General features: G+C 41.4%; 3 protein-coding genes and 1 non-coding gene across 11 annotated transcripts; 2 read left to right on the forward strand and 2 right to left on the reverse strand.

Moving 5' to 3' along the window:
- Window positions 1–193,150: 193,150 nt before the first annotated feature.
- LOC126185115 (catenin delta-2) lies at window positions 193,151–684,567 on the reverse strand. Of its 8 annotated transcripts, XM_049927926.1 has the most exons (22): window positions 684,495–684,567; window positions 464,579–464,637; window positions 347,101–347,215; window positions 314,629–314,736; window positions 298,935–299,000; window positions 291,279–291,320; window positions 291,019–291,187; window positions 290,731–290,920; window positions 280,853–281,077; window positions 270,066–270,191; window positions 260,841–260,900; window positions 259,835–260,041; window positions 252,604–252,823; window positions 252,237–252,390; window positions 243,322–243,461; window positions 238,219–238,457; window positions 226,977–227,119; window positions 226,646–226,898; window positions 226,425–226,563; window positions 223,554–223,899; window positions 212,343–212,435; window positions 193,151–194,776 (listed from the first exon to the last, which is right to left on the reverse strand). In XM_049927926.1, the coding sequence occupies exons 4-22, from the start codon at window positions 314,673–314,675 to the stop codon at window positions 194,576–194,578; spliced, it is 3,060 nt and encodes a 1,019-aa protein (XP_049783883.1). In that variant the 5' UTR covers window positions 314,676–314,736; window positions 347,101–347,215; window positions 464,579–464,637; window positions 684,495–684,567; the 3' UTR covers window positions 193,151–194,575. The 8 variants fall into 8 exon arrangements, with proteins under 8 accessions (XP_049783883.1, XP_049783882.1, XP_049783888.1 ...); XM_049927925.1 differs by lacking the exons at window positions 464,579–464,637; window positions 684,495–684,567 and adding an exon at window positions 363,668–364,262; XM_049927931.1 differs by lacking the exons at window positions 298,935–299,000; window positions 464,579–464,637; window positions 684,495–684,567 and adding exons at window positions 305,675–305,759; window positions 363,668–364,262.
- LOC126184337 (piggyBac transposable element-derived protein 3-like) lies at window positions 390,445–390,943 on the forward strand. Its single transcript, XM_049926714.1, has 2 exons — window positions 390,445–390,448; window positions 390,495–390,943. The coding sequence occupies exons 1-2, from the start codon at window positions 390,445–390,447 to the stop codon at window positions 390,941–390,943; spliced, it is 453 nt and encodes a 150-aa protein (XP_049782671.1).
- A 75,340-nt stretch (window positions 684,568–759,907) lies between the features above and the next one.
- Window positions 759,908–1,112,423, forward strand: LOC126184338 (protein tyrosine phosphatase domain-containing protein 1-like). The gene is made up of 12 exons (XM_049926715.1): window positions 759,908–759,918; window positions 773,513–773,593; window positions 838,133–838,248; window positions 870,834–870,956; window positions 911,389–911,572; window positions 948,752–948,863; window positions 949,135–949,336; window positions 965,524–965,643; window positions 980,315–980,433; window positions 1,027,887–1,028,162; window positions 1,030,173–1,030,320; window positions 1,112,269–1,112,423. The coding sequence occupies exons 1-12, from the start codon at window positions 759,908–759,910 to the stop codon at window positions 1,112,355–1,112,357; spliced, it is 1,581 nt and encodes a 526-aa protein (XP_049782672.1). The 3' UTR covers window positions 1,112,358–1,112,423.
- Window positions 1,052,734–1,052,807, reverse strand: Trnat-ugu (transfer RNA threonine (anticodon UGU)). Its single transcript has one exon. It is a non-coding gene; the product is annotated as a tRNA-Thr (tRNA).
- Window positions 1,112,424–1,153,433: the final 41,010 nt, after the last annotated feature.

Raw genomic sequence — 1,153,433 nt, forward strand, 5'->3', positions numbered from 1 at the left:
ACTGCTACGATTTCAATAGAAGAATGAAGATGATACAGAGAAAGTAAACGATTTATCAGATAGGTGGAACAGCACTCTCAGTTTGTTCACTGACGCTGCAGTTATCCACAGAAAATGCAGATAACTTACACAGATGTGCTACTTAAGCACTGAATGCAGATCTCTCTAAATGTGACATAAGTACAGTAATGTTCATAACAAAGAGAAACAGCCCGATAGTATCCGATTAAGATGTTAGTCGATTATCACATAGCTTAAATATCTACGGGAACACTACGAAGCTATATGAAATTAAAGGAATGCGTGAAATCGATAGCAGGTGTACTAATTTTACACATACCGAAAGTGACGTCAATGCGAAAGATGATATATCTGACCCGTACAGTACTTTGACCATGTACTGGTACGTGTATGCTACGTCTTTAGATATTTAATAGTTTTATGGTGTCTCTCTTACGAGGTGGAATAAGACGAAAAAAGTTAATAACTCTGGTTAAAATTTCAGTCCGAAGCAGTAATTTAGTTGTTGGTTGTCCGCATTGATTAGACAACTAACGATAATACTTAATATGGCGCTCCACCAAGATCAATGAATCTCTGGTTTGTGCACTATCACTCAAACGTGAAACCAAATATTTTCCACATTAATGTAACTTGTTATTTTCAATCAACTGTAGTAAAATAACTTTGATTCACATTGTATTAATGGAGCATCCGTCTTTTAAAAGCGCCAGTTAGGGGAGAGCAGGGCAAATTGGTCAGACTATAGTATTCCTGTTTTTTCTTTCTTTTTCTTTTTTTTAAGCTGAGTAGCAATAGATGGAAATGCATGGAAGTCAGTGATTACAATCTCCAACTATTGAAGTATAATATAGAACAGTTTAATCTCCTTACGATCAAATTAAGTACTTTAAAGAATTTAACTTCCACAAAGTTGCGAAGCGGCCACTTGACCCGATATGAGCAGGCAAAGTGGCCACTTAGCTTTTAGCTCAAAAATATGGGATAAATAATATTATAACAAAGAAATCAGTATGTTTTATTGTGAAACATGATTCGAATTACACTTTTCACAAAGAAATGTCACATAGTGTTCCTCAACTCCTGCACCGAGTTAGTGAGCCCAGAGGGAGCACAATTGGTATTTAATCCACTACTCTTCTGGCCTTGGATTTCAAAATTTTTCTTCGCAGTACATGCACTCTGTGTCTTCATCGTTGTCGTTAAAAAGAGTTCTTCTGGAGTTAGGTTTCCTGCTCTTCGCAGTTTCGTTTTTACTGCATTTCTTGTCGTCGGCTGCTTTCCGTTTTTCCGTCTTCTTACTTTCTATTTTTTCCGTCTTCATTTGCCCTTGTGGGTCACTGTTATAACGACTTCCTGTAGATATTGCACGGAGTCCTCCTTTTGGCCGCTGCTTTCACATTTTCCCCCTACACAATGTGACCAAAAGTCACCTCAGAGATTCCCACTTTGAACGCGTTGACGCTTTTACAAACAAGATGCATACACTGTAATAGCATGACCGAGATGTTGTTAATTAAAGTAGGCTTATGGAGTCAAGATATGACACTTTCAACACAATTTCGTTAAAAAGGCATAAGTGACAGTCCCTCTCAGTAATAAATACACAAAGTGAACACTTATGTTACATCAGTGCCACTAAAATCCATAACAATTATAACAACTCTGAGGAGCAGCACAGCAGATATGTTAGGGTTTATGGCGTGACTGGGCCCTTCAGGAAGAACAAGTTGAGGCATTTCCTGCGTGATGCTGGCACCTCATAGCTGCCGGGACTCCAATAGCCACTTTGCCTGCCTTGACCACTTTACCCGTCCGGCTCTCCCCCACTCTTTGGAAATAGCGAGTGTCCCAGAAGTCTTTCCCTGATTACGAACATTCATAAGGCATAATATATGACACATACACAAATAATTTTTATCTTGAATTGCATTTGTCATATTAAAGTTTTTGTATACATATATACTTACTGTTACTTTGTTTGTTACAGGGCCCAGTGGTGTAATACCAGTAGAAACGCACACCCTTGGAGGCAGCGTGTACTCAAAATAGGTGAAAGCCCAACGTGTCCTCTGGCATCACGAGACACAGTCACTAAAAACAGTCCAGAGAAAATTTCGGACGGCGTACCATAGACAGCCACCAGATTTTAAAAGCATAAAGATGTGGTATGCGAAGTCTGAGTAAACAAGGAGCGTCTGTGATCTCTCTAGAACAGGCAGACATGAACCTAGTGAGCTGACAATTCAGACGGCGAGAGTTGCCTTCGTGAGAAGCCCGAAGAAATCAGTTCGCAGAGCCTCACGTGAGTTGTAGATTCCGAAGACATCAGTGCACTGCATCCAACATAAACAACTTCTTTTCCGTGCGTACAAAGTCCCGATCGTGCAGTCCCTCCAGCCGACAGATTACAGTGCTCGTTATGACTTCGCTGTTGCCATGATGGTTGAGACTGAGGAAGATGATGACTATCTGAAACGTGTCCTTTTCTCAGATGAGGCCACGTTTGATTTGAACATTGTCCTTGGACCGTTTTTGGTGACTGTGTCTGGTGATACCAGAGGACGCATTAGGCTTTCTTCTGGTGTGAGTACGTGTCGTTTGCAAATGGAGTCTGATTCCGCTGTTGTCACATCACTGGGCCCTGTAACAAACAAAATAACAGAAAGTGCTTACGTATACAAAAACTTGAATATGTCAGATAAAAAGTATTAGTTTATGTGTCATATTTTATGCCATATGAATGTTTGTAATCAGGGAAAGACTTACGGGTCACCTGATATATCTCTGTGGTATATTTCAAACCAAAGCTATCGCTTCTTACTTTCCTCCCGCCTCTCATTTCAAATACTTCTTTAGATGTGAGTAATCAGTTCACTGAACCTCCATCAAGACGCACCTGAAAATAAATCTCCCCATTCATACTTCAGGAATTATATAGAGGGTGAAAATTAATGAACTGCTGGGACGGATTCCTGACTGGACATGGAGGGAAAAAAGGTCCTATGAACATGTGTCCGAAAATGGATGACGTGCGTGCAATGACAACAAATCGGCCTGGAAGACAGTACAGAGCTGCATGCATCCACGTCAGAACAGATGTTCAAAGTGACCGCCATGGGATGCAATGTCATGCAGGATACACGTAACAGCACATGACTCACATCATTTGCTGGAACACTTGCCTGGAGCTTGTACGAGGGTTCGTCTCAATATCCTGGAGACCCCGGTCCTCCAGATATGGTCCACGCACAGTCCGCCGCCTCCCTGCACGTTCGTCTGTCTGAAAGGATCAATGATCACACAAACGCCCAAAAAGAGCTTGAAGTGTTGTGTGACGTGATTGGTGTCCGTGAGGGTACTTGTTTTGATATAGCCGTGCTGCCTCTCGACCGTTTGCGTCTGCTTGGCCATGCACAAGCACCATCTCGGCTTGTTCCCGACATGAATACTGGACCATTCTGCTGCTTACAGTACGCTGCGCCAACCACGCAGCCGGCACACACAAGGAACGCACAGCGTCAGAGGATTTGTTAGTCGTCAGCGCCATCTACCATGGAAACGATGCGTTTCCTGTAGTTTGTCGGTTCCATTAATGTTCACCCTGTATAACTTTTTATCTTCACAAACACTTCAAATGGGTTAATTCTGTGCCACGAAATACAATGCAATGCCACGTATAAAAGACTTCAAGCCACAACATACACCACTGGCCATTAAAATTGCTACACCACGAAGATGACGTGCTACAGACGCAAATTTAACCGATAGGAAGAAGATGCTGTGATATGCAAATGATTAGCTTTTCAGAGCATTCATACAAGGTTGGCGCCGGTGGCGACACCTACAACGTGCTGGCATGAGGAAAGTTTCCAACCGATTTCTCATACACAAACAGCAGCTGACCAGCGTTGCCTGGTGAAACGTTGTTGTGATGCCTCGTGTAAGGAGGAGAAATGCGTACCATCACGTTTCCGACTTTGATAAAGGTCGGATTGTAGCCTATCGCGATTGCGGTTCATCGTATCGCGACACTGCTGCTCGCGTTGGTCGAGATCCAATGACTGTTAGCAGAATATGGAATCGGTGGGTTCAGGAGGGTAATACGGAACGCCGTGCTGGATCCCAACGGCCTCGTATCACTAGCAGTCGAGATGACAGGCATCTTATCCGCATGGCTGTAACGGATCGTGCAGCCACGTCTCGATCCCTGAGTCAACAGTTGGGGCGTTTACAAGACAACAACCATCTGCACGAACAGTTCGACGACGTTTGCAGCAGAATGGTCTATCAGCTCGGAGACCATGGCTGCGGTTACCCTTGACGCTGCATCACAGACAGGAGCGCCTGCGATGGTGTACTCAACGACGAACCTGGGTGCACGAATGGCAAAACGTCATTTTTTCGGGTGAATTCAGGTTCTGTTTACAGCATCATGATGGTCGCATCCGTGTTTGGCGACATCGCGGTGAACGCTCATTGGATGCTTGTATTCGTCATCGCCATACTGGCGTATCACCCGGCGTGATGATATGGGGTGCCATTGGTTACACGTCTCGGTCATCTCTTGTTCGCATTGACGGCACTTTGAACAGTGGACGTTACATTTCAGATGTGGTACGACCAGTGGGTCTACCCTTCATTCGATCCCTGCGAAACCCTACGTTTCAGCAGGATAATGCACGACCACATGTTGCAGGTCCTGTACGGGTCTTTCTGGATACAGAAAATGTTCGACTGCTGCCCTGGCCAGCACATTCTCCAGTTCTCTCAACAACTGAAACCGTCTGGTCAATGGTGGCCGAGCAACTGGCTCGTCACAATACGCCAGTCACTACTCTTGATGAACTGTGGTATCGTGTTGAAGCTGCATGGGCAGCTGTACCTGTACACGCCATCCAAGCTCTGTGTGACTCAGTGCCCAGGCGTATCAAGGCCGTTATTACGGCCAGAGGTGGTTGTTCTGGGTACTGATTTCTCAAGATCTATGCACCCAAACTGCGTGAAAATGAAATTACATGTCAGTTCGAGTATAATATATTTGTCCAATGAATTCTCGCTTATAATCTGCATTTCTTCTTGGTGAAGCAATTTTAATGGCCAGTAGTGTAGATGTTGATAATGGCCAGTACGAGAACTGATTACAAGATTAACAACATTCAGCAAATTTTTCAGGAAAGTCGGCGCAGCGTTGGATTTCCTCATGACGTGGGTGGCCACCGACGAGGTGAAATTAGAGACTGGTGACGTGACGTTCCCGTGCTGCGCTAAAGAACAGGCGTCATTGCTCGCCCGATCTCCGCGACGTACATGGAACAAAAGAAAACACAAGAAGAACACTTTGCAGTGTTATTTAAAAATTACTATGAACCAAATCGTTAACATTAACGTACGAAATACCGTATATCGAATTGTACCACACATCGTGTAGGCGGCCATTTCTTCAGTGGTACAGCACAAAATCTGTATTGTGAGAGTAAGACTTAGAGTTGTATGGAGAATTCTGGGCAAGTGTGGTACATTTGTTAAGGAAACTGCAAATAATGCTTGTACGAGCACTCAAAATAGTATGGTTGCAATGTTTTTGGAGTCCCTGTCGAGTTGGTATGACTGCAGACATGCAAGGAATACAGACACACGTTTCTGAGATCTAACAGATCAGTACATTCTGTTCGTTTATTATCGTATCAGAAGTATAAAGTATATAATCAACAAAAGGAAAACGATCGTTAACATCTGCGCCATATTGGTTGACCAGCAATTGGTCTTGTCGAGTGCATTCGGTGTCGCCCTCGTCAGGTCTCTCATGGTGCATGTGGGTGCAGATGATGAACACTGTAGTATATGACTTTAGTCTGCACAGAACCACACTTGCAAAAAAACTGACTCCATAGGAAGGCCCCACCTCTGCAGATTGGTTTTGCATCTCATGGTGCTAGAGCGTGGTCTGTTGAGGGCCTTCCATGTCGTCCGCTTTTCTGAATGACCAGGAGGGAGAGCTCTTCCTTCGGCACCATCCATGTCTCCAAACGTTGACATTCCCCTGCTACTTTGAGATGCTTGCTTGCTGTGGTGTTCCTGTAAGAGCTTCAATAGTTGCCAAGAGGACATATTGGCTGATATGCTGCTGACGGCCACATAAAGGGTGGGCTTCCGTACTCATAACTTTGCTTTTCTCGCATCTAGCCTTTGTCTCGCGTGTAATTTTAGCAGGAGCTATGCCAGCAAGACAGCCGAGTTTACCTGCGGGTGTAGTTGTTAAACAGCCCGGGACAATGCGACAGGTCTCATTAAGCGCGGCATCTAAGTTTCTGGCGTGGCTGGACTTGTACTATGCTGCACATGCAAATTCAGCACTGGAGTAACACAGCCCTAGGGGTCTAGTTCTTACAATGCGTGGATAAGCTCCCCTCGTGGTATTTGTCAGTTTCCGCACTATCATGTTCCTGGCAGACACTTTCTGCTTCATGTTTAGGCACCATTTCTTACATGACAGGGTACAGTCCAGAGACACTCCTAGATATTTCGGAGCCGGACAGTCTTCAAGAGCAAATTTGAAGGGTTTTCGCCGCTTTTCTGTTCATGAGGTGGTATACACAAGTTGGCAGGATTCGGGTTCAGGCGATTTTCGCTATAGTAGGTGGTAAATGCTTCCAGGGCTTTAGATAAGATTTGTTCTATCTTTTCAAAAAAATCGGCAGCAGCAGTCACCAGCACAGACAAAGCTCTTTGCTCCTTTCGCCAGCACAGACAAAGCTCTGTGCTCCTTCAGACAATGGCTGATCGTTGGTGTAGATGTTGAATGACAGTGGTGCAAGCACACTGCCTTGCGGTAATCCATTCTTATGTGTTCTCCATCTACATTTATACTCCGCAAGCCACCCAACGGTGTGTAGCGGAGGGCACTTTACGTGCCACTGTCATTATCTCCCTTTCCTGTTCCAGTCGCGTATGGTTCGCGGGAAGAACGACTGTCTGAAAGCCTCTGTGCGCGCTCTAATCTCTCTAATTTTACATTCGTGATCTCCTCGGGAGGTATAAGTAGGGGGAAGCAATATATTCGGTACCTCATCCAGAAACGCACCCTCTCGAAACCTGGCGAGCAAGCTACACCGCGATGCAGAGCGCCTCTCTTGCAGAGTCTGCCACTTGAGTTTGTTAAACATCTCCGTAACGCTATCACGGTTACCAAATAACCCTGTGACGAAACGCGCCGCTCTTCTTTGGATCTTCTCTATCTCCTCCGTCAACCCGATCTGGTACGGATCCCACACTGATGAGCAATACTCAAGTATAGGTCGAACGAGTGTTTTGTAAGCCACCTCCTTTGTTGATGGACTACATTTTCTAAGGACTCTCCCAATGAATCTCAACCTGGTACCCGCCTTACCAACAATTAATTTTATATGATCATTCCACTTCAAATCGTTCCGCACGCATACTCCCAGATATTTTACAGAAGTAACTGCTACCAGTGTTTGTTCCGCTATCATATAATCATACAATAAAGGATCCTTCTTTCTATGTATTCGCAATACATTACATTTGTCTATATTAAGGGTCAGTTGCCACTCCCTGCACCAAGTGCCTATCCGCTGCAGATCTTCCTGCATTTCGCTACAATTTTCTAATGCTGCAACTTCTCTGTATACTACAGCATCATCCGCGAAAAGCCGCATGGAACTTCCGACACTATCTACTAGGTCATTTATATATATTGTGAAAAGCAATGGTCCCATAACACTCCCCTGTGGCACGCCAGAGGTTACTTTTATGTCTGTAGACGTCTCTCCGTTGATAACAACATGCTGTGTTCTGTTTGCTAAAAACTCTTCAATCCAGCCACACAGCTGGTCTGATATTCCGTAGGCTCTTACTTTGTTTATCAGGCGACAGTGCGGAACTGTATCGAACGCCTTCCGGAAGTCAAGAAAAATAGCATCTACCTGGGAGCCTGTATCTAATATTTTCTGGGTCTCATGAACAAATAAAGCGAGTTGGGTTTCACACGATCGCTGTTTCCGGAATCCATGTTGATTCCTACATAGTAGATTCTGAGTTTCCAAAAACGACATGATACTCGAGCAAAAGACATGTTCTAAAATTCTACAACAGATCGACGTCAGAGATATAGGTCTATAGTTTTGCGCATCTGCTCGACGACCCTTCTTGAAGACTGGGACTACCTGTGCTCTTTTCCAATCATTTGGAACCTCCTGTTCCTCTAGAGACTTGCGGTACACGGCTGTTAGAAGGGGGGCAAGTTCTTTCGCGTACTCTGTGTAGAATCGAATTGGTATCCCGTCAGGTCCAGTGGACTTTCCTCTGTTGAGTGATTCCAGTTGCTTTTCTATTCCTTGGACACTTATTTCAATGTCAGCCATTTTTTCGTTGGTGCGAGGATTTAGAGAAGGAACTGCAGTGCCGTCTTCCTCTGTGAAACAGCTTTGGAAAAAGGTGTTTAGTATTTCAGCTTTACGCTTGTCATCCTCTGTTTCAATGCCATCATCATCCCGGAGTGTCTGAACATGATGTTTCGAGCCACTTACTGATTTAACGTAAGACCAGAACTTCCTAGGATTTTCTGTCAAGTCGGTACATAGAATTTTACTTTCGAATTCACTGAACGCTTCACGCATAGCCCTCCTTACGCTAACTTTGACATCGTTTAGCTTCTGTTTGTCTGAGAGGTTTTGGCTGCGTTTAAACTTGGAGTGAAGCTCTCTTTGCTTTCGCAGTAGTTTCCTAACTTTGTTGTTGTACCACGGTGGGTTTTTCCCGTCCCTCACAGTTTTACTCGGCACGTACCTGTCTAAAACGCATTTTACGATTGCCTTGAACTTTTTCCATAAACACTCAACATTGTCAGTGTCGGAACAGAAATTTTCGTTTTGAACTGTTAGGTAGTCTGAAATCTGCCTTCTATTACTCTTGCTAAACAGATAAACCTTCCTCCCTTTTTTTATATTCCTATTAACTTCCATATTCAGGGATGCTGCAACGGCCTTATGATCACTGATTCCCTGTTCTGCACTTACAGAGTCGAAAAGTTCGGGTCTGTTTGTTATCAGTAGGTCCAAGATGTTATCTCCACGAGTCGGTTCTCTGTTTAATTGCTCGAGGTAATTTTCGGATAGTGCACTCAGTATAATGTCACTCGATGCTCTATCCCTACCACCCGTCCTAAACATCTGAGTGTCCCAGTCTATATCTGGTAAATTGAAATCTCCACCTAAGACCATAACGTGCTGAGAAAATTTATGTGAAATGTATTCCAAATTTTCTCTCAGTTGTTCTGCCACTAATGCTGCTGAATCGGGGGGTCGGTAAAAGGAGCCAATTATTAACCTAGCTCGGTTGTTGAGTGTAACCTCCACCCATAATAATTCACAGGAACTATCCACTTCTACTTCACTACAGGATAAACTACTACTAACAGCGACGAACACTCCACCACCGGTTGCATGCAATCTATCCTTTCTAAACACCGTCTGTGCCTTTGTAAAAATTTCGGCAGAATTTATCTCTGGCTTCAGCCAGCTTTCTGTACCTATAACGATTTCAGCTTCGGTGCTTTCTATCAGCGCTTGAAGTTCCGGTACTTTACCAACGCAGCTTCGACAGTTTACAATTACAATACCGATTGCTGCTTGGTCCCCGCATGTCCTGACTTTGCCCCGCACCCGTTGAGGCTGTTGCCCTTTCTGCACTTGCCCGAGGCCATCTAACCTAAAAAACCGCCCAGCCCACGCCACACAACCCCTGCTACCCGTGTAGCCGCTTGTTGCGTGTAGTGGACTCCTGACCTATCCAGCGGAACCCGAAACCCCACCACCCTATGGCGCAAGTCGAGGAATCTGCAGCCCACATGGTCGCAGAGCCGTCTCAGCCTCTGATTCAGACCCTCCACTCGGCTCTGTACCAAAGGTCCGCAGTCAGTCCTGTCGACGATGCTGCAGATGGTGAGCTCTGCTTTCATCCCGATAGCGAGACTGGCAGTCTTCACCAAATCAGATAGCCGCCGGAAGCCAGAGAGGATTTCCTCCGATCCATAGCGACACACATCATTGGTGCCGACATGAGCGACCACCTGCAAATGGGTGCACCCTGCTTCTTTGTCCCTGATATTCCACAAAGAGCCTCCGGATCTGGAGAAGGTTTTTGATGTTTCAAGCAAAGTTGAAGTCTTTGATGATGCCACACACGTTTGTTAGCAGAAGCTGATGACTGACTATGTCATAAGCTGCAGAGAGGGGTAATGGAAGTTTCCCGTAAATGACAGTGGTCCCTATGAGGAGTTTCCTTTTTTCTGTCTAACGGCAACCCACCAATATGACAGTCAACCGCTTTATAGTACAAATCTTCATTCTCCATCGATTTGGTCATGATAACACTGTCGCTGTAAAGCTTATCAACCTCCCATGAAAGTTCTTCGAGCTCAGTGAGCAGCCAAACCGCACGACTATCCCCGACATAAAATTCGTAGTGGTAAAGACTTGAATCGTAGGACGATACAATATGGTGCATGCTCGCATATGGTACATGTTTTTCTGTAAAGGTAGTATGTGAGACTGAAGGGTCACTTTCACAGTGGGTCATAGGAGCGAAGAGGCATTCAAAGTCGGCGTACACTACAAATGGGCAACGCTCCTGGTTATGAGAATTTTTCCAGCTTTATGAATTTGTCTTCCTCAGTAGGTATAACAACACATACCGGCTCCTTGGAAGCGTAGTCTACTAGATGAGCTGCTAATAACTTGTTTGAGATAAACTAATTCAGACACTTTAAGCAAGTAAGCTTTACATAATAATGGGTTGACAATTTGTGAAGAAAGGAGTCGGGACATATCTTTGATCCAAACATAATGATAATTGCCTTTCTCCTTATTTTTCTCATCAGATAATAAGAGCAGGTTTACATGCATCTTATGTTCGCCGGAATATTTTGAGAAATGGAGGTTCCGGTTGACTATATGCTTTTCCTTCTCGTCTGACTCGCTTTTCTTCTCCAGTCCTCAAACACTAACTGAAATTCGGATATTCTTTGGCTCAAATTTAGATACATCATGGTTCTTGTCGGGGAACTCGATACTACCAAAGATGTAACATTCATGAATGTCAAGGTATCTACTGTACTGAGATGTATGCTGTGGATTTTTCTCGTAATTTCTTTCTCAATCCAGGATTGACCGTGCAAAACAAGTCCGATCGGTTTTATTTTTGGCATTAATACGTGCTTTCTTATACGCTATATCCTTACGGAATTCGGTATAGCTGGACCCATTATTTACCAGATTACAGACATGTGTACGGATGTCCGGGTGTAGTACTTGGCTGAGGGCTTTAGCTGACCCCTAACTTCCATCTCGGAAAACCAGGCCAGTATAGGTATCAAGGTGGATTCACAAACCCACTTGCTGGTTGATGTGCTTCGCTTTATACCATTATTTCCCCAAAGGTAATGAAGACTTGTCTCTTTAGTAACCAGAGGCACCTTTGTGGGGGTGCGACAGTTCGATATACGGCACTGCACCCCATTTAATGGTGTGGTACTGCAGATCATTGACTACCTTCAGGAGCTCCGTTTCCTCGGCGGAAGGCAGGCTCTTAGAAACACAGCAGGGACACGGTACCCTCCTGTCGGATTCTTGATCCTTGTGACCGAGATTCGGTCCTCGACGGCCTCTGCAATCACCGAGTATTCTAACTTCGGTATGGTGTCACTGACCTGGTGTCCCTCACTAAAAGTACAGGAAAGGGAACTGCCGCTAACCACAACATCGTTGCTATTACTAATATTGCAACTACAGCTAAGTGACGAATCTGCTTGTGGTGATGTTTGGAGAGGTATGTATCGTACATTGCAAGTTCGGCGAGGACGAGATGGTGGTGAAGGAGGAGTAGACACTGCAGTATCGGGCCAGTGTGAGCAGTCTTGTGGGCCAGTGCGAGCAGCCTTGTTGCTGCTGTGGCTGCGGCCTTGACCCTCCTGCCAGAGGGATGGTTACCCATGTGGGGGCGGTTGCGGCGGCGGAGACGTCATCTCACACGGCGCCTAGCAGCGCCCTTGCCGGCGAGGCATGCCCCACTGGGCCGGCTTAGCCGATGCTGGTACCCATACCACAGAATGCCGTATGGACGTTGGTGCTGTAGAGAAAGCATAACGAGCACAGTTAAGCACAACGTTCCAGACATCGCCAGCTACTGCAGGGAAAGAAAGAATACTGGTTATTTGTAAGCAGAATGTATATTTATTACCTATTTCGGCCCGACTCCTTGGCGTCTACCTCGGGTCATCCGGCACGCTGATGAAGCCCTTTCTGTATGTCCTCCACCTACTGTGGCATTCCGTCCCTGCCTGAAATGGGGAAAAGACGCCTGTTCAGCTCCCCTGCATCACTGCAACATGATGATCTAAAAGAAAAAAAATCATATTCACACGCAAAAAAAAGAAAAACTACAGGGAAGAAATATGCACTTACATGAGAACTGCGATGGCTCCCGCTTATCACAGACACAAACCCATCCCTGTTCCCCTTCTTCTGCCACGAAATGATCTACAAAAAGGAATATGTACCATCTTATGTACACAATGAAATTTTTAGAAAGAAATTACATATACACAGTACTACGGAGATGACAACAATTAATGGGTATATACTGAATTAATATGAAATTCTTAATGAAAGGAAAAGAAGTGACGTTTATCGATTTTGTTCCTCGAAATCATTTACAACAAAATATTATATATAACTTGAAATTTATTAGATAGAAAGTACATATACATGACATATACTGAAACAATACGAACTTATTAGTGAAAAAACCCACATTTACAAATTTTGATCCCTCGACATCATCTAGAACAACCTCAGACTCGTTGGCCATGACATATTACATATATGATCAAATGTGTATATGCTACTTACCATGATATTGCTGCTACTGCAGTTGCTGCCATTGCTTTTGCTGTTACTGCTGCTGTTGCACCTCAGCATTCATTTCATCCACTGTTCGGTGGATATAAGCTGAAACAACAAGACGAGATGTATTTAATACGAAATTATTAGTGAAAAAGTAACTTTATCGATTTTTGATCCTCGAAAGCGACTAAAGCAGTACTATGAAGAAAAAAAAAATACGACGATATTGCTGCCGCTGTTGCCTCTCGGCCACTCCTATTACCTGCTGGATATATGCTGAAACAATAAGACACGTATTCAGTACGAAATTCTTAGTGAAAAAAAAGTTACAGTTATCGATTTTGATCCCTCGAAATCTACAGACTCGCTGGTCACACCAGTACTACAGAGATGGAATATTCACTTACAATGCTGCCGATGCTGCTGCTACAGCTGCTGCCACTGCCTTTGCCTCTGCTGTTGCTGCCGCTGCTGCACCTCAGCATTCATTTCATACGTGATTTCGTGGATATGCATCGAAACAATAAGAAGAAATTCATTTCATATCGCTACTGCAAAATTTTTAACGGAAGACTAAGTTGCAGTTACTGCTTTGAGTCTGTACTTCCAGGTGATTCTCCATCCTGCTCTAACGGTCTCTGCCATTTGCCGCCACTGACACTAACGCTGCTGCTTGATGCCGCTGATCGCTACATGTTAGATGAATCAAACTAACCTCACACAACGGTGGATGAAGACAGAATGAGGCTGGTAGTGGAGGGGATAGGCTTATTATACCTTCACTAATTCAGCGTCAGCCAATAGGTATAAAGTATTCTGGACCACATGCTCAGCATTATCCAATGGGAATGCTGTATTCAGGTCTTGTCTGGGGATTGCGCGACATGGCGTGTCGCGAGTGGTGGCTGGGACTGAGGTGCTTGAAAGACTTCACGATGCAGTGCTCGCTGAGAACGTCTCAACTATACCAGTATCTTCTCTGTATGCAATATCTTTAAATATGACTGTGTATGGTCATCATTATGGAAATCATGAAGTAAAGCAATAGGTCATTAAAAAAAGTAGTAGCATCGTACTTGGCTACGGAACAGATATTATGATTTATTGTTATTGATCTGTTCAGCTATGCATACAATACAATGCATCTTAATTGACGGTGGTCCATCAATCTGCCATTGCGCGTTCGAGTCATGGTGCTAAAAGCAGTGTTCATGCTTTGAAATGAGTCCATCCATTTTAAACACATTTGGTTGCAAATAGAACCAGTGCAATATATCACACAGTAATCGTACAAGTTCTGTATGGAATATTTAATAATCAAGAGCGTTCACGTGGCGACGACTCTTAATCATAAATTTTGACAATATAGCCCACGGGGAGCAGTGGCCTGATTCTATATTTAAAAATGAACAGTCTATCGCAATAATATTTCTTTATTAACCGGTTTCGGCTTATCTACAAGCCATCTTCAGAATTTTTTGGCCCTGCAAGGGTAAGAACATTAAAGTTACAAATTCTACTGTTACATATGGCCTTAAAATAGAATACAGAAAACCTGTAGTAAAAATTACGGACAGTACTATTGTATGTAGCTTTTACCCCTATGGCTGGTGCTCGCGACTCGGATTTCTCGTCATACCACGATCTTACATTGACTGATGGCTGTGGAGCCACAGGTTAAATAGTGTGCAATTCACGCACCGACTATGGCTTACGTCATCACCAGCCAATGACAAACGCTTCACATGAGCTGTATGCAATTTGCCCAGTAAGTTCGCGTAGCCCACGTATGAGTACATAAGATGTTAAAAACATCATCGAGCATAAGGCAAGTAGTAATTGATGTTGAAATAAAATAAACAGACTTACAAAACAACAGAAGAAGCAGTGTAATCTGTTGGTATGAAAGACAAACACATCGTTCTTACAATGTAGAGTCGATAAAACGAATAAACAAGGGAGTGGTAATTATGTGCACATAGATATTACATAAATAGGTAATGAGGGGTAAAAGCATATTAAAAGATACAACGCTTAAAATATATGCATGCCGCGTGTATTTAATAGGCAGTGCCCTCTGGTAGGAATTTAAAACGACGCCGTTGACTAGACGACGTGAATGTTGAGATGGTCGCTATGATATCATAGAAGTGTGTATTGAAAAAGGGCGCCGTTGTCATAGTAACGTAACGGCCGACGTGGCAGTCGAGAAACCAAAGTACTCCTGGGGACGCCGACTATGATCAAGATATCGATTCAGGTCGATAACCTCAAAGACGTTTTTGCCGACGACTCATAAATAAACGCTGTAGAAAAGTTACTTAGTATTTTCCAGCATCATTACTGACGCCTCAACCACGTGAGCAACTGCTGTTGTCAAAGTGCCATAGTGACAGAGTGGCAGCTCTGTGAGGACGTTTCGTAGCATGGGCGTCTAAAAACTTGAATACATATATGACATCGTGTCGTTAGTAATATGATGATAAAAGGCTATACAGGTCTTAATAGCATTAGGATACATTAAGGTTATTCTATTAATTTACAGCAATGCAAATACAAAACATTAAACTGATAGACATGTGACAGTACTTTTTAACTGTGATGGACTTAAAGTACACTATAAAATGAATACTATGTGAAATAAGAAGCTTGTTTATAACAAAGTGGCGTTGACATACATGTGAGACATGACTAAAAAGACGTATAATGATTAATTTTCATAAAACTTGTACGTTTGGTGGTCTATTTTCCCTTCATTTCAGTGGTGCACATCCTATCTGAGAAATGCTGTACTATTGCTGTTTAGCTCACGGGCCAAGCGTGAATCCTCTTCTTCATTTTGTGTAGCTGAGAGCAGCAGTAGTCTTCTGTTTTTATTCATGCGAACGTCAGTCTTAATCAAGTTTTGTACAGTGAAGGGTCTTTATGGGATGTAAATTCTAGTTTAATAGGTAAGGTAATGCCTTATGTAAATGTTAAATGCTCATATGATGGTAATGAACGTGTAAACAAGACTGGTCACTACACTGTACGCTACTGTAACACAGACATGGAAAATTTCGTCTGGAAAGAACTTCCAGGCACGCTTTGATTGCCTTTGCTGCAGGAACAACGAAAGGAGTACACTGTCCGTCCAAAATGTTGGACAATTATCTCTGGAAAAATTATTACGAGTGACCAGGCTCGGTGTTTAGGTGTTATCAATACGAAACTACCAAAAACGAAAAATTTCAGAAATTCAGATGGAGGGTCAACGCTTTAACGGCATAACCAATATTCAAAACCGGTTTCGACCACTACTGTAGTCATCTTCAGACCAATGAGTAAGGATCTTCTTCTGCTGGAGAATCACTACTGATTCTCCAGCAGGAGGAGGTCCTTACTCATTGTCTGAAGATGACCACGGTAGCCGTGCGGGATTAGCCGAGCGGTCTAAGGCGCTGCAGTCGTGGACTGTGCGGCTGGTCCCGGCGGTGGTTCGAGTCCTCCCTCGGGCATGGGTGTGTGTGTTTGTCCTTAGGATAATTTAGGTTAAGTAGTGTGTAAGCTTAGGGACTGATGACCGTAGCAGTTAAGTCACATAAGATTTAACACATATTTGAACATTTTTTGACCACAGTAGTGGTCGAAACCGGTCACCGTAATAAACAAATTGTGATCAAGACTGTTTTTGATAGTAAATATTTCAAATTATTTAACTCTAGTGGGGGTGAGACTATGTATAACACCTGAAGAATGAGAAACTACCACGTTAACTTTTCTCTCTCTCTCTCTCTCTCTCTCTCTCTCTCTCTCTCTCTTTCTCTCTCTCTCTCTTTTTAAATTAATTCAGTCGCGAAACTTTTTGGACTGTCAAGGAATGGCGCCTGTACGAACAACGCTGCACAAACAGATGTCTCCAGAATCAGAGACGTTTCCTGGTGTCGATCGCCTTTCCTTAAGAGAACTACATTATAGGCAGATTCTCATACCAATGGTCGACAACGGAGTGAACGAACATCTCCTTTCGAGAGACTTGTTCAAATGTTCAACAACAGAACTTCGGGCAACGGACACTAGGTCGCGCACATTCTTAAAGCTGCATCCGTGGATCTTGTAGAACTGTACATGGTGACAATCATGGTTCCTTCAAGTTCAGTAAGGTTCAGAAATATGGTCTACATAATTTGTGTGGTTTTTGCAGCAAATAGCGTTAACACCGCAGATCTCACAAACTTTGTTCTGTGGACTGATAACGCGAAATTCATTTGAGAGAGAATTTTCCATAATCGCTGCAAGTAAGTATGGACTTAGTAAATTCCTCGAGCTATGGTTGTGTACAATTTTCAAGATCGGTTTTCGGCTAATGTTTAAGCAGGAAAGATCATAAAATAGTACTGGAACCTTGTATTCTCCTTTCCTGTGTAAATAATCACGCTTACTCAGTATTTCTCCAAGAGTGTCTTATAAGTCATTTTAGAAATGTCCCGCTTCAGACCTCAAGATGATTTGGGTTTCAACATGATGGGGCAATTGCTCGTTTGAAACAGGAAGTGAAGAGTTCTTGAACACTATGTGCCCTGGACGTTGGACTGATCTTAATGGACATATTAACTGGCCTTCAAGACCTTACACCACTTGATTTTTATCACTGGGACACATGTAAGGAAACCATTAAGAGTAAAGAAAATCGTGTCTATAATTGCTGACACTGTCGGAGAAGAACAAAATCAGGCACGTGGAACATTTATCATCATTCACAGGACGATGGTTTGACTGCTTTAACTAGTAACAAGTCAGTGGCCCATACTTTGAACATTTATTAAAATATACACTACAACGGAATCAAAACTAGCAATTCAAATAATTAATGAGAATAAAAGCACAGTTAATGTGGGCATATATGAAATGGTTTATAATCAACATTACGAGGACCGACTGCATTTAGGTGTCGCTCAGCCCGTAACTGTGAGTTACACACCCAGTTTTCCTTTACTTAAAATGATAATTTAGTCCCAATGTATCATCTATCCCAAATTCTGTACTTATTTCAAAAATATCTGTATCTATGCAGCTTTAGAATGAGGGTTATGGAACGCGGCTTGTTGCCGGAAGGTACCATTGCTTGACAGACGGAGGGACAAATGACAGAATACAAAAGATTAGCTAGCGGATACCGCAGAATTTTAGGAAATCCATAGAAGAGGCGGGGGGGGGGGGGCAGACGATGAAAGTAGAAGTATACTCTCTCGAACTTTGATGACAGAGTGATCGCCGATAGTGAAGGTGAGTTGCGGAAAAACGTACGAGTTTGGCACATTCGAAAAACAGCTGACAATAATTATCAAAGGGGCAGATCCTACTGCCGTTTCTAATAGGTGCGACTGACGTATTCAACAGTGAAATCGACGAATACACTGATTTATTCTCCACGGTCACAGTACAACAAGTGAAATAGTTCGTAACCTGCCCGTGCTGAGTCATAGTCCATTACAGCCGAAAACTGAACAAGATATTTTAATCAGAATGTCCAAGAACCCAAAGCAAGCTCGCCGTACGTTATACTAGAGTCCTTCAGCGTAGTAATCCGGTGCTAATCTAAGTCCACTGACAACTGTAGGTTCCCTCGACCGGTTCAGGCGACGTCAAAAACGGCTTGATGATACAAAATGCTCTTGCATGGTTGTCGCTGGCTGCAGTAAACGCTGAATTTCCCGTCTAAGAAGTAGTTTTAACACTTTGTGTTTTACCTTGAATTATCTTTCGTTGTTTTAAGTCTGTTTCTTGTGTATGGTTGTCACTACTTGTAGCAAATTTGGTAGAAGCTATTGTTGCTACGTAAGTACTCTCGCACGGCCGATACGGGTCCCTATACATTTTCACCTAGCGAGGTGGCGCAGTGGTTAGCACACTGGACTCGCATTCTGGAGGTCGACGGCTGAAGCCCTTGTCCGGCCATCCAGATTTAAGTTATCCGTGATTTCCCTAAATCACTCCAGGTAAATTCCGGGATGGTTCCTTTGAAAGGACACGGTCGATTTCCTTCCCCATCCTCGACACAATCCGAGCTTGTGCTCCATCTCCAATGACCTCGATGTCGACGGAACATTAAACCGTAACCTTCCTTCCTATATAATTTCGAGGCGCCATAGTTGAGGGCACCACTTGACGTGGTGCGAGCGCCTCTAGCCATGGAGGTATAATAAGGGGAAGGCACAAACTTCAAGCCTACGTACGCCATGTTAGTTGCATCTGCTGGAAGTTTTTCGATCAAAATATCCGCCATTTACGGGTGTACTAATCATCCTGATTACAGTCTAAAGAGTAAGGGTATCACATTTCGTTCAAGCTATATTTTGAGTTATATACATGAATTTCGGTTGCGCTTTTTACTTTTACTATAGCGGTTTTATTTCCAACATTTGACTTCAGATTTCTTGTCAGTTCAACACGGAAAGCTCTCTGCATGAACGCTTTGAGGAGGACTACACGTGGCAAGATATGTTCTCAACATGTTCGAAAAGAAAACATAGAATGAACAACATTATCGTCAGTCTGTATTAATTAAAATGCGCGCTTACGAAAACAGCTTTTCCATATCACATACTTCTCTTCTTAGTTATTCAAAACGTATAACAAGAAAAAAGCTACATTAAGGGAGCGAAATGCCTTGATTACTGGATCAAATACGCATCTAAGAACAGAAAAACATCTGAAAATGCCTTCTTGACGCTGTTTTATTCGCGAATGCACTATAACATTTTCTATTTAAAACAGCAGTTGCGTGCACACGACAGAAATTAAGAAGAAGAGGCATCTGTACACAATAGTCTGCTACTGTTTTGGGGGATGTAACATGGCGGCGCCCGCTTCGAAGCAACTTACAGCATAATTATGTAGTGCCATCTCCCTCTATTTTACCCATATACTCCTAGCGCATGCAGTGGAGTGTGTCAGCTTTTATGCTATGTCGACAGCAATATCTGAGACGGAGACTTAGTCGCAGTTAGGTTGGGATATAACAGTGACCTAAAAGAAGCGTGGCTGTGAATCATCACATTAACCTACCCAAAACTGGAATCTTAAAAATTGCATGATGTTGTATAATTAATACAGTATCGTGGCTCTCTTATCCACGTACATTCTAGTGAACAATCACCAAGATACGGAGCAGAGTAGTAGAATCAATCGCAGCCAAGCTCCGTAGTATTAATACCATTTCCAAAGCTTGTTACACGAGACAACAATGATTGGAAGGCCAACATCAAGAACTGTGCCGACAGCTACGGACTGATGACAAAAGGAGAAGAAGGACGATAGCACCACATACGATACGCAGTAGCAACGGACATAATGCCTACGAAAACGTAGCGGTCGCAGGTATCAGACGATGTCAGCATCAGCGATAGCAAATGCAGATAGCAGCTAGCGCTGGTTACACGACAGTAGCGCCGGCCGCGGTGGCCGAGCGGTTCTAGGCGCTCCAGTCCGGAACCACGCGACTGCTACGGTCGCAGGTTCGAATCCTGCCTCGGTCATGGATGTGTGTGACGTCCTTAGGTTAGTTAGGTTTAAGTAGTTCTAAGTTCTAGGGGACTGATGACCTTAGATGTTAAGTCCGATAGTGCCCAGAACCATTTTTTTGAACACGACAGTAATAGCAAGTGCTGTTAATGTAAACTAGTACCACCGCACCATGGACTCCAACGACAGCAGCTACAGCGATATAACGGAAGTGGCAGACCGATTTGCTACAAAAAAAAGTACAGGGGGTGGGGGGGGGGGGGTGAGGACGAGGAAGTGGAGAAAAATATGAGAACTTCAAGAAAGCAACACATTACCATGGCTAATATGGTGAAGGAAAACAGTTGACATTCAAAACAACTTCCAGTCGTCTCAGAATGGATAAATGTTTGGTTTTCAAGGGAATTGTATACCGTTCTTCCTGCGAAATAGTGGCAAGTTCAGGTAAAGATGATGAAGGTGACCACACACCCTTCTCTCCAAAGTAGACCACAAAGGCTCAATAATTTTCGGATCTGGTCACTGTGGTCGCCAGGGCAGATGTGACAGTTCATCCTCATGCTCACAAAACCAGTACTGGACGATGCGAGCTATGTCGTCTTGGTACACAGTATCACCATTGGGGAACAAACACTGTACCACAGGGCGGACCTGATCAGCCTAAATGGTCACATAATCCTTGGCAGTAATGCGACGTTGCAGAGTAACCATGGGGCCCATGGAATGCCACAATATGGCTGCCCAAATCATCACCGAAACCCCGCCGTGTTTCACTCTTTGGACGTAAACTCGGCCAGGAGTTGGAAACAGTATGAATCAAGACTCATCCTGCCAAATTACTCTTTCCATTGCTCCGTAGTACTGGTTTTATGGTCCGCCTGCTTAGCTGGGTGGTAACGTTCTCGCCTCCCATGCAAGCGGGCCCGGGTTCGATTCCCGGCAGGGTTGGAGATTATCTCCGCTCGGGGACTGGGTGTTGTGTTGTCATCATCATCATTTCATTCTCATCACCGGCGCGTAAGTCGCCCAGTGTGGCATCGACTGAAATAAGACTAGCACTTGGCCGCCGAACTTCCCCGGATGGGGCCTCCCAGTCAACGATGCCATTTCATTTACTGGTATTATGGCTTCAGCACCACGTTTTCTTGTTATGGGAATTTGCATTACTAATGAATGGTTTTCGAATTCTATCTCACCCTTTAATTCCCAGCTTATGGAGCTCCCTTCGTGTTGTTTTGGTGCTGAGAGGGTTCGCGATTGTGACATTCAGTTCTGCAGTGACGTTTGCAGTTGTCGTCTTCTTATTTTTCGTCACAATGCTCTTCAATGACCGTACGTCACAATCACTCACCACACACTTTCGACGGCGTTGTGATTTAGCGGATGACATTTTTTCGCTTTCCCTGTATACGGCATAAATCTTAGAAACGGTGCGTCTTGAAGCACCAAAGACTGCAGCTACGTTTGTTACGGCAGCACCCAAGATACGAGCACCAACAATATGCCCACATAATGCACTAACAACTACACAGAAGACTGTTCTGACCACGACTGGCACTTGCAACGTATTAAGGACATAGAACAGATTCCGTTCGTGGTCAGTAACAATACCTGTAGGTTTGGCTAGCATCTACATTATTATTATTATTATTATTTGTTTGTTTCAGTTTATTGGCTTTTGGGGCATGCCTATTCAGCCATCTCAGTAGCAATGTCAGTTAAGACAATACGGAAGTAAGGACAACACAACACCCAGTCCCCGAGCAGAGAAAATCTCCGACCCGGACTGGAATCGAACATGGATCCCTTCCCTTAGCAATCCGCTATCTGCCGCAGTGACCGCGCAGCTGCCGAGGCGGACTGACATCTTCATTTTATGCTCAAGCACGCGTTTTCGCAGTTTTTCCGAAGTTTTGTCCAACTCTTGTAAGCTCTCTTCACAGGTAAAAAATTTGATTATTAAATTACCCGAAAATTCCTTGATTGGGCATTTAAAGTCAGTTATTCATATACACTCTATAACCAAGGAAGCATTTATCTTTTGTATCGTAATCATCGTAATTAAGTCTTCCACTCGGAACTGATAGGAGTGTGTGTGTGTGTGTGTGTGTGTGTGTGTGTGTGTGTGCGCGCGCGCGCGCTGCGCTACACTCTGTTTCTCCCTAGTTCAGAGAAGTGTTGAGTTTTGCTTTTTATTTCACCAAATATGATATTCTTTAAAACTGTGAACAGTGACATAAAACGACGCATAATTTTCGATGTAACTAATACAAAATGAACTTAGTTCTTATCTTACTCAGAAAGTTGTTTGTGGTATTGAATTTCATTGGCAGCTAAAATTAAAATAAAGAAGTCATTTACATAACATGGTGTTTTACTGTATGTCTCTACCACCCCAAAATACTTTCATTCAGCGTAAGCTAAATGAATCTGTAAACTTGAACAGCTGTATGATGATGAACCTATCGGTTCGAAACAGATAACGGCCGTTTTTGTTTTTCACACGCAGCATTAACATTCGCTGGTTGCTGTTTTCATTTTTTGTCTTGGTTACACCATGTGAATTTTTGATAAAACAGCATAGAGCATTAAGACGCTGTAAGTGCCTACGCTGCACGTTTAGAAAGCGCAGTTTCCTACAAAATGACGAAAACGAAAGAATAGTCGTGGGGAGTAAAATATCAGAATCGGAAACAAAGTGTGTTATAAACCTTAACAAAGAAATTGACCGTATTAAAAAGGATCAAGGGCGATAAATTGGATGGTAGTACTACTCAAGTGAAAGTTTTTAGGGAAGGTGACGACGTGATTAGGACCGCAACAACTTCGAAGTCCTCTACCGATGGAAGGGGAGTTTCCTTTGTATATGCAGATTCCACAAATTCTGAAATGCTGGCGAATTATACACAGTAGCCTTCATAAGGCAATTTGAATCACTTCTCCTAGTGGCTTAGGATAAACATGGAAATTAGATGTGTGATAAACCACTTATATTTAGAGGACTTTTCATTTTCCTTGACCTTGGAAACGTGTTCTATTTATGCAATCGACCTGTACCGAGTTCAGAAATGATATCCTTAAGCAACACTGGTCGAGTTCCACACAGACTATAACGGAAATAGTCTTTATTAGAGGGAGAAAATCGTAAAAAAAGGTAAAGTTATCTCAAATTTTTTTTTCAAAAATGCTGTCTGATGATCATGTATTTAATCAATACGTTCGAGCGGGAAACCCTATCTGTATGATTTCAAGTAAGTTGAGTCTATAACTACAGGAGGAGCACGTGCGTGACTCTAAGAAGTATTACGTGGAGTAATAGCCTTCTTAGAACAGTCAGATGACTTGGGACTTACTACAAAGTTCCAATGCTATGCCATTTGCGACACGAGCACACGCGCCAGTGCAATCCCACAGCGAAGTAATCGTAATGTTCTGCCTCATCAGTGTAACAAAACTGACGTACCAGAGCAAACGGCGCTTGGTGACATCAAATAGAAGCCGGCATGAGTCTTGTTTCTAGAAAAATAAAAGGGATCAGAACGGTCGGCCTGAAAACCGCAGAAAAACGTGTCTAAATAGACCGCACACAGTGAAACTACGCAAAATTCCAACAGAACCGCGAAAAAGCCTCATTTCAATAACAATAGCCGGGAGCAGAACGAACGATGGGAATATCTTAGCCAGGTCATTAAGATTGCTGTCTGTAGCGGCGGCGTGATAGCACCAGACTAATTAACGAAGAGAAGCAGCCAGCAGTTTATCAGCACTCTATCCGATAATTGTTGTTCTCTCAAAAATTAAAATATGTTTATGTAGTTATTGTCAGACTGTGTGCAATTCTTAATTGTGCTCGTTGCCACATAGCCTTAAATTTCAGCATGTGTTGCCAGAAATATACACTGTATTATTAATACTATGTCGCGTATCATTTATTCAATATCCTTGATCCTTCACGTACCGACAACCATTCTAGGTTAGTAGTTACCGAGTGACATCACAAGGCAACAGTAGCAGACTCAACGGCAACTGAGCTCCGCAGAAATTTCATACAAACATTGTCCAAGGCGAACTAAAACGTAGTAATATAACAAACGTTGACTACAGCCACATTCCAGAGATTTCTGTCGACGGAAATTGCGAAGTATGAGTCATAACATAAAATATAATGTAACTAAGATTTGCTGAAGCTCCAGAACATGATTTGAGTTAGTACTAATTGTCTGCCGGCCGGGGTGGCCTTGCTGTTCTAGGCGCTACAGTCTGGAACCGCACGACCGCTACGGTCGCAGGTTCGAATCCTGCCTCGGGCATGGGTGTGTGTGATGTCATTAGGTTAGTTAGGTTTAAGTAGTTCTAAGTTCTAGGGGACTGATGACCTCAGAAGTTAAGTCCCATAGTGCTCAGAGCCATTTGAACCATTTTTTGAACTAATTGTCTACCGTTCTTGTTTCTTATTAATGGCGACAACCCCAAAAAATCTGTTTACTTGGGATACATTAAAGAGTAAACAGGTGGAGTACTCTAAAGTTATTACTGATTGCGATCTGCCTCCACCTTACAGCTACTGAAGACTGTTGGTTCCATGAGGCTCCGTTCCTTTACGAATGGTTCAAATGTCTCTGAGCACTATGGGACTTAACATCTGACGTCATCAGTCCCCTAGAACTTAGAACTACTTAAACCTAACTAACCTATGGACATCACACACTTCCATGCCCGAGGCAGGATTCGAACCTGCGACCGTAGCAGTCACGCAGTTACGGACTGAAGCGCCTAGAACCGCTCGGCCACCGCTGTCGGCTAAGTTCCTTTACGATGGAATATTTCGAGCTTATATTATTTGCCTTAAGAAATGGAGTGTCTGCGTAGTACGTTAGTTGATACACTAATGAACCAAAACATCAACAGCTAAATAGCTTTTTTGACCTATTTGGAACGAAATACATCAATGATTCTGAGTATCAGGGATCCGACAGTTTGTTGGTAGGTTTGTGGAGGTATGTGGCATTAGATGTCTACCGAAAGGTAATGTAATTCGCGTAAATAACGGGCCGCTGATTTGTGTACTCGGTGATGGCGCCCATTAGTGACCCAGATGGGCTCCACAGAAATTACATCAGGCGAATTTGGTTCGAAAAAATGGTTCAAATGGCTCTGAGCACTATGGGACTTAACTTCTGTGGTCATCAGTCCCATAGAACTTGGAGCTACTTAATCCTAACTAACCTAAGGACATCACACACATCCATGCCCGAGACAGGATTCGAACCTGCGACCATAGCGGTCGCGCAGTTCCAGACAGTAGCTCCTAGAACCGCGGGGTCGCTCTGGCCGGTGCGAATTTGGTTGCCGAGATATCAACGTGAGTTCACTATAATGCTCCTCAAACCACCGCCGCACGGTTCTGGCTCCGAGACACGGACAATTATACTGCTGAAATATGACATCGCCGTTTGGCAGCTGTCAGCGTATCTCCGATTACTACCACGGGCCCCATGCAGACGCAGAAGAATGTCTCCCATCGCACAATACTGCTCCCATCAGCCTGCGTCAGTGCCTCACTTCAAGTATCGAGCCGCCATTCACCTCGATGACGATGTTTCCGGAGACGACCGTCGACCTAATGTAGCATAAATATGATTCACACGAAGAGCTGACACATTTCCATTGATCCACTGTCTAATCCCGATGGTCCCGTGCCCACTGTAATCGTAATTGAATGTGTCGTTGTGTCAGCATGTGAACACATATGGTCGGGCTGCTGCAGAGCTCCATGTTCAACAATGTATTTCTAGATTTCCGGAAAGCTTTTGACACTGTTCCTCACAAGCGACCTTTAATCAAGCTGCGGGTCTATGGGGTATCGTCTCAGTTGTGCGACTGGATTCGTGATTTCCTGTCAGGAAGGTCACAGTTCGTAGTAATAAACAGCAAATCATCGAGTAAAACTGAAGTGATATCAGGTGTTCCCTAGGGAAGCGTCCTGGGACCTCTGCTGTTCCTGATCTATATAAATGACCTGGGTGACAATCTGAGCAGTTCTCTTAGGTTGTTCGCAGATGATGCTGTAATTTACCGTCTAGTAAGGTCATCCGAAGACCAGTATCAATTGCAAAGCGATTTAGAATAGATTGCTGTATGGTGTGGCAGGTGGCACTTGACGCTAAACAACGAAAAGTGCGAGGTGATCCACATGAGTTCCAAAAGAAATCCGTTGGAATTCGATTACTCGATAAATAGTACAATTCTCAAGGCTGTCAATTCAACTAAGTACCTGGGTGTTAAAATTATGAACAACTTCAGTTGGAAAGACCACATAGATAATATTGTGGGGAAGGCGAGCCAAAGGTTGCGTTTCATTGGCAGGACAACTTAGAAGATGCAACAAGTCCACTAAAGAGACAGCTTACACTACACTCGTTCGTCCTCTGTTAGAATATTGCTGCGCGGTGTGGGATCCTTACCAGGTGGGATTGACGGAGGACATTGAAAGGGTGCAAAAAAGGGCAGCTCGTTTTGTATTATCACGTAATAGGGGAGAGAGTGTGGCAGATATGATACGCGAGTTGGGATGTAAGTCATTAAAGCAAAGACGTTTTTCGTCGCGGCGAGATCTATTTACGAAATTTCAGTTAGCAACTTTCTCTTCCGAATGCGAAGATATTGTGTTGAGCCCGACCTACATAGGTAGGAATGATCATCAAAATAAAATAAGAGAAATCAGAGCTCGAAGAGAAAGGTTTAGGTGTTCGTTTTCCCCGAGCGCTCTTCGGGAGTGGAATGGTAGAGAGATAGTATGACTGTGGTTCGATGAACCCTCTGCCAAGCACTTAAATGTGAATTGCAGAGTAATCATGTAGATGTAGATGAACGGTGTGTTCCGAAACACTTGTGCGTGAACCAGCGTTGTGCTCCTTTGGGCAGAGATGGCACGAATCACCATCTATCCTACTTTAGACAGCAGACAAGCCTACGAACCCCACATTCTGTGAAGAGTCGTGGACGTTCAATTATTCAGTGCCAAGTGGTTGTTTCTCTGGCCTGCTACCTCTTTCCGTAGATGCTCACAACAGTAGCACGTGAACATTCGGCCAGCTTTGCCGTTTTCGAGATATTCGTTCACAGACTCTGCTTAATAATAATCTGCCCTTTGTAAAAGTCGCTTATCTCAATGGATTTTCCCATTTGCAGCCCGTATCTTCGCTATGGTGATCCCCGTCCGTGTCTGCTCCGCTTACAGACTTTTGTTACCGCGTCACGTGCCCGCAACGCCACCAGGGGGCACCCAATGTCGAGGTGGACAATACTCATAATGACATCTTGGGTTGTCGGGTGTTCTGCCGGATATCAGCGTCGTACTTCACAGCGTCGTACTTCACAGAGGAAGCGCCTGCAGCCGTTGGTGGAGGGGGAAGGCCATAGGCATAAATACTGGACCAGGTCCACTCGAGGAGCAGTCTCAGGTCGCACCTGATGAAGGTCTCGAGCTACGTGACCGAAATATCGTGCAAGTACGACGCTGATATCCGGCAGAACACCCGACAACCCAAGATGTCATTAGATCGCCGGGAAAGCCTGAAGAGTTACATCAATACTCATAATGTTTTGGCTGATCAGTGTATGCGATTCCCTCTCAACCAGTAGGGCTGTCAAGGTATTCATACCTTCGCTACCAAGATGATATATTGACTTGTTTAAAATTCACTCACATCTGTTCAAAATGGTTAAAACGGCTTTAAGCACTAAGGGGCTTAACTTCTGAGGTCATCAGTCCCCTAGACTTAGAACTACTTAAACCTAACGAACCTAAAGACATCACACACATTCATGCCCGAGGCAGGATTCGAACCTGCGACCATAGCAGCAGCGCGATTCCAGACTGAAGCGCCTAGAACCGCTCGGCCACAGAAGCCGGCACTCGCATCTTCGATACCAGTGTCTCAGCAGTTTGTTGTCTGAGACAAGACAAACGACCAGCCAACACAAAAAATATGCCGGGAGTGTCAATCTTAACATCTGAGGTCATATAGTCCCCTAGACTTAGAACTAATTAAACCTAACTAACCTAAGGACATCACACAAATCCATGCCCGAGGCAGGATTCGAACCTGCGACCGCAGCAGCAGACATTGGACAGAGTGGGAGGTCAATTAGTACCAGACTTAAAGGAGATCATAGAAGCTGGAGATTGAAGAAGCCTGATTCCGACTTTGCAGAACATTGCGTTAACAAAAACCATAAATACATAAGAGATGTAGAAGTCTTACGCACAGGAGAAAAGGGGGAAAAACTCAGCCTGGTAGAAATTTTAGAAATTAAAAGACAGATTGTATATCCCCACACCTATTATAAAATGAGCAAACCAGATTCAATAATTTACCTCTTTTAGATGATATCACAACTCCCAGATAGAAGTAAAACTTTGAGCCTCAATTTACGAGTAGATAAAAAGTTCTAGGCTGATGAATTACTTTATTCCTAGGTATGTTTCGTCACGTATGTGTAATTGCTGAATTGTGTTATTCCATACGTAATTTGTCAAAGAAATTGTCATTGAAGTATTTTTACATTAAGAGAAGGATCGATGCATTAAGAATTTGAGATATTTAGCCGACTGGAGTTGCCGAGCGGTTCTAGGCGCTACAGTCTGGAGCCGCGCGACCGCTACGGTCGCAGGTTCGAATCCTGCCTCGGGCATGGATGTGTGTGATGTCCTTAGGTTAGTTAGGTTTAAGTAGTTCTAAGTTGTAAGGGACTGATGACCTCAGAAGTTAAGTCCCATAGTGTTCAGAGCCATTTGAGCAATTTTGAGATATTTATATTTGCCTTATCATCATGTTTATCTTCGCTTTATCATCCTTGGAATCAATAATGTAATTGAAAATGGGCTCATAACCCGAAACCTAGGTTGTGCAGTAACCATAATAAAATTTGTGAAACAAGGCAATTAGTTAATTTACAATATTTCACCAAGAACCCACAGTTGAAGGTTGATTTCTGCATTGGTCGTGAGGCACGTTATTCGGTAGGCGCAAGATACGATTTACGTGTGGACAGTTCCAACTGTCGGCCGTTGGCTGGCGCCGGACGAAGCGTATCTTGTGTGGCCACGCTGGGCGGTTGCGTTCACACGGGGCGTCGCTACTTGGCAAACGACACCTGTTGAGCCACGATGCTGGTGGCGCCACACCGCACGCCTTGCTATGTCGCCCGCGTCCACACACTGCACGCCGCCTTCAGCATTCTGTCGTACAGAACTACAACTGTGTAAGTACAACGGATTGCCCTCAAGCACCCGGACTGAGGGAGGTTCCTCACCGTATGCGAAGCAGCATCTTTTTTCCAGCTCTGTGAGCTCGCGAGATTCATTTGAGCTCAGACTTCTGCAAACTGACAAGATAAGCACTATGATACGTCCAGTTCACTGAGAAATGAATGTAAAAGTGTTTATATATTTACGTATACAAGTTTAACGATTGACACTATGAATTTTCACTCTACAGCAGAGCGTGCGCTGATCTGAAACTTCCTGGTAAATTAAAACTGTGTGCGAGATCGGGTCTCGAATTGCTTTTCGCTGGCTAATGCTCTACCGACTGAGCTATCCAGGCAGGACTAACGACCCCGACAGGTGCTTGCGAAAGTAAAGCTGTGGGGACAGGTTGTAAGTCGTAGTTGTATAACTTGTGTCTGGGCAGGTTCCGTCTTGGGCAAACAATTTTTTGTTCTTTTTAGCAAGACATGTTTCGCTGAAGCTACAGTACAAATGGTTCAAATGGCTATAAGCACTATGGGACTTAACATCTGAGGTCATCGGTCACCTAGACTTAGAACTACTTAGACCTAACTAACCTAAGGACAACACACACATCCATGCCGGAGGCAGGATTCGAACCTGCGACCATAGCAGCAGCGCGGTTCCGGACTGAAGCGCCTAGAACCACTCGGCCACAGCGGCCAGCAGCTACAGTACAGTCAGTGAGGTTTTGTTTCTTTCTATTAAAGAACAGGAACATTGCTATTTACTATCTGTACATGTAGAGTATCGGTTTTAAGAAAGGTACTCACAAATTTGAAAGCAAAGTTTTTTATCTGTCTTGTTAACACATGCTGTGGGTTTTTGTGGCTTTCTATATTTTCGTTATAACTGTTTTTCTTTCATAGTTTGTCATCTGCAACCATAGAGAACATTATGTAGAAAGTTATTTACATCGAAAATTCACAACTGAGAATGTTAGACTGTTATGGTTAACATTACTGTATTTTATTATGTGTGAAATATTGTGTGTCTGTGTGCGTGCATTTGTGTCTCTGTATGTAATACGCAATAAATGTTCACTTACTTGTTCAGGCTTCAAAATGGTTCAAATGGCTCTGAGCACTATGGGACTTAACTTCTGAGGTCACCAGTCCCCTAGAACTTAGACCTACTTAAACCTAACTAACCTAAGGACATCACACACGTCCATGCCCGAGGCAGGATTCGAACCTGCGACCATAGCGGTCGCACGGTTCCAGACTGTAGCGCCTATAACCGCTCGGCCACATCGGCCGGCTTGTTCAGGTTTCCTCATTATCTTCAGTACTGAACTTCACTTTTAAAGATGGTGAACAGTTGAATCTTGCGAGCGGTCATGGACTGTGCGGCTGGTCCTGGCGGAGGTTCGAGTCCTCCCTCGGGCATGGGTGTGTGTGTGTGTTTGTTCTTAGGATAATTTGGGTTAAGTAGTGTGTAAGCTTAGGGACTGATGACCTTAGCAGTTAAGTCCCATAAGATTTCACATACATTTTGAGTTGACTCTTGTTTTCGTCTTAAGTTCCTTGAGGTCAGAGAACAGAGTTCCGTTGCAGAGACCTGTTTATTCGTTTATTATTTCTTGTACTTCAACTATGGCTTCCTTTATTTGGTATTTTTCCTGAATTATTAGTTTCTATGGCGGGATGTTGCTGCAGTTGAGAATTTTTAGTGTTGATGTCTGTTGGTATGTGGTCCATATCCACAAGACGCTCTGAAAATTTGGAGTAGTGGCTGTTACTATTTAATGCTCTTCTGTGTTCTGTATAGCTGATACTGAAATTTCTGCTTGTTTGTCCAATGTTAACTGAATTACACTCTTGACATATCAGTTGATGAATGCCAGATGTGTTGTGTTTGTCTATATTGGTGTCCTTACTTTTCTCTGTATCTGTTCTGTACATTATTTTTAGCCCTTGTTTTTTACGCTGCCTATCCTGTGAGCTGCTTTGTTTTTTGAGAGTGTACCTTTTGCTTCATGTTGTAGGTTCTTTTCGTTGATATGTGTGTTTGTGTTCTGTGTATGTCTGTACAGTGTGTGGATTTGCCTGTTGGTGGTGATTTGTTTGTTTTTGTGTGCTCTTCATTTTTGTTTTAAATTTGATTCATTTGATCTATAATGTTTGTGTCATATTCATTCTCCACAGCTATTTGTCTGATTATCTATAGTAGTTGGTTTTTTCAGGACTTCTTTGTGTGTAACAGAATGATTTAAGTTTTTGTGTATGGCTGTGCTAGTGATGTTGAGTTTCCCGAATGGGGCAAACTGATGTTGGTCGTTGGGTCTGTGTATTGTGAGCTCAAGGAAATTCTGCTTTTCGCCGTTTTTTGTTTCTATGGTGAATTTTATTTTTGGATAGACTGTGTTTATGTCACTGTTGGGTGCATCGACATAGCGAATCCAGCATATTATCCTGCATCGTTTAGGTCTTACTATGGCTTCAAATATTTTGTCATTGTGATTAAGGAAGATGTTAGCTAAGCGTCCATGGGCTGATGACCGCATGAAAAGCTGGGAAACTGGTTGTCAAACTTGCACTATCACCGTTTATAAGCTAAGAAGAAAAAAGAAAGCCAAAAAAGTGAATATTTTCTGGGAAGAAGTTTTGAATCTTGTTTTGGTATTAGGTTTTGAGAGGTGTATCTGGCAGTGACAGCCTGTGTGTGTGTGTGTGTGTGTGCGCGCGCGCGCGCGCGTGCGTGCTTACGCATTATGTGCGTTTATGCGTTTGAATCGTCTAACTGTTCTTTGAGATCAGACAACAGAATTGCGTTGGAGAGAGCTGTATATTCACTATTACTTCTTTTTTGTCAACTATGGCTTTCCGTATTTGACAGCTTTCCTCAGTTATTAGTTTCTCTGGGAGGCTGTCGCTACATTTGAGGATTTTTACGTCAGTGTTGATGTCTGTTCGTCTGTGGTCTATATCCGTAGGCTGTCACTTTTCGTGCCGTTCTGTGTACGTAACATTGAAATTTGTGGTGGTCTGTCCAAAATAAATTGATGCGCGTCTTGAGATGTCAACCGATAAAGCTGTTGGTAAACCTGTATAGCTCAGAACACAGAACGGCTATCTGCGAAGGTCAAAGATTCCGGGTTCAAGTCCAGTTCGGTACACAGTTTAAATCTTCAATAAAGTTTCAGTATGCTAATTTCTCCGCATATTTTCGGAGAAAAAAGAGCCTCGAAAACGGCAAGCGATTACAGAAAATTACAAGCAGTATTTAAGACAGGAAACTTTTCAGTTGCCTGCCGCTGTATGGGCTTTGCAGTCTGGCCAGTTGCAAAGAGTATTCCAGCCATGCATAGGGGCACATTCACAGCCTGCTTCAACAATAAATCTGACAAGTTTCGTGGTTCCACATGTGGAATTGGCGACCACAGAAGCTGACGAAGACAAGTCAGAAGGAGAAATACCTCTGCAAAGCAAAAATTACAGGAAGCCTGATTTTTCTAAACGTATGCAGAAAGAAAACAATCACTCTCCCTGCCCCCCTCCCCCAAATTACACACTCATACTACCGTAGTCTGCAGACCTGTTTACACAGTCATAGTAGTAAGGGAAATACTGATAATCGTGAATGCACACTTCAATTTTTTATCGAGTAAATTACGACGTTGTCAGAGTTGAGATTGTTTCTATTACAGTTCGTAAATAATTTGCATAGCATACGTACTTCTTGAATTTTCTCATAAATGCTATGCAAATGACGTATTTCTCTGAGCTGTAAAAGTTATTCTAAAACGACATACAAAGGACTGTGATGTGTCATTGGCCACCCTACAGACCACTACCCATTTTTGCTTTGACTGATTGAATGCTGAATCAATTATGGTTTTACGGTTTTATATTTCTCCTCGCTACCTGTCGTAACCAAAAATACACTGCATAGTATCCACAAAAGTGATTGCCGCCGTCTCTATTCATTTCCTCTCACGTGCAATGATTATAAATGAAATTTCTTACCTTTTTGAGCGTGTTAGACATTCATTAATATACAGATGTCATGCGTGCATTCATGTATGCTGAATGCAATTTCAAAACATCTGTAAAACAGTAACGTTATCTATAAATAGCCTGTAATGTGATAAATGATCGCTATTAGTATCTTGTATATCACGCTTCATGCAAGTAGTCCGTGAAAATGCCACAATGAAGACCACACTTACTGATAAATTGGATCAAAGTGCCGTAAGGACGACGCAAACAACGCAGTAATCCATGGAGCTGACGAGGAGAGGAGTACTGTGACGATCTGTTTACAGGAGACGTGCTCGAGATTTAGCATCCAGCCACGGAATTCACCAAACGTACCAAACAATAAAAAAAATGCTATAGTTAAATTTCAATTACAGTTACGATAAGCTTAGACGAAAAGAAGGCGTCAGTTAAAGTGTGTAAGAGGCAGTCAAATGTAAGCGAGACAGATGAAAAAAGTAAGTAAACTGTTCATTATTTCAAAAGTACTCGCCATAGCTGTTAATGCATTTATCCCATTGTGATAAAAGACGGTCAATGCCTTCATGGAAAAATGTTTGCGGAAGCCTACGGAGCCATATTTGTTTCCACACGTGTACCTCTTAGTCTGAAGCAGATAGCCACGAATGTCTTTCTCTTGGGCTCCAAAAATATTCAAATTGCATGGGGAGAGATCGAGACTGTATGGAGGATGTGTAAGGGCTCCCCATCGAAACTTATGCAGCGTAGTCGAAACAACCTTGGCGACACGTGAGCGGGAATTATCCTGCCACAGAATGAAGCTGTCCGCCAACTAGCTGCTCATTGACTTTCTGGAACACGGCGCAACAATTAACGCAGTGCAGTACGTGGACAATTGGCAAAGAATGAAGCGCACCATCAAGTTCAAACGCCCAGGAATGTTGGCGGATGGCATAATCTTGTTTCGATAATGACCATCCACATGTTCCCAAGGTTGTTTCGACTACGCCTGACACTCCGCTGGGAAGGCCTCACAGATCCTCCCCACACAGTCATGATCTCTCCCCATGTGATTTCCATATTTTTGGAGCTCTGAAGAAAGACATTCATGCCCGCTGATTTGCTTTCGACAAGGAGGTGCACGCGTGGGTACAATCACGGTTCCGTAAGCAACCGTCAACATTTTTTCATGAAGGCATTAACCATCTTGTCTTATAGTGGGATATAAGTACTGGCAGTTGCGGCGATTACTTTTGAAATAATAAAAAGTTACCTTACATTTTCCCATTTATATCCTTTTCATTTGACTGCCCCTTATACAATGAGGTGACAAAAAACATTAGATATTTTGCCTGACGTAGTGCAGCAACTCGACGTGGCATGGATTCAACAGGTTGTTGGAAGTCCCCTGCAGAAATACTGAGCAATGCTGCCTCTATAACCATCCATAACTGCGAAAGTATTGTCGATGCAGGAGACTGTGCACGAACTGATGGTTCAAATAGTTCAAAAACGATTCAAATGGCTCTGAGCACTATGGGACTTAACTTCTAAGGTCATCAGTCCCCTAGAACTTAGAACTACTTAAATCTAACTAACCTAAGGACATCACACACACCTATGCCCGAGACAGGATTCGAACCTGCGACCGTAGCAGCAACGCGGTTCCGGGCTGAAGCGACTAGAACCGCTCGGCCACAGCGACCGGCTAACATGGAGCCGAAATAAGCTTAGAGCACAAGAATATAACGTTACTAAAACGTCTTTCGATATAGCATCGATTTGGCTTACTATATATGTAACTTCGGCAAACATTAACTTAGCTCATGTAACAGCTGACTTGTAGAACTAACGGTAAAAGGAAGAAGAAGAAGAAGAACTATAGGCAATGACTGTGCCTGAACGCAAGCTAAAAAATGGTTCAAATGGCTCTGAGCACTATGAGACTTAACTTCTGAGGTCATCAGTCCCCTAGAACTTAGAATTACTTAAACCTAACTAACCTAAGGACATCACACACATCCATGCCCGAGGCAGGATTCGAACCTGCGACCGTAGCGGTCGCGCGGTTCCAGACTGAAGCGCCTAGAAACCGCTCGGCCACACTGGCAGGCGAACGCAAGCTACTTGCTTGCTGAAATTTCACTTTTTCTGTGGTTAACAACACGTCTTCGTGTGTAATGAAGAGCCCGCTACAGCGGCCGGCGTGCACGGACTGACCTCTCGATTATGTCCATAAACGTTCGATGGGATTCATGTCAGGCGATCTGGGTGGCCAACCCATTGGCTCGAATTGTCCAGAATGTTCTTGAAACCAGTCGCGAACAATTGTGGTCCGAATCATTTCCAGTCAATGATCGGTTCTGTTGATCAGAGGACACAGTCCATTCCATGTAAACACAGCCCACATCATTATGGAGCTTCAGTCCTTGGCTTTTTGGGGTCTGCGCCACACTCGAACCCTTCCATCAGCTGTTACCAGCTGAAATCGGGACTCATCTGATCAGGTCGCGGTTTTCCAGTCGTCTACGGGCCAACCGATAGGGTCACGAGCCCAGGAGATGCGCTGCACGCGATGTCGTGATGTTGGAAAGGTACTCTCGACTGTCGCCTGCTGTAATAGTCCGTTAACGCCAAATTTCATCGCACATTCCTAACGGATATGTTATTCGTACGTCCCACATTGATTTCGGCAGTTATTTCACGCAGTGTTGCTTGTCTGTCAGCACTGACAACTCTACACAAACGGCACTGCTCTCGGTCCCTAAGTGACGGCCGTCGGCCACTGCTTTGTCTGTTGTGCGAGGTAATGCCTGAAATTTGGTATTCTCGGCACACTCTTGACACCGTGGGTCTCGGAATATTGAATTCCCTAATGATTTCCAAAATGGAATGTCTCACGCGTCTAGCTCCAACTACCATTCCGCGTTTAGAATCTGTTAATTCCCGTCATGCGACCATAATCACGTTGGAAAACTTTTCACGTGAATTACCTGAGTACAAATAACAGCTCCGTCAGTGCACTGCGCTTTTATACCTTGTGTACGTGATACGACTGCCATCTGTATATGTGCATATCGCTATCACCTCAGTGTATGCGTGTATCCTGAAAATCGAAATTTTGTTACACACGGAAAACTGGTTTATAAATGGTAGTGCTTTCAATGCGGTGAAGATATAACATGTGGCTGAAAGTTTCCGAACACCCAGTGCCCACTGTTGAATGCCCCAAAGACGCCAACCATCTAACTTAAAGCATTCAAGACTCCTTTTGTGCCGGCCGTTGTGTACGAGTGGTTCTAGGCGCTTCAGTCCGGAATCGCGCTGCTGCTACAGTCACTGGCTCGAATCCTGCCTCGGGCATGGATGTGTGTGATGTCCATAGGTTGGTTAGGTTTAAGTAGTTCTAAGTGTAGGGGACTGATAACTTCAGATGTTAAGTCCCATAGTGCTTAGAGCCACTTGATTTGAGCTCCTTTTGTTAACAACGTTCCATCATTAGAGAAAACTTTTCGTTAATTTACAAGAGAGTGAAGATGGAATTTATATTCATTGCTCAACAAGAACGGCGAATAGCTGTTGTGAACTTTTTATGTGGATTGTTCTGGCGCTTTAGGTCATCTCAGTAATTTCAGTGGGGTTCATGTCGGAGCTCTCAATAGGCTTGTGAAGAACAGCAGTGAAATATTCTTAAAAAGTTCCAATTTCAAATTTTTGCCTAATTGTGAGAAGCATGCTATTGTGTACAGAGTTTTCATAACTATATTAGTTCACTTTTGTTCGAGCCAAGTCGGAAAAACATTCCCAGATAATTACACTACGTTTGAGGAGATCCACTGTCATTGCCTCGTACCCCAGCAAGTGTAGTTTATCAAGTATCGCCCTGTGCAAAAATGGCTCTGAGCACTATGGGACTTAACTTCTGAGGTCATCAGTCGCCTAGAACTTAGAACAAATTAAACCTAACTAACCTAAGAACATCACACACATCCATGCCCGAGATAGGATTCGAACCTGCAACCGTAGCGGTCGCTCGGTTCCAGACTGTAGCGCCTAGAACCGCACGGCCACTCTGGCCGGCTATCACCCTGTGCACACGCGCCAGTATTGGTGATCGGGTGATATGATCTATAACTCAATAAAACTTTCTTTCATTGCTCCATAGAACAATGAAGGCGTTATTTACACCACCATAAGCGACTACGCGCTATCGTTCTTGTGTTTTGTTTAAAAAAAATCTCGCTCACGAGCACGTAGGAAGGAGCGATATAAGCGATGTGATTCTCGGAGGAGGGCTTGTGTGGGGAGGGTGGGGCTATGAGGCGTCATCAGCAGCTTCTGCGTACTAAAACGATTAACACAACCGAACCTTATCACTGCTCGACGATTCATTGTGTCTCTGACCATGTATCTCTACTGCAACCCAAGTCTTCTCTGACTCTTAACAAGGATGGCTATCCATTGGTTCGTACAGTACGCTCTACAGTTCGGTGGACCATAACACAGACCTACGAGAACTCTGTTTGAATTGAGTGGCTCCCAGAAATATCCACTTCGCAAAAACATCGATAACAATGGACACGAGCCCATGTATATCCTGTCCAGTTTTTCTGAACTAAACCCCTAACATGTGGAATCCAATATCTAACCCTCGTTCGGACTTATTACGTAGAATCTTTCAAGCATCCTGTTCCGACGGAAGACGCATCTGTGGTGTTGACACTCTCAAAGCGCACTAAGCGTGATGTCCTATGGCCACATAGTGTATAAAAAGCCATAAACGATATACATCAAAATAACTTGTGTTTCACATGACAGTTTCTTGTATAGTGAGGTAGACTCACAGGTCATTTCCTTTCCCGCTGAGGTGTTGGCGTTCAGCAGCCTACCAACTCTGTCCAGCATACATGATTTATTCGATGATGATGATGATGATGTTTTGGTTTGTGGGGCGCTCAACTGCGTGGTTATCAGCGCCCGTACAATTATCCAATCTTTGCTCAGTCCAATTTCGCCACTTCCCTGGATGATGATGAAATGATGAGGACAACACAAACACCCAGTCATCTCGAGGCAGGTGAAAATCCCTGACCCCGCCGGGAATCGAACCCGGGACCCCGTGCTCGGGAAGCGAGAACGCTACCGCGAGACCACGAGCGGCGGACGATTTATTCGAAAACTTCCATGATTATTTATAATAATAACAATGGTTGTAATAGGGGATTAAAAATGTAAAACGCGTTGGCGTAGATAGAGATGCAGTTCGAAATGGGGTGGGGCTGCACAGTGCTGATCAATGATTAACTGGTAATAGTAGATAGGATGATGGATAACTGCGTGCCGGCCGCTGTGGCCGAGCGGCTCTAGACGCTTCAGTCCGGAACCGCGCTCCTGCTACAATCGCAGGTTCGAATCCTGCCTCGGGCATAGATGTGTGTGGTGTCCTTAGGTTAGTTAGGTTTAAGTAGTTCTAAGTCTAGGGGACTGATGACCTCAGACGGTACGTTCCATAGTACTTAGAGCCATTTGAACCACTTTTTTTGCTGTCAGGAACTTGATACGACTCTTGTGGGAGAATTTAGAGGTGCGTGTGTGGGTAACAGAGCCATGATTTATCGAGGCAATAGCAAAGTGATAGAATATGGGATTTCGCTATAGTTATTTTCGGACAAGACGTGGAGGTGAAGAAGAAAGAGGGACATACGTGCTATTAAGGCGCGGCAGGGGTCCTGACTTGGTACGGAGTGTTGAATCCTGCCTAGTCGTCAAATGTGGGGGTCTGGGAAACCTGCTTTCTCGGATCGCTAGACAACATACAAACAAATCGTAGTAATGAGTTTTATTACGAAAAGGAAAAACTACAATACTAACTTTCTGTTAAGCAGATGTTTCGCAAGCAAAGGGCGACAGACAAAATACGAAATCTTTTCAGTATAACAATTCCAAGATTGAGCTACATAGAATGTACGAGGAAAGTAATGAGCTTTGAAACATTCAGGTAGCTGGTCCTGCAGCTTCTCGTAGAACTGGGCCGCGAACAGTCGGGATCGGCGCTTATGTTCTCTTCGCATAGAGGCCGCTGCTGTCGCGTTGTCGTCTTGTAGAGGGGTCAGTCAGCGTGCAATTAGCTGACGTCTTCTTCACAGTCCTCTCTGCTCTCTCGTTCCCGACTGGCATGCTGGCGCTTGACTTAACGCCGTAACACACAGTTTGGACATGTTTGAGAGTGTCCTGCTCAGTTTTGCGCGATATACACATTGTATGAGTTTTAAAGGGGTGGAGTGGTTGGAACACAACTGTAAACGATGCGTGGGACAGAAGATAAGAGGAGGACATGAATTTCAAAAACTTGCAAGTAGCGATAGAATTTGGGGGAAACAGAAATCCGAGAATAATTTATGAACCTAAGGAGATGTCGGATAAATCTCTTAGTAATTTTGTTCAACTGTGGATTTTCGATTGGAAGTTAGTAAATTGGTACTCTGTCATGGGATGAGCTTTGTTTAATAAGAGAAGGTATAATGGAAATAGGTACAAGCTGGAATTGCCTCGGACACGTTTGGCAAAACACCACACAGAGCAATAGAAATAAATGAGCACTGCCTATCAATCGCAGTTATAAATAAAGATAAGCCTCGAGTTCGCCGAAATGGCAAAAAGATTGAAGATAAGGGTTTCACGTGTCATCGATGACGAAGTCATTAGAGACGGAACACATATCCAGATTGGAGAGGGAAGGGGTAGCAAATCGGCTACGTCGTTTTCAAAGGAATCATATATACATTTGCTTTAAGCGATTTAGGAAAAGTACCAGAAAACTAAATTTTGACGGCTGGACAGGGATGTGAACAGCTGTCCTCCCGATTGCGAGTCCAGTGTGTTATTCACTGTGCCACCTCGCTCGGTCGCATGCACTGGGAGTGGGCATAAACCAATATACACACACACGCGCGAGTACACACACACACACATACACAAACACACACAAAGTAGCAAGCCATTGAAGAGTTCAATGGAGCGAAACCAAGACAGGTATCGCTGCTGCCACATTAGAGAGTGGAAAGCTGTTTCAACAGACTACTTTCACAGATCTCAAAGCCTTGAAAGAAGTTTCACTGAAAGACATGAGAATGTTAGCAGTCATATTTATTACAAGCTTATTGCAAAATGGATGGCTTCCCTCCTGCCTTCTTCCCCCGGCAGACTATGGAAGAAATACACAAATTTAATGGAAATTTAATCGAACATGGTTTCTGACAAACGTTATCACTGTCGTGGAGTTTAGAGGCCAAGCAGACATTATCGAAAAAAAAAAAAAACAGCCACATTCAGAGAAAGAAACGCGGAGCTCAATGTTGTGGTAGAGAAATAACATAAAGGACACTTGCTGTATTCCTTCTGAACCACTTTCAACATATGAGCCCATAAATTTAATCGAACATCAGTGAGAAGCCTCATAAATGAGCTTCATATACTCCAAGACTTCCTGGATCTGGGAAGAAGGTTGGATGCTGAGATTTTAGAGTACTGCATCACACAAAACGCCATGTTAAGGAGGCAAATATGTTTTCCGCTAGTCTCCGACGGCAGCAAAACGGTTAAAAGTATTCGTTATTGAGGAATAAATGGAACAAATGCCACCTCCTTGCTACTCGTATCTTCCATAGCTGAAGGCCTATATTGCATTCAAATACTTGGGTTGCGCCGTTTATAAGCCCTGTAGCCCACTGTTTTCAGCACATTACGAGAACAGCAGTTGCCTCTGAATCTTTACAGCTTCGATGTCGATAACTGCAATAAAGCGTAAACAGCTTTCTATAACTGAAAAGAAACCAAAGAAAAGTATTACCTGATAACTGCTTCGAATTTCTTAGACAGAAATTATAGAATATGAATCAAAAACTGCTTCTATGAAGAACAATACTGACGACTTCTTTTGGTGAGACGGAGAAACACTAGATAACATTTTCTTTTTCCTTGAATGTTGCAGACTCCCTCCCTCCCCTCCCACATCTGGAAACTGGCAGGAAAAGGACTCAATCTGTGCGGGGCTGCTGGATAGGACAGATGTAAGTCTTTATTTTGTATGTACTGTGGTATATTGTTTCTTTAAATAATTTGAGTTTTCAGAGACAGTAGCTCCATCCAGCGTGTTCACCTTGAGGTCTGTAGTCCAACTGGCCTACTTCACATATCACCACAAGAGGACACTGTTGGCCCTTCCCCCCTCTCCTCCCGTGACATAATCCGAGATGGCAATTCGGAGAAAAATGGCGGGGGAAATTCCCTCAGCATTCAAAGAGGATGGACATAATTGTTTACTGTGTACTATGTGTTCAATGGATGAATATCTTTGCTGGAGAAGGAGGAGTTTAATGGGTATATTAGCTGTAGTCATACAGCTGAGCGCTGTGTCCATAGCCACCCGCACGATGCTTAGAAAGCAGACATTTGGTGAATGTATGAAGAAGACGAATACGCTTCATCAAATAATGAAGTTGCAGCAGGATAGGGCTAAGTTACACTCCGCAACTCATGCTGATAAATGCATATGCTGTAACTGTAGATCATTCGATAAAAGTCCAGTCAGCCTTCCGAAGCACAAGAGGCAAGATGTTCACCCACTACAGCACAAGCATCCATGTGTACAATTGAGAAAATGCTGATGATGAGCACGGATGAATTTAATAAGTGTAGTACATGCAAGCACACAGCTTAGGACTGTATCCGTAGCCTCCTACACAATGAGTGAAAAGAAAACATAGTGGATGAGCGTGTGATGAATACTTTTCAACAAATAATGGCAATGCAGTGTGATGGCATGAAGAAGCGTTTCAGAACTCACGCAGGTAGATCCTTGTGCTGGAACTGCCTACCTTTTTTGAAATTGCCTAACATCCCACATCAACTTCGCCCTAATTCACAATGAACTATAGGTGTTCAACTCGAGGTTTGGATACCAAGTGGCCTAGTTCACAACAGCACCACCAGAGGGCTGTCGACCCTTCCCCACTCCCCACCCGTGACTTAATCCAAAATGGCGGTCCAGAAAAAAAGGGCGAGAACCAACAGGGATGTTGAATCCAGTCACGTGATAGGCTTCAGCCAATAGGATGGCAGTATCTGGTGATGTCGTCAGAGGAAGTATAGGGCGGGCTAAGCAGCTCCGTGGCCTCAGTCTCTGGCAGTCAGCCAGCAGCAGTAGCAGCAGCAGCAGCAGAAGAAGAAGAAGAAGAACCATGAAGTGTCAGCATCAGCAGCTGAGAGCCAGCACGGCCCTGTAGAACAGAAAGAAATGGAAAAGTAAGTGACTCATATCACATCTTTGTCTGTAGTTAGGATTAGTATTGTTACTGGTTGTTTCGTGTCTTGGTCTGTATGTAACACTTCCTCCTCGTCCTCCTTGTTCAGCAGTAGTCTTCGACATGTCGAGGCCTGCAGGGGCGAGCACCAACATGTTGACCTCCGCCATGTCTGGAACCACAGCAACCTCAGCCGCCATCTTGTAGAAACCTGCGCTGACTTCTGGGCCTGCAGCAGCAACAACCCTCAGCATTTCCGAACCTGTAGCGACCACGTGGGATCCTGTAGCGCAGCACCAGCAACAAAATCCAGCATGTCTGAACCTGTAGCGACCACGTGGGATCCTGTAGCGCACATAGGCCGCTTGCTGGAGCAGGAAAGAAGCTGTTATTGTTTATCCCACCCATCGATTTGGGTGATGAGGACACCCGGTCTGTTCCTGACATTTCGAATGCTGCTGGTGATTCTAAAAAACAGCTACATGGATATCATTACTGGTCACTGAGATATAACCCAACCCATCAGAACATCCCTGTGGTAGTACTTCGATAGAGTGAAGATGCTGTGGATAAGAAGAAGGTTCCACACATACCCCACTTGCTGGAGCAGGACACAGAGCTGTTATTGTCTGTCCCACTCATTGATTTGTGTGATGAGGATGTGCAGTCTGCTCCCAATGCCTTGCCTGCTGCTGCTGGTGATCCCAAACAACAGCAAGATGGAAGACAGTACTGGTCACTGACATTTGACCCATCCCAGCAGAATATCCCTGTGCTAGCGCAAGGACAGAGTGCAGATGCTATGGATAAGAAGGTATCAAGCGTGCCCATACTTTTCAGTCTTACATACAATTTAACTCCCAGTGAACGAAACGTGTAAATGTCGGTATAGAAACACATCATGACTGGGGCTTGCAAGTGAGGATACAAATTGAAAATGCGTCAAAGGGTTGTCAAAGTGCCTATTTCTGAGTTCGACTGGGACGAAATATGTCGTATAGAGCGCTACATCAATCAGCAGATGACCACAGAGTATTATCCAACTCGTACAGCCCTTCACCCCCCCCCCCCTCCCCCCGACATTCGCCTTACTGGTGTGACACTGCTTATTACAAACTATTTATTACAACAGTGTATGATGACTCGGCACTATGTGTGAAATCGGGTGACAAGTCTGTTTATCTATAGCACGCCCCAGTTATGAACTTACACGATGTAGATAGTGCACCCGCCTTGCACTGGGCAGACTGAGTCGTTGGCTGCCAAGCGTCGACTCCATATACCGTGTTGTTGTAAACTTTCTACGTGTGCATACTGAACATGTTGATGATTTGGAGCAGTACCTTCAAATGGCTCTGAGCACTATGGGACTTAACATCTATGGTCATCAGTCCCCTAGAACTTAGAACTACTTAAACCTAACTAACCTAAGGACAGCACACAACACCCAGCCATCACGAGGCAGAGAAAATCCCTGACCCCGCCGGGAATCGAACCCGGGAACCCGGGCGTGGGAAGCGAAAACGCTACCGGACGACCACGAGATGCGGGCGGAGCAGTACCTACGTTTGCATATGAAGACAGAGCCGAAAGAGAAACAAGTTAAATGTGCATGAGAAAAACCAGAGTATTGTGAGGCGATCATCGGTTTGAAGGAGATATGCGCAGAATTTGTTGCATATAAAAAAGCTTTATTTGGGAAATATTGTACAGGTGTGAAGAAGATAAAGAAAGAGTCTGTAATTTTTTTAAAATACTACATCCGCTGTATGATATTTAAATAAATAATGTGTATGATGTAATCTCAAACTGTGTTTGTGTTTTGTTCCATACCTCTCTCATTATACGCTTATTAATATCATTATTTTCAATGCTACACGTATAGTCATGCAACAGCAGACAATTACCTCAAACACCTCGTCATTGTCAAAATGAATGATTTCTGTGTAGCCAATACAGGTCAGTTAGTTAAATGACGGAGCTACAGTGGCTACACATACTAATACCATTCTTACAAGTGTGTGTTTCTGTATATGACCACTACTTGTCGGTATCTGACAAAGTCGGTATCATGGAAGAGTGGGGAAACATCCTCGTCACAAGGACTTTGTTGTTGGTGACTGATCCTGTGAAGATGCAAAAGAAGGCCTGAAGAAGAAGAAGAATGGAATACTAATAATATACGAGGAATTATTGTAGGTGCATCCAATTGTGGCAAGACTAATGTTCTCATGACGCTCCTAACCCACGTACATACAGTTCGATATGAACATGTTTGTGTATTTTCAGAAACTCTATTTCAGCCCAAGTATCAGCTATTACCGGAGATATTGCGCCGTGTAAAAGGCGTTACATACACAACATTCAGTTAAAGCGGTGATATCCCCACACCTGAAAATGTAAAGCCAAACACTGTGTTCATATTTGACGATGTTTCTGTGGAAAACCAAGACAAAATTCGAAAATATTTCTGTTTCAATCGTCATATGGGTGCTGATGAATTTTATCTAAGCCAAACAAATTCCAGAATCCGGAAACAGTTGGTCAGGGGAAATGCAAACTTCATTATAGCCTTTAAACAAGGTAATCTGAATTTAAAACACATTCACCAAGCACATGTAGGACCTGACATGTCGTTCAATGATTTTGTAAAGATATGCGACGATTGCTGGAATCATTCACAGCATGGGTTTCTCGTTACTGATAAAAGAAGAAAACTGAATGATGGTAGGTATATGCGAAACTTCCAAGAGTTTCTGTATATACAGCCAGGTAAGAGAGGCGAGTACATCAATATACGCTGCACAATGGACAAATTCGCGCGCATGTCTGGCTCTCAACCCGAGAGAATCGGTGTACATAGACAGAACATTTGCTTATACATGGATGAGAAAATTCAGACTATCGTACGTAAAGTTCGAGGTATGCGCAGGGAGCTAGAGACGTATTACACGACTCTTCTGAGAATGATCCACCGGTTCTGGCGCTGCAGTCTGGAGCCGCGGGACTGCTGCGGTCGCAGGTTCGAATCCTGCCTCGGGCATGGGTGTGTGTGATGTCCTTAGGTTAGTTAGGTTTAAGTAGTTCTAAGTTCTAGGGGACTTATGACCTAAGATGTTGAGTCCCATAGTGCTCAGAGCCATTTGAACCATTTTTTGAATGATCCACACATTAAATGAGTTAGTTAATTAAATCGGTAAGAAAATAGCCGACTTAACTGAAAAGGATGAGGCTGTTGAGGGGAAAATAGATGTTGAGGCCCTTGTTATTGAGAAGGGGTTCAAATGGCTCTGAGCACTATGGGACTTAACATCTATGGTCATCAGTCCCCTAGAACTTAGAACTACTTAAACCTAACTAACCTAAGGACAGCACACAACACCCAGCCATCACGAGGCAGAGAAAATCCCTGACCCCGCCGGGAATCGAACCCGGGATTGAGAAGGGGGAGCAGGCACATAATAAGAGGAAGAAGAGGGGATGTACAGGGTGAGTCAGGAGGAAAGGTACATGCTTTGAGGGGTGGTAGTATTAGTGATTCTGAACAAAAAAGTTCATATGGACGTACGCCCCAATCTGAACGTTTTCCGAGATTGAACACATTTAATATCAATTTTGTTCGTTTTTCTTGAATAACTCGAAAATCGCAGCCTCCAGCGAAAACGTGTCGCAGTACAAAATTAAACTACATTAAATTTCCTACAAAAAAAGTCCTATTCATTTTTTCTCTAGAACTAATGGTTTGTGCGAAGAGAGCGCGAGAATGTTGAAAAACACGCTCCACGAACATGCGCTGTAGCTTACGTAGTTTTGGTAGGCTAATTTGAGGTAGTTTCCCGGCTTGCTAGACCACAAGTGTCCCGTATCAAATTGTTCGTCCCCACTTGCTACCTCAATATGCTACCTCAAATTGGCCTACAAAAAACTACGTTAAGCTACAAAGCATGCGCGGCGAGCGTGTTTTTCAACATTCACGCGCTCTCTTCGCACAAACCATTATTTCTAGAGAAAAAATGAATAGGACCTTTTTTGTAAGAAATTTAATATAGTTTAATTTTGTACTGCGACACATTTTCGCTGGAGGCTGCGGTTTTCGAGTTATTCAAGAAAAACGAACAAAATTGATATGAAATGTGTTCCATCTCGGAAACCATTCGGAATAGGGCATAGGTCCATATGACGTTTTTTGTTCAGAATCACTAATACTATCACCCCTCAAAGCATGTAGATTTCCTCCTGACTCACCCTGCATAAAGCCGCATGCTGCAGACACATCTGACTAGTATACATCGAGATGTCAACGAAGCAGAGTCATTCAGGCGTGGAAAGCCGGTCGAGAGAAATTACGGTTGCTACGGTTAGACCATATCCGGTTACTGAATCTCTCAGGCAGCTTTCAGCAAAAACAAAACCACACGATAACGATCATGTTGCCATTGACGAATTCATTATACGTCACGCCCCTGGCCATTACAGCATTTGCAGTCAGCAGGGGACGATCGTACATGCTAGGAACACATTCTGTAAATGTAACTGATGACATAATACAGATTGCTGATAGGCAGTCTGTGAGAACACCCGCCTTAATGAATCTTATTTTCATAAGACACACGAAAGAATCTATAAATTATTCAGTTAGTGATAGGGAAATGTACCGTGAAATACTGTATTTGACTGATGTACATATGATCGCAAAAAGCCAGATCAAAAAGAAACGTAAAATCATTATAAAACTAATACTTGATGGTGGAAACAACAGCAACAGCAGCAGTAGTAGCAGCGATGATGGTATTGTCATTGAGCATAAAACAGTGAACAATCGAATCCCGCAGTATATATATTGTGACGATCCCAATGAGCTAATATGTCGACTACGTCAGCTCATGGCATCAGCTGCTGCAGGTAATACAGCTCATTGGAATGAGGCTGTTTCAGTAATCTCTGAACTTAGAGAGAGAGGTACCATCATATAAATATGGAGACAGTAGTTCGAGAACTGCGCAAACCAGCACGCCAGGCATACTCTCGTAGGCATGTTATCATTAAAGGTTTGGATGGCTTATGGCGGGCTGATCTTGTAGATATGAGAGAATATTTACATGAGAATAATTGATTCAAATATATTTTAATGGTTATTGATACATACTCCAAATTTTCCTTGACATTACATGTTAAAACAAAAACGGGTAAATGTGTTCGAGCTTTTGCTGTAGACACGGACGAATCGATGCCCGGGCAACCTCCTAATCGACCACGGTGAAGAGTTTTACAATAGGTATTTCAACACCGTGATGTAGCGGCATGGAATACGTCACTATTGAACATTCACCCACCTGAAGGCGAGTATCGTGGAGCGTCTGAACAGAGCAATAAAAGGTCAAATGTGGATGCGTTTTAATCTTCGTGGCCCATAAAAATGGACAGATTTCCTCCCAGAAATAATTGCTCAGTATAATAGAACCAAACATAGCACAATAAAAGTGAGACCAATCGATGTTCGTGATACTGGACTCATGGACACTATTAAAATGCTGGAACCACGCGAACAGAAATTTAATGTAGGTGATTTGGTACGTAACTCAAAACATAAGACAGCATTTAAGAAATAATACTTACCAAACTGGTCAACAGAGATAGTTACAGTTTCAAAGGAGCAAAGAACGAAACCTAGAACTTATATCTTGAAGAATAGTAAAGGTGAAGAAATTGCAGATTACTTCTACACTGCGGAGTTGCACAAAAGCTTAGAACCCGACGTGTTTATCGCGGAGAGAGTCATAAGACGTCGGGGAAATAGAGCGCTAGTCAAAGGGCTTGGTATTCCTGCAGCACAAAACAGATGGACTGATGCCAATGATTTACTATATAATGGGGTGCGCAGTCCACAACCACCGCAGCAGCGTAACAAGCGTGCTCGGAGATGCAATAGAGGAGGTAGTGGTACTCTAGACACTTCAAAAATGCTTGGCACGAGGTGATAAGGGGACTAATCTGCTTGACGAAGCGTGCATGGAACAGGGCATTGCGTATCATGCAAATAAAGATCTCCCAAGTCGTCAAATTGCAGACAGAATTTTAGCTGATAAGGCTAAGGTGATATGCAGATGAAATTATATTAGTATAAGTAGACACATTGGAGCATCTGCAGTTGATAAAAACATATGTGGAAAAATTAAGTTGCGTTTAGGAGTGATGAATTTCAAGCGAGTTATGAATGCTGCAATTTGTACTCTGAAGGAGGAGGAGGAGGAAAATGAGAAGAAGAGTGTGAAGCAAAGGTGTTTGGAGAACTGCATCCTGACAGCGATATATGCAACTAAAAACGCTCTAAAGCAGAAGGGTGCGAGAAGAAGAAGAGGATCGGTTAATGCACCTCGAGTTCTACCGGTGACCAAGATGTGTGGTTGGTTTCTTTCACTCCTCATCCCAGCCCTCTCCACTCTCTTGGTGGTAGGATCCCTCGCTGGTGGTGCCGCAATTATTGCTCAAACAGTCAAGAACGCGCAAAACTCCCAAGCGCCGTTAGAAGAAGCAAGAAGACGTAACCGCTTGATCGAAGCCACAGCCATCGGAAAAGGACTATACATGAAACGGTGCAGGAAAGGGCTTGGTCTATTCATAAACAAAAAAAGCCCATTAGCAGTCTTACCACATCGGCCACTCAAGAATACTGATCTTCTTAGGTTTGTTAGAGAAAAAATTCAACATTCCAAGGTTCCGTGGTGTTATTATGCGGGATACATTACCGTAAGGGGTGTAAGGTATGTGATGCGTCTCAAACAGCCTCTCCATACAAATGCCAACCTCACCTTCACGAGTTGCAGCCAAGGATTGCTGCACGGTACACCCTGTTACCACTAACGAGGATATAGCGACCGAGTATCTCCCGGAATAAGGAGACACCCTCTACCAAGCGAAACGGCCTCCTAGGAGGGCGGATGAGCAGGTAGAGGTAGGGCACTCTCTTGTCCTTGGGATGGGAAACTGTCCCTAAAGGCGGAAGAGCCACATGATGGCCAACGGCATAGAATGAAGAAGGCAAGGAGAAACCACTTCATTAAAGATCTAATTAGATTTCTCAAGTATCAGCAGCCATAATATAAACATGAAACAAGCTCTAGTAAAAATGCAATCCGGAGTAATAGCCCCTCATTCGGATCTCCGGGAGGGGACTACCAGAGATCTCGTTTCAACAGCTCATAGGAAGAAAGGAAATAAAAAGAGCTATAGTAGAATTGGAACGTGGAACGTCCGCACCTTACTGCAGATGGGGAAGCTCGAAAACCTTAAGCAAGAAATGAAGAAAATGAAGTTGGATATACTAGGAGTGTCTGAAATGAGATGGCCTAACTGCGGAGATTTCTGGAGTGATGAGTACAGGATAATTCACACAAGAACGATAGAAGATAGACCTGGAGCAGGTGGGGTTGGAGTAGTTATGAGTCGAAAACTGGGGCAGAGAGTGAAGGGATATATACAATATGGAGGAAGGATAATACTCGTCAGTCTGGATACCAAACCTACAGAGACGGTTGTGATACAGGTCTATATGCCTACCACAAACCAGGAGGATGAGGAAGTTGAAGCTGTATATGAAGAGTTAAATGGAGCCTTGAGAGGAATCAAAGGAGAAACAAATTTAATAATCATGGGAGACTGGAACGCAATAGTAGGAGATAAGGAGGTACAGCCAGCTGTTGGACGCTACGGCCTTGGTAAAAGGAATGATAGAGGAGACCGACTTATAGAATTTTGTAACAGGAATCAACTGATAATATCGAACACGTGGTTTCAACATCACCCCCATAGAAGATACACCTGGAAGTCACCAGGGGATAGAGAACGATACCAAATTGATTACATTCTAGTCAAAAATAGATTTAGAAATCAACTAAAAGACTCTAGAGCATACGCAAGCCCAGATATTGTGAGTGATCACAACATGGTTGTTGCGGAATGCCGACTCAAGTTCAAATGCATAAGGAAGAAAATAGGAAATGGAAAACTGGATATAGGGAAGCTTGGAAACCGTGAGACGCAGGAGTTCCAAGAAAGGGCTAAGGATCTAATTCAACAGCATCCTATAGAGAATGTAGAACAACATTGGGAAAATATGAGAGATGGCCTAATAAAAGCAGCTGAAGAGATAATTGGAAAACAAAAACCTGAAAAGAGGAAGGAGTGGATAACTGATGAAATAATATTTATGTTTGAGGAAAGAAGGAAGCTCAAAAATAATGAAACGGAAGAAGGGAAAACGGTATACCGAGTGCTTAGGAACAAAATCAACAGGAAGTTGAAGCAAGTAAAAGAAAGATTCCTTGAAGACAGATGCAAAGAAGTTGAAGACCTTCTGAAGAAAGGGAACCTTGAATTAGCATGCAAAACAGTGAAACGCTTCTTCTCAGGAGGACAAAGGATTAGATGTAATGCCCTAATAAGAGAGGATAATAAGATGGTGTATAATCATGAAGATATAGCACTTACGTGGAAGGAATACCTAGAGAAATTATATGGAGGCAACGTACAAGATGACATGATTGAAAGTGAGGACGAAGTAGATAAAGATGAACTAGGAGACAGCATACTAAGGTCTGAATTTGGTCAGGCACTACAGGCACTTAAGCACGGAAAAACACCAGGAATTGACTCATTGCCTGCAGAAATCATCAAAGCAGCTGGAACAGAAATAAAAGATAAACTGTATAAATTAATCTGCCAAATATATGATACTGGAGAGCTGCCTGAGGACTTCAAAAAGTGTATTATTGTTCCATTACCAAAGAAAATGCCAGCAAAATCGTGTGCACAATACAGAACCCTCAGCCTAACATCACATGCATCAAAAATTTTGACGACCATCCTCCTCAGAAGAATTGAAGGGAACGTGGAATGCATGCTCACAGAAGACCAGTTTGGCTTTAGAAGAGGGAGAGGTACGCGAGAAGCCATTATGGCCCTAAGGCTCATAATAGAAAAAAGAATGGAAAAAGGAAAGGACACCTACATAGCATTTATTGACCTCGAAAAAGCCTTTGATAAGGTTGAATGGAAAAAACTATTCCAGATATTGAGGGAAACTGGAGCTAAGTACAAGGACAGGAGAACGATATGGAACATATACAAAGGAGAGGTGGCAATAGTGAGATGTGGGGAACATCAACAACAAGCAAAAATTAAACAGGGTGTGAGACAGGGATGTGCACTCTCCCCTGTCCTCTTTAATATGTACATACAGAAAGCAATGGACGAGGTCAGAGAAAAGTTAGGACAAGCTAATGGAATCAGGATCCAGGGAAAAATAGTTGATATGCTGCGTTTTGCGGATGACATTGCTGTCCTAGCGGAAAATGAGGAAGAATTACAAGTAGTGTTGGAGGAAATGGAAAACACTCTTGCCACACGGTACAACATGAAAATTAATAAGTCAAAAACAAAAATCTTAGTTGCAAGCAAACAAAATAATCAAGCAATTACGAATATAAGGCTGAATGGAGAGAAGCTGAAAGAAATACAAGACTTTGTCTACTTGGGAAGCAGAATAACATCAGATGGTCGTAGTAGGAAAGATGTAATAAGTAGAATAAATCAGGCAAAGATTGCATTCAATAAAAGGAAAGGACTCCTCACATCAAATATGATAAGTCTGTCGTTAAGGAAGCGGTTAATAAAGACCTTTGTTGGGAGTGTGCTTCTCTACGGCAGCGAAACCTGGACACTTGGAGAGGACGAAAGAAGAAGGATTGAAGGATTCGAAATGTGGTGTCTGCGAAGGATGTTAAAAATTCCATGGACCGCCAGGATGACAAATGAAGAAGTCCTGCAGAGAGCGGAGGAAGTTCCAGTTCTTTGGAAGACGGTCAAGAAGAGGAGAGATATATGGATGGGACACATTCTGAGACATGAAAGTCTTCTCCACACTATAACGGAAGGCCTTGTGGAGGGCAAAAGGGCAAGAGGCAGACCTAGAAGAAAGTACATAAGCCAGATAATGCAGGACCTAGGATGCGGAAGTTTCACGGAATTGAAGAGGCTGGCCGACAATCGCACTGAATGGAGAGCTGCTGCAAATCAATCTTAGGATTGGCAACTTAAGAAGAAGACATTACCGAAGACTACGTGGAAACCTGGTGAATGCGTTACTGTGATTTACATGTTCCTGGAGGTCCCGGCACCCACTGAGGGTCATATGTTATGAAAACTGCAAATACCGTCTACTATTTCGATTCATCTAGTGAATTGCAACCGCCAGAAGAATTGCAACGATACTTAACTCGCAAAAGACGTGTGTTCTACAATTTTCGGCGCTATCAGGACTTTAATACACATCTCTGCGGACGTCTGTGCATCACGTTTCTTTTGACGTTTTCGAAGAAGAAGAATATGTAAGGATGAGCTTTAAACGTTCCGTCATCGGTTGAGGTTCAGATGCAATGTCGCACACTTTGACTTTAAAAGAACGATCATCTGTATTATGTACAAATTACTTTTCGCTAATTAATTTGAGCGTTGGTGAATGGAGTATTGCATTGACTGAACTGGAGACATACAACAGCATCCCAAATATCGCCGAGGCTAACAATGAACTGCATCTGGATGATAATGGTGAAAAAGAAATTATGGAAACAAAACCTAGTGCATACGATATCGACTATTTAAACGAAGTCTTAAAAGAGTCTCAAAAAAGTATTGAACTACGTGCAAACATCAGTACTCTTAAATGTGAAATAAGGACTGTGAATTCATAGACTGGCTTTAACCACAAAGGTTTTGAAGAAGGATCCTTGTAAATTTCACAAGTCAGATCAGACAGTGGACATACTGCCTGTCAGCACAATCTGAGTCGAATGTAACATTGCAACTAACTCCTATCTCAACGACAGTCTGAGTCATACTATTTACGGATTCATCCCCTCAGTTGCAACAGGGTGTAGGATTGTTGAGACTCCCACCACTCCAGTATACCTTCCTCTGACAGTTCAGACATTGGACTATTTGGAGTTGCGTATTGCGGACTAGAATAAGCAACTTGTTAACTTCTGCAGTGAAGAAATTATACTACGAGTACATCTAAGGCAGGATGGATGTGCTATATGAAACAGTGCATGCAATCTTCAGTATGCCTCTTCGTTGCTGAACGTCAGTGATAACACATACGAACTATGAGTTTCTTAAATCAGTTGGCCTGAAACCTCGCAATGGCGTCCTCACTACATATAAGCTGTCCAGTCGGGAATACTTCTCGAATAAATCTTATGATTCAACCACATTTAACAAGAATGATGAAATTAAGATTGCCATCCAGCACCAAAATGCGCTGACGGTTCCATGCAAGAGTTTCATATATTTGGAGGGAACATTCAAGTAAACCGGCAGCAGCGCTAAAGTGGGATCCAAGCTTAGACATAACGCTTTAGCATTCCTGTTTCGAGAAATACGCTATGAACTCAGTGGGTCTGAGATCGACCGTACACGCAATGTTGGCGTAACGTCAATCGTTAGAACATACGTCTCTGCATCGCCCACTGATGTGGATGGTTTAGAAGATGCGAGATGGTTCAAAAACGATCCAGTGAATAGAAAAGTTGCAGAGTACAAAAGATTTATTGCACGCATACTCTAAAAATGCTAATGGGGTACTTTGAGGAGATGAAGCAGATTATTATGAATGCTAAACAGGAATTCATCCTGGTACGGACTGCGACGGATAATAACTCACACATTCAAGGAGCTCAAGAGGAGAATATGATCACAATCAGCAAGATAATATGAGAAATGTCTCGTATCAGTGTATCAGACAAGGAGCATTTGAAGCTGTTAAACTTCTAGATGCTGGTACATACGTATCACTAACATTCCATTCTTGGGAGGTTATCGAGTACCCAGTATTACCGACTGCAAGCGGACGAACATGGGCTATTAAAACCTCTTCGCAGCCAGAGACGCCTAGATTCATCATACTTGCGTTTCAGACTGATAGAAGAGGGATTCCATTGTATTCGACAACTGCAAGTTAACTAATGCCAGAGTCTACTTGAATTTATAATTCTACCCATATGACAATTTACACCTGCATTGGGATGAAAATGTATACAGTCTAGAATATGACATTCTAACATTCTGCGTGGTGTCTGTTTGTTCTAAGTCGCGTCTCCCTACCACTTTCGCGCAACGACGCTCTGAGCGTGTTTTTTAGGGAATTGACTAGTTTGAACCTGGGACCTATTGCTGGTAAGGAGACGCCAGACCACACATGACATGTAGAATTCAGAAGAGTTCAGTGAGACTAGCGATGATATAACCAAATACTTATTTCAGCGTCAGCTCCACTGCACTCCCTGTAAAAGAATCTTAATACTAACTAAATTTAGTGGAAGGGGTTCAAGGCTTTCCTATTTTTAGTTAGCTGGTAAAATAACGTCGAAAAAGCAGTTAAGTTTAACATTGAAAATTTTATTCTACTCACAAAACATTGTTTATAAATTGCACTATTGATAAAAGGAAATGTTTTAATACAGGATGATAAAAACCAACTGCGTTCAACAACAATGTGAACGAATATTCCCTGAGTGGGTTTCCAAGTTCTACAATGGATCGAAGGATGACCTATGCCATATCATATCTATAATCTAGGTTTAAATTAAGTTTCACAAAAGAGAAAACTATCAAAATGGTCTACAGTGACCCTCGATTATCTTTAATTACTCATCTAACTTGTCGTAAATTACAGTGGCTGATGTGGCTTCTCAATAATTATATAAGAGAAAAATCATCGCGTTTCAGATTTTAACTTACGCAGCAAATGTGAATACCATGAGTTTTAATAGACGATCGACACTAGTATTACGCAAAAAGGGGATGTAACAGATGAGACTTCTGCAGTTCTGAGTGAAGCCTTATGCGCTCAAAAATGCGGCATCGCGTGCGTTCATTACCTTGTCGGTGTTCGTCAGGGGGTTGCGGGCGGCACAGCTCCACGCACCTCGCCATCTCGGAAGCAACTCCCTCCTAACTTCTCCTTACTACAATTTACCGAAGTTGGTTTAAAAAAAACTATCTGGCTGTGTTTTCATCTGACCAATCAGGGTCTCAATGTTAACCTTAAGCTCCGCCTACAAAAATTCTGTCTATCCAATGAGAAACGTTATACTTTTCGTGGTGGGGCAATGTTTTTAACGTTTGCAACGTAACAGAGACGCGAAAAAGTCTCACGCTAAAAGTTGCAGCTGGTGTGGCCCTTTTAGTGTTATCGTAAGATCTATACTGTTCTTCTGGAGGGCTCTATCTTTTAACATGGGCTGGGGGGTGGTCCTGGCGGTTACTTTTCGTGGTGGGGCAATGTTTTTAACGTTTGCAACGTAACAGAGACGCGAAAAAGTCTCACGCTAAAACTTGCAGCTGGTGTGGCCCTTTCAGTGTTATCTTAAAATCTATACTGTTCTTCTGGAGGGCTCTATCTTTTAACATGGGCTGGGGGGGGGGGTGGTCCTGGTGGCTGGCTGGAAACGTGGGTGTCCGTTCCTTATCGTAGGGGCTTCTAGCTTAACACGGTTCTGCTCTCGGCTTCTGTTCTCGTTTCTTCCCTCGGAACTGCGTCTGTTCCACGGTGGGAAGGTATGACATGCATTTAGGCGTTCTTGTGTTAGTCTGTGGTATTCCATTTGCTCACTCGTTACTCGTATTACTTTGGTTAATTTAATGTCACGATTTATTCGGAGCTATGTGACATACTGCCGGATTTCCTTATCATGTCAGGGTTTTCATGGAAGGTGTTGGATTTGCCTGACACCTTACAACATGTACGCGAGATTTCGTGCTTCTTACTATGAAAGTGCTGTAGAAGAAGAATGAGGAGGGCGTCTACTCAGTCCTCGGAAATTCCAGGAGTTATCATCGCAACAGACTGCTCAGAACAGAACGAGATAATTAAGTCTGGACCTATAGATGTACAAAATGAATTTGAAGCTTCAGCAAATTTCCCAGAACACACTGCAGCGTATGCTCTTCTACATGACTGTGTGATTAGTCATTGCCTGTTCACCGGTGTTGTGCAACGAGCTGTAAAATGAACATGTGCTGCGACATACCCAGAGCATTCCACAATGGTATCTCAAGGTGTGAACATCATTGCAGATGCTCAGGGTTTCTATGATGATGAGCGTAGACAGTTCATATTCATAGCAACATGTTGCATTCGCAGCATACACAGAAGATGCCAGGATAATAGAGACATTCTCAGCAAACTTTGAATCACTAAGGTCGTTCAAGGATGTGAAGTACGCTCAAACAAGGAAGAGTACAAAGTGGTTCACACATTTCTGCCATGGAATTCACTTGGACGATCCTGGCTTGCTCTGTAAAGATATGGTGACGTCGCTTTACTTGTTCGACCACACGTATACCATCATCCATTTGAAGGGGAAGGAGAAGATCTCATGGATGCGCCGAATCTTCAAGTTTGCAGCTACTCAAGACCTCGAATTCTAAAGGTGTCCTACTCTCCATTATCTCAAGAAGAAGATGTGTGAAAGTAGTGTTGTTGTGTCTGCATATTAAAATGTAAAATTACTATCAAATTAGATGAGAAATAAATGAATTTCTACCACATAATATGTGCATGATTTCTCTTCGCCCAGTTCCTACTTTGATAGTTTACAGTTTCGTCCAGATACTACGTTTGTGGTTTTCTTCAAGCACAGGAGATATAATTTTAGATATGTTTGTTGTATGTCTTTGGCAGTCACGTGCCTCTTGCTCCCATTATCCAATATATTCTGCACGACAGATGTAATTCCATGAAACCATTCTCTATATTTTGTTAGTCTGTGTCTTAAACTTCACCTCTTTAATAGCACTCATCTTCAGAAAAAGTAATGGCATTTGTGTCCTGAACAGCCTTTATACAGTATATACAAACATAATGCAATAGGGTATTGGTTTTTTGTAAATTACAACAGAGACGTATGGTAACGAATTTTTTCGTTTATTCACTTCACACAGATACAGTATAGTTCTTGAGATTACAATTCAGTCCTTGAGACTACAAGTACTTTCTTGAGATACAGTTCAGTTCTTAAGTTACGATATGGTTCCTAAGGTACAATTTGACTGCAATTGCAATGCAGAGATACCTTTAACTTACACGCTACAACAGTAACACTGATTGAGAATGTTTTTTTACAGTTTTTTTAACAGTAACACTGGATGAGAATATTTACAATTTTTCCAGATATATAAACCCATGCTAAAAACTAATGTGGAGATACTTTATTTTTACTACCACAACTAAATTCCACAGTCTCAGTAGCATACCTTTTATAATAATAGTGATGGACTGTGTACACTTAGAAACTAATTTCCACAGCACCAATAACAAAGGTTTTTACTATAATTCTGATGGACTGTGAGCTATACAGATATATACATTTAAAACCTAATCTGACTTGCATGGCCAGCGGCAGGTGAAAACTTAAAAACTATTCTATTTACAAGATACATGTGGTGCATATACATACAGAGTACATGTATGCGATGTATGAATCAATAAATATACAATCATTTTTTCCTATTTATGCTTTTTTAATAAATATATCTTTTTATCCTTTTTTAAAAATGGTTCAAATGGCTCTGAGCACTATGCGACTTAACTTCTGAGGTCATCAGTCGCCTAGAACTTAGAACTAATTAAACCTAACTAATCTAAGGACATCACACACATCCATGCCCGAGGCAGGATTCGCTCGGTTCCAGATTGTAGCGCCTAGAACCGCTCGGCCACTCCGGCCAGCTATCCTTTTTTTAACTTTTTAACTTTTTTCTATTTAGTTAACTTTTTTCACACACATCTCTCTCTCCTGAGATACACACATTTTTCTTTTTATCTTTTTTTGCACACATGATGTGTGAATATACATGTGTACATAGATCATAAATAAATAAATGCCTACATGATACGCACGCACACTTACTTACACTAAGATAAAAGGGTCATACTACCCTACACACACACACACTCACACACACACACACACACACACACACACACACACACTTTCTGTCTGTCTGTCTGTCAAAAATGGTTCAAATGGCTCTGAGCACTATGGGACTCAACTGCTGTGGTCATAAGTCCCCTAGAACTTAGAACTACTTAAACCTAACTAACCTAAGGACATCACACACATCCATGCCCGAGGCAGGATTCGAACCTGCGACCGTCGCGGTCGTGCGGTTCCAGACTGTAGCGCCTTTAACCGCTCGGCCACTCCGGCCGGCTGTCTCTCTCTCTCTCTCTCTCTCTCTCTCTCTCTCCCTCTCTCTCTCTCTCTCTCTCTCTCTCTCTCTCTCTCTCTCTCCCCCCACCCTCCCTCTGAGTCCCCCACCCCTTCTCTCACTGCAAGTGAGTACTGTCTGTACAGGAGAGTTCTAATCCCGTCATCATAAATGAACCTTTTATTGTCATGAGCAGACAGGCCAATCTTTGACTGCAGCACAGTATACACCTCGTGCCTTCTGGGTCAAATACTAGTTTTCCATACCATACATGTTGAGCTTTGATAGGTCTACTATGCACATCCCCTCATACATAGGTTTTGTAAACTCTACTGCAGTCTTCACCATCTCCACAGCAACAAAGTTCTTCTTGAATATGGTGACCCGCTTAAATTTTGCGCCATAACGCCCACCCCATTCGGTTCCAATCAAAATTTCAAGTTGTTCCCGTACAGTCTTCATTGTTTTGCCAAAAACTGAATTATTCATTAATTTACGAAAATCTTCCTCAAAGTCACATGTCACAGAAGCTCTCTGTCTTGTATTCATATCAATATACTCCTTCAACTCTGGGGACTGCTGGAAGGAAATAGCCCAGGTAATTCTAATCAGCTTCATCTCCAAGCTGAGACACTGCTGGAGATCACGATAATGAATCATGTATATACGCTTATTCCCCAACGTAGTCATCAGTTCTGGGGTGGATCCACCTCGCTTAAATAGTTGCTCTGAACACAACAGCAAATTGGCTTGTGCATCATGCAAACTAATAACGTATGAGAGTTCTACCTCCACCACACATCCTACGTCAGAATCTGCTGCTGTACTCCCCATGATTTTTCCACCCAATCCCCTGCATTCGTCTTCGGGGACCTATCAAAACTCACCAATCGACAGTGATTGTCGCATGGTGTGCTATTATAAGTTATTTACAGCCAAGTAAATTATGTAATTCAAGTCAAGGGATGCGCTGAACATGTCACCCATCCGTGGGTTATTTGCCTTTGCATGTCTATGGATACATTGGGAAAGTCCCCTACGGATCCCTCACTCAAAGAAAAAATCATGTCAGCATCGGTCAATAATTCGATGCTGCACTTCGTTCTCTTGAGCATTGCGTCCCAAGACAATCCTGGTGCCGTGTAATAAAAGGTGGGATCCACACAATATGTGGTCATGTATAGACTCTGGAGTTTCTCGAAAGCGTTCGCAAGGCGCACGTTGGTGCCCATGTAAAGCAGTGCTTACTCTCCTGAAGTCCCACCAGACATTCATAGCATTCGTTATGGCATTGCCTGTGAGGTTGCTGTAGAATGCAATGTCGGATAGCCTGCTTTCAGTGAGTTCTGACATACTACCCACATACTCGTATGGGAAAACCCCCTTCCTAGTAACATGTTGAAACTTTTCCTCGTCGGGAAATACAGCTTGAGTGATATGCATACCCCCTGTGGTGGAGTTCCAATGAGTTTCTGGAGTGGCATCTGCATAAAACGTAGCGTGTCAAGGAAGCAGAGCATAGTTCTTGGTGTCATTCGTTTGGAGAATGAAATGTATTTCTCGACACTCTCAGGTAGGACACTGAACCGATCTTTATCTATATCAAAATCAGCCAAATGCTCAACTAGAAAGTGAGCGTCATAAGCACTTAAATTGTGGAAGAAAATGGGTACTTCATAATATACGTATTGTGGGCTGCGCTACGGAACTTCCCCATAAGATGACAATGGTCCCTACAAGGAGTTTCCGCTTTTCTATCCAACGACAACTCACAAATATGACAGTCCACTAGTCAACTACGTCGATTTGGTCATGGGAACGTTGTCTTCTGTAAAGCTTATCAAACTACCCATGAAAGTTTTTAGAGCTCAATGAGCAGCCAAAATGCAGGATTATCCCCGATATAAGATTTGTAGCGGTTAAGACTTGAATCATAGGACGATACAATTTGGTATGCTGCCGCATATGGTACATGTTTTTCTGTAAATGTGGTATCTGAGGTGGTGGGATCACCTTCACAGCGGGTCACACAAGCGGGGAGGCATTCAAAGTCGACAAAAACTACAAACTGGCATCACTTATGGTGGTGATCATTTTTAAACTTTATGAATTTGCCTTCCTCAGTGGGCATAAAAACACATACCGGGTCCTTGGAAGTACACTCCTGGAAATGGAAAAAAGAACACATTGACGCCGGTGTGTCAGACCCACCATACTTGCTCCGGACACTGCGAGAGGGCTGTACAAGCAATGATCACACGCACGGCACAGCGGACACACCAGGAACCGCGGTGTTGGCCGTCGAATGGCGCTAGCTGCGCAGCATTTGTGCACCGCCGCCGTCAGTGTCAGCCAGTTTGCCGTGGCATACGGAGCTCCATCGCAGTCTTTAACACTGGTTGCATGCCGCGACAGCGTGGACGTGAACCGTATGTGCAGTTGACGGACTTTGAGCGAGGGCGTATAGTGGGCATGCGGGAGGCCGGGTGGACGTACCGCCGAATTGCTCAACACGTGGGGCGTGAGGTCTCCACAGTACATCGATGTTGTCGCCAGTGGTCGGCGGAAGGTGCACGTGCCCGTCGACATGGGACCGGACCGCAGCGACGCACGGATGCACGCCAAGACCGTAGGATCCTACGCAGTGCCGTAGGGGACCGCACCGCCACTTCCCAGCAAATTAGGGACACTGTTGCTCCTGGGGTTTCGGCGAGGACCATTCGCAACCGTCTCCATGAAGCTGGGCTACGGTCCCGCACACCGTTAGGCCGTCTTCCGCCCACGCCCCAACATCGTGCAGCCCGCCTCCAGTGGTGTCGCGACAGGCGTGAATGGAGGGACGAATGGAGACGTATCGTCTTCAGCGATGAGAGTCGCTTCTGCCTTGGTGCCAATGATGGTCGTATGCGTGTTTGGCGCCGTGCAGGTGAGCGCCACAATCAGGACTGCATACGACCGAGGCACACAGGGCCAACACCCGGCATCATGGTGTGGGGAGCGATCTCCTACACTGGCCGTACACCACTGGTGATCGTCGAGGGGACACTGAATAGTGCACGGTACATCCAAACCGTCATCGAACCCATCGTTCTACCATTCCTAGACCGGCAAGGGAACTTGCTGTTCCAACAGGACAATGCACGTCCGCATGTATCCCGTGCCACCCAACGTGCTCTAGAAGGTGTAAGTCAACTACCCTGGCCAGCAAGATCTCCGGATCTGTCCCCCATTGAGCATGTTTGGGACTGGATGAAGCGTCGTCTCACGCGGTCTGCACGTCCAGCACGAACGCTGGTCCAACTGAGGCGCCAGGTGGAAATGGCATGGCAAGCCGTTCCACAGGACTACATCCAGCATCTCTACGATCGTCTCCATGGGAGAACAGCAGCCTGCATTGCTGCGAAAGGTGGATATACACTGTACTAGTGCCGACATTGTGCATGCTCTGTTGCCTGTGTCTATGTGCCTGTGGTTCTGTCAGTGTGATCATGTGATGTATCTGACCCCAGGAATGTGTCAATAAAGTTTCCCCTTCCTGGGACAATGAATTCACGGTGTTCTTATTTCAATTTCCAGGAGTGTATAATCTACTACATGCTCAGCTAATAAGTTGTCTGAGGAAAAGGCGCTGAGGCACTTTAACCAAATATGCCATTTACTGTACTCAGTTGGGCGGAAAGGAGCCTTGACATTTCTTTGATCCAAACATAATGATAATTATCACCTTCAGAGAAGAGTAGCATGTTTACATACATCTCATGTTCACTGGCAAATTTTGAGAAATTTAGGGGGGCGATGACAGTGTGCTTGTCCTCCTCATCTGACTTGCTTTGCTTCTCCAGGCCATAAACATGTACCAATATTCCGATATTCTGCGCCTCATATTTAGGTATGTCCTGGATCTTGATGGGGAACTCGATACCTGATGCATTCTGTTTTCGACATTAATGCATGCCCTCTTATTAGCTATATCTTTAGGGAGCTTGACATAGACCCACCCTCCATTTACCGCATCATAGACACATGTATGAATGTCCAGGTGTAGTATACGGCTGAATGCTTTAGCTGACCCTCTCACTTCCATCTCGGAAAACCGGGCCAGTATAGCACTCAAGGTGGATCCACGAAACCACTCAGCAATTGATGTGCTCTGCTTTATCATTACATCCCCCCCCCTCCTCAAAGATAATGAAGACTTGTTTCTTCATTGGCAGTGGCAACTTTGGGGGGATGCAATAGTCCAACACAGAGCACCGCATTGCTCTTAATGGCGGGATACTGCTGGTCATTGGCTACTTTGAGGAGCTCCAGTTCCACGACAGGAAGGCATGCCCTTAGAAAAACAATAGGGTCACGGTACCCTCCTGCCGGGTTCTTGATCCTGGTGAAGGAGATTCGCTCCTCAAAAGCGTCTGCAATCACCAAGTACTGTAACTGGAGTATGGTATCACTGACCTGATGTCCTTCACTAAAAGGACGGGAGAGGGAACTGCCGCTAGCCACACGATCGTCTCTGTTACTAATACTACTACTAGTACAGGCTGATGACGTTCCATCCTGTTGATGGCTGAGTTGGTGGGGTGCACAGGGTACACACCGAGGCACACATACTTCTGGTTTCCAGAGAGGGCGAACAGTCAGACCCGGAGTAGAATGAGGTGGTGTCAGTGAGGACCAGTGGGAACTTTCTGGTTGCGATGACGGTGTTCGGCAATGACGGTGTTCGGCAATGCTGCTGCTGCTGCTGCTTCATGCTGGAGCATTCACCCCCAGCAGCCTAGGGGATGGGAGATCGTTGTTGTTGTTGTTGTTCTTCTTCTTCCGACTGAACCAGCCATGGACACCAGGGGGTATGCGAAGGTGCGCAGGGGCCAGCACTGCAGTGGCTGCAGCTGATACTGTCAACTCTCATACAGCTAGAAGTGGTGCTTCGCATGGCGGTGCATGCTGCTTGGGTGTGTGCTTTATTCTGCCCACCCCCCTCCGCAACCAGCACTTTAGGCACTCATGCCATAGCTAGCTGTTGTGATGCTGGTGGCGACCGTGGTACCACTGTAACATACGAATAAAGAAAAAAAATTAAGTACAATGCTCAAGATTAATATATACATATATATATATATATATATATATATATATATATATATATATATATAATTACATGCTGTAACGACAACGGTAACATTATAATAACCTTTTCCACTCTGTGTCCAAGCATTGAGCAGTTCAGTCAGGTTTCCCAGCAGCTCTCCCGCCCATCCCAGTACTCTCTCATCCTCCTCCAAAGGCGCAACACATAACCCCTGCATTTCAGCTCCTCTGCAGCAGCCCCCATCTCATGCACTCACTCTGGAATTTCACTCTCGCCCTGAGCCATTTATCTTGCTCACTGACGCTACCTACAATAATAAGATATTGGGCATAATTATTTCTTGAAAATGTTAGAGATGTACAGACAGAAAATAGCACTGAAAATTGTTTTCTTTAACTCTCTGATACGTAAACAGTAAATCATATTCTCTAGTTCACTGAAATTAGTTGTATGGGAAACACAATGAATTTAAAAATTGTTCTTCGCTGCTTACAAGACTGAAATCGATTGCTCCTGGCTCTCGGCATCAACACATACCCTTGCGTCTCCTTCCTCATCCATAGGAACACCTAGAAAAGCAAAGAATGTGTCTCAGATAACTGAATGCCCCATGTTACGAAAAATAAATGTATATACATTCCCCTGCCCTCATCATCAGAACCACAGTACATCACATGAACAAAAAATATTTTCTCTAACAGCCACATGTTAAAAAATTAAATAAAAACTAAATGCACTTACGTTCTTGCTGCGCCGACTTGGTTATTGTTGCTGGACCTGTTGCTGCAATAGTCTCTCAGCCTCCAGCTGCCGACCTAGATCAGCCAACATCTCGGGGATGAAGACTACAACGAAAAGAAAAAAGAAGGGCTGTAATACCAGCTACGGAATAAAAATTAATGACACAGTAAAATTACAGCAGCGAGCTGTTCAAAGGCATGGTAGTGTAGAGGAATGGCTCTACCGACTACGACATAAACAAGCACTGTTAAGGATACTAAAATTATGGGACACACAGGTACACTGAATGGTTAGAACAATTAACTTACGTGGTAGACTGTCCTGGCGAAGGCGTTTGCTGCTGCTGCTACCAGTGCTGATGCTGTCGTTGGAAATTGTACGTTTCATCCCCCCCCCCCCCCCCCCAAAAAAAAGGCACAAGCACACACAATCGACCAAGCAGGGAAACTGACGAAGGCAGAACAACAGCAACTGCTGACTAGCTGGCTGGCTGCTGGCTGACTAACATGCCGACCTAAGGCACGAGTGGTGGCAGGATAAGCACTTGCGTGCTGTGCCTGCAGAACCTAACTTTGTAGGAGAGGGGTAGTGTCCTATTGGTCATGGGGTTCCTCTCTCGTGATGGGGGTGTGACCTGGGGCTGTTAGGAAGTGGGTCACTCCCGCAACAGGTCCAACCAACGTGTCGCTGGTCGGTGGTGTGGTTGTTGGCCCAGTACCTGGATGAGCTGGTTTTGGGAGAGACCTACTTCTTCATAGAAGTGACGTGCCATAACCCGAAAACGATCACGCAGTGGCAGAACGCCGTTATCCTCATGAAGGATATGAGGGGGTAAAACTGGGGGAGGTGCAGCGCGAGTTTAAATGCCCTATTTTGGACCCATTGGACGGAAAGTATCCAGGAGCCAGGAGTCGGCTTCATTTCCCTACACCATTGCTGCATACTCCAACGCTGGACGCACCAGTGCTAGATATAGCGTGATGCCATGGCGGGGAGGCAAGGTCGACTCTGGGTTTAGCAGGGTGTATAGGGCGTGAAGTCTCCCTATGACGCTGCCCCTGGCTCGTCGGATATGTGGGACCCAGGTGAGCCAATTGTCCAGCACACACTGAGATAAGTGGCAGTTTTTGACCATGGGATGGGGCCTCCCACGATGCGTAGGGGTCCCAGATTAGGCGGTACCTTCTGCTTTGTGAAGGTAATTGCCTGACTCTTCCCTGAATTACCTGAATTATACTTAAGACGCCACTTGGTGGCCCAAGCACAAGTGCTTCACAGTCTTGCTGGAGGTGGCGACCCATGTGGTGCTCATTCATATTACGAGTGAACAGAGCAGTATCATCAGAATAGAGGGTCAACTCCATTTTGTCCACTTGGGGTGCATCAGCTGTGAAGAACGAGTAAAGCAGGGGCCAAGAACGGCCTCCTGCGGCACCACAGCACGGATGGGCCAGATGGTGGACGTTCTCTGGTTCGCCCGGTCGTGGAGAAAGCGACTGCCACACGGCAATGTTTTATATGACATATACCCCCTCCACCCGCAATTTTACACAGGGAACCAAAAGGGCTGCAGCATTCCACCCCTCCTTCCGATGAATGCTGGTCTGAGCATGCAGGACAAGTTTATACTGGTCTGCCGGCCACGAATTTCGCGCGCTCGTCGATCTAGCTGGAAAGCCCGCTTCCGGTCGCAGCTTCACTCTGTGGCAAGATGCAGCCGCTGACAGATGCGCCGCCACTTCGAGGGTCCTGAGTTACGACCGTGCCTCGTGTAACAAACTACTGTGATAGTGTATTTAACAATATTTCTTTTAAGTGATGTAGAATTGTCTTCAGAGTTTCGACGTGGTGTACTTGCACTCAATTATTTTACGAGGCGTGTTTTTTAAGTGAGTACTGTTTTAAAATTAAAAAAGACGTGCTAAGGTATCTCAATAATCTTATTTTTACATGACAGCCTGTACCTTAATCTACTTTTCTACATAATTACCGTCAATACTGAGGCACTTGTCATAACGCTGTACCATTTTTTGAATACCCTCCTCATAGAAGTCTGCCGCCTGACTTGTTAACCACTGCATCACCACTGTTTTGACTTCGTCATCGTCTTGAAGACGCTGACCGCCCAGGTGTTTCTTCAAGTGCAGGAACAGATGGTAGTCACTGGGCGCAAGATCGGGGCTATACGGAGGATGATCTAGAGTTTCCCATCGAAAAGATGTGATAAGATCTTTGGTCTGATTCGCCACATGCGGACGGGAATTGTCTTACAGCAAAACAATGCCCTTGCTCAACTTGCCACGTCTTTTGTTCTGAATTAAACGGCGCAGATTGTGCAATATCTTACAGTAAGCCGCTGCATTGATTGTCTCATTTCAAGGCAGAAATTCCACAAGCAATATTTCTTTTCTGTCCCAAAAAACTGTGCACATGATTTTCCGGGCAGAAATTGTTTGCTTAAACTTCACTTTTCTAGGGGAATCTGAATGCCGCCATTCCATGGACTGTTGCTTTGATTCTGGTGTGACGTAGGCCACCCATGTTTCATCGCCCGTAACAATTTGGCTTAAGAAATCATCACCGTCATTATGGTACCTCTCAAGGAAAGTCAATGCACCGTCTAAACGTTTGGTATTGTGTACATCCGTCAACATTTTTGGTACCCAACGTGCACACAGTTTTCGCTAATTCAAGTACTCGGTCACAATGCCATACAAAACACTACGAGTAACATTAGGAAAGTCATCCCGCAAGGAGGAAATCGTAAAGCGTCTATTTTCTCTCACCTTATTATTCACTTCCTGCACCAAACTTTCATTAACGACTGAAGGACGCCCACTCCGTTGTTTATAATGCACATTTGTGCGGCCAACTTTAAATGCTGTCACCCACTTTCTTACCATTCCGTCACTCATAATGTTTTCTCCGTAAACTGCACAGACCTCACGATGAATATCGATCGCTTTTAGGCCTTTAGCACTAAGAAATCTTATAACAGCCCGTACTTCTCTCGCATTTATCAGCATGAATTGTGAAGTGTGACTTAGCCCCATCCTGCTGCAACTTTATTATTTGATGGAGCGTATTTGTTTTCTTCCTACATTCATAAAATATCGTTGTTTCCCAGGCATTGCGTAGGTGGCTATGGACACAGTGCTCAGCTGCATGATTATAGCTAATATACCCGTTACACTTCTCCTTCTCCAGCACAGACATCTCATCCATTGAACACGTAGTACACAGTAAACAATTCATCCCCCGCCATTTTTTCCCGGGTCGCCATCTTGGATTACGTCATAAGAAGAGATGGGGGGAGGGCCGACACTGTCCTCTGATGGTGGTGTTGTGAACAAGGTCACTTGGACTCCGGATCTCAAAGTGAACACACTGGATGGAGCTACTGTCTGGAACAACTCAAATTGTTTAAATAAACAATATACCGCAATGCACACAAAATAAAAATTTATGTGTGTCCTATCCAGCAGTCCAGCACAGACTGAGTCCTTTTCCCACTGATTTCCTGATTGGGGAGGGGAGGGGAGGGGGAAATGGAGGGGGATGGGAGGGGAGGGGAAGAGGTGGAATTAGGCTGAACTTCTCACCGTGACATTAGTGCAACATTACCACATCTATGGCCACCTTCTTGGATCCGCCATCTTGAATAAATTTGGCAAAAAAGCAGAGTGGGGTGACGCTGTCTTTATCCCACTACTTATATATAGGAAAATTCGTTTCTCACATAAAGACAGCTTGGTATGGGGCGAATCATCTTCTCATTAAGACACTTGTTAATGGAAAAAAATTGCCTTGTGAGACTGTGCGGTGTACTAAGGCATGTAGAGTACTGTCTGTAGTAATAAATGATATCGGGCTGTGTGTTGACACACGATTCAGCTCTATTTCTATCCATACTATTCCATATACGGCAATCTCCATATCTCTCGTTGTTTCTCGCTCTTTTACTGTATACCAAAAGGACTGAAAGAAGGAGGGATTAAAATCCATGATTGCTAAGAAGTTCTTACTTGATTTAATGCTCTTACTAGTCTGTTCTGGATTTCCTAAATTACGAGTCTCCCTTCAAGCAGTTGTTTCAATCTCGTGAACAGCTCGACGTCGACTCCTTGGTGCGGCAATTCCTTCAGTTTCATAAATAATTCCAAGCGGTGCCACCTTCAATCAGTCGACGACAATAACACTTTTCATTTAAGGCTACTGAAGCCTCCTGCTGTTCCATACCTAGGCGACAACATTGACGGGGATTGGTGCACTCCTGCAATTCTTATTCTGACGGAAGTCGACGATCAGCTCTCAGTCCTCATTATTAAGCTATCTTTGACCTTGAACAATGGGTTACCACTAACTTCGGCGAGCACGAAAAAATTCGTCAAAATTTATCGTTGAATTGACAATTTGTTTCCTACCCAAGGGTTCCGACGTACAGTAATCAGCTGGAATGTTAACGCAGGGTAAACGAAAACAGTACAACATTAACCGGGGGGAAAAAATGGACAAGTGCAAGCAAGACTCGCGCACTTAGGGTTCCGTATAAACTTCATTATATAAGTAGAAAGTTCATCCTCACGGGAATCAGAACCTCGGCGATTTTTGCCAGTTACCGATATGACGAGATATCGGCCCCGGGAATTCCAATTCAAAATCTCTACAGTAGTTCCTGACACTACACCACATACAAAAAAAGAAAAACGATCACGCGACTTCATTTTATATATACAAAATATTTTTATTTACGTACTAAAACATGACCACAACTTACATTTAAGTTTTCATGCAGTAATGTTTTTCTATTATGCTTTTGACGTATGATGAACACAGTGTAAGTACTGATGGCAAAAAATATTTTTATGCGATATAATTACGATTCAACAATTTTTTAATTTCTTACTTTATTTGTACTGTGAAATCTAGCTTCTTGCCAAATTTCTTGATTCTATGTCAACAGGATGTACCCCATAGCTTTTCATTAGAGAGTTTGCGAGTGTCAAAGTATGTGACATAAAAGCCATACGTTTTGATTGCATTGACTTAGAAGCTTAAAGAACTTGATGGGCCTACGCGTGACGGAGGAAAAAGGGGTCTTAACAGACCGACAGACGGACAGGCAGGCACACAAACAGACGGACGGATAAAAAATATAAAACGAGGATTTTTCTTGTAATACAAGTATAACTTAAGTTTTCGGATTTTTTTCCTTTACTTGTACTGTGAAACTTGTTTCTTGCCAAATTTCATGATTCTAGGTCAATGGGAAGCACCCTACTACTTTTGATAAGTGTGTTTGCGAGTACCAACAACAAAGTTGGGAAACTACTGCGAAAGCAAAGGGAGCTTCAATGCAAATTTAAACGCAGCCAAAACCTCTGAGACAAACAGAAGCTAAACGATGTCAAAGTTAGCGTCAGGAGGGCTATGCGTGAAGCGTTCAGTGAATTCGAAAGTAAAATTATATGTACCGACTTGACAGAAAATCCTAGGAAGTTCTGGTCTTACGTTAAATCAGTAAGCGGATCGAAACAGCATATCCAGACACTCTGGGATGATAATGGCATTGGAACAGAGGATGACACGCGTAAAGCTGAAACACTAAACACCTTTTTCCAAAGCTGTTTCACAGAGGAAGACCGCACTGCAGTTCCTCCTCTAAATCCTCGCACGAACGAAAAAATGCTGACATCAAAATAAGTGTCCAAGGAATAGAAAAGCAACTGAAATCACTCAACAGAGGAAAGTCCACTGGACCTGACGGGATACCAATTCGATTCTACACAGAGTACGCGAAAGAACTTGCCCCCCTTCTAACAGCCGTGTACCGCAGGTCTCTAGAGGAACGGAAGGTTCCAAATGATTGGAAAAGAGCACAGGTAGTCCCAGTCTTCAAGAACGGTCGTCGAGCAGATGCGCAAAACTATAGACCTATATCTCTGACGTCGATCTGTTGTAGAATTTTAGAACATGTTTTTTGCTCGCGTATCATGTCGTTTCTGGAAACCCAGAATCTACTCTGTAGGAATCAACATGGATTCCGGAAACAGCGATCCTGTGAGACCCAACTCGCTTTATTTGTTCATGAGACCCAGAAAATATTAGATACAGGCTCCCAGGTAGATGCCATTTTCTTTGACTTCCGGAAGGCGTTCGATACAGTTCCGCACTGTCGCCTGATAAACAAAGTAAGAGCCTACGGAATATCAGACCAGATGTGTGGCTGGATTGAAGAGTTTTTAGCAAACTGAACACAGTATGTTGTTATCAACGGAGAGACGTCTACAGGCGTTAAAGAAACCTCTGGCGTGCCACAGGGGAGTGTTATGGGACCATTGCTTTTCACAATATATATAAATAACCTAGTAGATAGTGTCGGAAGTTCCATGCGGCTTTTCGCGGATGATGCTGTAGTATACAGAGAAGTTGCAGCATTAGAAAATTGCAGCGTAATGTAGGAAGATCTGCAGCGGATAGGCACTTGGTGCAGGGAGTGGCAACTGACCCTTAACATAGACAAATGTAATGTATTGCGAATACATAGAAAGAAGGATCCTTTATTGTATAATTATATGATAGCAGAACAAACACTGGTAGCAGTTACTTCTGTAAAATATCTGGGAGTATGCGTACGGAACTATTTGAAGTGGAATGATCATATAAAATTAATTGTTGGTAAGGCGGGTGCCAGGTTGAGGTTCATTGGGAGAGTCCTTAGAAAATGTAGTCCATCAACAAAGAAGGTGGCTTACAAAACACTCGTTCGACCTATACTTGAGTATTGCTCATCAGTGTGGGATCCGTACCAGGTCGGGTTGACAGAGGAGATAGAGAAGATCCAAAGAAGAACGGCGCGTCTCGTCACAGGGTTATTTGGTAAGCGTGATAGCGTTACGGAGATGTTTAGGAAACTCAAAGGCAGACTCTGCAGGAGAGGCGCTCTGCATCGCGGTGTTCGATACAGTTCCGCACTGTCGTCTCCCGAGGAGATCACGAATGTAAAATTAGAGAGATTCGATCGCGCACGGAGGCTTTGCGGCAGTCGTTCTTCCCGTGAACCGCACGCAACTGGAACAGGAAAGGGAGGTTATGACAGTGGCACGTAAAGTGCCCTCCACCACACACCGATTATAAATGTAGCTGTAGATGTACCACAATTTGTGACATAAATGGCCGTATCTTTCGATTGCATTGATTTAGAAGCTTAAACCTTTTACAGCGCCAAGTGACTGCAGATATTAGTATGTGACATAAATTCCAACTCGATATGTTTACCTGCTCCTTTAATGGATGAGGTACAGGACCCTAAAAATTAAGTACACCAGTCTGTTAGGAATTTGCTTAATAACTTCACACATCTGTCCTGCAGCCAGCAAGAACAGCACTAAGGTTCAATGACTCTCCTTCAATTTTTATATTTTCATAAATAGCATAACTCACCACCGTAAGCTCACTTGACAAAATATTATTCACCCCCTTAACAGAGCTCGCTAATCGCTATGGCGTACTACAGAGGACGAAAGCTTGGAACTAGGCGGTCATGTAACTCTCCGTCTCCGGCGTAAGTCATGGCAGTGAAGTGACGTGAATGAGCCAGTCGGTTGTATGGAATTAGCACAGTAAGATGGGGCAAAGTGGAGACGTGACCGAATGGACATGCCTATGACTACAATGTGAACGAAGTTGCTCTATTTGATTGTGAATCAATGTGGATTGCCCAACACAAAGGAATTCTGAACCACTGGCAACCCTGTAACAGGGCGTTGGGTCAGTGGTTGTAAAAAGATCCTAACCAACAAGGGCCAGAGACGAGTGCCTCGCCTTATCAATGACAATGACAATCAGAGCGTCTTCAAGGGCCAAAGAACACACAAAATAGACAGTAGCTGGCTGGAGGCATGTAGTGTGGTCGTGATTTCGCCTCTTTTCAAATGACGTAAGACGTCGATCCCACATACGTCCCAATGAGACGTTTAACCCTCGGCGTGTGGAGGGTGTAGTTTAGGCCGGATGTTTCGGGCGTGTGTTTCGTACCGTGACTGGGGCCCACTCATGTAGATTACTTTGAAAACGAACCGAGATGTTTGTTTCAACTACCTCGACGAGCAAGTACTGCTCCCTCTTCCACATCTTCATGATGAATACTCTGTGGACAGTCCTGTTTTCCAAGATGACTACACGCACATTCACTGGCCTGCACACATACATTCCTGGTTTAATCGAACATTCAGGCACCCTAACGCACCTCGCAGAGTCAGCCGATCTTAATACCACAAAAAATGGCTGACACTAATTGGAACAGCTACTGAAACATAGCAGTCAACGTCCTCGCGATTTCGTAGCTCTGTGATACTTAATCATCAGTCAGTGGCTTTTGCTGAATATGACACGTTTAAAGAAAGCTGTGGACACTCTTCTTCGCAGAACTGAGATCGTTCTCAGGAGTCATGTTAGACGGCATCAGCCGAATGTCGCTTCAGGTTAATAATTTTATTTGTCTGGTGCTCTAATACAATAACGTTGAAAGACGTGCGCTTATTTCGCACTCCTTTCACAGTGTATTTCATTTTTTATCTCGTAATGGCATAATCTTGTTGTTCTTAATTTACTACATCAAAATCACACCGATACTTGAGGGAGGCTGGGAGCAAGGTATTTTGCTTTATTTATCCTAAAATGCAGCAGCCTCTCTCATGTAGCCATAACCATTTCCTTTTCCCACTTTCACCGTTTAATTTGAAAGCACTGGTGAGCGGTGTGAAAGCTCTGTGTAAGCCAAAGAAGTCCCTTTATTGATTCTACCAAGTAGCGGTATCAACCTTTAGAATTTCGCTTTTCACGTACTTTTGGTGTCGCGAAGAGGCCTCCCTGGACCAACTTTAGCGAATCACAGGCCTTCCCACCGCGTCCTGGTCGTCTGCTAAAACAGCAAGTAGCTCTAGCAGCCTTTCTGCCCTACCTCATTGGCTAGTGAAGCGGGCGCCACCTCTTTCTCTCTCCTAAAAAGAAATTGGCTTCCACTCTGAACAAGGGACTGCCGTTGAGTTTGTGACGAAGAGTCGTGTTCGAGTCCTTGGTCCGGAAGCATGTGTGTTCCTATTGGATACGAAATTACATTAAGACGCGATGTGTTTGAATTAGGAAAACAGTAAACTTGAAAGCATCAGCGCATTATTGTTCCCTGTAAATTATTTGCGTATTTTTCTATAAGGCGTACAACTTTGCTTCCGACTTTTGCCGAGACATTGCGACAACTGTAAGCAGCGGTCGATAGAAACAGATCGCAAACGTCAGGCAGTTAGCTTGGACCTCAGTCAGCATAACCTTATTCAAACATTAGTCGATTTGTGTCTGCATCATAAAGTTGTTCTTGATTGAAAATGCCAGTTTACGAGTCTAATTCTCGTCATTTGCTGGAGGTGTTACTGTTTTGTTTCAATAAGAAGAAAACAGCGGCTGAGTCTCATCGAATGCTCTCAAGGACGTATGGTAAGGACGCTATTAGTGAAAGAACGCGTCGTGAGTGGTTTCAACGATTCAAGAACGGTGATTTTAACGTCGTAGACCGGCATAGCGGTGGAAGAGAGAATGTTTTCGAAGATGCAGAACTGGAGACATTGCTGAGTGAAGACTCTCGTCAGACTCAAGAAGAATTGGCACGATTGGTGGGAGTGACACAGCAAGCCATTTCAAAACGTTCAAGGCTATGGGCATGATTCAGAAAGAAGGAACTTGTGTCCCATGTGAGCTGAAACCAAGAGACGTTGAACGGCGTTTGTGTGTTTGCGAACAGCTGCTTCAGAGGCAAAAACGGAAGGGATTTCTGCATCGCATTGTGACCGGGGACGAAAAATGGGTTCATTACGATAACCATAAACGCAAAAAATCGTGGGGATATCCCGGCCATGCTTCCACGTCGACGGCCAAACCGAATATTCATGCCTCCAAGATCATGCTCTGCATTTGGTGGGACCATCTCGGAGTCGTGTACTATGAGGCGTCAAAACCAAGTGAAACAATCACAGGTGCTCGTTATCGGACGCAGTTAATGCGTTTGAGCAGAGCATAGAAAGACAAACGGCTGCAATACAGCGAGAGGCACGATAAAGTGATTTTGCAGCACGACAACGCTCAACCCCACGTTGCAAAAGAGGTCAAAACGTACTTGGAAACGTTAACATGGGAAGTCCTGCCCCACCCGCCGTATTCTCCAGACATTGCTCCCTCTGACTATCACTCGTTTAGATCAATGGCGCATGGCCTGGCTGGTCAACACTTCCGATCTCATGAAGAAGTCACAAATTGGATCGATTCGTGTATCGATTCAAAAGATGAACAATTTTTTCGACGCGGGATTCGTACATTGCACGAAAGATGGGAGAAAGTAGTTGCCAGCGATGGAAAATACTTTGAATGATACATGAGTAACTAATTTGTTTCATTAAAGCCTCAAATGTTGGGGAAAAAACGACGGAAGCAAAGTTGTACACCTTGTAGTTGCTGCGTCTGAAATTCACTTAGTTTTGATCTGCTTTGGTCTTTGTGCTCGTGCTTTGTCCGTTACTCAGTTTACATACATGTAGACATACTGCGTACACACGCTAAGTATCATCTTTCTCGCTTATTTTGATCGATGCTGACTCTAGTTATTCCCCCCCCCCCCCTCCCGTTCTTTAATTTGTGTGCTAAATTAATATTTCCGAGTGAGCAATTTTTCCGGAGACAGTATCTTGTTGCTTTGTGCACGGCCTTGAGACCAAGTGGCGAGAGGCTACTTCATTGTTACGGAGGAGTTAAGTGGTAAATATCTGTGTTCACAATGTAGTAGTAGTTGTTGTTGTTGTTGTGGTCTTAAGTCCTGAGACTGGTTTGATGCAGCTCTCCATGCTACTCTATCCTGTGTAAGCTTCTTCATCTCCCAGTATCTACTGCAACCTACATCCTTCTGAATCTGCTTAGTGTATTCATCTCTTGGTCTCCCTCTACGATTTTTATCCTCCACGCTGCCCTCCAATACTAAATTGGTCATCCCTTGATGCCTCAGAACATGTCCTACCAACTGATCCCTTCTTCTAGTCAAGTTGTGCCACAAACTCCTCTTCTCCCCAATTCTATTCAATACCTCCTCATTAGTTATGTGATCTACCCAACTAATCTTCAGCATTCTTCAGTAGCACCACATTTCGAAAGCTTCTATTCTCTTCCTGTCCAAACTATTTATCGTCCACGTTTCACTTCCATACATGTCTACACTCCATACAAATACTTTCAGAAACGACTTCCTGACACTTAAATCTATACTCGATGTTAACAAATTTCTCTTCTTCAGAAATGCTTTCCTTGCTATTGCCAGTCTACATTTTATATCCTCTCTGCTTCAACCATCATCAGTTATTTTGCTCCCCAAATAGCAAAACACCTTTACTACTTTAAGTGTCTCACTTCCTAATTACAATAGTAGTAATAATTTAGATTCTCAGTGATCCGAGAATCGTGTGAAGAATTTTCTCTAAAGTGAGTAAAAATTCAGGTAGGAGGCCACTTTGTTAAAACCTGCCCGTAGCGAGTTCTCCGATCGGTGTAGTCCACACGCTTATTAGGCTCAGTTCTTTGCAACCACTATCATAATTTTATTTCCGCAACGGACAAGCTCCCTCACGTACTCTATTCCCCGTCTTATCATTTTGTCTTATTACTTATCGAGAGTGATACTGCAGCTGAGATGGTATCCAGACAGATCAGATTATATCGTGAGATGATACAGTGGCCAGCCTTGTGGCCGAGCGCTTCTAGGCGCTTCAAAAAATGGTTCAAATGGCTCTGAGCACTATGGGACTCAACTGCTGTGGTCATCAGTCCCCTAGAACTTAGAACTACTTAAACCTAACTAACCTAAGGACATCACACACATCCATGTCCGAGGCAGGATTCGAACCTGCGACCGGAGCAGCAGTGCGGCTCCGGACTGGAGCGCCTAGAACCGCACGGCCACCGCGGTCGGCCTAGGCGCTTCAGTCTGGAACCGCACAACTGCTACGGTCGCAGGTTCGAATCCTGCCTCGGGCATGGATGTGTGTGATGTCCTTAGGTTAGTTAGGTTTAAGTAGTTCTAAGTTCTAGGGGACTGATGACCTCAGGTGTTAAGTCCCTTTAGTGCTCAGAACCATTTGAACCATATGACACAGTGATTTACAATAACTAGCTTTTCTTGTCATTTTCACCCCAAAGTAGGAAACTTTGTGTAGTAAATTTGAGATTTGCCTATGAAGTATCCTGTTTTAGGGATCATTCCACCCCCTCCCCTAAGAGATAATTAACGTATGAGAATATGCAGAGCACTTGTTAAGAATTTCATAATACTTGTAAAGAAAATAATGAACACTGAATCATGTTGTGGTACCGCCGGTCGTATCTTACGTTACCGTTGTGTATTATTTGATGAATTAGAATCATTATAGAGCTTAATTTTAAAACGTCGCCTTAGAAAAATTATACATGACTGTGTTTGAACTGACACACAATATTTTTAGCGCAACGCAATCTGACTTTCAAAAATCCCTACAAAAGAATTGCCCTGACTAACATTAACCTATACCTTTCACAAATCACTTACCTCACAAAAATCTTCGTTACTCAAGCTACTGCAATACAGCGAGCGCCACTACTGCCAGCTAAATAAAAGATTCAAACTACTGAAGGCACTAACTACTGATAGGCATAGTTAGCAAATGAAAGATTTTGATAGAGAACAAACAATGTATTTACCTCAATAGTGTTCAAAAGTCATAATGTATATAGCAGTTCATGACATCCAGTCTTACAAATTTCAAAACTCCGCCATCTCTCTCCCCACATCCACCGCTGCTGGCGGCTCACCTCCAACTGCGCAACGCTACGCGCTGTTAACAGCCAACTGCCCAACACGACAATAGCCAACAACAATGCAAACCAGCCACAAACTGCACACAGTACAGCCAGTGATTTTCATACAGCGCGATATGTGGCGTTACCAATAAAAAAACCTATGCAGTCTACTTACAATTTCTTCTCGGATCCGTCACGACCATTGCACATGCGAAAGACATTTGTACGTGAATCACTTGTAATTCTTACTCTAGGAAAATTGATGTGTGTCATTCGTTGGCACTAAATCAAAAGAGTGCGTTATTAGGAGAGTCATAGTGAGAGATTTTAATTATAGTCATCTTAGGCATGTATTCTATCCTTTAGGTAAAATTCCATATCACTATTTGATTGAGTCACACCACTCAATGAACATAACCTGTCCTAGAAATCCCATGATATTCCTTCTGACTGCCAGTCACCTCTTTTAACGTCTCTAAAAATGACCGCAGCCAAAATAATTACGTAAATCAATCCGTACTCAGAAGACATGTGGATCAATGAACGAAAAATAGTGATTGACATTACAGAGCGACGGTGTATACAGTTTCAGCAGCACCTTGGCACAGTGGTAGGTTCTTAAATTTACTTCTGGAAGAGGCTGAGTGGATACTATAACACATACAGAATATTAGATCACTTTATTGTAACTTGAACAAGACGAAATATTTAACTTTGAAACAATCCGTCGCCACAGGAATGTCCTGTATATTTATTATTGTCACTGAACATTAACATATCACTTGATACAACGCAGATACTAGTCTAATCTCTCAGTATACAAATGACTGCAAGTTTTCTGTAGTTATGTATAATACACTCCTGGAAATTGAAATAAGAACACCGTGAATTCATCGTCCCAGGAAGGGGAAACTTTATTGACACATTCCTGGGGTCAGATACAATGTCGGCACTAGTACAGTGTATATCCACCTTTCGCAGCAATGCAGGCTGCTATTCTCCCATGGAGACGATCGTAGAGATGCTGGATGTAGTCCTGTGGAACGGCTTGCCATGCCATTTCCACCTAGCGCCTCAGTTGGACCAGCGTTCGTGCTGGACGTGCAGACCACGTGAGACGACGCTTCATCCAGTCCCAAACATGCTCAATGGGGGACAGATCCGGAGATCTTGCTGGCCAGGGTAGTTGACTTACACCTTCTAGAGCACGTTGGGTGGCACGGGATACATGCGGACGTGCATTGTCCTGTTGGAACAGCAAGTTCCCTTGCCGGTCTAGGAATGGTAGAACGATGGGTTCGATGACGGTTTGGATGTACCGTGCACTATTCAGTGTCCCCTCGACGATCACCAGTGGTGTACAGCCAGTGTAGGAGATCGCTCCCCACACCATGATGCCGGGTGTTGGCCCTGTGTGCCTCGGTCGTATGCAGTCCTGATTGTGGCGCTCACCTGCACGGCGCCAAACACGCATACGACCATCATTGGCACCAAGGCAGAAGCGACTCTCATCGCTGAACACGACACGTCTCCATTCGTCCCTCCATTCACGCCTGTCGCGACACCACTGGAGGCGGGCTGCACGATGTTGGGGCGTGAGCGGAAGACGGCCTAACGGTGTGCGGGACCGTAGCCCAGCTTCATGGAGACGGTTGCGAATGGTCCTCGCCGATACCCCAGGAGCAACAGTGTCCCTAATTTGCTGGGAAGTGGCGGTGCGGTCCCCTACGGCACTGCGTAGGATCCTACGGTCTTGGCGTGCATCCGTGCGTCGCTGCGGTCCGGTCCCAGGTCGACGGGCACGTGCACCTTCCGCCGACCACTGGCGACAACATCGATGTACTGTGGAGACCTCACGCCCCACGTGTTGAGCAATTCGGCGGTACGTCCACCCGGCCTCTCGCATGCCCACTATACGCCCTCGCTCAAAGTCCGTCAACTGCACATACGGTTCACGTCCACGCTGTCGCGGCATGCTACCAGTGTTAAAGACTGCGATGGAGCTCCGTATGCCACGGCAAACTGGCTGACACTGACGGCGGCGGTGCACAAATGCTGCGCAGCTAGCGCCATTCGACGGCCAACACCGCGGTTCCTGGTGTGTCCGCTGTGCCGTGCGTGCGATCATTGCTTGTACAGCCCTGTCGCAGTGTCCGGAGCAAGTATGGTGGGTCTGACACACCGGTGTCAGTGTGTTCTTTTTTCCATTTCCAGGAGTGTACAACTCTCATACTGCTGACTGCAGAGAGACAATGCTGTCGTCTTCGGTGATAATTGCAGTCTGTGGTGAACGACACTCTGCTCTGATGTGAGCAAGAGTCCTGCAGCGATGGCGTATGAAGTCTTGAGGGCTTGTCTACGCCGACTTCGCACATTCGTCGTGAAGTCTGGCAGCGATTACGCTTACTTGCGGTTCCATCGCGAGGTACAACTTTGCCTTGGGACCTTGCTGTTCGGACGACACCGCAACTAGAAAGGGCTGTGTTAAGCCTCCCTTACGCAGTCAAGAGCCGTCAGACGGAATGGAAACATAAAAGCAAATACTAGCTTGCCTCGCCGTCGTCAAGTGGCACAATCTCGATAAATTATCTAGTCACTTAACAGAAGTCCTATTCAGTTCATATAGGACACCATCGAGGGAGATGTATGCGCCTTGGATCCATGTCCAAACAGCTCTATGAGTTGTGGGCAGCTTCACATAGTAGGTTGTTGTTGGTTGGTTTGGGGAAGGAGACCAGACAGCGTGGTCATCGGTCTCATCGGATTAGGGAAGGAGTGGGAAGGAAGTCGGCCGTGCCCTTTCAGAGGAACCATCCCGGAATTTGCCTGGAGCGATTTAGGGAAATCACGGAAAACCTAAATCAGGATGGCCGGACGCGGGATTGAACCGTCGTCCTCCCGAATGCGAGTCCAGTGTCTAACCACTGCGCCACCCCGCTCGGTCACATAGTAGGCAAGTGTGTCTAATTCATTTGCTCCTTAGTTTATGTTATTTATCTTAAAACTGAAAAATGGTCAATAAATTACGTAAAATCTGATAATAACTGAAAGAAATAAATCAATATTTATTTTGGTGTATATCTGAATGAGCAAACTGCATTCCAAGCCCACCCACAAGATAGTGCAAGCTATGTTAGTTCAGTTGTGAAAATGTTATTAATTCTTGGCTAAGAAGATTTCATTTGTTCTCAAATAGACTTCAAAATGAGTCTGTAACATGCGCGGACGCTTGGAGTATTCCAATCGCGACGCTGCGATACACCAAGCGCTAGTTGTCTCAAAAACTCTTTTTTAGTCACATCACAACAATGTTATGGCTATCGGACTTAATTTTTGTTACGGTGTTGAGTCAGACTCAATAACATAGCATCTGCATGGTCAAAGTCAAGTGGATATTGACGAGAGGAATGCGAGTGCAACGTAGACATCTGGCACTCCCTGTTCCCTCTACGTCAAGGATCGCAAATTATCGGTTCTTCCACTCTGTACAGTCTTCCTTTTCTTCCTAACTTTTGGATGCACCGAATGAAAGTGACTCGTAGCAAAGCAGAATTCGCTGCATTCATTCCACTACTCCACATAAACGTGAGCTCTGAACACAATCGGGTTCCCGGGTTCGATTCCCGGCGGGGTCAGGGATTTTCTCTGCCTCGTGATGACTGGGTGTTGTGTGATGTCCTTCGGTTGGTTAGGTTTAAATAGTTCTAAGTTCTAGGGGACTGATGACCATAGATGTTAAGTCCCATAGTGCTCAGAGCCATTTTTTTCTGAACACAATCCTTTGGTCAATAACGCTGAAAAGCCACTCTCAACTTCATGAAAGAAGCCAAGCCCATCATGTGTATAAATAAGACAAAAAATAAACGTTGCTTACTAATTTCACTACAGAGATATTAATGAGAAAAAAGCAAATAATTGAGTATCTGCATTCCAGCAGCAAGTTACATCAGTAACAGAGTTAATTAACCAAAGGTAACTGGGGCTGTTAAGGTTATTGTTTGAAATTATACTGATCACAGTTCCGTGTAGTCTGAAAGTTCACTTACTTGCGATGTCGTTATAGCACTGAGTTCGACGAGATTATGCTGAGGGAATTAGATTAGGAAATGAGACACTTAAAGTAGTAAAGGAGTTTTGCTATTTAGGGAGTAAAATAACCGATGATGGTCGAAGTAGAGAGGATATAAAATGTAGACTGGCAAAGGCAAGGAAAGCGTTTCTCAAGAAGAGGAATTTGTTAACATCGAGTATAGATTTAAGTGTCAGGAAGTCGTTTCTGAAAGTATTTGTATGGAGTGTAGCCATGTATGGAAGTGAAACATGGACGATAACTAGTTTGGACAAGAAGAGAATAGAAGCTTTCGAAATGTGGTGCTACAGAAGAATGCTGAAGATAAGGTGGGTAGATCACGTAACTAATGAGGAGGTATTGAATAGGATTGGGGAGAAGAGAAGTTTGTGGCACAACTTGACTAGAAGAAGGGATCGGTTGGTAGGACATGTTTTGAGGCATCAAGGGATCACAAATTTAGCATTGGAGGGCAGTGTGGAGGGTAAAAATCGTAGAGGGAGACCAAGAGATGAATACACTAAGCAGATTCAGAAGGATGTAGGTTGCAGTAGACATTGGGAGATGAAGAAGCTTGCACAGGATAGAGTAGCATGGAGAGCTGCATCAAACCAGTCTCAGGACTGAAGACCACAACAACAACATGCCAGGCAGCTTTCTATCTGCATAAATATCATCTTCCATTAAATTTTCTGGGAGACAATTTGCAAAGTGGACAGAGTGAGTAATTTAAAATGACTTAGAGAGACAGTAGCCCACTGATTCAAACATCTTGTACGAACGATATATTCTCAGCAAACATGATAGCTTATGTAAATGAAATTCTGAGCCATCAGTATAGAGTTAAGATCAGTTAATATCTTTCCAGAAAGTCTTTGATGTACTGGAGTCGTTTTACAAGATGGTGGTGGTCCTTCCTTTATGTGGTGCAGCAAACAGCAGCCATCTTTACTTTCGAGACTACTACATATTTAATCCTTGCAGCCTAGGAGTTACGAGCTAAATTAGCCCGTAATTCTGGCTGGAGTCCCAAAGACGACAACGGACGCTTTGAAACTTCCTGGCAGCTTAAAACTGTGTGCCCGACCGAGACTCGAACTCGGGACCTTTGCCTTTCGCGGGCAAGTGCTCTGCCATATGAGCTACTGAAGCACGACTCACGCCCGGTCCTCACAGCTTTACTTCTGCCAGTATCTCGTCTCCTACCTTACAAACTTTACAGAAGCTCTCCAGCGAACCTTGCAGAACTAGCACTCCTGAAAGAAAGGATACTGCGGAGACATGGCTTAGCCACAGCCTGGGGGATGTTTCCAGAATGAGATTTTCACTCTGCAGCGGAGTCTTCACTCTACTTTATGCTAATATTTTAAACCCTTTGCGTGTTTCGGAATAGGCACAAAAATGTGGTAGTTATTCTCTTAGCGTAAAATAAAATATTACGATTTTATCTAGTAACAAATGTAATATTATAGTAGTTTACATAACACGGGGTGACAGAATAATGGGAATGTTTGAAATGAGTAGTGGCAGCCATGGGCAGGTGGCAGCACTGCGGGTTCGTGACAGTTAGCAAGTAAACAGTCTGCCATGTCAGTAATCATGGATCAGCGGAACGAACAACAGCGTGCGTTAACCATACAAATGTTTTATAAAAACAATGATAGTTTGGTAGCGATACAGAGGGAGTTCCGACGTTTTTATAATTTAGGAAGGCATGATGCCGTTCCGTCGAAACACGCGATAAAATGTTGGATTAATAACTTTGAAGAGATTGGATCTGCCCTCAAGAAGAAACCAACAGGACGACCAAAAAGTGTGCATTCTCCAGTGAACATTGATGTTGTACGCGAGTCTTTCTTATGGAGCCTACGGCATACAATTCGTAAGCAAGCAGCAGTGGTTGGAATGTCCCGGGAGAGTGGTCGCAGAATTCTTCACCTTGATTTAAAATTTCATCCGTACAAACTACAGATGGTGCAACAATTGAAGGACAACTATTACCGGTTACGATTAGGATTCTGTCAACAAATGACAACAAAAATAAACAATGACGATGAATTTCTAAACAAGTTGTGGGTGTCCGATAAGGCACATTTTCATCTCACAGATTATGTGAATAAACAGAACTGCTGTTACTGGGCAAAAACAAATCCTAATTACGTTCATGAGCGTCCTTTACACGCTAGTAAAGTGGCAGTATGGTGTGGTGTTTCATCACATGGGATTATCAGACCGTATTTTTTCGCAAATGAACAGGGAAACACAATAACTGTCAATGCCGATCGTTATGTGGAGATGTTACGAACTTTCGTTACACCTGCATTGAACAATGTTCTAAACGTTCAAGAAGCCTGGTTTAAACAGGACGGAGCGACATCACACACTGCACGGCAATCAATGGCGTAAGTGCTAGAATTGTTTGGCAACCGTGTGATCCCACGATTTGGTAACATTCCCTGGCCCCCTAAGTGGCCACAGTCATCCATTTGTGATTTTTTCTTGTGGGTCTACCTCAAGAGATTCTTATCCCTCAACTAACACTTTCCAAGTTCCTATCCCGGACGAGCCCCCAATTGGGAGCTAACATCCCAAAGATGTTTGGGCTCACATGCGGTTCCTCTTCCTTGAAATGTCTTGGCTCAGACTCGTCTAGGGGTTGAACCGCCCATGTCACATTACACGCCCTAAATTAGACACTTGTGACCCTTTGGTTAAATTGTCTGGTTGATGCAAGTTTGCGAAATACAGAGTTAACATAACATATAATAACAGTAACAAAAATATCGGGAACTAAATTAACGACCCATAAATGATGTAGGCCACACAGTAGCGATTTGGTTAGAATAATATTTATTCAGACAGCAAACTAATAGCGAAAGTGGTCGTATTTAGAATTACTGTTACACTCGAGTGCATATCCATTTGATACAGTTCGATCATTCACAACCTCATCACGACACAAGTCCAATACTCCACATCGTTAACTAGGGGAAAGTAGGGGAAACGTTCGCAGCGGGTAAACATGCGCATTCCTGTTTCTCTGATTTAAAAGTTTTGTTGAACTTTGTAACCAGTGCTACACCTAGCGGCAGGTTAGCGAACTACTTTCGTCTGGTCGCTGGGCCGCCATTACAGTCTCGTGTTCAGTGAGTTTGCAAATGGTGAAATGTGACGTTGTGATCTAATTTGCAGTCCTCGGGATTTAAGACGGTGAGTCTCTATTTATTACGTTGAATAAATTTACTTGTGATACAGTTAAAGCCTGTATGTTATGGGTATGTTTTGACGTGAGTCCTGTTTGGTTGTAATTAGTTTTAAGAAAATTGTGGCCAAAATTTATTTCCAAGACACTATGGGGTAAAGGTGCGCACCGATGCGCACGTTTCCCCCTCATGTAGTTAAATACCAGCAGGCCACCAACAGTTTTTTTTCTTTGTTCTCAGAAGCCGAGAAAGTACGTCTGGAAAACAGAGCAGTACAGTTATACTGTAGACATGCTTAAACAAGCAATACATGCAATAAGAACAGATGGGAGGAAAATCAGAGAAGTCGGTAGAAGCGTCAAAATACCAGAATCAACAACACGAAAATACCTCGCAAAGCCCATTAACGAGGTAACACAGCCAAGTTATTCCAGAAAGTCTTGAGCAAGAAATGGTTGATTTTATCGTCCATCTTTGCAACTTGTTCTATGGCCTAACACCTAAAGGCTTGCAGAAATTGGCATACGACTACGTTGAGAAGAATGGTATTAACCACAATTTCAACAAAGAGAGTGGCTTGGCCGGCAAAGATTGGATGTACAGTTTTCTTAAGCGCCACCCGACCATCAGACTGCGGCAGCCGGAAAATACTAGTGTGAATAGAATCATTGCTTTCAGCAAGGAAGAAGTTACTCGATTTTTTGACAATCTGCTAACTTTAAAAGAAAAACTGAATATTGATCCCACAAGAATGTACAACCAAGATGAAACTGGCATAACTGTTGTACAAAAAAAGTGTTCTAAGGTGTTTGCTACCAAAGGTTCAAAGAGGGTAGGCGCTACAACTTCCGCTGAGAGGGGCAGGACCATCACTGGTGTGTTTTGTATGAGCGCTGGAGGTCATTTCATACCTCCTATGATGATTTATCCAAGAAAACGAATGAGTGCAAATCTTCAGAAAAATGGACCGGATGGGGCCATTTACTGTTGTTCCAATAATGGGTGGGCCAACACAGAACTATTCAATGAGTGGCTTCTTCATTTTAAAAAACATACTCGCCCAATAGCTGATGAACCAGTGCTCCTCATACTATACAACCATAACAGCCACATTTCCATGGAGTCTTACAAGTTCTGTAAAGAAAACCACATCCACATGGTCTCTCTGCCACCGCACATGTCCCACCACCTAATCTTTTTCGGCCCTCTGAATAATGCTCTTTCTAGAGAATATGACATTTTCATGACACGAACAGGGCATCAGAGAATTACTGAGTATGAAGTTGCTGAACTTGTGAAGAATGCTTTTCTTAAAGTTGCTACATTGTCAAATGCCTTATCTGGCTTCGATGCAGCTGGTATTCACCCATACAACCCAACAAGTTTTCTGAAATTGATTTTGCCCCAGCTCGAAAACTAGATGAGCTAAGAGTGGAAGCAGCCACAGATTGTGACAGTCCTTCAACATCCGCAGCACATAAGATCCCATCAATTGCTACAAGTCCATCTGTGGGGCTATATGATGACCCTACTTCCTCAACATCCACAGAAGGTTTTACTGAAAGCCATAAGAAATTTATGACTCATCTACCAGCTTTTGACCTAAAGAAGAAATCTGATAGGCCTAAGCCTACTGAGGTTAAACCAAGAAAGCCCAGAGAAAAGCAGCACTCTGAAATACTAACTAGCACACCCATGAAAATAAAGCTTGAGTTGGATATAGAAAAGAAAAAGGAAAAAGAAGAGGTGAAACAGCAAAGAATTGCCAATAAAAACATAAAACTTGCTAGAAAGCTTAATCTCGGCAATAGGCCTAAGCCTGATCCAAAAGAAAGTATGGATAAGAAGAGACTTCAAAACAAGAAAAAGGATAATCAGACTTTTGGCAAGAAACACAAAAGAAGGTAAACACAATGAAGATGATTGAAGAAGAATCAGACGATTCAGATGTTGACGAAGTTCCACTGTGTAATGACGATGAGTCCAATGATATCGACATGGAGCTGTTTGACACTGGCGCACTTCAAGGAGCCAACGACGAGATTTGCAGACTTTGTGGAGATCATGGTAAAGACAGGGAACTGTGGTACAGATGTACTTTGTGCGGAAGATGGTACCATGCAGCTTGTACTGCAAATGATTCTGCTAAAGATTTTATATGTGATATGTGCAGTGAGGGACTCATCTAACTTGTTAAATCTGTAGGCCCTCACCATCAAAGAAAACTTTGCATTTTACTTGAAAACCAATAGTCCTGAACTATGTTACATTTTGTAAAATTTGATTAAAACTTACGTTTAACCTAATCTAATATGGGCCTTATCAGTATAATCTTTGAAACAAACCTTGTATTGTTTTTTTCCTCTCCAGGTATTACTGCGTATTAATTCTTCTAACATGCACACAATTACCCCATCCGATACGCACGTTTCCCCGACGTTCGGGAAACCATGCGCTTAAGTAGCGTCTTGGAATTTTGTTTTTGGTGTGTCTATTTTTGAATATTTTGGGTTATCTTAATTTTTTATAGATACTAGAATAGTTGCTCTAAGTTTTGATATAAAATAAACTTTATTTCATGAAGTCAAACTTTTTTAAAAAGAAGTTCCGCTTAGGTGCGCACGTTTCCCCTACTTTCCCCTACGCGTTTCCCGCGCGCCGATTATCCTCGCTCAGCTGATTAGAGCAGTTCCCTTTCTTGAAACCGTCCATCTGACTGGTTACAGCTTATTCTATATTATTTTATATTTTAACATATTTAAATAATCAAAGCTTGACCACTTTCACGTTCTAAATAAAGTAACAATAATATCCATTACATAATGAACGTTAAATTCTTTTACATAAAACCAATACAATTTCCTTCTTAGCTTTGAATGCCACGGATAGCAGCCTTGCACCAATGTGCTTTCTTATAAATAAATAAAGAACAAAAGCAACCATTATGCAGTAAACTTTACAACAAATATTCTATTACCTAATGATTCAATAATGTGTAATGCTGTCATCGTTCAGTGTGTTTTGTGTGCAGGAAATGATGATCTGATGCCTAACTGTAAATACTGTTAATTTAAATTTACTATGTCTTTTAAACAAATAAAGTTACAGATTTGATATTTACAACGTTTGTCATTTTAATGATGCGCTTCTATCTGAAATGTCGATCGTTAAGATCGACCAAAGCGTTCGGATTTTATCATTCAGGTCTTCGTTACAAAACTTGTTAATTTCACTTTAACAGTAAATCCTAAACTGTTATAGATATGATCAATATTCAAGTTTTATTGGGATCACGCCCCCCCCCTCCCCCCTGTCGGAGGTTCGAGTCCTCCCTCAGGCCTGGGTGTCTGTCTTGTCCATCGCATTAGTTAGTTTAAGTTAGATTAAGTAGTGTGTAAGCCTAGGGACTGATGACCTCAGCAGTTTGGTCTGATAGTCCTTACCAAAAATTTCCAAAACTGGGATCACCATGAAAATTTATGGAGGATGGCAGATTAAAATTACTGTGGCTTTATTCTCTGCCTTACTACAGAATTAAATAGTTTTCATAAATGCTTCCCTTTGTGGCCGATCTTAGGTCCGCCATATTTGACACTGCTACGTCTCCTCGGCCACCAACGGCTTCTACTGGATTTCCCTATGATGTAGGTTCTCGTCTGTCTCACTTGCACACTACAGCGCTTAGGCCTCAATAGACAATAGACGCCTGTGAATTTCCCCAACTCGTGGTGAATCTGCACCCTTTGTGGCACTCGGTCCTGGACGACAAGGTTCGTTTCACAATTCCTGAAGGCTGACTCTTTCAGCCATATACTTAAATGAGACCGAAATGCTCCTTAAATCACACACCTCCACTTCATAACATATTGGCATGCCATATATGTTATGAAGTAGCACCCAAATTTATAATACACAAATTCATAATAAAGTGCCAGAACAGTAGTGTAATTATTTATAACGGTGTTGATGCTGCATCCTTTAAATTTAAAGAAACTTATATCTACCATAAATGATGAATTGCGGCATATTACGAGGTGCATTCAAGTTCTAAGGCCTCTGATTTTTTTTCACCGGACTGGAAAGAGATAGAAACATGCGCATTGTTTTAAAATGAGGCCGCGTTCATTGTCAATATGTCCCAGAGACGGCAGCACCGTACGGCAGATGGAATTTTACCACCAGCAGCGAGAATGAGAACTGTTTTAAATACTTAAAATTGCGACGTTTTCCTTACTTGAACAGTGTGCAATCATTCGTTTTCTGAATTTGCGTGGTGTGAAACCAACTGAAATTCATCGACAGTTGAAGGAGACATGTGGTGATGGAGTTATGGATGTGTCGAAAGTGCGTTCGTGGGTGCGACAGTTTAATGAAGGCAGAACATCGTGTGACAACAAACCGAAACAACCTCGGGCTCGCACAAGCCGGCCTGACGACATGATCGAGAAAGTGGAGAGAATTGTTTTGGGGGATCGCCGAATGACTGTTGAACAGATCGCCTCCAGAGTTGGCATTTCTGTAGGTTCTGTGCACACAATCATGCATGACGACCTGAAAATGCGAAAAGTGTCATCCAGGTGGGTACCACGAATGCTGACGGACGACCACATGGCTGCCCGTGTGGCATGTTGCCAAGCAATGTTGACGTGCAACGACAGCATGAATGGGACATTCTTTTCGTCGGTTGTGACAATGGATGAGACGTGGATGCCATTTTTCAATCCAGAAACAAAGCGCCAGTCGGCTCAATGCCAGTGCTGAAAAAGTGATGGTGTCCATGTTCTGGGACAGCGAGGGCGTAATCCTTACCCATTGCGTTCCAAAGGGCACTGCGGTAACAGGTGCATCCTACGAAAATGTTTTGAAGAACAAATTCCTACCTGCACTGCAACAAAAACGCCCAGGAAGGGCTGTGCGTGTGCTGTTTCACCAAGACAACGCACCCGCACATCGAGCTAACGTTACGCAACAGTTTCTTCGTGATAACAACTTTGAAGTGATTCCTCATGCTCCCTATTCACCTGACCTGGCTCCTAGTGACTTTTGGCTTTTTCCAACAATGAAAGACACTCTCCGTGGCCGCACATTCACCAGCCGTGCTGCTATTGCCTCAGCGATTTTCCAGTGGTCAAAACAGACTCCTAAAGAAGCCTTCGCCGCTGCCATGGAATCATGGCGTCAGCGTTGTGAAAAATGTGTACGTCTGCAGGGCGATTACGTCGAGAAGTAACGCCAGTTTCATCGATTTCGGGTGAGTAGTTAATTAGAAAAAAAAATCAGAGGCCTTAGAACTTGAATGCACCTCGTAACTAAATGCCAAATAAATCTACACATTTATCACAATCGACTGTCTATTGAAATGCCGCAGAAATATCAGCGTTACTGCGCTCACTTTCACAGAACCTTTTTGTCATAACGAAGTCTTCAGCGGCGCTCCACAGATTCGGAGCCGAGTACCCCGCCGAAATTCTATATAGCTCTGCATTCCATCGCCAGCGTTTATCGGGAACAAATCTGTTGAAATTTGAATCGGATGTAGATGCCAGAAAACAAAAACTTTCCTAAACCACCCAGGATCTGAACTGAACGCTTCTACAAGTGGAATCGATACAAACAGATCTAAAGTACACAGAAAACAGTTGATTTTGAGCGTTTGTAAGATGCTTGTAAATTCTTCAATGATTCTGACACGTTATTCACGTCCCACTAGAGACATGCATCATGTGACAGATTCCCAGTCGATTTCAGCGGCAAATTAATATTTTCTTTTAATTTAAATAACTTCATTACACTCAAAACTAACAACAAATATGAACAAATCTCACCCCTCGTTTAATTCCGCGCAGTGAAGCTACGTACGCAAACCGATATTCCATATAACAATGAATTATTCCCCCAAAATATTCTCAGATAAGCAGATAAACAGACATTTGTCTTCCTAGGTAAGCATTATTAATTTTCATTTTCTAAATTTCTCCGACCTCCATGCACTCAAATTGGCGTGACCATATCTTATAATTTGGAAATTACAACAAACATAAAACCATCCAAAACTTAAGTCTAACACATACACACACATAAATAGAACCCTTATATAACCCCAAAACCTATTATATGCATACCGTGCACTGATTTTCGACTTTGTACCGTTCACCAGATAATTGAATTCTCCGACATCCTCGCACCCAAATGTGCGTCTAAACTATCTATTTATAATTGCACAGACCTTGTGCCGAAAATATCCTTATGCAACGCGACAACAAACAACCTACAATAAATCCTGAAATAAAACGTTGCAAATTACCCCTCCAAATAATCTAAACACAGATACACTTATTTCTTAACCTACTTTCCCCTTCTCAATTTACAGTCTCAATTCTGTCACATTTCTTAATCCTATAAGTTTTCCTGAAACAGGGTATTTGAGTTGGTAGGCATTAGGGTGCGGACATTCTGCCACTACAAATGACCCATAGTACAGCTCAAACAACTTTTTTATTTCTCCATCCACTTCGCTGGACTTTTCTTTCGTACGTACTAGGACTTTGTCTCCTATTTTGTATTTAATTGTTTAGTACCGCCCATCATGCCGTTTCTTCCTTTCCGCTGCCAACTTCTCCATATGGGATTTTACCGAGTGCTCCATCTCAGCAGCCGACTCAGCCAGGCGCTGCGGGAACCCCACAATTGCCGTTAATAGAAATTTCGGTTTGACTCCCGTCATCACCTTCAAGGGCGAATATCCAGTTGCGTTACTTTTCACGCGGTCTAGAACGTCCTCAAATGAACGTACGTATTCCACCCACTTTGAGTGTCTATCACTCGTCTAAGTCCGACACAGTCGTCCAACTTCCCGCATATACCGCTCGCGAGGGTTACTCGCCGGGTGGTACACGGCTATTTTAATGTGTTTTATATACTGGTCGTTCATAAATTTGTTCCAAACGTTTGATGTAATCTGAGATCCGTTGTCAGATAACAGCCTTTCTGGTTTGGTTACATAAGGAATCCTTTTCTCACTTGGCTATCAGCGTCTTGCTGTTAGCTTTCCGTATCGGATAAAATTTAATAAATTTTGAGCTGTAGTGCAATATTTGATTCGCTGACATCGATCACATGCAGCCGGCTGTGCGCGTACTCGTCTGGCGAGGTTATTAATGTGCATGTATTGCTCTATAAGTTCCTTGCACTTCTGGGCTCCGTAATAATCGTGACTCACATGGACGTAATCTATCAGCTGTTCCACATATTTGTCTGGTAAGCACAGTCTCCAGTGATCCGTTTTCTCGTCTCTTCTGCGAACCGCACACCATTGTGGATCTTGACATAGCGAGGTATTTTTTCGTAGCCCTTGCGTTCAAAGTTGATTTTGATGTTCTTCAGTTCACGGTCATCATTTTGCGCTCTCCGCATATCCCTGCAGACCGCAAAAATTTCCTTTTCCCCCGGTACTCCTTTCATGTACAGCAACTCAAATTCGTTCTTTGTCTCCTCCCCTTCACATTCTTCCTCTCCAACGGGCAGCCGCGACAGAGCATCGGCAGTACAATTCTCGGTCCCTTTAACGTAGCGTATCTATTAACTGATTTGCTGCAGGGACATTGTCAAGCGCATCAAACGGTCGTTTAGTATTCTAAAGTATTGCAGAAAGCTAAGGGCCTAATGGTCGGATAGCACTGTTACCTCTCTACCTTACAAATACATAGGGAACTTTTTGAATCCATACACGACTGCAAGTAGCTCTTCTCTGATCTGTTGTATCCGCGTGCGTGTTTGTTGAGCATGCGGCTGGCGAAAGCCGGTTAGGTTAGGTTATGTTAGGTTAACTCCGATGTTCTATCTTCCCGTCGATTTGTTTTTCTTGGAAGATTTCGCAGCCTATCCCATAATCTGAACTTTCCGACGGCAAACAGAACGGAAGTGTCATGTCGGGATAATAGAGCATACAGTTTATCCTTTATGTTCTGAAATTCCTTTTCACATTCCTCGGTCCATTGCCATGATGCGTTTTTCTTTAATAATTTACAGATATGTGGGTTATTCATTCCTCCATCCCCCAAGAATTTTCGAGAAAACCCACATAATCCGAGGAATGGTTTTAATTGCTTTCTGTTGGTTGGCCTTTCACAATCCGCGATTGATTTTAGTTTCTCTGTACACTGTAAAATTCCCTCAGATGTAAGAGTGTGTCCTAGAAACTGAATTTCCTCTCGGACAAATTCGCATTTGGCAATCTTTAACGTCAATCCTCCTCGTCTTAACGCCACAAGCACTTCCTCCAGAAATTTACAGTGTTCGTACCAGGATTCCGTCGCTATTAAAATATCGTCCACATAGATCACCAACTTGCTCATTAAGCGTGGTAAGAAAAGTTTCTATTCTCTTCTTGTCTAAACTGTTTATCGTCCATGTTTGACATTCATACATGGCTACACTCCATACAAATACTTTCAGAAAAGACCTCCTGACACTTAAATCTATACCCGATGTTAATAAACTTCTCTTCTTCAGAAACGCTTTCCTTGCCACCGCCAGTCTACATTTCATATCCTCTCTACTTCGAACACCCTTGCTGCTGCAGTCATAGACTGTGCGGCTGGTCCCGGCGGAGGTTCGAGTCCTCCCTCGGGCATGGGTGTGTGTGTTTGTCCTTAGGATAATTTAAGTTAAGTAGTGTGTAAGCTCAGGGACTGATGACCTTAGCAGTTAAGTCCCATACGATTTCACACGCAACTGAACTGATTTTGCTGCTCAAATAGCAAAACTTATCTACTACTTTCAGTGTCTCATTTCCTAACCGAATTCCCTCAGTATCGCCTGATTTAATTAGACTAGATTCCATTATCCTCGGTTTGCTTTTGATGATGTTCATCTTACAGCCTCCTTTCAAGACACTGTCCATTCCGTTCAGCTGTTCTTCCAAGTCCTTTGCTGTCTCCGATAGAATTACAATGTCATCGGCAAACCTCAAGGTTTTTATTTCTTCTCCCTGGATTTTAATTCCTACTTCAAATTTTTCTTTGGTTTCCTTTACTGCATGTTCAATGTACAGATTGAATAACTCCGGGGATGGACTACAACCCTGTCTCACTCCCTTCTCAACCATTGCTTCCCTTTCTTCCCCTCGACTCTTATAACTGCCTGCTGGTTTCTGTACAAATTATAAGTAGCCTTTCGCTCCCTGTATTTTACTCCTGCCACCTTCGGAATTTGAAAGAGATTATTCTAGTCAACATTGTCAAAAGCTTTCTCTAACTCTACAAATGCTATAAATGTAGGTTTGCCTTTCCTTAACCTAGCTTCTAAGATAAGTCGTAGGGTCAGTATTGCCTCGAGTGTCCCAATATTTCTACGGAATCCAAACTGATCTTCTCTGAGGTCGGCTTCTACGAGTTTTTCCAGTCTTCTGTAAGGAATTCGTGTTAATGTTTTGCAGCTGTGACTTATTAAACTGATAGTTCGGTAATTTTCACACGTGTCAGAGCCTGCTTTCTCTGGAGTAGGAATTATTACATTCTTCTTGAAGTCTGAGGGTATTTCGCCTGTCTCATACATCTTGTCCACCAGATGACAGTTTGGTCATGGCTGGCTCTCCCAGGGCTATCAGTATTTCTAAAGGAATGTCGTCTACTCCTGGGGCCTTGTTCCTACTTATGTAGGTCTTTCTATCTCCTACCTCTTCTTCATCTACATCTTCTTCTATTTCCATAATATTGCCCTCAAGTACATCACCTTTGTATAGACCCTCTATATACTCCTTCCACCTTTCGGCTTTCCCTTTTTTGCTGAGGACTGGTTTATCGTCTGAGCTCTTGATATTCATACAGGTGATTCTCTTTTCTCCAAAGGTCTCTTTAATTTTTCTGTAGGTGCCGTCTATCTCACCCCCAGTGAAATATGCTTCTACATCCTTACATTTGTTGGTTGGTTTGTGGGGGTTGAAGGGACCAGACTTTACATTTGTTCTCTAGCCATTCCCGCTTAGCCGGTTTGCACTTCCTGGCGATCTCATTTTTGACACGTTTGTATTCCTTTTCGCCTGCTTCATTTACTGCAATTTTATATTTTCTCCTTTCATTAATTAAATTCAATATTTCTTGTGTTACCCATGTATTTCTACTAGCCCTCGTCTTTTTACCTACTTGACACTCTGCTGCCTTCAATATTTCATCTCTCAAAGCTACCCATTCTTCTTCTACTTTATTCCTTTGCGCTGTTCTTGTCAATCGTTCCATGATGCTCCTTCTGAATCTCTCTACAACCTCTAGTTCTTTCAATTTATCCAGGTTCCATATCCTTAAGTTCCTACCTTTCTCCAGTTTCTCTGGTTTTAATCTACAGTTCATAGCCAATAAATTTTGGCCAGAGTCCACATCTGCCCCTGGAAATGTTTTACAATTTGAAACCTGGTTCCTAAATCTCTGTTTTACCATTATATAATCAATCTGAAACCTTCCGATGTCTCCAGGTCTCTTCCACGTATACAATCTTCTTTCACGATTCTTAAATCAAGTGTTAGCGATGCATAAGTTAGGCTCTGTGCAAAATTCTACCAGGTGGCTTCCTCTTTCATTCCTTATCCCCAGTCCATATTCACCTACTACTTTTCCTTGTCTTCCTTTTCTCACTATCGAATTCCAGTCCTCCATGACTATTAAATTTTCGACTCCCTTAACTATTTGAATAATTTCTTTTATATAATCATATGTTTCTTCAATCTCTTCATCATCTACTGATCTACTTGACATATAAATTTGTTCCAGTCACCGGATGTAATTTTCCTCTTATGGGGTAAGCGGTCAACTAGTTGAGAGTAAAAATAATTGTACATATGACCTGACAGGTTTTCATTTCTGTTCGGTGTCTTGTTGAACCTGAATAGTTTGGAAATCACTTGGTGTGTCTTCGCAGAAGTACAACACAATACTCAGGCAGTATCTGTCCTTTGTGTTGGTGAAGAAGCGTACTGAAACAGAGTTTATCATTTCGACATCGTTTTGATGTCGTCTGTCACGGATACTGCATCACTAATAACTATCCATGCCTTTAACAACCATGTTGTATAACCAAGATTCCTAACATTCTACAAGAGATATTTATGATGTGATTTTGGTCGTTGATGGCTTTGTGTGGAAACCCTGTAATATTAAACATAGCCTTAACGAAAATTGTTATTGTTAGTAACCACGGTTCACGATGCAAAAAATGGACTTGGGAAAATTCTGCTATGTTATATTTAGTTCCCTGTGCTATTTCAGTAATACGTGGATCACGTGTTGCTCGGCTTGTGTAGCAAGCGGACCCAAAACAAGTGCTCCCCTGTACCCTGATTAATCAGTTGCAAGCGAAGTCAGTCATGGCACACAAATATCTGAGAGTAACGATGCACGTTGATATAACGTGGACTCTCACATAGGCTCAGTCGTAAGTAACACAAGTACTAGCTTTCTGTTCATCAGATGGACTCTGGATAATATCAGTTTGTTTACCAGAGAGGTCACAAGTGGAATTCACTATCTGATCTAATGCAGTCAGACACCCATTTACAGGATGGCCCACTTACACGTTTCAGCGCGAATATCTCTGGAACAACAACAAATATTGACAAACTACATTCACGGATATGGATATAAGGCAGGGTCTCATAAAAGTACATAATATGAGACATTCTAAAACGTAGGCAAATACTATTGTCAACACCAACTTACGTTTTTTTTAAACAGACACCCTTATTATTTCTCACGCAATCACTAACATGAAAAATCACGAAAAGAATGGATTTGGTTGCATCGCGATACGTAGATTACATCCAGAGAAATTGCAAAGCGAAGTTGACGCTTGAAATAAACGAAACGCCCCGCCGTGGTACCTCCCGAGAGGCAAGTGTGAACCCCACATTGTTCATAATCGCGATGTGACTGGCGTGCTACAATGTAACAAACGTTGCTATTTACACTGTTTTTAAGTGGCCCACAAACAATACAGATGTCCAATCACACACAATGAAAAATAAGAAAAGGGTTTAGTCGTTCGTGCTTTATTGATATTTACTAAAGTACTACAGTGGACGTAACTGTAACGAACAACCGAATATTACCAGCCAGGGTAAATATAATTAATAGCTGACTAAGGATGCAACAGAGGGGTAAATGGTAGTTATATGTAGTTATGTGACTGGACACCTGTAATCTGTATTGTTGCCAGTTCATTTAACAACAGTGTAAATAGCAATAAATACAGTGATTGTTGCATCGTAGTACGTCAGTCACATCGCGATTACAAGAATTGTGAGGTTCACGCTTGCATCTCAGGATGTGCAATAGCGGCGCGTTACGTTTATCCAAGCGTCATGTTCACTTTGCAATTTCTCTGGATGTAAATGACATATTGCGATGCTACCAACGCCATTATTTTGTAATTTTTCATGTTATTGACTGCGTTTAGAAAATTATTGTGGTCAGAGCTGCCTGAGATGGCAGTCATTTGTGCGGTAGGTGTGTTTGCTTGTGTGAATGGATGTGTGTTTCTTTATCTTTTTCTGACGAAGGCTGGTGTCTTTTAATTGTACCTGTCTGCAACTTAACGGGTCATCTTTAAGGGAAGTAGCAGTTTATCTTTTCTTTACGTAATTGTGATAATTAAACACACCATCACTAGTCTACATCTACATGGTTACTCTGCAATTCACATTTAAGTGCTTGGCAGAGAGTTCATCGAACCACAATCATACTATCTCCCTACCATTCCACTCCCGAACAGCGCGCGGGAAAAACGAACACCTAAACCTTTCTCTTCGAGCTCTGATTTCTCTTTTTTTTTATGATCATTCCTACCTATGTAGGTTGGGCTAAACAAAATATTTTCGCATTCGGAAGAGAAAGTTTCTAACTGAAATTTCGTAAATAGATCTCGCCGCGACGAAAAACGTCTTTGCTTCCATCCCAACTCTCTCCCCTATTACGTGATAATACAATCCGAGCTGCCCTTTTTTGCACCCTTTCGATGTCCTCTGTCAATCCCACCTGGTAAGGATCCCACACCGCGCAGCAATATTCTAACAGAGGACGAACGAGTGTAGTGTAAGCTGTCTCTTTAGTGGACTTGTTGCATCTTCTAAGTGTCCTGCCAATGAAACGCAACCTTTGGCTCGCCTTCCCCACAATATTATCTACGTGGTCTTTCCAACTGAAGTTGTTCGTAATTTTATCACCCAGGTACTTAGTTGAATTGACAGCCTTGAGAATTGTATTATTTATCGAGTAACCGAATTCCAACGGATTTCTTTTGGAACTCATGTGGATCACCTCACACTTTTCGTTATTTAGCGTCAACTGCCACCTGCCACACCATACAACAATCTTTTCTAAATCGCTTTGCAACTGATACTGGTCTTCGGATGACCTTACTAGACTGTAAATTACAGCATCATCTGCGAACAACCTAAGAGAACTGCTCAGATTGTCACCCAGGTCATTTATATAGATCAGGAACAGCAGAGGTCCCAGGACGCTTCCCTGGGAAACACCTGATATCACTTCAGTTTTACTCGATGATTTGCCATCTATTACTACGAACTGTGACCTTCCTGACAGGAAATCACGAATCCAGTCGCACAACTGAGACGATACCCCATAGGCCCGCAGCTTGATTAGAAGTCGCTTGTGAGGAACGGTGTCAAAAGCTTTCCGGAAATCTAGAAATACGGAATCTACCTGAGATCCCCTGTCGATAGAGGCCAATACTTCGTGCCAATAAAGAGTTAGCTGCGTTGCACAAGAACGATGTTTTCTGAAACCATGCTGATTGCGTATCAATAGATCGTTCCCTTCGAGGTGATTCATAATAATGGAATACAGTATATGCTCCAAAACCCTACTGCATACCGACGTCAATGATATAGGTCTGTAGTTCGATGGATTACTCCTACTACCCTTCTTAAACACTGCAGCGACCTGCGCAATTTTCCAATCTGTAGGTGCAGATCTATCGGTGAGCGAGCGGTTGTATATGATTGCTAAGTAGTAATCTGAAAGGAACCTAATCGGTATACAATCTGGACCTGAAGACTTGCCCGTATCAAGCGATTTGAGCTGCTTCGCAAGCCCCAAGGTATCTACTTCTAAGAAACTCATGCTAGCAGCTGTTCGTGTTTCAAATTCTGGAATATTCCATTCGTCTTCCCTGGTGAAGGAATTTCGGAAAACTGCGTTCAATAACTCCGCTTTAGCGGCACAGTCGTCGGTAACAGTACCATCGGCACTGCGCAGCGAAGGTATTGACTGCGTCTTGTGTACTTTACATACGACCAGATTTTCTTCGGATTTTCTACCAAATTTTGAGACAATATTTCGTTGTGGAACCTATTAAAGGCATCTCGCATTGAAGTGCGTGCCAGATTTCGCGCGTCTGTAAATTTTAGCCAATCTTCAGGATTTCGCGTTCTTCTGAACTTCGCATGCTTTTTCCGTCGCCTCTGCAACAGCGTTCGGACCTGTTTTGTGCACCATGGGGGATCAGTTCCATCTCTTACCAATTTATGAGGTATCAATCTCTCAATTTCTGTTGCTACTATATCTTTGAATTTCAACCACATCTCGTCTACATTTGCATAGTCAGTGCGGAAGGAATGGAGATTGTCTCTTAGGAAGGCTTCTAGTGACACTTTATCCGCTTTTTTAATTAAAATTATTTTGCGTTTGTTTCTGGTGGATTTGGAAGTAACGGTGTTGAGCCTAGCTACAACGACCTTGTGATCACTAACCCCTGTATCAGTCATGATGCTCTCTATTAGCTCTGGATTGTTTGTGGCTAAGAGGTCAAGTGTGTTTTCGCAACCATTTACAATTCGCGTGGGTTCGTGGACTAACTGCTCGAAATAATTTTCGGAGAAAGCATTTAGGACAATCTCGGAAGATGTTTTCTGCCTACCACCGGTTTTGAACAAGTATTTTTGCCAACAAATCGAGGGAAGGTTGAAGTCCCCACCAACTATAACCGTATGAGTGGGGTATTTATTTGTTACAAGACTCAAATTTTCTCTGAACTGTTCAGCAACTATATCATCGGAGTCTGGGGGTCGGTAGAAGGAGCCAATTATTAACTTAGTTCGGCTGTTAAGTATAGCCTCCACTCATACCAATTCGCACGGAGTATCTACTTCGACTTCACTACAAGATAAACCACTACTGACAGACACAAACACTCCACCACCAATTCTGTCTAATCTATCTTTCCTGAACACCGTCTGAGACTTCGTAAAAATTTCTGCAGAACTTATTCCAGGCTTTAGCCAGCTTTCTGTATCTATAACGATTTCAGCTTCTGTGCTTTCTATCAGCGCTTGAAGCTCAGGGACTTTCCCAGCACAACTACAACAATTTACAACTACAATTGGCTCTGAGCACTATGCGACTTAACTTCTGAGGTCATCAGTCGCCTAGAACTTAGAACTAATTAAACCTAACTAACCTAAGGACATCACACACATCCATGCCCGAGACAGGATTCGAACCTGCGACCGTAGCGGTCGCTCGGTTCCAGACTGTAGCGCCTAGAACCGCACGACCACTCCGGCCGGCAACTACAATTCCGAGTGCTCCTTGATCCAAGCACGTCCTGTATTTGCCATGCACCCTTTGAGATTGCAGCCCACCCCGTACTTTCCCGAGGCTTTCTAACCTAAAAAACCGCCCAGTCCACGCCACACAGCCTCCACTACCCGTTTAGCCGCCGGCTGAGTGTAGTGAACTCCTGACCTATTCGCGGAACCCGAAACCCCACCACCCTATGGCACAAGTCAAGGAATCTGTAGCCAACACGGTCGCAAAACCGTCTGAGCCTCTGATTCAGACCCTCCACCCGGCTCTGCACCAAAGGTCCGCAATCGGTTCTGTCAAGGATGCTGCAGATGGTGAGCTCTACCTTTATCTCGTAAGCAAGACCGGCAGCCTTTACCAAATCAGATAGCCAATGGAATCCAGAGAGAATTTCCTCAGATCCAAAGCGACACACGTCATTAGTACCGACATGTACCACCACCTGCAGCTGGCTGCACCCTGTGCTCTTCATGGCATCCGGAAGGACCCTTTCCACATCAGGGATGACTCCACCCGGAATGCACACGGAGTGCACACTGGATTTCTTCCTCTCCTTAGCCGCCATATCCCTAAGGGGCCCCATTACGCGCCTAACATGGGAGCTCCCAACTACCAATAAGCCCACCCTCTGTGATTGCCCGGACCTTGAAGGCTGAGAATCATCCTCTGAAACAGGGCAGGCAGCTGCATCTGGCTCAGCCAGAGACAGTACCTGAAACCTGTTTGTCAGACGCACCGGGGAGGCTTTCTGATCAGCCTCCAGGGACGTCTTTCGCTGCCTGCCACGCCTTGGAATGACCTCCCAATCAACGACAGGCGAGGGCTCAGCCCCACTGCGGGCAGCAACCGGGTCAACCACAGTGACAGACCGATCTGGGGACAGGCGGGACGAGGTTGACATCTCCGTGATACCCAAGTCCAGCTCCCCACAGCGGTGCCCATTGGCAACAGCCTCAAGCTGCGTGACAGAAGTCAGCGCCGCCTACAGCTGTGAGCAAAGGGATGCCAACTCAGCCCTCATCCGAACAACCCTGTTTATCTGCAAATAAAATGTTATTATCAAACATAGTGTTGCTTACAGCTTGTTGTTCTATCCACTGGCAGGACGTTAGTCTGGGACAAAAGTCACTAAACACATTGGAAGTGGTAAGGGTACATTGTATTACAACGCATTATTATCCGAACACTACAGGAGCTCGTTCCAGGAGTTTGTGTGGTAAGTTTCTTTGTCGAGGATCATGGAGGGTGTTCGATTGTTTTCAAAGCCACATCATCAAGCATGGATCTAATGTGTACAGGCCTACCCGCTCCCACAGCTTACGCAAGGCGCCCAGTTTCCCGGAGGCGTTGATGCACTCTTGCAAACGTTTGACTCTCATGCTGCCTTTGGTCACTGTAGGCTTCTTGGTACAAGCGTGCAGCCTCCCATGCATTGCCGTTAGACCGACCATGCATGAAATGCGTATCTTCATACTCCTCGTTACAGTAATGTTCCCTGTTAGCAACCGGATGGTGTGGCTGAGCAGTTCTAGGCGCTTCAGTCTGTAACCTCGCGACTGCTACGGTCGCAGGTTCGAATCCTGCCTCGGGCATGGGTGTGTGTGATGTCCTTAGGTTAGTTAGGTTTAAGTAGTTTTAAGTTCTAGGGGACTGATGACCTCAGAAGTTAAGTTCCATAGTGCATAGAGCCATTTGAACCAACCCTGTTGCCAGCAACACTGGTGCAACACAACTGACGCCCTGCAAAGACTGATATGAGTGACACACTGTGTACTGTATAACGCGACCAACTTGGCGCCGGCCGCTGTGGCAGAGCGGTTCTAGGCGCTTGAGTCCGGAACCGCGTTGCTGCTACGGTCGCAGGTTCGAATTCTGCCTCGGGCATGGATGTGTGTGCTGTCCTTAGGTTAGTTAGGTTTAAGTAGTTCTAAGTCTAGGGGACTGATGACCTCAGATGGAAGTCCCATAGTGCTTAGAGCCATTTGAACCATTTTTTTGAACCAACTTGGCGTGCCCTGGCCGTTGTCGGAAGCACGCGGTTACAAAAATGGTTCAAATGGCTCTGAGCACTATGGGACTTAACTTCTAAGGTCATCAGTCCCCTAAAACTACTTAAACCTAACTAACCTAAGGACATCACACACATCCATGCCCGAGGCAGGATTCGAACCTGCGTCCGTAGCGGTCGCGCGGTTCCAAACTGTAGCGCCAAGAACCGCTCGTCCAACCCGGCCGGCCACGCGGTTACATTACAGTAAACAAGTACAGTGGTGGCTAAGGAAAATGCACCGCACTGTAAATGATTTTAGGACACTTGTGCGAATATTGTTAAGTGTTACAGCATGTCCACGTGAAATACCACGATAAAGGCTCTGAGCACTATGGGACTTAACTTCTGAGGTCATCAGTCCACGATAAAGCTCACGATAAGCCGACCCAAGCGTTCTCGTAGGTGCAATAACATAGCGGTTGCTAATATTATCTAATTCTGTCGTATCCATTCTGTTTACAGCTCCGCGTCTCGAAACTGTAAACAGAAACCACACCACGAACCGACATGTGGAGATCACGCAAAATCATGTCAGTAGCGGTTAGTAACGACCAAGTCGCAAATATCTCGAAAACGGTTCGTTTGAGGAGCTATGTATACTGAGATTTTTTTTTTTTTTGCTACTAGTGCACTTTCAACAGTATGCTTTTACGCTATGAATTATGACACACAATATAACTAAACCAGTTGCAAATTACCACTCGTGATTCAGCTCTCAGTGAAACTGAGAGAAGCGTTAATACCGTATTTGCGAGACTATAAGCGGTAATTTTTCCTTAAAATTCGACAACGCAAAATTGATAGACCCTATAACCACCAGTTTATTTTCGCAGCGTAGAAACGCCAATTGTAGTTCTCCTTCTTTTATTCGAAATGCAGCAACAAATAGCTAATATTTGGAAATGAATCGTTGTATATAAGATGGAATTTCACTGTCTTCAGTTGTTAACATTTTATTATACACTATTACAGTGTCCATAGTTACACTGTTTTACACGCCAAGAAAGGCAGTGCTTTCCTCTAGTTACAGAATAACATCTAGTTTCCACCGACGAGTGGTAACTACGAAAGAAAATCATCGACAAACTTCAGAATTCGGTGCACTTATGATACAAACTTCAAACTCGCAGTTGTTCGTTATATGAAGAGTGTATATAACAAAGAAAATTTCGAAAAGTATGGTTCAAGAAGTGCTGCGTGTCCAGTATTCTGGATGGTAACGATGCTTACGTGCTTTGGGAGGAGATTGACGGAAACGCCGACAGTGGTGAAACAAATACCGGTAATGATGTTAACTATGATATCGGCGAAGACTGTGAACACAGGTTTAGTAATTCTCTGAGATTTGCCTACATTATAACGTAAAGGAATATAATGAACTCTGAAAATTTTGTGAACAATTTTTGTACATGGGTAACTGACATACATTTTTATCTGCCGAGTTTCTCTCTTACTTTTCCAGCTCAAAATACGAGGATCTGGTTTATATTTGGACCAATACTTGGATGCTACAATAACAAGTACCCTCTAGCGCGGACTTTAAATCTATACATGTTCTGTCTCTCCACTTATCTAAGAACGAAACCGAGCTGTTTAGTTGATCAGTTCCGATAAGATAAGGCTATAACAACTTTAAAACATAGTTACTAGCATCTACCTGCACAAGAAATTCATCTATAAATAACAGGAAGTCTAATCTCAATCTCTGTATACATCCATTGGACACATTTTCAGCGGCCTTGGAAAATCGGTAGGTGGAAGCGCTGGCGACCGCCGAATTTGTTACTCGACGAGATGGATATCCCGTGTCCCTTGAATTATGGCCCGCGTTTTGCAGTCACGCTTCGGTGTCATCTGTTGGCTCCACGCCAGGCGTTTGAAGTGATGCCACTGGGGTCAACGTCAATTAAGCATCTAGGGACACAGAATGGGACACACACAATGAGTTTTAAGGGATTTCATAACCGTCTGAGCCTCCCGTAACTCTGGTAGAAAGTCGCTAGTTAGCAAAGGTTAACGTTACGTCATATGCCTCGAGGGCAGTCTTTCTCCATGTATTGTTGACGCATAATGCCAGAAGACTGTGCCTTCTCCGATATTTGTATATTTCGTATAAACTTATTTCACTGGCGGTCGTTTTATTTCTTTACCTGAAGGAAGAGAATTCTATTTAAGAATGAAAATCTCATTATTCGTTTTATTGCAGTGATGATCCTAAAACTTGAGTAGTTGTAGAGTTTAGCACGCTGACTGTAGTCTTCGCGCAACATTAGTCCAACTCATTTATAAAGTCAATTTCGTACCTAAAATACCGTCGGTGGTTTAAAATTACAATGTCTCCAACCACTCACACTTCCAAGAATATGTTGTGTACGCGTGCAGTTGTAAGTAGTCTGTTGGGACGTCCATTTATTACCGTGTCTTCAGAATGGGGGAGGGGAGGCGTAAAAATCTCACCACATCTCATAAAAAGAGGGGGGGGGGGGAATGACCATCTCACTTCAACTTTTTAATTCAGAGAATATAACATTATTATAACGGATAGCATTTTGTTTTTTAAATTGATCCCGATCGTAGACTATATTAAAGTACCCATCAACTCTTTATGGCTTCATTGAACTGAACTGTATGCTCTACACGTGTGCATACTCGAGATTTCTCGATTTGAAAAAAGTGCCGCACAAACATCAGATTTCACACGGGGATTCCCTCCCACACTGGTCGAAATCATTGCGTTTCAGTCAGTAAGTCAGTCGTGATATTCTGCAACGTATATAAAGCCAGTGTTATTACGTTCAACATGAATTTGCATCAAACCTTTCCAACGTGTATGTTAAGCGGCATTCCAAGTTGAAAAACACGTGCGAGCAAGAAGTTAATCGTTTTTGGAAGGAAGCCAAGCTGACGTTCACCAACGAGAATTCTCCTAATAATCGTATAAATCAAGAGATTTAAAATCTACGTAATCATAAGGTTCAAGGGAAGGTAAAGACAAAATTTGTCTTTCATCTGTAAAGTAAGTAAAGGTTCAGTAGCATTTAATGTATATAATATACCAATAAAAGATCAATTTTTAGATATATTGGTTCGTACTATTTTCGTCTGTCCGTCCGTTTGTCTGTATATTACTCAAGGCCGGCATTTTTAAATAAAGGGGTTTTAAACACGTGTGAAAACACTATTTAATACACTTTCTAAATAAAACATTTTTTTATTAAATCTTAAAACAAATTTTAAACAATTTCAGTTTTATCAACTATGGGGTAAACCCCATTTGAGGGGGAGGGTGAGTCTAACTACGTCTCACCATATGTCACCAGGGGAGGGGGGGGGCGGGGAAGGCTCCAAATTTAAACAAAACACCACACGAAATTAATGGACGTCCCATTTACTGACCGAGAAAGCTGCTTAACAAATTCAGAAATTGAGGTTTTCTTAGGAAAAAGACAGACTTTCAAAATGGAGTAGAAAAGCAGCCTAAATAAAATTATAAAAGTTTCATTCGGTCTCACAAGCTATTCAGACAACATTTCTAATGAAAATGATGCATTTTCATGCTTTTTGAAACTGATGTGATAGGTATAATAGTATCTCGTACTAACAAATCTATTGGCAACCTTAGAACAAACTACAAAATATTGTAAAGTTATGAATAGGTGTGAAATTGCGGCACTATTCGGCGTTTTATTTTTGATAGGTATAAAGAACGGTCAATATGTAAATATAAAAGAACTTTCGAAGTCAGATAGTACAGGTATGGATATTCTGAAGGCTACAGTGAGCTATAAAATATTTATATTTGTAATGCTTTGTATAAATATAAATATTTAACTGATTCCTAAAGAAGTTATAATTTATCATAGAAGGTGGGTACTGGATACCCCACGCGCCTACTCATGCAAAAAAAAAATTGGGGCTCCTGCTCGAAGGTTAAAAGGGAAGTATAATCTGTTTAGAATAGTTCCACGTCTTTGAATTGCACTGTGCAAGGCTGTTCTCTTATTTAGCTGGCTTTCTGGTAGGCTGTATTTTTATGTTCACCACTTCGAGCACTACCGTATTTCCGTTGCCACAGGTAAGCTATATTAATTTGTTAGGTCTAGTTTAAAATTACACTCAGAACACAGCTAAATCACTCACACTCATGCATTGCATTTCAAAATTGATGTCAGGTTCAATTTAGATGAAGGTAAGTTTAAATTACATTTCTTGTCAGATAGTCTCATTCTTATAGAGCAGTGTTTACATTCGTGTGTGTATCTTTTAGTCTTTGGAATTTCGTTTAGTCAGTTCGCATTTGTAAAACTACAGGGCATTTTCACAGAAACATATTTAGTTATTAAGTGTTTCAAAATTCGTTTTGTAATTTTATGAAACACATGTATTCTGTTAGTTTTGTGTTGAAACTGCAAGTCACGTACTGTGATGTCACACATTGTACCACTGTTCATTGCATTGCGCAATACAGCATTTCACATGATAGTTTCTTCAGCGTACAGTTTTAGGTTTTCTGATTACCTTAGTAAAGATTTATTCGAATACAGCTATACAATCTCAACTAGCTTTTCCATAATGATACCACTTGCACTGTTCAGGACGACAACACAGACATACGAAACTTAAGATACGAAACCAGTCCAGGTTTAGTTCACAACAAATAAACACTGTATACAGAAAAAACAAATAAACACTGTACACAGGAAAGTTACAGCCTGCCTAGCTAATGTGTCCTGCATCCACTCTTCAACGTCAGCGGTGTCTTCACATTGTATATGGTCGTTGGAACGCCCCGACAATAACTCTACATGGATATTCGGCGGTCGTATTGACTTAGTCGCTTCCCCCTCACACCACCAAGGTCATCTGTGGAATCGTCATTGCGCATTTCGTTGCTTTGTGCGTATGTATTATTCCTTGGGCATGGTCTTCGTAGTATTGACACCTCAGATCTTCTCTCAGGCCGAGCCCAAGTAGAGACACTGCTTGGTTTAATGCGTCTTGCATAATATGTTGATTACCATATTCCAACTCTTCACAATGGACTTAATTTGGTCTCCCATTGCAGGAGTTTTGCCTGATGCAGTGACTACACATAAGATGCACCTGCCTACTGCCACCTTGCTGTGCCTGTACTTTCCCATTGCTTCCACCTTGTCTGTGCAGTCGTTCCACCTTTTCTAGTCATCATGCGGCGCTGTGGCTCCAAATATAGAATGCTCTACGCTGCCTCAATATATTTTATCCTCTACTACCAGTACTCACACAAACTGTTCATAGTTCTGCAGTCTGGATGGTAACTAATACCGGTCCAGAAATCTACCAGTAATTCTCTGTGAAGCTCAGAAAGCCAATATTCGTGCAGGAATCTCTTACGAAACTTACTCAAAACATTACAGGCATTTGTAATGTCCTTAGCCCAGCGAACTGCGTTCGTTTTCAAATGTCCTACTTCGAAAAGTGATTTGTTCTTGAGTCAGCCAAGATAACGGCAACACGTCCATGAATTCCAGTATGAGTAGCTTTGAATGTACATTATCCTGAGGATTGAAGAGATTTGCAACAACATATAACGACCACTTCTACTGAGGTAACGGGCGAATGCTGTACAACAGTTTTTACAACTTTACAATCTTTTTGTCGGTCTTGGTCAATTTCTCATCAACAAGACGATTATGCACAATTTGGGCCTTGTGAAAAGACTCGTGCAGTTTACACCCAGCATCCAATGTGCGACTCGTTTCTGTTACATGATTGCTAAAATTAGCACGCTGATCGAGTATAATAGAATTGCTTACATTAGTTAATTCTCCGCCTACCGCCTTCCTCATGTTCTGCGTGCTTCAATTCCAGGTTCTCCGTAATGCTGTGATATAGACAAGTTCATTTGTTCCAGTCTAGCCGGCCGCGGTGGTCTAGCGGTTCTGGCGCTGCAGTCCGGAACCGCGGGACTGCTACGGTCGCAGGTTCGAATCGTGCCTCGGGCATGGGTGTGTGTGATGTCCTTAGGTTAGTTAGGTTTACGTAGTTCTAAGTTCTAGGGGACTTATGACCTAAGATGTTGAGTCCCATAGTGCTCAGAGCCATTTAAACCATTTGTTCCAGTCTTTTCGTGACTTGTAAACAAGACTATTTCGCGTGTGTTTCATAGTTTTGGCTCATACCACTGATTTTTTATTCTACCTTTGAAACAACAGTACTTAACTGCACATTAACATGTTCTTCCGATTGTACTTTATGCTGGTAAAACGGGTTTTCAATGTCGTTCCTTACTTTCGATATCAGTTTTAAGATTTTTCTTTTGACACATGGGTCTATACCTGTTTACTTTCAGTTTCTACTTTGAAATTTACGTTTTCAATCACTGTTCGTACACTGGAATATACCCTATCAATATTTGAACTGATTTCTGTCTTTACAAAGACATTGCTCTTTCGCAATTCACATTTGAGATTACTTGATGTCTCGATTAATGACAACAGTAAAACATTTTTCCATTAGGCTTGACATCTGGAGACACACTGGCTCTTCTAATGAATCTGTCATTGTATGAGTAACATCAGGAGGAGTAGGTACTGAATCACTCAGATCGAGCACAGTTGGTTCAACTTTTACTTCCTCAACTGACACAGTACTAGGAGATTCTACAACTGTTTGACCTCGATACTGCATCTACATTGAGTACATATCAAGACTGAAAAACTTGAGTTCTACTCAATTCCTGCTTCTTTCTATCCATACCTATAATTCTTTTGAATTCACGCTGTGAACTGGAATTTCCTGGGTTTTTGTCACTATCGGTCATTTTTTCTAAAGTGTTACAAGCGTGCCAAATAGTTGGAAAATAATCTGAGATCTTAGGTTTTGACAACTGCTGCTCTAGACCACACGCTGCGCCATTCGCCGTCGTTGCGGTGGCGAGGGTATTGTCCCGCTGTGTGAAGCCCATCACCACCTGTCTCGTGCTGGCTACATCCGTACTTTCCTGCCGACATATTTTAAGACAGAAAAGCTGATTTTATATCTGCTCGGATAAAGCACTCAGGTCCATTTCCACCCTCCCATTTTTCTCATTAAAGAGGGACGTTCCAAAATTGCCGGGTGTGACTCCTCAGTGTTGTTACCTAAACCCAAAGTTACACGTGGAGAATTCACGTCAAACTTATTACTCTCTTACTCCTTTTACAGCAGTACTGCATACTGTTTCCCTGCAGCAAGCTGCACCAATTTGAAACATGGTTAACTTCCCCTTGATTATGAATGTAATATGATTTGGCAATTTGAAGCTAATTTGAATAAAGCCTGCCACATGGAAACCGGAACATATAAATTATTACATCGTTCCATATACATCGGTTTACACCAGGAGAAAGAACCAGCTAAAAAATCATTTCTGGAGTGTAATACAGAACGACCTGCCTGGCACGGTAAGCGGAGGAATAACAGGTGTGCGTGACTTAGTTACAACACAGACCTACCGTCTGATGCTACGTACTTGAATTCCAGCCATACATACTCGACCTGTTAACTTACCTGCGCTTAGCTGTGATGCTGTTGCTCTTACCTGATTGGACTTGCATGAATACAGCAACAAGCTCTGGAAGGGGTCGGTACACAAACTAGTCTGGTAAAATTTAATATATTATCGAGGCCCTTTGTCCTCCATTTAAGTTGGTATACATACGTTATAACATTTATGCAGAGCTGACCGTAGTATTGCTGAGAATTCAGGGAGCTTCTACAACTAATTCTGACTGACAAGAAAACATAAACTGGAATAGAAGGGAGAACCGATAGAGGTACTCAAAGTACCCTCCGCCACACACCGTCAGATGGCTTGCGGAGTATGGATGTAGATGTAGATGTAGATTGCCACACGAAACGCTAGGATAGTTATGGATCTGCCGGCAATAAGTCATATGATTTCTCCAAGAGCAAAAATACGCTAGCCCCAAAGTTCAAATGGTTCAAATGGCTCTGAGCACTATGGGACTCAACTTCTGAGGTCATTAGTCCCCTAGAACTTAGAACTAGTTAAACCTAAGGACATCACAAACATCCATGCCCGAGGCAGGATTCGAACCTGCGACCGTAGCGGTCCTGCGGTTCCAGACTGCAGCGCCTTTATCCGCACGGCCACTACGGCCGGCTAGCCCCAAAGTCACGACCAGTCATCAGCTACAGTCTATAGCAATGCTGAGCCAGTACACAACTAAATAACTTACATCGTCCAACTTACCGACGGAAAGCATCGGTTGTTACAAAAGAAATTATTTTTGAAAGCGGAATATTACGCGCAGTGACAACGCTGCCCTGAACGCGCTGACTGCTACGGCCATGCTGGAGTACTATTTATTCTTGTGTTTCGCTGTCCCTGTTAATACATATCAATAAAACTAATATCGCACTAGACGTATTCGGGACCGCTCTATCGAATGAGCTCGTAAAATTCCGCTTTAAAAATAATTTTGTTTGTAACGGAAAACAAACTTACGCTTTCTGTCGACAAAAAAAAATGGTTCAAATGGCTCTGAGCGATATGGCACTCAACTTCTCAGGTCATTAGTCCCCTAGAACTTAGAACTAGTTAAACCTAACTAACCGAAGGACATCACACACATCCATGCCCGAGGCAGGATTCGAACCTGCGACCGTAGCGGTCTCGCGGTTCCAGACTGCAGCACCTAGAACCGCACGGCCTTTCTGTCGACACTGGGCATCTCATGAAAGACGTGTTTGCGATGAGTCCAGCTACACAACGCAAAAACGAAATTGTAATTATCTGCCGAAAAATCAGAAAAGACAGCTGACGACTTTTAAGGAGGTCCATTCGGCATATAAAACAAGAATATATACCGCAAAAGATAGTCCAGAGTGGATTACAAATTCTAATGAACAGAGTCACAACAGATGGAGGAAGAATGAGGTACGAAGCGTACCACACCGACTGACAATCCTTGGAAAAGGACCTCAGTAACCGACTATCAAGTTATTAAGAAGTCTGCCTAAAAACCTTCATAAAACATCATGACACATACGTTCCAAAGAAAAGCAAAGATTCTATGGCGGGAAACGAATTTTACAGTGTTAAAGAGTATCTATCAAATTAAGTCAATTACCCGTACATTTATTGTACACGCTGATAACCTCGACGTTGAGCGCCCGCAAGCACCAACAGCGTAATCGCACAGGATGAAATAAAATTCAGTTCTTAATGTTACTATAGTCGCAAATTAACTTTCATATCTGTAAGTTTCGGCGAATGCAATCGGCATTCTTCAGGCATTTTTAGTAAAGGATACTCATCAAAAATATTTCGCCAAATGTAACCAGTACTGCTTCATTACACTACTGGCCATTAAAATTGCTACACCACGAAGATGACGTGCTAACAGACCCGAAATTTAACCGCCAGGAAGAATATGCTGTGATATGCAAATGATTAGCTTTTCAGAGCATTCACACAAGGTTGGCGCCGGTGGCTACACCTACAACGTGCTGACATGAGGAAAGTTTCCAACCGATTTCTCTTACACAAACAGCAGTTGACCGGCGTTGCCCGGTAAAACGTTGTTGTGATGCCTCGTGTGAGGAGGAGAAATGCGTACCATCACGTTTCCGACTTTGATGAACGTCGCGATTGCGGTTTATCGTATCGCGACATTGCTGCTCGCGTTGGTCGAGATCCAATGACTGTTAGCAGAATATGGAATCGGTGGGTTCAGGAGGGTAAAATACGGAACGCCGTGCTGGATCCCAACGGCCTCGTATCACTAGCAGTCGAGATGACAGGCATCTTATCCGCATGGCTGTAACGGATCGTGCAGCCACGTCTCGATCCCTGAGTCAACAGTTGGGGCGTTTACAAGACAACAACCATCTGCACGAACAGTTCGACGACGTTTGCAGCAGAATGGTCTATCAGCTCGGAGACCATGGCTGCGGTTACCCTTGACGCTGCATCACAGACAGGAGCGCCTGTGATGGTGTACTCAACGACGAACCTGGGTGCACGAATGGCAAAACGTAATTTTTTCGGGTGAATTCAGGTTCTGTTTACAGCATCATGATGGTCGCATCCGTGTTTGGCGAAATCGCGGTGAACGCTCATTGGAAGCTTGTATTCGTCATCGCCATACTGGCGTATCACCCGGCGTGATGATATGGGGTGCCATTGGTTACACGTCTCGGTCACCTCTTGTTCGCATTGACGGCACTTTGAACAGTGGACGTTTACATTTCAGATGTGGTACGACCAGTGGGTCTACCCTTCATTCGATCTCTGCGAAACCCTACGTTTCAGGAGGATAATGCACGACCACATGTTGCAGGTCCTGTACGGGCCTTTCTGGATACAGAAAATGTTCGACTGCTGCCCTGGCCAGCACATTCTCCAGATCTCTCACCAACTGAAATAGTCTGGACAATGGTGACCGAGCAACTTGCTCGTCACAATACGCCAGTCACCACTACTCTTGATGGACTGTGGTATCATGCTGAAGCTGCATGGGCAGCTGTACCTGTACACGCCATACAAGCTCTGTTTGACTCAATGCCCAGACGTATCAAGGCCTTTATTACGGCCAGAGGTGGTTGTTCTGGGTACTTATTTCTCAAATTGCGTGAAAATGTAATCACATGTCAGTTCTAGTATAATATATTTGTCCAATGAATACCCCTGGTTATAGGAGTCAAGGAAAACACTTTATTAATAATTCAAAAATGGTTCAAATGGCTCTGAGCACTATGGGACTTAACTACTGTGGTCATCAGTCCCCTAGAACTTAGAACTACTTAAACCTAACTAACCTAAGGACATCACACACATCCATGCCCGAGGCAGGATTCGAACCTGCGATCGTAGCAGTCGCGCGGTTCCGGACTGAGCGCCTTAACCGCGAGACCACCGCGGCCGGCAGTATTAATAATTGTAATACAAAGTAATATCACCAGTTACAGTTACATTCTCAGCAAGTACACCAAGTCCTTTCATCCATACATGTATTTTCTCATCATTAAAAACTTTTCTACATGAGCGGGTAAAGAAAGTAAAAGGCATATTACTATAAACAAAACTAGGTATGCTTTGAGTCTTCGGGTCAATTCCACAGTGCCAAGTCTTGTAGGCGATAACATCTCGGTCGGCAAAAGATTCTAGTCCAGGTAAAGATGGGTTCTCACAGCGGACAATTGCGAGTGTAAACCACCCACTGCCAGCTGCTCCAGTCGCAACATCGAGTGAAAAATTAACTCGACATCCACGAAAAAAAATAGGTCCATTAAGAACGATAGATTGTGCAGTGCCATTTCCTCCAAGTTTATTTTCCAAGCTAATTATGTGTTTATAAACTGGCATGCGGTGGCGACGATGACGATACACACGTCGACGAGACATAGTGCTTCAATGCTGTTGCAGATAGAGCTCACAGCGGAATGGCTCCGCTGGCATGCACTGCCGCTTATATGGACAGAGCATGACCTTGATTACGTAGCAATTTTAAATGGCCAGTAGTGTAAAATCTATTTTAGTGTATTGGCTTCACGTACTGCAGAAAACTGTAATTAATGTGGAATTTCCCCATTATTCCGTCATTCACTGAAAATAGCCTAAGTGTAAAGTCATTTACCTGTCAATATTTAATGATTTTATCACCTACGAGAACTGCTAAGCTGCTTCATCTGGAGGCGAGCATTTCTCATTGATCGGGTCGATCATCACAATCAGTTCTGGGAACATCGAAAAGTCCTCAGATTCAGTGCTCTGTTGGTGCAACCGCGAAGGAAACGCAGTCTTATGCTGTGCTGTTAAAATGTTCACCACATTTTCTTGCAAATCGTAGTGAAGAGTATTTATTTCTCTAAAGAAACATAAAAGGTATGATAATTTGGTAATGAACCCATCATCTGTTGTTTTGGATCGACCAGCGAAAGAACAACAAACCAGTGGTTGCGCCGTGCCAAGTAAGTAGCCCGTTGCCGTCATTACTGACTGCGCTAGAAATGCAAATAAATCATTCATACATTTGTTTCACATGTTGTGGTCTTCACCGCTAACGCTTTCATTCAACATTTTCGGTCTTTATTTGCTATTTATCTAACTGATACAGGATGAGGCTGCTAAGACAGGCTACTCAAATACATCCAAATATCCAAATACTGTTCGCTGAACTATAGCGGACAGTATGGGGAATCTTCCGACACACGTAAATATTTTTTAACCTTACAGCTGAGGAATCATAACATTGACTTTTCTAATGGAACTATGAAGGTATTTCAGAAAGTAATGTTAAAGATTAATGAAAACCACTTCAGCTGTATTATTACTCATTTCTCGTGTTACGACCGGTTTCGTTCGGAGAACATCTTTAGGTTACCTGTAGTTAAACAAAACAGTAAATTAAGTTGAAGCTACAGCATCTTGACGGATAAAGCAAGCAACTCACATTGATAACTGCCTTGTAATCCTCATCGAATTGTGCTAAAGCCATGACACAAATGGTCTGGTTGTCGTATGTAATGTTAAAGACCAAGTCCAAAAAACACTGATAATAAACAGGTGGAAGTATGGTGAGCAAACATGGCGTGCTGAGTACAGTAGACTGTCCAGAGGGCCGCTCCATGAGAGAGGTAAACATATACACTGATCATCCAGAACATTATGACCACCTACTCAATAGCCGGTATGTCCACCTTTGGCCGGATAACAACGGCGACTCGTCGTGGCATGGAAGCAATGAGGTCTTGGAAGGTTGGTGGAGGAAATTGGCACCACATCTGCACACACAAATCGCCTAATTCCAGTAAATTCCGTAGCTCTGACGCTACGTTCAATCACATCCCAGATGTGTTTGATCGGGTTCAGATCTGGAGAGTTGGGGCTCCAGTACATCAACTGGAACTCGCCACTGTGTCACTCAAACCATTCCATCACACTCCTGGCCTTTTGACATGGCGTATAATCTTGTTGAAAAATGCCACTGCCGTCGGGAAACATGACCGTCATGAAGGGGTGTACGTGGTCTGCAACCAGTGTACGATGTCCTTGGCCGTTATGGTGCCTTGTACAAGCTCCACTGGGCCCATGGATGCCGACGTGAATGTTCACCAGAGCATAACAGAGCCGCCGCCAGATTACTTCCGTCCCGCAGTATAGGTGCCAAGGAGCTGTTGCCGTGGAACACGACGGATTCGCGTCCTCCCATCGGCATGATGAAGAAGGTATCGGGATTCATCAGACCATGAAATGCCCTGCCATCGCGCCAACGTCCAGTGTCGATAGTCACGTTCCCATTTCAGCTGAAGTTCCTGGTGTGCTGTTAACACGTGCATGGGTCGTCGGCTGAGGAGGCCCATCGTTAGGAGTGTTTGGTGCAGTGTGTGTTCAGACGCATTTCTGCTCTGCCCACCATCAAAGCCTGATGTTAGGTCCGCCACAGTTTGGCATCTGTCCTGTTTTACCAGTATGCCCAGCCTACGACGTCCAACATCTGTAACCCGGGGTGGCCACCCATCCCCACGACGTGGTTTCACCACGTGTTGAAGACACTCACCACAGCATTCCTCGAACACCCGACAAGTCACGCAGTTTCCGAAATGCTCGTGCCGAGCCTCCGGGCCATTACAATCTGCCCTTGGTCAAACTCAGATACATCGCGCGCCTTCCCCATTCTACACACGGATAGCACGCTCACTGATGTTACGTGCACCGTGCATGTGTCTGACTATCAGTCATTCCTCGCCAGGTGACGCTGCTGTCGCCTGGACTGGTTTATATCGATAGTAGGTCGGTGTTTGTGATGTTATGGGTGACCAGTGTAAACGTAGTACTTGGCCTCTTTAGAGTCCGATTATCGACTGTGCAGTCATAATCGTTACAAGCAGTGACAAAACCTTAAGAATAGAACTTATATTAAGGAGTATACAAATAATCCAAATAAATGAAAAAAATAGAAACGAACGAAAGCTAGTAACACAATAGTGCAAAATAACAAGTGAACAGATGACAGTGCTTACACCAAACTATACTTTCAGTTTTGTAGCAATGGCAACAAATGAACAATTATAAAACATAGTTGCAAAATAATTGTGTAAAATATATCAAGAACTGTAATTATGATCTCAGAGAACGATCACAACTCATGAATAACAAAAGATGCATTGTCTCTGAAAATGCAAAATAGTTAAAATAACCAAATTTGTGTTTTTAGTCGTATGTCGTAAATATAACTGCAAGCGATCTGTGCTACATTTGCTATAAGCAACGGAAGGGGACGTGTACCAGTGGTTAGACAAATCTGTATCGTCACTATGTTGATAACGCCATACGACTTCTTACACAATCGATTGTCGAGTAATTACATACAATATAACAGAACCAGTAATTATGATCAGGTAAAGTGATCATTAATACAGAATAAAAGCAATTACAATGAACAACGTCTTGTCACTGAACGTATAAAAGAATGGAAGACAATTGAACTGGGTAGTCCTTGTGCGTTGCTAAGAAAATAAAAGCGAGCTGTGCTGAATTTCCTACATGTCTGTACAATAAAGGAACAGATGCCAAAGCTTACACAAGGTTGCACGGCTGTTAGACGGATAAAATAGTAACTGATTACGCGAATGATGAAGTAATTGCACACAACATAGCAAAAAACAGTAAATGTACTCACACAGTGACAGTGAGCAATGAATGAAAGCGGTTACAAGAACATTTGTCACTGTCCACTAGGAATAGTGTTGTAGAATTTTGGAACACGTATTGTGTTCGAGTATAACGACTTTTCTGGAGACTAGAAATTTACTCTGTAGGAATCAGCATGGGTTTCGAAAAAGACGGTCATGTGAAACCCAGCTCGCGCTATTCGTCCACGAGACTCAGAGGGCCATAGACACGGGTTCACAGGTAGATGCCGTGTTTCTTGACTTCCGCAAGGCGTTCGATACAGTTCCCCACAGTCGTTTAATGAACAAAGTAAGAGCGTATGGACTATCAGACCAATTGTGTGATTGGATTGAGGAGTTCCTAGATAACAGGACGCAGCATGTCATTCTCAATGGAGAGAAGTCTCCCGAAGTAAGAGTGATTTCAGGTGTGCCGCAGGGGAGTGTCATAGGACCGTTGCTATTCACAATATACATAAATGACCTGGTGGATGACATCGGAAGTTCACTGAGGCTTTTTGCAGATGATACTGTGGTGTATCGAGAGGTTGTAACAATGGAAAATTGTACTGAAATGCAGGAGGATCTGCAGCGAATTGACGCATGGTGCAGGGAATGGCAATTGAATCTCCATGTAGACAAGTGTAATGTGCTGCGAATACATAGAAAGATAGATCCTGTATCATTTAGCTACAAAATAGCAGGTCAGCAACTGGAAGCAGTTAATACCATAAATTATCTGGGAGTACGCATTAGGAGTGATTTAAAATGGAATGATCATATAATGTTGATCGTCGGTAAAGCAGATGCCAGACTGAGATTCATTGGAAGAATCCTAAGGAAATGCAATCCGAAAACAAAGGAAGTAGGTTACAGTACGCTTGTTCGCCCACTGCTTGAATACTGCTCAGCAGTGTGGGATCTGTGCCAGATAGGGTTGATAGAAGATATAGAGAAGATCCAACGGGGAGCAGCGCGCTTCGTTACAGGATCATTTAGTAATCGCGAAAGCGTTACGGAGATGATAGATAAACTCCTGTGGAAGGCTCTGCAGCAGAGACGCTCAGTAGCTCGGTACGGGCTTTTGTCAAAGTTTCGAGAACATACCTTCACCGAAGAGTCAAGCAGTATGTTGCTCCCTCCTACGTATATCTCGCGAAGAGACCATGAGGATAAAATCAGAGAGATCAGAGTCCACACAGAGGCATACCGACAATCCTTCTTTCCACGAACAATACGAGACTGGAGTAGAAGGGAGAACCGATAGAGGTACTCAAGGTACCCTCCGCCACACACCGTCAGGTGGCTTTTAGGAGTATGGATGTAGATGTAGATGTAGAATGATAAAATAACTAAAACGGATACTGTACTTACAATCGTGTACTGACAATTAAAATCCAGCCGTGTTTAACTTGGTACTACGACGTAGGAATACAGAACTTGTATTAAAGAGTAAAAAAACAACTACACAATTAATTTGAACAACTGAAAAACAGATACTGTACGAACAAAAGTGAACGACGTGGCTAATCACAATAAGAATGGATAAGTAACAGTGCTTACAGCAAACTACGTTGTCAAAAATTTGGAAATTTGTGGTAAGAGCCTATGGGACCAAACTGCATTATTATAATTACGCCGTGGAAAAACTGTCACCACATCGTAATTATAACAACAATGCTTCATCTTTATGTAAGTACAGATATATTTTCGACAAATGTAGCCTTGCCACTTACGATTGTTCCACTTGTATCCGTTTAGTCACCAGCAAATAATTTTCTTTGTATTTATACAGTGATCATCAGCAATATAAACATGTACATGAATGTATAAACACCTGAGGATGGGCACAAGCCCAAAACCGGTCGTGTGACGAGTAAATAATATTTTATTGTGACTGGTAGCGGGATGTTTTCTACACCCTATAAAGGAACAGTCACGGAGTCCAAACGCATCCGTTATGGATAAATTTCCCTTAACGGTAATTAAGATCTCACACAAAGCTCTTAAGTCATGAATAATCTAGTTACAGAAGACACGTTGTCAGTGAAAATGTAAACCGAGCTAAAGCAGCCAAACTGGTGGTTATCGTATGATGTTAGTAAAATTACAAGCGAACGATCGGGAAGCAGCGCGTCAGACCGCGCTGCTAGCCAAGCGGGCTAGAATTGATGATGACTACAGAATAAAATTAACTACAACAAGATTATTCAAAAAGCAAGTTACATTTGTCATCTTACGCTAAGACCAATGCCCAACAAGAGTGGCGCATTTTCAGAAGAGAGTACATGTTCTGGTTTCCTGCAGATATAGTTCTGGTGCGGTACGAATAGCACGTGCATCACAGAGAGGTAGTGAAATGGTACGACGTGTGGAAAGTTATTCCAAAGTTGAGGTACGCCAGACAGTACGATTCTTGTGGGCAAAACGTCTAAATTGCATACAGATTCACCGTGAAATTCCGGTGGTATAGCGACCAAATGGAGTGTCGCGTCCAGCCATAATAAAAGGGTGCCAAAAAATTGACCGAGTCCGCACAGAGATAGGTGTTGCTGGTCAGGAAGGAAAGCCCTCAACATCGACAATGTCCACGCAATCGAGAAACTGATTCGCAGGTTTTCCGCAGATGAGGACGTTCGTACATCAGTTCTCGAATGGTTCCGTGTCCAAGGAGCGGATTTTTATGGACGAGAGATTGAAAAAGATGGAAGAACGTTCCGACCGTTGTCTACATAGACTTTGTGACTGTTGAACAATAGTATCATGTGTCTGTGTCACTTGGAAATGAAATCCAGCATTCAATGAAAGTTGCTTGCCCTCCTACAAGAATGTGTTATTTGCTTTGTGAAGTTCCCTCTTATATACTTCTTCCCACGGCATTGGAAAGAGCCTTCGAAAAGGACTTCAGCAACATACCGCGTGCAGAACTTGATCTACTGGTGACAAGATAACAGCCCTGCTAACCATTGACCCAACGTCAGACGAAGTTCCACAAACGTCTGCCCTGCACGCAACACAGCTACGGTTTGTTTGCTCACCTGTGCACTTGAACCCCTTCGGTCTGTAGTCTGCTGTTGTAGCGATCAAACAAGTTGCTCGTCGACAGTCGAAAACTGGATACGATTTTCCTTTTTGGAGGATGTCATTAAACTGCTAGAGCAGGGGTGGAAATGATGGCTAAAGGTTATCCTGATCTTGCAAAACCCTCATGATCTGTTTTTGCAAACATTAAAAAAAATTCAAGACTAGAAGAATGTAGAATAAAATTGGCCAACGAAAAATACCAGCAGCTGATGAATGCAACTAAAATTTTGGCAGTGATAATCTACAATCAACATGTCCCTATGAGGCACCTTGAATGTGAGATTGGGATCAGCCAAAAGAGAGTCCTACGAATATTACATTCCAAAGCGTTTCATCCCTCCCACATTTCTTTCCAACAACAAATTTATGAAAATTTCTTTCAAAATCGATTACAGTTCCCAGAATGGTGTCTATGGAAACTGCGAAGTAAAGCGGCGTTTCTATGCAAGATTTTGTTTATCGATGAGGCATAGTTTACAAACCGTGGGAAAATCAGTCTTGACAATACCTACTACTTATCAGCTGAAAATCCACGCTGCCTGGGAGAAGTTTATAAACAATGACATTGTTCTGCCAACGTGTGGTGCGGGCTTTTCAATATCCCTGTTTTATTTTAGGACTCTAAATAGCCACAAGTACCAACAGTTCCTAGCACATATGCTGCCGCAGCTATTAACAGAAATCGATTGAACATAAGGCAATCCCTATGGTACCAATATGTCTTCCCACCCATTTCACACAGACAATGGACATTTAAAAAGTGTACGATCGGTCATTCGAAAAAAACGCAAAATGACTTGCTCGCTCACCAGACTTAACACGTCTAGGCTCTTATCTGAGTCGAAAATAGAAACAAGCGGCCTAAAAGGATTCACAGACGACCCTCGATACGATAGAATCTGGTACAGTAAAGAGGACGTTTGTGGACCTCTTCTCCTGACGGTGGAACAGGGGTTTGCAGAGCTTATTCCCTCAAGTTTCACACGTTATGTCGGCGAAGTTTCATCAACAGCTCTTTAAATGCAAAGAAAAATATATACTGGAAAACTGAAAAAAGTGAAGCATCCAGAAGACATGATTGCATGTCAGTGTAACTGTGTACGCCTACATACCATCGACGGGAATGTAAAAGACTCGACTCACAATTTTCTGTTACAGGAAGAATGGCATCCAGAGTGTATTAGGGTTCTTGGTGTTTGGTGTAGTTACCAGGCGTGGTAGGGTATACAAGGGGTGTGAATAGTGTTGGATGTTGTGTGATCACTGTGAAGGACACGGTGATGTACTCGGGTCAGACAGCGTTGTCAGCACCTGAGAGTTTGAAACGAGTCTCCTTGTAGGTATCTCGTTGACTCGTGCAGTACCCACATTTGTGGGGCATTCCGATGAAACAGTGGTCTGACGTGGAGGGCAGGCATACTCACCATCAAGGTCCTGGTCGACAACGTCTGACCATCACAAGGGAGGATCGTCATATTGCGCACCAAGCACATTGTAATTCCTTCACATCTGCGCGTGCCATCTGAGAACAACTAATGTACTCCTCGGAAAATTCTGTGTCATCCCGCACCGTTGGTCGGAGACTAGCACCATCCGTTCCGTTCCGTTCGTAGGCTGTCGTTAACACGACAACACAAATGGCTGCACTTGGGGTGGTGCCACCAGGAAGCATGGAGTGCTGGTGAATAGTGTCGCATTGTACTCAGCAATGAATCGTGGTTCTGTACTACCCCGTATGACCATCGTCAGCGATTGCAGCGGCGACTTGGGGAGAGATACCATACTTCTAATGGTTTGGCTAGACACAGCAGTGTTACTCCTGGTGTCACGGTGGTGGAAGCCATCGCTTGTGACTTCAGGTTACTGCTGGTAGTGCCCGAGGAAACTCTGATGGTACAGCAGTACGTCACTGACATCCTGTGTCTTCATGTGTTACCTCTCATGTGACAGCACCGTGGTGTCAGTTTTCAATAGGACAACGCGCGTCCGTATATGCACGTATCTCTGTGAATCGTCTGCGTGATGTTAAGGTATTCCCATGCCCAGAACATACCGAACTCTGTCCCCGATAGAAAGTGTGCAGGACCAGATCGAACGTCAACTTTGTCCCAGTGCCACTATCCAGGATATCAAGAACCAATTACGACGGTTGTGGGTCAGCTTGCCCACCGAATCAGTGTACGCATCCAAGTTAAAGTCTTGTAACCTCATGCTGTAAGTGCGCTCATGCTTCCAAGTTCTTTGTAATTTTGACTCGGTTTTTTAATCACTGAAATGTCAGCTCGTATCCTCGGAACCCGTGAAGTTTAAATAAAACAAAGTAGGTATCATAATTTGGAAGCTATAAACGTTACAAATTACTTGCTTTTGTCAGAAAATTCGCCACATTGTGAGCCCATCTTAACGAAAACTGCAACTCCGTACGTTTCTCGTTCTGAATATATTTGGGATGATCTCTCTCACCATACGTTGTTCATTCTAATTGTCATCTCCGCTGGTTTTAGTACTTCTGTTTCACGTTGCAACTAAACTATTAATGTGAATGTAAAAAAAAGGTAAATCAGCTGTGTTACCACTGACGGCAGTTTCCTCTCGTGTACCAAATGGCTCTGAGCACTATGGGACTTAACATCTGAGGTCATCAGTCCCCTAGACTTACAACTACTTAAACCTAACATGCTTCCAAGTTCTTTGTAATTTTGACTCGGTTTTTTAATCACTGAAATGTCAGCTCGTATCCTCGGAACCCGTGAAGTTTAAATAAAACAAAGTAGGTATCATAATTTGGAAGCTATAAACGTTACAAATTACTTGCTTTTGTCAGAAAATTCGCCACATTGTGAGCCCATCTTAACGAAAACTGCAACTCCGTACGTTTCTCGTTCTGAATATATTTGGGATGATCTCTCTCACCATACGTTGTTCATTCTAATTGTCATCTCCGCTGGTTTTAGTACTTCTGTTTCACGTTGCAACTAAACTATTAATGTGAATGTAAAAAAAGGTAAATCAGCTGTGTTACCACTGACGGCAGTTTCCTCTCGTGTACCAAATGGCTCTGAGCACTATGGGACTTAACATCTGAGGTCATCAGTCCCCTAGACTTACAACTACTTAAACCTAACTAACCTAAGGACATCACACACATCCATACCCGAGGCAGGATTCGAACCTGCGACCGAAGCAGCCGCGTGGTTCCGGACAGAAATGCCTAGAACCGCTAGGCCATCTCGTGGATCGATCTCGAAACAATAGTTATAATGGTACCCAAAGAAAAATGAGCCACTGAATTGCAGGGTACAGTAGTTACTAGTTTTATTAACAGCGCGTCTGAAATGCACGCGTAATAGAGAAACGAATTTTGTAATTTCTCGAGTAAGAGCGGTACACTCAAGGCTACTTCTTGTTTGTAATTTTCCTACACATTAGTGCGCAAAACTAAAAATGATGATAATCGGTCGTGAACCATCACAGCTGCAGCTAATTGAGCCAAAGTCGATGTCTTCTAAAAATAATTAATGATACGCATTCGATAGCGTATTGGGGCGTTATACTAACACATACGATATTTTATGTGAAAACTCAGAGCACCGAGCTTTGTTAAAAGAAACTTATTAAGTCTGACCAGCTGACATGCCAATAGTCAACAACCACAAACAACAACGGTTCTAGTCCAGTTGTTTTAAAAATTTTCAGTCATTTCTACACACTTCACTCTTTATTCCTCGTCACAAAAACAGACGAATATAAAATATTAATAATAATGATGATCGCAAACATTATGACGAAATTAGTGTTGGCACTCACAGTCCTGTTACTTAAAATCCGTCTTGATTGCAATTTTTTTATTATTATTATTATTCATATGACCGGTTTCGGTTCATTCAGAACCATCTTCAGATCTGATATTTCAGTTACTCCTGTAATCAAGACGGATTTTAAGTAACATAAAATCACTGATTGCTGTTATCCCGTAAGACATTATGTCTGTTTTTGCAAAACTCACAGTCCTGTTTCATAACCTTTAAAAAAATCTGAATAGTATGAAAAGAAACATGTGCAACAGAGAAATGTGTTCCCCAAACGAATTTCTCGAAGCCGTCATATGTAAACACATAATTACATTTTCATTTTTTATTTTTTTCAATGATAAAAGCTGCACTTTGTCTGAAGTAGCTGTAAGAATTTTAACTGGCCGTGTCATCCGTCTCTGTGACGGCAGAATGTCTAATCTACACTGACGGAAAAAACGCAAAAAAGTACAGTAATGAAATTTCGGTTCAAAAACGGCTCTGAGCACTATGGGACTTAACATCTGAAGTCATCAGTCCCCTAGAACTTAGAACTACTTAAACCTAACTAACCTAAGGACATCACACACATCCATGCCCAAGGCAGGATTCGAACCTGCGGCCGTAGCAGTAGCGCGGTTCCGGTCTGAAGCGCCTAGAACCGCTCGGCCACTGCGGCCGGCGAAATTTCGTGTACACATTTGTCTAGGTAACAAATTTAAGTGATTAACATTGCAAGATCACAGGTTAATGTAAGCGCGAGATAATCCATCGCAAATGTGAAATGCTGGTACATTAATAACCGGTGTAACCGCCAGAATGCTGCACGGATGTCGAGTTTGTAGGATGGAGTTCCATGCCCGTAGCACGTGGTCGGTCAATACAGGGACGGTTAATGCTGTTTATGGATGGTGCTGGAGTTGTCGTCCGATGATCCTCGTATGTTCAGTTGGAGACAGATCTGGTGACTGAGCAGGCCAAGGCAACATGTCGACACTCTATACAGTATGTTGGGTTACAATAGCGTTATGTGGGCGAGCGTTATCCTTTTGGAAAACACACCACGGATTGCTGTTCATGAATGACAGCTCAGCAGGTCGAATCACCAGATTGGCGTACAAATTTTGCTGTCAGGGTGCCTGCGATAAACCTGAGAATGCTCCTGCTATTGTATGAAATCGCACCCCAGACCATAACTCCAGGTGTTGTTCCGGTGTGCCTAGCACACATACAGGTTTTGGTTGCAGGCCGTCAACTGTCCTCTCTCTAACCAACACACGACCATCACTGGCACCGAGGCAGAACCAGCTGCCATCAGAAAACACGGCAGACTACCACCCTGCCCTCCAATGAACTCTTGCGTGACACCACTGAAGACGCAAATGGCGGTGGTTTGGGATCAGTGGAAAGCACGCTACAGGTCGTCTGACTTGGAGCTGTTCTTGAGTAATCCTGAAATAATCAGTTTGTAACAGTTCGTTGTGTCACTGTGGTGCCAACTGCTGCTCAAATTGCTGCTGCAGACGCAGTACAATGAGCCACAGCCATACGCCAAACTTCATGGTCTTTCCTTTCAGTAGAGCCTCGTGGCTATCCGGACCCGTACAACAGGACATTCTCGTGGCTAACATTGCCAGCAGTCATGTACAGTGGTTACATTCCTGCCAAGTCTTTCTGCAGTAGCGCAGAAGGAACATTCAGCTTCCCGTAGTCCTATTACACGATCTCGTTCAAACTCAGTGGGATGTTGATAATGGCGTCTTTGTCACCTTACAGGCATTCTTGACTAACATCAGCTCACCACGTCCACTCTGAGAGGTATCGAACGCTCACGACCGTTACAGCGTGCATTTAAAGCAAATCTGATTTACATAGTAATCCCTTAAGTGAATCTGACGCAGAATCAGCATTCAGAAGGTTCCAATGAGAGTAGCTTGAGAATTCTTCATAGCTCACCTAAGGGATTACGACTTAATACCCTTGAGGAGATGGCAATTTATGCACATTTTAAAAATAAACTACTATCATTGTTGAAAGAACAGCTTGATTTTGGGGAGACATACTTCTTTGAACATTTTTACGATTTACTTTAATCATATTAACAGAATCTTCCGTCGGTTCTTGGTAAAACAACATTATAATAATAAATGAAAAGCACCAGTTTGCTTTTGTTCTACAATATTATTTCTATTGCTAACCGGTTTTCGGCTTACAAGGCCATCTTCAGGCATTTACTGAGTATTATCACCAAAGAAGTTAAATGTTAGCAGACAACATTGGAAGAGAAGTAACACATCTAGAGTGAAGTAGAAACATACAGTGAGTAACATCTCTGCAATGAAACAGTAAAAACTGAACAGTACATAAATAACAATGGAGTTGACAGGAAAACCTTTAGCACAAAATAAGAATAGCATGCCTACATAACAGTTTCTATTGATAAACAAAACTATTGAAATAAGATAAAATTAGTGCTAGGCAAGGCTGCATCAAGAGGTATGAAACATGGAGAGTGATACACAACCAATTAAAAAAGAAGAGACAGTTGTCAATGTAAATACAGAATACACGAGGAACTTAAGCCATATCAATACGATAAACAGAAATTAATAAATGCAGGAAAATTGAGGTGTTTGAGGGAACCTACAGTTTATCGTATTGATATGGGTTAAGTTCCTCGTGTGGGGGAATTGAGGGAGTACCTGCATATCTTCTGCTTGCTGCAGAACAATTCTTGTACATGGGAACGAGTAAGCGACAACATGAGGAATGTGAGAAACATTGACATGGAAGTACTGGGAACCAGGTAAACAGCCTTTTTTTTGTCGAGGCAACATTGTATTGTACATATATTGAGGTACAAGTGATAAACGCGATTTGACTGCTGCCTTTGATGCTTTCCTGGAAAAAAGAGAACCATCTGCCTCTAAACTTATTTGCATCTGCATTAAAGGATGACCAGGAGTGGGTGGGGTGATCGGCTGAGATGGACTTGTGACGAGGCAGGATTTAATGGTAGACTGATGATGCATTCTATATATATACACTCCTGGAAATGGAAAAAAGAACACATTGACACCGGTGTGTCAGACCCACCATACTTGCTCCGGACACTGCGACAGGGCTGTACAAGCAATGATCACACGCACGGCACAGCGGACACACCAGGAACCGCGGTGTTGGCCGTCGAATGGCGCTAGCTGCGCAGCATTTGTGCACCGCCGCCGTCAGTGTCAGCCAGTTTGCCGTGGCATACGGAGCTCCATCGCAGTCTTTAACACTGGTAGCATGCCGCGACAGCGTGGACGTGAACCGTATGTGCAGTTGACGGACTTTGAGCGAGGGCGTATAGTGGGCATGCGGGAGGCCGGGTGGACGTACCGCCGAATTGCTCAACACGTGGGGCGTGAGGTCTCCACAGTACATCGATGTTGTCGCCAGTGGTCGGCGGAAGGTGCACGTGCCCGTCGACCTGGGACCGGACCGCAGCGACGCACGGATGCACGCCAAGACCGTAGGATCCTACGCAGTGCCGTAGGGGACCGCACCGCCACTTCCCAGCAAATTAGGGACACACTTGCTCCTGGGGTATCGGCGAGGACCATTCGCAACCGTCTCCATGAAGCTGGGCTACGGTCCCGCACACCGTTAGGCCGTCTTCCGCTCACGCCCCAACATCGTGCAGTCCGCCTCCAGTGGTGTCGCGACAGGCGTGAATGGAGGGACGAATGGAGACGTGTCGTCTTCAGCGATGAAAATCGCTTCTGCCTTGGTGCCGATGATGGTCGTATGCGTGTTTGGCGCCGTGCAGGTGAGCGCCACAATCAGGACTGCATACGACCGAGGCACACAGGGCCAACACCCGGCATCATGGTGTGGGGAGCGATCTCCTACACTGGCCGTACACCACTGGTGATCGTCGAGGGGACACTGAATAGTGCACGGTACATCCAAACCGTCATCGAACCCATCGTTCTACCATTCCTAGACCGGCAAGGGAACTTGCTGTTCCAACAGGACAATGCACGTCCGCATGTATCCCGTGCCACCCAACGTGCTCTAGAAGGTGTAAGTCAACTACCCTGGCCAGCAAGATCTCCGGATCTGTCCCCCATTGAGCATGTTTGGGACTGGATGAAGCGTCGTCTCACGCGGTCTGCACGTCCAACGCGAACGCTGGTCCAACTGAGGCGCCAGGTGGAAATGGCATGGCAAGCCGTTCCACAGGACTACATCCAGCATCTCTACGATCGTCTCCATGGGAGAATAGCATCCTGCATTGCTGCGAAAGGTGGATATACACTGTACTAGTGCCGACATTGTGCATGCTCTGTTGCCTGTGTCTATGTGCCTGTGGTTCTGTCAGTGTGATCATGTGATGTATCTGACCCCAGGAATGTGTCAATAAAGTTTCCCCTTCCTGGGACAATGAATTCACGGTGTTCTTATTTCAATTTCCAGGAGTGTATATATATATATGTTGCTGCAGTCCATTTAACCATTTTTTACCGTTGTTCTGTCAGGATGCATCAGTTTTGTGACATAACCTGTGGTCTACTAGTATACAATTGCCTGTCCTGTGTGTGACTTAGAGCACTGTCTACTGGTGATCGTTAACAGCAAACCTCTCAGTCATCAGAGGACTTCTTCGACACATTCCTCTAGACGAAGAGAGACTTCCGCGATGTACTTCATTCCCCCGCTGCACCTTGGGCATAAAATCGAGTCTTCAGTTTCATAACTATGATGATTCTTAGTTAGCGACATGTGTTTGTGAGGTACTGCAATCCCCGTGTATACATCTGCTTGACAGATGTCCTGTTTACTGAGTTAGTGGTGGAATGACGTGTAATTTCACATGTCAAACACCTCCTGCTGTACGTTTCTCTCTTTCTTTGTAAAAGGCATTATCCGTTACTAACGATCATTTTACATAGAACTGATGCGGGCATAGTAATGGCTGTAATCATTAAAATACATCTCCACAGGATCCAACACAGGTATGTGGTTGAATAGAAAGACTTGATTCCAAATCGCATACAGCATTTCTACCAGTAAGTGTAACACTATCAGTGACTCTTGTGCGTACCTGTAGAACCAAGACCGCTTTTTATGCTGTGGAATGGTAACATTATCCTTGTGATTGGGTTTTTAATAGCGCTGTGCTTACGCGTAATGTATGTTGCCAGCGGTAGAATCCTTCTGTGGTCAGCTTCAAATATTAGTTCCCAATAGCGTGCCTTGAAGAGAACATCGTCTTACCTCCAGGGATTTCCATATGAACTACCCCGTGAGTGTAATCCGTCTACTGAAAAAGAAAAATTGCTCGCCATGCAAAGTGACTCTCGTGATCAATTTAATTAATTAGCCTATCAGTTTGATATCACTGACATGCTGCCTAGTGGGTGGATGATGTGATGGCTAGGGTACCACGGATATGGTTCTTGACTTGGTGTTGTTTTGGTTGCAGCGATATCTTTTAACGATATTTTAATCTCTCACCTACATGACAATCGTAATGAAATCAAATACAGGGTGTTACAAAAAGGTTCGGCCAAACTTTCAGGAAACATTCCTCACACACAAAGAAAGAATATATGTTATGTGGACATGTGTCCGGAAACGCTTACTTTACATGTTAGAGCTCATTTTATTACTTCTCTTCAAATCACATTAATCATGGAATGGAAACACACAGCAACAGAATGTACCAGCGTGACTTCAAACACTTTGTTAAAGGAAATGTTCAAAATGTCCTCCGTTAGCGAGGATACTTGCATCCACCCTCCGTCGCATGGAATCTCTGATGCGCTGATGCAGCCCTGGAGGATGGCGTATTGTATCACAGCCATCCACAATACGAGCACGAAGAGTCTCTACATTTGGTACCGGGGTTGCGCAGACAAGAGCTTTCAAATGCCCCCATAAATGAAAGTCAAGAGGGTTGAGGTCAGGAGAGTGTGGAGGCCATGGAATTGGTCCGTCTCTACCAATCCATCGGTCACCGAATCTGTTGTTGAGAAGCGTACGAACACTTCGACTGAAATGTGCAGGAGCTCCTTCGTGCATGAACCACATGTTCTAGCAGCACAGGTAGAGTATCCCGTATGAAATCGTGATAACGTGCTCCATTGAGTGTAGGTGGAAGAACATGGGGACCAATCAAGACATCACCAACAATGCCTGCACAAACATTCACAGAAAATCTGTGTTGATGACGTGATTGCACATTTGCATGCGGATTCTCGTCAGCCCACACATGTTGATTGTGAATCGAGGAAGTACAGTACATACTCACGAAGCGAAAATGAGCTCTAACATGGAAATTAAGCGTTTCCGGACACATGTCCACTTAACATATTTTCTTTATTTGTGTGTGAGGAATGTTTCCTGAAAGTCTGGCCGTACCTTTTTGTAACACCCTGTATATTACCGAATTTATAAAGTGATACGTAATATAAACGTTATATTTACTACTTCTCTGTGCTGTTACCTTAAGAGAAAAAAAGGAGGTATTCTGTGACATTTGTAGATCTTAACACTCCAACATGAGTCAAAAATGAATTTAATATTCTAGTCCTGTGAGGCAGGACGTGACAGATAAGAAAAGATATTTTTCTACATGAGGATAGTAATACGTGCAGAAAGAGAGCCAGTGAGGCACTGAAAGGTGCCGTCATGGATGTGGATTCATGACGACTCCGACACCAGTGCTGTGGTCAGATGGGCTAGGTTTCTTGGCTGAGGATCCATGGCATGAACAGTGCGATCGAGGTGGTCCCACAGATTCTCGATTGGGTTTAAATCAGGGGAGTTTAGTGACAAGGGGAGTGTGGTAAACTCATCCTGGTGTTTTTCGAACCATGCACATATGCTGCGAGCTGTGTGATAGTTAGTGTTGTCCCAGTGGTAGATGTCATCGTGCTGAGGAAGAAACAAACTGCATGTAGGGGTGGACAGGGTCCTCAAGGATAGATGAATACTTGTGTTGATCCATTCTGCCTTCCAGAATGAGAAGATAACCAGCGAATGCCACGAAAACATTCCCCAGACCGTAAAGCTCCTTTTTCCAGCCTGGACCCTTCCGACGATCATTATAGGACCGTACACGTCAACGGCCACCTCTCCAATGCAGCATAACACATTATTAATCTGAAAAAGCCACCTGGCACCACTCATTAGACGTCCAGTTGCGTTACTGCTGTGCAAATTTCAGCCTTCATCGCCGATGAACAGTAGTCATTATGAGTGTGTGAACCATGCGCTTGCTGCCGGAGGCCCATACGCAGTAACGTTCGCTGAACGGTCGTTGAGGAGAAACTGTTGGTAGCCCTTTGGTTCATATAGGCTATCAGCTGTTCAACAGTTGCACGTCTATTCGCCTGGCCGCGCGGGATAGCCGTGGGGTCTCAGGCAGCTTGTCACGGGGTTCGCGAGGCTCCCCCCCCCCCCCCCCCCCCCCACACGGCGGAGGTTCGAGTTCTCCCTCGGGCATGGGTGTGCGTGTTGTCCTTAACGTAAATAATTAGTTTAAGTTAGATTAAGTAGAGTGTAAGCCTAGGGACCGATGACTTCGGCAGTCTCGTCCCACAGGAACTTACCACAAATTCTATTCGCCTATACATATTTCTGCAGTCGTCGTTCACCCCTATCACCTATGACCCGTGGTGCACGACAGTTGCATTGGCTCCGGTCTATTTTCACCACGGCGGCACGCGAACATTTTACAAACTGGCTCTTTCAGAAATATTTTCTGCCTTTGCCCGAAAGCTACGATCAAGCGCCTTTGGCCGTCATATAAAACGCTCCGTTTCCGCATCACGACAACGACTGCACTATTTTCTGCATCCCCCTCCCCCACCTCCGACATGCTTTACATATCTTCCTTTGTTAGTGGTGCCACCTGCCATCTGTGAGTGGTTATTGCAATTGACGCCGAACATCGGCGGTGGTCGCATTAATGTGACTGGACCATGTTGAATTCATTACCAATAGCCAATGCGCAATGTCATCCTGTTGGTACAAGATCTGTATGGCACATTAAAGTTCTGTGGGGATCTTAAACTTACAATCAACGTACAGGGTGCGGGAGCATTCATAGTAGGATATTAAAAACACACCATCAGGCAGTAACTGTAATTTTTTATTACCTCTTATGTCAATTAATAATTAAAGGTATGCCATTTACTAATGTGTGAGTCGTTGTCCATTGCGTGGATTACTTTTTGAATATGACTACCGTCAAATGATGCCCCCTCTGCTCAACACATTCATCTAGGCGGCGCTCGAAGCTTTCCATAACTCGACGTAACGTATTCCCTGGGACATTGCCGATGGCAGTTCTGATACGATCCTTCAACTCAGGAATGGTGACACAACGTGTTCGGAACACTTCTTGTTTCAGGTAGCCCCAAAGGAAAAAGTCTGCACATGAAAGGTGAGGTGAGCGGGGCGGCCAGGAATTGTCACCAAAACGGGAAATTACTCTGGAAATGCCTGTCGCAAGAAATCCATGCAAATTCTGGCTGTATGCGAGGTCGCTCCGTCTTGTTGAAACTATTGTTCCACATCCACATCGACCATAACTAATTGGGGAAGAACGAAGTCTTGCAGCATCTTTACGTATCGTTAACTGGTGACAGTTACAGCTTAATTTGGTGGAAGCCTACCTATAGATACTTTTGGATAAAGATATAAAGAGATTCTTGGTCATAAATACTCCGTTCGTAGTTTGCTGATACAAGAAATTACCATATGGGATATCTAGTGCATCGAGTTTGTCTCAGCGATACTTAAAATCATTAATTAAGAATCTACTAACCGTGTCAACTTTCTGGATGACGTGACTGTCTCAGAAAAAAACTATGGAAGACCTGTTGGTTAGTTTGGATTTTATCTTTAAGATTTTGCAAGTGACAAATTAAAAATATGACAAAAGGAAAGTGCATAATATTGCAGCGTGAAGTACAATACTCAGGACACATTCTGTCTGAAAATGGGATCTGGGTGACACTGCAACACAATGAAGCAATTAAATACCTCCCGACTCCCAATGACCTCATGCATTTACTTGCAGTACTACCCAAATTTGTTATTACAGGAATTTCATTCCACATGTTTCATCTATAAGTGAATCACTCCACAAACTGTCAAGCAAAAGGCATAAAATGGATTTGGAACCGTGTATTCCAAGGTGCATTCAACAAACTGAAACAAAGTTTGCTAGATGCTAAATGACTTGCGGCATGTGATCCAAATCAAATGTTAACAAGTACAACAGATGCGTCCGAATACAGGTTTCAGCATCGTTTTTTTTTTTTTCACATAGACAACGCGATTTGGATCAGCCCATACTGTTGAATTCCAAAACTCTGACAGTTGTTTGGGCGAACTAACAAGTACATCAGATTGAGAGGGCAGGCTATTGCAATCATCTTCGCTGTTAAAAGGTTTCGTGAATATTACGACTAAGAATTCATTCACCTCACAGACCCCAAGCCTTTAGTGGATATATTTGGAACCTTTCAGGACAGCTAAACGATTGCAGTGCCGGGCATTATTTTTGTCAAATTATGACTAGGAAATAATTTTCAGGATTACAGCTCAACATGCAAAAGCAGATTTCCAATCACAAATGTCAACAGGCCAGGTTAAAAATTTTGTTTCTCCTGGTGTTGTATCTTTTGGGTTAGATGTAATCAGTCAAGACACTAGTAAATTTTCCACCGAATTAATTGCACTGATTGTGCCAAGGGTCCAGTATTATCTAAGATTAAATGATGTACTTCTGCAAGTGCATCTACATACAAGTACATACTCCGCAAGCCACCGTACGGTGCGTGGCGAATCTTATCTTACAACTACTAGTCATAATATGGGTACATTCAATCACAGTGGTCTAGAGATAAAAAGTGGATTAATCAGAAGGGAGTTAAATCATACTGGCACATGAGACATGGTATCACTGTTTACAAAAGTGTTCAAAATGTTCAAATATGTGTGAAATCTTATGGGACTTAACTGTTAAGGTCATTAGTCCCTAAGCTTACAAACTACTTAACCTAAATTATTCTAAGGACAAACACACACACACATGCCCGAGGGAGGAGTCGAACCTCCGCCGGGACCAGCCGCACAGTCCATGACTGCAGCGCCTCAGACCGCTCGGCTAATGTCGCGCGGCTTACAAAAGTGTCATTCTGGTACAGTCAGAATAAGGGAAGACATTAGTGGTTGTTACTGAAGTGTCTGAACACAAAGTGGTTCAAACGCTACATCAATACCACTGGGGCATCGTCATACATACGAAACGCATTGATAGAGAGCAGTGCTACTGGAAGAATATAGACAGAGGCATAGAAATAATGCTGGTTAAATATCAATTATACCAAAAATACCGTTCAGCTCCACCATGACAATATTTTACGTGGCCGCAGGCATCAGAACCATGGTCACATTTGCATGTCGACTTTGCTGAACCACTTTCAGGAAGCTACTGGCTCATCGTCATCGAGGCATTTTCAAAATTTCCATATGAGATACAGATGTCATCGATTACTTTTATCAAAACAATTAAAGTTTTGTTAAGAATTTTCTCCATTGAAGAGTTTGCCAAAATTAGTAGTTACGGATAACGGACTCAGTTTCCATCTCACGAGTTCAACCTTTTTTGTGAAGGAAATGACATTTCACGCTTCAAAATCGTACCATTTCATCCTCAAGCCTACAGACTTGAAGAACGAATTATACAGACACCAAAGCTCGCTCAGCAGTACTATAAGGATAATACTTTAGTAATATTTGTTTCGCAGCACAGAGCCTCTCCATTTGATACAAAATCCCCAGCTGAAAAATTGCATGGGAGATCACACCATACTTTCATATCAATTTTAAAACCAGTCCTGCTTCCACAGACCAAACAACGACAACAGTTTGAGACAAAGCTTTTTTAAAGTAAATGGTCAGATACTAATTACGATGTATAAACGTGGAAAAAAATCTTGGGTGCCAGACAAAGCAAAACAGCAGCTCGACCATGTTATATATTGAGGAGAAACTCGTAATGACGTCACAACACGCCACAGAAAGCAACTGAGGCCACAATTCACTCACACAAATACAAGCAAAAGTCCTAGGCTGTTACCCTTTTCCAGGCTCACAAGACTTCCGGACAGACAGCCGTCTTGCGGACATACCGATGCAGCCGGCAGTCGCTCCCGACTTCGCCTCTGCAGTCCAGGTGCAGCATGCATGTATGTCTGAAGGACATTGCATTTTAATAAATGCAGTTACTGTTTCAACACAGTCAGTGTCGCCATTAATGATATATTCACGCCTGGCGGGGCTAAAATGACCATAAAAATAATAACAATGCTCTTCCTATCCTTAATTTCACGAATGTGCGGGCATTTGTATTGTGACGGCGTGACGTGTGGAGGTTTGCACAGGCAGTGGGGCGTGCTCGGATAGCCGAATGGTTAAGGCGACCGCGCATCACAAGCGGGAAATTCGGGTTCGAATCTCGGTCCGCCACAAATTCTCATTCGTCACAAGTAGCTGACGCTAATATGTGCTCACAGAACATGAATCCAATTCATTTCCTGAACTGTAAACTATCTAACAGCAGTCAAGACTGAACTATTAGATTAGTCAGGCAGCACTGACATCACAGTTCATGTCTTTTACTATAGTGCCACATTTGTTCATCATCAGACTAAAAATGAGTATTAATCTTGTACATTATGTAATAAATGATTGTTATTTGTTAGTTATGAGATTACTAACGTTATCTGTGTTTAAGTTATGATAATCTACATCTACATCTACATCTACATGATTACTCTGCAATTCACATTTAAGTGCTTGGCAGAGGGTTCATCGAACCACAATCATACTATCTCTCTACCAATGATTTGGCCACGCAGATCGCCGACATGAATCACATAAAACATTTATGGGACACAATTTAGAGATTAGTTCGTGCAGAAAATCCTGCATGTTGAACACTTCCGCAATTATGGACTTATGGACGGCTATAGAGGCAGCATGGCTCAATATTTCTACAGGGGACTTCCAACGACTTTTTGAGTCCATACCACGTGAGTTACTACACTACGTGTGGCAAAAGGGTGTCCGACACCATGTTAGGAGGTATCTCGTGACTTTTGTCACCTCAGTGAACATCAATTGGTTTTACATCCAGTCTCCCGTGGATCAATCTGGTATTGAAATTGAGGACACCAGGCATAAAGCCAAAATATTAAGTTTCTCATTTAATAATGTATTTACACGTATGGATAGTATCACACCAATGGTCGATGACTGAACACCTGCACAGATGACCGATATTGATATAAGCTCTTCACAGTACTGTAGAAAAATTTAGGATAATCAAAGAAAACTACACTGCAAGATCTGATGCAACTGCTCTTAGACTTTAAATTGAATATGACATGGAATATCCCTTTCCTAACTCACATTTAGTGTGTGTCTCTCAGGGAATGAATAGCACTGAGTGACTCAAACAAGCGCTGGTCATACATGTTAAAACAAAGGGCAAACTAATGGATGCAAAAAATTACACGCTAATACCACTGACGTCCGTCTGCAAAATCCTACATCGTATCTTGAGCTCAAACGTAACGACATTCTTAAGGAATCAGAATGGGTTCAGGTTACAGCTTCTGTCAGAAATACAGTTTGTTTTCGTCACACACAACATCTTGCAGATGTTAGATGAAGATGAACATGTAGATTCGATCTTCTTAGGTATTAGAAAGACATTGAACACTGTACGAGAATGTTGACTAATAACCAGAGTAAAATTGTACGAATTATATTCACAGATATGAGATTAGACCAATGAATTTTTTACTAGAGAACCCGCTAAATTACACTGGACGTAAAATGTTCAACAGAAATTGAAATTACATCAGGTATGGTCCCAGGAAGCGTAAAAAGGCCTACAGTGTTCTCAATATACACAAATGATTTGTCAGAGAAGTTAGTGAAACCATCAGATTTCTTTCTGACGATGCTGTTGTTTACATTAAAATATAGTCGCTGAATGAGCATAACGAATTACAGAAAACCTTGGACAAGATTTCCAGATGGTGAAATGAATGTCAGATATTTTTAAATGTGGATGAATGCAAGATAATGACTATAACAAAGAGAGAGGGCAACCAATAGTATCAGTTCACAAGGTCAGTGGTGCACTTCATTTAAATATCTAAAGGAAAATACTACAAAACAATATCCAATGTGACATACCGGGTGATCAAAAAGTCAGTATAAATTTGAAAACTTAATAAACCACGGAGATAGAGAGGTAAAAATTGACACACATGCTTGGAATGACATGGGGTTTTATTAGAACAAAAAAAAAAAATTGCTAGACGCGTGAAAGATCTCTTGCGCGCGTCGTTTGGTGACGATCGTGTGCTCAGCCGCCACTTTCGTCATGCTTGGCCTCCCAGGTCCCCAGACCTCAGTCCGTGCGATTATTGGCTTTGGGGTTACCTGAAGTCGCAAGTGTATAGTGATCGACCGACATCTCTAGGGATGCTGAAAGACAACATCCGACGCCAATGCGTCACCATAACTCCGGACATGCTTTACAGTGCTGTTCACAACGTTATTCCTCGACTACAGCTATTGTTGAGGAATGATGGTGGGCATATTGAGCATTTCCTGTAAAGAACATCATCTTTGCTTTGTCTTACTTTGTTATGCTAATTATTGCTATTCTGATCAGATGAAGCGCCATCTGTCGGACATTTTGTGAACTTTTGTAATTTTTTTTTGTTCTAATAAAACCCCATGTCATTCCAAGCATGTGTGTCAATTTGTACCTCTCTGTCTACATCATTCCGTGATTTATTCAGTTTTCAAATTTATACTGACTTTTTGATCACCCAATACATGTGGAATAATTAGTAAGGAAGCCAAATAGAAGACAGATTTGTTGAAAGCGACCTGAAATAGTGCAGTACAGTCGGTGACAGAACCTGACACCTACTGTCTGCTCCATAGCAGAACATGCAAAGAGACGAAGTGCTACCAACATGTTTTCTACAGGTGTGAAGTCAAAAAACTACTTTAGCATTATCAGACTGTTTTAGATAATGTGAGAGACTATACCTCTGCTGATTAATTTCTCTGTTACAGTTATCTGTTGGTTCAATAAACTAACGAAATAACGCTATTTAGTATGCGTTGTAATAATAAATGAATAAAAATTAATGACAATTTACTGTTATAGTAGTAGGGCAATGGTGGTGCAGGTGCACTTTTGATATCGAATCGATATCAAATTAATTACTCAAATTAATTAACTGATCAATTAATTATACCACCCCCTGATGACATTATGGGTTTTCCCAGCTGGCACATGGGTCCGTTCCCCCACTCCTCCCCCTCTCTACCACCCACATCACACCCCTGGAAATGGCAGGAAAGAGAAATTTGGTGAAAAGGTGAAATATGGCAGGAGATTAAAAAATGGCAGGAAATTCAAATTTATTGGTGGGAATATCCAGTTTTGTGTGTTTACCTTAGGGTTTGGAGACCAACTGACCTTGTTCACAAGACCACCACCAGAGGGCTGTAGGCCCTCCCTCACTGCCCACTTCCCATTCCTCATTCCTCACTCCTCTCTTCCCACGCTTCACTTCCCCCATCTGTAAACTGGGGAGAAAAGGACTCAATCTGTGAAGGGCTGCTGAATAGGCCAGACGTAAGCCTTTATTTTGAACGCAGTGTGGAATATTGTTATTTAAACAATCTGAGTTGGACAGCGGTACTTGCCATTAATCGAACTCTAGACAGTAGCTTCTCCCAGTTTCATCAATAGCTGCCGGATGTGAAGAGGATATTTTCGCTGTTAGTCTAACACTAGAGAGTTGCTCCAGCCAGTCTAGCCAGCAGCCATATAGGGAAGAATGGGTAATAAAGACAGGACAGCAAGATATCACTGAACTACAGGGAAGTAGCCTACTTCCCATCTACAAGTTAATAGCGGCTGGGAGGAACATAAGGATGGGTAATAATAATGTTACAACAGTGACCCACTGTCCCACTGAGTCTGTAACACCCTGTCCTTGTATACAGGACGCCTGCAGCAACATCATTTGGGAATGAAACACACTTATACCTAGTTACGAATAGCAAGTCGCATCTTGCTGAAAGAAACATGGGAAATCCTTTTTATGAATGTAGTGATCATTATTTTCCATGAACATAGTGTCTCAAGATGAAAAAGAAAACTGACCAGTCACCCCTTGTAGTTGAACGCCACCCGCATCTCGTGGTCGTGCGGTAGCGTTCTTGCTTCCCACGCCCGGGTTCCCGGGTTCGATTCCCGGCGGGGTCAGGGATTTTCTCTGCCTCGTGATGGCTGGGTGTTGTGTGCTGTCCTTAGGTTAGTTAGGTTTAAGTAGTTCTAAGTTCTAGGGGACTTATGACCACAGCAGTTGAGTCCCATAGTGCTCAGAGCCATTTGAACCATTTTGAAGTTGAACGCCATCAAATGAGTGTTTGTGTTCCTGAAGAGCCAACCCGCCTGGACAGCCATGAGATACGACTGCCATAATCTTCAGCTTCTGGTTGACTGACAGTCTTGTACCACTCTCGCCACTGATCACATCACTATGCGGCGCGACTTCGACTGACTGAAGATCTACCCCTGACATAGACTGCCCAGTTTAAAAAATCTGAAACAAGGATGTTGTTTGTCAATAAGCCCTGAATTTCTGACACGAAATGTAGATTCCTTCTTTTTATACAAGTTATTTTTGATGGTGGAAAAGTGACCATATGCACGTTTTCACATTGTTAAAGTATTGTTAATTGCTGTGAAAATCCTGTACAACACTATGGCATCAGGTAGAAAAATATCATTTCTTATCAACTTAATATATGCTACGACCTGCATCACAGGACGAGAACATTAAACACATTTTTGGCTCATAACGGAGTGCTAAGAGCATATCTACCTTTGTCAGAAAATGCCTCCTCACTTTCGAATTCTCTTAAAGTAAACAAATACCTCATCACATATGAAGTCTCTCAAGGTAACAATAAAAAGACGTTTTAAATATCAGGTTTATATTACATTCACTTTGTAAATTCGGTAATATAGCTGATTTTATTACAATGGCCGTCTCTGTCAGTGTAGGTCGGAGACTGAATTTTCGTTAGAAGATCTCACTGCAACGAAAAAACGCCTGATTACTGCTCCAACTCTCGAATCATATGCGTGGCACTCGACCATCCCTTTCATCCGCCCGATGACACATCATTGTTATCAAATTGATAGGCAAATTAATCAAATTAATTGAATTGATCATGAGAGTCCTTTGCATGATAAGTAATTTCTTCATGCAGTCGAATTACACTCGCCAGGTAAGCGTTAAAGACGCTTCTGTGACATCTCTCGAGGCTTTCCACAGGTTAGGTAGTCGTTTCCTCCAATATCAAAATGGATGGTAACCATCGGCGCCGGCCTGGGTGGCCGCGCGGTTCTAGGCGCTGCAGTCAGGAACCGCGCGACCGCTACGGTCGCAGGTTCGAATCCTGCCTCGGGCATGGATGTGTGCGATGTCCTTAGGTTAGTTAGGTTTAAGTAGTTCTAAGTTCTAGGGGACTGATGACCTCAGAAGTTAAGTCCCATAGTGCTCAGAGCCATTTGAACCATTTAACCATCGGCAAATAGCTGATCATCTCTCACGCTAATTGCGTTCTCTCTCTCGGTTGCCTTGTCATGCAGGGGGAGTAAATCACTTAGAATTCCTGTATACCATACTCGAACTAATCCTGCTCAGACCTGTGGTCTGTGGGGGTGGTAGGATGTTTAACCTCTTGTACACCCCCGTGACATCTCCACCACTGAATTGCATATGAACAGCTGCCACCACCGCCACCAGATCACGAACCTCTACCCACGCATCAGGGCTGTACCGCTCCCAGCCGACAGTACACCATCTGCCGTCTCGGACAGCTGTTAATGACCCCGCAATTTCAAAAGTTGTCCTGTCCTTCTCAGAAGAACTGGATGCTTAAATGTCGCTAGGATAAACACCAGGATGTTGAACAATATGCTCCCCCTCATCCTTCCTGCACACCTAGACGTTTTGAGATCTGTTTTCGAAATATCCCAGAAAGGCTGATGCAGTGAGCAGTATCAAAATACCTATCTGCTGACTGCCACATCCCAAAAGAGTATGAGGTTCCAGCTCTAGCTTTCCCTTTGAATACAGCCTTACAGAAGTGTTCATATTGCCTCCCGTCAAAGTAGAGGATGGATGCTTTGAGAACTTAAATGGGAATCCCAGTGGAGAAGATGATGTTCTTTTTGAGGAACGCTATTGAGAACTGAAATTTGAAGCTGACTGCAGAAGGATTCTACTGCTGCCAACAAACATTTCGCATAAGGACCATGAAGATAAGAGAAATTAACGCTTATAGGGAGGCATGTAGGCAATCTTTTTCCATCGCGAGTGGAATAGGAAAGGGAATGGTTAGTATTGGTTACAGGGTATCCTCATCAAAGGAAAAGGGTCCTATTAAGCCCCTAGATGACAGCCCACTGGTAGACCGACCGTTTTATCCACATAAACTTACGGATTTTCCGGCGCCCATTACACACTGTTATGCCGATTCAAGGTTCCATTAAGTTTAAATTGTGCCTGGTCACTCCACACTACCTTCGTCACAAATTGTTCGTCGTCAGTTACCATTTGCTGACGCCATTCGCAAAATCGCATTCAGCGATCAGGATAGTCATCATTAATCGCGTGCAGTAATCGTGGAACGTAAATTTTCCACTTGGTAGCTTTCAGAATTCTTCATATACTTGTACTGCTAACCCCCACTTCACGTGCACATTGTGTAGCAGACTTTTGTGGAGAATTAACAAACGTTTCCAACATGAGAGCCAACGAAGCAGGACTTGTAGCCATATACCGTCTTCCTGATCTTCCTTTGTGAATATCACAAATCGCTCCATGCAATTCCAACTTGTCAATGATGCGTTTAATTGTTAGGCGGGTTGGCGGTACTGTTTCAACCTCCTGCCTTCACTGACGTTGTACTTCAACGGCATTATTAAACTTGAAAAACCACTTCACAATACATTTTCGCTGCTCGAATGTCAAGCGTGCTCCAGCCATCTTGTTTTCTCAATACTGAGATGAAAGTACATCTGTTGAGCCAAATACCATGCTACAACACACTCGTAACTTAAATCGAATGACAATATCGATAACTCGATCGAGCCTGACAGAGAGTGTATACATTTTTATGGCGGACTCTGTACAAAAACTTTGCTAATGTAGCCTGGTAGACAACTCAGTAAGATTTTACAGTGTCTCTCTCTTCCGAAATATCGGTAAACAAATACCATCCACATGTTGATATCGACAATATGTGGTGATCCCATTAAAAATACAGCTATTGGGCCACTGGAGCAGGTGAACAGTGATCTAAGTCGCTTCTACGGACCTGTGTAAAGTTTTGTCGCCTTTACTGTAGAAAGACTGTATCCCAGTGATTGCCAATCACAAGGAAGGGGTTCTTGTTTTGTTGTTTCATTAGCAGTTTGATGCACTGTTTTTTTACTGTAACACAAAGAAGTAGTCTACCACTACAGCTTTGTACACAGCCATACATTCTGTTTTTCTACCATGACTTCGGGGACAGTGTCAAGTGGTAAACCGACATTAACACATTTCGGTCCTTTGGCTCTCACAGAAAGCTGGACATCGCATGGTGTAAACTATGCTACTCCCACAACACATAGCGTGGTTGAAACAAAAGACAGAGGCAGTGTTTCATATTGACAAAAATGTGGAAGACATCATTACATATGGAAACTGGAAGACTCTGCGGCACTGTGGAGCGTTTCCAAACAGCTGTATGTAGGTGATGACCTCTACATTTAATTTCATCTTCGACAGTGATGGAGTAGCAGATGTCTCGGTGTTCTGTTTCGAAGAGCCCAAGAGCATGGATTCCTCATATTGCAATCATGTACGCAATCACTGTTTCGGTGCTGGCCATCTCCAGGACGTGTTGCTCCCACGAAGACTCTCTCTAGCTCAAACAAGTGGTGTCAGTCACTCATTAAATGGCAATAACAGTGAGCGAAAGAGATGGAACAGACACTGTCGGTATGGGACAATATACTGTAGTAATCACCACAGTTCATAGTACAATCCGTCTTAGCAATTTTATGAGTTTGTCTGTAATTTCAGCACCAGCCAATGACATGGCAGCGTGCTGCCCAATTTCTGTATCATCGCTAAACCACCCCTCCACTACTTCGCGAATTCCATATACTAGATTGCCTTTGCACATAGATGAGTTTGCAGTACTTCCATCCATGATTAGTTCTGGGACATATACGCCAAAGTATACGAGACAACGTATATTTCTAGCACTTCTATCATAGTGTGAAACTTACGATTATGATTGTCCATCTTTCCCTATGTGGATGGGATTCAGAAGAGCCTCGCATTCATAGGATAAAGTTGGAGGTTGAAAGATCCCCCCACACTGTCTATGAGTGAGCCTCTGGGCAACACTGTCGCCAACTTAACTTGAAACGGACCAGGAGTAGGAGGTTACTACACCTGCTACATTCCACATCTCGTGAAGGAACAGAGGGAGTTGAGTCGGTAACTGCTTTTCAGCAAAGACTGTTGAGCACTAGTCTTTCTCTCGGCACCCATCCAAGAGCACAAGATCTCTCCAAATGCATGCATGTCGAGGAGGTTAAGCATCCCTTATCTATGTACTGTAGATATGAGAGTGTTGTGATATTACAGATGGCTAACGAAGGTGTGGTTTATGCACGATGGAGCTCCAGATGGGCAGAGTTTGAAGCATTTTAAGTAAATCATCTGTGCTATCAATTCTGAAGTAGTGTTCTGGTGTCTGGGGTCGGTCAGTACCAAGAAGGTATTGCCAAGACAGAAATGATCGTAGAACATAAACACACGCACTTCTAAGGGTACACGGTTCTGCACTTAAACACGCTATAATGTTAAAGCCGGCCGGTGTGGCCGAGCGGTTCTAGGCGCTTCAGTCTGGAACCGCGCGACCGCTACGGTCGCAGGTTCGAATCCTGCCTCGGGCATGGATGTGTGTGATGTCCTTAGGTTAGTTAGGTTTAAGTAGTTCTAAGTTCTAGGGGACTGATAACCTCGGATGTTAAGTCCCATAGTGTTCAGAGCCATTTGAAACATTTTTTTCTAATGTTAAAGCCATGTGCTTTCCGAAATATTGCTCATGCGAAGTGCAACAATGTTAATATTCCAATGTAAGACATATATTTACAGCACATGACACACATTCTCTCTGCAAGGTTCTCATCGATAAACTATATGGTGACAGACTGTAAGGTGATAAAACAAATACCTTGCACACCAAAGAAAAAAAGATTCTTCGTATCACAAACACTACATAGCTTTCCAGAGATGTATTATGCTTGGTGTTTAAGAAATTCAAACCTGATTACGGTTCAGATATTATGATTTGATCACAACAATCCTAGAAAATGATCATCGGCGGCTGAAAATGCATACGAAGGAACAGTAACATCTTACAAGGAAATAAACACCACGATCAGTAGTCAGAGGAGAGTAACAGTCGTATTGCTGTTTACCATCGCCCATCATAACTTTCCTCTTGTACACAGAAGTCATGGTCTCATGTTAGGTTGTATTTCTCATGTGTGGGATAATATGGCCGTTTTGCCTGGACACCACATTTCCAGAATGCCTCCTCTTTCCACTATTAAGGTATGTACATGTAGCAGCAGTCCACTCTCCTACAGAACACGAAATTTTATTGATTTTGGCAAGTACTCATTTCATGGTATTTTTCTCTAATTTTTTTTTGTAATCTCAGTCAGTTTCCATAATTTTGTTAGGTTTTCGCAATTTTACATATCTCATCGTATTTCTCTCAATTTTGCGTATTTCACATCAATTTTCGTGATCATATCAGGTTTTCCTCGAATTCTACCGATTTATTTTTTTCGGCAGTTTTCCGGATATATATTGGCATTGTGCTGACATACCCATGGGTTGTTTCATTTTCTACGAGAATATTTGTGTGTCTGATACACCAACCTACTAAAAAAACCCTAAGACTTCCCCTCTTCCTGATGAACGTCATTATGCATTTTGAGTAGGACAGTCATGAAAAGTATAGTAACAGTTGATTCGTACGTGCATGAGACTCAACTAGTAATGCAGGTGATGAATGCATTGGAGACTCGAAGTCTGGAAAATGATTCCGTGTACTGTGTCGACCCAGCAGAGAGCCTGTCTGCACACTCACGTAGTGCTGCACTTCATGGAGACTCAGAAATCTGGAAACAGTTCTACATGCTCATTTTACTTTCACTCCACTATGTAGGGATCAGCATCAGGGACTTGACATTTGTACAGAATTGATTTCTGTTGCTGCTCAGATTTTTTGCCATAAGTGTATGCTCTTATTGCTTACCAGATGTGCTTCATTATTTCTATTTATACCTTCTAACTCTGATACATACTCACAGCCCTCTCAGGTCATCTACAAACTATAGCTTTTGGGTATTTATTACCTCAGTAATAAGTTTTTCATTAGCTGAGAGTGTGTCGACTGCTGGTAGCATCTCGGGCCACAAGAGTTTCCCTTCTCTACCTACAGAGTGCGTCTCCCCAGCAGCTCCATTCACAGACGAAGAGTTAACAAGTTATGCGTCCAAGCTGCAACCATCAACTGTGTGTGTCGCAGATGGCTCCTATGACCCAAAGTAGACCTGAGTAAGTGTTTGAGTGTTGATCTGTCATGCGTTATATCCGGAGCAATATTCAGAGGTGGGTCCACAATATGCTATGCCCGGGATAGAGTTTGGAGATGGATCCACCTTTGGACATAAAACACGTCTCCGGACATAAGGTGAGTGGGGTATAAAACTTGCAGGGTGAATGTATGTCAGATGTTGGACATATATGTCCTACATTAGAGTATTAAGAGTGCTGTACTCAACATGACTAATATTTCAGAAACCACATGGCTTAAAATTATAGCGTGCTTAAGTGCAGAACCTGTACCCTTAAAGTGCGTGTGTTTATGTTCTATGATCATTTCTCTTTCTCTCTTGCCAATACTTTCTTGGCTCTGAACCCATACGCTAGAATAATACTTCTGAATCGATGGCGCAGTTGATTTATGTAAAATGCTTCAAACTACATTTGTCTGGAGGTCCATCATACATAAACCACACGTTTCTTCTTAACGATCTGTTATATCACCACAACACCTTCATATCTACAATACATCGATAGGGTGTGCTTAACCTCCTTGACATGCACACATCTGGTGAGATCTTGTACACTTGGATGAGTACCATGAGTAAGTCTGGTGTGGAACAGTCTTCAATGAACAGCATTTACAGACTCAGCTCAATCTGTTCCTTCACAAGACGTGGAATGCAGCGGCTATAGTACCCTCCTACTTCTGGTCAATCGCAAATGAAATCGGTGACAGTGTTGCAGGGAGGGTTGATTGAAGACAATGTGTGGAGATCTTTCAATCTCTAACTTTCCTATGAATGGGAGACTACTCTGACTCCCATCAACATAGGGAAAGATGGCCAATCATAATCGTAAATTGACAGAAATATGTAGATAACCTAACTTCGTTGAACCCTCTGCCAAGCACTTAAATGTGATTTGCACAGTATCCATGTAGATGTAGATCAATACAGTACGCTTTCTCGTATACTTTGGTATATATGACTGGACATACTGCACAGTCATGTATCTACATTCACAGTCTGGTAGACGGAACTCACAAAGTGTGCAGGGGTGGTTTAGCAATGGTACACAAATTGGAAGCATGCTGCCATATCATTGATTGGCGTTGGAACTACGGAAAGAATCGTAAAATTGCTAGAATTAATCGCACCATCAACTGTAGTGCTTCTTGCAGTACATCATCCCGTATCAACAGTGTCTTCTCCGTCCCATCTGTTCACTAATACGCTGTTGATTACCACAAAACGATTGATTGACTCCACTTGTTTGAGCTGGAGAGAGCTTTGGTGAGAGTAACACCTTCCGGAGATGGCCAGCACCGCAAAAGTGATTGCGTGCATGGCTGCAATATGAGGAACCCATGCTCTTGGTCTCTTCGAAACAGAACATCGAGACATCTGCTACCCTGTCACCGTGGAAGATGAAATGAAGTGTAGAGGTCATCACCTATGTACAGCTGTTTGGAAACGCTCCACAATGCCGCAGAGTCTTCCAGTTTCCATATGTTATGATGTCTTCCACATTTTTGTCAATAAGAAACACCACCTCTGCCTTTTATTTCAACCATGCTGTGTGTTGTGGGAGCAGCATAGTTTACACCATAAGATATCCAGCTTTCTGTGAGAGCCAATGGACCGAAATGTGTTAATATCGGTTTACCACTTGACACTGTCCCCGAAGTCATGGTAGAAAAACAGAATGTATGGCTGTGTACAAAGCTGTAGTGGTAGACTACTCCATTGTGTTACAGTAAAAAAACAATGCATCAAATTGCTTATGAAACAACAATACAAGAACCATCTCCTTGTGATTGACAATCAGTGGGATACAGTCTTCCTACAGTAAAGGCGACAAAACTTTACACAGGTCCGTAGAAGCGACTTAGATCACTGCTCGCCTGCTCCAGTGGACCAATAGCTGTATTTTTAATGGGATCACCATATATGGTCGATGTCAACACGCCGAAAGTGTTTCTTTCCTGATATATCGGAAGTGAGAAACACAGTAAAATCTTATAGAGTTATCTACCAGTTTACAGTAGCGACGTTTTTATAGTTCGTAGTTTTACTCCACTGAATGTTACAAAAATAAGGAGGAGAGAGAGAGAGAGAGAGAGAGAGAGAGAGAGAGAGACTGACTATGCTGTCTAGAAGACTTGGATACCAATACAAAAATTCAAATGGCTCTGAGCTCTATGGGACTTAACATCTATGTTCATCAGTTCCCTAGAACTTAGAACTACTTAAACCTAACTAACCTAAGGACATGACACAACACCCAGTCATCACGAGGCAGAGAAAATCCCTGACCCCCGCCGGGAATCGAACCCGGGCGTGGGAAGCGAGAACGCTACCGCACGACCACGAGCTGCGGACGATACCAATACACTGTCGTATTTGTAACATTATAATCAAAGGAGATGATAAAGGAGATTATGACATGACAGAGTGATATTTTATAGGCCGCCATTCAATACTGATGAACTGTAGGTATTATGTTTCTTAATTTCTTTGTTCTGTCTGCATACACTCTGCATAGTTGTGAATTTCCTACTGCCCGTTAGTGTGATATGTTTCTCATTGTGATAGCGCTCTGCATCTACATCTATATCTACATCCATACTCCGAAAGCCATATGACGGTGTGTGTCAGCCTTCTAATTAACGGAACAGTGCTGTCAGAAAAAGGATGGGATTTTGAGAGAATTAGCTGGGGTCTGTAACTTGGCTGGGGGGATATTATTTACTCTTCGAAATCAGGTGGATTCTAATGCTATATATCGAAACTGGAAGATCCATGAGAATATGATGGGTAAGCAATACTCTGACGGCTGGAGGAGTTGAGAGAAGCCGGCCGCGATGGCAGAGCGGTTCTAGGCGCTTCAGTCCGGAACCGTGCGACTGCTATGGTCGCAGGTTCGAATCCTGCCTCGGGCATGGATGTGTGTGATGTCCCTAGGTTAGATAGTTCTAAGTTCTAGGGGACTGATGACCTTCGATGTTAAGTCCCATTGCGCTTAGAGCCATTTGCGCTTTTTTTTTTTTTTTTTTATTTGAGAGGTGAGCTCTATAGCGTTTCTTCTAAGTATTGTGGGCAGACATATTATAACCTATCACATACGTCTCACGAAGTGACTGCAATGAGAAACAACTGGCAGCACAAGTTCTGTCTCTTCTTTTCTCGATAAATAAGTGACAGAATTCCTCCGTGAAGTTCCTGTCCCTATAAATGGATGGACTGCCTATATGGCTCCCTATGAGCGCTAATTTGTCGTATCTTATCTTCAGAGTCCTTATGTAAAATGTACATTGGTGACAGTAGAGTCATTCTGCAGTCAGCTTCAGGTTTTGGTTCTTAATATTGTTCCTCAAAAAGAACATCGTCTTCCCTCCTGGGACACCCATTTGAGTTCTCAAAGCATATGCCCACTGATTTGATGGGAGCCAATGGCAATGCTTCTATAGGGCTGTATTCCAAGGGGAACCTAGACTCATAAACGTTTGGGCTGTGGCAGTCAGTAGACAGGTTTTTTGTTATTGCTCACTCGTCAGCCTTTCTGATATACACTCCTGGAAATTGAAATAAGAACACCGTGAATTCATTGTCCCAGGAAGGGGAAACTTTATTGACACATTCCTGGGGTCAGATACATCACATGAGCACACTGACAGAACCACAGGCACATAGACACAGGCAACAGAGCATGCACAATGTCGGCACTAGTACAGTGTATATCCACCTTTCGCAGCAATGCAGGCTGCTATTCTCCCATGGAGACGATCGTATAGATGCTGGATGTAGTCCTGTGGAACGGCTTGCCATGCCATTTCCACCTGGCGCCTCAGTTGGACCAGCGTTCGTGCTGGACGTGCAGACCGCGTGAGACGACGCTTCATCCAGTCCCAAACATGCTCAATGGGGGACAGACCCGGAGATCTTGCTGGCCAGGGTAGTTGACTTACACCTTCTAGAGCACGTTGGGTGACACGGGATACATGCGGACGTGCATTGTCCTGTTGGAACAGCAAGTTCCCTTGCCGGTCTAGGAATGGTAGAACGATGGGTTCGATGACGGTTTGGATATACCGTGCACTATTCAGTGTCCCCTCGACGATCACCAGTGGTGTACGGCCAGTGTAGGAGATCGCTCCCCACACCATGATGCCGGGTGTTGGCCCTGTGTGCCTCGGTCGTATGCAGTCCTGATTGTGGCGCTCACCTGCACGGCGCCAAACACGCATACGACCATCATTGGCACCAAGGCAGAAGCGACTCTCATCGCTGAAGACGACACGTCTCCATTCGTCCCTCCATTCACGCCTGTCGCGACACCACTGGAGGCGGGCTGCACGATGTTGGGGCGTGAGCGGAAGACGGCCTAACGGTGTGCGGGACCGTAGCCCAGCTTCATGGAGACGGTTGCGAATGGTCCTCGCCGATACCCCAGGAGCAACAGTGTCCCTAATTTGCTGGGAAGTGGCGGTGCGGTCCCCTACGGCACTGCGTAGGATCCTACGGTCTTGGCGTGCATCCGTGCATCGCTGCGGTCCGGTCCCAGGTCGACGGGCACGTGCACCTTCCGCCGACCACTGGCGACAACATCGATGTACTGTGGAGACCTCACGCCCCACGTGTTGAGCAATTCGGCGGTACGTCCACCCGGCCTCCCGCATGCCCACTATACGCCCTCGCTCAAAGTCCGTCAACTGCACATACGGTTCACGTCCACGCTGTCGCGGCATGCTACCAGTGTTAAAGACTGCGATGGAGCTCCGTATGCCACGGCAAACTGGCTGACACTAACGGCGGCGGTGCACAAATGCTGCGCAGCTAGCGCCATTCGACGGCCAACACCGCGGTTCCTGGTGTGTCCGCTGTGCCGTGCGTGTGATCATTGCTTGTACAGCCCTCTCGCAGTGTCCGGAGCAAGTATGGTGGGTCTGACACACCGGTGTCAATGTGTTCTTTTTTCCATTTCCAGGAGTGTAATTTGAAAACATATCTCAAAATGTTTCAGTTTGCAGGAAGGATGAGGAGAAGCATATTGTTCAACATCCTGGTCTTTACCCTAGCGACATTTAATCGTCCAGTCTTTCTGAGAAGAGTAGTACAACTTTTACAATTCTGGAATCATTAACAGCTGTTCGGCGTGGCGTGCGGTGTATTGTCAGCCGGGAGCAGTACAGCTTTGATGCGTGGGTGGAGCTTTGTGACGGAGGCGTCACAGGGGTGGAGAAGAGAGTGAAACATCCTACTACCCCCGTGGATCGACAGGTCTCAGCAGGATTAGTTTGGAAGCAGTATACCAGAATTCTAAGTGACTTGCTTCCACCAGCATGATAAGGCAACCAAGAGACAGAAAACTATTAGTGTTGTATGTCTTCAGCTGTTTGGTGACGGTTATCACCCATTTTGTATTGGAGGAAGTGACTACCTAGCCTGTGGGAAGTTTTCAGAGACGTCATGAAAACGTCTGTAAAGGTTACCTGGCGAGTGTAATTCGACTGCAGGAATGAATTACTTACCACGCAAAGAGACAGTCATTCACGGGCAAGCAAGTCAAGTTTGTACCTTGTCACGTGACCTGTATAAATTAACAAGCTGCACGAGATCGGCACGAGTCTGGATTATACTATGCTTTATATTTTTATCTTAAAGCCGCGGAAAAATATTCGCTTTTTTGGTGTTTGCACTTGGTGCTTTCTCTGTAACAGTTGAATTATAACTGGCAATGACCGACTTCGAAGCAAGGTGTGACAAGAATTGTGAATCACCTCACGAAATTGGCAGTGTTCACTTCCGAATGGTAGTCACTGCTGTTTTTCTTACATGTAAATACAAGTTTGTTCTTAGAAACAAACATGAAGAAGAGTCAGCATGCAGAATAATTATCCGAGAACCTATTCCTATGAGAACTTTAAAACCACCATTACCATCACTCATTTTCCAGCAGATCTTCCTGGAATGATTCTAACTGACCAATATTTCATCTAGGTAATACTCTGTTGAACAATCTCCTCCTCATGCATTGTCAATCTTTATATGGGATATAGTTCGTGCTGCACCTAGGCCACCTCTTTGAACAAAAAACCCTCTTCTTAACATATCTGAAACCAACGTCCTTTAATACGCTTTACATTGACGAAGGGCTTACCGTTGAAGCCTGCATAGCTGTCACACGCTTTTGTGATGTTAGGCATTCATCATTCACCTGGAGCACTTTAAAACATCGTTGTTAAAACTATCCATTTACGTTACAGGTTCCTTGCGATTTCGATGCTTTCCAGGCGACAGGAAACAAACATTTTCTACTGTTCCTACAGCTCTGGAAGTTTCGTTTACAGTTCTCTTGCTGACGCCACATGGTTCTGGAGTCCGTTCTTGTGTTTTCAAATATCAACAGTAGGAGACCTGCTTTCAAATTCACGTTTGAAAAGTTATAAATGCGGTAAATAATCCCCGCCGCCTCCTTGTGAAGCACTTCAAATTTATTGCTGTCACCTGGCTTTCTTTATAATCGCACTTAAGCATTAACAGATACACATTCACAGCTATACTGCTGTAACAAAACAAAAGGAAACAAAAAAACTGACGGCTGAATGAATAATTCAGTTGTCGCAAAGTACAGCAACAGTGCAGCATGTAGGAGCGAGATTCTCGCTCTCTAGCTGTAACTCTCCGCTAGCCGCTCGGAAAGAGAATTAGTACACTACTGGCCATTAAAATTTGTACACCACGAAGATGGCGTGCTACAGACGCGAAATTTAACCACAGGAAGAAGATGCTGTGATATGCAGATGATTAGCTTATCAGAGCATTCACACAAGGTTGGCGCCGGTGACGACACCTACAACGTGCTGACATGACGAAAGTTTCCAACCGATTTCTCATACACAAACAGCAGTTGACCGGCATTGCCTGGTGAAACTTTGTTGTGATGCCTCGTGTAAGGAGGAGAAATGCGTACCATGACGTTTTCGACTTTGATAAAGGTCGGATTGTAGCCTATCGCGATTGCGGTTTATCGTATCGCGACATTGCTGCTTACGTTGGTCGAGATCCAATGACTGTAGCAGAATATGGAATCGGTTGGTTGAGGAGGGTTATGCGGAACGCCGTGCGGGATCCCAACGGCCTCGTATCACTAGCAGTCGAGATGACAGGCATCTTATCCGCACGGCTGTAACGGATCGTGCAGCCACGTCTCGATCCCTGAGTCAACAGATGGGGACGTTTGCAAGACGACAACCATCTGCACGAACAGTTCGACGACGTTTGCAGCAGCATGGACTATCAGCTCGGAGACCATGGCTGCGGTTACCCTTGACGCTGCAACACAGACAGGAGCGCCTGCGATGGTGTACTCAACGACGAACCTGGGTGCAAAACGTCAGTTTTTCGGGTAAACGCACATTGGAAGCGTGTATTCGTCATCGCCATACTGGCGTTTCACCTGGTGTGATGGTATGGGGTGCCATTGGTTACGCGTCTCGGTCACCTCTTGTTCGCATTGACGGCACTTTGAACATTGGACGTTACATTTCAGCAGGATAATGCACGACCGCATGTTGCAGGTCCTGTACGGGCCTTTCTGGATACAAAAAATGTTCGACTGCTGCCCTGGCCAGCGGGATCTCCAGATATCTCACCAATTGAAAACGCCCAGTCAATGGTGGCCGAGCAACTGGCTCGTCACAATTCGCCATTCACTACTCTTGATGAACTGTGGTATCGTGTTGAAGCTGCATGGGCAGCTGTACCTGTACACGCCATCCAAGCTCTGTTTGACTCAATGCCCAGGCATATCAAGGCCGTTATTACGGCCAGAGGTGGTTGTTCTGGGTATTGATTTCTCAGGATCTATGCACCCAAATTGCGTGAAAATGTAATCACATGTCAGTTCTAGTATAATATATTTGTCCAATGAATACCCGTTTATCATCTGCATTTCTTCTTGGTGTAGCAACTCTATGGCCAGTAGTGTATTACTGGCTTCCAGTGGCTAGTGGAGGGGGATGCGCAGAACTGCTGAAAATTGGGCCACCTTCTTACATGACGCGAATAATAGTATAGGCCAATGAGTTTTATTTGCATTTCAGTAACTATGAACTGGGTCGAAAGCGTAGTTAGCGTAGAGGCAACGACCGGAATTCGAATATCAAAAATAATGAACAGGGGAATTTATTTGCACGGATTTCCTCTTCAGTAGCTGTCGGACCTACTTTTTCGCCCATAAGCGAACTGCAACCTAAAAAAGTCATTCACCGGAAGCGATTCCCTTGTTAACATCCCCATACGATATTAATATAATGAATAGATTAAATTCATTTGGATATCATATAGCGTAAAACTTGGTAATTTCGTGAGGATTTCTGTATTAAGTTAATTTAAAGTACATAAAAATATTTTGAAAGCCTGCTGAATTACATATGTAAGCCTGTCCTTAAATGCATGACTCAATATGCACAATGTTATGATTAGTTGATTCTACATTCTCTCCTTTATGATTTCATCAACTAAGAATTTTGTAGGTTATTTCGTGATACCCCTTGGTAAGTTCGTGACATTGCTTGGGTAATTTCGTGATAATGCATTAATTAAATAATGAAAGCATTGTATTTCTATAAAAGATTTTATTTTGAAATTTTAAGACATTGAGGCTTATTTAGGATAATAATGATAAAAGTACTGACGAAGTAATGAGCAAAAACACTGAATTTAATGATTAAATGAAAGCCTCATTTTAGTCTTCATGGCCGGCCGTGGTGGCCGAGCGGTTCTAGGCGCTTCAGTCTGGAACCTCGCAACTGTTACGGTCGCAGGTTCGAATCCTGCCTCGGGCATGGATGTGTGTGATGTCCTTAGGCTAGTTAGGTTTAAGTAGTTCTAATTTCTAGGGGACTGCTGACCTCAGATGTTAAGTCCCATAGTGCTCAGAGTCATTTGAATATAGTCTTCATCTGAAAGGTTTTGACACTTGGTACACACAAAAACGTCCTCACTCTCTTCTAAAGTATGTTGACACTTCGAATGGTACCACATTAAACAAAAACTACACTGAATCCATAGCTCCCCTGATTTTTTCCTCACGTCTTATAAATAACTGGCCACAGGATCCACATTTATTGTCATCCTTCGTCCTCTTCTTTGTCACTCAAGAGGAGCTGGGTGGTGGATTTAATGTATCTTCCTTTCGTGGCCTACCTATAAATTACTAAATTTCATTGAAATAAATAACCAACAACTCAAAGGAACAACTGTCAACTCTGTTAATGAAGCACGTGAGATAATATTTTCGAAAATGCGTAGGCCTACCTCTGGTTCTTTTGGGAGCTGCTTCTTGAATTGGAGTCAGACATTTTGCCATGCTATCTGTCTTTCTCCTCCGCTTGCAATTGTTCCCATCATCTGTTAAGACAGGCAGAGCAAGAAGTTCATTCACCTCTGAATGACTTTCTGAATCATCTAATGCTGGTTCCAGATTGTCGTCTGCAGACTTGTCTGTCAGCTTTGATGTTGCTTTTGCCTCATCAGTCACAGCGACAGGATTAAATGGATATATCCCAGTCTTCCTAAAAGCTGATATGATGGTCTAAGGACTGAAAGCGCTGTAGTAAGCAGGTTTCAACAATTTGCGGAAATCAGATCTTTTGGGTCTGAGACCTGGATTCTTGACCATGTAGCTATTTAAAGATTTTCCCCATGATATTTTAAGTTGCCTATATACCCCTAAATACACTCCTGGAAATTGAAATAAGAACACCGTGAATTCATTGTCCCAGGAAGGGGAAACTTTATTGACACATTCCTGGGGTCAGATACATCACATGATCACACTGACAGAACCACAGGCACATAGACACAGGCAACAGAGCATGCACAATGTCGGCACTAGTACAGTGTATATCCACCTTTCGCAGCAATGCAGGCTGCTATTCTCCCATGGAGACGATCGTAGAGATGCTGGATGTAGTCCTGTGGAACGGCTTGCCATGCCATTTCCACCTGGCGCCTCAGTTGGACCAGCGTTCGTGCTGGACGTGCAGACCGCGTGAGACGACGCTTCATCCAGTCCCAAACATGCTCAATGGGGGACAGATCCGGAGATCTTGCTGGCCAGGGTAGTTGACTTACACCTTCTAGAGCACGTTGGGTGGCACGGGATACATGCGGACGTGCATTGTCCTGTTGGAACAGCAAGTTCCCTTGCCGGTCTAGGAATGGTAGAACGATGGGTTCGATGACGGTTTGGATGTACCGTGCACTATTCAGTGTCCCCTCGACGATCACCAGTGGTGTACGGCCAGTGTAGGAGATCGCTCCCCACACCATGATGCCGGGTGTTGGCCCTGTGTGCCTCGGTCGTATGCAGTCCTGATTGTGGCGCTCACCTGCACGGCGCCAAACACGCATACGACCATCATTGGCACCAAGGCAGAAGCGACTCTCATCGCTGAAGACGACACGTCTCCATTCGTCCCTCCATTCACGCCTGTCGCGACACCACTGGAGGCGGGCTGCACGATGTTGGGGCGTGAGCGGAAGACGGCCTAACAGTGTGCGGGACCATAGCCCAGCTTCATGGAGACGGTTGCGAATGGTCCTCGCCGATACTCCAGGAGCAACAGTGTCTCTAATTTGCTGGGAAGTGGCGGTGCGGTCCCCTACGGCACTGCGTAGGATCCTACGGTCTTGGCGTGCATCCGTGCATCGCTGCGGTCCGGTCCCAGGTCGACGGGCACGTGCACCTTCCGCCGACCACTGGCGACAACATCGATGTACTGTGGAGACCTCACGCCCCACGTGTTGAGCAATTCGGCGGTACGTCCACCCGGCCTCCCGCATGCCCACTATACGCCCTCGCTCAAAGTCCGTCAACTGCACATACGGTTCACGTCCACGCTGTCGCGGCATGCTACCAGTGTTAAAGACTGCGATGGAGCTCCGTATGCCACGGCAAACTGGCTGACACTGACGGCGGCAGTGCACAAATGCTGCGCAGCTAGCGCCATTCGACGGCCAACACCGCGGTTCCTGGTGTGTCCGCTGTGCCGTGCGTGTGATCATTGCTTGTACAGCCCTCTCGCAGTGTCCGGAGCAAGTATGGTGGGTCTGACACACCGGTGTCAATGTGTTCTTTTTTCCATTTCCAGGAGTGTACAATGGTTGCAGAATGTGAGTAGTGTGAGAAGGAAATGTCAGAAGAAAGATCTGGTTGTTCTTGTCCAGCTCAGTCACCTCCTCTGAAATATGGGAACCATGGAAATCCATTACTAAAATTATAGGTCTTGCAGGAAGTATACATTATATGAAATGATTGAACCATTCCAGAAAAAGTTCTACATTTATCCACCCTTTTGGTAATAGTTTCACAATGGTGCCAGGAATTACGTCTTTCAGAAGATCATCTGACATCGAACACCCTTAAATATCACCATAGGTGGTATCCAGTGACCACTAGCATTGACACAGGTAAGCAATGTGTGATTTTCACCTCGATCAGCAAACGTTCTGCTATATACATACTTTTTGCCGATTGCTGTAACGATCTTGGATGGTTTCACCACATATGAGAGTCCTGTCTCATCGCAATTCCATACTAAATCTGGACGATCTTGAACTCCTAAATCTGTGACTAATGCTTCTAATTTTTGAGAAAAGTCAGTAATTATTGAGCCATTTCCCATTGAAGACCTATAAGCAGCTATATTTTCAGGTACTCTTAAGATAAGCCCATAACGTGTTTTAAAATCTTTCTACCACTAGTCCCCTGCAGCTTGTTCTTCTTCATTGAAGGGATGTTTCCTATCAGTTGCTGTAGTTAGCTTATATGCCAGTTTTCGAATCTGAATTACAGTCAATCCGAATCCTGATTCCTGCATGGAAAGTATGTAATTGCATATTCTTTGTTCCATTTGTGCAGGTAAAGCAAACGGTTTCCCTAATTTAGGTAGGCCTACACATTCACCTTCAGTCCTGCTAAGAAAGTCTTTCGGGGTAGACCAAGGCACTTCAAATTGCTTTGAAGTATTGTAAATTGAGTAATTCTCCCCTTTTACCAACCTTGCTGCTGTAATAATATTTTGGTTGGCATATTTGCGATATTTTGGAGGCATGTAAAATGCAGAAGAAAAAAACTGGTTAAGTTCGTGATAGCTCGGTTAATTCGTGATATGTAAATTTAATATATTATCTGGTTTAAAATGAAGTGCTCTATCTATACCACGGACATGCTACTACAAATAATTAAATATCCGCTTTCAAATACGTTTATTAGCCAGTATTGGCGAAGACTGTCTAGGGTGGAGCAAGATGGCAGTTAAAATGTTAAGATTTTTACTAACGGAGCTAAGGCTATTACGTCTAAACTAACGAACGCAAAAACACAAACCATAATCAGAAAAATTTATTTATATCACATAAACAACTGTGCAAAATCAAAAAATGTTACCTTGTTAATATGAGGAATAATCAGCACTATGGAAACACGTGGGAATCTGCAGTCCGAAAGCGAAAGACAACTACCCCCAACGGAAGAAACAACTCACTGTGCTCCCAAGGACGCTGGTAGCGCGGCGTGAAATGCCGCTGCAGGTAGGGGACTATGCTGCTTACCTGTGGGTCAGCGACTGCACTTCTAGCGTGGTTGATAAATCCGTGAAGAGGAATTAACAAAGTATCACGAAATAAGCAATGCCACGAACTTACCAAGGTTTATCCAACTTAAAGCAGTTTTCCTTATGAACACTTTCATTGACACCACCTCACATACATAACAACACAAATGGAAAGAAAATGTAAACATCTACAAAGAAATTTCATATAACACATCGTTTCACATCACAAAACCAAACCTTGTACGAAGATCTTTCACAATGACTGAAAAATAGGACTCAAAAGCCGTAAGGACAGTCAAACAGGTGAATAATTTCAGTGCAAAATCCATCCCACCATCTCATAAAACGTGCAGCTGTAGTGAGAATGTGAAACAACGAACAAACAGTGCCAACAGTAGTCGTTCGACTCTGTTGTTCTTAAACAAAACTGTCATTCATTCCAAAATAAATAAATAAATAAATAAATAAAAATATCTGAGGGACGTAAATATCGTTACTTATAACAATGCTTCATCAATAAAAGCTAAAAGCGGCTGGTGATTGAACTGTTTTAATTTTCAGACAGCTTGAGATAGGGAGGAACCAAAGTAGCATGCAGTGGTTACCCTTGACGAACGTGAGACGAACGTTATATGCAGTACCTCGCATTTGGCGCATTTTGCTCCAAGTTTATTTCCCGGTTGTTCAGACTAACGACGCCTCTAGACGACCACAACATTACTATGAGAATTATCAAAGTGCGATTGTGAAAACAGACCACTGTGTTAAATAATATGGTACTTGCGGCAGAAGCAGACTTAGCGGACGACAGTAATAGTAGATTAATTTCGTACAGACTATTAGAAAGGCTTAGTAGCGCTTTCAGGACAGATCGTGCGCACTTCGACTTGTCTGTGTTGTAAGTTCCATGCACGCTGTGTAGTTCTTTAGTGGATACAGGCAGTAATCTCTATACAACCTGAATGAAGAAGTCTGGTCTCTGAGTATAGAACTGCAGCATGTCTGCAGATTCTTGTGCTTTTCACCGTCCTCCTTGTTATCGTTTGGCAAAAACAAATTTCCATCGGTCTTTACGTGACGACGACTTGCAGACTGATTTCTTGTTTTGATCGTTACGTCAACATGTGATCTAATAGGGTGATGTGGGAGCGGAATCGAAAAGTATTTTATTTCGTGCTCTAGTGACATTTGCCAGCAGCCATGTTGTCATTTGGCAAGAAACGAAATATTAGCATCTATGGCTGGCACAATCAGACAGCTGAAGTTCAACATCCAGGTAGTATGGGATCACTGATATAGGGGCGAGGAATAGGTGCTGAGCCGCCCGGTGTGACCGAGTGGTTTTAGGCGCTTCAGTCTGGAACTGCGGGACCGCTACGGTCGCAGGTTCGAATCCTGCCGCGGGCATGGATGTGTGTGATGTCCTTAGGTTAGTTAGGTTTAAGTGGTTCTAAGTTCTAAGGGACTGATGACCTGAGATGTTAAGTCCCATAGTGCTCAGAGCTATTTGAACCATTTTTGAACAGGTGCTGTTCATGAACAGAGAATTCAGATATTAATTTATTTTACATCTAATATCAAATAGTATTGACTAGAAGAAGGGATCGGTTGGTAGGACATGTTTTGAGGCATCAAGGGATCACAAATTTAGCATTGGAGGGCAGTGTGGAGGGTAAAAATCGTAGAGGGAGACCAAGAGATGAATACACTAAGCAGATTCAGAAGGATGTAGGTTGCAGTAGATACTGGGAGATGAAGAAGCTTGCACAGGATAGAGTAGCATGGAGAGCTGCATCAAACCAGTCTCAGGACTGAAGACCACAACAACAACAACATCAAATAGTAGAAATAATACATACCTTTGTCGCTGTAGTTGCAGCGTCAGTTGTCAACAGTACCTATGAATACTGAAACAAACAGATACCGCAGATTTACAAATCAGTCTGTCTTCAACACAAAAAAATGGCTCTGAGCACTATGGGACTTAACATCTGAGGTTATCAGTCCCCTAGAACTTAGAACTACTTAAACCCAACTATCCTATGGACATCACACACATCCATGCCAGAGGCGGGATTCGAACCTGCGACCGTAGTGGTCGCGCGGTTCCAGACTGAAGCGCCTAGAGCCGCTCGGCTACATCGGCCGGCTGTCTTCAATACAATAACTATTCAGTAGGTCACGAGCCCTGGCCATTATGTAAATGTTATTCAGCTGGAAAATAGACAAAATGGGCCCAGTCTATGAATGTTCGAACTTAAGTACAGGCACCGCTGGAGCTCCGGTGAGGGGGTGCTTGCATCTCATCGGCAGCGGCGTTATCGTTCGTGGTAGCGCCATCGTGCCAAGGTGGCGGCTGTAGGAAACGCGACGATGTAACAGGCGGCGTGCGTAATTGAAAGTGCGGCTGATCGGATAGCGGCTGATACCGCAGTCTCCTGATACAACTGCTCATCAGCCCTTGTGAACAAAGATGCGGAGAGTCACATAAACAGAGCAACACCAGAAGGACAAACAGACATGGAGATCGGAAACCAAACTCTTCAAAACACCTTGGAATAATCTGAAAAGCCGGTCGATGTGGCCGTGCGGTTCTAGGCGCTTCAGTCTGGAACCACGTGACCGCTACGGTCGCAGGTTCGAATCCTGTCTCGGGCATGGATGTGTGTGATGTCCTTACGTTAGTTAGGTTTATGTAGTTCTAAGTTCTAGTGGACTGATGGCTAGAGAATTTAAGTCCCATAGTGCTCAGAGCCATTTGAACCATTTAATCTGAAAAAGTCAAACTCTGGTAAGACAACTAATTCAGATGAAATGAGGTTGATGAAATAAAGTAAACATTTCGAGATGAAACTTACATCATTGCTACTGTAAGTAGTCCCGTTCTGAAATAGCCCTTACACAGCTAACAAATGCCAAACACGTATCTTCGAAGATATCTTCAAGTCGTTTTAAATATTACGGTAACTCGACGCCACAGTGAAGAGTGTCCGCCACCCAACACTATCGTCATACCAGTCCTGGTGCGATGCAACCACCATTGCATGGAAAAGCTGACCAATGACACAGTTTCAGGAAGAGATTCAAAATAATAGAATAAAAAAGTTCAAAAAATCACAGGAAATGAGATGTCAGTTTCCAATATTTTTTAATCTTACTTTAACAAGCCTAACATCCTCATACCAGTCCCAAGGGACACAATACGTGGTGATCAATTTCGATAATGTATTAGTTTCTCATGGCGGAAAGTTGGGATCCATAGGGAATGGTCGAGATATATTTCTGGTGCAGAAATACTTCAAGAACTACGAGTTACATGCGCCAGCGTGGAGTTGCATCAGCACGGTCCAGTCCCATAAATGTGACCACTGCCTACATTCGTCGTCAGCATGCAATAACCATTCATAGATGGCAGGTAGCACCAGTAGCAGTGCAGGGTATATAAAGTGCATTGAGGGGGGGGGGGATATGGAAAAAGTTCGGTCATTGTCATAATGCAGAAATGTAGCAATTTATCTGACGTCCAAAAAGGGAATGATCATTGGGTTTCAGGCCAAGGGTGGAAGCGTACCCGAAACGGCTAAGTTTGTAAACTATTTGCATGCCACCATTGTTAAAGTATACCATGCACGGCAAAATGGCGCTACCCAAACTGGCGCCGAGGCAGCTGTGATACACCACGGTCGATAGAAGACAGGGGTGAACGACGACTGCAGATTTTTGCGGGTGAATAGACGTACAACAATGGAGCAATTAACCACACAGTGAAAGTTGTTGCGTGTGAACCTCCGCAACAGGCACCTGGTTCACGCACCCATACTGACTGTCGTTCATTGGCGACGAAGTCTGGAATTTGCATGCCACCACCACAATTGAATGTCTATTGAATGGCGACAGGTGGCCTTTTCAGATAAAACAGCCATTAGCGTGTATGGCCCTGCTCAATCGTCGGCAAGGTCCAGGCCAGACAGTGAGTGTTATGGTCTGGACAATGTTTTCATGGTGTTCCCCGAATGGTTTCGTCATTCTGGGAGGTCAATGGATCGACAAAAGTGTGCATCTATCCTTTGGGACCATGTCCACCTCCACATACAGTTTGTTTTTCCTTCGGCCCCATGGCATCTGCCAGTAGGACAATCCAACGTGTCACGCAACTCACAGAGTACAACAGTGATTAGAAGAGCACCAGTCGAGAATCTCTGGGACTATCTCGATCGTGCTATGGATCCTTAGCCAAGAAACCTAGTGCAGCTGACCACGGCACTGGAGTCGTCATTGATCTATCTCGCTGTCGGTACCTTCCAGAAACTCATTGACACTCTTCCTGCACGTCACACAGCGGTACGCGCTGCAGAGGTTAGTGATTCAGGCTTTTGAGAGGTGGTCACATTAATGAGACTGGACAGTGTATGTCTTACACTGGGAATCCGCCAGAGGTTGCTCGCTGACAGTTGAAATTTCGGTTGGTGAAAGAAGGGTGAACATGAAAAAATAAAGGGACATCTATTTTGTCTTAGGTGCCAACTCAATGGCTACTTCATAAAATTTCGGGCGTGCAGCCGCATAAATTTCACTTCTTCTTCTATGAGGAACATTCAAATGAAACCTGGTCAGTGCCTCTACCTTTGCCTTACACGTAAGGTGGCATCACGTAACTGTGGGTATGGTGGCGCCATCTATTGGTAGAGAGACTAACACGTGCGCACCGTTTGATGTTGCAAAGCGCCAGGGTGGTTTCACGCCGAACATGTCGGCGACTAAGCAGGAACAACGAGGAGTGATTCGATTTTTGGCGGCGGAGGGAGTTGGAGGCCGTGAAATGTGTCGATGGATGAAGGCTGTGTACGGTGAGTACAGTCTAAGTCGTTCAAGTTTTGTGGAATGGCACAAACTATTCCTTGAAGGGCATTAGTCACTGGAAGATGATGCTCGTCCTGGACTGGCCCATCGTGTCGTCACACCGGAAATGATTGCAGAAGTGAATGCTTTAGTCTTGGACAATCGCAGAATCTCCGTGGACGAGATCCATCCGTTACTGGGTGTTAGCGTGGGCACCGCCCCCACCTTAATGCATCAAACTTGAACTTTCGAAAAATCTGTGCACAGTCGATTCCCTGCCAACTAACCGCTGAACAGCGCAACACTCGAATGGCGCTGTCTTTGAGTCATCTGCAACGTTATAATGAGGAGGAATACGACTTTCTGTCGGTATTGTCACAGGTGATGAAACATGGTGTCACTATTTTGAACTGGGTAGGGGAAACATGCGACTTCACCATCTCCAAAAAAATCTAAGGCCGTACACACCATTTCTGGTAAGGTCATAATGTCCTCCTTTTTTTACCACAAGGGCCCACAGCTTGTCGAGTTCCTGGAACGGGGAACCACGAATCAATGCCCAGCGCTATCAAGATCAAGCCATTTTACAGAAACTTAGACGAGCCATCAAGTTGAAACGCCAATGCGTTATCCTCCTACATGATAATGCCCCCCCCCCCCCCCCCCCCACACACACACACGGCCAATGCGGTGAAGACGACGACATTGCAGAAGTTTCGGTGGGAAACGCTGGAACATCCACCGTACAGTCCCGACATTTCACCGTGTGACTTTCATGTATTTGGACCTCTAAAACATGCTATTCGAGGACATCGATTCGCAACGGACGACGAAGTCTGTGACTGGGTCCAGGCCTGGATCCGACAGCAGCCTACTAGCTTCTTCAAGGATGGAATAGACCGGCTAGTGTCGCAATGGGATAAATGTGCCAACAGTTTTGGCTACTATTTTTGAGTATGTATACCGTGTATAACTACATTTTTTAGTTAATAAAATGGTTACCGTTACTGTGCACTAGTGATCGGGTTTCATTTGAATGCTCCTTATAGTATTTCGGCTATATACCGTCCAGCCGAAATATGAGAAGTGAAATTTATGGCCGGCCGTTGTAACCGAGCGGTTCTAGGCGCTTCAGTCTGGAACCGCGCGACCACTACGGTCGCATGTTGGAATCCTGCCTTGGGCATGGATTTGTGTGATGTCCTTAGGTCAGTTAGGTTTAAGTAGTTCTAAGTTCTAGGGGACTGATGTCCTCAGATGTTAAGTCCCATGGTACTCAGAGCCATTTGAACCATTTTTTGAAATTTATGCGGCAGTACGCACGAAATTTTATGGAACAATCATTGCGCCGCGAAAATATGAAGATGCACAACTCAATAGTTTTTGAGAAAATGACAGTCAAAGTTTTGGTTCTACATCAGTTCGCGTGCATGGTGTTATACCAAACAAGTCGGTAACGTAGCGACTAACAATCCAGTCTCTGTGTTCAGCTACAATTCTACTTCCTTCTTGTCGCGGAAGTATGTGACTTCAAAGAAATCAATATTTTTTGCTACATCAATAAATACAATGGAATCATTTACAGAAGAAATGAGCACTTTAAATATTATTAAAATTAGAATTATTACCACAAATCTTATATAACCTTACGTAAATAGCAGTAACTGAAAATGAAAAACATGTAAATTCCAGTATTTCAGTTTTTGCTTCGATTTTTCCTTTTGTAATTCAAGATAGCCAGTATATTCCCCAAGGTGATCATAAAAACGTGCAAAGCGTAAAAATTCGAAGCATCACCAGCAATCTGTGAATGAGCATATGCCACAGTCACGTTTTTAGTTTGAATATCAATATGAAAAGCAACCTCGTTAACGTTGCTAAATACATCGCGATCTGTCGCATTTTGCCGAAAGCTGAATCCTGTACTTGGGTATGGATCCAGGCGTGTATTTTATTAATTGCATCGCTTCTACTTGTAATTTCCGTTTGCTGAGCGACGAGAATAGTGCATTTCTGCAATGGGCGAATGTAATTCTTCATCTGTCGGTAAAAGTATACTTCGTAGGACTGACAGAGCGGCAACCACGTAGGAGGAATTTCTTTTAATGAACACGTCGATATTTCGATTTCATCAAAAACCAGGCCATTCTATAAGGAAGAATAACTTTTCCCATCCCACGAGTCAGTGTTGTGCAGAACACGGCTCCATTTTTACGTAAGGTCACAATACTTTGTTCAAAAACTGATGATAAATTTCTTGGTTTCAGTAAGCCCACAGCTATTTTAGTAACTTTTATCACCTCAAAACGATAACATCCTCTTACAAGAGACGTGATACATTCTGTTCGATCCATGCTTATACGGAATTGTTGTTGTGGTCTTCAGTCCTGAGACTGGTTTGATGCAGCTCTCCATGCTACTCTATCCTGTGCAAGCTTCTTCATCTCCCAGTACCTGCTACAGCCTACATCCTTCTGAATCTGCTTAGTGTATTCATCTCTTGGTCTCCCTCTACGATTTTTACCCTCCACGCTGCCCTCCAGTACTAAATTGGTGATCCCTTGATGCCTCAGAACATGTCCTACCAACCGATCCCTTCTTCTAGTCAAGTTGTGCCACAAACTCCTCTTCTCCCCAGTTCTATTCAATACCGCCCCATTAGTTATGTGATCTACCCATCTAATCTTCAGCATTCTTCTGTAGCACCACATTTCGAAAGCTTCTATTCTCTTCTTGTCTAAACTATTTATCGTCCACATTTCACTTCCATACATAGCTACACTCCACACAAATACTTTCAGAAACGACTTCCTAACACTTAAATCAATACTCGATGTTAACAAATTTCTCTTCTTCAGAAACGCTTTCCTTGCCATTGCAAGTCTACATTTTATATCCTCTCTACTTCGACCATCATCAGTTATTTTGCTCCCCAAATAGCAAAACTCCTTTACTACGTTAAGTGTCTCATTTCCTAATCTAATTCCCTCAGCATCACCCGACTTAATACGACTACATTCCATTATCCTCGTTTTGCTTTTGTTGATGTTCATCTTATACCCTCCTTTCAAGACACTGTCCATTCCGTTCAACTGCTCTTCCAAGTCCTTTGCTGTTTCTGACAAAATTACAATGTCATCGGCGAACCTCAAAGTTTTTATATCATCTCCATGGGTTTTAACACCTACTCCGAACTTTTCTTTTGTTTCCTTTACTGCTTGCTCAATATACAGATTGAATAGCATCGGGGAGAGGCTACAACCCTGTCTCACTCCCTTCCCAACCGCTGCTTCCCTTTCATGCCCCTCGACTCTTAAAACTGCCATCTGGTTATACCAAGGTTCAATTCAGGAACTATAGTGCTCTTTCGAGCAATTCATTAAACGTGCGGTTGTCTTTGATGCTGGTGTATTTGGTGACACGACGATGCCAAATTCTGAGTTTCCCACTGAAATAATAGTACCTGGTGTTTGAGGGTTTGAATTCAAAACTTTCCGACAGCAATGAGGTTGCTGCAACAATTGCACACACCGGAAATCTCATGTAGCAATCACATCTCCATTGTTTCTGGCCTCTGTAAAACGATCGAACATCCGCGAATCGATCATTTTATATTTATCTCGCGTTGATCCTCTGCTTGTCACTTGGTCATCCATCACGATGTCTGTTTAGTACTTGTGAGCTTACCCATTTGTGCACTGTCGTATTAGAGTTAACACTTTCCACAAAACGGTTACCAACAATTTTAATGTGTACGCAACAGCCACAAAACCTGGAAAGCTCACAAAAGATACCTATCATAACTTTCTGACAAAGTTTTGTGACCTTACATAAAAATGAAGTCGTTTCTGTATAGTATTGATTCGTGGGGTAGGCAAAGCTATTCGTCCTTTATACGATGGCCTGGTTGTCAATGAAATCGGGATGTCGATGCATTCAATCATTAAAAGTATACTCTAAGAAAAAAAAAAAAAATCGCATCGTGAATGAGTTATCTGAATGGAACAGAAATAAGTAGATCTGATGTACATGTACAAACAAATGATTACAATTTCAGAAAAATTCGATGATTCAGTCAAGAAAACAAGCTTCAAACTTGGACAAGTCAATAATGCATCGGTCCAGCTCTGGCCCTTATGCAAGCAGTTATTCGGCTTGGCATTGATTGACAGAGTTATTGGATGTCCTCCTGAGAGATATCATGCCAAATTCACACCAATTAGAGCGTTAGAATGTCAAAATCCCGACCTGGTTGGAGGCCCTGCCCATTGTACTCCAAAAGTTTTCAGTTGGGGAGGGATGCAGTGACCTTGCAGGCCAAAGTAGGATTTGGCAAGCATGCGGACAAGCAGTATAAACTCTCGTTGTGTGTGGGCAGGCATTATCTTACTGAAATGTAAGCCCAGGATGGTTTACCATGAAGGGCAACAAAATGGGGCATAGAATATCATTGACGTATTGTCGTGCTGTAAAAGGGTGCCGAGGATGACAATCAAAGAAATGGCACCTGAGATCATCATCATTCCTAGCTGTCGTGCAGTATGGCAGGTGACAGTCAGGTTGGTATCCACTGCTGTCTGGGGTGTCATCAGACATGTATTCGCTGGTGATCGGGGCTCAATGCAAAGCGGGACTCATCACTGAAGACAGTTCTACTCCAGTCACCGAGATTCCAGGCTAAAGACGTGTTTGTAGACACACTGTATAGTGATGGCATACCAACCTGATGGTCACCCATGATATGGCATGACAACCAGGAGTGATGGTCTGGAGAGCCATTTCTTTTCATAGCAGGATCCCTTTGGTTGTCACCTGCGTTACCCTTATAGCACAGCAGTATGTCGATGATATTCTACACAATGTCTTGTTGCTCTTCGTGGCAAGTCATACTGTGGAAACATTTCAGCAAGATAATGCCCATTCGCACACGATGAGAGTTTCTACTGCTTGTCTTTGTTCTTGTCAAATCCTACCTTGATGCTAACACTAAAAAGTGTGACTCTGACATATGTGGCTTCAAACATTGTTAGTGGTGCTCTGAATTTTTAAGCTTTGTTTCTTGATATATATCATCTTGGGGAATGCATCAGTTTTCTTTAACTATAAAAGTAAAAATCAAAACAAAAATTGATATACTAGAATTTATACATTTTTCATTTTCAATTACTGTTTATTACACAAGGTTATATGAGATTTGTGATAATCAAATCTTTTTATCAGTCATCTTCCACAAGTTCTACCCATATTGTACTGTGCAAACAATTATTTCTTGAGAATCTTAGTCAGCTCACTGTAGCTTGAATGACTTAGTTCCTGTAAGTTTCTGTTCATGGTGATAAATATGTACAAATTAGGATGACACCTATAGCAAAATTTTTCTCTGAAAATTTATTGGTTTTCTCATCACTACATGTATCAGCAAATTTCTGCAATCTATAATCAGCTTGTGTCAACAGCCTTGCCGCGGTGGTAACACTGGTTCCCATCAGATCACTGAAGTTAAGCACTGTCAGGCTGGGCAAGCACTTGGATGGGTCACCATCCAGTCTATTGAGCACTGTTGGCACGTGGGGTGCACTCAGCCCTTGTGAGGCAAACTGAGGAGCTACTTGATTGAGAAGTATCAGCTCCAATCTCGTAAACTGACATACAGCCAGGAGAGCGTTGTGCTGTCCACATGCCCCTCCATCTCTGCATCCAGTGACACCTGTGGATTGAGGATGACACGGTGGCCGGCCAGTACCATTGGGCCTTCATGGCCTGTTCATGCGGAGTTTAGCTTAGTTTTATAATCAGCCTGTGACATACAGTAATGAACTATAAACAATGGTAAATTCCACAGTGAATCGTCACGGACAACTGTGTATTGTTTTTCAAGGTAGGACCATAACATTCACATGGACAACAGTTGACTGTTATGAAGCTGAAGCCATTTACAAACATATGCTTCACATGCTTTGCACATTCAAGAATTTATGCTGCTTAAAATATTCAATGAGCCACGTAACAATACCCTCTTCAGTCAAGTTCTCCTGGTACTGAAATGGACAAATAACAACCATGTATCAAATGAACAAGAGTAATTCAACTAAAATGCAGAAAGAAATATCAACATAAGCATCGCTGAAATTTCAAATGCTATAGGCTTTGTGGTTGAAATGGTTATGCATGTATTCAGAAACCTTCCATACATCAAGTTTTGACTTAAAACTAAAGTGCTGTACTTGCCTTTCTTCCCACATGTGTCTACATTTTCACCCCCTACTATGACTACATCTTTGCCATTCTGAAAATTGAAAGAATGCCTATTGCAAAATTCATTCCAATCAACCAGAGAATTTTTTAGCATAAATGAGTGTCCACATGAGTAGTTTTATTTTATAGCTGAAATGATCCATTATTGCAAACATATGTATAAATTATTTTTGTCAAAAAATATATAATCTTGATTTTTAAGTACTGGTATTGTGATGTTAACAATATGAATGTCTCAAAGTGTGTGCACAAAGCTTAATTCTGATGTCTTGTGTTATTTACTTTATTCATTTTCATTATTATAATGTAACATTAGATGATATGACTACTATAAAGAACTTGTCTGCAGCTCATGGTCTAGTGGCTAGCGTTGCTGCCTCTGGATCATGGGGTACCGTGTTTGATTCCTGACCAGGTTGAGGATTTTCTCTGCCCGGGACTGGGTGTTTGTGTTGTTGTCGTCATCATCATCATTATTATCATCATCATTTGTGGCAGTGGCTCGATTGGACTGTATAAAGAATTGGACTGTCTAAAGAATTGGGACTTTGTACAGGCGCTGATGACTGTGCTGTTGAGCGCCTCACAAACCAAACATCGTCATCATCATCATCATCATCATCATCATCATCAAGAACTTACCATATTGTATCCTACTACATCCATTATTTTAAGTTTTATAAGAAATTCATGATTGTAAACGTTGAAAAAACTCTGACTCATTTCATATCCTAGCAACTCTAATGCTACTGGTATCAATGGAACTTGTAACAAAATAAAATAAGAAATAAATAACAATAAATTGTATCAACAATCTGTTTAACTGACTTTTTCATATATGTTCTAATTTATCAATAAGACAAGAATCTAATTGAGATGTGCCCTTTTGTTTTATTTTCCATCCTAATCACCAAAATAATTAAATACATTTTACATACATCCTGCTCATGAGAAGGTTATTAGTCACTGAAACTAGTAATTGTAATTACTACTGCTTTCAAACAACAGATATGTAGATTGTAACAAGTCGTTTTATATCCTTTCTGAACAGTAAGTTTGAAACTTTCTTCCTGACGTACCCTTAAGCATTTCCTTAAAGGAGCTGCTGGCTGATGGTAATCTTGACTTGGTAAAGTAACTTACATGTTAGTTCTTCAAACATAACTGTAGTCAAAAAAGAAAATTTCATATTGGGATTACATTATACAATAAACTACCAAGTAATATGAAATGTATCACACATCTGTGATGTAAATAAGTTTGAGAGACAAACTAGAACATCTCTGGTGTACTACTCCTTCCACTGAATAAGTGATTATATGAATGACATATTCTGGTACATATGACTGTTTTACTTCATAATCTATAAATTATAATTTGCAGGGTTAAACAAATACATTATAACTTTAAGTTTAGAGTACCTGATATCAAAAACCACACTGTAATGTACACAATCTAATAAGCAGATAAATATATATTTAAAAAAATAATAAAAATAAAACCACCAGTCATTTCAGAAATCAAATGAGTCCATTAGTTCTGTCAAGACTTAGGTTGTCATTGGTTAGTGAATGGTGATGTAATTTGGAGTGGCAATATACCTAGTACAGAAAATGAAGGAATGATAATATATTTTAAGAGTAAACATCTGAAGCCCCAACTTTGAAAAATGTTTTTGCAGATGACCCTATTTTTGGTCTTCCAATTCATGTTTTTGAACAGCACATGAACTAAGGTTCTCCACTTCTTGCCAATATTACTTGTTGTGAAACTACTTGTACATTTCACATCATTATATACAATAGATTTCAACTAATTTGTTATGTAAAGTCTAAATAGTATTGTTGTCTGAGAGATCCAGTTCAAATGTTTCATGTTTTTTTAATGGAATTTATTCAGGTAATCATTATATGTTCAACATATGAAACATAAAATATAGCAAAGACTGTTAAGAGCACAATTGAAAAATAAATTATCAAAAAAATCCTGAGCTGAATTTCATATTGCACACATTCCAGGTGCTAATAAAGAACTGCTTAGCAGAATGAGAACACATGGGATTTGACTGCAATCGTTCACATGTTCTTTGTCCTTAACGATGAGGTAATATGACAGTGCATCAAATGAAAACTGTAAATGTGGAACAAAAAAAGAAAAAAACAAATGGTGTAATTAGCCTGTAAGTGGGTAAGGGTGTTCTTACCAGGATGCCGCATGTTCATTACATAGCAGGGTTGTGCACACACAAATAATGGCACAGGTACAATCCAAAAATGACTACTCCAGTAGCAACTGGCACAAGAGGTAACACCATTCTGTTACTTGCTTTCTGCATAGTGAAGACCGGAAACCTACTGAGATTCATTGCAGAATGTGTGTTTATCATAGTAGCAAGAATGCAAAAGATGTCAGAAGTTTGCAAATGATGCAACATCTGTGCCTGGATCTAGGTTAGACATACCAAATTTCGCCTCCACAAAACAGTGCAACCATTGATGCCATCTTGATTCAGAACTTCCCAATGGCACTAGATGATGATGCAGCAACAGTAATGAACTATAAACAATGGTAAATTCCACAGTGAATCTTTGTTCTTGCTCGTTGTGCATGATGTGCTCCAATTTTACAAAGTGTCTGCAAGATGGGAGCCCCAGAAACTGACTCCTGAACTGTAACAGTAACATGGCAATAAGGCTGAATGACTTCTTTGTCACAATGAACTAGGTTATGCCTTGCAACAGCTGTAATTGAGAACTAATTCCAGTTGAATTCCTGTCAACAAGTATGCTGTTACAACACAGTTGTCTGCCACACACTGTACAACAGCTTACACAATATATATGTATGCATAGAAAGATACGATTATGTAGAACCAATACAACAGTTGTGACAATACAGAGCTTAAGTCTGAATGTCTTCAACTTTCATCATGCTCAGCAGACATTTCTTCCTCAAATGACTTCCATGTGTTTGGACTACTCAGAGATGTATTGGGTGGCAAGAGATTTCATTAACATTAAGAGGCACACTACACAGAGCAGAGGTGCAGAAGTGGTTGCACAGTGTTGCAAACAAATTCTTTTCTGTAGAAATTCTAGTGCTTGTATGGTGACCTTGCAGTGAGTGTGAAGATCATTATTTCTAACATTTTGCCACATTTTTACAACAGTTAGTAAACTTACGACCAAAGGATGCTGCTGCAATGTTACTGTAGCTAAATAAATGTTACAATGAAAGAGCCTTGAAAACTTGTCATAGAATCAGTAGCCACCAGCAAAAGTGGAGGGGCATATCTAGGGCCTTAGCACTCCAGTTGGTTCTGCATGAACTTGTGGCTTGACAGTCCTACATGACAAATAGCATATAATGCCTGCAAATAGTATCTGTATGCTGATAAAAAATTCTGCTAACACAGTCAAGCTGGGCTGAACAGTATGTCTGAAACAGTAAAAGAGCAAATTTGTCCAGTTCGTATGCCTATCTGCTGAGGCACTTTAAGCTTGTTCTATGCTTTGATCATGTTACTTCGAGAGCTTAGATGTGTGACATCTGAGTTCACTCCAAAAAATAGGCCCCATTCCCTGACAACATTTTAAAAATTAAGTATGGTGTTTCTTAATTTTAGTTGTGGTTAAGTCAAAACTCAATGTGAACTATTAAAATGAGTATAAAGTGAATTTCATAAGAAACTTTAACAGTCATATATTAGATCTATTTCTCCTGGATGTTGATTGTCAGCTGCAGCTGATGTATAACAGTAATAAGTTTACAGAAGTTAGTTAGTTCCATGTTCCATACATCATATTCATGATACGTGTTACGATGTGGAATGTGTTACTTCAACAAGAGATTGTAGAGGGTAGAGGCAATTAGTGTGTGTCGACATTTTATTTAAGTGGACAGATTATCAGAATTGTATAGCTGAGATCACACTTCTTTCTGTGCCAGAGTTAGATACACTACAGGAAAAGCAGATCATTTTTTCTTTGTAATACTATATTGGTGAAAATCTCTATCACTCTCAAACTGCAGTGAATTGTTGACAGCAAATTCATTGACTGAATAAATGTATTGTGAGACCTTTGTTAATATTCACAGTTTCTTAAACAGGTGACAACAAGATGTACATATGTGAACTTTACATTTATTTCTGACTACTTTCCCTTGCACAATGAATAACTTTTGCCTAAGCAAATCAGTAAAGAAAATATGCAGAACATGTTAACTTAATGATTTCTGTCCCTAAAGCTGCCAATTATTCTTACGCCAAAAGGAGCTGAACATACACATTTTAGCAGGTTTGCTCTATGGTTTTTCCAATTCAAGTCTTCATCAATGTGCACGCTAAACAATTAATAGCTTTCTTTTTGTGAAAACGTTATCCATAATAGGTGGGCTATTTCTGAAAGGACAAAACTGGATGAGATTTTTTGTGCACTAAAGTAGTTAAAAACTTTAACAAAAACATCATTTACTAATTTCTCTGTGGATGTTCCTTTGATTAGCCTGACAATAATGCTTGTATCATCTGCAAAAATAACTAATTTTGCCTCCTGATTCAAATAAAACAATAGATCATTAACATAGAGCAAGAATATTACAAGGCTCATAATTGAGCTCTGCAAAACGCCCATTGCAGTTTCTCCTACTGAAGATAATATAGTGTCACTACTTGTATTACTCAAACATCCTAGAGTAGTAAATGGAAAAATCATCCACCAATGAAGAATATTTGTTGGGCTCCTTACTTTGGTATACTGTATGTGGCAACTGCAACTGAAGTGAACCTTGTACTCCAATGCGGAAAATATTTATTTTGGGAGGAAATAGCCCAGAAGTCGATCTCCAAGTCTACACTGGGACAAGTGTTAAGCAAGAAAGGATCACAAAATGATCCTTTCTTGTCTACAAAAGCCCTATACATGGAGTTGGCACAATAGAATGTATCTCTGGAGGTACTGAACAGATTTTCCAGATAAAAATATACACCAAGCAGATGTTGGTTGCGCAGTGCTGCCTCTGTATTGGCAGTATTAAATAAGGTCAAGTCATCAATAGCAGAATGGTACTTTCTGAAGACACCATGAAAGCAAGTGGAAATATCTTGAAATTACAGAACCTATACATGCAAAGATTGATCACTGTTTCAACATTTTCTTCCACACAGCTTGTGATATGCTTGCTGGTTTATCCCAGCTACAGTATTTCTAATTTCAGGAGAAGGACCAACTTCGACCCATGAATCTGGATACAACCATAAAGCCATACTTTATGCTAAGTTTACATAAAGAAGTCTTTCTCTCAAGAATTTGTTTGTCACTTGTTACAGTCAAGATTATTACAGACTGGTTCTATGACTTGGGCTCTTGCAAGAACGAAGTCCGTCTACCATATTAAAGTGAGACTGTTCCACACTTTGGTATTGCCATAAGTTAGTTTTACTGTACCCCTCCTGACATACCTTCGGTAACATTAAAAAATAAGGTCATGGATTCAGTAGCAGGTTGTGGTATAAAAATGTTGGAACATAGTCTGTTCAAAGCCAACTGGTCTGGCTTGATGTATTCCGTCATCTCACACAGCAGTTGTCAAAATTCATTTACCTTCCCTATAATATGCTGCCTATGGGACATGGACACTGGAAAGCACCCATCAGCTCACTCAGGATAAGGTGCAGCCAGTATTGGCTACCCACCAGGTAGCCCTACTACATGGTTATGTTCTGCACATGCAGGTGTGACTCCAGGGCAGTATAGGTGTGTACATAACAGCCCAACTGCCTTGACTACCCAGAGATCACCTGTTTGTCCACTAGCACACAATTCTGCCTACGCACTGCTGGCTGTCCGCAGATGGCACTCAGACTGGAAAAGCCTACTATAGATGAGGAGTGATTAGTGGAGTGCTGGTTATCTTTCTGTAATTGCATTACCTCTTGCTGCAGTTAGTTACTCACCTCACTTTCATCCTCACAGTCTGGGAAAAAAACCAGGAATATGCTTAAAGTTTGATAGCAGTGCTGCAACTAATTGTGCAAATAAAATCTTGGTTTCACCATGGTAAAGATCATGAGTGGGCAACCAGCAGCCTGTGGGCTGGACCTGGACCATGACTAGTTTCTACCTGGCCCGCAGAAGGAATCTGTGAAAGAGAGCAAAGTGATACAGAATTTTGCCCTACAAGTTTATTATAAAACGTCATTAGGCACAGAACCAGTGTTCATGACACATAAATAAATGTCAATATCTGAAGATGGGGTCAACACAAAATGAATGTACTCTCAAAAATGACACATGGCATAGCATAATTTATTGGTGGGGTGTACTGGGAAGGTGGTGCCATTCATATCAGGGCATTACCCCATAAAAATTAATGCCATGGATGCTATAGCTTTGACTTCACAATAGTTCTGTTGTCGCATCACATGGTGAAATGGCCTGCGAGCTAAAGTAAGTATTGTGAATCAGGCCCGCAGATCAGCAGATGTTGTCCATTCCTGCTACTGGTCGTCTTAATGGATAGATGGAAGACTTAAATGTAGCTGCTTCAGGAATTTAATGGGTTGTAGAGGTAACAAGATCCACCTCATGCTGGTCACTTTCTGGAAATCTGAATGCATCTAGTTGGCTTTATAGTGCCCAGTTATCTTTGCTAAGTAACCATTTGGATGTCTTCTTTCAACACTGCTTTGGTTATTGGACTGTGAGTCTGCAGCCGTGACCTAGTGAACAGCTTCAGTGTGAACACAAAAGAAGATAAGAGGTGAATTGCAGAGAACAACCCAGTCACTGGGCTGAACTGTGCTCATTAAGCAAATACATATGCTCTGATACAACAAGGCTCTCTCTGACTCCAATATAAGGCACGTATCAGAGAAACCCAACACACATTGAAGTATCCTAGGGGGAGAAATGGGCAGGGGAGTTCAAGTGTGTGTCTTTGTCAAGTGCCAGATAAACTGAGCACACAGTAATTCTACATGGTGCATAGATAGCAACATTTGCTTTGATTCAGCTATTTTCTATCCCAAATAGCACACCTTTCTGAATAATTAATATTAAGAAATCACCAAAACATTGAGTCTCTCATTTGCTGCATCTGCACCACATTTTCTACTTGTTACAAGTCCTTTGCATTCCAGGATAGTGCGGGCAAATTTCTGAATTAGCATTATTATATTTCCATTCCAGTATAACAATATTGGCAAAAGATCTGTGGTTAACAGTTCACATACCAATCCTGGTGTGTGGACTTGGGTACAACTGTTAAATTGAAGTGATGCTACAATGTTCACACATTAAGATGTGTCAGTTACAATTATACAAGAGGAATAACTGTTTAACAAAATTTGACCAGCACAGGGAGAAGATTGGTACTCCACATTCCTTCTCACCAGAATGACAGTAAATATGAAGACTTAAATTTACATCCTTCACAAGGTGTTTTCCACTAGGGTGAATCATAAAGTAATGTTAAGCTCAATGGGTAAACTATTTACTTGAACCAGTTTTCACTGTCCTCATCCTTAGTTTCTTTTCCAGTTAAATTATAATGGCACACTCACAAAAGCACACTACACAGGCATAAATTACAACCATTCCTACATTAATTTCATGCTGATGCACCATAGAGCTCTGAGGACAGCTATGGTAAACAGCCTCCACGAAGAATTTATCAAAAATCAAACAGATACTGCATTATTTCCACGTTGGCCCAAAAACTTATTAAATGCTGTGAGACTTTCTATTTCAAAAGCGCTAAAAACTGCAGTTGGACAGAGTGAGATCAAAAAGATGACACAGTATATGAACCTCTCTGTAATTAAAAACCAATAATACTGGTGATACATACCCAAATTCCCAGAAAACGTGGAAGATACTTATAAAATTGTCATTGTTAATCAATCATTCCTGTGAATGAAAACACATCTCTGTCAAAGTACAGGTCATATATGAACTTATCAGACAAACAAATGCGTAAAATATTTCACAACTAGGATGGAAAATCTTGAATATAAAAGTGGAATATAGAAAGAAAAGCTATATACTAACTGCAAAAGTTAAGCTTTTAATAAGCAAGCTCTAAAAGTGTTTTCTGCTCAAGAACAGAAAAAATAAAACTCTGAGGCAAAAAACATTACATGTATCAGATGACAAATAACTGCTTTTAGATACAGATACAATATTTCCTTGCTCTTCTGTCAACAGAATAGGAAAGGATTTGACTAATAAAGTACATAAAAGGTTTTTTCACCATACATTTGTGGCTTTAGATTCAAGAAGAGCAGGGCAAGAAACAATAATGACAAAAGCAGCCTATTCGATAGTGCATATGTACGAACGCGAAATCTGCTGTGGGGTAACATTCAGTAGTGTGTTACTCCACCCTGCGCATTGCAAAATGCTACTAAAGCCTGTCCCATTCTTTGACAGAGGCTCTCCCTAGGTCATCCACTGCATGAGGAGGATTCCTGCCATGATAAACTCCAAGTTTCAACTGATTCCAAGCATGTTCATCAGTTCATTAGACTCCTTTTATTCCAGCCTCCTGGAGGAAGGTGTTCTCTAGGTAGGTGTGTACTCATGCACTATCATCATGAAAGAGGCACCCGTTGCAGTAACATAGACTGAAGGACTGAATAATAGGTTGGTGGATCCTGTCTCAGTAATGTATAACCCTTAAACCAACCTTGATACCGATGAGAGGATCTGACACCCGCACATTACTGGCCCAAAACAAAACAGTCCCACCTACCGCCGTATGCGTGGGACTCCATGTGCGAGATGTGTTCTATGACAATCATTGGGTGTCAGTCAAATCCTGCATGTTATGGCAGTGGAAAGAAAACAGACTCAGTTAATCCAGGTTCCGTTCAAAGTGTTCCCTTGCAAAGCTACTTTGTGCACCATTATGCTGGGCCATCTGTGCTGTTGTTTGTAATGGATGCCTACAGCCAAAACTAATCCTGTGGAGATGGATGTGTGCTGTGTGGACTAGCACAGCCCTCCCAGTTACCTCCAAAGAGACAGCACCAATTCTATTGCACTGTCCTTCAGGTACCTATGAGCTGTAATTTGTAGGTAGTGGTCATTTGCTAGAGTATGTTGCCTGTAGGTTATCATTATGATGCAGATCTTCATGTTTTGTGCCTCGCAATACTTGTTGAATGCTCTAATTATATGACTGTGGTGTATGCCAGTTTAAACACACACACACACACACACACACACACACACACACACACACACACACACAAAACTTAAGAGACAAAAGCGACTTTCGTATGATGTGCCACTGGCAACTAACATAGCCTGATGAAACAGGGACAGTAAATAGAACGAACTGCTACAGTATAGTACAGAGGGTAACTGAAGAAACATGCAGTCAGATGCGTAGAAATGATACTTTCGTTCAAAGACAATAATTACACTGAAGGCACAACAATTCATGATGTTCTCCTGGACATTACAAAGGGTACGACATGGTTCTTAATAGGGTGTGTGATTACCATGGATGGCAATCCAAGCTCTGCAGTATGATCTCATACTGGCCACAAGGATGGTAACAAGTTGTTGTCATTGGGCATTCCATTCCTCCCTCAGCACAGCTGACAACTGCTGGCTGGTCATCACTGCATATGAATGTGCTGGATTATGCGTCTCCAATGCATCTCACATGTGCTCAATGGGATTTAAGGTGGGATGCAGGGGGAGGGAGGGGGGAGAAACGGGCAAGCCAGTCCAAATATCCTCTCGTTCCAAGAGATCCTCCACCTGTTTGATGCAGCAGCGCACTGTCAAGCATGAAAATTAAGTCTGAGATAAGTACATCCCAAAAAGACAAAGACAGGGAATGAGTAGTGTACCAATAACACTGACCGGTGAGTGTACCATGTTAAAAGATTTAGAGGTCTCTACACCCATGCAACATTATGCCTTCCCACACCATAACACCTGGACCACCAAAACAATCATGTTTGTCAGTGCTCATATGGTGAGAACATGTAATGCACCCAGGAACATTGTCAAGTATGATCATTTCGGTGGTCAAGGTGTTATGGTGTGGTTAAGCATAATACTGTATGGGTGTACTGTCCTACAAATCTTTGAACTTGGGACAGTAACCAGTCATTGTTATTGTTACACAGCATTTCTTCTCCATCTTTGTCATTTCAAGGGTGCATCTGGCTATGACTTAATTTTTATGGGTGACAATGCACGACCATATCAAATGTTGCAGTGGACGAGCTCTTCTAATGAGAGGATATTTGGTGAATGGGCTACCTTGCCTGTTTCCTGACTTCAGTCCCACTCATCACCTGTGAAATGTGTTGGGCAGGTAAACTGCAGCACACACTCATGCACCAACAACTATCCAGCATTTGTCAGCCTCACTGGTAGAGGAATGGAACATCGTACCACAAGAGCTCCTTACCAACTTCATGACCAGCATAGCAAAATACTGCAGAGCATGTATTGCTATCCATGGTGATCACATACCCTATCAGGAACCATATCTTGTAATTTTTAATGTCAGGAGAACTGTAAAGAATTGTAGTTACTTCAGTGTACACATTGTCTTTCAATAAAACCGACGTTTCTGTTTGTGTCATTGCGTATTTTGTTCAGTATTATATTGCAGCAGTTCTTTATGTGCATGGTCCGAATTTCAACGAGTTTTATTACTTGGCAGTGACACATCATGCAAAACTTACTTTTGTCCTGAAGTTTTGCATATCAGTATATATTACACTACTGGTCATTAAAATTGATACACCAAGAAGAAATGCAGATGATAAACGGGTATTCATTGGACAAATATATTATACTAGAACTGACATGTAATTACGTTTTCACGCAATATAGGTGCATAGAGCCTAAGAAATCAGTACCCAGAACCACTACCTCTGGCTGTAATAAGGGCCTTGGTACGCCTGGGCATTGAATCAACACAGCTTGGATGGCGTGTACAGATACAGCTGCCCATGCACCTTCAACACTATACCAAAGTTCATCAAGAGTATTGACTGGCGTATTGTGATGAGCCAGTTGCTCGGCCACCACTGACCAGACGTTTTCAGTTGGTGAGAGATCTGGGGAATGTGCTGGCCAGGGCAGCAGTCGAACATTTTCTGTATCCAGAAGGGCTCGTACAGGACCACCAACATGCGGTCGTGCATTATCCTGCTGAAATGTAGGGTTTCACAGGGATCGAATGAAGGGTAGACCCACGGGACATAACAAATCTGAAATGTAGCGTCCACTGTTGAAAGTGCCGTCAACGCGAACAAGAGGTGACAGAGACGTGTAACCAATGGCACCCCATACCATCACGCCGGGTTATACGCCAGTATGGCAATGACGAATACACTCTTCCATTGTGAGTTCACCGCGATGTCGCCAAACACTGATGTGAACATCATGATGCTGTAAACAGAACCTGGATTCATCCGAAAAAATGATGCTTTGCGATGCGTGCACCCAGGTTCATCGTTGAGTACACCATCGCAGGCACTCCTGTCTGTGATGCAGTGTCGAGGGTAACCACAGCCATGGTCTCTGAGCTGATAGTCCATGCTGCTGCAAACGTCTTACAAACGTCCCCATCTGCTGTCTCAGGGACTGAGACGTGGCTGCACGATCCGTTACAGCCATGCGGATAAGATGCCTGTCATCTCGACTGCTAGTGATACGAAGCCATTGGGACCCAGCACGGTGTTCCGTATTAACTTCCTGAAACCACCGATTCCATATTCTGCTAACAGTCATTGGATCTCGATCAACGCGAGCAACAACGTCGCGATACGATAAACCGCAATCGTGATAGGCTACAATCCGACCTTTATCAAAGTCGGAGACGTGATGGTACGCATTTCTCCTCCTTACACGAGGCATCACAACAACGTTTCACCAGGCAACGCCGGTCAACTGCTGTTTGGGTATGAGAAATCGGTTGGAAACTTTCCTCATGTCAGCACGTTATAGTTGTCACCACCAGCGCCAACCTGGTGTGAATGCTCTGAAAACCTAATCATTTGCATATCACAGCATCTTCTTCCTGTTGGTTAAATTTCACGTCTGTAACACATCATCTTCGTGGTGCAGCAATTTTAATGGCCAGTAGTGTACTATGGACACTACTTACAGATACAGGGCCTTAAATGTTATTTATGAGCTACATTATATTGCTGTGTTATTTATGACATAATCTTGCAACTGTCATATTACTGATCTATTTTTATGTCTCAGTATATAACTGGATAAAGTGTTTTATGAGTGAGCTAAAAGCGGTGGCAGGGGATGAGGCATATGTAGAAAGAGACCCTAAAGTCCAATTTTTCTGTCAATATTTTAAATTTACTTTCCTAAAAAAAATCTGAAATTTACACTAAAAAAGAACAAGTAAGTCATAGTTAACTCTGGGAATTAAAATCTCATGAAAGGGGGAAAGGGAAATTTTTATAAACCCCAGGGTAAGTCAAGATCCAACATTACTTGTGTACAACAGAAAATATGATAATATTTTAAGGAAAGTCATTAAAATGTCCAGAGGTATGCATGTCCTGACAGAAATAAATAATTCAGATAATAAGATTAAAACTATATGGGACTTTTTCAAACAGGAGACAGGACAGCCAGTAAGTGTACAAGATTCTGTAACAATTAAAGTATATGACAATGTTGTGTCTGATAGTTCACAAATTTCAAGCACTTTTAACATTCACTTTCTAAACACAGCAGTAAACATAGGATTAAATGGTTCAGTTGAAGAAGTAAGGGAATATATAAAAATGTCATTCCACACAACTCTGAAAACCTACAAGTACCACCAACATACTTCACTAAAATTAATACAACTATGAAAATTATGCAAAACAAAAGCTCTTGTGGGTTTGAAGGAATTTAAAACATAATTCTTAGAAGTTGTTCCAACTTAATAAGTAATGTCCTCAGTGACATATGCAATGCATCACTGGCACAGGGAACTTTTCCAGACAAGTTAATATATGCAATTATTAAGTCACTTCATAAGAAAGGTAAGATGACAGACTTAAACAATTATCAGCCAATTTGCTTGCTAATAGCTCTTTTTAGAATATTTGGTAAAGTAATCTACTCAAGAGTAGTCACATACTTAAGTGGAAACAATATACTTAGCATATCACAGTTTGGATTCACTCATCAAACAGCACAAGTCTCACATAATAATTATCACCAGTTTGTATTTTTTGTGACCTCTCCAAGGCCTTTGACGGGGCAGATCATGATAGCTTCTTAAAAAGAACTCAATGTTTATGGAATTGATCGCTTTTTGCAGAGCTGGTTTTAATCAAATTTGACAGGCAGAATGCAAAAGATTGTGCTGAATGATTCTGACTGTCAGAAAAGTAGAAAATTTTAGTGTCTGGGGTAAAAATCACAAAAGGAGTTCCATAGCGTTCAATTTTGGGTCGACTAATATTTCTTATATACGTGAATGACCTGTCACTTAACATTCAACAAGAAAAATTGGCACTTTTGCACGTGATACTAGTGTTATCATAAATCCCATTAGAGAGAAAGCAACAGAACAGTTAGTAAATGATATTTTCCAAAGAATCATTAAGTGGTTCTCTGAAAATGGACTTCCCCTTAACTAAAAAAACTACATTCACTTCAGTACAACAAATATCCATACCAACAATTGATGTAGCACATGGGCATGAGTAAGTGAGTAGGGTCAAAAAGTCCAAATTTTTGGGTGTACAAATTGACAAAAACTTGAACTGGAAGAAGTACATTACTAGCTTCTCAAATACTAAAGTTAAGCTACTTCTGATCTTCATATAATTGCTAGTGTTTGAAACAAATTCATACTATTAATCATGTAAGCATATACTGTAAACTGACTTGGTTCACATCATTTTATCTTTTTTATTTCACAATTTGGTTTGCTTGCTGAAAATGTTACTTAGATTATTTGTCAAATGTATTTATATCTCTATTTCCTCTATGATGTTCATGTAACTCCCTTTTCTGTTTTATGGAGAAATGTAAGGATACTGTGTATGTCTACTACAGACTGTCATTATTCTCTAACTTGAGTACTAAAAATGGAGATGATGATTCCACCTTAATTTATATGTTGTTTACATCTTGTACAAAATTTTGGTTCTGTTTGTCTGATCTAGAATATGTCACACTCATGCATTTAATTTTATCTGTTGTAGTTTACTTTCTGTGGAAAAGCTAATGTTAAGATTAGTATGATGAAGTGTGTGGCATATATTTTGAGAAACATTGCTCAGGCGTGGTAAATAAATGAGTTTTTTCTTGCTACTTTTGCTAACATTATCTCTTCGGTTTCATTTGTATAATTCACCTTAATCTTCTTTACGGCTATTTCACCAACAATATTAGGACTCTAGCCATTACAGTCCAGCCAATGAAGTAGTAGTATGGCATTACGTGAAAAAATCATGTAGCCACAAATTTTTGCACGGAGTTAGGCAGGAGCATCATGAAGAACATTGTAGAATTCCTGACCAGAGGGGTGTGCGCACTGGGGTGGGGTTGGGTTTAAAGATCACTTTCTAATGTTTTTTCTCGAATGACTCAAAAAACACTGCTTCTTGGAAAAATATTTCCCATTACAAAATTTAACTACATTAAATTTCCTACAAAAAAGGTTCTATAAATTTTTTTCTCTGGGACTAATAGGTTCCGCATTGCACAGGATGGAAACAACACAGATTATTAAAAATATTATTCTAATAGTACAAAATTAATGAGTATCTTTAAATGAAGTGAGCTAAAAACAAATATTAAAAAGTTCAGTAGAGCCATATTAAGGGGTAAATTGTGTTGCAGGGATGTAACAGGGTGGAGGGGTGATGTGCGAAATAGAAATGTGAGGGAGGGTAGGTCGCTCGATAGTGTTCATGCAAACTGAAGGTCGTGCAGGTGATTCTCCACTCAATCTACTCCACCACACCGTAAGAAGCAACTACAGGGTGTTTCACAAAATTATATGAGCTCTCCACAGTGTGCCTTATGAATCAAAGGCAACACAGTGCACAGATGTGCCCGGAAGCTTCTGTTTTGTACAAAATGCGTTATTGCTACATGGAATGCATATATGAGTTACTAACAATACTACTGCAGATAATGCATGTGCATAGAATCCACGTAAATCTCCTCACACTGTTCTACACTGCTAGAGTGGAAATTGATTCTTAGTCATCATGAATGGCAGCTGTAGCCTTCATCCCGAAAGGCAATTTCCCCCACCATAAGTGGTGACCGCTTTTCCTTTTACAGACAAACGATACATCCCCTGCATTTCCTGTCCAGTTATTTTATGGGAGTACACAAAAAAACTTCATTGAGCTCATGTTCATGTAGTGGAATTATTTTCAGTTTATTTAGCACTCATTTGCCATTGTTAAGTAAGCAGTTAGGTAAAATAGCTCAACAGCTGGAACTTTCAACTGTCCACCAGAATGAAGAGACTTTTCCAAGTGTAATATGCTATCAATATGTAATCAACAATGTTGATTTCATTGTCTCGCCTGTCACTGTCTGGACCACTTTTCACAGAATGAGGGGTATCAAATGCATCCACGCAAGCATCAGCTTTCCCAGAATCTGAAGGGTCCCTTAGGCTTAAACTGTCTCCCTCTGCAACAGAAGTACATATTTCAACATAAGTCAAGCAAGGCATTAGAGCATATTACTGTTTGACACATGAACATGATCAGTCCCGATCCATGCCACATATTCACACCCATGTTATAATATAAGAAGCGCCAGCAATTTCTGAGTGGAAAACTTTTATGCAGTCTACCACTAAACACAACATAATTCATGGTGAGGGAAGTGCAGAAACTTTCTTGTCATTTGTTAATTCATCAGCAAGGGACTACAACACAATTATGTGGCTTTACAATATGCTGTCAACGATATACAACAGCAAGGTGCCACATTTACCAATCCAATCCCTTTCTCACCACCACCACTACATAGGTTACTGACCATATCACACTTACAAATCAAATACATAGAAACATTTTATGTATAAAACGCATATTTGACTATCAGCTGCTTTTATTTTAAACCCAAATATTGACTGGTTTCAGTCATGGACCATCTTCATGGATAAGGGTTAAAATGGTTTAAGCCACAACATTATATTTGTCATTACTTAAGTAATGTGTAGAGCATGTCATGAATATCAATATACAACACAAGAATTTTAGAAGCAAACATACTAAAACCACTTAATGAACTGAAAATAACTCCACTAAATCAACACGAGCCCCATGAAGTTATTTTGTCTGCTCACATAAGAGAACTGCACAGAAAATGCCAGGGAGGTATGTCTGTCTATAAACTGAAACATGAGCAGCACTCACTGTGGAGAAAGTTGCCTTTCTAGAAAAACATTACAACTGTTGTATAGCATGACTAAGAATCAGTTTTCCCTTTTAAGAAGTGTATAACAGTGTGCATAGCTTTACGTACATTCCGTCCACATGCATTACCTACATTAGTGATATTAGTAACTCATATTTGCGTTCCATGTAGCAATAAGGCACTTTATGCAAAACAAGACACTCCCTGGGTCCATCTATGCACTGTGTCGCCTGTGATTTGTAAGGCGCACTGTGGAGGGCCCATAAAAATTTATGAAGCACCCTTGTTTCTTGTGATGTGGTGGAGTAGATAGAGTGGGGAATAATCTGCTTGATCTTCAGCTTGCTGATCTATGAACAAGGGGAATGAGTGAACACAATCTGGTGATCTACCTCCTGCTGCGTTTCTACCCCATGCATTCACCCCTCCACCATGTTACAACCCCCCAACACAATTTATCCCTTAATATGGCTCTACTGCACTTAGAAGTGGTACAGACATTTAATCCTTGTTTTTAAACCAATTCACTTAAAGATAAACATTAATTTTATACTTTTAGAACAATATTTTTAATAATCTAAAATGCGGAAACTATTACTCCTAGAGAAAAAAATTAATAAGACCTTTTTTGTAAGAAATTTAACATAGTTCTATTTTGTATTGTGAAATATTTTTTCTAGAAACAGAAGTTTTTCAGTTATTTGAGAAAAAACATAAAAAGTTGCCTTTAAACCCAGGACACCCCCTCCTAGTATTGTGCAAAAAATTGCAACTATACACAGTTTTTCTTCCTGTAATTGACCTCCTTTTTGGTCTTTGTTGACTGGGCTATTACTGGCAGTTACGGTCTTCCTTGTATCCAATTCTGTCTTCATATTTTCTTTAGAAAAGGGGACCCATGGTGTATAAATAATTCACAATGAATTTTTATAAGGTATGACTTCCACCAAAGACGATAAATTTTAATCACAGACTATATCTCTGACATAAAAGTAGAACGATAATATGACAGTTGTGCAATTACATCATAAACGCAACAAAGCAAATTAATGTCATAGTTTAAAAACATTAGAGATGCATTAAATTTAAGTAAAGAGTGCCCATATACTTATATATACACATATATCCAAATGGCTTGATGTACACAGGCACCACTTGAAAATGAGCCATGCTCTGAAATAGTAGCAGAAAGTAAAAAAGAAATAACATAAAAAAAGAATAAACTGCAGCTCCCGCAATTTTGCTAAACGTAAAGGTAACAAACAGTTGTAACCAACAATCTTTCAGCTGCTATACACAACATACCACCTTGTTTCTTCTGTGGCAGATAGCCAGAAATTTATGAAATTACATGACAGATACCTGTAAAATATGAAGTATGCATAATGTAGATGGCCTCAACATATAGTTATGAACTTAGGAGCAGCCTGAGCCCAAAAAGTGTAAAATTAACTGCGTACCATGGATAATATAAAAAAAAATGCATAAATTCTGTTTATACATTATAGGCAATATTTCAAGCCATGCAGTAGTGGAAACCACACAGGTATGAAAGTTGCCATCCCAATATCCAAAACTAAGTGATGTAGTTAAAGCACAGGACTCATGTTTCAACTAACTATTACTTAAATACTTTTAGATTTCCAACCCTTCTATTTGAGCTTGTGCCTAACCTCTAATGATCTTGCTGATGACATTAAAACCTAGTAATCCTATCTTCAAAATCACAGAAAAAAATAAAAATGAAATTAACAGACAAAACTGATACGTGAAGGGCCAATGAATCACTCTGCGGAACAACATAGGAAATTCTGCATTTTATGAATGATTCTGTTACAACAAAAACTCAAATAAATAGTGAAACAGATGAAATATCTAAAAAATGGAGACTCTTGGCTTTTTCAGGGCCAAAAAAGACTACAGTTCCCCAACAGCAAGAATAGGGTGCCACACACATGTCCAAACCTCTCATACCGAATAACATGGAAATTGGCACTACCAGGCCAAAAACTACAATTGAAAAGATCCCCAATGCCCCAAGTCAAGGGATGTGGACATTGGTCTACAACTGGGATATATCTACATAAATTAATAAACAGCAACAGAAGTGCATGCACTGCCAGAATATAGAAAAAGACATATCTTCATGACTTTAAAAACAAGAAAACCACTTGACAGAACATACTAAAAATGATTTAGGTTACCATCTAACAAAAACTATCTATCCACTAAAAGTTTTTTTTAAACAGGTAACAGCACACATTATGGTCAGTAGAACAGACCATGTTTCCAAATGCAAAGGGGTACAACAATTATCTCTGATTAACCTGTTGTACATGTCACAATGAGCACCAACATGCTTTCAAATAAGACATGGTAAACAACAGGCGCACTGATTTTACTTATGCAATTGAAATTTAGCTCACAAACACCAGTATTTCTGTTGAATTCAACACTGGAGAGAGAATGGAGTGTACATCACATTAACATGAGCAACTCCCAGTCTCACATTTTTCAGTACAAACACTAGCTTTCACGAGAGGGAAATGTCTCTGTGGAGGGTGATAGCAGTTAACAAATGTGTTACAGAACATAACACATTAATAATGCTGGACCAAGTTCTTGTTTTTCTACAAGAAACTAAGGCCAAATAAAGTTTCACAAATATTGCAAATTTTAGGCAATGCTATTATTTTGCATCATAAAAAAAGATACACTACTCAAATACAAACAACTGCCTTTTGTGTTTCCATGACAGTTTCAGCATTGTATAGGGTTTCTTAATTTCAACTACCACTTTACAATGAAATAAAAAATCAACACATCTCAAGATATGAGATAGGAATATAACATTCACAGCAGTACCTGATAAAGGGAAGAAGACAGTAATTTGAAGTATCATGCTTCAGATGGACTAAGAACCACAAACTGAGTGGTGAAACACTGAGCCCTTATAGTGAGGATGACAGAATTGTCATTTGTTGTGAGTATTGTATTGGATTAATATCATCACAGACACACCAGGATGGCATCGAAGAGCAAAATATATACAATTACCTGAATTTCAGTTAGGTTATACTGAGGGCCTCCCAATGGCTTTGTCGCAGTGGTAACACCGGTTTCTGTCAGATCACCGAAGTTATCTGCTGTCGGGCTTGGCTAAAACTTGGATGGGTCACCATCTGGGCCTGCCGAGTGCTGCTGGCAAGCAGGGTGCACTCAGGGCTTGTGAAGAGCTACTTGATTGAGAAGCTGCACCAGTCCTGAAAACTGACAATGGCCAGCAGAGTGGTGTGCTGACCGCATCCCCCTTTTGGTGCCTCCTCAAGAGCTGAGGATGACACACCGGCAGTTGATACCATTGGGCCTTCAAGGCCAGTTCGGATGGTGTTCGTTTTGTTCTGAGGGCCTGGTGCCAGATGAATGATTCTTCCATAGTACTGCCCAAGGTCTTACTCATGAAACGTCACCTGCATATTATTACTGGTGTTGATGGTAAGAAGGTGCACTTGCCTGTTGCCAAAGCAGCCATACTTGGTCACAAGAGGACTACAGCACAAACTATGACCAATGTCGCACCCAGAGTGACAGCTATGATTATCAATAAATTTGCTGGAAACTGAAAATAGTATACAGCCCACAATTGAACAATGCAATGACTGGAGTAATTCAAAGCATACTGGGCAGAAAGGTTTGTTTAGTGATGAGAGCAGATTCTGGTTTGGGATCAATAACCTTTTTTTCCCCTGGTGTGGCTTTTAACAGTATGGCAACACCCAGAAATAACTAAGGGCATCATGATGTGAAGAGGCAGAGACCACATTAAACTTTTTTTTCTGGGAGGGATATTAACCATTGCTGGATACACCCTATTCTGTTGCATTCCTATGACACAAAAATCACTTAACCACGTGCAACAAGAAGTTGAATAGTGTGGAACATTATCTCCCTAGGTGATGCTCCACACTAGTTATGACTACCTCTGCACAACTGCATTCTAACTCGATGAAGCTGTACACGATAGATATTAAAATTGTTTAAGAGTATTTCCATGTATATGGAATTGGAACGTGAGCCTGTATAACATGTGAATAAAATTTCATTCACATGAAATTGTTTCTTCAAAGTGTTCATTTTAAATTTGTGTAATTTTCAACAGAAGGATCCAGTTTACATTGTAATCAGAAAATGTAATATGTAATTACAAAATATTTTTACTTTTATTTACACTGTAAATTCTTTCTTCTAATCAAATATCACACTAGCAGAAAATGAATACACTGACAAAGTGACTGAAATTTTAGTTACCTATTACGCAGACTGAAACTGCAGAGTATATAACACAAACATGAACGGACTGTCTAATCACAAATTACCACTATAAACTGAAGGAGGGGGGAAGGGGGAGGGAGAGGGGGAGGAGAGAGGAAGGAGGAAGGGGGAGGGAGGGAGGGGGGAGGGAGAGGGAGAACAGGGAGGGAGGGGGGGAGAGGGGGGAGGGAGAGGGAGAACAGGGAGGGAAGGGGGGATGACTGAAGGAGAATCAATGCTGTCTTCTGAGGAAACTTTAGTGCCTTTCTTTCCCTGACTCAAAGAATTTTCCTCACCACTTATACTAGACACTTTATAACTCAGAATCTATATGCTTTTCTTCTTCTGTTCCACAAGATATTTAAATGAATACTGACCACTGATCCATAAATGATACACAGTCTCAAAATAGAAAGTAACTGGGTTAATTCAGCAACTGCCAAGACATTATTTCGTGTCTTTTATCATATCATGAGTTTGTGTCAAGGTGCACTGATCTTCCTAAACAAAATTCACATTTTCAATTTATTACAAAATCGTATAATACTTTTTTTTAAGTTGAAGATATTTTACTAGTATTATCTGCCTCTCACAAACAAAACTGTAAGAAGGTTTTAATAAAACAGAACATTAACAAGTTACTACAAATATATTTAGCATGTATAAAAAATACATTGGGCATTCAGCGCATGCTTCACTGAACTGAGGTGTAACAGCATGTTACAGTTACGAAGTGCATAGAGGTTGTCTTCTGAAATGAGTACACAATATTTTAAACCCTCTCTGAACCAGTCAATTTTTTAAAAAAATAAATAAATAAATAAATAAACAAACAATTCAAAGTCTGACAGAAACTGTTTTATGTATAGTGCCATTGTAACTTTCATGTTGCAACATTTATATACTGAAGTCTGGAGTTTAAAAAGAAAAAGTTGTTGTGTATTCCTAGGTGGAAGTTCTCTACACTGTGCCTGACCATATGTTTAAGGCTTACATGGTCCACACAATACTTAGGGAATGAGGGTTTACAGAACTTTAAAGGGTATACATAGCAACAAGGGGTTCTGGATTCACCAGTTTTATCTCACTGTTACCTGATGCTGAAGGAAGGTTAATACAAAGGGATGAATGTCTACAGTTTCAGATTCAGTATACAGTTTTCTAGAGGAATCCTTATCAAAAGTTTAAACTTCTGTTTCGACTCAACAGTTGTCTGAACACACAAAGTGGATTAATCGACTTACTTGCTGTTCCTTGTGATAACTTATAATACAGACAGTCATTTTGCAAAAAAGTTAATATTTAATTGTGCCAATAAAATGCCATGTTGAATATACAAATGTGTATATAAAGTCCAGGAAAAATTAACCACCCAATGTCAAAAATCTACACACGTCTGATACAGTTAAATGAATAAAATGTGACGATACATGGCCATAGGAATCCTAAGTAAAGCTGTCTTCTAATTTATCTATGGATAACCGTATCAACTTTTCATAAAATTAAAAAGTTATCTTACATGAGTTAAAAAAGTTTTACATTCATACTTGGCACTAAAAGAATATAAAATTCTATTTACTGTATATTATTTCTATAGGTATACGATTTTATATAATAGCTGGAATGTTAGAATCTCATCTAATATATATATTTATATATATATATATATATATATATATTTATTTATTTATATATATATATATATATATATCTCACTCTAGGTTTATAATGGTATTTGTGGAAATATTCTGAAATCTGACAGGAGGTAAGTTTTGTAACTGTCCCGATTAAAAGTAGCAAGGCCAAAATGCTGTGAAAATTACTTACTGAAAACATGGTTTGAGCACTTCGAAGCTGCAAGAACTTTAACATTTTGTAATCTGGACAGATTTCGCCACAATAATAAAGTTTCTTTGTAACTCAACATCTGAAATTGAAATTTACTTCCTGATTTTGAGGCCTAAGAAGCAAAAGACACATATGGCTAGTTCACACAGAGGATCACCTCCCATCAGGGTGTCTCACACATTATGATATCAAATATAAGACACATGATTATAATTGCTATATCTGCACAGTACTGTTTGAGTTATGTAGCAGGTGCACTCAGTTGGACACACGCACACACTCTCACCCACACCCATTGTCATGCACGCACACTGCCCCTCCCCACAGTGACACCCCACACAAAATTATTGCAAGTGCTGATCTACTTAAACACTCATTAATCAGAGCCCCCGCCCCCCCCCTCCCCCCCCCCCCTCTCTCTCTCTCTCTCTCTCTCTCTCTCTCTCTCTCTCTCTCTCTCTCTGTGTGTGTGTGTGTGTGTGTGTGTGTGTGTGTGTGTGTGTGTGTGTGTGTGTCTCATGTACACAAATCTTTAATAAACACACAAATTCTTTTACCAATGTGTACATAATATGTGCCTGTATGTAAGCACATGCTTAGTTATTTTCTGTTACAGCTCAACATTGGCACAGAAAACAAAAAGCATGTGAAATAAACGGAATGATACTTTATCAGTACTATTATAAGTTTAATTTAAAAATAGATTAAAAATATAAATACTTGCTAACAAAGTTCAAATAAATAAGATTTTGTAACAATTATTTTTCTATAGATATCTGTGCTTGCCTATTATAAACTCCTTTATACCATTTCTCTGTTAAATTTATAACATAACGTATTACTAAACATCTCTTAATATGTATTACATGTAGTATATCAGTCTGTTGTGTGCATAAATGAACATGTATACCTTTGAGTCTATCATATCTACACACATCCTTTACTACAAACAGCATTGGCTGAAAGCAGAATAATTCTGTGATTTACGGCAGTTGCACCTGGCTAATGGCCGTATTAATTTTAAATTTGGAACAAAACCTGCAAGACTTGAAATTAAAGTCATATTACTGTGTAACACTATATTATTTAGGGGAACTTAATTCTGCATATATTTAGCTCTCATTGTCCATTCATGTACACAGTTAAACAAACCAAATTGCAAACTTAGAAAACATTACACAATTGTGCTTAATCACTAAGTCAACATCTTGTCTTGACCTTTAGTACATGAAGATCACTACTTGTTTTCATTTTCTACAAATAAACTCATTTTAATTTGCAACAACATGTCAACTTTTAGGCATTTTATAACACCTCATCTTACACTAAAAAGGAAACAACATTCACACATTTAAATCAGTTCTGTGTCATAGAAATGTAATCAAATTAAATTTAAACATAATAATGCAGAACAAAAAGTTCACATAAAATTCCACATAAGTGAAATTCCAGCATTATGTAATTAAACAAATAAAACAGTAACAAACAAAACATACAAAATTTTCAACTGAATAGCATTTGTCAAACATTAACACTTAACTAGTGCACTGGAAACAGCACGTGACATACATCATGTAACTTTTCCACTGGGGGTGGGGGGGGGGGGGGGGGACAAAAAAAAGAGCAGCTAACTACTCAAAGAGTTATCCAGATGTTTTAAACACTCCCTGTAAACTTTTTAGCACAAGGTGGGACTTCTTTCAATCAACACGAACAATTATCCAAGTGGAATGCCTGTTAAAATTTGAATCTCTCTGTCCTACAGTGTTATTTGTTTTGAATAGATCAGGACCTGAGAACAATAGTCAAGTTGCAATATTCACACAGTAGACAAAAAATTGTCACACGTCTTATTCTCACAACAATTTTTTTCATTTTTTTTGGAGATTTGGAGTAATTTAAATATTACTGTTCACTATTAAGACAGTTATTTACACATATTTCAGCAATAGTGTGTGGATACACATCCACTTTCACATAATATATGTAGCTGTGATGACATATGCACACTACTGTACATACAAAAGGAGACCAGTGAGTGGTCACATGTACCATAAATCTAATGCACAACACCAATCAAAACACAACAACTTCACACCCATGAGTCACCACCAGTTGGATTCTCAGTATGGCTGTCCATAACAACACCTTTTCCAGGTTCTTCATATCCCCACATATCTCCAGGCCCAGGAGGACCATCATACTGCGGTTGTGAACCTCCAGATTCATACTGACGATTTTTCTTTTTCTCACGGTTGACTTGGGCATATAAGGGTTCACCTGGTTTGGCTAACTGCAAAAGAGAGAGAAGACATATGACTTATTTTTATACAAACAATAAACACAACCTTATAGCCTCAGTGGTGATGAGAAAAGAAGGGAAGCAAAATTAGGATTTAACTGCCTGCCAGCAGTAAATTCACTAATACCTAGATTATGCAAGGATGCAGAAGGGAACTGGTCACGTTCTTTACAAAGAAAGTATCTAGGCAGGGAAAAAACAAAACATGTGAAAACTTCTGAAGCAATGATCACAAAATGTGTTGAGGAAGATCGAAACATACTGCTCATTACACTAACATGTAACACTGGTGCATTTAATACCGTAGCTTCTCAAGGCTTGTTGGATTTGTGTTAAGTGTCACTAAAGGGGTCTCTCTCTCTCTCTGCACCACAAGCTAAATCTAGATTTATTTTTTTTCCTATTACTAAGAAGTCATGAAGACCTGAGCCACACTGTAAGTTTAAATACAAATCATTATGGTTAATTATTATAATCTACCAAGACATTGGGAAATTCTTTAAGAAAAACCAATAACTAATTCATAGAAAATAACAACTTTAATAATAATAATAATAATAATAATAATAATGCAAAGATTTGAAATGACTTAGGGGGAGGAGAAGGAAGTGGGAGAGGGTAATTCACTTCTGTCTTCAAGTACACAGGGTCATACGTAAGTACCTCTGGGGGTTTCACAAGATGACTGCACAAAAACTATAAAACATACAGAAAATACACACATATCAGTGGCCAGTGTGTCTCTCCAAGTTTTTAACTCACATTGCAGGTGCTCACTATAGGCACCCTTTGAGAATGTGACAAAATGTGTGTGTGTGTGTGTGTGTGTGTGTGTGTGTGTGTGGGTGTGTGTGTGACAGAGAGGGTGCATAGCGTAGCCTATATACAAGTGTGACATATGGAACGAATGATTTGTCCACATGCTCCAAGATGCCTACCCTTAGTGGTGTGCTCTACATTTCCGTAACAGTAGACATTAAGAAATGAAATTTAGAGAGATAATCCAAAGTGTATCACATTTACTTGAAGTAACTCTTTCCTTACTTCTTCTATGACTTGTCAACCAGTATTTCAATACCTAGCAGCATAACTAAGTGATGACATCAGCTGTCTTAAAATATCAACTTTTCAAACTTATTTGAGAGTATGACACAATAAAAGAAAATTAAAGTTTAGTTTGAATCCTGCAGTGCTTTATTTGGCCTGGTCCTATTGGAGGTAGCATGCTCTCATATTTCTCAAACTTCTGAAGTGACATATCCAGCCAGTTACAAGGGACAAATAGTTTAATGTGGATTCCATACCATGGTGCAACTTACCATTTTTTCACATTAACAAATCCCCACCAGATGTGAAAGAAGCAGTAAGTGACAGACAAAAATATAACAAATGAACCCTAGACATTTGCACTTTTTATATCTGGTACTTAACCAGTGACATCAGAAAGCAGAGGTAAACTGGCACATTCTCAAAGAATCACCACATTTTTAAACAACCAAGAAATACAACATGAAGAGGTAGTTTGCAATGTGTATTGGTCTTCAAATTTCAACTGTACGTTTTTCATTGCTACAATATGTTCATAATCTTTTCATATATTTTACAAAAGCATATGATTCAGTATTGCAATCAAAATTGTACAGAATTCTTTTGGAATTTGGAATACCAAAGAAGTATGTTAGACTTATAGAAGCGAGTTTGAAAAACACAAAAGGTAGAGTATGCGTGGGGAATTTGGAGTCAGAAGAATTTGTAATAAAGAATGGACTTAACAGGGAGATGCCCTGTCTCCGCTACTTTTTTATTTAGTCCTATAATATATCGTACGAATGGCAGCAGATAATTCAGAGGGTGTGGAGTTAAATGGAAATATTGAGATATTAGGGTATGCACATGATATAAACATCATTAGCGATAGGAAAGAACCTGTAACAGCAAACGTGAACGCGTTAATCAAGGCTAGTGAAGATGTAGGTCTAAGGATAAGTGAAGACAAAACTAAATACCTGGTTACTACTAGAATGCCAACAGCAGTACATCAGGAAATGTTAAGAGTTGGAGACATGCAGTTTGAAAAAGTGAACACATTTAAGCATCTAGGCGTGGACATCACTTCGAGAAATGAGATTGAATCCGAACCGAAGAAGAGATTACAGGCGGGAAATGCGTGCTGCTTCTCACTGAATAGATTACTTTCATCATGGATATTGTCTAGGAATTTAAAGATTAGAATATACAAAACTATTATTCTACCAGTTATGCTGTATGGGTGAGAGACTTGGTCTCTCACCATGCAAAATGAAAAGCCATTTCGAGTATTGGAAAACAAAATTTTGAGGAAAATTTTCGGAGCAAAAAGGGATGACATTAGTGGACGGTGGCGAAAACTGCAGAATGAAGAGGTTCACGGACTCTATTCAAGCCCTGACATAATCAGTATTATTAAATTACGTAGGCTGCAATGGGCGGGTCACGTAGCTTGAATGGATGAGGGCAGGGCAGCGCGCAGAGTACTGGTAGGGCACCTAGAGGGAAACCGTCCTGTGGGGAGACCGAGGCGTAGATGGGAGGACAATGTGAAGGCTGATTTGAGGAGCCTAGGTATTGAATGTGAATGGAAGGAAATAGCCCAAGGCAGGGACAGATGAAGAAAATACGTTGCTGGGGTAATGGACTCTCGAGTCCGGTATGACCAGTGAGTAAAAAAAAGAAAGTAAGTACAATATGTTCAGTATGTGTTTTCATATACAAGCAGTATGATATCATTAGAATTATCAAATAAGCTATACTTTCATCAATACTAAAACACCATGAATCCTACACTGGACATAATAAACAATGATTCCTGATTTATTTATGGTAATCTCAACTTACATCTCAAATGGTTTACTTACATTGTGTACTTTTGCTCATTAGTTATACAGTATAGAACATTATTCTTACACAGCACTACGCTTAGACATAAATTATTCTCTACACAAGAACATATACTGAGGATTGTGAAGGGGGGGGGGTGCGCACACACGCCCCCTGCCCCACACACACACACACACACACACACACACACACACACACACACAAAATCTGTACCAAATGGTATAAGTGAATACGTATACTAACGGAAATCTCAACATCTAATTATTTCCTTGAGAATTTTGCTAATAACAAATGGTCATAATTAGAAAAGATTGGCATCCATGAATACTAGGTATACACATGAACACCACTCATCTTCAGGAAGTAGCAAACAATAACGCCAAAAAATATTAAATATGCAACAGCAGACAATGGAAAACAATCAGACTACCCAACTGAAATAACTGCAGACAGACAGTGATCAAGTAACCTCCCCGTAAATCGCACAATGTTTTCAGTAAATTAATTTCATGCTAATTCAAGTTTGTTGTGAAATGTTCTCAAAAATGGAAGAATTTCACGGATACAGGATGGGACATACATAATGTGGAAAATGGCACAAAAATGAACTACAGTAACTGCTACTCACTGCCATTCTACTATTTACTATGGAAAGAAAGAAGTTTAATACTTAAGTACTTTTATGTCCACTTCCTCTTCTTTTCTTTTTGTTAGTGTTTATTCCCTCTAACACAGGTTCTGTGGTAAATATTTTCTTTATGTCCCTCCTGCCACCTCAGTAGTAAGAAATCTTACAGGGGCAAGTCAGTGTGCCACGTGAATACACACTGTGTAAACTTTGTTCAGTGTGTGATTGTATTTTAACTGGCTGTGTATCACATTTTCTGAGATGGTAAGTGAAGAGCAGCCCAGCATTCGCCTAAACAAGTGTGCAAAAATGGCTGAAATCACACTCAAGCTCGTTGGTGCACCAGTCAAGGTCATTAACCTGCTGCACAGATTCAATCCAGATCCGGCTCATGTTCCTGCCTCACAAACTATATGACCAGGTACCTGTATAACCAAAAAAAAAAAAAAAAAAATTCTCCTGGTCAAGACCTGAAGATGATGCATTGTCAACTGGATACCGTGGCATGTGGTGTCATCCAGATGCGGTATGGAGCGGCATAGAATCAATACAGCACTCCCAGCCACTGTCGAATTTACAGACTTTGGAATAGTAGCTTCTCAATTGGCATCACGAGGCTGAGTGTACGCCATTCCAGTCCTCTCAGCAATAAAAAATCTCTGACAGTACTGGAAATTGAACCCAGGTACTTCGCATGACAGCCAGACAAGCTGACCATTTGGCCATGGGGAGGGGGGAACACACACACTTGTACATCCACTACAAGTGTCAAATGCATTAAAAATTAATACTTAGTTTGTTTGATCACAATTCTGTAATCAGAAGTGTAGAAAGACTTTAATTACTGCAAAAGGTAATTAAAAATAGGAAGCAAATAAAGGTCCTCCTCTGTTAGCTTGGAATTAGAAGAAAATCCCTTCTGCGCAGACGTGGTAATGTGTAGTCGTGTGTTAAAGGCCTGTACTACATTACCTCTTCTGTCCAAATGTGGGAAATATAGACAAAATAATTTGTGCCATGAGAAATATTGTTGAGTTTCAAACAAAAGATTCTGTATAAAACTAATAATGAGCAAATAAAGTAATGAGCATTCTGAATGTAAACAATAGTTTTGAATTGCTACTAGACTATTACTGTCGATAGCAATGCATTTAAAATATACACATTTATTCTAGGCACCAGTGAAACTGAAATGCTGTTAACCTACAATGGCAGATTTATATCCATTTGATAGGGAAATACTTTGAAATGGAACAAAGTGACTATTTTGAAAATGGTGAAGAAGCCAGCTGTGGATTTTGTAAAAGAATCTGCATGACCCTCACTTGAGATTGTCATTGTCTTTACAAAAAAACACTACCTAGATGAGAATAATATGCGAGATAGAACGACAAGCACCAGTGTGGAATCCTAATTCATGCTGTATCTGACAACGATTTTTATGTGTAGCAGAGTACCCTACGAGCATTTCAATTTATTAATTCTTTAATCCAGGAATAGTATTCCAATTATAGTTTTGTTTTTAAAGAAGATAGGAATTTCTCATTGAGCTGGGAGCTCTAGAAATACAGAGTTGCTGGCAATACTATTAACAAATGGTGCCATTTGCTCCATTATTTCAACAGCTGTACTGGCAAGTGTTGGAGGTAGTTTGTTTTCAGAAGCATGTGCACATCATATGTGACTAAATTATTTGCATGTGATATGTAAAATACCAGCTACATTGATTACTAGTGTGTGTACTTAAAAATAGGGAAGATATGAGTCACTGTGCATCTGCGCAATTTCTATGAAAATTTGATGACTGTAGAATTTCATGGCAGGGCCAATGTTTCTTTTTTTCTTCTTCCTCCCAGTCATCTACACAGCGCGTCCAGTAAGTCTGTTTTCTGTTTCCAAAATCTGTAAGAAAAGCAACTACTGATTGATCATTAGATTTGTACTACAGATTCAATTGTTATTAAAAATTTTAATCACACTGCAATTGTATGTTTAATGAAATCTGTTGATGAATAAGTTGCTGTGAAATGAACGCGATACAAAATGGCTGCTCCTAAAGCAAACACTCAGTGTCTATTATGGTCTACTGAAGCAAAATTGGACCTGCAGACACTCAACAAAACTTCATAACTAAGTATGGAAGATATCCTCCATCATTTCCATCAATTCACGCATTGCAGAAAAAAATTATCAAGACAGGGACAGTGTCTGATAAAGGGAGGAGTAGATGACCAAGAACACCAGACAAAAATGTAGATTGCATAACATAAATCTTCAATGTTTCACACAGGGAGTCTATCCATGTTGCTGCCTGTCAGTTACAGCTATTGCAATGTTAAGCTATTGCACTTAACAGTTCCCAAAGTCCTGCATCAAAATTCACAATTTTACAATTACAAAATGGAATGGTTCAAATGGCTCTGAGCACTACAAGACTTTACATCTGAGGTCATCAGTCCTCTAGAACTTAGAACTACTTAAATCTAACTAACCTAAGAACATCACACACATCCCTGCCCGAGGCAGGATTCAAACCTGTGACCATAGCAGTTGCGCAGTTCCAGACTGAAGTGCCTAGAACCACTCAGCCACAGCGGCCGGAACATGGAATTGTTACAGACACTGGAACCAAATGATGTAACAGGATGAAGAGAGTTTACAGTTAACATGTTTCAGTTGTGGGACATTCTTTCATTCTTCAGAGAAAATGAACACACATAATGTGCAAATCTGGGAATCAGAAAACTCATGTGGCCAGGCAACTTAAGCGAGATAGTCGAAATATGAGAGTGTGGTGTGGGACAGCGTATAATTGCCTCAACCAGCACAACAACTATACAACCTTCAACCAGTTATCATTTTCCTGCAAGATGGTGCAACGCCACACAGCGGACTGTATGTTCATGAGCTCTTAAACATGAGACTTTACGGACTGGTGGATTGGCCATGTTATTCACCAGCTATTCCTCCTCTCGATTTCTTTCTATGGGGATATGTTACCTTAACATAATATCGTATACTGAACACAAATGAGATGCCACCGATTTCAAACCACAGATGAGCAAACATGGCAAGAAATTGATTAACATCATATGAGTTTTGTGCAACTAATGGTGCCCATTAAAGATGTATTAAGGGGGAAAAAAAGCCTTTGCATATATTTTAATTTTCTGAGTAACACATTTTTCGATTGTGAAGGGATTTTAAGGACACCCTTTATGTAACTCATGGTGTATGTATGGAGCACAAATGGATACAATTCAGAAGCCTAGTTTGATATATATTAGAATAGTATGTGCTTAAAAAGGTTCTGAGGGGTGAGAAAGACCTGTTGTGACTCAACAGCAGTGTCAGAAAGTTGCTATGAAAGCAAAGACAGCTTCATCATAAATTAAAGTAAAGTCAAAGCCTAGCTGACAAACAAAAGCTGAATGAAGTAAAAATTAGCACAAGAGCAATTAACTTGAAAGAAAAATTTTGCCAACTGTTCTGACTAAACCCCTAAGAAGTTTTGATCTTTCATAGAGCAAATAATCAGATCAAAATCAACTATTCAGTCACCAAGTGACCACACTGGCACCAAAACAGAAGATAACTGAGACGAAAGCAAAATACTGTTTCACCACGGCAAAACGTTATTTTGATAACCCTTCCAACCATCCCACAAATGCCGAACTTGTAGATATTGACATAAGTGATCACAAAACAGAAAATCAACTAAAACTGCTCAATAGAAGAAAGGCATCTGGAGTGGCCGAGATATTTTATGGAAATTATGCAAATGAGCTTTCTCCCCTTCTGCAGTAATTAATTGAAGGTCACCGGAGCAACAAAAGGTGCCTAGTGACTGGATAAAAAGCACAGGTCATTAGGATTTCCAGTCTCTCTACCAAAATCAATATGGACTGAGCAAACACAACATATTGAGAAACTCAGCTCCCTCGGTTTGTCTGCGAGATCCATAGTGCCATAGGCACTGATGCCCAGATTCATAATCCAGTGTTCCTTTACCTCAGGAAGATATTTGATACAGTTTCTCAATGTCATTTAAAGAATCACATTTGTGGCTGGATTCAGAACTTCCTTTCAGACAGAACTCAACATTTTGCTCTTAATGGAACAAATTCAACAGATGTAAAGGTAATTTCATGAGTACCCCAAGGGGGTATGATATTGCCATTACAGATTACAATATACACAAGTGATCTACTGGATAACATGAAGTTCCATGTCGTCGTTTGCTGACAACATTAGTAGTGACAAATTGTAACAAACTGCTGGGAGATCCGGAGAGGATCAATGATTGGTGCAGTGACTGACAGCTGACACTGAATGTAAATAAATGTTACATATTGCACATAAATAGATGGGTTCAGATGGCTCTGAGCACTATGGGACTTAACATCTGAGGTCAACAGTCCCCTAGAACTTAGAACTACTTAAACCTAACTAACCTAAGCACATCACACACATCCATGCCTGAGGCAGGATTCGAACCTGCAACCATAGCAGTCACGCTGTTCTGGACTGAAGCGCCTAGAACTGCTCGGCCACTGTGGCCAGCCATAAATAGATGAAAATACCCACTATTGTTAGATTACACGATTGGCAACAAGTCATTAGAAATAGTAACTATGTAAAATACACAGGACTAACCATCTGGAATGACCCAAAGTGGAATGATGAAAAAATCGTTGTAGGAAAAGCAGATGCTAGAATGAGATTTACTGGAAGAATCTAAAGGAAATGTAATTCATCCATGAAAGAAGTGACCCACAAAACATTTGACCAGTTCTTGAGTACTGTTCATTAGTTGGATTAGTAGAAAAGATAGTCAAAATCCTATGAAGAGTGGTGTTTCTTCACAGGATTGTTTAGTCAGTGAAAGAGCATTACATAATTGTTTAACAAACTCAGATAGCACATGCTACAAGAAAGGCACCATGGATCACAGAGAGATTTACAATTGAAGTTCTGAGAGGGGGGAGAGAGACTATTGAAATTCTGAGATTTTACTTTCCTAAAAGCATTGACTGACACACTAATTCTCCAACGCGTCATGAAATGACCCCAATGAGAAAATTAGAGAAATTGCAATTATACAGAGGTTTACAGACAATCATTCTTCCCACTCACCATTTGTGAATGGAACAGGGAAGTGAAGAAAAGATAATGGTAACAGAAGCACCCGTCACCATGTAAGACGGCTTATGGAGTACAGATATAGATGTTGTGGTGTTGCATTGTAGGTAGGTACATTAACAAGACAGAGAACTTGTTGGCATTCAGTCCTACAAGGCATGCAGAAGAACTTCAGTGAAGTTTGGGAAATAAAATACCAATACCAGCAGAATCAAAGCTGTATGGGTAGTAACAGCATAGCCCATTAAATGCAAGGTTTAGTGTCTGAATCTTGGGCTTGCACGCAGTTTTAATATGCCAGGAAATTCGAGATAATGATTTGCCCACTGAGACATACGAACATATATCAGAGGGATTTAAGAATATCATAGACAGTATTAACAAAGATGGCTTGAAAATTATACGAAGCTGGCTATTTCTGAATGCATCTTGTGTCAGTTATCACTTCACAAACTTTCCTGTTAATAGCATATTTGAAGCCTTTTCCTACTACTTTCTGTGTCTGATGAGGTTACATTATGGTAGCAACACAGAACTCACATCAATTTAAGATCCTGTACTTCTCCCATTTTGGTATTACATACCATTCCAGAGGAATTATATGTATCCCTACATATTCTTACTGACAAATGATACTCTCAAAGGAAAATTATAAATTATCATAGAGGAGAACACAAATATTTTGCAGGTCTGTTACGTCATTTGAATGTGGCAAATCATGTCAAGGGACAATGCATGTCTTTAAGATGGGATGGCGATTGTTGTGAGAAGTACCATGTGGATGCGAATATAGAAGCTCCTAGAATTGATGGCCTAGTTTGGAGATATATATATATATATACTTAAAAACAAAGATGATGTGACTTACCAAATGAAAGTGCTGGCAGGTCGACAGACACACAAACGAACACAAACATACACACAAAATTCAAGCTTTCGCAACAAACTGTTGCCTCATCAGGAAAGAGGGAAGGAGAGGGAAAGACGAAAGGATGTGGGTTTTAAGGGAGAGGGTAAGGAGTCATTCCAGTCCCAGGAGCGGAAAGACTTACCTTAGGGGGAAAAAAGGACGGGTATACACTCACACACACACATATCCATCCACACATATACAGACACAAGCAGACATATTTAAATATGTCTGCTTGTGTCTGGATATGTGTGGATGGATATGTGTGTGTGTGTGAGTGTATACCCGTCCTTTTTTCCCCCTAAGGTAAGTCTTTCCGCTCCCGGGACTGGAATGACTCCTTACCCTCTCCCTTAAAACCCACATCCTTTCGTCTTTCCCTCTCCTTCCCTCTTTCCTGATGAGGCAACAGTTTGTTGCGAAAGCTTGAATTTTGTGTGTATGTTTGTGTTCGTTTGTGTGTCTGTCGACCTGCCAGCACTTTCATTTGGTAAGTCACATCATCTTTGTTTTTAAGTATATTTTTCCTTCGTGGAATGTTTCCTTCTATTATATATATATATATATATATATATATATATATATATATATATATATATATATATATAATTTGACAATACTTGTGATGTTTATTCAGACAAATAACATGTCTATCAAGATCATCCTTTCTTTGGCTACACTCCTATGTGAACTGTTGCTTCAGTCTGCTACATATAAGTTTTGTGTCGGACATTATGATTTGACAGAAATTTGATGTTATCCAGTAGATGATGTATATGTTGTCTGAAATTTAAGGATTATATGTATGAAAGATGTTTGTATATTATTCAAGACAAGTAGAGTAGCAGTCTTAAATTTCCTTACAGTGATAAGTATGTAAGAAGGAGACAAAGTATGTCATAACTGCATATAAGGCAATAGATGAGTAACTAGAAGGTGAAGAAGAAAAATATTTAATCTACATTAATTAAATCATGTGCAAGAAAAATAAGACACTACACCATTCAGTTTCCGATCAAAATCATTTTCAGAATAGGGCAGAACCTTTGTCACCAATTTTACTTTCAAACAGCTGACTATATTTTTTTTTAACACATAGCATAATGAACAGACAAAACATTGTCACAAACTGATGAAAGATTTCAGCAGTATGACCATATGTTTGAAGTTAAATATTCAGTTTTATACTAGTACAAGCGACGAAAGTTTCTGTTACATTGCACCACATAACCTGAAATCTATCATATGGCAGCTTAACTAGGCTGGTCCTACAGACATTGAAATATTCAACTGACAGGAATGAAAAGCTGTAACCAGCAAACTTTTTGAATAACAGGCAACTATGCCACATCAAGATAATTACATAACTTCTTTAAAACTGCATTTCTTGGTAGATTTTGGTTATCTCTATTAATAATGTGGTTTTAATTATTCAAACTTCCTTTATTATAAGTAAACCACATTTATTTTTGACATCTATTCTGACTTTTATAATGAGATTATTGCGAAATATTTTGCCAGAAACATGTTTAATATGCTACAAGAACAGCTGCTGTTTTGGTCTACATTATTCATGGTCACAAAATGTATTGCCTTGTCTACCATTAACTCCATGTGTATTCACTATTCTAGTTGCCTGGAGTCAGAACTGAGTAGAAATTTCATAAGTTTTTTTCTTATTTGTCTCTATGAAAGTGACAGGTCACAAATGCATCAAATAAATGAATGATCTGGACAATTATGTCTGGTGATGTGTGTCATAATATAAACCATATCACAAAATGCTTATGTGGTTTTCCCATAGTGCACATGCACCTTAATTTTTAAATTGTTATATTAAGCATTCACAGTTTCAGTTGTCATTTTGCATTTTCACAAGTTGCAAGAAAAAGAGCTGCGACAATAATGGAAGCAAACGGCCTTTTCAGATAGTTGATTACAGAAACTGTATACGTCAAACAAAATAATTTACAAAGATATGTAAGCATTGTGAAAAAAAGCTGGGAAATTACAGCATTTGGTATACTTTATGTTATGTAAGGAATATAACCTCTTACATATTCTGCACAAGTTTGAAAGTTACCAAAAAAGTCAAGTCTGTAGCAACAAAGTTACATATTTATTCTACTCTTCTATCTGTATTTTTCTTATTTCAACAGACACTTTGGCAAACTATATAAAATTATGGAACTAAACAGCTGAATGCTTAGATGCCCCCCTCCCACAAACTATTACAAATACAGCAACTACTTTCCACTTCTGTCAAAATAAAAAAAATGAACAGATGAAAAAGTATACCGATTAACTTCTTTTTGCCAAAATTATATGAATTACCATCAAGACTGCAGTGAGTGTAATACTTAAAGCATCTCCATTACATTTCTGGACAAATTTAATGGGAATGACTACAGTAAGCTCTCCGACATATGCAATCTGTTAATCTTTGAGATTGGTCAGTTAGGAAATAAGCTTGAACAAATAAGAACGGAATGGCATTCAACAAAGAACAAGCTGGTGCAACGATTTCTGTATCCCCCTCCCTCATATTAAAGATGGCTAGTGCTTGAGAAAGTTCACAACTCCATTTCAAGACATGGGTCAACCAATGATATCTGAATCCTGTTTTACAACCCAGATCAGGCAAAAAGGTTCACACAGAAAACTGACATACAAAATTTCATTTTCATCTCCTTGAAATATAAAGTACACAGCAACACTGGATGAATACTATTCTATTTACATACCTACGAGTCACTCATAGTTCAAACTCTTGATAGACCAAGTCCCTAAGACATCGGAAAAGCAAAACACAAAGTCTAGAGGTGGATTCTGGTACACATTTCCAGCCAAATCATTAAATATTATTAACTATAACCACTAGCAGTAACGGCTTTAAGGTTGTGGAAGAAAAAGCATACTTTCAAGATATCAGCCCCAGCAACTGATTTCATGCAAAGATTTTTTGCCATAATTCTGATAGTACATAGTTATGACCCTCTGAAACTCTGAAAGTATTGCTTTTAAACTTCTGTATGCACAATATGTGTGTCATTCACCCCATCCCACTGCAGCCGTCTAATGTCCTAGTGCCAAGTACTCTACAGTGGACTGCATAAGAGGTTTGTGAAATACTGTTTTGATATTAGTAACATGCTTTTTCATTGTGCCAGTGTGTGGTTTCTAACCTGTAGCTGGTGCTAGAGATCTCTCTGCTTTGAACGTACTTATGTTGCCTTTACAAATGCAGTGTAAAAGAACAAAATGAATGAGTGTGTCATTAACGAAGTAGCTCAATGTTATTTCACTATTAACATCACTGTTGTGCATTATTTCCTTTGGATTTTAAAGCTGAAAATGTTAAAGCGAAGTTCATATGTACATGTGCTATTACTCAACTCAGTTGGCATGATGAAGTTGTACATTGAAGTAATTAACTTTATTTAATAGTAATTCTACAGTTGCTCAGGTTTACTCATTTTGCTTTTGAGGTGCATATATTGCTGAATTACATCAGTATGAGAATATTGTTAAATAATATTCAATATGTTCGTGAGGTTGACATTATGTACTATACTCACATCACTTACCTATTTTTCACGTAGAATAACATATGGCTTCTCTAACAATATTTTGTAATATGTTTAATAGATGTGCCCCCCCCCCTCCCCATTATTCCCTCACCATCAAATTCTGCAAATAGGAGGGCTCTGGTTGTTATTCTGCTGTACAGTACTTCTTGCTCTGCCACTAGACAGCTGCAGTGGCGGAGAGTGAGAGACAAGTAACTGGCGCACATGAAGAGAAACTGTACTTTTTAGAAGGTCATAACTGTGTACTATCAGAATTACGTCCCAAATTTTTACATGGGATCTATTTCTAGGGCTGGTATCTTGCAGGTGTTGTTCTTTCTCCTTAAATTATGAGGTCAAGATGGTGATGTTTCCTTGTTAGTTAAGGTGTAAAGCTCAGTATTCTCTGTAGCAGATGAGTAAATGCAAAAAGCTGCAACATATGTGGACAATGAACAGCAAAAGTCACCACCTACGTTCCACAAAATATGGGGAATTAGCATCTCTGTTAAAAACTACATCTTTCATTCAGTTACACAAAAAATTATTATTGAAACTGAATTGTTATACTGCTTCTATTATGTAGGCCAATTAGGCACCTCTACAGATGGAAAACACCAAAAACAATTCAGTCAGCTGGTTGTATGAGCCCTTTGTCCTACAGAATCTGTGGTGGTCTATTCAAAGTTAAGAATATTTCAGTTATGTTTCACAACTTATTTCCATTTCTACATTAAGTGTGGTTTATTCTAAAGAATCTTATAATCCTATGTGGGCACACACTTTGTTGTCGTTTTCTTTTTCTTTCTTTCTTTGGCATTCGACTTGCTATCAGAAGAGTTCGTTTATAAGTATATTCATCTTACCAAACAAACTTGCAGCAAAAATGATGAAAACATCTTAGGACAATGATATAACAACAAGATTGGAAAGAAAACTCAAATGGTTTGAATGAATAAATTGCATATTTGCAAACAAATAAAAATACTTTTCTTTACTTTGAAACATTCTATGCCATGCATACAACTAAGCAACATAACTTATAACTTGACATGCAAAGGAAACCAAAGATTACATTTCACTCTTCAGACATTAATAATTATCACAGAGAAAGGATATAAAATTATTAAGGAACACCATTGCAGTTTAAAAACACAATAAAAAATAACATGGTCACACTATTAGCACATACATAAAATGATGTTAAATGAAAAGAGAAGACAAAAAGTATACTGCCAACACACAATTTTATACAAACAAGCTAACAATCTTTATTAAACAAAAAAAGAACACAAATTCTACAACTTGGAAAGTGGAAAACAGTCCATGTATCAAGAAATATAATTTCTACACTATTGTCATAAATCAATAACAGAAAGATATTAAATTATAGTATGGGTGAGTTATCAAAATATCTGCCTTTTCTTTTTATTATTGACAGAAGCAAACATAGCAGCTATCGATTATACAATGTGCAGATTAAATAAATTACAGAAAAATTTAAAACAGTCTACTCTGACTACAAAATGCAGTAAAATATAGGATACAAGAAACAAAAATGAAACCAAAAGAAATTTCCTATGGAAGTACATAATATTTAATACATTTGGCAAAGACAGTTCACACATGACTGTGTTAAGACTGACTGAAGTTTGTACTAAGTACACTTTACAAATACTGCTCACACTGACAAATATTATCAATAATTAAATATGCCTAGGTTAGCACTAGACAGATCATGCAATTAAGGGACATAATCCTACCATGAATGCAAAATGTCCAACTTAACTAAGTTATGGATACAATAAATTGTTTGCAGCAGTTCACAAAAACTATTTTTGGAATAAGTTACACATAAAAATTATACAGTTGAGGACTCCATCCTTAATTTTCAGAAACAAAGATAATAACTAAGTGAGAGAATATAATTCTTTAATTGTTAGTAAAATGTATTTTAATAAATTGTAGCACAAACAATGTCCAAGCAATAAAATGCAAACTATAATTACACACTGGAAAAATTAACAAGTAAACTTGACAAAACTTGGCTGGCAGCTTTGCAAGTTAACGTATCATAATTTCATGTCTGTTAACAGATATACATCTACTCCACACCATGTCCTCATCTACCACCAACCACTCAAACTCCACCTTTCACAGATTCATGTTCTGCAGCAGTTATTTAAAGTATACTGACATAGAATCCGCTACCAGTCCTAAAAAGCACCACATAGTCCAAAAGCAACCCATATTTCTGCTCTAAATGAACAGGAATTGTTGCATTAACTATGAGAATTATTGAGCAAAAAGACACTTTGGGCTTCCAATAACCTGCAAGTCAATCTTCCTGGGTGGCACATGCAGGTTCAGTGGAAGTTACTATAGTTGATCTTGCTCAATTCCCCTTCCCTGTCTTTTTTATATAATTGTAGATTTTTCACTGTAAGAATAATGTGATGTCAAATTTTCTTGCAAATGAGGAAAGTTGTGTTCAGTTGTTTTAAGATAACTGAAATACAGCAATGTTAACATCATCATTTACAGATACAACATGCCTAGAGCAAATATGCTCCCTTTGCAAGAGGAACACAAGGAAATAATTCATTTTGCATGACCTGCAAATGAATGTTATTGTAAAGAGTTTAGTCATAACCTAGAACTTATATAAAAGTGATCTTAAAATGGTGAAAATGAGTATTCACTAGATACCATAAAGACTTCATTTGAGTAAAAGGTTCTGAAGAAATGATTACAAAACATCACATGCACCCACTTTTGAAAAACAATGTTGTCACTGTGTATGATATTCAGTACAACCCTGAAACAAAATCTTAGTCGTAACAGTGGGAACATGACCACTCGTGAGCCCCAACAAGAATCTAATTTAATGCACCCACAGAAAGAAATCTTGGAACTTTGTTAAGAACAGAACTTCATTATGCTCTAACACTCAAAACGATGGGTGTACAGAACTGATAGGAAATTTCGTCTTTCACCAAAACAGAACTTTGACACACTCATGTTGAACTTTTAACAAATTCTTGGTGTAAAAGGGTGCAAATACGTTCTGTTTAACTGACCTCTCTCTGATTAATATATAGTTGACAGACACCTGCCATGGAGACAGTCTATAGAGTTTATATATATCTGAACACCTAAACACACTATTACATAAGCCGAATGATTCTGAAAAGCAACTGGAGGTCTGCTTAGATAGATAATTCTCATAGGGAAGCAGAAAATAATTCACGAAGCACATGAGAAGTTGTTTGTATCATACACAATATTTGGGTTATTGCCTGTAGCACAGTATTATTTGCCCGTACACAATTGTAACACCACAGAGACTTTGTTATTACAGGTTAACTTACAATTAATAATGTAAAACCAGTACTGTGATATTAAAAATTTATTTTACAAAAATATGATAAATAGTGACGAAAGTTATTTTCCAATGCTCACTCCAAAAGATATAATACTACCACTAAATAAATATTATAAATTACCGACATAGAAGATTTTGACCAAAGATATTTTGATATTACTTTTATTTTGATACAAAACATAACAGGATATATTCTACATAAAACTAAGGAGGGCAATATAAAACTAAGGAGGGCAATTTGCCTCTCTCTCAAATCAGCACTGGGGAACTGACTCAGCAGCTCTCAGAAAAAGCAACAGTGCAGACAACAAATAAGTCTACTTTGCACCTAAAGCAATTAGCTGTAAGAAGCACCACCATCTCCTCCCAACTTACAGGAGAAATTGCCATGTTATGTTCACTGTTTGAGGACTTTCACATCAATGTAAGCTTGAAAAGCCAATTACATTTGTCAGTTAGGAGCATATGCAAATTATTCCATGCACATGTGTGTTGAAGATGTAAAATACAAATATATAATTTTGTAGACATCATACGTAAAAACTGTATTTCATTTAACACATTTAATATTTCATTATTGTTTCCATTACACACACATAAATGCCTACATCGATAGACTCACAAATTCCTCTATGAAACAACAGCGACAAGTGGTACAGTAAGAGAAAACAACATCGTAAAAAAATGGAATATGAAATGGAATATAAGTAGACACGTTTCCCTATATTATGTGCGGTACGAGTCTACAAAAACACTAAACTCCAACTGCATTAAACACTTAGGGCGTCACATGGTAATGTCATATTCAACATACACCCCCCCCCCCCCCCTCCCGGACAAGCCAACTTCTTTAAACACAAAATAAAAGTTAAAATTAAGAAAAGTATATATATAAGCAAAATAAATAATAAAAACAAAGATATGTATTAAAAAGTTGTTTAAACATAATGTAAAAGGCACACACACACAATGGTATAGTGTGAAGTGAGGAAACAGTCTGAAATGAACTGAAAGTAAACAAAAGTAGTTCAGCGGGTAGAACTTACAGGAGCGGCAGGGTAAGTACGGACTCCTCCTGGGGGTGGGGCATGCGTCCCTCCTTCAGGGTATGACATATCTGCCATTGGAATCTCATCACCCTAAACATCAATACAATCAATTACTCATAGCGCAGGAAAATCTCAGAGCTCTAACCCGTCCTGCAACAGTTACACCCAGGATGATTAATGATGAGCAACTGACCATTTATGAGGCTTGATGGACTAAGAGGAATGAAAAAATTAGTGTTAAGTGTCCTGCATCAGAATAGAAAAAGGTCAAGTTCTTATTCTTGCAATATAGAGGTGCACAATGTAAATATACTTCATTAATCGGGTGAAATTTCTGAAAGCAGAGACCTAATGAAAATTCAAAGAAACATTTGAGAGATTTTTAAGTTTTAAAAAGAAACAAAAGCTACAAATATTTTAGCACTTTCCCTTGATTTGGAATGCTAATGTTAGTCAGCTTTAATAAAATGTTTTGAAGCTGTATCTGCATGTCACTTTTTTAATTATCTGCCTACAGTACCATACTGGAGATTCTTAAAATCAAATCTACAACACAAAGAGACTTATTTCTTAATACTGTGAGGTAAAAGAGATGAGAAGTTGCCACTGTGCACACTGACACTTAAATCATTTATATAAAAAAATACATACATCACCAAAATGAAACAAGACTGTTCACATTACTAATGCACTATTTTCAATAATACACTAATGAGCAACTTTTTCTCGACCTTAAACTGTGAGAAGCCTCAACAAATTGAGCAGCTCAGTGGCAACAGACAAGCTGTACACTACAACTGTGCTCTTGCACTCCAATGGAAGACACAAATGGCAGAGGTCAGGTGGAGCTGCATGCAAAATAACATGCAAAAACGTTCCAAGTAATGGTAGGAGCAAATGCAGATGTACGTGGACTCCATTAAATCTTTGTTTGAAGGTAACCTCCACTAGCACATATTTGATAAGTACACTTATCTGAAAAGTCAGTCTCATTTCTTTTGCAACAGACCTCGTAAATGACAACTTTCCAACAAAGTGTAAAACATGATTACAATGGGAAAGTGCTTGCCTTATGTTAATGAGGTTATATATTTTGATGAAACTTGTCACAACATAAGCACACACTTCAAGGTTGAAAACCAACTGAAAGCTAAAATCCCATCATCAATAGTCTTTTTTTTTTTTGTCATAATACATATGATGATGAGATCCCTAAAACTAAGAAGGTCAAAGATCTGATCTGCACAAAAATGCTGTGCATCACTTTATTTTGGAACAGTTACCACCTTCAGCTGTTTTAGATGCCAAAATTACCTATACACTGATACAAATGGAGTAAAATTACTTATATTTGGGCAGATGTAGAATTATTAAAACACATCAAAAAGGACACATAAGATGTGAAAGTAAAATTTTGTAAACCTACGGCTCTATCAGAGTGATTACTGCGTGCGGCAATATCAACAGCAGCAGACAAAACGTGAAGTGTAGAAATGAAACTTCTGAGCAGAATCAGGAGCTGCTTGTAATCACACAATGTTAGACATGAAAAAGTACAATAAATGCCACAAGTAGAAGATGGAGAACAGAACATCCTAACTGTCTTTTTCAAAAGAAAGTATTTCATATTCCTATGATAATCTCAATTTCTTATTATCTGTTAAACTGACTACCTTCAGAATATTATATCCAGGGACATAGGCAAAGAAGTGCAGAGAAAGGAAACAGGGAGAGAGGATGAAAGTAAATTTTAAAATAGGCTGAATGCAGGATACAATGGGCATTTATAGTACTACTGTCACTATAAATGTTACTAAAACACAGAAACACCACCCACAGAGTATGAACGGCATTCATACAGTACAGTCATGCACACGTATAAAATGTATTGTTTTTTGATATGTTCAACAAAACAAATTTTTGATATGTTCAACAAAACAAACTTCTGTTGAAAAACTATCAACTTTTTCCAACTAAAAAATTTGATGAAGATCCGAAAGAAAGTCTTTTCCCTATTTATATAACAAGTCTACTAAAGCATAACATCCCATAAAAACAGAGGGGGGGAGGGGGGAGGGGGGGGGGGGGGGGAGGACAGTACACATACAATAAATTTCAAACAAGTGAACTTTGTTCATGTTTAGAAGCAAGTACCAAAAATGAGAATGTGTGTGTTGCTGCAACCTGTTACTTGACTTTTTTTATAAGCATTTTCCAACATCCAGTAAAGTACACGATGTTAATAACACTAAATGGCCAGTGAGGTTCAGATTTTCCCCTCATGCTCCAAGCTGACTGCTAATACTCTTCAGTTTTACAGACTGTTGCTTCAGCCCTTCACTGCTCGTCAATTACACTCTACTGTCTTAAGATACAATGCCCCAAGAACAAAAAATGGTAGTTTGTATGGGGATGGCACATTATGTAACAGAGTGTTAACAGATTGTTACATTAACTAGCTAACAAGTTTGTTTCCTTCTTTTTCTCTACGTTGGGCTTCCCACATGAACAATATTCCCTTTTGTTTGTCTTTATGAAACATGGAAGGGTACCCTGGATATCCTGAATGTTCTCAACATTTTTACTGTTGTATGTGCTTAGAAGACATTAGTATATTGAGGGAATTGACAAGATGAACTTTTCATAATGTCAATGTGTCATCTGCTACAGTGCCTCTTCGAAGATTGCAATCACTGTCAAAAAAATATGAGCAATTTTGTTATAGATGTAAGGCATTAAGATACAACTAAAAAAACTGTGAGTAGTCAAGTGAGCCAATTTACACGAAAAGCTACTTAAAATGTGAAAAAATTAGTACCGACAAAACTTGAGTGTCACTTAAGAATACAAGTGTCCTTTATTTTTAGATCCTTAAGGTGAGACAGACATCTGTAGTTGTCATCAAATACTAGTTCTAAAACAACAAACTGTTGAAAATAGTTACTTCTCAGATTAATTTCACGTAGAAAAATTATTCTAACAACAGCAAAAACAGACGTAATTTTCTCAGAGCAGAACTTTAAGTGCAGTTAATTGCCCATTTTTGAATCCATGTAGACATTAACCTGTCAGTGTCAAACTTGGTTTAGGAATAAGATAGTGATTTAGAAAATTGATAAACTTTTCCAACAAACAGAATCAGTTTAGTCACTACTGGAACAACTGCCTATAGGCAAGCTAAAATTCCATCTAAAAAGTTCTCTTCAGAAACGCTACTCTGCCAACTAGAGAGCATAATTATTATAAAATTTCAAAACTATTGCTCAGGTAGGATAAGAATAACAGTTTCAAGTTACCATCAGGCAAAAATATAAAACTACCAGGTGGTTATAGTATGTTCTCTCCACTTTAAGCTTACATCAATATATAATTGTGTAGGAATGTCTCCTCTATGGCTACCTCCAACTGATTCAGATATTGACAACAGAATATTACCTCCTAAAGCTAGCTAGCTAGCTAGCTCTCTCTCTCTCTCTCTCTCTCTCTCTCTCTCTCTCTCTCTCTCTCTCTCTCTCTCTCTCTCTCTCTCTCTCCCCCCCCCCATATATTTATTAAACAATAAATATATGTCACCATTTGAAAGTGGGACTCGGGTCAGAAATCAGTAACGGAAAAAATAAGCTCTCTGTTAGGTGAAATTGTAACCACTCAGACATGTTTACCCCTACAGCCACAGACACACTACTCTGCCAACTGGAGAGCATAATTATTATAAAATTTCAAAACTATAACTTGTTACTATGAAAGAGCTCTTTGCTTCGGTACTCAATACCTCATTTTGGATGATAGTTATACCAAAAATTTTATGATTACATCATTAAAATTTACTGTGGTATGCAGTTTAGTACTGAATGCAGTGAATTTATTTTTTCTATGGAGGAGGGAAAAGAGAAATTATGCGTCAATAGCCCGGTATAACCCATTTGGCCTAGAATGCGCTTAAACACTGTTGTACTGATTCAGAAGTGTTTATAGACTGCTATGTAACACTAAAAATGAATTACACTTAAATCCACATATACATTTATCTTAACAGTGACTACCGTATTTACTCGAATCTAAGCCGCACTCGAATCTAAGCCGCACCTGAAAAATGAGACTCGAAATCAAGGAAAAAAGAAAATTCCCGAATCTAAGCTGCACCTGAAATTTGAGACTCGAAATTCAAGAGGAGAGAAAAGTTTTAGACCGCACCTCCAAATCGAAACAAAGTTGGTCCATTTTAATATGAGACACAATTTAGGTCGAATGAATGACGATACAGCTACAGTAGTTTGGTTCGAGTCGTAAGCTTAGCAGTTAAGCTTTACCAGGTAGCCATTGCTATGCGTCAGACGCTCCGTCCGTGTTTATACGGGTACCCTTCCTTTTTCACGTTCGTGTCTGGTTTGACTTGATTGCTTATTTTTCTTTGATCTGATAAGTGCCGCTTTCTTTTTTATACGTGTTTACGTCACTCTAAGCTGAAAATGAACTTATTGACGAAGCCCATTGTATAAGAAAATACTGAACGGCTAATAAAGATTATTATTATTATTACTGTACTGTGTCATGCATTGTTTGACGCATTCCGATAGTGCGCGTTTACGGCCTGTCGCCGCTCGCGGCATGGCTTGCTTTTCTGCGCGCTACCGCCGCTTTCAACTTTTTTTTAAAAAAAATAAGAGGATAATCGTCTCATTAGCGAAACCATGGCAAGAGACTGCTATTGTTGTTACTTACACTGCTGCTTTCTTTGATAATGATCAACAAGAACCAAATAACAGACTGCGTATGATAGAAGATGTTTTGCACGAGAGTTTACCGAAAATTTTTCTCCGTTTGAAAATCTTTGCAGACGCCTCTTTAGTGCATCACATTACCTTCTGCACAGAAATTGGAGTCATCTTAGATTTAAAAATCTAGTCAATTGCCGTGCTTCATTTCTGACTGTATCACTATTACGCATAATAATAATAATAATAATAATAATACGAATATAAACATGACATGATATGTATATTCTTCCGCGTTTGCTGTTGTCTCACTCTAGTTTCATAGTTTATTAGGCAGTCAGGATTTAAAGGAGATAGCAGTAAACATGAAAGAATACATCGCAAAATGATTATATTCGTATTATTCTTATGGTGAAGAGAATACTGCATGTTATTCACAATTCATAAAAGTTCCTATTAGCAGCCATCTCTTCTCACAGGTAGGAAAAAATTCAGAACACAGAGTTGGCCATATTGAGAAAAATCCCAAACAGTCTTGCCAGTCGGATTTTCGTAGTACATTGAAATGCTGCTACATTCGAAGATGAACAATACGGAATTTGTATTTACTTCATTGGATAATGTATGAAAATGCAGTGGTCGAAACTCGGGGGGGGGGGGGGGGGGGGGGGGGGGGGGGGGGGGGGGGGGGAGAAAAAAAGCTCTTCTTCCACCTTTTTTTTAATTTATTTACTGACGCAGAGGTTTTGGCACCAGTATTTATCTTTGTGCCTGCAAAGCAAGCCTGTTTAGCACTACATATATTCGACGGCAGAAGTTAGTTGTGGCAGCACCTACCAACATTTTTCAGAACTTCCGCTTACTTTGCACTCAATTCTAAGCCGCAGGCGGTTTTTTGGATTACAAAAACTGGAAAAAAAGTGCGGCTTAGATTTGAGTAAATGGTATATTAGCTAGGAATGGTGGATAATCATTCACTTCATCAGCTGATGACAATGCACAACCAATATTACACACAAATGATTAGCCACAGGACACTGTACAGTCATGCCAGAGGGTACTTTATTCCAATAATAATGAGTTGCTGTCTTATTCCATGCATGTACTGCACACAGGAAGAATGACTTTATATACCCCTGCATATACACAAATCTCTCTCTATCTTATTGTCATGGCCATTATGTGGCATATACAGTGGTGGCAGTAGATTTGTTGCAGTCTTTCTCGAATACTGGTTATCCAACTTTATGGACAGGGTTTTGCTTGTAAGTTGCCATTTTTCTTCCAAAGGTTCCCATTAAATTTCCCAATCATCTATGTTGCACCTCCACATTTGCTATACCAACCCATTACAATAGCAGCAGCCCATCCCTGAAATCATTCAATGTCTACCGTTCTGCCACCCTGACAAGGATGCCAATGATAGACCAGATCTCACACTGTGACTTGCATATGATTTCTTTTAAAGATGCACAGCAGTTTCCTAGAACCCTTTTAACAAATCTAAGCCTTTCTTTCAACTTTCCTACTACTGATTTTATATGTTTCTCCCAGTTCATATAACTTCTTAGTATCATCCCTAAATATTAATACTCTGTCTCATACTCCAGATCTTCACCTCTGATCTTGAGAACAGATAAGATCACAGTCTCTCTCTTTGTTATGGGCATTATCTTGCATTTAACCACATATTTCTGCATTTTCTTACAATAGTTCAACAATGATACTTTCCTCTAAACAACAAAACCAAGGGCAAAAATCAAGGTTATCTGATAAACTATTTATGCAAATTGAGAACATTACACACCCACTTTCATTCCTGTCGAATATTCGCTGTCCGACAGAATCTACCTTGTTCTACAAGTCAAATTTGATCAAGCTCATCATATACATCTGCTCTGTATGACTGTATCTTGGCTTTTAGTGCATGATTTAGTACATTATCAAATGCCTTCGCAGTATCTACAAAGACTGAATCTGTCTGTCTACCTGTGTCTACCACTTGCAAGGTATTACAGGTGAATAAAGCAAGCTGTGTTTCGGGTGGGTCATTTCTTCTGAAACCATGATGATTCTTTGATATAAGCTTCTTTTCTTACAGAAATGTCATGTTTGAGCTTTGATCCTACAACAGGCATGCATTATCAACATTTGTCTGTAATTACAGACACCCATTATTTCCTACTTTTGCCACCAGGAATTACGTGTGCTCTTTTCTAGTCTTGCGGGACTTTTCACTGTCCAAGACCTTCTTCATGATTCTGAAACAGGAATGGGGCTGATTTTACACCGGATTCAACTTACCACGTCATAACTATTCCATCAGATTTTGAGACCGAGTTCACTTTGAAGACAAAGTTTTGTCCACACCTAGTGCCTTGTTTGCTATGACCAGTCTTTTTATGTTTTTCAATAATGATGATGAACATTTTTATGGTTCTCCGTTACGAGTGATTATGGTGGTCAAAACTGATGTGACAGTATTTTCACTCATGAATGCATTTTTAAACAAGAAATTTAATATTTTTGCTTTATGCCTGCTGTCTTCAGTTTTAACACCTAACTTACATATGAAAGATCGGTTGGAAGGTTCTGATCTGTCCACTCGGTTTACATTTGGCCAAAATTTTCTGACAGATCTTTCACCAGGATTTGCCTACGGACATTATTGCAAACTTTACATACGGACTTTCTTATATGCCATTATTTTTTCTCTCTGTTTCCTTACTCTCTTTTGTAATGAGAGGGTAGCAAACTCAATTTTCACCATTTATTGACGACACCATAAATTTCACAGAAACTTATTTCTTTAAAATCAATCATGTGTGAAATATCACTGCCTCCGTGAAGCAATTGAGACACAATGATCAAAAAAACTTGCTGACGTGGGAATAAGAACAATATGAGTATATAGGACCCGGATACAACTTTTAGTCAAAAACCTAAAGGAACAAAAGACAATAACCACTACATAGATTGACCAACTACTCAACATCCAGACAGAATGCAATGTTACTGGGTATCAATACAATTAAAATCTCACCGAGAAGATAAGGTAGTTAAAAATCGGATTTACAATACTATCCATGGGTGTTAAAAACTACTGTGAACAATAGCCATTATTAGCCATTATGTGTAACAGAAAAACCAATGGGAAATTCTTTACATTTATCTCTCACCGCACTAAAATATAATGACAATTCTACTAACCAAATAGTGCGTCAAATGTAGACACATTACACCAAAACGCCACATATGAAATAACTGTAATCACTGTGATATTCAGTTAACATTTTCTCAGATTTAAAATTTGTTCACTGTCATGGCAAAGTTTACAGGAGTATCTTATAATTAATTAGCTGTTTTGGCATAGTAAAAAGGAAATACAACTGAAGCCTGTGTCCTACAGTTAACAGTAAGAAAATGTTTAATTTACAGTAATAATCCAAAATCCATGTGGTATACCAGAACAATGCTCCACACTGGCTGTTTGAAAGAAACAATTGTGACTGACAGTTTCAGCATTTATGCTATTTTCGAACACTTTGTGCTTGGTCTGTTGTATGCACTCAAACTGGATTATGTGCCATGTTGTCATTATCTCTCTTCATAAGCAGAGTGGCATACTGCCTTCTACATAGATGATCTCGCACAAAATCAATAAAACATAATATAATTTTATGTCTTATCATTTGTGCCATATCACATTCCATTTGTTATATGTTTTTGCTGTGTGCCACTTTGCATAAGAGGGAGTTAATGATGACATGCCACTTAATCTCATTTGAGTTTGATGCCAGATACATTTGAAAACAGTGTAAATGCCGTAACTGACAGCCACAGTTAAGAGTAAACAATGTGTTTCAGAATAGCCAGTTCAGAATAACAACCATAAAGAAAAATTAAATAAGCTGAGGACCTAGCAGCAACAAAGTTGTATGAAGTACTTTGCTGTTTTGTAACAAACATAGGGGGAGGTTATTTGAGAAACAAAATAGGTTTATATTATAAATGTACAGCTAGAGACCATTTCTGCGAATTATTCAGTCAGCACCTTTCACAAAGACCTCTCGGTGCCAGCACAAATGGAAGGGGCAACTACAAACCACAAATGGGAGCATTACGGCCTGTCCATTTTTCACTGGACATGCCATCACATACAGACAAAATTCAATGCAGAAAGTCAGAAAACCAATGTTGTACTTTACTAAAAAGAACTTTCAGCACTGGAGAATAATTAGAGAATTCTCCAACAATGTCATCTTCCAAACTAGATGTGTGTTCCGAGAACTGGCAACATGGGAAAAAAAACCTATGCTACAAATAAGAATAGATAATTAAACACCACCATTAGTATTCATTTTCAAATTAAAATCTGCAAAGAAAGGGCTCTGAAAATGTGCTGATTAACCACAAAAATACTGTTATTTGATGTGTACTAATAATATATCTTAAGATTAAGTGACTTTTGACTTTTCAATAATTCGTACACATGCAGTGAATAAAGGTACATTTGTCTCGTCCTCCAATGTACACCAATCAGTTACAGCAATATTACCCCCATAGTGGTGTGTTTGGGTCAGCTTGTGTCACGTGGGAGGTACAAGGCACAGAACAAAACTCATGTCACAAGTGCTAGCAATACAAGAGCATTTGGTTTATTTTGTGCAAAGTAACTGGATAGACAAAACACTGCTAAACATCCTGTTGATGGTGAGGTCATTTGTGATTAAGAACACAATCATTTCCATTATTTGACTTAACACAGTTTAAGGAACTCATAAAAAAACCTATATCTGAATGATCTGAAGGCGATTTGAATACCAATCTTCTCAAATGCTAATACAGTGCCTAAACAATTAGAGTGCTTTGCTTGATGCAAGAGAATCGTCGAAACTGTAGCCTTGTGTAAATCTGAAGGTTGTGATGACCTGTATATAGAAATGAGTATACAGAAAGAGCACAACTCACTTGAGGTTTACATGCTGCTGTTATTCATATTTATCAAATGTGGTAGAACGACAAACTGTCAGTATATGCTGAAGCACTGGATGTTTACATCTGGCTAAAAAATATGGATATCAGAGCCTTGTCCAATATGTAAAGTTGACTATGTGGCAGCCTGTCACCCAGCTCACAGTAAAGTACGACACTGCAGAAGGGAAACACCTTTTGAAACACATTATTAATCACCCAGTGTTGTAATTAGAGCCAGAAGAGAATTTCTCAAAAGTGTTTCATTCTTGTCCAACAGTGTCAGTTATGATTGTAGCAGACATGGAAATATTAGGGTTTGATCATGGATCAACAGAAATGAGTTGCTTGTTAGATAAATCACATTTTCTGTTACATTATGTCACGATACGCCATCTTGTCGTACAACACCTATTCAACATACGCACCACGTGACAACAGAGGGAATTGTGAAAGTCGTAAACTGCATCAATATTATGGCTCAACACTTGCAAACATACATGGTATTTTCATTCAGCACAATTTCCCATGCCACATAAGGCCTGGAATCTAGTACACTGATTTCACGAGTTTCCTCATAAATGCTAGATTATGTTCTGGCCCCCAAATTTAAGAATGTCAACCACATCAAATGTGAGTTGAGATGTCACTGAGCATTTGCTCAGAGTCTATGAACCACTATACTGTAATACATAAGCATTGCCCACTCATGTCGCCTTCTATTTCTGATCACACATCATGGACTTTTACGATATATTCCGTGATAATTTACGGCTTTATGTGCCAAAGGTTGATCAACACACTTTTAGCTAGGTTGACACAACACACTGGATAATCAGTGGGCAGTGTCCTACTGTTCTACACCTATCATACGATTGTACCCCACTAAGTATCTATTTGAATTAAAATGTTGTCCCACTGAAAAGCAGTTCTTTGATAGAGGAAGAGTAATATGTCTAGTCAAGCATATGGAATCTGACAAGCCTGAACAAAAATGTAACTACTGGACTTCATTTGACAGTCTAACTTAGGGTAAGTCACAAATTTTTGTAATGTCTCTTATAATTTTCATAGAAGACTAATTTGCAAATGCTCTCCGCTTATTAGTAACACAACCTTACTCTTTGAGCATATAGTTGTTCAAATAATGGACCAAGAAATTAACTAATTTGAAGAAATTCTCTTTGCCTCTAAACATGAAACAAGAATATGAAGTACTGACATTACAACCACATAAAATAATTATAACAACATACACTGATATGAAAGTGTCATTTTTAGATACACGAAATATGTCTTAGCATTAAGTGATCTGTGCGTTATATATACAAAGATGATGTGACGTTGCGAAAGCTTGAATTTTGTGTGTATGTTTGTGTGTCTATCGACCTGCCAGCACTTTTGTTTGGTAAGTCTCATCAACTGAGAGAGAGAGAGAGAGAGAGAGAGAGAGAGAGAGAGAGAGAGAGAACAGAAGCACCTTTCTTTCTTTAAGCATGCAGTTAAGCTAGAAACACACCTGCTGGTACATGGGCGGGCCAGGACTGCGAGATGTACTGTTTACATTTGTTGGGCGCTGCATCGTCCTGTCTTCATATCGTGTTCCTCCCTGGCTAGCCATTGGTCGATTCAGTGTGCTGTTAGCATTATTTGGAGAATTAGGTCCAGCATTTCGAGCAGCTATTGTTTTGGTAACAAAATCCTGCTCTTTCCAACCATGTTTCTTGTAAACCTCTCTAAGTTCTTGATGTTGCCACATAGTGAAAAGAACTTGACCAGCAAACTTCAGGACCCTCGGTGTATACTTCTGACGTTGTCTTGTTATATTCATCAAGCGTTCCACACCACCAGCTTCCAGCAATGACCTGTATAATCACACACCACACAATAAGCTTCATGAACGTAGCTTTAAAAGGATAAGAATGGATGCATCCTAACAGTTAACACAAAGGATTTTTGGGAAACTGTAAATTATTACAATAGAGCTAATGTGTAATCTGATGACATCAGTCCTTTTTAAGTATTTTAAGTATTCCTTCAGCTCCCTATCAGTTTCCAAAATCTACTGGCGTGAAATGAATTAGGTTCCCACTGAAACTACCCAATTATTTTTGTTGGTTTTGTCAGTCCAAAATTTGTTTCCTACCATGGGAGCTTTTGGTACCTACCTACATGATAATCATGAAGATTAAGTCTTGACAGTGAATGGCATTAGGCAGTTTCCCTTGAAATTTTGAACAGAATTGCTTCTATTGGTTTAGCAATATGGCAGTAGGTACTGGCAAGCATAAGCAAAAGAATCACACTTGCATGTCTTTGAAGAACTTCTAACTACTGGCAGATAATTATACTCTACCACCTTGTCAAAAAGAGGTTCTTTTCAGTTCTAATGCATTATTTGTCATAGGGTATTAGAGCATGGCTATCTTTTTATGTTCAGTTGTGCTGCTACACTGTGGCAAGTTCAATCAACTTTGTGACTGGTATCAAGCAGTATACTATAGATGTGCTCTTGCACAACACTGAAAGACAAAAATGGGAGTAACTAATGTACAGAAAATGATACACATATCTGTTCTCAGCAATGTAAGGAACAATTGTAGGCATGGAGTTCAATAGGTACTTTTTTGAAGGTGACAACAGATATCAAACAAATCTGACCAATATCCAAATTTGCAGTCACATTTCTTTTGTGGCAGACCTTACAGAAGGTATCTTTCAGTGGAGCTTAAGAAAATTACTACTCATACACTGGCAGTGAGTTGACAATTTTGATGGAAATTGCTACAGCATGAGGGGGGACAGAAAATTTTTGTGAAAAATTAGCAATTTTGAGTGAAATAATGCAAAATTGGTTATTTTTATGCAGTATCAAAAAATTTGTAATTTTGCTGTATACAAACGTTAAAAATCTGAGGCCAGTAATTCACTATTATTCATAACTGATAGTTATTGAACGTTAAATTTGCATTTTGACTTCAAGTCTCCTCAAAGCCGAGGTTTGAGTATAATCTTAACCTGTCAGTTCATTTCCTGTGCAACGAACTTTGATATAATGACAAAAATAACACCAAAATTAGCAAATATAACATGGAATTTGTGAAAAAAAATACACAAACACCAAATCTGCCAAGAAAATCTAGAATTTGATTTACAAATCAGCAAATTTTAAAACCTCATTGAATTTCACAAAAAACATTACATTTGGCAAAACAATAAAAATGAATTTGGTTAAAAAGCACTTAACATGGCAAAAATGAGACATAATTTGGAAAAAAACACTGAATTTAGCAATAAATCCAAGACAAAATTGTGCAAAACATGAGATCGAATCTGGGAAGAAAAATAACACCAGATTTGGCAAACAATAATTTGGAAAAAAATAAGTTATAAAATAACATCAAGTTAGGAAAAAATGACACCAAATTTGGCAAAATATAACACTGAATTTGGCCATGAAATAAGAAGGCTTTTTCCTGTCCCTAAGTATAAGGACATAGTTTAATATCAAAAAACAGTCACATACCAAGACAAATAGTTCTTTAGTAATGTGGGTAGCCTTACTTTTTTCTTTTTTTTTTGTGGAGGAAGTATTTGCAATTCTTATTACACCGACCCACAGCATTTATTCTGACATATAAAAAGAAAATAACGTATTTACATTTCAACCCCAACAGCTGACAACAAGATGTCATTAACTTTGGTTTTAAACTGATTATGAAGCACTACACAGACCACCTGAGAGTAAACTTTTAATCAAATATTAGCTGTTGGGCAATCTACTTTTCAAAATCACAGATGGATTAATGTTTCCAATATAACAAGTATTTTTGCTGTTTCAGAAATAAAAATGTGTCATCAGAAGGTAAAGAAATCTGCAAATGCATAATAATAATAATAATAATAATAATAATAATAATAATAATCATCATCATCATCATGTTTCCCAAGTCATACGACATGATGTTTACATTACACCCTCTACATATTTCCTAGTGGTGCTATTGTCCTTTTGTAAATAATGGTAAAAACAAATGCAAGTCTGCTGCAACTTTTCAGCATGTTGTGTGAACCAATCGATTCTGCTGAAACAGATTGAGCCTTTTTTTGTGTGTTGAGACACCCTAATTGATAGATCTTGATACAACAGATTTATATATCCCACATCACCGGGGAGGGGGAGGGGGGGGGGGGGGACAGGTGATATTCGAAATTTAGAAACACTGAAATCTTGATATAACTATTGTTCAAAAAGAAAGGAAAAAGTATAAATATTATATCTGGTAAATCTTAATAGAGTATGTTATTCCTAGAGTAAACCTAGTTTGAACACCACTTCTTCTAAAAATCATATTTTAGGAACAATTACAGTATAGGCAAGCTCACAAACCTAGAGAATTCTGCATTCTTCTTTATTACTTCATTCAATGTTGCAAGTACAGCGGCAATGGTATCGTCTGATGTTCCCTGATCATGTTGTGGATTTCCGGACGGTAATTTCTGTACAAGGTCTCGCATAGCATACTTCCCTGAAACAGATAAACATTAAAATTAAAAGCAGGTAGTTCTGTACAGAAACTTTTGAGACAATCCTGTGGTTCCTAATAATACCTATCAGTTCCTTGTTCCGCTGGTCAATGGCCAAATTTCTCAGAGCTGTTGCTACAGCACAGACAACCCGGTCAACTTCCATTCGCAGAAGCTCAACCAAAATTGGAAGACCCTTTTCTTTCCTCACTGCTGCTCTTATTTCAATACTTGGTTGCCAATAACATGCAGCAAGGTTTTGCAGTGCACCTGCAGCTGCCTCCAACGTTTCTGGATTCGAGCAGCTTTGCAAGAGAGAGAGGTAAGACTGAACAACCTAAGTAAAAGAAAATTATGATCAGGATCAAGAAACAACAACATAACAATGTAAAGAAGTACAAGTTTTCTTCCTTACTTCAGGCTGCCAGAGAAGTTCCATTCCTTTGACAGGTTCTAGTCGTTGATTTGTGCTTCGGCTGCTTGCAGCTGTTTCCTTCTGTTGGATGGGCTGTGCGTCTTTTTTCTTTTTGCTTGCACCAAAGCAGCCCAAATTGTCACCTATAAGAACAGGAAATAATAGACATGAGTTTCAAAACTACTGACAGCAATGAATCCAATTCTATTTGTGGCTACTACTAAAAATCATTAAGGAAGCCCCGTAGTTTCACTGCAAAACTGACACCTTCTTATGTGAAAAGTGTGCGTCCCCACAAAACACGATAAATGCGCGTTACAGGCACCTTTTTCACTAAGATTCACCTAATCATGCTTAAGCAAGTGTGGTTGTGGTAAATATGTGACAAGCTACCAATAACTGAGATGTTTCCTTTGGGTCTGAAAGGAACGAAACTTTCATTTCTCTTTGCTAAAAACTGATGGCTATAATACTGTCGACAGGTAGAGTAATAGTTCTGATTGGGACGGATGAGGTGTGACATGTCATGTTCTGGGATGAGTTCACCACAGACATTATGGGCTCCGGAAAACTATATGCAAGTCAAATCAGAATAGACATATCAGGATTTACGTCTATGGTTCTCTGACAGGAAATAGAGCATCAATTATTTGAAGATGAGAGATTATATTCTTTCAGAGGTAATATGGATACACTTTTAGCAAGTGACTAAATGCCATATATGTTGATTAGAAGATACAGACGTTTTCCTATTAGTTTAAAGTTTCACTACATTTTTCCCCGCTGTAATCAATTATTAACTTTTACTTCAAAAGAAATCTTGCAACAGGAAGAGGAAGTAACTTTTTAATGCACATCTAGAAGTGGTGCAATAAATTAATTTGAATCCTATCCTGTACTGTCCTTCCTTATGATCTACAATTACATACAATATGCACCCTTCATCAACTTTCTTGAGTAATCCTCTCAACTTAAAGAATTATCTCCAAGCTCACGAGGCATTGAAATGCATATGGACGGACACGGGCACGGACGCGCGTGCGTGTGCTCGCTCTCTCTCTCTCTCTCTCTCTCTCTCTCACACAAAAACACACACACACACACACACACACACACACACACACACACACACACACACACAGAGAGAGAGAGAGAGTATTCCATGGACCAATGAGCTACAGAACATTGAAAGGGTTAAAATACAAAAGCAAAATGAGGCACAGGGAACAACCAAATTAAATTTCACACATGCATTTACCTCTAATTACACAGCTGCAGTTACAAATAACAATAATTGTTCATGCAAACATAGTTACTACTTCATATGGTAACCGAATGGCTCCAACTACACGCACACATACACGCAAGCCTAATCTGTACAAGACAATGTGTTAACAGCACTTCAAAAATGACAAGACAGAAGTTAATACTATAAAGTGGTATAATGGAACAAAAATTCAAATGACACAGCTCTGACAAAAAAGTAACAGCATTACACATCTTGAAGCAAATGTCTGTAACTATGAAAATCACAGATAGCACAATAACATACTGCATATTGCAATCTTAAAGACAAAACTTCAGTTTCAATGAATCATTTCACTTATTAATTTTTTTTCACCCTGCGAACTTTCTGAAAATCAAAGATTTGTACCTCAATTTTCAGAAGCCATTCACACCCACACACGAGATGTTGCAAAGCTGCACTGAAATATAAAGCAAACACTAAAAACCAATGAAAAGCATGAGCATGTGCAATTAACAATTTAATGTATTAAACAATAATTTCTCTGATGCTACATGTATTCTAACATATGAGAAAAAAACTTAGAGATGTTCCTTGTGTTTCTGCATATCTTTGATCCATATTGTGAAAGGAGAGGGAGGGAGAGATATCACACCTGTTTGAGGGGAAAGGGGTGAGGGGAGGAGACAACTGGGAGAGATGAACTTTCAGTAATGAAGCATTCTATTTAATTGCAAATGAGAACATTTGTTCATCAAATTGAACCCCACAAATCCAAATAAATTTCACAGATCTTATGGGAATATCAATGAAAGGTAATTCAATGCTGTAGAAAAAACACAGTTAATTATAAAGCTGCTAAAAGAAAATGGAAAATTACATGACAGTTTCAACAGCAGGCATGCACATCAGAACACCTATTATTGGTGTAAAATACCACACCCCTTATTATGCACATAAAAGAAAGTAACTTTTCCTTACATGCAGAAGACAAAAAATTGAAGCAAAGATATAAAAGAAGTAATTGCGAAACGAAAAGAGCAACCAGTCTGTGTAGGTGAATGTGTACACACATAACCTCTCTCAGTGGGAAAGGGAGGGGGGGGGGGAGGGGGGGAGACCATGCGCGCACACGCACACAAAACAGTATTGAATACACCAAAATGTATTTCCTAAAGTGTACGTAATTTTCCATTATCTATTACATTAGCAGAACCATGTCTTCATAGTCTTCGGGCCCAACACTCATGTTCCTAAGCATTATGTAACTTGACTATAAATTTGTGGAAATTTGAGTTCAACAACCAACTTGTCTTTGAGCCCCCTTTAACATTTTGATGTTTTACACTGCAAGAAAAAGTGTAATTTTTTCAGCTTCTATCTGACATACAATAATAAATGAAGACAGTCTCATTTACATACACAGTGAATGAACATGGGTGTATGACAATATAAAATGTTTGTTTACATAAACTGCTCTTGGCAGAAAACTATTAAATAGGATGTCAAAGCCAATATCTTGCACTGCAGTCAGTTAAATATAGGCAGAATACTTTATGAACTAAGCAGATGCAACACACGACACTAAGATACATTTCTACATAATCATGTATGATTTATTAAGGAACACTAGTTACATATATTATCACAATAAATACTAAAAGAAATCACATTTACTGAAGTCAAAGGAGGAGAGAGAAAGAAGGAAGTGAGTGTTCAAATTTCTTAATTTCTACACAGTCCAGTAACATTAATGTGAGCATCTGTCAAAAGTCTGAAGAACCACCTATTGCAGTGTGGATCACAGTGAGACATGCTGTAAGAGAGTCAATAAGGTTCTGGAAGGTAGCAACAGAGATGTGGAGATATGCCAACTCCAGCCACACTAGGTTTCTCAGTTGAGGATCCACGGTGCGAACAGCCTGATCAGGGTGGTCCCACAGATTCTCACCTGGGTCTAAATCTGGGGAGTCTGGCAGAAAGGGGAGTACATTAAACTCATTCTGGTGCTCTTCAATCCATGCATTTACACTGAGAGCTGTGTGACATGTCGCATTGCCCTACTGGTAGAGGCCATTATGCCGAAGAAAAAACCAACTTCATATAGGGCTGGACATGGTCCCCAAGGATTGACACATACTTATGTTGATCCACTATGCCTTCCAGAATGATGAGCTCACCCAGGGAATACCGTAAAAACATTCCCCAGACCGCAACAATACCTCCTCCAGCATGGACCCCTATGTCAATTGTTGCAGAGTGTTTGCCATCTATCTGATGGAGCATAAAATGTGATCCATCTGAACAGGGCACCCATAACGACGCAGTGAATGTCCAGTTGTGATATTGCCATGTGAATTCCAGCCTTCATCATCGCTGACCAGCAGCCACCATGGATGCATGAACCAGATGACTGCTGTGAAGACACATACACAGCAATGTTCACTGAATGGCCATTGAGGAGATACTGTTGATAAACCCTTGGTTTCTCTGGGTGGTCAGCTGCTCAACAGTGCACATCTATTCACCTGTAAATATCTATGCAGCCATTGTTCACCCCTGTCTTCTATGGCCTGTGGTGCACCACAGATCCACAGATGTCTTGGCACCACTTTTGGATAGCACCATTTTGCTATGTATGATATACTTTAACCACAGTGGCACATGAACAGTTTACAAACTTGACCATTTCAGAAATGCTTCCACCCTTGCTGCCAAAGCTCTTGATCATGTTGTTTTCACTGTCAGATAAACTGCTCCATTTTCACATTACGACAACAACAGCACTGTTTCCTGGAGCCTGAAACACGCTTTATATACCCTCTGCTGCTAGTGCTACCAACTGCCAGCTGCACAATGACACTGAACATAGGCGGTAGTTACATTAAGGTGACTAGACCATGTATAATGCAAAAGGGATAGCATTACTGCATTGTGTAGTGAGCTTTCAAAAAACTTTGGTGCAGAATCATTTTCCAGAGTCAAAGAAGGTGAAAATGTGGTTATAACAGAACAATAAAGAATGTGTGAAAAGGTGAGAATCTCTGTGTCAGCAGGAAAGGTGATGACAACAGCCTTGTACAACTTCAACTGTGTCTTGTTGGTCAGTTACCTACAATCACAGCACACACATCATTAAAATATGTGTTATTATTGTCCTAGATATTTTTCAGTTACACACACATTTCAGACATTACATTCCCTCACCAATCTTTAGGAAACTGTTTGTGTTGAGATAATGCTCACACATCTGCGTTACAGTGAACAGACCTCTCATTAGTTGAGTGTCCCATGTTTGGCACCTCTACGGAGGTACTAGTGACACATTATTTAAGTGATACCTCAGAGTTAGAAGACAAGCACTTTTATGACTACAGTATATAAATAACATACAAAAAGAACACTCCAGTTTTCTGAGCAAAGTGAGTAGAAACTGGATGGAGAGGGCAGCTACATACAAACGTATGAAAAGATAATGTGAAGTGACAAAAAAATAAAGCTTTTTTAGATTTCATCAAAAATATAGAAAATGAAACCGAGAACAAATATGCAGCCAAATTAAAAATGAGATGCTTTTCCCAATAAGTAACATTTGGCTTTTACCATTTGTGCTATTATACACTGTACAACGTTGTCAGAAAGAGCAGAGACTCCCATTCTTTTTTTTTATATTGTTAACTGTGTTGCAGATTTTAAGTTCACACTGATGTTCTGACCTATTCCTACTCTCACTGGAAATATCAAATCATTCTACAAACAGATAGTGCTGCTATTGTGTATGAATTTGTTACTGTACTGAAATCAGAGGACGAAAACTGCTGGCTAATCAAATGAGGTATGCCTGATCACCCACTGCAATGACACACTGATGACATCATTTGTGCTGTTCACCATATTATAATCAAGTGTCTCACAAGCTTTCCATCATTAAAAGAAGTGTGTTTACCATTACTGAAAATCTTGGTTTCTGGAAAGTGTTTGAATGCTGGGTGCTGTGAATGTTGACCAATGTGATTAAGACAAGCAACACGGTATTCACCAACTTGACAGGCCACTTAAAAATGGCCTGTCTTAACAAACAGTGACAGGGGATGAGACTTCGCTTCATTCCTTTAAATTTGAACTGAAAGAACGGTTAATAATAGAGCATGAAAACAATGTTAAAGGTGAAATTCAAAACTTTGCTGCACAACTTTTTAAGAAGTGCTAAGTCCTCAATTCTGTGAAATATTTGTCTTAACAAACTCCAAACTCCACTCATCAAAAACTCGACCACTTGTGCACAGCAGAAATATCACACACACGTGCCCAAAGGACTGGGGTCTGTGGTTTTTCACTGCAGAAGAATAATACAGAGTAAGTCAAACAGAACTTTACAACTTTGGAATGATATAGACATTTATTGATATAACTTAAAGAATCAGTAGACACGTCATTTTGTAGCAAACAACCTCACGTATCACATAAAAGTATCAAGTGTCATTTTGGTTTGATGTGACTACCATCTGTAATGTGGCAGACATCCCACTGGCAATTAATTTCTTCCCACACTTGTACCTTGTGCAGCAGTAGTGTAGATTCGATTTTTGAGGTTGGCTAAATTGGTAGGGGAAGAACATACACGTGGTCTTTAATTAAAGCCCAGAGAAAAAAATCCAGTGATGTCAAGTCTGGGGAGTGAGGTGGACACACGTTTGGCCCTTTGCGGCCAATTCACTGACCTGGGAAGCGATTATCTAGGAAACCTTGAACTTCCATGAGAAAACACTGTCTTGCTGGTAGTAAACTATTTCAGTCATCTTCATTGATCTGTGGAATTAATAAGTTTTCACACATATCCAGGTACACAATACCAGTGACAGCTTTTTCCATGAGGAAGAAAGGGCCATACACTTTCAATTTCTTATGGGCACAAAACTCATTAACTTCGGGTCTGTCACAAATGTGTTCCAGGGTTACACATGGATTTTCACTGGCCTGTATTCTACAGTTGTGGGTGTTCACCAAGCCACTGGTGAAATTCTGACTCACTGCTGAAGATTATTGTGTTCAGGAATGTTTCGTTGTGCTCTGCACCAGTGAAACCAGGCGTTTTAAATATGCACTACGCTGGCACTCCTGGTGGCAGGAGGGAGTACAGGTGCACTTTTTGAATCAAACTTAGGGTTGCTTGCTATAAAATGACACATCTAACAATTCTGTAAGTTATTTCAATAAATTTCTAGGTCATTCCACAGCTATAAAGTCCTTTTTGACTCATACTGTACATACTGTTGTTCAAAGGCATATTGAAATTACTTTATAAAAAACCCACTGAGATTGTACTGGAAAAGTAACAATTACTTGCAAAGGTTGGAAGTTTATGCAGTGTAAATCTGAGTGGTTATTAAAAGGGAAGTGAATTAGGAGGCAATAATAATTCTCAGTTTCTCCCTTATGCATTACAAGTTCTTTGAGATTCAAAAGCACTTATTAAACTGAAAATATAAACAATTTCAAAACAGGCCATTAGCTAAAAGAAAGTGGTATGTGGTTCCAGTTTTCTCCACATAACACACCTGTGAATTTAACTTTCAGCCTTTAAGTACACTGATCCAGCCTACATGTGAACTGATCACACACACACACACACACACACACACACACACACACACACACACAGAGAAAGGGAAGTAGGAGATCAGCAAAAAGAAGATAAAATGATGATATAGGCTTTTAAAACCTAACAACACGTTATTGTCAGTGTAGCACACAAACCAGAACAAATGTTATTTGGCAAATTGATTGACCTGGCTAATTTCACATAGTAAAGCTGACTAACACTGTAGCCCCATGAATGCATCATCAGTCAATAAAATGTAGTAACAGAGAGTGCATAAACACTATTGTAAATTATCAGTGCATAAATTTCTGTGGGAGAAGAGTACCTAATAATTCTGAGCTTTGAGGAAACAGGCTAATGAGCATGCGCACTGACAAAATTATTGTTAGCTGCACATGTAAGAGGTTTACAGAACTCAAAAGCAGTTTGTGTAATTATTACTTGTACAGTTGCTTACCTTGACAGAGGCTGTATGCTACAAAAAAAGTGGAATAAGAAAATATATAACTGACAGGAGAAGATAATGTAATAATTTGTTTTACAAATAATATGGGATAGTTATCTCTACAAGACAGAATTTTAAAGTTATATATAAAGAAGAAACCAAAAACCTCAACAACAATATATAAAAGGAAAAAAGACAGGTCAATTGAAATCCTATACCATAAATACACACAACATCTGCATTAAATGAAATTAACTATATACTGGAGCTACTCTGAATTGCTTTACTGCATGTGGTTCAGACAAATGTGAAAGTTCTAATGCATTCATAATCTCATGTACTACATGGAAATATTAGGAGGTTAATGTTATGGCAAATTTGTTACTCGTGATTTATATTATACCTCCTTTCACTACTCCAATTTATTATTGCTACCCCACATACTTCTCATTCAGTATCACATTAAAATATTAGTTAAAAGTAAATGCCACACCCTAAAATAAAATTTGAAGGCTTTTTATATAACACCAAAGATTAAACTAAAAATAAATTTTACTCTCTATTTATCCACTTTCAGGCTTGAGTGCGAAATGTGAATGGCCCTATTCAGAACAAAATCACCAGTATTAAGAAATGTACAGCCAGTCCCATACATTCTACAATTAACTGCATCCAATTCTGACTATATGGAAAAATTATGTCTCCCTTTCATAACTAAATGGGAGAACAGTAAATTCACACACGTTTAGTATGTACAATGTAGTGTCTGCAAAAATGGAAACAGACCAAGTATTTTTATATGTAGATATGCTGAGCCATTAGATCACCTTAAAGCATGTGTGTTACAGGTGCAAAACAAAAGCCCACAAATAAAGTTAAAAAAAATAAATAAATAAAAATCTATTACCTTAAAAGGTATGAATTCCACACATTAGCGACAAAAGTAAATGCTGCATCATGCAAAAACAGAATACTGCTTAATATTAAATAGGCCACTGAGAACTGAACTACAACGTGCAAATTTAATGTGCAATGGCATATTTTAAAACACATGTGCAACGACATGCTCTAAAACAACAATTTAAAAAAATCAAAGTTTGTCAACAACAGAAGTAATAAACAATGAACAGGCACAACATTCAAATTGACTACAGGATATGGGCAAAATATAAACTCTCTAGGTTTTGGTCTACATGCTATGTCAATGAAACACATGATATACACACATAACAAACTGTATGGCCTGCATAACATCTCAAATTAGATAACATATTTCACCATATTCTACATAAAACGTCTGTTCTAACATGACAACTGGTGTAATTTTACTGAAACTTATATAAAACTGCATAGTTCATAAAAATATATAATTAAGTAAGGGTCCGACATGTAATAGCTACAATGACTCATTACATTATTTCTACACATAGCAGGCTACTTCATACATCACTAAAATGATAGTGGTGCTGCAGCAAATGTCACAGCAACACATGACTGGGGAAAATTACAACTTCACCTCATCCTCACATATACCAACATTTCTGTGAAACATTCTTGCAAAGATTCAAGAATAAATCCTTTTAGTGTCCTCAATTAAAGTTGTTGCAAGAGAGTGGAGATTTGAAGTTATGGGAAAGGCAGTTGACACAGAACAGGAGATTGTTTCTGTCACTAAAATGAAGCTGCCCTCAACCCAAAGATTTGCTTGAACAGCACAGAGATTTACTTAGCATGGTCCTACAAAGATGGTTGCTCTTGACCTCCCTCAATCTTTGTGTTAACCAGTAAGTTACAGGGGGACCTTCAATACAATATGGACTCCACACCATGGTGGTGCTAAATAGGGTTTTTTTCACGATACAAATCACTTTCAGAAGTGAAAGAAGCAGTAAATGACAGAAATGTTCTAGGGTCACCTGAGGATCAAACCTCAAACCTTCGGATTTCTAGTTCGAAACTTATTCATACAACCACTGAGCCGCACATTCTGCCATTACTGGACTCTAACCCCACTTCAAATTTAATGCAGATTGCCAAAATCACTTAACCTTATCCTTCTTGAACTGATATTTATGGATCAGGAATGTTAACACTTAAGCTTCTATTGCCTGGCACTTAAGAAAACTGTAATTTTTCCATTCAACTGGTACGTGATTACACTCTCAATCTGTTTTGGGAAGAGCGGGGAATACATTTACCAGGAAGTATATTTTCTGTCACTCTGAAGAGTCTGACAGCTGGCAGAATAATGTAGCTAAAATTTTTATCTTGCTGAAAACAAGTTTTGTTGAACATATCCTGTGTTTGAACTCAACTTATACTATAGTTGACATAGGTTTCTTATTTATTGCAATGTGTACTCCATCTTCTTTCCCAGTAATCTATCATTTTTAAAGCATCTAGATTGCAACAAAGACTCCAGTCTTGTTTAGCTAGTATTATGTAATCTCCATCATATTTCTTACGTATTTCTAAGTCAATGACATATACTTGCTGAACTCCCAGGTTCAGGCTATCAAGCCAGCTCTAACCCAAGGGGACTTGTCTGTGCTAAGGACAGAATTTCAAAAAAGGAAACTAGACAATCTTTATCACTTCTTCTGAGAACAGTTTTGCTCCCTCTTCCAAACAACTTACACCAAAGTTCCTCCTAGTTTTTAAAAGTAATTTTTAAAAGTCTCTTCCGCACATGAAGAGTCTTTTATAACAGTTTGATTCTCTTTACAAGAAACAGTTCATCTTCTATGGCTGATTCTCCTGTTCCCCCCCTCCCACACCCTCTTTCTAATATTCCGTATCAGTTTTATTTTACTGTCTAAGTACAACATATTTCAGGATTTCTTTTTTACAACTTTTCTTATTATGTTACAGTACTCATAATGTGAAACTGCTTCCAGTGCACTATTCATTCTGGTTATTTAGTAGATTTATCTTAACACTGCATTTGTTTTGTGTGTGGCAGGACAACTTTCCTAAAAAAAGTAGCATTTATTATTTGTGGTCCCCAGGGAATTGTCATTTTAGAAAGGGCTTGCTTAGGCAATGATTAAAAGGTCTCTCAGGAAGTTATGGAGTGAAGTGAAAGTAACTCATTATTTTACTTTCTGCTACTACACATATCAGTATATAGTTTCTACAAAAGTAGTTGCATTTATCCATAAAAACGGTGACTATTATTACAACTGTTCTTACTGACATTCCACTAGCAGTCAATAAATACTAATGTCATGTCAGATGTGAGGAGTGGGTATTTCAGGTATGCATTCAATGCTGTACAATAAACAAATGTGACAAAAAGACCACAAATTGCAGGAGAAATAGTTATGAAGTACATTTGTATGAAATGATATGAAGATAATTCAGAGAAAAAGGCAAGATTTAATTTAATGCAAATCTCATTTCTCCGAGGCAAATTCTTATCATTCTGCATCCCCATTTATCATCAAACATACAAAGAGAAAATTATCATCAATGTAACATGCTGGTGTGTCCTATGTGACTCCATCAACAAACAAAACACTCCAGTGCCAAAAGCTGGTTAGCTTACAATACCTGAATTTCCTGGTTATTATTATACTTCATAACTTGTTTTCTAGCAAAAGAGTTAATTATAAAAATGGGGGCTTACAAAGCTTACCTCTGACTTGCTCTATTAAATATTATACTTTTAAATGATGTAATGCCACACACAGAATTAAAATTCGAGAATACAAAAGCAGCATAGCAAATTATTAATCAAATTAAGAAGACTAGCTGGATGCTAATTGAGCTGATAAGAATACAACATAGCATATAGTAATTATACTCTGCAGAAATTACTGGCATCAACGTGCACGGTAACACCAATTGGCAGTCGTCAGAATTCAACACATATTAAAAAACAAAGTTAAAATTTAAAACTTTTTTCCATAGTTAGTGAAAGGAGAAAATACACCTAAGAGGACATTACCTTTCTGCTGTGCACCAACTCTGCTTTGCGTTGGAACAGGATGCTTATCATAATGAGGATCTTCCACTTCTTGGCATCTATAGGATAAGTTTCTCAACACACATACACAGTTTTCAACACTTTTGTTACCAATGTTTGATTTTTCAATCGCCGACCTCACAACATACAACAAGGAGTCAACTAAACCATCACATTCTCTCAGTTTTTTCCTCGCATACTCTCCTGCAGAACTAACATTCCTTTAAAAAGAGACAAAATAACATCCCATCAAAAATGTAAAGGAAACTTTTCAAATATATACAGTTCAATTCATGAAAGATCTCTGATAAATATGACTCATTATATTAATAATACTTTACAAGGATAAATGATAACCATGCTGTTAAAAGATGGTAGCCACCTATGATTATGGGTGATTTGCATTTGGAATTTTAAATTTACTTCCACCAATAAAAGAGCAGAAAAAGGCCACTACTACATGGGTTTCATCAGCAACATGTAAAAATAATGTACAGTAGGTGGCCATAAAATTTTAATTAATCACCTTGAAAACATAACATTACAAAATTAATTTTTTGTCTGTTTGCAGTATGTGACTGCAGTCCTGGAACACACTGCAAAACCTCATGCCACAATACCAAAGAACCCTGCTAGAGGGACAAAAAGAGGGGGGAAAGCTTTTGGAAAAGTGGAGTATTGCAGGGTAGATTGTTTTCTGCATTTGAAAGGGAGTTGGTGGTGCAACAAATGCACCATTATATGACACAATGATTAGGTGGTGCAAGCAGTGTGGTCAAACAATTCTGAATGATTAAGGACAAAGTGGCAGACTATCTCCATGTGAAGAACTTGTATTCACAAGAGAATTAGAGGCTTCGTTGCTCGAAAACTGGCATATCACCACAGAGGCGATAACGAAAATCAGTCATGATTCAGTTTCTAGCACCATATATGACATTTTGAACATGAAAAAGATTACTATCCGTTGGTTTCTTTGGTTACTCACACACATTCAAAAAGCTCTCCAAATCGAGGCAGCAGCAGAAACGTTGCAGCTGTCAGGTCAATCCAGACAATATCTTTAACCGCCTAATAGCCAAGGATGAGTGCTGCGTGTATTACTATGCTCCTGACAGGAAAGGAGCAAAGTAAGTAATGCAAACATGTAGATTCACATGAAGCAGACGAAGATCCAACCATCATCAGTGTTTCTCTCTCCCTTCTTCTGTCTTTTTGGGAGGGGGGAAGGGGAGGGGGGGGGGGGGGAGGAGAGGCTGTCTTGGTGTAGAAACAACAGATTATGCTCATAAGGGGCAAACGACACAGGAGCATAGAAATAAAATCTGCTGGGAAGGAGTATACAGAGGGTCTATACAAGGGCGATGTTCTTGAGGACAAAATTATAGAAATGGAAGAGAATATAGATGGAGATGAAATAGGAGATATGATACTGCATGAAGAGTTTGACAGAGCACTGAAAGACCTAAGTCGAAACAAGGCCCCGGGAGTAGACAACATCCCATTAGAACTAATGACAGCCTTGGGAGAGCCAGGCCTAACAAAACTCTACCATAAAGTGAGCAAGATGTATGAGACAGGCAAAATACCCTCAGACTTCAAGAAGAATATAATAATTCCAATCCCAAAGAAAGCAGGTGTTGACAGATGTGAAAATTACCGAACTATCAGTTTAATAAGTCACGGCTGCTAAATACTAACACAAATTCTTTACAGGTGAATGGAAAAACTGGTAGAAGCCGACCTCGGGGAAGATCAGTTTGGATCCCATAGAAATGTTGGAACACGTGAGGCAATACTGACCCTACGACTTATCATAGAAGAATGATTAAGGAAAGGCAAACCTACGTTTCTAGCATTTGTAGACTTAGAGAAAGCTTTTGACAATGTTGGCTGGAATGCTCTCTTTAAAATTCTGAAGGTGGCAAGGGTAAAATACAGGGAGCGAAAGGCTATTTACAATTTGTACAGAAACCAGATGGCAATTATAAGAGTCGAGGGGCACGAAAGGGAAGCAGTGGTTGGGAAGGGAGTGAGACAGGGTTGTACCCTATTCCCAATGTTATTCAATCTGTATATTAAGCAAGCAGTAAAGGAAATAAAAGAAAAATTCCGAGTAGGTATTAAAATCCATGGAGAAGAAATAAAAGCTTTCGAGGTTCGCCGATGACATTGTAATTCTGTCAGAGACAGCAAAGGACCTGGAAGAGCAGCTGAACGGAATGGACAGTGTCTTGAAAGGAGGATATAAGATGAACATCAACAAAAGCAAAACGAGGATAATGGAATGTAATCGAATTAAATCGGGTGATGCTGCCGGAATTAGATTAGGAAATGAGACACTTAAAGTAGTAAATGAGTTTTGCTATTTGGGGAAAAAAATAACTGATGATGGTCGAAGTAGAGAGGATATCAAATGTAGACTGGCAATGGCAAGGAAAGCGTTTCTAAAGAAGAGAAATTTTTTAACATCGAGTATAGATTTAAGTGTCAGGAAGTCGTTTCTGAAAGTATCTGTATGCAGTGTAGTCATGTATGGAAGTGAAACATGGACGATAAATAGTTTGGACAAGAAGAGAATAGAAGCTTTCGAAATGTGGTGCTACAGAAGAATGCTGAAGATTAGATGGGTAGATCACATAATTAATGAGGAGGTATTGAACAGAATTGGAGAGAAGAGAAATTTGTGGCACAACTTGACTAGAAGAAGGGATCGGTTGGTAGGGCATATTCTGAGGCATCAAGGGATCACCAATTTAATATTGGAGGGCAGCAGGGAGGGTAAAAATCGTAGAGGGAGACCAAGAGATGAATACACTAAACAGATTCAGAAGGATGTAGGTTGCAGTAGGTACTGGGAGATGAAGAAGCTTGCACAGGATAGAGTAGCATGGAGAGCTGTATCAAACCAGTCTCTGGACTGAAGACCACAACAACAACAACCACCAAGTTTTGTCATACATGACAATTTTTTCCAGGAAAGAATTGTCCATGTTTTGCATTTCAATCAAGTTGCAGCAGGCGTCCACATGCCATTTTTGTTCACGAGTCAAGGTTTGTGGGGCACACTGCGCACACACTTTTCTCTTCTGCAAAACGTTCTGGAGAATGTCTCAAACATTTGATTCTGAGACACTGCTCCACTGCGGTGTGTAACACAACAATGTTAACGAGCTATGTGCATGTCCACTATTTAACATTGCCTGCTCACAACTGACTGGTTGAATGCACATCTGTTGTTTACAATTGTCATTTCAAGGTGCCACCATGGTTACTGTGCTGATGTTGCTTATACACCACAAATAAAATCAGTTTTAGAACTTCTTAGATGGATGTTGTATTCTCCTGACGCGGTACCCACTGATTTCTTCCTCTTTCCTCAGATGAAAAAACCACTCTGTGGTAGACATTCCCAGAATGACGACGACACAATTATTAAGGTGTAACATTTCCTAAACACCCAAACGGCAGACTTCCTTACAACCCAGGTGCCCATCAAATCATCGATTATTGGAAAAATGCATCACATGGAAGAGGGAACATGCAGAGAAGTATTAACTCCATCACCAAGTTTCATGACGACAGTCTGATTTGTTTGAGATGATAATTAAAATTTTACAACTACCTATAATACGAGGGTAATCCCAAAAGTAAGGTCTCCTATTTGTTTGTAAGTACACGTACCCGTTTATTTCTACAACGGTTTACATCAGTTAACAGCTAGAACATTTAGCTATTTTTCGACATAACCACCATTTCTGTCGATGCATTTTTGTAGACACTGTGGCAGTTTTGGTGTACCCATGTCATATCAGCTCGCCTCTATGCTGTTCAGAAAGTTATGAACCTCTTCTTTCACCTCGTCTTCATAGCTGAATCACTTTTGGCCAAATGTTCTTTTAACTTAGGGAACAGGTGATACCCACTGGGTGAAAAGTCAGGACTATAGGGTGGGTGGGTGATCATGTTCCACTGAAACTGTTGTAGGAGAGCAACGGTTTGCCGAGCGATGTGTGGGCAAGTGTTGTCATGGAGAATGTGTACGCCCTTGCTCAACATTCCTCTTCTCTGTTTCTGAACTGCCCGTTTGAGTTTTTTTTTCATAGTCTCAGAGTACCTGTCAGTGTTAACTGTGGTCCCAGTGGACATAAAGTCGACCAAAAATACACCTTTCCGATCCCAAAAAACGGTTGTCATGACTTTACCGGCAGACTGCCTTTGTTTGAATTTCCACAGCTTTGGTGAAGAAGGATGCCGCCACTGGCTTGATTGTTGCTTGGTCTCAGCTGTAAAGTGGTATGCCCAAGTTTCCTCACCTGTGACAATTGTGTCCAGAAAGTTGTCCTGTTTGGCTGCAAGGTGGTGAAGAAACGTGCGGGAAGCATCAACTTGCTGCCGCATGTGGTTCTCAATCAGCATTCGTGGCACCCATGTTGCACACACCTTCTGGTAGTTCAATGTTTCTATTAAAATTCTGTGAGCAGTCCTTCAGGAAACCTCAGGAACCAACATGCAGAGATCAGCCATGTTGATCCGCCGATCTTCATGCATGCTTTGCTCACCTTTAACACTGTCTCCTCAGAAATTGACAGTCTTCCGCCCCTTTGTTCGTCGTGAATTTTAGTCTGACCAGCTACAAACTCTCTACACCACTTACAAACATTTTTGACATCCATGCACGACTCATCATACACTTCCATCAATTGGCGATGGATTTCAATTGGTGCGTGCCCTTTGCATTCAAAAACTGAATAACTGCGCGCAATTTGCACTTGGCGGTAACATCCAACAGGAGCTCCATTCTCAACGGCTGCCAAGCCCAGACTGAGCACCTCAGCGCGGTGTGCTCATGTTTACACACAGCGCGTGAAGAAATCTTCATAAAAGTGTGACCAACTGCCACAGAAATAGAGTTCTGTACTTATAAAAAATAGGAGACCTTACTTTTGGGATTACCCTCGTATTTGTGTCATATCAGACAGCACGTAACTGAGAAAAAGCAAAAGGCGTATGAATAAACCCTCACATTCAATTTGCTCAAATTTTTCATTAATTCTTTAATAAAACTGGAACTCCAATCCTTACCGCAAAACTCCTGATGCATTCCTGAATATTGTTGACCAACATGTTTCACCAGATGATGTGGAATCCCAGCCAGAATGAGGGATAATAACATGGTTCACAATCACTGCAAGGCCATCATCTATTATTGATCTTTTTAGGTCCTGGAAGATAATAAATATTATACAGAACAGAGCAGAAGAATAAATGTAGATACATAAACATGCCATCCCCCTTGCTCTCTCTCTCTCTCTCTCTCTCTCTCTCTCTCTCTCTCTCTCTCTCACACACACACACACACACACACACACACACACACACACACACACACACAACTTCTGTGTTACCATACTAAACTGCTTTACAATATTGTACATAATGACATTAGTAACTAAAATCCTTTCCTTGGCTCACATCACAGTATTACTTGATGTCAATGTCCCCTTCAGTTTTGGAAAGTTTACACTTGCTGCAGAACTAAGGTGATGATAACTGACAGCTGCAGATTTTTCTGTTTTCATAATGAGGAACATTTATAATAATGATTGGTTGAAGAAAGACAGACCAGGAATTAATATATTAGGAGTTCTGTTTCCAGAATGAGAAACATCCCCCAGGCTGTGGCTAAGCCATGTCTCCGCAATATCCTTTCTTTCAGGAGTGCTAGTTCTGCAAGGTTCGCAGGAGAGCTTCTGTAAAGTTTGGAAGGTAGGAGACGAGGTACTGGCAGAAGTAAAGCTGTGAGTACCGGGCGTGAGTCGTGCTTCGGTAGCTCAGTTGGTAGAGCACTTGCCCGCGAAAGGCAAAGGTCCCGAGTTCGAGTCTCGGTCGGGCACACAGTTTTAATCTGCCAGGAAGTTTCATACCAACACTGTGTTTGAACATTAGCAGATTTTTTTTCTACTCATATGCATTAAATTAAATTTTTTGCCATATATTGCAAGCTGCCATTCATCTCACCAAACAGAAACTCTGTCAAAGTCATCCTGTATCTTTCCACAATCACGACGACAGTACTTGCCCATATACCACAGCATAATCAACAAACAGGCACAGACTACTGCTCACCCTGTTCATCACATCATTTATGTACAATGAGAACAAAAGCAATCCTATGACACTTCCCTGGGGCACTTCCTAACGATACCCTTGTCTCCAATGTACTCTCACTGTTCACATCAACATACTGGATTTTATTACTTACGATGTCTTCAAACCAGTCACATAGCTGGAAACCTATACTGTATGCTCAGACTTCTGTTAACAGTCTGCAGTGGGGCACTGTGTCAAAAGCTTTCCAGAAATTTAGGAATATTGAATCTGCATGTTGCCCTCTATCCATAGTTCACAAGGTATTGTGCGAGAAAATGACAAGCTGAGTCTCACACAAGCAGTGCTTTCTAAATCTATGTTGATTTGGAAGAGAAGCTTTTCTGCCTGAAGGCAGTTTATTATATCTGAACTTAAAATTGTTCAAGAATTCTGCAGCACCCCAGCATTAAGGATATAGGTGTTACAGTGTAAAGTCAAGCACCGGCACAAGAGAGCAGAGAGGGCTGCGAAGATGTCAGCTAATTGCACACTGACTGACCCCTCTACAGGATGACAACATGATGGCGGAGGACATACGTGCCGTGCCAACTGATTGCGGCCTACTTCTACAGCAACATCAAGATTAGGCACTTCAAGGTCAGCGACTTAGGAATTGTATACACTAAAGAGATTTCTTATTTTCATGTTGCCCTTTGCTTGCAACACTTCTGTGTTACTGTCAAAGTTAAGTATTGTTATCGATTCTTTTCGTAATAAAACTCTTCAATACAATTTGCTTGAATTGTTGTCCAGCGATCTGAGAACCAGGTTTCCTAGACATGCCAGCTTTGACAACTAGGCAGGGTTCAACATTGGCAACAAGTTATAAGAAGAACCCAGTGCCTGGCGGCCACGGATTTTCTTTTGTGTTTTGCTGGCACCTAGATTCTACATTGACTTTTCTTTGGAGGGGTGTGTTTACTTGCTTTAACAGTGTGTCTTATAGTGATTTTGATAATCAGTGTTTTCAAGTGGGCATTGCAGAAATTTTCTTTGCTTTTGTACTTATTTTTATTGCTTGCCTTGTCTGTTTATTGCATTTGTCTTTTCCACTATGAGCAACCCACCCCCTGCTCAGGCACCTCAGCTGCAAGTGATAGATGCAACACAGCTAACACGGATGTTTCAGTTTCAGACCCAACAAATAATCACAATGCTAAACATGGTACAGCATCTCCTGGCGAATCAAACAAATACAGTGCAAAATACAACACCGGCTGAAGCTCTGAGTGCCATACCACCTTTTAACCAGTTTAGTAAAAAAGTGGCTTGAGTGGTTGCAACAGTGTGAAGTTCACGTAATTGCTCACAATGTACCAGATATTGTGAAACTGCATTATTTATTGTCAACAGTAGGAAGTGCAGTGTTTCCCCTTATTCAGAAATTATTCCCTAGCACTACTCCCAGGGAACTTTCCCATGATTAGGTTGCAGATTTGCTAACTAACTATTATGACCAACAAGTGAATGTGGTAGCAGCTAGGTACCAATTCTTTAATTGCAAGAAACGGTTAGAAAAAACTTATCATGAGTGGGTAACAGATTTGCAGGGTATGACCAGGAAATGCAAATTCAAATGTGCTTGTGGTGCTTTATACTTAGATGTGATGTTGGGTGATGTGATCGTGTACAATGTAACTCATGACAGACTTAAAGAACAGATTTTCCAACAGTCCAATCCATCATCTCAACATGTAGTGCAAATACTAGATCAGTACGACTCAGGTGCTGTGTTGGCCAATAAATTTCAGCAGCCACCAATTTGTCAGGTTGAGTCGTCTCTTGCTTGCGACCAGCCCATTAGGTAGCAACAGGATCTGCGCGCCACGTCACGTAAACAGTTCTCCATGACATGGCAACAGCTCTCTAAACAGACGAACAGAATAAAGTTATGCCCTCGGTGCTATTCACAGCACCAACGCCAAGACTGCCCATCCAGACAAGCACAGTGTTATGCTTGTGCCAAGAAAGGTCACATACAATCCACATCTTTGCAATGGAACAACCATAAGAATTCTGCCCACTCATAAAAATCTAGTCACAAGGCCCATGTCATAAATGCAGTGTAATCAACACCTGCTGCAGGCATTAGCAAAACTAGCAAGCAAACAGTTTCTCAAACTTTTCGTTAATTTTCATATTAGTGGAAAACATGTGAAATTTCTAATGGACACGGGTGCCTGTGTTACACTGCTGAATCATAACACACATGAACTGTTAGGCTCCTCACAACTGTCTCAAACTAGCATGCACCTGACTGCTTATAATGGACAACACATTCCCGTTCTCAGAAAATGTACACTGCCAGCCATGTATTGCTTGCATACACAATCTGTAACTTTCACTGTGCTAAAATCACACAATTGTGAGAAAACATTTGGCCTTGATTCGTTTGGCTTTAAAATTCAGGACAATGTGTTGTCAGTGTCTGCATTCAATGCAAAAGACAGTTTAGCTAGCTTGCTGAAAGAATTCCTTGAACTCTTTGCTGAAGGTTCAGGCACGGCTAATAATTTTGTTGCAGATATTGCTATGAAAGACAATGCTCAGCCGAAATTTTGCCGGGCCAGAACAGTTCCCATTGAGTTACGGGACAAAGTGGCAGCTAAACTGAAAAATTGGAAGATAGCGGAGCTATTACACCCCGACAAGCTAGTCAGTGGGCAAAGTCCACAGGTTTTGCTCCCCAAATTGTCAGGTCGCATTCGCCTGTGTGTTGACAAAGTCTACAGTCAACCCACAAACCGTGACTGATACTTATCCATTGCCACACCCTGAGGATCTCATGGTCAAATTAGGTGCTGGTCACTACTTTTCAAAAATTGATTTGTGTGACGCATATCTTCAAATACCACTAGATGAAGAATCTCAAAAATTATGTGTTGTGAACACTCATTTGGACTTGTTTAAATATTTGCGTTTGCCTTTTGGAGTGCTTCCGCACCTGCCGTTTTCCAAAGGTATTTGGAACAGCTTACTACACAAGTACCAAACTGTTCAAACTATTTTGACGATATTGTTGTAGCAGATTACACACCTGAAGAACACATTGCAAAATTGCATGGTTTGTTTCATGTGTTATCTGATGCAGGACTAAAGTGTAGACTGGACAAGTATGATTTTTTAACCCTGAGTTGCAGTATCTTGGCCATATCATAAACACTCACAGTGTCCATCTGCTTTGGCCACAATTGTTAGCCATACATAATCTGCCAGTTCCTTGTAATGTCGCAGAATTGCAGTCAGTCTTAGGGAAAATGAACTATTATATTTGATTCATACTGAATGCTGCACAAATCGCAGCTCCATTGCATCACTTGCGCCACAAAAATGTCCAATTTGGATGAATGAGTGCCAAGACCCTTTTCAAAAACTTATCGATGCATTTCTCAGTGATCAATGTTGGTTCATTTTTATCCTGAAAAACCAGTAGTGTTGCAAACTGACGCTTCCTCTTATGGAATCAGTGCAGTGCTTTTGCACATAATTGGTGACAAAGACAGGCTTATTGCTTTCGCATCAAAAGTGTTGGCCAAAGCTCAGTGTAACTATTCACAAATAGAGAAAGAGGCATTGGCAATTGCGTATGGTGTCACCAAATTCCACCACTATTTGTATGGCAGAAAATTCTACTTAGTAATGGATCACAAGCCACTGCAGTCCTTGTTTCATCTGATGAAGCCGATTCCTGTACAAACTGCCCGAAAATTGCAATGATGAGCTTTGGCTGTTGCCTCAATATCAGTACGAGATTGTGTATCGTCCGACAGCTCAACATGGTAACGCGGATGCACTTTCACATCTTCCGATTGGCCCTAATACAGACTTTGATGCTTCTGCTGCATCTTGTTGTCACATTGATGCTCATCATTCTGTATTACCCCAATACTTTGCATGTCAGCATAGCCTCGCTGCACAGAAAGGTGTGATTCTTGTTCAAAATTACAGTGGACAGTCACATGAGCTGATTCCCAAAGCTTTGGAACAAGAAGTGTTGCAGTTACTTCACCAAGGACACTGGGGGATTGTTCATATGAAACAGCACATCAACACTGTACTTGGCAGGTATGGACACCCAAATAGAACAGATGACATCACAGTGTCATGCATGTGTGGAAAATCACTCCACTCCACTACAAACATTCTCTGCTTGGCATAAGTTGCAATCACCACTGCAGCGTGTGCACATGGACTTTGTGGGACATTTTTGGAACACTCGTTGGTTGATTGTGGTATACTCTTATAGCAAGTTTTCTTTTGCTGTGCCAATGAACTCGACAATGTCACGTAGCACAGTTCAGGTGTTGTCCTCTATATTTTGCTTCAAAGGCTTGTCTCAGTGTCAGACAATGGCCCTCAGTTCACATCAAATGAATCTGAAACATCTGTGAACGCAATGGCATACAGCATGTAACTAGTGCACCGTTACATCCACAGTCAAATGGCAAAGTGGAACGTTTTGTCAGAACTTTGAAGCATCAGATGCCCAAACTTCACTCACACACACACACACACACACACACACACACACACACACACACACACCAGGGATCAAGTACTGCAACTGTTTTCACCTCGTATCATTCACATCCATGAGATGGACCATCGCCAGCGGAATTGCTTCACGGATGCTGCCATCTGACACTACCCCACCTGCTCCACCCCCCTCAGCACTGGAGCTGAAGGAAGGTTGCAAGTATCGCTTCACACCGCATGATATTGTTTTTTTTTTAAGGGTTTTTAGCAGCAGCAGATGGTGGGCATGAGGCGAGATCCTTTGTCGACTTGGCGCATGCATGTATCTCATTTCAGGACCAGATGGATTGCAGTGCCGACATCACAGTCAACTTTGCCACTGTCACGTGCATGAATATCCTTCTGTATCTCTTCCCCCAGATTCACAGATCCCGAGGACAGCATGGCCACAGCAGCCGCCAGAGGGTGTCATCACGACACCATGGAATGACCCCACCGAGACGGAGCCTTTGCCTCCTACACCTCCTCTCATCCTACTGATGGAATTGGACACTCCCCCCCTCATAGGCCGCAGCAGTCGACACCTTCTACGTCTTGCTATGGGCCTCAGGAGGTGGACGTGCACCCTTCTGGTCATTTTCTGGGGGACGTTTCCGTCGAGCGAAGGCCGGATGTCCCCTGCAGCCACAGCTTCCAGTCCCTCAGAGCATCCACACTCCTGCCTCCCCCCCTGTTGTCAATCTGCCTATGTGATGACAGTCTGTTGCTTTGGGGGGGGGGGGGGGAGGAGAGGAATGTTACGGTGTAAAGTCAAGTGCTGGCATGCCAGTCGGAAATGAGAGAGAAGAGAGGGTTGTAAAGAAGACATCAGCCAATTGCACACTGACCAACCAACCCCCCCCCCCCCCCCCCCCCCCCCCACCCCCAATAGGACAACAATGCATGGTAGCGGCCTCTATGTGAAGAGGACACAAGCGCTGCACTGACTGGTCATGGCCCACTTCTACAGCAGCATCAAGATTAGGCACTTCAGGACCAGTGACTTAGGAATTGTATACACTGAAGAGATTTCTTATTTGGATGTTGCCCTTTGCTTGCGACACGACTGCGTTATTGCACTTTTTTCCTGTCATTTGGGACTTTGTGCTGGGAAAGATATTCATGCTACATGAATGATATGTAAGGAGCCAATGCCATCCAGTACTACCTGTAAAACTGAACTGATATTTTGTCCTGGCTTGGTGACTTATTTGTTTCCAATGCCAAGTATATCCATTTCTATGTCCTCCATATGGGAGTATTTGCAACAGTCAAAGGATGGTATGTCCATATGATCCTACTGCATGAATGATTTTTTAAATGCTTCCTGAGCATTTTCAGAGTTTTGTTATTACATCATGGTGGGTCTTTTCCATCCTAAATCCACTTGTTTGGCACATACTTCTCCAGAGCACAATTTACAAACAGTTTAAACTTTGCTGATAATTCCTCTACATCAATCATATTAGAACTAAATGATGTCCATTCACTGACTAAGTAGGGTGTTAACAACTGCATAACTGCTTTTTCCAGTGTAAACACTCCCCTAGTGTTCTTGAGGGATTTACTGACCTTCATAAACATCATTGCTATGACGACACCATTATCACTGATCCCTGTCGCTATACTGACATTGTCAATAAGGTCAGGTCTTTTTGTAGTTACAAGGTCTAAAATATTTCAACTGCATTTGTGTTTTCGAACTAGCTACTCAAGACAACTGGAGGACAAAGGTGTATATACCTATAAAAGCTGTGGCACCAGCCAAAAGTCGATTAAAAAAAATGATGATGATGATGATGATGATGTGGGAGACCATATGCTCAATAAGACAGGTCTGTCTGTCTGTCAAAACTGCGTTCACTCTCTCCTGGCCCCCTCTCCCAGACAGACTCCTCCCCCCACCCCGTGTGCGCTCTCTCTCTCTCTCTCTCTCTCTCTCTCTCTCTCACACACACACACACACACACACACACACAAATAAGTAAATTATATATAGCTTGTAAATAGAGAAGGAAGTGAGACACTGCCTCCATTAAAGATGTGAATATTTAATATTCCCATATGTTTCAAAACCAATAAAACATTGCCTTGTACTTGTGAGTACAACAGCAATGCCTGGATGACATCAAATCTTCACATGATTTCTCTGAGGTTTATATGCCGAGATGGGTGCAGCAGAGAGGAAAGTAGTATTTATCATTGACTGGTGCTATGTACATTCCAAGAAAACATCATTTCTGACAAAAGTAAATAATGTTTTCATTTCTCCAAATAGCACCAGCCATCTAGAGGCATTGGATATTGACTTAATGCACTCTCTTAAAGCCAAATTTGGAGTAGCAATTGTGCAAAAGTCAATTTCAATGCAGACAAATCAGTTCTAACTAACGTCAACCAACTGGAGCAACAACTTCCATCACTACAATATGTTGGAAGGACAAAACAAAAAGAACTCTTCTTGAGTTAAAAAAAATAGTGTTCTGTTAAACCTGTGATGATATATACGTGTGTATTGCATTTAAATCTGTGACACAGGATACTGTTAAGTTTATAATTACATTGCACTTTTATCATCTGAACACATTTGAATTATGACTCTGGGTCACTTCTCGTGTGTTACAGAGCAAAATTCCCTTTTAAGGAAAACTCATGCTCTAGAAAAAAAGGTTTGGGTCCCCAGAGATTCATGAAAAAAGGGTTTTACTGAACTAAGCACGTTCAATTGCATATAGGTTGCAATAGTTATGCAGAGATGGAGAGAGAAAGAGAGATTCACAAAACCTAATCAGTGCATCCCGACCATCACATCAAGCCAACACAAAATTACTACTACACAGTTCCCTAAAGAGGCAATAATTTTTCTTCCAGAAGAAAACATGGATTCACATGCAGTGAATGATCCATTCTTAACTTTATGATCATCCATTCATTCATTCACTGTTATCATCATATAAATCACAATGACCCATATCCCATTTAGCAGTCAAAAGTGCAGCATTAAATGAAAATTTAAAAGAAACCTCCACCCATCATTAAAAGTTCTAAAATACTAGACATATTGATTACTTGTATATTATGTGTATTAGTACTGTGATCACTTGGTAGTAAAGAAAGCAAAAAAGAAATGGGGAAGGATGTATGGGACAAGTGGTGATGGTGGTGGTGGTGGTGGTGGTGGTGGCGGCGGAGGGAGATGCACAGATTACCACTACTCAGGTATTTCTAACTCTACACTTTGTATTATAAAACGTTGAAATTTAGAAACGTTATGATTATGTTAGAAATATAAGTAAATGAACACCAGATTAAGAGAGGAAAATGAGTCTTACCTCGCATGAGGACAAATTCCACAGAACTCCAGTCACCAGTTCTTTTACTTCAGAATCTGATGACTTCTGTAACAAATTAATTAGCGAAGGTATCCCTCCAGCATTTTTAATAGCTCTTTTGTTTTCATCATTCTGCCTTCCATATGAGAGATTCCTGGTCAAAAATATAGTTACACATGTAAATTGTAAGACTACCATTAAACTGCTTATGGTTACTGATCAAGTATGAATGAAAAATATTGTCTAAAATGGCTGACACCGTTTCTAAAATTATGTATGTCCTTTTATGTGCACTTGCTTTCAAAAACACAGAACATAAATACTGCAAAAGAAAGAAAGAAAATTTTCTCTGATTGGGTATACTTACCGTAAGGCTCCGCATGCATTTCTGTACACATCTGGACTCTCATGTGAAAGCAGTGAAACTAAGGGTGGGATGCCACCTAATGATCTTGTCTTTTGCTTGTTTGGGTCATCCATGTAGCATAAATGCTGGAGGTATGCAGCTGCATTAGCTTTTATTACATTATTTGGATTATTGAGGAATCCAATAACTTCAGTCAGATTAGGATCCCGCCATCGCATGCCTGAAACCAAAACAGTGCTATCACAAACACATGCACAGACTGACAAAACAATGACAAGGTAGTAGACATCAAACTGTGAGCTGCCCTTCATTCTGAAGTAGTCATTCATGTAAAACTGAAGCACTGTTATTCTGAAACACTAAATTGTGACATTTTATTATTTAATAATGACAAAGAATAGTTATGGCAAATATGTAAGTAATACTACAGTTAAAGAATTACAAAATCAAACATACTCCTGGACATACTGAACTAATACAGTCAGTCACACAGGAATAGGCAGTCTGCAGAGTTTTAGCACCTGTATGACAATTTTCACACTTCTTACAGGCAAGTACATATGACCACACTAATTGCTGTAATTATCACATACACTTCAATAAGTTTAAAGATATCCATTTATGAAAACTGGTCCATATGCACTATATTTCATTATTAAATAATAAAACACACCAGTCACTGAAGAACAAAAGTGCAATATCCTACTTTTTTTTTTTTAAAAAAAAAGAAGTAATTTTCTATTGTATGATTACTGGCTCTATAAGAAGCATGGTTGACAGAAAAATTTATTAACTTCAAAGAAAAGAATGACCTACTATGAAACAAGCAACATTTTTATTAAATAAATATCACAAAACTATGAAATTGTGTATGTTAGACACAAACATTCACTAAGGATGGCAAAAAGTCACCTATTGGAGCTGTATGCTCCTTTAACTAGTAAAACATTAAGAAAGGTTAGAGGAAATGGGGACTTTTGAAAGGAAAAGTTACAACAGGCTTAGAATAGTGTCAGTCCAGACAAGGGGCAGTGATGCTGAAAGAAAAAAGTAAACCACAACAATTCAATATTTTCAATTAATTTGGTGTTTTAAGTGAAACTGCTTGGGATTCTGATTCCAAAATGTTTCCCTCTGTTTGGCTGTCACTCAGCACAGACAAAAGAACACAACCTAACAAATAACTAAAACAGGATGTCAGTGAAAAAAGAAGTTTCTCTCTTCTGAAATGGGAAGTGGTTTACAATCATTCACATCATTTAAACAAAGTGGAAATGATAAGTAGTAGACATGCAGCAGTAGCAGCAGCAGCAGCAGCAGCAGCAGCTTGCCACTGCAAAATACAATGTTCTGCGGCATGCATGGATATAGTACGACAGAGTAGTGGTACTAGGTGCAGTTGGAAGGTATAAGGGGGGGGGGGGGAGGGGGGGGGGGCAGGGAGCTGAAAGGAGAGAAGTAGAAAAGCCAGAGAGAGAGAGAGAGAGAGAGAGAGAGAGAGAGAGAGAGAGAGAGAGAGATAGAGAGACTCGTGTGTGGTCAAGTGGAATAGAAGGCTGAGTAGTGCTAGAGTGGGAGCAGGAAAGGGGACTAACAATGTTTGAGGACAGTGGGATTATGGGAACATAGTATACACTACTGGCCATTAAAATTGCTACATCAAGAAGAAATGCAGATGATAAACGGATATTCATTGGACACATATATTATACTAGAACTGACATGTAATTACATTTTCATGCAATTTGGGTGCATAGATCCTGATAAATAAGTACCCAGAACAACCACCTCTAGCCGTAATAAGGGCCTTGATATGCCTGTGCATTGAGTCAAACAGAGCTTTGATGGCGTGAACAGGTACAGCTGCCCATGCAGCTTCAACACAATACCACAGTTCATCAAGAGAAGTGACTGGCGTATTGTGACGAGCCAGTTGCTAGGCCATCATTGATCAGACATTTTCAATTGGTGAGAGATCTGGAGAATGTGCTGGCCACGGCAGCAGTCGAACATTTTCTGTATCCAGAAAGGCCTGTACAGGACCTGCAACATGCGGTCGTGCATTGTCCTGCTGAAATGTAGGGTTTCGCAGGGATCGAATGAAGGATAGAGCCACGGGTTGTAACACATCTAAAATGTAACGTCCACTGTTCAAAGTGTTGTCAATTAGAACAAGAGGTGACCGAGATGTGTAACCAATGGCATCCCATACCATCACGCTGGGTGGTACGCCAGTATGGTGATGACGAATACCCGCTTCCAATGTGCGTTCACCACAATGTCGCCAAACACAGATGCGACCATCATGATGCTGTAAACAGAACCTAGATTCATTCGAAAAAATGACGTTTTGCCATTTGTGCACCCACGTTCGTCATTGAGTACATCATTGCAGGCGCTTCTGTCTGTGACGCAGCGTCAAGGGTAACCGCAGCCATGGTGTCTGAGCTGATAGGCCATGCTGCTGAAAATGCTGTCGAAATGTTCGTGCAGATGGTTGTTGTCTTGCAAATGTCCCCATCTGTTGACTCAGGGATCGAGACGTGGCTGCATGTTCCATTACAACCATGCGGATAAGATGCCTGTCATCTCGACTGCTAGTGATACGAGGCTGTTGGGATCCAGCACAGCGTTCCGTATTACCCTCCTGAATCCACCGATTCCATATTTTGCTAACAGTCATTGGATCTCGACCAATGCGAGCAGCAATGTTGCGATACGATAAACTGCAATCGCCATACGCTACAATCTGACCTTTATCAAAGTCGGAAACGTGATGGTACGCATTTCTTCTCCTTACACGAGGCATCACAACAATGTTTCACCAGGCAACGCCGGTGAACTGTTGTTTGCGTATGAGAAATTGATTGGAAACTTTCCTCATGTCAGCACGTTGTAGGTGTTGCCACCGGTGCCAACCTTGTGTGAATGCTCTGAAAAGCTAATCATTTGCATATCACAGCATCTTCTTCCTGTCGGTTAAATTTCACGTCTGTAGCACGTCATCTTCGTGGTGTAGCAACTTTAATGGCCAGTAGTGTATATTGCAGGGAGGGTTCCTCAAATCCTCAGGCCCATCCCAGGACCTACCTACCCCCCCCCTCTCTCTCCCTCCCTCTCCCCTCTCCCCCAATCCCTACCACTCCCTGCACTCCTACCTTCTACATGCTTCCTAAAGCCCATAACCTCAACCACCCATCACATGCCATTGTGGCCAGTTACTGTGCCCCCACTGAGAGGGGCTCTGCTCTCGTGGACCATCTATCAGAATACACCAAACATTTCCTCCACTGACTTCCTGCAGTCCCTGTCCCTTTACCACACAGCGCCCTACTCGTCACTATTGATTCCACCTTCCTCTACTTTAACATCCCTGATGCCCTTGGCCTTGGTGCTATTGTACACTGCCTTTCCTGATGCCCCATCTGATTCCCAACCTGCAACCTCCTTCCTGGTCACCATGCCAACTATATCCTCACCCACAATTACTTCACATTTCATCACCTATTAACAAGTCTGCGCCCCAGAATAGGCACCTGCATGGCACCATCTTATGCCAACTTATTCGTGGGCCATCTGCAGGAATCCTTCCTAATCACCCAGAATCCCAAACCCCTCACCTGGCTCTGATTTAAAGATGATACCTTCATGATCTGGAACAAAGGCGACGACATACTATCCACATTCTTCCAGGACCTCAGCACCCTCTCCCCAATTTGCTTCAGCTTGTCTTCTTCAACCCAACAAGCCACCTTTCTCGATATTGACCTCCACCTCCTCAAAGATGTCTGCGTCAGTATCTCTATCCATACCAACCCTACCAACCAACAGCAATACCTCCTCTTTGACAGCTGCCACTCACTCCCTACCAAGAAGTCCCTTCCATACACCCTAGCCACCTGTGGCCAACACATCTGTAGTTACCAGCAGTCCTTCTCCAAATATAGCAAGGGTCTCACTGAGGCCTCCACAGACAAATTACCCTCCCAACCTTGTACAGAAACATATCTCCTGTGCCTTGTCTCTCCAGTCAACTAACACCTCCCACATTCGCATTGTCTAGTCACAAAGGACCACCCCCCTCATGACTCAGTGCTACCCAGTATTGCAGCAACTAAATTACATTCTCTGCCAGGGTTTTGACTACCTCTTTTCGTGCCCTGAAATAGGAATATTCTGCCCACTATCCTTCCCACCCCTCCCATAGTGGAACTCTGCGACCCTCCGAACCTATGCAATTTCTTTGTACATCCCTATTCCATCCCTGCTTCCAACCCCTTGACTCATGGCTCATATCCCTGTAATAGACCTGGATGCAAGATCTGTCCCATAGATTCTTCCACCACCACCACCACCACCACCACCTACTCCAGTCTGAACACAAGCATCATCCATACCATCAAAGGCAGAACTAACTGTGAAAACATTCAAGTGATCCACAAACTAAGCTGCAACCACGTGGCCATGACAACCAACATGCTGTCTGTCCACATGAATAGTCACCAACAGTGGTCAAGAGAGAGCTGGACCACCCAGCTGCTGAACATGCTGCCCAACACAACGTGCTTCACTTCAATGACTGCTTTACAGCCTGTGCCATCTGTATCCTTCCTACCAACAGAAGCTTTTCTGAATTGTGCAGGTGGGAACTCTACTTGCAATATAGCCTGCATTCCCATAACCCCCCTAGCCTTCGGTAGACCCTGTCCTTCACCCACTTATCCCCTTCCCTCCTCCCACTTCAGCACTACACAGCCTTCTAGTCTACCAATGCACCCACTACACCTGACCCCCCACCCCTTCCTCTCTCTCTCTCTCTCTCTCTCTCTCTCTCTCTCTCTCTCTCTCTCTAACTCTTTTCTTTCAGCTCCTCTGCCTCTCCCCTTTAAACCTCATGACTGTCCCTAACAGCCCTAACCTTTCCCCACAATGTCCCCTGCATGCTCCCACCAACAGCACGACACCCTCCCCAAACCCTACTCTGCTATGTCTACCCCTGATCACCCCACCATCCCCCTTACCTCCACCACCCAGATTACTTCTCCCATCAGGTGCAGTTGCTCGCAGCCCAGCCTCAGTGGCCAGAGAGAGAGAGAGAGAGAGAGAGAGAGAGAGAGAGAGAGAGAGAGAGTGGTCATGCGTGTGTGAATTGTGCTTGCATGAATATATATATGTGTGTGTTTTCTATGTTAGAAGGGCTTTTGGCCACAAGCTCACATGTGCAGAAGTCTCTTTGTTGTACTTATCTGTGACTCACCATTTCTTCTATATGAAGAATAGCACTCTACCCTTTTTCATAATATTGTCATTATTCCATCTCGCATTTTACATTGTTTGTATTAACTAGTAAAACGTTACTATACTGTGTGTATGACATTATTGTGTTTTTGAATATGACAGGTATTACCTACATAATGTTTTGTCAATATGTACCATGCAAAACTTTTGTAATTGTCACTTCTGTGCATAAGCTTGGGTTAAACACTGAGGTGTCTAAAGTCATGGGATACATCCTAATGTCACCTCCTCAAAGATGGCCTCTTTTTGTATGGCATAGTGCAGCAGCTTGACATGGCATGGATTCAACGAGTCCCCTGCATAAATACTGAGCCATGCTGCCTCTACAGCCATCCATAATGGCGAAAGTGTTGCTGGTGTTGGATTTTGTGCACAAACTGACCAAATGTTTGATAGGATTGACGCTTGGGAAGTCTGGTGGCCAAATAATTCACTTGATTTATCTCAAATGTTCTTCAAACCGATCGTGAACAGTTGTGGTCTGGTGACACGACATCACTGTTTGGAATATGAAGTTCATAAATGGCTGCAAATGGTCTACAAGTAGCTGAAAATAACCATTTCCAGTCAATGATCAGTTCAGTTGGACCCAGTCCATCCCCTGTAAACACAGCCTACATCATTAAGAAGCCACTACCAACTTGCACAGTGTCCTGTTGACAACTGCGTGCATGGCTTCGGGGGACCTGTACCACACTTTAATCCTACCATCAGCTCTTACCAACTGAAAACAGGACTCATCTGACCAGGTCACGGTTTTACAGTTGTCTAGGGTCCCACTGATATTGTCACAAGCCCAGGAGAGGTGCTGCAGACAATGATGTGTTGTCAGCAAAGGCGTCAGTCATCTCCTTCCATAGCCCACTAATGCCAAATTTCACTGCACTATTCCAATGGATATGTTCGTCATATGTCCTACCTTAATTTCTGCGGTTACTTCACACAGTGTTGCTTGTCTGTTAGCACTGACAACATTACACAAACACTACTGCTCTTGGTCATTAAGTGAAGGCCAACAGCCACTGCATTGTCTGTGGTGAGAGGTACTGCTCAAAATTTGGTATTCTTGGCATATTGTTGACACTGTGGATCTCGGAATGCTGAATTCCCTAACGATTGCTGAGACAGTATGTTCCGTGCGTCTAGTTCCAACTATCATTCCACATTCAAAGTCTGTTAATTCCTGTTGTGCGGTCATAATCCTACAGGAAACCTTTTCACATGAATCACCTGAGTAAAAATGACTGCTCTGCCAACGCACTGCCCTTTTGTACCTTGTGTACATGACACTACCACCATCTGTGTATGTGGATATCTCTAGTCTATGACTTGTCACCTCAGTGTATTGATGACAACACATCTGCATCCAATCTTGTGACTACGCACTGAATGCATTTTATTAATTGATGTTAAGATGGCCAATTGCTCTGCTGAAACTAGTAATCAATGATTGTTAAAAAGGTTCTTATCTGTACTATTAAAGTACTTTATATAAAAATCTTTAATATTTAACATTTCCACTTGGGTTTAAACTATTCCTTTTTAAATCTGTAAATGTTGTAAGAGCACAAGTTGATTAACACCGGCATTGTAATTTTCTTGGACCTTTGTAACCATGCTCCATTACAGGTCTTTGGCAAACGTTATTTCGCTTACACACAGTATTTATATTCTTCAGCTTATACTGAAATTTGTAGACATCTTTGGCAGTTAAATTAGTCAGAACATTCCTCAGATTGTTGTGGCTAAATTGTGAATGATTGTAAACAGATTTTGCATGAAGTTTGAGATTGCATTACTTTTTGTAAAGGAACTGTGTCTGTTTCATGACAAGTTGTGGAAGAAGATGAGGGCTCTTGACTGATGTTTGAATACATATAATTTATAACCTATACTTAAGTCATAATATTATTAAATTCTATACTACAAATACCTCTCTGGTCATCATCAATTGAAGGTGAAGGAATTGCAGGATGCATTGACAAGTGTTTCCTCAATTCTTCTTCATCTTCAAAAATTGTTCTTGGAACAGCACCATTCTCTTCATACACTCTAGGGTCTGCACCGTTAGTGCCATAAGCTGCTGGTACAGTGCCATATGGAGATGGTGGGTATCCATAAACCAGTTTCGGATCTTCTCCTATAACAAGAAAAGAGAGATTTGTCTTTCTTTGATTGTGACTGAAAATAACCATATACCGCATGCCATGATCCTCTGCTGTATCCCTTCCTGATAAACTCCCAAACTAGATTTTCATTCACATCTCATGAAATTCCATACACAAAACAAATTAGGTCTTATACAAATACAAGTAGTAATTTAATTTGATCTGGCATTAATTTCTTAAATGTTTCTTTGAAGAATAAGATAAATTACAAATATGAATTATCGAAGCTAATTTTCTTGTTGTAAAAGGATGCTACAAATGTTTCACAATAAGCGGTCTGACAGTCACTAGCTCAGTACTTCAACAAAAGCGGTGATTAAGGTGTCATGCAAAACTGAATACCATTGCTAAAGTTCAGCTTTTAACTGCAAAACATACACAGTAAATACATCTTTTAAATAAATGAATAAATTAAAAACAGTCATATGAATTCTTAAAAGAAACCAAATCTACTCTTTAATTTGTGCATTGATATTAGTGTCTATGGTAATATACAAACATAAAATATGTAACTGTAATTAATCAGCACACTATATACATAACAATTAGTCAGGGGGAAAATGAACACTTCATATCTCACACCAATTAAAATTTTATACACCTGCAAAAAAGTCTCCCTGTCATAAAAATGGATGGATAATAGGCAATTAACGGTGATAGTGACTTCCACACAAAAAGGTTTCATAGCAATGGAATGACAATGTCCTACAGTGGCTATGTACAAATGGATGAAAACAGGAATGGGAAAAGGATTATGCAATATTCACTCACCATGTGTTAATTGTGATGGTTCACCTGATTCATCAATGTTCCAGGGATGAGAAATGTGATCTACCAAAATATCAAACACATTTAATTATCAGCCCACAGCAATAAACAACAATAAGAAAGTTCTAATTAATTATAAATTCCAATTAGTTTTACTGCTATGAATACTGTATTTGTGGTAGGTGTTTTTATTTCTCTACAAACATTTGACTATTTCCACAGATTGTTAGATTTGTAAAGTCTTGAAGCTACAATATCTGATTTCCACATCAATGTTCTCAAGTCCTTCTTTTCTTTTTTTTGTTCAATACAATTAGAGCTCAACTTTGCTGGACAGTCTTGCATTACATGATGCATTCAGGGCAAAGATTAATACGTTTGGAAAATTTAAAAGATTCAAAAAGTATGGGTCTGATGAAAAGATAAAAGTCCTGATGTTTTATCATTTCAGTTGGTAATGAAAACAACTTTTATGAGTGCTGGCAAATAAAATGAGAATTATTTAATGATGTTCTGTTTCTCTATTTCAGTCTGTCAGTCACAATTATTTGGGCATGTCACTGACAGATCTCTACTATTTAAGTTGTTAATTAACAACACTCAAATGCAGAGTAGAAGGTAAAGGTAACATAAAAAAAGCAGACAGAAAATTTCTGTTCCACACATTTCCTTCATGTTTTATAGAGGTTCCGTTGCTGCTTATAGTCGATCTCTCTCTCTCTCTCTCTCTCTCTCTCTCTCTCTCTCTCTCTCTCTCTCTGTGTGTGTGTGTGTGTGTGTGTGTGTGTGTGTGTGTGTGTGCGCTGAATACAGAGACAGGGAAAGTTAGAACTGGAGACTGCACTAAAGGCCAGATATTACACGAGAGAGAAGAGGGGTATTAAATGCCATACAAGATGACATTACTTGCTGGATAGTGTTCACACACACACACACACACACACACACACACACACACAGAGATATATATGCTGGTACACTCTTGAACAATACACTCAGTCTAACATTTGCAAATAGCTTGTATGAAGTCAGGTGCGTATAATTTTATTACCATCTAGTTAGGAGCAAAAGAAGCCTATTAGCAGCAGTCACCAACATCTCCTAATTCGAATTTAAAATGTTTAGAGATTTCATTGTTTAGTTCAACAAATCATTAAGGTCAGTGGTTTAAATGAATCTCAAAATTTAGCTCAGGGATTACAGACCTACCACTGTTTTCATATGCTACAATCTGATTTCAAATGCAAACTACACTTTTGGCAGAAGGCTTTTTAAGGAAGACTATTTTCCACAAGGAGCACTGAACAGATATGGTCACTTGTTTACAGTCAATCATCCAACCAAATCATTACTTCTGCAATTTGCATTATCACTCTTTGTACCTGGGCTGAAGACTTTAATTTCATCTATTAGTTTGGCTCCTGAAGATCAAAAGAGATGTTGGTAACAGCCATGCAAAACAAGATTAAGAAGAAACCTCAGCAACCAAGTTTGTCTTAAGGGATTGCTGCCTATGGAATACTGGATTTTAGGGTAATGTATGACAGATATTATCAAGTTACGCAAATCAAGTCTCCATGTACTGAAAAGTAAATGTGATCTTACTACATACTACTTATATACTGGATGTGATGTAGCGGTTTTATACTTTAACTATTATAATAGGTAGCATTCACACATATTAAGCATATTTCATACAATTCAGTGACATGTTTCAAGAGAGAATCTATCATTATTAGATTGTCAACATTGGGCACATATGCCTAAAACACTAAAAATATGTTATGAATATTGACAACCTGATGATGAAAAGTGTTGTTGAATTGTGGGAAACATGATTAAGGTGGTCAAATGCTATGAATTATAATTGGGTACTTATTTCTGTTAGTGAGAAACAAATAACCAGTGTGAATCACATCAGCAAACACAACACGAATTCATACCAAAACCTCAGAATTTTTCCATATGGACTCAAATTTAGGTACAGGAAAGTACAGAGAAAGCCTAGACAAACAGAACATCCATACCTGACATTGTAAATGAAGAAATATCAATTTTGATATGACAACTTAAGCCCGCAAAATAAATTAGTTTGCAGGCATTAAAATCCATGAAAACAATAAACTGTTAGCATTAAAATGGTGTATTCTGTTCACAAAACCATCAGGAGCACTGGAGTGACACTAGGTGGCAGTCAAAGCTTCCCAACAGTTAGGTTTAATAAAAAAAATTACAAGACCTTGCTAATGAATTCATAATGAATCATGAAAGATTGTCCCTCTGTGCATCCTCAGGAAATAAACAATAATTTCTGCATAAAATAATGGCACGTGACAAAAAAGACAATATATCGACTCTTACAACAGTTAAACATGCATAAACTGATCCTTCATCCACCTGTGAAACAAAACTCCTGACTTCTGGAGTGGTTTTCCTGTATGCAAATATAGTCTCACACATCTTTCGTTTGTTGACTACCTTCTACAGTTATTTCTTGTAACAATAAGGTTTAAGAAAATTAACTTAAGTAACCCTCCTCTTTACTCACTTTGGGCAACATTTTTGTTAGATGATGTCACCATGCTGCTCTGGTTCAACAAAGTGATGCATATGGTGTTTGTCAAGAAAACATACAGGAGCCACTAGTGGGTGGTTTTCCCACAAAATCTTTATGAATAATAGAGTAGTATAGAAATCACCTTACGTCATTTGGACGAGTGTATTGAAAAGACAAGAAACTACTGATACTAAACAAATGGAGCAATTACAAGTAATTCCTTTCTGCAAACTGAAAGAACTGTTAAAAAGAAAATGTTATTGCATTATGTGCCACAAGCACTGTAGTTAGAACTACTAAACACTGCTTGAGATAAAAAAGCAAAGCAATGGCAAAATTTTCTAAAGCTCTTCACACCTTCTCCTCTTCCCACATTAATTCCACTCCTAGGAATGTGAAAAATAATCAGAAAATGTAATTAATATAATTTGAGAAGTCTTGAATGGAATACAAATAATGGGAGGAGTAAAGATAATCACTCATCAAATAGCTAGGGTGTTGACTGATTGATTAATTGAGAGGGTATATGGAACCAAGCAGTGAGATCATCAGTCCTCCAAGTCAGTCACAGAAGAAAGAGGGTCCGTTAAAAGTGGATGGATCCAGTCAGGGGAGTCAAATTATAAAATAATGGAGTTAAAACACACACACAGTAAAAGGCATAAAAGGTGAGACCAAATCTAAATCTGCAAAAAAAGGGGCAGTCTTTCTAAGGGGGAGGGGGTCCCTGACAGAGAAGACATGCAGAGGGGTTCCAACCACAACCACCCTGCCCCTGCTGGAAATAAAAGCCACTTTCACAAAGGAAACTAAGGACCAGTTCAACCAACCATGAATCATTTGCTAATATTAAAATTAAGGAATCAGGATGACTATACTTAGCACAAAGGGCAAAAAGAAGGGGACATTCCACAAATATGTGAGGTACCACCAGTCTGGCTCCACAACCACACTGAGTAGGTGGTTCGTTATGTAGGAGGAAACAATGGGTGAGCTTGGTATGACCAATGCGTAGACAGCATAAAACAGTGGACTCACTCTGAGAGGAGTGGAAGAAAGAGTGCCAAACTGCAGTAGACTCCTTGATTGTGCAGAATTATTACTATGAGCAGTGGCACACCAGATGTCATTCCATTTTTGGGCAAAGAGAGATTTGACCTACTACAAATTTGCAACTGGGATCATGAAAGATAATGGAGGTAAGTATCTGCTTCTCTAACCAAACAGTCAGCCAGTTCATTCCCTGGATGCCCACATGAATTGGGACCCAGAGAAAGACAACTGAGCAGGCAGCACCACCAAGGGCAGAGAGGTGGTCATGAATAGCAGAGACCTAATGGTGACGAGAGTAGCATTGGTCGATAGCCTACAAGCTGCTCATTGGGTTTGAGCAAATTAAAACACTGTGGTCTGAGGCCTGAGAAACAAAATGGAGGGCTATGTGAATGGCTAGAAGCATTGCTGTGAACACAATACATGATCTCGGCAATAAATGGTGTTATAAGGCAGAAGGGGACATGAAAGCGTATCCCTTCTTATCAACTGTCTTAGAACCACCAGTGCAGAAGATAATGGCACCCTGGAATTCTGCAGGGATGGCATGTACAAGACGCTGTAAAACCATAGGGGTGACAGAGATCTTAGGACCCTGGAACAGGTCTGCCCTAATCTGTGGTCTAGGCATCATGGGAGCAAATACACAGGGTGCATTCCTGTGAGTGGAGATAGAGATCTCAACAAGAGTGAAGTAAGACGCATGACAACCAGCTATATCGCCTGTGGGCAGGTGTCAAGAGGGAGACATCCCTCGTTTGCAAAGGGGACAGGGTACACAGGATGGTCAGGGAATTGGCGAACAGCAATTGTGTAAAAAACCAGGAGTAGAGGGGGAATCCCCACTTCTGTGAGGAGACTGTCAACGGGATTAGTGCAAAAGGCACTATCAGCCGGATGCACCCCCATAATGGTGAACAGGTTCAAGTAGTTTCAAAGTGGAAGGAGCCGTTAAGCCATAAACGTGACTACCATAATCTAGTCTGGACAAGACCAGAGCATGGTAAAGGTGGAGAAGAGTGGTACAGTCTGCACCCCCAAGATGTGTAGGCCAGGAGGCAGAGAGCATTAAGCTTCCGCATGCATGTAGTCTTTAGGTGGCGAATATGGGGCAGCCATGTCAGCTTTTTATCAAAAATAAGGCCAAAGAAATGGGACTATGCTAGAACATCGAGGCGTTGGTCGCCTAAATAACTAGTGTGTTGAGTGCTCCAAAGGCACTTAAAAGAGACTAAATTAGTTGCAAAGCTTTTGGATTATATTTTTCCTCAGACTGAAGAATGTTGTCAGAAAGGTTAGTAACTATTTAAATCATGTTTACATGACTATCAACTGCTCAAATCACCAATTCTATTGTGAGAGGGTTACCTTTTCTACCAATCACATTTTGCTGTATGGATATTATGAGCATTTACCCCTTTATTTTCTTCTCTTAACTTTTTACTAAAAAATATTCTTTGTAAAGATGATACACAGAACTCAGTGCCAAATGAAACTAGTTTTTCCTTTATGTAAGTTGGTCTTTCTTTTATTTACAAGGAAAATATTGTAACTAAATATATGTTTGGGAATATCTTTCTATCACCTGATGCACAGGCAGTTTGGAACAGCTGAGAATCAACAATCTACATATGAAGCTACTGGATGAAATCTGTGAGTTTATTATAGAAATGTCAGAAACTGAAGGACGAAAAAAATGGCTCTGAGCACTATGGGACTCAACTGCTGAGGTCATTAGTCCCCTAGAACTTAGAACTAGTTAAACCTAACTAACCTAAGGACATCACAAACATCCATGCCCGAGGCAGGATTCGAACCTGCGACCGTAGCGGTCTTGCGGTTCTAGGCTGCAGCGCCTTTAACCGCACGGCCATGGAAACAATTATCCAGTTGCATCACTGAATGACGAGACAGTTTTTAAAAAAAAGGGAGGCAAAAAAAAACACGTTTTAAGCAGTTATGCCTCCAAGAATAATGTGTGCATCAAAAATTTCACCATGCTGTATATTGTTCAGGCAAACGAGCAAATTGAGGGTAAGAAGAAAATTGCTCAGCCTGGCAATGAAACATTTTTTTTTAAAGGCAAAATGCACTTAATTTTTGACACAGTTATTCAGTCAATGCACTTCCTCCAGTGTATTTTCTGTGGGAAAATTATGTGCCTGAACTGCAATTCTGATAAAGGTCTGTGCAGTACCTATCTACAACTGCTCTCATAAGTTCTTCCCTGTACCCAAAATGTTTGCAACCCACAAGTATCTTTAAATACAGGACTAGATGGAAGTCAAAAGGCATCAGATCTGGTGAATATCATGAATGTTCCAACAATTAATATTCCAAATCCCTCATTTTCATTCTTTTACTGTGGAAAAATTTTTCTTCTGCAAATCATGTTGTTTCTCATATACTTTTTGAATCTAGTTGGGCCACAAGAAATGCACAGCATTTGCTGGTTCTTGTTGTAATCTTTAGAGAGTACAAAAAAATGTTTTGCATTCTAGAAACCACTGACAAAAACTTTTCCAGGAATATGAAACTAACTGCCTTTTCTGGTGCACCACCAGTGGCTTACACCCACTGTTTTGATTGGGTTTTTGTTTATAGCATGAAGTGGTTGATCCACATCTTGTTCAAAGTGACAAATCAATGAACCCAACTGATTGGATTGTTTTTAAAATTGTCAAAATACAGCTCAGAAAATTTGATTTTGGTCAGTGTACAACATAGAACCCATACTGCATAAAGCTTTTTCATAAATAATTCTTCATGAAAAATGTTCTTTACTCTCTTCCAGTATGCATATGCATCAGCTCTTTTTACACACACTTCTAATGTCTACTGTCAAATACAACAATCTGGCCTTTCTCAACTACTTCATCTATGGTTGCTCTTTGGGATGTTCTTCAGCTGTATCTTAAAAAGAAATGTGAACACCTTTCAGGAAGACTCCTTATCAATCATCAACTTTAGACAATTTCCACTAGCAAAACTAAGATTTTAATGGCACCACAATATTTCAACTCATTTCAAAATGTACCAATACACCAAAAAACAAAATTTCATTAATGGTAATGCATGGTTTGCCTCAGACTTTACTGTGGTTTTTCATTTCTTGTATATTTTCATTGTTAAATCCAGAAAACTGATTGATACATATGAAAAGAGCATGAGAAGGTTGGCTACATCAAAAATAGTTTATGGCAATCTGAAACCACATATGCACAGAGTATAGACATATGGAGTTAACCATCTCTGATGATTTTCACACTGAATCATACAACTGGTTGGTGTAATTTACAGAATATTTGGTAAAAGAAGATAAGGGCAATTCCAATGCCTGCTCAGAAAATTAAAGCAGCATTCAGAGTCCTAAAATTTTAGTGTCTGTACAGCTGAGCTGTGCAAGGCAAATCGTGAAGACAACAAATGGTTTTGATGGTGAAAAATTGAGGAAACAGAGATGGAGTCAACTTACAGGATATGGGGGAATAGTACCTTGTGTACTACTATCAACTCCCTTAACCCCTCCAATACTCCATTCACAAATGGTGTATGGAAAGATCTACTGTCCATAAACAACTGGAAAAGGTTTAATTTCTGTTATTTCACCAGCACAATCATTTCTAAAAATATATGTGGAATGAAGTAATAAACTATTTGACTCTTCTTGGGGCATTCATTCTTTTAACAAGTCTCCCTGTGGTGTGAACTGTTCCTCTTTTAGTGTCTGACACTGGAGTACAAAGAGTGTGTGTCATGTTTTCATTCTGAATAAAGGAACCTGTGATTAACATTTCAATCCTCCTTTGGACCTTCTCTATACACTGTATGGATCCCATCTTGCATGGAGCACAAAATGGTGAGCAATACTCAATAACAGATGGAAAAGGGGCTTTGTAATGAATCTCACTGTAGATGAATTTATTTTTCCTTCCACTGAATGTTAGGCTGGCCATATCTCAGCCCACATCAGATTGTTCCAGATTCACCCCTATTTATTTTACAGTTTACATACACTCCTGGATATTTCACCATTGTGACTGTTTCCAATGACGTATCACCACTTCTGAAATTTAGAAATAATAGGTCTTTTAGCCTTTTTATGTTAAATATGTTACATTTGTATTTTTGTGTTGAGGGTCAATGGCCAGTTCATGCACTCCGTGCCAATTCTCTGCAGGTCATTCTGTATTTTGCTATATTTGTCTGACCTTCCATCTAGCCTACATATGATAAAATTGCTGCAAGTAGCCTCTTGCATCTCCCAAGACCATCCACAAAGTTATATAAGGGGTGTTCATAAAGAAATGAGCCGGAGCCATAATTACAGAAACCAGTACATGTATGTCAGAAGTATTGACACTGGCTGTTGAGACACTTGTCCCACTGTGACACAAAGCGGTGAATGGCTGTCTCTTAAGATTCCCGAGTGTGCAATGTTAACTAGTTCCGTATGCACAACTGGACGTTGTCATCTGAGGTGAATTGTTTGCCCCTCGGAGCCCTCCCTGTGAATAAATATCAATAATATTGCACAAGACTAATTTCGGATCCCTCTATCCAATGGACACATAAAATTCCATTTTAAAGCAGGGCATCGTTCAGGCAGGTGGTGAAGGCAATGTAGGATGTTTACATGAGATGACATTCACCAATGTCTGTCTCTGGAGTACAAGAATATAGTGTCTGATTATGTGCATCTGTCTGCCTACAGCATCCTCTTGGGGACCTACAATTTCAGCAAGACAATTCACCACTTCACTGCTTCCATATTTTGTTGAAGTTTTGTGAAATACACCACCAGTATAAAATAATTTTGTGTAACCATTTTAGAAGTTTCATTATGCACAGAAGATATGGAATAATCTGCCAAGAAAAGTTGTGAGAACGAATGACACAAAATGAAGTTCTGAAATTTCTAAACACTATATCTCTGACTTTGTCTACTGCATCGTTTCCATATTGAATAACTAATCTACTCACACACACTTTTAATATGGTTCTTCCTCATACTAATGCCTTTATGAAGGCTAAATCTTAACCCAAGATGTGGCGATTTTTTCCTCACCTTGTTTTGTTCCAGAATGTGCTAAGGAAAGTACACATTTTGTTAATGATAATCTAGTTTCTGAGAGGTGGAAAAGTATTCAACTTTCAATGAATATCTCATTATTCTATCTTTAGTGCCCACCTACTGGAGCATACTTCCCAATGCATCAGCACATAGAATGAGAATAGAATGAGAAATAGCCAAGAGAGAGAGAGAGAGAGAGAGAGAGAGAGAGAGAGAGAGAGAGAGAGAGAGCAGGAAGGGGGTGCAAGGATGGGGGGGGGGGGGGGGGGGAGAAGAGAAGGAAAGAATGAGAGTAATTCTCACGCCTCCAGGAAACCAATTCCACTCAGTGGTCTTTGTTATGGGAATAATATGTGCACAGGAGAGTATCTACAATGTGCTACATACTCACACACCAGTGATACAATTTTTCATAAACAGGAATCTTTTCCACTATCTACAAGACATTGATGTCTTCCACCCTCCTTCTTCCCCTCAAATTCAATTTATCATTTTAAGATATAAAATGTGAGTTACATCCATGACATTAAAGAATGAAACATACCATATCTATCTACAGGTGCACCAGGCGAAGGCGTTATTCGGTAATGTTCCTGACGACCAGGCATTAATGCAGAGTCCAGTTCATCGTACCCCGCTTGGGAATAAGGAGCTCCTTTCCGCAAATAATCTGAAATTTTTAATGAAATATGTGGAAGTGTGAAAATTTTACAGACTTTAATAACTACTTATGTAAGTCAAAGGTACCTAAAAGACAAAGTGTCAATGCATATTGTATCAAATGTTGTTCCAAGTGTGCCAGAAGAACTTCCATCACAAATCATTTGGTGTGAGTAATTTCAATTATTATTTTTTTTCCCTTCAGGGTGAAACTATTGCATTTTCAGTCAAAATCTTATTTTTTATACATTTTATACATTCAGTTCAGGTCTGATCAAATGCAGTCTCCATAAAGCTCTGAAGACTGACAGCTACAGTTTCAAGCTTAACAATAAAATTATGTTTTACACACTACAACACATTCTTCAAAAATTTTTTTTTTTTTGCAGCACAAGAAGGTATATCTCCCACTGTTGACGATTTAGTACCATTCAGAGCTCTGCTGTAGAGCAGCAACAACTGTCACAATAATACATATTTTTTTAATCTGGTCACTTGTTCATCAAAAAATTTCAAATAATGTAGGCAGAAAAGGATTTTCAAAATGAAACTACAACCATAAATACGGAAAAAACTTGCAAGTGCACACCAATGCCCAAGCCCAAGACAACACATCCTATGAAGGAAGATCAGTATTCTAGGAAATGAAAATTCTGTCAGTTCAAGCACAAAAGTCCATATAAACAAATGATCTTTTCCAAACAGTTTTCAAACTAGAACATATTTCACATACAGGCTTTTTTTCACAGGAATTTTTGAGTAACAAATGACAGTACACTGTTTCTTGCTTTTGCTTTGGGAAAGGTGTTATAAGAACAACAGCTAGTGCCTTGTTGGTCACATGGAACTTAAGGTGGTCCAGAACTGTAGAGATCATCCATACACTACTATAAGTATAAGGCAATATCTCATGCACACTTTCATTAATTGGTGGATTGGTTGGGGCCGAGGCCGATACCACTATCTGGCCAAAATGAACTCAGAACCCAAAACTGAATTCACACTGGACCTGAAGCACTGTGCCATGTTCTCTGGTGCTCTCTTACAGTAGCATAGAGATGCATTAAGAAATGCAGTGCAATAAACGAAGATATACTGAATCTGACAGTGACCTTTGGGAATACATATTGTGGATTGCTGCATATTGTAAGCTGACAAATAGTAAACAACTGAAACATTCAAATAAACAATAAAATAAAACTATTTCATAACAATGCTAAACAATTATAGACATTTGTCTTGGACTTCATACAATGTAGAGCACATGTCCATAACAACATTATTGTTTCAAATGGCCATCAGAATACTGATCTTGGCTTCACACTGTCAGGTATGCTGCATTATATACATTTCATCCAGTGTTTCTGAAGAGCAACAGAACAGTGACGTTTAAGCGGTGTATAGTTAATAATGAACAAATGAAGTGTTATAATAATACACAGGCACACTGATTGGTACTTGCATTTTTTGTTTCCAAAACATTAACAGAGTAGTTGTCAGGAGTTCAATAGAGCACAGTTAGTTTGCACTAGTATTGTGACACCAGAAACAAAAACTGATGCCCTACATATGTTCTGAATTGAAGTACAAATGATGAAATCTGCAGTGTACTTTATGACAACCTATACCAGTGTTATCCAAGAGAATTTCAGAATTCTGCCTCTTCCTTTTCTTTTTATAATTTTTTTACTTGTTTTGCATGGTCAAGAATTGCCCCCCGTTTCGTTCCACTGTCACTGGCATCACTACCAAATGTACCACTTTCTTCTTTTCACATGACCATATTTACGAAATGAGTTGTTTCTGCATTCCATGAAAAAATTAATAACCTCTGTCACTTCATAATTGACATTTTCCTACTGTGTCAATTAAGAAAAAGAATGCCTGTTCAAAAGTAATGCCTCCAAATTTTTTATGCGAAAACTATTCAAGTTTTTTTACATAAAACAAACTTTATTAACATTCTATGTCTTTATTCTTCATGTCTTCGTATTTATTTCTCAACACAGTCATCCTGCTGACAAACATATTTCTTCCAACGAGAGAATAGTTTGTTGATAACGTCAGTGTAGAAGGTTTGACTTTTTTGATGAAGCCACATCACCACCTTTGTGTGCACTGCTTCATCACTATCAAAGGGAAATCTTCAAAGGTGCTATTTCAGTTTTGGAAAAAGACGAAAATCGGATAGGGCCAAGTCGGGACTGTATGAGCATGATCAATGACAGTGAACCCAAGGCATTAGATTGTCGCAGCACTCGTGTGTGGTCTGGCATTGTCGTAGTGAAAGAGAGGGTGCTTCATGTGTGGACAAACTCTTCAAATTTGAAACTCAATTACAACGGTTTCTCATGTGCCAACATTGTTATCTTACACATCACCATGTTACCCACTACAATTTGGAAAAACAGAGGATTGCAAATTTGTACAAATGAAGAATTAAGATGCAGAATGTTAATAACATGTTTTATTTAAAAGCTCTAAGAGTTTTCAAATAAAAAATTCAGAGGCATTAATTTTCAGCATACACTCTTATGTTAATACGGAGGCTCAGCATACCATTATTAGTGCCATAATCAGTTTATATGAAAATTAAATTGAGGAAGATGATAGTTATTGGTCAATACACGTTAATTATGTAACGATTTTACACACACCTTCTCCTCTATCATATTTACTTTCTTCCCTACACAAAGGACAGGACCATCAACAAAATTAACTTATTGACTACACTTTATGATTACTACAAAGTACTTTTAATTTTGTAAACATGTAAATAAAATAACTTTTATTTGGCATTTGATCTTTTTTCTGTCTAACAGAAAATCGACGGGTCACCATTCACAATTAATGAATAATGTTTTTCCATTACAGACATTTTACATGTTTTATCAATATAAGCCTTTCCAGGTAGTTCTACAGAGTTCTGTTTAGCTAAACCTAGAATTAAATGTCACTGGGACTGGCAACAGCCAACCTAGAGTCTGACTTCTTTACCAAAAACCAAGTAAAAACATCTCAAATTCCGATACGATGTAGACCTCCTGGCGAGTCAAAAATCTGTACTTAATTTTAATTAGGGAAAGAGCTACATGAATTTTTTTGAAACAGATTAAATTTTCCCATTTGTAAACAGCTTCAAACTTCTCACGTCATATCTCAAAAACTAATGCTCTCACAGCCATACTTTTTCTTTGTTGATTACTAAAATATCTTGCTTGGCTACAAATCTTTTAAAATTTTCATATTGCACTGCGTTTCCTACATATCTGCTTCTGAAAGTAGCATTTTTATGCATTTGTGTCAGTATTTAGCTTGTAATAAGTATGAAGTTTAGTCTCTATATCCTATAAAAATGAAATAAAAATTCTGAAATTTACGTATAGTATCACTCTCAGTGGTATTTGTAAGGATGTCAAAAATATTTTCTTAATTTTATTTAGGATTGGTGTTATATTGGTCATTGAAACAGTAGAAATTTTCATGCCTGGAAAAGTTTCCTTCTTATCTCTGCATATCTTGGAAAATACTACATACTTGAAATGACGTCTTTGTGTCTACATAAGGAGATGAGGGGACCTGGTTGAGGGTTGGGTTGGATTGTTTGGGGAAGGAGACCAAACAGCGAGGTCATCGGTCTCATCGGATTATGGAAGGACAGGGAAGGAAGCCGGCTGTGTCCTTTCAAAGGAATCATCCTGGCATTTACCTGGAACGATTTAGGGAAATCACGGAAAATATAAATCAGGATGGCCGGACGCAGGATCGAACCGTCATCCTTCCGAATGCGAGTCCAGTGTGCTAGCCACTGCACCACCTCGCTCGGTGGAGCTGGTTGAATAGTATTCCTTAGTCTACCAGCAGGAAATAAAAATTCATCAAAATAAAGTCTCTCTCTCTCTCTCTCTCTCTCTCTCTCTCTCTCTCTCTCACACACACACACACACACACACACACACACACACACACACACACACAATTTAATGGAGATAAGACATTCATTAAAGTCCACTATACTCTACATACTAATCAGACGGCGGAAAGATGCCACTTCATTCAGAGTCATAGTCATAGTGGAGCTATCAGTGTCTCTGCTCAAAGTGACAGATATTATCAAGTCAAGGATGCATTGTTTAACACACCTTCATTGTTCCATGCTTCCTGTATCACTCCTTTCACATGATCCACTACCTTCTGTCAGTTTTCTGGTGTCACTTTTTCAACAACCTTCTTCAAAAGCTGTTTCACTTCAGTCAACAAAAGGTTTTTATTTTCTGCAGCAATTTGATGTCTAACCTGAGCCCAAATCAGTTCAACTGCATAGAAGTGGCAACCATAGGGAGGCAAACTGAGCACTTTGTGTCCACATTTGTTTTGCTGTTTCATCCACAATGTAATCAGGGTTCTTCGACTTGTGTTGCTACACAAGTTATAATAATTCTGCTGCTGTCAAGGTACTGTAAAATTGTATCTTATGCTTCTCTAACCAGCAAACAATCTCTTTTTTTCTTCGTTTGTGGATGTCTTGTCTTATATAACCGAACGATATGGAGTGTTATCCATGACAATTATGAAGTTTTTCATTAAGTTTTGAAGCACAGTCTCTTCAAACCATTTTGCAAAAGTATTGTGGCTCTTCTCTTTGTGGTAGCCTGAGGTCTTGTTTGAAGTGAAGACCAGTAAAAAACCAGAAATGAAACCTTTTGAATTTTTGGCATGTGCTAAAATTATTCTTTTTACTCTGCCGTTTGGAGCTACCATACTACTGCTGATGGTATTGTTTGTCCAGCTTTTTTTTCAAACCGAGTCCTGCATTCATCCATGTTTCATCAAACCAAAAAATATCATCAATTTTGTCCATACTAATTCTCTATGAACGTGCCATCACCGTGCTGCAATATCTTGGCATTCCATTGACAACTTGTAGCCAGAAATGGATTCACAGTGGAATCCTAACTTTTTTACTACTAGTTTACAAGTCTTATTTACTATCCTGAAATAGGTCCACAGCTACAAAGGTAGCACATGGCTTTTTGGGTGTTGACTACTCCTTTCTCAAATATTATGCATATATCTGATGACAAATTGCACCTTTGTGAAAAGAGTTGAGATTCATGACCCTATTTTCAAGGCACCTCCAATTTTGGTGTGTCCAAAATATATGTGAGGGAAACATTGTACGTGGGAAAAATATATCTAAAAACAAAGATGATGAGACTTGCCAAACAAAAGCGCTGGCAGGTCAATAGACACACGAACAAACACAAACACACACACAAAATTCAAGCTTTCGCAACAAACGGTTGCTTCGTCAGGAAAGAGGGAAGGAGAGGGAAAGACGAAAGGATGTGGGTTTTAAAGGAGAGGGTAAGGAGTCATTCCACTTTCCGCTCCCGGCGTGGTAAGATGTCAAAGGAACTCTGTACACGTACACACCGTCAGCAGGTATTTATACGATTAGAGTTGCAATTCTTTGTAACAAGTAGAGCGGCCCCAGCATGTATTAGTGTTATTCATGTTTAATGTTGTTAGCATGCATGGTTGGGTACGAGGGGCACAAACAGAGACAGATGTTGAATGATCACTATGAGACACATGGATATGCTGTGTACCTGTGTGAGAGCATTGTCATGTGCTGACAGGGTTTTGAAGGGGCCTCATTGTGGGCCTCAATTTAGCCGAATGTTCAAATCATAGAGTATCCAGATTTGTGGGGAATTTGGATGTGACAGTGGCCCAAATGTGAGGGCAGGCATCATCAAGTACCGGTTGATCACATCTGACCATCAAAACGAAGATAACCATATTGTGAACCAGGTACATCGTAGCCCCTTCAACATCTGTGCATCCCATCTGAGAATACGCAATGGACTTCATGCAACATTCTATGTCATCCCGCACCAAAGGCCAGAGACTAACAGCAGCTGGTCTGGGAAATTACTGTCCCAGGCACAGCATACCATTAAAACTGGCTACACCTGGAATAATGCCATGTCCAAGAATTGTGGACTGCTGACGAATGGTGTCACACTGTGTTCAGCAAAAAGATAGGGTTCTGCACTACTGTGGGTGAACATTGTTGGGGCGTATGGTGGTGACAGCAGGAGATGTTCTTTCCTTCCAAAGCTTTGGACAACATAGCTATGTTACTCCAGGCATTATAGTGTGGGGACCCATCAGGTATTACTTTAGGTCACATCTGTTAGTGATCTAGAGAACTCTGACAGCACAATGGTATGACATGAACAACTTGTGCCCTCATGTGTTACCTCTTATGTGACAGTATTGTGGCCCCATTTTCAGAGGACAATGCTTTTCCACACTGGGCACACACATCTAAAAACTGTATGCATGATGTTGAGGTACTCAGTGGCCAGCAAAGTCCCCAGATCTGCCCCGGATAGAATGTGTGGGATGAACTTTCATGTCAATTCTGTTCAAGTGCCAATATCCAGGATATCCAGGACCTGTTACAACAGTTGTCAGCCTATTTGCTTCGGGAGAAGCATTTTATGATACCCTCCTCAAACAAATCAGTGGATGCGTCCAGGCCAGATGGGTGTAACATCTCACTGATGAGTGGGCTCATTCTGCCATTTTTCTTTTTATAAAGTCTACTCAATCTTGCAATTTAACAGTAGTGGGAAACTAGTGTTGCAACATGTTAATGAAGTCACTACATTCTCTAGATGATTATCTAGTGTTGATTCCCCAAGTGCCCATGTTAATACAAATTACAAAATAATAAATGACTGTTCTTTAGCAATTCCCAAGCACTGCATATGGTGAAAGCAATGGCCCAATCACATGTTGTTTGACATACCCAGAGTCACTTCTCTGCTGGTAGATGGCCTTCACTTCAAGACAACCTGTTTCATTCTACTGTCAAACAATCCACGATTTAGTTACAAATCTGGTTAAGTATTCAATACAGATGTACTGAACAAGATCTGTTCAGAAAGTAACCGAACACTGCGAATTACACGCCAACGAAGATAGTTGTAAGTGGTTGGTAGCATTGCCATGCACATTGTCTCCTTTGTAACCACATGTTTTCTGAGCATTGATATCTCATTTAGTTTTTGTGATACTGTACAAAATGAGTTTAAGTGTTAGTGGTGATTTTTGGAATTTTCTATTTTCTGGAGAAATGATGGAGCACAAAATTTTGCATGAAACTGGGGAAAACTTTTACAGAAACATTTAAACTTTTGAAACAGTCTTTCGGAGATGGTGTTCTCGCTTGTATGCAATGTTACAAGTGGTTTTCATGATTTAAAAGAGGTCACCTGTCTTGACTCAATGTTGATGTGATACTCATTTATTTCTTTTGCCTCTACGTGAAACAGTGAAATGCGTGTGCTATCAAGGCATGTCTAAATGGTTACATGATACAAAATCTGCAAAAAGAGATGAGAGTTGGGGTGAGACAACTCAAGGTTGTTGCATGTGATGACGCGTCCATACACTCAGCTCTGTGCCAAAAATCAGACTGTCCCCCTGTAGCCTCCTTGCTCACCAGACCTGGTTTCTTGAGATTTCTTCTTATTTCCGAAATTAAAATCAGTGCCAAAATGATGCTGTTATCAGAGTACCAAAGACATAAAAGCAAATTCATCATTGACCTTAAAGGCCATCTCAAATGAAGGTATCCAGGGCTGCTTTGCAAAATGGAAACACCACTGGGAAAAAGTGTATGAATAGGGAGGGTAGTATTTTGAAGGGGAGAAAGACCAATAATCTGCACAATTAATAATGAAGTTTAAAAAATTAAGTTTGGTTGTCTTCTGAACAGACCTCGTATTTATTGATCTTCACTACGATAGTAAAATGAAAGTGGTTTCAAAAATAAGAAATGCAGCATCCATATGTTTTCATAAATTCATGAATTGCAGGATATCATATGATCCTTGATGGTGCCTATAACCTCTTGGGGGAGGATTCCTAGGTGGTGGATATGGATGCTAGGAGGGAAGTCAAGTATCTCCTATGCACAAACAAGAAAAACATAGAGACGATGAACATCTTCACTGTAGTGAAAGCAGCTCACCTAGTTGAAAGTGACTGCAAAATCTAAACCATGGTCCTCTGGATTAGGGGTTGTCATTCCATTGTATAAACCTTGGTAGTGGTAAACAAATGACAAGGAAGCATGGAATTTACGAGACACAAAATATGCTGAATGTGGGGAAAATGTGTACAATTGTTAGCATAAAATGGCTACAGTTTTATACAAAGCTGGGAATGCATCTGACTGCTCAAGCAAATTGATATCCTTCGGAAGGACAGTCACTGGGATTACACAGGCACCATGGAAATTGACTACCTGACTATCCTTTACGCAAGCATTCATTCAGGTTTATGTGTGAGCAAGACTGTGATCACTAACATATTAACTGTTTATAGCTGTGATCCCTAGAATTTTGTTATTAATGACAGATACGAAAGAATGCATAGCAACTTTTGTGGATTGTCATGTGCCTATGGAAGAAACTCTTCCATTAGTTAAGGAAGAGTTCTGTCCATAACTGGAACTGATAGTAGGTTCCATTCTGAATAACATCTGCAAACTCTACATTGGCAATATGAATACCAAGACTGGAAGACCACACTCAACAGCTGAAAGAAACCATTGACATTGAGTGGAATAATGACCATGCCATCAGATTTATCAGCTTTGCAATCAAAAGAGATATTTAACGGCAGCGATAACTTCAAACATAAGAAAATACACAAAGGGATCAAAGTGTCACCGGCTGGTACGACAGAATCAAACAACCGATCTGCAATTGACACTGAAGCAAAGAACTGCTTTTAAATACAAAGAAAATTCACAGAATTCATTCAAACAATGATATGAGACATCATCACTCAGCAAAATGTGTTCTAGTTACAACACATTAGCTGTGAAACTATATGCACTCTGTCAGCTTTAATGTCCTTATAATCCTTGGCCATAATTCAACACTGGGAACTATTATATCAACAGGACACCATGAAACTGTTGAAGAACACCATGGCAGAGCTATCTCCACATTTAATGGTAGGAAATAATCATTCCAACACACAAGCCCCTTTGGGTATCTCCCATACACTGGAAATATAGGTGAAGAGTGACACACATTATTAATTTCTAACTACTGCCAGCTCATTATGCACATTTCTGGTATAATTTGCACCATCCTTACATACACTTGGCAGTGACTAAGAGGTTTGGTAGTAGTCTTCTGAAAAGAAGTTCATTCTGCACATCTCACATCCAACTGTGACTGAATTAACACGTCATTCGCTAGGGTTTTTTGTGCAATCCTCTTCAACATTCTGAGACTTTTTTTTGCATTTGTTTGTTGTTTATCATTGTGTTTGGTCATTGCAGACATCACATGACATCCATTCAAGTTCGTTTGTTGATCCTTCCACTCAGTTTTTTTTTATTACAGAGGCCAACCGGTTCTCTGACCGAACACGCTGAGCTACCATGCCGGCGGACCTAAACTGCTGTGGTCTGGTTTTTGCTCTCTATTAGTATGAAAGTGACCAGGTTTTGTCACAGATCTTCCATGCTGCACTGATATTGCACAGTAAATCTCAACATGAATAATGCACCGGCGTAATTTTAAACACTTTCTTTAAGTGCACAATTTAAATTTGCCCTAGCTAAATGGAACAAGAGCCTTCCACACTGCTTCATGTGAGCCTGACCAGATGCACAAATGAATAAACAATTTCCACTGCATAGCGGACCAGCACCTGTATATGGGGTCGCTGACTGACATCTGCTTACAGCATATCGAATCAATGTATATTATTACACTGCAGGAACCTAATATGCACAGTGTTTCTTTATTGAGACTACAACTTCCTGAAACATCTAAACAGAATATTGCACCTTTGCCAGTACTACTTCAAATTAAAATATTTTCCAGTCAGGAATCCTTGATATACTCCAGATTCAGCTCCACTCTGTCTCACATTGGCAATTGTTCATCAGCCAGCAGAGTAACATCAAATTTATGTCCTCAAAATACACTAGGATCTCCAATGATCTGCTGATGCAAAGTGCTCCAGTATGAACACAGCTACTAATAGCAAGCGACTGCGGTGCCAAATCTGAAGTACTTATCAGGACGCAAAATCACAAGGACCATGTGCACTGCCAAACAAAACTGGATGCAACATGTTCCACATAGTGTATGGCACCTCTGGAGGCAGGCAACCTGCCAGAGACTAGTACACATTACTTTTAGTAACTGATTATTCAGGAAAATTGGAGTTCTCATTAATTAAGAAAAACTGTACATATTTGGTTACTGACAACAACAACCATAAAGTAAAGCACTCATTGTCTGTCATACAACACACTGATACTATTTATTATTTCAGATATATTAAGTACTAAATCCAGAGCCATTATATTGTCCAGGTGCTTCGGCACATCACAAAAACAAGGACCCACAAGGACAACAGGCAACAGAAAATCTAAGGCAGAGGTTACATACATATAAGAAGGGGTGGTGGAAAGTGAAATTTGTGGTTTCATTTAAAACAATGAACTTAAATTTAAAATTACAGATTTCACATTAAAACTTTTGTTTCAAAACTGAAAATACATTCCTACACTATTCATTGCATGACTAAGGATGAAATTATTAAACACATATTACAAATTACCATGCTGAAGAGACTGCTGCAAAGGTGGCGATTCACTTCTTTCACTTGGACTGGGTGGTGTTGTTGGCCGTTCAACGTAACCTGGCTGTTCCACATAGTTGGAAGCATCACCATACGGGGCAAAGCCACCTGGATATGCTGGGTTTTGGTATGGGTATTCAGGCTGCGGAGGATACTGCTCATAATCCTGGTAACTCGGATGATAAGCATCTGGATACCTCCGTGCTGTGAAAAAAAAGTTAGAACAAAAATGACTAGATTATATTACAATTGTTACATCATAAGAACTAATAAATGTCTTCACGTTGTTATCGTTATCATCATCATCATCATCTCATCATCATCATCTACATGGCACACTGAGTGGAAAGGAAGGGAGTGCAACAGAATGAAGTGTCCGTTAGACCATCAGTGAGGCATGACTTCCACTGCTGCTGCTGCAGACAAGGCAAGTACACCATTTGTTTGCAAATTATATTTACAAGCTCCAAACAGGAGAAACTTATTTTCAGTTTCTGTGAGGATACTCATTTAGCTTTTTTAATTTCTTGTGTGTTTGTGGGCTTACTAGGCACAGGTTAGCATTCTAATAACTATGTAGTGTACACTTTTGCCATCTTTGGTATGGATAGGGTTCGTGATTGCTGTGTTCCCATGCAAGCTCAGTTAGTGACCCTTTGTGGACAGCTCCAGGCAGTGTTGGCTTTGGTTACGAAGCTTGAGGCGATTGCCAGTGGGCATCACTGTGGGGGGCTGGGTGTGAGGATCTGTGGGATGTACAGCATGTCCCAAATGTCCCTAATCGGTCCAGTAATGTGACCGCAATGGGTACTGCCCACACTGAAGTTGATCCCTCACTTGTGGTCGAGTTGGAGGTTGCTCCAAGGTGTGGTAGGCAGTGAAAAATTTTTGCAGGAGGCCAATCAGAGGGCCTTCCCAGGTCGTCTGATGAGCAGGTTTTGGGTGCTATCTGTGGCTGATGAAGTCCCTGAGCCAGATGCAGTCACTTGCCCTGTTCCAGAGGAAGTAATGCAGCCTGCAAGATCTGGGCATTCACAGAGGGTAGGATAACTGGTAGTTGGGAGCTCCAAACTTAAGACATGTAATGGAGACCATTAAGGTTCAAATGGCTCGAGCGCTATGGGACTTAACATCTATGGTCATCAGTTCCCTAGAACTTAGAACTACTTAAACCTAAGGACATCACACACATCCATGCCCGAGGCAGGATTCGAACCTGCAACCGGAGCAGTCGCGCGGCTCCGGACTGAGCGCCTAGAACCGCTAGACCACCGCGGCCGGCAGACCATTAAGGGTATAGCTGCCATGGAGTAGAAGGAATCCAGTGGGCATGCTGTGTGGACACCTGGAGGAGTCATTCCAGATGTGGAAAGGCTGCTTCTGGATGCCATGAAGAACACAGGGTGCAGTCAATTGCAGGTGGTGGCTCATCTCAGAACTAATTATGTGTGTTGCTTTGGATGGGAAGAGATTCTCTCTGGTTTCGTGCAGCTAGCTGAGATGGTAAAGACTGTTAGTCTTGCTCGAGATATGAAGGTGTAGATCATCATCTGTAGCACTGTCGACAGAACAACATTTGTTGCCTCAATGACAGAACTGACTGTGGTCCTTTGGTACAGAGCCGAGTACAAGGTCCAAATCAGACGCTCATATGGTTCTGTGACAGTGTAGGATGCAGATTCCTCAACTTACGCCATAGGGTAGTGGGTCTCCAGGTTCTGCTTAATAGGTTAGGTGCACATTACACAAAGGAATTGGCTACAAGAGTAGCAGGGTCTGTGTGGAGGGAGCTAGGCGATTTTTTAGGTTAGAGTGTTTTGGGAAACTACAGAAAGGCTGTCAGTCTAAAAGGGGTGCAGGACAAACACAGGAAGGTAGACTTAGCAAAAATCAGTATTGCAGTTGCAAAGTGTCATAGCTGTGCTCGAAAACAACCAGAGCTTGAAGTGCTAACAGAAAGCACTGAAGCTCAAATCGTTATAGGTACAGAAAGCCAGCTAAAGCCAAAAATAAGTTCAGCTGTAATTTTCATGAAGGACCTGTGTTCATAAAGGACAGATTAAATACAGTTGGTGCTGGAGTGTTTACTGCTGTCAAAAGTAGTTATCTTGTTGTAAAACTGAAGTAGATAGTTCCTGTGAGTTAGTGTGGGTAGAGGTTATAGTTGACAACCAGAGTAAATTAATAATTAATTCCTTTTATCAACCTGCCACCCCCCCCCCCCCCCCAACTAAAATGACTTAATTGCTGAACCGTTCAAAGAAAACTTGAATCCCATTTTAAATAGGTACCACAATCATACAATTATATTTAGTGGCAACTTCAATCTACCCCTGATATGTCGGCAAAAATAGATGTTTAAAGCTGTTGAGGGTCATAAAACATCATCTGAAACTGTTCTGAATGCGTTCTCAGAAAACTGTTTTTAACAGTTAATTCAGGAGTCCACTTGAAGTGTAAAGGATTGTGAAAACATATTTGACCTGTTTGCAACCAATAATCCTGAGCAAATAGGGAGCATCATGATGGATTTGGGGATTAATGACCACAAGGTGCTTGTAGCAAGACTAAATACTGTAACATCAAAACCCATAAAAAATAAATACAAAATACATCTATTTAAAAAAAGCAGATAAAATATTCACTTGACACGTTCCTAAGAGTGTCTCTCCACTCTTTGCAATCTGACATAGTAATTGTAGACCAGACATAGTTTAACTTCAAAGAAATAGTATTGATGGCAATTGAGAGATATAAACCAAATAAACTAATCAGAGATGGTACTGATCTCCCATGTTACACAAAACATGGTCACAAAATTGTTGCAGAAGTAATGAAAAAAAGTATGCCGAATTTCAAAGAATGCAGAAATCCCAAGATTGGTACAGTTTTACAGAAGCTCAAAATTTAGGGTGAACTTCAACGCGAGGTGCCTTTAACAGTTTCTACAATGAAACACGGTCACGACTCTGGCAGAATATCGAAAGTTATTCTGGTTATATGTAAAGTACACCAGCAAAAAGACAATCAATACCTCCACTCTCCAATAACAATGGTGACATTATGAATGGCAGTACTACTAAAGCAGAGTCACTAAATACAGTTTTCCAAAATCCTTTCACCAAAGAAGATGAAGTAAATATTCCAGAATTTGAATCAAGAACAATTGCCAATATGAGAAACTTAGAAGTAGATATTCTTGGTGTAGTGAAGCAGCTTAAACAACTTAATGAAGGCAAGGCCTTTGGTCCTGATGTTCCAGCCACATTCCATATTTTTAGATTTCCAGAAAGCTTTTGACGCCATTCCTAACCAGCGACTTCTAATCAAATTGCATGCCTATGGAGTATAATCTCAGTTGTGCAACTGGATTCACAATTTCCTGTCAGAAAAGTCACAGTTAATAGTAATTGGCAGAAAGTCATAGAGTAAAACAGAGATAATATCTGGAGTTCCCCAAGGAATAAATGATTTAGGAGACAATCTGAAAAGCCCTCTATATTGTTTGCAGATAATACTGTCAATTACTACTTTATAAACTCCATCAGAGGGTCAAAACAAATTGCAAAATGATTTAGACATGATATCTGTATGGTGCGAAGAATGGCAATTGACTCTAAATAGTGAAAAGTGTGAAGCAATCCACATAATTACAAAAAGGAATCCGCTAAATTTCAGTCAGAGGATGAAAAACACAAATTTATGGCTGTAAATTCGACTAAATACTCAGATATTACAATTACCAATAACTTAAATTGGAATGATCACAGAGATAACGTTGTGGGGAAAGCAAACCAAAGACTGCATATTAGTGGCAAACACTTAGAAAATGCAACACGTCTACCAAAGAGACTGTTTATGCTACATTTGTCCGCCCTCTTCTGGAGTATTGTTTTGCAGTGTGGAATCAGCCTCAGACAGAATTGATGGAGGGCATAGAAAAAGTTCAAAGAAGGGCAGCTCATTTTGTATTATCGTTCGATAGGGGAGCGAGTGCAACAGGTGTGATATGCAAATTGGGGTGACAATCATTAAAACAAAGACGTCTTTCATTGCGGCAGAATATTCTCAATGAATTTCAATCACCAACTTTCTCCTCAGAGTGTGAAAATACTTCGTGATGCCCCCTACATAGTAAGGAAACATCTTACAGAAAGATTTTAGTGTTCATTTTTCCTATGCACTGTTCGAGAGTGGAGTGGTAGAGAAGTAGTTTGAAGGTGGTTTGATGAACCCTCTGCCAGAATTTAATTGTGAGCTGCAGAGTAATCATGTACATGAAGATGAAGGGACTATATGTAGCACTGCTGTCATCTCATGCACTTGGTCACATTATTGCATCCAACACTCACTAAACAAAAACAAATGAGTGTTATATTCCAAATGCTATACTGATACAATACATTGGCTGAGGCTGATGTAATTACAGAGACATTGATTCAACAGTACACTGTAACAGAACATAATCTCATTGCATTTAAACCATCTAACAAAATTATGTCACATATGACAGTGATGCATTTAAATGAAATAATGATTTATATTTATGGAACCACTTTACTAGGAAATATACAACTGACTTTCTCAGCATCACAGACTGAAGTAATAGTGTCACTACATTGTGATCACAAATCACAGAAGCAACAATTATGTCCATGCTACTGTCTGCGTGGCAGCTTCAGCACAAGTTCACCATTTATAGGTTTGACTGTTGCAGAAAACATATATAACAGATGCCAAAACATTCTAATGCTTATTCGGCGATGCGCCTCATAAACAAATACAATCTGAGAGAAACAGTATCATGTGTGCTCTAACACAGGCTTAGAGGTCTGTGTGATTTATCTCACACTCACACACACACACACACACACACACACACACACACTCTCTCTCTCTCTCTCTCTCTCTCTCTCTCTCTCTCTTGCCTAAGTGAGCAGTCAAACACACCTTCAAATCGCACTAACACTAACAACAGAGGTTGCCGACGAAAGCTTAAAGCACTTTAAATGACAACACCATTGCTGGATTCCACATAACACAGCAACAACACTCACTCCAAAAAAGCAGCTATCCCACAATATTAGTTAATGTGCATACAAGGGTGGCTTTTTATGTTTTTACAAACACAATGAAAGAAAAATTTTTTGTGGTACAAACCACTTTATTGTTACTCAAAGTCTTCACCTTTAAAATTTATGCACTTTAAGGATTTGAACAAATTCTAGTAAACAAATTTACCACTCTGATGTCTGTACCCTAAAAACATAGTTTTTAATGATTCTGATAAATGTCCATGCAGTTTTTGTTTTGATGTATGGGAAGAGAAATAAGATGTTGGGTGATGAATCGGTGAATGCAAGCAATGAGACATTCATTCCATGTTTTTTCCCATCAAATAATCAACTGTTTGACATGGAAAGGAATTATGTGAAATTTTCACTTGTTTCTCCCAATTTCATCAATCAATTGTGGCAAACAAAGTGTACAATATTCTGCATTAACTGTTCTTCAATCCTCTAAGGCAGCATCTCTAAAACTGTCCCACAGAACCCTGAGAAGCTGTGGATATCACACTTGAAGGTTCAGAGACACTTACGTGCCTTTTTTTCATAATATTCGAGAAAGTGACTTAAAATTTTTTGATGTTAACATCTACCTCTCACTTCCAATTACGGATTTGAACAGTCAGCACAAATGCGACGACGGCAGAAAGTAAGGCAGCGCTTATTGGAGACCAGATGGCAACCTCAGAGATGGAAAAAATCACAATGAGGGAAAGACTGATCAGGCCTCGCCTGTAATGGGCTGTGCAAAACGCAAGTGTCATCCACACTCACAGCAGTCTCTATCACTTTATCGTCAATAACCAGAAAGATGAACCATAATATGCTTTGTAACTTCAGTCTATATATTTGAAGAAGAATATCTGCGGGTTTGTTTGTTACAGAAAAATACAGTTTTACTTCTAACTTGATAAAATTTTGCACACTTTACCAGAAGAAAAGAGGAGGAGGAGGAGGAGATGATGATGATGATCACTGTCTACATAATACTTTGAACCCCCAGCCCCTCCCCTCCATCTTTCCACCTTTTTAAGAAAATTATATAAAAGGTACAGTCTGTTTGCATTAATATTTTTTGAGGTTTATATTCTGCTGTTAATAATACTTTCAATGTAAGTAACCATTTAAACTTTATTCAGGCTAAAAATAAAAACTTATTTTTTGTCTTAAAACCATTTTTGACATTTTGTTGCAGGATGGAAGGATGGAGACGTGGCTTTAAAAAACCAGTAACACATTCTACTATAGAACTTTACCCATCTGCTTCAGACTCAACAATCAGCTCTTTTCCTAAAGACTACTATGGTAGTAATGAGAATTATTTCAATAAAATTATCTGAAAGAAGTAAGGTCAATTGATTCCTCTACAAGTATACCCAGAGCAGTTACTGAAAAACTTAGGAAGTATGATGAAAGTTACATATTTTTAGGATTCATTAAAAATAATGATAGTTTCAGAGGGAGCATTAGGCAACAGTTGACTAGAACGGGGGAAGGAATACAGTACAAGACAAATGAGTAACTTTGAGAGATGAAACAGTGAAGACAGCAGAGGATCAAATAGGTAAAAAGACAAGACCTAGTAGAAACCCTGGGATAACACAGGAGATATTTAATTTAACTGATGAAAGGTAAACATATAAAAATGCAGCAAATGAAGTGAGTGAAAGGGAATACAAATGCCTAAAAAATGAGACTGACAAGAAGTGCAAACTGGCTAAGCAGGGATGGCTAGAGGGCAAATGTAAGGATTTAGAAGCACATTTCGCTAAGGGAAAGATAGATACTGCCTACAGGAAAATTAAAGAAGCCTTTGGAGAAAAAAGAAGCAGCTGTATGAATAGCAAGAGCTCGGATGGAAAATCAGTCCTAAGCAAAGAAGGGAAAGCAGAAAGGTGGAAGGAGTATACAGATGGTTTACACTGGGGAGATAAATTTGGAGGTAATGTTTATAGAAATGGAAGAACACGTGGACGAAGATGAGACAGGAGATGTGATACTGAGAGAACAATTTGACAGAGCACTGAAAGACCTAAGTGGAAACAAGGCCCCAGGGGTAGACGACATTCTGTCAGAACTACTGATAGCCTTGGGAGAGCCAGCCATGATAAAATTCTTCCATCTTAAGTGCAAGACGTATGAGACAGGTGAAATACCGTCAGACTTCAAGAAGACTGTGATAATTCCAATTCCAAAGAAAGCAGATGCCGACAGGTGCAAATATTACCGAACTATCAGTTTAATAAATTATGGTTGCAAAACCAACATAAATTCTTTACAGAATGGTCAAAAGTAGATAGGATATAGAAAATAATCCACTTATGGATGCTGCATTAAATACACAATACTGAAACAAACCTGGGTTCCACAACAAAAGGGGACATTAAAAAGGGTTCTGCTTATCAAAAAGATTAAAAAAAAACACTATTTTAAACCAATGACTGTGTGGTGTTTGGTATAACCAAAGTAACAAGCAACCATTTTCTCGGAAGTGGGTGACAAACGAACTGATTTTGTTGATTTTCGTTCATATCAGAACACCAAAATGACTAACTGCTGCTCAGTTTCCAGCTCATACAAATATATCCAAATTTAATCTCCTGTTACAATGTTATACACATATGGATTGTGTTTCTATCGTCAAATGTTTTAAACTTCAATCAAACTGTGTAGTATTCATTGGGGAACAGATCCTTTTCACATCTAAGCATTCACAAAAAACTGTATTGGTGTTTCTGATATGCTTAAGAAAGCCTGTATCTCATGGTACACCTATGCCAATTCCCTTCAATTGTGTAGCACACAGCATCAATGTTATTTGCAACAATAACAGATTTCTGTCAACTTTCACAAAATTTACTGCTGAGCTGAAGGAAACATAATTGAAATGAAATTCTGCCTAGAAATTGTGAACAGTCTTTTCTGAAAGTAATTGGTTACTAAAAGTTGAGTGAAGCAATTTGAAACATTTTTGTTGACTCAGGCCTTTATGAACGTGGTAAAATTATAAAAAAAAAGTTCACATCAAACTTCTATTTTTTTTTTACAATGTTTCTTTTAACACTCATTGTAAACAAACTACTTATCCACATTCCGTACTTCCATTGTTTTAACAATAACAAATTTTAAAACAATTGTAATGTCACATCTCAATAGCATCATCTAATCCAGACCTGTTCAGGAGGCGGTTAAATGAGCACGAATTCTCACTCTCGCTCACTGCCTGGGTAGTGAGTGTTCGTGGTAAAATGTGACGATTGGTCGCCATTATGGAGAAGTGCAAACTGTGTTCTGTCTTCAGAGGAATGAGCATGTGTTAAGCTCACTGCAGCCTTAAACGTATGCGTATATAATTAACAGTGCAGTGCTTGAAGTGGAGAGTAGCCCTTATTAAAACACACGATAAGCAGCATTATGACCAGTTCCGGAACTTCAAAGTGAAGGTCAGACACATCAAAATAAATTTACAACCAGTCAGTGCAGGATGCAACCCTATAGTTAGAACTTACAGACTTGCAGTGTGACAGGTAAAATGTGTGATAATTTTGCAATAAAATAAGGCTTGTAAGCTCACATAAAAATTTCCCTCTATTATTTTGATGTTTGGACCTATATACTTGTGCAAGAATCTTTTGCCTTCAATGATGAAAAAATTTACCTAGAGAAGCTCTTTCATATACTGCAGCTTAAAAGCTTATGTTCAGTTTAGGATTGCTGAAAAAGTGGTACCTGTACCATTTTGGTGTTTTAGTGAAAAGTAAAGGAAGTACCATTCACTGATATCCAGTGTTCTTATATTTAATGTGTAGATAAAATAATCATGAAATACAAGTTATATCCAGTGTTCTTATATTTAATGTGTAGATCAAATAATCATGAAATACAAGTTGATGTCACTTTAAACTTCATCCAAAAATGACTTATCATAAGGCTGCAGCTGTTGTAAGAAATATCATATTTCGTACTTAGCTGTCCCATGTTCTTCACCTCATCAAGTAAAAGAAATTAAACTTTCATTTTACTGTCATTTCTCATCAGTTCAACAGTCTTAGAACATAAATTTGCCACAAAAGGCATTAATTAGGCAGAAAGAAGTGATAAATAGAAGAACTAACTTTAGTGTCTGTTGAATAAACGGGCTGACAACAATTTCTTTCTTTCTTTCATTTTTTAATATGTGGACTATTTTTTGATATCATTAGATACAGCAAACTGTTCTTTCTTGTTTATCTTAATTTTTTATTTTACATGAATGGTCACTCATCAAGGAAGTTGGTATTCTACAGTTTTGTTTTTCCATGTATTTTGATGTTCTATTCCATAAAAATGAAACTTAACCACATGTTTTATGGAATGTTCAAACTTCATTAGAGCACACTAGTGGTTTCTTCTTTAGTTCTGACTACATCAGAAAATAGCAAGAAAATACCACTGATTTGTATCAAAGCAGACTGAAAAAACTCGGGAGCTCTGGAATATATTCTTCTCACTGGAATTCTGTTTCATAACTGTTACTGTGGTTCATTGGGGCTTGGAAAATATAAATGATTTTCTGCCATACATACAAATATTTTTATTACTGTTAATCTCACATAATAAATCTCTCACTTTTATGCTTTAGCTACATTGTCAAAATGTTTCTTTAATGGTGTAATGTTGTCAATCACAAATGGCTAATTTGATCTTCAGTGTTCTAAAGAGTTAAATGTTTACATACAAATAGATCACCTGCATTTTCATGCCTCTACTCACACTCTCAAACATGTGAACTGCTTTCTGAACACTACTAACCTGGGTCCATGGGAGGATAGCCTTCCTGCCCTGTCAATAGCTCATAATTGGTGAAAGGAGGATAATTCGAAGGTGTAGCTGTAGGTGGTACAACTCCAGCTCCTGAATATGGAAGACCAACATAATCAACTTGCTGACCATCAGGTCCAACATGATGAACTTCTCTAACAACTTTCGTTAAAGTAGTAACCTGTAAAAGCATATTGTTATTGTTATTATTATTTTGGAGAGTTCAATAAAATTAACGGTGTATAATTTTGTGAACAATCATATCTACTAAAACCTAACCTGCTGTGTAGTTTGTTGCTTCTGAGTACGAGACACAAGAGTTGCTCCATCTCCACTCTGAACAGACAGGTGAGAAGAATTAGGTGAGTGATTATCCTGGTGGCCATTTGTTGGATGGTATGTCATATCAAGTGAATAAGAGTTTCCCTGATGTAATTCTGGTTGACCACTAAAAGTTTTCAAACATAAAACAAATAAATTTTCGCAGAAACCAACTGTCTAAAAACACCTAACTTCAGTTACAATCACAATATACTCACGTATACTGTAGCATGTCTGGCGTTTTCTCCTGTAGAACTCTCCTGAAATGAAAATGGGAAGTATGAGAATTAAATTAGTTAAAACATGAATTTGTAACATAACAAATACAAACACTGTGACACAAAAATGTTGCATTCATCTACTAAATAAATGACTATGGTGCGACCAATAAACATATTCGAAACATTAAGCTTTTGGAACTGGCGCTTCCAATTACTTATTTACATAAATCTGGGGAGAAACAAAAAAATGAAAAAGCAACCACAGAAAGGAAACAAAAAAGGGTAGTGCCAACAAATGTGTTGACAACTACTGAGTAACTCAGTTGGTAGAGCACTTTCCCACTAAAAGGCAAAGGTCTCACACTAAAGTTCTGGTCAAGTACACACTTTCAATCTATCTAGAAGTTTCAAATCAGCCCACATGCTGCTGCAGAGTAAAACTTGCTGCTGCAGAGTGAAACTTCATTCTGGAAACAATCCCACAGGTTATGGCTTACCCAGTTCTCTGCTACATCCTTTCTTCCAGGAGTGTGTCTCGCAAGGCATGTAGGAGAAATTGCACGGTCTTTGGAACGAAGGAGAGAGATACTGGTGGTAGTGAAGGAGGGAGTGCAGGTCATAAGTCACGTGTGGATAAATTAAGTTGGTAGAGCACTTGTCCACAAAGGGCAAAGTTCCTAGGTTTGCGTCCCTGTCTAGCACAATGTTTCAATCTGCCAGGAAGTTTCAAAAAATTTATTCTGTAGCTTCATTTTTTGTGGCAATGATTAAAACTTTATTATTAGCCCTCATAAAGCTTATGACCCTCAGGACCATGCCTCAAATAGAAGAAGGAATTCTTGACTAAAGAGCAAAACATACAAACTTAAACAGAACTGTACCAACAGAAACAGTTAAGCAAGTCTGAAAAACACAAATTTTCAGTTTTTATTGGTAACTACTGAGATAACAACATTTGTTTTAAAATGTTTGCGTTGGTAGAATTAAAAGACCACTCATGAGATAAATATGAGGGAGAAGTGTGTAAGACATTGGGAGAAAATATGGTATCACTTCCATTATGAATTCTGTTGCAGATTTTAAGGCTTTTGGGATAGAATTCCAACACTACTTCTATGGATTTTTTAAATTATGAGTGCTCCTGATGGAGATATCCTGAGAAAATGGTGTGTCAGTTTCCAGCTCTGTGCTACTGCACATCATGTGGAAGACAGGCACCTCAGCCTTACAGCATATGGTAATTTGTGTAAGGAAACACAAATTAATTGTGCCACACTGAGAAAGTATGTTTCAGTTCTGGAGAGAATTACTGTACATGGCCAAAGTGCTCCTGAGGAGTTTAACTATTACAGACAATTTAATCAAACATCAATACTGTACATTTTTAAATGCAATTTAATTTCGCCCGCATTGTTATTGCATGTTTGGTACTTATGTTCTCATGTATGTGCATTCTTGCACCTTACTGCTAGTGTAACTAATTAGTTTCGGGTAAGAGGAAAGTTTAGAAAATTGGGTGAGCAGGGAGCAGTGAGGAGGGAGGGTGGGGATAACTAACATGTCAAGAGTACGTGCTTAATAGGCAGAGGAAATAATGGAAGTACAGAAGCAGTATCTTATTTATATGCTTATCAACTGCTGACGGTTGTTGTTTATTGTTGTGGTGTTCAGTCCAAAGACTGGTTTGATGTGGATTGCCACACTAATCTATCCTGTGCAAGCCTCTTCATCTTTGCATAGTGGGACTGATGACCTTGATGTCTGGTCCCCCCCCCCCCCCAATTAACCAACCTTCGTATAGTTACTGCACCCTACATAGTGTCTTCACAAAGTAAGTTACACATGTTGTCCCTCACTAAGATTGTCACACAGTGAGAATGGGTCACTGTAATAAGAGCGTACACATTCCAGGTTTCCTACGGAGACAGTTCTTGTTGCAATACAGGCAACAGGTGCATCACAGTGTGGAAGTGAAATGGCACACAAATGGAAATATAATCCAAAGTTGAAGTACAAGGGACAGTAAGATTCTTGTAAGTGAAACATCTAACTTGCACAAATATTCACCATGAACTTCTCGTGATATATGAACCAAATGCAATGTTGTGCCCTGTCGTAGTGAAATAGTGGCAACAATTTGACAGAAGTCACATAGATGTGGGTGATGCTGATTGGGAAGTGTAGATCTTGCATGATACGATTTCCATATTATTGGTAAGCTGGAAGAACATCTGGGGGGGGGGGGGGGGGTTCAGACAAAGTGGACATTCACACAGTGATTACTGAATGACTTTGTGACCATGGAGTGGATTTCTATTGTTGAGGAAATGAACAACTGGTAGAAAGTGCTGACCATGGTTTACGGAGACTTGCTGACTATGTTGAAGAATAGCATCATGTATGTGTGTCCTTTGAAGTGTAGTGCAGCATTCAATAAGTTACTTGACCTGCCATAATAATGTGTAAATTACTTTCTGAAGTCCCCCTGACCATATGTTTGAACCTGCTTATTATAGTCACACCTTTGTTTCTCCTCAACAATTTTTACCACTCACAATTCCCTCCATTACCAAACAGACAATTCCTCCATGACTCAGGACATGTCCTATCAATCAATTCTCTTTTTAGTACAATTAGGTTACAAATTTTTGTCCTGCACCCCTCCCCCCAAATTCAATTCAGTACTACCTCATTAGTTATTCAATCTACCCTTCTAATCTTCAGCATTCTTCTGCAGCACAACATTTAAAAAATCTCTATTCTCTTCTTGTCTAAACCATTTACTGCCCTCATTTCACTTCTGTACAAGGCTACACTCCAGACAAATGCCTCTAGAAAAAGACTTCCTAAAACTTAAATCTGCAATCACTACTAAGAAATTTCTCTTTCACAGAAACACTTTTTTGTTATTGCCAGATGCAATTCATACTCCTCAATTTTAGCCGTCATTACTTATTTTGCTGCCTAAGTAACAAAACTGCCTTATTTCCTCACGTAATTCCCTCAGCATAACCTGAGATAATGAGGCTACATAAGGAATGATATGTATAAAAGGTAATTTGTTGCTCACAGAAGGGTTTTTGGGCTCTTTCCCAACTTGTTTTACTTTTGTTTATAATCTATTTTCAAGACAGTATGCATTTTGCTCAAGTGCTCTTCCTAGTCCTTTGCCAACTATGACATCTTACACCACCACTGGCAAACCTCAAAGTTATTATTTCTTTACCCCAAACATTGACTCCCCTTCCAAATTTCTCTTTTGTTTTCCTTTACTGCTTGCTTATTATAGATTGAATAATATCGGGGACAGCCTACAGCCTTGTCTCACTACCTTCTCAACTACTTTTCTCTTTCACATTCTTTGTCTCATAACTGCAGTTCAGTTTCTGTAAAAGTTGTAGAAAACCTTCCATTCTCAACACTTTCTCTCTGCTATCTTCAGAATTCAATGAGTGTATTCCAGTCAATGTCATCAAAAGCTTTTTCCAAATCTACAAATTCTATAAACGTAGGTGTAAGCATCTTCTATGTATCTTTTTAGATAAGCAGTAGTGACAGTATTGGCTCCTATATTCTCGTATTTCTCCAGAACCAAAACTGATCTTTTCTGACATTAGGTTCTACCTGTCTTTCCATTCTTCTATAAATAATTTTATTTTGTACTTTACAGCTGTGATTTATTAGACTGATTATTCTGTACTATTCACACCTAAAACCACCTGCTTTCTTTGGAATTAGAATTATTACATTCTTCTCGAGGTCTGAGAGGATGATAGCAGTATGATGCCGAGCATAATAAGATTAGTTCACTAAAGTCCTAGGAGAGTGCCTGCAAATATGTACATGTTGCCATGTTCTGTAGTACTTTTACTGTGATAAGGAATGGACTATATAAAGGTCATCTGTCACTCACACAAGAGTTTTTGGGCACTTTCCCAACTTCCATTTATGTGAATGTCCAACACTGCAGTAGCATAAAAAGGCTTCTAAGGTCATCTACCTTCCCTTAAGTAAAGCTGTCTATAAACACTGCAGTGCTCTGCTAAGCAAGGTCCTACTGGGTGTTGTATCCCCTTGCTTGCCTCCAGCCTTTAAGTTGAGCCAACCTTCCAACTAGAGAGGGATCTACAGTTTAATGTGGACTCAGTGCAACTCAGCATTTTCCATGGTAACAAATCATGGCCAAAGGTAGAATGAACAACAAGTGATGTACTGTGTTGCATTCATATTGCTTGATAGAAGGGTCTCATGGTGGCAGAACTCAACGTATGTATTCCAGTATGTTAGGAGGAACTACTTCCACATCTACATCTACATCTACATCTACATTTATACTCCGCAAGCCACCCAACGGTGTGTGACAGAGGGCACTTTACGTGCCACTGTCATTACCTCCCTTTCCTGTTCCAGTGGCGTATGGTTCGCGGGAAGAACGACTGTCTGAAAGCCTCTGTGCGCGCTCTAATCTCTCTAATTTTACATTCGTGATCTCCTCAGGAGGTATAAGTAGGGGGAAGCAATATATTCGATACCTCATCCAGAAACGCACCCTCTCGAAACCTGGCGAGCAAGCTACACTGCGATGCAGAGCGCCTCTCTTGCAGAGTCTGCCACTTGAGTTTGCTAAACATCTCCGTAACGCTATCACGGTTACCAAATAACCCTGTGACGAAACGCGCCTCTCTTCTTTGGATCTTCTCTATCTCCTCCGTCGACCCGATCTGGTACGGATCCCACACTGATGGGCAATACTCAAGTATAGGTCGAACGAGTGTTTTGTAAGCCACCTCCTTTGTTGATGGACTACATTTTCTAAGGACTCTCCCAATGAATCTCAACCTGGTACCCGCCTTACCAACAATTAATTTTATATGATCATTCCACTTCAAATCGTTCCGCACGCATACTCCCCAGATATTTTACAGAAGTAACTGCTACCAGTGTTTGTTCCGCTATCATATAATCATACAATAAAGGATCCTTCTTTCTATGTATTCGCAGTAAATTACATTTGTCTATGTTAAGGGTCAGTTGCCACTCCCTGCACCAAGTGCCTATCCGCTGCAGATCTTCCTGCATTTCACTACAATTTTCTAATGCTGCAACTTCTCTGTATACTACAGCATCATCCGCGAAAAGCCGCATGGAACTTCCGACACTATCACCGACTAACTTGAATACAGTTGCCAACTATAAAGCTCTTTTATTGAAAGAGGCTATTTAAATCTATGAATGTGATAAGAACACTGACAGACAGGAAAAAAAGCACAGAATAAGTGAGATGTAGTTGCTGCCATTACAAAGAACCCCTACAGATTAATATAAATGTATTAGATACTACCAATACACTGTGTTAATGAGGTCTCTATCAGAGCAATACCAGTCTGCTAATGTGAGCTAGTGACCTATGAAGTTCACAGTCCTCTGGCAATGGCACCTAAATGTAAATAAATTTAGAACAACGTTGCATCAAAAAGTTTGAAGATTTTACTATTGTTAAGATATCAAGCAACAGCAGCAAAATCTCAAATTATTTAATCTGTGTAGTAATGTCTAACAGTTCCATTTTATGTTACAGAAGACCTTTACAAACTTAGACATTAAGCTTTGTATATATGGACAATTTGTCCATGATTGTCCAGTCTTCTGAAAATCTCAAATTTTAATGATAGATACATATGCGAGATATTATGTGATTTAGATGGTATCACCTGCAGATGCTCTTTAACACTGTTTATTTTGATTGTAATAGGTCTATAAAACTGGATACAGAATAAATATGAAGGAATTAGTGGTACAATATCAATTGCATTGTAAGGAATAACAGATTAGGAAGAGACAATGCAGCAGTGATAAGCTGATCAATATATTATGGATAGTGGGAAAGTAACTGCACAATATTATGGATGTTTTAAACAAATTATGCATAAGCTGAACCTCATTTTTAGATGTGTCAATTTGCAGACTTTACAGGGCCACAGCTCTATCTGTTTCAAGCCAGAAATAAAGAAGCAAATATTTCTCTACTGTCCCCTACTATCACAGACAATGAACACAATACACAGCTCTTATTATATAGTACGAAAACTTTTTACCTTCCTTTATACTACTCAACTGAAACATACAGCATAAATAAGTGAATCCATTCTAACATCATATTTTTCTTCAAAAATTTGTGAAACCACATAATATTATCAACAATTGCCTTCTGCACTCAATAAATACTAAAGTAACACTGGTTATCATCACAAAGAAAACAATCATACCTAAAAATTTCATATTGTGGTTGTAGCTGAACATTCAACTCCACCTTTGTCAATAGGTCTTACAGGAATATGACACTTTCCTGATTATATTGCAAACTGACTGGTGTGCGCACGCACACACCATGATCTTTTATAAAGTCTGCATTATGAAGTTACAGAAAAATTTGATTAGCTGACAAACACACTTTACCAAATATATACGGGTAGTTTATGCTGAATACTGTGCACTATTTTTTTCCAAGATCTATTAAAACACCACTGCATTTCTACAACAACAAACAGCTGAAAAGTAATGCAAATTTGAATATAAAATAACAAAAAATCTTACATAAAGGAACATGCTGTCATATTTCAATTGAACATTATTTAGGTCATAGTACTGTATCCAAATATTCTCATAGAAGCAATGAATTATAAATTAAAATCTAATGGTTTCATATGCCCCATTAATGGTATACGTGATTAAGATATCCAATTCTCCATTTGAAGCCTGTGGGTTCATCTGCATGAAGACTGTAAGATTACTCAGATATTAAAGCCTGTAGTAAATCGCAGCTATGTGGAGGAGAAAGTTTCTGAACAATGAGATATAGTACCTTTAAAAATGTGAACATAAATATGAATTTACTGGGAAAAATTTAACACTTTTAAGACAAAAATATGACATGATTGATATTCAGTAGTGGAATATAAAATGGATATCAAGTTACGTCTCTAAAGCAGATCAACCATGTAAATCAATTATTTTGCAGATCAGAAGTGTAGATAGAATACAGAGTAAATTTAATCAGTGTTTCTTGAAATCTAAATCTGTTTTTATAACTTTAAATTTTTAGGACTGAAAGAACCAAAATCTAGCAAAAAGTATCAGGAAAGCTTCCCTAGACCTGCAGATCTACACATAATGTTGTGTGCAAAACAATTCTTTTTTTTAAACACAGCAAAACGCAAAACTGTAAAAGCAAGTAATGCCATAAAGAACAAAATATGAAAACAAAAAGTGTAGCATAGATTGAGAGTAAATTAGTCATACAAGCATAAGCATAATTAGACTCTTTACTCACTCAAAAATTACCCCAACACTAAAGGCCACAACAATACATACTACAAAACAAACAATTACATGTCCCAAAACAGGAAGATAGTACAAAGCACCTAAATTATAATTACTAGAGAACAAATATTCCAGTATGTTCATTTACCATTATCTGACATTCTTCAGCTGTTATCATCACCCACTTTCCAAAGTGCCACATAAGCAATACTGTTTGAAAGATTAAGGCAAAGATTTCTTCAAAATAGATAGCATGCAAAGCTGCTGAAAACAAAACGCTGATTTCATGATACAACCAATGACATCTCAGTAACCATCATGCAATGCAAATACCTCTGGGTAATTTCCGTGTGAGTAATGCTGTGCTCTTGGCGCTGTTCTATCCGCCGATTCACCAGCCTGTGTAGCCAAATGCAAAGCAAGACCCATGAGATTTTGGGCTAGTAAAGCCATGCCTAAATAGTTACAGTTTAGTTTTAACAAAAAAAAAAAAAAATCAACAATAGCAGTTAAACTGCTTCCCTACATGCAGACTGCTGATGCATCAAACTTCATGGTAATTTAAATCTTCGATAAAGTATTATAAGTGGAAAGAAAAACATTATACAACAATGCAAGCTTCCATTTATTATTTTCTACCTCATTCCACAATCCACTTCCCGCAACAATAGACATACATCAATCTCCACCTTTCTTGAAACATTTAAAAATGTGGCTCAAGAAACCACAATACAATCAAATGCTGACTCCGATACCACATTACACAAAAAAATTATTAGGGTTCTCATAAACAGGAAAATGCTATGTCACACTAAGACGAATTTTGGAACCAAACTGTAAGTCAGGAAACAAATTTCAGTGACAGGGAATATTGTTACAATAGAAATATAATGCTATCTCGAAGCATGTTTTACAATCAACTTCAACTTCAGACAGAAGATTTACTCCAGTAGTTTTAGTCATCATATGAAAATAGAACATCATGAAGAAGGAAGAATAATGCTCATTAGTGTTACCTTTAGTCTGGAAATGAAATGTATTTAATATTATGTAGCCATAAGATACCTCTGAACACAACAGGCCCACATTTCTACTGTTTTGGATGACAATGGGACTTTTGCAGTACAATTTTTGTTATCATTTGTTGTATGTTAGAAGATCGTAAACACGCAAAAAACAATGCAGTGACTGTACTGAGACAAGACATTTAATACTACACAACTACTAAACGAAATAGTGGCGCTGTTCAAAGTAAAGATCTACAGCTACTGTTATAAAAAATTGCACCAGAAGAATAGAACTGTGGGCTCACAAACCCATATTAGCACATAAAATAGGCTCATAAAAATATGCAGGAAAACTGAAATACGATGAAGACCAAATTTATATACTCAAATTGAATCAAGTTATTCTCGCATAGAACGTAGGTCATATTGCATCACAATATGTATACAATATTTATTTTCCTTTATCATTCTCTATGTAGATAGACAATGTTCAACCAGTAGATGATTTTAGTCTTCTGACTGAGTTTATATGAATGACACCTAAACGAGTAATGACATTTTCCAAAATCTTTACACAAAACTTAGATATTTTGCATGGACACAACATGTGTAGGTTTCCCTACAAAATTCATATTTTTCTTTTGTGTTATATTTTTGCAACCCTCTGGTATCATAATGGTTAGAGAGTAAGCCCAAGCCTGTGTCTGATAACTGTACAGAACTGAATTGGGTATGGTCTGCCATGAGTATACACAGAAATATGTGATATTTATGTGTATCAAAGAAAAACTGGCCAAATGCGAGCAGGACTTGTGCTCTGAGGATTCTGTACAAACTTAACTGTGTGTATAGACAGTTACTCTATACAGTTTCCATGAGGGAATTTGCGATTATCATAGTATGTGGACATAAATAGCTGCTGCGCTGACTTGGGAGATTAAATTTTTTACACTGCCAAGGGACTGTAGATGTTAGTATTTGTAACTTTTAGCTTGATACCTCCACCCATTCCTGGGCAAAATTGGCCTGAACAGATAGATAGATAGATAGATAGATAGATAGATAGACAAAGTGACCTTACAAGAGCCCCATTTTACCTATTGAGGTACAGAACCCTAAAACAAAGTAAGATTACAGTGAAACAAAACCACAGTGAAATATAAACTGATGGGGATTATCCTTCCTACCATTTAATATCATAAAGGCAAATCATAAGAAAGTGTAAAATGCAAATATAGCCACAACAATTATAGCTTCTACATGTCATTTCATTTTATTTGCACAAAATGTGGTTTTGTCACATTACAATGGCTTAATGTAGAGTTGGTCGACTTCAGTTTCCTGGATAGTAAGTTTTGTTTTGTCATTGCCATATCATTTAAGAGAAGCCCCATGTTTTTTTACAGTAGTCATAAGAGTTTATAAAATGGAATACATCTAAAATGACTGACAGATTGGAGCAGAACAGCTGAGACAAACACAAGAATTACACCTCACCCAAGTATTAACAGCAAGAAACGTTCTGCAGAAACAGATAATGACAAGGTTGGGAGTCCAGTGTATTTCCTGACTCAGAGTAAGAATAATGTCCTTTGAGCAGAACAGGAACTAGAAGTCAAGAGACAAAAAATTACTATATTCAAGTAATTCTAAAGGGGATAAATGACAATCTCATGTATTAATCACAGCAATATAACATGCCTCTATGGCTCTTTATAAAATTTCACATCATCTAAGTTCCTATCACTGTTTAAAAGTTCTTGAAAGTTTTCCTTCCAGTGATCATTTATATAACAGCTCTCTCTCAAAAGCATGGTGCCATTCTTAGACCTTATGGGATTGAGACTTTGAGTTGATGGGCCATATGCTGTATTGGTAGCCCTGCAGTAGCAAAGCTCTTGGTTTCAGCCAGATGTTGCAATTTTGGGATATCCATGATTGATTCAGTAGTTCTTTTATTCGTGCCTCGGTTTGCTAATCACGCGATGTCTTGGACGCACGAATAAGGTGATTCTGCCATTCAATATGCGCTCTGCTCTTACTGTTCATGGGAACAAAAACGTTTTGGCCATTAAAAAAGAGGATGAGTTCTCTTGGTATTACCTATTAAATATTCAAAAGCTGAGAGAAACACAGATTTTAAAGTTGACCAGTGCCCTTCAATGTTTCCTGGTTACTCATTAGGAAGCTTTTTATTCAGAAGATGATGGAATTTTTCATTGACATCATCATCCAGGAGATGTTCAATGTATGCCTCGTGCATTTTCCCTGCTTCCTTCACTGCCAGTGGATATGAAGTGTTACCATAGATCTTATCAATTGATGGTTTATTCAGGACTCCTGCAATTCCTAGAGCACCTACGATATGTACATCATGTTGATCTTGGCCACACATATTTACATAAGCGATTGGGTGCCACTGTTTGGACTAACAATGTTGTTATGTGATTTTAATTTCATCCTTTTGTCGATATAAGGTATTTGTGATAACTAGGTTCCACTCTAAGCATCTGGTAAATAAGGTCCCATGTGAATTGGACCTACTATCACCAACATCATTATCAATCATGTTAGACCATGGTGTACTGTTCTAACTCAGGCAATGAGGTTTCTAATGAGAAAGTTTTTGGCTGATTCTGGTGTATCCGTTAGGAGCAGATGAACTTGGGAGGATACTTCTTTCTGTTCTTTACCACAATCAATGGTGAGCTTCTGTGGTGTGTAGAACTTGTGAAAACACTGATGCTGAAATTCAACATTGCCTCAGATGTACCACCATTGCAACCACCACCACTTTTGGTCTTCTACAGTATAGGGTTTCCGATAATTGTAACATCAGCGCTAGGACTCAGCTGTAAGTGTAACTGTCTACTGCAATACTAAGCGTAACTTGGACCACGTACAAAAAGCAATGCTTCCTGTTCTGGCCCAGACGGGCCAATCGAGACCAACCAATTGCTATGTCATATCATTCTCTGTTAATGGTGTCATTTGGATGTGGTAAGAAGTGGCATGGGATCTGCACACTACTCTCCCAGCCATTGTCAGCTTTCTTGACAACGGAGCTGCTACTTCTCATCCAAGTTTAAGGGAGCAATCAAATGAAAATGAGACATATGGGAAAAATTAAGTAAGCTTTTTAGTGTTTCAAAAGCAACTGCTATAGCTCTTTACACATTTCTCCCACTGTGAGACAAGAAGGGCAATGTTTTCATGGAGAAAGTACACCAGTGGCTATGAATGTCTTTCATAAGGGTTCCAAAAATATGGAAATTCCATGGCGAGAGATAAGGAAGGTATGGAGGATGTGCAAGGGCCTTCTGGTGAACCTTCTTCAGTGTACTTGCAACAAGCACAAACTCATGTGTTGCCAAGTTTGTTACATGTACGCTGCAGATGTTTCTCTGGGAAGTCCTTACATATCCTCCACACAGTTCTGATCTCTCCCAAGAAGATTTCCATATTTTTAGAGCCCTAACGAAAGACATTTGTGGCCATCAATTTCCCTCAGACGAAGAAGTGTAAGCCTGGGTACAATCATGGTTCCAATGGCAAGTGCAAATGCAAATATTTTTCTACAAAGGTATTGTGCACCTTGTCTCACCATGGGAATAATGCATTAACAGTTATGGTTATTAATTTTGAAGTAATAAACAGTTTACTTTTTCCCCTCTGTCTCATTTTTATTTGAAACCCCTTTCCAGTCCTCCCACCACAGAAAAATCCCAGGCAGTAACAGGAATCAAACCTGGGTTATCTGCATAGTGGTCAGATATGTGGATCACTCAGCTACAGAGGTGGATAGGCCACACATAGGAGGCATGCAATTTCCTTGGAGAAATATCATAAGCACTGTGAGAAAAATTCTTTCAAGGAAAGGAATGAGTGTGTGGCCACTCTAACAATCATCTGCAAATTGTTGTCGATGTTAACATCTGTCAACATTGTGGAAGGGTTTGCGGCACTGCAATAGGTCTATATTGCTACACAAACCCCACAACTAATGATCTGCTGAGGTTCCATCGAAAACATAATACACATTAATGAGTGATAACCTAGAATGACTACTGACAACAGCAAAATAAACTGGATACTATCCAAATTTTATAAAGCTCAAACAGACAAGAACATCAAACTACCCTTAACTATTGTTGCTACATGCCACCTCATCACGCAGAACTTCCGAGATATTGCAATGAACATGGTGTAAGTGTCATAGATGGGAAGCTTGACGACTGAACACCGAAGTCCAGCCAGAAACATCGTACTGGTAAATAAGACAATCTGTTGACAACACCGACAACAGTACTGCAGTAAGGAAAAATAATTTTGAAAATTATCTGAGATGTCACTGCATTCTGAGAATGATGTAAATAATAAGTGTTCCTCTACCACAATATCTAACAATTCTTTATAAGAGAGACTACATCATAATATATTTCCATTATACCATCAGGTCTTCAATCCTAAACAAATACAAATACAAAATGGGAGACTTAAGATGAAAAATAATAAGGGTTGGTACAGAAATACATACTCGCCAAGCTCTGGGTGAATACATAGAAAGCTGACAGAAACATTTAATACTACAAGAGAGAGTGAACAGGAGAAGAGAGGGGGGGGGGGAGGGGGATATAATACCATGAAAGAGAGGAAAGTCACTCGAACTCCAGGGTTAAAATGACATGCCTTCGTTTCTTTTATATTTCTGTATTGTCAGACTTGGCAGTCTAGTGGTAAGGCACATGCCTGGAAACCGAAAGGTCGCACGACGAAATACTTGTCAGAAGGTGGAGAATTTCAGTCTGCCTTTAACCCAGTCATCACCTCATAATGATGTGAAGATTATCTAAGAACAATACAGGGTTTGGCTTCCATGTTAAATTGCAGGCCCCCTTTCTCTGGTAGGATTACTGGGGTAGCCACATGGAATTACCTGGTATAATAATAATAATAATAATAATAATAATATTTATTATTATTTCAATGTTTACTCACAGACTGCCACTCCCACAGTTGTGAGTATCTAAGCTACTAGTGTGTGTGTGTGTGTGTGTGTGTGTGTGTGTGTGTGTGTGTGTGTGTGTGTGTGTGTGTGTGTGTATGACACATGGCAGCAGGTCTCTACGGAAAACGGAGTTTCATGCAGCGGTCATCTTTACTAATGTATTCACTGTTAGCTACTTACATACATACCTCTTAACTATCACTGACACTTCCCCCATTTCTCTCATTCTCATTTGCACCCAGTTAAGCTAGTACATACCTCAATAACTGTCCTATACCTAACAAGACCTTCTAACTCTGACATAAAAAAAAATCCCTAAAACATGAGCCAGAATATGCTGTTGTGACTTTACTGCATGTGCCAAATAAAGTTTACCATCCACAGAATCCAAATCAAGTTCACATAAAAATTTCTTAATTGTATTTGCAGTCCTTCCATGGATACTTTCTCATTAACAAAAGCCGAAAGTAAACAAAACTTCATAATGATAGGAGAAGCCAAACATTAAGGTATCCCAAGTTCTCTTGTAAAGCAAGAAAAATTTAAAGAAGAGGCAATTGAACCTGAAGAAAGCAAACCTTAAACATTTTCTAACCAGAGATATCTTTAGAAGAAACCAATCATTCTTAGATGTTCATGCAAAGGAAACAATTTGGGCTGATGCACCATATTATCTAAGTTTCTAAATTTCAAAATACAGGCACCAGAACAAGAATGAACAGAATGTGTATTTTTTCCACCTAAATTTTTCCAATCACTGCCGCATTATTTTATTTTATTTTATTTATTTTTTTGCCATATTTGTGTATTTGACAGTAACAGAATGTATGTAGCCACATAATTTTAAGAGCCACCACATTAGCAAACACTATACCACCACCTCAAAAGTGACCACTACAGCTACTTGGGAAAGTAATTTTTGCCCAATGTTTTCAGATTAGCCAAGACCAAAAGCAAAGGGTAGCAGCATCAACCAGTAAAGCTCTCCCAGGTGCTGTAAAAAAGCAATGCTCAACACATTTGCCATTTTTTGTTTTCTCTTTCATTCGTTAGCTTACCTTTCCCCCATCACGTGGCCACAGGCTGCTTCAGTGTTACACTTTTCCTTCACGTACAGTAGTAATGGAAGCTTGCATTTTCAACCTGCAGAAATTCCATCGTGATAACAAAAACACTATAATACCAGAGAATGCCATTTCATTAATGACACCTGAGTGACGTCTAAAAGATCTGGGAATTTACTATTAGTTTCAGTTGTCTTATGGTATCCATTCTGAGGGCTTTTTGTAAGACACATGTGCCATACATTTACAAGTCCGATTCATTACATCAAAATATCAATATGTAGGACATCAGACTATCCCCACTTGTCAACTTGTTTTTTGGATTTTTCTGAGTTCTCAGCTAAACTATCATTATTTAAGATTTACTCTTAACAAAACCCAAAAATAAATAAATGAATTCAGTGATAAAATTTTCAAACTGCATTAGCAGAGTAATACAAAAAAGGTGACTCAAACGAAAACCATATACATGTAATAAAAAAGTAACATTGCCAGTAAGTTGCTAAACATGTTTCAAGTAGTGCACTGTACGTTCACTAAGTAACTACATGGGGCAAATGGACAAACACCAGCACAGGAATAGTAATACAATGGCTATCCCACTAGAAACTTGAACCAGAGATGAAAAGCACTCACTCTTTTTTTCTGAATAGTAAACAACTAATTTAAATTCATTACAGATAATGCTCACTAGGGTGCCCCATACTAATATACACAAGTGTGCGAAACTTAATGATGAAAGTAACTTTCACACAATACGTCACCCTCATATGGAGCGCACAGGGAACAAATAATACAACTAGGTACATTGTTGAATATGGTCATTTTGGTGGTACAGGTTTTATGGTGAGGGAAGGCATAATGTTGCATGGGAATACTGGTCTCCACATCTCACAACATAGTATACTAACCAGTCAATGTTATTTTGACATTGTATTCCTTCCCCATGTGTATCTTTTCAGGGGTGTATTCGGCCCAGATTTCATTTATATTGATTATAGCACACAACCCAATTGAACCGTGCAGGTGGAGCAGCTCTTGGAATTAGAGGATATTTGGTGAATGGACTGGACTTCCCAATCCACAGATTTAAATCCCATCGAGTACATGCAGGATGCATTGGGAGACGTATGGCACTATGCCCACATGCACCAACGACCATCCAGCAGCTGTCAACCACATTGAATGAGGAATGGAATGTCCTACCAGTATGAACTCTTTACCAACCTTATGGTGAGCATGGGAGCATGTTGCAGAGCACGCACTGCCACCTGTGGTCATCATACACTCTATTAAGAACCACATCCCACCATTTTTTAAGGTTTGCGGACACTCATAAATTGTGTAACTTCAATGTAATTATTGTCTTCGAATAAAATTGTCATTCCTATTTGTCTCATCACATTTTTTTCAGTTACCTTCTGTACTATACTGTAACAGTCTTTCTATGTATTGACCAAAGCTTCATCAAGCTAAGTTACTTGGCAGTGACACATCATTTACTGCTGTCCTGAAGTTTTGCAAACCAGTATTGTTCAAAGATCACAAATGGCAAAATCTGTAGCCAATGTTCCTCGTAAACTCACACAAATTTAATTGTGACTCGGGGAAATAATGCAGGAACTGAAGCCACTGTGATGGAACCTATCACGTGACAATGGATGTCACTGCAGAAACTTCTTGTATCCACCTTATATTAGTGACCGAGTTATATTACTCGCACGTTATACTTCAAACACACTAAAATGTGTATGACGTGCATCAATTTCATAAAGAGCCTGCCTGCACGATGATTTACCAGGCAGTTTACCCCTGAATTGAAACAATGACCTCTTGATGCTTGTGAACAAAGTCTATGGTTTCCAGAATGAATTTTTCTACCTGCAGTGGAAAGTGCAGTGATTTGAAACTGCTTAGCAGATTAAAACTGTATGGTGGTACAGGACTAACTCTGAACCTATGTACTTTGCAGGCATGTTCTTTACCCCTTGGCTATCCAGGGTAAGTTGTTTCTTTACAATATCCTTTCTTCTAGGAGTGCTACTTCCACAAGGCAGGCAGGAGAACTTCTGTAAATTTTGGAAGGTAGGCGAGAGGTACTAGAGGAAGTAAAACTATTAGAGGGTTCATTACCTGTGCATGGATAGCCCCATGAGAGGCAAAGGTACTGGGTTAGAGTCCCAGAATGGTTGGTTAATTTGGGGAAGGGGACCAAACAGCCAGGTTATCAGTCCCATCGCATTAGTGAAGGATGGTGAAGGAAGTTGGCTGTGCCCTTTAAAAGAAAGCATCCCAGCATTTGCCTGAAGCAATTTGGGGAAATCATGGAAAACCTACATCAGGATGGCTGGTCACAAGTTTGAACCATTTTCCTCCCAAATGTGAGTCCAACATGCTAACCATTGCACCACCTCACTCAGTTCCCGGAATGGCACACAGTTAAAAATCTGCCAGCAAGTTTCAACTTTTATGTGGTAACTTAATGTGGTGGAGATGACTTTTTTATATTAATTTTCACGCCGAACAAAACCCAGCTCCACTACCACCATTAACAAAACAAAATAAATTATAAACACAGCCATCAGCAGTGAAGTTTTGGCATAATTTTGGAGGGCTGCACAGCATGAGGAACCACTATCACTAGTGCACTGGACAAAGATTTAAAAAGAAAATGTTCATCCTGCAATCAACTTTATAGGGCACACATTTTTGTCAGCCATTGTTATGACCAAACAGGGCCCCTGCAACAGCTGTAACACTCACAAACCCGAAGTTTGTACATAACCTGTATCCATCATACTCACTAGTCATTTACTGAAATGATTTCCACATATTTGGACAATCAAAAAAGCTTTGGGTGGAATATACTTTTTGTGGTGTACAAATGATTGTGCCAACAACTAAACAATTTTTTACATGAATTGTGGCACCTTTAAATCAGTGGCAAACTTTGCTTGACCAAGAGGGAGATTACATTACCTCGATAGGTGACATAGTTCTCAGCTGTATGTGCACAACAAATAATATTAATTTACTTTTACCTATTTCTGTCAGTGTTTTTTCTGTGACTGTATCACTTTAGTAAAATATAGAACAATTACCTTCTGTCACAATCATGATTTTATTTCAGTGCATTATGCAATTCGAGCAGTAGGGCTCAGCTTCAGGTGTTTTGACAGTTTACATCGATTATCTTTCAGATCTGGGTTAATTCTGGTACTGGTCAGATTACAATAGTATATTATTAGGCAGACACATTGTGATTATGTTTATAAAATGAAAACAAATTGAAAAATAATTGTTTCCAGTGGTGGATACATGGTTTTTGAAGCAAAGTATGCATACACACGTTTATATACATACATACATACACTTTTCATTCTACAGCATATCTTATAAACAGAGGTCAAAACAAGTCAAAGAATTTCACATTTAAAGATGCTGCAGGTCTACAAATACACAAGTGTTGTTATTTCAAAGGAGATATAAAGTCATTACATTATTAGTCATGCAAGATATCATTTCCAAAACAAATATTTATGTATATGTAAAACGTTGATTATGTTTTCAAATGGTTGCACTATTAACCAGTTTTTCCATTAGGAAAAATAAACTTTTAAAATTACTGAAAAAACTGTGGCTGCTAAACACTGTTTGTTCACTCAACGTGTTTTGATAAGATTTCACTTTGTGTAACATTATTTCTAATTATTCCAGTTGATCAAGTTTTTTACTATGATTTCTGAACTCCAAGAAGACACCAGTGTACAAATTTGCACAATTAGTAAACAATGTCCTCAGGGAATTTTGCACTCTTGGAACCATATACTCAAAAAATACACGTGAGTTGACAACATTCATCAAAGGTGTAAAAATCCCCAGAGAAGTTAAATTTGCCTCATCTGACAGTGTTAATTTTATTCACAAATGTGCCTGTCAAAGAGACAATTGAAATTTCACAGAAAACCTTGTCAAACACAAAAAACTAAGCTTTCCAAAGGTTTCAGAGGGGGTCAATCTGATTGGACTAGTACTATCCCATAACTACTTTTCTTTTAATGGTAAAATCTACCAACAGAAAGAAGCTTTAACTATGAGTAACAACATGTAAAGCTCCTGGCTGACATATTCACCAACCACTTAGGAAATCAATTTTTTGAAGGGAAAAATAAACTTGTTTGAAAAACTTTTATATTACACAAGATATGTGGAAGACACTCTACTCCTATCTGATGGCACGAAAGACTAACTTTGAGCTTCTTACAGTATTCATTTCACTCCTCAATAAAATAAAGTTAACAACTGAACACAAAACAAATCAATTCATAAATTTCTTAGACCTCACAATTGTTAATGAACAACAAAAACATAATTTTACAGGAAACCAATCTGCACTGATATCACAATACATAAATCATCACACTATCCACACACACACACACACACACACACACACACACACACACACACACACACACACACACACACACACACACACACACACACACACACGTGTGCTGCATTTAGATCCATATAGAACAGGGCGCACACACACATTACCTTTGGAACCCAAAGCATTAACACAAGAAATTGATATGACCAAAGCAACTACAGTAAACAATGGGTATTCAAAAAAAATCTGTGGACACACTATCCAACAAAATACAGGCCAACATCAGGAACAGAAGCACAACAAGAATAAAAACTGACACAGCACATTTCTTCAGAAGTATTCCCGATTTAGACACAGCATCACAAAAATTGCTAACTTATTTAGAAACACCAATATTAAAATAGCATTCTTCACAAACCACAAAATTGATCATGATTTACCTCACACAGTAAACACAAACACCTCAATAACAGAATATAGTGGAATATATAAATTACAACATAACAGCTGCTCTGCGTTGTAAATAGGAAAAACAGGAAGAACTTCCCATACATGATACAAAGAACACACTGATGCTTTTAGGCTTAACTACTTTGACAAATCCACAATAGCCAACCACATGTACGTTAACAGGCACAGAGTAAGTGACATCCACAACAGCTTAACTGTACTAGACACAGAAAACCATGGTAAAAAAGCTTTTCAAATTTTTAAACATGGCTGCAAATCTGCAACTGTGTAAATCTGAAGAGGTTGAAAGAAAATCAGCCAACCAGCTGCAAGAAAAGGTTTATTTATTAGCCCTTGACCTAAGTTTCGATATTTCTAAAAATATCTTCTTCAGGACGAGGCCCTCCCCTCCATGTGAGGTCTAAGAAATTTATGAATTTATTTGTTCTATGTTCAGTTGTGAACTTTATTTTATTGTGGAGTGAAATGGATACTGTAAGAAGCTCAAAGTTTGTCTTTCGTGCCATCAGATAAGAGTAGAGTGTCATCCACATATCTTGTGTAATATAAAATTTTTCAAACAAGTTTTTTTTCCCCTTCAAAAAATTTATTTCCTAAGTGGTTGGTGAATATGTCAGCCAGGAGCTTTACATGTTGTTACTCATAGTTAAAGCTTCTTTCTGTTGGTAGATTTTACCATTAAAAGAAAAGTAGTTATGGGATAGTACTAGTCCAATCAGATTGACCCCCCTCTGAAATCTCTGGAAAGCTTAGTTTTTTTGTGTTTGACAAGGTTTTCTGTGAAATTTCAATTGTCTCTTTGACAGGCACGTATGTGAATAAAATTAACAATGTCAGATGAGGCAAATTTAACTTCTCTGGGGATTTTTACACCTTTGATGAGTGTTGTCAACTCATGTTACTTTTTTGAGTATGTTGTTCCAAGAGTGCAAAATTCCCTGAGGATATTGTTTAATAACTGGGAAAGTTTGTATGCTAGTGTGTTCTTGGAGTTCATAAATCATGGTAGAAACTTGATCAACTAGAATAATTAGAAATAATGTTACACAAAGTAAAATCTTATGAAAACACGTTGAGTGAACAAACAGGGTTTAGCAGCTACCATTTTTTCAGTAATTTTAAAAGTTTATTTTTCCTAATGAAAAAAATTTAATAGTGCAATCATTTGAAAACATTATCCACATTTGACATGTTCATAAATATTTGTTTTGGAAATGATATCCTGCATAACTAATGATTTTATATCTCCTTGAAATAATAATGTCTGTGTATCTGTAGAAATGCAGCATCTGTGACTTGTTTTCACTTGTGTTTGCAAAATGAGCTGTACAACAAAAAGTGTATACATTTATATAAACTGCACATCAGAAACCATGTATCCACCACTGGAAACAGTAAGCTACTTTTCGATTTGTATTAATTTTGTAAACTTGTATTCACAATGTGCTTGCTTTGTAATATACCACTGTAATCTTACCACGACCATACTTCACCTAAATGTGGAAAAACAATCAATATAGACTGTCAAAGCACCTGAAGATGAGCCTCCAAAGTTCAAAATGCATTGTGCATGAAATAAAATCATTATAGTGACTGAAGGTGGTTGTTCTTTATTTAACAATACAAATGGTTTTCATTTGATGCAACATTTAATTTCCAATCATGTATCAAGTACACTCATAAAACTGGCTCATTTATTTCCAAGCATGTATTAACTACACTCATAACACTGGCTCCCTTTGCATGCTTAAATTAACAATTTCAGAATAAAACACTGTGTCACAGCTCCACATTGTGCAGAATAGTACTACAACTGTATGACCCATGACTCAAGAACACTGAACATAAAAATTAAACAAACATGTCTAATGGTTCATCTCCAAACACAGTACCGTAATAACAACGAACAATAATAATAACATATTTATACATTTTCTGAGAAGCCTCAAGTTTAAAATAATTTTACTCATGTCAGGAGCGAAAGACAGACCAGAGCATTACCTAATGAACAAGAGCAGTGCAGGGATTTAAAATTTATGCAAAAAGTAACTCAAGATAGATACATCTAGCATAGAAAATAAAATCAGAATGGCTGGATTTTGATTTAAGGCCTATGCCTCCCAAGTAAAATTACAGTGGTTTAATGCTGTGTTCTTGAATCTACAGCCAACCTGAGGGTTCCATTGCATCCACAGAATGGAAACAACAACTTGGCTCTACACCCAAAAGCACAAAATTTTGATCATGCTGAGAGATACAATGTCTTCATCACTACAAATTGGCTTAAAAGAGAATGGAAACAAATGATGAAACTAGCTGAAACAACATTTACATTTCTGCCTCCAAAGGTTCTGGAAAAAATGATCTTGTTCAGAATAAAGAAGAGAAGTATTAACAGAGTCGAAAAAAAGTGGAATCTCGTGCATCAAAATAGTTACAGAAATCTGAAGAAGCCATAATAGTAGAATTGGTCTTAGTAGAACATTTACTAGCCTAAGAAACTTTATCCAATAAAATTAATCTGAGGCTACTTACACTGACAATTTGGAGGGTGGGGGTTTCTAAAAGGCCATCTTTGAACAATATTAAAGGCCACCAGCAGCCATGGGTGACTTTGACTTTTGTCTAGAGTAGAGAATAATGATTTGGTGGCAGAAAACAGAAAGAAAGAAATTATGCCTGTGGCACAGTTGTACTGAGCAATGGTGGCACAAGAAGTAAGGTAATAAGAATGAAGAACCAGTGCTCTGAATTCTAATGAAAGGGGGAAATATAATAATGAGCACCCTAGTTGCACTTTTACAATCAGACTGTAGCAAATTACATAGTACAATTTTACACACAGTAAACAATTACTTGCAAACTGGAGACACAGTGAATGAATGACAGGGGGAGGGACGAGAAGAGTGGTGGAGTGAGGGGAGAGGAGAGTGGTGGGGAGAGAGGGAGGGGTGAGGGAGTCATGGAACGGGGGAGGCAGGGCAAGGGGGGGGGAGGCAGGGCAAGGGGGGGGGGAGGCAGGGCAAGGGGGGGAGGCAGGGCAAGGGGGGGGAGGCAGGGCAAGGGGGGGAGGCAGGGCAAGGGGGGGGAGGCAGGGCAAGGCGGGGGGAGGCAGGGCAAGGGGGGGGAGGCAGGGCAAGGGGGGGGAGGCAGGGCAAGGCGGGGGGAGGCAGGGCAAGGGGGGGAGGCAGGGCAAGGGGGGGGAGGCAGGGCAAGGGGGGGGAGGCAGGGCAAGGGGGGGAGGCAGGGCAAGGGTGGGGGAGGCAGGGCAAGGGGGGGGGAGGCAGGGCAAGGGGGGGGAGGCAGGGCAAGGGGGGGAGGCAGGGCAAGGGGGGGGGAGGCAGGGCAAGGGGGGGGGAGACAGGGCAAGGGGGGGAGGCAGGGCAAGGGGGGGGGAGGCAGGGCAAGGGGGGGAGGCAGGGCAAGGGGGGGAGGCAGGGCAAGGGGGGGGGAGGCAGGGCAAGGGGGGGGAGGCAGGGCAAGGGGGGGGAGGCAGGGCAAGGGGGGGGGAGGCAGGGCAAGGGGGGGGGAGGCAGGGCAAGGGGGGGGAGGCAGGGCAAGGGGGGGGAGGCAGGGCAAGGGGGGGGAGGCAGGGCAAGGGGGGGGAGGCAGGGCAAGGGGGGGGAGGCAGGGCAAGGGGGGGGAGGCAGGGCAAGGGGGGGAGGCAGGGCAGGGGGAGGCAGAGAAGGGGGGGGAGGCAGAGAAGGGGGGAGGCAGAGAAGGGGGGGAGGCAGAGAAGGGGGGAGGCAGGGAAGGGGGGGAGGCAGGGAAGGGGGGAGGCAGGGAAGGGGGGGAGGCAGGGAAGGGGGGGAGGCAGGGAAGGGGGGAGGCAGGGAAGGGGGGAGGCAGGGAAGGGGGGGAGGCAGGGAAGGGGGGGAGGCAGGGAGGGGGGGGAGGCAGGGAAGGGGGGGAGGCAGGGAAGGGGGGGAGGCAGGGAAGGGGGGAGGCAGGGAAGGGGGGGAGGCAGGGAAGGGGGGAGGCAGGGAAGGGGGGAGGCAGGGATGGGGGGGAGGCAGGGATGGGGGGGAGGCATAGGAGGGAGAGGGAGAGCATATATAATATGACCAAAGAAGAATATACTTACAAACAGGAGTCAATTAACTGATTACTGCTGGTCATGACGACCTTCATTTGCTACGTCCCACAAAAAGAAAAGAAAAAAAATCAGTTGGCCATTCAGGAGTCTTGTCAACTGCAATAAAATGACAGTTTGATTAGAAAATCCTGTTAGAAAATAGCTGTATTATGATTTTAAATATTTTATTTCTTACATTGTTTGCAACTCAGAAAAAAATTATATCAACTTTGTGGTCAACGACATCAATTTTACTGTTGAGTAAGGCACAGCACACATTGTAATTTATTACAAAATGAGAACAGTTGACTTATCACTGTAAGAGCTTCACATTATTTTGTTAAATCAATGAAACAAATTAAACAGAACTGGAACACACATCAACATTGCCTAATTCATACACCCCCACCACTTCAAGGTTTGTCCATTAAGGATGTGCTGTGCTCCTATAATACAAATAAAATAATTTTGCAAATGAAAGATTGTTGTGCATGGATCATCCATCTCCCATCTAAGTTTGGGTTCCATCTTCAATAGCCATGTTGTCGATGTGACATTAAAACTCACTCTTGCTTTCATCATTTCTCGCTTTTCTAAGCCCTGGGGAGTGTTTGTAAGTCTACCTAGTTTACAAGCAAGTCTTATAGATGCATTCAGTGAATACCAGTAAGCAGCCACAGGATAGCACCTTTTAGACTGATCAGTGTACAGTAACACACAACTGCCACACTTAAAATGTTTTTAAAATGTACATTTTTTTACATATCCTGAATTATATTTTCCTTCATAATCTAGTAGATTTAAAATGATCCTCAGCCTCCTCAATATGGTCTCACTCTTTGATAAGACTCCCCTCCTATTATCTACAAGCAGTTTATTGCTGATCCATACATGGAGTATTCATATTCAAACTGAGATCAATGAAAGAACCTGAAGATCTTAGACAGTTGTTTTGGCATGCTTTCAAAGACTACTGTTTAAGTCTCTTTACACTCTTTATAGTGTATTTATATTTTTGAGGCCTATGGAATTTGTAAACTGTATGCACTGTAGTTGTGTGAGTTTATCGTCAATGAGATAGGACACTTAAGCAGTCTGCACACATAAAAATATCTTGTATCCAAAACAAGCAGCTAGCTCTCTCTCTCTCTCTCTCTCTCTCTCTCTCTCTCTCTCTCTCTCTGTGTGTGTGTGTGTGTGTGTGTGTGTGTGTGTGTGTGTGTGTGTAGTTTTCTCTAGTGAATTTTCTTTTTGCCAAAGTTTGTATTTTCATTTTTAAATTTATTCACAAGTTCATCAAATCATTCATGAAATATTTTATTCGGGATCACGATGTGACATTCAGAAACATATACGGTCGTATTCACTACTGGAACTACTAGATTCAGTCTTCACCACACGCTATACTCACATATCTTCATACACTATAAAAAATATTATAATAAAGGAGAATTTACTGCAACACCACACAAATATATTAATGATTTTTTAAAAATTGTGTTACAAAGGAGGAAGTTTTATGGAATTACATGTTCCATAATAATGATCTTTTGTACAACAAACTGTTAACTTCACAAAACAACACTGATATACAGCTTTGTGAGTATTAAATATGATTTAAGATAACAATAACATAAAAGCTGTAATCCATGGCCTCCACAAAACAGAGTATTTCTTTATATCCAAAGGACTTGGGTTGGACCAATGCGCAGGTATGGGAATAAAGGGTGAATTCTACCTCTGACACAGTTTCAGAAGCGTATCTTCTGAAAATTGGATGTAAGGGACGCATGGTCTTCAGTAGCTTGTGACCGAGTAATAATGTAGTTATAATTTATTCAGTTTGTTACCCTAATTACCTTTGTTTCTGTGCAAATACTTTCACAACAATTAAAAATCTTTTAATACACAATTATTGTAATATGAAAGGATCTAGTTTCTCATATGCAACTACATACAGTTCAAAATATTGTGATGTGGTTTCTGTTACTAGAAGAACAGTTCAGCATAGCTCCATAGTGCCATTCTTCCATTGCATTAAGTGAAACTGTACTCAAGGTGCATACTGGCCAATTCTTCATCAGTAAGCTCTTCCATAGTGCTCATAAAACTGTTACTGTATAATTTACAGTGGCAGAAAAACAAACCAGACACAGACCTGAGCAGTATTGAATGCAAGCTTTACAGTGAAGAATAACGTAGTCACTACTGTTGCCAACAGTTGGTTGGTTGGTTGATTGATTGATTTGGGGGAGGGGACCAAACAGCGAGGTCATCAGTCAGCAAGGTCATCGGTCCCATTGGATTAGGGAGGGGTGGGGAAGGAAGTCAGCCATGCCGTTTCAAAGGAACCACCCCACCATTTGCCTGAAGTGATTTAGGAAAATCGCCAACAGCTAGTACTGCGAGTGAATGGAACAAGTTTGTTTCCAACCACTGACAATTTCACTGTTGTGCAATTATTTTCAGTGCAATACAGATACAAAGATAAATGGGGGAGGGGAGTGGGAAGGAAACAAACAAAAATGCCATAACTCTGTAACAAGCCACTAGAGGCCTTGGGAACATCATACCAATATACTCAAAAAAATATCTCTGAACAACCTCAGAAATTCTGTCGGAGTTCAGGATCACACTGTAGAAATTCTACTAGAAAGAGTCACTTCTCTCTGAATATGACTGGTAGAAAACAAACTAATCTGGTATCCAGAAATTGCACAATAAACAGAGTTACAACATAAAAGATGCACCTCCTTAGTACATTTCTGACATGTGGGTGTAGACTGGCTGTTTTATTTGTTGCTGTTATTATTATTTCTTTCTTTTCTCAGACGTTATGTCTGGTCAAAAATGGAAAGTGACGCGGACCTTGATCAAGCGTCACTTCCTTTTAACTGTACGGTATATTTTATATTGCATTTAGGAACTTTCGGGTGATTGAACATGTATCAATAATTACGGATTTCTGTAGTTGTATATATAAGTCTGGATGTAGCTGTATTGCATTGATGTACTGGTGGATATTGTGTGGTATGACTCCTGTAGTTGATAGTATAATTGGTATAATGTCAACTTTATCCTGATGCCACATGTCCTTGACTTCCTCAGCCAGTTGGATGTATTTTTCAATTTTTTCTCCCATTTTCTTTTGTATATTTGTTGTATTGGGTATGGATATTTCGATTAGTTGTGTTAATTTCTTCTTTTTATTGGTGAGTATGATGTCAGGTTTGTTATGTGGTGTTGTTTTACCTGTTATAATGGTTCTGTTCCAGTATAATTTGTATTCATCAATCTCCAGTACATTTTGTGGTGCATACTTGTATGTGGGAACGTGTTGTTTTATAAGTTTATGTTGTAAGGCAAGCTGTTGATGTATTATTTTTGCTACATTGTCATGTCTTCTGGGGTATTCTGTATTTGCTAGTATTGTACATCCGCTTGTGATGTGATCTACTGTTTCTATTTGTTGTTTGCAAAGTCTGCATTTATCTGTTGTGGTACTGGGATCTTTAATAATATGCTTGCTGTAATATCTGGTGTTTATTGTTCGATCCTGTATTGCAATCATGAATCCTTCAGTCACACTGTATATACTGCCTTTTCTTAGCCATGTGTTGGATGCGTCTTGGTCGATGTGGGGCTGTGTTAGATGATACGGGTGCTTGCCATGTAGTGTTTTCTTTTTCCAATTTACTTTCTTCGTATCTGTTGATGTTATGTGATCTAGAGGGTTGTAGAAGTGGTTATGAAATTGCAGTGGTGTAGCCGATGTATTTATATGAGTGATTGCTTTGTGTATTTTGCTAGTTTCTGCTCGTTCTAGAAAGAATTTTCTTAAATTGTCTACCTGTCCATAATGTAGGTTTTTTTATGTCGATAAATCCCCTTCCTCCTTCCTTTCTGCTTAATGTGAATCTTTCTGTTGCTGAATGTATGTGATGTATTCTATATTTGTGGCATTGTGATCATGTAAGTGTATCGAGTGCTTCTAGGTCTGTGTTACTCCATTTCACTACTCCAAATGAGTAGGTCAATATTGGTATAGTGTAAGTATTTATAGCTTTTGTCTTGTTTCTTGCTGTCAATTCTGTTTTCAGTATTTTTGTTAGTCTTTGTCTATATTTTTCTTTTAATTCTTCTTTAATATTTGTATTATCTATTCCTATTTTTTGTCTGTATCCTAGATATTTATAGGCATCTGTTTTTTCCATCGCTTCTATGCAGTCGCTGTGGTTATCCAATATATAATCTTCTTGTTTAGTGTGTTTTCCCTTGACTATGCTATTTTTCTTACATCTGTCTGTTCCAAAAGCCATATTTATATCATTGCTGAATACTTCTGTTATCTTTAGTAATTGGTTGAGTTGTTGATTTGTTGCTGCCAGTAGTTTTAGATCATCCATGTATAGCAAATGTGTGATTTTGTGTGGGTATGTTCCAGTAATATTGTATCCATAATTTGTATTATTTAGCATGTTGGATAGTGGGTTCAGAGCAAGACACAACCAGAAAGGACTTAATGAGTCTCCTTGGTATATTCCACACTTTGTATTGGCTGTGATGTGATATTATTTGCATTTGTTTGGATATTAAGTGTGGTTTTCCAATTTTTCATTACTATGTTTAGGAACTGTATCAATTTAGGATCTACTTTGTCTATTTCCAATATTTGTAGTAACCATGAGTTGGGTACACTATCAAAAGCTTTTTGGTAATCAATGTATGCGTAGTGTAGCGACCTTTGTTTAGTTTTAGATTGATATGTCACCTCTGCATCTATTATCAGTTGCTCTTCACACCCTCGTGCTCCTTTGCAACAGCCTTTTTGTTCTTCATTTATAATTTTGTTCTGTGTTGTATGTGTCATTAATTTCTGTGTAATGACTGAAGTTAATATTTTGTATATTGTTGGTAGGCATGTTATGGGGCGATATTTAGCTGGGTTTGCTATGTCTGCTCAATCTTTAGGTTTCAGATAAGTTATTCCATGTGTAAGTGTATCAGGGAATGTGTATGGGTCTGCAATGTAACTGTTAAACAATTTAGTTAGATGTGAATGTGTTGAGGTGAACTTCTTTAGCCAGAAATTTGCTATTTTATCTTTTCCAGGGGCTTTCCAACTGTGAGTAGAATTAATTGCTTGGGTGACTTCATGTTGCAAAATTATCACTTCAAGCATTTGTGGTATCATCTTGTATGTGTCTGTTTCTGCTTGTATCCACCGTGCATGCCTGTTATGTTGTACCGGGTTTGACCATATGTTGCTCCAGAAGTGTTCCATGTCTGTTATGTTTCGTGGGTTGTCTATTTTAATGTGTGTGTTATCTATTGTCTGGTAAAATCTCCTTTGGTTTGTGTTGAATGTTTGGTTTTGTTTCCTTCTATTTTCACTTTTTTTGTATCTTCTAAGTCGTTTGGCCAATGCTTGTAATTTCTGCTTCTTTTCATCTAATTGCTCTATCGCTTCTTCTTGTGAGATTTTACCTAACCTTTTTCTTTTTTTTTTTTTAAATTTCATTTCTTACAAATTGTGTTTGCTGTCCGATGTCTTTTCTCAGTTTTTCTATTCTGATCTGTAGCCTGTGTTGCCATGCTGGTTTTGTGGGTTTCTTCTCCGTGTGTTGGTTGGTTCTGATCTCTGCCTAGTGTGTATATTTAGTGTAGTGAGTGCTCCTATATAAACGAGTAGTTTTAACTCTTCCATAGTTGTGTTTTCATTTATTTTGTTGTGTATGATTGTGTTGATAGTTTTTATTGTTGTTTCGACTTGTGGGTTATTTGCCGGTCCATGCAAGAATGGTCTAATGTCTGTATTTGTGTCTTTGTATTCTATATATGTCAACTGAAATTTTTCTTCTATATCTAACATGTGTGTCACTTCATGTTCTATTTGTGCTTGTTCTGGTGGCTGTCTTAAGATTTCGTTTTCCTCTGATTGTTTAATTGATGCGTGTTGTTCTTTGTTTGTTTGCTCTGGGATGTTTGAGTCCATTACTGTATTTTCTTCTTCTTCTGATTGCACATTATTTTGTTCCAGTATCTGTTGTACTTGTTGTTTGATGTTTTCTAATTCTGACTTGGGTATCCTGTTATTTCTGATTATTACACGGATCTGATCAGCTAGTCGTTGTTCTGTTAAAAATTTTAATTCTGGGTATCTGATAATAAATGTTGTGTATACTTGTGATCAGTATCCAGTTGTGTTGGTTCCTAGGTTTGTTGCTTGGTAATAACAGAACATGAGGTGTCGATTAACTTCATCTGACCATTATTGTTATTATTATTATTATTATTATTATTATTATTACTATTATTATTGGTAGATTTCCTGTTTAGTGTCCAGATAATGAAATGAAGTTGAGGGCAGCAAAGCAAAAGCAGAAATACTGAACTATGTTTCCAAATGCCGGCCAGAGTGGCCGAGCAGTTAAAGGCGCAACAGTCTGGAACCGCACGACCACTACGGTCGCAGGTTCGAATCCTGCCTCGGGCATGGATGTGTGTGATGTCCTTAGGTTAGTTAGGTTTAAGTAGTTCTAAGTTCTAGGGGACTTATGACCACAGCAGTTGAGTCCCATAGTGCTCAGAGCCATTTGAACCATTTTTTTGTTTTCAAATGTTCCTTTTCAAAGGTGATTCCAGGTGTACTATTCCAGTTTAATTCTCACATACTCCATAGATGAGTGATGTAATAGTAGTAGTAGTAGTAGTAGTAGTAGTAGTAGGGGGTGGGTGTGGGGGTTTGGTTTTTGGTTTTATTCTGCTTTAGTATGCAAAAAAACAACTGGGGTCATACGTGCCAAAATCAAAACTATAGAACACAAAGACAGAAAGGAGTTAAAAAAACAACTATACGTCAGTCCCAATTGACATAATAGAAGACAGCTAAAACCAGGCACGTGGAAAAAGGGCTAAAAAAAGACACCATACAGAAACTGAGCTCCAAAACTAAAAATTAAATGGCTTTCATCATACTGCTTTGGCGGATAAAAAGTAAAACGCGGTCGACAGCCCGCACGTCATTTGCTAAAACAGCTGACGGCAAACCCAAGTGGGAACGTAAACATTTAAAAAATGGGCATTAAATCAGGAAGTGGCGGACAGTTAAAACTTGGGCGCAATGTGTACAAAGTGGTGGGGTAGCGCCACTTAGCAAATGCCAATGGCTAAGAAGGCAGTGCCCAATACGCAGCCAGTTAAAATGACTTCCTCCCAGCAGGAGGGCTGAGAGGAGATTGTCCCAAGCCACTGGGAAAGGCTTAGTAAGCTGGAGCTCATTCTAATGAAGGGAGGACCATTGGCGATGGCAAAGGGACACCAGCTTCTGACAGACGGCAATACAGTGATCATCAGAGGGAATATAGGTACTTGGGGGCTGAGGTACGAGGACTGCAGCCTTGGCACCAGCTTCAGCAGCCTCATTTCCTGGCAGGCAGACATGACCAGGAATCCACAGAAACATCACACTGACTCCACCAAGTGTTACAGTTTTCCTGGACCTGCTGCACTAAGGGATGGGCAGTGTACCGCGCACATAGACTTTGAAGTGCACCGAGTCTGAGCAGAGGACACAATTGAAAAGGCTATGTCACCAGATGTATTCCATGGCCTGATACAGGGCAAAGAGCTTGGCTGTAAATACAGAGCAGTGTACCAGAAGTAGATATTGAAATACACGGGTGCCAAGAGGGAGGAGGGGGGGGGGGGATGGTGAGTGCCGGCAGTTTCTTTCATCCATGCATTACTCTTACAAGGATACTGCACATGTCATGGTATGAGACCTTAAGGAACACATATGCAGGCATTTACATACTTACACATCTGCTTCCCCAAAGCTGGGATAGACAGTCAGCTGTAGCTTTACAGTAGGAACTATTCTGGCATTTGCTTGAAGAAATTTTGGCAAACTATAGAAATCCTGAATCAGGATGGCCAGATGGAGCCTCCACCCTCCCGAATACAAGGCCAGCATGTTTAAAAAAGCTCAACCACATTCAGTTTATCGATAGTGTAGAATACTGCTTTATTTATACACTCTTGCAAATAAGTTACTTCATAATATAGAAAACTAGTGTTATATTGTTCATTAATTTATCTATACGGATCACCATACACTCTACATACATGTTATTTTGTAATGTACCACTACATGCAATATCAGCTGATTACAGAATCATGAGAAAGATGTATGGTTTCCACTTTGTCTACTGCAGCTTCCCAGTTGCTTGTCTGAAAAACCATGTCCGCAAACCCTCTTCCACTCATCCCCCCAACACTGAGCTCAGGAACAGGAAAAGATATTAGTATATACACTGTAGAGTTTCATGTACTTTTAGTTTTTTTTATTTTTTTCCCCCAGGGAAAAAACCTGTGTAATAGTGAGAAAGTGTGCTGTGCAATGCCAGATGTTTTATTATTATTAACAACAACTTTTGTTACAGTTTTTACCAAACTCACTACTTTGTGTTATCTAAGTAATCCTACACTGTAGATACGCTATTGTGTAACAGGTACTTTTTAATTGCCTTTTAAATTAAGTTTCAGCAACCTCTTCAATCTGATTGGGCTAGATACTGTACAATTTTATTTCTTGAAAGAAAACACCATTTTGAGTTTAATGTTCACTTTTTCTCAGAACACAAAACTTATGTCTAAGTCTTGTTTCATAGTTGTGGATAGAGCTGTTTTTACAGTAATTATCAACATTATTTTTGATGAGCATACTGTATTTAGTATATAGATTTTAGTGCCAGTGGCGTTGAGGACAAACTATCATAACACTGACTAATGCTCTAGGGTCCAATGGAATCCTTATTGCACTATACACAAAACTTACAATTGAGTTAACCCCTCTTTTAACCATAATATACCACAGACCCCTCAAATAAAAAAAGTACACCCAGTGGTTGGAAGAAAGCATAGGTCACAACTGTCTATAAGAAGGAAGGCAGAAATGATCAGGAAAACTACCATCCAACTTTACTGGCATTATCTGTTGAAAAATTTTTGAACATATTCTGAGCTTAATGTAATGTTATATCATGAACATAATGCTCTCCATGCCAACCATCAAGGATTCTGAAAACATTGGTCATACACAACACAACTTGTGTTTTTCTAATATGATGTCCTGACAACCACGGTAACCGAGATACGACTGTTGTCCTTCAGGAAGGATTTCGGTAGAGGGGCTTAAAATTTATTATACTATTACTTTTTCTACTTTCCAACATACTAATATACACTTCATCTAACTGAGTCAGACCATAGTTTAAAACAACATTTAGCTTTCCTTTTTGAGTCAATATTATTGTGTGTGCATGAGAAAACTTGGTTTGCTGAAAATGGATTATCTGCCTGACCTTGTTGTTGATGGGTACATATAATTTCTGTATTAGAAGAATAACTGTTTACATATTTTCACAGAATGTCCTATTAATATAATAAAGGATAATATGAGAACTTTCACACCCAATGTAACCTCAGCAACTGTCTGTTTAAGCACATCCTTCAAGGAGGACATTAGCCCTTTGCATCCAAAATCAAATACAGTATTTTCTGCCCTTTCTCTTCTGCTGTAACATAAGGACACACGTGTCTGTATTATATTTTAGCTACTAAAGCATACTATACTGTTATAAGTTACTAAAATGTTTATAATATCCTACAAATTGTATTTATCATTATTCAGGGTGCATGGATTTTCATTGTCTGTTATATCAGAGCTGAGAATCCAAATTTATGTTACTGCCATTTCATAAATACCAAAATAAAAATCCTTTCTGCAAACATTTGCTTTATAAGTTATACTTCCTCAATTGGATTACTCGTATTTTGTTGTTAAGAAAATAAAATTCAGTAAAAAGAAGTAAATAACTGTGAAAAGTAATGCTGATATAAACAAAAATGTACACTTCCTGCACAGTTATCTGCAAAAAATGGGTGTCATTAGATGACTTTCTTGAAATGCCAGAACACTAATGATGGCATGGCTGAAAATGGTTTGGATGTTGCTTGATTACTATCTATCAATGCTACAAATTATCTGACAGATGAATACTCTGGTAATGAGAAAGCTCCAATGTTCCAGCAAGTCAGTTGAAACCTCCAGCCACAATTTGCAATAAAGATCGAACAACATAAAATTTCCAAATCCATTACTTTTGACAAATTATGCAAGTAATGACAGTTGAAGTAGAGCTTTGCTCGCCTTTCACATCCATTGCTACAGTATTCTTTGTAATACAAAGAAATTCTGCAGCACTAAAATGAAGAAAATTAACTAAACCATATCATAAGTATCACTATTCAAAGCAGCCACTTCCAACTACAACTGCAGTCTTCCCACAAATGAGTGCTGTAAAACACTCACTGAGGGTGCCATTAGAATATTTTGAACTATTTTTTGACAGTGATGTTATAAGCATCACAGTGAAATACACAAATCAGTATGCTGCCAATAGGAAGATGCTTGGCGATTATTCTAAAGATGAAAAGAAATGTTTCCTAGCTATTTTGTTTCTCATCATCCAGTAATGTGACATTCACTCCAGCAGAAAGGATGGATAGCAATTCAACAACCTAGAATCATTTACCATTACAACAAGTTTATGGGCAGAGCTGACCAAATTAGAGTATCTATCAGGATAAGAAATAGTACTTCCCCATTACTGCACATTCTGCCGATGTAGCCGAGCAAAACACATGGCATGGTGGTAAACTGGACCACATGGCATTTTGTTGGAGAATCATCACTGCAATTCTGGAACGAAACTACTATGTTGCTTTGCAAAGAGGAAGATGATCAAAAATTGATTCTAGAAATGACAAGCAAGAGCATTATGTCACAGATTTGGCACTAGATCCTGTTTTGAGAAAGGAGAAACAACTTCTTCACTGTCATCAATGTCACAAAAAACTACAACACAGTGCATTAAATATAATGTACCACTTTATGTTTCTTGTTTCATACTATTCCTTACAAAATAATAAGACAGTATTGATTTGATGCTTAAAGAGAAACATTGTGTTAAGTGCATGTATATAGAGATGAAGTCTTTTCAGAAAGCTGGTGTATTTTTCAAAAACCGTGCAAACAAAAAGTGTAAAACTGTTATGTGACATTTGTTATAATTAAATGATTAATTAATGTTATCATTAAAATGCAAACAAACAATAATTCAGCCTTATTTGGGTTAAGGCAGTGAAATAGACACAGTATTTCTCAATTTCCAGAAAGCATTTCATTCAGCATCACATAAATCTAATGAAAGTATGATAATATGGTGTATCAAATGAAATTTGTGAATGAAATGAAGATTTGTCCCTTAAGGAAGAGAACTGGGTCCCTTGATGTTCATGTTCTATGTCAATGACATATTAACATTAACTTCAGACATTTTTGCAGAAGATGCAGTTATCTTTAGCGAAGTACTATCTGAAAAAAACTACACAAATATCTTGGCAGAATTTGGTAAGACTCCAAAATGGTGCAAAATTTGGCAACTTGCGTCAAATGCTCAGAAATATGAAAATGTGGATTCAAAAAATAGTAGTATCCATGTCTACATCAGAGAATTAAATAGGAATCAGTCAACTCATACAAGTACTATATGTAATAATTTATGGGGATATGAAATGGAATGATAATATGGGCTCAGTTGTTGGCTGGTTGATAAGAGGTTAAGGGACTAAAAAGCTGGGTCATCAGACCCTCAAAAAGATGTCCACGAAGTAAATGTTCTGATTATGAAAGTATGTAAGAGTGGCAAGACTGAGGCATTGAAAGTAAAAGAAGGTTGAAAATGTAATAGATCATCAGTAATAAAAACAAGAGGAGAGAAACCGGTAATGCAACAGGTGGGCATTCCTGGGGCTCTGCATGTGCCAGAAGTCACCCCACCCACAGTCGGCTCACTCCTGCTCCAGTGTAGTCAAGGCGTTATAAAGCACCCATTATTCATGAGATGCTGGGGAAGCAGAGTCTGTTGTACTCTCAGTTCAAAAGAGAATATGCAAGTGATAACAAGCAAAGGTTAGAAGAGATTCATGCATCTGTGAAAAGATCTACATGTGAAGCATATAACTACTACCACTGTCACACCTTAGCAAAAGGTCTGGCAGTGAATCTGAGAAAATTCTGGTTCTACATAAAATTGCTAAGTGGGTCTAAGGCTTTTATCCAGTCACTTACTGACCAGTCTGGTGTGGCAATTGAAGATACCAAAAGCAAAGCTGATGTTTTAAATTTCACATTCGAGAAATTGTTCATGCAGGAGAATCATACAAACATACCATTGTCTGACCATCGAACTGACTCCCGTTTGGACGACAGTAAAAAGCATCCCCAGTGTAGAGAAACAAAAGAAGGAGTTGAAAACAGATATGTATCCAGCTCTGGATGGAATCCCAATTAAGGTTTCCAAAGAATATTCGACTGTGTTGGAACCTTACTTAGCTTGCATTTATCGTGAATCTCTCGGCCAGCACGGAGTCCCAAGTGACTGGGAAAAAGCGCAGATGACTCCTGTGTATAAGAAGGGACAATTTTGGACCCATAAAATTACAGACAAAAATCCAGAATCCTTGAACATATTCTCAGTTCGAATATAATAAATTTTTTTGAGAGCAAGAAGCTTATCTCCATTAATCAGCGTGGTTTTAGAAAGCATCACTAATGTGAAACACAGCTTGTCCTTTTCTCACATGATATACTGCAAACTATGGATAAAGGGCAACAGGCTGATTCTACATTTCTAGACCTGCTGAAAGCGTTTGACATGGTGCCCCATTGCAGTCTGTTAAACAAGGTACAAGCACGTGGAACAGGTTCACAGATATGAGAGTGCCTTTAAAACTTATTATGTTATAAAACACAGTATGTTGTTGTCGACAGCGAGTGTTCATCAGAGACAAGGGTATCATCAGGAGTGCCACAGGGATGTGTGATAGAACTGCAGTTGTTCTCTATATACATAAATGATTTCACAGGCATAGTGGGCAGCAATATGAGACTGTTTGCTGATGTTGCTTTGGTGTACAGTAAGGTGTCAAAGTTGACTGACTGTAGGAGGATCAAGATGACTTAGACAAAATTTTTAATTGGTGTGATGAATGGGCGCCTGCCTCTAAATGTAGAAAAATGTAAGTTAACGTGGACGAGTAGGGAAAATAAACCCATGATATTCTGATACCGCATTAGTAGTGTTCTGCTTGACACAGTCACATCGTTCAAATATCTGAACATAACGTTCCAAAGTTATATGAAATGGAATGAGCATGTGACAAATGTGTAAGTAAAGGCGAATGGTAGCCTTCAGATTATTGCAGGAATTCTAGCACAGTGTGGTTCATCTGTAAAGGAGACTGATACAGGATGGTAGTGCTACATATTCTTGAGTACTGCTTAAGTGGTTGGGATCCGTACAGGTTGGATTAAAGGAAGACATCAAAGCAATTTAGAGGCAGGTATGGAGATGCTTTGGGGACCAAAATGTGAATCCTTGGAGGGAAGGTGATGTTCTTTTTGAGGAATAATATCGAGAAAATTTCGAGAACTGGCATTTGAGGCTGACTGCAGAACAATTCTATTGCCTCCAACATACACTGCACATAAGGATCAACCACGAACATAAGATATGAGAAATCAAGGCTCACACAGAGGTATATACAGTCATTTTTACCTTGTTCTGTTAGCGCGTAGAACAGTAAAGGAAATGACGAGTAGTGGTATGGGGTACACACTGCCACACGTTGTAATGTGGACTGCAGAGTATCGATGTAGTTGTAGTTGTAGATGTAGAGTGTTACCTCTGAAATAGAAAACAGGGTGTGGCGGGAAAGGAGACAAACTGTATCTAAAAGCAATTAAAACAGAGTCAGAGGGTTGGGGGTCCTCAGACGCAGCACACAGTGGGAGACACCTCAATCCCTAGCTGCCTCCTTCCCAGATTGCTGCTTAAAACCTTATATCTGAAAATAAAAACTTTCACTGAGAAAAAGGAGAACCAGTTCAACTGTCCATGAATATGCCAATATTTGAGGCAAGGAATTTGAAGGCCATGCTTTGCATGGACAGCCAGAAAAGAGGGGTGGTTCGTTACGTAAAATGCAATGAGTTAGCCTGGTATGAGCAATGCAGAGGTGATATAGGACTGTGGATTCCTTCCAGGAGGAACAGAAGAAAGAGTATCATTCAGTAGTCTCCACGAAAGTGCGGAGTTTATTACAGGGGGCAGTATCCAACCACATATCATTCCATCTCCAAGTGAGCAGAAGTCATATTTGCACCCACAAATGGTCAGCCAGTTCATTCCGTGGGATACCCACATGACCTGTGACCCAGACACAGACATCTGAACGGTCAGTATGACTGAGTTCAGTGAGAAGGTTATGAACAGCAGAGTCCACATGATGACAAGAGTAATAATGGTCAATGGCCTGAAGATGCTTATGAGTCACTACATATTAAACACAATCAAGAGAGGCCTGTTTAATAAAGTGGAGGGATCTTAATGGCTACCAGCCCTGCTGTAAAAACACTACACATTCCTGGCAATGAATAGTGTTCCAGACAAGCAGATTTGACAGCCATCAATATAAAAGACGGTAACAACCTGAAACGTCTGAAGAACTTAATGGGAACAGATGCTGAAAGTCGTGGGGGCTCACAAGGACCTTGAAATACATCAGTCCTAATCCGTGCCTTGGGCACCAATCAAGGGGGAGGGGGTGTGCGAGGAAACACTGGGAGTATATTCCAGGGAGGAAAGGTGGATATCCTGGCAGAGGGCTGTGAGGCACTTTCCAACTAATAATCCTACCAGCGGGTGCATATCAGGAGGCTGACAGCCCTCATATGCAAAAAGAAAGGGACACAATAGGTGATCAGGAAATTGTTGAAGGGTGATTACCAACAGACCAAGAGAGCAAGGGCTGGTACTGTTGGAACAGAACAGATCAGATTCCAGTTTTGAAAGGAGACTATCTACAGGACTAGTCCGGAATGCAAGATGGACTCCATGACAACTGACTGGGTCTAACAATTTCAAAGCCAAATGCGCCATCACGCCATAAATCTGGCAACCATAATCCAGTCGGGATGAGACCAGGGCCCAGTAAATACAGAGAAGAGTAGCATGATCTGTACCCCAAGAGGTGCGGCCAAGAAAGCAGAGACAGTTAAGCTTCCCCAGGCAACTACATTTTAGTTTATGAATGTGGAGCAGCCAAGTCAGATTTTTATCAAAATGAAGGCCCAAAAAACGAGACTGCAACAAGTACCAAGTGCTTGGTAGTAAAGCAAGATTTCTGGGACGAGATGGACTGCAGTACGACAACAGAAAAGCATGACCTCTTTTTTGTAAATGTTTGGGAACCATGGGAAAGGGTCCACACAGAGGTTCATCGGATGGCACCCTGGAGCTGGCGTTCAACTGAGGCTGCAGAATGTGAGCTGTACTAAACACAAAAGTCTTCAACATACAGCAGCCTGACAAAGGCCATTAGCCCATGGAGAATGGTAAGGAAGAGTGACATTTAGTACAGAGCCCTGTGGGATGCCCTTGTCTTGCACCCATGGGTAGCTCAGTGAAATACCAACTCAAACCCAGAAAACTGACAGGATAACAACTGATGAATAAAAAATGGTAATGAACCTCAAAAGCCAGTCATAGAGGATAAGTAAAATGTGATGGTGCCACATTATTCAACATCTTACATAGGTCAAGAAAGACTGTAATGAGGTGTTGGCATTTCCAACAGGATGAGATGATCAGCTGTGGATTGCACCTTGTGGAAACCATACTGATGGGAGGAAAAAAGGCCCCAAGACTCTATAACACAGAATAATCTGCAGGCAACCATCCTTTTGAGTAGTTTGTAGGGCACGTTGGTTAGGGTGATCAGTTGGTAGCTTTCGAGAGCCATTGGGACTTTGCCTGGCTTAAGGATAGAGTGTATGATACTACTCATATATCACCACTGCAAAGGGAAGAAACCTCTGAGCCAAATACAGTTGAAGACCCTGACTAGATGTAATCTTTGGGTAACATTCAGCTGTTGGATCACTTGATTATGAATTTAATCAGGGCCTGGGACCATGTCTTGAGACAAAGCAAGAGCCTGGAGCAGTTCCCAACTGGTAAAAGTTTCATTACACCACTCGGCTTTATGGCGGTGGGAGGGGAAGGGGGAGAGAACATAAGGGGACATCTTCAACTTGTTTCTACAGTAGAAAGGTAGCTGGATAAGAGAGCCAAAACAGTTGTTGATTGCTGTCAGCCCACAGGACTACAGAGCTTTGCCCACACCTGGAATGAAGAGGCAGACGTTCCCAGAGAGGAGACCTAGCATCCTAGAATTTCTCCTTACTGTGTTTACTTATATAGTGAGACCTAGCATCAAGTCACTTGAAAGGGACGAGGTCGGTCTGTGAAGGATGTCTTTCAAAACAGTGCAGGTCACTACAGTGATCCTGAACACCTACTGCAATGTCGTCCACAATGTCACTTGCCGGCAATGGATGGGGTTACAGAAAGGGGAACAGCAGTTCTGGCTGTATGGATGATCATATCAGAGACATGTGGCACAACCTCGTGGATGCAATATCACACAGAGAGGGTGAAAGTAACAACAGAAGCATACAGCTTGGCTTTTTGAAGCACCCAGTGTGGTAGTTGCTCCATGTGACAACAGCAAGGATGCGACAGGATCACCAGAAAGCGGTCACTGTTTCAAATGTCATCGTGTTATCACAAATGCAGTGAAGCCACAAGAGTGGGGGGAAAAGACTGTTACATCGACAGCTGAAAACGGTCCACAGCCAGCACTGAAGTGGGTAGCAGTATTATATCTGAAGCGAGACAAATCACAGTGAGTAAGAGGCTGGTCAAGTAGAAGGCCCCTACAAGACGAAGTAGTGCTCCCCCACAGGGGATGGTGCACACTGAAATTCCCAAGTAGGAGAGAAAGCGGGGCCAGGATGGCGCGGTGGCGGGAGAGGGTCGCTGGAATAAGGTGGACAATTCAAGGCAAGGAAGTGACCAGCTCGAAGATATCTAAATGTTGCAAATGGCGATCGCTCAGCTTGTTTGCACTTGCACCACTATCACTCGCAATGTGATACAAAGGAAAATCAACTCACTGACCACATCTGTGTGAACTAATATACGGACCTCTCTAGATGCCCTCTTGGAGATAGTATGGTTCTGACAGAATGCATGATAACCATGAAGTGTTAGAGAATGGTCACTGAAATTGTGTATTTCTTGTAGAGCAATGCAAGTTGCAGAAGAGGAGGAACTAAGGTGCTGTAGTTTTGACAGGAGATGGTATGTTCACTACAGTTCCACTGAATGATCATAATGCGCGTGTCCAGGTTAGGTATGAATGGGCCAAGAGTCTTCATGTGCCAGGATCACTGCATGTCACCAAATGCTGTGGAATTAAATCAAAGAGCATTGGTTCAGAATCTCATGGGGCCTTCCCCTCAGACTTTGGTCAGGATTCTTGTGAGGGCCTATCTGTGATGACTGTGGAGGCTGATGAAGAGCAGGCGCACCTGGGACACCCAAGTTGCGGTTCCTTCAGCCACTGGCTGGCATCAGGCTGTGCGTCTATAGGGACAAGGGTTCCAAGAGGGAGTCTTGTCACTGGTAGATGGAGCAGGAAGCTGCTCCTGCAGCCACGTGTGGGGATTGGTCCTCAAAGAAGGTGCTGCAAGAACCACAAGAGAGGAGGGTGGTGGGAGAACATATTTTGCAAAACAGACGTAATGGACTTCTGCACAACTGGACATCATATCAATGGGGTGCAGGTGTTCATATTTTTTAAATGCCTCAGTATACGACTGGCTATCAATAGATTTACATTCATGAATTTTCTTTTCTTTCTTGAAGGCTAGGCAATCCAGTGAATGTGGAAGACAGTGTTCCATGTAACTGACACACAAAGGTGGTCATTCACAAGCACTACCATTGCAGATTGATCATCCCAAATTAACAAATTTTCAGTCTGCTGTGCAGAGGGACAACATACGACCAAACCGCAAGCATCGAAAGCACCTCATGGGCAGTGGGATGTAAGGTTTCACATCACGTGTCTACACCAAGATTCACTTTTTCTGGGACAACATTCGCTTCAAAGGCTAAGATAAAGGTGCCTGTATCTATTCTACATTCCTGGAAATTGAAATAAGAACACCGTGAATTCATTGTCCCAGGAAGGGGAAACTTTATTGGCACATTCCTGGGGTCCGATACATCACATGATCACACTGACAGAACCACAGGCACATAGACACAGGCAACAAAGCATGCACAATGTCGGCACTAGTACAGTGTATATCCACCTTTCGCAGCAATGCAGGCTGCTATTCTCCCATGGAGATGATCGTAGAGATGCTGGATGTAGTCCTGTGGAACGGCTTGCCATGCCATTTCCACCTGGCGCCTCAGTTGGACCAGCGTTCGTGCTGGACGTGCAGACCGCGTGAGACGACGCTTCATCCAGTCCCAAACATGCTCAATGGGGGACAGATCCGGAGATCTTGCTGGCCAGGGTAGTTGACTTACACCTTCTAGAGCACGTTGGGTGGCACGGGATACATGCGGACGTGCACTGTCCTGTTGGAACAGCAAGTTCCCTTGCCGGTCTAGGAATGGTAGAACGATGGGTTCGATGACGGTTTGGATGTACCGTGCACTATTCAGTGTCCCCTCGACGATCACCAGTGGTGTATGGCCAGTGTAGGAGATCGCTCCCCACACCATGATGCCGGGTGTTGGCCCTGTGTGCCTCGGTCGTATGCAGTCCTGATTGTGGCGCTCACCTGCACGGCGCCAAACACGCATACGACCATCATTGGCACCAAGGCAGAAGCGACTCTCATCGCTGAAGACGACACGTCTCCATTCGTCCCTCCATTCACGCCTGTCGCGACACCACTGGAGGCGGGCTGCACGATGTTGGGGCGTGAGTGGAAGACGGCCTAACGGTGTGCGGGACCGTAGCCCAGCTTCATGGAGACGGTTGCGAATGGTCCTCGCCGATACCCCAGGAGCAACAGTGTCCCTAATTTGCTGGGAAGTGGCGGTGCGGTCCCCTACGGCACTGCGTAGGATCCTACGGTCTTGGCGTGCATCCGTGCGTCGCTGCGGTCCGGTCCCAGGTCGACGGGCACGTGCACCTTCCGCCGACCACTGGCGACAACATCGATGTACTGTGGAGACCTCACGCCCCACGTGTTGAGCAATTCGGCGGTACGTCCACCCGGCCTCCCGCATGCCCACTATAGGCCCTCGCTCAAAGTCCGTCAACTGCACATACGGTTCACGTCCACGCTGTCGCGGCATGCTACCAGTGTTAAAGACTGCGATGGAGCTCCGTATGCCACGGCAAACTGGCTGACACTGACGGCGGCGGTGCACAAATGCTGCGCAGCTAGCGCCATTCGACGGCCAACACCGCGGTTCCTGGTGTGTCCGCTGTGCCGTGCGTGTGATCATTGCTTGTACAGCCCCCTCGCAGTGTCCGGAGCAAGTATGGTGGGTCTGACACACCGGTGTCAATGTGTTCTTTTTTCCATTCCCAGGAGTGTATTATCTCCGGGATCTTTATAGATACGTCAGACAAAATGTATGTCTCGCCATTCAAGATTAGCTCGTAACTCCTTGCCTGTCTGGAACATAAGGTTTCTGTGGATGGTTCCTTGGGCCATACTCAAAGTACTGTTTCGCTCCTAGACATCTGATTTGTCCCTCTTCCTACAGAGCAGCTAATGTAGGGAAAGCAGTAGGGCTGTAACTGTCTGCATTGAACTTGCAATTTCTACCTGAAGAGGAAACATAGTAAGAATGTCTATAGTTGTGATGTAATTTAATATGTTTCACATGTGAAACATCTGCCCTGATGCCACCTACTCGGATCAAGGGCTCTCCCCAAAGGCATCACTCAGCTGCAGTGAAATCAGTCTGGCACGATGGTCGTTGCAGGAAGTCCTGATGCCCCAGGAGGATTGTGCGCAAAGTATCTACAAGATTGCAGCAGGTGCTATTTAAGGTGTTCTTTCCCAGTCAGTCCACACTACAGAAGAATTTGGAAAATAAAGGTCAAACCCAGGAGGGAAAAACAAATTACTTCAGTCACAGAGCCATGCCAACATCAAAGACTGCCACCATGAGAAAGAGAACAACAGAAGGAAGGAGATGACAGATTGCATCACAGAAAAGGAGGTACATCCTGCAATAGCTTGGGGCCCCATACTCGCCACACACATTCTCACAACAGAGTTGTGAGCCACTTGAGGTGATGGGCTCAGCTGTAGTTGAAGCAAGCAGCAATCTTTGGTCATTGGAAGGATACTGGGAAAATTCAATCAGCCTACACACAGATTTGATGAAAATATTCCTGCAAACCACCCTGCAATACTGCTCAAGTGTGAGGACCCATATCAAATACACCCTACAGGTGACACTAAACGTATACGCAGAAGGGCAGCATGAAAGGTTATAGGTCTGTCCGACACATGGGAGAGCATCATGGAAACGCTGAAAAACCTTAAGTAGCAGCCTGTTGAAGACAAGTGCCAACTATTAAGTGAAAAATCCATAAATACACAACAGCCTCATACATATGACTCCTGCAGGGATCCAAAGATAAAATTATACTAAAGACAGTGTGCACAGAGGCATTTAAGCAGCCATAAGCTGGAACAGGATAACCAATGTGTTGTACTATGGAAAGTACTCCCTGGCATACACTTTCCAGCAGTTTGTAGAGAATGGCTGTATATTTAGAATGCCAAGATGAGATGTACATAAACTGATAAGCCAAAACATTATGATCACCTGCTTAAGAGGCTTTTGTCACTCTTCGTAACTAAATACATCACTGATCCTGCATATCATGTATCCGACAGTTTGTGTAGGTATGTGTCATTAGAAGTCTACACACAAGTCATGTAATTCGCATAAATAACACAGGCAAACTTTTTTTTTTTTTTTTTTTTTTACTTTGATAGCTGATTTTTATGAGCAGAATCCAAATCTAGCCTTAGTTTTTTTGTATCACCCAAAGTTTTTGAGCAATATGCTTTTTATTATATAGTATAAAAATCCTATGCTATACAGTAAACAGGGAAATTAACGAAACGCTTTGTTACAACATAAGCATGGTTTCTATTTACAGTATGCTGCTTAAAACAATGATATGTGTTAATAGAGGTTTCACTTGTCAGCTGGAATTGGTTTGTATTTTCTTTCTATTTTTTCTTTGAAGCTTCTTGTGTAGCTTTTTCTACAATGAGTCACTTGCTGAACTTCTCAATAAGTGACCAACAGTAGTCCCCCATCATGTTGGTGTTCCAGTGGCCTTGGTAGCATTTTTCCATCACTTTAATGTCCTGGTGAAAACGTTCTCCTTACTCCTCACTACCATCTCCCATACTGTCAGGGAAGTAATCAAGGTGACTGTTCAGAAAGTGAATTTTCAGGCTCATTAACCATCCAAAAGTTTTAAACTGCTTTAACATTGTGGCTATAATAGAAACATATACTGGGTGTTTTTCAGGTCCTAAGAATTTTGTAATGACTTGCTTGAATGATACCCATGCTTCTTTCTCATTTAAGGTCATTGTGGATTCAAAGTTAACATCAAAGATCAATTTTCTAATGTCAGGTCTGATAAAGACACCTTCTTTTACTTTAGCTTCTGAAAGGTGGGGAAACTTTTAGCAGAGATACTTAAAACATGGTCCATATTTAGGCAAAGCCTTTACACACTGTTTCATTAGGCCTAACTTTATATGTAGAGGTGGTAGGAGTACATTTTTTGAATCTTCAAGGTTTTTGCATAGAAGGTTCTTCCCACCAGGTTTTAAAGACTCCCTCACAGGCCAGTTCTTTCTGCACCAGTGATGATCCCTAGTCTTACTGTCCCATCCACACAAGAAACATGGAAATTTGGTAAAGCCACCTTGCTGACCAAGGAGCATGCATATTACTTTTAGCTCATCACATATCATCCAACCATGAGCAGAATAGCCTATTTTATTTAGCACTATTTCTAGAACTAGTTTTGGATGAATCAATAAACAGCCTGCAGTCTTCCTTTTTGTATTCAATACCAAACTCATTCATCAGACTGGGAATGTCTGAGAAGTACTCTAAATCACCTTCTAGTTGAAAAAACTTGGAAAATTGCTGCTCTCCCTTTCTATACATGTGTATGCTGGTTCCAACTGCCAATAAGTTCTTTTCTTTTAATCTAGAGTCAAGCAATTCAGCTTTTTCTTTCGTTAAGCCCAGATCCCTAACCAAGTCATTAAGCTTGGTCTGAGTAAACAATTTGGGCTCTAAGACTATCTGTATTACAATGGAATTCATCATCATCTGGTTCATCTAAATCACATTGTACATCAGAAAATACTTCTGTTGGAATAGAATTTAAATCATCTGGTGGTCCAGGAACTGCCAAATCTACACGATGCTCTACTGGTCGGATGGCAGATGGAAGGTTAGGGTAGCTTATCATCATCTTGTTTTTCGAATTATGGCCAGTAATATCAACACTGCAAAAGTAGCAATCATCGGAATAAGTTCTTAGCTCCCTCCATATCATGGGAACAGCAAATCTAAAGGCTTTTTTCTCATTTTTGGACCATTTTCTCAGATCCTCAACACACAAATAACATACCTTATGCAGCGCCCAAGATTTATCTTGATCACCAAGTTTGGATCCAAAGTATGATAGATAAACCATTTTCACAAAGTTTGTAATGTTTCTTTGGTATTTTTTAATCACAAATTCACCACCAATATAACAAAAACTGTCAGCAGAGTTTTTACAACCACGATTAAACATTGTACTGAGCACACGTACAGGACACAGGAAAGTGAGGTTAGGTTGACAGTAAACAAAACACCATCTGTTAACACAAAAATAGAATCGACCTTTTTGCCAGCAAACCCCATATTCTGTGAAGAGTCAGGGACGGCCAATCACTTAGCACCTCGTGATAGTTCCACTGTCCTTCTACCTCTTTCTGTACATGCTCACGACAGTTGCGCATAATAAGTTGACTGGCTTCACCATTTTCGAGATACTCGTTCACAGGCCCTGCATAATAATAATCTGCCGTTTGTCAAAGTTGCTTAATTCAATGGATTTCCCCATTTGCAGCCCACACCTTTGTTAGGGTGATCTCCCACCCACATCTGCTCTGCTTACACACTTTCACTGCATCACATGCCTGTAATGCCACTGTGCGGCATACAACGTCATGATGGGCAGTGGTCATAATGTTTTGTCTAACCAGTGTATCTCTGAACCGATGTCCAGCCAGGGCTTAATTATCTCCACAGGATGGCACTAACTACTGTCATCATAGAGCACACATAGCTTTAGAAACTCCGAAGACAGAGTGTTTATTACTATGTCACCCATTACATTTTAAAATCAAAATTTATGTAACAAAGCCCAAAAAGGTTTACAAATTTTTGTCACTTTTTTTATTTATTATGAATTTTGAGATTGAATAAATTTAAGAATATTAGAGTTTAACTTTTCACTCCCACCGAGGTAATTAGTGCAGCAGTGTGTCCACTGGATAATGGCGGAGGAAAAAAATTTGGCATTAGCCAGCCAAAGGAACCACTGCAGAGTTTGACAGCAGTGATTTAGGAAAACTACAGGAAACATAAAACAGGATCGCCATACATAAAACAGGATGGTCATACAGGGACTTGGATCCTCCTCTAATGCATGTGCGTCCAGAAGCTCAATTACTGTCACAGCTTCCTCACTTATTATGACTTCGTCAACCAACAAAGAAATACTGTTCTGTCAGGTTTATACCATGTAGCCAAATATCACTAATTCTTCTGTTATGTAAACTGGAAACCTTCCAACCACTTTCAAGCTGATACAGAAATAAAAAGTCATGGATTTCCATTCACAAGTAGAGGCACAATTCAAAGAGGACACAATGTAAAATTCTACTTGTGTCAGATGACATAGTTGACTCTGTTGCGCCATAGATACTGATAGCCTGGTGTGGCTCAGCAAGAAATACACTGAACATGAACCTGTGTGAGCACCTGGCTCAAACAGGCACAGTGGCACTCAGCAGAAGGTGCAATGTTTATGAGTCTGACTGATTACTGTTGAAGTTGATGGCAAGTGTTTTGAGTGTTAAGCAGCTATTACACAAGATCAAAATTTCAGAGAGATCCATCTTTGAATACACAATGTCACTTTTGATCTTCTACTTATTCTCCATATGTTTGTGACCATTGCGTTACATGTTTCACAAGCAATAACAATGCAGCTAATCAACAACTTCAATTTTCATTGCCTCACAATACGCTCGCAATATACACTACACTACCAAACATATGCCCAAACAGCAAGTTTTTAACACAAAACGAAAGTCACAAATTTGATTTGGGGAAAAAGAAAAAAAATTTACAATCTTCTTTCAGATCCCCATTCAAGATTTCTGAGCAGCTTCATTAAACTTTCATATAGGTTTTGACCTATTGCCAGGTTCATTCAGTAAGCAAGAAAGGATCATGGAGGTGATAAGTCAACTCCAGTGGCAGATTCTGCAAAAGAGCCATTTTGCATCACAGCGTGGTTTACAGTTCAAGTTACTGAGCCGACATTCCTTGAATAGTAAACCAATATAATACTTTCTCTCACACGTCTTGCGAAAGACATGATGATAAAATCAATCAGAAAGATTCAAGTTCACATGGATGCTTACCAACAATCGTTCATCCTGTGAATCATTTGGAACTGGAACAGGAAAAGGGGGGGGGGGGGGGGGGAGACAAACAGTGATATATAAATTACACTCTACCAAACACCTTAAGGTATGGATGCTGATGTAGATTACTATACTAGTGGTCTGCCTCTGAATCTGCTCTTTGTCTACTGCCATGCCTACTTGTTATGGACTCCAAACACTAGAACAGTGCTCTAGAATCAGTTGCACTAATGTCTCCTCATGACTTCCTTTACAGATACACTGCAGTCTCCCCACAACCATTTCAATAAATGAAAGTCTTCACTTCACTTTCCTTAGTACCGATTCACATATTTGTTCTATCTCATACATAAAATTTAAATGATATGACAGGCTCCAAATGTTTATCAGTAATGTAACTGAAGACTAACAGATTACTTCTCTTTGGTATGTGCATTATGTTGCTTTTGACCACATTCAAAGAGAGCTGTCATTTGGTATCTGTTGAAAGTATTGTCCAACTTGTTATGCAGTTCTGGTTGGCTGGTTGATTTGGGGAAGGGACCAAACAGTGAGGTCATCAGTCCCCTCGGATTAGGGAAGATGGGGAACAACATTGCCCATGCCCTTTCAAAGGAACCATTCCAGCATTTGCCTGAAGCGATTTAGGGAAATCATGGAAAACCTAAAACAGGATGGTCAGATGGGGGCTTGAGCCATCGTCCTTCCAAATGTGAGTCCAGTGTGATAACAACTGCACCACCTCGGTCGGTCTCTGCAGTTCTAGACTGTCATCCAGTGACATTAACCCTCAGTTGGTAACATGTAAAAAAGTTTGCTAATGGTAACATCCACATGGGAGACTAAGATTATCAAATTTTGCATTCTATACCCATCTCAGAGAAAAATCAGAAATAAATAACAAATTAAACGCATTATGAAATATTAATACCAATATTTTTTGTATTTAAATCATAATTGGTGTTACAATACGCAAAAATTACATACCTTTTCTTCATGAAATAGTTTATAAACTTCATTAATCTTTTGCAAAATTCAAAAAATTAAATATTAGTGTTTCCAATGAAACAGTTTGTAAAGGTGACACATTTTTTCAGCTACACTATACATGGAAGTACATAAAAAATTACAAACTTTCTGCACATACTTTCACGGAGCACTGTAAGAAACTGGGTTTATCACATTTCACGCACTTGTATGCCGCCATTCTGTTCAGTATATAGGGATGGTGATGACAGTTTTTTTTTCTCTTTCATAACTAGTCATTTCTTTCTCTTTTTGTTGGATTGCCACCTTGCTGCTCTTCACCCAAAATATTTGACATAGTTTTCTTAGGTTCATCCAGTAAGTTTGGAATCTGCAGGCTTCTCTGTATACGTCTTCTGATTAAGCTCATTCCTATTCTTTTCATGAACTCAAATCTTGGCATGTACCTTTATGTAACTACACAACATTGGCACTTCCACAGCTCACTGATATTAGTAAAATATTGCCAGCAGCTACTTCCTCGTTCACCGGTTAGCTGAGTAGTTACTGAACTTCAAGTCTAAAGCATCTACAAAAGATTTCATGACATTATAGAAATTAATCATTACTGGTTTGTTGCTTTTTCCATCACTAGAAAAAAAAGTGGTGCATAGAAGAAAGCATTATAACTACCTTAGATTTTTTTGGAACAAAAGACAATAGTGTAAGATCTAAAATATGATGAATGTGCATCTGTAAGACATTACCTTTATGCCATGTTTCGTGTGTGTGTGTGTGTGTGTGTGTGTGTGTGTGTGTGTGTGTGTGTGTGTGTGTAAAGCAGGAGCTCCAATGGAGTAAACCTCCTGCCACTTAGAAATAAAGATGTTGAAAATGTTCAACACAGCTGCTGCAGGATTCTCTCTTTCTTTGTTCATGAGTACATGAATCAGGAAATCTGAGAGACACCAGCAAAACTTCACACCGTTTTAGAGATGGTTGCACAACAAATGAGATTTCAGTACAGTCATTTGCAAAAGGTGCTGCTAATTTTTCACGCCCAGACTTGAAAATGGAACTTAGAACCATCAAACCAATCAACACCTCAATTTCAGTTTTGTCTATCTTTATAACTGGGGGAGGAAGGATTCTTTATAATTTATTCCTTATGATTTGCAGTTTTGAGTTGGTATGTGGTACAATCTCATCCAAAATCTCAGTGTTTAAAAATGAATACCATGTTTCTTCTGGGTCTGGATTGTTACCTAACTGATTTGGGGGGCCTAACCATGATGACAATCTAATTTGTATTATATTTCCGTGTGGTGTCTTAGTGCCACAAATGGGTGTTCTGGAACTCCAAGTGAAACAGTTGGTCTTGCCATGGTAAGCTATGTCAGTTTTGGTGTTGTTATTTCACCCAATTCCGAAGAGAGTTTATTCCCAGATGAGTTGAGAATGTCACTGACATATATCTCAGAATCACTGTTGAGGTCTGAATCTGATAGGTGATCTTCTTCAGGGACATAAGAACCATCTGAATGATAATAACCATCGCTCTCCTCAAACTGCTCTAAAGCCATCTGTACCTTTTTTTTGCTTCTTTGTGACACATCAGACATCGACCCCCCCCCCCACTAGTAGCCATCCAGAAATAGAGATATATTTGGAAAGTAACGAGTGTAACATAAAAAAAGGACACTCTTTAAAGTAAAATCCGTCCATCAGATGGAAGAAAATTCTTAGCTTTACAGTAATATCTGCCTGTCAGATGATGTGGCTGACATATGTGCACAAGTAAAACAATACTACTGTGGAAATGAATCAATGATGTCAGCGCAATAATAAGTTCAACTCACGACCGAAGCATAGTCGAAACATCAGATCAAATTAACAATGCACGTGTGCCAACAAATAGTTGAGAAATTTTATATCCTTCCATGAAATGGATGTTACCAACTACGGTTAAGTTCCTGCAAGCTATAGTCCTATCAGCAAACAATCTGATAACAATGCTGATCCTATCTGATGAACATTTTTCATCAAATTTAAGATATTGGGTTTTAATTGCCAAAAATTTTTCAAACCAATCTTTTGTGAAACAATTTGTTGCTTAGCAACAAATTCCTTGGAAAATATATGACTGAATATACCTGGTATTTTGTTTACAAGATACTGTTTATGAAGAAGTGAGCTTTGTTTTATATAACTGGTTTTACCTGAATTTATAATGATTGTTCAAAAGAAGCTTCTTTTCCTCAATGTACCTCACATTCTATAAAATTCTATAAAGTTGCAATACATGTATCTTAGGGATATTATTCTGTGTGTCAGATTCTTCACTGTTTTTGTAAACAGAAGTGCATCTGCAATCTTTCCCACTCAAAGACGATTACTCACTTTGGATAAGATCATCAATAAAAATGAGCAAAGAAAGAGGCTAAATCCATAGCTTCCTCAAACAAATATTAATACTGCCATGGACTAATAGTTATTTTTGTTTGAATAATTCCATTTTTGTCCTCCAGTCTTGGGAGTGGTAACTGCAACAGCACTTGTCTGGGAGTATGTGCACATGTAAAACAGCAATACAGTAATAAGACTTCTCATGCTTAAATTAAAATTCAATGTTTGCCTTTCTGCTGGTTACTTTTAGTGTCAACATCAGATTAATTCACAAGAGACTGGATGGAAGGTTTGGTTTTTTTAACAGACTTTACATGTGGCCAGATCATCCTAGGGTTTTCTGAGTTTTATAAGGGATTTTATGGCAGAAATTTTGACAGTCCTCCTTATGGATGCATACGTTTGCACTGTAAGTTTCTGTACAACCTTTGTTTCTGCAAGAGTACAACAATGTTTTCACAATAAACAAAGATGAAGTTTTGCCTTCTTCTTATTTTGTTGGTATATTTATCTACAGTACAGTTTATCATATTTCTCAGCTTTAATCACAACTGTTATTGTTTGTTAGACTTGAACTAAATTGTCTAAATCGCGAGTGAGCAACCAGCAGCCCATGGGCTGGATCTGTTCTGCAATTAGTTTTGGTCTGGTCCACAAAAGAAATTCCTGGGGGAGAGGGTAAGATGCTCACGTTGTATTTATTTAGTGCTACAGAAACAATAAATGCCCATGCAGTCAGTCATCACAAATAGTTTGGGACAAATATTTAAAAAATGCTTGCTAATAGTGTTTGTGGATATTAACACACAAAATTTAAAATTTCAAACACTCAAATGAGCTAACTGTAGCCAAAAATTATGAAGTTACTCATCATTGCATGTCGACTGGAACTCTCTACCTCATTGCTGTATTTTGTTTTTCTATTCTTTCTTGATTTAACATTAAAACATAATTCTTGTCAGTTGCAGACATATTAGAAACTGTTGAAAATGAAGGTAATTTATAATGAATTAGCTGTAACCAGGTGCTTTTATAGGTGTTTATTTTTCCATGATGTCATTCCAAGATGCTTGGCATCCCACCTTCAGATGTTTACATTTATTTACACTTTGTGAACATTATTTATTTACTAATGGCACTGCAGAATTTTGTGACTAAAGTTTTTAAGACAGCTATTGTACTCATAAAATGTCGTAAGTAAAGAAATGATCTTGGAAAGAATGAAAGAATCAGCTAAGCAGTTGCATAACACAGGTTTATTAGAACTCTTGACCTTGGTTTTGATAGTTACAAAATTATCTTCATCAGGAGATTCGAACACCTAGAAATTATACATTCTAAAGAAAATAATTTTATACTTATATCAACGGCTCTACTAAACCTGTGTTACGCAACTGGTTGGTTGATTCTTTTATCCTTTCTAAGACTACCACTTTACATTGCTGTTTACAGCCCTGTTCAAGAGTTTAAACAAATTATGTTTATGATGTGTAAGTAAATGTAAACATCTGAAGATGGGGTTGAACATAAACTGAACACCGCCTGACAGAGCGCACCATGAGCTTATGAAAGTATATGAATCAGGCCCACGGGTCACTAAAGATAGCCGGTGCCTGCTCTAAATTGTTCTTTTAAGTGGAATATTATTGACATTTTATCATCTGCACCACACAAAATCCTTGTTTCCTGGAGAGTTATTGCCTATGTGGCCTCTAATGCTATTACAGCACCATGATAACTAATCCTTGCCGCTTTGATAACCACTGAAAATCAAGTCCGTATGTAGCCAGAAGGTCTAAAACATTTCTCTTACCTGTACGCCATTGGAAAAGTTACTGGAGGTAGCTATCTGATAAAGTGTTCAGCAACACTTCACAAGGAAACTTGTCCATACTGTCACAAACTTATGAGTAATATTCCTAATCAATGTTGGGCAAATTAAAGTCATCCTCTAAAATGACCACGTGATCAAAGTATTTCTGTGCTACTGAGCTTAGGCAAACTTTGGATAACTATCACTACTGCATCTGAATCATTTGTCTTGTAGAAACATTTGATAATTAACTAGAGCCCATCTCCATAGATACGATGCAAGTCACCGTATGGTGCCTGGTGGAGTGTACCCTATACCATTCCTAGTCATTTCCTTTTCTGTTTCACTTGCAAATAGAGCAAGGGAAAAACGACTGTCTATATGCCTCTGTATGAGCCCTAATTTCTCATACTTTATCATCATAGTCCTTACGCGCAATGTATGTTGGCGGCATTAGACTCATATAGCAGTCAGCTTCAAATGCTGGTTCTTGAAATTTTCTCAATAGCATTTCACAAAACGAACATCACCTTCCCAACAGAGATCCCATTTGAGTTCCCAAAGCATCCCCGTAACACTTATGTGTTGTTTGAACCTACCAATAACAAATCTAGCAGCCCGTCTCTGAACTGCTTCGATGCCTTCCTTCGATCAGGCTTGGTACAAACACTGAAGCAGTACTTAAGAATAGGTTGCACCAATGTTCCATATGCGGTCTCCTTTACTGGTGAATCACTCTCTCCTAAAATTCTTCCAATAAACCAAAGTCGACCATTCGCCTTCCCTACCACAGTTCTCACATGCTTGTTCCCCCACATATCACTTTGCAATGTTATGCCCAGATATTTAAATGACAACTGTGTCAATCAGGACAATAGTAATACTGTGTCCGAACAGCACAGGTTTGTTCTTCCTACTCATCAGCATTAACTTACAGTTTCTACATTTAGAGCTAGCTGCCATTCGTCACACCAATTAGAAATTTAGTCTAAGTCATCTCGTATCCGCCTATGGTCTCTTCATATTCAACACCTTACTGTACAACACAGTATCAGCAAACAACCACAGATTGCTGCTCACCCTGTCTGCCAAACCATTTATGTATATAGAGAACAACAGGCTCCCATCTAACTTTCCTGTGTCACTCCTGACGATATCCTTGTCTCCGATTCCTCTTGGCCATATTAGTTCACAATCTTACTCACTTGGGACATCACTCAGTTATTATTATAAAAGTTCCACTTCCTGGCAAGACTAATGTATTTTAGAGACAAATGCCACATCTTGTTTAAATTTTGACTACTTTCTATTTTGTGTTTAAACCATTTCTCAATTCATTTACATCTACATTTATACTCCGCAAGCCACCCAACTGTGTGTGGCAGAGCGCACTTTACGTGCCACTGTCATTACCTCCCTTTCCTGTTCCAGTCGCGTATGGTTTGCGGGAAGAACAACTGCCGGAAAGCCTCCGTTCGTGCTCGAATCTCTCTAATTTTACATTCGTGATCTCCTCGGGAGGTATAAGTAGGGGCAAGCAATATATTCGATACCTCATCCAGAAACGCACCCTCTCAAAACCTGGACAGCAAGCTACACCGTGATGCAGAGCGCCTCTCTTGCAGAGACTGCCACTTGAGTTTGCTAAACATCTCCATAACGCTATCATGCTTACCAAATAATCCTGTGACGAAACGCGGCGCTCTGCTTTGGATCTTCTCTATCTCCTCTGTCAACCCGACCTGGTACGGATCCCACAATGATGAGCAATACTCAAGTATAGGTCAAACAAGTGTTTTGTAAGCCACCTCCTTTGCTGATGGACTACATTACTTAGTGTTATGAGAGGATGACTGCTTTCACAGAGAGGGGCAACTTCTGAGACTTCCCCGCCCATGCATTGAGAGATAATGTTGGTTTCTCATATACAGATTTCCAGGTTTCGTCTAACCTGCCACCCAAATTGTCATTTCTAGTTTATAGTGTAAGCCTGAGCTTAACCAGGCTACTACGCCAAACCTTTTGGTTCAGGTTAATAACTCAACAACCAAACTTGCCATATACCCAAGACAGTCTCTGGTTTAGACCATAAATTCTGTTACACATCAGAAGACTACTACAGTGCTGCAAATAAACAGTGATTCTGAAAGCCTCAACAACAATTATTTCCCATCCAATCAATATGCCTTGTTTGTGGCAATATAAATAACAATATTCAGTTGCCTGTGGTCCACGCTTTTCTAGTGCTCCTATGATGACTTGTTTTTCTTTTTGCAGTTGCTCACTTTGTTATCACACATTAGTAGAGAACTGCAATACCTACATTCAAATGTTATATGAGCCTGTCCACTTGAAATACCACACAATATTGCAAGTATTTGAAAAAATCATATACATGAGGCAATGAAACTGTAAGAACTTGTGATGGTATATGACTTACAAATTAATGTAGAATGATGACAGGTCATTAAGTTATCAAATTTAATTTTCATTCACGTATTTATGGTTGTCCTCTGAACATACTTACCGGTAACTGGTGCTACTCCACAAATATTCTCCACATACGTAAAATTACTGAAAGGTAACTTTCAATAAAGATTTTCAGGTGCCATATCTTTCTTTGAATGCTTTGGTTCTGCTTTCTGAAAAAAAAAAAAAAAAAAAAAGAATGAAGACAAAAAGTTTGATTTAGAGCAAAGAAGAAGAAATCAACAAGAACCTGGAATGATAAAGAGTAACTACAGTCAAATAAAAGGATGAGGTGTTAAAGATGTAAACAGATGACAGAGAATGCAATAGAACAATTATTTTTAATCTGAATCTGTTTTGGCCATGGTTCATCCAGGCACATGATGTCAGATGTTTATCATATTCCTGAGCAATATAAGGACACAAAAACTGAGAGTACTGCAAAGTCAGAAGTAGGTATAATGCTTTGATTGCATTTGACCAAACTGCAAGCAAAATCATAATTGTTGCAGTGACAACACATTGAAATAAAACAAGTTGTATCTTGTCAAATCAGAAAACCAAGACTACTGATTTCAATGGTTTTTATTTCCTTTAACATACAAATGCAGACATATAAACAGACACATTACATTCTGAGCACCTGTGTGAGGTTGTGCAGAGAGGACAATGTCAAATAACTACAATAGATTCTGATTTAAGTTCTGTCCCTCCCATCTTTCTTCCTCTTCTTGAATCAGTTCACACAAGTACCAGACACACTGCTTCAGTAAAGTCACTACTAATTCCTTCCCTCATCATTCCCCATTTAACCATAACATTAGGTTGGTGCATAAGCTCATAGCATTTTTCCATAAGCTTCATAAAAACAACAGATAAGCATAACAGACACTTCAGTCATCAATAATACATTCTCCTTCACTATTTACAACAGCCTGCAACACTGGGATAACTTTTTGATTCAGCGACTGTAGAAATCACCTGGTTTTGAGGCAAAGAACTCATCGAGCCATGTTCATAGCGAATCTTCATATCCTTGAAATTAATGTGTTAGAGAGAGAGGAAAAGTTGAAAATCTGAGGGTGTAAGATCAGGTGAATAAGATGGGTGCAGAATGACTTCCCAACCCAACTCCCGTATAGTTTTTTTTGTCAGTCTAGCAGAATGCAGGCCAGTATTATCATGGAGTAGCATCACTGTGCAGTATTCCTGGTTGCTGCTCTTGGACAGTGTCTGCAAGATGTCTTGGTTGTTGACAGTAAATGTCAGCAGTGATGGTTACATCTCAGGGAAGCAATGCGTAGTACAACACACCATCGCTGTTCCACCAGATGCTTAATATTATCTTTTGTGGATGCACACAGGTCTTTGTAGGGGAAGCTGCTGCTTTGTTTGGACTTAACCATTTCTCTCTTTTCCTTATGTCAGCACAAAGACACCATTTCTCGTCACCAGTAATGTTACAGGATAGGAATGGTTGGTGGTGGTCACGAGCCAATTGACAACGAGCTACATATGGCCACCTGCTGATTTTTGTGATTTTGGCTTACAATTTCTCCACATGGCACTCCACTGTTTAGTGTACACAGCTCCACACATTACCTCCAAATGATAAATCTGACAATATGTAAACTCAAACAGCAACAGTGAACTACAGATAAAAAATGACAATTGATAAGTAACCCCCGCAGCAACTGAAATACCAATATGCAAATCAAAAACACCACCAACTTACACACCAACCTAATAAATAGTGGCAATCAATAGCGTAAACGGATCTGTGTTCTTTCACAAAGCTAGCACATCAAAATTGGTTGAATAATGTAAGCAAAATCGCAGCTTCTCTCACAATTATTTCCCTATGTACTGAGCATAATGCCCACTGACAATCAGTTTAAGAATGGCAAGCATTGATAAAATACAATAAATCTTTCTTCATGTCAAATAGGCTTAACTTTTAGTTGTGCTACTTTTAAAGTTGTCACTTACAAAAACTTTGTGTGGTAACTGGTTCAATCTACCAGTGTAATCATTAGCCGAAATCAATTCCCTGATGATTGTACTTCAAAATGGGAGCCACAGAAAAAATTTTGTGTGTGTGTGTGTGTGTGTGTGTGTGTGTGTGTGTGTGTGTGTGTGTGTGTGCGCGCGCGCCCAATTTCTCCAACTGCATGCAATGAGAAGTGCTCACCATGCATTGTCACCATACTTTTTTTAATCCACGTCTCCTCCCTCTCACTCTTCACAGATCTCTCTACATATTCTGTCGCAACATTCAAGTTTTACATAATTTCTTCACAAATTAATTTTTTCTAAGACACTCCTGTGCATATTGTTTACAGCTACCCAACTCCCAATGTACTTATCTGGTGCCTTCTCAACACTTCTTACTTCTTGTTTCATTGTTTTTCCCTTCATCACTTGAAGAACAGGAATATGGTTTCCAATGGAAAAAAGCAGCAATACCTAATTTTGCAGATTTCTCACAGATTAAAACTGTATGGCAGACCAAGACTCAAGCCTGGAACCTTTGCCTTTCACAAGCAAGTACTCCACCAAATGAGCTATGCTTGCACAACTCACAACCTGCCTTCACAACTTTACTTCAGCCAACACCTAATCCTCTACCTTCCAAACTTCACAGAATTTCTGTATACACTGTGAGGCCAGCAGTCCTAGTAGAAAGGATACTGTGGAGACATGGCTTAGCCACAGACTAGGGGATTAGGTGTCGTAACTGTCAGATGGCTTGAAACTATAAACAGCAATACCTTTCACTAAAACATATATTTTGGTTTGGATGCAAATAGCATTGGCAGTGGTTGTAAGGCCTTCATTAACTGTAAATAGTAATTTTGAAGCTTATGATTTCTATTGTACATATCTGAGTAATTTTTTAAATTAAAAAATTATTTTATGTTGTTTAAATCTACAAAAGTCATTACCATTAGTTAGGGATCCTTTGAACTATGGGGATACTGTGAACAATTCATGAAAAAATTCAACACTTTATTTATCAATGACAGAAGCAACTACAAAAAGTATCTATCCACCTTTTTTGATTCCTGTTTGATTATAAACCAGTCTTATTGCTATGAAATTATTCAGGAATTCTCTCTCACTTGCCAAAAATCTCACTTTGTGTGCCTCCTACTTTTAAGTTGCAGGACCGAACAGTAAAAAGTTTGAATTCTGAATTTAGCTGATTTGTACTTCAATTTTTTTTCCCTACTAAATACTTTACTGTGTTAGAAGTCGATTTTAAAGGTACACATTTTTAATTTTTTTCTTTTTGTATTGCAGCGCTAATTTTTATAAGTTATTCATGGGCAGACCATGGACATAAGGGTTCAGCTAGTGTTCAAAACAAAATATTTTGGCTACGATTTGCAAACAAATTACGTTTTTTACTACAGTGTTCTGAAGATTATGGTACAAGCATTTAACATTTGCTGGTGTTATTAAAAGCTGGCCTCTTTTTTAATAAGTACAATTTTTTACGTCCTTTGAAGCAAAGACTTTTTTTTGTTACACACACATGCCCTTGGCTACTTACGTAGTGATTTTTTTACCTCTCCCTAGAAATTATTTCAGTGTGATTTCTTACAAAGCCGATGCAAAATTATAAAGGTGTAATCAGAGTAAGCTCCTCAGCACCTTCAAATTTTGTCACCTTGTTTTTTTTCCCCTTTGTGGGTTGTATTCTGCAAGTAATACTCATGATGGGGCTTAGAAGGCACAATTTTCATTCTTTTGTGGTAAAAATTATGAAGATACTGCCCATCCATAATAGATACAATATTAATAGAACTTAATTATATGCTGGCATTAATTGAATCCTAATTAAAACATTACAGATTATTATAAACTTTTTAGTGCCAATGGACAGATTCTACTCTCCCCCCCTCCCTCTCCCAAACCTACAGTCACATGTACATATAAGCATTTGTGAGAGTGCAGGTGTTGTACAAAAACTGTACATAACAATGTAACAGGAATATAGCGTCTGCAGTATTGGGATTGCAAGAGACTATTCATGGTTAAAAATGCATTTAGTCCTCAATTAGTATTGTTTGTAAATAAAACAACATGTGGCATAAAATATAGATAAGTTGTATTCCAACACACTATTTTGTTCTTAATTTATCTCCTACCTACATTTCATCATTGTTATTCTACATAAAGGTATTTGTTTACACATACTATCAAAACAATACTTCATGATGTTTTCATAGTCAAAGATACCTGTGCTTATTGACTGCTCATTTTTCCCTGAAATGTAGGATGTCTCCATCAAATAAATACACAAGAGAAACCATTCTTGGATAACACATTACAGTCTGATGGAGTCCTCGTGTAGTATAACATAACCCACACACATCCACCAATATTATGTGGTCCTCATAAAATATGAGTCCATCTAACACAGTACTGATTTATTACATCTAGCCACATTTCCCAGAAACTTGACTTTTTTCAAAATCTCCTGCGAGTTACCACAAACATGTTACAATGACAAAACAAGTGATAAGTGAACAAGTGCAAGACAAACCACATGGAGATTTCCAGTTAAGGAGCATGAAGTGAATGCAAATAAGTAGTATGAATATTAGGGACGACATATATAATAAAAACTTTTTGCTGATAGGCATATTACAGTAAGAAGTGCTATTCACCAAGATAAGCAAGAGAGTCCACTCATCCATGCAACAATGATTAAGAATCAATAGCAACAAAAATACATCTCCTAAATGCAATACAATAAATACTGAAATATGTAATGGGAAAATATGATTATTAGAAAAACCATACAGTATGTATCTCTAGTTAAGACTTCATTTATACAGAACAAAATACAGGAATAACTGGTACATAATATCAACTACAGTTTCGTGGGAAGAAATGGAAAGGAAAGTGTGATGTGTGTATGGTAACAGTACTTCACCTAACTATCCGTTTTAGTGGAACACTCTGCCATTTTTTCTGCAAAAGACCTCAAAGCCCAGGAAGCTAGTTATAAAATGAGTAAGTTTTGTTGGTGTATTCCCTGTCTGCCTAAAAACTCTTCTAGCTTTACACCAAACATTCCATTTTTTCACCTTACAATTTAAAACTACACGTATTGCGCAAATAATGAATCAGAAAAAAAAGACTTTCCTTGTATTAAACAGAATTACAGACTCAATACTTTATGACTGGATTTCACAGAAACCTGGTGAAAACTACCACCCTTAATGAACAGTTGTACAAAATTTTACAAACCTAACATAAAAAAGTAATGTAAGTCACTACCCTAAGATACAATCTACAGTAAAACACTGTACTATTTTGATGAATTACTTACAATAAATAGGCCTAATCAGCAAAGACTAGAAAAACAGCTTGGGAGACTATTTCAACCTATGCTATTCCAGTGTAAAAAACAGCCACATTATAATATGATACTGTGTGAATCAATGTGTTCACGAAGTGACTAGATTCTACGGCACCTTTAAATAAATAAATAAAAATTGCTTCCAAGCTTTCCACAAAATATAAACTCATATTTTACCTATCTAGTGCTTTCATGTCAAAAATAAAAAGGAAATTACTTTACTCTTCATATTTACATTCACTAATAACACACAGGTGTGAGAGTGGTGGTCTAGTAGTAAAATGCCAGACTTTGACTCTGGAAGATACCACATTCAATCCCAGTATGAGTCAGAAATTTTCGGCATTCTAGTCCCTCCAGGATTGTCCCAGGTCTACTTCAGCCTACAATCAAACTGAGTACTCAAGCTGGGACTAGTCCTGAGGATAAAAGTGGTCGGGGGAATGGGCTTGTCACCTTCTCCCTCCTCGGGCTGTGGCGAACAAAAGTGTGTACTGTACTTTCTGCCAGGCCAGAAGTCAGCCCACGTTTTGTGTGCCACTGACAGTATCTATTAATAAAACACACAATAATTTTTTTGGAAAATTTACTGTTACAACATTTTTAAAAGTAACTGTGTTATTAGAATTTTATCTGGTGTTAGTTTTAAAACAATCTACAGACACCTCTGCGAAATTATTTTGTCAAAGTCTGAAGGTGCCACCTCTCCTAACCCCTTGAACTTTTCGTTGTGGTGACTGACTGGTTGCAAATACAAAATAAAGAGTTTAGTTGTAACAAGTTGATCTGCAACATAACTCAAGGTCTATGCTACTTTTATATTAGTTTGATCCACAAGTTTGTAGCATTTTTGGTTTGCATGTTGGTCTTTCCATTTCTATGGGTTTATATATCAATTGTCAGTTTTTATTTGTAGTTCATGGTCACTATTTGAGTTTACATATTGTCAATTTTATCATCTGAGGATAATGTATGGAGCTATAGATGCTAGAATATGGAGTGCCAAGCAGATAAATCTGAACATTTCTGACATATTCTTCTGTTTGAGTTGGGGGGGGGGGGGGTGACAGCAGCAGAGGCAGCCAGAAACATTTGCGCCATGTGTGGGGCTAATGCCATTATGGCATACCAGGATGACATGAAAATGGTTTTGAGGAGAATCATTTTGAGATTAATGACTTTACACATTCAGGAAGACCTTTGAGGTTTGAAGATCGTTTATGCGCATTAATCCACAATTATCCATGTCAGTGTACTCAAGAACTCGCAAATTTGATGAACTGTGATCATTTCACCATTGTTTGACATTTGCTCCAATGAGGAATGTTCAAAAATCAAGTGTATTGATACTGCATGCTCTAAACCAAAATCACGAAGATCAATGGGTGGCCATATGTGCACCTCTGCTTGCTCGTCATCAATGAGCTCAGGACAACACCACCCATTTCTATCCTGTATCATTATTGGTGACAAGAAATGGTGTCTTTATGCTAGAATCAGGAAAAGAAAGGAATGGTTTAGTCCAAACAACGCAAAAATTCCCTTTACAAAGATCTGCATGCACTCACAAAAGATAACATTATGCATGTGGTAGAACAGCTACAGTGTGGTGTACTACGAATTGCTTCCCAGAGTTATTCCCGTCACTAATGACATTTATTATCAACAACTGAGACATCTTGCAGAAACAATCCAAGAACAATGACCAAGAAGACTGCATGAAGTGAGGCTACTCCACAATAATGCACGCCCGTGTTCTGCTAGGCAGACAAAAACACTATACACAAGCTGAGTTGGGCAGTCATTCTGCACCCATATTTTCATCTTTTCCACACTCTATCGAACAACCTTTAAGGAACATCCTTTCCGGATGAAAATATGCTCCAATGCGTTCTTTGCCTCAAAACCACACGATTTCTACAGATGTGGAATAAAAAAGTTCCCCAGCAATGGCAGACTGTCGTTAACAGTGAAGGAGAATATATTATTGATGACTGAAGTCTCTATTATGTGTATCTGTTGTGTTTATTGATCTTATGGAAAAAGGCTGCAAACGTATGCACCAACCAAATATTTAACAATCTTTTCATTATAATAATTTACAAACACTGTGTTACATTTAAAAGACCAATCCCTTGCAATTTTTTTTCTGTGTAATGTGTACATACATCATACATAAATTAATAAAAGTGCAAGAGGTTATCACTTGCCAAAAACGTTTGACACCCTTGTCACAATGCACTTGTCCATTAATGTCTTATCTTCGAAAACATTTATATTTTTCAAGAAATAATGCAATAAATGGTCATAATAATCATGCCAAAGCACCATCAACAAATCATACAAGACTAGAGGAGTACACATGTATCTCAAAAATGCACATGCATGTTAAATGTCTTATGAGTAATATAGTGAAGTTTAAGGTTAAACTGTTGGATAACTCATTTGACTCTAGTGAAGAGTAACTTTAAACAGAATCCTCATTTGGGGATCAGAAATGATTGGAAATAATTTTCAAAGCTTGTCACATCATGTGGTAACTACCTAAACAAATATATGTAACCATCAATCTGCAAGTGAAATTTTAACAACAGAGACCGCAGAAATTTTGCCTCGGCAGCAAAATATAGGAAAACAGTGAGAAAACTTGATTAAACAAAATAATTGCAGTACAGCTGCAACACTGTGGAATGTGAAACCACACAGTAAATAGTTACCACAGAGAAAGAATATGTATGTATGAATGTAAGAAGTTAAAAACATAAAATGACAGAAACAGTGCTTTACTATTCATGGTATGGTATGATGTACTATTCTACTGAGTCGTCCTGATACATGCGAGCAGCAGCCCAAGTTAACCATGACATTTGATTAATGGAATACCGCTTTCACAAAGTTTCACATTGAATGGTAGAAAAAAAAATTCATCTCAATGAATATTAAGGGCAACATTGTTTCTCAAGCAATCCTACAATGCAGATACTTATGAACATAGACAATATACAGGGTGTTCCACTTATCTTGACCACCGGAAACGACTTTTTATCCAACGCAAAATAAAAAAAATTACCAAGCAAATGAAACAGAGGTAAAAACTTTAACAACCAAGATCGCTAATTATAACGCCTGGTTTCGGCAAATCGAGTTGCCACCATTGGATCGGTAAGGTTGGTTGGTTGGTTAGTTGGTTGGTTGAGTGTTCCATTGATCAATCACATGATACGGTAGCTGTTATGATGTGGAACATGTCAAGTGCACAAGAAATGAACATATGAAACAAAATTTTTAATATATATAACAATACAGAGTTAAAGATTAATATTTGGATTATTTACCCCATTCCCTCAAATGGCACAAAATGCATATACTATATTTATAGATTTATTTATTCCTATTCAAGAATTCATCTATGGTATAGATGGAGTAGTCAAAGAGATACGATTTCAATTTATTTTTGAAGCTATTACTGCTATCTGTCAGACACCTTATTTCATCGGGTAATTTGTTGAAAATTTTTATAGCAGCATATTTTACCCCTTTTTGTGCCAAAGATCGGTTGAGCAAAGGATAGTGTAAGTCTTTCTTTTTTCTGGTATTATAATCATGAATGTCACTGTTGTTTTTAAACTGGTCCATGTTGTTGAGAACAAATTTCATTAGTGAGTAGATGTTTTTGAGGCTGCTGTAAGAGTTCCCAATCTTTTAAAAACATGCCTACAGGATGTGTGACTATGAACCCCACACATTATTCTAATCACTTTCTTTTGAGCAGTGAATACTTTTTGTCTAAATGTTGAGTTACCTCAAAATATTATTCCGTATGACATCAGAAATTGAAAGTATGCAAAGTATGTTAGCTTACTAATTTCTATATCCTCAAAATTGCCAGTTATTCTGACTGGAAAAGTTGCTGAACCTAGTCGCTTTAGGAGATCCAAAATATGAATTTTCTAATTAAGATTTTCATCTATATGTACACCCAAAAACTTTGTATGCTCTACCCTGTCTACTGACTTCTGTTGATGTGTTATATTTATTGAAGGAACTGTACTTTTTGCAGCAGAAAATTGGATGTACTGTGTTTTTTCAAAGTTTAGACCAAGCCCATTTGCAGAAAACCAATTAATGACTTTTCCAAAGACCGTATTTGTATCATTTTCAATTTGGCTTTCTTTTACAGGATTAATAACGATGCTTGTATCATCAGCAAACAGTGTCAGTTCAGCTTCCTGTTTGAGACAGGAAGGGAGGTCATTCACATAGATCAAGAACAGAAGGGGACTCATGATTGAACCCTATGGAACACCTAGTGTAATTTCACTCCAGTTATATGAAGTGCCAACATTTATTTAAATCACTTGACCTATATAAGGAAACTTTTTGCTTACTGTTCTGTAGGTATGGCTTAAACCACTCATATGCTAGTCCATTTACACCATAGAATTGTAATTTCTGTAACATAATGTTACAGATCACAAATTACAAGCATAATCAGGTCTGATATATTTAGGTGGAGATCATACTTTCAAGAAATGGATGTATACAGCATAGTTTATGTATATGCAGCATATCTCCACACAATATATTGTGTCAAGACATAACATTCCAGGAACACAAAGTAAGTAATACATCACCATGTCCAAAATAAAACAAGATTTGCGTAAAACTTCATATGACATCATACGCAAATCGTACCAACTGCCCAAGGTCATAGTCACATAACAGATGAAAGCAGACAGAGAACAACAAGGCAAGGCAAAGATGTTACGAGCTACCGGCAGGTAGTACTGCTGGAGAAACACATTAGGTTACTCTGAGCTACCAGTAGCATGGCCAAGTCTTGCTCCTGCTCCTCCCTCACCCTTCCTATTAGCTCATCCTACCAGTGACAAAATCATTTTTCCTTACACACACCATTCAATTCAGATGAGAGCCAGCACCTACTTCCTCCACACCCCATGATCTGTAAACTGCAGTCAGAGTGACATGACCAAGCCAGTTTCTTTTCCCCAGTTCATTCCTTGCCACGGCATAATTTGGAACCAACTTGTGCACACCCTAAGCGAACCCCGCTGTCTGTCACATTACCACTCGCACACCAGTCCGCACATCTACACAATATCTGGGGACAGCTGGCTTGAGCCTGTAGGCCGAATTTTCACCCACATCACTTAGCACACCTTCCTGCAGGTCAATGGGAAATTTCGCAGGCGGCAAAGATGAGCATCTTTCATGTGGATTCTGTATTCTGGAACTGTGTGGTTGAAACTCAGATATTCTTACAGTGATTTTAAAATCAACAAAGCAGATTGATTGTTAAAAATACCCTTTAATTTATTGAGTGTGGAAGAGAAGCTGAAAATCAATCGATCAGGTGCAAATCAACTATAAGGTTTCTTAATGTCTCAATTCGATGGGAAGATGAACAAAACTTTCTGCAATACATGGTTCTGCAAAAAAATCGGGGTTAACATTGAGTGAAGACAAACAAAACTTATTTTGCTCCAAATGTGTGTTATTTGGTGGTGAAAAAATGTGGACAACAGTCTACTGTAAGCATCTAGACCATTTAAGAGACTGAATTACATTTAGAAATTGCTAGCAAATGCAAATTGTTTGACACCACTAACGTTGCTGCTGAGATTGATTCAGAATATAAAATGTCAATTCCAAAACATAATTAGTTACAAAGAATACACACATGTTAACCAGAAAATAGAGCGCTTAACATTTCGTGGACCTCGTGAGTTTGCACTAAGGGGTCAGCTAACTGTTGCAATTTCTTAGATTTGTTAACTCTTCTATGGAATGATGACAGTAATCCATTTACCCTCCTCAATGCCTCTACAAGAAGAATCAAATGCCCTTGTAAACACAACATTTACCCTCCTCAATGCCTCTACAAAAAAATAGACCACTCAAACTTCCAACTGTTAAATGTATGTCACGCGTTACACAAAAGGAATTTTTAAACTATATGTATCAAGTTTCAAGAATCATAAAAGAAGGTTGTATACCTGGAAGAATCCTGGAGATACTAAAAGGTATCAGATAGATTATATAATGGTAAGACAGAGATTTAGGAACCAGGTTTTAAAATGTAAGACATTTCCTGGGGCAGATGTGGATTCTGACCACAATCTATTGGTTATGAATTGCAGATTGAAACTGAAGAAACTGCAAAAAGGTGGGAATTTAAGGAGATGGGACCTGGATAAACTGAAAGCACCAGAGGTTGTAGAGAGTTTCAGGAAGAGCATAAGGGAACAATTGACAGGAATGGGGGAAAGAAATACAGTAGAAGAAGAATGGGTAGCTCTGAGGGATGAAGTAGTGAAGGCAGCAGAGGATCAAGTAGGTAAAAAGACGAGGGCTAATAGAAATCCTTGGGTAACAGAAGAAATATTGAATTTAATTGATGAAAGGAGAAAATATAAAAATGCAGTAAATGAAGCCGGCAAAAAGGAATACAAACGTCTCAAAAATGATATCGACAGGAAGTGCAAAATGGCTAAGCAGGGATGGCTAGAGGACAAATGTAAGGATGTAGAGGCTTGTCTCACTAGGGGTAAGATAGATACTGCCTACAGGAAAATTAAAGAGACCTTTGGAGAGGAGAGAACCACTTGTATGAATATCAAGAGCTCAGATGGCAACCCAGTTCTAAGCAAAGAAGGGAAGGCAGAAAGGTGGAAGGAGTATATAGGGGGGTTTATACAAGGGCGATGTACTTGAGGACAATATTATGGAAATGGAAGAGGATGTAGATGAAGACGAAATGGGAGATAAGATACTGCGTGAAGAGTTTGACAGAGCACTGAAAGACCTGAGTCGAAACAAGGCCCCGGGAGTAGACAACATTCCATTTGAACTACTGATGGCCTCGGGAGAGCCAGTCATGACAAAACCCTACCATCTGGTGAGCACGATGTATGAGACAGGCGAAGTACCCTCAGACTTCAAGAAGAATATAATAATTCCAATCCCAAAGAAAGCAGGTGTTGACAGATGTGAAAATTACCAAACTATCAGTTTAATAAGTCACAGCTGCAAAATACTAACGCGAATTCTTTACAGACGAATGGAAAAACTGGTAGAAGCCGACCTCGGGGAAGATCAGTTTGGATTCCGTAGAAATGTTGGAACACGTGAGGCAATACTGACCTTACGACTTATCTTAGAAGAAAGATTAAGGAAAGGCAAACCTACGTTTCTAGCATTTGTAGACTTAGAGAAAGCTTTTGACAATGTTAACTGGAATACTCTCTTTCAAATTCTGAAGGTGGCAGGGGTAAAATACAGGGGGCTAAAGGCTATTTACAGTTTGTACAGAAACCAGATGGCAGTTATAAGAGTCGAGGGGCATGAAAGGGAAGCAGTGGTTGGGAAAGGAGTAAGACAGGGTTGTAGCCTCTCACCGATGTTATTCAATCTGTATATTGAGCAAGCAGTAAAGGAAACAAAAGAAAAATTCGGAGTAGGTATTAAAATTCATGGAGAAGAAATAAAAACTTTGAGGTTCACCGATGACATTGTAATTCTGTCAGAGACAGCAAAGGACTTGGAAGAGCAGTTGAACGGAATGGACAGTGTCTTGAAAGGAGGATATAAGATGAACATCAACAAAAGCAAAACGAGGATAATGGAATGTAGTCAAATTAAGTCGGGTGATGCTGAGGGAATTAGATTAGGAAATGAGACACTTAAAGTAGTAAAGGAGTTTTGCTATTTTGGGAGTAAAATAACCGATGATGGTCGAAGTAGAGAGGATATAAACTGTACACTGGCAATGGCAAGGAAAGCGTTTCTCAAGAAGAGGAATTTGTTAACATCCAGTATAGATTTAAGTGTCAGGAAGTCGTTTCTGAAAGTATTTGTATGGAGTGTAGCCATGTATGGAAGTGAAACATGGACGATAACTAGTTTGGACAAGAAGAGAATAGAAGCTTTCGAAATGTGGTGCTACAGAAGAATGCTGAAGATAAGGTGGGTAGATCACGTAACTAATGAGGAGGTATTGAATAGGATTGGGGAGAAGAGAAGTTTGTGGCACAACTTGACTAGAAGAAGGGATCGGTTGGTAGGACATGTTTTGAGGCATCAAGGGATCACAAATTTAGCATTGGAGGGCAGTGTGGAGGGTAAAAATCGTAGAGGGAGACCAAGAGATGAATACACTAAACAGATTCAGAAGGATGTAGGTTGCAGTAGATACTTGGAGATGAAGACGCTTGCACAGGATAGAGTAGCATGGAGAGCTGCATCAAACCAGTCTCAGGACTGAAGACCACAACAACAAACAACAATCAAGTTTACATTGAATAACTGATTGCAGGCATTAAGGCTTCCGCTTTTGTTTCTGTACAGGCAGATGAGACAACAGATATTACATGCATAAGTCATGTTTGTCGTAATACTGTGGTAAATTAGTGGGAAGAAACCTGTTGAAAGATTCCTTTCCTTCACTATAAATAACAAAAATACAGGTTATATAACTGCAATTCAGAACAAATTCATTATCAAGTTTACTGCCTTGTTATCTGAGCCCCAACAATGAAAATGAACACAAGTTGCCGCTAATAACCCACCTTATTATACCAGACCCAATTCAGGTTGTAACTTGTGATCTATATGCTTTACAGCACTGATTATGGCAACTTAGATTTGCCAAAACCGGACATCACAAATAAAATTATAATTAGACACGTTGGCCGTTGTAGCTTTTACTTCTACACCTGGTATTACTCTAGACTGCCCCCAATATTTTAACGATATTAAGCATGTATTAAGCGCTGAGTTAAAAGAGGAATATAAGCCAACAGGATTACATTTTTTGTAACTTAGTTCATTATGAAAATATGATCATTAGTAGGACATCTTTTTTTTTAAACAGCATCCTGTATTTTTTCATTCAGTCACTGGGGGCTTTGGCTAGACTAATAATACATGTTCTTTCTATTTACCTATTCTTTGTTTGGCAAAGAACATTCATCAAAGTTCTGGTTGGCAAATATTTGCTGCTGTGTCCACTGACTTGACTGTACACCATTCCCATGCTACTTTTGGTGAAAGTATGTACAATAAGGATAGAACTGGTGATGTGTTAGAATGTGATAGAGACTTGGTTTAGGAATGCCAATCTCCTGTTTAACCTGTTATGCACTCATGTATGGACTTATTGCAACTGAAGCAAGGTTAACAGCTACGGTGGCTTTGCCTGCGCGAGTTCTACAATTATTGGGTTGCCCTGGGTTCGATTTCCTAAACCATCACAAGACAAGTAAACACTCGTCAGGAAGGTGGGTTCTTGTCAGGATATCACTCTGTAGAGTTTCTCTGCCCGAATAGCATTATGCCTCCCTTCAGTCACAACAAAATAATAGTACTGATTATGCAGTTCTTAACCAAGTGATGTCTTCACTGTACACAACACACCATTTAAAAGTACCACAGTTGTGTACTACATGTAATCTTATCGTAAATAAGAAAACATTATAGTAATTACCACTCTGGTCTTTGTATATGAGCAGCATTTCTACCGTCTCATCTTGGTGTACATTGTACACACACAAATCTTCAACAAGTGACAGTTGACTATGTGACTGGTGTGCATTTTATATGTATTAATATTTGTCTATTGTCAATTACAGCAAGTGAACCAGTGTACCAGTAGAGGAGAGTCAAAGTAAATTTTGTGATACTTTTTAATAATACGTTAATGTGAATGGCACATTGTTATATGTTTTTGAATAGGTCTTGAGAAGAGGTAGTGGGTTACAGAATGAAAAATATATAAGGTGCTACTTGCTACTTTTTAAAAAAAGGACACATAATGCTGTTTGTACTTATATGTTTGTAACAAACATCATTGCAAGAAAGGCAATCATGTTGGTCAATGTCCTCCTGGTAGCTAAACATCATCTGCAGGATTTTTTTTGTTATTTTGCTTCCATACAAAAAGTTATTGGGGATGGTTAAGATATATCAGACATCCTGTACATGTTGGGTACCTCGTGGCACTAAGGTCTGTGCAGCAAACTATAACTATTTCTGTTTTATTTTGATTGAACAGTTATTGTCATTCACAACTATTTCTATTCTTTTCCTTGTGAGTGGTTTGGAACAGTTGGAGGAACATAATTAAAAATGAAACCACAGTAACACACGAGAATAGATTATTATTATTTTTTAGTCTGGGATCATTACTTTTCAATCATTACTTGTGAAAAATACAGACTGCAGTTTTCATAACTGTGCTGGGTAAATATTAGTTCCAGTTCCAAATGAAAATATTGAATTTCTTTTAGTTGAAGATTTATGCAGCAGCAGCAGCAGCAACCAGTCTTCTTTTGACATCAGCATTCAGTAGCCTGGGTTTGCTCCACATTACAAGTCTGACATGACCATCAGCATATCCAGTCTTATTTTTTTAGAGGTGATATCAGCCAATTAGATCCACACACTAATCTATCTGTTACAATAATGCATTTCTGATTCTAGTTTTTGTCTTCCGAAAGACGAAACTAAAGTAAGCATACAAGTTCTAAAAAACGTGTTTCACACAGATAAGCTTTACTGGTTATGTTCCGTTGCCAAAGGACAGTAAAAACAATGTTCGTCAAACGTTGCTTACAACAGGCGTAACTAACGTGTAGATATTTTTTGTTTTGTTTACAGTAGTGATTACACAGTAACAGATATTCAGAAAAGAATTTTTAAGAGAGAGTCTGGAAAGAATTTTCAAATTCCAAACGTGCAGTTCCTACAAAAATTCTCTGCACTGGAGAACTTGCACCAGTTATTTCGTTCACTCGACAACTTCACTTAAATTACGAAATCTACAGATTCCACATCATTTGTCGGTGTCCCCTTATATATACATTTACCAAAACAAATAATTAGGCCTACTGTACGTTTTGCATTACATATAACAATACTTTACAACGTGCAGATACGACTGAATACTTCGACGTCCGTGGTGTAAAATGCATTCCATACAACAAATAATTTAATTACCAGTATAAGGACCTCAATCCGTTTAGAATGTTATTGTTTTTTTTTCTTATCCCATTTCTAGCTCTTCTACACACAATTCCCGAAAACATAACCTCATTATCAGGACATTTAAATTCATAAACAAACAACAAAACACTCTTAGTTCGGTAGTGAAAAGCATATCCGAGGAGCAAAACATCACTTTTTCAACACTTAAATGACAACGGAAATGAACTGTCAAAATAATTAAGCTTACCATTTATCACGGTCATTCTTCTCCCAAATTCGAGCTCTTCATTTTTGCTTCATTACGTCACAGAAATTCACGAAATACACTTCTTCGAATAAAAACACAACAACATGGCATTTCTGTCATTAAATGCTACAAAAACAACAAATAACCTCACAATCATGAGCACAGTTACGAGATGCAATTTCACTGCACCTTCCCGTTGCGTGGTTTATTTATTTATAAGAGTTTCATTCGGTCGAGACTGCAGTCCCAGTAGCCACAAATGAACGTCGCCATACATTAGAAAAATTAAGTCTTACTTTAACAATACTTCCACCAGAAAACCAGTAACCTTAAGTAGTAAAGAATATCCCCGCAATATCCATTACGTCAGCAGGCAGCTTCGCCCTTTCCTTCCCGTCCGTGCTACCACAGTATTGTAAAACACAGCAGGCGTAAAATCAAAGAGCAATGTTTGGTTTCTGTTATCGCACAATTTTTATGAGTCATAAAAATTTCCATAGTTTTTCTATGATGATTCCGCTGGAAGTGCTAGCTTTCTAAATCCGAATAATCGTTCCACACCCAATGTACAAACGATGATACACCTCTGCCTTGCAGAGAGTATCTTCCATTTGAAATACATGAGCAATTAGGTTACGTTTTTGAAAGTCCAAGGAAAATTACACTAATCTGGAGTAGTTAAATGTATCCTGGTGGTCATAAGTAAATTCAAAATTAAACGGCAGAACTCAAAAGCGCATGAAGATTATTTTAAATTTCGGTATTTGAGTACCAGGATTGTAACCCAAGACAAAGTTGCAATTGTTGCAAGATTTAAACAGTAATATGTAGAGTCAACTATTTTCTTCTAGTACGACGGAAGATTATTTTCATATGATTATGTATTAAAGTGATGTATTGTAAAAACGTGGCATTTTCTGTGATACAGTCAAGCTCAAGTGAATTTTTGAGAACAGGTTACGCGGTGTACAACGTTCAGCAAAAACTAAGTTTGGTACCAGTTGTAGCGAACGCAACGTTGTGAGATATAATTTGATGGCATACTAATCATTTAATATAATGGACTAGTATACATGGAAAAGCACAGAATGAAACTGAGTTTCGTTCATTAATTTCCCATTATATCTAAAAGAACTTGGTTCCCAGTTTAGCAGAGAAGTAAATGATGAACTTGGGCTATAGTAAATAATGTTAGACATATTGACTCTTTGTTACATGAGCTAGAATTTAATGCATGTCGTTAGTATCTCTTATTGCATCACATAAACAAATGCTAGTATCCACCAAACAAACTCGGTCAAGGGGTCACTGTAGAGAATAACTATTCACTGTAACAAAGTTTCTTTCCATTGTGTTACGTCCTATGTTAGTTTAGGATGGGACTGTCGGGTTCAGAGAATGCTGTCATGGCATATCTCACACCAGTCATTAGAAATATCTTCAATACTGTAATATGAATATGACCTTCTCTACATTACATCGGTAGAAATAATGTTTACAGTAACATCTTTAAAATCAAGAAGTGTGCTTCTAAGTTACACAATATGTTAAGTAATTTTATCTGTGTAACCACTCATTTATCACTGGAACATTTCCCAAATGGCTGAAATGTGCTGACGTTAAGCATTTTCTGAGAAAAGGGATAACGGAATACCGTTAAGTCTCCACCCAGTTTCATTTTTGGCAGCATTCTAGAAAATTTTAGAAAAGGTAATATACATGTGAGTGCAGGTTTTCTCGGCGTATTCCAATTACAAAATATTGTCGGGTGATCAGCCGAGTGGTGGCGTCATCACATCGTTTGAATGAATTTCGTAACTATTATCTTATTATTATATATTATTATTATAATATTATTATTATATTATAAATAAATAAATAAAATAAATCTTCAGGCGAAGATGATGGGCACGAAACTCATTCAGACACTGCAACAAGGCGATGCCATCACTTGGCTGATAACCCGAGAAGATTGTATCAAGGTAATATACAACCATCTTACAGCAAATAACATATTGTCAGAGTCACAGTTCATTTGTCTGAAGGGTTCTGATATTAAGAAGGCTATTTATAGAAACAGCCAGAATGTGCTTAATTCATTAGACAGTAAACTACAGGCGACTGGTATATTCTGTGAACTGTCAGAGGAATTTTGAGTAAATTAGAACCTTACAGTGTAATAGGAAACGCTGCAGAATGGTTCAAATGCTATATCTCTGACAGGCAACAAGGGTGCCTTAGGAAGGAGACATATATTACGTGAAGAGGCACAATCCGACTGGGAACTAATTACATGTGGTGTCCCACAAGGTTCCGTCTTAGGGGCTTATTTTTTCTTGTTTCTATGAATGACCTGTCATTTGAAACATCAGAGGCCAGGCTTGTTGTGTTAGCATATGATACAAACACTACATAAAAAATCCACTATTTCTTGAAGAGGTCGTTTAATGGAATTTTCATGGACATTAATAAAATGTTTCTAGGCAATTCTTTGTCACCAAACTTTAAAAAAATACACTAAATGCAGCTTAGAAGTTGTAAGATGTTTCTTGCCAGTATATAGGTGAAATATGAGGCCAAACAGACAGAAGAAGTTGTCAAAATTACAGTCTTTGGCTTTAAGCTCGATAATGAATTTAATTGGGAGGTGGTCACAACAGAACTGCTGAAGCATCTAAAAAAATGTCTATTGCAGTGCAAATGATGCCAGACATAGGTGATATCAAAATAATAAAGCTAGCATACTACGTTTACTTCCATTCCATAATGTCACAAGGAATTATTGTTTGGGAAACTTGTCGAGCCACATTGACATTTATTGGGTCCAACAACGTGTAATAAGAATAATTTTTGTTGTGAACTAAAGAACATCTTGCAGAGGCCTGTTCAGAGAACTGAGCATACTAATTACTGCTGCCCAATCTGTTTACTCATATTCCTTAATGAAATTCGTAGTTAAAATGGATATATCTTTCAAACCACCAGCTCAGTTCATGGAAGCAGTGCTGGGAATGAGTATATTCTTTCAAAGTATTTAAAGTCACTTTCTTTGGTCCAGAAAGGTCTCCATTCTCCAGGAACACACATTTTCAATAACTTGCTAGCAGATATAAAAAGTTTAACTACAATTAGAGTTGAGTTTAAACAAAACCTAAGGGATTTGTTGGTGGCTAACTTATTCTGCTCCACTGACAATTTACTTATTAGAAGCAAATGATATGATTACATTACTAATAATACAAAGTAACAGAAGTATTACATACAGTCTGACATCTGTACAAATTTAGTGCAGTAATACAAAGATTGTAAATAAGTCTTGTAGAATACATTTTCTATTTGATGATGCATGGTTACAATAGTGTAAGAGTTATCATATACACCTCAGTGTATTGTACATTTATGTACTTTGTGACAAGTATGCTATTACTTTTTAAATGAAAATGTTTAGTACTTTATCAATCTTCAGCAACTGTAGTTGTATTTATTGAAATAATCAGCAACCAGTTGCACAAAGGAAATTTTATTTCCTTAACCAGTTTCAGGCATGTACTGCCATTCTTCAGAAGACTATACAGAAAAATATATCACAAAAAGTAGAAGGTAGAAAAGAATTTAAAATTTTAGAATGAAAAGTTTAAAATTTTTTAAACTTTAAAGTTTAAAAATCGTATATAATTATAACTACCACATTATTTCGGAGGGTTAAAAATAAGATGCATGTAGCATATTGCGGTGGTCCTAAAATACAAAAACGGTATTTAATACAATAATGAAGCTATTAATTAAAAAGAGCTTGTAAAAGTTTAATTGCGGTCCATAGTGCCGTTACAAAAATGGTGTAAGGAAGCCAGACAACAAGAACAGACATCATGCTAGAACTGGAGCTAATCAGTTAATGACAGGTCGCACAGTTTTTTCACAAATTGTACCTGCAACATGCAAATATCACAGTACTCGTTATTTTACTGTAATAAAATTGTGTAGCCACTTGCTTTCCTCTATAGTCACTTTCTGACACTTCATATTATCCAATTATCGAGAAATGTGTCTCCACTTACTCCAGTTACAGTTTCCAGCCCCATGATAAGCTCTGCACTTTGATTTTGGTGAAAGGTTCCCTGATAGCAAGCTACTGCCCTTACTACGGCTGTCTGGAGATTAGTTTCGAAATTTCCCATCCATAGTGCTATTTGTCAATTGTACTAACTTATTTTTATTTGTCATTAGGTTTTTATTTATCGCTTATAATGATGCTTATGCACAATTACATTTTCGTTTATGCTTTGTGACAACTATAGTTGTGTAAAGTTTTGCTTCATTATTTTATCACATTTTTACCCGCAGCCTGAGACCAATCTCAAGATATGCATATCATTAGCTGATTAACTGCAGTTCTGGCATGATGTTTGCACTTGTTGTTTTACTTCCTTATACCATTTTTGTAGAGGCACTATGAACTACAGGTAATCATTGCATTTATGGATTCATTATTGCATTATTTTAGGACCACAGCAATGTACTGCATGCATCTTTTTTGACACTCGTAAATAATGCGATAGTTATAAATATGTTCCCTTTTTTATGCCTAAATTTTTAAAATTTTTAAACTTTTCAATCTGAAATTTTAATATTGCTATCTAAGTTTTACTTATTTGTGGTATATTTGTATGTATAGCCTTCTGAAGAAGTGTACTTGGTGACTGAAACCAGTGAAGGCAATAAAAATGCTTTTGTGGATCTAGTTACTGATTGTATTATTGTGTTATTCCACATCTATGAGGAATATTTCACTTGGGGTCTCTGGAAAAAGGACCACTGTAGACAAATCGGACTGTTTGCCAATAGCAGCAGAGAAATCGGGCCAGGGCATGATGTCAGAGAGAGGAAGAATGTAATTAATTCAGGAAATGCGAGATATCTGAAGTTCAGTTTGTATTAACCTATGCCCCATGTGTTAATGGTTGCTTACTAGCCGGCTGGCAGACGATGTCCCAGATCGCTACGACACAGATTATGGACCTGACTGAGTTTTCAGATCGCAGTGGCAGTAAAACCAACAAATACAGAGGCTATAAAACTTTAAGCTTTTTTCTAAAATAGCTTATTTTTGTCTTTTGAAATTGTAAATTATAACTTTGAAAGTTTCTGAGTTAAGATTAAATCCACAAAATTGCTTTCCATGAACATGTGGACTCATGTGTTTAAGGCGAGTGCTACTATGCTTGTTTCTCATGGCATTATGGGTAGAAGTGTGTACTGGTGATCAATAGGTGAAGAGTTCAAATCCTGGTTGATTTTTTGACGTTTTAATAAAAAACGATCTTACTAGAAAGAAAAAAATGGCGAAAATCCGGACAATGTTGATCAAAATTATGAAATCAAATGCGAGAGTAACGAAATAGTTGCCCTATTGTGTATCAGCGTCACTGTGATTCAAGTATTTTTCTTCACTTTGCTAAAGTTGTGAAAGATAAGGCATCTTACGTCAGAGAAAATATCTAAACACAAAAGCAATTTATGGAAAGCTAGTCATAAAAGATAGAGCAGAACATGAAATTATTGGCAGTTTAGTGTAAAACATGTTATAAATTAGTGTGCCTACACCTAATAATTATCTTCCCTAAGTGTCTACAAGCAGTGATAACATTTCCTCTATACATTAACGACAGAATACTTTGGCAGTAGAGGATGAGTAAGGATGTAATGTGTACTTGTGCACCTATTTACATCCATGAAAGGTACCTTCAATGGGCAGTATCAGGTTAGTAACACAATGTTAACAGAACACATACTTATCAGAAAATATTAACTGTAATGTAGAAAATATTAACTGTAATGTATTACTGACTTATGAAAATAAATTAAGCCTACAATTCAAAGCTTTACAGAGGCGTCTGACCAGCAGAAGGATGAAAACATGAAAACATATGATTCACTGTATTTTAGTGTCCCTGGTCGTCTTATGCAAAATGTTGCATCATATTGCACTATAAAATACCTACAAATCTCATCCATCACATGTGCCAATCTATTATTTTAACTTCCACTCCGCTCACGTAGTTCGAGTGCAGCTTCAAAAAGCATTCTATGCCAAAAAACCTCCAATTTCTTCATGGAGTTCATAATATTATTCAGGTTTTAATAATACATCATTTATATATCACAGAAGAATTCTTTGACACTGTGTATTGTCTGGATGTGCCTGCATTTATTTACAAACAAATTAACAACAGACTAACTGTGAATAAATGGAAAAGCGAGAAGGGGAATATGAGGGAGAAGATGGTGATATGAGCTATGATCATGTGTTGAACCATCAAGGCAACAAGAGCATGGGGAACAGAGCACTGGATGAAGAGGAATGAGGGCTTTGAACAATAGCAGAAACTAACTGCCAGTAGCAAAAACAACAAATAAACATAGACAAACAAAAGACTACACCAATGGTTGTCATTTCTCATACCCCAGGTTCAAATCAAACCACTGATCTCTAGTTACTACAATATGCTCGTGGTGCTGATTGAGGATGGATGACTGTAAGTGAGGTGTTGTCAAAGGGGTTTATGACTTATGTCAGACATATCATATTGATCTGGTGTTGGTGGAACTCTCTTGTCATGCTGGTGATGTTGAAGGCATTTAAAGCAATTTTCTTTCATCACACGGCCTGTCTTCCATTGTGAGAGAAGCTGCAACTGCATGGGATTCAGAAAATCCCTGCAGTATGAAGATAAAGCGATTAGCTATTCACATGTGTCACATATCTCGCACATTTATGAGTTTTTGGTATCCTGTATCCACCCAACATTGATTAAGTGGCATTAACACTTACTGTCAAAGCTATTCAAATTCACATCAAAGATGCCTGTGGTTACTGAAGTTGCCTGAGTATTAGGAACTGTGGATTAACACTTATGGTGTTGGTCTTATACATAGCTGCAATTACCTGTGGACTGGCTAAAATTGTGGTTTCTTGGAAGTTATAAGCCGTGTGTTCAAATATGTAGTTGAATTTCAAAACTTTTTTTAGGGTTATTGAACATTCTACTTTAAACATAAAAATTTGGGTATTGCAGGTTTCAAATCTATATCCATAGATGAAATTTCAATTTAATAAAAATTATTGCAGAAAAAATGAAAAGGTGTTCTCATATTCAAATATATACCTTGGTAAGCAAACAAATGATCTTTCTTTCTGCCGGCTGTGGTGGTCTAGAGGTTCTGGCGCTGCAGTCCGGAACCGCGGGATTGCTACGGTCGCAGGTTCGAATCCTGCCTCGGGCATGGGTGTGTGTGATGTCCTTAGGTTAGTTAGGTTTAAGTAGTTCTAAGTTCTAGGGGACTTATGACCTAAGATGTTGAGTCCCATAGTGCTCAGAGCCATTTGAAATGATCTTTCTTTTTAAATTTTGTTTACACATTGTTTAAATCTAAGAAAACACAAAAAGCAAGAACAAAATAAAATTTTGAGTTAATATTGGAGTACAGTGTGATTCAAATTGAACATGGAGAGATACATAGTCCATCATTACACTCACTGGAATCATATGCTGGGGCTGATTTCCTTATTTATCTACAGGGATGTCCCTTATAACGACAGAAACTCCGAAGGTAATAGGATATATATGTCATCTGAGTCATCGTAAAATATTTCGCAGTTATCAGCTGCAGACTCGTCACGGACTTCATAAATCATTGGCTTCTTGACTGATGATTTTGATTATAAAATCAACACACACCACACAAACAGAGATAACCTAAACGTCAGCTAATGCCTACAAGAGGAGACACTATAACAAAGGTTTCAAAAACGAATTTTTCCAGTGATACTGCTACTAACAGCTAGCAGAATCTACAAAGCCTTCATACCTGACAGACGTTCGCAGGAGTCGTGTATTTACGTTCGACACTGCGTAATAGCATTGTAACTGGTGTGATGTAATATTATGTCCATAGAACATTACCATTTTCCATAAGCGCCATAACATTACGTCATTACGACCAGGCTTGGAATCTTTTGAAACCAGGGAAGTTCTTTCTTATAGGACTATTCCTGTTTCTGAAGTTATTATCTATGGTGAGGGTTCTTATCTTTTGCCTCACGGGAGTTTATCTTTGACTTGTCGTCGGAGGCTCAAAATTAATTCTGATTGCAGCATTCACTTATGGGTGAAGGCTAGTGGTCCTGCCTCCTTAGAAGATTGTCGCATTGTTGGTGACGTTACTCTATATAACCATTGAAATTAGCAGTTCTCAATAAAGTGTTAAATATCATCTCATGTGATGGTTGGAATCTTAGAATCTCAAGTGACTAATCTTAAACTCGGGCTCTGGACCCAATGTGGTATTCAGGATGAATTACCAAAGCTTGACATGCATCACATAGATGCCAACTGTACCTCCCATTACCAGTACATGATTCTTTTTCTATTTGTTTACAAATTTGAGGTTGGATATATACATGTTACAGTAGTTCATATTTTCGAAACTAGCATTCAACAGTTACATCAAACAGTTATTAATTGTGTTTCATTGTTATCATTGTTTCTCATAAAGTACACAAAAGACAACGCAAACACTGTAAGAAAATCACCATGCCTTGGACCAAATTGGAACTGAATACCTTTGACTTACAGCCTAAGTTCCAACTGCAACAGGTCAGTCAGACAGACTTTATATGGAGTGCATCCATATACAGAACTGAAACATGGACGATAAAGAGTGTAGGTAAAAATAGAACAGCAGCTTTCGAAATGTGATGGTACAGAAACATGCTGAAGTTTAGATGGCCCGATCATGTAACTAATGAGGAAATATTAAACAGCACAGGGGAGACAAGAGATTTGTGGCACAACTTGAACAAAAGAAGGGATTCGTTGATAGGACACATTCTCAGGCATAAAGGGATCACCAATTTAGTATTTGAGGGAAGTATTGGGGGTAAAAATCGTAGAAGGAGACTATAAGACGAATACAGTAAGCAGATTCAAAAAGATGTGGATTACATTAGTTATTCAGAGATGAAGAGGCCTGTACAATACAGAGTGACATGGAGAGCCACATCAAACCAATATTTGGACTGAAGTCCACAACAACATATGAGCTTTAAATGAAGTATCCTCAAAAATTTTCAGACATTAAATAACAAAATAAAACTGGGTGGTATTTTTTGTGACCTATATAAGGCAGTTGATTGTGTGAACTACAACCTCCTCCAAGATAAATTAAGATTTTGTGGAATTGATGGTTTAGCCACGCCAAAGATAAAGCCATACCCAACCAAACGAATGCAGAAAACTGTACGTAGTAATTCAGTCAATGTAATCAGGGAAGACTCTTCTGACCAGAGAGAAATCACAAATGGAGTCCCCAAGGTTCAGTTTTAGGTCCACCATTGCTCCTCATATATGTAAATGAGCTTCCATCTAATATGCAACAGGCAGAATTAGTTCTTTTTACAGATGATGTTGGTGTTGTAGTCAATCCAGGCACACATACAGCAACAGAATACACGCTAAACAATGTTAGTAACAGTGTGCTTGACTGGTTTTCTGCGAATGGTATCACTCTCAATTTTAAAAAGACACAAAATATTCAGTTCTGCAAATCTAGAGGTACTACACCAATGATAACACATGGTGAAGAAATAATAAATAGGGTGGAAACTTCAAAATTCTTTGGTGTCCATACTGATGAGAATTTAAACTGGAAAAAGTTCTTTACAGACTCTTAAAACAACTTAGTTCAGCCATACTTGCACTTAGAGTGACCGCAAATCTTGCGGAGAGAGAAATTAGTAAGCTGACACATTTTGCATATTTTCATTCAATAATGTTGTATGGGGTAATGTTCTGGGGTAAACCATCTTAAAGAAAGGAAGTCCTCATTGCTCAAAAACGTGCTGCTAGAATAATATGTGGTGTTCATCCACGATCATGTTGTAGACATCTCTGCAAGAAACCAGGAACTCAGAATACTGCTTCAGAGTATGTTTATTCCCTCACGAAGTTCATTTTAAATAAACCCTTGCTGTTCAGAAGGAACAGTGATGTACATAATTATAACACCAGAAGAAAAAATGGCGTTCATTACTTCAAATTAATGCACAAAAATGGTGAACAATGCTGCAGCCAAACTTTTCAATCATTTGCCCAGTGATATAAAATGTCCATCAGTCACTAAAATAAAATTTGTAAGCAAACTGAAAAAGTTTCTCCTTGGCAAATTAATCTGCTCCACCATAAGTATTTCTATTGCTGTAATGTGTAAAAAGTGATGGGTAGGAATTACTAACTCACATCTGTGTATTTCAAACTAACAACAAAGAAACAAAAATTAATGACTGTTCAGCATGTAACCCTATTTACAAATTAATTTCTGCTGTGAATGTAAAATAACTCATTCCACATCACTGCAATTTATCATGTAAATGATCCATGGAGCATGAAACTAACTAACTAAATAACTACAGCATTTAGAAACTTCACAGTACAGCTATCGATTGTTAGTTCAAATTGAAGCACGTTCCTTAAGAATTAGTTCATAAAGTTTATTCTGGAATACACACAGACACACGGAGACGAACACAAACTCAAGACAAAATTTTTCATGTAATGGGCGGGATTTGAATCTATGGCCTTCAAAAAAGTCTCTTAGTGTTTTTGGCCTCACGGTCTCCAAAGGCTAGAGACACACAGGCTTACAAATGGTTCAAATGGCTCTGAGCACTATGGGACTCAACTGCTGAGGTCATTAGTCCCCTAGAACTTAGAACTAGTTAAACCTAACTAACCTAAGGACATCACAAACATCCATGCCCGAGGCAGGATTCGAACCTGCGACCGTAGCGGCCTTGCGGTTCCAGGCTGCTGCGCCTTCAACCGCACGGCCACTTCGGCCGGCACACAGGCTTACAGACCAGACTTAAAGCAGCAAGAAGTTTCAAATATGTATTCCTTCAGCCCATCTACACTGCCACACCTTTTGACGACGATAACTGTTTACTTCATCCCCAGGCATCATCATAAGAGCAGCAAGCAGAAATCACACCATGGCGGCTTAGTTGCAGTGATTCACTGGAAGTATTCAGTTGTCGCTCTGACTGAAGAATGCAAGCTTTCAGTTAGAGATGCTGGCAGCAGATACTGCCCAACACCTACAACTGAAAAAAGATGGGGGAAGAATTCTGTTCAAGGACATGGTAACAACAGCTCAGGCAAAAAAAAAAAAAAAAAATCTAGCACACGACAGGAGAACACAGAGCTTGTTCATAAGTACCGAAGCTTTCCTTCCTAAGTGTGAAGCACTGTGGCGAGAGACTACCTCCCTCCGTTCCAGTGACACAGTTTGCCATAGGATGATAGAAGATGGACTCCACACACGAAGACCCGCTGTGAAACAGGAACTTAGGGATGATAATGTGGTATACTGGCTGGTATTCTCGGAGCTCTATCAGAACGCAGCGTGGGGAAACGTAATTTTCTCTGATGAGAAGGTGTTTTCCACGAGCAACAATTGTCCAAGAGTGCTTCACAGACCACGAGATATGAGATATCTTGGAGAGTACGTACGAAAGCAAGGAAAAGTGGGTGGCTATCGGTTTTCTGCTGGCGATGGATTTCTGCGAGAGGAATAAGAGTACTTCATAGAATTGGGGGAACCCTTGATCATAGGTAACACACTAACCTAATGAAGAATGTGATGTTGCCTTGAGTGTGGATTTTTTACAGTGAACGAAAATTCGCTTTACAGAAGTATCATTCACCTCTGCATAAGTCAGCATTAGTTCAGCAGCAGCTATGCAATTTTCTCATCAGGGTCATGAACTGGCTGCCACACCACTGCTGATATGAATCCAATGGACAACATGTGGGCTGAGGTATATAAAAACTGTCTAGTAGGTTCTCAGAGACCATGTGGCCTGAGCTCCCAGTTGGTGCACATCGACAGCGCAGAAAGATACGTATATAGCTTCTTTTCTATGTTTACTTCGTAGATTATTACTTAAATTGCGTGGGAGTTTCGTATAGGAGGTGTAATTTCGAGTTTTAGTTACTGTAATCGTAAATTCAGGCAGATTGTAGCGCAGTCGTTAGGCATTTGTACAGGTTAGTTCATACATTTTTTGGGTGTTTCCCTTGTGTTGTCTAGGCATGGACTCGTGTTTCAGTAACTGTTGTTCAACATCGATTAGAATGGACAGGGACTGTGATTGCTGTGTTCGGATGAGGGCTGAGTTGGCATCCCTTCGCTCACAGCTGCAGGTGCCGCTGACTTCGGTCGCGCAGCTTGAGGCTGTTGCCAATGGGCACCACTGTGGGAAGCCGGACTTGGGTATCATGGGGATGTCAACCTCGTCCCGTCTGTCCCCAGATCGGTCTGCCGCTGTGGTTGCCCCGGTTGCTGCCCGCAGTGGGGCTGAGCCCTTGCCTGTGGTTGATTGGGAGGTCGTTCGAAGGCATGGCAGGCAGCGAAAGACGTCCCTGAAGGCTGATCAGAAAGCCTCCCCGGTGCGTCTGACAAACAGGTTTCAGGTACTGTCTCTGGCTGAGCCAGATGCAGCTGCCTGTCTGTTTTAGAGGATGATTCTCAGCCTTCAAGGTCCGGGTAATCGCAGAGGGTGGGCTTATTGATAGTTGGGAGCTCCAATGTTAGGTGCGTAATGGGGCCCCTTAGGGATATGGCGGCTAAGGAGGGGAAGAAATCCAGTGTGCACTCCGTGTGCATTCCGGGTGGAGTCATTCCTGATGTGGAAAGGGTCCTTCTGGATGCCATGAAGAGCACAGGGTGCAGCCAGCTGCAGGTGGTGGCACATGTCGGCACTAATGACGTGTGTCACTTTGGATCTGAGGAAATTCTCTCTGGATTCCAGCGGCTATCTGATTTGGTGCAGGCTGCCGGACTTGCTTACGAGATGAAGGCAGAGAACACCATCTGCAGCATTGTTGGTTGACAGAACCGGCTGCGGACCTTTGGTGCAGAGCTGGGTGGAGGGTCTGAATCAGAGGCTCAGACGGTTTTGTGACTGTGTTGGCTGCAGATTCCTTGACTTGCGCCATAGGGTGGTGGGGTTTCGGGTTCCGCTGAATAGGTCAGGAGTTCACTACACTCAGCTGGCGGCTACACGGGTAGCGGAGGCTGTATGGCGTGGACTGGGCAGTTTTTTAGGTTAGAAGGCCTCGGAAAAGTACGGGGTGGGCTGCAATCTCAAAGGGTGCATGGCAAATACAGGACGTGCTTGGATCAAGGAACAGTCGGAATTGTAGTTGTAAATTGTTGTAGCTGTGCTGGGAAAGTCCCTGAGCTTCAAGCGCTAATAGAAAGCACAGAAGCTGAAATCGTTGTAGGTACAGAAAGCTGGGTAAAGCCTGAAAGTTCTGCAGAAATTTTTACGAAGTCTCAGACGGTGTTCAGGAAAGATAGATTAGGCAGAATTGGTGGTGGAGTGTTTGTGACTGTCAGTAGTGGTTTATCTTGTAGTGCAGTCGAAGTAGATACTCCGTGCGAATTGGTATGGGTGGAGGTTATACTTAACAGCCGAACTAAGTTGATAATTGGCTCCTTCTACCGACCCCCAGACTCCGATGATATAGTTGCTGAACAGTTCAGAGAAAATTTGAGTCTCGTAACAAATAAATACCCCACTCATACGGTTGTAGTTGGTGGGGACTTCAACCTTCCCTCGACATGCTGGCAAAAATACTTGTTCAAAACCGGTGGCAGGCAGAAAACATCTTCCGAGATTGTCCTAAATGCTTTCTCCGAAAATTATTTCGAGCAATTAGTCCACGAACCCACGCGAATTGTAAATGGTTGCGAAAACACACTTGACCTCTTAGCCACAAACAATCCAGAGCTAATAGAGAGCATCATGATTGATACAGGGATTAGTGATCACAAGGTCGTTGTAGCTAGGTTCAATACCGTTTCTTCCAAATCTACCAGAAACAAACGCAAAATAGTTTTATTTAAAAAAGCGGATAAAGTGTCACTAGAAGCCTTCCTAAGAGACAATCTCCATTCCTTCCGAACTGACTATGCAAATGTAGACGAGATGTGGCTCAAATTCAAAGATATAATAGCAACAGCAATTGAGAGATTCATACCGCATAAATTGGTAAGAGATGGAACTGATCCCCCATGGTACACAAAACAGGTCGGAACGCTGTTGCAGAGGCAACGGAAAAAGCATGCGAAGTTCAGAACGCGAAATCCCGAAGATTGGCTAAAATTTACAGACGCGCAAAAATTTGGCACGGTCTTCAATGCGAGATGCCTTTAATAGGTTCCACAATGAAACATTGTCTCGAAATTTGGTAGAAAATCCGAAGGAATTCTGGTCGTATGTAAAGTACACAAGCGGCAAGACGCAGTCAATACCTTCGCTGCGCACGAAGTAATGGCCGCTATCGACAGGGGATCTCAAGTTGATTCCGTATTTCTAGATTTCCGAAAAGCTTTTGACACCATTCCTCACAAGCGACTTCTAATCAAGCTGCGGACCTATGGGGTATCGTCTCAGTTGTGCGACTGGATTCGTGATTTCCTGTCAGGAAGGTCGCAGTTCGTAGTAATAGACAGCAAATCATCGAGTAAAATTGAAGTGATATGAGGTGTTCCCCAGGGAAGCGTCCGGGGACCTCTGCTCTTCCTGATCTATATAAATGACCTGGGTGACAATCTGAGCAGTTCTCTTAGGTTGTTCGCAGATGATGCTGTAATTTACCGTCTAGTAAGGTCATCCGAAGACCATTATCAGTTGCAAAGCGATTTAGAAAAGATTGCTGTATGGTGTGGTAGGTGACAGTTGACGCTAAATAACGAAAAGTGTGAGGTGATCCACATGAGTTCCAAAAGAAATCCGTTGGAATTCGATTACTCGATAAATAATACAATTCTCAAGGCTGTCAATTCAACTAAGTACCTGGGTGTTAAAATTACGAACAACTTTAGTTGGAAAGTCCACATACATAATATTGTGGGGAAGGTGAGCCAAAGGTTGCGTTTCATTGGCAGGACACTTAGAAAATGCAACAAGTCCACTAAAGAGACAGCTTACACTACACTCGTTCGTCCTCTGTTAGAAGATTGCTGCGCGGTGTGGGATCCTTACCAGGTGGGATTGACGGAGGAATCGAAAGGGTTCAAAAAAGGGCAGCTCGTTTTGTATTATCACGTAATAGGGGAGAGAGTGTGGCAGATATGATACGTGAGTTGGGATGGAAGTCATTAAAGCAAAGACGTTTTTCGTCGGGGCGAGATCTAGTTACGAAATTTCAGTCACCAACTTTCTCTTCCGAATGCAAAAATATTTTGTTGAGCCCAACCTACATAGAGAGGAATGATCATCAAAATAAAATAAGAGAAATCAGAGCTCGAACAGAAAGGTTTAGGTGTTCGTTTTTCCCGCGCGCTGTTCGGGAGTGGAATGGTAGAGAGATAGTATGATTGTGGTTCGATGAACCCTCTGCCAAGCACTTAAATGTGAATTGCAGAGTAATCATGTAGATGTAGATGTAGATAACTCGTCACGAAACCCTTATGGCTACAGCTGGCGCTCTGTAGGACTTTCCACTTGACCCCGGAAGGAAGTTGCCTCTTCTGGCAATTACATCTGATACATCATGCATGTCATGTCAAGGCAGTTATTGAAGTTCGGAATAGTGGGGAATAATGGACAAGATATTATGGTACTGAAGGCATTTTATGTTCCTTATTTGTACATTTTTTCCTATTTCTCTGTCAACGACACCCTGTGGAACATTTCTTGGCAACGAAAATACATCGAACCAAAAGTAACAAAACATGAGTTTCTTTCATGTTACCTTTCTAATTGCAATAAGTTTCTTTTAAACATATTTTTGAATACAATGTATCTGATTGATTTGGTGCATAGGTACATACGTAAAAAGCAGTGAATGAAGGAAGACTCTTTGAGACTCTCTCTTGCGCTTTGTCATGCACCCTCCCTGAAATATGTAAAAGATTACTTCTAATGTTTATTTACCTTTAATCTTTCCTCCCACCTCTCTCTCTCTCTCTCTCTCTCTCTCTCTCTCTCTCGTCAGTTCTGTAGTTCAATGTAGAGATGTGGAAAGCAGAGACGTAGAAGAAGTTGATGTTATTAATCAAATGCACCACATCATGAAATTAACTATCAGTCGGGGGCTTCTTAAAAGGAGAATGAACTGTGTTGTTTCTGTGAGAACTGACGCTTTCATTTCCTGCGGCTGTTGAATCGCTCTTGCTTTGAACATTGGTCCAGTGAATTATTAATTTCTCTGATTTTTTTATGACATTGCAATGTTCTAGATGGGAGTTAACTGGAGACTGGTAACAATTATTCCAGTTCACTGGTAGGAATTCGGAATATAATCAGGTTGCTACAGACCTGACGATGGGATATGGGTGGTAACATTTTTACCCTCATCTCGTGGGTCAAGACATGTCCTGGGAGTTATTTTCACTTAATGGCTCGTATAGTGACTGCACAAAGTACATCAGGACTGTGATGATGTTCGCCATTACAACCACGAACAGTAAATGTAAGAAAACGTGTGTGCTGCTTATCAGTCGTTTGGTTGTCACTTAGGGACAAATAAACACAGAAAAAGTAACAGACACAATGGATTCCTTTGGTGCCTAAATGTTTAATCTGTTCGACTCTCATATCATCTAAAAACGTTGCCTTGGCATTTTTCGACCTCTTAATGACTTTGTCAAGTAATTCCATGGTGATTCCAACTGTGGGGTTGCTAGTGTCCCTTATGTGTCCCTTATGTTGTATTCATGTATCCAAATTTTTTCAGTCAGGCAAGAGTTGATTTTGCAACAATATGAGGAAACAGCCTGATGTTCCCTGGACCTATTTCAGAGATATTATTCTACCTTTACAATAGGCTCCAAACCTTTAGACTGGTTTGGGACATGTCAGACACTATATGAGTTAAGTATTTTAGCTGCATGTCTGCATCAGAGGGTTTATCTGAAACACGGAACGATATTCACATAACACAACATTGGATTACATCCAGGAACATAACTTACCTTCCATCTGTATGCTGGGGTTCAAGATGGGATGACTGTCTATTGTTTATCGCTTCCATGATGAGGTCTCAGTATGCTACAGACGAAATTAAGTTGTCTACTTATTTAACAAATTGTTCCACGCCATTTGTTATTTAATCAAATTATATGTGCAAAAAATTAAATTCTATTGGCTAAAGTAAAAAAAAAACGCTAGTATTAACAAGTGTGTAATTCAGGAATTTCATGTTTTTCACCTTCAGATGTGATGAATCTTTGTCAACCATTTTCAGTTAATTAAATGGAGCCAGCAGTTGAAAGAACAGAAGAATATTATACACTATTCAAGACCATCCATTTTTAGTTGATTAAATGGAGCCAGCAGTTGAAAGAACAGTAAAACATTATGCACTCTTCAAGACCATCCATTAATGGCTTTCTGGTAGAGTGTATTTCTCATTCCATAATTGGGTAACATGCGCGAAGGTGAACTGCTTTGCCATGATGGTGATAAATCATCTGAAATGGTGCAGATTTGTAACTGCATTACCATCTTCCTGTAACAGCTATTCGAACTGAGTGGTCTCCTCTTCTCTCACGATTAAATGAAAATTCTGGGTGTGGAGAAGATGCTTCCATTCTTGCAACACCATCATTCAAAAACAGTGAAAATAAGCGACAGAAAAGCGGTTTTAAACGAATAATTGAGCAATATAATTTAGAGTGATTATTTATTTCAATCGAAAATGCAACTAACATCTTTCGGTATGTAACATTGTTAAAAAATGTGACAGTTTGTCATTGCAGATGAACAGCGTATAGTTAGTCTCCCCACTTTGCAGCACCAACTACACATTTGCACTGTTGCTCATTCGTTCATCACGCCGTATTTCACCATACCTGCGTTTTCGGCCATGACCATGACATCGAGTTATTACAGTAATTTTTGGAGAGGGTATCAGTGACACACCTGACAAGGGAACCTCCCCATCGCTCCCCCCTCAGATTTAGTTATAAGTTGGCACAGTGGATAGGCCTTGAAAAACTGAACACAGATCAATCGATAAAACAGGAAGAAGTTGTGTGAAACTATTAAAAAAATAAGCAAAATATACAAACTGAGTAGTCTATGTGTAAGATAGGCAACAAGGAAAGTGTAAGGCCAGGAGCGCCGTGGTCCCATGGTTAGCGTGAGCAGCTGCGGAACGAGAGGTCCTTGATTCAAGTCTTCCATTGAGTGAAACTTTTATTTTCTTTATTTTTGTAAAGTTATGATCTGTCCTTTCGTTCATTGACGTCTCTGTTCACTGTAATAAGTTTAGTGTCTGTGTTTTGCGACCGCACCGCAAAACCGTGCGATTAGTAGACGAAAGGACGTGCCTCTACAATGGGAACCGAAAACATTTGATCAGAAGGTCATAGGTCAACCGATTCCGTCTGATATATTCTATACGACACTGGTGACGGCGTGTGCGTCACATGACAGGAATATGTTGTCGACCCGCCTAACTTGTACGCTTGGCGAATGGGTAAAAAGATTCTTCTACCTTGCCCGATTGAGGTTTTCTTGTTGATGTGATAACCACTCCTAAAAAGTGATGAAAACATAATTGTCACATAAACGGCAACAAATGAATGCAACAGTTTCCCAGTTGCACAGTTTTCTCTGTGCTCTGTCAAAACATATGTTTTTAACGTTTTCAAATTTTTCCGTGTGTAGACCGTCAAATCCTGCATATATCCAAGCAAATCTGAACATGTCCTGGAATTTTGGAGAGCGAAGTTGATTATATAAAAAATTAACTTTTCACTCAAGGGAAGACTTGAACCAACGACCTCTCGTTGCGCAGCTGCTAATGCTAACCACGGGACCACGGCACTCCTGCGCTCAGACGATCCTTGATGTTGCCTATCTTGCACATGCACTACTCAGTTTGTATATTTTGCTTATTTTTTTTCATAGTTCCACATGACTTCTTCCTGTTTTCTCCATTGATCTGTGTTCAGTTTTTCAAGGCCTATCCACTGTGCCAACTTGTAACTAAATGTGAGAGGGGTGCGATGGGGAGGTTCCCTTATGAGAGGTAATGTAGTCATCTAGGTGCATATTAACATGGGAAGCGGTATGAAAGCAATGCATTTTATTTTGGTATCGAAATATTTAATTTGTTGCTTTCCCATGTCATCTGAGTCTGTTGCTGTACTATTTTTCTATTTCCTAAAGACTATTCAGGTTTCTCAAGTGATGTCATCTGTGAGATAGCTAGTCTCCATGCTTATATGTCGTCCTGGTTTTGCTCTTTTTGTGCAACCTCAAAATTATTCATTTGAACAAGAATCAGTGAGCAATATCTGGAGAAACATGAATGTATCCAAGAGCGATCTGGCGCCACATGTCGAACACTTCAAGGGCTGCCATCCAATAGTTTCGTTTATCTAGCAGTAGCAAGCCGTTTTCGCAGCATCTCTTCACAAAATGGGCCTAACTAAAACGGAGAATTATATGCAAATAACAGAATACTATATTGCGACCAGGACCTTAATGTAAGAGAAATATTACTCATGTTTTTAGCCTCCACGAGGAGGTGACCGTTTGCTATGGAAAAAATTAAATTGTCTCTAGAAAGGCGTAACATTGAGTATCTGCCTGCGAATGACTAGCACATCATTTGACTGTGTTATGCATTGAGTAAAGAAGTGTAAATGCTCTTTGCACATTTATGAACCATTCTCTCACTCGCAGAAAGTAAGTGTAGGTAATAATATGGCTTACAAGACCGTTGTTACGGAGTGATGATAATCTGGCATAATCAATTAATATTATCTCGATAATTTCCACACATTCCACCATGGAATCCAATCTGAATCATCCCATTCATTTTATCTAATGTAGTGCTGGGTGTAAAGTAAAAACTTTCATCTATTGGTGATTTAAGAAGTTGCTACCATAAACCTATTCAGCAGAATGAGTATAACAATATTTTACTAATTGCCACTTAATGCAGCAGTCTGTTCTAGCAATTACTCATCTAGGCTTGTCGTATGACTATTGTAATGGCCTAGATAAGTCAATAGTACGAAACCATACGTCAATAAATTAAAAAAAGCTTATTCATCAGAGGATTTTCGCTTTAATGAACAAAGCATCAGCCGGGTGTTTTGTAATCACTATGGGTAGAGGATACTATTCGTTCTTGTGATTGCACTAGCCAACAGCGAAAATGTAACTGGGATGAAAGAGATATTTGTTAACTATACAGACCACACTAATAACGAAAACGACAAGAAAAACTCGAATTGTCTCAAGTTTTCGAGTTAAAAGCGGGGGCATTTAATTATAATTACATTTTATTAGCATTCATAGCCAGTCTCTTCCCCTATAGCCCAAGACAAGAGTGATGAAGTTTCAGGCAACAATAGCTGTGTGAGTTTTGTCGCTATTTTTAGCGCGGGCTCGTAGCAACAAGGGGAAAGGTAAGAGGAAGGGAAGATCGGAGTATGTTTCATTCAAGCGTAGTTTCAGTCTGTTGCAGACTGTATTCTGTTCGTGTGCTGGAAGAACGTGTTACTGAAATGTAGCAAGTGCGTGTGGTTATTGTAATTCCTGTGATACAATACGCCTCGCAAATGCGTAATCAGTTTTGACAATTTTTGTTACATTTGTGGACAGGCTACACTGAAATCGTAAAGGAGACCAATAACACCATATATTAGGACTGTGCTTTGGCTGTGAACACGGGGACCAGAACGAGCTGTGGGCTCCTCACGTGTGTTGTGTATCTTGTCTCGCGTCTTTATTCGTGGCTAAATCATAAAGGATTTTCATGGTCTTTGTATACCATAATCTGGCGAGAATCATCAAACCACGTGAATGATGGTTATTTTCATATGACAACTTCATTAACACATGGTATTTCCAAGAAGAAAAAGTCCTCCTTGGCATATCCTAACATACCGTCAGCCATGCAACCAGTGCCCCACGGAGACTACCTGTTCCTATCCCACCTGATTGTGAAATTGACAACAGCGGTAGTGAACCTAATGCTGCACCACCACCTTCAAAACCTAGTTCTTCGAAAGATCCAAAATAACACAGCGTGAACTTCATCACCTAGTGAGAGATCTAAAATTGCTGAAAGGTAACGCTGAACTGTTAGTGTCGACACTACAATAGTGGAATGGTCTTGATAAGACGGTAAATGTGACTGTGTTCCGTAACCACCATATGCCATTCCTCCCATTTTTCGAAAGTGAAAAGGACTTGGTATTTTGCAGTGATTTACAGGCATTAATGGCAGCTATAGGCATTGACTACAAACACGATCAATGGAGATTGCTCATTGACTCCTCCAAAGTAGATCTCAAGTGTTTGCTACTGCATAATGGCAACATATTACCATAGATTCCGAATGGCTATGTTCCTTACATGAAAGAAGCATATGGTGGCATGAAACAATTTTTAGTGTGACTGAAATATGACAAGTTTAAATGGCAGATTTGCGGGGATCTGAAAGTGATAAAGTGATAGGCATATTACTTGGACTACAACACGGCTGCACCAAATTCTGTTGCTTCCTGTACCTCTTGGATAGCACTGCCGAAGCACTTCGTTAAAAAAAAAAAAAAAAAAAAAAGGATGGCCTACATGGAAATCGCTTGAACCAGGATCTCACAGTGTTGTGCACAAAGCACTTGTCGAATCCAGGAGCATAGTTCTCCCTGCTCTTCATATAAAATTGACCTTAATGAAAAACTTCGTTAAGGCCATGGATAAAACTAGGGAAGGATTTCTCTATTTGCGCGAGAAATTTTCACGTGTTAATGAGACGGAAATAAAAAAGGGGATTTTCGTGACTCCCCAGATACGCACACTGTACAAAGATAAGCATTTCTACACCATCTTGAAAGGATATGAAGAGTTAGCTTAGGATGCCTTTGTTCAAGTGTCAATAAACTTTGCACAAAATAAGAGGGCAGAAAACTATAAGGATGTTATAGCAAATCCTCTGCATAGCTACAGTAGACTGGGTGCAACATGTTCTTTACATTACATTTCCTAGAATCCCACTTGGAATACTTTCATGCCAGTTACAGAAATAAAGTAAAATTTTGTTGGCTAGTGTTATTATAGACTGGATGGTGGTTTTACTTTAGAATGACGTATTGAAGACTGTACTGTCAGCATATTGTGATCCTTTTCGCGTTTCCTGCTTTCGTTTGTTTACACATTTGAATCACGCTATTTCGGTAATGTATTGTTTATATGCACAGTTCGCGTGAATGACTTGAGGCTGTGCAGTGCGCTTGTAGCTTACAGAATGATTCTGTGCACGTTCGCATTTTTAGTTCAGTGCTCTGTTGTTCTGTTCTCATTTGTGTTCCTCTGTTTTTTGGGCTAGTGTCTATTACAGTGTTCTCAAGAAATACCATTGTCTAGAATGATCAAAGAATGGGTTAAATATGCGTAATGCATACACTACAAACACCATAGACATTCCAAAAAAGTGAATCATGTCTGTCAAATGAGCTCAGATTGCAGTACGCTTAAGAAAGTAAAACAATAATAATTGTGACAGATACTGATCTATGATTTTCAGCTTACAGTCAGTGTATCTGAATATTGTTAGTATCTGTGCTGAAATAATAGCAGAAGCCAATGGCTTAATACATTTGATATTTCGCCAGTGGGTCGGATTGGCCGTGCATCTTTGAGACACGAGCTACATTCCTCACTCGCTTCCAGTCCCGCTCAATGCAACCATTGGCCGTGTTCCTGAGGCTAGTAAAAAATAGTTCAAATGGCTCTGAGCACTATGGGACTTAACATCTGAGGTCATCAGTCCCCTAGAACTTAGAACTACTTAAACCTAACTAACCTAAGGACATCACACACATCCATGCCCGAGGCAGGATTCGAACCTGCGGCCGTAGTAGTCGCGCGGTTCCGGACTGAACGCCTAGAACCGCACGGCCACCGCGGCCGGCGAGGCTAGTACAAAGGGCAAGATTGCATAGTATGTTTGGCAGTTCTGTCATTGTCAAGTTACGTCCTGGAGTGGCATATACGAGTAATTATCCAGCTAAATTAGCTTCGTATTTTCTTTCATTTCCGTTAAATACTCTGAGTGACTTTCACACAGGCTGTGACATTAGGCTATCAGATTTGTGATTCTGTGTCCAGGAAAGTTGCTCCAAGTCGAAAATATCACTACTCTCATCTTTTACGCCGCTAATTATATATATTAGCCACCACTTTTACAGAAACACAGCAGTGGTCCGCTAGCTCAGTGGTAATGTAACCAGCGTCTGAGTGAAAAGTTCATTAGCGGTAGGTTGCAAGTTGGCTGGAGGAGTGCTATAGTGTATCTCCGTTTTTTCCACTTCTTTAAACTGACAGACCGAAAATGGGCAAGGAAATCCCAAGAAAACATATACATCTTATGACTTCTCACTACAGTGATTTTGTGCCTTTTAGACCTGTATGTGAAAAACATATGAAATTCCTGAATTACACACTTGTTAATATCAGCGTTTTTTTTTTTTTTACTTTCGCCAATAAAATTTAATTCTTTGTATATGTATAATTTGATTAAATAACAAATGGTGTGGAACAATTTGTTAAATAAGTAGACAACTTAATTTCGTCTGTAGCATACTGAGACCTCGTCATGGAAGTGATAAACAGTAGTTCCAGACAGTCATCCCACCTTGAATCCCAGCGTGTGGATGGAAGGTAAGTTATGTTCCTGGACGTAATCCATTGTTGTGTTATGTGAATATCGTTCCGTGTTTCAGATAACTCCTCTGATGCAGACATACAGCTAAAATACTTAACCCATATAGTGTTTGACATGTCCCAAACCAGTCTAAAGGTCCTGGGAACATCAGCCGTTTCCTCATACTGTTGCAAAATCAGCTCTTGCCTGACTGAAAAATTTTGGGCGCATAAATATAACATAAGGGAATGACATATATCGAGACTAGCAACCCCACAGTTGAAATCACCACGGAATTACTTGACAAAGTCATTAAGAGGTCGAAAAATACCAAGGCAACTGTTTTAGATGATATGAGAGTGGAACAGATTAAAGATTTAGGCACCAAAGGAAGTCCATTGCGTCTGTTATTTTTTTCTGTGTTTATTTGTCCCTATGTGAGAACCAAACCACTGATAAGCAGCACAGACGTTTTATTACTTTTATGTTCGCAGTTGTGACGACAAACATCATCGCAGTCCTGGTGTGGTACTTCGTGCAGTCACTGTACTAGACATTAAGTGAAAATTTTATCAGCAGACCTGAATAACTTCGAAGACTTGTCTTGATCCACGAGTCGAGGGTAAAAATGTTACCACCTATGTACCATCGTCAGGTCTGTGGCAACGTGACTATATTACGTTAACTTCCGAATTCCCACCAGCGAACCGGAAATATACATTGTTACCAGTCTCCACTTAACTGTCTCCACTTAACACCCAACTGGAACATTGCAATGTCATAAAAATCGGAGAAAAGAATAATTCACTACACTGATGTTCAAAGCAAGAGAGATTCAACAGCCACAGGAAATGAACGCATCAGTTCTCACAGAAACAGCACAGTTCATTCTCCTTTTAAGAAATTTTTAAGTAATTTTCACTATGTGGTGCATTCGTTTAACCCTTTCAGACCCTGTGGTTATAACTGTGTACATTAATTTTCACGACTTCTTAACTGCAATAGAAATATTTTTACTCAATTGGGAGCTGATGTACACATTTGTGAATGTTCATTCTTTTCACCGTGCACAAGTGCTGCCATCTGCCGGCCGGTGTGGCCGTGCGGTTCTGGGCGCTACAGTCTGGAACCGAGCGACCGCTACGGTCGCAGGTTCGAATTCTGCCTCGGGCATGGATGTGTGTGATGTCCCTAGGTTAGTTAGGTTTAAGTAGTTCTAAGTTCTAGGAGACTGATGACCACATATGTTAAGTCCCATAGTGCTCAGAGCCATTTGAACCATTTTTTCCGCCATCTGCTGTGCAGCACTATAAACATATCAACAGATTAATGTAGCAGTGCAGAGCAGTTTGTGACCTTGAAAGTACCTGGTAGTCTTTGCTAAGCTATAACCCACAGTATTGTTGAGTACCAGTATTGTTGTTTTGCATGAACATTGTAGAATGTTTGATTTATTTATTACAACAATCAATATTTCAAAATCATTTGTTTTAGTCAACAAAAAGGAGCAATGTTTTTCTGTGTGCACAATTGTAGCCATGAGGTCTCAAGAACAATGTTTTACATAACACTGAGTATCTTGTGTTTCCTTCACATGAAGCACTTGTTGGAACAGTTTCTTTTTATCCTGACGATTGCATGAGTTTTGACTGGGATTTATTCAAAACATATGAAGTATGTGGTATTACTAGGTATTGTTATGGGCAACAATTAGGAAAATAGACATAGCATTGAAGCTCCCGTTGATGACAATGTCGTTAGGTCTACTGTAAATTATTATTTTAGGGAAATACCACTACTGATATTATTATTTGTGAATATTTCAGTTCTGTTCATCATGTTGAAGAAACAGTATTTCAACACTGAGAGAGATGCAGATGCCATTTTAGAGATGCTGCTGAATGGAGAGGTGTCAGATTTCGATTTATCATCAGATGAAGAATCAGTTCCTGATGTAGAATCCTACTGTACTTCAAGAGAGAAGGAAACGAGAGTGTGGCTGACAAAATAAACAGGGGAGAAACCAATGATGAGTCAACTGCAAATAATGAAAGCAGTGACAATGATAACAACAATAGTGGTATTCAAGACAGTGATCCACTTACCAACAATGAGCTCAGTCATGTAAAATACTTTTTGTCAGAAAAAAAGGACATCAAGTGGCGTCATCGTCCTCTCTCTATACTGGATTCATATTACGAATGGGAATAACGTGTTGAAGGAGATACTTTCTCCTTCAACTTATTTCAGCAAGTACATTACTAATGATCTGTTCAGTAGTATGGCTGATATAACAAACCTATATGCCTTGCAGAGTGGAACAATTAGCAATTTCAAACAAACTGCACCAGCGGAACTCCAAATCTTGTTTGGGCTTCATATACTTATGGGAACTCTAAAATTTCCTAGAGTTCGAATGTATTGGGACACAACATTGAAAATGCAATTATTCTTTGACAGTATGCCCAGAAATAGATTCTTCCAACTCAGAACAAATTTACATCTTGTTAACAGCATGGCTATACCAGCAAACAATAAATAGAAGTTCTATAAAGTTCGGCCTATATATACTGCCATCCGTAACAGACGTCTGGAGTTATCTGTGGAGGAAGAGCTCGTTGTTGATGAGACAATGATCCCACTCACAGGGAAGCTGTCAGTATAAAAGTATGTGAAGGGAAAGCCTTCTCAGTGGGGTATCAAAATGTACATGTTATGTGGAGAAGCCTATGATTTTATTCTTTATCAGGGAGCATCGACTGAATTTCAGATATCTTTGTTGAAGGAATTTGGCCAAGGTCCAACAGTAGTTTAGCCCAGAGAATAAAAAACCAAATGGGGCATTAGATATATTTTGACAATTTCTTTTCTTCATACAAGCTTTTCCCATCGTTGAAACAAGAAAAAATTTGTGCTGCTGGAACTGTCAGAGTTAAGCGTTTTGCAAATCCTCCTCAAATACCAGATAAGGAGGCAATGAAAAAGGAGAGGATTTACAGAAGAAATTTGTAGCGCAGATGACATAACACTAGTAAAATGGGTTGACAACAAAACAGTTGTTCTAGGCTCTAATTTTATTGGAAAAGGAGAAATTGACAAAGTTGAACGCTGGGACAAAAAAGAAAGTAAATATGTTACTATCGATCCGCCAGAGATTGTAAAATGCTACAACCATGGCTTGAGCGGAGTTGATCTTTTTGATCAATTGATGTCATACTACAGAATTTTTATAAAGTCAAAGAAATGGACACTCAGAGCTATTTTCCATGCTGTAGATTTTGCTGTGGAACAGAGCTGGCTCGAATACAGGAAAAATGCCAGTGCAATTGGTCTGCCAACGAAGAAAATAATGGATCTCCTACACTTCTGTATGAAGCTGGCTGATGTTCTAGTGTTAAGTGGGATGGATACCTCGAATAGAAAACGAGGCCGACCGTCTGCCACACAACCAGATACATTTGTTCAAAGACGACGAGGAGAAACTAGGCTTCCTGAAGAGGTTCAGTATGATGGAACAACACTTGCCTCTTCATGAAAGTGGTGCACTGCCTACCAGGTGCAAATTTCCGGGATGGAAGGGACGTTCACGAATAAAATGTGAAAAATGTAACGTACATCTTTGTCGGTCAAAGGAAAAAAACTGTTTCCGTTCACATCATGTCAATTAACACCACATAATGAACATAATTCCCGACTCATTTCATTTTTAATTAAAACTATGGTGAATTTTGCATGTATTTTGTGTGTAAATGATTTCAAATTTATGTGTAATGTTTAAATAAATTAGTTTTGTCTGCTATCATTTCAGTGTTGATTGAAGCCCAGTGTACACAAATGTGTACAAATTTTTTTTTCGAAAATGGTACCATATCTTTTTATAAATGTTGCTTCTAAAATCATTAAAAATCATCCAAGTCCATTACAGTATTTAAAAAAATTTCCTTCCTCCAGAAAAAATTCGGGTCTGAAAGGGTTAATAACATAGCTTCTTCTACGTGTCCATTTTCCTCATCTCTACATAGACCTACAAAACTGACCAGAGAGAGAGGAGAGAGAGAGAGAGAGAGAGAGAGAGAGAGAGAGAGAGAGAGAGAGGGAGAGGGAGAGAGTGGTGGTGAGGGAGGGAGGGGGGGGAGGGACGGAGGGAGCGTTGGATAGGGGAGAGAGTAGTAGTGCAAAGTAAGAGATTGAAAAGCAAGAAAAGTGGATCTTATAGGAAAATATTTCACAGTTCCTTTCGTCTTATAGGAGCTAGAAAAGGGAAGAGGGGTAGCAGCCTTTTCAGTAGTAGCAGCGTCAACAGTGTGGGTGATTATCTGATCTGGCTTTGTAATATCATCCAAAATGATCTTGGTACGCTGGTACTGCGAACAGCTGAAAGCAAGGGGAAACGACAGCCGCAATTTTTACCAAGGGCCTGCAGCTCTGCTGTATGGTTAAATGATGACGCCATCCTCTTGGGCAAAATATTCCGGTGGTAAAATAGTCCCACATTCGTATCTCTGGGTGGGTCTACTCAGGAGGATGTCGTCATAAGGAGAAACAAAACCCGCATTCTATGTGTCAGATTTTGGAATGTTAGATCCCTTACTTGGGCATGTAGGTTAGAAAATTTAAAAAGGAAAATGGATAGATGGATATAGTTGGAATTAGTGACGCTCGGTGGCAGGAGGAACAGGATTTCTGGTCAAGTGAATATGGGGTTACAAATAAAAAACCAAGAAGGGGTAATGAATAAGAAAATAGGAATGGAGGCTATGAACTATGAACAGCATAGTGAACACTTTATCGTAGCCAAGATAGACACGAAGTGCACACCCACCACAGAGTAGTGTAACTTAATACGCCAGCTAGCTCTGCAAATAATGAAGAGGTTGAAGAAATGAATAAGGAGACAAAATAAATTATTCAGATAGTTAAGGGGTACGACAATTTAATTGTGATGGGGGACTGGATGGCAGGAAAAGGAAGAGAAGGAAAAATAATTGGTGAATGGACTGGGGGAAAGGAATGTAAGAGGAAGCTGCCTAGTAGAATTTTGCTGAGAGCGTAATTTAATGATCTCTAACATTTGAGTTAAGGTTTCATACGTGGAAGAGACATGGAAACAGCGGAAAATTTCAGATTGTTTATATAATGGTAAGATAAAGATTTCGAAACCAGATTTTTAACTGTAAGACATTTCCAGGGGCAGATGTGGACTCTGACCACAATTTATTGGTTATTAACTGTAGACTGAAACTGAAGAAATTGAAAAAGCTAGGAAATTAAGGAAATGGGACCTGGATAAGTTGAAAGAATGAAATTATATAGATAGTTCCAGAGGGAGCATTAAATACCGATTGACTAGAACAGGGGAAAGGAATATAGGAGAAGACGAATAAGTCGGTTTGAGAAATGAAATAGTGAAAGCAGCAGAGGATCAAATAGGTAAGAAGACAAAGGCTGGTAGAAATTCTTGGGTATCACGGGAGGTACTGAATTTAACTGATGGAAGGAGAAAATATAAAAATACATCTAATGGGGCTGGCAAAAGGTATTACAAACGTCTAAAAAATGAGACTGCCAGGCAGTGCAAAACGGCTAAGCAGGGGATCACTATTGGGCAACTGTAAGGATTTAAAAGCATTTTTCACTAGGGGGAAAGATAGATACCGCCTACAGGAAAACTGAAGAGACCTTTGCCGTAAAGAGAAGCAGCTGTATGTATATCAAGAGCACAGATGGGAAACGTGTACTAAGCAAAGAAAGGAAAACTGAAAGATGGAAATTAAGTATAGAGGGTCTATACGAAGGACATGCAGTTGAACGCAGTATTATAGAAAGGTAGGAGGACGTAGATGAAGATGAGATGGGAGATATGATAGTGCGAGAAGAATTTTACAGAGACCTGATGGACCTATGTCGAAACAGGGCCCCTTGAGTAGATGAAATTCCGTCAGAACTACTTATAGCCTTGGGAGAGCCCATCATGACAAAACTATTCGATCTGGTATGCAAGATGTATGAGACACGCGAAATACCCTCAGATTTCAAGAAGAATGTAATGCACCCAGTTCCAAATAAAACAGGTGCTGACAGATGTGAATATTACCTAATTATCAGTTTAAGATGGCATGGTTGCAAAATACTGAAACGAATTCTCTACAGAAGAATAGAAAAACTGGTAGTAGACGACTCCGGGGTAGATCAGTTCAGATTCCGGGGAAGTGTAGGAACATGCGAGGCAATACCGACCATGAAACTTACTTTAGACGATAGATTAGGGAAAGGAAAACATACGTTTATAGCATTTGTAGACTTAGAGAAAGATTTTGACAATGTTGACTACAATACTCTTTTGAGATTATGAAGGTAGCAGGGATAAAATACAGGGATCGAAAGGCTGTTTATAACTTGCACAGAAACCAGACAGCAGGTCATGAGAGGGACACAGGGGTCAAGGAGGCAGTGAGACAGGGTTGTAGCCTATCCCCGATATTATTCAGTCGGTACCTTGAGCAAGCAGAAAAGGAAACCAAAGAGAAATTTGGAGTAGGAATTAAAGTGCAGGGAGAAAAATTAAAAAATCTGAGGTTCGTTGATGACATTAACAGTTGAACGGAATGGACAGTGTCTCCAAAAGAGGATATAAGATAAACATCAACAAAATCAAAATAAGGGCAATGGAATATAACCGAATTAAATAAGGTAATGTTGAGGCAATTAGAATAGGAAACGAGGCACCTAAAATAGGAGATGACTTCTGATATTTGGGAGGCAAAATAAGTGTTGATGGCTGAGGTAGAGAGGATATAAAACGTAGACTTGCAATGGCAAGGTGAAGTCTAGAAATTTTTAACACCGAATGTAGATTTAAATGATAGGAGGTCTTTTCTGAAGGTATTTGCCTGGAATGTAACCATCTATGGAAGTTAAACATCGATGATAAATAGTTTGGACAAGAAGATAATAAAGACATTTGAAATGTGGTGCTATAGGAGACTGCTGAAGATTGGATGGGTAGATCGTGTAACTAATGAGGAGGTAAAGAACAGAACTGAGGAGGCAAGAAATTTTTGGCACAACTTGCCTAAAAGATAATATACATTTTGAGACTTCAAGCAACCACTAACTTAGTATTGGAGAGACGTGTGTGTATGTGGACAGTGTGGGGGTAAAAATCGTAGAGAGAGACCAAGGGATGAATACAGTAAGCAGATCCAGAAGGATGTATGTTTCAGTAGCTATGCGGAGATGAAGAGGCTTGCACAGGGTAGAGTAGCTCGGAGAGCTACATCAAAGCATTATTCAGACACAACAACAATAAATATTAGTAGAAATATTTTACAAAATCTTGGGAGGATGCAGGACATAGCAATAGAGGAGAAGAGGGAGATGAATATGAAATAACAGAAAACAGTCTGAGGAAGTCCCTTTTAATTTATTACTTTTCATGTAAGGAAAACTTGTATTTTATTACCTCGGGTTCGAAATTTTTCCTTTATCAATAGATTTTCCACTGGCTGTCATTGACATAAAAACTGAGGAAAAGTACAAGTAAAGGAAATACAATGCTCTCCGTGCTCTCATATCTTGTCCAGAATCCCTCAATATTTTTAACTTCACTCATTCGTCTTGTCGTGGAATGTAGGAAGTGTCAGACGTAATTGCCAGTAGAGGCAACTCTCTCTAGAGTCAAGTATGCAGTCCTACAGGGCGAAAAAGTAGCCATTCGGTTTTGTGGCTAGTTATCTGACAGAGTTTGTGCAGCTCACATGTCCTCCGTTGGATTCACATCAGCAGCGCGTGACAGCCAGTTCATGACGCTCATGACTAAATTGGATAGCTGCTGCTGAACTAGTGTGAACTAGTGTGCACAGGTGAATGATACTCCTGTAAAGTGAACTCTCCTTCACTGTATAACATTCGCACTCAAGGCAACATCACATTCTTCATTATGTGAGCGTATTGCCTGCTATCAAGAGTTCTCCCAGTTCTGTGTACTCATGCCGCTTCCTCTTGCTGTCACGCGTATTCTCCAAGATATCTTTCTTTCGTGGTCCGTAAAGTTCTCTTGGACCATCGTTCCTCGAGAAAAACACCTCATCAGAGAGCATTACATTTTCCCACGCTACGTTCTGATGGAGCTCCGAGAATGCCAGCCGGTATATGAGATTATCATCAATATTTTCCCATTTCACAGCGGATCTTCGTACGTGGAGTCCATCTTCCCTCATCATTCGGCAAACTGTGTCACCGGGCACAGCGGAAGCTAGTCTCTCGCCACAACTGCTTCACATTTAGGAAGGAAAGCTATCCACTCCTACCTCACAGTCTTTGTGTTTTCTCGGCGTGTACTCGGTTTGTTCATGTCTGAGCCAGGAACTCTGTTGTTACCGCTTCTTTCAACACAATTCTTCCCCTATCCATTTGCAGTGGTAGGTGGCCCGCAGAACCTCCTGACAGCATCTCTAACTGAAAACTTGCCTTCTTCAGTCAGCGTGACAACTGGATTTTTCCAGTGAGTCATTGCAACTGAACGCCCACGATGTGATTTCTGCTTGCCGCTCTTATGATGATGCTGTAGCCTGTCCCAATAGCAGCGACTCCAGAGTTGAGATCCTGATTGTGGGAACGCTGTCGCAATCGTAGCCATCCCTTGTCTGTTGTCCGAACAGCTGTCCGCTGCGAAGTCCGTGCCTAGATAATCCGTCTGTGTTGTCGCTGGCTGAGTACGCTCATGGCCACAGCAGACCAAAAAGTAGCGTGCCTTGCACCAAATTCGAACCGCCGACCTTCGTCTTACCGCCTTAGTTCCATCTGCAGCTGGAGGACGGGCAAGACAGACTTTTTATCTTTATTTACACACGTGATGTTTTTCAAGAACTGTCCTCTGACACACGACTGCTATAGCTGCTAACTACTACTATTTATCTACTTCACAAGGATCGTGGTGTTTTGGCAGTATTTAGGCCAGCACCCAGGTTACGCTGGACGAGTTCCTTCCGAGTCAGTTTCATGGGCCAGGCTACGATTGCGACAGCGTTTCCACAATCAGGATCTCAACTCTGGAGTCACTGCTATTGGGACGACGCCGTCCAAGTGGAACTTCGCGTCCAGGAGATGCCTACATCGTTCGTGGCCTCTACACTGAAGAGACGTGGTCTCCAGCGCCGTGACCAGTAATTGGACTGTGTAATATTTATCTTTACTTTTCATCGGCAATACTTTATCTTTTGCATGTCCCTTCTAGACTTTGACTGTGGCAGGCTTCTGTGTACTTACTGGGTAATTACTATGACGAAAAAACACATTGAATAGCTGTTTAGCATAACTAAAAAAATGGTTCAAATGGCTCTGAGCACTATGGGACTTAACATCTGTGGTCATCAGTCCCCTAGAACTTAGAACTACTTAAACCTAACTAACCTAAGGACATCACACACATCCATGCCCGAGGCAGGATTCGAACCTGCGACCGTAGCGGTCACGCGGTTCCAGACTGAAGCGCCTAGAACCGCACGGCCACACCGGCCGGCTTAGCATAACTGTTGAATGTTGATTTTGAGAATATGAACTACTGTAAAATGCATATATCCACCATCAAATTCGTAAACAGAAGAAAAAAGAATCATGTCTATTGGAAAATGCTACATTAGACATATACACCGACGGACAAAAGTCGTGGGATAGCGATTTGTACATATACAGATGGCGATAGTATAGCGTACACAAGGTATAAAAGGGCAGTGCATTTGCGGAGCTGTCATTTTTTCTTAGCTGATTCATGTGAAAACATGTCCGACGTAATTATAGCCGCATTACGGAAATTAACAGACTTTGAATACGGAATGGTGGTTGGAGCTAGACGGAAGACTGCACTGTAGTTCCTTCTCTAGATTGTCGCACAGATGACAAAATGGTAGATATCGAAATAGATGACAGAGGGGTAGAAAAATAATTAAAATAGCTCAAAAGAGGAAAGGCCGCTGGACCTGATGGGATACCAGTTCGATTTTACACAGAGTACGCAAAGGAACTTGCCCCCCCTTCTTGCAGCGGTGTACCGTAGGTCTCTAGAAGAGCGTAGCGTTCCAAAGGATTGGAAAAGGGCACAGGTCATCTACGTTTTCAAGAAGGGACGTCGAACAGATGTGCAGGATTATAGACCTATACCTCTAACGTCGATCAGTTGTAGAATTTTGGAACACGTGTTATGTTCGAGTATAACGACTTTTCTGGAGACTAGAAATCTACTCTGTAGGAATCAGCTTGGGTTTCGAAAAAGACGATCGTGTGAAACCCAGCTCGCGCTATTCGTCCACGAAACTCAGAGGGTCATAGACACGGGTTCCCAGGTAGATGCCGTGTTTCTTGACTTCCGCAAGGCGTTCGATATAGTTCCCCACAGTCGTTTAATGAACAAAGTAAGAGCATATGGACTATCAGACCAATTGTGTGATTGGACTGAAGAGTTCCTAGATAACAGAACGCAGCATGTCATTCTCAATGGAGAGAAGTCTTGCGAAGTAAGAGTGATTTCAGGTGTGCCGCAGGGGAGTGTCGTAGGACCGTTGCTATTCACAATATATATAAATGACCTTGTGGATAACATCGGAAGTTCATTGAGGCTTTTTGCGGATGATACTGTAGTATATCGAGAGGTTGTAACAATGGAAAATTGTACTGAAATGCACGAGGATCTGCAACGAATTGACGCATGGTGCAGGGAATGGCAATTGAATCTCAATGTAGACAAGTGTAATGTGGTGCGAATACGTAGAAAGAAAGATCCTTTATCATTTAGTTACAATATAGCAGGTCAGCAACTGGAAGCAGTTAATTCCATAAATTATCTGGGAGTAGGCATTAGGAATGATTTAAAATGGAATGACCATATAAAATTAATCGTCGGTAAAGCAGATGCCAGACTGAGATTCATTGGAAGAATCCTAAGGAAATGCAATCCGAAAACAAAGGAAGTAGGTTACAGTACACTTGTTCGCCCACTGCTTGAATACTGCTCACCGGTGTGGGATCCGTACCAGATAGGGTTGATAGAAGAGATAGAGAAGATACAACGGAGAGCAGCGCGCTTCGTTACAGGATCATTTAGTAATCGCGAAAGCGTTACGGAGATGGTAGATAAACTCCAGTGGAAGACCCTGCAAGAGAGACGCTCAGTAGCTCGGTACGGGCTTTTGTTGAAGTTTCGAGAACATACCTTCACCGAGAAGTCAAGCAGTATATTGCTCCCTCCTACATATACCTCGCGAAGAGACCATGAGGATAAAATCAGAGAGATTAGAGCCCACACAGAGGCATACCGACAATCTTTCTTTCCACGAACAATATGAGACTGGAATAGAAGGGAGAACCGATAGAGGTACTCAAGGTACTCTCCGCCACACACCGTCAGGTGGCTTGCGGCGTATGGATGTAGATGTAGATGGGGCATTCCATTTCGGGAATTGTTAGGGAAAGTATTCCGAGGTTCTCAGTGTCAAGAGTGTGCCGAGAATACCAAATTTCAGCCATTGCCTCCCACCAAGGACAACGCAGTGGCCGACACCCTTCATTTAACGACCAAGAGCAACGGCGTTTGTGCAGTCTTGTCAGTGCTGACAAACAAGCAACACTGAGTCAAATAGCCGCAGAAATCAATGGGGGACGTTCGTCAAACGTATTCGTCAGGACAGTGCTGCAAAATTTTGCGTTAATCCGCTATGGCAATAGACGCCTGGCCCAAGTGTATTTGCTAGCAGCATTAACACTGCCTGCAGCGCCTCTCCTGGGCTCGCGACCATATCGGTTGGACCCTAGACAACTGTAAAACAGTGGCCTGGTCAGATGGATCCCGATTTCAGTTGGTTGAGCTGATGGTAGGGTTCTAGTGCGGCGCAGACTCCAGAAAGCTATGAACCCAAGTTTTCAACAAGGCATTGGGCAAGCCTGTAATGGCTCCATAATGGTGTGGGCTGTATTTGCATGGCATGGGCTGGGTCCCCTGGTCCAACTGAACCGATCATTGACTAGAAGTGGTTATGCCCAGCGACTTGGAGACCATTTCCAACCATTCATGGTCCTTAAGTTCCAAGCAACGATGGACTTTTTATGAATGACAATATGCCATATCACTGGGCCACAATTGTCCGTGAGTGGTTTGAAGAATGTCCTGGACAGTTCGAACGAATGATTTGCCCATCCAGATCGCCAAACATGAATCCCATCGAACATTTATGGGACATAGTCGAGAAGTCAAGTCGTACACAAAATCCTTCACTGGCAACTCTCTTGCAATTATGGTCGGCTGTAGAGGCGGCATGGCTTAATATTTCTGCATGGGACTTCCAACGACTTGATGGGTGCATGGCGTGCTGAGTTGCTGCACTACGCCGGGAAATAGGAGGTCTGACACGATTGTAGGAGGTATCCCATGATCGTCACGTCAATGTGTGTAATGTATGTCAGGTTGTTGTTGCTTTATGCTGAGTACTATGCACTTATTGGGTCCAGAGCTCAAGTCTTCTACGAGTAGGCCCTTTACATTCTGAGGTTCCAGCCATCACATGGAGTGATATTTAACCCACAGTTCCAAATACACAGGCAATTTCCATTTCCATAGTCATCCTTGATGTGAATTTACATAGCTTTGACAATAAATGTTACTGCTACTTAATCACTGTCATGTGGTTGCAGGATACCTAAAAACTCATAAATGCGACAGATATATGACATGTGTCTATGGCAAGTCACTTGTTCCGCCTACTGCATGTGTTTACTTAATCCCGAGCAGTTACAGGTTGGCTCACATTGGAGGACAAGCCGTGAGGTGGTAGAAAATTGCTGTAGGCGCCTTCGACATCATCAGTATGACAGGAGAGATAAATCAAAATCATATCTGTAGGTTAAGTCGGACGTAAATCATAAATCCCTGTGACAACACCTCATTAACAATCATCTGTCCTCAATTAGCACCACGAGCATACTATACTGCATGTAACAGGAGGTCGACAGTTCTAGTCGAAACCGTGGTATAAGTAGTGACTTCCACTACTGTATTATTTTACCCATTTGTCGTTATTCGTTATGTTTATTAATAGCAGTTAATGTTTCGCTATTGTTCAAAGGCCTCTCCCGACTTTACCACTGCTGTATGTTCCATGCTATTGTTGCCATGACGGTAAAAAAAAAAAAAAAAATCTCGCCGTGTTCTTCCTCGTCTTCCCCTTCTCATTTTTTTCTTTTAGGGGCAGTTAGTCTGTTTTTAATTTGTATGTAACTAATCGCAGGTGCGTCCACAGAATATGCAGTGTTCGAGAATTCACGTGGACATAAACCATCTATAACGAAAACGTGAATAACATTATACATCCCCATGAAGGAACCGGGCTTTTTTTAAATCATAGAATGGTTTGTGGAACTGATTTTCAGAGTGTCAACATTATACTGGATACCACGCAAGCATTTTAATAATGGGAATGGAAAGTGAAATATAAAATCGGAACATGGGACAGATGAGACTTGTAGGTATATTATAGTGAATTCTGATGCAACATTTTTCTTAAAAAAAAAACAGCGATAGGAAGATATAGTGAACCACAAGTCTTACTGTTTTTATCCTTTTACCATCGTGGTTGGTTTGAATTTAACGAACTACAGCGAATTAGAAAGCCTGTTAACTGCACTAATCTGATTACTCGAGATGTAAATGTCTGAGTTCAAACACTTCCGTAAAACTTTGAATTCCGGCGTAATATATTTCTGTAAGTCAGTAAAGAGCTTCGTGTATTATAGTTGTTATTTTCTGACAGGTAGGTCATCCACCAACGTTATCTTACTAATCTGATAATACCGCCCATTCGTGAGCGCTTTAATGGCTATATGTGCTCGTTACATCCTTACTCGTTCGCTATTGGTCGAAGTATTCTGTCATTAATGTATTGGGAATATGTTATTACTGCTTCTAATTGCATAGGTATACTAATTGTTACTTATGCTGAAATGATAATGGTCTCATGTCCTGTCTCATAAGAATAGTTTCCCATAAATTGCTTTTGTGGGTGGATATTCTCTCTGACGAAAGACACTCTTAGAAGGTAATTTTTTGGCTTTAATCTTCGTTCAAAAACGCCTGAAGTTATGATTTCAAGTTTCAAAGACAAAGATAAGCAAGAAGAGCTTGTAGGTAAAATTGGTCTTTCATTCTTAGTTATCTGCCATTAGTTAACTCTGAATAGTGGATAGGGAGCCTTTGTAAAAGCTTTATTAAAAGTCTTGTAGCCTCTGTGCCACATATTTGTTGGTATGCACTTGCTATCACCGAGATTTGAACGCTTAGCACATGGGGCTTAGGTGAATAGAGAGAGAGTGTTATCTCGCATTTCCTGAATCAACAACCTGCTTCCTCTGTCTGACGTCACGGCCTGTCCAGGTTTTTCTGCTCCCATTGTCAAATGGTCCCATTTTTATCCTGTTTTGTCTACAGTAGACCATTTTTTTGTTTAGTGTAAATTAGCATATTTGTTTGAGTTTGTAAATATTTAACACGTATTCTTATTTTTCTGCCATGTTCTAAATTCTGGATGATCTCCTCATTATGGATCTATTGGACTTTAATCTAATAAAATCCCAGTGAGTTATGAGAAATAAATCGGAACTCTGTTTACTTCAAAGTGTAAAGAATAGAATAAATTCACCCAAGTCATAATGGGTTATTTCTGACCTTGTTTTACGAAAATACGTCATATGGTGGTAAAGATGAAATATTTTGTAATGTAAATGGATGAACCAGCCTACCGTTAAGGGCTAACATTCCAGACCACAGTAACATGTGTACTTATCAGATGACTGGAAAAAATGAACTATAGCTTTATGCTGTTGTTTCAAAGGATTTTGTACAGCATTTATTAAAAAAATCAAAGCTTTATTTTTGGTGTAACTTCAACAGCTGAAGACAAAGTTTACTTAAGGCAGTTTTATTTGTTTTGGGATTACAGTATCACTGAATCTTTTAAATAACATCATGGTCATGATCGACTGTATTAATTATTGCAATTTACGCCATAACAGTTCCATCTTTTCAGTCTTTTCAGGTGGTTAAGCTGCAATCAGTTATAAAGACGAAAAATTAGACATTCCATAGGGAAACAGTATACATGTTTCTCAGTAGTACAAAGAAGAAGGCTCAGACATTTGAACAAAAAGTAACTGAGCATTACCATATTCAGTTTAGGTCTAGAATATTCTAAAAGAAGGGTACTGATATGCTTTGCACTCTACAACTTGCCAGAGAAGCAAACTACAGGTGAGTCAGCAACTGAATATCAATGTCCAGCTGGGGTAAGAAGTGTTGTAAGCAGCAGGCCAAGTAAGAAACATTTTATGCTGTGTTATGACAATGGATATTTGGAATATGATTTAACCCACAGTCTTCGTACTGAAATTTATTGCCAAGACTGTGTGAAAGGGGAAGTGTTAACTGGGCACTAAGACTTTATTTATTTATTAAAAATTCTGTGAACCCTTATTGTGATTAATCACAAGGATCTGGAAAAAGTCAGGTTCACAAGCATAGAGATATAATAAACATATGTACGAGGGCTGTTCAATAAAGAACGATCATAATTTTTTTACAACATTCTTTAAGTCATCCTCATAATTTTGATGTTCCTTCTCAAAGCAGTCTTCCATGAATGTGATGCACTTGTCCCAGCGTTTCTGCCAGTCTTCAATTACATGCTGGAAACCATTTTTTGAGAGGTCCTTGAAAATCGCCTCCGCAACCTTCACCACTGCTTCAGATGATTGCTAATGCCTCCCACGAAGGTGTTTCTTCATGGTATGGAATAGAAAAAAGTCACATGGGGCTAAATCCGGACTATAGGGAGGGTGAGGGATGCACTTCACGTTAATTTTTGCACGATATTCAGCAACAGCATTGGCAGTATACGGCCGCGCATTATCGTGATGCAGCATACAGCCTACTTCACGGAAATGTGGTCCTTTGCGCCGGATATGGATTTGCAATGTTTTCAGGACATCCCTGTAGTATTGCCCAGTTACTGATGTGTGTGCTGGTACAACATGCTGATAAACCATTCCATGAATATCAAAGAATGAGGTGACCATAACTTTCCCAGCAGAAGCAACCACTTTTGCTTTTTTGGAAGTTGGTATGAAAGAGATTTCCACACTGAGCTTTTGTTCGGGAATCAACAGTCTTGGAACCCATCGCGCACAAACAAGTGTCATGTGTAACTTTACTGTCATAAACGAGTGAGTGGTGCCCAATGAAATGTTCACTATTTCAGAAAGTGGTCTTAGGTAATTCCTCGGCCCCCTCTCAGAATGACAGCAGCAGTGTTGATGTTTTCTTCCGTAAGAGCAGTAACTGGAGCACTGGGTCCACCTTCCTTTGAAATGGATTGTCTCACCTCTTTAAACATTTTAAACAATCTTCAAACTGTGCTGGAGGGAAGAACAGACTCTCCATAGGCCTTCTGTAACATTGTATAGGCCTCAGCTGAAGATTTATTGAGACGAAAGCAGAATTTCAAAGTCCCATATTATTCCTCGCCAGTTACCTCCATTGCAGCGGTAGGCGATACTGAACATGTCTGAGCTTGCCTGCCTCTCACAGGCGGGAACCAAGAGTCCCAACAAGGCAATTAATACGTCACGTTTGTTGCACATTAAGCTAACAGAATATCATAGACTAAATTTTAGCGCCAGAAATTACGACCATAAAAATTATGATCATACTTTATTGAACAGCCCTCGTACAATAACAAAAATTTAACATTAAATACTGAGGAAGCTTAAAGATTACAAAAAATTAATAATATATAGTTCAAGTAATTGACATAATCACTGAAATAGAATGAATGTACAGAAAAAATATTCATACATTGTCTATCTTGAATAAGTGAGACAAATTACAACTAACACATTACAGTTGGTAAATCTGAAAACATAAAATATAAATGAGAATACAAGTTTGCAAATAGTGTAACTGATTTATCTGTGGATACTCATCGAGAGAATTGGGCCCTTCCCTTAAAGTATTTTCTCAATTTAAATTTAAATGTAGGCAAGCCATTAATATGAACTTCGAAATTTGATCGAAGTGGTAGAATAATGAACACAGTTTCGTCCAAGACTTAGATATTTATAAGGTAATTATTATTGTTGAAATTACTTTAAATTTATAGTAGCTGTAACCACCAATCATAACCTACCATAATTCATCATTCTTGCGTTTTGCCTAACACAATTCTCGAAAACAGACACAGACCACTAACCTGAACAGCTGACGCCTCAGACTGCAGTGGGCATTATGGTTAAAGTTAAAGGTGTACATGTGGGTAACATGATACATTATCAGATAAGTTTTGTTTGTCTTAGATTACACACATCTCTTTACATTCACTACAGTGCCATATGAGATGAATTGCAAGTCTCATACTTTTCTATGGCTTGGTTGTCATCAGCAAATCTATTAGGAATCACAGATTTCCCATGCAGCAATTCCTATAATTTTCTTTACAGTCAACTGTTAAACATATTAGATAATACAAATTGCTGATGAAGGATTAACAGTAACTGATCATAACTTAAATTTTTCAGATGACATTATTCTTCATAAAACAAATATCTAACTTAATACTTGAAGCTGAAGTGTACACAGAGTAGCAGTACAAATATAAGTCCTCCCTTCTGTTCTACTTGTGGATGGTATGTGGAAGAACACGTCTTTCTACCTTCTTATAAGCGTGGGTTTCTTTATCTGTACTGTCATACAGTCATATTATGTGATGAGTATGTACAAGGAAGATATATATTTATAAACTTGTTTTGGAACATAACCACTCAGAGTTTTAGAAGTAAGTCTTTACATGATAGTATGATTTCTTTATTTGGTGCTGTTAATTACATGCACAAGGAAGGTACTAACAACATAAGAAAACTCAATTAATGGAAGACAATAATACGCAAACTTTTTTTCTAGATGAGAATTTTCTAAGTATAACTGGCTGTACATATATTACACTCCACAATTTACTGGTATAAATTTATGTGAATGCTTAAAATGGGGAATAAGTAAATGTGCACTGTTTATCTTAGAATACAAATAAATAAAAGGACTTTTTCTTCATAAATTAAAGTAAATCATTTTTATCTCCATCACCTAAGTAACAGAACCAAATTTTTATCTTTAAGACATTTGTATTTATGTTACATTATTTGAGCTTTGTTGTACTACCTGCAGCATATTTTTAACCTAAGTATGTAGTTGATTTCCACTATTCTTACACTAAGGAATACCTTTTAACTAATACAGTAAGAATGTGTTCCTTTTGTAAAAGTTTGATATATGAAGAATACGTTTAGTTTCCTTTAGAACACCTGTATTTCATACCGTGTCCCATTTATCTTGCTCAACTGAAATAACTCTTTTCTGACGATTTAAGTGAAAAATCACTGGGTAGTTCTTTCTGACAATATACGTTTTATGTACCACCACAGATGTAGGAAATGTGGGGTAGAGGTTAAAGTTTTTGTATGGAACCATGTACATTTTATTAAAGAAACCACTCACACTTTCCAAGAGCTATTCAAAAATCTATCGTAATGTACCATTTTATCCGCAAAACTAGTAGCTATGGAAATCGTAAATAACACATAACTTTTATAACTTAAATATCAATTCAGTGCAATTCATTAACTAAATCATTTAACCTCTTCAAGGCGCATTTGAACATTTTACAAATTATCAATAAACATTGAATGCAACGGTTCTGCAATGTACAGTAATTGGATTTTGTTATTGTACAGTACTGTACTACAGTCCTTATGACAATGCAGAAGTCACTTACTGTTAAATTACCGCTACACTAAAAACAGAGCGTTTACATCACAGGCTCAAAACGGTGACCATTGGCATTTGTACAAAGGGTCACTCTTTGGATGAAAGACGACCTACATCGTGCTATGGCTCTACAAGAATCAATAACGCATTTCTGCATGCCCTCTGGCGTTGCTGGAACATTTTGGTAGACAGCACTCTCCACTGCTCCACACTGAAAAAAATCCAACGGTGTAAGGTCCGGAGATCGGGCAGGCCAACTAAATTACCCATCACAACCAATCCACCTACCAGGATTTACGTTATGCTCGTAAGGCGTTACGTGCCAGACATCCATCACGCTGATACCACATGATCATCCTCTGATTCAGAGGTACCACATTCAAGAGGAGAGAAAGATTGTGTCTTAAAAATCGGGCATATTGTCTGCTATTTTGGTTGTCATATACGAAGAAAGGTCCGATAATCTTATCTCAAGTAATCCCGCACCAAACATTAACGTTCAATGGACGTTGATGCTCTGCCTGTCTGGAGCCATCGTGGATTGTTGATGGACCAATAATTCATATTTCTCATACTGACTATTCCTTTGTTGGAGAATGCCGCCTTTTCGGTAAAAAGAACATTTGGGAAAAATTAGGTTTAGTGAGAAATTATTGCTGTGTCCACTGACGAAATTGAACGCTATTGTTGAAGTCATTTCCATGAATTCTTAGTGTAAATGAACACGGTAAGTGTGGAATTTATGATATCGCAGAATGCGATGTGCACTTGTTTTCGAGATACCAACTTCATGCTGAATTCGTCGTCTGCTGATTTGAAGATTCACGGTTACGGCAGCGAGCACAGAGACCTGAGCAACTTTTCGTGTTCTACGACGATTTAGAGGTCTTACCTTTAAACTTTGCGTTTCACGTAGACTAGAACTGAGACGACCAAACATCCAGCGAGAAGGCGATGGCTTGAGAGGGAATCGTCTGCTGTACAGTAGTTGTTCCTGAACAGAATTTCGCCCGCTTACGGCAAATTACAGTACAGATATGCACAGTAGACCACAAGATAAACATAATAACCATAATGTCCTCTAACAGTACTTGACATAAAAACGCAAGTTATTAAATTATTTCCTGTCAACGTACTTTCTCCGTAGATCAAGTGGTTCAAATGGCTCTAAGCACTATGGTACTTAACATCTGAGGTCATCAGTCCCCTAGATTTAGAACTACTTAAACCTAACTAACCTAATAACATCACACACATCCATGCCCGAGGCAGGATTCGAACCTGCTACCACAGCAGCAGCGCGGTTCCGGACTGAAGCGTCTCCGTGGATCAGCAGGATTTCTACCGTATGGCCATGCGTGTACATCATACACCTTTACACAACAAAAATGGTATTCACAATGTGTACTATGCAGCTATTAAGTCACTCTTATGCACAACTACACAGGTTGCAGTATACTGTACGCTAAAGCAAACACCAAAAAATGAGATTTGCGGGAGGGGGGTTCTTCACAACCTGTGTACTCTTTATCGCTTGACATATACGTTTTATCGACAAAAATGGTACAATGTGATACGTTTTTGAATAGCTCTTGGAGGGGTTGAGTGTATTGTATTCTTTAACAAAACGTGCATGGTTCCATTTAAAAAATTTAACCTCTACCTCGTATCTTCTACATATTTGGGAATACATAAAACGTATACCCTCAGAAAGAACTACCCTAGGATGTTAAAAAAACACTGGTTGAAACAAATTTTCATTTAACGCATTAAAAAAAGAGTTATTTTGTGTGAGCAAGATAAATAGGACACCCTGTATATAGACTAACTATCCTGAGAGACTCGAAGAGACCCATGCAGAATGATTTGTGGCAAAATTGCACCTAGTGAAGTGCTTCCTGTCAACCCACTGCGAAAATGAATAATTTTGTGAATAAAAAGTGAACGTATGGAGCAAAGAATATCAAGAGTGAGCGCGTAAACGCCGACACTATTTCAATAGTTACAGAAATTACATCTGTTTCAGTCTTTAGTGATAAAAACTGCGTATAAAATTTGCTGACGAAGTCATGGCGCCAGGTAAAAGTGTAGGAAATGTAAAATCTGCTCAAAAAAGTTATAAGAGGTATAGTATGTGCCGACTGCAATTACTGATACTACGACAAATGCGTCAAAATACTTTAACAGTAAAGACCATTGGGCATTGGGCATGCCACCAATGTGTTGAACTCGCTACGGGATTCAAAGTAAACAGTATATTACAAACGCAGGAAGACACAACTGCGTCTCCTAAACAAGAAATAGTGGATCACCACATCAAATATGATGATAAAAAAATCAGTAACCAGTAAACCCACGAACTGTGAACTCGTAGCCCGCGCTCCGAACTGAAATATCGGTAGCAAAACGTGGTGTTCTCTAGTACAGCGAATTACGAGAAATAATCACGCCATAAATTATGCTCAAAACCCAGTGGTAAACTCTAACGGTAATCTAGTTATGTCTAGCGTCACGTCTGATCTTAAGCTTGTACCTAAACAACCCGTATGTAAATAAACTGCCACGTTACACAAAGCTAATGTGACAGCAGGCCAATATGAAACGAATACAAAAAGTGTTAAAAGACCCGAAACATCTTATAACCACTTGGTGCAGGATGCAATTAGGGACAACATACATTCCAACGATGTACAACATATAGCGCAAAAAATAATTCAAAGCGAACAAACCGCCTCACTGTGTATTAGCGATCCGCCATTGAGAGAAACTGGACAAGTACCAGCTACTACATTTGAGCAAAACAAAAACGAAACGAGTAACAGACCGTTACCTAGGAAACAAAACCTTGGAAAAAAGTAAAGTACTAATATTAGGCGACGGTCATGGAAGAAACAGTGCACAAATACTACAAGGCAAGCAAGGACCCTCATATCAGGTAGAAGGCATAGTAAAACCTGGTGTTCCTCCTGTAAAGAAGCGGTAAATAATGCAGGAATCCTGACAAGAAGCTTCAGTGGACAGGATACCCTAATTCTGATGGTGGGTTCCAATGAGACAGACAAACCTCTTGATCTACTGATGAAACATGTGGTAGAGCCGCTGGAACCAGTACTCCCTCTAAGTCACAAAATGAATATTATTATCCATTCTGTACCTAGGAGGTATGATGTATATTGTTTAAATAGAAAAATTAATAGTGCGAACCTGTACCGCATTCAGTCACTCGATGCTGCAAACCATGTGTACAAAAAAGAATTGCTGTGAACTTTGAAATAGAGAGAATAACTAGAAACCACTTGACAACACAGGGGTTGTACCAAAATAAACGTGGCAAGGTAATCACTTGCAATAGGTTGGGCTCCCTGACAACTATAGGAGGCAATACGAAAGAAAAAGTCAGAAATCAAAAAAAACTTATAAGCAAATTTAGCATACCAGAAGATAAAGAGGGTAAGTCTGGTTATTCTGTGGAAGCAATGCTAAACAAATGGGTAGACCAAATGGAAACCCTCTTACCCCTCCAGAAAAGCCAAGTACCCAATTGAAATGCAGCTCTCCACGCATAGTAATTTTAATGGTTTCCTGCTCAAATTGGACTAATTTTAAGCAAAGGAGGTCAGTGGAAACGAGGTGTCATATGACTTTATTACTGACTTCATCAGCCAAAATGTAAACAGGGAGACATTGCTCAACATTTGAAAATCTAACAGCCTTCATGGCCTCGTAAATGAGGTCACTAGAATAGTACCCGCATGTAATACAGCCTTAGACAACATTCTTGCAAACAGAAATAAACTTATCCCAACACTGCAAGTATACAGTGCAGGATTCAGCGATCGCCAAGCTGTCATACTAAATGTAGATGTAAGGAAATGCACCTCAAATCAAATCCCACCTCAAACTTTACACAGGTGTTACAATCTGCATAACTCAAACAAACTAAATGTCCTTCCAAGTAAAGCAAAATGAGCAGAGATGTATGGAGCTATTGATGTCAATATAATATTTAACATATTTCATGATACAGTCATCCGCACTTTCGGAGAGCAATTTCCACAAAACTCAGTAAGGATAAATAATAATAATGGAAACAGGAACAAGATTATAACTGCTATTAAAACCTCCTGCAAAAATACGATAATTCTCTGTAAGTTATTAAACTAAGTGATGACTCCTTTCAACTACTGAAATACTGTACAAGCTACACATGTATTCTAAGAAGAATGATAAAGCAGGCACAATGAGGAATACATTGCAAATCCAACAACAAAGTAAAAGGAATGCGGAATATTGTAAAAGGGAAAGGAGATAAAACAAATTTATGCACACAAACGGAGAAACTAAACACAAAAATGAATTGATAAGTTATTCTGAAGCTGTGGTGAACACATTCAATAAATTCTTTGCGAATATAACCGATAAACTGATCAAAAATAACCCAAACAAAAAATATCAAACAGTAAACCAGAAAAATCGCAAATGTGCAGAGTCAATGTTCATTACTATAGTAGCTGTAGATGATGTAAAAAAAAGCCCTGAGAGAGTTAGAAGACTTCTTATTCAGCTGGCATTGACGGTATTCCAGCAACTGTCATAAAAAATACTATCGCTGAACCACTAACTTACCGCTGTTACCGTTCTTTCCAGGCAGGCACTTTCCCAGAACCACTGAAACTATCTAAAGTAATTCCAGTTTTCGAAAAAAAGTGATAACAATAAGAAGACCTTTAGGCCTAACACAATTTCGTGCTATTTCTCTAAAGTATTTGAAAAAACTATGAACAAAAACTGATGGACTTGAAAATAAAAAAAATGTTCACTGAGTTTATCCCAAAATGGGTTTAGAAACAATAAATCTACAGAAATGACAATGTATGAGTGCGTTAGTACGAAACTAGATCTGTTAGATACGAAAGAGCCCACTACAGGAATATCTGTAGATCTGTCAAAGGCTTTTGACAGTAGATCACAAACTATTGCTGGAAAAACTTGAACAGTATGGTATCAGAGGACTTGCAGATGAGTAGATTGCATCGTTTCTAAGCAACTGCATACAGAAAGTCAACATGAAGTACACTAACAAACAAGTCAGTCTAATAATCAAAATCCTAACTAGTCGTAAAATTATTAAATAAGGTGCGTCACATGGCTCAGTATTGGGACCTCTACTATTCCTCCTGTATGTTAGTGAGTTCAGCCTGAAAGTAGATGCACAAAAAACCATAATATTTGCAAATAATGCAGCTGCACTCCTCATAGTGTAGAACACATTGGCAGTTCAAAAATTTGTGAACTTTGCTACTGAACAACTTGGCAATTGGGCTACAATCAACAGATCAACAATCAACACTAAAAAGATAGTTTTCATGAACTTTTACACCACACAAAATGCAAACTCTTCTCCAGCACTTGTAATAGAAAGTAACAGAGCCATAGATACAAATGCTATATTGAAATTCCTGGGTCTGTCGGTACAAAATAACTTGAAATGGAATAAATATACTAAAAAGGTAAATGTCAGAATAGGAACTGGCTGCTATGCACTGAGTGAGCTCAAATCATGTGTCAGCCAGAAGGCAGTACTACAAATAATATACAGAGCCACCTAAAGCAGCAACTGCTGTCACTTCTTCGAATGAAGCAATTGTATAACGATGGAATTCACGATATCCAGTGATTTAAGCCGTTATACGATAAGTTCGTTTATTTGGATAGAAGTGTATGGGGCCTGAAGATGGCATAATGAAATGCTTGAAGTGGCTGCTTTCAGAATAAATTAAATCATGTCTTAAAGTATACAGCTGTTGGTGAATTTGATTGATGTTGACAAGTGCGAGAATTATCGCACAATCGGCTTAACAGCTCATGCATCCAAGCTACTGACAAGAATAAGAAATTGAGGATGTGTTAGATGACGATCAGTTTGGCGTTAGGAAAGGTAAAGGCACCAGAGAGGCAATTCTGACGTTGCAGTTGATAATGGGAGCAAGACTAAAGAAAAATCAAGACACGTTCATAGGATTTGTCGACCTGGAAAAAGTGTTCGCCAATGTAAAGTGGTGCAAGATGTTCGAAATTCTGAGAAAAATAGAAGTAAACTATAGGAAAAGATGGATACAAGAGCCAAAAGAGAATAATAATAGTGGACGATCAAGAATGAAGTGCTCGGATTAAAAAGGGTGTAAGACAGGGATGTAATCTTTCACCCTTACTGTTCAATATGTACATCGAAGAAGGAATGATGGAAATAAAAGAAAGGTTCAGGCGTGGAATTAAAATTCAAGGTGAAAGGATGTCAATGATACGATTCGCTGATTATATTGCCATCTTGAGTGAAAGTGAAGAAGAAATACAGGTTCTGGTGAGGAATGAACAGTCTAATGAGTACAGAAGATGGGTAGAGAATAAATCGAAGAAAAACTAAAGTAACGAGAAGTAGCAGAAATGAGAACAATGACAGACTTAACATCAGGATTGATGGTCACGAAGTAAAATAAAGCTAATAAATTTCGTTACCTAGGCAGCAAAATAACCAATGACGGACGTAGCAAGGAAGCACTGGCAAAAAGGGGCATTTCTGGCCAAGAGAAGTCTACTTATAGTGGCTGGCACGAAAGTAAAAGTAGTCCTCAAGGTCACGGCCGCTGCCTGCCGCCAGCAGGGGCTGCGGGCTGTGATTCGCCCACCTCTCGGCTTTGTTGCCATGTAGGTACCATTAGCGGTGCGGCAGGTCATAGCAGCTGAAGGCTCAGTGTTACCGTGCTATATCGAGTGTTCGCGTCTGATCTCAGTGTCTTACTGTCTTTAGAAAGGTGCTCTGTGTTTGTTGGTGAACAACAATGCAGGACTAACGGCCTACTTGAAGTACTCCTCAGGTCGGTGTGCGTAAAAGGCGGGAAGACATTCGTAAACAATCTAAAATTATCATATCGAATGTACTCAAGTTTTTGACTTATCTTGCCGACGATGAAGAAGCGAGGAATAACTTAAATTTTGCGCAAATTCATAAGCTTACTGCTAAAGCGTGTGGTGTCTCCAAGTCAACCGTAGGCCGTATTAGCAAATCTGTGTCATTGGCACAATCTCCAAACATGAATGAGTGTTTCGATTCTCCAAGAAAGGGATACAAACGTGAACGGAAATCAACCGACTTTGACGATTTTAACAAAGAGCTCATGTGTAGAACTGTACTTTGATATTACGACAGAGGAGAGTATCCAACGGCTAAAAAAAAATGCAGGCTGACCTCAATGAGAAAATTAATTACTCAGGCTCAGAGACCTCCGTTCTTCGTCTTCTCCGCTCCCTTGGTTTCCGATTCAAGAAATGTAATGATGGACGGAAAGTGGATGAAAATTGGGTTTCACAGAACCACACCAATAAGTATATATGGCACGACTCCAAAGGAAACGGCAGTTTGAAAGTGCCTACTGGTAGAGGTGGCCGATTAATCATCGCCCACGCTGGTTCATTAACCACAGGCTTCAATTGTCGTGATGGATAACGCCAGCTACCACTCCATTCAGATAGAAAAGCTGCCACGTTCAAATTGGCGCAATGCAGATATTATGGAGCGGCTAAAGGGAAAGAATGTTTCATTTTGAGTCGATGAAACGAAGGCTGAAAGTCTGTTCAAGGAAGAAATCGTAAGTGCCAAAAAGACTTACGAATTAGATCAACTGACAAACGAAATGGGACACCAAGTGGTACGTCTACCACCGTATCACTGCCAGTATAATCCCATTGAATTGATATGGGCCCAAGCAAAGCGAGAAGTAGCGAAAATAAATACTACTTTCAAACTTGCTGATATCGACAAGCTAACACACGCAGCTCTTGACAATGTTACTCAGCAAGACTGCGACAGGTGCGTAAAACACGCAGAAGCATTGCAAGACACTGATTTCTTGAACCAGGGTATAAGAGACACAATAATTGAATCTTTGATGACATACCTGGCTGAAACAAGCGATAGTGAATCTGAAGACACGAAGTCAGAAGATCCTTCAGTTTAGGTAAGTGCCCTCTATGTAAAAAGCTGACTTGATTTCATTGTTTGTCTATTCATTTCAGTTATAGAGGACATACTGCGAATGTTTTCCCCTTACAGTAGACGTCTGATAAATTTAATACAAGTGGTGGCGATTAGTTTACTCGACAATAACTGTCAATTAAAATAAGATTGTCAATTCTGCATTAATTAACAACAGTTTTTCCTAAAAACCTGTATCGAATGTCTTTACATTCGGATATATAATCTTACTGCATTCGGTTTACTTGTACATTCGAAATTTAACTCCTTTTTTTCATAGAAGGATTTACTGGCTGTTTCGTAGTAAGGGTAATACAGTTCATAAAATGACAAAACGTTGAGGTGCTTCTGTATCGACTGTATATACAAACAGTGCAGTAACATCAGAAAATTCCCAGCATCTATTATGAGTATCTGAGAAGAGCATAGAAATGTATGATATCTGACGACTTTTACAAAAAGCTAGAACGTAGAATATTATTGCTTTAGTATGACAGAGGATAGTATCCGAAGGCTAGAGAAATACAGGGTAATGTCCGCCATAAAATTGATTATTCTGGCCAGTCACTTCTGTGCACTGTCTTCTCCGCCCACTTGGTTTTTAATTCAAAAAATATAATGATGGACGAAATTTGTAACACAAGACAGGGACATTGTAGTATTATGAACGAGGTTTTTGTGTATCAAGCACCAATTGCGTGCTGAGAATAATAGGCTTACAGCAAATTTAGGTAAAACTTGGGTTTCAGAAAAACTTTCGAACAAATATTTAGCTCGACTTCAGTGAAAATAGTGGCTTCAAAATAACTACAATTATTTTTGCGTAGCGTATATTGGCGTTTTGAGCGATGGATGAAATGACGAAGGATATGTATTAGCAGCCAGTAAAATATTTTCGGGAAGCAGGGAATATTCTCGGTCATATTAAAGCGAGCCGTCCGAACAAAACTCTTCGCGACGGCCTACAACTACTCGCGTGCTGCTCGGCACGGTGTATTGCGGACGTAATTTGCCTCTGTACGTGATATGATACAATAATGATGTCTGAAATGTTACCAAAAATAATTTTTCGCAGTCCAACAGAACGAAAATTCATCAGCGACTACATTTTTCGCTACGTAGTCGGCACAGTTTCGCACCTCTTATAATATTTTATTTTTTATCTCAGCATATGGATCTGTAAACTTTGAGAATGTTCAGATACATATTTTTAATCCAATTACATTGGTAATTCTGTTACTATCACAGGTTGAAGTAAAAAGTTATTTTCCTCCAAAATTTCTTGTAACGTTAGTTTTCATTCAGCTAGTGAGAATTTTCTTTTGGAAAGTACTCCATCATATTCTAGACTAAAAATAGAGTTGCCAATATTTTTTTGAATTTTACGAATATTTGAAATTATCACTATATAAAAAAAGCTGGCATGCTGTAACACGGCGAGATGACCCGAAGCCCTATTTTTAGCGCCAGCCACGGTAGTATCAAACATAGGCCTTAATTTGAGGAAGAAATTTCTGAGAATGTGTGTTTGGAGCACAGCATTGTATAGAATCGAAGCATTTGACATGTGGTGGAATAGAAGAATGTTGAAAATGTGGACCGATAAGGTAAGGGATGAGAAGGTTCTACGCAAAATCGGAGGTACCTATAAATCATCATCCGAAATTGTGCTAAACGCATTCTCTGAAAATTATTTCGAGCAGCTAGTTCATGAGCCCACGCGAACAGTAAACGGTTGTGAAAACACACTTGAACTTTTAGCACCAAATAATTCTGAGCTAATAACGAGCATCAAAACGGATACTGGGATTAGTAAACACAGGGCTGTCATAGCGAGACTGAATACTGTAACCCCCAAATCGTCCAAAAATAAACGAAAAATACACCTATTCAAACAGCACATAAAAATTCACTTGATGCCTTCTTCAGAGACAATCTCCACTCCTTCCAAATTAACAATGTAAGTATAGTTCAGATGTATCGATAGCAACTGAGAGATTTATACCAAATAAATTAACAAACGACGCAGTTGATCTCCATTGGTATACAAAATGGGTCAGAACACTACTGCAGAAACAACGAAAAAAGCAAGCCAAATATAAAAGAACGAAAAATCTCCAAGATTGGCAATCTTTTACAGAAGCTCAAAATTTAGAGCGGACTTCAATGCGAGATGCTTATAATAGTTTCCACAACGAAACTTTGTCTCGAAACCTGGCAGAGAATCCAAAGAGATTCTGGTCGTATGCGAAGTATGCTAGCAGTAAGACACAATCAATGCCTTCTTTGAGCGATAGCAATGGAGATGCTATCGAAGACAGTGGTGCCAAACCAGAGGTACTAAACACAGCCTTCCGAAATGCCTTCACAAAAGAAGACGAAGTAAATATTCCAGAATTCAAATCGAAAACAGCTGTCACATGAGTAACGTAGAAGTACATATACTCGGAGTAGTGAATCAACTTAAATCATTCAATAAAAGCAAGTCTTCTGGTCCAGACTTTATACCATTTAGGTTCCTTTCAGAGTATGCTGATGCCATAGCTCCGTATTTAACAATCATATACAACCGTTCGCTCGACGAAATATCCGTACCCAAAGACTGAAGAGTTGCACAGGTCACACCAATATTCAAAAAAGGTAGTAGGAGTAATCCACTAAATTACAGGCCCATATCATTAACGTCGATATGAAACAGGATTTTGGAACATATATTATGTTCGAATATAATGAATTACCTCGAAGAAAACGGTCTATTGACACACTGTCAATATGGATTTAGAAAAAATCGTTCTTGTGGAACACAATTAGCTCTTTACTCGCATGAAATGTTGAGTGCTACTGACAATCGATTTCAGATTGATTCCGTATTTCTGGATTTCCGGAAGGCTTTTGACACTGTACCACAAAAGCGCCTTGTAGTGAAATTGCGTGCTTGTGGAATATCGTCTCAGTTATGTGACTACATTCGTGATTTCCTGTCCGACAGGTCACAGTTCGTAGTAATTGACGGAAAGTCATCGAGTAAAACAGAAGTGATTTCTGGCGTTCCACAGGGTAGTGTTATAGGCTCTCTGCTGTTCCTTATCTATATAAACAATTAAGGAGACAATCTGAACACCCGTCTTAGGTTGTTTGCAGATAATGCTGTCATTTATCGTCTAGTAAAGTCATCAGAAAATCAAAATAGATTGCAAAACGATTTCGAAAGGATATCTGTATGGCACGAAAATTGCCAGTTGACTCTAAATAATGAAAAGTGTGAGGACACTCATCCGAGTGCTAAAAGGAATCCGATAAACTTCGGTTACGCGATAAAGCAGTCAAATCTAAAGGCCGTAAATTCAACTAAATACCTAGGAATTACAATTACGAATAACTTAAATTGGAAAGAACACACAGAAAATATTGTGGGGAAGACAAACCAAAGACTTCGCCTTGTTGGCAGAACACTTCGAAAATGTATCAGATCAACCAACGGGACTGTCTACACTACGATTGTCTGTCCTCTTTTGGCGTACTGCTGTGCGGTCTGGGATCCTTACCAGATAGGATTAAGGGAGTACATCGAGAAAGTTCAAAGAAGAGCAGCGCGTTTTGTATTTTTGTGAAATAGGGAAGAGAGTGTCACTGACATCATACAGGATTTGGGGTGGACATCATCAACACAAAGGCATTTTTTGTTGCGGCGAAATCTTTTCACGAAATTTCAGTCACCAACTTTCTCCGCTGAATGCGAGAATATTTTGTTGACGCCGACCGACACAGGGAGAAACGATCATCATAACAAAATAAGGGAAATCAGAGCTCACAGGGAAAGATAAGAGGTGTTCGTTTTTTTCCACGCGCTGTTCGAGAGATGAATTATAAAGAGTTACTGTGAAGGTGATTCGATGAACCCTCTGCCAGGCACTAAAGTATAAGCTACAGAGTATCCATGTACAGGGTGACAATTATTGAGCCATATGAAAAAAAACGTAAGTTAGTTAAAAATTGCGGCGTGCACACACTTTATTCAACATGTAAACGTCAGTACAGATATTCGGATTTAGGTTATGACATGTTCGATATGCCTGCCGTCCTTTGGATGATGTGGTGCAGACGGATAGCGAAATTTTGCATGATCTGCTGAAGTGTCGGAACGTAGATGCTGTCGAATGCTGAATGGCTGTTTTCAGCTCAACAATGGTTTTGGGGTTATTGCTGTACACCTTGTCTTTAATATAGCCTCACAACAAGGCGCCGCATGTGTTCAGATCCGGAGAATACAGAGGCCAATCGAGGCCCATGCCAGTGGCCTCTGGGTACTCCAGAGCCAGAATTCTGTCCCAAAAGTGCTCCTCCAGGACATCAAACATTCTCCTGCTTCGACGGGGTCGAGCTCCGTCTTGCACGAACCACATCATGTCGAAATCAGGGTCACTTTGGATAATGGGGATAAAATCATCTTCCAAACCTTCACGTACCGTTCGGTAGTCACCATGCCAACGAGGAATATCGCACCTATTATTCCGTGACTGGACATTGCACACCACACAATCACCCGTTGAGGATGAAGAGACTTCTCGATCGCGAAATGCGGATTCTCCGTCGCCCAAATCCGCCAATTCTCCTTATTGACGAACACGTCCTAATGAAAGTGCGCTTAGTCGCTAAACCAAACCATACAGCGCATACTAATTCCCATCATGCTCTGCGGGCAACCTTGCAGTTTGAACGTCTGAACGGAAACCGTTCAGAAATTATGACGATTTTATTTCATGTAGTTCAATAAGTGTTCTCCTGTAGATGTGGGTGTGGAGGTGAACGTAGAATGTGTGGGAAACATTGACGAGACGAAGCGACAGGATGATAGGAAATCTGTTATGACTTCAGGGAATGACTTCCATGGTACGAGAGCGAGCTGTAGAGGGCAAAAAGTGAAGTGGAAGACAGAGATTGGAATGCATCCAGCAAATAATTTATGATATAGGTTGCAAATGCTGCTCTCAGATCAAGGGATTGGCACGGGAGAGGAATTCGTGGAGGGCCGCATCAAACCAGTCAGAAAACTGATGACTCGAAGAAAAGAGGCATGTTTCCTAGCCTAAACATACTTCTCCTAATGCTGGAGACATCCTGAAAGGCTATACACTGAGGTGACAAATCAAGGGATATCTCTTAATACCGTGTCGGACATCCTTTTGCGGGACCGATGGCCTTTGTAGTCTGGTCTCTTCAACTCTCACAAACAAACAAACCTACCAACCAACCAACCATCCTTTTGCCCTATGTAGTGCAGCGACTCGACGTGACATGGACTCAGCAAGTCGTTCAAAGTCCGCTGCATAAATATTGAGCCATGCTGCCTCTATGCTCATCATAATTGGGAAAGTGTTGCCGGTTGCAGGAGGTTGTGCATTAACTGACTTCTCGATATGTCCCATAAATGTTCGACGGGATTCATGTCGATCGAATTGTCCACGGCTTCATGGGGTCTGCATCACACTAGAACGCTACCATCAGCTCATACCAGCTGAAATCGGAACTCATCTGTCCTGGCCACGGTTTTCCAGTCTTCTAGCGTCCAACCGATGTGCACACGAGCCCAGAAGAGGCGCTGCAGGCGATGTCGTGCTGCTAGTAAATGCACTCCCGTCGGTCGTCTGCTGCCACAGACCATTAACGTCAAATTTCGCCGCACCGTCGTGACGGATACGTTCGTTGTACGTCCCACATTGATTTCTGCGGTTATTTCACGCAGTGTTGTTTGTCTGTTAGTACTGACAACTCTACGCAAACGCCGTTCTCTCGCCGGTATGTGAACACTGTCTGCCACTGCATCGTGCCGACGTGTCTACTACAGAACGGTTGACCCATTTTGTTTTATTTAGCACGATGGCACACAACATTTGAACCGCTTACTGCGGAACGGCATCATGTGCACAAATCATACTTTTAAGTAGCGACAAAAAATTGAATAAAGCAGGTTTAATGCCATTTATATCCTGAGGCTTATTTCCGGTTTCTTGATGTAGGTATACGTGCTTATTATATACATGTAGAAGTCAAGTGTGTCGTAAAAAAAGTATGGGGGAAGAAGGGAACTACTTTGTTGGTTTTTGACATGTTCCCTTTTTGCAGTACACTGGATTTTCAAATTAATTTTAGGCTTAAGGTACGTCTGTGTAAAAACAAACGTCTTTTATTGTAATAAACATTGTTTTTGTGTATTTGAGAATAATTTCTTCGTTTTGAATGGTTTCATTACTCAGTTATCTTCATCTACATCACGAGATGTCGTCGTCGGCCGCGATGTGCCTGAATTACAAAATTGCAGATTTCGTGTTATCATCCACTTTGTTGTTATTTATTGGCAATACAAATATGTAGGCTTTCTTTGAAGGGAGTTCCAAAGGTTCTGTAGGATTTCTCAACCTAAAAGTGTCCATAGTAAAGCCAGCAATATTCTAAGTTGCACGTAACGATATGCGGATTTTGATTGAAAAGATCATCTAGTGGTATTTTGGAATAGCGAGAAAGAAGCCCTTTCATGTGTCTAGGAACGCCCTTATCGTATAAATTACCGCTCAGGCAGGTTCTTTTATGGAATGTAGGCCATCAGGAACAGTTAAAAGAGTCCACCTTCATTTGAACAATGGAAAACTTGTTATGGTTTTTTGGGGAATGTTTTATGAGTTCAACAACACTATCCACAGTATAGCATATGTCTTCTTCCTTCTTCAGCTTCCTGCTAATTCTAACGAAATCCGTATCATTCGGCAATAACGAGTGACATGTAATGGGAAAAATAACATGAATGCCATTGAATCTTTTGATCTCACACAGCGCCATCATCATCCCAACAAAAAGTATTGTTTTTGTTCTGGACCACATAATTGTCTCCTAACACGTGTAAAACTTTTTACGTCCTTGTCGATCTTATTTTCGATGTACCAAATGGTTCAAATGGCTCTGAGCACTATGCGACTTAACTTCTGAGGTTATCAGTCGCCTATAACTTAGAACTAATTAAACCTAACTAACCTAAGGACATCACACACATCAATGCCCGAGGCAGGATTCGAACTTGCGACCGTAGCGGTCACTCGGCTCCAGACTGTAGCGCCTAGAACCTAACGGCCACTCCGTCCGGCTTCGATGTACCAGCTCAACACCGTACACACTTCATCTGAGCCCTTTCCCACCTCACCTTCGCGGTGGATGGGAAGAACTACTCCTTTTATTCAGTAACTGTAACAGAACACAGTATACTGAGAACTTAACGTGCGACAATAGACAACACAAACAGATTGAGTACAAATCTGTAAAACAACAAAGCGTAGCCCGCATCTCGTGGTCGTGCGGTAGCGTTCTCGCTTCCCACGCCCGGGTTCCCGGGTTCGATTCCCGGCGGGTCAGGGATTTTCTCTACCTCGTGATGGCTGGGTGTTGTGTGTTGTCCTTAGGTTAGTTAGGTTTAAGTAGTTCTAAGTTCTAGGGGACTGATGACCATAGATGTTAAGTCCCATAGTGCTCAGAGCCATTTGAACCATTTTTTGAACAAAGCGTAGTTCGCAAACTAGCCACGAAGGTTCACCACCATGTCCCGGACTAGTTCCCTATCTGTAGTAAACATAAAACTGATGTTGTTGCCAGGCATGTGTTATCGTGCAAAAAGGTTTCATTTTTGCGGTGAACGACGCATTGATTCACCACAGTCGTAGAACAACCGAAGTTTATAAAACTCGGACTAGTTGTTTTTGCGCAGAAAACGATTCATGTGTTCCTTCTAGTCTGTTAAGCAGAAAAAATTATCAGTCATCAACTTTAGTAGCATGCAACTTTAATAGTGTAAAAGTACTTTATATTATTTGTTAGAATAACGGCTTGATTCAGTAATTCGTGCGTCCCGCCACTGACATCCTGAAACGCAGCAGAGCACATACATAATAAAAATAAAGTAAACGGCATACATTTTAATGTTTCTTATAGATGACGACTATCATTCGTAGAGTCAAGACACTTCTCTGTTAACAAGTGGGGAGTACAGCTATGCGGTTCCGGTTTTGTGTAACCTTGCAGACTTAATGAGGCACGGCGCCTGCTTCGTTTAGCCGGCTGGTGCATGCGGCGCTAGCCGGACTTAAGAATGAAAAAGACCAGAACCGTGTGAGAGATCACCGGTGCTTCCCCTAAACTTGACACACTTGTCAGAGAGCCTTGCCTGAATTTCGAAGTCAGTATCGACAGAGCGAACAAACCAAATTCCCTATTCGTGTTGCGTCACTGTTATTTCAGCAGACAGCCATTGGTCCTGATGTTTATTCTCGAGATCGATCTGCGTTCTTTACAACGGTACTGATACACGCGTACGACAACACGTATCTTATGCGTGTAACCAGTCTCTTGCTTTGAGGGTTCTAATGCAAAAAATATACAATCGGCTTGGTTTATTCAACTGTAAAAATAATAATTACTACAGTATAAGACGTTGTCAATGCGTATATGTCTAAATTCGCTCTAATAATCTAACGAAATTGGCTTGTAATTGCTTATACCGCTTAGTTAAACCATGTATACCACTGCCGTTACTCAAAAACCAAGGGATTTAATTACAATAACATTTATATGCTGAAATCATTTATCTATTTACAAATTCATTAGCATTACAGGGTAACCCAAGACTCTTCTCTTATTAAACATTTCATATATAAGTCGGTTTACATATTTTTGCAGCATTTTAAGCGCAGTTTTCTGAATTAGTTTTTTAGACGTTTACTCCATCAAGAGCATCAAATAGTTATTAAATTTCATTCAGACATGAATGCGTAACGGATCTAACTTCACTCACGGAAAAATTGTCTTTACCAAACACGAGTATTTTAAAAATAACCAGACCAAAATTATTCAGATCCCTATGTTCATCAAAATAGATCTTACAGGAAGCACAGATATTTAAGCGTGATACACACGTTTTGGCGCTTTTTCCAAAGGCTAAAATTGCTAGTTTACAGTATGTTTGTACCGAAGCAGTAGAGCCTATCCTTCCATTTATACATACAAGTTATATAGGTGAAATACCTCTTCTGCGACTGTATTTAACATATGTAGCACGTATAACTGCGACTGCGGAAAAAGGCCCAAAAACAAAGAAGACAATTCATGCATGTTTGTTCGCATTGGGATTCTTCTCCTTTCAAGATACTGGTCTACGTGAATATATACATGACTACCCTGCAATTCACAGTTAAGTGCCTGACAGACTGTTCATCGAACGACCTTCAAGCTATTTTCCTACCGTTCCACTCCTGAACAGAGCGTGGGAGAAACGAACACCTAAATCATTCCCTGCGAGCTCTGAAATCTCTTATTTAATTACGACAATAATTTCTCACTATAAAGGTTGGCGCCAACAAAATATTTTCGCATCCAGGGGAGGAAGTTGGTGATTGAAATTTATTGAGAAGATCGTGCCACAACGAAAAACGCCTTTGTTTAATGATTGACACACCAATCCGCCTATCATATCCCTGACACTCTCTCCCCTATTTCGCGACAATACAAAACGATCTGCCCTTCTTTGAAATTTGTCGATGGTTGCCGCCAATCCTATTGCATCGCGTTCCCATACCGCGCACCTATACTCCATAACAAGACGGACAGGCGTAGTGTAGGCAGTCCTTTTCGTTTAAGTCTTTGCTTCTTCTACGTTGTTGTGCCAATATATCTCAGTCTCTGGTTCGCTTTCCCAAGAGATGAATACACTAAGCAGATTCAGAAGGATGTAGGTTGCAGTAGATACTGAGAGATGAAGAAGCTTGCACAGGATAGAGTAGCATGGAGAGCTGCATCAAACCAGTCTCAGGACTGAAGACCACAACAACAACAATCGTGTAACCGAAATTTAGCGGATTCAATTTGGCACTCATGGAGATCACTTGACACGTTCCATTGTTTAGAGTCAATTACCACTTTTGTTTTGATCATCTGATGATTTTACAAGACGGAAAATGACTGCATCATTTCCAAAAAAATCTAAGAGAGCTGCTCAGATTGTCTTTAAATCGACCGAGCGAGGTGGCACAGTGGTTAGCACATTGGACTCGCTTTCAGGAGGACGAGGGTTTAAATCCGCGTCCGATCATCCAGATTTAGGTTTCCCGTGATTTCCTTAAATCACTCCAGGCAAATGCGGGGATGGTTCCTCTGAAACGGCACGGCCCATTTCCTTCCCCCTCGTTGACAAAATCGGAGCTTGTGGTCCGTCTCTAACGGTTGTCTTAACCGCCTCAGCAATCCGGACACACTTTTCAGCTGGTCCAAATTCCCAATCGTCATAGCCCTATGCCGATGCGGCGTCCCTGTCCATCTACCTCTCGCTCGCAGAGCGACAAGTGTTCCCGCGAGAGGAAGCGAAACATGGTGTGCATCCGCACTGATGGTGTCATGTTCTGCTGTCAAACCGACAGAAGTATTACATATGCATAGTGTTTCAAAATTACACTGACAAACTTCGAGGGGATGTAAAAGGTGTCTAGAAGTACAAAATGAGTATAGGAACCCACGTCCGGAAACGTCATCCAACGACGCTACAGAACGTCGAAGTTATAGACGATATTTCAGGTTCTTGCCTAATTTCGGGTAACCGAACATCTCCCTCGGTCGTTGCTGCACACTGTGGCACGCTCCTAAAATCAGTAGCGAAGGTCATTTTGATACGCCATTGTGAGTTTGGCGTCGTTGCTGGTAACGTTCCGTTCTCCACATCTATTTTTGCGGTGTGATCAATCAAACATTTTCTACAGAGTTCAGTTGGAAGACCTTTCTCAAGTCAGGTAAGACGTACTTTTAAAATATTTCATATGAGAGAGTAGTTTCAAGCATGCTCTTTCTTATTTAATTGATAAAATGTGTCGCCCACAGTTCACTTAAGTGTTATCTTATGCCTAAACAGAAGTAAGGGATGGCCCCTAGTAGTGCATAGTAAGGGGTTGCACAGTTTTGGCGTCGGTTTATACAAACAGATGTTTCGCATTTTATTCCACTTGCACCTTTCCAGTGTTTGAGAGACAAAGACGTTGGGGCATTGATGGGTTGTGTGTAGTGCAGAGCCGCAACAATGGAAGTGGCTGCAAATGGTTAAAAAAATATGGGATCTATCCTGGTGATCCCTGGTTTCTTCATCTACGAATTTGCCTCCTCAGCAATCGGTAGCAAATGTGGGTAGGGCCTCAGAAGCCACAGCAGGGCCATTGTCGGCTGAAATTCATGGAAGGCAGGAAACAATGGTTTCTACTTGTGAAAGTGGCCCACATTCTGTACTTCCACCATCAAACCCAACATGAAGACTTGGTAAAGCAGTAGTGTTGATGTGCTCTCCTTTAAAAAAGGAGTCCCTGGCTAAAGTGAGAAAGAAAGCAAGTACCAAGACTACAGGGAAGACTCCACTTTCAACAAAAACTACTCCAGGAGCTTCATTTTGTCCATCTAATAGACCTTCAACATCTGGGCTGCCAAAACGAAGCTCTTCGTAAGAAAAAACCAGAGAGTCACGAAGCAAAAATGTTCAAATGTGTGTGAAAATCTTATGGGACTTAACTGCTAAGGTTATCAGTCCCTAAGCTTACTGGGACTTAACTGCTAAGGTCATCAGTCCCTAAGCTTACACACCACTTAACCTAAATTATCCTAAGGACAAAGACACACACACATGACCGAGGGAGGACTCGAACCTCCGCCGGGATCAGCCGCACAGTCCATGACTGCAGCGCCTAAGATCGTTCGGCTAATCCCACGCAGCAGTCACAAAGCAGCAGAATCATGGTGAGGAAGAGTCCGGTTCAAGCCTTAGTGAATCATGTTGACTCATCACCTCAATATGAAAAGGACGAGAAGTACAGTTACTGCGACCAGTTGTGACCAACTGATACCTCTAAAGAGATTTGGATTAAGAGCATCGATTGCTTTCGCTGGTGCTATGGGCTTCGTGCAGATGTCAATGATGATACTTGGAAAGTTTGGAATGTGACTTTTGTATCAAAAAGCACAAAGACTGAGCATTTTTCTTGTCATGGCTGAAATGTCTGCAGAGTAACCGACAGCTATGAGGGACTCTTTACTTTTGAAACAAACATTAGGCGCGAATAGAGCCTGTGTTACTAATTCATTAAATTTTAGTGTTTATTTAAATCCCTTAATTAGGAAACCCAAAAACCCAAAATTAGGAACCATATTTTCCGTAGGTAAAAATGACACGTTTTAATTCTTGGTTCAGATATTCCAGAATGAGGAAATATTCGGAAGACTTTTTGCAAGGGTAGTATTTAAATATTCCCTAGTAATAGTATAGCACATATTCCATAATGTACAGACTTCGAATTTACTGGCAATTTTAAATTTAAAAACAGTGCCAGATAATAGGGCACACTCACCCACGGGGTGATGCCGTGATGATGTTACAGACTTTAGTAGACTTTTTTTTCTTGTTTTGGTCCATACTGCCACATCTGAAAGTTGTCTACCCTACAGTCTTAGCAACAACAGTGCCGGTACATTTATCCCACTGTCAGAGCTATCTGAACGATTTTCGACTTGTTCGGTTCCGGACCAGAGTCCCTTACCTCAAATTGATACATTTACCCTTCTTCATCATCCCTGAAAGTATTAACATCATCACGGAATCACCCTGTATGTGCACATACATATAAGCGCCGGCACCTATAAATCTCTGTAGCGTCGTTGGATGACCGTTTGCAAACATGTGTTCCTATCATCATTTTGTTCCGACTCTTTCTGCATCCCCTCAAAGTCTGTTAATGTAATTTTTGAAACATCGTGTATATGTAAGTTTTCTATAAGCTTGACAGCCGCACGTGAATCGTTCAGTGCGGATGCTCACCATGTTCCGTTTCCTTTCGTAGGAATACAGGTCACGCTGCGAGCGAGAGGTACATGGATTGGGACGCCGCATGGTGTATGGCTATGACGAACTGAGAATTTGAGCCGGCTAGAGACCCTGTCCGGAAGGCCGAGGCGGTTAAGGCAACCGTTCTATAGAAGTGGAGCATCCAGATTGGAGTCCTGGTTCATCACAAATTTTCAACTTGCTTCGTTGATTAATTTCAATACCCTGATCCGGCCGCCGTCGGAAAATTTTTTCTGGATAACGATATATTCGTCAAAAAATTGTTATCTTCGAGATAATTCACGATTTTCGAACACAATGTGTGTTCCAAAATTGTACTATAAACCGACGTTAATGATACTGGTCTGTAATTCCGCCGATTTACTCCTATTTCCAGTATCTTTCGTTGAACGAGCGGTTGTATATAATTGCTAAGTATGGAGCTATTGTATCAGCATACTCTGAAAGGAACCTAAATGATATACTATCTGGATTGGAGGCCTAGCCTTTATTAAGTGACTTATTGATTCTGCGACAGAGACAAACGAAATTCACTTCAAAATTAAAGTTTCTCGGGGGAATCCGAGAAATGGGTTTCGTGTTTCCACAACATTTGAAGAGAACATCCCCCAGTACATTCAGTAAGCTATTGGAGTGAATCGATTGCTATCTCTAAGATATTAGCTGAATGTCTTCATGACAGGAAGGTTTGCAGTGTTACTATCATCGTAACAGGAGCCTTAGCGTTTTTGACCAGAAAGTTGACAGATTTAATTCTGGCAGCATCTTGAGATGTTTCGCCAATTCCTATGGCTCGATTGAGAGTATTTTGACAACTTGTGATGGTATGTTTAGGAAACAGCGGGAGATTTCATTACTTTCTCATAAATTTCAGAATGAAGGTACTAAGCTCTCCGGAAATTTTTTTGTGCCAGTTTGTTGTACGGAATCAGCGCAGTATGACGGGACGACGTGGAAACATGACAAAATGGGAGAAATGTGCTATCTTGTATGAATGTGTCAATGACCACACTGTGAATGAAGTTATCCCGGTTTGCTGCTGTATCAGTGAGAGTGGACTGTGCAACGTGCTTACAAGGAATGGTGTACCCACTTGCAAGCATGTAACACGTCGTAAGAATAATGGTCGTATAAAGGTCCTGGGTCACTCCTTGTCAATGGCAGTAGGTTTCAGTAACTGCCGCTGTCAATGATTGTAGACTTCCTTAGCCCGTGTCCGAGAGAACATTAGGAAGGGAACTGCATCAAATGGACATTTAGAATCTGGTAATTCGCAAATGTCTATTGTTGGAAGCAACACATAAAGGTGCAAGCCTTAAATGGGTCAAACATCACACACACTGCACAGTAACTGACAGCAGGCGTGTAGTGTTGACGAACGATACACGATTTTGCCTCTTTTGAAATTTTGCAAGGAGTCGGATCCACCGAAGGATCAGCGATAAGTTTCACGCGCAGTGTGCACGATCGTGTAATTCAGGTGGACGTCGTTCTGTGATGTTTTCTGGCGTGTTTTTCCTACCACGACTTGGACCCAGACAGTCAGGTTACAACGAACATGAACCAGGATGTTTATGCCAACGTTCCCGGTGGCTGAGTGTTACCCTTTCTTCTTTAGCTTTATAACTGGTTTGCTGTGGATATATCCCATCTTCCAAGTTGACAACAAATGTGCTCACACAAGGCTTCACGCATACATTACTGGTTTGACGAACACTCAGACATCGTATCGCATCTGAATAGACAGCTAAATCACCCGATCTTAATTCTAGAGAACATGCCTGGGACTATTTGGAACAGCAGACGGAATGATGCAGTCGACATCCTAGCAATTTGGTAGCTTTACCAGATGTAATCACCAATGAGTGGCCTCAGTAGGATGTGATACACTCCTGGAAATTGAAATAAGAACACCGTGAATTCATTGTCCCAGGAAGGGGAAACTTTATTGACACATTCCTGGGGTCAGATACATCACATGATCACACTGACAGAACCACAGGCACATCGACACAGGCAACAGAGCATGCACAATGTCGGCACTAGTACAGTGTATATCCACCTTTCGCAGCAATGCAGGCTGCTATTCTCCCATGGAGACGATCGTAGAGATGCTGGATGTAGTCCTGTGGAACGGCTTGCCATGCCATTTCCACCTGGCGCCTCAGTTGGACCAGCGTTCGTGCTGGACGTGCAGACCGCGTGAGACGACGCTTCATCCAGTCCCAAACATGCTCAATGGGGGACAGATCCGGAAATCTTTCTGGCCAGGGTAGTTGACTTACACCTTCTAGAGCACGTTGGGTGGCACGGGATACATGCGGACGTGCATTGACCTGTTGGAACAACAAGTTCCCTTGCCGGTCTAGGAATGGTAGAACGATGGGTTCGATGACGGTTTGGATGTACCGTGCACTATTCAGTGTCCCCTCGACGATCACCAGTGGTGTACGGCCAGTGTAGGAGATCGCTCCCCACACCATGATGCCGGGTGTTGGCCCTGTGTGCCTCGGTCGTATGCAGTCCTGATTGTGGCGCTCACCTGCACGGCGCCAAACACGCATACGACCATCATTGGCACCAAGGCAGAAGCGACTCTCATCGCTGAAGACGACACGTCTCCATTCGTCCCTCCATTCACGCCTGTCGCGACACCACTGGAGGCGGGCTGCACGATGTTGGGGCGTGAGCGGAAGACGGCCTAACGGTGTGCGGGACCGTAGCCCAGCTTCATGGAGACGGCTGCGAATGGTCCTCGCCGATACCCCAGGAGCAACAGTGTCCCTAATTTGCTGGGAAGTGGCGGTGCGGTCCCCTACGGCACTGCGTAGGATCCTACGGTCTTGGCGTGCATCCGTGCGTCGCTGCGGTCCGGTCCCAGGTCGACGGGCACGTGCACCTTCCGCCGACCACTGGCGACAACATCGATGTACTGTGGAGACCTCACGCCCCACGTGTTGAGCAATTCGGCGGTACGTCCACCCGGCCTCCCGCATGCCCACTATACGCCCTCGCTCAAAGTCCGTCAACTGCACATACGGTTCACGTCCACGCTGTCGCGGCATGCTACCAGTGTTAAAGACTGCGATGGAGCTCCGTATGCCACGGCAAACTGGCTGACACTGACGGCGGCGGTGCACAAATGCTGCGCAGCTAGCGCCATTCGACGGCCAACACCGCGGTTCCTGGTGTGTCCGCTGTGCCGTGCGTGTGATCATTGCTTGTACAGCCCTCTCGCAGTGTCCGGAGCAAGTATGGTGGGTCTGACACACCGGTGTCAATGTGTTCTTTTTTCCATTTCCAGGAGTGTATATCTGAAGAAATTTTCATATCCACTTCCTCGCCGAACTGATTTCATTATCAAGGCTAGCTGTGGTGTTACACGTTATTAGAACTGTTTAACATATAGAGTCTCGACAATCACTGCCTAGTTAGTTAACGAAATACTTATTATAATTTTCCGTTCCAAGCATTAGTATATTATCAAGAGAGATGAATGATCTTGAAACACAGAACGAAATTTTCACTCTGCAGCGGAGTATGTGTTGATACGAAACTTCCTAGCAGATTAAAACTGGCAGATTAAAACTGTGTGCTGGACCGAGACACGACCTCGGGACCTTTGCCTTTCGCGCGGAAAGTACAACTGTGAGGACGGGCCGTGAGTCGTGCCTGGGTAGCTCAGTCGACGGAGCACTTGCCCTCGGAGACAAAGGTCCAGAATTCGAGTCTCGATCGTGAAATACATGTAAAACTAACCGAATCTCTCTGATTCAGTGCCTTAAGCGTCCGCCTGCTTTGCTGGGTGGTAACATGCTCGCCTCCAACGCACTGGGCTCGGGTTCGATTCCATGCCGGGTTGGAGATTTTCTCCGCTCGTGGACTGGATGTTGTGTTGTCCTCATCGTCGGCCGCAAGTCGCCCAAGGTGGCGCCGAATGAAATACGACGTGCACTTGGTGGCCGAGCCCGAATGGGACATCCTGGCCAACAATGCAATACGATCATTTCATTTCAGTGCCTTAAGCTACAACTTATTCATGAAGAAATACTTTCGAATGTGTGTATAACTGCAGTTTATTCCACTGAAATCAAGAGAATGTAAACGACATATTTCAGTGTTTTGCGAATTATTGCACTTTACCCGACTTGCTATTACACGACTAATTTTGTAAGTGTAATTACCTTTGCTTCAAAAGTGGATACGTTGAAGATTGTTGCTGTTTGTAGCTAAGATGTAGCAAGAATCGTGGAATTAGTTTAATGATTTTGACATTTCATTATCGCGTCTCTGTGGTTTCTCTTTCAGCTTTAGCTTACTGGTATGTTAAATAATGGAGGTACTGCATTCCATACAAGTTTACTACCTTCCACATTCACTGATATGACAAAGCGTAGCAAAGAAAACTTCACGTTGTTGAGTAGATATACGTGGTTCTCTAAGAGCTCAGATCTTCTGTTTACTACCCATTTTCTTCTTCTTAAAAGAAAACGACATTATTCAGTAAATATCTGTAGTTTAAAATAAAATCGTAAATAAGCTGTCCCATAATGCAACATTTCGTATCCCCAGGATCCTTAGGAAACTAAAGAAAGACAAATGTGGTGTCATTCTTTAGTTATCATCAATTTTTATGCCACTACATACGTTCTCTATCGTAAAGAAACTGTGTTACAAGTCAATACAAACGACACTAGTCACAGTAATCCGTTATAGTATTCAGAAGTGTAGCTTTCTGTCCACTTGGAGTGCAACTGTCGCAGTGTATAACAAAAACGAGCAGGAGTATCGTAACTGTATATGTTGTTGCTATTGTTGTTATCTCCAGTCCGAAGACAGCTTTAATGCAGCTACTCTGTACTGTCCAAGCCTCTTCATATCCGAATAACTACTGCAATCTACATCCTTCTGAACCTGCTTACTGTATTCATCTCTTGGTCGGCCTCTCCGATTTTTATATTCCACACTTCTTTCCAATACCAAACTGGTGATCCCCTCACGTCTAAGACTATGTCCTATCAACCGATCCCTTCTTTTGATAAAGTTGTGCCACGAATTCCTTATCTCCCCAATTTTCTTCAGTACCTCCTCGTTAGTTTCGTGATAGACCGATCTAATTTCAGCGTTCTTCTGTAGCACCACATTTCAAAATCTTCGTTTCGCTCCTTGTCTAAACTGTTTATCATTCATGCTCCCTTTCCATACGTGGCTGAACTCCATACAAATATGAAATGATAATTAATTCAAGATCTTAAGTTGTCGACAGGTATTGATATTCATCAACAGGGACAGTTGAAAATGTGTGCCACTACCGGGACTCGAACCCGGGATCTCCTGCTTACATGGCAGACGCTCTACCCATCTGAGCCTCCGAGGGCACAGAGGATAGTGCGACTGCAGGGATTTATCCCTTGCACGCTCCTGTGAGACCCACATTCCCAGCTTAATGTCCACACACTGCATTCTTAGTTGGTTCAAATGGCTCTGAGCACTATGGGACTTAACTTCTGAGGTCATCAGTCCCCTAGAACTTAGAACTACTTAAATCTAACTAACCTAAGGACATCACACACATCCATGCCCGAGGCAGGATTCGAACCTGCGACCCTAGCGGTCGCGCGGTTCCAGACTGTAGCGCCTAGAACCGCTCGGCCACTCTGGCCGGCTGCATTCTTAGTGCCCCTGCCCATTACACTCATTACTCGCGGCAGAGAATCTTACCGACTCCCGTAAGAGTTCGGGCAATGGTTGTGCATCTAGCACAGGAGAAGGAGGTCAATGGCCGCTTAGCCATAACTATATGAAGATGGTATCTGTTCTTTCGGACATGTCCGAAAGAACAGATACCATCTTCATATAGTTAAGGGTAACCGGCCATTGACCTTTTTCTGTGCTGGATGCACACGCATTGCTTGAACTCTTACGGGAGTCGGTAAGATTGTCTGCCGTGAGTAGTGAGTGTAATGGGCAGGGGCACTACGAATGCAGTGTGTGGACATTAAGTTGGGAATGTGGGTCTCACGGGGAGCGTGCAAGGGATAAATCCCTGCAGTCGCACTCCCCTCTCTGCCTTCGTGGCTCACATGGATAAACTGTCTGCCATGTAAGTAGGAGATCCCGGGTTCGAGTCCCGGTCGGGGCATACATTTTCAACTCTCCCCTGTTGATGTATATCAACACCTGTCGACAGCTTAGGCTCTTGATTTAATTATCGTTTCATTCTAAGAGAGCTGCATGGTCACCGACGGTATCTGTCTTTTGGACATGTCCACACAAATACTTTCAGAAAATACTTCCTAGCACTTAAATCTATATTAGATGTTAAAAAATATCTTCTTCACGTCCGCCACCTTCGCTGACTGCTCACTGCGTCTGACTGCCATGCAGCGGCCCCGGGTTCGATTCCCGGCCAGGTCGAAGATTTTCTTCACTCAGGGACTGGGTGTTGTGTTGTCCTCATCATTTCATCATGATCGATACGCAAGTCGCCCAGTGTAGCGTCAATTGAAAAGACTTGCAACTCGGTGGCCGAACTTCCCCAGGTGGGGACTTCTGGCCATCAACGGCAAACGATCATTTCACTTTTATTCTCTTCTTTAGAAACGCTTTTATTACCATTGCCAGTCTACTTCGTACATCATCAGTTATTTTGCTCCCCAAATAGAAAAACTCATCTACTACTTTAAGTGTCTGGTTTTCTAATCTAATTCCTCCACCATCACCTAATTTAATTCAACTACATTCCATTATCCTCATTTTGTTTTTGTTGATGTTCATCTTATATCGTCCTTCCAAGACACTGTCCATTCCGTTCAACTGATCTTTCAAGGCCTTTGCTGTCTCTGACAGAAGTACAATGTCGTCGGCAAACGTCGAAGTTTTTATTTCTCCTCCGTGGGCTTTAATTCATACTCGAAATTTTTCATTAGTTTCCTTTATTGCTTGCTTGTGTGCAGACTGAATAGCATCGGGTATAGGTTACAGCCCTGTCTCACTCCCTTCTCAACCACTGCTTTCCTTTCATGCCCTTTGACTCATGCAACTGCCGTCTGGTTTCTGCACAAGTTAAAAATAGCCTTTCGCTAGGTGTATTTTACCCCTACAACCTTCAGAGTTTCAAAGAAAGTACTCCAGTCAATACTGTGAAAAACTTTGTCTGGGTTTACAAATGCTATAATCGCCTTTCCTCAACATATCTTCTAAGATAAGATGTAGGGTCAGTATTGCCTCGCATGTTCCTACCTTTCTCCGGAATCCAAACTGATCTTGCCGAGGTTGACTTCTACCAGTTTTCCCATTCTTCTGTGAAGAATTCGTGTTATTGTTTCACAACCACGACTTGTTAAACTGATATTTCGGTAATATTCGCACCTGCAAGCACGTGATTTCTTCGGAATTTTAATTGTTATAATATTGTTGAATTGTGAGGGTGTGTTAGACTGTGGTATTAGCTTTATGTCTTCTGGTGGTGAATAATTTTTTTGTCCGTTGTGATTATGATGTGCTGTCAGGAACAGAAATTGCGAGACCTCTCGCTTTTCGTTATGCTGAACTGCAAAATTTCACCGTCTGTTACACAACGTAATAGGCAGAGAGACACAGTGGTAGCAACATACAGCTTTGGAGAGGCAAACAACACAATAGAGGAGTTTGGTAGTCATTCTGTCAACAGAAGGAGTGAAATTAAAATTAGCTTTGCCAAATGAATTATATTCAGCGACTAGTAGTATACTGTTTGGGTCTAGGTGTGACATACTGTGGCAGAGGAAACGACTATGCGAATGTCAGGAAGCAAAGCTGCCTCCTTCGCCAGGACGAGGGTTGCGAGTGGTGGTGGAGGTGGTGAATAGCGGAGGACTGCTGATAATCACCACTGGAGGAGAAGCCGTCGACCCGGGATGACTTAGTGAGTCGCAGAGCTCAGCGAGCCGTGGCTGGATTCAGCAGGACGGCCATTGGTGGCAGAGACCGAGCACCGTTGCCGATATGTGACAGTTCCGTCCAGGATGCTGGGCCGCGGAATACAGAACAGGGAAGGACGATACTAAAACTGTATCTCACAGCATGGTCGACTTCGAAGGCGTCGACTGAAGCCTCCAGGAACCGGCGCACAGTGACGGAGACCAGATCACTCCCAGCCTGGGCTCAAACTGGCGTCCCATTAGAGAGGTGCCCGCCAACAGAAGATAGTCACCCATAGGGAGATGCAGCAGTGCTAAAGCCTCAAATCGTCTGCATTTGGCCCTCAGCACAAGCAGCTGCCTACCCTACTGGTCGAAGTCGTTGTTGGAAGACAGGATATTTCGTCTGGCTCTGCAGTAGTCTCCATCTCTAAGTCAGCAGCTGATGGAGACGGCGGGGTTGCCATGAGCTACACACCTTCATACGTTCGTGTACAGGGAATTTCGGCGACCATCTGAGAACAACTGAGTACATGTGAGAAATAAGGTCTGATTGGGGGGGGGGGGGGGGGGAGGGAGTGGCTATTTATGAGTGTGTGCTGGCCAGTACTTCTCCAGCAGAAGCAACCCTACCATGGGAGAGAACAGGCCGTAGCAGCCTGGTGCCTGGTGTTGTCATTGTGTGGTGATGACTTCATTAATTCCGTTCTTGTTTAGTCAGCTCCTGAAGCCCAACTACAGCCTTCAGTGGAGCTGGCACGCTTTTCCCGCCTTCCTCAGCTTCCTGAATAAGCGCTCTTGCACTCTGAATACGCCTTCTTACTTCATAATGTGTGGTCACCACAATGGCGGCACCTCTCCTCTATGACGCCGTTTTGATGCATTGGTGCCAGGCAGCCCAGAATAAGACGTAGCGCAACAATACTATTTAACATAGCAGTCTATTCTAACAACTATACCTTCATAACTCGCAAATGAATGTTTTGACTGTGTAGAGCAGCGGTTCCCAGCCTTTCAGAGACCGATAATTTTTATTTGGTTGAAGTCACAGTCATGGAAAATTTTTTGAATGATGCTGCCACCATCTGACTGCAATAATTTTTATTTTATTGTTATAATATCCAGATTTCGGTCTTAGGCCATTTTCAAGTACATAGAAATAAGTTTTTGTACTTGAAAATGGCCTAAGGCCTAAATCCGTATCGCATAACAATGAAACAAAAATTATTACAGTCAGATGGTGATAGCACCATTCAAAAAAACTTTCTGCGACTGTTACCCACATATTGGCCGGTAACCCCTCCCCACATTTATCAACATTAGCGCCTAGGAATTTTCTTTGAACACTTACTTTTGAAATGACGAAAGTTAAATGATTATTTAGCTTTTTTAGGTATGTTATTAAGCCCGAACTAATGAGTCAATAAATGCTTATTTTTAACAACCATTTCTTATAGAATGATGAAGCAATTCTCAGCGCATCTTGAATGCTACCTACAACTCTTTCTCAGAAAAGAAAACTAGCTATCGACATCGAGACTAGATGCTTGTTGCAAAACATGCTGCCTCTGGAGTACTACCCTCCCTAGGGACACCTGCTTGACCCATATCCTACACTCCCATTTAAAAGTAAACAAATTCAAATGTTCAAATGTGTGTAAATTCCTAAGGGACCAAACTGCTTAGGTCATAGGTCCCTAGACTTACACACTACTTGAACTAACTTACACTAACTTATGCTAAGAACAACACACACACACCCATGCCCGAGGGAGGACTCGAACCTCCGGCGAGAGGGGCCGCGCAATCCGTGACGTGACGCCTCAAACCGCGCGGCTACTCCGCGCGGCCCAAACAAATTAAAATATGTACAGTACACCTACTGTTTGTACATCAGTTGATTACTGTCCACCTTACTTCTGAAGTGACAGAAACTGGAAGTATTTAGGCTGCCAGTGCTTTGTGTCTGACCTCTACTACTACTACTATTAATAATATAATAATAATGCTATTGTGTAAGACCTACATAAATATTGTAGCCATTACATAGTTACTGTTGTATTGTGCTGTAAATTAGTTAGTTTGTCTGTTGCGAAATAAATAACGAAGCAATTTAGGGTACGCAGAGGGACTACCTACAACGCTGAAAGGCCGTTTCTATGAGTTATTCATGCATGTGTAACGTATTTTTATCAGTTTTATTCTCATAGATGCGCCGTACAAAGTAGGAATTGTGTGTGTAGTGGATGGACTATACTATGAAGATCATACATTCATTTCACAAGATGTAGCCTCCGTGATGTGATATCACGTGTTAATGCTAATATTAAAAAAATGTTATTACTGACGGCTTATGTAATCAGATTACTATCTTAGTGATAATAGTAATGATCTTTTAAATATTTAGTCTCGTGACGAAAACACAGTTGAACCCTTTTGTTTTTATTCCTTAGAAAATTTCATTTTACCCGTTAGGGGTAATTAGCTCAGGTTAGAAACCAGTGGCTTAGAAGCTACGTCTCTACGAAACCAAGCGGAATTAAATTAGAAGTAAACTTAACCAAATGTGACACACTGAATAGAAACTTCACCCCACACTCTGCTTCGTTTACCGCAATGTTAGTTTGGTACCTCTCTCTCTTAAATGTATTACTGGTCAAGCCCATTCATCTCACGACAATGAAAGCATTCTAAATAAAAAAACTGTTTATAATGATAAAAAGAACAAGAAGAGCTATCTACTCATGTTTACTGTAAAACCACTGGTTGTACTAAAAAATAAAATAAGAAAGCCAATTCCGTTGAGCGAATGAGCTTTAAAGTTTGCAGCACGCTTAAAATTTAAAAAAAATGACAACTAACTAATTGGGGGGGGGGGGGTGCCAAATAATTTCTCCTGCTGTGACTTTGTGGTGCTTAGATTGCGGGTGGCGGAACAAAATATTATTTGGAGCTACGCATTAGCTCCGACGCCTAATTACAGAAATGGTAATGAAACTTGTTGACCTATTCACCTGGTATTTCGGCCCCCCGCTTCCTGTGCTGTGCCTTTGAAGCGCCAAGCTGTGCACTGCAAGAAAAAAGTTCCGCTGTGGAAACGTATTTTTCCTGCTGCTAGTTAATTTAGGTGTGGAAACTTCGCAGAATATGCCGACTCTGTGGTTTACTTCCTAAGGTGACTCACAATTATGCTGCTATATTCAACTGATATTTTCTTGATATTTAGATTAAATATTCTGAATGATTCTCGTTTCAGATGCGAGTTTTAATTAGTAAACTTACTTATTTCAGTCTAGGAAGGGTATTTCACGAAGAAACTACAACTAATCTAATCTTTCACTTTGTGAATAGTCTGGCTTTACAGTCGGTGGGCCGGTGTGGCCGTGCGTTTCTAGGCGCTTGAGTCTGGAATTGCGTGACCGCTACGGTCGCAGGTTCGAATCCTGCTTCGGGCATGGATGTGCGTGATGTCCTTAGGTTAGTTAGGTTTAATTAGTTCTAAGTTCTAGGTGACTGATGACCTCAGAAGTTAAGTCGCATAGCGCTCAGAGCCATTTGAACCACAGTCGGTGGGGCAACGAAAGAAAAACGAATGCTGCACTTGTTTCATAGCTCACTGGTAACACTTTCGTACATTGAAGTGTAGGCAACATTAGCAGTCAGCTCTGATCTCGCTGGACACAAGAGTTTTACTTCTTCTGTGATAGAGCTATAAGGAAACAGAACGAAACTCAGTATGGAAAGCTTACGAAAAGTTCTCCACCGTAAACCTACACGCTATCTTGATTCCGTATCCTGTATATCAAAAGCCGAAAACTAAAGAAACTGCAGAGTTGCTCACTTGTTAATGCATGCATTTTTCTGCTTCTTCCAAGATTATTTTTGGGTTTTTGTGTCTAGACAATTTTATTGCTGGAACTGTGAAACAATAATTTATTAACCGGGCTTCGTTATGTGGTGCCTACTTTTTATTCCTGGTCCATGATCATTTTGTAAACATAGACACATGATCAACGAGTACTTATGTGAAATGTAAAATGCATAAAGACAAAAAGGTTCATTTATAATGCTATTTTTAAATTTACACAATTTTTATCAAAATTGCATAAGAGAAGTCGGCAATTAAGGATTCACACTGCAGAGCCGAAGAAAGTGGTACACCTGCCTTATTAGGCAGGTAGGGCCTCGCGAGCACGCAGAAGTGCCGCAATACGACATGGCATGGATTCGATTAATGTTTGAAGTGGTGTTCGAGAGAACTGACACCATGAATCATGGAGGGTTGTCCATAAATCCGTAAGAGTACGTTGGGGTGGAGATCTCTTCTGAACAGCACGTAGCAAGGCATCCCAGATATGCTTAATAATGTTTATGTCTGGGGAGTTTGGTGGCCAATGGAAGTGTTTAAACTCAGAAGAGTCTTCCTGGAGCCACTCTGTAGCAATTCTGTACGTGTGGGGTACCGCATTGTCTTGCTGGAATTGCCCAAGTCCGTCGGAATGCACAATGGACATGAACAGATGCAGGTGGTTAAGCAGGATGCTTATGTACGTGTCACCTGTCAGAGTCGTATCTAGACGTATCAGGGGTCCCATATCACTCCAACTGAACACGCCCAACACAATTATAGAGCCTAAACCAGTTTGAACAGTCCTCTGCTGACATCGGGGTCCATACCCGTACAAGTCCATCCGCTCCAATTTTTCGCACGCTGACACTTGTTGATGGCCCAGCATTGAAATCTGCAGCAATTTGCGGAACGGTTGCACTTCTGTCACGTTGAACGATTCTCTTTAGTCGTCGTTGGTTCCGTTTTGCAGGATCTTTTTTCGGCCGCAGCGATGTCGTAGATCTGATGTTTTACCGGATTCCTGATATTCACGGTACACTACTGAAATGGTCGTACGGAAAAATCCCCACTTCATCGCTACCTCGGAGATGCTGTGTCCCATCGCTCGTGTGCCGAATGCAACACCACATTCAAACTCACTTAAATCTTGATAATGTGCCATTGTATCAGCAGTGACTGACCTAACAACTGCGCCAAACACTTGTCTTATATATGCGTTGCCGACCGCAGCGCTGTATTCTGCCAGTTCACATCTCTCTGTATTTGGATACGCATGCCTATACCAATTTCTTTCGCGCTTATGTGTATATTTGCATTGAAAACTGTATTTATTTGTGCGATATGTTATTTGAAATAAGAACACGGGCATTTTACACAAAAATGACAGATGGGTGTTAATTAGGATATATTTAATGAATTTTATATTTGAATAATGTAGGTATTCGAACTAAACGAAAATACAAAAAACGAAAATATTATGACCGAAATGAGTCTCGAACCATCGATTCAGCTATTACATATCACAAGAGCTACCAATATTTTCCCATCTTTATGTATTTTACGCGTTACGGAAGTGTTCGTAGACCGTACTCCTTTGTTTAATGAAATGTTCGTTAGCCGGGAATCGAACGCATGCGCACACATAGAAGGTGGCCATTTTACCACCGAGCCACACTGTCTGTCGAGAAACTGACCCTACTTTAGGTTATTACAGATGCTGGGGAAACTACAGCGTGGTTTTTCTCTCGTTGGCTGAGTAACACAATGACAACTTCTTTTGTTTCCATCATATGTCACGGCAAGCTCTGACAATATTTCTGCACGAAACACGAAAGTTCAAATGGTTCAAATGGCTCTGAGCACTATGGAACTTAACATCCGAGGTCATCATTCCCCTAGAACTTAGAACTACTTAAACCAACTAACCTAAGGACATCACACACATCCATGCCCGAGGCAGGATTCGAACCTGCGACCGTAGCAGTCGTGCGGTTCCGGACTGAAACGCCTGGAACCGTTCGCCCAGGGCGGCCGGCAAACACGTAAGTACGCCATTGGCCCTATTCTAGACTTTTACCACAAATATATAAGTTCAATAACACTGAAGGATCCTACACATTACAACGAAATTGATGGCTCATTGTTGGTCTTTTAGTGAGACCCTGAAGAACAGCTTTGTGGGTAGAAAAGAAACAGGTCCTAAGTCTAGATCAGGGCCAGTGATAGTCCCGGCGATGCTTATCTACTGTTCATAATTTGACAACGCGTCAGTTCGCCTAGCCAATGGGATGATTCTTTGGCATAACCAATGAGAGACGAGAGAGAGGCAATGTATTTCTAGCGCCAAAATTGAAACGATTGTCTTGTTCCCGGTTTTTGGTGTATTAATTTCAACAGAAATATTTAGTGATTATGGCAGCGAGTGCTATAAAGTGAACTGATTTAAGTGATTCAGTTCTGCACAGCGGTGCATGACTCATGGATTAATTGCAGAGACGCGAAAATGTGTCAGCTGTGGCGGTGAAATGACAACGCAATTGATCTGCTCGGGCACACTGAGTAAGTGGATCAATATTTTTAATTAATTATGGGAGAAGGTAGGTGGATAAATGTTTTTTTTTAATAATAGAGTCGCAAGTCCTATACAGGGTGTCCCACTCAAACCTCCCTGATTTCAAAGACCCAGGAGAGAAAAACCACAGTACATACGACAGTGAAAAATGCACCAGAAGTGCCATGTATCGTCGCCAGAGTGAAGCATGGTCCCATGAAGTGAAAATGGCGACTCCACAGCAGCGCGCGCAAGAATTAGTGTGGTTTGCAGAAACAAAAACGCCGATTAATGAGCAAAGAAATTATCGTCGTGTGTATGAATGTGATCCACCTGATATGAAAACAATTAAGGAATGATATGGGAAGTTTCCAGCAACAGGAAGTGTTCTGAAACATTCTGGCGGTGCACGTTACGGAGTTTCAAAGCCGGTCGGAGTGGCCGTGCGGTTCTAGGCGCTACAGTCTGGAGCCGAGCGACCGTTCCGGTCGCAGGTTCGAATCCTGCCTCGGGCATGGATGTGTGTGATGTCCTTAGGTTAGTTAGGTTTAATTAGTTCTAAGTTCTAGGCGACTAATGACCTCAGAAGTTAAGTCGCATATTCCTCAGAGCCATTTGAACCATTTTGGAGTTTCAAAAGAGACAGTGGAGGACATCAGACAAATGTTTGTCAGAAGCTCACGTAAGTCAATTCGTCAAGCATCTAGGCAACTTGATGTACCTCGATCAACATTTAATCGTGTAGTTCACCAGCGTCTTCGTATGTGTGCTTACAAAGTGCAAATTCTGCACCATCTGACGCCGAACGATTTGCTGCGGATGTGCTGCAGCTTACTGATATGGATGCCAACTTCTTGGAAAGATGTTTATTCTCAGATGATGCAACCTTTCATCTATCAGGAAGGGTTAATAGGCATAATGTTCGGATTTGGGTTTCGCAAAATTCGCGCCCTGTCATTAAACATGTTTTTGATAGCCCTAAAATAAACGTCTGGTACGGGCTAATGCACAACAGGATTGTTGGATAGTTCGTCTTTGTGGAACAAACAGTGAATGGGTCATTGTGTCTGGACATGTTGGAGCAGTTTGTGTACCCTCAAAAAATGGCTCTGAGCACTATGGGACTCAACTGCTGAGGTCATTAGTCCCCTAGAACTTAGAACTAGTTAAACCTAACTAACCTAAGGACATCACAAACATCCATGCTCGAGGCAGGATTCGAACCTGCGACCGTAGCGGTCTTGCGGTTCCAGACTGCAGCGCCTTTAACCGCACGGCCACTTCGGCCGGCTGACTGTGTACCCTCAGGTACAAGACTTGCAACCCAACATAATTTTTCAACAAGCTGGAGCTTTGCCGCGTTGGTCAACGGCTGTTTGTATGTTCCTGGATAGGAAACTTTCCAGTCGTTGGATCGGATGTGGAGGACCCATTGTCTGGCCACCACGTTCACCAGACTTTACGCTGCTTGATTTCTTCATGTGGGGATTCGTGAAGACCACGTGTATGCGACCAAAGTGGACGATATTCCTACGTTGCGACGTTGTATCACTAATGTGATTGCAACAATAACAGAGGAAATGTTACAAAGAACTGGGCAAGAAATTGATTGTTGACTTGATATTCTTAGTGCTACAAATGGTTCACATGTAGAGGTGTATTGATGATATATAAATAAATTCTTTGAGATGCTCTACAATGTGGTGCATTTTTCATTGTCGTATCTACTGTGGTTTATTTCCTGGATCTTTGAAATCAGGGAGGTTTGAGTGGGACACCCTGTATATTAATAAACACTGATCAAGCTACCTTTTCCAGTGATTTAATTAAAAAAATTGATCCACTTACCTTTCCTCATGATTTAATTAAAAAACATTGATCCGCTTAGTGTGCTCGCGCACATCAATTGTGTCACAACAAAGAGCAAAGAAATAATTCATATATCATGGGTTGTGACGCTGCCCTTAGTTTGCAGATACTAGCACATTTTAAGTAGCTGAGCATCAAACAAGAAGCAGTTAAATTTATAATCCTCGTTTACAGCAATGTTTCACCCTTTATTCCGAATGTATTACTTCAAAACACGTCGTCTGCCTGCTGCTCTCTCGTTGGGCAAGTAATGCAAACAGCTGACACACCTTCTTTTGATCCCATTATACCTCATGGACAGTGTTGACAACAGTCCTGCAACACTTAAGTAGACTTTCACCCATATTTGTTTTTGTATCTAATAACAAAAAAAGTAGTATGAAATGCACAGAAATGTGAGAAAAATGTGAAAAGGGCAGGATACATGCCACTGATGTTCGTTGGTCAGTGGTATGGCCGCGCGGGATTAGCCGAGCGGTCCCAGGCGCTGCAGTCATGGACTGTGCTGCTGGTCCCGGCGGAGGTTCGAGTCCTCCATCGGGCATGGGTGTGGGTTTGTCCTTAGGATAATTTAGGTTAAGTAGTAAGTAAGCTTAGAGACTGATGACCATAGCAGTTAAGTCCCATAGGATTTCACACACATTTGAACATTTCAGTGGTATGACAGCTGTTCAGAATTAATATGTAAGTTTAGCATTTTAATATCCTTGGTGCTCCGAGATTTAATTTCAGATTATTGAACATGTTTGTATTAAGCTGCAAATATAATTGTTTTAATGAAATATTGATTTTGGATCAATTACTTGCAGCTACAAAGGTTCACAATCGATTGTCAACATTTGTAATTTTGGGTATTAATATGTGAGAATTATAAGCAAAAAGTGAAATTATAAAGTATACAACACATCAAGAAAAGTTTTGCATCACCCTGGTTCCCAGAATTCCTGAAGACAGACGTTGACTGTGGATATTGTATCACAGACACAGTCCCTTTGACTGTTCAGAGATATCACTAAACTCACCCAAAGATCTAAACCACCATGCATGAGCAGCGCCTATTAGACGGAGGATATCCGACAGCCGTTCAGTTCCAGTCACTCCACCAGGAAGGAGGTACACGGCTCGTGTTGTCTGTAGTTCAACTATGTCTAGACGGTCAATACCACTGTTCTATCCGTATGCATTGTTACTTGGTGCCAGGAAGGGCTCTCAACAAGGGAAGTATCCAGGCGTCTCGGCGTGAAACAAAGTGATGTTTTTCGTACATGGAGGAGATACAGAGAGACAGGAACTGTCGATTACATGCCTCGCTCAGGCCGCCCAAAGGCTACTACTGTCGTGGATGACCACTATCTACGGATTATGGCTCGGAGGAACCCTGACAGCAGCGCCACCATATTGAATAAAGCTTTTCGTGCAGCCACAGGACGTCGTGTTACGACTCAAACTGTGCGCAATAGGTTGCATGATCCGGAACTTCATTCCCGACGTCCATGGCGAGGTCCATCTTTGTAACCACGACACCATGCAGAGCGGTAGAGATGGGCCCAACAACATGCCGAATGGACCGCTCACGACTGGCATCACGTTCTGTTCATCAATGAGTGTCGCATATGCTTTTAACCAGACAATCGTCAGAGACGTGTTTGGAGGCAACCCTGTCAGGCTGAACGCCTTAAACGCACCGTCCAGCTAGTGCAGCAAGGTGGAGGTGGAGGTTCCCTGCTATTTAGGGGAGGAATTATGTGGGGCCGACGTACGCCGCTGGTGGTCATGGAGGGCGCCGTAAGAGCTGTACGATACGTGACTGAAATCCTCCGACCGATAGTGCAACCATAACGGCAGCATATTGGCGAGGCATTCGTCTTCATGGACGACAATTCGCGCACACATCGTGCACATCTTGTGAATGGCTTCCTTCAGAATAACGATATCGCTCGACCGCGCGACCGCTACGGTCGCAGGTTCGGATCCTGCCTCGGGCATGGATGTGTGTGATGTCCTTAGGTTAGTTAGGTTTAAGTAGTTCTAAGTTCTAGGGGCTGATGACCTCAGAAGTTAAATCCCATAGTGCTCAGAGCCATTTGAACCATTTTTGAAATCGCTCGACTAGAGTGGCCAGCGTGTTCTCCAGACATGAACCCTATTGAACATGTCTGGGATAGATTGAAAAGGGCTGTTTATGGACGACGTGGTCCACAAACCACTCTGAGGGATCTACGCCGAATCGCCGTTGAGGAGTGGGACAATTTGGACCAACAGTGGCTTGATGAACTTGTGGATAGTATGCCATGACGAATAAAGGCATGCATCAATGCATGAGGACGTGCTACTGGGTATTAGAGGTAACAGTGTGTACAGCAATCTGAACCACCACCTCTGAAGGTCTCGCTGTATGGTGGTACAATATGCAATGTGTGGTTTTCATGAGCAATTTCTATTCCAATTTTCTGTACAGGTTCCGGAACTCTCAGAACCGAGGCGATGCAAAACTTTTTTGATGTGTGCAAATAAAACACAATAGCAAAAAATAAATATAAAGATAAATAAATTACAAACAAAAGGTTTTCCATTATTATTTAAGAAATTACAGCTTTTGTTTCTCTTTTTCCGGTTTCAACATTTTGTTGACAGGGAACCAGCAATTTCTTTAATATTTCACGAAGCGTTTATTAACAGATCTGTCAATAGTTGCAGTACGTACATTTGGCGACTACTTTCGTACCAACAGCGTCACTTTCAAGCCTATGCTACTGAGTCTGCACTAAAAGTGCCTGATCTTAATAATATACATCAAAATGGCGATATATCCTTTATAAAATGTTCGCAGAATGATTGGCGCAGTCCACATGTACCCCTTACCAAGTGTATTGTATGCACACCCTAGACACGCTATTCGTAAAACTAATGACCACTGCACCCTGCGGCTCAAAGGCTTATTTTTCTCTGGGTGCAGTTTGAACAATAGTTTCGAAATAGATCCACAACGCCCGGTAGGTTATCACGTTAATAATGTATTTATAGAGAATACTGAAATCAGTGACATCATAGCGTGTTCTCCAGACATAGCTTACATTTAAATTAATATTTTCATTACTACATCATCCGCAACGTTTCAACTAGTGGACACGACAGTTAGAATGTAACCTTCACTTTCGGTAAAAGCACCAGCGATCCGTCACGCGAAATACACTCCTGGAAATGGAAAAAAGAACACATTGACACCGGTGTGTCAGACCCACCATACTTGCTCCGGACACTGCGAGAGGGCTGTACAAGCAATGATCACACGCACGGCACAGCGGACACACCAGGAACCGCGGTGTTGGCCGTCGAATGGCGCTAGCTGCGCAGCATTTGTGCATCGCCGCCGTCAGTGTCAGCCAGTTTGCCGTGGCATACGGAGCTCGATGATGATGATGATGATGTTTGGTTTGTGGGGCGCTCAACTGCGTGGTTATCAGCGCCCGTACAATTACCCAATCTTTGCTCAGTCCAATTTCGCCACTTTCCTGGATGATGATGAAATGATGAGGACAACACAAACACCCAGTCATCTCGAGGCAGGTGAAAATCCCTGACCCCGCCGGGAATCGAACCCGGGACCCCGTGCTCGGGAAGCGAGAACGCTACCGCGAGACCACGAGCGGCGGACATATACGGAGCTCCATCGCAGTCTTTAACACTGGTAGCATGCCGCGACAGCGTGGACGTGAACCGTATGTGCAGTTGACGGACTTTGAGCGAGGGCGTATAGTGGGCATGCGGGAGGCCGGGTGGACGTACCGCCGAATTGCTCAACACGTGGGGCGTGAGGTCTCCACAGTACATCGATGTTGTCGCCAGTGGTCGGCGGAAGGTGCACGTGCCCGTCGACCTGGGACCGGACCGCAGCGACGCACGGATGCACGCCAAGACCGTAGGATCCTACGCAGTGCCGTAGGGGACCGCACCGCCACTTCCCAGCAAATTAGGGACACTGTTGCTCCTGGGGTATCGGCGAGGACCATTCGCAACCGTCTCCATGAAGCTGGGCTACGGTCCCGCACACCGTTAGGCCGTCTTCCGCTCACGCCCCAACATCGTGCAGCCCGCCTCCAGTGGTGTCGCGACAGGCGTGAATGGAGGGACGAATGGAGACGTGTCGTCTTCAGCGATGAGAGTCGCTTCTGCCTTGGTGCCAATGATGGTCGTATGCGTGTTTGGCGCCGTGCAGGTGAGCGCCACAATCAGGACTGCATACGACCGAGGCACACAGGGCCAACACCCGGCATCATGGTGTGGGGAGCGATCTCCTACACTGGCCGTACACCACTGGTGATCGTCGAGGGGACACTGAATAGTGCACGGTACATCCAAACCGTCATCGAACCCATCGTTCTACCATTCCTAGACCGGCAAGGGAACTTGCTGTTCCAACAGGACAATGCACGTCCGCATGTATCCCGTGCCACCCAACGTGCTCTAGAAGGTGTAAGTCAACTACCCTGGCCAGCAAGATCTCCGGATCTGTCCACCATTGAGCATGTTTGGGACTGGATGAAGCGTCGTCTCACGCGGTCTGCACGTCCAGCACGAACGCTGGTCCAACTGAGGCGCCAGGTGGAAATGGCATGGCAAGCCGTTCCACAGGACTACATCCAGCATCTCTACGATCGTCTCCATGGGAGAATAGCAGCCTGCATTGCTGCGAAAGGTGGATATACACTGTACTAGTGCCGACATTGTGCATGCTCTGTTGCCTGTGTCTATGTGCCTGTGGTTCTGTCAGTGTGATCATGTGATGTATCTGACCCCAGGAATGTGTCAATAAAGTTTCCCCTTCCTGGGACAATGAATTCACGGTGTTCTTATTTCAATTTCCAGGAGTGTAGTTGTCGCCTCGTGAAGGAGCCGGTGGACAGAAACTGCTCTGCGGCAGCACGAATATTGTGGGGCTCTAGTGATTCATAACAGAGTCTGTAAGGCAACATCTTCTTGTTTGTTCAGTCACCGAATAACAGCTATTACTATCATTTCACGAAAAGTGCCAGTGCAGCACATACAGGATGATTGTAATTAAACTTTCGCTACTTGAGAGGGACCCTGTGAAAAACGCGTGTTCGTACGACAATGAAACTATGTGGAAACATTTTTAAGTACATGCAGAAGAGAAACATCGAATAAATCACTGAAAGAAACACATTTTGATTTCCACATGAGACGGTAACGTTTGTTAATTGCATTTACATTCCATTTAACAAACGTTGCTCAATGTGATGACCGTCTTCAACCACGACTGGAACCGCGTTAGGGATGCCATTTTACAATTGTTGGCAGCACTTTTCGAGCTGTGGACCTTGGAATGTTCAGCTCTCATGATGCACATTGCGTCCAGAATTCTTTGCCATGGCAACAGTAACTTCCAAAGTTTGTGGTGCATTTGTCCGTCGGCCTCTCCCAGTAGTAGTTCCGAAATCGCCAGTTAATTCGAACTTCCGAATCATGCTTCAACCCTCGTGCGGAAAGAGGACTTCTCCGTATTCCTTTAGAGCGTCGACACTTGCGGAGGGCAACCGCACTACTGCTGTTGTTTCGATAAAACAACTTTACTAGTAAAGCCCTGCTCACATGGTCCGGACGCATATTGATTGTCTGTAAGTGTAATGTGCACTGATGCTTGATTCAACCGTGTGTCGCCGTACAGGTACTGGTGCATAAGGGTAAGTCATGAAACGAACACTACTGACAACACAAATCTTACAGCACAAAGTCAGAACATACTTTCTATAGGGCTCTACACAGGCACTAATCGATCGAGCGACTGACAAATTGAACGAGTGTAGGCGTTTTGAACGAAAGACCGATCCTTGTCGGTAAGTCGGGCGGGTAGGACTACACGACAGCCGTCCTCCCGAACCCCCTCCCCACCCCCACAGCACTTAAACAAATTGTGCCGTGTGTAGCGCTGTCGCTCCAACCGCCCAACAAAGTTCGTATTTTGTCACTGTGCGCGGGATTCGATGCTGTTATACAGCGTGCGATGCGGACGAAACTTTGGCAGAGTTTCTGAAGAAATATGAAGACTGGAGATGTTTATAGGTCACGTCGTACGAGGAGTATAGCAACAGAGATGCAAGATATGAAGCACTAGTTTAATTTCTTAACTAATCCATAATGGTTTACGTGGTACACAGAGTGAAAGATATATATTTTCTGTATTAAATTCCCTCATCCTTCCGATTTCAGTTTTTACCTTTATTTTCCGATACTAATCGAAAATGAAATCTAAAAACCGAAATACAGACAGATTAGATCGCAGATTTAATTTCGGACATATCACGGAAGTAAACCCGAAATATAGACAGTCAATGGATGTTTATTCTTAAAATATACTTTCTTCTTTGTTATAAGTGTTAAATAAGGCCAGTCTATATCCAAGCCTTCTGCCATGAAGAGCAAACTGTGGGATTTACTTTACACTGGTTAAATGATTCATTTCCTATATATCTATTAGATGATGTGCACCACCATCATTGTAGTCTTTCTTCTTCCCATTTGAAATGAGTTTCTTAAACTTACAGTGGTGTCTTTTATGCTACATACATAGATAAGTCAATAAAGTTTATATGAACATAATTTGTTTCGTTTATTTTACCTTACCATGATGTGTTTTCTCAGGCAACTATAAATCATTTTGTAAGCTTCAGGATTTATTTAGGTAATAATTGTGGGGTTACAACATCACTGAATTTGAGATCTTCTGAACTTCTACCAGTGGCTAGAAATCGTAATGTAGGTAACAGCCTCTACTCGCAGCTTACTCATAACTATTATTGTTCCTTAAGAATGGTTTCATTATCTTTATCAGCTCTGAAAGGTATGTTTCATCCATTATTAGACAATTACGAAAACCATCGGCTCCCATCTCGTTAAGTAACAGAATGTGAGCGAGTTTCTTTTTCTGCATTAGCCACTTCTTGCCCACAGCTTTCTCTTAGCTTTTTTGGCCTTGTTACCTCTAAAACAGCCAAGATAAACCTAAAGCAACATAAAATCAGAGAACTTAAGATAAAAAATCACAACAATAGGGCGTCGCTGTAATCGCTCAGTTTAGTCGGTCGGGACGTTCGTAGACTGTCACGAAATTGGTCAGTCCATTGGTCAACCGATAAAGTAGAGCGTGTGTAGCGGCTTTACAAAGTTGGATACCAATACGGTAAATAGTTATTCGTCTACACTGGCTCATGTAACGAAAGTTTAATTATAATAACCTTGTATTAATTAATTGTTTTGATACAAGTCGAATCAGGTATACAAATTTTCTTCGGACAGCATGTGTCGCGATGCTTTGAAAATCTGTAACCACGGATACGGAGCAGGGTTGGTGTTGCTGAATGGTTTTATGTACTGGCCTATCGGACTGGACAGGCGAAAGCTGTCTCAGATAATACGTAGGTCGCTGGGTTTATTTACTCCAATTAACCTAAGTGCGGATTTCAGGTGTGTCCTCATCCTCATTCAGACGAACTTTCGGCTGCTTAATGGCTTTAGTTTTAGTTAAATGCCTGGCAGTCAGTAAAAATATCTGGATCTTAATACAACTACGAGACAACCTTTAGACATAACTTGGTTGGTATATGCACACAGAATCAAGCTATTACCGATAAATTAATTTGCATGTTGGATTTCGTCTCATGCTTTGTAAAGATATCTTTACTGGCAGTTTTCCCGCTGAACGTCCGTCTCCTCTACCCAGTGTGACTAAGGTGACAGAACGTTTACGGACTAGCTACTGTTGATAGTTTGCTTCCCGTTCATGGAATTCCATGTGATGAATGTACAGTCTCATTCTAATACATCAAAAATGTCTGACTAATGTGCTCGAACACCAGTGTCTCAAGACTTACTGCTGTATCATTTACTGAAACTACGACAACAGGGATATAGAAAAGAATGCATTGGTCACGAAGAGTTTAAAATGTTTCGAGAAAAATAAATGTGCTAAGCAGTTCGAATTAACGAGATGAGATGACTGTATTATTTCCTTTGTTGCACAAAAAAGGGTAATACGTTCCTGTTTTAAAAGACAGTCTCAAAAGTGCGGTACCAGTTGCCTCATTCTACTTTCCTCAGCACCTTTAAAACTTTTAGCACGCAAACATATTTGCGCTTTTTGTGCTGGAACAGGAGACAGTGACAGCGGGAAAGAGAAGTAATAAATACTGGAAGATAGCAGCCAGCGGTTATGATATAGAAAGAGCGAAGGAGGCAAAGACAGTGTGCGAGAAAGAGAGGGACGCAGTGACAGTGGACCGTAGATGACGGTGAGAGAACTGTGCTGTGAAGAGAGTGAAGGAGACAGTGACAGTGGGAGAGGAATAAAGAGAAGGATAAAGTGGAAGTTGGTGCGAGCCAGTGATAATGAGAGACACAGTCTATTTCAATCCAAAGAGGAAGAGACAGATAGTGACAATCAGAAGACACGGCAGAAGTGGGAATGAATGAATGAGACAGTACAAGCATGAGAGAATAAGAGGGAGATAGTAGTAGGAGGATGGATCGAAAAAGACTGTGGCTGTGAGACAGGAGGCAATGACAGAGACACAAAGAGATAATGACAATGAGCTGCACTGAATGAGTGACTGGGAATGGGCAACTGGGAGTGGATGGGTATGAGCGACTTAGAGCGATGTACTAGAGGTTGTGAACGAGTTACAGTTAGGAGAGGTTGTGGGAGTGAGATGTGAGTTGCATATAAAAAAGAGCATGGATACGTTTACGTGCCAACACTTTTGAAAAACTTTTTAAAGTGCTGAGGAAGGTGAAATCAGACAGCTGGTACCTCACTATTCAGTCACAGTCTTTTGAAACAGGAACATACTATCCTTTTTGTGGCGCGATAGGAGCATTTTTCCACTTGTACAGTATATGTTTCAAAGTCTTACTGCGAATTGATGTCAGTGGTATGGGTCTATAACTCAGCGAATTAGTTTCATCTCTTGTGTATTGGTGTGACCTGTGCGATAGAGCTGACAACTCCATTTTAGGTGATATAACACAGTTCGTTACGGTCATGTGGCAGGAGCGGTTGTCACTGTGCAGTGATCGACAACGACGCTTTGTTGTCAGCCTTTATACTCGTTCACTCTCCGTGCCGCTCTTCCTGCACACAATAGATAATCGTTCACAAAGAGATAGACTTCACCAAATGGCCTCTTTCACCAGCAGCAAAGCTCATTTTTAGGGGTTCAGTCGGTAGAAACGGAAGCCTTACAGGATCACTTTGTTGTCTGTCTGCCCGTCCTTCCGACTGTTGAAAATCCTTTTTCTCGTAACGGCTAAATGTACGAATTTGAAATTTATGTCACATACTAAGGTCCCTGACTGATGTAAAAAATTTAAGCTTCTAAGTCAATGCAATCAAAATATACGGCCATTTATGTCACATATTTTGATACTCGCTAACCCACTCATGAAATACGATACTGGAATGCATGCATATCCGAAGGAACATTGCAACGTACTTCTGAACTACACTGGCACCGCAGCATCGTATTTATCCGCCGACACTGGAAGAGCGACTTTCACTTAAAACGTCCCCCCTGTAGGGAAATACGGGGTGACTCACCTAAAACTTGTACCGCAAATATCGCGGAAATCGGAAGTGCTATTGATGTGCGGTTTTCACAAAATGAATTCGTAGTCAGGGGTTCGTGTTGTTTGCCAATCAACAGATTGGAGTAATCTTAGAAAATGTATTTTTGTGTAAACGTACACTTTTTTAAATGGAACAATGCCTACTGGCATTAACATACGAAAAGTAGGGTAAATTAGAATGTCAGTGGAGTCTGTTGCAGGATTCTAGTGCGAGTCGTTTGAAAAGTTCCCATCCTGGCACTTGTTTGTGCTATTCAACCTGCGTAGTTGCTAGGTTATTGCTCGCTTACAGTGAGCTTATGTGTTCCTTGAGTGCAATGCGACTTGTAGTCAGCGTGTGACAGTCCAAGCAGTAGGTCGTGAGATTTACCGATATATATGGCAACCATCGCGGCAATTATTCATCAACCTCTTCAGCCAGTTACGTGACAGTGGTAGTGTAACACCTAGACACGTAACAGAACGAAACAAGTGACGACAGGAGAGAGTGAAATTAATGTTCTTGCTGCTGTTGCAGTTGATCCGCACATTAACTCCCGCGCAATTGCAAGAAGTGGCATGAGCTAGGCTAATGTCTTACGCATTCTTCATCGGTGTAGGTTCCATCTCTATCGCATCTCTCTCCGTCAAGAGCTGCATGGAAACGATTATGAGAATCGTGTTAATTTCTGTACATGGGTATTAAGAGAGGATATTCCAGATGTATCATGTACCTTGTTTAGTGATGAACCCACGTTTACCAATCATGGCAGCTAACAGGCTCGTTTTCCATCGACAGAACAGTGAAGACGCACAAGTATTGCAGCCTCCTACAGGCTATCTTCCACGGATGCCAGAATAAGTTCCTCTGCAGGGTACCTGTGGTACCAACATGATGACTGTCCGGCTCACATCGCACGAAGTACTACAGCATATCTTCACGAATTGTTTCCAAATCGGTGGATTTGTCGCAGAGAACCTGTACCTCGGCCGGCCCGTCCCCCGGGTTTGACACCTGTGGTTATTTTTCTGTGGGGAAAGCTGTAGGATGCTGTCTGCAAGGACATACCAACTACACCCGACGATATGCAACGACGTGTTACTGCAGCCTGCTCGGACATATCCGATGAAATGCTAGCACGTGTGCAGCAGTCGTTCCATACCAGACTGGAAGCGTATTGCCGCTGCTGGTGGTCATTTTGAACACAACCTGTGACTGTCAATTGTCTCGTTATTGGTAAGAATCCACATAAGTACTGTACGCACTTGTGTTGTTCTTCAGTGTGTGTGTTACCACAGTTATTGTATAAGTGTCGATGTGAGAACTTTTCAAAATACGATACCTCGTAAACGGCTCGCACTAGGCTCCTGCAACAAAACTCCACCGACATTCTAATTTAGCCTACTTTTAGTTCGTTAATGTCAACAGGCATTGTTATATTTAAAAAAGTGTATGTTTGCACAAAAAATACGGTTTCTAAGTATTATTACAATCTGCTGACTGGCTAACAATACGAGCCCCCGACTACGGATCCATCGTGTGGAAACCTCACATCAATAGCACTTCCTATTTCCGCAATATTTGCGGTTCAAGTTTTAGGTGATTCACCCTGTGTACATAATGGATGTACGGGTGGAGGTTGTAGACACCTGGTTGGCAACATATGGAAGACTTTGGCTGGCCGTGAAACGTGCTCAAATAACCTAATGGTGAGGTGACAGCTCGCGATAAGCGAGAAATCCGTATTCGAGTCCCGGTCCGGCACATATTTTCACTGTCGTCATTCCACTACACAACTCATTAAAACCAGTAGGGTACTTCTGATTAACTTAGTATCATAAAATTTGGCAACAAACAAGGTTTCAAAGTACAAGTAAAGGAAAAAAATCAGAAAATTATTAATTTGTAATTATATCACACGAAAAAAATAATTCTTTTGTCATTTGTTGCCCGTCGACAAACTTGATGTTAAAATATTCTAGAAATTCTTGAAACCCCGGTGCCTATATGTTGCCAGTATCAGTGTCGATAACAAGCAAAAATCATTGCAATTCTCTATTCCCGAAATGGATGAACTATCTATACACATAATTATGTTTGTAAGGAACCCTCAGCACGCGTCCTCCCCACACCTGAATAATTTTTATTTGTTATCGACACAACATGCGTTAATCATTCGTCACTTTATGTCCTAAGTTCTTGCTGAAAGCAAACGCCTCTAAGCAGCTAAGGCATCCAACTCTGTGCCAAGGCATAGCCTTGTGTATGAGCATTTCAGCTATGTAGTACATGCCACAAATAAGTGTTGATGCCTTTCATCAGATTTGCTTAATATACACATGCTTGCATTCGGAGAGCGTGCTGTACTTGACGATTCGTCAGTATTTAAAAAGGCTCTTCTCTGGCCCGTGCTCTATGACAATGTTCCATAAATCACATTGTGTAGATTATGGGCAGATGTTTGCCATGGAAATGAAGTTTGCTGTAATGGTCATTTGAATATGCATTAATGGGAAGAATATTTCCAACCCTCGATCTGAAATGCCCAGGGAGTATGGCCAGCATCGACACTTTAGAGCTATTGAGTTTCCGACAGTTTTACAATTGACTATGAAAGCAGGGAAAGCTCGCCCCAGAATATGTAAGCCTTCATGTCTCAATATACTGTAACAAAGTCATAAATAATTATTTTTCGCTGGCAACTTTTATTTGGAAAATGATTGTTGTAATCAATAAAAATATGAATTTTGCATCAATATTCTAGCAAATATGTAGGTGATCTTACTTTCGGATCAGCGGGACACTGCTTTGAGAGACACCCCGGGAACAAATTTCTCACTTCAAAAAAATGTAGCTCGGTATCATCTGCATGAATGCAATAATATCTTCTTTTTTGTGATTCAGTCTTGGTACTTTATTCGCCTCAGTGACGAAGGAACTCTCGAAAATTTTTATATTTCACTTCGCTCGTACCCAATTCCTGTGAGACTTTCATTTTAAATTTCATTCTGTTCTTTGTACGAACATAACTGACACTGTGTTCCCAGTGAACTTAAGTACTGCAATTCCAGTATCGCTTTTCTCTCATTACTTCTTTCTAGGAACAACAAAGTTTTCACAGAAAATATACTCAACAAATACCAAACAGTTTCTGAAAGAGGCTACTCGCTTGATTAAAAAAAGCGAACTCAGGTGATAATATCACCAGAAACAAAAATTGGTGCCTAAAAAAAAAAAAAATGGTTCAAATGGCTCTGAGCACTATGGGACGTAACATCTCAGGTCATCAGTCCCCTGGAACTTAGAACTACTTAAACCTAACTAAACTAAGGACATCACACACATCCACGCCCGAGGCACGATTCGAACCTGCGACCGTAGCGGTCGCGTGGTTCCAGACTGAAGCGCCTAGAACCTCTCGGCCATCAGCGGCCGGCAAAATTGGTGCCTATCTTGATATCCAGAACATAGGCAGCTTTCTGTTCGATTCTACTTAATTGATGATATTTGGAAGAAAGGAGACATTGTTCTCGGGATCAGTAATGTGTGAATTTAGAGGAGAGATATTCTAAGTAGATATGAAAAGAACTGTGGTACCTCTATCGTTTATCTCGTCTGTAGGCCACGAATGCAAGATAAGATATATATTTTAGGGACCGTACAGAGGCACACATACTATTATTTCTTCCTGGTATCATACGAGATAGAAATGCGACAGAGAGGGCTACTTCTGGTACGAAGTACCTACCCTCCGCATAGGTTATACGCTTGCTTGAAGAGTGTCTTTGTAAATCTGTGTTAACGAAAAAGTTATGACGATTAATATAGGAAACTGAGGCTATAAATTAAAAAGAACAATGATTTTGGTATGCAGATTTGGTAGATGTGACGATGTCATTCGTGTGTGTAGTAATTTAAAAATTTAGTTTACGCAAGGTCTATGGTTTTCATTATTAAAAACTACTCAAATAAGCAACTAAAAATTATTCTCTAGAGACTGACAGTCTTATTCAGTAAGTCAGAATTCTTATTTGGACTGCCACTTACGACAGTACGAAAATATTCAAATACAGGTATTTTAGGGAAAAAAGATGTTTGTCGTTAGATATTTTGTAATGCCAGGAATTTTTCAAGAATGAGAAATGGAAAGAGCTGTTGTCTTGGCATGTACCTAGAGTGACTTACAGAATATGGATGACTTTATCAGGACTAGAACTTTACTAGAACAGAATACAAGTTTTTTACCACTGGGCCACCTACGTCGGTGCGAACTAATACGACGCGGCAACAGAAGCCAAAGCCATTTCAACATCTGCATAACATTATGCAAATCTGTCACTTTAGCCAGATGTAACGCATGAAAATGAGCGTGTGGTCAAAAGGTCAAATATATTCTGGAACGATAAGAAGGAACCACGATATACCACGTGCTGTGGACATGAATATTCTAACGTTGTTCCCTGATGTGAATTACAAGCAGTAACAGAATGTCATGAAGGGTTGCAAGTAACCCTGAAACCAGATGCACTGATTTATTCAACACTTGTAATGTACTCATCATGAAAATCAATCTATAACGAATATCAAACGAAAATAATAATCAGTAATTGCGGAAGGGAAAACTAAATGCCAATTTGCGTTCTCTTTCCTGTATTAAGTCGCATAATATCGATAACAGGCAGATCATAAAGAGGAACGGCATTCTATAGTACAACTGTACGAAGATAAAGAATTTTACGAAGATCAGTATTTTACAAATAATGAGGACTATTTTGTGTCATACATTACACTGAAGAAACCAAATTACAGAAAAACAAAATTGAGGACAATGCCATTGGTACATTAATGTACACTACACTGCGTCACTTAACTTACTAGGACCATCCGTTACAGACATCGACATTGATTCTCGTAGTATTTGTAAATTTCCCAATGTTTGCAAGACGTCACCATAACGTAGTTCTCGCGATTGTCAGTATTTGATAAACACCAGCTAATACAGTCATCTCCTGATAATGACGACGAAGGAATACGTCGAAAGACTAAGATATCATTTAAATCCAGTGCAGCAAGGAAATCAAGAGAATTTTAGTCAAATACGCTGCGGCAGAAGCTACCTTATCACAGTATGTGGTCCAGTCACATTAATGTGAACACCGCCTACGTTCGACATCAATGTGCAATAACCACTCACACACGGCAGGTGGCAGCAGTAACAGTGGAGCGTACATAAGGCGTGTCGAAGGGGGGAAGGGGACGTGGAAAAACAGTGCAATCATTTATGTGAATGCGTGGCATCTGTTCCTTCAGACATGTGATAGAACAGACAACACACATTCATAAAACTGATTAGCCTAGAAGGGCTATGGAGAGGTGGCGCTAGAAGGGAGTGTGGCCGGGCGTGAGGCGTGCCGAGATAGCTCGCGCAGTTGCGACAGTACTTCGTGTCCTGGCTGGTGCAGTGGTTAACGCAGCTGCCTAGTAAGGAGGAAATCCCGGGTTCGAATTCCGGCCTGGTACATTTTTTCACTCGTCGCCGCTGATTCCGCGTAATATCCCGATGTAGCGGACATCAGTAACCCCTTCCCTTTCCTTTCCTTTCTCCCCCCCCCCCTTCCACATTAAATGTACATATAGTGCAGTCATTGTCGCATGCGGAAACTGAGCGATTTATCTGACATCTAAAAGGGTATGGTTATTGGCTTTCGGGCCAAGGGTGGCAGCAATTCCGAAATCGGTAAGTTATAAACAACTCGCGTGCCACCGTAGTTAAAAGTATACCGTGCATGGCAGAACGGCGCTATCCAAAACCGGACCCGAGGCAACTGCGGTGCACCACGGGCAAGGGTGAATAACGGTTACGGAGATTTGTATGGGCGAGTAGACGTACATCCGTCGAGCAACTTACCGCCCACATGAATCAACGGGCTACCAAGTGTCTCCTCCACGACCATTCAGCGAATGTTGCTGCGTATATGCATCTGAAGCTGGCGTCTTGTTCATGCACTCATACTGACTACTGTTCGTCGGTGACGAAGACTGGAATTGGCACGCCAGTAACGCAACGACGCCCACTGACTGCCGACAGCTGGCATTTTCAGATGACTCGCGTTTTATGCTCCATATGACAGACAGCAAACACCCTGCAACGATCACCGGTATGGTCCATGCCGGAGGATGGAGCGGTATGGTCTGAGGAACGTTATCGACACAAGTATGCATATGTCCTAGAGGACCATATCCACCCCTACAAGCAGTATGTTTTTTCTCGGCTCGATGGTATCTACCAGAAAAACAGCTCGCAGCTTACGTGCTGTTTCGAAGAGCTCCAGGATGAGTCTACCGTACTGCACTGGCCACCAAACTCCCTGGCCGCTCGGGATTAGCCGAGCGGTCTCAGGCGCTGCAGTCATGGACTGTGCGGCTGGTCCTGGCGGAGGTTCGAGTCCTCCCTCGGGAATGGGTGTGTGTGTTTGTCCTTAGGATAATTTAGGTTCAATAGTGTGTAAGCTTAGGAACTGATGACCTTAGCAGTTAAGTCCCATGAGATTTCACACACATTTGAACATTTTTTGAACCAATCTCCATGGATTTAGACCCAATCGAGAAACTGTGGGACCACCTCGATCGAGCTGCTCATGCCATGGATCCCCAACGAGAAACGTAGCGCAGTTGGCCGTGGCCCTGGAGTCAAGCATGGCTTCACATCCATATAGTACCTTCCAGAACCTTACCGACTCTCTTCCTGCACGTGGTTTGCGCTGCAAGAGGTGATTATTCAGGCTTTTGAAATGTGGTCATAGTAATGTGACTGGTCAGTGTAAAAGAACGATACTGTATTTTTTTAAGCCACAAAGATGCGTAAAACAGCTCGACGAAGTAAGTTTGATGAACAAAGGAATGTCATTTCTAATAGACGAATGAAGCAAGAAAAGACTGCACAGGTAATTCGGAACTGACAGTAAGCTCCGTAATTCTTGAAAATAGTCTTAAAAAGAACCTGTGGAGAGTACTGAGCATTTTGAGTAGCATGTGAATAAAACTGAGTTTCCTATTCAAAAAAATGAAGGCTGACATTACAACACCTCAGTGTCAGTTAAGCTGATACTTTTATCCTGCTGTGGCAAATTTTGATTAAAAGAAAAAAGTTTCAAATGGCTCCAAGCACTATGGGGCTTAACATCCGAGGTCAACAGTCCCCTATACTTAGAACTACTTAAACCTAACTAACCTAAGGACATGACATCACACACATCCATGCCCGAGGCAGGATTCGAACCTGCGACCGTAGCAGCAGCACGGTTCCGGACTGAAGCGCCTAGAACCGCTCAGCCACAGCAGCTCGCTTTAAAAAATTTTTCACGTTTCAGTAACAACTGCACACAAATAGCTCAAGAGGCAGAATTTTGAGTGTAGGAGGGCGTGCATCCGTAGAGGAACGTAGCAATACTCGAAACAGAAATTGGGAGTGACTGCGTTCGCTTCCTCATATTTGCAATCCGACCTTTGTCATTCTTTTTTTTCGTCGTTAAATGCGAGGCATCCGTGTGGGCGCGACCTATCCCAAACCACCTGACATTTAATTAAATATCACAGCGTAACCGGCTGTTTAACTCCAATCCCAATTAGAGTAATGCCATGTGTCAGCCAGACAGCTGACTTTATCCTTTTCGAAACTGATGGGACATTAATCGTGATAGGTGGAGAAGTAAAAGACATTAAGCAGGCGATGTAGAAAAATAACTGCAGCTGAGTGAATAGATGAGTAAATGTGTGGGGTTCTGCCCACTCGTCTCGTATAGGGTGGCTAAAGGATGCTGCATTTTCGGAATGCTATACAACAGTTCATGCAAATCACATTAATGGTTTTTATTACAAATAAGAAGGTTGACAATACTTAACTTTGAATTTACAACGGTGTCGCAAGCGATGGGCGACATGCAAATAAGAAATGTTCTCTGCTATAGACAATGTCCATGTAAGCAATGGATATGGATCACACGTCACTGCTATCGTAGTGCTCTCCTAGTACTGTGCTGCTCTGCGAGTCCCGCTCTGGTACTGTGGTAATACTGTCCGCTCGAGGCTGGCAACAGCGGCGCTTATATTCTCTTCGGTTAGGGGGCGTCCCTGTCGTGGTGCGGTCCTTGTCAGCGGGTTATTGGCTGACGTCGTCTCACCGCTTTCTTTGCTCTTGCGATCTTCGTCTTCGTGCTGGTGCTTGTCGATACGCCAGAACAAAATGAGCGACAGCAAACTATTTATTTATGTATTTATCGCTGTACATCTGACTCCTCGGTGTTGTGATTCTAAGGCAGGTCTTATATTCTATATATTTCAGTTTGAAACTGTATATGTAATATTAGTGTCTACAACTAAGTTCTACAGCTATATGAAAAGAAAAAAATGTAGAAAAGAAAGAGACCAAGAAGAGCAAAGCAAAAGTAAGAGAAAAAAGAGAACACAAAGACACAACCACTTGACCCTCCATCCTTAAACCGTTAAAACAGTGATCAGCAACCTTAAAATTGCTCAGGAGTACTGACTATACAATTATGCTAGGAGATTGAAGTCCGTCCCTGTATTAAACTACTACCAAATGATTTTGCGTGGCTAGGCGGCTCTCGGGCCTTAGAATTACTACTTAGGTTCCTACGACTAACTTACTTTTTTTACAGTTGTGTACTCCAAATAAACACATTATTGGTACATGTTTAATGCCATTTAAACAATCCTGTAAATGAACACATTAAATCATTCCTTGATCTACTCATCATCATCCGATTCCGACTCATCATCGTCATGTCCTTTCGAGTTCAGGAAGCCCGAAGAGCTTTTCTCCTTACTGTTCCGTTGTTGAACTGATCCTTGAGGCTGTCCTGCTGCAGTAGTTGTTCTTGTACGCATAAGCTCCAAACCTTGTTGCTCTTGACCTGTTGGGTTAACAGGTACATTAGAACATACTTCATCAGCATCCCTATGCTCCCTACTGTAAAACTCGTACTACAGTGCCCTTGGTATTCTACTGACAGCAGATTTAAGTAAGTTCCATCCTTCGATATTTCGACCTACCCTGTCCAAGTTCAGAACATCCAGACCGTTTCCCCTTTCTGGTTGGTGTACACTACAATGAAGTGCTATATCATTTTCTTCAGGTGGGCATCACACCGGTACATTTGTTAAAGGACATTTTGAAGCTTTCCACCTCGGCTGTTTTTCACAAGTATTCAGTTTAATGACGGCCTTTGTCTGGGCTAAGAATATTCGTGGTGAACGCACGGAGTTTCCGCAGAATATGATACAGTACGAGATAACAGAGTGAAAATAAGCAAAGTAAAGAATCCTACTTGTCTCAGTGGCAGAGACTATGTTTATAGTTATTATGATAGTGAAGACAGCAGCATTCACTTAAGCACAGGATCTTGAACGTGATACTTCATCTACCTTCAGTCCTAAGAGCTTAAAAATCTTGACTTCGCTGATTGTTTGATCACCTTGGGCCAATACCATATTGATTTTACAAGAATTACACATCAGAAACTGCTTAAATTGCGTTTTATTGCAGTTGAGTGTTAATCTGTTCTGTTCTCTCAAAAGCCATGTGCTAGTCGTCGACTGCCCTATTAGCTAGTAGGGTCGTAGGACAGATGCACATCATTGTATGTTGTAGAATTATGAAACACCTTTTATCCACATTTATTATGACGTTTTTGGAGAACAAAAATCTTCTCTATAAAAAACAACATGGTTTCCGCAAACAGAGATCTTGCGAAACTCAACTGTCTCTGTTCCCCGATGAGATTCATAGTGCTGTAGATATGGGCGCTCAGATTGAGGCCATGTTCGTCGACTTCAGGAAGGCATTTGACACTCTACCACATTGCCGTTTAGTGAGAAAAAGTATGGGGTCAGATTGGTGACTGCATTCAAAATTTCTGTGCAGACAGAACTCAGCACGTCGCTCTTGACGGAACAAAATCGACAGTAGTAAAATGGTTCAAATGGCTCTGAGCACTATGGGACTTAACTTCTGAGGTCATCAGTCCCATAGAACTTAGAACTACTCAAACATAACTAACCTAAGGACATCACACACATCCATGCCCGAGGCAGGATTCGAACCTGCGACCGTAGCGGTCGCGCGGTTCCGGACTGTAGCGCCTAGAACCGCTTGGCCACTCCGGCCGGCGACAGTAGTAAAGGTAATATTAGGAGAACCCAAACGAAGTGTGTAGAGTCGTTGCGTTTTGGAATGTGGGCTACGTAAATGATCTAGTAGAATGCGTCGGAACCTCTTTAAGGCTTTTCGTAGACGATGCCGTTGTCTATAAGAAGGTAGCAATTCCAGACGACAGTAACGATCCACAGAAGAGCCCACAGAAGGTTGATGAGCGGTGCAGGGACTGTTATCCTGTAGGACAGATAGAAGAGGTAGAGATGATCCAATGAGGAGTGGCGTTTAATCCGCGCGAGAGCGTGACAAAGATGCTCAACAAACTCCAATGGCAGGTGCCACAAAAGAGGCGTTGTGCATCATAGGGAGGTTCACTGTCGAAATTTCGAGCGAGTATCTTTCGGGGAGAGTCGGACAAAGTATAACTTCTCCCTCCCATGTCTCATGAAATGACAAAACGAGAAAATTGCAGAAATTATGTGTAATACAGAGTTTTAACGACAATCATCCTTCCCACGCGCCATTCGCGAACGGAACAGGAAAGGGGGGGGGGGGTCAGTTAGTGATACCAGAGGTACCCTCTGCCACACATCAGGCGGTTTGCGGTGTACTGATCTAGATGCAGAGTAGATTATTTATACTACACTACAGTCAAACAAAAAAAAAATCAACATGATTGCATTACTTTTGAAATTCGCTTCCTCCGAATGAAGTTCCGTATAACAGTATGATAGCTGCAAGATGCATTAGAATTTCCTAGCAAAGAGTGAGTTAGTATGTGCTGTATCTTCTGGTTACTATACTATATGAACGTTTCCCAGGTTCCATGAACAGCATTCTTTTTATTCTTCCACCAAAAATGGCAAGGGTAGAGGAAAATTTCCTTGCGTAGTGCCTTCGAAATTACTGACGCCGTCATTGTTTAAACATTTTCAGACATTACATTGTTCCAAAGGCAGGCTATGTAGTTTTTCGTTGCAGTGCTGCGTCACTGAGTCTCATGTTTGAAACCACCAGGAGAATCTGTTTCCCAACACAAACTACAGCACATTGACCAAAGCTAAGGTGTTTACGGAATGTTTTTTTCCGCGACTGGGGACCATTCTTTTTGAGAAAAAATTGCCAATAATGATACGTCAGATGTAGCCAGAGAATTTCGTTGCCTCTCTCTTAGCCTGTATCACAGCTTATGAGGTGCTATAAAACTCACTGGCTCAGTGGTATACAAATGACAATTTTATAAAGTTTCTGCCCTCCCCCCAATCCCCCCTCAATAAATTTCTGTGGATGCCCATGATGCTATTACTAACTAAACCTTTAAAATATTTTCTCAAATTGCTTTACAGAATATACGAAATGCAATGGTATAAATTACTTTCTAGACGTTGTCTCTGGCAGGAAATGTGATCCTTACCTCAGTTGTCCTTATGTGTCCGACAGTGGTAGGCAACAGCGAAGTCAAAAGGAAGCCCACTGTCAAAAGAAAATAAAGATTATGAAACCATCTGGAAGTTTGCAGAAGACTATAAAAAAATTGTGATAGTAACATCTTTCATTAGAACACCTCTTGTAAATTTAGAGTTTCTGAATGTTTGCGGGACTGTGATGAATGAGTAGGAATTTCGTACAAAAAGTGAGAAATATAAGAAAAGAAGATAGTAGGGATACTCTATGCCATTATAGGGAAGGAAGTTCCGCAATACGCAAAGTTACAGGAACATGGCGAGCGACAATACAGACCGTGATCAACACGATGGAACTTCAAATTTGCATCACAGACTAAGGAAGACAGGCGCGGATCCGAAAAATCAGGTGATATATCTTGTGAAGAAGCACGCAGGTACAGCCTCCACTGAAATTTCCGCACTGTTCGCCGAGTATCACAACTCAGATACGTTGCTTATCACTGTTAGACAGAGAGTCATAAGTTCTGCAGCTGAACAAGAGGCAGCGTGAAAAATTACTTGCAATGGGCTTGGACGTTTGAAGGGAAATCAGTAACATCTGAAGGGTGCATCGCATGCGAAATTACGCAATAATACACACATCAGAAAAAGTTTTGCATCACCCCCGTTCCCAGAACTCCTGAAGATAGACGTTGACTGTGAATATTATATCACAGACACAGTCCCTTTGACTGTTCAGAGATGTCACTAAACCCTCCCAAAAATGTAAACAACCATGCATGAGCAGCGCCTGCTTAGATGGAGGGGGTCCGACAGCCGATCAGTTTCAGTACTGATGAATAATTATTAGCTATTCATGGTAACGTGGATGGTTGGATGGTTGCGTGGGAAAAGAGATTATGCAGGGATCAGGAATTTGCCGCAGGACTTGAGAAAGGTTTGTGAAGCGAATTGGATGTGTTTGCAATATGAGTTCAACGTGATGAAATCAGAGGTGAGGGGCTGCGTAATGGAGCTTGCATTTATGGACGGAATAGGACAATAAGAGGCTATACCTAGTAGTAAGGGTGTATTTCTGCGTGAACCAGGAAGCAGGCGTTAGTGAAAGTTAAATTGGAACAGGATATGGAGTGTGTGGAAGTGTAGAGGAGTAGGTATTTGTTGGCAGAGGCGCGACAGCAGTCCTGCTACTCAAGTTTCCGAGTTGTATAGAATTTATGGATGTGCTCTGTAAATTCGAGTACCAGTGCGCATGATAAATGGGCAGGTGTAGAAGGAGAGGCACATATAAAAGGAAAGGCAAAGAGCATGGCGCTATCGAACATGCAGGGAGTGGCATAAGTAGGCAGATGTCAAATAAGAAATTTTTGTATGTGAATAATGGTGGTTGACTTCATTCTGTTATTGGTTTTAACCTATTCGGAATTTTAAGTTAGGAAGTAGAGTTTTCAAGCTAGTTCGCACTCGAATATTAAATCAAGATATTTTAGTGTATAAGAAAGTAAAATGAGATGCATGTCTATGGAGAAATAAGGACCTGGAGAAGGCATCGAACAATTCCGAATTTGTTGCAATATTTTCATTATTACAGTTTGCACCAGATGATATAACTGTAAGTGCTCAGAAGCCGGAAAAAACATGTTGATGCAGCAACTATTGTATGATTTCTTCATTTCACAAAATGGACTTGCATAGTTGCATCAGCCCCACAAGAAGATCTCTTTATGCAAAAGAAAGTCCTGTGGATGTGGATGAGGAAATCATATAGATTGTGATGAATGAGACTGATGCTAACGTTAGTACAAGTTTTAGCTGTATTGTGGAGGTAGGTGGTAAGGATAAAGTCCTTAACAGAATGGCTGTATAAATGTAGGGGAGGTATCGTGAAGGAAGACATTTTCCCGTATAAGCAGTGGACTCACACACACACACACACACACACACACACACACACACACACACACACACACACATACAAACTATTATTGTGGAGATACCGCGGAGTTAATCGGCTGAAAGATAACGTCGGGAATTAGAGGAGGAATAACGGTGCAATGTAGGTGGAAGGCATAGGATTCCGTGGTGTTTCATTGAGGATAAACACGAGGAGCTCATTGAACAGTACAATATCGATGACAGTAGTTTATGTTCCTTTTGTAAAGGTTCAAGCTAACATCCTCGTTATTAAGCGATCCTCAAAGAACTGTAGCAACATCACGCGAATTATTAGGGACTGAATATTAATGAACTTAAACAGCAAGCGAGTGTATCCCTCATAACATGAAAATCTCTTGTCCTTCATAAACGGTTTATGATATCGGTACAAGTTTTTCGACAATGGTAGGACCCAAATAAGTGGTCCGGGATGGTTAATAATCTCTTTTTTAAATCTGCTGTGATACTGAACAGATCTGTGTTTCTTTAACGGAATGAAATACTTTTCCAACAGCATTCAATGGCCGTTGCAAGGAGGAGCACCGTGCTATAATTCTTGATAAAGTTAGCAGTGAAACATTTGTTAAAATTATTCGGGATATGTGCTAAATTTGTGGCAGAAATGTGTCAGAGTAGTACAGTTTTAGTGTATTAACCGATGTTTGGCCACCAATGTAGGTGAAACTGCGATGACCCAGCAGAGTTAGACTTCATGTTAGCGCATCGTAGCTACTTTAAATAACAATGATAATAATAAAATTTCTGAACTCATAACATGCATTATATCACTGTATTTCTCTCCTGAAATACCAAATGAAATATTTACAGTGATCCACTAAAAACAGAAAACACAGTTATTTCAATATATCGCTACCTAAAAAATATAAAGATAAAAAAGTACTCGCCATCTTGTGCAATATGACGAGTAAAAAGTCTATTTTCGACGTCTTGAACCATTTACGAAATATTTATGGTGATCGCGTTATGTAGTATATATATCGGAGGAAAAGGTCAGTGCGGAAATACGGCTACTTTGTGCTTTGTAAAAATTTCAGCATTGCTTAGCAAGAGCTGTTCTACACAAGCAAGCTGGCTGGAGCAACCGAGAGCCAGCACAGTGTTTATGGAGCGAGTGTAGAGCTGAGTGTGTGGACAGCGGGGACCGCCCTCTCCTCTGCACTCGAGGCCTCTTGTCGCGCGGCAACGGAGAACGTCAATATCAACAAACAGGCTGCCCGCTGCCCCGAGCCAGAGCTAAGAAATGAGGCGTGGCTCGAACTCACCACAGGTCTCTATCTAATCGCGCTACGAAAGGCGTTTACCCTGTCTGCTAGTCGGCACAGCGTCAAGCAGAAAGGCTCAAATACTAAACTCTGTCTTCCGAAATTGCTTCACCTAAGAAAGTCGCATAGCTCCTGCTTTCGACTATCGCAAAGATGCAAAACGACAGAGGTTTAAATAAGCGACAGCTGAACTGAAATCAGCTCCAATCTCAGGGTAGAGGGAAGGTTACTGTACTGGACAGGGCTTCAGTTGGATTCCACGTCGAATATGTATAACTATCGCCCTTGTAGCTACAGTTTATCGTAGGTAGGAGGAGGAACGAAGGATACGACGTAAATGGAAAACAAAAATATTTTATGCTCACTTATGATGACTTGTCTAGTGACTGAACAACTCCGCTGTAGGAAAACGTAAGGATGGGACATTAGAGTTTAATGTCACGTCGATGACGAGGACATTAAAGAAGGGCCACAAGCTCCTACTAGGGAAGGAAATCAGCTGTGTCCTTTTCAAGGGCACTATCCGAGCCTTTGCCTAAGTGACTGAGGGAAACCACAGAAGAACTAAGTCTGGATGGTCGCAGAGGTATCGGAACGCCTCCCTCCCCCCTTCCCCAAATGCGAGTGTTTTACAACTGAGCCACCTCTCGCGGTTACTCTGTGAGAACCATCATTCTTATGAACTCAACTTGCTCTCTTCGTTCATAAGGTCCAAAGGCAACAGTTAGCTGAGCTGAAACCGATATCTTGTTTGTTGAGTGCAGGTAAGCCTGACGGAATTCCAGTCAGATTTTGTATTGGTTCAAATGGTTCAAATGGCTCTGAGCACTATGGGACTTAACTTCTGAGGTCATCAGTCCCCTATAACTTAGAACTACTTAAACATAACTAACTTAAGGACATCACAAACATCCATGCCCGAGGCAGGATTCGAACCTGCGACCGTAGCGGTCGCGCGGTTCCAGACTACAGCGCCTAGAACCACTCGGCCACCCCGGCCGGCAGATTTTGTATTGAATATCGAATTGGAATCGGTTCGTTTCCCACTTCATATTTATCAAGAATCTCTTGCGCAGCGAATAGTCCAGTGTGACTGGAAAATAGTGCAGGCTACTCCTGTTTACAGAAAGGGTAAACTATCGGAAGCTCAGAATTACAGACCGTTATCGCTGTTGTCTGTATGATGCAGGATCCTGGGGCATATTAAAAGCTCAGCTACTGTGACGGTCCTGAAGGAAACCAAGTTCCTCACAAAGAAGCTGCACTGATTCAGGAAAAAGCCATCCGTGTGAAACACAGCTTCTTTATTCATCCACAACATCTTGCTAACACTAGATAAAGGTGAATAGATACATTCTCCCTTCCTAGATTTCCGAAAGTCGTTCCACATCGCACCACCCGGTCGACTGCTAACCAAGAAACGATTATAAGGAGGATCTTCGCCAATACGTGATTTGCCCGAGGACCATAAGACGAGTGCAAGGCTTCACAGTAAAAGTGTTTCGGGAGCAGACCGTGGCCACAAGTCTGCGAATAGCAAGCACTCTACCTCCTCCATCGTCACAGGGAAGAGGATGAAGATTTTTGTAAATAAGGAAATCGAATCTGACCCAAATGCCTGGAGAAATGTAGAATGACTTTATGTTGCCTGTCGCACTACAGATATTCAAGCTGTAAATCAGCGCGAATTCAGTACTCGAATACATTTATTTTCCCATCCAGCTACGCTACGAATCTGGACTTTTTTCCCCCTATGTGACTGACTCTGCGTCTGTTGATACATAAGCTAATAAATTCCTTGACAAACATACATTTTTTACACCTTCTTCAACACTGGTAAGAATTTCACATCCACCTATGTGCCCGTGATGCCTACACGTTCAAAGAGCGCTAGAGAATATGCAAAGGGACTGATGAGCTTAGCAGTTAAGTCCCATAATATTTTACACACACAGAATATGCAACAAAATATTCAGAAATTGCTCTGAACGTCGTGTGTCATAACCTATGCGTGACACATGATTGTCATGTTTGATAACAGCACCATGTGAAGCTTCTACCTGGCTTGGACATAAATGCTCAGCTGCGACTACCAAGGATTCTGTTACTAAATCACCATCTTGCAGCGGTTCGTTCGGCTCCCTCCGTCGGATGTTCGAGTCTCCTCGGGCATGGATGTGTGTGTTGTTCTTAGCGTAAGTTAGTTTAAGTTAGATTAAGTAGTGTGTAAGCCTAGGGACCGATGACCTCAGCAGTTTGGCCCCATAGGAACTTACCACATCATCATCATCATCTTGGACAGTTTCCAGCCACTGGCTGGGTCTGTCGGGAACACAAGCCTCTCCATCGTGTTCTGTCTTTCCACCATTCCCCCTCTTCCACCTTCGTCCACTTCTCTCCTCTTCTCGTCACACATTCCTTCACTCCCTTCACCCATCTATCTCTTGGTCTTCCTCTGGGCCTCTTCCCCTCCAGTTGCAGATCAAACATCCTCTTAGGAATTCTTCCCTCATCCATTCTCTTCATGTGTCCATACCACTGCAGTCTTGATTTTTCTATCCTGTCCTGTACTGGTTCCTCCTTTAGTCTTTCCCTCACATACTCATTTCGCAATCTGTCTCGTCTTGTTACACCCAACCTGCTCCTCTGGAACTTCATTTCGCTAGCCTGTATTCTACTTTTGTCGCTTTTGTGCATTACCCATGTCTCACTTCCGTATGCCAATATGGGGACAAAGTAGGTTCGGTATATAATTCCCTTGGATTTCTGTGGCACCTCCTTGCTCCAAATAAGCCCCCTAATGCATTTGTAGAACTGCCCTGCTTTTCTGCACCTTTCATTTATTTCCATTGCGTTTCCCCCCTTACTTTCAATCACGCTTCCCAGGTACTTGAAGTTCTCTACCACTTGTAGTTTTTCCCCTCCACAAGTTATATCCACATTTGGCCTATTCGTCTTCCTTGTTGTGACAATTATTTCACTTTTCTTTGCAGAGAAATGCATTCCATATTGTGCTGCCGTTGCCTCCCATGCATCTAACTGCTCTTGCACCTCCTTCTCGCAATTTCCCCATAACATCAGGTCATCGGCAAAAAGCACTGCTTTCATTTTATGATCTCCAATTGCATCTGACACTTGCTGTAGGATTTCATCCATAACAATAATAAACAATAAAGGCGAAAGTGCACTTCCCTGTCGCAGCCCATTTTCCAGCTTGAACCATGCAGTACATTCCCTCCCCACTTTCACACAACTCTCACTTCCCTCATACATTTTTCTGACTTTTCGTGTTATCTCTTCATCTATCCCTTTTGCGTTCAGCACATCCCAGAGCTTGTCCCTACAGATACTGTCATACGCCTTCTCAATATCTAAACAGGCCATGATTAAGTCCTTCCCGTACTCATAGTGCCTTTCCTGCAGTTGCCTTACCGCAAATATGAGGTCCGTTGTTGATCTTCCCGGTCTGAAACCATACTGCTCCTCTTGCAGTCTACTTTCAATACTGCTTCTTATTCTCTTCTCCAGGATCTTTTCATAGATTTTTCCACAATGGCATAGCAGGGTGATTCCTCTGTAGTTCTCACATCTCCTTTTATCCCCTTTCTTGAAGATCGGGACTATAATTCCTTTCTTCCAATCCTCAGGAATTCTGTTCTCCTTCCACACCACCCTCAGCACTCTGTATAGCCACTGGGTTCCTACTTCTCCTGCTGCTCGTATCATATCCACTGTTACTTCGTCCCAACCTGGTGCCTTGCCCCCTTTCATCCTCTTTATGGCTTCTTCCACTTCATTCCAAGTTAGATCATCAATTTCCCCACTATTATCATCGTCTGCTGCCTTAGGCTCTTCATCGCTGTTAGTTACCCGCTTGGCGGCATTCAACAGATCTTCAAAGTACTCCTTCCAAATCTTTTTGAGCTCATGCATTTCCTCCACAACTCTTCCATTATTATCCATGATCCTCAGGCACTCGCTTCTGTCCTTCCTCTTATTTCTTACCATGGTGTAAAGTACTTTTTTGTTCCCTTCACTGTCCTCTTCTAACATTCTTGTCCATTTTTCCATCCACTTCTTCTTCTCCGCCCTTACTATGGTCTGTGCCGCTTTCTTGCTTTCCTTATATTTTACCCTAGCTTCCTCTGTTCGGGTCTGGAACCATTCTCTGAAGGCTTTGTTCTTTCGAAGTACTGCCTCTTTACATATGTTGTTCCACCATGGGGTTTCCTTACTTCTCCTCTTTGTGCTAGTTCTTCCGCACACAATCTCAGCTGCCTCAACTAGGGCCCTCTTAAAATTTCCCCATTATTCTTCCACTGTTCTCTGATCTTCCTTTGGCAGCTTCTTCCTGATCAGTGTCTGGTACTGGGTCCTCCGTTCATCCTCTTTCAGCATCCATGTCTTCAACCTTTTCTCCTGTATATCCGTTGCCCTCCTATCTTTTTTCTCTCTCAGGGTGGCTACCAACAGCCGATGGTCACTGTCTAAGGCCTCAGATGGAACGACCTTAACATCTGTGAGGCTGCTCATCATCTGCCTATCCACTAGTACATAGTCTACTACTGAAGTTTGGGACCAGTCCCCACTGTACCAAGTTATTTTGTGACACAAATTTCCAAAAATTACCATTTGTGAAAGGACGCAAAGACTTTACTAAAGGTGGTGCAGTTTTGTAGCTCGACCAAACGGCAGACTCACATGATTTTTCTCCCTATTCTTCCTCCGCTTTAAAGGAGCCTTTTAAGTTTTAAACCTTGCATATTTTCGGGTCATTCACATTTTCAGTTTCCGTATTCTCTGATGTGGTAAGACATGTAATGCGTTTGCAAAGTCAACTTCCTGAAAGTATTCGGTGTCTTATGGTACACTAAACATTTTGCCGGCCGGGGTGGCCGAGCAGTTCTAGGCGCTACAGTTTGGAACCGCGCGGCCGCTGCGGTCGCAGGTTCGAATCCTGCCTCTGGCATGGATGTGTGTGATGTCCTTAGGTTAGTTAGGTTTAATTAGTTCTAAGTTCTAGGCGACTGATGACCTCAGAAGTTGAGTCGCATAGTGCTCAGAGCCATTTGAACTAAACATTTTGGGAACCTATATTTTTGTGTAAACGACAAGATTCCTAGCACTGCAGATTGAAATACGTAAACGCTGTAGGTGTGGCACAGTGCTGTCTCGCTAGTGCTGCTATCAGGTGGCCCCACTGTTAAAACTGATCCTGTCCGATTTCACAGTTGGAGCGTCACATGTGTTGTCGTGACCGTTTTAATGCGCGCGCAACTGCTCTGCTCGCGAGCAAGTGCCTGAGCAAACGCGGGTACTCAAGCTCAAAATTAGCCAGTTGTTAAGACCTAGACCGATAGAACTAGTAGAACTGGACGCCGAGTGTTCCACTGAAACGAAATTTCTGGTTATGCCCCAACGAAGCACAATAGGACAGAATAACATTGCCAATGTACATAAACGATTCATCAGACAAGACTAGCAGCAGTAAAACGTTTTTAGCTCACAGTTCTGCTATGAAGAGGAAAGTATTGCCTTGTATAATCGTAAGAAATTGTAGAAAGGTTTTGACAAAATTTACACACGGTTGAATGAATAGCATTTCTCTTTAAATGTGGGTGAATGTAAGAAATGCCTGCAATAAAAAGAAAGAACACGGTAGATTAATGGTGACCATCTTTAGCATGTCAAGTGCTTTTCTTGTTCCTCTTTGCGTTATCCCGATTCTCTTCGAGGTCGGGATTGTTCTAGATGGTGGCCTGATGCCGCCACCACTCCCATCGGTATACGTACACTGCCTGACAAAGAGAAGTCAGGTAGTGAAGTACCCTAAAGACGAGGAGAAAATGAAATAAAACTTCAGGGATTGAGAGAGTCTGACATGTTATTTCAGTGATAGCTAAATCGAGGAAAATGTACAAAGAACTTGGCAGTATGAGATCAGTCATCAGTATGACGTTCCGTCCCCTCTGGCATGGATGCACGCACTGATTCGGTTGGGGAAAACTGTCATTTAAGTCCCCCCTGAGGCAAGCTGGTTCACAACTGTTGTAGCCGGCCGGAGTGGCCGTGCGGTTCTGGGCGCTACAGTCTGGAGCCGAGCGACCGCTACGGTCGCAGGTTCGAATCCTGCCTCGGGCATGGATGTGTGTGATGTCCTTAGGTTAGTTAGGTTTAATTAGTTCTAAGTTCTAGGCGACTGATGACCTCAGAAGTTGAGTCGCATAGTGCTCAGAGCCATTTGAACCATTTGAACAACTGTTGTAACTGGGCCGGCCGGTGTGGCCGTGCGGTTAAAGGCGCTTCAGTCTGGAACCGCGTGACCGCTACGGTCGCAGGTTCGAATCCTGCCTCGGGCATGGATGTGTGTGATGTCCTTAGGTTAGTTAGGTTTAAGTAGTTCTAAGTTCTAGGGGACTTATAACCACAGATGTTGAGTCCCATAGTGCTCAGAGCCATTTGAACCATTTTTTGTTGTAACTGGTCCTTCATATCCTGGACAATGGTACTGAGACAGAACTGACGTCTTCTTTGTCAGGAACAGATCTGGGGATGTCACTGAACGGGATTACCAAAACATCACGTAGACAGTCCATAGAGACACAGGCCGTGTGTAGGCGACCATTGTCCACGATACTATCGCATGAGAGGTAATGCATGAGAAATCAGGATGTCCATGTTGTACTTTTGTACCGTCAGAATTCTCTCAATAACTACTAGCCTTGACCTGAATTCATAGCCCGATCGCTCTCCGCTCCATAACTCCAGGGACAACAACGTTGTGGTTCTCCAAAACACTGGAAGAATGGGACCTCTGCCCTGTTCCCTACCATACTTACAGGCGATGGACATCTGGGGTAGAGCAGAACGACAATTCATAGCTGAACGCAATGCGACGCTATTGGTCAGTAGTTCAGGCTTCGTGGTCACGGCAATACTCCATAAGCGACAGTTTTTGTTATGACAGTAACGGTAACCTACGCATTGAAAGAGAAGACAATTCCGTAGTCCAGCTGGTGCTAGTCGCCGATCAATGATGCGGAATGACACAGATTGTTGTAGAGAGTTCAATACTTATACTCGGATGGCAGGAGCAGATTTGTAGGAGTTGCGAGTGCTTGGTGTAGAATACAGCGATCCTCCCTTAGTGTAGTCAGATGTGGTCGACTGGAACCTTGACGACGAGTATGACTGCCTTCACGTTCCCATGCAGCCCAACATCAGGCTACTATCGCAACCGAATGTCCTACAGATCTCGATGTTGCATGATTTGACAGCAGGCCAAATGGAGACCCACAATGACGCCACCACTAAAACCCTGCAAGGTGCTGATAACGCTGTCTCATTCGAGTATGCGGCACCTCCGTGTCCTTCACCGTGGTGACGCAACATTTCACTCTGTTCATCCTACTTACATAGCCTAGCAGGCCTGTTAACAACACTAACTCGAACAATGCTAAACAGAAACAACAGTGAACACAAACAACACTAAACGTGCACAACACTAAACACTAAACACGAAGAACACTAAACAAGAACAGCACTAACGCACTCTGGGAGCCATTCTACCTGTCACAGAGAATTGCAATTCCAATCATTTACGTACCCGCCGATGGTACGTCCGTGCAAGAACTTACAGTGATATCTGATCATGTCTTCTGGGAGCTTCATTCATCTTGTCATGCAGTGTATTTAAGGGTAATGCTAAAAAACGGTATAAAGTGGGACGATCACGTACATTCAAATTAAAGAAGGAGAATGGAAGACCTGGATTTATTGGAAGCGTTTTGGGAAAATACAATGCATCTGTAAAGGAAATCGCATACGGGATCCTGGTGCCACCAATTCTACAGTATTGTTCCAGTGTTCGGAGCCACTATGTAGGAGGCATGACAAAAGACATCGAACGAATTCAGAGACGCTCTCCCAGACCATATGAAAGTGTAACAGAAATGATCGGTGAACATGAATAGGAACCCTTGGAAGAAAGACGATGTAGTTCTCACGAAAACCTGTTGGATAAATTTACATAAGTTTTATTTAAAAAATGCTGTGCGATCATTATGCTGCCTCCATCATATATCTAGCATAGAGATAATGAGAATAAGACAATAGAGATCAGGGTACATAGAAAAATATATAGATGGTCACATCTCCTCCCTCAATGCGCCAATGGAAATGGTTCAAATGGCTCTGAGCACTATGGGACTCAACTGCTGAGGTCATTAGTCCCCTAGAACTTAGAACTAGTTAAACCTAACTAACCTAAGGACATCACAAACATCCATGCCCCAGGCAGGATTCGAACCTGCGACCGTAGCGGTCTTGCGGTTCCAGACTGCAGCGCCTTTAACCGCACGGCCACTTCGGCCGGCCTGCGCCAATGGAATAGGAAAGAAAATCGGTAATGTTAGAACGATGTAAACTCCACCCTGCACTATACGGAGGCTTCTGGAATATGCTGGACGTCCCGCCCAAGTGTTGACCGGAGTATTTTCTCTTGTGTTTTGGCAGATATTTGTGATTTCGTTTGTGTTATGTGTTCCTGGTGTCAGTACATGCACATACTGCTTGTCACACCTTGAATACGATACCCAGAATCGACGAAGAGCGTCGGTTTGTTTACCATTACAAACAAAATGATTTTTAAAGCGGATTTTTAAGTACCTATTGAATACAGCGGTCCCAGGTTAGTCTAGTACAGTATTCGTTCTACCGATAAGTATTAACAGGGACAGCAGAACACGACGAATAGCCAGTACTCCAGTAGCGACGGAACAGCGCTGCTGCATTCCGAGAGCAGTCAGCGCGGGCCAGAGCGGTGCTGTTGCTGATGGAATACTTATTATTCGGGTATTACCGTGCCTTTCCATACATATCGATAAAAGGAAGCCGGCCGGTGTGGCCGAGCGGTTCTAGGCGCCCCAGTCTGGAACCGCGCGACCGCTAAGGTCGCAGGTTCGAGTCCTGCCTCGGGCATGGATGTGTGTAATGTCCTTAGGTTAGTTAGGTTTAAGTAGTTATAAGTTCTAGGGGACTGATGACCTCAGATGTTAAGTCCCATAGTATTCAGAGCCATTTGAACCATTTTAGATAAAAGGAATACCACACTAGGCTAATTTGGGGCCGCTCTATCAAATGGGCACGCAAAGTGGGGAACAAACTGACGCTTTTCGTCGGCACTGGGCGTCGCATGAAAGACGATGATGATCAGTATTTGTTTCGGTTTACTATAGACACACATTTAAAAATAAAATTGCAAATATATACCAAAACATCAGAGAAAACGCTCCTGACGACTCTTCAGAGGCTCACGCGGTGTATGTAGATGGGGACATAGGATGTGTGACGATGTTTATGTAAGTTATAGAATCATACGTGTGAATGATGTGTGCAGAAAATGGCCTGGCTGCATGAACATGTCTTTGATTCTCAAACTGTTTGTATTGACCACCATTGTTTCATCGTTGATGCAGCGTTGACTTGGAGTTGTGAAGTGTTATAATAAATAAAATTGTATAATTCGTTGTGTTATATATTCTGAAGGCACAAGAAATCACGCCATAGTTGGGCCCATGACCATAGTGGTTAATGTTTGTGTTATTAAAACGAGTCATATTAGCAGCGATAGCTGTTTACGTTAAAATTTGTGGCGTAAGCCGGATTTCATGAATAACTTAGTTTCATTATGAAATTAACGATTAGCGATGCAGGATTTCTGAATCTACCCCCAACTTCATTATTTTGAGTGTGGGGCTGATACTGTATTAGACATTTCCGGGAAAGAGAAGAGTATATTACCCTCAATGGTGCAATACTTACGAAAATACTGTTGTTCGAACTAACATTCGAGTTGAGAGAAGTTATAGTTTGTTTTCCAAAGACTCCAGCATCTGAAATTTCTAGTCTTGCTAGCACAGTCGTTCATTTCAGGATGAAGCTGGGCAGCAAAAATAATATCTGTAAAAATTTCAAAGCTTACAAAGTATTACTAGTAATCAATTCAAACTGGGAAATGTACCAGCAAGAAATAGTTAAAATTGCAGACATGTTCTACACGTCACCCTTGTGACGGCAAAGGTCAGTGCAAACCAGTCGATAAAACAGAAAAATCTCAGCGACACTGTTCCACTACTCTTGCTGGGCTGACAACCACATGGCCCGTATGGCCGCGAAAGGCGTTGAGGTCTATCCACAGTGCTACACCACTGTAGCAGAGCAACGATTGTGAACCTGTGTGCGCCGAGAAATCGATGCCGTCTGTTGCACAGTGATTGTCCGCTCCGTGGCAGGCCTGCTATCGGTTCATGGTTGAGAAGGCATATACATATCGGACTGCGGTGGGCGGCGGCAGGTGAATGGCGTCACTGGTGTACTGCGTGTTAAAATGTACTGTTTTGTGACGAGCCTCGCTTCAACATGATCAGCAGTAAAGGCCGTATAAGTATTATATGCGAAAATTGTGAGCGCAGTCTGCCAGACTGTAATGTTCAACAGCATAGCGGCCAAACTCAGAATCAGAGGTCATGCAGTGTTCTGCAAACCCAATCATTTACGTAACTTGACGTACCTAGTACGTGGTTCATTTACAGTCACGTCTGTCATTTTAGTGCTGCAGCTTTGACGAATGCTAGTGCATATACGAGGGGCGTTCAATAAGTAATGCAACGCATTTTTTTCTCGGTCAATTTCGGAACTTGTTGTGGGACATCGTGGAATATTCCAGTTTCAGCCCCTATAGTTTCATCACGGTGCGATAGGTGGCAGCGCTATACGTAGCCTTCAAAATGGCGTCTGAAACGGAGGTTCGTTCCAAGCAGAGAGCTGTCACTGACCTTCCTTTGGTGGAAAACAGAGCATCGCAGATATTCGTAGGCGCAGAATGTCTTTAGAGGCCTGACAGTGAACAAAAAGCACGGTGAGTCGTTGGGCGAGATGTCTGTCATTATCGCAACAGTGTCGCGCAAACCTGTCCGATCTCCCGCGTGCCGACCGGCTGCACACAGCTGTGATTCTTGCAATATTCGAACCTAAGGATATTCTCATTCGAGATGATCGACGGATCACAGTCAAACAAGTCTGCACACCAGAGAGAAGCTCACAAAACTTCATTGACTTGTTCTTCCTCATCCACCCTACAGCACGGATCTCGCAGCTTCCGACTTCCATCTGTTTGGCGCAATGAGAGATGCACTTCGCGGGAAGTAGCACGTGGATGACGCGGAGGTTATTGATACAACAAGACGTTGGTTCCGATGTCGACCCGTAAGGTGGTACCTTGCGGACATACAGGCCCTCCCGGTAGGGTGGCGTAAGACCGTCGCATTGAAAGGTAATTACGCTGAAAAATGGGGTCTTCAACCAAAAAAGTGAGGAAAGTATTCTCGAAGGTGTAGAACTGGTGCCAGCCGGTCAGGTGACAATCCAACGCTGATTTAAGTCGTTACAGTGCAGTGGTGTGTACGTGCCACTTAGTTGTATGAAATCAGCACAAAAAAAGGTCTCGACGAAGAGACGAGACATCATGGCAGAAAGTAGCTGTCGTGTTTAGACTCATGACCACCAAATGAACGAAGTTGGTCGATTTATTGGTGTATTAACGAGGACAGTGAATCGTGTCTACAAGGAATGGTGTACCAATCGCAACACTGAAACTAGGCGTAAGAACAGTGTTCGTAAAAAGATCTTAACCTACAGGGACCAGAGGCATGTACTACACATTCTCAGTGACAACCAAGTTCAAACCGATATGAGTTGCTGTTGTCAATAATGGATGTCCAGCTCAACCAGTTTTATTGGGATGGGAACGGCATGCACTGGACAACTGGAAACATATACCTCGCAAACGACCAAACAACACAGAAAGTGAGCGGTGGGTGAGTGGAGGCATATGTAGTGTGGTCCGACTAGTCGCAGTTTTGCCACTTTTGAAATGATGTAAGGCGTCGATTGCACCAACGACAGAATGAGGTATACAACCAACTGTGTGTGGGTTGGTTCAAATGGCTCTGAGCACTATGGGACTTAACATCTGAGGTCATCAGTCCCCTAGCCGGCCGAAGTGGCCGCGCGGTTCTGGCGCTGCAGTCTGGAACCGCGAGACCGCTACGGTCGCAGGTTCGAATCCTGCCTCGGGCATGGATGTGTGTGATGTCCTTAGGTTAGTTAGGTTTAACTAGTTCTAAGTTCTAGGGGACTAATGACCGCAGCAGTTGAGTCCCATAGTGCTCAGAGCCATCAGTCCCCTAGAACTTAGAACTACTTAAACCTAACTAACCTAAGGACATCACAAACATCCACGCCCGAAGCAGGATTCGAACCTGCGACCGTAGCGGTTGCGCGGTTCCGGACTGAAGCGCCTAGAACCGCCCGGACACCGCGGCCGGCAACTATGTGTGGGAAGTGTAGTTTAGACCGGAGATGGTTCTGTGGTGTGTTGGAATTGTTTTTCGTACCACAAGCTGGAGGCACTCATTGGGTTAGTGGAAACACGTACCAGGATGTTTATCTGAACATTAACCAGTGGTATATTGCTGTCCTTTCTTCTACATCTTTGTAATTCTTATACAGAGGACACTTCCTCCTTTCAGGTTGACAATATCAGGTTTCACAGAACAGCAGGCATACGTTTCTGGTTTCGTCGAACACTCAGGCATCCTATCGCACCCCCATTGGTCGTTAAATCACGCGATCCTCATCCGACAGAAAATGTCTGGGACTATTTGGCACAGTGGGAGAATTGTAGAAATCTGTATCCCCGAAATCTGGAGGCTCTGCAGGATGTAAACATCCATGTATGGGCGTAGCTGAACAAACTCTCTTCGTCGCCAAGCTGAGACCATTATAAAGGCTAGAGGCGGTGTTAAACGGTATTAGCGTGATGTCGCCTGGGTGTGAGAAGATTTTTGTCCAGTGTGCTAATGTGGGAGATAATTTTCACTGGAATTAACGCAGGTTAGCACCCATAGGATGCCTGGAATTCTAGTGGTGGAAGAATTTTTTGTCCAAAGTAGTTTGGCCAACACGGGGAAGAGAGAGAGAGAGAGAGAGAGAGAGAGAGAGAGAGAGAGAGAGAGGCGTACGACACCTGATCACCAGTCTGTGTGCCGGTGACCTGAGTTATATTCCAAGTCTCTTATCAATTTTGTTGTTCCACAGCCTTTCAAACTGGCATTTGTAACCTGCAACCAAATGACAGAAAGCTGTCAGCGTATTTCTCGACCAGAAACTGAAAGGTGCTGAGCTGGCATGACGAAAGTCTCTGTCCTGGACCTGGGGCGAGTCTGGTTGCCACATGTCTATCCCTGCTTCCGAGACTGGGACATTATTGACTCAGCCTAGTACGAGGGTCAGATTGTCTCGGTGGTGACCCAAATTACACCACGTCCTAGCCTAGCACTGCACCGCTTCAGCGACCTACATGGTCAAAAATGGCGTTTGTGACAACAGGGCACATCGAGTGACGGTAAGTACGACCTGCTCCATGTGCACAGTATTTGTCATCATCCACAGACAGCTCTGAGAAGTACCTCAAACTAATCGTCAACCTGATGTGTGTCACCCTGTCGACCTACTACTAGGCGTTGTCTCCGCTAGTTGCGGGTCTATGGGCTGCACCTAGTCCTGATGCGTTTGGGAGCTGAAATGGTGCCTTCGAATTCAGGGCGCCTACTCGGGGATCCACGGTCCGTAGTCACCATCCGCCCCTGACTTTCTGTAGAGCCACCGCCTGTCCTGCGTGTACGCACTCTGCTGCCGCAGGCTTGCGCTCACTGGCCACTGTTAGTGCATCCTGCATCGAAGTCCTCGGGTCACAGCCCCGCTCGAGTGCCTCCTGCACTGGGCCTTCCACAGACTTACGTGGTCGTGCGCTTGCGCCAAACGGCGGGGCTGACTTACTGCAGAGTTTGCTGGTGCGGTACGCCTGCCGCCCGTCAGTCCTGACGCGCAAGTCGAGGTAAATGGTTTCTCAGCACGTAGTGCCTGCGCGGCCTGGAGACTGTGTGCGCTGGCTGCCGCCCGCTGCCGCATGCTGGGCTGAGAGAGCACCACCGTCCAGGACCAGAGCGCCCCGCTGTGCGCAGACCACAGCAAGGCAACGCCTTCGGCTGCTGTTTCAGTTCTGATCAATAAATCTATTGTTATTTTTCACGGCTTCTATGATTCCACGACGGCCGGCCACTCGATTCTACGTACCTGCTGCCCTTAAACCTATCCTGCATCGACTTCGTGACCTGCAGCGAGGTCAATAAACGCTCGAGCCATCCAGATTCCGCTACAATTTCTTATAGAGTGAGGGCATCTACCAATGCTGACAATTATCCGCCGACATTGCTGATAGTGATGTTAGTTTATAGGATAGGGACCTGCAGCTTCCTTGATTCTATTTGAGAGGAGTTGGCTATGTGCTGGCACTGTCTTTCATCACTTACTTTCTTTCTTGCGATTGTTATAATCAGCAATAACACAAAAACGCAATGTTACACTGCCCAAGCACTGTTAACGTTCGGGTGAATGATTAAGCAAGTGGAAAGCCACACGACTATTCAGCTATTCTGTTACAATCACAGAACCAGTATGACAACATGCATTGTTTTTCGCTGGGAGTAAAAATATAAAAAAGGAGAATATTGCGAAGGAAAATTTAGTGATTTCCTGAAGAACAAAACTGGCAGTCAGCTAAAAGTATGTTGAAAAGCACCTAAAACCGGCACTAATACCAACTGGCGTAACACGCTACAGGTTTTTAATCTGGTGATTAAATCCGTTCTGAAACCTGAGCCTGCAACTCTCTTTCAAGTTTGAATAAATTTCAAAGAAATCGTGGTAAACCTGAAGCACTATGGTTGAATCTGATTTTGAAACCGTACAGTAATGAAACAGAAGTGAATGTTATACAACCAAGACAGCTGGTCTGTGAGCTCGCGGAACGAATGATGAGTGGAATCGGTACAGATACGAGATACGAACCATGTGTATGGATGATAAGCGACAGGCTGAAATTAATTTCTTGTTTAAAGCAACAGTATTGAAAGCTCGTGAAGATGCCGCCGGCAAGATTCGAAGAAAGTTGCTGATATTACCAGTGATTTCTTGGAAGAGTACTTCAGTGTTCGTACATCTTCCTCGATCTTAATGCATTTCAGACTACAAAAATTATGCATATCGTCGATATGAAGTGGGAGCATTAGGTCGTATGATAATATTTCATCACGAACATAGGCCAAATAAGAAAAACTTACTGTTCGTAACGGTTTCGTAATACGGTCCTCTGTTGGTGGCATGGTAACAGGGAAGGGAGTAGCTCCGCCACTCAAAGAAACAAAGGTAGATTAACGTCTCGTCGAAATTAGAAATGGAGCATTAGCTTCGTGGGTTAAACATGAAGGACGAAGAAAGGAGATGTAAAGAACAAAGCAGGCAACATTTCTGTTGATTTTGAAAAACTAAGGAATACAAAAATTAGGATGGTCGCCTGGGATTTATAGGTCACTCCTCTCGAATACCAGACCAGTGTTTTAGCACCGCACCATCTCGTGCGGTGAAACACTTGAAGCAATGTTTTCGGCTTTCCTGGACGGTGATAATCTCGACTTTGAGCGCCGAATAAATCAAAACACACACACACACACACACACAGCTTTCCTTTCCTCAGAGCGCAGCGGTCGCCAGAACGAAAAGGTGTGGGGAGGATATACAATCGGTGAAACAGCTGATGGCGTTCTTAAAAACAGCAGAAGCAATGTAAAATTGTGCCGTCTCACATTCATCGATATTTACTGCTGATATTTGTTCACAGCGTAACAACATTGATAACTGGAATTACTTTGATGATTCGTTTTGTGGCTCAAAGGTAACTGGTGTCGGAAAAAAATATATCTCGTCACCGATTCCACCAATGAATCGACGTATGTTTCGAGTTGTCATCCGAAGTATCTTTGTCGAATTCAGTTGCTTTTACGTAGCTCATAGCTTTGAACACTTATTTTTAGTACATCGGTTATTTTCGTGGCACAAAAATGTCAATGTAATTAGAATATATCAGTGGGTTTGTTTTCTGTCTCTGTAATCGAGGTGTGTCACAATAAAATCTTTCGAAAGGTACCACACAAGGCTTGGTGCAGAACTGTTAAGCAACAAACTGCATCCTTGTAAGGCTTCAGTACCTCGTACTACATTCCTCTGTTGATAACTTGTTTCAGATACATGTTCAGGGTACAATTTACCTTTCTAATTGAAAAAAAAAAATGCAACAGTAAGCACTGGACACTTTGTCACTCTCCTGTTCTGCTTTAAGATCTTTCTCTTTGGCAACTGGTAGTAGTCGATTCTCAAATACATCTCCTTAATAAGACGTAGAGTTTAAGACAAACTAGCGGAGAATCGCTTCTGACAGAAAATGTACGAAAACCTCCATTTTACCTTACATCCGGAAATGCATACTTTCCATGATGGCAACACTGCAATACTTCAACATAAAGTAAGTTTCATTTCTGATTGCATCTGAAGCGAACGCAGTGATGTGTATTTAAAAAAATGATCCATTATTTATAACAGAAACAAAGTAATGGAAAAGGCTGGGTGGTCCAATAGACCTACAGTATCGGTAAAATAGAGAGAGAGCTTCTTGCATAAGGACCATTAGATGTAAAGTACTTTCTGGAAAAACAGTATTTTTCCCTTATACAGAACAATGTGTCCAGATAACTCACTTGTTTAAATCCGAAGTAAAAAATTAAATGCAATGTGTTTAGAGTCGGTAGCCAACACGTACACAGTGTTAGTATTTGACTCGACTTACAACTTCATGGTAGAGGATATTGAGTTATAGTGTCTTCTCTTTAATTTTCAGTAATAGTGACTTCGTTCAATGGAACTGGGTATTACGTATGGTCTCTTAGGATAGGTCGTGATGTTGAGGATTATAATTCAACGATTCATGAGGTATCTGTCACGTCTGCATGAAAAATATTACGTAAGATCCGTCTGCCGAGAGGGTCTGCGAAAAGGCTTCAGTTAAAGATGGAACCTGGTACTGGATTCATGAGTCAGCTTGAGAAATGCTTTTACGTTCTACTGGAAATAAGAGGTGGATCGAACAAGATAAGTTGCCTCCACAGTCAGACTCTTTGCTCGATATATCAAGCCATTTCAATGTAGCCCTGTAAACGGGAAAAGGCTCTCGCGTGTGCATAAAGAGGTGCTCTTTTCTAATATGTGTGAGTTATTATGTCTCCAACAGTCAAAAGAGTTACACGGCCAGCTGAGAAGCCCACGTCACCTAAAGATACGTCCCTAAGTCATTCTGATATCGCACACACGCAAAAAAAATCAGAAAGTGGTGTATAGTGATTCATATGCAGTAAAATTCCTATCGCTGTGGGTCAAGACGTGCCAAGTAATTTTTTGCGTAAGTGCAGTAGCTTGCAGTACCGCCTAAATAATCGTAATTACAATTACGTAATACGGCTTGTGGTCATATCAGACACCCAAAAGTGCTTCTCAACTATGTGGCGTGGTGTCAATGGGACTACTGAGTTGTTTCTGAAGGACATTTTGCCTCCGCACAATAAAAGCTACCCGTAGCTCTGGAACACTATTTGGAGTTTTACATATCGCTAAAACGTTTTCAAAGCTGTTTCTAGACATGTTCAGGTACATGTAAGGACAGGGAACACTATAATAGGGCGTATAATTAATATCTTCGTCTTCTAGCAAGCAAAAAATCTGCAAACGAGGACTTTCATCTATAAAACAGAAAAAGATTGGCTGTGGCACTAGTTTACGGCGGAACGAAGCATCGGAGGATTTGGCTCTTATAACAAATGCGATCAACGAAAGGTCTTAGATGACTGGGCGTTTGCCCACAAATACTTACTTCTGGGTAAAGTACTGGTTGCTGTTGTTTTTCGGGGAAGGAGACCAGACAGCGAGGTCATCGGTCTCATCGGATTGGGGAAGGATGGAGAAGGAAGTCGGCCGTGCCCTTTCAGAGGAACCATCCCGGCATTTGCCTGGAGTGATTTAGGGAAATCACGGAAAACCTAAATCAGGATGGCCGGACGCGGGATTGAACCGTCGTTCTCCCGAATGCGAGTCCAGTGTCTAACCAATGCGCCACCACTGATCCACCATCAGCAGACTGAAATGCCTCGCATAAAAATCTAGGTCAGTCTCACGTTCCACGATGTTTCCAAATGTAAATCTTCTGTATCAAGGTCGATAATTAATCGTGACTTGTCGGAGAACAAAGTCTGGCTTCATTTCGGGATATGCATAATGGCGTACAGAGTACTGTAGTGGAAGAATTATCTCTAAACATAATATTAAGACATCTGACAAGTTATGTGAAGTTGTACAACAAACTTAGAATATAGTTTATTACCGGGTTCAAGTACTGATACTTGGAAACTACTTCAACAAATGGAGCAATACAAAGTAGAGCTTGGTTCGCAATAAGAAGAACCATAAACGTCATGATTATCTCTCATGGAATTCCTCATTATTTTAATACATCTTGCTACATGAATTCTATGTTACACGCAATATCTCATGTTTAGCGATGAAGCGTTGCAGACAGAAGACTGAAACTGAAATCTATTAACAACTGAGTTTTAAATCAGAAACTTTCACAGAAATATTCTCAGAATAGAGAATAACAGAAGGAACGGGTCCAGTACTTTTACCCTCCCCGTTGGCTATGGGCTCCTATTACAGGCAAAGGCCTCCTAGTAGATAGTGGAGATCTTAACTAGCTGGAGACTGGTTTTTCATAGAAGAGACTGGCTGTTGTAATTGTGGTCTTCAGTCAGAACTCTGGTTTGATGCAGCTCTCCAAGATAGTCTACCCTGTGAAAGCCTCTTCATCCTTGCATAATTACCGCAACTTACAGCCATTTGAACCTACTTACTGTATTCAAGACGTTGTCTCCCTCTACAATTTTTACTCCCCAAACTTTATTCTGTTACCAGATCATCAATTCCTTCATGCCTCAAGCTGTATCCTGTCAACCAATACCTTATACCTTAAATTTTTTTTCTCAATTTGATTCAGTACCTGCTCACTACTAACTCGATCTACCTGTCTAAATCTTCAGCATTCATCTACAGCACCACATTTCGAAAGCTTCTATTCTCTTCTGCCTGAGCTGCTTATCGACCACGTATCACTTCCATACAAGGTTACACGGGAGACAATTACCTTCAGAAATGTTTTCCTAGCACTTAAATTGATATCAGATGTTAACAAATTCACCATCTTCAGAAATGATTTTCTTGCTATTTCCAGCCTGCATTTTATATCCTCTCTACTTCGGTCATCATCAGTCATTTTGCTGCTGAAATAGGAAAACTCATCTTCTACTTTTAGCGTTTATCTCCAAACCTAATTCTTTCAGCATCGCCTTCTTTAGTTCGACTATATTTCGTACTTTTTTCGTTGTTTTATATATCTTGATGTTCACCTTGTAATTTATTTTCAAGACTCTATCCATTCAGTTCAACTGCTCTTCCGAAGCATTCCCTGACAGAATTACGGTGTCATTGACAAACTTCAAAATTTTTACTTTTGTTTGTGTGGCCATCTCTCGCAGCAGCTGTTAACATGTGTTGATATAGGTTATCTGTCTTGAGCTGACTGCAACGTAATTAAAAAGAATTACACCAGACGCGTTTCTTTACGAAGCATCTTCTGTGGCATTCTGCCGGCCACTGTGGCCGAGCGGTCCTAGGCGCTTCAGTCCGGAACCGCGCTGCTGCTACGCTCACAGGTTCGAATCCAGCCTCGGGCATGGATGTGTGTGATGTCTTTAAGCTAGTTAGGTTTAAAGTAGTGCTACGTCTAGGGGACTGATGACCTCAGATGTTAAGTCCCATAGTGCTTAGAGCCATTTGAACCATTTTTTTGTATGCATTCTGTAAATTGGGTACATACGTGTGTACATTTTTTATATTCTTTTAGGTAGCTCACTGAGCAGAGTGCGATGACCTCGAATCTACCTTCACCATCGAGCTGTGGTTCGAATCATTGTGAGGTTCCTTTTTTTATTTTGAGACGTCCGTTACGTAGTTCTCGGCGTTTATAAGCGGGATATTGATTCTGTCACATGACAATAACCTATCACATGACAGTGGGATCCATTAAGCTGCATGCGGTCATGTCACGTTCATGTAGAGCAGCTTCCCGATGAAGTACACAAACGATGAATACATCGACATGCTTTTGGTGCTGGGTGCATCGATAACCAATCTTCTGCTGTTGCTGCTGCACGTGCGCGTGCTGCACGGTACTCTCAAAGGCGCTATCTCGATAAGAATGTTTTTCGTCGCCTGGAGGAACGCCTTCAAATAGTTCAAATGGCTCTGAGCACTATGGGCCATCAGTCCCCTAGAACTTAGAACCACTTAAATCTAACTAACCTAAGGACATCACACACATCCATGCCCGAGGTAGGATTCGAACCTGTGACCGTAGCGGTCGCGCGGTTCCAGACTGAAGCGCCTAGAACCGCTCGGTCACATCGGCCGGCGCAACGCCTTCGGGAAACCAGTTATCTTCGTCCACAAGTAATGGACAGAGGTCGTCCAAGGACTGGACGTACTCCAAAAACAGAAGATGCGATTCTTGAAACCGTTCACCAGTCACCTCGGCAAAGTACCCCTGATATTGCAAGACATTTCCAGATATCTCATAGACTGGTTGTTGAAGTGTTGCGCGATAAAGAACTGTAGCCGTATCATTAGACGTTAACTCAACACCAGCGGGCAGAACAGCACATTCGACTAGCACAGTTTTGTGATGGCTTTTGCACCAAGTGGAAGATAATGAACATTTTATAAATAATGTGATATGGATTGACGAATCTAGCTTCACTGGTGAAGGTATTTTTAATCTCAACAACAGCTATTATTGGTCGAAACATAACCCACTTGTCATCTGTGAATGTAGCTTTCTGACACGACTTGACATAAACCTGTGGGCTGGAATCTTTGGAGGAGTGTTTTTGGGCCCTTGCCGTTGCCGGACATGTTGAATGCGCTCCTGTATCTTACATTTCTTTCCAATAGTTTACGAAACGCATTAGGAAACGTTCCACTTGGTGTTCGGTGACAGCTACGGTTTCAGCATGATGGTGCACCACCACACTTTGGAATGAATGTGCGTAACTATTGCATGAACCGTTTCTAGGGAAATGGATTGGGCGTGGAGGTCCAATGTTCTGGCCCCCGCCTTATCCAGACCTTAACCCACTAGATTTTTATTTGTGAGGTCACTTAAAAGAACAAGTTTATAGTAGTCCACCCATGAATGTAAACGACCTAATAGCGTGCCGCTCCGGCAATGGCTGATGCACGTGTGTTGCGTAGGGTCCAGCCAAGTATGATGCAGATAGTGGCAAAGTGTTTCCAAATACCAAGTGGTCGCTTTGAACATCTTCTTTAAAGTGAACGTTGCTCGTACGTTACCTACCAGCTCTGTAGAGATAAACGTGGATGCCAAACATACAGAATGGCAATATTGTGCGTAGTATAATGTGCAATCTTGTGTAGACTACCTATTGTGTTTTTTGTACCTCATCGAATACAGACGATGTTACTGTATCTACTGTTATTTCCTACGCTTTATTGTATCTTGAACGAAACAAAGTGGTCTTTTACGTCTGTGAGTAGTTTACGTTATGAGCTAATGTTTAAATAAACGTAACAGTAACATAAAGAAATACAGAACGTACGCACTTTAGAGGTGTAAACTGGTTACAGTTTGGTGCTTTAACTGAAAAAAAAAGTTTGGCGCAAAATTGACTAGCACATTGTCGAGTCTGCATATCTGTTCGGCACGGCATTGCCCCGTTAATGGGACATCTCCAATTCAGGGCAGAGTTCATGCTACCTGTCTTGGCCATGCTGCACACATTTACAGCGTTGCCAGAGCCTCGTTTTTTTAACGACATTTCTGTTAAACCAATTGGAGGGACGAGGTTTTGCTAGCTACACTGTTGTCTTGAATTGGGATGGCCAACCGCCAAGTGCGGCGTTTTTTCTTCATCCTGTATGTCAATACGGTGCGACGACGTAAGATACGTTCTTTCAGTGCAGTTTTACACCATGCTCGATCTTTTGCAGCAATCCGAAATAGTGAGTAAGGTGTATGTGGGTATGTGACGCTACGCTAGTAGTGTGTAACAGGCTGGGGATTTGGATCGGATGGGAAGTGTGCTCGGATAACCGAGGTGGTTAAGGCAACTGCTCGTGTTAGATCGGAGATCCGGGTTCGAGTCCCGGTCTGGCACAAATTTTCACTTGTTACCATTGATTCATTTCAATATCCAAATACAGGTAACTTCATTGAAAACCTTTGAATGAACCGATGACTGATTATTTCGGCAAGCAGTGGTTAGACGACTGTAGCAGAGACAAAAATGACGATAATGATATATTGCGACAGGGGAGGAAAACAAAGCAAGAGCGATGGAAGGGAGGACGGTCCTGGCAATGGAACACCACGAGACGGAAGACAGCCCAGATGAGACGGTACCGCTCCTGCTGATGCCGGAGGGACACAGGAGGCAAAAATAGGGCGTGATAATAACGATGACACGATGATACTCCTGACTATGATGGACGAGACGTGTATCAGTGGCGGGAGAAGAAACTTCATCTCGTCATGAATAATAACCTGAAGAGTCGCTCCTGTTAGCTGCTATGTTTTTCAATGAGGGGCTTAAATTCTCGAATAATGTGTAATAAGATTTAGTGTAAGATTTAGTGTAAAAAGAAAGATTAAGGAAAGGCAAACCTACGTTTTTAGGATTTGTAGACTTAGAGAAAGCTTTTGACAATGTTGACTGGAATACTCTCTTTCAAATTCTAAAGGTGGCAGGGGTAAAATACAGGGAGCGAAAGGCTATTTACAATTTGCACAGAAACCAGATGGCAGTTATAAGAGTCGAGGGACATGAAAGGGATGCAGTGGTTGGGAAGGGAGTAAGACAGGGTTGTAGCCTCTCCCCGATGTTATTCAATCTGTATATTGAGCAAGCAGTAACAAAAGAAAAATTCGGAGTACATATTAAAATCCATGGAGAAGAAATAAAAACTTTGAGGTTCGCCGATGACATTGTACTTCTGTCAGAGACAGCAAAGGACTTGAAAGAGCAGTTGAATGGAATGGACAGTGTCTTGAAAGGAGCATATAAGATGAACATCAACAAAAGCAAAACGAGGATAATGGAATGTAGTCGAATTAAGTCGGGTGATGCTGAGGGAATTAGATTAGGAAATGAGGCACTTAAAGTAGTAAAGGAGTTTTGCTAGTTGGGGAGCAAAATAACTGATGATGGTCGAAGTAGAGAGGATATAAAATGTAGACTGGCAATGGCAAGGAAAGCGTTTCTGAAGAGGAGAAATTTGTTAACTTCGAGTATAGATTTAAGTGTCAGGAAGTCGTTTCTCAAAGTATTTGTATGGAGTGTAGCCATGTATGGAAGTGAAACATCGACGATAAATAGTTTGGACAAGAAGAGAATAGAAGCTTTCGAAATGTGGTGCTACAGAAGAATGCTGAAGATTAGATGGGTAGATCACATAACTAATGAGGAAGTATTGAATAGGATTGGGGAGAAGTTTGTGGCACAACTTGACCAGAAGAAGGGATCGGTTGGTAGGACATGTTCTGAGGCATCAAGGGATCACCAATTTTGTATTGGAGAGCAGCGTGGAGGGTAAAAATCGTAGAGGGAGACCAAGAGATGAATAGACTAAGCAGATTCAGAAGGATGTAGGTTGCAGTAGGTACTGGGAGATGAAGCAGCTTGCACAGGATAGAGTAGCATGGAGGGCTGCGTCAAACCAGTCTCAGGACTGAAGACCACAACAACAACAAGATTTATCAACGCGTGCAAAGTGGGAAGTAGGGATATGTGAAGATCAGGATTCGAAATGCTGCAATAAAGTTTCATAATAAAAGGAAGCAAACAAACGTCTTGAGTATGATAGGAGAAAACAGAAGATAAAACAATATACGTATAAGAATGGGACAATATACGAGGGACATTTAATGAGTAATGCGACACATTTTTTTCTGGAAGTGGGTTGGTTTTATTCAGAATTACAATATACCATATAATTTCCCTCTCTTTTGGCTACAAAACCTTATTTTTCAACACAATCTCCGTTCAATGCGACGGCCATACGTCACCTCACTGGGAGGGCCCGTATGTCCGCGTGGTATCACTCTCCTCGTCGACGAAGGAGCCAACGTCTTGCTGCATCAATAACTTCCCCATCACCCACGTACTGCTTTCTGTGAAGCGAATCCTTCACTGCACCAAACAGATAGACGTCGGAAGGGTGCGAGATACGGGCTGTAGAGTGGGTGAGGAAGAACAGGCTTTGCGTTGTACTGGAGAAGGAGAAGTTCGTTTGCATTTCTGTGGCGACGAACACGCTGAAGTCGTTTCTTCAATTTCCTGAGGGTAGCACAGTACACCTCAGAGTTGATTGTTGCACCATGAGGAAGGGACATATAACAGAATAACCCCTTCAGAGTCCCAGAAGACCTTCGCCATGACGTTACCAGCTGAGGGTGAGGCTTTGAATTTTTTCTTCGGGTGAGTGGTGGTGTGGCGCTACTTCTTGGATTCCCGTTTTGTTTCTGTTCCGAAGCGATTGCCTGTGACGATGTACGGCAAAAAATGGTCACGATCAGCTTCGTAACGCACAAGCAGTTTCGCATAGATGGTCCTTCGTTGTTCTTTATGGTATTCAGTTAGGTAGCGACGATCCCAGCGGCCACACACCTTTGAGTACTCCCATTGATGGACGAGTGTGTCAGCACTGAGAACAGAGACATCTAGTTGAGCAGCGAGGTGTCTGATTGTGATTCGTCGATCACCTCGAATGAGGGTGTCCGCACGTTCCAGCATTACATGAGTCACGAGTCACAGCTGCGGCCGGCCGGTACCTGAGAGATCGAACAGGATTGCGCGACCTTGTTGTGTAGATGACAGACGCTTAGCCCAAAGAGTCCCCCTGCTTTTGTTCACTGCTCTCCGTAGACATTCTGCAAGTGTCTATGAATATCTACGACGCTTTGGTTTTCGGTCAAAACAAACTCAAAGACAGCTCTCTGCTTGGAACGCATCTCCGTTACAGAAGTCAGTTTGTAAGCTTGTATAGTGCCGGCACCAGTCGGAACCTCATGAGACTATAAGGGCTGAAGCGGGAATTTTCCACCACGGTCCATAGAAAATTCTGCATCTCTTCAACCAAAACTGGCCGAGAAAAAAATATGTTGCATTACTTATTCAACATCCCTCGTAACACACGAGCGAACAAAAGTACTTCTAGGCAAATTATGTATGTTTTTGACCTTGTAATGTTTGTTTTTAACTACAATGAATCCTTAAAATCTCTACAGCTGAAAAGCAGTCATATTTTATTGGTAACATCGCCCCTTCCACCTTGCCCCCGCTCCCCACCCAAAGAAAAATGTCGTCTCAGGGCAATGAAATGGAAATAATGAGAAAAAGCTTGTATTACTCACATTTTAGCTATTTTGCATTGTGTAGATGTTCCTGTTTCTCCTATTTTCTATTCGAAATGTGTCATGCCGCAAGAACTAAATTTTATAGGTAACAAAGAAACTCACTATATTCCGGAGAGTTGGTTGTTATCTACTTAGTTTCAAAAGTGAATCCGATTAATGCATTGAATAAAAACTATGTACCTCATATTCCAGGGGAGTGGGGAGGGCGGGGTGCCTGTGCGCACTTTCATTCTTGACATCTTATTCCCTAGGGGAGAAAGGGATACAACAGCTGTAGTGGAAAACGCTTTGCTGTCGAGAAGACACGGAATTCAATTTAAAAGGCCCCAATCTCGGCAGCTATGAGTTGTTTCTATAGTAGGCGTTACAGATTGGCAATAAAGATTGTAGTTTCCGTCGTTAATAGGAACGCGTCTATTCTCAATAGAATCTGGCTTCTATACGGAAGAAGAGGTGCATCAGTCTTCCATCTTGGTGCAGCTACAGTAGTATACAAAAGTCAACGGCCACCTGCGCTGGAATTACCAAACCATGGGACGTCACGCCCCTGGCTGAATTCACCTTATCGCAAAATTTCTCTTTAGTCAGCAGCCAGACACTGTGGGAGCTAGTAAGTCGAAGCAACGGCGCCCCTGAAGGTATCTTCCCCTACATGGGAAGAAACTGTGGGTTTAGCGAGAGAATCCATTAGACCACAGCTTAATAGTCTGGAAACTGTTATACTTCATATGTGAGAATATATGATTAGTCCGTTTACCGTGCTGCTCTAGGTAAATAATGCTCTCGTCGGAAGCATTATCTCATCATGCTCTTGGCAAATACAGTATATAAAGTGAAGGATGTTTGCAAAAGATTCATCCTATTTCACAAGACTATATCATCTGTATGAATGAAGATAAAAACTTGGGGCGAATTTCAACTTACGCATCGAAACTAAAGATTGTTGCAAGTTGCCTGTTCATGTGATCGCCGATAGGGGTTTACCTGGCGCATCTAGCGCGATCGTGCAAAAACCAATGTGCATCGAATTCGAGATAACATAGCAACAAAAGACGTTTTGTCTTTTTCTGCAATTCAGTTACAACTGTGTGGCATAGTTTTCATCGAAAGTGCGGCACTGCACGTCCTACGGCTCAATGTATTCGCTGATGGCAGCACCAGTTTCAGTACACATGTTATGTATGGAAGGTAAAATCCACAGGTCACCCCCGTGTGCTCGTTCAAGATGTCGAGTGCGTTCAACAGAGTTTTACACGTGGTCTATAGACTTCTACTAGTGGTCTATAGACTTCTACTAGTGGTGCAAGTAGGGAGTTAGCATTTCTTATATGTGTGATGTATTTTGTGGCGACCATACAGGATTCAATTGCTACAAGCAATGTGAAGGACCTAGTGTGCATTTGTTTACGTTCAAAGAAAAGTTTGATACTAAACACACTTTTATAAAGTATACCAACGCTCTATGAACATGAACATGCATGTAACAGTTATATCTGTGTAAAATCGGATGGTTATATTGAAAATAAAACTTTTTAGTCTCGTGTGTAAGTTACAATTTACTCCAAGGTAATTCATATGGAGGATGTATTCTTGCGAAATCAGATTTTTTTTGTAACACCTTATACTTTTTCGGAAAGTTTACATTTTTGATTAATAAATAACCACTCTGGTACCTCCTTAGCTTAAAAAAGGAGTTCTGAAAATTAACTGTCCGCAGCTCGTGGTGGCGCGGTAGCGTTCTCACTTCCCACGCCCGGGTTGCCGGGTTCGATTCCCATCGGGCTCAGGGATTTTCTCTGCCTCGTGATGACTGGGTGTTGTGTAATGTCCTTAGGTTAGTTAGGTTTAAGTAATTCTGAGTTCTACGGGACTGATGACCATAGATGTTAAGTCCCATAGTGCTCAGAGCCATTTGAACCATTTTTTTGAAAATCAACTGTTTCATTTGGCTGGCGAAAAATGTGTTACTAGTCATATGCATCGGCGTTAACCTCATATTCGAGTGTACAGCAGAATAGTTTGTAGCCGCGTGGGTACCCGTGCGGTCTTAGGCGCCTTGCCACGGTTCGCGCGGCTACCCCGTCGGAGGTTCGAGTCCTCCCTCGGGCATGTGTGTGTGTGTGTGTGTGTGTGTGTGTGTGTGTGTGTGTGTGTGTGTGTGTGTGAAGCTGTGTGAGTGTGTGTGTTGTCCTTAGCCTAAGTTAGTTTAAGTTCGATTAAGTAGTGCGTAAGCCTAGGGATCGATGACCTTAGCAGTTTGGTCCCACAGGAACTTACCACAAATTTCCAAAATTTTCCAAATAATTTGTAAAAGCAAAGGCCTGAGGTTCGAGTCCGGGTCGAGCACACAGTGTTAATCTGCCAGGAAGCCTCAGGTCAGCGCAAAATCCACTGCAGAGTGAAAACTGATTCAGGAAGACATGAGAAAGAAGGATCCACAAAATTTCTGTTCGTCACACTCTGGTGAGCATTTTAGACTATTTGAGAGAAGAACAACGTGGTGCTATAAAATTTTATTGTTAAGTCAGTTCGATGGCCGTGGCAGTAAAAGCATAGGATATTTCAGGCTCGAATCGCCACAACATTTTTATTTGGGGCGCGTTTATTTCGAATCGACAGCTTCTCCGCCACACAGAGAAAGAATCGATCGACGACGTCTCGTGCGCCAAGGGAGACTGACAACACTGAGAATCGAAAATTCTGTGCGTTTTCTTGGAAGTTAAAAGAGGAAACAATCAAACTACGCTCTATACATGTTATAGTACAAGAGGAAACATGAGCGCAAAAAGAAGTTCATTCTAATCCCATGCAGCTGTCTGGAATGCGAGACGCTTTCTCATCCTCTGCATCGCTGGACGGTATACTTAGGGGTATTTGACAGTATTCACAACGACCAGTGGTTCACAATGTAACAGAACGATACTGCAGACACCTTTCAGAACTATGAACAGTAACCTTGCTTTAGAGCTGTACCAGGGCAGAGTGCCACGGGGATGAACTGGCATTAATCCGTGTCGGATTGTTTTACAAGTCATACGCGAACGGAAACGATCTGTCTCGGCCAGTAGATTCACCCAGAAAGGGCCCCACTGGAGTTATGTGGAACAGGAGTATGCTTCAGCAGCTTTATCAGACGCCACAAGCAGTCATCCTTACGATGTATCAGTCGCGCTGCAGCCGTATGACTGCAGCTTTACATACTACCATAGTCAACAGTGTCTGAGGGTAAGACCATGTTGTACGAAGAACCTAATTTTACGTGTGCTGGGTATTCACTGCAGATAAATATAGATATACCAGCCCAAAGTGACTCAAACTGCGTCCTATTGTGAGAAAGGTGTAGTGTAAATTTTATCGCATTAACATCATAATTAGTACATGCCAAAGACGTCAGGAATAGTTGTACGGCTTCATATGGCAGTAAAACTTCATATATGCCACAGTAACAGTAATGTTCATGATACTTAAAGTCAACTTGGTAAATATTTCGTAAAATAGGGATGCCAGCAAGTTGCTATGGATATTCTGCACTGTAGAATTGAAAAAATTATCCATGAAAACCACAAAGCGATACAATTGTCCTTCCGTGCTGCCAGCTGCTTGAAATCAAATTAAACTCATTCCATTTATCCACAAAATTGTCTCCTAATCATCTCCTGGACTCAGAATTTCAACTGACCTTACAGTTGTTTCACCAATAATACCGAGAAATGCGTTTTCCTTTGTTTTGAAACATAGAAGAATATTGCAGGGCATTAAACAACATGAGCAAACGAGGAACGAAAAGTTTAAGGCACAGAATTTAGTTTAGGGATTAGAAAAACTTCAAACAAAGAAAATTGACTCAGCGATATGGAATAGCACAAGTGTCGTCATTACGGAACGTGATTAGCCTAGGCCCTGGCTCATTTTAGGTGTGACCAAACTATTTCAAGAAACCTTAATGTATATTGATCTTAGATAAAATCAGTCAATGGAACAAAATCGTCTGTCAAAGTGCTCGTTAACCGCTACGGCACCGAAACGGAAGATGATAAAATGAATGCTGGAATACTAAATTTGAAACGTCCCCTTAGAAAAATTTATACTAGACTGTGCTTAAACTGACACACAATATTTTTTTAGCGCAACGCAATCTGACTTTCAAAAATCCCTTCAAAAGAATGGCCCTGACTAACATTAACCTATACCTTTTACAAATCACTTACCTCACAAAAATCTTCGTTACTCGAACTACTGCAATACAGCGAGCGCCACTACTGCCAGCTAAATAAAAGATTCAAACTACGGAAGGCACTAACTACTGATAGGCATAGTTAGCAAATGAAAGATTTTAATAGAGAACAAACAATGTATTTACCTTAATAGTGTTGACAAATCATAATATACATAGCAGTTCATGACATCCAGTATTAGAAATTTCAAAACTCCGCCATTTCTCTCCCCACATCCACCACTGCTGGCGGCTCACCTCCAACTGCGCAACGCTATGTAAGTAGGATGTTTATGTTTTCTTTATGTAAGTAGGCTGTTTATGTTTTCTTATTGGCAACGTTACGTAGCGCTCTATATGAAAATCACTGGCTGTGCTGTGTGCAGTCTGTGGCTAGTTTGCATTGTTGTCTGCCATTGTAGTGTTGGGCAGCGGCAGCTGGATGTGAACAGCACGTAGCGTTGCGCAGTTGGAGGTGAGCCGCCAGCAGTGGTGGATGTGGGGAGAGAAATGGCGGAGTTTTGAAATTTCTAATACTGGATGTCATGAACTGCTATGTATATTATGATTTGTCAACACTATTAAGGTAAATACATTGTTTGTTCTCTATTAAAATCTTTCATTTGCTAACTATGCCTATCAGTAGTTAGTGCCTTCCGTAGTTTGAATCTTTTATTTAGCTGGCAGTAGTGGCGCTCGCTGTATTGCAGTAGTTCGAGTAACGAAGATTTTTGTGAGGTAAGTGATTTGTAAAAGGTATAGGTTAATGTTAGTCAGGGCCATTCTTTTGAAGGGATTTTTGAAAGTCAGATTGCGTTGCGCTAAAAAAAATATTGTGTGTCAGTTTAAGCACAGTCTAGTATAAATTTTTCTAAAGGGACGTTTCAAATTATGACTTCCGAAACCGTTTAGCCGAAGAAGAGTACAGTACATGTCCTATGTCCGACCGTCGCACGGAAGCGAAAGTGAAGAACAGATCCAATCGCTCGATAGAGGGAAGACAGTTAGAGAGCAGAATTCTACACTAATGATGAAGAAGTTCCATAGGGGAACGAAGCGGGAGACCCACACAGCCGTACTAGGCAAGGTGCTAATGGAGGTGGTTTGCCATTGCCTTCCCCCATTCGTAATGGGGATGAATGATGATGATGAAGACGACACAACAACATCCAGTCATCTCGAGGCAGGTGAAAATCCCTGACCCCGCCGGGAATCGAACCCGGGACTCCGTACTCGGGAAACGAGAACGCTACCGCGAAACCACGAGCGCGCAGGATAATCCTACACTATAAGAAAAAAAAATTATCCGAAAGGGACGGAAACCGGTAGATGTAATGTACATATGCAAACAAACAAATGATCAAACGATTACAATGTCAGAAAAATTGGATGATGTATTCAAGAGAAAGAGCTTCATAAATCGAGCAAGTCAATATCGCGCTGATCCTCCGCTGGCCCTTATGCAAACAGTTATTCAGTTTGGCATTGATTGATATAGTTGTTGGACGTCCTCCTGAGGGTTATCGTGTCAAATTTTGTCCCACTGACGCGACAAAATCCGGAGCTGGTTGGAAGGCTCTACCCTCAATACTCCAAATGTCCTCAATTGGGGAGACATCCGGCGACCTTGCTGGCCAAGGTAGGGTTTGGTAAGCACGAAGACAAGCAGTAGAAACTCTCGCTCTGTGCGTGCATTATCTTGCTGAAATGTAAACTCAAGATGACTTTTTGTGAACGGCAACAGAATGGCGCGTAGAGTAACGTCGACGTACCTCTGAGCTGTAAGGATGGCGCGGATCACAACCAAACAGGTACGGTCGTGGAAAGAAATGGTACCTCAGACCATCATTCCAGTTTGTCTGGCCGTATGTCGGGCGACAGTCAGGTTGGTATCCTACCGCTGTCTGGAGCGTCTCCAGACAAATCTTCGCTGGTCATCGGGACACAACTCTAGCAGAATTCTTGTATGAAGACAGTTCTACTCCAGTCAATGAGATGCCAGGCCGAAGATGTGCATGCAGACGCCCCGGACAGCAGTGGAATCCCAACCTGACTGTCGCCCGTTTTGTTGTTCTCCATAGGAAGCCATCCTAGGCTTACATTTAAGCAAGACAATGCCCGGCCGCATTAGCCGAGAGTTCCTGCTACTTGTCTTCTTGCTTGCCATCCCCTGCATTGGCCAGAAATGTCGTCGGATCTCTTTCCAGTTCAGAATGTCTGGAGCATTGCAGGCGGGTCCCTCCAACCATCTTGCGATTATGACGCTCTGAAGCACCAGGGCAGAATTTGGCATGATATCCCTGGAGGACATGTAACAAATCTGTCAATCGTTGCCAAGCAGAGTGATTGCTTGCATAAGGGCCAGAAGTGAACGTTCGTGTTATTGATTTGCTCAGTTTCTGAAGCTCTTTCTTTTGAACGGATCATCCAATATTTTTGAAACTGTGATGATTTGTTTGTCTGATCATATACATCACATTTACGGAATTCCGTATCAGTTGGATAATTCCTTCGTAGTGTGCCTTATCTTTTTTTGTCTGAGAGTGTATATTGAGTATGCTTAGGAACTAGCCCTTAGTTGTGGGTTTAGCATTAGTTTTCCGTAGGACGTTGTATCAACGGTGCGCGCGACGTAATTGGAAATGGCACAGGCAGGGTGTAACACAAAACTATATCTAAACTGGAGTAAATTTCTTGTAGAATTATGGAACGTACACTACTGGCCATTAAAATTGCTACACCACGAAGATGACGTGCTAGAGACGCGAAATTTAACCGACAGAAAGTAGATGCTGTGATATGCAAATGATTAGCTTTTCAGAGCATTCACGCACGGCTGCCGCTGGTGGCGACACCTAAAACGTGCTGACATGAGGAAAGATTCCAACCGATTTCTCATACACAAACAGCAGTTGACCGGCGTTGCCTGGTGAAACGTTGTTGTGATGCCTCGTGTAAGCAGGAGAAATGCGTACCATCACGTTTCCGACTTTGATAAAGGTCGGATTGTAGCCTATCGGGATTGCGGTTTATCGTATCGCGACATTGCTGCTCGCGTTGGTCGAGATCCAATGACTGTTAGCAGAACATGGACTCGGTGGGTTCAGGAGGGCAATACGGAACGCCATGCTGGATCTCAACGGCCTCGTACCACTAGCAGTCGAGATGACAGGCATCTGATCCACATGGCTGTAACGGGTCGTACAGCCACGTCTCGATACCTGAGTCAACAGATGGGGACGTTTGCAAGACAACAATCATCTGCACGAACAGTTCGACGACGTTTGCAGCAGCATGGACAATCAGCTCGGATACCATGGCTGCATCACAGACAGGAGCGCCTGCGATGGTGTACTCAACGACGAACCTGGGTGCACGAATGGCAAAACGTCATTTTTTCGGATGAATCCAGGTTCTGCTTGCAGCATCATGATGGTCGCACCCGTGTTTGGCGACATCGCGGTGAACGCACATTGGAAGCGTGTATTCGTCATCGCCATACTGGCGTATCACTCGGCGTGATGGTATGGGGTGCCATTGGTTACACGTCTCGGTCACCTCTCGTTCGCATTGACGGCACATTGAACGGTGGACGGTACATTTCAGATGTGTTACGACCCGTGGCTCTACTCTTCATTCTATCCCTGCGAAACCCTACATTTCAGAACGATAATGCTCGACCGCATGTTGCAGGTCCTGTACGGGCCTTTCTGGATACAGAAAATGTTCGACTGCTGCCTGGCCAGCACATTCTCCAGATCTCTCACCAATTAAAAACGTCTGGTCAATGGTGGCCGAGAAACTGGCTCGTCACAATACGCCAATCACTACTCTTGATGAACTGTGGTATTGTGTTGAAGCTGCATGGGCAGCTGTACCTGTACACGCCATCCAAGCTTTGTTTGACTCAATGCCCAGACGTATCAAGGCCGTTATGGCCAATGTGGTTGTTCTGGGTATTGATTTCTCAGGATCTATGCACCCAAATTGCGTGAAAATGTAATCACATGTCTGTTCTAGTATAATATATTTGTCCAATGAATACCCGTTTATCATCTGCATTTCTTCTTGGTGTAGGAATTTTAATGGCCAGTAGTGTATATTGCGCCCACGTGTGATGACATTTCTGAAGCTCGAACAACTCCTGTGTAAGAATCAACATGGTTTCCGTCATCACCGATCCTGTGAGCCCCAGTTTACTCTGTTCATTCACGAGATTCAGCAGGAAGGAGATAGCGGAGTTCTGGTCAAAGTAGTTTACTAGCCTTATGAGGGTATTAGCAGATGACGAAATTGTGTACGAAGATTTGACAAGCTTAGGAGGGTGTTATACAATGCAAAGATACTTGTAGATGAGCTGTGCCTGCTGCAAAGGTTGACAACTGCCACTAAACATACATACATGTAATGTAATGCGATTAAACAGACTAAAGGATGCCATATTGTGTGGCTACACGATCGGCTATCAAGCACTCGAATTAGTCACAACCTCCATGTATCTGGAAGCTCCTGTTCTAAGTGATTTAAAATGAGACGACCTATTAAATGTAGGCGTAGGGACAGCGCTTAACAACTCAACAGTACGTTTATAGTGGTCACAAATGACTGAAGATACACTAAGTTAAATGAAGATGAATCAGACAAATCATTATAAATTAACACGTAATAAAAAATGATACAGTACTGGTCGACGTATCAGCTTATGTAGCTAGGCGAAACACTTCTGGGTACACACATTTTTGTTAGCAATTACGTAATTCATGCAGAAATGACGCTTATGTGCAATTCAGTATAAAACCGAGTAATGCAAAATATTAGATGATGGCAATGCGATATGTACAGGCAAACCTTCCGACACGCCAAGCACGATATTTATGATAAATATTTTTTATGATTTAGTATATTAATTCCAGATGATTAACATGACAACCATATAAAACAACCATAATTCACCGTGTTCTGAAGCTATGATAAAACTGATTGCAAAAGCTGAAAGAGCAGCTAATTTAACATAAGTATAAGGTACCACTTTTACTATAAATTATGAATTTTGGACACTAGTAACTATTTAATGCAAATGTGCAATCATCGTGATTAGTTTTTTGTTAATTGTGAGCGAACCATTCACCGTACAACTTCCTGCTACAGCTCATTTTAATCATCTCGAAAGTGTACGTATGCACACGACATTTGTGTTCTAGCTATGAGCATATATAATTTGTAAAGTAGCTCTAGCCTAACGACAGGTCATTATAGGAAGTCCAGCACATAAGGTTGTCCAGAAGCTATAGTGGGACCACGAACGAGGCTGGACCTACATCGGTTTGTGCGCGATTGAGGTTGAATGTAGCGTTTTACATGTAAGTTCTCTCAGCATTTGTAAACTTTTTGAATTTGAATTGGTGTTCGATCTGTGACAATATTTCACTGGTTTTTAACCTTGTCAGTTTTTCTCGAGAGTGATTGCGAGAACTTTTACTATTTTTCGGTAGTGAATGCTGGTAAGACATTCGGGATTTTTCAAGAGTTAGCCGCAATCGAGACTTAAATTTGTTTGTTTCTTGATGAGTGGGCATACTTATTTTTTGTGGTTTAGACACACTCAGGACTTGAATTTTTTGATGGTTTAATGCATTTTGATTCGTTCTGTGCTTCCTTACAAGCGATTACGCAGTATTAACATTTACTAAATACGCTGGGTGCTGCGCTTTAATAATAGTCCCGAAATAGCGACAGCCTAGTCTAACTTTATGCACCACATCCGTTTAGTACTTACTGGGTGCTGGACTTTAATATTAGTCCCGAAATTTGACAGTTTAGCCTCACATTATGCACCACGAACGTTTAGTACTTATGGACATTTTTCTATAAATAAAATTCAATGCTACTGACACAATTTAGGATCGGTATAATAATTTTCAGAAGCTTGTCCGTCACCAGCGTAACGTTACATTTTCTTACATTGTGCCCTTACAGATATTTAGACACGGCTTATATGCAACTTCGAGTGACGCTAATGGAAGCAGCCACCTTCCTAGTAAATGAATAACCAGAAGTGTGACTGCGTTTAGAGTTAAATCTTAAACAGTACATTAACTTTATTTATTTTAAATTTTCAATATTTTTTGACATAGTATTAGAGTATTACATTCCACTTTCTAGCTCACCTTACCTTAACCAATAGGGCCTTCGTAAGAGTACGTAACGAATACATGCGATTTAGTGCTGAGTAGTGAATATTCCACGAGACTGGAAGTGCCGATTCAGTTCTTCATAAAAACATTTCTTTACAAGCATTTCGCCTTTCCCACGCAGGATGGGGTGGCACTTTTCGTATTCCGCCAGTTCGTCTCAACCCCGGCCGAGTCGGTAGCGACACGGGTTACCAATTACGTATTACATTTCGTCATTCTTGATGCGTTTCTTTACTCCAGTGAAAGCGCTCTCACTATGCGCTTGTCTGATCACCAAACAGAGGGCACAATGTAAACTGGTTTGAGAACTCCCATACTGCGTAATCGTAAGTTAATGATTGCATTTTATGATAAAGAACTGTTCGAAACTTGAATCTCATTTTTTCTGCATCTTGTACATAGCAACAGTGTTGACACAGTAAAACAAATACGTTCAACTGTTATTCTAATTCCTTAGTCATCTCTGAGAAAATTATAGTGTCATCGGTAAAGCTCAAATATTTAATTTCTTCTCCTTAAATTTTAAATCCCTTTCTAGATTTCTCCTTTGTATCCTTAACTGCTTACTCTGAGACGCCTTGTATGAATCTAATGGGTATATTGGCATGACTGATGTTTTTCCTCATCGGTGTCAATCTGCTAGCGGACCGTTGCTTCTGGAAAAAAGGCCACATAGATTTAAACGAGTAGCAAGAGTCCAATGAAGTACCCGTTCATCCACTGGAACCGTGGTGATACCAAACGTTAACGTTTAAATAAATATTCATATGCAATAATTTGAAGGCAAGGCAAACAGTAATAAAAGTTATTCTCGAAGTATAAAAATTAGCACATAATTTCCACTTGAAGACATTTTTCAGTAATTTAACTGTTTTTAAAACCTCATTTAAAATTGGACTGCCATATTCACGGTTTTTCTTGGAGGTATCTTACACAGGTGTAAACGAACCTAATACACTCCTGGAAATGGAAAAAAGAACACATTGACACCGGTGTGTCAGACCCACCATACTTGCTCCGGACACTGCGAGAGGGCTGTACAAGCAATGATCACACGCACGGCACAGCGGACACACCAGGAACCGCGGTGTTGGCCGTCGAATGGCGCTAGCTGCGCAGCATTTGTGCACCGCCGCCGTCAGTGTCAGCCAGTTTGCCGTGGCATACGGAGCTCCATCGCAGTCTTTAACACTGGTAGCATGCCGCGACAGCGTGGACGTGAACCGTATGTGCAGTTGACGGACTTTGAGCGAGGGCGTATAGTGGGCATGCGGGAGGCCGGGTGGACGTACCGCCGAATTGCTCGACACGTGGGGCGTGAGGTCTCCACAGTACATCGATGTTGTCGCCAGTGGTCGGCGGAAGGTGCACGTGCCCGTCGACCTGGGACCGGACCGCAGCGACGCACGGATGCACGCCAAGACCGTAGGATCCTACGCAGTGCCGTAGGGGACCGCACCGCCACTTCCCAGCAAATTAGGGACACTGTTGCTCCTGGGGTATCGGCGAGGACCATTCGCAACCGTCTCCATGAAGCTGGGTTACGGTCCCGCACACCGTTAGGCCGTCTTCCGCTCACGCCCCAACATCGTGCAGCCCGCCTCCAGTGGTGTCGCGACAGGCGTGAATGGAGGGACGAATGGAGACGTGTCGTCTTCAGCGATGAGAGTCGCTTCTGCCTTGGTGCCAATGATGGTCGTATGCGTGTTTGGCGCCGTGCAGGTGTGCGCCACAATCAGGACTGCATACGACCGAGGCACACAGGGCCAACACCCGGCATCATGGTGTGGGGAGCGATCTCCTACACTGGCCGTACACCACTGGTGATCGTCGAGGGGACACTGAATAGTGCACGGTACATCCAAACCGTCATCGAACCCATCGTTCTACCATTCCTAGACCGGCAAGGGAACTTGCTGTTCCAACAGGACAATGCACGTCCGCATGTATCCCGTGCCACCCAACGTGCTCTAGAAGGTGTAAGTCAACTACCCTGGCCAGCAAGATCTCCGGATCTGTCCCCCATTGAGCATGTTTGGGACTGGATGAAGCGTCGTCTCACGCGGTCTGCACGTCCAGCACGAACGCTGGTCCAACTGAGGCGCCAGGTGGAAATGGCATGGCAAGCCGTTCCACAGGACTACATCCAGCATCTCTACGATCGTCTCCATGGGAGAATAGCAGCCTGCATTGCTGCAAAAGGTGGATATACACTGTACTAGTGCCGACATTGTGCATGCTCTGTTGCCTGTGTCTATGTGCCTGTGGTTCTGTCAGTGTGATCATGTGATGTATCTGACCCCAGGAATGTGTCAATAAAGTTTCCCCTTCCTGGGACAATGAATTCACGGTGTTCTTATTTCAATTTCCAGGAGTGTATCATATAACATCGAATCCATGTTTTTGTGATCTTTCAGTCCCGTAAATGGGTACATAGCCTAGATAATTGAAAAGAGAAATGGAAAGGTTGAATTTAGATATAGTGAAAATTAGTGAAGTGCGGTGGCGGGAAGAACAGGACATCTGGACAGGTCAGTACAAGGCTGTAAATACAAATTCAGGTTTGGGCCATGCAAAAGTAGGTCCAATAACGAATAAGAAAATAGTAATGCATGTAAGCTACTACGAACAGCATAGTGAATCCATTATAGTAGCTAATATAGACACAAAGCTAATACTCACAACTGTGGTGCAAGTATATAATAACTAATAGCTCCGCAGATGGTGAAGAGTTTGAATGAATGTATGATGAGATTCAAGAAATTATTCACATAGTTTTAGAAGGTGAAAGACAATTGTGATGGGAGACTGGTATTCATTAGTAGTAAAAGAATAAAAAAGAATGGAACTGAGGGAAAATGAATGAAAGGGGAAAGGGGAACGTACCTGCTGAATTTTTCTACACAGCATAATTTAATCATTGCTAACACTTGATTTAAAAGTCATGAAAGAAGGTTATCCTTGTGGAAGAGATATAGAGACACCGGAAGTTTTCAGACACGTTGCATAATGATAAGGCAGATGTTTCGAAATCGAATTTTAAATGCAAAACATTTCCGTAGGCAAATGTAGACTCTGATCACAATTTATTGATTACGTGCTGCAGAAATTGCAGAGAGGTAGGAAATTAAGGAGGTAGACCATGGATAAATTAAAAGAACGATAAGTGGTTGAGAATTTCAGAAGGATAGGCAACGACTGACTGAAGCATGAGAACGGAATAAAATAGATGACGAATGGGTAGCTTTAAGAGACCAAATAGTGAAGACTGCAGACGGTCAAACTGATAAAAGAAAAGACCCAAGAAGACCCCTTTGATAACACACTAGATACTGAATCTGATTATCTTAACGGGAAAATATAAATATTCAGCAAATGAAACAGACAAAAGAAAATACGGAAGTCTAAAAATAAAACTGACTGGAAGTGCAAAATGACAAAGCAAGATTGGCTAGGGAGAAATGTAAAGCAGGAGAGGCATACATGCCTACGGGTAAAGTAGATGCCGCCTTTTGAAAAATTAAAGAGCTCTTTAGAGAAAAGAGAAACACCTGTATGAATATTAGAAGCTCAGATGGCGGGTCAGTATTAAACAAAGAAGGGAAAGCTGAAATGTGGAAGGAATACATAAAAGGGCTATACACCCCTTCACAGTCACTTCCAACCTGCCGGATATCTGCACTGCTATAAGGAATATATGGGATAAATACTGTCTTCTGGGAGAGCTACGTTATATATACATGATGCTCTAGGCAGCATATTCAGATCTATGTGTGAATATACCGAGTGATGTGGCGCATTGGTTAGTAAACTGGACTCTCATTCAGGAGAAGACAGTTCAAATCCCCGTCCGGCCATCTAGATTTAGGTTATCCGTGATTTTCCTAAATCGCTCCAGGCAAATGCCGGGATGGTGTCTTTGAAAAGGGCACTGTCGATTTCCTTCCCCATCCTTTCGTAATGCGAGCTTGTACTCCGTCTCTAACGACCTCTCTGCCGACAAGAGGTTAAACGCTATATTCCTTCCTTCTTCGTAAATACACTCCAAGAAAAAAAAAAGGCTCACCACGAAGGAGTTATCCGAATGGGAAGGAAATCGGTAGATGAGATGTACATGCACGGACAAGCAAATGATTACAATTTCAGAAAAATTTGTGTGATTTGTTCGAAAGAAACAGCTTCACAAATTCAGCACATCAGTGACGGGTTGGTCCACATCTGGCCCTTATCCGAACAGTTATTCGGCTTGGCATTGATTGATAGAGTTGTTGGATGCCCTCTGTAGGGATATTGTGCTGAATTCTGTCCAGTTCGAGTTTTCCATTGCAAAAATCCCGAGCTGGTTGGAGGGCTCTGCCAATAATGATCCAAACGTTCTCAATTGGTGAGAGATACGGCGATCTCGCTGGCCAAGGTAGCATTTGTCAAGCACGGAGACAATTAGCAAAACTCTTGCCGTACGCGGGCGAACATGATCTTGGCGAAACGTAAGCCCAGGATGGCTTGCCATGAAGGGCAACAAAACGGGTGTAGAATATCGTCGATCTACCGCTGTACTGTCAGGGTGGAGCAACCAAAGTAAAGTTTACTTACTTCTCCATCTGTCACGTTTTCAAAAAAATGGTTCAAATGGCTCTGAGCACTGGGACTTAACAAGTCAGGTCATCAGTCCCCTAGAACTTAGAACTACTTAAACCTAACTAACCTAAGGACATCACACACATCCATGCCCAAGGCAGCCCGAGCACATCGTTCTTGGTTGTTCACTCTCATTATTCCCTCCAGTCTCTTGTACATATTGTATGTTACCCGTCTCTCTCTACAGACTGAAGCGCCTTGAACCGCTCGGCCACCAGCGGCCGGCTCACGTTTACATTTGACTGCCCTTTATACTATGTCCTCCATTCGGGAGTGTGTACGAAGGTTAAAAGACGGTATGCCGGCCGGAGTGGCTGAGCGGTTCTAGGCGCTATAGTCTGGAACCGCGCGGCCGCTAGGGTCGCAGGTTCGAATCCTGCCTCGGGCATGGTTGTGCGTGATGTCCTTAGGTTGTCTAGGTTTAAGTAGTTCTAAGTTCTAAGGGACTGATGACCTTAGAAGTTAAGTCCCATAGTGCTCAGAGCCAAATGAACCATTAAAAAGACGGTATGTTTGCACGATCCTCCTGCGTGAATTATTTCTTAAACGAGAGATTTAAAACTTCGGCTTTTCTTTTGCTGTCGTCCATTGCTTCACTAGACTGGTCAACGAGTAACTAAAGAGAAGCCTTTGATCCCTTGAGCAATTTTTAATTAGGACCAGAATTCTCTCGCGTTCTCGACAAAAACCTCTCCGATGTATGAAGGCTGTAGTCTTGGATGCTCCAATCATCGAGGTTTCTACAGACGCACGCTAACTTCGCCTGTCGTCTTTTGCGCTTCTTTTTTTAATCGAGAGTGCTACAGTCTCCGCTTTCTTAGCAATTTCCGACTTTTGCTTTTAGCCACGGTGGGTTTTTTCCGTCCTTAATCCACTTACTCAGCACGAACCTCTCTAGGATGCGATTTACAATTTGTTTAAACTTCGCCCATAGTTTATCTACCTCCATTATACTGGAATTAAGTGATGTCCATTCATTTTCTAAGAAAAATGCTAGCACCTGCTTATCTGCTCTTTCTAGGAAAATATTGTCCTAGCCTTCTTGATGGATTTATTAACTTCAGTAACCACAGACGCTATGGCGACATCGTGATCAGTAATCCCTGTCTCTGTACTGACATCGTCGATAAGCACACGATCGTTTGCATCTAGGGGGTGTAGTGTACTTCCAGTCCCCCTCAGCAGCTCGGCAGATTGCTAACCGATAAGACCCGGGTTCGATTCCCGTCCAGGGGCTGAATATTCTATTGTCCTCATCTTCATATTGTCGTAACTGATACGAAAGTCGGCTGCATGACATCATATGACAAGTCTAAGTTTGTGTAACTTCATACCGGGTTACAGCTTGACACTAAAGAATATTCTGATTACTCGAAGTACACTGTCGTAACGTCTTTCCACTGTTGAGATGGCTGTATTGCCACCTAACGAAACCCAATAAATTATTATACAAATATATAAAATATTTCCATTGTGTGTTGGCTGTCGAACCAGCTGCACAAGGTGTTCAGAAGTACTTCACTAGACTCCTTGCGGTACCACCTGAAATGAATCTATAAACGTCTCAGTCTATGCTCTGTGTCTTAAAGATGCCTTTAACTAATTCTGTATGATCTGGACATTTCCTCGCTGCTGACAGGAGACACTCTTTGAATGATTCTAAAACTGTCACGGCGGAATCGGAATGGCCGATTTAGTGGGGATATAGATGCAGATTGGCAATAGCTAGAAAAACATTTCTGAAAAAGAGGAACTTGTTAACATAGAACATAAATTTGAGGCTTATGAAGTTTTTTCTTAGGATATTTTTCTTGAGTGTAGCCTTGTACGGTAGTGAAACGTAGACGATAAGCAGTTCAGACAAGAACAGAACACAAGCTTTTGAAGTGTACTGTTGCAAATGAAAGCTAAAGATTAGGTGGGTACATCGAATAACTAATGAGAACTTACTGAATCGAGTTGAAAAGAAAAAAAAATTATTGCACAACATAACTAAGACCGTGGCCTGAGTGGAGCGGGGCGGTCAGCGTTTGACGCTGTCCCCTGCAGCGTGCAACACAAACCTATTTATATAGCTACGTATATGGTGTCTGTTCCTTGAGACATGTCCGAAAGAACAGACAGCATTTTGATCCAGCAGCCGCTATAAATTAAGACACAAAGGAATTGCAGCCATTGGCTGCGAGTGAACATTGATTTAAATCAACGGGGAAAGATGAAAACTTGTGCTAGATCAGGATTCAAAGCCGCGTCTTCCGCTAACTAGGCAGATGCTTTGACCACTGAGCCATCCGGACACAGTGGTCGCGTAATTGCACGGAATACCCTAGCGCGCCTCCCGTCAGAACCAAATTCTCAACTTATACGCACACTACTAATGTAGTGCCCCTTGCCAATTATACTCATTACTCGTGGCATTTCACTGATTCCCGTAAGAGTTCGAGTCTGGTATGCATCCGCACTGAAGAGGTCATAGGCCGTCCTCGCCTTAATTACATACGTGTAGTATCTGTTCTTTCGGACACATCCGAAAGATGTCCGAAAGAACAGACACCAGTTTCATCCAGCAGCCGCTAAGAATTAATATACAAAGGATTTACAGAAACTGGCTGCGAGAGAGTGATGGCCGGGGTGGCCGAGCGGTTCTAGGCGCTACTGTCTGGAACCGCGCCACCGCTACGGTCGCAGGTTCGAATCCTGCTTCGGGCATGGATGTGTGTGATTTCCTTAGGTTAGTTAGGTTTAAGTAGTTCTAGAGTCTAGGGGACTGATGAGGACTGATGACCTCAGAAGTTAAGTCCCATAGTGCTCAGAGCCATTTGAACAATTTTTTTTGCGAGAGAGTATTTATTTAAATCAATGGGGAAAGTTGAAAATGTGTCGGACTTGGATTCGGGCAAGGGACACTACATTAGTAATGTGTGGACGAGTTGAGAATTTGTGTCTGACGAGAAGCGTGCAGCTGCGCTGTCCACTGTGTCCGGCTGGCTCAGTGGTTTCATCTAGATGTCGTCTATTTTCCGATGACCCTGATGAATGCAGTCAATTGGGTAAAAGGAATGGCGATACATTACATGTACCACGGCGGGATAAAGGAAGTCCTCGATTTTTGGCAATACCTGATTGATGAATTCGTGGTCTTAACGAACAGAACGCAGTACCGGAACCTTTTTGCTAGCTATTTGGAGTCGTCATTCAGGGACCCACCGCCCAGCGGGGGTTGCCGGGTGTGAGAAAAGCTGACTTGCAGACGTGATGTTTCCACGATCCCCATACGGTAACAGAAACAGTCTCTGACAGTGCGCAGCGACCGCAGACACTCCGACGGTTGAGGACAGGTGATGTCGGTTGAAATGACGACCGCCTATTACTGGCCGCCCGCTTCGATAAGATGATCCCAGCGGACAAAATTCCCCCTTTTCGTTCACATTATCGTCATAATTTTTGGCATATGGGTCCCCTTGTATTTGTTGATTAAAAAAAAAATTGTGACAGCGTACTTCGGGTGGTGGGGAGGGGGAAGATCATAGCCTGGCCTCAGAATTTGACCCCTGCCCGCCTAACCTCCTCCAGCCTGCCGCTGAATGTGCTCCTCAATTTAAAAAAAAAAAAAAAAAAAAAAAAAAAAAAAAAAAAAAAAAACTTGGTAGGTTCCGGCGCTCTGTGGAGTATCGACGCCGCATGAGGCGGGTCCTAGAAGTGTTACTTTGTGTTGTGTATTCAACGAAAAAAATGGCCAGAGCATGAAAAAAAATAAAATAAAAAATTGTTAAAATGCTCGCCTGCAACGCGGACGGCCCGGGTTCGATTCCCGGCCGATGCATCTGTTTTTACTTTACTGTTCCGTTTCCGTATACAAGATGCAGAATAACTGCAATGGTCATTTTTGCCATCAAGCAACCAAAACTATTTTTTTAATTGCTCTTAGAATTACGTAGAGTTTACTTTAGTTTTTCTCTGAAATGATTTCTTTTGGGAAAAACATAAGAGAAAAGAAAAGTCGGTAGAGCACTTGCCCAAAAAGGTGGTCAGATCATCTGCCTAGTAAGCAGGAGACTCTTGTTCGAATGCCGGTCCGGCACAAATTTTCAACTTTCCCCATAATAATTAAATACCCATTCGCAGCCAATGTTTGTAATTCCTTTGTGGCTTTATTGCAAACCTACTGGCGGCAAGCGTCTGGGGAGGCGCGTGCAGCTGGCAGTAACAGCGTTCTGCAGAGCGTGGAACGCAAACCAGTTAGTCTTTCTCGAGCGTGCAACGAACAGCCAGCCGTATTTATTGATAAAATCATCACAGCAATACAAGAAAGGCCAAAAATCTGGCTATCTAACCATCCTCAGTATAAAAATAGATCGACTGTAAGGAATAATGGAGTGAGATGGCAGTGAAGCTTCATGCTGACGGTTAGTAAATATTTTTATTGTGTCATTCTGTTCTGACAAAAGTAATTCACAAGTAAGTCTCGCACATTTATTGTAGAGATGGGCAAACTCGTTCATCCTTGGGAACTAGTTCACTGGTGATAGCTGTTTTTTGGGAACCGTTCATTTTTACTCGTTCACCGTTCATTGTGCTTGGTATATGGTTCTTATGAAAAACTGAAAATTAGTAGCATAGATGACTGAAGATGGAAGGCGCCAAGAGGGGGCACTTGCCTCCCCCCTGGAGTACAGTGTTTTTATTCATAACAGAATTTCACACACCTGTATTTTTCGTGATTGTGCAAGACATCTCGTTTAGCCAACTGCAGCCTTATGTGGCTGATTGCAGTGAAATAATGTAAGGTGGCGCACGAAAAACCGGCCCCGAGTACAGACTGCTAGCCAATTACGGACGATTTGTTGACCGCTAGGAGCAGAGTAGATAAACATGTAATAATTAGGCAGTGAAGAAATAACAAATAAGCTAATGCAAACAAGTTTGAAACAACAGATGACGATTGGTAAACGACAATGAGCAGTCTAGTACTCGGGGCCGATTTTTCGTGCTCCACCCTGTACCACTGAAATAATATTGTAGGAGTTATCATATTATCTTTACAAAATATGACACCATACACTCGATTACGAAGCACGAGCTTCATTCGGTTGTAAGTCGGTCTGCCTTCCATAATAATGAACATGCTCTTTTACCGTGGATCAAAAAAAGATGGAAAATGGCCATGCGTGTGTGGCGTGCCGACGTCCTTTGCATGTGTAATAACAAAAAATCGTGCCTTTTTACAAGTATTCCTTCTGCTGTTTATCGAAATAGTGAAGTAAGCTGATACGCCGTTTTGTTACCTGAAAAGATGTATGTATTACATACCAAGTAATTTTTATGTAATTTACGTAATTATAAAATACATTTTAATTACCGGACGTGGACGCTGAATAGAATAAGAAAAGAACCAGAAGTTCAGAGTTCAAAAAAAGGTTTGAAACAGATCTAGAATGGGCGTGCGAAACGAACAACTCGATACTGAACTATGAGCAGTCGGCAGTGGAACTGCGACGAGTGGCCACGCGAAGAAGGACGAGTCCGGCGGAACGAGACCGAGACAGACGGGAACGGGACCGAGGCTGGAATGAGACCGGCCGATGTGCCATTCGGGAACGAGACCGACCGTTTCCCGTTCCCGGGAACTATAAGTAGAAAGCCGCGACCGAAGTGAACTATGAAAGACCGTTCCTTAGAACTCGTTCCTCGCTCGTTCCGTTCATCTTGGTGAACCGTTCCTTAGGACCCGTTAGTTCGCGAACGACCCATCTCTAATCTCTTGCCACTAGTGATGTTTAATGCAATTGTTTAAATTGTTTAGTGCTATTTTCGTTTAAAATATAATAAAAATGTCGAATTCAGTTTTATCTACGTCAAGGTAACTTAAGTTTTTTCTCTGTGGATATAGTTGAACGGAAATTGATGTAAGGTACTCTCAAGCGTGCATCGATCTTTTTCAAAATGTAATCAAATATAGAGAGAGACATTCTCTTGCATTCATGAATTTTATCAGAATCTCATCACAAACTTTCATACAATATATTAAACTCTCCAAACAATTGTCTCTGTTTCACTAAAATACTTGGACCTTTCCTTGCCCACGTGTATGCAACTGTCGTAGTTCCGTAGCTTAGGGCGAACAGTGCATGTTCCATACGAACTCCACAAAAGCGTTCACGGCAAGGCAGTGTTATTATCAGTGTTGCGAGGAACTAATTTAAACAAAGCACATAAAATGATTGTGACATCTGTGGCAGGGAAACGGTGCTCCCGTAGCTTGCGTTGAATGGCGGCGACTGGTGGCGTGCGTACACCGCAGGCCGACGGCCGGTCGCGCAGGCGCGTCGCCGTGGATCGGCGCCGGCAGTACCGGCTATTCCCTGTGCCGGCTAGTTGTCGTGCGGACTTCGCTGTCTCAACATGCGCTTTCCCGTGAGTACCTCACTGGCCACACGGCCGGTGAAACAGGAAATAATCCAGTACACCGTGGTCTAGCTTCCGGATCCACGAGGCTCCTTAAGCTAGTGTGAAAAGCAACTGGACGTAGAGTATCCCAGACAGTGAAATTACTTAGGTTTACGAAAAAGCTGCCGTAGTACTTATCACCCCCTCCACGTACATTTGTAATGACGACAAATCTCTTTTTTTCTCTTTTCTATTCCCTATTTATTACTTTTTATTGCTATTAGTTTTTTCTGTAATACTAGTGGAGGGAAGTTTTAAGGAGTAGTTCTGGTAGCTAAATCAGTAATAATTCTTAGCTTATAGTCAGTTCTTAGAAGGAAAAAGTGCAGGGGAACGCCAGAATGGTCGTCTGCCGCAAGGCAACGAAGTCACTACCATCAATTAGGTACTCTAAGAAAGAACAAATTTGTAAGTGTTTTTTGTATATCTTGTTTCCAAACGTAATATATAAAAAACGGTGCATATAGTTGCCCAGGTGCTGGACCATCCATAAAGAAAAATAAATGTAAAAATATGATTAAGTACGCTCTGCTGTCGTCGCTACGCCTCACTTTGTCAGTGCCTTCATCGTCGAATGTTTTCATATTTGCAGTATACGCCGGTCCTTGTGAGAAATACTTCGATGGGAGCGCCTCTGATCAACATGACACCAGTGAACACATAAGGGAAAAGGTAAGAATGCACACAAAAGCACCGTTTTAATACAGGACACTCTAAATTTGCACAATAGGACGTTACTGCCACGTACCTGCACTAGCAACCTGTAATGAAGCCAGTAATCAGTCTGCTTGAACCACATAAGCTCGTGACGACCTTAAGACCGTATGATCCAGTTACGATGCATGACGCATGAAAGATAGATCTGAGGTATAACAGGAAGTTGACCTAAACAAGTAAGAAATCGCCTATAATAGTTTCATTTGTGGTAAAATGCGTTGAAAATGAACTACGCACTGAAAGCTTCTTTAGTTCAATGAAATTTAACCGGGCCCGGTCGAATAGTAATAAACCATGTAAGCTGACTTGTCGAGCTGTTGATATCTGTTTTCATGCCCCAGGAGATTTCAGTAGTAATAATGTGCCCACCTCGGTAGCTACGGGGCAACGTGGCTGACTGACAACTGAAGGGGCCCGGGTTCGATTACTGACAGGGTCGGAGAGTGTCCTCCTCGGGGACTGGGTGTTGTGTTGTGTTCGTCTTCAGCGAGACGCAAGTCGCCCAAATGGCGTCACGAAACAAGTCCTGTAGCCGGCGGCGAGCCGCCATGAGACAGAGAGAGAGAGAGAAGTAATAATGTGGGGATCCACGATAGAGGATTAAAGACACAGAATCTGCGAAATGAAGATTTTTGTACTAGTTGTCTGGAAGCTTCTAGTCATATTAATGGTATTTGTGGTATATACTGTAGGAATTTGGAAATTTGTGGTAAGGTCTTATGGGACCAAACTGTTGAGGTCATCGGTCCCTAAGCTTACGCACTACTTAGCCTAACTTAAACTTACGCTAAGCACAAAAAAAGGGTTCAAATGGCTCTGAGCACTATGGGACTTAACTTCTGAGGTCATCAGTCCCCTAGAACTTTAGAACTACCTAAACCTAACGAAGCTAAGGACATCACACACATCCATGCCCGAGGCAGGATTCGAACCTGCGACCGTAGCAGTCGCGCGGTTCCAGACTGTAGCGCATAGAACCGCTCGGCTAAGGACAACACACACACAAACACCCATGCCCGAGGGAGAACTCGAACCCCCGACGGGGGGTGCCGCGCGGTCCGCGACAAGGCGTCTTAGGTCGCGCGGCTACCCCGCGCGGCTACACTGTAGGTGATGTATGTAACCTTCGAGCCTAAAGGTTCCTACTGCGCTCCCACTACATAAGCTTCTTCCTACGACACAACACAATTATTTTGGTAAGAGTGGGCTTGAAACATGCGATATAATGCTTGGAATGGGAAACTTGGTTTTGAAATTATTTCACGCAGACGACGAGTGATGTACCAAATTTCTAGACGGTTGTCCTATTGCTGTGCAGTATTATAAAGTATTGTTCTCTACACATTCTTGTCAATGGGGTGTTATCAGTGGGACGTTACGAAAACTAACCAAGACATAGCAAATGGTTCAAATGGCTCTGAGCACTATGCGACTTAACTTCTGAGGTCATCAGTCGCCTAGAACTTAGAACTAATTAAACCTAACTAACCTAAGGACATCACACACATCCATGCCTGAGGCAGGATTCGAACCTGCGACCGGAGCGGTCGCTCGGCTCCAGACTGTAGCGCCTAGAACCGCACGGCCACTCCGGCCGGCAAGACATAGCACATTATATCTTTTATCACATACGAGGGCGTGCTGAATAGTAATGCATCCGAGTTTTTTATGTGAAAACTCTTAAAAACTTTTAAGTAAACAAACGTTATTAATATTGTAACTTTTCATCCTTCATGTCCACATATTTGCAACCCTCTGTCACTAGAGGGCTCAGAACCATAGCGTATAACGTGGTGGCGTGGAATGTAACTACCCCAGGGATCAGTATTGGGGCCGCTCCTATTCTTTATTTATATAAATCATATGCCCTCTAGTATTACGGGTAACTCTAAAATATTTCTGTTTGCTGATGACACTAGCTTGGTAGTAAAGGATGTTGTGTGTAACATTGGCTCGGTTTCAAATGGTACAGTACATAACCTCAGTTCCTGGCTTGTAGAAAATAAACTAACGTTAAATTACAGTAAGACTCAGTTTTTACAGTTTCTAACACACAATTCAACAAAACATGACGTTTTAATTTCACAGAACGGGCATATGATTAGTGAAACTGAACAGTTCAAATTTCTAGGTGTTCAGATAGATAGTAAGCTATCGTCGAAAGCCTACGTTCAGGATCTTGTTCAAAGACTTAATACTGCCATTTTTACTATTCGAACAGTATCAAAAGTGAGTGATACTTCGAAACGAAAATTAGTCTACTTTGCTTATGTTCATTCGCTTACCTCGTATGGTATTATATTTTGGGGTAACTCTTCCCATTCTACAAGGATATTTTTGGCTCAGAAACGGGCGGTTCGGGCAATAAGTGGTGTGTGTTCACGAACCACTTGTCGACCTCTGTTCACGAGTCTGGGTATTTTGACATTGGCTTCTCAATATGTATATTCCTTATTGTCGTTTCTTGTTACCGATATTAGTTTATTCCCAATAATAAGCAGCTTTCACTCGGTTAATACTCGGCAGAAATCAAACCTGCATTTGGATCGGGCTTCCTTAACTCTTGTGCAAGAAGGTGTGCAGTATACTGCTGCATCCATTTTCAATAAGCTGCCACTCGAATTCAAAAATCTTAGCAGTAATCCACGCGCTTTCAAATAGAAACTGAAGAGTTTCCTCATGGGTCACTCCTTCTATTCTGTCGAGGAGTTCCTTGAGAAATTAAGCTGTTTCTTATTGTACTGCTGATAGCGTTTACTTAAACTTATGGACTCACTTTTTTCAGGTTCATGAACATTTATTTTTATCAGTTATTACTTTTATGTTGTAATTTCATGTACTGATACGTTCCATGACCTTGGAGATTTGCTCCTCAATTTGGTCCTACGGAACTTGACGTGTAAATAAAATAAATAAAAAATACTGTGTGTCGGTGCGTGGATACAGTATGCTGAATACAATTTTGAATTCTAAGAGTTTATCTGCGCATAAAGCATTCTCTCCTTCAGCATGACAATGACAGTCAACATACGAGTACTGCGACATCTGCAACAATCTGACGCCTTCGGTTCACTGTCATCGATCATTCCAGATACTGTCCTTACTTAGCCCCATCCGATTTTCACCTGTTTACTACACTTAAAGTACGCCTTCACTTTGACAGTGATGAAGCGGTGCAAGCAAAGGTGAGACTGTGGCTCCGTCAATAAGTCAAACATTCTACAGTGACGTTATCAACAAGCTGGTCTCTCATTGAGAGAAATGTGTTGGTCTCCAGGGCGAATAGGTTGAGAAATAAATATGGAAGACATGAAGAATAAAGATGCAGAATGTTAATGAGAAATAAATATGTAAGACATGACGAATAAAGATGCAGAATGTTAATAAAGTTTGTTTTATTTAAAGGGCTTGAAAATTCTACACGTAAAAATTTCGAAGGTATTACTTTTCAGCAGGTATTCGTACATATTATTCAGTTGTGCCTTACAACATATTAAGATTTCTACGTAGCCTTTTAACTTGATACTTTTCGTTAGCAACATATTGATAATGTCTCGATTATCTCTCCAGCTGAACTGGTAGTGTTTCTCGTACAATCTACATCTGAATTACAATTAATAACTAAAATAGTCTATTTTGGGCTATACAAACATTTCTCATCGGGTTTCTTTAGGTCTGTGGCATACACACACATATATATGCAGGAGTACCAAGCGTACTTTCAAAAGTTTAGATTTTAGTTCTTGAAATTGTCGACACTAGCAATTTACGTAACGTGTGAGTATATTACAATTTTCTCTTTTGCTCAACAATAAGGATACTTGAACGTGCTTGAAGCAAGAAGCATATGATATTTACAGTTTGAAATAATAAATGAGCGCACTGTTATTGGACAGTCACTACGTTACTAACTAACTAACGTGACTCAAGGCAATATGCATAAGATCTGCGTGACTGATATAATTCATCTAGATATATTGCTCTCTGATGTATTGTGGTTGGCTTCACTGATATTAGTGTTGAAGGATCAGAACTCGGTATATGGACTTAAGTTCTAATATATCACGAGTGCATTTGAAGGCAAGTTGTGCAACTGGTTATGAAATAGCGGATCGGCCTATGGAGTATAGGTAGAATGCTGTACATCACGTTTCACTTGAAGATGAATCGTAAAATCAATTAGAAATATTTTGTGGCGTTTCTACAAAGTGATGAAACAAATTTTATGTGGACCTGGAGAATGTGGGAAAAATGTGAGTTTAAAGAACAAGAAATATGTTCTGCTTAGAATACGTGCCATAATGTTTGTTCACACAGGGTGTCAAATAAATAATGCCGAAAAAGTCAGCGGATGTACCTAGGATCATGAGAAGAGGCAAAGTATATATAAAAATTTGGTCCTAAATTTTTCTGTTTTGAAATAATGATCTTCTGAGTACCTGTAACATGGAACTGATATAATTACTAAAGGTTTATCAAGATTTGTGTGTGCATGTCTCTGACCGAGAAATGAAACTTATCACTGCCGTTTACTATCCTCAAGCAGAATAAGCCAGGTATCACACCATCAGTTGCAACACAGCCGCTGCGATCTAAGGACGTAGTCAGTGTAATCTGTTCATAACACTGGCACAATAAAAAAATTATTGTGTGTCAGATATGATGTAATGTAGTTCAAGAGTAACATAACACCTTATCGTTTCCTCTGCCACGTGCGATGATATTTAGATGGAGTTTATTATGGAAGGTGGATATGTCTTTATTACCACGTAGTATGTCCATATCACTCATCACACCGCAAGTAAGTATATATTCTTTCTTTTGGATATCCCCAGAGTGTACAGTTTATGCTGCTACAGTGAACAGTGTAGATGCTCTGAGATGGTTACTCATGAGTTTGATAGAATTCATCATGCGCCTGCAATATAATAAGAGTAAGTCACTGTAATTATTATGGATCTCATATTGAAATGGCATGCATCTCAAATAGGTGCCTCAAAATTGCGATTGTAAAATCTTTTGGAAATGGCATGTTTCATACAAATCAATCGCTATTTTCTTGAAAGAGATGGGATTGATCTATACGGTGATGTAGCCATTTGTCCTCCTCTAGGTACGAGGAACAACTCCCCGAAATTTGCAACAATATTTGACACTGATTGTGTAGTGCACACTGTCGTCACATTCCGGAACAACAATCTTACAGCAGCTTACAGTTAATATGGAATTTGAGTATGACAGACATATGGCAATAAAGATGAAAACGGAGGCGACTGACTTTCGTAAACAGGTGAACCGTGAGAGAGGCATGGGGAGGGGGGGGGGGGATAAAATATCCTATCTCACAACGAAATACGCATATTTTGTTGCACAGTTTGTTCGGTCTCAAACAAAAATCTATTGAAAACTGCAACTGGGACTGGCGCTACATAAATAGGAACTCTTTAAAGGGCGTCGCACGTAGTTATATGCACAAATTTAATTACGTTCCTTTTTAGGCTGGTTTTATTAGTCACAGTAGAACAATACGGGAAGGAAGGAGAGGAGCAGTGTTAAGAATCCTTATCTACAACGAGGTAAGGTACTGACCAACTTGCGCTTTTCCTTTTTTTTTAACAATGTTAACCAAATATTCCTCCCCTCATGAACCATGGACCTTGCCGTTGGTGGGGAGGCTTGCGTGCCTCAACGATACAGATATCCGTACCGTAGGTGCAACCACAACGGAGGGGTATCTGTTGAGAGGCCAGACAAACGTGTGGTTCCTGAAGAGGGGCAGCAGCCTTTTCAGTAGTTGCAGGGGCAACAGTCCGGATGATTGACTGATCTGGCCTTGCAACACTAACCAAAACGGTCTTGCTGTGCTGGTACTGCGAACGGCTGAAAGCAAAGGGAAACTACAGCCGTAACAGCATGCAGATTTACTGTATGGTTAAATTATGATGGCGTCCTCTTGGGTAAAATATTCCGGAGGTAAAATAGTCCCCCATTCGGATCTCCGGGCGGGGACTACTCAGGAGAACATCGTTATCAGGAGAAAGAAAACAGGCATTCTACGGATCGGAGCGTGGAATGTCAGATCCCTTAATCGGGCAGGTAGGTTAGAAAATTTGAAAAGGGAAATGGATAGTTTAAAGTTAGATATAGTGGGAATTAGTGAAGTTCGGTGGCAGGAGGAACAAGACTTCTGGTCAGGTGAATACAGGGTTATAAATACAAAATCAAATAGGGGTAATGCAGGAGTAGGTTTAATAATGAATAAAAAAATAGAAGTGCGGGTAAGCTACTACAAACAGCATAGTGAACGTATTATAGTGGCCAAGATAGACACGAAGCCCATGCCTACTACAGTAGTACAAGTTTATATGCCAACTAGCTCTTCAGATGACGAAGAAATTGAAGAAATGTATGATGAGATAAAAGAAATTATTCAGGTAGTGAAGGGAGACGAAAATTTAATAGTCATGGGCGACTGGAATTCGACAGTAGGAAAAGGGAGAGAAGGAAACATAGTAGGTGAATTTGGATTGGGGCTAAGAAAGAGGAAGCCGTCTGGTAGAATCAGAGGTTGTACAGAGTTTCAGGGAGAGCATAAGGGAACAATTGACAGGAATGGGGGAAATAAATACAGTAGAAGAAGAATGGGTAGCTCTGAGGGATGAAGTAGTGAAGGCAGCAGAGGATCAAGTAGGTAAAAAGACGAGGGCTAGTAGAAATCCTTGGGTAACAGAAGAAATATTGAATTTAATTGATGAAAGGAGAAAATATAAAAATGCAGTAAATGAAGCAGGGAAAAAGGAATAGAAACGTCTCAAAAATGAGATCGGCAGGAAGTGCAAAATGGCTAAGCAGGGATGGCAAGAGGACAAATGTAAGGATGTAGAGGCTTATCTCACTAGGGATAAGATAGATACAGCCTACAGGAAAATTAAAGAGACCTTTGGAGAAAAGAGAGCCACTTGTATGAATATCAAGAACTCAGATGGAAACCCAGTTCTGAGCAAAGAAGGGAAAGCAGAAAGGTGGAAGGAGTATATAGAGGGTCTATACAAGGGCGATGTAGTTGAGGACAATATTATGGAAATGGAAGAGGATGTAGATGAAGATGAAATTGGAGATACGATATTGCGTGGAGAGTTTGACAGAGCACTGAAAGACATGAGTCGAAACAAGGCCCCGGGAGTAGACAACATTCCATTAGAACTACTGTCCGCCTTGGGAGAGCCAGTCCTGACAAAACTCTACCATCTGATGAGCAAGATGTACGAGACAGGCGAAATACCCTCAGACTTCAAGAAGAATGTAATAATTCCAATCCCAAAGAAAGCAGATGTTGACAGATGTGAAAATTACCGAACTATCAGTTTAATAAGTCACAGCTGCAAAATACTAACGCGTATTATTTACAGGCGAACGGAAAAAGTGGTAGAAGCCGACCTCGGGGAAGATCAGTTTGGATTCCGTAGAAATATTGGAACACGTGAGGCAATACTGACCTTACGACTTATCTTAGAAGAAAGATTAAGGAAAGGCAAACCAACGTTTCTAGCATTTGTAGACAGTGTTGACTGGAATACTCTCTTTCAAATTCTGAAGGTGGCAGGGGTAAAATACAGGGAGCGAAAGGCTATTTACAATTTGTACAGAAAGCAGATGGCAGTTATAAGAGTCGAGGGGCATGAAAGGGATGCAGTGGTTGGGAAGGGAGTGAGACAGGGTTGTAGCCTCTCCCCGATGTTATTCAATCTGTATATTGAGCAAGCAGTAAAGGAAACAAAAGAAAAAATTGGAGTAGGTATTAAAATCCAGGGAGAAGAAATAAAAACTTTGAGGTTCGCCGATGACATTGTAATTCTGTCAGAGACAGCAAAGGACTTGGAAGATCAGTTGAACGGAATGGACAGTGTCTTGAAAGGAGGATATAAGATGAACATCAACAAAAGCAAAACGAGGATAATGGAATGTAGTCGAATTAAGTCGGGTGATGCTGAGGGATTTAGATTAGGAAATGACACACTTAAAGTAGTAAAGGAGTTTTGCTATTTGGGGAGCAAAATAACTGATGATGGTCGAAGTATATAGGATATAAAATGTAGACTGGCAATGGCAAGGAAAGAGTTTCTGAAGAAAAGAAATTTGTTAACATCGAGTGTAGATTTAAGTGTCAGGAAGTCGTTTCTGAAAGCATTTGTATGGAAGTGGAACATGGACAATAAATAGTTTGGACAAGAAGAGAATAGAAGCTTTCGAAATGTGGTGCTACAGAAGAATGTTGAAGATTAGGTCGGTAGATCACGTAACTAATGAGGAGGTACTGAATAGGATTGGGGAGGAGAGAAGTTTGTGGCACAACTTGACTAGTAGAAGGGATCGGTAGGTAGGACATGTCCTGAGGCATCAAGACATCACAAATTTAGCATTGGAGGGCAGCGTGTAGGGTAAAAATCGTAGAGGGAGACCAAGAGATGAATACACTAAGCAGATTCAGAAGGATGTAGGTTGCAGTAGGTACTGGGAGATGAAGGAGCTTGCACAGGGTAGATTAGCACGGAGAGCTGCATCAAACCAGTCTCAGGACTGAAGACCACAACAACAACAACAACCAAATATTCAGTTTAGTGATGCAGTAAGCCTCCTTTTCTTTGCAAGCAGATAATTGTTTTACTCCAAGTTCTCTGATCAAAACAATTATTTATGGCAAACTGCCCCTGTGTGTTCTACGTAGCATGTTGTTGGGTCACCAATGACAACAACCAATAAGTATTACTACGTGCAGAAGAAAAAATCTCTACCAGTGGTATAAAACGTTAACTGTGCAGCTAACTTGTAACTGGAGCATTGTTCAAGTATTTTGGGCCCAGGAGTACTCGTCATTCGACGGTAGCGTCCACTACAAAACGAAAGAATTTAGTGGAATATCTCACAAAGGACCCTTGAGTGGAAGTTCGCTGAAGGCCAATTATGTTTATGACATTCGACGCCCCATTTATTGTCTACCATGCAACCACAATATTGGCTGCTGATTACAGCAGGGGGCAGGACTGGAGGTATCCAATGGTGAGCACAGCATGAGGTTTCGTAGCCTAGTTGATCTGCCTAGTAGACGAGTAACACACAACAGTGCTACACCGTTAGTGCTGTTGATACAAAGGAGAGAAATGGCAATGATACACAAAGCAAACATTGCATTAAATTTACAGTAACAGTTGCCGAAGTTGACATTTCGTCAGAAAGGAACCCAAGGAATTTCTCGAAGTGACAAAGACGTGACACACGTAACACCAGCGTTTCTGCAACATGAGCCAGTTGAATGGGTGGTACACGCTCGACTGTGCGAACAAAGTTCATCATCCTTGTTGGACAGGGAGCCACAAATCCCGTCTCCAGCGAAAGGTAGTAAAGGACAATCGTTGTCCAAGGAGCGGGTACTAAACACAATTACATACACCGAAGATCATTCGCAGCATAGTAAGAAAACAATTATGCAGAGATTTTGAATAAGTCCGCAGCAACATGACCGGGTAGTGCATAAGAAAAATAGCGGATATTTAAGGGAGGAAAAGGTGCACTTGTTACAAAAACTGGTATTTGTTTGTTGTAGTGTAGTTGGATACAATTTAAAGGATGTGCATGGTAGTGACCTATTACGTCATGCACATCAAATTGGGGCGACATCGATTACAGTGATTTTAAAGGAAGCAGTGGATGGTTGCCTAACTTGAAACAGTGCTACAGAACTGAAAGGCATAAGACAACGAAATTTAAAACAAAGCCCTAACTTGACGACGCACAGCAAAATGCGGAATCGTCCCGAAAATGTGTAGACGAGAGAAACAAACTAATCCCTTCGTTCAGTACGGGATTTGTTTTCAACTCCTACCAATCAGGATTGGAAGAGGAAATGCATCCGAAAGCAACCCTGGAGATTAGGGATGCCAAGAGAGCTGTATAAAGATCAACTAACGTCAATGCCTTAACACGTTCGTGTACAATTATGCCGACTGTTCATATGGATGATAAACTGGCTGGAAAGTTATTTATTGTGTTGCGATAAGTTATAGGTGCTCCGCTCCCTACGATCCTATCTCGTGCGCTTAATCTTGCAAGGGAATAGGGAATATTCACGTCACAACAAGCAAAAGTTAGAAAATTGGCGTAAGAGAACAACAGCTATGGTATGAGCACTGCTTTTGTCCAATAGCTGGTCAAAATAACTTGCTTTTGCTTGATTTCTGGTCTGTGTATAAAAATCATACCCTTTAGAGCAAAGTATCTCTCCTGAAAAATGTATGCATTGCAGCTCATACCATTTGGCACCACTGGACAAATTAAGCTTTGGATGTTTCTTTCCGTGCCTATAAAACATATTATTGCACTATCTGCAGCCACGCCTTAAAGGATAGCCAGTTTCACGATAAGCTTCATGCCAGACTATTTCGCATTCGCTTTTATGCCATCACATTCCATTAGTTCCCATTACCTCGTTACACTACTATGGTTCTATACGCATTATTTAAGAGTGGATACCTAGCTGAACGTACTGTACAGGTTTTAATTACCAAGGGGGTTCGTCTTCGATCTTGATGGTGCGAAACTTTGTGATCACTGTGGCGCTTCATTTTTCATTCGGTTTCATGGTGCAAGTTAGTGGGTTGCTTTGAACATTTCTTCGAGGCCGACGATGTCCGTTTTGTGAAGAGTAACATGCATCCCACAGAAGGTTGATCTCTGCACTTCCTGGACACTCATTTTCTGTCGCCGTCTTGATGCACATGGTGGGTCATTAGCGGCTAATATTTATCCTGACATAATCGTTAACACAACATTTTCAAATGAGCCTTACTAAAGACTGAACTTGCGACCTCGCACTCAAGGGATTTCTTGTCAGCAACGTTATTTACCGCAATTTGTGAAAGGGAGGACGATTTGCAGGATATAAGTTGGTAAATTACAGCGAGTGGCAGTAAGTGCCATTAGTACCCCGAAGTAAAAGGAAAAGTAAGGAAGAATAAGATTTACGTTCCTGTTGACGGTGAGGTCATTAGAGATGGAGCACAAAGTAGGACTGGTGAAGGGTGGGGAAATAATCGGCTGTGTTATTTTTTAGATTCGCCAACACGACAAGTAAGTGATTTTTGGAAAACACGGTAAACCAAAATCTGAATGGCTGGACGGGTATCTGAATTCCTTCTTCCGAGTGCAAGTCCAGCGTCTTTATCACTGCGCCACCTCGTTCGATTTGTTTCAGAATGAATGTTTAGACATGTTGACTTGCTTAGTAAAAAGAAAAGCATTGGAGTGAAATGAGGGCAAGGTCGTCCACGACCAACTACGGCCGGAGACGATCGTTACCTCTTGCTTACAGTCACTCAGCACAGATTGAGGACTACAACTCAATAGGAAACGTCCCAGTATCATAATGGCTGACAGATGGTATTACAGGCAATCAGACTTACGGAATTCCGTGTCATTCATAATGTTTCTTTGGCTGTTCGACGATATCAAGATGTGCTCTCACAACTCCTTTTTCTGCCAATACCAACACAACTGACAATTTTTTCTTCATATGAATGACAAAATTCGCCAATAAAGGTTAATTAGTAGAGAAATTCTACAACCTAAGTGTTGCATTCGAAGACATGAGCAGAGTTTTTCCCGAATTTGAATCTTATTAAGGACACCCAGGTTGCACTTGGAATACGTAGTGCTGATTGGTAAGTTCCATTACTTTTTGAGATTTCTTCAGGTGGGAAACTATACTGGCTGTTGGGGACGGCGTTCCTCCGTATCAAGGGCTTGAAGTTTCATTTTTTGTTTGTTTTTTGTTTGCTTTTGCTCTGTTTCACTGATACACAAATTCTGCTTACATGCCTGAACCATATATAGGCAAGAATAACGGAGATGTTTATCGATACACTGCAGGAAGTTATAATGTCTAGCAAAAAGAAATGAGAATTCTAGAAAAAACGACATTTTGTCAATGGAGTGAGTGATTGATTATTTTGTAAAAAATTTTTGTTTGTTTATAGATGCAATCACATTCTTACGACACAGCCATAACCGGTTTCGGCCATACAATGACCAGCTTCAGATTCTATAACAATACAAAACAAAATTTATATTAAAACCTAAAAATAAGTGCAATATTTAACCAGGCTTATTAGCAATCTAACTGAATTTATGCGAAATACATATAGTTCATACCTAAAGGCGGCATACACTGAATACAGGTTCATGCGTTGTCATTCTACATTGCGTCATTTTATCCGAACATTGCGGGAAAATAATGTTTGAAGAAAGGTTAAACAATGTATTGTAAGATGTTTAATTTGCTGCATTATGTAGGTCATAAATAATTATGCTGAATGTCCCATGCGCTGCATTCATAATGGCTCCAATAAGAGCAGGATACATATCTGTACCAAATTCTTTGTCTTTTTAGGTTCAACTAAACAAGCTTCTTGTCTAGAAACATCATCCATTTCATCTCGTTCTTTGCCATCACACAAGTTGATCAAGTCTACCTCTGATTCAAACGATGGAAAATTCAAGTTTTCTGTTGTAATTTGTACGTTTAGTCTTAGCAGGAATGGCTTTCTTCTTTGTAATTTTTTGTTACTTTCTGATCTCCTCCTATTCTTTCATAGTCTGTTCCTTCTCCCTAATTTTCAACAGCTCTTCTTATGGCTTAACTTTAAGAATTTTGTTTTGTTCCTTTTGTCTTTTTTTGCTTCTTAGTTTCTTACTGACCTCGCAACCTTATAGTTATAATAATAACTGCATAATACTGTGGGGATTATACACTGTGCAAAGGAATATAGCTTTTCCGAAATCCCATAACTGTCTCCCATTGCGACGCATAATTTTGAAATTTGGCTCTAAGGTGCCTATAATCTTCCTCTGTAATGGTACAAAGGCGTGGCACGTGAGACGTCAACCGTGGGTTCGGTGACTCCCCAAACAGCAAGGTATCGACACATGCGAAAAATAGGCCCCAGCTCAGAAGTTCATGTGAGGTGTCGAAAGATGTCTGCCTACAGGCACTAGAGTAGCTGCGAGACACCAACCAGTTGAATCGGTGTCCAAGTTTAACAGGTACTATTTAATGCGCTCAACTAAGCTGCGTGGGTGTCACTGACGGTGTTGCAGAAATAGTGGTCTTAGAGGGACCGTTTCCCGTTTTATTCACGCACATGTCAATGTTGCACCCCTCCATTACCACACCACAAGAGGGCGCGAAGCAGGAGGGCTGAAAAAGCATTTATACACTTTGCTGCTTCGGATCGTGTTCAAATTTCGTCGAATGGTATCTGGTGCTTCCACTCTGTATACCAGAGCGAAAATTGCGGTCACGCTATACTGACGTAGCCGGGCACAACGCTTTTGCACCACTACAAAGGAAGGCTGTAGGTACCTCTGAGCCAACTTTCAAACTTACGAGTCGGAATGGGAGACAATCATGGGATTTCGAAGAAACGATACTTTTATTGCTTCATATTACACCAGCTTTCACTAGTTGACTAAATACGTTGAAAAAGTACACAGCAGATGCAATCTATGATAGACTATATTTGGATGTAAAAACATGTGAAGGTTATTCCTATTACACATGTATTCAGTAATAAATATGCAGTTAGTCTTATCTCTTAAAATTTAGAGTAGAAAAATTATAACAAACGTTGACAAATTATTCATCATTTCACCACACGAACTCAGCGGTGACTGATGGCTTTTTCATCCTGCCGAGTGAATTGTATCACCAACTACTAGAGTTTTGCATTCTTTAGGAGACTAAGAACGAAAATCTCTTCTATAAAAGTCAACGTGTATTCCATAAACAGAGATCTTGCGAAACTCAGTTGTTCCTCCATGAGATCTACAGCGCTGTAAATATCGGCGGTCAGATTGATTCCATGTTCCTCGACTTCAGCAAGGCAGTTGAAACGGTACCGCACTGCCGATGGGTGGAAAAAATAGGTTACCGAGTAGCGGACTGGATTTTTGACTGAATACAAGACTTAATTGCAGGCCGCTGTGGCCGAGCGGTTCTAGGCGCTTCAGTCCGGAACCGCGATGCTGCTACGGTCGCAGGTTCGAATCCTGCCTCGGGCATAGATGTGTGTGATGTCCATAGGTTAGTTAGGTTTAAGTAGTTCTTAGTTCTAGGGGACTGATGACCTCAGATGTTAAGTCCCATAGTGCTTAGAGCCATTTGAACCATTTGAACCAAGACTTACTTGCAGATAGAACTCCACAAGTCGCTCATAACGGAACAAAATCGACAGATGTAAGATAGTCTCGGCGGTACCTTTAGGAGGTGTAATAGGACCATTACTGTTTACAGTGTATATAAATGTCCTATCAGGATGCGTCAGAAGCTCTTTAAGGCTGTTCGCAGATGATGTGGTTGTCCATAAGAAAGTAGCAATGCTAGACGACAATAACGATCAACAGAAGGACATGATGGTGCAAGATCTCGACGCAAACATCAGTAAAATATTGCGAATGCATAGGAAAAGAAAACCACTCTTATACAACTCCTGTACGGATGACAAATTTCTGGAAATAGTAATTAGCAGTAAAATATCAAGGAGTATCTATCCGGAGCGACGTTAAGCAGAATGACCACGTAAAACTACTAGTAACAAAATCAGATGTGAAACGGATTCACGGGAAGAATCTGAATGAAATGTAATTCATACACTAAAGAAATGGCTTACAAGGCGCTTGTTCGAACGATTCTGGAGCATTGTTCATTAATCTGGGACCCTTACCAGGTAGAACTGATAGTAGAGATAGAGAAGATCCAACGATGAGCGGAGCGTTTCGTCACGGGATCGTTTAGTCAGCGCGACAGCGTTACAGAGATGCTCAACAAATTCCAGTGGCAGAGGCTACAAGAGAGGCGCTGTGGATCATTTTACATTACAATTTCGATGGAGTACTTTCTTGGGCCCCCCCTATGAACCATAGACCTTGCCGTTGGTGGGGAGGCTTGCGTGCCTCAGCGATACAGATAGCCGTACCGTAGGTACAACCACAACGGAGGGGTATCTGTTGAGAGGCCAGACAAACGTGTGGTTCCTGATGAGGAGCAGCAGCCTTTTCAGTAGTTGCAAGGGCAACAGTCTGGATGATTGACTGATCTGGCCTTGTAACAATAACCAAATCGGCCTTGCTGTGCTGGTACTGCGAACGGCTGAAAGCAAGGGGAAACTACGGCCGTAATTTTTCCCGAGGGCATGCAGCTTTACTGTATGATTAAATGATGATAGCGTCCTCTTGGGTAAAATATTCCGGAGGTAAAATAGTCCCCCATTCGGATCTCCGGGCGGGGACTACTCAAGAGGATGTCGTTATCACGAGAAAGAAAACTGGCGTTCTACGGATCGGAGCGTGGAATGTGAGATCCCTTAATCGGGCAGGTAGGTTAGAAAATTTAAAAAGGGAAATGGATAGGTTAAAGTTAGATATAGTGGGAATTAGTGAAGTTCGGTGGCAGGAGGAACAAGACTTCTGGTCAGGTGACTACAGGGTTATAAACACAAAATCAAATAGGGGTAATGCAGGAGTAGGTTTAATAATGAATAGGAAAATAGGAATGCGGGTAAGCCACTACAAACAGCATAGTGAACGCATTATTGTGGCCAAGATAGATACGAAGCCCACACCTACTACAGTAGTACAAGTTTATATGCCAACTAGCTCTTCAGATGACGAAGAAATTGAAGAAATGTATGATGAAATAAAAGAAATTATTCAGATAGTGAAGGGAGACGAAAATTTGATAGTCATGGGTGACTGGAATTCGAGTGTAGGAAAAGGGAGAGAAGGAAACGTAGTAGGTGATTATGGATTGGGGGTAAGAAATGAAAGAGGAAGCCGGCTGGTAGAATTTTGCACAGAGCACAACTTAATCATAGCTAACACTTGGTTTAAGAATCATGATAGAAGGTTGTATACATGGAAGAACCCTGGAGATACTAAAAGGTATCAGATAGATTATATAATGGTAAGACAGAGATTTAGGAACCAGCTTTTAAATTGTAAGACATTTCCAGGGGCAGATGTGGACTCTGACCACAATCTATTGGTTGTGACCTGTAGATTAAAACTGAAGAAACTGCAAAAAGGTGGGAATTTAAGGAGATGGGACCTGGATAAACTGAAAGAACCAGAGGTTGTACACAGTTTCAAGGAGAGCATAAGGGAACAATTGACAGGAATGGGGGAAAGAAATACAGTAGAAGAAGAATGGGTAGCTCTGAGGGATGAAGTAGTGAAGGCAGCAGAGGATCAAGTAGGTAAAAAGACGAGGGCTAGTAGAAATCCTTGGGTAACAGAAGAAATATTGAATTTAATTGATGAAAGGAGAAAATATAAAAATGTAGTAAATGAAGCAGGCAAAAAGGAATACAAACGTCTCAAAAATGATATCGACAGGAAGTGCAAAATGGCTAAGCAGGGATGGCTAGAGGACAAATGTAAGGATGTAGAGGCTTGTCTCACTAGGGGTAAGATAGATACTGCCTACAGGAAAATTAAAGAGACCTTTGGAGAGAAGAGAACCACTTGTATGAATGTCAAAAGCTCAGATGGAAACCCAGTTCTAAGCAAAGAAGGGAAGGCAGAAAGGTGGAAGGAGTATATAGAGGGTCTATACAAGGGCGATGTACTTGAGGACAATATTATGAAAATGGAAGAGGATGTAGATGAAGACGAAATGGGAGATAAGATACTGCGTGAAGAGTTTGACAGAGCACTGAAAGACCTGAGTCGAAACAAGGCCCCCGGAGTAGACAACATTCCATTGGAACTACTGACGGCCTTGGGAGAGCCAGTCCTGACAAAACTCTACCATCTGGTGAGCAAGATGTATGAAACAGGCGAAATACCCTCAGACTTCAAGAAGAATATAATAATTCCAATCCCAAAGAAAGCAGGTGTTGACAGATGTGAAAATTACCGAACAATCAGTTTAATAAGCCACAGCTGCAAAATACTAACACGAATACTTTGCAGACGAATGGAAAAACTAGTAGAAGCCGACCTCGGGGAAGATCAGTTTGGATTCCGTAGAAATACTGGAACACGTGAGGCAATACTGACCTTACGACTTATCTTAGAAGAAAGATTAAGGAAAGGCAAACCTACGTTTCTAGCATTTGTAGACTTAGAGAAAGCTTTTGACAATGTTGACTGGAATATTCTCTTTCAAATTCTAAAGCTGGCAGGGGTAAAATACAGGGAGCGAAAGGCTATTTACAATTTGTACAGAAACCAGATGGCAGTTATAAGAGTCGAGGGACATGAAAGGGAAGCAGTGGTTGGGAAGGGAGTAAGACAGGGTTGTAGCCTCTCCCCGATGTTATTCAATCTGTATATTGAGCAAGCAGTAAAGGAAACAAAAGAAAAATTCGGAGTAGACATTAAAATCCATGGAGAAGAAATAAAAACTTTGAGGTTCGCTGATGACATTGTAATTCTGTCAGAGACAGCGAAGGACTTGGAAGAGCAGTTGAACGGAATGGATGGTGTCTTGAAGGGAGGATATAAGATGAACATCAACAAAAGCAAAACGAGGATAATGGAATGTAGTCAAATTAAGTCGGGTGATGTTGAGGGTATTAGATTAGGAAATGAGACACTTAAAGTAGTAAAGGAGTTTTGCTATTTGGGGAGCAAAATAACTGATGATGGTCGAAGTAGAGAGGATATAAAATGTAGACTGGCAATGGCAAGGAAAGCGTTTCTGAAGAAGAGAAATTTGTTAACATCGAGTATAGATTTAAGTGTCAGGAAGTCATTTCTGAAAGTATTTGTATGGAGTGTAGCCATGTATGGAAGTGAAACCTGGACGGTAAATAGTTTGGACAAGAAGAGAATAGAAGCTTTCGAAATGTGGTGCTACAGAAGAATGCTGAAGATTAGATGGGTAGATCACATAACTAATGAGGAAGTATTGAATAGGATTGGGGAGAAGAGAAGTTTGTGGCACAACTTGACTAGAAGAAGGGATCGGTTGATAGGACATGTTCTGAGGCATCAAGGGATCACCAATTTAGTATTGGAGGGCAGTGTGGAGGGTAAAAATCGTAGGGGGAGACCAAGAGATGAATACACTAAGCAGATTCAGAAGGATGTAGGTTGCAGTAGGTACTGGGAGATGAAGAAGCTTGCACAGGATAGAGTAGCATGGAGAGCTGCATCAAACCAGTCTCAGGACTGAAGACCACAACAACAACAACTTTCTTGGGAAGACTCTGACACCGTGTTACTTCCTCCCACATACGTCTCGTGAGATGATCACAACGAGATAATTAGCGAAATTAGAGATAATATAAAAGCTTACCGACAATCGTCTTTCCTACGCGCCATTAGCAAATGTAACAAAGAAGGAGGGGTGGGTCAGTTAGTGGTATCAAAAGTACGCTCTGCTATACACAGTTATGTGGCTTGCGGAGTATGATGTAGATGTTACTGGTTAAGAGAATGCAAGACACAGATGTGTAGATATTCCCCGCCACGTCAACATTCTCCCTTCTCCGCCCCCCCCCCCCCCCTCCCTAAATTACAGTTCGCTCTACCTCTTTATCTTCATCGATATAGAAGATGTTGTTGTTGTGGTCTTTAGTCCTGAGACTGGTTTGATGCAGCTCTCCATGCTACTCTATCCTGTGCAAGCTTCTTCATCTCCCAGTATCTACTGCAACCTACATCCTTCTGAATCTGCTTAGTGTATTCATCTCTTGGTCTCCCTCTACGATTTTTACCCTCCACACTGCCCTCCAATGCTAAATTTGTGATCCCTTGATGCCTCAAAACATGTCCTACCAACCGATCCCTTCTTCTAGTCAAGTTGTGCCACAAACTTCTCTTCTCTCCAATCCTATTCAATACCTCCTCATTAGTTACGTGATCTACCCACCTCATCTTCAGCATTCTTCTGTAGCACCACATTTCGAAAGCTTCTATTCTCTCTCTATATAAGATAGTCTTATGAAATCGGATGACCCTTTTTGAAATAGTGTTTATGCCTCTCGGGCGCTGTTAGCCCTGTTGGTGTATGTGTGACTAGTTTCGGTGAGTGCCAGTGAGGTGACAGGCTGTGCGCTGTTGCCGGCAGGATGGCAGAGCGCAAGGAGGCGCGCGGCCTGCGGCGGCAGCGGCGGCAGAGCGACGCGAGCGAGGCCCCGGCCGCCAACTACACGCGCCTCTCGGAGGGCCTGCGCCGCGTCACGCCCACCGCCATCCAGTGCTCCGTCTTCTGCGGCGGCCGGCACTGCAAGTACGAGAACCCCAACTCGCTCAACGCGCTCCACATGGCCGTCGATGGGCTCTACTCTCACTGGTAAGTGCTGCCTGGAAAGCTCTGCCAACGTGTTCCCAGCAATCGGAAATCTCCTACTAACTCCTTCCTCCCCTACGTTACGGACAGGACTTGGGCTACAATTACTTGCCGGCCGGTGTGGCCGTGCGGTTTTAGGCGCGTCAGTCTGGAACCGCGTGACCGCTACGGTCGCAGGTTCGAATCCTGCCTCGGGCATGGATGTGTGTGATGTCCTTAGGTTAGATAGGTTTAAGTAGTTCTAAGTTCTAGGGGACTGATGACCTAAGAAGTTAAGTCGCACAGTGCTCAGAGACATTTGAACCATTTTACAATTACTTGTGGGCTGGCTCCTTTCTAACCTCGTAAGAAGTGAGCTAGTAGAAGCCAGTTAGTGGATCGGAGACGATTGTTATTATGAGAGGCGATTAAGTATTTTCCGTGTGAGGATGTTCTATAGGATTCAGGTCAGGCCTCTGTGCAGGCCGATCCATTACAGGGATGTTATTGTCGTTTAACCCCTCCGCCACAGGCCGTGCATTATGAACAGGTGCTCGATCGTGTTGAAAGATGCAGTCGCCATCCCCGAATTGCTCTTCAACAGTGGGAAGCTAGAAGGTGCTTAAAATATCAATGAAGGCCTGTGCTGTATAGTGTCATGCAAAAGAAGGGGTTCAAGCCTCCTCCATGAAAAACACGAGCACACCATAACAACATCGCTCCGAATTTTAAAAAATGGTTCAAATGGCTCTGAGCACTATGGGACTCAACTGCTGTGGTCATAAGTCCCCTAGAACTTAGAACTACTTAAACCTAACTAACCTAACAACATCACACACATCCATGCCCGAGGCAGGATTCGAACCTGCACCCGTAGCGGTCGTGCGGTTCCAGACTGTAGCGCCTTTAACCGCTCGGCCACTCCGGCCGGCTCCGAATTTTACTGTTGGCGCTACACACGCTGACAGACGACGTTCACCGGGCATTCGTCATACCCACATCCTGTCATCGGACCGCCACATTGTGTACCGTGATTCGTCATTCCACACAACGTTTTTACACTCTTAAATTGTCCAATGTTTACGCTCCTTACACGAAGCGGGGCGTCGTTTGGCATTTACCGGCGTGATGTGTGGCTTATCAGCAGCCGCTCGACCATGAAATCCAAGTTTTCTCAGCTACCGGCTAAGTTTCATAGTAATTGTAGTGGATTCTGATGCAGTTTGGAATTCCTGTGTGATGGTCTGTATAGATGTCTGCCTATTACACATTACGACCCTCTTCATCTGTCGGCGGTCTCTGCCAGTCAACAGATGACGTCGGCCTGTACGCTTTTGTACTGTACGTGCCCCTTCACGTTTCCACTTCATTATCACATCGGAAACAGTGGACCTACGGATGTTTAGGAGTGTGGAAATCTCGAGTACACACGTATGACACAAGTGACACCCAATCACCTGACCACGTTGGAAATCCGAGAGTTCAGCAGGGCGCCTCATTCTGCTCTATCACGACTAATGACCGCTGAAGTAGCTGATGCGGAGTGCCTGGCAGTAGCTGGTAGCACAATGCACCTAATAAGAAAAACATATGTTTTTGGGGGTGTTCGGATACTTTTGATCACATAGTGTATCTTGGTCTAAAAATTCAGTGTAAATCATGACCAATCCTCACCTGTATTCTTTTACTGTAAGAGTCCGTTGCTAACAAATGGTTCAAATGGCTCTGACCACTATGCGACTTAACTTCTGAGGTCATCAGTCGCCTAGAACTTAGAACTAATTAAATCTAACTAACCTAAGGACATCAGACACATCTATGCCCGAGCAAGGATTCGAACCTGCGACCGTAGCGGTCGCTCGGTTCCAGACTGTAGCGCCTAGAACCGCACGGCCACTCAGGCCAGCCCTTTGCTAACAATCACCCAAAGGTCTGAGAGGGAAATTATGTGGCTTAAGTGGCTGTCGCCTGTCTGGATACCGTTCCTGATACAGACGTAGTGTGGGTTGCATAGAACTAATCGGTAGGGGAAGCTGAATCCCTTGTATAAGCAACGACATGTAGGCAAGTGATTAGCGTAGGATTCGTGTCTTTCCGACCTGCATGTGTTAAATGCGGAAACGTGAATTATGGCAACGTTATCCCCAAATGCGTCCAAATGGAACCAACTTACTGTTATTCTTTTCTTGGGTTCCGAAGGACAAACACCGGTAGACGTCCACTGGAGAATGAAGAATATGTATGGGACAGTATGTCTGTCGACAATCACCGTTGTGGAATGGTGCGTCAAGTTCTATACTGGTCGCAATTCGGCACAAGACGCCGGTCGATCTGGGAGGCCAGCCTCATCCATTACGGGCAACAAGCACACTCGAGCATCGGCCCTATAGAACTGATGTCTCCCCGTGTGATTATCGTGCCTTAGGTCTCTTAAGAAACGGCACTGTTAGCGCTCGTCGGCCTAATACGTTCAAGAGACAGTTGCATTATGGCAAACTGTTCAGATTACCGTAATAATACAGATTTCCACCCACCAGAGAAGAGTGCTGTTCCATGACTCGTCTGCTTACTTGTAAAGAGTACATATGTAGGGGCTTTAGAAAGAGAATTACACTTGTCAGCCCACATGAAAATCACTGCTCAATAATTGTGGTGTATTGTTAGAAAAAAGTACATATTCTGGGTTTCCTAACGACACAGTTCCGCTGAGATACTGATAACAGGTGCATCACAGTATGGGGGTAAAATGGCGCGGGAACTGGAAACGTACTACAAAGTTGAAGTGCGAAGCGCAGTTCGATTCTTGTGTGGCAAAACTTCTGAATTGCACACAAATTCACCGTGAAATTCTGGCGATATATAGGCCAAATGCAATGTCACGTCCAGCCCTAATGACATGGTGGGAGCGATTTGGCCAAGGCCGCACAGATACGGGTGATGTTGATCGGGAAGTCCGTATCTTGCACCATGAGATTGCCATCTTTTCGCCAAGCTGGAAGAACTTCTGGGCGGAAAGATACATTGATCAGCCAGAACATTATGACCACTGACCTACTATCGATATTAACCCGCCCAGAGGATAGCAGCGTCACCTTGCGAGGAATGACTGCTAGTCAGGCACACGCACGGTGCATGTAATGTCCGCGTGTACAACGTGGAAAGCCGGCAATTAATCTGAGATTGACCGAGAGTAGATTATGACGACCCGAAGGCTCGGCACGAGCATTTCGGAAACTGCACGACTTATCTGGTGTGCGAGGAGTAGTGTGGTGAGTGTCTTCAACACATGGCGAAACTGAGGTGAAACCACCTACAGACGTCGTTGGGTTGGGGAGCCACCCCTCATTACAAATGTCGGGCGTTGTATGTTAGGCAGACTAGTAAAACATGACAGGCGGCGAACTGTGGCGGAACCGACAACAGACTTTAATGCTGGGGAAAGTGCAAGTGTTCAGATTGGTTCAAATGGCTCCAACCACTATGGGATATCTGAGGTCATCAGTCCCCTAGACTTAGAACTACTTAAACCTAACTAACCTAAGGATATCACACACATTAATGCCCGAGGCAGGATTCGAACCTGCGAGCAGTGCAAGTGTGTCTGAACACACTGTGCACCGAACACTCCTAACGTGGGGCCTCCACAGGCGACGAACCTTGCATGTGGCACTGCTAGCACCATGACATCGGCAACTACAACTGAAATGGGCACGTGTCCATCGGCACTGGACGTTGGTGCAGTGGCAGGGTCTACATCTACATCTACATTTATACTCCGCAAGCCACCCAACGGTGTGTGGCTGAGGGCACTTTACGTGCCACTGTCATTACCTCCTTTTCCTGTTCCAGTCGCGTATGGTTCGCGGGAAGAACGACTGTCTGAAAGCCTCCGTGCGCGCTCTAATCTCTCTAATTTTACATTCGTGATCTCCTCGGGAGGTATAAGTAGGGGGAAGCAATATATTCGATAATTCAACCAGAAACGCACCCTCTCGAAACCTGGCGAGCAAGCTACACCGCGATGCAGAGCGCCTCTCTTGCAGAGTCTGCCATTTGCGTTTGTTAAACATCTCCGTAACGCTATCACGGTTACCAAATAACCCTGTGACGAAACGCGCCGCTCTTCTTTGGATCTTCTCTATCTTGCATGGTCTGATGAATATCGATAACTCTATCTTGCATGGTCTGATGAATCCCGATAACTTCTTCATCATGCCGATGAGAGGACGTTAATTCGTCATCTTCCAGGGGAACAGCTCCTTGACACATGCACTGTGGGACGGAGACAAGCTGGCGGCGGCTGCATCATGCTGTGGCGAACATTCACGTAAGCATCCATGGGTCCAGAGGAGCTCGTGCAAGGCACCACCAGGACGGCCAAAGTGTATCGTACACCGGTCGCAGACCACGTACACCCCTTCATGACGATTATGTTTCCCGAAGACAGTGACGTTTCTCAACAAGACAATGCGACGTGTCACAAGGCCAGGAGTGTGATGGAGTGGTTCGAGGAACACAGTGGCGAGTTCCAGTTGATGTGCTGGCCTCCCAACTCACCAGATCTGAAGCCGATCGAACACATTTGGGACGTGATCGAAGGTGGCTTCAGAGGTCATCGCCCTCCTCCCAGAAAACTACGGGAAATAGGTGACTTTTGTGAGCAGGTGTGGTGCCAGCTCCCTCCAGCGAGCTAACACGGTCTCATTGCTTCCACGCCACGACGCGTCGCCGCTGTTATCCATGCCAAAGCTGGAAATTCCGGCTATTATGTAGGCGGTCATAATTTGCTGGCTGATTGTATTTTCCAACGCTGAGGACGATCACACAACTAGTCTCGAATGGCACCGCGACCAAGGAGCGGACTTCTGACGTCGAGGAACTGAACGATTGGTAAAAGTTCCGGCCGTTATTTACAGAGACTTGGTGAGTGTCTATGTAGAAAAACAGTGTCATGTATCTATTTCGCTTTGAAGTGTAGTGCAGCATTCAATAAAAGTTACTTGGCCTGCCATAACAATGTGTAACTTGCTTTTTGAAGTACCCTCTTTACCTCACTCTGTCCCCTTAATTACTCAGCTTTGTCAGAGACAAGTACTATGCCACGATAGTTCTAATTTAGAAAAACACATGTATTAGTTCACTAAAAAAGGAATATGCAGACTGCTCTTGTTCTATCATCTGGCGCACAGACAGCGGCACCCAATACTTCCGTGTGTCTATACTTGTCTCAGTCAGTACAGTCTCTCTCGCAAGTTGCTTACTCCTGCATGGCATTCGGTACTACAACGTCAAGGCTTTGCTCTCTGAATTCTGAGTCTTAGGTACTTGAGCGGACTCAGAAGCAGCTGGGAGTGTCCCGTGTCACACCGCCTAAGTTCTCTCAGTCCACTACTTCCAATAGGCCGAGATAACAATATCCCACGAACTCGCACGTAGCAATAGGGTCTCCGAAACCCTGTCCATGGTACACTATTCGGCCGGACGCGTAGTGTTTAGTAAGACACCTTTCCAGTACTAAATCTCGACAGAGCAGGGGTGCGGTTTCAGCCTATCTACGATTGCTTCTAAATGTCGAGGATGACTGACATTTGACTGCCACGCATGCTGAACATGTGCTAGCAGATGGTCGTTCTTTTATGGGTAGCCAGTATCAAACAGGCAGTTTTATAGTACAAAAACTAACTCGGTCTGACGGGGAGGTTGCATGCGTCTACTCTACTCTACACACTGTCTCTGATGTGGAATGGAGAACAACCCTAAAGTATCTGTTTACCAGGCTTGAGCAGGTGCCACATAGGGCTACGATGTGAAGGATTAGTGTGCAAAGGATGGGATATGAAAACCGTGAGACGCTATGGACACACAATTGGTTCATCTACTGCTCAAATTTTATTTTTCACCAATCACTAAGTATAAGTTCTCTAACGTGTATATATTTTATTATCTAAGGCTTGTAATATTTTATGAGAGAATGTACAAATAGCATTGTCAACAAAGAAGAAGTTTGCGTTTCTGTGTGAGTTTTAATGTTTTCAAAGTTCCAAAAGTGGTTTTGTACAGTTTAATAAAAATTCGTCTCGTAGAGAATATTTTATGCCTTCAGAAATTAATCTGTTGAACGTTGACATAATCTGCTTAGCGGTTCGATGAAACTTTTGACGTGTAGCAAAGAGTAGTATTTTTTACTTTGTATTTTCTTAAACTATACCTCTTCATCTCATTTCGTTTTTAAGGCAAATTTTTTTTTCATGCGTCTCTAAATCTACTTCCCTGTAATACAATCTGTAAGTGTTTGTAGATCTAAATCCATTCATGGAAAAACCGGATAGAATTTCTCTCTGTACCTTTGGTCCGCATCACACAGCGTACAAGAAAACCTTAGAAAGTCTTTTCACTGCGCCCACTTTATCCGTCCATCGCTGAAGCGACACAGCAGACGCTTCGCCCAAGCTAGGGAAATTACTGCGACCCTGTGACACACAGCTGCAGAGCAGGAATTTGAGGCCTCTTTCCTGGGCGCCATACTGCGCTCCCAGAGAACGGAACGCCTGTGAATAGTGGTGGACGTGTCGTGGTATTGCGCCAGTGCTTGACGCACTCAAAGCTACGAGTTGGGAGTTCTGAGCGTTTTTTGCCATCCAGTCGGTAGCGAGATGTGCCTCGTGTTACGCAGCTATACTCATCAAGTTCTTAATAAAATACTTAAGCAATGAATTCACTTACGTTGAGATGTTGAAAAAAATTAAATAACTGAAAGAAATGGGAATAGTATGGTGCAATACAATATGTAAACCATTCCCTTCACTTTTATTACGCAAGATACATTTAAAGCTTAGGCTTTTCCTGGTTCTTAAGCTTATTTAACTTTCTTCACAGAAGAATTAATTTCAGTAACAGATTAAATTATGTATAAGCTGCAACAATTACATTTACATCTATATATATTCTCCGCAAACCACTGTGAACTGCATGGCAGCGTATACTCGCCACAGGATCTCGTTTTAGGGTTTCTTTCTGTGTATTTCGCGTCTGGAGCATGGGAAGAGTGATGACCTACATATTTCCGTGCGTGATGTAGTTAATTTAATATTGTCTTCGCGTACCACACGGGATCGACAGGTATCGGGGTTGTAGTACACGGGGTGTTAAAAGGTGTTGAGAGGTGCAATTATGAACCAAAACAAGACAAAAATATCCAGTAAGAATGGGCTGTAAAATGCATACCTTAAGTGCTATGAGCATTTTTTCATTTTTTCCACTGTGCAATACATCTTTCCTACCGAGCAACTGCGAGCAGTTCTTAACGTACGCATTTTAGAGCCCATGTTAACTGGCTTTTTTGTCGTGTTTTGGTCCACATTAGCACCTCTCAGAATATGGGATACTTTTTTAACACCCTGTATTTGTAGATTCCTCGTTTAATATTGGTTGTTGCATATTTCTAATTAGGCTTTCACGGAAGAGCTGACGTTCGCCGTAAACTATTTTCCAGTTCAGGGTTTTTAGCATCTCAGTGACACTCTCCCGTGAATCGATCATCCGGTGACCACACGTGCTGCCCTTCCGTTTATACTTTCAGAACTCCGCGTTAATCCTATATTTTATGGGTGCCATACACTTAATATTCTGGTGTGGTTCGTACGAGTATTTTGTAAGATATCACCTTCCTAGGATGCTAGCTAGCGTTTTCCCAGTATCCTACCATTGAGCCGAAGTCTGCCACCTGCATTATCTACGTATGAGCCTATGTGATCATTTTCTTTCATATTTCCACAAACTGATACACGCAGGTGTTCGTTTAAGTTCAGTAATTCCTGCTGTGACTTTTTGATATTGTAGGCATTGGATACTAATTTCGTTTCGTGAAATTTAAAGTTAGATGCCAATCCTTGCACCGCTTTAAATTATTATGAAGAGCTGACTGGTGTTAGTGCAGCTTTTTTCAGACAGTACTTCATCATAGATAAACTCATCATCTGCAAACAGTTTTAGGTAAGTACTAATATTGTCTCGCACCTCATTAGTATACAGAATGGCCAGAAACAGTCCGAAAAGCCTGTCAGGGCGTTGCAGGTTAGATTGTACTGTGAAATAATTATTAAAAAAGAAATTCGATATATTTCGTCGTTTCCGACTTGATTATCATTTAAGCTAGCAACCAGTACTCTGAGCTCGTAAATTCAAGCTGCCAGGTAGATACAATTAGTGTCAGTCGTTCTCATACAGTAGATGAAAACGCACGAGACTGTTCAGTCTTCGGCTCGGGTTAGATCCTTACTACCGTCAAATGTCGAATTTTTGTATCGATCTCTTGGTCGATTTTAGGAAACCAAACAAATAGACGTCCGACGACGCCGTTTCTGGCGGGACACTTGAATTTGCTCGTGCAGTGGCCTGACTGGCTAAATTCAATGCTAATTAATTCGGATATGGGTTAACTTATCGAATTTTTTTCTTAACAATTATTTCTCAGCAAAACCGGCCCTGAAATTCCATTATAAGCTTTTCAGACTGTTTCTGACCGTTCTGTATAACAAGCGCGGCAATGGTCCCAACATACTTCCATCCACGATAGCATGCGGCGTCCTCCCTACCAAGAAATCAAAAATCTGGTAACAAATTTCGTTTGACAACCCATATGACCATACTTCCGTTAATAAGCATTTGTGTGGGGAGTGAGACGAATGCTTTTCGCAAGTCAAGACGTACTGTATCTACGTGATTGCCTCCTTCCGTGGCTTTCAGGATGTCATTGTTGGAAGCTCCTTATGGCGTACATACAGCAGATGAAAAATATTTACATATACGTTTCACGAAGTTTAGTGGCCAGGCTTGGCTAGCACTTAGATGGGTCACCATCTGGGCCTACCAAGTGCTGTTGGCAATCGGGGTGCACTCAGCCCTTGTGAGACCAATTGAGGAGCTACCCAACTGAGAAGTAGCGGCTCCAGTCAGGAACATTGACAACACCTGGGAGAGCGTTCTGCTGATCACATGCCCCTCCGTATCCATCTCTGGCTACTCCTGAATCTGAGGATGACACGGCGGCCGATCGGTTCCTTTGGGCCTTCAAGGCCTGTTCGGGCGTCTTTGTTTTTTGTTTTAGTTTGCTTAAAGCTTACTGTTGTTACTAGCTCGTGTATTATCGCCAGTTTTTCTACATCTACATGGAGACTCTGCAAATCACATTTAAGTGCCCGGAAAATGGTTCATCGAACCACCTTCACAATCCTCTATTATTCCAATCTCGTATAGCGCGCGGAAAGAACGAACACCTATATCTTTCCCCACGAGCTCTGATTTCCCTTATTTTATCATGTTGATCGTTTCTCCCTATCTAGGTCGGTGTCAACGAAATATTTTCGCATTCGGTGGAGAAAGTTGGTGATTGGAATTTCGTGAGAAGATTCCGCCGCAACGAAAAACGCCTTTGTTTTAATTGATGTCCACCCCAAATCCTGTATCGTTTCAGTGACACTCTCTCCCCTATTTCGCGGTAATACAAAACGTGCTGCCCTTCTTTGAACTTTTTCGATGTACTCCGTCAATCATACCTGGCAAGGATCCCACACCGGGCAGCAGTATTCTAAAAGAGGACGGACAAGCGTAGTGTAGGCGGTCTCCTTGGTAGATCTGTTACATTTTCTAAGTATCCTGCCAATAAAACGCAGACTTTGGTTAGCCTTCCCCACAACATTATCTGTGTGCTGCTTCGAATTTAAGTTGTTCGTAATTGTAATTTCTAGGTATTTAGTTGAATTTACGGCCTTTAGATTTGACTGATTTAACATGTAACCGATGTTTAACGGATTCCTTTTAGCACTCATGTGGATGACCTCACACTCTTCGTTATTCACGATCAATTGCCAATTTTCGCCTCATAGCGATATATTTTCCAAATCGTTTTGAAATTTGTTTTGATCTTCTGATGAATTTATTAGTCGATAAACGACAGCGTCATCTGCAAACAACCTAAGACGGATGCTCAGATTGTCTCCAAAATCGTTTATATAGATAAGGAACAGCAAAGGGCCTATAACAATACCTTGGGGAACGCCAGAAATCACTTCTGTTTTACTCGATGGCACTCCGTCAGCCACTACGAACTGTGACCTCTCTGACAGGAAATGACGAATCCAGTCACATAACTGAGACGATATTCCATAAGCACGCAATTTCACTACAAGCCACTTGTGTGGTACAGTGTAAAAAGCATCCGGAAATCCAGAAGTACGGATTCAATCTGAAATCCCTGGTCGATAGGACTCAACACTTCATGTGGGTAAAGAGCTAGTTTCACAAGATCCATGTTTTCTAAATCCATGTTGACTGTGTGTTAACAGACGGTTTTCTTCGAGGTAATTCATAATGTCCGAACACAGTGTATGTTCCAAAATCCTGCTTCATAGCGACGTTAATGATATGGGCCTGTAATTTAGTAGATGACTCCTACAACCTTTCTTGAATATTGGTGTGACCTGCGCAATTTCCAGTCTTTGGGTATGGATCTTTCGTCGAGCAAACTGTTGTATACGGTTGTTAAGTATGAAGCTATTGCAACAGCATACACTGAAAGGAACCTAACTGGTATTCAGTCTGGACCACAAGACTTGTTTCTATTAAGTGATTTAAGTTGCTTCGCTATTCCGAGGATATTTACTTCTACGTTACTCATGTTGGCAGCTGTTCTTGATTCGAATTCTGAAATATTTGCTTCGTCTTCTTTTGCGAAAGCATTTCGGAAGTCTGTGTTTAGTCACTCTGCTTTGCAGCATTGACTTCGATAGTATCTCCATTGCTGTCGCGCAGAGAAGGCATTGATTGTGTCTTGCCGCTAGCATACTTCACATACGACCAGAATCTGTTTGGATTTTCTGCCAGGTGTCGAGACAAAGTTTCGTTGTGGAAACTATTACAAGCATCTCGCATTGTAGTCTGCGCCAAATTTCGAGCTTCTGTACAAGATCGCCCATCTTGTGGATTTTGCGTTTGTTTAAATTTGGCATGTTTGTTCCGTTGTTTCTGCAACAGTGTTCTGACCCGTTTCGTGTACCAAGGCGGATTAGCTCCGTCGTTCGTTAATTTATTGGGTATAAATCTCTCAACTACTGCTGATACCGTTTCTTTGAATTCAAGCCACGTCTGGTCTACACTTATATTGTTAATTTGGAAGGAGTGGAGATTGTCCCTCAGGAAGGAGTCAAGTGAATTTTTATCTGCTTTTTTGAATAGATGTATTTTTCTTATATTTTTGGAGGACTTGGGGGTTACAATATTTCAGTCTCGCTACGACAACCCTGTGTTCACTAATCTCTGTATCTGTTTTGATGCTCGTTAGTAATTCAGAAAATTTTTGTTGCTAAGAGGTCAGATGTGTTTTCACAACCGTTTTCTATTCGCGCGGGCTCATGAACTAACTGCTCGAAATAATTTTCAGAGAATGTGTTTAGCACAATTTCGGATGATTTTTTTACGCGTACCTCCGGAATTAAACACGCATTTGCGCCCACATATTGGGGGTAAGTTAAAGTCACCACCAACTATAATCGTATGAGTCGGGTACATGCCTGAAATCAAACTCAAGATATCTTTGAACCTTTCAGCAATTGTATCATCTGAATTGGGAGTTCGGTAAAAGGATACAATTATTATTTTATTCCGGTTGCCAACAATGACCTCTGCTCATATTAACTCACATGAACTATCTACTTCAACTTCGCGAGAAGATAAACTACGTCTTAAAGCAACAAACACGCCAATGTCAACCGTGTTTTGCCTATCCTTTTGGAACACCGTTAGGTTCCTCGCAAAAATTTTGGCTGAGCATATATCCGGCTTTAGACAACTTTCAGTGCCTATAACGATTTGAGAATCGGTGCTTTCTATTAGCGCTTGGGGATCTGGTACTTTCCCAACACAGATACGACAATTTACAACTGTCATACCGATGGTTCATGTATCTAAGTTCTTCCTTTTTGTGTTTTCCCGAGACCCTCTAACCTGAAAAACCGTCCAGTCCACGCCACAGTGCCTCTGCTACCCGTGTAGCCGCCTCATGTGTGTGGTGGACTCGCTGACCTATTCAGCGGAACCTGAAACCCAACCATCCTTTGGCGCAAGTCGAGGAATCTGCAGCCTACACGGTCGCAGAACCGTCTAAGCCTCTGTTTCAGACCCTCTACTCCGCTCTGTACCAGAGTTCGTAATCGGTCCTATCGACTATGCTGCAAATGGTCAGCCCTGCTTTCATCTCGTAAGCAAGACTGGCAGCCTTTACCACTTCTATTAGCCACTCGAAACCAGAGAGAATCTCTTCGGATACAAAGTGACACACATCATTGGTACCAACGTCAGCCACCTCCTGCAGTTGGCTGCACCCTATGCTCTTCATGGCATCCGGGAGGCCCTGTTCCACATCTGGAATGAGTCCACCCGGAATGCACATGGAGTGCATATGGGCTTCCTTCCTCTCCTTGGCAGCCATGTCCCTAAGGGCCTAACGTTGCAGCTCCCAACTATCAATAATCCCTCCCTCTGTGATTGTCCAGATGTTGCAGGCTGAGAGGTTCCCTCTGAAACAGGATGGGTGGCGACATTTGGCTCAGCGACAGTGTCAGCCACAGACAGCACCTGAAACCTCTTTGTCAGAGTAACCGGGGAGACCTTACGTGCGGCCCCCTGGGAAGTCTTTCTCCGACTGCTATGCCCCGGTGCACAGACAAAGATATATGTTATTCTGCGCCCGGGGCGACCTCCCACTCGACCATAAGTGAGAGGTCAACCTCAGTGCGAGCACTAACTGGGCTGGCCACCGGTGAGGACTGATCGGAGGACTCGGATGTGCTGGACGTCTGTTGGATCCCCACGGCCGGCCCACAACAGTGGTGACCATCCACTGCAGCCTCAAGTTGTGTAACCAAAGCCATCACAGGGCCGGAAATCGTTTCAGCGAACAAAACTAGAGCAGAGACAAACTGATAAATCAGCTTTACAAGAGTCTATGGCGGTATTACAGGAACATCTAGAGTGTCCATTGTTGGTTGAAACAAACTTCATAGACAGAGTACTACCAGAATTGTCACGAACGAGTTCTTGAGAAAGCTGTTAAGGTGGTTTGTTAACGAGAGTCATCAGCGATATAAAACCATCTGCTTTTCAGCCAAGAGTTTCACTCCCATTGAAAGCTTTTAAACTGTTCTTAAAATACATTATTTTGGAAAGACAAATATAAATAATGTCTGAAGAGGAGGTACTGAGTACCTTAGCGAGTTGTATGAAATTACTGCATTAAGAAGTGAGAGGTTTCACTGGTCAGTTGGTACTGGTATTTTTCGTACTGATCACTTACGCAGTCATGGTGGACGTGATTGTGGGTTTATTTATTCATTTATTCTCGAGTCAGTCACACACAAATAGAGACTGACAACCAAATCAAGAAATATGTAACTTAGACTTGGAATGTATAACACATGTGGTGAACTTGTACCTTCATGTAATATGTGTCCAGAAATTCGCAGCCTGCAAGGTATTCGTGGTAGCAAGAATTACATTGGCGTACTGAAAAGTAAAGCCCCCGAAATTTTTATGTGAAAACTCTTAAAACTAAGTAAAACAAAATTTATTAACATTCTACATCTTTATTATTCATTTCTACATATTTATTTCTCAATATAGTCACCCTAGCGACAAACACTTTCTCCCAACGAGAGACAAGTTTGTTGATGCTATCACTGAGGAATGTTTGACTTTCTGACGGAGCCACAACCTTATCTTTGCTTGAACCGCATCATCACAATCAAAGAGAAGTCCTGGAAGGTGTTATTTAAGCTTTGGAAAGAGATGAAAATCGTATGGGGCCAAGTTGGGGTTAACAATACCGTTTCCTTCATTACGAGCACGAACAACCCAACGTCGTACGTTACTGATATCGATGCAATCATCAGAACATACTGCTTTCATGCATCTATGGATTTGAATTGGAGACACATTTTGTGCGATCGGAGGCTCTATTACAGCACGCTGTTTCTCACTCACCCACATAGTTACGTTGGACACCACCATGTTATGCGTTACAGTTCGGAGCACTCTAGCGGTAGAGGATTGCAACTTGCCTCAGTGAAGGGGGAAAGTCAACCGAGTAATATACAGGGTGAGTCAATAACTGTTGCCTCCAAGAATAACTCCGAAACTATGACAGGAGCTGAAAAGTTTGTGGGACAATAGTTGCATGGGACAACGGGGGCTATAATATGACGTAGGTTTTTTGCTGCTAGGTGGCTTCGTTTCAGACATATGAAAGCCAACTTTTTTCTTTTTTAATGGGCTGCTGTAGTTTGGTACTTATTTTCTGATAGCTGCTATCGAGACTAATACAATGATGTGTGACACTAAGGTCTTTGAAGGTCAACGAAGGTCACAAAGGTGGCAGGAACGTCCATTTACAGAAGGTGTTCGAAGTCATGATCACTGGTATCAATGCAATGCTGCAATCTTCTTATTATGGATTGAGTGGTATTCCTTATCACATCGGTTCTTATCGAAGCACATTATCTGACAATTCTCTCTCGCATATCTTCATGTGTACTTGGAACGTCTTTATAAACAATGTCTTTTACGAATCATCATAAGAAAAAATCCAGAGGCGTCAAGTCTGGCGAACGAGCCCGGTACGCCACATCTCCGCGTCCAATCCAACGATTTGGGAATTTTCTCTGCAACTCATTTCTAGCCATCAGCGAAAAATGTGCCGGACACCCATCGTGTTGATACCACATTCTGTTCCTTGTTCCTGAAGGTATTTCTTCCAATAGCAGACCTAAGGTTTCTTGCAGGAATGTGGTCTACTTCCTACGATTAAGATTTCCTTCGATGAATTAGGGGCCTATAATTCTGTCCTCCAGAATCCCACACCATACATTCACCGACACGGTTTTTGGTGTGTAACTTGCCGCAGCCAATATGGATTTTCAGTTGCCCAATAATGAATGTTATGCAAATTAACATTTCCATGGTTGGAGTTAACAATACCGTTTCTTTCACTACGAGAACGAACAACCCAACGTCGTACATTACTGATATCGATACAATCATCAGAACACACTGCTTTCATTCATCTATGGATTTGAATTGGAGACACATTTTGTGCGGTCAGAGGCTCTATTACAGCACGCTGTTTCTCACTCACCCGCATAGTTACGTTAGACAACACCATGTTATGCGATACATGCGTTAATATGTGTCATTACTCTGAATCTGAAGTTGGATCCATTGTCAGAATTCAATGCGACGCGTAGAGTCCGTACCAGTTAATTGTTGGTGGAGACTGGTATGGTAAAGATGATATTTATGGCGATGCAGAACACGAACAACACTACTAGGGCGAATGCCAGATTCTATTGCGATTTGACACGAAATAACCCAAGGATCTCGAACCACAGTGGCAAGTGTACCAATTTCCGTTTCTTCTTTACTAACTTTCCTTTGCCGGATATGTTTCCGATGCGTTAAATATCCAGTTGTTCTGAATTTATCATACACATATTTAAATGCACGACGTGTAGGGTGAGCACGACGAGGATATCATTCAGTGTTTAAGTCTCTAGCTCTCACTGAATTTCGTCGGCATTCTCCGTAAATAAGAAGCATATCGACTTGTTCGAAGGAATACATCATTCACATTCACTTGATTCGACGATACTAGTCATACGGTTCCTGTTAGTGTTGTGTTGCAAAACCGTCGATTGGTGCTTACATGTCAATGGCACGTTAGATGGATACGCCGTATTCGGAGAATATTTACTATTTGCACGAGATACGAGAGAGAATTGTCAGAGCATGTGCTTAGATAAGTGCCGAAGTGATAAGGAATTCCATTCAATCCATGATAAGGAGATTGCAGTACTGCATTGATACCAATGGTCATCACTTCGAACCCCTTCTGTAAATGGACGTTCATGCCACCGTTTTGATCTTCAAAGACCTTACTGTTACACATAATTGAATTCGCTTCGATAGCCGCTGTCAGAACATAAGTACCAAACTATAGCATCCCATTTAAAGAAACAAAGTTGACCTTCGTATCTCTGAATCGATCTCACCTAGCAACAAAAAACCAACGTCATATTGTGGCCCCCGTTGTCCCATGCAACATTTGTCCCACAAACTTTTCAGCTACTATCATACTTTCGGAGTTATTCTTGGTGGCAATAGTTAGTGACTCACCCTGTATATGACATGTAATACCTCAACCGATATTGAGAAAAGAACAAAATAATCGACGGCATTAGTTTTCAGGACGTCCTCGTATATCATTATCTGTGAAGTATGTTGGGCGCAGAAGGCACTGGAGCGTGTGGCTTGTGATTTAATAGAGGCGTTCAATAATTAACGCAACAAATTTTCTCTGAAAGCAGGGCGTTTTTAATCACGATTCCAACATACCATATTATTCCTCACTCTTTTGGCTACAAAACGCTGTGTTTCAGCATAACCTCCGTTCAATGCGACGGCCTTACGCCATCTTGCTGGAAGGGCCTGTATGGTATCACTCTAGTGGTCGACGTCGGAGCCAACATCTTGCTGCTTCAGTAATCTCCCAATCATCCACGTACTGCTTCGCGCGGAGTACATACTTCATTGGGCCAAGTAGACGATCCTTTTTTCCTCTTTATGGTCTTCTGTAAGGCGGCGAGGAACCCAGGGGCCATACATCTTCCAGTACTCCAATTGGTGAACAAGTGTCCCAGCGCTTGTAGCAGATACGTCTGGATGAGCAGCGAATGTTCATACGTTCCAACGTTGGAGTAGTCACTGCTGTGTGCGGTCGTCCGGCACGTAGGATATCGGACAGATTTGCGCGACCTTGTTGCGATGAGGACAGACGCCCCACCCAACGACTCACCGTACTTCTGTTCAGTGCCAGGTCTCCGTGGACATTCTGTGGGCGCTTATGAATATCTAAGATGCTCTGGTTTTCTACCAAAAGAAACTCAAGGACGGCTCCCTGCTGGGAGCGTGCCTCCGTTACAGACGCCACTTTGAAGCCTACGATAGCGCCGCCATCTATCGGAACTTTTTGAAACTATAGGCGCTAAAGCGGGAATATTCCACGATAACCCACAACAAATTGACCGAAAGAAATAATGTGTTCCACTACTTACTAAACACCTCTCGTACTTTTGCTCGCATTCGCAGTACGTGGCAACAAGATTATAGCTCCGTTTCTTCATATTGTCCTTGGATCTTACCACTGCAGATTATAGTCCGTTTAGTGACATACATAGCAACTGGCTTTCACTATGTCTAAGGGGTAACTGCTCCATCGCTGTAATGAATCGGTGGATTGAGGTATTCACTGAAGGCACGGCCAGCTTCTTAGACGATCGTAGGAAGCTCTTCCTGTACCTCAGCCGTTACCGAGGAAGCGGTATTCTGCTCCACTTCAAATGGCTCTAAGCACTGTGGGACTTAACATCTGAGGTCATCAGTCCCATAGACTTAGAACTACTTAAACCTGACTAACCTAAGGACATCACACACATCCATGCCCGAGGCAGGATTCGAACCTGCGACCGTAGCAGCAGCGCGGTTCCGGACTGAAGCGCCTAGAACCGCTCGGCCACAGTGGCCGGCTGCTCCACTTCAAGCCTCTCCTTATCAGCAACCACTTCTGTGCCATTACAGATAACTAATAAAGTTATCTGTTGGAACAGGCTTGAGGTAACCCGTAATCAGCCTACGTACTTCACTGAGCTCAGCATCTATCCGTTTGGTATACAATGACCTGTACTAAACAGTAGAAAAACAGTGACGTGTCGATGCACGAATTGTTGCAACATGTGAGCTCCATTTGAACTTCTCCAGTTTGCGAATCAGATTGTTTTGTGTGAAGATCTTATTTTTCTACTTTTTATAACGCGCGTTTATGATTTGGATGTTAAATGAGATGATTTTTTTGAAGTTTTACATCTACATCTACGTGATTACTTTGCAATTCATATTTAAGTTCCATCGAACCACCTTCAAACTATTTCTCTACAGTTCCCCTCTCGAACAGTGAGCGGGAAAAACGAACACTTAAATCTTTCCTTCCGAGCTCTGCTCTCTCTTATTTATTATGATGATAATTCCTCCCTATGTAGGTATGCGCCAAAAAAATATTTTCATGCTTTGAGGACAAAGTTGATGACTGAAATTTCGTGAGAAGGTTCTGCAGCAACGAAATCGTCTTTACTTTAATGATTGCCACCCCAATTCGTGTATCATATCCGTGGCACACTCTTCCCTGTCTCGCGATATTACAAAACGAGGTTCTTTTCTTTGAACTTTTTCGATGTCCTCCGTCAATCCTATCTCACGTGGATCCCACACAATACAGTAGTACTCCAGAAGAAGCCGTACAAGCATAGTGTAAGCAGTCTCTTTAGTAAACCTGTTGATTTTCTAAGCCCTCTGCCAATAAGTCTGTCTTTGGTTTGCTTTATTATTTATGTCGTTGTTACACCTTTAAGTTATTCGTAACTGTAAACCCCAAGTATTTAGTTGAGTTTACAGCCTTTAGATTTGTGTATTTTATCCTGTAACCGAAATTTAGCAGATTTCTTTTAATACTCATGTGAATGACTTCATACTTTTTGTTATTTAGAGTCAGTTGCCACTTTCCGCACCATACAGATACCTTGACTAAATCGTTTTGCAGTTTGTTTTGATCATCTGATCATTTTATGAGACAGTATTACTACGTGACACTTTTTCGCCATTCAAGTTAAGGATCAAGATGCTGATTTGTTGAATTTATGGGAACGCAGATATTTGAAGAAGAGGGCGAAGGTAAATAATGTGGAGCATCTTGTACAGTGTCATTAGTGAAGTGGATGACTGATAGGGATAAATACATGATATTTGATTATTATTATAGATGCAAACGAAAGGAGCGAGCAGAGGGCATTGAAACAAACAAATAATCCTAATAAATATAACTCCAGAAACCAATGGTTTCCCAGATACAATATTTTAACACTGGGCGCGTGACACCGTATGACACAGTCCCCGACGACACAAACTGCAAGTATGCACTTGAGAACAAACGCATTACAACAAGTCGTCCATATGTCATCGTTCATGTGAAGTCAGGCTTCAGCACGTCTGCTCATCGATGCTGGTTTACGTTAAAAAATTACAGACGTGTTCCAGACGCACTGACAACCATCCGCAATGCGTGCCCAGAGTTCGTTGACGCTATCTATGGGACTGTAATGCACTAAAACTTTTAAATATCGACACAAAAAACCCAACGGATTCATTTCAAAGGACCTAGGAGGTCATAGTATTGGTTAGCCACGATCAGTACACTTGTCGGAGTTCGTGTTACGTACTCCCAAACAGCCAAATGAAAGTCTGCACATGATATATGTGTCACATACGCATCCTTTCATCGTAAGGAACCACATTTACATAGTCAATTAGCTTGTATTGCACCAAACGAAGGTACACAAGACCAATAAAGAAGCCAAATTTAGTCACATAGGGGAAACAGTTGGTATCCAGATGTATTTTTATTAGTATTATTTGTGTGTTTCATTGTTCTCTACTCGTTCCTTTCGTTTAGGAATATGTATGAGAGTACAAAGTTCCTCGCGTCGTCTTGTGGGTAGGAAAAGGAAATGTACGCTGTATTTCGAACGGTTGTTTCTTTGGGGAAGGGTTTGGAGAATACGTGAAAGCTTGAAGGGATCTGCCAGTGCAGGAGAGTGTCTGGACAAGGGGTGTGTGATAGCATTTTTGACATCAAGTTTACATAACATGTAGGGGCTATACAACAAACGTACCACTCACCAGTGGATACATTGGCTACACTACCTTGGAACAAATGTTGGTGATCGTATACAGGACGCGTACTGAAGGAGACGCGTGACGGCTGCTGCCAGCCAGCTGGCAGACTCATCACGGAAATATGTGCAAGCGTATTACTCACCACGGAGCGCTGCGTGTCTTTTCTGCAAACAGGCCGCTCTGCAGTGCTGGCTGATCTTCGCCAGAAACTATTAAAAACCAACGGTATGATGCCACTTTATAATGGGGACCACATGTACTGTCTCTCGAAACACGGCTGTGGCATTATTGTGAATGTCATCGTGCGAGATGGCCTCATTTTTCTAAGCAGCACATATAAGGACACGTTTTTCTTTAACAGCTAATACGTTGTACCCAGAATAGCTCCTGTGTGGTCTCGTAAGTGCATGTTACGCTAAAACTCTAAATGTTTGGAGTTCGACCTGCAGTTATTCTAGGCGCTTCAGTTTGGAACCGCGTGACCGCTACGGTCGCAGGTTCGAATCCTGCCTCGGGCATGGATGTGTGTGATGTCCTTAGGTTAGTTAGGTTTAAGTAGTTCTAAGTTATAGGGGACTGATGACCTCAGATGTTAAGTCCCATAGTGCTCAGAGCTTTTGAATCATTTGTAGTTATTCTAGGAAATTTTCTGACACAGTCTTTTATCTTGGAAATTGTTTACTGTGTGTGAAAAAGTGGTTCAAATGGCTCTGAGCACTATGGTACTTAACATCTGAGGTCATCAGTCCCCTAGACGTAGAGCTACTTAAACCTAACTAACCTAATAACATCACACACATCCATGCCCGAGGCAGAATTCGAACCTGCGACCGTAGCAGCAGCGCGGTTCCGGACTGAAGCGCCTAGAACCGCTCGGCCACAACGACCGGCGATTGTGTGTGAAGGATAGCAAGTTTCGCCATCATAGTATTTCATGTTAAACTGTAGTTTCGCAATCACTGACTGGTTGAACGTGTTCGTAAAGTGGAGAAAAACAGTGGGACCTTTATCGGTGAGGAACTGTGCTCTTCAGACCAACCCCTGGGTTAAACAGGTCTTTCTGTTTTATCTGTGAGTTACTTGTGTTCGAACCGTTGCATGCTGACGACTACGAACTGAAGTATTGAGGATAACAAATATAATAACTGCTTAGATAAACAGAAATAAACAGAAATAGAGCGGCTCTTTAGAGACGCCTGAAGATTTATTCATATTTTTCGATGGAGAAACAGGTTTCATGAGAAGATTATGAAGACCACCACAGCACAAAAACTGTATTAAAGTAATAGATGATCTCAGCTAAGGCTAGAAACGATCATGTTACCACTGCTTAATTACAGCGAGGCATTTGATGCTGCTGATTAGATATTTTACTTTTGAAAATGTAGTGGAACTTTGCAAACAGTATAGCAAACTCGTTCGATTTCTACGTGGGAAACAGATATCTACACGTCGTTCGTGGATGAGAAAAGTCTTATGGAAAAATGTGTTTTCAGTAGTTCTCCCGTTGGTCCACTGCTTTTCTCCATGCGCGTTATAGTATCCTATCTCCGATAAATTCCCATATCTGTCTTATACATGCAGGAAACATACAGCTATATCCAAGATCCAGTCTCAAGAACACCGCTTCTGCGTGGAAGGTATAGATGCAGATGTTTTTTCCGTATCTAGAGCGGTAACTAATCGAGGCCTCATACTGAACACTAGGAAGTCGCAGGTGATCTTTAAATAGCAATGAAAGTTGATCAATGAACATTTTATTGAAATAGTTACTTCCATACTCATTGATAATTACTCTACTAAAAAGTAATAAAACGTCTAGGCATAAACTTGGACGAGGGCACAAACGGAACAGAATAGACTGTCCATGCACACAGGACATGACATTCGAAATTTTGAATAATTTGCACCTAATATAAAACGAAGTAATCAAATCATTTGTCGCGATGAATCCCTCCTACTGGGATGTAGTTCAACATGGCTCAAACAGTGAAAACTCCTGACGACTCGAGCAAACGCGAATGATTGCACAAGATATGGGCCTAACACTCGGTTGTTCACCATGTTAGTCCTTCTTGTTCGCAGTCAGAGCGGATGTCATAGGATAAGCGACACGATCTTCACTCTCCCTGTGGTCTTCACAGGTTCCTTAGGAACTGAAATCCACAGTAAATTTCCTTACACATCAACACTTACCATAATTCCAAAGTAAGTAAGGTTAGTGTTTAACGTTCCATCGACAACGAGGTCATTAAGACGAAACTCAATCTCCGTTTAGAGGAGGATGTGGAAGGAAATCTGTTGTGCCCGTTCAAAGGAACCATCCCGACATTTGCCTTAAGCGATTTACGGAAATCATGATCATAATTCCATAACTGTAATATAGGATATTTCATGTTTAGCGTTTTAGTTGCACCTATCATTACTAATGTTTCTCCATCGCATCCTTCATGTTGCTCAGATGTCTGAGAAACGAAGTATACGGTAACCTGAGCTTGATCCGAAACCGCATTGCATGAAAGAGCAGACTAAAGCTATTTTGGTGTCATATCTTTCCCGATAACTTCCAGCTGTCATCCTCCAATACAACTGCGAACCGGTATGTGTGTCTCAACTGTCAAAATACTCCCAGCTTTTGTCATCACACTTTTTTTCTTTCATCTCTATTTTCCAGTCTTCTTCTGGCCAAATAACTTTTTCTCCACATTTTATTCTTTTGGAAATACTCCGACACCTTTTGGTCTCCATATCATTACTCCTATTTGACAGTAACGTTACATTATGATAACAAGCAGTATTAGTGCACCCCTTTCAACACGGCTGATATCATGTTTAAAGCATACTCATCCTGAAGATATCGAAGAAAGAGCAACACTTGGTCACAACGTTAAGGGAAATGACATTTCAATAATTATCCTAATTTCTGAAACCATTATTATTATTTATAGCTCATTTTACAAGAACAACTGAGTATTAACTGTAAAGAAAAATTTTAAGTAAGCAAGGTTAGATGCTAGAGAGAAAGAGAGAGAGAGAGAGAGAGAGAGAGAGAGACATAATTTTCCAGGTAATATACTTAAACAAATAAGACTGGAGACGGACACTTCCTGTTCTAAACACTGTTAAGCAGACGTAGTTCTATTTTACGAACTAATTTTGTAATTAAACGTTCGTGTAATATAATTTAGTTTCTACGTCACACAAGCGACGCTTCAAGTTTGAACCATACTCAAACCTAATTTCTGAAGTGTGACTCTTTGAATCCTAAGTCAACTGAATTGTTATATTCCCCACTGACGAATGTTCAACACATCTATGATAATTTTCTTTGAAAACTGTCATCATAGATGCATCCCGCTCATTGCCAATATTACTGTAGAAGTTTCTCCTATAGTAACGGAAGGTAAATAATTTGTATGCTATTATCGTATTTCTGATTTTTTTAAGTCGGTCGAAACTATTATTTTTTAAATACTCTGTTGATAGTAGAAGATGGAATGGCAGGTTTATGAGGTGAATGTTCAGTCTCCACAAGTCAAAATGCAGACGCTGTTACGGTGCAAGATACTTTTTGTTTGTTAATATTTCACTCCTAAGCAGCAAGGGACTCCTTACTTTTCGAACGTTTATTAAAAACAGACGAGATTTCAGGAACGTATCTGTGGAATAAATTAAGGAACAAATGTCATACTACCTGAAGATGACCGCAGAGTGATTAACGACACATCTCTCTGCTGCTTCTTTGAAGCTAACCGCAGACATTTCGATCCGTTATTTTGGTAAATTTCTTCATAGTCCTACGGAGAAATTGTAATCTTAAGTTATTTTGTAATATAAATTATTTACCACCATATGGCTTGGTAGAATGAACAGTCAACAGTGACCTCTTTTGCAGTGCACTCTACTTTCAATGACGTAAGTAGACGCCTAATCATCTAATTTTTCACTCATCATACAATTTTGTGCGCGTTGTGACTTAACGGATGAAGTTTTTCTGCTTTCCGTGTATGCGGAATAAAAGTTCGATACGGTGCTTTCTGAAACACCAAACACTTCGGCTATGGTTACACCATCGATCGGAGGCATTCACGTATCGTACAGCTGTTACGGCCCCTCCCATGACCACCAACGGCGTACGTCAGCCCCACATATTGCCACCCTAAAACAGCAGGGAACCTCCACCTTGCTGCACTCGCAGGTCAGTGTGTCTAAGGCGTTCAGCCTGACCGGGTTGCCTCCAAACACGTCTCCGACGATTGCCTGATTGAAGGCATATGCGTCACTCATCGGTGAAGAGAACGTGATGCCAATCCTGAGCGGTCCATTCGGCATGTTGTTGGGCCCATATGTACCGCGCTGCATGGTGTCGTGGTTGCAAAGATGGACCTCGCCATGGACGTCTGGAATGAAGTTGCGCACATGCAGCCTATTTCGCACAGTTTTAGTCATAAAACGAAGTCCTGTGGCTGCACGAAAATCATTATTCAACATGGTGGCGTTGCTGTCAGGGTTCCTCCGAGCCATAATCCGTAGGTAGCGGTCATCCACTGCAGTAGTAGCCCTTGGGCGGCGTGAGCGACGCATGTCGTCGACAGTTCCTGTCTCCCTGTATCTCCTCCATGTCCGAACAACATCGCTTTCGTTCACTCCGAGACGCCTGGACACTTCCCTTCTTGAGAGCCCTTCCTGGCACAAAGTAACAATGCGGACGCTATCGAACTGATGTATTGACCGTCTAGGCATAGTTGAACTACAGACAACACTAGCCGTGTACCTCCTTCCTGGTGAAATGACTGGAACTGATCGGCTGTCGGATCCCCTCCGTCTAATAGGCGCTGCTCAGGCATGGTTGTTTACGTCTTTGGGCGAGTTTAGGGACATCTCTGAACAGTCAAAGGGACTGTGTCTGTGATACAATATCCACAGTCAACGTCTATCTTCAGGAGTTCTGGGAACCGGGGTGATGCAAAACTTTTTTGGTGTGCGTATATGAGTCGAGGGGTATGAAAGGGAAGCAGTGGTTGAGACGGGAGTGGGACAGCGTTGTGGCTTATCCTCGATGTTATTCAATATGTATATTGAACAAGCAGTAAAGGAAACCAAAGAAAAATTTGGAGTAGGAATTAAACTTCGGGAAGAAGAAATAAAAACTCTGAGATTTGCTGATGACATTGTAATTCTGTTAGAAACAGCAAAGGACTTGGAAGAGCGGTTGGACGGAATGTACAGTGTGTTGAAAAGAGGATATAGGATGAACATCAAGAAAAGCAAAACAAGGATAATGGTATTTAGTTGAATTATACCAGATGATGCTAAGGGAATTATATTAGGAAACGAGACATTTAAAGTAGTAAATGAGTTTTGTTATTTGGGCAGCAAAACAACTGAAGCTGGCCGAAGTAGAAAGGATATAAAATGTAGCATGGCAATGACAAGAAAAGCGTTTGTGAAGCAGAGACACTTATTAACATCGAATATAGATTTAAGTGCTAGCAAGTCTTTTCTGAAGGTATTTGTCTGGAGTGTAGCCATGAATGGAAGTGAAACATGGACGATAAACACTTTAGAGAAAAAGAGAACAGAAGCTTTCGAAATGTGGTGCTGCAGAAGAATGCTGAAGATTATCTCGGTCGATCACGTAACCAATGAGGAGGTGTTGAAGAAAAATTGGGGAGACAAGGAATTTGTGGAACAACTTGACCAAAAGAAGTGACCGGTTGACAGGACTGACTCTGAGACATCAAGCGATCGCAAATTTAATACTGGAGGGCGGTATGGGTGGTAAAAATCGTAGAGGGAGACCAAGAGATGAATACAGTGAGCAGATTCGAAAGATGTAGGTTAATAAAGGTATTCGGAGATGAGGAGGCTTGCACAAAATAGAGTAGCATGGAGAGCATCAAACCAGTCTTCGGACTTCAGACCACTACAACAACAACAACAACAACCGAATTATTTTGATGAGTGCGGCGGACTGTGGCATATTATCTCTACGACTGAAAAGCAATTACCGTTTCGTATACTGACCGAGGAAGTATTTTTATGAACACTATAGATGTATGCAATGGAACATTGAAGTATGCATGTGAGATACTATGTGATACCATTGTATCATAATAAGACAACTTCATCAATTATCCGTTACTCAAAAACCCAGTTCTTTTGTGGCTAAGTTTTTGTAGTCCCAAACCCGTTATGATAGCTAATTTTAATTAAATTCGATGACATACGTTCAGTCGAATTCTTTTTATGCCAGCGTTTCTCTCTGAATCTGTTATCATATACCTGGAAACAATGAAATATATGCAGCAGAGAATACGTTAAATTATCGTACCAATAAAACTTGCCAATAGAAGAAAAGTGCATCGCCCATAAAAATAATATTCTTTCCTTAATTTTATCTTTTATTAAACAAGATTCTTCGAGCGAGGAGACTGGTTTTGAAACATAATTTTACTTATCAGCTTTGCGTAGCACTTCTTATAGTGCCATTCTTTCTGTCATTAAAAAAAAATCAGTTCAGTAGCGGTTTCACAACTGAGATGGTGGTATTGATTTTCCACAAATATTGTTTTTTTTCTGATAAAGATTTGTAAAAAAATCTCTTCAATAACTTCACTTCCGCGCTTTCCTATATCCACTGCGTATTACTATCAGGTGTCCATTAGTAAGCTGAAGAATCCTTCCCCCACCTCTCCCACCCCCTTGTAACTGCACTAATAAGTCTACATATCGCGATACTATTTTGTTCCGTTGCAACAGCATCATCTCAGAACATTCTTGTACAATATTTTATGTTCTGGTGACAAATGATATTTTAAAACTATCTTTTACAATGTTTCCGTCTAAGTACCGGTATTGTACGTAATTCGGTCACGAGGAGGGCGGTAGCGGCAGGGCGTAGGTGTAATTGGTATGGCCTGGCAGTGGCGCGGTGTGCTCATTCGGCCGTTTCTCGTACCCCGCTACGCCAGCAGCCAAGTACCTCGCCTCACGCGAAACTTGGACTCGCTCCCTGCCGCGACTGTCTTTGTTTATTCGTTGCTATGACTACCTCACCTTAATAAGCCTAATCTGACGATCTCAATGCATCACTGCCTCAACATGGAAAGGCATGCAAGGAAGATAAGTTCATGTGTATGCAAGACTCCGTCATATCTCCTCCTCCTCCTCCTCCTCCACCTTTCTTTAACGAGAACGATATACGACCAGCTTAGAAAATAACTATATTTTTAGTCAGCGTGCGGGGACTTAAAAAACATTGCACGAAATTTATTGTCGAGTAAAGTGAGATAATTTCTGGGCTAAGTTAACAGCTGAAAATCCTGTGAAAGGGTGGGGGTAGAAGTAGGATGGCAGTAAAAATGGAAAGAGAGAGAGAGAGAAATACAGTTAAAGTGTTGACGCACATCAAAATCCAATGATGCCTCAAAGCTCATTTTGAAAGGTTCCCGCAGTAATTACTTCATTGTAGAATGCATGTTATCTTGCATGTTTAGTTTTATCTTGTGGAGTTTTTTCCCCTGGTTTGCGTTTTAGTGCTGGGTTAACAAGAGAGCATTTGAAATCCCCAAGACAAATCTGAGATGAATGTAACTGCGAGTTTTTCTGAAATTCGGTCATGACAGTATACGAACTTTATTGTTCGCTTAGATTGATCCAGTGAGAGCATTGTGGAGCAGACCTGTTATGTAAAGCGCCCACTATACTAATAAAAAAAACCGGGAATTATGTTCAAATACTTACTGTATAGCGATAAGTGAGCAAGGAATGCGTCGGACTGGCTGCGCTATGAATTAATTTCTGTGCATACCACATGTTTAACTCATTTAACAGCTTTCACGGATAGAGGTAGCATGGCAGTCGAAACAATGCAATCGCATCGGGGGGCGCGTATCTCAATTCAAATAACCGCGCGGCCGCACTGATTTCCCACATCTTCTAAAAGCGAGTGTCGACATAGTTCTCTGTAAAAGTGCCTATTTCTTTTCACACCTCGCTTGTATGGCCTTGTCGTCCACGGGGTGTTAAATCCCAACATTTCTTCCTTCTTTCTGTGTTTTTCGTAGACGTAATGAAAGTCGAAGTTTTCTATGGGGAGAAACTTTTCAGAATCCAGCAGCAATATGTAGAAACATGGGCCAGCACCGATCCGCCAAAGCATGATATAAACTAAAAAGACGCTTAAGAGAACTAGTGGACTATATTGTCAAACTCCAAACTACTACTTACTATGCATAAGGTTTTTAACTGTCAGTATTCCCCAAATTGCATTTAATCTATTGAAATGAATCGTTACTCGAATTTTATTTATTCATTATTCTCCGTGGCTGAATATGTGTAATATAGATGTTACATGGATACCACCATCTAACACGACATGGGTATTATTAAAACATACACAGAGTGAATATATTTAGTTGCACAAGGTAGTGCATGTTTACCTTTGATTTGTGTATAATACTCAAACTGAAAAATAAACTAATATAATGATTTTTTTGAGCGCCGAAATACGAAATGAGTAATGTTGCGAGACCAGTATCAGCACAGTCAAGGAAACTCTCTCTGCCACGTGACGTAGTAAGTTTACTACACGACGTAAAATGAACTGGTTCGCTACAACTTTACCTGAGAGTTGTATATGTGGACAATTTGATTGATGCTGAGACTTACAAAAACTACACTACTACTAGTACTACTGCGTTGGCCATACAAACCGCAGTCGGTCTTTGGCCTCACCAATCAGCCTCCTCCAGCGTCCTCGGTCTATGTACGTATTCTTCTTCAGGCAGCCCCAGCGTACTCATAGCCTCTTTGGCCTGATCAGTCCATCGGAGTCGTTGTCTTCACCGTGGTGTTTTGCCTCTAATATCTTCCTACACTACCTGCCTGATCATCTGGCCTTCTCGACGCATTACGTGTCCATACCACTTCAGTCTTCCTTCTTTGATCAAAGAAACTACAATGACGGAAAAAATCGCAACACCAGGAAGGAGCTGTGCGACATAAACGAGAGTTGGTAGGGGTATTTCCACATCTGAAAGACTATGTCTATTCAAATTTCTCACCAGTTGTATAGGAGTGGCGCTAGTAGTGCCACTGTGAGTATGCAAATCAGGTTTGCTTTAAATAAACGCTGTTAGCTACATTTGAGATTGGACGTGATGAGCTGATGTTAATCAAGAAAGCCTTTAAGGTATCATCAGCGTCTCACTGAGTTTGAAAGAGATCGTGTAATAGAGCTACGAACAGCTGGATGTTCCTTCTGCGATGCTGCAGAAAGATTTGGCAGGAATGTAGCCACTGTAGATGATTGCTGGCAGCGGTGGTCACGAGAATGTACAGTTGCAAAAAGACCGGTCTCCGGACGGCCACGTGGAACTGCCGACAGAGAAAACCATCGTGCTCGGCATGTGGCTCTGGCGCAGCGTACTGCATCTGCAGCAGCAATTTGAGCAACTTTTGGCACCGCAATAACACAACGAACTGTTACAGATCGGTTACCTCAAGGGCAGATCCGAGCTAGACGCCCTATAGCGTGCATCCACTGACGCCAAACCACAGCCATGTGCGATTTTGTGTCAAGCGAGAGTTCACTGGAGTGCAGGGTAGAGGTCTGTTGTATTTTTGATGAAAACTGGTACTGATTCGTGCCAGTGATGGGTGTGTTGGTTAGAAGGAGGCCAGTTAAAGACCTGCACCCAACCTGTCTGCGTGCTAGGCGCTCTGTATCTACACCTGGAGTTACGGACTTGGATGCGATTTCCTACGACGGCAGGGGCGCTGTCACTGTTATCTTATACACCCTCACTGCAAATTTCTATGTCAGTCTGGTGATTCGACTTGTTGTACTGTTATTCATGAACAGTATGCCAGGGGGTGTTTTCCAACTGGCTAATGCTCGCCCAAATACAGCTGTAGTAAAGCAACATGCTCTACAGAGTGTCGACATGTTGCCTTGGCCTGCTCGATTACCAGATCTGTCTCCAATCGAGCACGTTTGGGACATCATCGGACGACAGCTGCAGCGTCATTCACAAACACCATTAACCGTCCCTGTGTTGCCAACCACGTGCCACAGGCATGGAACTGCATCCAACAAAATGACACCCGGCACCTGTACGACACAATGCATGCACATTTGCATGCTTGCATTCTACATTCTGGCGGTTACAAATTTTCAATGGATTGTCTCGCGCTTTCATTGACCTGTGATCTTGCAATGTTAATCACTGAAATGTGTCACCTAGACAAATGCATACCCGAAATTTCATTACTTTACGTTAATTATTTTTTGGTGTTGCGATTGTTGTCCGTCATTATATAATATTAATGTGAAACTTGAGTGTCACACAGAGTATAAAATTTTCAGTCATGTTACGGGAATGCAGCCAGGTGACGTCTTCGGCAACGAACAACGTTTCGGCAGGTGCACAACCCATCATTTTTAAGGTATAAATGCTACGAGAGAGCGCTGAGCCAAGTACACTCCTGGAAATGGAAAAAAGAACACATTGACACCGGTGTGTCAGACCCACCATACTTGCTCCGGACACTGCGAGAGGGCTGTACAAGCAATGATCACACGCACGGCACAGCGGACACACCAGGAACCGCGGTGTTGGCCGTCGAATGGCGCTAGCTGCGCAGCATTTGTGCACCGCCGCCGTCAGTGTCAGCCAGTTTGCCGTGGCATACGGAGCTCCATCGCAGTCTTTAACACTGGTAGCATGCCGCGACAGCGTGGACGTGAACTGTATGTGCAGTTGACGGACTTTGAGCGAGGGCGTATAGTGGGCATGCGGGAGGCCGGGTGGACGTACCGCCGAATTGCTCAACACGTGGGGCGTGAGGTCTCCACAGTACATCGATGTTGTCGCCAGTGGTCGGCGGAAGGTGCACGTGCCCGTCGACCTGGGACCGGACCGCAGCGACGCACGGATGCACGCCAAGACCGTAGGATCCTACGCAGTGCCGTAGGGGACCGCACCGCCACTTCCCAGCAAATTAGGGACACTGTTGCTCCTGGGGTATCGGCGAGGACCATTCGCAACCGTCTCCATGAAGCTGGGCTACGGTCCCGCACACCGTTAGGCCGTCTTCCGCTCACGCCCCAACATCGTGCAGCCCGCCTCCAGTGGTATCGCGACAGGTGTGAATGGAGGGACGAATGGAGACGTGTCGTCTTCAGCGATGAGAGTCGCTTCTGCCTTGGTGCCAATGATGGTCGTATGCGTGTTTGGCGCCGTGCAGGTGAGCGCCACAATCAGGACTGCATACGACCGAGGCACACAGGGCCAATACCCGGCATCATGGTGTGGGGAGCGATCTCCTATACTGGCCGTACACCACTGGTGATCGTCGAGGGGACACTGAATAGTGCACGGTACAGCCAAACCGTCATCGAACCCATCGTTCTACCATTCCTAGACCGGCAAGGGAACTTGCTGTTCCAACAGGACAATGCACGTCCGCATGTATCCCGTGCCACCCAACGTGCTCTAGAAGGTGTAAGTCAACTACCCTGGCCAGCAAGATCTCCGGATCTGTCCCCCATTGAGCATGTTTGGGACTGGATGAAGTGTCGTCTCACGCGGTCTGCACGTCCAGCACGAACGCTGGTCCAACTGAGGCGCCAGGTGGATATGGCATGGCAAGCCGTTCTACAGGACTACATCCAGCATCTCTACGATCGTCTCCATGGGAGAATAGCAGCCTGCATTGCTGCGAAAGGTGGATATACACTGTACTAGTGCCGACATTGTGCATGCTCTGTTGCCTGTGTCTATGTGCCTGTGGTTCTGTCAGTGTGATCATGTGATGTATCTGACCCCAGGAATGTGTCAATAAAGTTTCCCCTTCCTGGGACAATGAATTCACGGTGTTCTTATTTCAATTTCCAGGAGTGTAATTTAAACCTTCAGTAGGCAGGGCTAGGCCGGCCAAGAACCATAATACAGCATTTACAGAAAGACAAAACACACACACATACACACACACACACACACACACACACACACACACACACACACACAGTAAACAACTAGCACACACACGGTAAACAAATAGCGCCACCTCACAACCGAAGATAATCAACATAAAAAGTTATCGATATTGGATAGTGATTATTAATTACCAACGGGTGAGCAAGTAGCATTAACTCGGTGTCTTTCGTGTTTGAAAGGGAGAGAGCAAGATTCCAAGCAGAAATTAACCGGTAAGTCTACGGCATTTTTGCCTTACGCAGGTACATTTCCAACATGATTGGTCGTATTCTGAGAAAACATGCTTGAAGCGTGTGAGATGTTACGGTAACATACGTTACTAAGTTCTTTACAAGACCGCAACGTCTGAGAATAGGTAGGACTCGCCGTTTTAATTAAAATGGAACCAATTCATAATCTACTTAGGGAAGGGATTTCTGCAAATATGTTTTCATATTTTTCACAAAAACGTTAGGTTAACAGCTTTAAAGGACCCTCCATCTGTCAGAAGGCAAACCAGGAACGGAGGGTATTAAGTTCCTTCAAGTCGCTGGGTTTTTCTTTCCTCCCATAGTGTGGCCAAGGAAGGGTCTAACGATCTACACTGGAGAATGCCAGTCTGTCTGCAGAGACTGCAGAAGATTGACGGCCAACGACTAGTAGTTCAGGTCTTTTCACGGTACCAAATTCCCCCATGATGCCGCCTATTCTGAACGAGGGCTCTCCCCATGGTCCCCATGCAGCCAGAGCCCTGGGCATCCCAGTGGCCGGAGTCCTGGTGCACGCAAAGGGGCAGGCACCTATTCGACGGCATTTGCCGGAAGGGATAGTAGCCAGGGCTACAACCCAGCGAGTACCTGATGACCCAGCACGTGGACTGGCTACCTTGTTTGAATACTGAGCGACGTTCTCCTCACGGCCTGCACTTCTGGGAAAAAAAAATTGAAAAGTTAGAGATCAAAGCCAGATGTGGGGACCGAACAAAAGTTAACCGAAAGAGGGGGTGTAAGATAATGGAACAAAATGGAGAAAGCCATAGTCGATGTCTTACGAGCAATCTAGGCTGACAGCATGGAATATGTTCTAGAAACTCGGTCTGAGAAAAGATGTAGCCAGAGAGTAACTTTGCAGCGCTGTAAAGGTAGAAGTACTGTAACTGTAGTAGTTTGTGGCCCCATACACGCCTCGCACGTAACTTACACGAGAGTTTGAGCCCCCTGGGTGAGGGAAGGAGGGGGGGGGGGGGGAGGAAGGGGGAAGTAGCAAGAAATATTATTTTTGTAGGGGAACAAATAAGAGCAGAAACAGAAAACTTTTATAAATACGTAGTATCCAAGGGTGTGACGAATTAAACGAAGCGGTATTTCTCGCAACATTTCTCTCACGGCGTTACAGTCTGTTAGAAATACATTATACAATGATACCAAAGGTAATGCCATGCAGCGGGCCTGGGTTCGATTCCCGGCCAAGACGGAGGTTTCCTCCGCTGGGATACTGGATGCTGTGCTGTACTCATCAACATTTCATCGTCATCGACATTCAAGTATTCCAATGTGGCGTCAATTGGAAAGACTTGCAACTCGGCAGCCGATGATTGTCAGGTGGGGACTCCCACCCATCAATTCCATACGATCATTTCATTTCTTCAACGCTACAGTTAGTAGTCCCAGTTGCCGATAACAGTCAAATTATTCAACGTACCTAAGGTAATGTTTGTGTTTGGTGTTCTATTTGGTCCAGTGAGACCAATACATCATTGTATCCCTATGGCTGATAGTATTACCTGACCATTCACTGCAAGTGTTAGTTGCACATGTACTCTGCGAACAACTATAAACTGTTTGCAGAAGCGAATTTATATTGTATTACTATTTTTCCCCATTTCAATTGTCGCACGGAGGACGGGAGGATTGCTTAATATAGTGCGAATCATTTTCTTTACGATCTACTGCTGCAATATACAAGGACATGAGAATGTTCGTAAATTACAGTCTGAAATTTGATCCGGCCGGCCGCGGTGGTCTCGCGGTTCTAGGCGCGCAGTCCGGAACCGCGCGACTGCTACGGTCGCAGGTTCGAATCCTGCCTCGGGCATGGATGTGTGTGATGTCCTTAGGTTAGTTAGGTTTAAGTAGTTCTAAGTTCTAGGGGACTGATGACCACAGCTGTTAAGTCCCATAGTGCTCAGAGCCATTTGAACCATTTTTTTGATCCGTACCTTTCCGCAGTATATATTCCTGTTTTCTAAGTGTCTACCAGATCAGATTTTGTTGCGCGTCTGACACACTCTCTCGCCGTTAAAAGTAACCCCACGTAATGTAGATGAAGCTCGAGTATTAAGTGATACCATCTACTTTTGTAGTTGTGTCTCCAAACGGAACTCATTCTTAGCTCTCAACCAGACCTATCACAAACTTCAGCTATTTAGCAATAACCATTTGTATTTGTGTAAATAAAATTTAGAAAAAGAATTACTACCGAAAAAAGTTTTAAAAAATTGCACTTCGAGGCTAACATGGGATAGTCGGAAAATATGGAACATGTTTGTAAAACTGCAGATAATCGCGTAAATCTGGGAAAAACATGTTTTATTTAAACAAAACACAATTCTGATGTTGCCCTTGATTTAAGCTCTTCGAAGAATTACTTATCAGTAACTGAAAGAAATTTATTTGATAACAAATATGTTAAATTTACTTAATTTAAAACAAAGTTCTGAAACAATTATTTGCTTATATAGTAGAGGTGATTCGTTTTCCATTCATTTGTTTGTGTAAATGACAAACCTAATCATTATTAGCATCTGCTCAGTAAAGGTAAGTTTTATGGTCATTCTCAGCATCTGCACAGTAAAGGTGAGTTTTATGGAATACAAAGCATAACATTTTGCCCGACACGCCACCTTGGACTTCACAGCATAACATCGGAACCGACTATATTTATAGCAAAAAATCAAGCCATACATAACGATCTACTATTGTTTTACTTAACAGATTGCATAGTTTTAATCATTTATGTAAGTTTTCAACAGTTACCGGATATTGTTTAAAACTTACCTGCAAAAATTTTTGAAGCTATGAAAAAAATGTTATGCACCATAACTTACATGATGTCTGGAGGCGAACTAGACTCGCTACAGAATATCAGGGGAACATTTTGAAGTAGGTCATGCACCTCCTACTCTGGCCCATGATTCGATGGATGAGAAATTATGGTATTCTGTACTGCCCGTCTATTCTCTGGTACCCTACACTCGTATATAACGTGCCTCTTTCGTAGGTGAACTGCTGTTTCGCAATATCCTTGCAATGAATCGAATTCTGCTGTTGTATTTTTATCTGCAGCTGAACCTTTATGGCGTTTCCATTTAATATATGCGCACACTGTTTCTCTCAAATGTTCGTTTGACGTGACTATTTCCAGTCGTGGCTCATTAAACATTCAGCCAAAATTCACTACATTTTAGTTTTGTATATCGTACAACTTTATATTTCTGTACATTAAAAGCTAGTGCCAATATTTCTACCCGTATGACATACAGTATCTTTGTGATGGATCTGAAAATCGTTACAATTTTTATTGGATAAGACTACGTTTAAACAGGGTGTAACATAATGACATTTTAAAAAACTGGGAGAGTGTAGAGGTTTAAATTTTGAATGATTTGGTATAAGGGACCCAAAGCCGAAAATACGGAAGTTTCTACACCCACCACTGGGCTCTTATAAATCCATGTACTGCCTGTACGAGAAGTTGCTAGGTGAGATCCTTAGTGAACATTTCGGCTGGAATTCATGGAAATTACCTTCTTGAACCATAAACACACATCTTACATTTTACCAGATCATTCATAATTGATAGTTCCGCTAACGTTGTACAAAATTTTTATTACTGAAATCTTAAACAACGTGGTATCGGGATCGCAGTCCCATCTTCAGGTGCAACCGTAAATTAAAAATGAAACCGTGTGTATCAGCAGCAATACCCACTGAAAAAGCCACCAGCAAAACAAAATCAAATAACGTCAAAAATAAACAAACAATTATCATATCTAAAATCGGTGCAGTGTATACATGTCCAAGTTAAAAAGCTGTTAGATGAGTTAAACGAAGCGCTATTTCTCAAAGAATTGCTCTCACAACGCTAGAGACTGTTATAAATATCGTATACAATAGTACTAAAAGTAATAATAATTGCTGACGTCTTCAACGTTACACTTAGTAGTCCCAGTTGCCAACAACAATCAAATTATTCGACGTAACTTAAGTAATATCTTTAGATGTTATATTTGGCCCTGTGAGACCAATACATCACATTATCGTTGATAATATTACCTAGCCATTCACCGCAATATTAGTTACAAATAGATCATCAGAGGGAGTATCGAAAAGTGACCACGCTAAAACCACCTTTCATTGTGCATGACGAGAGCCAACCGTACGTTGCAAGCACCGGCGAGGGCCTAGAGTCTAAATAAACCGAAACATAGCCGGATTAGAGACTACGCGAAAGGACAGGAGCTATCAAGTAAGGTTGAAACTGAATAAGAAATAGCTACACTTACGGAACGCCAACCAACGCCAAGTTTTCCCAGCGCTATCATTGACAGGCAACATGAAAATAGACATAACTGTAGAAACGAAAACACTATTGAAGTATCCGCATGATAGCGCTGAGCAAACTTGGCATCAGTTGTCGTAAGTGTAGCTATTCAGGACTCAGTTATAGCCTGCCTTTCGTAGAGTCTCTAATCGGGCTCTGTTTGGGTTAATTTATACTTTAGGCCCTCGCCGGCCCTTTCAACATATAGTTGACTTGTCACGCACATTTGAAAGGTGGTTTTAGCATGGTCACTTTTCCATACTCCTTCTGATGAGATTGTACGGCAGATGTGCAGTCTTTTACCTTTACTTGGACTTGCACACTTTGAACCGATTTTAGGTATGTTGTTTACGTATTTTTGACCTTATTTGTTTTTGTACTACTGGTAGCATTTTCATGGGTCTTGCTTTTCAGACGTACAGTTTCATTTTTAATTTATAGCTGCTCCTGAAGCTGGGGCTGAGACCCCGAAACCGTGTTGTGTAATACTTCAATAATGAAACTTTTGCACAACTGTAGTGGAAGTTTCAATTATGAAGAATGTTCATGACATTTGTGGATGTACACGAACAGAAATTTATCTTACTCTGAATAGTGCACGGTATTTGAATTTTCTGGGAAATGCCTGGCTGAGCTTCTGGAAGACGTTACCTTGCAATTGCCCACTAGTTTGTAACTTCAGAACGATGGTGCTCCAGCGCACTTTGATCGTCAGGCCAGTGCATATCTCACAGACAACTTCAGGCAGAGAGTAATTGGAAGAGGATGCTCAGTCCCTTGGCCTGTGCTCTCCCTTGACCTCATCCCTCGTGAATTTTACGTCTGATGTTATGTAAAGCCCTTTGTGTACTCAGCGTCAGTAGGAACGGTGCCTGAGCTCACTGAGCGCATCTTAACAGCTGTTGATACCATCGGAGGGGAGTGCGGAAATTTACAGAGAATCAGACAGAATATGGTTTCTCGTTGCACGTTATGTAACGAAGCTGATGGTCGTCACACTGAACATTTACTATACAGTAGTGAATCCACGGATTTTTTCAGGATTTGACTGTACTCTAGTGGCAATAAACGTTTTCCAAACTACAGTATTCTAGTGTTTTATTCAGCACAGGGAATGCGTAGAAAGTGCACACTGCTTCAGAAACTTTATTTCACATTCCCGTATATAGATTCCTGACACAAAAAGTTCAAAATTTCATCCTATACCACGTCTCAAATTTTTAAAACATCATTCTTTTACACATTCTATATCTGCGTCGTCTGCGAAAGTTCGGGTATTTGAGATAGCACTGTCAAGTAATTAACATACAGGGTGTTACAAAAAGGTACGGCCAAACTTTCAGGAAACATTCCTCACACACAAATAGAGAAAAGATGTTACGTGGACATGTGTCCGGAAACGCTTACTTCCCATGTTAGAGCTCATTTTATTACTTCTCTTCAAATCACATTAATCATGGAATGGAAACACACAGCAACAGAGCGTACCAGCGTGACTTCAAACACTTTGTTACAGGAAATGTTCAAAATGTCCTCCGTTAGCGAGGATACATGCATCCACCCTCCGTCGCATGGAATCCTTGATGCGCTGATGCAGCCCTGGAGAATGGCGTATTGTATCACAGCCGTCCACAATACGGGCACGAAGAGTCTCTACATTTGGTACCGGGGTTACGTAGACAAGAGCTTTCAAATGCCCCCATAAATGAAATTCAAGAGGGTTGAGGTCAGGAGAGCGTGGAAGCCATGGAATTGGTCCGCCTCTACCAGTCCATCGGTCACCGAATCTGTTGTTGAGAAGCGTACGAACACTTCGACTGAAATGTGCAGGAGCTCCATCGTGCATGAACCACATGTTGTGTCGTTCTTGTAGAGGCACATGTTCTAGCAGCACAGGTAGAATATCCCGTATGAAATCATGATAACGTGCTCCATTGAGCGTAGGTGACGAAACTAAAATGAACTCTAACATGGAAATTAAGCGTTTCCGGACACATGTCCACGTAACATCTTTTCTCTATTTGTGTGTGAGGAATGTTTCCTGAAAGTTTGGCCGTATCTTTTTGTAACACCCTGTATTGGCATAACTGAAGAACTGTGACTTTATTATGCCCCCTGCTAAATTTGTAATTGCCTCCGTCTGTGAGAAAGGAAGGAAGATTAGTGTCGACGACGGGATCTTTAGAGACGGAGTACGGGCTCTTACTGGAAAATGACGGGGAAAAAACTCAGCCATGTCCATTCCGAAGTAACCATCCCGACATGTGACATAAGCAATCTAACCTAAATCTGCTTGCATGAAATGTATTCTCATTTGTGAATATGGACAACCCCAGCTGTATATGGGAATGGCAACAATGAAAATTTGTACCAGACTGGGATTCAAACCCGGATTTTCTGCTTATCACGACCCACGGCACTCGCACGTCCGTTCGATATATTCCCGTACAGGGGAGACATTTTAATTGAAAGTCTATTGCCCGGTTTCAGGGGATAAATACGATATTATAGTGCCTGTCTTGTTCAGAGCACGATGCGAAGTTCCTTCGGACACGCATGGGTGTACTTTGCATCGTAATTCTGAACAACACAGGCACTGCAATATCGTCCTCACATCTGCTTGGCCGGATAGAGGTTTGGCTCACTGTGCCCCCGAAACCGAATTCAATATCTTAAACAGTGCACCGCCTTACTTGGTAGTCATGTCTGGAGATAAGGCGCTGCGTTCTGCTTCTCAAACAGTCCTGATTCATCTTTGTGTTACTGTAGCAAGGATCGACGCGATAGTGAACGGAGAGATAATGTAAAAGTTAAGAAACACTGAACTCAAGTACTTAGTGCTACATACTGTACGGTATGCCCAGCGATAATTCGCGACGTTTGAAGGAATCTGGTTCAAATTTGGCACGGTCACCATAATTTACATCATATATTGTTTCTGTGAATCCATCTGGGTAACTGACTACGTGGCCCCTCCAATAAGGCAGTTGCCGATTCTTCTATACGTCCATGTTGAAATTTAGCTCCAATGAATTCACTGTCGACAAATGTCTACCATTAAAAAGGCAATCCACCGCCGAGAGCGCTGTCTTTTACCTTTTTTTCCGTGGTGCGGTATCGACTTGTGTCGGTACGGCATCCTGCAACGCAGTGACACACGGCTGCGTGCGAAGCGACAATTTGTCTCGGACGCCGACAGTCATCTAGAACATCTAGAAATGACAGCCGCCAACGCGTAACAAACGGTGACACTCCGTCATCCCCCCATTCAACAGCTGTGGCATAATTTTAAGAGATATATCCTTAATTTTTTTACTGCTCATTAACACAGCGTCAACATTAAGAGAACAACAAGATAATTAATAAATTCTTATGTTTTCACGTTATTGCTTTTAGAGTTATAATATTAAAGTTCCATTTTACAATTGATAACTCTTTGTTAGGCTTACGATCTATAGCTCGTACCTGCAGCTTATCATGTTAGAGATCTGACGTTACGTGCTTCTGAAAAGAGGAAAGAGCTATGAACAGAGCGGCGCTCTACCAAAACCACAGTTCGGAGAATTTTGGTTCAGTACATTAACGACGTGGTAAACGGTAGGAATACCGGTAGTGTTGATAGCTTTGGTAGGGAAAGAAACATAAATGAATGTGTGAGAGAGAAGCTGGGGACCGCCGACTGTTGTTTTTTTTGTCTGTATGATTTTCACATAATTAGAACCACACATTGTTCAGCATTAGTCCACTGTGTATTTTACATCCTTATAAAATATAAATTGCACTTTATAAGTAATAAAATTAGTTAATCGCGTAACTTCTGCGCTTTTGTGTAACCAAAGCAGTTACTTTTTATGCAAGTACAGTTTACATGCAGAAACATAAAAAATCTATACAATGATTGTTTTCATTTTGTACTCAACGGAACGTTCTTCATCATGGTCAAAGGCAAGAGTTTCTTGTTATTATTGAAAAGTGCGATAGTTGTCTATGAAAGACAAAAAAATGGTTCAAATGGCTCTGAGCACTATGGGACTCAGCATCTGAGGTCATAAGTCCCCTAGAACTTAGAACTACTTAAACCTAACTAACCTAAGGATATCACACACACCCATGCCCGAGGCAGGATTCGAACCTGCGACCGTAGTAGTCCCGCGGTTCCGGACTGCAGCGCCAGAACCGCTAGACCACCGCGGCCGGCTTTATGAAAGACAGACGCGTATTTCATATAAGCTCGACAAAGTACTGAAGCGATGTTTGGTACAATTTTTTTGCGATATTTTTATTTTACGTTTTCCTTGAGGAAATTGAGTATCCTAGCGCTTTTTTTTTATTTTTGCTTCAACATCACGATACAAATAGACAATTTTACAATAAAACTAGAATTAAATATTGACAATTTCTATTTTGCTATTAATATTATTTATTTTTAAGTAACATATAGGAGGATAACTATGTAGAACAAAAATGTTCCGCAGGCTATGCGGCCCTTTGTATATTCTCATTCAGTTTCTAGAGCGTTCACCGCTTCCACTTTCTACGGAAATCTACTAAGACACTGATCGCATATGCAAATAAACGATCGGAATGAGGTAACTCCCGATACGTACGCAACACACCTAACGTACAGGAAACACGGTTATGATTTTAACTGACCAAAGCTACTTGGAAAACTACCGTGGTCTGCACATACTTATGATAGCCTACGGTAGTTTTATGACTCTAGTTATGAAGAACCACAACTTCATAAGAAGAAACACAAGAAAGAAAGGAAGGAAGATAAGGTTTTAACATTTCTTCGTCTATGAGGCGCCGGACGTTGTAGTCGAGCGGTTCTAAGCGCTTCAGTCCGGAACCGCGCTGCTGCTACGGTCGCAGGTTCGAATCCTGCCTCGGGCATGGATGTGTGTGATGTCCTTAGGTTAGTTAGGTTTAAGTAGTTCTAAGTCTAGGGGACTGATGACCTCAGATGTTAAGTCCCATAGTGCTTAGAGCAATTTGAACCATCTACGAGGCCATTAAAGACAGCACAAGGTCGCACTGTGAAAGGATACGGAAAGAACTCGGCCATAGAAAAGGAAAAGGAAGACTTAGGGTTTAACATCCCTTCGACGATGAGTTCATTGATATAGAAATGGTGTCTGTTCATCCAGACATTCCTATAGGCGTATGCCGGACAGCGTGTTTCAGTGTTGATGCACAGCAGAATCCGAACACTTGCAGGAATACAGTTAGGATGAGAGCAAGTGGATTAATAGATAAGAGGCGCTACTCCGTAGCGTGCCACATATGGAGATTTGGACCGGACGAGGGACGTGGTCTGGTAACCGACGCAGTTAACGCGACCGCTCGCGGAAAGAGGGAAATTCGTTTTCGACTCAAGGTCCGGCAAAATTTCTCATTTGTCGCCATTGCGTTCGCTCAAAACCCCACTCAGCTAAAGGTCGGATATTTCTTTCGTTACGGAGGACATTTGTTTTAAGCAATTTAGGGAGACCATCGAAAACCTAAATGTGGGTAAGGAACTCAGGCAGATAAACCTATGCTAACGAGAGACTAACACCACTAGGGAAGAGCGATCTGTGACCTTCAGTAAAAAAGTATATGCTCTGTTGAAGAATAAGAACATGTGAAAGGTCAGCTGAAGTATTGGTACCAGTGAACGTGGATGTTATCACATAAATGACTATTTTTCCATTTAAAGGTCTAATGTGCCATGGTTTGTGGACTCATCTAAATAGGGGAATTTCTTTGCGAAAATTAAGCAAGGCAGTTGGATACTAATTTGAAATTTGATTCATTTAACGTTCTACGGCACAGTACCCACAAGGGGAAGATCTGAGATTCAGCCAATTGATATGGCATATTTGGCAAGCCGCTTGTGTACAACCTAAACTGAAAGACAAAGATATTGTTGCTCAACATTCCCCTCCCCACCCGCCCCTGTTTGAGAGAACGAGAACTACCCCTCAAGTTCAATGAAGCGCTACCGACTAAGAATTGACGAAATCGATAGATTACTGAAAACCGAAGGTTTTTCGTCAACATATTTGGGTCCGTAAACGCGTATTTCTCTAGAAATCGAGGAAAGAAACCTTTTCGACTGCCGTTTATGCACTCATCAAGATATACGCTGTTAAAGGAAATCGCCGCTGGCGTAGCGACCAAGACATCAGGCTGGGAAGCAGAGAAACCGTATTCGATTGCTGCTGGATTCTGCACTGTTTATTTTTTTTTCATTTGTATTTTTTTCCTCATCCAAACCAGTAGCAATAAGATGGTTAATAAGGTAAATAAATCAATAAAGAATAATAAGAAACTAGGCAAATAAATTTCTCAAATGACTTGGATGAAAGAAGTAAGAAGTAAAGAAACAAAATTTTAAGCCTCATTTTATGACAACAGTTCCGAGTGAGATCGCTGCGAAGACGAGCATTAGACGCACGAACCGCGCGGAGTGGCCACGCAGTTAGAGGCGCCATGTCACCGATTGCGCGGCCCCTCCCGCCGGAGGTTCGAGTCCTCCCTCGGGCATGGGTGTGTGTGTTGTTCTTAGCGTAAGTTAGTTTAAGAAGCTTGTTAGTCTAGGGACCCATGACCTCAGCAGTTTGGTCCCTTAGCAATTCACACACATTAGACGAACGTTATCGTATAAGGGAGAAGAACTAATCCTTATCGCAGTTGGTTGTGTACCAACCAATATATTAGGTCTATAACTTTGGTTCCGCCGTTTTGCAATAGACGGCAAAAGCGGCAAGTGGGGTTCGGGTTGTTGGTCATAGGTGTAATACAATAAGCTTAGGCATCTGTAAATATAATGTCATAAAAATATTAGTCGATTTGTGGTTGCATCATAAGGTTATTCTCGATTAAGTACGTCAACTTACGTACCCATTTCTCGCCATTTGCGGGAAGTTTTAATTTTCTGCTTTAACATGAAGAAAACTGCGGCTGTGACTCTTAAATGCTGGGTAAGACCAATGGTGAGGGAACTATTAGTGGAAAAACGTGCAGAGAATGTTTTGACGCCTTAAGAAAGGTGATTTTGATGTCTAAGATCGGCATGCTGGTGGAAGACAGAACATTTTCGTAGCTACTGAAACAGATAAATACAGGCACAGGACATTATTATCGAAAGCAATTGATGCGTATGACCCCAACAATGAAATACAAAGGGCCACAATAGAGCGATAGACACGTAAAGGTAATTTTGCAGCAGGTTAGTGCTCGACCCCATGTCGCAAAACCCGTCAAAATATACATGGAACCGTTGAAACGAGAAGTTCTGTCCCTCCCGACGTATTCTCCATACGTTGCTCTCTCTGACTACCACCTTTTTCGATCAGTGGCATACAGTCTGGCTGACCAGCACAAGTACAATATTGAATCGATTCATGGATCTCTCCGTCCGCCGCTCGTGGTCTCGCGGTAGCGTTCTCGCTTCCCGAGCACGGGGTCCCGGGTTCGATTCCCGGCGGGGTCAGGGATTTTCACCTACCTCGAGATGACTGGGTGTTTGTGTTGTCCTCATCATTTCATCATCATCCAGGAAAGTGGCGAAATTGGACTGAGCAAAGATTGGATAATTGTACGGGCGCTGATAACCACGCAGTTGAGCGCCCCACAAACCAAACATCATCATCCCCTCATTCATGGATCTCCACAAAAGACGCACAGTTCTTCCGCCACGGGATTCGTATGCTACCCGAAAGATGGGAGAATATAGTGGCTAGCGATGGGCAATACTATCAATCATATTTTTTTTGTAAGTTTTTCACAATAAAGCCCTGAACTTCGAGAAAAAACGGCGGAAACAAAGTTGTAGATATAGTATAACACATTCGTACACAGCGCAATATTCCATCACAGCGTCTGGGAAATTGTTACTAAAGTTTTTCAGTGCTTATAAAAGCTAATGACTAATTTGGCCCTCGGGGTATAGAAGAGGTCAATCGTTTAACCGACTCGTTAAAAAAGTTTGCGTCACGTCCTCCAAATCCGGGAAATAGAAGAATTCAATATACAAAACATATCTTGAGAACAGAATCTTCCGTCGGTTCTTGGTAGAACAACATTATAATAAATGAAAAACTTCTTTGGTGATAATAGTCAGTAAATGTCTGATGATGGCCTTGTAAGACGAAAACCGGTTAACAAAAAAAGTAATATTGTAGAACAAAAGCAAACTGGTGCTTTTCATTTATTATACGTTGAGAACATTTTAAAACCATACGTCGCTGATAAGTTTTGCTGATACAGAATTCCTGGGGTGGACAAACTAACACCATCATGTATGAAGCACGTTTATAGATTTAGCGAGTAAACCGACTTGTACGCTAGAAGTAGTACCGCCGAACTACACACCATTGTGCCAGCCGCGTGAAGTTTATTTTTATTGCCAAGTCAAAAATTTTATTTTGAGGCTTCAGAATTACAGTCTGCTTCTGGAAACCCAGCGGGATTGCACAACCGAGAGTAAGCAATAATGATTCACAGCATAAATCATGATCAACTTTGAGCGCCGATTTTTCAGACAGTTTTATGATGTGCGTGGTATGCATAAAATTATTTCCCCAAAAACAAATACTTTAAACCAAGATGACTTTTCTCCAAATGTGTATATGACGAGTACCGTCCATCTAGTTGTTCGAAGGAAATTGAGGAAATGTAAACAGTGAGCGAAAGAGACATTGTAAATCGACTAGGTTTAAATTTTTAATTCTTAACCAGTCCAAGTCTGAGAAATTTATTTACCTACCTTGTTGGTATTCCCGATTCATTTACTTGCCCTATTAAACCTTCTACGTCTAACAATTTAGAAAAGTAAAAAGGGAAATCCTGTAGAATACAACTGGAACTCGAACAAAGGTTCTCTGCTTCCCAGCGAGATGCCTTAGTCGCTACACCAGCGGAGCTTTCGTTGAACAGCTCTTCTTATGAGTACTTAAGGGGCAGCCAGAAAATTCCCTTTCCTCGGATTCTAGGAAAATATGCTTTTGTGGACCCCATATATCTTGATGAAAAATGCTGTTTTCAAATATCTAACGATCAGGTCAATTCTGAGTTGATTGAGCACCTTGAACTTCTGGGGTATTTTTCTCAAAAACCGGGGGGGGGGGGGGAGGGGGCAGTTGAGCCAGAATATCTTAGAGGCTTTCATTTTAGCCAGTGCACAAGCGACCTGCCAAATATAAGCTGAATCGGTTGGCCGTGTCTGAGGCCTTCTCCTTGTGGTACTCTCAAGGAGTACAACACGACGGAGAGTTGCTCATGAGTCTGACTGAGAGACTTACTATTGAAATTTTGAGAGAGCTCTTTCCGGGAAGAGTCGGACAACATATTACTTCCCCCACATTCGTCACGGGTAATGATCATTAGGAGAAAATTCGAGAAATTAGAGCCAATACAGAGGTTTACCGACAATCATTCTTGCCACGCGCTATTCGCGAGTGGAACAGGGTTGGAGGGCTCAGTTAGTGATACAAAAAGTAACCTCCGTCACACACCATTAGGTGGCTTGCGGAGTATGATGTAGCTGTAGACGAGTCTTAAGACAACTCTGCATCCACTTCATTACGACTTTTTTTCTGAAGAGACTTGTTGAGCCAGATACAGATCCAGATCCTATACGAAATTTCTAAATCGAGACGGCTGGAGCCGTGGGTAAGCTTTGGAAACGATTGCAGTGTATTCGTAAATGTGCTTCCTTATGAAATAGATTCACATTTAAGCTAATACGAACTTGTGACATTTGAGATGTACTCGTACAATAGTGTCAGTCTGGTCTCTTTTGCAATCAGAATGATGTGGAGCACGTTATGACGTATCAAGTGGAGTGTCAGCGACGTGCAGGAAATGATGAGCATAATGATGAGCCTTTGTGCGGGAAAATGTATTTGTAATATAATCTCAGGATTAGTCACAAATGAAATAACTCGACAATTTTTATTTTCATGAGATCTTGGATATGAGAAAATATGATAACATTTTGGTGTAGGTGGAACGAAGTGTTAAGTAATTGGTTTCCTAACATTTTCTGTTCGATTTAAGGCGTAGTGTTTAGCTTTTGAAATCTCTAGCTATTTACTTGTTGGAGATTCCTACCCACTATGGAAGTGCAGCAGATTTGTACGTCCCGTAAGTGACCGGTCAACAATATCGTAATCCTTATTTTCTGTGTGGAAATATTCCTGTAAATTATATTAAGAACAGCGCGTGTATTATGAGAAACACTACGTCGAAATTCTTAATAAGTGGAAGAAGAAATACTTTTGAAATAAAGTTTCTAGGAATGTAGTTCATCAAGGCAAGGTAACACTCCTCTACGTCAATTTGTCTTTCATCCTACCGAACGAGGTGGCGCAATTGTTAGCACACTGGAGTCACATTCGGGAGGGTGACGGTCAATCCGCGTCAGACTATCCAGATTTAGGTTTTCTGCGATTTCCCTAAATCGTTCCAAGCAAATACCGGCATGGTTCCTCTGAAAGGGCACAGCCGAACTCCTTCCTCATCCTTGAAACAATCTTAGCGTGTGCTCCGCGTCTAACGACCCCGATATCGACGGGACGTTGAACTCTAATCTTCCGTCCTTCCTACAGCCATTCTGCCTCATTCTACTCCATTTCCTTTACCGAGCGAGATGCCGAAGTGATTTAGACCCCTAACACGCATACCGGTGTAGCGACATTTGAATCTCCGTCCAGTCTTCTTGATTTACCTTTGCTGTGGTATCCGTGATTGGCTTCAGGAAATGGCAAGGTAGCTCCGTCAAGCAGGCCCATTTCCGAGGGTACATTATCTCGTTTGTACAATGCTGCAGAAATGTATACATTGTGACATTGTTAAGATAACTATTTCTCCACTCACCAGAAATACCCAGTCTGGAGCTGCTATGTTAAAAAGCGAGTGTCAGAATTCACGCACCTCGATCGTTGCAGAGAACCCATTTGCGTGATGATAATACTGATTAAACAGCTTGAGGGAAGTAACAGAAGTTTCGACAGGAGAAAAAATACATTTTTTCAGTACACAGATTAAAGCACTCTGTAGGAGACTCGTATAGTATTGTGGGTCATCTAACCGCAGGCTCCTGTGTGGCTGTTCGACAGTGACTTCTTGTCACGGCCGCAGAGAGCGGACGCTCTTGTATCGACGGCGACCTAGAACTTGCTCGTCAGTCTATCGTGTTCTCCGAATACAGCGCAAATGCACGCAAAAACACCATTCCATCGACAGCTTGACTCAGCGCAAGCGCTGAAAGAGAAGAAGATCTAGAAAACACTTCGTTCAAAATATAAGGTTCGCGTGATGTGAAGAAACTTAGTGAAACTACTTTGATGGATCGCCCCATCAGACAACAGAATATACATAGAAACAGACAATTACATAGTTTGAAACTAATCAAAAAGATAAACAGAGTGATTTAGAGCTGCAGATTTCCGACCAATTTGAGATACCGCCTTATTAGTATCAGAATGAACTGTTAGCAAACGGCACGACATTTTCGAGGTTGATGTGCCTAATATTAGAGTCGGAACTAGCGACATCTGTCGGTAAATTACCTAACGGAATAGTGCTGGTCGTAGACTTTTCATAGAAATACAGGGATAAAGACGTAAATCCTTCGTAGCAACAGACGTCAACGAGCTGCCACTGTGGAATTTACTTTGTGTCTCAACTTTCTGCTGTATGATCCTCATTTTGTGGTATCTTTTTGGACCATGATAGTCGTCCAAGGATCTTTAATGGTATTTTCTATTGGTGAAAAGCAACAAAAGATAAATTAAAATAGTTACATGCAAGCACTCGTCTTTGCTGTGATCTCGGCGTCTTTCGAGTTTACGGTCTACCTGATCTCGATACTGATCTCTGTACTGATTTGTGGACGCACGTCAGGTATTGAGTTGTAGTGCTACATCTGGGTGGACAACCGTTCCGAACTGAGGAAACTCTATCACTTCAAGCGGTGGCGCAAATTCCGCTAGTAATGAGAACACGGCAAGTGCCATAACTCGATTTCCTAAAAACTTTGCTCAGTGGAAGAAGAGTCAAAATAAGGGAACACATGTCTCGGCTTATCCGTAGATACTCGACCGTTTCTGAGAAAACGAAGCTCCGTGATGATGTTAAAAAAATTCAGGGTTGCAGGAGAAGTATGAGGTAAGGGTCCATGGTCCGGAATCAAATGACTCGGAAGTTTTAAGTGAAAATCGTTTTGATACCTGTGACCGTGGAATACATGTACCGGTACTGTTGTTACTAAAATTGCTGGGTAGACAACTTTCAGAGGTGGTAGTACGGACCAAAACAAGAAAAAAAGTCTTCTAAACATGCGCTCTGAATGCACACGTTAAGAGCTATGAGTACTCGTTCAGTATAGAAGATGTATTTCACAGTATCGAAGATGAACAAGTGCTCATAGCTCCTCAGGTATGCGTTTTACAGCCCATATGCACCATATATTTTTTTTCTTGTTTTGGTCCATACTATCACCTTTGAAAGTTACCTACCGTGCTTGTAAAATCTTAAAAACCGCTGTACCTGTACATGTATGAGTATTCCACCGTCAGAGGTACCAGAACAATTTGCGCTTATAACTTTCGACTCGTTCGTTTCCGGACCATGGTCCCTTACCTCAAATTGATACATTTATTCTTCCTCATCATACCTGAAAGTCTGTAATATCATCACGGAATCATTCTATATACAGAGTGATTTTTTCCGCCGTGTACATAGATCGATGGGGGGATGCGGAACAAAAAAGGTCTAATGACCTTATGTCCGGAAATACTTGCGAGAGACAATTTATTCAATCATACTTTGTTCCAGAGACTGTGATCTAATACGCGCTGTACCATGCAGCCACAATTACAGTATGAATGGGTTCCTCCTAGAGGGTGGTACTGTTTCTCAAACGTCATTTTTCTTCGCTCGGGGACTGGGAGTTTGTGTTGTCCGCATCTTTTTATCATCATTCGTGAAAGTGCCGAGTCTGAACTGTGTAAAGATTGGGAATTTGTACGGGCGCTGATAACGGCGCAGTTGAGTGCCCCGCAAACCAAATATCATCGTCATTCGTCATGGCCTAGTGCCCTCTCCTGCCATAGTAACTGGTAAGTTTTGTCACTTCTCTTGCTGATTCACCTTGTAGTGGATGTGATACAGCGTTGTACACAATGGTTCCGTTTTCGAATCGAGAGCTAGCCGACACGGTGTTTACTTACGGAAAGGCAAGTGCCAACGGACTGGGTTTTGTGTTGTCATCATCCTTTCATCATCGCCGACGCGCAAGTCTCCCAATGTGGTGACACCTGAAATAATACGTGTAAACCGGCGGCCGAATTTACCCGAACGGGGCCTCCTGGCCAACAGTACCTCACAATCATCTCATTTCATTGGTAAAATTTCTGTAGTGTATCTTGATCCATGAGCAACTGCAGGTACCAGTTTTCGGTAAAGTGATCCGTTATGCGTGATTTGCCCCGAAATTATTGCCAACGAGTGAAATATTCAGCAATGTTAACACCCTTTCTATCTCGAGTGATATTCATCAGAATAAATTTCACTGTGGCAAATCTGTCTTCACTCGATGCTCGTTGTGTTTGGAATTTCCCTGTTTAGAATGTTTCTACGGTTGGTATGATCCAAGGGAATGCACCAAATATTTCTGAAAAATAAACATAAGAATAATGGCTCTGAGCACTATGGGACTCAACATCTTAGGTCATAAGTCCCCTAGAACTTAGAACTACTTAAACCTAACTAACCTAAGGACATCACACACACCCATGCCCGAGGCAGGATTCGAACCTGCGACCGTAGCAGTTCCGCGGTTCCGGACTGCAGCGCCAGAACCGCTAGACCACCGCGGCCGGCCATAAGAATAAATTATAAGAATTAATATAAGAACTGATACAGGAATGAAACATAAGAATATGAGAATTTAAAAAGGTCGTAAACCTTGGAAACATCAAACAAACATGTGGTGTCACCGCCAGACACCACACTTGCTAGGTGGTAGCTTAAATCGGCCGCGGTCCATTAGTACATGTCGGACCCGCGTGTCGCCGCCATCAGTACTTGCAGACCTAGCGCCACCACATGGCAGGTCTAGAAAGACGGACTAGCACTCGCCCCAGTTGTACGGACGACATTGCTAGCGACTAGACGTACGAAGCCTTCCTCTCATTTGCCGAGAGACAGTTAGAATAGCCTTCAGCTAAGTCCATAGCTACGACCTAGCAAGGCGCAGTTAACCATATCTGGAGAGAGTCTTACTTGTATTCACCATGGAGATGTACCACACAGGAGAATAAAGTTGAGTATACGAGAAGCTCCGTTCTTTTCTTTATAGCATTTATGAAGTATCCTGTTTCAGACTTAACGCAGGACGGCGTGAGTTGACGCGTGCCCTATTCGGCCCCTTCATAATAACACTGTGTCGGCACTTCTGTCGACACACATAACAAAACATATATCACATAGTGAAACCAGTTGCAGTTTTACACTTATTATAACGCCCTTGTATCTCGTACCTCGACGTGGGTCGGTAAATGAAAAAATAAATAAATAAAAACCATAATCGAGTTTCGAACACGGGGCGCAGCAGTGAGAAATCGCGACGTTAGTAACTGCTCCACCATTTCACCTGAGACAACATCGCACTAAAAGGCATGTAAATCATATCGAAATCTTTGACCGTCCTTTTCTCAGAAACGGTCGGGTATCTACGGATAAGCCGAGACGAGTGTTAGCTTATTTTGATTCCTCTTCCATTTAGCTAAGTTGCTGGGAAATCGGGTTATGGCACTAGCCGTGTTCTCCTCGTAAATCAACAGGCAACATTGTCTTCAGCGAAATCGACTAAATCAGATACCGGACCACCGACAGCAAACGACGAACTAGTCGTTTATTCCTCAGACAGTGTCTGTTTATCTGATAGAGACTCACCAATCTTCTGCTGGCTGCCCCTGTGCACACAAAATTAGTGTCGTAGCTGAGACTCTGTTATACTGTGCTGATATCGAACATGACTATTACTTCACACCCAGAATGGAACATTCTCTGACATAGTTTTGCACTTCTCTTCATCGTCTAATTATGTATACTGTAATAATCTCTTTGGCTATATGTATGGCAAGTAAAAGGTCAAGAAAGATAGATGGATAACCAAGCGAGATGGTACAGTCGTTAAGGCGTTGTTATATTTTGGAGATGCAAGCTGCAAGTCCTCGTTAGGACACATGGACGTTGGGTGCCCTGGTTTCTTCAAATCGCTTTAGATGAGTTTGGGAAGGTTCCTACAGTACACCATGACCGGCTCCGTGTTGGGCATCGTCCTTCATCACAGCTAGGGCTATGTTAGTTGTCACCTTGATGTCTACAGAGCATTAAACTCTAATATACCTACCTTCCTATCTTCATTGACGTCTTTAGTGTGGACACGCACTTAGAACCACCTGAGCTCATTTGTTTAGCATCTTGTACTAATTCCAATTTACAATGTTTCCGCAAAGTAAAACTCGTACCGAGATGATGTCCAGAGGTTCTCTAAATTCACTGAATGTTTTGCCTATACGGGACGCTATCTATTTTAACACATTTTATAAGGTGGTAGGATATCTTCTGTTACATTTGGCGCCTTCGCAGTGCGATTTACACGTTTAGCCACTTCCACAGCACATTTTGTAAAGCTGAGCGCCCTTTGGATTGAAAATGGTCCCAGCAGCCACACGTTAGACATATACCCATTAACGCAGTTTCTTTCAAATTTATATCCTGAGAAAAGTTATAAGAAATTTTGAAAAATAAAGAAAATATTCTTATTATTGCACAGTCGGTAGCTGTCTCCAGTAATCTGAAACGATATATGGCACAGATCTGTGTCACTGTGCCCTTGCCTTTCAGTATATGCATCTTGGAACGCGTGTAATACACTGCTGGAAAAAATAGTATTCTTCTTTAACCCGCCCGGCTAGCAGCGCAGTCTAATGCGCTGCTTCCCGAGCGGGAAGGTGTGCCGGTCCTCGGCACGAATCCGCCTGGCGGATTAGTGTCGAGGTCCGGTGTGCCGGCCAGCCTGTGGATGGTTTTTTTTAAGGCGGTTTTCCATCTGCCTTGGCGAATGCTGGCTGGTTCTCCCTATTCCGCCTCAGTTACACTATGTCGGCGATTGCTGCCCAAACATTGTCTCCACGTACGCGTACACCATAATTACTCTACCACGCAAACATCTGGGGTACACTCGTCTGGTATGAGACGTTCCCGGGGCGGGGGGTCTCCACTGGGGGCCGAACCGCACAATAACCCTGGGTTCGGTGTGGGGCGGCGGTGGGGTGGGTGGACTGCTGTGGCCTGTTGTGGGGTTGTGAACCACTGAGGGTTACGGCGGGACGAAGCCTCTCCGTCGTTTCTAGGTCCCCAGTTCAATATACACAATACTCCTTTAGAGGTTTTCAATTCTCTCAAGGTTGGTTGTTGCAACTGTGCGTGTGGAGTACATGAAACGATTACGTTTACAGGTTAGTATGTGGTGTAGTCTACACAGGGGGCAATGCAGGCGCTGAGTCTTGCATCCAGTCGATTGTATAGATGGTGACTACTGCCCTGGGACCTGTTCACGTAGTTCTGTAAGAGTTGTTGGTTGAGGAGTCGCTTCTCGTCCCATCATATCCCACATGTGCTCAATTGGAGACAATTCCGGAGTTCGTGCTGGCCAGGAGGTTGCTGCACGTCTTGCAGAGCACTTTGTGTTTAAGGGCAGTGTGTGGGAGAGCATTATCCTGTTGGAACAACACGTCACCTTCCTGTCGCAAGAACAGAAAAAGAACGGGTCTAACAACATTCTGCACGTACTATGCTCTGGTTGGCGTCCCGTCCAGAAAAACCAAAGGTGAACGAGAGTTATAGCTTGTCACCATAAGGCCTCTTGGACGAATGCACTCTACGAGACAGCCCTCACCAGGTCAACATCATACGAGCAAACGGCCATCATTTGCATGCGGACAGAATCTGTTTTTATCGCTGAAGACCACGGCGCGCCATTCCATCTTCCAAGTGATTCTCTGACGGCACCAGACGAGCCATGCACGTCGATGCTGTCGCGTGAGTGGAAGACGGGGTAGAGGTGGGCGTAACCATAGTTCCACTCCTAATAACCAGTTCGCAACAGTTCTTGTTGACACGTCTGGGTTCACAAGCCCTCTTGTCCGTGCTGTGGTAGCTGTATAATCTGCCACTGCTGCCCTTACAATACGACGGTCTTAGGAGGCGTCTGTGGTGTGTGGATGTCCAGAACCTGATCTACAGGTGGGAGAAGTCCACGTGATCACTGATACCAGCATCGTTGTACGGCTGATGCTTGTCTGGTAATTCTCCTAAAGAACCATCCCACTATTTGGAATACCACAATCTGACCCCTTTCAAACTGGCTCAGTTGGCTTTAGAAAGCCGAGTGCGTCTCCATAGCATGGTTGCCTGCTAGCTTCACACGTTTCCACCACACTAAGCCTTTTGGCTGTGAGTGTTCCCTACTAAAAGGTAGGCAGATAAGTAGGAAGAAATGAGGAATTTAGGAGGAAAGAATTGAACGTTCCGTCAATACTGAAGTAATAAGAAAGAGCAAGCCGTCTTGTCCGTGCTGTGGTAGCTGTACGATCTGCCACTGCTGCCCTTACAATGCGACGGTCTTAGCAGGCACGAAACTGGCCAGGGCCTTGTTTGAGAAACTATCTCAGTATTCGCCTCGACAGACTTAGGGGAACCATGAAAATTTGAAACCATGTGGCGGGATGGTACTGGATTCCTCTTCTCAAGAATAAGAGTCCTGCGCAATAACCATTGTGGTGATAGATGACGAAACACGTATGGAGTAGGCCTTCTTGTGAATTTGTACATTTTAGTGCCTTCTAAAACACTAAATGATAAATATTTTACAACCTTCGAAGAATGTACACCCAACGTTATTTCTTGCTGGGTACTGAACTGCCTGTAAAAACAGTAAAGCCAATAATGAAGGATGTTTGTCATACTTGAGTAGGATTCCATCCATGAGACCCAAATGACTGCCAAAACATAGAACATAATAAGCTTAGCAACAGTGCCCAGTTGCTTGTAGTTCACATCACAAGTCAACTGCGGGTTCAAACAAAATGATACCCTGAGCAGATATCAAACCTAAGGAATAGATAGTTATTATTTACCGTCGTTCAGCAAGTACTTCTAAAGTGGCGAACAAAAATATGACAAGTAATCCAATACGTTTCGAAAATTTTTCAGTTAATGTAGCTTTTAAAAATCATAACGAAAATAATTTAGAACATAAAAAATCTCAATTTTCATAAGAGGGAAAGGGACGAAGCTTGCTTTTTCCTGCTCATCTGACGTGTTATTGGCTTGAAATCTACGAGACGCTGAAAGCATTAGCGACTGCTCATCCACGAATGCTCAAAACAACACCCAGAAGTCGTGAGGACTGGTCAAAGCTCTCTCTAAGGCTGTGTACTTCTCTGTAGTTGAGGTAACACACACGCCCAATTGAGGGAGATCTAGTGAGCGTCCATACACGCAAGCTCAGAGCCACGGAGTGTTCTTCAAATAATTGCTACGTAATTCGAAAGCGATGAGGTGGTGCATCATCTACGGGATGTATAAGTGAATAAAAGGAACACATCATAGGCCAGTGAGAGCTGTTGGCAGACTTATCAAGGCTCAACTTTATCCCTTTTAAACATCCCCTAAGCAGAATATCCCCACTATCTTCCTTGACGCTGCCCTGTTAGAAAGCTGGATGAATGATTTTCGACTATTCGTGCTCTGTCATCGGTGCGTAGCAACGTGTATTCAGCAGTGTACGTGATCTTTCCCATACTCTGAGAGCTCAACAGCATCTTTCTTGATTATGAACCGAGATTGGTGGGTCGATGGCTTCTGTATCGCCATAGTACGGTGGTGGTTCGGGATGGTATGGCTTCTATGTGCTTTTATTGACCAGCATTGTATTGGCAAGTGATTCTCTCCTGTCGACGGTGACCACAGTCCTCACCACGTTGTTGTTCAAGGCATTTGAGTCTGGTGGTGGCGATTTGTCCAGCATCGAGGTACTCCGGTACACCTCGAGATGGTGGCACGTGGAAAGCCCAGTCTCTGCACGACTTCCGACACAGACTCCCATGAGTCAAGCACTCACAACTAGCCCCGGCTTTGTGGAAAGACCTCGTCGAATGTCAGTACAGCATCAGTGAGCCCAAACAAACAAAAATGTGAACTTATCACGCAGATAAAAACTGGACGGAAGACATACATACATACATACATACAGGGTGAATCCGATCTCCGACAAAATTCTGGACGTTGTTCAGGGACTTTTTCTGAGATTTTAGTATACGGGACCAGTGGGATATGGTGTCTCATTACAAAGCAATTTAATTTCTGATTGACATCATACCAGAAGTTATCTTTGTACCTACACTACACTGAAAAAATCTGCTCAACTGTGCAGATGTCGACAATGTGCACTGTGTGTCGTGTTCGGAAACAAACTGGTTCCATTAACTCAGCAGCATTTGCAGTTCACGACAATCATGCCCGTTTTACTCTTCGCCATCGAGATTTCATTCAGTAATGCTCGGGTCTGTCGCGGATTTGATTTTTCCAGCAGTATTAGTTGTGCTTTGACAGGGATACACAGCGCTACAGGTAGGTTTACACACGAAGACTTGACCAATATGTACATCGAGTATGGGTTCACATAATGCAATGGACCGAAGGTTCGAGTCCTCGCTCGGGCATGGGTGTGTGTGTGTTGTTCTTAGCATAAGTTAGCTTAAGTAGTGTTTGCGTCTAGGGACCGATGACCCCATCAGTTTGGTCCCTTAGGAATTCACAAACACAATGCGATGGAAGAGCGGCAAAACGACTCAGCTATTGTCATAGGGACGGCAATCACATAACTGTGTATTTACATCTGTAAATAGGCACCTACGTGAAAGCGCATCCTTCCGTATTTGGGAATTACATTCTGTAGTCTTTTTTCTCTGTTGTGAATGTAATATCACAGAAACAAAAGTAAGTGGGACAACAAACCGAATAAATCAATTAAATTATCATTCTGTATTGACCCACCGGCGACCACAGGACCCTTACGCAGAAATTATCCCTGACAAACCTCCGAAATTTTGTCTGTGGAGTTCGGTTTCCCCCTGCATAAAACATGAACATCAATGCATATGCGATGGTGCTTCGATGTCTAAATGACACTACAGTTTTAAGGGAGACAGCATTCTCCACTAACCCTTCTGTAGCCAAATATAACGAAACACGCGATGTGTTTGTCCTTCGGCAGCCAAGAAAGCAATAATAGCAAGTTGATCACGTCTGGACATTTGGTAATAACGTCGCCATAGATCACGTTTCCGTATTTACCGCACGCACATCGGAAAGATACGAATGTCACACTAATGCCTTGTCTAAATGTCGGTGCTTATATACCAGCATCGCAGTTGCCATACGAAAATTTTTGATCACCCCTTGTAATAGAACAGACCTTAAAGCAACAGTTAAGGTTGAAGACACATCCGGATGTGGGATAACAGAAACATGTCACAACGTAGCGACTAATTTCTGGAACTACGAATATTCTAGAGCGTAGAGAGAAGTGAGATTTAGCGAAACGGCATTACTCATTCGCAATGACATTTTGTTTGGTCAGATAGCCGTAACACTAAGATGTCTTGAAGCATTTGTTGTACTACTTGGAAGATCTAATGCAGGCTTTGCAATTGTTGCCAGCCAAAGAGCCATTAACATTCCACTGAATGAGGTGACGCAGTGGTTAAGAAACTGGATTCTCATTCAGGAGAATCGAGACTTAAATTTCTATCCGGCTATCCAGATTTAGATTTTCCCTAAATCGTTAAAATAAATGCGAAAATGTTTCTTTGGAGAGGGAACAGCCAAACCCCTGTCCTACCATTTTCCCCAATCGGAACTTGTGCTGCGACTAATGATCTCGTTGATCAGAGAACGTTAAATACAACTCGTTCTTCTTTCTTAACATCCAGTTATTGAAGGAAAGTCTACAAAATATACACATCAAAAACAGTTTTGCATCACCCCGGTTCCCAGAACTCCTGAAGATAGACGTTGACAGTCCCTTTGACTGTTCAGAGATGTCACTAAACCCTCCCAAAGATGTAAACAACCACGCATGAGCAGCGCCTATTACACGGAAGGGGTCCGAAATCCGATCAGTTCCAGTCATTTCACCAGGAAGGAAGTACACAACTAGTGTTGTGTGTAATTTAACCATGCCTAGGCGGTCAATACCGCGGTTTAATCGCGTCCGCGTTGTTACTTTGTACCAGGAAGGTCACTCAACAAGGGAAGTGTCCAGGCGTCTCGGAGTGAACCAAAGCGATGTTGTTCGGATATGGAGGAGACACAGAGAGACAGGAACTGTCGATGACATGCTTAGCTCAGGCAGCCCAAGGGCTACTGCTGCAGTGGATGACCGCTACCTACGGATTACGGCTCGGAGGAACACCGACAGCAACGTCACCATGTTGAATAATGCTTTTCCTGCAGCCACAGGACGTCGTGTTACGACTCAAACTGTGCGCAATAGGCTGCATGATGCGCAACTTCACTCCTGATGTCAATGGCGAGGTCCATCTTTGCAACCACGACACCATGCAGCGCGGTACAGATGGGCCCAACAACATGCCACATGGACCGCTCAGAATTGGCATCACGTTCTCTTCACCGATGAGTGTCCCATATGCCTTCAACCAGACAACCGTCGGAGACGTGTCTGAAGGCAACCCGGTCAGGCTGAACGCCTCAGACACACTGGCCAGCGAGTGCAGCAAGGTGGAGGTTCCCTGAAGTTTTGGGGTTGCATTATTTGGGGCCGATGTACGCCTCTGGTAGTGATGGTAGGCGCCGTAACGGCTGTACTATACGTGAATGCCATCCCCCGACTGATAGTGCAACCATATCGACAGCATATTGGCGAGGCATTCGTCTTCATGGACGACAATTCGTGCCCCCATCGTGCACATCTTGTGAATGACGTCCTTCAGAATAACGACATCGCTCGACTAGAGACGCCAGCATGTTCTCCAGTCATGAACCCTATCGAACATGTCTGAGATAGATTGAAAAGGGTTGTTTATGGACGACGTGACCCACCAACCACTCTGAGGGATCTACGCCGAATCGCCGTTGAGGAGTGGGACAATGTGGACCAACAGTGCGTTGATGAACTTGTGGATAGAATGCCACGACGAATACAGGCATGCATCAATGCAAGAGGACGTACTACTGGGTATTAGAGGTACTGGTGTGTACAGCAACCTGGTCCTCCACCTCTGAAGGTCTCGCTGTATGGTGGTACCACGTGCAATGTGTGGTTTCGTGAGCAATAAAAAGGACGGAAATGATGTTTATGTTGACCTCTATTCCAATTTTCTGTACAGGTTCCGGAACCTGGGTGATGCAAAACTTTTTTTTTATGTGTGTATAGCCTGACGAGTACGAACACCTAATGCGTGATTACAGTTCGCATTATGAGATCCAGAGCTCATCGCAGCCCACCGGATGGGGTGAAAAACTTTTGGGAACAATGGACGAGGTACACCTTGTTCGTTTCAATGACGGAACAAGAACACCAATTGGTCCATCCCATCAATTGCATTCCCCAGTAGACGTAATAAAGATAATGGTAGCGGTTCGCCTTAAAGGTCACTTGGGAACTAGGACACGATACCCTAGAGTCTTACCTGTCAACTGTTTTCAGCACTCTATCGGCTACAGTACCCACCATAACAAGTATCCATCTCAGATGTCGTTAATATACCAGGAAGACACAATACGAAGCTTACAGTAGGTTCGTAGACGAAAATATACTGTTGTAAGTTAAAATCTGTGACACAGAATGAGACTATGACAATCTCTTCAAGCGTTAGAAATCGCTGCTGAGATTGTTGCAGCAACAAGGACACAAAGAAGAACTCTCTGCGTGTGGCTGGATGTCGGAAAGTGAATTCATATTGAAATGGCGTCCTCAGGAGCTACAGAGCAGACGTTACCAGGGGAAAATTACCAGCACCTTAAATTCCTCATAACAGAATTCGAACGACTATTCAGAAGCAAGAAAAAAATACCTAGGAGGATTTCGGCTCGTTATTAAATAAATATGAAGAAAGGGTCAGGAAGCAGAATTGTTAAGCAAAGGCGTATTGGAGGTGTCATCAAACGAACAGGCTCGAAGAGCGATAGACCCAGAGCTACGTGACACCCATGGCGATCACATGGTAAATCTATCAAATCTTGCATCCCCTGATTATGTCAGAGACGGAGCAAGACATACTGCTTGAAGGAGAAACAGATCTTGATCCAGACGACATGCATTACCGATTGAAACGGCACCTACGAAAACAGGAAGACAAAGACCGTCTACCATATTTAAAATATAGAGTCAGACGATAAACATCTTACTGTTAGTGACAGTCAGGTTACTGCCTATTAGTGAACATAAAAACCAAATTATCTATTGGAGTCATAAATTCTGCTCTCCTGCCTCACGAAATGCTTGACAGAATAGGAAGAAAAAAGATTAGACTGCTGGATTGGAAACGAACAATGCCTTCCGAGGAACTAGTGCGAATTCTGTCAGAGTATGGGCGCAGGCGATGTCTTAGTTGTACTGCCAACCTATATCAACCAAGGTTTTAGCAGGAATATATTTAAACGCTGTTTACGCTGATGCCTATGATTGTGTACAGCATGACAATTATTGAACTACATGAAAAAAAACGTAAATTAGTTACAAACTACAGCGTGCACAGACTTTATTCAGCATGTAAACGTCACTATAGATATTCGGATTTAGGCTATGACATGTTCTCTATGCCGGCTATCATTGGCGACGATGTCGCGCAGACCAATAGCGAAATTCTGCATGACCCGCTGAAGTGTCGAAACATCGATGCTGTCTATGACCTCAGAATAGCTTTTTGCAGCTCAGCAATGGTTTTTGGGTTTTTGCTGTACACCTTGTCTTTAATACAGCACCACGGAAAGGAGTCGCATGTGCTCATATCTGGAGAATATGGCGGCCAATCGAGGTCCATGCTAGTGGCCTCCGTGTACATCAGAGCCAGAATGCCGTCCCCAAAGTGCTCCTCCAGGACATCAAACACTCTCCTGCTTCTATGGGGTCGAGCTCCGTCCTGCTTGAACCACATCTTGTCGAATCAGGGTCACTTTGGATAATGGGGATAAAATCGTCTTCCAAAACATTCACGTACCGTTCGGTAGTCACCGTGCCATCGCGGAATATCGCCGTTTACTCCGTGACTGGGCATTGCAAAAATGGTTCAAATAGCTCTGAGCACTATGGGACTTAACATCTGACGTCATCAGTCCCCTAGAACTTAGAACTACTTAAACCTAACTAACCTAAGGACATGACACACATCCATGCCCGAGGCAGTATTCGAACCTGCGACCGTAGCGGTCGCGCGGGTCCAGACTTAAGCGCCCAGAACCGCTCGGCCACAGCACCCAACTGGGCATTGCACACCTCACAGTCACCCGTTGAGGGTTAAGAGAATTCGCGATCGCGAAATGCGGATTATCAGTCCCCCAAACGTGCCAGTTTTGCTTTTTGACGAATGCATCCAAATGAAAGTGAGCTTCGTCGCTAAACTAATTGCCATCATGCCCCGCTGCCAAGCGTGCAATTTGAACGTCCTAACGCAAACCCTTCAGAAATTATGACGATTCTATTTCCTATAGTTCAATAATTGTCACCCTGTTTCTATACCCATGTTACTGCGTAAATTAATTATACAGCGACTTCCCGAGCGATTCGCGTGCAGTCTAAAAATCTTCGTGCCCGACGTACATTTATGATAAAGAGTGATACGAAAGCCATAAGTCCGAGGGCTGTTAGAGCTGGCTTTTCGTCTTTATTGGTAAACAGATACACAAGTGACATACGTGGAATAATGTCCGACAATTGTTACGTTCTCCAATTCGCAGATGATTCATGCTATTAGACCAGGCCGTGGAAAAACTGCGAACAAAGTAGACCACAAAAAAATATAATTATCATGTCCCAAACAAAAGCATCTACATATTTTCCCTATAGATTCCCACGGAACGGCAAGGTTAGGGATGTCCTTATGGTCAGAAAACTAAAACACATCCATCGCCTGAAAAAAAAAGAAAAAAATTAGCACTCAGAAGACGTGGACGGATGTCGTTGTAACTTCGTACACACACACACACACACACACACACACACACACACACATCATCGATGGGTTTGTAAATGATTAGAGTTGCAGTTCTCTGTGGCAGACAGAACGACCACCAGAGTTCATTAATGTAGTTTGTTTTTAGTGTTGTTACCAGGACTGTGCGACATTGTTATCAGCACCCAAAAGAGGTAGAAATGGGACTCAACGTGGGTCCCCATTTGACCGGCTGGTCGAATCGTGCACTATCCAGATTTGTGGGGCGTTCTGGTGTGACATTAGCCCGATGTTGGACTGCATGGGAACGTGAGGGCGGACATACTCGTCGTCAGAGTCCCGGTTCATAACGTGTGACCACCGCACGGCAGGATCGCCGTATTGTGCACCTAACACGTCATAACCCCTTTTACATCAGCGCCTGCCATCCGAGAACGGGTAATGGACTCAATGCAGCATTCTTTGTCATCTCTCACCGTTGGTAGGAGACTAGCAGCACCCGGACTAGTAAATTACCGTCCCTTGCATAGGCTGCTGTTAACACCACAACATAAAAATCACTGCCTTTTTTAATGGTGCCGTGAACGGGAACCATAGACTGCTGACGAATGGCGTCCCTTTGCATTCAGCGATGAATTGCGGTTCTGCACTACCCAAGATGACCCTCGTCGACGAGTACGGAGGAACCCCATTCTCCAGTTATAACGGTACTTTGCGGGCAGGCGTGTCAATTAGTATCATATTAATTAAAATCGGGGATAAATAGACTTTATTTTGGAAGAATTAAAAAGGGGAAAGTAATACGAAACTTTAATAACTGCACAGTATTACTAAGAAGCAATATAATGAAAAGTAATAAAAAGCAAAGTAGCGAAGACCAAGCGTGACAGAAAGATATAGGGGCGCGTTTGTTTTTTAATACATATAAAAGAACATGTAACACATTATTGAACTCTCTACCTTCAGTTATCGCGATTGGGCTAGTTGATGAAAAAGTGGTACGCGACTGCGAAATTCGTTAAGGAGATTGCTTAAAGACGGTCCAGGCACGTTTAAAATACATTACGTGTGACGAAGTGATCAGAAACCTTTATTGTCGGGTGAAGTGAAAATGATTCCGACAACATAATTCGAACTTTGTGTTAGCTGGGAAAAATACTCTTGGGAAACTATTATGGTTGTGGAACCCACGAAAGTTGTACGCAACGGAAAGCTATAGTTTACGTAATTCTGCATTTTATGAAACTGTGAAACGCGTGTGCGCGGAACATCAAGAAAATCTTATCCTTGGACGGTTGCGGGGGTAACTGATACAACCAACGCGCCAGCATAAAAATAGTTCGCTTATTAACTACCAGATATTAATTAACGGGGACCTAAAATACTAAAAACAGTGCATACACCGTTAAATTGAACCCTGCGTGTGAAAGACAATCACATCGAACATTTAGAGAGCGAAGAATAGACATTTAAGTGCCGGATTGAGAGCCTGGGTCGTGTCGATATTTGGACATTATCTGAGACGCGTTATTCAGAACACGATATCGACCATTCTAATACTCAAAAGAAGGATAGGATGATCACCTCCAATCCCGATTCATATTTCATATTTAGTTAGTGAAAAGAAAAGTGTTAATAAACAAACTACATTTCAATTTTATCCACGATTTTGGCTTCATTATGTAGTCTTGACTACATGATAAACAATATCTGTGGAAGTTGTATACAACGTATCGACGTAATATTTGGCGAACCAATATCGTGGGACACCAAAAAATGTAAATGCATGAAATTGTTCTTACAGTGGATGTATAATGTGTGAGTACGACGAACTGTATTGAGAAACTGAACATCCGTTACGTACTTGCATGTTTATCTGCGAAAATGGTCCTTGTCGGTACATCAGCATAGAGTTCGGATAGAATCGCTGGAACATTGCAAACCATTCAGATTAATCGAACATCTAAATACGCATAATGCTGGTATCACCAGGATGTGTTCTTTCTCCTCACCCCCTTGGCAGGAATTGAATTAAGCATCAGCCGGGAATAACATTTAAATCAATTGACGACCATTGAGCTAGCGTCACGAATTTTGCAACGTCCACTGCCATGTATGAAGGCGAGTGACACCACGAGTGCTTACGTCGATCGAGGGGTGTCGTCGTGATCGTATTGAATGACTGTGAGCGGTCACACAGTGTTTTGGAGAGGCGCGTCATGGCGTATTGAGCCATCGTGTTTGATTTCAGGGTCAAGGCTATCAGTGATTTGGAGAGCTCAGACGGCGCAATGCTACGTCACCGACATAGTGCCACCTCATGTGCCACCTCTCATGCGACAGTATCGTGGCGTAATTTTTCAACAGGACAATGCTTGTCCATGCAGCACATGTCTCCTTCAACTGTCTGTGGCATGTTGAAGTGCTCCCGTCACAAACAAGATCTCTAGATCTGTACCTGGTAGAGGACGTGTGGTTCCATCTCGGACGTCAACTCCGTCTCAGAGCCAGCATCAAGGATATCAAGAACCAGTTACAACTATTATGTGGGCTCATAACGCAAAGTTATTTGTAAATTTAACTCCGTTGTGTAACCACTGAAATAACATCACATACCCTTTCAGCCTCTGAAGTTTCATTTCGCTTCCTCTTCTTCTGGGCACTCCTCATTCTTTTTGTCAGGTAGTGTGTTTAGGACTTAACGTAGGTTAGAAACCGGAGTCAGCAGAACATATTAATATAGTAACAGACAAGTCTGGAAGGGCCATCAAAGCACTAGGAGTGTATCCGTGTGTGATATGGGACACAGATCGATGTTACATGACGAACTTGTGTAGCGCGACAGTCCACGCGCGTCTCCACTATAGCAGAGCGTACCAAGATTTTCCTAATGCGAGTAGACAAAATACTTTATAAAATCTGCATCTGTGTCTAAGTGCATTGATATTAAAACAGATTTGTGCACTACTACTTGATTCGATAGATTCTATATTGCAATTTGGTCGAGATTTCGTCGTGGCAAAATTCTTGATGAAGCAGTGCACCTTCAAAACTGTAACTGGAACGCACTATATCCTCGAACTTATTGTGGAATGATTTCAGAAAACGGCATCTCTTTTCGTCTGAAATTATCTGGAGGTTCAAAAATTCAAAATAATGTGTTGAAAGCAACAAAGGTACCAAGTTATGGGCACAACTGTGATGTGTCACTGACATTACAGCAACCTGTGGATGCTAACCGACGGTTGTCTGCTGATGATGCTGCCGCATACGGTAAGCTGTCGAAGTTGAGTGACTGTAGGAGTATACCAAGTTATGTGCGCAGTTCTGATGTGTCATTGTTACTACCGCAAAAATGATAACCGACAGTTGTTTACTGATGATGCTTTGGCGTACGGTAAGGTGTCCAAGTTGAGTGACATCAGGAGGATACAAGATGACTTAGACAAAATTTCTAGTTGGTGTGGTTAATGGCAGTTAGCTCTAAATGTAGAAAAATGTAAGTTAATGTGGATGAGTAAAAACAAACCCGCAGTGTCGGATACAGCAATAGTAGCTCATCCTTGACACAGTCACGTCGTTTAAGTTGGTTGGTTGGTTGTTTGGGGAAGGAGACCAGACAGCGTGGTCATCGGTCGTCGTTTAAGTATCTGGGCGTAATGTTGCAAAGTGGTATGAAATGTAACGAGCATGTGAGAATTGTGATACGAAAGGCGAATGGTCGACGTCGGTTTATTGGGAGCATTTTAGGAATGTGTGGTTCATCTGTAAAGGAGACCGCATTTAGGAAGCTAGTGCGACCTATTCTTGTGAAGAATTTACTGCTTCAGTCTTGGGGATTCGCACTAAGTCGGGTTCAAGGAAGACATCGAAGCAATTCAAAGGCGGGTTGCTAGATTTGTTACTAATAGATTCGAAAGACACGCAAGTGTTACGGAGATGCTTCGGGAACTCAAATGGGAATTCCTGGAGGGAAGGTGACGTTCTTTTCGAGGAACACTATTGAGAAAATTTCGAGAACGGGAATTTGAAGCTGCCTGAAGAACAATTCTGTTGCCTCCAACATACATAGCGCGTAAGGATCACGAACATAAGATACGAGATATCAGGGCTTATACGGAGGCATATACACAGTCATTTTTCCCTAGTTCTGTTTGCGAGTGGAACAGGAAAGGAAATGACTAGTAGTCGTACGGGGTACCCTCCGCCACGCACCGTAAGCTTGATTGGGGAGTATGGATGGAGATGTAGATAGAGATATAGTAGCGCGTGGGACTACGTTGATGGATAATGCGATATTCGGCAGAGGCGGCTACTGCCCGGATAAAATACGCCGTGTTTGAAAATACTTATAATGGCTATTGTTGTAGAATCTACTAACACATGTCCTAAAATGTTTTTTCTACCGAGTTACATAGTACAGCATCACGGTGAATGGAGCCGGGAGTGGAGGGTGGGAGGGGGGCGTGGTCGGAACGTCCGCCGTGGGCAGAATGCACGCGTGGCGATGGCTTCGCATGAACCGGTGGAGTGTCCTAACAATACCGGTCACTAATTTCTTGTGGCATAATTTTCTGGGGTAAGGCATCAATCACGAAGGTAATACCGATTCCTTAAAAGCGTGCAATGGCAATAATATGTAGTATTCTTCCATAATTATCTAGTAGACACGTCTTGAGCGATTTAGAATTCTATCTATTCTGTCTAAACTAGAGAGAGAGACAGAGAGAGAGAGAGACAGACAGAGAGAGAGAGAGAGAGAGAGAGAGAGAAGAGAGATCAGGGCGATCATGGATGATACCACATCGCATTTTGTGTCCCAGTAAGTGTTGAAGTTTGGCAATAACTGTATTGTCGGTACTCGCAACAGCCCACGCGTAAGTCGTGTGTAAGTTTTGACATCTCGGTCTCTTAGATGAAAATATGTTGCGACAGGAAACCATTGCAGCACATTTTCTGCAGCGCCAGTATCTTAATATTAATGCAAAGTATTCATTCTTTTCCCTAGTGTTTATTCCGTGTAGTACAGCGTCTGCTTTTTCAAGATTTGGTAAATTTGTTTCCATTATTTAACTTTGTGGCCTGATGTCCTTCATGGCACCACAGTTCCACAGTTACCTACTTAACTGCAGGGGAAAATGCGTGAGCCATCTGACTGAATCGTCGTCGTGTTCTCGTATTGTAACTGTTCGTGTCTCGTGTTCTCAGGGGCGGAATTTGGGGACGAGCACAGCATACGCGTAGACGAACGTGGGAAACCGCCTAAAAACCGCATTCAAGCTGGTCAGTACCAACTCACGGTCGATAATCCACCGTGAAGGTTCGATACGGGTCTAGTTTACCTCCATGTCTCACAGGGACTTGCGTTGCATGTTACGCTATACGTGCAGGTCAATACTAACGCGATGTCCAGTGAACAAAAACAATGTTCCAGTTATAAATTTTAACAGTATCATCTGTAAGCGTTATTGTTGTTAGTTCAAGGTCGCAGTTATAGTATAACGGCCGGCCGGAGTGGCCGAGCGGTTCTAGGCGCCACAGTCTGGAACCGCGCGACCGCTACGGTCGCAGGTTCGAATCCTGCCTCGGGCATGGATGTGTGTGATGTCCTTAGGTTAGTTAGGTTTAAGTAGTTCTAAGTTCTAGGGGACTTATGACCTCTGAAGTAAAGTCCCGTAGTGCTCAGAGCCATTTGAACCACTTGATTTTTAAAGTATAACTCAAACAGTTTTAGATAAGCGCATGTGCGAGTACTGCTTTGTTGTTTTCCCGCTTGCGCGACTCCTGAGCGTAAAGCGTTTTGTGTTCTGCAATTTGCTATGAGTGAATCCGTAATTTCAGTTCAACGTGCATTTCGGTTAAAGCTTAATTGCGAGCCACCATGCGGCAAAAACATCCGCCAATGATATATTCAGTTCGAAACGATCGGATGTGTGTGTAAAGGGAAAAGCACAGAACGACCATAAGTGTCTGAAGATGATGATGACCATGTCAGAGCATTTTACCTTCGTAATTCCCGGAAGTCCATTCAGAAAGCAGGTCCTGAACTTCAGTTGCCAAAGACGACAGTGTGGTAGGTTTTAAGAAAACATATACACAGGTATCCTCACCGGTTACAGTTGGTACATACTTTAAAGCCAGGTGACTGTCATGTACGTTATAACTTTGCAAGTGAAGTTTTGCGGTGAGAAGATGACTTTCTTGATCGTCCAGTATTGCGTGATGAGGCAAATTTTCATGTAAGTGGGATGGTAAATGCCAATAATGTTAGTATCTGGGGATCAGAACATAGTCATGAAACTGTACAGTACCAAAGAGATTCCTCAAAATTAAACGTTTCTTACCCAGCGTCTCGATGCCAAGTGTACGGACCACTCTCTTTTTTTTTCCGCCGAAGCTACCCTAACAAGTGTGGTTTAGGCGGATACGTCGCGGGACTGGTTGTTTTCTCAATTTGAAGGCGAACCTGAAAACTTTATTTGGCAACAAAATGGAGCCTCTCCCCACTGGCTTCTCTCCGCACGAGATTGGTTGAATGTCAAAGTCCCTGACTGTTGGATTGGTCGTTGTGGTCAATAGGACAGAGCTCTTTTCCGCTGGCAGAAACGTTTACATGACCTCATGCCATGCGATTTTTTTTCTTTGGGGCTTTATAAAAGATCGTGTCTGCGCTCTGCCACTGCCTAATGATTAGCTAGTGTTGAGGTACAGAAATGAAGAGGCTATTGCTTTCATTAGCCTGGACTAGTAACCAAAGTGTGGGAAGAATCGTATTTTAAGTTGAATGTGTTCCGTGTAACTAAACGTATACATAATCAGCATTTGTGAGAAAAACCAGGTTAGTTTAACTCCAATTTGATATATGATTCCGGCTGGTCCCGGTGGAGGTTCGAGTCCTCCCTCGGGCATGGGTGTGTGTGTTTGTCTTTAGGATAATTTAGGTTAAGTAATGTGTAAGCTTAGGGACTGATGACCTTAGCAGTTAAGTCCCATAAGATTTCACACACATTTGAACTTTTGAACTTTGGTGTATTATTCGTTGTAAATAGTCTAAACAGAATGAGACATCCTTTTATGGATACCTTGTTGTTAAGGCAGCAGAGAGTTGGGGACCAAAATAATTACTCGTGGATCAATTTGCTGAGTATACAATGAATTAATGTCAAATTTGTTTATAAAATTACGCTATAGTGACGTCAAGTATAAGTAGCATACTTAGTACAACGTGCCGACTTCAAGTTAATATAAGAATGATTAACAGGATAAAGCTACTAAAGATTAATTTCTGCAGCAAAATCTTATGAAAATGCAGTTTCCAATCTTTAACTCCAATAATATAGTTTCCGATAGTCAAAGACAACAAAGTGTCAAGACAAGAATCTTTAAAAACAACAAATCGAAAATTATTACTTTTATAAAACCATAATACAGAATTCTGTAATGAATACAAAATGGTGCTTCCCTTCTGTTGTAGAACGCCAAAATCGCTGCCACTGTCCTGTCCAGTAATTCAGCACCGCAAAACGTGTATATGGCGTGTTTTCCTTTTACAGAAGCAACATTACGTGGAGTTCATCGGCACAGTCCGTAGTCTCCTCTACATAGGACTTAAACATTGTTTCATTACATTGCAACAGGTGTGGAGTGCACATGTGGGTTTTTTAGGTTAGAGAATTCCCTCCCTAGGCCCGACAAGACGCCTCCTGAGACGTGGCAAGGTAGGAGAAGGCAAAATGCAACAGGAAATAACAATAGTAATCTGCTAATAGTAAACTGCAGGAGCGTCTATAGAAAGGTCCCAGAACTGCTCTCATTAATAAACGGCCACAATGCCCACATAGTACTAGGGACAGAAAGTTGGCTGAAACCAGATGTAAACAGTAATGAAATCCTAAACTCAGATTGGAATGTATACCGCAGAGACAGGCTGGACAGTGAAAGGGGAGGCGTGTTTATAGCGATAAGAAGTGCAATAGTATCGAAGGAAATTGACGGAGATCCGAAAGGTGAAATAATTTGGGTGAAGGTCACGGTTAAAGCAGGCTCAGACATGTTAATTGGATGTCTCTATAGGCCCCCTGGCTCAGCAGCTGTTGTGGCTCAGCAGCTGAAGGATAATTTGGAAAATATTTCGAGTAGATTTCCCCACCATGTTATTGTTCTGGGTGGAGATTTTAATTTGCCGGATATAGACTGGGAGACTCAAAGGTTCATAACGGGTGGCAGGGACAAAGAATCCAGTGAAATTTTTTTAAGCGCTTTATCTGAAAACTACCTTGAGCAGTTAAACAGAGAACTAACTCGTGGCGATAACATATTACACCTTCTGGTGACAAACAGACCCGAACTATTTGAAACAGTTAAAGCAGAACAGGGAATCAACGATCATAAAACGGTTACTGCATCGATGATTTCAGCCGTAAATAGAAATGTTAAAAAAGGTAGGAAGATTTTTCTGTTTAGCAAAAGTGACAAAAAGCAGATTTCAGAGTACTTGATGGCTCAACACAAAAGTTTTGTCTCAAATACAGATAGTGTTGAGGAACAGTGGACAAAGTTCAAAACCATCGTACAATATGCGTTAGATGAGTATGTGCCAAGCAAGATCGTAAGAGATGGAAGGGAGGCACCGTGGTACAACAACCGAGTTAGAAAACTGCTGCAGAAGCAAAGGGAACTTCACAGCAAACATAAACATAGCCAAAGCCTTGCAGACAAACAAAAATTATGCAAAGGGAAATGTAGTGTGAGGAGGGCTATGCGAGAGACGTTCAATGAATTCGAAAGTAAAGTTATATGTACTGACTTGGCAAAAAATCCTAAGAAATTTTGGTCTTATGTCAAAGCGGTAGGTGGATCAAAACAAAATATCCAGACACTCTGTGACCAAAATGGTACTGAAACAGAGGATGACAGACTAAGGGCCGGAATACTAAATGTCTTTTTCCAAACCTGTTTCACAGAGGAAGACTGCACTGTAGTTCCTTCTCTAGATTGTCGCACAGATGACAAAATGGTAGGTATCGAAATAGACGACAGAGGGATAGAGAAACAATTAAAATCGCTCAAAAGAGCAAAGGCCGCTGGACCTGATGGGATACCACTTCGATTTTACACAGAGTACGCGAAGGAACTTGCCCCCCTTCTAGCAGCGGTGTACCGTAGGTCTCTAGAAGAGCGTAGCGTTCCAAAGGATTGGAAAAGGGCACAGGTCATCCCCGTTTTCAAGAAGGGACGTCGAACAGATGTGCAGAACTATAGACCTATATCTCTAACGTCGATCAGTTGTAGAATTTTGGAACACGTATTATGTTCGAGTATAATGACTTTTCTGGAGACTAGAAATCTACTCTGTAGGAATCAGCATGGGTTTCGAAAAAGACGATCGTGTGAAACCCAGCTCGCGCTATTCGTCCACGAGACTCAGAGGGCCATAGACACGGGTTCCCAGGTAGATGCCGTGTTTCTTGACTTCCGCAAGGCGTTCGATACAGTTCCGCACAGTCGTTTAATGAACAAAGTAAGAGCATATGGACTATCAGACCAATTGTGTGATTGGATTGAAGAGTTCCTAGATAACAGAACGCAGCATGTCATTCTCAATGGAGATAAGTCTTCCGAAGTAAGAGTGATTTCAGGTGTGCCGCAAGGGGAGTGTCGTAGGACCGTTGCTCTTCTCAATATACATAAATGACCTTGTGGATGACATCGGAAGTTCACTGAGGCTTTTTGCGGATGATGCTGTGGTATATCGAGAGGTTGTAACAATGGAAAATTGTACTGAAATGCAGGAGGATCTGCAGCGAATTGACGCATGGTGCAGGGAATGGCAATTGAATCTCAATGTAGACAAGTGTAATGTGCTGCGAATACATAGAAAGAAAGATACCTTATCATTTAGCAGGTCAGAAACTGGAAGCAGTTAATTCCATAAATTATCTGGGAGTACGCATTAGGAGAAATTTAAGATGGAACGATGATGGACAGTTGATCGTCGGTAAGACAGATGCCAGACTGAGATTCATTGAAAGAATCCTAAGGAAATGCAATCCGAAAACAAAGGAAGTAGGTTACAGTACACTTGTTCGCCCACTGCTTGAATACTGCTCAGCACTGTGGGATCCGTACCAGATAGGGTTGATAGAGGAGATAGAGAAGATCCAACGAAGAGCAACGCGCTTCGTTACAGGATCATTTAGTAATCGCGAATGGCCGTGCGGTTAAAGGCGCTGCAGTCTGGAACCGCAAGACCGCTACGGTCGCAGGTTCGAATCCTGCCTCGGGCGTGGATGTTTGTGATGTCCTTAGGTTAGTTAGGTTTAACTAGTTCTAAGTTCTAGGGGACTAATGACCTCAGCAGTTGAGTCCCATAGTGCTCAGAGCCATTTGAACCAGTAATCGCGAAAGCGTTACGGAGATGATAGATAAACTCCAGTGGAAGACTCTACAGGAGAGACGCTCAGTAGCGCGGTACGGGCTTTTGTTGAAGTTTCGAGAACATACCTTCACCGAGGAGTCAAGTAGTATATTGCTCCCTCCTACGTATATCTCGCGAAGAGACCATGAGGATAAAATCAGAGAGATTAGAGCCCACACAGAGGCGTACCGACAGTCCTTCTTTCCACGAACAATACGAGACTGGAATAGAAGGGAGAACCGATAGAGGTACTCAAAGTACCCTCCGCCGCACACCGTCAGGTGGCTTGCGGAGTATGGATGTAGATGTAGATGTAGATGTATGTGATACACACTGGAAACTACAACGTTTGAAAAAAATGGTTCAAATGGCTCTGAGCACTATGGGCCTTGACATCTCAGGTCATCCGTCCCCTAGAACTTAGAACTACTTAAACCTCACTAACCTAAGGACGTCACAGACACCCATGCCCGAGGCAGGATTCGAAACTGCGATCGTAGCAGTCACGCGGTTCCGGAGTGCTGTAACATTTCATCAGCTTAACAGATAATATGCAAGTATCCGTAATGAGGTCAGCAGCGTCAGACTGCTACCAATAGTATTAGAGGTACAACTGTCTACTACTTTGCTGCCTTGTAAGAATGTCTTTTGTATTCATTTTAAGTCACCATTGACCTTGGAAATGACTGATCACTATTAAATTGAGCAGCTTGTCTCCGAATCACAAATGGTACTCTGCATTGCACAAGAGATAGATCGTGACAATAGCAGTGAACAGTTCCAAGAGTCTTCTTTAGTAAACTCTCGGCAGGGGCACAGTACAATCATACTTTAACTAAAATGTCGGCTTCGTACGTGCTTAATCGTCACAAAATGCAGCTAACCCGTTTCCCGATCAAGCATTGATACTTCTACAATAAGACGGTTGGCGCAGGGCTCCGAGTACTCCACTTATTCCAGACAAATTCCCTCAGCCCACCAGCCACGCCATACCCACCACGCCTGCGGCTTGCCACACTCCTGTCTCGCCGCCGACCACCACACCAGAGAGCCGCCCGGAGCTTGCTAAACCCCAAAGATAGGTCATTGCCCCTTGATGTGACTATCGATAAGTACCGATATGGCACACTGTATAACACATGTTAAAAGGCAATATTGTTTTATTTATTTGTTTTGATCGTAAGAATCCTCCCTCTCCTTCCACCCAACGTTTGCTTCACAAACAGATTAAAAAACGTTTACTATACCCATAATCAAAATATCCACGGGTGTACTGCCGGTCTACAGTGTCCAACGGGCACTGTTGGACACTGTAGACCGGCATTACACCCGTGGATATTTTGATTAGATAAGATTAGATGAGATTAATACTAGTTCCATGGATCATGAATACGATATTTCGTAATGATGTGGAACGAGTCAAATTTTCCAATACATGACATAATTAAGTTAATTTAACAACATACTTAAGTTAATATAACAACTTTTTCATTTTTGTGTTTTTTATTTTTATTTTTTTTATTTTTTTTTAATTTATATCTAAAAATTCCTCTATGGAGTAGAAGGAGTTGTCATTCAGAAATTCTTTTAATTTCTTCTTAAATACTTGTTGGTTATCTGTCAGACTTTTGATACTATTTGGTAAGTGACCAAAGACTGTAGTGCCAGTATAATTCACCCCTTTCTGTGCCAAAGTTAGATTTAATCTTGAATAGTGAAGATCATCCTTTCTCCTAGTATTGTAGTTATGCACACTGCTATTACTTTTGAATTGGGTTTGGTTGTTAATAACAAATTTCATAAGAGAGTATATATACTGAGAAGCTACTGTGAATATCCCTAGATCCTTAAATAAATGTCTGCAGGATGATCTTGGGTGGACTCCAGCTATTATTCTGATTACACGCTTTTGTGCAATAAATACTTTATTCCTCAGTGTTGAATTACCCCAAAATATGATGCCATATGAAAGCAACGAGTGAAAATAGGCGTAGTAAGCTAATTTACTAAGATGTTTATCACCAAAATTTGCAATGACCCTTATTGCATAAGTAGCTGAACTCAAACGTTTCAGCAGATCATCAATGTGTTTCTTCCAATTTAATCTCTCATCAATGGACACACCTAAAAATTTGGAATATTCTACCTTAGCTATATGCTTCTGATTAAGGTCTATATTTATTAATGGCGTCATACCATTCACTGTACGGAACTGTATGTACTGTGTCTTATCAAAATTCAGTGAGAGTCCGTTTACAAGGAACCACTTAGTAATTTTCTGAAAGACAGTATTGACAATTTCATCAGTTAATTCTTGTTTGTCAGGTGTGATTACTATACTTGTATCATCAGCAAAGAGAACTAACCTTGCCTCTTCATGAATATAGAATGGCAAGTCATTAATATATATTAAGAACAGCAAAGGACCCAAGACTGACCCTTGTGGAACCCCATTCTTAATAGTTCCCCAGTTTGAGGAATGTGCTGATCTTTGCACATTATGAGAACTACTTATTTCAACTTTCTGCACTCTTCCAGTTAGGTACGAATTAAACCATTTGTGCACTGTCCCACTCATGCCACAATACTTGAGCTTGTCTAGCAGAATTTCATGATTTACACAATCAAAAGCCTTTGAGAGATCACAAAAAATTCCAATGGGTGGTGTTCGGTTATTCAGATCATTCAAAATTTGATTGGTGAAAGCATATATGGCATTTTCTGTTGAAAAACCTTTCTGGAAACCAAACTGACATTTTGTTAGTACTTCATTGTTACAGATATGTGAAGCTACTCTTGAATACATTACTTTCTCAAAAATTTTGGATAAAGCTGTTAGAAGGGAGATTGGACGGTAATTGTTGACATCAGATCTATCCCCCTTTTTATGCAAAGGTATAACAATAGCATATTTCAGTCTATCAGGGAAAATGCCCTGTTCCAGAGAGCTATTACACAGGTGGCTGAGAATCTTACTTATCTGTTGAGAACAAGCTTTTAGTATTTTGCTGGAAATGCCATCAATTCCATGTGAGTTTTTGCTTTTAAGCAAGTTTATTATTTTCCTAATTTCAGAGGGAGAAGTGGGTGAGATTTCAATTGTATCAAATTGCATAGGTATGGCCTCTTCCATTAACAGCCTAGCATCTTCTAATGAACAGCTGGATCCTACTATATCCACAATATTTAGAAAATGATTATTAAAAATATTTTCAACTTCTGACTTTTTGTTCGTAAAGTTTTCATTCAATTTGATGGTAATACTGTCTTCCTGTGCTCTTGGTTGACCTGTTTCTCTTTTAATAATATTCCAAATTGTTTTAATTTTATTATCAGAGTTGCTGATTTCAGCAATACGCCGGGAGAAACTCAAGAATCACGTTTACTATACCGTTTGAGGGCCTATAGACCGCGTCTTTAGACACGCTGGTAGGTACAAATTGTCCTCAGAAAAATTACTCGAATTAGAAACAATTTTAACAGAAGTCAAATGCACCTCCAAAAATGCTAATTGAAAGACTGTTATACTGTTAAGATTATAAACAGCACTAAAAGTACTGAAATATCCATGCAACCCACTCCATAATGGCCGTGTGTTGTATATACACTCCTGGAAATGGAAAAAAGCACACATTGACACCGGTGTGTCAGACCCACCATACTTGCTCCGGACACTGCGAGAGGGCTGTACAAGCAATGATCACACGCACGGCACAGCGGACACACCAGGAACCGCGGTGTTGGCCGTCGAATGGCGCTAGCTGCGCAGCATTTGTGCACCGCCGCCGTCAGTGTCAGCCAGTTTGCCGTGGCATACGGAGCTCCATCGCAGTCTTTAACACTGGTAGCATGCCGCGACAGCGTGGACGTGAACCGTATGTGCAGTTGACGGACTTTGAGCGAGGGCGTATAGTGGGCATGCGGGAGGCCGGGTGGACGTACCGCCGAATTGCTCAACACGTGGGGCGTGAGGTCTCCACAGTACAATGATGTTGTCGCCAGTGGTCGGCGGAAGGTGCACGTGCCCGTCGACCTGGGACCGGACCGCAGCGACGCACGGATGCAAGCCAAGACCGTAGGATCCTACGCAGTGCCGTAGGGGACCGCACCGCCACTTCCCAGCAAATTAGGGACACTGTTGCTCCTGGGGTATCGGCGAGGACCATTCGCAACCGTCTCCATGAAGCTGGGCTACGGTCCCGCACACCGTTAGGCCGTCTTCCGCTCACGCCCCAACATCGTGCAGCCCGCCTCCAGTGGTGTCGCGACAGGCGTGAATGGAGTAACGAATGGAGACGTGTCGTCTTCAGCGATGAGAGTCGCTTCTGCCTTGGTGCCAATGATGGTCGTATGCGTGTTTGGCGCCGTGCAGATGAGCGCCACAATCAGGACTGCATACGACCGAGGCACACAGGGCCAACACCCGGCATCATGGTGTGGGGAGCGATCTCCTACACTGGCCGTACACCACTGGTGATCGTCGAGGGGACACTGAATAGTGCACGGTACATCCAAACCGTCATCGAACCCATCGTTCTACCATTCCTAGACCGGCAAGGGAACTTGCTGTTCCAACAGGACAATGCACGTCCGCATGTATCCCGTGCCATCCAACGTGCTCTAGAAGGTGTAAGTCAACTACCCTGGCCAGCAAGATCTCCGGATCTGTCCCCCATTGAGCATGTTTGGGACTGGATGAAGCGTCGTCTCACACGGTCTGCACGTCCAGCACGAACGCTGGTCCAACTGAGGCGCCAGGTGGAAATGGCATGGCAAGCCGTTCCACAGGACTACATCCAGCATCTCTACGATCGTCTCCATGGGAGAATAGCAGCCTGCATTGCTGCGAAAGGTGGATATACACTGTACTAGTGCCGACATTGTGCATGCTCTGTTGCCTGTGTCTATGTGCCTGTGGTTCTGTCAGTGTGATCATGTGATGTATCTGACCCCAGGAATGTGTCAATAAAGTTTCCCCTTCCTGGGACAATGAATTCACGGTGTTCTTATTTCAATTTCCAGGAGTGTAAAAATCCAATGGTCTAAGGCGCTACAGTCATGGACTGTGCGGCTGATCCCGGCGGAGGTTCGAGTCCTCCCTCGGGCATGGGTGTGTGTGTTTGTCCTTAAGATAATTTAGGTTAAGTAGTGTGTAAGCTTAGGGACTGATGACCTTAGCAGTTAAGTCCCATAAGATTTCACACACATTTGAATATTTTTAAAAATCCAAGCGTCCGCCTGCTTAGCTGACTGGTAACTTTACCTACAATGCAGCAGCCCAGGTTAGATTCCCATCCGGGTTGGAGCTTTTCTCCGCTCGTGGACTGGATGCTGTGTTGACCTTATCATCGTTCATTATCACCAACGTTCAAGTCAACAAATGTGGCGTCACTTAAAATGAGACTTGCAACCCGGCGGCCAAACTTACGATCATTTTTCATTTTTTTAAATAATCCAAAAAAAGCACTCCGTCGTCAGGCCACGAGTGGCCTACCGGAATCATCCGACCGCCGTCTCATCGTCGGTGGAGGTTGCGGATAGGAGGGGCGTGGGGTCAGCACACCGCTCTCCCGGTCGTAAGATGGTATTCTTGACCGAAGCCGCTACTATTCGGTCGAGTAGCTCCCAATTGGCATCACGAGGATGTATGCACCCCGAAAAATGGGAACAGCGCACAGCGGCCTGGATGGTCACCCATCTGAGTGCCGACCACGCCCGACAGCGCTTAACTTCGGTGATCTCACGGGAACCGGTGAATCTAAGTTGGCAAAAGATGCTGTTACTAATTGTGACAAAGAGTAGTGGAACTTCCACTACCTAGATTCCGTAATCAACCGGAATAAAATAATAAATGGATCCTTCTGCCGACCTCCCAATTCATGTAATAAAATTGCTGAAAGGTTCAAAGAAAATGTGACTTTGATTTCAAACACTTATCCGACTCATACAATTATAGTTGGAGGTGACTTTAATTTACCCTCAATATGTTGGCGAAAATTCATGTTTAATACCGGAGGTACGCATAACAATCATCCGAAATTGTGCTAAACACATTCTCTGAAAAATATTTCGAGCAGTTAGTTAATGAGCCCACGCGAATAGTAAACAGTTGGGAAAACACACTTGACTTAACAACAAATAATCCTGAGTTCATAGCGAGCACCAAAATGGATACAGGGATTAGTGAACACAGGGTTGTCGTAGCGAGATTGAATATTTTAACCACCAAAACCTCCAAAAATTAACGAAAAATATACGTATTTAAAAATCAGATAAAAATTCACTCCTTCCCTATGGATAGCCTGTCAGATCAGGCATGAAAGCAGAAATAAGGTGTACTGAACTGTGAAAAAAAAAGCACAATAGAAACAGCGAGCGGTCCAAGCTCAGCATGTGTAACATCGAGTGGATTGTAAGAATCACGGTGTCGTGTTAGTGTGGTCACGGTGTTGGACTGCAAAGCGGGAGATCCGTGTCCAAATCTTCCTCGTGTCCCATTTTTTTCCCACAAAATTATGAACTTTCCTTCAGGACATTGAAGTGTCTATTCTCTTTATATAGTCTTGGCAGTTGTCATACTAAACATTGGACGCAGATTATGAGTCCTGTGGTAAGAATATGTTACCGTCGCAAGTAAATGTGATGAATAATGAGAGCAGGCATGATGCCGCAAAGACCTATTATAGAAATAAAAACAACAAATAAACGGGTGTGGCCGGCCGTATGGCCGTGCGGTTCTAGGCGCTACAGTCTGGAACCGAGCGACTGCTACGGTCGCAGGTTCGAATCCTGCCTCGGGCATGGATGTGTGTGATGTCCTTAAGTTAGTTAGGTTTAATTAGTTCTAAGTTATAGGCGACTGATGACCTCAGAAGTTAAGTCGCATAGTGCTCAGAGCCATTTGAAACGGGTGTGAACTATGTTACGAAAAAGGAATTCAAGAATCAAAACTTCCAAAACGGAACACAAACATGTGATTTTTGTGTAGAACAAATAGGAGGTACGTACATCTGGACGTCCCCTCCTTACACCTCGTTGTTACAAACGGACGTTACACTGTGACACAGACACAAATTTGAATATAGCGAACAAACACGTCAATGACCGGGCCGACAGTTCATAATTTTGTGAAAAAAATATGGTGCACAGTTCATAATTTTGTGAAAAAAATATGGTCACGAGGGAGATTTGATCACGGCTCTCCCCCTTCGCAGACCAACACCGTGACAATATAACTACGACGGCGTGTTTCTTGCAAATTGCTCAGTGTTGCACATTTTGAGCTTGAACCGTTTATTGTTTCGATTTTGCTACCTTTTTTACAGTTCAGTACACATTCTTCCTTGTTTTATGCTTGATCTGCGTTCAGTTTTTGACGGGTTATCCACTGTGCCATCTTATCACTAATTCTGAAGAGTGTGTGATGGGTTTTCTCCTGGTGAGCAGTGTAGATATATATGTAAACCCACTACACGACAGAAACAAGGATAAAGAAACGGTAGAACAAAATCTTTTATGGTATGGAAACGGATGGGAAAGGTGAAGACACATACCAAATGAAACAGGCAGTGCCATAGGGGGACTGTTAAACTCCACTACGCTTTATGAGGTAGCCTCGAAATACAGAGCAAAGCTTCGAGTTTAGCCTTCCGTCGATGTCGATCTCATTAGAGACGGCGGAGAAACTACTCAGACAGCGAAAGGGAAGGGCATTAGCTGAGGCCAATTCAAAGGAACAACCCCGTCACTAGCCGGCGTGATTCAGTGCAAACACATAAATCCTAAATGTGGATCGCTGATCTTGAGTCCAGAGTCTTAAACAATCTTCGGTTCGAAGTTCAACTGCGTAGGAAGGGGTCTTATTAGTAGAACAAATGTCGACACAGTCAATCCATTCAAAAGAAGTTCCTTAAGTCGATAATAACAATAGTTAAGCACCTATAATCTGTTTCTAAGGACAAATTATACAGGGTTATTACAAATGATTGAAGCGATTTCACAGCTCTACAATAACTTTATTATTTGAGATATTTTCACAATGCTTTGCACACACATACAAAAACTCAAAAAGTTTTTTTAGGCATTCAAAAATGTTCGATATGTGCCCCTTTAGTGATTCGGCAGACATCAAGCCGATAATCAAGTTCCTCCCACACTCGGCGCAGCATGTCCCCATCAATGAGTTCGAAAGCATCGTTGATGCGAGCTCGCAGTTCTGGCACGTTTCTTGGTAGAGGAGGTTTAAACACTGAATCTTTCACATAACCCCACAGAAAGAAATCGCATGGGGTTAAGTCGGGAGAGCGTGGAGGCCATGACATGAATTGCTGATCATGATCTCCACCACGACCGATCCATCGGTTTTCCAATCTCCTGTTTAAGAAATGCCGAACATCATGATGGAAGTGCATTGGAGCACCATCCTGTTGAAAGATGAAGTCGGCGCTGTCGGTCTCCAGTTGTGGCATGAGCCAATTTTCCGCGGGCTACGTGTGAAACTTGCCCGCACGCGTTCAACCGTTTCTTCGCTCACTGCAGGCCGACCCGTTGATTTCCCGTTACAGAGGCATCCAGAAGCTTTAAACTGCGCATACCATCGCCGAATGGAGTTAGCAGTTGGTGGATCTTTGTTGAACTTCGTCCTGAAGTGTCGTTGCACTGTTATGAATGACTGATGTGAGTGCATTTCAAGCACGACATACGCTTTCTCGGCTCCTGTCGCCATTTTGTCTCACTGCGCTCTCGAGCGCTCTGACGGCAGAAACCTGAAGTGCGGCTTCAGCCGAACAAAACTTTATGAGTTTTTCTACGTATCTGTAGTGTGCCGTGACCATATGTCAATGAATGGAGCTACGGTGAATTTATGAAATCGCTTCAATCATTTGTAATAGCCCTGTACATAGCTTAGCAGCAAACAGTGTGCAAAACAGAAAACCACAAAATCGTCACATACAATATTCGGAGTGTTGATGTAGTCCAACCTAAACTATGGCATAAACAAAACGTACGAAGAAACATTTCAAAATCGGAGTTAGATTAAAACATCTTGGCGAATGTGTAATGATGAGAGTTGAAAGATCTACCACAATACTGACACAAAACTTCAAATAATAATATTTGATTTAGAATTCCACACAATAGCAGAAGAATGAATGTCCCAGATATGAGAGAGTAAAAATTTCATGAGGCTTTTCATAATCGTTCTCTCAAGGGTGTAGTTAAAGAAGGTGATATGGGAACGAAACACGGTCCTAAATATGACAATGAGGCAGATGATCTATAATTCCAAAAAAGAAAAACATGCTGGAAGGTATTAAAGAAGGAATAAAAATAATTTTCTAAATGATTTTTTCACGTTACGCTTTGCTAGCTTATATTGAGCGACCACTTTTAGCCCGGTCAACCATTAAAGACTAATACGTAAAAGACCTTGTCCATATCACCGTGAAGGAACACCATTTGATACTGCGGTGAGGACAGTTATTTCAGGACGAAAACGCCTCGGCTATGGGCTGGCCTACTCAGAATCTCGGTTTACATGGCGTATTTATGTGGGTTATTTCTCCACAGACCGCAAAGGCTCACATCAATACTGACACCGAACGAGATAGCGAAATGGTTGACAGGGTACTCGTATTTGGAGGTTAGCGGACGTCAAAACTTTGATCAGCCTTTCTGATCTAGAGTTTCTCTAGTTTCCGTAAATCACTTCAGGCGAATTCTAGAATGGTCCTTTAAAGAGCCTAGGCCACTTCCCTTCTCTATGTCTTTTCACATGTGCTAGTTTTTTTTTGTCAGTATTCACATCGACGGGACGCTGCACTATAATCTTCCTTTCTGGGGATGACAGCTACGGCAAGTTGAAAACGAGAGGCAGTGAGAAATATATACGTGTACGTATGATAAACCTCTTGCCTCAAAACCATTTCTCTCCTTCATACCTCCTCTGTGTTACCACAGATGACGTGTCACTGATCTCATTTGTACTAAGATTGCAGTACACGCGAGGTGCCCATTTGCTTCCACTGTCTAGAGTGGAATGCATAAGTTCTAATAAAAGTTCACCAACCTGCAGTATTCTACAGTTGTTGTTCCCCGTGCAGAAATCAGCACGTAGGTAGTGAATCTGTAATCTTGAGGCTGTTAGGAGCTCTTGGCGAGGAACTGTTATTTTAGAAGTAATTAAATTTCCAATCAGTTTACGGGTTGCCACTCGCTTTTTATTAGCAGAACACGAAAAACTGCACAATTAATTACCACTTTAGAGTCACAAATGTTTTCTATTTCTCAACAAATGAATGAACTGATTATTTCCGTAATTAGTATCACACAGTTTTCAACTATATGTCTAAATAACCCTACATTGCTAATAAAGACTTAACTAACACTGACCGAGGCAGACAACATGTCTGTCCTCCGACATTGCCACATCAGCTGTATTAACAAACTAGTCATTGCAAATTAAGTCTTAACTGACACCGCAGCGGACAACACGTCCGTCCTCCGAGACTGCCAAAGTAGCTCTGATTTTACAACCGAACCACTTCGTCCGCCATCCAAGTTAGGCTCGATTCGATGATCACCGAAGTGCTTCTTCGTGTGCCTTTTCGTTTTGCAGTTGTCCGTTATTCTGCTGGTTATTAATACTTGTGAAATAATGGAATGATTGGACGCTATTGAGAGATGATTTAAATATGAAATGCAAGTAAATACGCTGTTAAGTTTGTGTAATAGTAATAATAGAAGATCGTCCTTTTGGCGCGCAACTTCCGAATGCAACAGCCAATCGCGGAGAAGGACCACAATTTAGGCGGGCTTTCTCTCAATACCCGTATCGTACAAGCCATCTGTCATCGGTACCTCACACCACATTACATAATCTTGCCACAGCTGCCTTCTCAACTGCTCTAAAAAGAGCTTCTTGTAGCCGTTTGGCTGCAAAGCCAGAAATATTACGCTGCCTCAACTACAGTTCTTGTTGCACTCGCTAGGGTACCGTGCCGGGCCGATGGATAAACGCGATTCGTGTCGAGGTCCCCGACAGTAGCACACGTACCGTACGAACATCGGAATTGCTCGGTTAGGCCCCGGAAGGGCAGCCGGGCTTGAGCTGGCGCGATGCAATCGCCGTGGCGTGCGGTGCCAGGCGGCGCGCCTTGTTTTATTGGCGGCTCGGCGCGCACGCCACACGCCACGCTCCTAATGGCGCCGCGTCGACACGGCCACGCCTCCTCACCACTACACTACCTCTACCATCCTGGAACAGTTCACCGGGACGAGACGGACAGTCTTGCATTTCAGTGTCAATTCGGACCTCATGGGATCAATATCAAGCTACAAAGCTACAAGAGTAATGCAGTAAGTAATGCAGCACTTTTTTTCCTCGGCCAATTTCGGTTGAAAAACTGCAGAATTTTTTTGTGAGATATCGTTGAAAATTTTCGCATCAGCTCCTATAGTTTCGTGAGGTTCCCACAGGTGGCGGCGCAATGCGTAGCCTTCAAAATGACGTCCGTAACGGAGGTGCGTCCCCAGCAGAGAGCTGTCATTGAGTTTCTTTTTGAGGAATACCAGAACATCACAGATATTCATAGGCGCTTGCAGAACGTCTACGGAGACCTGGCAGAGAACAAAGTAAGGTGAGTCGTTAGGTGAGGCGTCTGTCATCGTCGCAACTAGATTGTGCAAACCAGTCTGATCTCCCGCGTGCCGGCCGTAGCTGTGACTCCTGGAACGTATGGACACTCTCATTCGAGGTGATTGACGGATCACAACCAAACACCTCGCTTCTCAGCTTCTCCTTCTCCTTCTCTATGAGGAAGCAAAATCTTACAGAAGTCTGCACACCAGAGAGTAGCTCACAAAACCTTATTGCACTTTTCTTGCGCACACATGGCCTAGATCTCTCACCTTCCGACTTGCATGTGTCTGATCCAATGCAGGATGTACCCCATGGGAAGCAGACGAAGATGATGCAGCAAGACGTTGGCTTCGACGTCGACCAGTCGAGTGGTACTATGCGGGCATACAGGATCTCCCAGTAACGCTGCGTAAGACCGTCGCATTGAACAAGATTATATTGAAAAATAAGGTTTTGTAGTCAAAAGAGTGGAGAATAATATAGTGTATTGCAATCCTGAATAAAACCAACATGCTTTCAGAAAAAAAGTTTGTTACGTTACTTACTGAACGATCCTCGTTCATCTACGTGTACGGCCTGACAGAGAAAAAGTAAAGCAGTCGGGGGAGTGGGGGGGGGGGGGGAGGAAACGAAATGGTGTGAGAGGGTATGTTATGTTATATAATTGATTATAAAATCGAATCAAATTTACAAAGAAATGGCTCTGAGCACTATGGGACTCAACTTCAGAGGTCATGAGTCCCCCAGAACTTAGAACTACTTAAACCTAACTAACCAAAGGACATCACACACATCCATGCCCGAGGCAGGATTCGAACCTGCGACCGTAGCGGTCTCGCGGTTTCAGACTGTAGCGCCTAGAACCGCACGGCCACTCCGGCCGGCAATTTACAAAGAACATGGCAGTATGAGCACATCCATCACTATGACGCTGCAACTCTTGTGGCCTGGATGCATGCACTAATTCGGTTGTATCCTCTCCGGCAGCAGGGTGGCACACAACTGTTGTAACTCGTCCTGGATAATGGCACTGCGAAGAGTTGACGTTTGAGCTGATACTACACATCATCTATTGCTGATTGATATGGGGGTATTGCTGGACACGGAAATACCTCAATATCATACAGACAGTTCATAGAGACATGTACCATGTATGGACGAGCATTGCCCTATTGAAAAATTGCACCACGATACAGTCGTACAATAGGTAACACACTATTACGTGGGATGTCCGTGTACGTACGTCGTATATACATGTGCGGTGTATGTTCTGTTGAACATGTCCGACAGATCAGACACCACAAGTATACAGTGTGATTCAGCTGCCCTTATCAATGTTTTCTATGCAACCCGCAATGCCTTCAAATACCATGTGCAAGATCTTCATAGTCTCGCGCTCACTACGTGCAAACTACACTGAAGCGCCAAAGAAACTGGTATAGGCATGCGTATTCAAATACAGAAATATGTAAGCAGGCAGAAGACGGCGCCGCGGTCGGCAACGCCTATATAACAAGTGTCTAGCGCAGTTGTTAGATCGGTTACTGCTGCTACAATGGCAAGTTACCAAAATTTAAGTGAGTTTGAACGTTGTGCTATAGTCGGCGCACGAGAGGTGGGACACAGCGTCTCCGAAGTAGCGATAAAGTGGGGGATTTTCCCGTACGACCATATCACGAGGAATCCGGTAAAACATCAAATCTCCGACATCGCTGCGGCCGGAAAAAGATCCTGCAAGAACGGGACCAACGACGACTGAAGAGAATCGTTCAACGTGACGGAAGTGCAACCCTTCCCCAAATTGCTGCAGATTTCAATGCTGGGCCATCAACAAGTGTCGGCGTGCGAACTATTCAACGAAACATCATCGATATGAACTTTCGGAGCCGAAGGCCCACACGTATACCCTTAATCACAGTACGACACAAAGCTTTTTTGCCTCCCCTGGGCCCGTCGACACCGACACTGGACTGTTGATAACTGGAAACATGTTGTCTGGTCGGACGAGTCTCGTTTCAAATTGTATCGAGCGGATGGACGTGTACGGGCATGTGAGACAACTTCATGAATCCACGGATCCTGCATGTCAGCAGGGGACTGTTCAAGACGGTGGAAGCTCTGTAGTGATGTGTGGCGTGTGCAGTTGCAGTGATATGGGACCTCTGATACATCTAGATACGACTCTGACAGGTGACACGTACGTAAGCATCAAGTCGGATCACCTGCATCCATTCATGTCCATTGTGCATTCCGACTGACTTGGGCAATTCCAGCAGGACAATGCGACACCCCACACGTCCAGAATTTCTACAGAGTGCACCACACTTCCGCTGGCCACTAAACTCCCCAGAAATGAACATTATTGAGCATATCTGGGATGCCTTGCAACGTGCTGTTCAGAAGAGACCTCCACCCTCTCGTACTCTTACGGAATTATGGACAGCTCTGCAGGATTCATGGTGTAAGTTCCCTCCAGCAATACGTCAGACATTAGTCGAGTCCATACGATGTTTTGTTGCGCACTTCTGCGTGCTTGCGGGGGTCGATATTAGGCAGATGTACCAGTTTCTTTGGCTCCTCTTTGGCTCAGTGTATTATTCCTACAGCAAAAAATGAACATGACCGTTTCGCAGGAAATTTAATGTAGTTTAATTTTTTACGAGGATACATTTTTTCTATGGGCCTTAGTTTTCGAATTATTCAAGAAAAACGTGCAAAAGTGACCTTAGAGGGCGTTTTTCTTGAATAACTCGAAAACCGCAGTCTCCAGCAGAAACGTATCCCAGTACAAAATTTTTAAACCAAATTTACTGCAAAGAGGTCATTTTCATTTTTGTCTGTAGGACTAACAGTTTGCGCGTAGCTAGCGAGAGAATATGATAATCTCGCGCTGTTTTTGAAGGCGTTGCAGGTTGCAGAAAACCTATAGGTATTGGCAGCTGAATTACTCTGTATATACACTACTGACCATTAAAATTGCTACACCACGAAGATGACGTTCTACAGACGTGAAATTTAACCGACAGGAAGAAGATGCTGTGATATGCAAATGATTAGCTTTTCAGAGCATTCACACAAGGTTGTCGCTGGTGGCGACACCTACAACGTGCTGACATGAGGAAAGATTCCAACCGATTTCTCATACACAAACAGCAGTTGACCTGCGTTGTCTGGTGAAACGTGGTTGTGAAGCTTAGTGTAAGGAGGAGAAATGCGTACTATCACGTTTCCGACTTTGATAAAGGTCGGATTGTAGCCTATCACGATTGCGGCTTATCGTATCGCGACATTGCTGCTCGCGTTGGTCGAGATCCAATGACTGTTAGCAGAATATGGAATCGGTGGGTTCAGAAGGGTAATACGGAACGCCGTGCTGGATCCCAACGGCCTCGTATCACTAGCAGTCGAGATGACTGGCATCTTATCCGCATGGCTGTAACGGATCGTGCAGCCACGTCTCGATCCCTGAGTCAACAGATGGGGACGTCTGCAAGACAACAACCATTTGCACGAACAGTTCAACGACGTTTGCAGCAGTATGGACTATCAGCTCGGAGACCATGGCTGAGGTTACCCTTGACGCTGCATCACAGACAGGAGCGCCTGCGATAGTGTACTCAACGACGAACGTGGGTGCACGAATGGCAAAACGTCATTTTTTTCGGATGAATCCAGGTTCTATTTACAGCATCATGATGATCGCATCCGTGTTTGGCGACATCGCGGTGAACGCACATTGGAAGCGTGTATTCGTCATCGCCATACTGTCGTATCACTCGGCGTGATGAAATGGGGTATCATTGGTTACACGTCTCGGTCACCTCTTGTTCGCACTGACGGCACTTTGAACAGTGGACGTTACATTTCAGATGTGTTACGACCCGTGGCTCTACCATTCATTCGATCCCCGCGAAACCCTACATTTCAGCAGGATAATGCACGACCGCATGTGGCAGCTCCTGTACGGGCCTTTCTGGATACAGAAAATGTTCGACTGCTGCCTTGCCAGCACATTCTCCAGATCTCTCACCAATTGAAAACGTCTGGTCAATGGTGGCCGAGCAACTGGCTCGTCACAGTACGCCAGTCACTACTCTTAATGAACTGTGGCATGGTGTTGAAGCTGCTTGGGCAGCTGTACCTGTACACGCCATCCAAGCTCTGTTTGACTCAATGCCCAGGGATGTCAAGGCCGTTATTACGGCCAGAGGTGGTCATTTTGGGCACTGATTTCTCAGGATCTATGCACCCAAATTGTGTGAAAATGTAGTAACATGTCATTTCTAGTATAATATATTTGTGCAATGAATACCCGTTTATCACCTGAATTTCTTTTTGGTGTAGCAATTTTAATGGCCAGTAGTAATGTCTATAAGCACAGGCGCCTCACTATAGTTTCAGTGTGGATGCACCCTACGTCCAAACTCTTGTGGAATTCAGCCAGAAGCTGTGAGCAAAGGGGTTAACCGGGAGTCGACATTACTAACGTGTGACATTTTGAGAATTTGTGTTGAACGGGAAGCGTGTCACGATAGCCGAGAGAGTTAAGGCGACTGCTCACATTAGCGCCAAATCTGGGTTCAAGCCCTGGTCCGACAGTAATTTTCACTTGTCACCATTGAATTTATTTCAGTGCCCAATTGTGATCGACGTCTTCGTTTCTCTTAAAAAAATCTTGAAAATTTTCGATTAAGTCCCCATCTAAATGGGTTGTATTTCACCTGTCGTTTCAGCACGTTACATGTTAGAATTTACTGTACACTCATGCCTGTTAGTGGTTTTTTACTTATAGTACTAATAGTAAGTTGTGAATTTATCAAACACTCCCGGGTCATCTTGTAAATTTTGACAAATCTGTGCAATCTGCTACTCCATCACTTCATTCGTATCAACGGGAGTGTAGTACACTTAAGTTTTGAGATGGAGACCGAAGTACAGGCACTGCTCGTCCAGTTAACTCGGATCGTATTGGCGTCGTAGATTTCAATATAAGAATGCAGCATCAATGTGACGATGGACCGTCAGGAATCCTGAGGATATGTAATCCACCCACAAAAGAGGCAGCTTACAAAACCCTCTTTCGACCAATAATTGAATAGTGCTCGTTAGTCTAGGATCCGTACCAGATAGGACTGATAGAGGAAGTAGAGAAGATCTAAAGAAGAGCAGCGCGTTTCGTTACAGACTCATTTAGTGAGTGCAAGAACGTCTAGGAGGTGCTCAGCCAACTCTAGTGGCAGACGCTGCAAGAGAGGCGTTCTGCATCACGGTGTGGTTTACTATTAAACTTCTGATAGTGTACGCTTCTAGAAGAGTCAACCAGTATATTACTTCCTCCTATGTATATCTCGTGAAAAGGCCATGAAGGTAATATTAGAGAGATTCGAGATCACACGGAGGCTTATCAGCTAGCGTTCTTCCCTTTAGCTATTCACGACTGGAACAGGACAGGCTGAAAATGACTGTAGTACACAAAGTGCCCTCCTCCACACACTTTAATGTGGATTGCGGAATACAGATGTGGATGTACCACATTCACAAACTCTGGACCTAGGTGAAATCTGAGCCCAATTAATCGAAAAAGTTATGTTTCAAATACAGTTATATTAACTAGAACAATATTTCGTACCGAAGTCAGTGGCCCCTCGTACCCACACATTAGCAATTTTCTCGCAAACTGCTCGTTAGTGGGTTCTTGTTTACTGGGAAGTTTTCCCTTCTATTACCTTGTACTTCCTCTCGTGTCAGTTTTCACCATTAATCAGGGTACACCCTGTATACTCCACGGCGCTGCACAGCACATGGCAGAGGGTACTTAGTACAACTGTCCTGTTTTCGTATAGAGCGAGGGAAAGATAATTACCTGGCTCTGTACGTGCTGTAGTCTCTTGTCTTACTATCTACAAACAGCTTCGAACAGTTTTCGTTTCTGTGTTTTATTGTTATATCTGTCTAAGGTTATTATGTACGTGGTCAGGAAATACGGCGCACAATAAACGCAACTAGTTAAACGGTAAAGTAAAATGGTAATCGAGTAAATTGAACAAGAGACAGTGACATGGTCAAACAACATGATTCATACTGTTGCTCATCTTGTCCCAGCGACCTACCGCATCGTTTATTATAGTGGCAAATTCTCTCAGTTACTGAATATTCATGGAGCAGATGTCACTGCCCCGCCACCGAAAGCTGGCAAACTGGCTGCGTGTGTCAAACTGCCACTTAACACCCACGCCACTCCAAAGCCGACACTAAATCTGTCTCGAGTTCGCCGACATCCGTTACACTTAACAGCAACTGCAGACACTTTATTGCTGATTAACCTTAGAATCAAAGTGTGCTTTGTGGCGGAGGGTCTCGGAATGATGGTCTTGTTATTTTATTAACCAATGTAGTTTAGAAATTATTATTCGTAGAATTTCCTTTTTACCGTGATTTTCCCAGTTTTAACACAGGGCCTTGGTAGCTATGTCTACAAGAAAAGTATATTTACGGATCTGTCACTTAAAATACGCTTTCTTGCTATGTCCTCCAGTCACATCAATCCAGAAACAAACTTACCTGTGGTTAATACTCTTAGAGCAGAAAATATCAAACTCACAAAAGTGAAAAATACTCAGTAACCAGTAGAGCAACGAATAAAAATTAGTAACCATTAGACGGAATATTTCTTGCTGAATGTGAAACGAACATAGTTTTATGTGCCATTTTTCTTTCCCCTCTTCCTCTGTACTGTCGGCTGTAGTGCGTTTATTCGAAGAAACAATTGTTAAAATGTGATACGCGTATGACACAGGATTGTACATGGTTTATGATGTATTAAATGTCTGCATTGACACTGAAAAAAATAGCAGTCTAGTGACATAAATATCGCTCTCTACGAAGCGAAATTTTATTTCGTCAGTTGTTGTTGTTGTGGTCTTCAGTCCTGAGACTGGTTTGATGCAGCTCTCCATGCTACTCTATCCTGTGCAAGCTTCTTCATCTCCCAGTACCTACAGCAACCTACATCCTTCTGAATCTGCTTAGTGTATTCGTCTCTTGGTCTCCCCCTACGATTTTTACCCTCCACGCTGCCCTCCAATACTAAATTGGTGATCCCTTGATGCCTCAGAACATGTCCTACCAACCGATCCCTTCTTCTGGTCAAGTTGTGCCACAAACTTCTCTTCTCCCCAATCCTATTCAATACTTCCTCATTAGTTATGTGATCTACCCATCTAATCTTCAGTATTCTTCTGTAGCACCACATTTCGAAAGCTTCTATTCTCTTCTTGTCCAAACTATTTACTGTCCATGTTTCACTTCCATACATGGCTACACTCCATACAAATACTTTCAGAAACGACTTCCTGACACTTAAATCTATACTCGATGTTAACAAATTTCTCTTCTTCAGAAACGCTTTCCTTGCCACTGCCAGTCTACATTTTATATCCTCTCTACTTCGACCATCATCAGTTATTTTGCTCCCCAAATAGCAAAACTCCTTTACTACTTTAAGTGTCTCATTTCCTAATCTAATACCCTCAACATCACCCGACTTAATTCGACTACATTCCATTATCCTCGTTTTGCTTTTGTTGATGTTCATCTTATATCTTCCCTTCAAGACATCATCCATTCCGTTCAACTGCTCTTCCAAGTCCTTTGCTGTCTCTGACAGAATTACAATGTCATTGGCGAACCTCAACGTTTTTATTTCTTCTCCATGGATTTTAATACCTACTCCGAATTTTTCTTTTGTTTCCTTTACTGCTTGCTCAATATACAGATTGAATAACATCGGGGAGAGGCTACAACCCTGTCTCACTCCCTTCCCAACCACTGCTTCCCTTTCATGTCCCTCGACTCGTATAACTGCCATCTGGTTTCTGTACAAATTGTAGATAGCCTTTCGCTCCCTGTATTTTACCCCTGCCACCTTTAGAATTTGAAAGAGAGTATTCCAGTTAACATTGTCAAAAGCTTTCTCTAAGTCTACAAATGCTAGAAACGTAGGTTTGCCTTTCCTTAATCTTTCTTCTAAGATAAGTCGTAAGGTCAGTATTGCCTAACGTGTTCCAGTATTTCTACGGAATCCAAACTGATCTTCCCCGAGGTCGACTTCAACTAGTTTTTCCATTCGTCTGTAAAGAATTCATGTTAGTATTTTGCAGCTGTGGCTTATTAAACTGATTGTTCAGTAATTTTCACATCTGTCAACACCTGGTTTCTTTGGGATTGGGATTATTATATTCTTCTTGAAGTCTGAGGGTATTTCGCCAGTTTCATACATCTTGTTCACCAGATGGTAGAGTTTTGTCAGGACTGGCTCTCCCAAGGCCGTCAGTAGTTCCAATGGAATGTTGTCTACTCCGGGGGCCTTGTTTCGACTCAGGTCTTTCAGTGCTCTGTCAAACTCTTCACGCAGTATCGTATCTCCCATTTCATCTTCATCTACATCCTCTTCCATTTCCATAATATTGTCCTCAAGTGCATCGCCCTTGTATAGACCCTCTACATACTCCTTCCACCTTTCTGCTTTCCCTTCTTTGCTTAGAACTGGGTTTCCATCTGAGCTCTTGATGTTCATTCAAGTGGTTCTCTTATCTCCAAAGGTCTCTTTAATTTTCCTGTAGGCAGTATCTATCTTACCCCTAGTGAGATAAGCCTCTACATCCTTACATTTGTCCTCTAGCCATCCCTGCTTAGCCATTTTGCACTTCCTGTCGATCTCATTTTTGAGACGTTTGTATTCCTTTTTGCCTGCTTCATTTACTGCATTTTTATATTTTCTCCTTTCATCAATTAAATTCAATATTTCTTCTGTTACCCAACGATTTCTACTAGCCCTCGTCTTTTTAACTACTTGATCCTCTGCTGCCTTCACTACTTCATCCCTCAAAGCTAACCATTCTTCTTCTACTGTATTTCTTTCCCCCATTCCTGTCAATTGTTCCCTTATGCTCTCCCTGAAACTCTGTACAACCTCTGGTTCTTTCAGTTTATCCAGGTCCCATCTCCTTAACTTCCCACCTTTTTGCAGTTTCTTCAGTTTTAATCTACATTTCGTCAGTACCTTACTTTATTACTGCCGTTATCGAAAACTGGTCATAACAAAAAAAACCTACGATATAGCGCTATACGTCAACCAGTCGGGCCTAACAACGATTGGGGACCTCACTGCCTCCAAATTCTGACTGAAGTCTCAGTGACAGTCGGAGATGCAAAAGTACCTACCCAACAGAGAAAGTATTTACTACATTCATTACAAGCCTGTTTATATCCAGTTTCAGCAATAATGAATGCTAATCGAAAGTAAGCAATCGACAAGTTTCTATACTAGTGAGGAATGTACATAATGTCTTCTTATTCTGAAAATCGTAGATGGAGAACGACTGTGTAGGTATTCAGTCTTGAAAAGTTTTAGATATCATGTTTCCGCTTCGTCTTCTCTACAGGTGGCAGGAGCGTTAGGTCCAAAACATCCCAAACATTCTACGTATCATACAAATACGGTAACCACATTGGCAGCCAGTTCTGAATACCTTCAACTGTGAGAAATTTATCCACTACAGAAGCTCGGTACAGAAGGTCACTGTCATACATGAAAAGTATGGACCAACTGCATCCCACCAAGGCCGCATGCAAGATCGTACCTTATCTCTGTACCTCTGGGCGGCAACAGTATTCCCACAGCGAGTTTGAAGCTCCATGGGTTCACCCATCATGCCGTGTCCTACATCAGGACACCACAACAAAGAAACTGGTTGCCTTCCAGTATGTACCTGTGACAGATTTCCTCCCAGACAAATGTGCGATGAAAATCGCTCTACAAACTGATGCGGAATTCATCTGTGAATTGCATCTTAGAGCACTGCAGGCGTGTGGCTAGCCTTCACTCGACTGCAGTGCGCAAGAGGAAGGACGAATGAACTTTGCATAGCTTGACACGAGTTGCCTAAGATGACTGATAGTGCCGTGTGCTCGGCATTTATCGCCAGGTGGATTTTATAAAGCTGTGACAGCTTGCGCATAGGTTCGAAAGTCGCAGAGTGGACGGACGCGATGCGATGCGCTTCCTTTCCTTACCAGCACACCTCTTACTGCGTTGTGACGTGAACATAAACCATGTTTCCGTCGCCGCATGGTAGGCCACGCGTTTGTTATGTCATACTAGGGAACTCTGCTTTATGAAGGCGAGAGAGAGAACTGTGAGCCGAATGTAGCCGGGCTGCTTGAAAACCAAGCGGTGGGAACTGCAGCCGCTCATGCTGCTCCGTCACACAAATGGTGTGCCCTACAGCACATTCCCACATTCGTTTACCGTTCTGTGTCGATGTTCTTTATTCCACAATAAACATGTCTTTCACTTCACTGCCGTATAATTTGAGTTGCGCTCTATCAAAAATACGGTTCGGTAGTTTTGGTTCAGCATATAAATCACGTAGTAAATATTAAGATTAGCGATAGAACTGGAAGGGAAAAAAAACATAAATGAATGTTTGGCAGAAAGTGGGAGCGGACGACTTCTCTTTGTTTTATGTTTGTTTGTTTGTTTTGCACATAATTAGAACCGCCCATAGTGCAGTGTTAGTCCTTTGTGTATTTTACATCCTCACAAAATATAAACTGCATTTTATAAGTAATGAAAATTAGTTAATAGCGCAACTTCTGCGCTTTTATGTAACCAAAGCAATTAATTTTGATGCAAGTACAGTTCACATGCAGAAACATAAAAAAATCTATATAATTATTGTTGTTATTTTGTATAGAACATTCTTCATTATAATCAAAGGCAAGAGTTTCCTGTTGTTGCTGATAAGTGCGAAAGTTGTTTATGAATAACAGACATGTTTTACATAAGCTCGACAGAGTAATGAAGTGATTTTGCTATGTTCTTGTTTTGCGTTTTTTTTTTAATTTTAATTTCCTTTGAGGAAATTGCGTTTTGTAGTGCTATGTGATAAATCAGTGTATTTTTTTTAATTTTTCCTGAAAAATCCGTTTCTTTGCCGTTACAAATCAAATATTTTCGAATAAAACTTGAATTAAACATCGAAAATTTCACTTTTGCTACAAATACTGTTTATTTTTAAGTAACATACAGGATGATAACTATGTAGAACAAAAATGTTCTGTAAGTTATGCAGCCCGCATCTCGTGGTCGTGCGGTAGCGTTCTCGCTTCCCACGCCCGGGTTCCCGGGTTCGATTCCCGGCGGGGTCAGGGATTTTCACTGCCTCGTGATGGCTGGGTGTTGTGTGCTGTCCTTAGGTTAGCTAGGTTTAAGTAGTTCTAAGTTCTAGGGGACTGATGACCATAGCTGTTAAGTCCCATAGTGCTCAGAGCCATTTGAACCATTTGTAAGTTATGCTGCCCTTTATGCGCGTATATCCTCACTCAGTTTCTAGGCGGATCACCGCTGTCCGTTTCTAGAAGATTCTAGTAAGGTACTGATCACATGCACAAACAAAGGTATACTAATGAGGTCACGCCCGTTATATACGCGACACACCTAATATACGGCACAGGTAACGTGGTTACGATCTTAACAGACCAAGGCAACTACCGTCACCTACGCATACTTATGATACTCTACGGTAGCCTACGGTGCTTCAACAACTCAATGTATAATGGATACATACTGCTATACTCCTGCCACACCAAGGAAACCGTCTGTTCCACAGGCAACTGTATTGCACATATCATTGTAATATACTGTGTAATTAAGGCATGACTTTGCTCCTGGTGTAGTGTGTCTAGTTTCCTCTCTGAACTCGGGTGCGAGATCAAGATGGACGTATCAGTACTGACCAGCCAAATTTGTCTTCTTCGCGTATGCGCCACGAGCGGAGTAGTCTTCGCGACAGTTGTCAAGACCCTCTGCCGACGGAAGCTAGGAGGAAAGAGCGCCCGCTTTTCTCGTCCAGTTTTGTTTATGTTTCCGAAGCTTTCCCGTCACCAACGTTATTTTCTCACACAGCTACTCTCGGTTTGCTATTGTGGATTTATTTTACGCTGATGACGATTCTCAGCAGTCACGTTTTGGATTACTCTCGGTTTTTCTTTTCAGAACGGTGTACTGTTGTCACCGGCGACCACAAGATGATCACAGCCACTCGCCGTTTCTGAGAAACTGACTCGTCGCACTCCCACACATGCGTTACTGAATAATGGTTGAACACACTGTGGCGCATTCTACACTGCTTATACACTGAGGTGACAAAAGTCGTGGGATAAGCGATATTCACATATACAGATGGCAGTAGTATCGCGTACACAAGATATAAAAGGGCAGAAGATTGGCGGAGCTGTTATTTGTACTCAGGTGATTCATGTGAACACTTTTCCGACGTGATTATGGCCTCACGACGGGAATTAACAGACTTTGAACGCGGAATGGTAGTTGGATCTAGATACATAGGACATTTCATTTTGGAAAGCGTTAGGAATTTCAATATATTCCGAGATCCACCGTCTGAAGAGGGTGCCGAGAATACCAAATTTCAGGTATTACCTCTCACAACGGACAACGCAGTGGCTGACGGCATTCAGTTAACTACCGAGAGCAGCGGCGTTGGCATAGAGTTGTCAGCATTAACAGACAAGCAATACTGTGAAGTAACGACGGAAATAGATGTGAGACGTACGACGAACGTATCTGTTAGGACATTGCGGCCGAATTTGGCGTTAACGGGGTATGGCAGCTAACAGCACGACATTGCCTCTCTGGGCTCGTGGCCGTATCGGTTGGACCCTAGATGACTGGAAAACAGTGGACTGATCAGATGAGTCTCGATTTCGGTTGGTAAGAGCTGATGGTAGGGTTCGAGTGTGGAGCAGACCCCACGAAGCCATATACCCAAGTTGTCAACAAGGCAATGTGCAAGCTGCTGGTGGCTCTAGAATGGTGTAGGCTGTGTTTACAAGACTGGGTCTTCTTGTCCAACTGAACCAATCATTGACTGGAAATAGTTATGTTCGGCTAATTGAAGACCATTTGCAGCCATTCATGGCCTTCATATTCCGAAACATGTCACCGGACCACAATTGTTCACGACTGGTTTGAAGAACATTCTGGACAATTCGAGTGAATTATTTGGCCGCCCACATCACCCCATATGCGTCCCATCGAACATTTATGAGACATAATCGAGAGGTTAGTTCGTGCAAAAAATCCTGCATCGGCAACACTTTCGCAGTTATGGGGTGCTGTAGAGGCAGCTCAGTATTTCTGCAGTGGACTTCCAACGATTCGTTGAGTCCATGCCACGTTGAGTTGCTGCTCTATGCCGAGCAAACCGAGTTCCGACACGGTACCAGGAGGTACCAAGGACTTTCGTCACCTCCGTGTATTGCAACTTGTGTTTGATCTTCTAATGGTTCGAATGGCTCTGATCACTATGCGACTAAACTTCTGAGGTCATCAGTCGCCTAGAACTTAGAGCTAATTAAACCTATCTAACCTAAGGACTTCACACACATCCACTCCCGAGGCAGGATTCGAACCTGCGACCGTAGCGATCGCTCGGTTCCAGACTGCAGCGCCTAGAACCGCGCGGCCACTCCGGCCGGCTTTGATCTTCTTCAAGGCATCTATGCGTCATTTATGTGGCATTAAGTGATAGATTTCACGAACAAATTGTAGTTCATCAAAGAGCAAGCAACTGAAACATTACGCGTCTAATGTACTGTTTTTATATCAGATTCGAAGCAAGTTTCACAACGAGTAAAATTCTGATTTGTGGAGGGGGGAAGAGGAGGGTTTGAGAAGGGGATACTGATCGTCATTTTCAGTTATTGCTAAATCCTTCTCTTTATATTTTCCTCTTTTCCTCGATTGCTCTACTGGACGCTAGTATAACTATAAGACAAAGCAAGAAAACCCTAAGAAATTTTTGCATTATTTGTAAATTTTTTAAGAAAAATTGTAAAGCATGGCCACAGACTGCAGGTCACTATTAAGTAGCTTGGCGAGTGAGGGAAAGGCTAAGGCAAGAAGCAAAAATTTGTAAATACCGTACTATTAACTGATGCTGTTGATCTGATTAACTCGAAAGTGGCGATTAGCCCCCATTTGCGAGTTAATATGTTGACACAGTATTACAATGAGCTACAAAATCATTCAGTAAAAAAGAAAAATAACAGATAAATGAAAATAAAGAATGGAAGGTGCACTAGAAACTACAATAATATTACATGTTTGATTGGGTGGAACTACGCTATTGAAAGAATTAAAAATTTCTTCCAAACAATCTCGGTATCAACTCGACGTTCAAAGAGCAGTTTACAAGAAGAGTAAGAATTTTCTTTTCGTGGTTGAAAATGAGAAGTCCCCAGCCAAGCTATGGGGAAGCGATTAATATAACGGATTAACCTCCCATCGACGGCGGAATCATTAGAGACTGAGCCCAAGTTCACGTCGGACAAGGATGGTGAAGGAAATCGGCTAAGTCCATTTCAAACATACTGCTCAAGCACTCACCTAAACCGGTTTTCGAAACGACGAAATATTTATTTTTGGATGGTAAGTGCACGGGGACTGAAACCACAGTCCTTTCGAATGTCAGTCTAGTGTCTTCAACCACTTCCCTCACGGGCTTATTGACAAAGCTAAATCCTACACCAGGGAGTCCGTCATCGTTACGTCGAAACATCAACTGCGAGATCATTGCATGTAGAGAAACGGTATATTGTTCAGCAAGTATACTTCATGAAGATTTTTAAGGATGTTACGTTTGTTAATTCGTTGTTGTTGTTGTCTTCAGTCCGAAGACTGGTTGGATGCCTCTCTTCATGCTATTCTACTCTGTGCAAGCCTCGTCGTCTCCATATAACTACTGAAACTCACGCCCTTTGGAATCTGCTTTCTGTATTCATTTCTTGGCCTCCGTCTACGATTTTTACCCATCAAACTTCCCTCCAGTACTAAACTGGTGATTCTTTGATACCTCTTATCCTGTCAGTCAATCCCTACTTCTAGTCAGGTTGTGCCACAAATCCTTTTCTCCCCAGTTCTGCCTCATTAGTTACATGATCTACACATATAATTGTCAGCAATCTTCTGTAACACCAAATTTCAGAAGCTTCGATTAACTTCTTGTCTAAACTATTTATTGTCCATGTTCACTACCATATATGCCTACACTCCTTACATATAGTTTCAGAAGACACTTTCTAACATATTCGATGTTAACAAATTCCCCTGATTCAGAAACTCTTTCCTTGCAATTGCCAATCTACATTTTACATCCTCTTTACTTCGGCCATCGTCAGTTATTTTACTGTCCAAATCGCAAAACTCACCTTCTACTTTAAGTGTGTCGTTTCCTAATCTAATTCCCTCAGCATCACATGGTTCAATTCGACTATATTCCATTATCCTTTTTTTGGTATTGTCGATGTTTATCTTATTCATCTGAAAACACTGTTCCACGACCTTTGCTCTCTGTGACAGAATTAGAATGTCATCGGCAAACCTAAGAGCTTTTTCCTTCTCCCTGAACTTTAATTCGTACTTCAATTTTTTTTCCTTTTATTGCCTTTAAATTGTTTGTTCAATGTACAGGTTTAATAACATCGGGGATAGGGGAGAATATTATTCGTACCAGTGCTAATACCCATCAGAATAATAGTTATGTCAGTTATGTCGCTAGTCTCTGTAGGCAGAGAAGAATGTCCTGTTCCTCAGTTAGGTAGCTGAAAATGCATCTGCCTGAACGAGAATATTCTTATGAATGGTGTGGTTTGGGGGGGCTTTATCTGAAAATTCACCATGCAGTTGTGACAGGTGAATCGCTTCCCTAAATGTATATAACAAGGCTTATTGGTGGACGTTGTATCGGGTTGTATGTTCGGATTCAAGGAAACTATGCCCCTGAGACAAGGGCTCTGCTGGGGTAGCATGCCATAGAGCGCCGTTTGCCGGACCTCGTGGCAGACTGCGGCAGTCTCCGAGTAATGGTTGCTTCGCGTGTCTACTGATGCCGCTTAATCGAATGCACATGCTGCTGCTGATTAAATTGATCCCCGCAGCTGCAGAGTCTCGCAGATTCATTAAAGTTGCGCGAAGCGATGACAGGGAGATGTACAGGTCCCCACCGACATAAACGAGTTATTTTTTGGCTACAGTTTGAAATATTAAGTCGAGTTCCACAATTTCATTAAAGGATTGAGGCTCTCTCGGTTTTTCAGCTACAGCGAATTTGTTCCTCTCAATATTCTCTCGATGTCTCCCACATTCACCTCAGTGGGCAAGGGTTTTGTCTTACCCTGTGTGCTCGATTTTTTTCCATAACAAGTTTTATTTATCTCTTTATTCATTATCAGCCTTAATTTACTTTTATTTTACCACTTTCAGCGAAATAAATGTAAGAATACTCTATAGTAGTGATCTCATACTTAAGGAAAAAAAGAATACTTTGCATTCGCACATAATGTGATAAATCACTGTCACGACAGCGATCACAATTAGCAACTAAACGCTAAAAATAAAAAAAATTATAATCTTTTTATTAATTCGCAGGGGCTAAAATTCGCGTCTGAGCATCACTATGTAGCGCTGTCTTGGTTCGCCGGCCGAGGTGGCCGAGCGGTTCTAGGCGCTTCAGTCTGGAACCGCGCGACCGCTACGGTCGCAGGTTCGAATCCTGCCTCGGGAATGGACGTGTGATATCCTTAGGTTAGTTAGGTTCAAGTAGTTCTAAGTTCTAGAGGACTGATGACCTCAGATGTTAAGTTCCATAGTGCTCAGAGTCATTTGAACCATTTGAACTCTGTCTTGGTTCTCCGAAATCACTTACAGAAAATGATTCCAGGAAGATTCCTTTGAAAATTCTGTTGCCCACTACCTTCTCCATCCGTGCCCGATCCCAGCACTTACACCAGCCGCGCGGGATTAGCTGAGCGGTCTCAGGCGCTGCAGTCATAGACTGTGAGGCTGGTCCCGGCGGAGGTTCGAGTCCTCCCTCGGGCATGGGTGTGTGTGTTTGTCCTTATGGTAATTTAGGTTAAGTAGTATGTAAGCTTAGAGACTGATGACTTTAGCAGTTAAGTCCCATAAGATTTCACACACATTTGAATATTTTTGAGCACGTACACCATCTCTAACGATTACGTCGTCGACGAGACTTTAACCCCTAACTTATGTTCCTTTCTCTCCCATTTAAAGACTTCTCTAACTAAGCATCCATTCTGGATGACAAACTGCAACCTTTATTTTAAAAATGGTTCAAATGGCTCTAATCACTATGGGACTTAACATCTGAGGTCACCAGTCCCCTAGACATACAACTACACACATCTATGCCCAAGGATTCGAACCTGCGACCGTAGCAGCGGTGCAGTTCCGGACTGAAGCGCCTAGAACCGCTCGGCCACAGCGGACGGCTGCAACCTTTATTTAAGCTGGCCGTTTATATAGTCGCAACTGGTTACATATTATACCTTCCGATTTCGATACATTATACGTACATAGCTACTCAGATCCGAGGTAAATTTACTCATCAATTTAAGTATCAAACCGCAACAATGACTTACTGAAAGCAATTACAAATATCACCTTTTATGTATATAATTTTTAGACCAAAGGTACGGTACGGAAAAATACCCTTCGACTGAATAAAACTTAGTTGCACATGTCGAATTACACAGGAAGAATGGCTATACCAAGTAAAACAGATAACCCCGTGTACAACCACCTGTTCATGTAAACCTTCATTGCAGAAATAAATTATGATACTTATATCGAAATCAGCGTATACTTATCTAAGAGAAACGACCTCTTATGCACGTAAGGGAATCCAGTGTTAGCAGTATACCAAAATCAGAATATTTTTGGGTGGGAAAAAACGGAAAAAACTGTTTTGTTTATGAGGGTGACTTGAAATAACATTGTGAAGGAAAAATGCACATAAATATTCATATGAAACAGCTGTGAGTACTGTGAAGCCAAAGGTTATCTTAAGTATTGCATGACATTAGAAGGATAGAAAAAAAGAGTTTATCTTTATCGCACCTTAAAAATACTTCACTGGTGAAAATTATGTGAGCCACAATGTTCAGTTTGCCTCATAAGGAATTCTGCCCCTCGAGGGATGGTCTAACTACTTAGGCGAATATATTTATGATTGTAAACCTTATTGTGTTTTGTCTATTTCTGTATTTCATAATTATCTCAGGGAGACCTGTTGTTACAGCTGGTGATATTTACCAAATCGATTTCTACCGCCTCTGTAAATCTGGAGTCTTTGCCTCCTAGTGGATTATTCGATGTACTGAATAATTAAAAAGCCTTAAATCATTCAAGTGGACAGAAAACCGAACCCTGACCCATTCATTTGAGCCGGCCGGGGTGGCTGAGTGGTTCTAGGCGCTACAGTCTGGAACCGCGCGACCGCTACGGTCGCAGGTTCGGATCCTGCCTCGGGCATGGATGTGTGTGATATCCTTAGGTTAGTTAGGTTTACGTAGTTCTAAGTTCTAGGGGACTGATGACCTCAGAAGTTAAGTCCTATAGTGCTCAGAGCCATTTGAACCATTCGTTTGACGGCCAGAGTTCTTGCGATTGAGTCATCCGGGTGCGCCTTGCCGACTGAGTCATACTAGACCTGCCTCTTTCTGTTGAGCCATATTACTGTATAACAGGAGATGCGGAGTTCCGCAGTTGTGGGCCTACTGGGTTACATATACTTTTGATGATTGGGACAGCCATCTTTTAATTTTCGTATTAATTAGAGATGTAAACCAGACCTTATTCGCAATGAATCCGGCACACTCAGAACGGACTATAAATCGTGAATTCTTGTGGACAAATAATACAAACTGCAATCTTTATGTTCGCAACAATTTTGTTTCTGTCCCCAGCCTTAACGTTCCATCTCATAGGCACATATACAAGGTGGTCAGAAACAATCTGAAAAGCTTGTTAGAGTGTTGCAAGGTAGGTTCTGCTGATAAATAATTGTTAAGCAAAGAATTCGATCCGTTGCGGAATTTCTGACTTAAATAGCATTGGAGTTAACCAATCAAGCCGTCGCGCGCGTAAATTCCAGCGGCCCGTTAGAAACAATTAGCGTCAGTTGTTCTCATAGCGTAGATGATAGCGCACGAGACTGCTAAGCCTGTGGCTCGGGTTCGATCCTAATTACCGTCCCATGTCTTATTTTTGTATTGCTCTCTCGTTCGGTTTTAGGAAGCCGTAGGTAGAACACGTTTAGCGACAATGTCACTGGCGGGTCGCTTGAATTTGCGCGCGCAGCGCCCTGGTTGGCTAACTTCAGTGCTGATTAACTCGGATAGGGCGTAACGTAGCGAATTTGCTTCATAACAATTATTTCTCAGCACATCCTACCCTGCAACACCCTTACAAGCTTTTCAGACTGTTTCTGAACACCCCGTATGTCATGCTGCTGATAATACACCGTCCAGTGGCATTACTGCGACCACCCGCCAAAAGCCTGAATAACCACAGCGACACTTACAGGAAGAGAGTCAGTGAGGTTCTCGAAGGTTGTGACAGGGATGTGGAGACATGCCGACTCCAGTCCCATGGCCAGCTGCGCTATATTTCTCAGCTCAGCAACCATGGCGCGAATAGCCTGGCCGAGGTGGTCCCATAGATTCTCGACTGGGTTTTAATCTGGAGAGATTAGTGTCCCGGGCAGTATGGCGAACTTATCCTGCTGCTCTCCAAACCACACACGTAGACTGCGAGCTGCGTGACACGTTACGTTCTCCAGCTGGTAGATGCCATCGTGACGAGGAGAAACAAACTACAAATAGGGACAGACATGGTCCCCAGGGATAAATGCATACTTGTCTCGATCCATTTTACCTGCCTGAATGACGAGATCATTCAGGGAATGCCACGAAAACATTCGCCAGACCACGAAGCTCTCACCGACTTGGACCCTTTCGACGATCGTTGCAGGGTGTTTGCTTTCAGAGGCTTCACACCGTACACGCCAACGGCCATCTGTCGGATGGAGTATGAAAAAACTTGGTTCCAGTGAAAAGCCACCTGTCGCCATTCAGTGGATGTCCAGATGCGGTACTGGCATGCAAATTCCAGCCTTCGTTCCTGATGAACAACAGTCAGCATGTGTGCATGAACAAGCCGCCTGCTACGGAGGTCCATACGCGGCAACGTTCGTTGAACGGTCGTTGAGGATACGCTGTTTGCCATTTCGGAAATGCTTCCATCCTTGGCCCGAAAACCAATGATCGTGCCCTTTTGGATGTCAGATAAATCGCCCCATTCCTGCATTACAACAAGCACTGCACTGTTTTCCGCGTTTTCACGACACGCTTTACAAATAATTGTACTCTCCACTGCTAGTGCTGCCACCTGCCGACTTAGAGTGGTTATTGCACGTTGACGTCGAGCATGGGCGGTGGTCACATTAATCTCACTGGACCATGCATAATGGGCATCCTGTTCATGCTACAGTTGTCAAAACCATTTCTTTATAATATTTTAATATAGAGTGTCCGCAGAGAATGTCCGTAACGGAGAGCTGGACAGTCATTCATAGGATCAATTGTCTGTATGAAGTTCAGGTACTATGTACAGCATGTTTGATTAATAACTGGAAAAACTTCGTGGATAATGTGCAAACGAAATATAAATAAATAAGACGAAAACCATTGTTTCTAAGTGACAACAGTTTTCGATAGACAGAATTAGTGAAATAGTTTAACAAAAAGTGTAAGAATCGCATTTCAGAATCTGTTTGGACGAATAACAATGTATAAAATCGAAAAATACTGGCCGGATATCATTTAAATATACCGTTTTACTGTTCGAGACACACAGTAGGAAAAAGTGCATGAGAGGAATGTGGAAACCCCTTGCGATATTCGTAGACTTAAAAGAAAGCACATATTGTTGAGCTAACAAACCAAATAAGCAGGCAGACATAGAACTGGGGCCTAAGACCAGGGTAACAAGCTTCAGAGGGTGATAAATTTACGAACAAAATTAAACAAGGATGCAGGGAACGTAAAAGCGAGAAAATAAAATAGATTCAGGTTTGTTTTGCTGGACCTCACAGAGTGACGCAGAAACCTCATAGGGATTTCGGTGCACTCGACGCCTCGCATCATTTATAAAGAGGGGACATCACGATTCGCTGGACCACACTAGTCCCCTCTAGTCTTCTACTGTACAGTTTTTGTGTTGTTTGGTCCGTTGGAGACGTATAGCTTCATGTTCCGCCGTGCGCAAAGACATTTTACGAGGTACCCGACTTCAAATGTCCATTGCATCCTTTTCCCCTCGTAATATTCACCCGCAAATTGTTTGAGGTGTACCTGTGTTCGATGTCAACAACAGTTCCTATCGTGTTTGAAACAGAAGACTGTCATTAACAAGGCGTGACACTAGTCTCTTTCCGCTGTCAGATAGGAACTTTTTACGTCCTCTGTTCTTCCAGTTTGTTATATGGTTTTGAGTGGTACAAAATTACTTACGGACATGTAGGACTGCTCGCGTTCGGACACCAGCATACCGAGCAACTTCATTCACAATGTAGTCACGGGTATTTCCGCCACGACAGCTTTTTTTTAACCATTCTGTCACGACTCCACGTCGACCTATCTTTCTGCACTCATTCAGTACAGGCAAGCGGAACATATACAATTACACACCACTTCAGTGCCATTATTTACGTTATCGATGGAGTGTCATATGACCGTCGTGCACCTCTTACACAGCATCTACAGTAACGCAAAGCAGCAGTTGTTCTCGGTGTCGTAATTTTCTCAAACGTTAGTACAATTTATTTTTAGGAGGTTGTGCACCACAGCTGTTATATACTCAAAAAAAAATTCGTATTACTGCCTTGAGCTGATGGTAAAATACTTTATTGACACACCCAGTTTCAGTCGTTTGACCATCATCAGGTTTCTAAAAGGATTTACATCATCATGTTAGGCGAAATATAAAATCGTTATCATGAGGTAATAAAACCATGAATTATACATTGTTATCATATCGGAATTTATAGTACGATATGATAACAGTGTATAAATCATTGTTTTATCACCTGAAGATACACGATGTGTTCAAACGTATCCGGACACCTGGTTGAAAATGACTTAGAAGTTCGTGGCGCCTTCCATCGATAATGCTGGACTTCAATATGGTGTTGGCCCACCCTTAGCCTTGATGACAGCTTCCACTCTCGCAGGCATACGTTCAATCAGGTGCTGGAAGGTTTCTTGGGGAACTGCTGCCCATTCTTCACGGAGTACTGCACTGAGGAGAGGTATCGATGTCGGTCGATGAGGCCTGGCACGAAGTCGGCGTTCCAAAACATCCCTAACGTGTTCTATATTTTTCAGGTTAGGACTCTATGCAGGCCAGTCCATTACAGGGATGTTATTGTCGTGTACCCACTTGCCATAGGCCGTGCATTATGAACAGGTGCTCGATCGTGTTGAAAGATGCTATCGCCATCCCCGAATCGCTCTTCAACAGGGGAAAGCAAGAAGGTGCTTAAAATCTCAGTGTAGGCCTGTGCTGTGACAGTGCCACGCAAAACAACAAGGGGTGCAAGCCCCTCCATGAAAAACACTATCACACCATAACACCACCACCTCTGAATTTTACTGTAGGTACTACACACGCTGGCAGATGACGTTCACCGGGCATTCGCCATACCCACACCCTGCCATCGGATCACCACATTGTGTACCGTGATTCGTTACTCCACACAACGTTTTTCCACTGTTCAATTGTCCAATGTTTACGCTACTTACATTAAGCGAGGCGTCGTTTGTCATTTACCGGCGTGATGTGTTGCTTGTGAGCAGGCGTTCGACCATGAAACCCAAGTTTTCGCACCTCCCGCCTAAGTGTCATAGTACTCGCAGTGAATTCTGATGCAGTTCGGAATTCCTGTGGGATGATCTGGATAGATGTCTGCCTACTACACATTACTACCCTCTTCGACTGTCGGCGGTCTCTGTCAGTCAACAGACGAGGTCGGCTTGTAGGCCTACGCTTTTGCGCTGTACGTGTCCCTTCACGTTTCTACTTCACTGTCACATCGGGAACAGTGGACCTAGGGATGTTTAGGAGTGTGGAAATCTCAAGTATAGATGTATGACAGAAGTGACACCTAACCACCTGATCACTTTCCGTGAGTTCCGCGGAGCGCCCCATTCTACTCTTTCACGATGTCTAATGACTACTGAGGTCGCTGATGTGGAGTACCAGGCAGTAGGTGGCAGCAAAATGCACCTAATATTAAAAACGTATGTTTTTGGGGGTGTCCGGATACTCTTGGTCACACAGTGCCACTATTTATGTTTGTCCTAAAATGACGCTGTTAGTACTTTATGAACCTGATGATAGTCAGACTACTGAAACTGGTTGTGTAATTAAAGTATTTTACCAGCAGCTCAAGGCAGTAACACGACATTTTTCAAAAGTTAGTACAATTGTTGATGGTGTTGTTCTGTATGTTTCTGAAATATTAATAGTTATCGAAAACAAGAGATCGAAGTTAAGGTTACAAATGGCTGCAATAAGAAGAAGCTCCAGAGATATGACACACTGCCAGGTATAAAGAGAAGAGTGAAGGTGCCCCAAGGTACGATAGATCAGCCAGGAAAACGTTGTGATGGTACTCAACCGTAGAATAATATGATTTGAAGGTGAGTATTAGAAATATCTGACTGAAACACAGTTAGTCGGGGGAAAGAGAAACCAGGGACGGCAGAGATGCAAGTTGTAGAGGAAAGTAAGAACAGCAGAGGTCTCACTGGTAATTACGTCAGAACCAGAGTCGTCTCCGAAGATGGATGCATAAGACGGCATGCGTTGTGAACAAAAAAGTAATGTTAATTACGAGATTTAAGCTGTACGATATGAGTATCCATAAGAATATGCAATAAATTTCAAACGCTTCTCATATTGACCATATGTTAAATAAAATATTAGATAAATGTCGCTTCTCTTTTAGAGCCCAAGCAGAATATTCAGATGGGTTGCAGGAATCTATACGCAAAGAAAATGATATTCATTTCTGTTTTTCAGAATCCATGGTGTCTGTTATCGCGGTAAATGGACATTTATGAAGATGGATATTTATGGAGGCCTAATAACAGAACAAAATCAAAATAAGTCGTTCAAGTTCATTGCACAAGGTGCAAAGAAATTTTTCACATTTAAATTGTGCCTTTAAGACTGATCTACTGCGACTTACCATCCGTCTACGTAAGCAGACGTTTCTACAATGTTTTTTTTACGATATGGGCTTCCCGTCTATGTCATATTTTCTAGCATCAAGGAAAGTTGGTCCGCCACTGAGGTACATGCGCTTTTGTTCATAGTCCGGCATGTGTGTGTGCGTGTGCGTTGACATGCGGGCGGGAGTATACGCAAATGCACTGGCTGTTGTGGTATTTGTACGCGTATTTTTTCCCATTCTTCAAGTGCAATCAAAATTAAGAAATTGCGCGTGGAAATTTCAACTGTGCTGTTGATATGTGCGGTTATCTGAATGCTGTCAGAGAGCATAGGTCATGCTGATCTGAAAACTTACTTGTGCAGACATCTCATCAGTTATTTTCGTAAATCTCTTCGGGGGGATGTTGAGATCGTTCCTTACATAAGACCGTAGCTATTTCTTTTCTGGCCTTACCCAACTGAGCTGGTGTGTCGTCTCTGATGACTTTACTATCGATGTGAAACTCTAAACTTCCTTATCGCTGCATATACAACATATCATATTCAAAATAAAACGAACCAACGATTAAAACTTTAAGATATAAACTCCAAAAATCATGCGAATGTAGTCAAAGCATATATATTAAATTTACATTTCTAGGTTTATGTTTCAAACTTTTAGAGTAACGAAAAGCAAACAAAACAAGGTACATAAAAATTCTTTCAGTTGTGAATCATAGCTGCAATGATTTATTTAATGTTGTGAATATAAAATGACTCACTGCACTATTGAAATCGTACAAATAGGTGGTGCAAATTTTCGCGTCAGTAACGGTAACTTCTTGCATTTTGTGGGACAAGAAGCTGAGTAGCACCGTGGTGTAGTGGTTATGATACTAAGCTATTGCATGGAGAACCCTGAGTTCAAAACTCACCTGGACTGTATAATTTCAGTTTCTATAGTCGGTTCTACTACGTTCTAGAAGTATCCACAACTGGCAAGAATCATTGTACTAGAATTTTCTGTAACTGTATATATACTGTATGTGTTGTGGCCGGAGGCAGTTCGCTCCGCGTTCTTGTATGCGCAAGTGCTGAATAAACCGTCGTTAAGTGAAGTTAGTGATCGTCATTCATCTAATTACACCTTCTTCTACGTCACATTATTCTGGTAGAGACGCTGGGTATTGGAACTTGTGATACCGCACATTATCGGCGACACAGTGGCTCCCATCAGGCCACGACAGAGCCGCCGTCTACGTGCCGAGAAAACCGAGTTCGAGCCATATTCAACAGATCGCAATCTACAGGAGACAGGAGAAGAAGAAGAGGACGTTACGATGACAGCAACTGTTCCGGGTTCTCTGGTTACGATGGCCAAGATCCAAACAAGCTGAAGGTATATGGGCGTATAGCCAAATTTAACAAATGGGATGATACCGCGTGTTTGGCTAAAGTGTTTTTCTACTTGGAGGGCACTGCCAAGCATTGGTATGAGAACAAAGAGGAGAAGTTCACAAGCTAGGAAGTATTCCGGGCGGAACTGCGCAAGTATTTCGGCGACACACTACGGCAGAAGTGCAGGGCTGTAGATACATTAAAGTGTAGGGCACAGCACCCAGGAGAAACTACAGCATCCTACATTCAAGACGTCTTGGAGCTGTGTAAAATAGTGGATCCTCGAATGAAGGAGGAAGATGTGGTTGCACATCTCATGAAGGGTGTTGCTGAGGACATGTATCAAGCCCTACTCCTGAAGGAGGTTTCGACAGCAAACGACTTCATAAAATGGTGCCAGTATATCGAGACAGTGTATCAAAAAAGAATTAAACTCAAGAAGTTTGAACGGCTTCCAAACGTCATATAGATGTCTGTGATGGAGGAAGCAACTGATTTCACAAGTGTTCTTCGTCAGATAGTAAGATAGGAAGTTCAGAAGGCACTTGGATTGCACGGCGAGCAAAAAACCGAGACGCTTCAAGAGGTCATAAGGGAGGAAGTGGAACAGACATTCAACCCAATCTCTCGTCCTTCATTTCCCTTTAAAACGGTGAAGAAGTCGAGACCCAGGCGGGGTTATGTTCCGACAATGCCGCATGAGGAACTTGTTTGGGCACTAAGGAAGACTGACGTCTGGAGGACCCAGCATAACCAACCAGTATGTTTCCGCTGAGGACGACCAGGACATGTGCTGCGCTATAGTCGAGAAAGGAGGCGGATATTTGATGACACCCGCGCCACAAGACAGCAGATCGACGCCAACTCCAGGACGACGAAGATGAACAAGAAGATGTAGGCGCAGGGCGACGTAGGTCACCATCGCCGCAAGCTAGCCGCTGGAGAGGACGCTCACCAACACGCCGATCAAGGTCTCCATCACCGTTTAGAAGCTCCAGCCGATCACGTAGTCGCCGCAACCTGGAAAACTAAAGGTTGCGACCTTCCTTGGAGGTGAGGCCGCCGAAGAGAAAAATCCTCCGCCGTCGATCACTGCAAAAATGATGGGAAACCACGTCGATATCCTCATGGATGGCCGACCAGCCCAAGCTCTTGTGTACTCTGCAGCATCATATTCAGTCATTTCGGAGAAGTACCGTCGCCAGTTGCAGAAAACCGTATTCATCGACAGCAAAACATCTCTGCTGAAGGTGGCTAATGGGAAATATGTAAAACCTACAGGAAGATGTACCATTAGTGTGGGTATAAGTGGCCATACACAGCCCTTAGAATTCATCGTGTTATTAGAGTGCAGTCATGACGTTATTCTCGGATGGGACTTCTTGAAAGCTTCTCAGGCAATTATAGATTGTGGTCGCTCGAAGATTATGCTAGACGAGATGAGATACTGTGGGCAGGCAGATACGCATCCGACTGTATGGAGAATATGTTTATTTATTTTTTTATTTATTTACACGTCAAGTTCCGTAGGACAAAATTGAGGAGCAAATCTCTAAGGTCATGGGACGTGTCAGTATATGAAATTACAACATAAAAGTAATAACAGATAAAAATAAATGTTCATTAACCTGAAAAAAGTAAGTCCATAAGTTTAAGTAAACGCTATCAGCAGTACAATAAGAATCAGCTTAATTTCTCAAGGAACTCCTCGACAGAATAGAAGGAGTGACCCATGAGGAAACTCTTCAGTTTATATTTGAAAGCGCATGGATTGCTGCTAAGATTTTTGAATTCGAGTGGCAGCTTATTGAAAATGGATGCAGCAGTATACTGCACACCTTTTTGCACAAGAGTTAAGGAAGCCCGATCCAAATGCAGGTTTGATTTCTGGCGAGTATTAACCGAGTGAAAGCTGCTTATTATTGGGAATAAACTAATATCGGTAACAAGAAACGACAATAAGGAATATACATATTGAGAGGCCAATGTCAAAATACCCAGACTCGTGAACAGAGGTCGACAAGTGGTTCGTGAACTCACACCACTTATTGCCCGAACCGCCCGTTTCTGAGCCAAAAATATCCTTGTAGAATGGGAAGAGTTACCCCAAAATACACTCCTGGAAATTGAAATAAGAACACCGTGAATTCATTGTCCCAGGAAGGGGAAACTTTATTGACACATTCCTGGGGTCAGATACATCACATGATCACACTGACAGAACCACAGGCACATAGACACAGGCAACAGAGCATGCACAATGTCGGCACTAGTACAGTGTATATCCACCTTTCGCAGCAATGCAGGCTGCTATTCTCCCATGGAGACGATCGTAGAGATGCTGGATGTAGTCCTGTGGAACGGCTTGCCATGCCATTTCCACCTGGCGCCTCAGTTGGACCAGCGTTCGTGCTGGACGTGCAGACCGCGTGAGACGACGCTTCATCCAGTCCCAAACATGCTCAATGGGGGACAGATCCGGAGATCTTGCTGGCCAGGGTAGTTGACTTACACCTTCTAGAGCACGTTGGGTGGCACGGGATACATGCGGACGTGCATTGTCCTGTTTGAACAGCAAGTTCCCTTGCCGGTCTAGGAATGGTAGAACGATGGGTTCGATGACGGTTTGGATGTACCGTGCACTATTCAGTGTCCCCTCGACGATCACCAGTGGTGTACGGCCAGTGTAGGAGATCGCTCCCCACACCATGATGCCGGGTGTTGGCCCTGTGTGCCTCGGTCGTATGCAGTCCTGATTGTGGCGCTCACCTGCACGGCGCCAAACACGCATACGACCATCATTGGCACCAAGGCAGAAGCGACTCTCATCGCTGAAGACGACACGTCTCCATTCGTCCCTCCATTCACGCCTGTCGCGACACCACTGGAGGCGGGCTGCACGATGTTGGGGCGTGAGCGGAAGACGGCCTAACGGTGTGCGGGACCGTAGCCCAGCTTCATGGAGACGGTTGCGAATGGTGCTCGCCGATACCCCAGGAGCAACAGTGTCCCTAATTTGCTGGGAAGTGGCGGTGCGGTCCCCTACGGCACTGCGTAGGATCCTACGGTCTTGGCGTGCATCCGTGCGTCGCTGCGGTCCGGTCCCAGGTCGACGGGCACGTGCACCTTCCGCCGACCACTGGCGACAACATCGATGTACTGTGGAGACCTCACGCCCCACGTGTTGAGCAATTCGGCGGTACGTCCACCCGGCCTCCCGCATGCCCACTATACGCCCTCGCTCAAAGTCCGTCAACTGCACATACGGTTCACGTCCACGCTGTCGCGGCATGCTACCGGTGTTAAAGACTGCGATGGAGCTCCGTATGCCACGGCAAACTGGCTGACACTGACGGCGGCGGTGCACAAATGCTGCGCAGCTAGCGCCATTCGACGGCCAACACCGCGGTTCCCTGGTGTGTCCGCTGTGCCGTGCGTGTGATCATTGCTTGTACAGCCCTCTCGCAGTGTCCGGAGCAAGTATGGTGGGTCTGACACACCGGTGTCAATGTGTTCTTTTTTCCATTTCCAGGAGTGTATAATACCATACGACAGAAGCGAATGAAAATAAGTAAAGTAAACTAATTTTCTAGTCGAACGATCACTCATCTCTGATACCGTTCGAATAGTAAAAATGGCAGTATTAAGTCTTTGAACAAGATCCTGAACGTGGGCTTTCCATGACAGCTTACTATCTATCTGAACACCTAGAAATTTGAACTGTTCAGTTTCAGTAATCATATGCCCGTTCTGTGAAATTAAAACGTCAGGTTTTGTTGAATTGTGTGTTAGAAACTGTAAAAAGTGAGTCTTACTGTGATTTAGCGTTAGTTTATTTTCTACAAGCCATGAACTGAGTGATTTACCCACTATTTGAAACAGCCAATGTTGCACACAACATCCTTCACTACCAAGCTAGTGTCATCAGCAAACAGAAATATTTTAGAGTTCCCCGTAATACTAGAGGGCGTATCATTTATATAAATAAGGAACAGGAGTGGCCCCAACACTGATCCCAGTTGCACCCCCTCCCCCTCCCCACTTGACAGTACCCCACTCAGACCCCACATCGCAACCGTTATCAACATTGTGAATAATGACCTTTTGCTGCCTGTTGCTAAAGTAAGAGGTGAACCAATTGTGAGCTACTCCCCGTATTCTGTAATGGTCCAACTTCTGGAGCAATATTTCGTGAAACTTCCTGGCAGATTAAAACTGTGTGCCAAACCGAGGCTCGAACTCGGGACCTTTGCCTTTCGCGGGCAAGTGCTCTACTGGCGGCAGTAAAGCTGTGAGGACGGAGCGTGAGTCGTGCTTGTGTAGTTCCGTTGGTAGAGCACTTGCCCGCGAAAGGCAAAGGTCCCGAGTTCGAGTCTGGGTCCTGCAGACAGTTTTAATCTGCCAGGAAGTTTCATATCAGCGCACACCCCGCTGCAGAGTGAAAATCTCATTCTGGAATATTTTGTGATCAACACAGTCAAATGCCTTAGTTAAATAAAAAAATATGCCAAACGTTCGAAACCTTTTGTTTAGCCCATCCAGTACCTCACAGAGAAAAGAGAATATTGAATTTTCAGTTGTCAAGCCACTGCTAAAGCCGAACTGTACATTTGATAGCAAATCGTGTGATATAAAATGATCAGTTATCCTTACATACACAGCCTTTTCAATAACTTTTGCAAACACTGATGGCATAGAAATAGGTCTAAAATTATTTCGTTATCCCTTTCTCCCTTTTTATAAAGCGGCTTTACTACTAGGTACTTAAATCGCTCAGGAAAGTGACCATTCATAAAGGAAAAATTACAGATATGGCTAAATTCAGGGCTAACATGTGCAGCACAGTAAGTGTGCTGGATGAAGTGATCACTCCTGCAGTCAGCGCTAGAAAGGTAACTGTCACGTGTCATGCCATGCATCAACCCATGGATCTTATAGTGGAATGTAAGAGAAGCGTACCACTGAAGAATAACTTGGTCATCCAAGCCTCTGTCGTCTCGTTTAAGAAAGGATTCGGTGAATTGTGGATAGTTAACTGACGCTGAGAACCGCAGATCCTTCCAAGACGCATATGCGTAGCAAACGCTGAGCCGTTAATTGAAGAACAACTTAGCGTCATAGGACCCTCCCGTGCCGAGTCTGTGGGCGGAATTAGCGCTACAGCTATGAGACAAAATCTTCGAGCTCGACTATCACCAGATCTTACTAAGGAACAACAAACGAAGCTAGTTGTATTCTTCACGAGTTCTCTGAATGCTTCAATCCACAGGTGAAGAACAAATTAGACAAATCGACGGTGAAGCACTGGTTTAGCACTGGAGACCATCAACCAATAAGCCAGAGAGCATACCGTGTGTCAGCAACGGAACGTCGAATAATTCGCGACGAGGTAGAGAAAATGATGAGGAATGACAGCATTCAACCTTCGCAGTGCCCATGGTCTTCTCCAGTGGTCCTCGTCAGGAAGAAGAATGGCAGTTGGCGCTTTTGTGTTGATTACAGGAAGCTTAAAAAGATAACTAAAAAGGACGTTTACCCTCTTCCACGAATTGACGATACACTAGATTGTCTGAAGGGGGCTAAGTTTTTCTCAACCATGGACATGTACTCGGGATACTGGCAAATCGAAGTAGATGAGGCTGATCGTGAGAAAACTGCATTCGTCACCCCTGAGGGCCTGTATGAGTTTAAGGTAATGACGTTTGGTTTGTGTAGTGCACCACCAACTTGCGACCGGATGATGAATAATCTTATACGTCACCTGAAGTGGACGATGTGTCTTTGTTATTTAGATGACATTATAGTGTTCCCAGAGACATTTGATGAACATATAAAAAGACTGAGGGCCTTTCTTAAGTGTCTCCAACAAGGCAGACTGAAACTTAATCCAAGAAAGTGTCTCTTTGGAGCAAAAGAAATCAAAATACTTGGGCACCTTGTGTCAAACGAAGGTCTGCGGAAAGACCCAGGAAAGGTGAGATCTATAACGGAATTTCCTATTCCTAAAAGTATTAGAGATGTGAGAAGCTTCCTCGGATTATATTCTTATTACCGCCGTTTTATCAAAGACTTTTGGATCAAAGCCAGGCCACTCCAAGAGTTGTTAAAAGCTGATGCTAAATTTATCTGGGGTGGTGCTCAACAAGATTCTTTCGATGCGTTGCGAAAAGCTCTGACGACTGACCCTGTACTTGCTCTGTGCTCTGTGAGAGCACCTACAGAACTACACACAGATGCCAGTGGGTACGGGATCGGTGCTGTTCTGGTGCAAATTTCGGATGGAAAAGAGAAGGCTATAGCCTATGCTTCTAGGACATTTACAAAAGCCGAGAGAAACTACGCAACTACAGAAAGAGAATGTCTTGCTCTGATCTGGGCCATGTGCAAATTTCGACAGTATCTCTATGGAAGGCCATTCACTTTGTCAGCTGACAGGACGACTCGCCAGGTGGGCACTACGTCTTCAAGAGTATGACATTACCATAGTGTACAAAAGTGGAAGAAAACACCAAGATGCCGACTGTCTCTCAAGAAACCCTGTGCAAGACTTTGATGAAAATGGTGTCTGTCTCGCTGCACTCCAGGATCTCTCTGCCGAGCAGAAGAAGGACGCCAAGATATCTCAAATTATGCTTGCCTTAAATCGGTCAGAGGATGTGAAATGACAATTTAAGGTAGTTAATGGATTACTTTGCAAGAAAAACTTTGATCCGTTTGTAAAGAGGTGGCTACCTGTGATTCCTAAACACATGAGCTTAGATGTTCTACAGAAATTCCATGACACACCTGAGGCCGGACATTTAGGATTTATTAAGACATACGATAGAATCCGCAAGAGATTTTTCTGGCCAGGTTTATTTAGGAGTGTCCGTCACTATGTGTCACACTTTAGAGAGTGTCAGAGGAGAAAGGCAGTTCCTCAGAAATCACCTGGCCGACTCATACCAATTCCACCAGCCGTAACGCCTTTCCAGCGTGTTGGAATTGACCTCCTCGGACGATTTCCAACGTCTGCTATGACAATAGATGGATTATTCTTTGCACTGATTATCTGATGCGCTGTGCCATTACAAAAGCCGTGTAAACAGCCGAAGCATCCGAGGTAGCCAAATTCATCGCGGAAGATAATGTATTAAAACACGGTGCCCCAAGGTCGTTAATTATGTATCGAGGGAAAGTTTTTCAATCGAATCTTGTGACAGAGATAAACCGTCGGTGCAGCATTACTCATCACATGACGACTACCTACCATCCGCAAACTAACGGGTTTACTGAACGCCTTAATAAGACCTTGGCAGACATGCTATCAATGTTCGTCAATGTTGAGCAGAGCAACTGGGATGAGGTTCTACCTTTCGTGATGTTTGCCTACAACACCGCCAAACAAGACCCCACAGGATTTACGCCACTTTTCCTGGTGCATGAGCGTGAGGCGACTACGTCATTGGACACTGTGTTTCCGTTACATCCTGATGACGTGGACGACGACTACATCGGCCAGGCGTTAACCAGAGCTGAGGAAGCCCGGCAATTAGTTCGACTCCGCACGCTGCAGGCTCAAGAAACCGATCGCCGAAGGTATGACGCGAGCCACCGCGATGTTGTCTACCAGCCTGATGACCCCGTCTGGATCTTCACTCCTGTTCGGAAGGTTGGCCTCTCTGAGAAGCTCTTCAGGCGCTGCTTTGGACCTTATAAGGTTGTAAGACAGTTGTCTGATGTTACCTATGAAGTTGAAGATTTCGACCCCGACGCAAGACGACGAAAGATCATAGATACAGTCCACGTCCTTCGAATGAAGCCCTACAAGGATCCTGCCACCCAGAGTAAATTCGAAGCTCCAGCGACAGGCAACAAGCGTATAGGTGACGAAGAGCGTAGCGGCAAAGGAAGTTCTAAGAAGATCACTGCCAGAGCGAGCATCAGTCATCGGGAGTCGGAATATGCAGAACCGATGACTCGTTCCCGGACTAGGAGGACGTAGCACCGAAATGCTGTTCTCTTAAGCAAGGAGCAATGTGGCAGAAGAAGCTGAGTAGCACCGTGGTGTAGTCGTTATGATACTAAACTGTTGCATGGAACGTAGCGAGTTCAAAACTCCCCTGGACTGTACAATTTTAACTTCTATAATCGGTTAGAGTACATTCTAGAAGTATCCACAAATGGTACGAATCATTGTACTGGTATGTTCTGTAGCTGTATCTATACTGGCCGGAGGCAGTTCGCTCCGCGCTCTTGTATGTGCAAGTGCTGAATAAACCTTCGTTATGTGAAGTCAGTGTTCGTCATTCATCTAACTACACCTTCTTCTATGTGTTCACTGCACCAGCAAAGTAAATTACACGGAGACATAGCAGGTGCCTATTAGGGTAAAAATGACAGGAGAATATATCACTCAAAATTGAGTGTGGATGAGAATTGTTAAACCACGCAGCTAATTGAAGTCTGGAGTTTTCCACCCCATCTGCCTGAGGTCACAATATCGGAGTGACTTTGAAAGCGGTGGGTAGTGCAGCAAATGTGTCTGTCACATTAGTTGTCACTTTCACAGTTTCGCATATAGTAACGACTATCAATAGGGAATGTAATTTTTCTTTTGTGTGTGAGGTATCTGCAGGGCTAAATGGTAAGTTGAGGACAGTAAGTATTGTAATTCGATGTAGTGAAAACATTTGATTTTGTAAAGCACATTATCTGTACTTACGAGTATTTGTTGAATTAAGGGAAGCGCGTATCGGTCATTGTTTTTCAATCTAGCAAATAGAGTGGCAGATGCTTGTATTTGCCAGTAACGTGACACTAAAGTCAGTCGATTTAAAAAATTCTGTTGGCAGATGACATACATGTTACTGTGAAATAACATCAGTCTATTGTTTATAGAAAGAGATTGCCGGAAACTGCCAAAAAAATAAATGACATACAATCTTCCAAAAAGATAGGCTCTTGAAAAGCAGGTACGAGGGCTATCCACAAAGTACATTACGTTTTGGAATTAAAAATAAATAAAGTATTGGAAATTATTTTTATTATATACAGATGAAAGCCACACTTAAATACTACTTTTCTACATAGTTGCCATTTAAATTAAGGCACTTATCGTAGCGATGGACGAGCTTGGAAATTCCTTCGTCGTAAAATTCGGCGGCCGCGGTGGTCTCGCGGTCCTAGGCGCGCAGTCCGGAACCGCGCGACTGCTACGGTCGCAGGTTCGAATCGTGCCTCGGGCATGGATGTGTGTGATGTCCTTAGGTTAGTTAGGTTTAAGTAGTTCTAAGTTCTAGGGGACTGATGACCACAGCTGTTAAGTCCCATAGTGCTCAGAGCCATTTGAGCCATTTTGAATAATCTTCACGGTTATTGACAACGAAACAAGAAAACTTGTTTACTTTGTTTACTTGCATTCTCGTGTTTTCTAAGCATATTTTCAGGCAACTCTTTGATTACAGCAAGGATATTCTTAGCCAAGAAAAGTGCAATCAGAACGAGTTAGGGTGTCAGTTGGTGAACTTCGTATTAATCGTTGTGCCAGCCTCTCGGAAGTTTTAACTCATTCACTTCAGAAAAAAACCTCCCTCGCTGGCTTGTAATTAATAAAATGGAATTCGTCAAACACAATTGCAGCATTCACCTGGTTAACAAACGATTTGCACTCGAAGAAGACTTCTTTATCCGTTATACAGGAATATGACAATTTTTCAGATCCATTATCAATATGCTTCCAGTAGCCTTTCCTTGGATTTTCCCCTGCTCATTATTCAGTATCTAATGACACGTTCCAGATTTGAGTAACTTTGGCTACGATAGTCTCATGGAACGTGAGAAAATAAAGTACGAACGCATGTACAATCTCGTATGTTGTATCTGCAAAGCTCTCACTTGAATCAAAGTGAGAGAGAGTTTTGTAAACGCTAGACCGAACGTGACCATCAAAATCTCATTAATAACCACATTATAGTAACATTACATGCAAAGGTCACCCAGTCACTAACATAAACAATGAATTTAAGATAATCCACTGATCATGAAATGGACTGCTACGAAAATTTCAAATTTACGTTATAATCTCAGTATCTACCTGTGAAGTGCAAGAAGTTTCATAAATTTCACATTTTTCAATAATGAATATGTAAGAATATTTTCATTCATAGTAAATATATAATGACATCATAATAATCTTTGTGCTTGCTCCATGCCCACCATGGCAAACATCGGTGACAGACGTTTTGTTGGCACAAGCAACAATAATATTACGTTTTATATAAAATGTTTACCATAGTAAAAAATTTATTAACTTTCTGATTTAGAATCCGGAGAATTTTAGCAATTTATTTGGTGTATAAAACATGACTTAAGTAGAAAGAGTGGGAGAGAGTATTGTACCTAGAGGATAGTGTACCTAGGAACACATCATGTTTTTTGGTCGCCACTTCAGTCTAGTGACAGATTTTACAGATACATGTAGGAATGCGCACTAGAGACCTCCATAAACAGTTTCACTATTTTCTACACTATTTGTTGTTGTTAGACATGAGGTTGTTTTTTGCACTGCTTTTGTAAATATTTCGCGTTCTGTATATTTAAGTTCAAAAATGGCTCTGAGCACTATGGGACTTAACATCTGAGGTCATCAGTCCCCTAGAACTTAGAACTACTTAAACCTAACTAACCTAAAGACAAACATCGATGCCCGAGGCAGGATTCGAACCTGCAACCGTTGCTGTCGCGCGGTTCCAGACTGTAGCGCCTATAACCGCTCGGCCACTCTGGCTGGCTTATATTTAAGTGCTATATTATATATCACAGCTGTGTGGAATTTACTATTAATTCTTCAGGTACAGAATTATGTGGTGAGTAAAATGCTATTTGTTTTTAGAACTATTTATACAGGATGACCTTTAATAAAACCGACAAACAGCAGAGACAGATTTCTCACTGGAAATGGGGGAAAAGACCTGTGTACATGTGTCCGGGATTGCATCGTTGCCACGGTGCATGACGCTGACGAATGAAGGTTCGTCTGACCACTCTGCCGTGTGTTCCTTGTGTGTTGCAGGTTGTCTGATTGACGAAGCGTACTGTAAGCAGTAGCATGGTCTAGTATTCATGTCGGGAACAAGCCGATATGGTGTTTGCGTACGGACAAGTAGATGGAAACGATCGAGAGGCGGCAAAGCTATACCAAAACGAGTACCCTCACACACACCAACCGCATCACACAATATTTCAAGACCTTTTTGGGCGTTTGTGTGATCTTGGGTCCTTTCAGACTGACGAAAGTGCAGGGAGGCGGCGTACTACGCGTACATCAGCTTTGGACGCCGGGGTTCTATAGGATATTGAGACGAACCTTGGTACAAGATCCAGGCAAGTGGCCCACCAATAAGGCGTAAGCCAAAGTACGGTTATGTTTATCTTGTATGACAACCGCTACTGTCCTCATCACCTGCAACGAGTGCAAGGGTTATCAGCAGCGGATTTCTACATCTACATCTACACCTACATTCTGCTATTCACAATAAAGTGCCTGGCAGAGGGTTCAATGAACCACCTTCAAGCTGTCTCTCTACCGTTCCACTCTCGAACGGCAAGCGGGAAAAACGAGGACTTAAATTTTTCTGTGCGAGCCCCGATTTATCTTATTTTATGGTGATGGTCATTTCTCCCTATGTAGGTGGGTGCCAACAGAATGTTGGCGGGAAAAATTTTGTCGCTGTTTCTTGCACACGACCATTACTATTATGGGATTTCTGTCATCCGTCCTCTTTACAGACGAAGCTACCTTTGCCAGAACTGGTATTTTGAATTTGCATAATCGTCATTTGTTGGCTACAGACACGACACGTGGTCAGAGGAACTTTCATTCGTCAGCGCCATCTACCGTGGCAACGATGCATTCCCGGACACATGTTTCCCTCCATTTTCCGTCAGGAATCCGGCCCTGAAGTTTGTCGGTTTTACTAATGTTCACCCTGTATAAATAAAATCGTGCACCATCTTGTACCTGGAAACAGAAGAAAGACTTTTACCATGGAACATGTGACACTTGCAAATGAACTGAGTTTCTTTAACGTGTTAACAGTTTTAGCTATTTGTAAAATGAAAATTCGTTTAGTTTCCGATAGCCTCTATTTCAAAATGTATTTAACTTGTAACTGGCTTTTGATATTACTTCTGGTTAATTTGATTTCACTTGCTGACTACTGGTGTGTAGTAGAGGAATAATATAACAGGTAGACTATTAAATACAGTATTGACAAAATTTTCAATTGCAACGCTTTTAAATTTCAGTAGAATATTTTTTCCTAGGTACTTGACTACGTTGTAGCTTGGAAAATGTTTTCATATTTTGAAAAAAAGGTTCAAATGGCTCTGAGCGCTATGGGACTTACCACCTGAGGTCATCAGTCCCCTAGTTCTACTTAAACCTAACTAACCTAAGGACATCACACACATCCATGCCGAACCGAGCGAGGTGGCGCAGTGGTTAGCACACTGGACTCGCATTCGGGAGGACGACGGTTCAATCCCGTCTCCAGCCATCCTGATTTAGGTTTTCCGTGATTTCCCTAAATCGTTTCAGGCAAATGCCGGGATGGTTCCTTTGAAAGGGCACGGCCGATTTCCTTCCCAATCCTTCCCTAACCCGAGCTTGCGCTCCGTCTCTAATGACCTCGTTGTCGACGGGACGTTAAACACTAACCACCACCACCACATCCATGCCGAGGCAGGATTCGTACCTGCGACCGTAGCGGTCGCGCAGTTCCAGACTCAAGCGCCTAGAACCGTTCGGCCACATCGGCCGGCTTATATTTGGAAAAACTTTAATTTTTGTAATTTCAAAAAAATACTACAGCACATAAAAAGGGAATGCCATCGTTTAATAATGGGATAAGAAAATATATTAAACCTATATTACAGGGCTGACAAGAGGTGAAAGTCTGAAAAGTACCAAGGTACAAAACTCTTCCCGACCATATTTTAGCATTAATCACAAATATTTTCACAGATCTCACTGTCTTCCATTGGTAACATGAAGAATAATTAAGCACGTGTGCGTTAGTTCGCATTTTGTGAAGGAAAACTCAGTCAGAGTTTGCAGATAAAAGATTATTTTTGTCTCGTTAAGAAGATTACTTGGTGTATGGCTGCCGATCAACATATTTGTGCCGCGTCTGAGTGTCCTTGTGCGCAACTTGAGTTGCCTACCACAGCCCAGACAGTGCACCGTTTTCTCCGTAATTAGAAGGCTTAAATCATGCCGTCACTTACTCAAGTGCTTTTAAGTGGGCCCAGCGAAGACACTGCCCCGACTGTTGACTTGGAGAACTTCCCGTCACCGCATATTTAGGTTCTCTTTAGCAGACTAACGTTAAAACTACACGTGTCGAGTACAATGGAGTCTTCGCATGACAGACAGAGGAAACACGAAACACCTTTTTTTTTGTCAGAAGACCTACATGCAATTAGGGACGTGACAATGAGATACATATTCGTTTAGGTATGTTTTTCTCTACCCGTTAACACAGAAGAAAATTATATGAATTTTTTTCCCTGTATTATAGTACATTAGGTATCCAAGAGAAAAACCTTCAACGTGGGTTCAACAGCCTGATGTTAGTCGAGATATCCACTCAAATTTTATAGGAGCCTAATGAAAGTGAGTGTTTGCAGTAGTGCGCACTTTACTACTCAGTACTTAAAGAATGTACTTTTAATATCAAAATCATTCTCTGTCTTGTCTGCACCGAAAGGATTCTACTGTTCCTAGGCGCTACAGTCTAGAACCGCGTGCCGGCTACGGTCGCATGTTCGAATCCTGCCTCGGGCATGGATGTGTGTGATGTCCTTAGGTTAGTTAGGTTTAAGTAGTTCTAAGTTCTAGGGGACTGATGACCTTAGAAGTTAAGTCCCATAGTGCTCAGAGCCATTTGAACCATTTTTCTACTGTCCCTTTTGTAAGTAGGCTGTTTCGGTTTTTATGTTGGTAACGCCACGTAGCGCTCTGTATGAAAATCACTGACTGTGCTGTGTGCAGTCTGTGGCTGATTTGCATTGTTGGAACATTGTTATTGTAGTGTTGGGCAGTTATATGTGAACAGCGCGTAGCGTTGCGCAGTTGGAGGTGAGCCGCCAGCAGTGCTTCAGTAGTTAGAAGCTTTTATTTAGCTGGCAGTATTGGCACTCGCTGTATTGCAGTAGTTCGAGCAACGAAGATTTTTGTGAGGTAAGAGATTCATGAAAGGTATAGGTTATTGTAAGTCAGGGCCATTATTTTGTAGGAATTTTTGAAAGTCATATTGCGTTGCGCTAAAAATATTGTGTGTCAGTTTAGTGTTGATCATAATAAGTAAAGAGAGTAACGTCTGAGTACGTTCAGTTTTGCTCAGCTGTTTGAAAATCAAATGACGGAAGGGGTTTATCACCACAATAATTCATTAATTTTTCAAAGGGGACGTTTCATACTTTTAAAGAAATTTCGCAATCGTATAAATGTGTTGCATGTAAGTAGATGAATCCTCAGCTTGTAAAATAGCGGCGACGGCGCGTATGGCGCTTACAGTTCCGTTTTGGACTGAATGTTTTTTTGTGCTTCAACTGAGCTGCCCACAAATTTTATCCCATATAACATCAAGAAATGAAGTCATGTAACGTTAACACACTGCTGAGTATCGCTGATGCTGATTACGGATAATATTCTAATCTCCAAAACGTATGCAGACGGTCTTTAATGTGTACCATCCGAGAGAGCTTTCCAGTTCCATCCAGTTCGCAAAATATGATATTCTCTGCTTTTCTAACAGTGCCACCGCCATGGGAGAGCCGATGTCACTGTAGACTGAATTTTGTGTAAGAAACTGGGTACATGGTGTTTTATTGTAACTGAGATCCCACACTATGAGCAACGACGAACTCTTTCGCTCTTTCCATAAAATGATTTACTATATTATTCATGACGCGAATCTGCATCAGTTAAGGTTGTATTATTTGCAAAGAAAACAGCCTTGCCATTGCTTTTGCTTCCCAAAGCATGTCATTCATATATGCCAAGAAAAGAAATGGTCGTAATATGGTACCCGGAGGAAAAACTCACGTTATAAAGTCGAAATATGACCATAGCTCGTTCTTCATTATTTGAAAACGTAATGCCACCATCTGTCTTTTACTGCTTAATGAGACTGAAATTATCTGAATGCCGTACTCCTGATTTCATGAAGCTCTTTTTTTGTGATATAAAATGGTCGTAGGACTGCTTGTAGAATTTATAAGCTGTGTTCTTAAAACTTTCGGGGACTACCAGCTCTCCGGCAGCTTCGTATAAGTAGCGTGAAGGGAAGTGTGACGGCACGGGGAATATCCTCCGCAGCTCTTAATTTTGTAGGGTCTGGAGCGTCTGAGGTGACAAAAGCCATGTATAGCGATACTTGTATATACAGATGGCGGTAGTATCGGATACACAAGGTATGAAAGGACAGTGCATTGGCGGAGCTGTCATTTGAACTCAGGTGATTCACGTGGAAAGGATTCCGACGCAATTATGGCCGCACGACGGGAATTAACAAGCTTTGATCGCGGAATGTTAGTTGGAACTAGACGCATGTGACATTCCATTTCGGAAATCGTTAGAGTTCAATATTCCGAGATCCACAATGTCAAGAGTGTGCTGAGAATACCAAATTTTAGGCAATGCCTCATACCCCGGACAACGCAGTGGCCGACGATCTTCACTTACGTGCCGAGGGCATCGGCGATTGCGCGGAGTTGTCGGTGCTAACAGACAAGCAACACATTTTGAAATGGACGCAGAAATCAATGTGGGACGTATGACAAATGTATCCGTTTGCAGTGAAATGTGGCTTTAATGGGCTATGGCAGCACAATGCATATATCACTGTTTGCGTGGATTACATGTAAGTCTCCATAGATGATTAGCGAATGGCAATACAACTTCCAAGTTGGCCTATTAATGCATCGTAGCACGTCAGTTTTGTGTGTAATATTAATGAAAACCAGCACAGCTGTACTGATCCACATTTATTGTGTCTCTGCCGATTTCTGTCGTTAGAACGTCGTCACATTGCCGAATTGTGCCAATATCGTGATTTAAGAAGTCTGGTTGTCTTATATAAAGTTAAAGGCAAAGTTATGGTAATGACGATCACATATTAAACATTCTGCCGACTGCCTGGCAGAAGCACGGCGAGTATCAAGTGCTTGCGACACGGCGTGCTGTGAATGCAGATATCGAGGTTCTCATTAATCATTAACATAAACATCAGTCAGCTGTTGGATCTCAAAATGACATCGGCGCGGAGTGGCCGCGCGGTTTGAGGCGCCACGTCACGGATTGCGCAGCCCCTTCCATCGGAGGTTCAAGTCCTCCCTCGGGCATGGGTGTTTGTGTTGTTCTTAGCATAAGTTGATTTAAGTAGTGTGTCAGTCTAGGGACCGATGACCGCAGCAGTTTGGTCCCTTAGGAATTAACACACATCTGAACATTTTTTCTCAAAATGGTACAGGTTATTTCATAATATATATGTATTAGTGTATGTATCTGATTTGACACCGAAAGGAAGTTTAAAAAAAATCCTTTGGAAGAGAGACAAAGTAATGTTAATATTACTTAGTACCGTAAACGATAAGACGTGGAGGGCATCTTTATCAACTGTCAGAGGACGCGGCCGGATACCTTAGTGTGATGCGTTCATAAACAGCGCAGCGTCACACATCAAACACGCTTATCACCGGAAGAGACATATTTATTTAAAGTGACCAAACAGTTCTTTCTTCGGTAGATCGTAAAACGGTGAAATTCCGCTAACTTGGGGCAGCGATAGTGCATGTTGTTCACGTTCGTCGTTTCCAATATCGGTATCGGCATTTAGCTGGACCTGCGGAGAGGTTGGAAATTTGGAGAAAGATCCAAATAAGTCTTCTATTTTGTACACGATGATTTAGGTACTGAAAAGTACTTATTTTATTTATATACTTCAAATAATCAATATTTTTAATATTCCTGAAATTATCAGCCTACAGTCGTATCTTTCTTTTTTTTTCAAAATTGTTTTGTTCTAGATTTGTCTATAAATCGCTTTTTCTTATTTAAAAGTGTATGCTGTCGTTCTTCTTAGCATTGTTTTAATTTGAGAACACATATTCGTCGCATGGAAGACCAGCAACCAAGCTTTTCTTGCACTTACACTGGTTTCGTGCCTGGCGGAGGGCTCGACATAATTCGTACATATGCTTTACGACTAGTTTAATGATCAGCACTCTGGGGAGGCTAAGTTAGATTTGTGCTACTGCCAAGGATTTTACTTCCGTGGTTGGGTTCGGACAAAGGGTTCAAAAATGGCTCTGAGCACCATGGGACTTAACATCTGAGGTCATCAGTCCCCTAGAACGTAGAACTACTTAAACCTAACTAACCTAAGGACATCACACACATCCATGCCCGAGGCAGGATTCGAACCTGCGACCGTAGAAGTCGCGCGGTTCCGGACTGAAGCGCCTAGAACCGCTCACCCACCACGGCTGCTTCGGACAAAGGGGTCTCAAGCTGGTAAGGATAACTGAGGAAAATATAGCGGTTCCCGTTTCGATTAATTGGTAAAGAAATAAGGCTTACTTAGTTCTTAATATTACAAAATAAATATTAAGGGTGTTATTTATTGAAAGGATATTATTCACATATGTTGGTGTAATATCGTCTGAGGTGTAACATCAAAGATGTTACATTTTTAAGAACACAATGTGAATAGCAATTATTTTTTAAACAACTAGCAGAAGAATTAGATACTTGTATATGTTTATGACATAATTTTCTAAGGTTCTAAAATGATAAATCTGATCTGTTTGTCACATCTTGTGATTTGAAATTATTTGCAGGAAAGCGAACACATATCCCATAGTAATTTTCCGCCAAATTGGTCAATATTATTGTTCGTGTGTGCTGTAGCATACTTCATTGCTTTACTGAGAGAGGTGGCGCAATGGTTGGCACACTGGCCTCACATTCGGAAGGACGACGGTTCAAACCCACGTCCGGCCTTCCTGATTTAGATTTTCAGTGGTTTCCCTAAATGGTTCCTTTGAAAGGGCACGGCGCGTTTCATTCCCCATCCTTCCCTAACCGAGCTTGTGCTCTGTTTCTAATGAAGTCATTGTCGACGGGACGTTGAACATTAATCTCCCCTTCGTCCACTTCCTCCTATTTTATTGTTTTATATTCATTACTGAGATGGGGATGCAGTCGATAGTTTATAGGTTGTATTAGCTACAATAGAGATGGCTAAAACATGAAATATATTATGGAAGAAACGAAACCAAAATGCTACCTCTCAGCTTCGCAACCTATTCCTTTTATATTACACAAAAAACTAGTAGTACGCCATGTTCTATACAAGCCCTGTATATATAAAGTTTTTACGTGACCAGTTAATGGATTTATGCAGGAGTATGATTACAATGAAATACGAGGGGCATATTGACGGAAATCTAATAGTTATGAGAATGTAGTCCACGTGAGCAGTGACAATGTTATGATATGGTCTTTGCACAAGGTGTTACTGACTTAAACAACTACTTTCGAATTTATCAACAGATAAGGATGAAAAATCTCGTTGGCATTGAGGCAAAGGTTACAAGTGACAGTTCATATGTATGAGGTGTAAGAGATGATATTTTGAGATTAAATGGTGTAGTGCTACACAGTTTTCCATCTCCAATAACGTCGATGCTGAAGGAAGTTGAGCTAACTTCTCCTCTTCCACGCTACACATTTTTTTTTAATTTTTAAAGTATATAGTGGTACTAATATCCGATGATCATTTAAGAACAACACAGCAGACCTATATGAAACTTGTTTTCAGATGCCTGCTGAAGTTAACGAGCACAGTTGCTGTGTGGATTAATATTGCCAAACAAAAATAACTGCCAGATTTCCATGTCCGTTATTCCTTTGGCAACGTGATTTCCTAAAGTACTAAAAACTTATCCACCTCTGCAGTTGATGTCGCTGAAAGACGCTAGTTTCATAGCGCTCAACTCAGAGACAGTCTATCCGTATCCTCTTGGTGGGGGAAATTCTCATCTCGGCAAACAACGGAGGAGAGGACTGGCGTAAATTTACTCGTCGCCTGACCTATCATCAATTTTCTGTGTTAAATACCGGCCACCTCCGTGTTATCTTTTGGAATGAGGGCATGTGACTGCTTTTGACGCTCCGCTCATAGTACGAGAACTTCAGTTTTGTGGATCCCTTGGCTCAACTCGAGAAGGGTAAGGTATCCGCCAGCCAGAAGTTTCAACCTCTCACTTTTCTTCATTCCTTTCTGGTTCTTAAGAATAAAATTGTAACACTTCACTTGAAAAGCACTCATCAGAGTTAGCCACGCGATGCAGATACGCATGACAGAGCAGACGAAGGAAAAGGCAAACCACCTCTACTGGCACCTTGACCAGCATTATGTCTTATGATTCCTGCTTTGTACTTAACACTCATTTCCTGAGTATGGAACTGACTGTGACTCATAACTTACCACTGGCTGAGCGAGTAAGTGCGGTGTGTGGTGCCCTTCAGCTACATAGGGACTGCAACCGAGCGAGGTGGTGCACTAATTAAGGCACTGAACGTTCATTTCCGAGGTGGTTCCATCCAAAAGAGCACGGCCGAATTCTTGGCCATCCTCGCACGTACTGACCAGTGTTACGTCGCTAATGACATCGTCGTCGACGGGACATTGAACCCTAATCTTTCTTCATATTTAGTAACTGGAATAAAAGGTACATCCATAAAAAATATCGATCAGAAAACTTAAGTTTCATAACTGCATCGAGATGTGTACGAAAATTAAATGTTTCGAAATTAACGAAAAATGCAACATAATAATAATAATATTCGGCGAGAAAGGTAGATATCGGGAGCATTCTCGACTAGCACGGTCTTCCAGACGTTCACGACGCTCTGAAGATTACTAGAATCAGTTGCTGTTCTATGTGGGCCGTTTTACTGAATGAAGCAAACACATAAATACACACACACTCGCGAACCCCCCCCCCCCCCCCCCCACACACACACAACCTAGATTCGTTGTTGCCTACTAATGAGCTATATAGTCTCTATGTCAGTTTATCGACTCACTTGAAGCTACAATATGTGTTCGAATTGTACCAGTAAGTAATTTATATTCATCGGATCAGAAAACTGTACAGATAATATCCAAAGGGAATGTGTGGTCAGCGTACACATCAGTCGGTGGAAGAGAAGCTGCAGCGGTATTTGGATACTCTCTAACTTCGATAAAGATTATCTCAAATTTCTGGAATGCAGTTAACAGGTTATCGTATGTAAGAGAAGCGAAACACTTTCTACCACTCCCTTAACGACGAGCAGAAAATTCGAAGAAGACAGTGACGGATGAGGCCCGGTTGCTTCAGCCTGTTGGGGAATAAGTTACTCACGGGACGAAGTATTTTATCTTCTTATGATAAGGGAGCTCCGCCAGCACGTGTGTAGAGCTCTGTAATGGAGAGCACAGATCAACGTAACAGGATCCAGCTTAGGGCACTTAAATAAGCGGAGAATAATAACCAAGACATGTGCTACGCGCCGAGTCGAATTAGGTGGCTGAAGCGGCATATTTTGAAATGAAAATTAAAGACTGAGTAGAATACTGCAGTTTGTTTTCATGTTGGATTCGTGGTACCAGAAGGCTCAGTGCTAGCTGAAGTTATCTTTCGTTAGTTTATAGCACACCCACCAGTATACCTGAATACTGATGTAACAGCAAAGGCGATGCATCGACCCCATATTAAAAATATATTTCCTTTAAATCCTTCAATGACAGTTTCACGAATCACCCGAGAGCTGTGTAAATTGTATTTCGCATCTTATTTAATATCTGTTTAGTTAAAACTATCGTTATTAGTCTTATACTGTCTGTCATACATCGTTCTGCAAAGGAACAGATGTAGTTATCAGTTATTTTCTTTGCAATAACCTGAATTTACAGTTGGACCGCCATGTGTGAAGAATGAGTTTTCACCAGTTTCGTTTTGAGTATGGCAAACAAACAGAATTAACCAAGCAAACGGTATCGATGTAAATCAGACAAACATGTGAATTAATATAGAACTTCTCTGTGGAACCGACTGAGTCCGTAATTAACATAGATCAATTTATTTTTCTGTCTATAACGTACCGGGAGATTATAATTAAACATTTCGTACTTGAGAGGACCCATGAAAAACGAGTCATCGTAGGACAGTGAAACTTTGTGGAATCATTTGTAAGGACATGAGGAAAAAAAAATAACAAGAAACACATTTTAATTTCCACATTAGAAGTAAAATTTGTTAACTGGGTACCATGTTTAAGTTTCAGGTCACGAACATTGATAAATGTGACGATCACATGCATCCAAGACAGCCTGGAATTGCACAAGAGATACCATTTCACAATTGTTCGCAGCATTTTTCGTATAGTAGACCATGGAATGTCCAGCTGTCGTGAGATGGTTCGTGTACTGCTTGAAGATCGCACATTGCGTCCACCATTCTCAGCTACGACAACAGTAACTTCTTCAACAATTCGTGGCGCAATTGGCCGTCGGTTTCTCCCCGGAGGAATTCCCAAATCGCGAGTTAATTCGAACTTCCGAATCTTCTTCAAACCCGGCGAGGAAAGACGACCTCTCCGTGTTCTTTTAATACTTCGATACTAGCGAAGAGCAGAGCACTACTGCTGTTCTTCTGATGAAACAGCTTTACGAGTAAAGCCGTACTCACCTTGTCCAGATCTTTGTTGACTGTCTGCAATTATCAGGCACACTGGTCTTGTGTGTCCACTTCACGCGACCATACCTGTACCGACGCCTAATGGCAAGACATGGCACTAACACTATTAACAACACAAATCCTGCAGCGCGCAAACCGAATGTCATTGCCTTATAGTTTGGTATCCATAAGTTAAATAGTTTTCCATCTACAATGGCTGAAGTAGCGAAAGTTTAATTATAATCCCCCTTTGTATTTTCCTCAAAACTGCTACATTCATATTAAAGGTATGTCCTGAAAGTCGCTGAAGTCTGTCATAATCTGTCTATTCCATTGACAGTAAAATAGTGAGAAGAATTTATTGTTACGTACCCTCGTATATGCCATAATTAATGGTTCAAATTGCTCTAAGCACTATGGGACTTAACATCTGAGGTCATCAGTCCCCTAGACTTAGAACTAATTAAACCTAACTAACCTAAGGACATCACACATATCCATGCCCGAGGCAGGATTCGAACCTGCGGCCGTAGCAGCAGCGCGATTCCGGACTGAAGCGCCTAGAACCGCTCGGCCACATTGCCATAATTAATCTTACCTATTTAATCGATATTAAGTAGGGAGCTACATCAGAAACCTAGATTTTTATCTGCTTTTATAGCTTCTCGTTATAGATAGACACTTTGCTAAGGCGTCTGTCACAGCAAATTGTTCAATATTAAATTCTTTATTACTGTGGAACACAAAACCTACATAGCTACTGCGGAAAATCACCGCTCCAAAGAATATGTTAATTATTGTTGTAACATTTTCACGGGAGTTGGATGAAGCTAGTAGGTGTCCCACTGCACTTCACTTCAGACGCGTAGTAACATACACTGCCGGAAAAAAAAAATCCAACACCCTCAACGATGTATTCAATGGCACCAGGGCATAAAATGCACATGCTGAGGGGTAACAATCTTGGTGGTCCGTTTGTCGCGGTCACTGGCGATCAGATGGCTCTCAGGTGGACCTGTCTGTGTGCCATCTGTTTGGACTCTGCAGATAGTAATATTGCTGAGTTCAGAGGTTAACAGTGTTTTCAACATTCATTCTGCGGTACAACCACGCATTACCGAGAAGTACGTATTCCTGTGGAACAATTTCAGCCATTTGAACCGGGTCACATTGTGGGCCTGCAGGAGACTAGATGGACGTATCGACGAATAGCTGCAAATTGTATCGGTTGTGTGTAGCTGCTTTCACCAGTGGTCTGCGGAACATTCCCACGCCCGTACACTAGGTTCTGTACGTCTGTACGGACTTACGCATGTGAAGATCGACGCAATGTGCGAGCAACGCTGGGCGGCCGAACGTCGTTGAGGGAAGAAAGACGGATGAACGTTGCACCTGCTGTGTCACCGACGACACTGGGAACCGTCTGCTTGCATCGGAGCTAAGATCGCGTGCGCTTCTAGCCGGGCTACCTCCGACATCACGACACCACCAAGCGCGGCTGCTCTGGTGTTGTGAAACAGTGGACTGGAACGCGGAATGACGCTCTGTTGCCTTCAGTGATGAGACCAGGTGTTGTATGTATGTGAGTTCAAATGTTTCAAATGGCTCTGAGCACTATGGGACTCAACTTCTGAGGTCATGAGTCCCCTAGAACTTAGAACTAGTTAAACCTAACTAACCTAAGGACATCACACACATCCATGCCCGAGGCACGATTCGAACCTGCGACCGTAGCGGTCTCGCGGTTCCAGACTGCAGCGCCAGAACCGCACGGCCACTTCGGCCGGCTATGTATGTGAGTGATGGACATAAATGTGTACGGCGTAAACCTGGCGAGTGGCCTATTCTGGAGTGCATTCGCCCATGACCCGCATGTCCGACTCCAGGCTTCATGGTGTGTGGGGGCCGTCACTTACAACTCGCGGTCATATCTGGTGTTTCAGCAGGGTCAGGTGGTCACTGCCCGCTTCACTGCACAGGTTGTTATCCTCGCGCTATTGACATGTCTTCGACAGGAAGATGAAGTGCTTTCTCAGCAAAACAATGCACGTCCACATATGGCTGTTGTAGCGCAACGTGCTCTTCGTGGTGTGCAACTAGTGCTCTGGCGAGTAAGGCCATTAGATCTCTCGCCATTCGAACACGTTTGGGACATGGTGAAGCGGGAACTTACTCGTTCACCAGAGCCTTCAAGAACCACAGCCGAGTTGCATATTACGATGCAAGATTCTTGGGGCAATCTATTGCAGGATGCCATTCGGCAGCTTTATGATCGTTTGTGTGCGAGAATACACGCCGGAGTTTTTACTATGGCGTGTTTCGTTTGATCTGAATTTGTTTCCATATACTTCCACCTGTCATCTAACTTGTCAATAAACTGGCTTTGTGTTTCAGGATCTTGCAATTTTTTCCGGCAGTGTATATTAATCCTCAGATGTAGACATCCCGCTTTCAAGATAAGGAAGGAAAATATATTTGCTTAACAAGAGTGATAGGGCACAAATCGCAGAATATCTGAGTGACCACCATCAAACGTTCATTTCTGAGGAAGAGGATGTGGAACAAAAATGGAAAAAATTCAGAAACATCGTCCAGTACGCCTTAGATAAGTTCGTACCGACTAAGGTCCAAAGCGAGGGGAAAGATCCACCGTGGTATAACAATCATGTACGAAAGGTACTACGGAAACAAAGAAAGCTTCATCATAGGTTTAAGAGTAGTCGAATCATAGCTGATAAGGAAAAGCTGAACGAAGCGAAAAAGAGCGTAAAGAGAGCAATGAGAGAAGCATTCAACGAATTCGAACATAAAACATTGGCAAACAATCTAAACAAGAACCCTAAAAAGTTTTGGTCATATGTAAAATCGGTAAGCGGATCTAAATCCCCTATTCAGTCACTCGTTGACCACGATGGCACCGAAACAGAGGACGACCGAAGAAAGGCAGAAATACTGAATTCAGTGTTCCGAAACTGTTTCACTGCGGAAAATCGTAACACGGTCCCTGACTTCAGCCGTCGCACGGACGCCGAAATGGAAAATATTGAAATAAACGATATCGGAATTGAAAAACAACTGCTATCACTTAGTAGCGGAAAAGCATCCGGACCAGACGAGATACCCTTAAGATTCTACAGTGATTATGCTAAAGAACTTGCCCCCTTTCTATCAGCAATTTATCGTAGATCGCTGGAAGAACGTAAAGTACCTAGCGACTGGAAGAAAGCGCAGGTCGTTCCCATTTTCAAGAAGGGTCATAAATCAGATGCGAATAATTATAGGCCTATTTCGCTTACGTCAATCTGTTGTAGAATAATGGAACATGTTTTGTGTTCTCGTATTATGACGTTCTTAGATAATACAAATCTCCTTCATCATAACCAACATGGATTCCGCAAACAGAGATCATGTGAAACTCAGCTCGCCCTATTTGCCCAAGAAATTCACAGTGCCGTAGACACTGGCGAGCAGATTGATGCCGTATTCCTGGACTTCAGGAAGGCATTTGATACGGTTCCGCACTTACGTTTAGTGAAAAAAATACGAGCTTACGGAATATCGGACCAGGTTTGTGATTGGATTCAGGATTTCCTAGAAGAAAGAACACAACATGTCATTCTTAACGGTTCAAAATCTGCAGATGTAGAGGTAATTTCGGGAGTACCGGAAGGAAGCGTGACAGGACCTTTATTGTTTACAATATACATAAATGACTTAGTTGACAACATCGGTAGCTCCGTGAGGCTATTTGCAGATGACACGGTTGTCTACAAGAAAGTAGCAACATCAGAAGACTCGTACGTACTCCAGGAAGACCTGCAGAGGATTAATGCATGGTGCGACAGCTGGCAGCTTTCCCTAAACGTAGATAAATGTAATATAATGCGCATACATAGGGGCAGAAATCCATTCCAGTACGATTATGCCATAGGTGGTAAATCATTGGAAGCGGTAACGACCGTAAAATACTTAGGAGTTACTATCCGGAGCGATCTGAAGTGGAATGATCACATAAAACAAATAGTGGGAAAAGCAGGCGCCAGGTTGAGATTCATAGGAAGAATTCTAAGAAAATGTGACTCATCGACGAAAGAAGTAGCTTACAAAACGCTTGTTCGTCCGATTCTTGAGTATTGCTCATCAGTATGGGACCCTTACCAGGTTGGATTAATAGAAGAGATAGACATGATCCAGCGAAAAGCAGCGCGATTCGTCATGGGGACATTTAGTCAGCGCGAGAGCGTTACGGAGATGTTGAACAAGCTCCAGTGGCGGACACTTCAAGAAAGGCGTTACGCAATACGGAGAGGTTTATTATCGAAATTACGAGAGAGCACATTCCGGGAAGAGATGGGCAACATATTACTACCGCCCACATATATCTCGCGTAATGATCACAACGAAAAGATCCGAGAAATTAGAGCAAATACGGAGACTTACAAGCAGTCGTTCTTCCCACGCACAATTCGTGAATGGAACAGGGAAGGGGGGATCAGATAGTGGTACAATAAGTACCCTCCGCCACACACCGTAAGGTGGCTCGCGGAGTATAGATGTAGATGTAGATGTAAACGTTCGAAGTTTCTTTCTTCATTCCTTCCATTGCCGAACAGTGGAGCATTTAACATAGAATGATATTTGTTTTAAAATGTGACTTTTCGGATTCTTATACAATTGATCGAGGATTCGGAAGTCTTGAGAATCTGTGATTAGTTTCCCTGAATATATGCACGAGAATTTCCTTGGCCGTTTTGACTAAGAAGCCATCTGCTACTACTTTGATATTTATACTTTGACCGCTGGAAACACTGGCCGGGAAGTGCACAACAGAAACGTTCTACAGATGCGAGCTATTGAGCTCACAGAGGCTGCTACCTGCAACATTCTCCCCAGAAAACTGGGACGGAGCTGGGTGCTTCAGTTACGTGCTGTGCATTTCACGGCAGCGTGAGAAGCGCGTGCGACAATTACAGGTGCGCCTTCCTGGGAACCGGGTTCCTCTGTAACAGCTGCCGACTCGCAGCTTGCTTTCCCCGACTTCCGTACAATTTTGGTGTCACGCTTAACTGTGCTAACTTGATCTACCCATCACAGAAACGCAGATGAAAATTCACTTGTGACACGAATAAATACTGAAATCTGAACTTTAAAACCGCAAGGGTTTTTTGCTGTTGATAATAAAATCTCTTGAGTCCTTACGCTGCGTCATGTCCCTCATCAAAGTTCTTCACTGGTCGACGTCTCGATCCCTCTACTGGTATAACCTTCAAAATTCACTGGTATCCCTAGAATGTATAACACCGTCAAAAGGCAGTTTTTTTCTTTATTATTATTTCAGTTCCCCATGAAGGGGCGGGATGACAACGGAAAAAAATCGCTCTTCAGCCGAAGTTACTTAACAATAGAACAGATGGTTTAAAATACCTAAAAACAGATGATAATGAATGAATTTTGTAAAAACATATTGGCGGACAATATTTACGATTTATTACATAAAAATATATGTTAATAAATGTTTTTTTAAAGCACCGCGGTGGACAATACTGATTATTTTTTAAAATATTAATCATGATTTTATATTATAGTGCAAATGTAGCCACTGATGATGAATGATGCTATTTTGTAAGATGATACTGGTGACGCATGAAAACAATCATGGTTATAAGGGAAGTGAAACGATGAGTATCACTATAGAGCCCTGCAAAACTGCAAGCAGGTATTAAAAATCAGCCCTGTGGAGAAAGGGGGACGGAGAAAAATTTAGGGATTATGTGAGGTAGAACGTTGTGACTATGGCTGGAAAGAGGGTTTTTATCTCGGGTCATATTCCATCGTTGGGGAATGGGAGTTGCTTGAAATTCCGGCGGGAGAGGATGCATAAGGCATGAAGGTGAGTGGAAGGTGGAATATGAATGTGGGGTGCAGCAGGATACGTCGATTGGTGATTAATGGGTGGGACATCGGATGCCAGGATTATGTTTTACTATGTATTGGATTCGAAGGTCCTCTGGGGAGAGAAGAAGATGTGGGAAGTGGACCAGTTGATATAGGACACGAGTTGGTGAGGGCAGGCGTGTGCGGAAGGTGAGACGGAGTGCATGTCTACCGGGATTGCAAAGGACTTGTAGAATTTAGGGCAGATGGAGATACACGCATCGTAGGCGTAGGTGAGGATGAAGGTAGAAAATGTAGAGCACAATTTAGTTTTAGTAGTTTTAGTCGGTTTCGGGCTTTGTGTTGGATTGTAAGGAGGTGTGCATTCCATATTAGTTTTCTGTCGAAGGTTAGTCCTAAATGCTTTTCTTTGTTAGTCAGTTGGTTGTACTTGAAGTTCCCACGTATTATTCAAATCGACCAAGATATTCAGCTGGCTTTGGATCGAAAGATAGTGTCGCGTTCACTTATTAAAGGCTATTTTCCCTTGCCTTTTTGGAGAAGTGGACTTACTGGGTAAAATCTTCATGCTGTTATTGGTGGATCGTCGTCATTGGGTAGGGACTGAAAGCGCGGGAAAATAGCATTTTATAAGTGAAAGCGATATTGTCTTTCGACAGCGGTCAGTCATCAAGGAACACAAGTGGAGTCCTGAAGAAGATCCCATCAGAGTGATCGAAATGAAGAGCAGTGAAGAATTTTGAAGATTGAAACGCGGCCTAACGGCTCAGAAGAATTTATTACGAATGAAAAGGACAATGACAGCCTCCTGAGTTATAATTTTTTGTTGCGTTTCTCTTATTTTTTCGCAAAGTGGCTATGCTTCTTTGTATACCAAATATTTAACATATTTCACCTTTTTTTTAGTTTCATCCTATAAACAACACAATTACTGTTTTGGCTTCAAGCCTTTCACAGTTCCATAATCTTTGTTGCATTAAAAAGGGCAATGATGGGAGGAAACATGGGTCGTTCTCTTGTTCACAAAATCTGCATTCGTTTCAGATGGTTGGGATAACTTTAAACATAAGCATGGCCGCACCTAAAAACTGTTTTCGATTTCTTTGAAATACGGACAAGTTTTTCGGGCATTGTGTCCCCCCCACCTTCTGTCGGTCGCAGTTTTACTAGGCCGTAAATGAATAGTGGCTTACGGAGCCTACATATATTTCTAAAAATTTCAAACTTTACTCTTAAGTAACTACAGAAATACATTCCATATACACTGTTTTACAAATCTGCTTGTCAAAATTGCGAGAGTAACCTACTCCAAATTAAGACGCGGGACTCAAATCAATGTACAGCCATCCTGATTTCAATTTTTCCTAAATCTCTCTAAGCAGATGGTAGGTCTGTTCCTTCGAAACGGTCATGCGCGATTCAGCGACCATCAGCTTGTGTTATTGACCGCGGGCACCAACTATGAGGCAGATATTCTGTATGTTGTTTCCAACGATAGCGGATGAGTATTCCAATTGCTATTGGCCTTGTTGCTGATAGGACGTTGAACGCAAAACTTCCTACGTGGCCTTTATCTCGTTTCTTCACGGGGGCAGGATGTTAATTATTAGATCTGGGAGTGTTAGTGGTAGAGGACGGCGGAGTTCCCTACCTGTTTTTTTTAATCGTAAATCTTCTTTTCAATCTTCTTTTTGAATAGTGGATGTCGATATGTGCAGCCATCTGTTTAACCAAGGTAAAAGTAAAGCCGAATTCTCAGTGCAGTTCAGTATAGCTCACTGCGTCTCCAGTTATGAACAGGACACTGCGACTTCCGTACATGTTCAATCTGTTAACATACATCGAAGGATGTTGCAAACTTATACCGTGCACTCATTGTCACATAATGGCAAAAATTACAGTCATCATGGTAAGTTGCTCGTGAAACAGACGTACACCACAGCAACGCTATTGGAATACTCATCCGCTATCGTTGAAAACAACATACTGAATATCTGCCTCGTAGTTGTTGCCCACGGTCAAGAACACGAGCTGATGGCCGCTGTCTAAAAATTGTGGCTCGCACGTATACCGAGGAGAGTGCACAATTACTGCGCCCGCCTTTTTAGAGGCTCATCTACATTTTGTGTGGAACCAGGAAACACACAATCTATCCCTGCCATCACTTTATCCTCTGTGCGTCCATTACGTGCAGCAGAACAAACCCCCAGTACCGTGGTGTGCGGAGAAAGTGGTTTAGGACTGTCTGGAATGAAATCTGGACGAGTCGCGATGGGTGCTTGTTACCGACGACTGCAGAATTTGTATGACACCTTGAAACTAGGTACATCATCGTAAGAACCCTCCTCACACACTGTATGGACTTAGAAGGGCTGCCGTCGAAGAATGGAACCGGCGTGAGCAGCAACGTCTCGATCCCCCCAACCATGTTACATTTACATACAAACTCTGCAAGGCACCGCACGGTGCGTGGCGGAGTGTACCAGCTACTACTACTAGCCATTTCCTTTCCTGTTCCACTCGCAAATAGAGCGCGGGAAAAAGGACTATCTATAATGCTCCACACGAGCCCTAATTTCTATCTTATGTTCCTAGTTCTTACGTGAAATATACGTTGGCGGCAGTAGAACCGATCTGCAGTCGGTCCCACTTGCCCGTTACCTAAATTTCCGCAATATGCCTCGTGAAAAAAGCGTCGCCTTCCCGCCAGGGATCCCCATTTGAGTTCACGAAGCATCTCCGTAATACTTTCGTGCTGGTCGAAACTACCAGTAACACATCTAGCAGCACATCTCTGAATTGCTTCGATGTGCCCGCATCTCGTGGTCGTGCGGTAGCGTTCTCGCTTCCCACGCCCGGGTTCCCGGGTTCGATTCCCGGCGGGGTCAGGGATTTTCTCTGCCTCGTGATGGCTGGGTGTTGTGTGCTGTCCTTAGGTTAGTTAGGTTTAAGTAGTTCTAAGTTCTAGGGGACTGATGACCATAGATGTTAAGTCCCATAGTGCTCAGAGCCATTTGAACCATTTTTTTGCTTCGATGTCTTCCTTTAATCCAACCTGGTGGGGAACCCAAACACTCGAGCAGTACCGAAGAATGGGTGGCACTGGCGTTCTATACGCCGTCTCCTTCATTAATGAGCTACGGTTTCTCAAAATACTCTCAATAAAATGAAGTCGAGTTTTCGTCCATCCGACTACCAACGTGATGCGCTCGTTCCATTTCATATCGCTTTGCAACGTTACGCCTAGATATTCAATCGATTTGACTGTGTTAAGCAGCACACCACTACTGCTGTAATCGAACGTTACAGGATTGTTTTTCGTACTCGTCCGCATTAACTTACATTTATCTACATTTGGAACAAGCTGCCATCCTTCACACCAACTAGAAATTCTGTGTAAGTCATCCTGCGTCTCCCTGCAGTCACTCAAGGACGATACCTTCCGTACATCACAGCGTCATCAGCAAACAGACGTAAATTACTGTTCACCGTGTCCGTCATATCATTTATGTATATAGAGAATACGAAAGGTTCTATAGCAGTTCCCTGAGGTACTCCTGACGAAACCCATGTATCTGATGATGATGTTTGGTTTGTGGAGCGCTCAACTGCGCGGTCATCAATGTCCGTACAAAGTCCCAATTTTTACATAGACCAATTTTTTTGCACAGTCCAGTCTAGCCACTGGCACGAATGATGATGATGATGATGATGATGAAATGATGAGGACAACACAAACACCCATTACCCGGGCAGGGAAAACCTTGTATCTGATGAACACTCGGCGTAGAGGACAATGAACTGGGTTCTATTGCTTAAAAAGTCTTCGAGCCACGCACGTATCTGGGAATCTAATCCGTTTGCTCGGACCTTCGCCAACAGTCTGCAGTGGGGCACCGTGTGAAACGCTTTCTGGAAATCTAGGAATATGGAATCTTCCTGTTTTCCTCCATCCGCGGTTTGTAGGACATCACGTGAGAAACGGGCAAGCTGAGTTTTGAACGAGCGGTGCTTTCTAAATCCATGCTGACTTGTGGACAGGAGCTTTTTTTTTCTCTCAAGGAAATTTATTATACTCGAACACAGAGTATGTTGAAGAATGCACGCGATGGAGCAACACAGCACTTAATGTTATCCAAAAGCAAATTTTTATTACGAACATGAGTAATGTGTACAGACGGGCATTATTGATGTTACTGTATTGTTTTTATCTCACAGTGACGTTATATTTTTCGTTTCATAATGCTTATTACTCCATTCTCTTAAATGTAAACGTGCACACACTCGCTTGTCAATAAGTGTTAAAAAATATTTTTGGAACATTTACTGTGCCGGTATTAATGGATGCTAATATGCTCACATAAAGACTTTTTCCCAACTGTGTTTCAGACCCGTTAGTAATAACAGCGACGAAACTATCTTTGCTGTCGTTTTTCAGCTGTAATTAAAAGTACGACTCAGTGCGGTATGATATCTTACATCAAGAAATACAGGCATGTAGACATACCGAACTAACGACTTCAGCTCAAGCAAACTCCCTCACGCTGTTAATATGATCGTGTTTTAGTAGCATGTTTCTGAGCTGTTACAGTCACGGAGTGGCCGAGCGGTTCTAGGCGCTTCAGTCTGGAACCGCGCGACCGCTACGGTCGCAGGTTCGAATCATGCCTCGGGCATGGATGTGTGTGATGTCCTTAGGTTAGTTAGGTTTAAGTAGCTCTAAGTTGTAGGGGACTGATGACCTCAGATGTTAAGCCCCATGGTGCTCAGAGCCATTTGAGCCATTTGTTACAGTCATCAGTGTTTTGCAATAGTTACTTCAGCTTGCAAGAATAACAGAAATGAGCATGCGCCTTCAATGTGTCTTTAGCCACAATGAACATCGCGTGATGAATGAGCAGATTCTACATTCAGCCACAGGTAATTAAATGCTGGAAACAAGAAACATTCTCTTCGACCTGTTACTCTTTTTAATACTTGCTTTTGGATTTGTAACTATGCACTCTTCTGTTTGACAAAATCGTATTCATCAGTAGGTGCCGATTTTTACACATATAAATATCACCCATATGCCTCCCACATGATTAAGCGGGAAACTCCAAGGTAAAGTTAAAGTAGATGTGATGCAATATTTCAAGGTAAAACTGTTAATTTTCAAATGCTCATTACTTTTCTTTTCGTGAGTAATTTTTTGAGGGACTATGACTTCGAACAATTGCATGATGTTGATACACTACTTATCTTTATCAGATACATTAACGAGGTTACTCAGCTAGTACGTCTGAACGTAGTTTCGTCTATATAATACTGCGACTTAGTTGAAAAATAATTATTTTAGAAGATCTGATGACCCAGATGTGACTAAATGGTACATCAGAAAATAATATTGTGCATCTAAAACGGAGAAAATATAGAAAGTTCGCTATTGTATATCAATATTTTTGTAGATAAGCTGCACAGTTAAAATGTTTTGCATATTACCATGAAACATTTATTGTGTAGGCAATCTGAAATTATATGGTTGACGTATTCTGCTATGGTAGTTTCATATCTGAACATGACCAAATCACTGAGTTTCATGTTTTCAGATACAGTTGCCTCCAATTATACTTTTTTGTAAATCTTCGTCACAAATTAAAAGAAGAAAAAGACAGTCAGCGTCAATGTTCTGCTGGATTATTGTGGACTTTTTTCAGTAAATGTAAGTGGAGCTGATTGTATAATATTTGGATTGAGCCCTCTGGAGTTCCACGTGTGCTAAGCACACCTTGTTTGATTGCGACAGTAAGCATTGTTTCTTTTAAACTGTTCTCCGTAGTTTCCAATCTTCTTAATAACAATATTTTATTGACAATACTTCATTAAATCAATAACGACAGTCACTTGTCTCTTAGTGGAAGAATACTGTGCCAACACGTTGCCATTGACTTAGACTTAGGCCTCAGCAATAGATTTTCAAGTTATATATCGCACTATTTCGTACCAGTTACTTCTGAAATACTTTCCGGACCAATATAATTGAAGGTCACAAGGGAGAACAACTGATGATTACACCTACTGTGCAAATACGACACTAGTTTTAGTGACTGTTTGATGGATAATTAAGAATCAAACTGCTAATAAAATTAGTTCTGAAAACTACTCTGCGAAATTGCATGTTCATTGAGCTCTGTGTAGTGAAATCAGAGGCTTGTTTCCAACACCTATCTCAAGATAAACAACGGTACACAGTTGCCACACTAACGAGGAAAAGAAACGACGTGTGAGAGTACCCCTCATTTCTCCGAGTCATTAGCTTTAATTTAATTGGCATGAAAATTTGCTCTTTGATGAGCGCCGTGGTATGAAATTCGCAGAGGTGTCAGTAAAGCAGGACTTCGCAACCTGTTGACCCAACCGGATTCCCCACCCCTTTTCAGTGGTGCGAATCAAAAAGTCACGAATAAAGTTCTGAGTTTCGTGAGTCACGTTCATTTATTTTGGATGGAAAGTATATCCTGAGTAAGTTATCCATATCTGTGAAACTTTTACTCCGAGGACAACGTATACTTTGCATGTTACAAACCGTTTTCTAAACCGTCTGAAGCTCAATCTGCATCGTCCTCACGAATTTTCCTGCTCTTTCGAACCATTTTGTTGTTGTTGTTGTTGGAAACACATGGCGTTCGAACTGTCATGTGCAGTAGCATAAAATTAGCATCACTTACTATCTAATAGCCAAAAGATATGGAAAATGTTTTGTGTTTATCACATAAAGCGAATAGCGGCCACTGATTTCTCTCCTCGACTAGCAAATCTGTCTCGGATGTGTCGTAATGCACCTTAATTCGCTCTTCACGATTAAGACTATTAGCTGAGCTTATATAGTTCGTGATATAGATTACAAGTTACGTAAGTGGCTGAATGGATCAAATAAACAGTCCTGTATCGAGGGAGATGCCACAGTGATAACGTTCTGAACTAATATTTGGTGGGATAGACGATCAAATCCCCATTTCAGCACCTACGTATAACCTTCCCGTCATTTCTCTGAATTAGTTGAGGTGAATGTCGGGATGGTTAATTAAGAAAGACCACTGCCGATTCCTTCCTCTATCATTGTCTCGACGAGGAAATGCTTTTCCTGATAACGGCTATGACTTGTGGACTTTCCTGTAAGCTTTCCTTCTAAGTATCACAACTATTTGGGTAACGCAAATGTAGGTCTGTCCCTTGATTTCTGTTCCTGAGGTTACGTATAGCAAAGTGTGGTGTAGAGAGTTGCAGTAAAAAGTGCGGTTTGGTCTCAATTACGTCGACAGCGACAAGCTAGAGGGGGCTGTAGCTGTCGGGAATATTATACAGAAATTTAGAAATAAATGCGCTATAAAATCATTTTGTGGTCTGCAATACACAAAAAAATTCAATGTTAAATTTCATGTGATGAAGTGCAATGCTAATACACGCTTTGTTGATTAATATGTCAGCTACTCGTTACAATATTCTTTCGTGTAGCACACGGGTAACACACGCAAATAATGTTATGAGCTAGGTGTCAATTTGTGTAACCAGAAAGGGACCGGACTAGGATTCGACGTCTGAGCCAAGTGAACAGTTTTCACACCAGTAAATAAGCTGCTACTTGCTTTGTGCAGAATTAAATAGAGCAAGTTATTTATTTCATGTGAAATATATATTAACCTGTCTTATGTTAAAATGACCTGTTCGTATAGCGTATCGTGCACTGCACTAGCTTGCGAGACCTGAAGATAAGTCACACCCAGATTGCATCCGCTCGGTGGGTTAGCCACCGTGGGCTCGTACACGGGCCAGACTGACTATGACACTTAGGCGGTTTCCCATGTTCGTTTAGGACAATGCTGGGCTGGTACCCAAATGCTTCCCCAAACTGTTGAAATAGAATAACATACAGAACATAGCTTACATGCTTCACAGACTGGTGGCTCATAAAACTTCCCTCCCTCAGGTTACCTTGATGACTGTGGCGTCAAGAGGTGTATCCAACAGAAAAATAATAAAATTTGCCAAAGCCTGAAAAAGTGGATACTGTACTAGACAGGACAAACGCAAGGAAAAAGAAGAGATTCTGCTATAATGGTTGTGGCCGAGCGGTTCTCGGCGCTTCAGTCCGGAACCGCGCTGCTGCTACGGTCGCAGGTTCGAATCCTGCCTCGGGCATGGATGTGTGTGATGTCCTTAGGTTAGTTAGGTTTAAGTAGTTCTAAGTCTAGGGAACTGATGACCTCAGATGTTAAGTCCCATAGTGCTCAGATCCATTTTTTTTTTTTTGCTATAATGTTTTTGTCTAGACTAGGAACCTAATTTGCTTAACTCAGGTTGCTAATACAGCCTCTTGAAAGTATCATGTCGATAAAAGGACTTGCAGCGTGCTGGCTTTTGACGTCACGCAGACGTTCGAGTGTCATCTAATTAAGTCAGTGATAATTTGCTTTGACCAGAAGCATACTTTTATTTTCCCGTTCTCGTGATCTGTGGACATGGCATAACTGGTAAATAAACTGTTCTAAATATAATTGCGACCAGAGTGCAAAATCATTTCGTGGTAGTGCAGAAGTTCAGCAGTATTGTCTCTCAAATTATACAGTCCTGCTTATAATGAGAATAACCAATGTGTTTGGATGACTGGCGTCACTCTCTCTTTGTTCATTGACATAACTAACATATAAATAGGCTGGAGGAGTAAAACATCTATATCCTTTATAACGATTTTACTTAGAATAAATTTCTTCGTAGCGAAGCTTTCATGTTTCACTGGTGAAGGCTGTATGAGTTGTAACATTCTGGGAAACAGCCGTGCGTAATCGCGCAGGTAAGTTCCGACGATGTTCTTCGTAAACTTACACCATATCAATCGTCTCTTGCTTGTGAATGAAGGAAGATAATGGTTTGATGTACCAACAACGACGAGGCCATTTGATACGCAGTACAAGCACTGTTTTCTATCCGAACGCATCATCACAACATTTGCCTTAGGCCTGGTGTGACTCTAAACTGCCGCCCTCTAGAATGCATCACTTATTGCTTCTAGTTACAACAACAATGAAATAGAAAGACTAGAAACACATGTCTTATGTACAATTCTACCTAAAATGAATGGACCTGAAACTGAATACGTTAGATCAGGGCTTCCCAGCCTTTTCAGCTGGTGGACCCCTTCTTCAGTCGAAAATCCATGGCAGACCACTAGTCTGTTCCCAGTGACACCCCCCTCCCTCTTCCCCCCCTCCCCCCTCCCGCCCCCCATCCGAAGTATCAACAGTCTTTGGTTTAGAGATGAATGAAAACAACTTGAAGTTCAAAAATCGACTTATGAAATAGGTAGTGCATTGACAAAGCAAGTTTAACATTTAATGATGCCTGGGGCCGCATACTTGCCAGCGAGTGTTGTGATTGGTCAGCCGGCCGAAGTGGCCGTGCGGTTAAAGGCTCTGCAGTCTGGATCCGCAAGACCGCTACGGTCGCAGGTTCTAATCCTGCCTTGGGCATGGGTGTTTGTGATGTCCTTAGGTTAGTTAGGTTTAAGTAGTTCTAAGTTCTAGGGGACTAATGACCTCAGAAGTTGTGTCCCATAGTGCTCAGAGCCATTTGAACCATTTGTGATTGGTCGACAAAGCTCCCTCCGCGCATGCGTAAAAGGTTTCAGCGCATCTACCGCCGTGGGCCGGCGCACAAACGACCCCCGTATTGTTGCGAAACAATCGATCAGAGAAGCCGCATTCGCCGGCACTAAACTGTGATGCGTTCTCACTCAGGAACCGCAAAGGCTGCTTGGGAATACGATCTGAAGTAAAAGTACACATTTTTTTCACACAAAAAAATAGTGATGAATTTGATTTTCACATTGTTATTCAATAATTTTACTCATTATTTTACACGATTTGGTGAAGGGTGGCCGCGGACCCCTAGAAAGAGCCGGCGGACCCCTAAGGGGTCCGCCCGCATCTCGTGGTCGTGCGGTAGCGTTCTCGCTTCCCACGCCCGGGTTCCCGGGTTCGATTCCCGGCGGGGTCAGGGATTTTCTCTGCCTCGTGATGGCTGGGTGTTGTGTGCTGTCCTTAGGTTAGTTAGGTTTATGTAGTTCTAAGTTCTAGGGGACTGATGACCATAGATGTTAAGTCCCATAGTGCTCAGAGCCATTTGAACCATTTTTGAACCTAAGGGGTCCGCGGACCACACGTTGGGGAGCCCTGCGTTAGATTGATTTAAAAAGAAAACGAAATTAATGTACTTATGAAGGTGTTCGTCGAGGCTCCTGAAAAAGAAACCTTGTCATCAGTATAAGTTTCCTCTGTATTAACGCTCTGAGTCCACGACAGGCTACGAAATATTTTACTCACGTTAATAGAGCTAATGGTGAAGAAATTGGCTGATTCGATGAGGAAACTATTAACTGTTCCATTGTTATAGTACTGTTACTGTAGAATACTAAGTATAACACCAACCGCTTTCGATTCAAATGGCTATTTACAGAGCATCTGTTGTCGCTATTCAGTGAGCGTTAATTACAAATAAACTTTCCGAATTTATTTGTAATTAATTCTCAAAAAGATGGTTCAAATGGCTCTGAGCACTATGGGACTTAACATCTATGGTCATCAGTCCCCTAGGACTTAGAACTACTTAAACCTAACTAACCTAAGGACATCACACAACACCCAGTCATCACGAATTAATTCTCACTGAGTATTGTATGCTCACAATGTAACGTTTATTCTTTGTAATATAAATGCTTGTATTGTTACCTTGATTCTTTGTAAAAAAAAATCCACAGTCAAATCAAAGCAATGTATATATTGTAATACATGAACTTCTTTGGCACTGCTTTACACCAAAATATAGCTGCATGCTCAGTCACACATTATTGCAACTGTAAAATTGATACAAAATTGCAGTGCGCGATACGATGTTAATATAATACTGTCATATTATTCATTTTATCTCATCTCTATGTTGTTTCTTCTAGATAGCACAGTATTTACATAATGCCATGTAAGTAGCATTCACACAAACTGGTTACTACATCTGTCAACTTCAACTGTAATATTATATGGTCATAGTGTAAGGTTAATCTTTCTGTTTTAATTGTTCATGATGTGACTTTTATTCTGTATAAACATTCATACTGTGAAATCAAAGTAATCTATATATTGTAATATCTCTGACAGAGAACATCTCTGGCACTGTAGTATATGTGAAACCGCAATCTTTGTGTCAACTTCACAAGTGGCAAATACTTTTCGGTGTGTGTGTGTGTGTGTGTGTGGTGCTTTGCACAATATGGTGATAGACAAATCATATTTCAAAAATACAATCCTGCAACTTCTCAACAAAATTTCGCGGAATTTTCGATGTAAGTACTATAACCACTTAAACTCACATATATGTTTACTCTGTATTACATCGTTTGTACGTTAGTTATGGTCACATAGGGCGCTCCTAACATTGTTTTCTACCGTAGGCCACCAACACAACCAGAATATTTCACTACAGTGGGAGAGTAAAAATTGAAAACTGACGATTATGTAAAGTGCATCTTGTGAATCTTGTGAACAGCCGTCTGATGATGAACCTGTCAGTTCGAAACCAGTTACGGCGCTATTTACTCAAATAAATAGCATTATTAATAGTGGCTGGTTGCTGTCTTCTTCTTTGTAAGAATCAAGCCACGGTCTCCCCATGTCAGTTTTAGGCAAATTAGCACTTACCAACATTTCTTGTTCAGTAGAGAATAAAGCCCCTTTCTACAGAAAAAACAAAAATGAGAGATTTCCTCGCTTCCATTAAAGACCCCGTAGACAAACTTCACGCTACAGGAGTAAACAAACTTAGCTGCGATTTTGTACAGGTCTGTATTGGTGAGACGGAACACCTTATCAGTACACATATTGGGGAACACGATCGATACATACGGCTCGGTCATCATACTAAATCGGCGGGGGCAGAACATGCAGACAAATATGATGGTACCATACAGTTTAAACCGGCCCACGTTTACGCTAGGCAGCAACTCACCGCTAGGCGAGAAATCGGAGAGGGTGTCTAGATACCAAAGATGTTGCCCAACACGGACCACGAGGAGGGTTATAGACTCTCGCCGTCTCGGTTGTCAGCTACTGCAGGCTGGCAGGCCACGTGCTATCGGAGCTGCCCCACCGCTCGACGTAAACACAACAATGCAAGCAACCGGAGGTACTGTCAAACCTCAGGAGGCACTAGCCACTACATAAGCACCACTACGTCACCACGGCAGTTACTACCTGATTCGAGCCAACAACCAGTCAAATTTCCCAGCATTACTATATGATATCCCTGCCTCTTGAACCTGTCATCCGATAAAAGAGTATAGTTTGCCAAAACGCCCAGCAATTTTAAAATAATATAAAGCAGCAACAACAAACCGCAGTAGTCACCCTGATCAAGACTGCCAGCAATAGTAGCCGAAACGTTGGTAGTTTTATTACATACGACGCAGTCACACACCCATAAGGATTTGAAATTAAAAAAAAAAATTACACAACGGATCACGACGTTTAATACGAAATACTGAATAGGAAGCTGAAGTCTTTGAAAGTGGGCTGTTGGAAATGTATACAAGGGACCTAGCAACGACGAAGAGACAATTAGTGGACGAGCGCTGCCTTACCGGGGGCCGGAGCGTCTGCGTCAGTAGTAGTGACAGCGATGAACGCTGGCGGGAGACTGAGCGGCCCGCCGGAAGGAAGGCGCCTCTGGTGTGTGGCGGCTGGCGGGGCCGCGGCAGGGGAGCACACACCTCGCCCTCTTATCTCCCACTGCCGGAATGACGCGCTCCAGAATGCTCTAGGCGCTCACGCTCAGTTCCTCTCGCTTAGTGGGAAGGTCTTAACGCCTCGTCCACGTGTAAATGTCTGGAGACTGATCACTATCTCAGTGGACCAGGGTACAAGAGGATATCTGGAGTGAATTTGTCAGAAGAACCGCCATTATATTTGAGTGAAATGGTTTAACGAAATTACACAAGAATGATGGTTGTGACAGCAGGACACAATTGTTCTTCTGAACCGTAGGGCTACGAGTCCTTTGCGTTAACAATTGAGTCACCTCGCTTGTTGTACCTATTACATTCTGTCTCTAATCAAATACCTATCTCTAGGCTGCCTTCTTTTTTTCTCTAGCTGCGCGGGGTAGCCGTTTGGTCTGGGGCGTCTTGTCACGGTTCGCGCGGCTCCCCTCGTCGGAGGTTCGTGTCCTCCCTCGGGAGCCGGTCGTAGTGGCTGAGCGGTTCTAGGCGCTACAGTCCGGAACCGCGCGACCGCTACGGTCGCAGGTTCGAATCCTGCCTCGGGCATGGATGTGTATGATGTCCTTAGGTTACTTAGGTTGGTTTAAGTAGTTCTAAGTTCTAGGGAACTGATGACCTCAGCAGTTAAGTCCCATAGTGCTCAGAGCCATTTTGAACCTCCCTCGGGCATGGGTGTGTGTGTTGTCCTTGTAAGTTAGTTTAAGTTAGATTAAGTAGTGTGTAAGCGTAGGGACGGATCAGCTCAGCATTTTGGTCTCATAGGAACTTAACACAAATTTCCAAAAATTTTTTCTCTATTTAAAAACCAGTTATTGTAATTGCCTCATTCATGCATATTTTTGTCAGGCAGTGTACAAATGCTGCATTAAAAAAATCGTAGCCGAGGACGGCCAATGATAGGCGTGGCAGTATGGGATGGGAATAACCTCTTGGTAACGTTAATCCTCAGTGTCAAGCGCAACGGCTGAATGAACCCGGTTGGCAGTAAGAAATCAGATAAAAAATGAGGCAAAAAAGCCAGTGCTTAACTCTAACGATATGGTATACAAACGAGAACTCGACGAAGTTCAATGTGGCTCTGCGCACTATGGGACTCAACTGCTGAGGTCATAAGTCCCCTAGAACTTTGAACTACTTAAACCTAACTAACCTAAGGACATCACACACATCCATGCCCGAGGCAGGATTCGAACCTGTGACCGTAGCGGTCGCGCGGTCCCGGACTGTAGCGCCTAGAACCGCTTGGCCACACCGGCCGGCCTCGACGAAGTGTAAAGGTTTTAAACTGTTGTTTGTAACTCATCTATTCAGCATCTTCTTACTTTCAGCCTCATGTAAGTGCAATCTCGCATATCCTGACCATCTCAAATAACTTTTTGCCAGAAAAAAATAAAAATATGTATTAGGCTAATGTTGATGAGCAGGGGGAAACTAACGTCACATTTCTCGTAACTTTATTCACTACGGAGATGTGAGCAGCAGTACGTCTTTTTTTAAATAGCACCTGATATTTCTTAGTCTGAAATTCGCTTCCTGTCCTCAAGACCTGTTTAAAAACATATCACAGTGTACCACTGACGTCATTGAAAGCAAGACACAAAACTCACTATGATTCTCCTGTACGATCACTCAGTGACGGTACCCGGGGTGCGTTACCTCGTCCACTTACTGGAGTTGACAGTAAATAAATGAAAACATAAGGAAAATACGCACTTGGATTCAGTCAACGGTCTTCGGTTGAAGGACTGTGTGAGAAAAATTTACACCATTGAAGATAAGGTAAAAATTGTTCTCGTGTGCGAAGTATTTAAGTTACCAGAACAGTAATTATAATAATGTTTCCTCATTTACAGCACGGGTACACGTGGTGCAGTGCTGACTACCTGGAAACGATATTTTGTGCTTCTGCGTAGATGAGTAGCATTTCTACCTTACCTTCTCTTCGCTGGCGTACGTTGCACTCACACAAATCTACAACTGAAGACGTTTGACTGAATGTCTGACTGCATTATTCTTGTGTTTCCATTTGTTTACTGTCAGCTCTAGGAAGCTGACAAGTTATGTTACCTCGGCCATACTGACTGCGTGTGCAAGGCACGACTACAAGATATGTAAACAGGAAGACGCAACTCTCAACTGTTTTCGAGAAAATCGAGTTTGAAAAATTTAGGCGTGCTTATATACTTTGTAGGGTCGATAGTATTCAGGGAATCCCCATCCGCGCATGTAAGCGCTTAGTTTCATAAGCAGAAGGACTGTGGATCGAATCTCACAGAAAATTACTGCCAATGGTCTTCCTTTGCGTGCAAGGGACAACTTGCTCGTTTGGACGTCGGGTGAAAAAGTACTTGATGGGAACGCACGTAAATACAGAAACATTACGATAATATTCGGAAAACTCACACTAGCATTGTACAAGAATTTTCTGACTGACATCTTGAAGCCATACATGAGAGAAGAACAGTTTCTTTTGCTCCTCGATTCACGGGGAGGGCAAACGAACCCGGGTTTGTACGACTAAACCTTTTAATATGGTGAGGGTCTGTCAACGTGCAGCCTTGAAGAAATTCCTCCAAAATGTACTGCCCTGGTCCACCCCTGCGACGTTTAATTTTATAGGCAGGTGAAGAATCTTCTAAAATGACTGCAAAATACACAGATAGTTTCTAGAGATGATTGCATAAAAATTCAGTCAATCTTACATCATCAGTTGTCTGCACCAATATTCGTTGATAAGCTTTGATACGCCTGGTACGCTATGAATCTGAGTGTTGATCGAGAGCCGGTTATGAACGTAAACCATGTTTGTTTTGCAATAGACACATCGAAAAATCAATGCACACGCAAAATCTCGGCACCGAATTCATTACAAGCGCCGTACGTCGCATTAATTATTATTTTCCATGTTTCTACAATCGGTATCATCCTGATCCGTGCACTGCTCCAAAGGTTACACTGTATACTTGCTACAGATGTGGATGAAACAAATAAATAAAAATGACTATACTGATTTGAGTGAAAGTTCTAGATTTTATTTCCAATTTCCTTACGAAAATTTTTTCTTCTTTTTTCAAGGTAACGATTATGAAACTAACAAATGAATTATTAAAGGCTGAAAACTTGTTCAGTGATACAAAATCAGTTGTGAGAATTACGCGGGAACGAAATAAAAGGTACCAGCAGCGAGATTCAATCCTGAGTCGTCGGACTTACGAAGCTAAACGTTTTCTCTCTCAGCTACGGACTTCTTCAACATTGGCGACAATATAAAATTTTCAAACTTGGTGTTCTCGAAAACATGTGAAAGTTGCGTCTTTCTGTGGACGTATGTTGAAGTTCTAGTCGTGCGCTACACAACCTGCCACTAAGAATCAAATCGGTGAGGGGAAGTTCGCACGGTTCCCTTGCGAGTCTAGTACAAGAAAGTCGAAGCAAGTTTTGTATTACGTTTTTACTAAAGTCATGTTTATGCGAGTGGTACACTGTGATACGTTTTTGAACAGATTTTGTGAAGAGGAAGTGGACTGCCGAATAAAAAACATAGGGTGCTATGTAAAAAATTAAAAAAAAGAGGCATTCTCCTTTTCATATCTTGATAATAAACGAGGTTACAAGCAAGGCAATCATAGTGGTTAATGTCGCCTCAGCAGCTAAACATTGTTTGCGTGATACATTTTTTATTCTGCTTTTGAACAAAAAGTTACACAGAGTTGCCAATATAAAGAGATATGGTACTGTAGTATCAAACGACATACCAACATTCCATAAACCACAATGTTTGCAACCCTGTAATGCTGCTCATTGCTAAGTACATGTGTAGACCTATCAAAATTGACCTTTGGTTTCTAGATTCTATATCAGAGTTGAAATCTCATGTATTTTTCCGATATACTCACCACACATTGGATTTACGTATTACATCTAGGATTGCGTATCAGTAGGAGAATCGCACAGTAAAAGCACGTTTAATTGCCACATGCATGTCTGAGGCGAGATCTGAAACCGTAATCTACGCATTCTCAGGCCTAAAAAGTGAAGCACCTAGAAGGGGAGGAAGAAACATCGGACCACTGTCATATCCGAATGCACCACAAATATGGATATTGCACGATTCGACCAGTCTGGTAAATGGAGACCCTCAATGAGGCCCCTTTCAAACTGTCAAGTGATGGTAACGCTGTCTCACACGAGTGCGCGGCATCTCCATATCCTTCAAAATGATCACTCAACTTCTAATGCTGTTCACGCCAATTATAAATACCCTACCAAGCCTGGAAACAACAGTAAACACTAATGCACTGTGATGGCTGTCGTACCTGTCAGAGGGAATTGCAATTCTAATCATTTACACACCCGCCAATGGTGTGTAGGAGTAAGAATATATACTGACATCAGACCGTGTCTTCTGTGTGCCTCATTTCTTTTGTAGGGAAGTGTAAATATTCGCAGATGTGGTTATTCCCAGTTCTTTCCTTTTGAGGCAGGTAGAGAGCTGGGTATCGCTCTCTTCTGGCCCAGAAACCCAATTGGCAGAATTCTGTAATTATTAGTTTCAGATTTGAGTTCCAGTAGATCGAAACGGTCCCTTCCTCTATCTGATTGGCGTATCCTTACTTAAAAGCACATTTTGTATACTCTACATATGTCATCAGCACATACACAATGTGATCAAAAGTATCCGGATATCCACAAAAACATACGTTTTCCATATTAGCTGCATTGTGCTGCTACCTACTGCCAGGTACTCCATATCAGCGACCTCAGTATTCATTAGACATCGTGAGATAGCAGAATGGGGCGCTCCCCGGAAATCACAGACTTCGAACGTGGTCAGGTGATTGGGTGTCGCTTCTGTTGTACGTCTATACTCGAGATTTCCACACTCCTAAACATCCCTAAGTCCATTGTTTCCAATGTGGTAGTGATGTGGAAACGTGAAGGGACACGTGCAGCAAAAAAGCGTACAGGCCTACCTCGTCTGTTGACTGGTAAAGACCGCCAATAGTTGAAGAGGGTTGTACAGTGTAATAGGCAGACACCTATCCAAACCATCACACAGAAATTCCAAACTGCATCAGAATCCACTGCAAGTACTAAGACAGTCAGGGGGGAAGTGAGAAAACTTGGATTTCAAAAAGGTTCAAATGTGTGTGAAATCTTATGGGACTTAACTCCTAAGGTCATCAGTCGCTAAGCTTACACACTGCTTACCCTTAATTGTCCTAAGGAACAAATACACACACCCATGCCCGAGGGAGGACTCAAACCTCCGCCGGGACCAGCCGCACAGTCCATGACTGCAGTGCTTGAAACCGCTCGGCTAATCCCTCGCGGCACTTGTATTTCATGGTCGAGCGGCTGCTCATAAGCCACACATCACACTGGTAAATGCCAAACTACGCCTCGCTTGGTACAAGGATGGTAAACATTGGACGATTGACCATTGGAAAAACGTTGTGTAGAGTGATGAATCACGATACACAATCTGGCGATCTGATGGCAGGGTGTGGGTATGGCGAATGGCCGGTGAACGTCATCTGCCAACGTGTGTAGTGTCAATAGTAAAATTCAGAGAGGGTGGTGTTATGGTGTGGTCGTGCTTTTCATGGAGGGGACTTGCACCCCTTGTTGTTTTGCGTGGCACTATCACAGCACAGGCCTACATTGATGTTTTGAGCACCTTCTTGCTTCCCACTGTCTAAGAGCAATTCGGGGATGGCGACTGCATCTTTCAACACGATCGAGCACCTGTACATAATGCACGGCCTGTGGTGGAGTGGTTACACGACAATAATATCGCTGTAATGGACTGTCCTGCACAGAGTCCTGAACTGAATCCTATAGAACACCTATGGGATGTTTTGGAACGCCGACTTCGTGCAGGGTCTCATCGACCGACATCGATACTTCTCCTCAGTGCAGCACTCTGTGAAGGATGGACTGCCCAACAAACCTTCCAGCATCTGACTGAACGTATGCCTGTGAGAGTTGAAGCTGTCATCAAGGCTAAGGGTGGGCCAACGCCATATTGAATTCTAGCATTACCGATGGAGGGCGCTACGCACTTGTAAGTCATTTTCAGCCAGACGTCCGGATACTTTTGATCACATTGTGTACGTAATACATGTCAGCAGTAAGTGTAAGTGTCTCGATTTCAGTATTAAATAATATTTAACTTAGCTTTTTATGAAAGTTGTAGCCCGTTTCTCTTTGTCCTAGGGTTTATATGAGATCCACAGGATTTTTTTTTATATAAAGCATGAAATAATATAAATTGTGATTTCAGATTGTGAACAGTTTATTCCGTTTCAGTCAAGTCGAACATATGACACATAATTCCGCCATCTGGCCTATGTCTTTTTTCGCATATCCCAAACATCATCTTTACAGAGACTCTACTTCTTTGAAAAATGCGCATCACACAATGAGCATATATCAGCTGTGACACTGTCTGCACAATACTGAACTGAATCCAGCAGGTCTCTCGCGAACTGTTCGTACTGCTATTTATGAACTCTCCAGAGGTTCTAGTACAAGTTAACATTCTGGAGTCGTCAGATTATTAAAACTGTCATCCCGCTCTTAACCTGTGCTATTACATTTTAAATCAAATACATTGTTGTCGGTTGATATAGCTGTAAATATATATTTAATTCATGAAATTTATGTAGGTTGTAAAAATGACATTCAAACCACATCGTTCTTTTGATTTACTATTCTTGTTCACATTTTGCATAACATCGAATTTACAGAATATTGCATTGATTTTCGTTCTACTTTTCGTGTTTTTATGAATAAACAACACGAAGTGATACAGTGAATAATGAATCTTTGCTGGAATTGTTGCAGGACAGAAATGGATATTTTGTGAGTAACAGCATATTTGTACTCACTTCTGTTCTCGAATTTACGCAAAGTACATGTTTTGAGACGGGTATGAATGTCATTAACGAAATAATTAATCATTTAATTAGTGTGAATATCATTTTGAATCATTTTAAGACTCGTTCCGTGCTTCTGTTGAACACTGCTAAATATTACAAAACATTCATAAACATACCTAGTAACTGTTTATGGTCAGATATGTTTTATGAAATTAGATTTTAGATTCAGTATCTTAGTTTGAAGTAGATTATTCCCCTTGAATTGACCTGTTAAAAGATCCAGATTCAAAGTCCTTAGCGCCTTTATGTTGTCGTTTCCAACGACAATAAGTCTCTGGTGAAGGCCTTTACAGCCAAAAGTCAATTACAAGCACAAACAAATGCCTTAGATCTTGCACTGTCTGTGCTGTCATTCTCAAATACAAATTCGTCTAGTAAGGACGGGCGGCAGAAATAATTGAAACCTAGCTATCTTGCCGTTTCCTGTGATGTACCGTGGTATTTTACCATGCAGCTCGTATAACTGAACAATGACCGGCCCCTGAACGCTTGTGATCAGCTTAGCACATACTCTAAGTCAACAGAGGAGGACATGGCATAGAAAATTAGAAGATTCGTTAAAATTGTAACCCCGATTTCAAGATATTTGAACTAACGACTGTTTAGTTATCATTTCTTTTTCCATTGCAAATACTGGTACTCGTACCATCTTGAGCAACAGTTACACAAGGATAAAATTTAATTGAGATGATCTTCCATTTCAAGACATTTCCTTTCTTGATGACTCAGTCTGTCAGATGATATTTATAGCTTCATAAACGCACTCATTTCATAACTGACACAAAATTAAGCTTTCTTTTCAAACTCATTGCTGCAGTGTGAGAAGCGAATATTTGTTTATACTGGAGAGAAATGGTGAAACCTTCTTCAGCAGTGGCAGCAATAGCATTTCAGTGCCCGACGCAGTCCTATGAGCTTGGGAACACATTGTCGAACAACAGGTCGATTTTTAGGTGCTAAACGTGCTAAATTTCTCATTTCAGAGTAATCATACGTTAAATTATATAAAAGTTATTTCGTGCAGTCTGATTCCTTCTGGCTAAATGTAATATCCTAAAAAAGCACGAGTTAATATGCGTGCACGTCTATTGATTTTGGCCGTTCACAGATTAAGTAGTATGCGGTATAGGGTTGTGACCGTATACTTCCACCATTTAGTCCTTCCTACGTCCTATGAGACATCGACACCACTATTCACATATACAAAGTTATGCAGCACCATCTGTTACACAGAATGACCTTTCTTATCTCTGTGGACAAGTGGATTCAAATTAGATGTATCCGCTTCGCTCCCAGACTTGACATTACCTTAAATCACAATGTTATCCGCTAACACACGCTAATGAGATGCAGCACACCTAGTGCACACCTTATATTGACTTGTAAAATAAGCGTGCTGGGGTAGCTGCAGAGACGTTGCTAGGCGCCGAGTTTTTGGTCATTGATATGCAGCTGTATTTTAGACTCCATTCGTGTCCATTCAAAGAGTATTTCTGGCTTCTCGAACTTGAGATTTTAGATATATGGCAATTGATGTAAACTATTGCTGTTGACTGAGCTGTTTTTGTTTATCCCGAAGCAAATATAATAATACACAAATACGAAAATTGCTATGATGAAATTCTGAACGCCTTGCAAAGCAGCGAGAACGTAGGCAGTTCGGGAATGAACCCCGTAGTACGTCTGTTCTTCCCTCAGAAGATATGCTGTGTCTGTGTGGCTTTTGCAGATATTACCTAATGTGTGTTGTACTAGAGGCCACTAGGTACGGGAGAGATCAGTTAAGTCACAGGAAAGGTACTTAGGGTCGTTGAACATGACACAGAAGGAAAATATAAAAACTGAGATAATCGTGAAATATGACACATTAAATTCTTTGTGACTTTTGGACTTTCTTGTTACCTGCTTACAACTATATTACTAAGTGCTGTTATTCAGTATCCTGAAACTCAAATACAGACACGTATTTTGTCTATTGGACAGAGGTGTACATAACGATACGAATCATAATAGCTCCTTTTTCCTCAATAAGTCTGCATTTAAACGTTTGTTGTTTGAGTATTTACAAATATCGTACTATGAAAGGCTATGTACTATTGGGGTAGTCGACAGTAATAATAAAACACGAAACCTTCCGTATTTTTACGCTAAACATTACTCCGTCCAATATTCATCTGACTACGAGACCCATCATAAATCCCTCATCGGCAGAGCCAATCATCTTATTAGACCAACAATGATCTTATAAAATTGCCACTATTAACTAAGAGTTATCGTAAGCCTTCATCGTTCGTGGTATATTAAATAGGCTTCAAGAACATAAGTCACAGTCCGGCATTTCACTGGCAGTTAACAAGAAAGAAGTAGTATGATGGGAATGGTGTTGAGGTAGTAAATCGTGGAGCATTGTCAATAGTAGGATGTTAATATGATCAGCTCAGACACTCAACGAAGGGTTTCCAACAACAGATTGTCCTAGGGTAAGGCAGAACCGAATGAAATATATATGCGATACTTCCTACTGTTAGACATGTAAACATTGGTGGGGCGAAGGAAGAAGGAAGACTAGGTTTTAAGTCAGGTCGACATCGAGGCCATTAGAGACGGAGAATAAACTCGAATTGTGTCTAGGATGGAGAAGGAAATCGGTTGTGCCCTTTGAAAGGAACCAACGCGACATTTGCCTGGAGTAATTTAGGGAAATCACGGAAAACCTAGATCTGGATGGCAGGACGCGAATTTTAACCGTCGTCCTCCCGAATGCGAGTCCACTGGTGGGACGATGTATCCTCCGTTTCATACCATTCTATGTATCTTATTGCTACTCTTCTACTACGAATTATTGACAGTGCTGTAGATACATAAGGCAATCAATTGCATACTATGGTACAAACACTATTCGTTTCAAGGAAGTGTTCAGAATTAACAAATCTCAAACTTCTAGCTCTAAGCTGAAGCGACGTATGAAAAACATATGTATCGTCTGACTTGAACATTACCAATCATCAGTGGCAAAATCTACATCACGAAATTTTGTGTATGTTACCTCCCACATTATCGCCGTCACGCATAAGTGCAGCTATGTGAAAAAATACCACTAAACTTTTCTGACGGCAGTTCAGGATTGTGTACAATTCCTTTACAGACTGTATGTGTGCAATTCACTGAACTTGTGGCAACTTCATTCTGACCGTGATGATTCTTGCTAATGAACAACTGCTATGTTAGCTGCACTGAATCGTATCAATGGGATAGCGACCAGGAATTTATAAAATATTTTAACGCTCTATAACAATGTTTTTCAAACATGTTGGCTCCACGGGTCTCTTAACCAATCATAAACAGCCACTGCTCATTACGCACATGACATCCGACTCTAAGTGTGGGGTAAATAAACTCTCGCAAAATAAATGAATTAGTTATTTCTTTATTAACTGTTGACATAACACATTTTAATAAGCTTTTAATGTTATTACATCTTATTCTTGCTACGAAATCAGTGGGAAGGACGAGCTTGCTTCTTCATTATCGGTTCCTCAAATCTTGGCACAACATTGGAAACTGTAACTCGTATCTCTTTCTCCACATTCATTCGCGATTTATACTTCATGTTGATGACTGCCAGTACTCAGAAACCTGACTTATATAAGGATGATGTTGGTAAAGGCATGAAAGCTCGTAAAGCCTTGTTTGTTATCCACTTCCGGACAGTCCTGTTTCACCAAGCTCCAAAGATTATGCAGTGATGAGGAAATGAGATTTAATTCCAGTGTGGAGCCTGAAGAAATATATCAGTTAAAATCAAAGGGTCTTTGATCCAGTTGTGTAGATGAACTTCTCTGGGAAAAGTACTTCAGAAAGTAATCACTGAGTCCATTTAAATGATCCACAGACTTCAATTCTTTACTTAACTGAAAAACATTGTCTTCTAAAACCGCGGGAGGAGCAGGGAAAACGTAATGTATATTTTTATTACCCAGTTTCCTTTTCCACAACAGTAGTTTCTTTCTGAAAGCTGAAACTTTGACTGACAGTTGTTTAATGTTCCTCTCATTACCTTGAAAGGATACATTCAATGAACTGAGAATTCAAAGATGTCACAAAGAAACGCCAGCTCCGAGTCACTGTTTACAAATTTCTCGGAACTCAAATGTTTCCCTCGAACAGTTTAAGAGTAAATTTCGTTCCTAAGTTCACACATCCTTTTCAATAAAATCCAACATGTAAGCCAGCGAGAGCTACTGTAATAAATTAGGGAAAACATCTCGACTTACGTGGTCAAATTGTAATGAACTTTATCATTTCGATCACCGATTGAAGAACCTCATGAAGGACGGAGCTCATGATTCTCGTGAATAAAACCGTGAGTCTAAATACCATGCAAAGCCTCTTCAATAATAGCTCGCAGTCCGGTGAAACGGCCACCCCTACTACGGACTACAGCTGTACAAACGTCTACACAATTTTTCCAATGCTGCTTTCTTCTATAAAAGACCTCTGTTGCTTTGTTCCAATAATTGTTTTCCTCCAGAAGAGAAAACCGTGAAATTTACTGTCATGTGCCAACCGCACGTAAAAAATGAGGTGTACATCATTGTGGTTGTCTGTAGCTTCATCCAACTGAATAGCGAAATCATCATTGGCTTTGAGCTTTTCAACCAACCGATCATTAGTGTTGTCAGCCGTGTCCATTATTCACGACTAATAGTGGTGTCTGAAAAAGGCACACTTGTCAGTAGCTTGGCAGCAGATTCACCTAGTGTATTATAGATACCATGTCCAGAGCAAGAGCTAAAATAACGTATTCCGCTTTGGTGCGTGGTTTCTTGCTCGTTGCTACATGGTACGCAACTTTGTAAGATGAAAGAAGAGTCTTTGTAGGAATCGCACTTTGTTTAGTTAAATTTTTTTGTTCTGTCATTTCTTTTAACTTGTGTGAAAAGTATTCCCATGGTTTTTTTGCCCAATTACCGTGTACCGTGATCTGACTCCAAATGTCGTTTAATTTTATTAGAAAGCATGCTTTCAGTAACTATGGTTTTGAAAAAATGTCACACTGCTGTCATGAATCATTTCAAACAGTAGTATATCTAAAACCGAAATTCAAGTAATTGTCGCCATACACCGTGCATTTTAGTCTGTTCATGTCTCTAGAACTGCATGACACATTTTAAATATCACTTTTTGTACTTGTATTAAATTAAAAAAATCCGCCCATGCTGGCAGAGAAACAAAAATTACTGAAGACAAACAAGAATTAAAAACAATCTGCACTCGACAAAACTAACCTTCAAACGGATTGCTGCTACTACTACTACTACTACTACTACTACTATTATTATTATTATTATTATTATATTATCTGAATCACGTGTTGTTTCTGGCAACTCTTCATATCTTTGAGAGGTGAAGGTTAGGTGAAAACGAAGACTGCAAAATACTTGGTCAAACCGAGATTCGTTCACACGACCTCTCTGTTTCGAGGCAGACGCTTCACCACTTGGCCACTAGGCCCGACGGACTGCTCTGAGTACAAACAAATGAATCACATAGTACGAATTTACTGACATTTACTACGCTGGCATAATAACAACACTTACTTGTCGGCCCTCTAGATATCAGTACTAGGACACACGTTATTCCATTACTCAGAAAGCACACAAACCAAATTATTATTTTTATGGAACCAATAATACTATAATATCGCGAGGACCCTGGGAGCCGCTTGCACTGTTCGAAAACCCCAGCTGTAGAACTATATCCACAAGCCATACTGTACACACACACACACACACACACACACACACACACACACACACACACATTATAACGGACAAAATGCCTATAGAATCTTATTTTCTCGGAATTGAAATATCGAGAAAGGTTTACCACTGCGCCCGGCAGCGATCCACGAGCCAAACTGTACACACACACAAACACACACACACACACACATGGGTGCGCGAGCGCTCGCACGCGTGCGCGCACTATAACAGATAAAAATCCTTTAAAATCTTATTTCCTTGTAGCCAGCCGGAGTGGCCGAGCGATTCTAGGCGCTTCAGTCTGGAACCGCGCGACTGCTACGGTCGCAGGTTCGAATCCTGACTCGGGCATGGATGTGTGTGATGTCCTTAGGTTAGTTAGGTTTAAGTAGTTCTAAGTTCTAGGGGACTGATGACCACAGCAGTTAAGTCCCATAATGCTCAGAGCCATTTGAACCATTTTTTATTTCCTTGTAACTGAGACATCGAGAAAGATTTTCCATTGCGTCCGGCACCGGTGCTAGCACCCTCAGCAGCAGCAGGCTTGACTATACAAAGGGCAGTGAGTCACGTATCCCTGCTCGTTTCGTTTGTTTACAGTAGTTGGTTGCTCTCTCAGACGGCCTGAGCTGGTGGCCTACCGACGAGGCGCCTAATTGGAAGACAGGAAGTCCGGCGCCCAGTTGCTGGGCAGCGTGGTACTTTAAAAGTTTTCTGTAAACTTCCGGTAGGTTTATCTCTCTGCTTGTGAAGCACACAACAAACGAATGTCCTTGCGCCGCGATTGGCAGGGATAGTAGCGTTAATGGACGCCATTACAAATCACTTCCGCTGGGAGGGGAAAAGTAGAAATTATACACTGCTAACCATTAAAATTGGAGCACCATGAAGATGGCATGCAACAAATGACGAATTGGCATGAAGTGCGCTATATGCTTGAATATGCGAATGATTAGAATTTCGAAACAACTGCACAAAGTACCTAGGAGCAATGCCTTCTACATTCTGCATGTAAGGAAAGATTACGCAGCGGGATTCTCATTCAGAAATTACATTTGGATGTGGGCATCGAAACTGGAGGGTCCCAAACACGTTCAATGTCTTGAAATAACTTACTGAGGTAGTGAGGGCTATCCGCGTTTTCTGTTTGATTTTGGGATTGGTTCCACAGCTGCATCTACATTTATCCACAAATAATAACACCATCAATAATGTAACTCACTTGTGCCACTGTAGTCAGCCCGTTTCGTTACTCCAGCTACCGAAAGATTTAGGAATTTTTAGTTCGTTTGTCAACTCTACATAAGGGCAAAGTTATTTAATTTCAAATTGCGATTACTGAAAAAAAACAGACTGCAGAAAGTAGTATAATCAGATACTCACTAGATATATATTCTCGAAATCTGAGTCATGACATTGTAACAAGGAATGATGCTTTTTCCCATCTGAGGAGAATGAGCATCCCTTGAGCATTCTCGTGTTGATAAAAGAATCGCTCACCACCAGATTTTTTCCAGTGAGTTGAAGTGTGTCTTCCCTATAACTCTGTCGAATTAGTGACCCGCGTTTGAATAACCTGAGTGGTTCTATGCGGTTGGTGCAACGTACTCACTACGGATACGTCGAAGCTTTTCCTTTCATTACGTCGACTGACTTGCGTCGTTTCGAAGCATCTCCTAGTGCCATAAGGATGGTGATTAACATTGCTGCATTGTGTGATTAGCACTAGCTCATCGAAAGTCGCTGAAGATGTTTAATGCGAAGTATGCATATGTTACATCCTCATCTAGAATGATTTACTAAGTTGCTAAGTTATAAAGACAAGTCGTACACGTAGAAACGGCAATCTAAGTAGGTGTCACTTATGGGAAGTCATAGAGCACAGAGTCCCTATGAGATTGCCGGCCGCGGTGGTCTAGCGGTTCTGGCGCTGCAGTCCGGAACCGCGGGACTGCTATGGTCGCAGGTTCGAATCCTGCCTCGGGCATGGGTGTGTGTGATGTCCTTAGGTTAGTTAGGTTTAAGTAGTTCTAAGTTCTAGGGGACTTATGACCTAAGATGTTGAGTCTCATAGTGCTCAGAGCCATTTGAACCATTCCCTATGAGATTTGTTACCTGTATCCGTCTGCATCACCACAGCAAAGAGACACAGCACAGTTTTTTTCAATCATAGTTTTTCAGATTCCTGTAGATTTCCTCAGAAGACAAAGGAGGTCGCTATATTAAAATAAGAAAATCATTTCAGAACGATACAAACATTAATAATCTAAAAACAACAAACGTCAAACTTCTTCACTGGTCTCTTCTGACTGTAAACAGGTGTATAACCTCCGGTAGGTCGTTAGATAACTACGTTTAACATTTAAAGTTACCTGCTGTAGTTAATCGTTGTTGTAATATCTCTATTAATACTTGCTGAAGACTGTGTGCGTCAGGTCTAAATAATCGCTGTGCTCTCCCATTTCTGGACAGATCTCAGAAAATCTACATGATACTGGAGTGATACATGCTTACGTTAAAGTAAAACAGGAGAACTGTTGTGAAATTCAACAATGTGATGAGCTAAACCTTCGAGACATCTTTTTTAGGTACATTACCGGAGTCAACTTAGTTTAGGAAGCAAATGCTTGTGTTTGGTCAACCAAAAACCTTGCCTTCTTAATGGAGGAGCTTGGCATCCACCAAAATGCTAAATTGCATGACAGCAGCAGGCGAATAAACATCATGATGTCACTTCCCAGTATAAGGGAGAAAGAAACAACTTGAATATGAAGGAGTTTAACTTACTAATTTCCATTTCGTCTGCGCGAGATATTCTTGAAATCAACGAATTTAAAGCGAAATCAAGCCTCACTTTCGTTGTTATGTTAATCTAGTTTACATCTGTCTAAAGGACTGTCTCTAGTAATCTGCAATGTCTCACTTGTAAGGTAAATCTTTTGTTTGCTTCTTTCCTCCATTGACATAGAACATAAACCGTCTTGTAGCGTGAAATTCAAAAGAAGAATAATAACACAGGCCAAAGAAAAATTATTTCTTGGTTCCTTTTTGTTAGGTAACAGCTTGATCTCACGGCTTTTTCGGCGCTAATTCTGTATCTGACCTCAGTTTATTTTTCTATCACGTACAGTTTTATTGAGGCATAAGCATGAAAACATATCTTTATTGCATAGGAATTGTGCCTATTTACTTATATTCCTTTTTTCTCTTCTCCTTAAAACATCTAATATAGGTTTTTCTCCGATGAACTGCCTACTATATGTTTCAGTGAAATGGCCAATAAACGTCTCCCATCACACACAATCTGTTCAAAAACTTCCGAGACTGGTTTTATTCCCACCGTATGAGCTCCCTCTGCGCAATAACTATTTATGCAGCTTGAACTAACAACTGTAACAACACATGTGCACTCGACCAGTCAGTTGTAAGCAGGCAGTGTTACATAGTGAATGTGCCGCCATGGTGTGTCAACACTGTTGTACAACAAAACACAACAGAGCAACATCTCGAAATTCAGTGTTCAAGACAGTCTCCAAAATGTTTCGAAGAAGAGGAAAGTGTGTGAAAAGTTTATCCTACACACATTGACTCCCGAACAAAAACAACGGGAAAAATCAGAACGGTTGACGAGACTTTGTGATATCAATACGTATCTACCACAAAACGACAAATTGCTTAACTGGTCCCTGATGGTTCACCAAGACCATAGAAGTTGCAAATGTAACGCGCGAGATGAACAATATCTTAAAAAAGGACTTTTCAGACAGTTTCTCGTGGTTGTATGAACGTCCTGTGCGTTGGGGATGAGGGGGAGGAGACCATGTAGAACACCTGAAGCACTGACACTGCCACCTTAATTTTCTTTATTTTTTATTAATAGACTCTCGACAATTTTTGCGCATTCGGACTATTTTTACTCCAGTGATACTTATACCGGTTTTTCATCACTTTGACTCCTCGATAAAAACGCTCCCCTTTTTCCTTGCCTGAAGTCATCCAAATGTTCAGGGAAATATTGAAGGTGGTTGTTGACAACGTAGATTTTGAGCCTTATGAAACAGACTAACGTGTTGAACTCTTGTAGCATGTTGTCTATTACGGAAATAGAATGTGGATCCTGTTTGTGGCGTAATAATTTAGTAACAAAGTCCATGAGTGATACACAAACAGCGTTCTCACTCACAGTAATTTCTGATTCAAAGTTGGAACAACATTTTTCGAACGTCGAGTCAACAAACACGCTTCCTTTTAGAATCAATCTTCAAATCTGCTACAGAGTGTGCGCTTCTTTTACCTTCCTGACAGATTAAAACTATGTACCGAATCTGAAGTCTAAGCCGGAACGCTCGCATCTCGTGGTCGTGCGGTAGCGTTCTCGCTTCCCACGCCCGGGTTCCCGGGTTCGATTCCCGGCGGGGTCAGGGATTTTCTCTGCCTCGTGATGGCTGGGTGTTGTGTGCTGTCCTTAGGTTAGTTAGGTTTAAGTAGTTATAAGTTCTAGGGGACTGATGACCATAGAAGTTAAGTCCCATAGTGCGCAGGGCCATTTGAACCATTTTCTAAGCCGGAACCTTGCTATTCACGGCCAATACTCTTACCGACTGAACTATCAACACACATTCCACGGCAGAGTTAAAGTCTCTGCACAACAACTTTTCGATTCCCGGCGGGGTCAGGGATTTTCACCTGCCTCGAGATGACTGGGTGTTTGTGTTGTCCTCATCATTTTCATCATCATCCAGGAAAGTGGCGAAATTGGACTGAGCAAAGGTTGGGAAATTGTACGGGCGCTGATAACCACGCAGTTGAGCGCCCCACAAAACCAAACATCATCATCATCATCAACAACAACTTTTCTTCAAGTATTGCCAACTCAGCAATGTATGCAGGGGCTCTGTGAAATGTGGAAAGTACGAGAGAGGTCCTGGCAGAATTAAAGTTATGAGGACGAATCGTGCCTGGATTATTGGATTATCGGTCGATAACTGCATTCCTTACGAACTGCAAGGTTCCAGATTCGAGTACCAGTGCTGCAAACATTTTCAGTCTGCCGCGAACCTAACTGAGCATGTTTTTGCTGCGGTTAGCACAGTGAACTCACATTCTGGAGGACGGCGGTTCGGACCCCCAGTTCGGCCATCTCGATTTATATTTTCCGTGCTTTCCCTAAATCGCTTAAGGCAAATGGCGGGATGGTTCCTTCGAAAGTACATAGCCGATTTTCTTCCCCATGCAACCGTAATCCGAGCTTCTGCTCCGTCTCTGATGACCTCATTATCGACTGGCGTTAAATCCTAATACCTCTTTTTTTTAGCAGTATGTTCCACCTCTTCTTACAATATCGTTTCTGATAGACGAGGAAATTTTTTCAGAGATATTTGAAACATTTTCCATCTTTGGGTAACGCTTTCACAAACTGTTTTGTCAGGCACAACTTAATATCTAGAGGCGGTATAGTATTTTTTTCGCAGCAGGAAAGGAAAAATATTTAATTTTGTATATGAAATTGAAATTTCAGAGGATTTGAAAGATATGTCTTTAAAATATGTGTATACGATAAGAATGCTGCGCTTAGTTGAACTATAATGGTATATGAAATACATATCATTAAAATCTAAAAGGAAGCAGTTTTTAACATATTTATTGTTAAATTAAACAAAAGTTGTATGATAATGCTTTTTTGGTATCGTATTCGGATTTAGAGCTCTCAAAACAACAATAACAAGCGAGTTTTATTACTAAAGTGTTTTCACGTTGGCCTGCGTAATTGGTAAACTAAAGAAGCATTTATAGATCTTTGAAGGGGCTGAGTGAAATATCGAGATGAGAGTCGTCCACTGCGCTAAATTCAGCAGGGCGTGTGATCGTCCTGCTTTTCGTGTCCGTTCGGGCCCATTGCTGAGGTACAGAGACAGGATCACCCGCGTAGACACGGCGTGCTGGATGTCTAGCTCGCTGTACTGCACTAATGAACAAGTGATCGAGTGATAACCTCTAGCTATCTATGTGCTGTATCAGATTCGGTAAGTTTATTGACCAGATTGCAACTGAGGTTTCGTCGCTTACTAACTCGTTGCTTCATCCTGTATTTCGGATAACTGTGTGTGTCGCGGGCCTGCCAATCAGTCCACTGTCCAGGGTGATCATGACTCTAGCTCAGCAATGGGCCCGAACGGACACGAAAATCAGGACAATCACACGCCCTGCTGAATTTAGCGCAGTGGGGGACTCTCATCTCGATATTTCACTCAGCCCCTTCATAGATCTATAGATGCTGTTTACACAGCCACTTTGAAAACCAACACACATTCACTGGAATTTGCAGGTTTACAAGGGCATTCAACACACTACATACAATTCTTCCATTGCCCTGTTACGCACTGGTTTGGCTACATGTAACACGTCAGGCAGAAACCTGAATTATCTTACGTGTTGTGTGGTTTATGAGGAGCTATGTGCAGCAAAATATCACAATACTATGAACAGGTCACGATATACTTATATGTACGTGGAGGTCGATGGCAGATAACTGTTGGTTTCTCAGCCCAGCACTGTTCACCGCTGAACGGTCTCTAGCAGTCAGTGTGTGAAATTGACGTAACTGCTCTCTGAATGTGGATACCCCTTCATTTTTCTGCGTATTGGGAAAAAATAACGTTGTTACTGTTAAGTCAATAGCCATCACTGACGCTGTTTCAATAGCGTCATGGAATGCTGTAGCTTTAGAACATTCATCGTCCTTTCAAATCAAAAGAAAGCCTTATTTCTTACCACTGCATTGTCCTGACGCACTGTGCACACTGTGAGTTTCAAATTACTTATTATATCACTAAATGTCGAACACTATTCTCATATACTTTTTGTCGTAATAGTATAAGTGGCTATACCTCTGTCATCCGACAGTGAGATCGATACCATGCGATGTGTGTTATCGACTCATCTGGCACCCGGTAAGAGACGACAGAGGGCCGTCAAAGGACCTAGCTGCTGACGTCGAACGAGAGGTAAAACCCGGTCGCCGGGCTACTGCAAGGTACTTTGAATCTTAGTATGCTAAAAATCTACCTCGCTTACACCAAACTTTCGTGATCCGGCTGTTCACTGGATGTCAACTCGACTACCTTTTGGGATGCTATTCTGTGAGTTATTGATCGACATGCTGGACCATGGACTATCTAAATCATTCTCTTGGTGTGTTCTGTAATTTATTGTGACCCAGTGCGGACTGGAATTGTAAACAGGTTGTCACATTAAACACCTTTCAGCCGTCTAGCTTCCAAATTTATTTTATTTGGCTACCAGTTTCGGCCATTTACTACGCCATCTTCAGGCCCTGTGTACAGACAACAATGAGTATGTGCCAAGCAAGATCGTAAGAGATGGAAAAGAGCCACCGTGGTTCAACAACCGAGTTAGAAAACTGCTGCGGAAGCAAAGGGAACTTCACAGCAAACATAAACATAGCCAAAGCCTTGCAGACAAACAAAAATTACGCGAAGCGAAATGTAGTGTGAAGAGAGCTATGCGAGAGGCGTTCAATGAATTCGAAAGTAAAATTCTATGTACTGACTTGGCAGAAAATCCTAAGAAATTTTGGTCTTATGTCAAAGCGGTAGGTGGATCAAAACAAAATGTCCAGATACTCTGTGACCAAAATGGTACTGAAACAGAGGATGACAGACTAAAGGCCGAGATACTAAATGTCTTTTTCCAAAGTTGTTTCACAGAGGAAGATTGCACTGTAGTTCCTTCTCTAGATTGTCGCACAGATGACAAAATGGTAGATATCGAAATAGACGACAGAGGGATAGAGAAACAATTAAAATCGCTCAAAAGAGGAAAGGCCTCTGGACCTGATGGGATACCAGTTCAATTTTACACAGAGTACGCGAAGGAACTTGCCCCCCTTCTTGCAGCGGTGTACCGTAGGTCTCTAGAAGAGCGTAGCGTTCCAAAGGATTGGAAAAGGGCACAGGTCATCCCCGTTTTCAAGAAGGGACGTCGAACAGATGTGCAGAACTATAGACCTATATCTCTAACATCGATCAGTTGTAGAATTTTGGAACACGTATTGTGTTCGAGTATAATGACTTTTCTGGAGACTAGAAATCTACTCTGTAGGAATCAGCATGGGTTTCGAAAAAGACGGTCATGTGAAACCCAGCTCGCGCTATTCGTCCACGAGACTCAGAGGGCCATAGACACGGGTTCACAGGTAGATGCCGTGTTTCTTGACTTCCGCAAGGCGTTCGATACAGTTCCCCACAGTCGTTTATTGAACAAAGTAAGAGCATATGGACTATCAGACCAATTGTGTGATTGGATTGAGGAGTTCCTAGATAACAGGACGCAGCATGTTATTCTCAATGGAGAGAAGTCTTCCGAAGTAAGAGTAATTTCAGGTGTGCCGCAGGGGAGTGTCATAGGACCGTTGCTATTCACAATATACATAAATGACCTGGTGGATGACATCAGAAGTTCACTGAGGCTTTTTGCAGACGATGCTGTGGTGTATCGAGAGGTTGTAAGAATGGAAAATTGTACTGAAATGCAGGAGGATCTGCAGCGAATTGACGCATGGTGCAGGGAATGGCAACTGAATCTCAATGTAGACAAGTGTAATGTGCTGCGAATACACAGAAAGATAGATCCTTTATCATTTAGCTACAAAATAGCAGGTCAGCAACTGGAAGCAGTTAATACCATAAATTATCTGGGAGTACGCATTAGGAGTGATTTAAAATGGAATGATCATATAATGTTGATTGTCGGTAAAGCAGATGCCAGACTGAGATTCATTGGAAGAATCCTAAGGAAATGCAATCCGAAAACAAAGGAAGTAGGTTACAGTACGCTTGTTCGCCCACTGCTTGAATACTGCTCAGCAGTGTGGGATCCGTACCAGATAGGGTTGATACAAGACATAGAGAAGATCCAACGGAGAGCAGCGCGCTTCGTTACAGGATCATTTAGTAATCGCGAAAGCGTTACGGAGATGATAGATAAACTCCAGTGGAAGACTCTGCAGGAGAGACGCTCAGTAGCTCGGTACGGGCTTTTGTCAAAGTTTCGAGAACATACCTTCACCGAAGAGTCAAGCAGTATATTGCTCCCTCCTACGTATATCTCGCGAAGAGACCATGAGGATAAAATCAGAGAGATTAGAGCCCACACAGAGGCATACCGACAATCCTTCTTTCCACGAACAATACGAGACTGGAATAGAAGGGAGAACCGATAGAGGTACTGAAGGTACCCTCCGCCACACACCGTCAGGTGGCTTGCGGAGTATGGATGTAGATTTAGATTTAGAATGGTACCATTATGAAATAGATAACCAAAAGAGGGAGCGTGGTGCAAATCTTACATACAGTGGAATATGTAATCACATAAAAATAGCAGCCGGCCGCGGTGGTCTAGCGGTTCTGGCGCTGCAGTCCGGATCCGCGGGACTGCTACGGTCGCAGGTTCGAATCCTGCCTCGGGCATGGGTGTGTGTGATGTCCTTAGGTTAGTTAGGTTTAAGTAGTTCTAAGTTCTAGGGGACTTATGACCTAAGATGTTGAGTCCCATAGTGCTCAGAGCCATAAAAATAGCAACCAATACAGGAACTTACATGAAGTTACAGATAAATTAAGGAATAAAATAAGATAACAATTGCACAACATATTAACTTAAACTAGCGAGCAGGGTATATACGTCATATAATCGTTAAAAAGGAACCCACTAAACGGAGGTAAATAATTCATGTTATGCATAATGCAATGCCCGTGAAACAACTGGAGTAAAGTAATATAGTCATATACTGACGGATACAGACTGAATATGAAACATTTGATTACATGCTGTCATATACTATTAAAACATCTACTACTTACTGGAGGTCAACCCCATAACTATCTGTGTAATCATGGTCCATGTACTACTAATAACTAACAAAAGGAGGAAATAAAAATACATCAGTGCAATTTATGTATCACAAATTCATAAGATGCAACATATTTAGTAAAACACTTCTAGTGAATCAAACTATGAATCTGATGTAACATACCGTAACGAATTCCCATCAAGCAGTAAGTATGGAAATATATGAAAAATAGAAAACCAACGTTATCACGAAAGTGATACGTTTGCGGTAAGTAGGCGTGTGTCTAGGTGGTCTACTAAACCATAAGCTAGAATAAGCCTAAAAGAAAAGTACTGCGATGCATACGCAGTATATTACATCCTGCCCTTCCTGGCACAAAGTAACAATGCGGACGCTATCGAACCGTGGTATTGACCGTCTGGGCATGGTTGAACTACAGACAACATGAGCCGTGTTCCTCCTTCCTAGTGGAATGACTGGAACTGATCGGCTGTCGGACCCTATCCGTCTAATAGGCGCCGCTCATGCATGGTTGTTTACATGTTTGGGCGGGTTTAGTGACATCTCTGAACAGTCAAAGGGACTGTGTCTGTGATACAATATCCACAGTCAACGTCTATCTTCAGGAGTTCTGGGAACTGGGGTGGTGCAAAACTTTGTTTGATGTGTGCATATGCTCCAGAAAACCTCACAGACTGTAGAAAACATTGGTGTGCGGTATGTCAAAGCCATCTTCAGATGTTATGTTAAAAGCGTGTGCGCAATATTTTATGTTTTTCACTGTCGGCAGAATAAATGTTTTTGGCACTGATTTTTTACACTTTATCCATTACATCCATCCTGATTAAATCATTCTAAAATTAATAACTTAACTCTGAAAATCCGAGGTTCGTATCAAAACATGGATCCAGTTAGATTCATGGGGCACACATTTCCCACTCCACCGATTTTCAAAACATGTTAGCTAAAATGTTTTTGGTAGTGAAAGTGTATTATTTATCACAAGGAAGACCGGTTTCGAGCATTTATTTTTCAAATATATGCTAAATAAATTTTAACCATGAGAAGATTAACGCTCTGATGCACGGAGATGTGGTACTTCGCTCATAAGTGTGATTTTTCAGAAGTGTAAAGTTGAGTTGTTCCAGATTACTACTCCACGAATGAAAGCGACCTTCCACAACTAACTGTTCTGGTGGCTGAGTTTCTTTCAGCTCAAGTAATCCATTCCATGGAGATAACCGGATCTGAATTTTATAGATCATGCTGGGCAGCGTTGATGAGACAAACCGCAGGTCACCAGCTGCCACCAAAGACTGTCAGAAATAGGTTCGACTACCCATAAAATTATTGAGGCACCCAGTAATGAGTATGCGACGTCAGTTCCAATCATGGGTGGTTGTAACGATAATCACATCCTCTATTAACTGGTTTGCTATTGTCGAGGAAATTTTTCTATTTTAGTGTCTTATTTAAAAGATATATTTTCAGCTTCGAGACTTCTCTAGCTACATATGTTGGGGACTGTCGTGCGCTAAATGTATTTTGGTTAAACTTGCGTAATGTTTTGGAAATAGGTTTCCAATAGGTAGCCTTAATACTTTCACATGTATGCCAGGACGTTTCTTTAAATAAGGAATGACCAATGTCATTTCCCTTTCGTGTCTAACTGTGCCAGTGCTGTGTTTCTAATGATCTCGAGGTTGACATGTCTTTGAACTCTAACGATCTTCCCTTCCTACGTTCGTTTAATGTGACGTATTTTAACATGGTATTAAGGAGCGCGAATTATGTCTGTGAACAGTCTCTAGGAAGACCAAAGACATGGTAGCAAAGAAATTCGTTCCACTCACTGAGACATATCTATACGCTCGATGTACATGGTTTTCAGAGAATAACGCTTTTCATAATGGTAAAGGGTTATTAATTTTACGGTGTGAGTGAGGTAACGATATTAAACGTGACTAGACTGTCGCAAAACGTACTAGTAAATCTGAACCGAAAAAGAACGCATATGAAAATTATTGAACGTTATTACTTCATAAATACTTCACCTTCACTTTTTCCTTTGCACAATAGCGTAGGAATAGGAAGTCGGAACCAAATTTCAAAGACAACATAGAAATAGTTTTGGTGAAGTCTCTAAAACACGTCACTGTTCAACAAGACAATTGTATGTATCATCTTGAAAAACTGTCTTTGTGCTTTAATTCAGAGGTCAATCATCTTTCAGTTGTCCACCGTATCATGTTTCCCATCTCGGTGATGCGCGGGAAGTGATTTCATCGCCTGGCTACCCTGCTGCTGTCAGTAGTACGTGTGGTGAGATGTTTCGTAGGATGACCAACATGGTTGGTCTCGTATCTAAGCAAATACTTTTCAGTGGATGCTGAGATTACACTGGTGTGCAAAACTTAAGGACGAAAGTAGCTTTCGCGTGATGTGTCACTGCTACGTAACATGGCTAGATAAAACTTAGACCATACATAAAAGAACTGCTGCGGTATAATAAAGAAGGTAATTGAAAATAAATACGCAATGAGACGAACGGAAATGACACTTTTATTCAAATACATTAATTACACTGAAGCCACAGCTATTGATGATGGTCCCCTGGACATTACAAGCGGTGGGACATGGTTCTTACCATGATGTGTGATCACAATGGACAGCAACGCATGCTCTGCAACGTCCTCCCATACTGGTCACAAGACTGGTAGGGACTTTTTGTGGTAGGGAGTTCTATTCCTCCACCAGCGCGGTTCACACCTGCTGAATGGTCGTAAGCGCATGTGAACGTGCTGCTGTATGTCTCCGAAACGCATATACACTTGCTCGACGGGATTTACGTCTGGGGGAGAGCTAGTCCACCAGCACAATTCGATGCGGTCGCTCATTGTCATCCATAAATATGAAGTGAGAGCCGCATGCACCCCTGAAAAGACGCACATGGGGAAAGAGTATTGTGTCACAGTAACTTTGACCGGTGAGTGTACCGTGTTCAAAGATTTGGAGGACAGTGCGGTATATCGTTACACCTCCTCATGCCATAACACTGGGAGCACCAAAACAATCATATTCGAGAATGTTCCTGGGTGCATTTCGTGTTCCCACCTCTCGCCATATATGGCCACAAAATTGTCGGACATGATCGTTTTGGTGGTCCTGGTGTTTGATAGGCGGAAGCATAATGTTAAATGGGCGTACTGACGTCCAAATCTTTGAACACAGTGCACTCAGCCGTCAACGTTATTGTGACACTATAGCCTTTCGCCATAGGCGTTGTTTCAGAGCTACCATCGGCCCTGACTTACTTGATGACAATGTGTGACCGCATTGATCTACGCAGGTGGTGGAGCTCTTGGAACGAGAGGATATTCGGCGTATGGTCTCTCCTGCTCGTATCACCGACATAAATTCCATAAACAACATAAAACCCAGCAGTTGTAAAACGTGCAACCAGCATGGGAGCACGTTGCAGAAAACGCATTTCTGTTCTTGGTGGTCACACACTCAAGACCATGACCTGCTGTTTTAAATGTCCAGACGATCATCAAAAATCGCGTTGACTTCGGCGTTATTACTGTCTTTGAATAAAATTGTCATTTCTGTTAATATCATTGAGTATTTCTTTCAGCTACCTTCTGTGCTGTACTGTAGACGTTCTTTGTATGTACGGTCCAAGTTTCATAGAGCTATGTTACTTGACAGTGACACATCATGCAGAAACTACATTCGTCCATAAGTTTTGTACTCCAGTTTGTTTACGAAATCACATCGATTTATGGCACGCACATATTTTAGTTGTATAAGAATTCTAAGATATCGGGATACGAACTATTTCTTAATATACACCATCTAAACTATTTTTCCATCCACGTAGCGCACGTTTAACAACTAAATATATTATTGCGAAAGCCTCCTCTTTTTATACATCGAGCAGGGCGATGCAATTGCTAACATGGTTTTCGTGTATTCACCTGGCGAAGATTTCTGCATCTACAACTGAGAAAATCAACTTTACTGTAGTTGTTGACCAAATAAATCTAGACATTTACTTCGGCGAGAATGCTAGATATGAAGATACAGCATGGTAGCCCTAGGACGAGTTTACAATTACTACGACTTAGTTTTCGTGATCACGTACTATATTAATTTAGTTGTGTGATCATGTATCTTCCATAACTGAGATTTTGCTGCTCATTTTTTCAGTAGTAATAGTAAAAGTACTTTGAATTACGTGATATTTTCGGTATTCTAGACCAAATTATTTTATTATTTTGAAGATATCAAAACAAATAAACCACATTTACTATTATGTTTGGGGTGGGTAGCTTAGTTTTCAAACGTCATGAATTAACGCAACTTACATTTAACCTTTTTCATTTCCACGGTCCAGGGAACGTTCACTTAATACCTGAAACTTAGTTTAAAGACAACTTCTCTTAAATTGGTCCGCTTAGGTTTCCGTGGGTTTGTTACCAATTCTGTACCGTACGCCAAACAGCCTGCAGACACTACCGGTGGAAATATATTTACAGGTATGTCGGCGTACTGCTGCCTACCTTATTCGGGCTGAGGTATAAAGTTAAATGGGACCTCAGCCCTCCAAGCCGCCCAGAGGAAAATACTATCAGTGGCCTCAGGCGCTGCCGGCATAACCTTTTTAGCAGCTCTCGTTTATTTACCATACAATATTATTTTCACGGGCAAAACATAGAACCCAGCTCTGAAAAAATTCAGACTCAACGATTTTCGTTTTCCATGTTGGTTACCACTGCTAATGCTGAAAGGCAATGTCGCAACATATTCAGATACTCAGAAATTTAATGAAAAGTCTAGGAAACTTCCACTTGTGAGAGTATCTTCTAATTTCGTCTATGTGCAAGTTCTGGGAAACAACCAATTACAAGTTTCTTTTCCTACCTTTCCACTTCCGCACAGGTATAGTTTTGTTTTGTAATACCTCGTTATTTTTTTTTTTAAATCAAGCATCTGCCACAAGAATGAAAGCGGACAAAACTGGTGCTTTAAGGAATTTTCACTAGTCAGTATATGTTTTCATCCGCAGAAAAATATGAGTGATGCAAAAAGAATAACGGGAAATCTATGAAGCAAAGAGAGGAATAGCTCATCACTAAAAGCGTACTCGTTTTTAGAAAGTTAGTAAGAAAGAACGTATTACCAGTAACTTAGAAAAACGGAAAAGAACTTGCACGAAAGTTCAGTCGTTTCTAAGTTTGTCTCCTGTGTCTGAGATATATATTAAAGGCTAGGTTTATTTCCCGTTTTGTTCCATACTTCTACCACTTAAAGTCCGACTACTTTGCTGAGTGGTCAGCAAGTCTGACTGCCATGCAGCGAGCTCTTCGAGTTAAAGAATTTCTATGGTTCTTTCTTTCTTTCCGTTTTTCTTTTATATTCCATCATCTGGAATGTTAATCTAAGGCAACCTAAAGTAAATAACGTAGAAACTTCATTTTCTCACCTCCTGGGGATCGTGGAAAATTGTTAGATGGTAAAAGCTTTTCAGATTGTGGAGATTATACCAGTGGAAACAACATCATGTAGAGGTACTTGCGTAATTTAGTATTCTGACGATATAAAATTCAGACGACTTATTTGTAGTTCAGACTGTAATGCCTTGAGACAACTGACCCAAATAATTGTCCCATTTCAAATTTTCATTTTAATAGCAGTGTCATGGCTCCCGAATAACAGTCATGAGGCAAAAATAAGGCTACGCTTATGAACTGGTCAATAGTCTTCCCATACCGCTCCAAAAAAAGGTTAGAAACACCCGTCCAATCTTCTGAAAACTGTTCCCAGGCGTATCCCATGTGAGTGGATTTGTTATCATTGATAAGTCTAAGAAAATGTCTGTTGGTGGTGATTTGAAACGTCAGCATTCGATGGCACAGTTATTCTTCAGCAGCAATTTATAATGTTAATGTGCGTTTTGAAGTTTTCAACTTTTCTCCAATTTCTATAAAAATAATATCTCCAATCTTTCAATTAATGTCTTCTATGACTCAGTATTTATTATCTTATTGTAAGAATTCCGTCTATGTGTCTAAGTATTCTACATTGCGCAACAGAATTAAGGGATTACTTCTTCGAAACTCCGTAATTGTCTCCCACTGCGACGCATAAGTTTGAAATTTAGCTCAAAGGTGCCTACAACCTTTCTCTGTAATGGTGCAAGAGCGTGGCGCCCTGCGACGCCACCCTCGGGCTCCGTGACGCTTCAAACAGCAAACAGTTGACACATGCGAAAAGATTACCGCAGCTCAGGGGTCCTTGTGAGCTGTAAGGTGGGTTAATGCTGTCATATTGGCACCAAATTTCGCCACAATTCAGCCCGACGCCACCTTGGACGTGTCATATGATGAGAAGATGAGAAGGTCGTCACAGCCCCTCTCACCTACATTTCACGCCTTCTTTTGACTTCTCGGTGATGCAGGTCAGAATCGCGACACCCAGCGTTAAAAGCATCCGCTTTTCTTATGGATGGCCGAGGAGAACATTTCAGACATAATACTGCTAAGAATCGACACGAAAAGACTCAGGGAGTGGCATAAAGGACGACAATGAAACCACCGCTTTCCTGGGAGCGTTGATACCCATACTTTCCACGGTGGAAACGACAGTTGGCAGAGCGATGAACAACTGTAAGAAGTTCTAGACAACATTTTACACTGTTGACACCCTTCAGGAAGATGGCAGCAGGATACTGTGCGTTTGAATCCCCACTGACCGTGATCGCACCTCTTTGGAGTGCAGCGCGACCACACTATTTGCTCCCATGTACAGATTGTAACCACCAGGGACCATTCTAAGCCATTCGACGAAATTTGAACGAGATCCGAAGCGTCAAAGGGTACTTACGCTTTTTCAACCTTCCTGTTGCGTGAATCATGGGAGCGCAACATTAACATGTGGATGAATAAAACGACAAAGAGTTCGTCTAGGACCCCTGAGTTTGGCAACACTGTTGGTGCAACTATGTTGAGCACTTTACAAGTATACATGTCAGGAACTTCGACACCAATTCAGCCTGGCGGATGCTCTAGCGCCAGAAGGTAGGCAAATCGCACCAAATGGGTGTCGATAGGATTGTCTAGCCCTCAGCCGCTAGAGCAGCTGCCAGACTGATTTTGCATTGAAATTTCTGAAGGTACATTTCTAACGTGCTGAACAAAGTTGTGTCGGTTTCACCAAGGATGCTGCCGAACTGGAGGGCTCTTAGTGAGACCCTTTGCCGATTTATTCACGTACATGTTAATGTTGCACTCGCTCTAGATCGCCGCAGGAGGGCGAAAAACAAGAGGGCTGTAGAAGAATAAGTGTCCTTTGATGCTTCGGATCTCGTTCAAATTTCGTCGAATGGTTTTGAACGGTCCCTAGTGGTTCCAACCTGTAAACGAGAGCAAAAACAGGTCGTGCTGCCCTCCAAAGGAGCGTGATCACGTTCGATGAGAATGTAGCCCCATAATGTGTTAAGAGAAGGTTTGAAACGTCCAAGGGTGTCAGAAATGTCGAAGGTTGCCGAGAGCACCTTCCTGTTGCTCATCGTACTGTGAACTGTCGCTTTCGACTGCGGAATGTGTGAGAATCAATGCCCCAAGGCGTAGTTTCATTGACGACCGTTATGTCATCTTCTGAGGCCTTTTCGTGTCGATGTGTCTGAAACGTTTTCCTCGGCCACCCATAAGAAAACAGCGTGATTTTAAAGCTGGGCGTCGGGATTCTGACCTCCATCGTGAGACGTCAAAAGAAGGTGTGAAATATGGGTAAGAGGGGTTGTAACGACCTTCTCGTCGCGTGACGCGCACATGATGGTGTCTGGCAGAATTTTAGTCAAACTTAGTGCCAATCTGACGTATTAACCCACATTAGAGCTGAAATGAACTTTTGAGCTGTGGTATTTGTTTCGCAAGTGTCGTCACCTTGCTGTTTGAAGCGTCACCGAGCCCGAGGATGATGTAGGGCGGTACGCTTTTGCACCATTACAGAGGAAGGTCGTAGGCACCTTCGATCCAAATTTCAAACTAATGCCTCCAATGAGAGACAGTTGCGGAGCTTCAAGGAAGTGATCCTTTAATTTTGTTGCGCGACGTAGTTACGACCCCAAGGAGGCCGCTTGATGTGTCAGACCGTTGATCGTTAATAATACAACTATAATAAGTCGGTGACTGTGCTGACTCGAGAAAACAAACTCCTGTTGCTGGTACTAAGTGTGCCTTCATTTAAAAGACAGTCATCTGTTTATGAAGACCGTCGCGCATTCCCAGTTGCTAATATATGCTAAAGAGTAGTGTCTAAAATAGCTCACTTTGTAATCAACTTATCTTTTCAACATGGAAACCACTTAAGACATCTGACTGACCGTCACTGATAGAGTCAACTACAGTGGGAAAGAACTTGTTGTTGACCACGTTCGCAGACGACTACTGTGGATTTAACTGCGCAGAGGCGGTCAAAGGTGGTGAAAACTCGCAAATTCGCGCTGCACAACAATAACAGTGCATTTCAGAAATATGTTCTTCCTACTGACAAGGAATCAATTGAGAGCTAGGTCGCAAAAGGCCAATGATGTTTACGGCGTTCGACGCCCCACATGTTGTCTACCATGCAACCATGATGTTGTTGTTGTGGTCTTCAGTCCAGAGACTGGTTTGATGCAGTTCTCCATGCTACTCTATCCTGTGCAAGCTTGTTCATCTCCCAGTACCTACTGCAACCTACATCCATCTGAATCTGTTTACTGTATTCATCTCTTGGTCTCCCTCTACAATTTTTACCCTCCACGCTGCCCTCCAGTACTAAATTGGTGATCCCTTGATGCCTCAGAATATGTCCTAACAAGCGATCCCTTCTATTAGTAAAGTTGTGCCACAAATTTATCTTCTCCCCAATTCTATTCAATACCTCTTCATTAGTTATGTGATCTAGCCATCTAATCCAATCCAATCTTCAGCATTCTTCTGTAGCACCACATTTCGAAAGCTTCTATTCTCTTCTTGTCTAAACTATTTATCGTCCATGTTTCACTTCCATACATGGCTACACTCCATACAAATACTTTCAGAAACGACTTCCTGACGCTTAAATCTATACTCGATGTTAACAAATTTCTCTTCTTCAGAAACGCTTTCCTTGCCAATGCCAGTCTACATTTTATGTCTTCTCTTCTTCGACCATCATCAGTTATTTTGTTCCCCAAATAGCAAAACTCATTTACTACTTTAAGCGTCTCATTTTCTAATCTAATTCCCTCAGCATCACCCGATTTAATTCGACTTCGTTCCATTATCCTTGTTTTGCTTTTGTTGATGTTCATCTTATATCCTCCTTTCAAGACACTGTCCATTCCGTTCAACTGCTCTTCCAAGTCCTTTGCTGTCTCTGGCAGAATTTCAATGTCATCGGTGAATCTCACAGTTTGTATTTCTTCTCCATGGATTTTAATACCTACTCCGAATTTTTCTTTTGTTTCCTTTACTGCTTGCAATACAGATTGAATAACATCCGGGAGAGGCTACAACCCTGTCTCACTCCCTTCCCAACCACTGCTTCCCTTTTGTGCCCCTCGACTCTTATAACTGCCATCTGGTTTCTGTACAAATTGTAAACAGCCTTTCGCTCCCTGTATTTTACCCCTGTCACCTTCAGAAATTGAAAGAGAGTAATCCAGTCAACATTGTCAAAAGCTTTCTCTAAGTCTACAAATGCTAGAAACGTAGTTTTGCCCTTCCTTAATCTATTTTCTAAGATAAGTCGTAGGGTCAGTATTACCTAACGTGTTCCAACATTTCTAAGGAATCCAAACTGATCTTCCCCGAGATCGGCTTCTACCAGTTTTTCCATTCGTCTGTAAAGAATTCGTGTTAGTATTTTGCAACCGTGGCTTATTAAACTGATAGTTCGGTAATTTTCACATCTGTCAACATCTGTTTTCTTCGGGATTGGAATTATTATATTCTTCTTGAAGTCTGAGGGTATTTCGCCTGCCTCATAAATCTTGCTCACCAGATGGTAGAGTTACGTCAGGGGTGGCTCTCCCAAGGTTATCAGTAGTTCTAATGGAATGTTGTCTACTCCCGTGGCCTTGTTTCGACTTAGGTCTTTCAGTGCTCTGTCAAACTCTTCACGCAGTATCATATCTCCCATTTCATCTTCATCTACATCCTCTTCCATTATCATGATATTGTCCTCAAGAACATCGCCCTTGTATAGACCCTCTATATACTCCTTCCACCGTTCTGCTTTCCCTTCTTTGCTTAGAACTGGGTTCCCATCTGAGCTCTTGAAATTCATGCAAGTGGTTATCTTTTCTCCAAAGGTCTCTTTAATTTTCGTGTAGGCAGTATCTATTTTACCCCTAGTGATATGCGCCTCTACATCCTTACATTGGTCCTCTAGCCATCGCTGCTTAGCCATTTTGCACTTACCGTCGATCTCATTTTTGAGACGTTTGTATTCCTTTTTGCCTGCTTCATTTACTGCAGTTTTGTATTTTCTCCTTTCATCAATTAAATTCAATATCTCTTCTGTTACCCAATGATTTCTATTAGCCCTCGTCTTTTTACCTACTTGATCCTCTGCTGCCTTCACTATTTCCTCTCTCAAAGCTACCCATTCTTCTTCAACTGTATTTCTTCCCCCATTCTTGACAATGGTTCCCTAATGCTCTCCCTGAAACTCTCTAAAATGTCTGGTTCTGTCAGTTTATCCAGGTCCCATCTCCTAAAATTTCCACCTTTTCGCAGTTTCTTCAGTTTTAATACACAGTTCATAACCAATAGATTGTGGTCACAGTCCACATCTGCCCCTGGAAATGTCTTGCAATTTAAAACCTGGTTCCTAAATCTCTGTCTTACCATTATATAATCTATCTAGAACATTCTAGTATCTCCAGGCTTCTTCCATGTATAGAACCTTCTTTCATGATTCTAGAACTAAGCGTTAGCTATGATTAATTTATGCTCTGTGCAAAAATCTACCAGGCGGCTTCCTCTTTCATTCCTTACTCGCATTCCATATTCACCTACTACGTTTCCTTCTCTTCCTTTTCCTACTATAGAATTCCAGTCACCCATGACTATTAAATTTTCGTCTCCCTTCACTATCTGAATAATTTCTTTTATCTCATCATACATTTCATCAATTTCTTCGTCATCTGCGGAGCTAGTCGGCATATAACCTTGTACTACTGTGGTAGGCGTGGGCTTCCTATCTATCTTGGCCACAATAATGCGTTCACTATGCTGTTTCTAGTAGCTTACCCTCATTCCTATTTTCCTATTCATTATTAAACCTACTCCTGCATTACCCCTATTTGTTTTTTATTTATAACCCTGTATTCACCTGACCAGAAGTCTTGTTCCACCTGCCACCGAACTTCACTAATTCCCACTATATCTAACTTCAACCTATCCATTTCCCTTTTTAAATTTTCTAACCTACCTGCCCGATTAAGGGATTTGACATTCCACGCTCCGATCCGTAGGACGCCAGTTTTCTTTCTCCTGATAACAACGTCCTCCTGAGTAGTCCCCTCCCGGAGATCCGAATGGGGGCCTATTTTACCTCCGGGATATTTTAGCCAAGAGGACGCCATCATCATTTAACCATACAGTAAAGCTGCATGCCCTCGGGAAAAATTACGGCTGTAGTTTCTCCTTGCTTTCAGCCGTTCGCAGTACCAGCACAGCAAGGCCGTTTTGGTTAGTGTTACAAGGCCAGATCAGTCAATCACCCAGACTGTTGCCCCTGCAACTACTGAAAAGGCTGCTGCCCTTCTTCAGGAACCACACGTTTGTCTGGCCTCTCAACAGATACCCCTCCGTTGTGGTTGCACCTACAGTACGGACATCTGTGTCGCTGAGGCACGCAAGCCTCCCCACCATCGGCAAGGTCTATGGTTCATGGGGAGGGGGGGGGGGCAACCACGATAATGGCTACTAATTACAACAGGGGGCAGGACTGAAGGTATCTAGCGATAAGCATAGCATAAGGCTAGGGAGTGTAGTTGAAATAATTAGTCGACGAGTAACTCATAACAGTGCTACAGTGCTAGTTGTATTGATAGAAAGCAGAGCAATGGCAACGATAAACAACGCAAACCCTGCACTATATCTACAATAACAGCTGCCGGAGTTGACGTATCCTCAGAAAGAAACCCTAGGAGTTTCACAGAGTGAGAAAGTAGTGGCAGATGGAATATTAGCATTTCTGCAAGATGGGTCGGTGGAATATGTGGTCTTGCATGCGCTCGACTGTGGGGTCCGTGACCGAGAGGAGTACGATAATGATGATACATGCTTAACACATGAAAGTGATATTGAAACAGGTGTCGAGGCATGTAGTTCATCATCCTTGTCGTTCAGGGAGCCAAAAATCCCTTCTCCAGTGAAACGTAGTGAAAGACAATCGTTGTTCAAGGAGTGGGCACTAAACATAATTACGTACATGAAAAATCAATCACAACATAGTAAAAAAATAATTATGAACAGATTTCGAATAAGTCCGTAACAACATGAGGGTGACAGTGTAGTGTATAAAAAGAACGGCGGATATTTGAGGGAGGACAAGGCGCATTTGTTACAACATCTGGTATTTGTGTGTTTGAAGGTAGCTCGATACAATTTACAGGATGTGGATAATAGTGACCTACTACGTTATACACATCAAATCACGGAGACATAGATTACAGTGATTTTAAGGGAAGCAGTGGATGGTTGCCCAACTTGAAACAGTGCTACAGAATTGAAAGACATAAGATAACGAAATTTCAAACAAAGCACCAACTTGTCGACGCACAGCAACCTGGGGAATCTGCCGGAAAACGTGCAGACGAGATAAACAAACTTATCCAGTCGTTCAGTAAGGAATTTGTTTTCAACTTCGACTAATCAGGATTGGAAGATGAAATGCATACGAAAGCAACACTGGAGATTAGAGATGCCAAGAGAGTTGTATCAAGACCAACTAACGTCAATGCCTTAACGCATTAGTATACAATTATGCTGACTGTTAATCTGCACGGTAATTTTGCAGGAAAGTTGTTTACTGTGCTGCGAGAAATTGGAGGTGCTCAGCTCCCTACGACTCTTTCTCGTGTGCGTGATCGTGCAAGGGTATTAGGGAATAGTTACGCTACAGCAACCAAGAGTGGGAAATCGGGCGTAAGAGAACTGCGAATGTGGTATGAACACTGCCTTTGACCAATAGCTAATCAAAATAACTTGCTTTTGCTTGATTCCTGCTCTGCGTATAAAAATCACACTCGCTTAGAGCAAACTATACCTCCTGAAAAGTGTGTGACATTACAATTCATACCATCTGGAACCAATGGATAAATTCAGTCTCTGGATGTTTGTTTTTTCGTGCCTACAAAACATACTATCGCACTATCTGCAGGGTAGCCAGTTTCACGACAAGCTCCATGACGGACTGTTTCACATTAGGTTGCATGCCATCAAATGCCTACAGTTCTCATTACCCTATTACAACAACATGATTCCATATGCACTCTTTAACAATGGATACTTAGCTGAACGTCGTGCACAGTTTTCAACTCCCAAGAAGTTCGCCTTCAGTCATGATGGTTCAAACCTTTGTGACCAACATGGGACGCCATTTTTCATTCAATGTTCATAGTGCAAGTTAATGGTTTCTTTTGAACAGTTGTTGAATGTTGACGATGTCCATTTCCTGAAGTGCAATACATAAATCCCGTAGAAGGCTGATCTCCGCACCTTCTGGACACTCGTTTTCTGTCACCCTCCTGATGAACATGGTGGGTCATTAGCAGCTAACATTTTTCCTGTCATAACTGTTACCACAACACTTTCAAGTGAACCTTTTTGAAGACTGTACCTGCAATCTCGCACGCGGGTTACTTATAAGACAGAAAAAACGACACACCATGAAGGTATTATAGAAATTTACAATTCTGTGACATTGCGAGAAACTGTCAAATCTCGTATGGCTAACAAGTGTGACTGAATAGGGTGTACACCTTGACTGTTTGTGACATTACCAAGATACTGCAACTCAAATTTAAGAAAATCACACTTGTCCAGTTTACACTTCAGTCCTGTATCAAACAGCAAACGAAACAAAGCACGCAAATTCGCAAAGCGTTCTTCAGGTGTACGACCTGCTACGACAGTATCGTCCAAATTGTTTGAACAATCTGGTACTTGAGCAGTCAGCTGTTCCAAATACCACTGAAAAATGGCGGGTGCGGAAGCACTGCCAAAAGGCAAACTCAAATATTTAAACAAGCCTAAATGAGTGTTCCCAACACACTCTTTTTGAGATTCTTTATTTAGTGGTATTTGAAGATATGCATCGCGCAAATCAGTTTTTGAAAAGTAGCCACCAGCGCCTAATCTGTCCACAAGATCCTCTTGGCGTGGCAATGGAAGAGTATCAATCACGGTTTGTGGGTTGACTGTAGACTTAAAGTCAACACAGGGGCGAATGTGACCTGCAGGTATGGGGGAGCAAAACCAGTGGGCATGCCCATTGACTATCTTGTATGGACCCAACAGCTCCGCTATCTTGCAATTCTTTAAGTTCAGCAGCGACTTTGTCCCGTAATGCAATGTGAACAGATCTGCCCCCGCAAAATTTCTGCTGAGCATTGTCTTTCAGAGTCATATGTGCAAAAAAAATTGTTAGTCTTGCCTAAACCTTCAAAAAAGAGCCAGGGAATTCTTGCAGCAAGCTAGTCAAACTGTCTGTAAGCGCAACATCTGTGTTAGCTGCATTGCATCTAACGCTTGTAGCTGAGGCGCTTGTGTAGGGGGAGGGGGGGGGCTGTGAGATGGGTGGCTCGCATCAGAATAGACAAAGTCAATAAACAGACTAAGCAAGCAAGAAAACTAAGAACAAAAGCAAAGAAAATTTCTGCAACGCCTACCTGAAAACACCGATTAGCAAAAACCCTGGAAGAGACTGTTAAAGCAAGTAAATAACCCTGCAAGGGAAAGACAAGAGAGAATTAAGGCGCCAGCAAAACACAAAAGATAAGTTGTGGCAACTAGGCACGGGGTTGACACTATGGAATCCGTAGACCTCCTCGTCGCCAATGTTGTGTTCTGCCCACTCGTCTAATAGGGTGCCTAGGAAACCTGCCTTCTCGGATCGCTAGACAACAATTTAAGCAAGTTGTATTAATGATTTTTTTATTACAGTAAGGTAAATGACAATACTTTACTTTTGAGACTTTACAATGGCGATGTCGCAAGCAATGGACGACATGCAAATAATCAACGTCCTTCAGTATATACAATTCCAATACAAGTCCAATTCATAAGTCACTGCTGTAATCCTCAAATGAGCGCGGCCAGGAGGCACAGCGCTTATGTCCTCCCATGTAGATAGCGCTGCCATCTCGTTGTCCTACAGATGGGTCACTCAGCGTACTACAGGCTGACGTCTTCTCACATCCCTCTCTGCTGTAATGTTCCTGGCCGACGTGCCGGCGCTTGACGTTACGCCGAAACAAATTTTACAGAATGGTCTGCATAATAGCAGAATGTATCCTATGAATCACGTGTAGATGTTCTCGGGAGATGTATAAAGCAGAAAATGTTACACCTGCAAATGACTTTGAAGGAAACTGAGACATCTCAGGCCTGCCTACTGACCGTGTGAACAGACTGTTTTTGAGTGTTCCAAGCAGGGTCCACTCTTCATCTTCTGTTCCCGTAGGTACGATCTTTATTGTCCTTTTGACGTATGTGGGCTGGTTACAGTTCCTGTCATCGCAGTATATTACTTCGTGCGTAGCTTTTGGTTTTTGTTGTTGATATATGTCCTTCTGTAACGAGAAATTCACACAGAATCGTTTAAATAATTAAGTAGATGTTCATATGATTTTTGATGTTTCACTATCAGTGTTAACAAAAACTACAACAAAGTCTCTTACTGTTCCTTAACAATTTCCAGACAATGTAGATCCAGCGGAGGTGTGATCCTACATTGCAGCTCGTGGGATTCTTCCGATAGCAAGAGGAAATCTTGCACAAATACACACAAATTTCGAACTAACGTTGATACCTTGCCATGACAAATAACAAGGCTAGTTCCATGTAGCACACACTAGAGTGCTCCCGTTGTTCCAAGGGCACTGAGCTCGTAATCCCCCTGCATAGTACGCAAATCAGTCGATTCATCTCTCTTACCTCATATTTACACTAATCTTTTCTTTCTCTGAATGCAATAAAAACGTCAATGGGGCCGAGTGGGGTTACGAGTTAAATACGTGACATGAAATATACGTATGCTAATGAATCCTTGGGACTCTCAAGAAATCGTGTGATTGCAGGATATTCTGCATTACCTTAAACCCTTATAAAGTCATTGCCAAACGGCAATGAAGCGTTTATGAGAAGCAGAGGTGACGTTACAGCTTGTGAAGTGTTATCGGGAGGGACTAGTATTTTGACTGAGCAGCTGACTGCATCATAATTTCGGAACTCTTCGCTATGAGTTTACTTTATGAAATGAGGCTTCCTGACGGTGTATGCTATGTTGTTGTTGAAAGTAACATCCCACAGTCATCTGAAGTAATTCGGAATGCCATGGAAAACCTAAATCAGAACGACCAGATGAAATCTTGAGCTCCGCCATACCTGACGGGTACAGATTCTGAGAAAGTTGACTGGCAGCCCGCGTGGCGTCACCAAACCCATGTCACACCAAGACCTAATCCCGTAGGCTATAGCTGTGGGTTCCATCCCTTCAGTAAAGGTATAATGGCCATATGAAGACCGTAGGTTACGTTTATGCTTAATTTGAAGTTTTTCCTAGATCTGTTTGTATTCAGGCCGGCCGAAGTGGCCGTGCGGTTAAAGGCGCTGCAGTCTGGAATCGCAAGACCGCTACGGTCGCAGGTTCGAATCCTGCCTCGGGCATGGATGTTTGTGATGTCCTTAGGTTAGTTAGGTTTAACTAGTTCTAAGTTCTAGGGGACTAATGACCTCGGCAGTTGCGTCCCATAGTGCTCAGAGCCATTTGTTTGTATTCATATCAGACAGATCCAACAGGGAGTGATCCGTATCGAAAAATGTATTGTGCAAGTTGCCAAGTGGCAGCATCGCAAATCCTACAGTCTAAAAAAAAACTGAAAATAAGAAGTGTGTTGAAATGAGATATGCATTGTTTGGGGACTTCTGTGAAAAAGACCTGATATTGAGTTCTGTAGAAACGCCTGACGAAAAATTGTGTGTAGAGGAGCCTTGAAGTAACCATCTGATTTAATATTTCAAATTTTCGTTCAAGGATATCGTTTTCTTCTAAAATGTATGTGTGATTACTTTGAAAGTTCTTAACGAAAATGCGCAAATCGCAGGGAAATGTTTAGACACTTACTGAAAATGACAAATACATTCGCTTCTCTTAGACATGTACTTGTGGTAAAAATACGGAAATGACTTGAAAATCATATCACATTTTGGGAAACATTTTTACAAATAATTATTCTAAGATAAGGAACAACAACCTTGTAAACAATAGTAGAAGGAGGTGACTTACATTTTTAAGTAAATGCAAATTTACTTGTGGTGATGTCTTCTTTTCTATTTTTCTCTCCTGAACGCTTATTTCTCAGTGCAGCGTGATATAATAGTTGTGCTTTAGATGTTATATCAAACTCAAAGACTGCAAATTTTTAAAAAAGTTTGAAAATTAAGAAAATTTTTAGAAATCGTCCTGAAGCTTAGCTGTGTTTAAGGTAATTTGGTTGAAGAGTGTTCGTAACTTCTGTAGCCCCTCTATTAGTTTTCTCACAGCCATGATGTAATCCACATTGTTTGCAAAATACATGCCTTTGGCTCCAAAATTTTGTGCTGTAAATCGCACTGCTGGCACAGTCGCGCCTGTGCATAACATACAGGCTAGATGAAGTCTAGTTTAGCCGTCGGCTAGAATCTGTCTCAGGCTTCAGGCTGTCTACCACGTAAGGCTTGGTTGCGCCCCTCCTTAACGCAGATCCTTCCTTCTGACTGGCGGTGCAGCGGTTAAGAAACAGGCCTGATAATTTAGAGACGCAGAATTGAAAAACTCTTCCGACGATTTTGGTTTTTCATTGCTTTACCGAATAGTTTAAGGCGAACATCGGAATAGTCCCTCTCAAAAGAGTAAGGCTGATTTCCTTAGCCATCCTAGTCCAGTCCGAGCAAGTACTCCCTCACTTAGTGACGTTTACGTTCACGGAGCGCTGATCTCTATCCTTCCAATACGAACCGGGTTTCTTAACCACTACGCCTACTGGCAGTCTGCACGGACTGCGACAATGTATTATATAGCAACGGTGTAGGCGGTTGCCGCGGAAGCCAGTGAGTGACAGGAGGCGTGGCTAATGGGCAGCGGTTTTCTCTCAACACATCGACCGCAAAACATCGATTCGCGGGTGCACCTGCTGCTTCCGTGCGCCTTGGCGGCTTCCTCTGACGCCATGTTTTTTATTATTCTCAACAGCTTGGAAACATTAAAGACTGGCTGAAATGACTAGTACGTGCCACATTTCTTCTCGTACAACCTTACGTCTGATTTACATGGTTTAACTCACTATGCAGCATCTTTCGGATAACCCTCTAACAAGTATCTGCGTCTTCAGTTCGTGCTTTTGTGAACGTCGGTGCTTCATATACAAGATTAACGTAACGTTGCATGACAGTATTTATGCACAGGCCACAGTGAACATGATGGTTGTGTGGAAACCTGATGTGGTTCTCTCGATAAATCCCTAGTCGAGAACTTTTCACTACTTCCAACGTCACATTACCGCATTATGCGAACTACGAACAAAAATTCATTTCCTGCATCACAGTGAGGAGGGTTAATCATTAACCAAAAAGAGTTGCGTCACTATCTTCTTCAAACTATCATTTGCAGACTACAGTACGGTCATCTTCCAAGGATCTTGGAACGCCACTTTTATCAATCACTAGCGTCTTATAGGAAAAGACAAATAATTTTCATATATATGTAAATGGCATACTGCTGCAGCAGGCTAGGTCTATCACGGGGTCGGCCATCCGTTGTTACGGGCAGGTTGTATATAGATCTGGCAACAGAACAGAGCAGTAATGTTGACCGAGGGGCCTACGAGGATATGATTTAGGATTTACCAAAAACTAAAAAACAAGAGTTAAAATTGTAATGAAAATTTACCAAAGAAGAATTGTCCTGATGTGCTACTTAGTCATCTACCGACAAGTGCTGGTAACCAACAAACATCTTTAATCTGTAGCTGACACATATATCTCGTAATCTTGCACTGAAAACAAAAGGTTAAACATTTATGCAATCGTTCTCCCGTAGGATGTGTGAAAATTCAACATCTGTAGAAAGCATATAGCTATGAAAAACCATTATTGCACATAAAATCTCGCTGTCTGTTAATACTTTCAAGCTATTTACCTTGAAGTTACAATTTCCTGAGCCGGCCGCTGTGACCGAGCGGTTCTAGGCGCTTCAGTCTGGAACCGCGCGAATGCTACGGTCGCAGGTTCGAATCCTGCCTCGGGCATGGATGTGTGTGATGTCCTTAGGTTACTTAGGTTTAAGTAGTTCTAAATTTCTCGAGGACTGATGCCCTCAGATGTTAAGTCCCATAGTGCTCAGAGACATTTGAACAATTTCCTTTACTGTTGTACCTGACGATAGGCTCAAGCCAGAAACTGGAAGCGCTGCAGTAAAACAGTTAACACCATGAGAGTAGTAATAAGCAATTTATCATTAACCTGAATGAAGACTCCACGATCATCATTTACGACGAGCGTTCAATAAGTAATGCAACGAGTTAAACTCTGCCAATTTCTGTTGAAAAAAGCGGAATTTGTTGTGGGATATCGTGGAACATCCCGCTTCAACCCCTGTAGTTTCATGAAGTTCCGATAGGTGGTGGCGCTATACGTAGTCTTCAAAATGGCGTCTATAAAGGAGGTGCCCATTCCGAGCAGAGAGCTCTCATTGAGTTTCTCTTGGAGGCAAACCAGAGCATCGCAGGTATTCATAGGCGCTTGCAGAATGTCTACGGAGACCTGGCAGTGAACAAAAGCACGGTGAGTCATTGGACGAGGCGTCTGTCGTCATCGCGACAAGGTCTCGTAAACCTGGCCGATCTCCCGCGTGCCAGCCGCCGGCCGCTCCTCACACCTGTGACTCGTGCAGTGTTGGGGAACGTGCGGACACACACATCCGAAGTGATCGACGGATCACAATCAAACTCCTCGTTGCTGGGGTTCTCAAAGGTGTGTGCCCGCAGGGTTCCTCGCCGTCTAACAGAAGACCGTTAAGTGCAATGAATAACCATCTGAGCAGAGTTGCTTGCGCGTTACGAGGCTGATCATTACAATGTTTTGCCGAAGAAAACATGTTTTCATCACTTCTAACTAAAACGAAACAGCAATGCATGGAGTGATGCCATACCAGCTCTCCTCCGAGGAAAAAGTTCAGAGCCACATCAGCCGGTAAAGTCTTTGCGCCGGTCTTCTGGGAATCTAAAGCGGTTATTCTGTTTGATGTCCTCGTTCATGGAGCAACGATCAAGTCTGAAGTGTACTGTACTACCCTGAGGAAACTACTTCAGCATGTTCGTCGCCACAAAAATGAAAACGAACTTCTCCTTCTCCATGACAATGCAAGGCCTCCCACAAATCTCCGAACCCGAGAGGAGCTCACAATTCTTCATGGACTGTTCTTCTACATCCACCCTACAGTCCAGATGTCGCACCTTCCAACTTCCGTCTGTTTGGCCCAATGAAGGATGCGGGAGGCAGTACGTCGATGATGGGGACGTTGTTGATTGATGCAGCAAAACAATTGCTCCGTCGTCTATCGGTAGAGTGGTAATATGCGGGCATACGGGCCCTCCCGGTAAGGTGGCCTAAGGCTGCCACATTGAACGGAGATTACTTTGAGAAATTGCGTTTTGTAGCCAAAAGAGTGGGAAATAAATTGGTGTGCTGAAATCCTGAGCCAGCCGGGAAGACCGAGCAGTTCTAGGCGCTACAGTCTTGAACCGCGCGACCGCTATGGTTGCAGGTTCTAATCCTGCCTCGGGCATGGATGTGTGTGATGTCCTTAGGTTAGATAGGTTTAAGTAGTTCTAAGTTCTAGGGGACTGATGACCTCAGAAGTTAAGTCCCATACTGCTCAGAGACATTGGAACAATTTTTTTGAAATCCTGAATAAAATCAACCTGCTTTCATAAAAAAAAATGTGTTGCATTACTTATTGAATGCCCCGCCGTCCATATTATTAGAGGAGGCCTCTTTATTCGTGTACGATGGTCATCTGGAGATGGACATACTTTCGTGGGCGAAAATGTCTGCCACTCGTCAGCAATACATGTATTCTAGTACACGCAGGAGTTAACAGAAGGCTGCGGACTGGAGACTACACCTTTGGTCTGGCCATTGTCAGTAGCTGATACACAAATGATCCAAAACATTATAGCCAACTGCTTAATACCGTGTTGGTCAACTTTTGGAGTGCAATCCGGAAGCGATTCTGCGTGGCAGGAATTCGACAAGTCCTTGGTAGATTTATGGAGATACGTGGCACCAGATGTCTATGGACACATCACACACTTTTCCCATCCATTATGGGCTGGTGATTTGTCAGTGAGATGTGTTCCTTTGGATTTAGATCAGGCTAATTTAATGGTCAGGGCATCAACATGAGTACACTATCATGCTCCTCAAACCACTGTAGCCCGATCCTGGCTTTGTGAAATGGACAGTTATCCTGCTGGAAGACGCCATCGCTGTTGGAGAAGACGTCAAACGTGAAGAGATGCAAGTGATCTAAGCAGTCCACAGCTTTCTTGGTGCCTTTGATTACTACCACAGATCCCATTGAAGCACAGGTCAGCGTCCCACATATAATACTGTCTCCACCAGCCTGCGTCCATGTCAAAATGCGTGTTTCCAGCAGCCGTTCTCGTGGATGACAATTTGTCTGGACACAACCGTGGGCTTAGTGTAACAAGAAACTTTATTCAGCCAACCAAGTAACACTTTTGCACAGACATACAGTCCAATCTCGATACCCTTGTTCCCACTGCCTTGGTAATTGACGATGTCGTTGGGTGAAAATGGGAAAGTTCCGATGCAATTGTGCCTACTCCAGCATTATGCTGTGTCATCAGATCTGCCACAGGTCGTCGCCTGTCCTGCTTTACAGAGCGGGCAAGCGTTCGAATCCCACATTCTGTGATGAGACTTCGATGTCCAACACATTGTCGTCTGCTCCTGGTTACACCGTCCTTCAACCACTTTTCACAGACGTTCACGACCGTAATACGCAGACAGCCGACGAATTTCGGCGTTTCTGAGATGCTCGTTCCCATATACTGTATGATAACAATTTGCCCTTTGTCAAGGTCGTTTATGTCAGTGGATTTCCCCATTTGCGATCCGTATCGCCGCTAGAATGATTCCTCATTCGTCCCTGCTCTGCGTATACAGGACGTTCATAAATTTGTGTCCCATTTTTATAGAACTATTTTCGTGAAACCAAAACATTCCAAAACTTACATTTCAACATGTATGCCAGAATCTCTCGTTATGGAGTTACATGGGTTTATTGCGTAAGTCACATTGGATACATTTAACAATGTACGTTTGCAAAAATCTCTCGTAATGACTGCTTCCTGCTTCAGTGCATACCCTGAACCTGCGTTGCATGCATTGCCATATTCAGTTGAAAATTCCTGAAGTACGTCGTATCTGGTCAAATCCCTACTGGATACGTTCCCTCAGAATATCGTTATTAGGCACAGCAGTGGAGTACAACAAAGTTTTTAAATGCTCTCGGCGTAAAAATCAATACACGCACTACATATCCGACATTTCACTTGCTGAGTACATCGTTTTGTAATGTGATGCAAGTTACTCAAAAATTAGCATAAAAGAACAAAAGACATTTAGTGAAAACAGCAGAGTTACTCTGACGTACACAAAACAGAACAAAAAACAATCAGACAAACTAGAAACAAGTGACGAGTCCATCTGTAAGAAGAACGTCAGCAGAGATCGACGTCTGAGATGGGTTGCATAATCCGGGCTCTCTAATCAAGGGCTTTCGGGCCCATGTTCATATAGATTTTTGGTAATGGTTTGGTGTCAGGAACTCATTGCTACATTAATGGACACCAATTTATAATCACCATACATACTTTCCTTACCGCGTCACATGCCCGCAACGTCACCAAGTGGCAATCAGTCACGAGATGGGCGGTGGTCATAATGCTTTAGCTCTTCATCCAAATCTACATCTATATCTACGTCTACACGAATACTCTACAATTCACACTTAAGTGCTTGGCAGAGGGTTCTTCGACCCGGATTCAAACTATTTCTCTACCGTTCTACTCTGTAACAGCGCGGGGGAAAAATGAACACACAAATCTTTCTGTACGAAGTCTGATTGCTTTTATTTTATTATGATGATGAATTCTCTCTGGGTAGACTGGCGACAATAAAATATTTTCACATCCAGATGAGAAAGTTGGTGATTGAAATTTCTTGATAAGGTCTCGCCGCAATGGAAAACGCCTCTGTTTTAATGACTGTCATACCAACTCGCTTATCACATCCTCGAGTATGACATCCGTGACACTCTCTCCCCTGTTTCGCTATAATACAAAACGAGCTGCCTTCCTTGAACTTTTCGATGTTCTCCGTCAATCCTACCTGCTAAGGCCCCATACAGCACAGAAATACTTTAGCAGACGACGAATGAAGCTTAGTTGAAGCAGTCTCTTTAGTAGATCTGTTGCACCTTCTAATCGTTTTGCCCATAAAACGTGATCTTTGGTTTACCTTCCCCACAACATTATCTATCTGATGTGTTGATCCTACATTGGTATGAGGAAAAATATGGATAGATTGAAATTAGGTATAATGGAAATTAGCGAAGTGCGGTGACAGGATGAATGGGACTTCTGGTCAAATGAGAAGACGTTTATGAACATGACATCAGATAACAATAATTCAGGGTTAGGTCTAATAACGAATAAGAAAATAGGAATGCTGGTGAACTACTGCGATTGGCGTAGTGAATGCATTATCGCAATCAAGATAGATATAGAGCCAACACTCACGCATACCAGTTCCCCATTTGTGATGGGAGACTGTAATTAGATAGCAGAAAAAGGAAGAGAAGGATAAATAGTGGGAGATTATGGACTGGAGGAAAGAAATGAAAGAGGAAGCTGCTTGCTAGAATCCGACGCAGATAATAATATAAACGGTAATCTGTCTGTCGCAAAGTCCTGAATATGAGTGCTGTGAAATCCAATCAATGGCACATTTCTTTGTGTGTGAAGTGAAGCACGTATACAGATTCTACTCAGCCGTAAATTGGTTAAAGAATATTTGTTATATAATGTAGAATTATAAGAATATTTGTAAAGAATATTGTAATTTCGAACGCAGCTATAAGGATATTGTAGTTAACATATTGTGCTAAGCATTTTTAATGACGAACGAGTAAATACATAACAATATTATAATTTCTAACACTTATTCTAAGAATTATAAAAGAGGGTCCTATATATGGAAGATACCTGGAAACACCGGAAAATAATGTAATTGTAAGACAAAGATTTCAGAACCAGATTTCAAACTGTACAACATTTTCAGGGCCATATGTGGACTCTGACTACAAATTATTCGGTGTGAACTGCCAGGTTGAACTGAAAAAAATTAATAATCGTAATAATATAAGCAGATAAGTTGTGAGTACTCACGCATACCAGGTCCCCATTTGTGATGGGAGACTGTAATTAGATAGCAGAAAAAGGAAGAGAAGGATAAATAGTGGGAGATTATGGACTGGAGGAAAGAAATGAAAGAGGAAGCTGCTTGCTAGAATCCGACGCAGATAATAATATAAACGGTAATCTGTCTGTCGCAAAGTCCTGAATATGAGTGCTGTGAAATCCAATCAATGGCACATTTCTTTGTGTGTGAAGTGAAGCACGTATACAGATTCTACTCAGCCGTAAATTGGTTAAAGAATATTTGTTATATAATGTAGAATTATAAGAATATTTGTAAAGAATATTGTAATTTCGAACGCAGCTATAAGGATATTGTAGTTAACATATTGTGCTAAGCATTTTTAATGACGAACGAGTAAATACATAACAATATTATAATTTCTAACACTTATTCTAAGAATTATAAAAGAGGGTCCTATATATGGAAGATACCTGGAAACACCGGAAAATAATATAATTGTAAGACAAAGATTTCAGAACCAGATTTCAAACTGTACAACATTTTCAGGGCCATATGTGGACTCTGACTACAAATTATTCGGTGTGAACTGCCAGGTTGAACTGAAAAAAATTAATAATCGTAATAATATAAGCAGATAAGTTGTGAGTACTCACGCATACCAGGTCCCCATTTGTGATGGGAGACTGTAATTAGATAGCAGAAAAAGGAAGAGAAGGATAAATAGTGGGAGATTATGGACTGGAGGAAAGAAATGAAAGAGGAAGCTGCTTGCTAGAATCCGACGCAGATAATAATATAAACGGTAATCTGTCTGTCGCAAAGTCCTGAATATGAGTGCTGTGAAATCCAATCAATGGCACATTTCTTTGTGTGTGAAGTGAAGCACGTATACAGATTCTACTCAGCCGTAAATTGGTTAAAGAATATTTGTTATATAATGTAGAATTATAAGAATATTTGTAAAGAATATTGTAATTTCGAACGCAGCTATAAGGATATTGTAGTTAACATATTGTGCTAAGCATTTTTAATGACGAACGAGTAAATACATAACAATATTATAATTTCTAACACTTATTCTAAGAATTATAAAAGAGGGTCCTATATATGGAAGATACCTGGAAACACCGGAAAATAATATAATTGTAAGACAAAGATTTCAGAACCAGATTTCAAACTGTACAACATTTTCAGGGCCATATGTGGACTCTGACTATAAATTATTCGGTGTGAACTGCCAGGTTGAACTGAAAAAAATTAATAATCGTAATAATATAAGCAGATAAGTTGTGAGTAAACTGAATGAGCCTTTGGTTCTGGAGAGTTTCAAAATGAGCATTAGGGAACGAGACTGAAATAGATGTCATTAGTGACGGAGCACAAGTTCTAATTGGAAAGGGCAATACAACGAAACCTCTCTGTCGTTTGCCTTAAGCGTTTTTTATGGATGCCACAGAAAACCTACATCTGGATGGCCAGACAGAGATTTCAACCACCATCTATCCGAATGTCTGTGTTTTACCACTACGCCACCTCTTCGATGAGGTCACTAGATATGGCGCACGAGATGTAACTGGATTCAGACAGGAGACGAAACAGCCCGTGACCTTCTCCACAGGAAAGGAATGATTGTTTTTAAGGTCCCGTCGACCTCTGGGTCACTGGAGACGGAGAATTATTTGGGACTAGAGAAGGGTTATACTGAAAATCGACCTCTGCCGTTTTGAAGAAATCATTCCGGCGTTCGCCTCAAGTGGTTTATGTTTAACGGCGGAAAACTTGAATCTTGATGGATGGGTAGGAAAATGAAATCCGTCTCCTTCGCCGCGAGGGGTAGCCATGCGGTCTGAGGCGCTTTGTTACTCCCGTGCGGCTCTCACCGTCGGAGGTTCGAGTCCTCCCTCGGCCATGGGTGTGTGTGTTGTCCATACAATAAGTCAGTTTAAGTTAGATTAAGTAGTGTGTAGGCTTAGGGACCGATGACCTCAGCAGTTTGGTCCCATAAGACCTGATCACAAATTTTTTTCTGTCTCCTCCAGAATACAGGTCTGGTATTTAGCACCGGGGGTCGTAATCAGTGCTTTAGTAAAACCTCGAAAATGCTTTTATGTAGTCGTTAGTCAATAGTTGTGTATTCTTCCTTTTAGAAAGCAGAGGGTGTATAGCCTCAAGCTTCAGTGTACTAGTACTTGTTTTGTAATTCACTAAATACTACGGAGGGCATCACGCATGTCATTGGAATAGCGCTCCTGATATAAAATTGTAGCGGGAATGGATTTTCTACAGTCTAGGTGCTTTTTCTGGAGTTACTTTCCTTTATTTACAGTAGCATGAGTTTTCCCGTACATACCACGATCCTCTTGACAATACTTGTCAATATTGGCTGTCGCGTAGAGAGCAGAAAACTGTCGCTGTGTCTGACATACACTAGTCCCAGTTGACAGCTGCTGTTATCTCCCATTTTTTTGAACGCAGCAGCACAGCTACTCATGAAAGCCCTGCGCGTATATCTTCATACTGCATGCAGCATGTTCTCAGTGTTTAGTTGTCCACGTATTATCATGCCCGGCCGAAAACACACACACACAACACACACATATTTGTAAAAGATATAATAGTTGAAATTAGAAATTGTCGGAGGACTTATTGCGGGCGATGGTGTATACACAGTGATTTTGTATCCCTGTAAAATATTTGCTGAATACAGAAAGACTTATAGGTAATCGTTGTTTTCAAACTACTAATTTATTGTAACCGGTCACAAATTGAAACTTCCTGGCAGATTAAAACTGTGTGCCCGACCGAGACTCGAACTCGGGACCTTTGCCTTTCGCGGGCAAGTGCTCTACCATTTTTTTTTTTTTTTAAGATCACATTTTGTTCTGTATTGTTCGTTGAATTTGTTCGTGGCGGACGTCCGATTTCACTCGTTCACGTGTTCGTTTATCCGTTCACTCAGTTTTTTTTTATTACAGAGGGTAGTTAAACCCTCTCACCGAACACGCTGAGCTACCGTGCCGGCAGCATCTGAGCTACCGAAGCACGACTCACGCCTTGTCCTCACAACTTTACTTCTGCCAGTATCTCGTCTCCTACCTTCCAAACTTTACAGAAGCTCTCCTGAGAACCATGCAGTCACAAATTATTTCTAGAATGAAATTTTCATTCTGCAGCGGAGTGTGCTATGAAACATCCTGACATATTAAAACTCCATGCTTGGATAGCTCAGTCGATAGAACACTTGCCCACGAAAGGCAAAGATCCCGAGTTCGAGTCTCGGTCCAACACAGAGTTTTAATTTGACAGAAAGCATGATATGAGAGCACACTCAGTTGCAGAGTGAAAATTTCATTCTGGAAACATCCCCCAGGCTGTGACCAAGCCTTGTCTGCGCAGCATCTTTTCTTCCAGGAGTGCTACTCTCGCAGGTTTCGCAAGAGAGCTTCTATGAAATTTGGAAGGTGGGAAGGAGGTACTGGCGAGAGTAAAAGTGTGAGGAGCGGTCGTGCGTCGTGGTTGGGTATCTCAGTCAGTAGAGCACTTGCCCGCGAAAGGCAAAGATTCCGAGTTCGAGTCTCTGTCCGGCACAGAGTTTTAAGCTGTCAGGAAGTTTCACAAATTATTTCTATTTCCACTACGCCTGTCAGAGATTTAAAACTCCATCATCAGGTGCATATATGTAAATTAATAAGATGTGTGTGTGTGTGTGTGTGTGTTGTGGATACGAGTTTTGGGTAATCTGTAGCTCTGTTTTCAGCGGGTACAGGCTCATTCACACATTCTGTTTACTTCCCATACGTCACATATACGTACTTTGTATACAATCAATTGAGCAAAGTAAAATATTTTAGATTACCTGGCCGAAGAGATTTAAAGTAACCCGGCCATATGAAAGAAATGATGTGTTTAGCATTCAGTGAAACGGTTCTACAGTCAAAAATTGCTACATAGTCACAGTAGAGTTTTCCAGCGATCTTGCAAATTTTATTTTATTATAATTCCAGTCACGAACCACGAGCGTTTATCAATCAAGTTACTAATTTCAGTCAATGATTATCATCTTCAGATCTGAATAGTTGCAGTGTACTAAACATAACGTGTCGTTAATGTATAGATGGTACAGTGACAACGATTAAGCATACAAACTTCGTCACAAAGTGACAAAATCTGAGCCCCGTAAGCACCGCGACGACATAAATATTGACACTTTGAGAAAACAAGTTATACAAGATGTTTTCTCGATGTTTCAACACGTATGACGCAGCGGTGCTTATGATATTCTAATTTTTGTAACTTCGTGACGAAGCTTATGTGGTTAACCATTGTGATTGTGCCATCTACGAAGGCGTGCTGAAAAGTAATATCTCAGAATGTTTTATGTGAAAACTTAAAGCTTTTTGAATGAAACAAACGTTATTAACCTTCTACATCTTAATGTTTCAGTCTACATATTTATTTCTCAACATAATCACCCTGTCGACGAACGTATTTCTCCCAACAGGAGACCAGTTTTCAGATACCATCAATGTAGAATGTTCCAGTCTTTTGACGGAGCCACAACTTTACCTTTGTTTGCACCGCATTAGTGAAGCACTCGAAAGTTTTCTTTAAGTTTTGGAGACACCTGAAAATCGGATGAGGCCAGTTCTGGACTGTATGGAGGTCGGGTGGGCAGCTGGCCGCCCTCGGACCGAATACGACCAGCTATTATTTTCAATCCGGCCCATGGAGAAAATTCGTGAGTGAGGCGTCCGGGACACATTTTCCGATATTGCATTTCCGCTGACGCTCGGCTCGCCTCGGGTTTTCAGCTCATGACGCAGATCACTGAAATTTTTTCTTACTATGCGCATGCACCATAAACAGAAGGACATTTCCATTCTGAGTACGAAGTTATGACCAATGTGGTCATATGTGTGTAGACAGTGAGGGAAATAGTTCATTACCTTGAAGGGGTGTGGGGAGAAGTATTTTGGCCTATGCATCAGTGCTTACTGCTCACTGGCTACGTCTGTACTACACACTGATAGATTGCAAATGTTGGTCTGAGGCTACAATGGCACGAAAATTACCGGCAAGTCGCGAAATGTACCTATTGAACAGCTGCATCAGGGCCATAACTTGGTGACCTAAGTTCACGCCGAAAGTTCTGTGCTAGTTGTTTGTTAATTTCGAGCAAGTGTTCCCGCGCGTCTTTACGGACTTTATTTTCAAGAAAGTCTGGTGTTAAGAGCAGAAAAATAGATCTACATCTACATCAACATCTACATCCATACTCCGCAAGCCACCTGACGATGTGTGGCGGAGGGTACCTTCAGTACCTCTATCGGTTCTCCCTTCTATTCCAGTCTCGTATTGTTCGTGGAAAGAAGGATTGTCGGTATGCCTCTGTGTGGGCTCTAATCTCTCTGATTTTATCCTCATGGTCTCTTCGCGAGATATACGTAGGAGGGAGCAATATACTGCTTGACTCTTCGGTGAAGGTATGTTCTCGAAACTTTGACAAAAGCCCGTACCGAGCTACTGAGCGTCTCTCCTGCAGAGTCTTCCACTGGAGTTTATCTATCATCTCCGTAACGCTTTCGCGATTACTAAATGATCCTGTAACGAAGCGCGCTGCTCTCCGTTGGATCTTCTCTATGTCTTGTATCAACCCTATCTGGTACGGATCCCACACTGCTGAGCAGTATTCAAGCAGTGGGCGAACAAGCGTACTGTAACCTACTTCCTTTGTTTTCGGATTGCATTTCCTTAGGATTCTTCCAATGAATCTCAGTCTGGCATCTGCTTTACCGACAATCAACATTATATGATCATTCCATTTTAAAACACTCCTAATGCGTACTCCCAGATAATTTATGGTATTAACTGCTTCCAGTTGCTGACCTGCTATTTTGTAGCTAAATGATAAAGGATCTATCTTTCTGTGTATTCGCAGCACATTACACTTGTCTACATTGAGATTCAGTTGCCATTCCCTGCACCATGCGTCAATTCGCTGCAGATCCTCCTGCATTTCAGTACAATTTTCCATTGTTACAACCTCTCGATACACCACAGCATCATCTGCAAAAAGCCTCAGTGAACTTCCGATGTCATCCACCAGGTCATTTATGTATATTGTGAATAGCAACGGTCCTATGACACTCCCCTGCGGCACACCTGAAATTACTCTTACTTCGGAAGACTTCTCTCCATTGAGAATAACATGCTGCGTCCTGTTATCTAGGAACTCCTCAATCCAATCACACAATTGGTCTGATAGTCCATATGCTCTTACTTTGTTCATTAAACGACTGTGGGGAACTGTATCGAACGCCTTGCGGAAGTCAAGAAACACGGCATCTATCTGTGAACCCATGTCTATGGCCCTCTGAGTCTCGTGGACGAATAGCGCGAGCTGGGTTTCACATGACCGTCTTTTTCGAAACCCATGCTGATTCCTACAGAGTAGATTTCTAGTCTCCAGAAAAGTCATTATACTCGAACACAATACGTGTTCCAAAATTCTACAACTGATCGACGTTAGAGATATAGGTCTATAGTTCTGCACATCTGTTCGACGTCCCTTCTTGAAAACGGGGATGACCTGTGCCCTTTTCCAATCCTTTGGAACGCTACGCTCTTCTAGAGACCTACGGTACACCGCTGCAAGAAGGGGGGCAAGTTCCTTCGCGTACTCTGTGTAAAATTGAACTGGTATCCCATCAGGTCCAGAGGCCTTTCCTCTTTTGAGCGATTTTAATTGTTTCTCTATCCCTCTGTCGTCTGTTTCGATATCTACCATTTTGTCATCTGTGCGACAATCTAGAGAAGGAACTACAGTGCAATCTTCCTCTGTGAAACAACTTTGGAAAAAGACATTTAGTATTTCGGCCTGTAGTCTGTCATCCTCTGTTTCAGTACCATTTTGGTCACAGAGTGTCTGGACATTTTGTTTTGATCCACCTACCGCTTTGACATAAGACCAAAATTTCTTAGGATTTTCTGCCAAGTCAGTACATAGAACTTTACTTTCGAATTCATTGAACGCCTCTCGCATAGCTTTCTTCACACTACATTTCGCTTCGCGTAATTTTTGTTTGTCTGCAAGGCTTTGGCTATGTTTATGTTTGCTGTGAAGTTCCCTTTGCTTCCGCAGCAGTTTTCTAACTCGGTTGTTGAACCACGGTGGCTCTTTTCCATCTCTTACGATCTTGCTTGGCACATACTCATCTAACGCATATTGTACGATGGTTTTGAACTTTGTCCACTGATCCTCAACACTATCAGTACTTGAGACAAAACTTTTGTGTTGAGCCAACAGGTACTCTGAAATCTGCTTTTTGTCACTTTTTCTAAACAGAAAAATCTTCCTACCCTTTTTAATATTCCTATTTACGGCTGAAATCATCGATGCCGTAACCGCTTTATGATCACTGATTCCCTGTTCTGCGTTAACTTTTTCAAATAGTTCGGGTCTGTTTGTCACCAGAAGGTCTAATATGTTATCGCCACGAGTCGGTTCTCTGTTTAACTGCTCAAGGTAGTTTTCAGATAAAGCACTTAAAAAAATTTCACTGGATTCTTTGTCCCTGCCACCCGTTATGAACGTCTGAGTCTCCCAGTCTATATCCGGCAAATTAAAATCTCAACCCAGAACTATAACATGGTGGGGAAATCTACTCGAAATATTTTCCAAATTATCCTTCAGGTGCTCAGCCACAACAGCTGCTGAGCCAGGGGGCCTATAGAGACACCCAATTACCATATCTGAGCCTGCTTTAACCGCGACCTTCACCCAAATCATTTCACATTTCGGATCTCCGTCAATTTCCTTCGATACTATTGCACTTCTTACCGCTATAAACACGCCTCCCCCTTCACTGTTCAGCCTGTCTCTGCGGTATACATTCCAATCTGAGTTGCTGAATGTCATCAGTTCCAGGAGAAATGGACGGAGGATTATTCCTTTACTACGTACAAATGTAAACCTGGTTGCTTGCTGTGTAGTGGATCACTATTTGTTGAGAACGAATACAATATGAAAAGGTATTTTGCTACGAAACACATTGCCCAAGAACAGCTTACAGTGGAACTGGGGAAATACAAAAGCAAAATATTAATTTCTGTTGGACAGTGTATGTTTGCGAATCCTAGGACACAGTGCGAAACCTCGGCTGTTTTCTAGTGACTAAAAATTTCCAAATCATTAAAGCCTTCCGCTGAAGGCTAATTAGTAGAGCCGTGCCTCTCAGACATTTCAGATGTACTATGTCCCGATAAAAAATGAGTTCGAACAAATAAGTTTATGGAGACGAACAGTTGTTTGCGAATTCATATAATGGCTGATGACATTAAAAACAGTTTTACTGATCGTGCTGCCCCATTTGTAGCATCTGTGATCGTTTTGGAGCAGTAATGATCTTATTAAATATAATTTCTCTTTAATGTTCTCCTATCTGAATATATTTAGTCGCTCTTCTTGTATGGTGTTTAGCAGAAAAAAATGGCCTTAACACTGTATGCTATTATGACATCATATAAGGAGCTCTAGATACACTCATTTGCCACTCAGCCTCGTGATGCCAATTATGAGACTGTCTCAGTGTCAAGACGCGGCTCCAAGATCCGGAAAGCCCACATCGGCCAGAGAGCGGTTTGCTGACCCCATTCACCACCATAACAATTGTCGCTTCAGAGACACCGACAGTTTCTCTTAACTGAAGTCTTTGAAGTCTGACAAGATTTCAGATCAAAAGATTGCGACAAGCATTACAGATGCAGGAAGCATATTCAGACGTTACATTCGCATTACAATGTGAAAACAAAAGACAGAGTAGTTGTGCTGTAGGTAACTGAGGACACACGTTTCGGAAGTATGGTGTTTTTGCCACGATGTTCATATTATTTTGTGAACCACTGCGCAATGTAGGTTACAAAATCTGCAACGTCATAATGAAATCATAGAAACGAATGAAAGTTCGTTAAATATGTCGTACAAGGGTCCAAATAAAACCATAACACGCACAGACCAGTAAAACAATACTTCATCTTTAAAATCAGAATCTGTCGAGACCGCCATATGCTCTTACATACAAGGTGAGTCAGCTGCCCCTACCTATGTGGTTTATGCAACCCGCAATCCCTTCAAATCCATGCATGAGATTTTCATATTCTCTTCTCACTAACCGCAAACTATTAGTTCCGCAGGAAAAAATGAACAGGACCTTTCCGTAGGAAATCTAATGTAGTTAAATTTTGTATTGGGATACGTTTTCACCACAGGCCATAATTTTCGAAATATTCAAGTAAAACCTACAAAGATGACCTTCAGACGCGTTTTTCTCGATTTACTCGAAAACCGTGCTCTCCAGCGAAAACATATCCCACTACAAAATTTAACTACATTAAATTTCCTCAAAAAAGTCCTGTTCATTTTTTCTGTAAGACTAATAGTTTGCGTGTAGCGAGCGAAAGAATATGAAAATCTTACGCGTCATTTTTGAGGGTACTGAGGGTTACGTAAAACGCATAGATAGGTTCAACTGAATCACCCTGTATAGTGGTATTGAATCAAAGACGATTAAAATTTAACCTTTTTTACTGACATTGTTTTTATCATACATCAAATTCACTTTTCTTTACTGTTAGACGAATTTCTCGATAATCAAAGAGCTTGCAAACTTTTCCAGTTGTTTTTTTTTTTTTTTTTTTTTTTTTTTACAAGATGAGTAGGCACCCATGGAAATATTCAACATACTTCGAGACATGCAGCTGAAAATTGTTTTGTTGGAACACAATTCTAAAACTGTGTTGAAATGATGATACAAATTTTGGCTCAGAACCATTAATACTGTAGCGGTCGCTCTCGAATGTCCCCGTAATTTGGAAATGCTGTGTTAACGCAAAACACACAGTTGCACCTCAAATCACCACGCTAGGTGTTTGTTGGATATGGTGTCAGGTAATGCCCTCTGGAAGATGGTAGTTATTTCTTCAGAGTCTCCCACGTATTGTCATAAATATAGTTCAGACTGAATCAAGACCCGTAGGAAATCAGAATTTTGTCACTCGATACGCCATTATTGGCGTTTATGAGGCGACTGCACACCGAGACGTCTTTATTAGTTGCCAAAGGTTACCCCATGCAAAGCAAAACGTTCAGATCGTCAACATATTATCAAACATTTCCGAGCGGCAGAGACAGGCACTGGCACACCTGTAGCGTTGTTCCATTGTTCGTATTAAGCTGACTCGAAATTTAGGGTCCAAAATAATCATGCGAATGCAGTATGCTTACGGCACAGTTCATAGTCCACTGCGAGGTTTGAGGTCCATCACATTCTATTTGCTACACATCTTTGACAGTTTCACGATACTACGAAAACACAATCACGCAGGCCGAATACTCGTTTGCGTTCGAACACCATAATTGATTGTATACCCTACTTCATGGAGATGAAGCGAAGTGATCTTTCGCGAAACGTTTAACGCTAACTAAATTAACTCCAACGCCCAATTGCAGTGATTTGTACTCATATATCAGCTCATGAGCAACTGAGTTACTGATAGCTGCTCTTTTGGAGAGAGAGTCGTCGTCCCGCGTGTTAGTTCGGCCTTCAGCGCGACTCGGACGCCGTCAGACTTTCTACAGGCCATCATCGTGACAGTCAAGCATACGGTGGACAAGACATGCAGTATCAGCACATTTGATTTGGGGCATATCGTGAGTTCCCCATATAAGTAAAATTCCAACATCGAAGTTGTGCAGATAATGGACTTCTCCCGTGCTACTGTGTCAAACTAGTATCGTCCATATCTCAGTTCGGTGAAAACTACGCCATCAGATTCAACTACAATGGGCAACAAGGCGTTTTTGACGGGGTCGTCCTCTACTGATGCAGATTGTAACACCGGATAGACGGGCTACAGTCTAATAAATCACATGCCAATTCAGTAAAGGATAACAACTACCAGCAAGTAGTCATACAATCTAGAACCAACTTCCCGCTATGGAATAAACCTACAGAAGCTAAGCCGCACACAATTACCCCTGTTCACTGCACTTCATAGAGCGTAGAAATTAGCATATGCGCAAAAACTGGGCTCTGGAAGCTTGGAAAATTATCACTTTAACTGATGAGTAGCGACAATTTCGCTATATGTCTATGGGGGGGTGGCAGTAAGTTGTAAAGCCGCTTATGGTGAGGCATCCCGTTTATCTACAGGGCGGAGCTGAGGCATGTGACGGTGGTATTCAGTGTGAGGGATGTTTACATGGAATTGAACAGGACGCTTGTTACTTTTGCCACCGACGTTACGTTCTGTGAGTATCTTGTAGGTTTCATTTCATCTACGTATTTCCTGCGTAATGTACGAGTAATTTTGTCAGAGAGTGTCTTATTGTTATACCCTACACGCATTTCGCATAATGGTCACCGCAGTAGAATTAAACGTTTTTAGTAACATGCGGAAGCGTAAAGTTAATCGTTCTTTCCACACACAACGTCAATAAATGAAACGGAAAAGAAGACGACTGCCACTGTGGCACCACGCACTAATTGTAGCAGGACACTACATACGAAAGTTTGTATAATATTAATTTAAATGTACCTGCAAATGAACAGGAACTAATAATACATTTGTGTGTATGCAGAAATGAACTGTGGAAGAAAAGTTGTTTATTTGCTGATAAAACATTTCAGAACTAAATGATTAAAACTTGACCTTTATGTAAGCCATAATTATTTATTTACGTTTGACCTATACGTGCTTAAGGACTTTCTGTGCTGTCTTGAGCGTTTTTTTTTCAGTGTGGGTCCAGTTATGCGCAAAACATATTTTTTCAACTTGAAAACGATGTTTCTCTTTCCTTACAAGCACGTTAGCCAATGTCAGAATAGTTTCAACATAAAGGATAATTGATTGTAAAGTAATTAATGCTTCATTTTAAAGCATTTAGTTGTATATTATTGTAAAAAATTATGTTCTTTTTGAGAAAGGTTTTTGGATATTTGAATTAATGTCTCTTAGAGACCCGTTAATGTTGATATATTGAACGAAGGTGACACTTTTCCATTTAGGCTTCTTCATTTATGCCGCTTCTTAGTTACACAACTACTTTCGACTGAGAAAGCCATTTTCGAGAGTGTCCACAGATTAAGGTGCCACAGATATCAAAATGACAGCAACCACACATGCAGTGCTACGTTATCATGGTTTACAATACTCGAAAATGAGTTTCTGAGCCGAAAATATTTGTCTAAGTACAATGTACGAGCCCAAATGGAAAAATGTCACCTTCATTCAGCAAATTTATGGCTGTAATGCCCACAAAAAATTCTTGAGAAAGTTTTTGTAAATTTCACGTAAAATGCGCAGAGATACGCCAGAATTACTTTTGCTTTGTTCGAGATTTTGTCCATCCGGATGATGGAGTCCGCAGAATGTGCTTCGAAGCAGAGCGTGTAGCAGCCCTTTCCCGTTACAAATGCTGAGGATTATAACTCAACAGAGCAGGACCTTTCGCTTATCTGTTAACCGGTAATCGGCGAGCATTCCATTCCAAACAGAAGTGCGAGAATCTCTGTATGTCATTTGAGTCGGCAAGCGCTGGCGGAAGCGCGCTGCATTGATTTCAAGCACGGCGGGCGCTGATTACTGTGTGCTTATCGGGGAGCGGAGCTGGGGGGTTGTGCAGCAAACAAAGCACGCGAACTAAGCTACGCTCAGCCACAGAAAGAGCCTGCTCTCACCTCGTCTCTCTCACTCTCACGCCTAGCGTTCATTCCGTCTACGAGGTCCAGTGTTTTAATGATCTAGCAAATTTATTTTATTTTCTGACTTTGTGGCCGGATGCCTTTCATGTCGCCACTGTTGTCATTTAACCTAAGGGAGGGAAGTCGTGTACGCGATTTCTCTGTAAATCCTGAAGACTTTGTTCTGGGTGTTATCGAATATTTAACTGTAACGAACTTTTTGAGGTGGAGACTGGAAATCAGCGCAGCATCTAGCTCACGCCACGTTAATCCATACGAGCAGGTCAGCACATATCTCACCTTATCATTAATTATTAATTGCCTGCAAAAACGAGAGAAGCATCGGAAAAATGTTTAAGTAACGACCAGTTGTCAGCAATTTGTTTTACCCACATGGCCATAGGTAGCCCTGCGTGTCCCAGAATTACTCTGGGAAAATACTGAAATGTGTCTGCCATTTTCTTCCGAAATTTGTGTCATATTCTTCACCCTACACCTTTAAAGCTACCGCTACCAATCCCTTTTTTATGAGTTTTCTCTTAATTTGTTGGTGCTATAACCGGCTTCGGACAACGGAAACTCTTTCAAATGTTTCAGTGTCTATTAATTGTAGTATTCAATTCTCATAACTTGTGGTACTGGGTTAGTGCATCAATGTTCTACGAAGAAAATTAGTCCCTAAAGCTCCCTTTAAAACATTATGAGAACTGCATCGCTACAAACATACTATTGAAATTGTACTACGACTGATAGGGGTCGTAGTTTTCACATACTCAATTTTGGAATTCGTAGAAAATGCACTGCGGTACGCTACTACAGCACACTCGTTCAGTAAACTTCCAAATCAATAATGTGAATGGCTCTGAGCACTATGGGACTTAACATCTATGGTCATCAGTCCCCTAGAACTTAGAATTACTTAAACCTAACTAACCTAAGGACATCACACACATCCATGCCCGAGGCAGGATTCGAACCTGCGACCGTAGCAGTCGCGCGGCTCCGGACTGAGCGCCTAGAACCGCTAGACCACCGCGAAATCAATAATGTATCAGTTCCTTTATGTCAAAGCGTTTACAATACAGGTTGAGTCAGGATGAAATGTACGTGCTTTGAGGGGTGACAGTGTTGGTGATTCTGTACAAAAAAACTTCATACGGACATATGACCTATTCCGAATGGTTTCAAAATCTTTCAGTTGTGGCCAACGGCAGACGGCTGGAGACAACGTCCGTAACACATTAGTATGAGGCGTAAATTATATCTGTGCTTGCAGATGGAGAGGAACTTAATTTTTTTTTAAATACACCCTAAGACATAAAAAAGAAAAAGAACGACACACCACGAAATAATTATCCGAATCGGACAGAAATCGGCAGATGTGATGTACATGTGCAGTCAAAAATATGATTAAAATTTCAGAAAAACTGCACAATTTATTCAGGAGGAATAGCTTCACGAATTGAGCAACTCGATAACGCGGTAGTCCACCTCTGTCCCTTTAATGTCAGTTTTGTACGTTTTTCTTGAATAACTTTAATACCGCGGCCACTAGCGAAATCGTGTCGTAGTAAAACATTAAACTAAATTAAATTTCCTACAAAATAGTAGTATTAATTTTTCTCTCTAGGGCTAATAGTTAACGCGAGGAGAGCGAGAGAATATTGAAAACCTCGCTCGACTCGCATGCACTGTAGCTTAGGTAGTTTTTGTAGGCCAATTCGAAGTAGTTTTCCGACTTGACAGGCAACAAGCAACCTGTACGAGACTGTTGGTTTCTAATTCCTCCACATTACTATGGAACGCTGTAAACAATCCCAATGTACCGAATAATTAAGAAAATAAATAACGATATACATTAAACGCGTTCTATCTCGGAAACCATTCGGAACAGAGCACATAACCATATAAACTTTTTTGTTCAGAATCACCAATGCTATCGCCTCTCAAAATACGTACGTGTACCTTTCCTAATGAATCACCCTGTATAACGTTCTCCATCGTTGCAGATAACGATTGCGTCATGCATTAAGTTCCCCAGCGTGACTGGTATATGCTATGTTTTTCGGTGTCCAGTCTATCTGACGACTCGATTCTTCTCGTTGGAGTTTCGCAGCACCCAACGAGGGCAACTACCTCAGTCGTTGAAATATTACGTAGAACGATGCAATCGTCAATAAAATATCAGAACACGAATATTGCTGCAGCAAGTTACAACATCAATTTTTGATGGACGGGATCTGGTAACAGCAGCAACAAAGTGAATGCTAACCACTTAAAAAACAACAACAGTTTTCTGTTAACACTTGAGTTATAGCTCCATAGGGTAACTTAGATACATTCACATTCATTACAAATGGAACACTTTGTCCCTTATTCCAATGAAGTATTCTGTAGCCACATGTAAAGTTAGGAACAAGTTATCCTTAATTTATTTTATGGATGAGATGCTATCAGGTGTCATCGGAAATTTCACATTTTAAGAAAATTGTTAAATGTAAATCGTATGTGCGCGTTTGTACCGCTCTCCGGTGTCGAGCCGAGAGCACTCATGAACGAAATAAGATATTTCAACAGCGTACCTAGCAGTCATTTTTAGGTGATATCTGGAGGTATTAGGTAGCACCCGAAGGTGACGGCGAGGTTTACTGTCGTGTTTCGATGACGACTGCATCCATCTCTACAGCAGTGAGCAATACAAAAAGTTGATTCGTCGGAAAAATATGAATTATCGTCTTGGTTAGCACAGAGGAGATGACAAGTGACTTGGTGAAACGCAGTGTTAAAATTGGTGAGATAGCAACGCATACAATGTCGTTCCATTTGAAATGTATCGCTTACGTACATCACTCTTTCTGGGGAAGAATTGGTTGGTTACAGTGTTAAAATTTGCCCACTTAATTAGTTCTGGAAGATATGCATTTCTAGGGTACTCAACGACAAACGGCTGGAGACATCGTGTGTAACACATAAATATGAGACGCCAATTATATCTGTGCATTCAGATAGATTCAAATGGTTCAGATGGCTCTAAGCATTATGGGACTTAACATCTGAGGTCATCAGTCCCCTAGACCTAGAACTACTTAAACCTAACTAACCTAAGGACATCACACACATCCATGTCCGAGGCAGGATTAGAACCTGCAGCAGCGCGGTTCCGGACTGAAGCGCCTAGAACCGCTCGGCCACGACGACCGGCATTCAGATAGAGTGGAATTTACATTTTTAAAAATATATCGGAGAAAACTCAAACACCACTGCAGATGATGTAAATTTCTATGACGGTAATCATCAGAATCATCATGTTACTCAAAAATGTTGTTCAAATTTGTGTGTGAAATATTATGGTACTTAACTGCTAAGGGCATCACTCCCTAAGCTTACACACTACGTAACCTAAATTATCCTAAGGACAAACACACACACTCATGCCCGAGGGAGGACTCGAACCTCCGCCGGGACCAGCCGTGTTACTCAATTTCTATATCAATCATCGTCATCATCATCATCATCATCATCATCATTATCATCATCATCATCTGGTGTGCGGCATTTGCATATTCCGTCGTGCTACTGGCTTATACTGTACTTTAGCAGAGGTTCTAAAATTCTGTTATTGTCCATTCGTTCAATATGGTTTTCCTTTTTAATTTATGGTACTATATTTTATAATTTATATAAAAATGTCAAGTTCCTTCTATACATCTATACTTCGCTTTTTGTCCAGGAATGTACAGCTTGAAAGATCTCAAAAACTTCATTTTAGCACCTTCGAGTCACCTCTTGTCTGATTTGTTCGTTCACTAGATCTCGCTGCCGCTGGTAAACACGGGATCTGTCATCACGTTATGACTTTATTTTTATTGATTTCTGGATTTCCCTCCTTATTTCCCTGTCCATTGTAGCACACATTCTTTGAAGTTTGCTTATTTTATTGTCCATTATTTAGGACCACTTTATGTGTGAAATGCCGTTTCCCGAGTTGATTTTCGCTACCGATGGCTTCTATATAAAATCTTTGACATGTTTTCCAGTGCAGTTGCTGCTTATTAGCGGTCATCTTTTGAATAATTAAACAATCTGGTCATCTGAAAATTAAAAGAGTATATAAAATCGCATTATCTCCTTCAAAACTAGTTGACACACTGTTTCCTTACGCCCATGTGAAGATGTCTGTGTACATACTAAGTACGTCCATTTTTTGCTTTATGCTAGTTTATCCAGTCTCAACTTTTACTGGCATGTTCATATTGTTGTTGTTGTTGTTGTCTTGAGTCCAAAGGCAGGTTTGATGCAAATCTTCAGTCGCTAGACCATCCTAGAAAACTTCTTCATCTCTGAATGATTATTGCAACCAACATCCAATTAAACTTGCTTTCTGCATTCGAACCTTGGTCTCCCTCTAAATTTTTACCCCCTCCCCCACCCAATCCTGATACACGTCATTCCATTACACAATTAATGATTCACTGATGCTTTAGGATGTGTGCTATCAACCGACCCCTTCTTTAATGAAATTGCGCCATAATTTTTTTTGTTCCTCACCTCGACTCAGTATCTACTCATCAGTAACTCGATCTACCAATCGAACCTTCAACATTATTCTGTAGCTCCACATTTCATAAGCTTCTATTTCCTTCTTGTCTGAACTGCTTGTCATCCTCGTTTCAGTTCCATACAAGACTAAATTTCAGAAAAAGCTTCAGGCAAGTATTCCTAACATTTATTATAACAAATCTCTCTTTTTGAGAAACGCTTTCCTTGCTATTGCCACTCTTCATTTTACATCCTCTCTACTTCGTCCATCATTACTTATTTTGTTACCCAAACAGCTAAATTCGTCTACTGCTTTTAGTGTCCATTTGCTAATCCAAATCCTTCAGGAATGGCTTTATTTGATTCGACTGCATTCCATTACCCTTGTTTACTTTTGTTTATGTTTATCTTCTAACCTCTTTACAAGATGCAATCCATTCCGTTCAGCTGCCTCTTCATGTCTTTTTCCATCTCTGGCAGAAATACAGCGTCATCGTATCTGATCAAAGTATCCGTTTCTCTTTGGATCCCTTCACAACTTGCTCAATGTATAGATTGAATAACACCCTGGAGGAGAGTTCATCCAACAACCTTCAAGCTACTTCTCTACCTTTCCACTCTCGAAAAGCGCACGTGAAAAACGAACACTTAAGTCTTTCTGTGTGAGCTCTGATTTCTCTTATATTATTACGAAGATAATTTCTGCACATATAGGCGGGCATAACAAAATATTTACGTTTTCCGTCGTGAAATTTCGTGAAAAGATCCCACCACAATGAAAAACGCCTTTATTTTATGATTGCACCATAACTCGATTAGCACATCCGTGACACCCTTTTCCCTAGTTCGCGATAATATGAAATGGGCCACCTTTCTTTGAACTTTTTTGATGACATCCGACAGTCCTACCTGGTAAGGGTCCAATACTGCATAATAATACGCCAGAGGAAGGCAGGTAAGCGTAGTGTAACCAGTTTCTCTGTAGATTTAACATCGGCGAAACTCTGCACCTTGTCTCACTCTCCACTCAATTACTCATACCCTTTCATGTCCTTTGATTCTTATGACTGCAATTTAGTTCTAGTATAAGGTGTGAATAAACTTTCTCTCCTTGTAATTCATACACTGTGTGATCAGAAGTATCCGGACACCCCAAAAACATACGTTTCTCATATTAGATGCCTTTTCCTGCCACCTAATGCCAGGTACTCTATATCAGCGACCGCAGTAGACAATAGGCATCGTCAGAGAGCAGAATGGGACGCTCCGAGGAACTCACGGACTTTGGACGTGATCAGGTGATTGGATGTCACTTGCGTCATACGTCTATACGAGAGATTTCCACACTCCTAAACATCCCTAAGTTCACTGTTTCCGGTGTGATAGTGAAGTGGAAACGTGAAGGCACAAAAGCCTACAGGCCGACCTCGTCTGTTGGTTGACAGAGACCGCCTACAGTTGAAGAGGTTCGTAATGTGTAATAGGCTGACATCTATCCAGACCATCACACAGGAATTCCAAACTGCATCAGGATCCACTGCAAATACTATGACTGTTAGGTGGGAGGTGAGAAAACTTAGATTTCATGGTCGAGCGGCTGCTCATAAGCCACAGATCACGCCGGTAAATTCCAAACGACACCTCGCGTGGTGTAAGGAGCATAAACATTGGACGATTGAACAGTGGAATAACGTTTTGTGGAGTGAAGAATCACGGTGCACAATGTGGCGAACCGATGGCAGGGTGTGGGTATGGCGAATGCCTGGTGGACGTCGTCTGCCAGCGTGTGTAGTGCCCACATTAAAATTGGGAGGCGGTGGTGTTATAGAGTGGACGGGTTTTTCATGGAGGGGCCTTGCGACCCTTGTTATTTTGCGTGGCACTATCACAGCACAGGCCTAGATTGATGTTAAGCACGCTCTTGCTTCCCACTGTTGAAGAGCAATTCGGGGATTGCGATTGCATCTTTCAACACGATCGAGCACCTGGTCATAATTCACGGCCTGTGGCGGAGTGATTACACGACAATAATGCACGGCCTATGGCAAGTGGGTACACGACAATAACATCCCTGTAATGGACTGGCCTGCATAGAGTCCTGACCTGAATCCTATAGAACACCTATGGACTGTTTTGGAACGTTGACTTGGTCCGGGTCTCACCGACCGACATCGATACCTCTCCTCAGTGCAGCACTCCGTGAAGAATGGGCTGCCATTTCCCAAGAAACCTGCCAGCACATTATTGGACTATGCCTGCGAGAGTGGAAGCGCCGGCCACTATGGCCGTGCGGTTCTAGGCGCTTCAGTCTGGAACCGCGTGACCGCTACGGTCGCAGGTTCGAATCCTTCCTCGGGCATGGATGTGTGTGATGTCCTTAGGTTAGTTAGGTTTAAGTAGTTCTAAGTTCTAGGGGACTGATGACCATAGATGTTAAGTTCCATAGTGCTGAGAGCCATTTGAACCATTTTTTTTGGAGAGTGGAAGCTGTCATCAAGGTTAAGGGTGGGCCAACACTGAACTGAATTCCAGCATTACCAATGGATGGCGCCACGAACTTTTATCTCATTTTCAGTCAGGTGTTCGGATACTTTTGATCACATAGTGTATGTGTACCTTCAGAATTTCAAAAAGTGCATTCCAGTCAACAATGTCAAAAGCTTTCTCTACATATACAAATGGTGTTTACACTTCTGTAACTATTTTTGTAACATAACTCTTCGAAGCAGAACCGCCTCGTGATTCCTGAATACGTACTGGTCTTCCCTGAGGTTGGCTTGTACCAATTTTTCCATTCACATATAAATCAATCGACTCAGGATTTTATTGAAGGCTGAGGGTACTGCGCCCGTCTCACATCTTGTACACTAGGTGAAATTGTTTTGTCATGGCTGGATCTCCCAACGGTCTCAGTAATTCTGAAGGAATGTTGTCTATTCCAGGGACCTTGTTTCGACATAGCTCTCTCGGTGCTCTGTCAAATGTTCAAATGTGTGTGAATTCCTATGGGACCAAACTGCCGCCGGCCGCTGTGGGCCGAGTGGTACTACGCGCTTCAGTCCGGAACCGCGCTGCCTCCGGTCGCAGGTTCGAATCCTGCCTCGGGCATGGATGTGTGTGATGTCCTTAGGTTAGTTAGGTTTAGGTAGTTCTAAGTCTAGGGGACTGATGACCTTAGATGTTAAGTCCCATTGAGCTTAGAGCCATTTGAACCAAGCTGCCAAGATCATCGGTCCCTTGACTTACACACTGGTTAAACTAACTTATGATACGAACAACACACACACCAATGCCCGAGGGAGGACTCGAACCTCCGGCGGGAGGGGCCGCGCAATCAGTGACATGGCGCCTCTAACCTCGTGGGCACTCCGCGCGGCGGTGCTCTGTCAAATCAATCTCGCAGTATCATATACATTTACTTCCTCGTCTTTGTCTATAACATCACCTTGAAGTTCATTTCCCTTGTGTAGCCGTTCTATATGCTGGTCAGCCAGAACATTATGCCTACCGACCTACTATCAATACAAACACGCCCATGCGATAGCAGCTGCAGCTGACGAGGAAGGACTGCTAAGCAGACACACGCACGGTGGATATACACTGAAGAGCCAAATAACCTGGTGCGCCTGCCTAATATCGTGTAGGGGCCCCGTGAGCACGCAGAAATGCCGCAACACGGCGTGGCATGTACTCGATTACTGTCTGATGTACTGCTCGAGGGAAATGACACCATGAATCCTGCAGGGCTGTCCATAAATCCGTAAGACTACGAGGGTGTGGAGATGTCTTCTGAACAGCTCGTTGCAAGGCATCCCAGATATGCTCAATAATGTTCACGTCTGGGAAGTTCGGTGGCCAACGGAAACGTTTGAACTCACAAGAGTGTTCCTAGAGTCACTTTGTGGCAATTCTGGGCGTGTGGGGTGTCTCATTGTCCTGCTGAAATTGCCCAAGTCCGTCGGAATGAACAATGGACGTGAATGGATGCAGGTGATCATACAGGATGCTTACGTACATGTCATCTGTCAGAGTCGTATGTAGACGTATCAGGGGTCCCATATCACTCTAACTGCACACGCCGCACACCATTACAGAGCCTCCACCAGCTTGAACTGTCCCCTGCTGACATGCAGGGTCCATGAATTCATGAGGTTGTCTCCATACCCGTACACGTCCAACCGCTCGATACAATTTGAAACGAGACTCATCCGACCAGGCAACATGTTTCCAGTCGTCAACAGTCCAATGTCGGTGTTGACGGGCCCAGGCGAGGCATAAAGCTTTGTTAGTGCAGTCATCAAGGGTACACGAGTGTGCCTTCGGCTCCGAAAGTTCATATCGATGATGTTTCGTTGAATGGTTCGCACGCTGACACTTGTTGGTGGCCCAGCACTGTAATCTGCAGCAATTTGCGGAATGGTTGCGCTTCTGTCTCGTTGAACGATTCTATGCAGTCGTCGTTGGTCCCGTTCTTGCAGGATCTTTTTCGGCCGCAGTGATTTCGAATATTTGATGTTTTACCTAACTCCCGAGATTCACGGTAGCCACGTGAAATGGTCGTATTGGAAAATCACCATTTCATCGCTACCTCGGAAATGCTGTGTCCCATCGCTCATGCGCCAACTATAACTCCACATACGAACTCACTTAAATCTTGATAACCTGCCATTGTAGCAGCAGTAACCGATCTAGCAACTGCGCCAGACAGTTGTAGGCTTATATAAGCGTTGCCGCCCGCAGCGCCGTATTCTGCCCTTTCACATATCTCTGTATTTGAATACGCATGTCTATACCAGTTGTTTGGCGCTTCCGTGCAGTGTCAGTGAGCGTGCTGTCCGTGTGTAGAACAGGAAAGGCGCGCGATCTATCTGAGTTTGACCGAGAACAGTTTGTGATGGTCCGGAGGCTCGGCACAAGCATTGTGGAAACTACACAACTTGTCGGGTGATCGAGGTGTGGTTTGGTGTCTGTGTCTTCAACACGTGGCGAAAGTGAGCTGAAATCACGTCCAGACGCCATGCGGTTGGGCGGCCACCCCTCATTACAGATGTGGGACGTTGTAGGATGAGATGACTGGTAAAACAGGACAGACGCCGAACTGTTGCGGAACTAAGATCAGACTTTAATGCTGGAAAGAGTACAAGCGCTTCTGAACACACCGTGCACCGAACACTCTTAACGATGGGCCTCCGCAACCGACAACCCATGCATGAGCCTATGTTGACACTACGACGTAGGCAACTGCGACTGAAATGGGCACATGACCATCGGCTATGGACGTTGGCACAGTGTCAGAGTATTGCATGGTCTGATGAATCCAGATATCTTCTTCATCTTGCCTATAGGAGGTCACGAATTCGTTACCTTCCAGGGGAACAGCTCCTTGACACCTGTACTGCGGGACGGAGACAAGCTGGCGGTGGCTCCATTACGCTCTGGGGAACATTCATGTCGGCATCCATGGGTTAAGTGGAGCTCGTGCAAGGCGGCATGACGGCCAAAGAGTATCGTACATTGGTTACAGATAACGATACCCCTTCATAGCGCTCATGTTTCCCTTCGGCAGTGTCATTTTTCAACAAGGCAGTGCGCCATATCGCAAGGCCAGGAGTGTGATGGAGTATTTCGAGGAACGCCGTGGCGAGTTCATTTGATGTGCTGGCCCCCAACTTACCAGATGTGAACCCGACGGAACACATATGGGACGTGATTAAACGTGGCGTCAGAGGTCAACGCCCCCCTCCTCGGAATGAGGTGACTTGTATGTGTTTTAATCTGCAGTTAATAATCAATGTATTGTGGTCACAGAGTACCTCTGGCTCAGGAAATGTTTTCCAGGTTAAAATCTGGTTCTGAAATCTCTGTCTTACTGTTATTTTATCAATCTGAAGTCTTCCAGTGACCCAGGCGTATACCATGTATACAACATCCTTTCGTCATTCTCAAACCAAGAGTTAGGTACGATAAATATATGATCTGCGTAGAACTCTACTAGACAGTTTCTTCTTTCATTCCTTTCCTCCAAGCTGTGTTCACCTACTTGAAGTAAACTGAAAAAGATAAATGACAAATGAGGATGCCTTAGGTGGGCTCCAAAGCTGTAGTAATCACAAATTTTTGAGAAATGACAAATAGATGACACCAAAAATGTATGTAATTACGAACTGATACATGAAATGGCCCTACACTGGTCTTCGAAAATGTTGTACATTAAGAAACTGACATACAAATACAGGTCACGGAGAAAACAAATTGATTAAAAGATGAAAACACGGAAACATTTACGTTTGTTATTACTGGGTTGATGAGTAATTTCGTAGTGTTTTTCAATAAGTTTAATAAACACACCACCGGTCGTTGTGGCCGAGCGGTTCTAGGCGCTTCAGTCTGGAACCGCGCGACAGCTACAGTAGCTGTCTTTTAATTTTCAGATGACCAGGTTGTTTAATTATTCAAAAGATGACCTCTAATAAGCAGCAACTGCACAGGAAAACATGTCAAAGATTTTATATAGAAGCCATCGGTAGCGAAAATCAACTCGGGAAACGGCATTTCACACATAAAGTGGTCCTAAATAATGGACAATAAAATAAACAAACTTCAAAGAATGTGTGCTACAATGGACAGGGAAATAAGGAGGAAAATCCAGAAATCAATAAAAATAAAGTCATAACGTGATGACAGATCCCGTGTTAACCAGCGGCAGCGAGATCTAGTGAACGAACAAATCAGACAAGGGGTGACTCGAAGATGCTAAAATGAAGTTTTTGAGATCTTTCAAGCTGTACATTCCTGGACAAAAAGCGAAGTATAGATGTATAGAAGGAACTTGACATTTTTATATAAATTATAAAATATAGTACCATAAATTAAAAAGGAAAATCATATTGAACGAATGGACAATAACAGAATTTTAGAAGTTCTGCTAAAGTACAGTATAAGCCAGTAGCACGACGGACTATGCAAATGCCGCCCACCAGATGATGATGATGATGATGATGATGATGATGACGATGATTGATATAGTAATTGAGTAACACGGCTGGTTCGAGTCCTCCCTCGGGCATGAGTGTGTGTGTTTGTCCTTAGGAAAATTTAGGTTACGTAGTGTGTAAGCTTAGGGAGTGATGCCCTTAGCAGTTAAGTACCATAAAATTTCACACACAAATTTGAACAACATTTTTGAGTAACATGATAATTCTGATGATTACCGTCATAGAAATTTAGATTATCTGCAGTGGTGTTTGAGTTTTCTCCGATATATCTTTAAAAATGTAAATTCCGCTCTATCTGAATGCCGGTCGATGTGGCCGAGCGGTTCTAGGCGCTTCAGTCCGGAACCGCGCTGCTGCTACGGTCGCAGGTTCGAATCCTGCCTCGGGCATGGATGTGTGTGATGTCCTTAGGTTTGTTAGGTTTAAGTAGTTCTAAGTTCTAGGGGACTGATGACCTCAGATGTTAAGTCCCATAGAGCTCAGCGCCATTTGAACCATTTGAATAAACACAACAGATAAACGTTCAAATGGCTCTGAGCACTATGGGACTTAACTGCTCAGGTCATCAGTCCCCTAGAACTTAGAACTACTTAAACCTAACCAAATTTCTGTCGTCTTTGTCATTGGTGGGCTCAATCTGCATTCCCACCGGATGAAAGATCGATGCTGTTTAGCCATGCCTCCCAGACTTCAAAGGTGAAAATGTTTGGTCATACAGCAACTGCATGTAACCCTAGAACTCCCACTTCGTTCTCAAGTGTTCCACGTTGATTCAAGTATTTGTCTGCATTTCTGAGTTGTCGAGAAAACAACCACCCACCAACAAACCTGCTTGTTTGTAAAATGTCTGTGCTTTGCACGAGTTCCCCAGGTGTTCATGACTCGGTGGCGTTCTTCTTTCTTCCTGCCAGACTTTAAACAGTGGGTACATGAAATGTACTCGCAGTTGCGAATACGAACAACCGTCAGCTGTGTAAGGGAACGACGACAGCAAAAATCTTTTTCGGACCGAGACTCGAATCCGATTTCTCGCTTGACGCGAGGGCTCGCTTTATCCAATTTGGCTATCTGTGCACGACTCACGACTAGACTCAGACTTCCATAGTCGGTCGTTCCTGCATCACAGCCTGTAGTGGTACAAACGTTATGTAATTACAGGGAAGGCATTTTAATTAAAAGTCGCTGCCTGGTATCGACGGATAAATACGATATTGCTGTGCCTGTGTTCCTAAGAAGAACTATGCAATGCATGCCTGCATGTGATAAATGCATGTCCGAAGGTCAAAGAGTGTGGTTGTATTATTTCACCTAGATATTTAAGTTTTGTAGCCATTTTTTATTCTAATCAGGTTCTATGGATTTCGGTGTCCCCTTCGCATCTGTCATGCACTCTGTTCTTTTTCAAAAGAAAACCGCAGTCCTGCTTTTGAAGCAGTCTTTTTTAGGAGATTTATCTGCATTTTGCATCTTTTGTAGATTCAGCTAAGATTTCAAAACCGTCTCCAGAAGCCAAACAATTAGTACTCAGATTATCACCTTTTCCCTGAACTGTGATTTTTCATATCTCTTCCTCTGTTCTCTTCCTCCATTCCCTGACTACCTTCTCTACTACACAACTGAACAGCAGTGGGGACACACTATCTCTTTGTCTTACACCAAGTTTGCCTTCAAAAACCTTGGAGGTTTCAACTAAAAATTTAATTTTGCATTTTCTGTTTGTTAGTGTGTCTTTTACGACTGTCTCTGATTTGTTGGCACCTCCAAACTCTTTTAAGCTGTTGAATAACGTCTCTCTGTCAATCGAATCATACGCTTTTTTGAAGCCTACAAATGTTATATAAATGCTTTTGGTTCCCGTCCTCCTATATCTGATCACAAGTTTCAGATTCAAAATTTGCTCCACACAGGATCGTTCTTTTCTAAGCCCACCTTGATACCCTCGTTATAGCTGTGACAGTTGGCTTTCCAGCCTGTTTTGTAATAGTGCTGAAAAATGTTTGTAAGTCTCTGGAAGAAGCGACATTCCTCTATTGTTGTTCGGCTCAGTTTTCTCTGATTTTTTGTGGGTTGGGTGAATTACTGCTGTTTTCCAATCTTCTTGTATAGCTTCTACATCCCAGACTTCTTTAAGGACTCCATATAGCCTCTTGACCATTCCATCACCTGCAATTTTTCACATTTTAGCAGTTACGGTATCTTAAAATCTTTAATGATATTTCGGATTTCATCCATGCTGGGGCGTTCTGAGTTTATGTCCTGGATTTTATATCCTGGATTTTATTCTCGAAGTTTTGCTCTTGGTTCCTCACAATGTATCAACTTCTTTAAATAGCTACCTAATGTTTTAGTTTTCTTGGTTGTTTAGCGCTAATTTTCCGTCTTCATTTTTTAATCACATGTTTGGTGCTTGGTAAGTTTGGAGGCTTTGTTTCGAGATTATGTAGAACTTCTCAGTTATTGATAGCAAGTTCTTTTCAAATTTCCTTTTCGTTGCGCTTATCGTTTTTTATGTTTGACATCTTCGTTGCGCAAAGCTGATAAAATCTTCACTTTTTTTTGGTGGAATACCATTTCTGCCACGTCTGTTTTTTAAGCAATAATGTTTCTTCGCGCTAGCCGTTCCACCATCCGTGCTTTTTGTTTCTTTAAGTGGTGCTGCTTCAAGGACTGTCTTCACTAATTTTGTTTTAATCTCCTCCCAGTATTCTGAGTCCTTATTTAGCTGTCCCTGAAATTCCTTTTCTTCACTTTCAGAGTTTCAGTATCAATTTTATGAATCTTTTGCCCCTGTCTTCGAATCCTTGCTCGTGGAATAAATTCATTTTTATTGCCAATAGGTAGTGAACTGTTTCTATATTTGCACCCTTTCTAACTTGTATGCTCACAATTTGTTTTTGTTAAAGGATATAGCAGCGTACCCTCCGCCACGCACCATTACGGTGCTTGCGGAGTATCTATGTTGATGTAGATGTAGATATAACCAAATGGTCGATCTGAAATTCTCCAAGTTTGTACGAGTATTACATGATTCCAAGTTTTCTGTTTCCTCGGCAGTTTCTTAAAATTAGTTGACAATTTAGGGTTGAAATCTCTACGTACTTCTATTATACTTTCCCATTTTCACTTTTTCTTTTGTATCCTGGATACTCTCGAATAGTTTTTCTGAAATTTCTTTCGTTGCATTGAAGTTCCCTATTAAAATTTTAGCACTATTTAATGGAAACGTTGACAATGCACGTTCTAGTGATTCCCAGACTCTTTCGACATTCTCTGAGTTGCTTTTATTGTCCTCGTTTATTGAAGCATGGCTGTTTGTTAAGGTGAGAGACTTACTTTCACACCGCAGAGTACGAATTGAGAGCCTTTCACTTGGAGAATAAAAATCTATGACCGAACTTACTGTTGTTCTGTGTATGATGAATCCTGTTCCTAGATGTGGTATGCCTTTTCCCATTGGTTTTAAACTCTTCTTTCCTTTGAGAATCTTACAGCCCTCTGAATCTACAATGTCTTCTTCAGCGTATGTAGTTTCTTGAGGAGCCAAGAGTTGTATATAGTATTCGTCTAATATTTTAATTAATTTCACTTTATTAAATTTAATCTTCTTGTCACTCTGTTTGCGTATATTATGTATCCCGGTTGAATGACATGGCGGACTGGTAAGATACTAGACGCATTTTCAGGAAGACGTTGGTTTAAATCGCCGTCCAGGCATCAAAATGTAGGTCATCGATTATATTTCTAAACCATTTAAGGCGAGTACCGAGGTGGTTCCTTCAAAAGAACATTACTATTCAGTCTCTAATGCCCTCGTCGTCGACGCGAGGCTAAACGCTAATCTTCCTCCATTTTGTATGCAGAGTTCAGTACATATATTCCACGCTAGTTTTGGCATCTGTGTCTATTTTCTTTCTTTTTAATGTTGGACGTATTAAAACCTTTATCCATTCCCCTAGCACTCTAAATACATTCGGTACGTCCAACAGTCTATATTTAACATCCAGCGATGTATACTTAATTAATTTAGTATTTTTTCCATGTTCTCTAGGAGCTTTTCTATTTTTAGTTGTTCTGGGCGTTTTTTTTCAAATTCTTCTTATAGTATATATTACAGACATACTGATCAGCGGGCGATCTACAGATTGTAATATTTGAAAAAAAAAAACTTCAGAGCCAAGATCGCATTTAAATGTTTATTTTGAGTTGATGACCGGTTTCAGCAGTATTTGGTTGTGATCTTTGCATCTGCAATGAGATATGAAACACTTTGAATTTGTAAACATATTTTTATGCCGTAGTAACAAAATTTAAATTTTCAACATTGTCAGAATATAAGACATAATTTTGAAAAAGATGAGGTATTTTACCTATATGTAAAATACTATACTTATGTATCTCATTACTACTGCCATAGAAAAAAATGTTTACAAATGCAGTGTGTGTCTTATTGCAGATCCGAAGATAACAGCAAAGTACCATTTAAACAGGTCATCAATTCAAATGCAATCTTCGGTCTTAAATATTTCTTCTAATATTACAATCTTCGTATGTTGTTGTATCCACAGATATTTCGTCATCAATGTGTCAGTCAGTTCATATCTCACCATGATTTGCTCACAGTTCTTTAAAATATTTTAACAAAATTTCCCGTTTTATTATACCGATTAAGGAATGATCATTTTCTATCTGGGTCAGAACCTTTGTATCTTATATGCTCTTGTGTGTGCGCCATGCACATAATGTTCAATGTTCAGTATCTGTCCCACGATTCCCTATTCAGTGTTTATATCTCTGTTTTGCCACTGGCGTATTTCTTTTTATTGTCTATTCTATCCATAGGTGACTTAAATGTCTCCATCTGCTTTTTATTATTTCCGCCGTTCTTCATTCCACACTTAAAGTCCGTTTTTGGATCTTCGTTTCTTCCTTTGCTCTAATATTTCTCATGCAACTTTCACTACAGCTCCTTTAAGCCCTCCCCTCCGTTGTTTAAACTAAGTCTTACAGTTTTTTTATTGTCAATGTTACATTGCGAGTTACTACAATAAGGGCTATTACACTTTCGCTTTAGGAAATTTTTTTCTTGAAGCTCTTGAGACACCACCTATCTTCTCTTCAGTACTTCGTCTTTCTCATAAAATGATTTGAGTAGATATCATATGCTCCCTTGCATATTTAGTCAGTATTGAGGATTTAGTATTCACCAGAATACTGTTAGGCACCTTCTGCGTCTTGTGCTCATTGTGAACGTACATATTTCCTAACTAAACACACCCTTCCGAAATCCCTTCACCAAAGAAGACGAAGTAATTATTCCAGAATTCGAATCAAGAACAGCTGCAAACACGCGTAACGTAGAAAATATATCCTCGGAGTAGTGAAGCACCTTAAATCATTTGACAAAAGCAAGACTTCTGATCCAGACTGTATACAAGTTAGGTTCCTTTTCAGAGTATCCTGATACGAGGGTTGACTGGAAAGTAATGCGTCCACCTTCGTAACTCTTCAACAGTTGGTGGCATTGGTATGCGGCAGGTACTGGCTTGTTCCGTAGCCTCTTCTCTACAGCTCCAGTTGATGGGAAGCCTTAGCATTGAACGGTTGTGTTGTTACGGTGTAAAGTATGGAACCCTGCGCAAACGGTCGGTCAGTGCGATTTAAGCAACGTGCAGTCATTGAATTCTTGACAGCAGAAGCTGCCACACCAAAGGGGATTCATCAGAGAATGAAAGCAGTTTATGGTGATTGTGTCGATGTGAGTACTGTGCATCGTTGGGCGAGTGTGCTTAAAGATATTGAGGCAGGAACATCTGACCTGCGTGACAAAGAGTTGGATGTCCTGTGACAGCAACCACCGAGTTTCACAAGCGAAATGTTGACAGATTGATTCAGGACGATCGTCGTATTACTCAGAGAGAAATAGCAAGTACAGTCGGCAAAATCGGAAAAGTGAAATGTTTTCCTGCAGCATGAAAATGCCAAACCACACACTTTACGTGCCACCACAGTAGAACTTTAGAGACTGAATCTCACCACCGTACAGTCCAGATTTAGCACCGTCTGACCTCCATCTGTTCCCGATAACAAAAGACGATCTGCGGGGACGTCATTATGCTTCTGATGAAGACGCGGAGACAGTGTCGACTTCTTCCGCGACGGATTCATAAAACTTGTTTATCGTTGGCAGAAATGTATCCAATTGGCTGGTGATTATCTAAAAAAGTGAATAGTGGTAATTAAAGATCACATTCTAAGGATTATTTCTGCGTTTGATTTATTAAAATATTCCCATTCAAAACCAGTTAACGAAGGTGGAGACATTACTTTTCATTCAACCCTCGTACAATAGCTCCATACTTAACGATCATATACAACTGTTCGCTCGACGAAAGATCCGTACCCAAAGACTGGAAAGTTGCACAGGTCACAGAAATATTCAAGAAAGGTAGTAGGAATAATTCACTAAATTACAGGCCCATATCATTAACGTCAATATGCAGCAGGATTTTGTAACATACAGTAAATTGTATTCGAACATTGTGCATTACCTCGAAGAGAACGGTCTATTGGCACACAGTCAACACGGATTTAGAAAACATCGTTCTTGTGGAACATAACTAGCCCTTTACTCACACGAAGTGTCGAGTGCTACTGAAAAGGGATGTCAAATTGATTCCGTATTTCTAGATTTCCAGAAGGCTTTTGGCACTGTACCACACAAAGGGCTTGTAGTGCAATTGCGTCCATATGGAATATCGTCTCAGTTATGTGACTGGACTCGTAATTTCCTGTCAGAGAGGTCACAGTTCGTAGTAACTGACGCAAAGTCATCGAGGAAAACAGAAGTGATTTCTAGCGTTCCACAAGGTAGTGTTATAGGCCCTTTGCTGCTGTTCCTTTCTATAAAAAACTATTTAGGAGACAATTTGAGCAGCCGTCTTATGTTGTTTGCTGATAATGCTATCGATTATCGACTAATAAAGTCATCAGAAGATCAAACCGACTTAGAAAAGACATCTGATGGTGCAAAAATTGGCAATCGGCCCTAAACAACGAAAAGTGCGAGGACATCGGCATAAGTGCTACAAGGAATCCGTGAAACTTCAATTACATGGTAAATCAGTCAAATCTAAAGGCCGTACATTTAACTAAATACCAAGGAATTACAATTACCAACAACTTAAATTCGAGGAACACATAGAAAATGTTGTGGAGAAGGCTAACCAAAGACTTCGTTTTATTGGCAGGACACTTAGAAAATGTAACAGGTCTACTAAAGAGACTGCCTACACTACGCTTGTCCGTTCTGTTTTAGAATATTGCTGCGCGGGGTGGGATCCTTACCAGATAGGACTGACGGAGTACATCGAGAAAGTTCAAACAAGGGCAGCACATTTTGTATTATCGCGAAATAGGGGAGAGAGTGACACTAAAATGATTCAGGATTTGGGGTGGACATAATTGATACAAAGGCGTTTTTCGTTGATGCGGAATCTTCTCACGAAATTTCGATTGCCAATTTTCTCCTCTGAATGCGAAAATATTTCATTGACGCCGACCTACATAGGGAGAAACGGTTATCATAATAAAAAAAGGGAAATTAGAGCTCACACGGAAAGATATAGGTGTTCGTTTTCTCTGCGCGCTGTACGAGATTGGTATAATAGAGACTTATTGTGAAGGTGGTTCGATGAACACTCTGTCAGGCATTTAAATGTGATTTTCAGAGTGTCCACGTCGATGTACAGGGTGTTTCAAAAATGACCGGTATATTTGAAACGGCAATAAAAACTAAACGAGCAGCGATAGAAATACACCGTTTGTTGCAATATGCTTGGGAGAACAGTACATTTTCAGGCAGACAAACTTTCGAAATTACAGTAGTTACAATTTTCAACAACAGATGGCGCTGCGGTCTGGGAAACTCTATAGTACGATATTTTCCACATATCCACCATACGTAGCAATAATATGGCGTAGTCTCTGAATGAAATTACCCGAAACCTTTGACAACGTGTCTGGCGGAATGGCTTCACATGCAGATGAGATGTACTGCTTCAGCTGTTCAATTGTTTCTGGATTCTGGCGGTACACTTGGTCTTTCAAGTGTCCCCACAGAAAGAAGTCACAGGGGTTCATGTCTGGCGAATAGGGAGGCCAATCCACGCCGCCTCCTGTATGTTTCGGATAGCCCAAAGCAATCACACGATCATCGAAATATTCATTCAGGAAATTATAGACGTCGGCCGTGCGATGTGGCCGGGCACCATCTTGCATAAACCACGAGGTGTTCGCAGTGTCGTCTAAGGCAGTTTGTACCGCCACAAATTCACGAAGAATGTCCAGATAGCGTGATGCAGTAATCGTTTCGGATCTGAAAAATGGGCCAATGATTCCTTTGGAAGAAATGGCGGCCCAGACCAGTACTTTTTGAGGATGCAGGGACGATGGGACTGCAACATGGGGCTTTTCGGTTCCCCATATGCGCCAGTTCTGTTTATTGACGAAGCCGTCCAGGTAAAAGTAAGCTTCGTCAGTAAACCAAATGCTTCCCACATGCATATCGCCGTCATTAATCCTGTGCACTATATCGTTAGCGAATGTCTCTCGTGCAGCAACGGTAGCGGCGCTGAGGGGTTGCCGCGTTTGAATTTTGTATGGATAGAGGTGTAAACTCTGGCGCATGAGACGATACGTGGACGTTGGCGTCATTTGGACCGCAGCTGCAACACGGCGAACGGAAACCCGAGGCCGCTGTTGGATCACCTGCTGCACTAGCTGCGCGTTGCCCTCTGTGCACCGTACGCGGTCGCCCTACCTTTCCAGCACGTTCATCCGTCACGTTCCCAGTCCGTTGAAATTTTTCAAACAGATCCTTTATTGTATCGCTTTTCGGTCCTTTGGTTACATTAAACCTCCGTTGAAAACTTCGTCTTGTTGCAACAACACTGTGTTCTAGGCGGTGGAATTCCAACACCAAAAAAATCCTCTGTTCTAAGGAATAAACCATGTTGTCTACAGCACACTTGCACGTTGTGAACAGCACACGCTTACAGCAGAAAGACGACGTACAGAATGGCGCACCCACAGACTGCGTTGTCTTCTATATCTTTCACATCATTTGCAGCGCCATCTGTTGTTGAAAATTGTAACTACTGTAATTTCGAAAGTTCGTCCGCCTGAAAATGTACTGTTGTCCCAAGCATATTGCAACAAACGGTGTATTTCTATCGCTGCTCATTTAGTTTTTATTGCCGTTTCAAATATACCGGTCATTTTTGAAACACCCTGTAGATTCCAGAATATAGTTTTCGTTAGTTTTTACTCATTTAGGGCGGTGACATTAATTAAATGCTCTCCATTTAGATTTAAAACATTCACGCTAGGGTTTCACAAAATTTTGTCTGTTTTTTGTTTTTCTACTCTTGTACTGAATATCAGTTTCCGATGTAAAAATTTAGTTGGGGAGCACGGGCTGTTAGCCAGACAAATATCACCTACGGAACTGTCGATTTCGTTTGGTTTTCTTTAGTTTTGTTCTTTTTCCCATGGATCTTATCATGACAATATGTCATGATGTGGAAAGTGTGATGAGTTACGAAAGCAGTATATACAGTCACAAAGACAATGTATCGGATACACCTTTCAAGAGAATCGCTGACAATACGCTCGCCATTTTTATACCTGCTCTAAGCTGATTTATTGTATGAACTGAATTGTAGGTTTAGCATTACAAGATAATGCACACACACACTATTTAACGTAAGATATCCAGTTTAAAATAACTTACAGATTAAACGAAGTTGTCACAGGCATATTATTTTAATTTGCCTTTAAATTATTTTCATTATCCGCTATAGCTTTCAGCATTGGGCAAGTGATAAAAGTAAAGATTGCTGACTGAGAGACCCCGAGGTGTAGTTCAGGAGCATAATTGGAAAGATTTTCTTTTTTCTCGCACAATCGCCTCTTCTCTATTTGAAGTGTGAGTGTTGGGCCATCCGTCCAAGGCAGATGACTATGATTAATACGTTTACAGTTTGGTGTCGTGTTTGCATTGTTCATCATGAGAGAAGGAGACCCTGAAACCTAATGCAGGTACATTTATTCTCTTATGATGGCTGTTTATAATCAATCACAGTTGCAAAGCAACAGTACTTACTACAGATCTTCCTATAAAACAAATATGACGCGCTCTATCCGCACACACAGAATTAACATGCTGCAGGAAGAATCAAAGTATGTACCCATAATAATTTTTGTCCAGATAAATGTCTAGAGATATTTCTTTTTGAGACACGGTAATGCTGATGGATAGAGTACTTTTTTCTAGTCTGACATTCATGTGAGGTATTATTAGTTTTAAATTATGATTGGTTTTTAACAGAAAATTTTATAAATGAAATGTATGCCTGACGTCATTATGTCCAGTTGTTTATAAAGCTTCTTACAAGACGTTCGAGACTGAACACAGAGTAACATCCTTAAATTCTTGATTAATGCTTATCCAAGAAACAGATGTAATATCAATAGAAATATATTTCTTAGCACTTTGTTTACTGAGCTGGACACGTGACGCTGCGATGGTCACTCCCTGGAACATAATCATGACCTATGTGCCATTTTCTCCTAGGCATCATTCAGAGTTCTCAACATAACGAAAATTTTATAGAACAACTTCAAACCATGGTCCATAGCGCTAAACACAGAGACAAAATTCTCAGTCAGTGTACAGAGTTTAGCAGATCTAAATCGGCTTCATCAGCAGCAGCCGATAACCAACTGTGGAAACACAGCATCGGTGGAAGCGCTTCGAAGGCAGACTACAATAAATGGGTTAGACTTGTTGTAAAAACACTCCCATTGTTGACTGATTTCAGCAACGTTGTGTCTTGAGTCGTGCCGTAAATCTACTCTAGGTTCCTGCACAGTTAAGCGTAATTTTTATCGTCCTGATACCGTCGTGAATAGTAGTTTTATCGGACAGTGCCTTTATCATTCAGGACCGGTATCGAAGTACCAAGTATAAATCAAACAAGTTGCTCAATAAATATGTACTGGGTACAGGCTCAAGTGTGTATTTACCCGCATGTTTCTACCGACAGGAGAATTGTCTTTCTCCGATAGCTTCCTAGTATAGTACGAATTTTGGTTTGTCAACAGTTCTTAACTATATGTACACAGGGAAGGAAGAAACTAAGCATTTCTCTCTCTCTCGCTCTCTCTCTCTCTCTCTCTCTCTCTCTCTCTCTGTGTGTGTGTGTGCGTGTGTGTGTGTGTGTGTGAGAGAGAGAGAGAGAGATAGAGAGAGAGAGAGAGAGAGAGAGTGAGAGTGTGACACACGCAGAATTTATATTCCCAGTCCACCTCCCCATATAAACTGAGCGCTCAGTTCTCAGGCACTGGTTTTTAATTACATTTTATACTGGCAATGTACCTTGCTAGGGATGTCCAGCAATCTTTGAAAAGAAAACCCGTAGCTTTAATTACTCCAGCATCACAGCCGCGAAGTGTGGCGCTACTCGGCGTGTCCCATTAAGAAACTGGGTCAGCCTGTACTTCCACCAGCACCTTAGTCCGCTCTCCCTGCAACATGCTGTCAAAATAACGCAGAATACTACAGCGAGGAAAGATTAATGTGGCAGCGTCACAACATATTCAGTTACAAATGATCTGTGTGGCAGAACGGATAGCTAATGCAACGCGAGAAGGAACTCGACATTCACTATGACAGATACCTACCGTTATATTTTGCCCCTTCATTTTTTATGATTACAAATTACGATCGCCTTGCGCTTCAGTGGCGCCTATCAGGCTCCATAAACTCACGTAAAGTCGTTGCCTTGTAAAGCGGAGACGTCTCGGACACGGGCGTGGATTTCGAATATGCCATTACAGTGTGTATCCTATTTACCCTGCCTGACAAAAACTATCCGGACCCCCTATGTAGCGCAGAATTGACCACTACATGCCATAAGAGGCGGACTCGCAGAATAAAAGAAGGCGGGGAGTATTGTGTTGTCAGTTGAGAAGCCATAACATCAGAATGGATCGGTCAGGAGAAATCATGTTTTCGAACGTGGACTAGTCATTGGGCGTCACCTGACCAACAGATCAGATCCACCAGGGACTCCATGTCGCTACCGAATTGGACCGTTGAGAGTAAGTAGGCGAAGGAACTGGAACACACACACACACACACACACACACACACACACACACACACACACACAATGTGCAGAAAATTTAACAGTAATATTGCAGTAAATGAATGATTTTTTTTTTTTAGCTTTACAAGAGAGCTTCCACTACGTGCAGCAGGAGATTACTTAAGTACTGTATTTCACATGTTCGAAAAATTCTGCTACTGAATAGAAAACGTGATCTAATAAGAATGAGCTTAGGGTTATTTAAAAAGTAATAATGATGAAATAATTGTATCTTTCGTGCAAGACTGCTGTTAATTTGTATCACACTACGTGTAATGGAAGTTCAAAAATCCTTACTCTCTGGATGTGGAGCTTTCCTTTTTGCCTTGTATCATTTTTATGGCTGTTGAAGTTATTATTTATATATTCTACAGACAGAACAACATGGCTAGCGTATGGCCAAGGCAGGAAATGTGCGTTTTGGCAGAGGTAACAATACAATTTTACGCACGTTATTTTCGTAAACACAGTGTGTGATATGCGAGCCAAATACAGCCGACAACTGCCGCTAGAAAGCGCTCCTATCGTAAATCACAGAATGAGGAACATGTTCCATGTGATGCTCCTGCTCGTTACTAAGGCCGGTATTACACTATCAAATTTGTTTGTCGAAGCTGATATGTCAAATATTTATGTCAAAGAAATTAGATGGTGTAATAGGGAACTTTGTCAAATGTCGCCTGTCGTCAAATAAATATGATCAAATCTAGGGCCACTCCGTAGATGTGATCATAGAAGTCTTTTGTCTTCTGTTCACTGCAATGTGAAATGTAACCCCTTGAAGCGCTAGTATCGCTACAGCTATTTGACGTCTCTTTAGTGTGTTTGTAAATATGGCTTAAAAGTTGGTGTATTCCTTCGACTCTTTTTTTTAATATTTTTGATAAACTTGCCTCGACATGGCTGGGAGTGAGCAAGGGCCACAGTGCATGCTATTAATTGTGTATTGATGGGCAAGTGGAATATGCTGCAGACGACTTCATGTCCACAGCCAAAGCTACAGCCATCCACCTCTACATCTGCAAACATCCAGGCACCTTTTCAGCAAGCCGGAATAGAGAATAGAAAATAAAAAATTCTTTCTTAGCTTTCCATCCTACTTTGTTTATCCTTGAACTCTAGATGCCAGAAGTTAAAAGGCGCTTCATCTGTTCGTACTTTTTATTAATTTTGTAGCTGTTGGATCACTAATTCAAAATTAAAAATAGTTTTTATTGCCCATATAGTGTACTAAACATTTATTTACATTCACATATTGCCCGTTTAGTGCTTTATAAATCGCTTCACACCTTTCTGGAATTATTGTGGTTAACGTGCAATGCTATATTCGAGTGCTGTGTTGTAAACTAGAGTAGCTCTCTCCTGTGTCAACAAATCCCAGTGTCATAGTTTGCCTGTCTTCTGCACGTAAAGCATTTCTCAAAAGAGTATTCTCTTTTGTAATATGAGAAGCCACTTTACTGAGCAAACACTGAAATACACTCCCACCCATTCGTAAGTAATTTACTTCCTCCATTAGCAGCTCTCGTAACACATTTTGCTGAATGCTTTTACTATCTCGACGTAATACCTATGGCTTCATCCAAGTATGTTTCCTTTTTTTTCCGCCGCTTTTCTTCCAAATACACACACAGTGCAATTGTGGTTCTACCTACTGCACGCATAATAAGAGGTTGCTGTCCGCCATCTTGAAATTTGATGAAAAATATGACGACAGTGTAATATCCCTTTTTAGCGCGACGTCAAATGTCTTCGTCAAACAAATTTGACGAATATTTGCTCATATCTTTGATGAAATCTTTGTCAAAGATATATGATAATGTAATACCGGCCTAAGCGTTCAGCAACCACAATACAAATCACGTCTGACGTACCTCACTATGAGAAACACGTCCCGTGTGAGGGCAGCTTTAAAGTGAACTCATATGAATAATATGACAACGATCGAAATGAACACTATGTAAGAAACATACATAGATCTGACTGAGGTGTTGACGTGGGGAAGGGAGAAAGTCACGAGCAGCAAATTTGACAGGAGAAGCGAACAACAAGGTTGACATTACGAAATACGAAGTTGTGTACACAAATTGGTTACAAAAACTCCAAATTAACTTTAAAAAAAACCTTCACAGCAAGCTGTCATATCTACGACAGAAATAAGAAAGACTGCGGTGAAACGCATGTATTTGATGTCCATGTAGTCCAACATAGCCAGGAGGTCTTTCTTTTTTAGCATCACTAATGATGGGCTTTCGTCCATCTGGTGGTAGAGAACGAATTGCAAAGATGTTCTTAACAGATTTATCCTTTTCCAAAATGTTGTGCTCCCTCCACGGTTCCAATTCACTGAACGAATCTTTATGTCTATGATGGGCTGGTTATCCCTTACAGTTCTAACACAAGAATCAGAACTGATCTTCACTGGTGCTGTATGCAATACTGTATCGCATATCGAGTCGAAATTATAGAAATCTTCCTCCATCATCTTTACAAAATTGAATAGTTGTACATTTTTTACTTCTCTAATCGCCTCAGATATTTCGTCAGGAGTCTCTGGTTGTGAAACCTTTCTCTTCTATATTATCCCGAAATCTCGCACACTAGAAACTTCAAACTGATATTATCAACCACACCGTTTACCACTGCGTAGATTAAATCCATTAGAATCATCCGATATTCATTTTAGCCACCCCAGTTGTCACAACACAGAGTCAGAATCAGTGACAGATATTTTGTCTTCTGCTCAAGGCAGGATCGTTGTTATTACCGCGACCTTCTTTGTTTTATCTGCAACGTGCTGATTAACGAAAAAGAAAACTATATTCAATTATATAATTTTGGTTCCAAAACTCTGAACGCAGCTTCCATACGTGCTTCTCTTCAAGACTATGGCAGTTGTGTTTGCATTTACAAGTAGCTTGCACAAAGTTAGTATGCAAATCGGTTAGGTCATAATCAAACACGAAACTAGGTGTTACCACGCACTGTAAATTTCATCGCAAACGGAAAATACGAGTTACCAGTTTTCTAGGAACAGGTTTCCTTGTAACATTACTACCGAATCAATAACACAGTAATGAACAATTTGTCACAGAGTAAACGCTAACAACTCGGTGGTTTGTTGACTTATTCCCATATCCATGCCAGATCATGTGATGTTACTTCAACTGCCACCTTACGTCGATTGTAAGAACGCATCCGCGCACTACTTTGAGATTCTGCAACTTCTATGCCACTGTCGACATGTTTTAACTACCTTTTCCATAATAAATATGAAAAATGATTTGTTTTGAGTTACGATCTTTCCCATGTCAATGCCTCAATTATTGTGAAACATATACTGTTCATGGACAAGTCATTCACGCCGTCCATCGATCGCGCACGACGTTTGAAGTCACAGGACACATGTGAAACGAATCCGATAGTAAGGAATTGGAGACACGAATACTGCCAATTCGGCCCGACATGGACACGAACAGCATACGCGGAAGAAAACGTAGCAAGTGAGAAAGTGTATTTATTACTCCGTGTCACTACCGAATTGGTCCACTGAGAATAAGCAGTCGAAGGAACTGGAAAACTACCGAATCGGCACAAATTACGTATGGGGAAGCAGATATACGAATAACGAAATGTTTCCATCATTCGAAGACCGCTGAGGGTAACGAATTGAAGGAATGGCACGAACTTCACGCGGAGAAGAAAAAACATGCGATTAATGAAACGTTTCAGGCAGTAACGGAACGGCAATTAGAGTCTCGTGACATGGTCGTTACTCAGTAACGAATACAGACAATATCTAATAGCTCTCGTGTTCGTTTCCTGTGGAGCACATACATTTCCGTAACATAGCTGCTTACTCCAGTACTCACTTTTACCCTAACACATAGCGTCCTAACAGTTCAGCAGGGCCGGCCGGAGTGGCCGTGCGGTTCTAGGCGCTCCAATCTGGAACTGAGCGACCGCTCCGGTCGCAGGTTCGAATCCTACCTCGGGCATGGGTGTGTGTGATGTCCTTAGGTTAGTTAGGTTTAATTAGTTCTAAGTTCTAGGCGACTGATGACCTCAGACGTTAAGTCGCATAGTGCTCAGAGCCATTTGAAGTTCAGCAGGAAAAAATGGTTCAAATGGCTCTGAGCAGTATGGGATTTAACATCTATGGTCATCAGTCCCCTAGAACTTAGAACTACTTAAACCTAACTAACCTAAGGACATCACACAACACCCAGTCATCACGAGGCAGAGAAAATCCCTGACCCCGCCGGGAATCGAACCCGGGAACCCGGGCGTGGGAAGCGAGAACGCTACCGCTCGACCACGAGGTGCGGACTCAGCAGGAAAAAAGACCGAGTTCTATATCTTGTCTAACGCATATTGGCGTCTATTTTATACGTACAGTAATACAGTAACCCCACAAGATTAACGCTGCTTTGATCGTAGATTGTTCATAAATGCTGATGCTGACATAACTTGGCACATACTATTCAATGCACGGAAATAGAGCGTCGCATGAGAAGCAAGTGCTTCTAAATACTCATTTTTTAATTTTTTTTTTTTACAAAACTATTGGACAGGCCAGATGGACAGTGCTTGTAACTGTTCATGTTCTTTTACAGCGTTATAAATCATTCAGTGAGATGTTTAGACACACTGTGGTCACTGAGTGTGTACCAGTGCGTACACAGCTAACAAGCAAAAACTGTTCTACTAGTACATTACATTACAAACAGTGACACAAGATTCTGATATCGTTTATTTCGGTTTCTGGACTACGAATCGGTTCTTACGTATTGATTCACTTACACAGGGATCAGTGGTAGGCTTCGTGAGTGAAATGTTTGCGATTGCTTGAATAAATGAACTAGTCGTTGGATGAGCAAATCACGCAAGCGCACCATCATCGCCCCATCACGCCACGGCACCCCATGAATAGAGAAGGTGCCCTGTATGGACCTCTCAGCATATGCCCAACAGAATAGCTGAGAAGCGTTGCGCAACTGCTGGCCCTGGCTCCGCTTACTTACATCGTTGATTTTGTCTGCAGGGTGACGGACGACATTCTGGCTTGTGCCCGTCCCAGCACGTACCTCATCACGCAGAAGAACCTCATACAACAGTTTCAGAGGTATGTGCATGATATAATCAAATTCACTCTAAATTTAAAGTATTTTAATATTAATATCTATCAATTAAATTTATTTCTTATTTTATTACTTATTGCTGAATTGAAAGCACAGCTTCATCTTCAGGGCTCGAGCTGACTACTGAAGGACCTTCATTGCGATATTTACCTGACAGAAAAGCATATCTGTGAATTGCGGTGCTTTCTTGAATATGATACCGAAATGAATTTTCCGATGCTGAAAAATTCACGAAAATTCGAGCTCATGAGGAACTTACCGACAGTCGTTCTTCCTACTCATCACTTGTGCTGGAACAGGGAAGGGCGAGTGGGAGGGAGGTGTGGGTGGGGAATCATGGTGGTATCAGAAGTTAACTCCACCACACACTGAGAAGTGTCCTGCAAAATATACAGGGTAGGATGATTTTACTGAATGTGGACGAACTGCAGGAAAAGATCCTTGACAGGGTAAGGGCATATGGCCGGCTATGAGTTCCAAGAGAGGTATGTACACCCGCTAGAAGTTGGAGATGAAAGATCTTTGACAGTGTTAGTTTCAGTTATTGAAGGAACACATGAGAACATACCAGGCAAATGGGAATGTTCTGGCTGTACTAGTGTTTTAACTCCGCACTCAAAAGGGCAGTGGACTGGAGCACAATCATGTAGTAGCCACATCAACTATCGTACCAGCAAAGGTACGTCTTCCAGCAGGAGAGTTAGGGTCAGCCGCAGAAAGTGCGGATATGCATTGCCTGTGAGGCGTTGCGGAAAGATGACTTGTCCCACGAGGCGGTCGCCAATAATCCCCGCCCACATGTTGAGGCCGAACTGGTGCTGATGATTCTCTACCACCGTATCATAAGGATTTTGCGTAGCCCACAAGTGCTTGTTGTCAAAGCTGGTGATACCGCCCCTTGGAAAGGTGACCTCGTCTGCGAATAGAATTGGTGACAGAAATCCCAGTAATGTGATGGCCTGTGCGACGAACCAGCCACAAAACCGTCATCGCTGAGGGAACCCTCTAGGTAAAAGTGCCTGCACGCGTTGTAAGTGATACTGGTAGTGGCAGTAGTCTTGGATAATGTGCCAGATGGTCATTTGGCTTACCCCATGCTAGTGGGACACCTGCCTGGTGCTGATACGAGGGCCACTGTCAAAGATGTTTCATCCCCACTTTCAAGCGGTCATACCTTCCTTGAAATACATTTACTGCCCTATGACCACTTTTGCTCCTTATTCTCTCAGGGACTGTTTCCTGCAATTTTTCCCCATTTAGCTAAATCAGCTTGTAGATATCGATGTAAATTACAAATGTGTGTATCGTGCTGTTTGCCTACTGACGAACTGTTTTGCATCAGCTTTTAGTGTATCCACTGTTCCAATTTTAGTTGACGTTTGTCGGCGGTTAACAGATAGCCATGAAGCTTATCCCTGTAATTTGATAATGGTCCCGTTGAACAAAGACGATTCATCGCATGTCCCATAGCTGTTTTGATATATGAAAGTTTGGATGGCTGCTCATTCAGCGGTTCTCTGATAGTTCTCCTATCTCTTTGGACGTAAGCCGTGGGGCTCTTGCACATACTTCCCATACATGAAACGTTTCTCTTCTAATCTTCTGTTCAGACTACTTGAAACACTACCCGAAAAAATTTTGTTGGATTCGATGTTCAATACCTTGTTCTAACCTTATTGTAAGTTGTTTTTTCGGCACACTGTATACACGGTCAAACAGAGATTTATCCTACGGTCCTCGTGAATGCTAGTCCAGTGTTTTAATCACCACACTTTTTCTCTTGAAGTATTGTATTTTCTGGTTCTGCTCCACAATAATGAAACAAGGAATCCATAAGTTTCGCAAGACAGGTAAGACAGCAAGGGTGGACTGAAAATTGTGGCTGCTTCTTGACCGATGCAGCAGGCAGGTGTTTTTGGTCTAAGACTTGTTTTATTATCAAACTACCTATGTAGAGTCTCTTGCCACCACAGTTCCTTGCCCATTTGCAGCTAACCTACTTCAATTGCGTGTCAGTCAACATGCAAAATAAGGTTCCAGCACCATTATTCCTTCGTCATTTTTATAGCTACAAAGGTTATAATCCTAGTCTCATAGTTGATTACACATTATTCACTACTTGCTGTTGTTCATTCTGATTATGAGCTGACTTATCGTGTCTCAGATTGTCAGATTGGGCATATATAAAGATGATTTCAGGAGGCATTTTAAATGTTTTAGGAACTATGATACGGATAAATTTGAATTTAAATTGTCATATAAACACGTGTCCATTTTTAGTGGGTTTTAGAGCGAGTAGAAATCTTGAAGCAGAGACTTTGCGGGTTCTCTGACAATATAGGATGTGACTTCCTACATTGACGTCAGACTGAACACTGCTTGGCCCTCTAAACGGGCCAGGGCTATGTTAAACCAGAGGCAGTAAAAATATAGCTAACTGTGTGAAATTTACGCAAGGGCTCTTTTCAGAGACTGTTCTTCCAGTCAGTATAAACGTTGCTGCAGAAGGCATGAAACACTCATATCAGACCCCAAAAGAAACCTGACTGGTGTGGAGGCAAGGCCAAAGGCATCCCAGACCAAAGCCAATGCTAACCGAGGAACTCCAGTTTCGGACATTCAGGAACTTAAATCGTGGAGGACCAACCACTTTTTTCGAAGAAAACGAAGGATGGACGTAACTACGCGAGCATCGTAGGGTCTTCCGCTAACACCCATGACAAGGAGAGTGGGAGGGTGTATTTGGTGTGAAAGGCCAAGGGGTGGGGACAGTCCAGCAAAAATGGGTGGGTGTGAGGAGGGTTCTGCAACTACAAAGGGTGGGTGGTTCATTACAGAGTAAAAAACAATGGGTCATCCTCATATGGCCAATGCAAAGACGGCAGAGGATGACAGAATGCCGTCAGGAGAGGCGGAATGAAGAATGCCACTTGGCGGGAGTTCCCTTATTTGCAGAGAGTTTATTAGACAGAGGGGTGGCACCCAAAGGTCTGCCCATGACTTAGCGAAAACGAATTTGATTTGAAGCTGCAAATCTGCCCCCAGGAAGGTTATGGAGGGTGGAGGGGTAGGTGGCTACCATCCCAGTCAGACAACGGGAAAGCTCATTACCCCGGACACCCAAAAGGCCGGGAACCCAAAGGAAATCAACCAAACAAGCAGCATGTTCAAGATCAGTGAGAAGGTCGTGGATGTAAAGACCAGAGGGAGGCAGGAAGAAACCCAGTCGACAGACTGAAGGCCACTCATAAAGCCCATACATAATAAAACTAGGGGGAGGAAGGACTATTCAATAAAGTAAAGTACTCGATAAATGGCCATCAGTTCTGGAGTAAACACGTCATATGTGGCAGGAAAGAGATGGCGTTCTGTGCCAACAGGGAACGTGAAAGCATATCCCACATGATTGGCGGATCTAGAGCCATTGATTTAAAAAAACAATAACACCCCAAAACTCCTGTAAATTCTTACAGAACAAACAATGGGGCACCATCGGAACGATCAAAGTTTCCAGACGCCGGAAGGGATCCATCCGAATCCAGGGAAGAAGACGTAACTAAGGGGGGGGGGGGATGTTGTCTGGGAGAGACAAGAGGGAAGATGGAAAAAATGACAAAGAGAAGCTAGCTGGAGCCCAACTGGTATACCTAATCAGGGACAGGCAGTGGATGGGCGACGTGCTGGAACTGCTAAAAGAATAGAATAGAAGGGTTGAGCAGGGTAAGAGCAGACAGCAATGGTGTAGGAAACCAAGAGCTGGGGCTGCTGAAACGAAATGGGGGGGGGGGGGAGGGGGGATCCAGTGCCAGTCAGAAGATCGTCAAAAGGACTCCAGTGGCCAAATGGTTACCACGATGGTGGACTGGGTCCAAGAGGAGCAGTGTAGGATGGTCAGCTGAGCCATGAACTTGTCAACCATAGTCTAGATGGTACGGAACTAAAGCCTCATAAAAGCAGAGGGGAGTTAAATGATCTGTGCCCCAAGAGGTGTGAGCAAGAAAGCAAAGGACATTGAGTTTACAGACACAGACAGTCTCCAGGAGGCATATACGGAGCAATGAAGTAGGCAACTTGTTTTCAAACAGAAGACCCAAGCTCTGGATCGGTGTGGACCATAGTACAGCGACAAAAATGCACAACACGCGATTTAAGGGGAGAGAATTGAAAATCGTGTGAGACAGTCCAAGTGGAAGTGCGCCAGATGGTACCCTCAAGCTATCATTCCGCAGGGGCCACCTAACTGGAATTAGCCCAAGCAGTGGTAACCAACGGTCCTTCGGAGGCCATGATTATATTAATAACGATGACGAAAAGGAAGACAGCTAATATGGAAACCTATAGAACGCCATTCTCCTGGGTCTGCTGACAGTTAAGAACGGTATCAACTCGGAATCGAAACGACAGGTGGAATAGGAATTGACCTATAAAAATCGGTAAGGGGGTCCCAAAGACTCCTGTCATGGAATTTAAGTAAGATGTAATGGTCACAAGTCGTGTCGTAGGCCTTACAAAGACTGAGGAAAATTGTGACATGATGACAGCAGTGAGAAAAGGCCTGCAATTCTACATTTTACAGCTGAAGAAGATGATCGATTGGAGACCATCCATCCTGAAAACCACACTGGTAAGGAGATAAAAAGTCACAAGTTTCGAGTACCAGACAGAGCTGATGAGCCAAAATCGATTCAAATAACTTCTAGGGTATGTTGTTCAACTGATCGGCTACTAGCTATCGCGCGACGATGGATATTTGCTGGGTTTAAGGACAGGAAACACGATATTCTCTCTCCACTGAGAGAGGAAAACAGCCTGGAGGAGATGTTGTAGTTGTGAATGATTGAGGTGTTGAAGCAGTCGGTTATGGATGGAATTGGGGCCATGGTCTGAATCATGGTAAGAGGAGAGGGCCAGAAGAAGTTCCTATTCAGTAAAAGGTTCATAGTAGGATTCCACATGACAAGGGGTAAAACATAAGTGGGAAGCTTAAGCACACTGTTTCTGGAGGAGGAAGGTGCCCAGATAGGAGGCTGACGCTGATGCTATCACAATATGGATTGAAAGGTGCTCAATGAGAAGCGGTAGATCCATACAAGGACAAAGGTAACATGTGAGGGCAAGGCCCAGGATGGAAGATGGCCATAGACAACCTTGTAGGGTGCAGAGTATAGCCCTCATCTGTGACGAGGGGACAGAAAAACCTAGGGAGGAGACAAAGCAATCCCAACACATCTGCTTGCTCTGTTTGATTAAGTAATGGGCTTTGGTGCGGTGGTGCTGAGTAGCTCGATTGCGATCACAGATGGCGAGGCGATGGGAATGGATGTGCTCCACTATGGGACTGGTTGCCGACGAAAAGGGCCTGTTGATTGGGGGATGGCAATGCTGTCAACGTGAATAATCGTATCAGACAAGTCGTGGACGGTTTCATAGATACAACCTGACAAACCGGGGATAAACACTACCTTGCAGGTATATAGAGGCCAATAAGCGCAATGAAAGACCCAACAGGGTAACCTGGCCATTGGGATGTGAGAAGGGAATGAGAGAATCAATGAGAAGTGGTAGCTATCGCAGAGGTCATCAAGTGGCGATAAGTGTAACGAAGTGAGAAACGGAGGGGAAATGAGCAACAGATGAGTGGCAGAGGAAGTACCATAAGTGGCACTAAAATTAGCAGGGGAACCATAATTAAGAAGGCACAGTGCATGGTCCGCAAGAAACTGGTCTATGAGGAGCCTGTGACTACACGAAAAAGTACTACCCTACAAGGGGTGTTGTTTGTTGTTGTGGTCTTCAGTCCTGAGACTGGTTTGATGCAGCTCTCCATGCTACTCTATCCTGTGCAAGCTTCTTCATCTCCCAGTATCTACTGCAACCTACATCCTTCTGAATCTGCTTAGTGTATTCATCTCTTGGTCTCCCTCTACGATTTTTACCCTCCACACTGCCCTCCAATGCCAAATTTGTGATCCCTTGATGCCTCAAAACATGTCCTACCAACCGATCCCTTCTTCTAGTCAAGTTGTGCCACAAACTTCTCTTCTCCCCAATCCTATTCAATACCTCCGCATTAGTTACGTCATCTACCCACCTTATCTTCAGCATTCTTCTGTAGCACCACATTTCGAAAGCTTCTATTCTCTTCTTGTCCAAACTAGTTATCGTCCATGTTTCACTTCCATACAAGGCTACACTCCATACAAATACTTTCAGAAACGACTTCCTGACACTTAAATCTATACTCGATGTTAACAAATTCGTCTTCTTGAGAAACGCTTTCCTTGCCATTGCCAGTCTACATTTTATATCCTCTCTACTTCGACCATCATCGGTTATTTTACTCCCTAAATAGCAAAACACCTTTACTACTTTAAGTGCCTCATTTCCTAATCTAATTCCCTCAGCATCACCCGACTTAATTTGACTACATTCCATTATCCTCGTTTTGCTTTTGTTGATGTTCATCTTATATCCTCCTTTCAAGACACTGTCCATTCCGTTCAACTGCTCTTCCAAGTCCTTTGCTGTCTCTGACAGAATTACAATGTCATCGGCGAACCTCAAAGTTTTTACTTCTTCTCCATGAATTTTAATACCTACTCCGAATTTTTCTTTTGTTTCCTTTACTGCTTGCTCAATATACAGATTGAATAACATCGGGGAGAGGCTACAACCCTGTCTTACTCCTTTCCCAACCACTGCTTCCCTTTCATGCCCCTCGACTCTTATAACTGCCATCTGGTTTCTGTACAAACTGTAAATAGCCTTTCGCTCCCTGTATTTTACCCCTGCCACCTTCAGAATTTGAAAGAGAGTATTCCAGTTAACATTGTCAAAAGCTTTCTCTAAGTCTACAAATGCTAGAAACGTAGGTTTGCCTTTTCTTAATCTTTCTTCTAAGATAAGTCGTAAGGTCAGTATTGCCTCACGTGTTCCAACATTTCTACGGAATCCAAACTGATCTTCCCCGAGGTCGGCTTCTACCAGTTTTTCCATTCGTCTGCAAAGAATTCGCGTTAGTATTTTGCAGCTGTGACTTATTAAACTGATAGTTCGGTAATTTTCACATCTGTCAACACCTGCTTTCTTTGGGATTGGAATTATTATATTCTTCTTGAAGTCTGAGGGTATTTCGCCTGTCTCATACATCGTGCTCACCAGATGGTAGAGTTTTGTCATGACTGGCTCTCCAGAGGCCATCAGTAGTTCAAATGGAATGTTGTCTACTCCCGGGGCCTTGTGATGGGCATTAAAATCCCCAAGGAAGAGGAAAGCGGGGGGGGGGGGGGGGGGGAATTGCTGAAGGAGGGTAGTTACGACAGCGGGTATAGGTAGTCTGACAGAAGGGAGATAGAGATTGCAACACGTCACCGCTGAGTCCAAGTGGATACAGATGCCAACTGCTTCTGATGTGGTACAAAGGAGGATCCATGTACAAACAGCGTCCTATAGACCAATGTGCAAACGCCACCAAAAGCCCTCAAAGGGATGACCCAGTTCTAACAGAAAGCATGGAATCCACAAACGGTTGGTGAGTGAGCATCAGTAAAATAAGAGTCTTGTAGAATGACACAAGCTGCAGAGTAGAAGAAAATAAGGGATTGCAACTGCAGAAGATGACAGTAGTATCTGTTACAATTCCATTGAATAAGCATGGAACGGGGATGTAAATGGGATGTGAATGGACCAAACCCTGTAATGGCGTCAGGTCACCATCCATCACCAAAAAGTACCAGGTGACATCCATAAACAAGAGGTCAGACTTAGGTTCTGAAGTGGAGTCGGCACCTCTGGGAGCACTGGAGGTGCCCTGTCCCAAGAGTTATGTTTGTTCCTTTTCTCTTTCAAAGGTCAAGGATGTCAGGGTAGAAAGAGATAGCAGGCTTCAGCAAGATTTGGAACTGAGAGAGATTGGGAGACCTTGGGACCCACAGTGGAAGTGTAGCAACAGCCCTCTTGTCTGGGAGGGTACCCAACCACTGGTAGATGCCAAAGAAGCGGGGCGTGGGAACCACAGGAGGGCAGAGGAGGGGGTTAGAACTGGGATAAGCAGGCAAAATTAGATGTCAAAACGGGGCTCGGAGGCTTGTCAGCTCCGTAAAGTACGATAGATGGAGATCTGTGGCATCTCTGCTGGAAGAGCGCAATGCTAGTGCACACACAAGTGTTTATAGCACACCGTTCATCGTACATTGTCGAGTATGGAGCTCTGCAGCAGACTACCACTACGTGTTCACACGTTGACTCAGTGACATCGTAAATTCCGATTGCAGTGGGCACGAGACCACCGGGATTCAACCGTCGATCAATGGAAACGTGTCGGATCCTCGGGTGAATTACATTTTTGCTACACTAGGTCGATGGTCGTTTCCACAAACGCCGTCATCGAGGTAAACGGCGGCTCGAAAACGAGCAGCGTGCCACGGATGCAGGCTAGTGGGAGCAGTATTATGCTATGGGAGACATTCTCCTGCACATGCGTGGGACCTCTGGTAGTAACCTAAGACACGCTGAAAGGTGTGGACCATCTGCATCCCTTCATACTTGACATCTTCCCGTACGGCGATGTCATCTTTTAGCAGTATGATTGTTAAAGTCACGCAGCCATAACAGTGCTACAGAGATCTGAGGAGCATTATAGTGAACTAACGTTCCTGTCTCGGTGACCAAATTCGCCTGATGTAAATGCTATGAAACCCATCGTGGTCGCTATCGGGCGCCATCACCTGTACCCAAATAAGTGGCCCGTTATTTACGCGAATTACATGAGCTGTGCATAGACATCTAATGCCACATAGCTCCACAAGCCTACCAACAAACTGTTGGATCCCTGATGCACAGAAGCAGTGATGTATTTCGTTCCAAACACTGACAAACAAGCCGTTAAGCAGGTGATCATAATGTTTTGGCTCATTGTACAATTGTGTTTGGTCAGTTTTTACCTCTACTGACGTTATGTAGTAGTAGAAGGGTAAGTTTTGTTTACTGGGAACCATAATTAGGCTCAACTCAGATAGCAGCTCATTCTGTGCTTTCCATAACCTCATTAAGTATTGTTTAGGTGACAAAATTCAATGCTGCTGTTTTCACTCCTTTCATTCTTGCCCCTGACATATCGCATCCAGGACACGGGGACTATTATCACCCTCCCTGCATCCTCAGAAGGCTACTGTCACTAGCAATCCTATTCACAAGAAAAAATCTAGCGTAGCCTATTTGCTACAATACGCGAACACCTAAACAAAATAAATTCTTGGCAAACACCCGTCATCTTCTAACTCTTAACGAATACAGTACTTTGCACACAGGCTCAACTCCATCTCCTTATTTCTTCCTCTGGCACACAATCATACGACTCATGCCTTAGTGCTTACATGTGGTATCACCTCTACACACTGCTTAAATAGAACAGCCCCTGTACAAAAATCTATGTCCACCGACCCCATAGGTCTCACATCATTATCTCCCACCCCACGTAACCTGTAGCATGGCAGGTTCCATTGCCCTCAACCCATTAAGTCTCCACTGGCAAATGACACATGCGCCTCTGTGTCCAAAAAATGCTTGTACTTTTTACCTCTTACAACACCCATTAGTCCCATTTGCGTTTAACGGCTACTTGCCACCTCCTCGTCCACCTCTACATCCATTACAAAAACTCTGTTACTGATAACCTCCATTTCCTCTCTGTGACTAGCGACAGTGTCTTTGTAAATGCCGCTTCCGTCCACAGCTGTAACACTTAAGTTTTGCACCAAATAACCCACGTATATCTTGTAGCCCTATAGATATGTCAGTTTCTTCACATTCCATCGTTAACGTAACAGCAGAATACAGATTACTTGGTGCACCTGCACGTGCCCTTCTTGACATGTCTGATGACAATTCTCTCAAAAAAGCATCGAACGCCCTCTACTCAGCTTCTTGCAACAAAACTTCATTTACTGCATCACTCTGCCCTGACTCATACATGTGTTCAATACATTTCCTTATACTGTCCGTGAAACATTCTTCAGTTTCCCCGTGCCTCTTCACAATATTGCTCAGCTGCCCCCGAAAATAATTCACACTAATCTGATTTTTGTATGTTTGCAAAAGTCGCTTCTCCTGATACACTAAGCTGGCAGAATTTTCTAATGCACTCACACCTCATGTACGTTTTTGCTTCTACCAATATTCGCCATTTCGATACACGCAACACTTCTCTATCCGTCCAACCACCCACCGCAGCCGATATTTTAAGGTCCTCTAAGAAGGACCGCACATCCTCAGATGATTTTCCAGAAAAGGGAACAATTAATCCAGTGGCAGGTGAATCCATTATACTGGGATACCTGAACGAATGCTAGGTATTCGTCACTATCTGTCAAGTGCCCATGTAGCCATATATTATGTGCTATCAGGTGTGCTACTTATTCTAAGAATACCTGCACTGCTTCTGGAACTGGCAAACCTTTTGTCCCTAACTCTGCCGTTGTGATACTCTTACTCTCTGTTACACACAATAATCGAAAAATAAATCACGACACCAAAATAGCATCGCAAATTAACCAACTTTCATTTCATAATGAACCATTGTGCAGAGCTACTGTAGGTTAACTAAGAAAGGATTGAAACACACACAAGCAGTCGCAATACCACTGCTTTTTTATTATTCTTGCGTATCCACATTTCAGATATAAGCAGCCATATTCAGTACATTTGAGTGACTTACTATCCAACAAACATGCCGCAGTACATGTCACCATATGACTTTACTAGTATATAGACAGATGGAAACTCAGTTTACGTCTGCCTATACACCAGTAAAGTTATGTGGTGACATGTACTGCTGTGAGTTTGTTGGATGGTAACTCACTCAAATGCACTGAAGATGGCTATTTATAGCTGAAATGTGGATATGCAAGAATAGTAATTTAAAAAACAGTGGGAATGCGACTGACTGCTGTGTTCCTATCTTTCCTTCATCGCAAATTAGTCTTTACGATATATCATGAACAATCTAGACTCTCTACATTGCCTCTGTCGTCGACATATATAACAGGTTAGAGGCACTGACTCCATGCATGGTGCAGTATCCCCAAGTAACTTACATTGTGTACACCTTACTGGCACCAAATACTGCTCTCTAAAATTACTCCCAAACTCATTTAAGACACTCGGTTCCTCCAGCCTAAACAAGGTAATCTTTAAATTACGATGACATTCTTGTCTTGCTTGCATGTCTACTACACACTCCAAAGCAAAAGCCTACATTTAATCACTCGTCGCATCTTACTGACACCATAAGTCATGGTTCAGACGCTGTGCTGAGTGAAGATGATGACGAATATTTTGATGCCAAACTGTAGCACCCCCAGTGCAGAGAGGGGCAGCTGTGAATCAGGCTGGTGCGAGTGGGTAGTGGAGATGAGGTGGGAGCCGAGGAGGCTCCAGAGAAAGACATCAGCAAATGTAACAAGTTCCTAATTGATGCATCTGTTCTGCTCAATACAATGGGTTAGTGGCCAGCTGGCTGCTGAATTCTGCTGGGTTGGCTACCTGCACGCCTTGCAGTGCTGACATGAATACTCTACCAAGTGCCGGCAGCCTCGTTACATAAGCCGGCTGCATGGTCCCTGACCCAGCAGCTCGTACTCGAAGATGGCGTATCTGCTGCAGCCCTGGGCGACACTCGGCTGCGTCATGGCGCCCACAGCGACGAGACGCCCGTCCTGAGATGGCTGTGGACGGATAGTGTGCTCGGGCAGCGACCTACAGTTACCTGGGCAGGAGCAGGCCGTACTGCTGGAGATGACCAGGGATACCTAGCTGCACCATGGCATTAAGTTCGGAAGGGACTTACTGTCCTCCTCTGGCCTTGAACTAGTGGCTTCTACTCACAGGTTGATGTGGCGACCTCGTCCGCCACAGCCCCCATCGTCCTGGTACTGCGAGACTAAAAGCAATTTCGTTATAAAAATGCTCAGTGCTTATGGTTGGCAACGCTGTATTTGTTGTGCATATGTGCCACTACCAGTCACGTATCCCAAAATACCACTGCCAATGTCAGCGTGGAAATCTGCATTGCCCCTTACTGCACTAGTTTGTGCAGTACCGCTGAGTTCGCTGTTTCAGTAACTAACCTGTCTTGCAATACTGAATAGCTCTTGTTGAATATTATTATACTGATAACATCCTGCGCTAGCATGCTGTCAACGCTGCTGCAATACACTGCTCAGCCTCACACTAATATGAACATATATAGTCAGTATGCTCATAATACACATGACCCAGAGTTGATGAAAACCAGAAAATGGTAGCAGTGAGGTGTTCGGATCAACCCTAAATATTTATCGAAAAAACAGGCTCCAGAAGTTCAATGCGTGACGGTCTTGAATAACGACTGCAGTCAAATATTATTGCTGGACCTTTCCAAGCACACTTAGAAGCAGTGGTATGTAAAGGCTGCCGATAGTACAGACGGTTGTTAACAAAAAATGGACCGCCGGCCGAGCGGTTCTAGGAGCTTTAGTCCGGAACCGCGCTGCTGCTGCGGTCGCAGGTTCGAATCCTGCCTCGGGCATGGATGTGTGTGATGTCCTTAGGTTAGTCAGGTTTAAGTATTTCTAAGTCTAGGGGACTGATGACTCAGATGTTAAGTCCCATAGTGCTTAGAGCCATTTGAACCATTTTTGAAAAAATGGACCAAACACATTGAGGTGACAAAAGTCATCGAATACCTCCTAATGCCGTGTGGGACCTCTTTTTGCCAGGCGTAGTGCAAGAAGTCGGCGTGGCGGGGACTCGACAAGTCGTTGGAAGTCCCCTGCAGAAATATTTAACAATGCTGCTTCTATAACCGTCCATAATTGCGAAAGTGTTTCCAGTGCAGGATGTTGCACACGAACTGACCTCTCGATTATGTCCCATAAATGTTCGATGGGATTCGTATCGGGCGATCTGGGTGGCCAAATAATTCGCTTGAATTGTCCAGAAAGTTTTAATTTAATTTTATTTTATGAGCCTATTGCTGTAGGACCAAACTGAGTAGCAAACTTCCAAGGTCATGGAACGTGTCAGTACACGAAATTACAAGTAAAAGTAATAACAAACAAAACAAAATGTTTATGAAGCAAAAAAAAAGACAAGCCATACGTTTAAGTAAGCGCAATCATCAATATAACATTGGAACCAGCTTAATTTTTCAATGAACTCCTCGACAGAGTAGAATGAGTGACCGATGAGGAAACTCTTCAGTTTCGATTTGAAAGTGTGTAGATTACAGCTAAGATTTTTGAATTCTTGTAGTAGCTTAGTAAAAACGCGTGCAACGGTGTGCAGCACATCTTTCTGCACAAGAGACAAGGAAGTGCAATTCAGATGCAGATTGGATTTCTGCCTAGTATTAACTGAGTTAAAGCTGCTAATTCTTGGTAATAAGCTGATACTGTTAACAAGAAACAACAGTAAAGAATATACATATATTGACAGGCTAATGTCAGAATACCCATACTAGTGAACAGGGGTCGACAAGAGGTTCGATAACTTACACCGCTTATTGCCCCAAGTGCCCGTTTCTGAGCCATAAATATCCTTTGAGAATAGGAAGAGTTACCTCAAAAGCCGGGGAATAGGAAGAGTTACCTCAAAAGCCGGCCAGAGTGGCCGTGCGGTTCTAGGCACTACAGTCTGGAACCGGGCGCCGCTACGGTCGCAGGTTCGAATCCTGCCTCGGGTATGGATGTGTGTGATGTCCTTAGGTTAGTTAGGTTTAATTAGTTCTAAGTTCTAGGCGACTGATGACCTCAGACGTTAAGTCGCATAGTGCTCAGAGCCATTTTTACCTCGAAATATAATGCCATAGGACATAAGCGAATGAAAATAAGCAAAGTAGACTATTTTTCGTGTCGAACTATCACTTACTTCGCATTCCGTTCGAATAATAAAAATGGCAGCATTAAGTCTTTGAAGAAGATGCTGAACGTGGGCTTTCCACGGCAATTTACTATCTATCTGAGCACCCAGAATTCTGAACTGTTCAGTTTCACTAATCATGTGCCGATCCTGTGAAATTAAAACATCAGGTCTTGTTGAATTGTGTGTTAGAAACTGTAAAAACTGAGTCTTACTATGATTTAGCGTTAGTTTATTTTCTACAAGCCATGAACTTATGTCATGAACTACACTGTTTGAAACAGAGTCAATGATGCAGACAACATCCTTTAGTACCTAGCTAGTGTCATCAGCAAACAGAAATATTTTGGAATTACCGGTAAAACTAGAGGGCATATCATTTATATATATAAGGAACGGGAGTGGTCCCAGCACTGATCCCTGGGGCAACCCCCATTTGCCTGTGTCGCACTCAGACCCCATATCACAAGCATTCTCAACACTGTGAATAAAGACTTTTTGATGTCTGTTGTTAAAGTAAGAGGTGAACCAATTGTGAGCTACTGCCAGTATTCAATAATGGTCCAACTTCTGAAGCAATATTTTGTGATCAAATCAATCAAACGCCTTAGTTAAGTCAGAGAGATGCCTATCGTTCGAAACGTTTTGTTTAGTTCATCCAATACCTCAAAGAGAATATAGCATTTTCAATTGTTCTTCAAACCAATCGCGAACAATGCTGACCCAGTGACATCACATCATTGTTTGGGAATATGAAGTCCATGACTGACTGAAAATGGTTTCCAAGTAACCGAACACAACCATTTCCAGTCAATGACAGGTTCAGTTGGACCAGAGGACCCAGTCCATTCCATGTAAACACAGTCCACACCATTATGGGGCCACCAAGAGCTTGCATAGTGCCTCGTTGACAACTTGGGCCCATGGCTTCGTGGGATCTGCGCCACACTCGAACCCTACCAAGTGAAATCGGGAATGTTCTGAACAGGCCACGGTTCGTTTAGTGGCCAACCGATATGGTCAAGAGCTCAGGAGAGGCGCTGGAGGCGATGTCGTGCTCTTAGCAAATGCATGTTGTTGGCCGTCTGTTGCCATAGCTCATTAACGCCAAGTTTCACCGCATTGTCCTAACGGACGCGCTAATTGTACGTCTCACATTGATTTCTGCCGTTATTTCACGCAGTGTTGCTTGTCTGTGTGGTACTGACAACCCTACACAAACACCGCTGCTCTCGGTCATTAAGTGATGGCCGTCGGCCACTGCGTCGTCCGTGGTGAGAGGTATGCCTGAAATTTGGTATTCTCGGCACACTCTTGACACTGTGGCTCTCGGAATATTGCATTCCCTAATTATTTCCAAAATAGAATGTCCCATGCGCCAAGCTCCAACTACCATTCTGCCTTCAAAGTCTTTCAGTTCCCGTCGTGTGGCCATAATCACGTCGGAAACCTTTTTAACATGAATACAAATGGCAGATCCACCAATGCACTGCCCTTTTATACCTTGTGTACGCGATACTACAGCCATCTCTATATGTGCATATCACTATCCCATGAGTTTGACATCTCACTGTAGATAACACCTGAACAAAATCCTAAGCTTAGTAACTTGTAGCATGCTGCAGGTGGAAAATAGGTCCACAACTTGTCTTATAATCGACATAAATGGGCGTAGCTCCGTCGTAAGTTTCACTGAGAAGTACTTTTTTTTTTAGTTCTTGATGGTGACTAGGTATCCGAAAGTAGTCACTATGAAGAAATAAAAAAAGATGCTTCTGAATATAACTTATGACGGAGCTACACGCCTTTATTCCAAAACACGAAATATTGATTATTGCCATCGAAAGTTCTTTCGGGAAGGACATTCAAAAAAAGGTTACCATAATTGAATTGCCTTATAGTCACATATATGAGTGAGATAGTAATTAAGAGTTAGGAGTGTTGGAAAACAGTTGAAATCATTAACACGCAAGGCGCCTGTGCCCGATGGAGCCCCTGTCAATTTCCATACAGAATTTGCAAGTCAATTAGCTCCATGCTTGAGAATAATTTACCGCAGACCTCTTCAACGGAGACACTGTTGCCATCGATTAGAGACCATTGCAGCTCTCAATCACCTACAAAAAAGGCCAGCAGAATGACAGTCATTTATCAATCATGTCTGTTTGTAGCAGAATTAGAGAGCTCAAATTTAATGACCTACCTGGAAATAATTGTCGTTCTCCAAGCAAATCGGCATAGACTCAGAAAGAGCGATGGTGAAAATTTCAATTTTGCGCTCTTGACACACTGTACACAATGGATCATGAATAGAGGTAATTGGTTAGACTCGGTGTTTATAGAGTGCAGTAAAACTTTTGTTCAGTACCACAGTGACACCTGGAAATGGAAATGAAATCCCATGCTTCTTGACAGAGTGTGGGGGAACGATGCTGGAGACCCGCACCGCCGTTCTAGGGAAGGTGCTAATGGACCTTCCTCCGACCGTAATGGGGATGAATGATGATGATGAAGACGACACAACAACACCCAGTCATCTCGGGGCAGGGGAAAATCCCTGGCCCCGCTGGGAATCGAATCCGAGACCCCGTGTTCGGGAAGCGAGAACGCTACCGCGAGACCACGAGCAGCGGAAAACATTGATATCCACCAAGGAAAATATTTTCGTATGTGCCTGAACTGAAAAGTCCTTCACACACAAAAAACGTATTGTCCTAGATTGATAGTCATCAATAGTCACAGAATTGATACCTAAAGTACCCCAAGGAAGTATAATAGATCAATAATTATTCATTCCATACGTTAGGAGGTGATTGATCGGACAGTATTGGTAGAAATCTCAGGCCTTTCGGAAATGCTATTATTTATGAGGAAATTTTATCCGAGAAATATTTTAGTAACACGCTATTAGATGAAATGCTGTTTGATGAAGCATCACACTTTAAAAAGGGATGGCTACAAGCTCTATATCTTCTTAAGTTGCCAATCCTAAGATTGATTTGCAGCAGCTCTCCATTCAGTGCGATTGTCGGCCAGCCTCTTCAATTCCGTGAAACTTCCGCATCCTAGGTCCTGCATTATCTGGCTTATGTACTTTCTTCTAGGTCTGCCTCTTGCCCTTTTGCCCTCCACAAGGCCTTCCGTTATAGTGTGGAGAAGACTTTCATGTCTCAGAATGTGTCCCATCCATATATCTCTCCTCTTCTTGACCGTCTTCCAAAGAACTGGAACTTCCTCCGCTCTCTGCAGGGCTTCTTCATTTGTCATCCTGGCCATCCATGGAATTTTTAACATCCTTCGCAGACACCACATTTCGAATCCTTCAATCCTTCTTCTTTCGTCCTCTCCAAGTGTCCTGGTTTCGCTGCCGTAGAGAAGAACACTCCCAACAAAGGTCTTTATTAACCGCTTCCTTAACGACAGACTTATCATATTTGATGTGAGGAGTCCTTTCCTTTTATAGAATGCAATCTTTGCCTGATTTATTCTACTTATTACATCTTTCCTACTACGACCATCTGATGTTATTCTGCTTCCCAAGTAGACAAAGTCTTGTATTTCTTTCAGCTTCTCTCCATTCAGCCTTATATTCGTAATTGCTTGATTATTTTGTTTGCTTGCAACTAAGATTTTTGTTTTTGACTTATTAATTTTCATGTTGTACCGTGTAGCAAGAGTGTTTTCCATTTCCTCCAACACTACTTGTAATTCTTCCTCATTTTCCGCTAGGACAGCAATGTCATCCGCAAAACGCAGCATATCAACTATTTTTCCCTGGATCCTGATTCCATTAGCTTGTCCTAACTTTTCTCTGACCTCGTCCATTGCTTTCTGTATGTACATATTAAAGAAGACAGGGGAGAGTGCACATCCCTGTCTCTCACCCTGTTTAATTTTTGCTTGTTGTTGATGTTCCCCACATCTCACTATTGCCACCTCTTCTTTGTATATGTTCCATATCGTTCTCCTGTCCTTATACTTAGCTCCAGTTTCCCTCAATATCTGGAATAGCTTTTTCCATTCAACCTTATCAAAGGCTTTTTCGAGGTCAATAAATGCTATGCAGGTGTCCTTTCCTTTTTCCATTCTTTTTTCTATTATGAGCCTTAGGGCCATAATGGCTTCTCGCGTACCTCTCCCTCTTCTAAAGCCAAACTGGTCTTCTGTGAGCATGCATTCCACGTTCCCTTCAATTCTTCTAAGGAGGATGGTCGTCAAAATTTTTGATGCATGTGATGTTAGGCTGAGGGTTCTGTATTGTGCACACGATTTTGCTGGCATTTTCTTTGGTAATGGAACAATAATACACTTTTTGAAGTCCTCAGGCAGCTCTCCAGTATCATATACACTCCTGGAAATTGAAATAAGAACACCGTGAATTCATTGTCCCAGGAAGGGGAAACTTTATTGACACATTCCTGGGGTCAGATACATCACATGATCACACTGACAGAACCACAGGCGCATAGACACAGGCAACAGAGCATGCACAATGTCGGCACTAGTACAGTGTATATCCACCTTTCGCAGTAATGCAGGCTGCTATTCTCCCATGGAGACGATCGTAGAGATGCTGGATGTAGTCCTGTGGAACGGCTTGCCATGCCATTTCCACCTGGCGCCTCAGTTGGACCAGCGTTCGTGCTGGACGTGCAGACCGCGTGAGACGACGCTTCATCCAGTCCCAAACATGCTCAATGGGGGACAGATCCGGAGATCTTGCTGGCCAGGGTAGTTGACTTACACCTTCTAGAGCACGTTGGGTGGCACGGGATACATGCGGACGTGCATTGTCCTGTTGGAACAGCAAGTTCCCTTGCCGGTCTAGGAATGGTAGAACGATGGGTTCGATGACGGTTTGGATGTACCGTGCACTATTCAGTGTCCCCTCGACGATCACCAGTGGTGTACGGCCAGTGTAGGAGATCGCTCCCCACACCATGATGCCGGGTGTTGGCCCTGTGTGCCTCGGTCGTATGCAGTCCTGATTGTGGCGCTCACCTGCACGGCGCCAAACACGCATACGACCATCATTGGCACCAAGGCAGAAGCGACTGTCATCGCTGAAGACGACACGTCTCCATTCGTCCCTCCATTCACCCCTGTCGCGACACCACTGGAGGCGGGCTGCACGATGTTGGGGCGTGAGCGGAAGACGGCCTAACGGTGTGCGGGACCGTAGCCCAGCTTCATGGAGACGGTTGCGAATGGTCCTCGCCGATACCCCAGGAGCAACAGTGTCCCTAATTTGCTGGGAAGTGGCGGTGCGGTCCCCTACGGCACTGCGTAGGATCCTACGGTCTTGGCGTGCATCCGTGCGTCGCTGCGGTCCGGTCCCAGGTCGACGGGCACGTGCACCTTCCGCCGACCACTGGCGACAACATCGATGTACTGTGGAGACCTCACGCCCCACGTGTTGAGCAATTCGGCGGTACGTCCACCCGGCCTCCCGCATGCCCACTATACGCCCTCGCTCAAAGTCCGTCAACTGCACATACGGTTCACGTCCACGCTGTCGCGGCATGCTACCAGTGTTAAAGACTGCGATGGAGCTCCGTATGCCACGGCAAACTGGCTGACACTGACGGCGGCGGTGCACAAATGCTGCGCAGCTAGCGCCATTCGACGGCCAACACCGCGGTTCCTGGTGTGTCCGCTGTGCCGTGCGTGTGATCATTGCTTGTACAGCCCTCTCGCAGTGTCCGGAGCAAGTATGGTGGGTCTGACACACCGGTGTCAATGTGTTCTTTTTTCCATTTCCAGGAGTGTATTTGGCAGATTAATTTATACAATTTATCTTTTATTTCTGTTCCAGCTGCTTTGATGATTTCTGCAGGCAGTGAGTCAATTCCTGGTGCTTTTCCGTGCTTAAGTGCCTGTAGTGCCTGATCAAATTCAGACCTTAGTATGCTGTCTCCTAGTTCATCTTTATCTACTTCGTCCTCACTTTCAATCATGTCATCTTGTACGTTGCCTCCATATAATTTCTCTAGGTATTCCTTCCACGTAAGTGCTATATCTTCATGATTATACACCATCTTATTATCCTCTCTTATTAGGGCATTACATCTAATCCTTTGTTCTCCTGAGAAGAAGCGTTTCACTGTTTTGTATGCTAATTCAAGGTTCCCTTTCTTCAGAAGGTCTTCAACTTCTTTGCATCTGTCTTCAAGGAATCTTTCTTTTACTTGCTTCAACTTCCTGTTGATTTTGTTCCTAAGCACTCGGTATGCCGTTTTCCCTTCTTCCGTTTCATTATTTTTGAGCTTCCTTCTTTCCTCAAACATAAGTATTATTTCATCAGTTATCCACTCCTTCCTCTTTTCAGGTTTTTGTTTTCCAATTATCTCTTCAGCTGCTTTTATTAGGCCATCTCTCATATTTTCCCAATGTTGTTCTACATTCTCTATAGGATGCTGTTGAATTAGATCCTTAGCCCTTTCTTGGAACTCCTTCTGCGTCTCGCGGTTTCCAAGCTTCCCTATATCCAGTTTTCCATTTCCTATTTTCTTCCTTATGCATTTAAACTTGAGTCGGCATTCCGCAACAACCATGTTGTGATCACTCACAATATCTGGGCTTGCGTATGCTCTAGAGTTTTTTAGTTGATTTCTAAATCTATTTTTGACTAGAATGTAATCAATTTGGTATCGTTCTCTATCCCCTGGTGACTTCCAGGTGTATCTTCTACGGGGGTGATGTTGAAACCACGTGTTCGATATTATCAGTTGATTCCTGTTACAAAATTCTATAAGTCGGTCTCCTCTATCATTCCTTTTACCAAGGCCGTAGCGTCCAACAGCTGGCTGTACCTCTTTATCTCCTACTATTGCGTTCCAGTCTCCCATAATTATTAAGCTCTATATGTAGAAATGTTAACTTGTGCATTTCATCGAACTTAAACAACTTAGTAACTTTTGACTGTAACATTGACAGTTCATCACGGAAGTCATTCAAGTCATACAAACACCTGAGGTAAAAACACCTGGGTGTGGTACGATAACATAGGCCCACTTGTAGATAAGGTAGTCGTCATTCTTCGCTTTATTGAGAGGGCACTGGGAAACATGGGCTTGCCTTCGAAAGACATTGTTTATACAACTTTATGTTGATAATTTTCAGGCTATGTCCGTCTACGTGATATTACCTGCAACTGAGGAAAACAGACAACAAAAGTTAAATATGTTACTTACACAACATTTGCACGCCCCATCAAGTGTGTGACATCGTTGTCTGGTAAAATTATCAGGTGACTTCGAGCATATACAGATGTGGGCTGAGCGAATGGTCACATGATTGTCTGAGTGGCAGAAGAGTGTTACATTAATAAAAAAAAAATTCTTAACAGACAGTCAAGTAAGGCAGTTTAAATAGCGACAAAAACATGTTTTTAAAAAAGATTCCAAAAACCAGCTTTCAGAACAGAAACTTCAGATTCCTTCAATTCCTCTACGTTTGGAACTTGTAGAGAAAGTGATGACTAAATAGAACTAACAACGGATCACATAGAAGTGTAGAAACAACTATTCCCGAGTTATGTCCGGGAATGGGAGGGGAAGAAACCGTATGTTACAGAGTAGAAGGTACTCTATGCACTGTGATCCGCAGAGTGTAGATGTAGATGTAGTTTTAGGTATGCAAAAAAGCCATAAATCTGCAAGAGCATACTTTGAACTTCTTGAAACAATTTATTAGCTGAAAAACTCTCTTATAATTAACAAAATTGAAATTAAATTTAGCCGGCCGGTGTGGCCGAGCGGTTCTAGGCGCTACAGTCTGGAACCGCACGACCGCTACGGTCGCAGGTTCGAATCCTGCCTCGGGCATGGATGTGTGTGATGTCCTTAGGTTAGTTAGGTTTAAGTAGTTCTAAGTTCTAGGGGGCTGATGACCTCAGAAGTTAAGTCCATAGTGCTCAGAGCCATTTGAACAATTTTGAACCCCTAGGACATAACCGGAAATTGATCAGGGTCCCCTCCACCCCTCCCCTCCCCTTCACCCCTCACCCATCCCCTATCCCCAAGTACCAATAAGTTTCAAGAACCCCCTCCCCATCATCTTTTGTAACTGGTACCCTTGAGCAGGTGGGTTTATTCTAAAGTTGTGTGCCACAGGGAAAGAATCAGGGCGTGGCTGGTTGTTAGTAACAAATGAATGTCATTGTAATTACGTTAAGACACATCACTGAAGGTCTCGTGTGTTAGGCATCTCTTAATAAAAAATAGAATTTAATATTACGTGATTTTAGTCGTTTGAGGCCCCACCAGAGACCACACCCAGGCAGATACGTAAGTACGCTCACTTTTTGTACATTTCCGTATTTTCCACAATTTTATGTACTATTCCACACTTCTAACCATTTTTCGTAATTTTCCATATTGTTCCATAAATTCCACAAATTTACGTTTTTTTCCACATTTTAAAAATTTTTCCTATTTTTCACAATTTTACTATTTTATCCAAATACCTAAGTTTCGCCCATCTGCCCTGAAAGTCATGCCAACGTCGCACCACCCCACATTGCATCACGCCACGTCGCGACGTCACGTCACTCACATAACATCCATGTCAAGACGCTCTCAGCCAATCACAGTGCAGCAGTATGTGCCCAAAAGTCTCCGAATTATCTGTCATTGCTAAGCTACCACTACGTTACTAGTATGTGTGTAACATCACAGTGTAAATTATGTATTCTTGCTAAGCCACAATACAATACTAGTGTATGTGTGTGTGTGAGAAAGAGAGAGACGTCATAGCGTATGTGTTAGAAACGGACACGTTTGCCTATTGGTAGAAACAATGACATCACGACATGTTCTGGAAAATTAACGAAGTTCTATCAAATTCTGTAAGGACTGAAGCTTTACCGACTTCCAACCAAAGATACTGAATGCGGTGTGACTGATAAACCCATGCTTAACCGCCACTATATTACTAGATTGTGTGATGTCATAGATATGCGTTAAAATGAGTGTATTGGTTGGAAATAATGATGTCATGGTAAATTTATGACATCATAGCAATATTCTGAGATTTACCTATTTCCAACCAAAGCTATGTTATAAGTAAATACGAATTAGCACAGCGATACAAAGTACGCATATAGAGAGCTCAGCCGGCCGGAGTGGCCGAGCGGTTCTAGGCGCTAGAGTCTGGAACCGCGTGACCGCTACGGTCGCAGGTTCGAATCCTGCCTCTGGCGTGGACGTGTGTGATGTCCTTAGGTTAGTTAGGTTTAAGTAGTTCTGAGTTCTAGGGGACTGATGACCTCAGAAGTTAAGTCCCATAGTGCTCAGAGCCATTTGAACCATTTTTAGAGAGCTCACAAGTACTTTCAACCACCCCCTGCGAAAATTTAAGTTGCCTGTGGAGTAGTGCACACTTCGAACACCGATGCTTGGAGTATGGTGGTGAATACACTGCTCAAACCCAGCAATGGCCGAGAAATGTTTTAAGTGTAATCGTCTCCGACGCGACCGACCTGGCTGCTGTCGCAAATGACATTGCTGCTATATCAAGCATTAAGCGAGGGGCCTCCCGTCCACGGTAATAACGGTAAACAGGTCCCAACACGTCGGTGGAAATATGAGGGCGGTATTGCTCTCTGGACCAATCAGAATCATGATTCCCAAGCACCCTGCTTTTCAAACTAGGACTTATATGTGGGCGGCGTTGGCGTCAGTCAGAGAGAGTTCCAAGGTAGAAAAAAATCCATATAACCTACCACAACACGATATAAACTATTGAATTATTATTAGTGAGTGTAACATTGCTAGAAGGCACGTAAATAATTACGAACAAAAGCTCCGAGTAGGAGCGCTACCAGTCCTTCCTTGTCTATCATACTGGTAAGGTTAGTCTGGAGTTTCCTTTCAGACGTAGGTAGGAGTGCCGCAGTGCAACTAAACTGCTATATTCTAGCCTACATGTGATCCATACTGGGTATATCGGAAAAAATTTAGCCAGAAATGCAATCCAGCAAGCATACTGATAGTGGGCGAGATCTGCCAGTGCTCTTAGCCAGAATAAAAATACATGTAACACCAAATCAATTCTTGAAATATTAGTGTGTGATGTCACTATAAGACTCGTAAATATGTACTGAAACAATCCGAAGTATACATCACGTCCCTGCCACCTAAATAGGACTGAGCAATGGCTACAGAGCATCAAAGTAAACTAGTTCTCACAGAGGTCATGATACCTTTGTCACTTTACGATAAAATCCGGCCGTAGAGATCTGCAGAGTTCACGTGCCGTCTGTCGACAACTCGAGACGATTAACAATTTCATCAGTTCTCACTCAACAACATTCCAAAGACATGTGTCTAAGAAAATATGGAACCGCACGATCGTGTACAAGGAGATTGGCTGCGCACATCTCTACATAAGCTACAGCCGGCGCAGCTAACGAGAGACATCCACACGTCTACACAACACTACAGCAGCCGGCCGCCTCCAACTCCACTGCTGCTCACCTCTGCACCCAATGCAGCCTCCGAAATCTTGACATTAACAAACGCTGCATTAAAACAGCATTCTTATGATGCATATGCGTACCACACAGATTTGGTTACGACAAATACACAGTCATCCAGCAACACAACATAATATTCCAGCAAGAGATAGTCCATAATTCGATTTTCAGTATCCCACTTTGGTATCTGGTGTAACGCATTAATTGCCCTGATTGCCTGGGATGTACGTACTTTCACATAAGTCAGAAATATTTACGTTGTTTCTCCAGATGGTGCCGGTTCGATCCCATGTCAGTCTGTCTTGGTATTTGTATACCTTTCACTTAGAGAAGTATCTATTAATGTCAAAGTCAACCACTGGAATGCATATTTCCACGTTAAACAGCTATATGGATAGAGAGCATAGGTCTGTAACCGATTATCGGACCTGATTGTCAGTAATAGGTGTGATTTTTCACATGTCATCAATATCTACTTTAATTCCGTGGAAGGTAATGTTTTAGGTCTCACATCAGCCTCTCTTTTCAAGGGAACCTCCCCATCGCACCCCCTTCAGATTTAATTATAAGTTGGCACAGTGGATAGGCCTTGAAAAACTGAACACAGATCAATCGATAAAACAGGAAGAAGTTATGTGGAACTATGAAAAAAATAAGTAAAATATATAAACTGAGTAGTCCATGTGCAACATAGGCAACATCAAGGATAATGTAAGTTCTAGAGCGCCTTGGTCCCGTGGTTAGCGTGAGCAGCTGCGGAACGATAGGTCCTTGGTTCAAGTCTTCCTTCGAGTGAAAATTTTACTTTCTTTTTTTTCGCAAAGTTATGATCTGTCCGTTCTTTCATTGACGTCTCTGTTCACTGTAACAAGTTTAGTGTCTGTGTTTTGCGACCGCACCGCAAAATCGTGCGATTAGTAGACGAAAGGACGTGCCTCTCCAATGGGAAGCGAAAACATTTGATTGCAAGGTCATAGGTCAACCGATTCCTGCACAGGAAAACACGTCTGATATATTCTATAAGACACTGGTGACGGCATGTGCATTACATAACACGAATATTTTGTCGACCCACCTAACTTATACACTTGTCGAATGGGTAAAAGATTCTTCTACCTTGCCCGATTTAGGTTTTCTTGTGGATGTGATAATCGCTCCCAAAAAAGTGATGAAAACGTAAGAGTTTGTCACATAAACTGCAACAAATGAATGCAACAGTTTCACAGTCGCACAGTTTTCCCTGTGTTCTGTCAAAACATATGTTTTTAACATTTTCAAGTTTTTCCGTTTGTAGACCGTCAAATCCTGCATATGTTCAAGCAAATCTAAACATGTCCTGGAATTTTGGAGAGCGAAGTTGATTATGTGTGAGTGTCTGAACTTTGATAATTGACACACGATCATGTAAACAATACTGCTGTGTGTACCTGTGCAGCTTCGCAAAATAATTGTCTGATGATAAAAAATTAAATTTTCACTCGAGGGAAGACTCGAATCAAAGACCTCTCGTTCCGCAGCTGCTCACGCTAACCACGGGGCCACGGCACTGCTGAGCTCATTAGTTCCTCGATGTTACCTATGTTGCGCATGGACTACTCATTTTGTATATTTTGCTTATTTTTTCATAGCTCCACACAACTTCTTCCTGTTTTCTCGAGTGATCTGTGTTCAGTTTTTCAAGGCCTATCCACTGTGCCAACTTATAACTAAATATGAGGGGGGTGCTATGGGGAGGTTCCCTTGTTAGCATCTGTATCTAACACGTCTCTCATATGTCTTCTTTGTATGTGTAATACTTCATGACGATTATCTGTACCGGTAGCAAAAAAATATCTGGGTAAAGATTCAAGATGGCAGCACTTTGGGTCATACCCTCTAAGTGTGAACGTAATTGCACTACTTCATGGGTGCACTGCGATGTAGATACTCCAGGGCCAGTATTAGGATGCATGTATATTTTTTCTGTATACATGGTGTTACTAAACACACCAAGACGCATACTAATGGAGGGAAATCATTTTAACGTCGCACAGGTCCACTTTATAGCTTGAATGTAATTGCTTACTTAAATAATGACAATGTATGGCGATAAAATATTAAGTATTATCACATCAGCTTGAAGGCTGCCAAGTGGAGCTATCAACGAGCCTGATCAATCAGCAGTGCTGGGTATAACTTTCCACACACATTGGCGATGAGATTCGGACAGTATCTATGCTGACTGCATCTTCGACCGACTCTCCAATGTGGGTTCACTCTCCTCCAAAACATTCAGTAGTAGATGTGTCGAAACCAGTAAATTTCCCATAACTGATACTTCTTTAGAGAATAATCGAAAAACGTGGTTCAATGTAGGGAAAATGGTTTAAATAATTAAACAAAAGCCGATCAGTAGTATTAGGTGGTAATATGAGTCATGCAGATGAAATGTATGCTACCTGGTGATTTCATCTGTAGCTAAAACAAAATTCTAAACAAAGCTCCACCTGAACAGGCCATGAAGGCCCAACGGCACCGACCGGCCGCCGTGTCATCCTCAGACCACAGGCGTTACTGGATGCACATTTGAAGGGGCATGTGGTCAGCACACCGCTCTCCCGGTCGTAACTCAGTTTACGAGACCGGAGCCGCTGCTTCTCAATCAAGTAGCTCCTCAGTTTGCCTCACAAGGGCTGAGTGTATCCTGCTTGCTACCAGCACTCGGCAGACCGGATGGTCACCCATCCTAGTGCTAGCCCAGCTCGACAATGCTTAACTTCAGTGATCTGATAGGGACCGATGTTACCACTGCGGCAAGACCGTTGGCTTCATCTTTACCACTAGCGTCAATATGTGATCCATACGTATCCCTTTTCGCTTGTGGGATCGCACCACTTTACACTGTGTCAAGATATTTTTACGATTCCAAATACATATGACTTGCCACTCGCATGTATTGGGAGAGGACACCATAGCTTTCAGAAACCAAATTAAAAACGTTATGACTTCCTCGTGCACACAGAAGTGATGGGAGTGTGGCAGTTTTGTTTCGTCACCATGTCTCTCTGGAATGCACCCTCTATCCACTATTAAAGCATATGCGGTGTCAACCCTTCTCTTCTATTAAGTCGTTATGGTAAGGACCTACAGCACCTCTCTATAGCATATCCCATCTGTATAACGCTTTTTTTCTAATTTTAAATGTGTGGATCCCTCTCTCGCTCCCTCTTCAAGGGATCTGCCAGCTCTCTCAAACTTTAACGCAGATCTCTCAGTCATTTTGGGAGGAGGAGGTGCTGTGAGTCTAATAGTTATTTCCCTTAGCACAACCTGGTTGCTTTCGAGGAAAGTATCAGAGATATCTCCAGACATTATGATCTGTTCCTTACGCCACAAAAAAATTTCGGCTGCTGCCTAAGTATAAATACAAATTTCCTGAATGAACATGTCGTATTTGGACTTTGCCGTATTTTTGAGATTTTTTACCGTCTTTCCTCATTTTTCTGCGTTAATTCCGTTTTTCCATGTTTTCCGATCTTCCCACATTTTATAAGTAAATGTTCAAGTGTATATTATCTTATTGGTTACATTACCAGGTGTGGGTAGATATTTTTATCATCCAATTCAGCAAAGATATCTCCAAACTATAATTCTCCCAGTAGTCAAAACACATAACATCAAGTGCCAATACCAAAGCTAAAACACACCCACGTACATAGATTGCTGTGGAGGTTGAGTGTTGGCGTTATTCTGTTGTAAACACGCACACAGCTTGGTTACACTAGTTTTTGTGACGGCTTTCTTTTTTAGTAGAGCTTACTTAATTCTCACTGTACAGGGAAACTCCACTCCCGTTAGTACTGAGTCATTATTGGAATTATCCTTAGTATTTAGACTGAGGTATATCATAAGGAAAAAATTTATAATGTTTTACGGGCGCTTGCTTCCTGTATGTGTGTATACTGGCTGCCACATATCTTCGGCAGGTGACACCCGGCCGCCATATCGAACCCCAGCTACCTGCGATAACAGATGCCACCAGTTCTTCTCGGTTCCTGTTTTGTTTACCAGTCAGTGAGCGGCCCCTCTGTGCTGAACGTTCTGATTGTAAATTAGCGGGCAGGGACATGGTAGGGAAAGGAGTTTCTTGACCATTACCTATAGTGATAATAACGTCAGTAATTGCCCTCCTATTGATCAGATTTACGTAGGACGTTTTCCGGCGATTGCTATCAACGTACGCCCACACGTTGAGACCGTGACTGTTCTTCCCCGGCGCTAGACGTTTCATATACGTGATGAGCGTCTTGCGTAGGCGTTGGCCAGTTGCGACCCAGCCGGTATTCCCAGAGCTGGATGGAGCTCGCGGTGCCAAAGATAGCAGGCGACGACACTGAGGCGCTGGAGATAGCGTCAGGGGCGGGGGCGGATGGCATTGGAGTTGGAGACGGCCCGCCGGTGTGGTGTTGGGCAGGTGTGTGGATGTCTCTTGTTCCCACCTCCCGGGGTTAGCTGCTGCGGTGACTGTAACGGTCGCGTCGGCTATAAGTTCTGTAAAGAAGTGCGCGGCCCATTTCCCTGTACTTAATTTTTCGATTCCGTATTCTTCTACGCACACATCTTTGGAATGTTGCTGAGTGAGAATCGATGAAACTGTTCTTCATATTGGCTTATCGGCAGATGGCGCGTGAACGCTGCAGCTCTCTATAGCCGCATTTTATCGTACAGCGGAAGAGTTGTTGTGATCTCTGTGAGTCGATGATTTGGTAAGTAGAAATAGTTTACTTTGCTGCGCTGTGACCATAGCTCATTCCCATATGGGAGGCGGATATTTGTATATATACTCCAGACTATATCCGTACATTTTTACGAGTCTTATACTGATGTTGTCCGCCCCGATAGCTGAGTGGTCAGCGCGGCAGCGTGTCACGCCAAGTGGCCCGTGTTCGATTCCCGGCTGGGTCGGAGATGTTCTCCGGTCAGGGATGGGTGTTGTGTTGTCCTCGTTATCATTTCATCATCATCAGTGGAAGGCAACGGGAAACCACCACTGGAATCACTTCCCTAGACGCTCATGCGGTGAACCCCTTTGACGAGGCTTCCCCTATGACAAGACCTGCCGTAAGACAGAACACAAAGTTAGTGATCTCACACTAATATTGCAAGAGTTTATTTGTTGTTGCATGTATTTTTATTTTGCCTGGGGGCACTGGCGGATCTCGCCCACCGTCAGTATGCTTGCGTGATTATAGCTCTCGCTAAGCTTTTCCTGATATGCCCAATATGGTACACATGTATGACACAATATAAATCTTTCATCACATTGCGCCACTCCTACCCATGTTTGAAGCAAATTTCAAAGTAACTTTACCAAGTGTGATAGACACTGAAGGATTGGTAGCCCTCCTACTCGGACTTTTTCCGTAGTTATTTACGTCTTCTAGCAAAGTTACACTCACAAATAATAATGCACTAGTATAATCGAGTTGTGGGTGGCCTTTTAATTCTGCCTTGGAACTTTGGGTGACAGACTGACACTGGCCACGCCTAAGTGCTAGTTTTGAAAGCGGGGTGCTTGGGGAGCCTGGTTGTGGTTGGTCCAGAGAGAGACAGGGGTGAGGGGATGACGCTTATATGCAGTGCAGCCAACATATTTCCTCCGACGTGTTGGGAGCTGTTTGCCGTTATTGCCATGGGCGAGAGACCCCTCGCTGAATGCTTGATATAGCGGCAGTGTCTTTTCTGCCATCAACCATGTCGGTCGCGTCGGAGACGATTACACCTAAAATAATACAGATTCCTCGGTTATTGCTGGGTTGGAGCAGTGTGTTCACAGCCATGCCCCAAGCATCGGTGTTCGAGGAGGAGGGGGAGATTATTGTTTAACGTCCCGTTGACAACGGGGTCATTCGAGACGGAACACTAGCTCGGATCAGGGTAGGATGGAGAAGGAAAGCATCTCTGACCTTTCGAAGGAAACATCCGGGCATTTGCTTTAAGTGATTTAGGGAAATCGCGGGAAACCTAAATCAGAATTGCAAGGCGGCCGGTTTGAACCGTCGTCCTCTTGAATGCACATCCATTGTGCTAACGACTGTGATACCCCGCTCGGTCGGTGTTCGATGTGTGCTCTACCTGGTTGGGGATACTGGTCAGCTTCCTCGGTGCGTATTTTGCAGCGCTGTGCCAATCTTACGCAAACATAACATACCTTTGGTTGGAAATCGGGCAAATCTCATAATTTTGCTATGATGTCATAAATTGAACGTGACGTCATTATTGCAATAACGCGTGTAGTTCAACGCATATGTGCATCACACCGTCTAGAAATGTCGTGCGGACTTAGCAAGGATTTCTCTAGCGTGGTGTTGTATTTCTTATGCATACAGTATATTTGTTTGGTAATCGGTAAAACTGCAGTGCTTACAGAATTTACTATGACGTAACTATTTTTTTGGAAAATGTTGTGATGATATTATTTATGCCAATAGGCGAACGTATTTTTTTCTAACGCGCATACTATGATGCCACACACACACTAGCAATGTAGTGGTGGCTTAGCAATGATAAATAATGTGAATACTTTTTGGCACATGCTGTTACATTCTGATTGGTTGAGAGCATCATGACATCGATGTAATGCAATGCGGCGTTGATGTGGCATCACGACGTGATATCAAAAGCAATGGGATGAAACTCACGTAACTGGATAAAGTACCGAACATAAAATTGTGGAAAAATACGAAAAATTGTAAAAAATGTGGAAAAATATGTAAATTTGTGGAATATATGGGAAGATACGAAAAAGTGAACAAGTGTAAAAATTGTAGAAAAATACGCTGTATCTGAGAATATATGAAAACTAAGAGTACTTACATATCTATCTGGATGTGGTCTCCGTTGGTGCCTCGAATGAATAAAATCACGTAATATTAAGTTTACTTTTTTATTAGCAAATATCCAACACCCTGGACGTCCAGCGACACAAATTGGTGTAATTACAATAACATTAGTTTCTTATTAACAAATAGCCGTACTTGATCATCTCCCTATGGTGCATAGCTCCAAAATGAACCCACCCACTCACGTGTCCCAGTTATATAAGAGATGAGGAAGGGGAGGGTAGTACTTGAATCTTATTGATACAACGGGGTGGGTGGGAGGGGGAAGAGGGGGAGGGAGGGGTGATGGTGACCTTGAATATATACAGCACAAGTGTGTAGCCTGATTTAGGAAGTCCTTGTCAGTGACCTTGAGATGAGATAGTCACCTCACCCAGAGCTCTTACTGATAACCTACCGATATCCTTGGTAGAGTCAGCCAAAACAACACTATTCCATCTGGCGAGCAAGATGTATGAGAAAGGCGAAATACCCTCAGACTTCAAGCAGAACGTAATAATTCCAATTCCAAAGAAAGCAGGTGCTGACATGTGTGAATATTACCGAACTGTCAGGTTAATAAGGCATAGCTGCAAAATACTAACACGAATCATTTAGATAAGAATGAAAAAACTGATAGGAGCCGACCTAGGGAAGATCAGTTTTGATTCCTGAGAAATGCAGGCATACGCAAGGCAATATTGATTCTATGAATTATCTTAGAAGATAGTCTAAGGAAAGGCAAACCTACAGTTAGCGCGTTTTTAGATTTGGAGAAGGCTTTTGACAATACCGTCTGGAAAACTCTCTTTAAAATTTTGAAGATAGCAGGGCTAAAATGCAGGGAGCAAAAGTTTATATGCAACTTGTACAGTAACCAGACTGCAGTTATAAGAGTCGAAGGGAGTGAAAGGGGAGCAGTGGTTGGAAATGAAATGAGACTGGTTTATAGCTTATCTCCGATTTTATTCAATCTATACACAGAAAAGCAGCAAAGGAAACGAAAGAAAAGTTTGGAGAAGGAATTATAGTTTAAGAACTAGGAATAAAAGCTGTGAAGTTTGCCGATGACATTGTAATTCTGTCAGACAGCAAATGACTTGGAAAAACATTTTAATGGAATGGACAGTGGCTTGAAAGGAGGATGTAAGATGAACATTAACAAACGCAAAAGAAGGCTACTGTAATGTAGTCCAATTAAATCAGGCGATGTAGAGGAAATTACGAGGGTCGTTCAATAAATAATGCCCCACATTTTTTTAAAAAAGCCATTAATATACATAGACAAACGTCCTTATTGGTGCGTCACATTTGATGTCTGTTCTGTGCGTCGGTGAAGTTTCGAACCGTTCTAGCAGATGGCAGAGCCGTAGTACAGCGTCAAAATAGTGTCTACATACGGCTGACATTACGAACAGCGTCCTGTTATTGAATTTTTGTGTGCAGAAAAAGAAGCCGTGGTGATCATCCATAAACGTTTGTGTGCAGTGTATGGCGATGCTGCAGTTGATAGGAGTACAGCTGGAAGATGGGTAAAGAAAGCTACATCCTCAGGAAATGAGAAACAGAGCTCCATGATCAGCGACGGTCGGGACGTCCTGTTGCAGCCACTGCTCCAGACATGCTGAATCGTGCGGATGCCATTATTCGTGCCGACCGGCGCATCACAATTCGACAATTTGCTCTAGAGCCTAATCTACGGGAAACACACTTTGAAGATGACGAGAGTGTCACTCATGCTGTGAAAACACCTACAGCACAAGAGCTCTTATGAGCAGAGAATACATGCTCTTCCACAACGTTGGCGTACGGCCATAGAACGTGATCGAGACTATGTAGAAAAATAGGACATAGGCAAGACATTTGTTGATGTATATTGTCACCAAACTGACTCTTAACAATAAATATGTTCTGAGAAAAAAAAGTGGGGCATTACTTATTGAACGACCCTCTTAAATTAGGAAACGAAACATGCAAATTTGTAGATAAGTTCTGCTTTTCGGGTAGCAAAACCAATGATAATGGCAGAAATAGACAGGACATGAAATGTAGACTGGAAATGGCAAGAAAGGCGTTTCTGAGGAAGAGAAATTTGTTAACATCGATTATAGGCTTAACTTCAAAAAATGGTTCAAATGGCTATGGGCACAATGGGACTCAACATCTTAGGTCATAAGTCCCCTAGAACTTAGAACTACTTAAACCTAACTAACCTAAGGACATCACACACACCCATGCCCGAGGCAGGATTCGAACCTGCGACCGTAGCAGTCCCGCGGTTCCGGACTGCAGCGCCAGATATAGGCTTAAGTGCTAGGAATTCCTTTCTGAAGGTACTTGTCTGGAATGTAGCCTTACGTGGGAGTGAAACGTGGACGATAAACTGATCAGACAAGAAAAGAATAGAAAGTTTTGTAATGTGGTGCTATAGACCAGTGCTTAAGATTAGATGGGTAGCTCATGAAACCAAAGCGGAGGTACTGACTACAACTGGGCAGGTAAGAAATTTGCGGCATAACTTGACTAAAAGAAAGAACCGGTTGATTGGATACACTCTGAGACATCAAGAGATCACCAAATTAGTACTTGAGTGTATATACACTCCTGGAAATGGAAAAAAGAACACATTGACACCGGTGTGTCAGACCCACCATACTTACTCTGGACACTGCGTGAGGGCTGTACAAGCAATGATCACACGCACGGCACAGCGGACACACCAGGAACCGCGGTGTTGGCCGTCGAATGGCGCTAGCTGCGCAGCATTTGTGCACCGCCGCCGTCAGTGTCAGCCAGTTTGCCGTGGCATACGGAGCTCCATCGCAGTCTTTAACACTGGTAGCATGCCGCGACAGCGTGGACGTGAACCGTATGTGCAGTTAAAGGACTTTGAGCGAGGGCGTATAGTGGGCATGCGGGAGGCCGGGTGGACGTACCGCCGAATTGCTCAACACGTGGGGCGTGAGGTCTCCACAGTACATCGATGTTGTCGCCAGTGGTCGGCGGAAGGTGCACAATGATCACACGCACGGCACAGCGGACACACCAGGAACCGCGGTGTTGGCCGTCGAATGGCGCTAGCTGCGCAGCATTTGTGCACCGCCGCCGTCAGTGTCAGCCAGTTTGCCGTGGCATACGGAGCTCCATCGCAGTCTTTAACACTGGTAGCATGCCGCGACAGCGTGGACGTGAACCGTATGTGCAGTTAAAGGACTTTGAGCGAGGGCGTATAGTGGGCATGCGGGAGGCCGGGTGGACGTACCGCCGAATTGCTCAACACGTGGGGCGTGAGGTCTCCACAGTACATCGATGTTGTCGCCAGTGGTCGGCGGAAGGTGCACGTGCCCGTCGACCTGGGACCGGACCGCAGCGACGCACGGATGCACGCCAAGACCATAGGATCCTACGCAGTGCCGTAGGGGACCGCACCGCCACTTCCCAGCCAATTAGGGACACTGTTGCTCCTGGGGTATCGGCGAGGACCATTCGCAACCGTCTCCATGAAGCTGGGCTACGGTCCCGCACACCGTTAGGCCGTCTTCCGCTCACGCGCCAACATCGTGCAGCCCGCCTCCAGTGGTGTCGCGACAGGCGTGAATGGAGGGACGAATGGAGACGTGTCGTCTTCAGCGATGAGAGTCGCTTCTGCCTTGGTGCCAATGATGGTCGTATGCGTGTTTGGCGCCGTGCAGGTGAGCGCCACAATCAGGACTGCATACGACCGAGGCACACAGGGCCAACACCCGGCATCATGGTGTGGGGAGCTATCTCCTACACTGGCCGTACGCCACTGGTGATCGTCGAGGGGACACTGAATAGTGCACGGTACATCCAAACCGTCATCGAACCCATCGTTCTACCATTCCTAGACCGGCAAGGGAACTTGCTGTTCCAACAGGACAATGCACGTCCGCATGTATCCCGTGCCACCCAACGTGCTCTAGAAGGTGTAAGTCAACTACCCTGGCCAGCAAGATCTCCGGATCTGTCCCCCATTGAGCATGTTTGGGACTGGATGAAGCGTCGTCTCACGCGGTCTGCACGTCCAGCACGAACGCTGGTCCAACTGAGGCGCCAGGTGGAAATGGCATGGCAAGCCGTTCCACAGGACTACATCCAGCATCTCTACGATCGTCTCCATGGGAGAATAGCAGCCTGCATTGCTGCGAAAGGTGGATATACACTGTACTAGTGCCGACATTGTGCATGCTCTGTTGCCTGTGTCTATGTGCCTGTGGTTCTGTCAGTGTGATCATGTGATGTATCTGACCCGAGGAATGTGTCAATAAAGTTTCCCCTTCCTGGGACAGTGAATTCACGGTGTTCTTATTTCAATTTCCAGGAGTGTATATGTGTGTGTGTGTGTGTGTGTGTGTGTATGTGTGGACGGGGGGGGGGGGGGGGGGGCAGCGGGCAAAATTGGAGATGGGGACCAACAGATGAATACAGTAAGCAGGTTCAAAAGGATGGAGGTTGCAGTATTTATTCGTAGATGAAGAGGCTCGCACAGGATAGATTATAATGAAGGTTGGATCAAACTAGTCTTCAGACTGAAGAAAACAACAACATATTGTTCGACGTGTGTGTATGTACGCTGAAGCGCCAAAGAAACTGGTATAGGCATGCGTATTCAAATACAGAGATATGTAAACAGGCAGAATACGGCGTTGCGGTCGGCAACGCCTATAGAAGACAAGTATCTGGCGCAGTTGTTAGATCGGTTACTGCTGCTACAACGGCAGGTTATCAAGATTTAAGTGAGTTTGAACGTGGTGTTATAGTCGGCCCACGAGCGATGGGACACAGCACCTCTGAGGTAGCGATGAAGTGGTGATTTGCCCGTACTGCCGTGAATGGCAGTTATAAGAGTCGAGAGGCATGAAAGGGAAGCAGTGGTTGCGAAGGGAGTAAGACAATCCACGATGTTATTCAATCTATATATTGAGCAAGCAGTAAATAAAATAAAAGTGAAATTTGGAATGGGAATTAAAATCCATGGAAATAAAAACTTTGAGGTTTGCCGATAACATTTTAATTCTGTCAGAGACAGCAAAGAACCTGGAAGAGCAGCTGAACGGAATGGACAGTGTCTTGAAAGGAGGATATGAGATGAACATCAACAAAAGCAAAACGAGGATAATGGAATGTAGTCGAATTAAATCAGGTGATGCTGAGGGAATTAGATTAGGAAATGAGACACTTTAAGTAGTAGCTGAGTTTTGCTATTTGGGGAGCAAAATAACTGATGATGGTCGAAGTAGAGAGGATACAAAATGTAGACTGGCAATGGCAAGGAAATCGTTTCTGCAGAAGAGAAGTTTGTTAACATCGAGTATAGATTTAAGAATTTGTGCACTCCATAGTATTACGCACGTGAAAAAGTGAGAACGTTTTCTAAATGGTTGCGAATCGTGTAACTGGGCGCTACGTGGTCTCTCGTCGTTAATCCGACGAGCGCATTCCATCCGGGCCGACGTGCATCCCCGAATTCCGGAAGCGGCGTGCTAACACATGCGGGTATTCGGGTCGATCATTGTTGAGAACTGGTGTGTAATTAGCGAAAAACGATGTTAAAATTTTCGTCGTACACCCTACGTGAATTGCAAGAGATGGTGACGCCACATTTGAAATTCGCTTACTCAGTGAAGCCTATGATAGGAAGTAACTGATAATTACCAGCTGTAAGCGACAGAATTCCAGTAATCGACTTAATGAGTTAGTTGCACTAGCCCTCTCTCTCCCAGCGCTTATCATGTCATACAGGTTCTACTGTTTCCTTGATTTGGAAAATTTCTTTTTAGTTTAACTCTCTGGCCACATGTCCTTCCTGATGCCATATACTTTGTCTGTCAGTGGTGTGCCCAATATGTCTACGAATCGTATAAATTTGTTCTGCACATTTCAGTATTTTTAACTGTTTTTCTAGCCTATTTTCTGAGGTGGAGGTTGGGAAATAACCCAGTATTTGTCATAACGAGCGTGTGAAACAGCCTAAAAGGCACCCTCAGGCTGGACATTTCACCGCGCCAACCGTCGGTAACCCGCCTCGTGGTTATGGTTCAGTTCTGGATCACCTCCCTGCCTCGCAAACTAGCTTGCTGGGCGTAAAGCTACAAGAGGCAGGTTGAAGGTGTACACCAGCCACAATTTAGTTTGTGTGATAAAAATACGCGTTGATATTCCTTGTGTGCTTAACTCGTATGACTACGTTCCAGCGACTCAACAAGGGCTTCTGTTTCACTCGTATTTTACTCAACTACACTTTCAAAAGAAATGTGAGCCCTGGGTATTGCACAAGTTTCACAAAATGTTTTGAAAATATAAGTCAATACTCTTGCACCTAGTACTTAGCGACCAAGAAATTGTCTGTAGTATTCTTCATAAGTAGCTAAAGCTTGTAATTTACAAAAGATGCAGGCAAATCTGATGTCAAAATATTCATCTTAAGTTAAGTCGTGCAATAGTGTTTTAAATTTTTCTATTATGATACTAAGATTGAGCTTCTAGCCACGTTTGATTGAGGCGTAAAAATTCCAAGTCCTTATCATCTATTTCAGACTTCTGGTTGGGAACCGGAACAGTATGCCTCAGCTTCCAGCAGTTGTATCCTCACACTAATTCAAAATCTGACGTGCTTATTTGATCTTCATAACTCAAAATTTCCCGTGATATGATCTTGTGATGTACTTTCCGTTCGTCCTTTTAAGCCCCCTACACACGACATTCTCAGTAGTTCAAAAAGTGGTGCATCACATGGTACGACGGCATCGTTTTGAAGAGGTGTGTATGAGACAGGCGCTAGACAAAGCGTAGCAGATCCGCTTCAGAGAGGCAGGATGACGTGTGCTCTGAATCACGCGTTGATGTAATTAGGCTCAAGTGCAGCACGAGCGTCGTCACGTACGATTCCGTAGTCTACACCACTTGCTACGACTATTGTGTACAACTGTGGTGAGACTTCACCCAGCACCGCTTTGCTCTGACGTTCGGCACCCCATCGAAACTCTGATGTTTTCGTGTCTGTAATATATTCAATGAAAACAGGCGTTAGACGGCTAGTTTTACGAGTGGTGTGCGGAAAAGCACAACTCAGCACTAGAGGATTGTAGTTTGAAATGGAGGTAGACGCACCGGATGTTTCCGGATTTAATTTCCGACGAGGAGTACCCAGAAAGAGGTCTTTTATTTGATCTAAGAAAAAAAGTAACAAAAATCACACAGATAGCATTTATCACAGTATTTATTGTGTGCGTAAGTAAATAAGTTTCGCTACTTTTCTACGTACGGTAATCGCCTCCCTTGTTCAGACACCTATAGTAGAGTGGGACCTATTTCAGGACACCCACTGAGCAGAAAGCTATCGCTTGTGTTGATCACCAGATGTGGAAGTTTCCTTTCCCTTTTTATCCTATCGTAATACCCATCCTGTAACGAATGGTCTCAAGAACAGAAACTGGTGAAAAACATTGTAAGCGAAAGAAAGTATGTAGTAAAGCTCAGGAGACAACTTCTTGCCACGATGTAGTTTTTGTTGTGCTACGAATGCACATTCGATGAGTGTGCTTCGATATGTAATACGGATCTACTAAAGTAATCCTTGCAACATAACATGATACACACTTGTGTCCTTGCCCGTCACGAGACCCCATCAACGAGATGTTCCATATCAGAAGCACTTTCTTCGCCTTCGTCATCTTTGGCTGTGGCGAGTGCATCATTTCCATGAATTTGGGTTAGATTTTCAAAGATTTTTACCACATCTAGTGTATTCTTTTTCTGTATGTATCGAAGATATTCATCTATATACACTCTATCTGATGAGAAGTATCCGGACACTTTTTTATTTATTTATTTAATTTTTCGATGTCACTATTCTCACTGGTTTGATACGGCCCGTCACGAATTCCTCTCCTGCACCAACCTCTTCATCAGTAGCACTTACACGCTACGTCCTCAGGTATTTGCTAAATGTATTCCAATCTCTGTCTCCCCCTACAGCTTTTACCCTCTACAAATCCCTATAGTTCCATGGAGGTTATTCAAATGGTTCTAATGGCTCTGAGCACTATGCGACTTAATTTCTGAGGTCATCAGTCGCCTAGAACGTAGAACTAATTAAACGTAACTTACCTACGGACATCACACACATCCATGCCCGAGGCAGGATTCGAACCTGCGACCGTAGCGGTCGCTCGGTTCCAGACTGTATCGCCTAGCACCACATCTCAAACGCGTCAGTTCTCTTCTGTTCCGGTTCTGCCACTGTCCATGATTCATTACCATACAATGCTCAGCCCCAGACGTACATTCTCAGAAATATTACTCTGGAATTAAGACCTATGTTTGATACCGTTAGGCGATCTAAGGCGCTGCAGTCATGGACTGTGCGGCTGATCCCGGCGGAGGCTCCCTCGGGTATGGGTGTGTGTGTTTCTCCTTAGGATAATTTAGGTTAAGTAGTGTGTAAGCTTAGGGACTGATGACCTTAACAGTTAGTCCCATAATATTTCACACACATTTGAACACTTTGTTTTTAGACTTGTCTTGGACAGGAGTGCCCTCTTTGCCTGTGATAGTGCGCTTTATTATGTCCGCCTTGCTTCTTCTGTTATGGTTTATGTTGCTTTCAAGTTAGCAGAATTCCTTAACTTCGTCTACTTCGTTATCACTAATTTTGATATTCCTACCACTTCTCATTGCTTTTGTCTTTTTTCAGTTTACTGTGAACCCGTATCCTGCACTCATTTTACTGTGCATTTCATTCAGCAGGTCCCGTAATTCTTCTTCACATTCTCTGAGAATAGCAATGTCATCAGCGAATCTTATCATTGTCATCCTTTCATAATGAATTTTAATGCCACTCCTCAACATTATTTTTATTTCCATCCAGTTTTATTTCCATCCAGTTTCGTTAGGACTGCTTGTGGGAAATTCCAAACTGCAGTGCCATATAGTGGCGAGTTCGGGCGTTATGATCCTCGAAGTTTCGAGAACAGCCGTGCAGAAGGTCAAAGTGCTAGCTTCACTGCAGCGGGATTCCTGGTCACGAATGTAGCAGTACGTGTCCGACACTTGACGGAAAACGCCGGTGGAACAGTGAGGCAACATCGCGTTCTTTGAGTCTTCCATCGTTTGTGGCCGGAATTGATCGAATTCGACCCGAATAACAAGAGGAATGTTTCTGGCCGCTCCTCCAGGAAAGTGACTCAGCCCACAAAGTGAAGATTGTCTGGTACTTTTTGGAGAGCAAATAGTTCAGTCCTGGATCACCTCCTGTGTCCACCAGATTTGGCACCAGCCGATTTCTGGTTATTCCTGAATTGAAATTTGCATTATAGGACATAATTACAACGCAATTGACGACATCCTAGGAAAATGTACTGCAGTGCTAAATACAGTTCCCAAAAAGGACTATAGTGTGTTTTAAAACACTTTTGCAACGATTTTACCTGTGTATTGATTCAGTGTGAGACTATTTTGAATAAATACATAGCCACAGTCCTAATGGAACTGAGACATACTGTGTAGACTGAACAGCAAGATCGAAAGACTGCATCCTGTCATACATCCTTCTTAATCGGGGGACTTCATTCTTGGTCTACCAGTCTTATTGTACCATATTGGTTCTCGTACATATTGCACATTACCCGTCTTTCCGAGCCGCACGGGGTAGCCGCGCGGTTCTCTCACGGTTCGCGCGGCTCCCCCCGTCGGAGGTTCGCGTCCTCCCTCGGGCATGGGTGTGTGTGTTGTCCTTAGCGTTAGTTTAAGTTACATTAAGTAGTGTGTAAGCTGAGGGACCGATAACCTCAGCAGTTTGGTCCCATAAGGTCTTGCCACAAATTTCCAAATTTTCCCGTCTTTCCCTATAGCTTACCACTATATCTCTCAGAATTTCGAACACCTATTGATGACCATTAATATTGGGTGCATTCACCTTTCGCCTTTATGTTGACGTGAACTCAGCTGGTCTCAAGAACCGAAGCCAGATAGTATAGTGATGTTGAACGCTGAGGTCCGGAGCGAAGTCCGCGTTGTAAATCATCCCAGAAGTGTTCCAGTGGGTTCATATCAGGACACTGAACAGGTCAGTCCCTTTCAAAAATGTTACTGTCCATAAACTTTTGCCTCACAGATGGTGCTTTATGACACGGTGCGTAGTCATGCTGCTATAGACAATAATAGTTTCCGATCTGTTATTCTACTGTACACAGTACAGGATGCTGTGAAAAGTGTTCATATCCTTTAGCATTCTGCGTGTTCTTAAGCGCAGTAAAGGGACTACACCCTAACCATGAAAAACACCCCCAAACGTAACACCACGTCCTCCGTAATTCACTACTGGCCCTACACATGATGGGATGTTATATTTTGAACGCATTCACCAAACCCAAAACCTTCCAACGGATTGCCACTGGTTATAGTGTGATTCATCACACCAAATCACTCGCTTCCAATCATCAACTGTCCATTGGCGTCGCTCTTTACTCCACCTCAAGCGTCGCCTAGCATTGACTACAGAAATGTGCTTATGTGCAGCTGCTCTACCATTATACTCCATTCCTTTTAATCCCCTACACACAGTCATTGCGCTAGCTGGACTGCTAATAGCACTTTGGAACGCACAAGAGATCTCTTCCGCTGATTTAGTACAATTTTATACGAGCAATCTCAGCAATGCTCGTCGCCCCTGTCCGTTAGTACCTGATGTATGCCTGGTCTTGGTTTATCTGTGGTTGTTCCTTTATGTTCCAACTTAACAGTCACATCACCATCACTCTGCTTGGGCAGCTTTATAAAGGTTGAAATGTCCCTGATGGATCTGACATCTAGTGACTAGTCTAACTTCGAAGTCACTGAACTCTCCTGGTCAATCCATTCCTCTGTTACTACTTCTCTACAGACATCACAGTACCTCCACCTCCCCTGAGACTGGCGGGCGTGCCTCAAGTGACAGCTAGTGAACAATTCCGCACTACATAGGGGTGTATAATATACCCCTCGTTCCTACTTGCAGCTATTATCCAGAATAAGCAAAGTGTTTTATGCAAAATTTGAGAGGAGTGAAGATTACAATAAACTTTCTAGTTTACTTACCTCGTCGTGTTGAGTTGGCTCCAGTTCTTCTTGTCTAGAGGTCTTATTATTGAAGCTGAAAACGTCATATTTTAGGTCCTCGCGATTGAATTGATATAAATAAATTTGAAGGTTGTTGTTGCAGAATTTTTGTTTTTACGTAAATATATTTTGTCATATATTAGTATATCATACAGTCTTTTGATTTTTCACGTTAACAAAGCCGAAATTATATTTTTCGCACAAAAATACAAAAGTACGTCAGATCATATCAGAGGCATGTTTACCACTCCAACATTCTGCGGAAATAATCATATTCCAAAGAGTTTAAAGTTTTTCTTAACAAATGAAAATGGTTCAAATGGCTCTGAGCGCTGTGGGACTTAACTTCTGAGGTCATCAGCCCCCTAGAACTTAGAACTACTTAAACCTAACTAACCTAAGGACATCACACACATCCATGCCCGAGGCAGGATTCGAACCTGCAACCGTAGCGGTCTCGCGGTTCCAGACTGTAGCGCCTAGAACCGCTCGGCCACACCAGCTGGCTCTTAACAAATGAGTTTCTACTAGTTTTTGTTACCTTATTACTTTCAATTATTATTTCATAAATGAATCCAGACACAAACACAGTAACCAGTACAGTATTGCATAATTAATAATACAAATTTTAAGTGTGCCAATAATTCGTAATTTCGAATGTTTCTCAAAAAATAATACTTCTCGATTGTAACATCGACACAAAAACATTTTTAAAATAATTCATTTACATGAATTTTAGCTTGAGATGTAACATACTGTCTATAAATATCTATGAAAGTTTTCAGAAAACCACCTGAGATAATATCGACCTGTCCAAAATTCGAAAAATAATACTAGTATCGACAACTACTGTCGAGGAAAAGTAATGCTAGAGGAGGATGTCCTGTTACAGGTGTCTGGGTACTTTTTATCAGGCAGCGTACTTCTGTACTGCACAAACCACCGTAAGGTGTGTTACCTAAAGTATACGATGTAGCAGAATCATTCCTGCTTCTTATCCCATTCGCAGTTGTCAAGTAGGGGAGAATTCTGTCGCTACCACTATGTAAACTCCAGCATATCTCTCATTTTTATCCTGTCGTGGTCATTGTGCTATATACAGGGTGAGATGCCTACCTATTTCACGTTAATAACTTTTGACCCGTCAAACACAAAAAGAAAAAAAAATGGCTCTGAGCACTATGGGAGTTAACTTCTAAGGTCATCAGTCCCCTAGAACTTAGAACTACTTAAACCTAACTAACCTAAGGACATCACACACATCCATGTCCGAGGCAGGATTCGAACCTGCGACCGTAGCGGTCTCGCGGTTCCAGACTGTAGCGCCTTGAACCGCTCGGTCGCCCCGGCCGGCCGTCAAACACATTTGCAGTCAGATTTCACCTAGATGTACAGTAACCAGGGGCTCAGGAAGCAACCAGCAACGCAGTCCAACAACTTCATTAATAACCAAGATGAATGCGCCAACTATCTACACTCCTGGAAATGGAAAAAAGAACACATTGACACCGGTGTGTCAGACCCACCATACTTGCTCCGGACACTGCGAGAGGGCTGTACAAGCAATGATCACACGCACGGCACAGCGGACACACCAGGAACCGCGGTGTTGGCCGTCGAATGGCGCTAGCTGCGCAGCATTTGTGCACCGCCGCCGTCAGTGTCAGCCAGTTTGCCGTGGCATACGGAGCTCCATCGCAGTCTTTAACACTGGTAGCATGCCGCGACAACGTGGACGTGAACCGTATGTGCAGTTGACGGACTTTGAGCGAGGGCGTATAGTGGGCATGCGGGAGGCCGGGTGGACGTACTGCCGAATTGCTCAACACGTGGGGCGTGAGGTCTCCACAGTACATCGATGTTGTCGCCAGTGGTCGGCGGAAGGTGCACGTGCCCGTCGACCTGGGACCGGACCGCAGCGACGCACGGATGCACGCCAAGACCGTAGGATCCTACGCAGTGCCGTAGGGGACCGCACCGCCACTTCCCAGCAAATTAGGGACACTGTTGCTCCTGGGGTATCGTCGAGGACCATTCGCAACCGTCTCCATGAAGCTGGGCTACGGTCCCGCACACCGTTAGGCCGTCTTCCGCTCACGCCCCAACATCGTGCAGCCCGCCTCCAGTGGTGTCGCGACAGGCGTGAATGGAGGGACGAATGGAGACGTGTCGTCTTCAGCGATGAGAGTCGCTTCTGCCTTGGTGCCAATGATGGTCGTATGCGTGTTTGGCGCCGTGCAGGTGAGCGCCACAATCAGGACTGCATACGACCGAGCCACACAGGGCCAACACCCGGCATCATGGTGTGGGGAGCGATCTCCTACACTGGCCGTACACCACTGGTGATCGTCGAGGGGACACTGAATAGTGCACGGTACATCCAAACCGTCATCGAACCCATCGTTCTACCATTCCTAGACCGGCAAGGGAACTTGCTGTTCCAACAGGACAATGCACGTCCGCATGTATCCCGTGCCACCCAACGTGCTCTAGAAGGTGTAAGTCAACAACCCTGGCCAGCAAGATCTCCGGATCTGTCCCCCATTGAGCATGTTTGGGACTGGATGAAGCGTCGTCTCACGCGGTCTGCACGTCCAGCACGAACGCTGATCCAACTGAGGCGCCAGGTGGAAATGGCATGGCAAGCCGTTCCACAGGACTACATCCAGCATCTCTACGATCGTCTCCATGGGAGAATAGCAGCCTGCATTGCTGCGAAAGGTGGATATACACTGTACTAGTGCCGACATTGTGCATGCTCTGTTGCCTGTGTCTATGTGCCTGTGGTTCTGTCAGTGTGATCATGTGATGTATCTGACCCCAGGAGTGTGTCAATAAAGTTTCCCCTTCCTGGGACAATGAATTCACGGTGTTCTTATTTCAATTTCCAGGAGTGTATTTTATGTTTAGTTTAACTATTCGATTTTTACTGCCAGAATAGCAGATCTCGATCAGACGAATTCAGTGATATAGCTCTTTTGTAGATCTAACAAGAAATGATGGAGTACAAATACAATGAACACAGGGACGTTTGTACCGTTACTCTCATCAAAGGGCCCGTCACCGGGAAGTTTATTCAACTCTCGAAGAAATTCGTCGCCAAGACACGAGGTACGTGATGTTTACGCTACTCTCTGCGGAGATCTGTATCGCGCAGATACGAGGAACATGCTCCGTTGTGTGTTGCTGTTCGAAAGAGTTAGACTATAAGTACTGCAGCAGCGCTGTGTATACAGGGTGAGTCACCTAACGTTACCGCTGGATATATTTCGTAAACCACATCAAATACTGACGAATCGATTCCACAGGCCGAACGTGAGGAGAGGGGCTAGTGTAATTGGTTAATACAAACCATAAAAAAATGCACGGAAGTATGTTTTTTAACACAAACCTACGTTTTTTTTAAATGGAACCCCGTTAGTTTTGTTAGCACATCTGAACATATAAACAAATACGTAATCAGTGCCGTTTGTTTCATTGTAAAATGTTAATTACATCCGGAGATATTGTAACCTAAAGTTGGCGCTTGAGTACCACTCCTCCGCTGTTCGATCGTGTGTATCGGAGAGCACCGAATTACATAGGGATCCAAAGGGAACGGTGATGGACCTTAGGTACAGAAGACACTGGAAAAGCACATTACTTCCACATGCTAACACCTTTTTATTGGTCTTTTTCACTGACGCACATGTACATTACCATGAGGGGTGAGGTACACGTACACACGTGGTTTCCGTTTTCAATTACGGAGTGGAATAGAGTGTGTCCCGACATGTCAGGCCAATAAATGTTCAATGTGGTGACCATCATTTGCTGCACACAATTGCAATCTCTGGCGTAATGAATGTCGTACACGCCGCAGTACATCTGGTGTAATGTCGCCGCAGGCTGCCACAGTACGTTGTTTCATATCCTCTGGGGTTGTAGGCACATCACGGTACACATTCTCCTTTAACGTACCCCACAGGAAGAAGTCCAGAGGTGTAATATCAGGAGAACGGGCTGGCCAATTTTTGCGTCCTCTACGTCCTATGAAACGCCCGTCGAACGTGTACCTCACCCCTCATGGTAATGTACACGTGCGTCAGTGAAAAAGACCAATAAAAAGGTGTTAGCATGTGGACGTAATGTGCTGTTCCAGTCTCTTCTGTACCTAAGGTCCATCACCGTTCCCTTTGGATCCCTACGTAATTCGGTGCTCTCCGATACACACGATCGAACAGCGGAGGAGTGGTACTCAAGCGCCAACTTTAGGTTACAATATCTCCGGATGTAATTAACATTTTACAATGAAACAAACGGCACTGATTACGTATTTGTTTATATGTTCAGATGTGCTAACAAAACTAACGGGGTTCCATTTAGAAAAACGTAGGTTTGTGTTAAAAAGCATACTTCCGTGCATTTTTTTATGGTTTGTATTAACCAATTACACTAGCCCCTCTCCTCACGTTCGGTCTGTGGAATCGATTCGTCAGTATTTGATGTGGTTTACGAAATATATCCAGCGGTAATGTTAGGTGACTCACCCTGTATATATCAGGTTCGTTACAAGGAATGCTGCAATTCATTTACAATGCTGCAGTGTTACAGCCTCCTGTATTTCATGAACAAACTAAGCAAGCAGTGGCAGCCAATGTGGTCAATTTATCATTCAGATGCTACAGAAGAGTGGTACACTCCCCAAAAAGATTATCACAAGCTAAAAATGCAGCATAACGGCGTCCTCGAAGTAGGTCTATACATCTGCGCATCTACACTGCAACTCTCCTTAAAGAATGGAATAACCTGCGATTGGTTTTCAGTTGGTTAGACGCTCCGTTGTTCTAGCGACTTAAAGTGTTGCTAGAAGCGGGGTACATTATTCATAGTATTCACTAGAGAATGTAATGGGTAGATCATCTGTCCAGTGATCTTTACCCTACAATTTTCAGTTTTTTGTATCATTTGCGCTCTGATTCATCATGTTCAACGAGCTCACTTTCTTACAGACCAAGTTGATGATAACATTGCAATGCTGGATGCTTATTTAATGGTTTTAGCGTCCACTGGTACTTTAGTTAGTAACACTCAGAGCCTTGTTTCCATGTGTGTCGTGCCAAAGACTGCTGTGCGTGGCTGATCATGCCACATCGCAAAGAAAGCTTAATGTCTGTTAAGGCCAGTCCACGCGCTACGATTTGTCTGGGCAACTGTTGGCGCACATCGCTTCTGTGCTGACCAATTGCTGCGTGTAGACCAGAAATCGCTACAGATCTGTATGAAAGTGTGGTGTAAAGTTCAGGAAGTTGCCGGTAGAAATTATAAATCATCCGCTATTAAAAAAGTAAGAGATACATTATTTTATTAACAACTCCTATTCTCAACTATAATATTTGGACCCAAGTATGTAAATTCCGTTTATAACCAATATTTACACTACAGCATACGGCTGAGCTCTGGAATCAGTAATGTTACATTAATGCTTAGTATGAAGTAGATTTAAAAAATGTAACCTGGGTAGCTTAAGAGAAAGAGCAGCAAGTTTGATTTAAGTATAAGTAATATAGCAGTAATTCCCACAAATAACAGTACGAATAGATTAGCTGTAGGCTTAATTGGTTATTAATAACTTCACAGAAATAAGCAGCCGTAGCTTCTTCCTCTTGTTGATGTACAATTTGACTTTTTCCCTATCTCTCAAAGCTTCTAGTCCGCAGCTCGTGGTCTCACGGTCGCGTTCTCGCTTCCCGAGCACGAGGTCCCGAGTTCGATTCCCGGTGGGTCAGGGATTTTCACCTGCCTCGAGATGACTGGGTGTTTGTATTGTCCTCCTCATTTCATCATCATTCATGAAAGTGGCAAGGTTGGACTGAGAAAAGGTTGGGAATTTGTATGGGCGCTGATCACCGCGCAGTTGACCGCCCCGCAAACCAAACATCATCATCAAATCTCCTATTGTAATTTTTTTTTCTCAAGACTGTTGTTGTTTAGCCCTCAGTCCCGTTTGATGTAGCCCTCGACGCTAGTCTATACTGTGGAAGCCTCTTAACCTCTGCATAACTACCATAACCAACATCCATACGAATCTGCTTACTGTAGTCAAACCTTGGTTTCTATCTACAGCTTTTAATCTCCACACATCCTTCCATTACCAAATTCACGATTACTTAATGCTTCAGTATGTGTCGTATCAACTTCTTACAGGCCACATATCTTGTGGATATACATTGTGTGTCTTTAATGCTGTCGTTTTCATTGCCTTCTGCATCCTCATGCCGTTCATCACTATTGATTCCTCCCCCATTTAGGGGCAGTTTCCCACCCAGAGGGTAAGAGGTTGCTCTGGCAGAACGAGGGTGACTCCTTATACGGTGAGTTTCTGGATGCCTTTGCTCATGATTTTTATTCAGAATTTGAACAGTGGCTAGGTTCGTACCCGTACAAAGGACGTTTTGATTACTAGTCAAAGACGGCACCCCTACACCACGGGGACTTCATTGAACCTGTCGGAGGACTGGTCACGATGACTAAAAAAAAGTGATTCTTTCTTTTAGTCAAGTTGTGTCAAATTTAGTTTCTCCCTATTTTGATTGCCCGCCGAAGTGGTCGTGCGGTTCTAGGCGCTGCAGTCTGGAACCGCGAGACCGCTACGGTCGCAGGTTCGAATCCTGCCTCGGACATGGTGTGTGTGATGTCCTTAGGTTAGTTAGGTTTAACTAGTTCTAAGTTCTAGGGGACTAATGACCTCAGCAGTTGAGTCCCCTAGTACTCAGAGCCATTTTGAACCTATTTTGATTCAGTGCTTCCTCATTAGTTATTCTATCTAGCCATTTAATCTTCAGCATTCGTCTCTAGCCTCACAGTTCAAAGGCTTCTATTCTTTTAATGACTAAACTGTTTATCCACCATGATTCACTTCTTTACAAATCTACATTCCAGACAAATACCTTCAGAAAGGATTTCCTAAAATTTATATTCGGTGTAAAAGAAATTTATCTTCTTCAAACACATTTGGTATTACCAGTATGAATTTTGTAACCTCTCTACTTCATTTATTGTCAGTTAGTTTTATGCGTAGATAGTTTCATTTCCAACTGCGGGATACATTTTCAGAGATAAAGCGGCGAACTCTAACTAGAAACCGAAAGAGCGCCGAATATATGGGCAGTGTAGAGGGCACCGCAGTCCATCACATGACGTCGGCTACGAGATTATCTCTGGTAATGACAACATTCTCGATTGACAGTAATCGATCGTCGTTCTTAGGGTGCAACGTTGACATCGAAATTTTATCTAATGTAACATCTTTCTCTTAATTATTACAGCATTTATAAATCTCAATAGTCTCTGTATACAAGCGTGTATGATAATGCCATGTTTTTGATATGACGCTCGCCTCACTGAATTTTGTTTCATAACCACACTCTCTATGAAGAAAGAGGGAAAGTCGCCTGAGACATACGAATAAATCGGCCGTAGCGGAACATGTTTACCGAGAGGATGATCAAGAAATAAAATCCACTGAGACGAGCGTCATATCGCAAACGTCGCATTTTCATGCGCGCATGTATAGAAAGGCTATTAAGATTTGTACACACCGTAATAATTTTAACAGAAAAGAGGAAGGTGTTAAATAAAATAAAGTTTTGATCCCAACGTTGCATGCTAAGAACGACGATAGATTACTTTCAACCGAGAATATTGGCATTACCAGATATAATCTCTTAACCGACGTCATGCGATGGAGAGTGGCGCCCTCTACACTGCCCATATATTCGGCGTTCCCTCAATTTGTGGTTGCAGTTCGCCACTTTACCTCTGAAGTTGTCGCCAGCAGTCGGAGATGAAACGTTAGGAGAAAGCTCTATACATCGGCCACGGCCTATTAGCCCGGAAGTTTCAACTGAAGTCAGTACTAGCCATAAAAGCCTACATTGTATGATGCGAGTTTTTTTATTTCTTTTCTATGAACTTTAATCCCCTTTCCAACCTCCTCTTTGTTTTCATTTTCTGCTTGCTCAATTAACAGACTGAATGCGGTCGGGGATAGGCTGCAACCCCGTCCAACTCCCTTTTCAAAATCTACAGCTCCCCTTTCATATCTTTTGATTTGTGTAACTGCAATCTGCTTTTTGTACAGGTTGTAGATAACCTATATCACCTCATATTTTATTCCTATTACCCTCAGAATTTTAACGTGTGTATTCCAGTTACAGTCTAAGTCGTACAGTCAGTATCCCCTTGCCTGTTCCTACATTTCCTGGGAATCCAAATTGGTCCTCCCTGAGCTCGGCTTCTACCATTTATTCCACTCTTCTGTAAATCCTCTGCCTGACAGAAAGTGAAGTGTCCAGAAGAAGAGGAGGAAACCAAACGAAACTTCACGGGTTGAGAGGGTGTGCGATGTAATTTCAGTGCTTACAAAATCGAGTCAGTTTTACAAAGAACTTCGAGGTATAAGCCCACTTATCGGTATCACTTTGCATCCCCCTCCCTAACCGCCCCCCACTTGCCATGACTTGATGAGCGCACAGATTCTGTTGGGAAGAGTGTCATATAGTCGCTGTATCCTCTCGTGAGGCTAGATGCCCCACAACTGTCAGAACTGTTCCTTGATATCCCGGATATTGGCACTGGGACGGAGATGACGCCCGAGTTTATCCCACACTTGTTTTAACATGAACAGATCTGAGGATGTTGCTGGCAACAGGAGTACATCAGCATCAACCATACAGATAATAGGGACATTTGTCATGTGTGGACTAGCAGTGTTCTTTTGTCCGGCACAAATTTTTATTGTCGTCATTCCATCGCAAACGTGATGGTTGTCCATATTGGCAACTGCGAATACGTTAATATTATCATTATTTATGAAGGTCCATCTTTTATTTTACAATTACATTCAGTATTTGTTCCATAAATTACAGTAAAAGCAGGACGAAAAAATGTTTTATTTCTGGACAGGTATATTGTCCGTAGTGGCGGGCATACTGTCCATTGTCTGGCCATTGTGCTCGCCTAGACGCCATTCCACAAAAGTGGTTGTTAGTTGACGATGCCCCCTAGCCGGCAGGAGTGGCCGAGCGGTTCTAGGCGCTACAGTCTGGAACTGCGCGACCGCTACGGTCGCAGGTTCGAATCCTGCCTCGGGCATGGATGTGTGTAATGTCCTTAGGTTAGTTAGGTTTAAGTAGTTCTAAGTTCTAGGGGACTCATGACCTCAGCAGTTAAGTCCCATAGTGCTCAGAACCATTTTCGATGGCCCCCGATAAAGCGTTCGTCGACATGGGAATTTCTCGGTAAGCAACTACTTCTTCAATACAGTTGTATTAGAAGTACACAGCTTGTTATATAAATTTGCAATAATTACATGAAGTGAGAATAATCAAAACGATACGATACTTGACTGCGAGGTAAGTGATATCCTGGCTCCTTCAAATGACTATTTCGTGATGGGGGGTTTCGAGTGACACTTTTATGAGGTTGCCGTATGATTGCAACTCTGTACGGATTCTCAAATTGAAACGCCGATTATGTCCACTCTAGTCATTACGTCCGCCTTTTCCCTCTTACAATTTTCACGACGTATGCTTCTACTCTGAAGTGGCACCTGTTCAGATTCCCGGCTGAACTTAGGTTTTCTGTGGTATTTTACGAATATTGGCCCATAAATAGTTCCTTATCTTTTTTTACACCAGTTACGAGGCGACCACTTCAAGGACGGCTACTGAGTAGAGGCTCAGATAATGTTGATGCTGATGGAACTCTGTCTTTGCTATAACAATAGCCGGGACAAGGACAACGGAATTTATAAACAAACAGTGAGCAAACGAGCTTCGTAAGCGCCAACAGCAACTGTAATGTCTGCTGCGACGTGTGTGGTCACGAATTTTCCGTCGCTGCTGTAAGACGCTGCACTAAGATAACAAATCCGATGAGCTTGAAGTAGAACATGATGTGGAAACAACAGTACAGAACAGTACACAAGAAATTTCTTTGTTAGTTGCAAAAGAACATGATACATTTACAATACGAGAGAAATCCAGTAGCTGCAGAAAAAAACCTCATTTAAGAGTAAAGTGAAGCTCACTTCAATCTACTCTTGAAGGTTAGTATTGGGAAGTATCAGTCCCATTAAAGACATATAAGGTGATCTGAGAACTTACTAGCAACAGGGATTTTACAAGTTCTTCTTGAGGGAAAACACTTAATTTGCGTTATATGAACTAGTTTCAGCTATACTTCGTTTTCATTATTGGGATTTATGTCTCGAAAGTACACGATATACAGAAACATATACCGGATGCTCTCCTAAGAGTCTTCAACTGCATTTTCTGTGATGTTTCGGTAGATATTTGGAATTTCGTTTTTGGAATATGGAGCTATACTCAGCTCAAACGAATACTCTCATCACTTTTTTTAACGCGACGCTCAGTGCCCATTCCAAAGAGAATCTTTTTTCAAAGCGGGATTTTACGTCCCCATTGAGTAGACTGGTCCCAGATTGGCGTAGTGTGATATTCGTTTTATCGATATATATTAACAGTAACAATAAAACACGAAGAATAACCAGTACTCGACCAGCGACAGCGCCTACCTTGACCCACACTGACTGCTACTGCCATGCAGCAGCGTTACTCGCTCGCTGTTAGAGTACTGGTTATTCTTTGTGTTTTACCATTCCTGTCAATATATATCGCTAAAACGAATATTGCACTAGACTAAAGTGGAACCGCTCTATTGAATGGGCTCGTAAACGCCCGCTTTAAAAATATTTTTTTTTTTTTTTGTAACGGCAAACAAACCGACGCTTTCCGTCGACAATGGGCATCGCATGAAAGACGTGATGAGCAGTAATTGTTTGTGCTGACTCCAGCTACACATTGAAAAAACAAAATTGCAAATATCTGTAGAAATGCAAAAGAAAAGGCGCCTAACGACTCTTAAGCGACAGATCCTATATAGTGCATTAAATTAATTTTTATTTTCTTTGTTAATAACTGCATCCTTAAGTGTTTTACTGGCAGTGGCGTAGGTAGGTAGTTTGACTCCCAGTGCGGAGTTTAGGCTTGTCACATCCTCCTCCCCCCCCCCCTCCCCACCTCCGCCCCAAGCACCACAAACCATAAAATAATTTTTTGGGGGAAGCAACTTTGATGTTATTGGTTAAGAAAGTAATATGTAATATCAATTGTTTTGTAAATCGTTTTTATGTTTCGAAACAAACAACTATTACGCATTTTTATAAATAATATACTATAATTGATTATTAATGAAATAGTATAAGTAAGCTGACAACGGTCTTACCGCAGTGGTAACCCCGGTTCCCGTCATATAACCGAAGTTAAGCGCTGTCGGGCTGCGCTAGCACTTGGATGGGTGACCACCCGGTCTGCCGAGCGCTGTTGGCAAGCGGGGTGCACTCAGCCCTTGTGAGGCAAAGTGAGGAGCTACTTGATTGAGAAGTAGCGGCTCCGGTCTCGGAAAGTGACATGCGGCCGGGAGAGTGGTGTGCTGACCACATGCCCCTTCGTATCTGCATCCAGTAACGCCTGTGACCTGAGGATGACACGGCGGCCGGTCGGTTCCGTTGTGCCTTCATGGCCTGTTCAGGAGGAGTTTAGTTTTTTTGTGGAAGTAAGCTATAAAAACTCTTTTTAGCGGTAGGTGCCTGTAACATGAAGCACAGATTCTCTTCCTTCGAACTTTTTCTGCTGAAAATTTTGAAATTGTCATCAACACGTTATCATTAGCTACACTATTTTCGAAACACAAAATTATCAAACTACAGTGTCGTGCCTAACTCATAGTGGACCTAAAATTATTCTTTATTTGTTTGAGTTTTGACAAACTGCTTTCACACGACACTACCGAAAAATACAAAGTTAAGAAAAATCTTACCGCGAAAATGATGTTTGGAAGATATTTAGAAAACTTATATCCACGCATAAACTGTAAAAATCTTAAAGATATCCAACCAAGAGACACTTCATTTAGAACTTTGGCAGCTTCCAGAGCTCTTCTTATGCGTCTCAGGATACAATCTTCAGAATTATCATCTTAACTGTCAACCAAACATTTTACAATCGTGAGAAAATCCATTCCTGGGGCTTTAATCAGATTTATGAGCTCTAAAACAGGAGAACTACCTGATGTACACTATGTAATCAAAAGTATCCTGACTCCCCAAACACATACGTTTTTCATATTAGGTGCACTGTGCTGCCACCCACTGCCAGGTACTCCAGTAGTCGTTAGACATCGTGAGAGAGCAGAATGGGGCGCTCCGCGGAACTCACGGACTTCGAACGTGGTGAGGTGATTGGGTGTCACTTGTCTCATTCGTCTGTACGCGAGATTTCCACACTCCTAAACATCCCTAGGTCCACTGTTTCCAATGTGAAAGTGAAGTGGAAACGTGAAGGGACACGCACAGCACAAAAGCCTACAGGCCGACCTCGTCTGTTGACTAACAGAGACCGCCGACTGTTGAAGAGGGCCGTAATGTGTAATAGGCAGATATCTATCCAGGCCATTACACAGGAATTCCAAACTGCATCAGAATCCACTGCAAGTACTATGACAGTTAGGCGGGAGGTGAGAAAACTTATATTTCATGGTCGAGCGGCTGCTCACAAGCCACACATCACGCCGGTAAATGCCAAACGACGCCTCGCTTGGTGTAGGAGCGTAAACATTGGAAGATTGAACAGTGGAAAAACGTTGTGTGGAGTGACGAATCACGGTACACAATGTGGCGATCCGATGGCAGGGCGTGGGTATGGGGAATGCCCTGTGGACGTCTTCTGCCAGCGCGTGTAGTGCCTACAGTAAAATTCTGAGGTGGTGGTGTTATGGTGTGATCGTGTTTTTCATTGAGGGGTCTTGAACCCCTTGTTGTTTTGCGTGACACTATCACAGCACAGGCCTGTTGTAAGTACCTTCTTGCTTCCCACTGTTGAAGAGCAATTCGGGGATGGCGATTGCATCTTTCAACACGATCGAGCACCTGTTCATCATGCACGGCCTGTGGCGGAGTGGTTACACGACAATAACATCCCTGTAATGGACTGTCCTGCACAGAGTCCTGACCTGAATCGTATAGAACACCTTTGGGGTGTTTTGGAACTCCGATTTCGTGCAGGCCTCACCGACCGACATCGATACCTCTCCTCAGTGCAACACTCCGCGAAGAATGGGCTACCACTCCCAAAGAAACCTTCCAGCACCTTACTGAACGTATACCTGCGGGAGTGGAAGCTGTCATTAAGACTAAGGGTGGGCCAGCACCATATTGAATTCCAACATTACCGATGAAGGGCGCCACGAACTTGTAAGTCATTTTCAACCAGGTGTCCGGACACTTTTGATCGCATAGTGTAAGTTCCATGAGTTTGCAACGCGCCTCGATTTCTTGCAGAGACCTGTCGATGAACTGTAACATTGATTTTCTTACTTCCTGGTGCGTAGTCAGCGTATCAAATGACTCTGAGCACTATGGGACTTAACATCTATGGTCATCAGTCCCCTAGAACTTAGAACTACTTAAACCTAATTAACCTAAGGACATCACACAACACCCAGTCATCACGAGGCAGAGAAAATCCCTGACCCCGCCGGGAATCGAAACCGGGAACCCGGGCGCGGGAAGCGAGAACGCTACCGCACGACCACGAGCTGCGGACAGTCAGCCTATCAGTTGCAACCTTCTCTCTAGGCACCATTTTCTTCTTCCTGATAGTTCTACTTTTGCTATAAGAATGCATATCTAGTCAGATGCGTTCCTCGCAAAGTGAAGTGCTTCTTGAACGAGATAATCTCTCTTCTCTTTCAAAAAGAGCTTTAGACTTATCTTGGTAATACACATTCCGAAGGCAACTCCAAGAATATGTAAATACTTTTGGTTATGGCTGACTTCTTCTAGGACAGCACTACATAAAAGCAAAAAAGAGAAATCACGCAACGAAGGCTACAGCTTCCAGAATGAGATTTTCACTCTGCAGCGGAGTGTGCGCTGACATGAAACTTCCTGGCAGATTGAAACTGTGTGCCCGACCGAGACTCGAACTCGAGACCTTTGTCTTTCGCGGGCAAGTGCTCTACCAACTGAGCTACCGAAGCACGACTCAAGCCCGGTACTCACAGCCTTACTTCTGCCAGTATCTCGTCTCCTACCTTCCAAACTTTACAGAAGAGTGAAAATCTCATTCTGGAAACATCCCCCAGGCTGTGGCTGTCTCCGCTATATCCTTTCTTTCAGGAGTGCTAGTTCTGCAAGGTTCGCAGGAGAGCTTCTGTAAAGTTTGGAAGGTAAGAGACGAGATACTGGCAGAAGTAAAGCTGTGAGTAGCGGGCGTGAGTCGTGCTTCGGTAGCTCAGTTGGTAGAGCACTTGCCCGCGAAAGGCAAAGGTCCCGAGTTCGAGTCTCGGTCGGGCACACAGTTTTAATCTGCCGGGAAGTTTCGAAGGCTACAGTGTTCGAGGTGCTCCGCTGGTTTCTATGGTTTCAGAACAATCTGAAAGTTCCTTAGTGGCATCGACAATCTTTTTAAAACTCTGAAATACAATTTTAAAGGCTTCGTAGTGAGCACTCCATTCTGTTTCTGAAAGTCTCTTAACTCTAACTCCATCGCCTTTCAGAAAGATCGTCCATCTATGGGCATAAGCTGAGCCAAACATGTAAAAACCTTCTAAGGTACCAAAAAAGTCAGACACGGAACTGTTGCAAAAGCATGCGATCAGCACAGATTGAGAGAGTGGTTTGCGTACAGTAGGAACAGTGTCTCAGAATTAAGTTCACAAATTCTTTCTTGAACTGCTGAGTGCAATCCAGCTAATTTAGTAGCACTATCGTATCCGTGCCCTCAGCACATTTTTACATGCCGACTATCGTGTTCACTAACCTGTAAGTTATCTTCCGTTATGCTAACGGCTTCCTTCCCACTTTGCTGCAGATAACCTAGAAATGAGTCCTTTATTTCTAGTTGCATGTTCTGCTTGTGAACGTAATGAATGATTTCACTGATCTGATCTGTATGTAAGATATAGAAAGTTTCGGATTAGGCAAAAGGGAATTCTCGCAGGTTACTTTTATCCGACGCAAGAAAGTGTCCATTTACATTACATAATTAAAAAATGTAAAACTATTTAGGAAAGAGCATTGCGTCCATAAACGTCCTATTGAACTTAAATAATTTAACAAACATATACGACAGACTCGAGTACCTGATCTTGAAGGAACTCATAATTTAATATACAGAGTGGTTATAACAAACTTCAGCAACTTAAACAAGTGTAGACGGAGAACGATTTACCGTATTGGCACCCAAATTTATAGGAAAGAGGTTCAGACTGTGCGCTGCAGGATTTGCGTTATTTGCAGTGTTAGTATCATGACTTGCTGTTAGGCACCGGTACTAGCACTGCGACGTAGGTTCAAATGGTTCAAATGGCTCTGAGCACTATGGGACTCAACATCTTAGGTCATAAGTCCCCTAGAACTTAGAACTACTTAAACCTAACTAACGTAAGGACATCACACACACCCATGCCCGAGGTAGGATTCGAACCTGCGACCGTAGCAGTCCCGCGGTTCCGGACTGCAGCGCCAGAACCGCTAGACCACCGCGGCCGGCTGCGACGTAGGGCTGAAACACCAGCATCAGCGTGCATGACAGTTGCAAACAATCAATATGGGTCTGCACAAGGTGAGCAGGGCCTTACTCGTAAAGCTGTGTTAACAAAACAACATCAATAGCCTTGCTGCTCTTCGCGCGTATCGATGCATTAAAGGCATACAGAGAGATTCTCTTTCCGCACTGGGATTGAACGTGATTCGGAAGTCCGAATTAAATAGCGATTTGGCAATTGGCCGATGGCCAGTTGCGCCACAAATTTTTGAAGAAGTTACTGTTGCCATGGCTATGAATGCTGGTCGCAGTGTGCGATCATGAAGGAGGGCAAGAACTGTGTCACGACAGCTAAACATTCCACGGCCCGCTGTTCAAAATGTGCTGCGAACAATTGTGAAACGGTATCTCTTGTGGGGTTCTAGGTTGTCGTGGATGCAGAACGTCGTCGCATTGAGCAACGTTTGTAACCTGTAACGTAAACATGGTACGCAATTAACAGATGTTAACGTCTCATGTGGAAATGAAAATGGGTTTCTTTCAATGGTTAATTCGTTTGTTCCCTTCCACGTGTGCTTACCAATGTTTCCACAAAGTTTCATTATCTTACGATCACTTGTCTTCCATGGGGGTCCTGTCAGATAGCGTAAGTTTAATTCTTAACCCCCCCTCTACATACATCGTTACAAATATTAAGCTCCATGTTTTGTGGAAGAACACTTTTTGAATCCAAGAGACTCTAAATCCGAATCCACAACCTGAATTTCCTTAGCACCATAGGATGTTCGCTCTTAAAACATTGCTATTCTTTATTTTAAAATCTGAAATCCCTATTTGCTACCAAATTATAAGAGCATGAAACATTTCACAGCACAATCAACTCATAAAAAATAGTTTACTGACTGAGAAACTATGTTAACAATGGCCTTTAAAAAGGTATCAAACTAAGATAATTGGCATCACTCTCTCAAGAACTGTGTGAGAATACTGTTTGCAAGCAATATCAGGTTCAGTACGTAAGCTCACTAGTTTCCCGCCGGCTTCCGTAAGTATCAGGAATGAAACGACGAAAAAAAATTTTTTAGTACTCGTGCCACAGCACCTGGCAAGTTTTGTCACCCTTACGAAGCTGGTACCCGGTGCGAACCCCACACCCCTTGCTACGCCTCTGTTTCTTGCCTTTTCTCCATTCTTGCGTATAGATTATACACTGAAGCGCCAAAGAAACTGGTATAGACATGCGTATTCTAATACAGAGATATGTATACAGGCAGAAGACGACACTGCGGTCGGCAATGCCTATATAAGACAACAAGCGTCTGGCGCAGTTTTTAGGTCAGTTACTGCTTCTGCAATGGCAGGCTACCAAGATTTGAGTTTGAATGTTATAGTCGGCACATGAGCGACGCGACACAGCATCTCTGAGGTAGCGATGAAGTCTTCCGTGAATATCAGGAATCCGCTAAAATATCAAATCTGACATCGCTGAGGCCGGAAAAACATCCTGCAAGTTCGGGACCAGCGATGACTGAAGAAAATCGTTCAACGTGACAGAAGTGCAACCGTTCCCCATATTGCTGCAGTTTTCAATGCTGGGCCATCAAAAAGTGTCAGCATGCGAACCACTCAACGAAACATCATCGATAAGGGCTTTCGTAGCCGAAGACCTAGTCGTGTAGCCTTGATGACTGCACGACACAAAACTTTACACCTCGCCTGCGCCCGTCAACAAGGACAGTGGACCGTTGATGACTGGAAACATGTTGCCTGGTTGGATGGAAGTGTACAGGTATGGAGACAACCTCATGAATCTATGGACTCTGCATGTCAACAGGGGACTGTTCAAGCTGGTGGAGGCTCTGTAATGGTGTGGGGCGTGTGCATTTGAAGTGATTTGGAACTCCTGATACGTCTAGTTACGACTCTTAAAGGTGTCACGTACGTATGCATCCTGTCTGATCACCTGCATCCATTCATGTCCACTGTGCAGTCCGATCGACTTGGGCAATTCTAGCAGGACAATGCGACATCCCACACGTCCAGAATTGCTACAGGGTGACTCCAGGAACATTCTTCCGCGTTTAAGCACTTTCGCTGGCTGCCAAATTCCCCAAACTTGAACATTATTGAGCGTATCTGGGATGTCTTACAACTGTTGTTCACAGGAGATCTCCACCCTCTCGTACTCTTACCGATTTATGGACAGCCCTGCTAGCTTCATTGTGTCAATTCCCTCCAGCACTACTTCAGACATAGTCGAGTCCATGCCAAGTCGTATTGCGGCACTTCTGCGTGCTCGCAGGAGCCCTACACGATATTAGGCAGGTGTACCAGTTTCTTTGGCTCTTCAGTGTATAATGGCAATTCAGAGATTTCTGGACCAGATTTTAATTTGCAAGACATTTTCACGGAGATATGTGGACTGTAACCACAATTTATTAATTATGAAGCGCAGATTCAAACTGAAGAAATTGCAAAACCGTAGGAAATGATGGGGCGGGAACAGTATAAGTTTAAAGGACGAAAGGGTGTTTAGAGGTTCTGAGGGAGCATTTGCCAGTGGTTGACCAGTACCGGAGAAAGAAATATAAAAGGAGACGAGTGGGTAGCTTTAAGAGACGAAATAGTGAAGGCGGAAGAGGATCAAATGGATAAACCGACAAGGCCTAGTAGAAATTCTTTGATATCACGGGAGAAGAGGTTGGCGATATGATACTGCGAGAAGAGTTTGACACAGCACCAGAAGACTAAGTTGAAACAATGCCCCAGGAGTAGACGATATTCCGTCAGAACTACTGATAGCCTTGGGACAGCCAGCCTTAACAAAAACTCTTCCATCTGGTGTGCAAAATGTATGAGACCAGCGAAATACCCTCAGACTTCAAGAAGAATGTAGTAATTCCAATTCCAAAGATAGCAGTTGCTGATAGATGTGAAAATTATCGAACTATCAGTCTAATAAGTCATGGTTGCAAAATACTAACACGAATTCTTTACAGAAGAATTGAAAAAGTGGTAGAAGTGGGGAAGATCAGTTTGGATTCTGGAGAAATGTAGAAACACTCGAGGCAATACTGACCATACGATTTATCTTAGAAGATATGTTAGGGAAAAGCAGACTTACGTTTAGAGCATTTGTAGTCTTAGAGAAAGCTTTTGAGAATGTTGACTGGAATACTATGAGAAATTCTGAAGGTAACATGGGTAAAATATAGAGAGTGAAAGGCTATTTGCAACTTGTAGAGAAACTAGACGGCAATTATGTGTCGAGTGGTACGAAAGGGAAGCAACGGCTGAGAAGGGAGTAAGAAAATATTGTAGCCTATTGCCAATGTTATTCAATCTGTACACTGAGCAAACAGTAAAGTTCACCAACGAAAAATTTGGAGTAGGAATTAAAGTTCAGGGAGAAGAAATAAAAGCTTCGAGGTTTTCCAATGACACTGTAATTCTATCAGAGGCAGCAAAGGATTTCGAAGAGCAGCTGAGCGGGATGGATAGTATCTTGAAAGAAGGATATAAGATGAGCATTAAAAAAAGCAAAACAAGGATAATGGAATGGAGTCTAATTGAATTAGATGACGAGAAACTCTAAGTAGTAGATGAGTTTTGCTATTTAGCTAGCAAAATAACTGATGATGGCCGAAATAGAGAGGATATAAAACGTAGACTGGCAATAGCAAGAAAGGCGTTTCTGAAGGAGAGAAATTTGTTAACATAGAATATAGGATCCATTGCTAGGAAGTCTTTTCTGTAGGTATTTGTATGAAGTGTAGCAATTTACGGGAGTGAAAGATGGATGATAAACAGCTTATACAAGAAGAGAATAGAAGGTTTTGAAATGTGGTGCTACAAAAGATTACTGAAGACTAGATGGGTAGATCATGTAACTAATGAGGAGGTACTAAATAGAATTGGGGAGAGAAGAAATTTGTTTCACAATTTGACTAAAAGTAGAAACCAGTTGACAGAACACATTCTGATACATAAAGAGATCACCAGTTCAGTATTGGAGGGAAGTATGGTGGGCAAAATTCGAAGAGGGAGACCAAGAGATGAATACAGTAGGCAGACTCAGAAGGATGTAGGTTGTAGTAATTATTCGGAGATGAAGTAGCTTGTACAGACTAGAGTAGTATGGAGAGCTGCATCAAACTAGTCTTCAGACTGAAGGCCACAACAACAACATGTCACTAAACGGTTACACGATCTATTTTATAATGCAGCGTTCCAACTGAAATATGAGCACCTACCGTAACAAACAGTGACTGTAACGCTATATTTGCTTGTAACCAAAGCAAAAAAGTGGTACGAAATATGTCTTGATTATTCTGGTAGTTGCTTTGCATCTTCATTTTTCCGCAGAAAAGGATGCGCTATTAGAAAATTACAAGAATATTCATTTAGGTGTTACTACGTGACGTGTATTAACAAGGTTAAAATAACCTTCCTTTTCCTACTTGCCACCATCCTTTTTCACTTTATCTAATGTGAGTATAAAGACCTCCGATGTAGATAACAGGGTAGATGGTTACTTTACTTCATCCTTTTAAAGCATACATCGAAAATGCTGTGAGAGAGTGATTTGCGTATTTATAACACTATGAAATATTCACTTACCCTGGCTCAATCATCTTGGGCGGTATTCGTCATAATATTTCTCTGCAAGTATGCCACATCTTGACCTGCACACGGATCCACTTTTCTACCCACGCATAGGTTACTCTGGGTAATAACTGGAAAACTAGTATGTTGTAACAGAATAATTCCTCAATTTTACCTTAGCCTATCTGCAACAAATAGGTGCTGTCTAAAAATTTGCTCTCGACTACATTTTAAACTGAAACTGAACGTCATCTGCGGAAAGAATCTGCGGATTAAGCATTCGTAAGTGATATAAAATACAATATATTTCGAGAAGATGCCCTTATAAGGCATCAATCATAGTAAAATGTCGGGCACTTCATTGTTCGGAACTGCAGTTTAATTAACTGGTCTATTACCACGCCGACTACCACATATAGCGTTAACCATATTCTCACTTGGCGCACTTCTACTCTCCATAGTTGTCATAAGTAAGTTTATTTAAGTTCACTGTTGCATGAATTTCCACAAGCATATTAATATTGCTTTACATCCGGTCTTGTTAGTAATATATTTGTTTCGTAGAGAAGCTATTGCAGTAATACGTATACATCTTATTAATTGGTACGCTTAGAAAATACGAATACCGGTCTATGCACATGATTTTGCTGTAGTTTAGGATGTGCTTTGTAAATCAATCAGAATTTTGAATAAATAAAAAGCCAGATTATGGCTCAAATGGCTCTGAGCAATATGGGACTTAACTTCTGAGGTCATCAGTCCCCTAGAACTTAGAACTGCTTAAACCTAAGGACATCACACACATCCATGCCCGAGGCAGGATTCGAACCTGCGACCGTAGCGATCTCGTGGTTCCAGACTGTAGCGTCTAGAACCGCTCGAACACTCTGGCCGGCAAAAACCCACATTATTTTGGGTATTACCTTCCGAGACAAATTAAATCAGAAACGAGAAGACGATTAAAGATGATGTTTCTTTTTGACATGTTGTCTATGGTTCGTTTAACCATTTGCTGATTTGGACCAAATCTTTATTTACTGAAGCAATTCCTACTGTTTCCTGTGAAGTATATTTAGTAGGCTCTGTCCTAATAGAAAGTAAGAGTGGTTCCTTTGTTGCAGAGGGTACAGAAACGTGGACATTCTAATAGATCCTAAAATTTATAAAATTATGATTTTTATATATATTTCAGCATTAACATAATTTCATTGTTTTGTTCACTGTCTTACAGCATATTTTTTCCACGATGCAGCACATTTGATCCATAGATTTTATCGCTGAACTTTTTAATAATAGATGTTACGGACTTCCATGTACCTTTTACTAAATGGTATGTCATGTCTATAGCTACATCTGTACTCCACAAGCCATCGTACAAGGTGTGGCGAAGGGTGTACATCCTTTCAGCATTATTGATCCCTATTCTTTTCGCATATGGTTTCGGAAGGAGAACGACTGTCGGATGCCTCTTCATAGACCAGAATATCTATAATATTATCGTCATGCCCATTACACAAGATGTATTCGGGAGGCCGTAGTGTATTTCCTCATTTGCCTTGCATCTTACAGCTTTGAAATTTTAAAAATAAGCCTCTCAGTGATGTATATCAAATTTTTACCGTATTATCAAGAAAATGAAAAGAATTCAGATTTTACTTATGTAGGATGCATATTTTTAAATTATTTTGTTTAAAGAGAAAATAAAAACTGAGATAGACATCGGCTTTAAAAAGTTGCAAATGCTTGCCAGATTAAGTATCGCAAATATTAAAGGGACTGCTGAACGGCTTTACTTCTAACCCAGTTCAGTAGCTTCTGAAAGCAATTAATCTCGATAGGAGCCTTAGTCTTATTAGCGCACATAGAGATGGAGCACTTCGCGTTTTAACAACATATAGAAAAGGCTGTATAAATTCGTGAACACGGTATTATCCTGCTTTGTTGGTATATCCACAGCCTGGGCATCAAGTCGATCATAAACCTGCAGCAGCCGGGAGAGCATGCCAGCTGCGGCCCGCCGCTGGAGGACTCTGGCTTCACGTACCAGCCCACTGCCTTCATGGAGAGCAACAGTAAGTTCACATACATGCCTCACTGTCTTCAGCTCATTACCAGTGATATTCCGTAAGTGACAAAAAAGTGTCGTTTCCTTTCATTCAATGAAGATTACTGTTTCACGTCCCATCGACGACTATGTCATCAGGGCCGGACTACGAACTCCGGTTAGGGAAGAATAAGCAAGGAAAACGGCCGTCTACTATTGAAAGGAACCTTCTCGCCCTATGTCTGAAGCGATTTAGGGAAACCAAAATCTAGATGGCCGGACGGGGATTTGAACCATCGTCCTCCCGAATACGAGTCCAGTGTTTTCCCACTGCGCCCCTTTCATTCGGGTTTTCTTCCGTGGCACGTTATTTTTTAGTTTATATCTTTGTAGTTTTGTCCCTTCTCAGTGCTTTTACTCCTAGACCGTTCCTCTCATAAACTCTTTGTTTCATTCCATACCATATTAAGTCACAGTGTAGTAATTCTAGTGTATTACATTATCCTAATTTTCGATGGAAAACAACGTTCTGATTTCTTACGATACTTTCGAGCAAACTGCTTCAGAATTGTGCGTGTCATCGTTTCTAGAATAAAATTTATTTTCTGTGTTCACAGCTTGTCATTTCCCCTTTACCCACAGTAGGTACCGTCTCTTCCGTTGAGAACGTTTTCTTTCTCTCACTCTCTCTCTCTCTCTCTCTCTCTCTCTCTCTCTCTCTCTCTCTCTCTCGACCTATCCTATAAAGAGGAAAACAAATGTTTTATCTAGAAATTCTAGCTTGCCCACAGATACTGAGCACAATAGAGGGTGAATCACCTAAACGTTGCGCCTCGAATATAGCGGAAACTGAAAGTGATATTGATGTGCAGTTTTCAGAGAGTGGATTGATAGTCAGGTGCTCGAATTGTTAGCCTAACAGTAAATTCTAATAATACTTAGAAAGTGTACTTTTTGTGCAAACATACACTTTTTATGTGGAACAATGCCTTTTGACATTAGCAAAATAAAAGTAGAGTAAATTAGAATGTCAGTGGTGTTTGTTGCAGGATTCTAGTGAGAGTCGTTTACGACATATATTTTGAAAACTTCCCACAGCGACACTTGTACAATACCTGTGCTACTGTGGTAGCACAGACTAAAGAACAACTCAAGAGCATACGCTGCTTATATGGATTCTGACCATTACAGGTTGTATTCAAAATTACCTCTGGTAGCTGCAATGCACGCTTCCAGTCTGGTATGTAACGACTGCTGCACACGTACTAGCGTTTCAGCGGATATGCCCTAGCAGGTTGCAGTAACATGTCGTTACGTATCATCGGTTGTAGTTGGCATGTCCTTGTAGGCTTTTGATACCGTTCCTCACAAGCGACTATTAATCAAATTGCGTGCATATGGGATTCGTGATTTCCTCTCAGAGCGGTCACATTTCGTAGTGATACGACGGTAAATCATCGAATCGAACAGAAGTGATATCTGGCGTTCCACAAGGTAGTGTCATAGGCCCGCTGCTGTTCCTGATTTACATAAATGATCTAGATGATAATCTCAGCAGCCCTCTTAGATTGTTTGCAGATGACACTGTAATTTACCGTCTAGTAAAATCATCAGACGATCAATTCAAATTACAAAATGATCTAGAGAGAATTTCTGTATGGTGTGAAAAGTGGCAATTGGCACTAAACAAAGAAAAGTGCGAGGTCATCCACATGGGTACTAAAAGAAATCCGATAAATTTAGGGTATACAATAAATCGCACAAATCTAAGAGCTGTCAATTCGACTAAATACTTAGGAATTACTATTACGAGCAACTTAAATTGTAATGACCACGTAGATAATATTGTGGGGAAGGCGAAACAAAGACTGCAGTTTGTTGGCAGAACACTTAGAAGATGCGACAAACCCACTAAAGAGACAGCCTACATTACACTTGTCCGTCGTCTGCTGGAACACTGCTGCGCGGTGTGGGATCCTTGCCAGGTAGGATTGACGGAGGACATCGAAAAAGTGTAAAGAAGGGCAGTTCGTTTCGTGTTATCTAGCAGTAGGGGTGAGAGTGTCACTGATATGATACGCGAGTTAGGGTGGCAGTCACTGAAACAAAGGCGGTTTTCTTTGCGGCGAGATCTATTTACGAAATTTCAGGCACCAACTTTCTCTTCCGAATGCGAAAATATTTTTTTGACACTCACCTACATAGGGAGAAATGATCATCATAATAAAGTAAGAGGAACCAGAGCTTGAACGGAAAGATTTGGGTGTTCCTTTTTCCCACTCGCCATTCGAGAGTCGAATGGTAGAGAAGTAATATGAAAATGGTTCGATGAACCCTCTGCCAGGCACTTAAGTGTGAATTGCCGAGTAACCATGTAGATGTAGATGTAGGTATAGATGTAGACACCGTCTGCCAGCTTTGTCCACAGAAAAAAGTCTACAGGAGTCAAACCCAGGGTACACACCGACCAAGCTACAGGTCCTCTGCATCCAATCCAACGATTTGGAAACAATTCGTGAAGACGTGCTGTAGTACTTCGTGCACTATGGGCTGGGCAGCCATCAAGTTGGTACCATACGTTCCTCCTAGTATGCAGAGGAACGTCTAACATCCGTGGAAGATGGTCTGTTAGGGGGCTGCGATACTTGTGCGTATTTAGTGTTCCATAGATGAAAAACCGGTCTATGAGCTGATGGTTGACTATCCCGCACCACATGTTTACACTGCATGGAGGCTGACGTTCTACATCTACATCTAAATCTACATTTATACTCCGCAAGCCACCCAACGATGTGTGGCGGAGGGCACTTTACGTGCCACTGTCATTACCTCCCTTTCCTGTTCCAGTCGCGTATGGTTCGCGGGAAGAACGACTGTCTGAAAGCCTCCGTGCGCGCTCTGATCTCTCTAATTTTACATTCATGATCTCCTCGGGAGGTATAAGTAGGGGCAAGCAATATATTCGATACCTCATCCAGAAACGCACCCTCTCGAAACCTGACGAGCAAGCTACACCGCGATGCAGAGCGCCTCTCTTGCAGAGTCTGCCACTTGAGTTTGTTAAACATCTCCGTAACGCTATCACGGTTACCAAATAACCCTGTGACGCGCCGCTCTTCTTTGGATCTTCTCTATCTCCTCCGTCAACCCGACCTGGTACGGATCCCATCTGGTACGTTCCACCTGAGGAAACTAGTGGGGATTGAGGATGATGATGTTTGGTTTGTGGGGCGCTCAACTGCGTGGTTATCAGCGCCCGTACAATTACCCAATCTTTGCTCAGTCCAATTTCGCCACTTTCCTGGATGATGATGAGGACAACACAAACACCCAGTCATCTCGAGGCAGGTGAAAATCCCTGACCCCGCCGGGAATCGAACCCGGGACCCCGTGCTCGGGAAGCGAGAACGCTACCGCGAGACCACGAGCGGCGGACATTACTAGTGGGGATTGTCAACAAACCAATAAGGTATGTTTCGGCGGTTTACCTGGCCATGATTGGTAAATGTGGTTTCATCACTAAACAAGATACATGATACATCTGGATTATCCTGTCTTAAAGAAGTAAATAAGTTAAAACGGGTCTCATAATCATTTCCATGCAGCTCTTGGTGGTGAGAGATATGATAGGGATGGAACATATGTCGATGGAGAATGCAGAGGACACTTGCCTGACTCATGCCACTTCCTCGTGTGATTACGCGGGAGTTAACGTGCGGATCAACTCCAGCAACAGTAAGAACATTAATTTTTCCCACTTCTGTCGTCACTTATTCCTTTCTGTTACGTTATCTAGGTGTTACGCTAACACTTCCACGTAACTTGTTAAAGGGGTTGACGTCTACTGGGATATTTGCCGCATATACCATACAGGAACGAACTCCATTCATCCTACGCAGTCCATGAAACATGAAAGTTTCGGCTTTTTCTGCATTGGTAAATCCCATCGCCTACTCACGACCTACTACTTGAACTGTCACGCGCTGACTAGCAAGTCGCAGTGCACTCAGGGAACAGGCAAAGCACACTGTAAACAAACATAACAACGTCGTACCTAGCAACTAAGGTTGAATGGCACAAACAAGTATCGGTGTGGAAACTTTGTATGGTACGATGTATCGCAAACGACTCGCACTAGAATCCTACAACAAACACCATTGACATTATAATTTACCCTACATTTAGTTTGTTAATGTCAATAGGTATTGTTCTATTTAAAGAAGTGTATTTTTGCACAAAATGTACATTTTGTAAGTATTATTACGATCTGTTTATTGGCTAGCAGTACGAGCCCCTGACTACCAATTCGTTCTATGAAAACCGCACATCAATAGCAATTTCCATTTCAGCAATATTTGCGGTGCAAGTTTTAGGTGATTAACCCTGTATATTGGACAGCGACATACACATACGAGGGTTGGAACTTTAATAGTGGCAACTATTTATTTAAATCTCTTACAAAATAGATACGTGTTCCGAAGTTTTACTGACGTTCAAAGTAGTCACAAGCATTGTGTATAACGCGTTGGCAGCAATGTGGAAGTCTTAGGATACTCTTAGCAGTGCCAGATGTGTTGTCAGTTCGAGCGGCGTGATCTATTGCCCGATGAATTTGTAGCAGTTCTGAAGTGAATGCCGTGAAGTGTTTCCTTTAATTTAGAAATCGAGTTGAACTCACGAGGGCTTAAGTCAGGGGAGTCTAGTGGGTGATGACACTTCCTGCAGGACCTCACCACCATTTTGCAGGACAATGCTCAAGCACGTACAGTGCAAGCTGTTATTGATTTGTTTGACTGATGCGGCTGCTAATTGCTATACCACCTACTGCACTCCCCTGACTTTTAAGCCTTCGTGAGTTCACAGCTCGATTTCTAAACTGAAGCAAACACTTCACGGCATTCGCTTCAGAACTGCTACAAATTCGTTGGACAATAGACCGCGCCGCTCGAACTGTCAACACAACTGGCACCGCTAAGAGTAGCCAACGACTTCCACATCGCTGGCAACGGGTTATACACAATGCTGGTGACTACTTTGAAGGTTAGTAAAACTTTGAAACAGGTATCTATTTTGTACGAGCTGTAAATAAATAGTTTTCACTATTAAAGTTCCAACCCTCGTTTAAAGATGGCGGTAAAGTCGCGTACACAATGTATAAAAGGGCAGTGCATTGGCGTATCTGACATTTGTACTCAGGTTTTTCATGTGAAAAGCTTTTCGGCGTGATTATGGCCGCACGACGGGAATTTGTAGACTTTTAACGGGGAATGGTAGTTGGAGCGAGATGCATGGGACATTCCATTTCGAAAATCGTTAGGGAATTCAATACTCCAAGATCCACAGTGTCAAGAGTGTGCCGAGACTATCACATTTCAGGCATTACCTCTCGCCAGGAACGGCTCAGTGGCCGACGACTATCACTTAACGATCTAGAGCAGCGGCGTTTGTGTAGAGTTGTCACTGCTAACAGACAAGCAACACTGCGTAAAATAACCGCAGAAATCAACGTAGGACATACGACAAACTTATCCGTTAGGACAGTGCGGCGAAATTTGGCCTTAGTGGGCTATGGCAGCAGACGACCGACGCGAGTGCCTTTGCTAACTGCACGACATTGCATGCTGCGCTTCTCCTGGGCTCTTGACCGTATCGGTTGGACCGTAGACGACTGGAAAACCGTGGCCTGTTCAGAAGAGTCCCTATTTCAGTTGGCAAGAGCTGATGGTAGTGTTCTAGAGTGCTGCAGACCACACGAAGCCATGGATCCAAGTTTTCAATAAGGCAGTGTGCAAGCTGGTTATGTTAGACTACTTGGAGACCATTTGCAGCCATTCACGGTCTTCTTGTTCCCAAACGATGATGAATTTTTTTAGATGACAACGTGCCATGTCAGAACATTGTGGACATTTCGGGCGAATGGTTTGGCCACCCAGATCGTCGGACGTGAATCCCCTTCGAACATTTATGGGACATAATCGAGAGGTTAGTTCCTGCACAAAATCCTGCACCGGCAACGCTTTCGTAAGTATGGACGGTTTAGAGGCAACATGGCTCAATATTTCTGCAGGAGGCTTTCAACGGCTTGTTGAGTCCATGCCATATATGTTTTCTGCATTACGTTGGGAAAAGTGACAGAGGACAGGATGCTGAACAACATTCCCTCAGCACTTTAACCTCATTTGCAGTCTAATAATTATGGCTATTACGAGTAGTACGTTTTTAGGCTGATTAGTACCTCCAAGTGCGTGTGGCAAGAGCAAGCCATTGATGCTTATCTTCCCCTGGACGACAGGTCAGGGGTTGAAGTGTGGACGCAGGGACGCAAAATGGCTCTGAGCACTATGGGACTTAACTGCTACGGTCATCAGTCCCCTAGAACTTAGAACTACTTAAACCTAACTAACCTAAGGACAGCACACAACACCCAGCCATCACGAGGCAGAGAAAATCCCTGACCCCGCCGGGAATCGAACCCGGGAACCCAGGCCTGGGAAACGAGAACGCTACCGCACGACCACGAGCTGCGGACGGGACGCAAAATGGTTATTCTATACTGACAGGCGTAATCCATTTAATGGTGCAGTTACGACCATGCAGAAAACATCAAATAGTAAATGATGTGACAGATTTGCGGGAAGACTGTCAGATGCAGGGAAAAACCAACCAACACATTGATGTGGGTGTATATTGGGGTACCAGTGATAACAATATCTGAACTCATACCCCTAACTCACCGTATCTCTCTTAAGAGTCACTAGTCTCATTTCCTCTGGTGTTTCGGCAGACATTTGCAATTTCGTTTTTGCAACATGTAGCTGTAGTCAGCCCAAAACAAATACTGCACATCACGGTTTTCATGCGACGCCCAGCATCGATGACAAGCGTCGGTCTGTATCGAATTACAAACAAAATCGTTTTTAAAGAGAAATTTTACGTGCCCATTCGACTGAGTGGTTCCAAATTAGTCTAGTACGATATTCTTTTCTCTATGTGCATTAACAGGGACAGTAAAACGCAAAGAACAAGTACTCCGGCAGCGACAGCACTGCCCTGGCCCACACTGTCTGCTACCGCCATGCAGAAGTGCTGCTCAGTAGCTGCTGCAGTACTGACTGTTCTTCGTGTTTTATTTTTGCTGTTACTACATATCGATAAAACAAATAACGCACTATACCACTCGATAGAACGAGCATGTACACTTCCCATTTAAAAATAATTTTGTTTGTAATGGGGAACAAACCGTCTCTTTCCACTTTCCATCGACGCTGGGCGTCGTATGAAAAACATGATGAGCAGTGTTTGTTTCAGCTGAGTCCAGCTGCACACGGCGAAAACTAAATTGAAAATATCTTCCGAAACACCAGCGAAAGTGCGCCTGCCGATCCATAGGAGAGGCACTCAGTATATACAAATAAATCGTATGAAACGTGCTACATGCTTGGATATACAATTGATTAACATTTCATTGCAGCTGCAAATGTAGGTAGGAATAACGCCATCTGCTTTCTGTTTGTAAGGAAGTGTTGTACAGCGGGTTTGTCATTCAGAATTCGCATTTGAATGTTGGCTGTTTGTGAGAAATTCGTGTCATACCTCGTTTAAGGATGAGAAAGTGTGTCAGCACGTATCATAATTCGGCAGCTGCGGGATCGTAACCTGTCGAGATTATTGTTCCACGATATTCCTCTCCACATTGGTCGGAATCACACGTCGTCATGCGCAGTTATGCATTCAGCAGGCCCATAATCGATGCAATGCGAGAACTCAATACTTCAAGCATCTTTCTCCCGAGAAGACAGACGTTATTCGTTCGACCGTGCAGTGTCTTACAGCTACCTCACGTTCCTTGTGTCGGAAAGAGGCTTGTCTGCAGCAAGAAAAGTATCCGCACGGACAGTGCGACGGCCTCTGGAGCATCAAGCGCTGTCAGTATTGCGGCAGTTCTTGCCGTTTCACTTAACGCGGCAACAGAAAAATGAGCTGACAGTGAAGCATCTAACGACAAGATTGGACATAGCAGTGCCACCAAGTGACCTTTTCAGACGTGTGGGTGTACGGAATACAGCATCACAATGGGCGTATCCGTGTGTAAAGGTTCCGAGGGGAATGAACATTTCCAGATTGCATTCGTGACTCATAATGCGGACCCGGCACCTGGCGGTTTCTATAGGGTGCCATTAGTCATACAACAATATCACCTCTGGTTCACATATCAGGTAATTTGGACACCAGGTGTTACATTTCTGACGTGTTAAGGTGGATGCTTGGATGCTGTACCTGATCCTCGATGTCTCCATAACCTCATCTTTCCATAAAACAACACAAGACTGCATGTTGGTCATGAGCTAGCGAGAGACTGGCATGACACCATTCGCCAGCTACTACGACTGATAAATTGTGATAAAGAGTGGAACCAGCACGGAATAACATACCAGTATCTATCATCCAAGTTCAGGTCAACTCGATGCCCAGCCGGGTTAGATTCACTGTCGCTGCCTGAAGTGGCAGCGATCTGTATAAGTTGATTCAGCTGCTCCTATCTATGGGTTTTATGCAACTCACAATGCCTTCAAAAACCACATGCAAGATTTTCATATTCTCTCTCTCTCACTGCGTGCAAACTATTAGTCCTACAGAAAAAACGCACAGAACACGTTTTTACGAAATGTAATGTAGTTATATCTTTGTTCTGGGATACATTTTCGCTGTAGGCCACTATTTTCTAATTACTCAAGAAAAATGTGTTTGAAGGTCATTTTTGTAACTTTTTCTTGAATAATTCGAAAACTATGACCTCTAGGAAACACACATCCCAGTACAAGCTATAACTACAATATATTTCCTACAAAAAAGTAGGACAAATAGTATTTTTGTAGGACTAGTAGTTTGGACGTAGCGAGCGAGAGAATATGAAAATCTGGCACGTGGTATTTGAAGGTGTTGCGGGTTGCATAAAACCCATATGTAGGGGCAGCTCAATCATTCTGTATACCAAATTTCGCACTGTGTTTATTCTAAAATCACCCACAAATATACTCATATATTATTCCTACTATACTGAATACGCAATATAGCAAAATTTCGTTGTTTGAGACTCTATCAGGCGTTGCAGTTTTAATGGCCAGCCATATATAGTGTTCTGAAAGTGAAAAAACTCACTAAATGATTGTTGTCTGACAAGTGCTGTCAGACCTCCACCGATTGACAAAACGCGATGCCTGACCATGGCAACGTGTTATAGGAACTTGAACCTGTCCATACAGGATAGTGATATTAACAGGAGAAGACTTTTAACCGTTCTCTTTGTTTTTACGTTAACTTTTGTTTAGTTAGAGTCCGATGTGATAAAGACATTATTACAATCACCATTTTCCTCGGCTTGCTTGAACTGTTAGATAAATTTTCATCTTTCTTAACTTCGATGAAAGACATCCTTCAATATTAACATCAACCTTTTTGTAAATAACAAATCTACTCATGTCGCTGATAACTACTATTGACTACATTACTGTCAAGAGTGACACAGACCTACAAGGACGTTATTTTTAACCTTTTTCAATGCCACAATACAACATCAAATCTTATGTTTAAAAATGACAAATAAGAGTTACTGCTGAAAGCGAACGTGACGTTATTTATCAAACATCCTTCTTTGGCTGTTGCTGGGGATTTCCATGTTTAATTCTTTCTGGAATTGCGCGACCGCTACGGTCGCAGGTTCGAATCCTGCCTCTGGTATGGATGTGTGTGATGTCCTTAGGTTAGTTAGGTTTAAGTAGTTCTAAGTTCTGGGGGACTGATGACCTCACCAGTTAAGTCCCATAGTGCTCAGAGCCATTTGATTTGACGTTTCTAGGCCAATGAGTCACGCCTTGCTCTATCACACTTTTCATTTGCATCTCAATAACACACCAACACATTTCATATAATTCACTAAGTTATGAACTTCTGATATTGCACAATATTAAATAATGTGTTATTTCTGTAATGGTTCAAAATCAAAATAATATTCTGTACAGATATGTTTTAAATAGAAGTTAAATTTAGTTTATTTCAGGCAGTGTCGTAAATTTATTAAAGTTGCCCTTATCAAAATAAGTCAAACAACACGTTTCCATAAATAGTTTTAAAATTAATTTTTATGTTTGGAAGATGTCCGAAACTTCACAAGTTAGCTTTCACGTGTTTGGTAGTTACTCAAATAGAATTTTTTCTCTAAGATTCCGCAGGGCCTCGACATATTAAATGATAATGCAGATAAATGTATACTACGGGGACTTAAGATATTAGACATTCTCGGGGTAACTATTTGCTAAACAGGAACGTAGCTATTGCATGTAGGAATTTAAAAGTTGTTGCATGCATATCATGTAAAGTTTTGTCATGAGTGTCCAGATATAGAACGACGTTTGCCCCATACTGCACTAGATGAATTCCATTCGCGAAATACCAGCGGTATATGAGGGTTATAACGCACGCGATCTGCCAATATCAATGTGCTGGGCTACAGCGTGTCCCTGAAATATTTTGCAGTGCCTTCTGCACTGATCAGCCAGAACATTATGACCACCGACCTACTATCGATATAAACCCGTCCAGGCGATAGCAGCGTCACCTGGCGAGGAATGACTGATAGTCAGACACACGGAAGGTGCATATAGTATCAGTGAGCGTACTGTCCGTGTGTAGAATGGGGAAGGCGCGTCATTTATCTCAGTTTGTCCGTGGGCAGATTGTGATGGTCCGTAGGCTCGGCACGCGCATTTCGGAAATTGCACGACTTGTCGGGTGTTCGAGGAGTGGTGTGGTGAATGTCTTCAACATGCGGCGAAACCAAGGCGAAACCACGTACAGACGTCGTGGGGTTGGGCGGTCATCCCTCATTACAGACGTCGGACGTCGTGGGCTGGGAAGACTGGTAAAAGAGGACAGGCGGCGAACTGTGGCGGAACTAACATCAGACTTTAATGCTGGACGGAGTGGAAGTGTATCTGAACACGCTGTGCGCCGACCAATGGCGGTCTGCAACCGACACCCATTCATATGCCAACGTGAACATCACGAATCGGCAACTACGACTAAAATGGACACGTGACCATCGGCACTGGACGCTGGCGCAGTGGCAGAGCGTTTCATGGTGTAATGAATCCCCATACCGTCATCATGCAGATGAGAGGATGCGAATCCGTCGTCTTCCAGGGGAATAGTTCCTTGACACCTGTACCGTGAGACAGAGACAAGCTGGTGGCGACTCCATTATGCTCTGGGGAACAATCACATGGGCATCCATGGGTCCGGTGGAGCTCGTGCAAGGCACCATGACGACCAAGGAGAATCGTACACTGGTTGCAGAGCACTTAACCCCTTCATGACGATCAAGTTTCTCGACGGTAGTGACATTTTTCAGCAAGGTAATGCGCCATGTCACAAGGCCAGGAATGTGATGGAAAGACTCGAGGAACAAAGCGACGAGTTCCAGTTGATGTGCTGGCCCCCCCAACGCGCCAAATCTGAACCCGATCGAACACAAGGATCTGATAGAACGTTGCGTCATAGCTCATCGTCCCCCTCTTCGGAATGTACGGTAATTAAGTGACTTGTGTGTGCAGATGTGGTGCTAGCTCCGTCCAGCGACCTACCAAGGCCTCATTGGTTCCATACCACGACGCGTCGCCACCGTTATCTGTGCCAAATGTGGACACACCTGCTGTTAGGTAAGCGGCTTATCAGTGTAGACATGATCGTGGGGCTACGTGTACTGTAAGCGTTTACGTATAATAGAATCAGACTCGAGAGCCGCAAAGGCCCTTAGATAGGTCATGAAATGCATTATATTTCTTCTTAAAGGGTCTGTCCAAGAACGTCATGCGAAATCCATGAATTTTAAAGCCCCATTTAGTGAGTACGGTAATTGGGTGTTTTCAAGTGCATGCAAATCACAGTTAGATCACAACCGGAGCTGGCGTATCTGTGGAGCAAAACCAGCTTGCGAAGTAGTCACAGAATAGAATTGTTTCACAGAACCCAGGTTCTGTTTGCGAAGAGGGCTGAGCTATACTATGGCTTCCTTTAATTACAAAACTTGAAAAACCTGTGGGAAATCATCCGTGAATTGTGTTTTGCAGTCGTCTCATGTCTGCCAAGATGGCTGACGTCGCTGATGGGTCATGACCTGGTGGCATTTGATCCAGAGGCAGCCACTTCGAAGACTTTCGCGGAAACCGTTATCATCTCCCTAGACCTGCTGGAAAAACCTCGTTGTGAAGTAAGACGTGTGTGTGTGCCACAAGCCACTGTCTTAACTTTGCCAGTTGATTTAGTAAGATCGAGGATGACGAATGCGGATACAAATCCCTTCTGATGAACGTTAGGAGAAGAAATTTACTAATGCCATTAATATTATGCACAGAAAATGCTGGTTAAGTTCCTTCACGGTTTCAAAACATTATGTAATTTTTGATAATATTTAAGGCGTGATTGGTGCATTAAAATGCTTCTTGGCGAGTTTCCCGGTATGGAGCCAGCCGAATGACGATGCCTCTGGTGAGAAACATTGAATAAGAATTCTTGGAGTCTGGAACGGAACATACAAAGTTTTGAGACATAGACCTTGCAGATAAATTATCGAAGAACCATACGAACAGTTAGGCTGCTGATGTATTGATGAAATTCTAATCGAGCTGCTACAGCGTGGTTTTTCAGACCATAGTACGACGGAAGACTCATTAATTTCTTTTAAACTCACGAAGGTATATAGAAGAAGGTATGACAATGCAAATAACACAATAGTGATACAGAATTTGGGGCCCAAAGGCGCAACCATTCGAAAATTTTCACATCCCTATGGAGATAAATAAGCAAAGATTGGAGAAAAACTGAAACCTGTTGGTTGCTGTAAGTAGTCCGAAGTGTAACATATTTAACTCCTGTAATATACTTCTTATGTCTGGCTTTCTGGTCGTTGGTTCGTCCCTGGAGGTAGTGCTACTTGAGGTCTCAGTGGATGAATTAGTGACATTGCCTAGAGACAGCAATTTTCCATATTTTTCAATGAGATGGAAGATTCCCGACTCACTGTAGGGCCACAATAAAAAAGTTGCTCTTCAAGTCATATTTTATCGGTCACTTTATTCGTTATCTGATATTTTCACGCTTCAATTGATTAAATGTTCACTTTGATATTAAGCTTTTTAATTCCTTGCCTGTTCTTGATGCCAGTAAAATGCATTTGATGAAGTTTACCTACCATTTCCCTCTGCATTACCTATAGTCACAAAAAAATGCCTCCATGCCAGCCTAATAACCCTGACAATCATTTACAGTACGATCCTCTCTACAGGTTAGTATCTTCAGCTGTAAAAACCCCACAAAATCCTGGTTTTCCTCAAACCAAACAAAACATCTAGTAAGATTTCTTCCTGCCGCCCCATCAGCCACACTTTGTTGTTCAGCAAGGTCTTTGAACCCATCATCTTCCAAGGCACCGATAAACACCTGAATCAGCACTTCACGCCTTCCTGGTAGCCAGTGTTGCATCCATCCCAACTTCTTCTTTGATGGCCAACTCCAAAGCCTCACCCATGCCCTGTCCAGTCAACTTAATAACTGAAAGTCCGCCGTTTTTGTATCCATCGATATCATAAAAGCCTACAACCCTTAGCACATTCCGATCTTTTCAAACTCCATACCTACGTACTTATAAATAATTATGTCAGCCGTATTGCAGCCTCCTTATCCAGTTGACTATCATTTGCCACTATCCTCATCAACAACTTATGTATCTTCCACCCCACTGCAGGTGGGCCCCAAGGCTCTGACGTCTGTGCACTTCTATGCATTATTTACACTGTCGATATGCCTAAGCCACCTCCTCCTGTTCACCTTCACCAGTACGATGATGACACTGCTTTCCTCACCCTGTACCATACCCTCTAGGAATCCCAAGAGCCCCTCAAATCCCATTCCTACCAGTTTACTTCCTGGTGCGGACAGTAGCTCCAGACAGTGGTTCCTCAATTCTGTTGCATTTATCCTTCTTCGATTATCATCATCTTGTGCCATCAGAGAGGAGGGGGGGGGGGGTAGAGGCAACAACTGATGGCTCATTTACCACTGAGATTTTCCCACTGTACTGCGAATGAGCTCCTTGTGTAGCCTCCTTGAAGATTTGTACGCGATCAAAACCTAGGCAAAAATTATAATACAACTATCTGAAACTTCCACTTCCATGACTTTTACATAAACAATGAGACTGTTCTGTTCAGTTAACTAATACATTAAAACACTTCATAATAACCATCGACCAGTAACTAGCTTCAATCGGCAGCTAATAACCATCCAACAGAGCCCACAGAAGACAAACTACTAATCAGTTGAGCATGGAGACTGAATCTCTCCACTATGCTCCACGCCTGGAAAACCTTGATCCAACCGACCGTATCCTACTCCAATGACGCTTGGATGTCGACTCCACCAAATGCTGTTAGTGTCTCCATATACTTGGAAATCATATTCTAACATACTGTACTCTGCATCTTTTTAACTTACTCCACCTGATTCTTTCGCCATCTCACCACTTTCCCATCCTTCTTCACCCACACAACACCTCTGTATATTCTTGACTATTGCAAACTCGACTACAACGACAAAATTATTGCCCCTCTAATTTCCAATTCCGAACTTCTGCCGCGCTTATATCGACCTACCACACCAGTCCCACAAATACACTATTTCACGCCGTCTCCCAACGAAACATCAACCAATTCCCTCTCCCAGACAATGAAATGTGCCCAATATTTATCCATTTTATCAGATATAACTCTTTCCTCCCTGTCTTCCGATATACTAGCTTTCCCTTGCCCATACCTTGCCTATTCTTTACTCTTTTCCTCTTCATACTCATTCCTATCTACCACTCCATTCCCCTACTCCAGTTGATCCACATACCAAGATCCTACTGAGCCTCTAATCTTCCTTCTCCTCACTCTGTCCGTTTCCAGTGCAGGTCCTTTATCTTTAGAAGGATAGTGTACCTACTCGTAAGAACACACAATGTGTTTTGGTTGCAGCTGATTTTAGAATAACATAAAGGAATGCACGGTAGAGACTGCTATAAGCAGTTTCCGCCCTCCATTTTCTAAGATTTTTGTTGTAGTTAGACATAAGGCTATGTTTTGCATTTGTAATTATTTCGCATTCTACACATTCGCGTTCTGTATGATATACAGTGGTTGGACAAAAATATGGAAACATAACACGAGAAATGCATGCTTGACGTACACGTAACGCTAGCCAAGCCTGCAGGTTGCGGGTTTGTATTTGACCACGAACGACACCTGTACAATGTCCTCAATGTGTTTCAAGTGTCAGTCGTGGTCAGAACAGCTGCAAAAGTCACTGCAGAATTAAACGCCTCACTCGCGAACTGTTGTTGTTGTTGTTGTTGTTGTTGTGGTCTTCAGTCCTGAGACTGGTTTGATGCAGCTCTCCATGCTACTCTATCCTGTGCAAGCTTCTTCATCTCCCAGTACCTACTGCAACCTACATCTTTCTGAATCTGCTTAGTGTATTCATCTCTTGGTCTCCCCCTACGATTTTTACCCTCCACGCTGCCCTCCAATACTAAATTGGTGATCCCTTTATGCCTCAGAACATGTCTTACCAACCGATCCCTTCTTCTGGTCAAGTTGTGTCACAAACTTCTCTTCTCCCCAATCCTATTCAATAATTCCTCATTAGTTATGTGATCTACCCATCTAATCTTCAGCATTCTTCTGTAGCACCACATTTCGAAAGCTTCTATTCTCTTCTTGTCCAAACTATTTACCGTCCATGTTTCACTTCCATACATGGCTACACTCCATACAAATACTTTCAGAAATGACTTCCTGACACTTAAATCTATACTCGATGTTAACAAATTTCTCTTCTTCAGAAACGCTTTCCTTGCCATTGCCAGTCTACATTTTATATCCTCTCTACTTCGACCATCATCAGTTATTTTGCTCCCCAAATAGCAAAACTCCTTTACTACTTTAAGTGTCTCATTTCCTAATCTAATACCCTCAACATCACCCGACTTAATTCGACTACATTCCATTATCCTCGTTTTGCTTTTGTTGATGTTCATCTTATATCCTCCCTTCAAGACACTATCCATTCCGTTCAACTGCTTTTCCAAGTCCTTTGCTGTCTCTGACAGAATTACAATGTCATCGGCGAACCTCAACGTTTTTATTTCTTCTCCATGGATTTTAATACCTACTCCGAATTTTTCTTTTGTTTCCTTTACTGCTTGCTCAATACACAGATTGAATAGCATCGGAGAGAGGCTACAACCCTGTCTTACTCCCTTCCCAACCACTGCTTCTCTTTCATGCCCCTCGACTCTTATAACTGCCATCTGGTTTCTATACAAATTGTAAATACCCTTTCGCTCCCTGTATTTTACCCCTGCCACCTTTAGAATTTGAAAGAGAGTATTCGCGAACTATCAGCATCAAAATAGCACGAAGGGTGCTCCATAAGCAGATAACTGTAGGATGAGTTGGAATTCACGAAACACTAATCAGTGATGCAGATGTCTGTAACAGGAAAATGAGGTACCGAAGCGGTAAAACCTAGACTATGGAAAAATGAAAGAATATCATTTGGTCGGATGAGTCTTGTTTCACACGCTTTCCAACTTCTGCACGAGTTTATGTCGCAAGAATGAAACATGGCGGAGGTTCGGTGATGATTTGAGCAGCCATATCGTGGTATTCTTCGGGCCCCATGGTTACTCTGGAAGGTCGCATTACTGCCAAGGATTATGTGACTGTTTTGGCCGATCAGATGCATCCCGTAGTACAATGTTTGTTGTCCAGTGGTGATGCTGTGCTCCAAGGCAACAGGGCCCCTGTTCACATAGCTCGCATTATCCAGGACTGGTTTTTTGAGCGCGAGCATGCACTGTTGCATCTTCCCTGGCCATCACACTCACCAGGTCACAATATCATTGAGGCATTGTGGTCTTCTTTGGAGAGAATTGTGCATGTTCGCTATCCACCTCCATCGTCGGTACTTGATCTTGCCACTATTTTACAGGAAGAATGGGTTAAGATTCCCCTGAAAACCATAAAGAACCGGTGTTCATCCATTCTGAGACGAGTAGAAGCAGCTTTGAATGCCAGCGGGTTTCCTATTCCGTATTAGGCACGGTGATTTGGTGTTCCCATATTTTTGTCCAACTCCTGCATTAAAGTTATTTGCAATAAATTGTTAATTATTCAGGTACAGAATTTTGTGCTGAATAAAATGCTATATATATTTTTAGAACTATTTATATAACATGTGAATACTCAAGCCATACTTCGTCGGTCGTGGTCCACATTGTACCCTCAGATAGAAGGTCTTTTACCATAGAAACTGTGATTCCTGCAAACTGAACTGAGTTCTTTTATTGTCTAAACAATTGTACCTATCTTTAGAATGAAAATTTACGTAAGTTTTCAGTAGCCTCTATTTTAAAACGTATTCAACTTGTAACTATTTGTTGATAATACTTCTCCTTAATCTGGTTCAGACCGCCCCGATAGCTGAGTGGTCAGCGCGGTGGAATGCCCAGCCAAGGGTCCCGGGTTCGATTCCCGGCTGGGTCGAAGATTTTCTCCGCTCAGGGACTGGGTGTTGTGTTGTCCCTATCATTATCATTTCATCCTCATCAGTGGAAGGCAACGGGAAACCACCACTGGAATCACTGCCCTAGACGCTCATGCGGTGGACCTCTCTGAGGAGGCGTCCCCCATGTCAAGACCTACCGTAAGGCAGAACACGAAGCTTTAATCTGATTCAATTACTGTTTATTGGCGTGTAGTAGAGTAATAATATAACAGGGAGCTATTAAATACACTATTAACAAAATTTCCCAATTGTAGCGCTTTTAAATTTCAGTCAAATATTAATTGTTCCTAGGTATAGCATCATGTTGTACCTTGGAATATGTTTCCACATTTGGAGAAACATTAGTTGAATCACTGAATGGAAAAAGGAAGAAAGTCCAGTCACCTTTGTTTAGAGAAAATTAAAAAAACCTTGTTAATCTTACAATATTTATCCTACAGTTTTGTGATCCATTACAAACTTGTAGAACTATATTAGCTGTACATAGTGATGAGTCGTTCCAGCGCTTTCGATAAATATTTTTGAAGCTATCCTCTTTGGAAGTTGGTGGACGTTCGTCCCTTTTCCGATAAATGATCCTCTCGTGGGGAATTTGCAAAGAATGTCACAGTAACATAGGTTTACACAGCTATTTATTTTTATTTATGTTACTAACCATTTGAAACATTGATATTTATTTAGTAAAACATCTTAAGAACAACAATTTACTGTGATACAATATAAAAAATTTTAGTTAACAATATTCTTTAACACTTTTTAATCTTCTTCATCAGATTGTACTATGATGTCTTTTTGCAAGTCCTAATCTTCTCCATCATACTAGAAATCATTATTTCCTGTGATCCCCTGAAGAATGTTGTTAAAAACTCTTGATACTCTAATGGAATGTACTTCATTATTTTATTAAGATATTGCAGCCTCTTCGTATTTATAGGTATCTTATTGTTGTATGCCATAGTTCCGGGATAATCACGTATTTGTTTTCCTTTAAAAAGCCTGTATGAATTGCGAAGCAGTCCATCTATCCATTCCGAAAGACGACATACCCTGGATTCTGATGCTTATAGGTCAAATGCCGAAATTTAGCAAGCAAAAATCTTTCCTTTGCTTGACAATTTATGGCAAATGAATATTTTTTAAAGTGGTGTGGTCACCATTCCTTAAAGTTAATAATATATTTATGTCCAATCATCTTGACTTGAAACGAAATCAGTGTTTTCTTGAATTAACTATCATCTCAACGTACTGTTTGACAAAGTAGATTCTACCTTGTTGTTGCATAATTCTCTTCATTACGGCAAAACCTCTACCACATGGGAGGAAGGGATGACCTCGAACAGGAAAATAATGCTGAATTATTTGAAATTTCCCAGTCATTGCGAGATACATCAGGTGCCGTACAACATTGTTGTTTTTATTTTGCCCGCCACAAGAATCACTGACCACATGAAGTTCTTTCACTGTGTCAGGTAGTCCACTTATGTAGTCACTGAGAAATGTGCACACTTCATTGCTACCTCGATTGCCTTGTCCTTCATGGTAACAGTGAAACTGTGCTGTATTGTCTTTCAGGCTACGGATTCCAAATACAAAAAGTCACAGTTTTTTTATGAAACTTAGATGCTCGTCGCTTGTGAACCATCAATTCTGCAACAGCCACTCGTTTTGCAACTTCATTCAGGAACGGAGTTTTAATTCTGGTTAGAAGCTCCCCACAGGCAGAACATACACTACTTGTGGGAGATCGAATCTATAATGAAAATTTTCATTGAAGTATTTGAGATAATATTCATACTTCACTGTCAATTCTGAGTTTTTATCATAAAACAAGTCGTGCATCTTTTTCACATTTAAGTTGGAATCCAAATATACAATACTTTCGCCACTGTAGTGTCACTGGTGGATTGGGAAAAATCGAATATGAGCATCAATCTTAGCAATGACATCAGACCCAACTGTTTTTCCTCTGTTCATATGCTTTCCTCTACAGTCATCTGGAGACTGTCCATTAACAAGGAGCGATGTTAAGCATACAACAGCCTTATCGCTCACAGTATGCAAACCTCAAGATGCTTTGTGACATACCTGCATCCTTTCGATATGTTTCATAGCAAAGAATCTGTATTCTTCATAAATGTCTGATTTTCTTTTCTACTCCTTCTCCTTTGTACAGGTGAATGTTCTGGCAGTCTCATTAAATATCTTTCTCCTTCTTAGTTTTTACGATCGTACAATCTCCTCATTATTTCCATTTGATCCTCATCTTTAAAATATTCAAAACACATTTTGGAACAACTGCAATAAAGCAGACTGTTGGAGAAAGGTATAATATACTTCACTTAAATATTTAGCAGTAAAACGAAGACAAAACATGAAAACATTTATATAAGACTTACTTGCATGGTGGACCAGACCGCTTTTCTGGCACAACTAATCTTTTAGAGGTTATGTATTCCTGTCCTAGCGATCTAGCTCTCTTGCGTCTTTCTTTGACAGAATCATTTAATTTCTTACTCGCTTTCTTCTCCTGTGTACTTTTTCAATTTCAGCGTCACTTTCACTCATTATGCTACGAGTCTACAAACAGCAACTTACGCAAACACACTGAAAATAATGTGGGACAGTAAAACTGAAACAATGTGTTTAAATGCCACATAGAGGCATTGTTGTAACATTCTTTGCCTAACATCCTGTGATGATGCTTACACTAGTGAGTGCAAAACAGAAGAATGTCCGGACATTCTTCTCTATTCTACTAATTACAAACTTTAAAAGGCTGTACTTTCCGCATTATTACTGGTTTCTTCTTTACGTTTCCATTCATCGATGAGTAGGCAACTCCAAAATTAAATGTATATCTCAGCTTATTTTGGAAAAAATGGATTTTCTTCCTTTCTCCAATCAGTGATTCAATTTTTCGAAGTAATTTCAGTAAAGAAGTGAATGCCATCATTTAAAAACAGAATAAGAATATATATTAAAATCCTATTACAGAGCTGGCTAGAGGTGAAACTCTGAAAAGTGCACCAAACTACAGCACTCTCCTCTTCATGAGTAGTGCTTCACTTCAATATCCTTCCGCTTTCTGAATATTTTTTATTTAAAAACAAAAAAATTCCAAAGTTTTAGTTTTAATACCGTCAATGAAAGTCATATTTTTCATCTCTGAAAATACATGTCAATTTTTCACGTTCTTAATTACTTCCTATCGATTTATCTATTTTAGAAATGGTGGGCTGAAGAGTGAAATAGTTCTACCGCACACAGTCTATCCCCCGCCCACTTGAAGTGAGGGGCTCTCTGAGCATTATAGGACTTAACATCTGAGGTCATCAGTCCCCTACAACTTAGAACTACCTAAACCTAACTAACCTAAGGACATCACACACATCCATGCCCGAGGCAGGATTCGAACCTGCGACCGTAGCGGTCGCGCGATTCCGGACTGAAGCGCCTAGAACCGCTCGGCCACCGAGGCCGGCTGAAGTGAGGGGAATGAAGTACAAATTTAAAGAAACTCCATTCTATTTCGGATACCCGCCTTGCTTCACGAGTTTGGCCATAACCGTGCTCTAGAACATCCTACAAACACACAAAACACTAATTTTTATAGTATTACTTTCTAGGTGGGAGAATTCTTTTACTTTTTGTACAGGATTTTCCCCAGTCTTTACGTTTTGCAAAACGATATTTTCCCTCTACTATTGTTCATCAATATCGTCTTAGATTTGTTTAGCCGTAGCCCCCTTGAAAATTTATGCTACATCAATGTTACGCACCGCAGCTCAGCCACTGACAAAACTTGTATCACCAAGGGAACGGGGACGTGTGGGAGTTAATCTGTGATATCTATAACCTCTCCCGCAATCTCGTACAGTTTTTTGTATTACCATGACTACTTTGAACCTTCAGTCAGAATAAACGATCACAGGTATTTACACCAACCCCCGTCCCCAAATACCATGCCGGTAAGCATGCTGTGGAGTATAAAAATATTCACTCACAACTAATTTCAGTAGGGGAACCTCGTCCCACAAAAAACTACTGTAGAACTGTGACCTCTATCTGCCTCTCAACATGTCTCACACTAGTTTCTTTCGTATTTTTTAATCTATTTTCCTGTATATCGTTACTCTCTTTCCGTCTCTACTTAAACGTTGAGTTCCTTGGATACCTATTCTGTTTCTACACTGCACAATACTGTTATAGGGGCACTTTTCGAAACCCCGTAATGGTCTCCCATTGCAACGCAGAAGTTTGAAATCTGGCTCAAATATGCGAAAACGTGGTGTCCTCAGACGTCATCCACGGACTCGGTGACGCTTCAAACAGCACATGATAAAAACATGCCAGATCTCAGACGTTCATGTGAGATTTAAGATGGGTGAATGATGTCACAATGGCCTCAAATTTCACCACAATTCTGCCCAGTGCCACTGTAGACGTGTCACGCGGTGGGATGGAGGTCATAATAGAGAAGCCCAGAATTGAAATCACTCGGTTTTCTTATGGGCGGCCGAGGAAATCATTTCAGACACACCGCCGCTCAGTACCGACAGTAAAAGGCCTCAGGGAGTGGCATAAAGGATGTCAATGCAACCACCCTTTCCCTTGAGGCGCTGATTTTCATACATTCCGCTATCGAATACGACAACGCTCGTGCGCCTACTATAACACCACGTTCAAACACTCTTAAATCTCGATAACCTGCCATTGTAGCAGCAATAACCGATCTAACAACTTCGCCAGACACTTGTATATTGGCGTCGCCGACCGTAGCGCTGTATTCTGCCTGTTTACATATCTCTGTATTTGAATACGCATACCTATACCAGTTTCTTTGGCGCTTCATTGCATTACGTGATCTAAAAGAAATCTACATTTTTGTTGATACACTGCACCAAACTATGGAGTGCGACTGTTGTTCGGATCCATTAATCAAGAGGTCACCGACAATTTTCCCTCACTGGAAGTCTGTGAAGTTCGATGTGACGGTACATCGACGCAACACCACTACGATGGCAGACATACCAGTAGCTCAGAATTCTATAAGAGATGCTATAGTTCTAGTTGTATTATATATGCCATCAGACTGGTGATGAAACAAGGTATTCGGATTATTTTGTTCAATCCAAGCATAAAATTTTCGATTTGATTCTATAGTCATATCTCTACCCCACGTCCACGGCCAGAATGGGAGCCTAAATTATAAAAGGGGGTTCATTCGTGCTGCTTGTGCAGTGGTCGCGTCCTGTGTGCTCACAGTGGCCATCTTGAGCATCTCATAGTCTGGACAGTCAAGTACCCATATTCTAATCCGGTTAGAGTTTTGTGCAAAAAAAATGGTTCAAATGGCTCTGAGCACTATGGGACTTGACTACTGAGGTCATCAGTCAACTTAGAACTACTTAAACCTAACTAACCTAAGGACATCACACACATCCATGCCCGAGGCAGGATTCGAACCTGCGACGGTAGCGGTCACGCGGTTCCAAACTGACGCGCTTAGAACCGCACGGCCATACCGGCCGGCAGTTTTGTGCAGTTAGATGAAAAGTTAATCCGAGAACCGTCGGGGTCACTTGAAACGGAGCACGTATAGGGAAGGAATTGACCGATCCCTTCTTTAAGAAACTATGGCGTCATTCACCTGATATAATTTAGGATAACAGCGTAAAAAATGAATCAGGATAACCACAAAGTGCTTTGAATTCCGATCCTTTGTACCTTTCGAATAGGGACCAAGCACGTTAGCCACTGCGATGCTTCTTTCAGTATGTGTATGAGGCTGCCGGTGCTTCGCGCTGAGTGATGTCAGGCAATCAGTCATTTGTAGAAGATGGTAAGAATATGAAGTTTCATCCACATCTAATGTGTTGAGTCAGAAATACCGTGAACAGTGTCAGTGTACAGTACATTGTATCATGTAATGTGTTGAAGTACTGTTGCATTTCTTGTTATGTTATAAATGGGCGTAAATCGTTTACAATTACACCGAGACTTAATCGAAAAGTTTACAGTTAAAATACATTTGTAGCTACTAGGATATTATTTGTTTCTGTAGTCAGTGGTGGTCACAACCTCACTTTCCCAACCATCACTCGTATGCGAACCTATGTTTACTGAAACTCTTTTCCTTTCTTCACTTTCTACTCTGTCATTTATCGCTACTAGTTATGACACAGCTTACATAAGGAAATATATAGAGCCTGTAGTGGTAGTTCCTATCAGTGCATTTCTACAACTGTATTCCAACAGGTCAGTGTAGATAAACTTGAAATAAAAATTCGAGATATCTTCTTAGCGCGAGAGATTTTGCTGTTTCTCTGGCCTCGTCACTCACTCACCTGATAATATAGCCCACGAAAGTGTCTAGGGTTTTGTCGATTGTAGGCTCATTCGTGACTCCCGTCCAGAGGCCATTGCAGCTGGACTTTGGACCCAGATAGGTGTAATTTTAAATAGCGTTTCACATGATCATTTCACAGCATCTTTGATTAGCTACCTCGTGGTATAAAGCAACTGCACGAAACACTAAAACTGTGAAATTAACCAGATTTCTGTGGACTCCACTAACAGTTTCTCTTTGCATCACTATACGTTAAATACGGCCCTGATTTCAACATGTTCTCATGGTTTCTTCCTGACATTCCATAGTTCACAGACAATTCCGTATAATATCTTGAGACGTGATAATTACGAGCCTCATATCAATGCACGACTCTCAGTGCTCGTACCGGATGTTCTATGACTAGACTCACGAGAGCAAAATAAAGCAACTGCACCATGCAACTTCTACGACCAAAGTAATTAAAACTACGCTGGTCTTTGCACAAGACTCTGACGTCCAGGCAGTTTATCAGGCTGGGAAGTAGGGTAAGGCCTGCATTAATTACAAGCTAAGTTAGGTGGCCCTTGCTAGTAACATTCCTTTCTGGGAAGGGTTAAGTTTCACAAGGACACTTACTATAAAAACTGGCTTAATGTGATGTCAGGGATCATTCAGCAAACACTACATTTCTCCACAGGCAGACAAATGCAGATTTAGAGTTTTGGGGACACATACAGGGCTGGCTTCAGGTACGATTGTGTGGGGAAAAAGTGCGTGACGACACATCTCTACTGCTCTCGTACACTGAATACTGCAGTAAAAAAAAAAAAAATCAGTGAAACGTGATGATGACAGTAGCCGAAAAGAGGCTGTAAATAAATACATGTTTTGAGCGTGTCAGATACGACTCATAAATCATGTAATGGAATGCGTACTTGCCTGTGTGTATGGCCCTCTATAGTCGTAGCGTCTTTTAAATACACCTATTAACTGTTTTACTTGACAAGTTCCCAGAATATCTATTTTCAATGTACTCAGCAGATGGTTTTTCTTAATTATTCCAGGCTTTATCTCCTCTTTACGTAACTTTCTGTTCTCTGTCGACACCGAAGGCTAGTTAACACCACTGATTTCTGCAGTGGAAGGTTGATTACCTCCTGAAGTATGTTGTAATACATTTATCACTATGAATTTTGGTTGAAGTTGTTTGTGAAAAAACCCCTGTATGAGATGTTGTAACGAATCTCGAGGTGGATGTTCACTGGCCGGTTAGTCATAACAGACACCATTAGTTACCGATTCATTCACTTTCCAGACCTTTGCATTAAAGTCTATTCTGTACTTGTCCTCCACCTGTGACCTTAGGAGAGGTTCATACAGGCTATAACTTTTCGGGAGAGATTTGTAGTTCATCATCAGCAGTGGCATTAGTTCTTATGTTTTATGGAGGGGTTTTATTTTATCTGGCGTTCTATGTGTAGACTGTAGTGGTTCATTTTTGGGAAAATTCTGGAAGTCGAAATTATTTTAATTCTGAAAGGCAAAAACAATACACAGTTGGGCAAATATATAACGAATTAGAATACATATGATAATCAATACAATCACTAACTTCACTAACTCGTTCCCTAGTTCTTAAAAAAAAAAACTGAATATACGACAAAGAGAGAAATTTTAAAAAGAAAGGCGTCTTTTTCCAGAACATAAACTGGAAAATTCGTTAATAGGATGGCCCGCATCTCGTGGTCGTGCGGTAGCGTTCTCGCTTCCCACGCCCGGGTTCCCGGGTTCGATTCCCGGCGGGGTCAGGGATTTTCTCTGCCTCGTGATGGCTGGGTGTTGTGTGATGTCCTTAGGTTAGTTAGGTTTAAGTAGTTCTAAGTTCTGGGGGACTGATGACCATAGAGCCGTTAATAGGATGAGAGCAGGAAATCAACTTTTAGATAGACTATGTAGAGTTCACAGGCTGTCTGCATGATTAGCATAAATTAAGGGGCATTGGAAGCCGATACTGTTTTCAGTGGAGAAGACTGATCCGTTATTGACTGAAACCTTATCGTTGCTGCATAGGTACTAAAACTGGATGTGCTGCTGCTACTGTTTATTGTATTTTTAACAGCGGTTAAGAAATTTCTAATCTAATAGTACTATTTTCACTACTTTTGTCGACTCTTACAAACACTTAAAGCCACTTGTGGTGCACGTTCACATTACTACCACCGTGAGACACCACTGCGTTCTACCTACTTTAAAGAAAATAAAAAGTCTTCGATAACAGTGCTGTAACAACTTATCTTCCAAACTAGCATTTACCAATACTTAACGCAATTAAAATTTTAATCAAAGTTTTTGAATATTAGCTCCTTCCAACAGAGCATCTATGGGCTGTTGATAATGACTAGTCAGTGGAAACCGATTTAGCAATTAAAGAATCTAAGTCAGCATATGACTGAAATAGGTTTCATAAAGAACATAGGGTGTGTCTCAAAAGACGACATAATACAGTAAGCATATCAGCAATAACGGTACATTTACGGCCCATAAAGCGGTTGACATACTTGTCATTAGACTATTCCTTATTTAGCGTTGTAGTAATTGTGCATGTTTAGACGACATGCACACCAATCTGGAACCACCCACTCGGTATATCGCGTCTTTAGTCAGCATACCTTTACGATAACCTAACTGCCACTATATCATGCTGTAAAAAGTCCGACAGCATGGGAGTCCGTCACGGGAAGTTTTCCTCTTATTTTGTTCGTTATGCATTACGACACTCAGACTTATGGGACGGCGTGACTGTAGGAGGCATAGCGTCCTCGTCCGGTTCCTTTTTTATTGCTACTATTTCTGTACGTTAGAAACGTTGCAGTGTGGAACATCTGAAAGAAGACTCACTTGGCGCTTAAATACAAGACGTCTGGAGGCCAATGACAAGTATACGACGAGCTGTTCATGTAATTAGACTCCCCAACAAAAGTAATCCTCCGAGCGAGACTGTGTGCTATGGGACAAACGGTGGCTTTTGCAGAGAATAAATTCTACGCCAGTCGCTTCATTGGCCAAAGAATTTGGTATATGTATTATGGGACAATTGACTTGGATGAGTAATTTTTTTTATTTCACTCGTCCAACTGACCTTCTCACACTTAAACTGAAATAAAAGCATATTCTAGTTTGCAGTGTCTGTGTTTTACAGTGTACTATGCCATGTGCTTCAGACACTGCAACAATCTACAGCTGTATGAAATGGAAGAAATGCATTCATAGTTGCGAATATGATTAGACTTCAACTGCTCAGTTTATTGGTGACAAATGCAAATTTGTGCCAGAGCAAGACTCGAACCCGTATTTCCTACTTAACGCGAGCGATCACCTTATCAACATTTTCTTACAATTACGAATGCATTTCTTCTATAGGCATATTCGGTCCTAAACCAGCAACATGTAGCGGTACTGGGAATAATTTAAAAGGGAGGTCGACCGACTGAGCTGAGTTTCGAATAACAAATTTAGTACATTTATTAACCCACAACTTAGAAAAAAACCATAACAAGTCACTTTATATCGCTCCATAAAATATCACAACAGAACTGTTCCCTCAGCTGTAAAGAAAAATGACTCCTCTTAAGAACGTACGGGGAAATGTGTCAGGAAGTCGTTTCGGAAAGTATTTGTATGGAGTGTAGCCGTGTATGGAAGTGAAACATGGACGATAAATAGTTTGGGCAAGAAGAGAATAGAAGCTTTCGAAATGTGGTGCTACAGACGAATGCTGAAGATTAGATGGGTAGATCACATAACTAATGAGGAGGTATTGAATAGAATTGGGGAGAAGAGAAATTTGTGGCACAACTTGACTAGAAGAAGGGATCGGTTGGTAGGACATGTTCTAAGGCATGAAGGGATCACCAATTTAGTATTGGAGAGCAGTGTGGAGGGTAAAAATCGTAGAGGGAGACCAAGAGATGAATACACTAAGCAGATTCAGAAGGATGTAGGTTGCAGTAGGTACTGGGAGATGAAGAAGCTTGCACAGGATAGAGTAGCATGGAGAGCTGCATCAAAGCAGTCTCAGGACTGAAGACCACAACAACAATATCGTTGTCGTCGGTTTGCAGTAGGATTTTGGAACATGTACTGTGCTCGAACATTATGAATTACCTCGAAGAAAACGATTTATTGACACAGACAACACGGATTCAGAAAAAATCGTTCTTGTGAAACACAACTAGCGCTTTATTCTCACGAAGTAATGAGTGCTATCGACAGGAGACGTCACATTGATTCCAAATTTTTCGATTTCCAGAACGACTTTGACACCGTTCCTTACAGGCGACTTCTAATCAAATAGCGTGCATATGGAGTATCATCTCAGTTTTGTGACTGGGTTCGTGATTTCCTGTCTGAAAGGTCACAGTTCGTAATAACTGACTGGAAGACATCGTGTAAAACAAAAGCAATATCTGACGTTCCCAAAGGAAGTGCTATAGGCCCTCTGCTGATCCTGATCTACATAAACGTTTTAGGAGACGATCTGAGCAGTCCTCTTAGATTGTTTGCAGAATATGCTGTAATTTACCGTCTTGTAATGTCATAAGATGATCAAAACGAATTGCAAAATGATTCAGACAATATATCTGTATGGCGCAAAAAGAGGCAATTGACTCTAAATAATGAGGTCCACATGAATACTAAAAGGAATCCCAAAAATTTCGGTTACACCATAAATCACACAGCTAAATACTTGGATATTAGGATTACGAATAACTCAAAGTGAAATAGTCACATAGATAATGTTGTGGGGAAAGCAAACCAACGACTCCGATTTATTGGCAGAACACTTAGAAAACGTAACAGGTGCCCTAAAGAGACAGCACACTACGCTTGTCCGCCCTCTCCTGGAGTATTGTTGTGCACTGTCTGATCTGCATCAGGTAAAACTGAAGGAGAACATCGAAAAACTTCAAAGTAGAGTAGCTCGTTTTGCATTATCGCGAAATAGGAAAGAGTGTGCCACGGATATGTTATACAAACTGGGCTGGTAGTCGCTGAAACAAAGGCGTTTTTCGCTGCGGCAGGACCTCCTCATGAAATTTCGATCGCCAACTTTCTCCTCGAAATGTGAAAATATTTTATTGCTGCCCACCTACTTAGGGAGAACTGATCATCATAGTAAAATAAGAGAAATCAGAGCTCGCACGCAAAGATTTCAGTTTTCATTTTCCCCGTGCAGTGTTCGATAGTGGAAAGGTAGAGAAGTAGTTTGAAGGTGGTTCGATGAACCATCTGCCAGGCACTTATTTGTGAACTTCAGAGTAATCATGTAGATGTAGCTGTAGATACTGCACCCATTAACATGCAAGACAAACTGCGGGTTGCTCCCTGCCCAGTACATAAAAAAAAAAAACAAGTTACACCAGTTTACACGGAACCAAACCGATACAGTCACTGCGCCTAAGATAGGGCAGAATTAGCAACACCTCAGCTTGCAGCATCTGATCGATGCACGACAGGACACGGGGCTGCCTCCACTGCTGACGGCCTTTGCCGCTCCCATTTCGCTGTCATCAACCCTCTCCCCAACTCATAGCCTCGACAGCGAGTTCCCCGTCCACTGCCCGGTGCCGCGAGATGCCATCGTTTCCGCTAGAGGGAGCAAAGACCGTAACTGCCCAGTGACCCAATGACCCAGAGTGGTGCTAACCTTCGCCAAATAAAATCGTGCCATCCTTAGCACAAACATAATTACGAGGGCATACTAAAAATTAACTCCTCCGAAATGTGAAAACTCTTACAGCTTTTTAAATAAAACAAACATTATTAACATTCTACATCTCCATTCTCCATGTCTACATATTTCCAGCCCTCTGCCGCTAGAGGGCTTCGGATTGTAGCGTGTAACATAGCGGTATGTAACGTAACGATGTCGCTGCATGAGAAACGGCGTGTGCTGTAATCGAATTCCGATATCGATGAGTTCGTCCACACATGGAGCATCCTCTCCTTCCGCATGACAATGCAAGATCACACACGAGTGCTGCGACATCTGCAACAAACCGACACCGTGGGTTTACTGTCATCAATCAACCTTCATACAGTCCCGACTTGGCCCTATCCGATTTTCATCTGTTTCTAAAATTTACAGAACACCTTCGAGGACTTCACTTTGATAGTAATGAAACGACGCAAAGAGGTGAGACTGTGGCTCCGTAAACAAAGTCAAACATTCTACAGCAACGGTATCAACAGCTGGCCCCTCGTTGGGAGAAATATGTTCGTCACCAGAGTGACTATATTGAGAAATGAATACGTATACGTGAGTAATAACGATGTAGTATGTTAATAACGTTTGTTTCAGAGTGTTCAAATAAAAAATTCGACAGCATTACTTTTCATTACGCTCTTATATTTGACAGCAGCCGGCTGGGGTGGCCGAGCTGTTCTAGGCGCTACAGTCTGGAACCGCGCGACCGCTACGGTCACAGGTTCGAATCCTGCCTCGGACATGGATGTGTGTGATGTCCTTAGGATAGTTAGGTTTAAGTTGTTCTAAGTTCTAGGGGACTGATGACCTAAGAAGTTAGGTCCCATAGCGCTCAGAGCCATTTGAACAGTATTTGACAGCAATCTACACTACTGGCCATTAAAATTTCTACACCAAGAAGAAATGCAGATGATAAACGGGTATTCATTGGACAAATATATTACACTAGAATTGACATGTGATTGACATTTTCACGCAATTTGGGTACATAGATCCTGAGAAATCAGTACCCAGAACAACCACCTCTGGCCGTAATAACGGCCTTGATACGCCTGGGCATTGAGTCAAACAGAGCTTGGATGGCGTGTACAGATACAGCTGCCCATGCAGCTTCAACACGATACCACGGTTCATCAAGAGTAGTGACTGGCGTATTGTGACGAGCCATTTGCTCGGCCACCATTGACCAGACGTTTTCAATTGGTGAGAGATCTGGAGAATGTGCTGGCCAGGGCAGCAGTCGAATATTTTCTGTATCCAGAAAGGCCCATACAGGACCTGCAACATGCGGTCGTGCATTATCCTGCTGAAATGTAGGGTTTCGCAGGGATCGAATGAAGGGTAGAGCCACGGGTCGTAACACATCTGAAATGTAACATCCACTGTTCAAAGTGCCGTCAATGCGAACAAGAGGTGACCGAAACGTGTAAGCGATGGCATCCCATACCATCACGCCGGGTGACACGCCAGTATGGCGATGACGAATACACGCTTCCAATGTGCGTTCACCGCGATGTCGCCAAACACGGATGCGACCATCATGATGCTGTAAATAGAACCTGGATTCATCCGAGAAAGATGACGTTTTGCCATTCGTGCACCCAGGTTCGTCGTTGAGTACAAAATCGTAGGCGCTCCTGTCTGTGATGCAGCGTCAATGGTAACCGCAGCCATGGTCTCCGAGCTGATAGTCCATGCTGCTGCAAACATCGTCGAGCTGTTTGTGCAGATGGTTGTTGTCTTGCAAACGTCCCCATCTGTTAACTCAGGGATCGAGACGTGGCTGCACGATCCGTTACAGCCATACGGGTAAGATGCCTGTCATCTGGACTGCTAGTGATACGAGGCCGTTGGGATCCAGCACGGCGTTCCGTATTACCCTCCTGAACTCACAGATTCCATATTCTGCTAACAGTCATTGGATCTCGACCAACGTGAGCAGCAATGTCGCGATACGATAAACCGCCATCCCGATAGGCTACAATCCGACCTTTATCAAAGTCGGAAACGTGATGATACGCATTTATCCTCCTTACACGAGGCATCACAACAACGTATCACCAAGCAACGCCGGTCAACTGCCTTTTGTGTATGAGGAATCGGATGGAAACTTTCCTCATGTCAGCACGTTGTGCCGGCCGGTGTGGCCGTGCGGTTCTAAGCGCTTCAGTTTGGAACCGCATGCCTCGGGCATGGATGTGTGTGATCTCCTTCGGTTAGTTAGGTTTAAGTAGTTCTAAGTTCTAGGGGACTTATGACCTCAGATGTTGAGTCCTATAGTGCTGAGAGCCATTTGAACCATTTTAGCCGTTGGGATCCAGCACGGCGTTCCGTATTACCCTCCTGAACCCACAGATTCCATATTCTGCTAACAGTCATTGGATCTCGACCAACGTGAGCAGCAATGTCGCGATACGATAAACCGCAATCCCGATAGGCTACAATCCGACCTTTATCAAAGTCGGAAACGTGATGGTACTCATTTCTCCTCCTTACACGAGGCATCACAACAACGTTTCACCAGGCAACGCCGGTCAACTGCTGTTTGTGTATGAGAAGTCGGTTGGAAACTTTCCTCATGTCAGCACGTTGTAGGTGTCGCCACCGGCGCCAACCTTGTGTGAATGCTCTGAAAAGCTAATCATTTGCATATCACAGCATCTTCTTCCTGTCGGTTAAATTTCGCGTCTGTAGCACGTCATCTTCGTGGTGTAGCAATTTCAATGGCCAGTAGTGTAATCACATATGTCTTAAGTTTTGGAGATTTGGCATGTATGAGTAGTATAAGTGGTCACTCAACACGAAGATTTGCGCTGCGTAAATAATTGAGTTCGATTTGTTGCTTATTTTGCAGTTTACTTCTACAACTTCGCCTGGCGAGACTACGGTGAAGCGACAACCACTCACCTGCTGGACATGGTCAAAGTCATGGCCTTCGCCTTAGAAGAGGGCAAGGTAGCCATTCATTGTCATGCTGGTAAGCAAGAGCAGCTGATATTTCTTAGTGTCTGTTTTAGAATAGACGAACTGAATGTCGGATTGATATGACTTCCTGCTTCGTAAGGCATCCCCATATTGCAATTTTGTCAAATAAAGACATGGTTGGGACTGTAGCACTCATGAAAAAAATGTTGATGGTTTTTTTTTTTTTTTTCAGGGAGCAAAAAAAGAGAGGTTCATATGCGCCCACTGTTGATACTGTACAGCAACCAGCCACAAAATAAAGTAGCCTAAAAACCAATTTGTGACTGCTCTATATCCTCAACAGTTTATGCCCATATTACTTAAAGTGGAAGTCCAATAATAGTTCGTGGTCTCCCTATGTGCTGTCCAGTTGTATTCAGTGAGTTAATGTTTATATAGCAGCTTGCACTTTTGTTACTTTGATTATTAATATCGCGTTCAGCGCCGTCTGAGAGATATCAGAACTTGTTTTTGTTCTTTTTTGTGTGTATCGTAGCTTTAGTAGTGTAGAGTTTCGCCGCCTGTAGAGCCACAATCGGGAAGGTTGAACGTTTAGACCGCCGGTTTGTACTCTTAGTTCGTTCTCGCCCTGTGTGCTGCGCAGTTGTGTTCAGTAAGTCAGAGCAGCTTGAGCTTTCCACCTCAGAAGCACCACAGTCGCGTAATTTTCTCTTTTGCAAAGGTCTGTTTGTATTTTCCAGTCACTTCTCACAGAGTTGTTTGTCTTTTTGAGATTCTATTGAGTTTTTTTACACGGTACGGTGTGGTTGGGACTGTGCTTCTTGTGAGCAGACAGAAGGAGAACTGGCTGCTGTTCGTAAACAGCGGAAAGCTGCGCTGGCCACGGTCGACAGGCTTCTGGCTGCTGGTTAAAGCTGTGGCGCCATCAGGGCGCTCGTAAATTGCAACAACGTTGGTGCCGTTGGAACACTCTGGTGACCTAGTTGTCGCTTCGTTTTCTGATACACGTTAGCTGACCAGTTCATCTTCATTCGAGAATTAGTGGGGGACATTGGGGAGTTCGCACGTCATTGCGTGGAAGGCAGAAGGGGAAATCGGCCATTCAGCTGGCTACTTACGCCTTAGCAATAGATATGAGGTGGTACCCAATGCTGATAACATTTATGAGCCAGCAAGGGGTGCTTTTCCTGTTGGGCTAGCGGCCGATTTTCCCTCCCCGTCAGGACAAGTGCAGAGGACTGGTATGCTAGTCATTACCGAGTGAGGTGCACGCTGGACTCGCATTCGGGAGGACGACTGTTCAGTCCCGCGTCCGGCCAACATGATTTAGGTTTTCCGTGATTTCCCTAAATCGCTCCAGGCAAATGCCGGGATGGTTCCTTTGAAAGGGCACGGCCGACTTTCTTCCCTGTCCTTCCCTAATCCGATGAGACCGATGACCTCGCTGTCCGGACTCCTCCCCCAAAACAACCCAACCCAACCGTAGTCATTGGGACCTCCAACGTTAGGAAGGACTGCCTAAGGGAAGTAGCATGCAGGGCGCGAAAGAATGCCAATGTGTGTTTGCTGAGGGTCTCGTCCGTGACGTGTAGGAGGGTCTGTCGGCTGTTGTCGAGCGCACTGGGTGCAAACGACTGCAAATAATGACACATGTTGGCACGAATGACGCTTTCCGCATGGGTTCTGAGGCCATCCTCGGTTCCTGCCGGCAGATGGCTGATTTGGTGAAGGCAACTAGCATCGTACGCGTTGTGTAGGCTGAGCTGGCTCTTTGTAGCATCGTACCCACGATGGCATTTGAAACCGTTCCTCACTACCGTTTATTGAACAAAATAGAGCTTACGTAATTTCGGGCCAGACTTGCGACGGGATTGAAGACTTCTTCACAAATAGTACTCTACATGTCGCTCTTAATGGAACAAAATCGACGGATCTAAAGGTAATGTCCGGAGTACCCCAAGGAAGTGTGACAGGACCGTTACTGTTCTCAATGTATACAAGTGACCTAGTAACAAGTGTTGGAAGCTCCTTGAGACTGCTCGCAGATGATGCAGTTGTCTAGAACAAAGTAACATGGCCAAAAGACGCTATCGATTTGCAGAATGACCTGCTGAGAATTGATGACTGGTGCAGGCTCTGGCAGTTGACCCTGAAAGTAAATAAATTTAATATATTATGCATACAATGGAAAAAAACCACTGCTATAACTGCACTATTGATAAAAAATTGCTGGGAACATCCTCTACCGTCAAATATGTGTGAGTAATTATCCAGAGCGACCTTAAGTGGAACGGCCACATAAAACAAATAGAAGGGAAAGCAGATGTCAGACTGAGATCCATAGAAAGAACCTTAAGCAAATGCAATTCATCCGCGAAGGAAGTGGTTTACAAGGAATTCGTTTGAACGATTCTTGAAAACTGTTCATCACTATAGGATCCCTGCGAAATAGGACTGATAGAACAGACAGAGAAGAGCCAACGCCGAGCGATGCGTTTCGTTACGGGATCGTTTAGTCGCTTATTTATTTATTTTATTTATCGTATGGCAATACAGACACATAACAAAGAAACAGACAAATCACTAATATAACAAACGTTAATTATTGCAAAACAAACATCGCTAATATAACAAAGGTTAAGGATTACGAACAAACATCAAGTCTATTAATATAATCTATCGACTCGGGAGTTGCGAGCAGGAAGTCCTCGGGGCTCCCATTATAGGCCCTTCTGGGACAGTCTTCAACAATGTGGCTGATGGTCTGATTTTCTCCGCAGTCACACTGAGGGGATGGTGATTTACCCCATTTATACAGGGAGTAAGCACATCTGCCATGACGAGTTCGAATCTTATTTAGAGTGGACCACGTTTTGCATGGTAGCTCAAAACCACGTGGCTTTGGTGTGATGCAAGGCATGTTATGATTTTGCCATGCGTTCCATTTTTCAGACCATGCGTTTGTGATACTGAAACCTTCTTGTACACAGGTCCTTGCTGTTCTTGTTGGCGGATTCCTAGATCGAAGCCTATTAGTTTTTGCAGCCTCATTGTCTTGGTGCATTGGCATACTTCGATTTCCCATGATATTTTTGTATTCACGTACAAGGACGTCAGTACGTCGCAGGTGTGTCGGCGGGATGTGGCTTAATATTGAGAGCCATTGCGTTGGAGTGGGTTTAATTACTCCAGAAATCATCCTTAGAGTGTTATGCAACTGGACATCTACCTTTTTTACATGTGGGCTCTTTACCCAAATCGGAGCACAGTATTCGGCAGCCGAGAATACAATTGCTAAAGCTGAGGAGCGGAGAGTGGAGGCCGTTGCTCCTCAGGCAGTACCACAGAGCTTTTGAATAATATTGTTTCTTGTCTTTAATTTTTCGGCAGTCTTTGTTAGGTGCTGTTTAAAAGATAGTGTTCTGTCCAGCGTCATGCCCAAGTTCTTCGGAGTTTTATTATGCCTGAGAATGGTGTTTTGAAATCGAATGTTGAGTGCGAGAGTGTTACGGAGATGCTCAACAAACTCGAGTGGCAGATGCTACAAGAGGTTTACTGCTGAAATTTCGAGAGAGGACTTTCCCGGAAGAGTCGTACGTGTTACTCCCTCCCACTCCCTCCCATATACATCTCGCGAAAAGACCACGAAATGAAAATTCCAGAAATTAGTGCTAATACAAAGGCTTACCGACAATCATTCTTCCCACGCGCCAATCGCGAGTGGAACAGGGAAGGGGGGATCACTTAGTGGTACGAAAAGTACCCTCCGCCATAGACCTGTAGGTGGTTTGCGAAATATGATGTAGATGTAGATTTAAGTAACGTGTTCCAAAGTGGTGGAAAACGAAGAAAATTGTGAGATGTGATTTCTTTCTTGACTGCGTCCAAAGTTTGCATATGCATTAAAAATCAGTTTTCAACACTTATTTATAATTAATTCTTCAAGAAACACAAAATCCAATGAAAAAAATACGGCAAAGATTATATCTTTTTTTCAGACAACAGTAAGATGCTCGAAAGTATACTTGCTTAAACACTGAACCACATTTGCTACACGTAACCATTTAAAGCACACGAGGCCAAAAATTAATTACTTCGAGGAGACATCCCGCTAACACCGTCTCTATTCTTGATAATGGCCTTAGCTCAGCGAAGAACGGAGTCTGTAAGTTTCTTTGGGCATGTCATATCCAGCTGGTGATTACATCCTGTATAGCTGCCGAATTGCTGGGATGTTGATTGCTACGTTCCAGCTCCTGTTCCAAAAAGTCCGAGACGTTGGCTATGGGATTAAGATTGTGTGATTTAGCGTTTCAGTCGATGTGCGACAGCATGCATGAATCTTCGTCAAACCAGGAACTTATGTATGCAACGCTGTGAAGACTGTTGTTGTCATCTTGGAATTCGGGAGAATGAACAGTGTACTCATTTTAAAGAAGTAGAAGAATGGGCAATACATGGTCACTGAAAATGTTGTTATAAACGTCCTGGTTCATGTTCACGGTATTCTGAATGAGTAGGCCCAAGTCGTAGTACGAAAAACACCCGCAAAGCATCACGGAACCACCTTCAGCCTGAAGTTCACCTTCCACACATTGCAGGTTAAACGCTCAATTGAGCCGACGAGGCAAAATCCGTTCCAGTTGATGCCACAGTTCACCCGAAGCTTTTGGAAGGGGAGCCACATAGAGTGAGTCTTTCACAAACCACTACAAAACACAATCACATACATTGAGATCACGAGAGCTTTCACGTCAATGGTGCAGTGCACCAATTACGCTGTAAGGAGATAAAGTGCCGTACGCTCGACGGAATCATTCCGCATAATTGTAATGAGTTGCACCTGTTGAAACGGAGAACGCCAAACGTATTTTGTTTCTGTGTTAGCGCCCTCTCACCTCGGCACCGAGCGTGGTAGCGCAGTGGTTAGCACACTGGACTCCCATTCGGGAGGACAATGGTTCAATCCCGCGTCCGGCCATTCTGATTTAGGTTTTCCGTGATTTCCCTAAATCGTTCCAGGCAAATGCCAGGATGGTTCCTTTGAAAGGGCACGGCGGACTTCCTTCCCCGTCCTCCCCTAATCCTATGAGACAGATGACCCCGCTGTTTGGTCTCTTCCCCCAAACAACCCAACCCCCAACCCTCTCGCCTCGGCACACATTACCTGTTGGACGGGCGCGTTAGTTGCACCATGGAGTCACTTCCAGCAACCACATAAACCAGCAGCTCATAACTAGCGCCAAGGTAAAATTTAATTTCGTTGCGTAAGTTAAAATTAACCCCAAGTTCTTACCTTAATTAGTGTAGGAGATACAGTCTTGAGTAAAAAGTTGAACCCCTTTGAAACACCTTACAGTGCTCAGGCAGAACATTATAACCACTTGTCTGATAGCAGATGTGTCCACCTTTGGTACGGATAAGAGCGCCGGCCGGAGTGGCTGAGCGGTTCTGGGCGCTACAGTCTGGAACCGCGCGACCGATACGGTCGCAGGTTCGAATCCTGCCTCGGGCATGGATGTGTGTGATGTCCTTAAGTTAGTCAGGTTTAAGTAGTTCAAAGTTCTAGGGGACTGATGACCTCAGAAGTTAAGTCCCATAATGCTCAGAGCAATTTGAACCATTTGATAACAGCGGCGACGCGTCGTGGCATGGGAGCAATGAGGCCTTGGTTGGTCGCTGCAAGGAGTTGGCATCACATCTGCACACACAAATCGCCTAATTCCCGTAAATTCTGGGGAGGCTGGTGATGAGCCCTGGCGCCACATTCAGTCACATGGCAGATGTGTTTGATCCTGCTGGGGGGCCAACACATCAACTGGAACTCGCTACTGTGTTCATCGACCAAACCATCACACTCCTGGCCTTGTGACATGGCACATTATTTTGTTGAAAAATGCCACTGCCGTTGGGAAAGGTGATCGTCATGAAGGGGTTACGTGGTCTGCAATCAGTTTACGATACTCCTTGATAGTCATGATGCCTTGAACGAGCTCCACTGGAATGTGGATGTTCCTCAGAGCATAACTGGGTCCCCACCACGTTTTCGCCGACCCACAGTACAGGTGTCAAGGAGCTGGTCCCCTGAAAGACGACGGATTCACACAGCCTCATCAGCATGATGAGGAAGGTATTGAGATTCATCAGACCATGTAACTCTCTGCCACTGCGGCAACGTCCAATGCTGATAGTCGCATGCCCATTTCAGTCGTAGTTGCTGATGTCTTGGTGTTAACACTGGCACATGCATGGGTCGTCAGCTGCCGAAGCCCATCTTAAGGAGTGTTCGGTGCACTATGTGTCCAGACACACTTGTACTCCACCCAGCATTAAAGTCTGATGTTAGATCCGCCACAGTTCGTCCCATGTCCTGTTTTACCAGTGTGCCTGGCCTACGACGTCCGACACTTGTAATGGGGGGTGGCCGCCCAACCCTACGGCGCCTATACGAGGTTCCACCTGGGTTTCGCCATGTGTTGAAGATACTCACCACAGCTCTCCTCGAACACGCGACAAGTCGTGCACATTCCAAAATGCTCGTGCCGAGCTCCTGGCCTTCACGATTTGCCCTCGGTCAAACTCAGATAAATCGTGTGCCTTCCCGATTCTGCACACGGACAGCACGCTCACTGATACTACGTGCAAAAAAATGGTTCAAATGGCTCTGAGCACTATGGGACTCAACTGCTGAGGTCATTAGTCCCCTAGAACTTAGAACTAGTTAAACCTAACTAACCTAAGGACATCACAAACATCCATGCCCGAGGCAGGATTCGAACCTGCGACCGTAGCGGTCTTGCGGTTCCAGGCTGCAGCGCCTTTAACCGCACGGCCACTTCGGCCGGCTACTACGTGCACCGTGCGTGTGTCTGACTAACAGTCATTCCTCGCCAGGTGACGCTGCTACCGCCTGGACGGGCTTATATCGATAGTAGGACGATGGTCATAATTTTCTGACTGATCAGTGTATATTCAGTCTACTTGCTCTTACATTCTGCAGTGGGTTTTAATAAGGTTGAATGTGTCGGTATAGGGGAGCAAAAATAGTCATACAGTGACATTAGTGTGATAAGAGACTTTCAAACTTTCCATGCATCGTGGAGGATGAATATCAGTTTTTAGTGAGTAATGGCTGTGGAAGCTACTGTCAGCTAGTGTGCGTTTGGCGCTGCCATCGTTCACATTGGGGCTACTGAAAGGACACGTAAGCCACAGCCCGATGCAGCACGGTCACGAGAGCTATCGCTGTTCTCGCCCTACGAACCTCGATGTGACGTACTAGCTCCGCACACAGTGTTTGAAAATTAGCGAGGAGGCTACGAACTTTTGAGACTTTAATAGCTTGGTCGGCATACGTCATTACAAGGGCGTGCTGAATAGTAATGCTTCGGGATTTTTTATTCCGTTCTCAAATTCGGTTGAGGTATTATATGTCACGCATATTACTCGGTCGTAATTCCCGCTTCGGTGACGCTAGTCGCAACCCTCTGCCGTTAGAGGGCTCCGAACTGTAGCATGTAACGTGGTGGTGTGCAACGTAACTATATCGGTGCGTGAGAAATAGAGTGCTATGACTGAGTTTCGAATTTGAAGAGCTCGTCCACACATGGAACACCATTTCCTTCAGCATGGCAATGACAGACTACTCATGAGCACTGCGACATCTGCAGCAATCCGATGCCTTGGATTCACTGTCATCGATTGTCCTCCATACAGTTCCGATTTCGCCCCATCCGATTTTCATCTGTTACCAGAACTCAAAGAACGCCTTTGGGATCATCACTTTGGCGGTGATAAAGTGGCACAAGCAGAGGTGAGGATGCGGCTCTGTCAACAAAATCAAACGTTCTACAGTGACAGTATCAATATACTGGTTTCTCCTTGTTAGAGATGTGTTTGTCGCCAGGATGACTATGTTGACAATGGTTCAAATGGCTCTAAGCATTATGGGACTTAACATCTGAGGTCATCAGTCCCCTAGATTGAGAACTACTTAAACCTAACTAATCTATCGACATCACACACATCCATGCCCGAGGCAGGATTCGAACCTGCGACCGTAGCAGCAGCGCGGTTCCAGACTGAAGCGCCTAAACCGCTCGACACAGCGGCCGTATGTTGACAATCATATACGTAGACATGAAGAATAAAGATGTAGAATATCATGAAGTTTATCTTATTTAAAAATAACTTTGAGAGTTTTCAAATAAAAAAATTCGGAGAAAGTACTTTTCAGCACACCCTCGAGTTTTTTTTTGTAACCAGAGGCGGTTCCCCCTGTGGTGCAACTTACATTTGAAGTATTCGCGCTCTAGAATACTTTTCAGCTTATAAGCATTTCAAATTAAAGCTCCCTAATTCACCTACCTGTGCCTCAGATAATTATTTAGTAGTTTATATACACACTGTACAAAATATTAGTCTCCCCCAGGAGACATCACGCTATTACCATGTAACACTGCCTCCAGCCTGATAAGCGCCTCAATTCGACAACAAAGAGAGTCTACAAATTTCACCAGGTATGCCTTATCCAGCTCAAACCAATAATTGATGATTACGTTGCATGATGTGCCAAATTTTACTGATGTTCATTTTAGCATTTCACCCACTGTTACAAATTATCTGGAGCAGCGTCTACTGCAGGGTAGTAGTGGGCGAGTGATTCTCTGCTGTTTGTTGGCAAGAAGTGGGTGAAGAAGGCAGCGACTCAGTTAATGGAACACTTTATTGATGAACATTAACAGATGTGGTTCAGCACATCTGAGCAGACAGAGGGCAGATGATGGAAGGAGATTGTTGGACCCCGGCACACCAGTACGGGCGTGCCGACGCAGGCGTTTCCCGTGGATGGTAGCAGCAGCCTGGCTACCACAGCATGCTGGCAGATGGAGGCTGATGGCTGTGGGGTAGCGAAGTGGCGTGCCTGTGCCTGGGTGCCTGTTCTGTATCTTTCCGCCATTGTGCCGATCGTTTCGGTACTCAAGAGCATCGAACGGTCTAGTACTCGAATTAGAGGCCCTGCATTATTCAGTATGCATTTCGGTAGCGATACCGTTCGGGTCTAGAGAACCGAAGCGCTGTTGTCGGTTCGTGTAGTGCAAGCCAATCAAAAGCAAGCGGCCGCAGATCCGCACATGCGCACTGCAGCGCGCACAGCGCCACGACCACAAAGCGGCTAGCAGACGATACAGGCGCGCTATTCTTCCAAGTACCTGAAACTGCGTTTACGTAGCCATAACGCATGACGCCGCATTCCATCGAGCTGACGTACCTGCCTTCATCGCCCTTGCCTCCTCCTTAACAGTATCAGGCGCAGTATATCCATTTCCATGATTCTCAGCTGAAATGCGATCTCAGACCGCATGTTTCCATGCATGCATAATAACGATACCGCATTTGACTGTATTCTGCAAATTGTCGTAAATGCCGCATTATGTCATCTTATTCTCATTCACACTGATAATCGTGTTTTGGATTTTAAGTTTCGGAAAATGAGTTAGGAATAGTGTGTAGTACCATACTGTACTAATACATCTATAAAAGCACCCAAAAAATTGATTCTGAGAGTTTCAAAGGATAAGAAGATAAACAGAATGTGGTTATAACTCGCTTCTAGAGATTCAAATGATTAAGTAGCCCACTTCCCTATATGATACGTCAACGATTTGGGTCTTAAAAACAAAATTGAAAAAACGCATTTTCGAGAGCTCATGCAGTTCGTCGAAGTTTATAACTTGCATCTCATGAATGGAAATGTTTCGTATATGGTGTTACAGTCTAAAAATATTATGGCAGACATCTTTCATCTCTGTCTACTGTTGTTGAGGATTCGATCGCACATAAACAGTTGTGAGAAGCAAGATTATGAAGATGACCGCTGCTAGTTATATTCCCAGTAGTTTAGGTTGTGCTCTTAGATTCCTGTCTAACCGCAACTCGGAAATCGCTACATATTCGGAAAAAATGGTGAATTATTTCTGACAAGAGAAAAAAATATAAAGGCCACTGTCGGTTGTTTCACTCACAGCAATTTCATCTCCAGCAATTTCATATTTCGTATTTTAAACACACAGAAATCACGAAATCATTACTGAGGAAGTGCGCTGTTACATGTAAGTAATAACAAAGATTGCAGAAAAATCTTAACTTACACGAATAACAATGTCTCAGATCGTGTTGCATATATGAAGAGGAAAAAAAAATTGCATCTACCCATGCGCAAACCCATGTCTTTTCATATCGCATTCCCGCGCGTTAATCACTTGGCCACGCCAAACAACGGAGACACATTGCTCAATTCTTGTAGTATTGGTTACAGGAACGTAGGCTGACTTCGTTGCCAAACAGTGTTGCGTAAGTCACAAATGCATGATAGTTTGAAAGGTTTCCAATATCAGGCTTTACGTAATTGCTTTCCATTGTTACTTGAAAGTTGTAAACATGTTTCGATAGTTACTAACTAACCCATTTGTGGGAAAAAGTACACAAAGGCACTAGTAACATTAGTTCACACTCATGTAATATACGTAAGCAGAGACAATGTCTTGATATTTAATGATCTATAAACTCTTATTTGCATAAAAATAACACGTATTTTGAGAGAATATTGACCGAAAAAAATGTTTTCTATGTAATCATTCACAATAACAACCTAACCTAACCTAACCATATTTGTAACAAAGGAAAATAGTCTATTATGAACTCACTTTCCAACCGGATGCGTCCTCTCGTGATTCTTTAGTAACACAATCACTAAAGCCAAACCTAAAACTGCTAAATATGTTTAAAATAACAAATTATAGGTGTACATAAACCACAGCTCACCGATCGACATTGCCAGACCGAAATCCAAAACCTCTCGGTACAATTGTCGTAAAATCGGTGGGAGGACCGTTCGGTAACAAGTCTCAGAAGCTTACTGAATAGGATATTTCGATAAAGAACCGAAAATGACGTCACTACCGAGACTAACCTACTACACCGATTGGTATGAACGATACAGAATAGGGCCCCTAAGATGGCACTCACGCAGCATTCGTCGGTCCGAGGCCTGGCAGCGGCGACAGACACAGGCTGCACATCATTTGATGGCCCAGCTGTGACGACTTGCAGACGGTCTGGTCTTATTGGTTTAAGTTCCTTTTCCATGCGCCGACAGTTGTGACCTGGTGTGGCGTAATCAGTTGGTCCGTCGATCATGTGCAGGGAGTTTGTGTGGCGTCCCTCATGCAGAAGCACTGGCTGCACAAGCTGTGTTTGTTGACACTGCTGAGTTGGCAGGGCATTGGCCAGTAACTGTGGCCTAGTTTCAGTTGCTGGGCTGCAGTTCTGGCTGTTAGTGTTAAGGCCATTACATGTCCAAGATGCTGTCTGTGGGATAATCATTGGGTGATTTAATGGACAAGTGGAGGTACGGTAAGACGCCTGAGTGACGTCAAATCAGGAATGTACGCATGCAGTCCTGTGAACTTGACTGTTGGCATCTTGGAAGATTGGAGTGTACAGCATAGTCATCATGAAGATTTAGAAGCAAATGCAAGACTTGTTAACCAAGATTGTTGAATCAGGTATCCTGGTTTATGCTCATGGAAACCTGAACGAATGGGTGCAAGTGACAGTTCGAAAACCACCAGCAAATCATCACAGAACCATCTATGGCCTGAAATATACCCACTTTACACTGCCGATTTGATAACTCACTTGACTGTTGGTACACGTGAAGCCTTGTGTGATTTGAAAATAGATAAAATAGCGACTTGTTGGATCACATTATAGGCGTACAGTCAGCTACTCTTCAGTTTCTGTTTATTTTTGGCCCATTGAAGACGTACACCATTATGTGCCAATGTGAACAATGGCCTTTTATGAAGTACCCAGTATTTAATGCATGCAGTTACATTGCAAGTGTTTGCTCAGAAGCTAGTTGAGATGGTCCAGCACTCACTGACATCAGCAATCCTTGTCATGTTTGATATAGATTGTCAGTGACAAAGAGTGACATTCGTCTACTATCCTTGTCAGTAAGAACCTTTTTACAACCATCGTTGTCATGGTGTGTGACACACATTTCCTTGTAAATGTGTTGGACAGTCTGCGTTATTCCACCAAAAAACGAGTAAATTCATTCACAGTACCGCCAGGGGCATGCCCAAACGCAATAGTTTCTTCCTGCCATTCTGTCACGTTTCCACATTGACTCATCTTACTGTGTTGACTTCAGATAACCGCCTAATGCATACACCATTCCACTGATATCACTTATGTTAATGGTGCAGCGTCACATTACACACCATCTATAGATTTCTTAATGAAAATCCGGCTTTGTCATCTTTCCTTATATACAACATGTGAATGGCGTTACTTCTACTTTGTTTGTGCAGTTGCACTGAAACGCTAATCATTTGGATATCAAACCATGTATTACACTTCATGCCAGTTTAACGTTTGTTGCCTGCCGCCTTCATGGTATAGCAGTTTAGAAGATCAGATACACTTCACTTCGCAGCTAAAACGTCAGCCAAACCACATTTATTATGTTACAGGAGTCTGTAATGGTACTTGAATTACGTAACCATTACGGCACCTCACCTGAACCTCTCGATACCAGCAATATTCTACTGTGTTTCTGTAAAGTAGTTGACATATTTCTGAGACAACATTCAGATTTGATTTCATTAATGTAGAGGTACTTTGATACATCGATATGTTTATATTGCAATAATATTATTCTTATGTGTATTCTTTCTTTTGTCACTATGATCTTTGACGTACTTGTAACTCTGATTTTTGGGCGCATAAGCGATTATTAGTTTGTTAGAGAGTCGGACCTTGAGAAAGTCAAGTCTTGGACGTCATGTTGGAAAGACGCATAACGTAGTCAGGTTATAAAATGTGAACTTTAACAGTGAGGAAGATGTTTTCAGGTATTTTTTGTATTGTGAAGTGATGTTTTGTGTGTTACGTGACTTGCAACAAAACAATAAAAAGGAAGTGTAACTTAAATTCGGAGTGCTGATTATTTTTTTACATCACCATTGTACTAACTTTCAAAGGTTTAATCTTCAAGAATGGTTTGTGAAACACATCTATAAAACTTTTGAATATCGCAGAATAAAACCAAGACCTCTTTGCATCCGAGCTTGGAATCATCACCACCTTGATTTTCGACGATTGAGCCACGATTTTACAACGAGACCAGCGTGGGAAACACGAAAAGATGAGTGCCAGTTTATTCATTATTACATGATATGACTTTATTAACTGTGCTCTAGTGACACCTGCCACATAATAACTTTGTTGTTGCCCGAAAATGCAGTATTTAGCATCGTGAGCAACACCACAATCATTATTAAATTTTGACGTTTGTAGTGGTAGGGTTGTTAGAAGTCCAGCCACCGACTCCTACAGTTGTCAGGAGAGAGCTGGGGGGGGGGGGGGGTTGCAGTGTTGAACACCTAGTTACAATAGAGAGCGCCAAGAAAACAAAAATAAAATGATGGTTCAAATGGCTCTGAGCACTCTGGGACTTAACATCTGAGGTCATCAGTCCCCTAGAACTTAGAACTACTTAAACCTAACTAACCTAAGGACATCACACACATCCATGCCCGAGGCAGGATTCGAGCCTGCGACCGTAGTGGTCGCGCGGTTCCAGACTGAAGCGCCTAGAACCGCTCGGCCACACCGGCCGGCGCCAAGAAAACATCATTGACAATAACACACTTATTAGGTGGTAATACAGGACTGTATTCCAAAGCACTGCACCTCAGGAGGGCTGGTGGAGCAGCGCCTCGCCAGCAGTGGAAGGTCAGTGTGTGCTCAACTTGCAGTACCGTCAGTGCAGTGAAGTGTCGGTTGGCAACTGTTGCGTCACAGGGCGGTCATCAACCCATGCCCTCTGGCAGCCTCCAGCTCTACATATCGACCTCTGAAATGCTCTCGATGACGCTGAAGATTTGCACTCAGGCCCCTCGCCACAGGTCCATCTGAAGTACTCGCTGTCTCACAGGGGTCAGGAGACAGAAACCGGCAGCATCAGTGTCTGTCACAAGAACAGGATGAGCAGCAGCAGTGCTTCCCCTCTTGAAGGTGGAAGACGGACAGCATCCAGATCGCACAGGTCAAGCCTTCAGCAGACCTGCAGGATGATGCCAGCCTCTGCCTCAGAAGTTGGCAGTGAAGCTGGCTGCAGCAGCGTCCTTCCAGCCAGATTCATGGTTCTGTAGACGGTCTAAGACAGCTAGGCGCACTGAGGGTCCACCTCCAAAGCCTCTCCTCTCACTGTGTAGTTGCATCTGTCGCATGGACCGAGACTTCGCAAAGGGTAGTCGGCAATCAGACTCAGTAACCTGACATTTGTTAAGAAGGGTGGGTTATTTATGTTGGCGTTTCCCGTGAGCTTTGCAGCAGTGGGAAGGCTATGACATCATGTGTCCTGGTTTTCCTTCGCTGTCAGCTCTTCTAGTTTCAGACTTTAGCAACTCCACCTTTCATAGGTCTTTTTCTGCTGCTTCGGCGCTGGAATACATATTGTGTTGTATCTAGCCTTCTTTACGACACTCTTCTTTGTCACTAGTGTGACAGTATCTCTCGGCTTCCATGACGTCATTATGCTTTGCTTGCAGACGTAGGCGCTTGTTCATTCTGCTGTGCTGCAATAACTTCCTTGTGGCGACTGACACAGGTGGTTTGGCTTCCAGGAGATGCCAAGGTAGAAATTGGACGAAATTTTAGTGTCGGACAGGGACAATATCCTGGAGCGTATCAATGTGCTGCTCTTGCTGACGATCACTGGACTTAAGTTGCATCAACGTGTTGCCCTTGCCTTGACCTCTTGTTGAATCCTCCTCATCTTGCATTCCCCTTTCAGTCCGACATATGCCTACCTTGATCCAAACACGGTACTTTATGTGCTTAGACTTTTGTATCACGCAAGGTACAAAAAACTCAGTACGTTACCTGCACTGAAGGTTACTCCCAAAAAAAGGCCCTCGGATTCGATTCCACAACGACTAAACACCGATAGATTACCAGGAGAACGTAAAGATTACGTTCAGAGTGTCTTAGAATTACTGACCCCTCTTACAACTCACAGTGATTCTTGGGGTCTGGCTGCGACTGAATACATGGAAGATGCCGTGAGTAGGAGGACAGTGGGCGTTCTTGCCCAAATCGCTGACATCAGCGTGACCATTCCTGGAATTCTAATATCGTCACATCCAGACAATTGCACCAAGGCCAAGAAATGAATATGTCACTGTCCTGTGAAGGCCATCCCATCCCACATGTCACAAATCCCCCACACTCCTCCCATCCTTGCACCCCACACTCTCTGCCCCCTGTGCCCCCCCCACCCCGCTCTTGTACCCCTGCACATCACGAGAGCACTCTAATTAATACCCATGAGGTGCCATCTAAGCAATTTACCACAACTGTCGTACCTAATATAAACAATTTGCTGTCACTGCCACCACCAATCGTGGGTCTGCTGTATTGTAGAGATGTTGTGAGATGGTGAACCCTTCAATTGTGGCATCACGAGAATAACTTGCGCACATTTTACTTGTAAGTTTGATGGATAAGAATAACTGGCTACGTTACCAGGAGCTTCATTGTACATTATTGTAACTAATATGTGTGATATTTACAAATGCCTACCACAAACCGCAAAAGCTATATGTGATCTCCCATTAATATGAGCTTGAATCACATAAAATATGCAATGACTGTCACTGTGCTAGCACAGTGCTTATAGCCAACCAAGATTCTCTACAGGAAGAGCCATAAACATATTTTGCATTTTGTCAATAGATATGTGACATTCATTAGTGCTTACACAATAATACAGCACCTTACACACATTGCAAGCATCACACATAAATGTCACAATACACAGAAAACGCAGGAATTACCCCCCTCCCCCTTACTGTGACCAGTGGCATTACCTTGTTGTGCTGAAATCATGATACCCTTGGCCAATCGATACTGGGCCCAGGGCACCAATGGTGTGCAAGCTCGACCCCCCACCCTTCGATTAATTTTAATTTTTATAGTTCAGTTGCAGGTGGGCTGTCATTTGCTATCTCCACTTTGTAGTAAGATAAACAATATGTTCAAAAATGGTTCAAATGGCTCTGAGCACTATGAGACTAAACAACTGAGGTCATTAGTCCCCAAGAACTTAGCACTATTTAAACCTAACTAACCTGTGACTGTAGCAGTCGCACGGCTCCAGACTGAAGTGCCTAGAACCGCTCGGCCACACCAGCCGGCTAGCTAGTATGAAATGCCTGCATCGGGCAGGTGGGCAGAATGAGATGATGGCTATCAGTAAGTGTTTTGTCCATCCATGTATAATTGTTGGCCACTCGTGGTCAATTGGTAGCGTTCTCGCTTCCCGAGCAAAGGGTGCTGGGTTTGATTCTCGGTGGGGTCAGGGATTTTCGCCTGCCTCAAGATGACTGGGTGTTGTTGTGTCATCTTCATCGTCATAATTAATCCCCGTTACGGTCAGAGGAACGCAATGACAAACCACGTCCACTAGGACCTTGCCTAGTATGGCAGTGCAAGTCTCCCACATCGTTCCCCTATGCTCTGTCAAGAAGCAAGGGACTTCATTACCATTTTCCATATGTAATTATTGTTGTTATGTATGTGTGTTTTGTTATACTTAAGTTTTATTAATGTTACAGAATACGATCCAATGCTGGATGAGGACAATCAGGTGTTCTGTGGTGCGCTACTGGCTGAACCACCACAGCCGTAGCAATAGTCACTAGAGATGTCTTCCTGAACTATCAGACCTGTTGTCATAGGACCATGTTTTACAATAGCTGTGGCCATAATTTGAGTTTCACCTAAGTGCTAGCAGACTACTGCTATTCACCAATGTGGTATAAACATGTGAATGTATGCTCACCACCTTAAAGTAACTTTGATGCTGTAATTTAAACAGACAACATTCATTGTCTTCGTACAAGGCTGCAGTATATATGGTACAATTCCGACTATCTGTGTAGTATGATAGAGTTCATAGAGTGAAACATAACTGAAAATAACCAGTCACATACTCATATTAACATCAGTATGTTACAGGGTGAGACTTCAATTGTCGATATGTGTGGAGAGACAGTGCATGAGCTAATTGTTAATATGTGTGGAGAGCCAGTGCTTAAGTTAAAACCTGAGGGCGCAATCATACACATACATAAAAAAAAAAGTTTTGCATCACCCCGGTTCCCAGAACTCCTGACGATAGACATTGACTGTGGATACTATATCACAGACACAGTCCTTCTGACTGTTCAGAGATGTCACTAAACCCGGCTAAAGATGTAAACAACCATGCATTAGCGGCGCCTATTAGACGGAGGAGCTCCAACAGCCAATCAGTTCCAGTCATTTGACCAGGAAGGAGGCACACAGCTCATGTTGTCTGTACTTCAATCATGCCTAGATGGTCAATACCACGGTTCGATTGCGTCCGCATTGTTACTTTGTGCCAGGAAGGGCACTCAACAAGGGAAGTGTCCAGGCGTCTCGGAGTAAACCAAAGCGATGTTGTTCAGTCATGGGGGAGATACAGAGAGACAGGAACTGTCGATGACATGCCTCGCTCAGGCCGCCCAGGGGCTACTACTACACTGGATGACCGCTAACTATGGATTATGGCTCGGAGGAACCCTGAATCAATGCCACCATGTTGAATGATTCTTTTCGTGCAGCCATAGGACGCTGTGTTACGACTAAAACTGTGCATGGTACAGATGCGCCCAACAACATAACACATGGACCTCTCAGAATTGGCGTCACCCTCTCTTCACCGATAAATGTCGCATGTGCCTTCAATCAGACAATCGTCAGAGACGTGTTTGGACACAACCCGGTCAGGCTGAACACCTTATACACATTGTCCAGCGAGTGCAGAAAGGTGGAGGTTCCCTGCAGTTTTGGGGTGGCATTATGTGGGGCCAACATATGCCGCTGGTGGTCATGGAAGGTGCCGTACTGGCTGTGCGATACGTGAATGCCATTCTCTGACTGATAGTGCAACCATATTGGCAGCATATTGGCGAGACATTCGTCTTCATGGACGACAATTCGCCCCCCCCCCCCCCCATCGTGCACATCTTGTGAATGACTTCCTTCAGGATAACGACGTCGCTTGGCTAGAGTGGCCAGCGTGTTCTCCAGACATGAACCCTATCGAACATAGCTGGGATAGTTGGTTGGTTGGTTGTTTCGGGGAAGGAGACCAGACAGCGAGGTCATCGGTCTCACCGGATTAGGGAAGGACGGGGAAGGGAGTCGGCCGTGCCCTTTGAAAGGAACCATCCCGGCATTTGCCTGGAGCGATTTAGGGAAATCACGGAAAACCTAAATCAGGATGGCCGGACGCGGGATTGAACCGTCGTCCTCCCGAATGCGAGTCCAGTGTCTAACCACTGCGCCACCTCGCTCGGTAGCTGGGATAGTTTGAAAAGTGCTGTTTATGGACAACATGATTCACCACCCACTCTGAGGGATGTACACCAAATCGTCGTTGAGGAGTGGCACAACTTGGACCAACAGTGCCTTGATGAGCTTGTGGATAGTGTGCCACAACGAATGCAGGCAGGCATCAACGCAGGAGGACGTGCTACTGGGTATTAGAGGTACCGGTGTGTACAGAAATCTGGACCACCACCTCTGAAGGTATCGCTGTATGGTGGTACAACACGCAATGTGTGGTTTTCATCAGCAATAAAAAGGGCGGAAATGATGTTTATGTGAACTCTATTCCTATTTTCTGTATAGGTTCCGGAACTCTCAGAACCAAGGCGCTGCAAAACTTTTCTTGATGTGTGTAAATTAAACATTCCATTGTGGTGAATTTAAACGACTTGTGCAATGTTTTAGTCATTGTGACAGGCAGACTGAGCCACTAGTGTCCTTATATTCTTACCAACTGAAATCTGGACTCATCTACCAGGCCACTGTTTTTCAGTTGGGGTTGGGTTGTTTTGGGGAAGGAGACCAGACAGCGAGGTCATCGGTCTCATCGGATTAGGAAAGGACGGGGAAGGAAGTCGGCCGTGCCCTTTCAAAGGAACCATCTCGGCATTGGCCTGGAGCGATTTAGGGAGATCACGGAAAACCTAAATCAGGATGGCCACACGCGGGATTGAACAGTCGTCCTCCCGAATGCGAGTCCAGTGTCTAAACACTGCGCCACCGCGCTCGGTTGTTTTTCAGTCTACTAGGGTCCAACCGGTATGGTCACGAGCGCAGGAGAGGTGGTGCAGACGATGTTGTGCTGGTAAAAATGGCACTCAAGTCGATAATCTGTAGCCATTGCACATTAACACCACTTTTCACCGCAGTGTTCTAGTTGATACTTTCGATTTATGCCCTACATTGATTTCTGTGGTTATTTCACACAGGGCTGCTAGTCTGTTAGCGCTGACACCTCTGTACAAACATTGCTGCTCTCAGTCATTAAGTGAAAGCCATCAGACCCGCCGTTGTCTAGGCTGATACGTAATGCCTGAAAAATAGTATCCTTTGCACTCTCTTGACACTGTGGATTGCGGAATACTGAATTCCCTAATGGTTTCCGAAATGGTATGTCCCATGCGCCTAGCTCCAACTACCATTCCACATTCTTAGTCTATTAATTCGCATCATGTGGCCATAATCACATTGGAAACATTTTCACATGAATCACCTGAGTACAAATGACAGCTCTGTCAATGCTCTGTCCTTTCATACCTTGTGTACACAATACTACCGCCATGTGCATATCGCTATCCCGTGACTTATGTCACCTCAGAGTAGATAACAGTTATTTGGACAAAACTGCAAAAAAATGACACTAATGTATAAATGTTCTACAAAAATTTAATTATTCTTATTTCTCTATACACTACCCTGCAAGCTATAAATTTCATATGGAAAAAAGGATTAGAGGCTTTTACGTATAATAACACTGATATATAAAAATTAGCTCACTGTTTATCATTAACAACACATTTTTCAAAGTTATTTACAATGAAAATATTTGTTGGAAACAAAAGATTGCTTATATATGCAGAGATGCATTTTATCAAGTGGGAGATACTGTATGTGATTGTAGTAACTGAGAATAGTTTTCCATCACCTATGTAGGTAAATAAATGCATACAAACCAAGTTTGTTGTATATAGAAGGCAATTATTTGCGACAAAAATATTACAGGACAGCATGTAGATTTATGCCAGTGTATGTACACTGAAGCGCCAAAGAAACTGGTATAGACATGCATGTTCAAATACAGAGACATGTAAACAGACAGAATACGGCACTGCAGTTGGGAACGGGTATATAAGACAACAAGTGTCTGGCGCAATTTGTTAGATCGGTTACTGCTGCTACAATGACAGGTTATCAGGATTTAAGTGAGTTTGAAAGTGGTGTTATAGTCGGTACATGAGCGATGCGACACCAACATCTCTGAGGTAGCGATGAAGTGGGGAGTTTCCCGTACGACCATTTCACAAGTCTACAATGAATATCAGGAATCCGGTAAAATATCAAATCTCCGACATCGCTCAGGCGAGAAAAACATCCTGCAAGAACGGGACCAACGATGACTGAAGAGAATCGTTCAACGTGACAGAAGTGCAACCCTTCCCCAGATTGCTGCAGATTTCAATGATGGGCCATCTACAAGTGTCAGCATGCAAACCATTCAACGAAACTTCATCGATATGGTATTCTGGAGCCGAAGGCCCAGTCGTGTGTCCTTGATGACTGCACGACAAAAAAACTTTACGCCTTGCCTGGGCCCATCAGCACGGCAGTGGACCGTTGATGACTGGAAACATGTTGCCTGGTCAGCCGAGACTCGTTTCAGATTGGATCCAGCTGATGAACGTGTACGGATATGGAGACAACCTAATGAATCTATGGACCCTGCATGTCAGCAGGGGACTGTTCAAGCTGGTGGAGGCTCTGTAATGGTGTGGGGCGTGTGCAGTTGAAGTGATTTGGGACTCCTGATACATCTAGATACGACTCTGACAGGTGCCACGTACGTAAGCATTCTGTCTGATCACCTGCACCCGTTCGTGTTTATTGTGCATTCTGACAGACTTGGGTAATTCCAGCAGGACAATGCGAAACCCCATCTTCCATAATTGCTACAGAGCGGCTTGAGCGGCTTCAGGAACTCTCTTCTGTGTTTAAACACTTCCGCTGGCCACCAAACTCCCCAGACATGAACATTATTGAACATATCTGGGATGCCTTGCAACGTTCTGTTCAGAAGACATACTCACCTCCTCGTACTCTTGCCGATTTATGGACAACCCTGCAGGATTCATGGTGTCAGTTCCCTCCACAACTACTTCAGACATTAGTCGAGTCCATACCATGTCGTGTTCCGGCATTCCTGCGTGCTCGCGGGGGTCCTACACGATATTAGGCAGGTTTACCAGTTTCTTTGGCTTTTCAGTGTAAATAAATAATATTATTTCCTACAAAACTGTTCTTTCTTCAGCACTTTGCAATTGAAGATGTCGATTAGAGATGTTATAATTCAAGATGCTTGACTTGGGGATGCCAATGGTGGAGGAAAGCGTGCCACTGGTTTTTTAAGCCAATAGGGAGTAAGAGGTATTTCCTCGACTGCGGTTCCTGTTGGTCTGCTCCTGCACAGAATTTAGATGTACCCATTCTTCCAGCTATAACTCAGCTGTGTCACTATAAATCATGTTAGTCTTGAGCTGCATTTATACCTGTGCAAGATTCCGTGCACACTAGACGCATGTGGTTGTTGTACAAGGAGACAAGGAGGCACATGCTCTGAAGCAATCTCACCCATGCCTCTGAATTGTGCACACAAGCCACCGTGTGCAGATGCAGATCTACCCATACTGGGAGTCTACCCATACTAGAGGTCATGTGCCTCTACTTGCGTGTGGGCAAGCACAGCCTCACAGCAACTAGCCACAAAGTGCAGAGGTGTAAATGCACATTCAGTCTGAGCGTTAATAGCAGCAGCATCAGTGTTAATCTGAAAGTTGACGGCAACTGATCAGTAATCTGCTGGACACCTTACTGAAGTTAAGAACGATCACAAAACTTCTAATTCTTAGGAAGAGAGCTTTGTGTAGTGTGAGAGTGCTCACCACAATATTTCAGGCGCGTCTGTAAAGTGTACAAAACTCTGGAGTAGAGCCAAGTATGGCGCACTCTTTGACTGTAGTAACATAATTGCTTTTGGTGATTTCATTTTGGAATTGAAACGCTCTACTATGAACTGGATGTAAATTCTGGAAAAGGATTAACAGAAGGTCATCGCCAGCATAATATGGACCTAGCTGGTGTGCCATTGGAGATGGAACTGAAAGAGATATCCTCAGTTATTTCAGCCAGATCAAGTGTCTTCATAAAGGGCTTGTAGAAAGGGAAGTGGGTGAAGGACTTGTTACCGAAATATGATGTATGTACTGCGGACGAGGGATGCCCTGCACTTCCAGCACCCCAAAAGAAAATATGTGTCGACAAATATGAACTGATGACTATTGATTTAAATGTGAAATTGTTGGAATGGTGGCGATTTGATCAGTGCTCGTGAGATTTCTCACATGTTGGAATATAATCATAGAAATGTAATGTTTTTTATGTTAAAATACATCTGAGTAAATTAAATCTTGTTGTCAAACAATGAACTGCAATGATTTTTTGTGAAAATTACATCTATAATATATATCACTGACTTCATGCACAACACCACAAGATAATGATATCCCGGACGTGTACTCAGTATATCTAGTGAGTACGCATCCCCTGCGGCAAAGTGATACTGGTTAGGGTGATTGGCTGCACAGCACGTTGCCATTGATTACGTAAATTCTATGTTTACGCAGAGAGGAAACAGGGAGAAGGAAAGTGTGAGGGCAGGGCTAGAAATGAAAACTCTATTTTGACAGATCAATGCGTGGTAACTGCCTTGCAGCATGACTGAAACCCTGAATACTCATCACTATAAGTGTTAGGTACATAGAATTCTATACAACGTGGTTTATGTGTGTGTTTTGCATTTAATAACTGACAAGAATTCGATGTCTGCATAAAATGACGAATGGTAAGTAATATCTCCAAGGCACTGGAGTAGTTATCATGTGTCCCAGCCGAGCAGAGGGATTAGAGTCATAACATCATTGATGAAGCAGGGAAGTGGAGTTTCAGCAGCCTTAATGACTCAACTGCTTCATGCCTGAATCATGACATGGATCAACCACAAGCCACCACCCCTGAATTCTATTGCACCAAGTCCAATACTGCTGAATTAGTGCCAAACCAGTTCATTCTGTGAATAATTCATCATAAAGTTTATGTGGCTCTTGAATTGTATAGTTGTATTTATAGTACTTTAGAAAAACAAATGAATATCTGCTTACCTGTTTACATCACAGTAGTAGCTTATAGCAGTGGTGCTGTAAATACCACTTGTTAACATGAAACAAAAACAAAACAAAACAAAAATGCGTGGCACTGCCTTTGAGTAGCAGAGTGCCCCTAACTATACATTATCAACGCAGAAACGTACACACTCGCTCACAGCACCTTATAGCATCAACATCCAAAAAAGGAAATCACCCATTTGGAACAGTGTGAATAGGCAGAAAGTTACATCATTTGGGAGCTCATTCTCCAACATCATAACACTTTGTAGTTTCAGCACTGTACCACTGACTGCTATTGCCATTGATGTTATGTGGCTGGAATCTATCAGCATCTCCACTAGTGGTCTCAGAGTAAGCATATATAAGCTGTCTATTATCTCAAAATCTTAGTATTAATAGCACGTTGAAACAAAATGTGTGGTTTTTGAGGGATTTCAAACTGCACTTGCTAAAATGGAAGTAGAAGAGGTTATGAGAATGAATAACAAACATGTGCATTTTCCAAATGAAGTCTGTCTGCGGTTCACATATTAAATGATTACGACTTTTCTGTATACAGAGTGGTTTAGATAGGTGCTTGGGACCATATTTCAAGGGACAGGTTTCAGTTCCAGGGAAACATGGAAGAATTATCTAAAGTCTTAACACCAATACTTAGTCAGCAGTACAGGCATAGTATATGGTGAAACCATGCACTTAACTTGAAGAATAACTGATGGCTAATTGGTTTAGTTTCGAAAAAATGAGTGTGCAACTAGCCTTTGATTAAAATGTTTGGAAGTACGTAAATGAAAATGTGTATGGTGCACTGCACAACATGCATACGTTATTTGATAGTGATACCATATCATGTATGACATAATAACTTGAAAACGTCAGTGAATGCAGGTGTATTCAACTATAGTACAAATACATCTTATTTCTGTTGCTATATTTCTGAAAATTGTAAAGGGGCTCTTTAAGGCAGTTATTGTGGCCAAGATAGACACGAAGCCCACGCCTACAACAGTAGTACAAGTTTATATGCCAACTAGCTCTGCAGATGACGAAGAAATTGATGAAATGTATGATGAGATAAAAGAAATTATTCAGATAGTGAAGGGAGACGAAAATTTAATAGTCATGGGTGATTGGAATTCGAGAGTAGGAAAAGGGAGAGAAGGAAACATAGTAGGTGAATATGGATTGGGGCTAAGAAATGAAAGAGGAAGCCGCTTGGTAGAATTTTGCGCAGAGCATAATTTAATCATAGCTAACACTTGGTTCAAGAATCATGAAAGAAGGTTGTATACATGGAAGAACCCTGGAGATACTAGAAGATATCAGATAGATTATATAATGGTAAGACAGAGATTTAGGAACTAGGTTTTAAATTGTAAGACATTTCCAGGGGCAGATGTGGACTCTGACCACAATCTATTGGTTATGAACTGTAGATTAAAACTGAAGAAACTGCAAAAAGGTGGGAATTTGAGGAGATGGGACCTGAATAAACTGAAGGAACCAGAGGTTGTAGAGAGTTTCAGAAAGAGCATAAAGGAACAATTGACAAGAATGGGGGAAAGAAATACAGTAGAAGAAGAATGGATAGCTTTGAGGGATGAAGTGGTGAGGGGAGCAGAGGATCAAGTGGGTAAAAAGACGAGGGCTAGTAGAAATCCTTGGGTGACAGAAGAAATATTGAATTTAATTGATGAAAGGAGAAAACATAAAAATCAGTAAATTAAGCATGCAAAAAGGAATCCAAACGCCTCAAAAATGAGATCGACAGGAAGTGCTAAATGGATAAGCAGGCATGGCTAGAGGACAAATGTAAGGATGTAGAGGCTTACCTCACTAGGGGTAAGATAGATACTGCCTACAGGAAAATTAAAGAGACCTTTGGAGAAAAGAGAACCACTTGTATGAATATCAAGGGCTCAGATGGAAACCCAGTTCCAAGCAAAGGAGGGAAAGCAGAAAGGTGGAAGGAGTATATAGAGGGACTATACAAGGTCGATGTTCTTGAGGACAAAATTATGGAAATGGAAGAGGATGCAGATGAAGATGAAATGGGAGATATGATACTGCGTGAAGAGTTTGACAGAGCACTGAAAGACCTAAGTCGAAACAAGGCCCCGGGAGTAGACAACATTCCATTAGAACAACTGACAGCCTTGGGAGAGCCAGTCCTGACAAAACTCTACCATCTGGTGAGCAAAATGTATGAGACAGGCGAAATACCCTCAGACTTCAAGAAGAATATAATAATTCCAATCCCAAAGAAAGCCGGTGTTGACAGATGTGAAAATTATCGAACTGTAAGTTTAATAAGTCACGGCTGCAAAATACTAACGCGAATTCTGTACAGACGAATGGAAAAACTGGTAGAAGCCGACCTCGGGGAAGATCAGTTTGGATTCCGTAGAAATATGGGAACACGTGAGGCAATACTGACCCTACGACTTATCTTAGAAGCTAGATTAAGAAAAGGCAAACCTACGTTTCTAGCATTTGTAGACTTGGAGAACGCTTTTGACAATGTTGACTGGAATACACTCTTTCAAATTCTGGAGGTGGCAGGGGTAAAATACAGGGAGCGAAAGGCTATTTACAATTTGTACAGAAACCAGATGGCAGTTATAAGAGTCGAGGGACATGAAAGGGAAGCAGTGGTTGGGAAGGGAGTGAGACAGGGTTGTAGCCTCTCCCCGATGTTATTCAACCCGTATATTGAGCAAGCAGTAAAGAAAACAAAAGAAAAATTCGGAGTAGGAATTAAAATCCATGGAGAAGAAATAAAAACTTTAAGGTTCGCCGATGATATTGTAATTTTGTCAGAGACAGCAAAGGACTTGAAAGAGCAGTTCAACGGATTGGACAGTGTCTTGAAGGGAGGATATAAGATGAACATCAACAAAAGCGAAACGAGGATAATGGAATGTAGTCGAATTAAGTCGGGTGATGTTGAGGGTATTAGATTAGGAAATGAGACACTTAAAGTAGTAAATGAGTTTTGCTATTTGGGGAGCGATGTAACTGATGATGGCCGAAGTAGAGAGGATATAAAATGTAGACTGGCAATGACAAGGAAAGCGTTTCTGAAGAAGAGAAATTTGTTAACATCGAGTATAGATTTAAATGTCAGGAAGTCGTTTCTGAAAGTATTTGTATGGAGTGTAGCCATGTATGGAAGTGAAACATGGACGATAAATAGTTTGGACAAGAAGAGAATAGAAGCTTTCGAAATGTGGTGCTACAGAAGAATGCTGAAGATTAGATGGGTAGATCACGCAATTAATAAGGAAGTATTGAATAGGATTGGGGAGAAGAGGAGTTTGTGGCACTACTTGACAAGAGGAAGGGATCGGTTGGTAGGACATGTTCTGAGGCATAAAGGGATCACCAATTTATTATTGGAGGGCAGCATGGAGGGTAAAAATCGTAGAGGGAGACCAAGAGATGAATACATTAAACAGATCCAGAAGAATGTAGGTTGCAGTACGTTGTGGGAGATGAAGAAGCTTGCACAGGATAGAGTAGCATGGAGGGCTGCATCAAACCAGTCTCAGGACTGAAGACCACAACAACAACATGTAATAAATAATTATTGCTTAACAAAGAGGCATACAATTTCCTACTCCTGAGACTAGTTGCTAGACTTACTGCGTTAATGCCTTAATGAACATTATTTATTCAAGATTCTAATGCATGGGTGCATTAGGTAGTGGACTGCATGTTGTGAAATAGATGTGATGTAGGAGAAAAATTAGAATGGAAGAGAAATGATTTACTAATAAATATTTATTTCACATTTCTTGTTATGATACAGAATCATTTACAATTTATATAACATGAATGTCATCAAAAAATATATTTTTAACTGAGGGTATGGAGTATATAATTTAAAAAGTCATCGAGAACAAATTTTTTTGCATACTTCTGTTGATAGATGCAAATGATGTACATCATTGTGATGTAGAATCATTTGCTATCTTACATCATGAAAATTTCGTTAAAAAATCCATTTTTAGCTGAACACATGGAATATATAACTCCAACGTGGATGGTCTGCTAGTATCAAGCAGTTACCCTGGCAAATGATGCAGTGGCATATCCCATTCCTCATCTCTGGTTGATGAAATATTGCTTTGCTGCCCAATGAATGGTTCAATATCTTTGTTGCCCCATTCGTGTAGACTTCCCTCCCCAACCATAATATCCCAACTATGTTTCATAATTCCATGGGTGGGACATATACTATTCATCATTCAGAAAATCAAGATATAGGCACTAATATCTCTACACTATATGTCATATAATGAAAACTCATTCTCAAATTTGAATGGTCATTTTGTCTTTTCTTTCTTATCTAAGAGGTCATTTTCTAAGAATTTGGTACCGAATCTCTTTAACTCTTTCTGCTTGTTGTTGGAGTTCTAATATTAGTACCACAGTCGTCAATCGTAGTCAATTTACACATTATCTTCTACTATTCCATACCACTCCCTTTTGTTTTGACAACATAAAACATGGCGGATTGTTGTGCAATTTGCTCCACTATCGTCACGATGTTGTCTCCCTATGGTATTCTGTATCTTTGGTCCAAACACAGCTTTCATGATGAGAAACTCTTATTAAGGTATTATATTTGTTATGAGCGAAAAGTATCTGACTGCTATATAATTTTCATGTCTGGGCTCTGATTTTAGCTGTAGTTTTACCCTTGTGCATTATCGTAGTGGCGAGAGAAATGGGAAATTAAACGAGACTGTTCAGTGGTTGTGCAGGATATGTGGTAGAGATAGGAAGATAGAGGAACAGGAGTGCAAAATTGTTGCCCTTTAGGCTCAATTAGACAAGGCTAGGAAAGATTTTCATAGGTTAAGGAAGGAGAAGGGTAAAGAGAGGTAGGAAGTAGCAACAGGTAACGGAAGGAACTGGCTTAAATCTCCATCTGACAGTTTTATGGTGAATGTTAAAAATAAGTTTGAACTGTTGCTTCAGTTAGAAACTCATGAACTTCAAGCAGCTGCAAGTGTAGACAAGTTACGACAAATTTACAGCACAACTCTCTTTAAGACTGGTGCTGTTCTGTAGTAGGTGACAGTGTATTTAGGATCACTTTGCAAAGACTTCACCAAGGAACACACCGTACTTACACAATGAAGCGCCAAAACAACTGGTATAGGCATGCATATTCAAATACAGAGATACACTACGTGATCAAAAGTATCTGGATACACCCAAAAACATACGTTTTTCATGCAAGGTGCAACGCGCTGCCACCCACTGCCAGGTACTCCATATCAGCTAACTCAGTAGTCATTAGACATCGTGAGAGAGCGGAATGGGGAGCTCCGCGGAACTCACGGACTTCGAACGTGGCCAAGTGATCGGGTGTCACTTGTGTCATACGTCTGTACGCGAGATTTCCACACTCATCCCTAGGTCCACTATTTCCGGTGTGATAGTGAAGTGGAAACGTGAAGGGACACGTACAGCACAAAATCGTACAGGCCGACCTCGTCTGCTGACTGACAGAGACCGCCGACAGTTGAAGAGGGTCGTAATGTGAAACAGGCAGACATCTATCCAGACCATCACACAGGAATTGCAAACTGCATCAGGATCCATTGCAAGTACTATGACAGTTAGGCGGGAGGTGAGAAAACTTGGATTTCATGATCGAGCGGCTGCTCATAAGTCAAACATCACATCAGTAATTGCCAAGCGACGCCTCGCTTGGTGTAAGGAGCGTAAACATCGGACGATTGAACAGTGGAAAACCGTTGTGTGGAGTGACGAATCAGTGTATACAATGTGGCGATCCGATGGCAGGGTGTGGGTATGGCGGATGCACGGTGAACGTGCGTAGCCAGCGTGTGTAGTACCACCAGTAAAATTCGGAGGGCCGCGCGGGATCAGCCGAGCGGTTTAGGGAGCTGCAGTCATGGACTGTGTGGCTGATCCCGGCGGAGGTTCGAGTTCTCCCTCCGCCATGGGTGTGTGTGTTTGTCCTTAGGATAATTTAGGTTAAGTAGTGTGTGCTTAGGGACTGATGACCTTAGCAGTTAAGTCCCATACGATTTCATACAAATTTGAACACAAAATTTGGAGGCAGCACTCTGTGAAGAATGGGCTGCCATTCCCCAAGAAACCTTCCAGCACCTGATTGAACGTATGCCTGCGAGAGTGGAAGTTGTCATCAAAGCTAAGGGTGGGCTAACACCATATTGAATTCCAGCATTATCGATGGAGGGTGCCACTAACTCTTAAGTTATTTTCAGCCAGGTGTCCGGATACTTTTGATCACATAGTGTATGTAATCGGGCAGAATTCGACGCTGCGGTTGGCAACGCCTGTATAAGACAACAGATGTCTGGCACATTTGTTAGATCTGTTACTGGTGCTACAACGGCAGGCTATCAAGATTTAAGTGAGTTTGAACGTGGTGTTATAGTTGGTGCACGAGCAATGGGACACCATCTCCGAGGTTGCAATGAAGTGGGGATTTTCCCGTACGACCATTTCACGAGTCTACCGTGAATATCAGGAATCTGGCAAAACATCAAATCCCCGACATCGCTGCGGCCGGAAAAAAATCCTGCAAGAACGGGACCAACGACGACTGAAGCGAAACGTTCAACGACGACTGAAGAGAAACGTTCAACGTGACAGAAGTACAACCCTTCCGCAAATTGCTACAGATTTCAATGCTGTGCCATAAGAAGTCTGAACGTGCGAACCATTCAACGAAACATCATCGATATGGGATTTCGGAGCCGAAGGTCCACTCGTGTAGCATTTATGGCTGTTCGACAAAAAAAGCTTTACGCCTTGCCTGGGCCCGTCAACATTGACATAGGTGTGGCCGAGCGGTTCTAGACGCTACAGTCTGGAACCGAGAAACCGATACGGTCGCAGGTTAGAATCCTGCATCGGGCATGGGTGTGTGTGATGTCGTTACGTTAGTTAGGTTTAAGTAGTTCTAAGCTCTAGGGGACTGATGACCTCAGAAGTTAAGTCCCATAGTGCTCAGAGCCATTTGAACCATTGACATTGAACTGTTTATGACTGGAAACTTATTGCCTGGTCGGAGGAGTCTCGTTTCCATTTGTATCGAGACGATGGACGTGTACGGGTATGCAAACAACCTCATGGATCCAAGGACCCTGCTTGTCAGCAGGGAACTGTTCAAGCTGGTGGATGTTCTGCAGTGGTGTGGGGCGTGTGCAGTTGGAGTGATATGGGACCCCTGGTAAGTTTAGACACGACTCTGACAGGTGACACGCACGTAAGAATCCTGTCCGATGACCTGCATTCATTCACGTCCATTAGGCAGTCCGACGGACTTGGGCAATTTCAGCAGAACAATGCGACACCCCACACTTCCAGAACTGCTACAGAGTGGTTCCAGGAAAACTCTTCTGAGTTTAAACAATTCTGCTGGCCACCAATCTCCCCAGACATGAACATTATTGAACATATCTGGGATGCATTGCAACGTGCTATTCAGAAGAGATCTCCACCCCTCGTGCTCTTCCGGATTTATGGACAGCCCTGCAGAATTCATGGTGTCAATTTCCTCCTGCTGTACTTCATACATTAGTCAAGTCAATGCCATGCCGTGTTGCAGCATTTCTGTGTGCTCGCGGGGGCTCTTCATGATATTAGGCAGGTGTACCAGTTTCTTTGACTCTTCAGTGTATCTGGTGCGCTATGTAATAGTATTGATAGAGGTCCTGGGTACAGTTTAGGGCGTGACCTGTAAAAAATTGCATCAGTATCGAGACACCAATATGTTGCGTTTGTATGTGCTCTCAGACGCCACGACTTACCTCATCTGAGCTCTTAAGTCAGGAGACTTAATTTGTGAGTTGGAACGGCTGCTTATGTGGGTTACAGGCTCGCATATGGGCGTGGTTCCTGCTGATTTTCTTAGTAGCTGGACTTACGCTAGATATGGCCTTCACCTCAACAGGTAAGAGAAGTATAGACTGGCTGCGCTAATCGTAGAAAATTGAATGGGGGAAGCACTGTGATGAATGATAAAATGCCAATGGCTACAGGCTTCAGAACAGCCCCTCTTTTAGGTTAGGGAGAACAGAAACAAACCAAGTCTTATGAGAGGTTAGGACTGAAGCAAACCTTCAGTTTATGAAAGAAACAAGATAACATAATTCTGGCGTTTTGCACCTGCACAAGCAGCTGTTGGTTAAAAATCTTCAACAAACAGCAAAAATTTTATTTCCACTCAGTTTTAAAGCATGAAACGCCAGCTATCTTTATTACATCAAAATATTCGAGGACTAAGAAGTAAAATTAATAAGCTACTTATCTGCATCGATGAATTAGACATCAAACCTAGCTGACATAATCTGCCTCTCTGAATGTCATGTGACTACTGGTATGTCGTATTTATTTTTTAGTTAATTAAGATCTGAAAAATCTTCCCATAAACATGTATAGATCCAAAAGTGATGAAAAATTGAAAGGCTAAGTCAGTTACTGCAGGAAAGTCTTCTTTTGGCACCAACTTCTAGAAATCTAGAAATTCTTCTGGAGAAGTTTGTAACTTTGAAAATGTTTTTTCTGCAAAATGTTTTTAGTGCAGAATTACTCAGCAGTTGAGTAAGTTCCAACGGAAGATTGGTAGCATAACTGATTCTTTCAATTACACAAATTGTAAAAGGGTGGACGAAAATATGTAAATTTTCTTTTATACTTTCGAAGATCAGAAATTTGCTCTCAAACGACTGTAATAACTATCTAATTTTAGATTCGTTCTTAGTACAATTAATATCGGCGATATTGATTTCCTCTTTCAAATTTTTAAGTGTGGGAAAAAGGTCAATATTTTCGTTGGCCAAATTCGTTAAAATCAGATTTAATTCAGCTTTCAATCTCCTTATCAATGTAAACATAGTCTGAAGTGTGAAAACTTTGCCTTGTAACTTTAGGTGTAAAACATTGAGATAATTAATGATGTCAACAGGATTTTTTTTCAGTAAATTAGTTTCCAAAGATAACGACCTTTTTCCCTCTAAAAATTCCAGCACCTACTCTCTCAAGTTGAAGAAATGTTTCAACATATTGTCCCTTGAGAGACACTGACAGCGCAGTACAGTTGTAACTCTTTATATTCGCTGATATATTCTTCAAATAAAATTCTGAATTGACATCTGTGAAGAGCTTTTGCACTCACGAAGTTTATGTAGAGTACTACCGGATCCTCAATAATACCACCTTCAAGTCCTTTACACACAATGCTTCCTGGTGGATGATGGAACGATATGAAAATATTTTTCGATGTAAGTAATTTTCTAACGAAGCTACACAACCATTGTTTTTCCCGATCATTGCGGATGCACCATCAGTACAAACAGATTTCATTTTGACCCATGATAAAGCCTTTTTTTTCAGCGTGTTCTTTAATTTTCGTTAGAAGGTCTTTTCCATGGGTTGTAATTTCTAGCTGACATATTTCTAGTAGCTCTTCCCATGCGTTGTGTTGGGTAGCCGCGCGGACTGAAGCGCTTTGTCACGGTCCGTGCGGCTCCCCCCGTCGGAGGTTCGAGTCCTCCCTCGGGCATGGGTGTGTGTGTTGACCTTAGCTTAAGTTAGTTGAAGTTAGGTTAAGTAGTGTGCAGGCCTAGGGACCGATGACCTCAGCAGTTTGGTCCCATAAGACCTTACCACAAATTTCCAAATTTCTTGACATACATTCTAGTGTTCATCAATCCAACGAATAAAAATAGCTAACTGAGATCTGCTCGTTAAATCACAAGTTTCGTCTAACGCCAACGAACTACGGGATCTGGCCGCTGATATCAATTGACATCTCGTCCACCCGTCTCGTAACGGTGTTTCGTGAAAGATTATCGGCCTTAGCTTTGACGTTTTGGTCATTAAAATTTCACGCAGAGCCTATTTAACAGTTTCTGCATTAAAAAAAGACATCTTCTTTTTCGTTAAAACCAAAGAAATCACGTAAGATGTAGATTCGAGCTCGTTGTGTCTTTTAACGAAAATATGTTGGTGGAATAGTTCCCGTTTCATTTTCTTTAAAAAATCTTCTCTGATGGCACTACCAACAAGATCCCATTTTCAAAGTTATTAGATTTCGCTTATAATGCCTTTCTAAATTATATTATTTTGCGCAGTTACTGTAGCAAAACAAAGTAAACATATGGGTTACTGCGCCTTGCTTTCTGTAAAACAATAGTTCTTTCCCATACATCATGAAGATGACGGGTCTCTGTCGATTTCGACGTGCTTGGTTTGCTCTGAGCCATACTGCAACAAACAGCATTTATTACCTCATGAATGCCTAATGTAATAACTAGTAATCGAGTTTATTGTGGGGAAATCTTAAATTAGATAACAATGGATAACATTCGTTTGAATGCTAAAGTAAGCACTCCCTGTAATTTTTAACAAAAACTGACCAGGTAAGTCCAACGTCTGTTGCAGCGCAGTCTTTAAAATCACAAATTAAAATACTTTCAGGTACATACTTTTAAGCAATATAATTAAAAACTGCAACTATAAGTAAATACGCGCGTAACTGGCGCCAAATGATTCTCGAAACATAAAGGGACTACGACCTTCTGAGCGGGATAGCCAATGGCGTGACCGCTCGCAACGTGCATCAGTTGTTATTTTCGCTGCGCGCGACACTTTTTGAACTTGGTGGGAATTTTGAAACTTGCTCACGTGGGCCGTTCACAGGCCACGGGCAACCTTGCGTTAAGTGTTACAGGATATATGTTAGCATCTCATTTTTATTGAGCAGAAATGGAGAATGAAGGAGTTGTCATAATCATCAGGAATGGTCATAAACTTAAGAGCACAGACATTCTTAAATTTTGCCTAGAGCAGTATACGGAAGCATGTGTGACAGACGTAGAATGTCGTAATGAATTCTGCATATTAGTAAGTGTGTACCGAGCACGTGCAGATAACTTTAATCTGTGCATAAACAACCTTGAAGCTCTCCTGGGTATTTAACAATAAAAAACAACGAAATAATGGTTGCTGGTGATTTAAAGTAGATCTTCTTTAATACTCTCCCGGTAATAATTTATTAGAGACTGTAACACAATCATTTAACTTAATTGCTAACGTAAACTTCCCAGCTATCGTAGTTATTTGCTCACAAATAGCCTTTGATTATAGGAAGGTCTAATTGAAACGTCCCCTTAGAAAAATTATACATGACTGTGCTTAAACTGACACACAAAATTTTTAGCGCAACGCAATCTGACTTTCAATAATCCCTACAAAAGAATGGCCCTGACTAACATTAACCTATACCCTTCACAAATCACTTATCTCACAAAAATCTTCGTTACTCGAACTACTGCAATACAGCGAGCGCCACTACTGCCAGATAAATAAAAGATTAAAACTACTGAAGGCACTAGCTACTGATAGGCATAGTTAGCAAATGAAAGATTTTGATAGAGAACAATGTATTTACCTTAATAGTGTTCAAAAGTCATAATATATATAGCAGTTCATGACATCCAGTCTTACAAATTTACTGCCTCTGATGGACACACGTCCAGATCATCCGCTCTCAAAACTCCGCCATTTCTCTTCCCACATCCACCACTGCTGGCGGCTCACCTCCAACTGCGCAACGCTACGCGCTGTTAACAGCCAACTGCCCAACACTACAATGGCGAATATTACTCCAACAATGCAAACCAACCACAGCCTTTACACAGCACAGTCAGTGATTTTCATATAGAGCGCTACATAGCGTTATCAACATAAAAACCTAAACAGCCTAGTTACATAACGAACAAAATTATAGTACAAAAGCAATAGTCAGTGTCCTTACAGACAATGACATGCAGTCCGTTTTGTTAAATATTAGTACTGTACAGGATATAAAATCTGTCAAATCTGAATTGAAGATGGGATAAAATTTTTATGACCATTAATAAATAGTTACTAGCCAATTCTCTGTCACTTAACTTTAAAACTGCATGCTACGTGTCGTTCAGAATTTGTAAGAGGTTTCCCACCAAATTGCCTGACATATGATGACAAACAGATAGAAGAAGTGGACAGTGTTGAATCCTTGGGATTACAGCTTGACAATAAATTCAACTAGAAGGAGCTCACCACAGAACTGCTGCAGCATCTAAAGAAATCTATTTGTCGTGCGAATGTTGTCAGATATATGAGATATAAAAATGAAGACTCTGGCATACTGTACTTACTTTCATTCCATACTGTCGTATGCGATTATTTTTTGGGGTAACTCATCAAAGCAAGCTGAAATTTTCCCAGGACCAAAAACGTGTAATAAGAGTTAATTATTGTGTGAACTCAAGAACATCCTGCCAGGGCCCGTTTAGGGAACGAGTGATATTAATTACTGCTTTCCAATATATTTATTCCTTTATGAAATTTCTCAGCAAAGAAGGGAAAACAGAAAGGTGGAAGGAGTATATAGAGGGTCTATACAAGAGTGATGCACGTGAGGACAATATTATGGAAATGGAAGAGGGTGTAGATGAGGATGAAATGGGAGATACGATACTGCGTGAAGAGTTTGACAGAGCACTGAAAGACCTGAGTCGAAACAAGGCCCCCGGAGTAGACAACATTCCATTGGAACTACTGACGGCCTTGGGAGAGCCAGTCCTGACAAAACTCTACCACCTAGTGAGCAAGATGTATGAAACAGGTGAAATACCCTCAGACTTCAAGAAGAATATAATAATTCCAATCCCAAAGAAAGCAGGTGTTAACAGATGTGAAAATTACCGAACAATCAGTTTAATAAGCCACAGCTGCAAAGTACTAACACGAATTCTTTACAGACGAATGGAAAAACTAGTAGAAGCCAACCTCGGCGAAGATCAGTTTGGATTCCGTAGAAATACTGGAACACGTGAGGCAATACTGACCTTACGACTTATCTTAGAAGAAAGATTAAGGAAAGGCAAACCTACGTTTCTAGCATTTGTAGACTTAGAGAAAGCTTTTGATAATGTTGACTGGAATACTCTCTTTCAAATTCTAAAGGTGGCAGGGGTAAAATACAGGGAGCGAAAGGCTATTTACAACTTGTACAGAAACCAGATGGTAGTTATAAGAGTTGAGGGACATGAAAGGGAAGCAGTGGTTGGGAAGGGAGTAAGACAGGGTTGTAGCCTCTCTCCGATGTTATTCAATCTCTATATTAAGCAAGCAGTAAAGGAAACAAAAGAAAAATTCGGAGTAGGTATTAAAATCCATGGAGAAGAAATAAAAACTTTGAGGTTCGCCGATGACATTGTAATTCTGTCAGAGACAGCAAAGGACTTGGAAGAGCAGTTGAACGGAATGGATGGTGTCTTGAAGGGAGGATATAAGATGAACATCAACAAAAGCAAAACGAGGATAATGGAATGTAGTCGAATTAAGTCGGGTGATGCTGAGGGTATGAGATTAGGAAATGAGACACTTAAAGTAGTACAGGAGTTTTGCTATTTGGGGAGCAAAATAACTGATGATGGACGAAGTAGAGAGGATATAAAATGTAGACTGGCAATGGCAAGGAAAGCGTTTCTGAAGAAGAGAAATTTGTTAACATCGAGTATAGATTTAAGTGTCAGGAAGTCATTTCTGAAAGTATTTGTATGGAGTGTAGCCATGTATGGAAGTGAAGCATGGACGGTAAATAGTTTGGACAAGAAGAGAATAGAAGCTTTTGAAATGTGGTGCTACAGAAGAATGCTGAAGATTAGATGGGTAGATCACATAACTAATGAGGAAGTATTGAATAGGATTGGGGAGAAGAGAAGTTTGTGGCACAACTTGACCAGAAGAAGGGATCGGTTGGTAGGACATGTTCTGAGGCATCAAGGGATCACCAATTTAGTATTGGAGGGCAGCGTGGAGGGTAAAAATCATAGGGGGAGACCAAGAGATGAATACACTAAGCAGATTCAGAAGGATGTAGGTTGCAGTAGGCACTGGGAGATGAAGAAGCTTGCACAGGATAGAGTAGCATGGAGAGCTGCATCAAACCAGTCTCAGGACTGAAGACCACAACAACAACAATGAAATTTCTCATTAAAAATATATCTCTTTTCAAACTATCAGTGCAGTTCATGGAATCAATACTAGAAATAAGAACAATCTACACAAAGACTTCACATCACCTACTATGGTCCAAAAAGGTGTCCATTATTCAGGAACACACATTAACTTGCCACCAGACACAAAAAGTCTAACCGCCAACAGAGTTTAGTTTAAAAGGAACCTAAAGGATTTAACGGTGGCCCCTTCCTTATACACCAGTGATAAATTTCCTAGTAGAATCAAATGACGTGTAATATCAAATAATGCAAGTATTACTACACGCTAACTTCTGGACAAATTCAGTGAGGTAATGCGATCATTGTAAATAAGTGTCGTAAAATGATTATTCAGTTTAGAGTTTATTACCTTTTAAATGAAACTATGTTTAAAATTTGTTGTCTCATTCCACATCTATGACGATTATTTCACTTGGGGCATATGGAAAGTATATTAGCATAGTTGTTTTTCATTTTAAATATTTATTGTGTATGCTTGTTTTCCTGATATGTTTATCATGGAGGATCTCCTCACTATGGATCAAGTGGAACGAAAAGTACATCTAATCTAAGCGAAGCTATTTAAAATGACTGAGCGATTTTTAGTATATTACTAAAACTTGGATCTCATTTGTGTACTACTGTTGCACGCATTTCATTATCCGATGCTAAAATTGCAAATATAGACACTTCCTGATAAACAGAGCAAAGCACCCCAAGGACATGGTCGGATGCTAATGTAAGTCATACACATGTACACCAACGGCCGATAAGTACATGATTAGAGTTGCAATTCTTTGTGACAGAACATGCAAAAACAGAGCATTGGTGTTTTTCATGTTTTGTGATGTTACCAGGCCTCCTGGAGTACCTACGGGCCACGAACAGCGTGAGATGCTGAGTGATCCATGTTAAGGTCACCAAGATGCCACACGATCCTAAGAGACAGCGTTATCAACACCCGACAGAGTTTCAAAAGGCCCTCATTGTAGGTCTTTATTTGGCCGCATGGTCAAATCATTGAGTATTCACATTTGTAGAGCATTCGGATGTGTCATTGGCCTGATGTTGGATTACATGGGATTGTGAGGGCAGACATAGTCGTCGTCAAGGCTCCGCTCGACCACATCTGCCCATCACAACTGTGCACCAAGCACATTGTAATTCCTTTACTTAAGAGTGTAGCGGAGGCTAAACGGGTTGGTTTTTTATCCAGTCTTTGGGTTGGATTCGTAGTATAAGTATTTATGATTGTGAGCTCGGTTCTCTGACTGTGCCTCCTAGATATATGCCGTATGCTGGTCATATCGATATCCTCTCCTGGCGGTAGGTCAAACAACTCTGCGTCTTCATCGCTGACAGACGATGATACAATATTTTATACGTCTTATTCTTGTCGAGTTATTCTGCTTGGTACGCGCTAAGTAAGTTCGTGCTAAATAGGATCATAATGAATGAGAAGAGATCTCACGATTTGAATAAAATGCGATAAAATCACTAAGAATTGAGAGTGATTGGCAAGTTCAAAGAAAACAGCAATCTTTGTGATAAGCAAAATATTACCAAAACTAATGTAATGTTAATGGCAGATATGAGAGTGAATTTTTGAAATCTAGACCATATTTACGGTAATGCCCATAAATTCCAATTTTTTTTGCTATGCAAATTCCGATAATGGATAAGCATCATCTATTCATTCTCTTACTGAAGATATAACTGCTGAAGCAAGAGGTGCAAGATTGAAGACACAGATAGACTATCGTATTTTCCACAATTGTTTCATGAGGATCTGCTATCGAGCAACAGTTCCTCCCTCCGATTGTTGCACAGAAGGAAAAAACCTGAAATGTTGACGGAAGTATTGGCAGAGTCTGAAAGCAAGTGAGCACTGCTGATAAATGTAATGTCACTGGAGCGGATGATACTACTGTGCTATTCTATGTCTACAGCTCTACAGATATACCCCTCCCCCCCCCCCCCCGTGCCCCCTATCTGGCAACTGCGAACAATGGAGCATTTTATCCTGCATGTATACATTCTTAGTAAGTCCAGTTCAGTAGAGGAATCACAGAATTGATGCACAGTGCTACAGACCTACACTGTTACCCCAATATCTATTTTAGACACTGGACTCGCATTCGGGGGGACGACGGTTCAATCCCACGTCTGGCCATCCTGATTTAGGTTTTCCGTGATTTCCCTAAATCGCCCCAGGCAAATGTCGGGATGGTTCCTTTGAAAGGGCACAGCCGACTTCCTTCCCCATCCTTCCCTAATCCAATGAGACCGATGACCTCGCTGTCTGGTCTCCTTCCCCAAACAACCCCAACCCAATATCTATTGTTGATGTGCATTGGGTTTCCTTCAGTCTTAAGAAAACATCACTGGGAGTCAGCATGTATTAAAGATACAACAATCGATCAAGACAGCTGGCTCCTTCAATGCAATTTCTCGTTGCCGCCCAGACAAGAAGACACGTTCTTATTAAACCTCTGACCAAATATACAACTCACTTTCAACTCGAAAGACTTGCACAAGGCGAACGGTCTACCCGAAGGGAGGCCCTAGCCACACGGCATTTGCATTTCCATCTTACAACTCATTTGATGATTTTCTATCAGAAACGATTCACTGTGACACCTCACAGTAACAAAGGTCTTCTGAATGTAGAGACTGACTGTTATGAATGGTTTATACAAGTGATTCTGTAAAACTGTGAAAAAATTTAATAGGGAATATGGTATGTTATAATGAACGAGTCAGTATCGATGTATATAAGGTAATTGATGAAATTATATGAAAAATAATGGCGGACACATTGGATTGGTTGCAGATATCCGTAAGTCTGTGTCTCCTGAAGACAGCTTCGCGGACACATATTTCGCCACTTTAGTTGCCTTTGAAATTCAGTTCTGTGGTTGCATTCGATAATAGCGTGAACTTTAATACCTTGAATCCTGTATCAAATATGCGTGTCTGTTTTGTGTTTCAGGGCTCGGGAGGACGGGCGTTCTGATCGCTTGTTACCTGGTGTTCAGCCTGAGAGTCCGAGCCAACGACGCAATCAGATATGTCAGGCTGAAGAGGCCCAATTCTGTCCAGACGAGTGGCCAGATCACATGTGTTCAGGAGTTCGAACAATTTGTCTTCCCTCATAGTACAGTATTCTGTAATAAGTAAGACATAAGCTACACTTCCTACATGTCACTCTTTCAACTTGTCTTTGTAATCTCTATGCATGTTTCAAAATGTTAGGCATTCTTACAGTCTGTATCTCTAGCATGCTGGGTTTGGAACGGATCCGCAACTTTTTATGATTACAAATAACCTTTATGAAAACCGCCTTAGGTAGCGCAGGAAGAACATTTATTTATTGATTACTGGTTTCGTACTGCTTGTGCATTATCAAATCAGGGATAAAATACAGGAGATGTCACTGTTTACAGCAATAAGGTTTACAAAACTGTATTACAATAGCAACTTAGGCTAATACTGTTCAAAAACAGATGACATACCATAATGTAAGTGTTGCGTTACACCAGTCACGCAACTGGAAAATTGGCCTTAAAAGCAATAAGGCTACAGGGGCTCAACAAAAATATGGAAACACGAGAGAAATGCGTGCTGGAACATAAATGCGAATGTTAGCCAAGACGGCAAATTACGGTGCTGCATTTGACTACGAACGTTACTTAAGTAATGCCCTCAATACGTTGCAAGTGTCAATCGTGGTCAGAACAGCGTTCTGTTTAGTTGTGAGTGCGTTAAGAGTATGTCGGAGCTAAGTGAAGTCGAACATTTTTTGTGCTTGTATAGTGGGTGCTTTGTAGCTGAGGTGGCCAGAGTGTTTCGTGTTTCAAGAGGCACGATATCGAAGATCTATACAGGGAAAGCGGAAAACATCATCCTCTAAGTTACAACGTGGACGGAAGTGTGTGTTGACTGATTGTGTCAGACTGCCGCTGGAGAGAATTGTTACAAAAAATAGGGGGACGACGGCTGCAAACGACGCTGCTGAACTGCATGTCGCACTTGCGAACCCTGTCAACACGAAAACAACGAAGGGAGCTGCATAAACAGGGAATTGCAGAGCGAGTTGGAATTTCAACACAGCTGTGGATGTCTTGGAAATATTCCCTCACTCTATCAGATTCATTGACAACTTCATTAAATCGTACCCTTTGTGCGGGACAGGTTTTCCTTGCTTCTTATTGATGGATCCTAGGTTTGGCATATTTGGTGGGATTCGATCCTGCAACCCTACTGGATTTTATTTTCCCTTTCCTCCTATCGGTGGATACTGACACAGTTAGGATATTTGGTAGGAAGTCCTTTGCGTTGGAGATAGCTGAAAATTTCAAAATCTCAGCCCTGTTGTATGCTATGTCCTTAAACAAGCTGCGGAGGTGTTAGACTGGTGTGTGTGCTTGCAATACCATTATCAGAAACAATAAATTGATCACTAGGGAATTTGATGTTACGATCGAGTTTTTAAAGCACTATCTAATCCCTAAGTTTGTTCTCTCAGTTACACCAGGGCGGAGAGTGTGCAGGAGAAGTGGGAGGAGAAGGAGGAAGGGTATGCTGTATGATAGGATAGAGAAACAACAACAAGACAGAGTCCATTGCGATGTATTGAGTAGCATTAAACGCGACACATTTAACCCACGATCCAATCTGTAGTAGTAGTTGTTGTCATGGCTAGATGTCAGAGATCGCTATCAGTCGGGAATTTGACTTCGCAACTGGGTTTTAAAAGTACTTTAGATTTCCTACATTGGTTATCTCCAGTACATTCTGAAGGAAGAAGAGCCTACTGCATGATAGGATAGAGACAAAAGCAAATACCACTGCAAGACAGAGTCCACTGTGATGTATTAAGAAGTACTAAACATTATACACTTAAAGCTCAGTCCAGTCCACATGGCTAGATGTCAGAGATCGCTAAAACACTCACACATCCTGTGCACTCATGGCCCGATGTCCACACACAGTGTGCCTGTCCCTTGTACACCGCCAGCACGAACACTCAGAGGCTGCAGAAAACTGCCACGGTCATGTAGGCCAGAGTGCGCCACCCCAGCCATCGAGGGCATCTGCAAGTGATTGGAGTGGTAGGAATTTGAATGTTACCAATATGTCTAGTGGCAACTCTTGGCAGTGATCGACACTGAATCGCTCAGTTCTCCTTGGAGAATACATGCAACACATATGACCGCAGAGACAGCCCTACACATGCTGAGTATTAGTTCGCTATGCAGCTATCCAGTGGGTTTCACCGCCGGGCTTGGTCCTGCAGCGAAGCCAGAACGTTTCTTTGTACCTGCCACTCACGAGAGCCTTGAGTCGAAAATGCCCATTCGTTCCAGGAACAGGCACCACATGACCCACACACCAAATGGTGTCATCCTAGGACACAAGCTACATATTTATCACTGTATTTACATTTAAATATTACGATTGAAGCCCGAATCGGATGACATTCGATAATGAGCGGCGAAGTATTGGAAATACCTCCTCCTGACGGCTGATGTTCTGGAGATATCAATATCTATATCCCTCTTACGATTGGACATAATCTTCCACGTAAAATCCTTCTTCCCCCTTACGGCTATCGATGCTTTGAAATTGCAATCTCTGACACCAAATCCATACCTCCCTTATGATCAGACATCTCCATTTTGTTTGCACATGTTGGAACAATGACCACAGTAACTCTACACTCTTACACAAACTTTATAAATCTGCCAATCACAGAGAATCTATCGCACATCCGCTACTAAGTATAATACTTCGCCAATAACTGGATGCAGATGGCACCACCCAATACTGAGCGAAAATTCGTGCTGGATCGACATGCCTCATTTGTTTTTCTTGCGAACCAGTGTGCCTTTGGAAGAGAGATGTAATGGTCTTATAAGCTGTTAAAAACACGAACGCAAAGACCATGTTACTGTGACCCTGCATAAGAAGTGGTCTTGGTTCTACAGGCACACACGTGTATCACTAACGATATCCATGTGTTATAAATAGAGATATGGTATTTCTTCCTAATGAAGTGGTCTTTCACATAAATATCGCGACATAGAAACAGTGATCGCAGGGTGTGTATTAACAGACCAAAAGTGCAGGTCCACGTCGCCAGCCGTGTAAGCTCGTAATAAAATCCCCCTTATCACTGAAATTAGAAAGTGATTCGGATAAGGAATGTGGTATGAAGCCGATATTTGCAACTCCCTCTTGCCACTGTTAGATATTTCACACGCTAACACACAGTATTACTAGTGCATTCTATCTCGATACTATGTAGATAGTGTAACAGAAGTACATCGGGTTATGGGCCAGGGAGGATGATGGTTGCCTGAGAATGATCACATACTGTACAGTAGATGATGCGCTATGTGAAAATCACTTAAAAAATGCAACCCTAAATTGAAGTCATAAGGAATGTACAAAATCCTGTCTCAATACTTTGGATTTTCAGATCTATAGTGTTATACTTTTTGGTAGAAATGCTGTCTGCCATTTGAAATCAAGTCAATACATTCAACCAAATACTTGCGATGGATCCTATCGATATGCCTTTTAATGATTACAGCCACTGGTGAATCATATTCGTGGCACTCTCATATCCCGAAACGAGTCACCTTTTCCTAACTTTTCTCCTAAGACCCCATAGAGCAAAACTCCAGCGTGGTGTCAGACAGTTCCGCAGCAACTTGTAACGCTTCCTCAGTCTCTTCTGCGCCCTCCCAGCACATTTGTCCATGTGATCAGACCAATTTAAGTCGAAAGTGAGCAGAAGTAGGACATCGCTGTATCTAAGACCTTCTGCATACCGCAGAGAAACAGGATGAGCTGAGTTAATGCAACAGGGCCGCGTTTTGACCATTCGATGGAAATGAGAACATGTTTTCATAGCTCTGCCAACCATGTACGATGTGTAATGCCCGCCCCAAACGAAGCTGTCTCCTGCAACACGTGGTAGTAGAACGGACAGTACGAGCAGTTACGGTGGTGTTCCTTACTGGGAAAATTAGAAAGACTCCACATCGTACGGAACTGGAAGAAGGACGAGGATTTTGCTACTGCACTGCACTGTGTGTCCAAACTACATACAGGTACTGAAGTCCGAAGGAGATCTTCATCCCTCAGGCTGCATTCATGTCTGTTACCCAAACATTCTCTCTATCCTCGTTATTTTGTACCATCCAACAGAGAAGAACTATGACCTATAAAAACTCTACTAAAGTCACCTGGTAGAGAACTCCATAAGATATTAGTGTATCCATCTCTTCCAGTCTATCAGAAACAAATTCCGTCTGTGTGCTGACATTGAGCATATGTGGCGATCGCATTAAATGTACAGGTATTGGTCCATTGGATCTGGTGGCCAGTGTCGATGTCGCTTGCACAGACCAATGTAAAGTTTCATCGCCCATACTGCAGGGGACCATCTCCCACAGACTACCAGTACCAAGAGAAAGCCTCTGTGTCGTTCTTTCATAAGCAGTTTGGTACATTGTTTTTCTGCTGTAACACATACAAACAGTGTATGACTGCAGTTTTGTACACCACCATACATTTTGTTTTCCCACCGTGGTTTTGAGGTCTGTATCAGGTGCTTAACTGACATTAGCATGTTTCGATCCACTGGCTCTTACAGAATGCTGAATATTGTATGGTGTAAACTATGCTGCTCCCATAACACACACAGGATGGTTGATATAAAAGACAGAGACGGTGTTTCTTATTAACAAAAAATGTGGAAGACCTCAAAACATAAGGAAACTGGAAGAGTTTGCGACATTGTGGAGTGTTTCAAAACAGCTGTCCGAAGGTGATGACCTCTACATTTAATATCATATTCCACGGTGATGGGATAGCAGACGTCTCGGTGTTAAGTTTCGCTTGATTCCTCATATCAGATACATGTATGCGATCACTGTTTCGGTGCTGGCCATCTCCGGAAGGTGTTGCTCCCACCAAGACCCTCTCCATCTCATACAAGTGGTATCAGTCAATTATTATGTGATAATCAACAGCATATCAGTGGACAAATGGTTCAAATGGCTCTAAGCAGTATGGGACTTAACATCTGAGATGATCAATCCCCTAGACTTAGAACTACTTAACCCTAACTAACCTAAGGACATCACACACATCCATGCCCAAGGCATGATTCAAGCCTACGATCGTAGCAGCACCGCGGTTCTGGACTAAAGCGCCTACAACCACTCGGCTACAGGGCTGGCATCAGTGTACATACGGGGTGAAAAAGACACCATTGATATGGGACAATGTACGGTAATAAGCACTGCAGTTGATAGTGTGATCAATTTTAACAGTTTTACCAGTATTTCCGTAATTTTAACGCCAAACAATGACATAGTAGCATGGTTTCTAATTTCTGTATCATCGCTAAACCACCCCTCCACTACTTTGCATGTACCATATACCAGATTGCAAATGTAGGTAGATGACTGTGCAGTGTGTCCATTCATGGCTAATTCTCGAACATATACAAAAAAACTTTATCTGACAGCGACCTTCACCGATGTTGTTAGGTTGTCTACATATTTCTTGGACTTCCATCATAATACGTAATTTACAATTACGATTGCCCATCTTTCCCTGTGTGGATGGGAGTCACATAGCATTCTCGCAGTCTTAGGATAAAACTGGAGATTGAAAGATCTCCCCCCATTGTCTTTGACCAACCCTACCTACAACACTGTCTCCAATTTAATTTGCAGCTGACCACAAGAAGGATGGTATTGTACCCACCCCATTCCAAGTCTCGTGAAGGAACAGAGCGAGCTGAGTCTGTAACTGATGTTCAACAAAGACTGTTCCACACCAGTCTTACTCACAGCACCCATCCAAGTGCACAAGACTCTCCAGATTCGCACTTGCCGAGGAGGTTAACGCCCCATAACGGTGTATAGTAGATATGAGAGTGTTGTGATGACATAACAGATGGTTAAGAAGAAACTTGTGGTTTATTCATGATGGAACTCCAGACGGATGGAGTTTGAAACATTTTATGTAAATAAACTGTACTATCATTTCTGAAGTACTGTTCCATTGTGTGGTGTCCATATCAATAATATATCAGAAAGAGGAAATTATCATGGAACATAAACACATTCTAAGGGCTATACAGTTCTGCACTTAAACGTGCTACAATGCTAGAGCTGTGCAGTTTCCGACCTATTAGTCATGTGGAATGCAATACTGTCAATTCTTCAGTGTAAGGAATATATTTTCACCGCATGACATACATTCTCCCTGCAAGTTTCTCTACGATAAACTATGGTGACAAACTGTAAGGTGATAAAACAGCTACCATGCAAACCAAACATAATATCGATTCTTAGTAACACAAACACTACATAGGTTTCTGGAGGGTTAATTGCCCATCCATTGTATTCACCATGTTGTCCGGAGTCCAACTGGCATAGTTCATAACACCACCATGAGCGTGCTCTGTCGACCCTCCCACTCACCCCTCTTGTGACATAATCCAAGATAGTGGTCTGGGAAAAAATGGAAGGAAAAGGAATCAGTATGCATCTAGCTGCTGAACTGGGAGGATGGACATAGTTGTTTACTGTGTTCAATGGACAAGATTTCTGCGCTGGAGAAGGAGGAGTATATTTGCTGTAATTATGCATCTGAGGACTGTGTCGAGAGCAATGATATTTGGTGAAAATGAATACATGTCGTGAAATAATGAATGTGGGCTAAGTTAAGCATCACAATTCATGCTGATAAATGTGTGTGCTGTAACTGCAGATCATTCTATAAAAGTCCAGTCAGTCAGTTTTCTGAAGCACAAGAGACAAGACAATCGCCCACTCTGGCGCAAGCAACCATGTGTACAAATGAGGAAATCAAATGGCTCTGAGCACTATGGGACTTAACATCTGAGGTCATCAGTCCCCTAGAACTTAGAACTACTTAAAACTAACTAACCTAAGGACATCACACACATCCATGCCCGAGGCAGGATTCGAACCTGCGACCGTAGCGTTCGCGCGGTTCCAGACAGAAGCGCCTATAGCCGCTCGTCCACATTGGTCGTCTACAAAGAAGGAAATGCTGGTGATGAGCAGCGATGAACTTAATAAGTGTACTACATGCAAGCACACAGCTGAAGACTATGTCCATAGCCTCCGACACAGTGAGTGGAAAGAAAACGTAATGGACGAGCATGTGACGAATACTTTTCGACAAATAATGGCAATGCAATGGGACAGTATGAACAAGTATTTCAGTACTCACGCAGATAGATGCTTTTGCTGGAACTGCCTACCTTTTTTGAAGTTGCCTAACACCCCACATTAACTTCGCCCTATTACACAATGAACCATAGGTGTTCACCTTGAGGTTTGGAGACCAACTGGCCTAATTCACAACACAACCACCAGAGTGACATAGTCCAAGATGGCAGTCCAGAAAAAAAGGGTGGGAACCAACAGGAACCCTGAATCTGGCCACGTTATGGGCTTCAGTCAATAGGATCGCAGTATCTGGTGAGTGGATATAGGGCAGGATCAACAGCTCTGTGGTTTCAGTCTCACTCAGTCAGCAGGCAGCAGCAACGGCAGCGGCAGCAGCAGAAGCAGAAGAAGAAGAAGAAGAACCATGAAGCGTCAACAGCAGTCACGATCCAGGACAGCTCTGCAGAACAGGAAAAAAGGAAAAGTAAATATCCCATATCACATCTTTGTCTGCAGTTAGCATTATTATTGTGATTGGGTGTTTTTGTCTCATGGTCTGTATGTAACGCTTCCTCTCTTTGTTCAGCAGGAGCCCTCGACATAATCAAGCCTACAGGAGCGAGCGCCAACATGTCGACCTCTGCCGCATCTGGACCTACAGCAACCTCAGCTTCCATCCTGTCCAGACCCGCACCGACGTGTGGACCTGTGGCAGCAACAACCTCCAGCATGTCTGAACCTATAGCGACCACGTGGTATCCTGTAGGGCACATAGCCCACTTGATGGAGCAGGACATAGAGTCGTTATTGTCTGTTCCATTCATCGATTTGTGTGATGAGGACGCGCAGTCTGCTCCCAACACAATGAATGCTGCTGGCGGTCCTAAACAACAGCAGGCTGGAGAACAGTATTGGTCACCAACATACGAACCATCCCAGCAGAGCATCCCTGTGCTAGTGCAGCCACAGCGTGCAGATGCTGTGGATAAGAAGGTATCAAGCGTACCCATGCTTTTCAGTTCTACATACAATTTAACTCCTAGTGGAACAAAACATGTAAATGTCGTTATAAAAGCACATCATGACTTGGGCTTGCATGAGAGAACAGAAATTGCAAACACATCGAAGGGTGTTGAAGTGCCTAATTCCGAGTTCAGCCGGGGCGAAATATGTCATGCAGAGCGCTACATCAATCAGCAGATGACTACAGAGTATTATACAACTGGAGCGCCGACCCCCCCCCCCCCCCCCCTGGACATTCACCTTTACAGTTACAGATGTGACACTATCTATTACAACAGTGTGTGATGACTGCACTACGTGTGAAATCGGGTGACAAAAGCATTTAGCTACAGCACGCCTCAATTATGAATTTATACTATGTTAATGTGGGGTGTTAGGCAACTGGAGAGACTGAGTCGTTGGCTGCCGAGCATAGACTCCGCATACGATGATGTCGTAACCTTTCTACGTGTGCGTAGTGTACATGTTGACGATTTGGAGCAGTACCTTTGTTTGCACATGAACGCAGAGCCAGAAGAGAAACAGGTTAAATGTGCGTGTGAAAAACCTGAGTATTGTGAAGCACCCACCAGTTTGAAGGAGATACGCACATAAATTATTGCATATCAAAAAGCTTTGTTTGGGAAATACTGTATGGGTGCCAAGAACAAGATAAAGAAATAATGTGATGATTCTTTTGAAATACTGCATCTGATATATGATACTTAAATAAGTAATGTGTGTGTATAATATAATCTCATCCTGTGTGTGTGTTTTATTTCATACCTCTCTCATTATAGTCCAAGTAACAAAGTATTACAATAACTAATATCATTATTTTCAATGCTGCACCTATATTCATGCACCAGTAAACTGCCTCAAACATCTGCTCACCAGTCATTGACAAAATGAGTGATGAAGTTACTCTTCATGGGTGAAATATATAGCTGAATTCTCTGTGTGGCTAATATAGCTCAATTGGTTAAGTGCTGGAGCTATAGTGGCTACACTTACTGTTACCAGCCTTACAAGTGTATCTTTCTATATATGCCAACTACTTGTCAGTACCTGACGTAGTCGGTATCATGGCAGGGTGGGTGAAACATCCTCATCACAAGGATTTTGTTACCGGTGACTGGTCCTGTGAAGATGCAAAAGAAGACCTGAAGAAGAAGAAGAAGAAGAATGTAATACTCCTTACTGATAGTATACGATCAATTATTGTAGGTCCATCCAATTGTGGCAAGACTAATGCCCTCATGACGCTGCTAACACATGTAGGTTGAGTCCGATTTGAACATGTTCGTGTATTCTCAAAAACACTGTTTCAGTCCAAGTATCAGCTACTACAGAAGATATTTTGGGTGTAAAAGGCGTTATATACACGACATTCAGTGAAAGCGGTGAGATCCCTCCACCTGAAAAGGCAAAACCAAACACTGTCTTCATATTTGACGATGTTGCTGAGGAAAACCAAGATCAAATTCGAAAATATTTCTGCTTCGGTCGTGATATGGGTTCTGGTGTATCGTATCTAAGCCAAACATATTCCAGTATTCCAGAATCCCGAAACAGCTGGTCAGGAATAATGCAAACCTCATTATAGCCTTCAAACAAGACAATCTGAATTTAAAACACATTTACCATGCACATGTAGGAACTGACATATCGTTCAATGATTTTGTAAAGATATGCGCCGATTGCTGGAACCATTCACAGCATGGGTTGATCGTTATTGATAAAACAAGAAAATTGAATGATGGTAGGTACAAGCGAAACTTCCAACAGTTTCTGTGTATATAGCCCGGTAAGAGAAGTGAGTACATCAGAATACGTTGCATCATGGAAAAATTCGCTCGCATGTCTAGATCTCAACCCGAGAGATTGTGTGTACATAAACAGAACATTCGTTTGTACAAGGATGCGAAAATTCAGGCTATCGTGTATGAAGTTGGAGGTATGCGCAGAATGATCAATGCATTAAATGAGTCAGTTAATGAAACAAGTCAGAAAGCAACCTACTTAACTGAAAAGGTTGAGGCTCTTGTTATTGAGAAGGGGGAGCAGGCACGTAATAAGAGGAAGAAGAGCGTATATATAAAACCTCACGCTGCAGAGACGTCTGATTAGTATACACCGAGATGTCAACGAAGCAGAAAGTCACTCAGGCGCGGAAAGCCGCTTAAGAGAAATTACAACTCCTAATGTTAGGGCATATGGATCGACAGCAAACACTAAAAGAGACACTTAGGCCGGTTACTGAATCTCTCAAGTAGCTCTCAGCAGAAACAAAACCACACGATAACGATGGTGCTGCCATTGACGAATTCATTATCCGTCACGCCCCTGGCCAGATAGGTAGGACATTCGACGTCAACCGGGAAGACCGTACATGTTGGGCACGCAGCCTAGGAATGTAACTGATGACACAATACAGACTGATGATAAGCGGTTTGAGAGATCACCTGGCTTAATGAATCATATTTTCCTAAGGCCCACGAAAAAAACCATAAATTATTCAGTTAATGATAGGGAAATGTACCGTGAAATACCACATTTGACTGATGTATATAAGATCGCAAAAAGTCTGAGCAACATGAAATATAAAACCTTTATAAAACCATAACTTGATTGTGAAAACAACAACAGCACCAGCAGCGGCGATGTATTGACATTGAGCATAAAACAGTGAACAGTCGAATCCCGCAGTATGTATATTATAACGACCCCAGCGAGCTAATAGGTCGATTATGGATGTGTTTGAGCTTAGTGAGAGAGGTATCATCGAGTAAGTATATAGACAGTAATTCGAGAACTGCACAAACCAGCGCACAAAACATACCCTGGTAGACATGTTATGATTAAAGGTTTGGATGATTTATGGCAGGCTGATCTTGTAGGTAGGAGGGAACATTCACATGAGAATAATGGATTCAAATATATTTTAATGGTTGCTGATACATACTCCGAATTGGCCTGGTTAAAAACAGGTAGAAATGTTGCGGATGTGTTCGAGCGTTTGCTACAGACAGGGACGAATCGATGCCCAGATATCCTCCAAACTGATCACGGTGGAGAGTTTTAAAATAGGTATTTCAAGACAGTGATGCAGCAGTATGGAAAACATCACTACGCAATATTCACTCACCTGAAGTCAAGTATCGTGGAGCGTCTGAAAAGAACAATAAAAGGTCAAACGTGGACGCGTTTTAATCTTCGAGGCTCATAAAAATGTACAGATATCCTCCCAGAAATAATTACTCAGTATAATCAAACCAAAAATAGCACAATAGAAATGAGATCAATTGATGTTCGTGATAATGGACTAATGGATATGGTGTACAATCGCATTAAAATGCTGGATCCACGCAGACAGAAATTTAATGTAGGTGATTTGGTACGTATCTCAAAACACAAGACAGCATTTGATAAATCATACCTACCGAACTGGTCAACAGAGATGTTTACAGTTTCAAAGGTGCAAAGAACGAATCCTAGAAGTTATATCTTGAAGGATAATAAAGGTGAAGGAATTTCACGTTGCTTCTACACCGAGGAGGTGCAAAAAAGCTCAGAACCGTAAGCGTTTCTCGTGGAGAGAGTCAAAGGACGTCGGGGAAATAGAGCGCTAGTCAAAGGGCTTGGTTTTCCTGCAGCACAAAACAGTTGGATTGATGCTAACGATTTGCTACATAATGGGGTGCGCTGTCCACAACCACCGCAGTAGCATAACATGCGTGCTAGGAGACGCAATGGAGGATGTGTTGGTATTCTAGACAAACTGCCAGTTGAATTACACATTCCGGGATATAACTACTATGGACCTGGTAAAAGCTTCAGAAACACTTGGCACCATGTGATACGGGAGTTAATCTGCTCGACGAAGCGTGTATGGAACTCGACGTTGCATCGCTGCAAATAAAGAACTCCCAAGTCGTACATTGCACATAGGATTTTAGCTGATAAGGATAAGGCGATACATAGAAGAAAGGATATTGATATAGGCCAACGTATTGCGGCATTTGCAGTTGATAAAACCAGGCGTGGAAAAATTAAGTTGCGTTTAGGAGTGATGAATTGCAAGCGAGTTAAAAATGCTGCTGTTGTGCACTAAACAAGAAGAAGAAAAAGAAGAAGGGTGGGAAGCAGAGCTGTTAGAAGAACTGTAATCTTACTGCGATGTATGCAGCTAAAAACGCTCTGAAGCACAAGGGTGCGGGAAGATGAACAAGAAGAAGAAGAGGATTCGTTAAAGCACCTCTATCAATAACCAAGACGTCTCGTGGTTTTCTTCCATTCCTCATGCCTCTCTCGGCGGTAGGGTCCCTCGTTGGTGGTGCTGAAATTATTGTTCGAACAGTGAAGAAAGCGAAAAACTCCCAAGCGCAGTTAAAAGAAGCAAGAAGACATAACCGCATAATGGAAGCCGCAGCCATCGGAAAAGGACTACACTTGAAACCCTACAGGAAAGAGCTTGGTCTGTTCATAATTTTTTTAGAGAAAAGCCCATTAGTAGTGCTACCAGATCACTCACTTACAAATACTGATCTTATTAAGTTTGTTAGAAAAAAATTCAGCATTCCAAGATTCCTTGTCGTGTTTATGCGGAATACATTACCGGAGACAATGTGGAAAACTGGTGAACGTGGTATTGTGAATTTAGATGACACCCACTGGGTGTCACATGTTATGAAAAACGCAAATACTATCTGCTATTTCGACTCATTTGATGACTTGCAACTGCCAGAAGAATTAAAACGATACTTCACTCGCTGAAGGCGTGTGTTCTACAATTTTTGGCACTATCCGGACTCTAATACACACCTCTACGAACATCTATGCATCATGTTATTCTTGACGTTTACAAAGACGAAGAAAAATATTTAAGGAAGAGGTTTAAACATTCCTTCATCAGTTGATGCTCACGTGCAATGTCGTACACTTTGACTTTAAAACAACGATCGTCTGTATTACGTCAAATTACTTCCCGCCAATTGATTTAAGCATTGGTGAATGGAGTACTGCAGTGATTGGACTGGAGTCGTACAACAGCATCGCAAATGTCACCGAGACTAACAATAAACTGCATCTGGATATTAATGGTGAAAAAGACATTGTGGAAATACAACCTGGTGCGTACGATAATAACGTTTAAAGGAAGTCTTAAAACAGTCTGGAAAAGGTATTGAGCTAGGCGCAAACATCAGTACACTTAAATCTGAAATAAGGACTGTGAATGCAACGATTGATTTCAAACAGAAATGTTCAATAGGGTGCTTACTGAGCTTCGAAAAAGGACAGGTTTTGAAGAAGGCTCCAAGTACATTTTACAAGTCAGATCAGACTGTGTACATACTGCCCGTCAGCTCAATCCTAGTCGAGTGTAACATTGCAACGAATTCCTATCTCAATGACATTCTGATTCATACTATTTACGGATTATTCCCCTCAGTTGCACCAGTGTATTAAGATTGTTGAGACACACACCAATGTACTACACCTTCCAGTGACGGTTCAGGCATTGGACTATTAGGAGTTCCGTATTGTGGACTACAATAATCAACTTGGTGACTTTCGTGGTGAGGAAATCATTGTACGATTATACATAAGGCAGGATGGGCGTACTGAATTAAACCAGTGTACGCAATCCACTGCATGTTACTTCACTGCCGAACTGCAAAGTAATAACGCGTGCGAACTGCGAGTTGGCTTGAAACCTCGCAATGGCGTCCTCACACAAGATAACTAGTCCAGTAGAGTATAATGAGCAAATTAGACATCAGGAATACTTCTCGCATAAACCTCATAAACTAGATTTAATAAGAATGATGAAATTAAGATTATCATCCGGCACCAAGACGCACTGACGCTTCCATGCAAGAGTTTCATGTATTTGGAGGTATCATTCAAGAAAACCAACGGCAGCGCTACAGTGGGATCCAAGCTTACACATTACGCTTTAACATTCCTGTTTCAAGAGATACGCTATGAACTCAGTGGGTCTGAGATCGACCGTACACGCATTGTCGGCATAAAGTCAACCCTTAACACATATGTCTCCTCATCACCCACGGATTTGAATGTTTTAGAAAATGCGGGATGGTTCACAGACGATCCGGCGATTAGAGAAGTTAAAGAGCACAAGCGATTTACTGCACTCATACCTATAAAAATATTTATGGGCTACTTTGAGGACATGAGGCAGATTGTTATGAATGCTAAACAGGAACTCATTCTCGTGCGGACTGCGACGGATAAAAACTTATACATTCAAGGAGCTCAAGAGGAGAATATGATCACAATCAAAAAGATAATATGGAAAATGCCTCACATCAGTGTATTAGACGAGGAGCATCTGAAGCTTTTAAAAGTCCTGAATTCCGGTACATATCTATCACTAACATTTTGTTCTTGGAAGATTTTCGAGTACCCAGTGCTATCGACTATAAGTAGACAAACATGGGCTATTATAGCCTTTTCGCAGCTGGAGACACCTAGATTCATCATACTTGCGTTTCAGACTGATAGAAGAGGGAATGTAGCAAATGATTCCACTGTACATGCCAACTGCAAGTTAACTAATGCCAGAGTCTACGTGAATTTAGAATTCGACCCATATGACAATTTACCATCAGAGGGATGAAAATGTATACGGTCTAGAGTATGACAGGTATGCGAGCTTTCGTGCTTCTTACAATGAAAGTGCTGAAGGAGGAGGGTGTCTACTCAGTCCATGGAAATTCGAGGAGCTATCACCTGCCATGGTAACAGACTGCTCTAAACAGAACGAGATAATTAAGTCAGGACCTATAGATGGACGAATTGAATTCGAATCTTTAGCAAATTTCCCAGAACACACTACCGCATACGCTCTAGTTCTACATGACCGTGTGATCAACTACTGTCCACTCAGCAGTGTTGTGCAATGAGCTGTATAAATGGACAGGTACTGTGCAATACCTAGAGCATTCCACAATGGCATCTCAAGGCGTGAACATCATTGCAGACGCTCAGGGTTTCTGTGATGGTGAGCGTAGACAGTTCATATTTAAAGATATTGCATTCGTAGAGTACACAGAAGATGCAAGAATAATAGAGACATTCTCAGCAAACATTGCATCAACTGAGGTCTTTTAAGGGTGTGAAGGGTGCTAAAACATGGAGGAGTGCAAAGTGGTTAACACATTTCTACCATGGAATTCACTGGGATGATCCTGACATAGACTATAAAGATATGGTAACGTCACTTCGATTATTCAACAACACAGACACCATTATCTAAATGAATGGGAAGGACAAGATCTTATGGATGCATCGAATCTTCAACTTTACTACTATACAAGACCTGGAATTCTATGGGTCTCGTGCTCTCCATCGACTCAAGAAGAAGATGTGTGAAAATAGTGTTGCTGTGTCTGCTTATGAAATGTAAAATTACTTATAATTTGGATGAGAAATAAATGAATTTTTACCTCAGAATATATATGTGATTTCTCTTCACCTGGCCACGCGGTCTCAGGCGCCTCCTTGTCACAGTTCGCGCGGCTTACCCCGTTGGAGGTTCAAGTCCTCCCTCGGGCATGGATATGTGTGTTGTCCTTTGCATAAGTTAATTTAAGTTAGATTAAGTAGTGTGTAAGCTTAGGGACCGATGACCTCAGCAGTTTGGTCCCACAAGATCTTACCACAAATTTCAAAAATATTCTCTTCACCGTGTTCCCGCTTTTATGGGTACAGTGTTACCCAGATACTATATCTGTGGTTTTCTTCAAGCACATGAGATATAATTTTACACATGTTTGCTATATGTCTTTGCAAGCAGATGCGGTCACATGCCTCCTGCTCCCATAATCCAGTACGTGCTGCGCGATAGGCGTAATTCCAGGCAACCATTCTATATATTTTGTTATCTTCCATCTTAAACTTCACCTCCTTAATAGCACTCTTCTTCAGAAAAACTAGTGTCATTTGCGACCTGCACAGCATTTATGTATATACATAATACAATAGGCGATAGTTTCTTTCTGTAAATAACAACAAAGATGTATGGTAACGAATTTTTTTCGTTTATTCAGCTACCACAAATACAATTCAGTTCAGTTCTTGAGGTACAATATAGTTCTTGAGGTACAATATAATTCTTGAGGTACAATATAGTTCTTGAGGTGCAATTTGGCTCTGCTATTCCAATGCAGAGATACGCTATAACAGTAACACTGGTGGAGAATATTTTTTACAATTTTTTTACAGTAGCACTGGATGAGAGTGTTTGCAATTTTTTTTATAAATCTACGCTATAAACTAATGTGGAGATACTTTACTACAGTTAAATTCCGTAGTTCCAGTGGCATAGCTTTAAGAATAATTCTGACAGACTGTGCACACTTGGAACCTAATTCCAACAGCCCCAATAGCAAAGGTATATATATATATATATATATATATATATATATATATATATATACACTTAAAAACTATTATTTATGACTTGGATGGCTAGTGGCAGGTGAAAAACTTAAAAATATTCCACCTTGCACTATGCACTTGGTGCATAGATATATATTTATAGGCTGCACATATGTTACATATGAATAAATAAATATACAAATATCTTTTTTGTTTATGCTTCTTTAATATTTTTGTTTACACTTCTTTAACTTTTTTTCCACGCACATGGTGTGCGTATATGTATATAAATATGGTCTATGTGTGTGTAACACACGTGTACAAAGTACACATAAATATTTACACCACACATACATACATACACACAAAAAACACACACACACACACACTAAAATTATTTACACTCTGATAAAAGGGTCATACTACTACCAAGCAGACACTCTCTCTCTCTCTCATTCATTCTCTCCCTCTCACTCAATTACAGTCCCCACCCCCTCTCTCGCTACAAGTGAGCAGTATGAATATGGGAGAGTTTCAGTCTCATCGTTACAAATGACCCTTTTCTCATCAGGAGGTGACAGGCCTATTTTACACTGCAGCACAATGTACACATTGTGCCCTCCCAATTGGATACTAGTCTGCCGTACCACATGCGACGGCTGCGATGCAGCACCGCGAACACTGCTGCACAGGCACTGCAAATAGTCTTCATTAGTGGGAGCTGTCGATGCCATACAATGCACACCTTTAGCCCACCTCTGGGTGGCACCTTCCAATGTGCGATACGCGTACATTTTTGCTCGCAGACCTACAAACTCAACAATCGGCAATCCATTCGCCTCATTCTTCAGAAGGCCTATAACCTTCTTGTTCTGTGGAACAGAATCGTAAGGATTATCGGTTGTATATGAGGATGTGTAGAATTCATTACCGTGGAACCTCATTACTTCAAATGGATTGCAGTTCTTCACCCAATACATGAAGCTATCTGTATCCATATAAAGTAATTTAGGATCTGCGAAATGAGTTTTCGCAGACATGCGCTACATGTGGAGTTTGGATAGGTCTAGTATGCACATCCCTACATAAACAGGTTTCATATACAATACTGCAGTTTTCACGATCTCCATAGCAACAAAGTTCTTATCGGCTTTGGTGACCTGCTTAAAATTTGGTCAGGCAATGCATTTTCTTACGCCATAACGCCAGTTGGATTCGGTTCTAATCAAAATTTCACGTCATTCCTCAAATTTTTCATTGTTTTATCGAAAATTGAATTATTCATTAATTTGCAAAAATCTTTCTCAAAGTCTCATGTCACGGAAGCACTCTGTCTCGTATTCAAATCAATATACTCCTTCAACTAGGACTGCTTGAAGGAGATAGCCCAGGTGATTCTAACCAGCTCTGTCCCCAAGCTGAGACACTGCTGGAGATTACGAAAATGAATAATGTATCTCCACTTATTCCCCAGCGTTGTCAACAGTTTTGGGGTGGAGCCTCCTTGCGGAACTAGTTGCTCTAGACACAGCAGCAAATCGGCATGCGCGTCACGCCAACTAATAGGGTATATGAGTTCTACCTCCATCACATATCCTACATCAGAATCAGCCGCCATACCTCCAATGATTTTTCCACGTAATCCCTTGCATTTGTAGTAATTGACGCAAAGTCACTGAGTAAAACAGAAGTGATTTCTGGCGTTCTCCAAGGCGGTGTTATGGGTCCTTTGCTTTTCTTGATCTAATAAACGATTTGGGAGACAATCTGAGCAGCTATCTTGGGTTGTTTGCAGATGGCGCTGTCGTTTATCAACTAATAAAGTCATCAGAAGATCAAAACAAATTGAAAACGATTTAGAAAAGACATCTGTACGGTGCGAAAATTGACAATTAACCCTAAATAAGGAAAAGTGTGAGATCATCCATATGAGAGCTAAAAGGAATCCGTTAAACTTGGGTTACACGATAAATCAGTCAAATCTGAAGGCCGTAATTCAACTAAATATCTAGGAATTACAATTACGAACAACTTAAATTGGAAGGAACACTTAGAAAATGTTGTGGGGAAGGCTAACCAAAGACTTCATTTTATTAGCAGGACACTTAGAAAGTGTAACAGATGTATTAGGGAGACTGCCTGCACTATGCTTGTCCGTCCTATTTTAGAATACTGCTGCGCGGTGTGGGATCCTTACCAGATAGGATTGACGGAGTACATCGAAAAAATTCAGATAAGGGCAGCACGTTCCGTATTATCACGAAATAGGAGAGAGAGTGTCGCTGAAATGATACAGGATTTGGGGTGGCTATTATTAAAATAAAGGCGTTTTCGTTGTGGCGGAATCTTCTCACGAAATTCCAATCATCAACTTTCTCCTCCAAATGCGAAAATATTTTGTTGACACCGACCTACATAGGGAGAAACGACCACCACGATGAAATAAGGGAAATCGTACGGCAAGATGTACGAGTAGGTGTTCCTTCTTTCTACGTGCTATTCGAGATCGGAATAATAGAGAATTGTGAAGGTGGTTCGATTAACTCCTTGCCAGGCACTTAAATGTGATTTGCAAAGTATCCATGTAGATGTAGCTGTAGACATACATCTCACGCTCACCGGCCAATTTCGAGAAATCGAGGGGGACGACGGCAGTATGCTTGTCCTGCTCATCTGACTTCCTTTTCTTCTGCAGGTCATAAACATGAAACAATATTCCGGTAATCTGAGCCTCAAATTTAGGTATGTCCTGGATCTTGACGGGGAACTTGATACCATCGAAGTTATAGCAGCCACGAATACTATCACCTAAATGGTATGTACTGGCTCAGGATGATCTCTGTAATTGTAATTTCTCTCGAAATCCAGGATTGACTATGCAAAACAAGCGTGGTCCTTTCTGTTTTCTACATAAATGCATGCCTGCTTATTACCTGTGACCTTAGGGAACTTGATACATCTAGACCCTCCATTTACCGGATCATAGATAAGTGTATGGATGTCCAGGTGTGGTATTTGACTGAGTGCTTTAACTGACCCTCTCACTTCCATCTCGGAAAGCCACTTAGGGTGGATTTACGGGACCACTCGGCTGTAGACGTGCTCCGTGTTGTTACACCATTTCCCCTCAAAGATAATGAACACTTCAGTGCCAAACCAACTTTGGTGGGGTGCGATAATTAGACGCAGAGCACGGCGTTGCATTTAAACGTGGGATACCGCAGATCTTTGACTACCTTGAGAAGCTCTGTTTCCACGACAGAAAGGCACACCCTTAGAAAATCAATACAGTCGTGGTACCCTCCTGCCAAATTCTCGATCTTCGTGGTTCAAATGGTTCTGAGCACTATGGAGGGTTTATATAGACTCGCCGATTTGGCGGGAACCAGCCAGGAAGAGCGGTTGATGGGGTGTCCTGAACAGTGTTTTCAGTAGTCAATACGAGTATGGCATTCTACCTCACCTGCAGATGAATGCTGCTCTGAACTCACAGGACAAGTTGGTGCTGGTCTGCGCGGCTACAGTTTCCGCACGCTCGTGGTTGCAGCCGGAAAACCCTACTTCCGGTCTGCATTTCACTCTATGGCGAGCTGCGGACACTGACAGGCGCGCGGCCACTTTGACTGTCTCCCAGTTACGGCCGTGCTTCATGTAGCAAACTACTGTAATAGTGTATTTAACAACATCTTTTTTTTAGTTTTTGCTTGATGCAGGACCGTCTTCAGAGTTTCGAAGCAGTTATTTGGGCTAATTCATTTTAACGATGTGTTTTTTCGAGGGTATTTTGCCGTAGTGTATTTGCAGAGTGAAAATCTCATTCTGGAATGCTTACTTATGTTTATCCTATGCAGCAGCCCAGCACAGACTGACTGACTCCTTTTTCCCGCCAATTTCCAGATGTGGGAGGGGAAGGGAGAAGAAAAATGCATGCAAAATAAAGTCTTATGTCCGCTCTATCCAGCAGCCCACCACTGACAGTCCTTTTCCCACCCATTTCCAGATTGAGGAGATGAGGGAGGGGAGAGGGAGGGGGAGGGGAGAGGAATTAGGTTAGTGGAGGTAGTCCAGTTGACCTATTTTCCCGCCAAAATTTGAACTTCCCATCATGACATCACCGTAATGTTGCCACATTTATGGCCGCCATCTTGGATTCGACATATTAAACAAATTTGGCAATGTGGGGTCTTGCCCACTTTGCCGTACTACTCTCTGTTACACTGCCTACATGGTATCGAGATAGAATGCACTACAAACACTGTTTGTTAACGTGGGAAATATCTAGCAGCAGCAAGAGGGGTTGCAAATATCTGCTTCATACCACATTCCTTAGCCCAGGGCTTCCCAACCTTTTCGGCCGGCGGACCCCTTCTTCAGTCGAGAATCCATTGCGGACCCCTAGTCAGTCAAGAGCACAGTAACTTTAAATTTCAGAGCGAAACCCATGGGAACTGAAAGCTTCTTAATGCAAGTGCCATGTTCCCAATGACCCCCCTCCCCCCGAAGTATCAATAGTCTTTGGTTTAGAGATGAATGAAAATAACTTGAAATTAACGATCCAATTTGAATTCCCACTGTATCCAGACAATTACTAGTGAATTTTCTCCCTTTGTTCAACACACTATAGCCTGATTAAAATTACTTGGTAATTGACATTTCACACGTTGGAGCTGCCTTCCTCCAAGAGCAATCAACATCGCGTCCAAACTGTTTACTGTTGACAAGCTGCCGCTTGTGGTCTGTTCACTTCCACTGTTTGGCTACTGTTGTGTAAGGAGCATGCATATTTCGTAACAGTCGTGTGTGTGTGTGTGGTTTTTCGTGAGATCCGGAGAAAAATGTTCAAATGTATGTAAAGTCTATGGGACTTAACTGCTGAGGTCATCAGTCATTAGTCTTACACACTATTAACCTAAGTTTAACTTCCGCTAAGGACAAAACACACACACACACACACACACACACACACACACACACACACATGCCCGAGGTAGGACTGAAACATCAGGCGGGAGCGGCCGCGCAATCCACGACAACATGGCGCCATAGACTGCGCGGCCATTCCACGTGGCTGTGATGAAAAGAGGCAGACCCATGATTCGGGATACAAACACATTACGAAAGAAAAGATGCCAAGGAATTGCCTTTAAAGGACTATTGTGACATCTGTTGTGCAATCTGTGGGAATACATTCACCCAGTTTACATGCGTTTCCAAACCCGGATTTCGTAAGACGATGTCCCAGTTCCGCTTTTGGTTGGTCAGGTAAACACTTCAAAATCTATTCTGGAAATCTGCTTTTATAAAGCCGTTTTCCAGTTCCACAATCGATTTTCGTGCCCATGTAAACAGCTCGGAAAGTCTAGTTATTTTTAGGTCTTTGTGTATCTACTGAATGGCACCTGTCAGTCCATAGCCGGCAGCTAGCAGGCAGCATTCCAACAGTGTACTGTCAGTTGGTAGCTGGCAACTGGCAGGCGGCGTGGCAACAGCTTAGCCACAGCTCACAACTTCAACTACCACTTGGACACTATATCGTGGCAGTCAGCCTCGACTGTAAACAAATTAGGAAAACAAACAAACAGACTCTCTTATTTCTATATAAAAAGATAAAGCATTTCACAGAACGTAAGACTTTTTTTCTCAAAGGAAACAATTCTGGCAGAGGAGGTTTACCTTTTACAAGATAGCATGTGAAAAGTCCTCATTTGTTTGTGCTCTCAGCCAGTTGCCACAATATAGTGTCAGAGTAATAGCAAGTAATTGTAATTGAAGTATACGCAGGCCATATGTTTGACTGAGAGGACGGAATATTTTATAAAGAAAAGAAATTAGCTTTAGAGATCATTTTAATTTTCGTAACAAAAATATAAATTCCAACAGAATTCAATTAATAATTATTTTGTAAATGATAGAAGACAGAAATAAAATTCCTACAGAGCTATAGTTCAGGTACGTTCACTGAGCATCTATGAAGAAAAATGCTTTCTTCTTTACTATAGATGAATTTGTAGGAATAATAATGGAATCCTAATGTGATGGTCGAGGGTGCTTCTGCTGACACAATTTTGAGAAGTTGGTTTCAATTCTTGACAACTGGAGAAGGATGTCTGGTTCTGCATCTAGGCAGCTTGGGTACTTAGTTTTGTGGGCAGCATAGATCGAGAATCCAGATTCACACATGTATGTTGTGGCGAACGGAAGAAGTACACGTTTTGCCTTTTCAACAAGGGGGTAGTATTTCTTGTTATCCAAACGGATCCAAAAGTGTCAGTAACCGTCAATGTCAAAACTTGATTTCGAGGTAGGGGCTGTGGCAATTTCTATCAACAAGTCATATTCATTTGATGATAAAATGTTCGGCTTATTGGATACAGTGAATGGGTTGACCACCCATGCGTATTTCTGCAGCTTCTCATCTTCAGCTGTTGGGAAATAATGCTCCAACAATGACATCAAGCTTCGGAGATGTTCCAGGATTTGATGAAACAAATTCTTACCAAGCGCCAATGTTTTGTTTTTCAAAAACTCTTTGAGAAGAGCATAACTCCCTCCTCATTTATTTCAACTGGAAACTTCCCTTGTTGTGAGGGCAATGGAGAAACTGCACCCTTCTCTAATGGTCCTGACTTCAGCCACCGATCCATGTTAGAAGTAATAAACTGGTCAAAAATCGACTTATGAAATAGGTAGTGCACTGACAAAGCAAGTTTAACATTTAATAATGCCTGGGGCCCGCATACGTGCCAGCGAGCGCTGTGATTGATCGACAAAGCTCGCTCCGCGCAAGCTTAAAAGGTTTCAGCGCATCTAGCGCCGCGAGCGGGCGCACAGACGACCCCTGTATTGTTGTGAAACAGTCGATCAGAGAAGCCGCATTCTCCGGCACTAAACTGTGTATGCGTTCTCACTTAGTAACCGCAAACGATGCTTGGGAATACGACCTGAAGTAATAGTACACATGTTTTTCACACGAAAAAAAAGAAATAGTGATGAATTTGATTTTCACATATTTATTCAATAATTTTACTCATTATTTTACACGATTTGGTGAAAGGTGGCCGCGGACCCCCTAGAAAGAGCCGCTGGACCCCTAAGGGGTCTGTGGACCACACGTTGGGAAGCTCTGCTTAGCCGAATCACTTTCTAAATTCGATGATAAGGGTGATTTTATTGCGATCTTACACCACTGGCGATGTGCACCTGCTCTTTTGGTCTTTTAATGCACAACCCACGATCATTGTCTATATTCAATGTGCGGTATTTATGTGGAAGACAACTTCATTAGGAAGCAATACCATACTTCGAATTGTAACACAGCGATATCGCTAGCGTTACTTGTGTGTGCCTGTAGGACCAAGAGCTCTTCTTATGCAGGGTGACAGTAACATGGTCATTGCGACCGTGTTTTTAACATCTAGTCGCTTATAAGACCGTTATGTCTCTCTTCTGGTGCCACTCGCAAGAAAAACAAATGAGGCATGTCCATCCAGCGCGGATTTTCGCTACAGGCTTGTAAAGTTTGTGTTGAGATGTATAGTTACTGTGATCATTGTTCTGACATGTTCATAAAAATGGCCATGTCCAGTCATATCGGAGGTATTAATTTGAAGTAGAAAATTGCAATTCCAATGAATCGATAGCCGTAAGGGGCATGAGGATAGCTGAATAGCAAGCTAATACTCAGTATGTGTTGGGCTGTCTCCACGAACACGTGTGTTGCACGTATTCTCCAAGGCAAATTGAGGGATTCAGTATCGATCACGGTCAAGTGTTGGTGCTAGACGTATTGATAACATCCGAATTCCGATTCCCTCCATGGCTGGGCTGGTGCATTCTAGCATACAAGTGCATCCATGATTGTAGCAGTTTTCTCTGGCCTCTAAACATTGGTGCTGGCAGTGTACAAGGGGATGGGTATGCTGTGTGTGGATATCAGGACATGAGTGCGTGGAATGTTCAAGTGTTTCAGCAATCTCCGACATCTAGCCATGACATCTACTGCTATGGACTGGATTCTCTTTTGTGTCATGTTTAGTGCTTCTCAATATATCACAGTGGGCTCTGCCTTGCAGTGGTATTTGCTGTTGTCTCTATCCTTTCATGCACAAGGCTCTTCTTCCTTCAGAATGTAGTGGAGAGAACCAATGAAGGAATTATATAGTGCTTTAAAAACACAACTGTGACGTCAAATTCCAAACTGATAGCGATCTCCGACATCTAGCCACGACGACTACTGCTACTGCAGACTGGATTCGATACATTGCAGTCGACTCTGTCTTGCAGAAGTATTTGTTATTGTTGTCTCTATCCCATCACATGATAGATCCTTCCTCCCCCTCCTCCTCCCCCTCCTCTTACTCATTCTTCGTCCTGGTGTAGCTCAGAGCTTAGGGGTTATATAGTGCTTTAAAAACCAACTGCAATATCAAATTCCCGACTGTTCAATTTATTGTTTCTGATAGTGGTAATGCGAGCGCACACACCAGTCTAAACCTTCTGCAGATTGTTTAAGCACATAGTATGCAACTGAGCTGGAATTTGAAATTTTCAGCTACTTCCAACCTACCGAATTTCCTACCAAATGGCCTAACTGTGCCGGTATCCACTGATAGGAGGCAAGAGGGGGAAATCCAGTAGGGTTTGGAAACTGGTTGACTGCAGGATAGAATCCCACCAAGTATTCCAATCCTAGGATCCCCCTAAAAGAAGCAAGGAAAATCTGTCCCGCACAAAGGTATCGATTTATTGAAGTTGTCAATGAATCTGACAAATTGGGGGAATATTTCCAAGACATCCACAGCTGGGGGGTATACCAGGTAAACGCTGCTTTGTTTGCGGTTCGATCCGACTGTGACCAACGGCCTGTGCAGACCCAACAGTGGCACTCGACAGGACATGGCGACTTGAGAGAGAGAGAGAGAGAGAGAGAGAGAGAGAGAGAGAGAGAGTGTTTCAACAGGAATTTCTGAGGTGTCAAATATCAAACGGTTGCCGTCCCTGAAGCTTTTGTTGGGCGATTAACACAGTGGATTGGCTGCTGCAGTGGCGTGAGTCGGCACTGTGTGTGGGCCAGCAGACAGCAGATAGCACGTGTTTCACAATCGAAAGATTTTTAACAGGGTAATTATGTGTGATTGGTATTATATTAATGGTATCCCTTGTACTATTGGCATAAAAAAGTGATCGATTTAATTAATTCTTCTCAATGTATTTCACACAATCTGCATCTTCCCAAAGAGCAGCAAATATGAGCAAGAGTTATCCAATCCCTGAAAACTGAATTTCCTATCGTGAGATCCTTCCTCCCCAACACAGAGCTGCCAATTTCCAGGTGGGTAGGAGAGGAGAAGTTGGGGTGGGGAGCATAGGGCAGGGGTATTTACCAGGGGGGAGGGGTTAATGAATTTATAAATTTAACTAATTGATCAATCAAATTGACAGAGTGGAAGGGGGCCATTCGAATATCTCAGTCCTGAAAGTGTACTTGTATTGGTGAGGGGAAGGTGGGATGGGTGGGAGGAAGAGGGGAAAGTGAAGGGGTGAAGGGAAGGGGAGGGTTGGAGAGGTTTACCAGGAGTACAGGTTAGCCCCAGGGGGTCATAAACCAACTCCAGGGGGTTATAATCCACTTAGCAGAACAATAGATTAAGATTATAAATCAATCAGCTGTTACAATTTAATTAATTTGTATATCAATTTAATATCAAAAGTGATAAATAGTATTAGATTAAGGGCCTGTCAATCCAGAGAGAACAATAAGTTAAGGGCTGACAGGGAGTAGAACAAGAGGCTTACCCCTGAAATATGCTTGCCCCCGATTTATGTGACCCACACTAACAAATTGTCCTCACACTGCTGTTACCCAACTACTCCCACTGTTTGTATTTTCTGCCATATTAGTCACTGGAACCGTTAATGTGCAGTTTACAGATCAGACACCTGGTACGCTACCAGTACCTTCTTCTGAAGCAGTTTCTTGTATCAGTAAGGCCCAGGGCTTCCTGGGGCAATGCCATCGAGTGTTGGTGAGGTGTAGTATGTCAAATGGCGTCAGACATTGCGTCTTGGACAGCAATAGTGAGAACTTCCACCGTCTCACCAATTTGTTGTGTGTTGTTAATTTCATGTCTGGAATACGACTAACAAGCTTTTCCTTGAACAGAGTCAAATTCATGCACTTTTAGTTCAGTATCCTGTGTGGTTCCATGTCCTGCAGTGTTTCTTCTGTGTGATGTATTACAGGCATTTGTTCTGAAAAATGGCTCTGAGCACTATGGGACTTAACTTCTGAGGTCATCAGCCCCTAGAACTTAGAACTATGTAAACCTAACTAACCTAAGGACATCAGACACATCCATGCCCGAGGCAGGATTCGAACCTGCGACCGTAGCGGTCGCGCGGTTCCAGACTGTGACGCCTAGAACCAGTCGGCCACTCCGGCCGGCATTTGTTCTGAGTCCAGATCATTTTCAGCCCTAGTACTGCCAACAGTGGAACATGGTAGTGGTTTGGTGACGATTTGGGCAGCCAGATCGTGGTGTTCCATGGGCCCCATGGTTACCCTACAAGGTAGTACTACTTCCAAGGAATATGTGAGCATTTTGGCTGATCAGATCCATCCTATGAAACAATATTTTTCCCCAATGGTGATTCTGTGTTCCAAGATAACTGGTCACCTGTTCACACAGCGCTCATCGTTCAGGACTGGTTTTGTGAACACGATAATTTATCGCATCTCCTCTGCCCACCACAGTCACGAGCGAGATTTCAATGATACTGAGCATTTGTGGTCTACTTTGGAGAGATGGGTGCTTGTCTGCTATACACTTTCATCGTCGTTATTTGAACATGCCACAATTTTTGCAGGCAGATTCCCTTAAAAAGCAAACATGTCTTGTATTTATTTATTCCGAGACGACTGTAAGCTGTTTTGAATGTCAAAAGTTTTCCTACAACGCATTAGGGACGATAATATGTTGTGTTTTTGGTGTTTCCATATTTTTGTCCAGCCTCTGTATGTCTGGTATCGTATATAGCTGAATAGTTTCCAAATATCGTGTATGGTGTGAAAGTAGAAATCGTATGCTGTTTGAAATGCATGATGTGCCAACAAATTCAGGTGCTACGCTTTAACGCTACTCACGCAAATTTAATGGCTGAACGTGCAACGTAGAGAAGGGCATTGTATTGCCAGTTAAGTTACCACAGATGACAATTACCAGAGGCATATAACTTCAAGTTGGCATAGCAGTGCGATAGCAGATTATTGTGTTAACATGATTCGCCAAGAACGTATGGTGGTGATGCAGCTGAGCATCCAAGGTGGTCACTCGGTGTGCTCCTGCATATCCTCATAAATAGAAACGTAATATTATGTTTAATTTATATATTCTGGTATAGTCCATATGTTGTCCCTCAGCAACACCATAACAAATGGGACAATTTGTCATTGTTTTATAACTAATTGGGGGAGAGATCGACTGTGCTGTCGGTGAAGGGATAATTCCTGAGTTCGTATGGAATAATTCTGGAAATTCAATGAAAAGCTACTGCCTGCAAGGATACGAATAGCTAGGTATGAATAGTATAACTCACTCGGTGGCTCGTATAACACTGATACTAAAATCGTCACTGTTGCACTGGCAGCCCAGGACAGGTCCTTATGGAAACAAATTTATCGTCTTGCAGCTACTGACTACCCTTTTACGCGCCCACTGACCAGTTGTTAGCCGTAATGGCATGAAGTCTTATAGATTAAAATAAAAATATAAGCATAAAGATGTTTTGTACAATTTAACCATTTTAAACTTACGACTAAATTTGAATGCAGCCAAATCATAGCCAACTGGAAGCATCTGACGTCTGTACCGTAGCTTATAGAACGTGACAACTTTGTATATGATGATAATCTAGCCACTGATATACAATGAAGTGACAAAAGTCCTGGGATACCTCCTATTATCGTGTAGGACCTCCTTTTGCCTGGCGTTATGTAGCAACACGGCGTGACATAGACTCAACGACTCGTTTGAAGTCACCTGCAGAAATATTAAGTCTAGTCGTCCATACTGCGGAAGTGTTGCCGGTGCAGTATGTTGTGCACGAACTGACCTCTTGATTACGTCCCCTGACTGTTCGATGGGATTCATGCCGGGCGATCCGGGTGGCCAAATCATTCACTCTAATTGTCGAGAATGTTCTTCAAGCCGGTCGTAAACAATTCTGACCTACTGACATGACATAGTTGTTTGGGAACATGAAGTTCATGAATGGCTGCAAATGGCCTCCAAATAGTCTAACATAACCATTTCCAGCCAATGATCGGTTCAGTTGGACCAGAGGACCCAGCCCACACCATTATGGAGCCACCAGCAGCTTGCACTGTGCATTGTTGACAACTTGGGTCCATGGCTTCGTGGGATTTGTGTGACACTCGAACCCTATCATCACCTCTTACCAACTGAAGTCGGGAGTCATCTGACCAGACCACGGTTTTCCAGTCGTCTAGTGTCCAGTTGATACGGCCACGAGCGCAGAAGAAACGTTGCAGCCGATGTCGTGCCATGAGCAAGGACATTCGCGTCGGTCGTCTGCTGTAATAGCCCATTAACACCAAATTTCGGAGCTCTTTCCCAACGACTACGTTCATCGTACGCCCCACATTGATTTCTGCTGTTAAATCACGCAATACAGTTTTTCTGTTAGCACCTACAAATCTTCGTAAACGCCGCTGCTGTCGGTCGTTAAGTGAAGGCCGTCGGCCACAATGCTGTCCTTGTTGAAGGTAATGCCTGAAATTTGATATTCTCGCACACTCTTGAGTCTGTGGCTCTCGGAATATTGAATTCCCCATTTTCGAAATGGAATATCCCATGCATCTAGTTCCAATTAGCATTCAACGTTCAAAGTCTGTTAATTCCCGTCTTTCGGCCATTCAATCAGGTCGGAAACCTCTCCACATGAATCACCTGAGTACAAATTACAGCTTCGACAATGCACTACCCTTTTACACCTTGTGTACGCGACACTACCGTCATCAGTATATGTACATATTGCTATCAAATGACTTTTGTCACCTAAGTGTAAGGATGGAACTGTTTTTGCGATTGGCCAATTCTGTAATGATGTAGATGTTCTGCCTAACGCTATTCAAAACTTGACGGACGGGGCGCAATGGTAACACTCTGAATTCTCTTCGTGAAGCGCGACAGTTCAGATCTCCGTCAGGACATCCAGATTTAGATTTCACACGGGTTCCCAAAATCACTTACGACTAATGCCAGATGGTTACTTCAGAGAGCAGACGGACGATTTCTTTCCCCATCCTTCCCAAATCAGAGAATGTATTCCGTCTCCAGTCACCTTGTCGTCGGCGGGATGTTAGGTCTTAATCTTACTTCCTTCTTTTACTTTCCAAGAATAAATGCACGTTGCTCTACATAGGTTTCGAAGTAATTTACACGAATCACTAATAAATTAAGGAAAGTCACAACAATAGCAACAATTCTGGGTGACAGAAATCAATGGACACAGCAGGGTTGTACAACTCTAACACCGGCAAACCAGCGGCATAAGAATAGGATACATCATCTGTATGTAGCAGGCCAGCGTATCTGTCAGGAGATGACGGCGAATTGTCCTTGGAGAGTGAGAGTAGACAGCCGCGATCGCCCCATTGCTCGAATGGCACAGATAAACTATCTGATCAAAAGTATCCGGACACATATTAGTAGACATTATGATGGCTTGAAGTCTTCTGGGGACAATTTCAATGAGGTGTCTGAATGTCTGTGGCGGTATGGAAGTCCATTCTTCCTCAAGAACCGAAATCAGAGGAGATACTCATGTTGGACACTGCGATCTGGAGTGAAGTCACCTTCTGCCTCATCCGAAAGGTGTTCCATTTGGTTCAGACCGTATTATGTGCAGGTCAGTCCATGTCAGGATTGTTATTTTCCACAAACCATTGCCTCGCAGATGGTGCTTTACGACAGAGTGCATTCTCATGCCGATGCAATGATTGTCTCTTCACTGTTCCTCTATTGTATGTGTAGTATGTCGTAACAAGCCTAGATTTACTTCTGTAGAGTCGAGCAGATACTACAACATATATAAGATATTACATCATTTTAATAAAATTTGAACACTCTAAAATACTTAACTTGTAAACTATCCACGTCCACAGGAATGTCATTACGTATTTGTTACCGTCTCTAATCACATAAGTGTTATCGCTTGATACGGTACAGAATCTTTATAGTCAGTTGCACATCTCAATGTGCAACTGACTATAAACTTAGATACACAGTTCTGACTAATAGTTCTGTTAGGTCGCAGGCGGATCTGAGCTACGACGGTGCTGTCATCGTAAGCGATGATTACAGGGTGCGCTGTGTGGCGCTGCACTCAGACATACAGGGTGTTTCCGTAAGAGCGTGCAAAAATTTAACAGGGCATAGAGCATTCTCCACTGAACAATTTGAGTCGGGGAACCTGGGGTCAGAGAAGCTAGCTTAAGGAGATAATAGGAATAAAATTACATTAGTGCGTACTTTTTTATTTACATTAGTTACTGTTAACTGCAAATACCGTTATTGACGCAATGAAAATTCCATTTGTACTGTATCTTACAAGACGTACTGAAACTGACGGCCATCAACCTCAATGCTAGCGTGACATCGGCGAAAAAGACGCACCCTGACAAATATCCCTGGTGTGTTTCGAATCACATCACAAGCTGCTACAATTCTGGCAATTAATTCCATCTCCGTATCCACTGGGGTCTCACACACAAGAGACCTTAGATATCCGCATAGGAAAAATCGATGGGATTCAGGTCAGGTGACCTCGCAGACCGTGGAACAGGACCTTCCCTTCCAATCCAGCGACCAGGAAATACAGCATTGGGATGGCTGCGGATATCCACACGGAAGTGAAGCGGTGCATCTTCATGGTCTATCCACATCCTCTCACGAACAGCCAAGGGTACGTTCTCCGATAACCCAGGTAGAACTCTTTGGACGAACCTTAAGTAAAGATGGCCATTTAGACGGCCAGGTAAAAGATACGGCCCAATGAGATTGTCGCCTTCAATGGCGGCCAAGAATGTACATGTAAATAAAACGTAAATAAACAGCACTGTACGTGTAAACTTTGCTTTCATATCTCCTTAAGCTGAATTCTCGGGCCCCAGATTCCCTACCTCAAATTGTTCAGTGGAGCATTCTCAATGTCCTGTTACATTTTTGCACGCTTTTACGGAAACACCCTGTATGCAACCTTCCGGCAGCGGCCATTCTTTGCTGCGTCTGACATTGCATGTCTCGAGCTTGCGGTGCCTTTGTGAGGTATGAACCTCACTCTTCTGACAACACCACACTCCTCCCCTTCGAACCTCTGCACCGCCGTTTTGTAGCGAAGAGTCGCTTGGCGGCAAGGGGAGTAGGCCTGAATGCGGACGTAGATGAGGAGACAGGGATCGTAGTTATGGCAGAGACGTAGACACTATGGATGAGCGGAAAGCAGGACGAACTCCAGGAACGTCAGGCCGGATGTCCGGGGTTGATACCTCGACGGACATCGATTCAGGTTGCAGGGCCGGCGACGACATCGGGAATGTCGACGGCGGCGGTTTGATGTCGATGTCCACGGGCACCATTCTGGACGAATGTGACCGCGATAGGCGGAGAGTCGGAAATAACTGCTTTTGCGGTCTCCATCGGCGTGCTGGGTCTGTGGGCAAAAATTCTGCTGCCGAATCACTGGCATAAGAGCGCCGAAGGTGTTTCTGGTGACGCCGATGCAGCCCAGAGAATCCGTGGACGATGAAAATCGAACGACCCAAAACTTGTCTGATGACACCCTGCTCCCAATGCTGACTTTTGCCAGAAATTCTGAAGAAAACTTCATCTCGTGGTTGAAACTTTGTTTTACCCAGCGGAAGGAACTGTTTCTACGGTCGCCGCAAAAGATTCAGCGAGGTACAGTGACGACGATCGTGTAGTAATTCTGCGAGCGACTTCTCGCCATTTGGCAAGAAGCGATAGGAGGAAAGAAAAATCTTTAACGCTTGCTCCCATGTGTGGGAGGAACGGGGTTTCTCCAAGTGAATTTTGAACGTTCGAACGAATCGTTCAGCTTTACCGTTAGACTGAGGGCCAAAAGGACCAGTAGTTTCATGGTGTATGCCACTGTCAGCGCAGAACTGTTGAAAATTGGCTGACATGAATTGTGGTCCATTTCTCGTGGCAAAGACCTCAGGAAGATGGTGGATGTCATGGGAACCACAAAAGGAAATTTGCTTTATACGTCTACCACCAACAACCACCACGTATTCCAGAATGGACCTGTGAATTCATTGCGTACGTGTTGGGTACGGTCCGGACAGGCGAGGCCACTGAAAAAAGCATTGTGGCTTAGCGGACTGATACTCCGCAAAAACATTGCAACGAGAGGTCATTTTCTGAATTTGGGCGTCGATGCCCTGCCAAGTACAATGATGTCGGGTCAGTTGCTTTGTGCGAACTATGCCCCCCGTGACCTTGATACGACAATGACAAAACTTCTCGTTGGAGGGAATGAGGAATCACAACCCATATATCATCATTCTCTGTATGCAACAACAGAACACCTGACCACGCGGATAGCGCCTGACGGTGAGAAAAGTAGCAATGGTTCACTGCGTGGAGAATTTCTTTCAAACTATCTGGCCGCCCATGGCGCACATATTGCAAAACTATCCAAAGAACTAGGTCAGGAGCAGTTCTTCCTGCAATACGCCGGGAGTCAATAGGAAAATTTTGAAGAGTTTCATAATCTGGAGTATCAATTTAATAACCTGATTACTCATGAATCAAACGTTGTGTTAGTACCGACAATTAATTTAGACAACAATTCAGCGGTCGAAAGTTGTTCAGTAGGCCTTTACAACAACTCGTATCGATAATTTAACAACAACAGAGCCACACATTGAGATTTTTGCAGTGTTCACAGTGGGACAGGCTTGCAAGGATAGAACAAAGTCTTTAAGGCTGATGATCTGTGATAAAATAGAACTACCAATCATACAAATATTGGTAGAACTTGGTAAAACCATAGATAATGGCGACTGCCATTTTTTTTAAGTTGGCAGTAATTGCACTGTGTTTTGTTGTGAGCTTTGAGGTAAATGCAGTGGGCCTATCAGATGAGTCAGTTCAATGGGAGAGCATTGTTCTAATCCTGTAAGAATATGCATCCTCAGCTAACACAACAGGCTTATGGAATAAAATGACTTAACAGTGTGTCCTTTGACTGCTGAAATGCTTCTCATGTTCTAGGAACAACACAAAGGAAACACCTTTCCGGCACTGCCAGTCCAATGGAGCAGCAATGTGTGCAGTATTTGCAATAAACTTAACGTAATAGGTTAACTTGCCAGTGACGGCCTATACCTCCTTGATGTTACAGGGCACTGGCAAATATTTGATGACAGAGGAGTACGAATCAGCAGGATGAGCAGGATAAGTACCCTATGCATTTATGACATGTGCTAAGCACTCAAATTCTTCGTGGAAGAAAGAGCACTTTTCCTCGTCACACATTAAGCCAGCCGCAGCAAGCACGTTAAACAAACACTCCAAATTTGCCAAATGTGCAGTAGGTATACGACCCGTGATAACGATATCATCCAGATAGTGTGTACATGAAGGGACTTTGACTGTTAATTGTTTCCAGAAAATTTGAAAAATAGCATGAGCGGAACGGTAGTATCGGAAACTTGAAGCATCCAAGGTGAGTGTTGATCACAAAATATTACTTGGTATGAAGTTTCATATCAGCGCACACTCCGCTGTAGAGTGAAAATTTCATTCTATTACTTGGGCTGTTCGTCCATCAGGAACTGTAAACGTAAATCAATCTTGGGTAGGAATCTGCCCTGTCCCAATCTGTCCATTAATTTCTCCAGTCGTGGGAGAGGAAATGAATCCTTGACAGTTTGTCAGTTTACGATAGATTTGAAATCAGCAAAAAGATGTAAACCTTCTGGTGGCGCCTTAAGTATGACCAAGGGGGATGCCCACTGACTTGCAGAAAGAGGTTGCTTCACCCCACTGTCTTTCCATCGTTACCATTCCTGAGCAACTTGCTTACGTATAGTATAGGGGACGGGCCCAGCACGTTAAAAAAGTGGTTGCGCATTGTTTGTAACTACTGTGTGCTTCAAAATCTTTAGTCCTTCCTAATCCTGATACACTGTACTTATTACGCAACTCAGAAACACTGGCTCTGAAACACTGATGTGTAACAGATTGTATCGTATGCACAGACTGAACAAATCAACCAAGTCTAACCAAAAATATTTGCACAGTTTCTAGAACATAGCACATGCAATGAAATACATTTTGTAACATTGCAAAAAGTCTCTGGCAAAATGCACCCACCAAGCACCGAATGTTCCTGCCCGTCCTAAGAAGAAAAAACCGAAGCAGGCTTCTGTAGATGTCTTTATTGATCAGGGAAACAGACACACCTGCGTCTAACTGAAATTTTTCTTTTGAGCCACTCTTGATTGGGAAAAAATTTGTTCCTTTGTCTGTGGACTGCTGTAGATGGTTTCTGTGAAATGGAAAAGTGAGCCGTCGATGGTTTTCGCTGCAATGGCAGTGCTGACAACGCTTACTCGCTGAAAGCAAGCTACGCTGTGGTCACGCAGTGCGCTGAACTGCTGCTCAGAACAATTACATTGCTTATTGACGTTATTTGTGCAATACCAGACACACAATCCATATTTTACTTCTAAACTGTTTCCATGTTTTATTTGTGGCGTTTAGGTATTCAACACTTCAGTTACCTTTGACAGCAATCGACACACAACTTTCATTTATGATTTTCCTTGATTTATAAGATGCAGAGTGTATTTCTTCTTCTAGTTAAAGAAATTATAAGTCAGGTTAATTAATCTACGACGATTTTGACCTCTGTGGGGTGTTAATCAGTATGTATATCGAAAAATATTGCGGTATTGCAAGACGTCATTGGGGCTAATGCTCTAGTAAATCTGATTTACTACTAACACTCATTGAGTCTCGCCACTGAAGATGTGAGTTCCCCACCGCGATCCAGTTCTGTGCCTATCATCCTGTACGAATTTAGTACACCATTTTGCTGCAAAACTTACATCAACGACGAGAGACGAGGCATGTCGGGGTCGTTTAACTGACTACTGCTCGCGAAATTAAATTGATGGTGATGACTGCATCCAGAGGTTAAAGGGTAAAGAGAAACAGAATCCCAAAGAGTAAAATCATGACCAAGAGGTCATGACACAGCGACTGTTTAATTAATATGAAGCAACCCACCTATCATCCTGTACGAATTTCGTATACTGTTTTGCTTCGAAACGTACATCATCTGTTTGAGATATGGCATGCAGAGGCCGCAGGCGGAGACGAACGCTGGCACGGTGCGGTCCATCTGCTCGTAAACTGACTGCTGCTCTCCAAGTCTGTTCCTTTCTCTGCGACTCTCGCCGACCAAGTGTGCTCGCTCTTCCATGTGATGAAGAAGTGTTCTCTCTACCCCTCCCAGCAAAGGGGAAGTGCCCTCTATCTGCGCCACACTGTAAGGAAGTGTGTCTGATACTTCGATCTCCTGCTTTTTTGTGGTTTGAGCCCAACAAAATTGCCATTTTAGCCAAACCAAGAGCACGTACTTTATTTCTCCAATCCGAAAACTCCTAAAAATTTTGTTCTGGAAGGTTCGGCGTTACTTTTTAGAAGACTGCGAACGTTGATCTATCACAGTTTCCCATTCCGAAAACTTGCGAGTGCTGTTCTGTGGGAAATCGCCGCTCCCAAACACTGCGAGTTCCGACCTATCAGAAGGTGTCCCGCCAAGAGTTTCTGTAATTTTGACTTCTCAGTATTTATGCTCTAGGCGCCGGGGTCCCGTCGCCCTCTGGCTACATCACAACAGTGCAGTGTTATCGTACGGGACACTCCGTTTGCGTGGGTGGTCAGTCCCTTCGGAGAAAACTCGGTATTCATAGCCGCCACTGGCCTTGGGCTGAGGGGGTTCACTGAACTCAGCACGCAACCGCTTTCTTCCCTGAGCGTTGCTGATCTTGTCAAAGATGCACGCCGCCCTTTGCCGCAGTGAATGCGACAGCGGGCGGCTTCTGACCAGCGCTTGGGCGTCTGCCGTTTACCCTCCGGCACGCGCTTCCAGCCCCTTGCCTCGCTCAGTTAGGGCAAGCGATTGAAAATTTGCCAAGCCCATGCATTCACTCCCCGCTAACTGCAAGAAGAATCAATTCAACGTGAGTTTTGAAATTAAAGGAAGTTAAAGGAAATCCTCCGCTTTCATCACGCACTCTCGCCGATAATACCGCTCTTTTCATATACATAGGAATTTATCGATCAATTAGACCTATTGTTTCGTGGAACTAAATGCGCTAAGTGAGAAAGAATGAAACACGAGGCTGGCTACAGCCTGACTTCCTTCAGTACAGTATTGAAGAAATCTTCGTTACTTGGATTCATCGCATATATAAATCGGATACCTTTCCACCCTCCAGTTTCATTTAATTCTGTGATTATCTTCTTTTAATATATACTTTTCTGGTGGGTCAGTGTTGCCAAAAATTCCAGTACTGATAATCATAAATTTCGTTGGGAAAAAGATATCTCGCAACAAATCGAAAAATTGTAACAAAGTTTTTAAAAACTGCTTTCATTTCAGGGATCTGCTCAAAGATGGAAAATGCCACGATTTTAATCTCAAACAGTATCTAGCTCGCCAAAATATCTTGCTACACGGGTATGAAGCGAGGATGTTTCGCCATTTGCCGAAAGTAAGTTAAATTATTATCATAGCAAACATGATCACTTTATGCTAGTTAATTCGTGTATTCTGAATGTCACATTTCCTGATCAAACTTTTAGCATTAACGAGTTGTGCGAACGAATATTGACTAAAATAATCGAGACACGTTCTGAAACATTCCTTCATGTACGAAAATTCGTAGTGATTCTATCTGATCAATATGAAGAAAAACTGTGCATGGAAGTAGCTGTATTTCAGATAAATGATGCAGTGAATGTCATGGAGGTTACATTTTGCAGATTGTGTTCGTGATATGTGAGCGCCTGCTACAGTTGTGCAGCTGCCAAAATTATTTCACTAAATCTTCCGCCCAAGACGAGAGCAAAGTTCCTCTCACAAAGACATTTTTTGTATCTAGGATCAATTCAGAAAGCAGACTGAGTTTCAAGAAATCAAAATCATCATCAACTGAGGGTGAAGATTCGTCGTCAGCAAGTATGAGTAAGTACAACTGATGAAACCAGAAGAGCTCACTGTATAATTTGTTCCTATAACCTATCTTAAAGATTTATCTTGCACTTTTGTTTAGTAATAGGGGAAACACCATATCCTTTCTCTCGACCAGTGACTGGTATTGTGACTGTTACTTGCTTTGTACCATGGTCACGAAAGTGTTGTGCTTTAACCACCTTCCAGGGTAATAATATAACATGTTTGTATGTGTCCATTTCCTAAGATACCATAATTGAATATGGGAGGATGGACAATAGAGAAACATGGGGTGGACGCCAGACCACGGTTATGAGGAGCAATGTGTAGGAGAGGGTTAAAGGGAAGAGGAGGCCTTGGTGTGGGGAACGGTAGGGAGTGTTCTGGATCTGGTAGGAAGGCTAAATGTCAGAGTAGTTTGCGTTATCTGGGAGAGGGAAACTGTCGAAATTGTATGGGGAGAAGATACTGAGTTCGTGTAGGCGTATAGTTGATGAGATATAGTGGTATAGGTATCACGGCATACCAGGACTGGTTAGTAGAAGGAAAGGAATGGGATTGTTCGAAAATGCTGTTGTTTGTAGATGTTTCCACCCTTGTTCGGGAAATTCAGTTTTCCATTTATTGTTTTCTTAGTGAAGGGCCTTTCCCTCCCTGTCTTCTTTACTTGACTTCCTGCGGTGTGCCGGTTCTTCTTGTGGACTGGCGGATCATGTTAGATTCGCTGTTCAGTCTGCGAATGGGCGCCTTTTTCTGGCTTGAATGTTTCCTGCAAGCCCGGGTCAGGCTGCAGCCGCGTCCACGTGAACAGGCCCTCAGTCAAGCACCTGAGAAGTATCCTGTGTTAAACATAGTTTGTAATTTTCTAAATTTTTTCCCGTTTCTGAGACTACATGCTACTTTATTCACCGAATGTCAGCTGACAAATTTGGACCCACGCCTGGTAGAGTGATGCAGTCCCCATGCTCAGCCAGTGACTAGTTTTAGTCCTGAGATACATCGGTTGAATTATTTGAATCTCCACTTAACTGTTACGCTTTACCGTTCGTCAGATACCCTAAAAGCTTATATTCTCTCAAGGCGCAATAAAACTGCCACAGAGTAACCTATATTTTTCCTTTGTACCTGGAAAAACCATTTCCTCGATTCTATTAAAAGTTCGTTCAGTCTGAATGTCCAGTTGAATCTCACATGTATCGTTCATCTTGTTACTCCAGTCTGCAATGATGCCACTGCTGTAACATCCCATGTTTGGCAGAATTCATACACGGTAAGGAGTACGTACCAAATTTCAATCTTTTGGTAGTCCATTTCACATTTCGGTGAAGACAAGTTGCTGAATAGTGAGTGTCTGAATTGTTGAACCAAACATTTGAAAGAGCCCACTGTTCGCAAAAATCTTGTGATACACTGAAGCGCCAAAGAAACTTGTATAGGCATGCGTATTCAAATACAGAGATATGTAAACAGGCAGAATACGGCGCTGCGGTCGCCAATGCCTATATAAGACAACAAGTGTCTGGTGCAATTGTTAGATCGTTTACTGCCACTACAGTGGAAGGCTATCAAGATTCAAGTGAGTTTGGACGTGGTGTTATATTCGGCGCACGAACGATGGGACACAGCGTCTCCGAGATAGCGATGAAGTGGGGATTTTCCCGCACGATCATTTCACGAGGGTACCGTGAATATCAGGAATGCGGCAAAACACCAAATCTACGACATCGCTGCGACCAGAAAAAGATCCTGCAAGAATGGGAACAGCAATGATTGAAGAGAATCGTTAAAGGTGACATAAGTGCAATCCTTCCGCAAATTGCTGCAGATTTCAATGCTGGGCCATCAACAAGTGTCAGCGTATGTACTATTCAACGAAACACCATCGATATGGGCTTTCGGACAACACGACACAAAGCTGTACGTCTCGCCTGGGCCCGTCAACACCGACATTGGACTGTTGATGACAGGAAACATGTTGCCTGATCGGACGAGTCTCGTTTCAAATTGTATTGAGCGGATAGACGCGTATGGCTATGGACACAACCTCATGAATCCATGGACCTGCATGTCAGTTGGGGACTGTTCAGTCTGGTGGAGGGTCTGCAATGATGTGGGGCGTATGCAGTTGGAGTGATATGGGACCCCTGATACGTCAAGATACGACTCTGCCAGATGACACGTAAGCATCCTGTCTGATCACCTGCATTCATTCATGCTCATTGTGCATTCCTACAGACTCCACTGGCCACCAAACTCCCTAGATACGAACATTATTGAGCATTTCTGGGATGCCTTGCAATGTGCAGTTCAGAAGAGATCTCCACCCCTCGTACACTTACGGATTTCTGGACAGCCCTGTAAGATTCATGGTGTCAGCTCCCTCCAGCACTACTCAGACATTAGTCGAGTCGTGTTGCGACACTTCTGCGTGCTCGCGGGGATCCTACACGATGTTCAGCGGGTGTACCAGTTTCTTTGGCTCTTCAGTGTATTTCCATTAGGGGGAGGGGGAATTGGGCAACTGTGAATATTAAGCTTTATGCGCCATTAGTGTCAAAGATCTTCACTGCTTTTAAATTTAACTAAAAATATTGTACTGGTACTGAAGAAATACTGTTTTATAGGAAATATTTTAACACATTACTTGTACATGGCCCAAAGAGTGGCCGGTCAATTGGTAAGAAGTTTTCTTTTAAAACAAGTCATCCTTCAGCCTGCAGTATTCACCTACTGACTGTACTCAAGATACTATGTGAGAGATGCCATTCATAGGTGTCAACTGGAGAGAGGGGAGGAGGAAAGAAAGAGGGGGTGGGGGAGAGCAAGTGGCGGCACTTGCCCCATCCTGAAATCTGAGGTAGACGTTCTTTAATTACAGAACTCTGAAGTATTTCTGAAATACAAGAGAGTGTTCAAATGTAATGTCTCCGATTCTTGTTATGTAAAAACTATTAAAGCTTTTTAAATAAAACAAACGTTATTAACATTTTACATCTTTAACCTTCATGTCTCAACGTAATTATGTCGGTGCATGAGAAACAGCGTGCTGTAATAGAGTTGCGAATACGAAGAGTTTGTCCGCACATGGAGCACCCTCTCCTTCAGCATGACAATACCAGCTGCGACATCTGCAACAATCCGACGCCTTGAGTTGACTGTCCTTGGTTATCCTCCACACAGTTCGGATTTGGTTGCATCTGAGTTCCATCTGTTTCCAGAACTTAAAGAATACCTTCAAAGGGTTCTCTTTAACAGTGATGAAGCGGTGCAAGTAGAGGTGACGTTGTGGCCCGTCAACGAAGTCAAACAGTCTACAGTGACGGTATCAGCAAACTGCTCTCTCGTTGGAAGATATGTGTTCATCGCACGGGTGACTACGTTGCGAAATAAGTATGTAAACATTAATAATGAAGATGTAGAATGTTAATAACGTTTATTATATTGAAAAAACCTTAATACGTTTCACATAAAAAATTTCGGAGGCATTACTTTTCAGAACGCCCTGATTCTTCTCAACCGCAGATCTGACGCTACAGAATGCAAGGGGAAACACTGTGGCTTTAATAAATACTATGTTGTTGAGTTTCTAACGGGGATTATACTAGTTTCTCGTCGTGGCGACGTTGTTATGCAATGGGGGTGTGGACCTTTACAGAATACTGAAGAAATAGGGTACCCGATCTTTTCTCACTCGTTTTCTTGCGCAGCTCTTCATGAGCTACACAAACGAACAGTTCCAACACATAGCACTGTATAAACGTGGCTGAAATATACCTGTACTACAGCCGTACCCAATATCCATAAGAACAGCCCCTTCACCTGTCGCAAACCTTAACCGGAACTATAGGTTTACATTCGACCCATCAACGCTTCCCCAGACTTTATACACTTTTACACCATAGAGCTATTTCAGTAGAGTGTGAAGAACATGGCCATGCCATGCCATAAGTGTATTATCCTATACCTCGTCTGTGGACCCAAATGCACAAGAAATACCATAAATTTCTTTTACTTCACGTCTATGGTCATAAATTTTTTTGTCATCAGACTACTGGTTTCGGTCTACAATGACCATCTTAAGATCTATTTTATAAAATCATGTCCTAATATACTGAAGCCATGGTGGCATCGTCAAATGTTAAACACAAAATCAGCACCAGCGTCGTCAAATATGTATAAATAACAGCATATGCAAGAGTCATCTTGTCAGCAGCACTACTGTTCAAAGTATATGTTTTTATAAAACAGATCTGAAGATGGTCATCATAGACCGAAACTGGTAGCCTGAGGACAAAAAAATTTGTGACGATAGACGTGAAGCAAAGGAAATTTATTCTATATTCAGGTTACTGTTCGATTCGCGACCATGTCGCAGCTTGTCAAGAAATACCAATTTCTTCCCTGGAAGAGAGGAAAAAATGATGAAGTATTAAGTTGGATACGTGTTTGGGACATCTTAAAATAAGTAGATGGCTCTTAAACTATATGGGGTGCAATCCAGTACGACATCCAGCCAAAGAGTTATAAGCTCCAAAGGGTTATAAGTTCTGTCATTCAGTTGGCAAGCCTACATAATTACGCTCCAAACCAGAGAGATGAGGGCCATCTTCATTGAGTCCTAGAGAGTTGCTTCTACCGACTTTTTAATGGCTGTTCTCGGAGGTTTTCTACATCGATATTCATAGAGGAAAGTGCTGTAAATTGGACTCCCCACATAAAACGAATCCCTTGTCTCTTGGTTTTGCTTTCTTCCGAACTCTAGTGGGATCAAATGTAAAACGTGGTTAGGCTTTGACCACTGTGCAGTGGGGTGTACAAGTCACCCACTTGACTTGTCACTGGTCAGTTCGACATTACATGTCTTGTGAGGTATCTGCGCTAGCAGAATAGAAATTCAGAAAACACAAGTCCGAAAACAATTTATTGGACTCACCAAAATATACAATCTCCCAAAAGACAACAGACTCGATCCCTACTGCGGATCGTCACAAATATACAATAACAAATAATAATACAAAAGACCCGACTCTCCCGGCAAGAGATCACAATCAAACAATTCTACAATATCAAGATGTTCATCGACTACACCAAGTCCATCTGTAAGAGATTGACCAGCTAGAAGAGGCGTCTGGCCGTGGCTGCCGGGATGGCAGCTCGGTATACTCCCAAGCGGTGCGTCGAACTGCACTTCGGCGACAGTGCGCCGCCTTATAAAGCCCGTTTGGCGGATGTATCTGTCGAAACTATTTGCGATCACGTGCCTGGCGTATCAAAGTAGTTCCTGAGCTAGCTGCGACCTCTGATGAAGCTGTTCTGCAGGCTTCGAGAACAGGTAGCGGTCCCTGGCGGCCGTTGGTGAAGACCTGGTGTTGCGTTGTGTTGTGGCCGCCGGTAAATATTTGTGTGGACAACACGGACGACGTAGATTTTCCTGATGAATATACGCCCTGTGATACAGGCATCCCGTGTTGGTTGGATGTGAAGTGGAATGCCGATGCAACAGGCGTTACGATTTCTGAAGTGGGCGGCCACAACATCTTGACAATCGAAAAAACTTTTACATTGTGCTAAAATTGTCTTTATTTCTCCTAGATTTTGGCAGGTAAGCCACTAGACCTATTTTTTTTTTTTTTTTTTTTTTTGGAATTACAAGGTTTATGATTAATGTTTATGATTAAACCATTGCATCAAGATGTTTGGTTAAAAATTTATTCTGCTAACAAAATGTGGACTTTAGTCACGTGAACTGGACCCCCGTCAGTTGCTTAAACTGTATCCCTTGCTTTTTCATGTTTAAAGTCCGCCTGTGTTTGTACACACTCTTATTCTCGTGGAATTCTCTTGCAGGGTCTAAGAGGATAATGGGGAAGGTTGATCAAAGGAAGTGAAGTCCATCTAAACTCACAAAATGTATTGATACAGTTCCTAAAAGGAAGATAGGGTAGAAGAATGCCAGTAAATAGTTTAATCTTCCAAAATCACTTATGATGTTGTCCAACATTAAGTACACTACACCTGAGAAAGTAGCAAAAACAAGAAGAGGCAGACCTACAATTCTGGGTTAAGATCTTGAAGAAGAACTGATTTAGTATTGTCTTGCTGTGGAATATTCTTTCTTTGGGTTGACTCGTAATGACTTGTAGAGAAATGCTGTACAACTGGCAGAGAGAAATAACATTGAACGCCCTTTCAAAGGCGAAATTGCTGGGGAGAAGTTGGTTTTCTTAAACGACACGAAACCAAACTGTCGGAAATAAAGTCTACAGTTACATTCTGTAAGAGGAAACTTTGGTTCAGCAATGCAAACACAGAGAAATTAGGTAACCTTGTGAAATATTTTATACCCACTACAAAATTAGATTTTTTATTTAATACTTTTTCTAATTTTATTTAGTAGTATTTAGATTAGTTTTGTAAAGGATCTGATTTTGGCAACTATTTTTCAAACCCACTAAGTGTAATGCTTTTGAAAATAATGTTTAATAAGAACTTTTCATTGAATTTTCTATGAGTAAAATGCAAATGGTGCATAACATTATAAAGTAATGCTTTGAAAACATGATTTTTTACCATTTTCTATTTTTTTTAAATCGAAAACAAAATGCGGTTGAATTTTGAGCACATTCGTCTGTTAATAATTTCAAAAGATGTACTTTGGACATACTAATGAAGTATGCCTACCTTTAAGGTATAGCAGTTCCAATAATCTACATTCAAAAAACTGTTGGTTGGATATCTAACAAACATTAAAGACCTGAATCTCAACAATGTAGTAATACAAAATATTGCACTTTTGGAATCGTGCCCCCTCTTGGATAAATTTCTGCAAATGCCTGTGGCACCATCCCTCAGACAGGATTATCCAATGTTTTACCATACGGACTGGACCATCTTGATTACCATGGACAATTGTGATTGCTCCAACAGTTATCACTATATCAGGGAAGATTTAAAAGCTGATGTGATATGATTTTTACAACGATATTTTCAAGTAAATTGCATTCAAACTGTACAAGTTTTCCTATATTTTGTAAGGATCATTCAGCCCTTCTTTCGACATATTGTCCATTGTACAGTCAGTTACACAATTTGCCAGACCCCTCGCCTCATCGTTATGCTGAACTGCACAGCTTTACTGCCTCTTAATACAGCACAACATGCAAGGACACGACCTACTCTCAACACACTGTCTATAGGTGTGGTGTCGAAAAACTATCTGAACACTGTCAGACAGTTTTAGACACTGTGTCAGACTATTTTTCTGCTGATTTATTTATTTCTTATGTTTTTCTGCTGTGTTCAATAAACTAACGGAAAAACGCTATGTAGTATGTACTGTACCAATGAAAATTAATTACAACTTATCATGGTAATCTAGTGAAAAAGGCTTTTTTAATGAAACAAAGTATCCCGAATTGTCACGAAATTAGCAGGGTAATATGCACTTTCGGGTTCCATATGGTCTGTCTCTACTTTCAGTCTACAGTCATACTGAAGCACCGTTAGAGGATTAACACGAGAGTATGCAAATCTAGCAGTCTCATCTACATCTACATCATACTCCGAAAGCCACCTAATGGTTTGTGACAGAGGGTACTTTTTGTACCACTAATTGAGCCCTCCAACCCTGTTCCCTCGCGAATAGCACGTGGGAAAATTGATTGTCGGTAAGTCTCTGTATCGGCTCTAATTTCTCAAATTTTCTCCTCTTAGTCATTACGCGAGAAGTATGTCATAATTCTTGAGCACAGAACATGTTCCATAATTCTATAAGAGATTGACATCAACAATATGGGTGGGTTTATAATTGTGTGCATCTGTCCTACGGCCTTTGTTAAAAACGGGAATAACCTTCCCTTTCTTCCAATCGCTAAATACCCTTCGTTGCTCAACCGATCTACGATAAATTACTGCCATAAAGGGAGCAAGTTATTTCTCATAACCTTTGTAGAATCTTATGGGTGTCTCTTCTGGTCCTGACACCTTTCCACTAGCAAGCGATTGTAGTTGTTTTTCTAGTCCGTCATCGGTTATCTCAGTATCTACCATTTCGACGTTCACACAACGATTGAAAGCAAGGACCGATCTTCCGCTGTTTCGGAATGCCGAATTCAGTATTTCGGTCTTCTATTTTATTTTCCGTTTCGGGGTCAATATGGACACTGAGTGAATGAATAGATGATTCTTACCCGCTCACTGATTTTACACACGACCAAAACCTCTTACGTTTCTTACTTAGATCGGTTGACAAAGTTTTACTTCCAGAGTCATTGAACGCTTCTCTCATTGCTCTTCTTACGCTCATTTTCGCTTCGTTCAGCTTTTGTTTGTCAGCTAGGTTTTTACTTCTCTTGAATCTGAGATGAACTCTTTGTTTGCGTAGCAGTTTTCTAACACGGCTGTTAAACCATAGTGGGTCTTTCCCATCCCTTAAGACCTTACTCGGAACATACTTGTCTAGGGCATTTTGCACGATGACTTTGAAATTTTTGCAATTTGTTCTCCACATCTTCGTCCTCATCACCGAATATTTGATGCTGACTGCTCAGATACTCTGAAATCTGTCCTCTGTTAACATTCTATGTAAGACCTGTTGTCATAGATACTATCACAGCCTTATGCTCACTGATACCACCTCCTTCTACGTTAACTTATTCGATAAGTTCAGGTCTGTTTGTTGCCAGAAGGTCTAAGACGTTACCCTCACAAGTTGTTTCTCCAACTGTCTGCTCAAAGTAATTTTCGGGCAAGACATCAAGAACAATGTCACACGAAACCCTGTCTCTGGCACCTGTTTTGATAGCATGACACTCCCAATCTATACCTGGCAAGTTGAAGTCACCCCCTACTACAACGGCATAATCAGGAAAATTATTAACAATATTCCGTAATTTCTGTCTGAAGAGCTCTACCACTAGAGCTCCTGACCCAGGAGATATATAAAAGCACCCAATTACCATTTTGACCGATCTTTGATGCTTAATTACACCCACATTAATTCAAACTCTAAATCCGTGATAACCTCGCTAGATTTGATCGAATTCTTTATTGCAATAAGCACGCCGCCGCCATTGGAGACCAACCTACCCATATGACTTTTCTGAACTCATGATTTCGTTGTCATTAACGTTCGGTTTCGACCGGGTTCCTGTTCTTAACGTTATCTGTGCAGTATAACATTCAGTAAGCCACACTAATTCTAGGACTTTCACTTGGATGCTCCTGCAGCTTATTAAAATCATATTAATCTTTTCTATCTCTGATCGGCGACGACGAACATTCTCTGAGGACATTGCGGTTAATTTATCAGGCAAATCGTCTTTGATCTCAAGGGAGGATAGATAAACAACAAAATCCAGTTAACAGATCATTCTGTGCCACAATTATTAAATCAGTTCAATTGATAAAGGGAGAAAAACAGACACTAACAAGTGAGCAATTCAGCAATTTTTTCACCTTTAGATCTACAGGGCACAGAACGAAGGCAGTGACAAGACGATGGGGTAGAAGTTGTCTCAGGAGTTCTTTACTGATTGTCCATCTGCCTGCTAGTGGCTCTTTCACGTAACAGGTAAAAACCTTGTCTCCAGCGGTATTAGAACCAAAACTAACGCACGCTTCCGCTGCAGGGACAAATAGAGAATTAGAGAATTAGCAATGTACATGAAGACGTAAGCTGTAGTTTCTATGGTTAGGAGCTTTCTGGACTGAAAACCATGTATCTGATACCTCCATGTCATCCCTTATGTGAGAATAATTCAGAATATTTAATCTAAATGACAAGAAAATATCGAGTAACTTTATGAGGATAATTCTGAGACATTCCAGGAAGTAAATCGACGGTCACATAACTGCCAAATGTATTTTACAATGTCAGTAATTCTCCATTAAACTAGCGACAGTCAGGCTACGTTTGCTCACCTGGTGTGTTCCTTGAGCTGGCTGGCTCCAAGGCAGTTCGCATTTCGAAGACGTAGTGTTGCCGGCTGCCACTACATTGATGAGGGCCAGAAATCACTAGTATAGGCCAACGAGTTTTATTCACATTTCTGTAACTATAATTTGGGTCTAGAGCATAGCTACGAATAATATTCAGATCACCGACTGCACCTCGAACACCATAAATAAAGAGCAGTGAAAATTATTTTAGTGAGTAAATAACATACATTAAGAAAAAACCCACGAAGGAATTAACCGAATGGGACGGAAATCGGTAGATACGATATACACGTATATGCAAATAAATGATTACAGTTTCAGAAGCCGGCCAGTGTGGCCACGCGGTTAAAGGCGCTTCAGTCTGGAACCGCGCGACCGCTACGGTAGCAGGTTCGAATCCTGCCTCGAGCATGGATGTGTGTGATGTCCTTAGGTTAGTTAGGTTTAAGTAGTTCTAAGTTCTAGGGGACTGATGACCTCAGATGTTAAGTCCCATAGTGCTCAGAGCCATTTGAACCATTTTTGAACAGTTTCAGAAAAATTGGATAATTTATTCAAGAGAAAGTCCTTCACAAATTGAGCAAGTCAATACTGCGTTGGCCCACCTCTGGCCACTATGGAAGCAGTTATTCGGCTTGCCATTCAGTGATACAATTATTGCATGTCCTCGTGAGGGATATCGTGCCGGATTATGTCAAACTGGCGAGTTAGATAGTGAAAAGTCCGAGATGGTTGGAGGCCCTGCCCATAATACTCCAGACGTTCTCAATTAGGGAGAGACCTGGTGACCTTGGTGGCCAAGGTAGGGTTTGGCAAGAACGAGGACACGCAGTAGAAACTCTTGCCAAGTGCGGACGTGCTTTACCTTGCTGAATGGTAAGCCCAGAATGGCTTATCACGAAGGGGAACAAAACGGAGCGTAAAATATCGTCGACGTTCGGCTGTGCTGCAAGGGTGCTGCTGATGACAACCAAAGAACTCCTGCTATGAAAATAAATGGCATCCTACAATGTCATTACTGGTTGTCGGGCCGTATGGCGGACGCCAGGATGGTATCCTACCACTGTTTAGGCCTTTAGGGCATCTCCAGACACGTCCTGGAATCTGAATAACTGGGGTATAACTGTTTTCAGTGATGAGCCTTGCTTCGAATTGAGCCACGATGAGTGGCGAAGATGTGTCTGGAGATGCCCCAGATAGCTGTAGGATGCCAACCTGACTATCGCTCGCTATAGGGCCAGGCAACGAGGAGTGTTGCTATGGGGTACCATTTCTTTTAATAGCAGGACCCCTTTGTTGTTGTCTGCCGCGCCCTTAAAGCACAGAGGTACGTCGACGATATTTTACACCTTACTTTGTTACCCTTTATGGCAAGACATCCTGTGATTACATGTCAGGAAGATAATGCCACACCGCAGACAGCGAGAGTTTCTACTGCGTGTCTTCGTGCTTGCCAAACCCTACCTTTGCCAGGAGGGTCGCTGGATCTGCCCCCAATTGAGAACTTTTGGAGCATTATGGGCAGAGCTTTCCAACGAGCTCGGGTTTTTAAAATCTGACTCGCCATTTGGAAATAATTAAGTACGATATTCCTCAGGAAAACATCTAACAACTGTATGAATCAATGGCATGCCGAGTAACTGCTTGCATAAGGGCCAGAGGTGGACCACCGTGTTACTAATTTGCTCCATTTGTGAAGCTCTTTGTCTTGAATAAATCATCCAGTTTTTCTGAAATTATAATCATTTATTTGTATGTACTTGTACACCACAATACCGATTTCCAGCCCATTCGGATAATTCTTTTGTGTAACATCGCGTTTCGTTTTTTTTTCCCCCTTAGAGTGTGCTTAAAAACAGTTTTCCTTATGAATGCTTGCATTGGCAACACCTTTAATACGCAACAACACATATGAAAAGACAAGAGAGCAGTGATTTTCGCGTTTTGTAATCAAATTTCATATGCTGCGAATAACAAAATCCCAAAAGCAAACCGTGGAAGACAATTTTCCTCAGTGGCCGAAAAATAGGACTCGACAGTCGCGAAAATAATTTAAAAAAATGAATCACTGCAGAGCAAGTTCGATTCCAGCGTCCAATAATGTGAAAGAAGAAGCAGTTACGTTGAGAATGTGAAACAAGAAAGAAACTGTACCGACTGCAACGTGTCAAATATACACTCCTGGAAATTGAAATAAGAACACCGTGAATTCATTGTCCCAGGAAGGGGAAACTTTATTGACACATTCCTGGGGTCAGATACATCACATGATCACACTGACAGAACCACAGGCACATAGACACAGGCAACAGAGCATGCACAATGTCGGCACTAGTACAGTGTATATCCACCTTTCGCAGCAATGCAGGCTGCTATTCTCCCATGGAGACGATCGTAGAGATGCTGGATGTAGTCCTGTGGAACGGCTTGCCATGCCATTTCCACCTGGCGCCTCAGTTGGACCAGCGTTCGTGCTGGACGTGCAGACCGCGTGAGACGACGCTTCATCCAGTCCCAAACATGCTCAATGGGGGACAGATCCGGAGATCTTGCTGGCCAGGGTAGTTGACTTACACCTTCTAGAGCACGTTGGGTGGCACGGGATACATGCGGATGTGCATTGTCCTGTTGGAACAGCAAGTTCCCTTGCCGGTCTAGGAATGGTAGAACGATGGGTTCGATGACGGTTTGGATGTACCGTGCACTATTCAGTGTCCCCTCGACAATCACCAGTGGTGTACGGCCAGTGTAGGAGATCGCTCCCCACACCATGATGCCGGGTGTTGGCCCTGTGTGCCTCAGTCGTATGCAGTCCTGATTGTGGCGCTCACTTGCACGGCGCCAAACACGCATACGACCATCATTGGCACCAAGGCAGAAGCGACTCTCATCGCTGAAGACGACACGTCTCCATTCGTCCCTCCATTCACGCCTGTCGCGACACCACTAGAGGCGGGCTGCACGATGTTGGGGCGTGAGCGGAAGACGGCCTAACGGTGTGCGGGACCGTAGCCCAGCTTCATGGAGACGGTTGCGAATGGTCCTCGCCGATACCCCAGGAGCAACAGTGTCCCTAATTTGCTGGGAAGTGGCGGTGCGGTCCCCTACGGCACTGCGTAGGATCCTGCGGTCTTGGCGTGCATCCGTGCGTCGCTGCGGTCCGGTCCCAGGTCGACGGGCACGTGCACCTTCCGCCGACCACTGGCGACAACATCGATGTACTGTGGAGACCTCACGCCCCACGTGTTGAGCAATTCGGCGGTACGTCCACCCGGCCTCCCGCATGCCCACTATACGCCCTCGCTCAAAGTCCGTCAACTGCACATAGCCGGGCGAAGTGGCCGTGCGGTTAAAGGCGCTGCAGTCTGGAACCGCAAGACCGCTTCGGTCGCAGGTTCGAATCCTGCCTCGGGCATGGATGTTTGTGATGTCCTTAGGTTAGTTCGGTTTAACTAGTTCTAAGTTCTAGGGGACTGATGACCTCAGCAGTTGAGTCCCATAGTGCTCAGAGCCATTTGAACCATTTTTGAACTGCACATACGGTTCACGTCCACGCTGTCGTGGCATGCTACCAGTGTTAAAGACTGCGATGGAGCTCCGTATGCCACGGCAAACTGGCTGACACTGACGGCGGCGGTGCACAAATGCTGCGCAGCTAGCGCCATTCGACGGCCAACACCGCGGTTCCTGGTGTGTCCGCTGTGCCGTGCGTGTGATCATTGCTTGTACAGCCCTCTCGCAGTGTCCGGAGCAAGTATGGTGGGTCTGACACACCGGTGTCAATGTGTTCTTTTTTCCATTTCCAGGAGTGTAGTAAAGGGAAAAAATCGCAACACCAAAAAATAATTAATGTAGAGTGATGAAATTTCGGGAATACATTTCCCTAGGTAACATATTTAAGAGATTACCATTGCAAGATCACAGGTTAATGTCAACGCGATATAAGCCATTGCAAAAGTGAAATGCTGGTGCATCAATAACTGCTGTAGTCGCCGGAATGTTGACTGCAGTCTTGCGAACGTGCATGCATTGCGTCGTACTGGATATCAGCTTGTGGGATAAAGTTCCATGCATGTTGCATGGTTAATGACGACGCTGGATTTGTCGTCCAATTATGTCCCATATGTGCTCGACTGGAGACAGATCTGGAGATCGAGCAGCCCAAGACAACTTGTCGACACTGTGTAGCGCACGTTGGGTTACAACAGCGGTATCTGAGCCAGCGTAATCTGTTGGAAAACACGATGTGGAGTGCTGTTAATAAATGACAGCAAGCCGGCCGCTGTGGCCGAGTGGTTCTAGGCGCTTCAGTCCGGAACCGCGCTGCTGCTACAGACGCAGGTTCGAATCCTGCCTCGGGCATGGATGTGTATGATGTTCTTAGGTTAGTTAGGTTTAATTAGTTCTAAGTCTAGAGGGCTAATGACCTCAGATGTTTAGTCCCATAGTGCTTAGAGCCATTTGAACCATTTGAATGACAGCACAACAGGTCGAATCATCAGACTGACTCACAAATTTATAGTCAGGGTGCTCGGATTAACCACGAGAGTGCACCACAGGTGTACGTTCTGTGTGCCTAGTGCACAGAGTGGTTGGTTGCAGGCCTTCAACTGGCCTCCTCCTAACCAACACACGACCATGACTGGCTCTCAAGCAGCAAAGAAGTTCTATTGAATGGAAATAGTTTCATTGGTGGTACTGTGTGATGTATGTTGAATCATGAACTTTGCTGTAATGTGAATGCTACTTCTTTGTTGAAATGGATGTAACTCTTTAGCGCTATTTTCAAGAAAGGTGCATACATTGTGGTCACAGCACAGAATACTCACTGCTATGCCCATACAGATTGTACAGCTTAAGTCGCAGTACTGTCTGAATGCTGCAGCCCTGCAGCAATTTTAAACCTGAGTATGTCCTCATTTTAATGCCATTAACATCAGTTTCAGTTGTCCGGAAATAAAAAAAGGACATCTGGCTACCATCGCAGGTATTCCGAGTAGCAAATACGATGTTCTCAAAGGACTTCCACTTCAATTAAATTAATTATGTAATTATGACTACAAACCTCTCACACATTGCTATGGTGGCTGCCAACTCATGGCATGCATTGTGAATGGCAACTTTTATGTTTTCAGTTGTCATTTTCTGCAAAAAGCAATCAACATATTCAGGGCAATCTGGCCAGCAAGTTCTTCACCAGGAAGTTGTAGACCACAAACTAATTCCAAACATTTAGGCAATTCCAGGAACCACCCACATGTGGTGTGAAATGTCAATCCTTTTTTGAAGCATTACAATTACTACAGATTCCTTGGATTTCACGTTTGCCTCACATGTTGCCTTTTGAACATCTCTGGAATATTTTTCATAGATAATTTGTTTGTGATGATTTCAGTAACCACTGTTTGTGTTTGGTGGTTTACTGTACAAATTAAGATGCCTTAGGAACTTATGATGGTTCTCTTTGATTTCATGTTATGACATTTAGGGGTGTGATTGCAACATGTGGGGTCTTTCACGCCATACTACATTCTCAAAGTCAGCATATAACTAGGTGACTACAAAATGCAGCATCATACATTTTTGATTTAATAACTTGTTTACATTGGTAACCAGAATTAGTACAAAAAAGACTGATGGTTGGTGTTATTGTAATAGAAACTGTGAGTCAGCATAACTGCCATTGATTTTCACAAGTATTGTGTCCATATGACTGATTTCAGTGAGAAAATCAATAATACTTGAATTAAAAATATCAAGGATCCAGCTGCATGTTGCTAATAATATTTTGTACCATTAGATGCCTCTGAAGAGATGTGATATCTGAAGCACTATTTAATTCATTCCTCTCCACCATTGTTGGCTGTGTCTAGTAGATGCATTGAAATGGGGACAGTGAACAATCTGTGATTTTGCATTTACTGTCTCTTGAATTGTTGCGCATTTTTAGAAAGTTCTGTCTTTATGGAGTTTAAATAGAACAGTCATTTTATCAGTTTTGTATGAATAGACCTAATGGGTAGCTCATTAACCTATGAACACATGGTTCTACCACCTGTAACATTAAATTTATAGGTTTGGAATTTAATTTCTTAAGATAAACTTTATTTTTGCGTTATTATTTTTACTTTGTTCACAAGAAAGAATAAATAAGCAAGATTCTAATGTAATAGAATTGTTTAAAGTTAATAACTTATACAGATGAGTATTGGATGTTCCTTGCTGTTTTTGTTGTTCTAAAAATCAGATATTGATTATAGTTCACTCATCTGCTTCTACAAGAAGTTTGTGCACAGAAATGGATGGAAATCATAGTTCTGAAGGTGAAACATCACAACATGTTTCAATTGACATATCACCTAGTTCTTCAAGACGCACTGGTAAGTTGTACACTTATTTTCAAAATAGATTTGAAGGTGATGAATAGATATTATGTTACAAATTACTGAAAGCAGTGTTCACATTATCATTCAAACAGCTGCTACAATCAGTGGTGACTCATGCAAAATTTTACCAATATGCTACAATATGACAAAAATAAATACATTATCTTTCACTGTGTCATTATGATAGGTGCGACTTAATATTGTTGTGATATTAGTTTTACCTAATGAAGATCGAGTATATTTTTTATATATGTTTATGATTTCTGCTACAGTGTTTTAATTAATGCATTAATATCGCCTAAATTTTCCACTCCCCCTGTACCTGACACGTCAGTGTTCCTGAATAACAAACATGGAAGAAAAAGTACATGAGAACATCACACTTGCAGATCCAAATCTTTTCATACACTTTCATACAAGAGTTCCACGTATATCTGCTTTTTTTTACCACCACCTATAGCCTTCTGATTTAGAATGGTAGTAGTCATAACAAAACTGAATATATTAATTTTACAAATATAAATTGAACTGTTAAAATCTACTTAAATTTTGTAGTTAATAGTTAAACAATACAACTAATATATATTTAAGAAAAAGAAAAAAAGATGTTAGCTGCGACAACTTAAACCAAGCTGATGAATTGCCAGTCACCACACTTGACCATGGTCCTGACAAATCAAGTATAGCTCAAAAATCTCTCCTACTCTACTCATTAATCTCTTAAGAGCATTTTCCTGCAGCCCATTCCAGTGAAATACTGTAGGTGCATGAAATGGACATCTACCTGCTTCTACTCACATAGTTTGAGCCAAATCGGTGAGCCCTGTCCCATGCCTTCCCCTTGTTGGAGTTAAATTCAGAGTAGCTCTACCTAACTCTTTAACTCTCACTTTATCCTCAAAAAACCTACTGTAAAAGGGCCTCCTTAGGAGATCATCTACAGAGTTTGCCATGTTGCTTGCACAATGCTTTACATGCACTTTCAAAGAAAAATACAGAACTGATGCTGGCAGGGATGACAAACACATGGTGAGCATGCTCATTTGAAAACAGGCAGCTGTGTCCCTCCTCTAAGTTGATCACAGTATAACTGATCATCATTTCAGCACTCATCATTGGTTTCTATTTATCACAGGGATAATGCTAAAAAACATTTTTCCATCCATTTTGTTTGCATACCAGCGAACAGTCAAAGAGAAATGGCATAATTTTAGTGTGATGTTTACAGTGTGCTGTAGCGAATCTGCACAGGTCACCATTGGCTATAATAACATTGTGCCATTTAAGAAAATATGTAATAATGACATAATCTTTAAAGAAATCTGAACTGTTTTGATTACACTTAAATATAATAAAATCATGATTTCCAAAAATGTGAACTTGTATTTTATTTTACTGAATATTTTGGACAAAAGTGTTTAAATTGTTTATAGAGGCTATACAAATTTCAAGTCCTACAGAGATATAGTGCTAACAGAGGAGATGCAAGACATGAAATGCAAAGTCCTGCATGACACTGGCTGGATGTTGACAATGACAATTCAGTGAAACTATGCTTGGTGGCAATGCAAACTTCCTATCAAAAAAACATAAGGGTTCATGGACTGGGATCTCTCTTCTCTACCCTCCCCCAAGGTAGGGTCATGCAGATGGTCCTGTTTCACACATTTCAGAGTGTGCCATGGAACTATATGAAGTATGATTGTCATCTTCTGGTTCCTCCGTGTAGGTGAGTCCCTTGCCTTTTATGGAGTAAATAATATTAACAATTGTCCCCTGTACAGTGCTTCATGGGGATGAGGTTGAATGTTGATCTTTCTCCTTCAGTGGAGTGGGGACATCCCACCAGCATGCCTTTTCTCAGTGTTCAAATTAATTTACTCTGATGGAAACTAGCCACTTAGTGTTTATGGTAGACCTGATACAACTGTGTTCCTGGGCATCTTGACATGAAAAACATAGGCTCCTCATTTAAGGAGGCAGTTGCTTTCAGCAATGTGAGCTCAGCATTCAGGTCACGTAGATCCAGGGATGCAAATGTATTGTGTGTGACCAACAACAAGGGCATTTGCATTTTTGCTGTTTGTGTATCTGTGTCAGCTTGCACTTTTGGCTTCCCCTCAAGATTTCTCTAAAGTTAACAATGATGGCTCTTACCATAAACCATGAAAAAGTATTTCTTATAAAAACTCTTGCCTTATCCTTAAGCAACTAAAAATCAAACAATCTGATAGGCAATGAAAGGAAAGAGAGCCTCTGCACTGCAGTTCTTTCAGTGCTTGGAATAGCTGTGTGTGACACATGACTGTAAATACATCAGAAATTCATGTTCAGGTAATAAAATAAATTACATTTTATCAATAATAGAGACATAAGGCACCAAATGCATCACCATTAGTGAACTTTTTGTGAATTGCCATGTAAAAGTTCTTTCATGAGAATTTGAAGTCAGCAAAATCTGTCACTGACAGGGTCACCTAACACAGCGAATAATATGTGATAAGATATGGCTGAGTTTTTAGCAAGTTAGAATTGCTACAGTAAGTGAACAAGCACAGTGCAACGTATTTCTCATCAGTTTAATACTGGAACACAATATGTGAGTGGCCATACATTTCAGAATCATTCCCTCACTGCCACATATAGAAGCCATCTTTCAATACAAATGCATTAACCATGAGTTTGTGAAACTCTGAAATACTGCACTAAAAAGTGGTAGTAGATGTTGGTGCAAATTGACAACATTGTAACAGGATGTAGGAAGCAAGATGAGGTGATAGATACCTTTCACAACCATAGTCACAGTTCAAGCCTCTAAGTGTATCCTTGTATGGGCCATATTTACATGAATATATAAAAAAGTTACATATTGCTGGTACATATGTCATTGAGCCTTGGTACCAAACAATTCAGGGACCTACTGGTAGGTCCAGATCAAGTTGTTTGGCAGTTACTTAATACATATAGAAGATGTGAATGAAAAATTTTCTGATGGGAGCTAAGAAACAATGAAAACAGAAGATGTAATCAAAATAACTTTATTCACTTTCAAAGAAATTGTACATTTATATCACATATATTTGGATTCCCATTCAAGTGAAATGCAGACAGTGCATTGCATGTATGGTGACTGACTACCCTACTCAACACTAAACTGGTTACACCAGGTCTCATCTCCTCTGCTGATGGTTTGTATAACAAATAAATCTCAATCACACGTGTCAATGAGATCACCATCAGTTCAAATCTATGTTATCTTCTGCTTGTCAGTTTTTGCACCACTCAATTTTTGCACCACACATCAGGAGTATGTATTCCACTTAAGGAAATCAGTTGCACCACTCAATTTTTGCACCACACATTAGGAGTATGTATTCCACTTAAGGAAATCAGTTGCACCACTCAATTTTTGCACCACACATTAGGAGTATGTATTCCACTTAAGGAAATCAGTTTTAATGAAGATGATAATGCTGTGCCTATTGATCTTCATTTCCAGCCAAATATTCCATGTGTACATTTCATTTTTCATTTCATTTCCTCAAATATCAGTGTAAAGGATATTTGTAAGTTTTGTATCAGCATCTAGTACATTTTTTTAGTATCATCTGTCATTATGATTATTGACAGCTGATCTGAATATGTCATATCTTCAATAGATTTATTTCAGTCCCAAAAGCACCTGAACCATTTACAGACACATTTTCTGCACATAGCTGTTGTTCCATGCATTCCCACCAACATTACTTGTGTGCCTGTCCTACTTTCTCAGCAGTTTATAATAAAACTTGACTTCTATAGGTTTCTGTATTTCATTATGACGTGAATCTTCACATTTAATTTTTTCAACTGGTAGCAGCTTATTGTGTTGGAAATAATTTGGTATTTCTAAACATGTGTGTCCATATGCGTACATCACCAACACCCATCTCCATTGCCTGACCAATGACGGAATGTCAGTTCTATTATTATCCACAGGCAATGAGGCTGTTTGGTACCTATGCAAGGGAGAAGGGTTACAGGTGGATGAAATTAAGCTCCAAGTCCAGGGATGGAATAAAGTTTCCCTACGTTCATTTCTGAACTGAAGGGGTGCAGGAACAATTGTACAACAGATTATACACTGCCTTAGAAAACAAGTGAAACACACAGAAGATATGATTGGGTGTCATTGTAACTTGATGTATGTACGCCACTGGTGGTATGTTAATGATTAGAGTTACAACTCTCAGTAAAAAGTAGAATGGCAAGAAGAATGCATTAGTGTTTGGTGTTGTTACCAGAACTGGTGGGGTATATGAGGGGTGTGAACAGTGTCAGATGTTGAGTGATCATTGTGAAGGACATGAAGATGTCACATACTTGTGTGAGACAGCGTTATCAACACCTAACAGAGTTTGGAAGTGACCTAATTGTGGGTCTCCATTTGGCTGGCAGATCAAAGCATGCAGTATCCAGTTTTCTGGGACATTCTGATGTGACAGTGGCCCCATGTTGGACTGCATGTGAACATGAGGGCACGCATACTCATCATCAAGGATCCGCACAATGGAGTATCACCCTACTGCACACCAAGTACATCATAACCCCCTCCCATCTGCATCTACTGTCTGAGAACAAGTAATGGACTCCCTGCAATATTCTGTATAATCCTCCACCGTTGGTCAGAAATAACCAGCAGCCAGATTAGAAAATTACCATCCCATGCATAATCTGCCATTAAAACCACAACACAAATTACTGTGTTTTGATTGGTGGCATGACCAAGCAGCATGGACTCTTGATGGATGGTGCCACATTGTGTTCAGCGATGAATCATGGCACTGCGCTATCCTAGATAACTATCGTCAGCAAATATGTTGGCGACCTGGGGAAGGTCCCTTTCGTCCAGTGTTTTGGAGAGGCACAGTGGAGTTACTCCTGGCAGCCTGTGTGGGGAGCAGTTGAGTATGACTTCAGATTATGGCTGGAAGTCAATGACGGAACACTGATGGCACACCAGTACGTCACGGTCATCCTGCATCATCACGTGTTTCATCTATTACAACAGTATCATGGTTCCATTTTTCAACAGGAAAATACTCATCCATGCATGACAGTGCCTCTTTGAATTGTGCATGTGATGCTGAAGTACTCCCGTAACCAGCAACATCCCCAGATCTGCCTCCAATAGAACAAGTGTGGAACCAAGTTGGATGCGAACTCTGTCCCAGTGCCGGTATTCAGGGTATCAAGGACCAGTTACAACAATTGTGGACCAGCCTGCTCCAGGAGAAGATACAATGGCTTTATGATCTCCTTCCCAACCAGATCAGTGCATGCATCCAGGCCATACTGATAAGTGGGTTCATACTGCCAAGTTATTTTTAAATTCGACTCAGTTTTGTAATCACTGAAATAATATCACACACATTCTCAACCCTTAAAGTTTCATTTCATTTCCTCCTCCTCTTCTACGTGCTTCAGTTTTTTTAGGCAATGTATTTTTAAAACTAAGTTCTATGAGATTTTATATCAGAATCTCATTTTCATTACTGTTTAGACTGATGGATCTAAGTGGAGGACGTTATCAACTGTTTTGCTGTGTTCCTCAAATACCAAATATGTTCTCAAGATAGCAGTTTTCCATTTAATATGTAGAATTGTTTGTTGTCTTGATGGCACTGGAGCAGATCAGATGAAATTGTAGCAAGAAATTCCTCATCTGCTCTGATTCCTAAAGTGCACTTCTGGCTAAAGGTCAGATTTACCCAGCAGACAGGATGGTGCAAGATGTATAAAATACCCTTCGTTTCTTGCATAATCAGGAGAAAAAACTCATTTTCTGCTGAAGTTTGTGGCACATAGGAATCTGGGGAAATTGACTTGCTGCTGCAGCTGTCAAGGAGGCTTGCTCCCTTGAACTTCCTGCTCCCTGTTCAGTCCTCCTGGGACAGTCATCTCATGTGTGCCCTGAAAGGCCAATGTGTTGGTGGGATGCTCAGTGTCTGGGAATGAGGAGCAATAAATTTTGGTCAGTGAAACCTTCAGTGCAGCTGTGGCTTACCTCTTTCTAACAAGAATAAGTGAATGAACTGTCCCTTATTAAGCTCTAGGCGGGACATAGCCCTTTAACACATGACCTTCTCTTATGGTGGGAGCACCCACCGGTGTGACAAAGATATGGAACACAGGTACTGATGCAGCATATCTGTTCGTAGAACTTCCCACCACACTTAAAATAGGTGGTGGCTAGAACATGGCAAAAGAGCTTGATGATATCCTCCTTAAAGTGTTCTTCGAGTAAAGCCAGGGAGTCTTCTATTGGTACTCGTGTGAATAAGGATGTCACATTGAAGCTGACTAGTAGGTCTTGCATGCACGGGGTTCGAGTCCCGGCGTCCATCTCTGTCTGCTCCGTCCGCGGGCCTTGGTGGAACAGAACAGTGTTCTCTGATTTTCCTGATTGCAGGCTCCCAGGCTGTGCTGAGATGGTAGCCACTGTCGTGGTTGATTAGGTTGTTATATAATCCACCATAACAGTGACCCGCAAGACTGTTGAGATGCTCAACAACTCGGGACTAGAGAAGGATATCATCAGTAAGCTGTACCCGAAGGCACCGGCACCACCACGTCTCTATGGCCTCCCAAAGGCCCACAAAGAAGGTGTTCCATTACGACCTATTTTAAACACTATTAGCTCACCAACATATGGTATTGCTAAGCATTTATCACAGATGCTAAAACCCTTGGTGGGTTAGGGTCCACACCATGTGAAAAACTCGGCTGAGTTTGTGGAAGTACTACAGGGAATGCAGCTGGAAAATGAGGACCTACTAGTCAGCTTCGATGTGACATCCTAATTCACATGAGTACCAATAGAAGACTCCCTGGCTTTACTCAAAGAACACTTTGAGGAGGATATCATCAAGCTCATTCGCCATGTTCTAACCACCACCTATTTTAAGTGTGGTGGGAAGTTCTAAGAACAAATAGATGATGTAGCTATGGTCTCCCCCCTAGCACCAGGCATAGCTGTCCTATACATGGAGCACTTTGAAAAACTAGCACTGGACACTGCTAAACACAAGGCAAAAGCCTTCTGCAGGTACAATGATGATACCTTTGTAGTTTGCCCACATGGCAGGGGCAAACATCAACACCTCAACAGCATACATGTAAATATCAAATTTACCATGGAGATAGAAGATAACAGAAGCTTACCCTTTCTGGATATCCTGATCACAAGAAACATGGACGGCATGCTGGGACATGCAGTGTATAGAAAGAAAACACATGGACCTCTATCTTAACACCAATAGCTGCCACCACCCTGCGCAACGCAATGCTGTACTCAACACCTTAGTGCACAGGGCCAGGTCCATCTGTGATAAGGAAAGTTTGCTAGGAGAATTGCAACACCTAAAGGACACCTTCAAGAAAAATGGATACAGTGAGACACAAATAAGGAGAGCTCTGAAGACTGACCACAAGAAGAGAGAAGAGAGACCAGATGAAGATGGAGCAATGGGCTGTTGGTTCTTGCCATACATGGGTCCTCTGATGTCCAAGATCGTGAGAATTCTCAAGAAACATAAAGTGAAGACCGTTTTCCGCACAGCAGGAAAAATCAAAGACCTTCTTGGTTCAACCAAAGATCCACTAGGACTGACGTCACCAGGTGTGTACATGATCGGATGTGAATGTGGGATGCAATATATAGGACAGCGCCGCAGTGAACACATTAGGCATGTACGCTTGGGTCAGACCAACAAATCTGCTGTGGCGGAACATAGTATTGACGAGAAGCACACCTTCGATTTCGAGGACACAAAAAAAATATGCAGTACAAACGGATTTTGGGACTCAGTTATCAAAGAGTCCATAGAAATACAGTTACATGACAACCTAATCTACCTAGACAGTGACTACCATCTCAGTACAGCCTGGGAGCCTGCAATCAGGAAAATCAGAAAAGAATGTTCCGTTCCACCAAGGGCCGCAGACGGAGCAGACGGAGACAGACGCCAAGACTCAAACCCCGCGCACGCATCCCCCTCCACCACCGGCCAATCCAGGCACATCGAGTGATTCTGTGGGTGCCTGATTGGCAGCCTGTGGGAAGCAGAGAGTGGTCCAGCAGAGATATAAGCCCGCAACCGACAACCGACGATATCCCGACACTTCACTTGAAGATGAAGGAGACGCCTTCCATCGAAACGTTTCTATGAGACTACAATGCTACTCAGCTTACAACCCATGAAGACTTCATTTATTCTCTGTCATATTTTCAATGCTTCCCTTCAGAAAGGTGTTGTTCCCAGTAGACTTAAGAACGCCATTGTGAAGCCCCTGTACAAAATGGGCAATAAAACTGAATTAACTAACTATCAACCTATCTCTTGGTGAGAGCTTTCTCTAAAATTCTAGAAAAACTAATACATGTAAGAATTACTGATCATCTAATGAAGAATGGAGCTCTTGGCTTTCAAAAGGGCCGTTCAACAGAAGATGCAACCTATGCACTTGCAAATTAAATCCTAGAAACCCTTAATGAGAAAATGCTAGCACTTGGTGTCTTCTGTGATTTGTCTAGAGCATTTGACTGTGTTGATCACCAGATTCTCTTGCAAAAAGCAAAATTAGTAGGAATAAATGGTGCTGCAGGCATTTGGCTACAGTCGTATCTCCAAGACAGAAAACAAAAAGTTGTCTTGAATAGCTCATGTGGAGTATGTGATGCTTCCTCACATTCTGAATGGAGTTCCATTACTTGCGGAGTGCCTCAGAGCTCATTTATTGGGCCACTATTATTGCTGATTTTAAAAAATGATCTACCATCATGTACAAGCCTGCTGCATAAATTTACATTATTTCCCTATGATACCACAATTTTTATGAGTAGTAGAACAGATAGTAATCTTGAGGAAGTCATTAATCACATACTTTCAGATGTTGTTAATTAGTTCAAGGTGAATGGTCTCTCATTAAATTCCAAAAAGACCAGCTTTATTCAGTTCCATACAAAAACAGAAAAAGAGAGAGAGATAAGTGTGACATGTGGTAATCAGCCATTAGAAAGAATGGAAACAACAAAATTTCTTCGAGAGCACATTGACAAGAAAATGAACTGGTCTTTGCATATTATAGATCTCTGTAACAGGATTAGCTCTGCTACGTGTGCTTTATGGGTTGTCACTACATGTGTTGAACCTTACACTGCAAAAGTGGCATACTATGGCTATTTTCATGCAATCATTGAATACGGCATTATTTTTTGGGGCAACCAGTCAGTAGCAAGGAAAGTGTTCATTGCTCAGAAGTGAGCTTTAACAGTTATATGTGGATTGCGCCCAAGAGACTCATGTAGAAATAGCTTTCGAAAACTTAAAATATACACAAGTACATGCCAATATATTTTTTCTCTCATGTGTTTTGTCTGTAAAAATATAGAGATATTTCAACCAAACACTAATTACCATGAGCATAACACACAGAGAAAGAATGACATACACAGCTAACATAGAAATCTGAGCTTGGCCAAAATATTTCTGCTAGAAAAATCTTTTTATAGTCCAGATGAATTTTTAAGTAAATAAATTGTAAAATTTTAATAACGCTACTAAGAATGTTATTTAACTTTAGCTCTGTATCTGTTTGTGCTTGGTATCTGTTATCTCCATGGTGCCTTAATGATTCTAAGAAAATATGAATAGTTTTTTTCTGTATTGCTGCTCAGATTACCATATTGTACACTCCTGGAAATTGAAATAAGAACACCGTGAATTCATTGTCCCAGGAAGGGGAAACTTTATTGACACATTCCTGGGGTCAGATACATCACATGATCACACTGACAGAACCACAGGCACATAGACACAGGCAACAGAGCATGCACAATGTCGGCACTAGTACAGTGTATATCCACCTTTCGCAGCAATGCAGGCTGCTATTCTCCCATGGAGACGATCGTAGAGATGCTGGATGTAGTCCTGTGGAACGGCTTGCCATGCCATTTCCACCTGGCGCCTCAGTTGGACCAGCGTTCGTGCTGGACGTGCAGACCGCGTGAGACGATGCTTCATCCAGTCCCAAACATGCTCAATGGGGGACAGATCCGGAGATCTTGCTGGCCAGGGTAGTTGACTTACACCTTCTAGAGCACGTTGGGTGGCACGGAATACATGCGGACGTGCATTGTCGTGTTGGAACAACAAGTTCCCTTGCCGGTCTAGGAATGGTAGAACGATGGGTTCGATGACGGTTTGGATGTACCGTGCACTATTCATTGTCCCCTCGACAATCACCAGTGGTGTACGGCCAGTGTAGCAGATCGCTCCCCACACCATGATGCCGGGTGTTGGCCCTGTATGCCTCGGTCGTATGCAGTCCTGATTGTGGCACTCACCTGCACGGCGCCAAACACGCATACGACCATCATTGGCACCAAGGCAGAAGTGACTCTCATTGCTGAAGACGACACGTCTCCATTCGTCCCTCCATTCACGCCTGTCGCGACACCACTGGAGGCGGGCTGCACGATGTTGGGGCGTGAGCGGAAGACGGCCTAATGGTGTGCGGGACCGTAGCCCAGCTTCATGGAGACTGTTGCGAATGGTCCTCGCCGATACCCCAGGAGCAACAGTGTCCCTAATTTGCTGGGAAGTGGCGGTGCGGTCCCCTACGGCACTGCGTAGGATCCTACGGTCTTGGCGTGCATCCGTGCGTCGCTGCGGTCCGGTCCCAGGTCGACGGGCACGTGCACCTTCCACCGACCACTGGCGACAACATTGATGTACTGTGGAGACCTCATGCCCCATTTGTTGAGCAATTCGGCGGTACGTCCACCCGGCCTCCCGCATGCCCACTATACGCCCTCGCTCAAAGTCCGTCAACTGCACATACGGTTCACGTCCACGCTGTCGCGGCATGCTACCAGTGTTAAAGACTGCGATGGAGCTCCGTATGCCATGGCAAACTGGCTGACACTGACGGCGGCGGTGCACAAATGCTGCGCAGCTAGCGCCATTCGACGGCCAACACCGCGGTTCCTGGTGTGTCCGCTGTGCCGTGCGTGTGATCATTGCTTGTACAGCCCTCTCGCATTGTCCAGAGCAAGTATGGTGGGTCTGACACACCGGTGTCAATGTGTTCTTTTTTCCATTTCCAGGAGTGTATATGTAAAAAACTGACTCATTCCACGTCCTTGTGAACCCAACACAGTTGGAAATAAAACCATCAAATCAACATCTGGGCTATTTATTGATCATCAGCTTATCATTACACCTAGGTATACCTTACGTTTACAAAAGCCATGACTTAAGTTGTGCCCATAATACATCACTTCAGCAACATCTACAATGATGGGTGCACTAAATAAACTTCCGTTACTATTCTACAAGAAAGGTCATTGAATGGTATATTCACTTTACTAAATTACAAATTTTTACTTAGTTCATTGTCTTGTAGTTGGTCTCATTGTCTTCTTCTTACAATGTCCCTGGCTGTACAAGGAAAGTAAACTGTTTCCATGATTGTGAATGTTCACTGAACCACTAACTATGACATTAAATAAAATGTTTCCAGTTTTAATTCTTTGTATTTTAAATCTTTCAAATATCTGCATTCATTTGCTCCCTTTGCTACAAATTCCAACTACACATGTCTGCTTTCTACAGTATTACAAGTATAACATCACTCCATCACACAAAACTTCTCACCAAGTCCCAACAAGAAGAAGGACAAAGATAACATTGAAGGCAAAGTGGTTTAAATTATTTACACCCTTGTCAAAGACATTGTTTCATATTTAGCAACACAGTTAAAATAAATTTACAGATTTTTCAAGTTAAAATATCAAAATTATCCTGATCATTTAAAATATAAATGGTTATGCATGAAGTAATGACTTTTAGTTGATATAGTTTATTAAAGACATTGCTACTTACAAGTGAAATTATTGATAACCTTTGGTATTGAAGGATTCAAAACATGTATCAGGCTTCATTACATCACATACTCCACACCTGTGTAGTACAGGTCTTATGTTTCCTGAAGTTCACAATGTTAGATTTCACTAGATTAAGAGCCACCTACCAGTGTTTGCACCTGGTAAGAATTTGGTGAAGATCTGGTGGGATATTTCCACAATTTTGTCAAATAACATTTCTTCATTGATAATTACATCTGTGCAAAGTCTGATATTTTAACAGATTCTCCCCTAAATCATTAAGGTATAACATGGACAGTAATTATAATAGGACATACTAGATAGTATTTCTGTGTCTGAATAGCTCTCATCTAACACAACATCCTCTGTTCTCAGAAAGAATTTTCATTGTGCAGCAGATTATACACTGATTTGAAATGCCCTGGCTTATTAAAATTGTCTACAAGTCTGGGTCTTGAAACTGGAACCTTGGCTTTTTGCAATCAAATGCTATACCAACTGAATTATCCAGGCACCATTCACAACCCATCCCCACAGCTTTACTTCGATCAGTATCTCTCTCATACCTTCTAGACTTCACAGAAGTGTTCCTACTTATCTTGCACAACCTAGTAAGAAGTCCACAATAAACTTGAAAACCAGTTTTGTCTTTCACAGTCATAGTGGTGTCATGAATTAAATTGTTCTAGAAAATTCAGGAACATGAGAACCACTTTGTTACCTATAATAATCCCAACAACTTTAGGGATTATCATGTCTGAAGAGTCCAAGTTGTGTAATCATGCTGCATTGTATGGAGAAGGTGGTTTTGTCCTAGATAGGTCATTGTATATTAACTCAGAATGAGTTCTCTCTACTGTGCTGCATATTACAGGGAGTATTTATTTATTTGCTTATTTAGACTGACCAGATTAGGACCTTAAGGCCCTCTCTTACATTTGACAAGGAACAACACATACCGATATATTACCAAAACATTGATCAAAATGATAACAATCTTAGAGATGATAATAAGCTAATAATAGTAATAATAATAATAATAATAATAATAATAGTTCACATTAATTAAAGTAAGGATAAATGGCAATAATAACAGTAATAATAAAACAAAGTGCATTAAAAATAATATAGACTAGTTTAGAACAACTTAAATCATGTTTAGTACTGTCTAGTACAATGTATGAGTTCTAAAACATTTTTGTAGATATACCGGGTGATCAAAAAGTCAGCATAAATTTGAAAACTTAATAAACCACGGAATAATGTAGATAGAGAGGTAAAAATTGACACACATGCTTGGAATGACATGGGGTTTTATTAGAACCACCCCATATTGCTAGACGCGTGAAAGATCTCTTGCACGCGTCGTTTGGTGATGATCATGTGCTCAGCCACCACTTTCATCATGCTTAGCCTCCCAGGTCCCCAGACCTCATTCCGTGCGATTATTGGCTTTGAGGTTACCTGAAGTCACAAGTGTATTGTGATCGACCGACATCTCTAGGGATGCTGAAAGACAACATCCAATGCCAATGCCTCACCATAACTCTGGACATGCTTTACAGTGCTGTTCACAACATTATTCCTTGACTACAGCTATTGTTGAGGAATGATGGTGGACATATTGAGCATTTCCTGTAAAGAACATCATCTTTGCTTTGTCTTACTTTGTTATGCTAATTATCACTATTCTGATCAGATGAAGTGCCATCTGTCAGACATTTTTTGAACTTTGGTATTTTTTGGTTCTAATTAAACCCCATGTCATTCCAAGCATGTGTGTCAGTTTGTACCTCTCTATCTATATTATTCCATGATTTATTCAGTTTTCAAATTTATACTGACTTTTTGATCACCCGGTGTGTGGCTGTGCTCTCTTCCAATTGCTGAGACCATTTGTCTACTCAAAATTTACTCACTAAATTATTGTTAAGAATGGAAATAACTCACTTGCAAATTATATTTGCTATGTAACAAATATTTGGCTCTGTTAGTTGTGATATCCATGCCACTCATCTTTATAATTGTCAACAATTGAAAGTTTAGACCTTCCTTGATTTTCCTCTGTTTAAAGAAAATTTTCAAATGAATTTTGACGTAATTATAAGAACAATTTTTGTGTAAACTCTACAATCCTCACAATAATAGGTACGTTATTTTTCACTTTTGTAACTAATTGCAAATAATTCACTCATATGATAAAATCTGGCACTGTTACTTCTGTGTCATCACCAATTTCATAAATTTATTTACCTTTATTGGATGCAAATACATCTTAATTGCTCATATTTCCATACCAGTGTACATGCTAAGTGATCTTTGTACTCATTGCTTACAATTACCAGTATGTGCTATTTCATACTTTTTTTCATTTTCGCCACAAACTGGTGGATGTCAAATTGAATAGATTGTCTTTATCATTTTTCAGACACTCACATAATTATTTCTTGCTGCTAGTTAATACTATTTTATGGTAGTGAGGAAGAAATTAGTGCTGTACTAAAGCAAATCATTATACATTTATCTTTGTCACAGTAAAGTATTCAGTTTTTATGTAGTTTTCACACTAAGACTCAATATTCAGGCACTGTATTTTTACAGTTTTATGTGATATTACTACTCTGTTTGTTCACTGACCATAAGTACTCTTTATGCAGTCAGTGGGTAATTTAAAATATTGTTTATTTATATCATAAAATCAGTACAGAAGGACATAATAACTTATTTTATTTTCAGAAGTAGATGAAAGTTATCTGATGTCTGCTCTAAATGAAGAAGTCATTGGACAGATTGCAGATGGGGATATGTCTTTAGATGACTCAGCACAAACCAATGAGTTTAGCAAAACAGAAAAGGTAAAATTACAATATCTGTCACAAAGGTGTGCAAAAATGGCACACTTTCAATCCGTATCTTCAAAAATATTGTTATTTAGCCAGACTTAACTATAGTCTAATACTAGTTGACTCCCTAATAGTATTTTTGATTGATAATACACATGAATTTATGATGAAATGTGAAATTCATAACACTACAAATAAATCCAGTTTCCATAAATGCTTTGCATCTCTGTCTAAGGTTCATAATGAAGTTTATATATTCTGTTGCTAATGCCTATAACATATTGCCAGAGATCAGGCAGAAAATTAGAAATCCCCAAACATTCCAAACCAAAGTAATGGAGAACCACATTAACTACTCCTATCATTCATCGGAATATTTAAACTCAAGAATGTAAATTCCTGTTAGCTGTTCTGTTTATATCAAACAGTTTCTCTGAAATCAGTAAAGTAACATAAATGCTTACTATCAAATAATATATAAAAAAGCTCTTTGGTGTAACAAGAAGAGCAAGCTTTCATCAATTTAGTTGCTTTGCTTCTGATATGCACACATATAATGTAATCTAGAAGTAATTCCCATAATTATCAAAAGTAGATTAGTGATTATTATAACTGGCTGTTGGTATACATTGCACAAAAAGTCTACTGTGACTTCTTTTACCTGTTAATGTGTAATCTGACTATACCACATCCCTGAAGTCTCTCCTTCTTAATGGGATATGCAGAAACATGATGTATGAATGAAAACTAAGTACTTAGCACTACACACAGTGCATGTACTCCCCATACTACTCCCATGCTCATTTGCTTGACATCAAGACTAAAACAATAATTCTGCTTTTCAGTTATACGCTTTGTGACTCGGTGTAGTGAATACCTCATAACTTGTATTTTTAAGCCAAGTGCAACGCTTATCGGTGTCACCTTTAATAGCTGAGTGGACAGCAGGGCTGACTGTCATGATGCCAACTGAGGAGCTATTTGAATGAGAAGTACCAGCTCCAAGGTCTGGAAAGTCGACAGTAGCTGGGAGAGCCATTTGCTAACTCCACACCTGCATGATGCCATATGGCAGAGTATTACATGGTCCCTGGTCAGCATCGTGTGATCCTCTGGGCTTAAGGCTGAGTGACCTTAACTTTTTGCAGGGTTAAGCAATGTCACCTGTAATTTTGACACTCTGCAAGAAGTTCTTGGCACCAGAAACAGTTTGAACTGTAACCTCAACCACACTGTTGAGTGTGACATCTGGAGAGAAGGAAATTAAGTCCCAGATCATGGATCTAAATGAGTGCTGCACTGAACAACATTCTGCTCTTTAGAAACTCATAAGGTAATAGTTCTAACAACATACAAGCCACAACAGGAAATATGTTAAACATCATGAGACAGTTAGAGATAATGTTAATTAGAATTAAAATAACTGAAAACTCACTACATGTTGTGATTTGAAAATTAATTTCATCTTATATCATACTGACTGAGAACATTGAGAGTTACTGTTGTTTACTTTTGGTTCATTCCCCCAAAGTAACATTACTAAGAAGAATAGAAAGCAACAACGCAAAAGAGATTGATAACTTATTTTAAAATCTAATTTTTAAGTGGATGTTAGTCATATAATAAATGATGTATTTGACCTTGGCAGAAAAATAGCAGAAGTAAGCCACTCCATCTATATGTTTAACCAGGAAGGGAAAAGCAAAATTCACAGAAGTGTAAATGCTGACTCAGTTACATTAGCCAGAGAAAATCTGTAGGATGACCAGTGGAAAGCTTACCAAGCAACCACAGTAGATGAGAAATTTAATTAATTCCATAAAGTATTACTGAAACACAATGAATTCATTTTCCTTTACACCAGGTGAGGTCCAGTACATAGAAAGTGGAGAGAAAGGTTGGCTGACACCTCAGATCAGAGTTTCTTGTGTCAGAAACAGAAAGCTTTGTTTAATGCAGAGGGCTGCTTCTAATCAAGACAAGTTGCACTACAAGAAATATTGAGAATCCATCACTGAGCCATGAAAAGAGGCTAAAACTCAAATTCAAAATTCCAAAGATATAAAGATAAATGAGGCATTATTATGCATGGAACAAATAAATTAAGTAAGGGAAATTATATTCAGCATTCTGATAACAGCTGTAGTGAGACAGCATAGCTCAAAAACATACATACACACAGAATATATAAATACATTTTATGAGAATAGGACAGGCGGTTGCCCTTGGTCTTGATGAAGGAACCATTTGGCATTTGCCTGAAATGAAGTAGGAAAACCACAGAAAACCTAAATCAGGATGGCAGGATGGTGCAAATCTATCCACTCATTCGTGAGGTAAGTGTGTTAAACAACACCACCACCTCATCCACCTGGTCCTCATTGTACAATGTTCTTTAATGTAAACATAGTTTAAATCTTCATCGCTGCACACATCAAGGACACCACTGGTGACTACAAAACCATGAACATGCTGCTGTGCCCTTACTCTCACTCCAGTCCATTCAGAAATTTGACTGCAGGCATGTGAACTTGTCTTCATTTCCTCCTCTTTGTCCACCTTAAAATTCTGTCTGAAATTCAATGTGTCATCTTTGCTGTGAATAGCAATCTATCCCTTCCATATGTTGTAGTTATCCCTTTTCATTACTAGACTCTGCACTGAGTCCTCTAAGTAATCTTTCATTGTGTAGTATACATCATTTATAAAGAATGTTTTAACTGCCTTCATAAGCAGATGTATGTCAGTAATGTTTTCCATCTCCTTGAGCAATTTATTACACAGTTTTATTCCAAAAAATTTGTTTAGAGTCTGTTTGTTTTTCCTTGATAAATGCAAGCCCAAGTTGGCTTTTGTTTGTTGATTACGTATCTACCCTTTAGTGAAATATTTAGTAATGTTTTCTCTGATATGCACAGCACGTCACTTGGTGCATTAAGGATACCCAGTTTTTTAAACAGTTCTTTACAGAGAGCTCAACAAGTACTTCTAGCTATTACTCTGATGACCATTATCTGCAGTTTAAAAATTTTATCCACAGTTTGTGCCTTTGATATCCAGAAAAGAAGAATTGAGCATATGTAGGAATAATGTATCACCAAAAGTCATCAGCTGTCATAAACTGATGCCAGAGATTCGATAGCCAAACATGCTGCTTTTCTATCATCTCTCTGTGTTTGTTCTGTGTTCATTGACAATCAGTATTCACCTCTTAAAACTTTGTGTTTGTTACAGAATCTATAAATTTATCATCTATATTTAGTGCAATAAAATTGTTTCCCCACTTTATACTGAAGTGCATACTGTTTGTTTTCTTTATTTTCAATGTCAATTTTTTACATACTGCCAAATCATAAATGTCCTTGAGGATTTCATTTGGTGTCACTAATAGGAAATCTAGTGTTTTATCAGTGACTATGATGTTGCTGTTGTTAACAAAGAGAACTTTTTCTCTGTGTCTTATACTGTCTGGAAAATCTTTGATATGTGATTGTAATTAAAGCTCCAGTTTCAAAACACTGTAAAAAAAGAACTACTGCTAAGAACGATGTCAAATCTGAAATGAATATTATTAAAAAAGGGGGAAACATCAGGAATCAAAAAAATTAACAAAAATTTTACCACTAAATGGCAATGTAAGCAGGTGAATATGCTAAATAAAAGATGGGGGGTACACAGCTGTTCTTCAGTTTGCATCTGAGATGCTCAGCATGATTGTCTCAATGCACAATTACAACAAAGCTCATTTCCATCTCCAATGGCATGTCAGTACACAGAACTGTGGAACTTGCACAACTGAAAATCCACTCACATATCAATTGGTACCACTTCATTCTGCAAAGTTAACTGAGGGATGTGGATTGATGGCATCATTTGTCATAGGGCCATTTTTTTTCCCAAAGAGATAGCTTATAGGTCCTGTCACTTCTACTATCAATGATAAATGCTATGGGAGTCTTTTAATCACCAAACATCATTTTAACCCTTCAACAATATCATAATCAGTGAAGCAGCTGCTGCAGGGACATTTTGGGAATCCTAGAATTATCAGCCATCATTTCTGCACAGCCTGGCCATTCAGATAACCAGATCTTAATCATATGAAGATGGTATCTGTTCTTTCGGACATCTCTGAAAGAACAGATACCATCTTCATATGATTAAGGCTAACTGGCCATTGACCTTCTTCTTCTGTGAAGATGCATACTTATTGCCTGAACTCTTACGGGACTCGGTAAGGTTGTCTGAGTGTAATGGGCCAGGCCACTATGAATGTAGTGTGTGGACATTAAGTTGGAAATGTGGGTCTTGCGGGGAGCATGCAAGGGATAAGTCCCTGCAGTTGCACTATCCTCTGTGCCCTCTGTGGCTCAGATGGATAGAGAGTCTGCCATGTAAGCAGGAGAGTCCCGATCGGGGCACACATTTTTCAACTATCCCCATTGATTTATATCAAAGCCTGTTGGCAGCATAGGGTCTTGATTTAATTATCATTTTATCTTAATCTGTGTGACTTCTGCCTGTGGTGTTATCTGAAAGATGCTGTATTTAGTGCTCCAATTACAAACATATCTATACTGAAGGCACAGATAGTACAACACATTTTGAACATGAGACCTGTGACACTCAAGCCTGTTGTGGAGCATGCTGTTTCTCGATTTCAACTTGTGTCAGAACACAGTGGACAGCATATTGAACATGTCTTGCACCAGTCTTATGACAATTAAAAACCAATTTCATTACTGCTTTTTATGCAGTTTATGGCCTCAGGGAAATTGAAAACTAATTTTATTGTTGCCCTTTATACAGTTTTTGGCCTAAGGACAATTAAAAACTGATTTTTACCATCCAGTGTGGTACAACCTGGCCATGGTGGGTGATATTATGTAACTAACAGCGCAACAACCATTGAATGACTTTTTTAGCTTCCTTATCTTCTGAGTTTTCTCAACATCCCAAAAATCCGGGACTACTACAGAATGTTTCACAAGAATTATAATCCCAGCTATTAAAACTAGGGCATGTGTTTAAGTATATTGCATTGCTTCATAATTTAATATTTTTCAAGTACTTCTTGGAAGTCAACATTCTCTTGTCCATCATTTTGAAAAACTGAGTCATGATGATTCTCAATCAGTTTCTGACAGATCTAAATTTGAAGAGTTGCTAAAATGTCCCACAAAGTGGTTTCTTATAATGAAATTAGTTGTGCTTTATGAGATCCTAGAAGTTCTGCAAGCGTTATCATTCTTTATGCAAAAATGAAATTCATCAGCACTTACAGCAAAAAAAGAAATTGTCATGGCTATAAAAACTATCAAAATACTGAAAGCAAATGACTCATGGTTGATTGGAATGATGTACAACAGTTGGACAAAAATGCATATTTAAGGGAGTCATAATTAAAGATCCATTTCATGATGAACATAACAGATTTCAAACATTTCAGAAGAAGGTTTTTCAGTGTCTGGTAGACAATATTAAAAACCACTTTGCACTGGGTGCAAATTTCTCGACCTCCGCTATCGGGTGGAGAAATGTAGGGTCCCCCTGAATAGATCAGGCGTGCACTACACGCCGGAAGCGGCTACAAGGGTAGCGGAGTACGTGTGGAGTGCACATGGGGGTTTTTTAGGTTAGAGAATCCCCTCCCTAGGCCCGACAAGACGCCTCCTGAGACATGGCAAGGTAGGAGTAGGCAAAATGCAACAGGGAATAACAATATTAATGTGCTAATAGTAAACTGCAGGAGCGTCTACAGAAAGGTCCCAGAACTGCTCTCATTAATAAACGGTCACAACGCTCATATAGTACTAGGGACAGAAAGTTGGCTGAAACCAGATGTAAACAGTAATGAAATCCTAAACTCAGATTGGAATGTATACCACAGAGACAGGCTGGACAGTGAAAGGGGAGGCGTGTTTATAGCGATGAGAAGTGCAATAGTATCGAAGGAAATTGACGGAGATCCGAAATGTGAAATGATTTGGGTGAAGGTCACAGTTAAAGCAGGCTCAGACATGGTAATTGGATGTCTCTATAGGCCCCCTGGCTCAGCAGCTGTTGTGGCTGAGCACCTGAAGGATAATTTGGAAAATATTTCGAGTAGATTTCCCCACCATGTTATAGTTCTGGGTGGAGATTTTAATTTGCCGGATATAGACTGGGAGACTCAGACGTTCAAAACGGGTGGCAGGGACAAAGAATCCAGTGAAATTTTTTTAAGTGCTTTATCTGAAAACTACCTTGAGCAGTTAAACAGAGAACCGACTCGTGGCGATAACATATTAGACCTTCTGGTGACAAACAGACCCGAACTATTTGAAAAAGTTAACGCAGAACAGGGAATCAGTGATCATAAAGCGGTTATGGCATCGATGATTTCAGCCGTAAATAGGAATTTTTAAAAAGGGTAGGAAGATTTTCCTGTTTAGAAAAAGTGACAAAAAGCAGATTTCAGAGTACCTGTTGGCTCAACACAAATGTTTTGTCTCAAGTACAGATAGTGTTGAGGATCAGTGGACAAAGTTCAAAACCATCGTACATAATGCGTTAGATGAGTATGCGCCAAGCAAGATCATAAGAGATGGAAAAGAGCCATCGTGGTACAACAACCGAGTTAGAAAACTGCTGCGGAAGCAAAGGGAACTTCACAGCAAAACATAAACATAGCAAAAGCCTTGCAGACAAACAAAAATTACGTGAAGCGAAATGTAGTGTGAGGAGGGCTATGCAAGAGGTGCTCAATGAATTCGAAAGTAAAGTTCTATGTACTGACTTGGCAGGAAATCCTAAGACATTTCGGTCTTATGTCAAAGCGGTAGGTGGATCAAAACAAAATGTCCAGACACTCTGTGACCAAAATGGTACTGAAACAGAGGATGACAGACTAAAGGCCAAAATACTAAATGTCTTTTTCCAAAGTTGTTTCACAGAGGATGATTGCACTGTAGTTCCTTCTCTAGATTGTCGCACAGATGACAAAATGGTAGATATCGAAATAGACAACAGAGGGATAGAGAAACAATTAAAATCGCTCAAAAGAGGAAAGGCCTCTGGACCTGATGGGATACCAGTTCAATTTTACACAGAGTACGCGAAGGAACTTGCCCCCCTTCTGGCAGCGGTGTACCGTAGGTCTCTAGAAGAGCGTAGCGTTCCAAAGGATTGGAAATGGGCACAGGTCATCCCCGTTTTCAAGAAGGGACATTGAACAGATGTGCAGAACTATAGACCTATATCTCTAACGTCGATCAGTTGTAGAATTTTGGAACACGTATTGTGTTCGAGTATAATGACTTTTCTGGAGACTATAAATCTACTCTGTAGGAATCAGCATGGGTTTCGAAGAAGATAGTCATGTGAAACCCAGCTCGCGCTATTTGTCCACGAGACTCAGAGGGCCATAGACACGGGTTCACAGGTAGATGCCGTGTTTCTTGACTTCCGCAAGGCGTTCAATACAGTTCCCCACAGTCGTTTAATGAACAAAGTAAGAGCATATGGACTATCAGACCAATTGTATGATTGGATTGAGGAGTTCCTAGATAACAGTACGCAGCATGTCATTCTCAATGGAGAGAAGTCTTCCGAAGTAAGAGTGATTTCAGGTGTGCCGCAGGGGAGTGTCATAGGACCGTTGCTATTCACAATATACATAAATGACCTTGTGGATGACATCGGAAGTTCACTGAGGGTTTTTGCAGATGATGCTGTGGTGTATCGAGAGGTTGTAACAATGGAAAATTGTACTGAAATGCAGGAGGATCTGCAGCGAATTGACGCATGGTGCAGGGAATGGCAATTGAATCTCAATGTAGACAAGTGTAATGTGCTGCAAATACACAGAAAGATAGATCCTTCATCATTTAGCTACAAAATAGCAGGTCAGCAACTGGAAGCAGTTAACACCATAAATTATCTGAGAGTACGCATTAGGAGTGATTTAAAATGGAATGATCATATAAAGTTGATCGTCGGTAAAGCAGATGCCAGACAGATTCATTGGAAGAATCCTAAGGAAAAGCAATCCGAAAACAAAGGAAGTAGGTTACAGTACGCTTGTTCGCCCACTGCTTGAATACTGCTCAGCAGTGTGGGATCCGTACCAGATAGGGTTGATAGAAGATATAGAGAAGACCCAACGGAGAGCAGCGCGCTTCGTTACAGGATCATTTAGTAATCGCAAAAGCGTTACGGAGATGATAGATAAACTCCAGTGGAAGGCTCTGCAGGAGAGACGCTCAGTAGCTCGGTACGGGCTTTTGTCAAAGTTTCGAGAACATACCTTCACCGAAGAGTCAAGCAGTATATTGCTCCCTCCTACGTATATCTCGCGAAGAGACCATGAGGATAAAATCAGAGAGATTAGAGCCCACACAGAGGCATACCGACAATCCTTCTTTCCATGAACGATACGAGACTGGAATAGAAGGGAGAACCGATAGAGGTACTCAAGGTACTCTCCGCCACACACCGTCAGGTGGCTTGCGGAGTATGGATGTAGATGTAGATGTAGAAGACATGAATTTGTTTTTGGATATAGCAGTATTTAATTCAGACACATGACCTTCAGATGAATATGAATGTGTTGTTTTATGTTGATATGTCAATTCCTCATTTATATAAGAAGGTGGATTTTAAAATAAGTGAAAGTGAGTGTGCATCACTAGATGAAGTGTTATATCTTCAAATTTAACACATATTTCGGACAACACAACAACACATATAAGTCTCTGAGTAAGTTGACGTGTGTACAAGTCGGCATTCGATTAAACACTGAGTCTCAGTCTAGCGGCCGCTGCTCGGCTGGCCGCTTAGGTGGCGCAGCTTCTGCATGGCTGGCAGACAGCGCCGCACGTAGAGGACATGCGTAATTGCGCGGCGACACTTTGAATAATCGGCAATTCACAACACTTTTCCCCCCTTTGAAATTGTTGCACTGGTCTTGATGGAGGTGTCCTGGAGATGGCTAACGTCCATAGGCGTTGTTTGACTCGCTGTAAAGTCTCGAGGAGGAGGCTTCCCGTTCGGACGGAAGTGTCCCCGATGATAACGGGTCGAGATGACAGGAGACATGGGGGTCGAGTCTGCTGGGGCCCCATGCACCAATCTGCCTGTTGCGGCAAGTCCAGTTGATATGACAGGAGACATTGGCGATGTGTCGACATCCGTTGGAGGAGGAGGTGAGTAGATGTATTCTGACAGAGGATGGTCCTCTGGTTTCTGCATGGGGACGTCTCCTGGTGGTGTCCGTTCTGGTGCTGGCATCGTGATGACGGTGAGAGGGCTGCGTTGTGAGTATTGAGAGATGCCAAGATCCCGAGCATCAGGTAGAGCCAAAGGTGTTGTGGCAGCATTCGGAACAGGCGTTGCTGGCACCCGAGGCCGAAGCTGGTCCGAATGACGCACTGCAACACCCGTGTCCATCTGGATTTCATACAGGCATCTGCCACGGTGTCTTAAGATGCGGCCAGGGCTCCATTTTGGCCGCCTGCCATATCCTTGTACCCAGACGAGGTCGTCGGCGGTGAACCGGCCAAGTGAAGGCACCCGCGGCCGTGAGGTGGGAGGCCGCAGAAGATGAAGTAGCGTGCGGGGCTGTCGGCCATGTAAGAGCTCAGCCGGGCTGTGATCGCCCATGGGGGTGAAACGGTAAGACGCCAGGAACTGGAGAAGCGCATCATCAGCAGCAGAAGAAGTCAGAAGTTTCCACATCTGAGCCTTAAATGTGCGGACCAGTCGTTCAGCCTCACCGTTGGATTGTGGATGGAATGGCGGGGCCGTGACATGCATAACGCCGTGACGAGCACAAAAATCCGCAAAGTCGGAAGAGGCAAATTGCGGACCATTATCAGTAACAAGAGTAGAGGGGAGGCCTTCCAAAGAAAAAATGCGGGTGAGAGCACTGGTGGTTGCCGCGGTGGTAGGTGACGTGCAACGGACAATGAAAGGAAAGTTAGAGTAGGCGTCACTTACGAGGAGCCAATAAGTACCTATAAAGGGTCCCGCAAAGTCAGCATGAATGTGCTGCCAGGGCTTCTCAGGCGAAGGCCACGGTGACAAAGATGACTTCGGGACAGCGGCCTGTGACGCACAAGGGCCGCAGGCAGCGACCATGTGTGCTATTTCAGAGTCGATGCCAGGCCAGTACACATGACGGCGTGCCAGAGATTTTGTGCGAGACACACCCCAGTGCCCCTGGTGAAGGAGGCGCAAGACCGAAGCACGCAAAGACGCAGGTACCACAACACACGGCGAAGCATTGTCAGTAGAGAGGAGGATAACACATCCCGAGCTGTGAGGCGGTAGCGCAAAGTGGAGTAGTTCCGCAACGGATCAGAAGTCTTAGCGGACGGGCGATCTGGCCAACCCCTCTGAATACAGTGTAAAACCCGGGAGAGGGTAGGGTCAGAACATGTAGTAGCCGCCAGCCTGTCCCCAGTGATGGGGAACCCATCCACAACCCGCTGCTCGGCAACATCCAGGTGGAAACACAAAAGTTCGTCCCTATCGAATGCCTGATCAGGACCCATGAGAAGGCAAGACAAAGCATCAGCATTCGCATATTGAGCCGTTGGCCGTAAATGAATCTCATAATTGAAACAGGACAAGTAAAGAGCCCAACACTGGAGGCGGTGTGCAGCCTTGTCGGGAAGTGACGTTGATGGATGAAACAAGGAAACAAGTGGTTTGTGATCCGTAACAAGATGAAATTTTGAGACAGATAGAAAAACACCAAACTTATGAAGAGTATGAATGATGGCCAAAGCTTCTTTCTCAATTTGAGAATAGTCTTGTTGGGCATTCGTGAGCGTTTTGGAGGCATAAGCGATGGGTTGTTCCGAACCGTCAGAAAAACGGTGCGCAAGGACTGCACCGACCTCGTATTGAGAGGCATCTGTGGCAAGAACAAGATGTTGGCCAGATCGATAAGTAGCCAGGCACGGGGCCTGTTTCAGCATAGTCTTTAATTTCTGGAAAGTCGCGTCACATGACACGGACCAATGAAAAGGCACGTTTTTATGCAACAGACGATGCAACGGCTGAGCCACCGACGCCGCAGACGGTAAAAACTTGTGATAGTATGCTATTTTCCCCAAGAAGGCCTGCAGTTCCTTAACAGATGTAGGGCGAGGAAGGGCATCGATCGCAGCAACAGTGTGTTGAAGCAGACGAATACCATCCCGAGAGAGTTGAAACCCCAAGTACGTGATAGATGCCTGAAAAAATTGTGATTTCTGAAGATTACACTTAAGACCAGCAGTCTGTAAGACATTAAAAAGTGTGCAGAGATTTTGAAGATGTTCTTCAGTGGTGGAGCCAGTGACAACAATGTCGTCCATGTAATTGATACACCCCGGGACAGGGAGCAATAATTGTTCCAAGAATCGCTGAAAGAGAGCAGGGGCGCTAGCCACCCCGAAGGGCAAGCGTTGGTATTGATAGAGGCCGAAAGGCGTGTTAAGGACCAGAAACTGCCGGGAAGCAGCGTCGAGAGGAAGTTGATGATAAGCTTCCGACAGGTCAATTTTAGAAAAATACTGTCCTCCAGCGAGTTTAGTGAACAGTTCTTCAGGACGGGGCATAGGGTAAGTGTCGATGAGGTATTGAGCATTTACAGTGGCTTTGAAATCGCCACAGAGACGAATATCACCATTGGGCTTAGCAACTACAACGACAGGAGAGGACCACTCACTGGAAGTGACAGGAAGCAAGACCCCTGAAGCAGTGAGACGATCCAACTCCCGTTTTACCCGATCACAAAGGGCCACAGGAATGGGGCGAGCCCGAAAAAACTTAGGCCGAGCAGTGGGTTTGAGCGTGATATGAGCTTCAAAGTTGTTTGCACGGCCTAACCCAGGAGAAAAAAGGGACGAAAATGTCGTCGACAAGGAATCCAGTTGAGCATAAGGAATAGCGTCAGAGACAATATTGACAGAGTCATCTATGGAGAACCCAAAAATGCGAAAGGCATCGAAACCAAAAAGATTTTCTGCGTTGCTCTGGTCGACCACAAATATGGGAACAGTGCGAACGACGGATTTGTAAGATACCTCAGCATTAAACTGTCCCAAGAGAGAAATCTTCTGTTTATTGTACGTCCGTAATTGCCGAGTGACAGGGGACAGGAGTGGAGAACCCAGCTGAAGATACGTCTGAGAATTAATTATAGTGGCAGCAGAACCGGTATCCACTTGCATGCGAACATCTCGACCAAGGATTTGGACAGTGAGGAATAACTTCCCTGAAAGGGAAGAAGTGCAATTGACAGACAACACAGAATCAGAGTCATGTTCATGAACATCATGTATGCGGTTGGATTTACAAACGGAAGACACATGACCTTTCTTTTCGCAATTGTGACACACAGCCCAATGTTGGGGACAATCCTCGCATGAATGTTTCGTAAAACACCGTGGACATGAAGGAAGTTGCCGGGGATTTTGCTGCACTTTCTTAGTGGGTTGTTTACGGCTAGGCCGAGGCTGCGCGTGGGAGCGTACTGCGGCCACGTCGGCCGGCGGGGACGCGCCGCACGCGTCGTCAACAGCGCACAGAGCTTGTATTTCCCCGACGTCACCCCACGCTTCTATTTGCGCCCCAGTGGCGCGAGAAATTTCAAAAGACTGCGCAATGGAGAGAAATTCATCTAGAGTCGGATTCGCCAACTGAAGGGCACATTGCCGAACTTCTTTGTCGGGCGCCGACCGGATAATAGCATCCCATACCATGGAATCAGCATAGGATTCTTTGTGAACGTCCGTAACAAATTGACGCTTTCGACTGAGGCCGTGAAGTTCAGCAGCCCAAGCGCGATAGGACTGATTTGGTTGTTTTTGACAATGATAAAAGGCAACACGAGAGGCTACCACATGCGTTTGCTTTTGAAAATAGACAGACAGAAGGGAGCACATTTCAGCAAAGGACAAAGACGCAGGATCCTTCAAAGGAGCCAATTGCAACAACAACCGATACATTTGAGGTGAAATCCAGGAAAGGAACAGAGACTTAGATGGTTGTTCGTCCGTGACATCAAATGCCAAGAAGTGCTGTCGAAGACGTTTTTCATAATCAGACCAGTCTTCTGCCATCTCGTTGTAAGGTGGAAAAGGAGGTACAGCCAACGACGAGAAATGCCCCGCATTTGACACCGCGACGAAATCGCGAATCGCTGCTGTGAGAAGCGTTTGCTGTTCATGGAGATTTTGCAAGAGCTGCTCGATAGTAGCCATGGAACCCTGTGAGTCAACGGTGAAAAGGAAAAATCCCATCCTCGTCGCCAATTGTTATATCTTCAAATTTAACACATATTTCGGACAACACAACAACACATATAAGTCTCTGAGTAAGTTGACGTGTGTACAAGTCGGCATTCGATTAAACACTGAGTCTCAGTCTAGCGGCCGCTGCTCGGCTGGCCGCTTAGGTGGCGCAGCTGCTGCATGGCTGGCAGACAGCGCCGCATGTAGAGGACGTGTGTAATTGTGCGGCGGCACTTTGAATAATCGGCGAGTCACAACATGAAGATTTGCAAATGTACAAAGAAAATCCTCAACACATTCCCACTTATGTGAAACAACTTGTGAAAGCAGTTGAAATTATACCTTTATCTATGGCTGAATGTGAATGCAGATTTAATGCCATGGATCCAACACTTACTGGTCACAAAAAATCATTTACAAATTCCAACACTTTCCATTCTATTTTTTTATTTGAATAAATTGATCTCCACTGCACTGCTTCAACCCAGGAAATTTGGCAGCAAGATGGTCAATTCCCAGCCACATACTCATTAGGAGCCATAATTCTTCCCAAGGGCATACAGCTCTACTCTTACGTTTAAATGATGATGCAAACCTTCTGCGTAAAATATTCTGGAGGTAAAATAGTCCATCATTTGGATCTCTGGGTGGGGACTACTCAAGAGGACATTGTTATCAGGAGAAACAAAACCGGCACTCTACACATAGGAATGAGGAATATTAGATCTGTTAAACGGGCAGGTACATTAGAAAATTTAAAAAGGGAAATGGGGAAGGTTAAAGTTAGATATAATGGGAATTAGTGAAGTTCAGTGGCAGGAGGAACAGGACTTTTGATCAGGTGAATACAGGGTTAAAAATATAAAATCAAATAGGGGTAATGCAGGAGTTGATTTAATAATGAATAAAAAAATATCAATGTGGATAATTTACTACAGGGTGACAATTATTGAACTATATGAAAAAAAAACAAAAATTAATTACAAACTAGGGCATGCACATCACTACAGATATTCAGATTTAGGTTTGACATGTTCAGTATGCCTGCCATCATTGGAAATGATGTGGCACAGATGAATAGCGAAATTCTGCATGACCCGTTGAATTGTCAGAACATCGATGCTGTCGATGACCTCCTGAATGGCTGTTTCCAGTTCAGCAATTGGTTTGGGGTTATTGCTGTACACCTTGTCTTTAATATAGCCCCCCAAAATGGAGTTGCATGTGTTCAAATCTGGAGAATATGTCGGCCAATCAAGGCCCACGTCAGTGGCGTCTGGATACCCTAGAGCCAGAATCCGGTGCTCTTCCAGGACATAAAACACTGTCCTGTTTTGATGGTGTCAACCTCCATCTTGCATGCACCCTGTAAACATCAGGGTCACTTTATATAATGGGGATCAAATCATCTTTCAAAACCTTCATGTACCATTTGGTAGTCACAGCACTGTCAACGAATATTGCACACATTATTCCGTGACTGGGCAGCACACAGTCACCTGCTGAGGGTGAAGAGACTTCTCAGTCATGAAATGCAGATTCTCAGTCCCCCAAATGTGCCAGTTTTGCTTATTGATGAACCCATCCAAATGAAATGGGACTTCATCACTAAACCAAACCATAAATGCACACACTAATTCCCATCATGACCCATAGCCAATGTTGCAGTTTGAATGTCCTAATGCAAACCATTCAGAAGCTATGATGATTTTATATAGTTTAATAATTGTCACATTGTATGAACAGCATGTGAACGCATTATTTTAGCCATGATAGACACAAAGCCCATACCCACCACAGTAGTACAATGCCAACTAGTTCTGTAGATGGGAAAGAGACTAAAGAAAAGTATGATGAGATAAAAGAAATTATTCAGATAGTTAAGGGAGATGAAAATTTAATAGTCATAAGGGACTGGGATTAGATAGCAGGAAAACCAAGAGAAGGGAGAGTAATAGGTGAATGTGGACTGGGGGAAAGAAATGAAATAGGAAGCCCACTGGTAAAATTTTGCACACAGTATAATTTAATCATAGCTAACACTTGGTTTAAGAATGATGAAAGAAGGTTGTATATGTAGAAGAGGCCTGGAGACACCAGAAGGTTTCAGAGTGATTATGTAATGGTAAGACAGGAATTTTGGAAGCAGGTTTTAAATTGTAAGACATCTCCAGGGGCAGATGTGGACTCTGACCACAATTTATTGGTTATGAACTGAAGACCAAAACTGAAGAAGCTGCAAAGAAGCAAGAATTTAAGGACGTGGTACCTGGATAAACTGAAAGAACCAGATGCTGTAGAGGGTTTCAGAAGGAGCATTAGGAAACAATCAACAATAACAGGGGAAAGGAATACAGTAGAAGAAGAATGTGTAGCTTTGAAGGATGAAATAGTGAAGACAGCAGAGAACCAAATAGGTAAAAAGATGAGGGCTAATAGAAATCCTTGGGTAACAGAAGTGATACTGAATGTAATTGGTGAGAGGACAAAATATAAAAATACAGTTAATGAAGTAGGTAAAAGGGAATTCAAACATTTAAAAATTGAGATCAACAGGAAGTGCAAAATAGCTAAGCAGGAATGGCTAGAGGACAAATGTAAGGATGTAGAAGCATGAATGATTTTGTTTGCAGCAAACAGTACCCCTGGTATATTTTTTATACATGGTGCATCAGAAGTAATTTATGAATTTTAAATGTAAATAACACAACAATGCAAAATGACATTCACAAATTTAATGCACATTTTGAAAGAGTAGTGTTCAGCATTTATGTCTCATACATTGCTGTGTCACTGCTGTACATGAGCAGGAAGGAGGCCTTGTTAACTCTATATAACCTCATCATGACTTCTCAGTTTCTTGTATAATATGAAGTGGAGAACATCTAGGTTTCATGACTGAGACTTACTTCAAAAATGCCAACTCTGTTACTACAACACATTATTTGTTTCATAGATACTTTAGGCTAGATCAATGTGTAAAAGTTACAAACAGGAAAACCATTTTGTTGTGTATTGGTAACTTGCAAAGAATGGGTTTGAAGGTTAAAACAAATCCACCTCATAGGCCTCACAAAGTATAAATGCCAGAGAAATCTGTGCAGTTAAACATGCCTTTACAGAATCTCATCAGCATTCAGCCCATAGGCTTGCAATTGCTGTGGAACTCTCTGACCACTTTGTAAGGAGAATTTTACACAAAGAATTGATGTTCCATCAATACAAAATGGTGAATGTGCAAGAAGTCAGTGAATGTGATTGGACTAATGGCAGAATGTGTTGTGAGGCCACTATCTCTCATCAAGCTACTGGGTAGTGATGAAGCAGACAGTGTTGTGTCAGGCTATGTCAATAAACAAAATTTTTGGTACCAGTTCTCAAGCAATCTTCAACAAAGTCTTGAGTGACTTCTCCACAGGGCCTCTCCACACTGAACAAGTAACTGTTTGGTGTACTGTCAATGGTTTCTGATTGTTGGTACGTATCTTTTGAAATAGAGACCACTGCTGTGACAGTGTTACCTGATAATTGTGTACAGCTTTTATCCAACTTCCTGCAGTTGAACCTCAGTGATGTAGGGAATCCTGCTGTGTGGTTCCAACAACATGATGCTACTGCACACTCAGAACAGAGCACCAGTAGGCCTCCTCAGAGAAATGTTTAGAGCATTTGATCTCCTTACAGGGGAGCAAGAGGGGGAGGGGGTTCCATGGCCAGCTTGTTCACCTAGTCTCACCCCTTGTGACTTCTTTCTCTGTAAATGCCTCAAGATGCACATCTTCCACCTTAAGCCACAAATACTACATAACCTAAAAGCTGCCATCTGTCACAAAACTGAGGCAGTACCAAAATACATGACCAGGAGGGCCATGCAGAACTTCAGGGACAAATTTGAAATGTGTATAGAAAAGAACAGTCATCATTGGGATGATATCATTTTCAAAATCTAGTGTGTACGTGTATCTGATGTAAATGACAAACACTGCGCTTACACGTTGACCATTAAATTTGTGAATGTCATTTTGCATTGTTGTGTTATCCGCATTTAAAATTCAGGAGTTATTTCTTCCATGGGCTGCACCTGTGATAGTAGTCTAGGAACTACATATTGCTGTAGTGCTTTTGTAAATGAGAAATGTAAAGTGCCTGTGGGAACTTTCTAATACCTAAAATTATCCTTCTATTTTCTTAGCTGCTACTGCAGAAGTGGCTATTTTTGGAAACCCTTCCCCAAAGTTAATTTAAACAATGTGCAGACTTTAGAGAACTTAGGATTTCCATTGTTTTCTATACATACTTCATCCCTGGTTTGATTTGCCAATGCTGTAGAAAAAGTACATATTTTATGTTCTGAGAAAATCCTTTTGTCGGCCTTCAGTTTTCCGTATTTTACCAAGCCTGTCTTTAACTTTATTATATGACAGTAATAGTCAGTCAGGGTCTTTTATAAATACTTTACAATTTTCCTCATACATTTCTATAAGTAGGTCTACATGTCTAAGACTAATGCTGAAATTTTTGATACCCTAGTAGCAGTTGTTACCATTTGTGCAACTCCAAAAGTACTCAAAATATTTAGGAAATTATTACTAATTTCACCCTCAACACTTGTGTTAACATTCATGTCTCCAAATATTATTAGTATGTTAGTTTTGGGGGCTGAAACTCGTTACAAGACTTAAGTTAATATGTTGAAGAAAGTGTCCACATTACCAGAGGTGAGCTGTAGCCTGTGTGCACAGAATGATTAATTTCTCACAGCTGTCTAACTTTGTTAGTTGAATGACCGCCAATTCTTGCTGATTTGGCAGTGCACCTCTTGAGATACCACTGTAACCAGTCAATCAGTCATAATGTATTTCCTGAAAGACTGAAGTATATGTTAGTAACAGTAATTTATAAGCATGGTTATAAGTAGCAAGAGTGCAATTAAATCTTTTTATTGGCATAAAAATGATGTAAATTTATCTATTTCTCAGCTGTTTTTTGGCCGCCCCATAAATGTATGATGTAGTCTGTCCAACTTATGACAAGGGGATAGGAGCAAATGATAAAACACTATGCCTAGGCAGAACATATATGTTCACCCTAAATTTTTTTGATCATGATCCAGGTAATGATGTATGACTGTAAGTGGAAACAATAAAAACTTGTATTAAAACACCAGTTCTTACTTGGAGAAATGCAATACACAGTGATCAAAATCTTAATATTCCATAAGTTGATGAATAAAAATTAGTGAAAGTTCATAAAATGTTTGCTCTCCCTAAAACACTAACATTCATAACTGTCCAAAATACATTAGTGCTTCTACAGAGTTTTATAGCTTGGAACAACATATAAATCAAATCTTCTAAGTGCCACATACAAAAACATTATCCCTGACTTGGTTTAAATGTAGCAAATTCACTGTCCAGCACATTCATGAATGGTTAACTTTATGAGCATAGAATGAGATTTTTCACTCTGCAGAGGAGTGTGCACTGATATGAAACTTCCTGGCAGATAAAAACTGTGTGCCGGACCGAGACTCGAACTCGGGACATTTGCCTTTCGTGGGCAAGTGCTCTACCAACTGAGCTACCCAAGCATGACTCACACCCCATCCTCACAGCTTTACTTCCGCCAGTACCTCATCTCCTACCTTCCAAACTTTACAGAAGCTCTCCTGCGAACCGTGCAGAACTAGCACTCCTGAAAGAAAGGATATTGCGGAGACATGGCTTAGCCACAGCCTGGAGGATGTTTCCAGAATGAGGTAGGAGATGAGGCACTGGAAGAAATAAAGCTGTGAGGATGGGGCATGAGTCGTGCTTGGGTAGCTCAGTTGGTAGAGCACTTGCCTGCAAAAGGCAAAGGTCCCAAGTTCGAGTCTCGGTCTGGCACACAGTTTTAATCTGACTGGAAGTTTCATATCAGCACACACTCCACTGCAGAGTGGAAATCTCATTCTGGAAACATTCCCCAGGCTGTGGCTAAGCCATGTCTCTGCAATATCCTTTCTTTCAGGAGTGCTAGTTCTGCAAGGGTCACAGGAGAGCTTCTGTAAAGTTTGGAAGGTAGGGGATGAGGTACTGGCAGAAGTGAAGCTGTGAGGATGGGGCGTGAGTCGTGCTTGGGTAGCTCAGTTGGTAGAGCACTTGCCCACGAAAGGCAAAGTTCGCGAGTTCAAGTCTCAGTCCAGAACACAGTTTTAATCTGCGTGGAAGTTTCATTAAATTACAGTGTTTTACAAGACTTAGCAGTCAGCATGTTTCTCTTCTTAAACCTTAATAAATGATTCATGTGGAACATTCTAAGAATATTCCATGTCTGTGATGCTTGAAGATGATTCTGGTATATTGATAAAAGGCCCAGACAAGTCCATACCAAACACAACTGTGAGAATAAAGAAACAGGTTTACAACTTTTTCACAGCCAAGAACTTAACCTTTAATCTTACAAATACTCATATTAAACAACTCCAAAAAAATAAAACTGTCTTAAAGGAGCAGATGTAAATTTTAATGGGTGCACTAGGGATGAAGCTCCATGTGTAAATTTCATAGGCTTCCAGTGTCACACCAGCACAGAGATAAGTTAAGCATAAAGCTCAGTTTGATTGAATTTTCTCATCTTGAAAAATCAAAAAGAGTGATTTGTTTCATTTGGCAAAAACTCTCTAAAGCCAAGATGACATAAAGATTTTCCTTACTTTCAAGCAATTGGTTTTGACAGGCTTTGCTGTCATCTTCATATCTTCAAAAATTTTTGTTCTAAAATTTGTTCATTTTGAGCTGGACCTCATGCCAAGTTGCCTTGTAGATAAAATGCAACATATTATGGAAATGACTGAAGGAGAAGAAATGAATTAAAATTTGTGCTGTGGCCAGGACTTGAACCCGGGTCTTCTTGCTTGCTTCCACCTCCTCCCCCCCCCCCCCCCCCCAAAGTTGTTCATTGCTTTTGTTCAGTGTGGATGTCCCAGGACACCCATTCATGTTCAGTGTTGAGCCCATGACTCAGTTTTTTATTACAGAGGGCAGCTAACCCTCTGACCGAACTCACTGAGCTACCATGCCAGCATTGCAGCACAACGGTCAACATTGCTGCATGAACTTCACAAGTTGAGTGCCCCTCCTAACACAAAGTTCAATTCATATCCTCTGCTTATTTTCCATTACATTGTCACTACTGCCAGAGCTCTCCGACACTGGAATAGCACTCCAGTGTTGGATGTAATGGGAAAGTCCTGTAACATAGGAGATCTTATAGATCTTGTAATTAAATGTTTCCCTGAGACATTTAAGTTTCTTCATTATCTACGATAATGCTTCGATCATTATTGTAGATAATGACCAATGCTTCGATCGTTATTGTAGATAATGATGTGACTTAAATGTCTCAGGGAAACATTTAATTACAAGGTCTATAAGATCTCCTATGGCAAAGGACTTTATCATTACATCCAATGCTGGGGTGCTATTCCAATGTTGGAGAGTGTAGTGACAATGTAAGGGAAAATAAGCAGAGGATATGAATTGAACTTTGTGTTGTTTAGGGCACTCAACTTGGGTAGTTTGTGCAACAATGTTGACAATTGTACTTTGGTGGTGTAATGGCTACCATTTCTGCCTAGCAAGCGAGAACACCCAGGCTTGAGTCCCGGCCACAACACAAATTTTAAGTCATTTCTTCTGCTTCATTATCGTAGATAATGAAGTGACTTAAATGTCTCAGGGAAACATTTAATTACAATATTATACTACAGAAAGGTTTGTCATAAATAAAACATTGCCTTGTGCACATGCCCATGTCCGTATATGTATCTCTCAACAGATGATTGTTACATCATAAAAAAATTACACAATAAAATGCAAAGTAGCACATCTGTTTATGTCAGCTGGACATGTCCTAATCATTTAAAATCTAATTTAAACAGTGTTGTACCTCATATGCCATCTAAGGTAGATCTTTAATGTTAGAACATGTCCAGCTAATGTAAACAGATGTGCTACTTTGCATTTTATAGAGTACTGTGTTTTTGTATGATGCAACAATCATCTGTCAAACACTACATATATGGACATGGCCATGTGCACAAGTGTTTTTTTGGTTTTAAATGCTTTATTTATGAGAAAACTTTATATAATGTGCTGCATTTTATCTTCATGACAACCTGATGTGAGATTCAGCTCAAAATGAAAACAGTTTATAACAAAAATTTTTGAAGACCTAAAGATGACAGCAAAGTCTGTCAAAACCCATTATTTGTAAATAAAGAAAACTTTTATGTGATATTGGCTTTAGAAAGCTTTTACCAACTTATCATTAGTAAACCTATCCATGCAGCTGTGTATAACTGTTAATCCACAACTAACACGTCCACAGAAACAAACTCAAGACAGAACTAAGTAGTACTAAAGGCAAACTTGAAGGCAAAGAGTAAAATAGATACCCATGTAAAATAGATAGCCACATAAAATAGATACACATGTCAACAGTGGGCACAATGAGTGAATGGAAACAAGACCCACAACACCTACCATCAAAATTTGCACTGTTATGTAATATTTTCAGTGAATGTAGATATAAAGTGAACTTAGGCAAGAATTTAAAAAAAAAGCAGTATCTGGAATGAGTCACTAGAGACTGTGGGTCCCTTGTACCAATGTACTCAGAAGATATACTGAACAAATTCTGAAAATTTGTCAGTGGAGTTCTGTTTCACTCTGTACATATAGTGGAAGCAGACCTCACACATAACAATTGCACAGACCCTATAACAGTCCAGCTTTAGCATAATGAAATGTTAAACCACTCCTTGAGACCCCATTTGGGCATCTAGAACTCCATGAATCACTTGCTTTCTCCTCAGTGCAAAGCTTTCTGAGAAAATTTTAGTTTTATTACTTCTATGAGATCTTTCACAACTTTATACACCCAATGTTAGCAGTATGAATGACCCCAAGTTGGGCACTTCCTAATCATTTAAACCAACTTACACAATCTCATTAATAATTTCCCTCCTGACTTTATTTCATACTACAGTGATATGATCCAAAAACAGTTATGAATGAATAACTCAAAAACTATTACTCTGACCACAACATGGCACCAACTGTGTGAATGTAATGTATAACTATAAATTTGGTGTTCAAAGCTTTAATCTAAAGCCAATCTCAATTTCAATGAAACACCAATAAAATATTAAAAACTTGCAAAATATTGGTCACAGGAGCATTAAACTATGGATCCTGTGCTATTTAAACATTCTGAACACAAATCCATAATCAAAATAATAGTTCATAATAGAACAGAATTTCAACAGTAAAATATTTTTAACAGTAGGGTCATGAGTAATGGCTTACTGCTTGGCTGCAGCAGCTCAACAGGGCTTACTAATGGCCAAGTAGACGTGTTAATCACTGACTAACTTCCCTTTTTCATATGTTTTCAGTAGTTTTTGAGAAGGCTGTGTAAAACAGAATAGTAAGCCATGAAAAGCATCAGTAAGGTGACAAGTGCTCCCTCTGATTATGGTGCACAGTTAATTAGGATAAATGTAATAGTGCCTTACAGGGCAGGCATTAGATGTACTTGTCATAATGCATCAAAAAATTAAGTCCATAAAAAATAAACTTTTAAACTTGCAGGTAGCCAGAGAAAACATTTGCCCAGAATTAAGACTTATTGCTCTATGTATGATGCATAATTGGCTCAGAGATAATGAAATTAAGTGCCTAAATCTAGATGTAGAAACTATAAATTAATATATTTTTGACAGAACACAAGTTCAAAAACATTTGAGATTTTGCAGTAATCAGGACATGGAAGTGTGTGCTTGTGAATTGGTACAGAAAAATGGTTCACTTATAATTGTAACTGTATATAGAACCACATTGGGAAATATTGAACTGTTTATGAGGAATTCGGATTCCGTACTATGGTATCTGTCAGACAGCAGCAAGCAGCAGCTTCAACATAGATTTTCTAAAGCATTCTAATAGAAAAAGTGATCTGAAAGCCTTGTTTGGATCCTGAAATTTGATATCAGTAGTTAAGTTACCAACATGGGTGGATAAAGGCAATAGGACCCTACTTGATAGTTTTTTCTTTGATGAAACTCAAAGCAAGAAAATAACTGTTTACCTAGTGACAAGTGCTCCCTCTGATTATAGTGCACAGTTAATTAGGATAAATGTAATAGTGTCTTACAGGGCAGATATTCCCCAGTGGAAATCAGTTAGACTAATTAATGACTCCAAGACAAATGTGTTTAACAGATGAGGTGACCTGGGACAAAATTTGTAATGAACCAAATACTAACATAAAATTTAATCTATTCCATGATAAATTCATATCAGTATTTGAAAATAGTTTTTCACATAAGCTAATCAAAAATGGCATTACATAGCCATGTAAAAAACCATGGATCACTAGAGGGATTAAAGTATCTTTTGGAAGGAAAAGGGAAATGTATATGTTGACAAGAACATGTAGAGATACTGCAGTAGTCACATACTACCAAAACTACTCACAGTTACTAAGAAAAGTTATTTAAAAATCAAGGAACATGCACATAATGTCAGGAATTAGTAATTATGAGAACAGACTTAAGGCTATATGGAATATAGTGAGATGAGAGACAGAACAATCAATCACAGAATAGGAAAACATCACTATTGATCTCAAGGGCTATAAATAAAGAGTCACAGGTAGCAAATACATTTATAATCATTTCTTTAATACAGCAGAAAGTATAGGGAAAAAACAGTTCAAGAGAAAAATCACAGCAGTATATAGAAAATGGAACTCTCATAAATTTCGGTCATAGATGTATCACCATCTTTTCCTTCTGAAATTAAGAAAAATATATATTCTCTCAAAAATAAAAGCTCATCTGGATTTGATGGTGTTATCAAAAGAGTACACCTACATCTACATACATACTCTGCAAGTCACAGTACAGTGCGCAGTATGGGGTACCCTGTATGACTATTTCCTTTCATACTGAACTCACAAGTAGAGAGAGGGAGAAACCACCATCTATATTCGTCCACATGAGTACTAATCTCTCTAATCTTATCTTCATAGTCCTTACACAAAATATACGTTGGTGGTAGTAGAATAATTCTGCAGTCAGCCTCAAATGCTGGTTCTCTAAATTTTTTCATTAGTGACCCTCAAAAAGAATGTTGCCTTCTCTCACTGTTTGTATTTCAGAAGAGTTGTCTCCTGAGAATGCTATCTGTGTGTTCATTCACAAAGTACTAAAGATTTGTTTCCATTTCCTGTATTATCTGGATGTATAATGCATCACTTAATCAAGGCATTTTCTCACATGGACTGAAATACACCATTGATAAAACATTTGGCATGACTTTTATACAGGAATATATGCATTTCAGAAAGCTAGTCATTTTGACTCCATTTATGTAGAGTTTAATTAAAAGTAAATAGTCATACATTTTATAAAATAAAAATAACTGAATGAAACAAATCATTCCATGAATACAAATTTTGTGGACAACTTTATAATACATAGAGAGCATTTATCTCAATCTAGATATTCAAATACATATCTTTGGTGTAACTTTGTATTTGAACTTGTGATAGTAACAGAATGATATAGTTGTAGGTCAGCTATTTATCTGTCATACATGAAGCTTTTTATCTATTGTTCAAGGAGTATGCCATATTTAACTCAGGCTATTCATAGTTGTAATAGTCAAAAGTTTTTAAGAATGAAGATTATTTTTTGTGACTATTCTGTCTTTGAAGAAATGATTGATTTTACAAGCATGTGAGTGGAAGTCAATACAATAAACTGCCAAGATGAAAAATGTGTTCCATTCATAATTAATTGAAAAACTCAAGCTATCATGTCAGAAAGTATGGATTCGTCATCCTCATCAACGCATTATATAAAGATCAACTTTTTATAAAAGTGCCACATAGTGGACAATTTTTATGCTGAAATATGTGATGATTCACTAAAATTTCCTGCTATAAATTTCATCAATTATTGTCAGTAACACCACTGTGTAAGGTAATTATAACGAGCAACTCTCCCGGTCTGTCCCTAGATCTGGTGGGCTAGAGGCTGTAGGAGAGGGGAGGAGATATAAAATTGGCACCCAGCAGAAGGCAATCTGTCATCAACAACACCTGGAAATAACAAGAAGTTGGCTTATCAAAATATCACACCTTCTGGACAATGACACCCAACTGAAAACCCAACAAATATTCATCACATACATTAGATTTATATCTTGAAAGAAATTACATCATAAATGGTAGACAGTTTGGCTTCCATCAGCTGTCTTTGAATGTATAAGTATAATCACAGTGGGATTAGATCACGGCCAAAATCCTCTTGGTAGATTCTGTGACTTATCTAAAGCTATTGACCTAGTTTACTGTGATGTTTTAATAAGGAAACTTGATCACTATGGGATCAGATGATCAACTCCTAGTGTCATTAAATCATACCTGTGCAACAAAAACCAAGCAGTAGAAATACAATCCAAACAAAAGAAATATTTACCAGAATTTCAACAAATAAATCACAATGAACCACAGGGTAGCATATAAGGATCTCTGTTGTTCCTGATATATGTAAGTGATTTACCTCTAAACATAGGAAGTGAAATGATTCTATTTTCAGATGATACCACTAGCATAACCATTTGCAGGATACCATGACAAAAAGGAAAAAAAATATCATTGGCTGGAAATGAATAGGCAAGTTCTCAATAATGAGAAAACTAATTCAATATGGTTCAAGAACAATATCTGAAGAAACATAGAGAAATTCTTGCCATCACAGGCACTTGAGATAAATGTAGTTTAAAATATAAAATTTTTAGACCCCACTGCAGATAGCTGTTCACTGTGGAAAGACCACGTTGCTACTGTAGCTAGCAAATTAAATTCTGCCAAATTTGTTCAACAAAATGTCAAATTACGAGTAGCAGTTGATGTTATGCAAATCATGTATTTCTCATGTTTTAACACTGTAATGATCTGCAGAACAGAAATATAGGGTTAGCCAAGTGATGCAATTAAAGCATTTGGATTGCAAAAAGTAACAATGAGAATACTTATTAATGCAAGAAGAACAGACAGCTGTAAGCTGCTACTCAAAAACCATAAAGTTCTAAATTTCTACAGTATGTATATATACAGATAACTACTGTTTGCACAGGAACATAAAAAGAAGTTGAATAAAAATGAAGATGTACACAGCCATACTGTCCAAAAGTTAAGTGTTCCTCAACATAACACAGCTAAACTTGAATGACACACTGTTTTTAAGGCAATAAAACTGTGCAACTGTTTACTGCTCCATATTTCAAATATCAGCTTAAAAGTGAAATTTAAACAAACAAGAAAAATATTCTTTGTAGAAAGCCCTTTTTATACATGCAAATGCAAAAAATTGGAAATAGACGCAGAGTCTAATAGAATTAAAATGTGTAAAGGCAGAGCAGCTGTAAATTCAAGATGTGTACTTATGTACTGAGTAATAGAAATGAAATTTGTATAGGTAGATTGTCCATTAGATACAAAATGTGGAATTATGTATAGTGTTATTGTATTTAAAATGATGTACCTATGATTATTAAATATCTTATGTGATTATTATTTTGTAAAACTGTCAATGCAAATATGTAGTGGGATCTCATTCTTATATGTACACTCAAAGCAGCTAAATGAAATACATAAATAAACTTTTTTGAGAATAATCTTTTAACAGTTGCACAGTTTGGCTTGTGTAAAGATTTCTCTATTGAGAAAACAATATATGATCTCACGAACACAGTTCTCATATATCTAAAGAAGAAACTATCCAGTTGGTGTTTTCTATGATCTTGCCAAGACTTTCAGTTGTGTATATCATCAAATTCTACTAGGGAAATTAAGGTAGAGTAGTTCAAAGGCAATCCCCTTCCATTGATGTAGTCATATTTTAGTTGTGGGAAACATAGGTTCACGTTGACAAATGGTAGAACAGAAATAAGATGAAATTCATAGTTGGAAAACATTAAGTACAGTATGAGATTTCCACTCTGCAGTGGAGTGTGTGCTGATATGAAACTTCCTGGCAGATTAAAACTGTGTGCTGGACTGAGACTCGAACTCCTGATCTTTGCCTTTCACGGGCAAGTGCTCTACCAACTGAGCTACCCAAGCATGACTCACGCCCCATCCTCACAGCATCCTTCTGCCAGTACATCATCTCCTACCTTCCAAACTTTGCAGAATATCTCCTACGAAACTTGCAGAACTAGCACTCCTGAAAGAAAGGATATTGCGGAGACATGGCTTAGCCACAGCCTGGAGTGCTAGTTCTGCAAGTTTCGCAGGAGAGCTTCTGTAAAGTTTGGAAGGCAGGAGACAAGGTACTGGCAGAAGTGAAGCTGTGAGGACGGGGCATGAGTCGTGCTTGGGTAGCTCAGTTGGTAGAGCACTTACCCGTGAAAGGCAAAGGTTGCGAGTTCAAGTCTCAGTCTGGCACACAGTTTTAATCTGCCTGGATGTTTCATTAAATTACAGTGTTTCACAAGACTTAGCAATTAGCATGTACCTCTTCTTAACCTTCATAGATGATTCATGTGGAAGATTCTAAGAATATCCCATGTCTGTGATGCTTGAAGATGATTCAGGCATATTGATAAAAGGCCCAAACAGGTCCATACCAAACACAACTGTGAGGATAATGAAACAGGTTTACAACTTTTTCACAGCCAAGAACTTAACCTTTAATCTTACAAATACTCATATTAAACAACTCCAAAAAAATAAAACTGTCTTAAAGGAGCAGATGTAAATTTTAATGGGTGCACTAGGGATGAAGCTCCATGTGTGAATTTCATAGGCTTCCAATGTCACACCAGCACAGAGATAAGTTAACCATAAAGCTCAGTTCTGTCTACTTTGCACATGGAAATCTAATATGCTGCCTTGACATGCAATTGGGATTGCTAGTACTTTGCATAAATTCACTCAATAATATTCTGTGATATTGTCACATTGTAACAACAATCAAGTCCAAGTCCACAAGCAAGGTTGTCAATGAAATACAGCACTTAGCACTGAAAGCGCATTTATTATGGACACCAACATAGGGACAGAACATAGCTGCCTCCTGGATGGAGAGTGCTGCTATTTCTACAAACACTGATTAATCCAGTATATGTAAATATTATAAACATCCAAATTTGAAGAAACTTCTACAAGTGATAAATAAAAATTATTTGCTGGTAATCAGATTTGAACTCACATCATTATTGTTACACATTCTGCCATAATGGTATAGCTCAACATATCACATCTGGACCTCCAAAAATTTAATGATGTTAATTTATTAATTTTGTGAAACTAGCAACCTGCAGCATGCTAACTAGTGGTGCTAACTACTACCCAGCATTCCATGTAGAACAGCTCACACCACTGCAACCTCTCCTAGAGAAACAGTGACCCATTGTTTTACAACTTCTCATTGGAGTGGACTACAGTATCCTAGTTCTAGATGTTGTCAGTAATTGTTATGGTAGCATTGGAGGATCCTCATGTTTGGGCCATGTTGTCACATCCCCTTCTCTACGATCAGCAATGAAGATAGCCTCTCTCACTGAAGCTTCATCATCATTGAGTGGGCTGTCAGTTTCCTCAAACATGAAGCCCTCTTCATTTGTCTGCACATCAGGATTGTGGTAAGGTTTTATACAGAAGATACAGATGATGTCTGTGCGCTCTTTTGTCTCCTTGATGATGGATCAATATTCTGGACTTTGTACATGACATCTGACAAGTATGAAAAATGCAGTACTGCCCAGTGTAGCATTTTAATAACTTATCTGATAGTTCCACTTTCTGCATAGGCATAAATATCCTGTTCCTGTTGGGTGACCAGGGACTGTATGCAAGCCAGCTGTCTTACTCCTTAGGCCCTGGAAATGAGATGTTTTGTGTAGCCATCCTGATTACAGTCCAGTTGAAATGAACAGTGTATACATTGTTATGTTTGATCACAGTGCCATGGAGCCAAAAGAAAAGTGTGAGGCCTCTATTGTCTTGCTTGACTGTGTTACATGTGAATGTATCCAAGTATCTCTGTTTGACATCAACATACATTGAGAGCAATCTCTTGTTAAAACACTCTATGGGGCCATTCATCTGTGATATTAACCTCAACTGGAAAACTTTTCTACAATCAGAAACCATCACATGGGGTGTTCCATGCTTCAAAATTACATCTTCTGTGAGAGACCTTGCAATTTTTGGAGCTTTGTCAGTTCGCCTAACTTTGGTGACAGTGTAGCAGGTGAGGTAGTAGTCATTGCAAATGATTATCCATTGATTCTCATTTGCTGACTTCAGGAACCTCTCCAAGAGGTAAATTCCAATCCAGTGAAATGAAATGTCATGTGGCTAGGGCCTCCCATTGAGTAGATCATTTGCCTGGTGCAAATCTTTCGAGTGACAATGTTGCAGGCGAAATTGCTATCAGATGCCAAGAGATAACTGCAGCATGTACTTATGTTGCTGGTATTCCTTAAAATGGCTTATGTAATGTCTAATGGATTGATAGGGAACTGGCCAGTAATACCTGTGTTTGATTCTGTCCAGAATCTTCGTGAATCCCATGTGGCATGATGTTAGAGTGTTATGGAAATACTTCAGGATCGCTGGTGGTAGGTGATCTGGGATGTTGAACAACCATGTTCACCCCACTGGATCATAGATGCTCTCCTAAAATGTCCAGCATTCATATGAAGTTCTGTCTTGGCATTTTATTTGCACTGTGCTAGGAATATAGAAGATGTTAGTGCCTCCTTAAGAAAAAGGGAAGATCTATCTTGCACATTGTTCCAGGAGAATCTGATGTCTCCTTGCAGTAGTATTACTGTATGCTAATAATAGTGATACAGTGTAATTATGTGATGTAAAAATGTCAAGTTCACCATTTTGGAAACATCATTTTTGGTGAGTAAATAAAAATTATCCAAAATTATCTTTGTTACTGTTTTTAATTAATTACATGTCATGCTCATCAGATTGGCAACAGTAATTTTTATGAATAAATAAAAATCATCCAAAATTACCTTTATTAGAGTCGTTTCTTCATTAAACCAAAACTCCTAGTACTTGCCTATAAAACATAAAAAATACTTTATATTTAAACAGTCTGTGTTTTCAGTCTTGAGCCTATTTACCAGTGAAAGAACCTTTAGCACACATTATATTGTGCAGCTAGGCAATGTAATTTCAGTGTAATTCAATTGATATCCAATTGAGTAGGCCCCATATAATCAAAACTGTTTTGCCTTAAATTTTGTTTATGTGTCTTCTTTTTTAAGAAATACATTACCTGTTGTTTCTTGAAGAGCAACAACAAATATGAGACATAGTTTATAGTGGCTGCAGAGTTTTGCCTGCCACAATGCCATCCTTTATTTATTAAAGGACTCCTTTACAATTTTGTCAAGATAGGTATTCTTTCACATAAGCATCTTCTTGGTGTGGTAAATGTTCATCTGCCTGAGAAGACCTCCAAAAAATTTTGCACTGATACTTTTTTTGATAATAAATACAGGCTGAAGCAATGAATTAAAATTTTTATCAAAGCTGAGATGTGAACCTGGGCCTCCTGCTCATCTGGCAAATGCACTAACTATTGCACCACCCGGGCAATGTGGGTAACACAGCTCCACAAATTACACTATTACATCTTCATCCCTAATACAAACTCCAGTTCACACTTTAGCTCATCCTGATGTTTCCCTTGTTAACTTGTGTCAGTATTTGGAATATAAAACTCTATATTATTGTCCCTCCATATACCAAAGTTTGATCTGAAGTTTTGTTTCAAGTAGTTCAACAGTTTGTGCATGCATCTTTAAAAATGTTCATTTTTCCAGTTTATTGAACTGTATTTAGTGATGAATTCAGTAACCACAGCTGAAACCTATATTTTGAACTCATCATAATAATGTGTTATATAACTATAAATTCCAATACTTAGTACTTTAACATATCAGTACAATGTATATCTGAAAAGTTTGGTAAATGAACCATTATCTAATAAACAGCAACATATGTAAAAGAAAATGCATGCATGCATGCATGTGGAGAGTTGTCACGATGGGCCTTGTTATATCAAACACATTAAACTGAAGCATATTTTGTGTCGTGTCAAGCTGAACAAAATTAAAATGAATACTACCCAGATGAGTTTTCACTTTGCAGCAGGGTGTGTGCTGATATGAAACTTTCTGGCAGCTTAAAACTATGCAGCAAACTGGGAGTTTTCAGAACCCACAAAAGGTAAAGGTTCCAGATTCAGATCCCATCCTGGCACACTATTTTAATCTTCCAAGAAGTTTGAGAATAAATACTTGCATTAAAATGCAATGGAGAGCCATACATATACACAAATTTTTGATTCAGATTGCAAGAAATGGTGACGGACACACATAAGATTTTGCAGTAAGTGTATAAAATAGATTTTGTAGCTGGAATATGCATTTACAATTGATACACATGTTTTCTAGATGGAAGAAAATTGTTGATGTACTGCCACATTATAGATGACTGTCAAGAAACATATGGACAGATCACACTGAACACGTGAAAGAGAGTAGCAAAAATTAGCAACTATCTTTCAGACTGACACTGAGGAATAAGTATAGAGCAAAGAGAGTGTTAATTACATTATCACATTTTCACCAGTTCCCCAGAGTGTTAGTAATGTACAACCATTAACTTTGAGCATGGCTCACTAACATCAGTAGATGGTAACCATACACCATCAGTGTTTAGGCCAACAACACAACAAAGTTAATACCAAAGCTTTATATTAGCAGTGAAACATTAGTGAATAATTTAAGTCTGAGGTTAGATCTGTTGGTCAAAATGCAAAAGGATAACTATATTGCTCCACTGACTTTAAGTTTTATATAAATCCCTTTTGATTATTTTTTAGAGAAGCACAATGCAATTGAATGGTGGCCACAAACAAATAACTCATTGAATAACTGAATGGTGTCTATCATCAGTGAAAATTTTGGTATTACTTTGTGCAGATGTAGTGTTATACCCAGCAGCATGCACTAAATCACGATGTACAAGTCCTGGTACATAGAAATAACATTCACCACGTACACACTGCCCATAGCATTACTGGCTTAAATACCTTACCAACACTCCTAATGCAAGACAAGAGGCAAAAGACCATAATCTCTGACCCACACTTTTATTTAAAGGTTTGGCCACATGATCACTCCTCAAATCAGTGCAGATGCTTTCATCCTGACCACCATTTGTAATTTTCATAACAGTTTTATACAATGACTTATGATAAAACATATAAAGATCTTTGCAGTCATTTTCCAGTTTCTAAACAAACTCATTTGTATATTATTTTAATAATTTTAAACAAATCTCAAACACATAAGTCACCACATTTTGCACTCTAGCCAAAATACTAACTTGACCTACTTTATAAATCACAACTACAATTCAATACATGTTGAAAGGTATTGGAATATTAAGGAAGGAAATTCATTCTGATATTATTATTTTTGTCATTGTGGAGTAGTTCATAGTTGTGGCACTATTCATGTAAATAAATTAAATTGTTTGTAACATTTTTACAGCTGTTTACTTAGAAAAAATTATCTATTCATTATATTACAGGAATTATCTTCTTTCATATGGTACGTCATGAGTGTGACTTCTGTGATGGATTCAGTTGTTACAATTTACTACAAACACTAATGGTAATAATGTCAATAACTTTTTAACTATTAAGGTTTAAGACAGAGATTTATGTCCAGTGAGCTTGTCCCACTGCTGCGGTGCCAAAACTGTCATTGGTTTTTCTCTACCATGCTTGTAACAAGTTTTAATGTATTTTCATTAATATTGTATTAGTGATGACATTTCAAGACATATTACCTCATCTGATGACCATGTCACCAGAACTCACCCCTCTTCCTGCAAGGAAAAACCCCGATGGCTGCTGGGCCTTGTGGATTGCTAGGTGCCATTACCTCCAATCAGCTCACCTGCCACTGCTGTCTGACAGCTGGCCACTCCAACAAACATTCAACCTGGCCCACAGTGAACTTGTCAGATTCAGTCCATCCTGTAACAGTCAAACCAGGTGCTTGTAATGTCACATACCCCAACTTCATACATCACTCACCTGCTGAGTGTTATAAGAAGTATCACCATGCCTCATCATTCACATATTGTCAAGTAATACCAATTTTTTCAGGAATTTAACTATGCCAAAAGTCATTTAATAATTTTGTGAGCAATGAATCAATAAGCATGAGCATTATCTCTGGCACATCTATACACATATTAAATTAAACATAATTTATGCACTTTTATTTAAACATGCTATCAATAATATGGTAATAAAGTCTTTGGATGGGCTAGCAACCAAAATGGTTTTACATGGAATAAATGCCCATGTTAGTCTTTATATGTGCAGCACTCAAGATTAGAATATGTTATCAGTTTCACTTTTTTCACACATACACACACAAACAGTTGTTCCTGTACTTGCATCAGGTTGGTGCAACTGGATTCTTGTGTCCAAGGCAGTCTTTGCGCAATTGTACCCCTTTCATTTTCATCAGTATACAGCCAGCTGTGCTGTGCAACCCACTGCCAGCTGAGCCATATCCTATCAAAACATTCAAACAAAAGTCCCAATGAGTGATTGTTCAATATTTTTTACCCATGACTCCCTAGTGATCAGGCTATAGAAATCCTTCCCTGGTTCACTATGTGTCCACTGTGTTTCTATCTGAAGTGATACTTATCAATGCAACAATACAAATGCTTAAATATGTATTAATACAGCTGGATATTCCCATATATTAACTGATGATGAACAAATCATTTTAAATTTTGAGAAAATTGGTATGCATCCCACAAGTTGCCCATGATACTAATTGACAAAATTTACAGTTAATTCTAGTTTTCACATTTGTGAAAATATCCACCGGACTAGATTAACCTAATCCCAAATCCATTGATTACTATTATTCTATATCTGAACAGGATATTTACATACTGACACAAGAGAGAATAGTCAAACAACATACTGTAGATCCCATTACTCACCTCACTCCACCACACTGGACTTAACCCACATGAATTATTTCCCATGCCACAGTTGCTTTGTATAACATCTCTGTACATAAGTGAATCCCTCATAACTCTCCCTTTGGCTCAGATAATAATAATATCACTATACAGGGTGATTTTTTTCACCATGTACAAACCCTAGGGATTGACTGATGAGAGAACGTCGAACAAAAAAGGTCTAATCAATTGGTGTCCAGAAATGCATGGTTTACGTGCTAGAGACCATTTATTCAAGCATACTTTTTTTACAGAGACTGTGGTTTAATGTCATCTAAGTGTATGTTGAAAATGGTTTCCACGTGGCTCTATGCATGCATGTACATGCCGTAACATGTTCTGTCCCACACATTCACATCAGCCAGACTGCTTCTGAACAGTGTCAAAGGCAGCATGAATAAGCTGCTCCAGTGTCTCCACATCTGGAATGGGCTTTGATGCACAGTACTTTTGAGATGACCCCATAACCAATAACTTCACTGGTTGAGATCCTGGACCCCCTCATCTGATCCATCAATCAGGAAAGACATGACAGAGTTGTATCCAGTCATTGATGGTGAAGTAGGCTGGAGAACGATCATGTAGCAGCCACATAACCCTTCGAATCATCAGTGGCACATCTTCCAGCAGGGGAGGCAAAATCACCCACAAGAAATGCCAATAGTTCCGGCCTGTTAGTGACATGGAAGGAAGACTAGTCCCAAAATATGGTCACCAGTTATCCTGGCCCACATTCTGGTGGCACCAGTGCTGATGGTTCACTGTCACCGTACCATGGGGATTCTGCATACTATCTCACGGACAATTGTTATGAAGGTTGAAGATACCACTTACCATAAAGGAGGCCTCATCTGTGAATAGGATGGATGACACAAATCCTCAAACTGTGGTTGCTTGGTGAAGAAACCAGTGACAAAATGGCTCCTAATGTGGAAGGTCTCTTGCTACTAAGCCCTGCACATACTGTAAGTGATAAGGGTAGTAACAATTGTCATGGACAATGTTCCACACAGTCATCTGCCTTACCCTATACTGGTGGGCCAACTGCCTGGTACTGACATGGTGGTTGCCTTCCACTGTGTTAATCACCTTTTTCTCCAAGTTTGCTGTCCAAACATTTCAGACACATCCTTGATGATTTCCTGCTTACTGTAATGACCCTGTCTCAGACAAACGGTGAAACACTATTGCAAACATTGAATGCTATGGTTGTTGGAATGCATATGGTGGGGATAGGTTTCCTGATCCAACCTTGCTGCCCACCACCCATTGACATTTGCCTTTCTGTAAGTAAACACCATGTCGGCCAGCTCTCAATTCCAATACGGAACCATTGTGTACAATGCTGTATCACATCCACTACAAGATGAACCAGCAAGAGAAGTGAATCGGATTCAACATTACCAATTACTATGGCAAGAGAGAGCTCTAAGGTATGATGCATGAGGGACAGTACCACACTCTAGGAGGAAACAATGCATACTGTAACTGTCTCTGCATGGTACAGCGCATATTAGACCGCAGTCTCTGTAACAAAGTATGACTGAATAAATGGTCTCTAGCATGGAAACCATGCACTCCTGGTGTTAAGTTCATTAGAACTTTTTTGTTCTGTATCCTTTCATTGATCAACCCTGAGAGATTGTACGCTGTGGAAAAAATCACCTTGTATAGACTTAAATTTCCCTATATGTCCACACATATACCAAAAACAAATGACTTAAAATGCCTATGCATATCTTCTCACAAACAGTAAAATTCCTATAATATTCATTTAAATGAAACTTCTGCCACCAATTCCACCAGTATCAGCTGTGAAAATCATCTTACACAAAATACACACATCACATAAAGTTTTGCATCGCCCCGGTTCCCAGAACTCCTGAAGATAGATGATGACTGTGGATATTGTATCACAGACACAATCCCTTTTACTGTCCAGAGATGTCACTAAACCACCCAAAGATGTAAACAGCCATGCATGAGCAGCGCCTATTAGATGGAGGGAGCCTGACAGCTGATTAGTTCCTGTCGTTCCACCAGGAAGGAGGTACACGGCTCGTGTTGTCTGTAGTTCAACCATGCCTAGAAAGTCAGTACTGCAGTACGAGCATGTCTGCATTGTTACTTTGTGCCAGGAAGGGCTCTCAATGAGGGAAGTGTCCAGGCATCTCAGAGTGAACCAAGGCAATGTTGTTCAGACATGGAGGAAATACAGAGAGACAGACACTGTCTATTACACGCCTCGCTCAGGCTGCCGAAGGGCTACTACTGCAGTGGATGACCACTACCTATAGATTATGGCTTGGAGGAACCCTGACAGCAATGCCACCATGTTGAATAATGCTTTTTGGGCAGCCACAGGACGCTGTGTTATGCTCAAACTGTGCGCAATAGGCTGCATGATGCACAATTTCACTCCCAACGTCCATGGCGAAGTCCATCTTTGCAACCACAACGCCATGCAGCACGGTGCAGATGAGGCCAACAACATGTGAAATGGACCTCTCAGTATTGGCATCACATTCTTTTCACCAATGAGTGTCACATATGCCTTCAACTAGACAATCATCAGAGACATGTTTCGAGGCAACCCGCTCAGGTTGAATGCCTTAGACACACTGTGCAGCGAGTGCAGCAGGGTGGAGGTTCCCTGCTGTTTTGGTGTGGCATTATGTGTGGCTGACATATGCCACTAATGGTCATGTAAGGTGCCATAATGACTGTACAATATGTGAAAACCATCCTTCAACCGATAGTGCAACCATATCGGCAGCATATTGGTGAGGCATTTGTCTTCATGAAGTACAGTTTGTGCCCATATTGTGCACATCTTGTGAATGGCTTCCTTCAGGATAACAACATCACTTGACTAAAAATGAAAATGTTCATCATCATAATACAAGACAGAAAACTGACTTTCATGTACTCCATACAAAAACCAGTTTGTGCCAAAAAGGAACATTACACCATGGAAAAATTATCTACAATAAATTGCCAAGAGAAATTAAAGTAATGACAGATGTAAAAAATTTTAAAGCAGCATTAAAAGAATATCTGTTGACACATTGCTTTTATAGTGTGGAAGAGTTCCTCCAAAATCCTCGAGAGTCTAAGTGATGATTATGCAAATACTGTAACCATTAATATTGGCCTATAAATACATTCAGATGTAATTCTCAAGTTTATAATGGGGTTCAAGTATAAGTTGTATAGCGACTTGCCCAGTATATGAAGTAAAATTCTGTGAATGTAATTCTCTAGTGTACATGTCAGTTCATAGTGTAGAAGAGTTCCTCAAAAATCCTTAGAGCTTAAGAGAGGATCATGCAAATACTTTAATCGTTAATATTGGCTTATACATATATTCAGTTGTAAACTTCAAGTTTCTAATGTGGTTTAATTATAACTTACACATTGACTTGCCCAGTATATGAAGTGCTGTAAAATTTTGTGAACATAATTTTCTAGTTTCTAAAGTGTTTTAATTGTAAGATATACTTTGACCTGTCCAATATCTGATGTGCTGTACTGTACATGTAAGATTTACTGGACCAATAAATACAATACAATACAATATAGTGGTCAGCATGTTCTCCAGACATGAACCCTATTGAACATTCCTGGGATGGATTGAAAAGGGCTGTTTATGGATTATGTGACCCACCAACCACTATGAGGGATCTATGCTGAATTGCCGTTGAGGAGTAGGCCAATCTGAATGAACAGTGCCTTGATGAACTTGTGGATAGTATGCCATGATGAATACAGGCATGCATCAATGCATGAGGACATGCTACTGGGTATTAAATGTACTGGTGTGCACAGCAATCTGGACCACCACCTCTAAAGGTCTTGCATACCACCATACAGGTGGTACAACATGCAATGTGTGGTTTTAATGAGCAATAAAAGGGGTGGAAGTGATGTTTATGTTGATCTCTATTCCAATTTTTTGTACAGGTTTCAAAACTCTCAGAACCGAGGTTATGCAAACCTTTTATTGATATATATATATATATATATATATATATATATATATATATATATATATATATATATATATATATATATATATATATATATATATATATATCTCTCTCTGTGTGTGTGTGTGTGTGTGTGTGTGTGCGTGTGTGTGTGTGTGTGTGTGTGTGTCAGAAACACTTAACAGTGAGAATCCCCCAAAATTACTTATAACTATATAACATGTTAATAAATATATACTTTATGTATACTTGAGCACATTGTATTCACTTCTTTCATTTTACAATATTCCTGTTCAGCTCAGTTATATTTCACAGACCCAAAGGTTTCTTTGATGTTGGATACACCAGTCTGTAGGCATTGGGATGTGGGCACTCTGTTATTTCAAATGACCCATGATATAATTCAAATAATTTTTTGGTTTCCCCACCCATTTCACTGGATTTTTGTTTAGTTCTGCCTAAGACTCTGTCTCCCCATTTAAATTTAACTGTCCAAAATTTTCCATCATGTTTCTTCTTTCTTTAAGAACCCTTCTTTAGCAAATGTTGGTTAACTAGTACCTCCCTCTCTTGTCTGGTTAAAAGGTTAGCTGAAGGAAACTCAACATTCTCTGCTACCAGATTATCATTTCACATGGAGAGGAATCAATGACACTACTTTTACATGTCTTTCTAAGATCTACAAATAGAGTCACATGCAACACTCAAGTAGTGTGTTTCTTGCTTCAGGAGGTCCTCTACAATGTACGCAGTTCTTGCATGCACCTCTTAGCAGGATTGCTTGCTGGGTGGTAAACTGATACCCTTATCTGTCTAATGCCTGTCCTTTCTACAAATTTGACCCATACTCTGGAAGTAAATTGTGCTTCATTGTCTGATAGGATCTCTTCAGGCGATTTTACATTTATTATGTAGTTTTGACATATTTAGAGAATACATCTACTGCTACTAATGTATATTGCAGTCAACCATACCCTGCTGGCAGAGGTCCAAAAAACTGATACCTAGTAAATTGCCTGTTCTATTGAGGATGATGTTCTGCATTTCTCCCGGCATAGCTACTGTGCTAAACGTCACCCTTTAACATCCATAAAAAGCAGCCAGCTATTTCCTTATCCTTCTAGCCATATTATTGAACATGACATATTCCAAAATTGTGCATTTTCAGCTTCTCACAGCATAATGAATAATCCATTAAATTTCAGGCATTCAGCCGCACAAATAAATTTTCTTCCACTGATATTTCGGTCACGTATCATCCAGCCATCCTCAGAGTGAGTCACAAGACTGATGACAAGATGCCAAGCATGGCCTTATATGCTCCACCACGGCGGTACTGTGCATGCGGGTCACAGGTACTGGTTGGTGGCAGAGACATACGCTTACACATGCACCACCTGTGGCAAAGGCGTACAGACATTCGATTTGCTTATCAATGTTTGATCGGCGGTGGTGACACGATGACAAGTTCTCTGCAGTTTAATTACTCCAAGAGCCGGATTTCATGCTTTGTCCAAATTAAAACCATTATTTCTATTTATTAAATTGTTAGCTAATCTAATTTCTATAGCTTCCTTGAATACAGATTCCCAAAAAGAAGAGGTGGATGTTCAAATCTTCCCATCACTGTAATTCATGGAATGACCTGTATCAATGCAATGTTCAGCCACAGCTAACTTGTCTGGCTGTAATAAGCGTATGTATCTTCAATGCTCCACACACCTCTCATGAATGGTGCATGTTGTTTGACCTATGTATGACTGCTCACAATTTCTGCAAGGAATCTGATACACACCTGCTTTACAAAGCTGTAAATCGTCCTTCACAGAGCCGAGTAAAGCTGCAATCCGCGTGGGGGACCGGAAGATCACCTTAACACAGTGTTTCTCAAGAATACGGCCTATCTTCGAAGAAAGAGCACCCATATAGGGCAAAAATGCACTAGATCTGAAGGAATTACTATCTTCTTCCCCATCACATACCTGCTTTTTAGGTTTTGTATCAAATGCTCTACAAATTTGTTGCAGAGAATATCCATTCGATTTAAAAATGTTCTTGAGGTATTTGAGCACTTCTTGCAAATTTAATTTATTGGATATACAGTGCGCCCAATGCACTAAGGTCTTAAGGACACCTATGGTCTGTGAAGGGTGATGGCAGCTACTGGCATGAAGATACAGATTTGAGTGCGTTGGTTTCCGATATACGGCATGTCCTAATGTGACATCACTTTTACGGCGAACGACAACATCCAAAAAGGGGAGGCAGCCGTCTTTTTCTATTTCCAGAGTAAATTTAATGCTCACATGGATGGAATTCAAATGCTCAAGACATCAATGTAATTCATCCATACCATGGGACCATACCACGAATGTGTCGTCCACGTACCTCCAGAAGACCGTAGGCTTAAAACTTGCTGAGTCCGGCACCTTGTCCTCGAAGTCTTCCATGAATAAATTAGCTACCAGAGGGGAGAGAGGGCTTCCCATGGCAACACTATCAATTTGCTCATAAAATTCACCATTAAAATGAAACTAAGATGATAGAAGCACATGTTCAAATAAGGCCGTAATGTTCTTATCAAAATGTTGGCTGAGGAGAGATAAAGAGTCCTTTGAAGGTACCTTCATGTATAATGATACCACACCAAAACTAACAAGCTCATCCGCACTATTAAGCCTGACATTGCTAAGTCAATGAATGAAATCCATAGAATTACAAATGTGGGGAGTACATTTTCCTACCAATGGTTTTAATAAGGAAGCTAAATATTTGGCAGAAAAATATGTTGGTGAACCAATAGTGCTCATTATAGGTCTCATAGACAAGTCATCTAGACGCTCATCTTTACCCATCTTTGTGAACTTTAGGAAGACCATAAAATCTCGGTGGTACTGCACCTCGTACTTTTAAACTTCTTATGACTTCCTTCGGTAGTGATGAAGCGTTCAGCAAGGCAGCAGTCCTTATTGTCACCTTGTTAGTAGGATCTTTATTAATCTTCTGATATGCACCAGAACTAAGTAGACCATATATCTTTTCCTTGTAGAGTTCCTGAGGCATAAGGATGGTAGCATTATCTTTATCAGCACGCAGGACGACTGTATCAGTATCCTCACGCAGCTTTCATATCGCACGTCTTTCTTCCTTGGAAACATTGCTTCTTTGTGGATGATGCTTCGTGATTGGTTGACAGGTTTCTCATCTGATTTCTTCCGCAGAATCCTCTGATAGTGGTCGGACAGCTTCTTCAATGACACTGATGAAAGATGATATCGGCAATGTCTTTGGAGTAGGGGCAAAATTTAGCCCTTCACTTAAGACAGACAACGTAGCTTCATCCAGATCCTTACCCGTCAAATTTATGACAGGGCGTCGAATAACAGAGTCCACCTGAGAAGGCTGGTCCAATTGGCTGTACTTGGTAATCTGTCTTTTTGTGGCCACTTCATGAATCCATTCAGACTTAGCCCATGTCATGCCATCGATCCAGTCCCATGAGTCAAGAGACAAAACATTTGCTACCTTCAGATGCAGATGATACAGGCGTTCAGAAACAATGTCCAACTTCTGACGAGTAAAATGAATTCTTTCTCTGACAATAGCAGAACCAGCCCTATGTAAAATTCTATTTACTGCAGCGTTCTTAACAAAGTGAACCAACCTTGCAAATTTTGTGACAACTACATGGTTGCGCAAACTAAGTACAGCTGATTGGACCAGCCTTCTCAGGTGGACTCTGTTATTCAACGTCCTGTCATAAATTTGACGGGTAAGGATCTGGACGAAGCTACGTTGTCTGTCTTAAGTGAAGGGCTAAATTTTGCCCCTACTCCAAAGACATTGCCGATATCATCTTTCATCAGTGTCATTGAAGAAGCTGTCCGACCACTATCAGAGGATTCTGCGGAAGAAATCAGATGAGAAACCTGTCAAGCAATCATGAAGCATCGTCCACAAAGAAGCAATGTTTCCGAGAAAGAAAGATGTGCGATACGAAAGCTACATGAGGATACTGATACAGTCGTCCTGCGTGCTGATAAAGGTAATGCTACCATCCTTATGCCTCAGGAACTCTACAAGGAAGAGTTATATGGTCTGTTTAGTTCTGGTGCATATCGGAAGATTAATAAAGATCCTACTAACAAGGTGACAATAAGGACTGCTGCCTTGCTGAACGCTTCATCACTACCGAAGGAAGTCATAAGAAGTTTAAAAGTACGAGGTGCAGTACCACTGAGATTTTATGGTCTTCCTAAAGTTCACAAGATGGGTAAAGATGAGCATCTAGAGGACTTGTCTATGAGACCTATGACGAGCACTATTGGTTCACCAACATATTTTTCCGCCAAATATTTAGCTTCCTTATTAAAACCATTGGTAGGAAAATGTACTCACCACGTTTGTAATTCTATGGATTTTATTCATTGACATAGCAATGTCAGGCTTAATAGTATGGATGTGCTTGTTAGTTTTGGTGTGGGATCATTATACACGAAGGTACCTTTAAAGGACTCTTTAACTCTCATCGGCCAACATTTTGATAAGAACATTACGGTCTTATTTGAACATGTGCTTCTATCATCTTATTTTCAGTTTAATGGTGAATTTTATGACCAAATTGATGGTGTTGCCATGGGAAACCCCCTCTCCCCTCTGGTAGCTAATTAATTCATGGAAGACTTCGAGGACAAGGCGCCGGACTCAGCAAGTTTTAAACCTACGGTCTTCTGGACGTACGTGGACGACAAATTCGTGGTATGGTCCCATGGTATGCATGAATTACATCGATTTCTTGAGCATTTGAATTCCATCCATGCTAGCATTAAATTTACTATGGAAATAGAAAAAGATGGCTGCCTCCCCTTTTTGGTTGTTGTCGTTCACAGTAAAAGTGATGTCACATTAGGACATGCCGTATATCGGAAACCAACGCACACAAATCTATATCTTCATGCCAGTAGCTGCCATCACCCTTCACAGACCATAGGTGTCCTTAAGACCTTAGTGCATTGGGCGCACTGTATATCCAATAAAGAAAATTTGCAAGAAGTGCTCACATACCTCAAGAACATTTTTAAATCGAATGGATATTCTCTGCAACAAATTTGTAGAGCATTCGATACAAAACCTAAAAAGCAGGTATGTGATGGGGAAGAAGATAGTAATTCCTTCAGACCTAGTGCATTTTTGCCCTATATGGGTGCTCTTTCTTCGAAGATAGGCCGTATTCTTGAGAAACACTGTGTTAAGGTGATCTTCTGGTCGCCCACAAAGATTGCAGCTTTACTCGGCTCTGTGAAGGTTGATTTACAGCTTTGTAAAGCAGGTGTGTATCAGATTCCTTGCGGAAATTGTGAGCAGTCATACATAGGCCAAACAACATGCACCGTTCATGAGAGGTGTGTGGAGCATTGTAGATACATACGCTTATTACAGCCAGACAAGTCAGGTGTGGCCAAACATTGTACTGATACAGGTCATTCCATGAATTACAGTGATGTGAAGATTTTAACATCCACCTCTTCTTTATGGGAATCTGTATTCAAGGAAGCTATAGAAATTAGATTAGCTAACAATTTAATAAATAGAGATAATGGTTTTAATTTGGACAAAGCATGAAATCCAGCTCTTGGAGTAATTAAACTGCAGAGATCTCGTCATAGTGTCACCGCCGCCAATCAAACATCGATAAGCAAATCGAGTGTCTGTACGCCTTTGCCACAGGTGGTGCATGTGTAAGCGTATGTCTCTGCCGCCGACCAGCATCTGTGACCCGCATGCACAGTACCGCCGTGGTGGAGCATATAAGGCCACGCTTCGCATCTTGTCATCAGTCTTGTGACTCACTCTGAGGATGGCCAGATAATACGTGGCCGAAATATCAGTGGAGGAAATTTTATTTGTGTGGCTGCATGCCCGTAATTTGATGGATTATATTCCCAAATTATTTCGAAACACTTCTGTGCTCCATAGTGCCCATGGCTGTGATGAAGGTAATTAAGTAATATTTCTACCTGTTCATCTGGGAAACATAGCTGCTTTCCTTGCCTGTCTAAACATTCTCACTTATTGTTTAATTTTTTCTATCCTTTACACCCAAAATTAACTTTAATGAATTTCAATGTTGGATCCCTCTTTTGGAGCCTATGCATATCTCTGCATATTTCTTTCATCTTCTTCTCTTCCTCTACGCCTTTTATATATATTATGCAATGAAATGTGTGGCTAGGGCCTCCCATCAGGTAGAATGGTACCTTTTCAGTTGACACCAGTTTGGTGACTTGTGTGTTGATGGGAGTGAGATAATGATGAAGACAACGCAACACTCAATCCCTGAGTGGTGAAAATCTCCAACCCAGCTGGGAATCGAACCGGGGCCCATTGGCATGGCATTCTGTCACACTGTCCACTCAGCTATCGAGGTAGACTATACATTACCATACCGTTAAATGTTTGTAAAAGTTCATTCATGTCTTCTGGGTGGTACAATTATTTTGTTCAGTCTCTTCACATGTAACACAGTCCTCACAGAACCATCTTTCTTTTTTACTACAACAATTAGGTTTCTATACTCACTCAAGCCCAATTCAACAACCTTCCAATCTAGCATTTTATTTCTTTTGGCCCTTACTGCTTCCTTGTCTGTCACAAAAATGGTGAAATACTTAAGCCTAACTATTTCATCAGGAACTACCTTTAAATGATATTTAAAATCAACTACAAATGCAGCCACTGAGTGTACTTAACTTGCATTTCCTCGTTGAAGTATGCAGACTCTGCTGCTGTGTGTTTCATTTGATGCTGGCGCAATATCACCTGCAATGTGGACTGCCATTTGCCTTGTGTGACACGGTGTGAAGCTGCCACCTCTGCTGCTTGCAGCCAATGTGATGTTGACCACACGTGTCACCACGTGAAGATGCTGCCACTGCACCGTGTCTCCTATGCAATGCCTCCCACATGTGTCACTGTGTAGACAATGCCTCTGCTGCCCGGTGACTTTAGCCAAGTGGACTGTGATACCAGTAATGCACCATGTCACAGTTGTCTGCCACTGCTGTTACTAACATGTGCTGTTATGCTTATCATCTGCACTAAGTGTGCTATTCCTGCTGCTACTTTTACTACTACCTCACTAAACAGTAACTCCTGAGACCCCATGCTAACTGCTCACTATTACAGCTTGGGTACTGGGACAACCAGTCTAGAATATCAATAGAATGAAAATGCATTCCAATCCAGGATGAGCCAATCCAATTATGATGCTTTCATCCATGCCCCAGGTTGTGAGCAATGTATAGCCATTAACTTTGAGTGTGACTTGCCAACACCATTGGGAGTGGTCATACAGTGTCGCTCTTTGAGTCAAAAACATAATAATTTTAATACCAAAGCCTTATGTTGGCAATGAGACATGAGTGAATAATTTAATAAAATATGTACTGAGGCTGGATCTGTAGGTCAAAATCCTGAAGAATAATAACATTGCTTGAAAGAGATTGATTTTAAGTTTTATATAAACCCCTCTTAATTATTTTTAGAGAAGCACAAAGCATGCAAATGGTGACCATGAACAAATAACTCATTGAATAATTGAACAGCGTCTATCACCAGTGCAAATTTTGGCATTACTTTGTGCAGATGTAGCATTATATCCAGCAGCATGTGCTAAATCACAATGTACAAGTCCCGGTCCACAAAAATAATGTTCACCTCATACATATTGCCCATAGAATTATCAGCTCCAGACTAAATATCTCACCAATGTATTTTCATTAAAATCATACTAGTGATGACATTACAAGACATATTAACTTTTCCCATGACTACATCACCAGAACACACCAGCTGCTTGTAATGTCACATCATCATTCACAAAACATGTGAGGAAATGTAAGATTTGTTCCTGATTTGCACTGCAAGTTACACTGAAACTTGTGACAAGATCTATCTTTTCTGCAAACTATCGACACAAGGAAAGGAAAAAAAATATGAAGGTTAAATGTCCTGTTAATGATAAGATCATGAGAAATGATTCATCACTGTAAATGAGATCTAATGTTGCCAGTTTAATATTTAATAGGGAAGGCAGCTGCCATGGTCACAGTGCCTAACTGTCTGCATCATTTTTTAACTGCAACAAAAGATGTGTGTCAAGATTACTTTGAAAGTTATTAAGAATATTTTTTATACACTGATAAACCAATACAGTGTGACTGCTGCCCATTGTAAGGTTGAATGCCATCTGTCTGCACAGTGAGCATGTGATATGGTAAAGGAACTATTTAGCAGAACAGAAATGAAAGGTGAATCATTAACATGATTCAGGCTGCAGTTGATGAAATCCACTGACATAAGTGACTTTGAAAAAGGACAGTTGGGAACAAGCATCTCAGAAATGGTGAAGCTGGTCACTGTTCCCATAATACTATCATGATCATCTATGGAAAATGATTCCACATTGGTGAAATCATGAGTAAGTGACAAGTGTTGGCTGTCCATCCCATTATTGCAAACCACGTGCATTTCTTCATACTTGATGTCCTCCCTGATGATGATGGTATCTCCGGCAGCATAACTACCTATGTCAAAATCACAGAATCTTCTGAGGTTCTAGAAGTATGATAGTGAAGTGGTGTTGATGTCTTAGTTCTGCCTTTTGGAATGCATCTGGGATGCTGCTGGGCACTAGCTCCATCCCACAAACCACCAGTCCATAATTTCCTGGAATTGAGTGATCTGTTCATAGCCATCTGGTGCCACATACCTCCAGAAACCTACCAAGGACTTGTCAAATTTTTGTCATCTGGAATTACTGCTGTATTTCATTCCAAAGGGTGACCAATGTACTATTAAGCAGGTAATCACACTGTTTTTTTCTCCAGTGTAAATTCTGTTTTCTTTGTTTCATGATACCATTCAATGAACTTTTGAGATACACCATTTCTAAGTACTTGTAGTATTTGTATGATGAATCATACATTAAACGCTTCTTACATTTCTAAAAGCAAATAAGATTTGTAGGTAATGTTTGACTTACTGTATCATTTCGTTACAGAATTACTGCACAGATGATATTATACAAGCTTTGCTGGCTGACCATCAGATGTTGGACGAAGTTTCCAAGAAATCTATCTACCAATTAAGAATAGAACTGAACTACAAATGTTCAGTTTGGACCAGTCTAAGATTAGAGAAAAATATTTATGTATTAACTGGACTACTTTATGATTGGCTGGAGCTGCTGAAAACCCCTGCTTTGAACTGTGATAGCTTAAGCTACATAGTTATCTTTGGAAACAACCCAGAAAAGTGTCTAAAAAAATTAGATAAGGTACATATTCTGTATTATAGCCAATATTTAACATGCTCACACACATGCATTATTTGGTGGATCTCAACATAAAGGAAAACATCCACAGTGTGAAACAACTGAAATATTAGTACAATAAAGCATGTGTCATAAACTACATCTGGTATGATAAGTTCACTGCTGACATTAAAATAAATGGGAGTTCTGCACACATGTCAGATAAGAGGCTTGATTTTTCCTGTTTTGCTTAAATTAAACATGAACAAATATTTTACTCAATGTATTCACAAGAAGACCATCATTTGGAAGCGAGAGGTGTAGTAACTTTATTAAATGCATTGTTCACCTACTGTTTACATAGATCTGTGTACAGAATACATATGTAAATATTTGTATATTTATTAAAACAAAGGAATGAAAATACCTTCCTTTGTTTCAGTGTGTGTGTGTGCGTGTGTGTGTGTGTATGTCTAGTGAAATGACATATTTTACCAAAAACACTGCAGCATACAGTCCTAACTAAAATACAGAAACCAACAACACATTCAAATGATTTTCATTCAAATGATTTTCATTTCAGAAAACATTGTTCTTGTGCAACACAGCTAGCTCTTTATTCACACGAAGTAATGGCCACTATCGACAGGGGATCTCAGGTTGATTCCGTATTTCTAGATTTCCGGAAAACTTTTGACACCGTTCCTCACAAGCGACTTCTAATCAAGCTGTGGGCCTATGGGGTATCGTCTCAGTTGTGCGACTGGATTCGTGATTTCCTGTCAGGAAGGTTGCAGTTCATAGTAATAGACGGCAAATCATCGAGTAAAACTGAAGTGATATCAGGTGTTCCCCAGGGAAGCGTCCTGGGACCTCTGCTGTTCCTGGTCTATATAAATGACCTAGGTGACAATCTGAGCAGTTCTCTTAGGTTGTTCGCAGATGATGCTGTAATTTACCGTCTAGTAAGGTCATCCGAAGACCAGTATCAGTTGCAAAGTGATTTAGAAAAGATTGCTGTATGGTGTGGCAGGTGGCAGTTGACGCTAAATAACGAAAAGTTTGAGGTGATCCACATGAGTTCAAACCGAAATCAGATGGAATTCGATTACTCGATAAATAGTAAAATTCTCAAGGCTGTCAATTCAACTAAGTACCTAGGTGTTAAAATTACGAACAACTTCAGTTGGAAAGACCACATAGATAATATTGTGGGGAAGGTGAGCCAAAGGTTGCGTTTCATTGGCAGGACACTTAGAAGATGCAACAAGTCCACTAAAGAGACAGCTTACACTACACTCGTTCGTCCTCTGTTAGAATATTGCTGCGCGGTGTGGGATCCTTACCAGGTGGGATTGACAGAGGACATCGAGGGGGTGCAAAAAAGGGCAGCTTGTTTCGTATTATCATGTAATAGGGGATAGAGTGTGGCAGATATGATTCGCGAATTGGGATGGAAGTCATTATAGCAAAGACGTTTTTCGTCGCGGCGAGATCTATTTACGAAATTTCAGTCACCAACTTTGTCTTCCGAATGCAAAAATATTTTGTTGAGCCCAGCCTACATAGGTAGGAATGATCATCAAAATAAAATAAGAGAAATCAGAGCTCGAACAGAAAGGTTTAGGTGTTCGTTTTTCCCGCGCGCTGTTCGGGAGTGGAATGGTGGAGAGGCAGTATGATTGTGGTTCGATGAACCCTCTGCCAAGCACTTAAATGTGAATTGCAGAGTAGTCATGTAGATGTAGATGTAGATGTAGAATAACTAACAACATATGCTCTGGATCTTCTGTTAATTATCTTAAGCTTCTATTCTTAGTGAGAATTCATTCTTCATTTCACTATGAAAATATGTGTTAATTTTTTTTTTTTTTTTTTGTTAAAGTAAATTTTTTGCAACAGGGCAATTCTGTACATTAGTTACGGTAGGGTAACATCTACTTCATTCTCAACTAGATAATTCTGTATCTCCTGGAAAATTGGATAATGTTTGAAGTTTTATATGTGTGAATATTCTTTTTTTTTTTCTTGAAGGCTGTGCAGTATTTATTGGAATACTTGCTAAGGTTTATCCGGAGATTAGAGCCCATAACTAAGAATTCAGAACAGGATTTAATCAAGAGATTTATGTCCTCACTGACTCAACAAAGCATAGAAATCTGTGGTGTTCTGCAACCTACAGGTATGTAAGTTCATGGTCCTAACTGAAAAACTTATGTAGCTCATTTTTATAATAAACTGATGTTAGTGTGACTATTGCCATTGCATCTTTATGATTAAAATTGCAGGACATGTTTTTCTTGTGGATGAAGTGGAATGGCAAGAGGTAGAAAATAGTTTGAAAGATAATATTAGTATTCAAGAAGGAGAGGTGAAGGAATATGACATCTAACTTGTTTTCAGTAGCTATACTTTTGCCCACCAAGAAGCATTAAATTCACTAACAAAATCTCTTTACTGATGAAATCTCTAGTGTATCGATACCCACCTCCTCATCTCCTTCTCCAATAGAAAGATTTTTATTTCTTTGTTTCTTATAATGCTGGCTTTTACAGTCACACATATATTCAAAAGCACAAACATTATCCCGTACTAAAATTAGGACTACAGATCATGCTGCCCCAGAGCAAATCATATCATAAGGGGTCTAGCACTGGCATTAATGATATGCAATGTTTCTTATTTTACCAGTGATTTGAAGGATTTACAGATTTTTTAGTGTGCTATGACACATCTAAAACACATGTACATAATTTGAATCTTACCATCACAGACAGGTAAAAGGAACCTGATACCAGAATTCAGGCTAGAGTGGAACAATGGCAATATTTAACAACCCATTACAGTTACTGTTGTAATGCCTTGGTTGTCCAGTGAGATAGTCAGTATGCAACTGTATTACTTCATTTCAGCTTTAAAGAATGTAGTATTAAGAGAGTTGACCTCATTGTCACTTTTAAGTGTATTTGTCCCTGAAAACCATTATGTGATATTCCTTGATCAGTAAGGCTTAACACAAGTGTAAATGTTAATGAATATCAGCAGTCTGCAAGGAAGTGAATGTATAAACACTCATTTTCTTAGACTTCTTTATAAGCAACCAGAATGATATTTTGAAGGCAATCCTGGAATTCTGACATGATGGTAGAACTGTTTTCTCACATTGCCGATTTTTCTCTGTAATCATTAACAATGTTGTTCAACTCAGAAAAATACAGAGGCCATCTAGAAGAGCAATCTCACCTTCATGTGAAAATTGCCTTCATACTGTCACTGACAAGGATATTGGATACAGGTTTACCTTAAATACGTCATTCTCTCAGGATAGTCTTTCTATGATTTCTGGCAAAAAAATAATCTCAGCTCTTGTGGGAAAATAATTGCATGCTGGCATAATGACAGAAATCATTACATTCATTACATGTTATATAGCACAGATATGTGAGGAGGTATCATACTGTATATAGTAAATTCTTCATACAAAGGAATGTGTGTCTCATGTCAAAAATGTTAACCTTCACAGAGCTAATCTTTAAACTCTATAAATGCAGTTATTTACACAGAGTATGCACAGATAGTAGAGTTGTATTCATTTTGCTGAAAAGATTCTGTTTGTTACTCAACTAATTTAGAGCAATGACAGGGCCAATGTCAGAAAATATTACATATTGTACGTTTCCAAAAAATATTTAGAAAATCTCTTTTGTATTGATCAATTTATGTTAGTGACTTCATCTTGAGCTGTGATTTTGATCAACTTTGCAGCTGCATATATGGTATACAAACAGAGTACAACAGATATTTAGCCATTCAGGAATAAACTTTTGAAAATAATTTCAAATAAGGAAAAAATTAGCAGTTATGCAACTACAAGAGGACATTTAAAAGGGATTACAGCTTGTATCCTCACTGTAATGAGGTATTTTAGAGGAAAGGAGTTTGATTGCAGTTTAATACCCCATTAATGACAAAGAACACCAGCTTGGAATGTACAAAGATGGTGTAGGAAACTGGATATTATCTTTTCATATGAAACACACTTACTGCAGCCATACAACAAGATTGGTTCAGAGCAGCAGAACTACAGAGAGAAAGCTACCAGGATGAGTGGAAACTGCTAGAAAAATATTTGCTATGTGATTTAAGGATGAATTTGCAACCCAAGTAAAAGGTAACACAGAAGGATAGCAAAATAAAAATATTACTTATTGAGTATATCCAGTTTAGTAGCAGGATATATGATTAAATTTGTATATGATCTTTGGGTATACAAGGTATGAAATTTGGTACACAGAACTGTCACCTCTGGTAGCAATAACAACTCTAACTTGAGTGGGCATTCAGTCCAGCTGAGATTGGGTAACATATAATGGGTGCATCATTCCTTACTGCTTCAACTCTGCACCAGAGTGCAGCAGTCATAGTGGCTGGTGAATTCTATTGCACCATTCTCTTTGCAACCCATTTTCAGTGGGTGCGAGGTCTTGAGAATATGTTGAACTGGCCAACAGTTCAACATCGTCCATATTGAGGTAGGTCAGTACAGAATTGGAAACATGCATTATTTTGCTATCTCATTAAAAGTTAATGTCATGGATATTTCAAAGATAGGGCACAGAAAGTGACCTTAACAAATCACAAATATAATGTCTGGTGTGCTGTGGTGTCCATCATGTGTCAAATCTTGTTGTTGGATAAACTGTAAGTGCACCTCTCTCTCCAGTACTACATATATGGAAGATGCAAAATGGCCACTGTACTGACAGTCCAAGGTGATCCAGATGTAGTTGCACTGTCTGCATGGATACATATCTTAACACAAACCAGCCCATTTCCAGATTCTAGGCGCTTGATGTGACTGTATGATCTTGCATGGCCAAGTGAACAAATGTCTGTTCATTCTGGTGCTAGTCACATGGTGGCATTGACATCCTGCATGGAATTGAGTAAGACCTTCCTGAATCCATCAATTCTATATTTCCATGATAATCATGGGATGCTGATTAAAGTGAGAAGCACTGTTGTGGGATCACAAACCAGAGTCTTAATAGGCCATGATCCTGCTGCTGTCAAATTCTGACACATTCTGGTACATTTTTCCTTTTTACACAAGGCATAACATGAGCTTCTCACAAACCACCAACATTCAGATGTGATTTCTGAATAATAAACCTGCCTCATAATCATTTCTTATATACAGTATACAGATGGTGCTACTCATGCCTACTATGTGCAGTTGCACTGAAATGTGAATAATTTCCATTCCCAAGCACATTGTACAATTCATTCCAATTTGACATCTGTTAATGGTGTTCTGACTTTAATGGCCAGAAGTGTATTTGTAAGCAAAGTTGAGAATTCAGTATCTAAGTGTGTGGCATAAGAAGGAACCACATTGTTTACAGGTATCTCAACATACTTATTGATGGATTTATATATGAACACCACGCCGAGTGTTGGAGCACCAGCACAGTCATCTCATTATGCCCAGTATATCTCAGGTCCTACCTGATACACTCATTTTGCACACTCCATGTGAGAGTGTCAAAAAATCTTGTACTCAGAGATGAGTAGCGTTTTTGACATCTTGCCCCAGTCAATACTACCATTGTAGGATGATAAATCCCTCCTCTTTTTAATCAACACATATGAATAACAGAGACATGACGATGCCAAGACCACTGGGGTGAGGTGACTGGTACTGAAACACTGTCCTACAAAAATATGGTGGCATTTCAATATCAGGAATGACAGGTTGTGAAGTGGGTGTAGGTGGTTGATCTACTGACTGGAAGTTGTTTGGCGATGGATAACCTTTTGTGCCCCATCAGCATACATCTCCTCTGTATAGGTCCTAAAAAACTGCTGCAGCTGATGGTGTAAAATTAAGTTGTGGTGCCACTTTGGTGTGCTGTCCCTATTCTCCTGACATCACCTACAGGCTGCCTGTGATGGACTGGTTAATGGACAAGGACTTTTATGCCTTGTATAGTTGCTGATGTGACCACGTCACCACATCTTAGGTGCAAATCAACAAATAACTAGAACTCAGATGAACTCACAATAATACTCATGTAGATCAGATCTTCTATTTAAATACTATTCTTTAAGAACAAACATCTTTCATTATCAAGGAGTAGATGCATGGAAGATTTGGAAGTAGAATGTTGAGATATGTTCATGGGAAAAATGTGTGACATTGTGAAACTAACGAAGACTTCACACATCAATGTTCTAACAACATGATAATCTCTGTTGTCATTTTCCTATTTCATATACTTTTCTAATGGTAGTATGTAACAGTAAACCTTTTCTGATGTACATCAGCATTTAATTACTCACTTCAAGTTATATCATTAGCTACACTTTGGTATTAGAGGTTAAATGTCAGTGTTCACAACAGCTGGGAACTGAAGTCAGAGATAACACTCTCACGAAGAATTAGAACAATGCATGACAAAATATCACTCTGATATTCATTATTATTATTATTATCATTATTATTTATTCATCAGAGATTTTGATGTAATACAGTTGGTACATGTTGTATCTTTACACATAGGCATTGTCAGGTCTTATTCACTAAAGTTGAGAGTACATTAAAGTTTGCATATATAGTTACAAATTAATATATAGTTACAGATTAATACTATTATACATATTAATAATCACACATGTTAAAATCACACAGATTTATAATCATGTTAGTCTATCGCAAGAGTTTATAACCATATATTCATTTATTAATAACTTTGCTTTGATAAAAAAATTCCTAAATTGAATAAAATGGATTTTCTGTCAGTATTTGTCTAATACAGTTTTTAAATTCCTTTATGTTTTCTATTTGCATAATCACATTTGAAGACAGTTATAGAGGGATTTTCCAACGCATGTAATCCCTTTCTCATGTTGGCTGGTTCAATGCTGGATTGCCTTTAGTTTCCAGCAATTCCTGGTTTGATATTGGTGTACCTGTTCATTCGTTTCATAGAGATTACTGTGTTTTTTAGGTGAGTGTTAGAATTCTGTAGATATAGAAATTTACTGCTGCTAGGTTGTTCAATTCCTTGAATTTCAACCTACGAGTGGTACGCCTCTTTTTCCTTGTCATTATGAAGATGGCTTTTTTTGTGTATAATAAGGATCTTATTCATATTTAATGCTCTCCCCCAAAGTTCAATCCTGTAAGACATAGTTTAATAAAGTTGTGCATAGTAATATTTTATTAGGGTTTCCATGTTGACAATTTCACTTAACTTCCTGATATTGATGTGCTCTGATAATATTGATTTGTCATCTATGCAGAGGGCCAAAAATTTTGCACATTTCACTTGCTCAAGTCAATTCTAGCAAATTTTGTTTGGTCTTACTATTTTTAAAATAGATAAAAATGGTTCTCTTGTAATTAGGTACTGTTCTATTATTGCAAAATCATTTATCAAGGTAACAAAGAACCGCTTCAGTGTTTAGAGCACATTCTTCTAAATTTGCATCCTTCATTCATCAGCATGAAAGATGGTCTTATTTTGGATGCGATTGGGTAGAACATTTACAGAAATCAAGAAGAATAATGGCCCATGTGCACTTCCTTGTGGTACACCATGTACAATTTTCTTTGTATCTGAGTACAATTTATTTCCTTTTTCATCTGATATTTCCACTTTCTGATGCCTGTTTGTCACATAAGACCTAAACAAGTCAAGCACAGTACCTCTGATCCCATAGAATTCTAATTTCTGCAGAAGTAATTCATGGTTTACTAGACCAAATGCTTTAGATAGGTCACAAAGTATCCCTATTGTAGTTTCTTCCTTGTCAAAAGCATCGAGCACATAGTCAGTGGGATCTTTTGCAGCAGTAGTGGTGAACTTATTTTCCTGGTAACCATGGTAACTTCTGGATAATATTATGTGTGTTGCGAAAAACCTCATCAACCTGTTTTACAGAATATGTGCAAAGATTTTTGTTATTAGATTAGATTAGATTAGATGAATTATTGTTGTGAAATTATTGTTGTAAAATACTCACAGGTCTGTAATTTTCTGGTTCTCTTGCATCATCCTTTTTGAATACAGGTATTAACCTTGCAATTTTTAGGCTTTCTGGAAACACTGCCTCTGCCATTGACTCATTAAACACTTTGCACAGTGGCTTAGCTATAAAGACAGAAGACAGTTTCACAAGATTGTTTGATGTCCCATAAACATCCTGTGTCTTAGTGTTTTTCAGGTTGTTTTAATTACTTGCTTTAATTACTTCTCTTTCACTAGTAGGAAACAAATAAATTGAATTACTTAATGGTTGTTTCATCAGCTTTAACCCTCTTAAAGCATTAGTTGCTGAGATTGTGATATTGTCCATCATATATTGCAGATATCTATAAAGTAGTTATTGAAGACATTTGCTATTGATTCAGGGCTTTTTAGTAAGGTGTTATTCAATCTAATTTCTTTGGGACAGTCCTTTTTATTCCTTTTATGACCTTTTTCTTCATTTAAGTTTTGCCATGCTGTCCTTGCCTTGTTTTCGGAAAGGCTGATAGCCTTCTCTCAGCAATTTTATGACTTTTTGATATATTTTATTATACCTGGTATAATACATCTTGATAGTTAAGCACTGTGTTCTGCACTTAACTAATCTATGAAGCTCTTTGAACCTCATAAGACACCTGTAATTATATGACAGTAACGGCTCTTTTACAAGCTTAATCAATGTTAATATGTCTATTTAGCTCACTTGGCCTAGTCACGTGTCTTGAATTTGCAACTTTCATAACATAGTTTGTTGATTTCCATTTAACTACCAAATCACTATTGAGGCTCATTAAACGGGCACTAACAGTTCATATACCTCCATCAAAGGTCAGTACGTGCCTGGGATGCCTTGCCAAACTCAATTGTGGATCATGAAACAAATATAAAACAAACATTTATAATACACCAATTAATATAAAATCTATAATACAAAATTATAACACATATTCCAACTCACTTAGTGTCATGCAGTGGCACCAATCAGTGTTTGCCACCACACCCACCACTAGCTGAATTACTCCAACCTTAAACTAAATAACAATTAATAGTTTTCATTGGATTCCCAAGCATCTGGTTCCATTTTATGAATTGATTTGTCTACATTGGTTATGTCATCTTATGTGTTACATCCATTTACATCAATCTATCTTTCACCTTTTACTCTGACCAACCATTGTCCACTTATCTCCATATGGCTACCATTTCATCATTATAAGTTACAGTTCTATATTAGGCACCAACATGAACAGTAGGTTTTCATAATTGGCTAATTACAATGTCCTCTCTTAAATTATCTGATCTTGTTCATTGTATTTGACTAGGATGTACTAACTCTTGCTATCTCATTATCATGAAGACAGATTACCGTATTTACTCGAATCTAAGCCGCACTTTTTTTCCGGTTTTCGTAATCCAAAAAACCGCCTGCGGCTTAGAATCGAGTGCAAAGCAAGCGGAAGTTATGAAAAATGTTGGTACATGCCGCCACAACTAACTTCTGCCGTCGAATATACGTAGCGCTACGCAGGCATGCTCTGTAGGCACAAAGATAAATACTGGCGCCAAAACCTCTGCATGAGTAAATAAATTAAAAAAAAAAAGTTGAAGACGACCTTTTTTCCTCCGCCACGAGTTTCGACCACTGCATTTTCATACATTATCCAACGAAGTAAATACAAATTCGTATTGTTCATCTTCGAATGTAGCACAATTTCAGTGTACTACGAAAATCTGACTGGCAAGACTGTTTGGGATGTTTGTCAATATGGCCAACTCTACGTTCTGAATTTTTTCCTATGTGTGAGAAGAGATGGTTACTAATAGGAACCTGATGAAATTTGAATCACATACAGTATTCTCTTCACCATAAGAATAATACGAATATAAACATTTTGCCATGTATTCTTTCGTGTTTGGTGCTATCTCATTTAAATCCTGTCTGCCAAATAAACTACGAAACTAGAGTGAGACAACAGCAAACGCGGAAGAATATACGTATCGTGTCATGTTTATATTCGTATTATTCTTATGCCTAATAGTGATACAGTCAGAAATGAAGCACGGCAAGTGACTAGAATTTTAAAATATAAGATGACTCTAATTTCTGTGCAGAATTTGATGTAATAAAGAAGCGGCCGCAAAGCTTTTCAAACGGAGAAAAATTTTCGCCCAACTCTCGTTCAGAACATGTTCTATCATACGCAGTCTATTATTTGATTCTTGTTCATCATTATCAAAGAAAGCAGCAGTGTAAGTAACAACAAATAGCAGTCTCTTGCCATTGTTTCGCTAATGAGACGATTCCTCTCTTTTTTTCTTAATTGTACGCGGCAGTAGCGCGCACAAAAGCAAGCCATGCCGCGAGCCGCGACAGGCCATAAACACGCACTATCAGAATGCGACAAACAATGCATGACACAGTGGAGTAATGCATTTTCAGCTTAAGAATGACGGAAACACCTATAACAAAGAAAACGGCACTTATCTGATCAAAGCAAAATAAGGAATTTCAAGTCTCAAATTTCAGGTGCGGCTTAGATTCGGGAAATTTTTTTTTTCCTTTATTTCGAGTCTCATTTTTCAGGTGCGGCTTAGATTCGAGTGCGGCTTAGATTCGAGTAAATACGGTATAACTGTGAGTTGTATTAGCACTGTTCTCATATTACTTCCTCCACAGTACTTTAAATAGTTACAAACTATGTTATCCACTGACAATACTACATCTAGGTTCACAATTTTCTCTTCATTCTTGATCAAATAACTGCATCTAAGATGTTGTTCATAAATGTACAAAAATTTTTGAATTTTAGCAACATTCACTTAAACTATCTGCCTTATTAGCAGCTATGTGTTTCTATAGTAGTATTTGGTGAAATAGTTGATACGTCATTTTATCCTTCACATTACCATCTTCCATGCTATTTTTGGACACATAGAGTAATAATTTTAACTTACAAGGTTTTACAAAAGTGTATTAAACCTTTGTTTGTTTTAGAGGAATAAAACTTAACTTTAACTTTTCTTATAAACAAATATTTCTTTGTGTCTTACACTTGATGAGCATTGTATGCTATCAATTGTGTGGGCATAATCTCTCTCAAGATAAGCTATAGTTTCCCACTGAAAGATATTGTAGTTACCTGATCTATCTTGTCCTGAGAGGACATGAAAGACAACACTTCTCCCCACTTGTCTTACCACAAATTACTGTTCCTTTATCTTTTCATCGTACCATTGGTAGAGTTCTAATTTTTGATCCTATTGTAAGCATCTTCATGAATAAATGCATGGGAACTTTCAGCAACAGATACTAACACCTCTAAGTGAGCACAAAGGCCCACTGACAACAACAAATATGGGCACATGCCAGTCAGGGTTTATTTACCATACAGCCCTCAATATTTAGTACCTAAACTCGGAGATTACTGGTACTACTTGGGTAGGTCAGCAATACTGCTGCCCATGGGCTACTAGGATACTCTTACGTCACTTCCTTGTACCACTTAATTTGATAGAACACTTATTTATGGATTACTTCACCTAAGAGTGCTACTAATTTAAGATTATTGATTTATATGACTTCCTCCCTATTATCATGAATGCTTCCACATCACTGTTATTATAGCTGTACTTGTGGTTGCAATCTTACTTATTACTTCCTGTCTCTCTTTAGATTTTTACTTGATTGTATACTTATTATATAATGGCTAGTTTAGCATATTTTATATGACGTAATCTACTACAACTCTATTTTATGCCGTTTCCTTATTATTTATGTCTAACATCAACTGAGTTTAACTTTCAGGTTTTACTAGGTTATCATAGTGCTACATAGTGCTAGTGGTATTTCCAGGCAGTTAGTTTAGCTTAGGTATGCCTTTAAGGTCAACACTGCTTATTGTTCCTCATGATACTTACGTATCTGCAATAAATTGTACAAACCTTTAATTATACCACTGCTTGGGTCTGTTAGTGCTACCACTTTGGGATGGGATACTTTTAATACCTCTCAGGGCAATTTAGGGACAAGGTCCAACCATTGTATATGTTACTCAGCACAATACATCCTACAAAGCTGTCCCAGCATTTGCATAATACATTTTGTGGGGTTACTTTGCAGGTAACATTTTGAAATCATTGTGTCTGATACTGTATTTTTCCAACAATTCCTTAAAGTCATTCCAAAAAGTTGGCTACCATTATCAGACAAAATCCATTTGGGAGCTCCTACATTTACTAAGTAATTCTTTCCTATACACCATACCATGCTTTTGACAGAAGCCACTTTTAATGGATAAAACCACATGTATTTTGACCAACATTCACTCATGACAAATAGTACAACATATTGTAACCTTATTGGCCACTCAGTTTCCTTCTCTTGGTGGTAGCTTGGACATAACCTAATAATCTTCTGTACAATTTTACTCATATTCTTCCAGTAAAATACTTAATCTTCCTGCAATTTAGATGCTAGTGAAAGTATTTACTGAATACACCCCTACTTCAGTTACAGAGAGTTGTATAAAGCAATTTCAAAGTCATCTTTTGTTGTTATTCTTCTGACCAATACTTATCTTTAAACTGTCAGCAGAAATATTCCCAACTAGCAAACTCTTATACATGTAAAAACCCCATTCTGAGGCTTTCTTTTCTAAATGCCCTGCTGTGAACCTAACTCTTCTCCTATAGTCCCATGAGGTTGATAATGTGCTCTCAAATGCTTTCAGAAAAATATAGCATGTACATTGCCCTCAAGCTTAAAATTTGGGAATCAAGCTGATAGATGACCTCCACTTTCCATGTGGAACTCTTCTTATCAATCTATGGTCAGTGTAACAGATGAACATTCTGCATTAATCATACAATTGTTACATTCTATTCTCTTTCCCCCATTCAAGCCATTTCCTGTCATTCTTTCCAACCCATGTGCCTTATCAGTTAGCTGTAAGCTAGGGCATGGTGAAGGTTCTCCGTTATATAAAGGTGAGGCAACCTGGCCATCATATTTGCTACAACACCTCTGATCTCAAATTACATCCATCTTGGCTTTGTCTGATAGTTTCAGTGTAGATCCTTCTCCCATACCTGAAGTGGTAGCGTACTGTGAGTCCTCACTAACTTTATTTTGTTGTCACTCAGCCATCCTCCTCTGATCTAATCCCACCTTCTTCCTCTTCAAAGCTTGGTGTTTCCCATGTTTTTTATCAGTTTCCTTTCTCAAATTTGAAAAGTTTTCTTCCTGTTTCTTCTGAAGGTCTAACACCATATTTTTAACTGATTCAACCAATACATTTTGAGCTAATTCTAATGTCCTTCTGGATTTCTTTACTTTTACTGTCTAGATGCATGAATAATGTGACCCTTAAATTAAATACTTCCTTGGTCAATTTCTGAATTTCCTGATGTAACTGGTCCTTTTCAGCCCAAGATTGACAAGTGGGACCTTCGAGGTTTTTGTCACTGTCAGATATTTGACCTTTTACCTACTGCCTTAACTCCTGCTTATTCTTTTTAATTTTAGTTACATCTTGCCTTAACAGTACATTATTCTTTTTAAGTTCACTATTATCATTCCTCAATTCTCAGCTCGTTTTGTCCAGTTTTCCTTTAAATCATAATGTATGGAAAGTTCAGTTTGAAAATTATGAATTATTTAGGGATAAAGGAGACAACTCTTACACAGAAGTGCTCGTCATTGATAGGCACATAAATAAAAAGTACAGAGCTTTGCTAGCTTTCAGGATGAACTTTCTTTTTCAGTCTTGTAGGAGAAACATGCACACAAACATACAAACACTCACTCACATGCACATGCCTGTCTCCCTGCATTGTGCTCAGTTGACTGCCACCTCTTTTCCAGCCCACAGTGAGTACTAGGATGAGATGGCAGTGGGGGATTCTTGTCAAAAATAATGTCAACTACCCAGTGGCACAACATGCAGCAGACGACAGCATGCGAGATTTCAATGGCTGCTTCACAACCCATGCCATCTGAATCCTCCCCACCACCACCAGCTTTTCTGAGCCGTGAAGATGGAAGCTATCCTCCCATGAGCCACTTGATCTTTCCCCCAAACTCTTTCCCTGTCTCCTGCCACTCTCCATCCCTCATCCCATCCCAATATGCACCCCCATATCCACCCAGTACACTTACCATGGGCCAGAAGAGCTGGCAGTCAACTGGATGCAATGTAAGGAGAAAGGAAGTTCATTCAAAAAGCTAGCAAAGCTCTGCTCCTTTTGTTTGTGTATCCATCAACAATGCAGTGCTTTTGCCTTTCACTGAGTCATGTCCTTCATTCCTAAATAACTTGGGTTCCTTTATATCTTTTAACATTTGGAGCATTTCATCCTCCATGTTTAATTGAGTGAGTAAAATCCTATATCATGACAAGAAACTTCTTACTGTACACACCTTACAACATTTCTCCAAAATAACTCACAATTAAACATCCTATTCATTCTATCACCACACATAAACACTCAAGGTAGTTGCCATTATGAAAATGACTCACTATTAACAAACTTATTGTCTCACAGCTGTAGACAGGAACCATTGTGATACACGCACTCATTGTGGCTGCACTTAGTCAACTGCTCAGGTAGCACCAACTCATACCTTGCTCTCATCTTATGACAGTGTGATGCCCTCATGTGGATCTCAGTCAAATGCACTACTGGATGCTCACTGTCCACATGCGGATACTGGAAACCCAGCTGCAGCTGCTGCCAGTCTGCACCTGTACAAAACTTCATGTGTATGGATGTGAGAGGCTTCTTGACAACCACTGAAATCTTCTGTTCTCAGTCTTTACATGTTGACTTAAGAATCATCTATTCTAAATCTTCCCAGTTGTTTCCTCTGCAGTCCTGGTACCGAGAGTGACACAATGCACTGCCCTCTTCTCCCGACTTCAACCACAGGCTGCCTGCAATGAATTTATTAATGGATAAGGACTTTTACATCTCATATAGTTGCTGGTGTGATCATGTGTTACCATGTCACAGGTACAAATCGATTTTCAAACCACTTTAGAAATAACACCACTGGTCAGAATGATATCAAATTGCAACCGAATATTATCAGAGAAGGGGGGAGAATGTATGGCAGAAGAAAAAAAATAGTTACAAAATGTAGCAATAGCTGGGCACTTTAAGCATCATAATTTAATAGTGGTTCACTATAAATGACAAATGAATCATACAACAATGGCTAGGGTACGTTTGATGTTAAACAAACTGTACTACTTGATGTGCATGAGTGTACAGGTGTGATACAGTTAGTTACATAAGCCCATCCACCAAGGCAAGGTGATATTGCATCAGATGGGAAAAATCAGTTTTTAATTATCCCAAGGCCAAAAACCACATAAAAAACATCACTCACATCAGTTTTTAATCATCCTGAGGCCAAAAACTGCATAAAAAGCACCAATCACATTGATTTTTAATTCTCGTGAGGCCAAAAACCACATAAAAAGCATCAATCAAAATCAAATCAGATAATTAATTTCCGTGTGACTGCTGCAAAATATGTTCAATACGCTGTCCACTGTTTTCTTCAACAATTTGAAACTGAGAAACAGCATGTTCAACAACTGATTGAAGTGTGTCCACTGTTACGTTCAGAATGTGTTGCGCAATGCATGCCTTTGAAGCAGCTGAGTTTGCAATCAGAACATTGCACACAATATCCTCCAGATAGCCCCACAGCCAGAAGTCACGTGGATTAAGATCAGGTGATCGGGTCAGCCAGGCTGTAGGGAAATGGAGGCTGATAATTCTAGCATTTCCAAAATGGCCCTTTGGCAGTTGCTTAAGGGGATTTGCAAAGTGTGGAGGTGCACCATCTTGCATAAAAATGATCCTATCCATACATTTGTGGTGTTGGAGAGCTGGAATGATGTGGTTGTGTAAAAGACACTCATAGTGGTCACCAGTGACGGTACAGGTACCAGGCCCGGAAGCACTCATCTCTTTGAAAAAATACGAGCCTATGATAAATGATGCCATAAACCTGCACCAGACAGTGACCTTTTCAGGATGAAATGGTACTGGTTGATTTGTGTGGGGATTATCCATTGCCCATATTTGATAATTCTGTATATTGACACATCCTATGAAATTGAAGTGGGCTTTGTTTGTCCACAAAGTCTTCCATGGCCAATCCTTGTCCACTTCCATGCAAGCAAGAAATTCTAAAGCAAAGGCCCTCTTGGTGGCAGGTCAACAGGAAGCAACTTGTGCACATGGGTAATTTTGAATGGACAGCTCAGAAGGATGTTTCAGAGGATTTTACACACTGTGCTCATGGGTATGTCCAGTGTTCGGGAATTCTCTGTGCACTACATGCTTGCACACCACCACTCTTCTCCTCCTGCATTGCTGTGGCCACTGCTTCCACTAACATCGAATCAATTCATTTCCTCCCTCTACCAGGTTACACACCAAAAGAACCCTCTTTTTGAATTTCCAAATCATTTTCTCCAGATCCATGGCAGTCATTGGACCAATGCTTCTTTTTTTTCAAACCATTCAGTGTCCAGAACTTCTACAGAGCAACATGTGGACAATCATGAGTCTTGTAATACAGCTTTACAAGCAGAGCATGATCCTGCATTGAGACTGTGATGGTGAACCTCACAGACATGAAAGGAGGAAAAGCCATGTAGTCAGAATGTTTATATCAACTTCAATGGGTCTTGCGCATGACAGGTGTTTTCATTTACATATTCTGACACCTTCTGATCAATTTTCACACTATTTTTTTTCTTGTGCCATATGGTTTCCACCTTCTCTGATGATATTCTGTTGTAATTTGATGTCATTGTGACCAATGGTGTTATTTCTACAGTGTTTTGAAAGTTTAACTTTAATTATAATCACCCTGTATAACCAAGACCCTGGAAAACTTTCAATAATATTCATATAAGTCAGATCAGTATGATTCTTTAATAACAGACCCTGTATGCTGTCAAGAAGTAAGTGCATGGATACTTTGGATGTGGAATATTGAGTCACATTCATGGGAAAAAATTGTGATATTGTGAAATGAACAAAGACTTCTTACACCAATGTTCAACTAAAACAAGAATCTCTGGTACCAATGTCCTCTTTCATAGACTTTTTTAATGAAAGTATTTAATGATAAGCCTTTCTTAAGCATGTAAGTGTTTGGATAACTCACTTCAAGTGATATCATTAGTTACACTCCATTACTAGTGTTTAAATGTCATTGTTCATGTCAGCTGTGAATTGCAGTCAGAGATACCACTCCCAAAAATTGAAACAAGGTGTGACAAAATATTACTCCAATATTCCTTACAATTGACTTGTAAGACACAAATAAATATATAACAGTCACAATTGGATTGTATAACTTCTTTAAGGATGTAGAGGCTTATCTCACTAGGGATAAGATAGATACTGCTTACAGGAAAATTAAAGAGACCTTTGGAAAAAGGAGAACCACTTGCATGAATATCAAGAGCTTTGATGGAAACCCAGTTCTAAGCAAAGAAGGGAAAGCAGAAAGGTGGAAGGAGTATATAGAGGGTCTATACAAGGGCGACGTACTTGAGGACGATATTATGGAAATGGAAGAGGATGTAGATGAAGATGAAATGGGAGGTATGATACTGCATAAAGAGTTTGACAGAGCACTGAAAGACCTGAGTCAAAACAAGGCCCCAGGAGTAGACTACATTCCATTAGAACTACTGACAGCCTTGGGAGAGCCAGTCCTGACAAAACTCTACCATCTGGTGAGCAAGATGTATGAGACAGGCGAAATACCCTCAGACTTCAAGAAGAATATAATAATTCCAATCCCAAAGAAAGCAGGTGTTGACAGGTGTGAAAATTACTGAACTATCAGTTTAATAAGTCACAGCTCCAAAATACTAACCCGAATTCTTTACAGACGAATGGAAAAACTGATAGAAGCCGACCTTGGGAAGATCAGTTTGGATTGCATAGAAATGTTGGAACAGGTGAGGTAATACTTACCCTACAACTTATCATAGGAGAAAGATTAAGGAAAGGCAAACCTACGTTTCTAGCATTTGTAGACTTGGAGAAAGCTTTTGACAATGTTGATTGGAATACTCTCTTTCAAATTGTGAAGGTGGCAGGGGTAAAATACAGGGAGCGAAAGGCTATTTACAATTTGTACAGAAACCAGATGGCAGTTATAAGAGTTGAGGGGTATGAAAGGGAAGCAGTGGTTGGGAAGGGAGTGAGACAGGGTTGTAGCCTATCCCCGATGTTATTCAATCTGTATATTGAGCAAGCAATGAAGGAAACAAAAGAAAAGTTCCGAGTAGGTATTAAAATCCATGGAGAAGAAATAAAAACTTTGAGGTTCGCCGATGACATTGTAATTCTGTCAGAGACAGCAAAGGACTTGGAAGAGCAGCTGAATGGAATGGACAGTGTCTTGAAAGGAGGGTACAAGATGAACATCAACAAAAGCAAAATGAGGATAATGGAATGTAGTCGAATTAAGTCGGGTGATGCTGAGGGAATTAGATTAGGAAATGAGACACTTAAAGTAGTAAAGGAGTTTTGCTATTTGGGGAGCAAAATAACTGACGATGGTCGAAGTAGAGAGGAGATAAAATGTAGACTGGCAACAGCAAGGAAAGTGTTTCTGAAGAAGAAAAATTTGTTAACATCGAGTATAGATTTAAATGTCAGGAAGTCATTTCTGAAAGTATTTGTATGGAGTGTAGCCATGTATGGAAGTGAAACGTGGACGATAAATAGTTTAGACAAAAAGAGAATAGAAGCTTTCAAAATGTGGTGCTACAGAAGAATGCTGAAGATTAGATGGGTAGATCACATAACTAATGAGGAGGTATTGAATAGAATTGGGGAGAAGAGGAGCTTGTGGCACAACTTGACTAGAAGAAGGGATAGGTTGGTAGGACATGTTCTGAGACATCGAGGGATCACCAATTTAGTATTGGAGGGCAGCGTGGAGGGTAAAAATCGTAGAGGGAGACCAAGAGATGAATACACTAAGCAGATTCAGAAGGATGTAGGCTGCAGTAGGTACTGGGAGATGAAGCAGCTTGAACAGGATAGAGTAGCATGGAGAGCTGCATCAAACCAGTCTCAGGACTGAAGACCACAACAACAACAACAACTTCTTTAACAAGCCTAATTGATGTTCATGTGTCTATTTAGCTTACTTGGCCTAGTCACATGCACTGACTTTGCAGCTCTCATAATATAGTATGTTAATTTCCATTTAACTATAAAATCACTATTGATACTTGTTAAACGAGCACTAAAAGTTCATATATCTTCATCAAAATTCACTATGTGCATGAATATTTAAGTGGAAATCAATCAGTGAGCATCTACACAATATTATCTGTCAGTAATACTGTTACAGTTCTGATCCTGTACAATGCAGGGAACATTTACTGTCATTGAAACTTTAGTTTAAACATCCATTTTCTTCCTCTGAACTACAAGGATCTCCATTTATAGTTGCTTGCCTAATCTTTCTTCAGCTCCAAAGTATCAAATTTAAAAGTTGCCAAATTAAGTAATTTTCACAGATATCTTAGTATATCTTCTGAGAACTTATTATGTATAATCAGTCATCAACATATACATACCTGGTAGAACACAACTTTTAATGTTTACAGTCAGGCATCAAATTCCTTAGCGAGACATTTTTAATAAATAAAATTCAGTATCGACAATGTCTTCCAGATCATCTGCCACCCACTATCCACCAACTGGACTTCACTAACACTCAGTACACCTGCTACTGTGTCATTAGAACAGCAATGGGACACCTTGCCAAACTTAATTGTGGATCATGAAACAAATATAAAACAAACATTTTAATACACCAATTAATATAAAATCTATAATACAAAGGTATACTCATATTCTTACTCACCTGGCATCACACAGCAGAACCAGTCAGTGTCTGCCATGACCATCGTAAACACTACAATGGCCAGGGCAGAGCTGAGGGCAGGGCCAGGCAGAGATGTCCAGTGCCAACTGGTGAGACTGTGATTGTGACTACCATAACTGTCCTGATATTTATACTTGAAAAAAGAGACAGCATTGGTCGTATATTTTTTTCTATTGCAAAATCGATTTTCTGTCACTGAGTGACCATCTTCAGTGCTATATTGTATAACAGATTGGGATGCACTGTTGTCACTAAGCTTACGGCAATCTATGTGATTGCCGTAAGCTTAGTGACAACAGTGCATCCCAATCTGTTATACAATATAGCACTGAAGATGGTCACTCAGTGACAGAAAATCGATTTTGCAATAGAAAAAAATATACGACCAATGCTGTCTCTTTTTTCAAGTATACCTGTTACCTGGTCGTAGTGCACAAGACAACATGGAGTCGCCAATCAATGTCCTGATATTTGTTGTGACTGAAGCTGATTTGCATGCTGGATCATCTGCAACATTAAAAATCTGGAGCTCCTTGTAGCTGGTGACAATTCCTTGTGTTGAACACTGGTTCCAGCCATAGGCATGCTCCCAGACAGGGAGCCTGTATGATAGTAGGGTTGTGTGTCTGAGCTCCTGGCACATCATGTTGGATGCAGTAGTTCAAACAACATTCAGAGTCTGTGCCCATGCAAGATTTTCACTAAGTTGTCCATTAATTTGGTTGGATCAGTGTATGGTGAGGAAGCTGGTCAGTTCTTCTCTATGGAAAACATTCACATAATTGGTTTTTGCATTGTGTTTCATATGTCCTGCCTCTGCTTCACCTCAGAATATGATGCTAGGCAGAAGGGGTCTCTGTTCTGTTTTACTGACAGAAGAACCTTAATGTAGATGTAGATTTTTACAGCCAGCACGAATGTGCTGGTATGAATGCTCATGAAAATGTTAAAGTATATCATTGCAGAGATTTTCTGTCAGTTTTTGGGCTTGCATTGTTGATCCCTCTTTGTCAGAGTCTTACATTCTTCCACTGAGACTCAACAGATGAAGTTACAGTACTTTCTTAGACAATACTTAACCCAGTATACCAGAAGATGTGCCTTTATCAGTGTGATGAAACATGTATTTCATATACAATGAAGTAAATCCTCCATTAAATATTAATGCGTATTAGCTTCAAATAACAGGTTCCGTGACTTATGGATATGAAGATATGGACTGATTTTCTGGCCACCATATTCTCCAGACTTAAGTGCACTGGATTTTTATTTGTAGGAGAATTTGAATCCTCTTTTGTGTGATGTCTCAGTACAAGGTGCAGAGAGTCTTCATATCTGTATAGTGGAAGGCTGCAAAACAATGCACATTGGTCCAGGGACACTTCAGAAGCCCAACACATCACTGTTACAGAGAGTATTTAATGTTCATGTGGTATGCTGCTACATTCTGTTCATGTATGTTTCCCATGATTAATGTTCTACAAAGAGTTGTAGAAAATGTGTTACTAAGAACTAGCTGGTGAGTCCTTAATTAAATATTTGTGAAACTTAACAGAACCAATCAGGATAGACCCCACTGTCCAGACCAGATGTTCATGCTGTGTAGCTACCAGTGCCTGCAAGATAACAATATAAATGTATTGTTTTCTGAGGTACATATGTAGATCAGTTACTCACCAATCTACACTGTAAACACCATGTTCAATAAAAGTGTGCTAACCTCTCAACCAAATGTATTATTATGACACATAAAAAACTGATAATTTAGTGATGATATTAACTAGACCCATAAGGACACCACTTCCATGAGATGATCCCTGCTTCTGAAAGACAGGTATAGGCCAAGACCACAATGAGCATAAATTTACCAAGCTGTAACACTATCCATATGCTTTGCCAAGCTATTTGAAGGCTGTGTAACATTAATGGGTATTGTATTGTATTGAAACTGGGGACCTAGAAACGATGGAAAGCCTTCATTCCGCTGTAGCCCACAGTGGTTCACAACCCCACAACAGGCCACAGCAGTCCAGTCAGTCCAGTGCTGCCCCACACCAAACCCAGGGTTATTGTGCAGTTTGGTCCCCAGTGCCCCCCCCCCCCCCCCCCCCCTCCTCATACCAGATGAGTGTAACCCCAAATGTTTTGCGTGGTAGAGTAATTAAGGTGTACGCATATGTGGAGACAGTGTTTGCGAAGCAATCGCCAACATAGTGTAACTGAGGCGGAATAAGGGGGACCAGCACCAAGGCAGATGGAAAACCACCTTAAAAACTCGCCACAGGTTGGCCGGCACACTAGATCTTGACAAAACTCTGCTGGACAGATTTGTGGTGGAGACAGGCATGCCTTCCCGCTTGCAAAGCAGCATGTTAGACAATGTGGCTAGCTGGGTGGGCAACATTAATGGGTAGTAAGGTGTCATCTTTCTCCATAGAATGCAGGCTTTCAATGTCGATATTTGTGTTATTGCTGATACTTGTTTTATGGGTCTTAAGCCATAGTCAAAAGCATAATACTGTGCCTAATGTTTTGTATTCCAACGCTGGGGACATCATCAGAGGCTTCAATGAAAGCAGTTACAGTCACAGACAAGCACAATAAGCTGAAATTCTTATAAACAATTACAGCAGTTACAGCCTCAAACATGATCAGTACGCCAAACTGTATATAAACAGTTCAGCTTACTGGGTTAGTGTGAGGATTTTACACAGAGAATTATGCCTTGGACCATGACTCAATGCCCAAAAACGAAATATCAGCAAGAGCATAATCATTCTCCTTCTGTTGATGAACAGATAGGTGCCTGGAACAGTTTTAAAGAACCAAGACAATACTGTCCATGTTAAATTTCAGACATTGCACACTCAGTTTTACAAGATGGATTCATGATGATTAGATGGTTACTAACGAGATCCATCATGTGTGTTTTTAGGTTTCCCAGCATAGGAAAATCTTGAATAGTTCTTGGATATTCTGCTAGATAGTGTCATGTAAAAGGTGCGATATTTCAAAAAGTGAACTTATTGCTGTCTTCAGATGTTCCTGATGACTTGGCGATACCTGCTGGGCATCACCATCATATCCTCTTTCCCTACCTCCCACCACCACCACCACCACCATCATTTGTATGGAACATGACCATGTCCCGTACAAATGATTACAGCAACTGCCAGATACAATAGGCTTTAAAACTGAAAAAGCAAAGACGACAGCCTGCTGAAGATGAAGTGGTTGTGATGGTGATTATTCCATACATCAGGAACACATCTGCAAAATTTGGAAGAACACTCCAGAAATACACTGTATAGCATCTGTTCGACCCACCAGCCAAGATGAAAACCTTATCAGGATCAGTCAAGGATGACCTAGCGCTTCAGAAACTGGGAGTCCACTGCATCCCTTGCCACTGTGGGAAAATTTGTGTAGGCCAAGCTACATGGACAGTGCAGGAGTGATGCAGTGAACATAAATGCCACACAAACAACGTTCAACCATGAAGTCCACTGTGGCAGAGCACTGCATCTCCCAAGGACACACCATGAATTATGATGACACCAAGTTGTTGCAACAATCGAACACCTTGTGGGATTGTATTTTCAAAAAAATCTGTAGACTGCATGAGAGATTAATAAATGATACCAGTTTTCAAGTAAATAAGGCCTAGGACCTAGCCCTGAGCATGAGCAAAACACACTGGCAGTCTGTGTGGAGGTCCCATCCAGTCATAACAACTGAAGAGTACTAGAAGCATTGTCACCATGCCAGCAGAGATTCTTGACTGGCACTGGCCATGGTGCTACTGAAGGCTTTGATTGATTCCCGACACTGTGTTTCTCCCACGCTGCACCAGGTCCATGTCTGGAGGCACTGGTTGGTCACAGTAGGAGGAGAAGGGAGAAGATATAAAGGTGGCCCACAGCAGATATCACACCATTGTCAGGAATGCCTTTTGATGTAAAGAAGGTGGCTTACTGTAATATCATGCTTTGGAGACAATACCATTTGGCTGAATACCTGAGAACTATTCAAAATCCATCAGTTTTACAAAATGAGATCAGGAATATATATAGACTCACAGAATCTAACCATTTACATAATTGTCAGTATTAACATCTGTTGCTTAACCATAAAACTGTAACTAGATAGTGCATTGACTTAAGGAACATCTCTCAATGAATTTTCAGTGACAGTGACTTTAACAGTAGATCAACAGACACTCACTCATACTGACTGAGCTTGACTCTAGCTTTCTGCAGACTGACTGCAGAACTGCCTTCAGTGCTTTTTTACAGGCCAACGTAGGACAATTTTCTTTCTTTTTTTTAAAAAAAAAGTTCTGAAATAAAGAGCAATTACATATTTATTTAATAATAACATAAAAGATAGGAAAAGTAGACAATAAATATACAACATTGGTAATCATATTGTTTTGACTAACTGGCTGTGTAGTCTTCAAATGGCAGTAATGTTAGATTCTGTTTCCAGGAGTGGTCTTTTAGGAATGCGTTTTCCTCCTGTATTTTCCCAGAAAACCCACCAAAATGAAATCATAATTAAATCAAGACCCTATGCTGCCAACAGGAGTTGATATACAACAGGGACAGTTGAAAATGTGTGCCCCAGCTGGGACTTGAACCCAGGATCTCCTGCTAACATGGCAGACGCTCTATCCATCTGAGCCACTGAGGCCACAGAGGAGAGTGCGACTGCAGGGACTTATCCCATGCACGCTCCCCATTCCCAACTTAATGTCCACACACTACATTTGTAGTGCCTCTGCCCATTACACTCATTACTTGCAGCAGACAATTGTACCAAGTCCCATAAGAGTTCAGGCAATACGTGTGCATCTGCACAGAAGAAGAACGTCAGTGGCTGGATAGCCTTAAGTATATGTAGATGATATCTGTTGTTTCAGACATGTCTGAAAGAGCAGATACCATCTTCATATAGTTAAGGCCCACCAAGAATATTCTATAAACTAAAATTGTCTATTCAAAATATTTTATTAAGCACTATGTTTTCCAATGAAGTATACAGTTTTGGGTACAGAACCATTAGGGCTACAATGGCTATATTGCATTTCTTTAATGGTTTACATTCTAACAGTTTTTATTTCCTATGACCAGCAATGTTTTATATACACATATATCACATTCTTTTAGAAGAAAAAAAAATGGAAAATGATCTTAGAAACAAACAAATGGAACTAAAGATGAAATTGGTTATTGACTATATTTTACCAAATAATAAATAAATTTTATAGGATGTACCCATGTTTGAACTGCAAGTGACCATAGACTTATAAGATACAGATTAAAAATAGATACAACACAAGAAATAAGCAGGCTTATCAGGAAGAAATTTAATCTGATGTGCCCCATCATTCTTAGATTACAAAAAGAAAGAAAATAAGACAAACAGACAGATCCAGTGGCCTCTGTTGCATTTGTATTTGTGGTATAACAATGAACAGAACATATTACATTGTCAAAAAATTTATATATAATCAAGTTTAATCCTTTAAGTCACTTGACATGGATTTTCATGCTTTAACTTTTTTCCATTTTCTCATTCCATTGTATGATATCTCAATATTTGGTAACTTTTCAGTTTTGTTATTATAATTTATAATTTCTTTACTTTACAGAAAAATAGATTTATGTTGATTATGCAAGAATGCAGAATTTATTTCTTGATATCAGTAGAATAAATATTCTCAAACATTTTTGTTTGGGTACTGAAAGATTCAGTTTGTTTCTTGTTTTGGAGACTTCATTATTTCCCACCATCATCCACCTTACCCTCTCCCAGATGGTCATGTATAAAATTATGAACGAAATCCTACTGTTATCCAGAGGTAATTGCTAACACAGAAATAAGATGTTTAAATACGCTATTAGACAGATGAAAACAAATACTAAAAATTTTAATGTTCATGACATTTCTTCTCTTTTCTTTCTTCTGTCTTGATTCTGGTCTATTTATTTGTGATGTAGCTCCACTTCAGGAGTGTTTCACCATGGAGTAATTTTTTTTTAGTTACCTACAACAATTATTGTCCAGTATTAATGTTGAGACTGGATGTCATATTACATAAGTAAACATGTATAAACCTAATATATTTTTTATCCTAGAATGGATGAGACTTTTTTACATAGCCATAGAATTCGTTATTAGTACAAAACAGAAAAGCCATTCATCTATGAGTACAGTTCAGTGAACATAACATAATTATCTTTCATATACTACAAGACTTACTACAACAGTTCCTGCAAAGCTGTTTTCTTTTTTGGAAGATATTTTCCTAAACATCTCAAATTCTTACTCCTTTACAACTTTATTGTGAGTCCTGTTCTTCACTTTATGACACACTGTGGCCCAGTCTGTGACTAAGTCACAGAGAAAGGCAACCCACAATTAGTTATCACATGCAGTGAATCTTCAAATAAATTTTTATGGTGTTTCACCAGTATCTTAGTATATTCTTACAGTTTATTTATAAAAAATCTCATTATAAGCCATGTATAAGCAACTGCAGTTACTCTCATATATTGAAAGTCAGATTTTAAACAAAAACATTGTGTACCATAGTTACTGCAAATTAATTATGACATTGGAAGCTTCATACATTATTTTTCATTTCCTATAAACTTAAACAGCCTCTTCTCTTCTCAATACAGCATATCACCCACAAAACACTAAACCACCATAAAATGCTAATCCTCCTCTAGATTGCGCAATGAACAACATAATTTCATACCTAGTATCATTTGTTCCAACAAATTATTCAATTGTCATGTAGCTTGGCATCTTTACTGTTTTTTCTTGATGCGTAATCAAATACAGCTCAGAGTAAAAAGAAATTCTCCCCTATATAAATAATTTTGTGTTTACAGCTTTGCAACTTGACCTGGTTTCATAAATCTACTGCCTGACAAAAAATGGCAAGCAACCTAGAAGAAGAGGATGAAATTAAATGAAACTTCATGGACTGAGATGGGGTGTGCTGTTAATTCAGTGATTGCAAAATCTATTCAACTTTACAAAGAATTTGGCAGTATGAGCCCACTCGTCAGTATGATGTTGCATCTCCTCTGTCTTAGATATATACTCCGATTCAACTAGGAAGGGTGTCATAAGGCCACTTTATCCTCACCTGAAGTGAGTTGGCCAAAAACTGTTGTAACTATGATATATGATGTTGCAATGCATGCATGCATGTCTGAAGGAACTTGCATTGTAATTCAGAATAATGCAGGCACTACAATAACGTGTTTATCTGCCAACACTGGGCAATTGACTTTGAAGTAAAATGTCTCCATTGTATGGGAACATACATAATGGCTGTCTGAGTACAGGTTTTAGACACAAGTGTGATAATGTATGGATAGTTTGAGTCTGGCCGTGAGTCATGCTTGGATAGCCAAATCGTAAGGCGCCCACTTGTGATAAGTGGGAAATCCGGGTTCGAGTTCCAGACTGGCATAAATTTTTGTCGTCGTCATCACACAGGTGATAGTTGTCATTATTTGCAACAGTGAATACATTTCTTGTACTGTTGTAACTGGTCCTTGATATCCTGGCACTGATTGACATCTGAGCTGGTCTCACCTGTTTTCAGTGGGGACAGAATGAGGATCTTGTTGGCCATAGGACTAAACATCACACATACTAACTGCAGAGTCACATGTGTCTGAGAAAAGTAATGAGACTGACTTTTTATCTACCAAAGCTTTTATTTTTTTTCAAACAACAGTATTGCCCCCTTCAAAGTAGTTCCATTTGGCAGCTATATACCAGTGGAGTCATTCCCAACCTTGGCAGCAGTGTTGAAAGGCTACAACTGGTAGGACCTTTAATATGTCAGTCACATTCTTTTGAATGCTCTCCAGCGTCCCAAGAAGATATCCCTTTAAAATATTTTACAATTTTGGGAAAAGAAAAAAGTCACAAGTACTAGGATAAGATGGATAGGGGGCTTTGGAACAACAGGAATGCCTTTTAAGGTCAAAAATCCCATAATGGAAGTGACTATGTGATATGGGGCATTGTCATGATGCAGAATCCACTTGTCTGCAATGTCCAGTCTCACTTAATTCACCCTTTCCCTGGTCCTTTAATGACTTTTTTGTAAAACATGTGGTTGACAGTTTGTCCTGAAGGAACAAATTCTTTATGCATGATACCCCCAAAGTAAAAAAAAAAAAAAAAAAAAAAAAAAAAAAAAAAAAAAAAAAAAAAAAAAAAAAAAAAAAAAAAAAAAATCCGCATAGGTTTTGTGTGCATTTCCAACTTCTCATGGCATAATGAATAGTCCATTAAATTTTGGGCATCAGCAGCGCAAATAAAATTTTATTGGCATCGCTGCATGCCCAAAATTTAATAGACTATCATTGGTTTTGTCTTTGATTTGCTCATTTGAACTTTTTTCAGTTGAGGAGATGTCTCAGTGTGCCACTCCTTGCTCTTCCACTTTGTCCCACGATTGTACTCAAAGATCCTGGATTCATCTCCTGTCATCACATGACTGAACCATTCGTGGTCATTGACAGTTCTCTCAAGAAGTTCAACACGCACATTTCTTTGATTGTCTTTCTGCTCAGTTGTGAGTTTTTTCAATATCATTTCAGCACAAACCGTTCGCATGTGAAAAACTTTGATCAAAATTTGATCCACGGTGAAAGTCTTTAAGTTTACAGGTCACTCATCATCCTTGTTGTTAAAAGTTGGTCAGATCTTACAAGACCCGTGATGTTTTCATTGGTTTTTGAAGTTTAAGGTTTCCCTGAGCGAGGTTCATCTTAAGCCATGTTCTTGGCCTTACAAAAATGATTTATGCAAGTAAAAACTTGTGCTTTTGATAAGGAATGTTCCCTGTAGACTTGTTTCAACTTTACAGAGGTCACACTCACAGTTTTATCAAGTTTAACACAAAATTTAATGGCATAACATTGCTCTAACTTCTGTTATTCCATTTTCGTAACACACAACAAAACACAACGTCACTGATGGCACTCTCAAAAATCATGTGAAACTTGCAGTGAACTTCTGGAAGGGATGAATACACCAGCTCACCCAAGTATATCAACACAGTGTTGCCAGATTGATTGCAGTCTTGTCAGTCTCATTACTTTTCTCACACTTGTATACTCTGTGTGGTTGATCATTGTCCTGTTGAAAAATGGCACCATGGTACTTTCACCTAAGAGGTAATACATGAGAATAGACGATGTCTGTGATGCACCATTGTCATCCAACACTACAAACACTGACCTGAAGTCACAATCAATGACTCCCCACCCCACGTCACCAGGCATAACACCAATGTGCCATGCCAAAACATAGGAAGAATGGGACCTCTCTCATGTTGCCACCACACACACCTACAATGATCATCCAGGATCATGCAGAACTATGATTCATTGCTGAACACAGTGCAACACAATCCATCTACAGTCTATGCTTCCCAGTTGTGGCACCATTCCAAATGAAGCAGTTTGAGTTGTGGTGTTAATGGCAGTCTACGTGTGGGGAGGTAATCTTCTAGTCTGTCTGCTGCTAGTCTTAAACTAATGATGCTTCATGACACAGGATGTTGCAGGCAATCTCTATAAATCCTCCTTACTTTGTGAAAACAAATAACATGGTGTCGGAAGGTTCCTTACTTTATTGAACTAAGTAACGCGTGAGCTACGGACACATAAAGGATAGGTCTGCATCTGGCTAGAGTAACACAAACAGCCTCAGGTTAAAAAATGTAAATCACTCTCTCACCCAAGATATGAGTGCACTAACTGGGCATGGTGCAGTAGAAATGGCCAAGTCAGAGAAAACGTTGTCTCATCCCAGTGTTCACCACACAGTATCCCCACTCCCTATATCTGCACTTAGAAATCTGAGGTGAAATTTATAGTGTGCACAGGAGCATGCCATGAAAACACAATATCATCAATAATTGTCCCCCATGCATGAAAATGGTATGGCACAGTCATCTTGCATCATCACAAACACAACAGCGTCAGGTGTGTGTCACCACATGACCAATTCCTCATGGTGCAGACATGGAATTGCAACCAAAGTGGATGCATAAGGGATGGACAAAGACTGGTGAAACTCAGTCAACAGGTGCCTCAGTAGGGGCAGATATTGTTCCACATCAGCAGTCAGCAACCAAGGTGGTGAAGTGTCCTGTTGCACAGCAAGATCGACAACCATGAATCAAAGTACTTCATGAAGGATGAAACTCACTGCCTTAGCACATGGCCATAGTGATCTGTGAGCATACAAAACAGCTAAGACAGCTTTGCAGTGAAAGGCCACCACAAGTTCATAATTTGTTCTGAAATGACAAGCATAAATGTGATGGGGTTACAATAAGCTTGAAGAACAATATGAAAGTCTTCCCTTGGGGTAGTCAGACATGGTTGACCAGAAACTCAAGAACAAGTACACCCACCCTCAGGTTCCAATACAGTCCAGCATCAGTCCACTGTCACATCCGAATATCCAACAAATCTGGATGTTGTATGAATTGACAAGGTGACCAAACAAAGACCAACAATGAAGCCCCTTGCAAACTCCATCAATTGCAGATAACTCTGTCTTACATGAAGTACAGGGTGTATAATGAAGGAGTTCCTGAATTCAAAATCAAATATCTCAAAAACTAAGATTGATAGATGAGTAGAATAAATAGTATGTTTATTGTGAAAATTGTAAGAATTTAATACAGAAGTTATACAGAAATTCCGAAATAGCTAGAAAAGCTGCTAATGGATGGTGCTGTAATCACAATACATAGTACCTATAAATAATGCACAACAGGTCAGCACGATCAGTTTCACTGCTGAAATGTGAAAGAAAGTTAGTGTATCAAAGGAAGAGGTTCAAAACATGTATTCCATTGAACAACATGTTCTTCTGGTACTGGCATATCACAGGTTAGAACACAGTCCTAATGCAACAATGCATAGTTTTTAAACACAATTTAATGTTCAAACAGGACCCAATGCAAAAACCATTTGCAAGCTTTCCATCAAATTCCAACAGACAGGCAGCATGGCTGATAATCTAGTGTGGGAAGGTGGCCCTAGGCAAACTCTAATTACTCCGGAAAACATGACCACAGTTTCTGGAATTATTCAGCAAAATACAAGGAAATCCATTCAAATAATTGCAACAGAGACAGGTTTGAAGTGTTTCAGCATGCACTGAGACAGAGCCTAAACATGTTTCCATTCAAAACCCAAAGCCACCATGCTATTTAAGAGTATTAATTAACAAATATGTAATAAATGTTCCACATGGCTCAACACCCTGGTGCAAGTCTGTCAGTTGGATAGGCTTTTGGTGACTTGTGTAGCCCTAACCTACCCCTGCACTGTAATCCTATTAGTGAAGGGGTACCTACAGGTAAATATGGAATCCAGATTACATGTCATTCCTATCAAGTCTAAATTACTTTAGCTGGTTATGAAATACAGACACCAACAACATATTTTCATTACATATTCTTCTGTTAATCATTATTAATCTACTGTCCCATATACTTACTATAATTGATAAGTTATCAGTTTCAAAAATACATATCAATATGTTAACAAAACCAACACATATACATTTGCTGAATTATTTTTAGCTTGACAATGACCATATGTTTTATTAATAACACACACACTATGCTAAATTATAAACACTTCTCTGAAAATACATACCAGATGAAACAGTGAATACAGCTTAGTAGATTTTGTGATTTTCTATCCGTAACCCTAATAATATCATCACTTCCTCCACAATATTGTCATATTACTCATAATAACTCATAATCCTCCTCAATACAACATCATAATCATAATCATCATCATCATAAACCATGAAAGTACATCTATGGCTTTTCTGATTGACAGTTCAAGTTTCCACTGTTGGTTGGCATTGGTGTACCCAAAAAATCCAAGAAGGTACTGGCGGCAAATTAAAAAATTCAAGATGGTGATAGTGGGAAATTTAAAAATGCTGGATGTTGGTGGCAGCAAATTGAATAATGTATGCTGGTGCTGGCAGTAAATTTCAAATTGCAAGATAGTTGTGGTGGTAAACTGAAAAATCCAGAATGCTCATAGTGGGAAATTTTAAGAATGCAAGATGGCAGTAGCAGAAAATTTAAAAAAATATTACAAGATCACAGAAGTACTCCATTTGTTCTGTGAAACCTCTCCTGTGCCCGCCGCTACCCCTCCCATCCCCTTCCCCTCATTCCACACTTGAGCCAATCACACTGCGGTATGTTAGTGGTCATTAAAAAACAGCCAATCACAGTGTAGCCCCAAATGACCATCTCATCTGTGCTCAAAAGTATCCAAAACTCTAAACATTTTACATCATTTTCAAAATTATTTATCAAAAAATTATGTAAAGGGTGTAACTTGTAATGTTTCAATATCTAACATACCTCATTTAAAAAATCCAATATTTAGGCCTACATTTGGTGTAAGGCACAATTGACATTCAAGTGAAATATTTCCACATCTAAATTATTATGCGATTCTTGACAAGTGTTACTATGGCATCTCCATGTCTATGATATGTAATGGGTGTTGACATTTGAGTGTGGTTCACAGAATGAACTGTCATCACATGATGTTTTTACATGTTTTTCATTTACTTTTGAGCTTAGCAATCACCAGTTTACAGGGGAAGAAGATAATGTATTATGTTATGCACTATATAAGTATAATCAATGATATTAACAGACTAATATTGCTTTTTATTTGAAAGTGAACTAGATCTACTTGAGGTTATTTTCAAAAACAACTTTTGAGGAAGATTGCAATATTTACTGTTAACATTACTTATTTCAATCAGTCTACAAAAGATTTACTAAAGCCTGGTTCCTCAGAGACACTCACAACAAACATAGAACTAAACATCTTCCATTTTATCAGTCCAAACATTCCATTACACTTGCATAACAAAGCTATGAAAAAGTGCATTACAATAGATATGACAATACACCTCATAATTTTCTTTTTAACGTTAACACATTCTCCAAAGAAAAATATAAAAGTGAACACTGAATTTCACATGGTTTTAAGCTTCTGCAAACCAATTCTTTCACACAACATCATTAGTCAGACTCTTTCCAATAACTAAGTTAGTAGGTCAGATAACTGGTTAGCCCAATCAGTGTGTTCTAATCCAAGGCCCCCATTCAAGAATCTGTTCTGATGGACTTTTATGTGCTTTGATTGTCAATAATACTTTGGATTTTTATACAACTTCACTGTTCTTGCCTTGTCAACATAGTGTGTAGGAGGTGTCACTTCTTTGGAAGTGCCAATCAGACCAGACAGCAATCTTTTCAACCAGACCATCTCCCTTGCTCCTTCATTTACTGATATTATTTCTGCTTCCATAGTGAATATTGCTACTGTCTTTTATAATTCACAGGTATATGATACAGCCCTGTGCCTGAGAATTGTGATGGCATTTGTTGTTGAACATCTAATGTCCTTGTCATCAGCATAATCAGTGTCACTGTCTACCTTTGATCCTTATTTGTTCTTGTAGATTATTCCATAATCCATTGTATTCTTCAAATATCAAAACATTCATTTCACTCTATTCCAGTCATGAACTGTAGGATCCTCCATCACTATAACTACCCTGTTGACTGTGAAAGCAATGTCTGAATGTGAGACTGTAGTCAAATACATCAGACAACCCACCACTTTCTGATAAGAAACTATGGCTGTGATCTTCTCTTTGTCAAACTTTGCACTCAACTGGAGTAGAAACTCCACTAGGCTCAGCCATTCTTAATATTTCCAGAATTTCCTTTGTGTAGTTCTCCTGTTTCACCGTTATTGGCCTGTCCTCATTTTGCTGTATCTTAATACCCAAAAACATGTTGAGAGACCCTCTGGTTGTGTGAAACTCCAACTTCAACATTTTCATGAACTCTACAACATCTGCTCTGTTGCTGACCATAACTAAACCATCATGCACTTAGACTGTGCCATACAAACAAGCCTTGTTGCTCTAATGGAAAAAGAGTCACAGACCAGCATCACTGTTTCTGAATTCAGCTTTCATAATGTAATCCACGAAATGTTTGTTCATGTTTGTGAGCGTACATATTTTTATTCAGTAACCATATAGGCCCAGTATCATCTTTAAAACCTTCAGGTTGCTCCATGTATACAGACTGGTCAAGAAGCTTCATGTTCTCTTGCAGCCACTGCGAACAGGATTTGTATAGTATCATGATAACCAGCAGGGCTGAATGTTTCTTCATAATTAATTCCCTTTTGGTCACAAGTCGACCCTTGAAGTGAACATTTCCATTTTCTGCATTTGTGTGTGTGTGTGTGTGTGTGTGTGTGTGTGTGTGTGTGTAAGATCCATCAATTCTGCAAAATCTGTGCACCACTTGGATGCTCAACTGATATCCAAGTATTATTCTCTTTTGTGGTCTTCAATTTTTCCAGCCTCTAATTTTTGTTGCTAGACTGCAAAGATTCAATATATGACCTTGTATTCTTGTCTGTGATGATAGGATTTCCAGCCATGTACACATAATTTCCAGTGGTCATCCATTCTGACTTCTCCATTTCTCACTTAATACTTGGCTTTCGCTGGAACTTGCATAATATTCAATGCTTCTTTTTCGTAACTTAAACCTTCTGTTCTCATGTCATGGCTGACATTTTCTGATTCTTTTTCCTCATAAGAATTCAGATTAGGTGGACTCTGTTGAACAGTTTCATCAAGTGCAACTTCAAATTCAGTAACATTGGTGCACAGACTGCATAGAACTTCAGCTTTGAATTTTACATCTTGACAGCAGAACCTTCCTCTGAGATGGAATCCAGACCTTAAAGCTATCTTTGTCATTCATATAACCAACCAGATGCCCACACATAGCCTTGTTGTCAAACTTTTAACAAAAATTCTTGCTTACATACACATAACGTTCCATTCCAAAGAGTCTCAGATGCGTGCTGTCCATACCACAGTTACTGAGGAGGTTTGTTTTCAATAGAGCACTTCTTGGTGCAGTTCAAAAGATATGTAGCAGTACTGTGTGCTTCTACCTCAGTCATTTTGGCAGTTAACTAGGGTCCATATAGAACACACAAACACCAAAACTGTGCAGTTATCTCTTTCTGCAACACAATTGTGCTATGTTGTGTAGGTTTGAGTAATGTAAGACTCTATGCCTCTGTCTGCCAGCAATTCCAAGACTTCTTGTTACAACACTTTTCCCTCATCACACCTGATCATTCTGGCATTATGTCTTAGCTTCCTTGAAGAACAGTTCCAGGATGCTGCTGACTTCAGTTGTCTTTGTCAAGAAGATTATTTTAAGAAACTTGCTAAAATCATCTATAAAACTTATGAGGTTGCAAGCTTGTCTGAGAGACCTCATAGACATAGGTGCATCTACATTATTATGAATTTATTCACCAGTAATCATTGGTCACTTCATTTGAGTCCTGAATAGCAATCAATGCATTTTTCTCAGTGCACATTGATCACAGAATTCTTCTTTGCACATGTCCATGTCAATGTTCTTTTGTTTTCATCTCTCCTATAAAACCCTTGTCATGGAGGTGCATTTGTGGAGACCAAGTCAACACTTGCTTCAAGAACATTTAGCACATCTTTCAGGTCAGCATTTTTTCTGGCATAATTAAACTGCATTTGATTTTTCACAGTTCCCTGCCCATGATCCCACATGCTTACACCTCTTTCCCCAACTGAAATCTTTTCAGGAACAGTGAATTTCTTATATCATACAAAATATTATTTATTTGCAGTGATTTGATTTGTGGAACCACTGTTGCAGTACCAACTGCATTGGATGCTCTGCTGCCAATGGCCTACCTGCTCACGTTTCTGACAAGGGAATGTTCTTTTTGCATGTTCAGTATTCTTCTTCAATTTTCAATACTGTCATGTTTATTTAATTGAATTTTCTGGATAGGACCACTGCATGCATCAAACACAGCCAATTCACCAATATTTTGATCATGCAATTCAATCAATTGAATTATTCAATTCAAAGGTCCATACGTTGATTTTTCAATGTAGTCATGTCCTGCAGTTCTCTAAAAATTGCTATATTCTTTGTCTAGCATGGATAAAATTTGACCATAGTAAATTCTTTCAGATAAAACATTTTCCATTGTGATTCTGTAATTCATTGTTCAAATCCATGAAATGCTTCAGCAGCTTCATGATGTGAGTACTAATGTCCATTTTTTGTCACGTTGAGTACAAAACATTGCTTCAGTTGACATGTTCAGTGATTGCATACTGCTATGTAACTTGCCTCAGATATCACTTGTGTGGGTTGCATGTCAACATGGGCATGACAATGGATTTTACTAGTGCACTTGCTAATAACCTTGCTACTTCTGCATCATCTTTCAACCACTGCTGATTTACTGCCTTTTTTCCATGGTCACATCTTCTAACAATTCAGGACACATATACCTAACATAAATCATATCTTCAAGTGCATATGCCCACAACAGCATTGTCACATGCCATTTCCATTTTGCCCAGTCTTCAGCTGCTTTAAGTTTATCAACTTACACTTCGAAGTCACCAAGGCTGGTTGTTACTTTTGTTGAATACAAAAATGATGGGCAGATTAACATTATGTATTCATGAGCAAAAATGGATAATTGGCAACTTTTCCTGTGTGACATGGGTCCATAACCTATTAAGAATGCTTACTTCAACAAGTAGAGCAGAGAGGGTGTACTGTGGAGGTGTGAGTTCTTTGAAAGTTGGAAAAGAAATGACAGACTGGTTCCAGCAAACAAGTGGTGTAAAACAGGGCAGTGCATTGTCACCTCTCCTCTTCATAGTGGTTTTGGATGAGATAATGACCCAGGCGGCAGAAAAAATTGGAGAAGACAAGATGAAAGCAATGGTGTTTTTTGAATGAATCAATGATCTGGGGAAACAGGGAGGAGGAGGTTCAGGAAAAGCTGGATGCTTGTGGAGAAACTGTGAGACAGTATGGAATGAAATTTAATGAAAACAAATGTGAGATCCTGGTTACAACTAAAAAGACAGGTAGAGCAACTAGTGTAATAAGGATAGGAGGTGAACAGGTGAAGAAGGTGGAAAGTATCAAGTGCTTGGGAAGTGTGATAGAGAAAAATCACAGAAATGAGAAAAAGATCAGTGAACATGGCAGACAAGGAGAAGCATTTCTGCAGTGTGTTAGGAGTCTGGTTTGGAACAAAGATGTCCCACAAAAAGGAAAAAGAAGTAACATATAGTAGTCACTACATTCCAATATTGTCCTATACTTCTGAAACATGGGTAATGAAGAGAAGAGGTGTAAACAGATTACATGTGTGTGAAATGAAATTCCTCAGAAGTAGGATAGGAGTAAAAAGGAGAAATAGGATGAGGAAAGGTAAATAGTGAAAGAGGAACCCTTGCAGAGCAGGACAAACATCAACGCTAAGATGATAGGGGCACTTACAGAGAATGGAAAGCAAGAGGATTCCCAAGAAGATACATGAAATGGAAATGCAAGGGAAACAACCAAGAGTGAGACAAGGGATAGATGGCCAAAAGGGGTGGGTGATTGTGTTGAAAAAAGAGGCAAGGACTGGACCAAAATGAACACAGAAAGAGGATGGCAAAACAGAACTAGATGACAAGGCTTATGTTCTGAACAGACCTAGTGTCGGCCTGGAATCAGTTCAAGATGATGTTAATGATGATCATCTCAAACAGTCTACAATAGATTTACTAAAACAATGTTTCTAACAGATACACTCTTAACAAACATAGAGCCAAACACCTTTTGTTGTACCAGTTTAAAGATTCCATTGAACTTGCATAACAAAGATGCCACATGAAAAGTCACATTACACAGAAATGACAATAAACTCCAATTTTTTTCTTTTCAATGTTAACATTTCCCAATCAGAACTGGGGTACCAAGGTTCTTTAAAATGTTTACAGGAGATTTTTATTGTGTTGTAATACTTAAACTTCATATTTTTGTAATACAGAGTAATGACTTCATAACACACAATGTGTACACCTTCTAAACCAAATACAATTATTTATCAGAACAATTTTACCTCTCCTCCCCCCCCCTCCACACACACACACACACATACACACATGTGCACAGGCACCCATGTAGGCACACAAGTTGCTTATGTGAAACGCAAGTATAATTTGGGATCTCCCATTGTGAACAAAAAATCAAACTTTATACCCAAATAATATTGTATTATTTCTTAAAATTTGTAAGATTTTGAGCACAAATCATATGTGGCACTGCTGTTGTTTTTTAAAAAAATACATTGGCTTGCATTTGGCAGTACAGATAAAATTAGTAGGTTAAGTGGCACTTGTTGACAACCTAAGTTCATTTGGTTTGTGGGCAAAATGGACAACCAAATTAAAGATTTCCACATCTGAATTATTTGTATTACTTATTAAAATACACTGCTGAAATAAATTGTGGGTTAGTAGACTGCACCCACATTCAAGAAAAATTCATCTCTAAAACAAATATGAAAGTCAGCAAAACAATATGTAACCCCATGACAGGTTATTAACTTCATTTTGCAGTTCAATATGTCACCATCTTTGCTTTGATTAAATGGTGTTCTGAACATTAGTAATACACATCCATACAGATAAGGAATGAGGGTTGCAATGCTTTTGTAATCACCTAAACAATAGAGCAGCTCCATGCTACGGTATTAAATTTATCTTGCAGTAAAAAACTTTTGCCATCTTGTGTTGATAATGCTACATCATGCTGCCACACAGTAGAAACAAACATGACAATTCGATTGAATACCATACTTAACAGTAGATGTTGACTGGCATTAATGCAATCATGGTGGCTACCACTATCCCAAACACATAATGACTACTATTAAGGGGGGGGGGGGGGGGGTGAGAATTAGTTCACATGGTGACTGCCACTCCACTCATTATGTGACAATCACTGTCCTGTTCTACTTCTTGGTGATGCATGCCATACTAAATGATGATTCCCAATCTGAAGTAAAGTACACTTTATTTACAGCACAAGCACACAATTAGGTTACAGAATAACAGAAACAAATTTAACTGGTGTGCTACCAAGTCAGGTGGATGCCTCATCCAGAGTGACTAGTAGAGCGGCATCCATGGAGGCTGCACCATGTAGAGTAACATGGAGCAGTGTGGAGAAAATGCAATAGAAAGTGAAGCTTCCAGGCTGGTGTTAGCAGGTTGTGATTGATGAGCCACAGATGTAGCTGGCTCCTGACCTAGAATTAAGTGAGCAGCTGACTCATCTGCTGGAGGTTGTGCTTGGCTTTAAGTATCCAACAGGTGTAAATACATCCATGACACTGGCTGTGAGAGCAGAGGGGAGTGGGTGCATGGAAGCATGTAGGGGCACAGAAGGATTGCATGAGGTGTGCATTGATGCACAGGAATGTAGGATGCAACCTGAGAAGCTACCAACAAGTTGCAGAATAATGTAACATAACTTGTGTTCCATAGGAATTGAACAGAAACAAACATTACCAATAAAAAGACTCCGTGAAGTGATATAAACTTCTGAATAAGGAAGTAAGATACAAGGAAAAAGACTGCTGAGCATGAGCTGCATAACCATTTACAACTGAAACATAAGAGTCACATAACCATTTCACAATACCTTCTGAAGCTCAGTGCAAATTGCTTGAATATGTGGAACTGAATCACTAAGTAACATAAGAAAATGATCCCATCAAAAGAAGCATGCCACATCTGAGTAGGGGAATGGCAGCAGGGCACCAGAGGTGATAGAGAAGGCCAGGTGCAGGCAGGGTTTATGGTGAAAGTTTGATGAAAATGCAACCCAAAGCCCAGAAAAATACAGAGTGGAGTCAACAGTGCCAGTGAGGATGGTGAGACTGGCAACAGGGCAAGCAGTGATGGTGGGGTGGCCACTGGGCCAGTAGCAGTGGCACTAGCAGAAACAACTGCGTCAGCCACCAGGATGACTGTGGTGACAACATTGACAAGAGAGCTTGCATCAATAGTGCTTGCAGAGATAGGAGGGCTGGCCACGATAAGGCCAGTGATAACTGGACTGACGTGAGTACTCTCCATCTCAGCAACAGGCATGATGAGAATAGGAGATCTGGCTGTGATAGGACTGATGACAACTGGAATGACTACAAGGCCAGTGTCGAGGCTGATGGGACCGGCGATGTCAGGAGGGCTGCTTGTGACAGGGCTGGTGACAACAGGACAGGCTCCTACTGCTGTTTGGTACACACCTGGAAAGGGCAAGTTACATGTTAAGCTTCTTCTGTGTTTTCTTAATAGTGTAGTTCTTAAATTTCGTGCATGTTTTTTCTCTATTTAAGTGGTTTATTCTCACATCGTGAAACTAAATGTAAATTCAGGCAGTCAGTAGTGCACTAGTTATTCACTTATTTGTTTTGAAGAGCCGTTTGTTTTGAGCCTAGTAAGTGTCCGACAGGCTCTTGCTGCAGTCTGGTACACACCTGGAAAGTGGCAAGTTACATATTGGTCTTCTTATGTGTTTTCTTTGGCACATATTTCTTATATTTCTTGCATATTGTTTCTCTACTTAAGAGGGTTATTCTCACTTTATGTTGTCAGGCAGTCTGTAGCTCAGTTTTTGTTTCTGCTGAATAAATAGCTTCACAGTTCATGAGGTGTCAGCCTCCTTTGGTGACACCTCAGGAGGTTAGCAAGTTGCATATCTAGGTTTCTGTCTGTGCTTTTATAGACAGTTCTTAAGTTAGTGATATTGGGGTGAGTAGGATGTGTGCATACTGTGTGCAGATGCAGGAGAAGCTGGCCACAGATCACATACAGCTGAATGTGCTTTTGGCTATGGTCAATCATCTTCGGGCTGCTGTCTTGGGATGTAGCAGTGGCGGAGAATCTGACATGTTGTATGAGACTCCTCAGGTGTTGCTTTCTTTTCCCACTGGCTCTGCTGCTGAGGCACCTCTCAGTGGAGGTTAACCATCTGGCCTTCCCCATTCACCCTGTGGGTGGAAAAGTGGCTGCTCCTTCAACAGGATCCAAGCAGACACACACAGGGGGGGGATTTTATTAGTTATCAGGAGTTACAATGTTAGGCATGTTGTGGAACCCTTTAGCAAAGTAGCGTTCAGGGCCAGAAGCAAAGCCAATATGCACTTGGTATGTCTGCCAGGGGGCCTTGTCTGAGATGTGGAGGAGGTCTTGCCTGCATCTATTGAGCGTGCAGGGTGCAGTCATCTGCAAGTTGTGGCTCACATTCGCATCAGTGATGCTTGTCAGTTGGGTTCTGAGGCAATCCTCAGTTCACACAGGCAGTTGGTGGAGGTGGTGAAGGCTGCTGGCCTCACATGTGGGGTGCTGGTGGAGCTTGCAATTTGCAGCATTGTTCCCAGAGTTGATCAATGTCCTTCGATTTGCAGCCAGGTGGAGGGTCCCAACCAAAGGTTTCATTGACTCTGTGACAGTCTTCGCTGCAGATTCCCAGACCTGCATTATCAGCTGGGGAATTGTAGGATTCCCCTTGACAGGTCAGGGGTGCACTACACTAAGGAAGCAGCTACTCAGGTAGCAGAGTACTTGTGAAGTGTACATGGGGATTTTTTAGGCCATAACACTTGTCAGTTGTACCTGAGGAACTGGGTGTGACAACATGATTGCCTGACGTAGACAGGTCTTGGTCTTATCGAATGCCATCAACATCTCTGGTGTCCATTGCAGAGATCGTTTGCAAACTGCATCCTTGCTGGCTAGTGCTGACATCAAAGATGCCTGGATGACTGCCACAATTGGCAGATGTTGTCTGTAGAAATGAATTGCTCCAAGGAACTGGCATAGTTGATGATAATCAACGGGGCGAGCCATCTCTTCGATAATGGCAAGTGTATCTTGCAGTGGGCTGATGCCAGCTGCTGTCACTGAGGATCCCAAGAATGGCACCTGATGTCACCAAAGTAAACACTTTGATTCATTGAATGAAATGCCATATGCATCAGTGTATTAGTAAAGTCATTAGATGCAGTTCGTGCAATTTCTCGGGTGCTGAAAAGACCAGGATATCACCGAGGTATGCGAAGCAGTATAGTAAACCTCTTAGTACTTTGTCAACAAACTGTTGCCAAGTTTGTGCTGCATTTTTCAAACCAAGCAGCAAATGGAGGTATTTGAATAAGCCAAATGGTGTCATGACAGCCTTATTCGGTATATCAGCAGGTGCTACCAGTATCTGATGATATGCTTTCTGCCAATCAGTGACACTAGAAATGGTTGCGCCAGCCAGTGCGTGCATAAAATCCTTAATATGTGGAATCAGATAGCAAATGGGAATAGTACTGGTACTGAGTGCTTGGTAGTCTCCACATGGTTTCCAGGTCCCAGCTTTCTCCTTTACTAGATGAAGTGGTGATGACCACGGGCTGTCAGATCTATGGATGACTCCCGAGTGCAGGAGTTCTTCGAATCCTGCCTTCAGTGCAGCGAGATGATCAGGAGCTAACTGGCACGGGCACTGTGATACTGGTTGACTGGATGTAGTCCTGATGTGATGGACCGTGTTATGTTTAACTGTCTGCGCACACAGCACAGATTCACAGTTTGCTATGTGTGGCATCACTTTCTGTCTGTCATCTAACATAGGCAGAGAACCTCATCCTAGAGCACCTCTAATGCTCTGTTTATCCTGGTGGATGCTCGACGAGCTAACATCTACTTCAACTGTGTTATGAAACAAGAAATCCGCACCCAGTATTGCATCAGACACATCGGCAATCACAAAAGTCCATGGTAAACTATCTTGGAAACCAAGGTCTACATCTATCTGGCATTTTCTATGAGTCATTACTGAAGCCTGACTTTCTGCTGTGAGCTTTGATTGAGATGGAGGAAGCTTCACATCACAGCTTCTAACAGGCAATGCACTGACGTCTGAGCCTGAGACAATTAGATAAGCGCAACTTGATTTAACGTCTGTGACAAAAAGTTGGTGGGACAGCCAAGGTAAAAAAAACAAAAAAAAAAAAATTACTCACTGGAACAGAAAAGGAAATGATTAGTAGTGGAAAAGGGTACTCTCTGCCACGCACCATACTGTGGCTTGCAGAGTATGTATAAGAAGAGGCTGGCATCATCAGGACGGCCAGCTGTGATAGGGCTGGTGATGACAGGGCAGATGACAATGCTGATGTCATCATTGGCAGAGTTGCCGACAACAGGAGGGCTGGCTGGGACAAACCTGATGATGACTAGACTCATGAGAGGACTAGCATTGTCTTCAACAGGGTGTGCGATGACAGGAGGACGGGCACCAATCTTTGCTGCAAGAGTTGATGCTTGAAGGCGACACTTGCAGAGGTTGGACTGGGAACAGAGGGACTTTCTCAGTAGAACTCTGTGAACAAGAAACCGAGTGTCACATGGCACAACAACATTGAAAACAAACAGTCTGAAGCTAGACCAGCTTGCCACATACAAATTCGTGGATGCACAATCTGGACACTTCGTGAAAATGCTCACTCAAACACTATGCTAAAAACGGTCTATCATTAAGTACAAAATCAGGACACACTCAACATGATTGAAAACAACAATCATTACAAAAATGATCATCAAACCATTCCACCAATAAGTCATAGTCTATGTCTTGTGGATGAGAGACTTGGAAAAATTGACAACACAAACGAAAGAGTTCTGCACCCGAGCTCACAATAAAGTGGGCAGTATGCTGCGTACCTTGTATGCCACAAATTCAATCCCCAACTGTTGATGGTATGTGGCCCAGTCCTCTTTCTAGCTGTTAAATACCCAAAAAGTCAGCGCAAATGCAATAACAGCTTGCTGAGACATGGCTTTGGCAAACATAATCTGAGTGAGCTGAACAATGCCTTGCAGCATTTATGGAATTTGCTGCTACTGTGACTAAAACAACTTGAGTCAAACACAGCTCTACCGATAGGGCAAACATGATAATTAAGAATGACAATCATACTGTATGTAAAAATACATTGCCAGTCCTGAAACATAAACTGTCACAGAAGGATGAAAAAGTCATTATATATTAGTAACCATTACAACAGTACAGATCTACAGCATCAGTTAGGAGAATTACTTTTGGAACAACACATGAATAGACCACCGGAACTATATGAAAACAGACCTACCAAGAATTTGTGTCTCGAATCTGCAACGACTAAAACTTAGACATTTTGTGCAAAAGCAATTGTAAGCAAACACCTATATTTCATTTTATTCTCACTTAAGGGTCCGTTAATTGATATTCTGACACCAAACTTGCCTGTTAATTTTGTTAACTTGCATATAATAGAGGCCAGACTTCAGTAGGCAGGTCAGTGAAATAAGAATATACAAAGAGAATACAATACTGGCTTTGCATTTACTTTTTGTTGGTGGGTTCACTTTTATCATACAAGGTGCCTAAATGACTTGTATATTTTAAGATTCTTTCATTCATAGTCAAGGCTAAAGCTGCTGAATCTAACTTGGATCAAAAATATTGTAAATACTGAGATTGTAATAAGATAAACTCTTTGCTATGCAAGCTATCATTAAATGAAATGCTTTAAACTGCTTTGTGGCTTCTGCTGTGGAAAAAGACACGAAATATTTTGTAATATTTGAAATTGCTGAGTAATGGTGGCTGATAGTTGCACACCAGGGAAGTTCTGTTTCCTGGCGGTGTGGCCATTATAAATTGCTAGAAATTGTTTAAATGTTCAAAATACAGGATTTTTAGAACTGAATATTGGGGTTTTAATGCCTTATAATATTTATTACATTAAACTTACAGTTATAAATGATATGTCAAATGAAAGAGCAACTCAAACAGTTGTGTTTGGCACCCGTGTGCACACATAGCATGCAGTGTTTCCACCCAATCCGCTAGACAGTGGTGGTAGCAAAGATGGCGACTAGTGAATAGAAAGCGTTTTGTGTTTTGCAGTTTGCGAAGACCAAATCTGTGGTTACTGTGCAATGTGCATTCCAGCTGAAGTTCGGTTGTGACCCTCCAAGTGATAATAACATTCATAGATGGTATTATCAATCTGAAGATACCAGCTGCCTTTGTAAAGGGAAGAGCAACAGGACGACCAAGAGTTAGTGAAGAGACTGTTGAGCAAGTGAGAGAGTCATTCACTCGTAGCCCAAAGAAATCAGTCCAGAAGGCTAGTCGTGAATTACAAGTTCCCTTTGTCAACTGTTTGGAAAGTTTTAAGAAAACGTATACTACTACATCCTTACCATTTACAGTTATTCAGGCTCTAAAGCTGGTAGACCACGGATTATGTGCCAACTTCACAAACAAAATGTTGTTTCATGACGATGTAGATTTTCTGGATCATGTTGTCTTCAGTGACGAATTGGCCTTTCACCTTAGTGGACGTGTTAACACTCACAATGTGCGCATCTGGGGCTCAGAAAATCCTCACAAGGTGGTACAAATGCAATGAGATTTCCCTAAAGTGTCGTATCCCAGTGGAAAGTCTATGGGCCTTTCTTTTTTGGTGAACCTACTGTAACTGGCACTTCTTCTTACCTTGCTACACTAGAGCAGTGGCTCTTCCCTCTTCCCTCAGTTGGAAGAAGATGAGCTAGAGAACTTCATTTTCCAGCAAGATGGTGCGCCACCTCTCTGACATAGCGATTGGTTGAACTTCACTGTACCCAAGTGCTGGATAGACTTGATGTGTGCCATGTGACAAATGGTGCTCACATTAAACATTTATAAGGTTCTTGGTAAAACTGTTTGAGTTGCTTTTTCATTTGACATATCATTTATAACTGTAAGTTTAATATAATAAATATTATAAAGCATTAAAACCACTATATTCATTTATAAACACCCTGTATTGAAATGAGGGATCGGAAGGCTACTTTCAATAATAACAAGGCTAACATTTCATACATATATTAACAATTACAACATACACGCCTCCTCAACATAAGTGACTCTTTCTCCGAGAATAGCAGAAACAAAAATATTACAGACAAGACAAGATATTATTCCTTACAATTGCAGTTGATAGGGATGGTAGCTATATTGTTCAGACTGTGTCCCTGATTAAAAGCAATTACTATACACTTACAACATTGTAGTAATAATTTACAAAAATCACACAGTATTTCATGTCCAAATTTGGAGACGTTATACCTACAAAAAATCTGCGCAACCAATTTGACACACAGATGCTGCAGGAGGATTTTCAGTGTTCGACTATCATAACTGAATACAGACAAATTTGGAGATGTTATACCCACAAAAAAAATCTAGGCAACAAATTTGACACACAGGTATTTCAGGAGGATTTGCAGTGTGTGACTATCATAACTGAATACAGACTGTGACAACACGATAAGCATAAATACACTGTCACATCAAAACAAAGTAACACACAAGTGAAAATTCAGTTATTTGAAAACCGTTTTAACAAGTGTGAAAAAAACAGAAAGCTGTTCCAGCAAACAAACTAATATGTAGCAAGAAACATGAAAACACACATGAAGAACAGCTTTATCATCATTGTTATTTATGACAGCCAAGGGGAGAGAAGACAACTTCAAACTGCACTTTAATACTTGTGAGATGCAGACTCATCACCATTGATCAATCCTATTTCTTGGTGATACATGCCATAGTAAATGATGATTCCCAGGTTGAAGGAAAGAACATTTTGAAACTTCCTGGCAGATTAAAACTGTGTGCTGGATCGAGACTTGAACTCGGGACCTTTGCCTTTCGCAGGCAAGTGCTCTATCAACTGAGCTACCCAAGCACAACTCACGAGCCATCCTCACAGCTTTACTTCTGCCAGTAACTCGTCTCCTACCTTCCGAACTTTACAGAAGCTCTCCTGCGAACCTTGCAGAACTAATAGAGCACTTGCCGTGAAAGGCAAAGGTCCCGAGTTCGAGTCTCGGTCCGGCACACAGGTTTAATCTGCCAGGAAGTTTCATATCAGCACACACTCCGCTGCAGAGTGAAAAGCTCATTCTGGAAACATCCCCCAGGCTGTGGCTAAGCCATGTCTCTGCAATATCCTTTCTGTCAGTAATGCTAGTTCTGCAAGGTTCGCAGGAGAGATTCTGTAATGTTTGGAAGGTAGGAGATGAGGTACTGGCAGAAGTAAAGCTGTGAGGATGGGGCATGAGTTGTGCTTGGGTAGCTCAGTTGATAGAGCACTTGCCCGCAAAAGGCAAAGGTCCCGAGTTTGAGTCTTGGTCCGGCACACAGTTTTAATCTGCCAGGAAGTTTCATATCAGCAGACACTCCACTGCAGAGTGAAAAGCTCATTCTGAAAGAACATTTTGTTTGTGGTACATGTTCACGAATAAGTTTGTTCCAATAACAACTGTAGTAGGGGACAGTGGCCCAAAATGACTTAGTAAGGCAAAACAACATAGTGGCTTTTTTTTTAAATTTGGCAGCTGACATGATCATAAACTTTAGTTTCTTGATAGCTTCTGGTGGCTACACTTTGGCCACAAGCCATTAATCTTTGCCTGCTCCCATTTGGTGACATGAAACGTGGGAAGCCATTTTTTAAGTCAACAAAACCGATATTTCTGTTAACACACTTTCAAATTTGTGCTGTGTTGATTATTTGTGCAGAAAAATCTACTATCAGGACATCTTATAAAGGTAAGTCTTTATATCTTTGGCAGTATTTTGATGGCGTGTTTGTTAATTTTTGAGGTTATGATGAAAGATTACACTTGTGTTTAAAAGGGCAAAATGACATAGTCCTGTGTCATTTTGCCCTGCTCAAATACCTGAAATGCAGTGTGCCTGTTTATAAAAAGTCTATTAGAAATTAAATCAATAACTGCCAACAATAAAATACTATTTTTTGTAGCTTTCTGAAACATTTTTTGCAGACAAAGGTGAATAAATATAAATGGACTTCAAACAGACTGTCATGGAATGAAAGTGACATGAAATCTGCCATTGCTGCAATCAGGAATGCTAACATGGGATGGCTTATAACTCCTTTAGTGTACAATGTACCTCAGGCTATGCTAAGATGACACTGTTCTGGAAAAAACAAGATAGCTAAAGACAGCAAGAAGATACTCGGTCTATTTCGTACTGTATTTGATCATAAGATTGAAAAACTGCTAATTCAACATGTTTTAGACCTGGAATCACAACTTTTTGGGTTAACCTGTAGTGATATTTGACACCTAGCATACGAACTGTCTCAGGGAATGGGTGTGGCTTCTCCTTTTAATACTGACAGTCAAATGGCAGGCAAGAGATAAGTCTACGGCAGCCAGAACAAACCTCTGCAGCATGTGCCCAGTCTTTAATTAGCCACAAGTCTTACAATTTTTCTCTCTGCTTGAAACAGTAGTCAAGTACGGTACCATAATATTCTGCCAACATGAATTTGTAATACGGCCAAATCAGCACTCACAACAGTTCAGAAATTTTGCTGAAAAAGGAAAAAGAAACACGTTGGTGCTATAACAAGTTCTGGGCTTGGAATTCATGTGAATGTCATAGCGTGTTGCAGTTCCAGTGGACAGTACATTCCAACCTGCATTAATATTTCCTCAAAAGAAGCTGAATCCAATGCTTTGCGGTGAAGCCCATGGGGCACCTGCATTTGTACAATGATACTGGTTACATGGCTGCAGAATTATTTGTGGAATGGCTGCAACGCTTCATTTCCACTGTGAAGCCAACAAGAGACGAAAAATGACTGCTAATAATAGATGGCCATAATAGCCATAAGAGCATACATACCCTTGAGCTGGCCAAAGAAACTGGGGTTGTTTTGTTCTGTCTTCCGCCACATTGCACTCCCAGGATTCAGCCCATAGACTTGACATTCTTTGGACCACTTGACACATACTGTAACCAGGAAGTGAGGAAGTGGCTGAAGAAAAACCCAGGAAGAGTAGTTCTACTTTACCAAATTGCCAAGCTTTTCAAGGAAGCCTATTTGCTAGCAGCAACTCCAAAAAATGCCATAGCTGGCTTCCAAGTTTCCGAAATATTTCCGTTTAACGCAGATGTATTTACAGAGCATTTGTATGCACCCAGCAGATCAGCCACCTCCTATAACAGATCAATCAACCTTAAAACTCATGGCATCAATGAGTCAGTCACAAAGATAATCCTCCAGGAGATTTTTCCAACTCCTTCTAGTTCTAGTATGCCTAAGAAATGCAGAGCTGGTGAAGGCTGCCAGGAGCTCACTGCAACACCAAATCTGCAGGTTCTGAATGAAAAGGATCTCGAGAAAAGGGAAAAGGAGCTGAGAAAATCAAACTGGGCTACTGTCAAGTGGTTTCCCCACCAGAGGAAGAAGGAGCAGATATAAACGTCAGTGCTGATGAAGAAGAGCAGCTTGTATTTACTGTTGTGTTTTCTACAGCTGATCAAAAGAAAGGGAAGTGTGGCTGAAGTGTGTGAGCTGCTCAAAATAGAGTCATGCTGATTGTGCTGGATTTTTCCAGGTGTACAAAAAAGTTTGTGTGTGAGTTGTGCCAATAATATATTTTTTCCTAACAAATTGAACCGAAAATATCATTCATTAGTTGAATAATGTTCAAATTTTAAATGTGATTTGTAAAAATCTAGGTTCCTAGAAATAATTTGCAATACATTTTGGCATATCTTACTAATTGACATTTTTAATTTGGTAGAATTACAGTTCTAGGACTTAATTAAACTATAATATATGTGTATGCTATAATTTATGCTTATGCTAGCAATTTATTAGTAAAAGTAAAGGAATTATCCTGCTGAGAGAAACGGTGTGTCATTTTGCCCCACCTGGTAGCCCAAAACGACACGTAGACAACATTTTTGAAATTGTTAGTTCATAGCAAAACTTATTATTATATACTGAATTTTTTAGGCATATGCTACTGTAGAAATCCCAATGAAATTTAAAATTGCATTTTTATAATTTTAATTGGCAAATATGAGCTGTGAAAGACAATTAACATTTTGTATGGCATTTTGGGCCACATTCCCCTATCATTCATGATCACTTGAGAATAATAGAAACAAATTTCATTGGTGTGCTACCAATTCAGAGGAAAGCCTCATCCTGAGTGGCTAGTAGAGCACCATCCATGGGAGCCGTGCCATATGGAGGAATGTGGAGCAATACGGATATAGTGCAGTTCGATAGTGGAGCATCTTGGCAGGCTATTGATGACCTGTAGACGGCTCCTTGCCTGGAAGTGAGTGAGTGTCCAACTTGACTGCTGGAGGCTAAGCTGACCTTAAGTATCCAGCAGGCAGAAGTATGTCTGTGACCATGTGACATGTGGATGATATACAGTTCCCTGATAGTAGGGCCACTGGTTTCCTGGTGCTCATGCTGCTCGGAAGCTTAGATAACTCACAGTTACCTAAGAACATCAGTTTCTATCTAATAACTGTCTTACTGTTGACTAAGCTATCCTATACAAAGTTACTGTTGTATTTTTAACATTACATTATCCAGATCATGACAAGAACATACATCACTCACTTTTTCAGAGCAGCATCTGCACTATGTGGCATTACTTTGCAAAAAAACCTTTTCCATTTTTTCATTAACAGTCAAATACTTCAAAGTAAAAGTAGGCCAATCCTCAGAATCTGTTGCACAGGACATTCTCACTTAAAAGAACTGCTATTTCCTATGTAATGGTTAATAATATTTCTATCCTTCCAAAAGAATGATAGTTAATTACCGACTTCTTAACTAAACCATGTCTGTAGAGAAAGGAAGCTGATTTCTTAAACTTCACGTTAGATAAAATTTTTCCAAACACACTACAGTATAAGACTTGTTTATATGTCATTCAAACCAACAGAAAAATTCACTACCCCTCCTGGTGGGGACTGTAACAAACAGTGGATCACCAGACTGTTTTCATTCAGTATTGTGTCTATAACATGTGATGCCCATGTGGTATTAGTAAATAGTCTCTAGAGGAGAGACACCTGCAGGCAATGAGTAGGCAAACCTGAAGAATGAAGACTTCATACTGGCTGCATAAATAGTCAGCCTGCAGCCAATATAAAACATCTACTACCTCAAATGCTTGGTGACAGTGTACATGCAATAACCTGACAGTGGGTTTCAGCTACTGTGTCTCAAATAGTATTCTAACACCAGAAACTAATGATGTATGTACCATAATGTGACAGTTGGTGTCAGATAATGTATCTCAAGTAGCATTATAATACCAAAAGCTGACAGTGTATGTGCTGTAATATGGCTGCAAGTTCCAAATAGTCCAAGTAGTTCTGATGCTAACAGCATGTCAGGGGTGGTGGCAATAGGTGGGGCGGGGTGGGGGTGGGGTGGCTATGGTGGCTATACCTTTCCCCCCCCCTAATGGAGTATCATATTACACTGGATAAAATGACTTAAGAAATCAGCTAATATATTACTCCAACAGATTTGTTCTTTTTTTTTTATAATTATGTAGCAATATAGGTTGCAATGTATTTCAAACACATTTTAACAAAAGAATAAGAGTGGCAAATACCTTACTATCTAAACCAATAAATATCATTTAACTTAAAAGGGGTGTCATACTATTTATTAATGCACATTTTTTACTCTGAACTCCAAAACAGTTACCAAAAACTACTTTAAGCAATGCCAAATTTTATCAATTTGTCGGTGAAGGGCTCCCACTCTCTCTTTGTTAAGTGATATTCCATTCCCCCAAATCACCTCCCCCCATCCCATTAGCCCTACCCTTGATAACTTCTAGATTCACCCCTGCAGCATGTATATGAACTGAGTGTCAGTGACTGGATCTTAAATATCTTTCTATCATCATTGTGTATGTGCAGTGATTGTAAGCTACTGGAGGTGTTAGCTAGACCCTAAAACTGTAACAAGTTGCCATGAAACTATAACCAGTTGCTCTGAAACTGTAAAAAATTACCTTTAAACTGTAACAGCTTGCCCCAAAACTGTAAAATGTTGCTCCAAAACTGTAACAATTTGCCCTGGAACAGTAATGAGTAACCCTGAAACTATAACAAGCTGCCTAATGTTAAAGAAAAACTGTAACATGTTTGCCCCCTATCTCCATAGTGAGGCAATGTTTTATGGGTGATAACGTTTCTGAAATGAACTGACCTTCCCAGAGCCCCTATCTGAACCCAATGGGACACCTTTGGTATGAGTCAGAATTTGACTTTGCTCTGGACAGCAGCACGCAGCATCAGTACCTCCTTTGGTTTCACCTGTTGAAGATCAACACACTGCCATTCCTTCACCAGACATGTCATTGAAAGCCTCCCGAGCAGAGCTCAAGCTGTCATAAAAATGATGGTTGGCCACATCCCATGTTGTTTAACAATGTTGCAATTGTGCTGTGACATGGAGTACAGTTTGCTATAGTCTTGGTATAACATGGCAACAGGAGTGACATATGGGGCAATGCTTATTTGTAACTGGATATACAATTATAATGAATGGGCAATTTGCTTCATTTTGTTGGGATTCTTTTATGGAATAACAATCTGATTTTTCTTCTGAAGGCAATATAGTAAATTACAAAAAGAAAACAAACAGGGGCACAACACCAAGAGAAATATACAGTGAAGCAACAAAAGAAGTAATAGCTGGTTCTTTACTAAGGAAGTCCTGTAATAAGTGTTGAATATGACTCCACAGCTATTTGTCAAAAAATGAAAACTGATTCTGCTGGCTATAATACTTACAGTTACTTATAATTCTGAAGTTTAATTAGCTAAGAAAATATGGTTTTAGGCAAAGTGATTGAGTGAACATTATAACATGAATTAATTTACATATTTATTACTATCATCCACCACAAGCACAGTGAAACAATATGTAAAAGAATATTAAATACTATATTCATATAGTCTCTTACTGTCACTTAATGGAGATTCTATATTATTCTCAATTTCAGACCCTAATCCAGATGTGCCTAATGTTGGATACAAAACATCTCACCAGATTTTGTCAGAGTAGAAAATCCATAAGTAGACAAACCAGGGCAAAGACATTAAATGCAAACAAAACAATATATCATGAAAGCAAAAGTTGGAGATATTGGAGGATGAGGAGGAGGAGGAGGAGGAGGAGGAGGAAGAAGAGAAGAAGCAGAAGAAGAAGAAGAAGTTGATTATGATGAGGATGATGATGCTTATGATGAGGAAGAAAATGGTGATTATGATGAGGAAGATGACATTTGATATTGAACGACTCCAACAGATCACCAGCACATTTCAACTTTGTCCACTGAAATAACTTGAAAGAACAGGTAGAGCACTTTGTTTTCTTGGTAGCTTTGAAAGCAGTAGGCACTAATTAACATAATAATGAAAAATTATCTATTGAAGAGGAACTTTGAAAAGCATCAACTATTACTTGAAGTTTACAATGGCTGTGGAAAATAAAATGAAAGATGCAGGTGCAAAATGAGAAGTTGCATATGTGAATGTTCATTCAGTTGAAAGACAATGACAAATGTTTGGGTGGCTTTGAAAATGGATAGTTGAAATCATAGAAACCCTCATTTCTTATCTACATGAAGGCGTGTGTATGGTTACTGTTTGGTATGCTATTTCATCAAAGTGTAATGTAGCCGCTACTGTGTGATAACATATGTTAACATGGGACAACTTGTTACAGTTTTACTATAAAATGAGGCAGCTTGCTATAGTTTTGCTATAACATGGAGGGTAACTTTTGTTTTGCTGTAACATGGAACAACTTTTTATAGTTTTGGAGCAAATTATTACAGTTTTGGGGCAATATTTTTATGTTTTTATGGCAACACATTGCATTTTTAGATCTAGTTGTTACAGTTTCAGTACAACTAGTCACAGTCACCAGGCAACTTGTTACAGTTCCAGAACAACTTCTTCCAGTATCAGGACATGTCTGACACTGTGCTTGCTACACCCCCACCAGTTGACATCCACTGTTCATGTACACTGTTAGTTTGTGGTGATGGAATGCTATTTAAGATCCAGTAGCTGATGCTCACTACGCATAACTTCTTGGAACTATTTGAGCTAACTGTCAGTTTCTGGCATATACACAGTCAGCTTCTGATGTCAGAATAATGTCACGTAGAGGAGGGTGTTAGTAGGTGAATTATGAACACTAACTTCACTTAATGAAGGTTTATTCACCATACAAGAGTGCAGAGCAAACTACCTCCAGCCAGAACATGTACGGTATATATACAGCTACAGAACATTCCAGTACAATGATTCTCGCCATTTGTGGATAGTTCTAGAATGTACTCAAAGTAAATATAGAAATTAAGATGTTTCAGTTCAGGTGAGTTTCGAACTCATGACCCTCCATGCAACAATTCAGTATCATAACCACCACACTACAGCGACTGCACTACTCGGCTACTTCTGCAACAATACTATTTAAGATCCAGTGTATGACACCCACTGACAGTTTGTAGCATATACACTGTCACCATTTGGTCAAGGTAATGGTACTCATCATGATCAGGGTAATGGCAGTCATGATGTCAGCTAACCCTCATTAACCCCCCAATAGCATCCATTAAGTGTTCAGAGTAATAGTAATCACCATCTACTGCTGAATAGTCTATTTCATTGAAGTGTCATGTAGTTTCCACTGTGTGACAGTGTAATTTAGCTTTATCAGTGGTAGAGGTTAAACATTTTGTACTGAAAGATGAAATTATTTCCCTAGCAAGGGGTCATTATAGTGTTAGGCTGACGTTGATGTATTAGAGATGAGATTTTGATGAATTTAGATGTGGGAATACGATTGTTTACTGGGGATCTTTATCAACAAGATATGTTGATCAGTAGAAGTGCCCATGTGTTTTTTTTTCAAAATGTTGTAGAACCAATTTAAACGTATTTTGAGAAATTTAATGCTTGGTAAAAAGACCAAACTACTCATGACTACTGCCCAATAATTTATTTCTGTAGGGCCAATAAGGGACCTGTGTGTATTTTATTATCTAATACACACAATTTAGATGTGAAAATATTTGATTTGAAGGTCCACTGTGCTTGCAAAGTCTGGTAGTACAACAATCAAACGTTGCTCAACAGCAAGTGATGATTCATCTATTAGTTTTCTCAGTAGTGCCAATATGCAAGCCAGCAAGCCATGACTTTTTAAAGACATTAGTGGCATATGAGTTTTGTGCTTAAAATCTTACTTATTTTGAGAAATGATATAATTTTACTTTGGTATAAACTTCGAATTTTCAAACACTATCAGAGCTCTGTAATTATACTTGTGCATGTGTTTATTTTGCTGAAATATTTTAAATGTGGAAAAATTACAAGTATGTTATGTTGTCCGTGTAGCTTGATTATGAACATATCATTTACATGAAAAAAAGCATGAGGGCTTGTAAATTGATGACTCTAGAGCTACTTCTTCATACACCCCCATAAACATATTGGCCATCACTGGGGATACTGGGCAGACCATCACTACTATGTCTGTTTGTCCGTAGTAACTTCTATTTCTCCATTTCTACATGTAATCATCAACTGAAGACCAGATTGCACACTAGGCCACACCTTGCATACACACTTTTTTAGCTAAACATTTTTGAATGTGGTGCCAAAAATTCAGATCAATGGATACTTTTGACCGTAGCCAAGATGACTGCTCTGGGGCTACATTGTGATTAGCAGTCACTTTCTAATGGCTGCTAAAATGCTGTGCTGTGATTGGCTGGGGAGAGAGAGGGAGAGGGAGCAGGGAGTGGTGAGAGGAGGGGAGGAGAGAGGGAGGGGAGTTGGCCATAAAGCACTACTGATGTAATTCCAACATCTTGAATTATTTCATTTTTTTTTTTTTAATTTCCATCCACTACCATCTTGCATTTTTCAATTTGGTGCCGTTACCCTCCTGTATTTTTCAACTTCCCACCATTGCCATCTTGCATTTTTGAATTAGCCTCCAGTTGTCTCAGATTATTTGGTGACACCAGCACCAACTAATAGTGGAAACATGAGCTGTGATTCAGAATACCAGTAGAAATACTTATATGAAAAAGCCCTACATTTTGAGACAAAACACATTAATCTACACTCCTGGAAATGGAAAAAAGAACACATTGACACCGGTGTGTCAGACCCACCATACTTGCTCCGGACACTGCGAGAGGGCTGTACAAGCAATGATCACACGCACGGCACAGCGGACACACCAGGAACCGCGGTGTTCTTATTTCAATTTCCAGGAGTGTGTGTGTATCTATATATATATATATATTATTTTTTTTTTTTTTTTTTTTTTTTTGTGAGGCTACAGTGAAGATCTCTAGCTCTTTAAATAAGTGTCTGCAGGATGATCTTGGATGAGCTCCAGCAGTTATTCTGATTACACACATTTGTGCAATGAACGCTCTTTTACTCAATGATGAGTTACCCCAGAATATGATGCCATACGAAAGCAGAGAATGAAAATAGGTGTGGTAAGCTAATTTACTGAGATGTATATCACCAAAATTAGCAATGACCCTAATAGCATAAGTAACTGAACTCAAACGTTTCAGCAGATCTTCAGTGTGTTTTTTCCAGTTCAACCCCTCATCAATGCATACACCTAGAAATTTTGAATATTCTACCTTAGCTACCAATTTCTGATTGAAGTCTATATTTATTACTGGTGTCATTCCATTTACTGTGTGGAGCTGTATGTGCTGTGTTTTGTCAAAGTTTAATGAGAGTCCATTTGCAGAGAACCACTTAATGATTTTCTGAAAAACATCATTTACAATTTCACCAGTTAATTCTTGTCTTTTGGGTGTGATAGCTATACTTGTATCATCAGCAAAAAATACCAGCTTTGCATCTTCGTGAACATAGAATGGCAAGTCATTAATATATATTAAGAGCAGCAGAGGACCCAAGACTGAACCTTGCAGCACCCCATTCTCGATTGTTCCCCAGTTTGACAAATCACCAGTTTTTTGCACATTACGTGAACTGCTTATTTCAACTTTCTGCATTCTTCCAGTTAGGTATGATTTAAACCATCTGAGTGCTGTCCCATTCATACCACAGTACTTGAGCTTATCTAGAACTATTCCATGATTCACAAAAGCCTTTGAGAGATCACAAAAAATCCCAACGGGTGACTTCTGGTTACTCAGAGCATTTAATATTTAATTAGTGAAAGTATATACAGAATTTTCCATTGAAAAACCTTTCTGGAAACCAAACTGACATTTTGTTAAAGCTTTATTTTTACAAAGGTGTGAAGTTGCTCTACAATACATTACTTTTTCAAGAATTTTGGATAAGGCAGTCAGAAGAGAGATTGGGCAGTATTTGTTGACATCAGATGTATCCCCTTTTTTATGCAGTGGTTTAACAATGGCATACTTCAGTCTATCTGGGAAAATACCCTGCTTCAGAGAGCTATTACATATGTGGCTAAGAATCCCACTTATCTCTTGGGAACAAGCTTTTATTATCCTGCTGGAAATGCCACCAATTCCATGTGAGCTTTTATTCTTGAGAGAGTTTCTTAACTTCCTAATTTCAGAAGGAGAGGTGGGTGGAATTTCAATTGTATCAAATGGTGTGGGTAAGGCCTCATCCATTAACTGCCTTGCTTCTTCTAATGAACATTTAGATCCTATTTTCTCTACAACATTGAAAAAATGATTATTCAAAATGTTTTCGACTTCTGGCTTGTTGTTTGTCAAGTTTCCATTTGCTTTGATGGTAATGCCATCATCCTGTACTCTTGGTTGCCCTGTCTCCTTGTAATAATATTTCAAATTGTTTTGATTTTGTTATCAGAGGTATTAATCTCAGACATCATGCACATGCTTCTGCACTTTTTAATAACTTTTCTGAATGTAGCACAATAGTTTTTATAATATTTGGTGGTTTCTGGGTCATTAATCTTTCTTGTTGTTAGATATAGTTCCCCTTTGTGGTTACAAGATATTTTTATTCCTTTAGTAACCCAAGGTTTTTTGCATGGTTTCTTGTAATTAGATTTAACTACTTTCTTGGGGAAACAGTTTTCAAATTCTCTTACAAGTGTATCATGAAATAAGTTATATTTTAAATTAGCATTGGGTTCCTTGTACACCTCATCCTAGTTTAACTGCTGAAGTTTTTCTCTGAAATTTCTAATTGTTGAGTCATTAATTGAATGCACAGCTTTGGAGGGTAGTTTCAAATTACTGAATGGAGCTATGTCATATACTGTAAGTAGCTGAGCACCATGATCAGAAAGGCCATTCTCAACAGGACAAGAATTTGTGTTTTTAAACTTATCTTGGTCTATAAAAGTGTTATCTATCAATGTGCTGCTGTCCTTTACTACCTGAGATGAAAAGTTAATGACGGATGTCAAATTGAAAGAACCAAGCAAGACTTCCAGGTCATTACTCCTATTACACTCTTTCAGTGAATCAACACTGAAGTCCCCACAAATAATAATTTGCTTTCCCCTATCTGACAGATAGCACAATAAGGTATCCAAGTTTTCCAGGAATAAATGAAATTTTCCTGAAGGGGACGTATATACTGTCACAATTATAAAAGAGCCCTCCTTCAGTTTAAGTTGACAGGCACATGCTTCTATATGTTGCTCTAGACAAAACTTTTTTGTGTCCAAGCTTTTTACACAGCGATAACTTTTGACGTATATGGCAACTCCTCCTCTCACCTTATTCTCTCTACTCATATATGCAGCTAGTTTATTAAATAAGTGGTTGCCCCTATTAAAGTTCCAACTCTCGTAACAGACTTTGATCAAAGTTTTTGATCAAAGGAACAAAATGGACAACAAGGATTCAATGTAAGTTTCATACTGAGTACCATACGGAACCTCTTAGAAGGCCTACAATGCACTTCTGGCATCACAATTTCCTTGAGACTTATTGTAGCATTCATCATAAGAAATATCCAGATCACCAACAAGTTTTGGAGGCTGTCATCTTGTGAGTGAGAGACAATTTTGTTTGCAGTCCCAGGAAATCAACACATCATGTTTTGCGAGAGGTTGGAGTTCCTCAATCAACTATCTGAGGAGTCTTACAAAAAATATTGCATCTGAAGCCATACAGACTGACATTGTTACACACCCTTACAGATGCAGATGAGGAGGCATGTAATACATTTTGTGCAGAAATGTTATGTTGGATTGAGGAAGGTGAGACGTTGCTTGCTCACATTTCATATCAGTGCCAAAGTCAACAAGCACAACTCCAGCATTTAGGAAAGTGAAAAGCTGTACCAGTATGTGGAACACATTTTTAATAGCCCAAAAGTAAATGTTTTTGTGCCTTAAGTAAAACTAAGGTGTATGGACCCTTGTTTTTTTCATGAGAAAACCATGAACAGTTTTATGTGTATGGATTTGTTCACAAATTTTGTGTTCCAACAGTAACAAACCAATGATAAGGATGGAGATATTCATTTCCAGCAAGATGGAGCAACATCTCACTACCTCATGGGAATTTGATATAATCTCAATAATGGCTTTAGAGGTCACTAGATTGGTTGAGGGGACAGATTGCATGGCCACCCCATTCTCCAGAATTTACTCCCTTAATTTTGTTTTCTTTGGCATTTCATTAAAGATCAGGTGTATGTTCCACAATTACCAGTGGATCTTTAAGAGCTAAGAGGTCAAATTATTGCCACAGCTGTGGAAGTGACTGCAGATATGCCAAACAAAGTATGGCAAGAAACTGAATTCAGATGGGACATTTGCTGTATGACCAGTGGCTCTCACATTCAGCCAAAGTGAAACATAAAGTGGAAGCTGAAGTGAAATCAAATGAATTGGATGAAACTTGCAGTATTTTGCTACAATATTACATGTCTATTACCTGAATAAGGCTTCTCCATAAAATTCTGTATGTCAGTAAAGCTGCAAAGTCCTTTTACAACCACCCAGTATATGTCCCCCTGAGGATCTGACAAGATAATTTGTAGTAGATGATACATCAGTTGACAACTTGTCCACAACATTTTATATAGCTCACGCCAAATTTTTAAACCATTGCTTTTAAAGCATTAAGACAAACTAAGAAACCATCTAGGCATTTAAGTAAACATCAGCATTCTGTAGTGGAAATTGGGGTGTAAGTAGACCGTCAACCAAAACATGTACTCAGGATCATAAATGAAACAAACTTTATAACTGCTATTCAGATTCATTGGCAAAATTAAATTGCATTAGAAACTAATCACACTAAATAACTTTAATTACATCCCGGTCAGTAACACATTCGAAAAAAAAATCTCTGAATAACTAAATATACATGACACACAAACAATCTAAACTTAATACTGTCTAGTAAAACATGGAGAAACATATCTGCACATTTAATCCTAATGTACAAGAGAAAATTAACAATATCAGTATAAAATAATGTTTGACAAGTTAGCAGAGTAGTTGAAGAGCAGATAAAGTGCATAAAATGAAAATGAAAAAAGTGTACTATATGGATGAGAGACCAGTGCTCACTAAGCACATAATTCACATATGAGGGTGGTTTGAAAAGTTCTCGGAATCACCATGAAGGGTCAGCGCTAGTGCAACAAGTTGTTAATGTGATATTCATTGGACTGTTGCCTGTAAACATGTGCCACATCAGTACTCTTGGAAGGCAGCTGTGGTGGCGATGTGGCTCTGTTGTTGTTCCCACATAGTTATTTGCAAAGATGGAAAAAAATTGAGATTTGAGCAGTTATTAAGTACTTCATAAACAAAGGTATGAAACAAAAGGACATCATGCTGATTTTCAGAATACACTGAGGGACTGTGCTCCTTCATGTTTTACTGTTGCCAAGTGGAAAGATGACTTTAAATTTGGTCGGGAGAGCTTAGACGATGATCTCCACAGTTGTTGGCCGAGATGTATCAGTAATCCAGAAATCATTGCAAAAGTGCACAAAATGGTCATGAAGGATCACCAATAGAAAGAGCATGAAATTGCTCATGCTTTCCAGATGTCATCTGAAAGGGTATATCACATTTTAACTAAAGAATTAGAAATGAAAAATTATCTGCAAGATGTGTGCTGCGACTCTTGATGCTGGATCAAAAACACATGTGCCATTACCATGGCAAAATCGCATGAATTAAGGTATGAATTGTTGCCACACCCACCTTATTCATCTGATAGCTCTCCATCAGACTTCCATCTCATCCCAAAGCTGAAAATTTTTCTAGGTATGTAAAGATTCACTTCAAATGAAGAACTGATAGCCAGAGTTGACAAGTATTTTGCAGTCCTGGAGGAAACTCATTTTTGAGATGGGATCAAGGCACTGAAACATTGTTGGACCAAGCGCATTAATCTACATGGAAACTACACTGAAAAATTAAAAAAAATCAGTGATGTAAGTACTTTTTTTCTATTCCGTTCTGAGAACTTTTCAAATCACCCTCATAGAATGTAATCTCCCTAAATAACTCAAATACTGTGATATACTCAAGACATCATTTTTTCTGTACAATCTGGTTCTACCTCTCACCTGCATCTGTTAGCAAATTTATGTTTTCACAGAACAGAGTTCAAAATCTTTGAATAACATAAAACTGATATTGAAAGACTTTTCCTTTTTTGTATACAAGAGGACAGCTCTGATGGCTCACTGCAGGTCAGGAGTCTCTGCTGAGGAAGTATGTCATGCAGCTGAAGAAGGACCATTGATGGTTACAATGACTTCTTTATTGGGGCTTGTTTGCAATAATTGGTGTGTCTTACTCAGTGCAGCAGCATCTGGCTGCTAACTGTGCAACTCATGAGCTGCAGTCACTACTGCATTGCTGTGCTGATGGTGACAGTGCGGTCATCGGCTGTCATTACCAGGATTTCAAGCACTCCAGGGGTCAGAGCATAGTGGTCTTTTGTCAGTACCCAGGCAAGGGCACATACAGTTGGATCTGCATCGTAGTCTCAGAATGGTAGCCAAGTGTGGGGCTGCCCCTGGCACCCAGACGCTTAGGCAGCTTGTCACAGTGTGTGTCCTGGCTGGGGCAGAATTATCTCCATCATCAAGGTAGTGCAGAGTAGCACAAGCTCAATGTCACATTACTGCCCAGTTATTTGGTGATGATGATTTTGTATGATTACATTTAAATGCTGCTTCTCCATGCTGTGCCATGGCAACTTTGGCATTAGTGGATCACATGGAATGCTCTTGACTGGGGCAATGTTTCAGTCATTGTAATTGGGCTGCAATAACTCCCTGAAGGGTTGCTTGCCATTGGCACATGTAGTCTGTCAACAGAGAGATAGTTTTAAAGTTACTGAGAGGCCCTACTTTGGCATGGCCTGACTCCACCTTGGTGCTGGAGTGCTGGTTGTAAATCTCATTTATAACTTTAGCACCTTACATTTCCACCCTTCCAAAAACAAAATTTCGCCTTCAAATTTTGCTGGAACATAGACACTGGTTTATTTAGAATTATCTACATTTCATATTTCCACCTCCTTTCATGACATCACATTGTTATTTGCACTATTTACATTTTCTCTCAACCACTGAGCCCATTTAATCTCATTTGCACATGTTTTACACTTTTTACTTCAAGTCACTTTTAGTTCTGTTAGCAGCTTCATCATTTCACCTCATGGAAGGGTAATGGGGATCAGGAATTGATTCTAACCTGCTTACTTCTTGCATACGAAATTTGTGTCAGCCACATTTGCATATTACTTACATGACATTCCTCTAACAGATTGAATAGGAGTCTCAAGTGCAACATTAAATCATACCTTGCATGTATATAAACAATATGACATGCTATCTGAGGTTAACATAAATAAAGTAGGCACCCCTTGACCTGTACATTTCTCTTTTCATTAATCTACATGTATTCTATCGTTTTACATTAGTGCTATGACTTAGCAAATAGTGAAAAGTATCTGCAAGTTCATGCTAATATCTGACAGCTTATCATTATCAACTAACAAGGAGAATACATATACTGTGGGCTACATTCTACCATGATCTAGGCTGAACAGAACTCACCTATGCAAACAGAATGCTTAGTGATACTGGCCTGTGTCGACCGTGTGGTTTGTGCACCACCCTTTTGCTCCATATTCTTGCTGTTGTTGTCATGGTCTTCATGCTACTCTATTCTGTGTAAGCCTCTTCATCTCAAAATAACTACTGCAACCTACATCTTTCTGAACATGCTTACTGTATTCATCCCATGTCTTTCCTGTATGATTTTTACCCACACACTTCCCTCCAATACTAAATTGGTGATTCCTTGATGTCTCACAATGCATCCTATCAACTGATCCTGTCTTTTGGTCAAGTTGAGCCACAAATTCCTTGTCTCCCCAGTTCTGTTCAGTACTTCCTCATTAGTTACATGATTGACACACCTAATCTCCAGCATTCTTCTACAGCACAACATTTCAAAAGCTTATTTTCTCTTCTTTTCTAAACTGTTTCACTTCCATACATGGTTATACTCCATACAAATAGTTTCAGAAAGCACTTCCTGACACTTAAATCTATACTTGATGTTAACAAATTTCTCTTTTTCAGAAATACTTTTTTTTTGCCACAGTCAATCTACATTTTATATCTTCTCTACTTCAGCCATCATCAGTTACTTTTCTGCCCAAATGTCAAAACACATTTACTACTTTAAGTGTCTTGTTTCCTAATATGTTTCCCTTGGCATCACCTGATTTAATTCAACTACATTCCATTACCCTTGTTTTGCTTTTGTTGATTATTCAACCTGCATCCTCCTTTCAAGAGACTTTCCACTCCGTTCAATTGCTCTTCCAAGTCTTTGCTGTCTCTGACTGAATTACAGTGTCATCAGCAAACCTCAAAGTTTTTATTTCTTCTCCCTGAACTTTAATTCCTATTCCAATTTTTTCTTTGGTTTCTTTTACTGCTTGTGCAATGTACATATTGAATGAGATGTGGACAAGCTACAACACTGACTCACTCCCTTCTCAACCACTGCTTCCCTTTCGTGCCCTTTGACTCTTATAACTGCTATCTGGTTTTGTACAAGTCATGTATAGCCTTTCACTCCCCATGCTTTACCCACGTTGCCTTCAGAATATCAAAGAGATTATTCCAGACAACATTGCCAAAAGTTTGCTCTAATCTTACAAATGCTATAAATGTAGGTTTGCCTTTCCTCAAACCATCTTCTAAGATAAGTATTGCCTTGCATGTTCCTACATTTCACTGGAATCCAAACTGATCTTCCCTGAGGTCATCTTCTACCAGTTTTTCCATTCTTATGTAAAGAAATTGTGTCAGTATTTTGCCTCACTAAACTGTTAGTTCAGTAATTTTCACAACTGTGACCAACTGCTTTCTTTGGAATTGGAATTACTACATTCCTCTTGAAGTCTGAGGGTATTTTGCCTGTCTCGAACATCTTGCACAGCAGATGGAAAAATTTCAGTAGTTGTGATGAAATGTTATCTATTCCCGGGTCCTTGTTTCAACTTACATCTTTCAGAGTTTTGTCAAATTCTTCTCACAGTATCATATCTCCCATCTCATATTCATCTACATCCACTTCCCTTTCTATAATATTGCTTTCGAGTTCATCTCCCGTGTATTGACACACTATATACTCCTTCCACTCCTCAGCTTTGCCTTCTTTGCTTAGGACTGGTTTACCATTTGATCTCTTAATATTCGTACAGCTGCTCCTCTTTTCCCCAAAAGCCTCTTTTATTTTTCAATAGGTGATATCTATCTGTCCCCTGTCAAAATATGCTTCTAAATCCTTACATTTCTACTATATTCATCCCTACTTAGCAATTTTGTATTTCCTGTCGTTCTCATTTTTTAAACATTTGTATTCCCTTTCACCTGCTTCATTTGCTGCATTTCTAAATTTCCCCTTTAATCAGTTAAGTTCAGTATCTCTAGTATTATCCAAGGATTTCCACTAGGCCTTGTCTTTTTACCTATTTGATCCTCTGCTGCATACACTGTTTCACCTCTTAAAGCAGCCATTCATATTCTACTATACAGTAGTATAGTTGATTGTTGCCTAATGCTCCCTCTAAAACTCTCAACAATCTCTGGTTCTCTCAAGTTATCCAGGGCTCATCTCCTTCATTTCCTACTGTTTTCCAATTTCTTCAGTTTTAATCTCCAGTTCATAAGTGCCTATCTTGGTTATGATAATGCTTTCACAGTTCATGCTCTTCATAGCACCTTACCTGCATTCCTATTTTGTTATTCATTATGAAACGTACTCCTATTTTCTTATTCATTATTAAACATACTCCTGCATTACCGCTATATTACCTTGTATTTATAACCATGTATTCACCCGATGAGGGGTCCTGTTTCTCTTGCCACCAAACTTCACTAATTCCCATTGCATCACACTTCCACTTATCCATTTCCCTTTTTAAATTTTCTAATCTACCTACCTGATTAATGGTTTTAACATTCCATGCTCTGACTGTAGAATGATAGTCTTGTTTTCCATGATGAGACATCTTCCTCAATAGTCCCCACCTAGGGATCTGAATGGGGGATTATTTTACCTCTGGAATATTCTATCCAAGAGGATGCCACCATCATTTAACCATACAGTAGAGCTGCATGTCCTTGGCAAAAATTAAGGCTGTAGTTTCCCCTTGCTTTCAGCCATTCCAAGTACAAGCACAGTAACGCTGTTTTGGTTGACGTTACAAGGCAAGATCAGTCAATCGTCCTGACTGTTGGCTCTGCAACTATTGAAAAGGCTGCTGTGTCTCTTCAGGACCCACAAGTTTGTGTGGCCTCTCAACAACAGGTACCCCTTCCTTGTGGCTGTACCTATTGTAAGGCTGTCTGTATCACTAAGACATGCAAGCCACCCTGACTGCAGTGGTTCATGTGCGGGGGAGGAGGGGGGGGGGGCATATTCTTATACTTAAGAATCTGGAATTTTTTAGTCCTGCATTTATTTCTTAATTAATTTCTCTTGCTCTGAAAAATATATCCAGTAGCCCTGCTTCAAAAACTCTCTGATACCACTGCCATTGTCCCAGCTACAAGTTCCATACCACCCCAACCTGTGCTGTACAATAGTTCTATAATTCTCTCAACTACAAGCACTATAAAAACCCATCTGTGATACAAAATAACCATGTGACTTCTCAGTTACAGGCGCTAACCAGCCCTATCTATGCTGCTCAATACTTTTTTTTTCAATTCCTTTGCTTCCATATCTCTTCCAACATCTGACAGATTTTCTCACTATGTCACTTCTTTCACTTGGTTGGCTTCTGCTGCTGGATCTGCTGTTATCATGAACATTGGTTCTCAAGGGATCTTTGTGGTTTAACTGACAACATCATGGTCAATGACACAGCTCGTATCCATGTGATGTTGCAGGGCTTTGGCTGTTTTGAGACAATGCCAGATGATGTGAAGACAATAAAACCAACCAAACGATACTGTTGTGACTCTTAATTCTAGTTATAATCCAGGAAGTGACCATTTCTTCATTCCCCCTTAGCTGCCATAACTCTGTCTGTAATTGAGCTACTTGATTTATTAACCACTGAACAGCATCTCGAGCTGAAACTTTCACCTCCATATTGCCTTCTTATTACCAACCCAACTATCAGTATTCCCAAAAAGTGAAAGGAAGAGGAAAGGATAGGGAAAAAAACCATACATGCTCAAACAGAACTTCAAATTCAGAACTTACTCATATTGTTGTGTAGGACATCCCTGCTGCAGAAGAATCTTGGTTCTGGCTGTCTGTCTTAGTCTTTATCTTCATCCTCAGTAGTTGTTCTGACATCAGTTATAACAGGACAGTTCTGATTGCTTAGTGTGAACTGGGATTCTCTGCTGAAGAAGTATAATGTGCAGTTGAAGAAAGACCAATAACTTCTTTATTGGGGCTTATTTACAGTCACTGGTGTATGTAGCAGTGAATATGCCACAGTTTCCCCATTGCTGTGGCCTGTAGCTGCTGACTGCACACCTCTGCTGCTGCAGTCATTGATGCTGCATTGTCATGCTCACTGTGACAGTGTGGCCATCAGTTGTTGTTGTGAAGATGTCATGATGCATCTCGCTGCAGAGTTCGGGGCGTAGTGGTCTTCTGTTGGTACCCCAATGAGGGCAGAGATATCTGGATCCTCTCATCATACTCTCAGGATGATGACCAAGTGTGGGGCTGTCCCTAGCACCCAGATGCTTAGATGACCAGCAGCAGTTCATGTTCCAGTTAAGGCAGAAGCATCTGCATCATTGGTATGGTGCACAGTAGCACAGGCTTGACATCCCATTACTACCCAGTTGTTTGATGATGATGATGAGTTGGTTCACACACACTTAAATACTGCTTCTCACTTCACCATGCTGATATCAAGGTAACATTTGGGCATTTATATCTTTTGGCTGGGGCTGATGATCCAGTTGTTGTAATTGTATGCTTTCTCAGTGTTGGTATATGTACACTCCTGGAAATGGAAAAAAGAACATATTGATACCGGTGTGTCAGACCCACCATACTTGCTCCGGACACTGCGAGAGGGCTGTACAAGCAATGATCACACGCACGGCACAGCGGACACACCAGGAACTGCGGTGTTGGCCGTCGAATGGCGCTAGCTGCGCAGCATTTGTGCGCCGCCGCCGTCAGTGTCAGCCAGTTTGCCGTGGCATACGGAGCTCCATCGCAGTCTTTAACACTGGTAGCATGCCGCGACAGCGTGGACATGAACCGTATGTGCAGTTGACGGACTTTGAGCGAGGGATATAGTGGGCATGCGGGAGGCCGGGTGGACGTACCGCCGAATTGCTCAACACGTGGGGCGTGAGGTCTCCACAGTACATCGATGTTGTCGCCAGTGGTCGGCGGAAGGTGCACGTGCCTGTCGACCTGGGACTGGACCGCAGCGACGCACGGATGCACGCCAAGACCGTAGGATCCTACGCAGTGCCGTCGGGGACCGCACCGCCACTTCCCAGCAAATTAGGGACACTGTTGCTCCTGGGGTATCGGCGAGGACCATTCGCAACCGTCTCCATGAAGCTGAGCTACGGTCCCGCACACCGTTAGGCCGTCTTCCGCTCACGCCCCAACATCATGCAGCCCGCCTCCAGTGGTGACGCGACAGGCGTGAATGGAGGGACGAATGGAGACGTGTCGTCTTCAGCGATGAGAGTCGCTTCTGCCTTGGTGCCAATGATGGTCGTACGCGTGTTTGGCGCCGTGCAGGCGAGTGCCACAATCAGGACTGCATACGACCGAGGCACACAGGGCCAACACCCGGCATCATGGTGTGGGGAGCGATCTCCTACACTGGCCGTACACCACTGGTGACCGTTGAGGGGACACTGAATAGTGCACGGTACATCCAAACCGTCATCGAACCCTTCGTTCTACCATTCCTAGACCGGCAAGTGAACTTGCTGTTCCAACAGGACAATGCACGTCCGCATGTATCCCGTGCCACCCAACGTGCTCTAGAAGGTGTAAGTCAACTACCCTGGCCAGCAAGATCTCCGGATCTGTCCCCCATTGAGCATGTTTGGGACTGGATGAAGCGTCGTCTCACGCGGTCTGCACGTCCAGCACGAACGCTGGTCCAACTGAGGCGCCAGGTGGAAATGGCATGGCAAGACGTTCCACAGGACTACATCCAGCATCTCTACGATCGTCTCCATGGGAGAATAGCAGCCTGCATTGCTGCAAAACGTGGATATACACTGTACTAGTGCCGACATTGTGCATGTTCTGTTGCCTGTGTCTATGTGCCTGTGGTTCTGTCAGTGTGATCATGTGATGTATCTGACCCCAGGAAGGTGTCAATAAAGTTTCCCCTTCCTGGAACAATGAATTCACGGTGTTCTTATTTCAATTTCCAGGAGTGTAATTTGTCAACACAGAAGTGGTTGTGAAGCCACTGATGAAGCAGTCCACTTGCCAACACTTGACTTTGGTGTAACTTGATTCTACTTTGGCGCTGCACTACTAGTTCTAAGTCTTCTTTATGACTGCACCCTGTAACATATAGTGCATAGCTAAACTATACTCTACAAACTTATCTTTAAATTTGACAATAAGCAAATTGTTTCTGCTATTTTTTTACAAATATTTTATCAAAATATTCATGTTCATTACTACACAAGTTTGAGAAACATAGTTTTTTTTACAATTTGTAGTCAAGTCTATTGGATTTATGTCTTCTCCATTAACAAAACTCTTAATTTGGAATAGAACAGAATAGAAGTTTATTGTCTTGTAACATACAATTTCAAGCCATTGACTTAATGTGGAGGAAACTCATCAAAACACAAAAACTGGTTTACAGTTTTCCTTATAATATTGGTAATATGATATACGGCACTTAATAATTAATTAATTAAGTAATTAATAATTTTTCTTCAAAAGTAGCAAACTTTTAAAAATTAACAGTCCTAAGCACTTGCTCTCGGCTGCTCAAATTTTCAGATTGTCATTTATGAATTCTTCTACTGAAAAGTAACATTTTTGCACTAGTTTCTCACATTAAGGTTTTTTTCAGTGCTGATAAATTTATGCTGAGCAGTTCTCATCCTTTCACTTTTTTATAAATTTTCATACCAATATAACGTGGAGTTTGAGCGTAAAGTTTTAAACGGTGGGTGGGGAGCATAAAATTATTTTGATTTCTGTTGTTGTAAACATGTTGAAAATGATTTACTACAAATAAATTAGGGTTACTGTGTACAAAGATAATCAACTCACATATGTATAGTGAGCAAACACTTAATGTACTAAGATTTTTTAGGAGTGAGTGACATGATTTTCTTCACCCTACATTGTGCATACTTCTAATGATGTTTTTCTGAAGTTTTAGTATTCAACACATATGGTTTGAGTTACAGTTCCATACCTTATTACTCATTCAAAGTAGCTGTGATATATTACTTTTCTTATGCCCATAGTGGTAGCATTGTGGAAGGAGTATATAGTGTGTCAATACAAGGGAGATGTACTTGAAAGCAATATTATAGAAAGGGAAGTGGACGTTGATGAATATGAGATGGGAGATATGATACTGTGAGAAGAATTTGACAAAACTCTGAAAGATGTAAGTTGAAACAAGGACCCAGGGTTAGATAACATTTCATGACAACTACTGAAATTTTTCCATCTTGAGCATATTTGCTTAGTTTATTTGCAAGATACTGTATATGTGATCCTCATGATAGATTTTTATCTAGTTACATTCCTAGGATTTTCACACAGCTGTTCAGAAATTTGAGCTGGATTTTCAATTTTTTTATCCTCTATCTTGATTTCAGAAATAACACGGCCTCTACCAGTGGCACCTGTTTCAGCTTTGATCACTGACCATAATGCCTTATGTAGCAATCTTTTTCTCGCACTAGAGATTTTTATTCATTCAGTAATTCACTTTACTTTATTTCCTAATTTTTTATGATGTGCAATAAGGGAAAAGTTTCATTAAGTAGCAAAATTTTCAGAGCATGAAGTACTATAATGTGTTTTTTTTTTTTTTTTTTTTTTTTTTTTGGCATGGTTCTCTTGCTTTCAATAACTCCATAAACAGAGCACAATGATCAGAAAGTCCTAAATCTAAACAAACTTATTTGCCTCATTATCAGTACAATTGATTAAAATGTTACTTATGCATGCTGCAGCCATTTTGTTTACTTGAGTAATATCAGTGAAATTTACACTGAAACCTGATATTTGAATCATATCAATGAATTTTGTTGCGTTTTTGGCTTTACTGGCTAGATCTATGTTGAAATCAGCAGCTATTATGACTCTTTCATTAGTTACTTTTTAAAATTTTTGCAATAGACTCTGGAATTTTGACACATATGGTTTGATTTACCCCAAAACACAAATACAAATGTTTTATTCCACCTTTGAGCATATTTACATGCAATTAGTGTCATCAGTGTTAAAATAATAATAATACAAACTTGGCCAAATATCATTAACTACAATATAATAATCCAAGATGGGTACAATACATATTTATGCAATTCAGCATCTATATTAAAATACATCTTCTTTGTTGCAGATTTACACTATCTTGCTACCTTTTTTTAAGATTGAACATTATTTTAATTAATTTTCAGATACTTTTTGGTGTGATAACATCAGTAGCTTTTTTCTCCATCTTTTATGTTATTATCAAATGTGTAATTACTATGAATTTGAACATTTTGTAAAAACTTTCTTGTGTAAGTCTTTAAATAGGACAGTGGATCATGCCTTAGTCAGTTGCCATTAAGTATTTCTTATGTTATGTTCTAACAGTCACTGCCATGACAGCCACATGTGGTCGTAACAGGAAATAGTGCAGGAATAATTATTATGAATTGCTACTCATATAATTTAAATTAGAGCCAGAGAAGTCTTTTTAATGTGCTAAATTTAACAGGCATTCATAACTGTAAGCTGTTTGTCATTAATTTCTGAAGATAAATGCTCAGTGCACTTTAAACAACTATACTGTCACATTGGTCATTTAATATTATTCCAAGCACTATTTTTGCATCATACTATGTGAGGTACATTAATGTCAGCAGTCGTAAAATAATATTATATGAATGCATGGTGTGTGTTCTTTTGGACATGGAATCTGCAGCTGTGATGTGTTATATTTAAATTAAAAGTGGAGGGGGAGGGGAGGGGGGAAGAAAAGGGAAGGGATTACTGATGTCAACTGCATCAGGACATTGTGTGGAATCAGCAGTGATGAGTGAAAATGTGTATCCAACCTGGATTCGACCCCAGGATCTCCTGCTTACTAGACAGAGGCATTAACCACTGTGCCATCCAGGACATAGTGTTATTGCAACTGCACAGACTATCTCACCACACTTCAAGGCCAACCCACACTCCCACCGAACACCACCTGTCTACATCTACATCTACATCCATACTCCGCAAGCCACCTGACGGTGTGTGGCGGAGGGCACCTTGAGTACCTCTATCGGTTCTCCCTTCTATTCCAGTCTCGTATTGTTCGTGGAAAGAAGGATTGTCGGTATGCCTCTGTGTGGGCTCTAATCTCTCTGATTTTATCCTCATGGTCTCTTCGCGAGATATACGTAGGAGGGAGCAATATACTGCTTGACTCTTTGGTGAAGGTATGTTCTCGTAACTTTGACAAAAGCCCGTACCGAGCTACTGAGCATCTCTCCTGCAGAGTCTTCCACTGGAGTTTATCTATCATCTCTGTAACGCTTTTGCGATTACTAGATGATCCTGTAACGAAGCGCGCTGCTCTCCGTTGGATTTTCTCTATATCTTCTATCAACCCTATCTGGTACGGATCCGACACTGCTGAGCAGTATTCAAGCAGTGGGCAAACAAGTGTACTGTAACCTACTTCCTTTGTTTTCGTATTGCATTTCCTTAGGATTCTTCCAATGAATCTCAGTCTGGCATCTGCTTTACCGACGATCAACATTATATGATCATTCCAATTTAAATCACTCCTAATGCGTACTCCCAGATAATTTATGGTATTAACTGCTTCCAGTTGCTGACCTGCTATTTTGTAGCTAAATGATAAAGGATCTATCTTTCTGTGTATTCACAGCACATTACACTTGTCCACATTGAGATTCAATTGCCATTCCCTGCACCATGCATCAATTCGCTGCAGATCCTCCTGCATTTCAGTACAATTTTCCATTGTTACGACCTCTCGATACACCACAGCATCATCTGCAAAACGCCTCAGTGAACTTCCGATGTCATCCACCAGGTCATTTATGTATATTGTGAATAGCAATGGTCCTATGACACACCCCTGCGGCACACCTGAAATCACTCTTACTTCGGAAGACTTCTCTCCATTGAGAATGACATGCTGCGTCCTGTTATCTAGGAACTCCTCAATCCAATCACACAATTGGTCTGATAGTCCATATGCTCTTACTTTGTTCATTAAACGACTGTGGGGAACTGTATTGAATGCCTTGCGGAAGTCAAGAAACACGGCATCTACCTGTGAACCCGTGTCTATGGCCCTCTGAGTCTCGTGGACGAATAGCGCGAGCTGGGTTTCACATGACTGTCTTTTTCGAAACCCATGCTGATTCCTACAGAGTAGATTTCTAGTCTCCAGAAAAGTCATTATACTCGAACACAATACATGTTCCAAAATTCTACAACTGACGTTAGAGATATAGGTCTATAGTTCTGCACATCTGTTCGACGTCCCTTCTTGAAAACGGGGATGACCTGTGCCCTTTTCCAATCCTTTGGAATGCTACGCTCTTCTAGAGACCTACGGTACACCGCTGCAAGAAGGGGGGCAAGTTCCTTCGCATACTCTGTGTAAAATTGAACTGGTATCCCATCAGGTCCAGAGGCCTTTCCTCTTTTGAGCGATTTTAATTGTTTCTCTATCCCTCTGTCGTCTATTTCGATATCTACCATTTTGTCATCTGTGCGACAATCTAGAGAAGGAACTACAGTGCAATCTTCCTCTGTGAAACAACTTTGGAAAAAGACATTTAGTATTTCGGCCTTTAGTCTGTCATCCTCTGTTTCAGTACCATTTTGGTCACAGAGTGTCTGGACATTTTGTTTTGATCCACCTACCACTTTGACATAAGACCAAAATTTCTTAGGATTTTCTGCCAAGTCAGTACATAGAACTTTACTTTAAAATTCATTGAACGCCTCTCGCATAGCCCTCCTCACACTACATTTCGCTTCGCGTAATTTTTGTTTGTCTGCAAGGCTTTGGCTATGTTTATGTTTGCTGTGAAGTTCCCTTTGCTTCCGCAGCAGTTTTCAAACTCGGTTGTTGTACCACGGTGGCTCTTTTCTGTCTCTTACGATCTTGCTTGGCACATACTCATCTAACACATTATGTATGACGGTTTTGAACTTTGTTCACTAAACTGCAGTTCTTGTCCATGTCCTCTGTGCATGGTACTCTGAAATTACTGCAGGAGGACCTATCCTAAAGAACACACACATGCATTCATATAATTGATTCCCTCAGGTGGGCAATTGGTCCACCTTCTTCAGTGCAGCTGCACAAGTGCATCTGACTTCTAGTGGGAATCTCAGAGTAGTGAGCAGACAGGAAATGGACGATGACTGCAGATAGGTGGTTGTGGGTGGAAGTGTTGGTCAGCCATGAGGCATGCTGAGACAGTCTGCACAGTTGTGATAACAGTGCCTCTTGGATGACACAGTGTTTAATGCACCTGCCTAGTAAGCAGGAGATCCTGGGTTCTAATTCTGGTCCAGTACACATTTTTTCTAGTCACTGTCCACATATTTTCCTGATGCAGCTGGCATCAACAATCCCTTCCCTTTCCTTTCCTTTCCTTTCCTTTCCTCCCCCCCCCCCCCCCCCCCCCCCGTCCCCCCGTCCCCCCGTCCCCCCTCCTCACCAACTTCAATGTACATATAATGTCTCACAGTTGTGGACTCCGCATTGTGTCTGTTCTTTCAGAAATGTCCAAAAGAATAGACACCACACATTCATATAATTGATTTGCCTAGATGGGCAATGGATCCACCTTCAATGTGGATGCACAAGTATGTCCTGCCTGATGGAATCTCAGAGTGGTGAGCATGGAGGAAATGTCAGGGACTGTAGATAGGTGGTGCTCGGTGGGATTGCAGGTTGGCTGTGAGGCATGCTGAGATAGTCAGCGCAGTTGCGATAACTCTGTGTCCCAGATGGCACAGTGGTTAATGCACCTATCTAGTAATCAGGAGTTGCTGGGTTCAAATGCCAGTCTGGCACACATTTTCACTTGTTGCTGCTGATTCCCTATAATGTCCTGATGCAACTGATGTCAGTAATCCCTTCTCATTCCTTTCCTTTCTCCCCCCCCCTCCACCTTCAATTTGCACATAATCATATAATCTTTGGATAAGGTGAGAACCTAGTGCACAGAACAATCCTCTTGCAATAGTGTGTGTCTCTACTATTCTATGAACATCAAAGGAATACATTGAAAGATGTTGTGGATGAATATAGCACTCTTCAGTGTTCCTTCAACAAGCCATTGAAAGTAACACATTTTCATACCATCATTCCTCCTTCCCTCCATCCCATCCCCCAGTTATGTTCTTAGCTGATCATTTGAGATGGACCACATAATTATGACATACAAGAAAAGACTTCACAATTTAGTTTCCCATAAATGATACTGTCTTAGCCGACATTCTGAATATAATGTTGTTCATAATTTATCATGCAGTCTTCATGTGATCAGCAGTGGCTAGTCGCCTTGTGCAGTCATCCAGACATGAGTCCCAATGCCACTGCAGTCCAGGACAACAGCAAGAACCATCAATATGTTCCTAGGACAACCATCACTGATAAACATCTGATACCTAATGTGCAACGAGAAGCATCCAGCTGCCTGTAGGCCCACAATGTTTCACTAAAAATCTATTAATTCCACAAATAGGACATACAAGGTGATGAAAAATTTGAACTCTTGGACTTCGTAGTGTGATTCCTCACATACTAGCAGTACAAAAATGTCTCTCACAAAATTATGTCCTCCACATATTTCGGGCAGTAAATGGATGTCAAAGATTGGCAAACTGGTAACACTGTAATCACATGTACAGTAACTTAACTCTGTCAGCATGTATTAATAGTGCTGTGCAGTTGATGCAGTGGATAACCTTTTGGGTTGGCATGCAGGAGGTCGAGGATTCAGTTCTAGGTTGAGGCTTATTTGTTTTTATTTGTTAAATGTAGTCTGTGTGGTATGGTATCTGGTGTCTTAATCATCATACAGTGATTACAGTGAGTCTTCTACAAAACATCTGCAGTTATGTACTACAAACACAGAAATGGAAGTACAATCATTTTCACTAGTCAGCTTGTAAAAAGAAGCCTTTTGCATGTCGTATATGCGAATTGTTTCACACCATTGCATGTGCTATATTCTGAACTGGTTTTGTGTGTACCCTCCCCTAATGATCCCATCAGTTAATACCAACTTAAATGTCTTAGTTGAAAGCAATGATTCCACAAAATTTCATGACTTAATTCATAAATCTGGTTTCAAGCTAAATTTTTCTGAAGGCGCTAGGGAAAACAGCAGATCAGTGACCTGCATTGATAATATTATTACTAACTACAAATTTGACATTGGAAATAAGCACAAATACTGCTTAGACTTGGGTATTTCAGATCACTCAGCCCTGTTTATTGAGCTCCCAAAAGCAAATAACCTAAAGCCTCCAGAAGTGTGTATTAAAAGGGATCTCAGTAAAAGTAAAATGGATTTATTCTGCATTAAATTAAGTATAATAAGCTTGCCTGTAGACTACAATAGTTCAAGCTCAATAAACTATGACAAATTCTTAAATTGTTTCTTAGAGGTATTTAATAAATCATTTCCTCGTAGATATAAGCAAAAAAAAGTTAATGGTAAACTCAAATGGATTACAACAGGAATAAAAATCTCTAGTGCCAGAAAGAGAGCTCCACAATGAGTTAAAATCAAACAGAAATCCAGATTTTGTTATTTATGTCAAACAGTATAAAGCTGTATTTAGGAAAGTTGTAGTGGCAGCTAAAAAGATGGCAAATAATAAATTCATACGAGAACACAGAAATAAGACAAACGCAGTGTGGTCAGTTGTTCAGTCTGAACTAGGAGCCAAAGTAAAAATTCATGAGATTTTGAGAATTAGACATGAAAATGAAATTATAGTAAACCCTGTTCAGATGTCAAGTTGTTTCAATGAATTCTTCCTCAATGTAGTAAGATCGGATGTGGATAAGACATTCTATCAGGGCATCACAAATTTGGAAAACAGCTAGAACACATCTTTTAAACAATTTGAAAAAATCACCCAAAGGGATGTGGAAAAGGAAATATTGTCTCTAAAAAACAAAACCTCACATGGGTGGGATGAAATAACAACATCTGTAATCAAGTATGTGTACGATATTATTTCCCAACCACTGTCAACTATTATAAATCTATCTTTTGAACAGGGATGCTTTCCAGAGGTATTGAAATATGGTGAGATCAAACCTCTATTCAAGAAAGGATCAGCGGAAGATATGGGGAATTACTGCCCTATCTCTCTCTTGCCGGTCTTCTCTAAAGTGTTTGAAAGGATTGCAGCAAAACAAATTAATAACTTTCTTACTGTAAATGATATAATTTTTAAAAACCAGTTCGGATTCCAGCAGGGTGAAAGCACTGTGAATGCTATAAATGAGTTTATCCAAAAAATATGCTCCATGTTAGATAAAGGTCACAGGTATATTCTGTGATCTGACTAAAGCTTTTGATTCAGTGAACTATGCATTACTCCTCCACAAATTACAGATGTATGGAATCAGAGACACTACTTTAAAATGGTTTAGCTCTTACCTGTCAGGTAGGAAACAAAGAGTAATTTTAACTTCAAATGGAACCAATTATTCATCAGACTGGAAAACAGTTCCCCAAGGAGTCCCACAAGGTTTGATATTGGTTCCCTATCAGTTTCTTTTTTACGTAAATGACCTACCGCTTGCTATTGATGTTCATTCAGTCTTATTTGCTGATGATACATCAGTTCTAATTGAAAATGAGGTATCTGAAAATATTCCAGAAAAAGCCAAAAATACTTTAGAAAAACTTGAATCTTGGTTCTATCAAAATGGACTAAAACTAAATGTAACTAAAACCAAAATGATGCAATTTGAAGCTAAACCAGTAGAAAGGAGTGAAATAAAGATAACTTGCAATGATCAGGATATCACAGAAGCAAACCACATGAAGTTCTTAGGCCTAAATCTTGACAAAAATTTAAATTGGAAGGTACACATAGATTACTTAGCAAATAAACTGAACAACTTAGAATTTGCAATGTGTATTTTATCAGGTGCCACAAACATGGATACCAGAAAGATAGTTTATCACTGCTACTTTGAGTCAGTTATTCGTTATGGCATAATCTTCTGGGGAAATTCAGCAAATGTCACTAGGCTCCTAGTATTACAAAAGAAAGTAATTAGAAACGTGTGTTGCAAAAAACGGGAATCCTGTCGACCACTGTTAAAAAATTTAAAAATACTATCTATCCCCTCACTTTACATATATGAGATGGTGGTGTTCCTATATAGAATTCAACATACACTAGACACTTTCCGTTTTGACCACAACTACAGCACTCGCCACAGAGATAACTTCAAACTTCCAACACATCATTTAAAACTTTATGCCCAAACGCCAAAGTATATGGGGTTAAAAATTTTCAATAAAATAAAAGGCAGTAATATATTTAAAATGGAGATTGGTTCACTGAAAAGATTGCTCTTTACTCTTCTGGTGGAAAAGTGTTATTATACTGTCAATGAATTCGTTGAGGACAGCTTCACAATCTGAAGACAGGGATTGTATTACATTTATTATTTTATGTACATGTGTAGCTGTAACTTAGAAATGTAAAATATAATGTAAACTTTTGTATTTCTCTTAAAAAAGTGAAAAAAGTTTCTTTTGTAAACCTTGACATGTCTCCTGTACATCAAATCAAATGATTTGAAAATTGTATGTAATGAGATGAATAAACCACATATTACATAACACATATCACAACTATTATTATCTCCATGTTCAAGTCCATTACATTTTGTTACTGCCTTACATCATCAGTAGGGCTAGCAACATGCTTTGCAAATATGCTCAATGGGACAATTGGAGGGAGGGAGCACAGAAAACAGATTTGGTGTCTAGTAGATGCTGTGGCATGAAACAATTCACGTCCACGATATGCAAACAGCTTCTTTAAAAGCTGACCAATGAAACAATGGTACATCCATTTCTTTGTTCATAGTATGTAACTGCAAATGTCACTGTAATCACTGTATGATGATACTGTACCACGCATATTACATTTAGCTAATAAAAGCAAATATGCCCCCAACCAGAATCAAACCCTCGACCTTCTGCATGTTAATCCAAAACGCTATCCACTGCATTAACTGCACAGCCCTGAGCTGTGTGCTGAAAGAGATAGTTACCTTATATATTATTACAGTGTTGCCATACTGCCAATTATTAATATCCATTTACTGCCAGAAATACATGCAGTACGAAATTTTAAGAGACATTTTGGTATTGCTAGTATGTGAGAGATCACACAGTGAAGTCTGAGTGCATGAATTTTTTCTTCGCCATGTATATCAAAGCTGGTCTGACATGTCTATACTGTGTACTAACCCATGGTCAAAACAGCAGACTATATTATGAGTAAGCAAAATAGAGTTGCTGTGAAAACTTTTTTTCTCAGATTTGGTTCTCATTCAATTTGCAGCAAAGCACTTTGAATTAGTGCCTTTAACATTGTCAGTGTCCCACAAAAGTACAATGTTTCCACCATAGATCCTTTTAGGAGTTCATTTTTCATTTTCCACTACTGTAATATTTGAGGCCAATAAATTTTCTTTCTTTGTTAGCTGCATATGATGAGCATACGTGCACAAAAAGATAATTACTTTAAAAAAAATTATATCATGCACTGTGAGAAGGTATTGTTCTGCACTATTATTATTTAGAGTAACAGGCATTGTCAAACCTGATGCTCCCCTTAATTAAATAGTAAATAATTGTGAAAACTTAGTTAAGACTGTAACATGCTGTGTGATAATAGGTGGAGCAAATGACATATACAAAAATGAAAGCCAACAATTGACAAGGGCGCTTCAAACAACTCTAAAAAAGCTGTCAGATCTAAATTTAAAGGTTCTTGTTGTAAGTGTGCCACATAGACATGATCTAATCAATGAATCATGTGTAACCAAAGAAATAAAGTCAACAAATAATAAATTTAGGGAGATCTGCTGTGCTTTTAAGTGTACAACTTTTGTGGATGCAAACAGCTCAGTGAGAAATCATTTCATGAGGCATGGACAGCACAGGAACTATTATGGAAAAAAGATGATGGGAGAAAAGATACTAGAAGAAATAAGCTGTATATCAATAGAAAAGTTCCCTAAAATCCCACTCCAAATGAGGGCAGAAGCAGAAGAAATCAAAACCTTAACAAGAGCAACATTTGCTGAAGCAGTAAAAACATCAACATCTGCTATAATGAATATTGAAATGTCATCAGCTGCCACAGCTAGTATAAACAATCAATCAGCATCATCCACTTCAAGTAGGAAAAGCAACAGAAACAAGAAACCTGTGGCACAACAGGATTTTTGGTATCCAGCTATAAAGAAAACTCCAAGTTAACAGTGTTAAATGAAAGGAGAAATACCATCGGTGCACACTCTCTCTAAGAACAAATATTGTGAACTTGAAACAGCAGTAAGTAACACCCAACCTGATATCTTGTGTATTACTGATCACTGGTGTAAGGACCATGAAATTAGTAGTACTCATATTAATCCATTTAAACTGGCAAATCATTACGAATAGTAGGAAAATTGCAAAAGGTGGTGGAGTCGGTATTTACCTTAGACAAGAATTAGAATTTAAAAAGAGATGTGAAGCAGAGAACTTAAGTATTGAAAAGTTTTTTGAAGCAGGTGCTGTCCAGCTACATGGACTGATGAAAAAACTCATAGTCATAACAGTGTATAGGTCACCATGTGGAAACATAGAAGTCTTTTTTGATAAATTAGAATTGTTGCTAAATACTTTTTACAAAAAAGAAACTGTGATTATTCTTTGTGGTGATTTCAATATTAATCTTGTAGTTGAAAGGCAACAAAAAAGGCAATTTTTGGACATATTAAAGAGTTTCAACATGTCACAACACATAAACAATTCAACTAGAAAAACAAACACCTCCAATAGCCTCATAGATAACATTTTCTCAAATATGTCAACAACTGACATAGAGGTAACAAACATAGATTTAGGATTGTCTGACCACAATGCTCTCACCATTGAAATCCCTTTAAGGTCAAAGGAAGATAAAGGCGTAAATAATATTTACAAAAGAAACTTCTCTGTGGACAGCTGTCATCAGTTCATAAATATCTTAGAAAAGGAAAATTGGTTAGATGTTATGAAACAAACAAGTACAGATGAGGCATATAGTGTATTTGGATCGATTTATATGATGAACTTTGAGATGTGTTTTCCAAAGAAACTGACCAGAATCAAGTCTACTGGACACATAAAGTCAAGTTCTTGGATGGCTCTTGGCATTAAGAAATCATGTGAAAACATGAAAAAACTGAATTCAGAGTTGAGGGAGTGTGCAGATACTGATTTTATAGGATATGTAAAAAGGTATAAGAAAATATACCACAGAGTAATTGCACATGCAAAGTTACTAAGTAATGATATGGAAATAAAACAGTCCAGAAATAAAACTAAAATAGCATGGGATATTGTGAGAAAAGAAACCAGGTACCTATCAAAGACAAGGAAATTATTCTAAAAGATGAGGAGAATAAAATGGTAGATAAATATGCCATCCCTAATTATATAAATAATTACTTTTTAAATGTACCCCAGACATAAAGCAGGAATTTTGGGGAACAGATTAAGATGGAAGCACCCAAGGCAGCCAGCAGTATGATGGCAGTTCCAACAAACGAAAGGGAAGTTTTAAAAGTGATTAAAAGTCTCAAGTCCAAGATATCAGCTGGAGTAGATGAGGTGCAAATAATACTAGTAAAGAAAACAGATAATCAAATAGTGATGCCATTGGCGCACATAGCAAACTTGTCAATGGCTGACGGTGTGTTTCCACAGAAACTGAAAATTTCTAAAGTCGTTCCCCTGTTGAAAAAGGGTGATAAGCTTAAAATAGAAAACTACAGATCTGTCTCACTTCTCCCAACTTTCTCTAAGGTTTTAGAGCTACTAATGAAATATAGAGTCACACATTATCTTAATATCCACACTCTGATAAACAGTAATCAACATGGATTTCAAGCTGGGAGAAGTACCGAAACAGCTGTACTGGAATACACAAAAGAAATAATCAGTAAATTGGAAGAGGGAAAAAGTGTATTTGGGATAAATATAGATTTGTCAAAAGACTTTTACACTGTTGAACACAGCATACTTTTGGAAAAGCTTGGAGCTATAGGTACCAGAGGATCGGTAAAAAAGTGGTTTGAGTCTTATCTGGAAAAGAGTATGCAGGTGGTTGAAATTATGGCACCAAATATCAACCAAAAAATTAAACTAAGATCAGATCCAAGGGAAATCACAGTAGGAGTACCCCAAGGAAGTGTATTAGGCCCCTTGTTGTTCCTCATTTACATTAATGATATTCTGGAGTCAGAGAGAAAAGCTAGAATCATGTTATTTGCTGATGATACTAGTTTAATAGTTAGTGATATGAAGCAGTCATTGCACAGTACTGTGGACCCTGTCCTACAAGATATACAAAAATGGTTTAGTACTAACAAGCTAACACTGAATGAAAAAAAAAAGAAAAAAAACTTATTATATGCAAATATGGAAATATAAGTGAACATGATGACCTAAATCCCACCATGGAGTGCAAACAACTTGAAAGAGTCCAGTGTTCAAAATTCCTGGGTATGCACATTGATGAGAAGATAAGCTGGAAGGACCATGTGGTGAGCTTAGTACTAAAACTAAATTCAGCATGTTTTGTACTTAGAATAATTTCAGGAGTTTGTAGTAATGACTGGACCAGATTAGTATATTTTGGCTATTTTTGGTCCATTGCATCCTATGGGATAGTATTCTGGGGAAAAACAAATTGTCGTCTAAATGAGATTTTCAAATTACAAAAATGCACTATTCGGATAATGACGCAGAGCCCACCTCAAACACATTTTAAAGCATTGAAAATTTTAACAATTCCATCATTATACATTCTGAAACGTCTGTTGGTGATCAAAAGAAATCAGGACAAAATGAAAACCAATACAGACCACCATAATTATGATACACGGGAATGTAAAGATCTCCACTTACAAGCTGTAACAAGGACCCGAAGTATGAAACATGTATGTAATCAAGGCATCAAACTTTTTAATGCACTACCAAAACATATCAAAGAGCTGGAAAATGAGGATAAATTTAAAACTGTTATAAAGAATCACGTGCTTCACAAATGTTATTACAGTGTAAGTGAATTTCTATGCTCAACTGTATTAGAATATAAAGAACCACATGCTTGACAAATGTTATTACAGCATAAGTGAATATCTCTGTGCAACTGTATGAGAATATATGTTTAAGTTAATGTGACAAATGAAATTACATCAGTGAATATGTCTGTCAAGAACATAAGAAATTATGTAATAAAAACACTTATTAGTTGTATATTGTATTAAACATAAGACAGATTCATATGAATTCAGCATAGATAAAAATTTTGTAAAGATATTATATAGTTGTTTAAATGTATCCTGACAAATCCTATATCACAAATGTGATTGTTTGGATGATAATAAATAATTAAATAAATTATGATTATCATCAACATAATTATTTCTATATTTCATTTGCATATACTTGTATTTATATTTCATTATTTCACTGGCAGATTTTTTTATTTTATTTTTCAAAAATGGTTCAAATGGCTCTGAGCACTATGGGACTCAACTGCTGTGGTCATAAGTCCCCTAGAACTTAGAACTACTTAAACCTAACTAACCTAAGGACAGCACACAACACCCAGCCATCACGAGGCAGAGAAAATCCCTGACCCCGCCGGGAATCGAACCCGGGAACCCGGGCGTGGGAAGCGAGAATGCTACCGCACGACCACGAGATGCGGGCTTATTTTATTTTTACTGTTGTTTCATTTCTATATCAGTTCCCTCATTTGGTCTCATAATTTAACATTGCTCACATTCATATTGTGTCCCTGATTGTATGTGCACTCTGCTTAACCGATTAACACTCACATTGTTTGAACACCAAATCTTTTCATTGGTCCTTTTTTTAGCATCTCCAATTCATCAGGAGTTTTTCTCTTCATTTGTGCTTGATAATCATTTTATATGCCCTTTTCCTCTATTACTGTCTGCATTTCAGTAGCAAAGAGCAGAACATTTCTCAAATAAGCATTTATATCATAGTTTTAATACCAATAAGTATATCTGCTTTTCTTGTGCTTGACTTCTTACCCCTGTGGCTTAAAAATAACTTATTTTATTTATTGTCATTGTGAAGATGAAGATGATGATAAAATCTTACATCTTTATGTTGCAGGTAAAGGATTTAACAGACTTCGTACTGGAACACGTAAGGTGCTCTTTGAGTTTATGATTAATTTTCTCAACCTAATAAGTGATACATGATAGATATCGAATTATGTTAATGAAGTGGGAAAAAAAACATTCTTAAGACAGTTTTTATGTCAAAATTATACTTTATTCATTTAGTATTTTTGAAATGTGACCATCACATTCTATCTGCAGGGTCATTTGTACAAATGAAAAATAAGTTAATGTATTTTTAATAATGAATTTAATATATTTCTATAACTGGAGCAATTCTTGACTGATATGCTTTATGCAGCATTACATGACCAAATATAATCAATAAATATTTGTACAATAATGATTTTTAGACAACTATTCTGTTCATTTTTTTACCTTTGCCCTCAGTTTCTATACAAATTATGTATTCCACATTTACACTATTATCATAAAGAAATCCACATGTACCTCATTACCATCAGGTAATTCCCATTTTAAATCATTTTCTCCGCTATTCATATGTTCACTTTTGTGGAAAAAGGAAGATCCTTGAACGATCTGAACTGCAAAATGTATTATTATTTACAGTGCAGCTGTGCTCTTCAAGTAGAGAGGTGAGAGGAAGTTTTGGCAGGTAAGTATATGGGTTTAAGGGCAAGGAAGAGCAGTCAGTTCTCAATGGTGTTGCAGAAGGAGATGGTAGGGTAGACTGTGAGTGGCATAAGATAATAACAGAAAGGTTATCAGTCCTTCATTAAACAAGTACATATGGTAAATTGATCAGATAATGATCCATAGTAACTTATTATACATAACATACATGTGTATACAGTTCAAAATTATCTATAGTGGCTTAGGTCTTATCTGACAAACAGGAATCAAGGGGCAGCCATAATATCTAATGCCATAAATTATGGGACTGATGACCTCAGATGTTAAGTCCCATAGTGCTCAGAGCCATAAATTATGCTCCTCAGTGGGATAAAATTTCACAAAGAGTTCCTCAAGGCTCAATCTTAGGACCAATCTTGTTTCTCTTTTACAAAAGTGATTCACCTCTCAATATGAATGCCCGACCAGTCATGTTTGCCAATGATACTTCAGTACTTACTGAAAAAGAAAATATGAGTGACATTCCAAATGTTGTAATAAAAAGACTAAACAACCTAGATACAGGGTTTCAACTAAAAGGTCTGAAGTTTAAAACTTCAAAGATCCTGTTTACTCAGTTTAAAATCAAACAATCAAAAATAAGTGATATCTGTATCATACATAAAAATAAAGTTATAGAAGAATCTCAGTCCATCAAAGTCATGGGATTAAACTTGGACAAAAATCGAATCTGGCAAGAACATATAGATTATTTAGCTACTAAATTAAACAGCCTAGCTTCTGCAATAGACATGCTATTTGGTGTAACAGACATAAACAGCAGTAGGGTGGTGTAGCACAGTTACTTTGAATTCATAATTAGATATGGTTTAATTTGGGGGGGGGGGGGGGGGATTCAAGTCACACATCTCGAATCCTACTACTTCAGAAAATAAATGTTGGAGAAATGTCTGCTGCCTCTCCAAGAACATTCTGTTTCCCACTCTTCAAGAACCTAAAAATATTACCTATCCCAGCACTGCACATATATGAGATTATCATCTTTGCACACACTAATTCTAAGGTAATGGAAGAAAACCATTTCAAACATATGTACAACTCTAGACACAAAGAAAATTTCATGCTTCCAACACATCACCTAAGACTCTACCAACAGACACCCTAGTATATGGTAATGAAAGTCTACAATAAACTAAAGGGTAGAGATGTACTGAGCACTGAGATAGGTTCATTGAAATGAAACTTACATTCAGTCTCTTTATTCATCCATCAACAATATAATTGCATGGATGTAGTCAATTACAAGATAGTTTCTTGTATTTAATTTGTTTCAAAAACTTGGATATTAAATGCAAATATTTTATACCAGTGTATATAAATAATATTACTTTTCCTTATTCACATATTTTTCATTGTTATAAAAACTACGTGTTAGTAAAAACTGTTTAAGATCTACCTTGAATTTATGAAATTCTTTAATTTTCTTTATTGTAGCAGGCAATGCACTAAAAAGCATTTTGGGCTGATAGTTTACACTTTTTTGGTACAGTGCTCCTTTTTGGGTTTTTCTGTGAAAATCATCTCTGTTCCTTGTTTCACGGTTATGAACCTGATTATTTAATGCTGAAAATTCCTGTTGAGTTTTCAAAAATCAGACACATTCATAGATGTATAAGCTAGGAAGACTCATTATTTTAAATTCTTTAAATATTTCCATGCTTGACACTCTACATGGAACCCTTTCCATTATTCTAATAGCCCTTTTTTGAAGTTTGAAAGCTTGTTTGCCATACCTGGATTTCCCCAGATCACACCATATCTAAGCAAACTGTTCATATAAGCATAATAGGCACACAGCAGTGATTCAGTGTTGCAAAAATCCCAAAGCATTCTTAGCACATAGCAGCATTTACTTAGTTTTTTACTCAAAACTTGTAGATGCTTTTCCCATCTCAAGTGCTCATCCACCCATATAAATCTAAGAATATCGTGCAGCTTAATTTATTCTTGTCCAAGGCATTTAGGACCATTTTCATAAATTGGAAGATTTCCATTTCTGTGGATGTGTTCTTTCTAAGCCCATTTTGAGCATTAGTCAGTATTTTATTTTTATTCAAGAAGTCAGCTAGCCTTTCATATGTTACTCTTTCAATTAATTTAGAGAAACCTGACAATAATAACACTGACCTATAATTATTTATGTCAGCTGTACTACTCTTTTTGTGAAGTGGCTTTATTATGGAGAGTTTTAGTTTTGATGGAAACACCCCTGTCCTGAAAGAAGTATTAATAATGCCAGTAAGGTGAGTATCTATACTGGTAGAACTTATTTTGATTACCTTGTCTGGAATTCCATCAAAACCACAAGACATTTTATTTTTTAGTTTGTTAATAGCATTTTTAACTTCACATTCTGTTACTGGGTACAGAAACATTGTCTTTTCACAAGTTGATACTTTTATGGTTTTGTTGTTTGAATTACATAGACTTTTAATTAGGTTCGGTGCTATGTTCACATAATGTTCATTGAATATATGGGCTATCTGTTGAGCATCTTCTATCACTTTAACCTCACTTTTAATTTTGAAATTATGAGTCTTCGTTTTACATTTTCTATGCTATTGTCTATAACCTTCCAAATCGATTCTGATTTATTGCTTCCCTTGTTAATGTATGAATCATTGCTTACCCCTTTTTGCTGTCTGTAAAACTTTCCTATAAGCCCTCCTATATTTCCTACAGTATGGTTTTAGTGTTTATTTATTTTGGTATATTTGCTTAAGTTTCTAAGGGTGATTGCTGATTTTTTGATCCCTTGTGTTACCGATGTGTTTGTCTTCTCACTGACTTTAATTCTTTTTAATGGGAACCCTACATCATAGTAATATTTATAATCAGTGAGAAAACTGTCATACTTTTTGTCTACATCGTCAGTTTGTTCTATGCCCCACTGCACCCTTTTTTAGCATACTATTAAAACCCCTTACGTTGTCTGCATTAATAAGTCTTCTTTGTACATACACTCCTGGAAATTGAAATAAGAACACCGTGAATTCATTGTCCCAGGAAGGGGAAACTTTATTGACACATTCCTGGGGTCAGATACATCACATGATCACACTGACAGAACCACAGGCACATAGACACAGGCAACAGAGCATGCACAATGTCGGCACTAGTACAGCGTATATCCACCTTTCGCAGCAATGCAGGCTGCTATTCTCCCATGGAGACGATCGTAGAGATGCTGGATGTAGTCCTGTGGAACGGCTTGCCATGCCATTTCCACCTGGCGCCTCAGTTGGACCAGCGTTCGTGCTGGACGTGCAGACCGCGCGGGACGACGCTTCATCCAGTCCCAAACATGCTCAATGGGGGACAGATGTGGAGATTTTGCTGGCCAGGGTAGTTGACTTACACCTTCTACAGCACGTTGGGTGGCACGGGATACATGCAGACGTGCATTGTCCTGTTGGAACAGCAAGTTCCCTTGCCGGTCTAGGAATGGTAGAACGATGGGTTCGATGACAGTTTGGATGTACCGTGCACTATTCAGTGTCCCCTCGACGATCACCAGTGGTGTACGGCCCGTGTAGGAGATCGCTCCCCACACCATGATGCCGGGTGTTGGCCCTGTGTGCCTCGGTCGTATGCAGTCCTGATTGTGGCGCTCACCTGCACGGCGCCAAACACGCATACGACCATCATTGGCACCAAGGCAGAAGCGACTCTCATCGCTGAAGACGACACGTCTCCATTCGTCCCTCCATTCACGCCTGTCGCGACACCACTGGAGGCGGGCTACACGATGTTGGGGCGTGAGCGGAAGACGGCCTAACGGTGTGCGGGACCGTAGCCCAGCTTCATGGAGACGGTTGCGAATGGTCCTCGCCGATACCCCAGGAGCAACAGTGTCCCTAATTTGCTGGGAAGTGGCGGTGCGGTCCCCTACGGCACTGCGTAGGATCCTACGGTCTTGGCGTGCATCCGTGCATTGCTGTGGTCCGGTCCCAGGTTGACGGGCACGTGCACCTTCCGCCGACCACTGGCGACAACATCGATGTACTGTGGAGACCTCACGCCCCACGTGTTGAGCAATTCGGCGGTACGTCCACCCGGCCTCCCGCATGCCCACTATACGCCCTCCCTCAAAGTCCGTCAACTGCACATACGGTTCACGTCCACGCTGTCGCGGCATGCTACCAGTGTTAAAGACTGCGATGGAGCTCCGTATGCCACGGCAAACTGGCTGACACTGACGGCGGCGGTGCACAAATGCTGCGCAGCTAGCGCCATTCGACGGCCAACACCGCGGTTCCTGGTGTGTCCGCTGTGCCGTGCGTGTGATCATTGCTTGTACAGCCCTCTCGCAGTGTCCGGAGCAAGTATGGTGGGTCTGACACACCGGTGTCAATGTGTTCTTTTTTCCATTTCCAGGAGTGTATTTTTCAGTGACTGTGCATTTCTTATTGTTGTCATTCCTTATCACCATTTTTAAAGCAATATGGTGAGAAAAACCTGTATCTGTTATTTCAGTATTGTACTCACAGCTTTGTTTGTTGGTAAATATCTGATCAAGTGTTGTTTCAGATCCATCACCATATCTGGTAATTTCCTGTACAGTAGGTTGCATGTTGTATGAGTTAAACAGATTTAATAATTGAACCTTGTTCTTATTACTTTTGTTAAAATTAATGTTATGGTCACTGAGAACTATTGTGCATTTTGACCTGCCACTCAGTTCATTTAAAAGATCATCTATACAAGGTGTTACAAAAAGGTACCCCCAATCTTTCAGGAAACATTCCTCACATACAAAGAAAGAAAATACGTTATGTGGACATGTGTCCAGAAACGCTTACTTTCCATGTTAGAGCTCATATTTTACTTCTCTTCAAATCACATTAATCATGGAATGGAAACACACAGCAACAGAACGTACCAGCATGACTTCAAACACTTTGTTACAGGAAATGTTCAAAATGTCCTCCGTTAGCGACGATACATGCATCCACCCTCCGTCACATGGAATACCTGATGCACTCATGTTGCCCTGGAGATTGGCCTATTTTATCACAGCCATCCACGATACAAGCACAGAGAGTCTCTACATTTGGTACCGGGGTTGCATCGACAAGAGCTTTCAAATGCCCCCATAAATGAAAGTCAAGAGGGTTGAGGTCAAGAGAGCGTGGAGGCCATGGAATTGGTCCACCTCTACCAATCCATCGGTCACCGAATCTGTTGTTGAGAATTGTACGAACACTTCGACTGAAATGTGCAGGAGCTCCATCGTGCATGAACTACATGTTGTGTCGTACTTGTAAAGGCACATGTTCTAGCAGCACAGGTAGAGTATCCCGCATGAAATCATGATAACATACTCCATTGAGTGTAGGTGGAAGAACATGGGGCCCAATCAAGACATCACCAACAATGCCTGCCCAAATGTTCGCAGAAAGTCTGTGTTGATGACGTGATTGCACAATTGTGTGATTGTGAAAATTTACAATTTGATCACGTTGGAATGAAGCCTCATCCATAAAGAGAACATGTGCACTGAAATGAGGATTGACACATTGTTGGATGAACCATTCGCAGAAGTGTACCTGTGGAGGCCAATCAGCTTCTGATAGTGCCTGCACATGCTGTACATGGTGCGGAAACAACTCGTTCTCCCGTAGCACTCTCCATACAGTGACGTGGTCAACATTACCTTGTACAGCAGCAAGTTCTCTGATGCTGGCATTAGGGTTATCGTCAACTGCACGAAGAATTGCCTCATCCATTGCAGGTGTCCTCGTCTTTCTAGGTCTTCCCCAGTCACGAGTCATATGCTGGAATGTTCCGCGCTCCCTAAGACACCAATCAATTGCTTCGAACGTCTTCCTGTTGGGACACCTTCATTCTGGAAATTTGTCTCGATACAAACGTACCGCACCACAGCTATTGCCCCGTGCTAATCTATACATCTAATGGGCATCTGCCAACTCCACATTTGTAAACATTGCACTGACTGCAAAACCAAGTTCGTGATGAACACTAACCTGTTGATGCTATGTACTGATGTGCTTGATGCTAGTACTGAAGAGCAATGAGTCGCATGTCAACACAAGCACCAAAGTCAACATTACCTTCCTTCAATTGGGCCAACTGGCGGTGAATCGAGGAAGTACAGTACATACTGACGAAACTAAAATGAGCTCTAACATGGAAATTAAGCATTTCCAGACACATGTCCACATAACATCTTTTCTTTATTTGTGTGTGAGGAATGTTTCCTGAAAGTTGGGCCGTACCTTTTTGTAACACCCTGTATCATACAAGAATTGGGTACAGTCATCTGATGGAGACCTATAGATGCATGCAGTGATAGTTTGACAGTCTGTAAGTTTTATCTCTTTAGATTTAACATTACTTCTAACATAAACGCATTCACCTCCACATATATAAGTTTCCCAGCAAAAGGTACTTAAGTCAAAGTCTGGTATATTTGCTGCACAAATCTGAGTGTCCCAAAGCCAATACTCATTGATACACAGCACAGAAACTTCCATAAGATTACTGTTTAAAATTACTTCCAGCTGACACATTGTGTTGTCTAGTCCTTGTACATTCTGATACAGCAAAGTCAAGCCACCGGGATTTGGTGCACAGTTCACCTTATTGTCTCCTTCAGGTTTTGACCAAGTCTGACACATTTCAGGCTTAGTCAGCCTTCCTACATTTCCCTGATGTGGTTCTGAGTTTTGAGACATGTGTTCCAAATTGCTGATACAAATAATTTGTTATTTACCATACTAAGTATTTTTTGGGTCAGCAGTGTCTTTCCTATTCCACTTAGGCCTTGACCATGTCTTGTATGACAAATTCTCGAGCAGTTACAATTGTCAGAGGGTTCATGGTTACAACTGATACATTCCTTAATATCTAAAAGCATTACATTTTTAAACTGTTTGCAAATTGTTTCAAAATACTTGCTATCTTTGGTTATTTCTCTGTTTATACATGATGTTTCAATTAAATCATAATGATGAGGCATTTTAAATAATATAACATTTGTGTTTGTTAACTTGCCTAGTGTTGTCTTCACAGCTGTTGTTGCTGCAGCTGTTTCATTATGGTAAACATCATTGGAGCCTATAAGAACTGCAGAGTCACTCTTTGACAAATTACTGCAATCTTCAGTGTTGGTGAGGATCTGGTTGAATCTTGCTCCAGGTTTCACTATACCTTCAATTTTAATGTTTTTTGAGTTTTGAGGGTCTTCGTTTTTGTAGCCTTCCCTCTTCCAAAACCGTCAGAGTAGGTTCTGATATGTGTTGTTTTTTCTCTTCATATTTTTTGACTCTGTGTTCCATCTTGTTCTTTATCTGTTGCATTTGATACTATGTTTGTTTTATTCAATTTCAAAACAGGCACCATCAAATCTGGATTGCTGCAAGATTTTTTGCTCTGGTTTTCATTCGATGATTTAAATACATTTGCACTTTTTGTACCACAATCCATGTTGTTCTGCTTCGTGTGTCTGGTTGCAGATGTAATTGTGTGAATTTCATTATCTTCAGGTCCATTATAATCGGGTACCATAAAATGGGGTGAATAGGATCATAGGGGTGAATAGGATCAATTCTGACAGAAAACTTTAAAACAATAGAAACTACACAGGATCGCAATAAAATATGGAAACCAGTGCATCAATCAGCAGTATTGCCCTTGAGGAATACATTCACAAACATTTTGTGTTTCAATAGTGGCTACCCTGGCTTCTATAGCACTGTAAACATGTGGGCGGAAATTCCCATGTTTATGTATGTTTCAAAAACGTGGTATACAGTGGCGTGTGGTCGGGAGCTGTATATTATCAGAATCAGTGCTTCTACCAAGAACTGTGTTCTGAATTCAGGTCGTCCTTTGTTTTTGGTGGGCATTAAATATATTTCTTGATTTCATTTTTTTTGCTCAAACGAGTGCACTATTTTTTAAAAAAAATGGGGTGAATAGGATCAGTATAAAATAACACTATTATCAGGCTTACATTTAGTTATGGGATACTACCTGCTTGTGTATTGAATGTTTCATTCTATTTAATTTCCAGACTGATTAAAATGCCCAGAAATTACATTCCTGATCCTCGTGGGAAATCCTACACAAAGAGAAGTAGGGATGAATTAGCCCAAGCCATTGCTACTGTTAAAGGACAGAGCAGCATTAGGCAAGCTGCCAGAAATTTCAGCATTCTATACACAATTCTCCACTGACATTTGAAGAATAAGAATGTGTGCCCCCAAGGGGGACAAACTGCACTCTTTGCAGATGAAGAGGCATTGATTGTGGACAGCCTAGATATTTGTGCCGAGTGGGGCTATCCCTTTGATGTGATGTAGTGGGTGAAGTCCAGAGTTCAATGTAAATTTGAACATGGGAACTAGTGCAGCAATTGATCCATTCTCAATGTGATGGAGACAATGAGATGCAAACACGGATCCAGGAGCTGTGATGGACAAGCTGCCAGTGAAATGGGAGATGCTGACCAGAGCTTGAGTGGAGATCAGATGATGATGCAGCCTACTGGAGACAGTGTCTCTACAGCAAGTTGTGGCTCAGGGGGAATATTTTACTGTTGTATGATGGCTGGGGTGCACGTAGGCTACATTGCATGATGTGACTTTGTTACTACACAGCAAAGGCATTTCAAGTGGATGCGGCAGCCAGGGCATGTGACTTAGGCCTCCAGTATCTGGGGTGGGGATGCTCAGTGAACTTGTCATGAGTGAGGCCTGTGTGGTTGCATCAGCTGCCAGCTGCCTGGGAAAGGTGGGAGAGGCTGAAGTGCACCTGGAGGTGCAGTGACAGCTGGAAACATATATGCATCAGTGGCTGGTGTGGGTCCAGGCTTTGCTGGAGGGCATGGGCATTCCTGTCTAGTAGCTGGGCAAGTATCATCCATCAACAAGTCATCTTACACTGAATCAAAGAAATGACCAGCTGCTGGAGTGGATAAGCTGTAAGCAGGCTTCACTCATTCAATCAAGACTTTAGTCAACATGCTGTTATATTTGATGTTGACCTTTTTTTTTTTTTTTTTTTTTTTTTTGGCTGCAGGTGATCACACAGTGCAGCCCTAAGTAGGGAAGCTAAAGTAGTGGTTGTACCACATTGGTGCACAACAGTACATATGTAGAGCACTGCAGATCAGCATCACTTTGCAGGTGCCATGCCATCTGAGTATGCACAGTCGGAGGCCAGCCATATGCGTGCACAGACAATCTGCCAATAGCGGGGTCAAGGCATCATGTTGCGGTGGTATGTCCTCCATGAAATCTCCATGAATGGCGAGTTGTTGTCAGTAGAAGAGATCGCCAGGTGAAACACCAATTTCTTCATTCAGTGGTACTCGCAAGCCAAGGAGTACCAGCAGGAGTGCTTCCATCCATGTGGTACCACAGCAGAGAACAGCTTTCAGCATCCTATGGAACAACTGTACCATGCCCTTAGACGTCAGGAGGTAGCTAGTTGTTCTATGCAACTGCACAGCACACAGTCAAATTGGCACCCTTGGTCTATTGTGATGCAACTGAGGCATCCAAAATGTGCCATCCAGGGGTCAATAAGGGTGGTGATGATGGTCTTGGTAGTGATGTCCATTATGGACATTGCTTTCAGCCAACAAGTGAAATGGTCCACTGTCAGTATCAGTATCACTTGCTGCTGGACAGAGAAAGCAGACCCTTGAAGTCCACATGGACACGTGTCAAGTGGCATGTCATGTCAGGAAAGGCACAAATATGTGCATGATGGTGCCTCTCTACTTTGGCACATTGGCATGTGATACAGGTGCATGCCCATTGATGGCAGTCTTTGTGTAGTCCTGGCCACACAAAATGCACAGTGATGAGTAACACAGTAGATTCACACTGGGACATGATAGTCTGTGGATAAAGTCAAAAGCACTGCATCAGAATTTCTCTGGGATAAACAGGAAGTGTTTGCCTGTAGACACATCACAGCAAATCTTATGGGTGGAGCTGGGAATAGACACTAGTTCAAGTCGTAGGGTGATGGAGGCATCATGGTGGAGGTTGTTCAGCTGATTGTCACTCCTGTCCTCAAACTTCTCAGTACATGAGACAATGGCACGACCATGGGACAAGCAGTCAGTGATGATATTGTCTATCTAGGAAATATGGTGGATGTCCATGGAAAACAGTGACATGGACTCCAGCTGCCAGGATTGATGCAGCGAACATTTTGTGGTGTTGACCCAAAACGTGTGAGCGATGTGCATGTGGTCAGTGTAAATAATCAAGGAACAGGCTTCTACTGACAGGCAGAAGTATTTTACTGCCTCTACACAACAAGTACTCCAAGTGTGTTGTGATATCAATAGTTTCCATGAGAAGAAGCAGAGTGGCTGCCAGCTGCTGCCAACGTGTTGCTGAAGCACTGTGCCTATTGCCGTCTGGCTAGTGTCAACAACCACACCAGTTCAGTGTCATACACTGGGTACATGAGCAGCATCGATTCTGTGAGGTTTCATTTAGTTTTGGCGCAGCTATTTTCAGTTGCATCCATTGAGTGCATTGGAGTCTTTCCCTTCGTGGTGAGGCCACATAAAGCTACTGTCAGCAGCTCCTGCACAGCAGCAGCGATAGGGAGATGGGGCTGACAAAAAAGTTCAGCATGCCATACTAGTGTCTTCACTCTTTATGTGTCTCATGGTGTGGAATGTTTAAGATTGTCTGTGTCTTGTCTTGTAGCAGTGTGGATCCACTCATTGTGATTAAGTGTCCAAGAAACTATTTTCGTGGCACTGAATGTGCACTTCAGGGAGTTAATAATGATGCTGGTCTCATTCAGATGCTGAAAAATGGTTGCTAGGTGGCGATAGTGGAACTTGAATACTTTGAGTAGACCAAAATGTTGTCAAGATACAAGAAACAACACAATAAACCTCGCAAGACACCATCCACAAACCTTCGTCATGTCTACACAGAATTCCAAAAGCCGGATGTTATGTAACATGCTCTCAAAGAGCTCAAATTGTGTGATGATTGCCGTTTTTTGATGTCTTCTGCCGCCACTGGAATTTGCGTGAATGCCTTCAGAAATCGATTTTACTGAAAATTACTGAGCATGCAAAGGCATGACTAAAATCTTGAAGGTGTGGTATCAGTCTAGCACTGCCTGTGAATTCAAGGCATGATAGTCTCCACATGGGCACCACAAATTGTATTTTTTGGAGAGTAAGTGCAAGGCAAAGGACCATGGGCTGCTTGATGGTTGAATGATGCCTTGTTGGAGCATGGCCTCAAACCCAGCCTTTACTGCAGTGAGCCTGCTGGACATGAGTTGATGTGGATGGCACAAAGTTGGAGGACTGGGTGTAGTTATAATGAGGTAGGCTATTGAATGTTTCACTTCCCTAGGAACATCAGGCATGTGAATGAACTCCAGAATTTTTTTGAGGATGTCTGCATATGGTCTGGGACATTCAACTGCTTTTACACTGAAAAGAGCAACCTGCTGCCACTGTCTCACTATCTTCAAACTTGTGGTTTTGCCTTTCAGCTGGAAATATATGATATTGGCAACCCGTTTCTACTGTCTAAGAAAATCTACACCCAGAATTGGCTCGTTGACATCAGCCGCAGTGAAGGTTCACATGACTGTGCAGTGTAATCTGAAATCCCAGTTTTGTTAGTGTGTGCTGTACGTTTTTATTGTTGAATTATTCACAGCCATGAAAGATAGATTCTCAGCGGACCTTTGGCCACTAAGCACAGCTAAGAGAAATACTAATAGGTCAGTACAGTACTCATGTCTGTAAGGTATCTGACACTGCCAGCCCATTCTACCATGAACAGACACTGCAGCTGGGTGCGTCTAAGCCCAGTTGCAGCTGGCACTTGGGTGTGAGCAGGGTGGCTAGCACTTTGTTGTTCTCAAGTGGGCGCAGTACCAGCAGAAGCCAGTTGGCAACTGATCTGACTTCTGTGGTCTACTGCTAAACTGGCTAATGGTGCATTGATGGCTGCACAAGCTGGATTGTTGGTAGTTAGATTGGCTGCCAACACAGTGCCTGCTATGCTCTGTCCACAAGTGTGGGAACCGATCAACAATGGTGTGCTGAGAACTGCCACCTGTGTGGCCTAGTTCTGAACTAGCTGGTGCAGGTCAATGTCTGATGCTGTGGGTGTGGGAGGTGTGTGCTGCTGCAGAGGTGGAGGAACAGTGTCATAGGCTGCTGCAGCTGTGTTGCTGGGTGTCGTTATCAGCACATCGTGCACCTGATCAACCAAGTCAGCAATGGTGTACAGCTGTATGTTGGTCTGAATGGCTATGACTGTCTGCACCTGTGCAAGAAGGCTGCCCACCCAAATACCATACAGCAGCAAGTTCAGCATCATGTCACACTATGCTAGGCTCTGCAGCTGGTACAGAAAATGAGATGGTTTCCTGTCACCACACTGCTGGTGGCACAGCAACTGATGCACTCGTTACTCTTGTGATAAAAAAGTACAAAGGATCAACTCCTCCTTTAACTGCTTATATAAAGACTGCATCAGTGGGGTGGTAATTATGTCCTGAACTTTGGAAGCATATTTATGGTCAAGCTGGCTCATGATGTGTCCAGATTTGGCAAGGTTGCAGGTTACGTTGTTATTCAGGAAGATGGCCTCCAGTTGGATAGTCCCCATGAGTGGTTCATGGGACCAAAAGGGGGCAGGTCAACCATCACCCATCCAGCACTTGCTGGTATTCCAGCAATAGTAGGAGGTGTTGGTATGGCAGGGCTACACATGCTGAAATTTTCCTAAGCTGTCTCTGGGCTTGTAGAGTCTGTGCATGCAGGGTGTACCTGTAGCTCACTCTCAATCTTCTGGTTGTGTGCTAGCAGATCTTCTATATTCTTTTGCAGTTCCTCTAAAGTCACCATCTTGGCTTGGAATCAAGTTCTAAGACAAGTGAATGCAGACAATAAAAGTAACTCAACACATAAGACACACACACAAAAATATTAATAATAAACTTTTAAAGTACAGATATTTTTCTCGCATGACTAACGGCAAGCACAGAATTCTCTGTTTGCTAACAAAGTATGGTTTGCATATGATGTCATTGTCACTCCACTCACAGTTCTGTGTTACACATGTGCCAATGAGAGTTTTTCACCACGTGTTTAGCCTACGATCACATTGGAACCATCAGTTAAGCGGGTGTATGCAGGATCACCACTTACTAGTTAGTGATGCAGTGGGCCAGTTTTATTGCTGCACCCATGTACTGTGCTCAGGATATAGGGTGTGCTGACAGTAATTGACAGGAAACATGTTCACACAATGGCAGATTTATTACAATAAATTAACAATATTTTCTAATAACAAAAGGCTGTGTTCTCATAATCACGTAGTCACAGTATAGGCCTTTGATCAATAGATGTACTCAAATACTGTTCCCAAAGAGTGTAAACTCCTCAGTGATTGATCATGTGGTCTGATCAGGTAACTGTGGGAAAAACGATGGACGTGTGAGTGGACAAAACCGATAACCATCTACCAAACCACGGGGCACCATGTACTTCACAGCTGTGATGCAACAAGATGGACAAGTGGACTGTGCTGTCTAAATAATTCCACACATGTTGTGGGAAGTTCACATTAAGCTCAACCAAGATGACTAATGGCAAGCAGAACAATACACCTGGAGACACGTCTACACTGGTCGGTTGCTCAGCTTGCACTGCTCTGTGCTTTGTCTTGTGCATTGCACCACTGTGAAAATTTTACCTAATTGTAAATGTGCAGGCATTATGGTGGATGTCGTACTGCTAGCTTGAGCTGTCTGTAACTATGGCTTGTGCGTTTCGTGGTGCAGCTGTCACACTTTGTATTTTGCCTACTATTCTTCTTGCAGGTAACAAGAATTCACTCCCATGAATAAGTGCTAGAAGAGCCATATTCTTATAAAATTTTACTCTCATTTCTTGTCTGGTCTTATTTTTCAATGCATTATGAATAGCACAACATATATTTCCAAATTTAGTCAATTCTACATTTACATTTTTATTACTGTCCATGCCAATCTGACACTCCAAAGCTATGAAGAATGAAACTTATTCTAAAATCACATTATCCAAAATGATTTTGTATTGGACAGAATCTTTGACCCAGAAAACCATCATTTTCGTCTTGGAAATCTCAACATTTTAAAGTTTACAAAGGTTATTTAGGAGGTTCAGTGCACGTTGTAAGCCATCTTCTTTTTCTGACAGTATCAAGACATCATCTCACAAAGTAAAATACTTAACAAGGTGTCTTTTGATAATTTAATACCGTTTTGTACATGTTACTTCCAATTTAGGGTAATTTCATTATCCTGAATATTAAAAAGATTGGGTGATATTGTGCACCTTTAGCATATTCCTGTATTTATTAAAATCTATTGTGCTCTTGTGTCATCTACATCTACATGATTACTCTGCAATTCACATTTAAGTGCTTGGCAGAGGGTTCATCGAACCACAATCATACTATCTCTCTACCATTCCACTCCCGAACAGCGCATGGGAAAAACGAACACCTAAACCTTTCTGTTCGAGCTCTGATTTCTCTTATTTTATTTTGATGGTCATTCCTACCTATGTAGGTTTGGATCAACAAAATATTTTTGCATTCGGAAGAGTGACTTAAATTTTGTAAATAGATCTCACCGCGACAAAAAAGTCTTTGCTTTAATGACTTGCATCCCAACTCACGTACCATATCTGTCACACTCTCTCCCCTATTACATGATAATACGAAACGAGCTACCCTTCTTTGCACCCTTTCGATGTCCTCCGTCAATCCCACCTAGTAAGGATCCCACACCGCGCAGCAATATTCTAACAGAAGACGAACAAGTGTAGTCTCTTTAGTGGACTTGTTGCATCTTCTAAGTGTCCTGCCAATGAAATGCAACCTTTGGCTTGCCTTCCCCACAATATTATCTATGTGGTCTTTCCAAATGAAGTTGTTCGTAATTTTAACACCCAGGTACTTAGTTGAATTGACAGCCTTGAGAATTGTACTATTTATCGAGTAATCGAATTCCATCTGATTTCGGTTTGAACTCATGTGGATCACCTCAAACTTTTCGTTATTTAGCGTCAACTGCCACCTGCCACACCATACAGCAATCTTTTCTAAATCACTTTGCAACTGATACTGGTCTTCGGATGACCTTACTAGATGGTAAATTACAACATCATCTGCGAACAACCTAAGAGAACTGCTCAGATTGTCACCCAGGTCATTTATATAGATCAGGAACAGCAGAGGTCCCAGGATGCTTCCCTGGGGAACACCTGATATCACTTCAGTTTTACTCGATGATTTGCCATCTATTACTACGAACTGTGACCTTCTTGACAGGAAATCACGAATCTAGTCGCACAAATGATACAATACCCCATAGGCCCACAGCTTGATTAGAAGTTGCTTGTGAGGAACGGTGTCAAAAGCTTTCCGGAAACCTAGAAATACAGAATCAACTTGAGATACCCTGTTGATAGCAGCCATTACTTCGTGCGAATAAAGAGCTAGCTGTGTTGCACAAGAACGATGTTTTCTGAAACCATGCTGATTACGTATCAATAGATCATTCCCTTCAAGGAGATTCATAATGTTTGAATACAATATATGCTCCAAAACCCTACTGCAAACCGACGTCAATGATATAGGTCTGTAGTTCGATGGATTACTCCTACTACCCTTCTTAAACACTGGTGCGACCTGCGCAATTTTCCAATCTGTAGGCACAGATCTATCGGTGAGTGAGCAGTTGTATATGATTGCTAAGTAGGGAGCTATTGTATCAGCGTAATCTGAAAGGAACCTAATCGGTATACAATCTGGACCTGAAGACCTGCCCGTATCAAGCGATTTGAGTTGCTTCGCAACCCCTAAGGTATCTACTTCTAAGAAACTCATGCTAGCAGCTTTTCATGTTTCAAATTCTGGAATATTCCATTCATCTTCCATGGTGAAGGAATTTTGGAAAACTGCGTTCAATAACTCCGCTTTAGTGCACAGTCGTTGGTAACAGAGCCATTGGCACTGCACAGCGAAGGTATTGACTGCGTCTTGCCGCTTGTGTACTTTACATACGACCAGAATTTCTTTGGATTTTCTACCAAATTTCGAGACAACGTTTCATTGTGGAACCTAGTAAAGGAATCTTGCATTGAAGTCTGTGCCAAATTTCGCACGTCTGTTAATTTTAGCCAATCTTCGGGATTTCGAGTTCTTCTGAACTTCGCATGCTTTCTCTGTTGCCTCTGCAACAGCGTTTGGACCTGTTTTGTGTACCATGGGGTATCAGTTCCATCTTTTACCAGTTTATGAGTTATGAATCTCTCAATTGCTGTTGCTACTATATCTTTGAATTTGAGCCACATCTCGTCTACATTTGCATAGTCAGTTCGGAAAGAATGGAGATTGTCTCTTAGGAAGGCTTCTAGTGACACTTTATCTACTTTTTTAAATAAAATTATTTTGCGTTTGTTTCTGTTGGATTTGGAAGAGACGGTATTGAGCCTAGCTACAACGACCTTGTGATCACTAATCCCTGTATCAGTCATGATGCTCTCTATTAGCTCTGGATTGTTTGTGGCTAAGAGGTCAGGTGTGTTTTCGCAACCATTTACAATTCATGTCGGTTCGTGGACTAACTGGTCGAAATAATTTTCGGAGAAAGCATTCGGGACAATCTCGGAAGATGTTTTCTGCCTACCACCGGTTTTGAACAAGTATTTTTGCCAACATATCGAGAGAAGGTTGAAGTCCCCACCAACTATAACCATATGAGTGAGGTATTTATTTGTTACGAGACTCAAATTTTCTCTGAACTGTTCAACAACTATATCATTGGAGTCTGGGGGGTCGGTAGAAGGAGCCAATTATCAACTTAGTTCAGCTGTTAAGTATAACCTCCACCCATACCAATTTGCACGGAGTATCTACTTCGACTTCACTACAAGATAAACCACTACTGACAGACACAAACACTCCACCACCAATTCTGCCTAATCTATCTTTCCTGAACACCGTCTGAGACTTCGTAAAATTTTCTGCAGAACTTATTCAGGCTTTAGCCAGCTTTCTGTACCTATAACAATTTCAGCTTCTGTGCTTTCTATTAGTGCTTGAAGCTCAGGGACTTTCCCAGCACAACTACAACAATTTACAACTACAATTCCGATGTTCCTTGATCCAAGCACGTCCTGTATTTGCCATGCACCCTTTGAGATTGCAGCCCACCCCATACTTTTCCGAGGCCTTCTAACCTAAAAAACCGCCCAGTCCACGTCATACAGCCTCCGCTACCCGTGTAGCCGCCAGCTGAGTGTAGTGAACTCCTGACCTATTCTGCGGAACCCGAAACCCCACCACCCTATGGCACAAGTCAAGGAATCTGCAGCCAACATGGTGGCAAAACCGTCTGATCCTCTGATTCAGACCCTCCAACTGGCTCTGCACCAAAGGTCCACAGTCAGTTCTGTCAACGATGCTGCAGATGGTGAGCTCTGCCTTCATCTCGTAAGCAAGACCGGCAGCCTTCACCAAATCAGATAGCCACTGGAATCTGGAGAGAATTTCCTCAGATCCAAAGCGACACATGTCATTAGCGCCAACATGTGCCACCACCTGCAGCTAGCTGCACCCTGTGCTCTTCATGGAATCCGGAAGGACCCTTTCCACATCAGGAATGCTCCACCCGGAATGCACACAGAGTGCACACTGGATTTCTTCCCCTCCTTAGCCACCATATCGCTAAGGGGCCCCATTATGCACCTAACATTGGAGCTCCCAACTACCAATAAGCCCACCCTCTGCAATTGCCCCGACCTCGAAGGCTGAGAATCATCCTCTGAAACAGGGCAGGCAGCTGCATCTGGCTCTGCCAGACACAGTACCTGAAACCTGTTTGTCAGATGTACACAGAAAAGAAGCTATATACGTATCTTTCTGCACTGTCGATGTGCACCAACTGGAAGCTCAGACCACACTGGTCTCTGAGAGCCTACTGTATTTGTTACACTTTTTGATTATTTATATAGGAATTCCATGGCGTTTGCTAATTTTCTGGGATATCTGCTGCTCTCCATTATAATCCAAATTTTGTTTCTGTTCACACTGTCAAATGCCTTAACCAAATCGACACTGACAAAAAAAATCACAACAGAAAGAAATAATTAATGTATAGTAATGAAATTTTGTGAATACATTTGTATAGGTAACATAATGAAGTGATTAACATTGCAAGATCACAGGTTAATCTAAGCATGACATAAGCCATTGCAAATGTGGAATGCTAGTACATTAATAACCAGTGTAACTGCTACAATGTTGAATGCAAGTAAGCAAATGGGCATGCATTGTGCTGTACAGGTGTCAGATGTAAGTTTTTGGGATGGAGTTCTTCTTGCAACCATACATTGTTGTGAACACCACTGCCAGCAATCATGTATAGTGGTTATTTTCCTGCCAAGTCTTTCTGCAGTATTGTAGAAGGAACATCCAGCCACATTACGTGACCTCATTCAAACTCAGTGGGGTGTTGATAACAGCATCTTTGTTGCCTTAAAGGCATTCTTGACTAACATCAACTCATAATGTCCAATCTCAAAAGTAACTATATTTCATAACTATTACTATTAACCTAATTTACATTCTCACAGTGACCCTACTAGGGCCACTCTTATGTAACTTTTGAGAAATTTGAATAGATATCATCTTTTAGATGTAGAAGCATGTCTATCAACTGAAATGGAAATGGTCGAGAGATAGAACCCAGTCTTCCAAATTTGGTGTATTCACAGTCCACTGCCTCCCTGTACATTCATCTGTTTGAAAGGACCAATGATCACACAAATGCCCAAATAGGGCTTGAAATGTTGTGTAATTCAGTTGTTGTCTGTGAGGGTACTTCTTTTAGTATAGCCATGCTGCCTCTTGACCATTTCCACCTGCTTGGCTGTACACTAACACCATCATAGTTTGTTCCTGACATGAATGCCAGACCATTCCACTGTTTACAGTATGCTGCACCAATCACGCAGCCTGCAACACACAAGGGACACATGAAAATGGTCACAGGAACTGTCATTTATCAGTGCTATGTACCTTGGCAATTATGCGTTTCTGGACACATTTTCTAAGGACCTTTTTTCCTCCATATCCAGTCAGGAATCTGTCCCTGCAGTTTCTTGGTTTTATTAATGTTCACCCTGTAAACTAAGTCGAGAAGACTTATGCCTCTATAATTTTTGAAGTCTTTCTGGTTGCCTTTCGTGAACAGAGGTATTACTCCTGTGGTTTTCAGTGATCGAGATATTTTCCTTTTCTGCCAGCACTGGTTGAGTGTATCTAACAGCCTCCTTTGTAGCATAATGCCTCCATATTTTAATATCTGCATTTATTTTATTCATTCTTGTTGTTTTTCTGTTTTTAACATTTTTAGGGATATCTGAAGCTCTTCCATTATAGTTTTATCAACTTCTTCAAGTTCACCATCTTCTTCTTCTGACTGATCTTGTTCTTACTGTTGGCACCATAGGTCTTTGTAACACTGCACACATTGATCCTTATCTATCACATCTGTTCTCACCTTGTCGTTCACCCTCTTGATCTTGTGTCTTAACATTTAATAGGAAAAATTCTTCCATGAATATCATTCTCGATTTGGTTCACAAAAATGTCCCAAGCTCCTTGTTTTTCGTTGTGTAGTTTCTTTTTTCTCTATGTTTTTCCTTGCTATTTTGTAAGGTTTGTTGTAAACATTGTACATAAGAAATATATATATATATATATATATATATATATATATATATATATATATATATATATATATATATTTTTTTTTTTTTTTTTTTTTTTTTTTTTTTTTTTTTTTTCACCTCCTTCAGTTTCCTTGTTTCTTATACTCAGAACTCTCCAGATTTTTATTTTCTTCTTTTTCCCAGAGGCTTCTGCTGCTGCTTTTTCTATGCAGCAGAGAACATTCTGGCATTCCATCTCCAGACCATTTTCAGTAGGTGTCTCTAATAGATATTACTTAAGTCATTTTTCATAGAGCTACTTCAAGCTTCCATCTTGTAAAAAGTACACTTTGTACACTTCATCTGGTTGAGAGTGTTGATGAGGTTTTCTTTTCTTCCACTTTTTCCCTAGGTCATATTTTACTATTAGTATATAATAGTCTGAGTGCATACTGCATCCTCTGAAGACCTGCACATCTTTTAAAGAAGATGTCTGTGATTTTTAGAGGGTTAATGGGAACAAATTGTTTGAGTTCATTACCATTACTGTTGCAATGATGCTCTCTAAGCAATCCTCATACTTCTGATGCTATTGCACTGCCTGTGCAAGCATTACAATCTCAACATATTATGAAGTGGGCTTTTATTAGTTTTATCAATCTGCCACAGCAGTTGCTTATAAAGTTTTTGGTTTCTTCTTTTTTCCTCCTCTTTGGGAGCACATATGCTTATTATACTTAGGTAGCCTCTACTTATCCTTAATTTCACAGATATAAGCATCTTGTTAATGAAGTTTTAATTGCCAATTCTAGATTGACAGCTTTTGTGAATAAATGTAGTGATCCCAGATTTTATTCATACACCCACTATAAATCATTATGTACTCATTGAAACCTTTTGGATCTTCCCATTTATGATGTCACTAACTATGAAACACACATACATAGTGCTGTCAGTGAGGCCTCATTTGAAGCACTCACAATAGGGATGCCTCAAGCAGGTATCATGAGCTAAAGACTGGCAATCTCTTGTCATTTATAAAGACTTCAGATTGTTTATGCAGCTGTCAAGTTTGTATGACCTTTCTAATGGATATTGACCCTCTTTGGATATTCTGTGGAGTGCTGTTCTATGATCAGTTTAATTTCTCTTAATGGTGCTGATACAGCTCTTATATTTCACTACATATTTGTTCCTGTATACTGGATTCCAGCTCTGCTGTAGTGTGAGGCACTCATCACATGTCAGTAACATATTCTGTTCTTCATTACTAGGTCACACACCATAATAATGAGGCTTTACACATTAAATCAGCATACATTAAGTTATGAATTAAAAGATCTGTGTAAGAAATCTGACTGTTTGCAAATAAGGACAGATTTGCAGTTTAGTCTTTTATTGGTGTAACCCAAACAGGAAAGAGTGTTTATGACTCTTCTTGCTTTGATGAAATTTTAGCCTTGATGGAATGTTGTGAAAACAAGGGTTTAACATCCTGTTGACAATAGAGACAGAGCACAATCTTTGGTTGTTTTTAAGGGCAGGGAAGGAAATCAGCCATGCCCTTTCAAAGGAACCATTGTGGCATCTGCCTGGAGCAATTTAGGGAAATCACAGTGCTAATCACTGTACCATGTCACTTGCAATGCCATGTATCTTAATTTGGAAATGGTAGTTCAGAAACTCACACTTTTGCTCCAGAGACAAAGTCCAGGATATACAAGAGCAGTTAGTTTACATAACAGATGAAAATTTCAGTATCTGTTCAAAAAGCGATAAGACTTCCTGAATTTGTGGGTCACTTACACTGAATGATTTGGAGCGCTGCCAAAGATCACCAGTAAATGAGTATTCAGTCTCAACAAGTAACATGAATCCTGGGGGTTAGGACATGCAATAGTGGTTGGGGAGATATGGGTATGATATATCTGCTGGATCAGAAGCTTGTTTAGTAGTTTCTGTTGTTGTAGTTGTTGTTGTTGCTGCTGCAACTGCTGCTGTGGAAGCACCAGTCATCACTGTTGATGTTCCTGTCATTGTGGAAGATACTTCTTATGGAAATGTGCATCATGTTGTTCTTAGTGCTTCATCTTTTGTTACACTAGTTTTGGAATTTTCTTTTCCAATCTTTCATCTTGCAGTATTCTGATCTACACTGTTTTGGTTTGTTCCTCATTATCAGTTTTATATCTGCTGGAGCAGATATTTAGTGAAGTACAAGAATGCAATTCTGTTGCACTGTGGGGCTGCTATTGCAGTTAGTAAGTACTAGTACTGAAAAAAGTTAAGCAAAAGTACTGTGGTCTTTGTAAGCCAGAGAAAGTCCAGTAACACCTACAGTTCCAGCACAAGCACAATCACATAAAGTCCAAAGAATTATAAATATATGGATGACATGAATGGAATATTACAATTAGAATGAAAAAGCTAATGTGTAATAAAAACAGTAAAAGATTATTTCTGCTCAATGGATTTCTAAATAAAAGACGTCTTGTGATGCTGTGGCTAGTGTTATGAAGTGGATGATCTTGCAAAGTCTGGTTTGTTGACAAGAGATATTATTGTACCTGATGCTCAGTTTCTTGCATATGTCATAAGAATGGGAGGGGAAGAAGGGGGAGGAAGTGCAAAATGTGTTTGGAGGCTGGAGATTGATGTCCAGCATTGGAAAGTGTGTAAGTAGGAAGTGGGAGTTCAGATAGAAAGGAGTAAGGGTTGGTCTATGGTAACTTTGGAGAGGGGGGTGGGACATGGGGAGAGGGTTACTGGAGCCTTAAGCAAAGTGTTATATAAAGATGAGGCAGTAGTGAATAGTTGCTAACCAAACTGCAATTATGGAATCATATCCCACTGTGCCTTACAAGCAAAGTATGTGTAACAACTCAGCTCAGGAATGCTGCTACAACAATGATGTGTACAGATAGCTGATCATACACAGCAATGAGTGGATACTTGACTCTACACATTGACCACAATATGAGGTGATCACTCTTTTGTCCACATGCTGGTAACAGTTAGTTCAGTGTGGCACTAAACACAACATGTAGTTTCAAATCCTATACACTGAGGACAATTTTAAGAACAGCCCCTTCTTTGAGAAGGTTTTACAGCCCAGTGTACTGCTCTTGCTTCAGGCAGTTCAACATGCCACATTTCATGTGAAGAGAATTGCAAAAGTCTTCAGCAAAGGACAATTGGTACCACTGCTTTCCTGTCAAGCAAATTTGCCTGGCATGTCATGTACTGAATGGTTATGATTGGCTGGCAAGTTGTTTGTTACTGTTCTCCAAGAACTACTGTAGTACTTGTGAACTTTTGTATAACTGCATGGAGGTAAATTTGAAAGGAACTTATTGTAACACACCTCTTTCAATAACATTTGTACAACAACTCATCCATTACACAGCTGTTTGTCATGATGAAATTGAAAAGTTGTACACACAGTATTAAACTATTAAAAATGTGCTAAGCTGATTCTCTTGATATTGGTGTCATTGTCTCTTTCAGGGATGTGACAATGACCAGAGATCTTGCTTGTGTGAAGAAATTACACTAATTCCAGCACTGTAAGGTTAAATGTTTCGCTAACTACAAAGTAAAACCAGTTTCTTCACTTAATCTTCTATATTCTTAATAACTCTGATGACTTGTTACAATAGTAATGCAACTTTCACGTTAATATTAAATTATCTGCTCACATGAAATACAAAGTTCCGAGTGTTTATTACATATGTACAAAACATGTCCAGCTGCTTCCACTGCCTACCCTGCCACACTCTCTTTCTCAACTGCTCTTCCTGCCATGTGTCAGCATGAAGGACAGAGATAATGTAAATGGAGTTGAAAGATTTTAATTATTTACACATATATTGACAAGTAAATATTACAAGTTTTGTGTAAAAATTTATCCAAATACTTTCTTAAAATTGGCATATTTATGTTCATCTTAATTTAAATACACGAATGTTAAATCTGGATTCATTAAAGTGGTTGTTGACAAGCTATAAATATATATTTTTTACAAAGTTTCTATTTTATTTGCACTTGAAGTGATTGATACCCACTGGTATTGGAGGTCTCATATTGTGTACTAGGCTTGATTACATGATAATACCCAGTCCCTCTCCTTTCTATACCACAACTTTAAAAAGTCCCTGACTGCTGCCCATGGGGGCTTTGAACCATATTGGATCCTTTAAATCAGACAACGTGTATAGTTATATAAGTAGAAGAATAACATGTACTTAATATGTTGTGTACAGATTTTTAGTCACAATTTTGTTCTTGTTACTGACATTTTTATAAATGTCATATATACTACATTACTGCAGAAGTAACAAATTTTTCTACCAATAAAACTTATTTGCTCAAATTCAGAATGCATCCAAACAGTATAACCCTGTTTATCATGAACATAACACTCTGTGAAAGAGTTAGTGACATGTAGATGAATGAATGAACAAAATTTTTGTGTTGGTCTGATCTTGTATATATCTTTGGAATGCAACTGTTGACAGTCACCAACAGTAAGAAAGTTGATTTTCCATTACAGAGAAGTCCATCACTATTGCTTTAAATTGTTCTGTTGCAGCAAGCCAATTTTACACTGGGAATTTGTATGACTTTTTTTTATATTTTCAAACTATTAGCACAGTTTCATTGAATATATAAACAGTTAAACCAAACACTGTTAGATTACAGTATCAATGAAGAATGAACTGAAGGTACACCAGCTTCTAAAGAAAAATTAAGTTACAAAAATATTTTTAGTATCAGACATTAAATGTAAGATAAACACATAGACTAGAAAGCACAACAGATGGAATTACTGGGCTTTACAGATGAAGGAAGGAAGATTATGATTTAACATGCCAACAACAACTAGGTCATCAGAGCTGGGAAGAAATCAAGCATATCTTTTTTAATGGGACATAGTCTGCTTTTGCCACAAACAGTTTAGAGAAACCACAGGAAATCTAAATTTTGGTAGCCAATGGAGATTTGAACTGCCATCCTCCAGAATTCTGTGTCCAACGCTTTCCCACTCTACCAACTTACTCAGAAGGGGACTATGTCTACTCATCATCAAATTTACAGACATGAAAATGGCAGAAGTGAGAGCTCCAGATGGTCAAGCATTCAGAAAAAATAGCACTTCTTGTGAGCCTTGGATGAGCCATGAGCCATTTATGTTACTATGGTTCCTAGGTAACAATTAACACAACAGAAAAAGACAGAACTGTAATTGGAGGGATATATCATTGAATCCTTATGCAGAAACTTTTTTCTTTTTGATTTTTGATTTTTATGTAACTTGCACTGCAGATAAACTGAAATAATGCTCAGTACTTTGTAGTTACTATTATTTTTATAAAAGGCATGAAAATAAAAGGCAAAGCAAAATTTTGCATTGAAAACAAATTTCCAGGAAGGAATTGTAAGGCACACATGAGCACTTTTTATGTAAAATCAAATACTTTTTATTTTTCAGTTGATGATTTACACATGCTGAGATGATATTCATGGCAAAACCAGGGGAAGCAGTAATTTTCTTGGGATCTTGTACACATTATAAAAGTCACATTTAAAGTGTCTATAGAAAGAAAACTTGATCAATGTTCATAACAGGTTCTCCATCAGCACACAGTTTTGGCAGCAAATGATGTGTAATACATCATTTCACCTAGTATTGGTGAGGATAGCTGGTGACATACAATGGAATGTATGCAGTAGTCATGGATGTGATTTCTTTTACTCTCACAGTGATATATCAGTAGTTTTGAAGCTTTTTACTCAAATCCTTTACCAGACCAAAAAATAGACATCACTGAGTTGCACTACTTACAGTGTAAGTAATGTAAAACTTGCAAATAAAAGAAAAAGAAAAAAATATTTTCACATAGGGGTTAAAACACACAACCTTCAGATTACTGTTCTGTAGCCTTTCTGCTATGCTAAATGCTGCATGCAATCTACACTAACATAAATGGGCCATGCCTCACCTGATCCATCCCAAAAATGTTATTTTTTCTAAAGGCTCCCACTTCTCTCACTTTCACTTCTGGCCAAGCCCTGCATGTACGAGGGTGGTTTGAAAAGTTCTCGCAATCACCATGAGATGTCAGTGCTAATGCAACAAGTTGTTCACGTGATGTTCACAGCACTGTTGCCTGTAAACATGCACCACATCAGTGCTCTTGGAAGACAACTGTGGTGGTGATGAGTCTCTGTTGTTGTTCCCATGTAGTGATTTGTGAAGATGGAAAAAAATCAAGATTCAAGCAGAGATTAAGTATTTCGTAAAGAAAGGTATGAAAGCAAGGAGCATTCATGCTGATTTCCAGAACACACTGGGGGACTCTGCTCCTTCATATTCAACTGTTACCAAGTGGATAAATGAATTTAAATTTGGTTGGGAGAGCTTAGAAGATGATTCACACAGTGGTCGGCCAAGATGTGTCACTACTCCAGAAATCATTGCAAAAGTGCACAAAATGGTCATGGAGGATCACCAATTGAAAGTGTGTGAAATTGCTCACGCTTGCCAGATGTCATCTGAAAGGGTATATCACATTTTAACTGCAGAATTAGAAATGAAAATATTATCTGCAAGCTGGGTGATGTGACTTTTGACACTGGATCAAAAATGCATGTGCCATTGCTATGGCAAAATTGCATGAACTAAGGTATGATTTGTTGCCACACCTGCCTTATTCACCTGATCACCTGATATGGCTCTCTCAGACTTCAATCTCTTCCGAAAACTAAAAAATTTTTTTGGTGGATGAAGATTCACTTCAAATGAAGAATTGATAGCCTGAGTTGACAACTATTTTGCAGGCCTGGATGAAACTCATTTTCAAGATGGGATCAAGGCACTGGAACATCATTCAATGAAGCACATTAATCTACAGGGAGACTACATTGAAAAAGAAAAAAAAGTTTCAGTGATCTAGGTACTTTTTCCCTATTCCATTCTGATAACTTTTCAAACCACCCTCGTATCATAAATTTGGACAAAATAAGTGATGACAAGTAGGTGTGATTCCCTTGTCAGTTTCAACACCATAATAGTCTACTGAATGCAGTTGTGATACAAAGAAGCAACAAATTTGCAAAGATTAAAGCTCATCTGTATATAATGAAAGTCTGATCAGTGTAATGTAAGCTATCAAATGATTTCAGAGAAATGAAGCAATTTTATTGGTGTCATGAATATGTACATTATTATAACTCATCTTTAGATCCATACTGTGAGAATAAGACAATAGAAGAAATTTTGCTACACAATGCAGTACAGGGGCTCTAACCCGATCTTCTGCAGTAGGATAAAAGCAATGTTTAAAATTGTTCAGCAAATCTCAATGGTGAACATTTGCGTGGTAAGCATAGATAATTCTTAACACCTTGAGAATATTCAAAAGAAAGGTGATTTATCAAAGTGTGGCACAATAACTCACAAAGCATGTAAGATTTTTTATAACTTTTCTTTGTCTCTTATTTGTAATTTTCTTGATGTTTTTCAAAGATGACTCTTTTTTTAAGAGGAGAAATTCAGATTTGTAGATTATGTTATTCATAAAATGATCACATGATGTCACACAAAATGTTGCATTGCAGAAGATTTCTATAAACAAGTCTGTCTTAATACACAGTGGCAATTAACCTCATCCTGCTCTCAGCAAGAACTACTTAAAACATCCCAAAAGGCGCAGAGATCAGCAATATATATTGCGGTTCAAAGATGTAGTTTAACACTCTGTGGTTACTATCGACCACACAAACAAGAACTCTGAGTTTCGACTTGCAGACTCTTAGCTCTCTGTTCTTTACCAACTTCATACTGTGCAGATTTTCTCATGTTTTTCATTGTGTGTTATTGCAGCTAGTGAATAAATTGTTCTACGGCATATCTCATGTTGGTGATTTCTATTCGTTCATCATACAACAAAGGGATGGAAATTACCACACAGCCAAACACAAATTTGTGTATAATTAATACTTCTGGTAACTGAAATTATAAATTTTTAAATCACCATAAAACTGTACAAATAATAATAATACTGTAATCATTACTAATGTTTTTCAAAATTATAAAAAAAATATATTAAACATGTTTTTAGTATTTCAACCTTCAGTCTAAAATAACTTTCCAGTGGTGGTATATATATTTATATTTGAATATGAACAAATTACACTTTACTATGCGTTCCAACTTACTGAAAATCAAAATTTTGTGTTGTGTGAAAAAGTTATTGCATTGCGTAGTGACTTAACAGAATTTTTTGAGATGTGTAGTAAAGATAAAAGTGTAACACAGATCAGTTTATTTATTTATTGTTCCGTGGGACCAAATTAAGGAGAAGTCTCTATGGTCATGGAACGAGTCAATACATGAAATTATAACGTGATAGTAGAAACAGATAAAATGAAATGTAAAAAAACATATTCAGGCAACAAGTCATAAGTTCAAATAAAGAAAATCAACAATGTAACACTGGAATTTGCTTAATTTTTTAGCTCTTCCGGGAGTTCCTCAACAGAATAGAAGGAGTTGAGCCATGGGGAAACTCTTCAGTTTAGACTTAAAAGAGTTTGGGCTACTGTTAAGATTTTTGAGTTCTTGTGGTAGCTTATTGAAAATGGATGCAGCAGAATACTGCACTCCTTTCTGCACAAGAGTCAAGGAAGTGCATTCCACATGCAGATTTGATTTCTGCCTAGTATTAACTGAGTGAAAGCTGCTAATTCTTGGGAATAGGCTAATATTGCTAACAACAAATGACATTAAAGAAAATATATAATCTGAGGGCAATGTCAGAATCAGCAGGTGTGACAGCCCTCCATTGAAATGCCAGGTTAACAGGCAGTGTTGTTCCAACAATGTTCATTGGAGATGAATTTGTTGCTTTGATACTGTTACTTATTTCTTTAACTGAGTTTAAAAAGTACTCATTTAATTCTTCAGGATCAAGCAGAGCTGTTTCTGTTTTTTTTGGTGTATTCTCTTGTTTTATTATTTGCCAGGCTGCCTTGCATTTATTGGGAGCTCTTTCTACGAGGGCAGTTCAATAAGTAATGCAACACATTTTTTTTTCTGAAACAGGGGTTGTTTTATTCAGCATTGAAATACACCAGGTTATTCCCCAATCTTTTAGCTACACAACACTATTTTTCAATGTAATCTCCATTCAATGCTACGGCCTTACGCCACCTTGAAATGAGGGCCTGTATGCCTGCACGGTTCCATTCCACTGGTCGATGTCGGAGGCAACGTTGTACTGCATCAATAACTTCTTCATCATCCGCGTAGTGCCCCCCACGGATTGCGTCCTTCACTGGGCCAAACATATGGAAATCCGACGGTGCAAGATTGGGGCTGTAGGGTGCATGAGGAAGAACAGTCCACTGGAGTTTTGTGAGCTCCTCTCGGGTGCGAAGACTTGTGTGAGGTCTTGCGTTGTCATGAAGAAGGAGAAGTTCGTTCAGATTTTTGTGAACAATTGTGACAGCACTACCAACAGAGATGTCAAGTTGAGCACTGAGTTGTTTGATGGTGATCCGTCGATCATCTCGAACGAGTGTGTTCGCACGCTCCGCCATTGCAGGAGTCACAGCTGTGCACGGCCGGCCCGCACGCGGGAGATCAGACAGTCTTGCTTGACCTTGCGGCGATGATGACACACGCTTTGTCCAACAACTCACTGAGCTTTTGTCCACTGCCAGATCACCGTAGACATTCTGCAAGTGCCTATGAATATCTGAGATGCCCTGGTTTTCCGCCAAAAGAAACTCGATCACTGCCCGTTGTTTGCAACGCACATCCGTTACAGACGCCATTTTAACAGCTCCATACAGCGCTGCCACCTGCCGGAAGTCAATGAAACTATACGAGATGAAGCGGGAATGTTTGAAAATATTCCACAAGAAATTTCCGGTTTTTTCAACCAAAATTGGCCGAGAAAAAAAATGTGTTGCATTACTTATTGAACTGCCCTCGTATATAGTTCTCCACTGCTTGCTTTTTTGCCAGAAGAAGTTTAGCTTTATAGTATTTTTTGCATTTCAGATATGACCTATGAATGTTCACATTCTGTTCTGCCCCTTGGTCAGAGGCTTGTTTATGCATCTGGTACAGCATATGCAAGTTTCCTCTAATTTCTACTAGCTCTTGTGTGAACCAGTTCAGACTTTTCTTTTTCATTTCATTTGGATATCTAATTTTTTTTTGTACTGGTGAGCAAGAATACCATAAGTCTGTGTACTTTTTAAAGAAGTTACCAAAGCTAATTTCAGTTTCCCTTTTTCCAGGTTGACAATTATATATAAAGTCCCAATCTGCACTTCCTAATCTATCAACAAACATATTTATGTACTCTTCCTTCTGTCTTCATACCACTACTACTTTAGATTCTTCAGTTTTAACTGGCTGCCTCTTACTGAGTGTAAGGAGTAGTGGCTCATGATCTGCAAGTCCACTTCCTGCAAGTCTAACTGTAAAATCCTCCCTATGGAAATTCGCAATAATATTGTCTATACAAGCATTCTTACGTGTGGCACAGTTATTTGTACAATAGAGGTCTAATGATCTTAGCATATTCAAAAATGTCCTAGCAACTGGTCTCTGTGTGTTTACCATTTCTATGTTGAAATCACCACATATAGCAATTCTCGTTTTACTCTTCAATATTTTTTAAATTATTAATTCACATTTTTCAATAAACAAATTTACATCACCATCTGGTGACCTATATAGACTAACTACCACTATATTTTCATTCATTAGTTTTACACAACTAAACTCCCCATCTAGCTCTGAGGAGTATGTAGATACATCAATTCTGGAAAACATTATTCCTTCTTTGACAAAAATTCCCACCCCACCATTCTTTCTCTGTTTTCTACATATCATGTCTCCCACAACATACCCTTGGGAAATGAACATATTTACTTGTTCTTGTGTTAACCGGTGCTCAGATACACATATAACATCTAAATGCTCAGTGTTACATAAATGTTCTAATTCTAAAATTTTATTTTTAATGCAACGTATGTTAACTTGTAGAAAAGTAAGTAGTTTGTCTCTGTCTGTATTCCTCTGAGAGCAATTTGACTTTATATTTGAAGTTGTAGGTTCCGATAATGTCTTTAATCTTGATGCACTGTGATCATAAGTGTTATGATAGTCACATACCTGTTCATCCACTTGATGACTCACTTTGTTAACTGCTTTCGTCTGTGAAACCACTGCTGATCCCACCAAAAATCCTGGTCCCTCGGTTGTGGTTTCTTTTTTCGGGTTGACTGCCGTACTCCACGCATTGGTATTCTTATCCCTTGAGCTTGATTTGCTGTTCTTCTTTTTGCAAGTAGGCCTCTCTTCTTATATGGTGCCTTCTTTCCTGCCACCTCATTTGCTGCTTCTTCAAACTTTTGCACTGTCCTCTTGGGTAAGTTTATTGCTTGAGTAATTGTCCTCTCCACACAAACAGAGTTCACTTTTAAGGATTCTGTTGTTATTTGTGCTGGAGTTGTGTCAGTAACAATTCTCACTGATTCTTTATCTGAGACTTCAGTATCCTTCCATTTAAGTTCTATTGCTGTTTTGTACACTTTCCTGTCTGTTTCCACTGATTCATAAATCCTTGTGGCAATTAGTTCTTTACCAGTTCCATTAAGGTGTTGTCCATGTGCTGTATAAAGCTCCTTGTTACTAGGAGTATCAATAAAACAAGTGTTATGGAGGCCTTTAACTATTTTTTTTAGTTTTCTGTTTGCAGATTGAATTTCTTGGTTTACACAAGACCATTCAGGCAGGTCATATCTATGTGGTACACCAACTACAATCACCTTTTTATTTGTATTTTGTGATGCTGACAAGGCTTTATGCAGTGAACGAATTGCCAACTTGGTTTCATTCTTTGCTACATCATTAGCCCCTGCCCAGGTAACTGCGAAATCTTCACTTGTCAACTTATGCATGGCAACTGACTAGATTTTTAAATCTAAGATGACTCTAATTTCTGTGCAGAATGTAATGTACTAAAGAGGTGTCTGCAAAGATTTTCAAACGGAGAAAAATTTTCACTAAACTCTCGTTCAGAACATCTATCATATGCAGTATATTATTTGGTTCTTGTTGATCATTATGAAATAAAGCAGGTGTAAGTAACAACAAATAGTGGTCTCTTGCCTTTGTTTCGCTTATGAGACAATTCCTCTCCTTTTTTTATTGTAAGTGGCAGTAGCGCGCACAAAAGCGAGCCATGCCGCGAGCGGCTACAGGTCGTAAACACTCATTATCAGAATGCGACAAACAATGCATGACACAGTACAATATTGCAGTTTCAGCTTAGAGTGATGTAAACACCTATAACAAAGAGAATGGCACTTATCAGATCAAAGCACAATAAGCAATCGACTCAAACCAGACGAAGCATGTGATAAAGGAAGGGTACCCGTATAAATACAGACGGAGCACCTGACACATAGCAATGACTACTTGGTTAATCTTAACTGTTAAGCTTACAACTTGAACCAAACTACTGTAGCTGTATCTTCATCCATTCAACCTAAATTGTGTCTCATGTTACAATGGACCAACTTTGTTTTGATTTGGAGGTGCGGTCTAAGACTTTTCTCTTGTCTTGAATTTCGAGTCTCAAATTCCAGGTGCGGCTTAGATTCGGGAATTTTTTGTTTTTCCTTGATTCATTTTTCAGGTGCGGCTTAGATTCAAGTGCGGCTTAGATTTGAGTAAATACGGTAATCCCTGCAAGTGTCACCCTTCTTTTTGACTATATGTAGTGGCAAATGCTCACAGGCCATCTGACCTGCAGATAATGCCTGTTTGTAGCACATGCTCAAATTCTGTCTTTGCTGCAGCAAAACATTCGGGCACTAATTTTCTTGGCTGTCATGAGCCTGATTGGCTCAATGTCTTGATATGGTGTACTGTGTTAGGCAACACTCTTTTTATCTGCTCCCCAATAACCATGGTGTTCACAGCACTTTGGCCTAAAGATTCTATTATGAACTCTCCACTTGTCTTTATCTGTGCTGCACTGAAACATATGTTGATTTTCTGCTGACAAATAAAATCCACTCCCAGAATGGGCTCTGCTACACCTTCTGGTATGAAATTCCACATGCTCATTGTACTAAATCCCAAATCCACCTCTACTTCATGAGTTCTGTATGTTGCCATGGGCAAATTGTTTGCCGTAGTCGGGTGAGTAGGCTTGGCTGATGCTGCAGTAATTTTTTTACCAACTGGTAGCTTGCTAACGTCAGACTCCAAGTCGTTGAGATAGCAATGATCCACCTTAACTTTGATCATATATAATCTTAGTGAAAATGTTAGTAGGCTTACTTGGTTACTCATTCTTGTGGGGCCCACTTTATCTTTAACTTTCTTATTACAGGGCTTTTGTTGAGGTTTACGGCCTGCCACGCCTACTGCTGGTGGCTGGTGAAATTTGGGTTTGCACACCTTGTGGCCCACTTGCCGAACTGCCAATGATACCAACATATGGAATCTTGTTGATTCTTATAGTACTGTTTACCCTTACTTCCACTGTCTTCTATGGGTGTATTCTTCTTCCACGAGCATAGTTACTGTTTGTCTGCACTATGTTGACGATTAGCGTGGTGGCTGTTGGGAATGGCTGTACTCCCACATTATGGTTGCTGAGGGGAGAGGAGCCATTAGGGGAGGGCAGCATTGGATGCTTGTAGCAGTGCTGTGACCACTACCCACATTTCGTGCTTAAAACAAAATCAGAGACAACACTTGCGGAAATACTGCCTGCTTAAGTAAGGGATCAGAATTCACATAATTTTTTGACATATTTGAGCACAGGAGTTTTACCAACAGCATATGAATTACACTACTGGCCATCCAAATTGCTACACCAAGAAGAAATGCAGATGATAAATGGGTATTCATTGGACAAATATATTATACTAGAACTGACATGTGATTACATTTTCACGCAATTTGGGTGCATAGATCCTGAGAAAACAGTACCCAGAACAACCACCTCTGGCCGTAATAACGGCCTCGAAAAGCCTGGGCATTGAGTCAAACAGAGCTTGGATGGCATGTACATGTACAGCTGCACCATACTACAGTTCATCAAGAGTAGTGACTGGCGTATTGTGACGAGCCAGTTGCTCGGCCACCATTGACCAGACATTTTCAATTGCTGAGAGATCTGGAGAATGTGTTAGCCAGGGCAGCAGTAGAACATTTTCTGTATCCAGAAAGGCCCGTACAGGACCTGCAACATGCAGTTGTGCATTATCCTGCTGAAATGCAGGGTTTCGCAGGGATCGAATGAAGGGTAGAGCCATGGGTCGTAACACATCTGAAATGTAACATGCACTGTTCAAAGTGCCATCAATGCGAACAAGAGGTGAGCGAAACGGGTAACAAATGGCACCCCATACCATCATGCCGAGTGATACGCCAGTATGGCGATGACGAATACATGCTTCCAATGTGTGTTCACTGCGATGTCACCAAACACAGATGCAACCATCATGATGCTGTAAACAGAACCTGGCTTCATCCAAAAAAATGAAGTTTTGCCATTCGTCCACCCAGGTTCGTCACTGAGTACACCATCGCAGGCACTCTTGTCTGTGATGCAGCATCAAGGGTAACTGCAGCCATGGTCTCCGAGCTGATAGTCCATGCTGCTGCAAACTTTGTTGAACTGTTCGTGCAGGTGGTTGTTGTCTTGCAAATGTCCCCATCTGTTGACTCAGGGATCGAGATGTGGCTGCACGATCTGTTACAGCCATGCAGATAAGGTGTCTGTCATCTCGACTGCTAGTGATATGAGGCCATTGGGGTCCATCACGGCATTCTGTATTACCCTCCTGAACCCACTGATTCCATATTCTGGTAACAGTCATCAGATCTCGAGCAACACAAGCAGCAATGTCGCAATACGATAAACCGCAATTGTAATAGGCTACAATCCAATCTTTATCAAAGTCGGAAACATGATGGTACACATTTCTCCTCCTTACATGAGCCATCACAACAATATTTCACCAGGCAATGCTGGTCAACTGCTGTTTGTGTATGAGAAATCGGTTTGAAACTTTCCTCATGTCAGCACGTTGTAGGTGTCGCCACCGGTGCCAACCTTGTGTGAATGCTCTGAAAAGCTAATCATTTGCATATCATAGCATCTTCTTCCTGTCAGTTAAATTTCGTGCCTGTAGCACATCATCTTCATGGTGTAGCAATTTTAATGGCCAGTAGTGTATTTATTTATCAAAAATAAGGATAAATGAAAGTAAATGGATGTACACCTTAATGACACTATGAAACAAAAGTCAAAAACTGATTTTTTCAGTCTGTTTTTACACTGCATTTATTAATTACAGCACAGCAGTAATGTTTAAAAAGTGTTATTAACTGTGCCTGAAAAAATTGTCAAAATTATGTTCAATAAAGAACATTATCATTTGTGTTTGATTCATGATCATCATCGTCATCACTTAAGGATGTAGTATTGCTGATAACTTCATTGATGGCCATTTCCATAATTCCACCTCTTGTCCAATAATCCTGCTTCATCTGCTGCACTTTCCTGCAGTAACTATACCAGTCCTGTGCAGTAACTGAAAGGAAGGCAGCAATAACAAGATTCTGCAGTCTTTTCTTCAACATGTCAACAGTGAAATTGTTCTCCCTGAAACTCTGTTTTATTTTGGTCTGTGCCATTTCTGTCAGATTTAGATTGCAGTTGTTGGGTGGTAAACAGACTATTTTGTGGCCTGTGCTCTTAGCTATTTTACCCATGATGTACACTTTCACTGCTGGTTTGTTTTCCTTTATTTTAGATAATAGTTCAGCTTTCTTTATTGAGTCATTGCAGTTTATTTGTCTGTCTCGAACCGCTCTAACACTGTAATCCTCAAGTCATATTTATTAGGCATTCTGTCGAACTTCCTACTGTGATATGGTGCACTATCCATACAATCACCGAATTGCATGGAACATTATGAACCACCATACCTGCAACCTCCGCCTCCCCTCCTGTCAACATCTGCTAGCTCCATCAACTTCAAGAACTTCGCAGGTTAGTAGAAACAGTTTCTCCCATGAGATTTCCTGAAAAATTAAAACTGTTTGCCACACCAGATTCCCAGTTCTGCGTCCCAGTCCGGCACACAATTTTTAATTGACAGGAAGTTTCAGATCAGCGCACACTCCACTACAGGATGAAAATTCGTTCTAGTTTCTTGCACTTTGCTGCAAGTACTTACCAAGTTTGTCATTTCGTGGAAGTTTTTCTCAAACTTACAGAACTTGTTTGTGTTCAGTACCAGTGAGAAAATATCAGTGTCGAAAAGAAGACTGAGACAAAGATAAATAGGCTGAAACAAATGTACCACTGCAACCCCTAAACACATATAACTGGCATCACCAGTCAAAAAAGTGTGAAATGAGTTTACTACTCAATTTGTTTATCAGAAGGGAAAGTGGAATGGAGAACAGATGACTTTAAATTTTAGCTGATTTTTTAATGTTACTGTAAACATATATACATTACATTTTTGACAAAAGTAGTAAATACTGCTTGCAAAAATAAAAAATTAAAACACAGTCTCTTGGTAAGAAATTGCACCACATTTTTGTTTTCTGTTATCGAATATTTGATTATGCAATAGATAAGAAATTTCTATTTTTATTCATTAATAATAATCCAACAATGGTGGCAAATGCTCTGGTTTTAGGAATGACTGCATTTCTGCAACAAGTACTTGCAGCAAGTTCCTTAAATAAATTTGCCCCAGTGATTTCAAGAAGCAAACTTGAGTAAGTTTTTGTTCTAAAGTAAACACCTCAGCAGGTACTTACAGAAGTTACTTGCTAGCAGTTACTAACATCAGTATATTGCTCTTTTCTGATAGCTGCCCTAGTGTGTTGTATGATGATTTCTTCAGCCATTTTTATTACAGTCAATGCATTTGCCTTGTCCAATGTTGCATAAGTGTTGTCTGCAAACATGATTACTGAGGTTTTGTGGATTCCTTCGTGTATAACTATGGCTGCTTTTACCACTACTGGCAGCTGCCCCATATGTATATATCACATCATGTCTGATAACTCTTCATAAATGCCAACAGATCATGATGTGGAATGAGTCATTTTACAGTCGTATTGCAAATTAATTTTTACATCTGTCTGTACTCTAAACATCACCATATAATTATCCCCCCCCTACCCCCCACCCAAAATGAAAACAAGATATACAGATTGAGTTAGCAATTCCTACCACTACCTTTTACACACTACAAACATAGAAATTCTTCTACAGAATAGAAGGAGTTGTCAAGGAGAAACTTTTTCAATTTATTTTAAAATTTACCTTGCTGTCTGTTACGCATTTTATATCACTGGGTAAGTGGTCAAAAATTTTTGTTGCAGCATTGTGCACCCCTTTCTGTGATAAAGAGAACATTAATTTTGAGTAATGAATATTATTTTTTTCTAGTATTGTAATTATATAACTCACTGTTCCTTTTGAACTGTAATGGATTATTTACAGCAAACCATGTGAGGGAATAAATATACTGTGAAGCAGTAGTCAGAATGCCCAACTCCTTAAACAAATGTCTACAAGACTATCTTGGGTGAGCACCACATAATGTTCTTACAGCACATTTTTTGCCAATGAAGACCTTTTTTCTTAAAGATGAGTTACCCCAGAGCATTATTCCATGTGACATTACTGAATGAAAATAAGCAAAATATGTCAACTTACCGATTTCTCTCTCCCCAAGTTTGCTATGATTCTACGTGTAAATGTGGCTGAACTAAGTAGTTTTAGGAGTTCCAAAATGTGTTTTTTCTAGATTAAATTCTCATCTATACGGACACCTAAGAATTTTGAAGTTTCCACCCTATGTATTATTTCACCACCATGTGTTACATTTATCACTGGTGCAGTACCCAGAGAGTAGCAGAACTGAATATGATGTGTCTTTGAGAAATTCAGGGTGAGTCCATTCACAGAAAACCAGCCAGTGATACTTTTGAGGACTTTGTTCATCATATCTGTATGTATACTGGAAGTGATTGCAATGCTGGTCTCATCTGCAAAAAAGAACTAATTCTGCTTGTTGTACATTAGACGGTAGATCATTTACATATATGAGAAACAGTAATGGACCTAAGATGGAGCCTAGGAGAACCCCATATGTGATTTCATCCCTGGATTCTGTTGGTTGAATTACTACTAACTACAACTTTCTGCATTCTTTTGGTTTGATATGACATGATCCATTGATTGGCCATACCATCAATCCCATAAAATTTAATTTATCTAGGAGTATACTATGATTCACACAATCAAATGCATTGGATAGGTCACAGAAAATACCTTTTGGTGCTGTTTTGTTATTTAATGCTTGTAATATCTGGTGTGTGAACATGTAAATGGCATTTTTAGTAGGGCAACCCATCTAAAACCCAAACTGTGACTTGCTAAGGATGTTATTGTTGCCAAGGTGGGATAGTATTCTAGAATACATCACCTTCACAAATATTCTGGAAAATGATGTTGGCACCTTTCTTAAAGAGGGGTTTAACAATGGTATATTTTAGTCTCTCTGGAAAAATGCCTTGAGTTAGCGATACAGTACATATTTTAGTCAATACTGGACTCATTATATGGGAACAAATCTTTAGGACTCTATTGGAAACACCATCAAAACCAGAAGAGCTTTAATTCTTGAGAGAATGTATGACCCTCTTAATTTCAGAAGAAGTTGGTGGTACATTCATATCATGTAATTTTATGAGAGTTATTGCATTGTATTGTATTTTTATTGATCCAGGCAATCATAGTATTGTACAGCTGTACATACGATATTGGACAGGCCAAGAGAGCTATTTACAAGTAATTTTTACAAATTTATTTTTACATTACTTTGTAGCTAGGAAATTATCTATCTTAAACAAAACAGTTAATACAAATCATAGAATTATAAGGATGTACATACGATATTGGACAGGTCAAGAGAACATATTTGCAAGTAATTTTTAATAAATTGATTTTACATTATTTTGTAATGAGGAAGTTAGCTATCTTTAACAAAACAGTAAATACAAACAGTAAATACAAACAAAAAATACAAACAAATACAAACAGTAAATACAACAGCCAAAACAAACGTAATAGTAAAGTAGTCCAGTGTATTTCATAGACATGCACAGTATATAATAATCCAGTATATTTCATAGACATGCACAGTATATAATTTTCAGACCTAATTGAACATTTATCATAAAATTGTTTACAATTTTAACCCCTTTCAAAAAATGATCAACTGCATAAAAGCAATGGTCCAAGAGATATTTTTTTAACTTATGTGTGAAGGCTCTTGGGTTCTTTATTGCTTTTATTTCATTTGGTAAATTATTATACATTTGTATCCCAACATTCAAAACACTTTTTTGGTAGCATGTAGTTCTGGACTGTATCACATGTAGGTCAGATTGCTGCCTTGTTGCATAGTTATGAATATCTCCATTGAATTTTAGTGTGCAGTCATTGTTTAACAGGTATGACTTGACAAATGAGACAATATTATAAATGTAAGCAGAGGGCAGTGTCATAATGCCATTTGTTTTGAAATGTTGTCTGCATGATTTGTTATGTCTTAGATTACATATTATGCGTATTGCCTTTTTTTTGCATTTCAAAAATATATCTACCTCCAGGTGAGTTCCCCCAAAATATGATTCCATACTGTAATGTAGAATGGAAGTAAGCATAATATACATGTATGAGAACAGATTTTGTGACTGATTTTTTGAGTATCCTTAAAATGTAACACACAGTTGACCACTTAAGATTTTCTTCAAGCCATATGCCAAGAAACTTGGCAGAGTCCACACACATAAGCTCTTGGTTATTTAGAATCACATCAGGCATTTCTTGTTTTTGGGATGAGAGTCTGAAGTTGATGTATGTTGTTTTCTGTGTATTTATAATCAGTTTGTTCTCATTGAACCATTTGCTGAGTGACGACATAAGTGGTTTAATTTTTTGGTTGTGGTCCTCTGTATCAGTACCTGTTATTAGTATACTCATGTCATTGGCAAATAGTGTGGTATGTCCTGCAGCAAGCTTTGTGCTTACATCATCAATGTATAGCAGAAACAGTATGGGTCTGAGGATTGAGCCTTGTGGCACACAATATCTAATAGGCATTGTGTCAGAGGAGTGGACAGTAGATTGATGGGTGGTTGTATTCTTTTTTTCAAAATTAATTTCAACTTTTTGAAATCTGTTTGACAGGTAAGATTCTAACCATTTGTTTGCAATTCCTCTTATACCTTTATTTGCTAACTTCTTAAGGAGTATGGTATGGTCAATTACATCAAAGGCTTTGGATAAATCTAAAAAGATACCAGTAGTGATTTCCTTACTATCCAGTGCTTTTAAGGTCTTGTTGAGATACTCATAAATAGCTGTGGTGTTTGTCTTTTGCTTTCTAAAACCATGCTGGTGTTTTGTTAATAAGGACAGTTTATTAGTAAAGTCTTCCAGTCTGGTGTACAATAATTTTTCAAATATTTTTGAGAATGAGCTGAGTTGTGCTATGGGCCTGTAATTGGCTACATCATTTTTAGGGCCCTTTTTGTGAAGTGGGGTAATTTTAGAAGTCTTTAGTAGGTCAGGGAAAACTCCATTTGTAAAGGATGCATTTATTATGTGGGTTAGGGATTC

This window comes from Schistocerca cancellata, chromosome 4 (genome assembly GCF_023864275.1).
Source record: "Schistocerca cancellata isolate TAMUIC-IGC-003103 chromosome 4, iqSchCanc2.1, whole genome shotgun sequence".
NCBI classification, from domain to species: domain Eukaryota; kingdom Metazoa; phylum Arthropoda; class Insecta; order Orthoptera; family Acrididae; genus Schistocerca; species Schistocerca cancellata.

What these genes read in the sequence shown, in the direction of transcription:
- LOC126185115 (XM_049927926.1), bottom strand. Translation starts at nt 314,675, where the DNA reads ATGAAGGTCGTCATGACCAGCAGTAATCAGTTAATTGACTCCTGTTT. An exon ending in CAGTTAATTGACTCCTGTTT is followed by an intron (nt 299,001 to 314,628) that starts GTAAGTATATTC and finishes TTGGCTACACAG; the next exon opens with GCTGGTGAATCGGCGGATAG. An exon ending in TGCACCTGTAGATAGATATG is followed by an intron (nt 260,901 to 270,065) that starts GTATGTTTCATT and finishes ATATTTTGGTAG; the next exon opens with ATCACATTTCTCATCCCTGG.
- LOC126184338 (XM_049926715.1), top strand. An exon ending in CTCATACAACAGTTTCAGAG is followed by an intron (nt 773,594 to 838,132) that starts GTATGTGCATGA and finishes GTATATCCACAG; the next exon opens with CCTGGGCATCAAGTCGATCA. An exon ending in TGTTTCGCCATTTGCCGAAA is followed by an intron (nt 948,864 to 949,134) that starts GTAAGTTAAATT and finishes TACATTTTGCAG; the next exon opens with ATTGTGTTCGTGATATGTGA.